The sequence below is a fragment of the Ranitomeya imitator genome, chromosome 1 (assembly GCF_032444005.1).
Source record: "Ranitomeya imitator isolate aRanImi1 chromosome 1, aRanImi1.pri, whole genome shotgun sequence".
Classification (NCBI taxonomy): domain Eukaryota; kingdom Metazoa; phylum Chordata; class Amphibia; order Anura; family Dendrobatidae; genus Ranitomeya; species Ranitomeya imitator.
The window spans coordinates 827,129,367-828,282,799 of NC_091282.1; the positions used below are offsets into that span (position 1 = coordinate 827,129,367).

The 1,153,433-nt window shown below is 44.0% G+C and overlaps 3 protein-coding genes across 4 annotated transcripts; 2 read left to right on the forward strand and 1 right to left on the reverse strand.

The window, feature by feature from the left end:
• Positions 1 to 3,027: 3,027 nt before the first annotated feature.
• Positions 3,028 to 125,490, forward strand: ELL (elongation factor for RNA polymerase II). Of its 2 annotated transcripts, none has more exons than XM_069740580.1 (12): positions 3,028 to 3,291; positions 71,738 to 71,785; positions 75,672 to 75,793; positions 80,672 to 80,835; positions 94,510 to 94,763; positions 96,363 to 96,487; positions 98,707 to 98,803; positions 110,704 to 111,154; positions 119,304 to 119,370; positions 119,457 to 119,628; positions 120,163 to 120,207; positions 124,934 to 125,490. In XM_069740580.1, exons 1-12 carry the CDS (start codon positions 3,163 to 3,165, stop codon positions 125,048 to 125,050), a joined length of 1,791 nt encoding a protein of 596 aa, XP_069596681.1. In that variant the 5' UTR covers positions 3,028 to 3,162; the 3' UTR covers positions 125,051 to 125,490. The 2 variants fall into 2 exon arrangements, 1 of the variants encoding a protein (XP_069596681.1); XR_011315378.1 differs by having other exon boundaries at positions 3,106 to 3,291; positions 117,351 to 119,370.
• A 42,701-nt stretch (positions 125,491 to 168,191) lies between these two features.
• ISYNA1 (inositol-3-phosphate synthase 1) lies at positions 168,192 to 212,745 on the forward strand. Its single transcript, XM_069740595.1, has 11 exons — positions 168,192 to 168,339; positions 169,411 to 169,531; positions 180,191 to 180,352; positions 180,770 to 180,899; positions 181,237 to 181,430; positions 189,858 to 190,007; positions 190,803 to 191,018; positions 196,223 to 196,387; positions 196,572 to 196,685; positions 205,234 to 205,451; positions 212,295 to 212,745. The coding sequence occupies exons 2-11, from the start codon at positions 169,418 to 169,420 to the stop codon at positions 212,518 to 212,520; spliced, it is 1,689 nt and encodes a 562-aa protein (XP_069596696.1). The 5' UTR covers positions 168,192 to 168,339; positions 169,411 to 169,417; the 3' UTR covers positions 212,521 to 212,745.
• A 42,583-nt stretch (positions 212,746 to 255,328) lies between these two features.
• On the reverse strand, positions 255,329 to 842,306 carry SSBP4 (single stranded DNA binding protein 4). The gene is made up of 18 exons (XM_069740596.1): positions 842,156 to 842,306; positions 721,975 to 722,047; positions 616,162 to 616,223; positions 585,936 to 586,020; positions 359,765 to 359,854; positions 294,803 to 294,886; positions 292,857 to 292,916; positions 292,205 to 292,271; positions 273,750 to 273,820; positions 273,576 to 273,643; positions 273,440 to 273,485; positions 271,595 to 271,630; positions 271,285 to 271,339; positions 266,871 to 266,941; positions 263,362 to 263,440; positions 261,387 to 261,415; positions 260,917 to 261,018; positions 255,329 to 259,962 (listed from the first exon to the last, which is right to left on the reverse strand). Exons 1-18 carry the CDS (start codon positions 842,209 to 842,211, stop codon positions 259,933 to 259,935), a joined length of 1,164 nt encoding a protein of 387 aa, XP_069596697.1. The 5' UTR covers positions 842,212 to 842,306; the 3' UTR covers positions 255,329 to 259,932.
• Positions 842,307 to 1,153,433: the final 311,127 nt, after the last annotated feature.

The window sequence follows — 1,153,433 nt, forward strand, 5'->3', positions numbered from 1 at the left end:
TAAAGGGCATGACGTACTATCCCGTCGCTGGTCATAGGGGCCCACCCCACCTCGACGGGATAGTACGTCTAATGTCAAAGGGGTTAAAATAGGGGGACCCCCCCAAAAAAAATGACGTGGGGTCCCCCTATATTTTATAGCCAGAAAGGCTACGCAGACTGCTGTGGGCTGATATTCATAGCCTAGGAAGGGGCCATGGATATTGGCCCCCCAGCTACAAATACCAGCCACCCCAGAAATGGCGCATCTGTAAAATGCGCCAATTCCGGCACTTAGCCCCTCTTTACCCACTCCCCTGTAGTGGTGGGATATGGGGTAATAAGGGATTAATGTCACCTTGCTATTGGAAGGTGACATTAAGCCCGGTTAATAATGGAGAGGCATCAATAAGACGCCTATCCATTACTAATCATATAGTAGTGAAAGAGTTAAAAAAAAACACAGCCAGAAAAAAGTATTTTAATATTCTTAATTTCACCATACTTACAAGCACGCCTAATTCGTGCGACGCCCTCGATCGCCTGCAAAAAAGAAAAAACCAACAGTATACTCCGTCTGCCGTAGTCCAATTAATAACGAGTGTCCCACGACGATCTCCCCTATAGAACAGTGACATCGGGTGATGTCACCGCTCTATAGGGCCTCCAGTGACACACTGACAGTAGACAATGGCTCCTGCAGTGCATCACTGAAGAGGTTACTGTAGTTCATGGCTCTCACTTTATGGCAATGCTGCGTGGGAATTTTCCCACACAGCAGTGCCGCAAGTGAGAGTATGAACTATACTGTACTCACAGCGGCGGAGGGATACAGTGCGGAAGGATACTTTCTGTCATTGTATCGCCGGAGCCCCTGGAGAGTGGTCGCATCTGCCGATGTGACAACTCTCTACGGGAGATCATCGAGGGACGATCGTATTAATTCGATTACTGCGGACACAGGGAGTATATTTTAATATTTTTTTTTACAGGTGATCAATGGCTTCGGGATCAAGGAGATAGGTATGTTGTATGTACTGTATACGTGTGTGGTTTTTTTTTTTTTTACATTCAACACATTAGCCGGATGATGGACTACTACTGTCTCATCATTGGCTAATGTGTCAATCACTGTCGCAGGCATAGCTGGATGGGACTTGTAGTCCCATCGGACGATGACCGCACACACACAACCCCCCGGCAGACCCCTCCGGACAGCCTGCAGACCCCCGGACAGTGCCGCACAGCCCCGGCAGACCCACGGACAGTCCGCACACAGTCACCGCCCACACACTTCCTCCTCCCGACCTGCAGCGTTTCATCCACAGATAAACCGCAGATCTTTTTTACATCTGCGGTTTTGCTGCGGATGTGCCTGACATAATGGAAGTCAATGGGTGCAGAAACGCTGCAGTTCCACACAAAGAATTGATATGTTTCGAAAAATAAACCGCATCGTTTCCGCGCTGTATTTTCCGCAGCATGTGCACAGCGGATTTGATTTTCCATAGGTTAACATGCTACTGTAAAACGCATGGAAAACTGCTGCAGATCCACAGGCAAACCCACAATGTGTGCACATAGCCTTAAGGGGGCGTTATTTCGCACCGGATAGGGGTCTGCTCTGTCTCTGCCAGGGTCTCGATCCTGATCTCACAGCCCCCAGCACAGCACAGGTGCTCCTCTCCCCCATCACAGGGGCAGCACTCCCCTGCCACAGCACAGGTGCCCCTCTCCCCCAGCACAGGGGCAGCAGCGGTACCCCGGCACAGCACAGGTGCTCCTCTCCCCCAGCACAGGGACAGCAGCGGTCCCCCGGCACATCACAGGTGCTCCTCTCCCCCAGCACAGGGGCAGCAGCACAGGTGCTCCTCTCCCCCAGCACAGGGGCAGCAGCACAGGCGCTCCTCTCCCCCAGCACAGGCGCTCCTCTCCCCCAGCACAGGGGCAGCAGCACAGGCGCTCCTCTCCCCCAGCACAGGGGCAGCAGCACAGGCGCTCCTCTCCCCCAGCACAGGGGCAGCAGCACAGGCGCTCCTCTCCCCCAGCACAGGGGCAGCAGCACAGGCGCTCCTCTCCCCCAGCAAAGGGGCAGCAGCACAGGCGCTCCTCTCCCCCAGCACAGGGGCAGCAGCACAGGCGCTCCTCTCCCCCAGCACAGGGGCAGCAGCACAGGCGCTCCTCTCCCCCAGCACAGGGGCAGCAGCACAGGTGCTCCCCTCCCCCAGCACAGGAGCTCCTCTCCCCCATGACAGGGGCAGCACTCCCCAGGCACAGCACAGGTGCTCCTCTCCCCCATCACAGGGGCAGCACTCCCTAGGCACAGCAGGTGCTCCTCTCCCCCATCACAGGGGCAGCACTCCCCTGGCACAGCACAGGTGCTCTTCTTCCCCAGCAAAGGGGCAGCACTCCCCTAGCACAGCACAGGTGCTCCTCTCCCCCAGCCCAGGGGCAGCACTCTCCCAGCACAGGTGCTCCTCTCCCCCAGCACAGCACAGGTGCTCCTCTCCCCCAGCACAGCACAGGTGCTCTTCTCCCCCAGCACAGGGGCAGCACTCCCCCAGCACAGCACAGGTGCTCTTCTCCCCCAGCACAGGGGCAGCACTCCCCCAGCACAGCACAGGTTCTCTTCTCCCCCAGCACAGGGGCAGCACTCCCCCAGCACAGCACAGGTGCTCCTCTCCCCCAGCACAGGGACAGCACTCCCCCAGCACAGCACAGGTGCTCTTCCCCCCCAGCACAGGGGCAGCACTCCCCCAGCACCGCACAGGTTCTCCTCCCCCCCAGCACAGGCGCAGCACTCCCCCAGCACAGCACAGGTTCTCCTCCCCCCCAGCACAGGGGCAGCACTCCCCCAGCACAGCACAGGTTCTCCTCTTCCTCAGCACCGAGGCAACACTCCCCCGGGACAGCACACAGGGGCTCCTCTCCCCCAGCACAGGTGCTCCTTTCCCTCAGCACCGGGTCAGCCCTCCCCGGCACAGCACAGATGCTCCTCTCCCCCAGCACCGCGGCAGCACTCCCCGGCACATGCGCACTTGTCCTCCCTGTGTACTACGTACGCCATTTGAATCTCGGCGTCCCTACAGCTGCCGGTCATGTGATCGCGGGCACGTGACTCGTGACGTCAGGTCCTTCTAGGGGATGGGAACCAGCCGCTACCGTGGGGAATGGTGTTGTTAAGATGGCGGCACTGCAGGAGGAACGGAGTTACGGGCTGTCCTGCGGGAGGGTCGGAGGGAGGGTGTCCGTCTTCCACGTGAAGCTTACCGACAGCGCCCTACGAGCCTTTGAAAGCTACCGGAACAGCCAGGTACAGCGGGCAGGAGCGGGGGGCGGCTTATTGCGGTCTCGTGCTGTCCGGGCTCTTCCTCTTGTTGTGTGGGGTCGGTGCGGCTGAGCTGCCGTTCTGTTGGCGTGCTGGGCCGGTGCCCGCTGTGCCCTCCTGAAGTTTGTCCGGGAGTCCGTGCCAAGTGGCCTCCTTATAAGGAGGTGGGATCCGGGGCGCCCATCCTGCAGGGTCACACCCCACTGCGGGGGCTGCTGCCCTCGGTGCTCCCAGGAACTTGTCACCTGAGCTCCCCATAGGGGGCGTAGGATGGGATGCCGCCATGCTTCCTCCTGGCTGTGTAGGGCACTATGGCTCTTCTTCTATTGTGCACAGGACAGGCTTGGGGGCTTCTCCCTGTCCTCGGACTGCCCTCTATGCCACTGGCACCAAGATGGTATTGGGTCCCTGGGCTGTGGGGTCGGTATAAAATGGCCCGACTCCTAAACTATCTTAATACATAGGGCGCAGTAGTACAGTGCAGGATGGGCTGTAAGTGTTCACAATTTGGGAAAGTTCTGAAATGTCCTATAAAGGTCTGTTCTGTTCCTGATCCAAGGATCCCTGCTGTTAGTTGCTATGAATCTGTGCTGCACTTTATGTACCCTCTCAGTAGGGGGCGGTGCTGTAAGGCCAGGGAAGTTAATGGGAACCTGTCAGCAGATTTTGCCGATGTAAGAAGCGGCCACTGCCTTTCAGGGCTGATATACAGCATTCTATAATGCATAATCCCCCGGTCCGACCTGCATGTGAAGAAAACACGTTATATTATATTCACCCATGGGGCGGTGCGTCTGATGGGTCTCACAGGGCCGGGTCCGGTGCCTCCCATCGTCTTGTAATGCCGCCCTCCTGCTGCTTCATGGGCTACCTGGCATCACGTTCATGCGCAGGCGTACTTATCTGTCCTGTAGAGCATGGGTCCCCAACTCCAGTCCTCAAGGCCCACCAACATGTCATGTTTTCAGGATTTCCTTAGTCTTGCCCAGGTAATAATTGCATCACCTGTGCAATGCAAAGGAAATCCTGAAAACATGACCTGTTGGTGGGCCTTGAGGACTGGAGTTGGGGACCCCTGCGTGTAGAGGAAAGTCCTGCAGTGCGCAGGCGCCAGGCCTCTCTGACACTCACATGCATACGGTACATACATGCATACCAGTAAACCTAGAAATCTGCTGCCTTAATTCTCGTGACATATTGTGCTTCATGATCGTGGTAAAATTTCTTTGATATTACCTGCGTTTATTTGTGAAAAAGAAACGGAAATTTGGCGAGAATTTTGCAATTTTCCAGCTTTGAATTTTTATGCAATTAAATCACAGAGATATGTCACACAAAATATTTAAGTAACATTTCCCACATGTCTACTTAATATCAGCACAATTTTTTTCTTAGGGAGTTATAAGGGTTAAAAGTTGACCAGCAATTTCTCTTTTTTTCCAACACCATTTTTTTTTAGGGACCACATCTCATTTGAAGTCATTTTGAGGGGTCTATATGATAGAAAATACCCAAGTGTGACACCATTCTAAAAGCTGCACCCCTCAAGGTGCTCACCACATTCAAGAAGTTTATTAACCCTTCAGGTGTTTCACAGGAATTTTTGGAATGTTTAAATAAAAATGAACATTTAACTTTTTTTCACACAAAATTTACTTCAGCTCCAATTTGTTTTATTTTACCAAGGGTAACAGGAGAAAATGGACCCCAAAAGTTGTTGTACAATTTGCCCTGAGTACGCTGATATCCCATATGTGAGGGTAAACTACTGTTTGGGCGCATGGGAGAGCTCGGAAGGGAAGGAGCGCCGTTTGACTTTTCAATGCAAAATTGACATGAATTGAGATGGGACGCCATGTTGCGTTTGGAGAGCCCCTGATGTGCCTAAACATTGAAACCCCCCACAAGTGACACCATTATGGAAAGTAGACCCCTTAAGGAACTTATCTAGATGTGTGGTGAGCACTTTGACCCACCAAGGGCTTCACAGAAGTTTATAATGCAGAGCCGTAAAAACAAAACAAATTTTTTCTCACAAAAATTATTTTTTAGCCCCCAGTTTTGTATTTTCCCGAGGGTAACAGGAGAAATTGGACCCCAAAAGTTGTTGTCCAATTTGTCATGAGTACGCTGATACCCCATATGTGGGGGGGAACCACCGTTTGGGCGCATGGGAGGGCTTGGAAGGGAAGGAGCGCCATTTGGAATGCAGACTTAGATGGATTTTTCTACAGGCGTCACATTGCGTTTGCAGAGCCCCTAATGTACCTAAACAGTAGAAACCCCCCACAAGTGACACCATTTTGGAAAGTAGACCCCCTAAGGAACTCATCTAGATGTGTTGAGAGCTTTGAACCCCCCAAGTGTTTCACTACAGTTTATAATTCAGAGCCGTGAAAATAAAAAATCTTTTTTTCCCACAAAAATTATATTTACATGGTATAGTGTAAGGGTACCGTCACACGGTGGCACTTTGATCGCTAGGACGGCACGATCTGTGACGTTCCAGCGATATCCTTACGATCTCGCTGTGTCTGACACGCTACTGCGATCAGGGACCCCACTGAGAATCGTACGTCGTAGCAGATCGTTTGAAACTTTCTTTCGTCGCTGGATCTCCCGCTGACATCGCTGAATCGGCGTGTGACGGCGATTCAGCGATGTCTTCACTGGTAACCAGGGTAAACATCGGGTTACTAAGCGCAGGGCCGCGCTTAGTAACCCGATGTTTACCCTGGTTACCAGCGTAAACGTAAAAATAACAAACACTACATACTTACATTCCGTGTCAGTGCTCCGGCGCTGTGCTTCTCTGCACTGGCTGTGAGCGCCGGCCAGCCGGAGAGCACAGCGGTGACGTCACCGCTCTGCTTTACGGCTGACCGGCGCTGACAGTGCAGAGGAAAGCACAGTGCCGGAGGACAGACACGGAAGGTAAGTATGTAGTGTTTTTTTTTTTTTTTTTTTACGTTTACGCTGGTAACCAGGGTAAACATCGGGTTACTAAGCGTGGCCCTGCGCTTAGTAATCCGATGTTTACCCTGGTTACCAGGGGACTTCGGGATCGTTGGTCGCTGGAGAGCGGTCTGTGTGACAGCTCTCCAGCGACCACACAGCGACGCTGCAGCGATCGACATCGTTGTCGTATCGCTGCAGCGTCGTTTCAGTGTGACGGTACCATAAGATCGCTGATCTGACACTTTGCTGTGCACTGTGTCAGATCAGCGATCTGACGTGCACTTCTCCTGGCTTCCCGGCGCCTGCTCTGAGCAGGCGCAGTGAAGCCACCTCCCTGCAGGACCCGGATGCCGCGGCCATCTTGGATCCGGGCCTGCAAGGAGGAGGAGGTAAGAGACCCTCGCAGCAACGCGATCACATCGCATTGCTGCGGAGGTCTCGGGGAAGCCCGCAGGGTGCCCCCTCCCTGCGCGATGCTTCCCTATACAGCCGGCATACTGCGATCATGTTTGATCGCAGTGTGCCGGGGGTTAATGTGCTGGTGGTGGTCCTTGACTGCTCCTGGCACATAGTGCCGGATGTCAGCTGCGATAGGCAGCTGACACTCGGCCACGCTCTCCCCCGTGAGCGCGGCCGATCCCTATGACGTACTATCCCGTGGAGGGTCAGACAGGCCCAGGTCACCTCGACGGGATAGTACGTCAGAAAGGGGTTAAGCTTGAATCCCACCCACCCCCATTTCTCCAATTCAAAAATAAAAAAATATATTGTATTTATTTATATAGCACCATTGATTTCATGGTGCTGTACATGGGAAGGGGTTACATACAAGTTACAGATATCACTTAGGCTATGTGCACACGTTCGGAATTGGCATGCGTTTTTCCGCTAAACACTAGCGTAATTAGCTTGCAGAATACTAGCGTTTTCCAAGCGATCTGTAGCATCGCTTGGAAAACTGACAGCTTGGTCACACTTGTCAAACATAGTGTTTGAAAAGTGTGACCAACTTTTTACTATTGATGCTGCCTATGCAGCATCAATAGTAAAAAGATATAATATAATGTTAAAAATAATAATTAAAAAAAAACGTGCTATTCTCACCTTCCGGCGGCCCCCGCAGCCTTCCCAATCCTCTCGATTCTCCCGGCAACTCCTGTTCCCAGCGATGCCTTGCGACAATGACTCCAGATGACGTAGCATCACACGAGACCTCTACGTCATCACAGGTCATTGTCGCAAGGCATTACTGGGAATGGGAGCTGTCGGGAGCATCGCTAAGGCCTGGGCTGGATCCCGGGGCTGCCGGAAGGTGAGTGTATAACTATTTTTTTATTCCCAGGTCCTGGAAGAGAGTGTCTTCTTCTCCACACCCGGGTACCATCCGCACATGATCCGCTTACTTTGCGCATGGTGGGCATAGCCCCATGCGGGAAGTAAGCGGATCAATTCATTCCTACGTGTGCTTAGTCCCCACGTTACTGTACAAAGAACGAGCATTCTGCGTATTTTTATGCAATTCTGCCGCGGAAAAATACGTAGCATTAGCACAGCGTTGCGGAATCCCATTGAATTCAATGGGTTGTGTTGTGTATGCGTTTTCGCGGTGAAAAAACGCATACAATCCGCAACATGTGCACATAGCCTTACAGTAAGCAAACTAACAATCACAGACTGATACAGAGGGGCGAGGACCCTGCCCTTGCGGGCTTACATTCTCCAGGATGGTGGGGAAGGAGACAGTAGGTTGAGGGTTGCAGGAGCTCCGGTTTTGGTGAGGCAGTATCTTCGGTAGTGCTGAGAAGGCAGCGGGGTCAGTGCAGGCTGTAGGCTTTCCTGAAGAGGTGGGTTTTCAGGTTCAGTCTGAAGGATCCGAATGTGGTTGATATTCGGATGTGTTGGGGCACAGAATTCCAGAGGATGTGGGATATTCGGGAGAAGTCTTGGAGGCGGTTGGGTGAGGAGCGGATAAGTGTGGAGGAGAGAATGAGGTCTTGGGAGGACCGGAGATTACGTGAGGGAAGATATCGGGAGATTAGTTCAGAGATATAGGGAGGAGAGAGGTTATGGATGGCTTTGTAGATCAGTATTAGTGATTTGAACCGTAGGTAACATAATTTCCATGTAGGTAATGCTCTTATCTATGAAAATATAAAATTAACCCACACTGTCAAGAAAGTGTAATTCCAGAATTGCCATTTTCACGGTGGCAGGACCTTGCCAAAACAATAGCAATACCAAGCATCACTTTTACGCCCCCCAAATCTACAGGTAAGATATACAGGTCCTTCTCAAAAAATTAGCATCTAGTGTTAAATTTCATTATTTACCATAATGTAATGATTACAATTAAACTTTCATATATTATAGATTCATTATCCACCAACTGAAATTTGTCAGGTCTTTTATTGTTTTAATACTGATGATTTTGGCATACAACTCCTGATAACCCAAAAAACCTGTCTCAATAAATTAGCATATTTCACCCATCCAATCAAATAAAAGTGTTTTTTAATAACAAACAAAAAAAACAACAAATAATAATGTTCAGTTATGCACTCAATACTTGGTCGGGAATCCTTTGGCAGAAATGACTGCTTCAATGCGGCGTGGCATGGAGGCAATCAGCCTGTGACACTGCTGAGATGTTATGGAGGCCCAGGATGCTTCAATAGCGGCCTTAAGCTCATCCAGAGTGTTGGGTCTTGCGTCTCTCAACTTTCTCTTCACAATATCCCACAGATTCTCTATGGGGTTCAGGTCAGGAGAGTTGGCAGGCCAATTGAGCACAGTAATACCATGGTCAGTAAACCATTTACCAGTGGTTTTGGCACTGTGAGCAGGTGCCAGGTCGTGCTGAAAAATGAAATCTTCATCTCCATAAAGCATTTCAGCCGATGGAAGCATGAAGTGCTCCAAAATCTCCTGATAGCTAGCTGCATTGACCCTGCCCTTGATGAAACACAGTGGACCAACACCAGCAGCTGACATGGCACCCCACACCATCACTGACTGTGGGTACTTGACACTGGACTTCAGGCATTTGGGCATTTCCTTCTCCCCAGTCTTCCTCCAGACTCTGGCACCTTGATTTCCGAATGACATGCAAAATTTGCTTTCATCAGAAAAAAGTACTTGGGACCACTTAGCAACAGTCCAGTGCTGCTTCTCTGTAGCTCAAAAGTGGCTTTACCTGGGGAATGCGGCACCTGTAGCCCATTTCCTGCACACGCCTGTGCACGGTGGCTCTGGATGTTTCCACACCAGACTCAGTCCACTGCTTCCTCAGGTTCCCCAAGGTCTGGAATCGGTCCTTCTCCACAATCTTCCTCAGGGTCCGGTCTCCTCTTCTCGCTGTACAGCGTTTTCTGCCACATTGTTTCCTTCCAACAGACTTACCATTGAGGTGCCTTGATACAGCACTCTGGGAACAGCCTATTTGTTGAGAAATTTCTTTCTGGGTCTTACCCTCTTGCTTGAGGGTGTCAATGATGGCCTTCTTGACATCTGTCAGGTCGCTAGTCTTACCCATGATGGGGGTTTTGAGTAATGAACCAGGCAGGGAGTTTATAAAAGCCTCAGGTATCCTTTGCATGTGTTTAGAGTTAATTAGTTGATTCAGAAGATTAGGGTAATAGGTCGTTTAGAGAACCTTTTCTTGATATGCTAATTTATTGAGACAGGTTTTTTGGGTTATCAGGAGTTGTATGCCAAAATCATCAGTATTAAAACAATAAAAGACCTGACAAATTTCAGTTGGTGGATAATGAATCTATAATATATGAAAGTTTAATTGTAATCATTACATTATGGTAAATAATGAAATTTAACACTATATGCTAATTTTTTGAGAAGGACCTGTAGATCAGCTTGGCACACAGAAATACAAGCCTTCATACAGGTCCGTCGACAAAAATTAGGTTCTAGTTTTAAGAAAATGGTGACACGATCCACTTTTTTTTCCCCCACAAAGTTCTGTTATTGCTGTAATCGCACTGACCCCATAAGTCACGTTGTCAGGTCATTTTTCCAATACAGTGAATGCTGTCAAAATTTGCATGTCATTCCCCCTTCATTTTCCAGTTAATTATGAAAAATGTGTGCAAACTGTAAAGCATTGAGGAATATTTTAGCGCTTTATAAAAATAAAGATTACTATATGGTGGCGTTAATACACTGCGTGCAGAATTATTAGGCAAGTTGTATTTTAGAGGATTATTTTTATTATTGATCAACAACTATGTTCTCAATCAACCAAAAGACTCATAAATATCAAAGCTTAATATTTTTGGAAGATTTGGCTATCTTAGGAGGATATCTGTTTGTGCAGGTAACTATTACTGTGCAGAATTATTAGGCAACTTAATAAAAAACCAAATATATTCCCTTCTCACTATTTTCATCAGGTAAACCAATCTAACTGCACAAAATTTGGAAATGTTTCTGACATGCAAAAACAAAAAAAAATTAGTGACCAATATAGCCACCTTTCTTTATGATGACACTAAGGGTACCGTCACACTATACGATTTACCTACAATCACGACCAGCGATATGACCTGGCCGTGATCGTAGGTAAATCGTAGTGTGGTCGCTGGGGAGCTGTCACACAGACAGCTCTCCAGCGACCAACGATGCCGAGGTCCCTGGGTAACCAGGGTAAACATCGGGTAACTAAGCGCAGGGCCGCGCTTAGTTACCCGATGTTTACCCTGGTTACAAGCGTTAAACTAAAAAAAAACAAACAGCACATACTTACATTCTGGTGTCCGTCAGGTCCCTTGCAGTCTGCTTCCCGCACTCAGTGACTGCCGGCCGTAAAGTGAAAGTGAAAGCACAGCCGCTGTGCTCTGCTTTCACTTTACGGCCGGCAGTCACAGTGCGGGAATCAGAGACGGCAAGGGACCTGACGGACACCAGAATGTAAGTATGTGCTGTTTGTTTTTTTTTAGTTTAACGCTTGTAACCAGGGTAAACATCGGGTAACTAAGCGCGGTCCTGCGCTTAGTTACCCGATGTTTACCCTGGTTACAAGCGAACGCATCGCTGGATCGCATCGCTAGATCGGTGTCACACACACCGATCTAGCGATGACAGCGGGAGATCCAGCGATGAAAGAAAGTTCCATACGATCTGCTACGACGTACGATTCTCAGCAGGATCCCTGATCGCTGCTGCGTGTCAGACACAGCGATATCATAACGATATCGCTGGAACGTCACGAATCGTACCGTCGTAGCGATCGAAATGTTATAGTGTGACGGTACCCTAACAGTCCTCCATCCATAGATTGTCAGTTGCTTGATCTGTTTGCGACCAACATTGCATGCAGCAGCCACCACAGCCTCCCAGACACTGTTCCGAGAGGTGGACTGTTTTTCCTCCCTGTAGATCTCACATTTTATGAGGACCACAGGTTCTCTATGGGGTTCAGATCAGGTGAACAAGGGAGCCATGTCATTATTTTTTTTCTTCTTTGAGACCTTTACTGGCCAGCCATGCTGTGGAGTAGTTGGAGGCATGTGATGGAGCATTGTCCTGCATGAAAATCATGCTTTTCTTGAACGATACCGGCTTCTTCCTGTACCACTGCTTGAAGAAGTTGTCTTCCAGAAACTGGCAGTAGGTCTGGGAGTTGAGCTTCACTCGATCCTCATGCCGAAAAGGTCCCACAAGTTCATCTTTGATGATGCCAGCCCATACCAGTCCCCCACCTCCACCTTGCTGGCATCTGAGTCGGAGTGGAGCTCTCTGCCCTTTACTGATCCAGCCTCTGGCCCATCAAGAGTCACTCTCATTTCATCAGTCCATAAAACCTTTGAAAAGTCAGTCTTAAGATATTTCTTGGCCCTGTCTTGACATTTTATCTTATGTTTCTTGTTCAAAGGTGGTCGTTTTTCAGCCTTCCTTACCTTGGCCATGTCCCTGAGTATTGCACACCTTGTGTTTTTGATACTCCAGTAACGTTGCAGCTCTGAAATATGGCAAAACTGTTGGCAAATGGCATCTTGGCAGCTTCACGCTTGATTTTCCTCATTTCATGGGCAGTTATTTTGTGCCTTTTTTGCCCATTTTGAACATTTAACTTTTTTTCACACAAAATTTAATTCAGCTCCAATTTGTTTTATTTTACCAAGGGTAACAGGAGAAAATGGACCCCAAAAGTTGTTGTACAATTTGTCCTGAGTACGTTGATACCCCATATGTGGGGATAAACCACTGTTTGGGCGCATGGCAGAGCTCGGAAGGAAAGGAGCGCCATTTGACTTTTCAATGCAAAATTGACTGGAATTGAGATGGGACGCCATGTTGCATTTGTGGAGCCCCTGATGTGCCTAAACATTGAAACCCCCCACAAGTGACACCATTTTGGAAAGTAGACCCCTTAAGGAACTTATCTAGATGTGTGGTGAGCACTTTGACCCACCAAGTGCTTCATAGAAGTTTATAATGCAGAGCCGTAAAAATAAAAAAAATCATATTTTTTCACAAAAATGATCTTTTTGCCCCCAATTTTTTATTTTCCCAAGGGTAAGAGAAGAAATTAGACCACAAAAGTTGTACAATTTGTCCTGAGTACGCTGATACCCCATATGTGGGTGTAAACCATTGTTTGGGCGCATGGCAGAGCTCGGAAGGGAAGGAGCGCCATTTGACTTTTCAATGCAAAATTGACTGGAATTGAGATGGGACGCCATGTTGCGTTTGGAGAGCCCCTGATGTGCCTAAACATTGAAACCACCCAAAAGTGACACCATTTTGGAAAGTAGACCCCCTAAGGAACTTATCTAGATGTGTTTTGAGAGCTTTGAGGCCCCAAGTGTTTCACTACAGTTTATAACGCAGAGCCGTGAAAATAAAAATTCTTTTTTTTTCTTTCACAAAAATGATTTTTTAGTCCCCAGTTTTGTATTTTCACAAGGGTAACAGGATAAATTGGACCCCATAAGTTGTTGTCCAATTTGTCCTGAGTACGCTGATACCCCATATGTGGGGGGGGAAGCACTGTTTGGGCGCATGGCAGAGCTCGGAAGGGAAGGTGCGCCATTTGGAATACAGACTTAGATGGATTGGTCTGCAGGCGTTACGTTGCATTTGCAGAGCCCCTGATGTACCCAAACAGTACAAACCCCCCACAAGTGACCCCATATTGGAAACTAGACCTCCCAAGGAACCTATCTAGATGTGTTGTGAGAACTTTGAACCCCCAAGTGTTTCACTGCAGTTTACAACGCAGAGCCGCAAAAATAAAGAAAATCTTATTTTTCCCACTAAATGATTTTTAGCCCCCCACATTTTTATTTTCCCAAGGATAACAAGAGAACTTGGACCCCAAAAGTTGTTGTCCAATTTGTCCTGAGTATGCTGATACCCCATATGTTGGGGTAAACCCCTGTTTGGGCGCACCGGAGAGCTCGGAAGGGAAGGAGCACTGTTTTACTTTTTCAACGCAGAATTGGCTGGAATTGAGATCGGACGCGTTTGGAGAGCCCCTGATGTGCCTGAACAGTGGAAACTCCCCAATTCTACCTGAAACCCTAACACACCCCTAACCCTAATCCCAACGGTAACCCTAACCACACCCCTAACCCTGACACACCCCTAATTCTAATCCCAACCCTAATCCCAACCGTAAATATAATCCAAACCCCAACCCTAGCCCCAACCCTAGCCCCAACCCTGACCCTAGCCCTAACCCTAGCCCTGATGGGAAAATGGATATAAATACATTTTTTTAAAATTTATTATTTTTCCTTAACTAAGGGGGTGATGAAGGGGGGTTTGATTTACTTTTATAGCGTTTTTTATATCGGATTTTTATGATTGGCAGCCGTCACACACTAAAATACGCTTTTTTTATAGCAAAAAAGTTTTTGCGTCTCCACATTTTGAGACCTATAATTTTTCCATATTTTGGTCCACAGTCATGTGAGGTCTTGTTTTTTGCGGGACGAGTTGACGTTTTTATTGGTAACATTTTTGGACAAGTGACAGTTTTTGATCACTTTTTATTCCGATTTTTGTGAGGCAGAATGACCAAAAACCAGCTATTCATGAATTTCTTTTGGGGGAGGCGTTTATACCGTTCCGCGTTTGGTAAAGTGGATGAAGCAGTTTTATTCGTCGGGTCAGTACGATTACAGCGATACCTCATTTATATCATTTTTTATGTTTTGGCGCTTTTATACGATAAAAGCTATTTTATAGAAAAAATTATTTTGGCATCGCTTTATTCTCAGGACTATAACTTTTTAATTTTTTTGCTTATTATGCTTTGTGGCGGCTCCTTTTTTGCGGGACAAGATGACGTTTTCAGCGGTACCATGGTTATTTATATCGGTCTTTTTGATCGCGTGTTATTCCACTTTTTGTTCGGCGGTATGATAATAAAGCGTTTTTTGGCTCGTTTTTTTTTTTTTTTTTTCTTACGGTGTTCACTGAAGGGGTTAACTAGTGGGACAGTTTTATAGGTCGGGTCGTTACGGCGGCGATACTAAATATGTGTACATTTATTGTTTTTGTTTTTTTTTAGATAAAGAAATGTATTTATGGGAATAATATTTTTTTTAATTTATTTAGTAATTTTTTTTTTTTATTTTTTTTTTACACGTGGAAATTTTTTATTTTTACTTTGTCCCGGGGGGGACATCACAGATCGCCGATCTTACAGTTTGTACAGCACTCTGTAAGATCAGCGATCTCACTGACATTGCTGCAGGCTTACCAGCACCTGCAGGCGACCCGGAAGTACTCCCTGCAGGACCCGGATGCAGCCCCGCGGCCATTTTGGATCTGGGGACTGCAGGGAGAAGACGCTCGGTACACGGTGAGTACATCACCGTGTACCGATCGTCTCAGGGAAGCACGCAGGGAGCCCCCTCCCTGCGTGATGCTTCCCTGTACCGCCGGCACATCGCGATCATGTTTGATCGCGGTGTGCCGGGGGTTAATGTGCCGGGAGCGGTCCGTGACCGCTCCTGGCACATAGTGCCGGATGTCAGCTGCGATAGTCAGCTGACACTCGGCCGCGCTCCCCCCGTGAGCGCGGCCGATCGCATATGACGTACTATCCCGTCACTGGGAATTAAGTCCCAGGTCACCTGGACGGGATAGTACGTCATTTGGGATTAAGGGGTTAATTGGTAGTTGGCTCTCAAGCCTGAACAGCTTGGAGTAGGACAACATGTATAAAAAGTATCATGTGATCAAAATACAACGTGCCTAATAATTCTGCTCGCTGTGTAGTGTCATTCACAACTACAACTCAAAAACAATCCCCTATGCTATGTCATCTGAAAATAAGTTATGTCTCTTGGAAGAAGGGGGGAGAAGTGAAAGTTCAAAAAGGTCTTTCTGAGAAAGTCATCTGAACAGCCCTATTGAATTACATTGGTCATTGTATAATGCGCTCATCTGACGAGCCCTTAACGTGTATGTTCTGCTGGTGTCTGTTGTGGAGGTAGAACACGTGCACATTATATATGATGCTGTTCGCAAAAAAAAAAAACAAATCACAAACTTGTGAACTGTGTGTTTCCAAAAAATGAAAAAGAAACCTTTTATGTTTTTGATCAAAATTGCCCATAAAAGTCAAGTTGGACCTGTGAAAAGTCAGTCAGCACACAGATGGCATGAGTTGTCCACTACTTGGACAACTTCTTGTCATACCCCACTCTTGGCTCCCATAAAATAAAACCTACCCTATGCTCTCCTCCCACGCTGGTGCCGTTCCTGCGGTGTCGTCACTGCCTCTCATGCAGTGGAATGACACGTGACCCCCGGCGCCCAATCAGCGCTGGCGTCATGGTCCCCGCCTTCGGACAAATCGAATATGAAGAAGTGGTGTGAGGTCAGCTGCAGCCCAGACTTCCTCTTCTTCATGATCGGTTTGTCCGAAGGCGGGAACAGTGACAACAGCGCTAATTGGGCGCCGGTGTTACGTGTAACACTGCATGAGAGCCATGAGTAGAGGGAGACAGAGTACCGACACAGAAGGGGAGTATAAACTTTATTTTATGGGGGTCAAACATTTTGGTTAAGAAGGGGTTGCCCTAGTTGTGGCCAACCCCTTTAACTTTGCAGCAAGGTTTTTTTTTCTATCCCCCCCCCCCCCCCCCCCCCTCCCTCCATACAAGAAAATCATAGCCCAACAACTGATGACATACTTTGTGTTTTTTCCACATAAAAAAGAATGTCTGAGGACTAAGTTGAGAAAATCCCTGCCATGATTCAGTATTGCTTGCGTTACACTGCATCAGCTGGTATTCTTGCCTGCATGTTTATTTAAAATGGCTGTACCTTCTCTTTAGTGCCTGCCAATGTTGTCAGGATTGGTTTCCATACATTGAAAATTACCCTGTCGGCAATATTTAGCGCAGTTTTAGCACAAAGGTGAACATGTCCCATAAGTAAGCAGGATAAATGTGCTAAGAACAAGAATATGTCACGTTAACGCTATCAGTATTTGGTCAGTATTTTACCTCCGTATCTGTAATCCAAAACCAGGAGTGGAACAATCAGAGGAAAAGTGTAATAGAAACACATGCACCACTTCTGTATCTCGCCAAATAATGAACGTGTGAACATGGCCTAAGGGTAAGTACACCTATAACATGAAAGAAATGCTATTAACCTGCAGATATGAGGTTAATTAATCTGAACCTGCACTTAGAGCCCCTCTGCCAGGAGGAAATTGGCCATATTCCTTCCAGCAGTGTTCAACCACGGCGGTGGCGCCTGCGCGGGTTCAGTTACTGCTCAGTGTGTAGAGAGCGGCGCCCTTGGTACTGACTGAAAGCAGGATCAGCATTGTGAACCCTCACATCACACACACTGCCTATTACTAGACTCCATGCATCATCTGCAAGTCCAGAATGCTAAAACACTTTGTGTAAAGTTCAATGGGGCTATCATGTATCCTGCCTGTTTCTGTATATCAGGCCTCCAGCCATAACACACATAACACTAGCTTCACCACTGAGGCACCAGGTGAGGAGGGATAGTGTTTCATTTTAGGTGATCCGCAGTGACTTCCTCAAGCAAATCTTGTGAGTGTCCCACTCAGTGCAATCAGTGAGTGTTACAGCGGTAGGCCTGCCCAGATGACTGGTGTTGAGCGCTAGGTGTATAACTTCTTCTCCCTACTCTTCAACCTTCTGTTTTATAGAATGCGTACAAAGGTTTTCACTTATACTTAAGTTCCATGGCTTTAGTTAAGTAACTACTTTTTCTCATAAGCAGGATCCCTTTAGGGTATGTGCAGATATACAGTAATCGGCAGCGCTTTGGACCAGGGCTGTGGGGTTGGTAAGCCAAACCTCTGACTTCTCAATTTCCGTGACTCCGACTCCACCAAAATGGGCTTCGACTCTGAATCCACAGCCCTGCTTAGACACCCAGCACATGTCCGCTGCATCCAAAGCGCTGCTGGCTTTTGAACGCAGGTGATTCCGCATGTGATCACTAAACCGTGCGGAATCACCGCGTCCTATACATTGTACGGGTGACCTTTATCTTGCGGAGACTGACCGTCTCCGCAAGATAAATGGACATGCTGCGGTCTAGCAAGACATGCCGCATGTCCGACTCCGCTGGAAAGCTGCGAGTGCCGATGCACGCATAGTGGACATAGGATTTCTTGAAATCCCATCCTCTGTGCTGTAATATCTGGACGCTGTGGATGTACGTAGTGTCCAACCCACAGCATTTACTGACAGTGTGCACCTACCAGGGACGGACTGGGACTAAAATTCAGCCCTGGCATTTGAAGTTACACAGGCCCACTGGTCACATGGTGACTGTATAATATCTTTGTACACTTGTAGGTTACAAGAAGTGAGTGGAGTGTAACACGACTATATTACATATAATCACAGCTGTATCCAGCATTACAGCTCAGTCCTATTTATTGCTTATAGTTGCAATACCAAGAAAAGCCGCTACTACATAACTGGATCTCGTAGATAAGAAGGGATTGGGACGACCAAAGGCTGTGGAACCTCATTCTGATGCACCATAAACTTTGCCTACAGCCACTTTTGGTTCCGCTGCGCAGCACAAGACCCGGTGACTCTGAAGAGCGGTGACATCAGTAACTTCACCGCTCTTCAGATATTCCGGGTCTTGCGCTGAGCTCGGCGACTGTGAAGAGCGGTTTTGTTACTACCGTCACCGCTCTTCAGAGTCGCTGGGTCTCGCCAGGTCTGGGCTAGTAGTGGGGGTGTCTGATAGACGCCTCTCCATTACTTACACTAGGGATTGATAGCAGCTGATATTACGCAGCTGACATCAACCCTAAAAATTATTACACGTACCAGAATTAAATGCTTTGGCGGCTGGGAAAAGCAGTAGAGTTAGCACTATTCCAAGGTGCCACGTGCTAACTACAACTGTCATCATCCTTGCCAGGTCTCCCTGTGAAGCATTTCTGCTGTATTTACAGTGGGGCAAAAAAGTATTTAGTCAGTCAGCAATAGTGCAAGTTCCACCACTTAAAAAGATGGGAGGCGTCTGTAATTTACATCATAGGTAGACCTCAACTATGGGAGACAAACTGAGAAAAAAAAATCCAGAAAATCACATTGTCTGTTTTTTTAACATTTTATTTGCATATTATGGTGGAAAATAAGTATTTGGTCAGAAACAAAATTTCATCTCAATACTTTGTAATATATCCTTTGTTGGCAATGACAGAGGTCAAACGTTTTCTGTAAGTCTTCACAAGGTTGCCACACACTGTTGTTGGTATGTTGGCCCATTCCTACATGCAGATCTCCTCTAGAGCAGTAATGTTTTTGGCTTTTCGCTTGGCAACACGGACTTTCAACTCCCTCCAAAGGTTTTCTATAGGGTTGAGATCTGGAGACTGGCTAGACCACTCCAGGACCTTGAAATGCTTCTTACGAAGCCACTCCTTCGTTGCCCTGGCGGTGTGCTTTGGATCATTGTCATGTTGAAAGACCCAGCCACGTTTCATCTTCAATGCCCTTGTTGATGGAAGGAGGTTTGCACTCAAAATCTCACGATACATGGCCCCATTCATTCTTTCATGTACCCGGATCAGTCATCCTGGCCCCTTTGCAGAGAAACAGCCCCAAAGCATGATGTTTCCACCACCATGCTTTACAGTAGGTATGGTGTTTGATGGATGCAACTCAGTATTCTTTTTCCTCCAAACACGACAAGTTGTGTTTCTACCAAACAGTTCCAGTTTGGTTTCATCAGACCATAGGACATTCTCCCAAAACTCCTCTGGATCATCCAAATGCTCTCTAGCAAACTTCAGACGGGCCCGGACATGTACTGGCTTAAGCAGTGGGACACGTCTGGCACTGCAGGATCTGAGTCCATGGTGGCGTAGTGTGTTACTTATGGTAGGCCTTGTTACATTGGTCCCAGCTCTCTGCAGTTCATTCACTAGGTCCCCCCGCGTGGTTCTGGGATTTTTGCTCACCGTTCTTGTGATCATTCTGACCCCATAGGGTGGGATTTTGCGTGGAGCCCCAGATCGAGGGAGATTATCAGTGGTCTTGTATGTCTTCCATTTTCTAATTATTGCTCCCACTGTTGATTTCTTCACTCCAAGCTGGTTGGCTATTGCAGATTCAGTCTTCCCAGCCTGGCGCAGGGCTACAATTTTGTTTCTGGTGTCCTTTGACAGCTCTTTGGTCTTCACCATAGTGGAGTTTGGAGTCAGACTGTTTGAGGGTGTGCACAGGTGTCTTTTTATACTGATAACAAGTTTAAACAGGTGCCATTACTACAGGTAATGAGTGGAGGAAAGAGGAGACTCTTAAAGAAGAAGTTACAGGTCTGTGGGAGCCAGAAATCTTGATTGTTTGTTTCTGACCAAATACTTATTTTCCACCATAATATGCAAAAAAAATGATAAAAAAACAGACAATGTGATTTTTCTGGATTTTTTTTTCTCAGTTTGTCTCCCATAGTTGAGGTCTACCTATGATGTAAATTACAGACGCCTCTCATCTTTTTAAGTGGTGGAACTTGCACTATTGCTGACTGACTAAATACTTTTTTGCCCCACTGTACATGCTCTGATCTCCGGCCACTAAATGAGTGTGATCGACAATAGTGAAGTGGTTCGCTTGTTTCCCGGCCTCTTTACACCAACTGAGAAAGAATGAAGGGAACAGATCAATCTGTCCCCATACAGTATCATGTTATCAGCAGCACAACTACAGTTTACACCGGCGATGTGCTGCTGAGAACAAGGATTTATGTTCCCACATAAACAATACAATCACTCGATGAATAGGAAGCATTTTGCTTGTTTAGTATAATAGTCCTCCATATATTATAATGTGCACCTCAGTCCTCCATATAGTATAATACACTCCTCAGTCCTCTATATAGTATAATACACTCCTCAGTCCTCTATATAGTATAATACATTCCTCAGTCCTCCAAATAGTATAATGACCCGCCATTGTCATCCATGTAGTACAATTCACTTCCCATAGTATAATGCACCCCATAGTTCTTCATATACTATAATGTATTCCCTATAGTCCTCGATACAGTATAATGCAGCCCACATATGGTATAATGATGCCACCCCAGAGTATAATGCAGCCACCCCACAGAATATATTGTAGCCCCCTGAGTATAATGTAACCCCCCCAGAGAATATAATGCAGCCCCCTCATATAGTATAATGCAGCCCCTGCATATATAATATATGGTAGCCCCCTCATAGAGCATAATGCAGCCCCCCATAGAATATAATGTAGCCCCTCCATAGAATATAATACAGCGCCCCATAGAATGTAATACAGCCCTCCCCCATAGAATGTAATGAAGCCAGCCACCCACAGAATGTAATACAGCACAGCCCCCATAGAATGTCATGCAGCCCCCCCAATAGCCCCACGATCCAGTTATCACTCAGTGATATATTTAAAAAAAAAAAACACTCTCCCACCTCTCCTCGTGCCCGCACTGCTCCCGGCTCCGGTCTCAGCAGCTGCAGTCTGCCCGGTCACACAGCAGGTGCGCGATGATATGACGTCATCGCGCACCCGCATTGTCAGCGCGAGGCAGAGCGGGGAATGATGGGAGAGGGAGCGTCAGCAGACTCTCTCTCCTCTCATTGCATTCAACTGTACCGGCGTCATAGACATAGGTAGTCGGCGCTGGCGAGCGGCCCACGACTGCCACCGGCCCTTCTGGCATTTGCCAGAACTGCCCGATGGCCAGTCTGGCCCTGGCACCTATCCTTATTCTTTTCTGCATTAGGATTTGAATTAATGTCCTATGGAGGAGTATACCTGTGTGAAGGGGGCAGAGCAGCTGATGCCATTACATAGCCAGCATCTGTCTCTAATAGCTGTTAACAATCTAAATGATGGATCTCGTAATGGCTTAGTTATTGTACGCATAGGCCCCCTGAAGTTTCTGTAGGCTGAGTTACATAGCAGACCAAGATTTTCACTATATACTGAAATACTGTGAGCGGTACGATATATACACTGCTCAAAAAAAAATAAAAGGAACAGTAAAATACCACATCCTATATATCACTGAGTGAAATATTCCAGTTGCAAATCTTTATTCATAACATAATGAAATGGAAACTTAAATTACAGGCTGATCGAACTTCAGTGAAAATGCCTCAAGAGAAGGAAATCATGCTCAGTAGTGTGTGACCTCCATGTGCCTGTATGACCTCCTTACAACACCAGGGCATGTTCCTGATGAGGCTGTGGATGTTCTCCTGAGGGATCTCCTCCCAGATCTGGATTAACTTTGTCAGCTCCTGGACAGTCTGTGGTGCAATGTGGCATTGGTGGATGCAACGAGTCATGATGTCCCTGATGCGCTCGATTTGGATTCAGGTCTGTGGTACGGGCAGACCAGTCCGTAACATCAATGCACTGTTGGACATAGACAGAAATGGGGGCCCCTGTGCAAGACCAATATATTGGCCCTTTACAGTCCATGAGCTCCTAAAAATGCGAAATTGCACCTGCTTTGGATGTAGAAATTGGCTCTCACCTATTGGGCCCATGCGCGACCGAACATGTTGCATCAATGATATGTCCGCCACTGCATCAATGCCTTCATCATGCAGGAACTGCTGACACACTCCAGCCACATGAGGCTTAGCACTGTCATGCATCTGAAGGAACTCTGGGCCCACTGCACCTGCATATGGTCTCACAATGGGTTTGAGGATCTCATTCTGGTACCTAATGGCAGTCGGGGTACTTTTGGCTAGTGCATGGAGGTTTCACTATGGCGTCTCCTGACTGTCTTGTTTGTTACATGTGCGCAGTGTGAACCTGCTTTCATCTGTGAAGAGCGCAGGGTACCAATGTTGAATCTGCAAATCTTGGTGTTCTCTGGCAAATGCCTATCGCCCTGCACAGTGTTGGGCTGTAAGCACAACACCCACTTGTTGTCGTCGAGCCCTTATACCCACCCTCATGTAGTCTGTTTCTGCAAGTTTGAGTAGACACATGGATGTTAATGGCATGCTTGAGGTAATTTTGCAGGGCTCTGGCACTGCTCCTCCTTGCACAAAGGAGGAGGAAGCGGTCTAGCTGCATTGATGTGCCATCCTGGATGAGCTGCACTAACTGAGCAACGTTCTGTGGGTTGTACAGTAGACATTGCCTCATGCTACTGTACAGTATGTCTAGGGGTGAGCGCAATGACTAAATGTAAAAGTGACCAAAATAGCAGCCAAAAAGGATGAGACCGCAAAGAAACATGCAGCCGCAGGGACTCGGAACGTATTTTTTTGAGCAGGCCAAAGACTCAAGGTTTACTCATGAACATACTCTGATAACGCCTTATCCGAGCACATTCACTCATCACTAATGCTGAGGCATCTGTCCACCTAAATGAACCCTTGTATGAAACATGGATGCTACCCTTTGCATGTTACATCTACAAGTCTATTCTCCTAGTAGTAAAAATGGCACAAAAAACAATATCATTGAGTTAGGAGTGCTCAAAAAATACAACGAATACACACTACTCGCAAAAAGTTAAGGATATTTTGGTTTTTGGGTGAAATTTCAGGATGAACTTAAAATGCATTCTAATCTTTTCTGGTAAACTTAATATGACTTTCTCTAAACCTTTGAATTCACATCACCATGGGCATGTGCACACAATCAGTAATTGCTCCAGGTTGGTTGCTTCGTTCGTGCTTGTGCAGCGTCCAACCCGCTGCAGCCAGCTCTTACAGAATCAAGAAATCCCATGCCCACTATGCGTCCAGCGGAGACGGATATGCGGCACGTCTCTCCACACCGAAGTATGTCAACTTGTCTTGTGGAGACATAGCACCCTGAAGAAGCAAATGCGAAACGTGCTGTGGGGCGTGTTTCCTGATACATCAGAGCATGGGTAATCCCCTATAGGACATGGGAAGGCAGGGTTTTTAACACTGCATTTATTGACGTTACTACTAATGTGCTATCCCTGTTCTCCCTATTACGGATTTGCACAATACACTCTTATTTTCCTTGGCATGTGTACAATGAATACCTCAAACAATGTCTACTAAATCTCAGCTGGGCTGTGTTGTTCCAATTCTTTTTTCGTTACGGTAATTAGTATGGACATAGCTCAGCATAATACCGAACATTTCATTGTTAGATCCGTATCTTCGCATAAAAACGTCTTCCTATAGTCCCTGCAAATTCTAGTTCACAAACAGTAAGGCTAGGTTCCCATTGCATTAGGGCAATCCGTTAAGCGCATAGCGCTAGCGGATTGCGCTAACGCAATGCTTCTATAGGGTTGGCGTTCTCCCTCCCCGCTAGCGCAGATCCCCGATCTGCGCTAGCGAGGAACGGGCCTCCGAGCGTCCGAGGTCCGTCACGAAAGAACGGCACATCGCTAGCGCGTGCTGAAAATGGCATGCGCTAGCGATGCGCTTCAGCAAAAAATAACATTGCTGTCAATGGGTGCGCAAACGGACACGTTGCACGGCGTTAATTGCGACATTTTCGCCGTGCAACGCAGTCCGTTAGCGTGCACACATTAACGCAATGGGAACCTAGCCTAAGAGAAGCTAGATTATGTACACACTGGATGGTGGCCCAATTCTTACTCATCGGGTATTCTAGAATATGAATGTAGTTTTATTTATAAAGACTTAAAAATAATGCAATGAATACACAGGATTTTCCGGGTAAAATATATACATTATCAGCGCAGCGGGGTTTAAATCCCGAGCCAATATCGCTCATTGGTCATGTCCGGCCGGCCGATCAGCGAAGCGTGGTTCAAATCCCGGGCCAATTCGCGGCTGGACTGCGCCTGTTGGTGATTGGTCGCGGGCTGCTGGCGAGACCAATCAGCGACGCGGGATTTCCGTTACAAACAGACAGAATTAAACGATTATATAGTAGACTAGATGGTAGCCCGATTCTAACGCATCGGGTATTCTAGAATATGTATGTAGTTTATTTATGAAGATTTTAGAATAATACATTGAATACACAGGATTCGGCCAGACTGCGCCTGTCGCTGATTATTCGCGGCCGGCCGCGGAGTGTATAGCACAGGCCGCGGAGTATATTGCACAGCCCACGCAGTATATTGCAATGTGGGCATCATATCCCTGTTTAAAAAAAAAAAAGAATTAAAATAAAAAATAGTTATATACTCGCCTTCCGTTTTCTCCCCCGGATCCAGGCAAAGCGTTTACCGATGCTCCTTGCGCGCTCCGGTCTCGAGTGCATTGCGGTCTCGCGAGATGATGACGTAACGGTCTCACGAGACCGCTACGTTATCATCTCGCGAGATCGCAATGCATGGAGCGGTCACCGGAGTGTCGCGAGGAGCTGGAAAGGCCTGGGCTGGATCAGAGGGGCCGACGGACGGTGAGTATATAACTATTTTTTTATTTGTTTTATTATTTTTAACATTAGATCTTTTTACTATTGATGCTGCATAGGCAGTTGGTCACACAGCGTTAATAGCAGCGTTAACTGAGTGCATGACACCGCAGCATAACGCGGTCCGTTAACGCTACCATTAACCCTGTGTGAGCGCTGACTGGAGGGGAGTAAGGAGCGGCCATTTTGCTGCCGGACTGTGCCCGTCGCCGATTGGTCGCAGCAAAACAGCCACTACCAATCAGCGACTTGGGATTTCTGTTACAGACAGACAGAAAGACGGAAGTGACCCTTAGACAATTATGTAGTAGACTAGATGGTGGCCCGATTCTAACGCATTGGGTATTCTAGAATATGCATGTCCACGTAGTATATTGCACGTCCACGTAGTATATTGCCCAGCGACGTATATTGTCCAGCCACATAGTATATTGTCCAGCCACGTAGTATATTGCACAGCGACGTAGTTTATTGCCCAGCCTTGTAGTATACAGCACAGAGGCACGTAGGATATTGCCCAGTGACGTAGTATATTACAGAGCCACGTATGTCACAGGTTAAAAAAAAAAAAAAATAAACATACTCACCTAACGATCCGAGGGCCCCTTGTAGTTGAACATACTCACCATTCTGGTCGCTGCTCCTCAGCGTCCCGTCTCTCCGCTTCCTGGGATCCAACGGAGCTGTGCAGATGGGCGCGCGCGACTGCCACCATCTTGTGTTCCCAGGATGCTTTGCGAAATTACCCATATGACTTAGCGGTCTTGCGAGACCGCTAGGTATTATAGGTTATTTCGCAAAGCATCGCTGGGAAAGAAAGATGGCGGCAGGCGCGAGCGGCTCAGCGGACAACGGAGGGTGAGTGTTATGATAAGGTAATTCAGTACAACAATGGACATAGAGGTCAGAGCACATACAGTGACCTGACAATAACCCCAAAAACATAGAACGAGCTCTGAGACGTGGGAACTCTGCTGACCGCAATCCCTAATCCTCTCCAACCACACTAGAGGCAGCCGTGGATTGCGCCTAACGCTCCCTATACAACTCGGCACAGCCTGAGAAACTAGCTAGCCTGAAGATAGAAAATAAGCCTACCTTGCCTCAGAGAAATACCCCAAAGGAAAAGGCAGCCCCCACATATAATGACTGTGAGTTAAGATGAAAAGACAAACGTAGAGATGAAATAGATTTAGCAAAGTGAGGCCCGACTTTCTGAACAGAGCGAGGATAGGAAAGGTAACTTTGCGGTCAACACAAAACCCTACAAAAACCACGCAAAGGGGGCAAAAAGACCCTCCGTACCGAACTAACAGCACGGAGGTACACCCTCTGCGTCCCAGAGCTTCCAGCAAGCAGGAAAAAACAAATGGACAAGCTGGACAGAAAAAAAACAGCAAACAAAATAGCAAAGCGAAACTTGGCTATGCAGAGCCGCAGGCCACAGGAACGATCCAGGAGGAAACGGGTCCAATACTAGAACATTGACTGGAAGCCAGGATCAAAGCACTAGGTGGAGTTAAATAGAGCAGCACCTAACGACTTCACCACAACACCTGAGGAAGGAAACTCAGAAGCCGCAGTACCACTTTCCTCCACCAACGGAAGCTCACAGAGAGAATCAGCCGAAGTACCACTTGTGACCACAGGAGGGAGCTCTGCCACAGAATTCACAACAGGTGAGTATAGCAGGTTTTTTGTTTTTATACTATTTTTAACATTACTTTCTTTTACTATTGATGCCGCAAGGGTAGCATTAATAGTAAAAGGTTGGGGACACACAGGGTTAATAGCATTCCGTTACCGCCGGCATTAACCCTGTGTTAGCGGTGACCGGAGGGGAGTATGGAGCGGGCGCTGGGGACACTGACTGCGGGGAGTGGGGAGCGGAGTGCTGGGGACACTGACTGCGGGAAGCGGAGCGCCGGCCACTGACTGCAGGGAGTATAGAGCGGCCATTTTCTTCCGGACTGTGCCCGTCGCTGATTGGTCGTGGCTGTTTTGCGGCGACCAATCAGCGACTTGGATTTCCATGATAGACAGAGGCCACGACCAATGAATATCCGTGACAGAAGGACAGACAGACAGACGGACGAAGTATCCCTTAGACAATTATGTATATAGATACCCGATTGGTTAGAATCGGGCCACCATCTATTACCACTGGTCAACAGCATTTTTGGTGCCAAAGATATTTCATCGAATTTAGGGTAACTTTGGGGTGCTGATTCTGAATATGTCATCAGTTTTGCCAGATTGGCTCAAGTTTTTGAGATTTTTGGTATCTTATTTATAGCACTTGTTGGTAAATGCGACGCATCATCTCATTAATTTCTTTGGATTAGTACTTGAACTGAGCAGTTCTCAATATAGTTTTGTGTTAATTAGTGTTCTAAAAGTTTGTTCATAGCTTGATTTTTGCACTAACTTTATGTTGTTGTCTGTTTTCCAGTGAAAAGCATGAACTCATCAAGAAGAAGTTGTCTTAACGATCCAGACTCATTCTGTTACATTTGTGGTGAATACACACTGCCAAAACATAGAAGAAACATAACAGACTTCGTAAAAAAAGTGTATTTTGCCTATTTTGGGGTTATGCTTGGGGACCAAGACAAGTTTTGGGCACCACACATAGTGTGCAAAGCATGTATCGAATTATTACGAAAATGGAGCAAAGGACAAAGAAAAAGCTTCAAATTTGGTGTTCCAATGGTGTGGAGAGAGCAAAAAAATCATCATGATGACTGTTATTTCTGTGCAGTGCAAGTGCAAGGATTCAATAAGCATAAGAAACGAAAATGGGAGTATCCTAACATGGAATCTGCAAGAAGGCCTGTCCCTCATTGTGAAGATGTGCCTGTACCTGTGGTTACCATGTTACCTGACCTTCCCCCACTTGATGATGATGAAGTGTGTATTGGCAGTGTGTATTCACCACAAATGTAACAGAATGAGTCTGGATCGTTAAGACAACTTCTTCTTGATGAGTTCATGCTTTTCACTGGAAAACAGACAACAACATAAAGTTAGTGCAAAAATCAAGCTATGAACAAACTTTTAGAACACTAATTAACACAAAACTATATTGAGAACTGCTCAGTTCAAGTACTAATCCAAAGAAATTAATGAGATGATGCGTCGCATTTACCAACAAGTGCTATAAATAAGATACCAAAAATCTCAAAAACTTGAGCCAATCTGGCAAAACTGATGACATATTCAGAATCAGCACCCCAAAAATACCCCAAATTCATTAAAATATTTTGGACACCAGAAAAAAATTTTTTTTTTGTTGACCTGTGATTATTCATATAAACATTGGTGCTTACATTTGTTTTAACCCATTGGACACACTGCTATTCTTTTTCTCCTGTCTTTATTTTAAGAGTCAAAACTTTATTAGTCATCTATCGCTGTATGACAGCTTGCTTTCTACAGGATGACTTACAGTTTTTAAAGACACCATTTATTTTACCATATGATGAACTTTAACGGGGATAATTTTTATTCTCACCCTTACATTCTGTCCTCCATGTTATTCTTTCCCTCACACTCTGTCCTCCATGTTATTCTCCCTCACAGACTGTCCTTAATGTTATTCTCGTTCTAGTATATGTATGTAGTTTATTTATGAACGCAGATTGGTCGCGCCCGGCTGGCCTCGACCAATCAATCAGCGACGTGGGATTTCGGTTACAGACAAACAGACACTTAGACAAATATATATATATATATATTATACTATACTAGATGGTAGCCCGATTCTAACGCACGGTATTCTAGAATATGTACGTAGTTTATTTATGAAGATTTTAGAATAATACATTGAATACACCAGACTGCGCCTGTCGCTGATTGTTCGCGGCCGGCCAGGAAGTATATAGCACAGCCACGTGGTATATGGCACAGCCACGTGGTATATGGCACAGCCACGTAGTATATGGCACAGCCACGTAGTATATAGCACAGCCCACGGAGTGTATAACAGCCCACATAGCATAGCACAGCCCAGGTGCGGTGTATAGCACAGCCCAGGCGCGCAGTGTATAGCACTTACAGATTTTCTGCTAGGGCTGCTTAAAGCGGTATACATTTTTTTCTCTTATGCTGCAAGGTATTTTTTACTAATAAATTATACAGCCAACCATACTTTTGATGTATTTTTCACTTTAGAGAGGGTTATGGGCAAATATGCTACAAAAGAAAATCACACTTTTTCTAGTACATGATATATTTTCCTATTCATAGATGTCCCACATTATATAAAGGAAATATTCTGAATATAGCATTTCTAAATTTTAGGCACATACCATACTATTTCTATTTTGCTGTATGTTTATTTTGAATATACAGTAACATGACCTAATAATAAAATTGAGTCGTGATAAGAATTTGGACACATTGGCAGGGAGTAATTGAGATTTTTTTGCTTCTGTGTACCAGTAATTTTTTATTTTTTTTTATTCGGGTTTCCCCTAGAAGGGCTCTTCCCCTCATGTATTTTCAGCTTTAATGAACCCCTGTATTGACATTTTATCAATACAGTTTAATCACTAGGCTTCATTTTGACGACAATCTTTTGGATCAGTTTTATCGGTGTAAAGTTTTTACCATAAAATTAAAAAAAATATAGGTAAGCGCTAGGCACCTAACACTAACATCAGTGGGAAAATGGGATCTGCTAGGGTTGGGAGGTAAAGGCATCATTAGTGGTTAGTAACTAATAACAGACAAAATAAGACAGAAGAACCAACAGTAATTGACAAGCGGTATACAAAAAAATTCCTTTATTTCCAAAATAAGTGGATATCACGGGAGGGAGTTGCATGGTGTAGGAGTGACCTCAGATGATGCATAAGTGAATGCGAAACATCTGTCTAGTTCTACACCATGTAACTCGCTCATGTGATATTAATTCATTTTGGAAATGAAGGATGTTTTTCTTTTTTAATGCAGCTTAGTGAGTGCCAAAATTTATTTTCTAATGAAAAAATAAACTATAAGGCTATGCGCCCACGTTGCGGATTCGTGTGCGGATCTTTCCTCACCGTTTTTGCAAAATCCGCAGGTAAAACAATAAAAAGAAATCAAATATACACATATTTATCGCTACACTCAGAATCGCCCGATCTCTCAGTATAAAAAAAAGAATTAACCCGATCGCTAAACGGCATAACAAGAAATTAAAAACACCAGAATTATGTTTCTGTTTTTTTTTTTTGGTTGCCACAACATTACATTAAAATGCAATAATGGACGATAGGATCCTTTTATCTGAATCAAAATATTATTAAAAATGCCAACACGGTGCACAAAAAATAAGCCCTCACCCAACCTGAGATCATGAAAAATCAAGACGCTACAGGTCTTGGAAAATGGCAACTTTTTTTTATAAACTTTTGGACATGTCACCCGATCTGCAGGGACAGGGGGAGTGCTACTTCAGCCCAGGGGGGGTGGCCCCCCCGTGGCTATGGGAAACCCTGATCTGCCCACCGCCAATGATCTCCTCCCCAGTCCTCCGTCCTGTGCTCCGCTCCCCTCCGTCGTCCTGTCTGCTCCCCCGTCTTCCTGTCCGCTCCCTCCATGCTCCGATTTCCCCCCCCCCCCCCCCCTGTTCTCTGATCTCCTCCCCCCCCCCATACTTATTGAGCCTCCTGGTGTCCGTCCGTCTCCTCCACGGGCGCCGCCATCTTCCAAAATGGCGGGCGCATGCGCAGTACGCCTGCCGAATCTGGCCGGCAGATTCGTTCCAGGTACATTTTGATCACTGTGATTGGTTTTATCACCCCCATAGGTAGGGACAATAATAAAATAAAGAAAAAAAATATATACTGTATGTGTGTGTGTATATGTATATGTGTGTATGTGTGTGTATATATATATATAGATAGATAGATAGATAGATAGATAGATAGATAGATAGATAGATAGATAGATAGATAGAGGGTGGAGCGCGGTAATTTGCTGATTTGGGAATGAAATAAAAAAATTCTGATCATTAGAAAAATTTATTTTATATTTTAATTATACTGAACAGTAATGGAATTTTTAAATTACATGGTTTTAAATAGTGTATCTGGCAAATGTCGACCTTCGCTATCCACACACTGCTGCATACGTTTTCTGAAGTTTTCATGAACTCTAACAAGCATGTCCACTGGTATTCTGCCAATTTCAGCTTCAATATTGTTCCTTAGGTCTTCCAAGGTGTTGGGACGGTTGATATACACCTTAGACTTCAGGTAACCCCAAAGGAAAAAATCGCATGGGGCTAAATCTGGTGAGCGTGCTGGCCAGTTCACATCTCCCCTCAAAGAGATAAGCCGTCCAGGAAACATTTGCCTCAAACAATTCATGGTAACCCTCGCTGTGTGTGCAGTGGCACCATCCTGTTGGAATCATGTATCCTCTAGTTCCATTGCCTCAAGAGCCGGCTGAAAATAATCCTGTATCATAGACAAGTACCGTTCGGAGTTCACAGTTATGGCACAACCATTATCCTGAAAAAAGTAAGGACCAATGATGCCTACTCGTGATATGGCGCACCACACAGTGACGCGGTCCGAAGAGATTGCAGTACTGCTGCTCTAACTCTCTCGATGTTTTGTGGTGTTGTAATCCTTCTCTCAGGTCCCCTTCGTACACATGACACTATCCCTGCTGTTCTGAATGCATTCACCCAATTTACAATTGATTGCCGTCCAGGAACACGTCCGCGTTGAGGAACAGCGAATTGTAAACGAAAAGCACGCTGCACTGCAATGATCGAGTGGGCATTTGAAAAATACGCTTCAACACAAAATGACCTCTCCTCACGTGTCCACTGCATGATGGCAACTGAAAGGCAGAGGAATACAAATCTCCCATCAGCCACTGTAAGCCACACCCACTCTCCCCTCTCTTCGACCGAATATATATATATATATATATATATATATATATATATATATATATATATATATATATATATATATATATATATTTATATATATTTGTTTTGGGGTTTTTTTCCCCGCTAGGGTTAGAATTAGGCTATGTGCACACTGTGCGGATTTGGCTGCGGATCTGCAGCGGATTGACCGCTGCGGATTTGTAGCAGTTTTCCATCAGGTTTACAGTACCATGTAAACCTATGGAAAACCAAATCCGCTCTGCCCATGGTGCGGAAAATACCGCGCGGAAACACTGCGTTGTATTTTCCGCAGCATGTCAATTCTTTGTGCAGATTCCGCAGCGTTTTACTCCTGTTCCTAAATAGGAATCCGCAGATGAAATCTGCACAAAAAACACTGGAAATCCGTGGTAAATCCGCAGGTAAAACGCAGTGCCTTTTACCTGCGGATTTTTCAATAATTGTGTGGAAAAATCTCACACGAATCCGCAACGTGGGCACATAGCTATAGGGTTGGAATTAGGGCTTGGGTTGGAAATAGGGATAAGATTAGGCTTGTGGTTAGGGTTATGGTTAGGGGTAGGGGTGTGTTGGGGTTAAAGTTGTGGTTGGGGTTAGGGTTGGGATTAGGGTTACGGGTGTGTTGGGGTTAGGGTTGTGATTAGGGTTATGGCTAGAGTTGAGATTAGGGTTAGGGGTGTGTTGGAGTTAGAATTGAGGGGTTTCCACTGTTTAGGCACATCAGGGGTCTCCAAACGTGACATGGCGCCACCATTGATTCTAGCCAATCTTGCGTTCAAAAAGTCAAATGGTGCTCCCTCCCTTCCGAGCCCTGACGTGCGCCCAAAATGGGGTCACTTGTTGGGGGTTTCTACTGTTTAGGCACATCAGGGGCTCTGCAAATGCAACGTGACACCCGCAGACCATTCCATCAAAGTCTGCATTTCAAAAGTCACTACTTCCCTTCCGAGCCTTGACGTGCGCCCAAACAGTGGTTTGCCCCCACATTTGGGGAACCAGCATACTCAGGACAAACTGGGCAGCAACTATTAGGGTCCAATTTCTCCTGTTACCCTTGTGAAAGTAAAAAATTGCAGGCTAAAAAATAATTTTTGAGGAAAGAAAAATGATTTATTTTCCCGGCTCTGCGTTATAAACTTCTGTGAAGCACTTGAGGGTTTGAAGTGGTCACCGCACATCTAGATTAGTTCCATGGGAGGTCTAGTTTCCAAAATGGGGTCACATGTGGGGGAGCTCTAATGTTTAGGCACACAGGGGCTCTCCAAACGCGACATGGTGTCCGCTAACGATTGGAGCTAATTTTTCATTCAAAAAGTCAAATGGCGCTCCTTCCCTTCCGAGCCCTGCCGTGTGCCCAAACAGTGGTTTATCCCCACATGTGAGGTATCAGTGTACTCAGGAGAAATTGCCCAATAAATTTTAGGATCCATTTTATCCTGCTGCCCATGTGGAAATGAACAAATTGTGGCTTAAAGAAATTTTTTGTGAAAAAAAAAGAAGTACTTTTTCATTTTTACGGATCAATTTGTGAAGCACCTGGGGGTTCAAAGTGCTCACTATGCATCTAGATAAGCTCCTTGGGGGGTCTAGTTTCCAAAATGGGGTCACAAGTGGGGGAGCTCCAATGTTTAGACACACAGGGGCTCTCCAAACGCGACATGGTGTCCGCTAACGATTGGAGCCAATTTTTCATTGAAAAAGTCAAATGGCGCTCCTTCCCTTCCGAGCCCTGTCGTGCGCCCAAACAGTGGTTCCCCCCCACATATGAGATGTCGGCGTACTCAGGACAAATTGTACAATAACTTTTGGGGTCCAGTTTCTGTTTTTACACTTGGGAAAATAAAAAAAAATTGTTGCTAAAACATCATTTTTGTGACTAAAAAGTTAAATGCTAATTTTTTCCTTCCAAGTTGCTTCTGCTGCTGTGAAGCACCTGAAGGGTTAATAAACTTCTTGAATGTGGTTTTGTGCACCTTGAGGGGTGCAGTTTTTAGAATGGTTACACTTTTGGGTATTTTCAGCCATATAGACCCCTCAAACTGACTTCAAATGTGAGGTGGTCCCTAAAAGAATGGTTTTGTAAATTTCGTTGTAAAAATGAGAAATCGCTGGTCAAATTTTAACCCTTATAACTTCCTAGCAAAAAAACTTTGTTTCCAAAATTGTGCTGATGTAAAGTAGACATGTGGGTAATGTTATTTATTAACTTTTTTGTGTCATATAACTCTCTCGTTTAACAGAATAAAAATTCTAAATTTGAAAATTGCGAAATTTTCGCCAAATTTCCATTTTTTTTTTTACAAATAAACGCAAAAATTATCTACCTAAATTTACCACTGGCAAATTTATTTATTTTTTTTATTTTGAACATTTGTTTTTACTGGCCTTTTACAAGTCCTAAAAAGACGCCAATGGGAAAATTGTGCAGGAGGTAAAGCCTTGTACCTTGAGCACAGGTCTCGACATGGAGATCTTTGTTTTTGAGCTGCACTGACAGTGGTTTTTGGAGCATTTCTGGGCATGTCGTGCATTTATTGGCCAGATTTCAGTGTAACCTGTGGCTGCAGCGATTTTGGCCAATTGTAAACCTCACAAAGGCGTGTAACATGTAACCCGCTTGCTTGTGGCTGGGTTATGACTTCTGCTCCCCAGTCACATGCGTCCTTCCTGTGTGGGCCGGAATCCCATGCCCGGAGCATGGCTTAGGAAAGCTTTTTGTTCTGGTGTATAAATGTAATGATGTGACTCCGGCAGAATAGGATCCGAGCCAGAGAGCTGCCGTATGGCGACATAAACATTGTACTCTAAACAGGGGAAGTGTCACTGTAAGATCCAGACGGCATGATCCTCCGCAATCTCCAAAACGTTCATGTTCTCGCTGGCTTATTGGCACACGGAGGCCTCCCATAGTCAGCCCTAGTGTGACTGGCCGAGTACGAGAGAACGGAATAATAATGGCTTTATGCATCCAGTATACAATAGACGAGCTGCTAGTATTCATGCACTGCACACAAGGTAGCGGCAGGATTGCTCTATACTGCTGGGCCTGCTCGTCCTGTCCCCATGAGTCTAGTAGAGGTGCATGTCCACGCTTCGTTCTCAGCTGGAGTCTCACCACGGGTCATAAGTGGTCTATAACGGTTCACTGGACCTGTGGTCAGACGCTGTGATCGCACGGTAACACAGGAGCAGCAGGTCGCCGTATTAGACCCGTGGGCGGGAGTTGGGCTGTGTTCACATTCATATTTGATGCTTCCATAGCAGAGTGTAGTGTCAGAAACGGACAGCCCATGCCAGTGGCGGTCAGCCGTGCTTAGGAGTGTGAACACGCCATTTACACGTTTTACATGTTTTGTTTCTTCACCAAAGCCTTATTCAGATATGTATTTTATATAATTGTATTTCTTTACAGAAATAAAAGACGTTGCGTCTGTTTTTGGTTCATTTCCATTTTTATCCGTTTTCTGATGACACGAGTGCGATTTTTTTTTTTTTATTTTATTTTTTTTTTTATTTTTTTTTTTTTGAATAACAAATGGGGGGGGGAGGGAAAAAGGACAAATGCAGAACACGTATATGAAACATTGCCGTCTGAAGGAGGCCCAAAGGCCGGTTTCACACGTCAGTGGCTCCGGTACGTGTGGTGAGAGTTTCCTCACGTACCGGAGACACTGACACACGTAGACACATTAAAACGAATGTGTCTCTGCAGATGTCAGCATGTTTTCTCGGACCGCATGTCCGTGTGCAAAACACGGAGACATGTCAGTGTTCGTGGGACCGCACGGATCACACGGACCCATTAAAGTCAATGGGTGTGTGTTCTTTTTTTAAAGTCATTAAAATTGAAACAAATTGTTTCAATACACAGGCAACACACAGACGATAAACACGGATAGCACAAGGATGACACACGGATGGCCTACGTGCACACACGGACACGGATAGCTCCGGGACCGTTTCTTCCGGTACCGTAAAAATCTGGACGTGTGAGACTGGCCTTAATCTGAGAGCAGCATAATGTAGAGAGAGACCCTGACTCTAGTGATGTCACTGGCCTGCAAAAAAGCATTTGCCACTCACACTATATGATGATACAGGTCAGATTTGTAATGTGACAAGCCCAATTACGCGCTTTTATAACTTTATGTCCATATATCCGTTTTGTAATTATTCGTGACTTGTTCAGCCTTAATCTTTATTTTTTTCTTTCATCCCTGTGATGTCATGGAAAATCGTTTTAGCATTCATTAGTCCTGCCGTTGCGTTTCCGCGCGTTTTTTTCCGCAGCATGTGCACTGCGGATTTCGTTTCCCATAGGTTAACATGATACTGTAAACTCATGGGAAACCGCTGCGGATCCGCAGCTGCGGAAACGCTGCGGATCCGCAGCGTGTGCACATACCCTTAAGGTGCTCAAATCCACATTAATGAAGTTTATTAAGGCCAGGTTCACATTGCGTTAACAGCAGCCCGTTCAACACATGCGTTAACGGGCTGCTGTTAACGCAAGTGCCGATATGTCGTCACGCTAGCGCAGATAGAGCTAGCAGATGTTCTATTTGAGCTAGCGGTAACGGACCCGGAAACGCTGCAGCCCGCTTCCCAGGGTCCGTCACTCAATGATGAGACATCGCTAGAGCACGCCCACAATGGGCGTGCGCTAGCGATGCGTCCGACATTGGACTAAATGGCGGCGTTAACTGACTACGTTACACCGCGTTATGCCGCGGTGTAACGTAGTCCATCTAACGGGCGCCCAAAACGTAATGTGAACCTGGCCTAACCCTTCAGGTGCTTCACAGGAACTGAAGCAATGTGTAAAGGAAAAATTAACATTTCATTTTTTTTAGCAAAAAATGGACTTTAGACCCAAACTTTTTTGTGTACACAACTGTGACAGTAGAAAAAGGACCCCAAAATTTGTTGTGCAATTTCTCCTGAATACGTTGATACTTAATTTGTAGTGGAATTCTTCTGTTGGGATGCATGGCAGGACTCTGACGGGAAGGAGCGTCATTTGATTTTTTTTTTTTAATGTAAAATTTTCTGGAATAACTGACCTTCATTTAAAAACTGCATTTTGTTATCTTTGTGTAATATTTAAATTTGTTTGCTGATCTGAACACAGAAGAGGTTAAATAGCCCCTCCCCACCTCCACCCTTTAGTGTTTTTCCTGTCCCTATCAGGGACAGACGCAGAGGAGTTTTGGTGCGGCTTACCGTGCCGAAGATTATAAGACAGCCGGTTGAGCAGGGCTCCCGGGAACCTTCATCCCTCTCCACAGGGCTCTGAGCAGCGGAGGCTTGCTTCAATGGCAGACTCCGCAGAACATGCTGACACCGAGGGAGGTCCCTCAGCGCGGGTCGAGCTGTGTGCTCCCATCTTTGGCGCACCCCTCTCCAGAGGGCTCTGTGCCTGCAGCTGTGTACCAGGCCGCACGCCGGCGGTGATCAGACTCCTGGCGCGACGCGCCATCAGGAGCGCAGGCGTAGACTTCCGGTGGCTGGGTTCCGGCCCGGGCCGCGATGCTGCCGGCGGGGACGCCGAAGAAGCGCGGCCTCGTGGGGCTGTGGTAGTGGGGCCGGGGGCAGGAATTCCCGCCCACTGTTCAGTGTGCGTTCCATCAGGGACGTGTGCAGGTCCGTCGCAGAGCATCAAGGAGGATCATCAGCAGCTGACCTTAGAAGTAGGACGAGTCAGATGATTTGAAGCCTGGTAAGGCAGTCTATTTAACCCCTTAGTGACAGAGCCAATTTGGTACTTAATGACCAGGCCAATTTTTGCAATTCTGACCACTGTCACTTTGAGGTTATAACTCTGGAACGCTTCAACGGATCCCGCTGATTCTGAGATTGTTTTTTCGTGACATATTGTACTTCATGTTAGTGGTAACATTTCTTCGATATTACTTGCGATCATTTATGAAAAAAACGGAAATATGGCGAAAATTTTTAAAATTTTGCAATTTTCAAACTTTGTATTTTTATGCCCTTAAATCAGAGAGATATGTCACGAAGAAAAATAGTTAATAAATAACATTTCCCACATGTCTACTTTACATCAGCACAATTTTGGAAACAAAATTTTTTTTTGTTAGGGAGTTATAAGGGTTAAAAGTTGACCAGCAATTTCTCATTTTTACAACACCATTTTTTTTAGGGACCACATCACATTTGAAGTCATTTTGAGGGGTCTATATGATAGAAAATAATGAAGTGTGACACCATTCTAAAAACTACACCCCTCAAGGTTCTCAAAACCACATTCAAGAAGTTTATTAACCCTTTACGTGCTTCACAGGAACTGAAACAATGTGGAAGGAAAAAATGAACATTTAACTTTTTTTTGCAAACCTCTTAATTCAGAACCATTTTTTTTATTTTCACAAGTGTAAAAACAGAAATGTAACCATAAATTTTGTTATGCAATTTCTCCTGAATACGCCAATACCCCATATGTGGGGGTAAACCACTGTTAGGGCGCACCGCAGAACTTAGAAGTGAAGGAGCGCCGTTTGACTTTTTCAATGCAGAGTTGGCTGGAATTGAGATCGGACGCCATGTCACGTTTAGAGAGCCCCTGATGTGCCTAAACAGTGGAAACTCCCCACAAGTGACACCATTTTGGAAATTAGACCCCTTAAGGAACTTATCTAGATGTGTGGTGAGCACTTTGAACCCCCAAGTGCTTCACAGAAGTTTATAACGTAGAGCCGTGAAAATAAAAAATCGCTTTTGTTTACACAAAAATGATCTTTTCGCCCACAAATTCTTATTTTCACAAGGGTAACAGGAGAAATTAGACCACAAAAGTTGTTGTGCGATTTCTCCTGAATACGTCGATACCCCATATGTGAGGGTAAACCACTGTTTGGGCGCACCGCAAAGCTTGGAAGTGAAGGAGCGCCGTTTTACTTTTTCAATGTTGAATTGGCTGGAATTGAGATCGGACGCCATGTCGCGTTTGGAGAGCCCCTGATGTGCCTAAACAGTGGAAACCCCCCACAAGTGACACCATTTTGGAAACTAGACCCCTTAAGGAACTTATCTAGATGTGTGGCAAGCACTTTGAACCCCCATGTGCTTCACAGAAGTTTATAACGTAGAGCCGTGAAAAAAAAAATCGCATTTTTTCTACAAAAATGATCTTTTTGCCCACAAATTTTTATTTTCACAAGGGTAACAGGAGAAATTAGACCACAAAAGTTGTTGTGCAATTTCTCCTGAGTACGCTGATACCCAATATGTGGGGGTAAACAACTGTTAGGGCGCACCGCAGAGCTTGGAAGAGAAGGAGTGCCGTTTTACTTTTTCAATTATGAATTGGCTGGAATTGAGATCGGACGCCATGTCGCGTTTGGAGAGCCCCTGATGTGCCTTAACAGTAGAAATCCCCCACAAGTGACCCCATTTTGGAAACTAGACCCCCCCATGGAACTTATCTAGATGTGTGGTGAGAACCTTGAATGCCCAAGTGCTTCACAGAAGTTTATAATGCAGAGCCGTGAAAATAAAAAATATTTTTTTTTCCACAAAAAAGATATTGTAGCCCCCAAGTTTTTATTTTCACAAGGGTAACAGGAGAAATTGGACTGCAATAGTTGTTGTCCAATTTATCCCGAGTATGCTGATGCGCCATATGTGGGGGTAAACCACTGTTTGGGCGCACGGCAGAGCTCAGAAGGGAAGGAGCGCCTTTTTGGAATGCAGACTTTGATAGAATGGTCTGTGGGCATTATGTTGCGATTGCAGAGCCCCTGATGTACCTAAACTGTAGTAACCCCCCACAAGTGACCCCATTTTGGAAACTAGACCCCCCCAAGGAACTTATCTAGATGTGTGGTGAGAACTTTGAATGCCCAAGTGCTTCACAGAAGTTTAGAATGCAGAGTCGTGAAAATAAAAAATATATTATTTTTTTTCACAAAAAAGATATTGTAGCCCCCAAGTTTTTATTTTCACAAGGGTAACAAGAGAAATTGGACCCCAGAAGTTGTTGTCCAATTTATCCCGAGTACGCTGATGCCCCATATGTGGGGGTAACCCACTGTTTGGGCGCACGGCAGAGCTCAGAAGGGAGGGAGCACCATTTGACTTTTTGAGCGCAAAATTGGCTGTCGTGTTTGGAGACCCCCTGATGTACCTAAACAGTGGAAACCCCCCAATTCTAGCTCCAACCCTAACCCCAACACACCCCTAACCCTAATCCCAACCTGATCCATAATCCTAATCACTAACCCTAACCATAATCACAACCCTTACCCCAAAACAACCCTAATGTCAACCCTAACCATAACCCTAATCAAAACCCTAAATCCAACACACCCCTAATCCTAATCTCAACCCTAACCTCAAACCTAACCCTAATCCCAATACACCCCTAATCACAACCCTAACCTTAACCCTAATCCCAAACTAACCCTAATCCCAAGCGTAACCCTAATGCCAACCCTAACCCTAATACCAACCCTAATCCAAACCCTAACCCTAATCCCAGCTCTAACCCTAACTTTAGCCCCAACCCTAGCCCTAACTTTAGCCCCAACCCTAACCCTAGCCCTAAGGCTACTTTCACACTTGCGTCGTTTGGCATTCCGTCGCAATCCGTCGTTTTGGACAAGAAACGGGTCCTGCAAATGTGCCCGCAGGATGCGTTTTTTGCCCATAGACTTGTATTGCCGACGGATCGTGACGGATGGCCACACTTCGCGTCCGTCGTGCACTGGATCAGTTGTGTTTTGGCAGAGCGTCGGCACAAAAAAACGTTCAATGAAACGTTTTTTTGTACGTCGCATCCGCCATTTCTGACCGCGCATGCGTGGCCGTAACTCCGCCCCCTCCTCCCCAGGACATAGATTGGGCAGCGGATGCGTTGAAAAACTACAGCTGCTGCCCACGTTGTGCACAATTTTCACAACGTGCGTCGGTATGTCGGGCCGACGCATTGCGACGGCCCCGTACCGACGTAAGTGTGAAAGAAGCCTAACCCTAAATTTAGCCCCAACCCTAACCCTAAATTTAGCCCTAACCCTAGCCCTACCCCTAGCCCTACCCCTAACCCTACCCCTAACCCTACCCCTAACCCTACCCCTAACCCTACCCCTAACCCTAACCCTACCCCTAACCCTACCCCTAATTTTAGCCCCAACTGCTGTTCTCCTGCCGGCCGGCAGATGGAGACAGATGGCGGGCGCACTGGGCATGCGTCCGCCATGTTCTTCTGCCGGCGGCCAGGAGGAGCAGCAAGAGGATCCAGGGACCTAGGTGAGTATGCTAGGGTCCCCGAATCCCCCTATTTCTCTGTCCTCTGATGTGCGATCACATCAGAGGACAGAGAATTACACTTTACTTTTTTTTTTTTTTTTTTTTTTTTTGCGGTCGCCGGTAAACAGTTAATTACCGGCGATCGCAAAACAGGGGTCTGTAATACCGACCCCGATCATGCTCTTTGGGGTCTCGGCTACCCCCGGCAGCCGAGACCCCAAAGACTCTCCCGGTGCCGGCCGGCGGGCGCACTGCGCATGCGCCCGCCATTTTTAAGATGGCGGTGCCCACCGGGAGACACGAGGAGTATCGGGGGAGCCAGGTGAGTATTGGGGGGCCACCTGGGACCCCTTTTCTCTGTCCTCCGATGTGCGATCACATCGGAGGACAGAGAAATTAAAGAGATCGCTTTTTTTTTTTTTTTTTTTGCGATCGCCGGTAAACGGTTAATTACCGGCGATCGCAAATGCGGGGTGGGTTAAAAACCCCCCGAATCATGTTCTCTGGGGTCTCGGCTACCCTCGGCAGCCGAGACCCCGGAGAAAATCGGCCTCTGGAGGGCGCTATGGACTTTTTCCACAGCGCCGTTAATTAACGGCGCTGTGGTTTAAGTACCCTTAGCGGCCGCCGTTAAAAGGCGTATCGGCGGTCGCTAAGGGGTTAAACACAAACATCTGACAGCACTCTTGTCCTAGGAACATGGAAGGTGCAGGTCGTTCAGCCATTCAGTCCTCAGAGCTCGCCCGAACATGTAAGTTATTCATAGTGGGGTTTATTTCACAGCACTAGTCACACACAAGCTATAGGGTGTTCTTATATCTCTATTACAGGATAAAGAAGCGCCCAAACGTTCAGCGGCAGTTCCTAAACGCAAGACGAATAGATGTCCACTATGTACTAACAGACTTCCAGAAGGACATTCTAAGAAATTGTGTGACGGCTGAATGTCGGCACTACTTAGAGGAGCAGTCCTCCTTTCTAGATAGTTTTAATACTATGATTAGAGAGGAGGTACAGTCCACGGTATCAGCCCTGATGCCGGTTGAATCCCCCTGTCCTTAAAGGCCTAGGTGGGAGCAGGATCCTTGCTCAGAAGAGGATGAGCTTTCTACTTACTCTATATCTGATTCCGTGGAAGGTGAATGTTCTTCAGCCATCCTCCCAGAAGAGAGAAAGAGATATGTTTTCTTCTGAAAACACGGACATACTCCTGCAGGCCGTTAGAAACACCATAAAGGTGGAAGAGGCCACAGAACCCCTTACGGTCCAAGATGAGATGTTTGGTGGGCTCAGAGCTCACGGAAACAGGGTGTTTCCGGTGAATCGCCATATAACAGAAATGATCCTGAAAGAATTGGAGGATGTCGGAAAAAAGCTAGTAGTCCCAAAAGATTTTGGATACCGACTCCCTTTTGATCCAGACGAGACCAAAGTATGGGAATCTGTACCTAATGTGGATATACCAGTGGCTATGGTCTCAAAAAAGACTGCCATACCATTTGAAGATTCCTCTGGTCTCAAAGACCCTATGGACAAAAGATCTCCTCAAGAAGGCCTTGGAAGCATCACCAGCTATCATGAAGACTAATATTGCAGCTACCTCAGTGGCCAGGTCAATGACTCTGTGGGTAGAAAAATTAGAAACCCAAATTAACAATAAAACTCCCAGAGAGGAGATCCTAAAGGTACCTTCACACTGAGCAACTTTACAACGAGAACGACAACGATCCGTGACGTTGCAGCGTCCTGGATAGCGATCTCGTTGTGTTTGACACGCAGCAGCGATCAGGATCCCGCTGTGACATTGCTGGTCGTAGCTAGAAGTCCAGAACTTTATTTGGTCATCAGGTCGGCGTTATTCGTCATGTTTGACACCGATGCCAGCAATGTTTTAACATGGAGCTAACAACCGGCGAGAACGATAAGTGAGTCGCCGTTACGTCACTGGATCGCTCCTGCATCGTTCTGGTGTTGCCATGTTTGACGTCTCCCAACGACCTAAACAGCGACGCTGCAGCGATCGGCTCGTTGTCTATATCGCTGCAGCGTTGCTTAGTGTAACGGTACCTTAAAGTCTTTACTGTTATTGAAGATGGAGACAGACTTTATGGCCGATGCTTTGGCGGAATCAGTTCGGTTCGCAGCAAGTAACAACACCTTATCTAATGCAGCAAGAAGAGCTCTATGGCTCAGGTCATGGTCTGGTGAAACTCGAAGAACATACTGTGTTCAATACCCTTCTCCGGCCTTCATGTTTTTGGTCCAGTATTGGACGAACTGCTTGAAAAAGCAGCAGACCAGAAGAAAGGCTTTCCTGAGGGAAAGCCGAAATATCCACCGTCCTTTCGTAGGACTCGTTCCCATCCCAGACAGGGCTATAGAGAGAAAGGCGGAAGATAGAGCTACCCGTAAGGGGTAGAGGTACCTCTCAGGATCAGAAGCCAAGAACCAACAGACAATGATGTCAGCTTAGTGGGTGGATGACTCCAGTGCTTCTTACAGGGCTGGCAAAAGATCACTCAAAATTCTTGGATCTTAAGTACGATAGAGCTGGGGTACAGAATAGAATTCAGCCAGTTACCTCCCAGAAGATTTTGTCTGACTCAGACCCAATCCTTGACGGTTCACCAGAGACTTCTAAAAGATATTCAGTAACTTATCCAGATAAAAGCCATCATTCCGGTACCCCACTCTGAGGTTCAAGGGACACTATTCAAGCCTGTTCTCCATAAAGAAACCAGGTGGAGAATGCCGTACGATCATAAATCTAAAACCACTAAATCTGTTGGTAACTTACAAACAGTTCAAGATGGAGTCCCTCAAATCCGTAATACCTCTAATCCAGAAAGGATCAGTAATGAGCACTTTAGACCTAAAAAGTGCTTACTACCAGGTTCCCATCTACGCCTCACACCAATAATATCTCAGATTTGCTATAAAAGACGGAGATCACATTCTACACTTTCCGTTCACGTGCCTGCCGTTCGGCCTCTCGTCTGCTCCCAGAATCTTCACCAAACTCATGGCAGAGGTGATGGCCTTTTTAAGAGAAAAAGAGATCCTGATCGTCCCTTATCTGGACGACATCCTGCTTATAGCAAACTCTCCTCAACAGATGGAGAATAATTTAGCAACAACGTTGTCCGTTGTAAAGAGCCTAGGATGGCTAATAAATCTAAAAAAATCAAAATTCAAACCCGAGACAAGGAATTCGTTTCTCGGAGTGATCTTAGACTCAACTCGGGAACATACGTACCTCCCGCAACACAAGCAAGAATCATTCAAAAAAGAGATTCAAATACTACAAAAGCAAAAACAGACCTCCATAAGGAAGGCCATGCTGGTGCTGGGGTTAATGACATCATGCATTTCCAGCGTTAAATGGAGTCAGTATCACTCAAGACCCTTGCAGCAGGAAGTCCTTTCGCTTTGCAGCGGCAGAGACACAACCCTGGACAACAAGGTGCGTCCAGAGACGCAAAAAGATCACTGTCTTGGTGGACCATACCAACAAACCTTGAGAAAGGAAGACCTTGGAGAACATCTCCGTGCGAGAACATCACTACGGATGCAAGTCTCAGAGGCTGGGGAGCCCACATAGGGGAAGACTACTCTCAGGCAACTTGTGCCGTGTCAACACGAAGCAGATCTTCAAATTACAGAGAGCTCAGGGCAGGTCTGGGGAGCCTTAAAAACATATCAGAAAAAGTTAAAGGACCAGCACATCCGTATTTTTTTTCAGACAATTCAACAACAGTAGCCTTTCTACTTCACCAAGGAGGTCCAAAACATCGCCATTTACAGGACCTGTCAGATACAATATTCTCCTGGGCAGAGCTCCCAGTCAAATCAATAACTGCAGTTCACCTAAAAGGCACCGAAAACCAGGTAGCCGACTTTCTCAGCAGACAAAAGTTATGCCCCACAGAATGGTCCTTAAATCAGGAAATCTTCCTCCATTTAACCCAACGTTGGGGTTTCCCGGAGGTGGATCTGTTCGCCTCAAAGAAAAATACAAAAACAGAAAGGTTCTTTTCTCTAAATCCAGGAGACAGGCCGTCAGGAATAGATGCCCTGGCTCAGAAGTGGGACATGAATCTGGCATATGCTTTTCCTCCGTTGGCCCTAATGCTGAGTCTTGAGGAAGATCCAGGAGAGCCAAACATCAGTAATCCTAGTGTTTCCATACTGGCCCAAAAAGAGGTGGTTTCCTCTACTGAAATGGATGTCCTTGGAAGAGCCAATCCATCTACCAGCAAGACCAGATCTTTTATTTCAGGGTCCTCTACTTCATCAAAACCCGGATCTGCTACAGTTAACAGCATGGATCCTGAAAAAGAGATCCTAAGGTCAAAGGGCCTCTCGGATCCAGTCATTTCCACTATCCAGAGCAGCAGGAAGCCTGTGACTTCCGCAATATACGGGAAAATATGGAAGTTCTGCTCAGAGTACAACTCCTGTGTCGGTCCCTCAGGGCCCAGATATCCCGAAGATCCTAGATTTTCTCCAGGCTTTGCTAAAGGACTAAGACCTAGTACGTTAAAAGTACAAATTTCAGCCCTTAGTTCCTTCTATGACTTTGTTAGCTACTCATCCATGGATAGTGAGATTTGTTAAGGCCATCCAAAGACTTAGGCCTACAATATGCAGTACAGTACCTCCCTGGGATCTAAACCTGGTTTTGAATGAACTTTGTAAAGAACCATGCGAGCCACTAAATCAGGCAGACTTAAAAGCTGTAACCCTTAAAGCCCTCTTCCTAGTGGCAATAACTTCAGCGAGACGTATCGGCGAGATTCAATCCCTATCCATTAAAGATCCATACCTGAAAATTCAAGATGATTGTATCATCCTTAAACTAGATCCCGGGTTACTTCCTAAGGTCGTTTACGACTTCCATAGAAGTCAAGAGATTGTTCTACCGACATTTTGGCAAAATTATAGTAATGAGAAGGAGCGTTCTCTTCACGCCTTAGATGTTAAAAGGACAATTCTACACTACCTAGAGATCACAAACAATTGGAGAGTGGACTCTAACCTATTCATCCAGATGGCGGCCGGAAGAAACAGAGGGAAGAAGGCGTCCAAAGCTACTCAAGCTAGATGGATTAAGTCAACTATCAGGGCAGCCTATATCTCGGCAGGCAAACCCCCACCGGAAAGTCTCAAAGAGCACTCGTTGAGAGCAATCTCGGCTTCATGGGCAGAAAACGCTGGGGCTTCTATGGACCAAATATGCAGAGTTGCAACTTGGTCTAGATCAAATACCTTCTGTAGGCATTATAAATTAGATGTTACAGCAAACAAACTACATTTGGGAGGAAAGTCGTCCAAGCTGTAATCCCACCCGAAAATAGGAGTTATTTGGTATTTCTCCTGGTGGTGCTGTCAGGAGGGACGTCCTGGAAAGTAGGTATTAGTCCTACCGGTAATAGTGTTACCAGGAGTCTATCATGACGGCACCCCTTATATACCCTTCCTTGAGTTCCTGTTCGATATGTGATGTAAACATGTGTAGAAGGGAATTCCAATAAAATAGTTTCATCCATCCTGGTGTGGTACTTGGAAAAAAGCACTGAAGGGTGGAGGTGGGGAGGAGTTATTTAACCTCTTCTGTGTTCCTGTCCCTATCAAGGATAAGGAGGACAACCTCATGGTGGTGCTGTCATGATGGACTTCTGGAAACACTATTACCGGTAGGACTAATTCCTACTTTTCTCCTTCAAACTTTGCTTTTGCCAAAGAATGCTCCCTTTTGAAGCATTTACAGCATTGCAGACCTTTGGCATTCTAGCAGTTAATTTGCTGAGGTAATCTAGAGAAATTTTACCAGAAAGCCCCTTCCACAAGTTGGTTTGGCTTGATGGGCACTTTTTGCGTACCATACGGTCAAGCTGCTCTCACAACTGCTCAATGGGGTTGAGATCTGGTGACTGCACTGGCCACTACATTAGAGAGAATACCAGCTGCCTGCTTCTTCCTTAAATAGTTCTTGCATAATTTGGAGGTGTGCTTTGGGTCATTGTCCTGTTGTAGGATGAAAGTGACTCCAATCGCTGTCCACAGGGTATACCATGGCATTGCAAAATGGAGTGATGGCCTTCCTTATTCAAAATCCCTTTTACCTTGTACAAATCTCCCACTTTACCTGCACCAAAGCAACCGCAGACCATCACATTACCTCCACCATGCTTGACAGATGGCGTCAGGCACTCTTCCAGCATCTTTTCAGTTGATCTGCATCTCACAAATGTTCTTCTGTGTGATCCAAACACCTCAAACTTGGATTCGTCTGTCCATAACACTTTTTTCCAATCTTGCTGTGTCCAATGTCTGTGTTCTTTTGCCCATATTAATCTTTTCCTTTTATTAGCCAGTCTGATATGCCTTTTTTTTTCCACTCTGCCCTAAAGGCCAGCATCCCGGAGTCGCCTCTTCACTGTAGACGTTGACACTGGCACTGGCGTTTTGCGTGTACTATTTAATAAAGCTGCCAGTTGAGGACCTGTGAGGTGTCGATTTCTCAAACTATTGACTCTAATGTGCTTGTCATGTTGCTCAGTTGTGCAGCGGGGCCTCCCACTTCTTTCTACTCTGGTTAGAGCCTGTTTGTGCTCTCCTCTGAAGGGAGTAGTACACACCATTGTAGGAAATCTTCAGTTTCTTGGCAATGTCTCGCATGGAATAGTCTTCATTTCTAAGAACAAGAATAGACTGTCAAGTTTCACATGAAAGTTCTTTTTTTCTGGCCATTTTGAGAGTTTTTAATGGAACCAACAAATGTAATGCTCCAGATTCTCAACTGGGTTAAAGGAAGGTCAGGTTTATAGGTTCTCTAATCAGCCGAACTGTTTTCAGCTGTGCTAACATACACAAGGGTTTTCAAGGGTATTCTAACACAAAATGCAGCTTGTTGCGTTCCCGTGCGGTCGGCTGGCGTGTCAAAACAACGCATCTGCATGTCCTGCGTACCCAGTGTTAGAGATAGGTATGCAGGACGCATGCAGAAGTAGGCGGGGCTTAGCAGAGGAAGTATGCAGCCCTCCGCAAAGCCCCCGAACGCTAATGTGAACTTAGCTTTAGAGATTGGGTATATCCATCAGTAGATACATTGTTTGGGTGGGCTGCAGAAAGGTGATTTATATGATGCACATGGGGGCATTACATAATTTTTGTGTTTTGATGAAAAGGAGGCTCCTGAGATGCTGTTGGAAAGTACAGGTTGGTGGCGGTGGTTTGGGGCTGCCACAGCATCTGTCAGATCTCACAACATCTTGGCTTTCATTATAATGTGCAGGAATGAAATGATTCCACCCAAGCAGAATACATGCGATTGTTTTCTGCAGTGCTCTGATTGTGGCTTACCTGCTGTTAAGGTGATTGCTACTACTTGTAAAACTTCAATTTGACCCATGGAAGCTTAAGTAACGGAAACTAGAAATAGAAGAAACCGATTGTACTGTGAAAAATGAAAGCTATGTAGCGTTTATATCTGATAGTTTGGGCACTTCTTTCCCTTTCCTTGTGCTTGCTGTGCCCTGAGTGAAAAGTGCTGTTTTTATTTAGCACATTTTTCATTCTGTCAGTCTAGGAATTGAGCCAAAACCTCGAGCCAGAAATTGTACTGTTAGATGATGGCATGACTCAGACATGTTATTGTAAAACCAATTGCTGGAAACTGGGGGATGGGTTTCCAACGTATGTCTGTCTCTGCAGATGCATATACACAGTGAAGTGCTATCATCTCTGCATTTTCACATCTTCCCATACAGACACCTTAAAGGGAACCTGTCAGCAGGATTTTGCACAGTAACCTACAGACAGGGTCAGGTTGGCGCTGTTATACTGCCTAATGATACCTGGTGATGAAATCCATCTTGTGGTTGTTGTTTAATCTTTATTAGCAGTTTTCAGGTAATATGCTCGTGCTTCGGGGCAGCCTGCGGGGAGTCTTCATGTAGTGTTCTGCTTACATATTCATCAGTTTGGCTTCTGACAGGTCACTGATCCCTCCCTGACCTGCCGCCTAGTTTACAAATGAAAAAATAAAATAAGTGTCTGTATATACAGTACAGACCCAAAGTTTGGACACACCGTGTGTTTGGGGTTATTGTCCTGTTTGAAAAATAAATGATGGTCCAACTAAACGCAACCGGATGGAATAGCATGCCGCTGCAAGATGCTGTGGTAGCCATGCTGGTTCAGTATGCCTTCAATTTTGAATAAATCCCCAAGTGTCACCAGCAAAGCACCCCCACACCATCACACCTCCTCCTCCTCATGCAGAGTCCATCCGTTCAGCTTTTCTGCGTCGCACAAAGACACGGTGGTTGGAACCAAAGATCTCAAATTTGGACTCCTCAGACCAAACCACAGATTTCCACTGGTCTAATGTCCATTCCTTGTGTTCTTTAGCCCAAACAAGTCTCTTCTGTTTGTTGCCTGTCCTTAGCAGTGGTTTCCTAGCAGCTATTTTACCATGAAGGCCTGCTGCACAAAGTCTCCTCTTAACAGTTGTTGTAGAGATGTGTCTGCTGCTAGAACTCTGTGTGGCATTGACCTGGTCTCTAATCTGAGCGCTGTTAACCTGCGATTTCTGAGGCTGGTGACTCGGATAAACTTATCCTCAGAAGCAGAGGTGACTCTTGGTCTTCCTTTCCTGGGGCGGTCCTCATGTGAGCCAGTTTCTTTGTAGCGCTTGATGGTTTTTGCAACTGCACTTGGGGACACTTTCAAAGTTTTCCCAATTTTTCGGACTGACTGACCTTCATTATTAAAGTAATGATGGCCACTCGTTTTTCTTTACTTAGCTGCTTTGTTCTTGCCATAATACAAATTCTAACAGTCTATTCAGTAGGACTATCAGCTGTGTATCCACCAGACTTCAGCACAACACAACTGATGGTCCCAACCCCACTTATAAGGCAAGAAATCCCACTTATTAAAGGGAACCTGTCACCTGAATTTGGTGGGACCAGTTTTCGGTCATATGGGTGGAGTTTTCAGGTGTTTGATTCACCCTTTCCTTACCCGCTGGCTGCATGCTGGCCACAATATTGAATTGACGTTCATTCTCTGTCCTCTGTAGTACACACCTGCGCAAGGCAATCTGTGGGGAGGAAGGAGCGGCAATTTTTCTGCCGGACTGTGCCCATCGCTGATTGGTCGTGGCAAAACGCCCATGACCATTGCCACGACCAATCAGCGACTTGGATTTCCATGACAGAGGCCGTGACCAATGAATATCTGTGACAGACAGACGGAAGTGACCCTTAGACAATTATATAGTAGATAGAGATATATATACTAGATGGTGGCCCGATTCTAACGTATCGGGTATTCTAGAATATGTAGGTAGTATACAGCACAGGCTATGTACTATATTGCATAGTGACGTAGTATCTAACACAACCGACGTAGTATCTAACATAGCTACGTAGTATGTAACACAGCGTACGTAGTATATAACACAGCCACGTAGTATATAACATAGCCATGTAGTACATTGTAGAGCCACGTAGTATATTGCACAGCCATGTAGTATATTGGTCAGCGACGTAGTATATAGCAGAGCCATGTAGTATATAACATAGCCACGTAGTATATTGTAGAGGCCTGTAGTATATTGCATAGCTACTTAGTATATTGCACAGCCATGTAGTATAAAACAGAGCCACGTAGTATGTTGCACAGTCGGCGTAGTATATATAACAGAACCGACACAGCCACATAATATATTGCACAGCTGCGTTGAATATTGCAGTCACGTATATTGCCAAGCTACATAGTATATAGCAGAGATGTAGTATATAGCATAGCCCACGCAGTATGTAACACAGCCCACGTAGTATATAGCAATGTGGGCACTATATGCGTGGTTAAAAAAAAGACTTAAAATAAAAAATAAACATATACTCCCCTTCCGAAGGCCCCTTGAAGTCCTGGCGGCAGCTTCCGGTTCCAGGGTTGGTATGAGCGCAGGACCTGTGATGACGTCGTGGTCACATGACCGTGACGTCATGGCAGGTCCTTCTCGCATAGCATCCTGCTGCTTGCACTGCCGAGGACAGCGCGCCACGTTGGAAGGTGAGAATAACCTTTTTTTTTTTTTTTTTTTTTTTTTATTATTATCATTATTTGTAACATTAGATCTTTTTACTATTGATGCTGCATAAGCAGCATCAATAGTAAAAAGTTTGTCACACAGGGTTAATAGCTACATTAACGGAGTGCGTTGCATCGCGGTCCGTTAACACTGGCATTAACCCTGTGTGAGCGCTCAGCGCTGGCTGCAGGGCAGTAAAGCAACGGCCATTTCGCTGCCAGACTATGGCCGTCGCTGATTGGTCGTGGCAGTAGTCGTGGGCGTTTTGCCACGACAAATCAGCGACTTGGATTTCCATGACAGACAGAGGCCGCGACCAATGAATATCCGTGACAGACAGATGGAAGTGACCCTTATACAATTATAAAATATATATATATATATATATATATATATATATATATATATATATATATATATATATATATATATATATATATATATATATATAAAAATTTTCCCTTTCTGCAGGCACTAGTGGTGGCACCTGCGCTGCAAGATGATCGCATTTATAATGTGTATCTAATTATTATTTTTTATGGTATACATAAAATCAGTATAACGGCGCCAACCTGACACTGTCTGTGGTTACTGGGCACAATACTGCTCCCAAACTACACAGAATGGTTGTTTTTTTTTGGCAAAATCACATTGTTGTATGCCGACCCAGTGTTTGACTGTTTTGAGACCTTTTCCCTTTCCTGTCATTCGGTTTCTGCATGTTACACTGGGCAATGATTGTGATCGATTATCGCCCGGGGTAAAGGAGCCTGGTAGTGGTAGTAAACCGTCATTCCTGCTTCTGTCCGGTCTGCGAGCACCAAGTCTGTGGCCTTCCCACAAAATGTGACCTCCCCCTCTTTATCTACAGCCTTCCATAGTGTGATAGGAAGGGAGTGAAAGCTCCCCCTCATTGGCCTGCTGACCACTGTACTTGGTAACTGATGTCATGCCCCATATATTTATTTGTTAGCAGTTACAGGAAAGCATGGCTCTAGTGAGAACCCTTGCCATGGCATTTATTTTCTTGTCCTGTGGTGCAGACTGTCTTGGGCCATGTCTCCAGACAAAAATGAGGGCTTTCTGCACAATCAAAACAGTCATTAGCTAACTCTGGGGTAGTGCTTAAGTTTCCTTTATTTTTGTTTCCACTTGTCAGCATATTCTCCTTCTGAAGTTATGCAGGTAATATTATATCCTACTGAGCATCACGGTCAGTGATTAACCCCTTCACGACCGGAGCTTTTATTCCTTTTTCGCTCCCCTCCTTCCCAGAGACATAACTTTTTTTATTTTTCCGGCAATATGGCCATGTGAGGTCTTATTTTTTACGGGACAAGTTATACTTTTGAACGACACCATTGGTTTTACCATGTCATGTACTTGAAAACAAGAAAAAAATTCCAAGTGTGGTGAAATTGCAAAAAGAAAAGTGCAGCCCCACAGTTGTTTTTTGCCATTATGAACTCGTAATGACCTGGAGATTCATAGACACCAAACATGTCTAGGTTCTTTTTTTTATCGAAGTGGTGAAAAAAAAATTCCAAACTTTCAGAAAAAATAAAAAAGAGAAAAAAATTAAAAATAAAAAAATGCGCAGTTTTCTGATACCCGTAGCGTCTCCATTTTTTGTGATCTTGGGTTGGTTGAGGGCCTACGTTTTGTGTGCCGGAATACGCCGGAAGCTCGACTTAAATGCCGCTGTCCAAGTTTGACAGCGGCATTTAACTAGTTAGTAGCCGCGGGTGGATCGTGATTCCACCCGCAGCTACTGCGGGCATATGTCAGCTGTTCAAAACGGCTGACATGTCCCGGGAAAGATGTGGGCTCACCGCCGGAGCCCACACCAAAGCAGGGGTTCTGACATCGGCGTACTAATACGGGGTTAAGCAGACATGCACATTATTATTGGACTTGCCCGCCGTCTGCACCCCCACTTTCTTTTTATAAAGACCACTCTCCTGTAGGAATATGGTTTCTGTACATAGAACTTGCATCGGGAAGCTGTATACCAATTTGTTTACTTTAATATCTATGGTTTGATATACTTTCCGCGTTTAAACCCCTTCACGACCTTAGGATTTTCAGTTTTGGCGGTTTCGTTTTTTTTTTTTTTTTTTTGCTCCCCTTAAGTCCCGGAGCCATATAATTTATTTATTTATTTTTTTCCTTGAACATGGCCGCATTAGTTTTTTTTTTTTTTTTTTTGCAGAACGAGTTGTACTTTTGAACGACAACTTTGGTTTTACCATATCGTGTACTGGAAAATGGGGGGGGGGGGGGGAATTAAAAGTGCAGAAAAAAAGTGCAATCCCACAGTTGTTTAAAAAATATAAGCTAAAACTGACCTGCCATTATGATTCTCCAAGGCATTATGAGTTCGTAGACACCAAATGTGGATAGGTTTGTTTTGTTTTCCCTTAATTTGTGATGTAAAAAAAAACCCACATGGCTCCATTTTCCAAGACGCGTAGCGTCTCCATTTTTCGTAATCTGGTGCTGGGTGAGGGCTTTTTTTTTTTTTTTGCACGCCGAGCTGACGTTTTCATTGATACAATGTTTTGATTGCCCGTTATTGCATTTTACTGCAATGTTGCACTGACCAAAAAAAGCAATTCTGGCTTTTTTTCACATTACACCGTTTACTGATCGGGCATTTCTGTACTTGGCGATACCAAATATGTGTTTTTAATTGTTTTATTTTGAATGGGGCAAAATGGGGGTGATTTTTTTACATTTTTATTTTTATTTTTTTTATTATTCAATAGTCTCCTTAGGAGACTTGAAGTTGTGATCTTCTGATTGCTTGTGATACTTATCGCCCTGCTATGTGTAGCAATGACAACCACAGGGATCTCCTGCTGACCCCAAGTTGTCATGCCATCCCATTGGCGCTCTGTTATCACACAACAGGGGCACCGATGGGCTGGGTTAGTGACGTGCTTCCGGCGCTACCATGTTAAATGCCACTGTTGCAGATTGATGGCAGTATTTATCATGGGCGATTCCACCCACGACTGTTAGGGGCACATGTCCGCTAAATAAATCAGCTGTCGTGTGCTGGAAAACATGCAGGCTCCGCTCCGGAGCCCGCATGGAAGGCAGGACATGACTTTTGACGTTTATACTGTATGTGTCATAGGTCGTGAAGGGTGTTAAGGGAACCTGTCAGCATGATTTTATTTGTAACCTGAGATTGCTCGCCAATTACCAATTTAACTGGTGTAAACTGTGTATATCACCGACTTACCCCCTAATTACAAGTAATCATAATATTAAGCCATCATTTTTATTTGATTTAAATAATTACAAGATAAATAAGTGATGTCTTAATAAAATAATAATTACTTGTAATTATGGGCTGAAACACGGATTTTAGGTATGTCACTCATCAGGCTGTGTGCTATTTACTTACAATGAAGGTTTTATCACCTGGAGAAATATTACTGCCTGGGCTATAGCTCACGTGCCTGCTAGCTTGACCGCACTCCCTCCTTTGCTAAGCAGCTCGCTGTCATTAGGCGATGTACATGGAGAGGCTGATGTGGGCACGGTTAGCTGTCTCAGCTCTGCTCCATGTCCCAACTGCTGCACCCAGTAATCAGTGACGCCTCGCTGGCATCAGGGTCTCTTCTCCTATGCTATGCTGCTCTCAGATCAGGTAGCGAAGACCTGGTGACAGACTCCCCTTAAGCTTACGTTCCTATAATGAGTATTTGGTGATCTTTTCACTGATCTTCTAGCAATGTGGATGGAATTTATAGAAATCTCATGCCCACTGTTCTATTTTTTTTTTTTACGCCGCGTAAACTGTGTTGCAGTGCGTTTTTCAAATCTGCATATGTCAACTTCTTTTGTAAGTACACTTATTCTGGGCAGATTTTCCCAAAGATTTGCATTAGATATTAAAAATCTGCAGGAAAAAAAAAAAATGTTTGCACTAAAACCGCATGTAATGTACACATTACTGTATCAATAAAGTTTTGTCAAATACCAGGAATTCCCCAAAACAAGCAGCTGTATGTAGAACATGATGTACCGTAAAGAGACAAATGCAATAGAGAAGCGTGTAAAAAATCACTGAAATGCACCATGACCAAGCACAACCTAAGGTACCCAATAGGTGCAGAAAAATGTAGAATATTGTTCAGGAAAACTACATTTTTTTTTTTTGCTTTGTGGTCTCCATTTTCCGAGACTCAAAAGTCCTGTAATTTCTATTCTTCTGTTGATGGGGCTAAGTGCGAGCTTGTTTGCGTGGTGAGCTGATATTGTTATTGCTAACCAGTTTGTATGGCAGTTTAATTTTATTTGTTTTTTTTGCTTTATGGCGTATACTGATTGGGTTGATTCCATATTTTAATTGATCTGGCTTCAACAAATGCAGCAAAACCAAATGTTGTGTTTTTTATATACAAGAGAATATATACTGCAATGCAACGTAACTGCAGTATTTAGTGAAAATATCTGTCTCCACCTATATCGGAGCTTCATAGGGGTACGAAGATGACAATGAAAGGAGTCTTCAGACCCCCGGCTGTCAGGGTATCCAATTGGTTGCCTGTGATCATGTGGTGTGGGGCCAATGAGAGCTGGTGCATGTTCATGTCAGCGAATGACAGCAGCATGTAAATGGTCAACAGCAGGGGCTTCAGTGGCAGCTCTTAGACTGATCCAGGCTATTTACTATAGGTTCCTTAATATTGGAAGGGGTTAGACGGCGCCTAAACTGACAGTATAAACCGAGCACATGATCTGTAGGGAACATGGGCTCTGTAAGAAGTGTTCTAATCATTTGTTATGCAGAAACTTAAAGAAACTCTTTTAGTTTATTTTTTTATATTTATTTCATAAATCAGTAGTACACAAGGTATTTTACACTGTTGCTTATTTTCATATCAGAGAAATCTGCTTAATAATAATAATAATCTTTATTTTTATATAGCGCTAACATATTCCGCAGCGCTTTACAGTTTGCACACATTATCATCGCTGTCCCTGATGGGGCTCACAATCTACTTCTTTCTCTTCCAGTACTGATCAGTCATCAAATTCTCAATTCTGGGGTAACCTCTGTATTCAGTGACCACGGACATTACTGAGAGGAGATGGCGGGTGCTATAAATAGAAATCTATGTACCTGGCAGAGCTCCTCCCTCTTCCCGTATACACAGACTCATCAGTAGCAACCGCCATCTCCTGTATCAGTAACGGGAAAGTCCGAGGTCACTGAATACAGATTTTACCTCAATTGAGAATTTTGGTAATGGCTGATAATTTCCGCAGAGAAACCCTTCTGAATCCGTGTTTCCTCCCAGTTAAATAACACTTCCATTCTGTGCTGCCATTATTCCAGTGGTGTTGGCACGGTATGTCAAGTGATCCCTGCAGCCGGTCGGCGCTAGCTTCACTTTCCTCTCATTGACGTTCCCTTTCTGCAGATGTCGTCACATGTTCGAGGAGAGTGAAGCCTCAGATATTTGGCTGCAGGGGTCACGGGACATAATGTCCTAGTAGTGGACACCACCTTTTAAATACTGGGCAGCACGATGGCTCAGTGGTTAGCACAGCAGCCTTGCAGTGCTGGAGTCCTGGGTTCAAATCCCATCAAGGACAACATCTGCAAAGAGTTTGTATGTTCTCCCCGTGTTTGCGTGGGTTTCCTCCGGTTTCCTCCCACATTCCAAAGACATACTGATAGGGAGTTTAGATTATGAGCCTCAATGAGGACAGTGATGATAATGTGTGCAACCTGTAAAGCGCTGCGGAATATGTTAGCGCTATATAAAAAAAAAATATTATTTAAATAGAAAATAAAATGGACATGATCGCTTATAGTCATAACTGTATTGACCTGGAAAGTCTTTTTGTCATGTTTTTACCAAGCAATGAACGTACTAAAAAGAAAACCATAAATGCAACAGCAGAATTGCAGTGAAATAAATGTTTGGGGGAAGAGTGGTTTTTGTGTAATAAGCTCTTCTATGGGTCTTAGATGAAGGTAAGGGGGGAAAAAATGCTCAAAAAATGAGAAATTGCTCGGTCATGACAAGGTTAAAGGTTCCTCCCACAAATCACGGTTTAGTCTGCCATTCCTCTTCTGTTATGCAGCCTCCCTTATAGGTCTCTGCCCCTACTGCTATGGATGATTGCTAGCCTCACAAGTGTCCTGCTTCTAGCCTGGCACCTAGCCTTCCCACGTCTCGGCGCAGTCCTCTGCCCGCATGCACGTGGTGGCATCACTGACATATGCAGTAAATGATGAGTAATACTTTACAGCCATTCCTGGAGTCTGATGAGAGCGCTGCATCTCTGCACTGGCAGGTTTTCTGAGCACACCTATAAGACTGCCAGGAATTCCGCCACCTCACAGGTGGTGAAACCTCTCAAACATTACGCTAAGGCTGCCGTCACACTCGCAGTATTTGGTCAGTATTTTACCTCAGTATTTCTAAGCCAAAACCAGGAGTGGAACAAATAGAGGAAAAGTAGAATAGAAACATATGCACCACTTCTGTATTTATCATCCACTCCTGGTTTTGGCTTCCAAATACTGAGGTAAAATACTGACCAAATACTGCTAGTGTGACCGCAGCCTAAGGCCACATTCACACGTTGCGTCGGGTCCCTGCGGGTTCTCCCGCAGCGGATTTGATAAATCTGCAGGGCAAACCCACTGCGGTTATGAATGCAGATTTATCGCGGTTTGTCCTGCGGATTCCGCTGCAGGATTTTACCCCTACTATTGATGCTGCATATGCAGCAATATGCAGCATCAATAGTAATGTTAAAAATAATAAAATAATTATATACTTACCCTCTGATGTCCCGATCTCCTTGGCGCTGCAGGCGGCGGTCCGGTTCCAAAGATACTGTGCGACCAGGACCTTCGTGACGTCACGGTCATGTGACCACGACGTCACCGCAGGTCCTGGTCGCATAGCAAACCTGAGACCGGACGGCCGCCTGCAGCGCTGAGACTTCAGAGGTGAGTATATCATTTTTTATTTTAATTCTTTTTTTTTACTCAAATATGGTTCCCGGGTATAACCCGCACATTATCCGCTTACTTCCCGCATGGTGGGCACAGCCCCATGCGGGAAGTAAGCGGATCAATGCATTTCTATGGGTGCAGAATCGCTGCGACATGGTCCTTCTTTTTTTCCGCAGCAATTCAGTGCGGTTTTTTTCGGGATTTTCCGCAATGTGGGCACAGCGGTTTTTGTTTTCCATAGGGTAACATTGTACTGTACCCTGCATGGAAAACAGCTGCGGACCCGCAGCGGCAAAATCGCGGCGGTTCCGCAGTAAAAACCGCATAGTGTGAACATACCCTAAGGATGCTTAATTGTATGCAGTCTATATGTAGCAGTGTACAGTGTTCCCGGAGAGTCCGCTGCGCTTCTGGCTATGGGTGTATATAGCCTGCTTGATGTAGATCGCTTGTACCCAACTGTTTGTTACTTATCTGCCATGCCCTTTAAAGTGGCTCTGTCATCAGATATAAAACACTTCAAACTGTGGGTACATTGACCTCTTCACGTGTTGCACATTGTGTGCCAGTATGGAGCTCAGGAGCTGAGCCTGCACCATTCCCAGGAGATTCTAGAGTGGTTTAACCATTTAAATGCTGTCAATCACTGACAGTAGGAAGATAAATAGCGTGATAACCAGTGCATCGGTTCCATTGTCAGGCCCCAGGGCGTCTGGAGAACAAAAGAGTAGTTAAATGAAAAGAATTGCTAGCAGTGCAACTTGCAGTAAGGAAACTTCTTGTATCCCTTACAGGGTCACCATGTTATAATCCTCTCATGCCATTGGGTGTTAGTGGCATATTCTACTGTATAATTGTCTAAGGGTCACTTCCGTCTGTCTGTCACGGATATTCATTGGCCGCGGCCTCTGTCATGGAAATCCAAGTCGCTGATTGGTCGTGGCAAAACAGCCACGACCAATCAGCGACGGGCACAGTCCGGCGGAAAAATGGCCGCTCCTTCCTCCCCGCAGTCAGTGCCTGCTCCGTACTCCCGTCTAGTCAGCGCTCACACAGGGTTAATGGCAGCGTTGACCGCGGTGTAACGCACTCTGTTAACGCTGCTATTAACCCTGTGTGACCAACTTTTTACTATTCATGCTGCCTATGCCGCATCAATAGTAAAAAGATCTAATGTTAAAAAAAATAAAAAATAATAATAGTTATATAATCACCGTCCGTCGGATCAGGAACAGGCCTTTCCCGCTCCTCGCGATGCCCCGGTGACGGCTCCATGCATTGCGGTCTCGCAAGATGATGATGTAGCGGTCGCGCGAGACCGCTACGTCATCATCTCGCGAGACCGCAATGCACTCTTCAGACCAGAGCGTGCGAGGAGCGTCGGTAACCGCTTCGATCCGGGGGCCAACGGAGGGTGAGTATACTATTTTTTTATTTTTTTTTAATTTTAATTCTTTTTTTTTTTTTTTTTTTTAACAGGGATATGGTGCCCACATTGCAATATGCTGCGTGGGCTGTGCAATATATTACGTGGGCTGTGCAATATATTACGTGGGCTGTGCTATATACTGTGTGGGTTGTGCAATATATTATGTGGACTGTATTATATACTACTACGTGGCTGTGCAATGTACTGCGCGGGCTGTGCAATGTACTGCATGGACATGCATATTCTAGAATACTTGATGCGTTAGAATCGGGCCACCATCTAGTACAGTATAAATCACCAGGGGGAATATCCAATCCAGACACTTGATGGAGGTGGCAGATCGCTTATTCCAACTAGCTGAGGGTCATCTCCTTTCTTTGATGGCTTTTCATATAAAAGGAAAAGAAAACGTCAAGGCTGGCTTTCTAAGCTGCAATCAACTAAGACGAGAGTGGGAGCTAAATCAGTCGCCTTCAGCCAGATAGTACAGGGTGGGCCATTTATATGGTTGGTGATATCAATTTCCTGTTTGTGGCACATTAGTATATGGGAGGGGGAAAACTTTTCAAGATGGCTGGTGATCATGGCTGCCATTTTGAAGTCGGCCATTTTAGATGCAACTTTATAAGCGGCCCACCCAGGTGTATCTATTTAAATGGCCCACCCAGTACAGATTTGGGACCTACCAGATATAGATCTATTTGCCAACAGACTGAACAGAAAAGTGTGAAGATTCTGTTCTCCAATTCCCAGCAGAGTCCCCAAGTGGTAGATGCCTCCTGATCCCATGGGATTATGACCTGGCATACACCTTTCCACCAGTGGTCTTAATCCCATTAGTTATGGGAAGATGACGGAAGACCAGATGAGAGCAAGAATTATTCTGATGGGTCCCTTTTGGTCCAGAAGACCATGGTGTTCATGGTTAAGGATGTCTGTCACCAAACAGTGGATGCTTCCGGAGACTCCTAACCTTCTCACAGGGGTCGGTGCACCATCCACAAGTAGCCAATCTACATTTAACGGTAGCCGTGGGGAACAGGGTCGTGGTCTTGTCAAGAACCACTGAAATCATGTGTAATTACTCTTATTATTGATGTATACTCCCTTCTTTTCTACCTCACATAACGTGCAGCATTCAATGATGAGTATTATATGACAAGCAGGTGCTCAGTGCTCCTTCTCTAGACTACTGTCCTTTTTAGTAAATGTGGAGCATTACTGAATCTGCGAGTATCATTTGATATAGATGCGAAGCAGGGATCTAATCTATTGATTGCACATGTACTGGTAACTTTTTTCCTGACCAATTCCGCAGCCCTTTATATTCACTTATGGATTTAATCACATTGTACCCATAAAAAGGAAAAACAAAACTTTATATCGTATATATGCAAATTTTTGTAAAATAAATAAAATCTTTATACTCTTAGCATTTTGACTCTGTCTTCTCCTTGTTCAACTACATTTAAAGGTATCGAATTTGAGAGGGTGCGGTTAAGAGAATTTTTTTTCCCCCCTAATCTTATTTCCATCCAACTTCAGAGTAGAAAAGTAGCTACTACAAAAATGTATACAACAACTTGGAGAAAGGTTTTTAATCGCTTCAGGGTCAAAACTGGAGGATGGGTCACCAGCTAGTCGTATTCTGGAACTCCTGCAAAAAGGTGTTGAACTAGGCCTGTCCACCACTAGTACACGTAAAGTTTAGGTGTCCGCATCTGGTCTCTGTATAATTGTGACTTGGCTATGAATCATTGGATATCTAGATTTATTAGAGGTTCATCTAGATCCATTTTGAGAGAGAAGTTGGCTCCATGGAATTTAAATCTGGTCCTAACAGCCATGACGAATGTACCATTTGAGCCTTTGTGTCACTTAAGATTCTTTCACTTAAAACGGCCCTCCTAGCAGCTTTTACATCTGCTCGTAGGATCAGTGACATTCGGTGCATTTCTGTAGGTCCACCATTTGCGCAAATCCTAGAAGACATTTTAAAACCTGAGCCAGCCTACCTACCCTATTTCATAGATCACAAGGGGTAGTTCTTCCTTTTTGCTCTAACACAAAAAAGAAAAAAAACGTACTCTTAGATGTTTAAAAAATGTCTGGTTAGGTACCTGAGAGTTACGGAAGCTTGGAGGAGGGATAGTTCATTATTTGTGTCCTTCCAGGGACCCAGGACAGTGCTTAAGGCTTTAAAATGCACAATAACTAGGTGGATTAGGAAGGCCATTTCTTTAGCTTCCTCAGCAAGTGGCAAAGCCGTTCCAGAAGGTGTGAAGGCTCACTCTGCCTACAAAGGCTCTGGCAACCTCCTGGGTGGAGAGATTAGATGTTTCAATCGAGCAGATTTGTAAGGTGGCAACCTGGTCTTCTCCTTCCACTTTCTATAAGCATTATAGGCTGGATATGATTTCCTCTTCTTACCTTACGTTTGGGAGAAGGATTCTGCAGGCTGTGGTCTCTCTCCCTGAATTCTTATTTCTCTGTAATCCTCTTGTGGTGGTTTCATGGGTTGAGAGACTTAGTTGCTTCCCAGTAATGGGATTTTTCGGGAACCCGTGACAGCACCCTTATATTCTCTCCTGTCATGTGTGGGTGAGTACTACTTTCACTAGGGTTGTAAGTTCACATTTGAATTTTAAGATACGTGGTGGTGCGTTTTGAATTGTTGTAATAACCATTGGTGGTCCTATCGTGCTCTGTAATGCAACTGATGCTAGGGAGTGGTTCTGCCCTTTTTGTCCTGAAGGTTTCCTGTCCTTAAAGGGCGGATCTTCTCTCTCATGGTGCTGTCATGGGTTCTGAAAAATAGTTACTGGTAAACAAGTCTTTGTTGGCCCTAATGAGACTGATGTGCATTCTGTGGTGCATTTTGAGACTATTATAATGAGAATTCTTTAAGGCTAGCATGGTGGGGGTAAGATATGCCGAATTCATTAAGAATCACATGAAACTTAATGAATGCATATCTTCTCTGTGGTGCTTGCTTTTGCCAGAAATTTGTACCCTAGTCAGGAACTTCTGATTGGTTTGGTTGGTATATACCGTATATTTCCAGGCCAGGACATATGTTTTTCTTCGGACACTGTAGCATATTCAATCCAAATAAAGAAATATACACACTGTTAGAATTTGGCACAGCTTGCCATTTTGAGTGTTTTTGAGAGAAGCCGTGAAAATAAAGGAAGTTAGTTGGCACATGTCATATCCACATATCTGGCTACTATGGCTGGAGGGTTCATCACACAAATAGTTCTTTGTTCACTTTTTAAGGGTGTTCTGAAAATAATTGCTCATGCTTACTGTGTAACAAGGCAGCATTTTACGTTCCAGTTGAACATATTCTGTGGATTTGTCAGAACTGTCTGAGCCCATAGTAGCAATGCTTCATCAGCTAGAGGCAGTGGCTGTCTTCTGTTGGTTGAGAGATTGTGCAGGCCAGTTTATAGGATTGTTGGAAGAAGTATTGAGAGTGGAGATTGTTGGATGGTGGGAGACGTAATCTTATTAAAGGGAATCTGTCACCCCATGTTTTTGGCCTAAGCTTCGGCCACTGGCATCAGGGCTTATCTACAGCCTTCTGTAATGCTGTAGATAAGCCCCCGATGTAACCTGAAAGATGAGAAAGGTTAGATTATACTCACCCAGGGGCGTTCCCGGTTCGGTCAGGTCCGATGGGTGTCGCGGTCCGGCGCCTCCTATCTTCATACGATGACGTCCTCTTATTTTCTTCGTGCCGTGGCTCCTGCGCAGTCGTACTTTGTCTACAAAGTGCGCAGGTGCTGGGCCTCTGACCTCAACAGGGCAGACAAAGTACGCCTGCGCAGGAGCAAAGAAGGGGACGTCATCGTAAGAAGATGGGAGGCCCCGGACCGCGACGCTCATCAGACCGGACCGCCCCTGGGTGAGTATAATCTAACTTGTTTTTCTTACCTTGCAGGTTACAACGGGGGCTTATGTACAGCATTACAGAATGCTGTAGATAAGCCCCTGATGGCGGTGGTCGCAGCTTATAGGCCAATTTTGGGGGTGACAGGTTCCCTTTAAAGGAACCATGATGTGTGGCTGTTTTGTGTTCTCGATTTCACTTCCAGAAACTCTCAACGCTGGTGCCGATTATTCACACGTGGTGGGATGTAAAGTAAAGGCTTTCAGTAAATCTTTCTAGGGTTTTATTGGGGAAACTCAGCAGGTGTTTTTTCCAGCAGATGGTCCCTGGGAACCCCCGTGTTCAGCCTGTATCAATCAGCATGTACTCGATAGTGTCATGCTGGTACTTTGCCATAATCTGGCTGTGTATGTCACATCTCAAACTAACGCAAGATATCTAATCATGTTTGTGTTTTGTATTCTGAACTTTTGAGTGACAATCCATTCCTATTCTGGAGGTTGATCTTATGTACGGTAATCAGTTGGATTTTTAGGCTCTTTTAACCCCTCTGTGACCTTGGACGTACTATCCCGTCGAGGTGCCCTGGGCCTATCTGACCCTTGACGGGATAGTACATCCTGCCCTTTAATGCGATACCGCGACTTAAGTCGCGGTGATCGCATTAAAATTCCGACGCCATCTCACCTGGGGGGAGATGGCCTCGGCATCCAGGGCATTGTCGCCGCCCACCCGCCCTCTCGATCGCTGTGATTGGCTGTTCAATTCTGAACAGCCAATCACAGCCATTCTCATTGTTTCAGCCAATCGGAGCGGCTGAAACAATGAGGTCACAGGCTAGGATCGAGTACCGATGTACTCGATCCTAGGTCCGGTGCCTGGCAACGCCAGGCACCGGCAAGAACACCCCGGATTGGCGCGATCGCCGATCGCATCGATCGCGCCAATCGCAGGGCACCGCGCGGTATTACCGCGCTGTGCCCTGCCGGAACCTGCGTGGATCGGTGCTCTAATAGCACCGATCCTAGGATAGGACACAGTGCAGGCCCAGCAGGGCCTGCAGGAGCCGATTGGCGCGATCGATGTCATCGTCGATCGCGCCAATCACGCTGTGACCGCTCTGTGCCCTGCAGGTGACCTGGCTGTGACCTGCCTAGGATGGCGCGAACAGATCCGATCCTAGGCAGGTCACAGCCAGGTCACCAGGAAAGCTCTGATTGGTGGGATCGATGTTATGGTCGATCCCACCAATGACAGGTCACAGCAGCAGCATGACCGCTCTGTGACCTGTCTGTGTCACCTGCCTGACCTGTGTATGACCGCTCTGCAGGGTCCTCATTCTAGCTGAGGATTCCTACAGAGCGGTCATACTGCTGGATCTCCCTGCTGGATTTTGTGCCTGGATCTCCCTGCCGTGCTGGGTATTGTGGTGCCACAGCAGCCTGTAGCACCACAATCCCTGCTAAAGAAAGAAGACAACTAAACGTAAGTTTTATCCCTGATCCCTGCCCAATCCCCGTTCATCCACCCCAATCCCCGTTCATCCACCCCAATCCCCGTTCATCCACCCCAATCCCCGTTCATCCACCCCAATCCCCCCTTCCCCCTCTTTTTACCCCCTCCACCCCCATTTGTGCCGCCTCCGTGCGCACATTTAGTAGCCGCCGAGCGTTGATTGGTGACGCAGTTCACCGATCAACGCTCGCGCTCGCTTTTTTTCCCTCGCCCCCGTTGCGCCAACTCCGTACACACATTCCGCAGCCGCCAAAGTTTGATAAGTGACGCAGTTCACTTATCAGAGTTTGTGCCTGCCGTTTTCCTTTTTTTTTTTTCACCCCCCTTTTGCGCCACCTGACTACAACCGTACGTTTTGATCACTGATCCCTGCCCAATCCCCACTTCCACCCCCATCTCCCTTCCCCCTCTTTTTACCCCCCTTTGCACCTCCTTCCGTGCGCCCATTTAACAGCCGCCGAACGTTGATTGGTGACGTAGTTCACCGATCAACGCTCGCGCTCGCTTTTTTTCCCTCACCCCCGTTGCGCCAACTCCGTACACACATTCCGCAGCCGCCAAAGTTTGATAAGTGACGCAGTTCACTTATCAGTTTGTGCCTGCCGTTTTCCTTTTTTTTTTTTCACCCCCCTTTTGCGCCACCTGACTACAACCGTACGTTTTGATCACTGATCCCTGCCCAATCCCCACTTCCACCCCCATCTCCCTTCCCCCTCTTTTTACCCCCCTTTGCACCTCCTTCCGTGCGCCCATTTAACAGCCGCCGAGCGTTGATTGGTGACACAGTTCACCGATCAACTCTCGCGCTCGCTTTTTTCCCTTCAGCCTTTTTGCGCAACCTCCGTACACACATCCCGCAGCCGCCAAACTTTGATAAGTGACGCAGTTCTCTTATCAGAGTTTGTGCCTGCCTTTTTTTTTTTTTTTTTTTTTTTTACAGGTTTTTCTTCTCCTTTTAGCATTTTCTTTTCAGATAAGTTTGCACAAATCACTATCCCCCCACACATACACATACAGTTATCAATAAAGTGCACCCAATCACCATATTCACACAAAAATGTCCCGCTCGTCCCGTTCGTCCCAACAGCGCTATTCATTGGAGGAGGCATATGCTTTCCTTGCCTCCGACACTGATAGCGAGGGAGAGGATCCCACTTTTCTTCACTTTTCTGATTCTTCATCCTCTTCCTCCTCCTCCTCCTCTTCCTCCTCGGGTCCTGCGGAACCACCACGCAGACGCCCCAGGACAGAAGATGAGGCAGCCCCCACCACTCCTGAACCAGCGCTCCCCACTGCGGAACCCACATGGACCTCGCCCCCCGAAAATTACGAGCCACTGATTCCTGATTTTGTGGCAGAATCAGGAATCAAGTTTGACACCACGGGCCTCACAGAAACAGACTTTTTCAAAGTCTTTTTCTCTGAGGATTTTATTAACCTCATGGTGGAGCAAACTAATTTGTATGCTCGTCAATTTTTGGAGCAAAACCCCGGTACATCATTTTCCAACTGGTCTCCTGTAGACGCAGTTGAAATGATGCAGTTTTGGGGCCTGGTCCTCCACATGGGGATCGTGAAGAAGCCAGAAATGCGGCAATATTGGAGTGTAGATGTTTTATATAACACTCCAGTATTCCGAATGGCCATGGTTCGGAGACGTTTTGAGGCCATCCATAAATTCCTGCATTATTCCGATAATGCACAGTGTCCCGCACGAGATGACCCCAACTTTGACCGTCTGTTCAAAGTTCGGCCGGTCATCGAACACTTCAACAAAAAGTTTTCTGAAGTGTACGTGCCCAAAAGGGACATCTGCGTGGATGAGTCCTTGGTCCATTTTAAGGGGCGGCTCGGATTCCGTCAATACCTGCCCAACAAAAGGGCCAGGTACGGAATCAAACTCTACAAGCTGTGTGAGAGTGCCTCAGGGTACATCCACAGGTTTAGAGTGTATGAAGGGAAGGACAGCAGGATTGAACCCCCTGAGTGTCCTCCTGTCCTGGGAGTGAGTGGGAAGATCGTGTGGGATTTGGTGCACCCACTGCTGGATAAAGGTTATCACCTCTATACTGATAACTTTTATACCAGCATCCCACTCTACAAATCCCTCTCTGCGCGAGGTACCGCAGCCTGCGGTACTGTGCGCAAAAATCAGAGAGGCCTCCCAAAGACGCTACTTCGGCAGATGCTCAGAAAAGGTGAGAGCAAGGCCCAATGTAGCGACCACCTGCTGGTGGTCAAGTACAAGGACAAGAGGGATGTCCTTCTCTTGACCACCATACATGGTGATGGCACAGCCCTCAGCACTGTACGGGGTACCTCTACACAGGTCTGCAAACCGGACTGTGTACTGGGCTACAACAAAAGCATGGGGGGGGTTGATCTCTCTGATCAACTCCTCCAACCATACAGTGCTTTGAGAAAGGCCAAGGTGTGGTACAAAAAGTTGGCCGTCCACATCGTACAAATGGCAATGCTCAACGCTTTCCTGCTGTTACGATGTGCACGCCACACCGATACGTCGTACCTTCAGTTCCAGGAGGTAGTGGTTAAGGCCCTGATATTTGGTACTCCGGAAGGAGAGGGCCCCAGTACTTCCGGAACTGAAGGTGCTCGTATCGTACCAGGCCAGCATTTTCCGGGGGTGGTCCCGCCAACCGGCAGAAAAGGTAAGCCGCAAAAAAGGTGCCGAGTGTGTTACAAAAGGGGAATACGCAAGGACACCATTTATCAATGCGACACCTGCCCCGAAAAACCTGGCCTGTGTATGAAGGATTGCTTCAGATTGTACCACACCTCCATGCACTACTAATTTACTTTACAAGAAAGCGTACATTAGTTCCAAAAAGGGGGCACATCTAGATAAGTTCCTTGGGGGGGGTCTAGGTTCCAAAATGATGTCACTTGTGGGTTTTTTTTACTGTTTAGGCACATCAGGGGCTCTGCAAACGGAACATGACGACCGCAGACAATTTCTGCAGTCCAAAACGTCACAACTTCCCTTTCGAGCCCCAACGTGTGCCTAAACAGTTTTTTCCCACATATGGCGTACCAGCGTAATCAGGACAATTTGGACAACAACTTTTGATGTCCAATTTCTCCTGTTACCTTTGGGAAAATTAAAAATTGGGGACTAAAATATCATTTTTGTGGGAAAAAATAGGATTTTTTATTTTCACGCCTGGGCATTATAAACTTTAGTGAAGCACGTGGGGGTTCAAATTTCTCACCAAACACCTAGATAAGTTCCTTAGGGGGTACAGTTTCCAAAATGGGGTCACTTGTGGGGGGTTTCTACTGTTTAGTCACATCAGGGGCTCTGCAAATGGAACATGATGCCAGCAGAACATTCCATCAAAGTCTGCATTCCAAAACGTCACTACTTCCCTTTCGAGCCCCAACGTGTGCCCAAACAGTAGTTCCTCCCCACATATGGGGTATCAGCGTACTCAGGACAAATTGGACAACAACTTTTGGGGTCCAATTTCTCCTGGTACCCTTGGGAAAATTAAAAATTGGGGACTAAAATATCATTTTTGTAGGAAAAAATAGGATTTTTTATTTTCACGCCTGGGCATTATATACTTTAGTGAAGCACGTGGGGGTTCAAAATTCTCACCACACAACTAGATAAGTTCCTTAGAGGGTCTAGTTTCCAAAATGGGGTCACTTGTGGGGGGTTTCCACTGTTTAGGCACATCATGGGCTCTCCAAACGCGACATGGCGTCCGATCTCAATTCCAGCCAAAGTTAGCTTGAAAAAGTCAAACGGCGCTCCTTTCCTTCTGAGCCCTGCCATGCGCCCAAACAGTGGTCCCCCCCACATATGGGGTATCAGCGTACTCAGGACAAATTGGACAACAACTTTTGGGGTCCAATTTCTCCTTTTACCCTTGAGAAAATAAAAAATTGGGGACTAAACGATCATGTTTGTGGAAAAAATAGGAATTTTTTTTTTTCACGCCCGGGCGTTATAAACTTTCGTGAAGCACTTGGGGGATAAAAGTGCTCATGACACATCTAGATAAGTTCCTTAGGGGGTCTAGTTTCCAAAATGGGGTCATTTGTGGGGGGTTTCCACTGTTTAGGCACATCAGGGGGTCGCCAAACGCGACATGGCGTCCGATCTCAATTCCAGCCAAATTTAGCTTGAAAAAGTCAAACGGCGCTCCTTTCCTTCTGAGCCCTGCCATGCGCCCAAAAAGTGGTTCCCCCTCACATGTGGGGTATCAGCGTACTCAGGATAAATTGGACAACAACTTTTGAGGTCCATTTTCTCTTTTTACCCTTGGGAAATTAAAAAGATTATTGCTGAAAGATCATTTTTGTGACTAAAAAGTAAAATGTTAATTTTTTCCTTCCATGTTGCTTCTGCTGCTGTGAATCACCTGAAGGGTTAATAAACTTCTTGAATGTGGTTTTGAGCACCTTGAGGGGTGCAGTTTTTAGAATGGTGTCGCTTTTGGGTATTTTCTGCCATATAGACCCTTCAAAATGACTTCAAATGTGAGGTGGTCCCTAAAAAAAATGGTTTTGTAAATTTGGTTGTAAAAATGAGAAATTGCTGGTCAAATTTTAACCCTTATAACTTCCTTGAAAAAAAAAAGTTTGTTTCAAAAATTGTGCTGATGTAAAGTAGACATGTGGGAAATGTTATTTATTAACTATATTGTGTCACATAACTCTCTGGTTTAACAGAATAAAAATTCAAAGTTGGAAAATTGTGAAATGTTCAAAATTTTCGCCAAATTTCCGTTTTTTTCACAAATAAACGCAAGTTATATCGAAGAAATTTTAGCACTATCATGAAGTACAATATGTTACAAGAAAACAATCTCAGAATCGCTAAGATCCGTTGAAGCGTTTCGGAGTTATAACCTCATAAAGGGACAGTGGTCAGAATTGTAAAAATTGGCCTGGTCATTAACGTGCAAACCACCCTTGGGGGTAAAGGGGTTAAAGAGGACCTCCCTCTATGAAAACCTGACCAGTATTTGCTCCTATTGTATTCCTGCTGCTCCCCAGTATTGTTCTTAATTTGTAAAAATCCGCCATACGATTCCCGAGGTTTAGTGCCAATATGTATGGTCTGCACAGGGGGCGTGGCTCATGGGGTAATAATGCAGAGTAGCCGAAATACGCGTCACCATAGAATCTGGTGAGCAACGACTCCTTGTAAAGACCATAAAAATTACATTACCGTATATAAAAAGCCCATATGCTGGATTTAGAAATACAAAAAAAAACCACTGTCCACTTTTCACCTGGTGACAGTAACTCTTTAGTCAATACTTTCCAACAAAGACTTCAGCTGTTGCCCATAGCAACTAGAAAACAAATGTTATAACTTTCTTCAATGGGCTATAAGCCTAACCTTTTACTGCATTTTTTTCCAGATTTTTTTTTAGCAATCTTTTTTTTTCTTTTATAGTTTTATGATTTTGAGAAAAACAAAGTATTTGACTTTGAAATATACTGTTTATCATAGTATTTTTATAGTGCAGGTGGTCTTTAAATATAGTTTTCACTTTCCAAAGGATTTATAGTAAGCTAACTTTGAAGACGCACAGTGCTATACAATGATGACTGCATGATATTTTCTCAACCCGATTTATCTTGTCATAATAAAACAGTATGCTTGATGGAAGCGAGGAAAGTCAGGGAGAACATGGAGACTTCTGGCAGATGTTGCTCAAGCCTGTGTACTGAGCCCTATATGCTGTAGACTTTTAAAGGGAACCTGTCACCCCCAAAATCGATGGTGAGGTAAGCTCACCGTCATCAGGGGCTTATCTACAGCATTCTGTAATGTTGTAGATAAGCCACCGATGTTACCTGAAAGAGGAGAAAAAGAGGTTAGATTATACTCACCCAGGGGCGGTCCTGTCAAATGGGTGACTCAGGTCCGGAACAGCGCCTCCCATCTTCATTACATGACGTCCTCTTCTGGTCTTCACGCCGCGACTCCGGCGTACTTTGTCTCCCTGTTGAGGACAGAGCAAAGTACTGCAGTGCGCAGGCTCCGGAAAGGTCAGAGGCCCGACACCTGCGCACTTCAGTACTTTGCTCTGCACTCAACAGGACAAAGTACGCCGGAGCCGCAACGTGAAGACCAGAAGAGAACGTCTTGTAATGAAGATGGGAGGCGCCGCAGCGGACCAGAGACGCCCATCCGACCTGACCAGCAGCGGGACCGCCCCTGGGTGAGTATAATATAACCTCTTTTTCTCCTCTTTCAGGTAACATCGGGGGCTTATCTACAGCATTACAGAATGCTGTAGATAAGCCCCTGATGACGGTGAGCTTACCTCACCATCGATTTTGGGGGTGACAGGTTCCCTTTAAACTATTTGGTTGTAGCAGGCGGCCATAATTTTCCACTTCACTTTTGGCTGCATGGAGGGCACTTTAGTACTTAACGTATGGTTACATGTAATTCATTTACATTAAATTTTAAATCATACCTTTGCCTTCCAGGACTCCTTAGCTTTGAAGCCAGCCATTCGATTCCAAGGTACCCAGGGGGTAAGATTGAGATTTTTTTTTTCTCTAATATAGTTTTCATTATTTTCAAAATCTAAATTTTATTCTAGATACTGTGACAATTGTGCATGAATGTATGTTAAAGGAGGTCTCCACCAGGGCTAGAAGTCATTCACTTTACTGTTGAGGCCTGTTTGGCTGTAGTCAGTTGGACATGATGTCCTCACTTCCAGTCCTGTTGAAGACCATCTATTAGGATGTGGACCAGAGGATCCACATAGGATCTTCATTGCATATAACGATATTATCAGAAAGTGTGGCTTCATTTTTTAAAGGTGTGTTAATGGTTTCTGAGAAATCCTGTCCCTCCCAGTTACGAAACAAAAAAAACCCCAAAACTGCTCTCCCTCCCTAGCACCGAGTTTTCGCTGGTGGTCCCAATGTCTGTCGGTGTCAGCGTTGCAGACAATTGGACTTCAGAAAAAGCACAAGAAAAGGATATGCACAAACTGGGATCAACCATATACAATAAATTTTATTTTAACATATCATTACAAAAAAGGCAATAAACAGGACACACAATTAAAAACATTTAAAAACCAAACCGACCAACCCTCATCCTCCAGGACTAAATAATGAATATCAATATATATGAACATACAGATGGTACACAGGGCATGAAATCAAATAGCAAGTTCAGATAATCCCAAACGGTCACAACAGAAATCCTCAAAGCCCCGTGCTACCACCCATCTAGACCCCTACTCTTACAGTTGCTAAATGTGATCTGTAGCCCCTAATAAGGGAGCAGGCATGAGAAAAAAGTGCATAAATATCACCAAAATCAATAGAATGCTGCACCATATATAAGCACACCTGCTACCCACCTTAATACTGACAACCCATAGAATAAATCACCCAATGTAGGGTCAGATCCTGATCACTACGGAGCCAATCCCTTGGTAGTCAGGGTACTCAAAGGGAGGGGTTGCCAGAGAAGCAAGTACACAAATACGTGTACCCCTTAGGAGGGCTGGAGTATACGAGGGGGTAGCCGACAGAGGAAAGTCCAAGAGGGAGATGACCGTTTGGGATTGTGAACTTGCTATTTGATTTCATGCCCTGTGTACCATCTGTATTTTCATATATATTGATATTCATTATTTAGTCCTGGAGGATGAGGGTTGGTCTGTTTGGTTTTTAAATGTTTTTAATTGTGTGTCCTGTTTATTGCCTTTTTTGTAATGATATGTTAAAATTATTGTATATGGTTGATCCCAGTTTGTGCATATCCTTTTCTTGTGCTTTTTCTGTTACTGTTTATATGCACGTGGCTGATCGCCTTTATATTATGTGCGGTGCCCGCCTTCCTTTGTTGTTTGTATAGACAATTGGACTTCAGGACCACCGGCAGAGACTGGACCCATGGAAGGCGAGTAAAGAATACCAGTTACCGGTAGTTCTTTATTTTAATGACAAACTGCAGCCAGGTGACGGGGGTTTTTACAAAATCAGAAAATCCCTTTTTGAAGCCTGTAGCGTCAAACATGGATATCTTAATGGTAGTGCTATTTTACCCCAAGCTTGACTATTCCAGCACATCCTAGCCCTTGCAGCTTTCCGTTGTTTTGTATTGTATGTCTGTATATATTGTTTGAAAAATAATTCTAGTATTTATCTGTAGATATTCTTGCCATTACCTTTATAATCTTCTAGTGATCCTAGCCTACATCTAATACTTTTGAGTTTACAAAGGAATTTGATTTGCATAACCAAAAAGCCTGAAATGCTCTAGTTGGTTTTAGTCATCCTGCAGGGTTTCACTGTATGACTTGTGCTAGTATCGTGTAGTATCGTAGACTTTTTTGCTCCACTGCCCTATCTTCTTCTTGTACTTTAATAATATGCATGTGCTTTTAAATTCTGCCCTTCACATTGTGCAGCTGAAGACCAGACAGCTTTTGGGGTGTGCTGCATTATCATTTTTCTTCTAACTACTGTATACTTTAGCAGATTTTGATTTCCAACATTGAAGTCTGAGTACCGATCATGCAGCTCTGAAAATTTTGCAGTGATCTCTTAATTTTTGCCAGTTTGTCTGATTTTTCTCTTTATAGGTATATTTTTGAGTAAAATGTAAATTGTTCTTGTATTCTGTAAACTTCTGACATGTCTCCAAATTTCCAAGCAATAAATTTTGTATTTTCTGAAAATGAGAAATGGTTAAAATAACAAAAAAATGCATTGCTTGCAGACCTCAAATAATGCAAAAAACAAGTTCGTAATCATTTAGTAACATCAATACTAATGTTTTAACTCAGGAAGAGTTCAGAAATCAATATTTTGTGGAATAACCATGATTTTAAATCACAGCTTTCATGTATCTTGGCATGCTTTCCACCAGTCTTTCACACTGCTTTTGGTTGACCTTGGCTTGTGACTATCCACCTTCCTCTTGATTACATTCCAGAGGTTTTCAATGGGGTTCAGGTCTGGAGATTTGGCTGCCCATGACAGGAATTTGATGTGGTGATCCTTCATCTACACCTTGATTGACCTAGCTGTGTGGCATGGCGCAGTGTCCTGCTGGAAAAAACAGTCCTCAGAGTTGGGGAACATTGCCTGGTCATCTGATAGTTAGACGGAGACCTGGAGAGGCGTACATGCCACAGTGTCTTGCACCCACTGTGAAATTTGGTGGAAGATCGGTGTTTATCTGGGTATGCTTCAGCAGGGCTGGAATTAGGCAGATTGTTCTTTGCGAAGGACGTATGAATCAAGCCGCATACAAGGTTATCCTGGAAAAACAGTTGATTCCTTCTGCTCAGGCTATGTTCCCCAACTTTGGGGACTGGTTTTTCCGGCAGGACAATGCGCCATGCCACACAGCTAGGTCAATCAAGGCGTGGATGAAGGACCACCACATCAAGTCCCTGTCATGGCCAACCCAATCTCCAGATCTGAACCCTACTGAAAACCTCTGGAATGTAATCAAGAGTAAGGTGGATAGTCACAAGCCATCAAACAAAGAAGAACTGCTTACATTTTTGTACCAGGAGTGGCATAAGGTCACCCAGAAGCAGTGTGAAAGACTGGTGGAAAGCATGCCAAGACGCATGAAAGCTGTGATTAAAAATCATGGTTATTCCACAAAATATTGATTTCTGAACTCTTCCTGAGAAAACAGTAGTATTGTTGTTTCTAAATGATTATGAACTTGTTTTCTTTGCTTTATTTGAGGTCTGCAAGCAATGCATTTTTTTTGTTATTTTGACCATTTCTCATTTTCAGAAAATAAATATAAAATGTATTGCTTGGATCTTCGGAGACATGTTGTCAAGATGTTTATAGAATAAATGAACAATTTACATTTTACTCAAAAATATACCTATAAAGAGAAAAATCAGACAAGCTGAACATTTTGCAGTGGTCTCTTAATTTTTGCCAGAGCTGTAGCTGAAGACCATCTGTTAGCGGGACGGCTTTTTGTCACTTCGAATGTCCTGAACAGGTGAAGGGTTTCACAGTTATAAAGGGATGAGGACTTGAGACATGAACCGAGCCTGACACCTCACTGTGCTGGCAGTCATTCTATTCTTGAGCAAGAGTGATTTGAGCTCATTGTCAGAGTGAATGTTGCGTTCAAGGAGTAGGGGATGAAGTGGCTCATAAATGGAGAAAATTGCAGACTTCTCTGATAAGATGCATTACAAAGTTTCTTACATTTTTTTAGCATTGATTTTATTCTAAGTTAGGTGAAAGTACAGTTCGCATGATAAAAAGTAGCCCAGTGACCCCCACCACCACCACCTTTCCTGCACCCATCCAATTTTCTATCAAGCTGCTCTTGTTTATTATAAGTGCGGTGTATATTCATGTAATGTGTGCTTTGTCATACATTTTGATGCCATGTTTATTTCCTATACAGCAAATAACTATCCCGCGACCGGACTGTCCTACGGAAGTGCGAACCTTCACTTTCTATCTATCTAATGTTGGCAGGGATAGCCCTCAAGGGAGCTTTGATTGCATCCAGCAGTATGTTCAAAGGTGAGCCATTTCCACTTTGTAACCATTTTAATTACATTCTGCGTGTTGTCATACGGCAGAAAACCCAAATTCTATATTGTCCATCTACACCCCAAGGGACTCCCAATGATGTCCATATGGAATTAAAGAAACAGTGCTCGTAATATTCTCTTTCCTGTGTGCTGTGTAGTTCTATGTTGTATTCTAAAGGATGAAAACTCTATTGTGTACATTCTGAGCTAAGAAAGTTGTGAAATGCAGATTTTGTACTTAAAGGTTTGTTGTGGGTAAAAGTGCAGATGCGCCTAGTATGAGGCCTTAGGTGGCAGCACAATACATGGCTTCTCCTTGGTGTACCGGTGTAAGCCCATGGTCACCCCTTAAGAATCAGGCCTAATTTGACCCTAAAAGGAACCTGTCATGTGGTACATGCTGCCCAAAATGCAGGCTGCATGAATCCGAGCCTTGTCTGCGTTTAGTTCTACTAGTTAGCTCAGCCCCAGGTTCATAACCATAGACGAGGCCAGTCCGGCACCACCCCGAGTTGGTGCTAGAGGTGATTGACAGGTCTCTTCTATACTGTTTTAAAATGCCTGTTTTTTGTCATGTAAACAAAATTCATACACAGAAGAATAATTTCAGAACTTTTTCCACCTTTAATGTTGCCTATGATCTGTGCAATTCAATTTAAAGGGAACCTGTCAGCAGGATTGTGCACAGTAACTACAGACACTGTCAGGCTGGTGCCGTTATACTGATTGCAATGATACCTGTTGATGAAATCCGTCTTGTGGTTGTTGTTTATTCTTTACTTGCAGTTTTCCGCTAATGAGATTCTCGTGCTTCAGGGCGTCCTGTGGGGGGTGTTCATGTGGTGCTCTGATTATATATTCATCAGTATGGCTGAAGGTAACTGATCCCTCACTGATATGCCCCCTAGTTTGCATACTAAATATATAATATGGTTTGGAATAAAAAAATCCCATTTAGCATTCAGGCAGCGGCACCTACGCTGTAGCATAAGGTGGATAATGTGCATATTTTCTTTTAATTTAGGCATTTTTTTTCCAATAGATGCTACTGCGCAGGCACCGCCTGCACCATTTTGGCGGAGAGAAAAATAATTGGGCATCATCAAGATGGTGCCTGGGCAGTACCATCTATGGGACCGATGCTACTGAGCGGCGGCACTGGTGCCATCTTGATGAGGCCTAATTGTTTTTTTTCTTTGCAAATCTGGCGCTGGCGGTGGTTGCACAGTTGCATTTATCGGAATGCGATAGATGCTACTGCGCAGGTGCAGCCGTCAGCACCATTTTGATTAAGATATTTTAGCTAAACATGATAAACAACCACAAGATGGATTTCATCAACCCAGGTATAATTAATCGCTATAACGGCGCCAATCTGACACTGTCTATTTTACTCCGCACAATCCTGCTGACAGGTTCCCTTTAAAAACAAGCTGAAATCGTTTTGATGGAAAACGAAAAACGAAAATAATGTGGTTGCATAAATAAGCACATCCTTAATACTTAACTAATACTTTTATTGAAGTAGCCTTTGAATTTTACAACATTCAATCTTTTGGGGTAGAAGTCTATCAGAACTGCACATCTGTAAGATTGCGAAGACATTTCCTGTGTACAGCTTTTTTTTAAGTCAACCCACAGATTTCCAATTGGATTCAGGTCTTGGGGTGTTGCTGAGGCATTCCAGATATTTGATCGTCTTCTGGTGAAGTCATTATTTTGCTGATTTGAAGGTATGCTTTCAGTCATTGTCATTCTGAAAGTTGAAATTCCTCTTCCGCTTTTTAGCAGAGGCCTGAAGGTTTTGTTGCAAAATTGACTGATATTTGGAACGGTAATTCGGATATTTTCCCCCTTCTTGACTAAAGTCCTAGTTCCCACTCCTCTAAGCATAATTCTGCCTCCACAATGATTCTCTGTAGGTATGGTGTTCTTACACATGCTACTTTTCTTTTCATCACTATTTGAGGGGCGTCCAGTTCTAGGTAATGTCACTGTTGTGCCACATTGAAGCCACTTCATGATGCGTCATCACAGGTTTATTAGGCATGTCTACAAAGCCATCCACAACCTGTCCCCTCCCTATATCTCTGAACTAATCTCCCACTATCTTCCCTCACGTAATCTTCGATCCTCCTAAGACCTCCGACTCTCCTCCACACTTATTTGTTCCTCACACAACCGCCTCCAAGATTTCTCCCGAATATCCCCCATCCTCTGGAATTCCACGCCTCAACGCATCTGATTATCCACCACCCTCGGATCCTTCAGACGGAACCTGAAAACCCATCTCTTCAAGAAAGCCTACAGCCTGCAATAACCATTCTGCCGCCTCACCCACCACCCGAGCTGCCGCCTCACCCACCACCCGAGCTGCCGCCTCACCCATTACCCGAGCTGCCGCATTGCCACCACCAGAGCTGCCGCTTCACCAACCGCCCGAGCTGCCGCTTCACCGCCACCAGAGCTGTGGCACCCCTGACCTTCTGTCTCTTCCCCAGTATCCCGTAGAATGTAAGTCCACAAGGACAGGGTCCTCTCCCCTCTGTACCAGTCTGTCATTCTAAATTTGTGTACTGTAATATCTATAACTCTGTATGTAACCCCTTTCTCATGTACAGCACCATGGAATTAATGGTGCTATATAAATTAATAATAATAATTAGTATATTGCTTGCCTTGGATTTTTTTTTTAACCTTTTATCCAAACATAATTTTCAACAATGAGATTCTTTTGTTGTGTTGTAAGCTGTTTTCAGACCTTTGCTATTGCTGTAATATGCAACTAAGAAAATGTCAGGAAAACACGGTGGCTCAGTGGTTAGCACTGCAGCCTTGCAGTGTTGGGGTCCTGGGTTCATATCCCACCAAGTACAACATCTGCAAGGAGTTTGTATGTGTCTCCCTGTATTTGCTTGGGTTTTCTTCCTGGTACTCCGGTTTCCTCCCAGATTCCAAAGACCTATTGATAGGGAATTTTAATTGTGAGCCCCATCGGGACAGTTATGATGATGTGTGCAAACTGTAAAGCGCTGCGGAATATGTTGGCGCTATATAAGTAAGATTATTATTATACTAGAAGAGCAAAACTTTATATTGTGTTAATCAGTATGACTGACTGTAAATGGTAGCTGTGTAGTGACTACTATTTAACACAAATGAAAATGTGCTTGGCTAATTCTGAATGCGACTACAACCCCAGTTATAAGAGGGTGTTCACAATTGTTCAACTATATTATTTTAGTTTTATTTATTTTTTTTCAAAATGTTTTCAGTTTTTCTCCATTGATTTGTACCGATTATAGGTGACATTACAGGTGAAAAAAGTTCTGAAATAATTTTTCTTGCCTTTTTAAAAAGGGTGTTGTAGACTTTTGATATCCACTATACCATCACTACTTGAATGAGCGGAAGAGGCAGCGACGTGTAACATCATAAACCTAGAGTAGACCCTGCTGGCTCCATTTGTAGCAAATCTTCAGTTATCCCTCTTTCTATGGGATCAGTGCAAACCTCACTTGCTGACCAGCAGCTAAAACGACTTTTTTTTTTAAATTTTTTTTTATGAGGGTTCACTTTTATGTCTGTCTCCATATAGCAACATTATTTTAAAATTCCTCCGATTGTGAAAATGGTAATTTTTTCAATTTTCAGCACTGTTGTTTTTTAGGGCCACTCCTTGAATGACGGTAGCTCTCTGCAATGCAGCTTGCTCATATTCATGTAGCAGCTGTAGAGTGAGAACATGAAGTCCAGATAGAGCTCCCACGTTATCTGCTTCCTTCTCTTGGATGTTTCTGGCTTTACCCCAGCTGGGGTAGTCCTTTGGGCACCTCCGTGTGATTCCATGTCACAGCAGGACTTCTGATGGCAAATGTGCCAAGCATCGGTCAGAAATGCTCTGGAGCAGTGAGGAAACCTCCAGCCTTTGAGAAGGAAATCTTGCAGGACATGGCACGTCCACACGCTCTTTCATTTTACTTTCCCAATACTGTGGGTACATATGGTAGTTATTCCATTAGTGATGGAAAAATAACGGATCCAAGCAGGACAAAGTTTTCTTACAATAAACACACACGCACGCCTTGGGATAAGTTAGGGCTTGTCCTCTTAGTGTTGCAGCTACATTTGGTGGGTCTTGTAGTGTGCCCCTCGTGTAGATTAGCAGCAAGTCCCCTAGTGCTCATTTTAAGTGATGTTGCTAACAACTTGTTTACCTGGATCTGCACTTGGGAGTCTTCTAACCCCCCCGTGTCCTACAGAAATAACTTTCTCTGGAGCTTACAGGGCAAGCCAGCATCAGATGAGAAACCTTCTGCCCACCTTAGTCATGCTGTATATCAGCGCTTTAAACAAAAGAAACCTCTTCTAAAATGGTCTTTAATTTTTATCTTCCGTTTTTTTTCGTTACACAACTATGTAATACTTAGCCTTTATTACATTGTGCATAGACCACCGTAGGTTAAAGGGTTATTCACATCATTAGCCGTTCATAGCAATATCGGCACCCAAGTGCATGCCACAGGAGGTTGGCTTCTGGAAACGCAAGGGCTGCTGTGCTGTTTCATAACCCGCATTCACTCCTATGGAGGGGTTCTGGAAACTGCGCAGTTCAACCACACTGACTTTTTGGAGAACCACCTGTGACTAATGCTTGAATATCGATACTCCAACCTCAGCCATTAATGGCTACATTGGGAACAACCTTTGGAACTGGGCTTGAATTTATGTTTAAGTTGAAACTGGGGGCGTTGCTGGTGCCGAAGTCCTGGATCTCATTCATTCCTTAGATCTGGGTGTAAGTGAAAAGTTAAGTAGGTGTACACACCTTGCTTCATTTTATGTGTCACGTTTGTATCTTATTTAGCAATGGGAATATCAAGCTCGACTGTCTGGGCAGCATCCAGGATAAAATCACTGTATGTGCTACAGACGAGTCCTACCAGAAGGCACGACAGAGCATGGCCCAAGCTGAGGAGGAGAACAAAAGCCGAAGTGCCATCGTCATTAAAATGGGTAGTCGGTGTGGAGGTAAGATGTTACCTTACTGTTCTTACTTGCCTTTTATTTAGTGTATTGATGACTTTAAATGTGATGACAAATAGCTAGGATATGCTATTACTTTCTGATCGGTGACGGACTTCAGGTATCCTCGCCTACCCTGGGACTGAAACGGTTTGGTAACTATCAACCCTTGCCTTAGAGGTTTTCCCACAAACAAAGATCATTTTAAAGTTCAATTTTAATCAATACATCTTGGAATAATAATACTTTCCACAACTGGATGTGTTTTTTTTTTTTTTTTATATGCCTGTGCTGAGATAATCTTATAAATGTGTCCGTACTGTATAATGGCCGTGTCTGACCGTGCAGGAACATGGTCTGATCATACCACAGCTCTGGGGTGAGGGTGAGGGGGACACACAAGAGAGTATACAGACATTACAGCACAAGATCTGCCTGTATTTCAAAAATGTTTTGCCTCACAGAATCAGCTGTGACCCCATGCTTTCCTGTCTGTATCCTCTCTTTTGTGTCCTCCCGTGCCCAGGAGCTGTGGTATGATCAGCCCATGTCCCTGCACGGTCAGACACGGCCATTACACAGTACACAGCAGGGGCACATTTATAAGATTATCTCAGCACAGGAGCATTGTATTCAACACATCCAATTGTGGAAATTAGAAATTAGTATCCCAAGATCTATTGCTTAAAATGTACTTTGTTATTGGGAAAACCCCTTGAAAGGGGTTGATCACTTTCTGTTAGTGCGGGTTTCCTCACAGACTACTCAGCTATCCTGTCCATACAATGTCTGCCAGTGGAGGAGCATGTGATAAGTCCTGTCCTCCAATAGAAAAGCAGCTTTCCCATGTGATCTGTATTACATTTGGAGGAGGCTGATGGTCAGACGTGGCCCCTCTATCAGCAGCCATTGTATGGCCAGAAGTGCTAGTCAGCATGTGAGGCATGTGGCCGACCCAATTATGGTGTGTCTGCTTAGCTTTCTATATGTATCACTATTAATAAAAGCTGCATTAAATAAGACCTGCTTTGATCATTGCGCATGCTAATCATCTACATGGAATCATACGTGACTGATCACAGTGGATGGCCCATAAATGCCTTTTTTGCTTAGTTGTCATGCCTGAGTCTCTGATTTAGAGGGCATATGTGTAGTACAGTCATGAGGAACACGCTCGGGCGTCACTACATAATCGTGTGGCTTGTACAGCAGTCCTCTTCGGTCTTGCCTTGTCCATCACTTTGCCAATAGAATACTCTGTAGTGTCTGATCTGAGCATTATGTGAATATGAAGAATAAACTCTACCAGCAAACTGGCAACATGATAGATGTGGTTTATAAACTTCATGCTTTACAATTCAGTGTCGGTTATCGGTAGCGCTTTGGCGCAGCATGTGTCCGATACCTCCAAAGCGCTGCAGGCTATTGAACGCTGGTGATTCCGCAGGTGATCACTGAACCATGCGGATTCACTGCATCCAATATATTGTACTGGTGTGGTCTGGAAAGACGCGCCGCATGTCTGTCTCTGCAGAGAAGCCGAAGGCGTCGGTGTACGCATAGTGGACATAGCGTTTCTTGAAATCCCATCCACTATGCTGTAACATCTGGCCGCTGCGAGTTGGAGGCTGCAGATATACTCAGCGTCTAACCCGCAGCATTTACTGACTGTTGGAACATATCGCAAGTGTTGGGCCTTGTTCAAATCTTCTTTGTAGTTTTTTAGTTATTTTTAACCCTTTCCAATCAGCATGCTGGATCCCAACTTTGTGTTTTTGGTCTGTCCATTTTTATCCTAGATGTGGCATCTATTAGGCAGCCGTCACACTAGCAGTATTTGGTCAGTATTTTACCTCAGTATTTGTAAGCCAAAACCAGGAGTGGAACAAATAGAGGAAAAGTATAATAGAAACATATGCACCACTTCTGCATTTATCACCCACTCCTGGGTTTGGCTGAGAAATACTGATGTAAAATACTGACCAAATACTGCTAGTGTGACGGCAGCCTTATTCTTGAATGCAAAATGATTTCCAAACATCTGTGCTTCATCTAGTGTAAAAAAAAGAAGAAAAAAAAAATCAACACTTGGGTGACACACGTGGCATCTGAGATGTGTGTTTTTTTTTTTTTTTTTTTTTTTGACCAACCCAGCTTTCAATGATCAAGCTTGATCTGCAAATCGGATGGAAAGTGGACAGGTCTCAGACAATTGCTCTGAGTGCGACAACGAGCGATGTCTGAATATGCTGTGGTCTCCTTCTGATGCCCTGAAATACCGGATTCTGGTGACTCCCTGACAGGGGCCATTCACATTAATGAGTCAGATGGAGTCGCATTGCACTCTTTCTGGCCTGCATATAAGTCATTAAAATGAATGGCCCTGTCGGAGGTGTGCAAATTTTTTTAGGGCATCAGAAGAATGTCCCGATAGAGCCACTGACGTGTGGCCCAAAAGCATAGTGACTATATCTGAAGGCCAATGTAAGGATTTGAAAAGCCTATTCACATGCATGATCTGCAACAAATCTATCACTTCTCTGTGCGACCTAAGTTAGCATTTGCACCACATAGGTTATACAGCATTAATAAGCTTATGGTAAATTTCCAACAATCTGTATAGGACTGAACATGGAATCTCCCCTAATGAGAACCAGGATGGAGGTTCTGTCAGGGTCTCCTACACTAAATCTCCCATTCCTAGTAATGCCAAGACAATGTGTCAGTGATTCCACTAACTAACTCCTGATCCTGCACTGAGTGTTTCCACTAAGCAGCAGCTTCTTTTTGTGATTGCTTTTCCAGTGTGTGATCTTCTGTGACTGTCACAATTCTCTCTCCAGTAATGTTGAGCTTGTGTTGTGCACATGGCTAGATGAGGTCACCTCCTCTGACATGTTGATGGGACTTGTACTGGTCATGATTCCAGTAGTATGATCTCAGCAGACAAGTATCTGAGCCTGCCAGATGACATGCTCCTTGGCTGCTCGCTTAGATTTGTGCTACGCTAGACTGTTACTTGGCCCCAGAGAACTGTATGGTTACAACCGGCTTGTGCGAGAGTGGTGTGAAGAAATGTGCCGTTAATACAAGGCTCCATTTGGCCTTTAATGCACCCTGTGTTCCTTTAGGGTTTGGATGCTCTTGCATGACTTTCTATATACGCCTTAACACTATAAGGAATTTCTAAACTATATATTCTGATATTTTATTAGGTAACATTCTTTTAATGATTGTAATTATACTCTACAAATAGCAAAGCCTTATGTTATGTTCTTTCTAACCGCACGTACAGTACAGGGCAAAAGTTTGGACACACCTCATTTAAAGATTTTTCTGTATTTTCGTGACTAAGAAAATTTTACATTCATTACCTCTTGAAGCTCATCAAGAGAATGCCAAGAGTGTGCAAAGCAGTCATCAAAGCAAAAGGTGGCTACTTTGAAGAACCTAGAATATAAGACATAATTTCAGTTGTTTCGCACATTTTTGTTAAGTATAGAATTCCACATGTGTTAATTCATAGTTTTGATGCCTTCAGTGTGAATGTACAATTTTCATAGTCATGAAAATACAGAAAAATCTTTAAATGAGAAGGTGTGTCCAAACTTTTGGTCTGTACTGTATGTCTAGGTGTGTCTCCATGTACCTATGGCTTACACCTTAAGGCTTCATCCAGAGCTAGAACTTGGGCAGAGTTCCAAACCTAGTGCAACTTAAAAACATTGGCCCTTTCAATGTAGAACATCATTTGGTGTGCTACTGCTGTTACATGAACTTGCACACCGGCCATATCATTAAAGTATATCTACACCTTCACACAGTTATTTTTATTATTCTAGTTTGCAACCTAGATACAAAGTCAAGCACCTTTCTAATTGGTCTTCATTACAAATAGTTTTACCATTGCATGAAGTCCTTTATCTAACTTAATGCTTTATTAAAATGGAAACTAATCTGTCAGAGCTACTTCTGAGGGTTCTCTTTACTAAACTCCCATCCTTAGAAATAGCAGGTGGAATCAGACGTAAAATGGAGAGAGGGGAGAGTATTCTGGAGGGTACTGAAAGCTGGCTATAGACAAGGAGGAACAAAGCACATGAAGCAGAAATTGCAGTAGCTGTGCTGATCCTTGAATGCAAGTTTAGTGTAATATATCCTACAGCCAGTGACGCCTGCAGAGCCCTGGATCCACAGACCTCACGTCCTGCCTATATTACAGAGAGAGACACTCCCACACAAGTCTTTTACTTGTTTCAGGCTTCACTCTATATTGAGGGGTCTGAAAATGAATGATGAATGCAGGCTTCAATTAGTGACATTGTACTAACTAAAGATAACCACTAAAATGTAAAGAATATTTTCTCCTTCGCCTCATTGGGGGACACAAACCGTGGGTGTATGCTGCTGCCAATAGGAGGCTGACACTAAGTGATACAAAGAAAGTTCTCTCCTCCCCTGCAGTATACACCCTCCTGCTGGCTCTCGGCTCCTCCCCTGCAGTATACACCCTCCTGCTGGCTCTCGGCTCCTCCCCTGCAGTATACACCCTCCTGCTGGCTCTCGGCTCCTCCCCTGCAGTATACACCCTCCTGCTGGCTCTCGGCTCCTCCCCTGCAGTATACACCCTCCTGCTGGCTCTCGGCTCCTCCCCTGCAGTATACACCCTCCTGCTGGCTCTCGGCTCCTCCCCTGCAGTATACACCCTCCTGCTGGCTCTCTGCTCCTCCCCTGCAGTATACACCCTCCTGCTGGCTCCTGGCTCCTCCCCTGCAGTATACACCCTCCTGCTGGCTCTCGGCTCCTCCCCTGCAGTATACACCCTCCTGCTGGCTCTCGGCTCCTCCCCTGCAGTATACACCCTCCTGCTGGCTCTCTGCTCCTCCCCTGCAGTATACACCCTCCTGCTGGCTCTCGGCTCCTCCCCTGCAGTATACACCCTCCTGCTGGCTCTCTGCTCCTCCCCTGCAGTATACACCCTCCTGCTGGCTCTCGGCTCCTCCCCTGCAGTATACACCCTCCTGCTGGCTCTCGGCTCCTCCCCTGCAGTATACACCCTCCTGCTGGCTCTCGGCTCCTCCCCTGCAGTATATACCCTCCTGCTGGCTCTCAGCTCCTCCCCTGCAGTATACACCCTCCTGCTGGCTCTCAGCTCCTCCCCTGCAGTATACACCCTCCTGCTGGCTCTCAGCTCCTCCCCTGCAGTATACACCCTCCTGTTGGCTCTCGGCTCCTCCCCTGCAGTATACACCCCCCTGCTGGCTCTCGGCTCCTCTCCTGCAGTATACACCCTCCTGCTGACTCTCGGCTCCTCCCCTGCAGTATACACCCTCCTGCTGACTCTCGGCTCCTCTCCTGCAGTATACACCCTCCTGCTGGCTCTCAGCTAACCAGTTCTTGCTTAGTGTCTGTAGGAGGCACATGGGTCTGTTTCAGACCCCAACGTTTTTATTTTGTTTACTTTTCTGTAAGTTTTTATTTTTTAATTAACAGAGTGAAGGGGGCGACGGTTCCTTTCAAGGTTCCGATCTCCCCCGAACCATCAACAGGCGAGCACAGCGAGTATACCTCCCCGTACCCTCTCCTGCGACATGGGAAGCCATGCCTGAGCTCACTTCAGGGGCGACAGTTCCTTCATGGTCCCGATCTCCCCACACCAGCAGCAGGCGACCACATGGAGTGTCGCCCCCATGTATCCTCTCCTGGAGCCAGGCCTAATGCCGGACAACTGGCCCTGTCCACCCGGACTGAACTCCGTGGCTGTACAGAGGCCCCTCTCTATGGCGTCCGAGCAGCCCCCCACTGTCCCACCACTGTGAAAGCGGATGGCACAAGGAGGCGGACGGGTCCTCTCCACCTCCCTAACAAACGGATGATGGATTGAGGCTTATCCCTGCACCGTCCACGCTGCACAGAACAGCGCTGAAACCCACATCCGCGGCGGCTCCATGCCGGGACGCGCACCAATGGTGAGTGGATCCATCTTCAGAGGGATATCCACATGCTGACAGGCAGCCTCAGCCACTTCCCTGTGGCCCACCTCTCTGAGGTAACGCTCTGGATGGCTGCAAAAATTTAGTCCCCGGCTTCGGCCGATTTTTAGGCCGCATCCTGGAAGTCTTGCCTGGAACGACCCACTGGTGACGTCCGCCGGCTACAGAAATTTAGGCCCCGGCTTAGGCCTATTCAACATCGTGTCTGTGGCTCCGCCCCCCAAATTGGCGCTTCTCGCTCTCTGCGAGATTTTATCAACTCTGCAGCTCCCGGTGGCCATCTTGGTCCACCCGGCCAGCTCACACTGGGGTGACAGTATTTTTGTATTAAAGGGGCACATCGACTCTACATCAGTACCCGGGTAAGGAAGTACCTGGTCTTAAAGGCACATGACCAGTATTTCCTGGTCTTAAAGGCACATGACCAGTATTCCCTGGTCTTAAAGGCATATGGCCAGTATTCCCAGTCTTAAAGGCGCATGACCAGTATTCTCTGGTCTTAAAGGTGCATGACCAGTATTCTCTGGTCTTTAAAGGCATATGGCCAGTATTCCCAGTCTTAAAGGCGCATGACCAGTATTCTCTGGTCTTAAAGGTGCATGACCAGTATTCTCTGGTCTTTAAAGGCATATGGCCAGTATTCCCAGTCTTAAAGGTGCATGACCAGTATTCTCTGGTCTTAAAGGTGCATGACCAGTATTCTCTGGTCTTAAAGGTGCATGACCAGTATTCTCTGGTCTTAAAGGTGCATGGCCAGTATTCTCTGGTCTTAAAGGTGCAGGACCAGTATTCTCTGGTCTTAAAGGTGCATGACCAGTATTCTCTGGTCTTAAAGGTGCATGGCCAGTATTCTCTGGTCTTAAAGGTGCAGGACCAGTATTCTCTGGTCTTAAAGGTGCATGACCAGTGTTCCCTGGTCTTAAAGGTGCATGACCAGTGTTCCCTGGTCTTAAAGGTGCAGGACCAGTATTCTCTGGTCTTAAAGGTGCATGACCAGTATTCCCTGGTCTTAAAGGCGCATTATCAGTCCGAGGAGCCCTCCACCGCCGACCCCAGCTTTAACCTCTAGCTCCCCTCAGTGGACTTCTTCACTGACCAATCCATGGTTCTCTGACCAAGAGATTGAATCCCTCTGTGTACCCTCTGTGTTTGGAGTGCTCGCAGGACCAATATACATGGTCCCTATCCTACATGGGAGCCGTCGGCTAGCAGGGGCCGCAAGTATTCTAGAAACGTGCAGGCGTCTAGAAACATACAGGCATCTAGAAAACGGAAGTTTTTCGTTTCCTGCTCCCTCACCAATGATTTGATGACAACAAGGCTCTGAATATGGATTGGATATTGCCTGAGCTTGCCAGAGCTTCAGAGACTAAACTCCCTCGAGAGCATTTGCCATTCAATTCGGATAAGCGATTCACTGGACAGAAGCCTCTACGTGGGATGCCATGCCTGGCCTGTTTTTTAAGGGCGACGGGTCCTTTAAAGGGCACTGATCTCCCCACACCATCAACAGACGAGCACACGGAGTGTCGTCTCCATGTTTCCTCTTCTGCATCCAGGCCTAACGCCAGACAACCTGTCCTGTCCACCTGGAGATCTGAACTCTGTGGACATATAGAGGCACCCTTTTTGGTGTGCGAGCTCCCCCCTCTGCATCACCACTATTTAGTGGATGATGCAAGAAGGCGGACAATTCCTCTCCACTTCCCTGTTAAGAGGTTGATGGATCGAGGGTTCCTAATTTTTATCTCTGCACCGTGAAAAGAGGAGATGGCAAGAGACTATGACCTGCTGGATGCAGCCGCACATTCTGCCATGGGGCAGATAAACCGGGTAGAATCTCCTGTGGTATACCTACCAGTATCTCTACCTGATGGGTCATCAATTGAAAATACCACGGTCTGTCAGATAGCAAATCTGGTTCGTTCCGTCTTGCGGCTCCGGGTCCAGTGCTCTATCCTCCCTAGCGGCCACATGGATTGCTAGAGCAATGGTCTCCTGGCTGGAGACCTTAACTACCTTGATTCACACCAGCAACAACTGGCCAATCAAATCCTTTGAGCGGGAGACTGACAAAGGATTGTATAAGGATTGTCCGGCACAGTCTAGATCTAAGGGATCTTGGTTCCAAACAGGGGAACGAAAAGTAAGATCGACCCTGGACCTCAAACTTCTAACAACCTTTGACATGGTCCTCCTTCTTTGGATGGAGTTCCTCCGCTCAGCCATTACTTCAACAGAAAAAGGTGCAGTTTCCGGCATCCATCGACATTCGGGTTGCTTGCCCTCTGCAAAAATTCCTTCGCCTTTCCATTCGTCAGCAGCATTTTCAAGTCACAACCTTGTCCTTCGGCCTTGCTTCCGCACCCAGAGTGTTCGCTCGGGTCATGGCGGATGTCATGTTTCTCTAGCACTCTAGAGGCGTGCTCGTCCTGCCCTGTTTGGTCTGTCTAACCGCCCTTCCAGGACTACCATGAGTCGTCTATATCTCTTGCGATACCTTCTCTCCTGGGCTGGCAGCTACACTTAGACAAGTTCTCCTCATTTCCAGCCCAGCAGATATCCTTTTTGAGGATGATCCTGCACACTTCTAGAAGGATGGTAATTCTTCCTCGAGACAAGGTCATAGCCCTTCAACAGGGAGCTCGCGCAAGGAGAGTTCTGAGGACTTGATTACTCACCCCCTCATTTCATTCGATTTGCTAAGAGAGTTCTGAGGAAAAATGCTGACTACAATGGAAGCGGTTTCCTTCGCTCCGCTCGTTTTCAGCAAGTCAAACAGACTTTCAGACAATAGTCTGAGCTCCTTCTTCTTCCAGGGCCTTTCTCCCGGTTCAATGGTTATTAGTAACTACCAATGCCAGTCTTCTTCTCCCCATCATTGTTCTGGAGATCCGAACGGTAGTCTTACAGCAGGTCCACTGCCTTCTGGCGGGTCTCCCTATCCGAATTCAATTGGATAATGCCACGGCGGTGCCTTACGTCAGTCATCTAGCAGGTACCCACGGTCAGGCGCCATGACCGAGGTACCTCACTTTCCCTGATGGGCCGAAGTCTATTATTCAGTGATCTCGGCAGTATATATCCCAGAAGTAGAACTCTGAACGGCAAACAAATTCAGCAGTCAGGGTTCCGCCTCAAGTCAGTGGGAACTTCACCCCGAAGTCTTCCATCAGATCTGTCCTTACTGGAGCTCTCCAGTTGTAGGTGGGATGACATCCAGACTGAAGGCCAATGTACTCGAGTTCGTGGTTCGGCCTCGAGATCCAAGAGCCATCGCTCTCCATGCTCTAGTTCTGCCGTGGTACCAGTTTCCATAACTCCCCTTCCACTGCTTCCGAAAGCCTTTCGGAAGCAGAAAGGGGCCCCAGTGATCCTCAGAGATCCGCACTGACCATGTCCGTTTTTTGTTTGCGGAGCTAGTATCTTCTCGCCTTATCGCAGCACAACTGCAAGTAGGGACTTTCTCACAGGGAGTTTTCACACATAGTTCTTCCCTATCGCATACCGTTAGATCATTGGGACCTTATTATTCCTAGGAGCCTTACAGTAGGCTCCTTTTTCATCCGGGCAGACTTTACTATCAGGGAAAGTCGTCCCGTTCTCCTCTGCGATATTCTCATTCTGACGAGTCTTCGGAGCTAGCTTCTCTGCTCTTTCAGACTTTTTTCCCTTATTACCTTCGAGGCAAGGTTGTCCTCAGGCCATCTCCATCCCTTGTTACCAAGGTGGTACTGTATTACCACTGTTATGAGGGCATAGTTCTTCCCTCATCTCTTTTGGCTCCAGTCCACAAAATGGAATAAGATCCCCCATATTCTGGACGAAGTGAGTGCTCTGAGTAGGTACGTCTTGAGGACGGCGTCCTTCTGAAGGTTGGACGTTTTATTTGGGCTTCCTGACGGTAGAGGAAGGCTTCCTGACATTTTCAGGAAGGGTTTAGCCGTTTCATCGACCATGATAACATAGTGAATTCTTTTCACCAGGAGTCCTTCCGTGCTAGATGTCAGCCTATCTCCCTGTCTATCAAGGGTTCTAGGCACCAGGCGTCAGCAAGGCACGCCTGCAAGCTTGCGGATTCGTCCAGTCCGCATGCATTCTTGAAGCGCTATAATTCCCACACTTCCTGGGCAGGCGGACTCTGCAGGCCGCGGTGGCGCACTTGTAAGTAGCGGTTACACAGGGCCTGATCTATTGTTGTCCCCACCCAGGGACTACTTTGGGACGTCCCACGGTCTGTGTCCCCCAATGAGGCGAAGGAGAAATAGGGATTTTTGTGTACTCACCGTAAAATCCTTTTCTCCAAGCCATTCATTGGGGGACACAGCTCCCACCCTGTTATTAGCTTATGCTTGTTCTTTAAAATATGACATGCTATACGCTCATATATTGTTATTGATCTCCTACTGCTTTTGCACCGAACTGGTTAGCTGAGAGCCAGCAGGAGGGTGTATACTGCAGGGGAGGAGCTAACTTTTTTTGTATCACTTAGTGTCAGCCTCCTATTGGCAGCAGCATACACCCACGGTCTGTGTCCCCCAATGAATGGCTCCATTTAATAGGTTTTCCAGGCTTGCTACATTGTTGACCTGTCCCCAGGATTGGTCATAAATATCCGGTTGATGGAGGTGCACCTACATTCACTTCAGTAGCTGCAATGCCTGATAATGGTCAATAAGGCCCCTTTCACACATCAGTTTTTGCTTTCAGTCGCAATCCATCGAATTTAGAAAAAAACAGATCCGGTGACTGATGCCGCTGGATCCGTTTTTTTTCTCATAGACTTGTATTAGCGATGGATTGCGACGGATGGTCTCACGTTTCATCCGTCGTTCCCCGGATCCGTAGAAAATTTTGTCCGGCAGTCGGAGACCACGGACAAAATAACGTTTTTTGTGTACGTTGAAAAAACGGACTGCGACGGATCTGTCGCCGTCTGTCGTTTGCTAGAATGGAAGCCTATGGCATCGGCTCCATCAAATGACGGATTCCGTTTTGTTTTTTGTTTTTTTTTAACTGCAAATGCTCCGATCCAATTAGCCAGATACGCTAGTCGGATCCATCCAAACAAATGGATCTGTTGCATCAGTTTTTCACAATCTGCGACAGATCCATCGAGCCAATGGACTGACGGCAAAAAAACGATGTGTGAAAGGGGCCTAAGCTGAAGTGTGCCGTTATCTAGACTCTCTACATCCAGCCACTGCCTTCTGATTTGTGGGGGTGGCGTGTGTAGGGATGGATCATCAATATCCGATCTGGGAGGGACCATGCACAGGCCATCCATATATGTCGTAGACCACCCCTTCAAAGGATTAACCAGTCTGTTCTTTATGTTGATGCATTGGAAAATGGGCATAGGTGAGCATCTGAGCAACTTTGATGGGGTCAAATTTTGATGGCTCAACCATTAGGAAACAACTCTAAGGCTATGTGCACACATTGCGGGTTCTCTGTGGATCCGCAGCGTTTTTTGCGGTGCCGAAACGCTGCAGATCTGCAATTGATTTACAGTACAATGTAAATCAATGAGAAAAAAAAATGTTGTGCACACTTTGCGGAAAATCCGCTGCGGAGACGCTGCGGTTTAAAAGTAGCATGTCACTACTTTTTTGAGAATCTGCAGCGTTTTTGTACCCATTCCATTATAGAAAACCGCAGGGGTAAAAAACGCAGCAAATCCGCAAGAAAACCGCAGAAAAAACGCTGCGGATCCGCACAAAATCCACAGCTGCGTTTTCTGCCAGGAGAGGCAGAATCTGCACCAGAAGGCTAATCCGCAGCGTCTGCACATAGCCTTATGCAGCAGATCTTGTAATAGGTTACTGATATGCAGTGGCTACTACCTACCAAAAATAGGTGTGAACTGGTGATAGGTTAGCTTTCACCTCACATAACCCTATCTGGTCCAATCCAACAAAAGCTGCTGTGACTAAAGCTAGGTTAAAATGGTGGTTCTAATAAAAGGTGTAAGACGTGTGCATGCATTGTGGCTGTATTGGACCAAGTGCCCAGGCTGACGTTTGTCTACCATCTGAAGCGTCTCCAGTGGGCATGTGAGCATTGGAAGTGGGCCACGGAGCAGTAGAAGTTGGTGGTCTTGTCTGATAGTATTTTACATAGTAACATAGTAACATAGTTAGTAAGGCCGAAAAAAGACATTTGTCCATCCAGTTCAGCCTATATTCCATCATAATAAATACCCAGATCTACGTCCTTCTACAGAACCTAATAATTGTATGATACAATATTGTTCTGCTCCAGGAAGACATCCAGGCCTCTCTTGAACCCCTCGACTGAGTTCGCCATCACCACCTCCTCAGGCAAGCAATTCCAGATTCTCACTGCCCTAACAGTAAAGAATCCTCTTCTATGTTGGTGGAAAAACCTTCTCTCCTCCAGACGCAATGAATGCCCCCTTGTGCCCGTCACCTTCCTTGGTATAAACAGATCCTCAGCGAGATATTTGTATTGTCCCCTTATATACTTATACATGGTTATTAGATCGCCCCTCAGTCGTCTTTTTTCTAGACTAAATAATCCTAATTTCGCTAATCTATCTGGGTATTGTAGTTCTCCCATCCCCTTTATTAATTTTGTTGCCCTCCTTTGTACTCTCTCTAGTTCCATTATATCCTTCCTGAGCACCGGTGCCCAAAACTGGACACAGTACTCCATGTGCGGTCTAACTAGGGATTTGTACAGAGGCAGTATAATGCTCTCATCATGTGTATCCAGACCTCTTTTAATGCACCCCATGATCCTGTTTGCCTTGGCAGCTGCTGCCTGGCACTGGCTGCTCCAGGTAAGTTTATCATTAACTAGGATCCCCAAGTCCTTCTCCCTGTCAGATTTACCCAGTGGTTTCCCATTCAGTGTGTAATGGTGACATTGATTCCTTCTTCCCATGTGTATAACCTTACATTTATCATTGTTAAACCTCATCTGCCACCTTTCAGCCCAAGTTTCCAACTTATCCAGATCCATCTGTAGCAGAATACTATCTTCTCTTGTATTAACTGCTTTACATAGTTTTGTATCATCTGCAAATATCGATATTTTACTGTGTAAACCTTCTACCAGATCATTAATGAATATGTTGAAGAGAACAGGTCCCAATACTGACCCCTGCGGTACCCCACTGGTCACAGCGACCCAGTTAGAGACTATACCATTTATAACCACCCTCTGCTTTCTATCACTAAGCCAGTTACTAACCCATTTACACACATTTTCCCCCAGACCAAGCATTCTCATTTTGTGTACCAACCTCTTGTGCGGCACGGTATCAAACGCTTTGGAAAAATCGAGATATACCACGTCCAATGACTCACCGTGGTCCAGCCTATAGCTTACCTCTTCATAAAAACTGATTAGATTGGTTTGACAGGAGCGATTTCTCATAAACCCATGCTGATATGGAGTTAAACAGTTATTCTCATTGAGAGAATAACTCATTGAGAGAATTTTCTTTAATGTTGTCAGCGGAGTGTGCATTCCTTTCCTGGGGAAGACATGGTACTACGATGCATTGTGGGGACATGGCAAGTCTGGGCGAGTATTGTGATCTTTGACCTCTTGTTTTATAAATTGCCACCTGTTTAGCATTTTATTAGGTTGTATGCAGCAATATTACCTTCATTTCACAGGGATCCTATTTAACGATTGGCTTTGTTTCTCCTTTCAGTTAAAAAAGTTCAAGTTCGAAAACCTGCACCAGGGGTTCCAGATGCTGTCCCATCTCGGAAGAGGCCAACGCCTGTCAATCTGGCCAGCGCGATGAAAAAAAGCTCCAGCGCTGTGGCCCAGAGACCCTTCAAAGACAGGGTCCTGCACTTACTGGCTCTGAAACCGTATAAGAAGCCTGAACTAATCCTGCGCCTGCAGAAGGATGGTCTCTCCACGCAGGACAAGGATTCCCTGGATGGCCTCCTGCAACAGGTCCGTATCGGGTCACTTCTCATCGTGCACAGTGTTGTCTGTAGCATCATAGTGCTTTATCAAAGAATGGAGAGAGAAGACAGCAAATCTAGAAAGAAATATTGGTCCCTGAAAAGCAGTCATTTTTTTCCCTATTTACATACACTTAGATTAATGAGTCTCAGGCAGTGTAATAGTCAGGAAAGCCAAAGAAATGTCTGTCCTTGAGCCGTACTGTTTGTGAAGTGGCTGATTAAATGGAGCGTCCACTCGCAAATGTGACTTTATTATCCAGGTTGTCTTTGTTTATTAGTGTAATATTGGAGGTTAAGCACTTTTAATGCATTGGCTATAATCCAGCATTCATTGTGCCAAGAACTTAGTGTTGCAGATTTCCATTTTCCTCACCGCTCCTCATCTAGTGCAGGAATCTGCGTATTCAGTCTATCAGTGGCGCTTGTGTGCGGACCTCAGCCTCCTCTTTTCACGGAAGTCACATTTCGTACTATTCAGTTGCTTAATGTAGGGAGAATGCTTATAGGAATTTCTCAGCTAAAGAAGCAAAATGCAATTGACTCCTTCAATATAAAAGTACACATTCTCACAAGTCCCCTTTGATCTGCTTTAATATGGATTTCCATAGTTTGGCATTTCAGTTACAGGATCCAAAATTTAGAAAGGTTGTCCACTACATTATTATTGATGACCAATAGGTCATCAATGTCTTATCAGTCAGGGTCTGACAATCCCAATCAGAGGGAAGAGCAGCAATTGAGCATTTCCAGGTGGCCGCCAAGAATGGCTGATCAGCAGGGGTCCCAAACCCTGACCAATCAGACAATGATGACCTATCCTCTGGATAAAGTAGTGGACAACCTCTTCTGTAGTACACTCAACTCTTGGTCTTTTTAAAGTAACCACAGAATTCTTACTGCTGCTACCTATCATCTGCTCCATTAGTGGGCACATTTGTAACTTTGCTCGAGTTAGAGAGCAGGGGACGCAAAAATGCATATATAAAACTTGGCGAGGTTGTCTGTCCTCAAAGCCTGCACTCTGGGTGACAACTCCCCTAAAGCTGATCACCAGGGCTTTGCTTGCTCTTTGTAGCTTTTCTGCACTATTGGTAAAATGTTGGATCTTAAGTTTGTGTTTTTTCTTGGTAGCTTTTATTAGAGGTTCCTGTTTGTTTGCATTTCTGCAGTGCACTCTGGGGTTCCACCTGAAACCCCCCATAAAACAAGTCAGACAAACTCCTGTGGGAGGCCATAGAGTACAATGATGCAAATGCAGTCAAATGACTTGTTGGTTTCTTTTCTTGTTTTTTTTTCCACTGGAATTGTCCATCTTTTGAGATGGCTACAGACACGTGAGCTGCTATTTGAAAATATGGACCATTTTAGAAAAAAGCACATATTGAATTAATTTGCAGTCTGTTTCAGTGCCTACTATGGACCCCGCAAGAGTTTGGCTGAATCCTGTTTTTAATAAAAATAAGGTGGATCACCCCAAACTTAGTGTGAACTGGACCCTAATAGATCATTGAGATTCTTAACCAGATGGGTATCCTTTTTAATGCAGTTGTCTGGGTGTTTAATTTTTAATTTTTTACTTTTTTAGGTAGCGATTCTGAGTGCCAAAGACTGCACCTACACCTTGAAGGACTGTCTGTATAAGGAGGTGCATAAGGACTGGGCTGGTTACTCTGAAGGAGACCAGCAGCTGCTAAAAAGGATCCTTGTCCGGTAATTTTATGTCTTTAGTTCCAGAACACTACACTGGGGATCCAAGGGTATAATTGTATTTTCATTTTGAATTTTTTAGATTTTTTTTTTCCATTTGTATTTTTGTTATATTTTGCAGAATGTTTCAGGGTTTTTGTTGCAAGGTTGCCTCAGTCTTTAGGCTATGTGCACACGTTCAGGATTTCTTGCAGAAATTTCCTGAGAAAAACCGGAAATTTTTTGCAAGAAATTTGCATGCGTTTTTTGTGCGTTTTTACCGCGTTTTTGGTGCATTGGGAAATGTCCGAAAAATCTGCAAAAAAACGCATTATATAGTGGGAAATCCGCAAAAAATCTGCAAAATTAATGAACATGCTGCGTTTTATACCGCGATGTGTTTTTTTTCACGGAAAAAAAACCCATTATGTGCACAAAAATCGCGGAATGCTTTCTAAATGATGGGATGCAGAATGTATGCTGTTTTTTTTTTTGCGGTTTTATAGCGAAAAAAATGCGGAAAATCAGCAACGTGTGCACACAGCCTTAGGCTTCATATTGCAAGTATGAATGCCAAAATGTATCCCAGAAAATGAATGGACTTCCCAAGCATTTGAAAATCTGCATCACGTGATGTTTTCTGTGTGTAACAGAACCCCCAGTGTGTAAATGAGGTGTTAGTTTTACAGGGCTAGTATACTTATGTTCTGTTTGGGAAGTTGTGTACATTTTAGTCTTTGCTTGTATCTGTAGGATGCATGAGGCAGTCCTGTATATTTGCAGACCCACTTTTTTGTTCCATCGTGGGATGTTCTGAGCCTCGACCAATTAGACCTTGTACGTGTTCTACTGACTCCATAAAATATATCTTTTGCCTCTTGTCATTTATCCTCCTTGCCCGTTTTGGGCCTCCTTACTAGTTTGGTTTGTAGGCTGTTGGATTTGGAGAAATCGCTTGTGGCTTTTTAGTTGCACTTCATCTGGATATTGCTGCACTTTATTTTAGGCTATGTGCACATGTTGTGGATTTGTGTGCGGAATTTTTGGCACTGTTTTGCAAAATCCGCAGGTAAAACGCACTGCATTTTGTGCAGATTCCACCTGCATTTTGTGTGCGGATTCCACCTGCGGATTCCTATTGAGGAGCAGGTGTAAACCGCTGCGGAATCCGCACAAAGAATTGACATGTTGGAAAATACAACGCTGTGTTTCCACACATTTTTTTCCAGAGCATGGGCACAGCGGATTTGGTTTTCCATAGGTTTACATGGTACTGTAAACCGCATGGAAAATGGCTGCGAATCCGCAGCGGCCGAGTCTGCTGCGGATCCGCAGCCAAATCTGCAACGTGTGCACATAGCCTTAGTGTTTTGTTGGATACAATCCAGTTACAGTTGTCTAGTGATGGGGACTAAGGTAGATCATGGATAAAGTCTACCATCATACTGTGCCAGAGGGGCACCCCTGCTGCAATCCTGCCAGTGTACTGTGTATTCTTGGGTGGGACAGGGCAGACTATACGGCAGTGTCTTTGCAGTGAGTGAGTGAATTGTATAGTGACAACTAAAATGTCTAGTAACTTAATTTCCTGTATCAAAGGTTCACAAAATTCTGCATTAAAATGAAACCGTGGCTTGCATTTCCTGTAACTGCTGTCTTTCAAAGGCTGGGTGCCCACGATCCGGAACTAGCAGCACTTTGCATGCAGAGCATGTTCACTATGTCCAAAGTGCTACCGTCTATTGAACGCAGGCGTCTCCGCATGTGATCACTGAACTGTGCGGATTCACCGCGTCCAATCCATTCTATGGGTGAAATCTCTCTTGCGGAGACGCTAGTCAATAATAGACAGGCTGTCGTCATGAGACGCGCCGCATGTCGGTCTCCGCAGGTGAGCATGCGATTTCTAGAATCCAATATGCTGTAACTTCTGGGCGCATGCAACCTAAATATGCAGCATCAAACCCGCAGCAATTACTGATCGCGGGCACTGACCCTCAATGAGACTGTTGCTGTATAGCACCTAGAAGTGTAATACTCACTACTATGAGGCCCTTCTGAATGATTGCTGCAGCAATTGGTTCCGAGAACTCTTGTGTGTTTTCCCACAGTCTGATTAATATTACCATTCTCTGCAGGAGAATATTGGCTAATTATATTGAACACATGTTCAGGCGATTGCCTGTCCTTTTCTATTTGGTGGTAGTTTCTCGTTGTTTATGGGCTTCCGTTTGTTTCCATAGGAAGCTCTGCCAATCACAGAATCCAGGATTAGGTGGAGACAGTGCTCCTCTGAGCCCCCCCAAAGACAATGTGAATTCCTCTACCCCCTTTCCTCAAGTAAGTGATAAATCCTTCATGTAAATTAGCAATATTTGGCCAACTGTAGGTACGTACGATCACAAATCACATTTTGTTGCCCATTATGGAAAACGAACAGCCTCCTTTCTGCCTGATAGAGATGCTTTTGATTTCTTCCTTTTAAAGGCAAATGACTTGAAATAAAGGCTTTGTTCACACTTTGTGCTGAGGTATCCATAAAGAAAAAGACACGTTGAATTTATGTGTTGTGACAAATTCAGTACGCTATTGTGATATGCACCGAGTATCGCGGCTGTTAGACACAAAAGACAAACGCGGGGATCTGCATACCCAAGCACCTGCTGCAAACTCTGGTAGGGAGCACTTGTGCTCAACACTAGCCATCTTTTCTTTTTTTTTTCTTCTTTTAATCACGGTGATGGGGTCAATCACAGTGATCAAAAGTAACCAATAGGAAAAATGTCCTACTGTTGCCAGGTACCGGCATGTGCCCACCATTTTTTTTTTTTTCTCCAGGAAGACTATGCCAGGTTGGGGGACGATTTTCCAACTCTTGGCCGGCGCTACACCGTTCTTCCCTCATTGCCGTTTTAAAACGGCAATCGGGAATAAGTACCCTTAGCAGCCACCGTTTTGTTTCGTATTGGTGGTCGCTGAGGGGTTAACACAGATTGTGATATGTAAAACAAAATAAATAAATATATATATTTAACAAACAAACCTAATTTAAGCTATATTCACATGTTGTGTTTTTCTGCAGGAAAAACCTCAGCAATAAAGAAGCTGCTTACAAAAAGCTTTTGCTGCATTTTTTTTGTCCTTTGTGCATACTGATGGTTTAACCCCTTTTAACGGCGATAGTTAAGGGTACTTGGACCAAAGAAAAAGTGTATAGTGCCTCCCAGAGTCGGATTCTCTCTGGGGTCTCAGCTGCCGGATGGTAGCGGAGACCCCAGAGAACATGATTCAGGTCGGTTTTTACCGACCCCCGGGTTGCGATCTTCGTTATTAACTGTATAGCGGTGACCGCAAAAAAAAAAAAAAAAGCGCAATTTTGCAAATTAACTTTTCTGTCCTCCGATGTGATCGCACATCAGAGGACAGAGAAATAGAAGCCCCAATTCCCCACCCACCCCGATATGTACCAGTGTCCTTGGGTCCTCCTGCTTCCTCCATTGGCCGCTGGTGTCGTCTTCCAGTAAGAAAATGGCGGGCACATGCGCAGTGCGCCCGCCAAAATTGGCCGGCCGGCAACAATAGGAAGATTTTTCCTATTGGTTCTTTTTGGTAACTGTAATGGACCCCATCACAGAGATCAAAATTAAAAAAAAAAAAATTGTAAATGAACCCCTCCTTTATCACCCCCTTAGTTAGGGAAAAATAATATATTTATTTCCATTTTCCTATTAGGGTTTACAGTTGGGCTAAAGATAGGGTTGGGATTAGGGTTGGGATTAGGGTTGGGGTAAGATGGGATTAGGGTTGGGGTAAAATGGGATTAGGGTTGGGGTAAGATGGGATTAGGGTTAGGGATAGGGTTGGGATTAGGGTTAGGCCAGGTTCACATTACGTTCGGGCAGTCCGTTAGACAGACTGCATTACACCGCGGCATAACGCGGTGTAACACAGTCCGTTAACGCTGCCATTAAACTGTATTACGGGCGTGCGCTAGCAATGTGCCGTCATTGAGTGAGGGACCATGGGACGTGGGCTGCAGCGTTTCCGGGTCCGTCTCTAGCGCAATCGAATTTCGGCACTTGCGTTAACGCAGCCCGTTCGCATGTGTTGAACGGGCTGCATTAACGCTATGTGAGTCTAGGGTTGGGATTAGTGTTAGGGGGTGTGGTTAGGGTTATGATTAGGGTTAGGGGTGTGTTGGAGTTAGAATTGGGAGGGTTCCACTGTTTAGGTACATAAGGGGGTATTCAAATGCCACATGGCGACTTCATTGATTCCAGCCAATTTTGCGTTCAAAAAGTCAAATGGTGCTCCCAAACAGTGGTTTACTCCCACAAATGGGGCATTGGCGTACTCCGGACAAATTGGACAAGAACTTTTGAGGTCCAATTTCTCCTGTTACCCTTGGGAAATAAAAAAATTAAAAAATGCAGGCTAAAAAATTATTTTTGTGCAAAAAAAAGTGTTTTTTTATTTTTACGGCTCTGCGTTATAAACTTCTGTGAAGCACTTGGGTGTTCAAAGTGCTCACCGCACATCTAGATAAGTTCCTTGGGGGGTCTAGTTTCCAAAGTGGGGGGACACTTGTGGGGGTTTCTACTGTTTAGGCACATTAAGGGCTCTGCAAACGCAACATGATGCCCGCAGACCATTCCATCAAAGTCTGCATTCCAAAACATCATTACTTCCCTTTCGAGCCCCGACGTGTGCCCAAACAGTGGTCCCCCAACATAAAGGGTATCTGCGTACTTGGGACAAACTGGACAACAACTTTTGGGGTCCAATTTCTCCTGATACCCTTGTGAAAATAACTTGGGGGCAAAAAGATCATTTTTGTGGAAAAAGTGATTTTTTATTTTTTTTATTTTCATGGCTCTACGTTATAAACTTTTGTGAAGCACTTGGGGGTTCAAAGTGCCCACCACACATTTAGATCAGTTCCTTAAGGGGTTTCGTTTCCAAAATGGTGTCACTAGTGTGGGTTTCCACTGTTTAGGCACATCAGGGGCTCTGCAAACGCGACATGGCGTCCGATCTCAATTCCAGCCAATTTTCTATTGAAATGTCAAATGGCGCTCCTTCCCTTCCGAGCTCTGCCGTGCACCCAAACAGTGGTTCCCCCCCACATATGGGGTATCGGCGTATCCAGGAGAAATACAACAAATTACACTTGTGGAAAAAAAAAAAAATTGTTTCTGGAGTAAAATGTTTGTAAAAAAAAAAAAAAGTTAAATGTTTCATTTTTTCCTTCCACATTGCTTCAGTTTCTGTGAAGCGCGTAAAGGGTTAATAAACTTCTTGAATGTGGTTTTGAGCACCCTGAGGAGTGTAGTTTTTAGAATGGTGTCACTTTTGGGTATTTTCTGTCATGCAACCCCCCCAAAGTGACTTTAAATGTGAGATAGTCCCTTCAAAAAATGGTTTGGTAAATTTTGTTCGAAAACTTAGAAATCGCTGGTCAACTCTAAGGCTAAGTGCACACGTTGCAGATTTGCCGCTGCAATTTCGCAATTCCTGCCTCCGGTATATCGCATATGGAATTGGCATGCGTTTTCCCGCTAATCACTAGCGTTTTACAAGTGTAATTAGCTTGCAGAATGCTTGCTTTTTCAAGCGATCTGTAGCCTCGCTTGGAATACTGATTGACAGGCTGGTCACACTTGTCAAACATAGTGTTCCACAAGTGTGACCAACTTTTTACTATTAATGCTGCCGCCGTGGAAAAAAACGCAGCATGTGCACAAAAAATGCGGAATGCATTCTTAAAATAGGATGCTTAATGTAAGCTTTTTATAGCGAAAATACACGAACGTGTGCACCTTATAACTTCCTAACCAAAAAAAAAAATTTTCAAAAATTGTGCTGATGTAAAGTAGACATGTGGGAAATGTTATTTATTAACTATTTTGTGTGACCTATATCTCCCTGATTTAAGGGCATAATAATTCAAAGTTTGAATATTGCAAAATTTAAAAAATATTTCTTTTTTTTTTCATAAATAAACGCAAGTAATATCGAAGAAATTTTACCACTATCATGAAGTTCAATATGTCACGAAAAAACATTCTGAGAATCACCGGGATCCGTTGAAATGTTCGAGTTATGACCTCATAAAGTGACAGTGGTCAGAATTGTAAAAATTGGCCCGGTCATTATGCTGCAAATTGGGTCCGTCACTAAGGGGTTAATATTAATAATTGATGCCAAAACCTAAAGGAAGTTGCATCAAAAACGCATTAAGACCCGATACCTGCGGATTTTGCTGCGTTTTTGCACTTACTCATTGCTTTCTATAGGTGCAAAAAATGCAGAAAAAAGTGTCCTTTTAACATGTTTTGGGTGGAAGCTGTCCCATCTGGGTTATGTGTTACGGCCTATTGGTTTCCCTTAAGGTACCGTCACACATAACGATATCGTTAACGATATCGTTGCTTTTTGTGACGTAGCAACGATATCGTTACCGAAATCATTATGCGTGACGGCAACCAACGATCAGGCCCCTGCTGCGAGATCGTTGGTCGCTGGGTAAAGTCCAGGACTTTATTTCGTCGCTGGATCTCCCGCTGACATCGCTGAATCGGCGTGTGTGACGCCGATTCAGCGATGTCTTCACTGGTAACCAGGGTAAACATCGGGTTACTAAGCGCAGGGCCGCGCTTAGTAACCAAATGTTTACCCTGGTTACCATTGTAAAAGTTAAAAAAAAAAAAAAAACACTACATACTTACATTCCTGTCACGTTCCTCAGCGTCAGCTTCCCTGCGTCCCCCAGTGTCAGCGCCGGCCGTAAAACAAAGCACAGCGGTGACGTCACCGCTGTGCTTTTTGGCCAGCGTGCTTACACAGTGCAGGGAAGCTGAAGCTGGGGGACGCGACAGGAATGTAAGTATATAGTGTTTTTTTTTTTTTACTTTTACAATGGTAACCAGGGTAAACATCGGGTTACTAAGCACGGCCCTGCGCTTAGTAACCCGATGTTTACCCTGGTTACCCGGGGACTCCGGGATCGTTGGTCGCTGGAGAGCTGTCTGTGTGACAGCTCTCCAGCGACCAAACAGCAACGCTGCAGCGATCGGCATCCTTGTCTAGATCGCTGCAGCGTCGCTTAATGTGACGGTACCTTTACACCTATGTCTGGATTGAACCATTTTGAATTTTTATGGTGGTATCCAGGAAGTTGATTTCTGTTTTTGTGTGGTCCAAAGTCAAGTTTGTGGGATGAAATGTATTTAATTTGTCATGGAATATTAGAAGTTCTTGTTCAGACTCAGTCCTGATTATTAAGATGTCATCGATTATAGAGGAAATAGGTTAAGGGTTTAATGGAACGAGATGCTAAAAAGTCATTATGCAGTGTAACCATGAAAAGACTGGCATACTGGGGCGCCATTTTGCTGCCCATAGCCGTTCCGGTGTGGAGTAGATATATCTCCTCGCCAAAAGAGAAAAAACTTGTGTGAGGATACATCTGGTGAGTCTGAATGCAGACTCTGTGAGTCTAGTATAGTAGCTGTAATAATAAATAATGGTAGCAAATACCTCCAGGGGGTGACCAGTTCCGATTATCCCCATATCTGCAGGTTATCCCCTTTCTGACATCCGACGTAGTATCCCGTCGAGGTGGTCTGGGCCCCTATGACCACCAACGGGATAGTACGTCATCACCAATCAGCCGCCCTCACTGGGGGAGCACTATGTGCCAGGAGCGGTCACGGACTGGCACATTAACCCCCGGAACACTGCGATCATACATGATCGCAGTCTTTCGGCAGCATAGGGAAGCATCACGCAGGGAAGGGGCTCCCTGCCTGCTTCCCTGAGACCCTCGGAACAAAGCGATGTGATCGCGTCGTTCAGAGGGTCTCCTACCTCCTCCTCCCTGCAGGCCCCGGATCCAAAATGGCTGCGGGGCTCCTTTCCGGGTCCTGCAGGGAGGTGGCTTCCAAGCACCTGCTAAGAGGAAGCGCTGGTAAGCCTGCAGGAGTGCACGTCAGATCGCTCACACTATAACACGGTGTACCACTCTGGGACAAAGTTAAAAAAAAAAAAAATACACGTGTAAAAAAAATATTGTTCCAATAAATACATTTCTTTACCTAAAAACCCAAAACAATAAAAGTACACATTTAGTGTCGCTGCGTCCGTAACGACCCGACCTATAAAAAAAGTCCCACTAGTTAACCCCTTCAGTGAACACCGTTAAAAAAAAAAGAGGCAAAAACCACGCTTTATCATACCGCCGAACAAAAAGTGGAATAACACGCGATCAAAAAGACGGATATAAAAAACATGGTACCGCTGAAAACATCTTGTCCCGCAAAAAACGAGCCATGATACAGCATCATCAGTGAAAAAATTAGTTACAGTCCTCAGAATAAAGTGATGCAAAAATAATTTTTTTTTTATATAAAAGTTTTTATCGTAGAAAAGCAGCAAAACATAAAAAAATGATATAAATGAAGTATCACTGTAATTGTACTGACCCGAAGAATAAAACTGCTTTATCAATTTTATCAAACGTGGAACGGTATAAACCCTCCCAAAAAAAAAAGGAAATTCATGAGTAGCTGGTTCTTGGTCATTCTGCCTCACAAAAATCGGAATAAAAAGCGATAAAAAAATGTCACATACCCGAAAATGTTACCAATAAAAACATCAACTCATCTCGCAAAACACAAGACCTCACATGACTCTGTGGACCAAAATATGGAAAAATTATAGCTCTCAAAATATGGAGACGCAAAACTATTTTTTGCAGTAAAAAGTGTCTTTTAGTGTGTGACAGCTGCCAATCATAAAAATCCGCTAAGAAAACCTGCTAGCTTCATCACCCCCTTAGTTGGAAATACATTTTTTTATTTTTCCCTATTTTCTTATTAGGGTTAGGGTTGGGGCTAAAGTTAGGGTTGGGGCTAAAGTTAGGGTTAGGGTTGGGGCTAAATTAGGGTTATGGTTTGGATTACAGTTATGGTTGGGATTGGGGTTGGGGGTGTGGTTAGAGTTATGTTTAGGGTTAGTGTTATGTTTGGGTAAGGCCGGGATCACACATACACGAGATACGGCCGAGTCTCGCAGGTGAGAACCCAGCTCTGGCGCCGGCACTCTGGAGTGGAGCGTGCGGCCGCACAGCAATACATGGAGCTGCACGCTCCGGAGTGCTGGTGCCAGAGCTGGGTTTTCACCTGCGAGACTCGGCCGTATCTCGTGTATGTGTGATCCCGGCCTTAGGGTTTCAGTTATAATTGGGGGATTTCCACTGTTTAGGCACATCAGGGGCTCTCCAAACGCGATATGGCGTCCGATCTCAATTCCAGCCAATTCTGCGTTGAAAAAGTAAAACAGTGCTGCTTCCAAGCTCTCCCGTGCGCCAAAACAGGGGTTTACCCCAACATATGGGGTACCAGCGTACTCAGGACAAATTGGACAACAACTTTTGGTGTCCAATTTCTCATTACCCTTGGGGAAAATAAAAAATTTGGGGGCTAAAAAAATCATTTTTGTGGGGAAAAAATGATTTTTTATTTTCACGGCTCTGCTTTATAAACTGTAGTGAAACACTTGGGAGTTCAAAGTTCTCACAACACATCTAGCTAAGTTCCTTGGGGGGTCTACTTTCTAAAATCGTGTCACTTGTGGGTGGTTTTAATGTTTAGGCACATCAGGGGCTCTCCAAACGCGACATGGCATCCGATCTCAATTCCAGTCAATTTTGCATTGAAAGTCAAACGGTGCTCCTTCCCTTCCGAGCTCTGCCATGCACCCAAACAGTGGTTTACCCCCACATATGGGGTATCGGCGTACTCAGGACAAATTGTACAACAACTTTTGGGGTCCAATTTATCCTTTTTACCCTTTGGTAAAGTTAAACAAATTGGAGCAAGTAAATTTTTTGTGAAAAAAAGTTAAATGTTCCTGTGAAACACCTGAAGGGTTAATAAACTTCTTGAATGTGGTTTTGAGCACATTGAGGGGTGCAGTTATTAGAATGGTGTCACACGTAGGTATTTTCTATCATATAGACCCCTCAAAGTGACTTCAAATGTGATGTGGTCCCTAAAAAAAGAAAAAAAAATGGTGTTGTAAAAATGAGAAAGTGCTGGTCAACTTTTAACCCTTATAACTCCCTAACACACAAAAAAGTTTTGTTTCCAAAATTGTGCTGATGTAAAGTAGACATGTGGGAAATGTTACTTAAGTATTTTGTGTGACATATCTCTGTGATTTAATTGCATAAAAATTCAAAGTTGAGAAACTGCGAAATTTTCAAAATTGTCAAATTTCCATTTTTTTTCACAACTAAACGCAGGTAATATCAAATAAATTTTACCACTATCATGAAGCCCAATATGTCACGAGAAAACATTGTCTGGAACACTTGCATGGATCCCGGTGATTCTGAGTTATAACCTCATAAAGGGACAGTGGTCAGAATTGTAAAAATTGTCCCGGTCATTAACGTGTAAACCACCCTTGGGGGTAAAGGGGTTAATAGCTTCTTTTATTGCTGCTGACAGGGTCCATTGATATATGGAGTAATGCTACTATTTATACATTGGCGACTGCGCTATTTATGATCTAAAAAAATATATAGTTCTATTTGTGCAGATAAAGATTTATATTATAATATACCTGTCTTTTTGTGTATTAGCTGGTCTGATGGCAACACTTGTTTATCTTCAGGGATACCAGCAGAGAAGTTCCAAGGCTTAAAGGGGTATTCCCATCTCCAGGATCCTATTTCAATATGTAGTGATGTTAAATAATAATGTTAGCAAATGCCTCCAATTAGAAATGTAGTATAATTTTTCTCATTTTCCGTGTCTCTTTCCTCCTGTTCAGGCATTGCAAGACTTTAGGTATCCATGGTTACAACCACTAGTAACTGGCTAACGGTTACTATATCTTTGGTCGAAACCATAGATACCCAAGGTCCTGCAAAGCCTGCACCTGAGGAAAGACCTAGCGAATCAGGACACTAGACTGCATGTCTTTCCTCGTGTGCAGTCATTGCAGGACCTTGGCTATCCCTGGTTATGACCACTGATATAGTGACAGTAAGTGAGTTGCTAGTGGTTGTAACCATGGATACCCAAGATCCTTTAATGCCTAAACATGAGGAAAGAGATGCAGCGAATCATAAAAACTAAATGACATTTCTAATTGGAGGTATTACACCTTTAACATATTTGGATAGGTTCTTGGAGATGGGAATAGCTTTTTAAGTCTGGCTGATGTCTGGTTCATTGCGGAGTCCCGTTTAGCCGTGGAAGGTGGGGCTAGCCATTTAGAAGGTGCTTAGTTGGTTGGGAGCAGGCCAAGTCATGCTGCAATCTACAGCAGTTCTAGGATGATGTGCTACAATACAAATCATGTCAGCATTTTCGGCAGCATCACTAGGTAATATGCTGCCCGCTGATGTTCTGTGCGCATATAATTATGAACCATGTGTCTAAACAAGCCATTCAACAACTGCAACTGTAAATAGGCTCTAAGGGCTACTGTACTGATAAAAAGACAATACCTACTTCTGTCTATGTATAAGTCTTCTTTAGATGTGCCTCATTTCCGAACCGCTTGTTTGTCAGGTGAAATTATTATATATTTTTTTTAAGCCTGTGTAAACCAGATGTGCTGCCGAGATCATCGACTTTTTACACACAACAACCTATTAGTCATCTGAAGTGCATTCAGCCTGCCTAAGCAGGCTAGTAAATGACCAAGCAGCAGGCCCACGGTCTTGGGGGTCATATTTGACACTCAACCTTCCTTACTCCCCTATATCTGATCACTCATTCGCTCATGTCACCTGCATCTTAAAAACATCTCCAAAATCTGACACTTTCCTGACCTTTCAAACCGCTAAAACTCTTCCTGTCACTCTTATTCTCTCTCGTCTGGCCTACTGCAACTTTCTTCTGATCGGTCTCTATTACTAAACTCTCTCCTCTCCAATGCAGCCAGGGCCGTATTTCTGTCCAGCTGCTTCACCGAAGCCTCCACTTTGTGCCATTCATTACACTGGTTACCAATCCAATACAGAATACATTATAAACTCAACAGTCATCACGTCCTCCACAGTTCTGCATCACCGTACATCTTCTCCCTCATCTCCGTCTATTGCCCTACATGTTACCTCCGTTCTAAAACTGACCTAAGACTAACAGCCTCCATAATCCGAACCTTGAACCTCCGTCACCCAAGACTTCTCCCGTGCTGCGTCAGTTCTCTGGAAATCACTACCCCAGACCATCCAACTGATATCTAGCCCCCACTCTTTTAAGCTTGCTTTAAACAAGCCTAACTGTTCCCTCCTTCTAAATATTAATCATATGATGCTCCCTCCTATTCATCTGTATCCACACCATACATGCACCTGATAATAACACACTGGCTGATGACATGTAGCTTTATATGAAAATCTATTAGTTGCTGGACCTGAAATAGCCTGCACGTTTAACCTGTTGTGTCCCCCCCCACCGTTTCCTTGTAGATTGTAAGCTTGCGAGCAAGGCCCCCCACTACTAATGTAGCTGTTTACACGGTCTTACCTTACATTGCATTTACTGTCTGTATGGGTCACCGCTTGCTTGTGACATGCTACTGAATATACTGGCGCTATATAAATAAATTGATTGAATTATGATGTCTCTATTATTGTCTAATGTAAATTCCCCTTAGTCCTGATAGTAGCTCTGAGGAGCGTCTGTTCCCAAGTAGAAAGCTCCATGGAACAGTTGGTGAACGGACACGTCCACTCCATGGTAGACTGCATGTGAGGGAAAGGTATTCATAAACCAGTACTGCTGTAAATGCGGGCAGGATGTGAATCATGCGGGATTACTGACCATGGCGTTAGTCTGTAGCCTGACTCATCTTCCTGCTATGCATGCCTCACGTTACCTTGCTTCATTAACCCCTTTACACCAAGGGTGGTTTGCACGTTAATGACCGGGCCAATCTTTACAATTCTGACCACTGTCCATTTATGAGGTTATAACTCTGGAACACTTCCGTGGATCCTGGTGATTGTGACACTGTTTTCTTGTGACATATTGTACTTCATGTTAGTGGTAACATTTCTTTAATATGACTTGTGTTTATTTGTGAAAGAACGGAATTTTGGCAAAAATCTTGCAATTTTCCAACTTTGAATTTTCATGCACTTAAATCACACAGATGTCACACAAAATACTTAATAAGTAACATTTCCCACATGTCTACTTTACATCAGCACAATTTTGGAACCAACATTTTGTTTTCTTTGGAAGTTATAAGGGTTAAAAGTTGACCAGCGATTTCTCAGTTTTCGACACCCATTTTTTTTTTTTTTTTTTTAAGGGACCACATCACATTTGAAGTGACTTTGAGGGGTCTATAGGATAGAAAACACCCAAAAGTGACACCATTCTAAAAACTGCACCCCTCAAGGTACTGTAAACCACATTCAAGAAGTTTATTAACCCTTCAGGTGCTTCACAGGAATTTTTGGTATGTTTAAAAAAAAAAATTAACTTTAAAAAAATTAAATTTTACTTCAGATCCAATTTTTTTTTTCCCCCAAGGGTAACAGAAGAAGTTAAACCCCAAAAGTAGTTGTGATTTGTCCTTAGTATGCTGATACCCCATATGTGGGGGGGGAACCACTGTTTGGGCGCATGGCAGAGCTCGGACGGGAAGGAGCACCGTTTTAACTTTCAACACAAAATTGGCTGGAATTGAGATAACATGACATGGCGTCCTTGGAGAGCCCCTGATGTGCCTTGAGAGCAGATAACCGGTGTTATTTACAGTACGTTTCTAATAGTTTTATTTACCAAAAATACTTTGATACACTCTGCGAACAAAAACTAAAACGCTGAAAATTCCTGCGCTCACAAATTCAGTTAGGAAAACATAACCAAGCGTGTGCATGAGATTTCTGAAATCTCATAACCTTTACTGGGGCTGTAAAAACCAGCTTATAATTTGTATAACAATGCAAACATGCTGCATGTGAACATGGCCTCATTCTTCATCCCTGTGATCTAGGTTTGTGTTTTGTAGGCAGTGCCATCTAGTGGTAGCTGCAAGCATTGCCCATAGCTCTCTACAGCACCATAAGACTGTGTGATCTGTAATCTTGCCTGTACTGAGAATGACTTGCTGATTGTTGCACTAGTGTATGGAGACTGTAATGAAATAAGATGGTTGCCTAATTATCACAAACACAAAATGACTTCTGTTCTCTTTTCTGCCCTCAGAAGCGACCTCCGCAAAATCCCGAGTTCATTGACCCTTTAGCCAACAAGAAGCCACGTATTTCCCACTTCACGCACAGATCACAGCCTACCTTTAATGGAAAGCTAAGTTCTTCCAATGGAAAGGATTCGCCAGCTCCCCCAACGTTGGATTCGGTCAGTTCAAGCTCCCACCTTCCTCCACCCCATGAACCTCTTTCAGATTCCAGCTCTGATACACAACACAAAGACTGTGAGGGAGAAGAAGCCTCTGAGAGGCTAGGCCTCCCTCTAAAGACAGATGGTCTCAGTGAGGCCAAACAGAACTGTAACCCAACACGTACAAAGCCCAAAAAGAAATCCCGGAAGCACAAAGAGCGAGATCGAACCAAGGAGAAGGGAGCCGAAGGAAAACAAAACTGCAGCTTGGGCAAAAGCTCAGGCTTAATCAGTGGCTCTTTTCCAATAGTGCTCGGTGAGTATGGCTGACAACACACTGATAAACACAGAATCAATCTAGGCTACAAGTGGTGCCCCTCTAGTCTGGAGTGCGGGCTGTTCATCTGCAGATGTTGCTAAGAAGTCACGAGTGGTAACCACGGTGTTAAATGGCTATTGAGATATACTGGGTCCACAGTGATGAGAGAAATGCTAGAAAAGGGAATGGGATATTATCAAATCTTATGGTGGGATGTAGTCTTGGTGGGACCAGTGATGCTGTGGCAACTGGTTGGCTGTACTTCTGACAGACCTGTAAGGCTATGTTCACATGTTGCATTTTTGCTGCTTTTTTTTCTGCAGGCAAAACTTGCTCTCTTGGCAGGAAAGAAGCTGCTTTACAAAAAGCAGGTTTTGCTGCGTTTGTGGTCTCTTGTGCATGGTGATAAAGTTTAGTGGCTCTCAAAAAATCAGTATGCAATTTCCTTAAGGATTTTGCACCAAAAATGCAGCGATACCTGCATTTTTCTCCATTTTCAAAAAAAGAAAAAAAGCTGCACAAACGCTGAAAAACAAAACAAAAACCACTGACCTTTTACAGTTTGCAAAAACGCAGCAGTTTTCCAAATGGGTCAGGGAAATAAAAAAAACAGTGTGCATGAGATTACTTTAATCTCATAGACTTTGCTGGCACACAGCTTATAATTTGAATAAAACGCAGCACAAAAAAAAAACGGCTGCAAAAACGCAACACGTGAACATAGCCTTAGAGCGCACAGGCAGCCATTTCTCCAAACCTTTCTACCTAGGCTCCCTTGGATGTTTTTCAATGAGGGGAATGGAAAAAGCGGGGAATCTGTAACCGTGCTTTTAGGATTTGGAAAGGATGCAGTTCTTCATTTTATTAATTTTCAACATTCTACGGAGTACATAGTGGCATGTATAAGTTTGGGCACCCCTCGTCAAAATTACTGATACTTTGAACAGTTAAACAAGTTGAAGATTAAATATCTTCTAAAGGGCTAAAGTTAAAGATGACCCATTTCCTTTGTATTTTAGGCAAAAAAAAGTATTTTTCTATTTTAAAAATTCTGAAAAGAAAAATGGGCCGATGTGAAAGTTTAAGAACCTTGCATGATTAGTACCTAGTACCACCCCCTTTTAAAAGTATCACACATTGTAAATGTATTTTGTAGCCAGCCCAAGAGTCTTTCAATACTTGTTTCTTCAAATTATTTTTATTCTTGTTTAAGGGAATTTCATTCATTCTTCCTTGGAAAATTCTTCCAGTTTTGTGAGATTCCTCGGTCGTCTTGCATGCACTACTGTTTTTAAGGTCTAACCACAGATTTTCAATGATTTTCAGATCAGGGGACTGTGAGGGCCATTGTAAAACCTTCAGCTCGTGCCTTTTGAGGTAGTCTATTGTGGATTTTGACGTGTTTAAATAATTATCCAACTTCAGCTTTTTGACGGATGGTGTTATGTTTGCATCAAGAATTGAAATCTAATTGAATCCTTTTTTTCCTCTACCCGTGAAATGCCCCCTTTGCCATTGGCTGTAACACAACCCTAAAGCATGATTGATTCAGCCCCATGCTTAATGGTTGGCGAGATATTCTTTTCCTGAAATTCTGTGCCCTTTTTTCTCTACACATACCTTTGATCATATAGCAAAATAATTTTTTAACTTCATCGGTCCACAAGACTTGTTTCCAAAATGCATCAGGCTTGTTTTATATTTTTTTGCATACTTATGGCACTGAATTTTATGGTGAGGACGCAGGAGAGGTTTCCTTCTGATGAGTCTTGCATTAAGGCCATATTTGTGCAGGTGTCTCTGAAGAGTAGAACAATGTACCACAACTCCATAGTCAGCTAAATGTTTCTGAAGGTCTTATGCAGTCAAGCTGGGGTCCTGATTTTCCTCTCTAGCAATCCTGCGAGCTGCTCTCACTGAAATTTTGCTTGGTCTTTCAGACTTTATTGTGACCTTCACTGTTCCTGTTAATGGCCATTTCTTAACTACATTTCGAACTGAGGAAAGGGCAACTTGAAAACACTTTGCTATCTTATAGCCTTATGCTTTGTGGGCCTCCACCATTTTCAGAGTTCTAGGCAGCTGCTTAGAAGAACCCATGGCTGCTGTTTTTTGGCATAAGGTTAGATGATGCTGGGTTTTTATAAAGCTGGGATTTTTCCATCACTTAACTGAACGTTAATAGTGAACAAACCATAACCTGGCCGGGTAATTAAAGTCTGAAATCTTGGTCAAAGTTATGAGCACACAAATCTCTATGGGTGCCCAAACTTTAGCGTTGGCCCATTTGCCTTTATGTAATTTTTAAAATGTAAAAAATGGTGTGTGTTTGTGTATTCAACACATAGTGAAGTGCGTTGAGAACAATAAAACATAAAAATTATCACTGTAAATCAAAATGAATATCCCTTCGAGGTCTGGACTTGGAGTAATACTCAAAATCAAAGTGGAAATTCAGTGGAAGGCCTCCAGACAAGGAAATGATGCGCAGTGTTGTGTGTGGCCTCCACATGCCTGTATGTCCTCCCTACTGTACATCGCCTGGGCATGCTTCTGATGAGGCATCGGATGTTCTCTTGAGGGATCTCCTCCCATCCCTGTATTAAAGCATCCGCCAACTCCTGGACAGTCTGTGGTGCAAAGTGGCTTTGATGGATGGAATGAGACACGATTTCCCTAATGTGCTCTATTTGGATTCAGGTCTGGAGTACGGGCAGACCAGTCCATAGCATCAATGCCTTCATCATGCAGGAGCTGCTGACACACTTCAGTCACATGAGGCCTAGCATTGTCATGTATCAGAAGTAACCAAGGGCCCACTGCACCTGCATATGGTCTCACAATGGGTTTGAGGATCTCATTCAGGTACCTCTGTCTAACTAAGCAAAAAAGGCAAAGCCAGCTCCCCAACAACCACCGCAGGTGCACGGATCTCCATATTGATTATACGTCAGTAGAATGCAGGAAAAAAGAGGGGGTTGATCCAGCTTTTTAAAATTAATTTCTTGTCTTTATTAATCTATGTTAAAAACTGAAAGATGGTTGCATGCTCCCCAAATGTTGCCAGCACTGGGAAAGAGCGACGCGTTTCGATCTTTAGCCATGCTGGCTAACACATGGAGGGCTGTGCAGCCCTCCAAAGAAATGTCTTCCCACACCATTACTGACCCACTGCCAAACCGGTCATGCTGGAGGATGTTGCAGGCAGCAGAACGTTCTCTGTGTCGTCTCCAGACTCTGACGTGTTTTCAGTGTGAACCTGCTGCCATCCGTGAAGAGCACATGGTGCCAATGTTGAATCCACTAACCTTCATAATATTCATTATGTAAAATAAGGGGCAGGTCACTGAAGGATCAATGACCTGTCAGAAGCCATACTGGTGAATACTTCATCAGAGCACTACATGAAGACCCCCCACAGGCCGCCCCGGAGCACAAGCATATTAACTCAAAACTGAAAATAAAAATTAAACACCTACAAGACGGATTTGATCAACCAAGGTATCATTAATCAGTATAATGGCGCCGACCTGACACTGTCTGTAGTTTACTGTGCACAAATCTGCTGATAGAAACTTTGATGCAGTATTAAAGGGAACCCAAGTACACTTACAGAAATTCAGAGATTTAGTAGGATTATAATCGGGTGTATGAGTAACCAATTATACAGAACAGGTGATGACTGTTTCATCCTATGAATGAAAATAATGACTAACTGAAAAAGGCGTGTATAAGGTTTTAAACTGGTTGAGGAATAGCCAAAGTCTGTTATAAATGTGCAGTTGTGGAAGTCTTGTTTCATGTCTCCGTTTCATACGCCATGGAAAGACTGGGAACTGGAACAAGAAACAAGAATTATTAAATCAGCAATGTCTCTCGCAGGCAAAGATTTCCAAGCACTCCCGGGTACTAATATGTGCTGCTCAAGTTCTTTTGACGAATCACCAAGAAATGGGTAGGTTTGAAAACCATACTCCGTGGTTGGCCAAGGAAACTTGGAGACTGTCGGCACAGAATTACAGTTCAAGCCAAGTACAGGCGCACGGTGCTTCATGGCGGAGCCAATCATTTAAATAAACCTTCCCACCTACTTGTTTTCCATCTATCTCCTCCCTTCTTTTTGCTCTGACGCCCAAGCTTTAAATCAGAGGGGGGAGTGGAAATATAGAGTAAAACGAGCATGTGGGCAGGTGTAATTAAATGATTGGCTCCACTATAAAGCAAACAAGACCTCACATGACACTGTGGGCCACAATATGAAAAAATTATAGCTCTCAAAATGTCATGCAAAAATTAATTTTTGCAATAAAAAGCATTTTTTTTTTAGTGTGTGACAGCAGCTAAACATAAACACTCGCTGTAAGGCCTCTTTCACATGTCATGATATTTCCGGTGTCGGAGATGTCGGTGTCCCTGTGTGTAATACTTGCAGCACACGTGTGGCATGCATTTGCTGCATCAGTACCACACGGATGGACGCCAGGGAAGAAGCGTTACAGTAAGAGCTGTTCCCCGGCGCCGGGTGCTGAACACGGCTTTCATCATTCTTTCCTGCGCTGCCAGCGATCGGTGTGAGCAGGGCAGAATGATGAGTTATATTTAAGTGATAAGAGACAGCAGGCGGTGATTGATGGGACTAATCCTCCCATCAGCCTACTCCTGCTGCTGCTAATAACAGTGACACCGGAGCGGCTAATGGGGATATTCATCAGCCGCCGCCTACGCTAAAAATAAATAAATGAAGAAAAAAAGGCGTGGATTCCCCTGTATTTTCTATAACAAGCCTGGCAAAACTCACAGCTGGGCGGCTGCAACCCTCAGCTGTCAGCTTCAACAAGGTTGGTTATCAAGAATAGAGGGGTCCCCACGCTTTAAAAAAAAAAAAAATATTTAAATAAGTAATTGAAGAAAATGGCATGGGACCCCCCCCCCCCCCCCATCATTTTTGACAACCAGCCTTGCTAAAGCTCACAGCTGGGGGCTGGTACTCTGAGGCAGGTAAGGGGCCATGGAAATTGACTCCCCCAGCCTAAAAGCAGCTGCCCAGAAAAGGCACATCTATTAGATGTGCCAATTCTGGCACTTTGCCTGGCTCTTCCCACTTTCCCCCATGCTTTTTTAAAATTATTTATTTAAATAATTTAAAAAAAAAAAAAAACAGCGTTGGGACCCCTATATTCTTGATAACCAACCTTGCTGAAGCTGACAGCTGAGGGTTCCAACCCCCAGCTGTGAGTTTTGCCTGGCTGGTTATAGAAAATACAGGGGAACCCACGCCGTTTTTTCATTCATTAAACTGCAGGCGGCAGATTAATACCCCCATCAGCCACTCCTGATTTCACTGTTATTAGCGGCAACGGTAAGCTGATGGGAGTATTAGTTCCATCAGCCACCACATGCTGACTTTTTGGTATAAAATTCTGTGACATACCCATGGTGTCAGTATGATGAATTAATTGAGGGGTGTAGTTTGTGAAATGGGGTCACTTATGTTTTTTTTTTTTTTAATGTTCTGGCACCTCATGAGCTCTCCCAGGGGGTCATGGCACCTGCAAACCATAACCGTAAAATCTGCCTTCTGAGCTTTGCACTGTGCCTGAAAAATATTGTAGGGTATTGGCACACTCAGGGAAAAAATGATCTCAAATTTGTTGTAAAAAAATTCCTATTGGTCTTTACAAAAATTAAAAACTTGAGGCTAAAACAACATTTTAGTGGTAAAAATGTAATGTATTCTTTCTTCACCGCTCAGTAGTATAAAATTCTGTGAGGCACATGTGGTGTTAATATGATCACTGCACTCCTCCCTCATTGGGGAGAGTAGTTTGTAAAATGAGTTCACATATAGGGGGTTGCTGTTGTTCTGACACCTCAGGGGGCTCTGGCAATGTGACGCGTAACCCTCAAACCATTCCAGCAAAATCTGAACTCCAATATGGCGCCTCTTCCCTTCTGAGCTTTACACTGTGCCTCAAACGTAGTATTCCCCTACATATGGAATATCGGCGTACTCAAGAGAAATTGCACAACAAATTGTATGGCACAATTTCTCTTGTTACCCTTATGAAAATGCAAAATTTGGAGCTTATTTTCACGGATCTAAAGTTCTAAACTTCTGTAAGGCAGGAAAAATTAAATGTATCTTAAATGTAAAGATGGGGCATATCTAAAGAATATAATGCTTTTTGCACAGAATGCAAGGCAAGTGTTAGCAGAGCTAAAGTCAGTAATGAAGTGAGGCTTGCCAAGGAGACCAAAAGCGGTAAATATTTTGGGGGTATGTCAAAAGCAAAAGGTAAGTCAAAGATGCTACAGGATTACTATGGGATGAAAATGGTGGAAAATGATGTTGAGAAGGCCAAACTTTTAATTTCCTATTTTGCATCTGTGATCTCAAAGAAAGCAATTGTAACATCAGCTGATCTTCACAGTGCCATCAAAAGAATAATATAATCCACACCATCTACAAACAGAGATGGTAAGGGAACACTTAACTAATTTAAATGAATTTAAATTTCCTGATCCATTTGAATTACACCCTAGGGTACTGAAAGACTTGGCAGAGGAAATTGCAGAACCACTAGCCAGAATCCTAGAAAAATCCTGGCGTACAGGAGAAGTCCCAGAAGATTGGAGATGGGGAAATGTTGCCTCTATCTTCAAAAAAGAAAGAAAGATAGAGCCATGAAAATTACAGGCCAGTGCGCCTTACTTCTATACCTGGAAAGATCTTTGAACAAATTATTAAACTGCATGTATGTATGTACAGTATGTACTTGGCTAAAAATACAGTATAGATGACCCAGGCTCCACAGAAGGAGGGTCACAGCTCACCTCCTCTTCCTCCTACAGTGTCCTATGGCTCCTATCGCTGAATGTTGGTAACAGCAGCCCAAGCCAAATGGCTGCCCCCATAATCGTGTACAGAAATAAACTATCTATTAGAAAATAAAAAATTGTAGTAATTGCAATCCAGTGTTGGTATAAACAATATATTTTTCCCCATGAAATTCCTTGTAAATGGAGCACTTTTCACCATTTTTCTAGGTGTACCTATAAATGACCTTAGTACTGAGTATTAAGCTTATTAGACTAATAGTTCTGCCTACAGTCTTTTGTCTGTGAGCCTCGGACAATTAACTGTCAAGGAAATTTCTATCCAGCATGTTTGATTTCTGACTGCCTCCCCTGGAGATGCTGTCTCCATCTCTTCCATAGAGAGCACAGGAGCGCTCAGCTCTTGGGTATTGGAGAGCCAGCCGATATGGCTGCCAACCAAATGCTCCAGGGCCTCATTGGGACCTGCATCCTATTTAGTTGCATTTCTAGGCCATTTGTCCTACTTCTCTCTGGCTGCCTGACATTGGGTGTTTGGTTGTGAGTGACGCTGTGTACTAATTCTATCCTGTTAATGTCACCATGTGCCTCCTGGTTGCGTAGGACATTGCACACCATCTATATGGTCCTATTCCACATGTGCACCACTACTGGATTGTTTGCTCAATGATACATTTATGTATGCAGCTAGGAACATGCACCTGAACTCTGCTATGACATGCGCCTTAGCTGGCAACCCCGGATCACTTTTACAACTACTTTGGGGACCCACCTTTTTTGTGTGTCCCTGCATTATCAATTTAATGATATTCTATATAAAAATGTTCTAGCTGATTTTAATGGTTTACACCCGATCTGACATGGATTTTCAAAATAAGCACATCTGCCTCATGAGGTCTAAGCGCTATTTAATAATGTATGCACTTAGAAATGTGAAATCTGGTGACAGATCTGCTTTACCATAGGTTAGTTAGACCCATAACAAGAAACTCACTGACACATTGCTGGAATTAGGGTCTCTGCCCCTACTTCATGCCACTCCGGCTGTAAACGTGGTGCCTGATTTCCCTTTGTTTACCTCTAAAGAGGAGATTTGTGCAGGAGAGAAGTTGCCTGGATGTCTGCGGTCCCAAAAGACGTGGTGGTGACAACAACAGATGGGAGTACCAGCCCAATCTGACTGATAACCCATGGTGCCCCTTTAATGATTGAAGGCTATTGGTTAACTGTATGGTGGGCACTTAGAAGATCTTGTTTGCGTTTTGACCTAAATGTTTCTTGGCTAATGGTCACACTTTTTTCCCCCTAGACTTAAATGGAGCATGCAGTAATTCCAGTATTCCATCATCCACGTCAGAGATGCCAGATTATATTGTGTGAGTACAGAGCCACATTGCCATTGTATCGGCTCACATTTCTCTATTTCAGTCCTGATGTCTTGGTTGTTTCTGTCATTTCCTAGGAAATACGCCGCAATCTCATCACAGGAACAGCGCCAGAGTTACAAGAATGACTTCAATGCGGAATATAACGAATACAGAGACTTGCATGCGAGGATAGAGAGGATAACCAGCAGATTTACCCAGCTAGACTCACAGCTGAAACAGCTGTGCCCGGGTACCGAGGAGTACAAGGTAAAGATTGCTGCCTGCCGGGCATGGCTTTCGGCAGGAGACGCCCCAGGGAGTGTAGCGGAAGGTGTAGCGGTCAGGAAAGTGCGGGTTCTCACTACAATTACTTGTGCTAGTGGTTCTATTGGGTTACAGTCCATGTTCCCAGCGGCCTTGGCATCATATCTGGTCTTGGCTCTGGATTCTGTGACTGCGTAGATCAGTACAACAATCCCCTCGTCTTCATGTTGCTTCAGGAAACCAGGTGTTAACGTTATGGGGCAAACTGTTATAATGCTGTAAGGATTGTGAAGTCATGCTCACCCTTTCAGGATTCTGTGCCGGTGTAGATGCAAAATTTTAGATTATTTTCTGGATGATCTGTTCCATGTGAACATAACACACAAGTGGAGAAGTGGTGTATTTTTTTGTTTCTTTTTTTTGTGCACGCAATATACAATGTGTCCACTAGAGGTCAGCATAACACTTGGCGTGTAATTTGTACTTTGTCGCTCCTCCACATTTTGACATGTCCTCACTAAATATTTTTTTTTGTAGACCATCCACGATCAAATCTTGCAAGAGTACCGTAAAATTAAAAAGGTAAACAGTCCTATTAAATATGTTGTATACCGCAAACTGTAAATTACCTTTCACATGGCAAGGAGAAAAGGCTGCACTTGATTTGGTTATGGCTAGTAAAAGCCTTATATGACCAATTAACAGCAGCTTGTAACATTGTCTATTAATGAGAGGGTTTGTAGAAGATGAATGTGCTACCTTCACTTGGTGCTCACTGCTTAAAGTGAACCTGTCACCAGGTTTGGCTGATATAAGATACGGCAATCACTCTTTAGGGCAGATATACAGTATTCTATAATGCTGCAGATAAGCCCCCGGTCCGACGTGCAAAAGAAGGAAAAATAACTTATTATACTCACGTCCGGTCCGATGGGTGTCACAGGTCCGGTGCCCCTATCTTCATGCGATGCCGCCCTCCTGCTTTGCGTCATGGCTCCCCAGTATAATGCTCATGCGCAGGTGTTGAGGACAGAGCAAAGTACTGCAGTGCGCAGGAGCCGGGAAAGGTCAGAGAGGCCCAGCGCCTGCGCACTGTAGTACTTTGCTCTGCCCTCCACAGGGCAGACAAAGTACGCCTGCGCCGGAGCACGATGCCGGGAGCGATGAAGAAGCAGAAGGATGGAATTGCAAGAAGATGGGAGGCCCCGGACCTGCGACACCCATCGGACCGGACCGCTCCCCGGTGAGTATAATAAATCTTATTTCTTTATCGCCTCTCATTGGGGGACACAGGAACCATGGGTGTATGCTGCTGCCACTAGGAGGCTGACACTATGCAAATAAAAAAGTTAGCTCCTCCTCTGCAGTGTACACCCCACCGACTGGCATTATACTCTTCAGTTTAGCTTAGTGTCAGTAGGAGGTGGACACGGGTCTTTCATTAGACCCTTATCTACCTCAATGTGCGTCGTTTTCTTTCAGTTTTCCTCGGAGGGATACAGGGTGAACAGTCACACCTGTATTCCCACAAGCGGACTATGAGTACGGTGTGTACTGCCACCCCGTATCCTCACAGATCCCTCACCAGGACCAAGATCCTGGCACACCAGCGTGCTCAGAAGTCCGGTCCTGGCTCCGTCCCCCACCCACTCGCCCACCAGAGCCTGTCGGTTGGAGGAGACGAGGACGTCCATCAGCCCTGGATGTCTCACCCTCTTTTAAGGTTAGTACGGCGTGGGATGTTTTTTAGGTGAGTATTTCCCCTATCCCATCCCAGATCCTTGTTAGGGGGGGGATTCTTGTTAAGGGCTCCCAGACGGTGACCCTCTCTTACCCGGTCATCGCCTGTAACCTTGCGGCGCGGTCGATATTTTATCGGTGATCCTGGAGCTCCAGCATTTTCCCCATTCTGAGCAGGCTGCGGCGCCTGTTTTCTGGCCGCAGCGCTCTCACCCGTGACCAGCACCTTCTTTCTTGACAGCTCTTGGCTGCTGTTCGCTCCTTTCCGCGGCGCACTATCAGCGCTGCGGTTTTTCATGTTCTCGACACCTTATCCCGTTTCGGATGGCTGGTCAACCGGAAGAAGTCCTGCCTTATTCCTTCTCAGCGCATCATCTTTCTGGGCATGCTCTTCGACACTCGTCAGTCCAGAGTCTTCCTTCCCAAGGACAAGAGATCCACCCTTTGTCGGGACATTCTCTTGCTCCAGGGTCCTCGGCCTCCCTCCCTCCGATCGGCCATGAAGGTTCTGGGGAGGATGGTAGCTACCTTGGAAGCGATTCCCTTCGCCCAATTCCATTCTCGACCCCTTCAGCAAGCCATTCTGTCTCAGTGGGACAGGTCGGTCTTCTCCCTGGATCGGCCGATCAGACTCTCCTTTCGGGTCAAGCGGTCTCTCAACTGGTGGCTGACGTCTCCTCTCATCTCCCAGGGCAGGTCCTTCCTTCCGGTTCACTGGCAGGTGGTGACAACGGATGCCAGCCTGATCGGCTGGGGTGCGGTTTTTCGCCACCTGACGGTTCAGGGCCGTTGGTCGCTGCAGGAGTCCGCGCTGCCGATCAACGTCCTCGAAATTCGGGCCATCTTTCTGTCCCTCCGCCATTGGGAAAGGATCCTCAGGGGCCTTCCAGTCCGGATCCAGACGGACAATGCCACGGCTGTGGCATATGTCAACCATCAGGGGGGGACTCGGAGCTCCTTGGCCCTTGCCGAGGTGTCCAAGATCCTCCTTTGGGCAGAGGCAACGGTTCCGGTGATATCCGCGGTGCATATCCCCGGCGTAGAAAACTGGGCCGCCGACTTCCTCAGCCGCGAGGGTCTCGCGGCAGGGGAATGGTCCCTGCATCCGGAGGTCTTCCATCAGATTTGTCTTCGATGGGGAACTCCGGATGTGGATCTCACGGCGTCTCGGATCAACAGGAAGGTTCCACAATTCGTCTCCAGGTCACGCGATCCTCTCGCAGTGGGCGTCGATGCTCTGGCCATTCCTTGGTCACAGTTCGAGCTGCCCTATCTGTTCCCACCCCTTCCATTACTTCCCAAACTGTTGAAGAAGATCAAAGCGGAAGGGGTGCCGGTCATCCTGATCGCCCCGGATTAGCCCAGGAGAGCTTGGTTCGCGGAGCTCGTCAACCTTCTCGCGGACGCTCCCTGGTGCTTTCCAGACAGGCCCGATCTGCTGTCCCAGGGTCCGATCTGCCACCCGAATTCTCGGTCGCTCAGTTTAACGGCGTGGCTGTTGAGACCGCGGTTCTAAGAGCGTCCGGCCTTTCGGACCGGGTGATTCACACCATGATTCAGGCTCGGAAGCCTTCGTCTTCCAGGATCTACTACCGCACCTGGAAGGCCTACTTCCGTTGGTGCGAGTCCAACCGCGTGCCGCCTATGGTTTTTTCCCTGCCTTCTCTTTTGGCCTTCCTTCAGGCAGGACTGGATTCGGGCCTGGCTCTTAGTTCCCTGAAGGGTCAGGTCTCTGCGCTTTCCATCCTCTTTCAGAAGACCTTGGCCTCTCGGCCACAGATTAAGACCTTCTTTCAGGGGGTAGCCCACGCCGTCCCGCCGTACAGGGCCCCTGTGGAGGCATGGGACCTAAACCTGGTACTGGACGTTTTGAAGGTTTCTCCCTTTGAACCTCTTAGGGAGATTCCTCTATCAGGTTTATCTTGGAAGGTGGCCTTTCTTGTGGCCATCACGTCCATTCGCCGCGTTTCCGAGCTGGCGGCACTGTCTTGCCGCCCTCCGTTTTTGGTCATTCACCAGGACAAGGTGGTCTTCCGACCTCCACCTTCTTTTCTTCCTAAGGTGGTTTCCACCTTCCACCTCAACGAGGACATCGTTCTACCTTCCTTTTGTCCAGCTCCGACTCATCCTCTGGAGCGATCGTTGAACAAGCTGGACCTAGTCAGGGCAGTGAGGATTTATCTGGATAGAACATCCTCTTTCCGGAAGACGGATTCATTTTTCGTCATTCCTGATGGCACGCGCAGAGGCCAGCCGGCTTCTAAAGCGACTATTGCTCGCTGGATCAGAACGGCAATTTTGGAGGCTTACCGGGTCAAGAACAGAGTGCCCCCTCCTGGGATTAAGGCTCACTCTACCCGGGCAGTCGGCGCCTCCTGGGCGGTGCACCACAGGGCTTCCGCCCTACAGCTTTGCAAAGCGGCAACTTGGTCTTCCATCCACACGTTCGCCAAATTTTACAAGGTCCATACCTACGCATCGGCGGACGCCAGCCTAGGCAGAAGGATCCTGCAGGCGGCAGTGGTGAGTCCTCTGACCTGATGGAAGTCTGTTTTCCCGCCCTTGGGACTGCTTTGGGACGTCCCATGGTTCCTGTGTCCCCCAATGAGAGGCGATAAAGAAAACAGGATTTTTGGTTGCTTACCGTAAAATCTGTTTCTTGAAGCCTCCATTGGGGGACACAGCTCCCTCCCAATGTTTTCTGTTGTTATCTGTTCTATGACTGTTCTCACGTTACAGTTCTCAAGTTTGTGGTTATGGTTTTTCAACCTTGTTTCATTATCTCCTACTGCTTTCTCACTAACTGAAGAGTATAATGCCAGTCGGTGGGGTGTACACTGCAGAGGAGGAGCTAACTTTTTTATTTGCATAGTGTCAGCCTCCTAGTGGCAGCAGCATACACCCATGGTTCCTGTGTCCCCCAATGGAGGCTTCAAGAAACAGATTTTACGGTAAGCAACCAAAAATCCTGTTTTTTTGTTCACTTCCAGGTCGGACCGGGGGCTTATCTACAGCATTATAGAATCCTGTATATCAGCCCTAAAAGGCAGTGGCTGTATCTGACCTGGTGACAGGTTCCCTTTCATCTTCCAATTCTGACATTCATGTGTACGCGAGTTGCCGATATGTACGGTGGTTGGGTGAACCCATAATGACAGACATAATGGGAATTTTTGCATTTAAACTGCAAACCACGGATTAAATGCATTTCGCTGTAGTGCTCAGACATTAATTGGGATATTTATCAACTAAATGCAAGAATTCTGACATTTCTGCCAAAATAGTCATTTATGACTTGCACCAGATTCATGATGTGTTTTTAGATACTTTATACGACTTGTCTGACAAGGGGGCGTGGCTTAAAATGCAACTCTAAGCGAGTTCAAATTGTAGTCTTAGCTTAGGCTTTCATAAGATTAGACCGATCCATCAAACCGCATGAGCTGCTGTGATAAATCAGCACTGTCCAGTGTGTTTGCTGTCCGTGATGATAAATGTGCAGTAGTATGTTACATAAAGGTCCATGTAGGGTCTTACTGATCTTAACACGATTCCTTCTTTCTTGCAGTCAAATCCCAAATACAGTGAGGAGAAGAACAGATGTGAATACCTTCATAATAAGCTGGCTCACATAAAGAAACTGATTGCACAGTATGACCAACAGCAGTTTCAGTCGTGGCATTAATGCCCACATCCAGGTAGCGGTATCTGTGCACCTGGGAATGTGACTGGCTTTTGGGTTTTTCCTCTCCATTTTTTTTTTTTTTTCCCCTATAAATTCTGTGTGCTGGCGATACCTATTCTTGGGTCAGCACCAGTGGAAGGATTTGCCATAAGGCGCAGTCAGACTTTTGGTTAACTTCATGCAAGTGTCTTGCCAAGCCAAGTAGTGGAAGCTGCACCTGGCTGAGGCACTCTATAAATGCAGTTTAAGTACAGTTTAATATATACATATATTTTTTGTCACAGGCCTCGTTCTTCTTTTTCTTTTTTTTTTGTTGTTGTCCCTTTTAACATTGGTTGGACTAATGAGATATATACAAATGCCAAAAGAAGATATGCTATTTTTATTTCCTGAATTATTGCTGGAATCCAATAATAAATGAATTAATACTGTTGAATGTATTGAGACTTCTAAGTGTGGTTTTGAAATAAGTCCTGTATGACAAAAATTATTGTAAGGATTTACAAAATGCTAAAAATGTTCATGACTGAGGGCTATCTTCACACTATAAAGCGATCCTATGCCACAAGCCAGTTACCGGACAATGTCTGGAAGGGGACAGTGGTGTCCGCAGTGGGATTATCAGGGATACACCTCGTCCTATTGCCTGTGAGTTACACTGGGTTCTTCATTCTTCAAGCAGTGGAAAACGAAGCCAGTACAAGACCCTGCGTCCCCCTTGCACACGTCAGGGAGCGTTTGCAACAAGGATTGCAAAAGAAATGCAAAGAGTGAATAATTGTGAGATGAGGCTGCACTGAATGTCTGGATTGTTGGCAATTTTCTCTAAGTGTGCATGTTGCGGTTATATTTGTATGCACACCCCTGTACGGATGTAAAACATCTGTTTCACATTCCCACAGTGGACCTGAAGCATATTTTGGCACTAAAGTAGTCGGTTTGGTATTATTTCCCATGTAGGGGCAAGTGTGTGATGTGTCTTCAGACACCAAACTGAACAGGTCCATCTTCAGTGGAGATGTAAATGCCAGAGATGATATCTCCTCGATTTATATACAGTGCCGGCAAAAAAAATCTTTACACTTGCACAGCAAAAGAAAACTTTACATATAAAATCCACATCATAATTTCACTTTTTAAAAATGTACACAATGGGGGAGATAATAAAAAAAATTGTCTAATATTAAAGCTGGCTTTGTTGCAAATATCAACCAATCAACGCTCCGTTTTCACTTCTCTGGTAAAGCGAAAGTTGCACTCTGATTGGTTGTTATGTGCAGCTCAGCCAGTTTTGCGATTAGGCAGTCTTTTATTATCTCCCTCAGTTTTTTTTTATCTCCCACAATGGGTCGAAAGAAGCTTAAAATGGAAGAGAAATCCCGTGCCTTGACTCGGCTCGAGAAGGGGGATTCGGTGATTGCTGTAGCTAGAGATCTGGGAGTGCCAAGAGAAGCAATTTATCAACTGAAGCGATCGGCGGCATCATTGCCTCCTGGGATGGTACCACAGAGGAAGTCACGCTCTGGCGCACCTAAGAAGACTTCACCAAGGACTGATAAGCTTCTGAAGCGTGAAGTGATGTCATATCCTTCTATAACTGCTGTTGAACTAAAAAACAAGTACCCTATGCTCCTTCAGAACATCACAACTAGGACAATTCGTCACCGCCTGCAGAAGGACCTGGGTCTACCAAGTTGCCGTGCTGCAAAGAAGCCCCTGCTCACAGCAGCAATGAAGAAGAAAAGGCTTGAAATATCAAGATTGGACATCTGAAGAGTGGAAGAAAGTGATGTTTAGTGATGAGAGCACTTTCAGGCTGGTCAGGGGAGGCTCAAAGGTTGTGCGTCGTCCGAGTACCGTGTCACGGTATGACCCAAAATATACAGTACTAAAGGAGGTGCTGAAGACACTGTGGGTAAACATGGACTTCACATACTTAGCCAGCCTTGATGAATCCATGCCTAAACGACTGCAGATGGTGATAAAATGTAAGGGTGACATGACAAAATACTAATTATAATGAAATATCCACAAAAAACACTTGAATATTAAGATTTTGTGGTTTCATTGAACTTGTAAAGATTTTTTTTGCCGGCACTGTAGGTAGAGAGCTCCGGAGAGTGGAGGATGTGTAACAAAAGTCTTGGTCTCCAAATGTTGGAAGCTGGATCCTAGGTATGGATGGGATTTTTGGACCTGAGTGGTTGGCAGAGTGCAGGGCTTCTGTAGATCCCTCATATACTGCAGCCCAAGTTGTTCATAGCTCTAAAGGAAAGGCAAATTTTAGGTCATTCTCCATTTGCTGAGGAATTGGTATAGGAGAATGTCGAGATCGATTGGTTAGTAACCTAGTGAGGCTTTTTGGACTAACTGAAGACATTATTGCTGTGTATCGGAGGGCAACACCAAAACTGCCCTGTAAAGGCGCTGACTTTTGGGAAGAGTATCGAATTTTGTAAATAAAAAAATATACACTTTTGTATACCTGTTTTGCTAGTCTAATGTTTCAACTGTGCACGCCACAACAATACTGCTGGCTTTGCCACATTTTGCTTTCCGGCTATGTACCTACCAATTTAGCATTTTTAGCTATGGCCTTTTTTGTCTGGGGGCGGAGAACACTGTTAAATATAAAGCAAATGTATAAAAATTACACGCATTTAACTTTTTACATATTTGTATTAATAGTTAAACTTGACAACCAGATACACCAAAACAATCCTGTCGTCTTATGCCACATTTTACTTTCTGGGCATATATCTATTTGCCTTTTTTTGTTACTTCCTTTTTGGCAAGGGGTTACATTTTAACAAAATAGTATAAAAATGAATCTACACATTTAATTGTGCAGGTCTGTTTTTTTCCACCTGTTCAAAGGGAACCTGTTAGGTCTCCCATGCCCCCAAAACCATCAGGAGTTGTGTGTACATATCTAAATTTCCTGCCTAACTGTTCTTTATTATATTACACAGGAACTGATCTTTAGAAAAAGTATTTCTACAGTCTGTTTTTGATATGTAAATGAGGGCTTTGACTAGTCAATTGTATGTTCGTGTACCCAGACTAGTTGGCCCACTTACCATTTGATGACAGGCAAGCGCCTGCATCATCGCCAGCGTTATACTTGCCTTGTGCATGTGCACGACTTCTTTCCCTCTCTGCATCCATCTTCTGAAACTGGGTGTACATGCCCCGGCTTCAGAGAGGCGTGCACTGCACATGATCAACAGTGAAGAAGACTTCCGATCATGCACAGTGCGCCTCTCTCAAGCCGGAACACGTACTTACCTACCTCTGTTGCATTAGGCATTTTTAGTTTCATGCATAGCTACCTAGTATTTGACAGTCCTTTTTGTCAAGGGTTGAATAACGGTGGTTGAAAATTTTTAGGAACATTCATTATACTTGTGTACAAAATATATGGCAAAATAAAGTGGCAATGGACAGCTAGTGTGAAAGAAACCCAAGCAATGGTTAATAATGTGACAGCCACTAGTAGCAGCACCCCTGATATTAACTATCCAGGCAGTAGTACTGCCAATACAGTCACGGCACGTTAACTTATAGAAATACCACAATAAAAAGTGAAATATAATCCCTGAAAATCTTATACAACCAAAAAATGGGTCCCTTCTGATTTAAATAGAGAATAGTATATAAAATATCCTCTGTATCAGAAATAATGAAGAAGTCCGACAACTAAGGGAATGGAAAAGGACAGCCACTACAAGAACAAAACCCCTTCATGATCCAAATGTTTGGCCTCCATAAAGTAATAAAGCCTATATTCTCCTGTCCTCTCTACTGTTCCCACGGTGTCTGGTCTCGGTGCTGCTGTTGTGACACGTGACGCCGGCACCCAGTTAGCGCTGGTGTCACTGTCCCTGCCTTCGGGCAAATAGAACATAAAGAGGAAGTCCAGGCTGCTGCTAGTCTCAGACTTCCTCTTCATGTCGAGTTCGACAGGCGGTGCGGACAGTGATGCCAGCGCTGATTGGGCGCTGGCATCACATATCACAACAACCAAACGAGAAGCGGAGTGCCAACGCCATGGGAACTGCACGAGCACGGGAGGAGAGTAAAAGCTTTATTATGATGGCTAAGCAAGGGGGTATGAGAAGAAGTTGTCCAAGTAGTGGACAACTTATTTTAAAGGTTATTGCAAAATACACAAGTTAATACAATCTAAAAATGGAGAGAAGTATTGCTAAAAAGTACAGGGAGAGATGGAAAAAGCCCTGTATAGGAGAGACAAAAAATCCCCAAAACCTTGGCTCCCAAGGATATATACGCACTTGCATAGTGGGGTCTATATTTCAACTTGATACTACACTTATGCATGTTGCATACAGGTCCAAGAAGCCCATCCATGGATACGTTTAAATCTATGTTGCATGTGCCTCTCACCCCCCCCCACCCCCACCCCCCTCTTCAACCATGACGTCTATATATTTTTTACGGGGCTTACCATCCATGGGAGCCCAAGTTTTTGGGATTTTCTTGTCTGTTCTGTACAGGGCTTTTTCCATCTCTTCCTGTACTTAGCAATATTTCTCTCTGATCTCCATTTTTGCATTGTAATATATTAACTTGCATATTTTTCCATTCTCCTAGTTGTTGGGTTTCTAAATTATTTCTGATATATAGGATATTTTATACTAGAATTACTTAAATAGAAGGGATCCATTTTTTGGTAGTAGTAGTTTGTGTCCCTTAGTCCTTGAAGCCACAATACTCTAGGGGTCAAGGAAAATATTCCAATTCATTTATTGGACTAGATGTCAGCCTTTGTTCTCAGGTGTTTTGGTGCCAGAGATGGAAGACACTATCCAAACGCCTAGCTTTACTGCTGGTTGTCAGCTGGGGTGGTAGTGGCACTCTGATTAAGGCTAGTACTCACATTAGCGTATATCATCGGATGTGATATGCTAAAGCCACTCGGCTCAAACGCTTCTGCGAGCTTGAGCCAAGTGTTAGTGCTTTGTGCTCCGATACGCTTGCGTGAGAGCAGTATGCTCGGGTCAGGTGATGCCACACATGCTGTTGGTGGAGGTGGCTCAGCACCACCTAAAAGGCCTGGATAGGGTGCTTGCAGCTTCTTAAGCCTGCATCTCTGGTCTATGGGTTTTTTCCATGTCGGTAACAGATGAGTCTTTGGCAGTCTGCAGGATTAAAATAAGTTGAGGCTGGAATACAGTAGGAACCACAGCTCACGATCAGCTCATTAAGCGATATCTCTGCTCGTTTGGAAAAAGAAAGCTGGCCAACAATCGGAGTAAGTCTTAAATTGCCCTCTTTCCCTTTCTCCTGATGTAGCCTGGTTAACAGAAAGATGAGCATCCTCAAGTATTACCAAGTCTCACCTCACCAACATTGTCACCACAATTATGGCATGCTGCAGTCTCACTGCTACTCAGTCGCACTGTCAGATATCCATCCTTGATTGTTTTTTCGAGGAAACCAGCATACGCTCTCAGTCATCCGCTCGTGTAACAACTCATTTCTTACCTAGTTAAGCTGCTGGTGGTTGAGTCGCTGCCGTGCCACTTAATGGAATCTGCTGACTTCTGGGAAATCAAGGTGTGCGGTTAACTTTATTGGAAGACAAGCCTCTTCTCACAAAAAGGGTTCCCACTCTGCTCTCACGTACAGGGGAACTTCGGCCACTCTCTCGAATGGTCTTTGAGCTAAAAAATGCACTGCATGGTAGATGCGTGGAGCAGCAATTATGGACAACTAGATTGTGGCCCGATTCTAACGCATCGGGTATTCTAGAATATGCATGTCCCCGTAGTATATGGACAATGATGATTCCAGAATTCGCGGCAGACTGTGCCCGTCGCTGATTGGTCGAGGCAACCTTTATGACATTGTCGCCATGGCAACCATTATGACATCTACGTCGATACTGTGCCCGTCGCTGAATCAGAAACGCGGGATTTCTACGTCCTTTATGACATCATCGTCGCTGTGCCCGTCGCTGATTGGTCGAGGCCGCTAGGCCGGGATTTCCAGGACAGACAGACAGACGGAAAAACCCTTAGACAATTATATATATAGATGATGGTACAAGTCTTTCATGGCCCAGCAGTTATCTACTTTCTTTTACATCTGCTCTAAATAGTTCTCAATAGGCATGAACCAACTGGCAATGGGTCACAGCATTGCATCTACCTTATGCCCTCATTATTTTCGTTCATGTAAGGTAAAGCACTGCAAAGCTGTTTTATAGTACATAAGTATTGGCACCAAAAGCCATATAGGGGACCTGTTGCTGCTGTTCTTCAAGCGTGGCAAAGCTCATGCTGGAAGGCTCCCTGTCCTTTGCAACTAGGCAATGTACTGAGCGACAATGCCTTCAACATTCTAGCTTCCTTACATTTGCAATGTAACTCGCCATCCCGGACACTAACAATGATATTGATGAGGATGTGCAGGTCATGATGACCAACCATCACAGTGAGGTGTGGAAAGTGAACAGAGGACCTCTGTGATTTGCACAACAAGCTGTCTGCTCGATTGCACTTGGGCTGATGGGTGTATCGTTGGCATCAAGCCAAGGGATGCCTATTGGATTAACATGCTTTTAACACCTTCACTATAAATGCAAAATGGAGGAATTTTTTCCAGCTTCTGAAAGGAAATCAAAATTGGCGCATTATTAGGATAAAATGAGTTCCATGCTCGGCTAAGCTTTCACATAGGAGAGATACCTGCTGACTGCTTGTGACCCCTCTTTGTTCCCCTGCCTGTACCAGCGCTAGGGCTAGAACAAGTAGATGAGGCAGTAACTGTAATTAAAACATCTGGTCCATAATGTCCTATATATATATATATTGGATCTGCCATTGCACCATCCTCACGCATGTCAGACGCACCACTTGAACAGAAAGGACACAGACCAGGTACGACTGAACCTTTCCCAGAGCTTAGATCTCAGAATTTTGGCTCCTCAAATTGGACCAGTGGCAAGAAGTGGTGGCTTTCTATGGCCGTACAGTCATATCCAGTCTCCCGTGTATGGTCATAGAGGCAATGAGTACCGCATGTGGCTTTGTCATAACCAAGTAGATCAGATTGCCTGCAAGTGTAGAAAACTTTACACTTTGTCAAAATGAAACAGACATTTTTTAATTCATCTACAGCTGATGCCAATGATTAGAATAGCTGCAGCAACTGCCTGCATGTAGTACCCTATGGTGTTCTGTTGACCCTCAGTGCCAATGCCTCCCTGCATAGTCAAGCATTTCCTGCATGAGAATCTATACAGTATGCAGACAGACATCTTGCCTTTTCTATAGTGTGCGGTAGTTCCTGCCTGTCCACTGTTACATTGCCGGGCCTGTATCTCCTTTCCTGCCCTGTTATGTTCTATAGTGAGGTTAGGCTGCCTAGTGTAGTTTTTATCTTCTGCTCTTAAACAGTGATTTTATTTCTAGAGGACTAGTAAACCTGCTGCTATATAGTTCAACCATGTCCCTACCATGGATTGCCAGCTTTGGAAGCTTTCTGCCCATATTTAGTGTACATAATCAGTGGTGGGGTTATGCAGAACTTGGCTGCAAATCTATCAGTTGTCTGAATGCTGAGAAAACAGTTATTAAACAGCATGTATGTAAGGACTTTGATAAGAATACAGTAATTAACCAGAGCCAGCATGAGCTTGTAGTAAACAAGTTATGCTAGACTAGTCTAATTTCCATCTATGCTGGAATCACAGACTGGGTGGATCAGGGAAATGCAGTAGATATACCGCAAAGGATTTGATAAAGTATTTCATGCTATCCTTATTGAAAAAATGACCATGTATGGGATTGACAAGGCTATGGTTAGGTGGATTCATTAGTGGCACAGTGATCATACTCAGCATGGTAATAAATGGTTGCACATGCAATTGGAAGGCCACGTGCACACGTTGCGGAAAGTGGTGCGGATTTTTCCGGACTGATTTTGGTAAATCCGCAGGTAAACCGCACTACGGATTACCTGCGGAATTACCACAGATTTACCGCGTTTTTGGGATTTTGTGCGGATTCCACCTGCGGCTTTACACCTGTGGATTCCTATTGTGGAGCAGGTGTAAACCGCTGCAGAATCCGCACAAAGAATTGACATGCTGCGGAATAAACAACGCTACGTTTCCGTGCGTTTTTTCCGCAGCATGTGTACTGCGGATTTTGTTTTCCATGGTACTGTAAACTCGGAAAACGTGTGCACATACCCGAAGAGTGTTTCAAGTGGAGTACCACAAGGCTCTGTTCTGGCCCCAGTGGTGGTCAACATTGTTAAGAATGATCTAGATATGGGAACTGAATGTAAACTAATCAAATTTTTAAACTATGCAAAGCTAGGAGGGATAGCTAACAATATAGAAGACAGAGAAGGGATTTCGAAAGCTCTAAATAAGTTTGAACAATGGGCAGCGACTAATAGAATGGTATTTAACAAGGAGAAATTTAAGATTCTACATCTGGGCAAGAAAAACGAAAATTCCATCTATAGAATGGGAGGAATAGACCTAAGCAACAGCCCGTGTGAAAACGACTTGTGTATACTAATAAATCACAGACTGCACAGGAGTCAACAGTGTGATGCAGCAGCAAAAAAGGCAAACGCAGTTCTAGGCTATATTAAGAGAAGCCTAGTCTAGATCATGTGAAGTAATAATCCCCCACCTACTCCTCCTTGGTAAGGCGTCACCTGGAATACTGTGTACAGTTCTGGGCACCACATTTATTAAAAAAAATAAAAAAAAAACATTAACTGCAGCAAGTACAGAGAAGAGCGACCAGGTTGATGAGTGGCCTGCAAAGTATGTGGTACGAGGAATGGTTAAAGGATCTGGGAATGTATAGCTTGCAAAAAAGGCTAAGAGGAGATTTAAAATGTCTACAAATATATTAAGGAATGTCCGTATAGAGGGATCATCCTTATTCTCATTTGCACATGGAAACACAAGAAGCAATGGAATGAAACTGGACGGGAGAAGATACAGATTAGATATTAGAAAAACATTTTGACAGGGTGATCAATGAGTGGAACAGGCTGCCACAAGAGGTGGTGAGTTCTCCTTCAATGGAAGTCTTCAAACAGAGGCTGGACAGACATCTGTCTGAGATGTTTTAGGTGAATCCTGCATTCAGCAGAGGGTTGGACACGATGACTCTTGAGGTCCCTTCCAACTCTAACATTCTATGATTCTATGACGGAAAGCAGCCAAGTTAGTTTTACATTGCTGGAATTCGAGTCTCTGTCCCTACATCATATTGCTCTCCCATGGGGGTAACAACTCGAACCTCTGCGAGGCTGCCAGGAGGAATAAAGTTAATTTCCTCCCGGCAGTGGGGCTCTCAGTGCAGGTGTCGGGCAGCTTCATAACACTATTAACCTACTGATTAACCCCATATCTGCAGGTTAATAGCGGTTTTTACATGACCAGTTCCTTTTCATTTTTGAAGGGCACGATATCTTCTCATGGGTCAAAATGGCAAAGATGGGTGAACAGTCTGGCTGCTTTCATCACAAAAGTTGCATTATAAAATTCTGAATAGTGACTCTTAGGGTATGTGTCCACCTTCAGGATTGCCGGCGGTTTAGTCGGAGTGGCAAACCCGCTCTGCGCTAAGCTCCACCCCCTTCTGGGACGCGATGATGCCGGATGTGTTCATAGCACACATCCGGGATCATCGCACCCCATGCATAGGGCCCTGTGTTATACCTTGCGGCGGCGCAGCGTCGCCGCAAGGTATATGGACATGCTGCGATCTTAAGACGCGCCGCATGTCTGGAGTCGCAGGGCCGCCGCACGCGTGTTACCATGCATAGTGGAGACGGGATTTCATTAAATCCCCTCCACTATGCTGTAACATCTGGACGCTGTGTGTTTGACGCTGCGCCTCTATGCAGCGTCAAACACGCAGCGTTTCCTGCACGTGGAAACATACCCTTACTCCTGTGGACTCTGGGTCACGATTGGCTTATACAATACCAGTCTTGATGAATCCCTCCCATTATGCTATGGCGACACAGAAATATGTTGTGTAACATGGAGATTGCGGTGTCATATGGCCACCTGCAAGATTATTATTTATTTTTATAGCACCATTAATTCCATGGTGCTGTACATGTGAAAAGGCGTTACATACAGGGTTATAGATATCGTTAACAGTAAACAAATTTACAATGACAGACTTGTACAGAGGGGAGAGGACCCTGTCCTTGCCGACTTACATTCTATGGGATAATGGGGAAGAGACAGGAGGTCGGTGTGGTGCAGCACTGGTGGTTGGTGAGGCGGCAGCTCAGGTGGTTGGTGAGGCCGTAGCTCTGGCGGTAGCAACGCGGCAGCTCGGGTGGTTGGTGGGGCGGCAGTGGCTCGGGTGGTTGGTGGGGCAGCAGCTCGGGCGGTGGTGAGGAGGCAGCAGGGTCAGTGCAGGCTGTAGGCTTTCCTGAAGAGATGGGTTTTCAGGTTCCGTCTGAAGGATCCGAGGGTGGTGGATAATCGGACGTGTTGAGGCGTGGAATTCCAGAGTGTTTTTGGTCGTTTGATATGTCACCATGTACCCCTAGCCTTATTGTAGTTTAGATTGCCACAATAGCTAAGATTTACAAGCTTAAATGAAAAATACACAACACACTTAGGGTACCGTCACACAGTGGCATTTTGATCGCTACGACGGTACGATCCGTGACGCTCCAGCATCGCTCCAATATCGCTCCAGCGTCGTAGACTGCTGTCACACTTTGCAATGTACGACGCTGGAGCGATAATTTCATGACGTATGTGCGATGTAGAAGCCGTTGGTTACTATGCGCACATCGTATACAATATCGTGCACACCTTTGTTACACCATGCGATCATGCCACCACAGCGGGACATTAGACGACGAAAGAAAGTTTCAAACGATCTGCTACGACGTACGATTCTCAGCGGGGTCCCTGATCGCAGGAGCGTGTCAGACACTGCGATATCGTAACTATATCGCTCGAACGTCACGAATCGTGCCGTCGTAGCGATCAAAATTGCACTGTGTGACGGTACCCTTAATGTTTTAATTGTTCAATGATTAGTCTTGATATTTGGAGGTGGCTTGGTCAACAATTCCTTATTAAGTGTTCCGCTATCTTCTGTCTCTCATTAGTATGGCACACGGCTAGATCAATATAGTAGTGTTATCCCCTTACTGCCAGCTAGCTGGCAGCATCCCCCGCTTTGAGGTGGGCTCTGGCGATAAAATCAAAACACCAGAATTCCTTTTTTTGGTCACCGTGACATTGCATTAAAATACAATAACGGGCAATCAAAAGAAATTATCTTCACAAAAGTGGTCTCATTAAAAACGTCAGCTCGTCCCTCAAAAAATAAGCCCTCACACTGACAATTTGACAGAAAAATAAAAAGTTATGACTCTGGCAAGAAGGGGAGCGAAAAACGAAAAATCTAAAGAAGCTCCGGTCCTGAAGGGTTTAAGACTTTCTATCATAAGTTTTTGGGTTGTTTTGTCTTTCTTTTCCTTTTTTTTTAAGCAAATAAACTAAATTTACAGAAGGTCAGATTAATAGATTATTGACTACAGTCTAAAAAACTGTTGACCAGTATAGTTCCATGTCTCAAAATCATGTAGTCTGTGCAGAACTAAAGGACTGAGGGGATTCTGCTGATGCCCTGAGAAAAATGCCCATAGACTAAAATATGAATGCTGAGTTATTTTATGGAAACACGCTTTCTATTGCTAACCCAGTTGGTAACACTTTGGACTTGGTTTCCTTAGAGTTGGGAATGAGAGAGTGCCACACTAGTTCATGGGCAGTATCTGGTTTTGTGTTCACTTGTATGGGGCTGAGCGGGAATCCGAGACGCAGTGAGTAGACGGGAGCGGTGCAGTTTCTAGAGTGAAATGAGCTAATAATGGGTGACGTCAAAGCAAACCTCTATGGAGGATATACCTGGTTTGGTATAAGGATGCAGGACAAGCTTGCCGGTAATCGGTTGCATTTTTGATCAATTTTTCCAACATTGACAAGTGTTTATGAAAATGGATCACACAGACATGCGCTGAGGCTTGAATGCCAGTTCTTGTAAGTTAAAGGAGCTTTGCACTAGTCGGCTCCTTTTACGAGACACAATTTGCTTGTTGTGTAGCAGGCTGAAAAATAAAGACCATGGCTTGAATAGACACTGGATATTCAAAGCCTCTCTGTCAGGCTCAAGGGAGTGAAAAGCTATTGAAACACTTTGGCTTTGTGCCTGTTGGTAATATGGCCTTCTTTTTAACATACCCATTCAAGCCCAGCCACATGCCAGCCTTCTGCCTGATGAATTTGCTTTGTGAAATAACAGGGGCAGGAGATACAATCAGAGAATGCCTTCCCCAGGTTTTACAGATGCTGTATATTTTATTTAAAAAATTACCGTAATCCCATTGCACATTATATGAAGTCATCCTTTAAAAAAACATACAAGTCTGACGAGATGTCTTCTAATGTTTTCAATGAACAGTTGGTGGTTCATGGTTCTTATATATTTCCTTATGCCAATAATATTGCTGGACCGCCACATTTTCATAGTAGACAGGCTGATTTTAGATGGTAACTTGCTCATATTCACCAGATAAGGCAAATATTCTTTCTCATAATTAATAAAAATGAATTATTTGTTACACCAATATGGACCACGTCCTTTTGCATATTACCTGTCCTCGCGGCATCCTGTATCTTTGCCCTGCATGGGTGCCTATGGCATCTGGTGCAGGTGAGAGGCAGTAGCACAATGCAATTTCATCTGTCATATAGTAATAATCACTGATGGAACCTTTCACGAGACTGCTTAGTAGGGACATAAATCCTTCCATGTAACATAACCTACTGGGCCCTCTGTAATGGGCTGAATGACTTCTGATAGTATCTGTCTCATCTTCCATTCTGCAGGAAGACAATAGTTTTGTATCCTGTTATAGATTTAGGCAATATTTAGCACTGCATAGTCATGTTGGCTCTCCTGAAATGTGCATATAATCTCTAGCTGTAGTACCGTAGTCCTATTAATGCCTAATCTCTTGTGTCCTAATTTGTGACGTGGACATACTGTGGGAGCGGGACATCGCTCATAAATAAGGCAAGCCCTGTATTGACGTTCGCAGTGCTCTCTTTCTACTAAAATAGTGTCTTGTGATGGCCTACGGGAAAATACTGCCGTCCACTATGGGTGCTGCTTTGTGTGGAGGAAAACATTCGGAGCAGCAGAAGTTTGGCAGTATTTAGTGTCACACTTTATTAGTACTCCTGTTGCTCCACGTTGTTCATAGAAGGGTTGTGGAGTCGGTATGACAGACTTCTAACTCTGACTCCTCATTTCCCCTGACTCCGACACCACAACACTGGTCACTACTGAACATGTACATAAAGTGCAGCTTTAAGCAGTGTTCCTTAGATCAGAACAGACATTTATAGGACACTTCATAACTTTCCCAAATTATGAAAATATTTACAGCCCATCCTGCCCTGAACTACTGTACCCAATTTATTATATATTTTAGGAGTCTGAGTCAGTCCATTTTATACCGACTCCAACTCCACTGCCCTGTTTCGTCATGTATTACTTTATTTTGGTGTATTCACTTGGTATTTGACACGACTGACTGATTCAGAGATTGGGTCCCGTCCATGTCAGAAGCTAAAAACATTGATATGCACTTGAGTGCATGTACTAGCAGACATTTCGGACACCACAGTGGTCACAATCTCGGTTAAAGGAATGTGTTATTAGAAAATGACCTATTTGCATCAAATTTTTATGCTAAACAATTTTTAAGCTTTTTATTTCAATATTTTCATGTCACTTTTATAAAAAAAAACTAACTTTCTGTAGTTTTTACACAGATTAATAAGCTTCAAAATGTACTGACTAGTCATGAGCGAACGTGCTCAGATAAGGTGTTATCCAAGTATCCTCGAAAAATGTTTGAGTCCCTGCGGCTGCATGTCTCATGGCTGGTAGACAGCCGCAACACATGCAGCGATTGCATAACAAATACAGTTAGGTCCATATATATTTGGACAGAGACAAAATTTTTCTAATTTTGGCTATAGACATTACCACAGTGAATTTTAAACAAAACAATTCAGATGCAGTTGAAGTTCAGACTTTCAGGTTTCATTTGAGGGTATCCACATTTAAATTGGATGTAGGGTTTAGGAGTTTCAGCTCCTTAACATGTGCCACCCTGTTTTTAAAGGGACCAAAAGTAATTGGACAATTGACTCCAAGGCTATTTCATGGGCAGGTGTGGGCAATCCCTTCGTTATGTCATTCTCAATTAAGCAGATAAAAGGCCTGGAGTTGATTTGAGGAGTGGTGCTTGCATTTGGAAGGTTTTGCTGTGAAGTAAACATGCGGTCAAAGGAGCTCTCCATGCAGGTGAAACAAGCCATCCTTAAGCTGCGAAAACAGAAAAAAAACATCCGAGAAATTGCTGCAATATTAGGAGTGGCAAAATCTACAGTTTGGTACATCCTGAGAAAGAAAGAAAGCACTGGTGAACTCATCAATGCAAAAAGACCTGGGCGCCCACGGAAGGCAACAGTGGTGGATGATCGCAGAATAATCTCCATGGTGAAGAGAAACCCCTTCACAACAGCCAACCAAGTGAACAACACTCCAGGAGGTCGGCGTATCAATATCCAAATCTACCATAAAGAGAAGACTGCATGAAAGTAAATACAGAGGGTTCACTGCATGGTGCAAGCCACTCATAAGCATCAAGTATAAAAAGGCTAGACTGGACTTTGCTAAAAAACATCTAAAAAAGCCAGCACAGTTCTGGAATAACATTTTTTGGACAGGTGAAACCAAGATCAACCTCTACCAGAATGATGGAAAGGAAAAAGTATGGCGAAGGCGTGGTACAGCTCATGATCCAAAGCATACCACATCATCTGTAAAACATGGCGAAGGCAGTGTGATGGCTTGGGCATGCATGGCTGCCAGTGGCACTGGGTCACTAGTGTTTATTGATGATGTGACACAGGACAGAAGCAGCCGAATGAATTCTGAGGTATTCAGAGACATACTGTGTGCTCAGATCCAGCCAAATGCAGCAAAACTGATTGGTCGTCGTTTCATACTACAGATGGACAATGACCCAAAATATAAAGCCAAAGCAACCCAGGAGTTTATTAAAGCAAAGAAGTGGAATATTCTTGAATGGCCAAGTCAGTCATCTGATCTCAACCCATTTGAGCATGCATTTCACTTGTTAAAGACTAAACTTCAGACAGAAAGGCCCACAAACAAACAGCAACTGAAAACCACCGCAGTGAAGGCCTGGCAGAGCATCAAAAAGGAGGAAACACGGCGTCTGGTGATATCCATGAGCTCAAGACTTCAGGCAGTCATTGCCAACAAAGGGTTTTCAAACAAGTACTAAAAATAAACATTTTATTTAAAATTATTCAAATCTGTCCAATTACTTTTGGTCCCTTTAAAAACAGGGTGGCACATGTTAATGAGCTGAAACTCCTAAACCCTTCATCCAATTTAAATGTGGATACCCTCAAATGAAAGCTGAAAGTCTAAACTTCAACTGCATCTGAATTGTTTTCTTTAAAATTCATTGTGGTAATGTCTATAACCAAAATTAGAAAAATGTTGTCTCTGTCCAAATATATATGGACCTAACTATAGGTACGGTAATCCCTACATGTGTTGCTGCTGTCAAACAGCCATGAGACTTGGCTCTATTGAGAGAAGCTAAAATCTTTTTGTCGGCACATAACCGAAACTATGCACATCACATATTGTGACCACTGGCAATACCTGGGAATAATGATTGCGTGTTCCACACAGTGACGGCAGACTTTTGTCCAAGCCTGGACAACCCCTAATAAATATAAAATATGTTGTAGAGATTAATTCTGTGTTTAGCAGTGCTGAATTAGCGGGATAAGTATTGCAATACTCTGCAACCTGTGCATTGTGCTATTAATACCAGCGTCTGATGCTTAGCAGGTCCAGGCATTGGAAATTTCCACTGTCTAATGAGACGCTGCTAACTGGTCCTGGAAATTTCCACCAGCATCCTCCATTCAGCTTCTCATTAGCCATTCTGACAAATTCTAGATTCTTCGCCCATAACAACAGTATCACACTGCTTTGGAATCTAACTTCTAAGCGGACTCCGTTTCTTCCAGAGATGCTTATGTGAATGATTTTACTTTGTAATTTAAAGGGAACCTGTCAGCAGATTTTGCTGCTATAACATGCGGCCACTGCCTTTCAGGGCTGATATACAGCATTCTATAATGCCTTAGATAAGCCCCCGGTCCGACCTGCAAGTGAAGAAAAATAAGTTAAATTATACTCACACGGGGGCCTGTCCTGTGCAGTCCGGTCTGATGGGTGTCGCAGGTCAGGGTCCGGCACCTCCCATCTTCTTGCAACGCCACCCTCCTGCTTCTTCATCGCTCCCCGGCATCAACGCTCCTGCTCTGGTGTACTTTTCTGCCCTGTTGTGAGGGCAGGTCTTTCCCCCTGACACAGATGCCTCACTGCCATCAGTCATTTCCTCCTTTCTTTTGGACGCTGCCTCCTCAGCGTTCAGTTAATTACCTGGCGCCTGCGCTGTAATCTTTTTTTTTTTTTTCTTGGGCATGCGCAGTTAGCGCTGCCCGTCCACTGACATCACATGATGGCTTTCTTCTTGCGCCTGCGTGGACGCGTGGCCCGAGACAAAAAGATTACAGCTCATGTAAATAACAACGCTGAGGAGGCAGCGCCCAGAAGAATGGAGGAAATGACTGATGGCTGTGAGGCGTCTGTGTCAGGGGGGAAAGACTTGTCCCCTGACAAACTAGAGGTATGAGGGACAAATCATAAAAACTATTCTTTCAAGTGGTGGAAGGGACCCGAACTAAAAGAGCCACCTTGACAGAATGCAGCATTAGTGCTCTTTTAGTTAAAAACGCCTGGGGGGTGACAGGTTCCCTTTAACCCCTTTCTGCCATTAGACGTACTATTGCGTCCATGTGGGGTGGGCTTTACTTCCCAAGGACGCAATAGTACGTCATATGCGATCGGCAGCGCTCACGGGGGGAGCGCCGCCGATCGCGGCCGGGTGTCAGCTGCCTATCGCAGCTGACATCCGGCACTATGTGCCAGGAGCGGTCAAAGACCGCCCCCGGTACATTAACCCCCGGCACACCGCGATCAAAGATGATCGCGATGTGCCGGCGGTGCAGGGAAGCACCGCGCAGGGAGGGGGCTCCCTGCGGGCTTCCCTGAGCCCCCCGCAGCAACGCGATGTGATCGCGTTGCTGCGAGGGTCTTACCTCCCTCCCTCCCTGCTCGAGCCCCGGATCCAAGATGGCCGCGGATCCGGGTCCTGCAGGGAGGGAGGTGGCTTCACAGAGCCTGCTCAGAGCAGGCACTGTGAAGCAGCCTGCACTCCTATCAGATCGGTGATCTGACAGAGTGCTGTGCAAACTGTCAGATCACCGATCTGTGATGTCCCCCCCTGGGACAAAGTAAAAAAGTTAAAAAAAAAATTTTCAAATGTGTAAAAAAAAATTAAAAAAAATATTCCAAAATAATGAAAAAAAAAAAAATATTATTCCCATAAATACATTTCTTTATCTAAATAAAAAAAAACAAAACAATAAAAGTACACATATTTAGTATCGCCGCGTCCGTAACGGCCCGACCTATAAAACTGGCCCACTAGTTAACCCCTTCAGTAAACACCGTAAGAAAAAAAAAAAAAAGAGGCAAAAAACAATGCTTTATTATCATACCGCCGAACAAAAAGTGGAATAACACGCGATCAAAAGATGGATATAAATAACCATGGTACCGCTGAAAGCGTCATCTTGTCCCGCAAAAAACGAGCCGCCATACGGTATCATCAGCAAAAAAAAAAAAAGTTATAGTCCTGAGAATAAAGCGATGCAAAAATAATTATTTTTTCCGTAAAATAGTTTTTATCGTATAAAAGCGCCAAAACATAAAAAAATGATATAAATGAGGTGTCGCTGTAATCGTACTGACCCGAAGAATAAAACTGCTTTATCAATTTTACCAAACACGGAACGGTATAAACGCCTCCCCCAAAAGAAATTCATGAATAGCTGTTTTTTGGTCATTCTTCCTCACAAAAATCGGAATAAAAAGCGATCAAAAAATGTCACGTGCCTGAAAATGTTACCAATAAAATCGTCAACTCGTCCCGCCAAAAACAAGACCTCACATGACTCTGTGGACCAAAATATGGAAAAATTATAGCTCTCAAAATGTGGTAACACAAAAAATATTTTTTGCAATAAAAAGCGTCTTTCAGTGTGTGACGGCTGCCAATCATAAAAATCCGCTAAAAAACCCGCTATAAAAGTAAATGAAAAAAATGTATTTATTTCCATTTTCCCATTAGGGTTAGGGCTAGGGTTAGGGCTAGGGTTAAGGTTAGGGTTAGGGTTGGGGCTACAGTTAGGGTTGGGGCTAAAGTTAGGGTTAGGGTTTGGATTACATTTGCGGTTGGGAATAGGGTTGGGATTAGGGTTAGGGGTGTGTCTGGGTTAGAGGTGTGGTTAGGGTTACCATTGGGATTAGGGTTAGGGGTGTGTTTGGATTATGGTTTCAGTTATAATTGGGGGGTTTCCACTGTTTAGGCACATCAGGGGGATCTCCAAACGCGACATGGCGACCGATCTCAATTCCATCCAATTCTGCATTGAAAAAGTAAAACAGTGCTCCTTCCCTTCCGAGCTCTCCCGTGTGCCCAAACAGGAGTTTACCCCAACATATGGGGTATCAGCGTACTCAGGACAAATTGGGCAACAACTTTTGGGGTCCAATTTCTCCTGTTACCCTTGGGAAAATACAAAACTGGGGGTTAAAAAATAATTTTTGTGGGAAAAAAGATTTTTTATTTTCACAGCTCTGCGTTATAAACTGTAGTGAAACACTTGGGGGCTCAAAGTTCTCACAACACATCTAGATAAGTTCGTGGGGGGGTCTAGTTTCCAATATGGGGTCACTTGTGGGGGTTTCTACTGTTTAGGTATATTAGGGGCTCTGCAAACGCAATGTGACGCCTGCAGACCATTCCATCTAAGTCTGCATTCCAAATGGCGCTCCTTCCCTTCCGAGCCCTCCCATGCGCCCAAACGCTGGTTCCCCCCCACATATGGGGTATCAACGCACTCAGGACAAATTGGACAACAACTTTTGGGGTCCAATTTCTCCTTTTACCCTCGAGAAAATACAAAACTGGGGGCTAAAAAATAATTTTGAGGGGAAATTTTTTTTTTTTATTTTCACGGCTCTGCGTTATAAACTGTAGTGAAATACTTGGGGGCTCAAAGTTCTCACAACACATCTAGATAAGTTCCTTGGGGGGTCTAGTCTCCAATATGGGGTCACTTGTGGGGGGTTTCTACTGTTTAGGTACATTAGGGGCTCTGCAAACACAATGTGACGCCTGCAGACCATTCCATCTAAGTCTGTATTCCAAATGGCGCTCTTTCCCTTCCGAGCCCTCCCATGCGCCCAAACGCTGGTTCTCCCCCACATATAGGGTATCAGCGCACTCAGGACAAATTGCACAACAACTTTTGGGGTCCAATTTCTCCTGTTACCCTCAGGAAAATACAAAACTGGGGGCTAAAAAATTATTTTTGTGGGAAAAAATTTTTGTTTTATTTTTACGGCTCTGCATTATAAACTTCTGTGAAGCTCTTATTGGGTCAAAGTGCTCACCACACATCTAGATAAGTTCCTTAGGGGGTCTACTTTTCAAAATGGTGTCACTTGTGGGGGGTTTCAATGTTTAGGTACATCAGTGGCTCTCCAAACGCAACATGGCGTCCCATCTCAATTCCTGTCAATTTTGCATTGAAAGGTCAAACGGCGCTTCTTCCCTTCCGAGCTCTCCCATGCGCCCAAACAATGGTTTACCCCCACATATGGGGTATCAGAGTACTCAGGACAAATTGTGCCACAACGTTTGTGGTCCAATTTCTTCTCTTACCATTGGGAAAATAAAAAATTGGGGGTGAAAAGATAATTTTTGTGAAAAAAAATGATTTTTTATTTTTACTGTTCTGCATTATAAACTTCTGTGAAGCACTTGGTGGGTCAAAGTGCTCACCACACCTCTAGATAAGTTCATTAGGGGGTCTACTTTCCAAAATGGTGTCACTTGTGGGGGGTTTCAATGTTTAGGCACATCAGTGGCTCTCCAAACGCAACATGGCGTCCCATCTCAATTCCAGTCAATTTTGCATTGAAAAGTCAAATGGCGCTCCTTCCCTTCCGAGCTCTGCCATGCGCCCAAACTGTGGTTAACCCCCACATATGGGGTATCAGCGTACTCAGGACAAATTGTACAACAACGTTTGGGGTCCATTTTCTCCTGTAACCCTTGGTAAAATAAAACAAATTGGAGCTGAAGTAAATTTTTTGTGAAAAAAAGTTAAATGTTAATTTTTATTTAAACATTCCAAAAATTCCTGTGAAGCACCTGAAGGGTTAATAAACTTCTTGAATGTGGTTTTGAGAACCTTGAGGGGTGCAGTTTTTAGAATGGTGTCACACTTGGGTATTTTCTATCATATAGACCCCTCAAAATGACTTCAAATGAGATGTGGTCCCTAAAAAAAAATGGTGTTGTAAAAATGAGAAATTGCTGGTCAACTTTTAACCCTTATAACTCCCTAACAAAAAAAAATTTTGGTTCCAAAATTGTGCTGATGTAAAGTAGACATGTGGGAAATGTTACTTATTAAGTATTTTGTGTGACATATCTCTGTGATTTAATTGCATAAAAATTCAAAGTTGGAAAATTGCGAAATTTTCAAAATTTTCGCCAAATTTCCATTTTTTTCACAAATAAACGCAGGTAATATCAAAGAAATTTTACCACTATCATGAAGTACAATATGTCACGAGAAAACAATGTCAGAATCACCGGGATCCGTTGAAGCATTCCAGAGTTATAACCTCATAAAGGGACAGTGGTCAGAATTGTAAAAATTGGCCCGGTCCATAACGTGCAAACCACCCTTGGGGGTAAAGGGGTTAAAGAGAGCTATATCAGTGATCTAATTTGGACAAATTAACCTCTTCCCAGCTTGAAATCAAATAGGTTGATAACTGCATACAATAGCTGGTTGAGAAAAGAGAATGTTTCAATTCAGGATAATGGGATATTAAATGGGTAGAATTGTATTTATTACAGAGTCAACCAACTTCTGGCATTTGTCAACGGTTATTCCAGCCCAGGATACTTGGACTACATCCCACAATGTTCTGGCATTTTTTGGCTTTGCCTCAGAAATTACATTTTTATTGTCACCCCACAAGTGTTTTATCTGATTAAGGTCCGGGGATTGGGCTGGCCGCTCCATACTTCAATTTTGTTGGACTACAACCAAGATGTTGCTCATTTACTGGTGTGTTTAGGGTCATTGCATGTTGAAACACCCATTTCAAGGGCATATTCTGTTCAGCGTAAGGCAGCATGACCTCTTCATGTATATATGCAAACCGGTCCATGATCCCTGGTATGCGGTAAATAGGTCCGGCACCATAGTAAAAAAAACATGCCCATATCATGATGCTTGCACCACCATGCTTCTGTCTTCAGGGTGTACTGTGGCTTGAATGCAGAGTTTGGGGGTCATCTGCCAAATTATCTGTGGCCCTTGTACCCAAAAAGAACAAGCGTACTTTCATCAGTCCACCAAATGTTTCTACATTTCTCTTGAAGGTCAGTTGGTGTTCTTTGACAAATTGTATCTGCCTCAGTACGTCGTTTTTTTAGTTTGTGTTTTTTAACAGTGGGACTTAGCAGTGACTTCTTGCTAAGGTAACGTTCACACTAGCGTTATGCTAGTGTGCGTCGGGCGACGCAGCGGCGACGCACGTGTCATGCGCCCCTATGTTTAACATGGGGGACGCATGCGTTTTTGTTTGTTGCGTTGTGCGACGCATGCGTCTTTTTTGCCGCAAGCGTCGGACCAAGAAAACGCAACAAGTTGCATTTTTCTTGCGTCCGATTTTCGGCAAAAAGCGACGCATTCGTCGCAAAACGCAGCATTTTTGCGTGCGTTGTGCGTTGCGTCGCCGACGCAGCGGCGCACAACGCTAGTGTGAACGTAGCCTAAGAGATTAGCTTCACACAGGCTTTTTCTAACTGTCACAGTACTCACAGGTAACTTGAGACTCTCTTTGATGATCCTGAAGCTGTTTATTGGCTCAGCCTTTGCTATTCTTCCATCCATTCGAATGGTAGTCTTCCATTTTCTTCCACATCTCTCTGGTTTGGCTTTCCATTTTAAAGCATTGGAGATCATTTTAGTGGAACAGCTTATCATTGTCTGCATTTCTTTATAAGTTTCGTCCTCTCCAATCAACTTTTTAATCAAAGTACGCTGTTCTTCTGAACAATGTCTCAAACTACCCATATTTCTCAGGCCTTCAAGGAGAAATGCATGTACAACATGTCCTGGCTTCACCCTTAAATAAGGGCCACTTGATTCACACTTGTTTGTTCACAGAATGATTGACCTCACTAATTGAACTCCACACTGGTATTATTATGAGCACACAAATTGTTTGACTTGGTAATATAATTTATATCAAAAACAGCGATTAGTCTGGTTAGTCATATTGGACTGCTTTTATTTTGAACAGTACTTTACATGCCTAAGGCAAAACTTAATGCAGAAACACCAACAAATAAGCAACAACTGAAGTCAGCTGCCGTAAAGGCGAACATTTGGTGACATTCATGGCTTGAAGTCTTCAGGCAATCCTTGTCTACAAATAACTCTCTACAAACTACCGTTATTAAAATTGTACATTTTATTTATTGTAAAGTTAATTGATCCATTATTACTTTTGAGCCACTGAAATGCGGAGGCTTTGTAGGAAAATGGTTGCAATTCCTAAATGCTTCATAGGAAATTTTTGTTCAACCTCTTTAATTAAAGCTGAAAGTCTACACTTCAGTTGCATCTGTTTCATTGTAAGCAAATGGTGGCATAAAGAGCCCAAGTCATGAAGATTCCATCACTGTCCAAATATTTATGGACCTAACTATGTATGTACAGTTCTGCTCAAAAGTTTACGTGCCCCAGTAGAATTTTTGTTTTCTTGGCCTTTTCTCAGAGAATATGAATAACACCAAAACTTTTTCTCCACTTGTGGTTAGCCCAAACAGTGGTTCCCCCCCACATATGGGATATCAGCATACTCAGGACAAACTAGACAACAACTATTGGGGTCCATTTTCTCCTGTTACCCTTGTGAAAATAAAAAATTGCGGGCTAAAAAAATCATTTTTGAGGAAAGAAAAATGTTTTTTTATTTTCACGGCTCTACGTTATAAACTTCTGTCAGGCACTTGAGGGTTCAAAGTGCACACCACACATCTAAAGTTCCTTGAGGGGTCTAGTTTCCAATATGGGGTCACTTGTGGGGGAGCTCTAATGTTTAGGCACACAGGGGCTCTCCTAACGTGACCTGGTGTCCGCTAACGATTGGAGCTAATTTTTCATTCAAAAGTTAAATGGCGCTCCTTCCCTTCCGAGCCCTGCCGTGTGCCAAAACTGTGGTTTACCCCCACATGTGAGGTATCAGTGTACTCAGGAGAAATTTCCCAACAAATTTTAGGATCCATTTTATCCTGTTGCCCATGTGAAAATGAAAAAATTGAGACTAAAAGAAATTTTTTGTGAAAAAAAAAAGTACTTTTTCATTTTTACGGATCAATTTGTGAAGCACCTGGGGGTTCAAAGTGCTCAATATGCACAGGTATCAGAAAATGTCACAATTTTTTTTTTTTAATTGGAATTTTTTTTCACCAGTTTGATAAAAAAGAGCCTAGATATGTTTGGTGTCTATGAACTCGTAATGACCTGGAGAATCATAGTGACAGGTCAGTGTTAGCATTGAGTGAACCTAGTAGAAAAAAGCCAAACAAAAAACAAGTGTGGGATTGCACTTTTGTTTTGCAATTTCACCGCACTTGGAATTTTTTTCCCGATTTCTAGTACATGACATGGTAAAACCAATGATGTCGTTAAAAAGTACAACTTGTCCTGCAAAAAAGAAAAACCTTCCCACGGCCATATTGACGGAGAAATAAAAAAGTTATGGCTCTGGGAAGAAGGGGAGCGAAAAACGAAAACTCAAAACTGAAAAAAGCTCCGGGGGTTAAGGATTAATAAAAAAAATTCTGGTGTGGGAGGATCAGCGGGGGATTGCTAGGTGAGTATTCTCATTTTCTTCATTTATTTTTTCTCCCCCACACTTCACTTTTTTTTTCTCCTAAATCAGGCCCTAGCTAAGGATAGTGCCTTTCCTCATTCAGACATCTACTCTCTCTTCACATTTGTCTTCTATCCCTAGTTTTCACAGAGTAGTTAAGGCATGGACAGCGCACGACGTCAAAGCCATGGGTGCGCATCACTAGCAGACTTATTTCACCTGCTGGTCTATGATTGGCCGATGGCATGTGGCTGACTTGCAAAGGGACCATACCTTCAGTGGGATTCCACGATCACTTCGCACTGCACTTATACAAGTTCTCACCATCTTTTTGTATTATGTAAACTATGTGCAATCTGTCTGAAGAAGGTCTATAATAGACCGAAACGTCATATGTTACCGTGGATTGAAATTACAATTACTTCTTCGCATTATACTTGAGTGCCGAGTACTTAATATATTATGATTACAGATTGGGCCGCTACTTGTGCACCTTCAATCAGGACTGCCTTGTTCTGCTATGCATGTATTGCAGCGCAGTTAGCCAGCGGGTCTCTGCGCTGTTCTACCTGAATGTGCGTCCTCAGATGGCGGACCCGGTGGCAATCGTTAAACCCCTGGTACTGTTCACATATTCCACAGTATTACAGAATATACTTGCAGTTTTCCTCTGAAGACCAGCCATAAGACGACCAACATTGCAGCCCTGGGGGACTTCAGTACACACCATGCTACATTTTAGCAGGAGGTGAAGGATCACCCACTGCCCAATAAATTTACATTAACCCCTTAAGTACAGACATTTTTTGTTATATGTTCACATTTTTCCCTCACCTTCTACCAAGTTTCTTAACTTTATTTTTATATCGGCATAGCTGTATGAAAACTTGTTTTTTGAGGTACAAGTTGTAGTTTTGAATGGCACCATTCATTTTACCATACAATGCACATGAAATGGTGAAAAAAGTCATGTTTTCTTTTTGTTTTAACACTAACTCTTGTTTGTGTCACCAATTTTCGAGACCAGTAATTTTTATTTTGAGCTATATAAGGTTCTAGCAGGAATGCGGGATGCAGTGACGGATGAGAAGCAGAGCAATAGTTAACAGGTTTATTTACAGGGGAATACTCCAGGCAGGGAGGTAAAGAGTAAAACAGTGTAAATGGCAAAGTGAAGTACAACTGTTCAATTAACAACAGTTCAGTAGCAAGCCTATCAGGAAGTCCCAAAACTATAGCTCCGGCTGTGAACTCAATAACGCCGGCAACAGTGGGCGCGGTACCTTCCAATGCCCCTTGTCCATATTCTGTGGTGGCTAACTAACGGTGAGGGCCACAGTCCTGTACGAGCCCAGCGTGGCTCTGCTAACACATGCTGGCAAGGTCAGGTCTCAAGTTTCTGGGCCGATATTTACTAGTACAGTTGGGATGTAAATAGCTGTCACGCTCCCGGTCTCTTCTAGGCAGCACGCGCACGATACAATCCTGAAGCGACTGGCACCTGGCTTTATGGCGGTCTCCGGGCACACGCTGCCCATCTCTCTTTGGTCCCCGCTGTTGCAAGCGGTCCTCTCTTTTGCTGGTGCAGCATCCAGCTTAACTCTGGCACGACTCTGCTCCACAAGCAACGGGGGCTCCCTCTATATGACCCGTTGCCACAATAGTACCCTCAGGGCGCGCCACTCACTGTTCTGCACACTGCTCTCTATGCTGCCCTCTGTGCCGCCATTTTCAACACAAGAAAAACAGAGTACATATATCACCAACACATCAACTTAACAATAATTTTATTAGACATATATTATGATGACATATAACATAAGAATACAGGAAGGAACGACAACTGAACACTCAAAGGGAGGAACACTGCTCCATTTATAAGACTTGGCAGAGCATATATCCATATATAGAAAACAACTCCATTACTGCGGATGCTTTCACATTCATATAAGGAGAAATCAGGCTTGCATCAGAAGATACACACGTGTTGAAAGCACCACCCAATTCTAAAGGACATATATATCACTGGCATCAATGCTCACCCATTGTAAGTCCGAGAGGTGCAGTGGTCCGCCCTATGACCCCTGACGCGCGTTTCGCGTTTGATGGCTTTCTCAAAGGGGATGTGAACTAGTCCTGCAACTGCCCATCCCTTTATAGCAGTATCACCCACTGATTGGGAGGTGGCGCATGCGCCCGCGTCCCCCACACACACAAGGAGCCGCCTCCTATTGGCGTCATTGCACAGTGCGCATGCGGGTGAAAATACACCCGGTGACGTCAAAGGCATGCGCACTGTGCATCCCTGTCGCCCTGTAGAGGTACGCTGTGTGGGATGGGTCGCGGTGCGCACGCGCACTATCAGCGGCCATTACATAGATAGAAAAAAGAGTCCCGAAATACAAGGGTGATGGTAAGTGAAAATAGACACATAGTGTCAGCGGTCCCCCTCCTAAATATGCAGGGGAGAAGACCACCGATCGAATACTCGCATAATTAGTGAAAAAATAAAAAAAAGGAAGACGTATAGTGGCCGTATATAACATAGATTAGATTGAAATAGCCGCATAAAAGCCGCTTAAGAGAACAAAAAAGACAGTGTCATATAAAAGAAAACACTTGATAAAACGAGCATACGTTAAAGGGATAGTCCAAAAAAGGGCATTAAAGTGCAATCAGATTCATTAAAATTACTGCTGATATACCATAATCAATACCCAAACAAGGTAATTGTGTGAAAAAATGCTAAAGTGACTTCGTGCAACATGCCTAAGAAAAAAGGACTCTCTACCAATATTAATAATAATTATTACAATAAAACTCCATGAAAATAAGTATTTCTTTCTGACAGCCGCCGATGATTTCTCCTCGTCCTCCCAATCCGAGTTCCCCAAAGGACGAAAACAGTCTTCTATGTCCCATATATGCTCAAGACGAGAAATACACTAAAAGGACAAAAAATAAAAATAAAGCAACTTGGGAACAGTTAATGGAATTACCACATAATAGCCAGTAGATATATATCTTGGACCTCTATAGACTGTGGAAGGAACAGGACACACAAAGGTCCCAGCTTCTATATTCTGCAAGACATCACAAAAAAGGTGCAAACGTCAGTTTTTCATTTAACCCCTTTGGGGATAGGATATCCAGGATTGTAATCCACCTGCATTCACGCTGAGCGAGAATCTGTTTGAGGTTCCCACCTCTCACCCCACCGTGAACGCAGTCAATACCCCTGACCTTTAAACCACAGGGATCGGATCCATGGAATTCCCTAAAATGTTTGGGTAAAGTTTTTAAAGTAGATGTATCTAACTCATCCTTGGCAGCCTTAATACCACGCACATGCTCACGGACCCTAATCTTGAGCTCCCTAGAGGTCAGCCCCACATATATAAGGGAGCAGGGACAAGTAGCATAATAGATCACATATGACGTCCCACAAGAAATGTGTTCACGAATCTTGAATTCCCTGCTCTCATCAGATGTCATAAATGTATTACATCTTAAAATGTTGGGGCATGCCACACATGACCCACAGGGGAAGCAGCCATTCTTTGGGCCACCATAATTAAACAATCTTTTTTTCTTTCACCACATAGTGGCTTCTTACCAGATGGTCACGTAAGTTTTTGCTCCTCCTCTGTGTCATGTGTGATACCTTTGGTATATGGGCTGCCAAGACTGAGTCCGTGAGCAGTACTGGCCAATGTTTTAAAAAAAAAAAAAACGCCACCAGACTGTCGTGCTTCGCGCACTTTCCTCATCTGCTGCGCGCGCCTTTTTTTAGCTATCCCCACCCTCCTGAGACAGCAGGTATCTCTGTCTCTCTAGAGCTACCCCCAGGCTGCAGGGGGAGGTCTGCCTCCTCAAAGCCTTCCCCCGGGAACAGAGGATGCAGCTCTTTAAGTTCCAGGCCTGGCATGCAGATACCCGTGGTCCGGTCAACCTCCTTACAGCTACATAAAAGCTTGTTTCGTTTGTGGTGTGACTGTTTTCTAGATACCAACTTGGGGTAAGTACAATGTTTTGATTGATTTTAATTGAAATTTTTAGGGAGGTGTGGTGACCCAGAAAAAGTGCAATTCTGGTTTGTTTTCTCTCTTATGGCTTTTTCCGTACGGGGTAATCAATTTTATGTTTTGATAGACTGGATGTTTACAGGCCCAGAAATACAAAATGATATATATATATATCTATCTTTTATTTTTAATGGGCAAAAGGGTTAACATTTTAATATTTTTTAAAACTTGTACAATTGCTTACTTTATCCCTTTAGTCTTCCAAGGCCATGGTTCCTCATGCCGTAAATACAGCTGCGTTTAACTGTATACTAGAAACATGTCACCACTTCTGTATTTATCACCTACTCCAGGTGTTGGCATACACATACTGAGGGAAAATACTCCCCAAATACTCAGGAAGCATGAAAAAAAGACATGTACAAACACATTTTTTTCTTATAAACCAACAAGAAAAACATTAAAGGCTGCTTCAAATCTGCAATCAGAAAACACATTACGTTCACATTTGCGTTGCGTCGGGCGCAACCGCGGCGACGCATGCGTCATTCGCCCCTATATTTAGCATGGGGGCGCATGGACATGCGTTGCACTTGCGTTTTGTGACGCATGCGTCACTGCAGCGCATGCGTCAGGACGCAGAGGACGCTGCATGATGCAGTTTTTTCTGCGCCAAAAACCATGGAAAAATGAACGCATGCGTCACAAAACGCTGCGTTGTGCATGCGTTTACATTTGCGTTGTGCGTTGCGTCGCCAACGCAGCACCGCACAACGCAAATGTGAATGTAGCCTAAGTAAAGGGGGAAAAAACCACGATAGAATGCAGGAAAACCTCAATAATCTGAGCAGATTGTTATTGTGTAATGTGGTGCAGGCACCTGCAGAAAAAGCGCAGCATTTACACTACATGTCAGCACAACCTCACGGGACTTGAACCTGCAATACTGACCTCTACAGGTTTCGATGGGGAGCCTGAGAAAGCACTTGTAAAAAAAGCACAGTTGGGCTATGTGCATACGTTGCGGATTCTCTGCGGATCCGCAGTGGTTTTTGAGGTGCAGAAACGCTGCAGATCCGCAGTTGATTTACAGTACAATGTAAATCAATGAGAAAAAAAAATGCTGTGCACACGTTGCGGAAAATCCACTGCGGAAACGCTGCGGTTTAAAAGAAGTAGCATGTCACTTCTTTATTGAGAATCTGCAGCGTTTTTGTACCCATTCCATTATAGAAATCTGCAGGGGTAAAAAACGCAACAAATCCGCAAAAAAGACACAGCAAAACCACACAAAAAACGCTGCGGATCCGCACAAAAAACGCAACAAATCCGCAGCTGTGTTTTCTGCCAGGAGAGGCAGAATCCGCACCAGAAATTCCTAAGGCTAATCCGCAACGTGTGCACATAGCCTTACAGATTTGCTGCGGATCCGCAGCGTTTTTTTCCACCCAGAAACGCTGCAGATCCGCAAGTGATTTACAGTACAATGGAAATCAATGGAAAAATAAAAATGCAGTGCTAATGGTGCGGAAAATTCAGCATGGAAAACACAGCGGATTCAAAAAAGGACCATGTCAATTCTGTGTGGATCTGCAGCGTTTCTGCACCGATTCCATAATAGACATCCGCAGGGGTAAAAACACATGAAATCCGCAGTAAATCAATAACAAAAATGCACAAAATCCACATAAAAAAAGCGCAGATTTTGACCTGCGTTTTCTGCCAAGGGATGCAGAATCTGCACAGAAAATTCCACAGGCAAATCTGCCACGTGTGCACATAGCCTTAAGTGCATTAACCGGTACTTTTATTTACTTACAAAAAAAACCCAATTACAAACGTTCTTCAAATATGCACCAAAAATGCACAAAAGGAATCCAACAATCCAAGAAGATTATTGCATATTTTTTTGTGGACACCTGCAGAAATCACCCTGGTGCCATAACCCATCAGTGCCCCGTGATCACATCTTAGAGGGCCAATGGAAGCTGTTGCGTGTGAGCGCCGGCAACTGTTCATTTATATACCACTTTCAGAGATTGACAGGCATTTAAATGGTTAACACACTGAACATTCATTTGGTAGTTCACATGAACAGGTTCACACATGAACCAATGGTCCGCGTGTAAAAAAAAAAAAAAAGGAAAAATGCCGCATGCAGTACTTTCATCTATATTCCGGATAAGATTCCCCTGTTTTAAATCAATGGATGCGCAAAAAAATGGATCACAAAGGGGCAGAGGCGTAGCTAGGGTTTTGGTTCAGGGGGGCGAAGCTTCTCAGTGGGCCCCTAACAAGGTAACCTTGATTACAACTGGGTGATGCACCCTAATAGCGGAGGAGAACCTCAGCAGATGACAGATGTTACTGAAGATAATCTCTATATAAAGACCAACATTGATATTACCGCCATATGGTCAGTGGTAGATACCAGTCCTACAGAACATATAAGAGATCTCACACCACAATTACAGATAATGATTTACCGCTGACGTCCTTTCTGATGGAATCGTTCAGTTTTCCTGTCTTTTCCATCTGGCCGACACCGACATGACAAATTCTTCCAGCTACAACTCGTCTGCATAGAATACAACAAAGACATATTTCACTTCTCACATTCCAGCCCCATCACCATCTATTCCCATCCTGCACAAACTCCTCATCCTGCTGATACCCCAATACTGAGCCGCTGCTGCCATATGTGTCCAGATTACTGCACCTGATACCACAATACTAAGCTGCTGCTGCCGTATATGCCCCTATTACTGCCTCTGATACCCCAATACTGAGCCGCTGCTGCCATGTGTCCCTATTACTGCACCTGATACCCCAATACTGAGCCGCTGCTGCCGTATGTGTCCCTATTACTGCACCTGAAACACCAATACTGAGCCGCTGCTGCTGTATGTGTCCCTATTACTGCCCGATACCCCAATGCTGAGCCGCTGCTGCCGTATGTGTCCCTATTACTGCCCCTGATACCCCAATACTGAGCCTCTGCTGCCATATGTGTCCCTATTACTGCACCTGATACCCCAATACTGAGCCGCTGCTGCCGTATATGCCCCTATTACTGCACCTGATACCCCAATACTGAGCCGCTGCTGCCGTATGTGTCCCTATTACTGCACCTGATACCCCAATACTGAGCCGCTGCTGCCGTATGTGTCCCTATTACTGCACCTGATACCACAATACTGAGCCACTGCTGCCGTATGTGTCCCTATTACTGCACCTGATACCCCAATACTGAGCCGCTGCTGCCGTATATGCCCCTATTACTGCACCTGATACCCCAATACTGAGCCGCTGCTGCCGTATGTGTCCCTATTACTGCACCTGATACCCCAATACTGAGCCGCTGCTGCCGTATGTGTCCCTATTACTGCACCTGATACCCCAATACTGAGCCGCTGCTGCCGTATGTGTCCCTATTACTGCACCTGATACCCCAATACTGAGCCACTGCTGCCGTATGTGTCCCTATTACTGCACCTGATACCACAATACTGAGCCACTGCTGCCGTATGTGTCCCTATTACTGCACCTGATACCCCAATACTGAGCCGCTGCTGCCGTATATGCCCCTATTACTGCACCTGATACCCCAATACTGAGCCTCTGCTGCCGTATGTGTCCCTATTACTGCACCTGAAACACCAATACTGAGCCGCTGCTGCCGTATGTGTCCCTATTACTGCCCCTGATACCCCAATGCTGAGCCACTGCTGCCGTATGTGTCCCTATTACTGCCCCTGATACCCCAATACTGAGCCTCTGCTGCCATATGTGTCCCTATTACTGCACCTGATACCCCAATACTGAGCTGCTGCTGCCGTATATATGCCCCTATTACTGCACCTGATACCCCAATACTGAGCCTCTGCTGCCGTATGTGTCCCTATTACTGCCCCTGATACCCCAATACTGAGCCGCTGCTGCCGTATGTGTCCCTATTACTGCACCTGATACCCCAATACTGAGCCGCTGCTGCCATGTGTCCAGAATACTGCACCTGATACCACAATACTAAGCTGCTGCTGCCGTATATGCCCCTATTACTGCACCTGATGTCACAATACTGAGCCGCTGCTGCCGTATGTGACCCTATTACTGCCTCTGATACCCCAATACTGAGCCGCTGCTGCCATGTGTCCCTATTACTGCACCTGATACGGCAGCAGCGGCTCAGTATTGGGGTATGTGTCCCTATTACTGCACCTGAAACACCAATACTGAGCCGCTGCTGCCGTATGTGTCCCTATTACTGCCCCTGATACCCCAATGCTGAGCCGCTGCTGCCATATGTGTCCCTATTACTGCCCCTGATACCCCAATACTGAGCCTCTGCTGCCATATGTGTCCCTATTACTGCACCTGATACCCCAATACTGAGCCCCTGCTGCCGTATATGCCCCTATTACTGCACCTGATACCCCAATACTGAGCCGCTGCAGCCGTATATGCCCCTATTACTGCACCTGATACCCCAATACTGAGCCGCTGCTGCCATATGTGTCCCTATTACTGCACCTGATACCACAATACTGAGCCACTGCTGCCGTATGTGTCCCTATTACTGCACCTGATACCCCAATACTGAGCCGCTGCTGCCGTATATGCCCCTATTACTGCACCTTATACCCCAATACTGAGCCGCTGCTGCCGTATGTGTCCCTATTACTGCACCTGAAACACCAATACTGAGCCGCTGCTTCCGTATGTGTCCCTCTTACTGCCCCTGATACCCCAATACTGAGCCGCTGCTGCCGTATGTGTCCCTATTACTGCTCCTGATACTCCAATACTGAGCCGCTGCTGCCGTATGTGTCCCTATTACTGCACCTGATACCACAATACTGAGCCACTGCTGCCGTATGTGTCCCTATTACTGCACCTGAAACACCAATACTGAGCCGCTGCTGCCGTATGTGTCCCTATTACTGCACCTGATACCCCAATACTGAGCCGCTGCTGTCGTATGTGTCCCTATTACTGCTCCTGATACCCCAATACTGAGCCTCTGCTGCCGTATGTGTCCCTATTACTGCACCTGAAACACCAATACTGAGCCGCTGCTGCCGTATGTGTCCCTATTACTGCCCCTGATACCCCAATGCTGAGCCGCTGCTGCCGTATGTGTCCCTATTACTGCCCCTGATACCCCAATACTGAGCCTCTGCTGCCATATGTGTCCCTATTACTGCCCCTGATACCCCAATACTGAGCCGCTGCTGCCGTATGTGTCCCTATTACTGCCCCTGATACCCCAATGCTGAGCCGCTGCTGCCGTATGTGTCCCTATTACTGCACCTGATACCACAATACTGAGCCACTGCTGCCGTATGTGTCCCTATTACTGCACCTGAAACACCAATACTGAGCCGCTGCTGCCGTATGTGTCCCTATTACTGCACCTGATACCCCAAAACTGAGCCGCTGCTGCCGTATGTGTCCCTATTACTGCTCCTGATACCCCAATACTGAGCCTCTGCTGCCGTATGTGTCCCTATTACTGCACCTGAAACACCAATACTGAGCCGCTGCTGCCGTATGTGTCCCTATTACTGCCCCTGATACCCCAATGCTGAGCCGCTGCTGCCGTATGTGTCCCTATTACTGCCCCTGATACCCCAATACTGAGCCTCTGCTGCCATATGTGTCCCTATTACTGCCCCTGATACCCCAATACTGAGCCGCTGCTGCCGTATGTGTCCCTATTACTGCCCCTGATACCCCAATGCTGAGCCGCTGCTGCCGTATGTGTCCCTATTACTGCCCCTGATACCCCAATACTGAGCCTCTGCTGCCATATGTGTCCCTATTACTGCCCCTGATACCCCAATACTGAGCCGCTGCTGCCGTATGTGTCCCTATTACTGCCCCTGATACCCCAATGCTGAGCCGCTGCTGCCGTATGTGTCCCTATTACTGCCCCTGATACCCCAATGCTGAGCCGCTGCTGCCGTATGTGTCCCTATTACTGCCCCTGATACCCCAATACTGAGCCTCTGCTGCCATATGTGTCCCTATTACTGCCCCTGATACCCCAATACTGAGCCGCTGCTGCCGTATGTGTCCCTATTACTGCCCCTGATACCCCAATGCTGAGCCGCTGCTGCCGTATGTGTCCCTATTACTGCACCTGATACCACAATACTGAGCCACTGCTGCCGTATGTGTCCCTATTACTGCACCTGATACCCCAATACTGAGCCGCTGCTGCCGTATGTGTCCCTATTACTGCTCCTGATACCCCAATACTGAGCCTCTGCTGCCGTATGTGTCCCTATTACTGCACCTGAAACACCAATACTGAGCCGCTGCTGGCGTATGTGTCCCTATTACTGCCCCTGATACCCCAATGCTGAGCCGCTGCTGCCGTATGTGTCCCTATTACTGCCCCTGATACCCCAATACTGAGCCGCTGCTGCCGTATATGCCCCTATTACTGCACCTGATACCCAAATACTGAGCCGCTGCTGCTGTGTGTCCCTATTACTGCACCTGATACCCCAATACTGAGCCGCTGCTGCCGTATGTGTCCCTATTACTGCTCCTGATACCCCAATACTGAGCCTCTGCTGCCGTATGTGTCCCTATTACTGCACCTGATATCCCAATACTGAGCTGCTGCTGCCGTATATGCCCCTATTACTGCACCTGATGCCCCAATACTGAGCCGCTGCTGCCGTATGTGTCCCTATTACTGCACCTGATACCCCAATACTGAGCCGCTGCTGCCGTATGTGTCCCTATTACTGCACCTGATACCCCAATACTGAGCCGCTGCTGCCGTATGTGTCCCGATTACTGCACCTGCTGTGTGGTTCACTGTGCCTTCTAAATTCTAAAGCAACCCTCTATAATATAGTAATGCTGGGTGCAAGTGCCCTAGAAAACAGTGCCCATATTTTGCCCCATAAAAAGTAATAATGTCCTGTGTGTGCCCCTTTGATAGTAACCGTAACCTGAGTTCCCCTATAACAATAAGTGCCCACTTAACATTTAATAATGTCCTGAGTCTCCCCCCTGTACAGCTCCCCTATACACAGTATGATACTCTCTTATACATACCATGATTCCTCCTCACTGTAATGCACCCCCACACAGTATACTGACCCCTTATTAGCTTGCAAACTGTTTGATGGCTCCAACACTGTATGATGGCCCCTTCACTATAATCCCCACACTGTACGATGGCCCCCTCAGTGTAATCTCCACACTGTATGATGGCCCCCTGGATAGCATCCATATAGTATAATGCACCAGATAGTCCTAAATGTAGTATAATGCACTCCCCATAGGCCTACTATATATAGTATAATGCACTCCCCATAGGTCTTCTATATATAGTTAAATGCACCCCCCATAGGCAGACTCTATAGCACAAGGCAGCCCCCATAGGCAAACTCTATACTATATAATGCATCCCCCATAGGCAGACTCTATTGCACAAGGCAGCACCTATAGACACTCTGTAGCACAAGGCAGCACCCATAGGCAGACTCTAGTATCAGGCAGCACCCCATAGGCAGACCCTGTAGTATAAGATAGCACCCCCATAGGCAGACCCTGTAATATAAGGCAGCACCCCCATAGGCAGACCCTGTAGTATAAGGCAGCACCCCCATAGGCAGACCCTGTAGTATAAGGCAGCACCCCCATAGGCAGACCCTGTAGTATAAAGCAGCACCCCTATAGGCAGAGCCTGTAATTTATGGCGGCACCTCCTATAGGCAGACCCTGTAATATAAGGCAGCACCCCTATAGGCAGACCCTGTAATATAAGGCAGCACCCCTATAGGCAGACCCTGTAGTATAAGGCAGCACCCACAAAAAATAAATAATGCTCACCTCTCTTCCTCCGCAGCTCTGAGCGCCCGCTCATCTCCTGACAGCGGGCGCCAGCTTGTGACGTCATCGCTCCCCCTGTCAGTGTCTGCGTCGGTGACGTCAGTCGCTGAGAAGGAGATGATGGGAGAAGGAGCGTAGCGCTCCACCATCAATGTGATCAGCTGTATCGGCTAAATGCTGGTACAGCTGACCTTCCGATGACGGGCAGGGGGCCCACTGCTGGCATCGGGGCCCCCCCGCCTGCTCAGGGGCCCCATAGTGGTGGGGCGGCAGAGCAGGGAGATCGATTCTCTCTGCTCTGCCGCAGAATGTAACTGTATCGGCGCACTGCAGTAGCGTAGCTCCAGATGGGGTTACTATCTGTATGTCATGCAGTTTTTATGGAACCATTAAACTTATGATATGAAACTGTATCATTAAACCTTTATTAAATTCATGTAAAAACTCTTTGCCATACTGATGTATAAAACAGACACACAGATGGCTCATTGACATAAAAACGGACCCACGTATGACAATATGCATGGACAATCGTGTTTTTTCTAGATGACAAAACACTAAAAGCGACTGTCCAGAATTTTTTTGTGAGATTGCATGAAAACTTGTATATATATATATATATCTTTATGGAACTGCAAAACCAAATTCCCGATAGTACGCTTGGTGATTCTAAACCTCCTGGCAGTATAGTATCGCCCAGTGGTGCATTCATGTCTTAGACAATCACTGCCAGTGGTGCGCTCATGTGTGAGACTCGGTCACTGCCACCATAGGTATCGCCAGTGGTGTGCTCATGTGTGAGACTCGGTCACTGCCACCATAGGTATCGCCAGTGGTGTGCTCATGTGTGAGACTCGGTCACTGCCACCATAGGTATTGCCCAGTGGTGCGCTCATGGGTGAGACTCGGTCACTGCCACCATAGGTATTGCCCAGTGGTGCGCTCATGGGTGAGACTCGGTCAATGCCACCATAGGTATCGCCCAGTGGTGCGCCCATGGGTGATACCTATATACGTATATACAGTGCAGACCAAAAGTTTGGACACACCTTCTCATTTAAAGATTTCTCTGTATTTTCATGACTATGAAAATTGTACATTCACACTGAAGGCATCAAAACTATGAATTAACACATGTGGAATTATATACTTAACAAAAAAGTGTAAAACAACTGAAATTATGTCTTATATTCTAGGTTCTTCAAAGTAGCCACCTTTTGCTTTGATGACTGCTTTGCACACTCTTGGCATTCTCTTGGCATTCTCTTGATGAGCTTCAAGAGGTAGTCACCGGGAATGGTTTTCAGTTCACAGGTGTGCCCTGTCAGGTTTAATAAGTGGGATTTCTAGCCTTATAAATGGGGTTGGGACCATCAGTTGTGTTGTGCAGAAGTCTGGTGGATACACAGCTGATAGTCCTACTGAATAGACTGTTAGAATTTGTATTATGGCAAGAACAAAGCAGCTAAGTAAAGAAAAATGAGTGGCCATCATTACTTTAAGAAATGAAGGTCAGTCAGTCTGAAAAATTGGAAAAACTTTGAAAGTGTCCCCAAGTGCAGTGGCAAAAACCAGCAAGCGCTACAAAGAAACTGGCTCACATGAGGACCGCCCCAGGAAAGGAAGACCAAGAGTCACCTCTGCTTCTGAGGATAAGTTTATACGAGTCACCAGCCTCAGAAATCGCAGGTTAACAGCAGCTCAGATTAGAGACCAGGTCAATGCCATGCAGAGTTCTAGCAGCAGACACATCTCTACAACAACTGTTAAGAGGAGACTTTGTGCAGCAGGCCTTCATGGTAAAGTAGCTGCTAGGAAACCACTGCTAAGGACAGGCAACAAGCAGAAGAGACTTGTTTAGGCTAAAGAACACAAGGAATGGACATTAGACCAGTGGAAATCTGTGCTTTGGTCTGATGAGTCCAAATTTGAGATCTTTGGTTCCAACCACCGTGTCTTTGTGCGACGCAGAAAAGGTGAACGGATGGACTCTACATGCCTGGTTCCCACCGTGAAGCATGGAGGAGGTGTGATGGTGCTTTGCTGGTGACACTGTTGGGGATTTATTCAAAATTGAAGCATACTGAACCAGCATGGCCTACCACAGCATCTTGCAGCGGCATGCTATTCCATCCGGTTTGCGTTTAGTTGGACCATAATTTATTTTTCAACAGGACAATGACCCCAAACAGATCTCCAGGCTGCGTAAGGGCTATTTGACCAAGAAGGAGAGTGATGGTGTGTTACGCCAGAAGACCTGGCCTCCACAGTCACCAGACCTGAACCCAATCGAGATGGTTTGGGGTGAGCTGGACCGCAGAGTGAAGGCAAAAGGGCCAACAAGTGCTAAGCATCTCTGGGAACTCCTTCAAGATTGTTGGAAGACCATTTCCAGTGACTACCTCTTGAGACTCATCAAGAGAATGCCAAGAGTGTGCAAAGCAGTCATCAAAGCCAAAGGTGGCTACTTTGAAGAACCTAGAAAATAAGACATAATTTCAGTTTCACACTTTTTTGTTAACCCCTTCCCGACCCATGACGCCACGTAGGCGTCATGAAAGTCGGTGCCAATCCGACCCATGACGCCTATGTGGCGTCATGGAAAGATCGCGTCCCTGCAGATCCGGTGAAAGGGTTAACTCCAATTTCACCCAATCTGCAGGGAGAGGGGGAGTGGTACTTTAGCCCAGGGAGGGTGGCTTCACCCCCCCGTGGCTACGATCGCTCTGATTGGCTGTTGAAAGTGAAACTGCCAATCAGAGCGATTTGTAATATTTCACCTAAAAAACTGGTGAAATATTACAATCCAGCCATGGCCGATGCTGCAATATCATCGGCCATGGCTGGAAACACTGATCACAGTGATCAAAAAAAAAAAAAAAAGTAGGGACAATAATAAAATAAAGAAAATTATTTTTTTCCCACTACAGTTAGAACTAGGGTTAGGGTTAGGGTATGTGCACACGTATTCTGGTACTCTGCGGATTTTTCCGCAGCGGTTTTTATAAATCCGCAGTGCAAAACCGCTGCGGATTTATCTCGGATTTACCGCGGTTTTTCTGCGGATTTCACTGCGGTTTTCTATTGGAGCAGTTGTAAAACCGCTGCGGAATCCGCAGAAAGATGTGAAATGTGCGGAATGTAAACCGCTGCGTTTCCGCACAGTTTTTTTCCGCAGCATGTGCGCAGCGTTTTTTGTAAACTCATGGGAAACTGCTGTGGACCCGCAGCGGCGGAAAAGCTGTGGATCCGCAGCGTTTTCCGCATCGTGTGCACATACCCTTAGAATTAGGCTATGTGCACACGGTGCGGATTTGGCTGCGGATCTGCAGCGGATTGGTAACAGTTCCACGTAAACCTATGGAAAACCAAATCCGCTGTGCCAATGGTGCGGAAAATACCACGCGGGAACGCTGTGTTGTATTTTCCGCAGCATGTCAATTCTTTGTGCGGATTCCGCAGCGTTTTACACCTGTTCCTCAATAGGAATCCGCAGGTGAAATCTGGAAATTCGCTGTAAATCCGCAGGTAAAATGCAGTGCCTTTTACCCGCGGATTTTTCAAAAATGGTGCGGAAAAATCTCACACGAATCCGCAACGTGGGCACATAGCCTTAGGGTTAGGGTTGGAATTAGGGCTAGGGTTGGAAATAGGGTTAAGATTAGGCTTGTGGTTAGGGTTATGGTTAGGGGTGTGTTGGGGTTGGGGCTGTGGTTAGGGGTGTGTTGCGGTTAGGGTTGTGATTAGGGTTATGGCTAGAGTTGAGATTAGGGTTAGGGGTGTGTTGGGGTTAGTGTTGGAGGTAGAATTGAGGGGTTTCCACTGTTTAGGCACATCAGGGGGTCTCCAAACGCAACATGGCGCCACCATTGATTCCAGCCAATCTTACGTTCAAAAAGTCAAATGGTGCTCCCTCCCTTCCGAGCCCCGACATGCGCCAAAACAGTGGTTTACCCCCACATATGGGGTACCAGCATACTCGGGACAAACTGGGCAACAACTAATGGGGTCCAATTTCTCCTGTTACCCTTGTGAAAATAAAAAACTGCTTGCTGAAACATCATTTTTGAGGAAAGAAAAATTATTTTTTTATTTTCACGGCTCTGCGTTATAAACTTCTGTGAAGCATTTGGGGGTTCAAAGTGCTCACCACATATCTAGATAAGTTCCTTTGGGGGTCTAGTTTCCAAAATAGGGTTACTTGTGGGGGGGTTACTGTTTAGGCACATCAGGGGCTCTGCAAATGCAACGTGACGCCCGCAGACCATTCCATCAAAGTCTGCATTCCAAAACGCCACTACTTCCCTTCCGAGCCCCGACGTGTGCCCAAACAGTGGTTCCCCCCACAAATGGGGTATCAGCGTACTCAGGACAAACTGCACAACAACTTTTGGGGTCCAATTTCTCCTGTTACTCTTGTGAAAATAAAAAATTGCGGGCTAAAAAATAATTTTTGAGGAGAGAAAAATGATTTTTTATTTTCACGGCTCTGCGTTATAAACTTCTGTGAAGCACTTGGTTGTTTAAAGTGGTCACCGCACATCTAGGCTAGTTCCATGGGAGGTCTAGTTTCCAAAATTGGGTCACATGTGGGGGAGCTCATATGTTTAGGCAGACAGGGGCTCTCCAAACGCGACACTTCAAAAAGTCAAAAAGTCAAATGGCACTCCTTCCCGACCAAGCCCGGCCGTGTGCCCAAACAGTGGTTTACCCCCACATGTGAGGCATCACTGTACTCAGGAGAAATTGCCCAATAAATTTTAGGATCTATTTTATCCTGTTGCCTATGTGGAAATGAACAAATTGAGGCTAAAAGACATTTTTTGTGAAAAAAAAAGTACTTTTTCATTTTTACTGATCAATTTGTGAAGCACCTGGGGGTTCAAAGTGCTCACTATGCATCTAGATAAATTCCTTGGTGGGTCTAGTTTCCAAAATGGGCTCACTTGTGGGGGAGCTCCAATGTTTAGGCACACAGGGGCTCTCCAAATGCGAGATGGTGTCCGCTAAAGATTGGAGCCAATTTTTAATTGAAAAAGTCAAATGGCGCTCCTTCCCTTCCGAGCCCTGTCGTGCGCCCAAACAGTAGTTCCCCCCCACATATGGGGTATCGGCGTACTCGGGACAAATTGTACAATAACTTTTGGGGTCCAGTTTCTCTCTTTACCCTTGGGAAAATAAAAAAATTGTTGCTAAAAGATCATTTTTGTGACTAAAAAGTTAAATGTTCATTTTTTCCTTCCATGTTGCTTCTGCTGCTGTGAAGCACCTGAAGGGTTAATAAACGTCTTGAATGTGGTTTTGAGCACCTTGAGGGGTGCAGTTTTTAGAATGGTGTCACTTTTGGGTATTTTCAGCCATATAGACCCCTCAAAGTGACTTCAAATGTGAGGTGGTCCCTAAAAAAAAATGGTTTTGTAAATTTCGTTGAAAAAATGAGAAATCGCTGGTCAAATTTTAACCGTTGTAACTTCCTAGCAAAAAAAAATGTTGTTTCCAAAATTGTGTTGATGTAAAGTAGACGTGTGGGAAATGTTATTTATTAACTATTTTGTGTCACATAACTCTCTGGTTTAACAGAATAAAAATTCTAAATTTGAATATTGCGAAATTTTCAACATTTTCGCCAAATTTCCATTTTCTTCACAAATAAACGCAAACATTATTGACCTACATTTACCACTAACATGAAGCCCAATATGTCACGAAAAAACAATCTCAGAACCGTTAGGATCCGTTGAAGCGTTATTACCTCATAAAGGGACACTGGTCCGAATTGCAAAAAACGGCCAGGTCATTAAGGTCAAAATAGGCTGGGTCATGAAGGGGTTAAGTATATAATTCCACGTGTCAATTCATAGTTTTGATGCCTTCACCTTCAGTGTGAATGTACAATTTACATAGTCATGATAATACAGAAAAATCTTTAAATGAGAAGGTGTGTCCAAACTTTGGTCTGTACTGTATATATATGTGTATATATATATATATATATATATATATATATGTATATGTATATATATATATATATGTATATGTATATGTATATATATATGTATATATATATATATGTATATATATATATGTATATATATATATATATATATATATATATATATAGTGATATAGCGTGTGACGCGGACGGTGCCAAAATGGCAGCTGTCTTAACATAGTAACATAGTTAGTAAGGCCGAAAAAAGACATTTGTCCATCCAGTTCAGCCTATATTCCATCATAATAAATCCCCAGATCTACGTCCTTCTACAGAACCTAATAATTGTATGATACAATATTGTTCTGCTCCAGGAAGACATCCAGGCCTCTCTTGAACCCCTCGACTGAGTTCGCCATCACCACCTCCTCAGGCAAGCAATTCCAGATTCTCACTGCCCTAACAGTAAAGAATCCTCTTCTATGTTGGTGGAAAAACCTTCTCTCCTCCAGACGCAAAGAATGCCCCCTTGTGCCCGTCACCTTCCTTGGTATAAACAGATCCTCAGCGAGATATTTGTATTGTCCCCTTATATACTTATACATGGTTATTAGATCGTCTTCCATTTGAACTTCTGTCTTCAATAGGGAAAAACTGTAATATTACAGAAATTCCAGGTGATAAAAACATACTAGTGATTTATTACAGAAATAGGTCGCGCTGGAGTTTGTGCAATATTCATACGGTTTTTTTTATAATGATATTTGTAAAATGGTTGTGTAAAAAAAAAAAGAAAAGTAACAAAATTGGGCGAAGTTTGCAAGGTATCAAGACGGACTAGAAGTGGTTTGTGAAATCCCATTTTTTGCTCATATAGCAGCGTGAGGTGGCCATTTATGACATTACTACATGTCAGCGTTTATTATGGTGCTTTCTTCAGAGAAGGTTCTGGAAGGTCTATCCGCCATGAGGCCTGACAATGATTAATGGTGAGGTAGAGCGCCCTTTCCCTCACTGCATGCAGTCTGTCATCACAGGTCCCCCTCCTCAGGGCTTGTATGTATAGGAAGGCGGGGAGCCGGCTGGGGGCGGCCATAGTGTGGAGCGTTGTGACTAGGGGAGGAGGGGAAGAGGACGGAGGGCTGTGTGGCACTGCAGACTGTGTCACTAGCAGGAAGCTCCAGCTCAGCCGGCATCTTCTGACAGCTCCTGGTGAGTGCCGGAGGCTCCATGTCTCCCGTCCAGTCTGCCAGCAGGAGGACTGGCCGTATAGCAGTGAGTGGCATCCCTGTCTGTGAATGGCTGGGAATGGGGTCATGGCAGAGATTCTGTATGCTTCTCTAATGCCATAGCCTATATGGGAAGATGGCTAAACGAACACTGACTTCAGCCTTGCCCCTGTGCCAGGGCTCATTCATGCCAGACTGGTGTCTTCTCTGGGGCAGTGTTGGCATCACCTGTCCCTCCTAATGCTGTAAGATGAAAGCCCCCATACACTATAGATGCCCCCGGCCGCTGTCTCTCCGTCTCCTTCATACACCGGAGCGCCTATGTATTGCTGTGTTTTTCCTGAAGCATTTTTTATAGCATTTTATAAGCGTTTTGTGGGGGATTTTCTTTAAATCCATTAAAGGGGTTTTCCCAATAACAAAGTACATTTTAATCAATAGATCTTGGAATACTAATTTCCACAGTTGGATGTGTTGAATAAAATGCTCCTGTGCTGAGATAATCTTATACATGTGTCCCTGCTGTGTAATGGCCGTGTCTGACCGTACAATACAGGGACATGGGTTGATCACACCACAGCTCCTGGGCAGGGGAAGAGAGGATACAGACATTACAGCATGGGATCACAGCTTTCTGGGAGGTGAAACCTTGTATAAAAATGGGCAGTGAAATCTTTAACTTCACAGGTCTCAGTGATCCCAAGAAAAGCGTGCACCTCTTCATAAATCCGAAGTGTCTGACTCCAGCAGCCCCCTCATCAAGACCACCCTAAACACCAGCCCTAGGTGTCTATGAATATAGTGGTCACGGGCATACTTCTAGGGTACATATGCGTCAGATATACAGCCTCACATAGTTTCCACCTTTATTTTGTCTAAAGTTGGAATTTCTTTGCTTTTTCCTCCCCACCATCTCTAGGATTCCCCCTAGGTGCTGCTACTATTCCTATTGTCAGGAGAAGGACTATGGATCCCTGTATAAAAGCATTTACAGTAGATATCAGAGAGGCGACTTTAACGTGTTTCATTATCTGAATTTTTTTTTCTCCTTAAGATTAAGAATGGCAGAAAGATTCAAGATTGAAAGCCCCAATGTACGATATTCAAAGGATCTTATAGAAGCAGATTACAACTATAATACCACCCAAGTGTATGAAGAAAATGGGGTTACCAAGGTAATACCTGAAATCTCATGTAATGTTGATCACTTGTTATGGTAAACGATAGGATAAGATGTCTGTCCATCGGAGGAGATTGAAAAACTAGCTACTATGCAGTTAAAGGGAACCTGTCACCCCCAAAATCGATGGTTAGGTAAGCTCACCGTCATCAGGGGCTTATCTACAGCATTCTGTAATACTGTAGATAAGCCCCCGATGTTACCTGAAAGAGGAGAAAAAGAGGTTAGATTATACTCACCCAGGGGCGGTCCTGTTCCGATGGGTGTCTCAGGTCCGCTCCGGCGCCTCCTATCTTCATTCCATGACATCCTCTTCTGGTCTTCATGCTGCGGCTCCGGCGCAGGCGTACTTTATCTCCCTGTTGAGGGCATAGCAAAGTACTGCAGTGCACAGGCGCCGGAAAGGTCAGAGAGCCCCGGCGCCTGCGCACTGCAGTACTTTGCTCTGCCCTCAACAGGACAGACAAAGTACGCCGGAGCCGCGGCGTGAAGACCAGAAGAGGACGTCATGGAATGAAGATAGGAGGCGCCGGAGCGGACCTGAGACACCCATTTGACAGGACCGCCCCTGGGTGAGTATAATCTAACCTCTTTTTCTCCTCTTTCAGGTAACATCGGTGGCTTATCTACAGCATTACAGAATGCTGTAGATAAGCCCCTGATGCCAGTGAGCTTACCTCACCATCAATTTTGGGGGTGACAGGTTCCCTTTAATGGGACTTCGGTGACACTTTTGTGCTGTCATTTTACACAACTTAACTCATTCAGCATTTAAAGGGAACCTGGCACGTGAAAAAAAAGGTGTTAACCTGCTGATATAGGGTTAATCCTCAGGTTAATCACATTCTGAACCTGCCCTGTGCCCATACTTAGAGCCCTGCTGCCAGGAGGAAATGAACTTCATTCCTCCCGGTAGCGTTCGGCGTACAGTCACAGGGGTGACACCGGCGCTGGTTCAGTCAGCCCTCTGTGTATAGAGATACTGCATCCCCCCTCACTGACCGCGGCTCAGGGTCAGCTGTCAGTCAGTGCCAGGGGCACGGTTACTTCCACCTCTCTACATACACAGCGCAGTGACTGAACCCGCTCCGACGCCACTTCTGTGACTATATGCTGCTTGGGGGAATAAAGTTAATTTCCTCCTGGCAGTGGGCCTCTAAGTTCAGGCACCAGGCAGGTTCAGAATGTAATCAATGGGGTTTTTCATGTGACAGGTTCCCTTTATTGCCTGGCTGCAAAACATTACAAATTATTAGCTGATGTAAGCAGCCCCTTAGATGTCTTAAAATATAAAGACCCCCATTTCAGTCATCCGTCTGCAGTATATCATTTTCCCTCCTGCATGTTATTCACAAGAGACGCAGGATCAAGCTTATTTTAATATCATTTTCCATAACTTTAGTCTTCCATGGAGATAATCCTCTGCCAGAGGTGACCGTGGCTTTCTGCCATCTTGGCCCGGTTGAGCATTTATATGTATGGGATAGCTGAGGGAGCGAGCTATCACCAGTGGTCATGTAGGGTGTGTAGGCACTTTAAATGTTCTGTTCACAACAGCATGATATATTCTTATTACTTATCTTCTTGCAAATAGAGGTGAGCAAATGAATTCACAGAACCCTGGTCCAGCGGCCAGGTCAATATTCAAGGGCCACTGGATGGGAGCCCTGTGAGCCACCTCTTGTCTGCTGGCATTTTTGGCTCCTCTGTTGGTCACCTCGCCTGGCGTGATGTCATTTTTGCAGCAAGATGTGCACACAACATTGTGTCTGACTGTCAAAGCAAAAGAGGAGCTTGAGGTGCAGGCAGGTTCCCAGGGAGCTTTTAACCAACAGCCATAAACTATTGATCTGGCCACAGGACCGGGGGTCACGCAAATTATTTCACTGATCTTTAGTTGCAACAGATTGTTTAGGAAAACTAATGGTTCTTCTGATGGGATAGTTGGGTTTCTTGTGGGCTACTACCAGAAAGTGTCGATATATCTTAGCTTCATACTACTTTTGAAGCAACTTTGCTGTCTCCCGTCATCTGAGACCTAGAAAATGGAATTCAGACAGAACTCTAAATGATTAATTTATTAATTAATGGGGAGACTCAATCCTAAATCTGCAACTTTGGACTTATTTTTTCTGGCGGTCTGCATCTTTTAAGGTTAATACAACACATTAGGGAATCTGTCTGTAGGATCAACCAATCTCTGCTATCAAAATTAGCATGCAGATCACAGAATGTTGAATAAAATGATATTTTTATATCTGCAATCTGATGTTTTATTCCAGAGAAATCCATGTTTTTCTTATGTAAACAAGCTTTTAATATATATGGGCCGGACACTGATCTGCACGAGAACCTGTCTACAGAGATTATTTTAAATGAAAGTGTGAGACATGTAGATCAGGAGAGCAGACTGTCGGTCATTACATGTCTCACACTGATAACTCCCCCTTCCATATATAATAATCCCTTGAGACAGACTCCCATGCAAATCAGTGTCCGGCCCATAGTCCTGAACAGCTCATTTACATATAAGAAAACCCTGTAATTCTCTGGAATAAGACATCGTATCACAGATATCAAGGTATTATTGTATTCAGCTACATATGACCCGAGTGCCCATATAGACGGCTTAGGAGGGTTCATCCTACTGACAGATTCCCTTTAAAACGCGCACACACACTTGAAACGTGATGTTAAACTCCTGATCCTTCGTTTTCTTCACATCACATGTGATGTTAGAGGAAAGTTGAGACACCATGGTACACATTAGAACATTAGATATTTAGTTGATCTTGCTGAAACGGCAGTTTCGGCAGAGATTCATCTAGTGCATTGTTCCCCAACTCTGGTCCTGCCCAGGTGATAATTGCATCAGCTAGACAGCAAGAATTCCACCACCTGTGCAATACTAAGGAAATCCTGAAACCATGACCTGTTGGTGGCTGTTGAGGACCGAAGTTGGAGAACACTGATCTGGTGTGTATGGAATTGTGTAACTGGCATTCAAGGTTTCCTCTGTGTTCCGCTATTTAAGATGTATGATAGGTCTGAAATATAACACACCAGACTCGACTCTAATCACTAGAGTATTTAAACATTCATAGAGCACATAATTAATGTCTGGGACAAGAGTACAATGTACCCCCCATCCCTTCTAAATGAATGATTCCCAAAGACTGACTATAATCAGATGATGGAGTACTTCAAGCTTTATCGACAGCAAAAAAAAAAAGAACCAGCAGGGTAGCCATAAACTACAAAGTATGGTAGTTAGAAGTATTGTTGCTTACCCAAAGTGAAGGAGGATAAAATGCACTCACCACGCTGCCCCGACGCGCGTTTCACGTGACACTTTCTCAAGGGGAAGTATTATAGGATTGGTATCCAGTTAGTTTATACTGTGATCACAGGTGCCAATTAGAGCGGTGCATAGGCACTGCTGCTCATGCCATTTGCTGCTGCCCGCCACCATCATGGCGTAAAATATATGACCGGACAGAGCATGAAGGCATGGCCACTTGGCTTCTCTCAATAGGGTTATTCTGTGCCGAGTGTTGCTTTACACATTGGATTCTTGATGCTCTCCACCTTTTTTCCTGTTTATTAGACTCTTATGTATTTAATGGTAATTATTTTTTTAATGTGAATTTTTCAATAAACTACAGTATCTTTTAAGTCTTACTGGTGGTTTATGGCTACCCTGCTGGTGTTCTATTTTTTGCTTTCTAATCACTAGTGTTGTCTGTCACAGTCAGTAGCTGTAATTGCAGGCCATGGTAATGGCTACACTTGGGCATTATCACACAGATCCAGTGCTGTTTCCGCTGGCCATACTTTCATAAATAAAATATGACTTCTATCACAGCATCACTGAGCTTGTCTCACATTTCATCTGCTGACTGGCTACTTTGCATGGACAAGCTTTCCAGATGACAGAGTAAGAAAACATCAGCCATACCATTTGATTATCCCAGCAAATGTGTTTGAAACAGCAAGATATACAACTTACTAATAGACTTCAATTAACACTGTGCTCTAATCTGAAAATATCAGTGCCCATCCCCTAGCACTAGCTCTGACTTGTGCTCCAAATTCTGCCATGGTGGATGCATAACCAAATAAGAAGGTGCAATAAAACGTGATGCTTAAAAATGCTAACAATTTACAGATCGGGGCCTAAAGCAGATGTTTGTTTTTTGCTTCTTTTGGGGACAATATGAAAGACCGTGTTTAACCCCTTTCTGCCATTAGACGTACTATTGCGTCCATGTGGGGTGGGCTTTACTTCCCAAGGACGCAATAGTACGTCATATGCGATCGGCAGCGCTCACGGGGGGAGCGCCACCGATCGCGGCCGGGTGTCAGCTGTTTATCGCAGCTGACATCCGGCACTATGTGCCAGGAGCGGTCACGGACCGCCCCCGGCACATTAACCCCCGGCACACCGCGATCAAAGATGATCGCGATGTGCCGGCGGTACAGGGAAGCACCGCGCAGGGAGGGGGCTCCCTGCGGGCTTCCCTGAGACCCCCGCAGCAACGCGATGTGATCGCGTTGCTGCGAGGGTCTCACCTCCCTCCCTGCTCCCTCCAGCCCCGGATCCAAGATGGCCGCAGATCCGGGTCCTGCAGGGAGGGAGGTGGCTTCACAGAGCCTGCTCAGAGCAGGCACTGTGAAGGCTGCAGCGCTGCATGTCAGATCAGTGATCTGACAGAGTGCTGTGCAAACTGTCAGATCACTGATCTGTGATGTCCCCCCCTGGGACAAAGTAAAAAAGTAAAAAAAAAAAATTTCAAATGTGTAAAAAAAAATAAAAAAAAATATTCCAAAATAATGAAAAAAAAAAAAAAAATATTATTCCCATAAATACATTTCTTTATCTAAATAAAAAAAAACAAAACAATAAAAGTACACATATTTAGTATCGCCGCGTCCGTAACGGCCCGACCTATAAAACTGGCCCACTAGTTAACCCCTTCAGTAAACACCGTAAGAAAAAAAAAAAAAAAAACGAGGCAAAAAACAACGCTTTATTATCATACCGCCGAACAAAAAGTGGAATAACACGCGATCAAAAAGACAGATATAACTAACCATGGTACCGCTGAAAACGTCATCTTGTCCCGCAAAAAACGAGCCGCCATACAGCATCATCAGCAAAAAAATAAAAAAGTTATAGTCCTGAGAATAAAGCGATGCAAAAATAATTATTTTTTCTATAAAATAGTTTTTATCGTATAAAAGCGCCAAAACATAAAAAAATGATATAAATGAGGTGTCGCTGTAATCGTACTGACCCGAAGAATAAAACTGCTTCATCAATTTTACCAAACGCGGAACAGTATAAACGCCTCCCCCAAAAGAAATTCATGAATAGCTGGTTTTTGGTCATTCTGCCTCACAAAAATCGGAATAAAAAGCGATCAAAAAATGTCACGTGCCCGAAAATGTTACCAATAAAAACATCAACTCGTCCCGCAAAAAACAAGACCTCACATGACTCTGCGGACCAAAATATAGAAAAATTATAGCTCTCAAAATGTGGTAACGCAAAAAATATTTTTTGCAATAAAAAGCGTCTTTCAGTGTGTGACGGCTGCCAATCATAAAAATCCGCTAAAAAACCCGCTATAAAAGTAAATCAAACCCCCCTTCATCACCCCATTAGTTAGGGAAAAATTAAAAAAATGTATTTATTTCCATTTTCCCATTAGGGCTAGGGTTAGAGTTAGGGCTAGGGTTAGGGTTAGGGCTAGGGCTAGGGTTAGGGCTAGGGCTAGGGTTAGGGCTAGGGTTAGGGCTAGGGTTAGGATTAGGGTTAGGGCTAGGGCTACAGTTTGGGTTGGGGCTAAAGTTACAGTTAGGGTTTAGATTACATTTACGGTTGGGAATAGGGTTGGGATTAGGGTTAGGGGTGTGTCAGGGTTAGAGGTGTGGTTAGGGTTACTGTTGGGATTAGGGTTAGGGATGTGTTTGGATTAGGGTTTCAGTTATAATTGGGGGGTTTCCACTGTTTAGGCACATCAGGGGCTCTCCAAACGCGACATGGCGTCCGATCTCAATTCCAGCCAATTCTGCGTTGAAAAAGTAAAACAGTGCTTCTTCCCTTCCGAGCTCTCCCGTGTGCCCAAACAGGAATTTACCCCAACATATGGGGTATCAGCGTACTCAGGACAAATAGGACAACAACTTTTGGGGTCCAATTTCTCCTGCTACCCTTGGGAAAATACAAAACTCGGGGCTAAAACATATTTTTTGTGGGAAAAAAAAAGATTTTTTATTTTCACGGCTCTGCGTTATAAACTGTAGTGAAACACTTGGGGGTTCAAAGTTCTCACAACACATCTAGATTAGTTCCCTGGGGGGTCTAGTTTCCAATATGGGGTCACTTGTGGGGGGTTTCTACTGTTTAGGTACATTAGGGGTTCTGCAAACGCAATGTGACGTCTGCAGACCATTCCATCTAAGTCTGCATTCCAAATGGCGCTCCTTCCCTTCCGAGCTCTGCCATGCGCTCAAACGTTGGTTTCCCCCAACATACGGGGTATCAGCGTACTCAGGACAAATTGGACAACAACTTTTGGGGTCGAATTTCTCCTCTTACCCTCGGGAAAATACAAAACTGGGGGCTAAAAAATAATTTTTGGGGGAAAGATTTTTTTTTTTAATTTTCACGGCTCTGCGTTACAAACTGTAGTGAAACACTTGGGGGTTCAAAGCTATCACAGCACATCTAGATGAGTTCCTTAGGGGGTCTAGTTTCCAAAATGGTGTCACTTGTGGGAGGTTTCTACTGTTTAGGTACATTAGGGGCTCTGCAAATGCAATGTGACACCTGCAGACCATTCCATCTAAGTCCTCATTCCAAATGGAGCTCCTTCCCTTCCGAGCCCTCCCATGCGCCCAAACAGTGGTTCCCCCCCACATATGGGGTATCAGCGCACTCAGGACAAATTGGACAACAAATTGTGGGGTCGAATTTCTCCTGTTACCCTCGGGAAAATACAAAACTGGGGGCTAAAAAATAATTTTTGTGGGAAAAAATTTTTGTTTTATTTTTACGGCTCTCCATTATAAACTTCTGTGAAGCCCTTGGTGGGTCAAAGCGCTCAGCACACATCTAGATAAGTTCCTAAGGGGGTCTACTTTCCAAAATGGTGTCACTTGTGGGGGGTTTCTACTGTTTAGGTACATTAGGGGCTCTGCAAACGCAATGTGACACCTGCAGACCATTCCATCTAAGTCTGCATTCAAATGGCACTCCTTCCCTTCTGAGCCCTCCCATGTGCCCAAACAGTGGTTCCCCCCACATATGGTGTATCATCGCACTCAGGACAAATTGGGCAACAACTTTTGGGGTCCAATTTCTTCTCTTACCCTTGGGAAAATAAAAAATTGGGGGCAAAAAGATAATTTTTGTGAAAAAATATGATTTTTTATTTTTACGGTTCTACATTATAAACTTCTGTGAAGCACTTGGTGGGTCAAAGTGCTCACCACACCTCTAGATAAGTTCCTTAGGGGGTCTACTTTCCAAAATGGTGTCACTTGTGGGGGGTTTCAATGTTTAGGCACATCAGTGGCTCTTCAAACGCAACATGGCGTCCCATCTCAATTCCAGTCAATTTTGCATTGAAAAGTCAAATGGCACTCCTTCGCTTCCGAGCTCTGCCATGCGCCCAAACAGTGGTTTACCCCCACATGTGGGGTATTGGCATACTCAGGACAAATTGTACAACAATGTTTGGGGTCCATTTTCTCCTGTTACCCTTGGTAAAATAAAACAAATTGGAGCTGAATTAAATTTTTTGTGAAAAAAAGTTAAATGTTCATTTTTATTTAAACATTCAAAAAATTCCTGTGAAGCACCAGAAGGGTTAATAAAAATATGGGTTTGAGCACCTTGAGGGGTGTAGTTTTTAGAATGGTGTCACACTTGGGTATTTTCTATCATATAGACCCCTCAAAATGACTTCAAATGAGATGTGGTCCCTAAAATAAAATGGTGTTGTAGAAATGAGAAATTGCTGGTCAACTTTTAACCCTTATAACTCCCTAACAAAAAAAAATTTTGGTTCCAAAATTGTGCTGATGTAAAGTAGACATGTGGGAAATGTTACTTATTAAGTATTTTGTGTGACATATCTCTGTGATTTAATTGCATAAAAATTCAAAGTTGGAAAATTGCGAAATTTTCATAATTTTCGCCAAATTTCCGTTTTTTTCACAAATAAACGCAGGTACTATCAAATAATTTTTACCATTGTCATGAAGTACAATGTGTCACGAGAAAACAATGTCAGAATCACCAGGATCCATTGAAGCGTTCCAGAGTTATAACCTCATAAAGGGACAGTGGTCAGAATTGTAAAAATTGGCCCGGTCATTAACGTGCAAACCACCCTTGGGGATAAAGGGGTTGTACGGAACTTAACAATTGGTGACCTATTGTAGAATGAATAACCAGTGTGAGTTTGGTTGGCACCCCAGTGATCAGCTGAAAACTGCACTTAAGGGTTGTCTCATGTTTGTTCTTCAGGAGATTGACAAATCATGGTGGCTGTGTGGCTGAGCCACTGGCCTGATCCAGACTGTTTCCGAGCAGCACATGCAAGCTCTATACTAAACCGTTTACAAGCGTGTGCTCCTTGCCTAGTAAACCAGCCATGGCAGAGATGTGGCTTGTAACTTAGCTAACAATCTGTAAAGTGTAAAATAAAAAAACAAAACACTTTATTCTTGAGAACCAAGAGGCGTTTTAATCAAGTTACCGTAGTTGCCAAATTGCTTGTTTTTGGGATCACTTTGCAATTTTAACCACTTAAGAACCACTTTTTTAATCTCCTACTGGAAGATAAATCGTATTCAGCAGCGACCACAAAGCAACGGAAGAGGCTGTTTTGTTCAATATCTGTATCCGACTGCTTCCAGTGCTAATTTCAGCTGATTGCTGGGGGTCCAACACACGGCTTCCCTACCAACCTTATACTGATGACCTATTCCATGCATAGAAATTTCAAAAATATCCTTATTTATTTGACTTTATATGAGTTGGTGACTCTAGGTTCAGCACCTGTTCACACTTAGTCTGTTTGGATGTCATAGTCAGTTTTTTGAAATTTGTATTCATTAGCCTTCTGACTGAGCACTCCGCCTCCTAGCCAGAGGTGTTTTCAATCACAACAGGGCCACTATCCCTGCACAGAGAGCGAGATTTTAGTCAGAGAGGACTCACATTAGGTTCCCTTTCAGATGTATCCTGTATTCTCAGAGAGGAAAGGTATTATTAGGCCCTTGTATTCGAGAAATGCTTTATTGTGGCTACAAGGTACACATAAATTGGCCAATTTATGCGCTAAACTTTCTCAATTTTTCATATTTCTAGTGCAGTAATGCAATTCAATTTTCATGTTTCATGTTTGCAGGTTTTGGCGCTACAGTGTGCTGCCTTATTTGACTATTCCATGGATAGGTCATCAATAGGGATGAGCGGACTGGTGGAAGTTCGGTTTCTGGTACCCGTCTTGAACTTTATTCTAAAGTTCGGCTCGTTAACCAGAACCTGAACCCCATTGAAAACAATGGGAACCTGAACTGTGGAGCTGATCTCTCACTCTCATTCTCCCACTCCCACCCTGGAACTCCGAAAATTGCATTAGACTTACGGGGGAAATCCGTGTTCAGCATTAAGCACTGGACAGTCACTAGTCATCAAGTGTTCTGTCTCCGATAATCCATGTAAGAGTAGGGAACTCTGATAGCCCTACTAATAATCAAATCTTCCACTGTAATTGGGAGCGCACTGGTTGCACTAAGAATAATGCATTAATATTAGTAATGACATCACATTGTTAATACTAGTAATATGTGAGGAGTCACCATCACTTTTTAAGCATACTACTTATTTTCTGACAATGAGTGCCCTCTTTCACTACAGGGCAAAATGGTCATTGGTTAATATGGGCACCTGTGACCCATGTTACACATGGACAGAGCCTCATAGGTGCTGTTCAGTAACCGATGAACACCTCTTACTAGAAAGCAAAATGCTCATTGGCTGCTTCTGTGACAAAGGTGGGCTATTACTGTGTGACATCGGCCTTAGCTAACCCATGACTGCTTTCCTCTGTAGTAAGGGTGCTCTCATTGGTTACGCAGGGACGCCTGTATTTATTAATGAGCGCCTTCTTTTACTAGCAAGGGAAGCGCTCATTGTAGTCTTGTAGGGGCTGTGTTACTTACAAGGAAGACTGGGGCCACAAGTGGAGGCAGAGTGGGCTGCATGAACGATTATGCTCTCTAAAGCTTTATGTATTCGTTTTTACACTTTGGAACCAATTTATTGTAGGAAATCCTACAGGTCATCTTTTGATTACAGCACACCCAGCACTGGGGCTTGGTAACAGCTAAATTGTACATTCATGCTCATTTTGTGGTTTTATCATATAAACCTAAATGTCCATGTATCCATCTATCGTGATTTGATGCAAGTGTTGGACGCTCTTGGCTTTGACCATAAATTATTTTGGCTAGCTGTAAAGCTAAAGCTTTGTACAGCAGACCTTATGTATTCCCATGCTCCATGTTTCTCTTACACACTGCGATTTCATGTTTCCATGTCATAAATATGCAACATCTTTCTCACCCCCCACAGGTCAAACCGTGTTCCACCACGTTCACTTTCAGGACAGAAAGAAAAGTACCCAAGCTTGGAGTTATGTTGGTTGGCTGGGGCGGAAATAATGGGACCACAGTTACCGCAGCAGTATTAGCCAATCGAATGGGGCTGTCGTGGATGACCAAGACAGGAAAGAAGGTACATGACACAGAAATATTTAATTTGACTGCCCCAAACGGTAACACTTCTGATGCAGTGACCTCAGCAAACACAAAGGCTTTGAAGTGCATAACTAGGCAAGGCCTACTGGTACTGTAATAGGTATGCACAGTCACACTTTAATGGGGTTACGCTGTCCACAGGATGATGTGTTCTGGGTTACGGCACAAATGCATGTCCGCACATGCAAGGTTTGAGCAGTACTACGTGTAAGGTGAAGACTGCAGTAGTCCTGGAAGACATTGCACTGTGCTATCAGGTTTCCTCTGCTACTGATAAGATTATAGAGGCTTTATACAAGTTTATTACTTTGTGTGTGGGGTTATTGAGTGCAGACACATCTGGTGATAGTTTGTCTAGATGAACCGATTTCACTCCTATGAATTCTATTTTTAGGTTGCCAACTATTATGGTTCATTATTCCAGTCATCCACAGTCTGTTTGGGCAGTGGACCTGATGGAGATGTACATATTCCTTTTCGTGACCTTCTTCCCATGGTACATCCTAATGATATTATCTTTGATGGTAAGTTGTGGTCGGTCTGCTTTTTTTTGCATTCAGTCCTACACCAATCACCCAATCAAATTCAAGCTTGCATATTTCAGGAGCAAATTTGAAGTGGTAAGAAGTGATCGAGTTGTTGATTTTTGACAACACGACGCATCATCAACCCCACCTATAACTCATTTTTGGTCTATTCTGGCCATCTGCCTTTTATATCTCCAAGGGAAATACACATTATGGACCCAAGCAAGATGCTTGTTCAACTCTAGATTTGAGCCAAAAGTTGCATACAAGTGGATTTCTACTTTAACAGATTGTTTAAAAATATATACATTTATATTTATTTGGAATAATATAGGTTGGGATATTTCATCTTTAAATCTGGCTGATTCTATGAAGAGAGCTGAGGTTCTAGACTGGCAACTCCAGGAACAATTGAGACCTTACATGGAAAAGATGCAGCCGCGACCTTCAATTTACATACCGGAGTTTATTGCCGCCAATCAAGAAGACAGAGCAGACCATGTTATCCATGGCACCAAAGCTGAACAAGTAAGTACAGCCCTACCCATCTGAAAACATGTGCAGGGCAGAAGGACAACTAGTATGGATAACAAACAAAAAGGCAGCACCACGTAATCCCATCCAAACGACAGCAAAGCCCAAAACGCATGTATAGATGAGGATGCATTGGGACTCCAAGGCCAAGCATTAGAATTTCATGCCATATCTAATCTATACTAGTTTTTATAGAAAAAGGGTGCATTGCAGAACTCCAGTCGGTGCATAAATAAGTCTTTTATTACATTGCCAAAAAACAGGAGCAGCGTTTCTATTCATGTAGAGTAGAAACACTGCTTTCTGTTTTTTGCAATTAAGAATGTATGTACCAACTGGAGTGCTGCAATACACCCTTTTTCTATAAACTACTTTAGATAAGAGTGGCATTCCCCCAGGGTCTGAAAATTTTCTGATTGCTGTCATTCAATGAATAACATCGATCACGTAAAAAAAAAACAAAAAAACTGTGCTATTAAAATAATTTCTCTCCCTTCTGACATGATATTCATATCATAAAAGAGAGAAACTGTCCCCTAAACCACCACCGGTACTTCCGCCATTCCCCAGGCCCCTCCTGCTCCTTCCCCGGCCCTCCACTTCCTTTTCATGGGAAAAAAAATTGGCGGACGCATGCGCAGTGCTCCCACCAAGATCTGCCGACCAGCAACAGCAGGGATTTTTCTTATTGGTTCCGTTTGATCAGTGATAGGGTCTATCACAGTGATCAAAAGCCATTAATTAGTATGTCATCACTCCCTCTATGTCATCCATTTAGTCAGATAATTTTTTTTTTATTTTATAATTTTTATTTATTTCATTCTTTGCAGTTGGGGTTGAGCTTAGGTTAGGGTTTTAACAAAAGTGAAGACAAAAGAAAAAGAAACAAATGATGACGATATGACTAGTGTTGAGCGCAAGTGCTCGCTACTCAAGTTTGCGTTGGGGTCACTTGAATACCCACGATACTTGGTGCATACCGGAGCGCCCCAATTCAAACTCGAGTGACGAGCACTTGCGCTCAACACTAATGACGACATATTCATTATGACAACCTAAATTTATCTAATTCTATGTAGTACGTTCAGGGGTGTAATTTCCAAAATGGGCTCCCTTATGGGGGTTTCCACTGTTCAGGCTCATCAGGCGCTTCCAAATGCGTCCACTCTCGATTACAGCCACTTTTGCGTTCAAAAAAATCAAACAGTGCTGCTACTCTTCGGAGCCCTGCATGTACCCAATAAGTAGTTTCCCCCACATATGGGGTATCGGCGTACTCATGAGAAATAGCACAACAAATGTACAGGTCCAATTTCTCTTTTTATCCTCAAAAAAAAAAAAAAAATTCTGAAAAAATATAAATATTATTTTTTTTCTTCCTCATTCCATAAATTCCTGTGAAGCACCTGAAGGGTTAATAAATATGTGCCCACCATTTTTTTTTTTTCAGGAAGAGGAGGCAGAGGGCCATGGGGACATAGCTGGAGGGACCCTGGCATGGCGGAGGTACTGAGGGGGGTCTTGGGGACCTCATTGCTTTTGCCTCTGACCTGTACATCATGTCGATAAAAAAAAAAAGTGTGCTCGCTATTAAAAACATTTCTCTCTTTATCTAGTGAATAACGGCTATCACGTGATCAGAGGCGGGGAACAACTGCCCTGATTGTGTTCTCCAGGGTCTCGGCTAACCCCAATAGCTGAAACCCTGGAGATTTTCTGACCCTGGGGTATTCCCAATCCCTATTTTAAAACCGCAGTGAAGGATTAAGGCCCTTTAATGGATGTCGTTTTAATGCGTATTGGCAGTCGTTAAGGGGTTAATTTAAAGTTGGAAAATTGTTAAATTTTTGTTTTATCAAATTTTTGATAATTTCTTAAATATACGCAAATCATATTGATTAAATGTTACTACTATCAGGAAGCACAATATGTCATTGGAAAAACAGTTTCAGAATCGCCCGCATCCGTTGAAGCGTTCCAGAGTTATCATCACATGAAATGACAGTGGTCAGATTTAAAGAAATTTGGCCTAGTCATTAACCCCTTCGCGACATGCGCCGTACTAGTACTGCGCTGCCGGCACTGCATTAGTGCCAGCAGCAGTACTAGTACGGCGCACCGATCATCGCGGTCTCGCGCTGAGCGCCGCGGTGATCGGGTGCGGGTGTCAGCTGTATACGACAGCTGACACCCCGCAGCAATGCCCACGATCGGCGCTATCGCCGATCGCGGGCATTTAACCCCTCTGATGCCGCTGTCAGTAGTGATGAGATCGCGTTGCTCCGGTGACCCGGAAGGAGTCCCCGGATCCAAGATGGCCGCCGGACTCCTTCCGGGTCATGAAGTGACCTGGCTAGCCGGCGCCTGCTGAGAGCAGGCGCTGGAAGCCAGCTAAGCTGCCTGTCAGATCGTTGATCTGACACTGTGCTATGCACAGTGTCAGATCAACGATCTGATCTAATACAGAGATGTCCCACCCTGGGACAATGTTAGAAAGTAAAAAAAAAAAAAAATAGAATGTGTAAAAAAAAAATAAAAAAAAATCCCCAAATAAAAAAAAAACAAACATTTCCCAATAAATCCATTTATTTATGTAAAAAAAACAAAAAACAATAAATGTACACATATTTGGTATCGCCGCGTCCGTAACGACCCGCTCTATAAAACTATCCCACTAGTTAACCCCTTCAGTGAACACCGCAAAAAAAAAAAAAAATAAGGCAAAAAACAACGCTTTATTATCATACAGGCGAACAAAAAGTGGAATAACACGCGATCAAAACGACGGATATAAATAACCATGGTACCGCTGAAAACGTCATCTTGTCCCGCAAAAAAAAAGCCGCCATACAGCATCATCAGCAGAAAAATAAAAAAGTTATAGCTCTCAGAATAATGCGATGCAAAAACAATTATTTTTTTATATAAAATAGTTTTTATTGTGTAAAAGCGCCAAAACATAAAAAAAATTACATAAATGAGGTATCGCTGTAATCGTACTGACCCGAAGAATAAAACTGCTTTATCCATTTTACCACACGTGGAACGGTATAAACGCCCCCCCCTAAAAGAAATTCAGGAATTGCTGGTTTTTGTTCATTCTGCCTCCCAAAAATCGGAATAAAAAGCGATCAAAAAATGTCATCTGCCCGAAAATGTTACCAATAAAAACGTCAACTCGTCCCGCAAAAAACAAGACCTCATATGACTCTGTGGGCCAAAATATGGATAAATTATAGCTCTCAAAATGTGGTGAAACTATTTTTTGCAATAAAAAGCCTCTTTTAGTGTGTGACAGCTGCCAATCATAAAAATCCGCCAAAAAAACGCTATAAAAGTAAATCAAACCCCCCTTCATCACCCCCTTAGTTAGGGAAAAATAATAAAATGTAAAAAAATGTATTTATTTCCATTTTCCCATTAGTGCTAGGGTTAGGGCTAGGGTTATGGCTAGGGTTAGGGCTAGGGTTGGGGTTAGGGTTTCAGTTATAATTGGGGGTTTCCACTGTTTAGGCACATCAGGGGCTCTCCAAACGCGACATGGCGTCCGATCTCAATTCCAGCCAATTCTGCTTTGAAAAAGTAAAACAGGGCTCCTTCCCTTCCGAGTTCTCCTGTGTGCCCAAACAGTGGTTCCCCCCAACATATGGGGTATCAGCGTTCTCAGGACAAGTTGGACAACAACTTTTGGGGTCCAATTTGTCCTGTTACCCTTGGGAAAATAAAAACATAGGGGATAAAATATCATTTTCGTGGAAAAAAAAATATTTTTTATTTTCACGGCTCTGCGTTATAAACTGTAGTGAAACACTTGTTGGTTCAAAGCTCTCACAACACATCTAGATAAGTTCCTTGGGGGGTCTAGTTTCCAATATGGGGTCACTTGTGGGGGGTTTCTACTGTTTAGGTACATCAGGGGCTCTGCAAATGCAACATGACGCCTGCAGACCAATCCATCTAAGTCTGCATTTCAAATGGCGCTCCTTCCCTTCCGAGTTCTGCCGTGCACCCAAACAGTGGTTCCCCCCAACATATGGAGTATCAGCGTTCTCAGGACAAGTTGGACAACAACTTTTGGGGTCCAATTTGTCCTGTTACCCTTGGGAAAATAAAAACATAGGGGATAAAATATCATTTTCGTGGAAAAAAAAAATATTTTTTATTTTCACGGCTCTGCGTTATAAACTGTAGTGAAACACTTGTTGGTTCAAAGCTTTCACAACACATCTAGATAAGTTCCTTGGGGGGTCTAGTTTCCAATATGGGGTCATTTGTGGTGGGTTTCTACTGTTTAGGTACATCAGGGGCTCTGCAAATGCAACATGACACCTGCAGTCCATTCCATCTAAGTCTGCATTTCAAACGGTGCTCCTTCCCTTCCGAGCTCTGCCATGCACTCAAACGGTGGTTTCCCCCCACATGTGGGGTATCAGCGTACTCAGGACAAATTGGACAATAACATTTGTGGTCCAATTTCTCCTGTTACCCTTGGGAAAAAAAAAATTGCGGGCTAAAACATCATTTTGTGGAAAGAAAAAATGATTTTTTTAATTTTCACAATGCTACATTCTAAACTTTAGTGAAACAATTGGGGGTTAAAAGTGCTCACCACACATCTAGATAAGTTCCTTAGGGGGTCTTCTTTCCAAAATGGGGTCACTTGTGGGGGGTTTCCACTGTTAAGGCACGTCAGGGGCTCTCCAAATGCGACATGGCGTCCGATCTCAATTCCAGCCAATTTTGCATTGAAAAGTCAAATGGCACTCCTTCCCTTCCGAGCTCTGCCATGCGCTCAAACAGTGGTTTATCCCCATATATGAAGTATCGATGTACTCAGGACAAATTGCACAACAACTTTTGGGGTCCAATTTATCCTTTTACCCTTGGGAAAATAAAAAATTTGGGGCAAAAAGATCATTTTTTGTGAAAATTAATAAAAAATTTTTTTTTACGGCTCTACATTATAAACTTCTGTGAAGCACTTGGAGGTTCAAAGTGCTCACCACACATCTAGATTAGTTCCTTAGGGGGTCTACTTTCCAAAATGGTGTCACTTGTGGGGGTTTCCACTGTTTAGGCACATCAGGGGCTCTCCAATCGTGACATGGGCTCAGATCTCAATTCCAGCAAATCTTGCATTGAAAAGTCAAACGGCGCTCCTTCCCTTCCGAGCTCTGCCATGTGCCCAAACAGTGGTTTACCCCCACATATGGGGTATCGGCGTACTCAGGACAAATTGTACAACGACTTTTGTGGTCCAATTTCTCCTGTTACCCTTGGTAAAATGAAACAAATTGGACCTGAAGTAAAAATTTTGTGAAAAAAAAGTTAAATGTTCAATTTTTTTAAACATTCAAAAAATTCCTGTGAAGCACCTGAAGGGTTAATAAACTTTTTGAATGTGGTTTTGAGTACCTTGAGGGGTGCAGTTTTTAGAATGGTGTCACTTTTGGGCATTTTCTGTCATATAGACCCCTCAAAGTCACTTCAAGTGTGAGGTGGTCCGTAAAAAAATGGTTTTGCAAATTTTGTTGCAAAAATGAGAAATCGCTGGTCAACTTTTAACCCTTATAACGTCCTAACAAAAAAAAATTATGTTTCCAAAATTGTGCTGACGTAAAGCAGACATGTGGGAAATGTTGTTTATTAACTATATTATGTGATATAACTCTCTAATTTAAGGGCATAAAAACTAAGAGTTTGAAAATTGCTAAATTTTCATAATTTCCGACAAATTTTTGTTTTTTTCACAAATAAATGCAAGTCATATCGAAGAAGTTTTACCACTATCATGAAGTACAATATGTCACGAGAAAACATTGTCAGAATCACCAGGATCCGTTGAAGCGTTTCAGAGTTATGACCTCATAAAGTGACAGTGGTCAGAATTGTAAAAATTGGCCCTGTCACTTAGGTGAAAACAGGCTTTGGGGTGAAGGGGTTAAAGGGAACCTGTCAGCAGGATTGTGCACAGTAACTACAGACCGTGTCAGGTCAGCGCTGTTATACTGATTACACTGATACCTGGTGATGAAATCCGTCTTGTGGTTGTAGAGGGGGCGGCCTGTGGGGGGTCTTCATGTGGTGCTGATTAAGTATGCACCAGTATGGCTTCTGACAGGTCACTGATCCCTCACTGACCTGCCCCCTAGTTTACATACTGATTAATATATATAGTGAAAAAATATTGCCTTTATCAACCACAGTATAATTCCATGTCTAATGGGTTTGTATACACTTGCATTTTCCACTTTTCATCCAGCGTTCTGGTAGAAGTTTTATACAGGTTACAAAATGTATATCTATGTAATTTAGTGTTCTGAAACACAGGAAATGCCATAGATGTCTGATAGGTAGAGGTCCCATCTCTGAGATCTCTATATATCTTGAGTGTGATGTTCCCCACCTCGTTTCTGCTGTCAGTGAAGAAGTGGCAATAGAACCTGCACTGTCCCAGTGACTGGAAGCCAGTGGCTGCATGGAGAATAGAATTTCATTTCCTCCCTATAGCCGCTGCTCCAGTGACCTGGCTAAATAGAATTGAATAGAAGTGAAGCATTATTTAACTTCAGATTGACCCTATATCTGCGGTAAGTGGTGTTTTGGGACTTTACAGAGTTTGTAGACCAGTCCTTTTCCGAGTTTACTTTATTGACTGCTGTATAAATCATTAATATGATAGGACACAGCACAGTGATGGGGAGACGTCATCCCATTTCACCTGGGGTTTGGATAACTGTACAGGTCCTTCTCAAAAAATTAGCATATAGTGTTAAATTTCATTATTTACCATAATGTAATGATTACAATTAAACTTTCATATATTATAGATTCATTATCCACCAACTGAAATTTGTCAGGTCTTTTATTGTTTTAATACTGATGATTTTGGCATACAACTCCTGATAACCCAAAAAACCTGTCTCAATAAATTAGCATATTTCACCCATCCAATCAAATAAAAGTGTTTTTTAATAACAAACAAAAAAACCAACAAATAATAATGTTCAGTTATGCACTCAATACTTGGTCGGGAATCCTTTGGCAGAAATGACTGCTTCAATGCGGCGTGGCATGGAGGCAATCAGCCTGTGACACTGCTGAGATGTTATGGAGGCCCAGGATGCTTCAATAGCGGCCTTAAGTTCATCCAGAGTGTTGGGTCTTGCGTCTCTCAACTTTCTCTTCACAATATCCCACAGATTCTCTATGGGGTTCAGGTCAGGAGAGTTGGCAGGCCAATTGAGCACAGTAATACCATGGTCAGTAAACCATTTACCAGTGGTTTTGGCACTGTGAGCAGGTGCCAGGTCGTGCTGAAAAATGAAATCTTCATCTCCATAAAGCATTTCAGCCGATGGAAGCATGAAGTGCTCCAAAATCTCCTGATAGCTAGCGGCATTGACCCTGCCCTTGATGAAACACAGTGGACCAACACCAGCAGCTGACATGGCACCCCACACCATCACTGACTGTGGGTACTTGACACTGGACTTCAGGCATTTTGGCATTTCCTTCTCCCCAGTCTTCCTCCAGACTCTGGCACCTTGATTTCCAAATGACATGCAAAATTTGCTTTCATCAGAAAAAAGTACTTGGGACCACTTAGCAACAGTCCAGTGCTGCTTCTCTGTAGCTCAAAAGTGGCTTTACCTGGGGAATGCGGCACCTGTAGCCCATTTCCTGCACACGCCTGTGCACGGTGGCTCTGGATGTTTCCACACCAGACTCAGTCCACTGCTTCCTCAGGTTCCCCAAGGTCTGGAATCGGTCCTTCTCCACAATCTTCCTCAGGGTCCGGTCTCCTCTTCTCGTTGTACAGCGTTTTCTGCCACATTGTTTCCTTCCAACAGACTTACCATTGAGGTGCCTTGATACAGCACTCTGGGAACAGCCTATTTGTTGAGAAATTTCTTTCTGGGTCTTGCTTGAGGGTGTCAATGATGGCCTTCTTGACATCTGTCAGGTCGCTAGTCTTACCCATGATGGGGGTTTTGAGTAATGAACCAGGCAGGGAGTTTATAAAAGCCTCAGGTATCTTTTGCATGTGTTTAGAGTTAATTAGTTGATTCAGAAGATTAGGGTAATAGGTCGTTTAGAGAACCTTTTCTTGATATGCTAATTTATTGAGACAGGTTTTTTGGGTTATCAGGAGTTGTATGCCAAAATCATCAGTATTAAAACAATAAAAGACCTGACAAATTTCAGTTGGTGGATAATGAATCTATAATATATGAAAGTTTAATTGTAATCATTACATTATGATAAATAATGAAATTTAACACTATATGCTAATTTTTTGAGAAGGACCTGTAGACTCAAAAACCAAGCTGGGTTTCCTCACACACCTATCAAAACATTTTATTCATTTTTTTTGTTATTTATCAAGATTTGTACTTTTTTTTCTCACTTTATATGTAGGTCCAGAAAATTCGTGAAGACATCCAAGAGTTTAAGAGAACCAGTGGAGTAGACAAGGTTATTGTTTTGTGGACTGCAAACACTGAAAGGTTCTGTGATGTGATCCCCGGGGTTAATGATACTGCTGATAACTTGCTGAAGGCCATTGAGGTGAGTGCTTTGTGAGATTTCTGGGCAAAGTTCTGACAAGCAAATGTAATAGTCCCATGTGTCAGGATAAAACTTGTGTAGGATGTCCGAGAATACTGATGGAACAGGCAGGGCTGTGGAGTCGGAGTCGGTGTCACGGAAATTGAGGAGTCTGAGGTTTGGCTTACCGACTCCACAGCCCTGGGAACAGGGATGCCACGCAACCAAGAAAAGTGTTGCAGCTACATAAGAAGGCCATATCTTTCTTCATAATCCAACTCACTTTAGGTAGAGAAGCCCCTGCTGCCGTCAGCTGTCCCATCTGTTACCTGCGAGAAGCATAGGCAGAATCCTGGGCTGTATGGAATGGGTGGGGGAGAACATGTAAGCAGCTTAGTTCCTCCCCGTCACCTTGTAGTGCTCCCGTCTCTGGTTGGCTCAGACAGATGATGCCATTCATGCTGCTGTCTTTGCATTTCCTTCCTAGGGTCAGGTTTCATCACACTGGTGCTCTGTCCTGCTCTCTGCTTGACACCTCAGATGACTTGCAAAGGAAAATGTGTGTAATCTAGAGCGATTAGCACAACCTTGGGGTGATAAGGCAAGAACACAAGTCTAGCACTGAACTTTCCCCTCCCTGAGTTGGTATCCTGACCTAGTCACCTAATAAAGGAATTGTTATGTAGTAATATCCTTGCGCTCGTTTTCTCATGATATAATGGCATGAATTGGATGAATGCTTCTCAGTCAGTGATTTTTCATCACTTCTGGCTAGTTTCTTACCGATGTTTATTTCTGGTTTCTTCCCTTCCACAGCTTGAACTTGAAGTGTCCCCTTCCACAATGTTCGCAGTGGCCAGCATTTTAGAAGGCTGTGCCTACATCAATGGATCTCCCCAAAACACATTTGTTCCTGGGGCGATCGAACTGGCTGTGAGGCACTCGGTCTTTATTGGCGGAGATGACTTTAAATCTGGGCAGACGAAGATTAAGTCCGTTTTGGTGGATTTCCTTGTCGGTGCCGGATTGAAGGTAAATATGTGCTCCAAAATATTGTTAGACCTAAGCTTGTGTGCAGCGTTTTTGCCTATGACATTTGTAAAAGAGGCCCTCTTACTTGTATGTATAGAAGTAGACTGCAGTCCTTTACCGAAGGAGGCTCAGCTAAAGTAACCCAAGAAGGTTTGAGCTGGATGTAACCACTCAAAGTCAATGTCCTATCATGTAATGTCTTAGAGGCCAGACTAGAGGGTCAGGCGTTGAGGATATGGTACTACAATCTCCTCAGGCCGTCCTTTCAAAGCATTTTGGAGTGTAGGAATGTATTTTACATTTTAATCTGAACCAAAGCCTCACTGAGGGAGTATTCTTAGGTGATGTATTCAGATTTACTTCCCCCAGCTTGGCTGCCTTTAGCTGTCCACATCTGCATAACAGCACAGACAAAGGCCTATGGTCTCCCTGAGTTTTTTTTTTCAAGAGTTTTTGGAGCAGATCCTCTTCAGAATCCCCCTCAAAAACTATTGGCAAATTCTTACAGTTTATTTGTATGGGAATTCCACTTTGCTGCTCACATGACTATTCTCTTTTTTTTTATTCCCCTTAAGAAGTTTTGAAAACTGGTGGGTGGGAATGTGAAAGTGCTTGTTACTTCTTTATAGAGGACCCTGAAGGAAACCTCTCCAAACGAGGCTGCAAAGAACTCTTCAGGGAAAAAAAACCTCTTCAGGAAAAGAAAAGCTCCTCCAAAACCTCCTTTTCTGCTTGAATTTTAAACTCCTGGAGAAAGTTACTTAATTATGTATTTGTGCACTTAAGCCCTGATTTATAGTGGTATTTGCGACAGTTTTTTTGCGCCAAACTCTTCAAAGTAGCTTGCGTCGTTCTTGAATTCTTGTGCAAAGTAAAAAAATAACCTTTTTTAGACCCCTTTCACACATCAGTGTTTTGCCATCAGTCACAGTCCGTCGAATGTTGAAAAAAACGGATCCAATGCAGATTGTGAAAAACTTATGCGACAGATCCATTTTTTTCGATGGATCCGACTTGCTGATCCAGCTATTTGGATCCTAAAAAAAATCGGAGCATGCTCAGTTAAAAAAAATGGAATCCGTCTCCAGATTCTGTCATTTGACGGATCCGGCGCCATAAGGTTCCATTCTAGCAAACGATGGACGGCGATGGATCCGACGCTGTCCGTTTTTTCGACGGACACAAAAAGCGTACTATGTCAGTTTTCTCTGGCCGCCGGAAAAAAATATTTTGACGGATCCGGTGAAAAACGGATGAAATGTGAGACCATTGCTAATACAAGTCTATGAGAATAAAACGGATCCAGCGGAAACTTTTGACAGATCCATTTTTTTCAAAATTCGCCAGATTGTGACTGACGGCAAAAAACTGATGTGTGAAAGCATCCTAAGGCTATATTCACACTTAGCGGTTTTTTCCGCGGAACCGCCGCGATTTTGATGCTGCGGGTCCGCAGCAGTTTCCATAGCGTTTACAGTAACATGTAAACCCTATGGAAACCGCAAACCGCTGTGCACATGCTGCGGGAAAAACCGCGCGGGAACGCAGCGGTTTACAACCCGCAGCATGTCACTTCTTTGTGCAGAATCGCTGCGATTCTGCACCCATAGGAATACATTGAACCGCTTACTTCCCGCATGGGGCTGTGCCCACGTTGCGGGAAGTAAGCGGATAATGTGCGGGTGGTACCCGGGGTGGAGGAGAGGAGACTCTCCTCCAGGCCCTGGGAACCATATTTGGGGTTAAAAAATAAAAAATCTGGTTATACTCACCCTCTGATGTCCGGAGCTCCTGGGCGCTGCACGCGGCCGTCCGGTCAGAGTTGCTGTGCGACCAGGACCTGCGGTGACGTCGCGGTCACATGACCGTGACGTCACGAAGGGTCCTTCTCCCACAGCATCTTTGGAACCGGAACGCCGGGTGCAGCGCCCAGGAGATCCGGACATCAGAGGGTGAGTATAACCAATTTTTATTATTTTTAACATTACTATTGATGCTGCATATTGCTGCATATGCAGCATCAATAGTATAGGCGGAAACCCGCAGCGGAAAACGCGGAACAAACCGCGATAAATCTGCAGGGAGAACCGCAGTTGTTTTGCCCTGCAGATTTATCAAATCCGCTGCGGGAGAACCCGCAGGGACCCGACGCAAGGTGTGCACATAGCCTTAATCTTTCATTCAAATAGACGTTATTTTAGTCTTTAACCTCTTTAATGCAAAATGGCTGAGAAATTGCACCAAAATATCTTGTGTACATAAAATCACTTCAAGGGAAACTGGAGTACAGTTCTGACAAGTTTAACAACTTTTAGAAGAGTTGCATACGATGAATCAGGCGAAAACTTATGGAAGCCTTGAACTCTGCCCAGTGGCGAAGTAAAAAAAAAAAAAAAATTCTATTCATTCTTATGTATTCCCACTTTCTGGTCTCCATAAACACCAAGTGGTTAAAAGAAGTAAGCACACCATTCTTCTGGTCAATGGGAAGGTTAGAAAACACCCCTGAAGACCCCTGGCTGTTTTTTTGTTTTTTGAACGTTTTGTCCAAAAAGGCTAGTGTTTTCTTCATTGCTTGCTAATGTCAAAAAATCTCTGAAAACCGCTAAGAAAAAAAAATCTTTTACAGAAAACCTCAACAGAAATATTAGCAAACTACTTCAAGAAATATTAATACAATGATAATACGCCTGCTTCGTGATTTAACCCCATCACGCTGCAACACATTTTCGTTTTTGCGTTTGTTTTTTCCGCTCCCTTTCTTCCCAGAGCCATAACTTATTTTGTGGTCAGTATGGCCATGTGAGGGCTTGTTTTTTGCAGGACAAATTGTACTTTTGAATGACACCATTGGTTTTGCCTTATCATGTACTGGAAAATGGAAAACAAAATTCCAAGTGTGGTGAAATTGCAAAACTTTTTTTTTTTTTTTTATAACCATGTTCAGCAAATGCTAAAACTAACCTGCCATCATGATTTTCCAGGCCATTACGAGTTCATAGACACCAAACATGTCTAGGTTCTTTTTTATTTAAGTGGTGAAAAAAAAAATCGAAGGTTTGTAAAAAAAAAAAAAATTGTCATTTTCCGAGACCCGTAGCGTTTCCATTTTTCGTTTATTGATACCATTTTAGTGCAGATACATTCTTTTGATCGCCCGTTATTGCATTTTAATGCAATGTTGCGGCCACCAAAAAAACTTAATTCTGGCAATTTCACTTTTTTTTTTGCTACGCCGATTATTGATCAGATTAATTTTTTTGTATTGATCGGGTGATTCTGAACACAGCGATACCAAATATGTTTATTTTTAATTGTTTTATTTTGAATGGGGCAAATGGGGGGGGGTGATTTGAACTTTTATATTTTTTTATATTTTTAAAAACTTTTTTTTACTTTTCACTTGCTTTAATTGTCTCCATGGAAGACTAGAAGCTGCGATAATCCAATTGCCTCTGCTACATACAGGCAATGATCAGATCGCCTTTGTGTAGCAGAAATTAGTGACGCGCTTCCGGCGTGATCACATTAAATGCCACTGTCAGAGATTGACAGTGGCATTTCACAGGTTAACAGCTGCGAGCTGAATTGCAATCCACCTATGGCTGTTGGGGGCACATGTCAGCTGTTCAAAACAGCTGACATGTGCCAGGAAAGATGTTGGCTCATTACCGGAGCCCACATCAAAGGGAGAGACACGACAAGCGGAGCACATGTACAAAAAGAAAAAAAAAAAGAACCAATGTTTCCTGAAGCAGATTCCTCTTGAAACCCTCATCGTTTTCACCTCCCTGAAAAAATTGTTGTGTGAACATACTCTAAGGGTATGTTTACACAATCTGACACACGGCCTTTAATCGACCGTTCCTACTGTATTCAGCTTGTCTAAACAGGCTTCCGGTCACCTGACGAACGAGCAGGCTATTAATCGAGATCTAAATTAGTTGTTCTAGCTCAAGTCTGAAGAGCATGCCAGAGAAGAAACTGAGAGAAAACATTATTTGGTAGCACAAACACGTCTTTGAGCTGTTGAAAGCTCTTACAACTCCCCTGGCAGGCAACTGATAAGTATTTAAAGGGAATCAGTCAGCAAGCTTTCACTATGTAATCAGAAAGCAGCATGAGTTAGGGGCAGAGACCCTGATTCCAGCTGTCACTTGCTGGGCTGCTTGCTGTGGTTTTGATACAATCACAGTTTTCTTTGCTGAGCCCTGTATGAGCCCCTCCCCACACCACTGCTTAACAGGTTTTTATGTACACTGTACTGTATATTTGCAGATGCTAATCATTTGTGCTGGCGTGGTTACACAGATCATTTGACTCTGAGGCATGAGACAACTACCCCTTGTGTAGTGATAATCTCCTCCTAATATATAATATCATTCAGCTCTCAGATTACATGGTAAAAGTTTTCTGAGATTCCCTTTAACCCTCTTTAGTCTCTACTTTTGAAAGCCTTTGTTTTTGTGTATTTTGTTTCAGTGTTTCTAAGCAAAAACCAGGAGTGGAACAAAGACAGCTAAAGGTGTAATGGAAAAATGAGTTATGTTTTGGCTTACAAATACCGATGCAACCTGGTGTGTGGAAGGGCTCTTCTATTGGAACTACTATTACCAGCAATATATGCATAATCACTTGTTAGCACTCTATATAGCAAGAAACAGGAAGGGTTAAAAACTGCTTTCTTTCCCTCTCAGGTGCTTGGTTGTGACTGGCACCCGGGCATCCACCCTTTCAGCTACATATAAATACTAAGCGGGTGGTAATTAGGGGGTCACGCACCCATAAAATAGTACATGCTCACCACCCGCTTGTGTCTGCCAGGCTCAAATAACAGGCCATCATAGGTTTTAACCTAGCTTTTTTTTCAAATATAATTCTAACGTGTGTGTAATAAATATATTTGTACATTTATAGAACTTTAGCTTCTTTATGCTACAAAAGCTACATGTGTGATTCCAGCCTTATCCTTTGGATAGGGGATAACTACGTGATTTGTGTGGGTCTGATTGGTGAGACCCCATCACTCACACAAAAATGTGCTTTGCAGAAAAGGAACACAAGTGCACATATGCAATCTCCTCTCCGCAAGAGCCTTGTTCTCAGCGGGTGGACCCCCAGCAAGCCTAGGTTAGTCCCATCGGCTTCAGTTTATGCATGACACTACACAACTTCTCCATGACTTTTTTTCTTTTTTTTCCCAGACGGTGTCCATAGTGAGCTATAACCACCTGGGTAACAATGATGGGAAGAACCTTTCTGCTCCTCAGCAGTTCCGCTCCAAGGAGATCTCCAAAAGCAACGTGGTGGATGACATGGTTCAATCAAACCCTATCTTGTATGGAGCAAATGAGAAGCCAGACCACTGTGTGAGTACTCCTGCTATCTGTCGTCTTTTTCTCGAACAGTTTGATCTTTTGGTTGCAATCAAATATTTCTACTCCTGATATTGAATCTTCAATACTGTGCGCTAATGGACCGTTTTAGGAATACTCTATTTCAGCCAGTATCCCGTGTTGTGTGCTTTATCTAATACTCCCTGTCTGTGTCTAGGTGGTTATTAAGTATGTCCCGCATGTGGGAGACAGTAAAAGAGCAATGGATGAGTATACATCCGAAATTATGATGGGTGGCACCAACACCATTGTTATTCACAACACTTGTGAGGTAAGCCTTGTAATATCCGTCTTGATCACATCCGTGTTAGAATTTGTAATATGTTATGTTGTAAAGCAACTGCAAGAAGGTGTATAGTAATGGTGCCCGCGGGAAATGCCAATTTCATAGTCAGAAAATGACAGTACATGGGTAGAACCTGTTGCCTTCCATTTTATTCATCTTAACGGGTCCATCTAGTAACGAAACACTTTGCTGAAGAGTAGCATGCCCGGTGACCTGCATGATACCACTGTCACGGTCACTGTAACCCATAACAATGAGCTGTAACTACCAAAGAAATGGGCACATCTTTCCCTGTAGGGACATTTTATTTAAAAAAAAAAACAAAATCATTTTGTACGTTTTTTGGTATTATTTTTTATTGTGGCATTTAAAAAAAAAAATAATTTGGTGAGCTGTGTTTTGCCTCAGATAATTTTATGGAATAATGGGTAAAAAAGAAACGGCTAGATAAAAAGTGGAAAAAATACTATAAGGGTATGTGCACACGTTCAGGATTTTTAGTGAGTTTTTTTATCGTTTTTTCGGCCGTTTTCCCCAGAAAAAAACACTTACATAAGCATCCCATCATTTTTAATGCATTTCCGCACATGCTGTGTTTTTTTTCCCACGGCGGAATCGCATTCCGGAAAAAAAACGCAGCATTATTCATTCTTTGCAGGGATTCTGCACACATAAGAATGCATTGATCAGCTTACCGCGGGTCATGTGCGGTTGGTACCCAGGGTGGAGGAGAGGAGACTCTCCTTCGGGCCCTGGGAACCATATACCTGTTAAAAAAAAAAAAAAAAGAATTAAAATAAAAGATCGTGATATTCTCACCTCCTGGCGGCCCCCGCAGCCTTCCCGTTCCTCGTAATGCTTTGCGACAATGACCTGTGATGACGTAGCGGTCTCGCGAGATGCTACGTCACCTGGAGTCATTGCCGCAAAGCATTACTGGAAACAGGAGCATCGCGAGGAGCGGGAAGGCTGCGGGGGCCGCCGGAAGGTGAGAATATGACTTTTTTTTTTTTTTTTTTTTAACTGTCTTTAACATTAGATTTTTTTACTATTGATGCAGCATCAATAGAAAAAAGTTGGTCACACTTGTCAAACACTATTTTTGAGAAATGTGACCAACCTGTCAATAATTTTTCACAGCGAGGCTACAGATCGCTTGGAAAACACTAGCATTCTGCAAGCTAATTACGCTTATAAAACGCTAGTGTTTAGCGGGAATATGCATGCCAATTCCGCATGCGATATACTCGCGGCAGGTAGTTGCAGAACTGCTGCGGAAATTTACGTAGCAATTCTGCAACGTGTGCACATAGCCTAAGCACATAATCAGTAAAAATGTAATGAGCCCCCACTGTTTGTAGTTCTTTCCTATGTAATTCCAGCTAAGGTCTGGTCACAGCATTATATGTGCTGCAAATACAACCAGGAAAAACCTGCAAAAGACACTTGGGTTTCCTGAGAATTGCTGAGTATAAGGGCACTACACTGTGTGCAGAATTATTAGGCAAATTGTATTTTAGAGGATTATTTTTATTATTAATCAACAACTATGTTCTCAAATCAACCCAAAAGACTCATAAATATCAAAGCTTAATATTTTTGGAAGTTGGAGTGTTTTTTTTTTTTTTTAGATTTGGCTATCTTAGGAGGATATCTGTTTGTGCAGGTATCTACTACTGTGCAGAATTATTAGGCAACTTAATAAAAACCAAATATATTCCCATCTCACTTGTTTATTTTCACCAGGTAAACCAATATCACTGCACAAAATTTAGAAATAAACATTTCTGACATGCAAAAACAAACCCCCCAAAAATTAGTGACTAATATAGCCACCTTTCTTTATGACACTCAACAGCCTTCCATCCATAGATTCTGTCAGTTTCTTGATCTATTTACGATGCAGCAGCCACCACAGCCTCCCAGACACTGTTCCGAGAGGTGTACTGTTTTTCCTCCTTGTAGATCTCACATTTTATGAGGGACCACAGGTTCTCTATGGGGGTCAGATCAGGTGAACAAGGGGGCCATGCCATTATTCTTTCTGCTTTGAGACCTTTACTGGCCAGCCACGCTGTGGAGTAGTTGGAGGCATGTGATGGAGCATTGTCCTGCATGAAAATCATGTTTTTCTTGAACGATACCGACTTCTTCCTGTACCACTGCTTGAAGAAGTTGTCTTCCAGAAACTGGCAGTAGGTCTGGGAGTTGAGCTTCACTCCATCCTCAACCCGAAAAGGTCCCACAAGTTTATCTTTGATGATACCAGCCCATACCAGTACCCCACCTCGCTGGCGTCAGAGTGCAGCTCTCTGCTCTTTACTGATCCAGCCTCTGGCCTATCCATCTGGCCCATCAAGAGTCCCTCTCATTTCATCAGTCCATAAAACCTTTGAAAAGTCAGTCTTAAGATATTTCTTGGCCCAGTCTTCACATTTTATCTTATGTTTCTTGTTCAAAGGTGGTCGCTTTTCAGCCTTCCTTACCTTGGCCATGTCCCTGAGTATCGCACACCTTGTGCTTTTTGTTACTCCAGTAATGTTGCAGCTCTGAAATATGGCACAACTGGTGGCAAATGGCATCTTGGCAGCTTCACGCTTGATTTTCCACAATTCATGGGCAGTTATTTTGCACCTTTTTTGCCCAACACGCTTCTTGCGACCCTTCTGGCTATTTGCCATGAAACGCTTGATTGTTCTCTTCAAAAGTTTGGCAATTTCAAGACTGCTGCATCCCTCTGCAAGACATTTCACAATTTTGGACTTTTCAGAGCCCGTCAAATCTCTCTTCTGACCCATTTTGCCAAAGGAAAGGTAGCTACCTAATAATTAAGCACACCTTAAATAAGGTTTTGATGTTATTAGACAACACCCCTCCTCATTAGAGATGCACATCACCTGATTTACTTAATTGGTAGTTGGCTCTCAAGCCTGAACAGATTGGAGTAGGACAACATGTATAAAAAGTGTCATGTGATCAAAATACAACTTGCCTAATAATTCTGCACAGTGTATACTAGGGGAGGATCACTGAGTATAAGGGCACTATACTGGGGGAGGATCACTGAGTATAAGAGCTCTATTCTGGGGGAGGGTCGCTTAGTATAAGGGCACTATACTGGGGGAGAATCTCTGAGTATAAGGGCACTATACTGGAGAGGATCGCTTAGTATAAGGGCACTATACTGGGGGAGGATCACTGAGTATAATGGCACTGTACTGGGGGAGGGTCGCTTAGTATAAGGGCACTATACTGGGAGAGGGTAGCTGAGTATAAGAGCACTTTACTGGGGGAGGGTAGCCGAGTATAAGCGCACTATACTGGGGGAGGGTAGCCAAGTGTAAGGGCACTATACTGGGGGAGGGTAGCCGAGTGTAAGAGCACTATATTGGGGGAGGGTAGCCGAGTATAAGAGCACTATACTGGGGGGAGGGTAGCCGAGTATAAGAGCACTATACTGGGGGGAGGGTAGCCGAGTGTAAGGGCACTTTACTGGGGGAGGGTAGCCGAGTGTAAGGGCACTATACTGGGGGAGGATCACGGAGTATAATGGCACTGTACTGGGGGAGGGTCGCTTAGTATAAGGGCACTATACTGGGGGAGGGTAGCTGAGTATAAGAGCACTATACTGGGGGAGGGTAGCCAAGTGTAAGGGCACTATACTGGGGGAGGGTAGCCGAGTGTAAGAGCACTATACTGGGGGAGGGTAGCCGAGTATAAGAGCACTATACTGGGGGGAGGGTAGCCGAGTATAAGAGCACCATACTGGGGGGAGGGTAGCCGAGTGTAAGAGCACTTTACTGGGGGAGGGTAGCCGAGTGTAAGGGCACTATACTGGGGGAGGATCACTGAGTATAATGGCACTATACTGAGGGAGGGTCGCTTAGTATAAGGGCACTATACTGGGGGAGGGTAGCTGAGTATAAGAGCACTTTACTGGGGGAGGGTAGCAGAGTATAAGAGCACTATACTGGGGGAGGGTAGCCGAGTGTAAGAGCACTATACTGGGGGAGGGTAGCCGAGCGTAAGGGCACTATACTGGGGGAGGGTAGCCGAGCGTAAGAGCACTATACTGGGGGAGGGTAGCCGAGCGTAAGAGCACTATACTGGGGGAGGGTAGCCGAGCGTAAGAGCACTATACTGGGGGAGGGTAGCCGAGCGTAAGAGCACTATACTGGGGGAGGGTAGCCGAGCGTAAGAGCACTATACTGGGGGAGGGTAGCCGAGCGTAAGAGCATTATACTGGGGGAGGGTAGCCGAGCGTAAGAGCACTATACTGGGTGAGGGTAGCCGAGCGTAAGGGCACTATACTGGGGTTATTGACCAAGGGTCCGTGCTGAAAGAATAGAGGTATCAGAAAGAGTGATAAATATGCAAAATTCGTTTATTAAAGTATTAAATATACATAAGCATACTATAAATGAACACAATATATGGACAAAAAGGTATAAAGGAGGAGCAACATCTAAAGATAGCATATGTAGATGACATAAACAATGCTAAAGAAAACAAAAATCCGAGCACCCCACTCTGACTGCATGCCAGCAAATGCTAAATGGTGGAACTGGGGTGAACAATCCTAAATGTGCACATAGTATTGGATTGAATTGAATAAACCCCCATGGTCAAGCCCTATGCATGATGAGAGCTAGGGAGTACATAGTGTAATCCAGGCAACAGAATTGTACATATATATCACAAAAATTGTGTACAGTTACCTTGAGACATGTTGGTGGTAAATGCCGGCGTGCTGTGAGCAGAGGGGGAGGCCTCAAGTGTAAGAGCACTATACTGGGGGAGGGTAGCCGAGTATAAGAGCACTATACTGGGGGAGGGTATCCGAGTGTAAAGGTACCTTCACACTGAACAACTTAACAACGATATCGCTAGCGATCCGTGACGTTGCAGCGTCCTGGATAGCGATATCGTTGTGTTTGACACGCAGCAGCGATCTGGATCCTGCTGTGATATCGTTGGTCGGAGCAGAAAGGCAAGAACTTTATTTCGTCGTTGGATCTCCCGCAGACATCGCTGAATCGGCGTGTGTGACGCCGATTCAGCGATGTCTTCACTGGTATCCAGGGTAAACATCGGGTTACTAAGCGCAGGGCCGTGCTTAGTAACCCGATATTTACCCTGGTTACCAGTGTAAATGTAAAAAAAAACAAACACTACATACTTACATTCCGGTGTCTGTCCCGTCCTCCGGCGTTCTGCTTCCCTGCACTGTGAGCGCCGGCCGGCCGTAAAGCACAGCGGTGATGTCACCGCTCTGCTTTACGGCCGGCGCTCACACAGTGCAGAGAAGCAGAACGCCGGGGGACAGACACCGGAATGTAAGTATGTAGTGTTTTTTTTTTTTTTTTTTACATTTACACTGGTAACTCTGGTTACCCGGGGACTTCAACATCATTGGTCGCTGGAAAGCTGTCTGTGTGACAGCTCTCCAGCGACCACACAGCAACGCTGCAGCGATTGGCATCATTGTCTAGATCGCTGCAGCGTCGCTAAATGCGACGGTACCTTAAGAGCACTATACTGGGGGAGGGTAGCCGAGTGTAAGAGCACTATACTTGGGGAGGGTAGCCGAGTATAAGAGCACTATACTGGGGGGAGGGTAGCCGAGTATAAGAGCACTATACTGGGGGGAGGGTAGCCGAGTGTAAGGGCACTTTACTGGGGGAGGGTAGCCGAGTGTAAGGGCACTATACTGGGGGAGGATCACGGAGTATAATGGCACTGTACTGGGGGAGGGTCGCTTAGTATAAGGGCACTATACTGGGGGAGGGTAGCTGAGTATAAGAGCACTATACTGGGGGAGGGTAGCCAAGTGTAAGGGCACTATACTGGGGGAGGGTAGCCGAGTGTAAGAGCACTATACTGGGGGAGGGTAGCCGAGTATAAGAGCACTATACTGGGGGGAGGGTAGCCGAGTATAAGAGCACCATACTGGGGGGAGGGTAGCCGAGTGTAAGAGCACTTTACTGGGGGAGGGTAGCCGAGTGTAAGGGCACTATACTGGGGGAGGATCACTGAGTATAATGGCACTATACTGAGGGAGGGTCGCTTAGTATAAGGGCACTATACTGGGGGAGGGTAGCTGAGTATAAGAGCACTTTACTGGGGGAGGGTAGCAGAGTATAAGAGCACTATACTGGGGGAGGGTAGCCGAGTGTAAGAGCACTATACTGGGGGAGGGTAGCCGAGCGTAAGGGCACTATACTGGGGGAGGGTAGCCGAGCGTAAGAGCACTATACTGGGGGAGGGTAGCCGAGCGTAAGAGCACTATACTGGGGGAGGGTAGCCGAGCGTAAGAGCACTATACTGGGGGAGGGTAGCCGAGCGTAAGAGCACTATACTGGGGGAGGGTAGCCGAGCGTAAGAGCACTATACTGGGGGAGGGTAGCCGAGCGTAAGAGCATTATACTGGGGGAGGGTAGCCGAGCGTAAGAGCACTATACTGGGTGAGGGTAGCCGAGCGTAAGGGCACTATACTGGGGTTATTGACCAAGGGTCCGTGCTGAAAGAATAGAGGTATCAGAAAGAGTGATAAATATGCAAAATTCGTTTATTAAAGTATTAAATATACATAAGCATACTATAAATGAACACAATATATGGACAAAAAGGTATAAAGGAGGAGCAACATCTAAAGATAGCATATGTAGATGACATAAACAATGCTAAAGAAAACAAAAATCCGAGCACCCCACTCTGACTGCATGCCAGCAAATGCTAAATGGTGGAACTGGGGTGAACAATCCTAAATGTGCACATAGTATTGGATTGAATTGAATAAACCCCCATGGTCAAGCCCTATGCATGATGAGAGCTAGGGAGTACATAGTGTAATCCAGGCAACAGAATTGTACATATATATCACAAAAATTGTGTACAGTTACCTTGAGACATGTTGGTGGTAAATGCCGGCGTGCTGTGAGCAGAGGGGGAGGCCTCAAGTGTAAGAGCACTATACTGGGGGAGGGTAGCCGAGTATAAGAGCACTATACTGGGGGAGGGTATCCGAGTGTAAAGGTACCTTCACACTGAACAACTTAACAACGATATCGCTAGCGATCCGTGACGTTGCAGCGTCCTGGATAGCGATATCGTTGTGTTTGACACGCAGCAGCGATCTGGATCCTGCTGTGATATCGTTGGTCGGAGCAGAAAGGCAAGAACTTTATTTCGTCGTTGGATCTCCCGCAGACATCGCTGAATCGGCGTGTGTGACGCCGATTCAGCGATGTCTTCACTGGTATCCAGGGTAAACATCGGGTTACTAAGCGCAGGGCCGTGCTTAGTAACCCGATATTTACCCTGGTTACCAGTGTAAATGTAAAAAAAAACAAACACTACATACTTACATTCCGGTGTCTGTCCCGTCCTCCGGCGTTCTGCTTCCCTGCACTGTGAGCGCCGGCCGGCCGTAAAGCACAGCGGTGATGTCACCGCTCTGCTTTACGGCCGGCGCTCACACAGTGCAGAGAAGCAGAACGCCGGGGGACAGACACCGGAATGTAAGTATGTAGTGTTTTTTTTTTTTTTTTTTACATTTACACTGGTAACTCTGGTTACCCGGGGACTTCAACATCATTGGTCGCTGGAAAGCTGTCTGTGTGACAGCTCTCCAGCGACCACACAGCAACGCTGCAGCGATTGGCATCATTGTCTAGATCGCTGCAGCGTCGCTAAATGCGACGGTACCTTAAGAGCACTATACTGGGGGAGGGTAGCCGAGTGTAAGAGCACTATACTTGGGGAGGGTAGCCGAGTGTAAGAGCACTATACTGGGGGAGGGTAGCTGAGTGTAAGAGCACTATACTGGGGGAGGGTAGCCGAGTGTAAGAGCACTATACTGGGGGAGGGTAGCCGAGTGTAAGAGCATTATACTGGGGGAGGGTAGCCGAGTGTAAGAGCACTATACTGGGAAAGTGTAGCCGAGTGTAAGAGCACTATACTGGGGGAGGGTAGCCGAGTGTAAGAGCACTATACTGGGGGAGGGTAGCCGAGTGTAAGAGCACTATACTGGGGGAGGGTAGCCGAGTGTAAGAGCACTATACTGGGGGAGGGTCTATTTGTGTAAATTTATGCTGGATCCTATGCCTTCATGTTTTGAATGTTGTAGGTCCCAGTATTTAAAAAAAAAATAAAAAGTGGTAAATAGTGATTTATTTTTGTCTGTAAAATCCTTCCCAAACCATTGTTATGCAGAAACTGCAGTTTTGTCCCACTGTAGTAGATTCGACGTCCTTTGCTCCAGGGATCTGTAGACCCCCATTTCTAGTGAGGATGTAGACTAGCAATATAGCATGAACCTGTGTGGTGGTAAAACCTCTTCACCAGTGTGGAACAGTGGCCATTCCCAACTTTTGTCATGCATTCACGTTCCATACAGACAGGGAAATAATTCCGGATTATCTGTTTGTCTTTAATAGCTTTCACAATGTCATAATCATGTTTTCTGTTGCCATAAAAAGTTCTTTTGAAAGTGTTTAGCACATTTTTTATAACTTCTATTATTTTTTTTTAGGACTCCCTTCTTGCTAGTCCCATTATCCTAGACTTGGTAATCCTTACTGAAGTTTGTCAAAGGATAACTTTCCGCTGTGAAAAAGATGAAGATTTCCAGACTTTTCACAGTGTACTCTCCATTCTCAGCTTCCTCTGTAAAGCCCCTCTTGTGCCGGAAGGAGCCCCAGTAATTAATGCTCTTTTCAGACAAAGAAACTGCATTGAGAACATCCTGAGGTAATGTATAAGCTCTTTCTGTATTAACCCTTATCCGGCTGAATAGGTACAATTGTAACTATTCCGTTTTAAAATTGCAATAACTTTTTTTTGAAAAGACGTAGAGGGCTGAAATTTCGTGACATCTCTACATTTTTGGTCCAGAATATATTGGCCAAATTTCAATAAAATATCTCCACCCGCTTCCGAGATAAGGGGTCGAGATCTTTTTGCATCCATAACAAGCTGCATAGGTACAAATGTACCTCATATATTTTGAATGAAGATAATGCAAGGGAAAAAGCATAAATTTTTTTTTAATGATAATGCTATTTAACTATTATAAACAAGTAAAAAACTGTTCATTTACATTATAAAAGAAAATGTAAGAAACTTTTTTTTATTGATTTTCTTTGCAAGTAATGCATGTTGGCTTTGCTACAGAGTGTTCATCGCAAATGGGTTTCACACAAACCACACAAGACTTTCTAGTCTTGCGTTGTTTTCGCCTCAGGTCTCTGCAGACATAGCAACTACCAACAACAGGGGAGGGTCCACGACTACCATGAGGTATTTTGGGGCCAGCTGCTGGCTGCGATGCTACCACAATGCATCGTCCAAGCACCATTTCTACTGCACCTCGAAGAAAATGGTTTCTCATTATCATTTTGTTTGTACTACGATCTTCAATTGCAATCATACACAGCTGATTTGCGAGATCTTTCAGGAACTTTCTTCGTTGATCCTTTGCCCTGAAGCTTGGATTGTGTTCTCTGTAGATGATGTAGGATGCTAACCCACTGACATCAATCATATTGTAGAAAAATGCCAAAGTCCAACGTGATGTTCGTCGTTTCACAGTGTACTCTCCCAACATTTTATCCATAACATCAACGCCACCTTTTGTTATGTTGTAGTATTTTATTATCTCTGGCTTGGCTGCTAGTGTCTCTTCAACTTCTCCCGTCATGTGCATAGATGATAGAAGCACGACTGATTTGTTCTTCTTTGGTACATATGAACAGACTGTTGCATCATGATTGTAGGCAAAATTTGTCGAGTATACAGGCCTTTCTTTGGCAGGCTGCATGTTGTTAGGTAGGAACCTTTTGTTTTTTCTCACTGTACCAACTAGTGTCATGTTCCAGGAGTTCAATACCTTAGCTAGTTCCATGGTTGTAAAGAAGTTATCGGTGGTGACATTTCTTCCAGAGCCTTTATACGAGCTCACTAGGTCCAATACTGTTCGTTCTCCAATGTTTACTTGTCGAGGACCATCAGTTGGTTTCCCAGTGTAGAGCTGACCTTGTAAAGGGTAGGCATTTGATGAGTCACAAGCCCAGAAAATCTTTATGCCATATTTAGCTGGTTTTGAAGGTATATACTGGGTAAATTTAGTATGACCTCTAAATGGAAATAATTGCTCGTCGACGGTGATACAATGATATGGCTTGTAGGCTCTCTCCAGATTACTGTTCAGCATTGTCCAGATGTCCCGTATTGGTGCAGCTTTATCTGTTTGCACACGTTCTGCACGTGTATTTTCGTTGTCAAACCTGATAAATCTGAGTATCATCTTGAAGCGGTCACGAGACATGGCTGCACGTATAAGAGGCAGAGCAGCAACATTCCACATTTCCTCCAGATTCTCTTTGTTGGCTCTGTGCACACCAGCAGCAATCAGTATGCCCAAAAATGCATGAAGTTCAGTTTCAGTAAATTGCTTGAATGTTTTTTGTGGTGGCCGTTTGGAAGAATCAGGAAAACGTTGTACCAGTTCGTTGTTGTAAGCATCACAAACTCTCTTGGCCTTTCGATTCGTTTCCCGTAATATGATGTCACACATCTCGGGAGTCATGATGGACTTGAATAGCTCTTTTGCTGTATATAGGTTGCTGATTGCTGCAGGGCCACCTCTTTGTCGTAGGACATTACGAGATTTTGTTTGTGCATTTGGCAGTGGATTACTGCACCATTGAGTTTCATCCTTAGCAGTCCAAATGTCGCCTGCACTTTGAGGCACAGAATCATCCTCAACACTTTCGTCTGATTCGTATTCATTTTCATGCTCTATGACCATTTCTTGTTCAATGTCTGAATCTTCTTCAGTAACATCCACTTGTGGTACATAGTTTTCATCATCAGATGGAACATATGGTTCATCCTCATGCTCAGAATCAGATTCTTCTAGCATTCGCATTATTTCGTCAGACGTAAATCTGTAAATATGAAAAAATGTAAAATAAATAATTTTCCGAAATACTACATTATTGGCTTTTCACAAAATTATACTAACCTGCAAACACGTTTTCTTGGATTATGGCGGAAACTAGATCCAGCATTACTATCACTCATGATGACTTGCTAGATGAATTTTGGCTTCGTATTTTGTGCTGAATATAAATAAAACATCGTAAAACAATATGTAGATACTAATTATTATCCATTTTTCGTATAAAAATTATACCTATAGTGATAAGTTTCATACAAAATATATGTAAGCCAAGTCCAGGCTGAAAGACAATTTGACTGTTCTGTCCCCACATAATGAGAATAAAGGTATAACTGGCTGTTAGATGCTGTGAGACTTTCCTACCTTCGTTTCCAAGAAATTGAAGACTTCACAAGCCTAGAAATGTGTGCTCACAGCAATGAGATGAACAGCAAAATGGCTAATGAGAGGAGGGAGGCAGGAAGACAAGTAGAAGCCACTCCCAGTTTGAATTAACTTAATTGACAGCAACATAAGTGACCAGTAACAACACTGAACAATAGATATCAGCATAACATTTGTAGCTGAATGAACTTTAGTTTCTGAAACCAAGTAAAGTCTTCCCACAGTGGAGGTATATGTGAAGGTACAATTGTACCTATGCAGCCTGTTAAGGTTGTAAAATTATGCAGCCTGACAAGGGTTAAAGGGGTTGTCTCCTGTTCTATAGTGGGGGAAATAATTATTTGATCCCCTGCTGATTTTGTAAGTTTGTTCACTGACAAAAACATGAACAGTCTATAATTTTAAGGGTAGGTTAATTTTAACATTGGGAGATAGAATATCAAAAATAAAGTCCAGTAAATCACATTGTATAAATTATATAATTTTATTTGCATTTTGCAGGGAGAAATAAGTATTTGATCCCTGTGGCAAGCAAGACTTAATACTTGGCGGCAAAACACTTGTTGGCAAGCACAGCAGTCAGATCTTTTTTGTAGTTGATGATGGTTTGCCCACATGTCAGGAGGAATTTTGGTCCACTCCTCTTTGCAGATAATCTCTAAATCAATAAGATTTTGAGGCAATCGCTTGGCAACTCGGAGCTTCAACTCCCTCCATAAGTTTTCTATGGGATTAAGGTCTGGACTGGCTAGGCCACTCCATGACCTTAATGTGCTTCTTTTTGAGCCACTCCTTTGGTGCCTTAGCTGTATGTTTGGGTCATTGTATTGCTGGAGACCCAGCCTCTACCCATTTTTCATGTCCTGGTGGAGGGAAGGAGGTTTTCACTCAGGATTTTACAGTACATGACTCCATCCATTTTCCCATTGATGCAGTGAAGTAGTCCTGTGCCCTTAGCAGACAAACACACCAAAAACATAATGTTTCCACCTCCATGCTTGACCGTGGGGATAGTGTTCTTTCGGTCATAGGCAACATTTCTCTTCCTCCAAACTCGGCGAGTTGAGTTAATGCCAAAGACCTTGATTTTGTCTTATCTGACCACAGCACCTTCTCCCAATTACTCACAGAATCATCCAGATGTTCATTGGCAAACTTCAGACGGGCCTGCTCATGCGCCTTCTTAAGAAGGGGGACCTTGAGGGCACTGCAGGATTTTAAACTTTGTCGGCGTAATGTGTTACCAATGGTTTTCTCGGTGACTGTGGTCCCAGCTGCCTTGAGATCCTTAAGAAGTTCCCCCTGTGTAGTTTTAGGCTGATCACCTTCCTTATGATCAAGGATACCCCACGAGGTGAGATTTTGCATCGTGCCCCAGATCGATGTTGATTGTTAGTCATTTTGTATTTCTTCCATTTTCATACTGTTACACCAACACTTGTCTCCTTCTCACCCAGCGTCTTACTTATGGTTTTGTAGCCCATTCCAGCTTTGTGCAGGTCGATGATCTTGTCCCTGACATCCTTATAAAGCGCTTTGGTCTTGCCCATGTTGTAGAGGTTAGAGTCTGACTGATTAATTGAGTCTGTGGACAGGAGTCTTTTATAAAGGTGACTATTTAAAGGGAACCGGTCACCCCCAAAATGAAAGATGAGCTAAGCCCACTAGCATCAAGGGCTTATCTACAGCATTCTGGAATGCTGTAGATCATGGGTGTCAAACTGCATTCCTCGAGGGCTGCAAACAGGTCATGTTTTCAGGATTTCCTTGTACTGCACAGGTGATAATTTAATCACCTACACAAATAATGAGTTGGTGATTAAATTATCACCTATTCAGTACAAGGAAATCCTGAAAACATGACCTGTTTGCAGCCCTCGAGGAATGCAGTTTGACACCCCTGCTGTAGATTAGCCCCCAATGTACCCTGAAAGATAAGAAAAAGAGGTTAGATTATACTAACCCAGGGGCGGTCTGATCTGATGGGCGTCGCGGTCCGGTCCGGGGCCTCCCATCTTGATAGGATGACGTCCTATGGGCAGACAAAGTACACCTGCGCCAGAGCAGCAGTGTGAAGACAAGAAGAGGACGTCATCGTAAGAAGATGGGAGGCCCCGGATCGGACAGCGACGTCCATTGGACCGGACCGCATAGGGACCGCCTCTGGGTGAGTATAATCTAACTTGTTTTTCTTATCTTTCAGGATACATCGGGGGCTTATCTACAGCATTACAGAATGCTGTAGATAAGACCCTGATGCCGGTGGGCTTAGCTCATCTCCCATTTTGGGGGTGACAGGTTCCCTTTCAGACAGCTGTCTTTAATGCAGGTAACGAGGTGATTAGGAGCGTCTAACTGGTCTGTAGGAGCCAGAACTCTTAATGGTCGGTAGGGGATCAAATACTTATTTCCCCCACTGTATCTCCAGAACTGCATTGCTCCCTAGCGTCTCTGCCGCCTGCTGGTTTGGGGCGGTGCTCTCCTGCCTTAGCGATATTTTTGCTTTCCTGACGCGAATTGTGCTCTCTGATGCTGTAGGCAGAGGCAGCATTGCAGCATGGAGGAGTGCAATAGTACTGAAGGCGATTTGGACAGCTTCAGCCCAGTGCTTACAAGCTCTAATGGAAAGAGCATGCAAGCACGGCACACGTTCTTTACAATTTTACCCACTTAAGATAATTACATGTAAACTAAGTTTTATTTGTATCATTTGTGGCAAAAGGGTGGCAACCACACAAATGTCTACTGCAGAATGAACATCCAGTAAGAAATCTGACTCTGTGGATCTTCCAAATGTTTCCCACCAGAGTTCAGATTGTCTTGTTATAATTCCCTGGTAGTGTCTTGAGATGGCAAATATTTCATACATTGTGCAATATCTTGATCTGGCCATATGCTTTATTACGAAGTACATTTTACTGTGGTTTGATCGGGATGTGAAATTTCGTGTCTTTTTTAAAGGTAATGTTCAAAGAATATCATATAAGATGAATTGCAGCACATTGGAATATAAAATCCAGAAGACTTTATTCCGAAAACATAAAATTACAGCAGGCTAGGCATGTGGAATACAGAGAATATGGATAAGGCTAAGTTCACATTAGCGTTCAGGTGCTTTGCGGAGGGCTGCGTATGTCCTCCGCTAAGCCCCGCCTACTTCTGCATGTGTCCTGTGTACCTATCTTTAACATCGGGTATGCTGGACGTGCGGATGTATGCGGATACGTAGTTTTGAGGCCCCCGCCGACCTCACGGGAACGCAACAAGTTGCGTTTTGTGCGAGCGGTTGGCGTGTCAAAACGACGCATCCGCATACATACATAGGAATGCAGGATGTATGCAGAAGTAGGCCAAGCTTAGGAGAGGACGTATGCAGCCCTCCGCAAAGCACCTGAACGCTGATGTGAACCCGGCCTAACAGCTGTTTTGTGCCTGATCTGCATTTCTTCCTGGTCCCAAAAGCACAAAATGATGGTTGTCCATATTTTCTGTACTCCACGTGCCAACCTGCTGTCATTTTATGCTTCCGGAATAAAGTCTTCTGGATTTTATATCCCCATGAGTGCTGCAATTCATACTATAGCATATGTTTTGCCATTGCTATCTGGACTTTTCTGATATTTCTGAGCACCTCTAAAGTGTACGGGGGGAATGTCTCCTAATATGCGGCGATATGGATTTTCTTGCAACTAATTTAATATCTTTTGCATTTGCTTCATTTTTGTGGTACCTCTCTGGGGTTTTCTTATATATTCCCACCAGATAGGTAACATATGTTCCTGTATGTAGTAAAATATGTGTCAGAGGCTATCTTCTGCTGTTCCCAGTGCCACTATCTTCTGACCACTCCGCTGAATGGTGGAAGTCACTGTTGGTTAGTGTTGTGATCTCTCTGGCTGTACCTCTGTCTGAAAGCCGTATTCTGAGTCTCATAGACTTACATTTAGCAGTGAGTTAGGTCTGTCCAGCAAAAACTGAAGTGATCCGGCCAGTAACAACTCTGGTCACGTGGTTCAGAAGAGAACTGGAGTAGTGCCAGGAACAGCAGAAAATGACGACTGGACAGTATTTTACTAACGACCGGGAACTTGCGTTACTGATACCTATCCGGGGGTGAAATAAGGAAAAGAACCCGAACTGGTACATTAAGGTGACCTGTCCATACTGGGAGCTAATGTTTTACTTCCTATGCCTTGGAGTCGTTCCTATTCCATCTGTGACATTCATGAACTGTGTTATTGTTCCAGGGCTTGTTTGGGTCTACCACCTCAGAATCATATGATGTTGGAGTACAAGATGCAAAGAAGTTTTATAAATCTCAAGAGATCCAGCCAAGTCTTAAGTTCGTGCCCTGTATCCAGTAAGAAAGGACCTGGCCAGGTTAATGGCTTTTATCACCCAGGCATGAAAACTGGCCACTGTAATGGACTGGAGCAAACTGTGACCACCAGTGACACAGAGATAGAGAATTAGTTAAGGCCCACGAGTTTTTAGAATTTATCAATATGGACCCTTATGGAAGATTATTACCATAGAAGTTCGGGGTTCACACTACAATTGCACTGATCTTTTCTACATTAGATCTTGTCAGTTGTTTGATATGATCTAGTTACTAAAATTTTGCACTTCTTTCAGGTTAATATCCATATATTATTTTAATGATAACATAACGAGGTTAATAAAACTAACTTCAAGTAACTTTGGTTGGTCGTGTGATTGGACTACACTTATTACCCTGATAACCGAGACGTTATATATATTTAAATACTGTAGGTGGCTAGAAAGACCAAATGAACCCCACATGAGAGGAATGCAAGCCAAGTCACCCCGGTGTAACACCTTACAGGGAATATGTCTTCCTGAACCCATATTTAAGTCGATAAGCGCTATAGGTGCAGCAGATTCCAAATCTTTATACTGAACGCAATCCTGAATGTTTGTACAGATTGCCTCTTTTGATAAAGAACAAAACCAGATTTCCCATTTTTTCTTTGTAAGTGATGAGAAGCTTCATTATGAGAAATATTGAGTGGCACTGCTTACGCTGTAATCACGTTGGGCCTATAGGAGATTGCAGACAGGCTCAATCAATACACTGTGTAAACCAAATGTGGTGTAAACATTGCCTTATTTTGCAGGTAGCCAGTATACCCAGGTCCTCATCTTGATGTGTTTTAGCTAGCTGTATTTAGATTCATTCATGCACAGCTACACTTTTACTGCTGCCTTTAAGGCCTCTTTCACACTTCCGTCTATCAGCTCCCATCACAATCCGTCGATTTTTGAGAATGCCAAAAAATTTGCAGGATCCTGCATTTTCCCATAGACTTGTATTGGCGACGGATTGTGACGGATGGCCATTCGTTTCAACCGTCGTACACTGGATCCTGTGTAAAAAAAAACGGTCCGTCGGGCAGCGAAAACGTTCAGAGGAACGTTTTTTCTGCACATCGGAAAATCGGTCTGCAATGCATCCTGCGCTGCCTGTCACTGGCTACAATGGAAGCCTATGGGCGCAGGATGTGTCGGGTCCCGCCGTTTCAAAGAGAGCATGCGTGGAAGAATTTCCCGTCAGGGAAATTCTCTCTCGCTTGCTTTCTTTCCCTATGCAGCATCAATAGTAACAAGATATAATGTGAAAAATAATAAAAAAAAAAAATCGCAATTTTCTCACCTACCGACGTCCCGCGCAGCGTCACCGATGCTCCCGGCACCTAGCGTTCCTAGGAATACATTGCAAAATCTCCCGAGAAGTCGCAATGTATTCCTAGGAACGCTAGGTGCCGGGAGCATCGGTGCGCGGGACACCTGTAGGTGAGAATACTGCAATTTTTTTATTTTTTTTTTAACCTGGTTTGTGTTGTGAAAACCGCTGCGAAGACGCATACACAACAGGTGCACATAGCCTCGACGGGTCCGTCAGAAAGACGGGCCCAGTGCACCCGTTTTCCACAATCTGCACAGGATCCGTCATTTCAACGTCTTGACGGATCCTGTGCAGATTTGGAAGACGGAAGTGTGAAAGACGCCTAAGCAATAGGATGTGTTCACATATTCAAAGCTGGTTTTTTTTTTCTGCAACTTGCACAAATACAGTTGTATTGCTATTAGATTTGAAGAGTAAATGCACCTTTTTACATTTTTTTCTTTCCATACATCAACAGTACAAGTAGAGAGACAAAACTTTGTAATAAGCCACTTTGTCTCCTGCTCTGATCGTTCACTTTCAACGAGTGATAGGTTTACACCTGTATCTTATTAAAGTCTATTCAGAGGGACAAGTGTGGGGACATGCTAAAAATACAGAAATAGTGTTACTCTTCATATACACACCCCTCATCTGACATCTCTGATTCTTTAAAAGTTTCGCTTGTCCTCCGTGTTTGGTCAGTGATTTTTCACTGAAGAAAAAATAAACTGCAAAGCTTCTCCTACATTTTGCAATATTAAACATGAATACGACACTGATGCCATCAGTGTGCCATCTGTGATTTTGGAGGACCCATAGACTTAGATGGGTAATTTGGTGCATGACTTATTCAAAATCTGACATCTCACTGTTTTTCAGACATGGGTCCAGCCCTCTATACTATAACAGGTACAAGATCTATCTGTGAAAAACATAGAACGTGTACATGACTCATGTACATCTGAACGAGGCTCATATGATATGGAGACCTATGTATGTATTTTTTTTTTCTATTAAATGCATATATTTTTGGATAAAGATATATTTTTTTAATTGGTTTCATTCAAATTTTTGCACAGTCTTTTACTATAGTCTCTTTTTTTCAATTGACCAAGCCATTTCCGCTTGTTTTCTGGCTTGAAATGCCTACATTTTTTTGCTCGGCTTACAGGTGAACATAAATAATGCTACCTTTTGCATTGACCAACTCAACCAGCGTTTTGGAAAGTTTGAATAGCCTATTGGTGGTGTGGCCAAGCATATCTGACAAGCTCATTATAATTTATACCAATAAAGTGGTGGAAACTATTCCAGAAATGTACTCCAACTGCATAGTATGTGCCAAATTCATGAATACATTGCAATACGAGGAAACGGGTGCACAGCCTATACTGTGTGCCATGGTGCTACATCATGTATCATAGGAAACCGTAACATAGAAAAAAGGGATACACTAGTGAAGAGCACACCTGAAATACGCCAAAAAATGAACCATAGAAAGCCATAAAATCATTTAAAACAGTAAAGCCGCAGGCAAGGATCCACTTTATAAAGTGAGATAGGGCAGATGCTTATGAACAGTAAACAATAATGCAGTTAACCGAAAAAAGCAGAGTATCCGAAAATGATGTGAGGAGGCAGTTTAAGTCACTTAACATTGGTAAAGCTGCAGGACCTGATGGACTCAGTCCACGTGTCCTTAAAGTGTGTGCAGACCAGCTGTGTACTGTCTTTACACGCCTATTTAATGGAAGTCTACAAACACAGAGGGTACCTGTGTTATGGAAAACTTCCTGTCTGGTGCCGGTACCCAAGACTTCTTCTCCTGCAACCCTAAATGACTATCGTCCTGTAGCCTTAACATCTCACGCTATGAAGGCCTTGGAAAGATTAGTGCTTGCTCACTTAAGACCGAGGGTTAACGCTTTTATCGATCCCCTTCAGTTTGCCTACCGACATAGATTGGGGGTGGATGATGCTATTCTCTCTCTGTTACATAGGGTACATTCATTTCTGGAGATTGACGGAACCACGGTGCGAGCGATGTTCTTCGATTTCTCGAGTGCATTTAATTCCCTGCAGCCACTTTTACTACACAAAAAGATGACTGATATGAAGGTTGAGGAGGGGATGAGAATTTGGATAACTGACTACCTATCAGATCGGCCACAGTTTGTACAGATGGGAGCAGTGGTGTCAAGCAGATTACTGAGCAGTGTTGGTGCCCCCCAGGGAACGGTGCTTGCGCCCTTTCTTTTCACTCTGTATACTTCAGACTTTCAGTATAAATCTGATCTTTGCCACCTTCAAAAATTTTCGGGTGACTCCGTGGTTGTGGGATGCATCAGGGGAGATCAGGGGGATGAGGAATATAGAAGGGTGGTGTCGAATTTCGTGGATTTGTGCAATGGTAACTATCTACAACTAAATGTTAAGAAAACTAACGAGTTGGTGGCCAACTATAGCAGGATAAAGATAGAATGCTTACCGATCACTATTGCTGGTCAGGAGGTAGAGCAGGTTGAGAGTTACAAATATTTGGGGGTCCATTTGGATAGCAAACTGGACTGGAGATGCCACTCAGAGACTGTCTACAAGAAGGGGATGAGCAGATTGTATTTCCTAAGGAAGCTGAGGTCTTTTAATGTGTATAGCAAAATGTTAGAAATGTTCTACCAGTCTGTAGTGGCAAGTGCCATCTTTTTTTCAATCACATGCTGGTGTAGTAGTGTGCGGGCCTCTGATGCTAATAAGCTGAATAAGATTATTAAGAAGGCAAGTTCTGCTGTGGGCTGCAATCTGGACTCTTTTGGGGAGGTAGTGGAGAAAAGAACTCTGAAAAAGTGTATGGCAATTATGAACAATAATGCACATCCATTATATGAGCTATTCATGAGACAGAAGAGCACCTTCAGTAACCGGCTAATACTTCTGAGGTGTAAGAAGGAAAAATATAGGAAATCGTTTGTGCCAACTGCCATGGGAATGTACAACAATAACATTAGGGTTAAACCACCAAGGTGAATGTCTACTTATTTCTCTACATTTCAGTTCACTCGCTGTGTATGTCCTATTCTAATGTATAATGTTCTTCTGTCAACTCCACTGTCATGTCAACTATGTAATTCCTTTATGATTTTTATGATTTAAGTTGTGCTGCTGTGATACCATAATTTCCCACGGGATCAATAAAGTGTATCGTATCGTATCGTAACCACAAATGTTAATGGCACATGTTAAGGAGCTGAAACTCCTAAACCCTTCATCCAATTTTAATGTAGATACCCTCAAATGAGAGCTGAAAGTCTGAACTTCAACTGCATCTGAATTGTTTTGTTTAAAATTCATTGTGGTAATGTCTACAACCATAATTAGAAAAATGCTGTCTCTGTCCAAATATATATGGACCTAACTATGTGCAGTAAATCACAGCAATTGTACAAAGCCAAATAATGAGAAATGGTACACAGACGAAATGGTCATTACATTATACAACACACTAATGACAAAAACCCTCAAAGCCACCCTAGAGCAGATAAAGGCCAACGATGAATGCGGGAGCTGAATATATAGTAGCAAAAACAAGTCCAAGGGGAGCAATGCTAGGGGGAGTCACACATGATGAAAATAATGGTGGGAAATGCACAGCAGCATAGCCCATGTGTGCGGAATTAAACCCCACACGTATCGCTGTGTCACAGCTTCATCAGGGGAAGTGTGGGGAAACACCAAGCAGAAAGAAAAAAAAATGGAATGATTGAATAGTGCAATACCGGTGGTTGTGGTATACAGCGGAGAAGGAAGTGTCCGTCACTTAATAAGGGTATATCAGGTGGCACAGGTGCAATCATGATAACAGATCGCATATCCGTCATTAGGCGCATGCACAATCGCGATTACAGGTAACCAGGGGGCAAATTGTTTGCCACTTCATACGTGCAATGCGGACGAAAACCTCCAATGGAAATCTATGAGCTTTACAGGGTCAGGCATTATTTCTTATTTTTATTTCTTATTTTTAGTGACTCTATAGCGACAGGGTCTGTTCCGCAGGACTGGCGCATAGCAAATGTGGTGCCAATATTCAAAAAGGGCTCTAAAAGTGAACCTGGAAATTATAGGCCAGTAAGTCTAACCTCTATTGTTGGTAAAATATTTGAAGGGTTTCTGAGGGATGTTATTCTGGATTATCTCAATGAGAATAACTGTTTAACTCCATATCAGCATGGGTTTATGAGAAATCGCTCCTGTCAAACCAATCTAATCAGTTTTTATGAAGAGGTAAGCTATAGACTGGACCACGGTGAGTCATTGGACGTGGTATATCTCGATTTTTCCAAAGCGTTTGATACCGTGCCGCACAAGAGGTTGGTACACAAAATGAGAATGCTTGGTCTGGGGGAAAATGTGTGTAAATGGGTTAGTAACTGGCTTAGTGATAGAAAGCAGAGGGTGGTTATAAATGGTATAGTCTCTAACTGGGTCGCTGTGACCAGTGGGGTACCGCAGGGGTCAGTATTGGGACCTGTTCTCTTCAACATATTCATTAATGATCTGGTAGAAGGTTTACACAGTAAAATATCGATATTTGCAGATGATACAAAACTATGTAAAGCAGTTAATACAAGAGAAGATAGTATTCTGCTACAGATGGATCTGGATAAGTTGGAAACTTGGGCTGAAAGGTGGCAGATGAGGTTTAACAATGATAAATGTAAGGTTATACACATGGGAAGAGGGAATCAATATCACCATTACACACTGAACGGGAAACCACTGGGTAAATCTGACAGGGAGAAGGACTTGGGGATCCTAGTTAATGATAAACTTACCTGGAGCAGCCAGTGCCAGGCAGCAGCTGCCAAGGCAAACAGGATCATGGGGTGCATTAAAAGAGGTCTGGATACACATTATGAGAGCATTATACTGCCTCTGTACAAATCCCTAGTTAGACCGCACATGGAGTACTGTGTCCAGTTTTGGGCACCGGTGCTCAGGAAGGATATAATGGAACTAGAGAGAGTACAAAGGAGGGCAACAAAATTAATAAAGGGGATGGGAGAACTACAATACCCAGATAGATTAGCGAAATTAGGATTATTTAGTCTAGAAAAAAGACGACTGAGGGGCGATCTAATAACCATGTATAAGTATATAAGGGGACAATACAAATATCTCGCTGAGGATCTGTTTATACCAAGGAAGGTGACGGGCACAAGGGGGCATTCTTTGCATCTGGAGGAGAGAAGGTTTTTCCACCAACATAGAAGAGGATTCTTTACTGTTAGGGCAGTGAGAATCTGGAATTGCTTGCCTGAGGAGGTGGTGATGGCGAACTCAGTCGAGGGGTTCAAGAGAGGCCTGGATGTCTTCCTGGAGCAGAACAATATTGTATCATACAATTATTAGGTTCTGTAGAAGGACGTAGATCTGGGTATTTATTATGATGGAATATAGGCTGAACTGGATGGACAAATGTCTTTTTTCGGCCTTACTAACTATGTTACTATGTAGAATATGGAGGGTACACCTCCCTGCGGTGGTCACAGGCAGTCCAGAACATCAAAGGATCATTTGCTCCGGCCCGCCAAGACTGCTTATGGTCCCTAAATGACAGCAGCGAGGTGGCGCATACTACATCCAGATATAGGTATTGTGAAAGCATAGTATGTATGGTTATGGAAAAGCGTCTCATACTAATAAACTAATGCTTGTATTGAGAAGACGTGCTGTGCTGTGTAGCTGACCCATAACTGATGCCAGCTGCAATGTGGGTGCATACAATTTCAAAAGCAATAGAACACATTATAATGAACAAATAGGGATAAATAAATGCTGATCAAGTCCACGCCACACATGCAAGACAAGCAAGTGGGGTACAGAACATTGGAGGTGGCAACCGTGAGGACAGGAACCCAATGATGCGGGGGACCTGTCTGAACCAGTGTCAATCCCTGCTAAATAAGCAACAAACCAAAACCATGGGTAAGTATAATATAAATGCAGAATGCTGGACATGTATAGAAAAGCCTACCGATGGTCTGATACAATGAATATACCAGCGCACTACTAATCACCCATATAAATCAGTAAGGGGTGCAAACGAGTGGTAATATAGTATAAGACCCACAAAAGAAAAAAGAGCCACTCGAAAATACTGCACACCACAAAATATAATTGAAAATATAACAAGGTAAACTTTTATTGGTATACAGATAAAAACATCTAAAAACAGTGAAAAATAACAAACTCCATACTAATCCCTGCAAATGACAGTAGCTAGAGAGAGCACATATCCTGCACACTGCATGAATAAAGCATCACATCAATAAGACAATAAAGACGCAGTATATGATGCAAGAAATACCCCATCTGATATAGCCCCATAAACACAATAAAACCTCAAACATGAGATATATGAACACTGTACTGCAAGGCTTCAGTGCTAACCACTGAGCCACCATGCTGCCAACCTTAATGGATCAGGGCCAATAGCAATGATGTAAAATCCATGTGCAGTTATCACCCCCTAGTGGCAGATGCAGGCAGTTTGTTTTGTCAGTTAATGAATCTGTTATTCCCTTTGTTTTTTGCTATTAATGTTATGGCAGATGAGTTTATATGCTGCAGCCATGTATCTCTCAGCTGTGCCTAGTTCGCTAGCCTGTATATAGACACATGATTAGAGAGGTGTGGGATTGTTATAGATTGCCAATATTGAGAACATTAGACCCACGGTGCTTCATGGCGGAGACAATCATTTATAGATGAGTCGCCCGCCAGAGCCGTGGGGCACCCGGTACCGGGTCCGGTGTTCACAGGGGGATGTCACGGTGGCGACCTGGTAGATTTTAATTTTCTCAACACATTCCACTATGTAATGAATAAAGATTTACAACTGGAATATTTCATTCAGTGATATCTAGGATGTGGGATTTTAGTGTTCCCTTTATTTTTTGGAACAATGTACACACGTCTTTTAGATGCCAGCGTACCTGCTGAGTTTCCCAAGGCAAAGACGCTTCTGGAAAATGGCAGCAATGTTCTTCCTGAGGAGTTTATTGGCCTTTTTTCCCCCCTCTGTGTTTGTGGTGACTATGCCACCAGAATCCTGTATTTTTTTTGCAATTTATACTTTAAATAACGAGCGGCTTCCAAGTGAAAACGGACTGAAAGATTAACATGCTACCTTTTTTAACCGCTTCTTGGCTTTTAAAGCCTAAAGCGATTAAGAGATGACAGAACATGGAACATTTCACAGCAAGTAGTTTTTACATTAATGTTCGTTATGTTCATTCTTTCACGTTAGAAATGGCACTATTGTAATAATAATTATTATTTGTAGCGCTAATGCGGGTGGAAACTGCCCTGAAAAAGAAATTGTGTGCACATACCTAAACTCATTTTCTGTCCCTTACTGGACTCTTCTCATTTGATTTTGACCACATCAAAGTTCAGCTCAACTCTGATGCGGTCAGTAGCCATAACCCAGCTGAGAGACGTTCACAGAGATAAGAGAGTTACAAACTCCCCATCAGAATGATACGCCGATAGCTCGAGTCATTACAATGCAGGGGTGAGGCTCCCCGATTGATTCCCTCTTTTTGTACTCTGACAAGTGTGCACCTCCTAATGAATTTGGCACGTCTATCTCTTCACCAGGGTAAACGTAACCATATTGGGATAGTAGGACTACAAAATGTGTGTCCGAGGAGATAATTGTAGTGCGCTGCCCCTGCAGCTAAAATCCAAATATTGAAGCCCACTTCTCCATCGGGTCTTAATGAAGAGTTACACTTTACCGGTTTCTAAGGTTGATTCTGTTTTCAGTGTGGCTGCGCTTACTCTTCGTTCATCTCTATTAAGATTTATATTGGTTCCTGCATTTTCCATCAGCTGCTGTGTAGGGGGACCCTTATCTTCAATCAGGCCAGTTCCACTGTATGGCTTGGCCCTGCATTTTATCACTGCCCAGTATATATATTAGTTCTATGGGTGCTTAGGTTCTCTACATGTCCAGTGGAGCCATCAGACCATCGGTATAAGACCCACAAAAGAAAAAAGAGCCACTCGAAAATACTGCACACCACAAAATATAATTGAAAATATAACAAGGTAAACTTTTATTGGTATACAGATAAAAACATCTAAAAACAGTGAAAAATAACAAACTCCATACTAATCCCTGCAAATGACAGTAGCTAGAGAGAGCACATATCCTGCACACTGCATGAATAAAGCATCACATCAATAAGACAATAAAGACGCAGTATATGATGCAAGAAATACCCTATCTGATATAGCCCCATAAACACAATAAAACCTCAAACATGAGATATATGACAAATATATATACACTGCCTGAGGGGGCCAGAGTGAGAAAAGAAATATATATATAATACCTAACAATATGCTCACAGATATATCCGCCCACTAATAAGAGCAGCGATAAAGAGCCCAGGACCCATGTAAATAATACAATGTGCAACTAGTAAAAACATGTAATTACCATGGACAAGGAGCAAGCATGAAGGTCCCAGGTCCAGCCATATAACTGGTACAGAGCATGTAAAAAAATGCCAGCAGAGGTAGATGAAAGGGCAAAAGGCAAGGAAAAGTGTGGAGAGACACCCCACGCGTATCGCCGTTACAGGGACGGCTTCGTCAGGGGAAGAGTGGTAAAACCGCTACCAAAGCAAGTTTAAATACCATATGGTATGATCAGGAATGAGCGAGGCGCACCTGGAGCCCGGAACCGAAAGTGACACAAAGTCCGGGCGGAAGAGCCCGTCTGCCCTTTCATGCTCTTCCGCCCGGACTTTGTGTCACTTCCGGTTCCGGGCTCCAGGTGCGCCTCGCTCATTCCTGATCATACCATATGGTATTTAAACTTGCTTTGGTAGCGGTTTTACCACTCTTCCCCTGACAAAGCCGTCCCTGTAACGGCGATACGCGTGGGGTGTCTCTCCACACTTTTCCTTGCCTTTTGCCCTTTCATCTACCTCTGCTGGCATTTTTTTACATGCTCTGTACCAGTTATATGGCTGGACCTGGGACCTTCATGCTTGCTCCTTGTCCATGGTAATTACATGTTTTTACTAGTTGCACATTGTATTATTTACATGGGTCCTGGGCTCTTTATCGCTGCTCTTATTAGTGGGCGGATATATCTGTGAGCATATTGTTAGGTATTATATATATATTTCTTTTCTCACTCTGGCCCCCTCAGGCAGTGTATATATATATTTGTCATATATCTCATATTTGAGGTTTTATTGTGTTTATGGGGCTATATCAGATAGGGTATTTCTTGCATCATATACTGCGTCTTTATTGTCTTATTGATGTGATGCTTTATTCATGCAGTGTGCAGGATATGTGCTCTCTCTAGCTACTGTCATTTGCAGGGATTAGTATGGAGTTTGTTATTTTTCACTGTTTTTAGATGTTTTTATCTGTATACCAATAAAAGTTTACCTTGTTATATTTTCAATTATATTTTGTGGTGTGCAGTATTTTCAAGTGGCTCTTTTTTCTTTTGTGGGTCTTATACTATATTACCACTCGTTTGCACCCCTTACTGATTTATATGGGTGATTAGTAGTGCGCTGGTATATTCATTGTATCGCTATTGTTGTTTGGCGCCCTTTGGTTGCCGTTCTGACCAGCAGCACACAGCTTATCTTAGCTTATATTTAATTATAGTTTCGATTATAGAGATTTCCTATTTTTATCAGGTATTGTGCGAGGTGTATTTGGGCCCATGGATTGGGACACACGGGAGGCAGCATGGAGGGCCGCGTCTTCTAATGCTTTTTTGGAGACTAGTAACGCTTCAGGCGATTCAGACTTCTTAGGTTTAACTACGGAGTTGATTGCCTCGCAAAAGCATGGCATTAGGTTACTCTGGAATATTCGGTGTCTCGAGGAGTACCTGAAACTCAACATCATTCCCAGAGGGCTTAGGGTTTCTATTTTTCCTGCCTGGGAGCCATCTCCCACTTTCCGTTCTTTATGGGAACAGGGTCTGATACGTTGCTCTAGTATCCTGATCAACCTGCTTATTACACATGATAGAGAATTATTAACAACTGTCAAAACCGATATTAAAAATCTGGAAGCAAAACTGACAAATTTTGATGAGGTCTCTCAGGTCCAGCCATTTAGAGCCAGGCTTAAGGACCTGCTTGATAAGTACGACAAAGAAATTATGTCCAAAAAACGCTCTAAATTCTTAAGGGACAAAGCTGACTTTGACAATAAGGTAGCCTTTTCCTGGACACATCAAGGTAACAAACGCCGGGGTTTCAATCAAGGACATAGGGTCACCAATACCGAGAGACCAGCGACATCTACGGAGGTGTATACCTCGAGCGATTTTTTGTCCTCAGCAGACAGCGACATCGACCCAGGACCAGGAGGGGAGGTAGGAGGCGGGTCTGTTCAAACCACCAGGAGCTACAACCACAGACCTCCGCGTCGCAACCCACGGAGGCAATTTCGCAAGTAAACATCTCTGATTCAGATAATTCCCGTGAGTATGGTCAGGGGGATGTTCTTCAGATTGTCAATTTGTCGAGATATGTCCTTTCTGCACATGAGACTTCAGTTTTGTCTAAAGGTTTATCGTTTTCACCGGTTCAACAGGTGGACAAATTCACATTGATCAAAGATCTTTTTTTGTTCTGTAGAAAGATCATCCTACAGGTTCTTCACAACAAACCACAGGCTGTTCCTTTCTTGGACCAGACGGAACAAAATGTATTCCAGGATCTCATGGAACTTTTGGGGGAAGGACAAGAGGATACAGGTAGGCCTAAGTTTCCACATAGGAACAAATCATCTGTTTCGCCTCCTTTTTCCATTGTCCCTGCTATAAGAATATTTTTTGAGATGGCCAAAAAAGACATTGAGACATTACCTGCAAGGATCCCCATGGTTGACAATCTTACTCCGCCTGAGAGACGTGCCCTGTTTGGCTTGAAGGCCAATAAGGAATTCATCATACGTGAGGCGGACAAAGGGGGTAATATTGTTCTTTGGCCTCATGACCTCTATGTACAAGAAGCCTATAGACAACTGGATAATGTGAAATATTACCGTAAACTCCCATCAGATCCTACGGGCACTTTTTCAGTTAAATTGAGAAAACTTATTGACAGAGCCCTGGAATTAGGGATTATCAACACGGGAGAACGGGATTTCATTTGGGTCAAACATCCTACCACATCAACATTTTATATGTTGCCCAAGTTGCACAAAGACCTCCACAGACCACCTGGACGCCCTATTGTTTCGAGCATAGGGAGTCTTTGTGAGAGAGCTTGTACATATGTCGATTTCTTTTTACAGCCTTTGACCTTGGAACTCCCCTCATACATTAGAGACTCATCACACTTTATTAAATCTTTACAAGGTATCACCCTGGATCAGGGTGATATCATGGTTACATGTGATGTTGAGTCTCTATACTCAAACATTGATCACGACCATGGTTTGCAGGCTGTTCTTTTCTTTCTCGACTCACAACAGAATTCGGACAGGTTACATGACTCTTTCATTGTTGATCTTCTTGATTTCATTCTTAAGCACAATTTTTTCTTGTTCGACAGGAATTTCTATCTCCAAGTTTCCGGCGTGGCTATGGGGGCCCGCTGTGCCCCGGCGCTTGCAAATATCTTTTTGCGGTGGTGGGAGTCTACTGTTGTCTATAACTCCACATGGTACAAGTCTAAGGTACGTTGTTGGTCCAGATTTATAGACGATGTGTTTTTCATCTGGTCAGGCTCCCAGGAGGAAGTTGGGGCCTTTATAAATTCACTCAATGAAAATCCTTTCAATATTTTTTTGACCTTTTCATGTTCCCCTTCCTCAGTGAGCTTTCTGGACCTTAACGTCGTCAATCGGGACGGCTTTTTGTCAACTTGCTTGTACCGTAAGCCTACAGCCACCAACAGTCTATTGGAATTTCGCAGCTTCCACCCATTCCATACCAAAAGGGGGGTCCCTGTCGGGCAATTTCTTAGAACCAGGAGAAATTGTACGCTCGATGAAGATTTTCAAAGAGAAGCACGAGATCTTACTATGAGATTTAAAAGGAGGACATACCCCAAGAGATGTGTGTCACAAGCTTACCAGAGGGCCAATAACCAGTCGCAGGTTTCTTTGTTGGAGCCAAAAAAGAAGCCGCCAGATAAATTTGTCTGTTTCATTACGGGATATAACACCCACTGGTCCAAGGTAAGAAGCATTTTGCAAAAACATTGGGGCATCCTAACCACGGATTTGGTAACATCACAGATTGTCAGTGAGCGGCCCTTGATGACGGCCAGGAGGGCACCAAATTTGAGAGACATTGTTACGAGAAGTCATTACATCAGGCCCACGGTAAGATTGAATCGGGGAATCTCGCTTAAGGGCTCCTTTCCCTGCGGAGATTGTAACGTCTGCCAGTATATGCGCCCAGTAAGGGATTGTTTTTGTAACCCTACTGATCACATCACACACGGGTTAAAATCTTACATCAATTGCAAGACTACAAACGTCATTTATGCAATCATTTGCCCATGCCCACGTATATATGTGGGACAGAAGTCTCAGGAGCTTCGTCGACGTATTCAGAAGCATCTATCTACGATCAACACTGCATCGGCTGACTCCCGTAGGGGTAAAACTCTTACCACAGTGGCATCTCATTTTTTAACACAACATGCAGGTAGACACGCAGGGACCAGTATTGTTGGTCTAGAGCATGTCCGAGGTTCGGGTAGAGGAGAATCACTTGAGCGCAAACTTTTACAGGTAGAAGCACGCTGGATTTTTTTGTTACATTCTACAGCTCCTCTTGGTATCAATGAGGACCTGTTTTTTACTGGCTTCTTGGGATGACTGATTTTTGACCGTATATGTTTTCTGTTATTCATTTTTTAGGTCCCGTTTACTATGGAGCTCATTATCTATTTTGGTCCTTTCTACTTCTGGACTAGGATCCTGGACACATGGATACAAGCTGGACCAAGCTTCTTTCATACATGGCTTGTAATATCTTTATATGTAAATTTGGATGGCAGTCCGTTTGGGGCCAGGAATTTAGGAGTACTAATATTATACTTTAGATATCTGTGGATTCTTATTGTTGGTACTATGGGACCATTAAGAAAAATAGGCTTACCTTTTGGAGATATATATTGGCTATAATAGGAATACATTATTTTTATTTTGGTTTTCCATTATTATTATTTTTCTTTACATGTTTTCTTTCTTTTTCTTTTTCTTTTTTGAATAAAAGATTACACCATTATGCTATAATGATTTCTTTATTCTGTTGTTTGATTACTTCTTGTGGGGACTATTTCCCCTTACGACTGGTACATTCTGTCTCCCTATTAATATCTATGTGTGTGCATTGGTTTGGTTGGCTCCTCCCCGCTTTTTATGCATGTGCCTTTCTCGGTGTTTGCTCTGCCCGCCCCCCCTTTTCCACCTTTTTTCCCTCTTTGGGGGACTTCTGTTTATATTTTTACTACCTATGCACAATGCGCTGCGCTGGGGATCCGGGCGCATGCGCATTGTGCAGTACTGGCAGAGACGTCTGCCCTTTCATGCTCTTCCGCCCGGACTTTGTGTCACTTCCGGTTCCGGGCTCCAGGTGCGCCTCGCTCATTCCTGATCATACCATATGGTATTTAAACTTGCTTTGGTAGCGGTTTTACCACTCTTCCCCTGACGAAGCCGTCCCTGTAACGGCGATACGCGTGGGGTGTCTCTCCACACTTTTCCTTGCCTTTTGCCCTTTCATCTACCTCTGCTGGCATTTTTTTACATGCTCTGTACCAGTTATATGGCTGGACCTGGGACCTTCATGCTTGCTCCTTGTCCATGGTAATTACATGTTTTTACTAGTTGCACATTGTATTATTTACATGGGTCCTGGGCTCTTTATCGCTGCTCTTATTAGTGGGCGGATATATCTGTGAGCATATTGTTAGGTATTATATATATATTTCTTTTCTCACTCTGGCCCCCTCAGGCAGTGTATATATATTTGTCATATATCTCATGTTTGAGGTTTTATTGTGTTTATGGGGCTATATCAGATGGGGTATTTCTTGCATCATATACTGCGTCTTTATTGTCTTATTGATGTGATGCTTTATTCATGCAGTGTGCAGGATATGTGCTCTCTCTAGCTACTGTCATTTGCAGGGATTAGTATGGAGTTTGTTATTTTTCACTGTTTTTAGATGTTTTTATCTGTATACCAATAAAAGTTTACCTTGTTATATTTTCAATTATATTTTGTGGTGTGCAGTATTTTCGAGTGGCTCTTTTTTCTTTTGTGGGTCTTATACCGATGGTCTGATGGCTCCACTGGACATGTAGAGAACCTAAGCACCCATAGAACTAATATATATACTGGGCAGTGATAAAATGCAGGGCCAAGCCATACAGTGGAACTGGCCTGATTGAAGATAAGGGTCCCCCTACACAGCAGCTGATGGAAAATGCAGGAACCAATATAAATCTTAATAGAGATGAACGAAGAGTAAGCGCAGCCACACTGAAAACAGAATCAACCTTAGAAACCGGTAAAGTGTAACTCTTCATTAAGACCCGATGGGGAAGTGGGCTTCAATATTTGGATTTTAGCTGCAGGGGCAGCGCACTACAATTATCTCCTCGGACACACATTTTGTAGTCCTACTATCCCAATATGGTTACGTTTACCCTGGTGAAGAGATAGACGTGCCAAATTCATTAGGAGGTGCACACTTGTCAGAGTACAAAAAGAGGGAATCAATCGGGGAGCCTCACCCCTGCATTGTAATGACTCGAGCTATCGGCGTATCATTCTGATGGGGAGTTTGTAACTCTCTTATCTCTGTGAACGTCTCTCAGCTGGGTTATGGCTACTGACCGCATCAGAGTTGAGCTGAACTTTGATGTGGTCAAAATCAAATGAGAAGAGTCCAGTAAGGGACAGAAAATGAGTTTAGGTATGTGCACACAATTTCATTTTCAGGGCAGTTTCCACCCGCATTAGCGCTACAAATAATAATTATTATTACAATAGTGCCATTTCTAACGTGAAAGAATGAACATAACGAACATTAATGTAAAAACTACTTGCTGTGAAATGTTCCATGTTCTGTCATCTCTTAATCGCTTTAGGCTTTAAAAGCCAAGAAGCGGTTAAAAAAGGTAGCATGTTAATCTTTCAGTCCGTTTTCACTTGGAAGCCGCTCGTTATTTAAAGTATAAATTGCAAAAAAAATACAGGATTCTGGTGGCATAGTCACCACAAACACAGAGGGGGGAAAAAAGGCCAATAAACTCCTCAGGAAGAACATTGCTGCCATTTTCCAGAAGCGTCTTTGCCTTGGGAAACTCAGCAGGTACGCTGGCATCTAAAAGACGTGTGTACATTGTTCCAAAAAATAAAGGGAACACTAAAATCCCACATCCTAGATATCACTGAATGAAATATTCCAGTTGTAAATCTTTATTCATTACATAGTGGAATGTGTTGAGAAAATTAAAATCTACCAGGTCGCCACCGTGACATCCCCCTGTGAACACCGGACCCGGTACCGGGTGCCCCACGGCTCTGGCGGGCGACTCATCTATAAATGATTGTCTCCGCCATGAAGCACCGTGGGTCTAATGTTCTCAATATTGGCAATCTATAACAATCCCACACCTCTCTAATCATGTGTCTATATACAGGCTAGCGAACTAGGCACAGCTGAGAGATACATGGCTGCAGCATATAAACTCATCTGCCATAACATTAATAGCAAAAAACAAAGGGAATAACAGATTCATTAACTGACAAAACAAACTGCCTGCATCTGCCACTAGGGGGTGATAACTGCACATGGATTTTACATCATTGCTATTGGCCCTGATCCATTAAGGTTGGCAGCATGGTGGCTCAGTGGTTAGCACTGAAGCCTTGCAGTACAGTGTTCATTTTAGGACATGATCATATATAAAAGTCAAACATCAGAAATACCTGACTCTGATACCTGACTCTGATGCCTGACTCTGATCTCACTGTTCGGTCATTGCTGCTGCAGAACTTTCATCTTGTTCCATTTCTCACTATTGAAATAACTCTGTTGTGTAATGATGGTCTCTATCCCCATCTTGTGGCTGTTTTTCAGTACTACGCTCCCATTACATATACTCTGATTAGACTACCATTGCAGATCATCCTGGCAGTACGCATGGGCAGTCTGTGTCCTTGCCTCCTGTATCTCCCTGTGTACTTTAGCATCATGAACGTGTTTGTGACGGGGGTTGGTCTCATGACGTGGGTCGCAGTGAGCTCCCGCATCCATTGGCTAGCGCTGCACTTTTATACCTCTTTCAGTAATGATGCCACTCCCTGACGAAGGCACCGCAGGGTGGGCGCATCACAGAGGAGCACCTACTGTACATCGAGTACTGTATTTTAAAGAGAATAAGACACACCGGACCATAAGAGGCACCCAAAATATTTTTGGGAAAAAAGTGCGTTTTATAATCGGAAAAATACATTATGTTTTTAATTACACTTTGACCCCTTTTATGAGATAATGCTGACAATTAGCTATGTCCTATATGGGATTATCCCCACTTCATGCGACTATACTTACCTAGGTTTTGTTTCGTGGATCATTTATATGGGATGTCCCTCACCCGATATTACACCCCCTTGTTACCCCATCACTAACATGTGACTACACTTATCTGAGTGCTCAATCCCCCATATCACATTGTCGTCAGTCATCTTCTTTGGTGCAATTTTTGTCCATATACATCTCCAATATACAATGTCCGTTATAGCACAGAGAAGAATATACTGTAGATCTACCGCCGACACAATTCTCAGAACTAATCCTCCGGAAATATGGAAGGGAGTCGTCCACTCTGGACATAGGACATACGAGGGAACAATATATTTCTACATTTATGTCTGAGTTGTTCTGTTATGTCTTTACTAGTGAAGAGGAGGAAGTGGAAGAGATTAGGGCGGAGGAGGGAGAAGAAGTGAGTGAAGAGCAAAAGGAGCAGAAAGCAGAGGAGACCACCGTGGGGATGTAAGTAGAGGTAGAAGGAGGTGATTACAGACCTAACATCAGAGACGTCTGATCTCTACAGGTTGAGGGATAGGACGTCTGTCTCCACATCTCCCCAGCTGTAGAGAGACCCAACACTGGGGGGCGCCGGCTGGGCAGCAGATAATACTGTACATGGACACTGAGAATGGGTGGGGACATGAATTAGAAGCCCCCATTATCTGATATGGTCACAGGGTACAGGAAGAGACTCCAGGCATCTCATGTGACAGCAGAAGAGACTCCATATTAAAGATATGAGGAGACAGAGATCGATTCATCTTCCTCTGAGGATCATTTAGGGATGGCGACAGATAGAATAGGAAGAGGACTATTATTATTAGGGACAGACTGTGATTTTTTTGGGGTGTTAACACTGATGTTACATGTGGTCCCTGCAGGACTATCCTCCACTTATAATGGATAAAACCAGAGGCCACTATGTGGAGGCTTATTATGGGGGTCATGGTTCGGGGGCTATAAATCTTTGCTCCCACCATTCTAATCTAATGGGATGTTTTCATCCTGTATTTCACAGTGAGGACGCAGAGAAGGCAAAGAAAGTGGCCAAGTATGAGTAAGTCCACAGCGAGGAGATTGGAACAAAACAAAATCCTCTAAACTGCATGCTTGCAAACGCCAGAAGCCTGACAAACAAGATGGAAGAACTAGAAGCAGAAATATCTACAGGTAACTTTGACATAGTGGGAATAACCGAGACATGGTTAGATGAAAGCTATGACTGGGCAGTTAACTTACAGGGTTACAGTCTGTTTAGAAAGGATCGTAAAAATCGGAGAGGAGGAGGGGTTTGTCTCTATGTAAAGTCTTGTCTAAAGTCCACTTTAAGGGAGGATATTAGCGAAGGAAATGAGGATGTCGAGTCCATATGGGTCGAAATTCATGGAGGGAAAAATGGTAACAAAATTCTCATTGGGGTCTGTTACAAACCCCCAAATATAACAGAAACCATGGAAAGTCTACTTCTAAAGCAGATAGATGAAGCTGCAACCCATAATGAGGTCCTGGTTATGGGGGACTTTAACTACCCGGATATTAACTGGGAAACAGAAACCTGTGAAACCCATAAAGGCAACAGGTTTCTGCTAATAACCAAGAAAAATTATCTTTCACAATTGGTGCAGAATCCAACCAGAGGAGCAGCACTTTTAGACCTAATACTATCTAATAGACCTGACAGAATAACAAATCTGCAGGTGGTCGGGCATCTAGGAAATAGCGACCACAATATTGTACAGTTTCACCTGTCTTTCACTAGGGGGACTTGTCAGGGAGTCACAAAAACACTGAACTTTAGGAAGGCAAAGTTTGAACAGCTTAGAGATGCCCTTAATCTGGTAGACTGGGACAATATCCTCAGAAATAAGAATACAGATAATAAATGGGAAATGTTTAAGAACATCCTAAATAGGCACTGTAAGCGGTTTATACCTTGTGGGAATAAAAGGACTAGAAATAGGAAAAACCCAATGTGGCTAAACAAAGAAGTAAGACAGGCAATTAACAGTAAAAAGAAAGCATTTGCACTACTAAAGCAGGATGGCACCATTGAAGCTCTAAAAAACTATAGGGAGAAAAATACTTTATCTAAAAAACTAATTAAAGCTGCCAAAAAGGAAACAGAGAAGCACATTGCTAAGGAGAGTAAAACTAATCCCAAACTGTTCTTCAACTATATTAATAGTAAAAGAATAAAAACTGAAAATGTAGGCCCCTTAAAAAATAGTGAGGAAAGAATGGTTGTAGATGACGAGGAAAAAGCTAACATATTAAACACCTTCTTCTCCACGGTATTCACGGTGGAAAATGAAATGCTAGGTGAAATCCCAAGAAACAATGAAAACCCTATATTAAGGGTCACCAATCTAACCCAAGAAGAGGTGCGAAACCGGCTAAATAAGATTAAAATAGATAAATCTCCGGGTCCGGATGGCATACACCCACGAGTACTAAGAGAACTAAGTAATGTAATAGATAAACCATTATTTCTTATTTTTAGGGACTCTATAGCGACAGGGTCTGTTCCGCAGGATTGGCGCATAGCAAATGTGGTGCCAATATTCAAAAAGGGCTCTAAAAGTGAACCTGGAAATTATAGGCCAGTAAGTCTAACCTCTATTGTTGGTAAAATATTTGAAGGGTTTCTGAGGGATGTTATTCTGGATTATCTCAATGAGAATAACTGTTTAACTCCATATCAGCATGGGTTTATGAGAAATCGCTCCTGTCAAACCAATCTAATCAGTTTTTATGAAGAGGTAAGCTATAGGCTGGACCACGGTGAGTCATTGGACGTGGTATATCTCGATTTTTCCAAAGCGTTTGATACCGTGCCGCACAAGAGGTTGGTACACAAAATGAGAATGCTTGGTCTGGGGGAAAATGTGTGTAAATGGGTTAGTAACTGGCTTAGTGATAGAAAGCAGAGGGTGGTTATAAATGGTATAGTCTCTAACTGGGTCGCTGTGACCAGTGGGGTACCGCAGGGGTCGGTATTGGGACCTGTTCTCTTCAACATATTCATTAATGATCTGGTAGAAGGTTTACACAGTAAAATATCGATATTTGCAGATGATACAAAACTATGTAAAGCAGTTAATACAAGAGAAGATAGTATTCTGCTACAGATGGATCTGGATAAGTTGGAAACTTGGGCTGAAAGGTGGCAGATGAGGTTTAACAATGATAAATGTAAGGTTATACACATGGGAAGAAGGAATCAATGTCACCATTACACACTGAATGGGAAACCACTGGGTAAATCTGACAGGGAGAAGGACTTGGGGATCCTAGTTAATGATAAACTTACCTGGAGCAGCCAGTGCCAGGCAGCAGCTGCCAAGGCAAACAGGATCATGGGGTGCATTAAAAGAGGTCTGGATACACATGATGAGAGCATTATACTGCCTCTGTACAAATCCCTAGTTAGACCGCACATGGAGTACTGTGTCCAGTTTTGGGCACCGGTGCTCAGGAAGGATATAATGGAACTAGAGAGAGTACAAAGGAGGGCAACAAAATTAATAAAGGGGATGGGAGAACTACAATACCCAGATAGATTAGCGAAATTAGGATTATTTAGTCTAGAAAAAAGACGACTGAGGGGCGATCTAATAACCATGTATAAGTATATAAGGGGACAATACAAATATCTCGCTGAGGATCTGTTTATACCAAGGAAGGTGACGGGCACAAGGGGGCATTCTTTGCGTCTGGAGGAGAGAAGGTTTTTCCACCAACATAGAAGAGGATTCTTTACTGTTAGGGCAGTGAGAATCTGGAATTGCTTGCCTGAGGAGGTGGTGATGGCGAACTCAGTCGGGGGGTTCAAGAGAGGCCTGGATGTCTTCCTGGAGCAGAACAATATTGTATCATACAATTAGGTTCTGTAGAAGGACGTAGATCTGGGGATTTATTATGATGGAATATAGGCTGAACTGGATGGACAAATGTCTTTTTTCGGCCTTACTAACTATGTTACTATGTTACTATGTTAAGTGTCCACATAGAATGCCAAACAAACAAGATTCCGAACTGAGCGGCACCAAGTAACTAGCAATCTTCACAGGCTATAGAACATATGGGACCGGCTTTCCATCAGACTTAAAAACACAACAATTGATGCATCCATGGGCGGTGCTCTACATATAGCAGAACAATAGAGTTACACACTATGTAAGCAGGGGTGGATTAAGGGTAGCCAGGGCCCCATGCTGTTCACACACTGTGGGCCCCCCCGGTCATGTGACGGGGGTCATGTGAGGGGGTCATGTGACGGGGGTCATGATATACCCGAACCAGATTATTCCAGAAAAATGGCCGGGCCCTACTCTACTGTAACCTATTAAATATTTGTTAAAATCTGCAATACAATTTAGGTATATCTTGACCAATAATATCACATACAAGGAACAAATACCACCGCACCATGACCATACCACAAATTACAACCACAGTGATCGAATAATATCACATACAAGGAACAAATACCACCGCACCATGACCAGACCACAAATTACCACTTGGTGACCAAATAGCACATAGAAGGGACAAATACCACAACACAATTTCCAGACCACATATTACCACCACATAGTGACTGAATACTACAATACTGATCAGTAATAAAAAATTAAAAAAAACACACAATACTATCACCATAAGTGCCAGTATTCACAGGAGATCTGTACTTAGTATGCAGTGTCTGTGTAGAGGTAATACAGTGATCACTGGTGACATTGTACACAGGAGCTCTGTATATAATGTATAGGTAATACAGTGATCACTGGTGACATTGTACACAGGACCTCTGTATATAGTATACAGTCTATAGTGTCAGTGTATAGGTAACACTGACTCACCAGTGACGTCTCTAGGTGAAGTCCTTCATCTTTCATCCAGCACAGACCGCCATCATTTCTTCCAGCAAGGACTCGTTTCTGCAGGAAATAACACAGTTATCTCGAGCTCTGCTTGCAGAACATATTACTTAATTTTTCACAACTTCTACATTACACCACATGAAGACAAAAAGGCGATATAGTGTCACTCTGCACAGTAACAGGACCGCCCCCCCATTTAAAACAGTATACTCAAAAAATAAAATAAATACATCACTGCAGTAATAATATCCCTTAATTAGCCCCTATGGTAATAATATTCCCCACCCTGGCCCCGTGTGTCTCATTCCTGGCTCCAGCCATATGTTCTCCCATCCTGCACTCATGAGTATCCTGCCCCATATGATCTCCCCATCCTGCCCCATCTGTCTCCATCGTATCCATCCTGCCCCATGATCCAATCCTGCCCCATGTCATTCATTCTACCCCGTGTCTCCAATCATGCCCCGTGTCTACATTCTGCCCATGCCTCCAGTCCTGCCCCCAGTGTGTCCAGCAATCTGCCCCAGTGTGTCCAGCATATTACCCCCAGTGTGTCCAGCATATTACCACCAGTGTGTCCAGCAATCTGGCCCAGTGTCTCCAGCATTGCCCCAGTGTCTCCAGCAATCTGCCCCAGTGTCTCCAGCAATCTGCCCCAGTGTCTCCAGCATTGCCCCAGTGTCTCCAGCAATCTGCCCCAGTGTCTCCAGCATTGCCCCCAGTGTGTCCTCCAGCAATCTGCCCCACTGTCTCCAGCAATGCCCCACTGTCTCCAGCATTGCCCCACTGTCTCCAGCAATCTGCCCCACTGTCTCCAGCAATCTGCCCCACTGTCTCCAGCATTGCCCCCAGTGTGTCCTCCAATCTGCCCCAGTGTCTCCAGCATTGCCCCCCAGTGTGTCCTCTAGCATTGCCCCCAGTGTGTCCTCCAGCAATCTGCCGCACTGTCTCCAGCATTGCCCCACTGTCTCCAGCATTGCCCCACTGTCTCCAGCATTGCCCCACTGTCTCCAGCATTGCCCCACTGTCCCCAGCATTGCCCCACTGTCTCCAGCATTGCCCCACTGTCTCCAGCAATCTGCCCCACTGTCTCCAGCATTGCCCCACTGTCTCCAGCAATCTGCCCCACTGTCTCCAGCATTGCCCTACTGTCTCCAGCAATCTGCCCCACTGTCTCCAGCAATCTGCCCCACTGTCTCCAGCATTGCCCCACTGTCTCCAGCATTGCCCCACTGTCCCCAGCATTGCCCCACTGTCTCCAGCATTGCCCCACTGTCTCCAGCAATCTGCCCCACTGTCTCCAGCATTGCCCCACTGTCTCCAGCAATCTGCCCCACTGTCTCCAGCATTGCCCTACTGTCTCCAGCAATCTGCCCCACTGTCTCCAGCAATCTGCCCCACTGTCTCCAGCATTGCCCCACTGTCTCCAGCAATCTGCCCCACTGTCTCCAGCAATCTGCCCGACTGTCTCCAGCAATGCCCCCAGTGTGTCCTCCAGCAATCTGCCCCACTGTCTCCAGCATTGCCCCCAGTGTGTCCTCCAGCATTGCCCCCCAGTGTGTCCTCCAGCACTGCCCCCCAGTGTGTCCTCCAGCATTGCCCCCCAGTGTGTCCTCCAGCATTGCCCCCCAGTGTGTCCACCGTTAACCGATCAAAAAAAAAACAAACAAAAAAAAAAACAGTCTCCTCACCTGTCCGCGCTCCAGGCGGCGAGCTCCCTTCAGCAGCGCACACTTGCCGGCGACTGACAATGACATCAGACGCCGGCGACGTGTGCGCTGCGGCCGACTTCAGCTGCCAGCCTCCAATTGGCTGGCGGCTGTTGTTGTTAACTATTGATGTGCGGGCGCGTGCCCGCACGTCAATAGGAAACCACCGCAGCGCCGGAAAGGGCCCGGTGAGCAGATGAGAAGGGGCCCAATGCGGGCCCCCTCTCTCAGCCCACCGGGTCCGGGGCACATAAACGCCGCCCGGCAGGCATTCACAGACGATTATCAGAGGGTTAATCTGTGCGGTAGCCCAGGGCCCCCCCAGACCACTGGGCCCTGGGCTACCGCCCATATTGACCCTCTGATAATCCGCCCCTGTATGTAAGCCTAAAAGATGTGGCACTCACCCCACGATTGCTGAAAAACAATCCCGTTTTTCAGCAATCTGTGGAAGCGGCCGTCGTCCGTTCTCCTGTCACTTTTACCTGCCGCCTCTCCACAGATGTCTAATGCTGCATAAAGCGAATTAAAGGACATTGTTTTTCAGCAATCTTGGGGTGAGTGCCACATCTTTTATGCTTACATAGTGTGTCCACGTAGAATGGCTGCTTGTCATTATTGGGGTCGTCATCACATCTCATTGTCTTTAGAGCAGATAAAGCCTGGTACATCTGGCTGGCGAACAACATGTGAGTAATAGAAGATCTTGTTACTACAGATATCCTCTTTCTTTGGGGTCTGCTCATCTCCAGGAGTCATTATCACCTCTTGAAATCACAGGGAGTAGGCAGAGTTGTCACAGTGTTCGTCAGAGCTTGGGGGGCATGCAGGATGGTAACCAGCTGTATGGGGGGGGCGGTAGGGTCTATACATATCCTGCTGCAGAAATTGGAGCTGCTGTCACGTGGCAGCTTCTCCTTCCCGTCCTTAATACTGTGATCCTAGTGATCGACTGAGGGAGGAAAGAAACTGAACAGCTGTAAGTACATAGTCACGTAATAGCTCAGTGTAAAGGTCCCGTACACATTAAGCCCCCAAACTATTATTCAGCTGACAGCGATCTCTCCCGAGAACCCCATACACAGGACGCTCAGATCGGCCCAGCACCCCTGTGTTCTCTATGACAGAGCCGCTGTCAGACTCCTCTGGAAATCCAACAGGCCGGGTCCTTCTCCCCCGACATCACACATAACTATAGGGCCCTGGGATGGATTTTACGTGGGGACACAGGAGCTTTACACTCAAACTTTGGTGATAATAAACTGGATATTTACAACATTGTTTTGTATTTCTTCAGTAAATAGACAAATTGTCTCTTCAGAGAGGAAGAGGACTAGAACTCTAGAGCCACCTATTGGAAGTAGCAATCCTAACAGTCAATGTTGACCCTTTAACGAGCCTTGTCACATGACTTAGGATAAAAGCCAAACCAGTATCTCACTTTGCAGACACGGTGTTTCGGGGTACTGCCCCTCATCAGTGCAAAGTGAAGATCTGGTTTGGCTGAGTGAGAGGCGTCTGACCGGGATCCAAGAAGTATCGTTTCTCCTTGCGGAGAGTGACATGATAAGCATGTCGAGATGAGGAGACTTAACCCATTATCTACCAATGTCCTAATTTTGGGACGCCTAATCTTTAGCTTCTAGCAACTAAGATTTTATAATTTTTATAATTAGGTCCAATTTTTTGTGTTGTGTTTGTAAAATGAATGTTTTTAAAATAGGAAATCATGTCATTGTCATTTTTAATTGAATATTGGGATGCCCTTTTCTGAAAAATCCATACTTGTAAAAATTTTAATTTGGCAAGTAATGGGTTAAAGCCGCAATGCTCTTCTGGGAAATATGCAAATTGTCTTCAATAGGTGGCACTAAAGTTCTAGTTCTCTTCCTCTCTGAAGAGACAATTTGCATATTTTCCAGAGGAGCTTTTTGGTATCAACTCCTCCAACTTCCGTGTTTTTGGAAGAAGAAAGAATGAGTAAAACTCCAAGAACGCTGTCCCAACCGTGAAGCATGTGGAGGGCCCCCGTGGGCAGTGGGGTACTCGGTAGCGGGTCCTTCAGTTCTCAAGGGGGATGTCACGGTGAAGTATGTCCCCAGGGCTTCCCAAAGTGTAGATGGTGGATGGTGTGAGATGCAGTGAAGAACGAGGACACAAGGTTGCAGTCTCTTTACCTTTTTACTGAAGGCTTCAGCATCCACAGTCCAGAGCACAGATCACAGGGCAGGCAGAGTCCGGCTGGTTTGGAGGCAAATCCAGAGTCCCTTTATCCAGGTGGAAATCAGTAGCCTTCCTCTAGCGCCTGGGTGTTGTAGTACCTTAGTGCTGAGCCTCTCATAAGGTCCTCACAACTGTTGTAGATGTTGTGTCTCTCTCTGTCCCCCAGATGGATAGGATAAACCTGTATGACCGGTGGCATGAGGCTTTTTACAGGGATTCTTATCATGCCCCAGCCTCTCGTGGGTGCCACCTTGCCTCCTGGGTATAGTGCAGGCAGGTAACGTGGAATTAGCTGTCCTGCCGGTCTCTGGAGCAAGGCATAAAGAAGTCTTGCTCCCTCGGTGTTCCAGCTACCGGGATCCTGCGCCTCAGAAGGAGGCAGCCTGTGTAGGGCAGAACTCCTTCTGGTTTCCTCTACTTTTGCTATGACTTCTTCTCACTCTCTACAATACAGTTCTCTGTTCATGTCTCTTTCTGGAAGCTGCCGCACGTGGGGCAGGCACAGCTCCGTGTCCTTCTGTCTAGGCCTCTGACAGGATCCCATCCCTGTCAAGGACCAACTACCTGAGCGGAGCTCAGATAGCAACTGCCTGAGCCGAGGCCCAGCTAGTATCTGCCTCTCTTCCTATCCAGGCCACCAGTTTTACCTATATGTGAGGAGTGCCCTAATAAATAGGAGCATAGCTCTCCCTGGTGGACTGGAGTGTGAAATGTGTTGTGTGTTGGTGTTACCTAGTAAAGAGATCTCCTTTATTGCCTCTAAGCGTACAATCACTCCCCCCTAGAGGAGAATGATAATAATGCAACGACCAGGACCCTGGGGCACTGCACATGGTGGGAAAAACATCATAATTTGGGAGTGCTTTTATGCAAGGGGGACTGGACAACTGCATCATATTGAAGGGAGGATGGATGGGGTCATGTATTGCGACTATAGATACTGATGAGGACATTTCTCCCCTCTATTATTGGCACTGTGACCCCCAAAGATCACAATAATTAAATCCCAAACACAATGTTCCTTCTCATTGCACAACTGGAGTAAGGCAGATAGGAATGAAGCGCCTGCCCAGCGTGTGCGCTGCTGTTCCTGCACAATGATTTGCAGGGTGCAAGCTGCTGTATGTCACTCATTCTTGTTTCTCTTCACTGATGATGAATGTGCAATTTAGGACAATTAGGCTGGGGTCACACTTGAGGTAGGAAAATACGGTCCGTTTTTTACAGGCGTAATACGCAGAAATCATCCCAAAACAGTGATCCGTATGTCATCCGTAGGCAGGGTGTGGCTGCGTATTTTGCGCATGTAAACCTCCGTATGTAATCCATATGGCATCCGTACGGTGAGATTTTCTCGCCGGCTTGCAAAATGGACATTGAATGGATCCATGGGCTCAAATATTCGTGAAAACATATATACAGTATATATAAATATATATATATATATATATATTTATATTTCATACAGCGGTAGATAGCTTCAAAGCCGGTAATTCAATTGCCGACTTTTGCTATCCCCTTATCAAACCCCACAGGATATGAGACATGGTTTACATACAGTAAACAATTTCATATCCCTTATTTTTTTTACACATTCCTTAGTAATAATGTTAGTAGTTTGTGTATGCAAAATTTGGGGGCTCTAGCTGTTAAAATAAAGGGTTAAATCATGGAAAAAACTGGCATGGACTCCCATGCAATTTTCTCTGCCAGAGTGGGAAAGCCAGTGACTTTGGGCAGATATTAATAGCCTGGAGAGGGTCCACGGTTATTGCCCCCCCCCTCCCCTCCCCCCCCGGCTAAAAACATCTGCCCCCAGCCACTGCAGAAAAGGTGAATGAATGTAACATTATTAGTGGGGAATATGTAAAAAAAAAATAATGGATATGCAATGGTTTACTGTATGTAAACCATGTCTCATATCCTGTCGGGTTTGATAAGGAGATAGCAAAAGCCGGCAATTGAATTACCGGCTTTTATGCTATCTACCGCTGTATGAAACATATATATATATATATATATATATATATATATACAGTGGGGCAAAAAAGTATTTAGTCAGTCAGCAATAGTGCAAGTTCCACCACTTAAAAAGATGAGAGGCGTCTGTAATTTACATCATAGGTAGACCTCAACTATGGGAGACAAACTGAGAAAAAAAAATCCAGAAAATCACATTGTCTGTTTTTTTATCATTTTTTTTGCATATTATGGTGGAAAATAAGTATATGGTCAGAAACAAACAATCAAGATTTCTGGCTCTCACAGACCTGTAACAACTTCTTTAAGAGTCTCCTCTTTCCTCCACTCATTACCTGTAGTAATGGCACCTGTTTAAACTTGTTATCAGTATAAAAAGACACCTGTGCACACCCTCAAACAGTCTGACTCCAAACTCCACTATGGTGAAGACCAAAGAGCTGTCAAAGGACACCAGAAACAAAATTGTAGCCCTGCACCAGGCTGGGAAGACTGAATCTGCAATAGCCAACCAGCTTGGAGTGAAGAAATCAACAGTGGGAGCAATAATTAGAAAATGGAAGACATACAAGACCACTGATAATCTCCCTCGATCTGGGGCTCCACGCAAATTCCCACCCCGTGGGGTCAGAATGATCACAAGAATGGTGAGCAAAAATCCCAGAACCATGCGGGGGGACCTAGTGAATGAAATGCAGAGAGCTGGGACCAATGTAACAAGGCCTACCATAAGTAACACACTACGCCACCATGGACTCAGATCCTGCAGTGCCAGACGTGTCCCACTGCTTAAGCCAGTACATGTCCGGGCCCGTCTGAAGTTTGCTAGAGAGCATTTGGATGATCCAGAGGAGTTTTGGGAGAATGTCCTATGGTCTAATGAAACCAAACTGGAACTGTTTGGTAGAAACACAACTTGTCGTGTTTGGAGGAAAAAGAATACTGAGTTGCATCCATCAAACACCATACCTACTGTAAAGCATGGTGGTGGAAACATCATGCTTTGGGGCTGTTTCTCTGCAAAGGGGCCAGGACGACTGATCCGGGTACATGAAAGAATGAATGGAGCCATGTATCGTGAGATTTTGAGTGCAAACCTCCTTCCATCAGCAAGGGCATTGAAAATGAAACGTGGCTGGGTCTTTCAACATGACAATGATCCAAAGCACACTGCCAGGGCAACGAAGGAGTGGCTTCGTAAAAAGCATTTCAAGGTCCTGGAGTGGCCTAGCCAGTCTCCAGATCTCAACCCTATAGAAAACCTTTGGAGGGAGTTGAAAGTCCGTGTTGCCAAGCGAAAAGCCAAAAACATCACTGCTCTAGAGGAGATCTGCATGGAGGAATGGGCCAACATACCAACAACAGTGTGTGGCAACCTTGTGAAGACTTACAGAAAACGTTTGACCTCTGTCATTGCCAACAAAGGATATATTACAAAGTATTGAGATGAAATTTTGTTTCTGACCAAATACTTATTTTCCACCATAATATGCAAATAAAATGTTAAAAAACAGACAATGTGATTTTCTGGATTTTTTTTTCTCAGTTTGTCTCCCATAGTTGAGGTCTACCTATGATGCAAATTACAGACGCCTCTCATCTTTTTAAGTGGTGGAACTTGCACTATTGCTGACTGACTAAATACTTTTTTGCCCCACTGTATATGTATACACACAGTATAGACCAAAAGTTTGGACACACCTTCTCATTTAAAGATTTTTCTGTATTTTCATGACTATGAAAATTGTAAATTCACACTGAAGGCATCAAAACTATGAATTAACACATGTGGAATTATATACTTAACAAAAAAGTGTGAAACAACTGAAAATATGTCTTATATTCTAGGTTCTTCAAAGTAGCCACCTTTTGCTTTGATGACTGCTTTGCACACTCTTGGCATTCTCTTGATGAGCTTCAAGAGGTTGTCCCCGGGAATGGTTTTCACTTCACAGGTGTGCCCTGTCAGGTTTAATAAGTGGGATTTTTTGCCTTATTAATGGGGTTGGGACCATCAGTTATGTTGTGCAGAAGTCTGGTGGATACACAGCTGATAGTCCTACTGAATAGACTGTTAGAATTTGTATTATGGCAAGAACAAAGCAGCTAAGAAAAGAAAAATGAGTGGCCATCATTACTTTAAGAAATGAAGGTCAATCAGTCCGAAAAATTGGGAAAACCTTGAAAGTGTCCCCAAGTGCAGTTGCAAAAACCATCAAGCGCTAGAAAGAAACTGGCTCACATGACGACCGCCCCAGGAAAGGAAGACCAAGAGTCACCTCTGCTTCTGAGATTAAGTTTATCTGAGTCACCAGCCTCAGAAATCGCAGGTTAACAGCAGCTCAGATTAGAGACCAGGTGAATGCCACACAGAGTTCTAGCAGCAGACACATCTCTACAACAACTGTTAAGAGGAGACTTTGTGCAGCAGGCCTTCATGGTAAAATAGCTGCTAGGAAACCACTGCAAGGACAGACAACATGCAGAAGAGACTTGTTTTGGGCTAAAGAACACAAGGAATGGACATTAGACCAGTGGAAATCTGTGCTTTGGTCTGATGAGTCCAAATTTGAGATCTTTGGTTCCAACCACCGTGTCTTTGTGCGACGCAGAAAAGGTGAATGGATGGACTCTACATGCCTGGTTCCCACCGTGAAGCATGGAGGAGGAGGTGTAATGGTGTGGGGGTGCTTTGCTGGTGACACTGTTGGGGATTTATTCAAAATTGATGGCATACTGAAGCAGCTTGGCTACCACAGCATCTTGCAGCGGTATGCTATTCCATCCAGTTTGCGTTTAGTTGGCCCATAATTTATTTTTCAACAGGACAATGACCCCAAACACACCTCCAGGCTGCGTAAGGGCTATTTGACCAAGACGGAGAGTGATGTTGTGCTACACCAGATGACCTGGCCTCCACAGTCACTAGTCCTGAACCCAATCGAGATGGTTTGGGGTGAGCTGAACCGCAGAGTGAAGGCAAAAGGGCCAACAAGTGCTAAGCATCTCTGGGAACTCCTTCAAGATTGTTGGAAGACCATTCCTGGTGACTACCTCTTGAAGCTCATCAAGAGAATGCCAAGAGTGTGCAAAGCAGTCATCAAAGCAAAAGGTGGCTACTTTGAAGAACCTAGAATATAAGACATATTTCCAGTTGTTTCACACGTTTTTGTTAAGTATATAATTCCACATGTGTTAATTCATAGTTTTAATGCCTTCAGTGTGAATTTACAATTTTCATAGTCATGAAAATACAGAAAAATCTTTAAATGAGAAGGTGTGTCCAAACTTTTAGTCTGTACTATGTATATATATATGGGGCGTGTACAGTGGCCTACCTGCAGTGAGGTGAGATAATTGTCCCCCTTAATCCCTCTCCCCCCCCCCTTACTTCTATAGTGGCTCATGTCAGGCACTTAGTGTGGGTGAGAGTCTCCGGCTACTTACACATTATACTCAGAGTTTATTCCACATGAGATTTAGATTGCTGGGAGACTCTAGTGGGGATTTTTTTCTTGCCTGCACCTTACTATACCTTATTGTGTGGTGTTATGTTTACTATTTATATACGATAGACCCAATTTTTTCTGGTGTCTTATACTTGTTGAGTCTGCACTGTCAATATGTGACAGTTGCATGTATTTATGTGTGGTAATTATTGTTAATAAAGTTATGTTTATATCTGTTTTAGCGAACTTCCATGTGTCCTCCTGATTTATATATGTTTGTTATATGGAAGTATTTATGATGGCTGTGGCTAATGTCGGTCACTAAAATGAAGCTGGAAATTTTGAGACATATATATATATATATATATATATACATATATATATATATATGTATATATATATATATATATATATATATATATATAGACACTCAAAAAAGAGGCAGCACTCCATAGTTTAAGTGAAAAATGTGGAAGGTTTAATCGACCCACATAGCTGGGCGACGTTTCAGCTCCATCTGAGCCTTTATCAAGCTTGATAAAGGCTCAGATGGAGCTGAAACGTGGCCCGGCTATGTGGGTCGATTAAACCTTCCACATTTTTCACTTAAACTATGGAGTGCTGCCTCTTTTTTGAGTGTCTGTAAACTTGCTGCAATCGCTGGACTGGTTGCTTGAGGCCCTGCACCTGAAGATAAGTACTAGAGTTGTGCTGTTCCTTTTTTTCTACTATATATATATATATATATATATATATATATATATATATATATATATATATATATATATATATATGTATATATGTCTCACTGATTCTGATTGGTCCGTGTGTAATCCGTATTTTTCTCGCCCCCATAGACTTTCATTGGCGGATTTTTTGCGCAATACGCTGACAAACGCAGCATGCTGCGATTTTCTATGCTTGTAAAATACGGCTGCTAAATATACATCAGATAGGAGCTGCCCCATAGAGAATCATTGTTCCGTGTGCAATGCATTGCTTTTGCGCCTCTTCTACGTCCGTAAAACTCTCTAGTGTGACCCAGGCCTTACTCTCATCATCCTGGTGTGACCAGTAGAAGCGCCACTGCAGCGCGAAACGGCTGTCGTCCATTCAACTCCTGCTCCCATCCTCCCAACGCCGATGTTTTAAAGTATTGGAATAAAGAAGAATTTTTTTTAACCGGTGATTGCCATCCGTTTCTTTAAATTTTTGTATCCATTGTGGCTATTTTCTTAGGAGTGGCACCCCGGCTCACAGAGCACTTACGGCTGTATATATGCCTGCAGTATCGGTTCACGCAATACCTGTGCACTGAGTGGGCTTCCCCGCTGTGCGATTTATACTTCGTTGGAACTCTCATCATCCCGGCTGAGCCCAGTGGATGGGGCTCCAGCAAACAGACTCTTATAAACCACCAGACCTAAGGAAATGTGATAAAGGTCTGTAGAGGGACAATACATTCAGGGTAGATATGAGAAAAAGAGACCAGGGGCATCACTAGCTTCAAAGATCAGGGGCTTCAACCCCAAAATTCTTGCCTGGGAATAAGTTTATCTCCAGTGACTGCCACATTAAACTATGTCAGTGTCAACATGATGGCAATACAGTTCAATCACATGCTGTAAATAAGGAGCTTTGAGCTACCATAGTGTACATAGGGAACTATGGCGACATCATACTGTATATAGAGAGCTTTAAGGACAACATAGTGTATATAGGGAGATATCATGACATCATACTGTATATAGAGAGCTTTAAGGACAACATAGTGTATATAGGGAGATATCGTGACATCATACTGTATATAGAGAGCTTTAAGGACACCATAGTGTACATAGGGAGCTATGACGACATCATACAATGTAGAAGGAGCTGCACAGACCTCATATTGTGCATAAGGTACTGTGAGGGAATCATATTGTAAATAGGGAACTGTGGGGATATCATAATGTATATAGGGAGCTGTAGGGACATATTGTGTATGGGGAGCTGTGTGGGCATCGTACTGAATACCTCAAGCTATGGGGACATTATACTGCATATAGGGAGGTGTGGGAGACATCATACTGTATATAGGGGCTCGTTTGAAGCAGTAGCGAATGGTGAGATAGGGAGCCTGAAATTCAAAACTTCAAAACATTGTTACCCTTTTGCTCGTCACTGTATATTACCCCCATATCTCTCAACCACTACAGATTCAGCGGATCTATTCAAAATTTAAGAGCTGTCCTGGGAGGTCGGGGGGATCTCCAGAATTTACCTAGCTCCTAGCAGAATGGAGAGAAAAGATGGGGCACAGGTTGCTTCAGCAGCAACAATATCCTCTCTTGTTTTGTAGAAGAGATACTTATTGTATCTAATAGCTACGCTGCCTCCTGCTGGTGTCACAACACAGCCAGGGTCCAGTAGTGAGATTAGTCTATGTTGCCGAGGGAGAAGAGAAGAGGAGAGAATGTTTGAAGCCATCCTCCTTCCCTCCTTACAGCCCAGCCTCCAATATCAATGGACTCTAGTTATGAGTGAAGGTGCTCATATAACGTCTTATCTGACTGTGCTCGTATATTATGTTCAATTCCCTGGGCTGCTTAGTTTGCGACTGATAGCTTCAACACGCTTATTAGGCAATCCCCGCATGTGTTGAGGCAGTTTAACAGCCGCAGGGAATTGAACATACTGTAATACAGGGTGTTCCCCTGTTTGGCTCTATCAGCTTCCTGTTTGTGGTACATTGGTATATGGGAGGGAGAAAACTTTTCAAGATGGGTGGTGACCATGGTGGCCATTTTGAAGTTGGCCATTTTGGATCCAACTTCATTTTTTCCAATGGGAAGAGTGTCATGTGACACATCAAACTTATTGAGAATTTTACAAGAAAAACATGGGTGTTCTTGGTTTTAACGTAACTTTATTCTTTCATGAGTTATTTACAAGTTTATGACCACTTATAAAATGTGTTCAAAGTGCTGCCCATTGTGTTGGATTGTCAATGCAACCCTCTTTTCCCACTCTTGACACACTGATAGCAACACCACAGAAGAAATACTAGCACAGGCTTCCATTATCCATTGTTTCAGATGCTGCACATCTCGTATCTTCACAGCATGGACAATTGCCTTCAGATGACCCCAAAGATAAAAGTCTAATGGGGTCAAATCGGTAGACCTTGGTGGCCATTCAACTGGCCCACTTCAACCAATCCACTTTCCAGGAAACTGTTCATGTAGGAATGCTCGGATCTGACACCCATAATGTGATGGTGCACCATCTTGCTGGAAAAACTCAGGGAACGTGCCATCTTCAGTGCATAAAGAGGGCAACACATCATCATCTAGCAATTTCAGATATCCAGTGGCATTGAGGTTTCCATTGATGAAGAATGGCCCCACTATCTTTGTACCCCATATACCACTATCTATCCACTGTGGGTTAGTGTAAGACCAATAGCGGTGGTTTTGTTTGTTAACTTCACCATTCACAAAAAAGTTTGCCTCATCACTGAACATAATGTTCTGTGTAAACTGAGGGTCATGTTCCAATTTTTGTTTTGCCCATTCTGCAAATTCAGCACGCCGATCAGGGTCATCCTTGTTGAGATGCTGCAGCAGCTGGATTTTGTAAGGGTGCTATTTGTGAGTAGCTAATATCCGCCGAAGGGATGTTCGACTGATGCCACTCTCCAGTGACATGCGGGGAGTGCTACGCTGTGGGCTCTTGATCAATGAAGCTAGGACAGCCACTGATGTTTCTTCATTAGTGACAGTTTTCTTGCATCCACATTTTGGCAAATCCAACACTGAACCTGTTTCACGAAATTTGGCAAGCAGTTTGCTAACTGTAGCATGGGAGATGGGTGTATTGCATTGAAATCTGCTGCAATGACCCGGGTACTGCGTTCACCAGGCATCAACACAATTTCTATATGCTCCTCACGTGTTAACCGCTGTGATATGCCAATGGCTGTAAACAAAAAGAAAAACTTGTAAATAACTCATGAAAGAATAAAGTTACGTTAAAACCAAGAACACCATTGTTTTCTTGTGAAATTCTTGATAAGTTTGATGTGTCACATGACCCTCTTCCCGTTGAAAAAAATGGAGTTGGATCCATAATGGGCAACTTCAAAATGGCCCCCATGGTCACCACCCATCTTGAAAAGTTTTCCCTTTCCCATATACTAATGTGCCACAAACAGGATGTTTGTATCACCAACCATTCCCATTAGATTTAGGTGTATCCATATACATGGCCCACCCTGTATACTATGCGACTGCTGCCACTGTTTTTCCAGGGTGTTGTATAGCTGCGTATATTATATTGTGCTGGGAATTGTATCCTCTTTGTGGTACACAAGCATAAAAATGCTTCTAAAATAGGGATAATGCTTGCATGGCTTGCTGACAAGCAATTGCTTCTTATCTTGTTCCTGCTCCTCAAATAAAGGGATATTTTTTGTATAGCTTGCTAAAAAGCCATTGTAATTATTTAATCAATTTACTAATAACAAATCTGTTTTGGAAAAAAAGGGAAATTTCTCACGGTGCTAGCAGTGATGTCATGAAGGTTACGGCAGTCCATCAGCCAGCTCACACTGAACTGAGAGTGGGAACAGCAGTGACCGGCGGTAACCTCTAGGATGTTACCGCTCGTCACTGAAGCTGTGCCCCAAGCTCAGCTCAGTTTGTCCTGGATTCATGGCTGCGTGGTCACATTTTTCTTCTGGGGTCCCCGTAAACTAACCAGTAAAGGCTAAGCAAACAGCTGTGAGCTGTTATTAACAACCTGGGAACCTTTTGGGATATTATTCCCTTTCCAAGATTATTAACATCAGCGCCCAGCAGTTGTCTTTCCCTCTGCTGGTTATGAAAATTATGCTGGAGCCCATGCAATTTTTTTTTTAATTATTTATTTTACAAGCGATGTACACAGTGGTTGCTGAATACAACTACCATCAACTGGTCGCGCTGATCTGAGGGAGACCAGATGACAATTATCCGAGCTGTCTTCAACACCTGGTGCCTGGGAACATCACGAAGTGTGCCACTTTTCCCAGGTGCCAGTACGTGTCACACTGATGTGGCACATGGATGCCACAAGTATGTAACACATGGACACAGTAGCGTAGCAACTGGGGGGCAGAGAGGGCGGTCACCCAGAGCCCCGCACTCTGAGGGGGCCCACTCGGAGCTATGCTACTGTAACTGTGTCGGCGTGCACATCGCGCCGATAGAGTAACATTCTGAGGCAGAGCAGGGAGAATTGAACTCCCTACTCTGCCGCTATGGGTCCCCTGTGCAGGCAGAGGGGCCCTGAGCCAGCAGTGGGCCCCCCCGCCCATCATCTCAGGGTCAGCTGTATCGGCTAGATGCCAATACAGCTGACCACAGTGATGAGAGAGGGAGCTTTAGGCTCCCTCTCCCATCATCCCCCTGTCAGCATCTGACATCATCAACGCCAACAGGGATAGCGGGCGCGATGATGCCAGTACTCGGGGCCTGTGGTCGGAGATGAGCGGGAGCAGGGAGCAGCGCAGGAACCAAGAGGAAGAGAGGTGAGTATTTAGTTTATGGGGCTACATTACACTACAGAGGGTGGCTATGGGGGTGCATTATACTACAGAGGGTGGTAATGGGGGTGCATTATACTACAGAAGGTGGCTATGGGGGTGCATTATACTAGGGAGGGTGGTTCTGGGGGTGCATTATACTACAGAGGGTGGCTATGGGGCTGCATTACACTACAGAGGCTGCCTATGGGGCTGTATTACACTATAGAGGCTGCCTATGGGGCTGTATTACACTACAGAGGCTGCCTATGGGGGAGCATTTCACTACAGAGGCAGCCTATTGGGGAGCATTACATTATAGAGGCTGCCTATGAGGGTGCATTATAGTACAGAGGATGGCTATGGGGTGCATTACATTACAGATGCTGCCTATGGGGGTGCATTACATTATAGAGGATGCCTATAGGGGAGCATTACACTACAGAGGCTGCCTATGGGGAAGCATTACTTTATAGAGGCTGCTTATGGGGGTGCATTACACTACAGAAGCTGCCTATGGGGAAACATTACATTATGGAGGCTGCCTATGGGGGTTCATTATACTACAGAGGGTGGCTATGGGGCTGCATTACACTACAGAAGCTGCCTATGGGGGAGCATTACATTATAGAGGTTGCCTATGGGGGAGCATTACATTATAGAGGTTGCCTATGGGGTGCATTACATTACAAAGGATGCCTATGGGGTGCATTACACTACGGTGGGTGACTATGGGTGTTCAATTTACTATAGAGGCTGCCTATGGGGTGCATTATACTACAGAGGGTGCCTATGGGTGAGCATTACATTATAGAGGATGCCTATGAGGGAGCATTACATTATAGAGGATGCCTATGGGGGAGCATTACATTATAGAGGATGCCCATGGGAGAGCATTACATTATAGAGGATGCCTATGGGGGTGCATTACACTACAAAGGCTGCCTATGGGGGTGCACTACATTATAGAGGATGCCTACGGTGTGCATTACACTATGGTGGGTGCCTATGGGGGAGCATTACATTATGGAGGATGTCTATGGGGATGCATTATACTACAGAGGGTGGCTATGGGGCTGCATTACAATACAGAGGCTGCCCATGGGGGTGCATTACATTATAGAGGATGCCTATGGGGGTGCATTACACTACAGAGGCTGCCTATGGGGGAGCATTACATTATAGAGGATGCCTATGGGGGTGCATTACACTACAGAGGCTGCCTATGGAGGTGCATTACATTTTAGAGGCTGCCTCTGGGGGTGCATTACATTATAGAGGCTGCTTATGGGGGAGCATTACACTACAGAGGCTGCCTATAGGGGTTCATTATACTATAGAGTCTGCCTATTGGGAGTGCATTATACAGTACAGTGTCTTCCTATGTGGAGTGCATTATACTATATGGAGCCCTATGGGGAGTGCATTATACTTTATATAGAGTCTGCCTATGAGGAGTGCATTATACAATATGGGGGCCTATGGGGCATGCATTATACTATATGGAGGCCTATGGGGAGTGCAGTATACTATATGGAGATTGTGAACCTATGGGGAATGTATTATACAATATAGAGAGCTATGGGGAGTGCATTATACGATATGGAGACCTATGGGGAGACCTATGGGTAGTGCATTATATTATATTGAGGACTGTCTGGTGTATTATGCTATATGGAGGCTTTCTAGGGTGTCATCATACAGTGTGGAGATTACAGTGAGGGGGGCCATCATACAGTGTTGAAGCCATTAAACAGTTTGGGGGATATTAAGGGGTCAGTATATATACACAGTGAGGAGGCATTGTACTGTGTATAAAAGAGCATCATATTATGTATAGAGGAGCTGTACAGGGAGAAGACTCGGGACATTATTAAATGCAAAGTGGGCACTTATTGTTATAGGGGAATTCAGGTTACTGTGACTGTCAAAGGGGCACACAAAGGGCATTATTACTTTCTATGGGGCAAAATATGGGCAGTGTTTAGAATTTAGAGGGTACAGAGAACCACAGAGCAGGTGCAGTAATAGGGACACATACGGCAGCAGCAGCTCAGCATTGGGGTACCATAAGAATGAGGAGTTTGTGCAGGTTGGGAATAGATGGTATCATGCTGAAAATGTGAGAAGTGAAATGTGTCTTTGTTGTATTCTCTGTAGCCAAGTCCTGGGTGGAAGAAGTTGTCATGTCGGTCTGGGCCAGATGGAAAAGGCGTGAAAAGTGAACAATTCCATCAGAAAGAACGTCAGGGGACCTTAAACTGTGTTTGCGTTAAAGCACTCGGAAGGTTATCGGTACAGTCTTAAGAAAATTCAGAGTGGTACACTTTTTTTCTGAACAATGAAAGACTTAACAGTAGTGTTGAGCATTCCGGTACCGCAAGTATCGGCCGATATTTGCGGTATCGGAATTCCGATACCGAGTTACGATACTTTCAGTATATCAGATACCGGAATCGGAAGTTCCCATAATTCAAACAGCCAGAATTCAGCCAATGAGGAATGATTAGAAGTGTGGGCACATCCTGTTCTGCATGGTAGGCATGTAACTACTGGCATTGCTGTGATTGGCTGCTGAAATGATGTCATGATGCACTATAAAAGTCGCTGCCATTTTGGGTTCACTCTGCTGTGAATTCAGTTAGGGACAGGACGCTGTGTTCTGACTGAGTGCCAGTTTAGAGATAGCGATTTGCTTCATTGTGCTTTACCCAGGCTAATTTAGCAACCGCTGTGTGAGAACCTTGTTTTTTGCCTTGCAACGCTGTTCACAGGTGTCTGCAAGGTCTATATGTGAGTGCAGCTCACTCTGTAGTCTGTTCTGCAGCCACAGCTGGTTGTAGTCAGCTCAGGGTGCATCACTGCCTCATCCGTTCCATTGTCCGTTTTTCAATTAGTGCAGCCAGCTGCACATTTGTTCAAATTTATCCTATTAGTGGCTTCCCATCCGTATACAGCTAGATTGTGGGAAAACACTATATAGAAGTACGTAGAGTAGCTTTTTTTGGCCTTGCAGCGCTGTTCATGGCTGTCTGCACGGTCTGTGTGTGAGTGCACCTCACTCTGTAGTCTGTTCTGCAAAAAAAAATAATAATAGTTCCTGCTATTCCATTTGATTGGGCTAAATCTCTATGCCTTTAAAGGGAACCTGTCACCTGAATTTGGCGGGACCGGTTTTCGGTCATATGGGCGGAGTTTTCGGGTGTTTGATTCACCCCTTCCTTACCCGCTGGCTGCATGCTGGCCGCAATATTGGATTGAAGTTCATTCTATGTCCTCCGCAGTACACGCTTGCGCAAGGCAATAAATATGCAGTAATGTATTATAAAATATACATTTTTTGTAAAGAAAATATTTGTCATTGAGCACTACACAGTATAGTGGCTGGGCCTGGTACTACACATTCACCCAGTGCCATACCTGGTCACCGCTGATATACAGTTTACGGAGTAGTGCTGTGCAGTGCAGCTCCACAACTGATCACATCAGTGTCACCGGATATGACAATGTAAAAGTCCAGAACAACCCCTTTAAAGGCTGTCTGTACAGGGGTCCCAGGAGACAGCCCCCACCAGTCATATTGTCATATCATAACTATATGCTATACCATTTTAAGAAGCTAATATCCTTAAAATTGTGTAAGGGAATGGATTGGCTAAACTATTTCAGAAAACATTCAGTTTAAAAGATGAGCAGGCATTGGCAAATTTCCTGTCACAACACACCTGACAAGTGACCCGGGATCAGGGGCTCCTTCCCTGTCACTGACACTAGGGGGAGCCCTAGCTCACCCTATTCCCCAGGATACTTCTGAAGGTGAAGATGCTGGGGCAGCCACCCTTGCCTTATCTCCTGAATTAGCCCTCCGTCTGTCCTCTTCCCCCATCCAGGGAAGAGGGGCGCTACTGTGCACCACAGTACACCAACCTGACAAACAGGGGAACACAAATGAGGGTAAACAGAAAACACCTGGCATACAAAATATTTGTACTTACATAAAACAGAGGAATGTACCTGGGAATTGAGGAAGGGAAATAAACCAAAGGAGAGAAGGAAAGGGAATTATCACACTTACAAACCACGCAACAGTCACAGATTACTCCTCCAGAACTCCTCCTCATATGAACTCCTCACCTCCTAAGGCATGCAGCAAATGCTAGCTCTGACATGGATTTGAATCAGGAGCCAGATTGTAAAGGGAATGGGAGTGGCTGAGCTCAGCTGAGAGCTCAGGGTTTTCCAACATGGCTGATTAACCCCTGTTCTGCTAAAAGGAATAAACACCATTAAAAAGAAGGAGAAGTACTTCTTCTCAGCGCCTGAGTAGGAGCAATCTGAAGCTGCGGTCTTCTGGCTCTTCTCTGTTTTGGAAACCCCGTGACATTTCCATACTCTCCATGGCTGGCTCAGCTTGATGGACAGGTTTTCCTTTGTGCACATTGGAACAAAGGAGGCGTCTTCCCATCGTTCAGATTTTAAAACTGTTTTCAATGAAACACTGCAGCATTTCCGAGTGAAGTATGGCTCCATTGCAGCCATTTTTGCTGAAGTGGCAACAAAAGTGTAGCCTGAGGAGGTGGTGTTTGTCTTCATTTTATCAATTAGTATTACATATCTCAAACAAAGAGACTTGACTAAAATATATGAAAAAATTCAAATTACATTTATTGATGCAGTTTTGTTTTTTTTTCTTTTTTTGTTAAGCAACTTTCAGTCTAAAGAATTTTTACAATATAAAGAACATACAAATGACATGATGTACATCATATATATATATATATATATATATATATATTTATATATATATATATATATATATTTGTAGAGCCTACATTGGACAACTAAAATCTAGGACTGAATTCTAACCCTACGAGCAAAATACAAAGCAGGCTCTTTGAGAGAATGCTTTATATCCCAAATACTGTCATATATAAAGAACAAATAGCAGTACAATTTTATTTTTTTGTCTTTTAAATCCTGTCCTAATGTTACAGTATTTTACATCACACTAGAATAACGCAGACATTGCAGGAGGTAAAATAAAAGTATAAAAATTAAGAACAAAAAGGGTGTGGGTCAATAGCATAATTCTGTACAAAGTTACTTTGGGATACAATAGAAAAAAAATCCAAGTGAACAACAAAAAGAGCACAGACATCTTTTGCAATGAGGTCCTTTATGTTTAAATTTAAAAAAAAAAAAAATACAAAAAACAAACAAAACAAAAAACCCAAATCCTTCATAAGAAAGTTAAAGTGTATTCTCTGTTCTTTAAGAGACAGTTCATATTTCTCCTTACTTCATTCCTAACCCCTGCAGGCTCCAAAAGTTGGAGAATGTAAAAAGCTCCCATGTGAAGTATATTTAGAGTTACTTCATATCCTCGGCTTGTATGTTGCTTTTGTCTGCTCTGTAGCCTTGAAGGGGGCTCATAAGCCTGATTTAACATTTCACAGTAGTATTACAGACCAAAAAGTCCCCCTCAAGAGTCATAATGGAGGAGTTCCTGTATGAAACTGTATGGAAGATATGTAGTGCACATGTACTCATGCATATATTGAGATGTTAGCTTGTAGGGCTCAGGCTAGTCAGCAAAGGCATCATGTGGATCAGGTCCTCCAAGCACTGTGTCTGTACGCTGGAGACAATGTATGTGTCCAAACTTTTGTATGCAAGAATTGACCATTGCTAAACCAAATCAATGTCGCTAAAGGCCTTTGAGCAAAATATGGGGTAGTGCCCCTCTTTTTTTGTAGACAGGGGGATCTTTCAATTTTTTGAAAAAGGAAAAAAAATGTATATAAATATATCCCAATAACAAGTATTTATATAATCATAATGCTGTAGTGTGTAGACTATGGTGGCACCATGTTTCAACAGTGACAAAGAGTGAACATTCAGTTATTTGAATGGTTTTTTTTAAGAGGGAATGGTGGAGGACCCATCATACCCCTAGATAGTCGAGGCCCTTGGGCAACTTTTGCCCTTCCTATGATTCGCCCATGACCTTTACCAAGGTATTTCCCCAGTAAGAACTGCAGCTTCTTGCTCACAGTTGGCTTTGTAGAAAATATAAAGAATCAGATAAAAATGACCATAGTCTCTCACATATCTGTTCATTTTCATGAGAGCCCACTTTTGATGACCAGATTAGGACAGGACTCTAAAAGATATATCTACTTGTGCTGAGGTTCTTCTTCATTTTACTGATCCAAACGTCACAGAATAGTTGAGATGCCTACATAACAATGGCTTTCAAACAACAGCAATAAATGTATGACACTTATTTACGATGTTATTGGACCAACACAGACAGACTTTACTGCTTGGAAGACACATGAATGGCTATTACACGGACCTCACATAATATTCCTCCAGTGATTCACTGCAACAGATTAATCTAACCTGACTTTAAACCATGTGGACATTTACAATGAAAAAAATGTTCAATTACATTTACCAGTGAAAAATCGGAGAATTCACTTCCTGTTTTATATCCAATCTGCCATTTTTCCCCATATTGACCCGATTCCCAATATCTTTAGTATACACAATTCTCGCTCATGAGATAGAATTTCTACAATTGCGTACTGGCCTAAAGAATATTGCTTCAGATATAACAGAAAGAAGAATAGCATGTCATCCTTTTCTTAGCTCTTGAACATGATCTAGTACATTTATGCATATAAAAACTACTATCATTGAGATAACTCGGTTCAAAATCATCCAATTTGGTAACAATTGTGATAACATCCATTAGTGTGTTTCCATAGTTTTTTCCCCCTAATTACATTGAAATGCAGGATCATGCTGAGATATCAGGATGTCATTATTATGTCATTATTTATTGCAGTAGTCACAGGTTTGTCTGTGTATATTGTTTCAACAGCCTCCTTTGTCCTATGCAAAATGAATTTGAAGAAAATCTGTCCTGTCTCTAAATGCTATGAACCTGCAGATATAGGGTTAATCTGCAGGTTAATAACGTCAAAAATGCCTCTTTACTAAAAGCGTAGCTACCGGGAGAGTATGAACTATATTCCCTCCAGGAGCCGCCGGCTTTCAGTCATACAGTCGTCAAAGTAGCAGCTACATTCATTGCTCAAAGCATTGTGATCAGCAGATGTAAGCACACCTAGCGAGTTGTCTATCAAAATGGGGGGCATGCTTATAGCGTAATGAGCGGGGACTGTAGCTGCTTCGGGCAGGCCTCTATGACTGAAAGCCAGCGGCTCTGGGGAGGAATATAGTTAATTAGCATTGTAACACTATTAGCCTGCAGATCAACCCTATATTTGCAAGTTACAGTAATAGTGTTTGGGACATGACAGGTTCCCTTTAAAGTCCATATATACCTTCTACAACCTTTGCATCCAATCTTTTTATTGCTCCAGTGCACGGAAAAAAAATGAAGCAACTTTGCAAGTAGTATTGATTCATCTATATATAGCTGTTATGCAGACTTGCAACAATCAGCCTCGAAGACCAATGACGGGTCAAGTCAGTAATTATTATTTTATGAGATTGGTAGGTTGTCCTAGACAGGAAGTGAACAGTTCACTCTTGGTATTGATGTGTTGGAAGCATTTCAATTGGCAAATGCAAAGGCCCCATACACATTAGATAAAAGTTGTCCAAACCCGACGACTTTACCTGGATTGGCTGGCCATCAAATGAGTAAGGAGGTCTCCCGACTCTCCCCCAATGGATTGTGTCAGCAGTTGGAACTCATTTACCCGATCCTTTAGTTCTGATGGTGGAAAAGCCACTCACAGATCATTGTGGCTCAGGCCAGCTCATCTGGTCTGATCTTTCAGTGGAGCTACTGCAGGGCAACGTTCTAAAGACATCAATGCTTGCTGTGATCGAAAGCGTCAGAAACCAGGCGCCTTTAGCATCTGTATTACAGCCAGATGTCCAGGCTTCATTGCCAGACTATTAACCAAATAACAACAGAATCCTAGATCCATGTTACACGGTTAGTTTGAGCCACATGCCGAGCCAAGATTTGCAGCTGGAATACGCTGCTTTTTGGTACATGGTTTCATGTTATGCCTGATCAATATATGGAAAACAGATGGGCTTCTTACAAATTAATTGAGGGAGTTGTCAAAAAAGTGGACACCAAATACTGTACTTAAATAACAAACACAGAGGTGCTCACATCTCCCTAGGTCTAGCTGTCCGCTGCTGCTTTAATCTGCAGTGGTGACGTTACATCAACAGCGTCCATCACCGCTGCAGCCTATCACTTAACTCAGTAGCTTGTGCCGTCTACCATGGCACAGTGAATGAGCTCAGTAACTAGTTAACCTATGTTCACATTTGCGTTGTTGGGCGCAGCGTCGGCGACACGACGCGACACAACCAACAACGCAAGTGCACAATGCTGCGTTTTGCGACGCATGCATTGTCATAAGAAAGCACAGAGCAGGAATTTCGGCGCAGGAAAAACGCTACAAGTAGCGTCCTCTGCGCCCTGTCCGTGTGCCTATATGACGCATGCGTCGTAAAACGCAGTACAACGCATAACGGCGCATGTCCATGCGCCCCCATATTAAAGATAGGGGCGCATGATGCATGCGTTGGTATGCGTCAACGACGCTGCGCCCAAAGGCGCAAATGTGAACGTAGCCTTACAGCGCTAGTGCTGTCAACATGTCGTCGCTGCTCCTGCCAAACTACTGAGACACCGGTCGCTGCACCGGGGGAGAGCTGAGTATCTGCTGTATTTGTTATTTTAGCTATTTTATGTTTGCGGTCTCCTTTCCTTAAAGTTTATTTGTAAGAAACCCATCCGTTTCTTTTCCATGACAACTGGAGTCAATTGTTCCAGTAGTGTGCAGATAAAGGCATAGAAAAATACACCGCCACATGCCATTAGGAAATGGTTGGGTGCAGGGGCCCATTTTGGTCTCTACTGCGTATAAAGAAATGCTTCATTTTCGGTTATACTAGAACCCATAATACGCTTGCTTACATTGGGTTACAACAATTTACTCTAACACCTATGCATCTGTTTTCTTCATATTCCTCTATGCATATTGTTTATTTTTTAACAAAAGACCCATGGTGTACAGAGAAATGAAGGAATATTTTGTCCAGGTGATGCAGAGGTGGTGTGGCAGACATCAGGAGGTGACCGCAGAGCCAGTATTCATGTCGCATGATGGGACTTTGTGGGCTGCTATATTATGTACACCGCAAGGAGGAGAGATAACAGGAGGTTGGGTCTCCACATGATCCAGTAAGTAGAAAGAAATGTAATAATAAATAAAATCAGAAACTTGCACAGATATAGGTTTAAACTCTTCAATGTCAGAAGATTTTTTTTTTCCTGGCACAAAAGAATCCGACGATTCATGGTAGGTCTTCCAATACTTCTCCTCTGAAGCCAAGCTAGAATTCTTGACAGGTTTTAGGTCTACGAGTCGATGGTTCATCCAATTACTTTGCTGACAGTTGAACCCCAGTTTCGACAGTTGTGTTTCAATGTCATGGAACGATCTCTTGTCTTTGTTAGTTGGGATTTGGCAGAAGAATAGGAAAGAACTTCACAAGGTCGTGGCTAAAATGTCCTTCCTTCACACCACTGCTCAATAGGTCAAGTCATTGCAGAGATGCAGTCCACCTGACTGTAAGGATCTATAGTGTCTGTAGAGGAGCCTGGAGGGTGGGAACGTTCCTGCTTCGAAATATACAATGTACTAATTTGTAATCCTCCCTGCTTGGACACGGACAGTTCTCCACGCGAGAGGCTCAATGCACTGGGGTATATGAGGATATCACACACTCATGGTCATGCTGGGCGAATACTGCGAGGAGAAGAAAACATGGTCACTTACATGGAAGGGGTCTAGAACTGTTCACACACAAAACGCAGAAAGAAGAAATCCTCTGCTCTTCTTTTTATTATGTGGATGGGGGTCTTACAAATTCTCCCACATCTACTGATATACAGTGGTGACTGAAATCAAATGTCATAGATATTCCTACCTGGATATATTGAATTAAACTATTGCCATTAGGCTTTAAAATGGATGACCGTGGTTGCGAAGTCCCATTACAGTAGGCGGAGAAGCGCTGGAGCAAAAACTAACAGGTACATTTTAGTTTTTATAGAAAGGTGCCTAAATATGGAGTCTAACCTCATTATTATCTCTAGAGTCATAGAAAGGCCCTCCACTATGCACTGATCAGATTGGGCTTAAAGGGAATCTGCTGCCAGGTGTCTGATACCTAATCTGAGAGCTGGATCATGTAGGAGCAGCGATGTATCACTTTCTGGGACATTATTATTAGAGGACTAGTAAACCTGCTGCTAGGTAGTCCTCCATATTCATGAGGTCTGTATAACTCTGCCCCCGCCACTGATTTTCAGTTTCTGCCTAGGCACAGGATGCTTCCAATCAGTGGTGTGGGTGGAGCTATGCAGAGCTCAGCATTCAGAGAACTGCAGCAGAGAAAACAGGGATTGTATCATAACTGCATCAAGCAGCCCAGAAAGTGACACATTGATGGAATCAGGGCTTCTGCCCCCATGTGATTCTCCTCTCAGATGGGGGAGATAAAACCTGGTGGCAATCTAGTCTGGAGAAACTCAGATTTGTCTATGACACTGAGAGATACAGAAGCTGGCTTCATCCCATCACTCCTCTAATCTGCCAAAAAATGGCATGAAGCTCCTGAGAACAATGCTGGAGGACTTGTAGCCCGTCGTCCTATGGTGTGAGCTTGTGTGGCGTCTATTGGAACTGTGGAGCACTTACGCTTTCACTTTGGAAGGGGTTTAAGAAGTTCCCGGCCATCTCTCCATCATCACGAGGCGTCCCTGGAGGATTATTCATCCCTGCCATGTTATTTGGAGAATTCTGGAAACAAAATACATACACAAAAAGAATGTTTAGGTAACACATGTAATATATCTTATTAGACCATCATTTTGGAATACTTTTGTGAGAATTCCAAGAATTGGCAGAACTGTTGGCAATATTTTCTTCCTTACATCCTAGAGCCTGTTGGTGTCTAACTCCCATCCATCAAGTAGATCACACATGAGTTCATCTATGGCCTTAAATGATTGTCTGCTCTGACAAAATGAGGTAAACCTTTGAGTTCTACCAGATTTTGTTATTTTACACAAGTTCTATCGTTTAGAGACCACTTTTATTTAAAAAAGTGAACCACCCCAATAGCTCCGGTCATGCATACGGTCCTGTATACAAATGTACTGTAATACCTTTGGCAACACATCCATATCTCCAGAGCCTGTAATGAGAAAAAAAGATGATGGGCAACACAATGAATTAAAAAGAACAGACTTAGAATTAGGGCAGAGACAGACTGCTGTATTTCTCGTGCAATAACTTGACTAAGTAAGGCATTATTCCAATAAAAGTTAGCCTTTATTTAGATTCTAAGGCTTCTTTCACACTAGCGTCGGAATCTCCCCGTCGCAATGCGTCGGGGAGAGATTCCGACGCTAGCGTTTAACGTACTGCACAATGGAGGCAGCGGATGCATTTTTCCGGCGCATCCGCTGCCCCATAGTAAGGTGCAGGGAGGTGGAGGCGGAGTTCCGGCCGCGCATGCGCGGTCGGAAAAAGCGGTCCGTCAGGAGAAAAAAACGTTACATGTAGCGTTTTTTTCTCCCGACGGTCCGCCAAAGCACGACGCATCCGTCGCAAGACGGATGCGACGTGTGGCAATCCATCGCAAATGCGTCGTCAATAGAAGTCTATGGGGAAAAAACGCATCCTGCAAGCACTTTTGCAGGATGCGTTTTTTCTGCAAAACGACGCATTGTGACGGATTTAAAAAAATGCTAGTGTGAAAGTAGCCTAAGAGGCTGACCGACATTAAATGCACATTGTAATTCATATTATAAAACAAGCGCAGTATTTTTTATTAAATAACATATATTTTCTTGCCTCCTGATAAGTTGCCTAAATATGGGGGTGATGTAACGAGGTGGGACAGTATATGATGTCGCCTTGGAAGAGTAGCGGTAATGAAGGTTATCTCGGAAACCATCAACAAGTTCCGTATCACTAACATTAGCACATAAAGAAACATATACTGGTGATAAATCTGTGATATTTGTACTGTGTACTGAACTGCAGGCAGTATTTAGGCACCAACACCATGAGTACGATAAAGCAATCCGCAGATCCAAGGCACTTTATCTACTTGCTGACAGTTTCCGGGTACTGACGGATATACATTAAACTCACATTGTAGCGAAACAAACTAAAAACACACAAACACATCATGAAGCTATATTACTATGATGTATCCAATATGTTTTCTCAAAGTAGTTCCCTAATTCAATAGGATGCATATTCTTACAAATACTCTGTCTCCTTTATACATTTTATCAACATTCAAATACAGTTGATTTTTTTTTGTTGTTACCAGAAATACACACTTTACTGTTGCTTCATGGTTTAATTGAAGTTTTTTTCATCTGGCACATATATTTTTTGAATAGTTTTGCTTCTTTTTTTTCCACCATTGGAGTCAAGAATGAAAAAATGCCATAAAATGCTATATCGTTGCAATGTTCGAAAACAAGTAAAAAACAAAAAGAAAAAAGAAGAAGCGAGCCTTAACATAACAAAGCTTTCCACGAGAAATTATATTTTTATAATGCCTTGCTACTTGCATATGAAAAAAATGATGAAATTGATTTATGTAAATGTAGGTTTTTGCATTCTTGCAGATCAAATGCATTTAGACTCAAGTCCACTAGGTGTCACTATAACAATACAGTATGCGACTTCAAACCTGCATGTAGCCCAAAAAGGTACTATATAGGATTTCATGACATTTCATTTTCTCTAGGGGTTTGAAAGAACACCATTACTATAACTCTTTCCTGTTTGCAATGTGTTTTTTTCTCTCCTTATGACTGTTTTAAGAAGACTGTAAAGTATCTATTGCAAAAAAAAAAAAAAAAAAAAAAATATATATATATATATATATATATATATATATATATACTGTATATCTGTAATTGAGTGTTTGCCATGAGCGGCAGACGGTATATTTTTCCTGATTTATGGAGAAAACCTACATGGTTTTGATTGTTACATACTATTCTATGATAAACAGGTAAATGCCGACATATATTCCTTACTGGCCAAATTTAATTTTTTTTTGATCGTTAAACACAAAGTTTAATTAATTTAAATATATTTCAGAAATGAACCTACCTAATGATCCATTCATATGATGGGGTTCCATTGCGCCCATTCCTCCCATTGGGCCATCAGGACCAGGACCCATTGGAAACTGGGAAAAAACAAACAAACACTGGTCATAAACAAGTATGAGAACATCACCCACCTATAGAACAGTTGTATTCACACGATTTCTCTCAATGGGGATGTGAAACAGGACTGCAGGCAGCTGATGATCTACAGGGAGGGCCATTTATATGGATACACCTAAATAAAATAGGAATAGTTGGTGATATCAACTTCATGTTTGTGGCACATTTGTATATGGGAGGGGAAAATGTTTCAAGATGGGCGGTGACCATGGCGGCCATTTTGAAGTTGGCCATTTTGGATCCAACTTTATTTTTTCCAATGGGAAGAGGGTCATGTGACACATCAAACTTATTGAGAATTTCACAAGAAAAACAATGGTGTGCTTGGTTTTAATGTAACTTTATTCTTTCATGAGTTATTTACAAGTTTATGACCACTTATAAAATGTGTTCAAAGTGCTGCCCATTGTGTTGGATTGTCAATACAACCCTCTTCTCCCACTCTTGACACACTGATAGCAACACCACAGAAGAAATGCTAGTCTAAGGGGGTCAGATTCCTTGTAGGAATGCTTGGACCTGACACTCATAATGTGGTGGGGCACCATCTTGCTGGAAAAACTCAGGAAACGTGCCATCTTCAGTGCATAAAGTGGGCAACACATCATCATGCAGCAATTTCAGATATCCAGTGGCATTGAGGTTTCCACTGATGAAGAATGACCCCACTATCTTTTTACCCCATATACCACACCATAGCATCAATTATGGGTGTCAGGTCCTAGCATTCCTACATGAACAGTTTCCTGGAAAGTGGATTGGTCATCGTGGGCTAGTTGAATGGTCACCAAGATCTCTCAATCTGACCCCCTTAGACTTTTATCTTTGGGGTCATCTGAAGGCAATTGTCTATGCTGTGAAGATACGAGATGTGCAGCATCTGAAACAATGGATAATGGAAGCCTGTGCTAGCATTTCTTCTGCGGTGTTGCTATCAGTGTGTCAAGAGTGGGAGAAGAGGGTTGCATTGACAATCCAACACAATGGGCAGCACTTTGAACACATTTTATAAGTGGTCATAAACATTTAAATAACTCATGAAAGAATAAAGTTATGTTAAAACCAAGCACAGCATTGTTTTTCTTGTGAAATTTTCAATAACTTTGATGCGTCACATGACCCTCTTCCCATTGGAAAAAATAAAGTTGGATCCAGAATGGCCAAATTCAAAATGGCCGCCATGGTCACCACCCATCTTGAAAAGTTTTCCCCCTCCCATATACTAATGTGCCAAAGACAGGAAGTTGATATCACCAACTATTCCCATTTTATGTAGGTGTATCCATATAAATGGCCCGCGTTGTATTTAATGCAGCAACATACAGAGGGTTCTGAAATTTCTGCTGAAACCGGAAACAAAATAACAGGGAGACATTTGTGATATCTAGTAGTAATCTGTAGGTTCCCAAACTACACCTGTCTCAGAGGTTTTTGCCAATTTCTTTGCAAATACTTTAAAGAAGTATTTCTTATAGATCAGACTAACAGCTAGGCTAGGTTCCATTGCGTTAATGTGTGCACGCTAACGGACTGCGTTGCACGGCGAAAATGTCGCAATTAACGCCATGCAACGGGTCCGTTAGCGCACCCATTGACAGCAATGTTATTTTTTGCTGAAGCGCATCGCTAGCGCATTCCATTTTCGGCACGCGCTAGCGATGTGCCATTCTTTTGTGACGGACCTCGGACGCTGCTTGCAGCATCCGAGGTGCGTCCGAGGCCCGTTCCTCGCTAGCGCAGATCGGGAATCTGCGCTAGCAGGGAGAGAGAACGCCGACCCTATAGAAGCATTGCGTTAGCGCTATGCGCTTAACGGATTGCCCTAACGTAATGGGAACCTAGCCTTAGGCTGTGTGCACACGTTCCGGACTTTTGGCATTTTTTTGCTATAGAAACGTGATAAAAATGCATAAAAAATGCATACATATGCATCCTATCATTTATTATGCATTCTGCAATTTTTGTGCATATGTTGCGTTTTTTTCTGCGAAAAAAAAAACGCATTGCTGTAAAAAAACGCAGCATGTTCATTAATTTTGCAGATGTTTTGCTCCCCAGCGACCACACAACGACTTACCAACGATCACGGCCAGGTCGTATCGCTGGTCGTGATCGTTGGTAAGTCGTTTAGTGTAACGGTACCTTTAGGCAAAATTGTTGGTGAGCCAATTGTCTTGGATGAAAAGAAACCCCATGCATGAATGGTCTTAGGTTACTTTACCATTGCCATGACACAGGACTCATGGTAGAGGTCAACTTTTCTTCTCAGGACAATTTTTTTTTCAGATGTCCCAAACAGTATGACTTGGCTTTATCACAGAAGATAACTACCCTATTCCTCTGCAGTCTGATCCCTCTGGAGTCCACTCCCTGACTTTCTGTATAATGTCAGTCCATCCTTGATGTTTTTCGTGGAGTGAAGTGGCTTCTCTGCTGCCGTTTTTGTTACCAGGCCAGTTTCCTAAAGCCTTCACCTCACTGTGTGTGCATATGTACTGACACCTGCCTGCTGCCATTCCTGAGCAGGCTCTGCACTGGTGTTGAAGCAATCCCATAGCTGAATCCTCATTAGTCTTGGCACTTGCTAGACTTTCTTGTGTGTTCTACAGTTTTGAACCTCTCTCTTGGAAGATCTTGATGATCTGATAAATGGTTGATTTAGGGGCAATTTTACAAGCTACAATGTCTTTACCTGTAAAGTTCTTTAGATGCAAATCAATGCACATTTCCTTTGAGGCAACAAAGAAGAATAATTTCAAGTACAAGCCCTATTATAAAGCAACCAGTCTGCTCTTATATTTTAATCAGCATGACAGAGTGGTATCAGCTGCCTTGTCCTCATTAATACTTTCTCCTGAGCTAACAAGAAGATCACTGATATAATGTAAGCAGGTGATTATATGTCGGTGGTGTTTTAAGTAAATTTCTATGGTAAGGAATGACTTTGCAGTTCTTTTGCAATTCAACTGATCATTCTTCATGACAATCTAGACATAATGCAAATTATCCCTATAAAAACTGAAGCTGAAAACTTTGTGAAGACCAAAACGTATGTCAGTATGAAAAATTTTGTCCATGACTGTACAGCTCTAAGAGTATGTCTAATTACAATATATTATTATAATATCATTACTACAGTATATTTAATAATTTACTGACAATAATAATGTTGCATCCATAGTAATACTTTGATATGATCCCTCTTGTAGGAACCCAAAGATCTGTTGCTCTAATAATAATCGTCAGGGACCTTTGCTGTTTAGCTGCTATGATGATGATGGTAGTACAAAAGAGGAGAGGTCTGACACATTCACATCAATAGTCACGCAGCAAGAATAGTCTGTGATGAAATAGTCCTGCATGAATTTATACATCCAACTGTTCACTTACACCTGGCCTGCTTCCGCCAGGTCCTATTGGGTTCATCATTGTGTACATGTTCTCACTGGAGTTTGTAGAGTCTGCAAAAGAAAAAAAACGCCAAAATAAAAAGCACAATCCATTACATGGTTTCCATTGTACAGTTACACAAATTTCTAATCCACCATGCATTCGATGACTGAAAGCAGAACTCTTGAAAATGGGGTAAGCAATTGAAGGAAATAGCAAAACCTTTCATTGTACAATGAATAAACTTTATATGCACAAAACAAGAAGAAAATTCCTACCAAACAAAATAATCTTTGATTATAGAAATTAATATCAATAATATACAATTCTCAGGGTTTGGGCGATTACTAAACATAAATAGGGCATGTGTAATGACTAGTGATGAGCGAATATACTTGTTACTCGAGATTTCTCGAGCACGCTCGGCTGTCCTCCAAGTATTTCTTTAGTGCTCTGAGATTTAGTTTTTCTTGCCGCAGCTGAATGATTTACATCTGTTAGCCAGCATAAGTACATGTGGGGGTTGCCTGGTTGCTAGGGAATCCCCACATGTACTTATGCTGGCTAACAGTTGTAAATCATTCAGCTGCGGCAATAAAAACTAAATTTCCGAGCACTAAAAAATACTTGGGGGACACCAGAGCATGCTCGAGAAATCTCGAGTAACGAGTATATTCGCTCATCACTAGTAATGACCCAAAAGGGGCCATTGTCATTCTGTCAGATTAAATGTAAGTTGTTGCCCTGTAATACCACTGGATACCAGCAGGTGGCAATATAAGGGTTGGCGAGGGACTGTATTGGAGAATGTCTGACCAACATCCTCTATAGTCTGGTCAATATGATGACCATAGAGAGTTGGCAGTTGAGAGTAGAGCCCGACTAGAGGAGAGGAGTAAAGGTACCGTCACACTTAGCGACGCTGCAGCGATACCGACAACGATCCGGATCGCTGCAGCGTCGCTGTTTGGTCGGTGGAGAGCTGTCACACAGACCGCTCTCCAGCGACCAACGATGCCGGTAACCAGGGTAAACATCGGGTTACTAAGCGCAGGGCCGCGCTTAGTAACCCGATGTTTACCCTGGTTACCATCGTTAAAGTAAAAAAAACAACCACTACATACTTACCTACCGCTGTCTGCCCCCGGCGCTCTGCTTCCTGCACTGGCTGTGAGCGCCGGGCAGCCGGAAAGCAGAGCGGTGACGTCACCGCTCTGCTTTCCGGCCGCTGTGCTCACAGCCAGGGCAGAGAAGCCCAGCGCCGGGGACAGACAGCGGTAGGTAAGTATGAAGCGTTTGTTTTTTTTACTTTAACGATGGTAACCAGGGTAAACATCGGGTTACTAAGCGCGGCACTGCGCTTAGTAACCCGATGTTTACCCTGGTTACCAGCGAAGACATCGCTGAATCGGCGTCACACACGCCGATTCAGCGATGTCTGCGGGAGGTCCAGCGATGAAATAAAGTGCTGGCCTTTCTTCCCCGACCAGCGATATCACAGCAGGGGCCTGATCGCTGCTGCATGTCACACTGGACGATATCGCTAGCCAGGACGCTGCAACGTTACGGATCGCTAGCGATATCGTCCAGTGTGACGGTACCTTAAGGTACAAGGGTGGCTAGGATTGAGTACCTTGCCAGTCTTTTCAGAGCCCTGACAACAGAAGAAATATAATGACATGTTCCTGCATTATGCAAAGAATCTAAATAGAGACATTTATGGACATAACTGTTTATCACCCATGGTAAATCTGCTTCATGTCACCTGTCTTAGCCATGTTTGTTTTCTATACTATGTTGTGCATAAATACAGTTAGGTCCATATATATTTGGACAGAGACAACATTTTTCTAATTTTGGTTATAGACATTACCACAATGAATATTAAACAAAACAATTCAGATGCAGTTGAAGTTCAGACTTTCAGCTTTCATTTGAGGGTATCCACATTAAAATTGGATGAAGGATTTAGAAGTTTCAGCTCCTTAACATGTGCCACCCTGTTTTTGAAGGAACCAAAAATAATTGGACAATTGACTCCAAGGCTATTTCATGGACAGGTGTGGGCAATCCCTTCGTTATGTCATTCTCAATTAAGCAGATAAGAGTCCTGGAGTTGATTTGAGTTGTGGTGCTTGCATTTGGAAGGTTTTGCTGTGAAGTAAACATGCGGTTAAAGGAGCTCTCTATGCAGGTGAAACAAGCCATCCTTCAGCTGTGAAAACAGAAAAAACCCATCCGAGAAATTGCTACAATATTAGGATTGGCAAAATCTACAGTTTGGTACATCCTGAGATAGAAAGAAAGCACTGGTGAACTCATCAATGCAAAAAGACCTGGTCGCCCATGGAAGACAACAGTGGTGGATGATCGCAGAATAATCTCCACGGTGAAGAGAAACCCCTTCACAACAGCCAACCAAGTGAACAACACTCTCCAGGAGGTAGGCGTATCAATATCCAAATCTACCATAAAGAGAAGACTGCATGAAAGTAAATACAGAGGGTTCACTGCACGGTGCAAACCACTCATAAGCATCAAGAATAAAAAGGCTAGACTGGACTTTGCTAAAAAACATCTAAAAAAGCCACCACAGTTCTGGAAGAACATTCTTTGGACAGATGAAGCCAAGATCAACCTCTACCAGAATGATGGAAAGAGAAAAGTATGGTGAAGGCGTGGTACAGCTCATGATCCAAAGCATACCACATCATCTGTAAAACACGGCGGAGGCAGTGTGATGGCTTGGGCATGCATGGCTGCCGGTGGCACAGGGTCACTAGTGTTTATTGATGATGTGACACAGGACAGAAGCAGCCGAATGAATTCTGAGGTATTCAGAGCCATACTGTGTGCTCAGATCCAGCCAAATGCAGCCAAACTGATTGGTCATCGTTTCATACTACAGATGGACAATGACCCAAAACATAAAGCCAAAGCAACCCAGGAGTTTATTAAAGCAAAGAAGTGGAATATTCTTGAATGGCCAAGTCAGTCACCTGATCTCAACCCAATTGAGCATGCATTTCACTTGTTAAAGACTAAACTTCAGACAGAAAGGCCCATAAACAAACAGCAACTGAAAACCACCACAGTGAAGGCCTGGCAGAGCATCGAAAAGGAGGAAAAACAGTGTCTGGTGATTTCGATGAGTTCAAGACTTCAGACAGTTATTGCCAACAAAGGGTTTTCAACCAAGTACTAGAAATGAACATTTTATTTAAAATTATTGAACCTGTCCAATTACTTTTGGTCCCTTTTAAAAACAGGGTGGCACATGTTAAGGAGCTGAAACTCCTAAACCCTTCATCCAATTTTAATGTGGATACCCTCAAATGAAAGCTGAAAGTCTGAACTTCAACTGCATCTGAATTGTTTTGTTTAAAATTCATTGTGGTAATGTCTATAACCAAAATTAGAAAAATGTTGTCTCTGTCCAAATATACATGGACCTAACTGTATGTGATTGCTCAGAATTTCTTTTAGTCTATGCCTGATGAAGAGACCTGTGTAGTCTGGAAAGCTTGCAATTTGTTACCATCTTTTCAGTTAGCCATTAAAAGGTATCAACCACTGAGGACTCTCAATTCTAACTATTTTTCTTGCAAAGAATGTGAGAATTCATCCTGATAAATATGTATTGTAAGACATCCATCAGACATATAACACTCTCACTGTGTTGTGTAGTTCCATGGATTATACACATGACAATGTACTAAGAAACCATAAAGATAAAAACTGCTGAGAAAACTTCCTGTTAAGTCTTTTATGACATTCAAGACTGACTATCCATTCTGCTCCTGCTCTTTGTCCTCGGTGACCTTATTTCTCCAGACACATCCCAAAAGCAGATGGAAGAAGTCAATTCATAGCCAAATGATCAACTATGAGACCATGGATATGTTTTGGGAGGACAAGCCTTGTCTGTAGTATGACTGTTCAGATTAGGCTCTGTCAGGAGAACATTTGACGGCGGTGATTGTCGGCGGTGATCTCTGGGTTTTGTGCACCTGAAAAATCTGCTCTTGTATCTATCATTTTTTTTTCTATAGAAACATAAGTGTTGGTTAAGTGCTAAGCTGTTCTGTGCAAAATAATGCTGAACACAGTAGTAAATTAATTACAATCATAGAAATACTGGAGAACTTGGACACAATTCTCTTTTGGGAGGTCAACATCTGTTTTACCTCTGAACTGAAAAACACACAGGCTAGACCTATGCTTCTTGGCTGATATGAGAGGTACTTCCGAACTGTGTAACATATACTAAACACAGCACATAATGTCAAAAATCATAATGACATACAGCTCTAGAGTATTGACTGTGTGCTGCATGGCCCAACACTACATCTTTTTTGTAGGCTCTGAAGCATTGTCATCCATATGATAAGAATTGTATATAAAAAGAGCTTACCTCCAGGACTGGGCATTATAGGTGTGCCAGGTGGGCCACCACCACCCGGAGGACCCTAAATTAACATATAAAACATAGGAACTGTTATTAATATAAGCAAAATTAATGAATCTATAAAGATCTGAATTTTTTTTTCAAATTATGTCAACTTAAATTTTAATGCTGGTACAGTGGCCAAGAAGCTTTTGTAACACCGCCCCAATAGAATCAATATGACCTCATTAACAAAAGTGTCAAATTGAAAAATTAAAACAGAAAAAGTGAACAAGCAAAAAAAAAAAACAACAAACAAACAATTAAAATCTCTCACCACGTAGTTTCCTGGTGAAGATGATGAATATGCTATCTGAATATGAAGAAAAATAGAATTAGTGAGACGTAACGTACACTAACAATAAGATTCCAGCAACTTTGTCATGAGTTTAACACTTACAAAGCATAAAGGAGAACTCTACTCTTCAATGCAATACAAAGAATACAGCTATTATGTTAAAGGGACACTGTCACCTGAATTTGGAGGGAACAATCTTCAGCCATGGAGGCGGGGTTTTGGGGCTTTTGATTCACCCTTTCCTTACCCGCTGGCTGCATGCTGGCTGCAATATTGGATTGAAGTTCATTCTCTGTCCTCCATAGTACACGCCAGCGCAAGGCAAGATGGCCTTGCGCAGGCGTGTACTATGGAGGACAGAGAATGAACTTCAATCCAATATTGCAGCCAGCATGCAGCCAGCGGGCAAGGAAAGCAAAAACGTATATAGAAAAGGATACCAGATATAAAGTTCTATATGGTCAATGAAAAAATATACAAATCATAAACTCCTAAAAAATTCATCAGACCAGAAAATATATACAAAATATTTTTATTCAAATTGAGACATAACAATAAAAATGCAATGATGTTACCATAATCATGCGCATATATATGGAAATCTTTATTAAGACCAAAAAACGTAAAAAAATAACAAAATAAAAAACAAAGTAACAGAATAATACAATAATTCTGGAGTCTCCCTGACGAAGCAGCGAGCGAAACGTGCGTTGGAGTGGTGTGTGCGGGGCAGTGGCATCCCTATACTGGTTGGTGTATTTTATAATTAAGATTGCACTATATGTGTGTGATGTATTAGGCAGCATATGTGATCTGGTTTATAATTGTATCTTTGTGATTCATTTTTTCACACATTGCAGTTGTATCTAATTTATTAGCACATTTGTCACACATTTACTACACTATGATTTATTATTTTTTAATATAACTAATTTAACATTTGGGGCACATATTGTTTTTTATATATATATATATACACATTTTTTAATATACACATTTACATAATTTTTACACATGATATATATTTTTTCACATTTTTTTCACATTTAATTTTATTTTTTGTAGCCATGCAGATATAATTTTCGGATCGCATATGCTCTTATATTGCATACATGTTATGTATGGTTTTATTGATTTATTACGTTAAATGAATTTTATATATACTTTTGACATCTATATATATATATTTTATGCCAATCAGTTGGGTTTGCCCTGTCCTGCACATACAGAGATTATGTTTAAATAAAGCAGGAATTAAGATAATTAAATGTAACGTTAAACACCAAATACTAAATCCCTAATAAAATTTCTGTTATCAAAGGAGTTATTTACGCATATACATTTAAGAGCATTCTGATATATTGTTTTTAATTTTATTGTATTATTCTGTTACTTTGTTTTTTATTTTATTATTTTTTTACGTTTTTTGGTCTTAATAAAGATTTCCATATATATGCGCATGATTATGGTAACATCATAGCGGGCAAGGAAAGGCTGAATCAAACACCCGAAAACCCCGCCCCTATGGCTGAAGATTGTTCCCTCCAAATTCAGGTGACAGAGTCTCTTTAATCAAACAAAACTTTTAGAATTGACTATATGGGAAAGAAACTAATCTACTGAGATAGCTGCCATTTCAGTGCATAAGAAAAAGAATAAATTATATTGGCTACCGTAAACATTTCTATACGAACTGTAGGTTGTAATTTAAGCTCAGTCACAAAAGTCAACTGGACATTTTGTTGCCTCATCTTGGCTCTTTGTTTTTATAGTGAGCTAGCTGAAATGTGATTTAGTGTTGTTTCAATGGTCTCAATTGCTTACCGAATTAGCATTAGGGTTTGGCCAAGGACCTCGTCCTCCTGGGCCCCTATAAAAAATATGAATAATTTTTTGAGTTGAAGAAAGGTAACACATCTCACAACATAAAACCAATGAAACCAAATGTGAATGTGCCTACATGTTCATTCCAGGCATTCCAGGTCCACCTAATGAATTTGGAGGAGGTCTCATTCCACTGCCGTAATTCTAGGAGAAGAAGAATCGATTAGTTAAGAGGAGAATAATATTTATTTAGTAGTAGAGACTGTTATAATATCATATTTCAAAACAAGGGTTACACTAATAAGATTACCTGAGGTCCCATGCCTGCCATGCCTCGGGGTGGGTTCATTCTTTGCATGGGTCCTCCCATGTTTGGATGACCTGGACAACAATCAATAATAAAAAAAATGAAACCGTTATGCAGAATTTATACATATACATAAATATATATATATGTATATATATATATATATATACACACATATATATATATATATATATATACAGTACAGACCAAAAGTTTGGACACACCTTCTCATTTAAAGATTTTTCTGTAGTTTCATGACTATGAAAATTGTACATTCACACTGTGAAGGCATCCAAACTATGAATTAACACATGTGGAATTATATAATTAACAAAAAAGTGTGAAACAACTGAAAATATGTCTTATATTCTAGATTCTTCAAAGTAGCCACCTTTTGCTTTGATGACTGCTTTGCACACTCTTGGCATTCTCTGGATGAGCTTCAAGAGGTAGTCACCGGGAATGGTTTTCATTTCACAGCTGTGCCCTGTCAGGTTTAATAAGTGGGATTTCTTGCCTTATAAATAGGGTTGGGACCATCAGTTGTGTTGTGCCGAAGTCTGGTGGATACACAGCTGATAGTCCTACTGAATAGACTGTTAGAATTTGTATTATGGCAAGAAAAAAGCAGCTAAGTAAAGAAAAACCAGTGGCCATTATTACTTTAAGAAATGAAGGTCAGTCAGTACGAAAAATGGGGAAAGTGTCCCCAAGTGCAGTAGCAAAAACCATCAAGTGCTACAAAGAAACTGGCTCACATGAGGACCGCCCCGGAAAGGAAGACCAAGAGTCACCTCTGCTTCTGAGGATAAGTTTATCCGAGTCACCAGCCTCAGAAATCGCAGGTTAACAGCAGCTCCCATTAGAGACCAGGTCAATGCCACACAGAGTTCTAGCAGCAGACACATCTCTACAACAACTGTTAAGAGGAGACTTTGTGCAGCAGGCCTTCATGGTAAAATAGCTGCTAGGAAACCACTGCTAAGGAAAGGCACAATCAGAAGAGACTTGTTTGGGCGAAAGAATACAAGGAATGAACATTAGACCAGTGGAAATCTGTGCTTTGGTCTGATGAGTCCAAATTTGAGATCTTTGGTTCCAACCACCGTGTCTTTGTGCGACACAGAAAAGGTGAACGGATGGACTTTACATGCCTGGTTCCCACCGTGAAGCATGGAGGAGGAGGTGTGATGGTGTGGTGGGTGCTTTGCTGGTGACACTGTTGGGGATTTATTTAAAATTGAAGGTATACTGAACCAGCATGGCTACCACAGCATCTTGCAGCTGCATGCTAATTCCATCCGGTTTGCATTTAGTTGGACCATCATTTATTTTTCAACAGGACAATGACCCCAAATACACCTCCAGGCTGTGTAAGGGCTATTTGACCAAGAAGGAGAGTAATGGGGTGCTACGCCAGATGACCTGGCCTCCACAATCACCAGACCTGAACCCAATCGAGATGGTTTGGGGTGAGCTGGACCGCAGAGTGAGGCAAAAGGGCCAACAAGTGCTAAGCATCTCTGGGAACTCCTTCAAGGTTGTTGGAAGACCATTCCCGGTGACTACATCTTGAAGCTCATCAAGAGAATGCCAAGAGTGTGCAAAGCAGTCATCAAAGCAAAAGGTGGCTACTTTGAAGAACCTGGAATATAAGACATATTTTCAGTTGTTTCACACTTTTTTGCTAAGTATATAATTCCACATGTGTTAATTCATGGTTTTGATGCCTTCAGTGTCAATTTACAATTTTCATAGTCATGAAAATACAGAAAAATCATTAAATGAGAAGGTGTGTCCAAACTTTTGGTCTGTACTGTATATATACATGGCAAATGTATTGAAATCATGTATACCATTCAACTAAATGCTATAAATAGATAATTAACTTATTTAGCTCATGTTTTTGGGAAGGTACAGATATTATGTAGAAATATATAAAATTATAAAATGTAATCCATACAAAAATGAATAATCATAAGAATACAGGTAACAAAACACAAAAAGTAAAAACCCATTAAGAGTGATTGATTCCAATTATCTCAATAAAGCAATGCCCGGTATACCTTTGTTCTACTATACAGGAGGGCCTAGCAGACAAACAATGACAAAAGAACAAACAAACCTATACTGCACAGTATATTTAGCATTTTACAAGTTGAATCAATGGATGACATGCCTTTACAGTGACATACAGGTGCATCTCATAAAATTAGAATATCATCAAAAAATTAACTTATTTTAGTTCTTCAATACAAAAAGTGAAACTCATATATTATATAGTCATTACAAACATAGTGATCTATTTCAAGTGTTTATTTCTGTTAATGTTGATGATTATGGCTTACAGCCAATGAAAACCCAAACATCATTAGCTTAGTAAATTAGAATACTTTATAACATCAGCTTGAAAAATTATTTAAAAATCCAAAATGTTGGCCTACTGAAATTATATTCAGTAAATGCACTCTATACTTGGTTGTGCTCCTTTTGCATCAATTACTGCATCAATGCGGCGTGGCATGGAGGCGATCAGCCTGTGGCACTTCTGAGGTGTTATGGAAGCTTAGGTTGGTTTGATAGCAGCCTTCAGTATGTCTGCATTGTTGGGTCTGGTGTCTCTCATCTTCCTCTTTACAATACCCCATATATTCTCTATGGGGTTAAGGTCAGGCGAGTTTGCGGGCCAATCAAGCACAGTGATGCTGTTATTTTTAAAACCAGGTATTGGTACTTTTGGCTGTGTGGACAGGTGCCAAGTCCTGCTGGAGAATGAAATTTCCAACTCCAAAAAGCTTGTTAACAGAAGGAAGCATGAAGTACTCTAAAATTTCCTTGTAGACAGCCACACTGACTTTGGTCTTGATAAAACACAGTGGACCTACACCAGCAGATGACATGGCTCCTCAAACCATCAGTGATTGTGGAAACTTCACACTAGACTTTAAGGAGCTTGGATTGTCTGTCTCTCCACTCTTCCTCCAGAGTCTGGGACCTTGATTTCCAAGGTCTAGTGTGAAGTTTCCACTATCAATGATGGTTTCAGGAGCCATGTCTGCTGGTGTAGGTCTACTGTGTTTTATCAAGACCAAAATCAGCACAGCCATCTACCAGGAAATTTTAGATCACTTCATGCTTCCCTCTGCTGACGAGCTTTTTGGAGATGGAATTTTCATTCTCCAGTAGGACTTGGCACCTGTCCACACTGCCAAAAGTACCAACACCTGGTTTTAAAACAACAGTATCACTGTGCTTGATTGAAGTACTGAGGGCATTTATTGAACATACATTTCCATAGGCCAAAATTTCGGATTTTATCAAGCTGGTGTTATAAAGTATTCTAATTTACTGAGATAATGACTTTTGGGTTTTCATTGGCTATAAAACATAATTATCAACATTAACAGAAATAAACACTTGAAATAGATCACTCTGTAATGACTCTATATAATATATGAGTTTCACTTTTTGTATTAAAGAACTGAAATAAATTAACTTTTTGATGATATTCTAATTTTGTGAGAAGCACCTGTTAATATAAAAAATTCAATGGAAGAATCCAAATAGGACCACCTGCTCTTAGCTGTGTGGAGCTGGTCAGTCCCTTGTGCCGTCACAACTCTTACATTATGTAACATACATACTCTATCAGTTATGAAATCAACCACATACATGGCCACATATTTCCTTGTAGCCCATCTGAAGTAATCCAGTGCATCTTTCCACACATAAAGTCCGCAGCATTTTACAGTACCAGGAAAGTGGATGAATTTTAACTCTCCTTCATCCATATTCTGTGGGGAGGGTTTGCCTGTTTTCATTATTTTTCAGGTCACAAGAATGTTTTTTATTGCGTTTTTTTGTCAGCATGTCAACATCTGCTTTGGAAATGCACCTTTTTGATGTGGATTTTACTCATTTATCCCAACAGGTGCCCTATAGCCACAGGTTAAATGGCTGGCTCGGCAGCATTGTTTTATTTGTACTGTTTCCGTAACAAACATGAATGAATAAGTACAGCAAATAGATGCAAACTTAAGATTTAGAAGTGCTGCAAATTTCAGAAATCCATGTGCAAAATGCACCCCACATCCACAACACGTGAACATGGCCTTAATATAAATATATTATGAGGCCCCAAAATCCAGAGGGTTACAACATTTTCCCTGAGTAGCCATTTGGGCTCATGCACACTGACCAAGCCATGTACGCAGAGTTGGTGTGACGGTGTACATAGGCAATCATAACCATGTGTGCGAACGTACAATTTGCTGTCTCCCAGCAGAAATGCCGCCCGCGGGAGAATTCATATCCACCTCCATTCATATAGCATGTCATAGAGAATACATAGTATCATTTTTAGGACACCCCTGGCCCTCATAGCCAATTCAAGCATACATTATGGGGGTTCTGCTCAGAGCAAAAGTTTATCTGCAGTAATAGGGTTTGAAGAAGAGCTTAAAAGGGTTGTCTGGTCTTAAAATACTCTTGTGTTACTGCAGACTCGTGAATCCTCACATCGCACGCTGTGAGGATTCTCCGGTGCCGGCAGTCATGTGACCACAATTATGTGATATGCATACTCCCGGCCACATTCCGACTAGACTGTTTCTGGCTTTGCTCAATACACACGGCATAGACTGAGGCCGCTTCCACCTGGTCAGATTGTTGCCAGGAGTATGTATTTCACATACTTGCGGACACATGACCGCCGCTAGAGAATCCTCACAGTAGCCACGTAGAGTAACTGCAGACCTGTAATTTAATACCGAACAACACCCTTAAGAGATTTTCAAGCTATTATAAGGAGAGGGAAACTTCTGCCTTATCAGATACTGATAAGACTAAAGACGTATGGATTAGTTGATGTGTAATAACATTTAACATCATATTAAAGAACATTTAGACAGGAGGATTATTGGGGAACAAGCATCCATAAGAACTTTTGTTCCTGCAGCCCATCTAAACAATCAATCAGGCCTAAAAATCATTGCTCTCAGCAGCACACTGCTTCACGTAAACAGGGGATGTGCTGCCGATAATATGATATTTTATAAGGGCAGAATTATGATCTTATTATGTTTATAGAATATTTATTGGTCTAAACAGGCTAATTAACGGCCACCAATCAGCTTTCAAGATTGAGCCATTAACGATAAATCTGCTGGCACTAAATTGCGAATTACTAGGGCAGTTAATAGGGAGAAGAATACAGAAAAGCGCAAGGTACATGGTGCCTCTAGGACGTTGTACTATGAAGCAATGCTATGAGAGAATACTCTGATATATCATGGCACTTGATAGAACCTTGCACATATTACATATTAAATCAGAAGAAATATGGAGGAAGAGTAGGGCTGGAGCACAGTAGTGAAAATGAGCCATTACTCTCACTTTTGACCTGTGATATCATTAGGTCTCCCTAGAAGCTATAATGGTACCGTAAAAAACAATGTAGTTGAATACCATATACTGTCATGGCCGAAAGTGTTGGCACCCTTAAAAATCGTTCCAGAAAATAAAGTTTTTCTCTCAGAAAATCATTGCAATTACACATGTTTTGTTATACACGTGTTTATTTCCTTTGTGTGTATTGGAACAACACAAAAAAAACTGAAAAAAAAGCAAATTGGACATAATTTCACACAAAACCCCAAAAATGAGCAAGACAAAATTGTTGGCACCTTTCTAAAATTGTGGGTAAACAACTTTGTTTCAAGCATGTGACACTTGTTCAAACTCACCTGTGGCAAGTAACAGGTGTGTGCAATATGAAAATTCACCTGAAACCAGATAAAAAGGGAGCAGTTGACTCAATCTTAGCATTGGGTGTCTGTGTATGCCACACTAAGCATTGAGAACAGAAAGAGAACTGTCTGAGGACTTGAGAACCAAAATTGTTGAACAATGTCAACAATCCCAAGGTTACAAGACCCTCTCTAGAGATCTTGATGTTCCTCTGTCCATGGTGTGTAACAAAATCAAGATGTCTACAACCCATACTAATCTCCCTGGACAGCAGAGAAAAATTGATAAAAGGTTGCAATGCAGGATAGTCCTGGTGGTGCATAAGCAGCCCCAATCAAGAAACCAAAGAAATTTAAGCTGTCCTACAGGCTCAGGGGGCACCAGTGTCAGCGTGAACTATCCGTTTGCATTTGAATGAAATGAAATGTTAGGTCCAGACCCAGGATGACTTCACTGCTGACACATAGGCATAAAAAAGATAGACTGCAGTTTGCCAAAATGTACGTGAGTAAGCCAAAATCCTTCTGGGAAAGCTTCTAGTTGACAGATGAGACCAAGATAGAGCTTTTTGGTAAAGCACGTCATTCTGTTTACCGAAAATTGAATGAGGCCTACAAAGAAAAGAACACAGTACCTACAGTCAAATATGGTGGAGGTTCAAATATGTTTTGGAGTTGTTTTGCTGCCTCTTGCGTGGGTGCCTTAACTTTGTGTAAGTATAAATAAAAATTGGCGCGCACTCGGTTTGAATGGGGGAGCGAGGTGCTGGTGTAGTGGGCTGTACAAGCCCTACGTATATGGAGAAATATGGTACACCGCACACTCTATGCTTATATTTGCAAGGTGATAAGAAGTTTATTTTACAAGTGTGGTTTATAATACAAGGAAAGCGACCAAAGGTAATTATATAATTATAATTACCTTTGGTCGCTTTCCTTGTATTATAAACCACACTTGTAAAATAAACTTCTTATCACCTTGCAAATATAAGCATAGAGTGTGCGGTGTACCATATTTCTCCATTAACTTTGTGTAAGGCATCATAAATTCTGAAGATTACCAAAGGAATTTGGGTTGCATTGTCAGAAAGCTGGATTTGCGTCCTAGGTCATAGGTTTTCCAGCAGGACAGTGACCCCAATCATACTTCAAGAAGCATGAGAAATGGATGAAAAGAAAGCACTGGAGAGTTCTGAAGTGGCTAGCAATGAGTCCGGATCTAAAGCCTATTGAACACCTGTGGAGAGATCTTAAAATTGCAGTTGGGAGAAGGCGCCTTAAAATATGAGAGACCTGGAGTAGTTTAAAAAAGAAAAGTTGAGAGGTGTAAGAATCTTGTTGATGGTTATAAGAAGAGATTGATTGCAGTTATTTATTCCAAATGCAACCAAATATTATGTTGAGGGTGCTAACAATTTTGTCCGACCATTTTGGGGGTTTTGTGTGAAATCTGTCCAATTTGCCTTTTTTTTCTCTGTTTTTTTTTATATGGTTCCAATATACAAAAAGGAAATAAACATGTTTATAACAAAACATGTGCAATTTCAGTTATTCTCTGGGATAAATACTTCATTTTCTGCAACAATTTCAACGGTGCCAAGAGAAAATCTCATGATAATCTTTGTGTATACTGTATATGTAATGACCAGATACAAAAAAATGCATTTTTCAACGTCGAATACCTGATGTCAGACTAGGTTCCCACCAGTTATATTGGGATGGGTCTAAGATGTGTCACAGACAGAACCCTTAGAACAACACTATATGTAAGCGAGACTCTTCTCATGTTCCTAGTAGTGTATTCATTATACTTACTCTACACATGGAAGCTGGCCAAACCTCAGCAGTAGTTGAAGGCATTACAGCAGGTAGAAAAGGGCACATTATGTGGTCTAAACGGCTGTGAATTTCCATTGCTGGTGCCAGCTGCTGAGCAGCGCCTCACAGGAGAGGTAATGGGACGCCTAGCATCGTCCCTCTCCACCTCCTGCTACCTTTTCCCAAGTAAAGTTAAAGTCACCATATGGTGTTAAAGCAGCGTTCAGCGATTCTAATTCATGTACTTAGGATACACTACACAAGTACCCCTTAATAGCAGAGAAGGCTTGTCTGGGGAGTGCTCAGGAAGAAGCCTGCTCTGCTTTGAAAGGCTGCTGTAAAAAGCCGCACTGGTCTTGGTGACAGCATAATTATTTTTGCACTTTGTCCTTTTGTGAGTCCAGCACTAATGAGCCACTGACGGGAGAGGAAATATGAATCGTAGTGCAGAGTTTAGAGCATTTTCTCAGGGCACAGTTTCTCCTTGTATGTCGAAGTAAGTGCCATATGAGGAAAGACCTTAAAGGGACACTGTCACCTGAATTTGGAGGGAACAATCTTCAGCCATAGGGGCGGGGTTTTCGGGTGTTTGATTCACCCTTTCCTTACCCGCTGGCTGCATGCTGGCTGCAATATTGGATTGAAGTTCATTCCCTGTCCTCCGTAGAACACGCCTGCGCAAGGTAATCTTGCCTTGCGCAGGCGAGTACTACGGAGGACAGAGAATGAACTTCAATCCAATATTGCAGCCAGCATGCAGCCAGCGGGTAAGGAAAGGGTGAATCAAACACCCAAAAACCCCGCCTCCATGGCTGAAGATTGTTCCCTCCAAATTCAGGTGACAGTGTCCCTTTAAGCATGAATGATGTCTTGTGGCACAACCTCCCAACACGTGGCAACATAGGTATCAAGCACACACACATACCTGTGTCTATACATACATGGATACTGTATATATAAGACTTTACTAAGAACATTTCTCGCCCATTCATTAAATTTGTGTCAGGCTGCTGCAGTGCAGTACAGCGCAACCTCCACCAGGGGGAGCTTGAGAAGAAAGTGAGACTGCACACACAGGACAGCAGAATAGACGCCACCAAGTGGCGAGAGAGTGGTCCGGCAAGCCGAGTCAAAAGCACGAGATAGCACGACAGTATAATAGGATTAGACAGATGGATAGTCAGGACGTAGCCAGAGATCAGTAAACCAGAACAGGCAATATACGGTACAATAGGGACAAACAGTAACAAAGTAAATAGCCAAGCCAGGAGATCAGAACCGGAGAATCAAGCAGATAAACAGACAGAGAAATACTGGGAAAAGGGCAGACAGAGGGAGTTAACAGACACAGGACAAGTCAGGGTTCACAGCAGGGCAAATCAAGAGCTACCAGCAGGGTCAGGTTAACATGCCGAAGGCAGAACTATAGCTGACACTGCCAGCAAGATTCATGGGAGCTAAATAGCAAACCTGAACCCAGAATGAGGCAGAGCAAAGTTAACCCTTGACATGATCCGTCCACAAAAAGGGCAGACACTAATAAACCCTGTAATGAACATAACGCACCAACCCGTTTCCTCAAATAAAGGATGGGCCACACTCCAAATTAGATATAAACATATTGACCGTAGAGTTATTAAACTCAGTCACGAAGTGTTTTCAATACTAAAACCAAACCTTTATTCACATATAAACAATACAAAACATTAAAACAGTGCCTCAAAATCAGATCAAATACTATGTCAAGATAAGCGGCGGGAACTGCACGTATGTTACGTCTAATTGTTATATAGATTAAATAGTCACAGAAAGGACATTTCCTTGTGGTCAATACCACGGTCATAAAGTGACATTTGCAAAATTGCTAACACATCTATCCACGGTAAATGCTCAATTTCTCAAAGTGACAGTGCAAAAGAAATAATTACTCGTTAAACAACGGATGGTCCACACAGGGGAGGATATACTCAAGACCCAAGGCCAGTCCCTTCCACAAATAGTCAAACCCAAGGGGGGGCGCCAAATATTGCACATGATCCATATCCCATAATTGCATACTGCATTAATAAAGTCTAGGGCAAAAATTTCCACCATCCAAGAGACGTCTCTAAGCAAAGCCAATGATCATTACATCAGCCATACAGGTAATACCTCTGTCATGTCAACAACTTCATACGAAATAATGGGCAATCTGCCCGATACATATTACCTGAATAGACTCGCTGTTCCCCTGCCTCGTGGCATGCTATCCCTTGACTACCCTGACGCGCGTTTCGCATCTGCTTCCTCCTGGGGGCGTGTCTAAGGTCAGGCATCTCGAAGTTATTAACATCAGATCTTACCAATCAGGTTACTCGTATGGGGATATCCCAGGCGCGTCATCCCAGGACACACACCGCTTATCGGCCAATCAAATGCAGGGGGCTGTCCCCGATGCGTCACCTGGACCCGCCCTCCACCTATCCACCAATCAAATACAGGGGGCTGTCCCCGGAGCGTCACCCGGAGAAACCCTCCACTTATCCACCAATGAGATACAGGGGGCTGTTGTGAATTCTGTGGCTGAGTTCACTTCTGTGGTCACAAGTGGTATTGCAGTCTCTGGGCTTCCTCCCTCAGGTGTTTTGGTGAGCTCGTTGGCTGCCTTGCTATTTAGCTCCACCTGAGTCTGTCTTCCTTGCTCCTTGTCAATGTTCCAGTGTTGGATCTGAGCTACTGCATCTTTCCTTGGGCCTGCTGCTCTGCTAGATAAGTGCTTCTAGTTTGTTTTCTGTTTTTTCTGTCCAGCTTGCTATTAACTTTTGCTGGAAGCTCTGAGAAGCAAAGGGGTGCACCGCCGTGCTGTTAGTTCGGCACGGTGGGTCTTTTTGCCCCTTTGCGTGGTTTTCGTTTTAGGGTTTTTTGTAGACTGCATAGTTCTCTTTGCTATCCTCGCTCTGTCTAGAATATCGGGCCTCACTTTGCTGAATCTATTTCATTCCTACGTTTGTCTTTTCATCTTGCTAACAGTCATTATATGTAGGGGGCTGCCTATTCCTTTGGGGTATTTCTCTGAGGTAAGTCAGGCTTGTATTTCTATCTTCAGGCTAGTCAGCTCCTCAGGCAGTGCCGAGTTGCATAGGTAGTTGATAGGCGCAATCCACTGCTGCTTATAGTTGTGTGAGGATAGATCAGGTACTGCAGTCTACAGAGATTCCACGTCTCAGAGCTCGTCCTATTGTTTTTGGTTATTGCCAGATCTCTGTATGTGCGCTGATTACTGCACGCTGTGTTGCCTGATTGCCGGCCATAACAGTACAAGGAGCCCTCCAATGATTTCCAATAGAGGGAAAAAAGAAATCCTGACATCATTTTTTTTTCTTAGCTCTGTCTTCAGTCTTTTTTTTCCCCTAGACATTAGAGTGCTTCAGGACACAGCTGTGGACATGGATATTCAGGCTCTGTGCTCCTCAATGGATAATCTCGTTGTAAATGTACAAAAGATTCAAGATACTATTGATCAGAAATCGATGCTAGAACCAAGAATTCCGATTCCTGATTTGTTTTTTGGTGACAGAACTAAGTTCCTGAGCTTCAGAAATAATTGTAAGCTATTTTTGGCCTTGAAACCTCATTCTTCTGGTAATCCTATTCAACAGGTTTTGATTATTATTTCTTTTTTGCGCGGCGACCCACAGGACTGGGCGTTTTCTCTTGCACCAGGAGATTCTGCATTGAGTAATGTTGATGCATTTTTCCAGGCGCTGGGATTGCTTTACGATGAGCCTAATTCAGTGGATCAAGCTGAGAAAAATCTGCTGGCTTTATGCCAGGGTCAGGATGATGTAGAAGTATATTGTCAGAAATTTAGGAAATCGTCAGTACTCACTCTGTGGAATGAATCTGCACTAGCGGCTTTGTTCAGAAAGGGTCTCTCTGAAGCTCTTAAGGATGTAATGGTGGGATTTCCTATGCCTGCTGGTTTGAATGAGTCTATGTCCTTGGCCATTCAGATCGGTCGTCGCTTGCGCGAGCGTAAATCTGTGCACCATCTGGCGGTATTGTCTGAGAGTAAGCCTGAGCCTATGCAGTGCGACAGGACTATGACTAAAGTAGAACGGCACGAACACAGACGTCTGAACAGACTGTGTTTCTATTGTGGTGATTCTACTCATGCTATTTCTAATTGTCCTAAACGCACTAGGCGGTTCGATAGCTCTGCCGTTATTGGTACTGTACAGTCCAAATTCCTTTTGTCCATTACCTTAATGTGCTCTTTGTCATCATATTCTGTCATGGCGTTTGTGGATTCAGGCGCTGCCCTGAATCTGATGGATTTGGATTATGCTAAACGTTGTGGATTTTTCTTGGAGCCTTTGCGGTGTCCTATTCCGTTGAGAGGAATTGATGCTACACCTTTGGCCAAGAATAAGCCTCAGTACTGGGCCCAGCTGACCATGTGCATGGCTCCTGCACATCAGGAAGTTATTCGCTTTTTGGTACTGCATAATTTGCATGATGTGGTCGTGTTGGGGTTGCCATGGCTACAAACCCATAATCCAGTATTGGATTGGAACTCTATGTCGGTAACCAGCTGGGGTTGTCAGGGAGTACATGGTGATGTTCCATTTTTGTCTATTTCGTCATCCATTCCTTCTGACATCCCAGAGTTCTTGTCGGACTTTCAGGATGTATTTGAAGAGTCCAAGTCTGATGCCCTACCTCCGCATAGGAATTGTGATTGTGCTATCGATTTGATTCCTGGTAGTAAATTCCCTAAGGGTCGTTTATTTAATTTGTCCGTACCTGAACACACCGCTATGCGCAGTTATGTGAAGGAGTCCCTGGAGAAGGGACATATTCGCCCATCGTCGTCACCATTGGGAGCAGGGTTCTTTTTTGTAGCCAAGAAGGATGGTTCGCTAAGACCGTGTATTGATTACCGCCTTCTTAATAAGATCACTGTTAAGTTTCAGTATCCCTTGCCATTGATTTCTGACTTGTTTGCTCGGATTAAGGGGGCTAGTTGGTTTACTAAGATTGATCTTCGTGGTGCGTATAATCTGGTGAGAATCAGGCAGGGAGATGAATGGAAAACGGCATTTAATACGCCCGAGGGTCATTTTGAGTATCTGGTGATGCCGTTCGGACTTGCCAATGCTCCATCTGTTTTTCAGTCTTTTATGCATGACATTTTCCGTGAGTATCTGGATAAATTCTTGATTGTTTACTTGGATGACATTTTGATCTTCTCAGATGATTGGGAGTCTCATGTGAAGCAAGTCAGAATGGTTTTCCAGGTACTGCGTGCTAATTCCTTGTTCGTGAAGGGATCAAAGTGTCTCTTCGGTGTGCAGAAAGTTTCATTTTTGGGGTTCATCTTTTCCCCTTCTACTATCGAGATGGATCCGGTTAAGGTTCAGGCCATCCAGGATTGGACTCAGCCGACATCTCTAAAAGGTCTGCAGAAATTCCTGGGCTTTGCTAATTTTTATCGTCGCTTCATCTGTAATTTTTCTAGCATTGCCAGACCATTGACCGATTTGACCAAGAAGGGTGCTGATTTGGTTAATTGGTCTTCTGCTGCCGTGGAAGCTTTTCAGGAGTTGAAGCGTCGTTTTTGCTGTGCCCCTGTGTTGTGTCAACCTGATGTTTCTCTTCCGTTCCAGGTCGAGGTTGATGCTTCTGAGATTGGTGCAGGGGCGGTTTTGTCACAGAGAGGTTCTGGTTGCTCAGTGTTCAAACCATGTGCTTTCTTTTCCAGGAAATTTTCTGCTGCTGAGCGTAATTATGATGTGGGCAACCGAGAGTTGCTGGCCATGAAGTGGGCATTCGAGGAGTGGCGTCATTGGCTTGAGGGTGCTAAGCATCGTGTGGTGGTTTTGACTGATCATAAGAACCTTACTTATCTTGAGTCTGCCAAGCGTTTGAATCCTAGACAGGCCCGTTGGTCGTTATTTTTTGCTCGTTTTGATTTTGTGATTTCATACCTTCCGGGCTCTAAAAATGTGAAGGCGGATGCTCTGTCTAGGAGTTTTGTGCCCGACTCTCCGGGGTTATCTGAGCCGGCGAGTATCCTCAAGGAAGGAGTCATTGTGTCTGCCATCTCCCCTGATTTGCGGAGAGTGTTGCAGAAATTTCAGGCTAATAAACCTGATCGTTGTCCGGCCGAGAAACTGTTCGTCCCTGATAGGTGGACTAGTAAAGTTATCTCTGAACTTCATTGTTCGGTGCTGGCCGGTCATCCAGGAATCTTTGGTACCAGGGAGTTGGTTGCTAGATCCTTCTGGTGGCCATCTCTGTCACGGGATGTGCGTGCTTTTGTGCAGTCCTGTGGAATTTGTGCTAGGGCTAAGCCCTGCTGTTCACGTGCCAGTGGGTTGCTTTTGCCCTTGCCGGTCCCGAAGAGGCCTTGGACACATATTTCGATGGATTTCATTTCTGACCTTCCCGTTTCTCAAAAAATGTCGGTCATTTGGGTGGTCTGTGATCGCTTTTCTAAAATGGTCCATCTGGTGCCCTTGGTTAAATTGCCTTCCTCCTCTGATTTGGTGCCTTTGTTCTTCCAGCATGTGGTTCGTTTACATGGCATTCCTGAGAATATTGTTTCTGACAGAGGTTCCCAGTTTGTCTTGAGGTTCTGGCGAGCCTTTTGTGGTAGGATGGGCATTGACCTATCTTTTTCCTCGGCCTTCCATCCTCAGACTAATGGCCAGACCGAACGAACCAATCAGACCTTGGAAACATATCTGAGATGTTTTGTTTCCGCTGACCAGGATGATTGGGTGTCATTTTTGCCGTTGGCTGAGTTCGCCCTTAATAATCGGGCCAGCTCGGCTACCTTGGTCTCTCCATTTTTCTGCAATTCTGGGTTCCATCCTCGTTTCTCTTCAGGACAGGTTGAGTCTTCGGACTGTCCTGGTGTGGATTATGTGGTGGACAGGTTGCAGCAGATCTGGACTCAGGTAGTGGACAATTTGACCTTGTCCCAGGAGAAGGCTCAGCTTTTCGCTAATCGCAGACGCCGTGTGGGACCCCGACTTCGTGTTGGGGATCTGGTTTGGTTATCTTCTCGTCATATTCCTATGAAGGTTTCCTCTCCTAAATTTAAACCTCGTTTTATTGGTCCGTATAGGATTTCTGAGATTCTCAATCCGGTGTCTTTTCGTCTGACCCTCCCAGACTCCTTTTCCATACATAATGTATTCCATAGGTCGTTGTTGAGGAGATACGTGGCACCTATGGTTCCATCTGTGGAGCCTCCTGCCCCTGTTTTGGTGGAGGGGGAATTGGAGTATATTGTGGAGAAGATTTTGGATTCTCGTGTCTCTAGACGGAAACTCCAGTATCTGGTCAAATGGAAGGGTTATGCTCAGGAAGATAATTCCTGGGTTTTTGCCTCTGATGTCCATGCCCCAGATCTTGTTCGTGCCTTTCATGTGGCTCATCCTGGTCGGCCTGGGGGTTCTGGTGAGGGTTCGGTGACCCCTCCTCAAGGGGGGGGTACTGTTGTGAATTCTGTGGCTGAGTTCACTTCTGTGGTCACAAGTGGTATTGCAGTCTCTGGGCTTCCTCCCTCAGGTGTTTTGGTGAGCTCGTTGGCTGCCTTGCTATTTAGCTCCACCTGAGTCTGTCTTCCTTGCTCCTTGTCAATGTTCCAGTGTTGGATCTGAGCTACTGCATCTTTCCTTGGGCCTGCTGCTCTGCTAGATAAGTGCTTCTAGTTTGTTTTCTGTTTTTTCTGTCCAGCTTGCTATTAACTTTTGCTGGAAGCTCTGAGAAGCAAAGGGGTGCACCGCCGTGCTGTTAGTTCGGCACGGTGGGTCTTTTTGCCCCTTTGCGTGGTTTTCGTTTTAGGGTTTTTTGTAGACTGCATAGTTCTCTTTGCTATCCTCGCTCTGTCTAGAATATCGGGCCTCACTTTGCTGAATCTATTTCATTCCTACGTTTGTCTTTTCATCTTGCTAACAGTCATTATATGTAGGGGGCTGCCTATTCCTTTGGGGTATTTCTCTGAGGTAAGTCAGGCTTGTATTTCTATCTTCAGGCTAGTCAGCTCCTCAGGCAGTGCCGAGTTGCATAGGTAGTTGATAGGCGCAATCCACTGCTGCTTATAGTTGTGTGAGGATAGATCAGGTACTGCAGTCTACAGAGATTCCACGTCTCAGAGCTCGTCCTATTGTTTTTGGTTATTGCCAGATCTCTGTATGTGCGCTGATAACTGCACGCTGTGTTGCCTGATTGCCGGCCATAACAGGGGGCTGTCCCTGGCGCGTCACCAGGAGACACCCTCCATCCATCCACCAGTCGAATACAGGGGGATGTCCCCGGCGAGTCACCTGGAGACACCCTCCACCCGGCCACCACTAGGACACGGGGGGCTGTCCCTGGTCCGTCTCCCGGTGGCCGCCCCTATTAACCAGCACTCACCGTGCACCATACCTGGCTCCTGGCCACACATGGTGGAAACACTTTCTAGGTGGAGAAGCTTAACCATCATCGGGGAAACACACACCCTCACAAAAAGGATAGATAAACCCCACTATAATTACAAAAGGTGGAGATGCCAGGTTACACATCCCCGGCGCCGCCTCCCCAAGTTCATGCCTCGATCATCACAGGGGGAAACACCCCGGGACACAAACTCAACTAGGATTGTCCAGTGCACAAATAATGGAGTCACAACTGACTCCTTTCCGGAGAACGGATGGAATAAACAACCATTCAATCCCGGCACCATCTCCGCACTAGATAAACTGAAAAAACACCCCTAACACAATCTCTGAAGGCTTTTCTTACATATTACATTACACCCAAAGATGGAGATAACACGACCCAAAGGGAATATAAATACAATGCAAGCCCCTATTAGAGGCAATATGTATAGAAGCCACACCTAGACCCCGATCACACAAAGGATTAGCGAGGAGCATGGAATGGATCATGACAATTTGGTTGCCACTTGCAGAAACTACAAGGCCCTTGTTAGGTGTCGAGTTTCCGCTTCTGCACAGGGGGAATCTCGAACCACCTCTGCTGCAGTCTCCCGTTCTTCTCCAGCTACAGTGGAGCCTGCTCAGCGGAGGCATCGGTCCCAGTGTCTGGCTCAGACAGATACTGCGTGTTTGGTTACTGCTGGCTTTCCAGGTTCAGCCATTATAACCAGTACTGATCAGCGGCGAGCAGGCGCTCCTGGGACTAAGTCCTGCTTTTCTCCTTCGGAGCATGCTCAAAGGAAGACCTCTCATTGGAGGTCGGGGGTCACTCGCTCAGGTCCTGTAGTGAACCTATTGGTTCACTAGGAAGGTCCTGGAGAGCTACAGGTATAAAAGATGCACTAGTATATCCCTATTATCGTGTGTGTGGTTGTATGCCTGTTCTGGAGATTGCTCCTTAATCATTCCCATTCTTTGTGATGTTGAATGCTCGCGAATGTTGGAGTTAACTAGCGCCTGACAGGGCTAATTTATACACAAGATCACGATTTGTACTGCGTCAAACCAGCAGTGACCGCCAGTGCGGCACTGTACGCACTCTGTGCAGCTATCTTCTATTTCTCCTGACTACCGGTCAGTGTAGGGTGGGAACTCCCGCTTGATCTCTGCATCTGACTCAGGGTGTCCTCAGGCGCGGGCTCAAAAGCCACCGAGGGTCAGAGCGCAATCAATCTCCAGCATAGTGGGGGTGAATTGCAGGGATCCCACTAGTATTCATTTGCTGCACCCTGTGACTGCTAACAGGGCACAGCGTTTCCTTGACTCCCCGCAACTCTGTGAAGCAACAGAGTTCACTACATACCGAGTGATGGAACCCGTGTCTTTTCTGGTATAGTACCACCAAATAGTGCCGCCATTATCTAGCAGCAGTTTCCACTCCTGCACGGTGGACCCCGGGCTGCCAACGCACCTTTTACTAACGTTATATTTACTCGGTGCGTTCCGCCAGCCCTAACAGCCCTGATGCTGACAACAGACCTCAGGGATTTGGTCCAAATGTTATCTTTTTAAAATGTTTTTATTAATGGAGGTGGGACTACCTGTCACTCTGTAAAATTTCGAACATGTATTTAAAAATCAATCAATATCAACATTAGCGACTACTTAATTTAAAGACAAGGTGCAAAACTTTGCAAAGGCAAACTAACAGTGGTATTTATTACATTATTATTATTATTATTATTTATTACAGGCCTAGCAGTAGAAAGCAATGACAAAAATCAACAGATTCATTCCTTGTTGGAGCTGCAATGCAATGGAAATGTTAGATGTACAAGTATCAAAATCCACCGATTTTTATAAAACATTGTTATACATTCTTCCTAACAGAATTTAAGCTCTACAATAATTCATAGCAAATCTAAAACATAGGCCCCACTTAAATGGGTTGTCCGGTCAAAATCGATAAGTCTACAGTCACTCTGCCTAACTGCAGACTTATGAATCCACCCAGGGTACGCACTGTGCGCTACAGGGATTCACCAGTTTCAGACCCGGGAACAGATGGCATGTATGAGTTATACATGCTCCCCGCCAGTGGGTGCACCCTCGTTCTCCATACCCTTGTATAGAGCAAGGCAGCGCCAACTAGATGGAATCACCCACTGGCCATCTGCATCACTATTCGGGGCGCGGCCTTGGCTTATTACAGATGTAGTGAGTGAGGCAGCATCCAATGGTTAAGGGTCTGAAACTGGCGAATCCCTGAATTCATAAGTCTGCAGCCACACAGAGTGTGAAAAGGTTATGGCTCTTGGAAAGAAAAGGTAGGAAAAAATATTAAAATTTAAAAATGCAAAATCACTTGGTCAAGAAGGGGTAAAAAAAAAGTGCATTATGACTGGATCACCTATGTTTATGAGCACAGGTAGGAAAAAAAAAGAAACAATATTCTGTATACACATATATGTAAATGTACCTTGTGGTCGTGTGGGGTCCATGGAATTTGGCAATAGGGGCTGTGAACCTGGGACTCCTACAGGGGGCTATAAACCAGAAAATCATACATTTCAATTTATTTTTCATAAACTTCCAATGTAAACATCTTAATTCTAAAAAGCAATAAGTACAGAGTCCTTTTCCTCAAAGTTTCCTTATATTATGCCTGGGACGGACTGTTTTTGTATACCACCTTTATTGTCAGGTTCCTTTGTCTCAGCAAACACCATAGAAAATAGATAATAAACATCAAAGTTCTAACACATGCTGAAACTGGGATGAATGATACATGGGGTACAAATTGGAGAAACCAGAACGGCCTGCTCTAGCTTATTTAGCAAACTTTCCGTTAGTTGGATAAATAGGCCACCATTCTCAGGCCAAAATAATGTTGCTTTAGCCTCCATATGTCTTGTATAAATTAGAGTTAGCATTATTTTACTGTATGGAGTAGCATAACACACTGCACAATTCCATACAAAGATATCTAGAAACAAGAATATAACCCCATAGTATACTTTTTTTTAAACATGGGAATTTATGAGTGTAATTTAGTAACTCTAGTTGTAATACCAAAACCAATAAGTGTGATATGAAAAAAGCCTAAAACATTTTATCTGAAATGAACAAACCTGATTTGGCATTCTTAGGGAAGGTCGAGGGCCACCAGGATACCGAGGTGACATAAATGGCTGCAAAACAAAAGGAAATAATGTTAATTGGGATATGTAGATTTAAAGCTTAACCTATATAATATACAGCTGGTGAACTAAATATTGAACACATCACCTATTTTCTAAGTAAATATATTTCTAAAGGTGTTATTAACATAAAACTCTCACTATATGTCTGTAATAACCCATTCAATCCACACAGGCAAAGAAATGAAATCATAGATATCCACAAAATAAGTTATGTATAACAATGAGAAATGATACAGGGAAAAGTATTGAACACGCTTACTGAAATATAATGAATACTTCATACAAAAGCCTTTATAGGTGATTACAGCTTCAAGGCGCCTCCTGTATTGAGAAACTAGTCACATGCATTGCTCAAGTGTGATTTTGATTTTGTTCCACACAAACACTCTTCAAATACTAAAGTTTCTGTGGGCTCCTTCTATGAACGTCCATAAATATTCTATTGGATTCAGGTCAGGTGATTAGTTGGGTCATTCTAGCAGCTCTATTTTCTTTCTCTGAAACCATTTGAGAGTTTCCTTGCCTGTGTTTGGGATTATTGTCTTGCTGAGATGTCCACTTTCCTTTCATCGTCATCATCCTGGTTGACAACTCTTGGACAACTCTTCTGAAAATTCTTTTCGATTCTCTGTCTGAAATCTTGCAAGGAGCATCTGGTCATGGATGGTTTACGGTGAAAATTATGTTCTTTCCACTTTCTGATTATGACCCAACAGAGCTCACTGGAACCTTCAGTACTCTAGAAATATTTTCTGCAACCAATGCCATCATTACATTTTGCAATAGTAAGGTTGCAAAGGTCTTGAGGCAGCTCATTGGTTTTACCCATCATCAGATTTTTCTTCTGTGGCACCTTGGTTATGAGACACCTGGTGTCATGACTTTCCATGACATTTTGCACCTCTCTTGCTTCATGTGTTCAATACGTTTTCCCTATTTCATTTCTCATTATTACACATAAATTAATTTATGGACATATATGGTTTGATTTCTTTGCCTGAATGGATTGGATGAGTTGTTACAAACATCTGGTAAGAATTTCATGTTAATAGCACGTTCAAAAATATGTTTATTTAGAAAATTGGTGACGTGTTCAATATATATTTCACCCACTGTATATGGACAGTGCTATAGGAAATTTCATTTGTGTAAAAAAAAAAAAAGGTTTTTCATGCCTTCCATCATAAGAGGAATGTGCTAGCTGAAAAGAGACGTAGCCTAATGTGTACAAATTTCTGACAAAAGAAAGCCAACTAATAAGTGAGGTAAATATAGACTATACAGTACAAAAATGCTGTAAATTTATCAAAAAGCATAAACTACTTTAATAAATTACGGTACATACTATTGATAAATATGCACCTAACAGTGAAAATGACTAAGTCTGGATGTAATCATAATTTGGAGGAGTTACCAACTAGATGTGTGCCCATCATTATTGATAATTTTTGACCACCGGCCATAAAACAGTAAACATTATAAAATATTATTGTATGTCTGGCTAAAGGACAGTTGCCTTTCAGAATTTGAACAATTTGATACTGCCCTGCCAAGCTTATTGGAAATAATGTGCTTCCACCAGGCAAAAATAAAACTTGCAACTTTGTCCCTTTCAGTATTAAAGTAATTGAGATGAACTCAGTTGGGAAAGATGTGTAATTAAAAATATGCTCATATCTACCATGAAGATGGAGGGATGAGATTGATTGCTTTGTGACCAGAGCTAGATAAAGTCATTATGTTTCAGTTATTGCTGTTGAGAACATCATTCTTTGGGCATGCCCACCCATAATTGCCTAAGTTATTATAAATAGCCCTCACTTCCAGAAGCTAAACGCCTTGGAATGAAAAAGTTTGACATTGCTTGCCATTACCTGACTATGTGGACCTATCATTGGGTTATTGGGGTTGTGCGGAGGTGGTTGTGCATGAGGTGATGGCTGAGAACCTGGAGGACCCTATAAAACACAAACAAATATGTTTATGATCATTACATGTTTAGAATAATATAGGACACACAAACAGAGAAAAAAAATGCAATACTTAGTCAGTATATCATGTTCATAAAGAGATCGCAGCTATATACCCGGTAAAGAAGTTCTCTACTGTAATGCAAAGCTACCATAAAAAAACTGCGCTGCCAAGTTTTAATAATGAAAATTCTATTATAGAGTGTTTCCCACTAAATATATTTACCGTCTATCCACTAATATGTGTTAAATCACTGTGGGTCTGATTACTGACACCTTCATTGATATTGAGTGATCATGCATGTGCACTACCTTTTATTCACCCCAGTTCTCAGGATCGGTGGGATTCCCGATTGTTGGGCCCACAGCGATCATACATTTATACCTATGCTATCAATAGGTGATAAATGTATTCAGAGAACACCCCTTTAAGAAAACAGTACAACATAGATTGTGATAGGACATTGTCAGAGGCAACTAACACCTCTTCACATTGAATGATTTGGTGTTGCTGTGCAGAAATCAACCTTTCTTGGTTGGGTCCTGTCCTAACACTGCTTGTTTGGGGTGCAGTACTTCCAAATGTGGGCTTTCTGATAATTTGCAATCTTGTAGTCTTCCACTTTACGAAGGTCAGGTTCAGACAAGCATATGAAAAATTGTCCTTTTTTCATCCATACACCACTCGCGTGTCCAGATGTCCATTTTTTCCATCCATATGGCATTTGTTTTAATACATAAGCAATAACGTACAATCCGATTGTAACACGGATACGTATAATACACTCATCACACCTGCATTTACTTCTGGCTTCATGAGGAAAAGAAAAAAACCATTACATAAGTTATAAAATTCTGAGCCCCCAATATTTGGGACGTTAATGTGAGCGAGAAACAGCTTGTAGCTTTCTTGAGCAAGTGTATTAATGGCTACATGCACAATCTGACATTTCGCTTCTCTACGAGAACACATTGTAGATACCACTTCTCGCCATGTCTCGTCAGGTTACTCGAAAACTATGACATAGAATGGTAAGGTCTGAAGTATTAGAAATCAAGCTGTTTCTCATTGCAGGATGAAGATCAGCTCTGGACGAAAAACTGCTCCTCCAACAAGCGACATACTGTGCAGAACAGCAGGAACTTCTGGAGCGCTCATAAAAGTTGCCTCTTCTTGGGAAAAGTCACCCTTTAACATCTGAGGAGTCTTGTTTAGCGATATCCTGACCTCATGTTGTTCATGCCAGGTGCTTGATCATTCCCATATAAATCAATCACATAACTTAAAATGTCTAGAAGCAGTGAAAAGCGCTAGTGCAAGGAGTTGTCATAAGCCTGGGTTTGGCTGAGGATGTGAATTAATGATTCTTCTCTAGCATTGGAAGTCTAAGGTGTCACCTCAGACTCTACGCTCAGCAAGGCATACTTATTAATGGAAGCCATATGCTTTGCACATTGCTTACGCATCTGATTGTGACACCAAATAGCGTCACCATAACTGTACTGGCCAGTGAGCAGCTGGAAGGTGGCCATCTAACCCCACCACAAACACCTTTCCTGTCTCCATCCTCACATCCTTCCACTCACAGAGAAACTCCCGCACATTCCAGCCCATTGTTCACTCGTGTGTGGAACAGGGAAATGCAGTTGGATTGTTTTTCAGTGTCATGAAAATATACGGAGCGATATAATAAGGCGCTGTACGCGGCCGGAAAGGGAACACATTGCTGATACAGAGAATAGCATAGTGTATTAGTTTGTCCTAACCTTTGCCTACCATGGGTGATTGACAGGGCACTGTGTTGTTCTGCAGTTTTGTAAAATGGTAGCTTATTTTAGGTTATACCCTGTGACTACAAGGTGAGGGATATGAGAAACCATTGCCTTTTATGCACAAATATAATGGTAAATTAATTAATTAATGAATTAATTAAAGGGAGTTTGTCAACCCATAACTGGATTTAAACTACATATACAATTAAATAGCGGATTTAGCCTCTATAAAATGAAACAATGTAGTATAGTTTTTACTTGCTTGGTTTTTCAGCAAAGGCGTTATATTTCTTATGCGAAGGAAGAAGCCTTGGTGCACCCTTGGCATGGCCACCATTCCGCAGCTCAATTATCATACCACACACCTCCTATGTTGATTGACAGCATTCATCCAGGTCGAGAACTGCCTGAAATGAAAATTTGGCGCTGTGCGTGCGCACTGACACTGCAGGATCTCAGCATGCATACGCACATAATGTCAGTGTGTGCACACTCCCATCCCTCTCTCCTGTTTGCAGCACCTGCTCGCTGCATATCTTTGTTTCATTGGAGCGAGCAGCAGTTACGGACAGGAGAGCGGTATGAGAGCGCTGCCTGCAACTCCTGCAGTGTCAGTGTGCATGCACAGATTCAGGGACTCAGTATAGGCAGTATAGGCAGCACGCACTCAGGGTTAAGCGAGCGCTGTTAATCAACATATGGGGAGCAGCACATCATGGGGATTTAGGGGCAGAAGAGTGCATCAGAGCTCCTTCATTTGCATAAGAAATAAAACGCTTCTGAAAACTACACTTACATATTATGATTTTTTCAAGGGCCCTTTATTTATAAGTAGTTTAAATGAAGCTTTGTGGATGGCAGGCTCCCCACAAACAAGCACCATAGATGGTGACCACCCAAGATCTCCATGTTTTTGATTAGATCAGCATACCACCCACTATGGTGCAGAATGCATACTGGTGGTTAGTATTGTACAGGCACATTCCAAGCATGTTCACACATGGCAGATTTCTTGCACAAATCTTGGAACCTGAAAAATCCATCCTATATGTGTGAATTCATTTCTTTTTGGAACATTTCTGTACGGTTCAAATTTAATCCAAAATCATTTTTTGTAGTAAATCGCACTTCTATGACAAACTCTACATTGCCAATCCTGATTTTGTGATACAAAGTACATGAAATATCACTGAAGTCCATTTTCTTTATTTCCCATTTTGAAGTACCAATCTTGTTGCTCACATGCCACTGAACTGGTACTTCCCTGGCCAGGGCTAGAGGAGTTCAGTGGAGTTGTGAGTGAACAAAGTCCTCCATTCTGGCAAGCACCAATCTATGATCACCCATTCATAGGGACGTTGATCACTTTTGTAGACTGGAAAACCTAAAGTTGATCACTTTTATAGACTGGAAAACCTTTTTAATAGAATTGCTCAAGCACAATGCATTTTATATGGTATATTGTTTGCAAAAGTTTAGAAAAAAGAAGTAGCCAATAATATGTTGCATGGCTGACTACTTCCCAGTCACTTGGAGTTAAGTTTCCAGAGGACTTCACCATAAATAATCAGCAGGATCTTGAGACGAAATCTCTACTACTGCCCAACCCAGTACCTCCGCTCGAAGAATTTCCATACAACTGAGTGTTCTCATCTGACATCTTGCGGCTTTTAAAGTTATTTATTGCCTGAGGTGTAGGCATTTTACATCTGGTACATAAGGGGTTACCATGAAAGCAGTGGCTTTGATATTTAATAATGCTTCTTCCTGCTGCCTCGCAATTATCGTCCAGGGCTAATAAGAGACATATGGCAGTCGCTGGTTTGAGTCTGTGAGCCCAATCCCGCTAGGTACCAGCCCCGCCAATCGCATTTAGGCAAAAAGAAGGGGGATAAATGAAGCAATTAATAAAATCATTTTCTATCCAGCTAAGGAGATAAATGTTTGGCATAGTCACACTGGCCATCCATACGCACTAGCGGGGTATGCAGCAATAGATGGCACTGTAGCCCTTCTCTTTTCTGTAGGACAGCGCTGGAGAAAAAAATCTTACTTCCACAATTTTGACAGCAACAAGTTTGTTGAGATTTTGTTCTGTTTCTTCCTTTCTTTTCTGTCTATAATACACCATAAAATAAAACATGCCATGATTTAGCCAGGTGTACAAGCAGGAGTGGCGGACCAAGGTCCAGTTCCTTCATTACAGCCTGTCCTCCCTGTATACTGCCCAGGAAGAGCAATGATCACACTGATACATGTAGTAACTGGGAAATGTAAAAATTACAGCTGCAGAAAAGGAGTAAAACTAATCAGTGATTAGATGTAAGATCTCAGCGTTATAAAGGCAACATCCACCTTCGCGCAAGATGAACATACATAAAAAGTGCACGAGAGCTATAGAATATATCTACATTTTTCATATTGTGTGGCTATATCATTCTTTTTGGAAGCCAGAAACAAGCTGATCAGTTTTTTAATAGATTATTAAATTGCAACTTTTTAATTACGACGACTGGGAATGAGACCCACAATATTTTTTAGACACTCGTATTACTAAATGGAGAAAGAAAATGAAGAGTTACGAATAGTTTACAGATGGAAACAGGGGATGTTTTCCATAATAAAATGAACAGAATTAATATAAACAGTAAAACAGCTAAATAATGTCACAGAGATGCCATATTTTTCATTTGCTTACTGTATACCCAATGTAAATCAAGGATCAAGGCTCACTATACTCAAAGCCTATGGAAAAAACAGCCGCTAAACCTGTAGTAATGCAAAACCTCACTCACACGGTATGACGGATAATACTTGCTGGTACTGGATTTGCACTGGTTGAAGAAAGCAGTACTATAATAAAAAAACAGCTAATTTCATTGATAAATACAGTGAAGGAAATAATTATTTGATCTCTTGCTGATTTTGTAAGTTTGCCCATGAACAGCCTATAATTTTAAGGGTAGGTCAATTTTAACATTGAGAGATAGAATATCAAAAATAAAATCCAGAAAATCACATGGTCAGGTGGAAATTTGGTCCACTCCTCTTTGAAGATCATCTCTAAATCATTAAGATTTTGAGGCTGTCGCTTGGCAACTTGGATCTTCAACTCCTTCCATAGGTTTTCTATGGGATTAAGGTCTGGTGACTGGCTAGGCCACTCCATGACCTTAATATGCTTATTTTTGAGCCATTCCTTTGTTGCCTTGACTGCATGTTTTGGGTCATTGTCTTGCTGGAAGAACCAGCCACGACCCATTTTTATTGTCCTGGTGGAGGGAACGTGGTTGTCACTCAGGATTTTATGGTACATGGCTCCATGCATTCTCCCACTGATGCGATGAAGTAGTCCTGTGCCCTTAGCAGAAAAACACACCCATGCTTGACAGTGGGGATGGTGTTCTTTGGGTCATAGGCAGCATTTCTCTTCCTCCAAACATGGCGAGTTGAGTTAATGCCAAAGAGCTCAATTTTTGTCTCATTGACCACACCACCTTCTCCCAATCACTCACATAATCATCCAGGTGTTCATTGGCAAACTTCAGATGGGCCTGCACATGTGCCCTCTTGAGCAGGGGGACCTTACGGGCACTTCAGGATTTTAAACCTTTACTGCGTAAAGTGTTACCAATGGTTTTCTTGGTGACTGTGGTCCCAGCTGCCTTGAGATCATTAACAAGTACCACCCATGTAGTTTTAGGCTGATCTCTCACCTTCCTCATGATCAAGGATACCCCACGAGGTGAGATTTTGCATGTGCCCCAGATCAATGTCATTTTGTATTTCTTCCATGTTCTTACTATTCCACCAACAGTTGTCTCCTTCTCACCCAGTGGCTTATGTATGGTTTTGTAGCCTATTCCAGCTTTGTGCAGGTCTATGATTTTGTCCCCGATATCCTTAGAAAGCTCTTTAGTCTTGCCCATGTTGTAGAGGTTAGAGTCTGACTGATTGAGTCTGTGGACAGGAGTCTTATAAATATGACTATGTAAGACAGCTGTCTTTAATGCAGGAAACAAGTTGATTAGGAGCGTCTAACTGGTCTGTAGGAGCCCGAACTCTTAATAGTAGGGGATCAAATACTTATTTCTCACTGCAAGATGCAAATAAATTTATAGAATTTATACAATGTGATTTTCTGGATTTTATTTTTGATATTCTATCTCTCAATGTTAAATTAACCTACCCTTATAATTGTAGACTGTTCATGTCTTTGTCAGTGGGCAAACTTACAAAATCAGCAAGGAATCAAATAATTATTTCCTTCACTGTATATGGCAAAAATTCTAATCATATCTAATCATATCAATGCTGGAGATATGTGAAATAAAGTAGTGATTGTCACGGACAGAATACTTTGCGGATTTAAGCCAACCATAGAAAAATCGATGAATACAGCAGGAATGTAGTAAAATCAGTAAATTTATTTCTTCATTTTTTTTAAAAGGAAAGGGTTGTATCCTATGGTACACCACTTGTAAATAAGTTATATTTTCTTACAGCATTATGCACACATCGCAGCGTTCTTCCGACTCGTTTCGACTAACGTCTTAAATCATGATTAAGACGTTAGTCGAAACGCGTCGGAAGAACGCTGCGATGTGTGCATAATGCTGTAAGAAATTATACTTATTTACAAATGGTGTACCATAGGATACAACCCTTTCCTTTTATTAAAAATGAAGAAATAAATTTACTGATTTTGCTACATTCCTGCTGGATTCATCGATTTTTCTGTGGACTGAGTGCTCAGCTTTTCCGTGCACGAACAGGTGTGGAATAGCCGATATTCAGGTGAGCTAACTATCTTTTGTTTTTTTTGTGGATATATATAAGCCAACCATACACATTAGAAGGCTATTGGCCAAAAGGTGCTTCAGACGATTGTTTGGCCGACAGCCATCTTGACCGTCTCTCCTATACACAGCAGCACTCGTTCAGCCAAGCACTCCTGCATTGTCTATGAGAAAACCACCAACAGACATCTCTGCGGGTGGCTTATCTCTGGAAGAACAAAGCAATTGGCAGTCTGAAATCTGACATGCCCAATCAACCTAACCTTCAGCTGGCAGGGACCGCCCCAGGCATTATAGTTTTGGCCGACCCCATCTAGACCCATGGCTTCAGATGACGTTGCCACAGCATTTTTCCACCATAAAGGCAGATTGCAAAAAAAGTATACAGTATATGCCACCTGGCAGATAGGGAACAAAAAAAACCACACACACTTTGGGCCTCTGTCTAGTGATTTTGAGCATATTGCGGGAGATTTTCCTTAGCTCCATATTTCAATTTCACATAAATAATGTTGAACATATCATTTGTGAAACCCGTGAAAAAGGGACCCAGTATGTTGAGGGGGACATGTCTTACATTTACATGGTACATAAGATGAGCAGCAAAATAGATTAATATATATTTGTAGCATAATCTGTGATAAAATCCTCATATTTTACACACATAGCTTGTCGCAGATTTGGAATGATTTCCACCTTATGCATTGCAACGGGTGAAGTCCACAATGGAAATCTCAAGTTTTATCAGATTTCGATGAGAACATCATCCGAGTTTCACCAGTTTTTATCGTATGTAAAAAAAAAAAAATCAGACACTCAAATCAATATCACACGTATCTACAATTTTGCACCAACTACTTGGTCTGCAAAAAAATCATGGACATGTGAACAGCCCCATAGATCGTTATATGAGCGTACGAGTTCTATCCATGAAAAATACAATTACAGAAAAACTGAAGTCTAAATGTATATTTACCGTAGTTTCCAAGTAAAAGACTGTGCTAATCATTTTCACTACTTACAAATCGACAAAAAGTTCACACGGGCACATTAAAAACTTGTGCGTTTTTCATCCAGAAAAAACTAATGATTTTTCATGTGTATTGTGATTCGTATGGGATCTGTAGGACATTCTTGTGACATCTGCTTTTATAGATCAATAATTTAAAAAATTATGCACAACCAAATACAGTTTCCTATGTTAATAATTCCATTGGATCCAATATAAACGTGTGTCATACGGATGGTATATGTATGTTATCCATTTTATTTTGAGTACCGATTGAGATATATAGGAGAGCCTCATTCGAAAAACTAAAAGACAAGTGCATGGTTTGATTTTCTTCCACACAAGTTAGTCCTTGTGGAAAAAAATGCTCACCATATTGGTCCGTGTGTGGTCAGTTTCTCGCAGAAATAAAAAAACATTTGTGTGAACGTATTGTTACTGAGGAGAAACATATGGAGTGTTCCTTGGTGAGATGTTGGAGAATAAGGGCCCATACATTGTTATTGCACAGGGACCCTCTGTTTGTTTCTGACCCTGATACAAAGGAGCTTTCTGGCTATCTAACGTTTAAAACAGTCTAAGGCTTTGATGATCGGAACATTTCTTTTGAAGGTATTAAATAATTAATTATGTTTCAAAACAGTTTTTCTGCAAAATCCTCCGCTCGCTGGAAGGAGAATCATCGCTTCACTTGCATTTCACAGAAACAGTGGCTTGTTTCCTAAAACCCTACTGCAGGCTTAGTCAGGTGTGCACAGTTAATTATAGCAACAGTTGCAGATGGGACACAGCATGTCTGTGTCAATGTTCATTGTAGAAGCGCGCGCTGCCACCGCCAGAGAGCCTCCACAGGAGCTACAGTTACAGCCAGAGAGACAATGACAGTCATACAACTCAGTACACAGCAAAACTCAAAGAACCAACCTTGATCTCAGGATTTTTTAGCCATTTCCATTCTCTGTGCTAGGCTAATGTATGCATGCTCTTTTCTGGCACAGGTTTCAGATTTGTAACAAATAATGAGAAAATATTTTCGAAGAAGAACCCATGAGCTAAAAATCCTTTGTTTCCCATTGTCAAAGCTCCATGCTGCTTAAACCTCACCCGCATGGGTGGCCAGCCACCCAGCATTTTTAAAAGTAATGACCACATAATCATGCAGCCATTGGCCACCACATACTGGCACGTTCTCAGTGACATGCGGCTATGGCACCATGGAAACCTGGCCTTAAAAGTTTGTACAAAACACGAAGTCCTTTAGGACTAGGACATAAAAAGGGTCTGTCATTTTTCCTATGAAATAAACATATACTTAAGCGTTGGCGATGCCCTACACATGGGGGTAAGAGACATAGATAATCAAACGTTTTCCACTGTGGCCTCACCATATTCAGTGGAGGTCCATGCTGAAATATAAATCTCACAGTATGATGCCCTTCAAACTTCCTCCACATAGTATGATGTCCCCCAAAGCTCCTTTATACAGTATGATGGCCTCCACAGCCCACATTTAGTTTAATTTCCACACAAGTACCAAATGACAATAGAAAAAAGTACTACCCTCCTTGCCTTGTTTCACAGGTGTACTGCTCCACGGTGTGCATCATGTGGACTAATACTCTATGCTGCAGGTGATCTAGGGAAATTATTGCATCTGTTGCTCTTAAACTCAGACACTCATGCTGAATGGTGGAACAGGTAGCAAATGGTTGCATGTTCCATCACTATGTTCAACAATATCTGCATCCTGAGGGTGCAGATAACATTGAAACCAATCAGCCAGAAAAGAGGATTGCCGTGTAATTCTGCACACATTTGAACCAAATGATGGGCGTACCGCAGGCTGGACAGGAATAGCCAAAGGGCTGGATGTTGCACAGGCCACATAGGAACAACCAAAGATCAGGGCTGCAGTTTGCACAGATGGGCAGTAGAGCATTAAAATAAATATAAAGAATTAGTCAATTATGTTGCTAATGCTAACCTAGAGATATCTGCAACCATAGGAAGGACTATTCAACATATAATAATTTCTAAGACGACTGCCTTCCAAGCGCACCTTTCAAGCAACTAAGGGGTACTCTTCTGGTGAGGTCAGCCTCACAGTTTAAGTATTACTTTAGGAAACCGGTACACACCTCCAGTGGGGAAAATAAGTATTTGATGCACTGACGATTTTGCAAGTTTTCCCACCTACAAAGAATGGAGAGGTATCGTAGGTACACTTCACATGTGAGAGACAGAATCTTAAGAAAAATTCTGAAAATCACATTGTAAGATTTTTACATATTTAATTTGCATTTCATTGCAAGAAATAAGTATTGGTACAGTAGAGAAACAGAACTTAATATTTGGTACAGAAACCTTTCTTTGCAACTACAGAGGTCAGACGTTTCCTGTAGTTGTTCAAGTTTGTACATACAAAAGCAGGTATTTTGGCACTCTCTTCCATACAGATCTTCTCCAGATATTTCAGATTTCGGGGCTGTTGCTGGGCAACATTGAGTTTCAGATCCCTCCAATGATTTTCTATTGTTGGGTTCAGGTTTGGAGACTGGCTAGGCCACTACAGGACCTTGAAATGTTTCTAAAAGAGCCACTGCTTAGTTGCCCTAGCTGCGTGTTTCGGGTCATTGTCATGCTAGAAAACCCAGCCACGACCCATCTTCAATGCTCTTACTGAGGGAAGGAGGTTGGCCAAAATTCCACAATACATGACCCTATCCATCCTCCCTTCAATCTGGTGCAGTCGTCCTGTCCCCTTTGCAGAAAAGCACCAAAAAAGTATGATGTTTCCCCCACCATGCTTCACGGTTGGGACAGTGTTCTTGGGGTTGTACTCATCCTTCTTCTTCCTCCAAACATGGCGAGTAGAGTTGATACCAAAACATTCTATTTTGGTCTCATCTGACCACATGAACTTCTCCCATGCCTCCTTTGGATCATCCAGATGGTCACTGGTGAGCTTCAAATAGGCCTGGACGTGTGCTGGCATGAGCAGGGGGACCTTGCGTGCCCTGCAGGATTTTAATCCATGACGGCGTAGTGTGTAACGAACGGTAATGTGACTGTGGTCCTAGCTCACTTCAATTCATTGACTGGGTCCTCTTGTGTAGTTGTGGGCTGATTCCTGACATTTCTCAGAATCATCCTTTCCCCACGAGGTGAGATCTTGCATGGAGTGCCAGACCGAGGAAGATTGACAGTCATCTTGTGTTCTTTCCATTTTCTAATAATTGTGCCAACAGTTGTCCTCGCCAAACTGCTTGCCTATTGTCCTGTAGCCCATCGTAGCCTTGTGCAGGTCTACAATTTTGTCCTTGGTGCCCTTAGACAGCAATTTGGTCTTGGCCATGGTGGAAAGATTGGAGTGTGTTTGAGTGAGTGTGCGGACAGGTGTCTTTTCTTCAGGTAACGAGATCAAACAGGTGCAATTAATACAGGTAATGAGTGCAGAGTAGGAGGGCTTCTTAAAGAAAAACTAACAGGTCTTGCTGGTTGGTAGGTGATCAACTACTTATTTCATGCAATAAAATGCAATTTAAGTATTTATAAATCATACAATGTGATTTTCTGGAATTTTTAAGATTCTGTCTCTCACAGATGAAGTGTATTTATGATAAAAATTACAGACCTCTCAATTCTTTGTAAGTGGGAAAACTTGCAAAATCGGCACTGTATCAAATACTTATTTTCCCCACTGCAGGTTTATTTCACAGAGGAAAATATAATGAAAAGCACTCTAGAATCATTAATTCTATCTTTGATTTCTTAGCTTAGCTTATTTTCCATGTTAAATAGACTAGAATAGGGAGCCAGGCTTGTCTTTACGCATGGAGTGTACAAATACAGTCGGTTATTACTTGACAAGTCTAAAATACCAAAATGTCACAAAGTCAGTCCCTAAACCATAACAGAAAATACGTGTTCTGTCAAATGGAACATATCTTAGGCATTGCTTTCAGCAAGTGGTTGCATGCTGTTCATCTCAGAATTCTATAAATTTACCCTGGGATTTTTCTAAGGATTAGAAATACATCTCATGAACCTATAGGCCCCCTTCCACTATGCCAATTTCACTTTTTTCAGAAAATGGCAACTGGGAAAAAAGGTTGAAAATATTTTGGGCAAATTTGTTTTTTTTCAACTGAAAAGTTGACTTTGGTTTTACATGCAGCTGAAGAAAAGTTAGACCTAAGTGCATTGGCCAAATGTATGTCTGGCCAATAGAAGTGTATAATCATGGAAGATGTATATGTCAGAAAATCCCATGATTAACTTGGCACACACCAGTGCTTGAGCATGACCTGTACTGTATATACTGATGAAGCAATGAAGCTTCTACACGTGCATTTTCGAGAACACAAATTACAAGCCATATGTAGTCAATGAGCTGGTTTATCTCTCTCCGCATTATTATATCATTCTGAAGGAATTCTGCAGCGAACACACCAAGAGTCAGATGAGGCAAACAAGTCTAGATACAATACGACCATCTTAAAGAGGTTGTCACAAAAGTTTTCTACATGCCCGTGTGAGAAAGCTCTTCTGGAGTGAACCTATAATTTCGGTATGATACCTGATTGGAAGCTGTAAGCAGAGACCTCAAACATACAGTAGTAATGAAAGAGAGCCGGTTACATTGCAGTAATTTATCTTAATGACTCAGAAAGAAAGAAAATTCACATACACAACTGTATTTTTAGTGCACATTTGCAAAATGAAGGTCATAATTTTAAATCCATTACCTCTAGCCAGGGTCTTCTCTAGTGTACTACCAGGCACAGTCTCAAAGCCTTGTCTAGGGAAGGGAAAAGGACTGCAAACCAGGTCTCCTAAATAGTAACTAAACTAGGAGTATTTTACTACCTTTTGGAGAAAAATACCTCTTTCTCTACTTTTTAGCACTTTTTGTCTTCCTGATCTGAGCATTCACTCTGAAAAGTTATTTAAATCTATTGCCAATCTTGCACCTGCTCCTATAAAGCCCAAGGGTAGGGTACGAGGAAAAGCTCAACGAGAAATGGCCCATGCTTCAAGTGCAGGAGAAAAGTTCTAAAAATGCAGAATAAAAATAATTTAAAGATTAGAAGTAGAGGTATTCCTGTTGTACACACATGACAGCTTATTCTGAAAAGTCACAGGAAAATGCAGGAACACTTTAAAGGGATTGTCTGGTCACAAGATATGTATTTGAAATATCATGGATAAACCATTGTACAATTGCGCAAAAGACTGTCTCAGACTTAGATGGGCTGTCCGGTCACAGGATATTGATGACCTATCCCTCTGATAGGTCATCAGTATGAAATCAGAGAGGGGTCAACACCAGACACAGCACCATTTAGCTTGCATAAGCTTTTGAGGTGGCCGGATGTAAAAACATAGAACGGTGCTTATCACAGCTGATCGGAGAGGGTGCTAGGTGTATAATCCCCACTCATCTGATATTGATGACCTATGCAACAGATAGCTCATCAACATCTTTTGATTGGACAGTCTCTTTACGTTTTAGACAATTTTCTATGGAACTGTACAAAGGTGTGTACTTGATAAGTTTTAAAATGTTGTCAAATGCTTCTCGTTTTTAAAGCGCTGTCTAAATTGCATTTGAACCCTTCATATATGTCTGCATGAAACAGCACACTGTTGACACATGTTGAAAAGAGTGAGGGTATGTTCACACGTTCAGGATTTCCATCCTTTTTTTTTCAGGACAGTTTTTTTTAAAAACTGCAGCTCTTGGCAGAAAACGCAGGTCCTTTTTTTGGTCCTTTTTTGATGCGTTTTTGATGCGTTTTTGATGCGTTTTTTGATGCGTTTTTTTAGGCGTTTTTTGATCCTTTTTTTATGCAGTTTTCTATGCAGAGACTGTGTGTTTCCTGGGAAGCTTTTTAGGGCTAAAATGGCTGAAAATACCCTAACCCTACCCCTAACCCTACCCCTAACCCTAACCCTACCCCTAACCCTACCCCTAACCCTACCCCTAACCCTAACCCTAACCCTACCCCTAACCCTAACCCTACCCCTAACCCTACCCCTAACCCTAACCCTACCCCTAACCCTACCCCTAACCCTACCCCTAACCCTACCCCTAACCCTACCCCTAACCCTAACCCTACCCCTACCCCTATTCTAACCTTAGTGAAAAAAAAAAAAAAAATTTCTTAATTTTTTTATTGTCCCTACCAATGGGGGTGACAAAGTGGGGGGGGGGTGTCATTTACTATTTTTTTTATTTTGATCACTGAGATAGGTTATATCTCAGTGATCAAAATGCACTTTGGAGCGAATCTGCCGGCCGGCAGATTCGGCGGGCGCACTGCGCATGCGCCCGCCATTTTGCAAGATGGCGGCGCCCAGGGAGAAGACGGCCGGACGGACACCGGGACGCCGGGTAAGTATAAGGGGGGGAGATTAGGGCACGGGGGGGGCATCGGAGCACTGGGGGGGGGGGTCGGAGCACGGGGGGGGCATCGGAGCACGGGGGGGCGGGATCGGAGCACGGGGGGGCAGCCACACTCCGCCCACGCACTTCCGCCCGCTCCCCCGCACTTCCTGCTGCAGCGGTTCTGCACATCAAATCGCAGTAAAACCCGCAGATATATTTTTGATCTGCGGGTTTTACTGCGATTTTGACCTCACAATGGAGGTCTATGGGTGCAGAACCGCTGCGGTTCAGGAAAAAGAATTGACATGCTCCTTCTTTTTTGCCGCAGCTATTCTGCGCGGCTTTTTACACGAAATTCCGGATCATGTGCACAGCAGTGACTGTTTTCCATAGGGTTACATTGTTATGTACCCTGCATGGAAAACAGCTGCGGAACCGCAGCGGCAATACCGCTGCGGTTCCGCAGTAAAAAACGCACTGTGTGAACATGGCCTTAAAAGCTAGTGTGAAAACACCCTAAAATCTATTAAATAAATACAAAACCTCAGCAAAAGAAAAGTAGAGAAATTTAAAGGGTTCTTTTGGACTTAAATAGTAGTGGCATACCCTATGGATAGGCTACAAGTGTTTGATTAGTGGGATCCAATTTCCATAACCCCTACTGATCATTGCAATAAGGGAGGCATGGCGCTCCAGTCATCAATGTTAGTGTCCCAGAAAAACCTTTAAATGCACTTCTGAAAGCACTATGGTACGTGTTTGAAAGTGCATCCTTATTGGTTTTCCCCCTTAATAAAGGGGTTAACAGAACATAATTTTACATAAACAGACTACAAAATAATGTTTTCCATTTAAGGACTCTTAATAAATTAATAATGCATGGATTTCCAACATAATATAGCTACCCATTCAGTACTATTTAAAAGGATAGATTTTGTAAGGTAACCCACTTAGGCTGTTAAATATTTTACGAAAGGTCATTTTTGGACGGATGTATTACACTACAACAGCTGTCAAATGGCTTCTAATGGAATCCTGGAGATCTCCTGAGACACGGAAGAGGAGAATAGTAAGGGGAGGAGAGAAGAGCTGGTCAGGGAGGAGGGAAGGCATTGATGGATGGAATCTGGACCATTAGCAGAAATGATAAAAGGTAATTACAGAGCCATGGTTTAGCTAAGAGACATGATATTCCACAATTCATGAATGGACATTGGGGCATTGAACATGGGGCTTCAATGTGGTCTTTGAACCTAAGCTTACTATTTCTAATGAAAACTTCTCACAAGGTATTTACTGCAAGAAAAGCCTCCTAATGGTTCCGAGGCATCTCATAGTTTCTATAAGGTGTTACTACTTGTGGCTTTCCTATTCAAAATAAGAAAAACTTGATTTAATAATTTTATGTGTCTACTCTCAGTATGGCCACTTGTGGAATGCTTGTTAAGAAACTTTAGTACATACAGAAACCATATTGTAAAGGACTGAGATCGAAACATACAACCAAACCAACTTAGAACACGTTACTCTAAACCCCACCTTAGAAAAAAAGTACAAAATCAATTCACTAGTGCAGTAGTCAGTCAAGTTACTTATTTATTTTAGGTCGACCATTGTAACTTGAGACCACAACTCAATGGAAACCTTGTTTGGCTTTAGAATCATTAGAATCATCAAATTATCAACCAAAGATATAAATACTAAAGAAAAATAAGGAGATAACTCATACAAGTAAAGCAAGTCACAGTTTCATAGTTTATAAGACTGAAAGAAGATAAAGGTCCATGGGGTTCCACCTATTTTTCTAATTTCCCCATATGAAAGAAAAAAAATCCCTCCTCACTCCAGATCAACATCCCATCAGAAAAATCTAGTACCCATAATTTCTATTAATAAATTATTCAAGAAAGGCACCCAAACCCTACACTTTTAGTAAATCGACTATCACAACATCTTGTGGCAGAGAGTTCTACAGTCTCACTGCTCTTACAGTAGAGAATCACATAAGTTTGGAAAAAGATACTAGAAGTTATAAAATATTGCGATGCAGACAGGAGCTTCTTGAGGTCCATGTACGGAACCCAGAAAAGTACAATGTAGTCACCTGCACCTGGTGATGTATAGTGGTAGCTCTTCTGGGGACAGGTAGTTCTGGCTGGCTCAATTTGCTTAATCACAAGTGTTTTTAATGATAAAATGCCCATGGTGATTAGCTGGATCTGCCATCCAACAGTATGTGCCCTAGATCGGCACTAACTTGTGGTGTTATTTAGTTCCTATGTCTTATATAGTGCCGACATTTTCCGCAGCACTGTACAGAGGTTATCATCACTTCCATCAGTCCCCAAGTCCCATATTAGTGAATGGTTACTTATGCAAACCCCTAACCAAGGTGGAGATGATTATCTTTAAAGACATTCAATGGATCTGGTTCAATGTTCTTTTCCAGGGATTACACAATTGGAACGAATAACATTTATGTGAACTTGCAATTAATAAAACAGACGCATAACTAAATTATGAAAGACATGTCACCCAGTGGACTATCAGCCACCTGCTTGCCCTGTCTGACCTTCCAGTTGTATTCTGAAATAAAATAAAATTAAACACGTGAAGAAATCCAGGAACGCCAGTAATGAATCTAGCAGATGAAACAGAAGGAACACGGCCAGGCTGTGAAATGAAGGCAATATCCAGAGCTGCAGAAAAAGTCTCCTAGCTTGGCTCATTCTCTATTTGTGCGCTGGTGATTGCATTTATGCGGGACACTCAATCCATTAAGTAACGTGTGTAATTAGATATATAGACGCTGGCAAGCCGATGACAGATTGACCTCAGCTACATTGTTCATTTTCTTTATATTCTTACAATACCGCATACACGTGATGTTGTAGATTCTCCAGTTGGATTACAATAGGAGTCATTTCTACTAGTTGTCCATTATGTCCCAAGTCCTTCAATGCACCTAGATATGTATGTCACAACATAATAGGAGAGGCAATTATTGTGGGGACAGAGGTGCTACCATAAATGCCTAAACACCACAAACATGAAGCTTTCTGGCAGCAAAATGTGACAAATAATGCCAACACATTAACGTGATGGGAAACCCCACTCTCGCCATTTAGGATGAGCTTGCATCTTGAAGCCCACTTCTGTTTCTGTTGGGTAGCCAAATACATTGTAATATACGGGAGCCATGAAGTAGTATTTATAATTGGATATAGTTATAGAAATATGGAAGCCAGCGACATAAAACCCCATCAGCCAGAACAGCTCTTCACATACCTTGCATGTCGCTGAAAGGGCTGGTCATGTCTTCACTCTGTTCTAGTACTTAGACTAAGCATGTCCTGAGCCCGATTAATCCCTGCCTCATCTCAGGCATTGGCATGTTACTACAGGGATGCGGCACTTGGCCAAATTATATTGTCCCCTGCCTCAGATGGTTGGAAATCTTTCTCTCCTATGACAAGTTTTCTGATTACATATCATATTCCTCACGGAGACAAATTTTATCAGGATACAACAATAATTACATTTGAGGCACTGCAGCCTTGCAGCACTGGAGTGCAAGGAGTTTGTATGTTCTCTCCATGTTTGCGTGGGTTTCCTCCCACATACCAAAGACATACTGATAGGGAATTTAGATTGTGAACCCCATCGGGGACAGCGACGATAATGTGTGCAAACTGGGCATTTTTTTTGCGTTTTGGTTGTTGACTTTAAAGCCAAAGCCACATTTCTAGATTCAAACTGGATATTGACTAATGGAAAGTACAAAAAAAATGAATGGTTTCGACAGGTTTTTGCAGATATTACTTTGCTTGAGGACCACCAATGATTTCCAAAATAGGCTGTAATCCTCTTACAGTAGTAGAAATCTCCATTAGGACCTAAAGTAGTTTGAGGGCTTTATAGTTTTGTAACTTACAAATTTGAAAATGGCACATATAATAAAGGCTAAAAGATGTTCTGTATAGCGGTTATTACACTTTGCTGACACCTTAACATTTTACGGTAGTAGTCCTAAGCAGTGTATAGAAGACTTTCTGCATCAGTTCTCCCATCCTGAAAAGTTAGAGGACATGACGGACTGTAAATCATTGTGCGTTGGTTATATGATAGACCCAACCATGCTATGGATGTAAAGTGCACATATCCGCACCATATCTTATCGCGTTGGCTTCAGAAACTCCTTCTCTACATTGCTCGCATAACATCAATGCATGCTAAATAACACCCCCTCTACTATTCTCACCTATCCAGTTGCAAATGCACATCCCCTGCCAATAGTATACTGGCATGGCTCCACATTGGTATTGGCTGGGCTAATACCACTCAATTAGTACAAGATGTCACAATGAGAAATAGCAATGTCTCCGCTACATTTACTCAGTGTATGCTCATTAATTTGTTGCTAGTAATTAAATGGTGTTGTAGGAAATCTGATCCGTTAACTAATGGAATACCACCACAATCATAGCCTTATAGCTGACAAAGCAGAATTAAGGCAGGTTTTAATTGCTTTAGTCACAGGTTCTTTTTCATAAATACAGCTTTGTCCTTACGAGTGAAGTAGATGCCGCCATTACTACTTTATGGCACATCTGCCTCCACTGCGGCACGTTAATAGCGATGTATGATCACACACCAATTGGCCTCGACTGATGCCGGTTACCTTAACTCCTAATACGGAGGATACCACTGATAGGCCTAATATTTGTTGTATAGCAGTTCTTTTCATACTACATAGAGCAAACAGTCCAAAATAATTGTATACTAATGAACCAATTTCTACAGGTTTAGGTTGACTGGAAATGCCATATGTGTATGGGAAAACTTATTAGTCCACATTTATCCTAGCAAGTGTGCCTTTTCGGTTCATTGTGTAGGGCAGCTCGGTGGCTCAGTGGTTAGCACTGTTGTTTGCAGCACTAGTGTCATGAGTTGAAACCCCACCAAGGACAACATCTGCAAGGAGCTAGTATGTTCTCCCCGTGTTTGCGCGGGTTTCTTCCAGGTTTTCCGGTTTCCTCCCATACTCCAAAGACATACTGATAGGGATTTCAGGTTGTGAGCCCCAATGAGGACAGTGCCAATAATGTCTGTAAAGTAGTGTGGAAATAATGGTGCTCTATACGTGAACAAACATATAACTTTAAGTTCCTATTCAAGGAGCTAATATCAGCTGAAAGTTGGGGGGTGTCAGACCCCACCAATCTCAATAGGTTATCAATATTAGATGGTCAAATGACCCTATTAACCATTTGCACCAGAAATCAGAGCAATTTCCCCCATGCACATTGGTTTGTAAAAACAAAGGGATAAGTGCACATTGTCCGCTTGGCCAGGATTTAAACACATTTTAGAATTGTGATTTCAAAGTTGCAAATGAGAAAAAAAGTTGCACCTCAACTCCTCACAAACACTGGGATAGTGCAGAAGTAGTGCCGTACTTTCATCCAGCTCGGATGTTTTTCTGGGTCTTAAATATATAATTATTATTATTAATGATAATTATAACACTTCAATTAAAATATTCATATACAGTGGGGCAAAAAAGTATTTAGTCAGTCAGCAGTAGTGCAAGTTCCACCACTTAAAAAGATGAGAAGCGTCTGTAATTTACATCATAGGTAGACCTCAACTATGGGAGACATACTGAGAAAAAAAAATCCAGAAAATCACATTGTCTGTTTTTTTAACATTTTTTTTTGCATATTATGGTGGAAAATAAGTATTTGGTCAGAAACAAACAATCAAGATTTCTGGCTCTCACAGACCTGTAACTTCTTCTTTAAGAGTCTCCTCTTTCCTCCACTCATTACCTGTAGTAATGGCACCTGTTTAAACTTGTTATCAGTATAAAAAGACACCTGTGCACACCCTCAAACAGTCTGACTCCAAACTCCACTATGGTGAAGACCAAAGAGCTGTCAAAGGACACCAGAAACAAAATTGTAGCCCTGCACCAGGCTGGGAAGACTGAATCTGCAATAGCCAACCAGCTTGGAGTGAAGAAATCAACAGTGGGAGCAATAATTAGAAAATGGAAGACATACAAGACCACTGATAATCTCCCTCGATCTGGGGCTCCACGCAAAATCCCACCCCGTGGGGTCAGAATGATCATAAGAACGGTGAGCAAAAATCCCAGAACCACGCGGGGGGACCTAGTGAATGAACTGCAGAGAGCTGGGACCAATGTAACAAGGCCTACCATAAGTAACACACTACGCCACCATGGACTCAGATCCTGCAGTGCCAGACGTGTCCCACTGCTTAAGCCAGTACATGTCCGGGCCCGTCTGAAGTTTGCTAGAGAGCATTTGGATGATCCAGAGGAGTTTTGGGAGAATGTCCTATGGTCTGATGAAACCAAACTGGAACTGTTTGGTAGAAACACAACTTGTCGTGTTTGGAGGAAAAAGAATACTGAGTTGCATCCATCAAACACCATACCTACTGTAAAGCATGGTGGTGGAAACATCATGCTTTGGGGCTGTTTCTCTGCAAAGGGGCCAGGACGACTGATCCGAGTACATGAAAGAATGAATGGGGCCATGTATCGTGAGATTTTGAGTGCAAACCTCCTTCCATCAGCAAGGGCATTGAAGATGAAACGTGGCTGGGTCTTTCAACATGACAATGATCCAAAGCACACCGCCAGGGCAATGAAGGAGTGGCTTCGTAAGAAGCATTTCAAGGTCCTGGAGTGGCCTAGCCAGTCTCCAGATCTCAACCCTATAGAAAACCTTTGGAGGGAGTTGAAAGTCCGTGTTGCCAAGCGAAAAGCCAAAAACATCACTGCTCTAGAGGAGATCTGCATGGAGGAATGGGCCAACATACCAACAACAGTGTGTGGCAACCTTGTGAAGACTTACAGAAAACGTTTGACCTCTGTCATTGCCAACAAAGGATATATTACAAAGTATTGAGATGAAATTTTGTTTCTGACCAAATACTTATTTTCCACCATAATATGCAAATAAAATGTTAAAAAAACAGACAATGTGATTTTCTGGATTTTTTTTTCTCAGTTTGTCTCCCATAGTTGAGGTCTACCTATGATGTAAATTACAGACGCCTCTCATCTTTTTAAGTGGTGGAACTTGCACTATTGCTGACTGACTAAATACTTTTTTGCCCCACTGTACATAAAAAAGGAAAGAAAACACAAGGAAAGAAAACATTAATGAATCTTACAGCAAAATCTAGAGTGAAGTAATGAAGTAATTGTGAAGGATTGGAAACATTTACTTCATGTTCCAGCTCGAAATTAAAGGACATTTTAACACTTGTTAAAATACAAATTTCTAACTGATGACTTCTCCTACAGCAATAGTGCATAGAATTCTATCACCAGCAATGAAAGTGATCCATGATAATAATTATTTTGTTTCTATAGTGCCAGCCTATGCCAAAGCACTTTAAATGATATATGATGTGGTCATCCCATATTAATGCTTGTTAGACGGCTAGTTCATGTACATGCTTTGTGTGCTGTATAGTGCCTGTAAAAAATGCAAGTCATTTAAAAAGTTTTTCGTAATGTTTTTTCCAATACTTTTTGGTGGCAAACTTTATATTATTACATTTGTAACATGCATTTTTTGATTAAGAATATCCACGCAGCAAAATGCTGCAAAAAAACATAAGTGGATCTGACAAAAGGAGATTGCAATGGAGGCATATCTCGTTTGGTTGCACTCCTGGCGTTGGCTAGAAAAACATAGTAAAAAACTGCATGTTTGAACCCAACATAATATTCTCCCATACAGTAATATATTCCAGCATGTGTGCTATATTTAGTCTTAGTGTTTGTTGCAATAGTTGCCAGTAGCTAGAAATACAGTAAAAAAAAACATCTGACAAATGAGAGCTAAAATCTGCCATAAGCATCTTTCCTCTCTACCTTTGCAATCTCCTGTACTCTCATCTTGCGAGGATAGGGCATCAATGTCTGATCGGCCGGGTTCCGGCACTCGGCACCCCCACCGATCAGCTGTTATTGGTGCCAGCGGTGGAGGCTGCTGGCCGGAAGTACTTCATTGCGGAGCTTGGCCGCCTACTTGTAGTGGCCACCGTGGGGCACTACACATCCGTCTCCAATTCAATTCAAGAAGAGGCGGATGTGCAGTAACAAGCCCCAACCACTACAAGTAGATGGCCAAGCTCCTGAAGTAAGTACTAGCACTTATAATAGCTGATCTCTGGGGAGGCAGAGTGCCGGACCCCGGCCGATCAGACATTGATGCTCTATCATGAGGATAGGGCAACGTTGTAAAAGTAGTGGACAACTTCATTAACTAATCAAAATGCAAGTATTGTACTAAAAATACTGCACTAAATTTAGCATGTGCTTTAGAGACTTTTTACACCACACTAGTCAAAAAATGGATTTGCCTAGAAGTGATGAAATACATCATATTTTCCATTAAGGTGTGCTATTATTTGGCATAAAATGGTAAAGTACAAAGCCTAGAGGTGGTAAAAGGAATAAAATGTCTAACTTGCCTACCAAAATGCACCAAACGTCATAGTTACTATTTATTTGAGCGTTATTAATGATTTAAATTGAGCCTTTTTTTACTTTAAATGGGTTGTCCACTAATAGGTCAACCCCTTCTTGATCTAAATGTATGGCCCCGATAAAATAACAAATTGTACTCACCTCCTGTAGTGGAGCCGTTCCAGCGGTGTCGGCACTCACGGTCCTGAGCTCTCATGCGGTTGTTGTGACTTGTGACCCCAGCGACAAATCAACACCAGAGTCACTGTTCCCAGCCTTCAGACAAATCGAACATGAAGAAGAAGTCAGGGAGGCAGCTGCTTTTTCCCTTCCTTTACATGTTCAATTCGACAGGAAGCGGGGTCAGTGATGCCGGCGCTGACTGGGTGCCGTGGTCACAAAAACAGCATGGGAGACCCAGGGAGAGTGAGTGCTGACACCGTGGGAACTTTACTTGGTTTTATGTTTTTGTTTGGCATTTGGCATTATTGGTTTGGTCTTGGCTGTTCAGCTGTTTTAGCTTAATTCAAAATTTGCAACTCTTGGAAATAATGCAACATTTTTGAGCAACTGTACTTCAGTTCCCTAGTGGATTGTAGAATGTATCTCTTTTTGTGTGTGCATGCAGTACAATACTAATGTGCATCATTCTAAGGCCTCGGTCACACATTCAGTATTTGGTCAGTATTTTACATAAGTGTTTGTAAGTGAAAACCAGAAGTGGGTGATAAATACAGAAGTAGTGATGTGTTTCTGTTAGACTTTTCTTCTGATTGTTCCTCTACTGGTTTTGGCTTATAAATACTGATGTAAAATACTGACCAAATACTGAATGTGTGACCGAGGCCTTAAAGGCAGTATGGTGGCTCAGTATGGAGCAATATATAGGGCTCATTATACTGTATAGAGCAATTATTGGGCCTGTTATGCTTTATATAGTAATATATGGGGCTCATTATTCTGTATGGAGCAATATATGTGGCTCATTATACTGTATGGAGCATTATATGTGGTCCATTATTCTGTATGGAGCAATATATGGGGCTCATTATTCTGCATGGTACATTATATGGGGCCTATTATTCTGTATGGAGCAATATATGGTGCCCATAATACTGTATGGAGCAATCTATGTGGCTCATTATACTGTAAGGAGCATTGTATATGGCTCATTATACTGTATGTAGCATTATATGGGGCTCATTATACTGTATTGAGCACTTTATGTGGTCCATTATACTGTATATATGGGGCTCATTATCCTGTATGAACCACTACTGTATGTGGCCCATTTTGTATGGAGCAATATATGTGGCCCATCATATACAGTATGGGGCTCTATACTGTATGGAGCATTATGTGGGCTCCATTATTCTGTATGGAGCAATATATGAGGCCCATTATTCTGTATGGAGCACTATGTGGTGCCCATAATACTGGATGGAGCAATATATATTGCTCATTATTCAATACGGAGCACTATGTGGTGCCTATAATACTGTACAGAGGACTATACTGTCCGGTTTCTGGCCTATTGTAGAATGTACGATAAATATCACTCATGTAATGTAAGAAGTGAAATTTTTGCATTGTACTATACCTATATTTCTCTGCTGTATCTGTGTATTATGAATTGTGGTATGTGTTAAAGGGGCCCACTGAGACTCTTTAGCCCAGGGCCCACGAAAACCTGGAGCCGGCCCTGGCTGCATGATTGCAGGTATGCATTGTTTGCAATGTTCTGCCGTTTCAGAGAAAATATACTTTGAAGATCTGGCTGGAGATGAGACTAGTGCAGGTTGGCCCCTGGTCAGTACCGCTACAGGTGATTGACAGGTTTTCCCTTGCTTGCACGTAGGGAGAGACCTGCAATCACTTCTGGCTTCGCTGGGAAGAGCCGGATGAGGGTGAAGCCGGCTCTACCTTAATCGCCTTTCAGGCTATGGTCCTCTGCCCGATCTTCAAAGTATATGTTCTCAGAAATGCTGGAGCGAATAATGTACCTGTAATCGGGCAGCTAGTCTGCTACTCACTATTAATCGCCTGACAGGATTTCTTTAACATACATTCAAGGTTGCATCCACCTGAAAGTATTTATTTTACTCATTTATACGGGTAGCATGTGTGTCCAATTCTACACGTCCTATTCAGATGAGCGAATCTCAAATACTTATGCCTTGGAACTTTTTGCACAACAGTGTTCTATTATAGTCTAATAATAATGGATATTATTATTACTATTATTTTATAACTGATTTAATCTTCTTATACAATAGACAGCAGGTAAGGGGTAGAAACTGAGAAAGTGATTTATTCCCTTCCAGATAGCTAATCAAACAGAAAAACAATGACCTCATCATCACTATGAAAATGGGGTAATATCTGCTTTAAATGCCGCTCTGGAAAATTCACCAATGTCCCCTCCGCCATAGTCATCGCTTTTTCTGGCTGCGAAATGCAGATCACTTTAAGAGCTGAGCTGCAAATACCTCATCTCTGAATCCTCCAAAACCACAATTTGTCCCCTCAGGACGCTGAGCCGCAGTGTTCCAGGATCACTCCTCCTGCAGAGCGCTGGCTCCTGACACGGAGTTAAGCTGATACAGCTGTGGCTTCTTTTTTTTTCCTTTTGAATGTTGATCAACTCAAATGGACCAATATATATAGTAGAATATCCATTGGGATGAGTGTGATATGCTTTTACTACACACTCACAATTACCACGGCAGGAAATATGATATAATCCATATTTTAAATTAACTCTTTGATTACCTGCCTTAGGCTGCATTCACACATCCATTTCCATTTTTATATCCGTCAAAAACTTGTATTTCTCCATGAATGATCCTCTTTGCTTCCATTTGCATTTATTTTTTTCTCAAAAATGTTTAAAAACGGGAGATTCATTAATTTTTTAAACACTGATATTTAGCAATGGAGAATTACAAACTTGATGACAAACAGATGAAAATGTCTGTCTTACATTTTTGACAAATCCCCATTGAATAGTAGAGTCTTATTCGTAAAAATGGATGAGAATAGAATACAATGGAACCAACAATTTACCATTAAGGCACTGTTCACATCTGTGTTGGTTATTTCCATTTATCTCAGGCTCAAAGATCCATGCTGATAAGCTTTACAGGAATCTATGAAGCTGTCAACTAAGTTCCAAGGTCAAGCAAGGACTTGCACCTGTAATGTGGGAGTACAAATACACCAGTAATATGCTTATTGGAAACTGGCCTATCTCAAGGATTCCCTTACAGTTGTAGTGGTTCTTAAGTTGTCATTCAACTGTTTCTTTTATTTAGAGCATCATGATAACTTCCTAAGTAGCTTCATACATCAGTATGGTCAGAACTCAACTGTAGCCTTTGCATTAGCTGGTTATGCCAAAAGGACGTTTTTTTGTAGAGTTAATTCAGTGCATTGTCCGCATTACCAGAAGAGGCCTCCAGCTGTTAGAATCAATGATATTACTATTGACAGATCAGGATGTGTCAGAAACATTTCGAGCTTCATTAGTTTGTTAGTACTAGGTCATAAATGTAATTTTTAGAATTAAAAGGAGAGGGGCTGAAGTTGTATTTTGATGGCTAAAGGATCAAAAATATTGAATGATTGGCCAACCCTATTAAACAATGCAAAACATACCAGTTTTTCAATTGGAATCATTTGTGAATGGTCTTAGCTTAGGTAAAAGAAAAAACATCTGAACATTTGGGAACATCCTGACAAATATGTAACTGCAACATCAAGACCCAGGATTAGAAGTGGGAGAATCATTTTCCAAGACTCTGATCCATCAGCCAGGTCAGTAATTGGTAACTGCTGGATGGGAGGCCTGGTAATCTCCTTACTTACCGGTATTCCTGGCTCTTCTTTTGATTAGTCGAGCTGGCTCAACGACATGTTTATTTGTCACGCAGCAATAATGATGTTGCATACCCCGACTAATAAAAAAAAAGAGCTGGGAAGTAAGGAGATTCGCAGGTCTACCATACAGTGATCAAAAAATATGGGCAGGAGTCCTGGGAATTGATCTTCCCATCTCCAGTCCTGGGTCTAGATGTTGCAGTTACATACTTGTCAGGAGGCTTCCAGAAGTTCAGATTTTTTTTTCTTTTATCTCTTCTCAGATTGTCCACCTGATGTTACAGTGCCGGTGGTCACAGATACTCATTAGCGCAAGCAACAATTACTGCTATTGTGAAGACCAACAGTGAAACCATTAGGTGAACATTCTGTGAGGGAATTAATAGAATACAAGTGGGCGCTATAATAATTATGTAACAGCAATCTCTAAACGAGAGCATTTTTTTTCATAATGATTCCAATTAAAAAAGTAACAGCTAATTAATATATTTAATCACGGGCCAAAAAATATTGGAGATTCATCCACCATGAGAAATCATCACTTTCAGTCTTTAAGAATTAGCAAAGCTTTGAAACATTAGCCTAAAGTTTCCTTAATTACCGTATTTTTCGGACTATAAGACGCACCGGACCATAAGACGCACCACAAATTTGGGGTGAAAATTGCAGAAAAAAAGATTTTTTATAACATGGGGGTCCGTCTTATTGTCCGAATTTACAGTATCTTATGGCGGTGGCAGAGCAGGGTCACAGGAGGCAAGGTGGGGTGATGCTGGGATGAGGAGGTGCTGGGATGAGAAGGTGCTGGGATGAGAAGGTGCTGGGATGAGAAGGTGCTGGGATCAGGAGGTGCTGGGATCAGGAGGTGCTGGGATCAGGAGGTGCTGGGATGAGAAGGTGCTGGGATCAGGAGGTGCTGGGATCAGGAGGTGCTGGGATCAGGAGGTGCTGGGATCAGGAGGTGCTGGGATGAGAAGGTGCTGGGATCAGGAGGTGCTGGGATCAGGAGGTGCAGTGAGAGGTATGGCGTGAGAGGGGTCCCTGGCGTACCATGCAGGCTTACCTAGGTGGCAGAGGTGCGGTGGCGGGGGTGTGGCGGCAGAGGAGGGGCAGTAAGCGGGGTCCCTTTCCCCGGTATGGTGATGCAGCAGGCCCGGTATGCAGCAGAGCCGGGTGAATCCTCTTGTTATCGGTGGGCGCGGCCATCTTCCTGAGGCCGCGCGTGTGCAGATGAAGCGCTCTGCTCCCGGGGCTTCAGGAAAATGGCCGCGGGAGGCCGCGCGTGCGCAGATGGAGATCGCGGCGGCCATTTTCCTGAAGCCCCGGGAAGCAGAGCGCTCCATCTGCGCACGCGCGGCCTCCGGAAAATGGCCGCCACCACCGATAACAAGAGGATTCACCCGGCTCTGCTGCATACCGGGCCTGCTGCATCACCATACCGGGGAAAGGGACCCCGCTTACTGCGCCTCCTCTGCTGCCACACCCCCGCAACCGCACCTCTGCCACCGGACCTCTGCCACCGCACCTCTGCCACCTAGGTAAGCCTGCATTGCGACTATTAGACGCACCCCCCATTTTCCCCCCTTTTTTGGGGGGGAAAAAGTGCGTCTTTTAGTCCGAAAAATACGGTAACATTAGGAAATGTCTTTGTGACCACTGTGATTTGTTGTGTGTGAATGATAAATGTGCAATGTGATACATCAGCTCTAATAAGATCATCAGATTTATGACATATGCAATGTATTACTAAAGTAAAGAAATTGTTTTTAAGCTAACAACCCCTATAAAATGCAGTTGTATTGTCTAGTTTGACTGCCATGAATTACTAGATACCTACTAGTAGCAAGAAAAATTGAAAAAGTTTGATATACAATAAAATTTAAACAAAAATCTCCCTATGTTTTTGCTGCTTATTTGATCACTTAAACAGATTAATAGTTCACTCTAAGATAAATCTGAGATATATTATGAGTAATTTGCTGTTGTGCCGATACTGACGAGCTGTGACCTGTAAAAGAAGTTGTATAACTGATATACTGGTAAAGATATATCTATACATACAATATGCCTGTAATGAAAAGGAAAACTATTTAGATCTTTAGGCAGACAAAAAAGCACTCCGTGGCTCACTGGTAATCTTTCTACAGGTTGTGAGTTTAAATCCTGGGAAACACGACACTTCAAAGAAAGTTAATAGCGAATTGTCTGGGCAAATTAAAACTTTGCCCAGAGTGCCGGATCTATAAAAAAATAAACAAATAATAAAATCAGCCATACTCACCTACTGGCACTACCTTGATCTAGTTCAGGCTGATTTGTGGTTTTCACCTTGAGCCGCCCCGCAATGCTGCAGCAGTCAAGTGACTTGAGCAGTGTGTCATCAGATACGACACCTGACTGCTTCAGCTATTCACAGGCGACTGGTGGACATCATTGCTTCATGATTCTAAACTAATAACGTAGCAGCCTCTGATGGACCTGGGTGGGTGCAGCAGGGCCGCCATCAGGGCATTACTACCATTACTGGTGTATGGGGCCTGGTGAGCAGAAGCAAAGAGGGGGCCCTGAAGGGGTGGGACACACTTTGCAGTGCGTGGCACGCTGGGCCTGAGCTATTTGCTTTACTTTGCCCCAGGAACACAGTCACTCACAGACTCAGCTACATAGAATGTATGAACACCGTAGAGGGGGCTGGCCGACTCTGACATCAGTGATGACAGACATTGCTGGTCTGTACCCTGTTCTTAAGCTGCCGGCGCACCTTGAGGCACATTATATGCAGAAGTTGAGAGCAAAAATCTGATGAGGTATCTGTTTGCCTGCAATATGGTACTATTGCCTGTCTTAAAAGGGATATTCTAGTAGCGTAATACTTATCCCCTATACACAACATATGGGATAATTATTAAGGCCAGTTCACATGGCAGCTCTTCCAGCAGAAGTTTGGAGTGTACAGCCACGCCAACAGGCGGATCCACGGAGACCGCTTCCTTCATGCCTTTCATTCTTCTCTATGGGAGACAGCGATGAGGATTGCAGAATGGCGGGTTTCACTTAGTTTAAAAAATGTATGTGACTAATTTCATAAAGAAAAATAAATAAAAATATACCTAAAAAGAGTATTGGATATTTTAAGAAGTTTTTAATAGGTTAGAGTGTGACCAAAAGAGTCTACCTTGTTGTGGTGGAGGCTTAAAAAAATCTTTAGGCCAGAACAAAAGCTGCTGGCTGTGTATGTGATATGGTTCGATGGGAACTGTTAATGTGTAATTGGTGAATACAGGGGCAGAAGTTTTACCATACAGTAACACAAACGCACACACATATTTTGCTTCTATTATCTTAATTTTCTGATCTGACGGTTTAATCTTTCATCCCGGTGAAAAAAGGAAAAAACTAGGCATCAGACTGTCGTTCCACCCAGACATTCTTTCGCAAGGTACTCAGTGTCATGTGATGTAACATTAAGCAGCACAGGATAGGCAGCGATACATAGAACTGAGTGCTAAGAAGTCAAGTCAGGATACCAAATGCTGAGCTCAGAAGAACACACTGTGCCCAGCTAATAACTATGAATGTAACTTATGTTACAAAATTCTGAGTAATGTGACTGAGAATTGTTCTAGAAATGTGAGCTTAGACTGACAACAGTGGCACACGTGCCTTTAGTGTAAGCAGTCAGGAATATGTTTGATGCTTAAGAATTTACTCACTTTATGCCCGGAACCATTTCTATGCCTTGAACAATGACAGTCTGTCAGTCCTTCATATTTTACTAATCAGTCCGTGCTACCACATACCTTTGTTTTCCTCACCTCTGGAACTAACAGCTCACATTAATGACTTCACTGTATGCCGGAGTTTCCCCTTTGCATGTATGTAGCTTTTGGGGAGGGTTACTTGCTCTCCTTAAAGCAGGGGTAGGGAACCTAAATAACCTTTTCTCTGGCCCTCAGCCAGATTCTTGCGTACTGAGGCATGTGCACTGAAAAATTGAGTCCTGACACCAGTGCCAGCATCAAGACTTACTTTGTGGGGGGAGTTAGCGCACATTTTGTAGAGCCCCCAAAGGATGGTATAAATATTCAAATGGTCCTTGGCAGGAAACGGATTCCCCACCCTTGCCTTAATGAGACCAATTGAATATAGAGTCTAATTGGTAATGATCTTGCAAATTATCTTTCTCCTGGCAGTGATGAAAATGATTTCTCAATTGACTCCTATTAGAGGAAGCTACTCTTTAAAGTCAATGTCCAACCCTTTTTTTTCCTCCGAGAAAAAGATCATTTCTACACATACTTGTACAGGGTTGATCCAAAGAGTATAATAAGAAGGGTAAGAATGCCATGAAATTACTGAATTTATCATATTAAAAAAAAAGTACTATAAATGTAATTATGGAGCTAATGTGGCAGAGTGCACACAACTCATTCAGCTGTTCTTTTGGGACACTTGAGCTTAGTCTACATTGGTGAGATTTAGGGCAGGTTCAGAAGGCCCTATCAGAACATATGTCTGTCACGTCCACAAATGGTGAATGTGAATGGCTCTGCATGCACATAGAAGATGGCTGCCTAATATTTACAGGCATTAGTCTGGTATGTAAAATTAACTAGACGACAGCATGCTGCGATTTATTCGCATAGGCCCCTGAATTCGTGAAAAATCGCTGGCGTGTACTGGCTTCTTGTTATCATTGGCACAATGCGCCATCCACATGGTCAGCATGCTGCCCGAAAACATGGCTGTCTGAACCCACCCATTGGGCCATAATGATATGAAAGTCATAATCATATGCAAACGTTTTATCACAGAACTTTGGCACTGTCCCATTCTTCTGAATTAGATTTACAGAGATTCTACAGAAATAACCCCAGTCAGACATATGGAATGGATAATTTCTGTTGCAGTCATTTCTACAATGCACAGGTTTCTAAGCATTTTCTCCACCATAAGTTTCATCCAATTTAAAAGAATTTTCACTGTAAATAATAAATGAAACTGATATAATATTTTATCTTATCTGCAATGCAAAGCTAAATTATTTTCAGATACCACTAATTCCCTATCTCTATTGGATGACTAAATGTACGACCCATATTTAGAGGATATCTCACTTATGGCTTACATGTAGAGCATGTGCCATAGCACACAAGTTGATCTCCATCTAGGACCCTGGTCAGACATCCACATTGGCAGCCAGACCACGGCAGTATAAACTTTCTTGGCCAACGGTGTCATGATGTTCAGGGGCTTAGTGATTACAAGAGGAACCTAGATTGTTGGCATTCCAGTGCAAACTGAGGAAGTCCAACGTGGACGCTTGACCACGGTCCTGCAAATTTCAACTCTACTTTTGTCTTGATTGTCTCCTCTTGAAACTTTCATCAGGCTTAAGGATGGTGGCCGCTTTTAAAACACTTACAGTATTAATTAATGAATAAATGAGTGAATCAGCCTAAGGCTGTGTGCACACGTTGCTGATTTTTCACATTTTTTTCGCTATAAAAACGCTATAAAACCGCAAAAAAAAAGCATACATTATGCACCCCATCATTTAGAATGAATTCCGCAATTTTTGTGCACATGATGCGGTTTTTTTCCACGAAAAAATGCATCGCGGTAAAAAAATATTTTACACAGTAAAATATCGATATTTGCAGATGATACAAAACTATGTAAAGCAGTTAATACAAGAGAAGATAGTATTCTGCTACAGATGGATCTGGATAAGTTGGAAACTTGGGCTGAAAGGTGGCAGATGAGGTTTAACAATGATAAATGTAAGGTTATACACATGGGAAGAAGGAATCAATATCACCATTACACACTGAATGGGAAACCACTGGGTAAATCTGACAGGGAGAAGGACTTGGGGATCCTAGTTAATGATAAACTTACCTGGAGCAGCCAGTGCCAGGCAGCAGCTGCCAAGGCAAACAGGATCATGGGGTGCATTAAAAGAGGTCTGGATACACATGATGAGAGCATTATACTGCCTCTGTACAAATCCCTAGTTAGATCGCACATGGAGTACTGTGTCCAGTTTTGGGCACCGGTGCTCATGAAGGATATAATGGAACTAGAGAGAGTACAAAGGAGGGCAACAAAATTAATAAAGGGGATGGGAGAACTACAATACCCAGATAGATTAGCGAAATTAGGATTATTTAGTCTAGAAAAAAGACGACTGAGGGGCGATCTAATAACCATGTATAAGTATATAAGGGGACAATACAAATATCTCGCTGAGGATCTGTTTATACCAAGGAAGGTGACGGGCACAAGGGGGCATTCTTTGCGTCTGGAGGAGAGAAGGTTTTTCCACCAACATAGAAGAGGATTCTTTACTGTTAGGGCAGTGAGAATCTGGAATTGCTTGCCTGAGGAGGTGGTGATGGCGAACTCAGTCGAGGGGTTCAAGAGAGGCCTGGATGTCTTCCTGGAGCAGAACAATATTGTATCATACAATTATTAGGTTCTGTAGAAGGACGTAGATCTGGGGATTTATTATGATGGAATATAGGCTGAACTGGATGGACAAATGTCTTTTTTCGGCCTTACTAACTATGTTACTATGTTACTATGTTCATTAATTTTGCGGATATTTTGCGGATTTCCCACTATATCATTGCATTGGGAAATCCGGAAAAAAAAATCCGCAAAAAAAGTGCAAAAAAAAAAACGCGTCAAAAACACGCGAAAAAACCACATGCGGATTTCTTGCAGAAAATGTCCTGTTTTGCTCAGGAAATTTCTGCAAGAAATCCTGAACGTGTGCACATAGCCTACGTGTTAGCTTGGCTGCTGTTGCAGGATCTCTTGCAAAAACAAAGGTATAAACTGTAGAAAACTCAATAAAAATAGCATACTCTAAAGTTTGCTAGTATTTCTTTCCTACTAAGAAAAATATTTTATCTCAAAATGTAATTTCTACAGACTTTTTTTTTAGTTAAAATGATCTTTAATGTATCAGCTTATTATTTTAGAAGGATTTCTCTTACATTTTAGCATACCTATATACTGTTACTTTGTTAGGCAATTTTAATTAGGTATAACTGAGACTGATTCTTGCAGTAAGGCCTTTATCTAATCATTTTAAGAGAAAATTTAGATGTCCATGAATAACAATCACTTTACAGAACATGGCACTATGATCGGCCATGTCTCTCCTAACCTGCATTTGAAAGCCTCATAGGCATTTACGAGGATGTTGAATGTAGGTCGGGAGACCCATGGTTAGTCGGCGCATTACAGTGCGGACATGGACCATTATTCCCATGTCTGAATTTGCCCCGTGTCTCAGCAGTGAATTTGAGGCCATATGACTAGTCAGTTACCTGTCACTATGTAGTGGAGTCAACTAAATGTCGTATTCCATAATAAAACATAATTCAATATCAGGAAAACTACTGGCATTATTAAATTATAATTGTCACACAAGTAAAAATATCTTTATTGTGCATATTTACAATTAAAGGTTAAAAAGCATCCGCAAACATCTTTGTGTGGACCGTTGTTCTTTGAGGAATCATTGTGCTTTATATGCATAATGGTTAATCATAAATCAGAATGTTACACTGTTAACATTACATTAGCTCTTTGAGCTATTAAAATAAAACATGACCTTCAAAATGACCTTAATATGTTCCTCTAGACTGGTGGAGCTGTTGAAATCTAAAAAAAAACCAATGCAGAACTGGGTGTAAGGCAATAAATTGATAACCTTGGATGTTCTGGATACAATGTAGTGTGTTCACAGGTCAAAGAGAGAAAATTTGTAGAAACTGTGAATAGTGGAAGAGTAGAACAGATCCTTCTTGAAGAATATTGTGAGCCAGGTTCACAAAGAAAACAATTACAATGACTTTACAATTTCTCTATCAATATGACTATAATATCCGTATTTATGGGAACATGAAAGACAATCTTGGTCTTCTACAAGAATTACAACTAGGTAAATGTGAACCCCACTGTCTTTGTTAAAGCCACACCACCAACTCTAAACAGTCCTTTTTATATGAATGGCATCAAAGGAGGTGACAGCTCGACAGAAGGGAGATGTGGAAGACTGAATATGGTATTACCGTGAGGAGCACCAGGGAGCCCATTACTTGGGAGGATCATGTGGGATTATTTGAGTGATGTTTCAATTTTTGCTCTACCTGTCCCTCGTGTGTCTCCCCATGAGTAATGATATCTGAATTGCAGCTATTTCTCGCCACTGTTCCAGGCATTCATTCATTCAAGGGAAGGCTTTCAAAGAAAAGCGGCCTTTCTCCTGCTCCTATCTGCGTCCCTCTAACCCTACGGGAAGCAGGCGCCTGCCCATTTCAGCGTGATGGCTTTCACAGAAAAGAACTTCCAGCCTCTGATCTGCTTTGAAGCCAAGTCTGGTTAGCTGGGGCATCGCAGCTTAACTGGAGGGGAAGACACAGCACTTCAGTAACTTACAGTACATCTGTATATGCTGAGCAGGGAACGTCGTGGTTCAGGGTGTAGGGAAGGATGTAATGGGGAGGTCTCACATGTGGGACCCTTTCTATGCTCAATTTTCGCTCACCTTATCATTTATGTACATGTTGAGTAGTAAATGCTACTTTTTGCATTATTATTATTATTATTATTAATATAATTTATTGACCGCAACACTGGAAAACAAAAAGAGAATAAAACAAGTTAATTCATCCCTTCTTACTTTAGTTATGTGACTTACCTGACAACTACCAATACCTATTACCAATTCACTGTCATCAGACATATTAAAGTGTACTTGTTCAAGGTGATATTTCTGTATAAGCTGTCCTGTGTAATATACTTGAGGAATAAAAATATTTCCAGCAACTTCCTGCATTTCTACCAGTTCTTCTCTGCAATGTCCATCAATTTTTTCAGTTGTCTCAGGAATAGTGGGTGGAGAATAGCTGCTATGATGCCTTTCATACACCACACACAGGCCCAAAGGATTCCTGTACTCCTGCCTCTATAAAAAAAAAGAGTAAGTACCCCACAGCAAGGTATATGTTCATTTTGTTTCTATTTTAGGTTTTGTCTGTTTATTGGCCAGTCAGAACATGCTCCTATTTTGCATGAATACCAACTTCTGTTTTCAGTTTAGTTTCGGGTTTCTACATTTAGTGCAGGTAAGGGTGTGGTGTCCTTTTTTTGAGCTGGCCATTACGTTCACGTAGCTTCCCATTTGAGGCGTATCCATTTGGGACGGGGTCCTGCTCTACCCTTATTCACACTGGCGTCCCTATGACACATGGTAAGATTATAATCCTAGAGGTTAGAACCATCCTGATTGTGGTACACTTTGATGCTGGTGGGATGGGCTTTACGCTTTTTTTTTAAATCAAAAACGGTGTTTACTAAGTACCTTATGTTATTTATATGCACTATTGCTTTTACTTATTTACTTACAGCAGGATATATGTTCATTTTGTTTCTGTTTAATGGCCAGTGTGAACATGCTCCTATTTTGCATGCTCACTAACTTATACTCCAGTTCATTTTTTTTTGGTCAAGTCTCCTGCCTATACCTTGCACAAGTTTAGAAGTAGCATGGTAAAGGATGAGCAGGGTAGTGAGCAGGGTAGTGAATAGGGTAGTGAATAGGGTAGTAAGCAGGGTAGTGAGCAGGGTAGTCAGAAGAGTAGTCAGGAGGGTAGTGAGGAGAGTAGTGATGAGGGTAGTGAGGAGGGTAGTGAAAAGGATAGTGAGCAGGGTAGTGAGGAGGAAAGTGAGGAGGGTAGTGAGTATGGTAGTAAGCAGGGTAGTGAGGAGGGTAGTGAGCAGGGCAGTGAGCAGGGTAGTGAGGAGGGTGGTGAGCAGGGTAGTGAGGAGGGTAGTGAAAAGGTTAGTGAAGAGGGTAGTGAGCAGGGCAGTGAGGAGGCTAGTCAGGAAGGTAGTCAGGAGGGTAGTGAGGAGAGTAGTGATGAGGGTAGTGATGAGGATAGTGAGCAGGGTAGTGAGCAAGGTAGTGAAGAGGGTATTGAGCAGGGTAGTGAGGAGGGTAGTGAGGAGGGAAGTGACAAGGGTAGTGAGCAGGGTAGAGAGGAGGGTAGTGAGGAGTGTAGTGAGGATGGTAGTGAGGAGAGTAGTGACGAGGGTAGTGAGCAGGGTAGCAAGGAGGGTAGTGAGGAGAGTAGTGAGGAGGGTAGTGAGTATGGTAGTGAAGAGGGTAGTGAGGAGGGAAGTGAGCAGGGTAGTGAGCAGGGAGGTGAGGAGGGAAGTGAGGAGCGTAGTGATGAAGGTAGTGAGCAGGGTAGTGAGGAGGGTAGTGAGCAGGGTAGAGAGGAGGGTAGTGAGGAGAATAGTGAAGAGGGTAGTGAGGAGGGTAGTGAGCAGGGAAGTGAGGAGGGTAGTGAGAAGGGAAGTGAGGAGGGTAGTGAGGAAGGTAGTGAGGAGGGAAGTGAGGAGGGAAGCGAGGAGGGTAGTGAGCAGGGTATGGAGGAGGGTAGTGAGGAGGGTAGTGAGGAGAGTAGTGAGGAGGGTAGTGAGCAGGGTAGTGAAAACTGTGATTTTATCAAATCTTCAGCAAGCAGCTCAGTAAGTGATTAATTGCAGGAATCAGGGTTTTTACCCATACATGATGCTGTTCCCAGATGATATAGCAAAAGCCCGGTGACAGATTCCCTTTGAATGTCGCTGTCAATGACTGACAGTGACATTTAAATGGAAAAATCCCAGTATGGGTTCTGTTCTGTCACTCATCGGCCTATAATACGATCATAAGGGTGCTCATTGGCAACAGGAGAATTCCTGAAGGGTACAATTATTTTCATTGTATACTACAATATTCTGGCATATGTTGACAGAAAAATAAAGTATAATGTAAAAAATAAGGTTTTTAAGAAATATAACAAAAATAGGACAAAACATTTTTTTAATCACCTCACCCCATTTTCTCCAGTTAAAGAAATTAAAAGTACCCAAAAAGTATACAGCATTGCACATGCCTATAAAATGATGATCAAAATAGAAAATTATTTAACCAATAGACATTGAAAAGAAAATCAAAATGCCAGAATTTACATTTTTGGATTGTTGCATTTCCCCCCAAAACAGCAACAAAATCAGTAAAAATGGTATATGTACTCAAAAATTGTGCCATTAAAAATTATAATCTATATATTATGGTCTCAGGAAATTGTGACACAAGCCTACTGATGTTTTAGTCACCAGTCACCAGAGTGCGCTGGAGAAAGATGGGACAAATTGATTAAAGTTTGTGTTGTTTCTCAAGGAATTTTGTGTGTCTTGTACCCACCGTGTGCCCCTGAAAAAAAGTACTCCAGTCAGGGACTTACATTTATTCAGGTACTCCGGATTTTTCTCGCACTTAATACACTTTCTTGGGAAACTTACACTTTGAAATAAACATTGAGTCCTGCTGAGGTCAGAGACTGATATGAATGAATATACTGGGGCTATAAAGTAATGGGAAATTAATAGAAATAAATCATGCAGTAAAAATATATAGTTTGTAAAAAAATTTTTTACTGCGCCATGGTATTTAATTACCATACTTTATCTAGTACAAAACCTGCTTTTCTCAACTATAGACAGGCATGCTTTGTGAAGGTAATGGAAAAACTGGAACAAGACTTGGGAGACCAATGCAAGGTAGATACTAAAATATGCTAGTTTATTACCCTGTATAAGAAGTTAAATATTACATTTAGCAACACAAGGTAGGTTATTACAATCCAATTTTTAAAGAAATCTATTGTCTCGGATTTTCCCCTCACATTTCTGCCAATATAACCAGTTAATTTATTTAGCTCAAAAACACTTGCCAACATTAGAGGCAGGTCCATTTATTCCTGTAATTGTAAGGTTGGACCTTAATGGATTGGACATGTTTTTCAGTATATCTATCCTACAAATTGAGTTTTTGGGAATTTGGAAGTCAAGACTTTGATTTTTTTCAAGAATAATGTGTGCTGACAGGGCTCATTGCATTGCCTAAAAAGGCCTTTCCATAAATGGGTGTACTTGGTCTGTCTGCAACAATGTTTAGGTAGATAGTTGGTGTCAATGTAACATCCACATTGATGCCAGCCTCAAGTTGCCTCTGTTGACTAGCCTTCTTTCCATAGTGTATGCTAGTGAGATCTTTGCCCCCAGTTAACCATTGCACGAGGACATATTTGTTCACATGATGTACAAAAAAGACATGGTTCATCAGATCAGGGCACCATCTTCCACTGGTCAATGGCTTAACATGAGCACTCTAAGAGTTCTATGTAGTCCCATACCCAGTAACGTACAATGCACTGTGTGACATTTTTTCTTTCTCAGCTAGCATTTACTTTTTTAGCATTTTGATCTACAGTAACTCTACTACGGAATCGGACAAGAAGGAATAGCTTTCACTCCCTGTGCACATCAAATAGTCAAAACTGCCCATGATCCTGTTTCCAGTTGCCCGTATTGTCTTCCTTTGGCCACTTTTACTAAGTACTAATCACTAGAGGAACACCCACAAGACCGGCCGATTTAAAGATGCTCTGACCCAGTTGTTTAGTTAGATGCAGTTGACCACATTTTTGGGTCCACTTGAAAAAGGCAGACACTACCAAAAGTGATGACAGACAACACACAAAGTGTCTCTGCTTCATGTAAGTCAATGGCCCCATCAACAACTCTGCTTTTATCTTGTTTTCCAGTGCTTTAGAAAAAAAGCTCATCCACTGACACGTGGCAAAAATGTGATGTGAACCTCGCCTTATTAAAACTTTGCCCTTGTCAAGTCAGCCAGACATTGTCCACTTTTCCTGCTTCCAATACATTGATTTCAAGAACTCACTACTTGCTGTCTCAAATGTCAAACACATTTACGAGCCTCATTGTCACAAGATTGTCAGTTATTCACTATTTGTATGTGTTTAAAGCATCTTTCCATAGAGATCAATAGCTCCAAGTTTCTTTTAGGCTTGATTGGCCGAGTACATACAGTCCCATATGCCTATGTCCATGGTTCTAGGCCGTGCCCACCTATTTCTACACATTGTGAATCACAATTCACCTGTCCACCTTATTTTTCTTCGGAGAACCTCAAGCCAGAAAGCAGTATTTCCTGAACATCTCAGAGTTTCAAGCATTGTCTGAGTCCCCTTCAAGCACACCCAATAAACCACTGTTTTCCAGGGCCAGCCCTCATTTTTCCTCCGTGCTGCTTCAGAAGCTGGTAACAATTAAAGAGATTTTTTTGTGCCGAGGGAGAGAGAAGAAATAAAAAAGGGAGAGAGCGAAATCTGAGGGAATACTAAGAACAACCAACCCCCCTCTCCATCTTCGCAGATGAGATTTATGGCCAGCTGCACCGCTGAGTCGAGATGGAAAAAAAATAAGCTGGAAGAAGAGGCCCAGGTACTCGTAGAGGGGGAATATACCAGAATGCTCACACATATGTATACATCAATATCGCATCTTTCATAATGAGCCTGTATTATTATATTAGCTCATGGCTCGCAGTATTTATTATGTTCAGCGCCAGTACATTAAGTATGACTTCATGTGCTAATATCCATGTATCACACTGGTAGCAAAAGTGTTGTAGTGTTTTTATTGTCTGACTCTGTACATGTCCCCACTTAATTGTAAAGTGCTGTGGAAAATTTTATATAAATAAAATGTATTATTATATTATTGTCTGCCTCTAGTTCCTCCTCCCTCCGTAGAACTTTATCAGCACCAACTGCCATCTCCTGTCTGCGTAATGCGAGAACTGAACACAGAACCTACCCATGAAATGATAGTGAGAGATCAGTCCAAGAAAAGGAAGAAGCGGATTTCTCTGATAAGATGTATTACTGTACTATTGATTTGTGAAATAAAGATTAAACGGGTGGTTATGCTTTAAGCAAATAATAATGAACTCTGTGGCCACATTTTGGGGCCATGGTGACAGGCAAAGCAAGCCTTGTCCCCACCAAACAGACAAGACCCTTTCCAATTTGAGAACATAAATGAATCAGGCAATGGTATGGTGACGGCTCTGTGCCATCTATAGGTCTCAGCATTGTGTTCTTGCAATAATCCAGGGTTGAAAAGAGAAAGAAGAACCAAGAAGAGCAATTGTCTAGTAATTCTGAGGTTTAAATACTGTACTGAAATAATGATGTAGGGATTGTAAAATTAGCGTTTAACCTCTCGCTGCACTCATTAACCCCTCCACTGTGTAATGGCAAGAAGATACAAGGCAACGCAGCAGAGAAGAGACAGCAGAGGCTCTTCCCTATCTCCAAGCCTACTGTCCCCGTGCTTGTGAAGCTCCGACAAGCACCGTCTGATAATCCTGTTTGGAGAGGTCTCCCGCTCGCTGATATATACCCTTTGGGATACAAGAGGGCTTAGCACTGCTTGATTTAGACTACATGGCCAGTGTTTAAATGCTTCACTTGCTGAGGGAAAAAATACCCAGCTTAATACAGCTGTCTTGAATCCTGTCAAACAGCATTTGAGCAATGTGAGTGCAGACACGGGAATAGGATGGGAACGGAGAAGGCACGGTATAATGTATTAAATGTAAAGGCAAAGATTCCAAAATCACAATGTTACACTTCGATCAGATATATTAATATATTTCTACTTACTACAGTGGCTTGCAAACGTATTCACCCCTTTGGCTTCTTACCTATTTTATTACATTACAACCTGTGTCTAAATATTTTTGTATGTGATGCGTCAGCACTACATAGTCTGTTTGCTTCACAATACAAAGAAAACCAAATGTTCACAGTTGGAGGCATGTTGTTTACATGAACTGATGCAAATCCTCAAAAAAAAGCAAAATTCCAGGTTGTGAGGAAGCAAAACACAGAAACGGCCAAGGAGGGGGTGAATACTTTCGGAAGACTCTGTATATGAGGCTTTTTAACTGATATTCTTCGTTATTGGGCAGAAGATGCACAGAGCTGCTTGGAGGTTGAGGCGAGCCATTAGAAGCTTGCGTTCAGGCTCGGACTGGCTCACAGGGGAGCAGGGGAATGCTCTGGTGGGCCTCTCTGCAGGAGTGAGCCTCCCATATGAGCAGAACTTGGCACAGTACACATATAATGCACTATTTGCAGAAAAATATTAACAAACTACCCATTTTATTAGACTAAGGAAGCATATGCTGATATTACAAAAAAGAATGACGGCAAAAGTCATAATATCCTACTTCTCCAGCCAATGATATCTGCATGTGGCTGAAGAATGAGCTCCCATAACCAATGTTATTGGTGAGCCCTTGGTACCCCAGCCTGACATTGCTTGTGTTTATAGTAAAGTAACACTTTAACCCCTTAAGTACAGCCGGTACGCATAAAAACGGCGGCTGCTAAGGGTCCTTATTCCCTCATACCAGTTTTAACTCGGCGACTGAGAATAAGGTAATAGCTCCCCCAGAGTCCGAAAATCTCTAGGGTCTCTACTGGGGGGAGGTTGAGACCCTAGAAACCATGATCAGGCCCAGTTTTTCCTGTCCCTGATTGTGGTAATTAATTAATAACGGCAATAACATAAAAAAAATTTGGTGTAAAACTAATTTCTATCTCATGTGACATGATCTAACATGTCAGAGGAGAGAGAAATGATGGCCCCAAGCCCCCACGGTACCTTAGTACCGGATCCGAGATCCCCAAGGCCTCGCACCTTCTCCTGAAGCAAAATGGCAGGTTGTTGTGAATTCTGTTGTCGGGCTCCCTCCTGTGGTCATGAATGGTACTTCGGCTGGTTCTGTCCATGGACTTCCTCTGGTGGGTGTTTCTGAGTTTCCTTTCACAGGTGACGAGGTTAATTCGTTAGCTTGCTGCTCTATTTAACTCCACTTAGATCTTTGCTCCATGCCACCTGTCAATGTTCCAGTATTGGTCTAGTTCACTCCTGGATCATTCTTGTGACCTGTCTTCCCAGCAGAAGCTAAGTTCCAGCTTGTATTTCTTTGGTTTGCTATTTTTCTGTCCAGCTTGCTATTTTTATTGTTGTCTTGCTTGCTGGAAGCTCTGGGACGCAGAGGGTCTTTTTGCGCCCTCTGCGTGGTCCTTTTGTAGGTTTTTGTGCTGACCGCAAAGTAACCTTTCCTATCCTCTGTCTGTTCAGTAAGTCGGGCCTCACTTTGCTAAATCTATTTCATCTCTGTGTTTGTATTTTCATCTTTACTCACAGTCATTATATGTGGGGGGCTGCCTTTTCCTTTGGGGAATTTCTCTGAGGCAAGGTAGGCTTTATTTTTCTATCTTCAGGGCTAGCTAGTTCCTTAGGCTGTGCCGAGTTGCATAGGGAGCGTTAGGCGCAATCCACGGCTATTTCTAGTGTGTTTGATAGGATTAGGGATTGCGGTCAGCAGAGTTCCCACGTCCCAGAGCTCGTCCTTTATTATCAGTAACTATCAGGTCATTCCGGGTGCTCTTAACCACCAGGTCCATTATTGTCCTGACCACCAGGTCATAACAGCAGGTGCATGCTCTGTCCACCCACCGAGATCTGCCTGCCTGCACTCAGCAACCGCAAGGATTTTTCATATTGGTTGCTGACTTTTGATCACTGTGATAGATCCTATTACAACGATCAAAAGCCCAATGATTAGTATATAGGACAACATTTGGGCTGTGCCTCGCTGTGCATCCCTTTGATCACCCTCCATGTGTCATCCTACTAGTCAGATTAAAGTTTTTTATTTTTTTATTTTATTCGTTTTATTTCTTTCATTCTTTGCTGTTAGGCTTAGGGTTAGGGTTAGCCTTAAGGTTAGGCTTAGGGTTTTTTCAAAAGTTACAAAAAAAGATGATGATATGACAACATATTCAATATGACGACCTAATGTTATCAAATTCTGTGCAGTACCTGTAGGTTCAAAATGCTCACTATACCCCTGGATAAAAAGCTTGAGGGGTTTTCGTTTCCAACATGGGGTCACTTGTGGGGGGTTTCTGCTCTTTAGGCACCTTAGGAGCCTTGCAAATGCTACATGATGACCACAATCTCTTTCAGCCAATTTGTGTTCCAAAATTTGAGTATTGCTCCTTCAGCTCCGAGCCCTGCTGTTTGTCCAAACAGAACTTTTTGACAACATGTGGGTATTGCTGTGCTTGTAAGAAAGTGGGCAACAAACTGTGGGATCCACTTTTTGGTGTTACCTCTTGCAAAAGTGAAAAAATTGGGGCTAAATCAAGATTTTAGAAGCAATAGTTTTTTTTTTATTCCACTTTACATTAATTCCTGCAAAGCACCTGAAGGGTTAAAAAAATATCCTGACAACAATTCTGAAATTTGAGGCGGTGCGGTTTTTAAAATGGTATCACTTTTGGGGAGTTTCCAATATATAGGCTCCTTAAAGTTTATTGAGATCTTAATAGGACCCTAAAGAAACAGGTTTTGTAAGTTTGTTGAAAAAATGTGAAATTGCTGCTAAACTTTAAACCCCTCTAACATCCTAACAAAATAAAATGACACTTGAAAAATCAAGTCAAGTAGACATATGGGAAATGTTATTTATTATTTTGTGCAGCATGATTAACTGGTTTAACCCCTTCACCCGAAGCCTGTTTTCATCTTCCTGACCAGGACATTTTTTTCAATTCTGACCACTGTCACTTTATGAGGTCATAACTCTGAAATGCTTCAACAGATCCTGGTGATTCTGAGATGTTTTCTCATGACATATTGTTCTTTATGCTAGTGGTAACATTTCTTCAATATTACTTGCGTTTATTTGTGAAAAAAATGGAAATTTGGCGAAAATGTTGAAAATTTTGCAATTTTCAAACTTTTAGTTTTCATGCCCTTAAATTAGAGAGTTATATCTCACAAAATAGTTAATAATAAATAACATTTCCCACATGTCTGCTTTACATCAGCACAATTTTTTTGTTAGTAAGTTATAAGGGTTAAAAGTTGGCCAGCGATTTCTCATTTTTACAACAAAATTAGCAAAACCATATTTTTAGGGACCACCTCACACTTGAAGTGACTTTGAGGGGCCTATATGACAGAAAATGCCCAAAAGTGACACCTTTCTAAAGACTGCACCCCTCAAGGTACTCAAAGCCACATTCAAGAAGTTTATTAACCCTTCAGGTGCTTCACAGGAATTTTTCGAATGTTTAAAAAAAAATGAACATTTAACTTTTCTTCACAAAAAATTTACTTCAGATCCAATTTGCTTTATTTTACCAAGGGTAACAGGAGAAATTAGACCCCAAAAGTTGTTGTGCAATTTGTCTTGAGTACGCTGATAGCCCATATGTGGGGGTAAACCACTGTTTGGACGCATGACAGAGCTTGGAAGGGAAGGAGCGCCGTTTGACTTTTCAATGCAAAATTGCTGGAATTGAGATCTGACACCATGTCGCGTTTGGAGAGCCCCTGATGTGCCTAAACAGTGGAAATCCCCCACAAGTGACACCATTTTGGAAAGTAGACCCCCTAAGGGACTTGTCTAGATGTGTGGTGAGCACTTTGAACCCCAAAGTGCTTTACAGAAGTTTATAATGTAGAGCCGTAAAAATAAAAAAATCATATTTTTTTCACAAAAATGATCTTTTTGCCCCAAATTTTTTATTTTCAAAAGGGTAACAGGAGAAATTGGACCCCAAAAGTAGTTGTGCAGTTTGTCCTGAGTATGCTGATACCCCAAATGTGGGGGTAAACCACTGTTCGCATGACAGAGCTGGGAAGGGAAGGAGCACCGTTTTACTTTTTCAATGTAGAATTGGCTGAAATTTAGATCAAAAGCCATGTCGTGTTTGGAGAGCCCCTGATGTGCCTAAACAGTGGAAACCCCCCACAAGTGACCCCATTTTGGAAACTAGACCACCCAAGGAACTTATCTAGATATGTGGTAAGCACTTTGAACCCCCATTTGTTTCACTAAATTTTATAATGTAGAGCCATGAAAACTAAAAAATCAATTTTTTCCAGAAAAATTATCTTTTAGCTCACAATTTTTTATTTTGCCAAGGGTATCCAGAGAAATTGGACCCCAAAAGTTGTTGTGCAATTTGTGCTGAGTACGTTGATACCCCATATGTGGGGGAGAACCACCGTTTGGGCACATGGCAGAGCTTGGACGGGAAGGAGCGCTGTTTTGGAATGCAGACTTTGATGGAATGGTCTGCGGGTGTCACGTTGCATTTTCAGAGCTCCCGATGTACCTAAACAGTGTAAACCCCCACAAGTGACCCTATATTGGAAACTAGACCACCCAAAGAACTTATCTACATGTGTGGTGAGCACTTTGAACCCCCAATTGTTTCACTAAAGTTTATAATGTAGAGCCATGAAAATTAAAAAATCATTTTTTCCACAAAAATGATCTTTAAACCCGCAATTTTTTCCAGATTTTTCCAATTAATCCAGAGAAATTGGACCCCAAAAGATGTTACGCAATTTGTCCTGAGTATGCTGATACCCATATGTTGGGGAGAACCACCGTTTGGGCACATGGCAGAGCTTGGAAGGGAAGGAGCGCTGGTTTGGAATGCAGACTTTGATGGAATGGTCTGCGGGCGTCACGTTGCGTTTGCAGAGCTCCTGCTGTACCTAAACAGTAGAAACCCCCCACAAGTGACCCCATATTGGAAATTAGACCCCCCAAGGAACTTATCTTGATGTGTTGTGAGAACTTTGAGATCCCAAGTGTTTCACTAAAATTTATAACGCAGAGTCGTGAAAATAAAAAATCTTTTTTTTCCACAAAAATGATTTTTAGCCCCCAAATTTTTATTTTCACAAGGGTAACAGGTTAAATTGGACTGCAAAAGTTGTTGTCCAATTAGTCCTGAGTACGCTGACATCCCAAATGTGGGGGTAAACCACTGTTTGGGTGCACGGCAGAGCTGGGAAGGGAAGGAGCACCGTTTTACTTTTTCAATACAGAATTGGCTGGAATTGAGATCGGACGCCATGTCGCATTTGGAGAGCCCCTGATGTGCCTAAACAGTGGAAACCCTCCTAATTCTAACTCCAACCCTAACCCCAACACACCCCTTACCCTAATCCCAACCCTAACCATAGCCCTAACCACACCCCTAACCCCAACACACCCCTAACCCTAATCCCAACCCTAACCACACCCTTAACCCCAACACACCCCTAACCCTAATCCCAACCCTAACCATAACCACACCCCTAACCCTGACACACCCCTAACCCTAATCCCAACCCTAACCACACCCTAACCCCAACACACCCATAACCCTAATCGCAACCCTAACCACACCCTTAACCCCAACACACCCCCAACCCTTATCCCAACCCTAACCCCAATCGCAAACGTAATCAGAACCCTAACCCCAACTCTAGCCCCAACCCTAACCCTAACTTTAGCCCCAACCCTAACCCTAAATTTAGCCCCAACCCTAACTTTAGCCCCAACCCTAATCTTTACTTTAGTCCCAACCCTAACCCTAACTTTACCCCAACACTAACCCTAACCCTAAAGGGAAAATGGAAATAAATACATTTTTTAATTTTACTATTTTTCTCTAACTTAGGAGGTGATAAAGGGGGGTTTGATTTACTATTTACAGTTGGTTTTTATAGCGGATTGTTATGATTGGCTGCTGTTACACACTAAAAGACGCTTTTATTGCAAAAAATTGTTTTTGCATCACCACATTTTGAGAGCTATAATTTATCCATATATTGGCCCACAGAGTCACGTGAGGTCTTGTTTTTTGCGGGACGAGTTGATGTTTCTATTGGTACCATTTTCAGGCACATGACATTTTTTGATCGCTTTTAATTCAGATTTTTGGGAGGCAAAATAAACAAAAACCAGCAATTCCTGCATTTCTTTGGGGGGGAGGCGTTTATACCGTTCCGCGTGTGGTAAAATTGATAAGGCAGTTTCATTCTTTGGGTAAGTACGATTACAGAGATACCTATTTATATCATTTTTTATGTTTTGGTACTTTTACACAATAAAAACTATTTTATATAAAAAAATAATTGTTTTTGCATCACTTTATTCTGAGAGCTATAACTTTTTTATTTTTCTGCTGATGGAGCTGTATGTCAGCTTGTTTTTTTGCGGGACAATATGTTGTTTTCAGCGGTGCTATTTTTATTTATATCCGTCTTTTTGATCGCGTTTTATTGCACTTTTTGTTTGGCGTATGTTGATAAAGCATTGTTTCTTGCCTCTTTTTTTTTTTGACGGTGTTCACTGAAGGGATTAACTAGTGGAATAGTTATATAGAGCGGGTCGTTACGGACACGGCGATACCAAATATGTGTACTTTCATTATTTTTTTTTAATTTACATAAATAAATGGATTTATTGGAAACATATTTATTTATTTATTTATTTGTTTGGGGATTTTTTTTATATTTTTATACAGTGTAATTTTTTTTTTTTTACTTTATAACATTGTCCCAAGTTGGGACATCGCTATATAAGGTCAGATCGCTGATCTGACACTTTGCATAACACTGTGTCAGATGTTGTGAATTCTGTGGCAGAGCTCCCTCCTGTGGTCACAAGTGGTACTTCGGCTGATTCTCTCTGTGAGCTTCCGTTGGTGGAGGAAAGTGGTACTGTGGCTTCTGAGTTTCCTTCCTCAGGTGATGTGGTGAAGTCGTTAGGTGCTGCTCTATTTAACTCCACATAGTGCTTTGATCCTGGCCTCAAGTCAATGTTCTAGTATTGGACCTGTTTCCTCCTGGATCGTTCCTGTGGCCTGCTGCTCTGCATAGCTAAGTTCTGCTTTGCTATTTTGTTTGCTGTTTTTTCTGTCCAGCTTGTATATTTGTTTTTTCCTGCTTGCTGGAAGCTCTGGGACGCAGAGGGTGAACCTCCGTGCCGTTAGTTTGGTACGGAGGGTCTTTTTGCCCCCTTTGCGTGGTTTTTGTATGGTTTTGTGTTGACCGCAAAGTTATCTTTCCTATCCTCGCTCTGTTCAGAAAGTTGGGCCTCACTTTGCTAAATCTATTTCATCTCTACGTTTGTATTTTCATGTTAACTCACAGTCATTATATGTGGGGGCTGCCTTTTCCTTTGGGGTATTTCTCTGAGGCAAGGTAGGCTTATTTTCTATCTTCAGGCTAGCTAGTTTCTCAGGCTGTGCCGAGTTGCATAGGGAGCGTTAGGCGCAATCCACGGCTGCCTCTAGTGTGGTTGGAGAGGATTAGGGATTGCGGTCAGCAGAGTTCCCACGTCTCAGAGCTCGTTCAATGTTTTTGGGTTATTGTCAGGTCACGGTATGTGCTCTGACCTCTATGTCCATTGTGGTACTGAATTACCTTATCATAACAGTCAGATCAGCGATCTGACAGGCAGTGCAGGAGGCTTGCCGGCGCCTGCTCTCAGCAGGCGCTCGCAAGCCACCTCACTGCAAGACTTGGAAGGATCCCCGTGGCCATTTTGGATCTGGGGTGTCCATGGAGAGCACCGGAACAATGTGATTGCATCGCGTTGTTCCGGTGGGAGAGCGCAGGGAGCCCCATCCCTGCACAATTGTTCTCTACGCCCCTGTCACTACTGACAGCAGCATCAGAGGGGTTAAATGCCCATGATCGTGGGCATTACTGCGGGGTGTCAGCTGTCACATACAGTTGACACCCGCACGCGATCGCCGCGGCGCTCACCGTGAGGCCGTGCGATTGTGTCGCTGTACTAGTACTGTGTGTTGTGAGAAAGCAAAGGGGTTAAGGATATAAAGATTGAAAGTTTGAAAATTGTGATTTTTTTTTCAAAATTTTCATCAAAATTGTGATATTATCACAAAGAAATGCAAGTCATATAGAACAAATTTTACCACCATGATGAAGTACAATATGTCACGGAAAACAATCTCAGAATCAGTGGGATACAATGAAGCGTTCCAGAGCTATAACCTCATAAAGTGACAGTGGTCAGAATGGTAACATTTGGCCTGGTTTAGAAGGTCAAAATTAGCTTGGTCACTAAGGGGTTAAGGAATGGTTTACAGTGTATACTGGTTCACACAATACATACAGAGAAATCTGTGAAGAGGTCAAATTATGGGTGCTCTAACATGGGTGGTATTTGGGTATTGACATGGATTATTGCATTCTTACTCACAGACAGTTATGCCTGAGGCCAAACAAGTAGATGATAGAATTTACAGACTGTGAAGCAATGCTTGGCTTGTGTCAATTAAAATATTAAATTGTTAGAAATTTTATTGGAAGCTAATACAGCAATTTTCATAGACCATGTTCGCTAACCATGTGCATATCTAGCTTAAAGAGGACATGTCAACACTTTTAAGCTGTCAGTTTATTAATCACTTACATTCCTCATTAAAGGGACATTTGACCTATCTGATCCATTAATATGGGCATACAGGTTACAGACTGCTGAGGGGAGTGATGCCTGTGTGTCTCATATCAGCAGGGCCGTATCTAGAGTTTCTGCCGCCCTAGGCACTTTTAGTGCTGCCTCCCCCTTTGGTGAGTATGACTCTATCGGCAGCGACTTTGGCAAGAATCGCTGTTGTGAAAGTAGCCTTTTGCAGCAGATAGGGCATTTTTTCTGCTTCTGCCGCGTAACGGATCACTTACGTTTAGAGTTTCAAAGTAGCTACACCAGTCTCAACAAGTCTAAGATAGCAGTTTAATCTGCTTTAAGCTTTAAAATTTGGTTGTAAGTGTGTAAATCAAGAAATTATATGGTAACAATTCTACAGTTCATTTTCCTTAAAGGGTTTATACAGGATTTATGGGGCTAAAAAGTTATCATCAGGTAATTGCTAACTGCATGCTTGTTCTGCTGTGTTACGATCTCTCCTGGTGGCAAACCTCCCACTTCCTGTAATATCACATCCCCAGAGCAGCTCTTTCTATTCCACTCTGTAGATGGGGCCTTACTGCCAACGTCATCTTTGATTGACAGCCAGTTCAGCCTAACACAGCAGGAAAACAGCTGTCAATTAGCATAACAGCAGCAGTGACTCCCAGTCAACAGAGCAGAGTGGAAGAGAAGGAATTGCTTTGTCGACAACACATCACAGGAAGTAGGAGAACCGCTGCCAGGAACGGTCTGGGAGGAGAGAACGTCGCTCAGTAGATCAAGCAGACATTTAGCAACAACCTGCCAATAAGTGTTTAGCCCAACAGAAAGATAAATAGTTTGTGGCTCATTTAAATAATTAGAATGTTGGCATAACCCTGTTCGGGTGCCCATACATGATGTAAATGTGGGGCAGTAATATGTTTCCTGGTTAAACTGCACTCAGTTTTTAACTAATTTTTTTGCAACAAGTTGTGAAGCACATTTCTAATGTCTATACCGTCACACTTAACTTATCTACTACTAGGAGAATACAAGAAACTTTAAGATATGTGCTACAAAAATTACAAAAAATAATGAACATATGCACTGTAATACTAAAATGACACGGCTGAGCGCAGGTTCCGTCTTTCGTCACTTCTTATAACTGCTCCAAGCTTCGAAAGCCATCAAACTTTTTTTATACTGTTTAGCATGTATAACTGTTTGAGATACATCTGGTCCTGCTCCTCATCTTAGTCAATGTAAAGGGTAATTCTGCCTTATACTATCATCAGCATGGTATTGAGGAATGTCAGAAGAATAAATAATACAGGGTAAGGTCCAATGGACAGAGAATGAAGGTACTTAAGTGTTCGCAGGACCGGTTTGTTAGGCCAGCTATGCACATTAGGTGGCTGTTGGCCAAATGATGCTATGGCCATCGTTCAGCAGGCAGCCGTCTTGGCTGGCTCTCCGATGCACAGGAGTGCTTGTTTGGGTGAGCGCGCCTATATTTTATATGAGAAAGCCTTCCTTATCTCCGAGAGAATATAGCAACCGTCAGCCCGAAAGCAGACATGCCCAATTGACATCTCCCCTTCTGACCAGTTGTTTGACATTAGACTGTTGGCCAGACCTGTCAATATCGTTGCGTTTGGCCAACAATAGTCCAATGTGTATGAGGGCCTTCAGGCACTGAGAGTTTAGATAACTTCTAAGAATACTAAGCAAATGTGGTGACTAGTATAAGATGAGACACATTCACAGAGTATAATACTTGTTTTGCAATTTAAATATCACCTTTTATCACATAAGGTAAGGCAAAAAGGTTAATATGCATTTTGTCCCGCCTGTCAGGTCTACTCTGCTCACCTTCTTCTTGGAAAGTGGCAATCTGGAACCATACTTACTGCTGGTTGTGCAGGAAATAACAGGAGGCAGACGTTCCAAGCAGAGACCGCTTCACGTTATCGATTGTTGGCACACAGGCTTATCCAGCAGCCAGAGAGTCTACATGAAGATAAGCTCGCGGGATGTTTTGGAAAGGCTTTGCTTTCCATGAACTATGCGGTAAACAAGCAAAGGGTTAGTGGCACCTGTCCATTGAGTGTTAATAGACTGTGCATGGAAGGGAAACAGGAATCCCCGGAGTGAACCCATCCATTACGGCACAAAGGCAATAATCCTCTTTGATTAAATGCCATAAGAATACAGCGTACCTCTGTCTTTATTTGTTTCTAGCTACTACTATTACATTTTTAGAAACATTTTGTAGGTATAAAGGTCTGGACAGTGACTTTTTTTTTTTTTTTACATAGTCTACTTTTTATGTACACAAAACAAAGAAGTGGTAATCCATCTTGTATCAGAATTTACTTGTAACGTCACTGCTATATATTAGGAAGGTAGGAATGTATTTGGAAAATACTTTAGGCAGAAATAATATAACAATGCAAATTGCCATTTCAATAACTGAGATAAATGCATTTTAAGAACTACAGCAATTTGGTGAAATATTTTTAAAGTGGAAGACAGTGCTTGTTATTTTTGCCCTTCACTGTATTGTGATTTACTGATGTTTCTGCTCTATGTTGTTTGTTAGGCTACGTTCACATTTGCGTTGTTGTGTGTTGCGTCGGTGACGCAACGGCGACGCAACGCACAACGCATGCAAAACGCATGCAAAAACGCATTGTTTTGTGACGCATGCATCCATTTTTGGCCGATTTTGGACGCAAAAAAATGCAACTTGCTGCGTTCTCTGTGCCCTGACGCTTGCGTCAAAAAAGACGCATGCGTCACAAAACGCAAGACCGCATGTCCATGCGCCTCCATGTTAAATGTAGGGGCGCATGACGCATGTGTCGCCGCGGTTGCGCCCGACGCACCACAAATGTGAACGTAGCCTTAGGTAGACATAACCTGTAGGTAGGGAAGATGGTAGAGTATTGATTGCCTCCATATTTATTTCACCATTGTCATCAGAGCTGATTCTAATTTTTCTGCAGCCTGAGGCAAAAATTTAAATGGTGCTTCCGCATGTCCCCTCAAAAAATAATCATTAATAAAAAATCAACAGAAAAGAAGAAATCTAAAATTGTGCTTCTGAAACTATAAAGGTTTTTCTAAATGACCAAATCCTTACCGTGTTTGATATATCTGCAGTCAGGATTCCCCTCTGTTTCCAGCTTCAGCGGGTCAAGTGACCTCTCATATGTGATTTGTTTATTTGAGGTCACATGACAACAACATTCTCATCCACTTCTCTCAATAGAATATTGAGTGATACAGATGAGAGTCTAGTCGGCACGCGACCATTAGTATACACATCAGAACAGAGGATATCTGTCTAGGCATGTTATGCAATAGCATAGGAACAATACAAGAGGCTCTTTTTCACCTGACAGGGCAGAACAAAATGTGCCTGTTTTTTGTAAACTGTATTTAATTGACTTTGAAAAGTCAAAATTGTTAAAAGTCTTACAGAGGGATGCAACGCTATTAAAATTGGGGTGTGATCACCGAAAGTTTTGTTGCAAATAGTCAACACGGTCAAAAAAACATGTTATTAAAAAAAGCTGCCAAAGATTTGAGAAGAATCAAATGTGAAGCCATCAGGAGCCCATTATCCTCCAGTCCTGTCATATTCCAGAACGGTAACCTCCCTGGAGTGGTCAGAAGTACAAGGTGTTCAGTGCTCAGAGACATGGCCGAGGTCAGGGAGGCTGAAACCCGAACACCACTGAACAAGACACAGATGGTAAAACGTCAAGACTTGGCCAAGTAATATTGTGGACTACCCATGGTGCAGTGGGCACCTAATTTGTAATTTTACTTTTAAGATTCTTTTCTTGTTAAGTAGTCTATGCATTTTGGAACAAGTATGCTTCTTCTCAGGGAAAACTGCCCTACGTGGACATATGCTTACTTTGCTTTGTGATTTGCTTTGATGGACTTTAACCCCTTTACCCCCAAGGGTGGTTTGCACGTTATGGACCGGGCCAATTTTTACAATTCTGACCACTCTCCCTTTATGAGGTTATAACTCTGGAACGCTTCAACGGATCCCGGTGATTCTGACATTGTTTTCTTGTAACATATTGTACTTCATGATAGTGGTAAAATTTCTTCGATATAACTTGCGTTTATTTGTGAAAAAAACGGAAATTTGGCGAAAATTTTGAAAATTTCGCAATTTTCCAACTTTGAATTTTTATTCTGTTAAGCCAGAGAGATATGTGACACAATATAGTTAATGAATAACATTTCCCACATGTCTACTTTACATCAGCACAATTTTGGAGACAACATTTTTTTTTTCTACAAAGTTATAAGGGTTAAAATTTGACCAGCAATTTCTCATTTTTACAACAAAATTTAGAAAACCATTTTTTTAGGGACCACCTCACATTTGAAGTCATTTTGAGGGGTCTATATGGCAGAAAATACCCAAAAGTGACACCATTCTAAAAACTGCACCCCTCAAGGTGCGCAAAACCAAATTCAAGAAGTTGATTAACCCTTCAGGTGTTTCACAGCAGCAGAAGCAACATGGAAGGAAAAAATTAACATTTTACTTTTTAGTCACAAAAATGATCTTTCAGCAATAATTTTTTTAATTTCCCAAGGGTAAAAAGATGAAATGGACCTCAAAAGTTGTTGTCCAATTTGTCATGAGTACGCTGATACCCCACATGTGAGGGGGAACCACTTTTTGGGCGCACGGCAGGGCTCAGAAGAAAAGGAGCGCCGTTTGACATTTTCAATCTAAAATTGGCTGGAATTGAGATCGGACGCCATGTCGCGTTTGGCGAGCCCCTGATGTGCCTAAACAGTGGAAACCCCCCACAAGTGACCCCATTTTGGAAACTAGACCCCCTAAGGAACTTATCTAGATGTGTCATGAGCACTTTTATCCCCCAAGTGCTTCACGAAAGTTTATAATGCCCGGGCATGAAAATAAAAAATCCTATTTTTTTCACAAACATGATCGTTTAGTCCCCAATTTTTTATTTTCTCAAGGGTAGAAGGAGAAATTGGACCCCAAAAGTTGTTGTCCAATTTGTCCTGAGTACGCTGATACCCCATATGTGGGGGGGAACCACTGTTTGGGCGCATGGCAGGGCTCAGAAGGAAAGGAGCGCCGTTTGACATTTTCAATCTAAAATTGGCTGGAATTGAGATCGGACGCCATGTCACGTTTGGCGAGCCCCTGATGTGCCTAAACAGTGGAAAACCCCCACAAGTGACCCCATTTTGGAAACTAGACCCCCTAAGGAACTTATCTAGATGTGTCATGAGCACTTTTATCCCCCAAGTGCTTCACGAAAGTTTATAATGCTCGGGCGTGAAAATAAAAAATCCTATTTTTTCCACAAACATGATGGTTTAGTCCCCAATTTTTTATTTTCTCAAGGGTAAAAGGAGAAATTGGACCCCAAAAGTTGTTGTCCAATTTGTCCTGAGTACGCTGATACCCCATATGTGGGGGGGAACCACTGTTTGGGCGCATGGCAGGGCTCAGAAGGAAAGGAGTACCGTTTGACATTTTCAATCTAAAATTGGCTGGAATTGAGATCGGACGCCATGTCACGTTTGGCGAGCCCCTGATGTGCCTAAACAGTGGAAAACCCCCACAAGTGACCCCATTTTGGAAACTAGACCCCCTAAGGAACTTATCTAGATGTGTCGTGAGCACTTTTAAACCCCAAGTGCTTCACGAAAGTTTATAATGCCTGGGCGTGAAAATAAAAAATCCTATTTTTTTCCACAAACGTGATCGTTTAGTCCCCAATTTTTTATTTTCTCAAGGGTAGAAGGAGAAATTGGACCCCAAAAGTTGTTGTCCAATTTGTCCTGAGTACGCTGATACCCCATATGTGGGGGGGAACCACTGTTTGGGCGCATGGCAGGGCTCAGAAGGAAAGGAGCGCCGTTTGAAATTTTCAATCTAAAATTGGCTGGAATTGAGATCGGACGCCATGTCACGTTTGGTGAGCCCCTGATGTGCGTAAACAGTGGAAAACCCCCACAAGTGACCCCATTTTGGAAACTAGACCCCCTAAGGAACTTATCTAGATGTGTCGTGAGCACTTTTATCCCCCAAGTGCTTCACGAAAGTTTATAATGCCTGGGCGTGAAAATAAAAAATCCTATTTTTTCCACAAACGTGATCGTTTAGTCCCCAATTTTTTATTTTCTCAAGGGTAAAAGGAGAAATTGGACCCCAAAAGTTGTTGTCCAATTTGTCCTGAGTACGCTGATACCCCATATTTGGGGGGGAACCACTGTTTGGGCGCATGGCAGGGCTCAGAAGGAAAGGAGTACCGTTTGACATTTTCAATCTAAAATTGGCTGGAATTGAGATCGGACGCCATGTCACGTTTGGCGAGCCCCTGATGTGCCTAAACAGTGGAAAACCCCCACAAGTGACCCCATTTTGGAAACTAGACCCCCTAAGGAACTTATCTAGATATGTCGTGAGCACTTTTATCCCCCAAGTGCTTCACGAAAGTTTATAATGCCTGGGCGTGAAAATAAAAAATCCTATTTTTTCCACAAACATGATCGTTTAGTCCCCAATTTTTTATTTTCTCAAGGGTAAAAGGAGAAATTGGACCCCAAAAGTTGTTGTCCAATTTGTCCTGAGTACGCTGATACCCCATATTTGGGGGGGAACCACTGTTTGGGCGCATGGCAGGGCTCAGAAGGAAAGGAGTACCGTTTGACATTTTCAATCTAAAATTGGCTGGAATTGAGATCGGACGCCATGTCACGTTTGGCGAGCCCCTGATGTGCCTAAACAGTGGAAAACCCCCACAAGTGACCCCATTTTGGAAACTAGACCCCCTAAGGAACTTATCTAGATGTGTCGTGAGCACTTTTATCCCCCAAGTGCTTCACGAAAGTTTATAATGCCTGGGCGTGAAAATAAAAAATCCTATTTTTTTCCACAAACGTGATCGTTTAGTCCCCAATTTTTTATTTTCTCAAGGGTAGAAGGAGAAATTGGACCCCAAAAGTTGTTGTCCAATTTGTCCTGAGTACGCTGATACCCCATATGTGGGGGGGAACCACTGTTTGGGCGCATGGCAGGGCTCAGAAGGAAAGGAGCGCCGTTTGAAATTTTCAATCTAAAATTGGCTGGAATTGAGATCGGACGCCATGTCACGTTTGGTGAGCCCCTGATGTGCGTAAACAGTGGAAAACCCCCACAAGTGACCCCATTTTGGAAACTAGACCCCCTAAGGAACTTATCTAGATGTGTCGTGAGCACTTTTATCCCCCAAGTGCTTCACGAAAGTTTATAATGCCTGGGCGTGAAAATAAAAAATCCTATTTTTTCCACAAACGTGATCGTTTAGTCCCCAATTTTTTATTTTCTCAAGGGTAAAAGGAGAAATTGGACCCCAAAAGTTGTTGTCCAATTTGTCCTGAGTACGCTGATACCCCATATTTGGGGGGGAACCACTGTTTGGGCGCATGGCAGGGCTCAGAAGGAAAGGAGTACCGTTTGACATTTTCAATCTAAAATTGGCTGGAATTGAGATCGGACGCCATGTCACGTTTGGCGAGCCCCTGATGTGCCTAAACAGTGGAAAACCCCCACAAGTGACCCCATTTTGGAAACTAGACCCCCTAAGGAACTTATCTAGATATGTCGTGAGCACTTTTATCCCCCAAGTGCTTCACGAAAGTTTATAATGCCTGGGCGTGAAAATAAAAAATCCTATTTTTTCCACAAACATGATCGTTTAGTCCCCAATTTTTTATTTTCTCAAGGGTAAAAGGAGAAATTGGACCCCAAAAGTTGTTGTCCAATTTGTCCTGAGTACGCTAATACCCCATATGTGGGGGGGAACCACTGTTTGGGCGCATGGCAGGGCTCAGAAGGAAAGGGGCACCGTTTGACATTTTCAATCTAAAATTGGCTGGAATTGAGATCGGACGCCATGTCACGTTTGGCGAGCCCCTGATGTGCCTAAACAGTGGAAAACCCCCACAAGTGACCCCATTTTGGAAACTAGACCCCCTAAGGAACTTATCTAGATGTGTCGTGAGCACTTTTATCCCCCAAGTGCTTCACGAAAGTTTATAACGCCTGGGCGTGAAAAAAAACAACCCTATTTTTTCCCACAAAAATGATCATTTAGTCCCCAATTTTTAATTTTCCCAAGTGTAACAGGAGAAGTTGGACCCCAAATATTGTTGTCCAATTTATCATGAGTACGCTGATACCCCACATGTGGGAGAAAACTACTGTTTGGGTACACTTCGGGGTTCGGAAGGGAAGTAGTGACGCTTTGAAAAGCAGACTTTGATGGAATGGTACGCGGACATCATGTTCCGTTTGCAGAGCCCCTGATGTGCCTGAACAGTAGAAATCCCCCACAAGTGACCCCATTTTGGAAACTAGACCTAACTGGGAACTTATCTAGGTGTGTGGTGAGAATTTTGAACCCCCAAGTGTTTCACTTAAATTTATAACGCCCGGGCGTGAAAATAAAATATCCTATTTTTTCCTACAAAAATGATCATTTAGTCCCCAATTTTTAATTTTCCCAAGTGTAACAGGAGAAATTGGACCCCAAAAGTTGTTGTCCAATTTGTCCTGAGTACGCTGATACCCCACATGTGGGAGAAAACTACTGTTTGGGTACACTTCGGGGTTCGGAAGGGAAGTAGTGACGCTTTGAAAAGCAGACTTTGATGGAATGGTACGCGGACATCATGTTCCGTTTGCAGAGCCCCTGATGTGCCTGAACAGTAGAAATCCCCCACAAGTGACCCCATTTTGGAAACTAGACCTAACTGGGAACTTATCTAGGTGTGTGGTGAGAATTTTGAACCCCCAAGTGTTTCACTTAAATTTATAACGCCCGGGCGTGAAAATAAAATATCCTATTTTTTCCTACAAAAATGATCATTTAGTCCCCAATTTTTAATTTTCCCAAGTGTAACAGGAGAAATTGGACCCCAAAAGTTGTTGTCCAATTTGTCCTGAGTACGCTGATACCCCACATGTGGGAGAAAACTACTGTTTGGGTACACTTCGGGGCTCGGAAGGGAAGTAATGACGCTTTGAAAAGCAGACTTTGATGGAATGGTACGCGGACATCATGTTCCGTTTGCACAGCCCCTGATGTGCCCAAACAGTAAAAAAAAAAACCACAAGTGACATTTTGTAAACTAGACCCCCAATGAACTTACATAGATGTGCCCCCTTTTTGGAACTAATCTACTGTTTCCTGTAAAGTAAATTAGTAGTGCATGGAGGTGTGGTACAATCTGAAGCAATCCTTCATACACAGGCCAGGTTTTTCGGGGCAGGTGTCGCATTGATAAGTGGTGTCCTTGCGTATTCCCCTTTTGTAACACACTCGGCACCTTTTTTGCGACCTACCTCTTTTTGCAGTTTGCGGGACCTCCCCCGGGAAATGCTGACCTGGTACGATACGAGCACCTTCAGTTCCGGAAGTACTGGGGCCCGCTCCTTCCCTCGTGCCAAATAACAGGGCCTTAACCACTACCTCCTGGAACTGAAGGTACGACGTATCGCTGTGGCGTGCACATTGTGACAGCAGGAAAGCGTTGAGCATTGCCATTTGTACGATGTACACGGACAGCTTTTTGTACCACACCTTGGCCTTCCTCAAAGCACTGTACGGTTGGAGGAGCTGATCGGAGAGATCAACGCCCCCCATGCTTTTGTTGTACCCCAGTACACAGTCCGGTTTGCAGACCTGTGTAGAGGTACCCCGTACAGTGCTGAGGGCACTGCCATCACCGTGTATGGTGGTCAAGAGAAGGACATCCCTCTTGTCCTTGTACTTGACCACCAGCAGGTGGTCGCTACATTGGGCTCTGCTCTCACCTTTTCTGAGCATCTGCCCAAGTAGCGTCTTTGGGAGGCCTCTCTGATTTTTGCGGACAGTACCGCAGGCTGCGGTACCTCGCGCAGAGAGGGATTTGTAGAGTGGGATGCTGGTATAAAAGTTATCAGTATAGAGGTGATAACCTTTATCCAGCAGTGGGTGCACCAAATCCCACACTATTTTCCCACTCACTCCCAGGACAGGGGGACACTCAGGCGGTTCAATCCTGCTGTCCTTCCCCTCGTAGACTCTAAAGCTGTAGGTGTACCCTGAGGTACTCTCACACAGCTTGTAGAGTTTGATTCCGTACCTGGCCCTCTTGCTGGGCAGGTATTGACGGAATCTGAGCCGCCCCTTAAAATGAACCAAGGACTCATCCACGCAGATGTCCCTTTTGGGCACGTACACTTCACCGAACTTTTTGTTGAAGTGTTCGATGACAGGCCGAACTTTGAACAGACGGTCAAAGTTGGGGTCATCTCGTGCGGGACACTGTGCATTATCGGAATAATGCAGGAATTTATGGATGGCCTCAAAACGCGTTCGGACCATGACCATTCGGAACACTGGAGTGTTGAATAAAATATCAACACTCCAATATTGCCGAACTTCTGGCTTCTTCAGGAGCCCCATATGAAGCATCAGGCCCCAAAACTGCATCATTTCAACTGCGTCTACAGGAGACCAGTTAGAATATGATGAACTGGTGTTTTGCTCCAAAAATTGACGAGCATACAAATTAGTTTGCTCCACCATGAGGTTAACAAAATCCTCAGAGAAAAAGACTTTGAAAAAGTCTATTTCTGTGAGGCCGGTGGTGTCAAAACTGATTCCTGATTCTGCCACAAAATCAGGAATCAGTGGCTCGTAATTTTCGGGAGGCGAGGTCCATACGGGGTCCGAAGAGGGGCGCGCTGGTTCATCTTCAGGAGTGGGCCCTGCCTCATCTTCATCTTCATGAATGATGGGCACTTCTGTCCTGCGGCGTCTGCGTGGCGGTTCCGCAGGGCCGGAGGAGGAAGATGAGGAGGAGGAAGAGGATGAGGAAGAATCAGAAAAATAATGAAAAGTGGGATCCTCTCCCTCGCTATCAGTGTCGGAGGCAAGGAAAGCATATGCCTCCTCCGCTGAATAGCGCTGTTGGGACGAACGGGACGAGCGGGACATTTTTTTTATGAGTATGGTGCTTGGGTGTAATTTATTGGGAACTATGTGTACGTGTGGGGGGATAGTGTTTGGTGCAAACTATTCTTAAAAGAAAAAGCTAAAGGGAAAGAAAAAGTAAAGGGGAGAAAAAAATACCTGTGAAAGGAAAAGTCTAAAACAGCAGGCCCTAGCTCTGATAAGTGAACCGCGTCAAATTTCGGCGCCTGCTGGGTGTACGAACGGGGATGTGGAAAAAAACGCCAGGCACGAGAGCTCTAAGTGACACGGTTCACTTATCAGAGTTCGGTGGCTGCTGGGTGTGCGAACGGGGATGTGAAAAGGGAAGGCACAGATTAGACGCGGCGGCTGGGGGAGCGCAAGGGGATGGGGGAAAAAAAAAAAGAAAAGGCACGGATTAGACGCAGCGGCTGGAGGAGCGCACGGAGATGGGGAAAGAAAAAAAAAGAAAAGGGAAGGCACAGATTAGATGCGGCGGCTGGGGGAGCGCAAGGGGATGGGGGAAAAAAAAAAGAAAAGGCACGGATTAGACGCAGCGGCTGGAGGAGCGCACGGAGATGGGGAAAGAAAAAAAAAGAAAAGGGAAGGCACAGATTAGATGCGGCGGCTGGGGGAGCGCAAGGGGATGGGGGAAAAAAAAGAAAGAAAAGGCACGGATTAGACGCAGCGGCTGAAGGAGCGCACGGAGATGGGGAAAGAGAAAAAAAGAAAAGGGAAGGCACAGATTAGATGCGGCGGCTGGGGGAGCGCAAGGGGATGGGGGAAAAAAAAAAGAAAAGGCACGGATTAGACGCAGAGGCTGGAGGAGCGTACGGAGATGGGGAAAGAAAAAAAAAGAAAAGGGAAGGCACAGATTAGACGCGGCGGCTGGGGGAGCGCAAGGGGATGGGGGAAAAAAAAAAGAAAAGGCACGGATTAGACGCAGCGGCTGGAGGAGCGCACGGAGATGGGGAAAGAAAAAAAAAAGAAAAGGGAAGGCACAGATTAGACGCGGCAGCTGGGGGAGCGCAAGGGGATGGGGGAAAAAAAAAGAAAAGGCACGGATTAGACGCAGCGGCTGGAGGAGCGCACGGAGATGGGGAAAGAAAAAAAAAGAAAAGGGAAGGCACAGATTAGATGCGGCGGCTGGGGGAGCGCAAGGGGATGGGGGAAAAAAAAGAAAGAAAAGGCACGGATTAGACGCAGCGGCTGGAGGAGCGCACGGAGATGGGGAAAGAGAAAAAAAGAAAAGGGAAGGCACAGATTAGATGCGGCGGCTGGGGGAGCGCAAGGGGATGGGGGAAAAAAAAAAGAAAAGGCACGGATTAGACGCAGAGGCTGGAGGAGCGCACGGAGATGGGGAAAGAAAAAAAAAAGAAAAGGGAAGGCACAGATTAGACGCGGCGGCTGGGGGAGCGCAAGGGGATGGGGAAAAAAAAAAGAAAAGGCACGGATTAGACGCAGCGGCTGGAGGAGCGCACGGAGATGGGGAAAGAAAAAAAAAAGAAAAGGGAAGGCACAGATTAGACGCGGCAGCTGGGGGAGCGCAAGGGGATGGGGGAAAAAAAAAAGAAAAGGCACGGATTAGACGCAGCGGCTGGAGGAGCGCACGGAGATGGGGAAAGAAAAAAAGAAAAGGGAAGGCACAGATTAGACGCGGCGGCTGGGGGAGCGCACGGGGATGGGGAAAAAAAAAGCGAGCACGAGTGTTGATAGGTGAACTGCGTCACCAATCAACGCTCGGCGGCTGCTAAATTTGGGCACGGATACGGCGCAAGGAGGGGGGATTGGAGAAGGGGGGATGGGAGAAGGGGGGATGGAAGAAGGGGGGATGGGAGAAGGGGGGACGGGAGAAGGGGGGATGAATAGAGATCGGGCCGGGATCGGGGTATCAACACTTACGGTTTGTAGTCTCTCTTCTTTCTTCTCTCTTCTTTCTTTAGCTAGAATTGTGGTGTCACAGGCTACTGTGGCACCACAAGTCTCAGCACAGGAGGGGATCTCAAAGCGTGACCGCTCTGAAGGAATCCTCACCAAGTGTGAGGATTCCTTCAGAGCAGTTACACAGGTCAGGGGCAGGTGAGACAGGTCACAGAGCGGTCACACCGCTGCTGTGACCTGTGATTGGTGGGATCGATGATCACATCGATCCCACCAATCAAAGAAGGCCCTGGTGACGCTGGTGTTGCTATGCACCAGCCTATGATCGGAGCTCACAGCTCCGATCATAGGCAGGTCACCGGCAGGTCACCAGCAGGTGACAGGCAGGTGACAGGCAGGTGACCGGCAGGTCACCGGCAGGGCACCGGCAGGTCACAGCGCGGTCACACCGCTGCTGTGCCCTGTGATTGGCGCGATCGACGATCACATCGATCGCGCCAATCAGACTGGGAACACGGGGCTGCAGAGCGCGCAGGTAGGCAGGACACAGCAGCGGCGGTAACACCGTCGCTGTGTCCTGCGATTGGCGCGATCGATGTGATCGTCAATCGCGCCAATCAGAGTTGAATGCTCTGGAGCCATGGCAGGAGATCCGGAGCCATGGCCCGGGGCTGCAGAGTGCGCAGATAGGGGCAGGGCACAGAGCGGTAACACCGCCGCTGTGCCCTGCGATTGGCGCGATCGATCTATCGCGATCGCGCCAATCCCGGGGGGGTTTGGGCACATGCCTGGCATTGCCAGGCACTGGCCTAGGATCGAGTACATCGGTACTCGATCCTAGGCTGGGACCTCACTGTTTCAGCCAAATTGATTGGCTGAAACAATGAGAAAGGCTGCGATTGGCTGCTCAGAATTGAGCAGCCAATCACAGCGATCGGGAGGCCGGGGGGGCGGCGACAGGCCCTAGGATGCCGACACCATCTTCCTGCAGGTAAGATGGCGTCGGAATTTTAATGCGATCACTGCGACTTAAGTCGCAGTGTCGCATTAAAGGGCATGACGTACTATTGCGTCCTTGGGAAGTAGGGCCCACCCCACATGGACGCAATAGTACGTCAGATGGCAGAAAGGGGTTAAGTGGCTTTAAACTTGAATCTCCACTTTAAATTGGATAGAATAATGAGGATTCATTGTGTGATATGCAAATGTGAGCTCCATATTTGCCATATGCAAATAATACTAACATAATAAATCTATACTGTGTTGACGAAACAAAGATAATTAAGAGACTAGCCTCTTGGCTAGCTAGTACATGACCAGGAAAGCATGTACACTAAATGTGCCAATCAGGTTACATAAACCAAAGAGAGGTCACAAGAGTGACCATTTGGCTTCCTTTGCATCAGAATAGATCAGTAGACTGCACAATTGCCATTGCATACTCTCCTGACTATTGAATAGACAGGATCCTGTAGAAAAATGATACCATAATAGTCTATGAGTGCCAGTGCTACTGAATGTCATCCATCACATGCAACTGAATGGTTAATCTGTTAAAATGATGCTATAATAACCTATGGATGACATGTTACCATGCATTAACAACCATCGACAAAGTATGACTAAATATGTCAACCACTTGAGCCATAGGATACTATTATTTGGTGTGGGTATATGGAGCATGCTAAGAAGCTGAGCTCACTACATGCATGGTGGGCACTGGCTAGCTCTGATCACTACTGTTTAACCCCTTAAGCATTGTCACATTTCCGGTGGCATGCCTTCCCCCTTCCCATAATTAGGGGGGAGGTTAGGCTACTATGATAGTCAGAAGCCTAATGAAGGTCATTGCTACTCCTGTAAGCCCAGCTACAGGCTGGGCTTCATAGCAGACCATCATCTTCACTCTATACTGCAGTAATGTAGTATTACAGAATATAGGACTAGTGATCAAACAAATTCAAGTTAATTTCCCGTGAGGAAATTAAAAAATAATAAAAAATAAGTTTTTTAAAAACATTGAAAAATATTAAGGTTTTGATACCCCCTTTTCCAACTTTGAGAATAAAGAAATGAAAATATATTTGACATATTTAGTATTGCCACATCTGTAATAGTTTGATATATCAAAATATTTATTAACTCGTACAATACACACTGTAAAAACAAGAAAAAATTGAAATACAGAATTGCTGTTTTTGATTACCACACATCCCTCAAAAAATGTAATAAAAACATCATATAAACCCCAAAATGGTATCAATACAATATCAGCTTGCCATGCAAAAAACCCCAAACAAACCCTAATAATTCAATTGAGAAATAAAATGTTATGGATCTTACACTTTTTAGTAGAGAAAAATGCTTTTACCTGAAAGAATCCAGGGGGCATGGGTCCTCCTGGCATTCCATCATTCGGAGGCATGTTGCCCATCACAGGACTAGGAGCAGCAGCTGCACTCTGTGGAAAACGGAAAAATAAACTGGCATCAAAATAATGACTCTTCCCAAGTGAAGTCGGATATACAGTTGCTTACCTGCCTGTACACTTCTGACTGTTTTAACACTGAAAACTAGGATGTGATAAAATAAGAGGAGACTCTACAGCACAACAGAATGGAGCCGCTTAAGCCTTCTGGACTGGAGGAGTTGATGTCTATTCGGATACCACCCTACTTCCATCTTATCTTTTGCAGGGAAAAAATGTGAAATAATTCATAGCCTGCTTCCCTTTCATGCAGCAAGGATAGACTCAACCTGAGCTAGGCCACCCTACTGGAGCCCAACCGGATACCACTATGGTTCATATGCCTTGGACCTGATGGCAGGGGGCATTCATGGAATAGGAGGGGGATTACACTTTTCATTGTTGTCGTTAGTATTATTAGCACATTGTTTATGTGTAATGACTACTGGGCGGTAATACTACTAATGGCCTGATTTATCATTTTTTTGCTTTGTTACTTCTCCTTTATAATAATAATAATAATCTTTATTTATATAGCGCAAACAGTTTAACAGTTTCAAACACAACAGTCATAAGTAACAACGTTCATAATACAATAGTTAAAGCAAGATAAGACAACCCTGCTCGTGAGAGCTTACAATCTACAATGAGGTGGGGGAGATACAAAGTACAGGTGTGTATTTACAATGATGTATTTACAGTGATGGTCCAGCCATCTTCAGGGGGTGGGGGATAGATGGAGATAGTGAATGGGCTACACACACACACAAACATAAAATGACTTTGATTAGGGAATGTGATAGGCCGCTCTGAACAAATGTGTTTTGAGCGAGTGCCTAAAACTATGCAAATTGTGGATGGTCCAGAGGATTGGTGCAGCGCGGGAGAAGTCTTGGAGTCGGGAGTGGGCAGTACGGATTAGTGCAGAGGTTAGTCGAAAGTCATTTGCAGAGCGCAGTGGTCGGTTAGGCTGATAGACCGAAATGAGGGAGGAGATGTAAGGGGGTGCCGCACTGTGGAGAGCATTGTGGGTGAGAACAAGTACTTTGAATTGTATCCTGTAATGAATGGGCAGCCAGTGTAACGACTGGCGAAGAGCAGACGCGTCCGAGTAACGATTGGCCAGATGGACGACCCTGGCTGCTGCATTAAGGATAGACTGGAGAGGGGAAAGTTGAGTAAGGGGGTGTTGTGAATTCTGTGGCAGAGCTCCCTCCTGTGGTCACAAGTGGTACTTCGGCTGATTCTCTCTGTGAGCTTCCGTTGGTGGAGGAAAGTGGTACTGCGGCTTCTGAGTTTCCTTCCTCAGGTGATGTGGTGAAGTCGTTAGGTGCTGCTCTATTTAACTCCACCTGCTGCTTTGATCCTGGCCTCCAGTCAATGTTCTAGTATTGGACCTGTTTCCTCCTGGATCGTTCCTGTGGCTTGCTGCTCTGCATAGCTAAGTTCCGCTTTGCTATTTTGTTTGCTGTTTTTTTCTGTCCAGCTTGTCTATTTGTTTTTTCCTGCTTGCTGGAAGCTCTGGGACGCAGAGGGTGTACCTCCGTGCCGTTAGTTCGGTACGGAGGGTCTTTTTGCCCCCTTTGCGTGGTTTTTGTAGGGTTTTGTGTTGACCGCAAAGTTACCTTTCCTATCCTCGCTCTGTTCAGAAAGTCGGGCCTCACTTTGCTAAATCTATTTCATCTCTACGTTTGTCTTTTCATCTTAACTCACAGTCATTATATGTGGGGGCTGCCTTTTCCTTTGGGGTATTTCTCTGAGGCAAGGTAGGCTTATTTTCTATCTTCAGGCTAGCTAGTTTCTCAGGCTGTGCCGAGTTGCATAGGGAGCGTTAGGCGCAATCCACGGCTGCCTCTAGTGTGGTTGGAGAGGATTAGGGATTGCGGTCAGCAGAGTTCCCATGTCTCAGAGCTCGTTCTATGTTTTTGGGTTATTGTCAGGTCACTGTGTGTGCTCTGACCTCTATGTCCATTGTGGTACTGAATTACCTTATCATAACAGTACTGGAGGCCCAAAGTACTAATGATTCTCAATAGAGGGAAAAAAGAAGTTCTGAGACCATTTTTTTTTCTCTGCACTGTGTTTTGCCTTTTTTTTCCCCTAGGGTGGTTCAGGACACAGGTGTAGCGATGGACATTAAAGGTCTGTCTTCATGTGTGGATCAGCTCACGGCAAGAGTACAAAATATTCAAGACTTTGTGGTTCAGAATTCTATGTTAGAACCGAGAATTCCTATTCCTGATTTGTTTTTTGGAGATAGAACTAAATTTCTGAGTTTCAAAAATAATTGTAAACTATTTCTGGCTTTGAAACCTCGCTCCTCTGGTGACCCAGTTCAACAAGTTAGGATCATTATTTCTTTTTTACGTGGCGACCCTCAGGACTGGGCATTTTCTCTTGCGTCAGGAGATCCTGCATTAAGTAATATCGATGCGTTTTTCCTGGCTCTCAGATTGCTGTACGATGAACCTAATTCAGTGGATCAGGCAGAGAAAAATTTGCTGGCTCTGTGTCAGGGTCAGGATGAGATAGAGGTATATTGTCAGAAATTTAGAAAGTGGTCCGTACTCACTCAATAGAATGAAGGTGCGCTCGCAGCTATTTTCAGAAAGGGTCTCTTTGAAGCCCTTAAGGATGTCATGGTGGGATTTCCTATGCCTGCTGGTCTGAATGAGTCTATGTCTTTGGCCATTCAGATCGGTCGACGCTTGCGTGAGCGTAAATCTGTGCACCATTTGGCGGTATTACCTGAGCTTAAACCTGAGCCTATGTAGTGCGATAGGACTTTGACCAGAGTTGAACGGCAAGAACACAGACGTCTGAATGGGCTGTGTTTCTACTGTGGTGATTCCACTCATGCTATCTCTGATTGTCCTAAGCGCACTAAGCGGTTCACTAGGTCTGCCACCATTGGTACGGAACAGTCAAAATTTCTTCTGTCCGTTACCTTGATCTGCTCTTTGTCATCGTATTCTGTCATGGCATTTGTGGATTCAGGCGCTGCCCTGAATTTGATGGACTTGGAGTATGCTAGGCGTTGTGGGTTTTTCTTGGAGCCCTTGCAGTGTCCTATTCCATTGAGAGGAATTGATGCTACGCCTTTGGCCAAGAATAAGCCTCAGTACTGGACCCAGCTGACCATGTGCATGGCTCCTGCACATCAGGAGGTTATTCGCTTTCTGGTGTTGCATAATCTGCATGATGTGGTCGTGTTGGGGTTGCCATGGCTACAAGTCCATAATCCAGTATTAGATTGTCCATGTCTGTGTCCAGCTGGGGTTGTCAGGGGGTACATGGTGATGTCCCATTTCTGACTATTTCATCATCCACCCCTTCTGAGGTTCCAGAGTTCTTGTCGGATTACCGGGATGTATTTGATGAGCCCAAGTCCGATACCCTACCTCCGCATAGGGATTGTGATTGTGCTATCGATTTGATTCCTGGTAGTAAATTCCCAAAAGGTCGACTGTTTAATTTATCTGTGCCTGAGCACGCCGCTATGCGGAGTTATGTGAAGGAGTCCTTGGAGAAGGGGCATATTCGCCCGTCATCGTCGCCATTAGGAGCAGGGTTCTTTTTTGTAGCCAAGAAGGATGGTTCGCTGAGACCTTGTATAGATTACCGCCTTCTAAATAAGATCACGGTTAAATTTCAGTACCCCTTGCCGTTGTTATCTGATTTGTTTGCTCGGATTAAGGGGGCTAGTTGGTTCACCAAGATAGATCTTCGTGGTGCGTATAATCTTGTGCGTATTAAGCTAGACGATGAATGGAAAACTGCATTTAATACGCCCGAGGGCCATTTTGAATATCTAGTAATGCCATTCGGACTTTCCAATGCTCCATCAGTGTTTCAGTCCTTTATGCATGACATCTTCCGAGAGTACCTGGATAAATTCCTGATTGTGTACTTGGATGACATTTTGATCTTCTCGGATGATTGGGAGTCTCATGTGAAGCAGGTCAGAACGGTGTTTCAGGTCCTGCGTGCTAATTCTTTGTTTGTGAAGGGATCAAAGTGTCTCTTTGGTGTTCAGAAGGTTTCATTTTTGGGGTTCATCTTTTCCCCTTCTACTATCGAGATGGACCCTGTTAAGGTCCAAGCCATCCATGATTGGACTCAGCCGACATCTCTGAAAAGTCTGCAAAAGTTCCTGGGCTTTGCTAATTTTTATCGTCGCTTCATCTGCAATTTTTCTAGTATTGCTAAACCATTGACCGATTTGACCAAGAAGGGTGCTGATGTGGTCAATTGGTCTTCTGCTGCTGTGGAAGCTTTTCAAGAGTTGAAGCGTCGTTTTTCTTCTGCCCCTGTGTTGTGTCAACCAGATGTTTCGCTTCCATTCCAGGTCGAGGTTGATGCTTCTGAGATTGGAGCAGGGGCTGTTTTGTCGCAGAGAAGTTCTGATTGCTCGGTGATGAAACCATGCGCCTTCTTTTCCAGGAAGTTTTCGCCTGCTGAGCGAAATTATGATGTGGGCAATCGAGAGTTGCTGGCCATGAAGTGGGCATTCGAGGAGTGGCGTCATTGGCTTGAAGGAGCTAAGCATCGTGTGGTGGTCTTGACTGATCATAAGAACTTGACTTATCTCGAGTCTGCCAAGCGGTTGAATCCTAGACAGGCTCGTTGGTTGCTGTTTTTTGCCCATTTTGACTTTGTGATTTCGTACCTTCCGGGCTCTAAAAATGTGAAGGCGGATGCTCTGTCTAGGAGTTTTGTGCCCGACTCTCCGGGTTTATCAAAGCCGGCGGGTATCCTCAAAGAGGGAGTAATTGTGCCTGCCATCTCCCCTGATTTGCGGCGGGTGCTGCAAAAATTTCAGGCTAATAAACCTGATCGTTGCCCAGCGGAGAAACTGTTTGTCCCTGATAGGTGGACGAATAAAGTTATCTCTGAGGTTCATTGTTCGGTGTTGGCTGGTCATCCTGGAATCTTTGGTACCAGAGAGTTAGTGGCTAGATCCTTTTGGTGGCCATCTCTGTCGCGGGATGTGCGTTCTTTTGTGCAGTCCTGTGGGATTTGTGCTCGGGCTAAGCCCTGCTGTTCTCGTGCCAGTGGGTTGCTTTTGCCCTTGCCTGTCCCGAAGAGGCCTTGGACACATATCTCTATGGATTTTATTTCAGATCTTCCCGTCTCTCAAAAGATGTCAGTCATTTGGGTGGTCTGTGATCGCTTCTCTAAGATGGTCCATTTGGTACCCTTGTCTAAATTACCTTCCTCCTCTGATTTGGTGCCATTGTTCTTCCAGCATGTGGTTCGTTTACATGGCATTCCAGAGAATATCGTTTCTGACAGAGGTTCCCAGTTTGTTTCGAGGTTTTGGCGAGCCTTTTGTGGTAGGATGGGCATTGACTTGTCTTTTTCCTCGGCTTTCCATCCTCAGACTAATGGCCAGACCGAACGAACCAATCAGACCTTGGAAACATATCTGAGATGCTTTGTTTCTGCTGATCAGGATGACTGGGTGTCCTTTTTGCCTTTGGCTGAGTTCGCCCTTAATAATCGGGCCAGCTCAGCTACCTTGGTTTCGCCGCTTTTCTGCAACTCTGGGTTCCATCCTCGTTTCTCTTCAGGGCAGGTTGAGTCTTCGGACTGTCCTGGTGTGGATACTGTGGTGGACAGGTTGCAGCAGATTTGGACTCATGTAGTGGACAATTTGACCTTGTCCCAGGAGAAGGCTCAACGTTTCGCTAATCGCAGACGCTGTGTGGGTCCCCGACTTCGTGTTGGGGATTTGGTTTGGTTATCTTCTCGTCATATTCCTATGAAGGTTTCCTCTCCTAAGTTTAAACCTTGTTTCATTGGTCCGTTTAGGATTTCTGAGGTTCTTAATCCTGTGTATTTTCGTCTGACCCTTCCAGATTCTTTTTCCATACATAACGTATTCCATAGGTCATTGTTGCGGAGATACGTGGCACCTATGGTTCCATCTGTTGATCCTCCTGCCCCGGTTTTGGTGAAGGGGGAGTTGGAGTATATTGTGGAGAAGATTTTGGATTCTCGTGTTTCAAGACGGAAACTCCAGTATCTGGTTAAGTGGAAGGGTTATGCTCAGGAAGATAATTCCTGGGTCTTTGCCTCTGATGTCCATGCTCCCGATCTTGTTCGTGCCTTTCATATGGCTCATCCTGGTCGTCCTGGGGGCTCTGGTGAGGGTTCGGTGACCCTCCTCAAGGGGGGGGGTACTGTTGTGAATTCTGTGGCAGAGCTCCCTCCTGTGGTCACAAGTGGTACTTCGGCTGATTCTCTTTGTGAGCTTCCGTTGGTGGAGGAAAGTGGTACTGCGGCTTCTGAGTTTCCTTCCTCAGGTGATGTGGTGAAGTCGTTAGGTGCTGCTCTATTTAACTCCACCTGCTGCTTTGATCCTGGCCTCCAGTCAATGTTCTAGTATTGGACCTGTTTCCTCCTGGATCGTTCCTGTGGCCTGCTGCTCTGCATAGCTAAGTTCCGCTTTGCTATTTTGTTTGCTGTTTTTTTCTGTCCAGCTTGTCTATTTGTTTTTTCCTGCTTGCTGGAAGCTCTGGGACGCAGAGGGTGTACCTCCGTGCCGTTAGTTCGGTACGGAGGGTCTTTTTGCCCCCTTTGCGTGGTTTTTGTAGGGTTTTGTGTTGACCGCAAAGTTACCTTTCCTATCCTCGCTCTGTTCAGAAAGTCGGGCATCACTTTGCTAAATCTATTTCATCTCTACGTTTGTCTTTTCATCTTAACTCACAGTCATTATATGTGGGGGCTGCCTTTTCCTTTGGGGTATTTCTCTGAGGCAAGGTAGGCTTATTTTCTATCTTCAGGCTAGCTAGTTTCTCAGGCTGTGCCGAGTTGCATAGGGAGCGTTAGGCGCAATCCACGGCTGCCTCTAGTGTGGTTGGAGAGGATTAGGGATTGCGGTCAGCAGAGTTCCCACGTCTCAGAGCTTGTTCTATGTTTTTGGGTTATTGTCAGGTCACTGTATGTGCTCTGACCTCTATGTCCATTGTGGTACTGAATTACCTTATCATAACAGGGGGAGGCTAATTAATAGAGCATTGCAGTAGTCCAGACGGGAGTGGATCAGGGCGACAGTGAGGGTTTTTGTTGTTTCCATGGTGAGAAAAGGGCGGATTCTAGAGATGTTCTTTAGGTGTAAGCGGCATGAGCGGGCAAGAGATTGTATATGGGAGGTGAAGGAGAGATCGGAGTCAAACATAATACCCAGACAGCGCACCTGCCGCCGGGCTGTTATTATGGTGCCACCCATGGAGAGGGAAATGTCAGATTTAGGTAGGCTAGTAGACGGCGGGAGCAGAACAAGTTCAGTTTTGGAGAGGTTGAGTTTCAGATAGAGAGCGGACATGATGTTGGAGACTGCGGATAGACAGTCACTGGCATTCTGTAGTACAGCAGGGGTAAGGTCAGGGGATGACGTGTATAGTTGTGTGTCTTCAGCATAAAGATGGTACTGAAAGCCAAATCTGCTGATAGTCTGTCCAATTGAGGCCGTGTAGAGGGAGAAGAGAAGGGGGCCAAGGACTGAGCCCTGAGGTACCCCGACAGTGAGAGGAAGAGGAGATGAAGTGGAGCCAGAGAACAGAACATTGAAGGAGCCGTCAGAAAGATAGGAGGAGAACCATAAGAGAACAGTGTCCTTAATGCCTAGTGACTGGAGCCTAGAGAGTAGGTCAACAGTGTCGAAAGCTGCAGAAAGGTCGAGAAGAATGAGCAGAGATTGGTCACCGTTACATTTTGCTGTCAGAATGTCATTGGTCAAATTGTCTTGTGCTATTCGTTGACATTTTTTGCGCCAAATAAAGTTGATGCAAAATCAAAAATGCTCTTAATTTTTTTCTCTAACCTTTTTTTTTTGCAAGTTTTTAGCGGGAAAAAGTTGTAAATTCCATGCAAAATTTACACAAATTCAGAAATACATAAAATCACTCAAGGGACTGGAATGCATGTATGCAAAAAAAAAAACATGTGAACACCCGAACCCATCTCACAACGACGAACATAAAAAAAAGTTAATGCGTAAAATAGGCTTTAAAAATGCACTAAACATAATAAAGCGCAAATGAAAAACACCAAAAATAGACCAAAAAGGTGCAAATGCAAAAACAAACCAGGTTCTAAGTCTCTATTAAAGTGCCACTTTTCCAATACCAAAACATAAAGAGTAAAGGTCATTTTAATTCATATTTCATGGAAATAAGCAACTGTGTAATATATCTTATAAGAGATATCCGCTTCTTTCTCTTCCTGCACTGATCATTCACTATCAATTCATGGGGAAAATCTGTATTCAGTGATGATAGATTTTCCCATTACTGAGATAGGAGTTGGTGCTTTTAAAATTCTATGGACGGGGCGAAGGAGGGAGCACCCTATATTGTATCTCAGTAATGGGAAAATCTGCATTCATTGAATACAGATTTTATAGTGAATTAAGTTGTTTAGAAAAAGAATGATCAGTCCGGAAGGAGAAAGAAGCATATTTCCCTAATAAGATAGAATACAAATTTTCTTATTTTCACGTGTACCATTGATTTATGGAAAAAAAATGAAAGCAGTCTGACGCCATATAGACGTTGTATTGCTTAAATATACTGCCATTTTCAGAAAAAGTTCTCTTAACTAGCCAAACTTGTCTACTAATAATCTGTTTGGCCATCGTCTGCTGATAAATCTGTTGGGTCTTCCCTTGCAGAACTTGGGATTATGAGGGCATTCTAGCTCATAATTAATAATAGCATAAAGTTAAAAAGTTGGAAAATAGTTACCATCTCAAAACTACAATGTGACAAAATTACTAAACTTTTTCCATTTGTCGCCAATTTCTGATGGCTACACTAGCCAATGTTTGCCTGTATTTCATGTACTGAGTGCTCCTCACTCCCCGTTTTTCAGAGTGGATGGTGAATTCAGCAGGCACCATGGGAAAGTCTCAAGAGATCAGCCAAGATATCAGGAAGAGAGCATCATGGACTTGCACAAGTTTGGCTTATCCTTGGGTACAATTTCAAGATACCTAAAGGGGCCTTGTTCATCTGTACAAACAATTATACGCAAATACAAACAAGATGGGAATGTCCAGTCATCATACCGCTTAGGAAGGAGACGGGTTCTGTGTCCCAGAGATGAATGTGCTTTTGTCAGACATGTGCATATCAACCCAAGGACAAAAGCAAAAGACCTTGTTAAGATGATAGCAGAAGCAGGAAAAATTGTGTCAATATCTACAGTGAAATGAGTACTGTATCAACATGGGCTGAAAGGCCACTCTGCTAGTAAGAAACCATCACTCCAAAAGAAACAAAAAGGCCAGATTAAAGTTTGCAAATGCACACAGGAACAAATACCTTAATTTTTGGAGACATGTGGTTTGATGAAACTAAAATTGAACTTTTTGGGCATAATGACCATTGTTCCGTTTGGAAGATAAAGTGAGAAGCATGGAAGTCTAAGAACACCATCCTGGTGAAAACACGGGGGTGGCAGCATCATGTTGTGAGGTTGTTTTGCTGCAGGAGGGACTGGTGCACTTCACAAAATAGATGGCATCATGAGAAAGATTATGTGGCAATACAGAAGACATGAGTCAAAAAGTTAAAGCTTTGGCGGAAATGGATCTTCCAAATGGACAATGACCTGAAGCATGCTGCCAAAATGGTAACAACGTGGCTTAAAGGTACCTTCACACTAAGCGACACTGCAGCGATACCGACAATGATGTCGATCGCTGCAGCGTCGCTGTTTGGTCGCTGGAGAGCTGTCACACAGACAGCTCTCCAGCGACCAACGATGCCGGTAACCAGGGTAAACATCGGGTTACTAAGCGCAGGGCCGCGCTTAGTAACCCTATGTTTACCATGGTTACCATCGTAAAAGTAAAAAAAACAAACACTACATACTTACATTCCGCTGTCTGTCCCTGGCGCTCTGCTTTCCTGCACTGACTGTGAGCACAGCGGCCGGAAAGCAGAGCGGTGACGTCACCGCTCTGCTTTCCGGCTGGCCGACGCTGACACAGGATGCAGGAGGAGTGCAGAGAAGCACAGCGCCGGGGACAGACAGCTGAAGGTAAGTATGTAGTGTTTGTTTTTTTTACTTTTACGATGGTAACCAGGGTAAACATCGGGTTACTAAGCGCGGCCCTGCACTTAGTAACCCGATGTTTACCCTGGTTACAAGTGAAGACATCGCTGAATCGGTGTCACACACGCCGATTCAGCGATGTCAGCAGGAGATCCAGCGACGAAATAAAGTGCTGGCCTTCTAGCTCCGACCAACGACATCACAGCAGGGGCCTGATCGCTGCTGCGTGTCAAACACAACGATATCGCTAGCCAGGACGCTGCAACGTCACGGATCGCTAGCGATATCATTGTGAAGTTGTTTAGTGTGAAGGTACCTTAAGAATAACAAAGTCAATGTTTTGGAGTGGCCATCATAAAGCCCTGATCTCAATCCTATTGAAAATTGATGAGCAAAGCTGTAAAGGCAGGTGCGAGCAAAGCGATCTACAAACCTGGATCAACTAGTTACACCAGTTTTATCAGGAGGAATGGGCTCAAATTCCGACCAACTATTGTGAGAAGCTTGTGGAAGGATATCGCAAACATTTGACCCAAGTCATTTAGGTTAAGGGCAATGGTACCAAATACTAGTGAAATGTATGTAAACATTTGACTTTTCAGTAATAAAAATGCCTTAAAACATTCTCTCTCTCATTATTCTGGCATTTGTCAATTATTAATAAATATTATGGTAATCCTAATTGACCTAAAATGGGAAAGGTTTATTCTGATTTCATGTCAGATATTGAGAAAAACATGCATATGTGTCTATTTATATAGTGTATGTAAACTTCTGGTTTCAGCTGAATACATACACACACATATATAGGTAAAAAAATACACTCTGCTATGTGGGTATATACCGTTGATATCATAGTGAGGTATCTTACTATTTTTGTAAATGTATCACTATTTCTGCAGACTATAAGTGCCACAATAACCATGTTTTCTAGGCTGAATTCTTCTTTGGCTTATTGGCTCCCTGGCACCTGCTGCTCCTCCTCACAGACTGACAATCATCATAAGCGTCTCTCACGTAATAGCTTTACATCAGGCATTCTAAGTTACACATTCAGGTAATTGAAGGGTTACAGCACAGCGAGACAGGATATTTTATTTAAGCATATCTTTCAGCTGAAGACATCCTCTCCAGGGGAAACCGTTTGGCACGATCTTAACTGCTGAAGGGCGGAAGTGTTTAACCAAAGTTGTGTCTTGTTACTATGACAACAACCGACTTCCAACCGTTTATCAAACTTGGCACAAAAGTCACATTCCCTGAACAGCAAGTCCTGTCATTTAAGACTGTGCACTTCCCTCAATGTGAGAGCTGCAAGTCTCAGAAGTGGGCAGGTCACGTGGCATATGGCGTTCTTACAGACTACTTTGTGCAACACTCCTTTCCCAGATTATTAATCCATTGTAAACAAGACGCAGAGCAAAATCTGTGTCTGGGCCTCGAATTGTCCTTCGCAATGGCCTTCTGCAGCATCTATACATGAAGACCATCTACATAACAGAAGAAGACTGGATCCTCTGTAACACTGGCAGGTGACACAAGGATGATGGACATTTGCTGTTGTCACCTAATGAATGCCTGGACTACATGTGAAAAGCACACAAAAAAAGTCTTTATAAGCAGAAAGCCAGAAGAGCACTGGCTTCAGACATCATGATGTCAAGTAGGAATTATCACGGTAAACTAGCACTTTGAATTAGACAATGTACAGAACAAGACTACAACATAATATCAAACTGATGCAACATTCGAGCAACATAACTCAAAAATTATTACTGTAAATTGTGTTCTACAGAAAAGACAAATCTGCCTAAAAAATAAAAAAATACTATTTGAAAAAAAATTCCAAATCTGTGGAATGTTTAGTCATGAGGAACTTTGCACATGACGCCTTTTAGAATACAACAGTGTCCTTTGTCCTGAAACGTTTTTCTTTCGCAAATTTTCAGTAATTTTCTGAGCGTTTTTTTGCGATTCCAGCATTTTTCTTTACTTGTATTGTGCAAATTAGTGAGCGCCGCGGCTTCACCTGAAGAATTGTCAGGCCCCTGCTTTTAACTGCTTCAGGTTTTGAAAGACGTGATGAGGTTAAAAGTTAGTCAAAAGACTAAACATATGAAGCGCCAGTAGTTTTTAAATATAAACACATATGTTCTTCCTTTTTAGCATTTAGTGCTTTTTCAGGTGGGATAAGGAGCGTACCTGCGTGAAACAGACATTGTGTGCACATGCTCTAAGACTTACACATGTCTCCGATTAGTTTTTTTGGTTCTCAGCTCCTATAGTCACACTACAGAAAGTCGCACAAATGCTGTTGGATGCATGACTCATGTGAGATTTGCTGTAGTGTGACATATGCCTTATGTAGCCCTAGCCTTAAACTTACCGTACACAGAAGATATTTATCCTCCAAATTATCATTGAGCAGACAGCTTTTGGCTGACTCTTCCAAACAATATTCACACTCAGCCTAGCCAATTAGATCTCAACATTTTCTGCACATTTTTGGCTCTGGAACAATATTGTTCAAAAATGCCCCTAAACCATTCCATTTCTAAGTTTCCAAAGTTCCATAAATTGGAATAAATCTTAAAAACAGCGGAAGTAATATTTTGCTAAAAATGAGTGCAAAAGTGGGCATACTATGTGTATACTGGTACTTAGTGTGGACATTTCGGAGCGTGGCTTAAGGCTTTGTTCATGGACTTTGCCCCATTCTCTCCTCTAGATGCTATTCTGGTGGTGGATTCATTTGCAATATAACATATAATGGAACCTGCCTCATTGTATTTTTCTTGTGGATTCTATTTGTATCTGTGTGAGAAAAAAAATCTCAAAGTAAAAAGTAGAAATTATATGATTTTTTATGAAATCAATGCTGTAAAGGTAAAAAAACCACGGCACCTGCTAGCGCAATATACCCAATATAAAGTCTAGATATAGGTAGATTAGAGGGGGATGCGCTCACCTCCTTTTGGGTTTGTGAAATTTCAGGCACAACTCTGGTAGAGGCTGCTTCTTTCCTCAGCAATGGTGGAAAAACAGCATGCAGGATACACAACTATATAGAAAAAATGCAGGACAAGGGCACTACTGATAATGACAAAAGAGACTAAGAGATGTAGAAAAGGTTCCTTTATTACTAAGATATCCAGCCTACTGTTTCGTATGATTGGTGTTTTTTTCTTGATTTTTATTGTACTTACTGTGTACCCCTATTTTGTTAATTAGGCCAAAGAGCACCATACTTGGAGCCTTTTTTTTTTTTACAATTTATGCCACATGCGTGTGCACTTTGGCCTGATGAAGATACCAATTTGGTATGGAAACATGTAGCCTGAATATCTTACCAATAAAGGAATCTTGACTATATCCTTTATTCTATGGATGTCATTATCAGCAGTGCCCGTGTGGTGCATTTATGTAAAATCCAAAGAATATGGAGATACAGTACAGACCAAAAGTTTTGACACCTTCTCATTTAAAGATTTTTCTGGTTTTTTTATGACTATGAAAATTGTACATTCACACTGAAAGCATCAAAACTATGAATTATCACATGTGGAATTATATACTTAACAAAAAAGTGTGGAACAACTGAAATTATGTCTTATATTCTATGTTCTTCAAAGTAGCCACCTTTTGCTTTGATGACTGCTTTGCACACTCTTGGCATTCTCTTGATGAGCTTCAAGAGGTAGTCACCGGGAATGGTCTTCCAACAAACTTGAAGGAGTTCCCAGAGATGCTTAGCACTTATTGGCCCTTTTGCCTTCACTCTGCGGTCCAGCTCACCCCAAACCATCTCGATTGGGTTCAGGTCTGGTGACTGTGCAGGCCAGGTCATCTGGCGTAGCACCCCATCATTCTCCTTCTTGGTCAAATTGCCCTTACACAGCCTTCAGATGTATTTGGGATCATTGTCCTGTTGAAAAATAAATGATGGTCCAACTAAACGCAAACCGGATGGAATACCATGCTGCTGTAAGATGCTGTGGTAGCCATGCTGGTTCAGTATGCCTTCAATTTTGAATAAATCCCCAACAGCGTCACGAGCAAAGTACCCCCACACCATTACACCCCCTCCTCCATTCTTCACGGTGGGAACCAGGCATGTAGAGTCCATCCATTCACCTTTTCTGCGTCGCACAAAGACACGGTGGTTGGAATAAAGATCTCAAATTTGGACTCATCAGACCAAAGCACAGATTTCCACTGGTGTAATGTCCATTCCTTGTGTTCTTTAGCCCAAACAAGTCTCTACTGCTTGTTGCCTGTCTTTAGCAGTGGTTTCCTAGCAGCTATTTTACCATGAAGGCCTGCTTCACAAAGTCTCCTCTTAACAGTTGTTGTAGAGATGTGTCTGCTGCTAGAACTCTGTGTGGCATTGACATGGTCTCTAATCTGAGCTGCTGTTAACCTATGATTTGTGAGGCTGGCGACTCGGATAAACATCCTCAGAAGCAGAGGTGACTCTTGGTCTTCCTTTCCTGGGGCGGTCGTCATGTGAGCCAGTTTCTTTGTAGCGCTTGATGGTTTTTGCAACTGCACTTGGGGACACTTTCAAAGTTTTCCCAATTTTTCGGACTGACTGACCTTCATTTCTTAAAGTAATGATGGCCACTCATTTTTCTTTACTTAGCTGCTTTGTTCTTGCCATAATACAAATTCTAACAGTCTATTCAGTAGGACTATCAGCTGTGTATCCACCAGACATCTGCACAACACAACTGATGGTCCCAACCCCATTTATAAGGCAAGAAATCCCACTTATTAAACCTGACAGGGCACACCTGTGAAGTAAAAACCATTCCCAGTAACTACCTTTTGAAGCTCATCAAGAGAATGCCAAGAGTGTGCAAAGCAGTCATCAAAGCAAAAGGTGGCTACTTTGAAGAACCTAGAATATAAGACATATTTTCAGTTGTTTCACACTGTTTTGTAAAGGATATAATTCCACATGTGTTAATTCATAGTTTTGATGCCTTCAGTGTGAATGTACAATTTTCATAGTCATGAAAATATAGAAAAATCTTTAAATGAGAAGATGTGTCCAAACTTTTGGTCTGTACTGGATATACAAGGATATATTGCGCCCGCCTACAGCTGTTACCTGTTTTCTTTTTTTTAATTAAATTCATATACAATATCTTTACACTGAACTACAATGAATTGAAAAGATGCTTAACCTGAATTGTTCCGACACACACTGCATGGCACACAGCCTTCCAGCCAAAAAGATACCTCTAATTTATAGAAGGGTGATACTGATATGTACACTCCTTTATGAAGAGTCATTTGACAATTATCAACACACTGGTTTCTAAAAGAGAACGTAGCAGATTCAATAACCAAATTTTATGTGTTGAAAAGAATCGGAAGTAGAATTTAGTTTGGTGTTTTCAACAAATGGTGGGAATATAAGGGTTAAGCTGCTTAAAATTCAGATATTGCCCGACTGCCGTCATTGCTCCTCTATCACCTCCTTCTCTGCTTCCACATCGCATCGGCCAAGGGAGAAAAGTACCTTGCTCAGCAAAGCCTCCTGCATATCAATGAGCTTAGATTCAGCAGAGAGAGGGTGAGGTGATGGTGGAGAGAAGATGGGGGCAGGGGAAAGAGAGAAACACAAGCCACTGAGGGGGGAGGGGGAGTTGACGAATTATATGGATATACTGTGAGGTGCTGAAAAATAAAGATATTTCACTCTAGACGAAGGTCAGTACTAAATAAAAAAGAATAAGATGAGAGAAGTGTTAAAAATAGGGTAGGCACCAATGCAACAAATTTTTCCCAAAATAAAATAATATTATTTTGGTCATAACCATTTTGAAATATTGCAGTGTCCTGTAAATAAAACAACTGATGAGATCTATACACGCGACCACATACTGAACATCCACAACTAGAGTAAATTCATGCTGCAAACAATATGTTACAGTTGGGAGACCATTTTAGATAATTTTTAATAAACTTGAAACAATTATCATTATGAGGGCCCATTGTTTTTAAGAAAATGAACGTAAAGAACGAGAGAACTACATTTGGACAACTAGATATAAGATGGTGTCGGCAAATGTATACAGTAGTGAGCTCTATACATGGGATACTTTCAACCATCATTGGCCAATTTTTATGGAAATATGAACAGTGCAAAGTTTTACATAGTGAGATCATGTATTAAACATGGCCATCGACGTCAACCGTTAAGAGACCCTACGACTAGGAATCCAAACAAAAGTCAGTTGGTGGTTACAGTCAATTCTGCCCCTAGTTGGGTACAGCCAATGTCTTGGAAATATGCCGTATACATTGAGCAAAATAATCTTATCGTTTTGCATTGAATTATATTTTTGGAGCAGTTGCTCAACATGATTCATTGCAAATACATTTCCAAACATGCTTACTGAAGATCGGAGTGCAATCCTTTGGTTTTCATTAGGAAATACAATTTTATCACAATGTTCTACACATTGTTACTCCCAGAACTGCTTCTATGGAAAAGTGACAACTTCAAGAGGACAAGTCGCAATGGGCTCAACCTAATGGCACAGCGTAACGTGACTGAAATAGAAAAGCGCTACGTCACAAAGAAACACAAGAACCGCGACAAGTACATGAAAACGCAGAGACACTATGTACACAGCGCCAAGTCTAGCATGCCATAATGGTACCTGACCCATGCATGTATTTCTATCTATGAACAGGGTATCAGTAGGGTTAAAGTCTGTTTTTTTTATAAATTTTATGTTGTCCCTTGAACTTTTATGGTCCTGCTACAGACAAACTTAGCTTGGCTCACAAATGAAGATTTATTTGAAGTGATGGCTGGTGGAAAACATGTTGCCAAGATCTGTTTCCAATATGGTTAATCAAAACCAGGCATGTAAGGAGTTACAGCAGACGCTGCTTCCATTGGGTGTGCCTACGCCAAGACGCACTGCTAATGATATGTGGGGAGCAGCTTATCCTGAGGGAACAGAGATGAGAAAAAACATTCCCTTTCTTATACAGACTGCATACAACAGGTTCTAGCACAAGGTCAGCCCATCCACACTGATAATTATGGTACTTTAATAAGAAATGAAGCAGCCATAGAAAAAATTGCCTAGACTATTTTTTCCTGCTCAAAAATCCGGGAATGAGTCAAATTTAGCCTATAATGCTCACTCTATACAACGTAATTGAAGAATATACAAATGTTTTCAATAACAGACTAGGCTCATTCATGGTTTGGCACATTTCATACAACTCTTCAGAGCAGAGAGGAAAAGTATACAGAAAAAATATTAGACTTCTCTTGTATTGTACCCACTCGTTTAGATAATAAACATGATCTACCAACGCTTGTTCTTGAATATAAAAGTTCCCAAAAAACAAAAATGAAACAAAACTAGCTGTTGGTAATAGGAACTGGTACTGAAAATTTACCATGTACTTGAAAACTGTTAGACCCTGTTCACACACGATTTCTGCAGTGATTTCTGTTGATGCTGTCTGACTCAATATATTTGTGCTAGGATCTATTAGATGCTGTGTTATGCTTGTAGTGAATAATACACTGCTCAAAAAAATAAAGGAACACTTAAAAAACAGAATATAACTCCAAGTAAATCAAACTTCTGTGAAATCAAACTGTCCACTTAGGAAGCAACACTGTTTGATAATCAATTTCACATGCTGTTGTGCAAATGGAATAGACAACAGATGGAAATTATTGGCAATTATCAAGACACACTCAATAAAGGAGTGGTTCTGCAGGTGGGGACCACAGACCACATCTCAGTACCAATGCTTTCTGGCTGATGTTTTGGTCACTTTTGAATGTTGGTTGTGCTTTCACACTCGTGGTAGCATGAGACGGACTCTACAACCCATACAAGTGGCTCAGGTAGTGCAGCTCATCCAGGATGGCACATCAATGCGAACTGTGGCAAGAAGGTTTGCTGTGTCTGTCAGCGTAGTGTCCAGAGCCTGGAGGCGCAACTAGAAGACAGGTCAGTACACCAGGAGATGTGGAGGGGGCTATAGGAGGGCAAAAACTCAGCAGCAGGACTGCTACCTCAGCCTTTGTGCAAGGAGAAACAGGAGGAGCACTGCCAGAGCACTGCAAAATGACCTCCAGCAGGCCACATATGTGCATGTGTCTGCACAAATGGTTAGAAACCGACTCCATGAGGATGGTCTGAGTGCCCGACGTCCACAGATGGGGCTTGTGCTCACAGCCCAGCACCATGCAGGATGCTTGGCATTTGCCACAGAACACCAGGATTGGCAAATTCGCCACTGGTGCCATGTACTTTTCACAGATGAAATCAGTTTCACACTTAGCACATGTGACAGACGTGACAGAGTCTGGAGACACCGTGGAGAGTGATCTGCTGCCTGTAACATCCTTCAGCATGACCGGTTTGGCAGTGGGTCAGTAATGGTGTGGGGTGGCATTTCTTTGGAGGGCCGCAGAGCACTCCATGTGCTCGACAGAGGTAGCCTGACTGCCGTTAGGTACCGAGATGAAATCATCAGACCCCTTGTGAGACCATATGCTGGTGTGGTTGGCCCTGGCTTCCTCCTAATGCAGGACAATGCCAGACCTCATGTGGCTGGAGTGTGTCAGCAGTTCCTGCAAGATAAAGCATTGAAGCTATGGACTGGCCTGCCCATTCCCCAGACCTGAATCCGATTGAACACATCTGGGACATTATGTCTCGCACCATCCACCAATGTCACCTTGCACCACAGACTGTCCAGGAGTTGGCGGATGCTTTAGTCCAGGTCTGGGAGGAAATCCCTCAGGAGACCATCCGCCGCCTCATCAGGAGCATGCCCAGGCGTTGTAGGGAGGTCATACAGACACCTGGAGGCCACACACACTACTGAGAATCATTTCCTTGTCTTGAGGCATTTCCACTGAAGTTGGATCAGCCTGTAACTTCATTTTCTACTTTGATTTGAGCATCATTCCAACTCCAGACCTCCGTGGGATATTAGTTGTGATTTACGTTGATCATTTTTAGGTTTTATTGTTCTCAACACATTCCACTATGCAATGAATAAAGATTTACAACTGGAATATTTCATTCAGTGATATCTAGGATGTGGGATTTTAGTGTTCCCTTTATTTTTTTGAGCAGTGTATATCAGTGATATTGTCCTATGTAAAACACCTTACAGGAAGCAGAACATCTGAATAAAGTTTCATACATACCACGACAGTGTCTCCATTCATGCTTTGTGCATAAATACTTAAAGCGACTGTCCAGTGATCACCTAAAAAATTATATGTAGGGGGTGGAGATTATATGGCGCCAAGTGGAACTGTGGTGTGACAGTTCAGTTCTCCTGATTATCCCTTTGCCATATACAAGCATGTGAAATGTTCTGAGTAGGACACTATGGCTGATCGTTAAACTCACACACCAGGAGATTAATAGAGCTTGCAGCTCCAAACATGTCAAGGTATCTACAGTAACATGGTGGACAGAGCCACTTCAATGAACTCCAAATAGGTGGAGAAGAAGAGATCCTGATCTGCATTATTAAAAACACAAGGTTTGTATTGATCATTATTAGAAATCTTCTGTTGTCCTGAGTTGCAATTTATATTTGAATAGTCATGATTTACAACAATTAGTACGTACAAAATGTAAAAGAAATGGTTAATTATTATAAAGCAATCGGTTGTAAATAAAGGTTATATTTTATTTACAATAGACTCTTTAGTTAGGGATTATTTGCCTTATAGCAATATGTAAATAATGAATGAAATATCCGCTTATTCTTTTTGAACATTTGGTGGGTTCTTAAAGTGTACCTAGCGCGAGTCTGTGACTGACATTTTTATTTCTGATTTCAGTGGGCAGCCACCTACTGATGGTTTTTCTGCATATATAGCTTATTATCAAAAGTGGCCAGAAGTGCCCCGAATTTCTAGCAAAAGTTAGATCCAAACTTCCAGGTTGTGGGATCCTGAAATACAGAACCAGAGCCCTCTGAAGACCCCATCATAGTGAAAGTGCGAGGTCTTGAGTGTTATTGCGCTCTCTTGCACTTTGCACCAACCCAGCACTGCCGCATTCTTTACCAAGTGGTTACCGAACTGTAAATAACTGCTGCAATGATGTTAGCATTTGATAACTGCCTAGTATAGGATGTGTCAGTGCTGGGTTAGCGCAAAGTGCGAGATCTCTCCTTTATTGTCCTCTTTTTTCTTTTTCCTCCTTGTGATCCTCTGTTCTCCTCACCCACCCTTTCCTCTCTTCCCTTCCCAGTAGCCTTAGCCGTCTACTGTGGGCTCCTCTACAGAAATGGCGACTTTTAATTTTAGTTCTCTGAATAACAGGGGATTCAGTAAGCCTGAAAAAGATCCTAAGATCTATGGCATATGCATAAAAAGCATGTTCATATACTCTAATTGCAAAAAATCACTCTTTAAAACAAGTTATGTAACTAAGGTGAAAAAGCAGATTTAACACTAGAACTACCGATGGTGTCATTTTGACTCCTCGCAATTTTTGTTTCTCTTCTGTGACTACATTTTTCTGAATTCCGGCTTGAGACTCGGTGACTTTTACTCATTTAGGATGCAAAAAAAGATTTTGTGACAATAAATCATTTGAAAAAAAAGGGTACTTTTTTTCTTCAAAATTTACCTTTAAATACCAAAGGGAGTCATTTTGAATCCTTACTATATTATGCAAGTCATTGTCACTGAATGTTATTATTTCTTTTAGTTTTCATTTACCTGTATGTTAAGAATAAATGTTGGCTTTGACTTAAAATAATTAGCATTTTTGCAAATATGCTTGACATACACAGGACATCCGTCAGTGAACCAGTGAACTCTTGAGTGGACTACATAATTTCTGTAGAATACAGCCTGCAGTTTTTCTAATTGCTCATATAGCTAGAAGAACTGTGCTAAAGCCTGACGATATTCTTGTTACAACAATACCAGGAGCAAGAAACTCTAAAAATAAGCGAAAACAAGCCAGGAGTCAAAATGACTCCATTCAGTAGTTCTAGGGGGGTCACCAGTAGTCCTAGTGTTAAAGAAGCATGTCCATCAAAGTTTTTATATACGGTATATTGCAATCACCATATTATATAGCACTGTGTACTTACAATTGCTCATTTTACTTTTCTACCCATTTCAGTTTTCTGTTTACCATTAGGTCTATGACATCACATGAATAAAATCTGACTAGCTGAATCCTCCTGAGCTCTGTGTAGAAACAGGAGGTCAATTTTCTCAGCACAAAGTTATGAATCACTGCAAAACTCTATGAAACTCACTGCCTCAAATCCTCTCCCAGTCCAATGAGAAGCGCTTAAGAGTGCACACTTAATAAACATGGTAAACATCTTAAAAAAAAGAAAAGACCTTTGCTATAACTACATTTCTAGTTGACAACTAGGATTTGATGCTTTTTATAAATGATCACAAGACCCTCAAACCCTATATTAACTAACCACATCTAGGAATATGTTGAGAGAGTTCGTAGACCAAATGTATGAGGCCTTTCGTGATTGTAATTGCAAATTTTTGTTTTGTTTATAAATACTCAACTAAACCCGGCAGTGCATTAGTTAAATTTTTGCACCTAAGAAAGCAAAAACTTTTGTACCTTTTGTCAAAACCTCATCAGGCAATACGCAGCATAAATCAGAAGACATTGTAAAAATTTTCAGAGAATATTACCAGACTCTTTATAACTTAAGAGGCTCATTGGCAGACATTCTGAAAGCAGAGTTGTCACAAAGACTGGATATTTACTGTATATTAAGGAAGTCATCTAAGCACTACCTACTTTCTCATAGAAAGACTTCACTTCTTTACAGGAAGATTACACAATATCCGAAACTTAATTGGGCATTATGGACTCCCCAGGTGACCGAAGCCTGCGTTTACAAAATGTTTGCCTCTCAATTGTCTCCTTTCATGATTAAAGTCTGCTCCTCTTGATATTTTATGTTGAAAAAATGCTCAATCCTAGAGTAACTGATCTTGGCTGAGAAGGCCTTTAACAGGTTCCATTTCTCATGAATCAACCACCCCTGAAACAGAAAGGTATTGGTCCAGCACTATCAAGCAATATTATGTCTCACTATACAGGGCATACTTTTGAGTTAGGGTAAATGAATTTCACTCCTCCCCACAATCTGTTTCCAATGGAACCATGCCAGGGTTCCCTTATCCCTGCTCTTGAATGTCGATGGAATGGAACACTAAAGGGTGGCCATCTTGATATTTCTGTCATCAAGATCTGAAATGATTAGAAATGAGCTGATGACCTTCTGCTCTATATTACCAACCCAGTGGTGTTCTTCCCTGTTATACAGGAATTTAAGCGGTTTGCCAGGTTCAGAAATTTTAAAGTCAATTATTCTACAACTTAGGCATTGATGTCATTATGCCTCCCAATATAATCCCTAACTTTGGGACATCTTTCTCCTTTAAATGGCAGAGGAAAGCAATTAAGTATCTGGGGTTGTAAATCCTGACTGACCTTGCTGATCTGGCCTCTTAATTATCTACCCCTTCATTAGCGCACACTCTTTGAACTTAAAGTATACAACAGACAACATCTGTCTTGGTTTGACTGTATAAATGCAGCAATAATGAACACAATCTCCCGCTTTCTATACCTTTTCCAAATTGTCCCCATTTGAGTATCAGAAGATTGACAGTGTTACCTGGAAGTTCATATGGGACAAGTTAAAACCCAGTCTTAGCCACAGGACCTTATCTTGTCACTAATCAAGGGGAAAACTGGATCATGTCTCCCTATACCACAGGGGGTCAGGTCTGATGAGACTAATTGGTTTCATAATGGTTGGGTGCATGTTGAATGTAGCATATCACCTCTGTCATTGCAATTGGTGCCTGGGATTACAACTAATGATATTCCTCCTTGTTCTGACCTTCCACTTTTATCCTATTACTTTTTTTTTTCATTTAGGATAAGTTAATGGTTCGTCAATGCATATCACATAGGCCCTGGGTTATAACCCTCCTTTTCGATAACCCAGCATTTCCTAATGTAATAAGACATAACTGTTCCTTAATCTGTTCTTCCTCTTCTTCGTTCCAACATGAGGCTTTGCCAAATACCACAGGAAGTTCTGTTCTTGCCCCGATTTCTTATCTAAAGAGGATAATATCCTGCTTTCAGTATTTTCAGCTTCAGCATTTCTTTTCAAGAAACATCGGTAGGGTTACGGCATCCGATTTGAATTGGTTATACTGCAACTTACCATGAAATATCTTTTTGCTATGATCTTATCATAAGGACCGATGAGCTTGAATCCTCCCTAAATAAGCTCATGGAAACAAGACCCTGGTCAAATTTTTAGATATTTTCATATTAAACACGAATTGTCATGGGTTTACAATGACAGTGAGGGGCCAGAAGACTGAAGCGTCTGATTTTCACGAGCTCTGGCACTGATTAGAAGCACATCTCCTTCTTGTTAAAAGATGCAGGTTTTTGTTAGCACTGCAGGGGTTAAACTGTTCAGCATAGATTCTCTGAAGCTTTCCTGCTTGGATGATCTAAGCTGTTAGTATTGGCCCATTTCCTCTGCTATATAGATTTGCCTTGGGCAATCTGGATTGCCAGTGTTACGTCTTGTGCTGCCTGGTGATGAGTGGAAGAGTCGATTGTTGGTAGAGGCGTTTGGAGTATTATTCTGTGACTGTTGCTTGGAGTTTTTGGCTGTGTGCAAATCCTCTTCCTCTCCTATTTTGGTTTACATACCTTTTCCAGTATTCCCCTTTGTTATCTGAGTGCAAGATTGTACAATTGGTATTTTTCCTTTTTCTCTGTACGTCCTTCCTTATTGGTCTGGTTTGCGTATATACATACACTATTACTCCCCACTTCCCTGGTGGGGGTCAGATATACGGCTGGTTCAGCAAGGTACGTAGCCCCATCATCTTCACCATCAGAATTAATCTGGAGAACAGGAATAGCTAGGATGCCCCTAGTGTTAGGAACAGGGAAGGAGCCCCTGGCCCTGGGCAATCAGGCAACAGAGTTGTGACACCAACCATATCCAACTAAATATACCACTAACATAAAGTTCAATGTGTAATAAAAGCATAAAATATTTAGAAGCATTACCACATAAAGTGACACATTTCAAGTTTGAAAACTTTGGCATGGTAAGAAAGGTGGAAACTGGCTTCAGTGGTAAAAGATTAAAGATGGTCTCATTGTTTAGATGTGGTTAAATAGATAGCTCATCTTCTGTCTGCCCCACTCCACTTATTCTATTTCTATTTATCTTTATTTCTTCCTTCCCAGAACTATTATCTTACTTTCTTTTATTTCACTTTCTTGAGTTTTCTCCTTATTAGCCTAGCATAGAATTACATAAAACGACTATTCTCAGCTGGAATGATGATTTATTATTTAATTATTGCACTGCATATTGTGAATATATCATCATGCAATGTCCTATATTTGATACATTCTTGTTGATACCTTTATGCCTTTGCATTCTTATCCAACTGTGTGCACTGGTGTTTGGTCATGTAGTTTGCTTGTAGTTTCAGCAAAGATGTACAGTACTGTGCAAAACTTTTAGGCAGAGATAGAAAGCTAACTTAAATCAGTATTTGGTGTGACCACCCCTTGCTTTAAAACAACATCAAAACATGAATTCTTCCAGGTTTGGAGAACTAACCCCCGAATTTCTGTGGATGTAAGCTCGTACAAATCCTTCTATTTTACCATGTAATCCCAGACAGACTCAATGATGTTGGGATCAGAGTTCTAATGAGTGAGTTCTGATGTGTTTGTAGTCAGTGTCCTACTGATGAATAATTTTGGAACCAATCAAACACATCGCTGATGGTATTGCATGATGGACAAGTATCCACGTTGAAGACTGTGGATGTAGTGGTTGGCCAAGGAAACTTAGAATAGCAGATCAATGACATATTATGCTTACTTCTCTTCAAAAGCAGAAGATGTCCAGCAGTATCATCAGCTCAGAAATGGCAGAAACCAGTGGGACCCAGCTTGCTCAGAGAAGCCTGGCCAGAAGTGGTTATTATGGAAGAACTGTAGCTATAAACCATACCTTTGACATAACAACATAGGAACCGTGGTGTAGGAAAATGACAGCAAGTCCTCTGAATTGATGAGTTAAAATGTTAAATATTTGGCTGTACCAAAAAACAGATACAGTGTCTGCAGGCGACAGACAAGGATGGTGGAGGTACCTTGTAAGTTCCTCGATGCTGAAAAATGCAAGCAGATACTTGCCTTCATGGAATACCATCAAGGAAGTGTCTGATTGGTTTAATGTTTTTTCAGTATCAGGACAACAACCCCAAACATGAAGCCAATGTGATAAAGAACTAAGTTCAGTGTGAAAAACATCAAAAAGTCGTTGGAGTGATGATATGGCCCCATAGAGCCCTAATCTTAATGTCATTGAGTCTGGGATTGCATGAAGAGACAGAAAGATGTTTGTAAGAACCTCCCTCTCGAATTACTGAATTCATTGAAAAACTTTGCACAAGTGTGCCTAGAAGAATTGATGATTCATCTAGGAGCAAAAGATGATCATTATCTTTTAACTCTACAGCCCATACATTTAGAAGAATGATCCCTGTTAAACGCGAGCCTGCAGAATTGCCTTAAACGCATATCTTGGGCCTGGCATTGTCATTTGATCATTGTTATTCACTTCCTACATCAAACATATACATGACTACATTGTTTGGCCAATAACTTTTGATGTAATGATTGCATACGTTACTTTGATTCAACCGTTGCACATGTAATTGTCTAAAATGAGCTTAATCAGGAATGTGTGTGAATTTAATCATGAACATATGAATGTGTTATTTTAACTTAAAGCATACATGTCATTTCAGGTAATTTTACTAAATATGCTGCAATGTGTATGTACATGAGGAATAACACTATTTCTGGTCTTTATAGGACTTCTCTCCTACATTTCTTCAGTTGTTTCTGAGCAGTACACATAAACATTTCTTTTCTTCCTTCTATGTTTAGGACAAGTTCAGAAATACAAGGTAACAGCAGTAGGATAAAGTACATAATACAGCAGTATTGAGCCCTGCAGCTGTGAATCCAGCTTGGAGCTGAGCTAAATTATGCACTAACTGCAGTACCCTGCTCCTCTCCCTTCACCTCTTCATTGAATATAATAGGAAATATAACCTGACACCTCACTGTGCTGTCAGGCTAATTTGCTTTCACCAACAATGATTTGAACTCTTTCACAAAGGATGATGAGTTCAGGAGGCGGGGAAGAAGTGACTCATACATGGAGAAAGAATCCGATATTTACGGTTAGATATATTACAAAATTGCTAATATTTGCTACCGATTTATACAAAGTTTGCTGAAACAGCAGTGACCATTTATGATTGTTTTACATTATGATGTTAAAAGCAAAAATTTGAAAAAATTTAACTTTCCGTTAGCCTGTAATTTAGATGCAACATTCATACTTAAGTATGACATTGTAAGGTGCAATAGTCATGGCTAGTGTTGAGCGAATATGTTCGGAATTGGTCGCCGAATCTGAATTTGCCATATTGGTACCCTACTCGTGCTGAATTTATGTTTGATCATCGACTCCGAACATATTCGGTCATTTCTACTCCCACCGACTCCAATGAAAATTCTCTCAACTCTAGTCATGGCATTAGACAGCTTGCGACCTGTGATAAAGTAGCGCCAATATGATAGCGACACATATCTTTGTACTTATTTCATAGCATATGAGGAGTTTGAATTTACTGATCAATAGAGTATATTGAGAGTAATGAAACTGCATTGCATGTTCAGTGTTAGTTGTAAGAAAACGCATATTAATCAGTAGGTCATTGAGTATATGGCATAATAGTGATTAGGCAAATAAATAACGTATTAAAAACACAGGCGAATTGCACTTAAATGTGCGGTTCACTGATATAATGAGAAGAATGCCAACATCAGAGTCTTTAAAAAACAAGAAACATACACAAGCAAATATAGCAAAAAAGAGAACTGAGGAGCATGAGCGTAAATATAATTTACTACTGATAAACGAGACACATTGCCAAGGTATCTAGACCTTGAATAAAATTAGGGAGAAAGAAACAGTCTGATGACAATCAGATAAACACCACTATAATGACCTAGAACCTCTAAAAGAGAGTCAATGGGATTATACTACGATACGCTAACATATACCTGAGCCAGCAAATACCAGGTGGCAAATGAATTGGGTTTATATGATGCCAATATATTAAGATGTCTTTAACGGTGGTAAAAAAAAATTTCTTAAGACATAATTCCAATTACAATTGAAGATGGAGGTCACTTGCAGGTTACTTAGAAGCATTAGAAGAATAAAAAGGTGACCTTCTATTCATCCTCAGTCACACGTACAGTAGATAGAACATCGGGAACACAGCACGACGTGGCTGATAGTGACAAAGTCGCCATTTAATAAAAGCACAAAGATTATCATGAAAGTTTAATATTGAGTAATGCAAGATAGGCAACGGGAGAAAGATATCAGCTATACAGGGACAATGGGGAAAATGTGCAGTGTCCACGAGGAATGCTGGGAGATTTCAGCTCTGATGACTAAAGAATTATAAATGCAATATGGTCTGTAAATGTTAACATAAATGATCCTATATGCAAACTGTGACATGGTGCCTCAAGTAATCATCTTCTATCCCAGTGGCTTTGCAGAACCCCATGGTGTCAAGGCATAACTGGTTTCGCTGTCTGAAGCCAGTTAGTGCTCTTCTTCTACACAGTGTATACTGTTGCGCATGTCATAATAAGCTGGCTTGGGGTCTTCCTTGCGTTTTTCTGCAGGCTGGCCGCATGACTTCCTCCCAACCCTGCAGCAGTTCAGGTCTACAATTTTTTCCTCTTCCTATGCGTGCCAAAATTAATTGATTCACTTTAGCGGAGAGATCACAGTACCTGGGCTGCGCTTGCAGAAATGAAGTATCCTTGATGGTATAAAATGAAAGTTTTCATTACACCAACGCATTTCGGTGCCGGACATGGTGTCTCTTTTAATGTAAAATATCATTTGGTATAATAACATTTTTTTTTATACCTTTAAGGATTCTTCATTTCCACAAAAGCAGCCCAAGGTAGTGATCTCTCCAGGAAAGTGAATCACTGTCTGGAAGAATTTTTCCTCCAGTCACGAGGCTACAGCCACGGATTCTAAGGCTCTTATAGGTGTTGTGTTCCTAAACAACATCCCACGTGACCACTACCATCACTCTCACCCTCTCTCATTTGCGATATTACCCTATTGAACACGTCTTTCCCAACCAGACCTCAGCAGAATTCATTGATTTTCAATTTATATTGGGGTCTGATGTAATTTGGGGTTTTACTTGATGAAGAGGTCTGAGGTGAAGGGCCATTAGGTTGCAGTTGTTTTAGGTGTGTGGCCTAGAGGAAAGTGAGGCACATATCACTTGGCTAAAGACTTGTAAATGAATTAGGGTTTCCAAGAGTCATTAGTTTTTATCTTTTTCTTGTCTGTGCTGTCACCTTTTTGCAAAATAGGGGTTTAATAGGACATACAGGGATACCGACATGGAGCGGGGGCAACGTATCATGACTATTAGGGTGTCAACCACTGTTGTCAGGTAGGGTGACTGATAGGGATCTTTAGGGAATTGACAGTTCCCACTATTGTGTATGCATTTATTTCTTTATTGATGTGTAACCCCATTGTTAGGAAGATTTTTATGAGAGTTGTACTTGTATATATAAGAATAAAAGTTTTTTTTATTGGTCTATTTTCTCTGTTTTTTTATGTTGAGGCCCTATTTTTCTAGTTATGCTTGTTTTTTGGGGGTCCCCTGACCTGAAGAAGTTTGGGAACCACTTGGGAAGTGAACATTTTAAAAATATCCAAATATAAGCAGAAAATCTCAGTTGTCATAATTAACCCTACTGAAGTATAAAGTGTTTGTAGTATGATTATCAAAATGTAAGTGTTAGGGGTCGAGTTCCCGCTTCTGCACAGGGGGAATCTCGAGCCACCTCCGCTGCGGTCTCCCATTCTTGTCCAGCCGCAGTGGAGTCTGCTCAGCAAAGACGTCGGTCCCAGCGTCTTGCTCATTCTCACTCTGTTCTGAGAGTTACTGCTGCTTCTCCAGTCTCTGCCATTAAAGTCAGTGCTGGTCAGCAGCGAGCGAACTTCTCTGGGACTAAGTCCTTGTCTGCACGTACTGAGCATGTCCAGGGTAAGATCTCCCGTTGGAGATCGAGGGTCATGTGCTCAGGCTCTGCAGCACATTCCATTGGTCCTTTTGGCAGGTCTTGGAAGGGCAAAGGTACTGTAGCCACTTCCTGTGCTGCTGCTATATAAACTGCGCATGACCGCACGGCCATGCGCTAGTATTGTCTTACTATTGAATACGTGTGTTTGTTGTGAGTGCAAGTCGTTCATTAAATACCCCTACCCTATTGTATGACTGTTCGCGTATGGAGTATGGCTGCTATCTAGCGCCCGACTAATCACTCAACGTGTCACACACGTATCAGCGTCTATTGCTGTGACCGCCAGTGCGGCGCCACGCGCCAGTAGTGCGCTTCCTGACCCACGTCTGGGTGCTTAGTGGTGCCTGCCAGCACGGCACAGTTCGCACTTCGGTGCTCTAATTATAAGAGTTGCCTAACACACCCTGTTGCGGTGTTGTGTCAGCAAGTGGTCTAATCGGACTTCAATCCTGTGTCTTGGGGTTGTGTTCGCTGACTCCTTGCTTGCACTCTTTAGTGCGGTATTGCGGACCTGTGGTTTTATCGGGTTCGCTTCCACCGCCATATTACGCTGCCATTTACTAGCAGCAGGTTTTTACCTGCACGGTGGACCCCGGACTGCGAACGCATCTATTACATCTTTCTTGGTGCGTTCCGCCAGTCCTAACAGAATACTAGCGCCAGGGTCTGGCTAGTAAATGGCAGACGATCAGCGTTTACAGCGGTACATCCAGCAGCTGGAGGGAAGGTTGGCGGCTCTAGAGCGTTCAACCTCAGCTGTGGATGTCACTGCTGTCGCTGTTCAGGCTGCAAGTGTAGCCGCAGCCAGTTTGTCCGCTGCCACCTCTGCCCCGACTTTATCCCGTTTCCCGCTTCCTTTCAAGTTTGCTGGTGACAGTAAACAATGTCGCGGATTCGTAAGCCAGTGCTCCATACACCTTGAGCTTCTGGCGGCGCGTTTCCCTACGGAACGGGCGAAAGTGGGATTTATTTTATCTCTCTTGTCGGGCAGGGCGTTGGAGTGGGCAACGCCACTTTGGGAGCGTGATGACCGTGTGGTACAGAGTGCTCCGCTCTTTCTGGACGCTCTGAAGCAGGTCTTTTTGGGACCCCGTATTACACACGATACCGCGCTCCAGTTATTGACAATCACTCAGGGTTCGTCCGTGGTCAGTCAGTTTGCCATTCAGTTCCGGACTCTAGCCTCGGAGTTAGAGTGGTCGGATAAAGTTCTAATTCCGGTGTTCTGGAGGGGACTGGCAGACCACGTGAAGGACGCCTTAGCCACCAGGGAGATACCCGCCACACTGGAGGAGCTTATTTCTCTATCTACCCGCATCGACCTCCGTTTTCACGAATGAAGGTTAGAGCAGACCCAGTGTAGGCAGAGGTTTAAACTGGCCCCCACCTTCGCCAGAACTCTTGAATCTTCCGTTTTGGCGTCCGACTCCCATGAGCCCATGGAGGTTTCTCGAGCGGGACCTAAGTCTCAGGCCGCTCGAGTACCCATGGTTTGTAAAAAATGTCACCAACGAGGACATTACACTAATAAATGTCCACGGCGGTCGGGGAAACGATCGCGTCTAGTAACCTTAGGGGGAGGTTCACTAGACACAGCGGCTTTTTCCTCCAAACTGTCCTTTAAAGGGACAATCCTGTTTGACTCATCCACTCTACCAGTCGAGCTTTGTGTGGATTCAGGAGCAGAGGGAAATTTCATGTCCTCTGCTTTTGCTCTGCGCCACGCTGTACCACTTGTTATGCTCGCCAAACCTGCAACTGTTAGAGTTGTGAATGGGTCGACACTTCCACAACAAATCACACACCAGACTGTTCCATTCTCGTTGTCCATGTCCCCTTCCCACCAGGAGATTATTTCCCTTCTAGTCCTACCCGAGGGAATGGATGAGATTTTACTGGGAATACCCTGGCTCCGTTACCACTCCCCACATATTGAGTGGTCCTCTGGGAGAATATTGGGTTGGAGTAAGTCTTGTATGGGCAGGTGTGTGAGTGAGTGTGTACAGGTCTCTACTACCGAGGTACCCGCAGACCTTTCATCTCTTCCAAGGTACTATAGGTGCTATGCAGATGTATTCTCTAAAAAGGCAGCAGAGACTCTACCGCCTCATCGCCCCTATGACTGTCCTATTGACCTCTTGCCTGGAGCTGAACCTCCTCGGGGAAGGGTATATCCCCTCTCTCTCTCTGAGACGGAGGCTATGTCTCAATACATCCAGGAGAATTTGGCAAGAGGATTCATTAGGAAGTCAGTGTCTCCTGCAGGGGCGGGATTCTTCTTCGTACAGAAGAAGAACAACGAATTACGTCCTTGCATCGATTACAGGGGTCTCAATGCTATCACCATTAAAAATAAGTACCCGTTGCCCCTGATATCGGAGCTCTTTGACAGGCTAAGGGGAGCAAAGATATTCACCAAACTAGATCTGCGGGGTGCCTACAACTTGATTCGCATCCGTGAGGGGGACGAATGGAAAACGGCTTTCAATACCAGGGATGGGCACTATGAGTACCTGGTGATGCCCTTCGGGCTCTGTAATGCCCCAGCCGTTTTTCAGGACTTTGTCAACGATATCTTCCGGGATATGCTTTCCACCTCGGTTGTAGTCTATCTGGATGATATTCTCATCTTCTCTCCAGATATTGACTCCCACCGGAGAGATGTTGGCAGAGTCTTCGAACTCTTACGGGCGAATTCCTTATATGCAAAGTTGGAGAAGTGTGTGTTTGAACAGGAGTCCTTGCCTTTCCTGGGCTATATCATCTCGGCCCAGGGATTGGCTATGGATCCTGCCAAACTACAAGCAGTGATGGACTGGCAGGAACCCCATTCTCTTAAAATGGTGCAGCGCTTTATGGGGTTCATAAATTACTATCGCCAGTTCATTCCCCACTTCTCACCTTTGGTAGCTCCCTTGGTATCCCTCACCAAGAAGGGAGTGAATCCCAAATCGTGGTCCGAAGGGGTCTCCAAGGCCTTCTCTTCTATAAAGTCCCATTTTGCCAGTGCTCCTATCTTACATCGTCCCGATGTGGGTAAGCCATTCCTTTTGGAAGCGGATGCCTCATCCGTTGGTGCTGGAGCAGTCCTCTATCAAAAGGATGCTCAGGGTCAGAAGCACCCATGCTTCTTTTTCTCAAAGACCTTCACACCAGCGGAGAGAAATTACTCCATCGGGGATAGAGAGTTGCTGGCAATGAAGTTGGCCTTTTCGGAGTGGAGACATCTCTTTGAGGGTGCTCGGTTCCCATTCCAAGTTTTCACGGATCACAAGAATTTGGTCTATTTACAAACAGCCCAGCGGCTGAATTCTCGTCAGGCCAGATGGTCCTTGTTTTTCTCCCGGTTCCACTTTACCCTACATTATCTTGCCGGGGAGAAGAACATTCGTGCTGATGCTCTCTCTCGCTCCTTCGTGTCAGCTGAGGAGGAGGAGGACGAGCCTCGGCTCATTGTCCCTTCGGAGAGTCTGAGAACTGTAGCTCCGGTTTCGCTGGAGTCTGTGCCCCCGGGCAAGACTTTTGTTCCCATCAATTTGCGTCCGGAGGTTCTCGCTTGGGCTCATTCATCCAGAGTGGGTGGACACTTTGGGGCAAAAAGGACATCTGAGCTACTGGCGAGGACGTACTGGTGGCCACATATGGTTCGTGACGTCGGAGACTACGTTCAGGCATGTGTCTCTTGTGCCAAGAATAAGTCTTCCCGACAACGGCCAGCTGGTTTGTTATACCCTCTGCCGTTGGCAGACAGGCCCTGGGAGATGGTCGGGATGGATTTTGTTGTGGGTCTGCCCAAGTCTCGTGGCTGTACCATTATTTGGGTAATCACCGACTATTTTTCTAAAATGGTGCATTTGGTGCCGCTTCCCCGGTTACCTTCTGCACGGGCCTTGGCAGCGTTGTTTGTCAAACACATCTTTCGTCTTCACGGTATGCCAGACAAAATTGTCAGTGACCGAGGTCCCCAGTTTGCGTCTCGGTTCTGGAGAGAGCTTTGTCGTCTTCTCAGTATTGAGTTGAATCTCTCCTCGGCTTATCATCCCGAGACGAATGGGTTGGTATAGAGAGCCAACCAGACCTTGGTCACATATCTGCGACATTTTGTTTCGGCTAAGCAGGATGACTGGGCATCTTTGCTACCGTGGGCGGAGTTTGCTCTTAACAATGCCGTCGCTGATTCCACTGGACAGACTCCATTCCTCCTTAACTATGGTCAGCATCCGCGGGTACCTGTGCCCATGCCCGTGTCTTCCGCCGATTCCAGGGTGGCAGACTGGGCTGTGGAGGCACGGGACATTTGGGATCGCACTCAGGATGCCATTCAGGCTTCCAAGGAGAGAATGAGGTCCTCCGCCGACGCACATCGGCGCCCCGCTCCAACCTTTGCTCCTGGCGACTTAGTGTGGCTCTCCGCCCGTAACATCAGGCTGCGAGTTGAGTCTACCAAGTTTGCACCTCGCTACTTAGGTCCTTTTAAGGTCCTCGAACAGGTTAATCCTGTGGTTTACCGTCTGGCCCTTCCTCCACGCCTAGGTATCACCGACACCTTTCACGTGTCCCTCCTTAAGCCCGTCTACATGTCCCGGTTTTCTGAGTCATCTACTGGGACGTCGGGTTCGTCTACGGACGATTACGAGGTGAACGCTATCTTGGGGTACAAGGTGGTTCGTGGCAAAAAATTTTATTTGGTGGATTGGAGGGGTTACAGTCCTGAGGATAGATCCTGGGAGCCTGCTGAGCACATTCGGGCTCCGCAGCTCATTGCTGCCTTCAAACGTAGCGAGGCCCAAGGAAGGGGGGGGCCATGTTAGGGGTCGAGTTCCCGCTTCTGCACAGGGGGAATCTCGAGCCACCTCCGCTGCGGTCTCCCATTCTTGTCCAGCCGCAGTGGAGTCTGCTCAGCAAAGACATCGGTTCCAGCGTCTTGCTCATTCTCACTCTGTTCTGAGAGTTACTGCTGCTTCTCCAGTCTCTGCCATTAAAGTCAGTGCTGGTCAGCAGCGAGCGGACTTCTCTGGGACTAAGTCCTTGTCTGCACGTACTGAGCATGTCCAGGGTAAGATCTCCCGTTGGAGATCGAGGGTCATGTGCTCAGGCTCTGCAGCACATTCCATTGGTCCTTTTGGCAGGTCTTGGAAGGGCAAAGGTACTGTAGCCACTTCCTGTGCTGCTGCTATATAAACTGCGCATGACCGCACGGCCATGCGCTAGTATTGTCTTACTATTGAATACGTGTGTTTGTTGTGAGTGCAAGTCGTTCATTAAATACCCCTACCCTATTGTATGACTGTTCGCGTATGGAGTATGGCTGCTATCTAGCGCCCGACTAATCACTCAACGTGTCACACACGTATCAGCGTCTATTGCTGTGACCGCCAGTGCGGCGCCACGCGCCAGTAGTGCGCTTCCTGACCCACGTCTGGGTGCTTAGTGGTGCCTGCCAGCACGGCACAGTTTGCACTTCGGTGCTCTAATTATAAGAGTTGCCTAACACACCCTGTTGCGGTGTTGTGTCAGCAAGTGGTCTAATCGGACTTCAATCCTGTGTCTTGGGGTTGTGTTCGCTGACTCCTTGCTTGCACTCTTTAGTGCGGTATTGCGGACCTGTGGTTTTACCGGGTTCGCTTCCACCGCCATATTACGCTGCCATTTACTAGCAGCAGGTTTTTACCTGCACGGTGGACCCCGGACTGCGAACGCATCTATTACATCTTTCTTGGTGCGTTCCGCCAGTCCTAACAGTAAGTGCCCTTATTTCTCCATCTGACGTGTTGGGAAACATGCCAGAATGTCTGTTGAAACTATACATTTCGGCTTTAAAGGGACTCTGTCACCTGAATTTGGCGGGACTGGTTTTGGGTCATATGGGCAGAGTTTTCGGGTGTTTAATTCACCCTTTCCTTACCCGCTGGCTGCATGCTGGCTGCAATATTGGATTGAAGTTCATTCTCTGTCCTCCATAGTACACGCCTGTGCAAAGCAATCTTGCCTTGTGCAGGTATGGAGGACAGAGAATGAACGTCAATCCAATATTGCAGCCAGCATGCAGCCAGCGGGTAAGGAAAGGGTGAATTAAACACCCGAAAACTCCGCCCATATGACCCAAAACCAGTCCCGCCAAATTCAGGTGACAGGTTCCCTTTAAGGTTTGCGCTTTTAACGCCAATGCTCTAGCTCATTCCCACAAGTTTCTAAGCCTGAAGAACACAAGAACTGGAGGTGACAGGACAAGGATGGTGGTTGCGAAGTCAGGATCCCAAACTGCTCTGCTCTGCAGCTGGGCGAGAGCTTGACATACAACAGACAAGGTTAACCACACACACAGAACCAGAATATATTATTGTCTTTCTCCATGCAGAGTCCTTTGTATCTTTGTGTCCTGCTCCCACACACTCTCCAGGCTGCCTCCTCCGCTTTCAGCTCTACAGCTCTGGATACAAACCAAGCAGTGTTTACGTGGAATATTTTCAGCAGCCTGTGCTGTTTCTGTTGCACAAAAATGCAGAATTCCCTTAACACTTTCAACCTATCCTAAATTAATTATAATCTATGGCAGATGTAATTTTACTATCAGGAAAAATATATATTTTCTATTGTGTGATAAACAAGAAAATGTAAAAATACAGTTACAGGAAAATAGGAAAAAAAAGTAATTATATTAATCAAAACCACTGAGGATGATACAGAGATATAATGGCTTTTTATTTACATATTTCTATAACCCATTTTAGGGCAATAGGTACTAGGAAAAACATCTTCCAAGGCCTACTTGCCTGCAGAATAAAATCTTCTTCTGAATACTGTGCTACTTCCAGCTGGTTACAGTTATTAGTCCCATAATGATCTATTAATGGACTTCAGTAATATTGTTAAAGGATTATTTTTGAAATCACAATGTGATCTTATAATAATTGTATATATTTATTAATTTGTGCCAATATAACTCATTTTAAATCTTCCCAATTTTGCACATGTCAACGCCAAAGGATGTCCCTCCAAGCTTGGTTTACCTTCCAGTTTGTATTGGAACTGTCTTCCTGGAGTTCTAACTGTCACAAAGTGACTGTCCTAGCGTGACCCGACTCGACGAGTGGAAAATACACAAGGGTACACCGGGGACACTTTAACAACGGTGGGCCCTGTAGGTAGGGAATGAGGAATTGGACACCTCCTGCACTCACCTGAGGATGTGCCCTGATCTTACTATCGTACCTATATGTTTTCTTTCACCCCGTCGCCGAGCAGGATACCTAATCCTTCACTTGCCCTGCTCCTATCCCTAAGTAGGGAACTGGCAGGTGGGAGCACTGGTCCCACCACTGCACTAATACAACCCAGGGGAAAGTTACAGACAACAAAGGGATAAAGAAACAACAACACACTTAGCTTTCTCTGCTACAATGCACTGCACAGCAGAGTAAGGCACCAGATATCAGAATTCAGCTGAAGAAACACAGAACTCAGCAAGCTCCTGTCACCAGCTAGGTTGGTCTCCAAAAGGACCTGTATAACCAATGGTCAGCTGATGCATCAGGAAACCTTTTAAAAGGAAGATGGGAGTGGTTACCACCCACATCAGCAGAACTAGCAGCAATGCAATTACACCAGCAGCCACCGGGGGAAAACTGCGTTAACCCCCGTTAGCCTGAAAGGAAAAAGTTTTAATCTGAGAGGTCAGATCAGAAAAAAATCAAAAATAAGTGGCAACCTAAAGGCTAAAGGGAATCAAGAATACAAAACAAATGACCTTAATCCTTATTGATATTTCAGATAAAACATTACTTTATTCAATACCTTTAAAACCATGAAAGACAGCCACAGTCAAACACAACAAACAACCGTGCTCTCTAAATATACCCCTGTCACAGACCCTATATCACACTATCAGCGAAGGTTGGCACCCTAATATGCAAACGAGATTGGCGCCCCCGCTCACCGTCGGCTGCCCCTAGATCTCCTATAATTGCCCTAGACTGGTGTCTCAATTGGGCTATCAGTTACTCAACAGAAAAAGTAGATAAACAGGAGATAGAGGTTGATAAAACTGATGTTGGCTATTGCTTGCCAAAAACTAGACTGTGACAGGGTGAGAGACACAGACAAAAAAGTGCCAAAAGTGCTCATGTGTACTTAGATCACCTCACTATGCTGCTCCCTGCTCTCATAAATCCTGCCTAACTGTGGGGGTTGGCACCCTACTGTTCAACGGATATGGCGCCCCCACTCCACGACGGCTGACCCTTAGATACCCTATGGGTAGCTATATAGGCAGAAAATAAATACACTAATAAGTTTTACATTAGTAGCCATATCCTTCACTATAAAATAGATATACAATTTCCGGCTCAGACCAAATTGTCTGCTAATGTAAACAGATATAGATAAATCATAACAACAAGTGAGGAGGAATACTCATCATTCTCTGATGTTCAAACACGCCTCAACGCATTTCACCTTCACGGATCATCAGGAGGCCATGATATGTGGATGCTTCGTGGAGCCATCCACTAACCCCCATATATATAGATTAACGCTAATCAAAGGTAGGAGGTCCTTACTGCCAGTGCTAGAGGAAGATCATCTCAGACATAGGATTTGTCTCCAGAATGGAGCCTTCCCTGTCAGTACATATCTAGCATGGAAGTCAGATCGCACCACTCACTATATAGCAATCCCATTTATCTTACACGCATGGCAGGCTCCATATTTGTGAGGTTCATACAGCTAAATAAAGCCAGTATCTAATAACACTAAGAGTGTTAGTACCTTGTTGCGCCAAAATTACTGCCGGCGTGCGTTCCAGCTGGGACGCAGACCACCGCGCTCATGTTGATGTGCATGACCGGAAATACGTTCACTATGCTGAACTGTCGAAGCTCCACTTGGTGCCGTATGACTACTGCGTATCAGGTGGAGAGGAGCCCTCTCGATGTACGTGTCAAGGGCCTTCCCCGCCGCCACTGCGCATGCTCAAGAATACCCAGCCTAATACCCAGCAACAGCCACTACTGCGCATATCCCGTCCCAGTCACAACCACTACAGCAGCCACTGCACATGTCCCACAGAGACTGCAGCGCTGCTGACCCATGTACTGGCAAGATGGTGAAATACCCAACGGCGAAAAAAATGTACAGTGTGATATTATTGAAATTAAATCATTTCTCATAGGCATCTAACAAGGCAGCGTTGCTACCATTATAGACAGCTAAAGAACCAAAGCCTGCTATTAACTATATATATATATATATATATATATATATATATATATATATATATATACACAGGGGAACGTGGATGTCATGATAAATCAATTATAGATAAAACTTGGTTGATACTATTAAAGATATTCACAGTAAATATTATGCTCCCTGCTCACAACAAACAGGGACAGCAGTAGCAGCACGGCAAGTATATAATAATCAATATATAGAAATAATATTAAAACACAGACCCACAAGGAAAAGACCGCCAGGACAAGAGGGACCAATCATCAATTAAAGCACCAGACACCGGACTGTAGAAGGTGAATAGGAGGAGGTGACCAAAAATAGATTATTCATTTACAAAAAGCATGCACAGGATAAGTTTTCATTAAGTCCCAACTGTGCAATACAATTCACACGGTGGATCCATGCACATTCCTTTTGCAATAGTAACCTATCAAAATTACCACCTCTCGGATTTGGTGTATAGACTTCAATGACACTAAATGAAATTTCATAGACATTTCCCTGATGTACCTCATATGTCTAGCTATGGGAGTGTCCCGTCTATGCCTTATGTCGCCCACATGTTCACCTACTCTCCTCTTAAACTCCCTCTTTGTTTTGCCAACATAGTCTTTAGGGCAACTGCATGTAGCCATAAAGACCAAGCCAGTGGTTTTACAGTTTGAAAAAGCCAGATCTGCCACAGATCCAAACATGGATCGTGACACTAACACTCCTGCTTGATCATGCACAGCACAGTGCTTTTTGGCTTGCTTACTACCAGCATAACTCTTCTCTGCGTCCACCTCTGATAGAGTGTATCTAGATCTGGATAGTGCATTTAGAATACACTATATACCTATGTGCACTCCCTGTTTATGTACAAGACCCTGCCTGCGTTCATTTACATTATTGTTAGCTGGTATCTAGCAGAGCTCAACTCTCCTGCACTCATCCACAATGGAGCTTGTAATTACTAGGCAATTCAGAGTTGAGCTGTGTGTGTTGCCTGCTGCTGACAAATTATTCATATGAAAATGTAAATGCTGCCCTATTGAAGCATATGACAGAGGATTATCTTTTGCCATAAGCATCAACAGAGCACCATTGGTAGTTTCACATCACTGGTCGGTCAGGCAATAAACCTAGCTCAAATCTCCACCACCTAATGATTACAAACTCTGTTGTGGAGGAGTGCAGGAGAGTTATGCTCTGAGATAAACCAGCTAACAATTATGTATCAACACACAAGCAGCTATACTGACGTAGATGGCAAAAGATAATATCAGCCAGGCAAGGTACTATACATGAGTAGACAGTGCACAAAGCATAAGGTGAATTATACACTTAAATTAGCTTGATGATAAGCTAGAGAAGTGGGGATGGTAAGGAGCATAGAAGAGAGGGGGATGGGGTCCGCACCACTAAGAAGAAGCAAACTGCTGCTGATAAAATATAGTTTTAGCAGTGTAAGTATGATATTGCCCATTCAGCTATGTGAATCTGGAAGCACAGAGATGCAGAGATAAAATATACAAGGGTACAAGACTTTTTGGGCTCAGTCTGTATATTAGCATTAAGTATTCGTTTGCCGTGCTTTGTGAAAAATAATGTGATTGTGGCAATAGCCCATTAAACTAATCAAAGAAAGCAATTATGGCATGCACAGAATACTGATCCGTATAGGACTGTTGCTACAAAGAAAGCACTATATGGAAAATCAGTTTTACCCTCTTATTTGTGCATGAAATATCATTAGAAGCAGTTCTAGGAAATGATCTTAGATAGCTTTCTGGATAACCACTTGTTCTGCGTAACCACTTGTAATTTTTACATTTTTAAATGCGGTTTCACCATTCTTCCAAATACGTGGAAAAACATAGCAAAAACGCACTTGTTAGACATGTTGTAGTCTCACAAAATTTTATGCCCCCAAAGCAGCATGGTTCTTTACTGTGAAGTAAGGTTGGCACTCATCTAAACATACCCTACATCTGATTGGTAGTGGCTATAACTCCCAACAGTCCCAGATTTGAGGGTTCAATTCTGCTATCCTGACGTGAGGGTTTTTGTTCCAGGTTCTAATATTCTAATACTCAGCTCTCTCTGGCATCTTCATTGCTCCTCCTTGGGGGATGGGGTTGCACCTCTCTGTTTACTGCATACATTAAATTATAATATTCACACACCTCTCCTGTGATCAGGTCTCCCAAACTCACATTTCGATGTTTGTAGGGTGCAGCTCTATCTATGAGCCACAACCCATAATGACAAACAGGAAAATTTGGTAATCTTGACCTGGGTTGCAGGCAATGAACCCAGAAGCAGATTATATATGTCCATAGAAATATATTGTATAGAACAATGTATTTCTATGTTCCCTGTGTACTAGAGGTGAAGAAAAAGTCTGATTTCTTTGTTCCCATATAACTGCTAATATATTAAAAAGTAATTACAAAAGTGTAATTTTTTTCTTTTTCTGTGAGTCTCCCCGTTATTTGAACCCACAACCTTCAACATCACATGCATGAGATAAAGAAATTGACACACAGGCTCTGTTGATGTAATGGTAATGGGGAGAATTTTCTGCAATTGATCTGTATCGCAGGCGCTGACTCCACAGACAGATTATACTGCTAAATTGATTGGTATCAGTAATGTAATTTTTAATGCATTTTTAAGAAAATAATAAACATCACAAATTAACAAATAACATGGACATATTTGGTGTCCCTGTAATCATAATGACCCGCACAACACGGCAATCAGACTTTTTACGGAGATCGGTAAATGAAGTAAAGGTAGAGCTGTGCTGAACTGTGAGGTTTTGGTGCTTTTTTCTCTCTTGCCTTTTATGCGAAGCCTAAAAAAAATAAATGTAAAAAACTGCAGTTACTTTTTTAAGTGCAGAATCAAAGCTTTTCTGTACTATAAAAAACACATTAAAAATGAGGCTTCAAATCTGTAGTGTAGTGTAGTTTGGTGTGGATATCTGCAGAAAACCAAAAACACAGTATTTCTGCAATGTGTGAACACGTCCTTACAGAGACAAAAGAGCCGGATGTCATATAGTGAAGCTATATAAAGATGAGAAAGTTTTGGCTGGTCCGACTGTGAATAATGCACAGATGTCGTCCCACAAGCCCTGGCTAATGAAAACCATGCTGGGGAAACCAGAAGGTAAGAGATTTGCCTCCCGTCCAGCTGCTTGGGACCACTGACCTGTACGATGGACCAGTGAGTGATCTGTGAATTGATCCGCTCATCTCTAGTCCCAACTGTTCGGGAAACAGTCCCGGATTTGTGTCTATACCCTAATGTCTTGGGCGTCTGCTGAATTTCCCTCACTGCCAGCACAGCTCTGACATTTCCACCTGTCAGGGTAGAAAAAATGGTAAATGGCCATGTATTGGAGTGTGAACAAAATTTGCTGTGATGCATAATTTGTTCCTCTTTCTGTTCTTCAAAAGTTGGGAGGTATGGTAGTTGTGTAAGGGTTGCACAGCTCCCGCAGTGGTGCCGGTTTTAGTAAAGCAGTGGTCTGGTGCTGAAATGTCCCTTATGTGGGTAATTCCACATAACTCTCTCCAATGCATGAAGTTGTCACAATTAAAATACTACTGAACATATCCTAGTGACATAGCTGTATTACATCAGGGATTAAGGTAAAGACATTAAGGACACTGCTCTCTCCTTGTTCTCTTCATATCTTTCTGACCGCTCGTTCAGTATTCTGTTCTCTGGCTCCAATTCATCTCCTCTTCCTCTCACTGTTGGGGTAATTCAGGGCTCAGTCCTTGTCCCCCTTCTCTTCTCCCTCTACACAGCCCCAATTGGACCTACCATCAGCAGATTTGGCTTTTAGTACCATCTTTATGCTGATGACACGCATCTATACACATCCTCCCCTGACCTTACCCCCGCTGTACTACAGAATGCCACTGACTGTCTGCAGTCTCCAACATCATGTCTGCTCTATCTGAAACTCAACCTCTCCAAAACTGAACTTGTTCTGCTCCCGCCATCTACTAACCTACCTAAATCTGACATTTCCCTCTTCGTGGGTGGCACCATAATAACAGCCTGGCAGTAGGCATGCTGTCTGGGTATTATGTTTGACTCCAATCTCTCCTTCACATCCCATATACAATCTTTTGCTCGCTCGTGCCGCTTACACCTAAAGAACATCTCTAGAATCCGCCCTTTTCTCACCATGGAAACAACAAAAACCCTCACTGTCGCCTTGATCCACTCCCGCCTGGACTACTGCAACGCTCTATTAATTGGCCTCCCCCTTACTCGACTTTCCCCTCTCCAGTCCATCCTTAATGCAGCAGCCAGGGTTGTCCATCTAGCTAATCGGTATTCAGACGTGTCCACTCTTCTCCAGTCGTTACACTGGCTTCCAGGGCCAGACTGGGACTAAAATTCAGCCCTGGCATTTGAAGTTACACAGGGCCACTTGTCACATAGTGACTGTATAATATCTTTGTACACTTGTAGGCAGGGCCGGTTTTAGGCAAAGTGGGGCCTTACGCATAGGCAAAGTTTAAAATGGGGCCCCAAATGCTAACATATTGCACATCACACAAAAGCATTTCGGTTGTATTTACAAGCGCTGAGTTCAGGCCACTAAATGAGTTTGATCGACAATACTGAAGTTGTTCAACGCTTGTTTCCTGGCCTCTTTCCACCAGCTGAGGAATAATGATGGGACAGAACAATCACTAATAGATCACTAACAGATCACCATACATTATCATGTTATCAGCAGCACATCTACAGTTTACACCGGCGATGTGCTGCTGAGAAAATGATTTTTGTTCCAGCAAAAACAATCTGAATATGCAGCATTTTAGTAAAATACACCCCATAGTCCTCCATATATTATAATGTGCACCACAGTCCTCCATATAGTATAATACACTCCCTATAGTCCTCGATATATTAAAATACACTGCTCAGTCCTCCATACAGCATCATACACTCCTCATAGTCCTCCATATAGCATAATATACTTCTCATAGTGCTCCATATAGTATAATGCACCGCCATAGTCATCCATGTAGTACAATTCACTTCCCATAGTATAATATACCCCATAGTTCTTCATATAGTATAAAGTATTCTCCATAATCCTCGACACAGTATAATGCAGCCCATATATTGTATAATGCAGCCACCACCCTACATTATATAATGTAGCCACCCCAGAGTATAATGAAGCCACCCCATAGAATATAATACAGCCCACCTCCCCATAATATATAATGTAGCCCCCACCCCATAGAATATAATACAGCCCACCTCCCCATAATATATAATGTAGCCCCCATAGAATATAATGCAGCCCCCCATAGTATAACACAGCCTCCCCCATAGAATATAATATACCCCCACAATAGTATATAACAGCTACATAGTATATAACACGGCCTACCCCATAGAATATAATATACCCCCATAGTATATAGCACAACCCGCATAGCAGATAACACAGCCCACGTAGCAGTATACAGCACAGCCCATGTAGCAGTATAAATCACACATCCCACATAGTAGTATACCGCACTGCCCACATAGTAGTATACTGCACTGCCCACATAGTAGTACACAGCAGAGGCCACATAGTAGTATATAGCACAGCCCACATAGCAGTATACAGCAGAGCCCACACAGTAGTATACAGCACTGCCCACATGGTAGTATTTAGCACTGCCCACATAGTAGTATACAGCAGATCCCACACAGTAGTATATAGCACAGCCCACATAATAGTATACAGCACAGCCCACATAGTAGTATACAGCACTGCCCACATTGTAGTTTACAGCACTGCCCACATAGTAGTATACAGCAGAGCCCACATAGTAGTGTACAGCACAGCCCACATAGTAGTATACAGCAGAGCCCACATAGTAGTGTATAGCACAGTCCACATAATAGTATACAGCAGAGCCCACATAGTAGTATACAGCACAGCCCACTTAGTAGTATACAGCACAGCCCACACAGTAGTATATAGCACTGTCCACATAGTAGTATACAGCACTGCCCACATAGTAGTATACAGCAGAGCCCACATAGTAGTGTATAGCACAGCCCACATAGTAGTATACAGCACAGCCCACACAGTAGTATATAGCACAGCCCACATAGTAGTATATAGCACAGCCCACATAGTAGTATACAGCAGAGCCCACACAGTAGTATACAGCACTGCCCACATAGTAGTATGCAGCACTGCCCACATAGTAGTATATAGCACAGCCCACATAGTAGTATACAGCACTGCCCACATAGTAGTATACAGCACTGCCCACACAGTAGTATGCAGCACAGCCCACACAGTAGTATACAGTACTGCCCACATAGTAATATATAGCACAGCCCACATAGTAGTATACAGCAGAGCCTACATAGTAGTGTATAGCACAGCCCACATAGTAGTATACAGCACAGCCCACACAGTAGTATATAGCACAGCCCACATAACAGTATACAGCACAGCCCACACAGTAGTATACAGCAGAGCCCACACAGTATACAGCAGAGCACGCACAGTAGTATACAGCAGAACCCACATAGTAGTGTATAGCACAGCCGACATAGCAGTATACAGCACAGCCCACACAGTAGTATATAGCAGGGCCCACATCTCTCCTTCCCCCCAGAATGGCTCCACAGTCCAGTGAAAAAAAACACTCCTCACCTCCCCTCGTGCCTGCGGTGCTCCCTGCTCCTGTCTCGGCGGCTGCTGCTGCACTGCCTGGGACACAGTGAGTGCACACGCACCCGCAGTGTCAGAGGCAGAGTGGGGAATGATGAGAGAGGGAGCATCAGGTGACGCTCTCTCCTCCATCATTGGATTCAACTGTACCGGTGTCATAGACGCCGGTATAGTTGAATGTGGCAGCAGCAGCGCTGGGGGGGAGGGTGAGTCGGCGCGCAGCGGCCCACTACTGGCACCGGCCCTTCTGGCATTTGCCAGAACTGTCCGATGGCCAGTCCAGCCCTGCTAGCTTCCCATTCATTATAGAATCCAATTCAAAGTACTTGTTCTCACCCACAAAGCTCTTCACAGTGCAGCACCCCATTACATCTCCTCCCTCATTTCTGTCTATCGGCCTAACCGACCAATGACTTTCAACTAAGCTCTGCACTAATCCGTACCTCCCACTCCCGACTCCAAGACTTCTGCCGTGCTGCGCCAATCCTCTGGAATGCTCTACCCAAGATATTAGGACCATCCACAATTTGCATAGTTTTAGGCGCTCCCTGAAAACATATTTGTTCAGAGCGACCTATCATGTTCACTAATCAAAGTCATTTTATGTGTGTGTGTGTGTGTGTGTGTAACCCATTCACTATCTCCATCTATCCCCCACCCCCTGAAGATGGCTGGACCATCATTGTACTGTAAATACACACCTGTACTTTGCATCTCCCCCACCTCAGTCTTATTTCACTTTAATTATTGTATAGTTAAGGTTGTTACTTATGACTGTTGAGTTTGAAACTGTTAAACTGTAAAGCGCTGCGGAATATGTTGCCGCTATATAAATAAAGATTATTATTATTATTATAAGGGAAATGTTACGTATAATTATACAATCTTTTACATTTCACAGGTAGGTTAATGTTTTGTTTGCATGTAGCCAGCCAAGAATGGCAATCAATCAGAACTTTTCTTTCAGGATTATTATATTGCAAATAACATTCCCTTTTAATACTTCAGCATACATCTCCCACTGTGTCTTCAATATCCAAAATCAGCACGGATCTACAGCTTCAACCTCCTTTTCAGATAATGTCTGATTTAAAAAAAACAAAAAAACACATCAAACCAGAATAGGTAAACTGCCTGTAAAGTTAATCATCGAAGACTAATATCTCTCGGATGTATTTGTATACAATTAGAACACAAGTTCAAAATTAGATTATAAGCTCTTGGGGCAGCAACTTAGTACAAAGCATGCATATCATGATGCTGGCAATACAAAAGCGAGCACACACGGTCATTCTGATTATTTGGAGATAATACAAGTGTATCAGAAGAAGGATAATGCTATTCTCGAAGGATGGCATAGAATAAGTGCTGGAGGGGTTAATCCGTGTCTAGAGACTCATTTGCAGAATGGCTCGCCCGCTTCACACCACCGGTTGCTATGGAGACCATGGCCCCGGCTGGCTTTTCCAAGCGCTCCGTTCAAGCCGGCCGCCCGTCAATCACACAGAATATAGTTTGTGGGAATTAATAAAACGTAGAGAGTAAAGGTGATTAAATACATGAGGAAAATACTTTAAAATTAACCGTGGAGAAGAAAAAGCAAAATATTCCAGAGCTCATTGCTTCTTACACTGTTTCTTCATATTTTGAAAGATATGCCATATGCTAACGCTGTGGAAACAACACTCACATGTTGGTTTCTCTCATGGGATAGTTTACAAACAATTGCATGAAATGTTTGGAATACCATACATTGTGGTGATAAGGAAGCAACCTATACCTTAGATCAGTGGTCCCCAACTCCAGGCCTCGAGGGCCGCCAACAGTGCAGGTTTTCAGGATTTCTTTAGTATTGCATCAGTGGTAATGTGATCATCTGCACGGGTGATGATTCCAACCCCTGTGCAATACTAAGGAAATCCTGAAAACCTGCACTGTTGTCGGCCCTCGAGGCCTGGAGTTGGGGACCACTGCCTTAGATGTACCAACAGCATGGGCAAGACCAATGTGGCTTACTCCGCTTCGATGGGTCACAAGCTATGGCCAGCAGAATCGCTAGTGCCATAGTTAAAAGCACAAATTCAAAGGATGCTTAGATGGCTTTCATCATTCGTAAAGTAACATAAAGTCCTAAAATCAAACAAATTATGGTTATGAATGTTTATTGCTTTTTTTTTATCTACCATTCACATGATTCTTGCCTGAAAAAATCCTTGGCACAACAAAAAGCGGCCACTACTGTACAACCCCTTATTAATGGGTCCAGCGAGTTGAGAAAAAAAATTATATCCCCTCCATGATCAGTTCTGTGTCTCCACCAGTCTGCTGGATGAACATCTGGCAGGGGCATTATACGAGCCCTGCAGGCAGTCAGTAACCTGCAGATCTAGATGGCATAGTGTTCCTAGAGGACCGTCCGGAATTGACATGCTGACTACTGAGGAATGAAGCTAATTCGGGGGTATCAGTTATTTATTTGGGCTCATTTATAGGGGTTGTCCACTACTATAAGGAAATAGATAACTCTCAAACACTTAACAAGTAACTTCTCAAAAAAAGTGATACAATTCCAACAAAGGGAATTTCAGTAGCTGATTTTTCTCAAGTAGACAAATACTATGGCCAAATTAATGGGTGCATGCTTCTTAATCGCTGAATTCAGATTTTTCAATACATCCTAATCAAACAGATGTATAAACTCAAGCACCTAGCCATGCAGTTTGCATTTATTAAAAATTGTGAAAAAATGGTTCATGCTAAAGAGTTCATTGAAATTGACAGTATTATTGGTTAGGATGCGATTTTGACAACATGTCTAAATATTCCATGATGAACTGTGAGTGGTATTATTGAAAAGTGGAAACTTCGGGGACCACAGCAACTCAGCCACAACGTGGTAAATCACATCAAGTTACAGAGCACTGTCACCGAGTACTGCCATGCTCAGCACATAAAAATACTCTGTTGACTCAATAACTTCAGAGTTCCTTACCACTAACATCAGCTCAAAAACTGTACACTGTAAACTTCATACCATGGGTTTTCAGCAGCTGCATACAAGTCTCCAAGGAGAATCCAAATATCGAATTGAGTGATGAAAAGTATGCTTTCAATGGACTTAGAAGGATTGGAAATGTTTTTTGGAGTGACAAATCACACATCTCAGTCAGTCTTACAGATGAGTCTGGGTTTCAATAATGCCAGAAGAACATTACCTGCCTAACTGCATTGTTCCAACTGCAAACTGTAAAGTTTGTTGGAAAACAGCAGAAGGCACAAAACATCCAAACAAGAAGAGTTTATCCAGAGAGCGTTAGAGGAACAGTTTTTGCAAAAACTTGATAAAGGCATCTGCCGAAACGCGTAGCTTTAAGTGGGTGAGGGGTGAATTTTTGTGTCTTTATATGTAACATTTTGATTCATTAAATATCAAGAGTTTTAAAAAAAAAGTCTACTACTGTTCCTCCAACGCTCGCTGAATAAACTCTTCTTGTCTGGATACAGCTGTGCTTAGTTTGGACTGAACTACATCCATGCTGGAGCGTCTTAAAAGGCCGTCACAGTGGTGAGCTGAAATGTAATAATCTTTTTCCCTCAAGGCACAAAACATGGTCCAGAAAGGTAAGGTTGGGAGTGTTGAGTGTCAAAGAACTTGACTTCAAACCCATCAAACATCTTTAGGCAGAACGAAAAAGGAGATTGAGAACCATGCCCTCGTATCCAACATTAGTGTGTGACCTGTCAAATGCTCTTTTGGATGAATACACTCCAAAATCTTGAAGAATGCCTTCCCTGAAGTGTGAAAGCTTTATTAAGTGCAAAAGGAGTTTCCAAATCCATATGCCGATGGATAAAGCGTGGGATGCCATCAAAGTTCCTTTAGGTCTAAGACCTCATTCACAGGTCAGTATTTTGCATCAGTGTTCGTATGCCAAAGCCAGGAGTGGAACTTACAGAGAAAAAATATAATTGAAAGATTGACATATTTTCTGTGTTTTGGAGACACTCCTGGTTTTGGCATATTAATACTGATGCAAAAATACTGATGTGTAAATAAGGCCTTATATTTTGGTGTCCCAATAATTTTGTCCAGATAGTTTATAATACCAGATGCCCCGAGAGAAGTTGTTGAGTGCGAAACCCTTAGATAGACTGAGGGATCAGGATGCCATATGTTTTTATTATTAGAGCTTAACTTTGTGCCTGTCTATAGAATTAAACTGTTTTTAACTGATGTTGGTGCTAGCAATGTGTACATAGCCTCTTTTAGTGTCACCAATTGGAGGTAGCAATACGAGAAGTCAATTTTGATCTTTTATAGGACCTTGTCACATGACTATAATATACCAAACCAGAAGTTCCATTTGCAGACACGTGTTTTGTTTGATTGCTCTCCGTCAGTTTAAAACAGGAGCACTAGTTGGCTGGGTGATATGCCTTTGCTAGGGGATTTAAGGAGCGCGAGAAGAGCACTAACTTGGTGTAGGGAGACTTATAGGTCATTTAATGCTACCCAAGAACATTTAAATATACAAATAGCCTTTTCGGAGGGGAAGAGCACAAGATCTCTAGTGTTGCCTAATGGAGGCAACAGAGATAATAATACACCACAGCAGAAGTGTTACTAAAGATCATTTCATAATACAACACATACTCGTATTCTGGTTGAATGACTTAAGACATATTCATAGTAACATAGTAACATAGTAACATAGTTAGTAAGGCCGAAAAAAGACATTTGTCCATCCAGTTCAGCCTATATTCCATCATAATAAATACCCAGATCTACGTCCTTCTACAGAACCTAATAATTGTATGATACAATATTGTTCTGCTCCAGGAAGACATCCAGGCCTCTCTTGAACCCCTCGACTGAGTTCGCCATCACCACCTCCTCAGGCAAGCAATTCCAGATTCTCACTGCCCTAACAGTAAAGAATCCTCTTCTATGTTGGTGGAAAAACCTTCTCTCCTCCAGACGCAAAGAATGCCCCCTTGTGCCCGTCACCTTCCTTGGTATAAACAGATCCTCAGCGAGATATTTGTATTGTCCCCTTATATACTTATACATGGTTATTAGATCGCCCCTCAGTCGTCTTTTTTCTAGACAAAATAATCCTAATTTCGCTAATCTATCTGGGTATTGTAGTTCTCCCATCCCCTTTATTAATTTTGTTGCCCTCCTTTGTACTCTCTCTAGTTCCATTATATCCTTCCTGAGCACCGGTGCCCAAAACTGGACACAGTACTCCATGTGCGGTCTAACTAGGGATTTGTACAGAGGCAGTATAATGCTCTCATCATGTGTATCCAGACCTCTTTTAATGCACCCCATGATCCTGTTTGCCTTGGCAGCTGCTGCCTGGCACTGGCTGCTCCAGGTAAGTTTATCATTAACTAGGATCCCCAAGTCCTTCTCCCTGTCAGATTTACCCAGTGGTTTCCCGTTCAGTGTGTAATGGTGATATTGATTCCCTCTTCCCATGTGTATAACCTTACATTTATCATTGTTAAACCTCATCTGCCACCTTTCAGCCCAAGTTTCCAACTTATCCAGATCCATCTGTAGCAGAATACTATCTTCTCTTGTATTAACTGCTTTACATAGTTTTGTATCATCTGCAAATATCGATATTTTACTGTGTAAACCTTCTACCAGATCATTAATGAATATGTTGAAGAGAACAGGTCCCAATACTGACCCCTGCGGTACCCCACTGGTCACAGCGACCCAGTTAGAGACTATACCATTTATAACCACCCTCTGCTTTCTATCACTAAGCCAGTTACTAACCCATTTACACACATTTTCCCCCAGACCAAGCATTCTCATTTTGTGTACCAACCTCTTGTGCGGCACGGTATCAAACGCTTTGGAAAAATCGAGATATACCACGTCCAATGACTCACCGTGGTCCAGCCTATAGCTTACCTCTTCATAAAAACTGATTAGATTGGTTTGACAGGAGCGATTTCTCATAAACCCATGCTGATATGGAGTTAAACAGTTATTCTCATTGAGATAATCCAGAATAACATCCCTCAGAAACCCTTCAAATATTTTACCAACAATAGAGGTTAGACTTACTGGCCTATAATTTCCAGGTTCACTTTTAGAGCCCTTTTTGAATATTGGCACCACATTTGCTATGCGCCAGTCCTGCGGAACAGACCCTGTCGCTATAGAGTCACTAAAAATAAGAAATAATGGTTTATCTATTACATTACTTAGTTCTCTTAGTACTCGTGGGTGTATGCCATCCGGACCCGGAGATTTATCTATTTTAATCTTATTTAGCCGGTTTCGCACCTCTTCTTGGGTTAGATTGGTGACCCTTAATATAGGGTTTTCATTGTTTCTTGGGATTTCACCTAGCATTTCATTTTCCACCGTGAATACCGTGGAGAAGAAGGTGTTTAATATGTTAGCTTTTTCCTCGTCATCTACAACCATTCATATTTATACATCTAATATTTTTTCGGAGAGTGAAAATATGACCATAATTTGCAACTATTTGCAGAACACATACAGCAAAACCTCTCAAAAAGACTTCCCCTGTGAGAAGAACACCCCTTTCATCTAGACATGGTTTTCTGTGAAAGATTAGAAATATATAGGTTTTTGATGGAATTCACAAAGAAAATTAAAAAAAACTAACTGTGTACAATATCATTTTTACTATAATTTTGCATGGTCATCTTACCAAGTTTTTACTACATTTCTTTTCGCCATAACCTGAATTGGATAGCTCTATGTTTCTCTTCCTTAATGGCTTGATTTACTATGAAGGACTTCTCCAGAATTGACATATTAGGGCAATTTATTTGACTTTAAGACTATTCAATGGCCTAGAAAACCAGCTAGGTCGTCATAATTATAGTCCTCAACCTGATTGCATGTTTATTGTTCTCCTGCTTTGTACTGTTTTGCTTCTGTAATTAATGTGTAAAAAAAAAAATCAAAATTAGATTACAATAATCGTTACAGAGTATTAACGGCATTCCCTGCATCCAGTAGAGCTTACAGTCTGTTTAAGCACAAAAAAGTTTCCATTATGTAGGAAATTTGCCCCAAAAGGTTGTACCCCCTAATTTTTTTTTCAATGATTAGACCTGAACTCACTCTTCTGGAATAAATTATGTTACTGAAATGTGATGGGTCTTTTGCCCCACTCTTGTCAGCAGTACAAAAGCAGGCCTAGGTCACAAACACCAACATTCCCTAAGCATTCCCATCTAGCCTGCTGTGTCCGCTCTGGTGGTTAACGAGCAATTAATTGAAAGGGATTAATGGGACTAATTAGCAATTCACAACAGGAACATGAGTAGGCAAAACACTTACATATAGGTAGAAAGCACTTGGCGAAAAAAAACTATTAGCTATATGGCAAATGGTCTATTGTACTTGGTTTGGTAAAGAAAAAAATTTCAGATAAATCAGTTTATATTCTTCAATATTCATTGATGTGGCTTTCAGACATGTTCATAAATCTACAAAAAGTTAAGTCCATATATATTTGGACAGAGACAACATTTTTCTAATTTTGGTTTTAGACATTACCATTACCACAATGAATTTTAAACAAAACAATTCAGATGCAGTTGAAGTTCAGACTTTCAGCTTTCATTTGAGGGTATCCACATTAAAATTGGAAGAAGGGTTTAGGAGTTTCAGCTCCTTAACATGTGCCACCCTGTTTTTAAAGGGACCAAAAGTAATTGGACAGATTAAATAACTTTAAATAAAATGTTCATTTCTAGTACTTGGTTAAAAACCCTTTGTTGGCAATGACTGGCTGAAGTGTTGAACTCATGGACATCACCAGACGCTGTGTTTCCTCCTTTTTGATGCTCTGCCAGGCCTTCACTGCGGTGGTTTTCAGTTGCTGTTTGTTTGTGGGCCTTTCTGTCTGAAGTTTAGTCTTTAACAAGTGAAATGCATGCTCAATTGGGTTGAGATCAGGTGACTGACTTGGCCATTCAAGAATATTCCACTTTTTTGCTTTAAAAAACTTCTGGGTTGCTTTGGCTTTATGTTTTGGGTAGTTGTCCATCTGTAGTATGAACCGACGACCAATCAGTTTGGCTGCATTTGGCTGGATCTAAGCACACAGTATGTCTCTGAATACCTCATAATTCATTCAGCTGCTTCTGTCCTGTGTCACATCATCAATAAACACTAGTGACCCAGTGCCACTGGCAGCCATGCATGCCCAAGCCATCACACTGCCTCCGCCGTGTGTTACAGATGAGGTGGTATGCTTTGGATCATGAGCTGTACCACGCCTTCACCATACTTTTCTCTTTCCATCATTCTGGTAGAGGTTGATCTTGGTTTCATCTGTCCAAAGAATGTTCTTCCAGAACTGTGCTGGCTTTTTTAGATTTTTTTTTAGCAAAGTCCAGTCTAGTCTTTTTATTCTTGATGCTTATGAGTGGATTGCACCGTGCAGTGAACCCCCTGCATTTACTTTCATGCAGTCTTCTCTTTATGGTAGATTTGGATATTGATACACCTGCCTCCTGGAGAGTGTTGTTCACTTGGTTGGCTGTTGTGAAGGTGTTTCTCTTCACCATGGAGATTATTCTGCGATCATCCACCACTGTTGTCTTCCGTGGGCGCCCAGGTCTTTTTGCATTGATGAGTTCATCAGTGCTTTCTTTCTTTCTCAGGATGTACCAAACTGTAGATTTTGCCACTCCTAATACTGTAGCAATTTCTAAGATGGGTTTTTTCCTGTTTTCGCAGCTTAAAGGGAACCTGTCACCTGAATTTGGCGGGACTGGTTTTGGGTCATATGGGCGGAGTTTTTGGGTGTTTGATTCACCCTTTCCTTACCCGCTGACTGCATGCTGGCTGCAATATTGGATTGAAGTTCATTCTCTGTCCTCCATAGTACACGCCTGCACAAGGCAAGATTACACTGTGCAGGCATGTACTACGGAGGACAGAGAATGAACTTCAGTCCAATATTGCGGCCAGCATGCAGCCAGCGGGTAAGGAAAGGGTGAATCAAACACCCGAAAACTCCGCCCATATGACCCAAAACCAGTCCCGCCAAATTCAGGTGACAGGTTCCCTTTAAGGATGGCTTGTTTCACCTGCATGGAGAGCATGTTTACATCACAGCAAAACCTTCCAAATGCAAGCACCACACCTCAAATCAACTCCAGACCTTTTATCTGCTTAATTGAGAATGACATAACGAAGGGATTGCCCACACCTGTCCATGAAATAACCTTGGAGTCAATTGTCCAATTACTTTTGGTCCCTATAAAAATAGGGTGGCACATGTTAAGGAGCTGAAACGCCTAAACCCTTCATCCAATTTTAATGTGGATACCCTCAAATGAAAGCTGAAAGTCTGATCTTCAACTGCATCTGAAATGTTTTATTTAAAATTCATTGTGGTAATGTCTATAACCAAAATTAGAAAAATGTTGTCTCTGTCCAAATATATATGGACTTAACTGTACATGGTGCACGATGCATCTGATAAATGTTGTATTCTTTTGTATCTGCTGTAATAATTGTGCATATATAAAACATCGACAAGCTTTTATAGATTTTTTTGAAAATGAGCCAAAAAGTGATAACTCTTTAAAGTTGGGTACTTCTGGTAGACAAAGGAACACTAGAAAATCACCTGGTCCTGGGGTGGACAGAATGTGTCTAATGATATATTCTCCTATGTTTATATCCCCAGCTACATATATAATATACTTTTAATATATACTTTTTATATACATAAGAAATGAATTGTAATTATAAAACAGTGCTCAGCATAAATTAGTATACCCCCATTGAAAAGTAAAATTTTAATATCTCACTGAATAGAGGAACAATTTCCATCATTTTGAAAATAACATATTTTTAACCTAAAACATGAAAGAAAGGCTAATAATTAGTGTTGAGCAATACCGTCCGATACTTGAAAGTATCGGTATCGGATAGTATCGGCCGATACCCGAAAAGTATCGGATATCGCCGATACCGATATCCGATACCAATACAAGTCAATGGCACACCAAGTATCGGAAGGTATTCTGATGGTTCCCAGGGTCTGAATGAGAGGAAACTCTCCTTCAGGCCCTGGGATCCATATTAATGTGTAAAATAAAGAATTAAAATAAAAAATATTGATATATTCACCTCTCCGGCGGCCCCTGGACATCACCGCGGGTAACCGGCAGGCTTCTTTGTTTAAAATGAGCGCGTTTAGGACCTGAGGAATGACGTCGCAGCTTCTGATTGGTCGCGTGCCGCCCATGTGACCGCGACGCGACCAATTAGAAGCCGCAACGTCATTCCTCAGGTCCTAAACGCGCTCATTCTAGCAATTTAGGACCTGAGGAATGATGTCGCGGCTTCTGATTGGTCGCGTCGTGGTCACATGGGCGGCACGCGACCAATCAGAAGCCGCGACGTCATTCCTCAGGTCCTAAATGCGCTCATTTTAAACAAAGAAGCCTGCCGGTTACCCGCGGTGATGTCTAGGGGCCGCCGGAGAGGTGAATATATCAATATTTTTTATTTTAATTCTTTATTTTACACCTCACTATGGATCCGATACCGATACCCGATACCACAAAAGTATCGGATCTCGGTATCGGAATTCCGATACCGCAAGTATCGGCCGATACCCGATACTTGCGGTATCGGAATGCTCAACACTACTAATAATATAAGTTTCATTACAAAATCTTCAGTTTTATTCAAATTACTTGTTGAAAACATGAATACACCCCACCTTAAAAACTGCTACATTTAGTATTTTGTATGACCTCCATGATTTTTAATGAAAGCACCATGTTGTCATATTAGAAAAGTGCATGTCTACCAAGTGCACGGAGTGATGGTAGCATCTTCTCTTATAATATAGAGCAGTATATCAGTACATTTAAGATTTTTCTAAATGCATGATGCCTACAGTGAAACGTGGTGGTGGCAGTGTCCTTATGTGGGGATACATGAGTGTTGCTGGTGTCGAGGAGCTACATTTCATTGATGATATCTTGAATTTGATCCCCTTTGCTGGGAACCTAAACTAATGTGACTTCTCTCATGGGCTGATCTCTTCACTTTTTTTTTTTCTAAAGCAGTAATGCAATTCCAATTTCATATATTTCATGTTTGCCTGCTGTAGTGTCACAGAGTGCAACTTTATTTGTTAGATACTGATAGCATTGGCTACAGAAGAATTTCTAAACTACTGAAGGTTCCAGTGAGCACTGTTGGGGCCATAATCTGGAAGTGGAAAGAATATTTGACCATAAATCATCCACGACCAGGTGCTCCACGCAAGATTTCAGACTTAAGAGTGAAAATAATTATCAGAAGAGTTGTCCAAGTGCCAAGGACCAACTGTGGAGAGCTACAGATTCCTGGAATGAGTAGGCACAATTTTTTCATCGAAAACTATGAGTAATGTGCTCAACCTCCATGGCCGTATGCACGCTCACGATGAAAGACTCCATTACTAAAAAAAACATGTTCAAGTGCTTTTAAAGTTTTCTCAACAACATTTAGACAAGCCTGTGAAACACTGAGAGAATACAGTCTGCTCAAATAAGAACAAAATGTAACTATTTAGATGCCTTATAATATACCATGTTGGGAGGCCAAAAAGCACTGTATATCACCCCCAAAATACCACACCAACAGTGAAGTTTGGATGCGGGTACATCATGGCGTTGGGTTATTTTTAAGCACATCGCTTTGGCAAACTTCATATAACTGAAGGAAGGATGAACCGACAAATTTACTGAGAGATTTTTGATAAAAGACTGCTGCCATCTACCAGGATGATGAAGATGAAACAAGGGTGGACATTTCAGCAAGACAATGATCCAAAACACACAGCTAAGGAATCTCTCAATAGGTTTCAGAGATAGAAAATAAAACTTTTAGAATGGCTCAACCAATCACCTGACCTGAATCCAACAGAAGGAAGGAAGGAACTAAAGGAAGGAACTAAAACTCAGAGTTTATAGAAGATGGAACCTTCAGGATGTGACAAGTGTTTGTGCAGAAGAATGGGCCAAAAATCACACCCTAGTTTCTCCATACTGGAAGCATCTTAAAGTTGTCATCACCAACAAATTATTTTGTACGAATTGTTAATTAAAGCATGTTCAATACTTTTTCCTTGTGTAATTTCACACTATTACACATAGCTTAATTTCTGGACATCGATGGATTGATTTCCTTGCCTGTTTGGATTGGATGGGTTGTTACCTGCATCTAGTGAGAATTTATTGTCAATAGCACTGTCATAACTCATTTTGGGGATTCAAACCGGTGACCTGTTGCTGCATGGTTGGTTTCTCTGTCTGCTGAGCTATTGCTCGTTCTTCCCTGTCCAACTGCTGATGATTTATGTTTTCTTTGTTTTCCTTTCTTGGTTTGCTCCGCTCCAGGTGTCTCTTGTTATCCCATTTTGGTTTGCTCTATCACATTTAGGGTGGGGTTTTATAAGTTCACATTTCACTGCACTTCCTTGATGCACGTTCTTGGTGGATGTGGTTTCATGAGTTCCAGCACTTCAGCAAAGGGGTTTGCTTGGTAAACTCCAGTTGTATTCTTGCTGTGAGTCTATTTGCTTGCTCTCCCAGCACCTTTTCCTTTTAGCACTGTTGGGTTTCTGAGATGATATACTTGTTCCTTTTATTTTTGGTTCTCCTTAGCTTTTCCTCTCTACCCTTTATGAGTGTGTTTCAGTTTCTCCGGGTTTTTGTATCTTACTTTACACTTTCCCCTTATTGGCACTGTGTTATGACTTCTTCTCTGGTTCCTCATGAGGTACAAGAAACCCCTCAACAGCCTCTTAGGGAGTTAGGAACTAAGTGGTGTTTCTAGTTGTGTGGCTAGGACCTTTCTAGTCTGTACAGGGACCAGTTGAGTGTTGGTGCTACATTTCTGGTGAATGTAGACACTTTCATAACAAGCACCTTTACAAATACATTTACTTACAAAATTGGTAATGTGTTTAATACTTATTTCACATGCTTGTAGACCTGAAAGTGCAGAGCTCAGTGTGTTTCCTAAGAAGTAAATCCATGCCCTTTCGGAATACTATCTGATTGTTTAAAGCCTTACAGTTTCTGCATCTCGATCTCTTCTTGCCGCTCACTGTCATGGCTGAGCAAGCTGTGATTTCTTTGACAAAATGCAGCTGAGAACTCTCCGCAGAGATGTATAACTACCGTATGTGAATACTACTTACCTGCTCAGACCGCTAATTCCTTTCCAAGGTCAGGATGAAAGTAACAAGACTGCAGAAAACAACTTGACTATACATATATAGACTACACAGGATTTGTCTGTAGTTAGTCTCTACACAAGGAGAACAGACAATCATAATCCTAAGGACCTGTTGTATATACAATCAGAAACTCACTAGGTATACCATAACCTAACAGTACATATCAGGTGTTTTGTGTGTACAAATCTATATGGAATGATCTAATAATAACTTAAAAACCAACAGTGGCCACTAGAGTTGAGCGACCTTGACCTTTTTAGAGTCGAGCCGGGTTTCGCGAAACCCGACTATCTCAAAAGTCGGGTCGAGTGAAATCGGCCGATTATGACGTAAAGTCGGGATCGACCGAAACACGAAACCCAATGCAAGTCAATGGGGCAGCATAGTCGGCAGTGAGTGGGGGCCAGGAAAACACCTAGAGTGCCCATTTTAATGTCAAAACCATCCATTCTTCTTAATGAAGCTTGTCAAGCGTAATTTACCTTATAATAATTGGAAGGCATTTGAAATTGGGGGTCATTTGGCTAAAGTTGTGGTGGGTAGGGCTGGTTCAAGTAATTAGTGGGCCCAGGAAATCTGGACCACGTCACGGCAGTGGAGCAGGGAGAGGTAAGTATTTCAACTTTGCAAGTGCTGTGAACCTGAGCAAGCAGGGGGGGCCCACTCGTTGGCATTGGCACTGGCACAGGGCCCCTCAAAGTACAGCGGTGTGTTTGCACGGCGGGGGCGCCTCCCACCGGCAGCAACACTTTTGCGTACCATGAGAGGCCCTGTGCCAGTGACGTCGCCAACTAGTATTCCTCCCCCCACCTGATGAAGGAACCTGCACTTTCATCTGCACCTTCCTGTTTGTCCCCGTGTAAGGTGGTATGGTATGCGGGAAGGGGGACCTGACTTTCAGCAGGGTCACAATCTTGCAGTGTAGCGTGCACGGGAAATGTTGCGTTATGGGTCAATGTACCAGCAGACTCATCTATCACTGGCTGGGCAATGGGCAGGATGAGGAGGAAACACAGATATAGGCCCAAAGAATAAAGTGGGCTAAATGCAGTTCAAAATTGGTAACACAGGACTAATCAGGGGGCATTGCAGTGGAGGACAACTGGAATGAGAGGCTGACACAGAGAGTAGGCCCAAGTCAGTAAGTAGTCGAAATGCAGTTCAAAATTGGCAACAGTAGTAAACAGGCGGCACAGCTTTGTTCAGTGGAGGAGAACAGCAAGGAGTGGCAGACACCGATAGTAGGCCCCAACCCAACTAGTAGGCCAAATGCAGTCTAACATTAACAACTACTTAACGAGCGCCTGAAAACGGAATTTCAGGACAGGAAACCAGGAGAACAGCAAGGAGCGGCAGACACCGATAGTAGGCCCCAAACCAACTAGTACGCCAAATGCAGTTGTTCCGTTTAACCACAATTTAATGAGAGCCTGAAGATAGAAGTTCAGGAAAGGCAACCTGGAGAACACCTTGGGGTGGAACACACCATCTCTCTACACCCCATACCCAATTTGTAGGTCTAATGCAGCGTAGTTTCCAACAACTACTAAACGAGAGCATGATGATCGAAGCATTGGCGAGGAAACCTGGGGAACACCTTGGAGTGGAACACACCATCTCTCTACACCCCATACCCAATTTGTAGGCCTAATGCAGCGTAGTTTCCAACAACTACTAAACGAGAGCATGATGATCGAAGCATTGGCGAGGAAACCTGGGGAACACCTTGGAGTGGAACACACCATCTCTCTACAGTGGAACACACCATCTCTCTACACCCCATACCCAATTTGTAGGCCTAATGCAGCGTAGTTTCCAACAACTACTAAACGAGAGCCGGAAGATCGAAGCTCAGGAAAGGCAACCTGGAGAACACCTTGGAGTGGAACACACCATCTCTCTACACCCCATACCCAATTTGTAGGCCCAGTGCAGCGTAGTTTCCAACAACTACTAAACGAGAGCCGGAAGATCGAAGCAATGGAGAGGAAACCTGGGGAACACCTTGGAGTGTAACACACCATCTCTCTACACCCCATACCCAATTTGTAGGCCTAATGCAGCGTAGTTTCCAACAACTACTAAACGAGAGCCGGAAGATCGAAGCAATGGAGAGGAAACCTGGGGAACACCTTGGAGTGTAACACACCATCTCTCTACACCCCATACCCAATTTGTAGGCCTAATGCAGCGTAGTTTCCAACAACTACTAAACGAGAGCCGGAAGATCGAAGCAATGGAGAGGAAACCTGGGGAACACCTTGGAGTGTAACACACCATCTCTCTACACCCCATACCCAATTTGTAGGCCTAATGCAGCATAGTTTCCAACAACTACTAAACGAGAGCCGGAAGATCGAAGCAATGGAAAGGAAACCTGGGGAACACCTTGGAGTGTAACACACCATCTCTCTACACCCCATACCCAATTTTTAGGCCTAATGCAGCGTAGTTTCCAACAACTACTAAACGAGAGCCGGAAGATCGAAGCAATGGAGAGGAAACCTGGGGAACACCTTGGAGTGTAACACACCATCTCTCTACACCCCATACCCAATTTGTAGGCCTAATGCAGCGTAGTTTCCAACAACTACTAAACGAGAGCATGAAGATCGAAGCAATGGAGAGGAAACCTGGGGAACACCTTGGAGTGGAACACACCATCTCTCTACACCCCATACCCAATTTGTAGGCCTAATGCAGCGTAGTTTCCAACAACTACTAAACGAGAGCATGATGATCGAAGCATTGGCGAGGAAACCTGGGGAACACCTTGGAGTGGAACACACCATCTCTCTACAGTGGAACACACCATCTCTCTACACCCCATACCCAATTTGTAGGCCTAATGCAGCGTAGTTTCCAACAACTACTAAACGAGAGCCGGAAGATCGAAGCTCAGGAAAGGCAACCTGGGGAACACCTTGGAGTGGAACACACCATCTCTCTACACCCCATACCCAATTTGTAGGCCCAATGCAGCGTAGTTTCCAACAACTACTAAACGAGAGCCGGAAGATCGAAGCTCAGGAAAGGCAACCTGGGGAACACCTTGGAGTGTAACAAACCCTCTCTCTACACCACGGAAGGGCTGATTCTTAGGAAGGAAGGCTGTCGGAAAGAAGCAGGGCGCGTCCGAGGGTGATTATAGTCTTATTAGGTATATACTCACCCTCGGACGCGCCCTGCTTCTTTATTTGTAATGAATGTTTATTTGCAATGTGGTTTTGACTTACTCTATTTTTTTGGTAAATAATGATTTTATTATTTTCATTGTTTTGCATCTTCTTGGCAATAATATAAAGAAGACGCGACAGGACAACACTCGGTGGATGCCATATCTGTGTTTAAAATTGAAAAAACCTTTCAGTTAACTACTTGCAGGAGAAAGTTATTGTAGCTGGTGGCCATTTTTAGTACTGTACCAGATTTTTGTTGTATGTATTTGTTTTTAATGTTAAAATGTCTGTATTTGATATCTCTCCAGTATTTTCTTTTTTATAAGCAAAATACTTATTTTTATATTTTCTGATGTTGGTTCCAGGGGTACACGGGCAGCAGTGGTGTGGTCAGTGGAGGCCTAGTGGAAGGAGTGACCGCAGACAGGCATCGAAGGCCTAAAATAATAACACATGGCTGTAGGCAATTTTAAATTGGTTCCAGGGGTACACGGGCAGCAGTGGTGTGGTCAGTGGAGGCCTAGTGGAAGGAGTGACCGCAGACAGGCATCGAAGGCCTAAAATAATAACACATGGCTGTAGGCAATTTTAAATTGGTTCCAGGGGTACACGGGCAGCAGTGGTGTGGTCAGTGGAGGCCTAGTGGAAGGAGTCACCGCAGACAGGCATCGAAGGCCTAAAATAATAACACATGGCTGTAGGCAATTTTAAATTGGTTACAGGGGTACACGGGCAGCAGTGGTGTGGTCAGTGGAGGCCTAGTGGAAGGAGTGACCACAGACAGGCATCGAAGGCCTAACATAACAAAAATGTCAATACAATGGTATTGTCAGTGGCAGGCATTGAAGGATGTCAGCGCATAGACTAAACATTGGTGGAGCTGTGAGATAATTTTGCAAGTGGTAGAGCACTGTTTGAGCTGGGGTGGGGGGAAACTGTCTTGTGGCCGGCGGTACAGGCCCAGGGCCCCTCATATTACAACGGTGTGTCTGACGTTGGGTGCGCACCACCACCGCCAGAGACACTTTATTGTACTAGGAGGGACCCAGTGGCAGTGCCGTCGACCAAAAGCGGGCTCACCCACCTCTTCAGACAAACTGCACTCTCACGGGTGCTGTCGCCAAGTGTCGATACCACGGCCCCGTGTGGGGAGTTTGGCCATTTAGTGAGGTGTAAACATGTCGTATGCTGGACAATCAGGTGCAGAAAATTACGAGATTGGAAAAGGCATTCAGAATAGTCCACAGGCAAGACCTTTTCATAGGAAAGCTAGGTGTCAGCCGGGCAAGGTGGGGCAAAAGATTTCGAAATCCAGTTGTGGTTCATTTTAATGAAGGTTAGATCATCTACATTTTGGGTAGCCAGACGAGTCCTTTTTTCTGTTAGTATTGAACCTGCAGCACTGAATACTCTTTCTGATAGGACACTAGCTGCTGGGCAAGCAAGCTCCTGCAATGCATATTCTGCCAATTCTGGCCAGGTGTCTAATTTTGATGCCCAGTAATCAAATGGGAATGACGGTTGAGGGAGAACATCGATAAGGGATGAAAAATAGTTTGTAACCATACTGGCAAATGTTGTCTCCTGTCACTTTGAATTGATGCTGCAGTACCTGTCCTGTCTGCGGTCATAGCAAAGTCACTCCACAACCTGGTCAGAAAACCCCTCTGGCCAACGCCACTTCTGATTTCTGCCCCTCTAACTCCTCTGGTCTGCTGGCCCCTGCAGCTCGTGTGAGAACGATCACGGGCGCTGTGTGCAGGGAATGCCAGAAGCAAACGGTCAACAAGAGTTGATTGTTTGGTTGCTAATATTAGTTCCAAGTTCTCATGTGGCATTATATTTTGCAATTTGCCTTTATAGCGAGGATCAAGGAGGCAGGCCAACCAGTAATCGTCATCATTCATCATTTTAGTTATGCGTGTGTCCCTTTTGAGGATACGTAAGGCATAATCCGCCATGTGGGCCAAAGTTCCAGTTCTCAAATCTGCGGTTGTGCTTGGTTGAGGGGCAGTTTCAGGCAAATCCACGTCACTTGTGTCCCTCAAAAAACCAGAACCCGGCCTTGCCGCGCCACCAATTTCCAGTGGCCCCGGAAAAGCTTCCTCATTAAAAATATAATCATCCCCATCATCCTCCTCGTCCGCCTCCTCCTCTTCGCCTGCTACCTCGTCCTGTACACTGCCCTGGCCAGACAATGGCTGACTGTCATCAAGGCTTTCCTCTTCCTCAGCTGCAGACGCCTGATCCTTTAGGTGCGTCAAACTTTGCATCAGCAGACGCATTAGGGGGATGCTCATGCTTATTATGGCGTTGTCTGCACTAACCAGCCGTGTGCATTCCTCAAAACACTGAAGGACTTGACACATGTCTTGAATCTTCGACCACTGCACACCTGACAACTCCATGTCTGCCATCCTACTGCCTGCCCGTGTATGTGTATCCCCCCACAAAAACATAACAGCCCGCCTCTGTTCACACAGTCTCTGAAGCATGTGCAGTGTTGAGTTCCACCTTGTTGCAACGTCTATGATTAGGCGATGCTGGGGAAGGTTCAAAGAACGCTGATAGGTCTGCATACGGCTGGAGTGTACGGGCGAACGGCGGATATGTGAGCAAAGTCCACGCACTTTGAGGAGCAGGTCGGATAACCCCGGATAACTTTTCAGGAAGCACTGCACCACCAGGTTTAAGGTGTGAGCCAGGCAAGGAATGTGTTTCAGTTGGGAAAGGGAGATGGCAGCCATGAAATTCCTTCCGTTATCACTCACTACCTTGCCTGCCTCAAGATCTACAGTGCCCAGCCACGACTGCGTTTCTTTCTGCAAGAACTCGGACAGAACTTCCGCGGTGTGTCTGTTGTCGCCCAAACACTTCATAGCCAATACAGCCTGCTGACGTTTGCCAGTAGCTGCCCCATAATGGGAGACCTGGTGTGCAACAGTGGCAGCTGCGGATGGAGTGGTTGTGCGACTGCGGTCTGTGGACGAGCTCTCGCTTCTGCACGAGGACGAAGAGGAGGAGGAGGGGGTGCGAACGGCTACAGCCAATTGTTTCCTAGACCGTGGGCTAGGCAGAACTGTCCCAAACTTGCTGTCCCCTGTGGACCCTGCATCCACCACATTTACCCAGTGTGCCGTGATGGACACGTAACGTCCCTGGCCATGCCTACTGGTCCATGCATCTGTTGTCAGGTGCACCTTTGTGCTCACAGATTGCCTGAGTGCATGGACGATGCGCTCTTTAACATGCTGGTGGAGGGCTGGGATGGCTTTTCTGGAAAAAAAGTGTCGACTGGGTAGCTCGTAGCGTGGTACAGCGTAGTCCATCAGGGCTTTGAAAGCTTCGCTTTCAACTAACCGGTAGGGCATCATCTCTAACGAGATTAGTCTAGCTATGTGTGCGTTCAAACCCTGTGTACGCGGATGCGAGGCTAAGTACTTCCTTTTTCTAACCATAGTCTCATGTAGGGTGAGCTGGACTGGATCGTGGAACTAGCGGGGGTGCCGGTGGACATGGCAGACTGAGAGACGGTGGGAGATGGTATTGTTGCCACCGGTGCCCTAGATGCAGTGTTTCCTACTACGAAACTGGTGATTCCCTGACCCTGACTGCTTTGGCCTGGCAAAGAAACCTGCACAGATACTGCAGGTGGTGCGGAAAATGGTGGCCCTACACTGCCGGAAGGGATGTTGCGTTGCTGACTAGCTTCATTGGCCGAGGGTGCTACAACCTTAAGGGACGTTTGGTAGTTAGTCCAGGCTTGCAAATGCATGGTGGTTAAATGTCTATGCATGCAACTTGTATTGAGACTTTTCAGATTCTGTCCTCTGCTTAAGGTAGTTGAACATTTTTGACAGATGACTTTGCGCTGATCAATTGGATGTTGTTTAAAAAAATGCCAGACTGCACTCTTTCTAGCATCGGATACCTTTTCAGGCATTGCAGACTGAGCTTTAACCGGATGGCCACGCTGTCCTCCAACAGGTTTTGGCTTTGCCACGCGTTTTGGGCAAGATACGGGCCCGGCAGATGGAACCTGTTGCGATGTTGATGCCTGCTGCGGCCCCTCCTCCTCCGCTTCAGAACTGCTGCCGCCTGCACCCTGTTCCCCCAATGGCTGCCAATCGGGGTCAAGAACTGGGTCATCTATTACCTCTTCTTGTAGCTCGTGTGCAACTTCGTCTGTGTCACCGTGTCGGTCGGTGGTATAGCGTTCGTGATGGGGCAACATAGTCTCATCAGGGTCTGATTCTTGATCAGCACCCTGCAAGGGCAATGTTGTGGTCTGAGTCAAAGGACCAGCATAGTAGTCTGGCTGTGGCTGTGCATCAGTGCACTCCATGTCAGATTCAACTTGTAATGGGCATGGACTGTTAACTGCTTCACTTTCTAAGCCAGGGACGGTATGTGTAAAGAGCTCCATGGAGTAACCCGTTGTGTCGCCTGCTGCATTCTTCTCTGTTGTTGTTTTTGCTGAAGAGGACAAGGAAGCGACTTGTCCCTGACCGTGAACATCCACTAACGACGCGCTGCTTTGACATTTACCAGTTTCACGAGAGGAGGCAAAAGAGCTAGAGGCTGAGTCAGCAAGATAAGCCAAAACTTGCTCTTGCTGCTCCGGCTTTAAAAGCGGTTTTCCTACTCCCAGAAAAGGGAGCGTTCGAGGCCTTGTGTAGCCAGACGACGAACCTGGCTCCACAGCTCCAGACTTAGGTGCAATATTTTTTTTTCCCACGACCAGCTGATGCTCCACCACTACCACTACCCTCATTACCTGCTGACAATGAACGCCCCCGGCCACGACCTCTTCCACCATACTTCCTCATTGTTTTAAAAACGTAAACAAACTAACGGTATTTGTTGCTGTCACACAAATTACACGGTGAGCTATAACTTCAGTATGATTTAGCTACCCCTTTACAGGTGAGTGAGACCACAACGAAAATCAGGCACAATGTTACACACTCTGTTGTTGGTGGCAACAAATGAGAGAGATGCCACACACGCAGGACTGTCACTGAAGCACAAATGTAAATATTAATCTCCCACTGATTTGATTTTTTTTTTTTTTTTAAGGGAGACTTTAGGAAAAAAAAATAATAGAATAAAATTATTTTTTCAGGAAGAATTTAGAAACCAAATAAAATTAAATGATTTTTTCAGGGAGAATTTAGAAAACAAATAAAACAAAAAAAGGCTTTCTATGGCCCACTGAGTGAGAGATGACGCACACAGGAGTCAGGAGTGGCACACAAGCCCAGAGGCCAATATTTATCTCCCACTGATTGATGTAGTGATTTTTTCAGGTAGATTTTGGAACCCAAATCAAGCTAAAAAAAATAATAGGCTTTCTATGGCCCACAATTGGAGAGAGAGATGGCACACCCAGGAGTCAAGACTGGCACACAAGCAGAAAGGGCAATATTAATCTCCCACTGATTTGTTTGTTTTTTTTGTTTTTTTTAGGGAGACTTTAGGAAAAAAAAAAATAGAATAAAATGATTTTTTCAGGAAGAATTTAGAAACCAAAGAAAATAAAATGATTTTTTCAGGGAGAATTTAGAAAACAAATAAAACAAAAAAAGGCTTTCTATGGCCCACTGAGTGAGAGATGACGCACACAGGAGTCAGGAGTGGCACACAAGCCCAGAGGCCAATATTTATCTCCCACTTTTTTTTTTTGTTCCAGGGAAAATTTATAAACCCAATAAAAAAAATAATAAATAGGCTTTCTATGGCCCACTATCTGAGAGACAGAGAGAGATGGCACGCTTAGGACTGGCACACAAGCCCAAAGGCCAATATTAATCTCCCACTGATTGATTTATAGATTTTTTCAGGTAGAATTTAGAACCCAAATAAAGCAAAAAAAAAAAAAAAAAGGGCTTTCTATGGCCCACTGAGTGAGTGATGATGCACACAGGAGTCAGGAGTGGCACACAAGCCCTGAGGCCAATATTTTTCTCCCACTGATTGATGTAGTGATTTTTTCAGGTAGATTTTAGAACCAAAATCAAGCAAAAAAATAAATAGGCTTTCTATGGCCCACTGAGTGAGTGATGATGCACACAGGAGTCAAGAGTGGCACACAAGCCCTGAGGCCAATATTTTTCTCCCACTGATTGATGTAGTGATTTTTTCAGGTAGATTTTATAACCCAAATCAAGCAAAAAAATAAATAGGCTTTCTATGGCCCACTGAGTGAGAGATGACACAGACAGGGATGGCACTCTAGCAGAAATGTCAATCTTAATCTCCCACAAAAAAAAAAAAAAAACAGGGAGTGTCCTTCAATTACTATCTCCCTGCAGTAATCTCAGCCAGGTATGGCAGGCAGCAATAAGGAGTGGACTGATGCACAAATTAAATAAAAAGTGTGTACAAACCAAAAAGATAGCTGTGCAGAAAGGAAGGAACAAGAGGATTTGTGCTTTGAAAAAAGCAGTTGGTTTGCACAGCGGCGTACACACAGCAATGCAGCTATCAGGGAGCCTTCTAGGGCAGCCCAATGAGCTACAGCGCTGAGGGGGAAAAAAAAAAAAAATGTAGCTTCCACTGTCCCTGCACACCGAAGGTGGTGTTGGGCAGTGGAAATCGCTACAGCACAAGCGGTTTGGTGGTTAATGGACCCTGCCTAACGCTATCCCTGCTTCTGACGAAGCGGCAGCAACCTCTCCCTAAGCTCAGATCAGCAGCAGTAACATGGCGGTCGGTGGGAACGCCCCTTTATAGCCCCTGTGACGCCGCAGACAGCAAGCCAATCACTGCAATGCCCTTCTCTAAGATGGTGGGGACCAGGACCTATGTCATCACGCTGCCCACACTCTGCGTTTACCTTCATTGGCTGAGAAATGGCGCTTTTCGCGTCATTGAAACGCGACTTTGGCGCGAAAGTCGCGTATCGCATGGCCGACCCCGCACAGGGGTCGGATCGGGTTTCATGAAACCCGACTTTGCCAAAAGTCGGCGACTTTTGAAAATGAACGACCCGTTTCGCTCAACCCTAGTGGCCACTTGTTAAATGTCAGTCTGTGCGAATCTAACAAAGACCCAGTCTAAATTCAGATCGACACAAACTAGTAAGACATATTTAGTCAAGATTGCAGTTTATCTATGAAATTAATCTACATATTAAGTTATGTAACTCAGCAATCACTTATTGTGTTACTTATCTTGTGCTTATCCTGTAACGTGGCCTGTATTTATGTTCAGAGGTGCCCTCACAGTTCAGCTGATCACCATTGGAAAGAATCAAACAAGCTTATTGTCTTACACACATCTATCAGCTTAGTTGAGCCCCTTTGGTAGAGTAAATCTAATCATACATGTACAACACACATGAGGAAGAGCTATTTCACACAACAGAAACATGTGCTTGGCTGAGTGTGCATGCTTATTCCAGTGAGGAGAAGAGAATAAGTGACTGCCAAATGCCACTAGCATTGACTCCCCTTACATGGGCACAAAGGATTAGATAATTTGAAATCTGGCCTACCAAAACCAATGGTTGGGTGGCCTACATACACATTAGATTGATGGTCAATTCCATTAAAATAACAAATTTTGGCTGCCATTTATCTAATCAGGAAATCCTCTTACTGTTTAGTGCCAAGCGTCCCATAATGGGAAGAGTTTTAGGCAGGTGTGGAAAATATGCTGTAAAGTAAGAATGCTTTCTAAAATAGATGTGTTAATAGTTTGTTTTTAGCAATTAACAAAATGCTAAGTGAATGAATGAAAAATCTACTCTAAAACAAATCAATATTTGGTGTGACCACCTTTTTACCTTTAGCATGAAAACATCAATTCTTCTAGGTACACTTGCACAGTTTTTGAAGGAACTTGACAGGTAGATTGTTCCAAAAATCTTAGGAAATTAACCACAGAAGTGGTTGTCGGCTTATGCCTCTATCTTTTCAAGGAATTCCTTACATTCCTGCTTCAGAATAAATATGGAGCCAATCAAATGCCTCTCAAATTGTATTGCATGAAGAATAAGTATATGCCCGTACTTCTCACCATTTATAACATCACTCATTGTGACCAAATTTCCAAATCCTTTTGCTGAAATGCAGCCCCAATGTTCAAGGATCCTCCTGCATGCGTCACTGTTGCCTGCATAATTCTACCACTCTTCAGCCAAATATTTAACAAATTGACTTCTCAGTCCAGAGTACCCTCTGTCATTTTTCTGAACCCCAATTCTATTGTTCTCATGCATAGTTGAGTCTCTTCGATTTGTTTCCATGTAGCTTTCTGTTGAAACTTCTCTGAACAATACATTGGTGTTGCTAGGTCCTAATGGTTGCTGCCAATTCTGAGCTGATGGCACTGCTGGACATCTTCGGATTTTGAAGAGAAGAATGATGCATCTTTCATGTGCTGCACTAAATTTCCTTGGTAACCACTGCATAATCATGTCACTGTACTCAACATTGTCCATTTGTTGGTGTCCTCAATGCTGATAAATACAGGCAGATACTTATCCATTGTGCAGCATCATCAAGAAGGTGTCTAACTGGTTCCAAATGTGTTCTGCTGCAGAACAATGATCTCAAACATATAGCAAAAGTCATTAACAACTGTCTTAAGTGTAATGAAAAACAAGGAGTCCTTGAAGTAACGATATGGCCCCCACAGAGCCCTGATCTCAGTATTATCGTGAGTGTGAGGGATTAATAAAGAGACACAAGGATATGTACAAGCCTACAGCTGAAAAAGATCTGTGGTTTGTTCTCCAAGATACTTAGAACAACCTCTCTGCTGAGTTACTTGTGTTCAAGTGGACTTGAAGAAGTGATGCTTTAATGCTGTTTTGTAGGCAAAGGGAGGTCACACTAAATATTGACTTGATTTAGATTTTATGTTCAATCACTTTCCATTTTGTTATTTGGTACAAAATAAACTATTAATATTTCAATTTTTTTAAGCATTCTTACTTTTCAGCATGCTTTCCACCCCTACTTAAAACTTTTGCACATTACTGCATAAATGACACATTTTCATGAAAACCTGGATAAAAATAGGCTAGGGAGACAATGATGTGTAAATTCGGTTGTGGACACACGGACGGGGGTCGGCAGGCACCCCTGGTCTGCTAGCCGGAAATCCATGAACCAGGGATTGTCCCACCAAAACCCCTGCTCTGCTCTCCCTTTAATGTGGGCATAACGCTACTCAGACAAAACAGGGTAATGGTAAAACAGCATGGCAATGCTTTATTGGACCACAAAACAGGAAGATAACATGAAGAACAGTCTCAGCAAAATACTGCAAGATGGTGCACATTACAGAGTCCCACTCTTCCGCTAACTCGCCAGGATAATGGCAGCTGTTACTTCAGAGCTCCCAGGGTCGACTAACCCACCTGTGGCACGCACACATAGAGGAGGCTTCGGCAAGCATACTAAGATGACAGTCCATTCAGGTACAAGGCCAGTTGAGCGGAGGGTCACAATCTAGCTTCATCCTCTGGGTCAACTACCCCACCTGTATTGCGCACACACAGAGAGGAGGTAATGACAAGCTTAGAAAGATGACACTCCATTGAGGTACAAGGCCAGTTGACCTGAGGGCCACAACCTGGCTTCTCCAAACATCTCCCTGGAGCCAGGTGACTAATGGGTCCCAATCCTGGCTTTCTCCAAACGTATCTATGGGTCAGTGATGGTCAATGAAGAAGATCTGTATTCTTCCATCTGGGGCTGGTCCCCTAGTTTGTTTCCTGTAGAATCATAGATCCATGTTCCTCATGATGGAGCCATCATGTATTGGCAAGCAGTCCTGTAGGATCCCCTGGATGTTTGGATGTCTTGGCAGAATCTCTGGCTGTCCCTTTCTCCCTGTCTCTCTCTATAGAAGCATTTAACCTCTTTTTATACTTAACAAGTGTCCTTCATTCAGTATTGACATAAAGGGTAAGAATGGAAATGAGATCAAGTAGAATTACTTGATTATTTAATCTATTTGCATAGTTTCTCCTCGTCTGTTTTTGAAGTCACCAAACTATCTGGCCTACACAATGCATAATTAGCATATCAGTAACCATCACTAGTCATCAAGGATAAGAGCACAATATGTTATATGAAATGTCAATATTACAGGCTTACACAAGCAAAAGTCTCTTTTCTTGACCAAGACATAAATTCAAAAGTCAACATGCAGATAACAGTCTATTCTTCTTGTTTTGATAAAAATAGTCATCTGGTTAATTAGGATACAATACTGTGTCTCCACAAGGGTCTTATCCGGTATAAAGGAGAGAAAGTAGAAAAATAGTTTATGCTCATCTTGTTGGGTTGTGACACACGCAACTCCTGTTTTACCCTGTGAGAGCAGAACGCTGCTGCAGATCCACTGCAGAAGATAAAATGTAGACAAATGGAAAGATAGTTATGAAATCACCCTACCAATCTCCCACCAGATGATGAAAGGACAGTGAGGGATGTTTGGAAGCGGTTTTTATTTGTCAATGCGTTTCAAAGCATACAACACTTCTTCATCAGGACAAAACACTATGTTCTTATACAGTGGTTTGTACTGATGAAGAATTGTTCTATGCTTCGAAACACGTTGACAAATAAAAAAACGCTTCCAAATTCCCTTCACTGTCCTTTCATCGCCTGGTGGGAGATTGGCAGCGCGATCTCAGATCCAAATTTCCATTTGTCTACATTTCCCAGAAAATAGAGCATGGAAAGTGAGCACAGAATGGGAGATATCAGATCTTAACCCTGCAAAATTGTAATTTCAGCTCGGGACTATAATACTGGATGCACCACAGCATCGGTGGAAAAAATACCAGAAACAGCATATTTGCAAAGTTTCATAATTTCATGTAAATTATATGTATCTTGTGAAATATGTTTTAAAGGTGGACGTACACTATAAACGTTAAGGCCTCAAGGCGCTAGATATATTGGTTGGACCTGCACATAGAAATAAAGCTGAGGGTGCTTAGTATGTTATTAGGATCACTGTTATTTAAATCTTACTTGCTGAAATAAGCTGCCAATGGAGAGCATGGGTTAACTGTATTAACACAACCACTGTGACCCATATTTACAGGAGCTTTATAAAATGATTCTGCTATCTGGCTTTTGTCATCCTTTAGTAGGTCACAGCATAGTGACTGTGGCTTAAAGTTAACAAAAACAGATTAGTCTACTTGCTTGTTTAAATCCCCCCTCTTAAACTTCTCCAAAGCCAGACAGGAGATAAAGTAAGTGACCTTCCAGATTGAAGACAGCAGCTCCACTGAAAATAAGTTACTTAAGATATCTCTTGTGTGTAGACATGAACTGAAGAGTTGACGTTTGCTGCCAGCATAAAACTGAGCAGTTATAACATTAAATCTCACATACTAGACCTTCAACGAGGAGCAGGGGGCTTTACATACTGTGCGTAATTATGTGATGTCAGGGATGAGACACACAAAACAATAAATCAGTACAGCTAAAAGTGATATCTGAACATCTGCCCAAAAATAGGCCAATCTATCAAATTAGCTATATAACTATGAATTAAGGGGGCTGTCCAGGCTTGGGATAAAAGTCTGCAGTCACTCCAGTCACTCCATGTGACTGCAGACTGGTGAATAGTGACAGCATATGATGCACTGTTTCAATTCCCTAATATTGATGGTGCAAGTGGGTGGTCAAGTGACCGTATTTATGCAATTGGGTTTCTCTCCATAGAGGTGAATTGAAAGAAGTGGAGGAGAATCTTGTCAGCACATGACTGAAAGAATGCAAATCGCATAGATGCTGTCACATAACCACCCTCTTGCACTAGGAATACTGGGGAATCGTGAAAACATGCACACCACACGCTGTCACTTTTCTGCAGTTTGCAGTCACATCTATCTATCTATCTAATATCCATATACCTATCTATCATCTATCTATCTACCTATCTATATATTACTTATTAATATATTATCTATCTATCTTCTATCTATCATTATCTATATATTATTTATCTATATATTATCTATTATCTACATATTATCTATCCATTCTATTATCTATCATCTATCTATCTCATATCTATCTATCTATCTATCTCATATCCATCTACCTATCATCTACCTATCTATTAGATATCTATCATCTATCTATTATCTATATCTATCTATCTATCTATCTATCTATCTATCTATCTATCTATCTATCTATATATATTATTTATATATTATCTATCTATCTTCTATCTATCATCTACCTATCATCTATCTATATATTATCTATTATCTACATATTATCTATCCATTCTATTATCTATCTATCTATCTATCTATCTATCTATCTATCTCTTAACTATCTATCTATCTATCTATCTATCTATCTATAAATCTATCAATCTCATATCAGTCAATCAATTGTATTCAATACGACAAAGACAGAAATGGGGGCTGGCTTAGCTACTACTCTGAGCCTGACAGCCAACCCCCTTTCAAATACGTCACTGGTCATGTGCCAAAACAAAATAGGGTAGGAAGCTTCCTTTCTGTAATGAGACCAATCTGTAAGTACAGCTAGATTGTCCTAGATATAGGGATACTAGAGCTTATAATTAACATACACTACTAGGCATTCATGAAAAATAACTAGCATTGTTATTAGTGATAAGTGATTGTGTTCAAATAGCGCTGTTATCCGCGCATCTGGGGGTGCACGTATATTATGTCCGAGTCCCTGTGGCTGCATGATTTGCGGCTGTTAGATAGCCTCAACACATGTGAGCACTGCATAACAAACAGGCAACGTCCACAGGTGTTGAGGCTGTCTAACAGCGGCAACAAATCATGCAGCCACTTGGCCTCGAACGAAGACGCTATCCGAGCACGTTCGCTCATCGCTAATTGTTATATAAAATATAGTATGTATGTTGTATAAATATTATATTGTATATTCTATAGATGCTAATTTATATATCTTATCATATAATTTAGCATTTATCCCCATTGATGACGATTTTATCTGGCTGGCAACGCCTTTAAGAAAAAGTACTGCCTACCAAACTAATGCATCTCACTATTTTTTAAGCCTTTTAAATAGTAAGTAATATACTAGCTTCAATAACATGAGCCTTCTATTCGATGTAAGCCACATTTTATGGAAGCGACCACTTTAAGAACACAACTTTGTGAAAGCAAAGCCGTAAATAGCTGCTGTCACAGTGATGCTGATCGGCTGGGCTGTGATGGGCACAGAATGCTCCCTTCCCATGCCAGTTTGTAAGATTGCTCTCTGTAGATGGGGTGGGCGTGCGTTACGTGTCCAAAAGACCAGGACATTAACCCCCAGTAGTGCTGAATCTTTGCGTAGTAACTACATAGTGTATAAAGCTCTGCATGTTAATGCCTGTAAAGGTTCGAGATGACAAGATGAGGTATAAAATCATTAAAAAATTTTTTTTTAGAGATATCTCTCTTCCAAAGATGTATCTCTATATCTCTTAATAGCTGTATATCCCTAGGGTAGAAGTAGAAGGTTCAGCAGCAGGTGAGCACCTGGAAACCATGTAAGGTACAAGATGGTAGAAAGAAATAACCCACTAAGGTATGCCCTTAGTTTTCATTTAACAGTCATTAGGTGTCTCATTAGCTGCTGTGTAATAATTACAACACATGCTGAACAAATTATTTTCCCATCCATCCATGTAGACAGTAGAGTATTACCATACAGTATAGTATCACGTGACAATGTTCTAGGTGCCTTAACCCCTTCCCGATGGGCAATTTTCCATTTTCTCACTTTCATTTTTTTCCTCCCTTCCTCCCCGAAGCCATGAATATCATATTTTTTTCTGATGACATACCTGCTTAATGGCTCTTTATTTTTTGTAGGACGAGTTGTACTTTTTAAAGACACCATTCAATGTACTGGAAAACGAGAAAGAAAATCTAAGTGTGGTGAAATTGTGATAAAAATGTAATTCTGCCATTGTTTTTTGGGCATTGTTTTTATGGTGTTCAATATGCAGTAAAAATGACTCCGAAACATAATTTTCGAGGTCAGTATGATTGCAACAATACCAAACTTGCACAGGTTTTTCTTAAGAGGTTACAAAATGTTCAGAAGTTTGTGAAAAAAAAAATTCTTTGGCCTGTGTTACATGTGTGAATGCTTGTCTTTTGCATGAAAATTTTATTGATACCAATTTGGGGAGAATTCAACATTTTTGATTGCTTTTTCATTGCAATTTTTAGCGAGCAAGTGGTGAGCAAAAAAACTCAATTTTTGCCGTTTAGATTTTTTTTTTTTTAGATATAGCTTTTATTGTATGGGTTAATTATTATATTTGCTTTTCTTTATATTGGAGAAAAGGAAGGTGATTCAAATTTTGATATATTTCTAAACTTTTTTTTACTCTTTAGTCCTTTTATGGGGACTTGAACCTGCGGTTGTCTGATTGCTTACACTATATACCAGGGGTGTCAAACTGCATTCCTCGAGGGGCCGCAAAGTACAAGGAAATCCTGAAAACATGACCTGTTTGCAGCCCTCGAGGAATGCAGTTTGACACCCCTGCTATATACTGCAATACTGCTGAATTGCAATGTACAGTCAATATCTAAGTCTCTTTTGAAGCTCAGCATGAGGCTGAGCTTCATTGGAGTACCAAGATGACAATGAGAGACAACTTCAGCAGGCTCCAAAGTTACAATAATAACCCATCAGTTGTCTGTGATTGTGTCACGATGAGCGTGGATGCGTGTGAGCACCGGCGCATGTTCCGCTTAAATGCAACTGTCAGAGCACATCTCCGGCTGTGATTGTTTAACAGAAATGTTGGCACTATAGTATATTTCGCATTTGCCTATTGTGGAGAGAGCTAAGCACCTGAGCCCTCACCACAGATGCCGGATCTGAAATATATCCATCATCTACCATGTGTGGGGAGATGTCAGCTCCTGATCCCTCTCCTATGTGATCACCTTTGCAATCAAAGGGTTTACTTTAAAGATACCAACTTTCCCTGCAAAAGGAATCTTCTCATCTATGCCGCTATACTTCTGCAGAGTCCCAGGTCCTTCTCTGACAACTGGCTCTAGGGAAATTGACTACCAAGTAGGACCAGCAGTACTCAACCTAAAGCTGGATATGCACATTGGTATACCATGTAAGTAAATGTCCTAACTGTTAACTGGAACATTTAAGTGACCCGTAAGTGGCAATTATTGCTCATCGTTAGGATCTGTACAGAGAGTGTATTATTTAATGGTAGGAACACACCTTTCACTCAGGTGGCTTTTTAATCTTTCTATTTGATTTGTGGTCTTAACCCCTTGGAGGGCTTTTAACCCTTCATTTTACATCTTTTTTAGTCAAGCAAGAAAGCGTTTTCTTTTTGGTACGTAAAAAAGTTTTTATTTTACAATTGCTACTGAGGAAAGAAGGGACAGAAAGAAATAAAAAGAATTAAAGCTAGAACAAACAGTGGGATTTACTTCTCAATATAATGCAGCTTCAAACGATTTCATAGTAAACAGTTCTAATCACATAGTTTTTAATTTATGTCAAAATCAAAGCCAAAGTAAATGGTAGAACAAATGCCATTTTTAGCAATTATTATGATTCTTCTTATAATTGTTATTATTAATAATAATAAAAACAACACCATTGTATTAAAGATATTAATAACCAGTTTTGATCATATCGGTCTGCATTACATTTACCGTCAGCCATGGGTTGGTATTTTCTATCATCCCATAATATTCTTGCTATAAGTAATTTTTGTCAAAGAAATACTTGCAAATGAAATAGCCATTGTCCCATTACCCTGTAGGGGGCAGCGACAGATCCGGTAATTTGTGATTACGACCAGTGAAGGGACTATGACATTACACATTAGGAGGGCTTCATGAACGTCCATTAAACGTAAAGACAATTCTACTTGATTACTCCATAGCCATTGAAGTGTTTAGTACATTCTACAGTAGCCAAACCTTAGTGACCAATAAAGCATTGCTGATCCTGAGAGAGCTAGCGCTGCTTGTTGTGTTTTGTTTCGGAGTAGTTTAAGTAAATGCTAACCAACCTCCAACTTTGTAGCCACTTGCAGAATATATTTGTGAATCCCTATGGCTATTCTGTAAAAAGAGTTAATAATGATATATGCAGGAGACAATGTCCAAAGGGGACCCTAAGTTCCTCATGCTGATCCTGAGTATTGGTGATTGAATACATAGGATGCTAAAAAATTTGGACTGGTCTTTTTTTTATTGTGTAAAAAAAATGAATTAGGAACGCTTCATAAGAGAAACTCTTTCAGTCAACGTGGCTTTACATACAATAAAAAAAAAGAAATGAAAACACAACATAGAAATGGGAAAATAAATGACTGGGGTGTAGTCACTCATTAATTTTTTATTTAACCTTTGAAAGTGGGATTTGGTTAGGGGTTTAAAGAGCTCCTCTAAAGTAGACTCGTTATTTTATCACAAAGTCTATTTAGAAAGATAGAATAAAATCAAACATCCACAAACAAAAGGGTATTTCAGGTCATGGTGAGAAAATGGTGACCTAATTTGAAATTGCTTTGTTCAGTTGGCTGGCGATCAGCAAAGCTTCAGCAGACATCATATTTCTTTGTCTCGACACTCTAACTAGTGAAAAGACTTGCAAAATAAAAAGTGAAAATATCACCTCAAGACTGTTTTTTGCTTGCCCAAAGGCACAGACTCTTGGAATGGCTGCCGTCTGAATAGCCAGAGGAACATATGATGTCTCGAAATGCTGGCTAACTTTAAACCTTTAATCTCTTTTTCGACACCCGCAGACCTTTTTTTCTCCTATCTGCATTTGCTTTGTCCTGCTCTCTGTTGATTGGCATGTCAACAATCACGCTGGCAAATAAGCAGTGAGTCTTAGGCCATATAAAAGAAGCAACACTCCCTTGGCTAAACCTTCGGAAACTTTATACGTGTCTGGTATTTATACCTTGCATGTCATAGCGACACCAGAGTAACAGAAGACCAAAGGGGCATTTACCCTGCACAATTATCAAGAATGAGTGTTCCTAGGAAGGTTCGCTTCCTGATAATCAGGTAGAAAAAGAAGGTTGACGATCTCCCAATGAATAAGTAAAACACTCAATCGTCAAGTAGAAAGATTTTTAAGTTTGCTTATATCCTGGTACCACATCATCCTGTGTAAACATGACATGTGCTGCCGAGAACAATGACAATCTATGTACCCACAAAGATTTATTAACAATTGTTCTGAGCTAAACAGAAGCCTGGTCAGCCTGTCTAAACAGGCTAATAAAGAAAAGTTGATCAGCAAACATGTAGCTGATCAGCAGTTTTTTTTTCAGTTACAGCTTTATTGAAATACACCCTAGACAGGAATGATCAGATTCACTACAATGATAACAGTGCAACAGTACTACAACTATATAAATGAATGTCAGCGAAAGTCAACTAGTGGAGAACCTTCTACTAGAAATAGTTGTATTACATTTATGCTTTTCAATTAAAGAAACCGGTCATGTTGTACATGAGTGTTATGATCCGGTGACCTTGGAGCCGCATGGAACTTTCTCTGAGTTGGTGGAACCTGTACTGACCGCAAATCCTGAACTTAACACCGCAACTAGAAGTAGCCGTGGGGTGTGCCTAACAAATCCTAGACACCTCGACACAGCCGGAGGACTAAAGACCCCTATAGATGGAAATAGGAAATCTACCTTGCCTCAGAGCAGAACCCCAAAGGATAGGCAGCCCCCCACAAATATTGACTGTGAGTAGTAGAGGAAAAGACACACTCAGGCAGAAAACAGGATTTAGCAAAAGAGGCCACTCTAGCTAAAATAGGAAAGGATAGGACAGAATACTAAGCGGTCAGTATTAAAACCCTTCCAAAAATATCCACAGAAGAAAATACAAAAAATTCCAAAATCTAACTAAATAATAATCTTTATTTTTTATTTTAGATGTGGAGCGTATATCTGCAACTACAGAGAATCCAACAAGACTGAGAAAACACTGACACAGTCTAAGCTGGACAAGAGAAAACAAATGAATAGCACAGAATTATTAAGCACACAGCATGTGTGCCACAGAAACAAAAACCAGACACTTATCTTTGCTGAATTGGCAGCAAGGCAGGAGGAACCAGACAAAGATCCAAAACCTCCCAGAACAATGGACAACTGGCAAGGACTAATGAATCCTGCACACCTAAATATCCCAGTCAGAACTGCAATCAGCAGATACACCTGGCCAGGACTGCAACACAGGGACAACTGTATTTCCACCTACAACCACTGGAGGGAACCCAAAAGCAGAATTCACAACACATGACGTCCTATATCTAAGTCCTTGCTATTGGATTAGGAGTCCAGTAGGCGGTCCTTCTTAGTGACTGGCAGCAGTTCAGTGTCAGTCAGTGAAAAGGTCAGCCCACTGGACTCCAAAACATGGCGCTAAGATATTCATGAATAAATTGCATGTTATTGAATCCTTTCACACAAGCCTATACATCAGCATATGTCATAATTAATAGATGATGAAACCTTGATACATGTAAGCATTTTTTCTGTGTCTAATCTTAAGGATTTAACCATTTTCCACACTGGATGATAATGTTTTCTTTATTACATAGTGACCAATTTGCCCCATACTCCATGTATCCAAATAGGTTGCAGGTGAGCTGGATTAAGCTTTTTCTCATCAATCACTGCCAATCAACTCCCAAGCAAAGAAAGAGCAGGGATTTAAATGAGAAAATTACAGTTGTGCTCAAAAGTTTACATACCCCTGCAGAATTATTGCTTTCTTGGCCTTTTTTCAGAGAATATGAATGGTAGCACCAAACCTTTTTCTCTACTCATGGTATACAGAATCTTTTCCCATAAGCCTACATATCCCCCCCGGCATCTCTTGCTATGAATCAGACATGATATTCAATGTAGTGGGTTCCCTTTTGGAACAGATAAGATCAACCATAGTGTCCTGATGTTAAGATGATGTTGGGACAACACTAAACAGGTTCTTGTGTGAACACTCCCACATCTTAAATTACGTGAACAAACTGTCGGACTTTCCTTCTAAGGACATGGAGAGAGGTTGTGAGGACGAAACCCCTTTGGAGACTATCATACTAAACATGGAATTTCATTACTTTGTTACATTAGTAAAGTAGCAATTATGAGTTTATGAGTCTAGTTCAAATGGAACTTGTGAAAGGGGTTGCTCGGTCTAGAATTAAAAGTCTGAAGTCACTATGTGTGACTGCAGACTTGTGAATCCTCCTGGTGCTCCACTGAGCGCTCCTGTGTTAACTATGAAAAAGCCACTGACTGATACGTTGGCCAGTGGCTTATCTCAGGAATAACAATGCGTTTGTCAGTCTAAAATTGGACATGTTCAATCGACATCTCTCTCAATCTCTACTCATGCAATATCGGTGAGTTCTGCTGACTTTAGTCCAATGTGCATGGGGACCTTCTCCCGCTCTTTGTCTTGTTCCCATTCTTGCTCTCTTCTCTTACTCGTTCACATTTCTTTTTCCTTTCCCTGCATTCTCATTTGTCACATGTCCGCCTGACCTGCATCTAAGGGTCAGGTCTATGTATCTACGCAAATCAAGTCCGCACTGCGATGTTACCGGAACTGTACTGCTGCTTAGTTGCATTTGATTTCCAATCCTTTGGCTGCCCTGATCTGTGGGCTGGACAGGAACAGTCAAAAAGCAGAATGTGGCCCATGGGCCGCAATTTGTGCAGGTCTGTTCAAGATTAATAGAGTTACTTTGGAAAGGGTACATTCTATTCATACATCCAACATCCTATTCTGTGGTAGCAAAATACCCTTCTGCTGTATCTGCAAAAACTTATACGGCATACTTATAAAGTGAGAGAATTTAGCTATAATGGGTCCCATTTTAAAAGGACGCTCATGCCACGTTAGCCATATTTCATATTTTAATGAGCAGTAGTAACTTTTTCGGTACCTTCTTGACAGGCCCTCCAATATGAGCAACTATAACAATGGAGTATTAACTGAAGAATCATAGAAAGGAGAAAAGGGGCAAACAAGTGCCTCGGTCACCCCAAGTTTTTATAGGTGTCAGAGTGTCGGCCATCATCCCTTTTGAATCTTTTCTACAGGGACCTTCACCTCTATGGATGACTTTGCCTGTTATCGTTATTACGTGGATAGCAGATCTTCACTATATATCAGATAAACACTACAGTGTTCCACATTTTCTTGAAAATGGTAGACTTCACAATTCCCCCACCCTTCAAATCTGTAGTTTACACGTAGCAAAGCTCTGCCAGATCTATCACAGCAGACAAGGAAGAAAAGTGGGGAGGCTGGAGGCGCAAACAATGAGCACCACCGCCCTCCCCCGCTTCTCCTCCTCAGACCCTGCAGTTCATTTCAGGAGTCAGTGACTTATTTAAATGAAATATGACTAATCCTCTCTCTGACAGATGTCACCAATTTAGCAAGCGGCAGCGGCAGGGGAAGCTGCTTCATTTGCAAACGGCCCCTCCATAATGATTAGATGGGCAGGGATGTGTCAGGGCTGGGAGGCAGACTAAACTTCCTTGCTCTGTGGACAAGATTATTTAACCTTATCCATCCTGGGAGTCTCTGGCAACTGGTGATGGCTTTTAATGAGTGCGATTCTGAGCAATATAACAGTTTATATATAGTAAAAAGAGTAATAATCAGATTCTTCATATTTATACATAATTAGGTATGGCACATGGGATTCAGGTAAAGAAGAAAAAAAAAATTATTCAGAATATGATCCTAAATCCAGCATTAAAACACTTTCTCCCAGAGAAAACAAAGCCTATACTGGAAATCACCAGTTCCCAAACTGTTTGGCCTGGCAAAAAGTGAGACTTTATTTTGATGGCTTATTGGAAACATATACAAACTGCAGAATATGAGGTTAATGTCACGTACCGTACATAAAAATATGCTTTTTATATGTGATTCTCATCCTGGGTGCACAGAATGAAATATTTTTCAATCCCAATATCATGCACTTTATGTAGGTATAAAACATTAATTGACACCAGACCTACAAGCAGGAGGGATTTCCAAGCACTGCCATAAAAACCATAATTATGTCAGTTGTGGGATAACCCAGTATTTGAGATTCCCAGATCTTGTGTTTCTCTATCCTAAACGAGCAGACTGCCGCTCAGCCTGGCTAAAGAGCTCTCGGCTTCTGCAGCTCCCATGGCTGCCATATCCTGGGCTGTTAGTCTTACTTTGTATTCAGAACAGCACTGCCATAAGCACATTGTTATGCTGTTGCTGGATGGATGCCGTCCTACCAGGTCCTATATGCATATTGCACTGTTTGTCTGCCTTATCATTGCGGACTACAAAGTTTTATCAGGATTCTATTCATCTGCAAGCTTTATGTACTTTTACGACTCTGTAAACTATGCTTTATGCTATATACTGGAGTACACTGTGCCTTTCTACTTAAGGCTATGCCATCACGTCCACGGACAGGCTAGTAATGAAATATCCTCCCCAAACAATAAGCTAGTGTTACTAAATAGCATTGCAAGAATATGTATTGAGAAATTAATCACAGATATTTATACAGGAAAACACCAACAATCCCAGCCGAATATACCATGCAACATCCAAAATGCATAAAAGAAAGGAAGAGCGCTTTGGAGATATTTATTTCAGAACAGTGAAACGTTTCAGCCCTAAGGGTTCCTTTCTCAGACTTGTTGGTTAAAAACACAACTTTTGACATGAAACCCCCCAGGCTTATATCATTAAAAACTACGGGGCAAATTTACTGACTGTCTAAAATTTAGACTTATAAAAATCTTTACATTCATAAAATGTTCCAAAATGTATACTAAGGGGCTCATGTGGCTTGATAAATTTAGTGCATTTTAAAGGAGTTGTCCACTAATAGGACAACCCCTTCTTGAACTAAATGTTTGGCCTCCATGAAATAATAAAGGTTAAACTTACCTCCCATGCCGGCGCCATTCTAGAGGTGTTGGCACTTGTTCTCCCCGGACCTCTCGTGCGGTGATATGACATGTGACCCAATCAGCACTAGCGTCACTGTACCCGCCTACGTACAAATTGAACATGAAGAGAAAGACTGCACTGCAGTTGACCCTGGTTTCCTCTTCATGCTCAAGCCGTATGTAGGTGGGGACGGTGACACCAGCTCTGATTGGGCACTTGGGTCACATGTAACCATGTGACTGCCGACTCTGCAGGAACGGTGTGGGAACGACACCAGCACGGGAGAGGAGTATAGGCTTTTTTATTTTGTTGGGACAAATATTTAGCTCAAGATTGAGATTTTAGAGTTTTTTGCCTAAATTTATACCATCTATTAGATGGCTTACTTTGCACCCTTAATTTGCACCATAATTTGGCAGCATACTTCAGAAATAAAGCCATCCCCTTTTCTCATAAATTGGTCCCACTTCTAGATAGGTCACAAACATTGGGAAAAAGAGTCAAAAACATATTAGAGACGCAGTGTATAATAGTTTTTGGCACAAACTGATTTCAGATTCTGGCACATTTAGCCAAAGTAAAATTCTCTCCACATGTCCATATCCTAACCTTACCAAGAATATTCATCAAAAGAACAGTACAACAAACCCTTTCTATATTTCCTTTTATTGCATAAGTAGCTGATACAGAGAAATTCCTATCTATTAACCATAACAAAGAAAACGATACAATAGGCACCATGTGGAACCACATTCTGGAGAGCCAAGCTGGATACTCTATTTAACTCATTTGCTTTGTGCAGTTTCATTATTAACTTTAAAGACACGTTAAGAAAACTCCTTGGAAAAAACTTTCTACAAGATGACACCAAGTATGAAAACACAGTTAAAACTAATAGCCCTTAACTCCATTTATCCTTTTGTCCAAACATGAAAATTTCATTTTACCCATCATAATTGAATAGTCCTCATCCTTTCATTTTCAACTTAACTCATGCACTTGCACTATAGCTTAAGTTTCATTTGACCAGTGTATTGGCTTGCTGTAATTCAACTGAAATCTTATTGAATATATAAGATCATATCAACATACAGTTATGGATGAAAGTGTAGGCATCCTTGAAATTGTTCCAGAAATTGAAGCATTTCTCTCCGAAAATTATTACAATTACACATGTTTTTTAATACAGTACATACGTTTATTTATGTGTATTTGAACAGCACAAAAAAGAACAGAGAAAACAAAAAGACAAATTTGACATAACTTCACACAAAACCTCTCAAATGGACCACACAAAATTGTTGGTACTTTTCCAAAATTGAGGGTCAATAACTTTTATTTCAAGGATGTGATGCTCATTCAAACTTACCTGTAGCAAGTAATAGGTGTGTGCAATATGAAAATCACCCCCCCCCCCCTGAAACCAGATTAAAAAGGCCGAAGTTGACTCAATCTTTGCATTTTGTATCTGTGTGTGCCACATTTAGCATGCAGAACAGAAAGAGAAGAAAACTGTCTAAGGACTTGAGAAGCAAAATTGTTGAACAATACCAACAATCTCAAGGTCACAAGTCCATTTCCAGAGATCTTGATGTTTCTTTGTCCACAGTGCGCAACATAATCAAGAAGTTTACTGTGTTTTTCACTTTATAAGATGCTCCAGATTATAAGACACACCCCAAATTTTGAGGGGAAAAATAGGAAATTTATTTTAATAAAATGGTGGTGCTTCTTATAATCTATGGGTCTTATTGCTTACTGGGGGGGGGTGGTGGCTGCGGTAAAGTGGGGACCCAGGGCCGCTGCTGGAGGAGGCAGGAGTGGGGTGATGCTGCAGGCTGCAAGCTGGGTTGAAGAGGTGTCCGGCTGTGCTGCTGATGCTTGGTGCTGCTGCCCGATGCTCTGTGGGTGTCTCCGGTGCCCAGCGGCGCAGCGGGGGTGTCCGGCGGTCCTGCAGTGGGAGTCCAACGCTGCTGCCCGGTGCCCTGCTGGTGATGCTGTGGGTGCCGGACAGCGCTGCCAGGTGCTCCTGCATTTTGTAAAAGGCCAGAGCCCCAGCAGTCCCATTATTCCTGTGCGGTAGACTCCGGTAAAATGACGCCGGGGGACCGAGATCTCAATCTGCACATACGCCGCTCCCCCGGTGGCCATTTTACCAGAGTCCACCCCACAGGAAATCATGGGACTGCCGCTGCAACAGCATCGGGCAGCGGCAACCGCGCACCCACAGCACCAGAGACACCAGCAGAGCACTAGGCAGCAGCGCCAGACATCCGCAGTAGCACCGCCGGACACCACCATAGCGCCACTGGGCACTGGAGACACCCGCAGAGCACTGGGTAGCACCACCGGACACCCCTTCATCCCAGCCCTTAAGGTACATTAGAATTATAAGACGCACCCCCATTCCCCCCAAATTTTGGTGAAAAAAATTGCGTCTTATAATCCAAAAAATACAGTACTTCCCATTGCACTGTAGCTAATCACTCTGGATATGGACTGCAGAGAAAAACTGATGAAAGGTTGCAATGCAAGTTAGTCCAGATAGTGGATAAGCAGTTAATTAAAGTTCAAAGAAATTTAAGCTGTCCTCGTGGCTCAGTGTGCATCAGTGTCAGCGCAAACTATCCAACCACATTTGAATGGAATGAAACGCTATGGCAGAAGATCCAGGAGGACCCCACTGCTCAAACAGACAAAAAAGCAAAGAAAACCAAGAAGATAAACAAAAACAAAAAAGGGGCCCTAAACTAGAATACCAAAAGATAGAATAAATCCTGATAAAATAGTCTTTATTAAACGCTATTAAAATACTGGAAAAATAGACCTGTCAGAAAAAAACACACATATTAAAAATTGTCATTGCATAGGAGAGGGTTAGGCTCTATAGTCCCTAATTTAATTCTGAGGTACCCCTACCTGCCTGCGGAGGTTGGCACCCTAGTACAGATGATATGGTGCCCCAGCTCACAGTGGACTGACCCTAATTTGTCCCTAAAAGACCCTAACTCATTATTTAGGCACCAAAAACACCTAGTGAAAAATATCACAAATCCTATGAAGGTAGATAGTGAGTGGAAATTAGTCCCTTGATAGAGGTTAGTAATAAGAACATATATAAATTATAGGCAAGTAAAGGTTGTAAATTAGTACATATGTTCTGTGCATCTATGTCATAAAGTCAATGTATATTATGAATAAAGTCAATGTATATCATGAATGCCGTGCATAAATAGCTCCCATGCCCATAATATTTACAAGATCATAATGTCCATGATGCTAAAATTGAAAGGCAGAAGAGGGAGATGAGAGGATTTTATCCCTCTATGACACTGGTATTAAATATACACAGCCCACAATTGGGAAATAATGTCCCTCCATTTGCAGCAGCTGTTCTGATAATACAATAAAATATGATCCACACTTAACTGTATCTTATCTCAAATTAGTTCAAATATTAAGTTCAGGGTGGGAACAATTTTGTCCGGACCATTTTGGGGGTTGTGTGTGAAATTATATTCAATTTGCCATTTTTTCCTTTTTTTTTTGTGTTGTTTCAAAAAACACAAAGGAAATGTGTATATAACAAAACGTGTAATTGCACTAATTTTTGGGGAGAAATACTTCATTTTCAAGGGTGCCAACACTTTCGGCCATGACTATAGATAAAAGTTGAGAATTCATCCTTCAGCACCTGTCTAGCATCTATTGAGCATGATAAAAATAGGTTTTGCTTTTTGCTTTTTTTTTTCTAGCCATAGCATCCTTTTTTGTAACATTTTATATTTTAAGCGGTATGTCCAAAACACAACTGTAGTTAAATAAGTAACCACCTTTCACTGCAAACAATGTCAATGATTTGCAGCAAGTATTGTCAAGTATTTAGAGGGTTAAATAGCAAGATGTAATTTCCTTTCTTTAGCATTTGATTTGTTAGAAGAGTCTTGGTCTGTTGAAGCGTTTGATGCCGCTCTACCCTGACCCTCTCCTTACAGGATTTCCTCCGGACTTCCTGTCTGCTTTGGGTCTCCGTTACAGGGATGACCCATGAGGTCTGCCAAGTGTGCCATAACACAGTCCGTGTTTAAGGGGCCACAAACCTTTTTTCCACAATAGTTTCAGAGGCTTCTGGTGAAACAAAAGTCAACACACGTTCTATAGTAACAGAGAGCACTGCGCATATTACAAGCCCTTGTTACAATAGCAGTGTAGAAGCTATTGATAGCCTGCCTATCTTGGAGAATCATGCAAACTCATCATTCATAGTGGGCATTATTCAAATGATTAAATCAAATCAATCGCAACCAAAATCAGGTTCTGTAGAAATGTTTTTCCTAATTAACCTAGTTTATGACAACTGATGCCTGTGTTAATTAAGTCAAGGGACATGATTTAGTAGATATACATTATATTTAAAATAAAAGGACATCCATTTTGTCACAGTGGACAATAAAGAAAATTATGTCATGGCCTGTTTACACTAAATTTTCTAGCACAGTATCTTTAGAGTAACTTGGTAAAACCAACAATATGCAAATCACAAAGAACGGAAGTTCTCATAATGGAATAAAGGAAACTGTAATTCTGTTTGCAATGGAGGAAACACAGAGGGATTGTGCAGTGGTTGTTGGTAAGAAAAATTCCAAATCAGTGCACCAAACACTAGGCGAATTAAGCCCCCACACACAATAGATTGCAGTTGACCAAACAATGGTTTGGCCAATCGTTTATCCCCCAGCAATTCCTCTTGATTCCCCCCCATACAGGAGCCTATGGCTCCCATTATGGTGGCATATTTTGAGGAGAACAAAAGGAACGGCAATCTGAAAGCAGAAAAGCTGGATCCTTCTCTCCTCTCCTCCCTGACTAAGGCTACTTTTACACTAGCGTCGGGCAACGTCTGTCGCAATTCGTCGTTGTGAAGAAAAAACGCATCCTGCATAGTTGCCCGTAGGATGCGTTTTTTCTCCATAGACTTTCATTAGTGACGCATTGCGACGGATTGCCACACGTCGCATCCGTCGTGCGACAGATGCATCGTGTTTTTGCAGTCCGTCGGGACAAAAAAACGTTCCATGCAACGTTTTTTTGTCCGTCGGTTCCGCTTTTTCCTACTGCGCATGCGCGGCCGGAACTCCGCCCCCTCCTCCCTGGACCTTACAGTGGGGCAGCGGATGCGTTGAAAAACTGAATCCGCTGCCCCGTTGTGATTTTATTTCACAGTATGCGTCGGTACGTCGGCCCGACGCACTGCGACGGGCCCGTACCGACGCTAGTGTGAAAGTAGCCTTAATCTGTCAGGTAAGAGTGGTGAGGCCCCCATACACAAAAGACCGTCAGCCAGTACCACCAATATTTGTGTGTTCTGCTCACTTTAGTCAATATGCAGGGGAGACTGGGGCTTTAGTGTTGCTGTTTTATATCACCAAACACCAACAAGCTAGCATATATGCTAATAATCAGCCATTGCTAAATCTATCAGTAAACATGAAGTCACACAATACATGCCCACTTAAGCATGTAGATCCAAGCTGCTAAATTAATGCTGACTGACAATATACAAATGTCGGGTGTATTATGACACCCCGTTGAAGCCATTTCAATCACATTGTTAGAAACAGAAGCGTAATCCACCACAACCGATAAATACTGAAAGGAATCGTGGTAAGCACACCACCGCACTGACTAAAAGAAAATCTGCCTTTGCTCCCCAGAGCAACAAATCACAGAGCAGCCTTCATTTCTTATACTGCTGAGGTAGAATGAAAGCTGTGCTCTGATTGGTTGCTGTGGATACCACCACACTGTTATGAGCTGTGACAAAAACAAAATCTGTCATTATTGCCCATAACAACCAATCACTGTGCAGATTTCATTTCTTATACTTCTGAGGTAAAATGAAAGATATGCTATGATGCTATGGACACCACCAGACTCTTTGGAAGCTCTGTTTAGAAAATCTTCTCTGCCCACAGCAGCCAATCGCAGCACAGCGTCCATTAATATCTAACCAATCTAATGACACCAACATCATCCACCAAAGGTCATGCAAAGGGATCAAAAGTGTGGTGCAAGAAAAAGTCTAAGGAATCAGGGTTTGTGAAAAAATGATACATGATGGAATTGTTTTGCTATTTTTTTTATATCAATTTTTTTTCATTTATAATTTTTTTGTAAATAACAACATTCCAAACATACAAAGAACATAATCCCCAGTCCATCCCCCTTATACATACATCATTTTTACAATGTAATGATGTAATAGTCATCCACCGTTCTACATCAAATCGAGAGAGTTTAGTCATAAATAAGCAATTAGATGCTGGATCGGATTAACAACATATATCATGCATTACAAGGATGTGTAGTGACAATGAATAGAATAGGCCTACACAAAATCATTGCAATTCTCTAGATCTCAAGCTTGAACCATCAATCCATGGGGCTCATGGTTTAGCAAACCTAGAGATAGCTCCCCTTTTTAGGTAGATGCCCCTTTTCAGGTTTAGAAGCCAATTCATTTCATTTATAAATTCTGGAATCGTGTGGGCATCTGATCTGATCCCCAATTCTTGACTATTCATCTCCTGGCCATATAGCATACGTGACACTGCTATCTTGCCATGTTCAAATCCTCAACAGATCCCAGTATACATACAAAGGGTGAAGGATCCACATTATCTTTCGATATCTTTAGTGAGTTTAGCGATCAAAGGTATATCAAAATCATCTCTTACTTTTCAATTTTACCCTTGCAGGCCTGTGTGATAGTTGTATGGACTCCTTAATCTGGCTCTGTAGGTTCTTTACTACTTAGATTGATTTGTTAGGCTCATAACTATAAAAGAGTACCATCCTAAAAAAAACAACAGCACAACCAAAAGTGGTAGCAGTACTTTATTATTTCTCATCAGTAAAGGCCCATTTCGATGGGTCAATATCAGTCAATCCAAGGAATGTTAATTTCCGACTCTCAGATTGCCTAAACAGGACAGTAATAACCTGGCGATCAAGCAGAATGCTTGTTCACTGGATGCTATGATTTTAGATCATCGTTATTGGCGACAAATAATCCTGATGCTGCTGATAACATGATATCCTTTGAGCCAAAAACAATTGTTTTTAAATTGGCTTGTACTCATCCTGTGTAAATACGATAGGCTTGTATGTAGCCTTTTGGTGGGTCATGTAAATGGGCCTTATTGAATCATCATTTGATTTCCACAGGTAGACTGAAGATATAAGTTTAGTTTATGTAACTAGTCAGAACAACTTTTTCATTTCCATGAACAATGGCCCCACCAGTAGTTACATGGCATACATTTTCAAGTATTCAGAATGTAAAACATATTTAGCAAGTTACAATTTAATATGATAGCTACCAATTGGTTTCCAGACATTTTAGCCGATGCTATGTACTTATTATCTAGTACAGTCCTTAGGAAAAACAAAATGCTGAATATGCTGCATTATTTGTATTTATTGTTCCTTAGCCTGGCAAGCCGTTTCCATCCGAGAGCAGAAGAGCCCTATCCAACTTGAGTAGTTTGAAACATCACCTTCTAGAAAAACTACAAGGGCTTTTCCGCTCTGGGACTTCTAGGGGACATGAGTCAAGTTCAGGAAACACAACTGTGTCTTGTTAGTTGGTTTCAGATGTTAAAAGCTTTGGAGCTGTCTCTTTTCAATTACAAACATTTCCGCACTTGGATTTCAGGTCCTAGGAAAGGGAAATAAAATGCTGTGCTATAGATTGGAGACGATGGGTGGGTTCCAATCTTAACTATTTGAGATCTGCCTGGGAATGAGGCCCTTATAACTCGTCTTATGCTTGCAGAGATGCTAACAGTATTTAACCAGGTAAATGGAGGATGGCAGCGCTACAAGTGTGCGGCGCGCTATTTACAAAAAAACTTTAGCTTTCCCTTCATGGAATAAGCTACCTTATTTACAATATTATGCAAAGAAATAAGAAATAAATTTCACTAATGTCCATTGCACGTCACTACAAACGGAAAGGGATGATAAAGGCAAAATAATAAAAATACCAGTCAAAAGGGCAGTATTTTTAAAGCTCCATAAAATGATTGACCCCCTAATATTTGTTCTAATGACTTTTAGATGTACTCTGCGATCTTAGAAAAGTGCAAGTAATTGTTGACCATCTCCAGTTAAAATGTACTAGCAGAGAGCGTGATTCCTTTGAGACTATTAACAGTCATTTAAAAGGTGTTGTGTACAATGGGATCTAAACTATCAACAGGGAAATATTCCCCCCAATAAAAAGCATGAAACAATCTGCCTCTTAAGAGGTCCCACTTTGTCTTGTGGCTCCGTTCAGGAAGCAGAACGCCATGTGTAATTGACAGCAATCTGATTAGCTAACTACGAAGACTGTCTTTAGTGAAGCTGCTTCCAACTTGCACATTGGATCCATGGGCTCTCTCAGGGGCAGTCTCTACCTCCTATTGTAAATGTAGAAGGCCTGTCAGTGTGGTATCGGCGGGCAATGAATGAGATCTAACTGCACAGCTACAAAAGTCTTGATAATGCTTCTTTAAGGGACGTTATCAGAAAATGGCTATTAAAGTTTTTGTGTTAAACATATTTCTAAATATTTTGGCAATGTTTTTATTTATTTTTTTACTTCACATTTGTACTGGTTCTTTTCCAGTAGGTTCTAGGCATGAACAAATCAATTTCTGATTGTTGGATAGCATATATTACATTCATGTACATTTTATAGAAGTCCTATGAAATGTACCCTTCCTGTTTTTGCGTGGACCTCCATATCCCAAACATGCCTGGTAGGAGAAAGGTAACTAAGACTATATGAAGCTTTCTGAGGCATAATCTGTTAGGTGTCAAGTTCCCATTGCTGCTCAGGGGGAATCTTGAACCACCTCCGCTGCAGTCTCCCATTCTCCAGCCGCAGTGGAGCCTGCTTAGCAGAGACATCGGTCCCAGTGTCTGGCTCAGGCAGATACTGTGCGACTGGTTACTGCTGCCCTTCCAGGCTCAGCCACTGTAGCCAGCACTATTCAGTGGTGAGCAGACGCTCCTGGGACCAAGTCCTGCTTTTCCTCTACTGAGCATGCCCAAGGGAAGACCTCTCATTGGAGGTCAGGGGTCACATGCTCAGATCCTGTAGCAGCTCCTATTGGACACCTAGCACACGTAACAGTGCCTTTTGCTGTGCCTGCTTATACGGCACCATGCGCAATCAGTGAGCTTTCCTGACAGCCTGTCAGTGTAGGGTGGGAATTCCGGCTTTGACTCTGTCTCTGACTCATGGCGTCCTCAGGTTCGGGCTCACATGCCACCGAGGGTCAGAGCGAGTCCAATCACCAGATTAGTGGGGGTGATTCATAGGGATCCCACTAGTGTCTTGCAGCTGCACTCTGTGTCTGTTAACATGGCACAGTGTATTTTCGCGGCTCTGTGAAGCAACAGAGTTCGCTACTATTCACACGGGGTGAAGTCTAACCCACGTGTGAACAAGTGTATATCCGCCATTACTCAGCAGCAGGTACCATCTCTGCACGGTGGACCCCGGGCTGCGAACACACCTCATGTCTACCTCTTTATTATTTGGTGTGTTCCGCTAGCCCTAACATAATCAAATTGGAGAGGCTTGATAACCTTCATGATTTATAATTGGAACATCACATCAACCTAAACCATATACCCAACTTTAGAATGCGGGTGTATTGGATGTGGTTGTCCAGCCATAACACGTCAAGTTATGTGTCTAGTTTTTCATCGGCTGGAGAGCCACAAATTGCAGAACACTGCTTTTAAGTAAAAAACAGGGATTAGCTTTAGGGGTCACAAGGGTCAAAATTGCAACCAAGCCTGGAAGCATGGTGCGTAAAGGTGGCTTTACTGTTAGGAGGTAATATTACTTTTATAGTGCTACAACAGTGATCATTATAAATGCTAGAGGTCACCAGAGAGGCATTACTATTGTGTGGGAACACATAGGGGGTACTCCTACAGTAAGGAGCATTTTACTGAGGAGCACCATTACTATGTGGAGTCTAAAACAGACATTATTCCTTTTTAGGGAAACCAGTGTGGCAGCAATATTACTGTCTTGTAGATTGTAAGCTTGCGAGCAGGGACCTCACCCCAAATGTCACTATTTAAATTGTCTTAACTTGTATTGAATTTATTGTCTGTATATATCCCCGCTTAATTGTAAAGTGCTGCGGAATATGTTGGCGCTATATAAATAAAAATTATTATTATTATTATTATTATTATTATAAGTGGCAGTATTGCTTTCTACAACACAAAGAGGGCACTTTTACTATGTGTGTACTATTACCATCAGGGATACAATTTATGGAGCATTAATGTATTATGAAAGCAGCACTATTATTATGGGTGCAACTAAAGTCACAAAATAGAAGGGAGTGGTCGCCACCCAGGAAATTCAAAATAATGGCATCAGCCTCATGCATACAAAAGTAGTCATAAAGAAGGGTAAGAGAAAAGAAGTATGCAAAAAAACAGCGATCACTAGTGTTGAGCGATACCGTCCGATATTTGAAAGTATCGGTATCGGATGGTATCGGCCGATATCCGAAAAATATCGGATATCGCCGATACCGATATCCGATACCAATACAATTCAATGGGACACAAATATCGGAAGGTATCCTCTATGGTTCCCAGGGTCTGAAGGAGAGGAAACCCACAGCACACCTCCATTTCTGCTACATAGCAGCGATCAGCAGATCGCTGCTATGTAGCAGAGGCGATCGAGTTGTGCCTGCTTCTAGCCTCCCATGGAGGCTATTGAAGCATGGCAAAAGTAAAAAAAAAAGTAAAAAAAAATGTGAAAAAAATAAAAAAAATATAAAAGTTTAAATCACCCCCCTTTCGCCCCAATCAAAATAAATCAATTAAAAAAAAATCAAATCTACACATATTTGGTATCGCCGCGCTCAGAATCACCCGATCTATCAATTTAAAAAAAGCATTAACCTGATCGCTAAATGGCGTAGCGAGAAAAAAATTCGAAATGCCAGAATTACATTTTTTAGGTCACCGCGACATTGCATTAAAAAGAACGTATCTGCACCAAAATGCTATCATTAAAAACGCCAGCTTGGCACGCAAAAAATAAGCCCTCAACCGACCCCAGATCACAAAAAATGAAAACGGTACGAGTACCGGAAAATGGCGCAATTTTTTTTTTTTTTTTTTTTAAGCAAAGTTTGGATTTTTTTTTCACCACTTAGATAAAAAATAACCTAGTCATGTTAGGTGTCTATGAACTTGTACTGACCTGGAGAATCATAATGGCAGATCAGTTTTAGCATTTAGTGAACCTAGCAAAAAAGCCAAACAAAAAACAAGTGTGGGATTGCACTTTTTTTGCAATTTCACCGCACTTGGAATTTTTTTCCCGTTTTCTAGTACACGACATGCTAAAACCAATGATGTCGTTCAAAAGTACAACTCGTCCCACAAAAAATAAGCCCACACATGGCCAAATTGACAGAAAAATAAAAAAGTTATGGCTCTGGGAAGGAGGGGAGTGAAAAACGAACACGGAAAAACGAAAAAATCCCAAGGTCATGAAGGGGTTAAAATTCGACCAGCACAACAGAGTAAAATCAGCTGCCTTATCCTTGTGAACTTTCTCCTCAGCTAATGAAAAGATCACTGAAATGATGTAAGCAGGTCATTTTGTGGCAGGAGTGAAATTCTGTGGATTCTGTGTAGAATGGTGGATAGCCAAAAAGGAGGCTAATTTTCATATGTGAACATATAATCCCTTAAAAATAATCTTTATTTATAAATTGTTAAAAATATCAATATGCCAGTGTAACATACGGTACATTATAAAATAAAGGTTGATATACCATAATAATCAGGACCATTGATCTAGATGTTAACGGTGAACTGTATAGAATGTCCTTTAACACACATAAATGTTATAAACCAGAAAAAAGGATTCTAAATCTCTCTAGCTGATAGCCTTAACTGGTATTGCCTAGCCACGGAGGTTAGCACCCTAAAAGATACAAGATATGGTGCCCCAGCTTGGCGACTGCTCTCCCTATCTTCCCCTATAATGCCCTATTATGGTAAAATATAGGTTAGGTAATAGAAATGAAAGCGAGACTATAAATATTAAAGGTAATCAAAAACCCACTATTATAGACACTAATTATATCTCACAACAAAGTGACTATTGCTTGTAAAAAGAGTCACAGTATATATGAAATTGGGAAATTATCCTATAGCTACTGTACCTGAACGTGTTTCTCCGACCACTTGATTGATCAGGAGGCATGATAAATGGATGTATGATATAGAACTCATGATAGTTGAAACCAAAGGATAATTCTGCCATGGCTGATGATTTACATACAGGGTGTCGCCTTTCTATTATATGCCCAGCTCTGCGCTGCCTATAGGCATCACCACTGTGATCCAATCTGGCATACGCGCCATGTGCTCTGTTTCGCTTTTATGGGGAGTAGGCTACTGTTCCCAGATCTCATTGGCTTTGTCTAGCAGACCAATGGGAGGTATGCTGTATAATAGCTTGGATAGCGAGAACCCCGTTGAAGACTGTGGTACCTCTCGGACTGCAAACATTAAATAGGGCAGTAACATAGCCCAATCCCTCTCATCTTTGGAGACCACATTTTTGAACATAAGTTTCATTTTTTTTTTAATTTTTCAACTAGACCATCGGTCTGTGGATGATACACCGGCATGCGCAATACTTTAATCTGGAGGACCTTGCACAGTTCCTTTGTCACCTTGGACATAAAAGGAGTCCCCTGATCCATAAGGATCTCCTTAGGTAGCTCAAGGCGGGTCGGGTCTCCACAAAAGACCACTGGTACACTCATTCTACCCATACTTATGTATTAACCCCCAGTCGCTCAAGGATCTCATCTTTGAGTTTCCCATAGTCCTGGGCATCCTCCCAGCTTAGATCAAAGTAAGCCTTCACACTTTCATCCTACTGGTCTCTTCAAAAATAAAAGCCCTAAATCCCTAAATCTGACCTGGTCAAATAGATTGGCATTGCCCACACTCTTTTATTTTGCATTGTAATCACAGCTGTGGCTGTAATTACAATGCTCTCCAGTGTGTTCAGTATTTTTATATCCACATTCAGGGGGACACATAACGACCCTCATATATGATCCCCCTTCATTGCCTTATACCCTACAAAAACTGAAGGAGAAAACTTTTAGAAAACCAAAATTTGTGTCAGTCTCAAAACTTTTGGCAATGACTGTAGACGATCAGCCAACAGCTTTCTCCAGATAAAGTGAAAGTGAAATTCCAATGGTCGGATATTTCTCTCTCCAGACAACATCTGTTGAAAGGCGGGAGACCCAGATAGACCGATGGCTACTTGTGCCTGTATTGGAGGGTTCGGATGAAATTAGTCTAATGTGTAATCATGGCTTAAAACACTCCTTGTATCAATATTAAAGAAGGGAGGCTTACTTTATTTAGCCTAATGAAATAAATAGTTATGACTTCATACTAATACTGATGAATTTCTATAGTCGTGTTAGAAAGAATCTTTTGGACACAGTATTACAACTCACACCTGAACCTGACCACATCAGGACCATGCATGTCTTAAGCACAGTTAGGAGGCTTGTGTTTTTTAAGTGCCTGTCCTTTCTATCACCCCCATTCATTTCCCTCCCCCTTCCTTTGTCTATTGTTTATCCAGATCTAACTAACCCTGGGCGGGCCGAGGGCGCCTGAAGCCTCACACAGTCCCAGAGCGGGCTCCGCTTTTCCATATTCAAGACAGCGGCTGCTATGGCAACCAGGCCTAAACCTGCCAGCTGACCTGCGAGGCAGACTGGCTTCTGAAGCAGTATGTCTCCGTTCAGGAGAATCTCATTAATTCTAAAATAGAAATCATTTATGCATACAGCGTGCATACCCCCTCCTTTTCTAAGAGGAGCAAAGATTTTTCTTTCAGTTTTTCTTCTATTTTTTGGGGAAAATTACATATATATGTCTCCTAGTAGCAAAAATTATATCCATCAGCTTTATTCTAGCATGAGTGATGTATCTGTATGCCTTGGTCAAAAAAAAAAAAAATGTAACACTGCTTGTAAAAGTGAGGCTAACACACAACATTATGAAATATGTTGTGTGCAATAAGGCTGCCAGTGAACTTCACCCTCATCCTAGGGCTTTTCAGTCAAAAAATACAAATCTTGCAGAACTCCAATGAATATAATTTGTATTCACTTATTCAGGCTTATGTACCTCATATTCACCTCTAATCAATAGAGCGCTGCAACATCTTTATTTTATAAGTGATATATATATATTGTGTATACTTTGTGCACAATCGTCTCATACTATCAGCCTCAGACGTGCAATTGTATCCTTTGTCACCTCTTTACATATCTGTCATCATTTTAAAGTTATAGTTCTTATTATATATATATATATATATATATATTATATATATATATATATATATATATATATATATATATACAGCAAGACTAAGAATCGTTCTCACTAGTGATAGCCATCTCAATAGCTGTGCATGCCATTGTAAAACACGGATGGTTGAAGAAACAGAGCAAGCCATTTATGCCAAGGAGAGTAAATGATTCCTCACTGCTCTCTTGTGACATAGTGCCATACATAAGCCAGTTACATCTAGTTAATTGCCTGAATCCTTTTGGATAAAATATCAATCTGTAATATCCTCTGACAAAACTGGGCCAAGAGGCAGGACAAACCGACAGTTGACTGAATGCAACACAGCTTGGAGAATTGAGAATTGTATAAATACACCCCTACTACAAATATTACACTACAGCTATTTCAATGCTGAATAATGTATATATATATAAATACACACACAAATACATATATATGTATATATATATATATATATATATATATATATATATACAGTACAGACCAAAAGTTTGGACACACCTTCTCATTTAAAGATTTTTCTGTATTTTCATGACTATGAAAATTGTACATTCACAATGAAGGCATCAAAACTATGAATTAACACATGTGGAATTATATACTTACCAAAAAAGTGTGAAACAACTGAAAATATGTCTTATATTCCTAGGTTCTTCAAAGTAGCCACCTTTTGCTTTGATGATTGCTTTGCACACTCTTGGCATTCTCTTGATGAGCTTCAAGAGGTAGTCAACGGGAATTGTTTTCTCTGCTCAGGTGTGCCCTGTCAGGTTTAATAAGTGGGATTTCTTGCCTTATAAATGGGGTTGGGACCACCAGTTGTGTTGTGCATAAGTCTGTTGGATACACAGCTGATAGTCCTCCTGAATAGACTGTTAGAAAGCAGATAAGTAAAGAAAAATGAGTGGCCATCATTATTTTAAGAAATGAAGGTCAGTCAGTCTGAAAAATTGGGAAAACTTTGAAAGTGTCCCCAAGTGCAGTTGCAAAAACCATCAAGCGCTACAAAGAAACTGGCCTCACATGAGGACCGCCCCAGGAAAGGAAGACCAAGAGTCACCTCTGCTTCTGAGGATACGTTTATCCGAGTCACCAGCCTCAGAAATCGCAGGTTAACAGCAGCTAAGATTAGAGACCAGGTCAATGCCACACAGAGTTCTGGCAGCAGACACATCTCTACAACAACTGTTAAGAGGAGACTTTGTGCAGCAGGCCTTCATGGTATAATAGCTGCTAGGAAACCACTGTTAAGGACAGGCAACAAGCAGAAGAGACTTGTTTGGGCTAGAGAACACAAGGAATGGACATTAAACCAGTGGAAATCTGTGCTTTGGTCTGATGAGTCCAAATTTGAGATCTTTGGTTCCAACCACCGTGTCTTTGTGCGACGCAGAAAAGGTGAACGGATGGACTCTACATGCCTGCTTCCCACCGTGAAGCATGGAGGAGGAGGTGTGATGGTGTGGGGGTGCTTTGCTGGTGACACTGTTGGGTATTTATGCAAAAATGAAGGCATACTCAACTAGCATGGCTACCACAGCATCTTGCAGCGGCATGCTATTCCATCCGGTTTGCGTTTAGTTGGACTATCATTTATTTTTCAACAGGACAATGACCCCAAACACACCTCCAGGCTGTGTATGGGCTAATTGACCAAGAAGGAGACCTGAACCCAATCAAGATGGTTTGGGGTGAGCTGGACCGCAGAGTGAAGGCAAAAGGGCCAACAAATGCTAAGTATCTTTGGGGACTCCTTCAAGATTGTTGGAAGACCATTTCTGGCGACTACCTCTTGAAGCCCATCAAGAGAATGCCAAGCGTGTGCAAAGCAGTCATCAAAGCAAAAGGTGGCTACTTTGAAGAACCTAGAATATAAGACATATTTTCAGTTGTTTCACACTGGTTTGCTAAGTATATAATTCCACATGTGTTAACTCATAGTCTTGATGCATTTAGTGTGAATGTACAATTTTCATAGTCATGAAAATACAGAAAAATCTTTAAATGAGGTGTGTCCAAACTTTTGGTCTGTACTGTATATATATACATTTATATACAATATATATATATATATACATATATATATATATATATATATATATATATATATATATATACACCTCACCACAGCAATTTCAATGTTGAAGTGCGTGTGTGTGTGTGTGTGTATATGTACATTTCTGGCAAAAATTAAGAGACCACCACATCAAATCCCTGTCATGGGCAGCCCAATCTCCAGACCTGAACCCCATTGAAAACCTCTGGAATGTAATCAAGAGGATGATGGATAGTCACAAGCCATCAAACAAAGAAGAACTGGTTACATTTTTGTGCCAGAAGCAGTGTGAAAGACTGGTGGAAAGCATGCCAAGACGCATCAAAGCTGTGATTAAAAATCATGGTTATTCCATAAAATATTGATTTCTGAACTTTTCCTGAGTTAAAACATGAGTATTGTTGTTTCTAAATTATTATGAAATTGCTCTCTTTGCATTATTTGAGGTCTGAAAGCAAAAAAATACAAAATGTATTGCTTGGAAGTTTGGAGACATGTTGTCAGTAGTTTATAGAATAAATGAACAATTTACATATTACTCAAATATACCTATAACAGAAAAATCAGACAAACTGAACATTTTGCAGTGGTTTCTTAATTTTTGCCAGAGCTGTATATATGTTGTTGTTTGTCCTTCGTAGTTGAAGGTGACCATGAGGACCATGAGGGTTTAGAGGAGGATCATTGACGGTGGGTCTGGTGACTGATGAGGCCAATGTGGGCTCTGAAAGCTCGTCCACATAAGGGACATAAGTAAGTAGATGTAGTCAGAACACAGCTCGCTTTTGTTTTGCCTCAAATTTTCTCCTGTCTCCTGCTGCTCACCTGAAACTCCAGCACCTAGAAAGAGAAGCCGTGGCACTGTGGAAATCACAGGATGGATAGAAGTGTTAACGATGAAAAAGTGGAAACTAAAGTTTCAAAACATCTGGATTTTTCCGGCATCAAGTATAAGAGCCACATACAGAAACACCCAACATGGTAACGAGACAGTACCAGACCATGTAATGCTCATGTTGCTGCCATGCTACCATGGCCTACAGTGTCCCTTGACTTGTCTCCCATGGAGCACATCCGGGATATGGTTGGTTGGCAATTGCAAAGGGAACTGTCAGTAGCGGATCTTCATGATTTGCATGTCCAAGTGCATTCAGTAAGGCAGAACATTCGAAACGCGTCGCTTGCTCTTGTTCCTGTCCACCATATTTTTTTAATAGTTTTTTGATGGAATAAAGATTACTCTGAAAATTTTACCAGAAGCTGGAACATTTTTTTCTTTTTTTTTTTCTTTTTTTCTTGTTTTTGCATATACTAAAACTACATAAATGCTAAATAAATGTGTAGAACTGGAAAGTTGCACTGGTTTGGGCAAATATACCTTAATTGCCCTCTTGGGTCAGTCTTAATTTGCTTTTTAATGTCACTTACTCGTTTAAAATACTTGCACACACATTTGCTACACTGTAGGCACGCAATGTGATTCCAATACTAAATTTCCTACATGCTACTGTATATGGCAGGTCTTTTACTTTTACCAATTAGAATTTGAAGGGCTTTGCAATATTCCATCTCAGTTTATCTTGACATTTACAAAATGTAGTACAAAAAATATTAATACATTGCAGTTTAGAAAAACTTTTCTAAGAATTGTTATCCATATATAACAAGTACATTCATTTAAATACACATGGACTGGTAGGCTTTACACACAGAGCCAGGTATAAATTATCATATACAAAGATGTTTAAAAAATACTTAAATTCCTTTCATATACATATACAGTATATGTAAAGCATATGCCGTAAATGTATACTAGATGCGGGTCTCATTCCCATTCATTGGTACAGGAATTACAAGCGTGCCTCAATCATCAATGTCCAGTGTGGCTCCATTCTCAAGATCGATATAGGTCTCATTGATGGGACACGTATTCGTATCTACTATAGATTTTTGTCATAGCTCATAGAGTGGGAAAATTAGGGCACTTTAGTGGGATTTTTTTAAAGCCTTTTTGCACATAGCACTGAAAAATTAGGAAAAATGTAAAGTTGCATTCTAAAATAAGACAGACTTTTTATGGTCTACAAAAGAACATTCCTGAAATCACATTTTTTATTTAAAATGTACAGTGATAAGAGAATATTCTTGTGTCCAATTCTCTGTCCATGGTACTGAAAGGCAAAAGCGGTCACAAAGGCCAATAAGAGTCATTCAACCATATTCAGATGCACCCTGCCACATTCAGATGGATCAAGTCCACAAAAACAGCATACGAATAGTATGCAGATGAATACAATAAAAACAAAATAGAACACATATGTATAAATATATTACATACTCCTCAACATTGAGATTTCAAGTAGGAAAAGTCATGGAATTATGAAAATCAGAAAATCAATTGACATATTAGGGTGGTTTCACACTTGCGTTTTTGTCTGCAGCGTTTTTTTTCAAAAAAAGCATGCGTTTTTTTCCCTATATTTAACATTTAAAACGCATGCGTTTTTTTGTGTACGCGTTTGGTCGCGTTGTGTGACGCATGCGTTTTTTTACTGCATGCGTTCATTTTCTGAAACGCTACTTGTAGTATTTTTAGAAGCGTTTTTTGGACCAAAAAAAAATGCATGCGTTTTCGTGCGTTTTTTTGGGGTCAAAAAATACATTGGAGTCAATGGGGACGCATGCGTTTTTTGGTGCATGCGTTTTTTATTAAAAAAACAGAAAACACACTGATTTGCCACCCCCCAACATAAAGGTGATAAAGGGAACCTAACCCTACCCCTAACCCTAAGGGATCCTAACCCTAACCCTACCCCTAACCCTACCCCTAACCCTAAGGGATCCTAACCCTAACCCTACCCCTAACCCTACCCCTAACCCTAAGGGATCCTAACCCTAACCCTAATCCCTTTATGGTTAGGGTTAGGAGTAGGGTTAGGGGTAGGGTTAGGGTTAGGATCCCTTAGGGTTAGGGGTAGGGTTAGGGGTAGGGTTAGGGGTAGGGTTAGGATCCCTTAGGGTTAGGGGTAGGGTTAGGGGTAGGGTTAGGATCCCTTAGGGTTAGGGTTAGGGGTAGGGTTAGGGGTAGGATCCCTTTAGGGTTAGGGTTATGATCCCTACCCCTACCCCTAACCCTAACTATTTCTGTTTATAGTGGGTTTTTTACTTTATTTTGATGATTGGCAGCTGTCACACATTTCTCAGCATGCGTTTAAAAAACGCAAACGCATGTAAAAACGCATGTAAACGCGTCAAAACGCCGCGTTTTTTTCACCACATGCAAAAACGCATGCGTCAAAAAAAAGCAGCGTTTACACGCGTTTACATGCGTTTTTTCACCATGCTTTTTTTGCGTTTTTTACCGCGAAAATGCACCCCAAAAAACGCCAATGTGAAACCAGCCTTAATGATACACAAACAGTGAAAATATAGAAAAAATGTTTTTAAACATCTTATTTTATTAAGCATCGTTATTCGGAAATACACTTACTCACATCTCTTGGATGCTGTCAATGAGGTTACTCATGGTTATCTGGTTCTTCCACACTGAATACACTAGCAAATGCAAATCATCAAGATCCGACACTGCCAGCTCTCTTTGCAATTGCCGATCAATGACATCTGAGATGTGCGCAATGAGAGATAAATCTGGAAGTGGTGCAGGCCATGGTAGGACGTTAGACCATGAAGGTTCCTCACAGCAGCACATGATACATGCAGCATGGCTTTAATAGCATGCTAGTATCATAATGAATAAATCAAGATATTTTGACATTTTGTTGAATTTTTGCATTTGCATAACATTAACATGTTTAATCGATCTGGCATTTTCAGAATTTCACGACTTTTCCTTCTTGGTGCTGCAATTTCAATGTTGAGCTATATATATATATATATATATATATATATATATATATATATATATAGATACATATACAGTGAGTACTGAAAGTATTCTGACCCCTTTTAATTTTTCACTGTTTCATTGCACACATTTGGTAAATTCAAAAAAGTTATTTGTTTCTCATTAATGTACACTCTGCACCCCATCTTGACTGGAAAAAACAGAAATGTACAAATTTTTGCAAATTAAAAAAGAAAAACTGAAATATCACATGGTCATAAAATTTCAGACCCTTTGCTCAGCCACTCATATTTAAGTCACATGCTGTCCATTTCCTTGTGATCTTCCTTGAGATGGTTCTACTTCATTAGAGTTCAGCTGTGTTTAATTAAACTGATAGGACTAGATTTGGAAAGGCACACACCTGTCTATATAAAACCTCACAGCTCACAGTGCATTTCAGACCAAATGAGAATCATGAGGTCAAAGGAACTGGCTATGGAGCTCAGAGACAGAATTGTGGCAAGGCACAGATCTGGCCAAGGTTACAACAAAATTTCTGCAGTACTCGAAGTTCATAAGAGCACAGTGGCCTCCATAGTCCTTAAATGGAAGAAGTTTGGAACCACCAGAAGTCTTCCTAGACCTGGCTGTCCAGCCAAACTGAGCAATCATGGGAGATGAGCCTTGGTGAGAGAGGTGAAGAAGAACCCCAAGATCTCTGTGGCAGAGCTCCAGAGATGCAATAGAGAGATGGGAGAAAGATCCACAAAGTCAACTATCTTTCCAGCCCTCCACAAGTCGGGCCTTTATGGCAGAGTGGCCCAACGGAAGCCTCTCCTCAGTGCAAGACATATGAAAGCCCGCATAGAGTTTGCTAAAAAACACACAAAGGACTCCCAGATTATGAGAAATAAGATGCTCTGGCTGATGAGACGAAGATAGACCTTTTTGATGATAATTCTAAGCAGTATGTTTGGAGAAAACCAGGCTGCAGGGACATTACAACTGGTTGTCATTGAAAGAAACATGAATGCGGCCAAGTACAGAGATATCCTGGATGCAAACCTCTTCCAGAGTGCTCTGAACCTCAGACTTGGCCGAAGGCTCACCTTCCAACAAGACAATGACCCTAAGCACACAGCTAAAATAACACAGGAGTGGTTTCAGAACAACTCTGTGACCATTCTTGACTGGCCCAGCCAGAGCCCTGACCTAAACCCAATTGAGCATCTCTGGAGAGACCTGAAAATGGCTGTCCACCAACGTTCACCATCCAACTTGATGGAACTGGAGAGGATCTGCAAGGAAGAATGGCAGAGGATCCCCAAATCCAGGTGTGAAAAACTTGTTGCACCATACCTAAGAAGACTAATGGCTGTACTAGCTCAAAAGGGGGCTTCTACTCAATACTGAGCAAAGGGTCTGAATACTTATGACCATGTGATATTTCAGTTTTTCTTTTTTAATAAATTTGCAAAAATTACCACATTTCTGTTTTTTTTAGTCAAGATGAGGTTCAGAGTGTAAATTAACCCTTTTCTGCCAGCTGACGGAATAGTTTGTCAGCTGTCAGTATCCCTCGCTTTGAGGTGGGCTCCGGCGGTGAGCCCACCTCAAAGCCGCGACATGTCAGCTGTTTTCAACAGTTGACATGTGCTGGCAATGGGCGTGATCCGCAGCTCGGCACACAAAAAAATAAGCCCTCACTCGTCCCCAGATTATGAAAAATGGAGATGCTACGCGTAAAAAAAAATTGCGCAATTTTATTTTCTTTTTTAGCAAATTTTTGACTTTTTTTTACCACTTAAATAAAAGAGAACCTAGAAATGTTTGGTGTCTATGAACTCGCAATGACCTGGAGAATCATAATGGAAGGTCAGTTTTACCGTTTAATGAACCTAGCAAAAAAGCCAAGCAAAAAACCAGTATGGGATTGCACTTTTTTTTGCATTTTCATGGCATCTGGAATTTTTTTCCCGCTTTCTGTTACAAAACATGGTAAAACCAATGGTATCTTTCAAAAGTACAACTTGGACTGCAAACAATAAGCCCTCACATGGCCATATTGGCTATATTGATGGAAAAATAAAAAAGTTATGGCTCTGGAAAGAAGGGGAGCAAAAAACAAAAACGAAAAAAGCTCCGGGGTGAAGGGGTTAATGAGAAAAAAAAAACTTTTTTTAATTTACCAAATGGCTGCAATGAAACAAAGAGTGGAAAATTTAAAGGGGCATGAATAGTTTCCGTACCCACTAGATAGATAGATAGATAGATACAGTAGATAGATAGATATCCCCTGGACCAACATCAAATCTATTATCATCAAATGTAAAGAACATGGTACCACAAGAAAGCTGCCAAGAGAGGGCAGCCCATCAAAACTCTCAGCCTGGACAAGGAGGGCATTAGTCAGTGAGGCAGCACAAAATGACCAAAGGTAACCCTGAAGGATCAGCAGAGTTCCCAAGCAGAGACTGGAGTATCTGTCCATATGACCACAATAAACTATACACTCCATAGAGTTGGCCTTTATGGAAGAGTGGGCAGAAAAAGCCTTTACTTACGCACAAAAATTGTAAGTCTAGTTTTAAGTTTGCCAAAAGACTCGTCGGAGGAAGGTGCGGGCAGATGAGACCAAATTGAACTTTTTGGCCACCAATGTAAATGCTATGTCTGACGGTTACATTTTTGTGCCAGAAGCAGTGTGAAAGACTGGTGGAAAGCATGCCAAGACGCATCAAAGCTGTGATTAAAAATCATGGTTATTCCATAAAATATTGATTTCTGAACTTTTCCTGAGTTAAAACATGAGTATTGTTGTTTCTAAATTATTATGAAATTGCTCTCTTTGCATTATTTGAGGTCTGAAAGCAAAAAAATACAAAATGTATTGCTTGGAAGTTTGGAGACATGTTGTCAGTAGTTTATAGAATAAATGAACAATTTACATATTACTCAAATATACCTATAACAGAAAAATCAGACAAACTGAACATTTTGCAGTGGTTTCTTAATTTTTGCCAGAGCTGTATATATGTTGTTGTTTGTCCTTCGTAGTTGAAGGTGACCATGAGGACCATGAGGGTTTAGAGGAGGATCATTGACGGTGGGTCTGGTGACTGATGAGGCCAATGTGGGCTCTGAAAGCTCGTCCACATAAGGGACATAAGTAAGTAGATGTAGTCAGAACACAGCTCGCTTTTGTTTTGCCTCAAATTTTCTCCTGTCTCCTGCTGCTCACCTGAAACTCCAGCACCTAGAAAGAGAAGCCGTGGCACTGTGGAAATCACAGGATGGATAGAAGTGTGAATAGTTATGCACACTTAAGTTTTCAGTTATTTTGTCCTATTTGTTGTTTGCTTCACAATAAAAATGAAATCACATTTTCAAAATTGTTGGCATGTTCTTTACATGAACTGATGCAAACTCTCCCAAAAAAAAAATTCCAGGTTGGGAAGTAGCAAAACATGAAAAACGCCAAGGAAGGGCGAACCCTTTTGCAAGCCAATATATAGTGTCTTGCAAAAGTATTCACCCTTCCTTAGCATTGGCATTTTTCATGTTTTGCTACTCCACAACCTGGAACTTCACAGGGGGAAATAAGTATTTGATCCCTTGCTGATTTTGCCCACTGACAAAGACATGAACAATCTATAATTTTGAGGGTTGCTTAATTTAAACATCAAAATTAAAATCCAGAAAATCACATTGTATAAATTATATAAATTTATTTGCATTTTGCAGTGAGAAATAAGTATTCGATCCCCTACCAACCATTAAGAGTTCTGGCTCCTCCAGACCAGTTAGACGCTCCTAATCACCTCGTTACCTGCATTAAAGACAGCTGTCTTACATAGTCACCTGTCCACAGACTCAATTAATCAGTCAGACTCTAACCTCTACAACATGGGCAAGACCAAAAAGCTTTCGAAGGATGTCAGGGACAAGATCATAGACCTGCACAAAGCTGGAATGGGCTACAAAACCATAAGTAAGACTGCTCACGCTGCTCACCACACACCTAGATAAATTCCACGAGGGGTATAGTTTCCAAAATGCTGTCAGTTGTGTGGGGGGAACTGAACAATTGCTGCCACATTTCCACACATATTACAGTTGATCACTTTTTGTTTTGTTAAAAAAATAATCACTTTAGTCGCTGTGGTATTGCTGGATGATCTTTTTTGCTAATTTTGTAGAATTTATTTTGAAATACATTATACTTTATGTTTTTAATTCCCACAGGATAAAAACTGGCATTAAAACAACATAGGTCAAAAATAGAATAGCAATACCCTAACACGTGCCTCTTTGCATGTTACCATTGTCAGACACCTTTGAACGAATATATTAGCAACGCAACAATATCATATTCACACAGTTAAGGACTGGACCTATCCGATTCCTATTTACAGAGAAGAAAGCCAGAAATCATGAACATTCGACGTTGATGTGGTTTTAGTAATAAGACAACTGAGAGGCGCTAAAAAAGGCAGAGAAAAGAGTCAAAAACTCTCAAATTGGACCATCAGAGTTCATGGCAGATCCTCAGTGAACTCATTCCGCAGCCAGCAATAAACAGTGTAAAACAAAGGATACAGAAGTCAAATGATGCAAACATTTTAATGAAACTCAATATCAAAAATTATTTTTCGCTAAAAGAAAAAAAAAATCTGTACATGATTTGGAAATAAATGCATTCTAGAACTACTACTTATTTAGGAAAGAATCAGATGGTTGACATTTAAGCACACGGCATGGTTGTAAGAAGCACACATTGTAATTCATATCGGTTTAGTAATATATTTTCCCCTCCCATCTTGTTTCTTCATGAGCTGTCAATACTAAACAGGTTTCCAGAGGAACGCAGTCGAGAGCGGTGGCTCCCTGCCGAGGGTAATGTTGGGCTAGCGGGGCAATGCAGCAAGAGAGACACGTCTTGTATCCCAGGCAACAATCCGGTAAGCACACTGCAGCAGCATGGTACAGACAAAATGACATTTGTCACTTGTGAAGTTGTGAAATGCCTAATGAAACATAAGGGCTTCCGACTGCAGCAGCATGCTGGTAATAACAGCCTGATTGGAAGGTTTCCTTCTGGAGGCTGCCTACATGTGGAAGGAGGAAGTGGCAGATCTGTAGGAAAGTAGATATCTGGTGTGTGGGCGCGAAGAAATACACACCAATATGGGACATAGGTTGTAAAAAGACCTAGGCCAATCAAGTTCAACCTTTCTCCACCTATTGTTCATTTGTCACTAATTTAACTTAAACCTGCAATCTTATGTGCATCGAGGAAATCATCCAGCCCTTTTTGAAAAGCTGTTATAGTGTCTGCCATTACTACCTCTTCTGGTCAGGCATTCCACAGTCTGACTGTAAAGAACCCTTTTCTATCCAGCTACCGGAATCTCCTTTCTTCCACCTGTAATGAGTGCCCCCTGGTCCTCAGTAGGGTCTTTGGAAGGAATAAGTCATGCGACAGTCCTTTGTACTGACCACACATATATTTATGCATGTAAATGAGATCTCCTCTGAGGCATCTTATTTCTAAGCTAAACAAGCCCAAGTTTTCCGACCTCATCATTTGAGAGGCCTTCCATCCCTTGTAATAATCTAGTTGCTGCTGAACTTCTGAATATTGTTTTTAAAATGTGGAGCCCAAAACTGGATCCCATATTCTAGATGTGGCCTCACCAGTGATTTATAAAGGGGTAATAATACGTTGGGATCGCGGGATTTTATCTCTGTTTTTATACTGTACATCCTAAAATCTTGTTTGCTTTTGCGGCTGCTGCTTGACATTGAGTACTACTGCGCAGCTTACTTGTAACCAGAATACCTAAGTCCTTCTCCTGTTCTGTAGTCCCAAGTATACTCCCATTTAATCCATTTAATGTATATGCAGCAATAGGATTTCTCCGTCCTAGGTGCATTACTCTACATTTATCTACAATAAATCTCATTTGTCAAGTGTTTGCCCATTCAGACATCTTATTCAGATCATTTTTAAATTTTGTAAAGTCAACGTCAGATTTTATTAGACACTATAACAGCTTTTAAAAAAGGGCTGGATGATTTATTTAATACACATAACATTGCTGGTTACAGATAAATTAGTAACGAAATGTATAATTGATGGAGAAAGGTTTCACTTGATGGAACTAGGTCTTTTTTCAGTTAGTGTCCGGTGCTAAATGTTGAACATGGACTTCTTCAGGAGAAGGGTTAAAATGTTTGAAGTTCCAGGGGATCTCCATTAGAGAGAGAGAGAGAGAATTTTCGGGCTCAAAAGTTTGTGTCCTCATTGTTTCTGGTCCAGAAGCTGAACTTCCACAGGTCCACTCATCACTAGCAGTAACGGTATGTTCACACAATGTCTTCTAAACTGAGGTGAACCTACCAAGGTCTTGATGTAGAGGACGTTTTAAGAAACTCTGGTGTTTCTTTTTCTGAATTGTCTTTAGTGAGCTATTTTTTGGTTGTTTGGCACTTTTTTCGGAGGGTTTTCCCATTGTAAAGTGCAGCACATGTTACAAGTGGACAATGCTGAAGGAATAGACATGTCCCTTCTTTTAACCTCTTTTTTAGCAGAAGTGGTTAAGAATCATTTGTTTTTGGCAGTCGGTAGTTTCTTGAGCCATTCCATTGCCTTTCTTCATGAAGTACAGAGCATGTTTAGAGTGGAAAATGCCTGACGAATTGTCAACTCACTTTTATTATCTGCTAGGCATCTTTGGAAATTAGTAAAAAGATGTTCAAAAGACTGAACATTCGGACAACAAGTTGTTTTTACATAGTTTTCACATAATTTCATTTTTTATATAGATGAAGCAGAATCCATTTTTGACCCACATGGCATGTTAACCAAAAGCCAGTATGCTCTTGACAATGTCTTTTTGTAGGCCATTTTGACACACACAATTTGATTAAATCTGGACCGAAAACTTACTGCTTGTATTAACTGTTTTGCTGTTTTTTTTAACAAATATTAAAAGGAGTTGTCTGCTCTGAGCAATCTCTACTTGTCAGAAGAGTCCTTTGAAAATAAGTAGATTGGAAAATGTCTTACTGGAGGGATCCACAACAATCAGCTGTGATCGGTGGGGAAACTTGAATAAGTTTTCAGTTCTCACTCAAATCAATTGAAGTGTAATGCAGTAGACAAGTCCACCTAAGCAACCAAAGATACTCATTATAACTTTTTTCTACCGTAGGCTAGAGATGAAGATCAGGAACAGAGTATGTAACTCTATTTCCCCTCCAAATTTCCTAATGAGGTAATGAAAATGGATTGAGAGATTGAGGGTTTGTTCCCACAATGTGTACTTTCTGCGGAGAGCCAATACCTTGCTAGATGATGCTCCAACAGATTCCATGTACACGTTGTGCAGAACTTCTCCATAAAAAAAAATCTCCAGTATGTTAGTTCTTTGTGCGGAATTCATATTGGAAAAGAAATAGAAATTTAAATCAAATCGATATTTGGTGAGCTCACAGTTTGCCTTCAAAACAGCATCAGTTTTCAGCCATGCATCACTATTGCCTGCACACACTCATATTGTTCAACTCTCCAAGCCCTTTGGCAAACTGTTTTCTGTTGCGGCCAAATATTTTAAAATGTCAGGTCTGGTGACTGTGGAGGCCAGGTCATCTGGCGTAGCACCCCATCACTCTCCTTCTTGGTCAAATAGCCCTTACACAGCCTGGAGGTGTGTTTGGGGTCATTGTCCTGTTGAAAAATAAATGATGGTCCAACTAAACGCAAACCGGATGGAATAGCATACCGCTGCAAGATGCTGTGGTAGACATGCTGGTTCAGTATGCCTTATATTCTAGGTTCTCCAAAGTAGCCACCTTTTGCTTTGATGACTGCTTTGCACACTCTTGGTTTTCGGCCACATTTCTGCCATGATGATCACATTTGGCCAGACTCCTCCAAACAGTAGATGGGTTTAGCTGGGTCCCACTGGTTGCTGCCCCTTCTGAGTTGATGGCACTGCGAGATGGAAGCATGATGGGTTTTTCAACTGATGCACTAAGTTTCCTTGGCGGACTACTACGTCTATGATCCTCAACGTTGCCCCTTTCTTGGTGTCCTCAATGTTGAGAATCACATGCAGATACTTATCCATCATGCAATACTGTCAGGGAGGAGTCTGATTCGTTTCAAATTCATTCTGCAGCAGGACAATGACCTCAAACATACAGAAAATGTCATTAAAAAATCAAACTGCCTCTACTTGTTCTGCCTTTCTCAATTAGTACAACGGTACTTAGGCCTGATGCAGAATGTAAACAATTACACAGAATGTAAACATTGTGCAGTGCACACATGTTTTTGTCCACAACATTACCCCACAAAAGTTGATTAAAAATGTCAACCCCCCGCGACCAAGCAACCAAAGGGCACAGTACCCTCACAAAAGCGGATTAAAAATTTCACCCAAAGGTTCCTCACATGAAGAAAGCAGGATGAAGAATGCCAATGGCGCAATTGAAGGAGCGCCTGAAAATGACTCTGAAATGGTACAGCATACAAATTCCAAAATAGTGGATGGTGATGCAGATCTTAAATTGAACAAATTAAAATGGAGGCCAACAGTATGGATCTCAAGATGGTGGTGACCTGTGGTCTGAGGTGGAGAAGTCTGGACCACAGTGAGAGAGCACGGCACCCAAGGAAGTGAAAAGGTGCTCTGCCCATTGCCCATACTAATGTGTGCAACTCAGATTTTCATGCCTTAGATTGAGCAGAGATTTTATAGATACAGTACAGACCAAAAGTTTGGACACACCTTCTCTTTTAAAGATTTTTCTGTATTTTCATGACTATGAAAATTGTACATTCACACTGAAGGCATCAAAACTATGAATTGACACGTGGAACTATATACCGTATATACTCGAGTATAAGCCGACCCGAGTATAAGCCGACCCCCCTAATTTTGCCACAAAAAACTGGGAAAACTTATTGACTCGAGTATAAGCCTAGGGTGGAAATGCAGCATTTACCGGTGAATTTCAAAAATAAAAATAGATCATTATTTCCCCATAGCTGTGCCATATAGTGCTCTGCACCGTTCATATTTCCCCATAGGTGTGAACCATATAGTGCTCTGCACCGTTCATTGTGCCCCCTAGCTGTGCCATATACGGTGCTCTGCACCGTTCATTGTGCCCCATAGATGTGCCATATACGGTGCTCTGCACCGTTCACTGTGCCCCATAGCTGTGCCATATACGGTGCTCTGCACCGTTCACTGTGCCCCATAGCTGTGCTGTGCCATATACGGTGCTCTGCACCGTTCACTGTGCCCCATAGCTGTGCCATATACGGTGCTCTGCACCGTTCACTGTGCCCCATAGCTGTGCTGTGCCATATACGGTGCTCTGCACCGTTCATTGTGCCCCCTAGCTGTGCCATATACGGTGCTCTGCACCGTTCACTGTGCCCCATAGCTGTGCTGTGCCATATACGGTGCTCTGCACCGTTCACTGTGCCCCATACATAGCTGTGCTGTGCCATATACGGTGCTCTGCACCGTTCACTGTGCCCCATAGCTGTGCTGTGCCATATACGGTGCTCTGCACCGTTCACTGTGCCCCATACATAGCTGTGCTGTGCCATATACGGTGCTCTGCACCGTTCACTGTGCCCCATACATAGCTGTGCTGTGCCATATACGGTGCTCTGCACCGTTCACTGTGCCCCATACATAGCTGTGCTGTGCCATATACGGTGCTCTGCACCGTTCACTGTGCCCCATAGCTGTGCTGTGCCATATACGGTGCTCTGCACCGTTCACTGTGCCCCATAGCTGTGCTGTGCCATATACGGTGCTCTGCACCGTTCACTGTGCCCCATAGCTGTGCTGTGCCATATACGGTGCTCTGCACCGTTCACTGTGCCCCATAGCTGTGCTGTGCCATATACGGTGCTCTGCACCGTTCACTGTGCCCCATAGCTGTGCTGTGCCATATACGGTGCTCTGCACCGTTCACTGTGCCCCATAGCTGTGCTGTGCCATATACGGTGCTCTGCACCGTTCACTGTGCCCCATAGCTGTGCCTTATACGGTGCTCTGCACCGTTCACTGTGCCCCATAGATGTTCCACATAAATTTGTGCCGCCGCTGCCGCAATAAAGAAAAAAAAACACATACTCACCTCCCTTGATTGCAGCTCCCGGCGTCTCGTTCCGGCGCCTCCATCTTCCCGGCGTCTCTGCTCTGACTGATCAGGCAGAGGGCGCCGCGCACACTATATGCGTCATCGCGACCTCTGCCTGAACAGTCAGAGAGCAGAGACGCCGGGAAGATGGAGGCGCCGGCCGGGAAGATGGATCGGCGCCCGGCGGCTGGAACGAGGACAGGTGAATATTACATACTCACCTAGTCCTGGCGATCCTCGCGCTGTCCCCTCCTGTCTTCGGCGCTGCAGCTTCTTTCTCTATCAGCGGTCACCGGCACCGCTGATTAGAGAAATGAATAAGCGGCTCCGCCCCTATGGGAGGTGGAGCCGCTTATTCATTTCTGTAATGAGCGGTCCCACGTGACCGCTGAAGAGAGGAAGAAACTGCAGCGCCGAAGCCCGTGGGACGGCAGGGACAGCGCGAGGATCGCTGGGACTAGGTAAGTATACCCCAGCGCCCTCAGCCCCTCACCTGCCGACCCCACCGCTACCGTGACTCGAGTATAAGCCGAGGGGGGCACTTTCAGCCCAAAAATTTGGGCTGAAAATCTCGGCTTATACTCGAGTATATACGGTACTTAACAAAAAAATGTGAAACACCTGAAAATATGTCTTATATTCTAGGTTCTTAAAATTAGCCACCTTTTGCTTTGATGACTGCTTTGCACACTCTTGGCATTCTCTTGATGAGCTTCAAGAGGTAGTCACCGGAAATGGTTTTCACTTCACAGGTGTGCCCTGTCGGGTTTAATAAGTGGGATTTCTTGCCTTATAAATGGGGTTGGGACTATCAGTTGTGTTGTGCAGACGTCTGGTGGATACACAACTGATAGTCCTACTGAATAGACTGTTAGAATTTGTATTATAGCAAGAAAAAAGCAGCTAAGTAAAGAAAAACGAGTGGCCATCATTACTTTAAGAAATGAAGGTCAGTCAGTCCGAAAAATTGGGAAAACTTTGAAAGTGTCCCCAAGTGCTGTGGCAAAAACCATGAAGCGCTACAAAGAAACTGGCTCACATGAGGACCGCCCCAGGAAAGGAAGACCAAGAGTCACCTCTGCTTCTGAGGATAAGATTATCCGAGTCACCAGCCTCAGAAATCGCAGGTTAACAGCAGCTCAGATTAGAGACCAGGTCAATGCCACACAGAGCTCTAGCAGCGGACACATCTCTACAACAACTGTTAAGAAGAGACTTTGTGAAGCAGGCCTTCATGATAAAATAGCTGCTAGGAAACTACTGCTAAGGACAGGCAACAAGCAGAAGAGACTTGTTTGGGCTAAAGAACACAAGGAATGGACCTTAGACCAGTGGAAATCTGTGCTTTGGTCTGATGAGTCCAAATTTGAGATCTTTGATTCCAACCACCGTGTCTTTGTGCGATGCAATAAAGGTGAACCGATGGACTCTACATGCCTGGTTCCCACCGTGAAGCATGGAGGAGGAGGTGTGATGGTGTGGGGGTGCTTTGCTGGTGACACTGTTGGGGATTTATTCAAAATTGAAGGCATACTGAACCAGCATGTCTACCACAGCATCTTGCAGTGGCATGCTATTCCTGTTATGAACAGGTGATTCAGAACCACAATGGACCTAGTGGTTAAGAGCACACAAAGTGACCTGATAGTTACTAACATAGGACGAGCTCTGAGACGTGGAAACTCTGCTGACCGCAATCCCTAATCCTATCATACCACACTAGAGGTAGCCGTGGATTGCGCCTAACGCTCCCTATGCAACTCGGCACAGCCTGAGAAACTAGCTAGCCCTGAAGATAGAAAAATAAGCCTACCTTGCCTCAGAGAAATTCCCCAAAGGAAAAGGCAGCCCCCCACATATAATGACTGTGAGTTAAGATGAAAATACAAACTCAGAGATGAAATAGATTTTAGCAAAGTGAGGCCCGACTTACTGAATAGACCGAGGATAGGAAAGATAGCTTTGCGGTCAGCACAAAAACCTACAAACAACCACGCAGAGGGGCAAAAAGACCCTCCGCACCGACTAACGGTACGGAGGTGCTCCCTCTGCGTCTCAGAGCTTCCAGCAAGCAAGAAAAACCAATATAGCAAGTTGGACAGAAAATATAGCAAACAAAAGTAACACAAGCAAAAGCTATATGCAGGGCAGACAGGCCACAAGAACGATCCAGGAGAAAGCAAGACCAATACTGGAACATTGAATGGAGGCCAGGAACAAAGAACTAGGTGGAGTTAAATAGAGCAGCACCTAACGACTTAACCTCGTCACCTGAGGAAGGAAACTCAGAAGCCGCAGCCCCACTCACATCCACCAGAGGAAGCTCATAGACAGAACCAGCCGAAGTACCACTCATGACCACAGGAGGGAGCTTGACCACAGAATTCACAACAGTACCCCCCCTTGAGGAGGGGTCACCGAACCCTCACCAGAGCCCCCAGGCTGACCAGGATGAGCCAAATGAAAGGCACGAACCAGATCGGCAGCATGAACATCAGAGGCAAAGACCCAGGAATTATCTTCCTGACCATAACCCTTCCACTTAACCAGGTACTGGAGTTTCCGTCTCGAAATACGAGAATCCAAAATCTTCTCCACAACCAAAACCGGGGCAGGAGGATCAACAGATGGAACCACAGGTGCCACGTATCTCCGCAACAATGACCTATGGAATACGTTATGGATGGAAAAAGAAGCTGGAAGGGTCAAACGAAAAGACACAGGATTAAGAACCTCAGAAATCCTATACGGACCAATGAAACGAGGCTTAAACTTAGGAGAGGAAACTTTCATAGGAATATAACGAGATGACAACCAAACCAAATCCCCAACACGAAGTCGGGGACCCACACAGCGCCTGCGGTTAGTGAAACGTTGAGCCTTTTCCTGAGACAATGTCAAATTGTCCACCACATGAGTCCAAATCTGCTGCAACCTATCCACCACAGTATCCACACCAGGACAGTCAGAAGACTCAACCTGCCCTGAAGAGAAACGAGGATGGAAACCAGAATTGCAGAAAAACGGCGAAACCAAAGTAGCCGAGCTGGCCCGATTATTAAGGGCGAACTCAGCCAAAGGCAAAAAGGACACCCAATCATCCTGATCGGCAGAAACAAAACATCTCAGATATGTTTCCAAGGTCTGATTGGTTCGTTCAGTCTGGCCATTTGTCTGAGGATGGAAAGCCGAGGAAAAAGACAAATCAATGCCCATCCTAGCACAAAAGGCTCGCCAAAACCTCGAAACAAACTGGGAACCTCTGTCAGAAACGATGTTCTCCGGAATGCCATGTAAACGAACCACATGCTGGAAGAACAATGGCACCAAATCAGAGAAGGAAGGCAATTTAGACAAGGGTACCAAATGGACCATCTTAGAGAAGCGATCACAAACAACCCAAATGACCGACATTTTTTGAGAGACGGGGAGATCCGAAATAAAATCCATAGAGATATGTGTCCAGGGCCTCTTCGGGACTGGCAAGGGCAAAAGCAACCCACTGGCACGAGAACAGCAGGGCTTAGCCCGAGCACAAATCCCACAGGACTGCACAAACGAACGCACATCCCGCGACAGAGACGGCCACCAAAAGGATCTAGCCACCAAATCTCTGGTACCAAAGATTCCAGGATGACCAGCCAACACCGAACAATGAACCTCAGAGATAACTCTACTCGTCCATTTATCAGGGACAAACAGTTTCTCCGCTGGGCAACGGTCAGGTCTATTAGCCTGAAATTTTTGCAGCACCCACCGCAAATCAGGGGAGATGGCAGACAAAATTACCCCCTCTTTGAGAATACCCGCCGGCTCAGACAAACCCGGAGAGTCGGGCACAAAACTCCTAGACAGGGCATCCGCCTTCACATTTTTAGAGCCCGGAAGGTACGAAACCACAAAGTCAAAACGGGAGAAAAACAGCAACCAACGAGCCTGTCTAGGATTCAACCGTTTAGCAGACTCGAGATAAGTCAAGTTCTTGCGATCAGTCAAGACCACTACGCGATGCTTAGCTCCTTCAAGCCAATGACGCCACTCCTCGAATGCCCACTTCATGGCCAGCAACTCTCGATTGCCAACATCATAATTACGCTCAGCAGGCGAAAACTTCCTGGAAAAGAAGGCGCATGGTTTCATCACCGAGCCATCAGAACTTCTTTGCGACAAAACAGCCCCTGCTCCAATCTCAGAAGCATCAACCTCGACCTGGAACGGGAGCGAAACATCTGGTTGGCACAACACAGGGGCAGAAGAAAAACGACGCTTCAACTCTTGAAAAGCTTCCACAGCAGCAGAAGACCAATTGACCACATCAGCACCCTTCTTGGTTAACTCAGTCAACGGTTTAGCAATACTAGAAAAATTATTGATGAAGCGACGATAAAAATTAGCAAAGCCCAGGAACTTTTGCAGACTCTTCAGAGATGTCGGCTGAGTCCAATCATAAATGGCCTGAACTTTAACAGGGTCCATCTCGATAGTAGAAGGGGAAAAAATGAACCCCAAAAATGAAACCTTCTGAACACCAAAGAGACACTTTGACCCCTTCACAAACAAAGAATTCGCATGCAGAACCTGGAACACCATTCTGACCTGCTTCACGTGAGACTCCCAATCATCCGAGAAGACCAAAATATCATCCAAGTATACAATCAGGAATTTATCCAGGTACTCTCGGAAGATGTCATGCATAAAGGACTGAAACACAGATGGAGCATTAGAAAGCCCGAATGGCATAACCAGGTACTCAAAATGGCCCTCGGGCGTATTAAATGCTGTTTTCCATTCATCGCCCTGTTTAATACGCACAAGATTATACGCACCACGAAGATCTATCTTGGTGAACCAACTAGCCCCCTTAATCCGAGCAAACAAATCAGACAGCAGCGGCAAGGGGTACTGAAATTTGACCGTGATTTTATTTAGAAGGCGGTAATCAATACAAGGTCTCAGCGAACCATTCTTCTTGGCCACAAAAAAGAACCCTGCTCCCAATGGCGACGACGACGGACAAATATGACCCTTCTCCAAGGATTTCTTTACGTAACTCCGCATAGCGGCATGCTCAGGCACAGACAAATTAAACAGTCGACCTTTAGGAAACTTACTACCAGGAATCAAATTGATAGCACAATCACAATCCCTATGCGGAGGTAGGGCACTGGACTTGGGCTCATCAAATACATCCCGGTAATCCGACAAGAACTCTGGGACCTCAGAAGGGGTGGATGATGAAATAGACAGAAAAGGAACATCACCATGTACCCCCTGACAACCCCAGCTGGACACAGACATTGATTTCCAATCCAATACTGGGTTATGGACCTGTAGCCATGGCAACCCCAACACGACCACATCATGCAGATTATGCAACACCAAAAAGCGAATATCCTCCTGATGCGCAGGAGCCATGCACATGGTCAGCTGTGTCCAGTACTGAGGCTTATTCTTGGCCAAAGGCATAGCATCAATTCCTCTCAATGGAATAGGATACTGCAAGGGCTCCAAGAAAAACCCACAGCGCCTAGCATACTCCAAGTCCATCAAATTCAGGGCAGCGCCTGAATCCACAAATGCCATGACAGAATAGGATGACAAAGAGCAGATCAAAGTAACGGACAAAAGAAATTTCGACTGTACCATACCAATGGTGGCAGACCTAGCGAACCGCTTAGTGCGCTTAGGACAATCGGAGATAGCATGAGTGGAATCACCACAGTAAAAACACAGCCCATTCTGACGTCTGTGTTCTTGCCGTTCAGCTCTGGTCAAAGTCCTATCGCACTGCATAGGCTCAGGTCCATGCTCAGATAATACCGCCAAATGGTGCACAGTTTTACGCTCACGCAAGCGTCGACCGATCTGAATGGCCAAAGACATAGACTCATTCAGACCAGCAGGCATAGGAAATCCCACCATGACATCCTTAAGGGCTTCAGAGAGACCTTTTCTGAAAATTGCTGCCAGCGCACATTCATTCCATTGAGTGAGCACAGACCACTTCCTAAACTTCTGACGATATATCTCTACCTCATCCTGACCCTGAGACAGAGCCAGCAAATTTTTCTCTGCCTGATCCACTGAATTAGGTTCATCATACAGCAATCCAAGCGCCAGAAAAAACGCATCAATATTACATAATGCAGGATCTCCTGGCGCAAGGGAAAATGCCCAGTCTTGATGGTCGCCACGTAATAAAGAAATAATGATCTTAACTTGTTGAACTGGGTCACCAGAGGAGCGGGGTTTCAAAGCCAGAAACAGTTTACAATTATTCTTAAAACTCAGAAACTTAGCTCTATCTCCAGAAAACAAATCAGGAATAGGAATTCTTGGCTCTAACATAGAATTCTGAACCACAAAGTCTTGAATATTTTGTACTCTTGCAGTGAGATGATCCATACAAGAAGACAGACCTTTAATGTCCATCGCTACACCTGTGTCCTGAACCACACAAATGTCTAGGGGAAAAGAAAGACAAAACACAGTACAGAGAAAAAAAAATGGTCTCAGAACTTCTCTTTTCCCACTATTGAGAAGCATTAGTACTTTGGGCCTCCAGTACTGTTATGAACAGGTGATTCAGAACCACAATGGACCTAGTGGTTAAGAGCACACAAAGTGACCTGATAGTTACTAACATAGGACGAGCTCTGAGACGTGGGAACTCTGTTGACCGCAATCCCTAATCCTATCATACCACACTAGAGGTAGCCGTGGATTGCGCCTAACGCTCCCTATGCAACTCGGCACAGCCTGAGAAGCTAGCTAGCCCTGAAGATAGAAAAATAAGCCTACCTTGCCTCAGAGAAATTCCCCAAAGGAAAAGGCAGCCCCCACATATAATGACTGTGAGTTAAGATGAAAATACAAACTCAGAGATGAAATAGATTTTAGCAAAGTGAGGCCCGACTTACTGAATAGACTGAGGATAGGAAAGATAGCTTTGCGGTCAGCACAAAAACCTACAAACAACCACGCAGAGGGGCAAAAAGACCCTCCGCACTGACTAACGGTACGGAGGTGCTCCCTCTGCGTCTCAGAGCTTCCAGCAAGCAAGAAAAACCAATATAGCAAGCTGGACAGAAAATATAGCAAACAAAAGTAACACAAGCAAAACTTAGCTTATTCAGGGCAGACAGGCCACAAGAACGATCCAGGAGAAAGCAAGACCAATACTGGAACATTGACTGGAGGCCACGAACAAAGAACTAGGTGGAGTTAAATAGAGCAGCACCTAACGACTTAACCTCGTCACCTGAGGAAGGAAACTCAGAAGCCGCAGCCCCACTCACATCCACCAGAGGAAGCTCATAGACAGAACCAGCCGAAGTACCACTCATGACCACAGGAGGGAGCTTGACCACAGAATTCACAACATATTCCATCCGGTTTGCGTTTAGTTGGACCATTATTTATTTTTCAACAGGACAATGACCCCAAACACACCTCCAGGCTGTGTAAGGGCTATGTGACCAAGAAGGAGAGTGATGGGGTGCTACGCCAGATGACCTGGCCTCCACAGTCACCAGACCTGAACCCAATCGAGAAGGTTTGGGGTTAGCTGGACCGCAGAGTGAAGGCAAAAGGGCAAACAAGTGCTAAGCATCTCTAGGAACTCCTTCAAGATTGTTGGAAGACCATTCCTGGTGACTACCTCTTGAAGCTCATCAAGAGACTGCCAAGAGTGTGCAAAGCAGTCATCAAAGCAAAAGGTGGCTACTTTGGAGAACCTAGAATATAAGACATATTTTCAGGTGTTTCACACATTTTTGTTAAGTATATAATTCCACGTGTCAATTCATAGTTTTGATGCCTTCAGTGTGAATTTACAATTTTCATAGTCATGAAAATACAGGAAAATCTTTAAATGAGAAGGTGTGTCCAAACTTTTGGTCTGTACTGTATAATGATGCATAATCCTTGCGTCTACTCTAAGTGAGGTCTCATGCATTTCAAAATAAGATACAGTATATAGAGTTAGAATAAAATCAGATATATTTGTAAACCCTGCTATATATTTCAACTTTTGTCATGGAAATGGGAGGGTTTCCGTAACAATCATACTGGACAGTGAATTGTATTTATGGTTTGTTTGCTCTGAAAGACTAACACGATAACCCCTGCAGGAGCAACCTGTCAACCAGCATGTGTACACAATCTGTATCTACACACTTATGTCTACTTCTGGGTAGCAAAAATAAAATCTACAAGAAGATATATACCAGGGATGTGGTTATCATTCACAAAAGAGCAGCCACCATCTGCTGATGATTGGAGACATGGACAAATTGGTTGGTAAGAAAACAAGCTATTTGTTGCCAGGATGAACATCATATTCAGGATGATGATACGTCTCTTAATCACAGGTATGTGTCATGTCCATATTGAATGAATATCTTGTCACAGACAGTGTCTTGCAAAAGTATTCACCCTCTACCCTTGGCTTTTTACCTATTTTTTGTTACATTAAAACCTGTGTTTAAATATTGTAATCCGATTTGTGTGTAATGCATTAGTACTAAATAGTCTAAGTTGGTGAAGTAAGAAAAGTATAGACATAAATTAAATTTATGGGATCAAATAACTTAGAATTGGCATGTGCATATGTATTCACCCCTTTTGCGATAAAGTCATCAAAACTTTCTGGTGCAGACACATAAGATGTTTGACCTAATTTTAGTAGGGGCAGCAGTGCTGTGCACTGTGCCATTGGAAGAATCATTTAAAAAGATTTGCATTGTTTTGAATAATTTTGCTACAAGTATACTTGTGTTTATGATGTTATTTGTACGAGAAAAAGGAAAATCTTTAAAAAATAAACAGTTTAATAAAAAAAAAATTCTGGAGCAAGCAATTACCTTTATAAGTCACCTGCTTAGTGAAAGGAAGTCCTCCTGTGTGCAATCTAAGTGTCACATGGTCTGTCAGTATACACACACCTTTTCTGAAAGGCCACACAGGCTACAACACCATTAAGCAAGAGACACCATTAACTGAACAGGGTTGGGCTATAAAAAAATATCCCAATCTCTGATGATCCCTCGAAGCACTATTAAATCCATTATCATCAAATGGAAAAAAACATGGTACCACAAGAAAGCTGCCAAGAGAGGGCTGCCCACCAAAACTCTCAGCTCGGGCAAGGAGGGTATTAATTAAAGAAGCAGCAGAGACCAAAGTTAACCCTGAAAGAGATGCAGAGTTCCCAAGCAGAGATGGGAGTATCTGTCCATATGACCACAACAAACTGTACACTCCATAGAGGTGACCTTTATGGAAAGCTGGGCAGAAAAAGCCTTTACTTACATACAAAAATTGCATGGCTCGTTTTGAGTTTGCCAAAAGACATGTCAGTGACTCCCCAAGTGTATGGAGGAAGGTGCTGTGCTCAGATGAGACCAAAACTGAACTTTTTGGCCACCAAGGTAAACTCTATGTCTGGCTCCACATCAATCTAGCTCATCACCCCAAGAACACCATCCCCACAGTGAAACATGGTGGTGGCAGAATCATGCTGTGGGGATATTTTTTGGCAGCAGGGACAGAGAAAATGGTCTGTGTTGAGGAGAAGATAGATGGTGCGAAATACAGTGATTATCTTGAGCAAAACCTGTTTCAATCTGTCAGTGATTTGAGGCAGGGACGGAAGTTCACCCTCAAACAGACAATGACCCATAGCATACTGCTAAAGCAACACTCAAGTGGTTTTAGTGAAAAATGTAAATGTTTTGGATTGGCCTCGTCAAATCCCAGACCGTAATTCAATTGAGAATTTGTGGACAGACTTGAAGATAGCTGTTTACCAGAGGAAACCATGTAACTTGAAGGAGCTGGAGCAGTTTTATCTTGGACAATGGTCAAAAATCCTAGTGGCAACATGTTGAAAGCTCAGAAATTTATCTAAAGTGACTTGCAGCTGTAATTGCCACAAAAGGAGGATCTACAAAGTATTGACTTTAGGGGGTGAACAGTTATGCACATTGAAGTTATTTTGCCTCCTTTGGTGTTTGCTTTACAAAAATAAAAAACAAAGGTTCACAGTTGTATGCATTTATTAGGTTGTGAGGTAGCAAAACACAAAAAATGCCAAGGGGCTGAATATATTCAGAAGCCACTGTTTATGAAGTCCTCAATTTGTAGGCTTTGTCTAACAAGAGTACAGTTTCCACTTAAAGGGAATCTGTCAGTAGGATGAACCCTGCTAAGCTGTCTACATGGGCATTCAGGTAATAGGAAGCTGAATATCGTGACACCTTGATATCTGTGATCTGATGTCTTATTCCAGAGAAATCTTAGTTTTTCTTATATGTAAATGAGCTATGGGTTGGATATAGAGTTGGAGCACACCCAGACACAGGGCCACGAGTTCTCGGTACCGGGCCTCTCTGGTTCGGTTCTGAAGCTGTCACTGTGGCGAGACCCGGTCCGAGACCCTGCTAAGGGGCGTCCAATAAAGGTGGTACAGTCTGTCAGGGATTCGTGACGCCACCTATGGTGTTCGGTCAGGGTGACCAACGCTGCTGTGGGGTCCGCTGGGGTGATGGAATGGCAGCTGGATGGTATACCTTCCCACAGGTGAAGTATGTCCCCAGGGCTTCCCAGTAAGGTGGATGGTGATGGTGTGAGGTGCAGTCAATGACGAGGACACAAGGTTGCAGTCTCTTTACCTCTTTACTGAAGACTTCAGGATCCGCAATCCAGAGCACGTAACAGGGCTATCTGAGACCGGCCGGTCCGATGGGCACTTCCAGAATTCCCTTTGCAGGTGGAAATCGTTGCCTACCAATAGTGCCTGTGTGTTGTAGTGCTACCCTGCTGAGCATTCTGAATAGTCCTCACAACTTCTGTTCTCGTTCGTTCGTTCTTTCTAATGTGTTCCAGATGTTTCTAGTTCAACGTCCCCCAGGTATGTTATGGCTAGGACGCACCCGTATGACGGGAAGGCCTGGAGGTCTTCCGGGACCCTAGAGATGCCCTTCTCCCAGTGTTGCCCCCTATGTCTTCGTAGGTGTTTAGGTGAGACAGCCAACCTATAATTAACTGTCCTGCGGAGTTTGAAGTAAGGCGTAGAGTCAGTTACTCCCTCGGTGTTCCGGCCACTGGCTACGCGCCTCAGTAGGATGTTGCCTCGGTCTCACGGCACGACTCCTACTGGCTCTCCTTTGTGCTTGATCTCGTTTCTCACTGTCTCACAATATCCTTCGCTTCGTGTCTCTTCCTTAGGATACCGCCGCGGGGTGTGCAGGCGCGGTTCCGTAATGTTCTATTCTGGTTGCTAGGTGCCTGCCAGGTTCCCACGCCTGACAGGGACCCCCCTGTGTCTTCTCCCTGCAACACCCCCTGCCACGGGATGTTGCCTGAATCCAACCCAGTCAGCTTCTGACTAACTTTCTATCCAACCCCTAGTTTTACCAGTGTGAGGAGTGGCCCAATAAATAAAGCCTTTGGCTCCCCCTGGTGGCCGGAGTGTGAAGTGTAATGTGTGCTGGTGATACCTGGTCAGCAGAATTCCTTCAGTGCCATCAGACGTACCATCACTCCCATTAGTGGCAGAGTTGTTATGATCCGGTGACCTTGGAGCCGCACGGAACTTTTTCTGGAGTTGGTGTAAACTGTACTGACCGCAAATCCTGAACTTAACACCGCAACTAGAAGTAGCCGTGGGGTGTGCCTAACAAATCCTAGACACCTCGACACAGCCGGAGGACTAAATACCCCTATAGATGGAAATAGGAATTCTACCTTGCCTCAGAGCAGAACCCCAAAGGATAGGCAGCCCCCCACAAATATTGACTGTGAGCAGTGGAGGAAAAGACACATGCAGGCAGGAAACAGGATTTAGCAAAAGAGGCCACTCTAGCTAAAAAAGGAAAGGATAGGACAGAATACTAAGCGGTCAGTATTAAAATCCTTCCAAAAATATCCACAGGAGAAAATACAAAAAACTCCACCATCTAACTAAAGATGTGGAGCATATATCTGCAACTCCAGAGAATCCAACAAGACTGAGAAAACACTGACACAGTCTAAGCTGGACAAGAGAAAACAAATGAATAGCACAGAATTATTAAGCACACAGCATGTGTGCCACAGAAACAAAAACCAGACACTTATCTTTGCTGAATTGGCAGCAAGGCAGGAGGAACCAGACAAAGATCCAAAACCTCCCAGAACCATGGACAACTGGAAAGGACTAATGAATCCTGCACACCTAAATACCCCGGTCAGAACTGCAATCAGCAGAAACACCTGACCAGGACTGCAACTCAGGGACAATTGCATTACCACCTACAACCACTGGAGGGAACCCAAAAGCAGAATTCACAACACAGAGTGTCATACTGCAATGACCAGATCTCTGGGGCGCTGCAGATCTCTCATGGATCTGCCTCCAGAGCTTATTTTAAATGAAAGGGGTGTTATCAGTGTGAGACATGTATATCACGAGAAAAGTATGTCAGTCATTACATGTCTCACGCTGGTAATGCCCCCATTAATTTAAAATAAGCTCTAGAGGCAGATTGTCAGGGAGATCAGTGTCCAGCCTGTAGCCCTAAACAACTCATTTACATATAAGGAAAACATGGATTTCTCTGGAATAAGACATCGCATTGCAGACATCAAGGTGCCATTTTATTCAGCTTCCTATGACCTGCATGTCCATAAAGAGGGCTCAGGAGGGTTGATCCCACTGACAGATTCCCTTGAAGAAGGCTACAGGTCTCTTTTATTACTTTTATTTATTAAGTTGCAGCAAGAAATACATTAAAATCAGTCATGACTTTAGGCTGGACACAATACAGCAAAATTCAGTCATTAAATTTGGAGTAGTATATGTTTTATGATGACCATATGGGCAGATTTACTAATCAAGACTAGGCAGTCTTACAAAGTTCCACATTTAGTAGTCATACCAGACTACCTATTCTAAGTTTACACCATTTATAAGATGGCTAATTTTCAGACCATTTTTTGTCAAAATACTAGACCATACCTTTGTAAATTTGATCTATTTTACTAACACCATTAACCTCACACCCATTTCAATTTCAGACATATTTCTTGTGCATTTTCATTAGTAGATCTCCATTCCCAGTGTAAATCTCAGTGTTACTGTTAGTCATTAGTCTAGGGGAAGCCGAGAGGCTGAGTAATCAAGAGATCCAAGGTCAAAAGCCAGGAGGGCACGCCATAGACAGAGGGGTGAGACAAAGGCGTAGTCAGGCAACAGTCCCAAATGAGAATTCCAAGAAGGTAGCGGATCAAGGCAAAAGGGTTAGTCAAATGGATGGGCCATGCAAATCCAAGGTCAAGTAGCAAAGAATCAGAATACTAGACTAGGAGCACAGACCAAACACACATATTTTGAGCAAAGCTGGCAGCAATATAAGGCAGAGAGCTGGCTAAATAGCCAGGTAATAACTTTGAACAGGAGACACATGGATGAAGCCCCAGCACACCCTGGTCCTGATTGAACTGCTAAACTGTCACTCAAGACACTGACAGCTCAGCACATCCCAGCATTCGATTGGATGGCTGAGCTGTCAATCCCTATATGTCAATCCCTATATATATATATATATATATATATATATATACAGTGTATACACTCACACATACACATACCCTGTATCCTAAATACACAGAGAAGGTGGAAAGGAGGAAGAAATATGGAGAGTAAGGGAAATAATCTATAAGCTGTCAAAGCCCTAAACCACCTCCACCTCCCTTGAAGTAACTAGTTGCCTTGACTTTCTTATGCTGTTACTGTTTCGGATAAGATTATGTTACGTGTGAGAAAATCTGCCTGTAATCTATGATTACAGGCACACACTGTCACGACTCACCCATATTTTGCATGAGGGTAGGAGGTCAGGTGCCAACTAGTCTCAACCGGGTGGTCTATTTAGAGTTTAGTTGGCACGTGACCACAAGTGTGGAGATCACGTTACCATCACCCATCTGATCAGGGGATACTCAAGAATGGTGTCAGCCTGCGTAACACCAATTGTCCTTACTCAGTAGCTGCAAATCAGATAGACTGACTGCAGACAACACTTTAAGAATCATAAGCCACATATGCAGAGCTGACATTGTGATAATTTATGATAATATATCTACTGTTAACTATCAAACAGTTCAATAAGCACAAAATACAGACTTCATGTACACAGATCAATATAGCCCTACCCAGTTTGGGCTTACACTGAGCAGGGGACCCAGCATGGAGACACACAATGTTCAAATGTTAATTAATTACACAAGATTTGCGTCACACAAGCTTTCCTGTTGACTCTTTGGTAATTGATTAACCAAGCAGTAGCCCAATTCTGGAGATAAGCAAGTCAAATTCAACAACGCCATCGCCCAAAAAGGATGCAATACATTAATTACCAATGTGTAGGGCCTAACAGGGTAAAGGTCATCCTAGGAAGACAAAGTGTGATGAATTAATGCAATTTATCAATCATACAGTAAAGACAATGGTGTAAGGTTTCCTTCTAGCAAATAGCACACAATAGCTGTATAAGAAGTAGCCTGTAACATTATTCCTGAAAATCTTACATCTCAAACATTCTGACATTTTCTTTCTATCTTAGGCTATGTGCACACGTTCAGGTTTTTTCGCGCTAAAAACGCTATAAAAACTCATTAAAAACGCATACATTATGCATTCTATCATTTAGAATGCATTCTGCATGTTTTGTGCACATGGATGTGTTTTTTTCTGCAAAAAAAACGCATCGTGGTAAAAAAATGAGCATGTTCATTATTTTTGCGGATTTTCTGCGTTTTTCCCGCAATTCTATGCATTTGGGAAAAAACGCACAAAAAACGCATCAAAAACGCGTCAAAAACGCGGTAAAATCGTGATAAAATCGCGGTAAAAACGCATGCGGATTTCTGGCAGAAATGTCCGGTTTTTGTCAGGAAAATTTCTGCAAGAAATCCTGACGTGTGCACATACCCTTATTGTATAGCTATGCTTCATATCCAAGTTGTACCCAGTATTTATACTTACAGACCATTAACAAATGGTAAAATAAGAAGCTTTTTTTAGACATAATATCATAGTTCCAGTAATCAGATAATTTTTAAATTTAACGCTTATTGTCACATTAGTGTTATAGCATAGCCATGACATGCCATTAGAAAAAAGGAGCACGGTAGTAAAAGGGACCCAAAGACTAAAGATATCAGCTTGTTCTTCCGGCAACTGTTGGCCCCCATACACATTCCACTCAGCCAATGTTCTAATATATGTGGGGGACTTACAAGGACAGATGATGTCGAGGGAGATAAGGATTTGGCATGTCAGATTTCAGAGTCTAGCTGCAGCTCTGACATAGAGAACACCGGTGTGTGGCAGAGAGTGCACTCCATGTATAGAGGACATGGGAGAGGAGGCGGCAGCTATCAGGCAGTTTGGTACAAGGAGAAGTCGAGAGAGAGGCTGGCAGTTTTGTACAACAATATACAGCGGCATGTAAAAGTTTGGGAACATTTAAGCAAGTTGAAGATGAAATGATCTCTAAAAGACCTAAAGTTGAATATATATATATATATATATGTATATATATATATATATATATATATATATATATATGTATGTATATAAAATCATCGTTTACATTTTAAAAGTTACAAAAAGGAAAATGGGCAGATGCAAAAGTTTGGGCACCCCACATGGTTTGTACCTAGTAGCACACCCTTTTGAAAGTAGCTTTTTGTAGCCAGCAGAGAGTCTTTCAATTTTTGCTTGAGCGGTTTTCATCCATTCCTCCTTAGAAAATTCTTCCAGTTCTGTGAGATTCCTGGGTCGTTTGGCATGCACTGCCATTTTGAGGTCGAGCCACAAATTTTCAATGATGTTCAGATCAGGGGACTGTGAGGACCATTGTAAAACCTTTAATTTGCACCTTTTGATGTAGTCTATTGTGGATTTTGACATGTATTAGGATCATTATCCATTTGTAGAAGCCATTATCTTTTAAACTTTTAGATTTTTTACAGATGGTGTTATGTTTGCATAAGAATTTTTTTGAAAGTTCATTGAATCCATTCTTCACCACTCATCTCACCTTAGTTGGTGAGATGCTCTTTTCCTGAAATTCTTTGCCCTTTTTCTTCACACATACCTTTGATCACTATGGCCACAGAGTTCCACAGGACTTGTTTCCAAAATGCATCAGACTTGTTTAGATGTTCTTTTGCATACTTCTGACTCCAAATGTTATGGTGAGGTCGCAGGAGAGATTTTCTTCTGATGACTGTTCCATGAAGGCCATATTTGTGCAGGTGTCTCTGAAAAGTAGAACAATGTACCACAACTTCAGAGTCTGCTAAATTTCTCTAAAGGCCTTTTGCAGTCAAGCGGGAGTTTTGATTTGCTTCTCTAGCAATCCTACAAGCATCTCTCATAGAAATTTTGCTTGGTCTTCCTAACCTTATCTTGACGTCCACTGTTCCTTAATTGCATTTCGAATTGACGAAACTTAAAAATGCTTTGCTATCTTCTTATAGCCGTCTCCGGCTTTGTGGGTGTTAGGGCTAGCGGAACGCACCAAATAATTAGAGAAAAGGAATAAGGTGCGTTCGCAACCTGGGGCCCACCGTGCAGAGATGGAACCTGCTGCTAAGCAATGATGGACTATATGGGGGTACAATGAAGATACACACACGGGTTAGCTTCACCTTGTGTGAAAGAAGCAAGCCCTGTTGCGTCACAGGGCCAAAGAACCGCACGTAACAGAAATAAAAATAATAAAGTAGCACGAAAGTGCATGCGGTGCCGCACTGCCGGACGCCACTAACCCCCCAGACTTGGGTTTGGAAACCACGGTGATCGCGCACGGTGCCGCACTGGCGGTCACAGCAATAGACGCTGTTTGTGTACAAGTGTTGGTAACAAGTCGGGCACTAGATTACAATCATCCTCCTTACGCGAGCATTCAAACATAAGGGAGGGGATGATTAAAGAGCGACTTTCACTCACAACACACACACGTAAACAAGTGTATAATAGCGCATGGCCGTGCGGCCATGCAAACCTCTTATAGCTGCAGCAAGTTCAGGACTATCATAGAGGACCAATGAGAACAGCTACAGTAACTGAGCAACTTCAGGACCTTCCTAGAGGACCAATAGGAGCTAATGCAGTACCCGAGCATGTGACCCCAGACCTCCACTGAGAGGTCTTCCTTTGGGCATGCTCAGAAGGGGAAAAGCAGGACTTAGTCCCAGAGACGTCTGGTCGCCGCTGATCAGTACAGGCTACAATGGCAGAGCCTGAAAAGGCAGCAGTAACCCTTTGCACAGAATCAGACTGAGATGCTGGGACCGACGTCTCCGCTGAGCAGGCTCCACTACGGTTGATGCAGAATGAGAGACCGCAGCAGACAAGGTTCGAGATTCCTCCTGTGCAGCGGCGGGAACTTGACTCCTAACATTACCCCCCCTCCTAGGGCCCCCCCACCCTGGGCCCCGCTACGCTCAAACGCTGCAATGAGCAGCAAAGCACAAATGTGCTCTACAGGTTCTGTCTTCAGGACCGTGGCCCTTCCAGTCCACCAGATAGTATTTTTTGCCACGTACTACCTTGCACCCCATGATAGCATTCACCAAGTACTCATCCTTGGATGAACCCGATGTCCCGGCAGATGACTCAGAAAACCGGGACATATAGACGGGTTTTAAGAGGGACACGTGGAAGGTGTCGGTGATACCAAGGAATGGAGGAATAGCCAAACGATAGACCACAGGGTTAACCTGTTCCAGAACCTTGAAAGAACCAATGTAGCGAGGCGCAAACTTAGTGGACTCAACTCGCAGCCTGATGTTACTGGCGGAGAGCCACACTAAGTCACCAGGAGCAAAGATCGGAGCGGGGTGCCAGTGAGCATCGGCAGAAACCCTCATTCTCTCCTTGGAAGCCCGAATGGCATCCTGTGTGCGGTCCCAAATGTCACGTGTGTCCACTGCCCAGTCTGCCACCCTGGAATCAGTGGATGACACGGGCATGGGCACAGGGACACGCGGATGCTGGCCGTAATTAAGGAGAAAAGGAGTCTGCCCAGTGGAATCGGCTACGGTGTTGTTCAGAGCAAATTCTGCCCAAGGTAGCAAAGATGCCCAGTCATCCTGCCTAGCAGAGACAAAATGTCGCAAATATGTCACCAGAGTCTGGTTGGCCCTCTCTACCAACCCATTTGTCTCGGTATGATATGAGGAGAGATTTAGTTCTATGCTGAGTAAACGACAGAGCTCTCTCCAAAACCGAGACGCGAACTGGGGACCCCGGTCACTGACAATTTTATCAGGCATGCCATGTAAATGGAAAATATGTTTAATGAACAACGCCGCCAAGGCCCGTGCAGAAGGTAACCGTGGAAGCAGGACCAAGTGCACCATCTTAGAGAAATGATCGGTGATAACCCAGATAACGGTGCAGTTACGAGACTTGGGTAAGCCCACCACGAAGTCCATCCTGACCATCTCCCAGGGCCTGTCTGCCACCAGCAGGGGGTAAAGTTGCCCAGCAGGCCATTGCCGAGGAGACCGATTCCTGGCGCAGGAGACACACGCCCGAATATAGTCCCCGACGTCATGGGCCATATGCAGCCACCAGAACGTCCTCGCCAAAAGCTCAGATGTCCTCTTGGTCCCAAAATGTCCACTGTTATGATCTGGTGGTTTAGGAGCAACATGGGACGAGCTCTGAAGGAAGTGGTACCTGTACTGACCGCAGTCCCTAAGCTCAACACAACAGTAGAAGTAGCCGTGGGATGCTCCTGACACTCCCTAGGCACCTCATCACAGCCTGAGAACTAACTACCCCTAAAGATAGAAACAGGAAAACTATCTTGCCTCAGAGAAAATCCCCAAAGGATAGATAGCCCCCCACAAGTAATGACTGTGAGTGGAGAGGGAAAAGACATACACAGAATGAAACCAGGATGTAGCACAGGAGGCCAGTCTAGCTAGATAGATAGGACAGGATGGAATACTGTGCGGTCAGTATAAAACACTACAAAAAATCCACACAGAGTTTACAAAAATCTCCACACCTGACTAAAGGTGTGGAGGGTAAATCTGCTTCCCAGAGCTACCAGCTTCACTGAATTAATTCATACTGACAAGCTGGACAAAACATAGAAAGCACAGAACGGATAAGTCCACAACCTGTGGACAGAAAAGAGCAAGCAAGGACTTAACTTTGCTGAACTGGTCAGGATAACAGGGAAATCCAAAAGAGATGTGAATCCAACCAGGAACCATTGACAAGTGGCACTGGCTGAAGGGAAGAGCCAGGCAAAAATAGCCGAGCAGAAAGACAATCAGTGGAAGCAGCTGCAGACTGCTAAATCCAAGGAGCAGCCATACCACTTAAAACCACCGGAGGGAGCCCAAGAGCAGAACTCACAAAAGTGCCACTTACAACCACCAGAGGGAGCCCAAGAGCGGAATTCACAACAGTCCACCCACTCTGGACGAGTGAGCCCAAGAGAGAACCTCCGGTCGCAAATTAGATTGAATGAAAGTCTTGCCTGGGGGCACAGACTCTAGCCAAACCGGAGCCACAGATCTCAGGCTCTCAGAAGGGACAATAAGCCGAGGCTCCTCCTCAGATGATGATGATGACACTGCGGAGCAAGAGAGAGCGTCGGCACAAATGTTCTTCTCCCCAGAGAGAAAATGGAGGGTAAAATGGAACCGGGAGAAGAACAGGGACCATCTAGCCTGGCGAGAATTCAGCCGCTGGGACTTCTGTAAGTACACCAAGTTCTTGTGGTCTGTGAACACTTGGAAGGGAAAGCGAGCTCCCTCCAAGAGGTGTCTCCACTCTGAGAAAGCCAACATCATGGCTAGCAACTCCCTGTCCCCAATGGAATAATTCCTCTCCGCTGGTGAAAAGGTCTTGGAGAAGAAGGAAGGATACTTTTGGAAAAGGACTGCTCCTGTACCGACGGATGAGGCATCCACCTACATAATAAATGGCTTATCTACATCGGTGCGATGCAGGATGGGAGCACTAGTGAAGTGTGACTTAATCGAGAGAAAGGCCTTGGAGACCTCCTCCGACCAAAACTTGGGATTTGCTCCCTTCATGGTGAGGGCAACCAAGGGAGCTACCAAAGTTGAGAAGTGTGGAATGAACTGGCGATAGTAATTAATGAACCCCATAAAGCGCTGCACCGCTTTAAGAGAATGGGGTTCTTGCCAGTCCATCACAGCCTGTAGCTTTGCAGGATCCATAGCCAAACCCTCTGCAGAGATGATATAGCCAAGAAAAGGCAAGGACTCCTGCTCAAACACACACTTCTCCAACTTGGCGTAGAGGAAGTTTGCCATAAGAGGTCGAAGACTTTGCGAACATCTCTCCAATGGGAGTCAATATCTGGAAAGCAGATGAGAATATCATCCAGATAGACTACGACCAAGGTGGTGAGCATCTCCTGGAAGATGTCGTTCACAAACTCTTGGAAAACGGCTGGGGCATTACAGAGCCCAAAGGGCATCACCAGATATTCATAGTGCCTATCCCTGGTGTTAAAAGCCATCTTCCATTCGTCCCCCTCACAGATGTGAATCAGGTTGATCTAATTTTGTAAATACACTTGCTCCCCGTAGCCTATCAAAAAGCTCAGATATCAGGGGTAGTGGGTATTTATTCTTAACTGTGATGGCGTTAAGACCCCTGTAGTCTATGCATGGACGTAGTTCTCCATTCTTCTGCACGAAGAAGAACCCAGCCCCTGCAGGTGACACTGACTTCCTAATGAATCCTCTTGCCAGATTCTCTTGATTGTACTGGGACATTGCCTTTGTCTCCGGGAGACATGACGGATAGACTCGACCCCGGGGAGGTTCAGCACCAGGTAAGAGTTTGATAGGACAGCCATAGGGGCGGTGAGGCGGAAGGGTCTCCGCAGCCCTTTTGGAGAACACGTTCACATAGGACCAATAGTGCTTGGGGAGAGAGGAAAGATCTGCGGGTACCTCTGTAGAAGCAACCTGAACGCACTCCCTCTGACATCTACACTCACATGATTTACTCCATCCCAAAATTTTCCCTGTGGACCACTCTATATGAGGAGAATGATAGCAAAGCCATGGTATCCCCAACCGGACCTCATCAATCCCCTCAGGAATGACTAATAGGGAAATAATCTGATGTGATGGAGACATAGAAAGAGTGAATGGAATGGTCTGATGTGTAATCTGTGTCTGCACCGGCCATTCCTAGCTTCAGTGCAATTTCTCCATGTCTACTGACACTTTTGCATATGATGAGGCCACTAGTTCCAATATACTGTCCCATGTGATGGGTTCAAGTGAATTCCTTAGGACCCCAGTGCATGAACTGAGGACCAGGGATTTTGAGAAGGAGAGACGTAGGTTAGTTTCCTACAATCTCCATTGCACAACCCTAGCGGAATACCATAGACAAAATAAGATACCCAGGGGGCTTAGGTGTAACCTTTATCCTACCATCTTCTCCGATAATCCGGAGTATTGCGAGAAATACAAGAAGATTCTTAACAAATGCTCTCTTGATATAATTATATTAACTATAGAGTTTCTCCAAAAAGCCATAACTGAGACAAAACAGAATATTCAGACCATAGAGGCACAGCTCTCAACCACTCTTTCCTCGGCTGAGTGGTCTTCCTTGAAAACTAAGACGGACAAGACCTTGACTGAACACCAGAAAGCCTTACAGGAGCGCAAGCGCCAAAAATTTTAGAGGGATTCTGAGGATTACGCCAACAACAGAGTCTACAAATGGACCGATTCTTCCACCTCCACCTGGCGCCGATCACGATACCCACGCAGAAATGGATCATATAGCTCACAAAGCGACTCTTCAACCACCTCCAGCCGCCAACATTTTTTATCCAAAGGACTCAAAGGAGCACACCATCAAGGAGACCCAGAAGGTGATCCAAACGAAAGAATGACAACACAATCACAGGTGAGACTTGATACCTAGTGATCAATATATCGGATCATCTTCTCTCCCCTGCAGAATTTTCAGTTTTACAGAAGGGACTTTCCTTCTGTCCTACACCAACCTGGGACGCTTTCCAATTGAAAAAGGACCTTGAGCGTTTTTATCGGGAAGTCAGACTGAAAACCCACTTCGGATTGAATACTAACAGTACTTGAAATCTAACACCCCCGTGGAGGGTGACGCAGTACCTGCATTGTCTATCACCTCTTTCGGCCTTCACAACCGGAGTAATTTTTGTCATCCTCGGACATATCATGCCACCAAAACTTTTATTTCTTTGGTAGACGAGGAGGTTAATTCTCTTACTCACCAACAATGCCTTGGTTTCTTTCCATCACATTCTAATCTCTCTTCCACTGAGAAACAAGCCCTTTCCTCCCTTCACACTAATAAATTGATTATTGTGAAACCGGCGGACAAAGGGGGAGCAATCGTAGTAATGAACCGAGTACAATACATGAATGAGGTTAACCGCCATTTGTCCGACACCAATACTTATGGGATCATACCAAGGGACCCAGTTACCAACATCGGTTACAGGATTCGCAATGTGATTGATGCATACATCACACGGCACACTATAGATCAGATAACAGCAACCTTCGTCATCAATCCTCACCCCATTACACCGTTTTTTTTATATTCTACCAAAAATTCATAAGTCACTTCAAAACCCCCCCGGTAGACCGATTGTGGCCTCAACGGATTCTGTCTTGTCTCCCCTCTCTGTCTTTCTGGAAAAGGTTCTGACACCACTGATCAAATCAATCTTTTCTCCTGGATACTGGGCACTTTCTTAGGGTGATAAAACAACTACTACCCTCTCTCAATGTAAATAGCCTCTATACGTCAATCCAAAACACTAAGGGCATCGAGGCCACAAGGTACCTGCTATGCCAATCCTCTATGTCAGGCGATGCTATCCAATTTTGCCTTGACCTACTCTATCTAGTACTCTATGAAAACTACTTTTTGTATGAGGATACGTTCTACATTCAGAAGTGTGGCACAGCAATGGGTTAAAACGTCGCACTTGCTTATGCTAATGCCTTTATGAACCATTTCAAAATTACCTATGTATTCACCAACAGTCTCTTTTCACATGTCTTGGGATATCACCCTTATATTAATGATATCTTTCTCATTTGGATAGGTACCTCTGATACACTAATATCCTTTCACTCCTATTTAAACTCCATCTTCCCTAAACTACAATTTACCATTCGTTATGATACTGAATCAGTGCCGTTTCTGGACACTAAGGTCTCAAAGGACCCTCGTGGGGGCTTGTCTACGGACATTTACTGTAAGCCCACGGACAGCAATAGTCTTCTACACTACACCAGTTGTCATCCCCGAACAATGAAAAATAGTCTGCCACAATCCCAGTTCAACAGGGTCGCTTGCATCGTCTCTGACTTCAGTACTTTGAACGACAGATTAGACATGATGGCACACAAATTTCAGGCAAGATGTTACCCATCGAGACTCCTCACTGAGGAGAGGACACGGATTCTTTTACCTCCATCCCCTCCTCCTCAGAAAAAATCCAATGAAAGGATTCCATTTGTCCATATCTTTCATCCGCTTATGCCAAAGATCTTCTTTATTATTAGGAGACACTGGCCCTTCTTAGCAAAGGCATACCCCGACATTGCCCCCTTCAGGGAACCGGCCCTCATGTGCAGCAAGAGACCCCCTAACATTAAAGATAAGCTTGTAAGGGCTGACATAGGCAGTGCGCGCCCCACCACTACACAGAAACTTCTCACTACCCCACCCAAAGGTACTTTCCCTTGCTTAAACTGTGCAGCATGCTCTAACATCATTGAATCTGACTGTGTAACCCACCCTAGAACAGGCAAATCTTATCCCATACGTGGTTTTTAGACATGTGACTCCAACTTTGTCGTTTATATGGTAAAATGCCCCTGTGGGCTCCTCTATGTGGGTGAAACAACACAACACATCAAGGACCGTATTGCCAGCCATAAGTCCACCATCAGATGTGGCAAAAATTGGCAACCTCTGCCAGACAATTTTACGAGATCAAGACATACAGTAGCCCAGCTTAAATTACAAATTATTGAGCATGTCCCCTGTCCCAGGTGAGGGGGTGACCATGTTAAGCTGCTCAGGTCACGTGAGACCTACTGGATACACAAATTGGATATCTTGACCCCTAAGGGACTTAACAGTGAGATTGACTGGTTATTGTGAGCATTTATAGGATCTTTTATTAACCATTTTCTTCTATTATTTTACAGACCCGTTAATAAACTGTGATATAGATCCGCTATTCTGTGATATAGATCCGCTAGGTGAGTTACCTTCTTCCCCCTATTCATACATCAATGCATGTTCCCTTTCATCCAACATTCAGGAAGTCCATGCACCAGATCATGCATTACTTTCCCCTTTATTGCCAAATTTTCATGCCTGTTATCCCCAATTGATTTTTTATGATATCATACATTAATACAGGATTCCCCTCATTTAATGTCCAGGAAGTCCTTACACCGTAATTGGTATTTTTTATTTTTTTTATATTTTCCTCTATTGCCAATTTTCGTGCTGATCATTCCTATCTTGACCACACAGTGCATCACCCTAGCCCATTACAAATGCTACTAACTGTGACATGTTTACTGGTCGTGATAACAAGGTCTGCATATGCGCACTGCATACGGCACAGCAGCGATACGTCACTTCCGCTCCGCACTGCCCACTTCCGATGCGGCGGGTAGGGGCTCCTTCTTAAACCGGGCCCACGCCAGATTGTACACACGCCTGTCTCAGCTAGGCGCGGGAGCACCGCTTATAACAAGGGATATCACAGGTAAATGCTGGACATTTCAGATAGCCTCCAGTCTGGTCATGAGCATATCATTTACCCTTACAGATCCACATTATTTGGCATCTACATGCGGACAAATTGACCATAATAGATACCATATCTACTTCCATGGGCACGTTTTTTCACGTATAATAATAATAATAATCTTTATTTATATAGCGCCGACATATTCCGCAGCGCTTTACAGTTTAACAGTTTCAAACACAACAGTCATAGGTAACTCCACCTTCTCTCTTTGCCTTCTGGACGTTGCTTCTTGTATTCATACACTATTCACATTGTTACTTCTACCTACAGGGCACTCAGGATCATTGCGCTATACCCTATTTCACCGAATCTTGATGATTCACGCATTCTACTATGACTCGTCACTTTTATTGATGTTTGTATATATTAAAATTGCTGTTATTATTATATAGCAAAAGTTTTAAGGTGGACGAATCCATCATATTGTGTCACCAGGATGACCTTCTACTTTGATGCTTATGATATGTGCTTTCTCTTTTTTATCTGTCATTATTGATTTTGTTTGCGTATTTCCTTTTTCTTTATTTACAGTGATCACGTTACAAAGGCTCTGGTTGAGCCGAAATGTTGTTTAAAGATCGCATAAGTTGTAATATTCTGTTACACTCCCAGATTGGATTGGAAGAAAATTCCAAGTGCGGTGAAATTGCAAAAAAAGTGCAGTCCCACACTTGTTTTTTGTTTGCCTTTTTTGCTAGGTTCACTAAATGCTAAAACTGACCTGCCATTATGATTATCAAGGTCATTTCGAGTTCATAGACGCCTAACATGACTAGGTTATTTTTTATCTAAGTGGTGAAAAAAAATTCCAAACTTTGCTGAAAAAAAAATAATAAAAAATTGCGCCATTTTCCGATACCCGCAGCATCTCCATTTTTCATGACCTGGGGTCGGTTGAGGGCTTATTTTTTGCATGCCGAGCTGGCATTTTTAATTTTACAATTTCGGTGCAGATACGTTCTTTTGATCGCCCGTTATTGCATTTTAATGCAATGTCGCGGCGACCAAAAAAACTTAATTCTGGCGTTTCGATTTTTTTTCTCGCTACGCTGTTTAGCGATCAGGTTAATACTTTTTTTATTGATAGATCGGACGATTCTGAACGCGCGATACCAAATATCTGTAGGTTTGATTTTTTTTTATTGATTTATTTTGAATGGGGTGAAAGGGGGGTGATTTAAACTTTTATATTTTTTTTTATTTTTTCACTTTTTTTTTACTTTTGCAATGCTTCAATAGCCTAAATAGGAGGCTAGAAACTGGCACAACTCAATCGGCTCTGCTACATAGCAGCGATCATTAGATCGCTGCTATGCAGCAGAAATGCAGGTGTGCTATGAGCGCCGTCCACAGGGTGGCGCTCACAGCTACCAAGGATCAGTAACCATAGAGGTCTCAAGGACCTCTATGGTTACTATAAAGAAGCATTGCTGACCCCCGACCATGTGATGATTAAAGTTATCTGAGCACAAAAATCTCCACGGAAGCTCAAACTTTTGCATCGGCCCATTTACCTTTTTGTAATTTTTAAAATGTAAAAAATGACAATGATTTTCTTTGCCTAAATGCTTTTCGGCTTTGCCCGCAATTGGGCAAAGCATACTGCGGGTGCGCAAGGCAAGATTGCATTGCGCACGTGTGTACTACAGAGGAAACCTAATCAAATTCAAGGTAATATTGCGGCCAGTGGGAAAGGAAGGGATGCATGAAAGAACAGAAAACACCGCCCATCGGACCGTAAACAGAGCCCGCCAAATTCAGGTGACAGAGTCCCTTTAATCTGCTCGATGCCTGCACTTCCTTAAATGCTGTGAGGAGAAAATGAACTTAATTCCCCCCGGAATGGCTGTAACCGCGCCCTTGGTATTGATTGACACTCGCTCTGCATGGGGCCGGCTGTCAATGTGGTTACAGCCACCACTCTCTATACTCAGAGCATTGACTGAACAAGCGCCACACTGCCCATGTGACCAGAGTGTGACCAGACCAAGTGCAGGCGCAGGGAAGGTTCACAACACTATTAGGCTGCCATCACACTAGCAGTATCTAGTCAGTATTTTACATCAGTATTTGTAGCCAAAACCAGGAGTGGAACAAATAGAGGAAAAGTATAATAGAAACATATGCACCACTTCTACATTTATCACCCACTCCTGGTTTTGGCTACAAATACTGAGGTAAAATACTGACCAAATACTGCTAGTGTGATGGCAGCCTTAACCTGTAGATTAACCCTATATTTGCAGGTTAATAGCAGTATTCTGATGGCCTTTAAATATCAGGCTTAGGGAGTTTTCAAATTTATTGAAAAAAAAACTACAGGGAGGGCCATTTATATGGATACACCTACATAAAATGGGAATGGTTAGTGATATCAACTTTATGTTTGTGGCACATTAGTATATGGGAGGGAGAAAACTTTTCAAGATGGGTGGTGACCATGGTGGCCATTTTGAAGTTGGCCATTTTGGATCCAACTTTATTTTTTCCAATGAGAAGAGGGTCATGTGTTCAAAGTTCTCACAACACATCTAGATAAGTTCTTTGGGGGGTCTAATTATGGGGTCACTTGTGGGGGGTTTCTACTGTTTAGGTACATCAGGGGCTCTGCAAACGCAACATGATGCCCGCAGACCATTCCATCAAAGTCTGCATTCCAAAACAATGCTCTTTCCCTTCCGAGCTCTGCCATGCGCCCAAACGGAGGTTTCCCCCCACATATGGGGCATCAGCGTACTCAGGACAAATTGCACGACAACTTTTGGGGCCCAATTTCTCCAGATACCCTTAGGAAAATACTAAATTCGGAGCTAAAAGATCATTTTTGTGGAGAAAAAAATGATTTTTTTAATTCTCACGGCTCTACATTATAAACTTTAGTGAAACAATAGGGGGTTCAAAGTGCACACCACACATCTAGATAAGTTCCATAGGTGGTCTAGTTTCCAAAATGATGGGGTCACTTGTGGGGGGTTTCCACTGTTTAGGCACATCAGGGGCTCTCCAAACGTGACATGGCGTCTGATCTCAATTCCAGTCCATTCTGCGTTGAAAAAGGCAAATGGTGCTCCTTCCCTTCTGAGCTCTGCCATGCACCCAAACAGTGGTTTACCCCCACATATGGGGTATGAGCGTACTCAGGACAAATTGCACAACTTTTGGGGTCCAATTTCTCCTATTACCCTTGGAAAAATAAAAAATTGGGGGCGCAAAGATCATTTTTGTGAAAAAAAAATGAATTATTTTTATGGCTCTACATTATAAACTTCTGTGAAGCACTTGGGGTTCAAAGTGCTCAGCACACATCTTGATAAGTTCCTTAGGGGGCCTACTTTCCAAAATGGTGTCACTTGTGGGGGTTTCCACTGTTTAGGCACATCAGGGGCTCTCCAAACGTGGCATGGTGTCCTATCTCAAATCAAGCCAATTATGCTTTGAAAAGTCAAATGGTCCTCCTTCCCTTCCGAGCTCTGCCATGCGCCCAAATAGTGGTTTACCCCCACATATGGGGTATTGGCGTACTCAGGACCAATTGTACAACAACATTTGCGGTCCAATTTCTCCTGTTACCCTTGGTAAAGTAAAACAAATTGGATCTGATGTAATTTAAAAAAAAAAAAAAGTTAAATGTTCATTTTTTTTAAACATTCCAAAAATTTCTGTGAAGCACCTGAAGGGGTAATAAACTTCTTAAATGTGATTTTGAGCACCTTGAGGGGTGCAGTTTTTAAAATGGTGTCACTTTTTGGTATTTTCTACCATATAGACCCCTCAAAGAGACTTTAAATGTGATGTGGTCCCTAAAACAAAATGGTGTTGTACAAATGAGAAATGCTGGTCAACCTTTAACCCTTATAGCTCCCTAACAAAAAATTTTGATTCCAAGATTGTGCTGATGTAAAGTAGACATGTGGGAAATATTACTTGTTAAGTATTTTGTGTAATATATCTCTGTGATTTAAGGACATGAAAATTCAAAGTTGGAAAATTGCGAAATTGTAAAAATTTTGGCCAAATTTCTGTTTTTTTCACAAATAAACGCAAGTAATATCAAATAAATTTTACCACTATCATGAAGTACAATATGTCCTGAGAAAACAACGTCAGAATCACCGGGATCCGATGAAGCGTTCCAGAGTTATAACCTCATAAAGGGACAGTGGACAGAATTGTAAAAATTGGCCAGGTCATTAATGTGCAAACCACACTTGGGAATAAAGGGGTTAAAGATTGGTGTTGTATTAAGGCAAATGGAGTTGGGGATTTGGTCAGGATTAATGTTGTCCTCAATGCGGAGTTATATAAGCAGATACTTTTCTATTATACAGTACTATCATGGAAGTGTCTGATTTTTTCCAAATTTATTTTGTACTACCGTAGGTCAACTACCCCAAACATACAATCAATGTCATTAAGAACTATCCTCAGTGTATAGAAGAACAAGGAGTCCTGTAATTGATCATTTGGCCCCCATAAAGCCCTGATTTCAACTCACTGAGTCTGTCTGACATTACTTGAAGAGACATAAGGATGATAAGATGATAGGACAGACAAACAGAATAAATTAAAAACACCTGTTACCCAAAACCGACAGAAACAAAGATAACAGAACTAAAACACGCAAAGAAAAGGTGTATAAGTTTTGGTTCAGCGGAAAGAGATGTTGACCACAGTATTATACACTCCACATAGTCCTCCATATATTAAAATACACTGCTCAGTCCTCCATATAGTATAATACACTCCTCATAGTGCTCCATATAGTATAATGCACCGCCATCGTCATCCATGTCGTACAATTCACTTCCCATAGTATAATGCACCCTAGTTCTTCATATAGTATAATATATTCCCCATAGTCCTCGATTCAGTATAATGCAGCCCACATATAGTATAATGCAGCCACCCCACAAAGTATACTGCAGCCCTACCATACAATACAATGTAACCCCCATAGAATATAATGCAGCCCCCCTCATAGTATAATGCAGCCCCTCCATACAGGGGCAGTGAGAAAGACACAAGCAAATGGTGACTAGGGGGCAGGGGAGAAGGACACAAGGGGGCTAGGGGAGACAAGCACAAGAGTAACAATGGGGGGCTAGGGAACAAGGAAGACAGGCACAAGGGGACACATGGGGGCTAGGGGGCTGGGGAGGTTACAAGGGGACTAGTGAGCAAGGGAGACTGACACAAGGGGACATGGGAGACTGACACAAGGGGACACACGGGGACTAGTGGGCTAGGGAGACTGACAAGGGGACACACAGGGACTAATGGGCAAGGGAGACTGGCACACGGGGACAAGGGACACAAGCATAAGGGGACAAGGGAGACAGGCGCAAGGGGACACACAGGGACTAGTGGGCAAGGGAGACTGACACAAGGATACACATGGGGACAAGGGATACAAGCACAAGGGGACTCATAGGGACTAGGAGGAAGGGGAGAAGGGCACAATGGGACACAAGGGGACTAGGGGGCAAGGGAGACAGGCATAAGAGGACACAAGGGGACTCCGAGGGCAGAGTAGATAGGGATGCAAGGGCTGCAAGGGGACAGAGGAAGACGAAGGGGGGGGACTTGGGAGGAGGGAAGAAGGGGCACAGGGATTACAAGGACAAGGTAGATGGAGAATACACGGTGAGAAAGGGGACAGGGGAGACTTGAGAGCAGGGCAGACGAATCACACGGAGACAAGGGGCAGGCAATGCATGGGGGGTGCAGGAGGACTCAGGGCATGGAAGATGGGGAGCATTGGGGGACCCAGGGAGGAGGAACAAGGTGTGCACAGGGGGCCCAGAGGAGCACAATCACCTGAACCTGAGGACCTACTAGGACATGGGGCACGGGAGAGCAGGGAGGAAACGGGGCTGGTGTCACAGGGGGCCAGGGACGCTGGGGCCGAGGACGGCGACACACGGGCAGCAGACACACCTCACTTCCACCGGTCCCGTACACCTCCTTGTTCATCCCCAGATCCTCCACATGGCTGAGCAACTGCGGCATCCCCCTCATGGGCAGCTCGGTCCACGTGCCCCCCAATAGCTCTGGAGCCGCCTGTTCCCAGTCGCAGTAGCCGCCACAGGCTTTGCCAATATGGCGGATACCATCACCTGTGCAGATGCTGCACTGCCTGGGCCCCGCACACAGCGGGTGCATGATGAAGTGATGTCATCACACACCCGCAGTGTCAGAGGCAGAGGGGAATGATGGGAGAAGGAGCATCAGCTGACGCTCTCTCCTCCATCATTGCTTTGAATTGTAGCGGCGTCATAGATGCCAGTATAGTTCACTGCGGCAGCTGCGACGGGGGGAGTCGTGTGCCTCTGACCTGTTGGGCCCCTGACTTGCCTGACCCGGTTGCAGCGGCGACCGCTGCGACTGTGGTAGTTATGCCCCTGCCTCACACACACACTACAGACGTCACACACACACACTACAGATATCACACACACACACTACCTACAGATATCCCACACACACACACACACTACAGATATCACACACAAACACACACTACCTACAGATATCCCACACACACACACTACCTACAGATATCTCACACACACACACACTACAGATATCACACACAAACACACACCAGATAACAGCTCATATACGCATCTTCAACTCTCCTCTCTGGTAAAGGGGAGGCTGATATAAACGTGCAGCTCCTCAGCTTCTCCTGCTTACAGCAGCTCTGTCCTGTCCGCACCTCCCGTGCTCTCGCCTTCTGTCCCGGGGCTGTAGAGCAGGAGAAGCTGTCTCACCGTGCTGACTGGAGCTGCTTCCTATCTCTCACATACAGCGGCTGCCCCCTCCCCCTACATATGCCTCGGACTGTTGCCGTGCAGGAGGAATCTCTTGCACTGCAACATGGTGTTGGGTGCCTCTGACCTGTCGGGCCCCTGACTCGCCTGGCCCGGTCGCAGCGGTCGCCGTGGTAGTTACGCCACTGAACACTTCTATATTTGAAACCATTCTTACTTTCCGCATCTTTCTCACATCTGTCTAAAATCTTTGCACAATGCTGTATATTTTGTTATTACTATGTCACCGTATACACATAATTCTTATTAGGAGCAAGGTGTAATTAATAAATCTGCAAAATAAAAATGAAGACATGGTGTTTTGCAGGAAAGCTCAAAATCCACCAATTAAAAGTATTTCTACATGGAATTCCTTCCAGTTGTATCAAGTGAAAATATGGAATTTTCATATGCTTCTACCACTAAGCGCTCAAAGCAGTTTACAAGAACAATGTCCAAAAAGCTTTGTGTGATTTAATGTTTAACAAAGCCAGGTTTCACTTTAAGGTTCAGCTTCCAACAGTGAGGTTATCCTGGCATGACTCCACACTCTGAAATGGTTGACACGCATAGAGCAAAGGAAGAGCCAGCGGGGATGATCAGGAGCACAGTTGCTGGCTTCTGCACAACCACCTCCTGCCCGTCCCTCCAGCCTGCTGCAGTAATGGTGTCCAGATGTGACTGGCCCGCTGCAGTACATGCTGGCAGCCGGGAGGATGGCCGAGTTCTTGCCAAATAACACTTTACTTGTTCCTCTAAAACAAGTAACTGTTGTAAGTGCCCCACATTTACATTGTGCTACAGCTTTTTTCACAACCTACTTAACCAGATTTCCTTTCTGTTTATATATTTAAAATACATTTCCCGTTTTAGTACTTTGGCCTTCAGGGCTAATTAATTAATTCTTTGGATGATTCTTGTTGATGACGTTTTTTTTTCCCATCTGAAGCAAAGTATACATCTTATTTTCTCTATGGAGCTATGGAGGTGGTGTCCAAATGATAAAGATCCCATCGTTCCGCTTGTTGTCACCTGTGCATTTGTGCTGGGATCTACCTGAAAACCGAGTACAGTTTTCTCTTCAGTATATGTCCAACCAAAGTCTAACTACTGACAGGCTCCCTCAAGGAGACAGACTGTTTGTATATATATATATATATATATATATATATATATATACACAGTACAGACCAAAAGTTTGGACACACCTTTTCGTTTAAAGATTTTTTTCTGTATTTTCATGACTATGAAAATTGTAAATTCACACTGAAGGCGTCAAAACTATGAATTAACACGTGTGGAATTATATACTTAACAAAAAAGTGTGAAACAACTGAAAATATGTCTTATATTCTAGGTTCTTCAAAGTAGCCATCTTTTGCTTTAATGACTGCTTTGCACACTCTTGCCATTCTCTTGATGAGCTTCAAGAGCTAGTCACCGGGAATGGTTTTCACTTCACAGGTGTGCCGTCAGGTTTAATAAGTGGGATTTCTTGCCTTATAAATGGGGTTGGGACCATCAGTTGTGTTGAGCAGAAGTCTGGTGAATACACAGCTGATAGTCCTACTGAATAGATTGTTAGAATTTGTATTATGGCAATAAAAAAAGCAGCTAAGTAAAGAAAAACGAGTGGCCATCATTACTTTAAGAAATGAAGGTCAGTCAGTCCGAAAAATTGGGAAAACTTTGAAAGTGTGCCCAAGTGCAGTTGCAAAAACCATCAAGCGCTACAAAGAAACTGGCTCACATGAGGACCTCCCCAGGAAAGCCAGGAAAGGAAGACCAAGAGTCACCTCTGCTTCTGAGGATAAGTTTATCCGAGTCACCAGGATAAAAAACACATACACATGCATGCATCATATGGACAAAAATATTAGGACGCTCTTCTTAGTCATTGAATTTAGACTGTTCATTCAGTCCCATGGCCACAGATGCATAAAATCCAGCACCTAGCCATGCAGTCTGCTCTAATTTGTGAACTAATGAGTAATAATACTTACTGAATTTGAGCGGGGTACTGCAATAAAATGCCACCGTTGCAACAAGTCAATACATAAAATTTCATCCTCAATATTACACAACCATCAACTGTGAGAAGCAGTATTATTATTATTATTTATTATTTATATAGCACCATTAATTCCATGGTGCTGTACATGAGAAAGGAGTTACATACAGGGTTATAGATATCGATTACATATTATATTATATTATATATGTACATATTATACTATTATTGAATAGTGGAGGCATTTAGACACCAAAGCAACATGTAATGTTAAAGAGTGGGGTCACCAAAGGCTGAGGCATACGAGTGCATAAAAATCACCAATACTCGGCTGACCCAGTAACTTCAGAGTTACAGGTTTTAACAACAGCACAACAACCGTGCACCGGGATTATCATGGAATGGGAAGGGTTTTCATGGCTGAGCCTAAACCTTGCATTATTAAGGACAATGCCAAGATGGAGTGGTGTAAAGCATGCTGCCACTGGACTCTGTTCAGTGGTGAATTGCACTTCTTTATCTGGACCAGTCTAGGTTTGGCAAAGGCCAGGAAAAAGTTATTTGCATGACTGCATTGTGACAGCTGTAGAGTTTAGTGAAGAAGGGATAATGCTATGGGGTTGTTTTTCAGAAGTTGGCCTAGGCCATGAGGTTCAAAGAAAAGTGAATAACAAAACTTCAATATGCCAAGACACATTGAACAAGTATATGCTTTCAACTTTACGGGAACAGTTTGGGAAATTTTCCTGTTACACCATGACAATGCCCCAGTGCACAATGTAGGGTCCAGTAATCCAATGTTGGGTGAGTTTGGTGTGGAGGAACATGTCTGGCCTGCCAAGCACACTGATGTCCACGCAACAAGCAACTTTGGGATAAACTAGAACCGAGATTCTGCTGCAGGTCCTCTCATCTAACATCAGTATTTGATCTCACAATTAGACTATAAGATGAAAAAAATATTGTGGAAAAGTTTCTCAATAGAATGAAAACTGTTAGAGAATTGAGAAAATCAGGTTGAGACTAATTGGCACATGATTAGACATATGCAAATAGCATGCATATGATCAATTGACCATGCATGAGGAATACAGGAGAATCGTAATAGTGTATGTGTTACACAATTTTATAATTTGGCAGTCTGCAGTGACTTAAATTAACTGTAGACTTTTCATTACAGCCTGGTCAACTCTTTAAACAGCTAAAACAGTTAGATGGGTAAATAAAAGCTAAAAAGTAGTGCATCTTTCATGAATGCTTTATGGAACTAAAAAAGATGCATGTGAATTATGTCTGCAGATATTATGACTGGCATATGGCTGCAACCAAAGGTCAAGATCTGGCAGGTGTCAGACGTGATGCACAGTTATAAAAAATACTGAGCAGAACAAAGAACAATTACGGTATTCTTTTAGAAACTAAGATTTACACCTGTTATTATTTATTCCACTAACATGCTCGGTTTTAGTGTCCCTTTTCCTTCATATATGAGATTATGCATGTCACATGCTGTCACAAATGTTGGACCCGCCAGGATAAATCACATAGTGTACTTTTACTGTAATTCTTTCCGTTACTGCAACTCTTTCTGTTAGTGTACTTTTACTTTATCATATTTTTTTTACAGAAATTATATCTTAAATTAAAAGGAAACTGTCATAAGAAACAGAATTTTTATACAGCTATAATGGTATTCTGCAAGTAAGTACCATTTTAAACATGTGCAGTAGTCTAACTGGATGTTCAGCTGCAGGGAGAAAATGTGAGTTATATTCTCCCTGCAGCTGCTCATTTCCAGTCAACAGGGAGGCGCAGAGGGTTGTGAGCGCGCTACAAGAAGTGAGAGCACTGTAATATATACAGTAAAATAAATTGACCAGTCACATCTGGATATCATTAAGGGAACAGGCTTGAGGAACGGGGCAGAGGTGGTTGTGCAGAAGCCAACGACTACGTCACGTGAGTGCTAAGTAAGATGTCAGTCAAGGAGTGTACTGAGCATGGACATCTGTCAGCCTCTTGACTGGAACTGAGTGGCTACAGGGAGAGTATAACTTCATTTTCTTCCTGTAACCAAACATCCAGTTAGACTGCCGAATATTTTTAGATCGATATTTAACTGTCAATTAGCATTATGTCTACATGTTCATACTGTTTTTTTCTTATGAGAGCTTCCCTTTAATTTGAGATGTCATTATTGAAAGTGTGAAAAAAGACAGTAGATAGTAATAGCAATAAAATAAATAAATAGTTCACAGTGCCTTTAAGTAGTTTTCTAAAATCATTCTAAGAGAACAGTAGATTTCTAAAACACAGTAACTCATGCGCATTCTGCAGATTTCACACTGCCCCGCTCAGGGAATTCGCAAGAAGGGAAGTATCCAGAGGAAATGCCAATAGAATGAATGCATGGCCAAATGAAAATGCTTGAGATTCAATCTATGTAGTCAGAGACTATGGAAGAAAAATGAAAACATATTACATAGGCAAAGGTGATCTCAGGATATTTTCCAGAAATACATGCACTGTTAGTTTTGTTTTTTTCCCATCACCAGCCTAAAGTGTGTCTGAAAGAGCTTGGGAAGCGGTTTGTGAAAGGACAGTGACCGCAGTGTTGTGGGTGTTGTGGGATAGTTGGTTTGCTGATCTAGCTGAATAGTAACTTATATCCTTCTGAACTTCAGGAGATGTGTACATATATTTACATCATGTATTATATACAGCTTAGAGCTCCTATAAGCCTAACTAGACTACACGTGGGACAAATTGTACTTACCATAGAGGCAGACCATGTGGCTTCTATGTGACCCTTGGAGAGAGGGAGCAGGGGTGTAGCGAAACACTTATGGATGACTATACAATTTCTCTTCATGTCTATAACTTTCATCTATCAACGGAATCAATGGAACAGACTACATAGTCTAACAATAAATAAGGCCCAAAACAGTTCATAATCAAGGACACTCCCATTAGAACTTCATCCACATAAAACAGCCCACTGAGGAAGCCCATGCGAAACGAGGCTGGTGACATACTTTTCTTTGTGGGGACTAGGGGTAAGATTTAATGGAGCCACTTTATTTTTTATCGCAATGTATCCTTAAAGTGGTATATACACCATTAGTTATAAGTGAGTCCTTTTGCCATCAATATGATACATTTTTCAGTTATGAAATTATAAAAAATTGGATAAATGGGGATTGGAGGTTTATTTAAGTGGATTTATGTAGTATAATGCTACTGATTATATGAGCACTGGCACTTTAAGCAATTTTTGGTTATCCATTTCTCTTCCCATCCACTAAAGACTATTTTGTGGACAGTATCTTCCTTATACCCAACTATCTACTTTTTCGGTACTTTGTATTTTAATGCTTATGCTTAGTCTTTTCTGTACTTAATTAAACATTGTTATATTTGATTGTGATCTATAACTTTCATCTGCATCATTGGCAAGTTGAGTTCCCTCAAGTGGGCCAGTTAGGGACCTAAGCATTGTTTCCTCTAGGCCAGATAATTAATATCAAATAAATACTAATATGCCTTAATAATTACGGTAGCTATAAAGTAGGATACGGTAAGGAAACACGGCACTCAGTAGATATGAGGGTTGGCGGTGCTCAAGTAGGGTGTCCACCCCGTATATTAAAGATGAATGAAACTTGGCACTCAATTTTTGAGAAGAAAAGCTTCTTAGTTTATTGATGCATCCAGACCAACAAAACCGCTAAACGTTTTCGGTCCACACCGGACCTTCGTCAGAGCGTTTCTTAGACATTGACTGCAGGATCACAAAGGAAGGTGAAGCGCCAGAGGAGAGGCACAAAGCCTGGAGGGAGTAACGGCGCTGGATCCTGAGCGCTAGTAGTGCGGAGCAGAGGAGAGCGACGCTGATCAATATCAAATATCAAATAAATACTAATATGCCTTAATAATTACGGTAGCTATAAAGTAGCCACACATGCAAGGCCACATAACATAAAGGCAAATTATATTACACAGCATCCAGGTCTAGCGCATTCGGGGTTATTGTGTATATTCCTGATGGCCTTGAGCAGTAAACGGATATCTGAATTACTATTTGTAAGATAATTAAGGCTGATGTTGTACATGTCAGTCTTGACAAAGGGGTGCAAGACACTTGATGAAGTTGACGAATCTTCTCGGTGGTATGTGCCTCTGTGTGCCTCACCAAAAATACTACTCCAATCAGGGAATGGAGCAACATCATTGGCATATGTTACAATATGACTTTTGATGAATAAGCTGGGCGGCCACCACCATCCTCCTTCCTGCCTGTGCTGCACCTGCTTGTGTGAAGATGGCAAAGGTCTCAAAATGTTTGCACAACTTTGCGGCGCACAAAAATATTGCGACATTTAAAGTGTTTTATGGTGTACAAACTTTGTTGAAACGGCCTCATAATTTTTTAATCCCTGGTGCTCTGGGGCAGTGAAGTGGTGAATGTCAGTAAAACTGCTGGTTTAGAAAAGGTTTTGGGAAGTGAACGTGCTAATATTGTTTTAACTGGTGGTCTAGGGCAATGAGTGGATTAATTCCAGTATTCTTGGTGGTCTAAGATAGTGAATGGGTTAATAAGGGCATCCATGATGGTCTAGAGTAGTCAAAGGAAAAGCTTTAACATCTCTAGGTGAAGGAAGTGGAAAGGTTAGTGCTGCATATCTGTGCTGCAAACGTGTCCATTGGTTTCTCACCTCTAGAAGCTCCATAATTCTACAAGCTTACTTCCACAAGCTCCACAATCCTACAAGCTCTCTTCTACAAGCTCCACAATTCTGCAAGCTCATTTCTACAAGCTCTACAATTCTACAAGCTCACTTCTACAAGCTCCACAATTCTACAAGCTGACTTCTACAAGCTCCACAATCCTACAAGCTCACTTCTACAAGCTCCACAATTTTACAAGCTCACCACTACAAGCTCCACAATTCTACAAGCTCACTTCTACAAGCTCCACAATCCTACAAGCTCACCTTTACAAGCTCCACAATTTTACAAGCTCACTTCTACAAGCTGCACAATTCTACAAGCTCACTACTGCAAGCTCCACAATCCTACTGGCTCACTTCTACAAGCTCCACAATTTTACAAGCTCACCTCTACAAGCTCCACAATTCTACAAGCTCACTTCTACAAGCTCCACAATTTTACAAGCTCACTTCTACAAGCTCCACAATCCTACAAGCTCACTTCTACAAGCTCCACAATTCTACAAGCTCACCACTACAAGCTCCACAATTCTACAAGTTCACTTCTACAAGCTCCACAATCATACAAGCTCACCTCTACAAGCTCCACAATTCTACAAGCTCACCACTACAAGCTCCACAATTCTACAAGCTCACCTCTACAAGCTCCACAATTCTACAAGCTCACTTCTACAAGCTCCACAATTCTACAAGCTCACTTTTACAAGCTCCCAAATCCTACAGGCTCACTTCTACAAGCTCCACAATTTTACAAGCTCACCTCTACAAGCTCCACAATTCTACAAGCTCACCTCTATAAGCTCCACAATTCTACAAGCTCACTTCTACAAGCTCCACAATCGTACAAGCTCACCTCTACAAGCTCCACAATTCTACAAGCTCACTTCTACAAGCTCCACAATTCTACAAACTCACCTCTACAAGCTCCAAAATCCTACAGGCTCACTTCTACAAGCTCCACAATTCTACAAGCTCCACAATTCTACAAGCTCACTTCTACAAGCTCCACAATTCTACAAACTCACCTCTACAAGCTCCAAAATCCTACAGGCTCACTTCTACAAGCTCCACAATTCTACAAGCTCCACAATTCTACAAGCTCACTTCTACAAGCTCCACAATCCTACAAGCTCACCTCTACAAGCTCCACAATTCTACAAGCTCACTTCTACAAGCTCCACAATTCTACAAGCTCACTTCTACAAGCTCCAAAATCCTACAGGCTCACTTCTACAAGCTCCACAATTTTACAAGCTCACCTCTACAAGCTCCACAATTCTACAAGCTCACTTCTACAAGCTCCACAATCCTACAAGCTCACCTCTACAAGCTCCACAATTCTATAAGCTCACGTCTACAAGCTCCACAATTCTACAAAGGTCACTTCTGCAAGCTCCACAATCTTATAAGCTCACTTCTACAATCTCCATAATTCTACAAGCTCACCTCTACAAGCTCTAGATTATTACGATTGGGCTGAGTCACTCAGAAGTGCTCTGCTTCTATCATTAAATGATTATTTTTCACAGGATAGGTGATAACTTGATGATCAATGAAGGTCCCAGTCCTGGGTCCCCCATCGATCCATAGATCAAGGCTCTAGAGTACTTATGTGAATGAAGCAATGGCAGCACACACGTGCCACTGCTTCACTCACTGTCTATGTACTGCTGGAAATAGATGAGCTTTGTACTTTATTATATTTAGCTGTCCCATAGAAAGGAGGAGGCATGCATGCGAGGCCATTACTCCATTCAGTCGAGGCACTTCGGAGTCCGTCTCTCTAGACTAGTGCGCTTCCTAATGGTGGGAATCATGAATCAGGGAAACTGTTGTATTGTCATCCGTCCTGATGGAAAAAAAATGGACATGTCTACGTGTGAAAACACGGATATGCTCGCAGCCCCATAGATTATGACAGGTTTTCATGTGTACATGTCTCCGGTGCATTTGAAAACAGACGTCACACGTACTGGAAACACAGATGGATAGCATGGTATAGAGAAGGAGAAGCTGAGAAGAATGATGTAAAGACTTGTTAGAAAAGATTCTGTATAAATGTATACTATTTATTGAAATTCCTGGAGCTTGTATACATATGGGTCCAGTGGGTGGTCTTACTCAGTGATTGACAGCTATCTCTCCATGCACAGTCATACAGGGAAGTCTGTCAATCACCCACTGAACCCATATGTATGCAAACTCCAGGGATTTCAATAAATATAATACAAGTTTTAATGAAACTGTTCCAACAAAAATGTATATCAATGTGATGAGCTCATCCTGCTCTTATAACATCCTGCCTGCAAATCAGATACCATTTTCAACACGACAGGTTCATGAAAAGGTAATATTTCTATTGTATGTTCATAAGGATTTTAAATGACAGAAAAGCCTCAGTAGATTCATGTTCATGCTTCATGGCATGGTCAAAAGGTGTTCTATAGGTGTACTTTTATATTATGCCCTATTAACCCCTTTCTGACATTAGACGTACTATCCCGTCGAGGTGGGGTGGGCCCGTATGACCACTGACGGGATAGTACGTCATATGCGATCGGCCGCGCTCACGGGGGGAGCGCGGCCGATCGCGGCCGGGTGTCAGCTGACTATCACAGCTGACATCCGGCACTATGTGCCAGGAGCGGTCACGGACCGCACCCGGCACATTAACCCCCGGCACACTGCGATCAAACATGATTGCAGTGTTCCGGCGGTATAGGGAAGCATCGCGCAGGGAGGGGGCGTTGCTCCGAGGGTCTCCTACCTCCTTCCTCCCTGCAACAGGCCCGGATCCAAAATGGCCGTGGCATCCGGGTCCTGCAGGGAGGTGGCTTCACAGCGCCTGCTCAGAGCAGGCGCCGGGAAGCCTCCAGGAGTGCACGTCAGATCGCTGATCTGACAAAGTGCACAGCAAAGTGTCAGATCAGCGATGCCACCCCCCCTAGGGCAACGTTATAGTGTAACAAAAAAAATATTCACATGTGTAAAAAAATTGAAAAAAATTCAGAAAAAAAAAATAAAAAAAAATATTGTTCCCATAAATACATTTCTTTATCTAAATAATAAAAAATAAAATAAAAGTACACATATTTAGTATCGCCGCGTCCGTAATGACCCGACCTATAAAACTGTCCCACTAGTTAACCCCTTCAGTGAACACCGTAAAAAAAATAAAATAAAAAATGAGGCAAAAAACAACGCTTTATTATCATACTGCCAAACAAAAAGTGGAATAACACGCGATCAAAAAGACGGATATAAATAACCATGGTACCGCTGAAAACGTCATCTTGTCCCGCAAAAAAAGAGTTGCCATACAGCATCATCAGCAAAAAAATAAAAAAGTTAGAGTCCTCAGAATAAAGCGATGCAAAAATAATTATTTTTTCTATAAAATAGTTTTTATCGTATAAAAGTGCCAAAACATAAAAAAATGATATAAATGAGGTATCGCTGTAATCGTACTGGCCCGAAGAATAAAACTGCTTTATCCATTTACCAAACGCGGAACGGTATAAACGCCTCACCCAAAAGAAATTCATGAATAGCTGGTTTTTGGTCATTCTGCCTCACAAAAATTGGAATAAAAAGTGATCAAAAAATGTCACGTGCCTGAAAATGTTACCAATAAAAACGTCAACTCATACCGCAAAAAGCAAAATGTAGTAATGCAAAAAATTTTTTAGCAATAAAAAGCGTCTTTCAGTGTGTGACGGCTGCCAATCATAAAAATTCGCTAAAAAACCCGCTATAAAAGTAAATCAAACCCCCCTTCATCACCCCCTTAGTTAGGGAAAAATTAAAAAATTAAAAAAAATGTATTTTTTCCCATTTTCCCATTAGGGTTAGGGTTAGGGCTAGAGTTAGGGCTAGGGTTGGGGCTAGGGTTAAGGGTACAGTTAGGGTTGGGGCTAAAGTTAGGGTTAGGGTTTGGATTACATTTACGGTTGGGAATAGGGTTGGGATTAGGGTTAGGGGTGTGTCTGGGTTAGATGTGTGTTTAGGGTTACCATTGGGAATAGGGTTAGGGATGTGTTTGGATTAGGGTTTCAGTTATAATTGGGGGGTTTCCACTGTTTAGGCACATCAGGGGCTCTCCAAACGCGGCATGGCGTCCGATCTCAATTCTAGCCAATTCTGCGTTAAAAAAGTAAAACAGTGCTCCTTCCCTTCCGAGCTCTCCCGTGTGCCCAAACAGGGGTTTACCTCAACATATGGGGTATCAGCGTACTCAGGACAAATTGGACAACAACTTTTGGGGTCCAATTTCTCCTGATACCCTTGGGAAAATACAAAACTGGGGGCTAAAAAAGAATGTTTGTGGAAAAAAAAGATTTTTTATTTTCACGGCTATGCGTTATAAACTGTAGTGAAACACGTGGGGGTTCAAAGTTCTCACAACACATCTACATAAATTCCTTGGGGGGTCTAGTTTCCAATATGGGGTCACTTGTGGGGGTTTTCTACTGTTTAGGTACATTAGGGGCTCTGCAAACGCAATGTGATGCCTGCAGACTAATCCATCTAAGTCTGCATTCCAAATGACGCTCCTTCCCTTCCGAGCTCTGCCATGCGCTCAAATGGTGATTCCCCCCACATATGGGGTATCAGCGTACTCAGGACAAATTGGACAACAACTTTTGGGGTCCAATTTCTCCTGTTACCCTTGGAAAAATACAAAACTGGGGGCCAAAATATAATTTTTGTGAAAAAAAAAGATTTTTTATTTTCACGGCTCTGCGTTATAAACTGTAGTGAAACACTTGGGGGTTCAAAGCTCTCACAACACGTCTAGATGAGTTCCTTAGGGGGTCTAATTTCCAAAATGGTGTCACTCGTGGGGGGTTTCAATGTTTAGGCACATCAGTGGCTCTCTAAACGCAACATGGCGTCCCTTCTCAATTCCAGTCAATTTTGCATTGAAAAGTCAAATGGCACTCCTTCCTTGAGCTCTGCCATGTGCCCAAACAGTGGTTTACCACCACATATGGGGTATAAGCGTACTCACGACAAATTGTACAACAACTTTTGGGGTCCAATTTCTTCTCTTACCCATGGGAAAATAAAAAATTGGGGGCAAAAAGATTATTTTTGTGAAAAAATATGATTTTTTATTTTTACGGCTCTGCATTATAAACTTCTGTGAAGCTCTTGGTGGGTCAAAGTGCTCACCACACATCTAGATAAGTTCCTTAGGGGGTCTACTTTCCAAAGTGGTGTCACTTGTGGGGGGTTTCAATGTTTAGGCACATCAGTGGCTCTCCAAACGGCGCTCCTTCCTTTCCGAGCTCTCCCATGCGCCCAAACAGTGGTTTACCACCTCATACGGGGTATCAGCATACTCAGGACAAATTGTACAACAACTTTTAACTTTTAGGGTCCAATTTCTTCTCGTACCCTTGGGAAAAAGAATTGGGGGCGAAAAATCATTTTTGTGAAAAAATATGATTTTTTATTTTTACGGCTCTGCATTATAAACTTCTGTAAATCACTTAATGGGTCAAAGTGCTCACCACACATCTAGATAAGTTCCTTAGGGGGTCTACTTTCCAAAATGGTGTCACTTGTGGGGGGTTTCAATGTTTAGGCACATCAGGGGCTCTCTAAACGCAACATGGCGTCCGATCTCAATTCCAGTCAATTTTGCATTGAAAAGTCAAATGGCGCTCCTTCGCTTCCGAGCTCTGCCATGCGCCCAAAGAGTGGTTTACCCCCGCATATGGGGTATCGGCGTACTCAGGACAAATTGTGCAACAAAGTTTGGGGTCCATTTTCTCCTGTTACCCTAGGTAAAATAAAACAAATTGGAGCTGAATTAAATTTTTTGTGAAAAAAAGTTAAATGTTCATTTTTATTTAAACATTCCAAAAATTCCTGTGAAACACCTGAAGGGTTAATAAACTTCTTGAATGTGGTTTTGAGCACATTGAGGGGTGCAGTTTTTAGAATGGTGTCACACTTGGTTATTTTCTATCATATAGACCCCTCAAAATGACTTCAAATGAGATGTGGTCCCTAAAAAAAATGGTGTTGTAAAAATGAGAAATTGCTGGCAAATTTTGACCCCTATAACTCCCTAACAAAAAAAAATTTTGGTTCCAAAATTGTGCTGATGTAAAGTAGACATGTGGGAAATGTTACTTATTAAGTATTTTGTGTGACATATCTCTGTGATTTAATTGCATAGAAATTCAAAGTTGGAAAATTGCGAAATTTTCAAAATTTTTGCCAAATTTCCGTCCGTTTTTTTCACAAATAAACGCAGGTAATATCAAAGAAATTTTACCACTTTCATGAAGTACAATATGTCATGAGAAAAGAATGTCAGAATCAGCTGGGATCCTTTGAAGCGTTCCAGAGTTATAATCTCATAAATGGACAGTGGTCAAAATTGTAAAAATTGGCCCGGTCATTAACGTGCAAACCACCCTTGGGAGTAAAGGGGTTAAGCTGGTTTCACGCATCCATGTTTTGGGCCTGAGTTGGGACCTTAATGCATGGATTGGCTGTATTTATCCTGATCTGAACTTGACAGCCTCATAAGCTTATTTGAGGCAGTCATTTTCAGTTCAGGAGACCCGTGGCCAGTCCATGCATCAAAGTGCCCAATAAGACTGCGAAACAAGGATGTATGATATTGTCATTAGGCACACTTTTTAGCTATGATTGCCCTGGAAAGCAGGTACTGATGACTGGAAAACAAGAGATATTTTGTTGGCTTCTATGGTAAACTTTACAGTATTTAAAGGGAACCTGTCACCACCCTCAGGCATTTGTAACTAAAAGTGTGAATAAATCAGAAGACACTGCGGGGCGGGATGTCTGGCAGGGCGGCCGCACAGGCGCAGTCAGCTAGACTGCAAATGAGGACAGAGGATGGGCAGCGCTCACTGCGCATGTCCAAGGCATGAGAAAAGAGCGCAGGCACCGGCTCATTTGAAAATAGCGCTGAAGAGGCGGCGCCCGGCGCGTACAGGCCCGGAGTGATGGCTGTGCTGCGTCTGATTAGCAAGGGAAGACCAAAATAAATGGATGAAACCAAAATAAATGGATAAATGACACGTTGCACTATATTATCCACTGTTACAGCATCACTACACAAATAGTCTTTTCTGAAAGGAAGAGGACTAAAACATGACACCTTCATGAGAACCAGTAGTGAAAAACAAACCACTGGGTGAACATGAAAGGATCGAAAGTTTTGGAGGCCAAGCCAATTTTTTGAGAAATTTGCCACAGTATAGTCTCACCAAAATAAGCACATGAATGGAAAAACAACACTAAAGGTGTCACCAACCACAGAAAGCCAGAAGCAGCACAACGGCAGTCATCGGGTTCCAAACAATTAATAAAAAAAGAGTGAGGCTCTGATCATTCTGTCACATATCATGAATGCTTTGTGATGGTTCATTTAGGTGCCCAATAACTAATGACGGGTCACTGAGATATTCATTTTGTGTTTTTTTTTGCATAAAATAGTAGTGCCAACACCAGACATAGCTCATGGATATGAGTGGCGAGCTTTTTGAAAAATGAAAAATAAATATGTTTGTTAATCTCATCGCATCTTTAATTCACAATGCAAGAAAAATCCTAAATCCTAAACAACACTGTACATGCCTGAGCCGCCATGTACATGCATGCATACACATCAGCATATGATTTTCTGCATATACGCACACATTGGTATAAGATACGAAGACTGATTCCTTCTGTAATGCAATGTGACATTCGGAAAGAAAGAAATCGCCTCCTATATCTGACAGACTTAGTCAAAAGCCGTGAAAATAAAGGGAAAGAACACAGGTCTTCTGGTTATTTCATGCAATTTGTTGTCATGTTGCAGATATAAAAGGTCCTTTGTCTTCATGCTGCCGGCTGGTCTCAGTCTCAGAAGCGTGCCTGACTATTCCCACTGGGCTGAGGCTGGATCCTGCACTCCGCTCTTATAAAATTATTCATGCGCTTAGTGGGTCTCCAGCAGGAAAGCACTGCACAGCGTGGGCCATGAAATATTAATATCTCCTGTAGCCCTGCAACAGAGCATGCTCACAAGCCCGAGGGCAGGTGGGAGGGAGGGAAAGAAGGGCTGAAGGTGAAGGTGAGACGTCGAAAGACAAGAGAGACACTGGAGCAAATTCCATTCCGGCCTAGCAATAAGGAACCGTGATAAAGTTTATTGTGGGATGCTAATGGTTAAAGAAATAGGAGTTTTTGCCATCTTCAATTTGGAGGAGGTCTACTAAATGGTTACATATTTATGGACATGGTTGAACTGTAGGTGCTTAGAAAACCGATCTAGTGACATTTGTACTCGTACGCCATATTGGGTATTGCAAATGATTAGGGCACTCGTATGTCACTTTACTGAGTCTTTCTAGTCTCTCTACAATAAAACCCTGCCAAAGTGAAAACTAAAGTTGGTATATGTGACGCCCATCCCAAGCCCTCTTCCCAATGTCCTTGCACTGGGTATGAGACTCACCATGGCTAGGAGCTCTCTAGTGCACACACAATGTGAGTCTTGGTGCATTCCTAATCGGTTAGCAAATAACAGGATTTGCAAATCAGGAAAATTGGCTGATACAATTTGCATATCCCTAGCCACAATATTAGTTATGACAACCATATCTGATGTCCAGTACATAGTCATTCTCTACATGCAATACTAGACACTTACTGTATATGCGGGCCAGAGCCTATGTAAGGACAGTGCCTATTCCCACATTAAGAATTCATGATATTATCATATTGCTGCATTCTTGGAGCCAAAACTTTTTCATTTTTTTCATCAATGCACTTGTGCAATGCTTTGTTTATGTTGGATGAGTTGTATTTGTTGATGGCACAATTTTGGGCTACTTCTTTTAAGCGTGAATGTAAAAAAAACAAAAACAAAACACAAATACCATCATTGGGAATCTGTCATCAGGTTTTTGATAAAATCACAGCTTTATCTGTTGCAGATCCATCAGTTCACTGAATATTGAGCTCTGTATAACCCACACCCCTGATTGACAGCTGTCTGTGTACGCTGAAAACTGCCAATAAGAGGTAGGGCGTCAATATGCAGAGCTCATGAATATGGAAGACTACATGGCAGCAGGTTTATTAGTCCACTACTGATAATGTCATGCTGATAAAATAGTGATTTCTAGGCTTGAGCGAAACGGATCGTACAAATTCAAAAGTCGCCGACTTTTGGCAAAGTCGGGTTTCATGAAACCTGACCCGATCCTAGTGTGGGATCGGCCATGCGGTTGGCGATCTTCTCGCCAAAGTCGCGTTTCGTATGACGCGTTTGGCGCCATTTTTTCAGCCAATGAAGGAGCGTGGGCAGAGTGATGACATAGGTCTTAGGGGCGTGGACGCCTATCGCCATCTTGTCGCTTGTGCACTGTAGCGATTTGCAATGTGTAACACCAGCTTTTCTGTTCAGGGACGGAGAGAGAGAGAGAGAAAAAAAAGATTTCCCATTGACTTTGCATTGGGTTTCGTGTTTCGGTCGATCCCCGACTTTTCGCCATAATCGGCAGATTTCACTCGACCCGACTTTTGAGATAGTCGTGTTTCGCGAAACCCGACTCGACCCTAAAAATCTAAAAGTCGCTCAACCCTAGTGATTTCATGAAAACTGAGCAGCTCAGTAAGTGACACATTGCTACAATCAGAATCGCTGTCTCTACATTATGCTGGAGGTGTTGGTGGTTGTTGGAGTAGGCGTTAGGAGATTTGTTCAGGAGATTGTTGCTTGGAGTTTTGTTTATGTACACATCCTCATCCTCTCCTATTTGGTTTATCATTCCTTTAACTTCCCTGTGTTCCACTCTGTTGTTTGGTCAGTGTATTTTGCATGATTATTATTTTCTTTTATCCCTGTCATTTTCCCTTGTTTGTCTGGTTAGTGTATTCCTATACACTTCGGCTTCCCACTTCCCTTGGTGAGGGAGGGGACATGTAAGGGTTGACATTGGAGCATAACAAGGCATGTATTACTTCAGGAGTAATCCGGGGGACAGCCATCGTCCAACGCTGAGCCAATAACAATTGAAATAACAACGTGAATAACATGAACAATATTATGTATACAATTACATGCTAGACCCTATGGGCACCAAAATATTGGTCCCAAATAATATCAATGTTCTGCCCAGGCAAAAGCCAATGTATCAGCGACCCATAGATATTTAATAACCCTGTTTTCTGGAGAAAGAAGCACTCTGGATAAATATCATATAGGGTAGATAGCAAGAGCCCCACAATATGGTCCAGAAAAATACAACCTGAATGTTGCCGAATGGCAAAGTCATGGTCCAGAGTCCCGTATTCCTGTGACCACTAAATGAACAAAGCAGTCGATAAGCGCGCAACAAAATTATCTGATAAAAGGCTCAAGAAAATGGAATTCCCAGAAGGGGGAACCGGGTATGATAGCCCTGAAAAGAGGGAGGGGGGTGTGAAGGACAGGCCCCATGCATATCGCTGCCGCAGCAGGGGAACGGGGACAGGGATAGACTAGGGCGTCCCTAGTTCTAGGGACCTGGCTAGTACCCACGGTTCTGGCTGCAATTGAGTAGCCATGTTCTGTTTCATTCTGCCCAGTTTAGCAGCGTAAATCAGGTGACAAGTTCCCTTTCAAGTGACATCTTCCACCATGCATCCTACTACAATAACATTATTTTTCTATTAACGTAGTTGTATGTGTGTTGTATTATATATAAGAAGGCAATATTCTAATTATAGAAAACAATTTGGGATACATGTAAATTATTGACTATTGTTACATTTTAAGGGTAGGTGAACTAAAGATCAGATTTTCTTGGGTTCTTTTCAAGTCATTTGTGATAGAAATGATCTATCGCCTTTATAGTAAAGTTTGCAATAGAATTTTATTTTTTTTCTTACCTTAAACAGTATTCTAGAGAATAAATGCCCTCAGTATTAAACATTGCATTGCCGGACGCTCCCTCTGTTTACCTGGATTGCTATTGACCAAGTCATCCAAGGGGTTAAACATCTGGGATCTGAGTTATAGTCTACCCAGGCAAACATAGCAATTTGTTGGCTGTACAGTTCTGGTGTCTGTGCCATCCACTTAACATTGCACCTGCATTTTGCACATACAATTACACCCATCAATATGTTTTTGGAAGTAAACCCATGAACAAGCAAACTGATGCAGATGTTGTTATTGGACTCATCCAAATGGTAACCCCGGACCCAAGCACTGCAGTAGAAAAGTGCTGCCCTCTGATCCACCAAGCTGCTGTATGGGGCAGTTAATTCTTCTGTGTATATGTCATTTTAATGAAATACCATAGGGTCAGAGACAGAGAGGTGCACAGGTTTGACGACTTTATTTCTGATACTGTGGCTCATTTCTGTCCCAATTTTTGCATGATCTGTGAGCGGTAGGTATGAACAAGCACATCAATAAGCCCACATCAGGGACTTCAATGCATCGATATAAAAGGAAGCGTCTCTGTATGTTTCCAATGTTGTCCCTTTTCTGCATAACATGGCATGTGTGGCTCTGTCTCAAAGACAAGTACAGTGCTCATGAAATGTAAATCTGCCTGTTCTTTTACCATTTCATGCAAATTGTGCACAAAACTACTTGGTAGTTGCAAATATTAACATTCTGCTGTAAAAATAAAAATATAAAGAAAATTCATTTTGCATCGCATTCCAAGAAAGGTGTGACTGACTTGGAATTTTGCTGACATTGAGAAAATAATAAAAAGCACCATTAGGCCCTGTTCACACGTTCAGTATTTGGTCAGTATTTTCCATCAGTATTTGTAAGCCAAAACCAGGAGAAGAACAGTCAGAGGAAAAGTATATTAGAAACATATGCACCACTTCTGTATTTTTCTCCCACTCGTGGGATCCAACTAGTGGCGGATACCGCGTTGGTGTAGGAGAGACACGTACAGCCTTCTACTCTTTTACTATGAATGAGTATACTATCTTCAACTGTACATATTCCTACTACCGTAGCAGTCGGACTGATGAAGGTCCATGTAGGACCGAAACATCTCATGTTACTGTGACAGGACTGCATTAAAACATCACTGGATTTCAAAACTAAGTTGAGGGCCAAGTTCTATGTTACTACACCTTGGGCCTGGGAACCTACTTGTGCACCTCTACAGTTGTGTTACGATATATTCTATATCACTGCAGGTCGACACCTGTCAATCAACATGATGTTGGAAATAACGCCCCAATGACAGAGCAGAGAAAGAGCTGCTCTATCCACATGACATCACAGGAAGCCGGGGAATCGCGCCTTATTCGGGAGAGTTTGACGCACGGCAGAACAGGAAGGTAGTTAACAACAACTGTACCTGCCAGTAAGTTCTTAGCCCCATAGGAGAAAAAAAATTCAAGGATAACCCCTTTAAGTGTGTAATATACGCCCTCAAGTCAACAAGAAAGACAAACAATTGAATACAGAAAAACATACTAACACAGTGATCTATCAGCAGTGGACTGAATTCGTTTTCTTCCACTATACTCAATAATATAACCGTAGAGTTACTGTATAGTGGTCATCACACTCCATGCTTTACTAAACATTACAGGACTATTTAGAAAATCACTAGACTATAGTCCTACAAAAACCAGACCCACTAAGATCCTAGACTGCACATAAGTGGGTCATTTTTTTAGGATGTGGCTCTTGACCCCAGTCATATGGAATGTGGAACATGGTATCTCACGTAGTGGCCAGAGTCTCTCACAGAGGGCACAAACGTGACAGCAGTTATATGCAGTATTCGGGCACAGAGCTTGGTGGTTACTTTGCACACTTCACAGTTTAGCAGCTGTGGTACATTTCACAGTTGCTCTCTCACTAGGTGCAGTCTGTAATGTTAACCTCACACATTGTAAGGTTTTAATATTAAGGTACCGTCACACTAGACGATATCGCTAGCGATCCGTGACGTTGCAGCGTCCTCGCTAGCGATATCGTCCAGTGTGACAGGCAGCAGCGATCAGGCCCCTGCTGTGCTGTCGCTGGTCGGGGAAGAAAGTCCAGAACTTTGTTTCGTCGCTGGACTCCCCGCAGACATCGCTGAATCGGTGTGTGTGACACCGATTCAGCGATGTCTTCGCTGGTAACCAGGGTAAACATCGGGTAACTAAGCGCAGGGCCGCGCTTAGTAACCCGATGTTTACCCTGGTTACAATCGTTAAAGTAAAAAAAACAAACGCTACATACTTACCTACCGCTGTCTGTCCCTGGCGCTGTGCTTTTCTGCTCTGGCTGTGAGCACAGCGGCCGGAAAGCAGAGCGGTGACGTCACCGCTCTGCTTTCCGGCTGCCCGGCGCTCATGTAGCGTTTGTTTTTTTTAGTTTAACGATGGTAACCAGGGTAAACATCGGGTTACTAAGCGCGGCCCTGCGCTTAGTTACCCGATGTTTACCCTGGTTACCGGGGACCTCGGGATCGTTGGTCGCTGGAGAGCTGTCTGTGTGACAGCTCTCCAGCGACCAAACAGCGACGCTGCAGCGATCCGGATCGTTGTCGGTATCGCTGCAGCGTCGCTTAGTGTGACGGTACCTTTAGACAGTGTAGGACCGTCCCGATCAGAGTCACCTTGTCGTGGTGGGATGGCTTTTATGCTATTTTTGATGAAAAACAGTATTACTAAAAACTCTGTGTTATATAAATGCACTTTTTGCTTTTTATTTACTTAGTTACAGCAGGGTTTTCCTCATTTTTTTCTGTTGTAGGCTTTATATGTTTTATGGCCAATGTTAACATGCACTTATGAGCTGCATGTGTACCAACTCAAGTGAAGCTCAATTTTTGTGTTTTTTCTTTGTATTACTGCATCAAATCCTGAGCAAATCCTGAGCCAATTCTGACAGTGGGAACATACCCTAAGGGTCTGTGCACACAATGCAGATTTGCTGCAGATCCGTAGCGGATTTTTCCGCGCAGAAACACTGCAGATCCGCACTGTGATGTACAGTACAATGTAAGTCAATGGGGTAAGAAAAAATACATGTGCAGATGGTGTGGAAAAATCAGTGCGGAATTGCTGCGGATTTCAAAGAAGTGCATGTCACTTCCTTTGTGCGGATCTGCAGCGTTTCTGCACCCCTCCATGTTAAAAATCCACAGTGTGAAAAACCGCAGAAAATCCGCACAAAATCCACATCAATTCCGCATAAAAACTGCACAAAATCCGCATAAAAACCGCGGCAAATCTGCGGCTGCGGATTCTGCCAGGAGATGCAGATTTTGTGCAGAAAATTCTGCACCTCTTTTCTTACGTGTACACATAGCCTAAGACCACAGCAGAGCGCAGCATTATAGGCCTCAGGCCTCAGCTCCCCCCCAACGAATAGCAGAAATCTGTGCGGGCATCACCTGGATGTAAGAGATGGATGGAGTGGAAAACAGTAGCACTGAACATTGCTGATTTAGTTCATATTAAAATGGGAGATGACATAATATGACAAAAATGATTAATGGCAGTCTGACATTTTGAACCCCCATCAATCCTGTGAATGAACTGGATGCAATGTTTTCCTCCCAGCCACACGACAGTACAATGTTTCAGGACACTCGAATGTGCGGGGAACTGCAGGAAAGCCCCATTCACCGCATGGTAAAACAGTGTAGGAAATACAGCACTAAATAAGTTTTGGCTCATTCATTCTAAGGATACCTCAATTTAAGGTCAGACCCTAAGGATTAGAAAGTAATGACATATCTTCGCGATATACAACCACTTTATAAGTAGCATTCTGTGACTTTTGTAGCGCCAAATGCAGCAAAATGGCATACAGAGTTAATACATTTTGTGCATAGTAAAAAAAATGGTGTTTACTTTTGTTTTACTTAACCTTATCTACAACTCTGTTAGTGCAAATATTTCACGTTTAGCAAATTGGCACAAAAGTACACAAAAATATCTGGTGTACAAAAAATAAAGGGTGTCCATGGGGAACCGGAGTACATGAGCGCAAGTATTTTGTGACTTTTCAAAAGGTTGCAAATAATGAACCAGAAAAAACCATCTGGAAACCCTAAACCTCACTCAAAAAAACAAAACAAAAAAACAGGCAGACCTATATAAAGTAGACATTAAAAAATCTGCAAACGAAAAGAAGAATTGGGTGCAAATAAAAAAAAAAAGGTGAAATACACCATAATGCTGGAGTCACACTACAGCGAGATACGGCCGAGTCTCGCTGGTTAAAAACAAGCTCTGGCACCGGCACTCCGGAGTGGATCGTGCAGCTCCATGTATTGCTGTGAGGCCGCATGCTCCGCTCCGGAGTGCCGGTGCCAGAGCTTGTTTTTAACCAGCGAGACTCGGCCGTATCTCGCTGTGTGTGATCCCGACCTAAAGAAGATAAAAAACGGCATGAATGCAATGATGAATCGGCCTCATGGGGCTGTTCTTGCTCATATACAGAAAACTGTCTACCAGTTCCACTAAATAATATATTTTATATTAAAGATATTAAAGTTGTAGCGCAACTTTGAAATAAAATTTACCCTCAAGTCAACCATATTTTGGGAAGTTCATTTGCAAGGTAATTAACTCAAGCACAGATAAAGAGTACAAGAGCAAGCTATATCTCTGCACGTTTATGCTTAGCGTGCATATACATATGAACATGCTTAAATGGATTTCCAATGTATCTGTTCTAAATTCTGACCACTACATGTTGACACTCCTGGATGTGCAGCTCCAGTGTAATGTGGCTGCCCCACCTGCAGCTTCAGCTCATTGAAAACTACAAACGGGATCATCATTTTAATTAGGTTTTCTTAATCAACCATTGCAGATTTAAATAATCTCAGGGTTTCTCTGTGGGAACAGAGCCAATGGAGCAAAATGGAGGAATATTAATTGTCTTAGAGATTTAGATAGCTGTGTTTGTAGGGAGCAGATACAATGGCATCAGAAATGTATAACATGATTAGAGGCTTCAAGATGATTGAAATGAGTAGGTGAACAAGAATATAAACTCTTACCATACAGAGTGGAAAAAGGTTTCCACTTACTGAAATTTGCCTCTAGTAGCTACAGGTGTTTGTAGGGTCACACATTTTCATTTCAGGAAATAGAATTTTTAGGCTAAAGTCCCTCATACGTATTAAACTTATGTAGGCCTAAACCAGGTTTGGCTGACAGTCTGATGTGGACAGCAGCCCCGAACAATTTATTGTTAGGAAAATATTGATCGGCATATCTGATTTTGGCCTGCTGATCGTATTGTCCTCTGGAGATAAGCCACCCCAAGACATGTATGGCAACGGCTCTCTTATAGAGAACACAGTGCTAGAGTGCTTGAGCGAACAAGTGCTTGTGTATGGGAGAACCGAGAAGACTGCCGGACGAACAATTAGCCAATCCATAGTTCAGCAAGCAGCCATCTAATGTGTATAGCTAGCTTAAATAACTCGTCCACTACTTAGACAACCGCTTGGCCCCGATTAAATAAAGAAAGATTATGCTCACCTCCAGTAGCAGCGCCGTTCCAGTGGCATCGGCCCTCATGTTCCCAGGGCTCATGGGCTGTTGTTATGACATGTGATCTAGGTGCCCAATCAATGCTAACGTCACTGTCTCTGCCTTCAGACAAATTGAACATCAAGAGTAAGCGAGAGCTGCGACTGCTCTCTCACTTCCTCTTGATGTTCAATTCGTATGAAGTCAGAGATAGCGACACCAGCGCTGATTGGGTGTCTGGATCACGTGCCATAACAACAGGACAAGAGTCCCATTGTAACAGGCCAGATAACCCCCGCCCAGAATATATCTGGGGTTAAAGTGGCCTAGGCCAGATTATACCCGGGGTATAAATTGGCCTAGGCCAGATTATGCCTCTCCGGGATAGAATATACCCCGGGTATATTATGACCTAGGCCAAACTGTACCCCGGGGTATAAATTGGCCTAGGCCAGTTTATTGTTGTGAGTTCTGTTTTTGGGCTCCCTCTGGTGGTTACTGATGGTACTGGGTGATTTGTGTTCTGCTGTCTCTGGTGTCCACCTGTTCTATTAGGATTTGGGAGTTTCCTATTTAACCGGGCTTTCTTGTCATTTCCCCGCCGGCTATCCAGGTTATTAGAGTGTTTTGTTACCTCAGCTTCTGGCTTCAGTATTCTTCAGGACAAGCTAAGTTTTGATTTTCTTGTTCCACGTTTTGCTTTATTTTTGTCTTGTCCAGCTTGCATATAATTGTCTCTTTGCTGCTGGTTGCTTTAGTGGGCTGTAATTGCTCCTCATGTTCCATGAGTTGGAACATGAGTTCAAGTAATTACAGGATGGTTTTTTGAAGGGTTTTTTGCTGACCGCGCAGTTTACTTTTGTATCCTCTGCTATCTAGTTTTAGCGGGCCTCATTTTGCTGAATCTGTTTTCATACTGTGTATGTGCCTTCCTCTCATTTCACCGTCATTATATGTGGGGGGCTGCTATTTCTGTGGGGCATTTCTCTGGAGGCAAGAGAGGTCTGTGTTTCTTCTAATAGGGGAAGTTAGATCTTCGGCTGGTGCGAGACGTCTAGGATCAACGTAGGCACGTTCCCCGGCTATTGTTATTTGTGTGTTCAGGTTTAGGGTCGCGGTCAGCTCAGGTTCCATCACCCTAGAGCTCGTTGGTGCTTGTCCTTTTGTGATTCCCTGCCATTGGAATCATGACAGTTTATACCCCTCTGGGCCAGAATAAACCTAGGGTATATTCTGGCCCAGGTCAAACTATACCCCAGCTGCTGTAGATCAAATTTTTCAGACTTTTGAGATCCATTGAGGGATATACTCAATAACGGGCCCCAGGCAGCACATGGGGCTCCAGGCAGCACATGAGGGGCAGAGACAGCGAACGGGGTCCCAAGCAGCACACGGGGACCCCAGGCAGCACACAGGGGCTCCAGGCAGTACACGGGGGGGGAGGGGTGGAGACAGGGCACGCTGTTTCTTCCCCCTTGCACACTGTCTCTGCCCCCCTGTGCGATGACTCTGCCCCCTGTGCGATGTCTTTGCCCCCTGTGTACTGTCTGGGGCCCCATTCTTGAGTATATCACTCAATCCTGTGTGATGTCTTGTGCCCCTGTATGATGTCGGGGGCCCCTGTGCCATGTCTGGGGCCCCTAGTGCTGTCTGGGGCCCCATGCACTGTCTCTGCCCAATATGTGCTGCCTGAGGCCCCATCCACTCTCTCTGTCCCTTGTCCGCTGCCTGGGGCCCCTGTGTGCTGGCTGGGACCCCTGTGCGCTGTCTGGGGCCCCGTTATTAAGTATATCACTCAATGGTTCTCATAAACGTGAAAAATCTGATCTAAAGCAGCTGGGGTACATTCTGACCCGGAGGGGTATAGTCTGGCCTAAGCCACTTTAACCCGGGAATATTCTGGGCAGGGGGTTAATCTGGCCTGTTACTCCGGGAATGCGAGTGTTTGACAAAACTGGAAAGGAGCCAGCACGGGAGGTGAGCTTGTTTTAAATTTATTGGTGCAAAACATTTAGATCAAGAAGGGGTTGTTCTAGTAGTGAACAACCCCTTTAAGTAAGGTTTTATTTTTCTTGCTAACAGGGTTGATTCTACGCTAGATGAACCTCATTCATAAAGCCTCACTTTTAGCAGAAAATCCACTTGTGTAATATAGCAGCAGTTCTTTTTTTACATTTTCATTGTGGATTTGCAATATGTTATAATAATAGAATTTGACAAAAGACAAGGATCATAATAATCCAATATATGTGTGTGCCTGTGTCAAGATGACATTTCAGCTAGTATGATGCTTTGGGAAAGATTATTTAGCTAATAATGCCATTCATAATTCTCTACAACATAAAGTAATTGATACTGAAAACAACATGACTCTGACACGGCGTTGTGTATTATCTTCAAAATGTACTCATTCTGTAACGCAGGTTAGGCATTCCTGCCTGGCAAACAGTAAAATAGTAACCCCATTCGTCCCTGACGTGGACATGGAAACGGATGGATTGTACATCTGCCCAAATTCTATCCTTTTCCCTGGAGGTAATTAGGTTCTAACACCTCCTCATGGATGATGCAATCCTGAAGCAGGTCCATGTGCAGGAGGCCACTGGCTGGGCTTACCCTGGAGGGCCATTACTAAGTGACTACCTGGCCTACGCTAGAGCCTCTGACGATGACAATAGGCTTGGGCCATTAGGGTAGTCACTAGATACCACTCCAGGAGAAGCAGAGCGGTGGACGCGGTGAGTAGAGCGGCGCTTACAAGTCAGGCAATTCACCGGTGTGACACAGAGTACCTCCAACTTAGAACTAGTTATTACAGAGTTACTCTAGAAGAAATTCAAATGCCTAATGGAGGAACAGTAGCGCCCCCTACATATCTATTGGGAGCAGTTTTGCATCTTTTTACAGCTTAGAGGTTGTATGGAGTCATAATACAAAAAGTCTTAATTTGCAAGGCTTCTTGAGATGATGAGATGATGAGAGGTGAAGGACATTTTATAGTGAGTCCCACTTCTGCATATTATCCAACCATTTACAATTGCAGTGTGCAATCTATATAATTTTTATGTAAATGGCACCTTATGGATACTATAGATACTTTTTGTCTGTTAATTTAAGTTAATAGTTCCATACTTTTTTTTATGCAACACTACCTAAGCTAGTCAAATGATACTTTTTTTAAATTCTTCCCTTGTCAAATTCTCCACAAGACTGAAAAGAGTTAAATTATTCTGGTAATTTTTTTTTTTTTAGAAGAGAAGTCTCCATTTCCATTATCGTCCCTTTACTCCTTTTATCCCTCTTTCTAACCTCTTTCCTTTCTGTTGGCAAGAGGCCATTTTAGTTTTCACCCAGCAAAATTGTCTCCCTACTCCTTCTGCCAAGGAAAAGCAGAGGCAGACAGCGAGATGGAGAAGGTATGTGGCGAGACCTGCGATTTGCTAAAGACGCTTGGCTACAACCCAGACGTTAACCCAAATAACTCTGAAAGCCTTGAAAAAAAGTAGGTTATCTCCTGCCGGCAGCTCGAAATTTATATACATTGTATGTGCTATAATCATGTCTTATCCTTCAATAGGCCATGGTATGGGAACAATTTCCAGCAATACCCCAAAATTGCAATTGTCAAGAAAGTAACTCAAAACTTTTCACAAGGTGTGAATACACAGTAAAGGCTATGTTATTACGTGATAATTTAATCTCCATGACTGGGCTACAAGATTTCCAAGATGTAGAGAGCGCCAACCGTCAGTAATAAGTACGGAACAATTGTATAACCTAGCATTGCTAGTAGCTCTATACATCAGATCATTTATGTACTCTCACGTAAGGAGGATCCAATGTTCTAATGGCCAATAAGGGTCCCAGTAACCTCCCCATATATCAACTATCCTGTGTCATGTGCATAGGTGTTAAAAGTAAGAAAAAAACATAACAAGTTTATTGTAAATGACACATAAATGACATACAATAACATGAAAAACAAGAGGATGAATAATGGCTAGAAAATGGTGATAGATTAAAAGACGAGAAAAATAATGAATGATTAATCACTGTACTAATATGGTCCACTATGCGGAGCCTTTGATATTTTTTCATTAAGATGTATGACATGAAGTCACAAAAAGATGTAAACCATAGAAACAGATGGTACACTTTAGCTTCACGAAAAACTGTAGACATGCCAGGTCAACAACAGATTCACAACGCAGGTTGTAGCCTTTTAATATGTCAAACTTAGTGGACTGCGTAATGCACACAACGGGCAAGACCGGCTACATGTGAAGTTATGTGAAGAGTTTTGAATATTTTTAAGTACAGTTCTCTAATATTTAGGAGCTGGGGGGAAATAAGAAACAAGGGAAGCCCTTTAGAATAACTAATGGCACCCATGGAAGTTGGCTAATTGTTTGTACTTGGCCTTAATTTTAAGGAAACAGGGCATAAACTTCAGTATCGCTTTGGGGGAAATTAGAAGTTGTCCATCTTTACAAGCGAGCAGAGTCTTCAATAGCCATAGTTACTGAAGACCCACATCTATCTCTAAGGCATTCGTGCAATGTGTTTCATGGAGTATAACAGCTCAGAAGAGTTGTATTTACAATGAGGGGGAGAGAGCAACAAACAGGTAAAATGCTGGTTAACCCCTTTCTGACCAAGCCCGTTTTCTATTTTTGTTCTTCATTTATTTCCTCCCCTGCTTCGAAATGCCATAACTTTTTATTTCTTCTGGCACCATACCTGTATAAGGGCTTGTTTTTCTTATTTTGGCAGGACAAGTTGTAATTTTTGATGACACCATTCACTTTACCATACAGCTCTGGCAAAAATTAAGAGACCTCTGCAAAATGTTCAGTTTGTCTGATTTTTCTCTTTATTTATTTTTTTATAAATATATATATATATATATATATATATATATTATATATAATATATATTATATTTACCGTATATATTTTTGAGTAAAATGTAAATTGTTCTTTTAGTCTATAAACTTCTGACAACATGTCTCCGAATTTCCGAGCAATAAATTTTTTTTTTTTCTGAAAAGGGGAATTGGTCAAAATTAAAAAACTGTGCTTTCAGATCTCAAATTATGCAAAGAAAACAAGTTCATAACCATTTAGAAACAACAATACTAATGTTTTAACTCAGGTAGCGTTCAGAAATCAATATTTTGTGGAATAATGATTTTTAATCACAGATTTCATGCGTCTTGCCATTCTTTCCACCAGTCTTGCACACTGCTTTTGGTGCAAAAATGTAACTAGTTCTTCTTTGTTTGATGGCTTGTGACTATCCATCATCCTCTTGATTACATTCCAGAGGTTTTCAATGGGGTTCAGGTCTGGAGATTGGGCTGCCCATGACAGGATTTTGATGTGGTGGTCTCTTAATTTTTTTCAGAGCTGTATAATGTACTGAAAAAAATGGGAATGTAATAACAAGGGGGTAAAATGGTGTATAAAAAAAATCTCCGGCAAATCTACCATTGTATTTCGGATTTTGTTTTTGCAGTGTTCAGTGTGCAGCACAAATAACTTGGCAACATGACTCTGCAGGGTGATTTGACATTTTATTTATATTATATTCATTTAATTTTTTATTGACCTTTTACTTTTCCTTGAACCTATTGAGGTATATACGGTACTAAAAATAACCATCTCCCATGAAGCCCAATCACATGCTGGCAGTAATTTGCAATGCCCTCTTGGGAGATTCATATGCTTCCTGGTCACATGAGATAAGCTGCTGAAGACCATAGAAAGGGAACACACGAAAGCTTCAGAAGAGTGGGTTAAGAGGCTAAAAAGGTGTAAAAATTATACTCCAAAGATGTTTTTTTTTCAATCCGTGTGATAACCCCTTTAAGGGCTTGTGTGCAGAGCCTTGTCTGTTCAGATTGCCCAATGAATCTGCAATATGGAAACCGAAACTTGTGAGTCTACAGCACGAGATGTCACATATGTCTCTGCACGGACAGCTATAGGGCCACCACTAGAGGTTTCACATCCTAAAGACAAATATTACAGTAATTTGCCAAGTTGGCAATATTGTTTCACTGATAAAGCCACATTGGCCAGCAAACAAGTTCTATGTGGAAAAAAATATAATCTGTATCTAAAGAGCTGGTTTAGAGCATGTTCTTCTGGCAGGTCGGTTGACTTTGCTGTAGGAGATGGATAGAGGCAGACTAACGGATGGTGCGGAATGATCCACGGGGAATAACTCTAAGCAGAGATTTGTAGAGGATCAATAGTGCTTGGCAATAGGAAGCCATCCTTGGTTCATTGTAATGTATGGCCTGGAAATCTTGGCAGGGTGGAAGAGCTGAGCTTGTGTGTGTGTTCAGATTGAGAAGTAATTGATTTCACACTGCAATGCGCAATATTATATTGCTATTGTACTGACACACTCAGGATCTAGTTCCTACATGTAACGTGTTACAGTAGTAAATACACCTTTATCGCTCTTTATGTAAAACACCCAAAAAACATTAAAGATATTTGGAAATGTGCAATCTGCAGATGGAGCCTGGACTTGTTGAATGAAGAATATATGGCTGAAACATTGCATATGTCTCTCCACCAGCTTTCCTTATTACTGCCAAGCAAGTACTATTGGCTTTTGGTCAAATATTTATCTCCCTGCTGGTAAAATACCAGCTTTGTGGCCACAACTTCTTCTTAAATAGCACACATGCTGCGGCCACAGTTAGTCCCCACAGGAGGACCATTAGATCAGTCAATTGATTATTCACTTTAATACATCTAGTTATAGAACACAGAGTTGCAGAAGCCTTAAGGAAGAAAATCACTATTTCATCTTGAAAAACAGAAACTTCTCTAAATGTGGGAATATCTACAATATGGTCCAGGATTACTTACCAAACAAACCCAGATCCTCTCTTTACTGATAAAACAAACGTGACATCGACTTCGTAACGTAAAGCTTTCTACTAATCTGGTTGGAATAGATCATATTCTTGGACCGACACATAGATACTGAAGAACTTGGCCAGTGACTTCAGACGAAAACGCTTCTCTCAGTATAGAGTAACTTTAGATGTTATTGGACGCTGGGGTTTGAAGTTTCAATTATGGTCAGCCATTTTGAAAGCTGTTGGAGTGGTCTTTAGTCACCCAACCTTTACCGTCTGAACACACTGTTCTCAGTAAGACAGGACGACTATACATATAGGTATAACTAAGCCATCTCTAATAAGACAGATGATAGAAGGTTCAGGCTTGTACAACTTCAATACCTGATCTTATTGGAGTTTGGAGGCTGCTTGTTCTCCTCTCCCTATTGAGAACACATGACCTCTTGGAAATAATCCATGTACGGAGGAGAGTCTGGTGATATAGCACTTTACCTCATTGCCTCCTTTCCAACTCTTAGAATATTGTAGAATAGGGAAGGAGCTCCTACACTAAGGATGTCAGCCATCATACTGATTGGAACCAAAAACACAAGTCCTTTTTTACAGTTCCATTCAGTTAAATGGAGGTTATGACCTTGGCAAAAACAAGTAAGACATGCAATTTTTAAATAAAAATACAGTGAAGTAAAACCGATGATTAAAGATCTATAAAAGGTACTTTAAATATCACTAGTTTTCTTTGATTTATCATTTGATCTTCCTTTTTGCCCAATATCGCAGTGGAGACGGTGATGGAATGAGAAGACTCTTCACCGCACTCTCTAAAAGAGATGAACAGTCACACTTAAAGTGAAGAGTACATTTTATCTCCTTTCTGCATTTATAAAGCCAGACCTTGTTAGACAAGGGTACATTGTACTTCTTCATCCTAAATGTATTAATTCGAATTGACTTTTATACTTATGTATTATTTATGTGTAGTTCCACATATCCTCATGTGTCACATCCTGATTAATAGTTCAGAACTCTTACTGCTATTATTTAGTCTCCGTGATTTAGGATTCCAGTATGAATAGCTGTAATATTTGTATATAGCTGTCATTGAGAGTAGAAAGTGGTATTACTATAGCTCTGCTAAATATATGGCTGGAAAACACATATACTATCCTTAGCTGATGTATTCTTCTTGGTAACAATGCTATGAATGTACAATGTGAAGAGAACTCTTAGATACAAGAGGACTATTGTCCAGTATCAGATACGAGAATTGTACTGCTTGTATTAATACAATTAGGCACCATGAAATGTTTTCTGCTATAGACTACATGTGAAGGACTGGGAAAAGGGAAAAAAAGTTTGTCTCCTAAAAGTTAGAGCAAGACTGGTGACTCAGATCAACAGGAATGAACTGTTCTCTCCAATCTCCATGTCCTCTGTTGCACTCCTCCACTTGGGATCCGTCTCCGGACACAAGGGATACGTGAAGATAAATGAACTAATCTGTGATTCACAATCTCTCCCTCTTGATACATTATCTTTATTATGCATATTCATTATATATCAGTTAATGGGAATATTGATTTTATATAATGTATAATATTTAATTATGTATGCAAAGAAACAAATTATTTTAAGAATATTTTCCAAAGCAGCTTGCGTAAAGGGAATCTGTCACCACTTCTGACCCATTAATATGGCATACAGGCTATAGACGGCTCAGGGGAGTGATGCCTGTATGTCTCGTATAAGATGCCTTGTTGTGGAGAAATCATCTGTTATCACTTTATATAAATGACGTCTTCCAGGCTCTAGATTAAGGGGTACTCCCTGCTGTAATGAAGGTGCTCAGGAGAAAAAATAGTCCAAGATAACTAGAAAAACTCCGGCACACAAAAAAATGATACGAGTGATTTTTATTATTTTCCAACACGAAAATTCCAAATGATAGGACTCCTATTGTCCAAAATAACATTTTCCAAACAAAATTTTCCACAAGTATATGACCCTCTTTAGAAAACATGAGATTCAGGACTCCTATTGTCCAAAATTATGTTATCCAAACAAAAAATTTCCGCAGGTATATAATCCTTTATACAGACATGAGATTCAACGTTTCGGCTAACCAGCCTTTATCAAGAAACGTCTGTGGCTGAAACATATGTAAGAACAACAAGTATATGAAAAAATATACATAATAAAGAGCCAATAAGAAAAAGGGAAAAAAAGGGGGATGAAAAAGGAAAAAAGGAAAAAGGAGGAGTTCACAGAGACATCATAGGGTAATTCTTCGTGCTCAATAAGAAAAACTCATAATACTATTTTGACATATAATGTGTGGAACTATAAGTTATGAAACCCGTATAATGGGTATAATCCTAGACGAAATCCTATAAAGAGAAGCAGCCTTGGTGTCACCTATGAGAACCAGAACAACAGTGGAAAATCCATCTCCACCCGTGACTGTTAATAATCATAATGGATATAGTAGGTGTCCGGCATAATATCCATCACCGGACATTTGAGAATGAAAAGTAGGCTTATACTTTACTTGGAGAAATTCCTCAAAGGGAAATTGTTAGATAGCGCTGTAGGTATAGAGAAAAATATATAATACAACCCCAGGTCGAAGATACCCTATCAAGGGACATTTTTCTTGTGATTCTTCCTTTGTGGTCTATCTTATAAAGTGCCCATGCGGTCTCAGATATGTGGGAGAAACCTCCCAGCATATCCGGGACCGCATCTCTCAACACAAATCTACCATCAGGTGTGGGAGAACACTTCTTCCGATTCCAGCTCATTTTCAACAACACAATCATGGCATTCCCCAATTAAGGTACCAAATCATTGATCATGTTCCTCTGCTTAGTAGGGCTGGTGACAGAATCCAAAAATTGAAGGAACGAGAATCCTTCTGGATCCATACACTTCAGACCCTCACTCCGCTCGGTCTTAATAGAGAATATGAGTTTTCTTATTAATTATTTTGTTCATTGGCCTGACCTCTGTCTCTGTGTATCCTGTTATATCCCTTTTTTTAATACCTGGATCCTTTATAGGGATCTTAGTCCTCTGGTCATATTAAAATACATTTAATGGAAATTTGGATATAATGTATATAGGTGTAGTTACTTTTCACCCACATGTGCTCTTCATCTAAGTCTTTTATATGAATATTCATCTGAGGATGTATTCTTTGCATGCATATTATACAGTTGTGTAATATTTCTTTTCTTAATCCCCTCGTTTTGTCCTCTTTTCAACAGTACACCAGCGGAGGTCCGAGAAAAATCGTGCGCTACGATCAACTCACGCTTGTGCACTCACTATCTGTTTACACCAAGTGGGGTTCGGGCTTTTTCGGAGGGCACATGCGCACTATGTTCGGCGCTCCTTTCCTGGTACCGGAAGCACTTACTCACACACGGGCACCGGAAGTATATAAAGCCAGCACTGTGCGTCCTTATCATCAGGACTCACGATTGCCGCTCCACACAGCTCCTGCTCCCGAATCCCGCACTACGGAGGCGCACATGGTGACTATCTCACTTATAGGATTATATACCTGCGGAAATTTTTTGTTTAGATAACATCATTTTGGACAATAGGAGTCCTGAATCTCATGTTTGTAAAAAGGATCATATACTTGTGGAAAATTTTGTTTGGAAAATATTATCTTGGACAATAGGAGTCCTATCGTTTGGAATTTTCATGTTGCAAAATAATAAAAATCACTCATATCATTTTTTTGTGTGCCGGAGTTTTTCTATTTGTCTTCCAGGCTCTGGGGCGGAAGCTGCCTGGAGATAACTCTGCCTCCAGGGATTATTATATAGAAGAGGGAGTTACCAGTGCGATGGCCGCTCTCTGCTCTCCTGATCTAACAGCAGAGCTGTGTGTGATTATACCTGACACATCTGCTCGTTCCTCTCGGCTTCCAGCTCATAGGCAGATGGGGTGTGATATTATTACACTACAGCAGAGCTGCAAAAATGTGCTTATAAGAAGACAAAGTTCAGCTCTGTGTTGGTTACCTGTAACACTGGTAACTCCCCCTTCTATATAATAATCTCTGGAGGCAGATTTATGATCCGGGCAGTGTCCGCCCCAGAGCCTGAAGAGGTCATTTATAACTAAGAAAAACATGGATTTCTCTAGCATAAGAGATGTATCGCAGATATCAATGTATCATTTTATTCAGAGCTCTTCCTATATTGAATATTTGGTCAGTATTTTCCATCAGTATTTGTAAGCCAAAACCAGGAGTGGGTGATAAATACAGATGTGGTGAAGTGTTTCTATTATACTTTTCCTCTGACTGTCCCATTCCTGCTTTTGGTTTACAAATACTGATGTAAAATATTGACCAAATACTGCTAGTGTGAACATGGCCTTACTCTTGAGCAAATAACTTATTATTCTATAGCCATCCTTCTTACACAATAATAAATCTAATTAATACCACTCATACGTACATTATAACTATAAGCTCCGAATTAATTTCATTACTCATTTACACATAAGTGTGTTACACCCTCTGCTTCCATTTCTATTAGCTATAAGGTACAAGAATATAAGGAGCAATTCTCTATTATATTCTATTTGCTATCCGATAGTTCCATATACAGTATGTAGAGGGAATATGTTTGGATAAAGCAAAGCATTGAATTTGAGACCTTGAGAATATTGGGAGCACATTACAGCTGCTTATATTTTGCATATTAGATAGCAAGGTCTGAGTTGTGAAACAGCCTGATCTACTCTCAGCATGTAGGGTAGATGTGGGAAAAGGAGATATTTGGATAACAGATATGTCAATACAGGCAAACAGGCTAGAAGCAGAGAGACAGAAGAGGGCTCCTGTGCAAGAACAGTGTATGGGTGTTTGGCAGTCCAATATCTATTGAATGCACCCCTTAGGCTAGGTTCCTATTACGTTAATGGGACCGCGCTAACGGACAGCGTTGCACGGCGAAATTAATGCCGTGCAACGCGTCCGTTAGCGCGGCCATTAACAGCAATGGGGACGCGCATCACTAGCGTGTGCGATTTTCGGCACGCGCTAGCGATGTGCCGGTGTTTTGTGGCGCGCCGCGGTCGTGGCTTGCAGCGTCCGAGGCTCGCCCGCGGTCCGTTTCCCGATCTGCGAGAGCGGGGACGTTTAACGGGACCCCTTTATATCACATTGCATTAGCGCAATCCGCTAGCGCTAGGCGCTAAACGGATTGCACTAACGCAATCTGAACCTAGCCTTAATGAGTCTCTGACAAAAGCTGCTTGCAGCTTTGTAGGTGGAATAGGGCCCTTTCTCCTCTTAGGCCCCTGTGCGCTGCACAAATGCTATGTCTGCCTTTGACTAGAAGATAACAAAAAGAAAATCATTATTCACAAGTTATTATGGGGAGAATTTAGATCTTCCAAAACAGTCCTTTCTAAACATGTATGGAATCATGAAGTAACACAATATTGTTCACCATTTTCTCCAATAGGCATTCATTGCCTATCTGAGGCATAGGGGCTAAATATGTGGATTCTAGAGGCCCCAAAGTATTACTTGAGTAGGGGTCCTGCATCTTCCGGTTTTTGCACAACTGCAGTGAGAACTTTGAATGGTGCGCAGTTGAGCATGCGCAGTATCACTCCATTCGAGGTATGCAAGTCTGACAGAGGCAACCAAAAATGCTTAAATGTGAATTAAGAGATGATTTTTTTTAATAATATACAGTATTATGCAATGTTATATATTATCTAACATATGAAGACCAGAGATGAGCAAATTTGTTCGGCTCCCTCCTTATTCGGCAAGCTATAGCGCTTACGGAATAAGCTGTAGAGGGAACCGGAGAGCTGATCAGCTGGAGCACTCCAGGTTCCTTCTGCAGCTTATTCCGTAAGTGCTATAGCTTGCTGAATAAGGAGGAAGTCGAACAAATTAGCTCATTTCTAATAAAGACAATTCTACAGGCTGAAGGGGTTGTCCATTACTTGAGCAAAAAATAATAACACCTATACTCAACTCTGGTGCTGGCACCTATTCACCTCTGTTGGAACTTACTCTCCCAGGGCTCACGTGGCATTGTTATGTCACACGTTCTCTGCAGCCCATCAGCAGTCATTGTCTCTTTCAGACAAATCAAATATCCCAATAAAGTGAGAGAACAGCCACAACTCTGACTTCCTCCAAATGTCAACTACGTCAAATGGAGGGGACAGTGAAGTGGACAGTGATTGGCCACTGGGATCACGTGACAGAATGTCACGCGAGCCCTGGTAGAGCCAACACTGCTGGAACAGCACTGGCATTAGTGAGTACAAGTGTTAGTGATTAAAAAGGGGTTGTCCGAGAAGTGGCCACCCCCTTTAATAACCCATAAATATGTATCAGGCTAGAGTATATTATTTGTGGCATCTTTACTGTTTCCATCACATATTACATGTAAACATATACAGATGTATAGGGCGATATCAGAATTTACCAAAAGGACAAATCCTTTGAAGAAATGGTAGGCAGAGTTTTTCACCAGCAGGACGGTGGCTCAGTGGTTAGCACTGCAGCCTTACAGCGCTGATGTCCTGGGTTCTAATCCCATCAAGGTCAATATCTGCAAGGAGTTTGTATGTTCTTCCCGTGTTTGCGTGGGTTTCCTCCCACACTCCAAAGACATACTGATATGGAATGTAGATTGTGAGCCAAATTGGGAACAGTGATGATAATGTCTGTAAAGCACCATGGAATATGATAGCTTTATATAAGCAAAGCATAAGAAATAATAAATAATTGGCCGCAACCAATGTGTTTGCGGACAGTCAATTCCAGCTCTTAAAATAAGAACATTTGATATGCCTCACTTCGCAATAAGGAATATTAGTCTATGGGAATAATTACCTGTAAAATGTGCATGACATGTTAATGAAATGCTTGCTACTACAGGGCTGTCACCCTTCTATTATTTTAGCAATGTGTTATTTTGTCGCACTGTTTACACATGCTCTACACTTAATTGACACAGTAGCTCTCATTTGCTTTGATCTAAATTAATTGGTTAATGGTCTCAATTTACTCAATTAGCTGAATTAGGCTGGATACGGTCTTGTGCTCCTCGCTTATTTCTACAGGTTTTCTAATTTGAAGGTCGGGCACAGGGAAAATGGTCGATCACTCATGTATGGATTGAAGACAGCGGGTGACAAGACAAGAGAGACTTGTTCACCTCAAGCACATGTATAGGAGTGCAAGGACAAATACTCTACTACCAACGTAAAAAAGAACAAGAGCAACAATATCTATTGAAAGAAACAGAAATCAACAGTAACTAAGAGCTTCTGGCGATCAATATGCTAAGCTTGCCCCATAGCACGTTTAGAACAATATAACAAACCTCCTTGAATGTCCTCTGGAATTCTTAAGCCTCCCCCATACACATTCGACTGATGTCGGTCGAAACTACAGATATTGATGGATTCAGTAGACAGTTTAATTTTTACAGAGGAGCCCCAAACCTCCCCACTATGATGATGGGGATGTTAAGGATCCAGTATATCCAATTTTGGACTCCTGGTTCCTTTGTTCTTTAAAGGATAACCTACTGCTTTGTATGTATGGCAGCAGCTGTCCCATAGAGAAGACAGGAGTGCTCCACAAAGCAGGTGTAAAAGACGTTCTCCTGTATTTGGGAGAGTCAGGGGAGAAAGCTGCCGGCTAACCATGTGCCAAACCATCATTCAGCAAAACAGCTATGTAAAATGTATAGGGGGTTTAAGGCTAGCTTCACATGCAGTGTGGCAAACTGATTAAAATGTCTAAGTTTTAGACATTACAAATTTAGGCTACTTAATGAACAGAATAGCTTCGCAAGTTTCCTCTAAGAGTATCTGGATTTAGCTTTTTATGTCTTTGTGTGTTCTTTTTATCTTGCTGTTATGTAATTTGTGTTTTTTGTTGCCATTTTTTAATTTTAGTTGTTCATGATGGGAATACTATTGCTTACTGACTCCCACCGCCAAATGACGTGAGCGAATGAAAATGGGGAACTAGATTCATCTATGGACTCATAGCACTTGTTTGGAAAACCACATTCCACTCACGGATTTGTTTACTTCTCTTCTGTTATTTACGTTTTTTCTTATGCTTTATTGTATTTTACTATATTGTGTACTTTGGCTAGCATATGCTATGTTTGCACATTCATCACTTGCACTGCACTTTGCACTTTAGTACTTCTGCCCTTATACTTGTATTCACAGCGGTATTTTGACTTACACTTAGTCCTCTTGTTCCTCTCTCCGGGACTTGTGCGCATGATGGTGATGTGGGCGTGATGGTGCATCGCCGCCGGCGTCCATTGGCTCGAGCGTGTGAGTCATGGCTGCCATGGAGATGGCTCCCTGGCTTCTCGCTCGTCCCGGACAGCCGTAGCGACGATTCTAGTTCCGGCGCTGACGTCATCGGCGCATGCGCCGTACATTGAGTCCCGTGATTAGCCTCCGGTGCGGTGGTTGCATAAAAACCTTGCTAGTGACACACACGGCACGGCCCCCCGAAGAAGCCTACGCGAAACGCGCAAAAGGGGCTGGCGCTGCCACACACACACACCGCGACCATAATGGGTGAGATCCAGTCGTTTATATGATTGTCTATTTATTCATGTTAGGGAGCCCTTAGTGGGACTCTACATAGGATTTACTCACTTATGTCTCTTTGAACCTGTGATCTCTGGTCGTTAACCCTTTGGTGTGTTTGTGTGGTATTTTGGTGTTACCTGTTTCCACCATTCACATAGTTACCTTACCATGACTGACAACCTTGGATTTTATTCATATTTTTTATTGTTACATTGCTCAATAAATATTGTTACTTTTTATACATCACATGACAGTTTCGTGACTCCTTTTTCAAATGATATATGTTTCCTGTATGGGAGTTCTTCTGTCCAGTTCTGGACACATTTGCTGCTCTGTTCTGATTATTTAAATTTAGGCTACATAGTCTGAAACTACAACACATTTATCAAAGTGGTTCACGCTATTTAATTGATCTGTCTAATTTTAAGACTGTAACTTTACACCACCCATAGTTGGCTTACTTTATGCCACAAATCTGTCCTACAATTCTGGCGCATTGCGTCTCACATTTAGCCAAACCTCCTTTCTGTTAAGTCATACCCCTTTTTTATTGGGGACATACGCCTACTAATTACTAAATTACAAATTGTATCTAAATATGGTACTTGCGGGACGTCATTTATGTGTCACCCCGCAATGATCACATTGCACCACCCTGGCTAATCAAAAGCCACACTGAGAATCCCAACCGATGGACCAGAATCCCGCAAATCGATCCAAACTCTATATCAAATCACGAAAGACAGTCTCGTGGTGTGAAATTCTGGTGCATTTAACTTGATAAATATGCCCCAAGCTTTTTCCAAAAACTGTCATTCCTTTGGTGGAATTTTTTTACGGCATTTTTATTTTGTATTTTTCCTGTGACCAAATGTTACTTTGAAGTCTATTGTTACATAAAACACAATATATACAATGCACCCTTTCTCAGCATTCTTTGTGTATGACTATGTTCGTGGTGTTTCGTGGTGTCCACAATCTAACAAAATAAAAAAATGCCAACAATAGCGTTTGTGAAAAGAGCCATGAAAAAAGTGTGAAATTTATTTTTTTTCCAGCGTTTGAAAACACTGAGAAAAAAAGTTTGCATGAAGGAGGACTTACAGGAACCAGCATCTCTGGTTACAAAGATCATGCCACATGGGCCTCAACGATGGAAATAGTGGACTGGATTGTCTGTAAATTCTAATATCAATGGCTATACATGTAATAAGTCCCATACAATACCACCTGGTAAATATCAGATAAAATGTCAGTATAGGATCTTCTATAGCATTAAGTGTATGTGCACACAATGATTTTTCAGACGAATTCTGCCGCAGAAAGCGCCTAAAAAAACTATGAGCGAACGCACAAAAGAATGACCATATGCACTTCTATGGAAAAACATCTTGCCGGACATATGTTCGCGCTTTTTAACCCCTTCAAGTTTTTAAAAATGACTAGCAGTAAAGTGACATGTCCATTTTTCTGGCATTTTCCATTTGAAAGACGCTCTTTAAATTAAAATACAGGTCAGCAGGAAAGCTCAAAAGATGTCTGGAATATGGCCGGTCGACTTTGGTAGCATTTTGCCATTGTTTTTGCTTAAAAAAAAAGTCAGATCTTTCTTATTTAGGGTATGTTCACACGTATGCGTTTTTTTTCAGCATTTATCTATGCTAGTTTTAGCTGCGATTTGAAGTACTAGCTATATCTATGAGATATCAGATATCTTATGCACACAGCTTGTTTTTTTTACTCTATAGTATCATATTCAAAATCTTGTTTTTTGCAGAATCGGGTATGTCACTTCTTTCAGTGTTTTTTCACCCATTGAACATAATGGATGGTGAAAAAAACCGCAAGTATCAAGTTTAGCTGCATTTTTTGTGCCAAAACCTGATAAAGTATAATCATATTTTTTTTTTTTTGGGGGGGGGGGGTGTAGGGGTTCACTAAACTATATCAGTATGCAGGAGAGACAAATGTTGCATGACAAAAATGTAGCACAAAAAAGCACATAAAACCACAACAGAAACCAAGCAAAACCTGCTTTTTTGCAGCACGTTTCTTACTACCAGGAGAGCATGTTTTTGTTTTGTTCAGAAAAGAAGCCATAAAAATGCAACATGTGAACATAGCCTTATTCAATAGAGCAAAGAAAATTACCACAAAACGAGAGTACAAAAAGAATCACAAAAATCAGTGTAAATCGTTAAAAAAAACATTGGCAGCAAAATCTATTGGAAAAATAAGAAGAAAAGACACAAGAGACATTTCAAGAAAAAAACCTCCATATTTTCCTATCTTCTGCTTGAAAAGACGTCCTGGGTACGTGTCCTTAGACCCCATTTTGAGAGTGATCTGGCTTCCTCAGACATTTGTAAGAACTGAGGCTTAGGATACAGTGGACAGTGGTTAGCACTGGGGTCATGGGTTCATATCTAACCAGGAGGAATATCTGCCTAGGGTTTATATGTTCCCATATTTTGATTGTATTTCCTATCAGAACGTTCATTCCCTTCCTATGAAATTGACAAAAGTATCTTTGTGCCTAAACTCGCCAAGTAGATTAGGTATACTAAATAGTGGTAGACTAAAAATGGTCAAGCCCGTAAGCATTTCACAAAAAAAGATACATATTGGTAATTTTTGGGCAAATGCGTTCACTGGGTTGTGCATCGTTGTGGCCAATGACTCTGTGATCCAGGAGACTACTCGGTTTGTCGATATCCAAGGGTCTACCTGGTAGATCCAAACTAATTGTGGCATGAGCTGGCAAGACACACAAAATAAGGACAAGTTGCTTTATTTCTCAGTATATTGTATTATGATTAGACTAAAATAATGAAGCACACACAAGGCTACAGAGACCGCCAAGTCCAAAAGGTAGAGTAAAAATTAGTGGCAGCGATTAGTCGGAGGGAGGGATACAACACAATGGCACTAAACTGTTGGAACTTAAGATTTAATCAATTGCCAATAAAAGATAGAATATCCCCCCACTGTAATAAAATAGACTGGTTCTAACAATAAACCAGGAGAAAGTTTCAATAGCAAAATGCAGAACAATGCACAGATTTATCATGCGTTATGTCGGAGGAGGAGAAGCTATGGGAGGGAGGGAAGCGGGCGAGGGAACAGCCATACTGGGGAAGGAGGGGTCCTTGGGGGATTAGCCCTCCAGTACCATCATGAGTATAAAAATAGGTCACATCTATTCTACATGTCACTGCCTGGTGAGGATAGTGCTGGCAGGGAATTCATTTAACCCTGGAGGTCCCAGGCTGCCTCCGCAGAAGGAAACCTATTTTTCATTTTCTGTTGCAATGTCAACTGACTTGGGAAACAATAACAAATTTCTTTTAAGTCTTAGAAAGAAAAGGTTAAAATAAAAAAATATTTCAGCCTTAATATATATATATCTCAATTGGTGCAACTATACATTTTATATGGCCTTTCTATCACTACTGTAACTAAATTAATAATGTACCGTAACAAAAATAATCTATATTATGGATACGATAATTTCTCAGCCTCCTAGAATTTTCGGATTGGAAAGGAGTGGACCTTGTGTAGTTATCCTGTAATACTTAATACACATGAGTGTATGAAAAATCAGTACTATATATCACACCGTACAGACGTGCAAGTTTCCATATAGCTCTTATATGCACTACATGCACTTTCAAATCCGTTCCTCCCTTCATCCCAGGAGCAGCACCTAAACTTTCATTAAAGGGAACTTGTCACCAGTTTTGTGACATAGCAACTAAAAATATCACCTTTTTCAGCGTCTGCACTGCATTCCCTAATTCCTATATAACTCCTATATATATAATACTAGATGGTGGCCCGATTCTAACACATCAGGTATTCTAAAATATGCATGTCCACATAGTATATTGCCCAGCCGCATAGTATATTGCCCAGCCACGTAGTATATTGCCCAGTCACGTAGTATATTTCTCAGCCACGAAGTATATTGCCCAGCCACATAGTATATTGCCCAGTCACGTAGTATATTGTCCAGCCATGTAGTATATTGCCCAGTCACGTAGTATATTGCCCAGTCACGTAGTATATTGCCCAGTCACGTAGTATATTGCCCAGCCACGTAGTATATTGCCCAGCCACGTAGTATATTGCCCAGTCACGTAGTATATTGCCCAGTCACGTAGTATATTGCCCAGTCACGTAGTATATTGCTCAGTCACGTAATATTGCCCAGCCACGTAGTATATTGCCTAGCCGCGTAGTATATTGCCCAGCCACGTAGTATATTTCTCAGCCACGTAGTATATTGCCCAGCCACATAGTATATTGCCCAGTCACGTAGTATATTGTCCAGCCATGTAGTATATTGCCCAGTCACGTAGTATATTGCCCAGTCACGTAGTATATTGCCGAGCCACGTAGTATATTGCCCAGCCACATAGTATATTGCCCAGTCACGTAGTATATTGCCCAGCCACGTAGTATATTGCCCAGCCACGTAGTATATTGCCCAGTCACGTAGTATATTGCCCAGTCACGTAGTATATTGCCCAGTCACGTAGTATATTGCTCAGTCACGTAATATTGCCCAGCCACGTAGTATATTGCCTAGCCGCGTAGTATATTGCCCAGCCACGTAGTATATTGCCCAGTCACGTAGTATATTTCTCAGCCACGTAGTATATTGCCCAGCCACATAGTATATTGCCCAGTCACGTAGTATATTGTCCAGCCATGTAGTATATTGCCCAGTCACGTAGTATATTGCCCAGTCACGTAGTATATTGCCGAGCCACGTAGTATATTGCCCAGCCACATAGTATATTGCCCAGCCACGTAGTATATTGCACAGCGACGGAGTATACAGCACAGAGCCATGTAGTATACAGACTTAAAATAAAAAATAAACATATACTCACCCTCCGTTGAAGTCCTGGCCCTGTGTGCGCTGCACGCGGCAGCTTCCGGTCCCAGGGTTGGTATGGGCGCAGGACCTGTGATGACATCGTGGTCACATGACCGTGACGTCATGGCAGGTCTTTCTCGCAGGACCTGTGATGACGTCGCGGTCACATGACCGTGACATCATGGCAGGTCCTTGTCGCATACCATCCTTGCCACCGGAACCTGTCGCTTGAATGGAGCGGTTACCGGAGCGGGAAAGGCGACGAAATGTGAGTATATGATGATTTTTTATTTTTTTATTATTTTTAACATTAGATCTTTTTACTATTGAGGCTGCATAGGCAGCATCAATAGTAAAAAAGTTGCTATACATACCAAAAGGACTGGCGCACAGCTATAACCTATATATATATAGAAGGGGGGTGCAAGCAGCAGCATAATAACATGACAAAAAAAGGAAAGAAAAGACGCTGCTACAGAAATTGCACACCACCCAGTATATAAACATGCAAAAACACTTTATTGGCATAGACAATAAAAACAATTAAAATCATAGAACCACTGTAAACCACCTGGATATAAATACATGTATACATATATAACAATAATTGTACAGCTTATCAATATGTCCATAGGGGATATACACCCTATACAAACATGTGTACTGATAAACACCTACCTAATGGCTCATGGGGAATCTAAGGGCAAACCTGTTATATAAAAATATCCCGCAGAACCCACAAGAAAGTGTGCCAAATAATGACCACCAACCTACCCATATAAAGGAGGATGAGCCTAAGTAGTAGGGGCAAAATATCCCCAACCCAAACCTATACCAACCTATGTCTGATAAGCTGCAGTATCCAGGGGGAAGCAGTGGACCCTAACCCCAAGCGTATCGCCTCCTCAATGAGGCTTCGTCATTATTTGGCACACTTTCTTGTGGGTTCTGCGGGATATTTTTATATAACAGGTTTGCCCTTAGATTCCCCATGAGCCATTAGGTAGGTGTTTACCAGTACACATGTTTGTATAGGGTGTATATCCCCTATGGACATATTGATAAGCTGTACAATTATTGTTATATATGTATACATGTATTTATATCCAGGTGGTTTACAGTGGTTCTATGATTTTAATTGTTTTTATTGTCTATGCCAATAAAGTGTTTTTGCATGTTTATATACTGGGTGGTGTGCAATTTCTGTAGCAGCGTCTTTTCTTTCCTTTTTTAGTAAAAAAGTTGGTCACACAGGGTTAATAGCAGCGTTAATGGAGTGCGTTACACCGCGGAATAACGCGGTCCATTTGCGCTGCCTTTAACCCTGTGTGAGCGCTGACTGGAGGGGAGTATGGAGCGGGCACTGATTGCGGGGAGGAAGGAGCGGCCATGTTGCCGCCGGACTGCGCTCGTCGCTGATTGGTCGTGGCAATGGTTGTGGGTGTTTTGCCACGACCAATCAGTGACTTGGATTCCATGACAGACAGAGGCCGCGACCAATGAATATCCGTGACAGAAAGAAAGACAGACAGACAGAAGGACAGAAAGACGGAAGTGACCCTTAGACAATTATATAGTAGCTAACTCCCTGACTCCCCCTGTATACTTCGGAAAAACCTTTTTAATTTCTCGGTACGGTCCGATGGACGTGGTTTAGGGCCTCACTATTAGTCTCCTCGCTGTCCTTCTTCTTTAATTGACGTGGATTAGGATCCACATTGCCGTGTGACATCTCGCACCTGCGCAGAAATATCACGCCTGCTCAGTATGGTTTGCCCAACTGCAGGAAAAGCTGAAAAACAGAAGTGCGCATGCACCACACACATATTTCCGGTTCATCTACCGGAACTACTTCCATGTACTGGAAAGACGTTTGCCGGCGCATGCGCATTTCTGTTTTTCGGCCATGTCACAGTTGGGAAAAACATACTGCACAGACGTGGTATTTTTATGCAGACTCAAGATGTCGCACAGCACTGTGGATCGTTTCCCACATAAATTAAAGAAGGAGGAGAGTGAGTAGCAGCCAAGGGCAGGGATAGAGAGGCCCGAAATCATGCCCGTCGGACCGGACTCAGAAGAGTATCATACGGGAGAAATCAAAAAGGTTTTCTGGAGTATACAAGGGGAGTCAGGGGGTTATATGAGGATTTAGGGAATGCAGCTCAGACGCTGAATAAGGTGACATTTTTACCTGCTATGTCACAAAACTGGTGACAGGTTCCCTTTAAAGTCAGACCATCTAAAACATCAATCTGGAGGATTTAAACCCTGTTGAAAAAAAAAGCAATGTGGTGTGAGTCTATAGAGTGTGCACATGACAATTGTATCTCTGCCTTGTACTGCTAGTGCAAAAAGTGTAGCAGCCCTATACTAGTTTGCGGATAGGGCATAAATCAGGTTTGTTAAATGTGTGATTGAAAATGTTTATTGACTGACTCATGTTATAGGGAGGTTTCAGTTTTACAGAAGTTTTAAAACTCTCTATACAGTTTGTATAGCACAGTTCACACTTACTGGATATCTAAGGACCCATACTGACCAAATCTGTCTCATAGATAAGAATTTGCTCCAATATATCCAGTCTAGGCAATCTGAGGCTAGAGTCTACACTCATTGCACCAAGCCCTCAGGACAGGAGCGATCGCTTGTGATGTACTTAGCTCACATTGGATAGCGTACACTGTGTGCTACTGTAGCAAACTCTAAGGTGCAAGGTACTGTATATACACGTTCTCAAGATTAATCACTGCTAGCAAAAAAAGAGCTCAAAAACTAGGAAGCATTGAAACTTTGGGGTCAAATTCAGGCTTCTATTCCAATTTTACAAATTGGTGTATGAAACTGTTTATTGCTTTTATTCGGGCTTCATGCTACATTCATTTAAAAAAAGGAAGAGAAGGACAAGAGTAACTCCCATCAGAGAAAGAATGGTATAAAATAACAAAAGAACTTATACTTACCAGTTAAATCTCCAGCCATAACAGAACTGCTACTGAGCTGTTCCCCATTGGTGTTTTTATTTTTCAGTGATAACAAGCTGTTTACCCCCAAGATGCTGCAGCAAGTTGCTGGTTCAGTAGTGTTGTGTGGAGCACGCTAGAAATTGCCTGCATCATAGCTACAGTATTTGACACACTGATGATTTTCGAAGTTTTCCAACCTACAAAGAATGGAGAGGCCTGTAATTTTTACCATAGGTAGACTTACAGACCTCCATTCCTTGTAAATGGGAAAACTTGCAAAATCGGCAGTGTATCAAATACTTATATTCACCACTGTAGATGCAAGTGGGGGTGAGTAGCACTTGCTATCTACGGTATGTTGATCTACCCCAGGGCTATAGACAGGGCTACAGAGGAGGAAGCTGTAACACTGTTGGCATAGTCTCTCCCAGGTGAGGGAGACTAAATTACTTGCATAAGAATCCCTCCAGTGAGCAAAGAAAGAGCAAGAATTGTCACGGCACAGATTAGCCAAGAGGTTTTTATTTCTGGGTATAGAATACGTTTCTACAAGTTGTAAAGAAATAAGCACAGCACACCAGTGGTGGTCAGAATGAAGAGGTGCGCCACATCAGAGATGGCAAGGAGACTAGTGCCTCAGTGTGAGGGACAAATACAGATTGCCAGACAAATTAGCAGCACATTACTGTCAAGAGAAGCAACCACGAGAAGGGCTGAAACAAGCATTAATAGTATGTTGTTGTATATTAAGAGTGACACCGAAACTGAATGAAGGTGAAGCTGCTGAGGAGATTGCCAGCAAGCTGCTTAAAGTGCGAGCCCAGCATTGTCGTTTATATCAACTGTGTACCTTTATTTAAGCTGTTGCCACTAGTGATGAGCGAATATACTCGTTACTCGAGATTTCTCGAGCACGCTCAGGTGTCCTCCGAGTATTTTTTAGTGCTCGGAGATTTAGTTTTCATCGCCGCAGCTGAATGATTTACATCTGTTAGCCAGCATAAGTACATGTGGGGGTTGCCTGGTTGCTAGGGAATCCAAACACATGTAATCAAGCTGGTTAACAGATGTAAATCATTCAGCTTTGGCAAGAAAAACTAAATCTCTGAGCACTAAAAAAATACTCGGAGGACCCCTGAGCATGCTCAAGAAATCTCGAGTAACGAGTATATTCGCTCATCACTAGTTGCCATGAAAAAGTTTGTTTTTTTAACCACAAAGCAAATTGCCTTTAAAGAGACTTTGTAACCATCAAGTCTGTTGCCTCTTTGTGAGAAAAATTGTTCCTGAACTGTCCCCGATGCAAGTCTGCATTTCTTTTACCATATCTGAGTGGGAAAACCACTCCAGCTATTGAGGATTGCAACAGCCTATTTTTCTTAAAAGAGAATGCCATCCAAACACAGTTTAATACTTTTCTAGGCAGGCAGCTTAATGTATAAGCTCTTTTGTTATTTTATACAATATCCTCTCTTTGGTCACATTTTGTCGACCCTAGAAAAATCACTTTAAATAACTTAGAGGAAGATTGCAAGTTAAAAAATGTATGTGGTTACAACAAGATGGCAGCGTACATGAGTAAGGAGGAGGAAAATGACAAGTGTGACGTGAGCAGGTTTGGAGAAGCAGCGCCTGGGATGCATCTCCATCTGTAACATGGCGGACAATGTTAATTCCATTTAGTTACTACAAATCACGTACTGGTCATTAGGTTCTAAGAGCACTATGAAGTTTTTCGTTTTCTCTGGAGACGTGCTTTAACTGAATTTTTATCATCTATTTACCAAAACATTAACTAGGTTTGCGAATGCCTAATATTTGGAAAAATGTTATTATTGTGGATTTATGGAATTGTAAAAAGAAGTCCAGGGTTTTCTTCCAGAAACAGAAGCACTCTTTATTGGATTTTTATTACAGATCATCTCCATGCTCGTTAATAGGGTCGAGATGCAAGGATCAGACACAGCCTTTGCAAAGAGTTAACAAAAATGCATGAAAAAGAAAAAAATCAATAGTGAAAATACAAGATGATCTCATTCACGGGATGGTAAGAATGTGTCACATACAATAATGCTTGATGTCTGACAGCATCAACTGCCAGAAATAGATTTCCCATCTCATGCAGCTGGTGACCATGCAGATTGAAAAGTACAAGGTAAATGATTAGTAGGACATTCAGGTCTGGCGAGCCAGTAAAATTCAGAGGTCAGTGTTGGAAAATAAATGTTTGCTACACGCATGTAATATGGTGTTTTCTGATCTTCACGTTCATCTGTACATTATTCCCATTTGACACAATGACTTCCTAATGGTTCACAACATCATTGAGTCGACACGCTGTCTGGTTATGTTATCTCAGAAACAATCATCTTGAGAACATGGCGTATTAGTTGGTTTGGTATTGGCTGGACATTGCCAAATTATACTGCCAATATCCAACTTCTTTTAGAATTCTCGCTGCTAGAAAGAACCAGGAGGTAAGTCCGACTACAGAAGAACCTAAACCGGTATAGGAACAGAACAACTTGCCGAAACGAGTTGATTACGGTAGCACTGACTACATTATAGCATTGAGCACAACTAGAACTGTAGTGTGAAAACTTTTTCTGCTTAAAGTTCTTCTATGATCGGAATGCCGTTGTAAGGACGCTATTCGGTGAAAACCATCCACATGTATTGCTGGTGAATAAATGCGCTCCATGCATAAAGTTCAACATTGTGGCACTATGTAATCATGGCTAATACATAGGACCTTCTTCTTGCTATAGATGAAGTTGATGAGACATATCATTTTGTCCTAAAAATAAGCCAAATAATAAAATCATATAACATAGATTAAGCTTGTCTGAGAGCTTGAGAAAATAAATTGGCAACAGGAAATGTTAAAAAATAAAAAAAATCAAATATTACTCATCTGTTATATCCCCACCATATTTGTGAGGCCAATGTGCCATACAGCCCTATAATGCTGCAGCTAATCACTGGCCTCAGGTCATTGTTGCATGAACATGAAGAAAGACTAGCAGGGACCACAATGCTGGAGCTACAGCAGAAGGGGCCTCAGAGAGACTACAACCTATCATAGCATACTCCGTCTAGGAATTGTTTGTGAGACTGCACCAACCACTGGTATAGCAATGCCTCCTTGTTTCTGGGGGGTCTTGCGCATGCTAGGCTTCTATGCCTTTACAGAAGCAACCCTGACTTATGATAGTTTGCTAGCTGTTCACACTTCCATTTACCACAGTTCTCTTTAAGACTACCACTGTACCTTGGATTACCCACACACAAATTAAATTTGACAGTAACTTTACTGATTACACCTCTAGAATTTTGGGATGAGCATAACTACAGATGCTGATCCCATATTAATATTTCTCCAGTAGACATCCCTCTTCCGACAGTCACAACCTATGTTCAATTACAGTCTAAGTTTCTAAGTAATTTTTAATCAATTTTAACGTTGCTCTGTGACAATACAGCCACTGCCTACTTTTCTTGAAGTCTTCTGCTCCACTCTTCTGGTTTCTTCTCTCTCACAGCCCCTCCGCATTCTTATTTGTGGGCAACTATGCCCAGACTTCTGATTGGTCTTACTAAAGGTTCCACCATCTGTCACGCAGTTACTGTACACACATTTACTAGAGGCACTAAACACACAGGGTGATATGGACATTGTATTGTCCACAATCAGACGTACGGGCTCAAAAAAAAAGCTCTTTCTAACTGACACCTACTGCGAGATGACAACTAAAACAGAAAGGCACAGTAGTGGCTGCACCTCCCTACATCTCCTCCATCATGTCTGTCTAACACCCTACTCATGCTCTCAGTTCTACTAATGATCAATTACTTACATCTTCTTTAATACGAACCTCTCACTCCCATGTCCTAGACTTTTCTTGCGCTGCAGCAGTTCTCTGGAATGCATTCCCTTTGACGATAAAGTTAATTCACAATATCCACTGTTTTAAGCGTACTCTAAAAACACCTCTCTTCAGGTAGACCTACCACATCAACTAACTAATCTAACTGTTCTCAGCTCTCCCTTCCTACATTTTCCTCAGATTCTGGTCCCTTCTATCATCTGTTCTCACATTTCATGGCCTTTATAGCACTTTGTATTTGGATATAGGTAGATAATGGCTGGCTGGTGACTGGATAATGCAGCTGTAAATCAAGGGTGGGGAATTTTTTTTCTGCCAAGGGCCATTTGGATATTTATACCAACTTTCGGGGGCCTACAGACTCCGCCCACAAAGTACATCCTGACTCTGGCACGGGTGTCAGGACGTAATCTTTCATTGCATGCCCTTTACTGTTCAGTAATGAACACTGCGTGTGTGTGCTAACAGTGTAAGAAGAAATTAATGAGCTTGTGGCAATCAAAATACAGCTCCTTGCCCAAGAATGCGGTCCCTGAGAATCTGCTCGGGGGCCTAATAAAAGGTCATGGAGGGCCGTAAATGACCCTAGGGCCTGAGGTTCCCCACCCCTGCTGTAAATGAATACCCTGGACCATGCAATTCAAGCTATTTTTACCTTTTATGTCCCCCCCTACTTCCTCCTTCCTTGCTCTTGCAAGCAGGGCCCTCAATTTTTTTATTTCAATTGGTGAATTCTCTGTTTTGCTAATGTCTGTCATTGCTTGTACATGTACCTCTGAATTGTAAAGTGCTGCAAAATATGTTCGCACTATAAAAATAAAGCATATTATTTTATAAAGTCAATACTGTCGAGACAATGGCTTGCTAGGTCCTACTGAATGTGCCTCAACATTCTTGGACTTGTGGGTACAATGACATACGGGATTATGCATTGTGACCTGTAATAATTAGCACAGTGGAATACTCAACAGTGATTTAGAATGAAAACCTATCAGTACATCTTTGTAACGGGGCAAGAAGGGGTACTTGCAGATCACTCCTCTTACACAAAGGGAATTAATCTTGAAGCATGGCCTGAAGTCTTAACTCTGGTGATTTAATGTAATAGCAAAAGTGCAAATTCCCGATCTTTCAGGAAGTCTTTCTAATAAGCTATTTTAAAAATACAGATCTTTGATTATATAAAGGCAAGGGGGAATATAGCAATCTTCTAAAAAGTTGTATAAGGTGATAATGCTTTTAGCAATTCTTTCAATTCTGATTTAATGTGATTGAGCTCTATGTTATTATTTAGTAAAGGTGTCACTTTTAGGGAGCAGACAGACAGCGGTAAGGCTCATGCGAGGATCACATCGCAATCCTCGGACCTGACCTAATTGTGACAGCTGCATAGAAATACATCACGCTGTCACGCTCAGGTCTGGAGAGCTGACGGTCAGTCCGAGGATTGTGATGCAGTCCTTGTAATGGAGTGGTCTGTACAAATTCACGGAGACATGCCTGATTTTGATCTAAGATTGGATCAAAATCGGCAATGCAAGCCTATGGGTCTGGGAAAATATAGGACTGCTCTAGAATGACATCTGAGTGCCAGAGAAAAAGAAAGTGGAGAAACTTTTTTTTACTGCAAGTACGAGAAAAACTGATGTCACTCGATCCGCACTCTGATCAAAATATTCATCCATTTGTCACATATGTGGAAAATATGGACATCTGAATAAGCCGTAAGGGTAAGCCATCACTATTAGAGTCCTGAGAAGCCCTTTAAGGCCTAATTCAGATGTCCTTGATATTTCTTGTAAGCAAAAACATGGGCTATTGTTGATTAGTGCTTTGGATCTGAGTTTCATCAGTGTTTGGTCAGTCTCAGTTTTTACCATTGGTGTTTCATCAATGAAAATCAAAATAAATAAATTACGCTACTCCTATCCTTTGTTAATAGCAGACAGCACACAGATTACACACTGATAGGTCATTTTGATCCTTGAATTGGATAATAAAGGGATTCACAGTAGAACACGGACATGTGAACGGCTCCATAGAATATAATGGGTGCATGGTCTAACCCTGAACATCACTGATAGAACACGTAGGTAATTCATAGATGTCTCAATGAGGCCTAAGGTGTGTCCCAATAGGAAATTGTACAGAATCTGGTGAAATGTTATCTAAGCAGGTATGTTACGTCTTCAATTGTTTTTATAAAAAGAAAATAGACAGCAACCTCATGGAGTATATATGATTTATTAATGGTATGTAGTGCTTATTGTGCAAGACAGCCAAACACGGAGTGACATCTCGTTGTACTATATCTAACATCTCATCGTGTGTTCTAAGCCAAGTGTAGAGTGTAAAAACACCTTAATAAAGCAGATTCATGAGCTCTATATGGGGACATGAGAAACAAGTCACATCCACTGATCCAGTGTAACACTCAAGCTGTGACCATACACAATGTCTGAGGAGCAGGACTGCGTCTTTGCAAAAACAATATCTCTCAGATTCAGTAATATGTTTGTGGTCTCAGGAGTGAGGTTTTTCTGCGGCACACAGTGGGCTCCTCTCTTTCTTTTCTGCCCCCGCCTGCTCCTGCATGTCCCCAGTTTATTCAATCCCTGCTGTTACCACTGATCTGCCAGCTGCCACTGTGAGTCTGTTTCCCCCTTCTCTGACATAGCCATTACCTCCCAGTTTGATCAGTATCACAGCAACAACACCAAACGGTTCCCCTGTTGGCGGAGAGCTCCCGCGTGCCTCTCTGCCCCTATTTGTACAATGCAATGTCATGACACTGGGAGGCCTGCCTCAATTTCACGTTTTGTACCAAATGGTGCCCCGCTTTGATGCTCAGAGCAGGAGGCAGGGGGTGCCTCCAGGCGACTTGGTTTTAGCTGTACTCTGATGTTTCTCTAGAAATCAAATGCTTGGGTGAGCATCTTGAAACCAAAACGGCTCTGCCGTACCTCAGCAATGCTGAAAAACTACAGTCCATAAGATCTAAAATTCAAGCATTGAAGAAGAATTTGTCAGCTAGCCTACAGAATGCCACAACCATGTTCTAAATTTACTGAATTTCATACGACACCATTAAAAATTCCAACTTCCTGATCAGAAACTGTAGGCAATTACTCGCAAAAGTCAAGGTCATCATCTGAAAGTGCTCCATAAAATATTGGGATACCATTGGCTTTACTGTCATATAATGATTGAAATACAGTAGATTTTTGGACATCAGATTTACTAAGAATATATTTGTTATAATACTTCTTCATTTATCCATAGTAATAGTTGGTAATTTTTCTGGAGAAATGATCTATGCATGACCTACATATACAAAGATCTGTTTCTTTGCAGACAAAATAACATTTCAAGTATAATGTGTGATAGCAAGTCACATTCATGCTGTCAGATGCCTGAAGAGCATTTCAAGGTCAGGAGCGTTTGTGCCGGCCAGATGCACTTTGTTACCTGTACCCAAAGTACTAGCAGTTTTGCAATATCGTCTTGGACAAACACAGCACTCTGTATCTTTCCATCATCTGAAATCATTCCATCTGGGACAGCGGCCAGTTCTTGAGCGAGGAAAATCTTAGAAAATCCTGTACACAACTGATGGCATTAACCCTGCCACAGCCAGATGTGCCAGCAATCAGAGCTTTTTAAAGGCTTCACTGCTAAGGTCTAAATCCAAGTTCTCTAGCATCTACAAATAAGGGATGCTAATTTATTCATTATGTTATACATTCTACAATATAGGACAGTGGCTAGTCAAATACAATCGATTTTATAGGATAAAAGAGCAAAAATTAAGGCGGATGTAACTGTGGACTCAAGGCAAACAAAATTCCCAATATACTGAATGTAGGTGGTCTAAATGTTTGGAAAAATAAAGGAAGGAAAGAAAGGAAAGGAAGGAAGGAAAGGAAGAAAGGAAAGAAGGAAAGAATGAAGAAAAGGAAGGAAGGAAGCAAGGAAGGAAGAAAGGAAAGAAAGAAGGAAAGGAAGAAACGAAGGATGGAAAGAAAGAATGAAAGAAAAGAAAGAAAAAAGAAAGGAAAGAAAGAGGAAAGAAGGAAGGAAGGAAGGAAGGAAGGAAGGAAGGAAGGAAGGAAGGAAGGAAAGAAAGAAGAATTAAAGAAAAGAAAGAATAGAAAATTATCCTAATGGTCGGTGCCCACCAGATTTGTCAAAATCTTCACACCAGTAGTTTAGGGATCATTCAAAATTGTCCATTCTGGTCACCATTTTGCATCCATATTTGTGAACCCAAACCAAGAGTGGGTGCAAGTCATAAAGGTGATACCTTTTTTCGGCCTTACTAACTATGTTACTATTGTATCATACAATTAGGTTCTGTAGAAGGACGTAGATCTGGGGATTTATTATGATGGAATATAGGCTGAACTGGATGGACAAATGTCTTTTTTCGGCCTTACTAACTATGTTACTATGTTACTATGTTACTATGTTACATATTTCCATTATATTATCTCTGCCGGTTTCACGCCTGGTTTTGGCCAAATAATGACCAAAATCCACAAGTGTGAAAGTCAGCTTAGAAAATGAGTTCATCACTTATAAGAACCATGAAAAAAGCCTAACTCGATAATATATTGAATGAGTTGCCATTCTGCAGCATTAATTGCCCTAACTATACTACGACTAGTTGCATAAAAAATGGAGTACAGGGCTGACATCAGCATGAGGACAAATCAATCAGTACTACCCATAAGACCTTTGTTTTTATCTAAGTGTAAAATATACAGAAGACAGTGCTGCTTTGTGCACTAACAATCATCCCTTTTGTCCATGCTTAGGCAACTTGTAGTGATGCTGCCGTACAAGACGCAACCTTAGGACAAGAGTGATGCTGTTTCTAGGACAAAAACACACTCTTTGTTGAGATGTCAGATAATTTGTGCACCTGTTTCTTTAAAAAAGAAAAAGTAAATGACACAAATTATTCCACAGGCATGCAGAGGTTCACTTCTGCGGCACAGCAAGAGAATCCTTGCCTGTGGTACATGGCAACTCCTTGGAACCAAGCGCACATGATCTTTAATGTAATCCTGCTACATACGGAGAACTGAATCCCCTCTGTATCTCGTGCATTTAGTGTGGCAGACACCACAAGGTGACCTGTTGTGTGAGATCATTCTTGCTACTCTTCTTGACGTAAGGCAGAGGCAGTGATGAGTATCTATGATTTATTTGTCATATTTTTTCTAGTCTATGAAATGGTTCACTAAATTCATAACCACAATTTTCAAACATATGTACTCATGTGGTCATAATTACAGAAATATTACAAAGGTGGTTAGTAAGGAAAGCCTTCTATTAAGTCCTGGTATTGAAACAATAATAAAAATAAAAAAAATGTCCTATCTTCAATCTGGGAAAAATGGTGGATAGTGGACTTAATGAGGAACTGTCAACTCTCCTGGCATGTCAATTTTAGTAAATACATTTATCCTTGATAAAATAATTCTTCATGAAAAATAGAAAAACCTCAGCACCATCTGGGGAAATGTCTGTGTTAGGGCACATTTACATGTACCAACCACGGCTGTTAAAAAAACACCGACTGGCAACATGCAAGCCGACCAGCGGTTATTTAATGACGTGTTGACCACACTTCTATGCACACAGAATGATCGCTAATATGATAGTATTAGACTATCATGTTATTGGCAGCACATTACTCTTTACACCATGTGATACTGAGAATGATACATTTTAAGACTGTTGCTGTGTATTTTGCTCGTTTGTTAGGTGGTAGCTGGCCGATTTAGACAGACCGATAACCAATAAAAGAAGAGTCCTTAGGAACGCTCATTCTAGATTAATGGCCTGTTTAAATGGGCCTTGAGGGTGCTTTCACACTGTGGACTTGCCAATGCTCAGTGGTCCCATCAGGGCATCCGAATCCCCTGCAAAACGTCTGAGTGTCCGCCTCCAGTAGGCGTATACACCCCAAAATGACAGCACGTGTTGACTCTATCGGCACCATATTAGTCAAAGGCCACGTCGGCGCATACATACATGAATCCCGTTTTGGAGGTGGTTTGGACGCAAGCCCCGAAGGGACCACTGAGCATGGCAAGAACGCTGTAAGGATTCCGGACTTTCCTGGTGTCTGTTCGCCCTGATCCAAGATGGAGTCTTGGATCTCGCCCTGTCATGGAACTTCCTGTCTGTCCTGACTATTTAAGTCCGGGTCTTGTGTTCACCTGTGCTTGAGTATTTTGTGCTGCTGGCTCTTGAGCATCTGCCTGTTTGCTGGCTAACTCCCTGCTTCTGCTGCTCTCTACTCGGTGGTCTGCCTCACCCCATTCAGCTACCTCTCGCCTCTGGAACTGCTGCGACGTGCAGTACACCAGTGGAAGGGTCTCCTTTGTGTACAAAACTTTTCCCAGTGTTGTGCCTCTTTGCACAACCACACCAGGTGAGCAAGATTCAAGCTGTGCTTTTCTCTCCAAGAAAGATCTACTCATCTTCTACGCTTAGATAGCGCTCTCCCTCTTTCTCCCCTCGTCCTCTATTTTCCAGGACGTCATTCACATGACGCACCATCTGTGAACAATTGGACTCCTACTAACAAGTACTGTGCACACGTGTGAGCAAGTTTTCTGGACTTCATCATTTAAGTACTGTGTGCATTCGCACTATAACTTTATTGGACTTCATCGTTCAAGTGTCTTATTTTGCTTCCACATTATTTCCTTACTGGACTGGTTCACATTAGCGGTCGCACCCCGCTTCTCAGTTTGCTGTGATTTTCTATATTGAGCTGAGGACCTCGTTACTATTGCAGGAATATCTGTACCATGTTTTGTTCGCTACTCTGTTTGCTGTGATTCTCTATATAGAGCTGAGGACCTCGTTACAATTGCAGAAATATCTGTTAGTTCTGTTTACATTTCTGTTTTTGAGTAAATACATCTTTTGTTGCAACTTTGCTCTCAGACTGGCTTTATCCCATGCTATCAGATTCCGTAGTACCCCTGTAAGGCCGGCTTCACACTTACGAGTTTTATGGACGTAAGAGCGCAGAAACTACGTCCGTAAAACTCGCAAAAAATACGGCACAATTATTCTCTATGCCTCTGCTCCTATCTGCCGTATTAAACTGATCAGTATTATACGGCTTTCTACGGCCGTACAAAATCGCAGCATGCTGCGTTTGTCACCGTACTGCGCAAGAAATACGCCAATGAAAGTCTATGGAAGCGTGAAAAATACGGATTACACACGGACAAGCAGTGTGACTTGCGAGAAATACGCAGCGCTGTTAGAGAGAAAAGCCGGCAATTCAGTGCGGTGTACAGTAAAATCACACTGACAGCTGACATTAGAATAGGTAGAATAAATGTGTACACATAGAATAGGTATATATATATATAATGTGTCAGTGAGACACATATATGTATATATATTAATATTTATTCCAGCGCTATACAGCTTGAAAGCCGGGAATTCAATTACCGGCTTTTTCTTTCTCCTTCCTAAAACCCGACATGATTTGAGACATGGTTTACATACAGTAAACCATGTCTTCTCTCCATTTTTTTTGCAGATTCCACACTACTAATGTCAGTTGAGTGTATCTGCAAAATTTGGCCGTTCTAGCTCTTAAAATAAAGGGTTAAATGGCGGAAAAAATTGGCGTGGGCTCCCGCGCAATTTTCTCCGCCAAAGTAGTAAAGCCAGTGACTGAGGGCAGATATTAATAGCCTGGAGAGGGTCCATGGTTATTGGCCCCCCCCCCTGGCTAAAAATATCTGCCCCCAGCCACCCCAGAACAGGCACATCTGGAAGATGCGCCTATTCTGGAACTTGGCCACTCTCTTCCCATTCCCGTGTAGCGGTGGGATATGGGGTAATGAAGGGTTAATGCCACCTTGCTATTGTAAGGTGACATTAAGCCTAATTAATAATGGAGAGGCGTCAATTATGACACCTATCCATTATTAATCCAATTGTAGTAAAGGGTTAAATAAAACACAAACACATTATTAAAAATTATTTTAATGAAATAAAAACAATGGTTGTTGGAGTATTTTAATCTACGCCCAATCCAGTCACTGAAGACCCTCGTTCTGTGAAAGAAAAAACATAATAAACCAACAATATACTTACCCTCCGCAGATCTGTAACGTCCAACGATGTAAATCCTTCTGAAGGGGTTAAAACATTTTGCAGCAAGGAGCTTTGCTAATGCAATGCTACTCCTCGCTGCAAAACCCCGGGGAATGAGTCTAAATATAGATCAATGAGCTATATTTAGCTTCATTTGCGGTGAGGCGCCCTCTGCTGGATGTTCATAGATCGTGGGAACTTACCTAGAAAGCTCCCAGGCTCCCAGGGAGCCCACGCCAATTTTTTCCGCCATTTAACCCTTTATTTTAAGAGCTAGAACGGCCAAATTTTGCAGATACACTCTACTGACATTAGTAGTGTGGAATCTGCAAAAAAAATGGAGAGAAGACATGGTTTACTGTATGTAAACCATGTCTCAAATCATGTCGGGTTTTAGGAAGGAGAAAGAAAAAGCCGGTAATTGAATTACCGGCTTTCAAGCTGTATAGCGCTGGAAAAAATAGTAATATATATACATATATGTGTCTACTGACATATATATATATATATATATATATATACAGTATATATATATATATTTTTTCTTTTTGGGACACATGGATCATTTCTATAGCGGTATGTTGGTTTTGCAAGCCTGCGAGAAAACCACGCAGTACGGATGCCATACGGAGGATGCCATGCGCAAAAAACGCTGACACACCCTGCCTACGGAGGAGCTACGGACCACTATTTTCGGGACATTTCAGCGTATTACGGCCGTAATATACGGACCGTATTTTCATACGCTGAGTGTGAAGCCGGCCTAATAGTTATATGGGTACTACGGAAAAATTGCTTAGGAAAATAACTAAGAACGCTAAAAAAGATAATTAAAGTTTAGAAAAGTACAGAGAATGTGAGTTTTCTGAAGCATTTTCTACTTGAAAAACGGACGTTCTTGACCTCTATATAGAGACACACCCTACTGACATGAGGAATGGTAACACCTAGGTTACAGTGGAAATAACAGAGGAAAGGCACAATGCAGGGTTTAAGACCTTCCATAATTATATTTTTGTTATTTACTAACACAGACATATCAGGTGAGAAATAAGGTCTTCTTTAACCCCTTCAAGTCGCGGCCCGTTTTCATTTTTGCGTTTTCGTTTTTCGCTCCCTTCCTTCCCAGAGCCATAACTTTTTTATTTTTCCGTCAATATGGTCATGTGAGGGCTTATTTTTTGTGGGACAAGTTGTACTTTTGAACAACACCATTGGTTTTACCATGTCTTTTACTAGAAAACGGGAAAAAAATTCCAAGTGCGGTGAAATTGCAAAAAAAGTGCAATCCCACACTTGTTTTTTGTTTGGCTTTTTTGCTAGGTTCACTAAATGCTAAAACTAACCTGCCATTATGATTCTCTAGGTCATTACGAGTTCATAGACACCTAACATGAGTAGGTTATTTTTTATCTAAGTGGTGAAAAAATATTCCAAACTTTGCTAAAAAAAAAAAAAAGTGCCATTTTCCGATACCCGTAGCGTCTCCATTTTTCGTGATCTGGGGTCGGGTGATGGCTTATTTTTTGCGTGCCGAGCTGATGTTTTTAATGATACCATTTTTGCGCAGATACGTTCTTTTGATCGCCCGTTATTGCATTTTAATGCAATGTCGCGGCGACCAAAAAAACGTAATTCTGGCGTTTCGGATTTTTTTCTCGCTACGCCGTTTAGCGATCAGGTTAATGCTTTTTTTTAATTGATAGATCGGGCGATTCTGAACACGGCGATACCAAATATGTGTATGTTTGATTTTTTTTTTATTGTTTTATTTAGGATGGGGCGAAAGGGCGGTGATTTAAATTTTTATATTTTTTATATTTTTTTCATATTTTTAAAAACATTTTTTTTTTACTTGAGCCATGCTTCAATAGCCTCCATGGGAGGCTAGAAGCTGGCATAGCCTGATCGGCTCTGCTACATAGCAGCGATCATCAGATCGCTGCTATGTAGCTGAAATGCAGGTGTGCTGCGAGCGCCGACCACAGGGGGGCGCTGACAGCAGGCCTGCATCAGTAACCATAGAGGTCTCAAGGACCTCTATGGTTACCTTCCTGATGCATCGCCGACCCCCGATCATGTGACGGGGGTCAGCGATGACGTCATTTCCAGCCGCCTGGCCGGATGCGGTAGTTAAATGCCGCTGTCTGTGTTTGACAGCGGCATTTAACAGGTTAATAGCGGCGGGTGAATAGCGATTTCACCCGCCGCTATTGCGCGCACATGTCAGCTGTACAAAACAGCTGACATGTCGCGACTTTGATGTGGGCTCACCGCCGGAGCCCACATCAAAGGGGGATTCACGGCATGCGCAGCACTAGTACGGGGCATGTCGTGAAGGGGTTAATATAGCTTTGATGGAACTACCTTAGGTCTCAGGTTCTAGTGCATAATTTCAGACACATAGTATTTTGCCTTTTTTCTCTAATAATCAGCTTATTCATTAAATGGAATCTGTTACCCCAAAAATCGTATATGAGCTAAGGCCACCACTATCAGGGGCTTATCTACCGCATTCTATAATGCTGTAGATAAGCCCCCGATGTAACCTGAAAGGTAAGAAAAACAGATTAGATTAGATTCACCCAGGGGCGGTCCCGCTGCGGCCCGGTCCGATGGGCGTCACAGTCCGGGTCCTCCCATCTTCATATGATGACGTCCTCTTCTTGTCTTCCTGCCATGGCTCCAGCGCAGGTATACTTTGTCTGCCCTGTTGAGGACAGCGTAAAGTACTGCAGTGCGCAGGTGCCGGGTGTTATGAATAGGTAATTCAGAACCACAATGGACCTTGAAGTTCAGAGCACACAAAGTGACCTGACAATAACCAAAAAACATAGGACGAGCTCTGAGACGTGGGAACTCTGCTGACCACAATCCCTAATCCTATCACACCACACTAGAGGTAGCCGTGGATTGCGCCTAACGCTCCCTATGCAACTCGGCACAGCCTGAGAAACTAGCTAGGCCTGAAGACAGAATAATAAGCCTACCTTGCCTCAGAGAAATTCCCCAAAGGAAAAGGCAGCCCCCCACATATAATGACTGTGAGTAAGATGAAAACACAAACACAGAGATGAAATAGATTTAGCAAAGTGAGGCCCGACTTACTGAATAGACCGAGGATAGGAAAGATAGCTTTGCGGTCAACACAAAAACCTACAAACAACCACACAGAGGGGCAAAAAGACCCTCCGCACCGACTAACGGTACGGAGGTGCTCCCTCTGCGTCTCAGAGCTTCCAGCAAGCAAGAAAAACCAATAAAGCAAGCTGGACAGAAAATATAGCAACAAAAAGTAACACAAGCAGAACTTAGCTTATGCTGAGCAGACAGGCCACAGGAACGATCCAGGAGGAAGCAAGACCAATACTAGAACATTGACTGGAGGCCAGGATCAAAGCACTAGGTGGAGTTAAATAGAGCAGCACCTAACGACTTAACCTCATCACCTGAGGAAGGAAACTCAGAAGCCGCAGTACAACTCGTGACCACAGGAGGGAGCTTGATCACAGAATTCACAACAGCCGGGCCTCTCTGACCATTCCCAGGGCCTGCGCAGTGCAATACTTTGCTCTGCCCTCAACAGGGCAGGCAAAGTACCCCTGTGCCGGAGCCGTGGCAGGGAGACAAGAAGAGGATGTCAATGTATGAAGATAGGAGGAGCCGTACCCGGACCGCGACGCCCATCGGACCTGGACCGCAGTGGGACCGCCTTTGGGTGAGTTTAACAACAGGGGTTGAAAATGCTAAAACGCAAAACGCACGTCAGGGGCCGCCGGGTGAGGTGGGGATACTCCCCTGATTACTGGAATGGGTAAGCATGGATTATTGTGATTTTGGGGTGTTATCTGTATGGCTATACGACACTGACTCAGTGTGACTTGTGTCCTTGAGGGTCTGTGACCCCTGGTAATATATATATATATATATATATATATATATATATATATATTTTCCATGCTAACATTTTGGGGATGTATTCTGTTATCCCCCTCCTGACTCGGCTACCGTCATGTCTCCTCCTTTGTACCTTCTGATTTGCACATAGTGTATACAGCACATATATGTAGACTTGTGATTTTTGTACGAGTAACTTAATAAACTTTGTATTTTTAAATATGTTGCTTTGGACATTTTTACTCCATTTCCTAGTGAGTATAAGCATTACAGAATGCAGTAGATAAGCCCCTGATGCCGGTGGCCTTATGTCATATACGATTTTTGGAGTGACAGATTCCCTTTAAGAACTCATTACATGACATTCATAACGCTTAAAAATAAAGTTCCATCTTCATTGAGCCTGTTTACAGCGTAACTGTTGTTTTAATTTTTATTTCATAATCTAATAGTATACATGAAAATAAGCAACTGTCTAATATATCTTATCAGAGAAATCTGCTTCTTTCTCTGCCAGTACTGATCAGTCATTATCAAATTCTCAATTCAGAGGTAAAATCTGTATTCAGTGACCACGGACTTCCCATGACTGAGAGGAGATGGTGATTGCTATAGATACAATTATATGTATCTGTGAGGAGGGAGCAGCTAAAGGCAGAGCTCCTCCCTCTTCCCGTCTACACAATCTCATCAGTAGCAACGGCCATCTCCTATTCCGTGGTCACCGAATACAGATTTTACCTCTGTATTGAGAATTTGATAATGGCTGATCAGTAGAGTTGAGCGACCTTGACCTTTTTAGAGTCGAGCCGGGTTTCGCGAAACCCGACTATCTCAAAAGTCGGGTCGAGTGAAATCGTCCGATTATGACGTAAAGTAGGGATCGACCGAAACACGAAACCCAATGCAAGTCAATGGGGCAGCATAGTCGGCAGTGAGTGGGGGCCAGGAAAACACCTAGAGTGCCCATTTTAATGTCAAAACCATCCATTCTTCTTAATGAAGCTTGTCAAGCGTAATTTACCTTATAATAATTGGAAGGCATTTGAAATTGGGGGTCATTTGGTTAAAGTTGTGGTGGGTAGGGCTGGTTCAAGTAATTAGTGGGCCCAGGAAATCTGGACCACGTCACGGCAGTGGAGCAGGGAGAGGTAAGTATTTCAACTTTGCAAGTGCTGTGAACCTGAGCAAGCGGGGGGGCCCACTCGTTGGCATTGGCACTGGCACAGGGCCCCTCAAAGTACAGCGGTGTGTTTGCACGGCGGGGGCGCCTCCCACCGGCAGCAACACTTTTGCATACTATGAGAGGCCCTGTGCCAGTGAAGTCGCCAACTAGTATTCCTCCCCCCACCTGATGAAGGAGCCTGCACTTTCATCTGCACCTTCCTCTTTGTCCCCGTGTAAGGTGGTATGGTATGCGGGAAGAGCAACCTGACTTTCAGCAGGGTCACAATGTTGTTGTGTAGCGTGCACGGGGAATGTTGCGTTATGGGTCAATGTACCAGCAGACTCATCTATCACTGGCTGGGCAATGGGCAGGATGAGGAGGAAACACAGATATAGGCCCAAAGAATAAAGTGGGCTAAATGCAGTTCAAAATTGGTAACACAGGAATAACCAGGGGGCATTGCAGTGGAGGACAACTGGAATGAGAGGCTGACACAGAGAGTAGGCCCAAATCAGTAAGTAGTCGAAATGCAGTTCAAAATTGGCAACCGTAGTAAACAGGCGGCACAGCTTTGTTCAGTGGAGGAGAACAGCAAGGAGTGGCAGACACCGATAGTAGGCCCCAACCCAACTAGTAGGTCAAATGCAGTCTAACATTAACAACTACTTAACGAGCGCCTGAAAACGGAATTTCAGGACAGGAAACCAGGAGAACAGCAAGGAGCGGCAGACACTGTTAGTAGGCCCCAAACCAACTAGTACGCCAAATGCAGTTGTTCCATTTAACCACAATTTAACGAGAGCCTGAAGATAGAAGCTCAGGAAAGGCAACCTGGAGAACACCTTGGAGTGGAACACACCATCTCTCTCCACCCCATACCCATTTTGTAGGCCTAATGCAGCGTAGTTTCCAACAACTACTAAACGAGAGCATTAAGATCGAAGCTCTGGAAAGGCAACCTGGAGAACACCTTGGAGTGTAACACACCATCTCTCTCCACCCGATACCCATTTTATAGGCCTAATGCAGTGTAGTTTTCTACAACTACTGAACGAGAGTCGGAAGACCGAAGCAATGGCAAGGAAACCTGGGGAACACCTTGGAGTGTAACACACCATCTCTCTCCACCCGATACCCATTTTGTAGGCCTAATGCAGTGTAGTTTTCTACAACTACTAAACGAGAGTCTGAAGACCGAAGCAATGGCAAGGAAACCTGGGGAACACCTTGGAGTGTAACACACCATCTCTCTCCACCCGATACCCATTTTGTAGGCCTAATGCAGTGTAGTTTTCTACAACTACTAAACGAGAGTCGGAAGACCGAAGCAATGGCAAGGAAACCTGGGGAACACCTTGGAGTGTAACACACCATCTCTCTCCACCCCATACCCAATTTGTAGGCCTAATGCAGCCTACTTTCCGACAACTACTAAATGAGAGCATGAAGATCGAAGCTCAGGAAAGGCAACCTGGGGAACACCTTGGAGTGTAACACACCCTCTCTCTACACCACGGAAGGGCTGATTCTTAGGAAGGAAGGCTGTCGGAAAGAAGCAGGGCGCGTCCGAGGGTGATTATATTCTTATTAGGTATATACTCACCCTCGGACGCGCCCTGCTTCTTTATTTGTAATGAATGTTTATTTGCAATGTGGTTTTGACTTACTCTATTTTTTTGGTAAATAATGATTTTATTATTTTCATTGTTTTGCATCTTCTTGGCAATAATATAAAGAAGACGCGACAGGACAACACTCGGTGGATGCCATATCTGTGTTTTAAATTGAAAAAAACTTTCAGTTAACTACTTGCAGGAGAAAGTTATTGTAGCTGGTGGCCATTTTTAGTACTGTACCAGATTTTTGTTGTATGTGTTTGTTTTTAATGTTAAAATGTCTGCATTTGATATCTCTCCAGTATTTTCTTTTTTATAAGCAAAATGCTTATTTTTATATTTTCTGATGTTGGTTCAAGGGGTACACGGGCAGCAGTAGACAGGTCAGTGGAGGCCTAGTGGAAGGAGGGACCGCAGACAGGCTTTGAAGGCCTAACATAATAAATTGGGCTGGCTGTAGGCAATTTAAAATTGGTTCCAGGGGAACACGGGCAGCAGTGGCCTGGTCAGTGTAGTAGTAGTGGAAAGAACGGGCCGCAGACAGGCTTCGAAGGCCTAACATAACAAAAATTGGGATGTAGGCAATTTACAATTGGTTCCAGGGGAACACGGACAGCAGTAGACAGGTCAGTGGAGGCCTAGTGGAAGGAGGGACCGCAGACAGGCTTCGAAGGCCTAACATAATAAATTGGGCTTGCTGTCGGCAATTTTAAATTGGTTCCAGGGGAACACGGGCGGCAGTAGCCAGGTCAGTGTAGTAGTAGTGGAAAGAACGGGCCGCAGACAGGCTTCGAAGGCCTAACATAACAAAAATTGGGCTGTAGGCAATTTAAAATTGGTTCCAGGGGAACACGGGCAGCAGTAGACAGGTCAGTGGAGGCCTAGTGGAAGGAGTGACCGCAGACAGGCTTCGAAGGCCTAACATAAGAAAAATGTAAATACAATGGTATTGACAGTGCCAGGCATTGAAGGATGTCAGCGCATAGACTAAACATTGGTGGAGCTGTGAGAGAAAATTTTGCAAGTGGTAGAGCACTGTTTGAGCTGGGGTGGGGACTGTCTTGTGGCCGGCGGTACAGGCCCAGGGCCCCTCATTTTACAACGGTGTGTCTGGCGTTGGGTGCGCACCACCACCGCCAGACACTTTATTGTACTATGATGGACCTAGTGGCAGTGCCGTCGACCAAAAGCGGGCACACCCACCTCCTCAGACAAACAGTACTCTCACGGGTGCTGGCGCCAAGTGGCGATACCACGGCCCCGTGTGGGGACTTTGGCCATTTAGGGAGGTGTTAACATGTCGGATGCTGGACAATCAGGTGCTGCAAATTACGAGATTGGAAAAGTCGTTCAGAATAGTCCACAGGCAAGACCTTTACATAGGAAAGCTAGGTGTCAGCCGGGCAAGGTGGGGCAAAAGATTTCGAAATCCAGTTGTGGTTCATTTTAATGAAGGTTAGATCATCTACATTTTGGGTAGCCAGACGAGTCCTTTTTTCTGTTAGTATTGAACCTGCAGCACTGAATACTCTTTCTGATAGGACACTAGCTGCCGGGCAAGCAAGCTCCTGCAATGCATATTCTGCCAATTCTGGCCAGGTGTCTAATTTTGATGCCCAGTAATCAAATGGGAATGACGGTTGAGGGAGAACGTCGATAAGGGATGAAAAATAGTTAGTAACCATACTGGACAAATGTTGTCTCCTGTCACTTTGAATTGATGCTGCAGTACCTGTCCTGTCTGCGGTCATAGCAAAATCACTCCACAACCTGGTCAGAAAACCCCTCTGGCCAACGCCACTTCTGATTTCTGCCCCTCTAACACCTCTGGTCTGCTGGCCCCTGCAGCTCGTGTTAGAACGATCACGGGCGCTGTGTGCAGGGAATGCCAGAAGCAAACGGTCAACAAGAGTTGATTGTTTGGTTGCTAATATTAGTTCCAAGTTCTCATGTGGCATTATATTTTGCAATTTGCCTTTATAGCGAGGATCAAGGAGGCAGGCCAACCAGTAATCGTCATCGTTCATCATTTTTGTTATGCGTGTGTCCCTTTTGAGGATACGCAAGGCATAATCCGCCATGTGGCCCAAAGTTCCAGTTCTCAAATCTGTGGTTGTGCTTGGTTGAGGGGCAGTTTCAGGCAAATCCACGTCACTTGTGTCCCTCCAAAAACCAGAACCCGGCCTTGCCGCGCCAACAATTTCCACTGGCCCCGGAAAAGCTTCCTCATTAAAAATATAATCATCCCCATCATCCTCCTCGTCCTCCTCCTCCTGTTCGCCCCCTACCTCGTCCTGTACACTGCCCTGGCCAGACAATGGCTGACTGTCATCAAGGCTTTCCTCTTCCTCAGCTGCAGACGCCTGATCCTTTATGTGCGTCAAACTTTGCATCAGCAGACGCATTAGGGGGATGCTCATGCTTATTATGGCGTTGTCTGCACTAACCAGCCATGTGCATTCCTCAAAACACTGAAGGACTTGACACATGTCTTGAATCTTCGACCACTGCACACCTGACAACTCCATGTCTGCCATCCTACTGCCTGCCCGTGTATGTGTATCCTCCCACAAAAACATAACAGCCCGCCTCTGTTCACACAGTCTCTGAAGCATGTGCAGTGTTGAGTTCCACCTTGTTGCAACGTCTATGATTAGGCGATGCTGGGGAAGGTTCAAAGAACGCTGATAGGTCTGCATACGGCTGGAGTGTACGGGCGAACGGCGGATATGTGAGCAAAGTCCACGCACTTTGAGGAGCAGGTCGGATAACCCCGGATAACTTTTCAGGAAGCACTGCACCACCAGGTTTAAGGTGTGAGCCAGGCAAGGAATGTGTTTCAGTTGGGAAAGGGAGATGGCAGCCATGAAATTCCTTCCGTTATCACTCACTACCTTGCCTGCCTCAAGATCTACAGTGCCCAGCCACGACTGCGTTTCTTTCTGCAAGAACTCGGACAGAACTTCAGCGGTGTGTCTGTTGTCGCCCAAACACTTCATAGCCAATACAGCCTGCTGACGTTTGCCAGTAGCTGCCCCATAATGGGAGACCTGGTGTGCAACAGTGGCAGCTGCGGATGGAGTGGTTGTGCGACTGCGGTCTGTGGACGAGGTCTCGCTTCTGCAGGAGGACGAGGAGGAGAAGGAGGGGGTGCGAACGGCTACAGCCAACTGTTTCCTAGACCGTGGGCTAGGCAGAACTGTCCCAAACTTGCTGTCCCCTGTGGACCCTGCATCCACCACATTTACCCAGTGTGCCGTGATGGACACGTAACGTCCCTGGCCATGCCTACTGGTCCATGCATCTGTTGTCAGGTGCACCTTTGTGCTCACAGATTGCCTGAGTGCATGGACGATGCGCTCTTTAACATGCTGGTGGAGGGCTGGGATGGCTTTTCTGGAAAAAAGTGTCGACTGGGTAGCTCGTAGCGTGGTACAGCGTAGTCCATCAGGGCTTTGAAAGCTTCGCTTTCAACTAACCGGTAGGGCATCATCTCTAACGAGATTAGTCTAGCTATGTGGGCGTTCAAACCCTGTGTACGCGGATGCGAGGCTAAGTACTTCCTTTTTCTAACCATAGTCTCATGTAGGGTGAGCTGGACTGGAGAGCTGGAGATCGTGGAACTAGCGGGGGTGCCGGTGGACATGGCAGACTGAGAGACGGTGGGAGATGGTATTGTTGCCGCCGGTGCCCTAGATGCAGTGTTTCCTACTACGAAACTGGTGATTCCCTGACCCTGACTGCTTTGGCCTGGCAAAGAAACCTGCATAGATACTGCAGGTGGTGCAGAAAATGGTGGCCCTACACTGCCGGAAGGGATGTTGCGTTGATGACTAGCTTCATTGGCCGAGGGTGCTACAACCTTAAGGGACGTTTGGTAGTTAGTCCAAGCTTGCAAATGCATGGTGGTTAAATGTCTATGCATGCAACTTGTATTGAGACTTTTCAGATTCTGCCCTCTGCTTAAGGTAGTTGAACATTTTTGACAGATGACTTTGCGCTGATCAATTGGATGTTGTTTAAAAAAATGCCAGACTGCACTCTTTCTAGCATCGGATACCTTTTCAGGCATTGCAGACTGAGCTTTAACCGGATGGCCACGCTGTCCTCCAACAGGTTTTGACTTTGCCATGCGTTTTGGGCAAGATACGGGCCCGGCAGATGGAACCTGTTGCGATGTTGATGCCTGCTGCGGCCCCTCCTCCTCCGCTTCAGAACTGCTGCCGCCTGCACCCTGTTCCCCCAATGGCTGCCAATCGAGGTCAAGAACTGGGTCATCTATTACCTCTTCTTGTAGCTCGTGTGCAACTTCGTCTGTGTCACCGTGTCGGTCGGTGGTATAGCGTTCGTGATGGGGCAACATAGTCTCATCAGGGTCTGATTCTTGATCAGCACCCTGCGAGGGCAATGTTGTGGTCTGAGTCAAAGGACCAGCATAGTAGTCTGGCTGTGGCTGTGCATCAGTGCACTCCATGTCAGATTCAACTTGTAATGGGCATGGACTGTTAACTGCTTCACTTTCTAAGCCAGGGACGGTATGTGTAAAGAGCTCCATGGAGTAACCCGTTGTGTCGCCTGCTGCATTCTTCTCTGTTGTTGTTTTTGCTGAAGAGGACAAGGAAGCGACTTGTCCCTGACCGTGAACATCCACTAACGACGCGCTGCTTTTACTTTTACCAGTTTCACGAGAGGAGGCAAAAGAGCTAGAGGCTGAGTCAGCAAGATAAGCCAAAACTTGCTCTTGCTGCTCCGGCTTTAAAAGCGGTTTTCCTACTCCCAGAAAAGGGAGCGTTCGAGGCCTTGTGTAGCCAGACGACGAACCTGGCTCCACAGCTCCAGACTTGGGTGCAATATTTTTTTTCCCACGACCACCTGATGCTCCACCACTACCACTACCCTCATTACCAGCTGACAATGAACGCCCCCGGCCACGACCTCTTCCACCAGACTTCCTCATTGTTTTAAAAACGTTACCAAACTAACGGTATTTGTTGCTGTCACACAACTTACACGGTGAGCTATAACTTCAGTATGATTTAGCTACCCCTTTACAGGTGGGTGAGACCACAACAAAAATCAGGCACAATGTTACACACTCTGTTGTTGGTGGCAACAAATGAGAGAGATGCCACACACGCAGGACTGTCACTGAAGCGCAAATGTAAATATTAATCTCCCACTGATTTGTTGTTTTTTTTTAAAAGGGAGACTTTAGAAAAAAAAAATAATAAAAAAAAATGATTTTTTAAGGAAGAATTTATAAACCAAATAAAATGAAATGATTGTTTCAGGGAGAATTTAGAAAACAAATTAAAAAAAATAGGCTTTCTATGGCCCACTGAGTGAGAGAGGACGCACACAGGAGTCAGGAGTGGCACACAAGCCCAGAGGCCAATATTTATCTCCCACTGATTGATTTAGTGATTTTTTCAGGTAGATTTTGGAACCCAAATCAAGCAAAAAAATAAATAGGCTTTCTATGGCCCACAATTGGAGAGAGAGAGAGAGATGGCACACCCAGGAGTGAAGACTGGCACACAAGCAGAAAGGGCAATATTAATCTCCCACTGATTTGATTTTTTTTTTTTTTTTTCAGGGAGACTTTAGAAAAAAAAATACAAAAAAATGAATTTTTCAGGAAGAATTTAGAAGCAAAATAAAATAAAATGATTGTTTCAGGGAGAATTTAGAAAACAAATAAAAAAAAAAAATAGGCTTTGTAGGGCCCACTGAGTGAGAGAGGACGCACACAGGAGTCAGGAGTGGCACACAAGCCCAGAGGCCAATATTTATCTCCCACTGATTGATTTAGTGATTTTTTCAGGTAGATTTTGGAACCCAAATCAAGCAAAAAAATTAATAGGCTTTCTATGGCCCACAATTGGAGAGAGAGAGATGGCACACCCAGGAGTCAAGACTGGCACACAAGCAGAAAGGGCAATATTAATCTCCCACTGATTTGTTTTTTTTTTTTCTTTTCAGGGAGACTTTAGAAAAAAAAATACAAAAAAAATGATTTTTTCAGGAATAATTTAGAAACCAAATAAAATAAAATGATTTTTTCAGGGAGAATTTAGAAAACAAATAAAACAAAAAATAGGCTTTCTAGGGCCCACTGAGTGAGAGATGACGCACACAGGAGTCAGGAGTGGCACACAAGCCCAGAGGCCAATATTTATCTCCCACTGATTGATTTAGTGATTTTTTCAGGTAGATTTTGGAACCCAAATCAAGCAAAAAAATTAATAGGCTTTCTATGGCCCACAATTGGAGAGAGAGAGATGGCACACCCAGGAGTCAAGACTGGCACACAAGCAGAAAGGGCAATATTAATCTCCCACTGATTTGATTTTTTTTTTTTTTCAGGGAGACTTTAGAAAAAAAAAATACAAAAAAATGATTTTTTCAGGAATAATTTAGAAACCAAATAAAATAAAATGATTTTTTCAGGGAGAATTTAGAAAACAAATAAAACAAAAAATAGGCTTTCTAGGGCCCACTGAGTGAGAGATGACGCACACAGGAGTCAGGAGTGGCACACAAGCCCAGAGGCCAATATTTATCTCCCACTGATTGATTTATTGATTTTTTCAGGTAGAATTTAGAACCCAAATCAACCCAAAAAATAAATAGGCTTTCTATGGCCCACTATTTGTGAGAGAGATGGCACGCTCAGGACTGGCACACAAGCCCAGAGGCCAATATTAATCTCCCACTTTTTTTTTTTTTTCCAGGGAAAATTTATAAACCCAATAAAAAAAATAATAAATAGGCTTTCTATGGCCCACTATCTGAGAGAGAGAGATGGCACGCTTAGGACTGGCACACAAGCCCAAAGGCCAATATTAATCTCCCACTGATTGATTTATTGATTTTTTCAGGTAGAATTTAGAACCCAAATCAAGCAAAAAAATTAATAGGCTTTCTATGGCCCACTGAGTGAGAGATGGCACACACAGGAGTCAGGAGTGGCACACAAGCCCTGAGGCCAATATTTTTCTCCCACTGATTGATGTTGTGATTTTTTCAGGTAGATTTTGGAACCCAAATCAAGCAAAAAAATAAATAGGCTTTCTATGGCCCACTGAGTGAGAGATGGCACACACAGGAGTAAGGAGTGGCACACAAGCCCTGAGGCCAATATTTTTCTCCCACTGATTGATGTAGTGATTTTTTCAGGTAGATTTTAGAACCCAAATCAAGCAAAAAAATAAATAGGCTTTCTATGGCCCACTGAGTGAGAGATGACACAGACAGGGATGGCACTCTAGCAGAAATGCCAATCTTAATCTCCCACAAAAAAAAAAAAAAAAAAAGGAACTGTCCTTCAATTACTATCTCCCTGCAGTAATCTCAGCCAGGTATGGCAGGCAGCAATAAGGAGTGGACTGATGCACAAATTAAATAAAAAGTGTGGACAAACAAACAAGATAGCTGTGCAGAAAGGAAGGAACAAGAGGATTTGTGCTTTGACAAAAGCAGTTGGTTTGCACAGCGGCGTACACACAGCAATGCAGCTATCAGGGAGCCTTCTAGGGCAGCCCAATGAGCTACAGCGCTGAGGAAAAAAAAAAAATGTAGCTTCCACTGTCCCTGCACACCGAAGGTGGTGTTGGGCTGTGGAAATCGCTACAGCACAAGCGGTTTGGTGGTTAATGGACCCTGCCTAACGCTATCCCTGCTTCTGACGAAGCGGCAGCAACCTCTCCCTAAGCTCAGATCAGCAGCAGTAACATGGCGGTCGGCGGGAACGCCCCTTTATAGCCCCTGTGACGCCGCGGACAGCAAGCCAATCACTGCAATGCCCTTCTCTAAGATGGTGGGGACCAGGACCTATGTCATCACGCTGCCCACACTCTGCGTTTACCTTCATTGGCTGAGAAATGGCGCTTTTCGCGTCATTGAAACGCGACTTTGGCGCGAAAGTCGCGTACCGCATGGCCGACCCCGCACAGGGGTCGGATCGGGTTTCATGAAACCCGACTTTGCCAAAAGTCGGCGACTTTTGAAAATGAACGACCCGTTTCGCTCAACCCTACTGATCAGTATTGGTAGAGAAATGAGCAGATTTCTCTGATAAGTTATATTACACAGTTTCTTATTATTGATTTCTGAAATAAGCATTAAAATAATAGTTACACTTTAAGGAGTTTTTCCTATATTAAATATCCACAGAATACTGTATATGCTAAGTGTATGATAACTGAGGATCCCACCTCCAGGGACACCTGCTATCTTGAGAAAAAGTTCCTGTGTGGGAATGGTGTGGTGATATTTAGGGATGAGCGAACAAGCTCAGTGCTACTCGGGTAACACTCGAGTATCTAGGTGCTTGGATGTGCTCGTTACTCGATGATCATTAAACGGTGCTCGAAAAAAAAAAACCTCAAATCCCAACCCGGCATTGCCTGCGAGTCACAGTAATGCCATAGCCATCTTGGTAGTGGCATTACTATAATTGGCTGGCCATATGACATCATCAGGAGTTATAAAAGGACTGGCGCCACAACACTCGGCACAATGATGTCATTGCACAGTTTAGGGACAGTTCTTTCTGGAGGGAGAGAGTGCTTGTCCAGATTTGTGTGTGCACAGTTTAATGAATCAGAGTCCTGTGGTGTTGATACTGGTGCTGATGCTGAAACATACCATTATACTAACAGTCCTTCTAAGGGCTAATCTTGAGTTTTGTTGTTTGTATCAGATACGTTCTGCATTTAGCCTAGGGTGGGAGAGTTGCAAGAGCAGGAACAGTGGCTGAATACAGTCTCTAGGCAGGGTTTTAGGGCTTTGCAGTCCATTGCAATATATATAGCTGTGGCAGTTGACCACATTCTTTTTTTTTAGGTGAAAAAAATTCACTATATTTTCATCCATAGAGTATTACGTGCTTTGTGCTACATTTCGGTGTTATATAACACTCCCAAAAAGCACTGAAAAATGTTTCTGTATTCAATTACTCATCCATAGAGTATTATGTGCTCTGTGGTACATTTCAGTGGTATATAACACTCCAAAACAGATTTGAAAAATATTTCTGGATTCAATTACTCATGCATAGAGCATTACATGCTTTCTGTTACATTTTGCTGGTATTCAACACTCAAAAAAAGCATTTAAAGATTTTTCTGGATTCAATTAGTCATCCATAGAGTATTACGTGCTTTCTGTTACATTTCGGTGGTATATAAAACTCCACCAGCATGTGTCCAGGAACATCACCGGTGTCCTTACCAACGCGGTTGCTGGGATTATCCACTTAATGACCAACATATGGACAAGCACTTGTGGTCAGAAAAGCTACATTTCCCTGACAGCACACTGGGTGAACATTGTGGAGGCTAGGGCAGGGTCCCACCCTGGCATGTCTCATGTGCTACCGATGCTGAGGATTGCTGGCTCTACTTCTATCAGGGTTTCTTCCACCTCCTACACCAGTTTCTGCACCCCCTCATGCTCATGCTCCTCTGTCTCCAATGTGCTATCTCAGATCATGCCATGCACATCAATCGGAGGCTGAAAGCTCTGCAGCACTGCCTTAGCAATGAGGCAACAAGCTCTGGGAAAAGCTAATTTGTCTAGGAGACAAATCGCACACTGCGGCAGAATTATTGAAAGGAATAATGTTGGCGGCTGTGAAACTTGGCAAGTTCACACACATACCATGCTTGGCCCATATGCTAAACTTGGTAGTTCAGCAGTTTCTAACAACCAAACATATTTGCCAGAGCTTTTGGTTAAGGTACGCTGACTCAGTGGCCATGTTTGCAAGTCATTTACAGCTGCTGCCGCTCTAGCAGTGCTACAGCAGCACATGCAAGTGCCACCTCACTGACTGGTGTGCAATGTCACCATGCGCTGGAACTCCACACTGCACATGCTGGCTAGGCTTTGTGAGCAGTAGAGGTCAGTTGTGGAATACCAGCTCCAACATACCCGTCGGTATTCTGATCAGCCTCTGCACATAACAGCTGAAGAGTGGGCTTGGAAAAGTCACATTTAAGCAGTTCTTCAAGACATTGAGGACTCCACAAAGATGGTGACCAGCGATGACGCCATAGTCTGTGCAATTATCCCGCTTCTAAGGCTACTTAAACAGTGTCTGCTGACAATTAAACATGACCCTTTGCATGCGTACCAGGTGGAAATGGAGGAAGACATGAGACAGGGAGTTACTACCCAGCCTAGCCTCATCTCATCTGCTCAGCGCAGATTGGGTAACAATGAGGGGGTGGAGGCTGAGGAGGAGGAGGAGGAACAGGAGTTTGCAACAGAGGCTAGTACAAAAACAAGGTTTGTCCCATCTCTCCTATGTGGATGGACTGAGGAGGGGAATGAGGAGGAGAAGGTGGAGAGTAGTCATCATGGTGAAGAAAGGGAAGTGTTGGCTGTAGGGACCTTGGCACATATGGCAGACTTTATGTACTGCTGCCTTTCCCGTGACCCTCATGTTACATTCATCTTGACCAAAAAAAGAGTACTGGTTGTTCACCCTGCTAGTCCCGTGCTACAAGGAAAACCTTGCATCTCTCCTACCTGAGGCAGAGAGGTCTACTAAACTGGTGCTATAGCAGAAGTTCATTGTGGAAAATATGTTGAAAAAATTACCATCAGACAATGCTAGTGGCAGGAGGAAAGTTTCCTTGCCCAAACAAGGAGAAGAGGAGAGGGAGACACACCAGGTATAGCAGAGGCTGACCGGAGATGTCCGAGTATTTTTGACAAGAAGGGAGAAGCTATTAAAAATATCTTGCAGACAAAACCAGCATACTCCCTAATTCCTCTGATAATTCAGCTATTTGGTCTCAAAGCTTTTTGTGGTGTTGTTTTGTGTTGTTTTGTGCTGCCCTTCCACTTGGGTCTTGTCTGAGTGGGTTTTTAGTGTCGCCAGGGGGTCAAAACAGACAGGCGCTTTCGCCTGTCAACAGAAAGTGCTAACAGGCTCACTTTGATAAAAATTACCAAAACTTGGATTAGCCTCAACTTTTCCACAGCATCAGATGACAGCAGCATATGAAGTGTTTTTAATCTTCAATATTTCAATGTGGCCTGCCAGTTGTTGCCTTCAAGGGTCTATGGATGACTGGATGACCCTAGTCACCCCAGTAATTTTTTCCTGGTGTTGTGCAAAGTCTTTACGAGTGTAGTGGTCCATAAAATACTCTTTCAAAGTATTTCAATGAGGCCCGCAAGTTGATGCCTTCAAAAGTCTATGGATGACTGTAATATTATTATTATTATTATTTATATAGCACCATTGATTCCATGGTTCTGTACATGAGAAATACCCTCCTTATCATTTTTTCATGGCTTTGCACTATGGGCAGAGTCTTTATTAGTGTAAAAGTTTTTTTATGAGGTACTACAGTTGGTGCCTTCAAGGGTGTATGGATGGCCCTGCTTATAATTTTTGGCAGGCTTTCCACTTAGTGCATAGCCTTTATGAGTCTAGGAGTACCACTACATGACAATTTGAACAGAATGCATAAGCCTTTATCGCTAATACAGGGTGTATCTGAGTCCCTATTCCATCTAATTTTTGGCAGTTCTTACTTCCTTCATAAAATACACTGATATTTCCAATGTTTTAATAAAAATATAAATGTTGGTTTACTTAATTATTTGTTTAAATTCCTTTTTAAATGTTGCCTTATATACAAATCATTATACAGAAAAGAATGTTTTGTAACATTTTCTTCCTGTAAACACCAATTTCTCGTCAATTTTGAAAGTTTTATTGTCAGTGCTAAAAGTGGAGTTCAAGTATGACACCATTATTATCACCATTGTTATCAGTGTAGACTGTGAGCCCTCGCGGGCAGGGTCCTCTCTCCTCCTGTACTTGTGTGTGCCTTGTTTTACTCATGTTTATTGTACTTGTCTATATTTGCCCCGTTCATATGTAAAGCGCCATGGAATAAATGGCGCTATAAAAATGAATAATTATAATAATAATAATCAGCAGCCATCTAGGAGTCAGAGATGCTTCTAGGGGCTTCTCCATGCTGTTCTCCTTCCATTCAACACTTTTTCTATCCAATTCAACAATTTCACTGCCCTCCAGACCTCCTTGTAGGGTCTGCCAGAAAAATGCTTGGATTTCCCATTGAATCCCATTATACTCGTTATTCGACTCGAGCATCTGCACATTAGGAATTGCTCAGTTCGAATAAGGAGCATCCAAGTATTTTAGTGCTCACTTATCTCTAGTGATATTGGACTACAGCTTTATTTAATTGAGACTGATGGAATGTCTAGATCAATCAAGTTCTATGAAAGTGAGCAAAGTGGTGGTCTATAATGCTCGTCATTCAGAGGGTGACTTCAAATCCAGTGATCTCAGGATTGATGAGGGTTTATTGGTCTGACCCCCAACAATGATACATTAATTGCCTATCTTGTGGTTAGCAGAGAGGCTCTCTGTATGACATGATCCCACCCTATGTCATAGTTAAGTAGCATGGCAAAATCATTGTTTATAACAAAAAGGGGAAATTATATAAATGCATGTTGTCTACCTTAAAATGTCAAGATCATAACAATTTTGCAGGTAAAAAAGTGAACCCCTACAAATGACATTTCTGAAGCCATTGATTATTTCTTTGCTGTCAACCTTATGCTTCTGCAGAGTTGGTGATATTATGTGAAAGGTAAATTTCTCTCCAGAGGGAGAATAATTGCCTGTGGGACTTTTCTTTGCCTTTCTTTGTCCTGCCACCAAATTTTAGTCAACTATATAGCTGGAGGTGGTGAATAAAACATTAAATAGCGGTGCGCTATATAGAAGCAGTTATATGACGGTCTGTGATCCTGCTCGTGTATAATATTATAAATGTGACATAGTTAAAGAGTAATACCTTTTAGAATGTGTGATCAGGTATCTGTTTCCACTGAAAACACATCATACTGAAGAGGCGGTTGAAACAGCCAGTATCACAGCCAAAAGCTAAATTAGTCCGTGAAACTTCATGAAAACACAGTGAAACTTACATTTTCCTAAAATAGGTTCTCACCTATTTCAAACCTTATCTCTATGCCAGCAAAATAGCAATTTACCTCCAAATACATTCCAGAAATTGCTCTTTTGAAATCGAAATCTTGGTTACAAAAATTTGATTTGTGTAACAATCTGTGCCCATATTAATGGGAAACCTGTCTTCAACAAACATCTTAAAGTAGGACTATGTCTCCATAAATATCAGAATTTGCAATATTCTGTGCCCCACTTAAGCCACTTGATGGCTGAAAACCAATCAATTAATTCTACCTGGAAATCTAAAAAGTCGAATTTTAGTGTAATACATTATTCATTCAAAGTGTCTCTCAAACATTCTAAAAGTGTCAACATATTTTAGAGAAATAGAAGGGAGGGCTGAGTGACCCACATTTTTTTCCTGTACCAAGCAAAAGGCTCTTTGCAAAAAGTTTTGAAAATACTAGAAATGATCAAGCTTGATAGAAAATTGATAGCAAATCGAGATGGTTCATTCTGACGAACAATGATCAGTGATTATCAGTAGGACATCTAATATAAATATTGACAATGTTTTATTAAAAAAATACTTAAATGCTTTGCAGACTCCTCATTTTTTAAAAAAAAACTTAAAGTTGGTATAAATGTCTCATGATTGGGAATCAATATTATAATATGATGTTGCAGTTAAGCTTGGATAAGGAAGTCAAGGCTCAGGAGTTAACTCAATCCAATAAATGGGTCTGTCTATTAAAACAAAACCCTTTATTTGTCCTAATAAGCCAAGACATGCGGAGATAAGAGAAGGAAATTCCTCACTCTTTACTCTAGAGAACTGCAAAGAATCATAGAAATCAATGGATGCCTATTGATGTTAATGAGTGCCCTGAAATGAACTGCTGCCACTGGAAGAGGTAGAGGTAAAGGTATCCCCAGTGAGAACTGCGAAGGACGAAGGTCACAGAAATGGGTCCCATAAGGACCAGCTTATCCCCAGACTCGTAAATAGGAAATTTTCCATTAGTTCCCATCTTATAGTTCATATCAGTCAGTAAGCGTGAGCAGGAAATGGTTTATATCAATTTTTGACCAAAAATATATTCAATGCACAGACATAACAAACCGCAAAGGCTATGAAAATAAAATCACATACATTAAATAAATGTTTTACAATGTGTCCTAAGTAAGGCCAGGGTCACAAATAGTGGTAAATGGCTGCTTGTGATTTTTAATGCTGAGGTATTAAGCGCAGGAAGGGTTAACTGAATACATGGCTGTTGACTGCTGAATTTTTAACCAAGCTTCCATGGGAAACATATTTCCTGAACCACCAAGGTTCCAATTAAACAGAGAGCCCACAGCCTGCCCGCTAGAATATATGTTCGGCCTGAATCATACACAAATGTGCCACAGCCAAGTACAATAGCCGCACGCAACAGGCTTTTCCTTGGCTCAGATTGCCGGTTCTTTTTTTTTTCTTAAGACTTTCCAGCTGTTTTTCTATGTTCAACCAGAGTCTCATAAAAGATCAGTAAAATGTTGTTAAATTGGGGGAAAATACCAAAAGAAAAGTGTGTTACATTTTAGCGAATCAAAGAGTCTTGAAAAGTAGACATAATTTTGAATTTATTTTCACTTAACCCTTTATGTCACCATTGGGTATTCATGTATGAGAAAATGGCATCTGTACATAATGTACCCTACGCACAACACAGCAGCAGCATTTTTCTTCATCATCCAACATTAATTGTATTGTAAGACAAGAGAAACCATATGAATCATTTAAAGAACAAAAGGTTCATAGGGTAGAAGTGTGGTGTAAACTTACATAGTCGTGGAACGCCTTTGCTTCACTGGAGTGTTCACAGGTCTCTCGTCTGTCAGGTGCTGCACAGTACAAATCCCAAAATACGCTGTATAATGTCAAGGAGAGAAATAAGTTAGGAGGACTAAACTTAAAAAAACACAGCTGTATCTCATAGTTATCCATGACCCATTAAATTACTAAAGTTATATGGTAATGATTGACAAAAAACTGCACATTATCATAATTTAATGACAGGTCAGTAATCATGACCGCATTGGCCTACTAACAAAAAATAGTAACTTACCAAACTCATTCAAAGTAAAAAACTACTCAATTCAAGAGACGATGTGGATGAAATTAAAATCTTTCATTGTCTCCAAACTTTGCTAGAAATCATGTACGCATCACTAGGCTAACGAATGGTGGTCATAAACATTAGACTAGTGGTGCCAAGCTGTGTGGCTCGTGACCCCAGTTCTGTGGCTCAATGATGACCATATACACTGGTTACATTAGAACATCCACATTGACAATATTGTAGACATACACTATAGGGTCAAAAATGTATTAGGACACACTTCTTAATCAGTGAATTGCATCACCAAGTACAGTGCCAAGAGTCAGATGGAACGGGGTAAGTCACATCGACGCCGGACTCTAAAGCAAGTGGAAAGGGGATCTATGATGTGACTAACCTAGACATCTGATGGACAAATATGGGTTTGCCAAGTAATCATAGGCTGCCTGATTGCATTATGCCAGCTGTAAAGTTTAATGAAATGGCGTTGTTTTTGATGGGTTGGCCTAGGACCTTTAGAAGCTTCCAGAAGTGGATTTTACAATGTAAGCCTATAGAGCGTAAGAATAAGGGCCAGAATGAGGTCCCAAAGGATTACACTGTAAAAGAGACTTCCAGCTCACGCATAGAGCATAGCATGATCTAGATGGTCTCAACAGCAGTGACGTCGTTTAGCAGCTGAGAGGCGCTGAATAACAGAGAAGATGATGGTAGGTTAATATATTAACACATTGACACTACAGTTAATACACATATACAGGTTTAGGGGAAAAACAGTTAAAGGGAGGGCTTCTTTAAGCCAATGGTTATTAAAATTAGCTCTTCTCCAGAAACAAGAAAGCTGGCTCTTGAGTGCCTCCTATTGGAGGTAGCTGAACCTCAATATCTGACCCTTTAAAAATCCTTTCCACAAGGCTCGGGTATTTATTCAAACCAGAATCTTCTACAAAAAAGCAAAAGATACCTATTTACACATAGCTGTTTCATATTTTTTGCCTCTTGTCAGTGCAAAGAAGGGTGTTGATTGGCAAGTTTCTTAGAACAAATGTTAACAACTAAGTTATGGCATCACCACCACAGCAGCAGAGAGATAAAACTGGACCAGTGGAAGACGAGCAATGCTGATTTTTTTTATTTTTACCAATAACAAGCCTAAAGATGTTTAAAAACTAAATCATACAAAACCTTTAAATATTCTGATAAATAATTAATACAAATGTTTATAACTTATCAAACGACACTTTTCAAGAGACCTTTGATAAAATCCACAAGGATAAAATAAAAGTTTTCTGGTAAAATGAGGAAATCAGTCAGGTTAGTAAAATAACCCCACAATACCACTCAGGGCTTAGCATGGGACAACTTAAAGCTTCCAAACCGCACAAACCCCTTCCAAGACATACTGAGCCTACATGATTTGGCCAAAACTGCGCTGTATTTTTCTAGCTCTTGGTTTGAGGACCATTGCCTACAAATATGTTAGACTTGGATATTTTCTTATTTTTTTAGCAGCCTTTTTTTTATATTTGTAGCCACCAAAAGTAATAATTCAGTTATAATTTTAGCACATCAAGAGCTAAGTGTTACATTTTAGAAATGTAATTAAAATCTACTCACAACATTCTTCTTTGACAAGATTTGTGAATCTATGTAGACATTAATTAAATGTATGATTGAGTCTGTGTTCTTAAATATTAACTATTATTTTAAATACTGAGAAGCATTACTATTAAATTAATTATACATTTATATCCAGATGAGGATTTTATCAATGGTTAGGCTAAGAATGAATGAATCTATAAAAGACTGTACAAAAAGTTTTCATCAGATAACTTTACTTCATGTCCATGTATTTCTTTTACGTGAATTCGTAAAAGGCTTTTTCCTGATAATTAGCTTTTATAAAACATAACAGGGATCAGCGAACAAATAAGCAAACAATTTTTTTGATATCAGATAACAGCTTTTATGTAAGTTTAACAATCATAGTTGTCAGCAGCACATTTTCCCATGTATACAAAGGATGTGCAGCAAACAATAGTTTTCTGATCTACTACAAAAAACCGCCTAAAATTACATACCGCAATAAGAATGATTTTGTATGTAATTTCTTATAAAATTTTGCATATTTCTATTTCACCCCTTATTGTTAATATTATCTGGAAATATACAATTTTCCTTCTTAGATCATTTTGAGAACTGATAATGACCCTAGAAATAAACCATACCATGTAACTAATATATCATGAGAACTTACAGTACAGCGTGCGTCTGTCTGCCTCTAACTCCCTCCTCCCCTTCCCTCTGCATAGAATATTAAATTCACCAAATGTTATCTCCTTAATAGGAAAATCTGTGCTCACTGAAGAAATATTTTACCCAGAATGGAAGACGGAAGGGCCAGCCTTAGCTATGGCGAGAGGGAACATGCACAATTGCCAGGACTCCTATTCCCATGAGGGCCCAAAGCGAAGTCTTAACTACTGCAGGTTAAGTGAGCCAGTCAGTATGTGGCTGCCTGACTTTATTATTAGTGCAGTTTTCAAGGTTAGAATTGTAGAAGAACTTTTGGTGACATCATGGTCATGTAACCCTGTGAAAGTAAGGAAGAACTGAAGAGGAGAGAACGTGATATATTTTCTACATTGTGCATGCGTATATTGTAGCAATATGTTATATGTTCATGTGGCCTCTAGGGGTCTCACTACTTTTATGTGTGTTCTATATTCTTTGTTTGGAACTTGTTGGATGTTGTTGCATTCGGATTTCATGTAATGGAGGTTGAGACATGATGTGAATAAAGAGCCTGGAGATACTCACAGAGTGTGATTTATGACAGGATTCATCAAACAGAACATATATTTCTGTTCAAAATGCAATGTGTAGAGCAGGCGTAAAACCAGCGTAAAAGTAAAAAAAACAAACACTACATACTTACCTACCGCTGTCTGTCCCCGGCGCTCTGCTTCTCTGCACTCCTCCTGCACTGGCTGTGAGCGTCGGTCAGCCGGAAAGCAGAGCGGTGATGTCACCGCTCTGCTTTCCAGCCGCTGTGCTCACAGCCAGTGCAGGAGGAGTGCAGAGAAGCAGAGCGCCGGGGACAGACAGCGGTAGGTAAGTATGTAGTGTTTGTTTTTTTACTTTTACGCTGGTAACCAGGGTAAACATCGGGTTACTAAGCGCGGCCCTGCGCTTAGTAACCCGATGTTTACCCTGGTTACCAGTGAAGACATCGCTGAATCGGTGTCACACACGCCGATCCAGCGATGTCTGCAGGGAGTCCAGCGACGAAATAAAGTTCTGGACTTTCTGCAGCGACCAACGATCTCCCAGCAGGGGCCTGATCGTTGGTCGCTGTCACACATAACGATTTCCTTAACGATATCGTTGCTACGTCACAAAAAGCAACGATATCGTTAACGATATCGTTATGTGTGAAGGTACCTTAAGGGGTAAGGTTTCTCCTTGTGGAGAGTGACATACCAGCTGGCTTGTCAAGGTAAGGAGGCTTATTCGCCGTGCAATGCTCCTCCGGGAAATTTAATATGCAAATTGCCTCTTCAGAGAAAAAGAGGACTTGAACTCTATAGGGCCATCTGTTGGAAGTAGCGATCCTACAAGTCACAATCAACCTCCAACAGGTGGCGCTATAGAGTTCAAGTCCTCTTTTTCTCTGAGGAGGCAATTTACATGTGTAAAATACTGTAAGCTTAACATACATTGTGTGTTTGTGTAGAATGGAGATTAGGTATGCAACAAACAGTGTGTGTAGCAAGGAGTGTATGTGTGTAGAATGGATTGTGTGTGTGTGTAACATACAGTATGTGTAATACACAGTGTGTGCGTTTACCATTAAGAGTGTGTAACAGTGTGTGTAGCTTATAGTATATGTGTAACATACAGTGTGCATAGCATGGAGAGTGTGTGATTGTAACATACATTGTGTGTAGCATGAAAAGTGTGTGTATGTGCATGCAGGGCCGCCATCAGGGCATTACTGCCTTTACTGTTGTATAGGGCCCGGTGAGCAGAAGTATAAACTAGGTCTGGGCTTCTCCTCTTGTGCTTTTCCTCATGTGGCCCCAGGGTGTAATAAAGTACTGTGTGCCGTGGGGACAACCTCAGCACTGGGAGCTTTCCCAAAGTTCCACGGCCGCCTAACCTGAATGGCTGCGCAGCTCTAGCTACTTGCACCTTTTCTGGACATCTGGTCAGGTGATGGTGCGTACACGATGACGTGCCACTGGCCGTTTCCCGGACACCAGAATCAGAGCTGCACCTGCAGGGGATTGTCAGTGAGGTAAGTATGAAAAAACATTTTGTTTTTTCTTTATAAAATGAAATAAGTAGGTTGGGGGGAGAGGGACTGCAAATGGTGAAGTGAGGTGGGGAGGAGGTTTGCAAATTATGAAGTTGGGAGACTACAAATGATAAAATGAGGGGAGGGAGACTGCAAATGATAAAGTGAGGAGGCAGACTGCAAATGATGAAGGGAGGGGGAGGGAGGATGTAAATTGTCAAGTGAAGTGAGGGGGGGACTGCAAATGATGAAGTGGGGGGACTACAAATGATAAAGTGAGATGGGGACGGGGGACTGCAAATGAAGAAGTTAGGGGGCGGACTGCAAATGATGAAGTGAGTGTGGGAGGGCGACTGCAAATGAAGTGAGGGGGAGGGGGACTGCAAATGATGAAGTGAGGGGGGAGAGGGACTGCAAATGATGAAGTGAGAGGGGAAGGGGACTGCAAATGATGAAGTGAGGGGAACTGCAAATGATGAAGTGAAGTGAGGGAGGGAAGGGGGACTGCAAATGAAGTGAGGCAGGGGACTGCAAATGATGAAGTGAGGCGGTGGAATGAAAATGATGACGTGAGGGGGGAGGGAGGGTACTGCAAATGATGAAGTGAGGAGGATGTGGGACTTCAAATGATGAAGTGAGGGGGGACTGCAAATGATGAAGTGAGGGGGGACAGGGGACTACAAATGATGAAGTGAGAGGGGAGGACTGCAAATGATGAAGTGACAGGGGGTGGGGACTGCAATTGATAAAGTAACGGGGAGGAGGACTGCAAATGATGATGTGAGCTGGAAGAAGGGGGACTGTAAATGATGAAGTGAGCATGGGAACTGCAAATGAAGTGAGGGGAGGGTGACTGTAAATGATGAAGTGAGGGTAGAAGGGGACTGCTAATGATGTGATGGGGACTACAGATGATGAAGTGAGGGGGAGGAGGATTGCAAATGATGAAATGAGGGGGAGAGGGACTGCAAATGATGAAGTGAGGGGGAGAAGGGGGACTGACAATGATGACTTGAGGTTGGGGACTGCAAATGATAAAGTGAAGAGATGGGGACTGCAAATGATGATGTGAGGGGGACTGCAGATGATGAAGTAAGGAGGAGCATGACTGCAAATGATGAAGTGAAGTGGGAATGCAAATGAAGTGAGGGTGTACAGGGGACTACAAATGATGAAGTGAGGTGGTGGACTGCAAATGATGAAGTGAGGGGGAGAAGTGGGACTGCAAATGATGAAGTGAGGGGAACTGCAAATGATGAAGTGAGGGAGGGAAGGGGGACTGCAAATGAAGTGAGGCAGGGGACTGCAAATGATGATGTGAGGCAGTGGAATGAAAATGACGATGTGAGGGGAGAGGGTACTGCAAATGATGAAGTGAGGAGGATGTGGGACTTCAAATGATGAAGTGAGGGGGGACAGGGGACTGCAAATGATGAAGTGAGGGGGGAGGACTTCAAATGATAAAGTGACAAGGGGTGGGGGACTGCAATTGACGAAGTAAGGGGGAGGAGGACTGCAAATGATGATGTGAGGGGGATTGCAGATGATGAAGTGAGGAGGAGGAGGACTGCAAATGATGAAGTGAAGGGAGACGAGGGACTGCAAATGAAGTGAAGTGAGGGTGTACAGAGGACTGCAAATGTTGAAGTGAGGCGGAGGACTGCAAATGATGAAGTGAGGTGGGGTGGGGTGCTGCAAATGATGAAGTGAGTGGAAGGGGATTGCAAATGATGAAGTGAACTGAAGGATGGGAGACTGCAAATTATATAGTGAGCAGGGGACCTCAAATTCTGTGAGTGGGCAGGAGACTGCAAATGATGAATTGGGGGGGCAGGCTGCAAAAGTTGAAATAGGGGGAGGACTGCAAATGATGAATTGAGGGATGGGGATGGGAGACAGAAATTGAATTGAGGATTAGGGGTGGCGAGAGCAAATGATGAACTAAAGATGGGGCAGGGAGAGCAAATAATGACTTGAGGGGCAGGGGAGAGAGCAAATAATGATGAATTCTGAGGGTGGGGGAGTAAATGATGATGTACTGAGACTAGGAGATGGGGACAGCAAATGATGATGAATTGAGGGTGGGTGACAACAAATGATGATGAATTGGGGTCATTGCAGCAAATAATGATAAATTGAGGGTGAGGAGAGTAAATGATGTATTGAATGTGGGGGAGAGCACTTAATAATAAATTAAGGGTGGGGTGAGAGAGAAAAAAAGACAAGACATAATGAATTGGGGTGGGAAGGGCATATAAATATAATGAATCAGAGGAGCGTGAGGTATAGATTCGAGGGTGTTGAGGATGTAGAAGTGTAACTGACATTGAATTGGGGGAAAGAGTACAGGTACTTATGAATTTATATATTGCTTGGGTGGGGAAGTAGCTATTTCTGGTCTGGTCTCCGGGGTATAAGAAAGACATACCGTAGCTAAACTAGAGCGGGTGCAGAGAAGAGCGACCAAGGTTATTAGAGGACTGGGGGGTCTGCAATACCAAGATAGGTTATTACACTTGGGGCTATTTAGTTTGGAAAAACGAAGACTAAGGGTGATCTTATTTTAATGTATAAATATATGAGGGGAAAGTACAAAGACCGTTCTAATGATCTTTTTTACTCATAGACCTGAGACGGGGACAAGGGGGCATCCTCTACGTTTGGAGGAAAAAAGGTTTATGCATAATAACAGGCGCGGGTTCTTTACTGTAAGAGCAGTGAGACTATGGAACTCTCTGCCGTATGATGTTGTAATGAGTGATTCATTACTTAAATTTAAGAGGGGACTGGATACCTTTCTGGAAAAGTATAATGTTACAGGGTATATACACTAGATTCCTTGATAGGGCGTTGATCCAGGGAACTAGTCTGATTGCCGTATGTGGAGTCGGGAGGGAAATTTTTTCCCCAATGTGGAGCTTACTCTTGCCACATGGTTTTTTTTTGCCTTCCTCTGGATCAACATGTTAGGGCATGTTAGGTTAGGCTATGGGTTGAACTAGATGAACTTATAGTCTTCCTTCAACCTTAATAACTATGTAACTATGTAACTATTTACAGTTGATGGGGGCACAGTGGTGAAATAAAATTATTTTTTTAAATGGTTGGTTGCATAATAACCAATTATATATTAATGGTGGTGCTGTGTAGTGTAGCAAAAAGGGAAAAAGTGGGGAATGTGCTGTGGAAGCGGTGCTCTAGGTAACTATGTGTTATTTAATGCAGAGACAAGTCTAAAGGACTTCAACTAGAGACGCCACTGGTGAGTCAGTGTGTTACTTGTAGACTTACACTATACACTGTATACTATATACCAAGCTCCTGTTTATAATGTCACTGGTGATCACTGTATTACCTGTACAATAATAATCATAATCTTTATTTTGATATAGCGCTATCATATTCCACAGCGCTATACATATATTATCATGACACTATATACAGAGCTCCTGTGTATAATGTCACTGGTAATCACTGTATTACCTGTACACTATATACAGAGCTCCTGTGTATAATGGCATTCAGTATTGTGCTTTTTTTATTTTTATTAATGATCAGTTTTGTAGTATTCAGTCACTATGTGGTGGTAATATGTGGTCCAGCCAGGGTGTGACTGTATTTGTTCCTTTTATGTGTATTGATCAGTCACTATGTGATGGTAATATGTGGTCTGGTCAGTGATGGACAAGAGACAGAGTAAGGGTTAACAATATTACTTAATACAGGGATACTCCACGCAGGAAGGTAAACAGTTAAATGGGAGGGAAATAAGCAGTTCAGATGTAAAAGGATATACTGATTGAAGGAACAATGGATATAGTAGAAGTAATAGTTCTGGTAGTCTGTTTTCAGGCTGTGGGGGTTATAAGGTAAGTGATGGCGTCAACAACAGCTGGTGCGGGGTTGGTCCGGTGAAGTCCTGAAGATAATGATGATCCGTCTTCTGGCGGCAGCGGTTAGTCTCTGTTATCCTCCGCTGAGCCCCTAGTTCATATTCTGATGCGGTAGAGAGGGTACGGGCCACAGCACTGTTTGAGCCTAACGTGGCTCGGCAAATATACACTGGGGGGTCAAGGCGCAGATAACGGTCACACACCTGGTCTCTCTATCAGTCGGCCCACGCGTGGTACTCATGGGCCCGAAGCGTTCGGCACCTTATACTGTGCGGGTCAGCGGGCACACTGCACATCTCTGTGCGCAGTCTCTGTTGGTGGCAGCAGGGATGCTCGGGCGCAGGCCTGTGTTGCTGCAGTGCTCGAGGGACGGAGCACTCACTTCTCCCTGCTGCGTGCTCTGTTCCCGCCAAGTCTGCCTGCTTCTGCATGCGCTGTGACTTTTTTAACTTAGCCACACACCCTGCAACCGGATGCAAGTGTAGGTCCAGTCGCCTAAGCATTTCCATGGACAACAGAGGAGACAGCCTCAACAGTAACGGAACTGGCACAGAGCAGGTACCCACATCCCGGTCTTACAATGGTATGACTGTATTTGTCCCCTGTATGTGGTGTTATTGGTCATTTAAAAATGAAAAATAAATAAAAACATACCTAAAAAGAGTATTGGATATTTTAAGAAATGTTTATCAGGCTAGAGAAGAGTAAGGCCCGGCCAAAAAGCCTACCTTGTTGCGGTGGCGGCTTAAAAATTAATTTGGCCATAACAAAATCTGCTGGCTATGTATGTGATATGGTGCTCAGTAGGAACTGTTAATGTGTGATTGGTGAGGATATGGTGCAGAAGTGTAGTTTTTCCAAGAGTGGGCGGTGGAACTGTGAAAGGGGTGGAGGCGGAGCTAGGGTGGAGCCTGAGCTCTGTCTCAAGGGGTAATGAAAATTTTGCCAGTAGAGGGCTCTGAAATTCCTGGTGGCAGCCCTGTGTGCATATACAATATGCAGTGTGCATCCATATTTTAATATACCAGCAGCACAGACCAGAGTTTAGAGGAGAAAACACGTCTGCAATAACCCAATGAACAAGCAAAACGCTCATTCATCAGGTGATTGGATCGTTTATGCTGGAAATAAAATCATCGTTCTCTGCTGCACATCACCCCATGTAAAACAAGACATGTGCTGTTGATAATAAGGCTGGGTTCACAATAAGTCCAAGCAGTCCGTTAGACGGATTGCATTACACTGTGGCATAACGCGGTGTAACGCCGTGCGTTAAGGCTGCCATTACTCTCTATTTTGGGCGCATCGCTAGCGCACGCCCAAAATAGGCGTGCGCTAGCGATGTGCCGTCATTGAGTGACGGACCCTGGGAAGCAGGCTGCAGCGTTTCTGGGTCCGTCACCGCTAGCGCAGATAGAGCATCTGCTAGCTCTATCTGCGCTAGCGTGATGGCATGTCAGCACTTGCGTTAACGCAGCCCATTTAACGCATGTGTTGAACGGGCTGCTGTTAACGCAATGTGGACCTAGTCTAACATGAAACTATTGGGACAGAGTGATCATAAATGATATCATTATAACCACATAATTCTTTGTCAGCCTGTGTAAAGAGGACAGAAAACAAGTGCCAAATCACTTGTATATAGTAGATCACAACTCAATTAATGGTCTTAAAATGACCTGAACTCTAAATGTTTAGGTATAAGTGTGCATTTGGGCCCCACTTCATCATAAATTGGCCACGTATTTAGGAAAAGAAAGAAGGTGATTTCTCTAATAAGATATATTACAAAGATTCTTATTTTCACATTTTCATTTTCATTTTTATACTATTGATTCATGGAGGAAAAACATTAAAATGAAGGTTACATTTTTCAATTTTTGACATCTGTAAATGTTTAGAATGTCTTGATTTAGTGTGGATTGAGAGGTGTCCCTGAGGTGTGACATAAATGACTGTTTTTTTAAATACCTTTCTAAATGCTTTCTTATCACAACAGTAGCCAAAAAGTAAGTTGAGTACAAGTTGTCAGTTACCATAATTTGTACGAGAACCTGAAACCAATGGCTCAATTCCCCTCAATTATAGGTAATGCATATACAGTATAAAGAGATCCATAATTGGGCTAATTGATGGAGGTCCTGAACAGCTGACCACTCTTCATTTAAATTCAGAATTATCTAATATAGAAATCGAAAATAGGAGACATCAGGTTTATAAAACCTATGAGAGCTACTTTAAGTCAGGGGTGTCAAACTGCATTCCTCGAGGGCTACAAACAGGTCATGTTTTCAGGATTTCCTTGTACTGCACGGGTGATAATTTAATCACCTACACACATAATGATTACAGAACCTTGTGCTATGCTAAGGAAATCTTGAAAACAAGCATGGTTTGCGGCCCTCGAGGAATGCAGTTTGACACCCCTGCTTTAAGTAATCTTAAATGTGAAAACCTAGGAACATCACTAGTGCATCTGACCAGTATTTGTGGGTTCCGTGTTCTTTGAATCAAATTATACTTCATTATAGCTTTTTCTGATATAAAGAGCTCATTAAAAAAAGGCAGCATGGAAAAATCCTAGAGACGACCATGATAAATATTATTACTTGTCAAATTTTTATAGTCCCCGAACCCCAGTGTTTTAACTTTTGATGTTAGGCGAGGGCCTTACCCTATACAAAATGTAATAGGAAATGATTTCACTTCCTCAGACATAGCTGGAGAGAGCTAAAAAATATGCTATATCCCAGCAGTGTACCAATAAATAATTTCAAATACATGTCTGCCTGATAATCGATGGGTCCCCTGTGTGGAGAAGGGACCATAATTTACGAGAGTTTCTCCATTGTAGTCAGAATATAGACAGGTCACAGCTTCTCTCCAAGGCAGTATGAATAGCTCTAGGCTCCCAAGAGTGAAATCAAACACAAGAACAGAATACTGAACTTACACTTTCAAATAGAGACTGCACACATTATGTTGTGAATTGTAATTTGTTTAATTAAAGTTACTGAAAGCCATTATTCATCAGGCTAGTCACATGGTCATCAGTCTAGAAGACCCTAACTGGTCTGGTTGGAAGAATATTTCTTGGATGTGCACAGCAACAGCTTGTAATTTACTTGTCTTGAATGATAAATTTTCTACATTTCTATGTAGATAAAATAGGATATAGTGTTTCCAGTTAAATATTCTTCCAAGACTGGGATTCTTAAGGTATACCAGAAGAGATGATTTTTTGGGTTCATCCTTAAGCTAAACAGAATATGAGCATGTCCTTCATAGTAATTTTTTTTAAGGTCTAAAGTGTAAAATTTTCAATACGAAATAGATCCTAGTGGTGAGTGAATGACATCAAATAAGGTTGGCTTCTGGCAGACATTTTGTAGCCTTTATTGTATGAAAGTCTATGGGCAGCGTCGGACTGGAGTACCTTGGGCCCACCAGAGAAAAATCATTCTTGGGGCCTACCTTGCATTTATATAGAAATAATACCAATTTTGTTGCAAAATGAGGTAATATCAAACAAAGTGTTTATTAGCTTACCACGGTAACCTTCAAAAGGAACCTGAAGACTCTTTTTCATGTAAAGTGCCATGGAATAAATGGCGCTATAATAGTGAATAATAATAATAATAATAATAATAATAATAATAAATAGAAAATAAATAACCAATTTAACTTAATGTATAAATAACACACTAAAGAAACACTCCAGGAAAAAAAGAAGCACCGTATTTTTTGGATTATAAGACACACTTTTTTATTCCCAAAATGTGAAGGAAAATGGGGGTGTGTCTTATAGTCTGAATATATTGGCTCTGGCTGTGATGGGGAGGTGGGGGAGCGGTATCGGAGGAGCAGCGGATCACAGAGGCAGGAGCCAGCGGCTCCAGCTAACTCTTGTGCCTGCTGGTAAAGAGAAATGAATTTGCACTGCATTCCACGCCCATGGGCGTGGCGGGCAATGAATATTCATTTCTTCCTGGCATCCTGGTATGATTGACTGACCCCATCCCCTTGCTGGTATGATTGGCCCCATCCCAGTCCTGGTATCCATGGCCCCATCAGAAAAGATTAAGAAAACAAACCTTTACTCTTACCTTCCTCAGCTCCCTCGCAGTCGCAGCGTCCTGCTCCGGTTCCAGCAGCTGCTTAATGCTTGCTTATTGCTTGTAAGCAGCGCATGGCAGGGACATCATGCGCTGCTCACAAGCAGAGCACAGCTGCCAGAATACTCAGCAGGTGTTCATCAGAGATCGTGGTGAGTATCCATTCCTCTTTAGTAGCGCACACTGTCAGCCGCCTGCTTCCTGCTGTGGCCGGTGGTCACGTGTGCCAATACTTAAGAGAAATGGGGATGGGGTGGGCCCACCAGAGGATTCTCCGGTGTCCCGGTGCCCCAGTCGGACCCTGTCTATGAGTCTGGGTTCACCGATATCTACATCATAAATGCTATCACAGTTATGAAAATCTATATACTGTATTGCCACATTCAGCTAGGTACATTGTGGCACAGGACAAGAAAAACCCTCTATAAGGCTACGGCTATTAAATAGATCACATTGCCTTCTGATTCTCCTTAGTAATGGCAAAATTATTTCAACATAGAAATGGTTTATAACAAACAACACATTTAGTCATACAGTGCACTGCCAAACTTCATAGTTTTAAAATTAAAAATGGTACAAAAATCATTCCTTTTAGCCATTTGTGATCAGGCACAGCATTCTGTGCAGAACACTGACTCAAACTGCTGATGGTGCTGTCAGAGATAACATCATACTGCTGTGCAATATATTTCATAATGCCCTCTACTTTCTCCCTATTAATACGCTTGCTGGAGCCAAAAGAGGCCAACTGTGACCTGTGTTTGGTCAGTTGTGGTAGTGATGCTTCTTTTAATGGTTCTCATTTCCTAAGGCCGGATTCACACATCCATGGTCCAATTAAACCCGTAATGGATCCAATAGCCACGGACTGTGGCACACAGGTGAGTGAATGTGGCCTTACCCGTGGTTGTGTTTCGTTTTCCTTTACACTACCATGTCCATTATCACTTTTTATTTTACCAAACATTTTATGCAGCACTATCATTAGCTTTTGACAACCCTTTCAACCCCAACTATTCAATCTATAGCAAAAAGGAAAGAACAAAAATGCTAGGTAGGTGGGTTCACATACAAAAAGCAAAATGTGGCAGCAGGTCGCAGCATAGGTGTGACGCATACAGTTGTCAAGTTTGACTAGTAAAACAGATGTGCAAAAATGGACATGAACAGTGAAATGTCTACTTTTTTTTGTTAATCTTTCAAATTTTTCAATCAAAATTCAACGCCCTTCCCAAAAATGATGTAATCAGAAATATTAAGTAGGTACACATCTAAAGAGCCTGTACCTATAAAATTTGACAGTAAAAACACATCCAAAATATTGTTGGCTGCATGCACACTTTTTGATTAACAAATGAAATATCTGGATTTTGAAGAAATTTATTTAGCTTTTTTAACAAATGTGTCCCCTCCTTCACAAAGGGGGTTGCACCAGAAGCAAAAAAATCAATTAAAGTAGCTTGTGATGAGACAGCACACTGTTTCTGACTGACATGGATTTCAGATTTTTTTTCTATAAACAATATTGTGCTGCCTTGCTGCTGCTTTTAGTGCATTATGAATGAAGAAACAATGTAATTGTAATTCAAATGCACCAAGACAAATGTCAGTTACACCGTATCACTGGTTATGATAAATCGCATAAATCGCACTACGTCTTTGGGCTCATACTCCTCTGCGAGGAACATGGACAAGTGCAGTCCGATAAAAAATCGGATTGCACTCTGACCAATGTTGAGGTATGAAACCCTGCTCATCTGCAATTTTTTTCTCAGCTGAAATCGAACTGAGAAAAAAGCGATTTACACACACCGATGTCAATTCATCTGCCGTGTACAGTAAAATCACAGCATGACCCAACAAAATAGAATAGCTAGAATAGGTATATACACATAGAATAGATATAGAGATGTCAGTTATATATCTATAATATAATGCTGGGAGCATCACTCTGTCCGAAGCCTTTATAGACTGCGCAAGCACAAGTGCCGGCGCAGTCTGGACCCTACAGAGTGACGCTCCCAGGAGATCACGGTATGCGTAAGCACTGAACGCACACCGCGATCTCCAACGAGAAGCAGGGACGTGCAAGGAGGGTGAGTATGAGCTATATTCACCAGGCCCTGATCCAGCGCTGCCCGCCGCTCCGTCTTTCGGGTCCTCTGCCTGTGACGTTCACAGTTCAGAGGGCGCGATGACGCGCTTAATGTGCACCGGCCTCTGACTGAACATTCACAGCCAGAGGACCTGGAAGAAGCGGCACGCAGTGCTGGATGAGGGCCAGGTGAATATAGCAAGTGTTGGGGGCCTGAGCTAGCAGCGACTCCAGCACCTGACCCCCACAGCGCGCCGGTGTCCCCGCCTGCTCAGGCCCCCCAGCACTCGGCGCCCAGCGATGATAGGTGAGTATGTTATTTTTTTGTTTTTATATATCGCAGCAGCATACGGGGCATATAATACTATGGAGCATCTTATGGGGGCCATCAACATTTATGGAGCAGTATACGGGGCATACAATACAATGGAGCATCTTATGGGGGCCATCAACATTTATGGAGCAGTATACGGGGCATACAATACAATGGAGCATCTTATGGGGCCATCAACATTTATGGAGCAGTATACGGGGCATACAATACAATGGAGCATCTTATGGGGGCCATCAACATTTATGGAGCAGTATACGGGGCATACAATACAATGAAGCATCTTATGGGGGCCATCAACATTTATGGAGCAGTATACGGGGCATATACAATGAAGCATGTTATGGGGGCCATGAACCATAATGGAGCAGCATACGGGGCATATACTATGGAGCATGTTATGGGGGCCATGAACCATAATGGAGCAGCATACGGGGCATATACTATGGAGCATGTTATGGGGGCCATGAACCATAATGGAGCAGCATACGGGGCATATACTATGGAGCATCTTATGGGGGCCATCAACCATAATGGAGCAGCATACGGGGCATATACTATGGAGCATATACTATGGAGCATCTTATGGGGACCATCAACCATAATGGTGCAGCATACAGGGCATATACTATGGAGCATCTTATGGGGGCCATCAACCATAATGGAGCAGCATACGGGGCATATACTATGGAGCATCTTATGGGGGCCATCAACCATAATGGAGCAGCATACGGGGCATATACTATGGAGCATCTTTTGGGGGCCATCAACCATAATGGAGCAGCATATGGGGCATATACTATCGAGCATCTTATGGGGGCCATCAACCATAATAGAGCAGCATATGGGGCATATACTATGGAGCATCTTATGGGGGCCATCAACCATAATAGAGCAGCATATGGGGCATATACTATAGAGCATCTTATGGGGGCCATCAACCATAATGGAGAAGCATATGAGGCATGTACTATGGAGCATCTTATGGGGGCCATCAACCTTTATGGAGCAGCATATGAGGCATATACTATGGAGCATCTTATGGGGGTCATCAACCATAATGGAGCAGCATACGGGGCATATACTATGGAGCATCTTATGGGGGCCATCAACCTTTATGGAGCAGCGTATGGGGCATATGGATGGGAGCAGAAAATTACAGAACGGTGGCGCAGGATGGGAGCAGCATATGACAGGATGGGGGCACAGGATGGGAGCAACACATACCAGGATGGAGACCATATACCAATATAAATGCTTGTCACCCGGGCATAGAACGGGTTCAATAGCTAGTATATATATATATATATATATATATATATATATAGTTAGTCTTGTGTAGCTTACTGTACGTGTATTTTATTACTGAACAAATTATTTTCTGAAAAAAAAGGAGTGGGATCCCCCAATAGTTTATTAACCAGCAGAGGGAAATCAGAAAGCTGGGGGCAGATGTTTATATCCTGAGAAGGGAGGTAATACACATGGAGCTTCCCAGGCTATTAATTTCAGCTCACAGCTGTATACTTAGCATTTCCTTGTTGTTAAAATAAGGAATTCCCCAAAAAATGATGTAGGGTTCCCCTATAATCAATAACCAGCAAAGGCTTGGCAGACAGCTGTGGGCTGTTATTAATAGCACAGGAAGTGACCATGGATATTGGCCTTCTCCCAGACTATGGATATTGGCCCATTATTGCTGGATGGCAGGCTGTATAGTTGCATCATGAAACAATGCAGCCTACCACCTAGATGTAGCAGCGCTAGACGTATCTTGGGACAAATGGATTATTATCTTCTCGTTGGACAGGTGAGTAATATGGTTGTTTATTATTTTAATTCTGTTACAGGGTACATTGGCTTCAGTGGACTTGGCGATTATGTGATTCAGATTCAATAAAGGAGTCTGTGTCTTTTTTTTAATTAAAGGACTTTATTCTGGGTGTGAGGTTTTTTTTATACAATATCACTATGGGGTTAGTAATGTAAATGCTAAGTATACAGCTGTGAGATGATATTAATAGCCTGAGAATCACCATGGGTATTACCCTCTTCCCAGGCTATAAACATCTGCCCCCAGCTGTCTGTTTTCCCTCTGCTGGTTAATAAAATGTTGGGGAATCCCATGCCATTTTTTTCAGAAAATAATTTAGTAAGTACAAAAATACATGTTCAGCAAGCTGCACACGCACTGTATTAATTATACATGTGACTGACATCTTCATATCTATCTGTCTGTCTGTCTATCTATCTATCTATCCATCTATCTATCTATCTATCGATCTATTCTATGTGTATATACATTTGAAACTAGAAGTTTACATACACTATATAAAAAGACACATATTCATGTTTTTCTCAATAGCTGAAATGAAATCAGAATAAACCTTTCCCATTTAGGTCAATTAGGATGACCATAATTACTGTTATTTGCCAAATGCCAAAATAATGACATATAGAGAATGTTTAAGGCATTTTTTATAACTTACTGCAAAGTAAAAAGTTTACATACACTAAGATTACTATGCCTTTAAACAATTTTGGACTGCCCATTTGATGATGTCATGTGTTTGGAAGCTTCTGTTTTTTTTGCAACATCTGAATTAGTTAGAGACATACCTGTGGATGCATTTCAATGCACACCTGAAACACACTGCTTCCCTGTGTAGCATCAAGGGAAAGTTTAATGAAATCAGCCAAGATTTTAGGAAGAAAATTGTGGACTTGCACAATTATACACAAGCGCAAACAAGTTGGGAATGTCCAGCCATCATACCGCTCAGGAAGGAGACAGGTTCTGTGTCCTAGAAATGAACGTGCTTTGGTCCGACATGTGCATATCAACCCAAGGACAAAAACAAAAGACCCCTGTGGTCTGATGAAACTAAACTTGAACTTTTCGGGCATAATGACCATCTTTACGTTTGGAGGAAAAAGGGAGAAGCTTGGCAACCTAAGAACACCATCGCAACTGTTAAACACGTGGGCGACAGAATCATGTTGTGGGGTTGTTTTGCTGCAGGAAGGACAAGTGTAATTCACAAAATAGATGGCATCATGAGAAAAGATTATGTGGCAATACTGAAGCAACATCTCCAGACATCAACCAGGAAGTTAAAGCTTGGGCAGAAATGGGTCTCCAAATGGACAATGACCAGAATCATACTGTCAAAATGGTAACAAAGTGGCTTAATCATAGCAAAGTCAATGTTTTGGAGTGGCCATCACAAAACCCTGATCTCATTCCAATTGAAAATTTATGAGCAAAGCTGAAAAGGCAGGTGCGAGCAAGGCGATCTACAAACCTGGATCAACTAGTTACACCAGTTTTGTCAGGAGGAATGGGCCCAAATTTCGACCAACTTTTGAGAGAAGCTTGTAGAAGGATATCTCAAACGTTGTACCCAAGTCATTCAGTTTAAGAGCAATGAATGAAATGAAATGTATGTAAACTTTTGACTTTGCAATAAGTAATAAAAATATCATAAAACATTATCTCTCTCATTATGCTGGAATTTTGCAAATATTAGTAATTATGGTAATCCTAACTGACCTAAAATGGGAAAGGTTTATTCTGATTTCATGTCAGATATTGAGAAAATCATGCATATGTGTCTTTTTTAGAGAGTGTATGTAAACTTCCAGTTTCAACTGTATCTATTCTATCTTGTTGGGTCACGCTGTGAATTTTCCTTATGCGGCAGATGAATTTGCCAGCTTTTAAAAGTACATGGGGGATCCCATACCTTTTTTTTCTAAAGGAATTTATTTAAAAAAAAAAAACATGTGCAGTAAACTAGACACACAAAGCTCCCATTATATAGCTCACTCACATATTTATATCTTGAAGAATATTGCTTTGGAAAACTATTTGTAAATGACATTGAGAACTGCTCTATGTGAAAGCTCATGTTAAAATCACATTACAATCGGATAGCAATCGCATGGCATTCGGATGTCAGTAGGATGGTAGGCGTGAAAAATCGGATTGTACTCGCATGAAAATTTTATGACACTTTCATGACACTCGCCTGACTTTTCTAGAGCGAAATCGGACCTTTTTTTTCACGGTGATGTGAATGAGCACTTACACTGCTGCTAACACCTTGCTTATTTCCTCCCCCCACCATCAATGGAATCTCTGCATTATTCGCAGATTATCACACTCTTCTTTACTGCTGTGCCTATACAACACATTACTGTTTGGAGACTTTGTCTAATAATTGATGGCATTCTCTTCCTAGTTCTGCTGCTGATCTGTGAGCTCTTATGTCCTCTCACTATTCTAAATCAAACTAAAATGGGTGCTGCATTCTCTGCCTGAGCATTTATTCAGGCTATCATAGTCCCTTAGGAATAGCTGCTCCTAAGGTAATGTGGCCAATGCCATCTTCTGCAATATGTGAAATGGTGACGGGCATTTTATTTTGTCATTTGTGCAATTCGAATTGAAAATTGTTTACGTTCGCCAGGTCAAACAAATTTCTACACAAATTCAATTAGCAGAAAATAGATTTGCTCATCTCTTCTGTGTAAAGATTAAATTTAGATTAACAAACATTATTTTACTTATATGCGTAAAGTTACATTACCTCAATTGTGGCCAGTTGCGAACTACTGTGAATAATAGTAATTATTATCTGAACTTATATCGCTGATCACAAAAAGGCCCATTCCAACAAAAAAAAGTGAGATTTATATTAATAATGCTTTCCCAGACATGTAGTAAGTGACCTCCAGTGATGACAAGGTAAAACTATAAAGAGATTCATTTAGGAGGTCAGAGACTAGAAGAATAGCAAATCATAGCAAATGAGATGGCACTGCAGATTGTCAGGTTACTAGAGTAACACCATGTAAGACATTCTGCAGAGCGGTGTCCTCTTTATCATGTACAACACTGCGCACCTAAACCAGCACATTTTCACCACAATGGACCCACTATGTATGATCTACACAAATAATTGTGCCAGACTGAGGCAGCATGACTGGAGAATAAAAAAATCTTCAGCAATCTCCCTATGTTAAGCAGTCAGCTTCTCAGCCAAGAATAGTGATGGCTAGGACAACTAAAAAGAAAATCATTCCACTATGTGACATAAGGTATCTTGCACTACTCACTGATCTCAGTGATGGATTTTCAACACAGGCACACCAGGTATGTGCTTTAAGAAGGATAATAAATGATAGTTATATTCAGGATTTTTGGAGGTTTTTTATCTTTACAGTATATTAGTCTTCCTAAACACTCATTATTAGTGGCGCACCACAAATGGCGAAGACCACGTGGCCTGTTGTGAATTCTGTGGCAGAGCTCCCTCCTGTGGTCACAAGTGGTACTTCGGCTGGTTCTCTCTGTGAGCTTCCGTTGGTGGAGGAAAGTAGTACTGCGGCTTCTGAGTTTCCTTCCTCAGGTGATGTGGTGAAGTCGTTAGGTGCTGCTCTATTTAACGCCACCTAGTGCTTTGATCCTGGCCTCCAGTCTATGTTCTAGTATTGGACCTGTTTCCTCCTGGATCGTTCCTGTGGCCTGCTGCTCTGCATAGCTAAGTTCCTCTTTGCTATTTGTTTGCTGTTTTTTTCTGTCCAGCTTGTCAATTTGTTTTTTACTGCTTGGTGGAAGCTCTGGGACGCAGAGGGTGTACCTCCGTGCCGTTAGTTCGGTACGGAGGGTCTTTTTGCCCCCTTTGCGTGGTTTTTGTAGGGTTTTGTGTTGACCGCAAAGTTACCTTTCCTATCCTCGCTCTGTTCAGAAAGTTGGGCCTCACTTTGCTAAATCTATTTAATCTCTACGTTTATCTTTTCATCTTAACTCACAGTCATTATATGTGGGGGCTGCCTTTTCCTTTGGGGTATTTCTCTGAGGCAAGGTAGGCTTATTTTCTATCTTCAGGCTAGCTAGTTTCTCAGGCCGTGCCGAGTTGCATAGGGAGCGTTAGGCGCAATCCACGGCTGCCTTTAGTGTGGCTGGAGAGGATTAGGGAATGCGGTCAACAGAGTTCCCACGTCTCAGAGCTCGTTCTTGTTTTTTGGGTTATTGCCAGGTCACTGTATGTGCACTGACCTCTATGTCCATTGTGGTACTGAATTACCTTTCATAACAGTACTGGAGGCCCAAAGTACTAATGATTCCCAATAGAGGGAAAAAAAGTTCTGAGACCATTTTTTTTTTCTTTGCACTGTGTTTTGCCTTTTTTTTCCCCTAGACATTTGGGTGGTTCAGGACACAGGTGTAGCAATGGACATTAAAGGTCTGTCTTCATGTGTGGATCAGCTCACGGCAAGAGTACAAACTATTCAAGACTTTGTGGTTCAGAATTCTATGTTAGAACCGAGAATTCCTATTCCTGATTTGTTTTTTGGAGATAGAACTAAATTTCTGAGTTTCAAAAATAATTGTAAACTATTTCTGGCTTTGAAACCTCGCTCCTCTGGTGACCCAGTTCAACAAGTTAGGATCGTTATTTCTTTTTTGCGTGGTGACCCTCAAGACTGGGCATTTTCTCTTGCGTCAGGAGATCCTGCATTAAGTAATATCGATGCATTTTTCCGGGCGCTCGGATTGCTGTACGATGAGCCTAATTCTGTGGATCAGGCAGAGAAGAATTTGCTGGCTCTGTGTAAGGGTCAGGATGAAATAGAGGTATATTGTCAGAAATTTAGAAAGTGGTCCGTACTCACTCAGTGGAATGAAGGTGCACTCGCAGCTATTTTCAGAAAAGGTCTCTCTGAAGCCCTTAAGGATGTCATGGTAGAAATTCCTATGCCTGCTGGTCTGAATGAGTCTATGTCTTTGGCCATTCAGATCGGTCGACGCTTGCGCGAGCGTAAATCTGTGCACCATTTGGCGGTATTACCTGAGCTTAAACCTGAGCCTATGCAGTGCGATAGGACTTTGACCAGAGTTGAACGGCAAGAACACAGACGTCTGAATGGGCTGTGTTTCTACTGTGGTGATTCCACGCATGCTATCTCTGATTGTCCTAAGCGCACTAAGCGGTTTGCTAGGTCTGCCACCATTGGTACGGTACAGTCAAAATTTCTTCTGTCTGTTACCTTGATCTGCTCTTTGTCATCGTATTCTGTCATGGCATTTGTGGACTCAGGCGCTGCTCTGAATTTGATGGACTTGGAGTATGCTAGGCGTTGTGGGTTTTTCTTGGAGCCCTTGCAGTGTCCTATTCCATTGAGAGGAATTGATGCTACGCCTTTGGCCAAGAATAAGCCTCAGTACTGGACCCAGCTGACCATGTGCATGGCTCCTGCACATCAGGAGGTTATTCGCTTTCTGGTGTTGCATAATCTGCATTATGTGGTCGTGTTGGGGTTGCCATGGCTACAAGTCCATAATCCAGTATTAGATTGGAAATCCATGTCTGTGTCCAGCTGGGGTTGTCAGGGGGTACATGGTGATGTCCCATTTCTGACTATTTCATCATCCACCCCTTCTGAGGTTACTGAGTTCTTGTCTGATTACCGGGATATATTTGATGAGCCCAAGTCCGATACCCTACCTCCGCATAGGGATTGTGATTGTGCTATCGATTTGATTCCTGGTAGTAAATTCCCAAAAGGTCGACTGTTTAATTTATCTGTGCCTGAGCACGCCGCTATGCGGAGTTATGTGAAGGAGTCTTTGGAGAAGGGGCATATTCGCCCGTCATAGTCGCCATTAGGAGCAGGGTTCTATTTTGTAGCCAAGAAGGATGGTTCACTGAGACCTTGTATAGATTACCGCCTTCTAAATAAGATCACGGTTAAATTTCAGTACCCCTTGCCATTGTTATCTGATTTGTTTACTCGGATTAAGGGGGCTAGTTGGTTCACCAAGATAGATTTTCGTGGTGCGTATAATCTTGTGCGTATTAAGCGAGGCGATGAGTGGAAAACTGCATTTAATACGCCCGAGGGCCATTTTGAGTATCTAGTAATGCCATTCGGACTTGCCAATGCTCCATCAGTGTTTCAGTCCTTTATGCATGACATCTTCCGAGAGTACCTGGATAAATTCCTGATTGTGTACTTAGATGACATTTTGATCTTCTCGGATGATTGGGAGTCTCATGTGAAGCAGGTCAGAACGGTGTTTCAGGTCCTGCGTGCTAATTCTTTGTTTGTGAAGGGATCAAAGTGTCTCTTTGGTGTTCAGAAGGTTTCATTTTTGGGGTTCATCTTTTCCCCTTCTACTATAGAGATGGACCCTGTTAAGGTCCAAGCCATCCATAATTGGACTCAGCCGACATCTCTGAAAAGTCTGCAAAAGTTCCTGGGCTTTGCTAATTTTTATCGTCGCTTCATCTGCAATTTTTCTAGTATTGCTAAACCATTGACCGATTAGACCAAGAAAGGTGCTGATTTGGTCAATTGGTCTTCTGCTGCAGTGGAAGCTTTTCAAGAGTTGAAGCGTCGTTTTTCTTCTGCCCCTGTGTTGTGTCAACCAGATGTTTCGCTTCCGTTCCAGGTCGAGGTTGATGCTTCTGAGATTGGAGCGGGGGCTGTTTTGTCGCAGAGAAGTTCTGATTGCTCGGTGATGAAACCATGCGCCTTCTTTTCCAGGAAGTTTTCGCCTGCTGAGCGAAATTATGATGTGGGCAATCGAGAGTTGCTGGCCATGAAGTGGGCATTCGAGGAGTGGCGTCATTGGCTTGAAGGAGCTAAGCATCGCGTGGTGGTCTTGACTGATCATAAGAACTTCACTTCTATTGAGTCCGCCAAGCGGTTGAATCCTAGACAAGCTCGTTGGTCATTGTTTTTTGCCCATTTTGACTTTGTGATTTCATACCTTCCGGGCTCTAAAAATGTGAAGGCGGATGCTCTGTCTAGGAGTTTTGTGCCCGACTCTCCGGGTGTATCTGAGCCGGCGGGTATCCTCAAAGGGGAGTAATTGTGTCTGCCATCTCCCCTGATTTGCGGCGGGTGCTGCAAAAATTTCAGGCTAATAAACCTGATCGTTGCCCAGCGGAGAAACTGTTTGTCCCTGATAGGTGGACGAATAAAGTTATCTCTGAGGTTCATTGTTCGGTGTTGGCTGGTCATCCTGGAATCTTTGGTACCAGAGAGTTAGTGGCTAGATCCTTTTCGTGGCCATCTCTGTCGCGGGATGTGCGTACTTTTGTGCAGTCCTGTGGGATTTGTGCTTGGGCTAAGCCCTGCTGTTCTCGTGCCAGTGGGTTGCTTTTGCCCTTGCCGGTCCCGAAGAGGCCTTGGACACATATCTCTATGGATTTTATTTCAGATCTTCCCGTCTCTCAAAAGATGTCAGTCATTTGGGTGGTCTGTGATCGCTTCTCTAAGATGGTCCATTTGGTATCCTTGTCTAAATTGCCTTCCTCCTCTGATTTGGTGCCATTGTTTTTCCAGCATGTGGTTCGTTTACATGGCATTCCAGAGAATATCGTTTCTGACAGAGGTTCCCAGTTTGTTTCGAGGTTTTGGCGAGCCTTTTGTGGTAGGATGGCATTGACTTGTCTTTTTCCTCGGCTTTCCATCCTCAGACTAATGGCCAGACCGAACGAACCAATCAGACCTTGGAAACATATCTGAGATGCTTTGTTTCTGCTGATCAGGATGACTGGGTGTCCTTTTTGCCTTTGGCTGAGTTCGCCCTTAATAATCGGGCCAGCTCGGCTACCTTGGTTTCACCGTTTTTCTGCAACTCTGGGTTCCATCCTCGTTTCTCTTCAGGGCAGGTTGAGTCTTCGGACTGTCCTGGTGTGGATACTGTGGTGGACAGGTTGCAGCAGATTTGGACTCATGTAGTGGACAATTTGACTTTGTCCCAGGAGAAGGCGGAAACTCCAGTATCTGGTTAAGTGGAAGGGTTATGCTCAGGAAGATAATTCCTGGGTCTTTGCCTCTGATGTCCATGCTCCCGATCTTGTTCGTGCCTTTCATATGGCTCATCCTGGTCGTCCTGGGAGCTCTGGTGAGGGTTCGGTGACCCCTCCTCAAGGGGGGGGTACTGTTGTGAATTCTGTGGCAGAGCTTCCTCCTGTGGTCACAAGTGGTACTTCGGCTGGTTCTCTTTGTGAGCTTCCGTTGGTGGAGGAAAGTGGTACTGCGGCTTCTGAGTTTCCTTCCTCAGGTGATGTGGTGAAGTCGTTAGGTGCTGCTCTATTTAACTCCACCTAGTGCTTTGATCCTGGCCTCCAGTCTATGTTCTAGTATTGGACCTGTTTCCTCCTGGATCGTTCCTGTGGCCTGCTGCTCTGCATAGCTAAGTTCCTCTTTGCTATTTGTTTGCTGTTTTTTTCTGTCCAGCTTGTCAATTTGTTTTTTACTGCTTGCTGGAAGCTCTGGGACGCAGAGGGTGTACCTCCGTGCCGTTAGTTCGGTACGGAGGGTCTTTTTGCCCCCTTTGCGTGGTTTTTGTAGGGTTTTGTGTTGACCGCAAAGTTACCTTTCCTATCCTCGCTCTGTTCAGAAAGTTGGGCCTCACTTTGCTAAATCTATTTCATCTCTACGTTTGTCTTTTCATCTTAACTCACAGTCATTATATGTGGGGGCTGCCTTTTCCTTTGGGGTATTTCTCTGAGGCAAGGTAGGCTTATTTTCTATCTTCAGGCTAGCTAGTTTCTCAGGCCGTGCCGAGTTGCATAGGGAGCGTTAGGCGCAATCCACGGCTGCCTTTAGTGTGGTTGGAGAGGATTAGGGATTGCGGTCAACAGAGTTCCCACGTCTCAGAGCTCGTTCTTGTTTTTTGGGTTATTGCCAGGTCACTGTATGTGCGCTGACCTCTATGTCCATTGTGGTACTGAATTACCTTTCATAACAGTGGCCACTATGGGGCCCATGAGCTGGGAGACCCGATGCCAGAGCTGGCCCTCCCCCACCCAGGATCACATATACAACTGGATGCCTATACAGTTGAAACAATGATGAAAGAGGGAGCATCATCTGGCATTCCCTCCTCCATCATTCTTCCTTGGCATCTGACGTCTCAGCGCCGGGTGTGATGACATCACTACATGGCTTGGAATGAGGAAGAAAGGTAAGTATCATTTTTTTAAATCAATGAGTACATTGTGGTGGCCATAATACTGTAATGACGTCTAAGGGGTGCATTATAGTATATGGAAAACTATGGGGAATGCATTATGCTATATGGAAGACTATGGGGGTGCATTATACTATATGGAGAACTATGGGGAGTGCAGTATACTATATGAAGGACTATGGGGTACATTATACTATATGCACAACTATGGGGGGTGAATTATACTATATGGGAAACTATGAGGAGTGCAGTATACCATATGGAGGACTATAGGGTGCATTAAACTATATGGAAGACTATGGGGTGCATTATATTATATGGAGGACTGTGGGGAGTGCAGTATACTATATGAAGGCTATTGGGTGCATCTTACTATATGGAGGACTATGGGGTTCACCTAAGAATTGTAGAGGCTGACCAAGATTGGAAAAAGATAGCTGCTTTCCTGCAGAACAGTACCACACTGTTGCAGTTCAGTTCCACCAAAGTAAAGGTAACTGTGCTGCAATGTCCCACTGTTACTGAAAAAAAGCATCCATGTTTTCCAAAACCTGGATAATCGCTTTAACTCCAACACTACATTTGACAAAATTTTACGTCATTGTTGGGAAGGGGTTGCCACAAAATTATGTCAATTAACGTCAAGTACCAGTGCCCACACAATTGCCACCGGAAGCCACTGTCACTGCCAGGAGCAGTGCCAACAAAGCCTCAGGCAATCTAACCCTCTAAATGTCGATAGCATCACGGATTCTGCAAATGCAACATGGCACCTGCTATCTATTCCAGCCAATTTTGCACTCCAAAAGTTAAATGGTGCTTCTTCACTTCTGAGCCGTGCCGTGAGCCCAAACAGTAGTTTTCCACCACATATTGGGTATCAGCATACTCAGGAGAAATTGGACAACAAATTATACTGTCCATTTTCTCCTGCTACTCTTGTGAACATGCAAAGTTTGAAGCTTAATCAACATTTGTGAGGGAAAAAGTTAAATTTTCATTTTTTCTTTCAACGTTGCTGTACTTCCTGTGAAGCACCTGAAGGTTTAATAAACTTCTTGAATGTGGTTTTGAACACTTTGATGGGTGCAGTTTTCAAAATGGTGTAACTTTGAGCATTTTCTATCATATAGGTCCTTTAAAGTTACTTAAAACGTGATGTGGTCCCTAAAAAATTGATTTAGTAAATTTTGCTGGAAAATTAACAAATTGCCTATCAACTTTTAGCCCTTCTAACTGCCTAACAAAAAATATATGTTTAAAAAATTATGCTGATGTAAAGTAGACATGTGGTAAATGTTATTTATTAACCATTTTGTATGATATAACTATCTGGTTTAAGGGCATACAAATTATAAGTTTTCATCAAAATTTTGATATTTTCACAAATGCAAAACATATTGGCCTGAATTTAACACTAATATGAAGTTAAACATATTACAAATAACAGTCTTAAAAACAGTGAGATACCGTATTTTCCAGTGTATAAGATGACTTTTTAACCCCTGAAAATAGTCTCAAAAGTCGGGGGTCATCTTATACGCTGGGTACGGCGTGTGCAGGGAGCAGTCCTGGATGATTCCCAGGGTCTGGAGGAGAGGAGACTCTCCTTCAGGCCCTGAGATCCATATTCATGTAAAAAAAAAAGAATAAAAATAAAAAATATGGATATACTTACCCTCCGACGGTCCCCGGCTCTCAGCGGTGCAAGCGGCGGCCTCCATTCCCAAGGATGCATTGCGCGAAGGATGGAAATGATGTCGCGGTTGCGTGACCACAATGTCATCTCCGGCCCTTAGCGCAATGCATCCTTGGGAACGGAGGCCGCCACTTGCACCGCTGAGAGCTGGGGGCTGTCGGACGGTAAGTATACCCATATGTTTTATTTTTATTCTATTTACATGAATATGGATCCCAGGGCTTGAAGGAGAGTCTCCTCTCCTCCAGACCCTGGAAACCATCTGGACCGCACACGCCGTATAAGACGACACCCGGCGTATAACATGACCCCCATCTTATACGGCAAGTATATCCCAAACATCATATTTTATATGGAAAAGTTGGGGTCGTCTTATACGCCTAGTCATCTTATACACCAGAAAATATGGTACTTTGAAGCGTTCTAGAGTTATTACCACACAAAAAGTGACACTGGTCAGAATTGTAAAATTTGCCCTGGTCACAAAGGTGAAAACAGGCTCGGCCGTGAAGGGGTTAAAAGAATAATCCAAAAAATGATTACACTGTGTGCAGGTTTTGATGTAGCATACCTAAGGAAAGATCATTGTTATCAACTGTCCCTTCAGGTACTTTCATAGACATTACACAGTGTATTAGTTTCGTCTGAATTGTTAATACATTCCTCAACATAGAAATTGCAAGATCAAAAAGGAAAAGTCGTGGAATTATTGAAATCACAGGATCGATTATATGCATGAGCGATACGGGCAGAAATACACGCACTTACAAGCATTTACATGCTATGAATGAGGTTAAATAATGGTCATCTGAGGAATATTATGCCATGCTGAATGCACTTGGGGGCACTAATCATCGAGATCCGCTGCTAACAGCACCCTTTTGCAATTGCCAATCAATGATGTCCCAGAATTTTGTAATGTGAGAGATGTCTTGAGACACAGCAGGCTATGGTATCACATTCAGGCTCAGCAGGCTGCTCACAGTAGTATGAACAACATTCAGCTTGGCATTTTTTTGTTTAAAAGGAGCTCCTGAGGCACTTTTGAATAAAAGCAGCTCCTGAGGCACTTTTGAGAATTGGTGGTACCACTGGCTCTACAACCAAATCATTGTAACTCCAGGCTTTTTATGGATCTAGAATAAAGAGAGATCCAGCTACGATAAATCATGTGACACTACACTATAATCCCAGAAGTAGGACCAGTATGGCATTCCCTTGTGAAGGGTTCCTCACGCTGTTGCCATGTGATCTCAAGACCATCTCTGGCTATCATTGCATCCAAGACAAAAGCAGAATCAGGAGGAAAGACCTCCATTCCAGCCTTGCTCTGCATCATGACAGCCTTTGAGACAGATAAAATGAGGTCAGTGGAAAACATGTAGCTGGACATCTGGCTAATCAATGTTGTAGAAAAGCTATCTAATCATTTGTGCAGACACTACTTGACACCTTAGGCTCGATATGATATATCCAATTTCACTTGCAGTATAGAATGGATCAATAGTGAAACCAGTGGTATGGCTACCATAGCCTGCAACGTCTCTGGACTTGCCTCCCACCAACACATCTGGGACATCATTGGTCAACAATTGCAAAGAAAACTGCCTGCAGAGGATCTTGATGTTTTGCCCAATTGCATGCAGCATGGCAAAACATTCCTCAGACACCTATTAATAACCTTATTAATATGCTAAGGCATTAAAGAACTTTTAATTTTGTGTATGGTGCTCATACTCAATATTAATTAAAAAGAGAGATTTTCAAATTATTTTGTTTAAATATTTTTCATAATTCATCTAATTTTCCTTCTTGGTATTGCAATATTCTTGTTGAGGAATGCTATGTACACTTTTAAAAACATAAAACAAAATAAAAAACATTACCAAGTTTAACTATATAGGGTTTGTTTAAGTCTGGAGATATTAAGCCAAAAAACAAATCTAAGCGAAACACCCATAAAATTCTGGAATTTTACACATTTCTTTTATTTTGAAAAGCATTTGTGCAATACAACTTCAGTTGCCAATTTAAAAAGTACCCAAAAGCTTAAAAAATTACTTTCCAATGTGTATGTGTTCTACAGTCAGGCAAGATGGTTGTTTGTAGAGTTGAGCGAATTTGCTTGGATTTCCAATAAACAGGCTGTCCATGCATGTGCTGTGACTGTGAGACAGCCGCGACACATGCAGCTGCGGCACCGATCAGCTCATCGGCCAGGAGTGACCCAGGAAGCCGGGTTCCTTCTGCAGCTTGTTCGACAAAAGCTATAGCTTGCTGAATAAGAGGGAACCTGAGCAAATTCGCTCATCTCTAGTTGTATGACAGATGTGTTTAAATAATGTATAGAAAAAGACATAATATGTCCTATACCTTAAAAAAATACCTTAAAAAAATACTAGAAATAACAAAGATTATAGCATTTCTATACAATTTTCCCCACTATAACAGTTAGCATAAACCATGTCTTACAAATACAAATCAAAGAATGGTGAAAATATCGCAAAAAATTAAACTTACCACCACCAAGAGTGTAAAAACCCAGGAGGTTCTCCTAATGTGATATTTTTTTCCCATCGTATCTATAAAAAAGACACTATGTTAATCAAACAACCAAAACCTATCCTAAGCAGTTTAACAAAATGCATAGTAGATACTAAAATACAGTACTATAAGTTACTTTTTGTATTAGGTAGTTACACATTACCCAAAACAAGACGATACAGTGTGATGTGCAGGGAAAATTAGATGAAAGAACACTGAAAACTAAATTAGTTGACCCTGTCCTAATGCGTTAAAATGGTAAGTCAAACGGACCTCATAGGGACGCCCTATTTGGTACAATCTGATTATTTGAATAGGTGCCATGTGGTACACCTATATATTGCAATGTGAGTCGGCCCATCCTTTACTTCAGTGATAGCAGCTGATTGACTGATGTCTGGGGCAATCATTTTTATGTAAAAAAAATTTAAACAGAACAGCAGGGAAAAAGGTTGCGGTAAAACGCAACCATGTTTAGCACTTGCGACATAAACTTTCATGAAAGAAATAGTTCAAGGAAATGTTTGCAGAGGAAACTGCACCAGTGGAAAAATCACAGTACTTCATTGAAAAACATGGCAGAGATTTTTAGATGTATTCCAAAAATTCAAGTATCTTCCTTTCACAAAAATTATTTTCATTGACGCCAGTGTACACACAGGAAAATTAGCAACGTTTCGGAAACGCAGGGCTTTTGTCAAGCCAAGAAAAAATGTGCACTTTTTTTCTTGCCTTGACAAAGGCCCTGTTTGGCCGAAATGCTACTACCATATATACTCGAGTATAAGCTGACCCGAGTATAAGCCGACCCCCCTAATTTTGCTACAAAAAACTGGGAAAACTTAATGACTCGAGTATAAGCCTAGGGTGGAAAATGCAGCAGCTACCGGTAAATGTCAAAAGTAAAAATAGATACCGTACCAATAAAAGTAAAATTAATTGAGACATCAGTAGTTTAAGTGTTTTTGAATATCCATATTGAATCAGGAGCCCCATATAATGCTCCATAAAATTCATGATGGCCCTATAAGATGCTCCATATTAAAATATGCCCCATATAATCCTGCATAAAGGTTAATAATGGCCCCATAAGATGCTCCATAGACACATTTGCCCAATATAATGCTGCACAAATGTTGATTATGGCCCCATAAGATGCTCCATAAAGATATTTGCCCTATATGGTGCTGCTCAAACCTTGATTATGGCCCCATAAGATGCTCCATAGACACTTGCCCCATATAATGCTTCACAAACGTTAATTATGGCCCCATAAGTTGCTCCATACAGACACTTGCCCCATATAATGCTCCACAAACGTTAATTATGGCCCCATAAGACGCTCCATATAGACACTTGCCCCATATAATGCTCCACAAACGTTAATTATGGCCCCATAGGATGCTCCATAAAGATATTTGCGCCATATAGTGCTGCACAAACGTTGATTATGGCTCCATAAGATGCTCCATAAAGATATTTGCGCCATATAGTGCTGCACAAACGTTGATTATGCCCCATAAGATGCTCCATACAGACACTTGCCCCATTTGCTGTATGTTGTCACATACTCACCTCTCCGTCGCACAGGTCCCCGGCACTTTCAATATTCATCTGCTCCTCGTTCCGGCGCCACTCCATCTTCAGCGTCTTCTGCACTGACGTTCAGACAGAGGGCATGCACTAACCATGTCACCGTGCCCTCTGACCTGAGCGTCACTGCAGAAAATGCTGAAGACGGAGCGGCGCCGGAACGAGGAGTAGGTGAATATCGCGCAGCGCAGCACTCCTCTCCCTGTTATACTCACCTGCTCCTGGCGCTGTGCAGTCCCTGCTTCCCCGACGCTGCAGCTTCTTCCTGTATTGAGCGGTCACTGTTACCGCTCATTACAGTAATGAATATGCGGCTTCACCCCTATAGGAGGTGGAGCCGCATATTCATTACTGTAATGAGCGGAACCATGTGAAGTCTCAGTACAGGAAGAAGCTGCGGCGCCGGGGAAGCAGGGACCTGCAGGGAACGCACCAGGAGCAGGTGAGTATAATGAGACAGCCCCGGCTCCTCCTCCCCTGCCGACCCCTGGGTATGACTCGATTATAAGCCGAGAGGGGGACTTTCAGCCCAAGAAAATGGGCTGATAATCTCGGCTTATACTCGAGTATATACGGTCATTTTCCTGTGTGTACACTGGTGTCAATGAAAATAATTTTTGTGGACGGAAGAAACCCAATACCTTGGATTTTTGGAGGACATTCAATTTTTACAACCTAGTGGAGGGGCTGTACCAAGGACATGGATTGATGCATGTGATACACCTTGTTCTAATAAAGATTTTTAGATGTGGTATATAATGCCATGGTTCACCTGCGTTGAAGTCATGCAGAGACCATTTACACCATAGTAGGGCATGATGAGCACGCCGTGGTTTTAAAAACAGTGGGGAAAAAAAATTAAATTAAGCTTGATGTGACGAATGGCTACGATTTTTAAAAACGGCAACGAATAAAGACAAAAAAGAAAAGAAACTTTAAAAATCCTACAAAAGTATATTAGAAAGTTATCGAAAGTTTTCTTATCCAACCCTAAAGCTAATGATGGAGTAATTTTGTCATTAACATGTCTATCTACTCACAAAATTCTGAATCAAGTAAAAAAGCAAGATCCGGAAGGAAGTTGCACAAGTGTGCTCCTTTCTTCGGCGTTTTCTTTCTACTTGTGTTACAAGGATAATGGATTCTTTATGCCAGCTAAAAGCAGGTAATAAGGAAAGTAATGCAGTTGTCCTATGGCGGCTGATCTGCACAGGTCCCCGCTGCGAATACAAGTGTTATGAGCAGGTAATGTTAGCTTAGAATGGCAGCACTCTGCTGGGTATCACACCTATTACTTCCCTCATACAAAGTGGGAATTAGACCCTTCTGCCACATACCGCACTTAAATATTACAGGTAGAGCAGAGTGCTTCACATCACAACAGAGTAAGAGTGTCGTGGCGTTAAAATAATGGCTTCTATTTATACGCCGGCTCTAACTGCAAATTCCCTTTTTTTTTAAACTGTAAACTGGATCAGCCACCATTGTAGTGAGACTCCATATGAGCACCTTGCAAGAAATCTAAAAATAAAATCAGAGGACAGCCCCGAAAACCATAGCATTTTGGATTTTCAGACAATTATGCCAACACTGCGTTTTCCCGTGCGGATTCTGATGTCTGTTCCACAAAGACGTCAGTATGAAAACTGTCCACAAAGCGACCGCTTTGGTTTGCAGTAGGAAAACAGCTAGTCACCGCAGAGTGAAGGTGAACACTTTCCTGGAGGGCATGGAAGTCAGATACATTGGTATTTTGACTGCATATCGTCTATATACATACAGTAAGTATTCATACACGCACGTATACAATGATATCCCCAAACATGCAATCACATGCATACACCACATTACACTTATATGCAGTATTTATATATTATAAAGTACAGAACAAAAGTTTGGACACACCTTCTCATTTAAAGATTTTTCTGTATCTTCATAACTATGAAAATTGTACATTCACACTGAAGGCATCAAAACTATGAATTAACACATGTGGAATTATATACTTAACAAAAAAGTGTGAAACAACTCAAATTATGTCTTATATTCTAGGTTCTTCAAAGTAGCCACCTTTTGCTTTGATGACCGCTTTGCACACTCTTGGCATTCTCTTGATGAGCTTCAAGAGGTAGTCACTGGGAATAGTTTTCACTTCACAGGTGTGATAAGTGGGATTTCTTGCCTTATAAATGGGGTTGGGACCATCAGTTGTGTTGTGCAGAAGTCTGGTGGATACACAGCTGATAGTCCTACTGAATAGAGTTTGTATTATGGCAAGAACAAAGCAGCTAAGTAAAGATAAAGATAAAGGTGGCTACTTTGAAGAACCTAGAATATAAGACATAATTTCAGTTGTTTCACACAAGTATATAATTCCACATGTGTTAATTCACAGTTTTGATGCTTTCAGTGTGAATGTACAATTTTCATAGTCATGAAAATACAGAAAAATCTTTAGATGAGAAGGTGTGTCCAAACTTTTGGTCTGTACTGTATATTCAACTAGGCTTACACACATTTATATCCACAAATATACATGCAGAAATATACACTCATACATGTGCAGCGGATGTAAAAAGTCTACACACCCCTGTTAAAATGCCACGTTTTTGCCATGTAAAAAAAATCATAGTAAAAAGAATTATTTCACAACTTTGAACACCTTTAATGCCATCTTTAATCTGTACAAATCCAATAAGGAACAAACAAATTCTTTTGAGGGGGAAGTGAAAATTGCAAATGTAAAATAGTGTGGTTTCATAAGCATGAACATTCTACAATAAATGGCGATGTGGTAGTGTTCAGAATTAGCCAATCACATTGAAACTCATGTTAAATAGTAGTCAGTACACAGCTACCATTTACAGCGATACTAATTAACACAATATAAAGTTTAGCTCTTCTAGTAGTTGTTTTTCTGACATTTTCGTAGATGCATTTCACAGCCAAGGTCTGTAAACAGCTTACAACACAGCAAAAGGATCGAATTGTTGAAAGTTATGTAAGAAATTTCCAAGGCATTAGATATACTAAGAAACACTGTGAAGACTGTCATCAAGAAGCTGCTTAAAAATTGGCACATCGGTGACATTATTTAGAACCGGACGTCCCACAAAAATTGGCGAAACGACAAGCAGAAAATTGTTCTGGGAGGCTGCCAAGAAGAAACATTAAAGGAGCTATTGAATATGAGGAGAACTTGAGCCATAATGTATCTCAAAATATAAATATTTTATTAAGGGTAGATATTTACCACAGACTAAATACAATTATGTATATTTTATAGAATATGACAAAATAGTGTAATCCAAAAAGGAGTAGTAACAGTCACAGGGTGGATCAGGACAATATATTATGCTAAATAATTACATAAACATGTAAAAAGCAATGCACATAAGCAATGTAACTTAAACAGGTAGGACAATCAGTTAGTCACTTGTTTGTACCAAGACTAATCAGTTCCACCTATATCTATCACCATGTTTAGTGCTAGCATGCATTGCTAAAAACAATTACAATGTATAAGACATAAGTAGCATAAGATATGCATCAATAAATCAAGGGTTAATTACCCATATTGTGTCTCCTCTTGTCCACGATGTGACCGCAAACCCGACGTACGTTTTGCGAGTATAAAGACTCGCTTCCTCAAGGGGAAGGGGAACTGTTATGAAAGGCAATTCAGTACCACAATGGACATAGCGGTCAGAGCACATACAGTGATCTGACAATAACCCAAAATCATAGAACGAGCTCTGAGACGTGGGAACTCTGCAGACCGCAATCCCTAATCCTCTCCAAACAACACTAGAGGCAGCCGTGGATTGCGCCTAACTCTGCCTATGCAACTCGGCACAGCCTGAGACACTAACTAGCCTGAAGATAGAAAATAAGCCTACCTTGCCTCAGAGAAATACCCCAAAGGAAAAGGCAGCCCCCCACATATAATGACTGTGAGTTAAGATGAAAAGACAAACGTAGAGATTAAATAGATTCAGCAAAGTGAGGCCCGACTTTCTTAACAGAGCGAGGATAGAAAGGTAACTTTGCGGTCTACACAAAACCCTAAAGAAAACCACGCAAAGGGGGCAAAAAGACCCTCCGTACCGAACTAACGGCACGGAGGTACACCCTTTGCGTCCCAGAGCTTCCAGCAACAAATTAGACAAGCTGGACAGAAAAAATAGCAAACAAATAGCAAAGAAGAACTTAGCTATGCAGAGCAGCAGGCCACAGGAATGATCCAGGGAAAAGCAAGTCCAACACTGGAACATTGACAGGAAGCCAGGATCAAAGCATTAGGTGGAGTTAAGTAGAGAAGCACCTAACGACCTCACGAGATCACCTGAGGGAGGAAACTCAGAAGCCGTAGTACCACTTCCCTCCACCAACAGAAGCTCACAGAGAGAATCAGCCGAAGTACCACTTGTGACCACAGGAGGGAGCTCTGCCACAGAATTCACAACAGGGAACATTAAAGGAGCTGTGGGAATTTCTGGCAAGTGCAAATTGTTTACTGCATGTGACAACAAACGCCCATATTCTTCATATGTCTGGCCTGTAGGGTAGGGTGGCAAGACGCAAGCCTTTTCTTACAAAGAAAAACGGCCAAGCCCAGTTATGTTTTGCCAAAACCCACACTAATCTGCCAAAAACATGTGGGAAAATGTGTTATGGTCTGATGAGACCAAAGTTGATCTTTTTGACCATAATAGAAAAAAATTAAGGTAGGCACAAAGCCAACACTGCTCATCACCAAAAAAAACCCACTATATGCACATATCTTTTTTTCACCTGAAAAAATTTTAGCTTTTTTTTTTTCAATTGATTTATACAGATTAAAGGTGACATTAAAGGTGGAAAAAGTTCTGAAACAATTATTCTTGGTCTGATTTTTTTTACATGACAAAAACTTGCCACTTCCATGTTTGGAATGTTTTAATCTGTTGCATAGGTATACATACAGTTAGGTCCATATATATTTGGACAGAGACAACATTTTTCTAATTTTGGTTATAGACATTACCACAATGAATTTTAAACAAAACAATTCAGATGCAGTTGAAGTTCAGACTTTCAGCTTTCATTTGAGGGTATCCACATTAAAATTGGATGAAGGTTTTAGGAGTTTCAGCTCCTTAACATGTGCCACCCTGTTTTTAAAGGGACCAAAAGTAATTGGACAGATTCAATAATTTTAAATAAAATGTTCATTTTTAGTACTTGGTTGAAAACCCTTTGTTGGCAATGACTGCCTGAAGTCTTGAACTCATGGACATCACCAGACGCTGTGTTTCCTCCTTTTTGATGCTCTGCCAGGCCTTCACTGCAGTGGTTTTCAGTTGCTGTTTGTTTGTGGGCCTTTCTGTCTGAAGTTTAGTCTTTAACAAGTGAAATGCATGCTCAATTGGGTTGAGATCAGGTGGCTGACTTGGCCATTCAAGAATATTCCACTTCTTTGCTTTAATAAACTCCTGGGTTGCTTTGGCTTTATGTTTTGGGTCATTGTCCATCTGTAGTATGAAACGACGACCAATCAGTTTTGCTGCATTTGGCTGGATCTGAGCACACAGTATGGCTCTGAATACCTCAGAATTCATTCGGCTGCTTCTCTCCTGTGTCACATCATCAATAAACACTAGTGACCTAGTGCCACTGGCAGCCATGCATGCCCAAGCCATCACACTGCCTCCGCCGTGTTTTACAGATGATGTGCTATGCTTTGGATCAAGAGCTGTACCACGCCTTCGCCATACTTTTCTCTTTCCATCATTCTGGTAGAAGTTGATCTTGGTTTCATCTATCCAAAGAATGTTCTTCCAGAACTGTGCTGGCGTTTTTAGATGTTTTTTTGCAAATTCCAGTCTAGCCTTTTTATTCTTGATGCTTATGAGTGGCTTGCACCGTTCAGTGAACCCTCTGTATTTACTTTCATGCAGTCTTCTCTTTATGGTAGATTTGGATATTGATACGCCTACCTCCTGGAGAGTGTTGTTCACTTGGTTGGCTGTTGTGAAGGGGTTTCTCTTCACCATGGAGATTATTCTGCGATCATCCACCACTGTTGTTTTCTGTGGGCGCACAGGTCTTTTTGCATTGATTAGTTCACCAGTGCTTTCTTTCTTTCTCAGGATGTACCAAACTGTAGATTTTGCCACTCCTAATATTGTATCAATTTCTCGCGTGGGTTTTTTTCTGTTTTCGCAGCTTAAGGATGGCTTGTTTCACCTGCATGGAGAGCTCATTTGACTGCATGTTTACTTCACAGCAAAACCTTCCAAATGAAAGCACCACATCTCAAATCAACTCCAGACCTTTTATTTGCTTAATTGAGAATGACATAACAAAGGGATTGCCCACACCAGTCCATGAAATAGCCTTGGAGTCTATTGTCCAATTACTTTTGGTCCCTTTAAAAACAGGGTGGCACATGTTAAGGAGCTGAAACTCCTAAACCCTTCATCCAATTTTAATGTGGATACCCTCAAATGAAAGCTGAAAGTCTGAGCTCCAACTGCATCTGAATTGTTTTGTTTAAAATTAATTGTGGTAATGTCTATAACCAAAATTAGAAAAATGTTGTCTCTGTCCAAATATATATGGACCTAACTGTATACACTCACAGAACTCCATACACTCAGTGACCTTTTTTTGATGCCACGGCTTTAATGCATTGATACCAATCAGGGGAACAGCTTGGCATTGATTGGGGTTGAGGCTTGGCTGATATGTGGCCACAACACTTGTTTGCCCAGTACTGTAGAAGCTAATGATTTAGGAGACTTTGCAGAATCCCCAGGCAAAATAATCTGGAATTTGAACAACGGTATTATATTTCTCTTCCCGCAAACCTTTAGCTGATACAAGTTGATCTGAGTAGGTGATAGCTGTCTTTACATCCAAAGAGATCTGTCTTTCTTACTGCGATATTCATTGCCCCGCTGCTTGTGTGTGTACATCTGACAGCGTGGCCCATTATAGAAAAGGATGACTGATGCCTGCACCAGAAAGTGCCACCAGTACTTACTCTCATTACATTACATAGAGGAAGATGGCCGCTCTTCTTGGGTGCAAAAACGTGTACAATTAGATAAAGTTTTTTATATTTTGTCAATGCAACCACCTTGTTGAAAGATGGGGCAGGATGCAAGGAAATTGGGGCATATTTATCAAGACAAATGTACCAGAATTCTAAGGTATTTTGTGCCAAAACTGTCTTGTATCACTTGTACCATATTTATTAGGTGTTTTAGACACTTTTTACGACTTGATTGACTTGGAAGCAGGGTACTGATGAAGAGGTGTGGCTTATTTGGAAAAAAATGTTTGGCTTTATGTTGACACAAATACGGCAAAATTGTGGGGCACAAAGCAAATCGACTAATAGGTAATGTAAATGGAGTGCCCCCAGACACAGGGCCACGAGTTCTCGATACCGGGCCCCTCAGTCTCTGTATTGGGGTCATCACGGTGGCTAGACCCGGTCCGTGACCCTGCTAAGGGGCACCCAATGAAAGGTGATGGTGTGATGCGTGGTGCGAGGCGCGATGAATAACAAGGACACAGGGTTGCCGTCTCTTTACCTCTTTACTGAAGGCTTTGGGATCCGCAATCCAGAGCACTGCTAACAGGGCTGGCTGAGACCGGCCGGTCCGAAGGCACATCCAGAGTTTCCTTTGCAGGTGGAAATCAGTGCCTACCCACTAGCGCCTGTGTGTTGTAGTCCTTCCCAGCTGCGCACCACGGGATAGTCCTCACAACTGTTGTGTCTGTGTTCGTTGTTCTTTCTCTCTCTCTTCGTCCCCCAGATGATATGGTTAGGACGCACCCGTATGACGGGTAGGCCTGGAGTTATTCTGGGACCCTAGAGACGCCCCTCTCCCACAGTTGCCTCCCTTGTCTGCTTAGGTGATTTAGGTGAGACAGCCAACCTATAATTAACTGTCCTGCCATGTTGAAGTAATGCATAAAGTCTCTTACTTTCTCGGTGCTCCGGCCACCGCTATGCGCCTCAGAAGGATGTTGCCTCGGTCTCACGGCACGACTCCTACTGGCTCTATGTCCTTTACACTGTGATCCCACTTCTCACTTCTCCACAATCAACTTCGCTTCGTGTCCTTTCTCAGAATACCGCCGCAAGGTAGTGCAGGCGCGGCTCCGTAACGATCTGTTCTCTTTCTAGACCGCTGTCTGGATCACACCCCTGACAGGTCCTCTCCCGAACTCTCCCGGGCTCTTTCTGTCTAACTTCCTGTCCAACCCCCAGTTTTACCAGAGTGTGAGGAGTGGCCTACTAGATAGAACCACTCCCCCTGGTGGCCGGAGTGTGAAGTGTCATGTGTGTTTGTGATACCTGGTCAGAACTCCTTTAGTGCCATCAGACGTACCATCACTCCCCTTAGCGGCAGAGTGTCATACTGCAACGACCAGATCTCTGGGGCGCTGCATAAACTTACAATAAGATTTGTAAAGTGACACCAATTTATCAAACAGCATAACCACTTTGATAAATTTTGCACATACTGAGACTGCCTAGTCTCAATTTGCACTGTCTGAGAATTAGGCGGTTTGATAAATATGCCCAATTATCTTCCTACAAGAGTTTTTCTTCTTTATTTCCATTTCTGTAATCCTTACCATTTCTCTCTACAACTAAAAAACTTCATGTCTGTTAAACATTTCCTGCACCCTTCTAGATTTTTCTGTGACACTTGGTTAAAGCATGTAATGAGCGCAAAATTTCCATAACTATACCCACTTTTACAGTCCAAAAATTCTTCCTAAAAGTGCAACTGGATGATAGGACTCAGTCTGATGATGAACCAACATATCTCTTATCTCATGGGAATATTTCAGAAAATGCTGCTAAGCGAAGAGGTATTGGATGTTTATGCAGGATCCTGAGGGTTTTCCAACTCTTCTGGCCGACTGGGAAGTCTCCCCATTTTTCTGGAGCCACCATCATATTCTGAGAGAGTTGGAAAGTGTGAGTGAAAGGTCACAATAATACCTATGTATTATTTTGGAATCGTGCCAGATTAGCAGAATTTCTGGATTTTTCTTTGATTTGTATTAACCGATTTGGTCAAACGCTACTGTCCTTCACAGCACACTGGTTAATTATTTACCACATTCAGAAATCTGAACATCAAAAACAAGTTGATATTATACAATTCACACGATACACTATTTGTATGGGTTTAAAGATCAAGGCAGGAGTATCTAAAATTATTTTATTTATATCAAACAATTCTGTGTAAAGACTGACAATGCTTATGTACAGACTAATCTTTATAGTCAGCCTGCATGACTGGTCATGTATGTCAATCAAAATGTTGACTGCACGCTACCTCCTCTGACCCTGACGCGCGTTTTGCAGATGCTTCTTCCTGGGGGCGCATCGTATGGTTTACAGATTCTCTAAGTAGTGAATTTCCCCATTTTTATCATTCACTGGAAAGCATTTAATAGATTAAAAAAAGTCTGCTTTAACCCTTTTACGACCCTTAGACATATCCATATGTCCAGGATGGGAAGTACAAAAGCTGTGCGCACACTATCACTGTCGGGTGTCCAGCTGATATAATGATCACAGCATTTAGAAGGCAGGGAGGGGGCTCCCTCTCCCTCTGATCGGCGCCCCCATGACGTTATCGTGTGGGGTTGATTGTTGCCATGGTGACCCGATGTTGACATGACCAAATACGAGCCACCAGGGCTAGCAAGCTTGTTACACCATGCACAGAGCATGTCCACGTAGTATATTGCCCAGCCACGTAGTATATTGCCCAACCACATAGTATATTGCCCAGTCACGTAGTATATTGCCCAGTCACATAGTATATTGCACAGCCACGTAGTATATTGCCCAGTCACGTAGTATATTCCCCAGTCACATAGTATATTGCCCAGTCACGTAGTATATTGCCCAGTCACGTAGTATATTGCCCATCCACATAGTATATTGCTAGCCACGTAGTATATTGCCCAGCGACGTAGTATTCAGCACAGAGACACGTAGTATATTGCCCAATCACGTAGTATATTGCCCAGTGACGTAGTATATTTACCAGCAACGTAGTATTCAGCACAGAGCAACGAAGTATATTGCCCAGTCACATAGTATATTCCCCAGTCACATAGTATATTGCCCAGTCACGTAGTATATTGCTCAGTCACGTAGTATATTGTCCAGTCATGTAGTATATTGCCCAGCCACATAGTATATTGCCCAGTCATGTAGTATATTGCCCAGTCACGTAGTATATTGCCCAGTCACGTAGTATATTGCCCAGCCACATAGTATATTGCCAGCCACGTAGTATATTTCCCAGCGACGTAGTATTCAGCACAGAGCCACGTAGTATATTGCCCAATCACGTAGTATATTGCCCAGTGACGTAGTATATTGCCCAGCAACGTAGTATTCAGCACAGAGCAACGAAGTATATTGCCCAGTCACATAGTATATAGCCCAGCCACATAGTATATTGCCCAGTCACGTAGTATATTGCCCAGTCGCATAGTATATTGCCCAGCGACGTAGTTTTTTGCCCAGTCACGTAGTATATTGCCCAGTCACGTAGTATATTGCCCAGTCACGTAGTATATTGCCCAGCCACGTAGTATATTGCCCAGTCACGTAGTATATTGCCCAGTGACGTAGTATATTGCCCAGCAACGTAGTATTCAGCACAGAGCAACGAAGTATATTGCCCAGTCACATAGTATATTGCCCAGCCACATAGTATATTGCCCAGTCACGTAGTATATTGCCCAGTCACGTAGTATATTGCCCAGTCACGTAGTATATTGCCCAGTCACGTAGTATATTGCCCAGCCACGTAGTATATTGCCCAGTCACGTAATATATTGCCCAGTCACGTAGTATATTGCCCAGTCACGTAGTATATTGCCCAGCCACGTAGTATATTGCCCAGTCACGTAGTATATTGCCCAGTCACGTAGTATATTGCCCAGTCACGTAGTATATTGCCCAGTCACGTAGTATATTGCCCAGCGACGTAGTATATTGCACAGCCATGTAGTATATTGCCCAGTCACGTAGTATATTGCCCAGTCACGTAGTATATTGTCCAGTCACGTAGTATATTGCCCAGCCACATAGTATATTGCCCAGCCACGTAGTATATTGCCCAGCGACGCAGTATTCAGCACAGAACCACATAGTATATTGCCCAGCGACGTAGTATATTGCCCAGTGAAGTAGTATATTGCCCAGTCACATAGTATATTCCCCAGTCACATAGTATATTGCCCAGTCACGTAGTATATTGCTCAGTCACGTAGTATATTGTCCAGTCATGTAGTATATTGCCCAGCCACATAGTATATTGCCCAGTCATGTAGTATATTGCCCAGTCACGTAGTATATTGCCCAGTCACGTAGTATATTGCCCAGCCACATAGTATATTGCCAGCCACGTAGTATATTTCCCAGCGACGTAGTATTCAGCACAGAGCCACGTAGTATATTGCCCAATCACGTAGTATATTGCCCAGTGACGTAGTATATTGCCCAGCAACGTAGTATTCAGCACAGAGCAACGAAGTATATTGCCCAGTCACATAGTATATAGCCCAGCCACATAGTATATTGCCCAGTCACGTAGTATATTGCCCAGTCGCATAGTATATTGCCCAGCGACGTAGTTTTTTGCCCAGTCACGTAGTATATTGCCCAGTCACGTAGTATATTGCCCAGTCACGTAGTATATTGCCCAGCCACGTAGTATATTGCCCAGTCACGTAGTATATTGCCCAGTGACGTAGTATATTGCCCAGCAACGTAGTATTCAGCACAGAGCAACGAAGTATATTGCCCAGTCACATAGTATATTGCCCAGCCACATAGTATATTGCCCAGTCACGTAGTATATTGCCCAGTCACGTAGTATATTGCCCAGTCACGTAGTATATTGCCCAGTCACGTAGTATATTGCCCAGCCACGTAGTATATTGCCCAGTCACGTAATATATTGCCCAGTCACGTAGTATATTGCCCAGTCACGTAGTATATTGCCCAGCCACGTAGTATATTGCCCAGTCACGTAGTATATTGCCCAGTCACGTAGTATATTGCCCAGTCACGTAGTATATTGCCCAGTCACGTAGTATATTGCCCAGCGACGTAGTATATTGCACAGCCATGTAGTATATTGCCCAGTCACGTAGTATATTGCCCAGTCACGTAGTATATTGTCCAGTCACGTAGTATATTGCCCAGCCACATAGTATATTGCCCAGCCACGTAGTATATTGCCCAGCGACGCAGTATTCAGCACAGAACCACATAGTATATTGCCCAGCGACGTAGTATATTGCCCAGTGAAGTAGTATATTGCCCAGTCACGTAGTATATTGCCCAGCGATGTAGTTTTCAGCACAGAGCCACGTAGTATATTGCCCAGTCACATAGTACATTGCCCAGCCACGTAGTATATTGCCCAGTCACGTAGTATATTGTTCAGTCACGTAGTATATTGCCCATCGACGTAGTATATTGCCCATCGACGTAGTATATTGGCCAGCGATGTAGTATATTGCCCAGTCATGTAGTATATTGCCCAGTGACGTAGTATATTGCCCAGACACGTAGGTATATAACACAGCCCACGCAGTATGTAGCAGTGTGTGCACCATATCCCTGTTAAAAAAAATAATATAAAAACTAGTTATATACTCACCCCTGGGATCCAGCGAAGCTGTGCGATGCGACCGCCATCTTCCGTTCCCAGGATGCATTGCAAAATTACCCAGATGACTTAGCGGTCTCGCGAGAGTATGGAGCGGGGAGTATGGAGCGGGTGCCGGGAACACTGACTGCGCCGCGGGGAGTATGGAGCGGGGAGTATGGAGCGGGGAGTATGGAGCGGCGCCGGGGACACTGACTGCGGGGAGTATGGAGCGGCCATTTTCTTCCGGTCTGTGCCCGTCGCTGATTGGTCGTGGCTGTTTTGCCGCGACCAATCAGCGACTTGGATTTCCAGGTCAGACAGAGGCCGAAACCAATGAATATCCGTGACAGACAGACAGACAGACAGTCAGACGGAAGTGACCCTTAGACAATCATATAGTAGATAACAATGCTTGTGCATAGCAATGCTTTACAAGTGATCAATGTGAAAAAAGTGAAAGTCTCATAGAGGGACTAAGTAAAAAAAGTAACCAAAAATTGTAAAAAATACTTTTATAAAAAAATCACCAAACAATAGATAAAAATATATTGTACTCATGAATAAAAAATTTTATGAAAGAAAATAAACAAAAAAGTACACATAATTGGTATCGCCGCGTCCGGAATGACCCGCCCTATACAACTGTCCCACTAGTTAACCCTGTCAATGAAAACCGTAAAAAAATAAAATAAAAAAAGGCAAAAAACGATGCTTTATCATCATACTTCTGAACAAAAAGTGGAATAAAATGCAAAAAGACAAATGTAAATAAAAATGGTATTGCTGAGAACATCACCTTGTCCAGCAAACAACAAGCTGCCATATAGTTCCATCAGTGGAAATATAAAAAGTTATAGCTCTCAGAAAAAAAGTAATGCAAAAATAATTCATTTTTTATAAAATAGTTTTTATTGTGTAAAGGAGCCAAAATATAAAAAGAAAGAAATGTGGTATCATTGTAATTGTACTGATCCGTAGAATAAAGCTGCCTTTTTGCAACCTCAGTTCCCTGACGAAGCCAGTAATGGCAAAACATGTTGAAGGGGGGGGGGGGCTGTTTGTTTTTAGATTAGTTAGTCCACATTATTGTAAAATGCCATAAGAGTGGTCCGTGGCCATCAAGGCAATAATCCTATTTACAATTAATGTCCAAAAAGCTGTAGATAGGCTTCACATGCGGAAGTGTTGAACAATACTTACCCATAAAGACTATTTAGCCAGTGAAACTACTCACTTTAAGGCAATATGCACACATTGAAGATGTGACTGTGGAATTTTCTGTACAGATTCTGCATTTCTTGGCAGAAAACGCAGGTCAGAATCTGCACCTTTTTTTTGGTATGTGCACACGTTGGAGATTTTTGTTGTGTGGATTTCTTTCTTTTTTACCCCTGCAGATTTCTATTATGGAATGGGTGCATAAACGCAGCAGATCTGCAAAAAGAAGTGACATGCTCCTTTTTTCAATCTGCTGTGTTTTCTGTGCGGATTTTTCCGCACCATCAGCACAGCATTTTTTTTGCCATTGATTTACATTGTACTGTAAATCACTTGCGGATCTGCAGCGTTTCTGCGCGGAAAAAAAACGCTGTGGATCCGCAGGAAATCTTCAACATGTGCACATACCATTACTCGTATAAAGGGGAGGAATTGAATGATACCTACCCCCATGTGAGATTGCCTATCAATATTAGATTTATATAAAAACAGGGAGGAATTGCTTAAAATCCTTGAAGTAATAGCCCTCAGCAGCTAACATTATACTGCATGAGGAGGAACTGTGTCCATTTGTATAACCAATACATCAAGATAGGACACTAATTACTAATGTGGACTCTATATTTTTAACGAGCACATTCTTATTATTACTATTTTAATGTAATCATTAAAAGGTATATTTTATTAATCTCAGAATTTTTAGTTATTGTCTATTTGCCATTCAGCAATGTGTAAATTATCGTATTAAACACTACGCTGATTCCGGTTGAACTGTATCAGATAGCAAAAATTGTCATGTGCCCAAAATCGGTACCCATAAAAACGTCAACTCGTCCCGCAAAAAAATAAGCCTTTACATGATTCTGTCAGCAGAAATATGGAAAAATTATGGCAAAAATATGTTGATGCAAAACCTAGTTTTTGCAAAAAAAAGCGACTTTTACTCTGTGATAGCAGCCAAACATAAAAAATCCGATATACAGGTCCTTCTCAAAAAATTAGCATATAGTGTTAAATTTCATTATTTACCATAATGTAATGATTACAATTAAACTTTCATATATTATAGATTCATTATCCACCAACTGAAATTTGTCAGGTCTTTTATTCTTTTAATACTGATGATTTTGGCATACAACTCCTGATAACCCAAAAAACCTGTCTCAATAAATTAGCATATCAAGAAAAGGTTCTCTAAACGACCTATTACCCTAATCTTCTGAATCAACTAATTAACTCTAAACACATGCAAAAGATACCTGAGGCTTTTATAAACTCCCTGCCTGGTTCATTACTCAAAACCCCCATCATGGGTAAGACTAGCGACCTGACAGATGTCAAGAAGGCCATCATTGACACCCTCAAGCAAGAGGGTAAGACCCAGAAAGAAATTTCTCAACAAATAGGCTGTTCCCAGAGTGCTGTATCTAGGCACCTCAATGGTAAGTCTGTTGGAAGGAAACAATGTGGCAGAAAACGCTGTACAACGAGAAGAGGAGACTGGACCCTGAGGAAGATTGTGGAGAAGGACCGATTCCAGACCTTGGGGAACCTGAAGAAGCAGTGGACTGAGTCTGGTGTGGAAACATCCAGAGCCACCGTGCACAGGCGTGTGCAGGAAATGGGCTACAGGTGCCGAAATGGGCTACAGAGAAGCAGCACTGGACTGTTGCTAAGTGGTCCCAAGTACTTTTTTCTGATGAAAGCAAATTTTGCATGTCATTCGGAAATCAAGGTGCCAGAGTCTGGAGGAAGACTGGGGAGAAGGAAATGCCAAAATGCCTGAAGTCCAGTGTCAAGTACCCACAGTCAGTGATGGTGTGGGGTGCCATGTCAGCTGCTGGTGTTGGTCCACTGTGTTTCATCAAGGGCAGGGTCAATGCAGCTAGCTATCAGGAGATTTTGGAGCACTTCATGCTTCCATCGGCTGAAATGCTTTATGGAGATGAAGATTTCATTTTTCAGCACGACCTGGCACCTGCTCACAGTGCCAAAACCACTGGTAAATGGTTTACTGACCATGGTATTACTGTGCTCAATTGGCCTGCCAACTCTCCTGACCTGAACCCCATAGAGAATCTGTGGGATATTGTGAAGAGAAAGTTGAGAGACGCAAGACCCAACACTCTGGATGAGCTTAAGGCCGCTATTGAAGCATCCTGGGCCTCCATAACATCTCAGCAGTGTCACAGGCTGATTGCCTCCATGCCACGCCGCATTGAAGCAGTCATTTCTGCCAAAGGATTCCCGACCAAGTATTGAGTGCATAACTGAACATTATTATTTGATGGTTTTTTTGTTTGTTATTAAAAAACACTTTTATTTGATTGGATGGGTGAAATATGCTAATTTATTGAGACAGGTTTTTTGGGTTATCAGGAGTTGTATGCCAAAATCATCAGTATTAAAACAATAAAAGACCTGACACATTTCAGTTGGTGGATAATGAATCTATAATATATGAAAGTTTAATTGTAATCATTACATTATGGTAAATAATCAAATTTAACACTATATGCTAATTTTTTGAGAAGGACCTGTATAGCTGGGCTGTAATCACACCGACCAGAAGAATAAAGTCATCTAATCACTTATACCGCATGAGGAATGGCGTAAATAAAGAAATAAACCCATTTCTTCATTTGTTGGTTTGTTCATTCTGACTCCCAAAGATCGCAGTAAGGCTCGGCACACATTTATCCTGCGCTCTACGCTGAGCACTTAAACCGGGGTTTCCGTGTAAATCTCTGAAATACATGATTAAGGTGGAATCACCGGTGGAAGATTACCTATAATGAGGCAGATGGAGGCACTTTTATTCAAGAAAACATACATGGCAAATGGTAACACCAACACAAAAGGGTGTACTGCACAGTAAAAGTAAATAAAATAGTAGTTATACCAAATAAAAGATAAATATTAAAGATATATATCATCACTAACACCAGGTAAAACAAAACAAACCGGTGATATAGCCCAGCAAAACCAGAGATCCTGGTAATGTGACTTTAGATATCTGTTAAGTGGGTACACAGGCAATATTACATAAAGAGAAATATATTCAAAAAGTTTGCTGTGACCAGTTAAAGTAATAGGGTTTGACAGCCCCTATGTGCCTATGTAGGTGGACTATATATATAGTAATGTAAATACTGGCTCTGACATGGGAAATCATACATCAGTCAATATTTTGCTGCAGCAGAGTCCCAGCAGAGGCACAAAAAGGTGTATAAAGAGTAAATAATACAAGAATACCTGGTGAATGGTGACTGGCAGTGTGGCACACTTTGGTGACTGGCCGCACTGCCAGTCACCATTCACCAGGTATTCTTGTATTATTTATTTTTTATACATGTGGGAAATGTTATTTATTAACTATATTGTGTGATATAACTCTCTGGTTTTAATTACATAAAAATGAAAAGTTTGAAAATTTTTGCCAAATTTCATATTTATTCACAAATGAATGCAAGTCATATCAAACGAATTTTACCACTGTCATGAAGTAGAATATGTCACAAAAAAAAAAACTTAGAATCAGTGGGATCCATTGAAGAGTAACAGAGTTATTATGACATGAAGCCAATAATGTTTGTAAAGCGTTGTGGAATTAATGGCGCTATATAAATGAGTAAAATCGATAAAGTGACGCTGGCCAGAATCGTAAAATTTGGCCTGGTCAGGAAGGGGTTAAAAACATGCACCTGTGCCCAAACTCTGCCTCAAACAAAATAGTGCACCTCTCCTTTGCATTAGCAGCTGCTGGCTCTTGTTCCTGCCAACCTCAATGAAGTGGTTTTACTACTTAGAAAGACGATAAACAAGTACTTTCCTAAGGTCCAGGAGGTCTTAGCACCACTTGTTTGTCTCATAAAGTTCTGCAGTTTGGAATGAGCTGACCTTCATCGCTCAGTAAAAGCCTGCAGGAAGAAGGTTAACTGTAGGTAAGATCAGCCTTTCTGGCTATGGTTTGGTGTCAGCGCTATAACCAGAGCTGCAGGCAGCAAACACAAGGCAGCCATAGTACTAAAGACAAAGTATACACAACTACAAAAATAAATCAAACCTGCGTAGCCAGCACACAGCAGAAGCTATTAGAAGGAGAAAATTAAGTTATATTTTCCCTGCGGCCACTCATTCCCAGTCATTGGGGCGGTTCAGGGAGCCGTTACAGTCACCGCTCACTACAGTGACCATGCCTGTAACCAGTCTCTGGCACCCTGTTTGACAATCAGCTCTGCAGTGTGTGTGCATCATTTGAGCAGAGCTGGCTATCAATCAATGTGTCAAAGAGTGATTACACAGCAATTATTATATAGGGAGAGGTGAATCTAACACCTCCCTGTACCCCCTCTGTGACTGACATCAAGCAGCTGCAGGGAGAATAAAACTTCATTCTCTCCCTGTAGCCTCTGCTCCAGTAAGCCAGCTACACAGGGTTTAAATGCTGTTTACCTGCAGATTACCCATATATCGACAGGTAAGTAGTGTTTCTAGATGTGACAGGTTCCATTTAAAGTGCTCATACACAGAGTAAATCTGGCACAACCTACATTTGGTAGGACCGGCTGACCATCTAATGTTTATGAGGATGTCAGCAATCCATATACTTTATTCTCGCAATAGATAAGCAGTCGCTTCGAAGTGTCAAGAAGTGGCTTATTCCCCTCTGTGCATTGGTAATAGCCAAACCTAGTGTGAATGTGTGTGGTTGGAAGCGATACCTGTCATGATCCCAATGGCAGGGGATCACAAAAAGGACAAGCACAGATACAAACAAGCTCTAGGGCGATGGAACCTGAGCTGACCGCGACCCTGAACCTAACACACAAATAAAAGTAGCCGGGGAACGTGCCTACGATGATCCTAGACGTCTCGCTCCAGCCGAAGATCTAACTTCCCCTATCAGAAGAAACACAGACCTCTCTTGCCTCCAGAGAAATACCCCACAGCAAATAGCAGCCCCCCACATATAATGACGGTGAAATGAGAGGAAAGCACATACGTAGTATGAAAACAGTTTCAGCAAAATGAGGCCCGTTAAAGCTAGATAGCAGAGGATACAAAAGTGAACTGCGCGGTCAGCGAAAAACCCTTCAAAAAACCATCCTGAAATTACTTGAACTCATGTGCCAACTCATGGTACATGAAAAGCAATTTCAGCCCACTAGAGCAACCAGCAGCAGAGAATCACATATCTGCAGGCTGGACTAAAAACCAAATTAAGCAAAACACAAAACAGGAAAATCCAAACTTAGCTTGTCCAGAAGGTTCTAGGAGCAGGGAGCAGAGGTAACAAGACACACTGGATACATTGATAACCGGCGAGGAAATGCCAGCAAAGCCAGGTTAAATAGGAAACTCCCATATGCTGATGGAACAGGTGGAACCCAGAAACCCAGGAAAGACAAGTCACCCAGTACCATCAGTAACCACCAGAGGGAGCCCAAAAACAGAACTCACAACAGTACCCCCCCCTTGAGGAGGGGTCACCGAACCCTCACGAGAACCACCAGGGCGACCAGGATGAGCCCTATGAAAAGCGTGAACCAAATCATCAGCATGAACATCCGAGGCAACCACCCAAGAATTATCCTCCTGACCATAACCCTTCCACTTGACCAAATACTGGAGTTTCCGTCTGGAAACACGAGAATCCAAGATCTTCTCCACAACATACCCCAATTCTCCCTCCACCAGCACTGGAGCAGGAGGCTCAAGAGAAGGAACAACAGGTACCTCATACTTCCGCAACAACGACCGATGAAACACATTATGAATAGCAAACGATGCTGGGAGATCCAAACGAAACGACACAGGGTTAAGAATTTCCAAGATCCTATAGGGACCGATGAACCGAGGCTTGAACTTAGGAGAAGAGACCTTCCTAGGAACAAAACGAGAAGACAACCACACCAAGTCACCAACAAAAAGTCGAGGACCCACGCGGCGACGGCGATTAGCAAACTGCTGAGCCTTCTCCTGGGACAACTTCAAATTGTCCACCACATGACTCCAAATCCGATGCAACCTATCCACCACCATGTCCACTCCAGGACAATCAGAAGGTTCCACCTGACCAGAGGAAAAACGAGGATGAAACCCCGAATTACAAAAGAAAGGAGAAACCAAGGTAGCAGAACTAGCCCGATTATTAAGCGCAAACTCGGCCAGCGGCAAAAAGGTAACCCAGTCATCCTGATCAGCAGAAACAAAACACCTTAAATAAGTTTCCAAGGTCTGATTAGTTCGTTCAGTCTGGCCATTCGTCTGAGGATGGAATGCAGACGAAAAGGACAAATCAATGCCCATCTTAGCACAGAAAGTCCGCCAAAATCTAGACACAAACTGGGATCCCCTGTCAGAAACGATGTTCTCAGGAATCCCATGCAAACGAACCACATTCTGAAAAAACAGAGGGACCAACTCAGAGGAGGAAGGCAACTTAGGCAAGGGTACCAGATGAACCATTTTAGAAAAGCGATCACACACAACCCAGATGACGGACATTTTTTGAGAGACAGGGAGATCCGAAATAAAGTCCATGGAAATGTGCGTCCAAGGCCTCTTCGGGATAGGCAAAGGTGACAACAATCCTCTTGCCCGAGAACAGCAAGGCTTAGCCCGAGCACAAACCTCACAAGACTGCACAAAAGAACGCACATCCCTCGACAAGGAAGGCCACCAAAAAGACCTGGCCACCAAGTCTCTAGTACCAAATATTCCAGGATGACCTGCCAACGCAGAAGAATGGACCTCGGAGATGACTCTACTGGTCCAATTATCCGGAACAAACAGTCTCTCAGGCGGACAACGATCAGGTTTAGCCACCTGAAACTCCTGCAAAGCACGTCGCAAGTCTGGGGAGACAGCAGACAAAATCACCCCATCCCTAAGGATACCAGAGGGCTCAGAATTTCCAAGGGAGTCAGGCACAAAACTCCTAGAAAGAGCATCCGCCTTCACATTCTTTGAACCTGGCAGGTATGAAACCACAAAATTGAAACGAGAGAAAAACAGTGACCAACGAGCCTGTCTAGGATTCAGACGCCTGGCAGACTCAAGGTAAATCAAATTTTTGTGATCAGTCAAGACCACCACACGATGTCTAGCACCCTCTAGCCAATGACGCCACTCCTCAAATGCCCACTTCATGGCCAAAAGTTCCCGATTACCAACATCATAATTCCGCTCAGCCGGCGAAAACTTTCTAGAAAAAAACGCGCATGGCTTCATCACTGAGCCATCGGAGCTTCTCTGTGACAAAACCGCCCCCGCTCCAATCTCGGAAGCATCAACCTCAACCTGAAAAGGGAGCGAAACATCTGGCTGACGCAACACAGGAGCAGAAGAAAACCGGCGCTTAAGTTCCTGAAAGGCCTCCACAGCCGCAGGAGACCAATTAGCAACATCAGCACCCTTCTTAGTCAAATCCGTTAAAGGCTTAACAACACTAGAAAAATTAGTTATAAAACGACGATAGAAATTAGCAAAGCCCAAGAACTTCTGTAGACTCTTAAGAGATGTAGGCTGCGTCCAGTCACAAATAGCCTGAACCTTGACGGGATCCATCTCAATAGTAGAAGGGGAAAAAATATACCCCAAGAAAGAAATCTTCTGGACTCCAAAGAGACACTTTGAGCCTTTTACAAACAAGGAATTGGCCCGCAGGACCTGAAACACCTTCCTGACCTGCTGAACATGAGACTCCCAGTCATCAGAAAAAAACAAAATATCATCCAAATACACAATCATAAATTTATCCAGATATTCACGGAAAATATCGTGCATAAAGGACTGGAAGACTGAAGGAGCATTAGAAAGACCAAAAGGCATTACCAAATACTCAAAATGGCCCTCAGGCGTATTAAATGCGGTTTTCCACTCATCACCTTGCTTTATTCGTATAAGATTATACGCACCCCGAAGATCAATCTTAGTGAACCATTTAGCCCCCTTAATGCGAGCAAACAAATCAGTCAACAATGGCAAAGGATACTGATATTTTACGGTAATCTTATTCAAAAGACGATAATCTATACAAGGCCTCAAGGAACCATCTTTCTTGGCCACGAAAAAAAAACCTGCTCCCAAAGGGGACAAAGATGGACGGATATGTCCCTTTTCCAAGGACTCCTTAACATAATCCCGCATAGCAGTATGCTCTAGCACTGACAGATTGAACAAACGACCTTTAGGAAATTTACTGCCCGGAATTAAATTTATAGCACAATCGCAATCCCTGTGAGGAGGAAGCGAACTGAGCTTAGGCTCCTCAAAAACATCCCGATAGTCAGACAAAAACACAGGAATCTCAGAAGGAGTAGATGAAGCGATAGAAATCGTAGGTGCATCATCATGAACCCCCTGACAACCCCAGCTTAACACAGACACTGATTTCCAGTCAAGGACTGGATTATGAGTTTGTAACCATGGCAGACCAAGTACTAGAACATCATGCAAATTATACAGTACCAGGAAGCGAATCACCTCCTGATGAACGGGAGTCATACGCATGGTCACTTGTGTCCAGTACTGAGGTTTATTCATAGCCAAAGGTGTAGAGTCAATTCCCTTCAAAGGAATAGGGACTTCCAGAGGCTCCAGACTAAACCCACAGCGATTGGCAAATGACCAATCCATAAGACTCAGGGCAGCGCCTGAATCCACATAGGCATCGACGGAAATGGATGATAATGAACAAATCAGAGTCACAGACAGAATGAACTTAGACTGTAAAGTACTAATGGCAACAGACTTATCAACCTTTTTTGTGCGTTTAGAGCATGCTGATATAACATGAGCTGAATCACCACAATAAAAGCACAACCCTTTTTTCCGCCTATACTTTTGCCGTTCACTTCTGGACTGAATTCTATCACATTGCATTATCTCAGGTGACGGTTCAGACGACACCGCCAAATGATGCACAGGTTTGCGCTCCCGTAAACGCCGATCAATCTGAACAGCCATAGTCATAGACTCATTCAGACCAGCAGGCGCAGGGAACCCCACCATAACATCTTTAATGGCCTCAGAAAGGCCATCTCTAAACTTTGCAGCCAGAGCGCACTCATTCCACTGAGTAAGTACCGACCACTTCCGAAATTTTTGACAATAAATTTCTGCTTCATCTTGCCCCTGAGAGAGGGCCAACAAAGCTTTTTCAGCCTGAATCTCTTGGTTAGGTTCCTCATAGAGCAAACCCAATGCCAGAAAAAACGCATCTGCATTAAGCAACGCAGGGTCCCCTGGTGCCAATGCAAATGCCCAATCCTGAGGGTCACCCCGCAGGAAAGATATAATTATCTTGACTTGCTGAGCAGGGTCTCCAGAGGAGCGAGATTTCAAAGAAAGAAACAACTTGCAATTGTTCCTAAAATTCAGAAAACGAGATCTATCTCCAGAAAAAAACTCTGGGACAGGAATTCTAGGTTCAGACATAGGAGCATGTACAACAAAATCCTGTATATTTTGAACCTTAGTGGCAAGATTATTCAGGCTGGAAGCCAAACTCTGGACGTCCATGATAAACAGCTGAGATCAGAGCCATTCAAAGATTAAGAGGAGGAGGAAGTAGCCAGGCTGCAATAAGGCTAGGCAGCAAACTCTGAGGGGGAAAAAAAAAAAAAAAAAAAAAACTTCCTCAGACTACTTATCCTCCTACTTCAGCCAATACAATTAACACTTTGTGGGCCGGTTGTACTGTCATGATCCCAATGGCAGGGGATCACAAAAAGGACAAGCACAGATACAAACAAGCTCTAGGGCGATGGAACCTGAGCTGACCGCGACCCTGAACCTAACACACAAATAAAAGTAGCCGGGGAACGTGCCTACGATGATCCTAGACGTCTCGCTCCAGCCGAAGATCTAACTTCCCCTATCAGAAGAAACACAGACCTCTCTTGCCTCCAGAGAAATACCCCACAGCAAATAGCAGCCCCCCACATATAATGACGGTGAAATGAGAGGAAAGCACATACGTAGTATGAAAACAGTTTCAGCAAAATGAGGCCCGTTAAAGCTAGATAGCAGAGGATACAAAAGTGAACTGCGCGGTCAGCGAAAAACCCTTCAAAAAACCATCCTGAAATTACTTGAACTCATATGCCAACTCATGGTACATGAAAAGCAATTTCAGCCCACTAGAGCAACCAGCAGCAGAGAATCACATATCTGCAGGCTGGACTAAAAACCAAATTAAGCAAAACACAAAACAGGAAAATCCAAACTTAGCTTGTCCAGAAGGTTCTAGGAGCAGGGAGCAGAGGTAACAAGACACACTGGATACATTGATAACCGGCGAGGAAATGCCAGCAAAGCCAGGTTAAATAGGAAACTCCCATATGCTGATGGAACAGGTGGAACCCAGAAACCCAGGAAAGACAAGTCACCCAGTACCATCAGTAACCACCAGAGGGAGCCCAAAAACAGAACTCACAACAGATACCTGTCCGGATAAGGTAATATGTACCACTAAATAATAATGCTAAAGATTTTATAAGTGTATTTGAGTAGATTGCATGAATCAATCATCAGCCAGTATCTGTATAAATACAGATATAAAATGCTATTGAGCGAATAGAGGGTGTCGAAACAGAATACAGGAAGGGTCAGATCCTGACAAAAATTTAGGAAGGAAGAACAGGGAACAGTTAGATACCTGAAGTGAGGTGATAGGCCAGTCTAAAAGATGTATTTAAAGGGTATACTTAAAACTGTGAATAGCATACATAAACCATATTGTCTGGGTAGTGCATTCCAGAGAACTGGCACAGCACGAGAAAAGTCTTGGAGATGTGAGAGAGAGGTTCGGATTATGGAGAATGTTTATCTTAGATTAGTTGCAGAATGGAGAGCACAGGTAGGATGGTAGAAAGACATTTTAAATAAAATTTTCATTTTTAGTACTTGGTAGAAAACTCTTTGTTGGCAATGACTGCCTGAAGTGTTGAACTCATGGACATCACCAGACACTGTGTTTTCTCCTTTTTGATGCTCTGCCAGGCCTTCACTGCGGTGGTTTTCAGTTGCTGTTTGTTTGTGGGCCTTTCTGTCTGAAGTTTAGTCTTTAACAAGTGAAATGTTGCTCAATTGGGTTGAGATCAGGTGACTGACTTGGCCATTCAAGAATATTCCACTTCTTTGCTTTAATAAACTCCTGGGTTGCTTTGGCTTTATGTTTTGGGTCATTGTCCATCTGTAGTATGAAATGACGACCAATCAGTTTGGCTGCATTTGGCTGGATCTGAGCACACAGTATGTCTCTGAAGACTTCAGAATTCATTCGCCTGATTCTGTCCTGTGTCACATCATCAATAAACACTAGTGACCCAGTGCCACTGGCAGCCATGCATGCCCAAGCCATCACGCTGCCTCCACCGTGTTTTACAGATGATGTGGTATGCTTTGGATCATGAGCTGTACCACACCTTTGCCATACTTTTCTCTTTCCATCATTCTGGTAGAAGTTGATCTTGGTTTCATCTGTCCAAAGAATGTTCTTCCAGAACTGTGCTGGCTTTTTTAGATGTTTTTTAGCAAAGTCCAGTCTAGCCTTTTTATTCTTGATGCTTATGAGTGGCTGGCACCGTGCAGTGAACCCTCTGTATTTACTTTCATGCAGTCTTCTCTTTATGGTAGATTTGGATATTGATACGCCGACCTCCTGGAGAGTGTTGTTCACTTGGTTGGCTGTTGTGAAGGGGTTTCTCTTCACCATGGAGATTATTCTGCGATCATCCACCACTGTTGCCTTCCGTGGGCGGCTAGGTCTTTTTGCATTGATAAGCTCACCAGTGCTTTCTTTCTATCTCAGGATGTACCAAACTGTAGATTTTGCCACTCCTAATATTGCAGCAATTTCTCGGATGGGTTTTTTCTGTTTTCGCTGCAACCCCTTCCCGCCGCGGCCCTTTTTCCTTTTTTGCGTTTTCGTTTTACGCTCCCCTCATTCCCAGAGCCATAACTTTTTTATTTTTCCATCAATATGGTCATGTGAGGACTTATTTTTTGCAGGACGAGTTGTACTTATGAAAGACATCATTGGTTTTACCATGTATTGTACTAGAACACGGGAAAAAAATTCCAAGTGTGGTGAAATTGCAAAAAAAGTGCAATCCCACATTTGTTTTTTGTTTGGCTTTTTTTAACTTCACTAAATGCTAAAACTGACTGATATTATGATTCTCCAGGTCATTACGAGTTCATAGACACCAAATATGTCTAGGTTATTTTTTATCTAAGTGGTGAAAAAAAATTCAAAACTTTGCTGAAAAAAAAAAGCGCCATTTTCCGATACCCGTAGCATCTCCATTTTTTGTGATCTGGGGTCGGGTGAGGGCTTATTTTTTGCGTGCTGAGCTGACATTTTTAATTATACCACATTTGTGCAGATATGTTCTTTTCATCAACCGTTATTGCATTTCAATGCAATGTCGTGGCGACCAAAAAAAATGTAATTCTGGCGGTTCAAATTTTTTTATTACTTCGCTGTTTGGCGATCAGTGATGCTTTTTTTATTGATAGATCGGGCAATACCAAATATGTGTAGGTTGGATTTTTTTTTATTGTTTTATTTAGGATGGGGCGAAAGGGGGGTGATTTAAACTTTTATGTTTTTTTATTTTTTTCATATTTTTAAAAACTTTTTTTTTTACTTGTGCCATGCTTCGATAGCCTCCATGGGAGGCTAGAAGCAGGCACAGCACGATCGTTTCTGCTACATAGCAGCGATCATCAGATCGCTGCTATGTAGCTAAAATGCAGGCTTGCTATGAGCGCCGACCACAGGATAGCGCTCACAGCTAGCCGGCATCAGTAACCATTGAGGTCTCAAGGACTTCTATGGTTACTGTCCTGACACATCGCCAACCCCCGATCATGTGACGGGGTCAGCGATGCGCTAATTTCCGGCCGCGCGGCCGGAAGCGGTAGTTAAATGTCGCTGTCAGCGTTTGACAGCGGCATTTAACAGGTTACTAGCGGCGGGTGAATCGCGATTTCACCCGCCGCTATTGTGTGCACATGTCAGCTGTACAAAACAGCTGAAATGTCGCGACTTTGATGTGGGCTCACCGCCAGAGCCCACATCAAAGGGCGAGACATGACATGCGCAGTACTAGTACGGCGCATGTCGTGAAGGGGTTAAGGATAGCTTGTTTCACGTGCATGGAGAGCTCCTTTGACCGCATGTTTACTTCACAGCAAAACCTTCCAAATGCAAGCACCACACCTCAAATCAACAAGTCAGTTGTCCAATTACTTTTGGTCCCTTTAAAAACAGGGTGGCACATGTTAAGGAGCTGAAACTCCTAAACCCTTCATCCAATTTTAATGTGGATACCCTCAAATGAAAGCTGAAAGTCTGAACTTCAACTGCATCTGAATTGTTTTGTTTAAAATTCATTGTGGTAATGTCTATAACCAAAATTAGAAAAACGTTGTCTCTGTCCAAATATATATATGGACGTAACTGTAAGTGTTCGTGTCCAGGGTTAGTTCTATAAGCCATATCTGTAGACATCTATCATATTGGGGTGTCGCTTGACTACGATTGTTTATGCATATAATGCCCCTCTTATATTGATTGCTACATTTATGATATGCTTCAGCATATTTTTGGTCTAGCGTCCCCTTCATGAGGCATTCCATATTTTACCTATTCTTGTGATTTTATTATGCATAATAAAGATTGATGTTTTTATTTATAAATGGATCCTTCTTTATTCTGGACAATGCCTGCAGCCAGAATAGGTGCTAAATTAGTTATGCTGAAGTGCCATTGATGTATATGTTTGGACATGCTGATAATTGATATACAGGTCTTTAGTAGCCACAAAGCTGGCTCTTAGGCTGCCATCACACTAGCAGTATTTGGTCAGTATTTTACCTCAGTATTTGTAAGCCAAAACCAGGAGTGGAACAATTAGAGGAAAAGTATAATAGAAACATATGCACCACTTCTGCATTTATCACCCACTCCTGGTTTTGGCTTACAAATACTGATGTAAAATACTGACCCAATACTGCTAGTGTGACGGCAGCCTTATGGTTCACGTAACCTTGGCTTAGTGCATTTTTTCACTAATAAGTGTTTCTACACTCTGGATTAAGGCAGATCATGGAGATCTAAGATTCTAGGGAATGATATAAAACCATTACATTTCTCAATGTAATTGAATAATGTTTTACCTACTTCTGAAACCTAGAGTTTATGAAATATTAATGTTTGGAGTCGCATTCTTTTAATTTTCGCCAATAATATATTCTATTCTTTTGCTGCCTCCATACAAGTTTCGGAGTGGTTTGATTAATTTGAACACGGACAGACTGGTCCACCCTGTAAAACCATTGCAGTGTCTTGCCCTATGTCCAATGGAACGCAATCATGGTTTTTATAGATAAGACTGTCAGTTGTGATCATCAGATCACATTTCTCAACATACAGTGCTGTGCAAATTAATTGGGACAAAGCAAAAAAGTAAAATGTTATAATGCACTGTTACATACTAATTCTGAAAATTACCTTTTTCCACTGGCTAGCTGACCAAGATTTATTTATTATATATTAAAACTGGTTTGAATCACTGACTGACGATTTTACTTAACAAATGCTTTGTCCCAATTAATTCGCACAGCACTGTATTTGCTATTCCAAGAGAATCCTTACTGAAAAACAGGATCCATTTAGCGGAACAAAAAGAGCCATTGGGTTCAGTTGATTAAGGCAATAGAAAATGCTCCACCGTTGTGCCTAAATGTTTGTCGAATTACTAGAATCATGACAACAATGAATTAAGAATGCTGTTTCCTAACAATCAGGACAAGTAGAGAGAAAAGGACAGAATGGGGTCACGTTTAGTCGAATCCTGGGGATTGGTTTTGAAGAAGGTTGATAGTGAGTGGGATTGCTAATTTCCAGAATTGGTGGTGAGATTGAAGAGTTAGAAAGGAGAGGGTGGAGTAATTGCAAAATCTTTGGGGGTGCCCTCTATTTCATCAGAATCCAGGCCCGCTAACAGAACACCTGCCTACACCTATAAGTACAAGGTGATAGGGTAAGGTTTTTTTTGTAAAGTCTTCATCTGTCACAGCTAATTAATGTCTGGGAATCAGTAGTGTAGCTACTGGGGGGTCCTTTGCCCCAGGCCCTGTCACAAGAAGGGGCCCACTGGGAGCTGGCACTGCCACTTCGGTGATGAAGCACAATACAGCACCAGAAGAGAGCAGCAAAATGCCCGCTCTCCTGCCTGAAGGAGACTTTGCACGCTGGTCTGGTCGGACAGTGGCCAGTTGCAAATCTCCCTCCAGCGCTGAATTGTGCTATGTGCTGACCTCAGGAGCTTCTCCAAGGCTGCAGGTTTCATCCCTCCATGTGCACGCTGAGATTGTCTCAGGGCAGGCACGCTGGTTCCTAGTGCCCACCTACATTTCACTCATTCAGATACTTCCTTGTCCAGCTGCAAACTTCATTGGTAAGTGGGGATAAGATGCATTAGATTGAGAGTCATGTCATAGTCACTGGGGGGTAAATGTAAGAGGATGGGGGTATTGTGGTGGCTTAGGTGGGGGAGGCAGACAAGGCACTGGGGGGGTGAATCTGGAAGGATAGGGGTGTTGTAGGGGAGGGTCGACAGGGCACTGGGGGGGTAAATGTGAGAAGATAAGGGTATTGTGAGAGCTGAGGTGGGTGAGGGGCGACGGCACTGGGGGCTGATTATTATACGGTTTTGTTATGAGATTATATGCACTCCACCACATGTAATAGTTGTTCTCTGGGATGGGGAGGTAGGGAGCTTATTATACTTACCAGCTGGGTAAGTCATGAGCTGCATCACATTTAAAGCATCACTCCAGCATTTTGTTTTATTTCACCGCTGGAGTGGCACTTTAAGGGTATGTGCACACGTAGCAGATTTAACGCTGACAATCGTTTTCCATCCGGTTCACAGTACCATGTAAACCTATAGAAAACAAAATCCGCAGTGCACATGCTGCGGAAAATACTGCGCGGAAATGCTGCGTTGTATTTTCTGCAGCATGTTAATTCCTTGGGCGGATTCCGCAGCGTTTTACACCTGTTCCTTAATAGGAATCCGCAGGAGTAAAAACACAGGTGAAATCTGCACAAAAAACGATGGAAATCCGCGGATAATCCGCAGGTAAAACGCAATGTGTTTTACATGCAGATTTTTCAAAATCTGCGCGGAAAAATCCGCACATGAATCCGCAACGTGGGCACATAGCCTCAATCCAAGACCAACTGTCTGATACTCACCTTCCGGTGTTTTCATCTGTTTTCACCTCCTCTCCGTCTCCTGCAGTTTGTGACCTGTCCGCTGCTCCAGTGTTTCATGGAGCAGTACGGAGGTCAATAATCAATGTGTGTCTATAAGAGCCTCTTTCTGGCCTCGTTCTCGCCTCTTCCTGGCCCTCATAGATTTACATTGAGTGCTTGTGATGCAGCTTCTAACTTCTGGCCAATCAGAAGTTGTGCTCACAAGATGGAGCCGCGGGACTGGAGCGGTGCTAAAAAGCGGTGAATATGGCGGAAGATGAGTATATGACCAGGGCAGGGGGCTTGTGCTTAAAGCACCACTCCAGCAGTGAAAAAAACCCTGCTAGAGTGGTGCTTTAATCTAATATATAAAGCTGAATGTGTGTGTGTATGTGTGTGTGTATGTGTGTATGTTCGGGATTGACATCTGCACCGTCGCAGCTACAGCCACAAAATTATGCACAGTCACACGTCTGGACCCCGAGAGCATCATAGGCTATGTTGTGAGGCGAAATTTTAACCCTGCACATTCCAATTCACCAAACAATTTTGCCCCTATCTACATAATGGGGAAAAAGTGAAAGGAAAAGTGTTGGAGGCAAATTGACAGCTGCCAGATGTGAACAAGGGGGACTTAAAGAGTGAGAGCGATGGCGCCAAAGAGTATATACCGTACAGTTGCTAAGGTGGGGCCCTGTCATGGAATACTCACCACACACGGGGATGTGAACACACACACACAAAATGTGCCACATACTACCACGTGCTTGAACACATATACCACCCTCAGCACACATTTCACCACACATACACCAACCTCGCCACTTAAAAGTCGAAACACAAAAGTCACCGCTCAAAACTCGCCACGTGCAAATCTTGCCACATGCAAAACTAGGCTCACGCAAAACTCGCCACATGTGCAAAACTCACCTCATGGAAAACTCGCCACACGCAAAACTTGCACACCCGGAAAAACTGCCACATGCACAAAACTTGCAACACATGCAAAAGTTGCCTCACACAAAACTTCCACATACTCAAAACGCACCACACATAATACTCGCCACGCGCAAAACTCACCATGTGCAAAACTTGCTGTACACAACTTGCTATACTAACCTGTCACATGCAACTTGACACACAAAAAGTTGCTACATGCATGTTGCCAGTGCCACACAAAACTCATCTCACAAAAGTCGCTACATGCATGTAGCCACATGCAACTCAACACACACAACTTGACACATGAAACTCGCACTAAAACACACACAAGTCTGGTATTATCCTTCAAAAATAAAAATCTGATTACTAAGCAGACAAACTACAAGAGCAACAAATGTACCATATAGGAAATACGGCAGCTGTCAGTCACATGACCTGTCTATTATGTGTATGTGTGAGCTAATATATACTGCCGGGGGGGAGGGTTTCCTGTTGGCTGGAGATTTATCAGGCTCCCAATTTAGCTTACAAATACTGAGGTAAAAATACTGACCAAATAACGTGTGAACGCGGTCTAATACAGGAGGAGATGACATACAGATATATACTATATACAGGGGAGATGACACACAGATATATACTATATACAGGAGAGATGACACACAGGTATATACTATATACAGGAGGAGATGACACACAGGTATATACTATATACAGGAAGAGATGACACACACATATATACTATATACAGGGGAGATGACACACAGGTATATACTATATACAGGAGGAGATGAAATACAGGTATATACTATATACAAGAGGAGATGACATACTGGTATATACTATATACAGGGGAGATGACATACAGGTACATACTATATACAGGGGAGATGACACACGTATATACTATATACAGGGGAGATGACACACAGGTATATACTATATACAGGAGATGACACACAGGTATATACTATATACAGGAGGAGATGACATACAGGTATATACTATATACAGGAGGAGATGACATGCAGGTATATACTATATACAGGAGCAGATGACACACAGGTATATACTATATACAGGAGGAGATGACACGCAGGTATATACTATATACAGGAGGAGATGACATACAGGTATATACTATATACAGGAGCAGATGACACAGGTATATACTATATACAGGAGGAGATGACTTACAGGTATATACTATATACAGGAGGAGATGACACACGTATATACTATATACAGAGGAGATGACATACAGGTATATACTATATAAAAGAGGAGATGACACATAGGTATATAGAGGAGGAGATGACGTACAGCAGGTATATACTATATACAGGGGAGATGACATACAGGTATATACTATATACAGGAGGAGATGACATACAGGTATATAGTATATACAGAAGAGATGACATACAGGTATATACTATGCACAGGAGGAGATGACACATAGGTATATACAATATACAGGAGGAGATGACATACAGCAGGTATATACTATTTACAGGGGAGATGACATACAGGTATATACTATATACAGGAGATGACATACAGGTGTATACTATATATAAGGGAGATGAGAAACATGTATATACTGAGGGGAAAATGAGGGGTGTGAGGTGAAAATGAGGGGTGTGAGGTGAAAATGAAAAGGTGTGAGTGCAAAATGAGAGGAGTGAGGGAAAATAGTGGAGTGATCGGAAAATGACAGATGTGAGGTCGAAATGACAAGTGTTAGGGGGGGATGAGAGGAGTGAGGGGGAAAATAAGAGGAGTAAGGGAGAAAATGAGAGATGTGAGGGGGAAAATGAGAGGCGTGATGGGAAAATAAGAGAAGTGAGGTGCTGTAACTAACCACAGATATTTACTATGCCCAGGCAACGCCGGGCTCTTCAGCTAGTAATTTAATAATAAGCAGACTGCCAAATCATGACACGGAGCGCCTGCTGCCATGAGCCCCAATATTACTGGCGTCATCAGGTGGTAATGCGACCACATGTTTACTTTGTGCTTGTGTCGACTAGAAAGGTTTGGTTTCTTTCAATAGAAGAGAATTGAGAGAAGCCGAAAGAGTCGTCACTTGACCGCCTGCTGACATCAGCGATGCTGGGGCCATTATCACTGTACATGGGGGGACTCAGGGGACATTATTAAATATCAAGTGGGCACTTAAAAGCATTATTATTTATAGGGGCATCAGTGCACATTTACTGGGTGGTAGAGGCTGCTGAGCCAGATGTCAGTCACAGTAAGGGTATGTGCACATGTTGCGGATTTGGCTGCGGATCTACAGCAGTTTTCCATGTGCTATATAGTAGCATGTTAACCTATGGAAAACCAAATCTGCTGTGCACATGCTCAGGAAAATTCCGTGTGGAAACGCTGCGTTGTATTTTCCGCAGCATGTCAATTCTTTGTGCAGATTCCACAGCGTTTACACCTATTCCATTATAGGAATCCGCTGGTGTAAAAATGCAGGTGAAATCTGCACAAAATCTCCAGTAAGTCCGCGGGGAATCTGCAGGTAAAATGCAGGGCGTTTTACCTGCGGATTTTGTGGAAAAATCCACAATGGAATCTGCAACGTGTGCACATACCCTAAGAGGTGCAGTTACAGCTGCTGCTCTCTATACACAGAGCGGTGACTGAAACCGTGCCGGCGCTGCCCCCGAGGCTGTAGTGAGGAATAAAGTTAATTTCCTCCTGGCAGTGTGACTCTCAGTGCAGGCGACGCACGGTGACAGAACACTATTAACTATAATACTGTGTTTTGGGGGACCAATGGGGAGATCATTCTATGTATAGGGGAATTCTAATGGGCATCATACTATATGTACGGGTGCTGTGGGCCCATTATACTGTGTATAAGGGAGCAGTGAGCATACCATACTCTGTATAGGGGAGCTGTGGGGGAATGATACTGTCTATAAGGGAGCGGTTAGCCCATTATACTGTGTACAGGGGAATTGTGGGGGACATCATACTGTATATATGGGAGCTGTGGGCCCATCATACTATGTATAGGGGAGCTATAAAGGCATTATACCATGCATAGGTGAGCTGTTGGCCCATTATACTGTATATAGGGGAGCTCTGGGGGCATTATACTTTCTATAGTGGAGCTCTGTCGGCATAAAACTGTATAGGGGAGCTGTGGGCTCATCATGCGGTGTATAGGGGAGCAGTGGTGACATCATACTGTATAGGGGAGCTGTGGGAACATCATATTGTGTATAGGGGAGCTGTGGGCTCATCATATTGTGCATAGAGGAGCTGTGGAATCATCATATTGTGTATAGGGGAGCTGTGGCATCATCATATTGTGTATAGGGGAGCTGTGGCATCATCATATTGTGTATAGGGGAGCTGTGGCATCATCATATTGTGTATAGGGGAGCTGTGGGATCATCATATTGTGTATAGGGGAGCTGTGGGGGCATTATACTATGTATAGGGAAGCTCTGTCGGCATAAAACTGTATAGGGGAGCTGTGGGCTCATCATGCGGTGTATAGGGGAGCAGTGGTGATATCATATTGTGTATAGGGGAGCAGTGGGGACATCATACTGTGTATAGGAGAGCTATGCGATCATTATATTGTGTATTGGGGAGCTATGGGGGCATTATACTGTGTATAGGAAAGCTGTGGGCCCACCATACTGTGTATAGTCAAGCTGTACATGGAGACTACTTAGGGGACATTATTAAATGTTAAGTGGGCACTTAAACATTATTGTTACTGGGGCACTCAGAGTACTCAGACCATCAAAATTTCATATGTGGTATTATTACTTTTTAGGGACAAAATGTGGAGGGCAGTAGCACAGGGCATTAATGTTTTTAGGGGTGAATTTTATTATCTAGAGAGCACAAAGGAGTCATTATTACTATGTAAGGGGCACAGTGGTGGCATTACTATGTGGGGCGGCACCATTATTGTACCACACTGCAGGTGCTGTAGGACACATATGGCAGCAGTGGCCCAGTATTGGGGTATCAGCAAAATAAGGAGTTTGTGCAGGTTGGGGATAGATGGGGGCAGGGCTGGAAATGTGATAAGTCTGATGTCTTGTCATAATTTCTGCAGCCGAGTCCTGGGTGGAGAAGTAGTCATGTTGGTCTGGGCCAGATGGAAAAGATGAGAAAACTGAACGATTCCATCAGAAAGAACGGCATCTGTAAGTTATTATCTATAACTGTGCTGTGATCTCTTATATGGTCTGCAGGACTGGTATCTACCAATATATGGTCCTCATATAGTAATATCAGTGTTCGTTTTTGTATATAGATTTATTTTCAGTCACAGTGCAGTCATCTGCTGATGTTCCCCTATGCTCACAATTAAGGTGCACCATGTAGCTCTAGTCAGGGGTACCTGGTTAGGGGCCCACTCAGATTTTTCATCCCCCCTAAGCTGAAACCCTAGTTACGCCTCTGCTGGGAATGTAATTATTATATATTCATATTGAATCCCTAGAGGAGTATAGTAACCTCTCAGGTAGTGAAAAATTGAGTGCTTACTCTTAGAGGTAATCTTCCCAAATATGTTTTAGTAACACTTTTTGTAAAGGGAATGGTGAACCACAGTACGCTTGACAGATTTGTCACCTCTGAGTTGGCACAATTTGACTGGGAATTTTACTCTGGTGCTACCATAATATAACCTTCCTAGGCCTCCCTCACTGTATTATTAATGTTTTGTATGCTTCTTTTTTGATTTACCGGTACCTATTGATTATCTGATGTTATGATGGTTATTTATTAAGGAAGATGATGTGAACATTTATTTTCCACTGCCAAGCAGCACGTTCAGTGAGTTGTGCAAGAATAAATTGTTGATTTTAATTTAAACCATTATTTACACTTGCCAAATGCTACCAACAAATGAATAGTAATCAACTATGTAGAAGTTGATCGCCGTTTGTTCAATATCCCATTTACATAGGCCGACACAACTGTATGGGAAGAAAATCAACTTTAAGTTAACAGTTTTGTCCCAATACAGCATTCATGTTGTTGAGGTGATATGCTGCCGACAGCAATGATTTTCATGCTGGGATAAACTATCCGATCAGCTTAATCGTTTGTATGTTTACATGGGCTTATGATGAGGAATCCACATGTTTGTCTGCGTAAATATGCCTAAAGCCAAGCCAACCATTCAATATCTTAGTCAATCTCCGTAAAGAACTTACAGTAGTACATAAGGCATTATTTTATCTTTTGCATTAGCAATTATCTTTTCTATAGATCACATATTTGCATATTATTTTTCAGTTAATAACATTAAAAATATTGTTCCATGTGTGTAATGTTCTTGAGTCTTGCAGATAAAAACAATTATTGAGGTCCATTAATACTGAAAGATTATTATGAATAAGCATTCATAGGACTGCTCATTTCATGATAATCTTTCATAGAATCATAGAATGGTAGAGTTGGAAGGGACCTCCTGGGTCATCTGGTCCAACCCCCTGCTCAAAGCAGGACTCACTAAATCATCCCAGACAGATGTCCGTCCAGCTTCTGTTTGAAAACTTCCATTGAAGAAGAACTAACCACCTCTCATGGCAGCCTGTTCCACTCATTGATCACCCTAACTGTCAAAAAGTTTTTTCTAATATCTAATCTGTCTCTCCTCCCATTCTGTTTCATACCATTGCTTCTAGTCTTTCCTTGTGAAAATGAGAATACAGATGATCCTTCTATAATGTGACAGCCCCTGAGATATTTAAAGACAGCTATTAAGTCTCCTCTAAGTCTTCTTTTTTGCAAGCTAAACATTCCCAAATCCTGTAACCGTTCCTCATAGGACATGGTTTGCAGACAGGTCACCATTCTGGTCGCTCTTCTCTGAACTTGCTCCAGTGTGTTGATGTAGTTTTTAAAATGTGGTGCCCAAAACTGGACACAGTATTCCAGATGAGGTCTGACCAAAGAGGAGCAGAGGGCAATAACGACTTTGCGTGATCTAGACTGTATTCTTCTGTTAATACATCCAAGAATTGCATTTGCCTTTTTTGCTGCTGCATCACACTGTTGACTCATGTTCAGTTTATGATCTATTAGTATACCCAAGTCTTTATCACATGTGCTGTTGCTTAGCCCTATTCTTCCCATTCTGTATATGCATTTTTCATTTTTATTGCCCAGATGTAGTACTTTGCATTTTGTCCTTGTTAAAACCGATTCAATTCAACCCTTTCAATCTAAACAGGCTGCCAATCATTGGATCAAAGAGTAAAACGCTAATTGGGTGATTGGCATCCTGTTTGCTCTTTGGTGCAGCATAATAGATCATCATTTTCGGCAGCACATCACCCTGTGCAAAAAAGATCTGTGCTGTCAAGAACAATGACACCCTAGGGGCATTAAGCAATCTTTTATAGATTTGTCATGCTGGTGGGTGTGGATCCACTGTGCCACGGACTAGGGAAAACCATGTGGGGCGTTACTAAGTGACTACCTGGTTCTTCACTAGAGCCCCTGATGGGGTGTTGGTTGTAGCTGAGCAGCAGGTGGTTGCCAGGTACCACTTTAGGACAAACCCCAAACCACAGCTGCTGATCCCAAGGGAACAGGGACGAAAGTACAGACTCAGAGAATCTGGTAGGGCAGGAACAGGATCACGGCCAGAACAGATATAAATAAGATCAAAATAGATAAATCTCCGGGTCCGGATGGCATACACCCACGAGTACTAAGAGAACTAAGTAATGTAATAGATAAACCATTATTTCTAATTTTTAGGGACTCTATAGCGACGGGGTCTGTTCCGCAGGACTGGCGCATAACAAATGTGGTGCCAATATTCAAAAAGGGCTCTAAAAGTGAACCTGGAAATTATAGGCAAGTAAGTCTAACCTCTATTGTTGGTAAAATATTTGAAGGGTTTCTGAGGGATGTTATTCTGGATTATCTCAATGAGAATAACTGTTTAACTGGATATCAGCATGGGTTTATGAGAAATCGCTCCTGTCAAACCAATCTGTCATGATCCCAATGGCAGGGGATCACAAAAATGACAAGCACAGATACAAACAAGCTCTAGGGCGATGGAACCTGAGCTGACCGCGACCCTGAACCTAACACACAAATAAAAGTAGCCGGGGAACGTGCCTACGATGATCCTAGACGTCTCGCTCCAGCCGAAGATCTAACTTCCCCTATCAGAATAAACACAGACCTCTCTTGCCTCCAGAGAAATACCCCACAGCAAATAGCAGCCCCCCACATATAATGACGGTGAAATGAGAGGAAAGCACATACGTAGTATGAAAATAGTGTCAGCAAAATGAGGCCCGCTAAAGCTAGATAGCAGAGGATACAAAAGTGAACTGCGCGGTCAGCGAAAAACCCTTCAAAAAAACATCCTGAAATTACTTGAACTCATGTGCCAACTCATGGTACATGAAAAGCAATTTCAGCCCACTAGAGCAACCAGCAGCAGAGAATCACATATCTGCAGGCTGGACTAAAAACCAAATTAAGCAAAACACAAAACAGGAAAATCCAAACTTAGCTTGTCCAGAAGGTTCTAGGAGCAGGGAGCAGAGGTAACAAGACACACTGGATACATTGATAACCGGCGAGGAAATGCTAGCAAAGCCAGGTTAAATAGGAAACTCCCATATGCTGATGGAACAGGTGGAACCCAGAAACCCAGGAAAGACAAGTCACCCAGTACCATCAGTAACCATCAGAGGGAGCCCAAAAACAGAACTCACAACAGTACCCCCCCCTTGAGGAGGGGTCACCGAACCCTCACGAGAACCACCAGGGCGACCAGGATGAGCCCTATGAAAAGCGCGAACCAAATCATCAGCATGAACATCCGAGGCAACCACCCAAGAATTATCCTCCTGACCATAACCCTTCCACTTGACCAAATACTGGAGTTTCCGTCTGGAAACACGAGAATCCAAGATCTTCTCCACAACATACTCCAATTCTCCCTCCACCAGCACTGGAGCAGGAGGCTCAAGCGAAGGAACAACAGGTACCTCATACTTCCGCAACAACGACCGATGGAACACATTATGAATAGCAAACGATGCCGGGAGATCCAAACGAAACGACACAGGGTTAAGAATTTCCAAGATCCTATAGGGACCGATGAACCGAGGCTTAAACTTAGGAGAAGAGACCTTCATAGGAACAAAACGAGAAGACAACCACACCAAGTCACCAACAAGAAGTCGAGGACCCACGCGGCGACGGCGATTAGCAAACTGCTGAGCCTTCTCCTGGGACAACTTCAAATTGTCCACCACATGACTCCAAATCCGATGCAACCTATCCACCACCATGTCCACTCCAGGACAATCAGAATGTTCCACCTGACCAGAGGAAAAACGAGGATGAAACCCCGAATTACAAAAGAAAGGAGAAACCAAGGTAGCAGAACTAGCCCGATTATTAAGGGCAAACTTGGCCAGCGGCAAAAAGGTAACCCAGTCATCCTGATCAGCAGAAACAAAACACCTTAAATAAGTTTCCAAGGTCTGATTAGTTCGTTCAGTCTGGCCATTCGTCTGAGGATGGAATGCAGACGAAAAGGACAAATCAATGCCCATCTTAGCACAGAACGTCCGCCAAAATCTAGACACAAACTGGGATCCCCTGTCAGAAACGATGTTCTCAGGAATCCCATGCAAACGAACCACATTCTGAAAAAACAGAGGGACCAACTCAGAGGAGGAAGGCAACTTAGGCAAGGGTACCAGATGAACCATTTTAGAAAAGCGATCACACACAACCCAGATGACGGACATTTTTTGAGAGACAGGGAGATCCGAAATAAAGTCCATGGAAATGTGCGTCCAAGGCCTCTTCGGGATAGGCAAAGGTGACAACAATCCACTGGCCCGAGAACAGCAAGGCTTAGCCCGAGCGCAAACCTCACAAGACTGCACAAAAGAACGCACATCCCTCGACAAGGAAGGCCACCAAAAAGACCTGGCCACCAAGTCTCTAGTACCAAATATTCCAGGATGACCTGCCAACGCAGAAGAATGGACCTCGGAGATGACTCTACTGGTCCAATTATCCGGAACAAACAGTCTCTCAGGCGGACAACGATCAGGTTTACCCGCCTGAAACTCCTGCAAAGCACGTCGCAAGTCTGGGGAGACAGCAGACAAAATCACCCCATCCCTAAGGATACCAGAGGGCTCAGAATTTCCAAGGGAGTCAGGCACAAAACTCCTAGAAAGAGCATCCGCCTTCACATTCTTTGAACCTGGCAGGTATGAAACCACAAAATTGAAACGAGAGAAAAACAGTGACCAACGAGCCTGTCTAGGATTCAGATGCCTGGCAGACTCAAGGTAAATCAAATTTTTGTGATCAGTCAAGACCACCACACGATGTCTAGCACCCTCTAGCCAATGACGCCACTCCTCAAATGCCCACTTCATGGCCAAAAGTTCCCGATTACCAACATCATAATTCCGCTCAGCCGGCGAAAACTTTCTAGAAAAAAACGCGCATGGCTTCATCACTGAGCCATCGGAGCTTCTCTGTGACAAAACCGCCCCCGCTCCAATCTCGGAAGCATCAACCTCAACCTGAAAAGGGAGCGAAACATCTGGCTGACGCAACACAGGAGCAGAAGAAAACCGGCGCTTAAGTTCCTGAAAGGCCTCCACAGCCGCAGGAGACCAATTAGCAACATCAGCACCCTTCCTAGTCAAATCCGTCAAAGGCTTAACAACACTAGAAAAATTAGTTATAAAACGACGATAGAAATTAGCAAAGCCCAAGAACTTCTGTAGACTCTTAAGAGATGTAGGCTGCGTCCAGTCACAAATAGCCTGAACCTTGACGGGATCCATCTCAATAGTAGAAGGGGAAAAAATATACCCCAAGAAAGAAATCTTCTGGACTCCAAAGAGACACTTTGAGCCTTTTATAAACAAGGAATTGGCCCGCAGGACCTGAAACACCTTCCTGACCTGCTGAACATGAGACTCCCAGTCATCAGAAAAAAACAAAATATCATCCAAATACACAATCATAAATTTATCCAGATATTCACGGAAAATATCGTGCATAAAGGAATGGAAGACTGAAGGAGCGTTAGAAAGTCCAAAAGGCATTACCAAATACTCAAAATGGCCCTCAGGCGTATTAAATGCGGTTTTCCACTCATCACCTTGCTTTATTCGTATAAGATTATACGCACCCCGAAGATCAATCTTAGTGAACCATTTAGCCCCCTTAATGCGAGCAAACAAATCAGTCAACAATGGCAAAGGATACTGATATTTTACGGTAATCTTATTCAAAAGACGATAATCTATACAAGGCCTCAAGGAACCATCTTTTTTGGCCACGAAAAAAAAACCTGCTCCCAAAGGGGACAAAGATGGACGGATATGTCCCTTTTCCAAGGACTCCTTAACATAATCCCGCATAGCAGTATGCTCTGGCACTGACAGATTGAACAAACGACCTTTAGGAAATTTACTGCCTGGAATTAAATTTATAGCACAATCGCAATCCCTGTGAGGAGGAAGCGAACTGAGCTTAGGCTCCTCAAAAACATCCCGATAATCAGACAAAAACACAGGAATCTCAGAAGGAGTAGATGAAGCGATATAAATCGGAGGTGCATCATCATGAACCCCCTGACAACCCCAGCTTAACACAGACATTGATTTCCAGTCAAGGACTGGATTATGAGTTTGTAACCATGGCAGACCAAGTACTAGAACATCATGCAAATTATACAGTACCAGGAAGCGAATCACCTCCTGATGAACGGGAGTCATACGCATGGTCACTTGTGTCCAGTACTGAGGTTTATTCATAGCCAAAGGTGTAGAGTCAATTCCCTTCAAAGGAATAGGGACTTCCAGAGGCTCCAGACTAAACCCACAGCGATTGGCAAATGACCAATCCATAAGACTCAGGGCAGCGCCTGAATCCACATAGGCATCGACGGAAATGGATGATAATGAACAAATCAGAGTCACAGACAGAATGAACTTAGACTGTAAAGTACTAATGGCAACAGACTTATCAACCTTTTTTGTGCGTTTAGAGCATGCTGATATAACATGAGCTGAATCACCACAATAAAAGCACAACCCTTTTTTCCGCCTATACTTTTGCCGTTCACTTCTGGACTGAATTCTATCACATTGCATTATCTCAGGTGACGGTTCAGACGACACCGCCAAATGATGCACAGGTTTGCGCTCCCGTAAACGCCGATCAATCTGAACAGCCATAGTCATAGACTCATTCAGACCAGCAGGCGCAGGGAACCCCACCATAACATCTTTAATGGCCTCAGAAAGGCCATCTCTAAACTTTGCAGCCAGAGCGCACTCATTCCACTGAGTAAGCACCGACGACTTCCGAAATTTTTGACAATAAATTTCTGCTTCATCTTGCCCCTGAGAGAGGGCCAACAAAGCTTTTTCAGCCTGAATCTCTTGGTTAGGTTCCTCATAGAGCAAACCCAATGCCAGAAAAAATGCATCCGCATTAAGCAACGCAGGGTCCCCTGGTGCCAATGCAAATGCCCAATCCTGAGGGTCACCCGGCAGGAAAGATATAATTATCTTGACTTGCTGAGCAGGGTCTCCAGAGGAGCGAGATTTCAAAGAAAGAAACAACTTGCAATTGTTCCTAAAATTCAGAAAACGAGATCTATCTCCAGAAAAAAACTCTGGGACAGGAATTCTAGGTTCAGACATAGGAGCATGTACAACAAAATCCTGTATATTTTGAACCTTAGCGGCAAGATTATTCAGGCTGGAAGCCAAACTCTGGACGTCCATGATAAACAGCTGAGATCAGAGCCATACAAAGATTAAGAGGAGGAGGAAGTAGCCAGGCTGCAATAAGGCTAGGCAGCAAACTCTGAGGGAAAGGGGAAAGAAAAAAAAAAAAAAAAAAAAAACTTCCTCAGACTACTTATCCTCCTACTTCAGCCAATACAATTAACACTTTGTGGGCCGGTTATACTGTCATGATCCCAATGGCAGGGGATCACAAAAATGACAAGCACAGATACAAACAAGCTCTAGGGCGATGGAACCTGAGCTGACCGCGACCCTGAACCTAACACACAAATAAAAGTAGCCGGGGAACGTGCCTACGATGATCCTAGACGTCTCGCTCCAGCCGAAGATCTAACTTCCCCTATCAGAAGAAACACAGACCTCTCTTGCCTCCAGAGAAATACCCCACAGCAAATAGCAGCCCCCCACATATAATGACGGTGAAATGAGAGGAAAGCACATACGTAGTATGAAAACAGTGTCAGCAAAATGAGGCCCGCTAAAGCTAGATAGCAGAGGATACAAAAGTGAACTGCGCGGTCAGCGAAAAACCCTTCAAAAAAACATCCTGAAATTACTTGAACTCATGTGCCAACTCATGGTACATGAAAAGCAATTTCAGCCCACTAGAGCAACCAGCAGCAGAGAATCACATATCTGCAGGCTGGACTAAAAACCAAATTAAGCAAAACACAAAACAGGAAAATCCAAACTTAGCTTGTCCAGAAGGTTCTAGGAGCAGGGAGCAGAGGTAACAAGACACACTGGATACATTGATAACCGGCGAGGAAATGCCAGCAAAGCCAGGTTAAATAGGAAACTCCCATATGCTGATGGAACAGGTGGAACCCAGAAACCCAGGAAAGACAAGTCACCCAGTACCATCAGTAACCACCAGAGGGAGCCCAAAAACAGAACTCACAACACCAATCTAATCAGTTTTTATGAAGAGGTAAGCTATAGGCTGGACAACGGTGAGTCATTGGACGTGGTATATCTCGATTTTTCCAAAGCGTTTGATACCGTGCCGCACAAGAGGTTGGTACACAAAATGAGAATGCTTGGTTTGGGGGAAAATGTGTGTAAATGGGTTAGTAACTGGCTTAGTCATAGAAAGCAGAGGGTGGTGATAAATGGTATAGTCTCTAACTGGGTCGCTGTGACCAGTGGGGTACCGCAGGGGTCGGAATTGGGACCTGTTCTCTTCAACATATTCATTAATGATCTGGTAGAAGGTTTACACAGTAAAATATCGATATTTGCAGATGATACAAAACTATGTAAAGCAGTTAATACAAGAGAAGATAGTATTCTGCTACAGATGGATCTGGATAGGTTGGAAACTTGGGCTGAAAGGTGGCAGATGAGGTTTAACAATGATAAATGTAAGGTTATACACATGGGAAGAAGGAATCAATATCACCATTACACACTGAACGGGAAACCACTGGGTAAATCTGACAGGGAGAAGGACTTGGGGATCCTAGTTAATGATAAACTTACCTGGAGCAGCCAGTGCCAGGCAGCAGCTGCCAAGGCAAACAGGATCATGGGGTGCATTAAAAGAGGTCTGGATACACACGATGAGAGCATTATACTGCCTCTGTACAAATCCCTAGTTAGACCGCACATGGAGTACTGTGTCCAGTTTTGGGCACCGGTGCTCAGGAAGGATATAATGGAACTAGAGAGAGTACAAAGGAGGGCAACAAAATTAATAAAGGGGATGGGAGAACTACAATACCCAGATAGATTAGCGAAATTAGGATTATTTAGTCTAGAAAAAAGACGACTGAGGGGCGATCTAATAACCATAGAAGAGGATTCTTTACTGTTAGGGCAGTGAGAATCTGGAATTGCTTGCCTGAGGAGGTGGTGATGGCGAACTCAGTCGAGGGGTTCAAGAGAGGCCTGGATGTCTTCCTGGAGCAGAACAATATTGTATCATACAATTATTAGGTTCTGTAGAAGGACGTAAATCTGGGGATTTATTATGATGGAATATAGGCTGAACTGGATGGACAAATGTCTTTTTTCGGCCTTACTAACTATGTTACTAGATATTGGAGCTGGTTCAGACAGAGTTGACAGATATACTCAGGGTCCAGGCAGGACTGGTTGGCAGGTTCAGACAGGATGGACTCATGGTATAGGTACTGATTCAGACTGGATAGTTTCAGGGATAGGTTTCAGGTGCAAACCGGATGGGTTCAGGAACAGGGACCTGACAACAGACTTAGCAGCTTGAAAGCTCACTCAACACTAATGCACAGGTCCTGGGAACGAAAAGCCATGGCAGGGATCAGAACAGAACGGATGTGGCGGTGAGAATGAAGGAGAAAGAATCGTGCAGGGATGCCGGCAGTGGCATAACAAGAGCTTTCAGTGTGCATCTTTAAGGGTGGGATATTAGACTGAGTTATGCCAAGGTGTCCATTGTTTATTTTGGAAACATTACTGAATTTTTGAAGGCTCTAACACAGATGTAAATGTAGCCTAAGATTGTCCTCTTGTATTGAAAACTGGGATTCATCAATTGTAAGGCCAGTCTTGTTGCCACCTACACAAATTCAGCACAATGGATCAGTAGTTAGCATTGTTGCGAGGCAAATTACATAGTAACATAGTAACATAGTTAGTAAGGCCGAAAAAAGACATTTGTCCATCCAGTTCAGCCTATATTCCATCATAATAAATACCCAGATCTACGTCCTTCTACAGAACCTAATTGTAAGATACAATATTGTTCTGCTCCAGGAAGACATCCAGGCCTCTCTTGAACCCCTCGACTGAGTTCGCCATCACCACCTCCTCAGGCAAGCAATTCCAGATTCTCACTGCCCTAACAGTAAAGAATCCTCTTCTATGTTGGTGGAAAAACCTTCTCTCCTCCAGACGCAAAGAATGCCCCCTTGTGCCCGTCACCTTCCTTGGTATAAACAGATCCTCAGCGAGATATTTGTATTGTCCCCTTATATACTTATACATGGTTATTAGATCGCCCCTCAGTCGTCTTTTTTCTAGACTAAATAATCCTAATTTCGCTAATCTATCTGGGTATTGTAGTTCTCCCATCCCCTTTATTAATTTTGTTGCCCTCCTTTGTACTCTCTCTAGTTCCATTATATCCTTCCTGAGCACCGGTGCCCAAAACTGGACACAGTACTCCATGTGCGGTCTAACTAGGGATTTGTACAGAGGCAGTATAATGCTCTCATCATGTGTATCCAGACCTCTTTTAATGCACCCCATGATCCTGTTTGCCTTGGCAGCTGCTGCCTGGCACTGGCTGCTCCAGGTAAGTTTATCATTAACTAGGATCCCCAAGTCCTTCTCCCTGTCAGATTTACCCAGTGGTTTCCCGTTCAGTGTGTAATGGTGATATTGATTCCCTCTTCCCATGTGTATAACCTTACATTTATCATTGTTAAACCTCATCTGCCACCTTTCAGCCCAAGTTTCCAACTTATCCAGATCCATCTGTAGCAGAATACTATCTTCTCTTGTATTAACTGCTTTACATAGTTTTGTATCATCTGCAAATATCGATATTTTACTGTGTAAACCTTCTACCAGATCATTAATGAATATGTTGAAGAGAACAGGTCCCAATACTGACCCCTGCGGTACCCCACTGGTCACAGCGACCCAGTTAGAGACTATACCATTTATAACCACCCTCTGCTTTCTATCACTAAGCCAGTTACTAACCCATTTACACACATTTTCCCCCAGACCAAGCATTCTCATTTTGTGTACCAACCTCTTGTGCGGCACGGTATCAAACGCTTTGGAAAAATCGAGATATACCACGTCCAATGACTCACCGTGGTCCAGCCTATAGCTTACCTCTTCATAAAAACTGATTAGATTGGTTTGACAGGAGCGATTTCTCATAAACCCATGCTGATATGGAGTTAAACAGTTATTCTCATTGAGATAATCCAGAATAACATCCCTCAGAAACCCTTCAAATATTTTACCAACAATAGAGGTTAGACTTACTGGCCTATAATTTCCAGGTTCACTTTTAGAGCCCTTTTTGAATATTGGCACCACATTTGCTATGCGCCAGTCCTGCGGAACAGACCCTGTCGCTATAGAGTCACTAAAAATAAGAAATAATGGTTTATCTATTACATTACTTAGTTCTCTTAGTACTCGTGGGTGTATGCCATCCGGACCCGGAGATTTATCTATTTTAATCTTATTTAGCCGGTTTCGCACCTCTTCTTGGGTTAGATTGGTGACCCTTAATATAGGGTTTTCATTGTTTCTTGGGATTTCACCTAGCATTTCATTTTCCACCGTGAATACCATGGAGAAGAAGGTGTTTAATATGTTAGCTTTTTCCTCGTCATCTACAACCATTCTTTCCTCACTATTTTTTAAGGGGCCTACATTTTCAGTTTTTATTCTTTTACTATTGATATAGTTGAAGAACAGTTTGGGATTAGTTTTACTCTCCTTAGCAATGTGCTTCTCTGTTTCCTTTTTGGCAGCTTTAATTAGTTTTTTAGATAAAGTATTTTTCTCCCTATAGTTTTTTAGAGCTTCAATGGTGCCATCCTGCTTTAGTAGTGCAAATGCTTTCTTTTTACTGTTAATTGCCTGTCTTACTTCTTTGTTTAGCCACATTGGGTTTTTCCTATTTCTAGTCCTTTTATTCCCACAAGGTATAAACCGCTTACACTGCCTATTTAGGATGTTCTTAAACATTTCCCATTTATTATCTGTATTCTCATTTCTGAGGATATTGTCCCAGTCTACCAGATTAAGGGCATCTCTAAGCTGTTCAAACTTTGCCTTCCTAAAGTTCAATGTTTTTGTGACTCCCTGACAAGTCCCCCTAGTGAAAGACAGGTGAAACTGTACAATATTGTGGTCGCTATTTCCTAAATGCCCAACCACCTGCAGATTTGTTATTCTGTCAGGTCTATTAGATAGTATTAGGTCTAAAAGTGCTGCTCCTCTGGTTGGATTCTGCACCAATTGTGAAAGATAATTTTTCTTGGTTATTAGCAGAAACCTGTTGCCTTTATGGGTTTCACAGGTTTCTGTTTCCCAGTTAATATCCGGGTAGTTAAAGTCCCCCATAACCAGGACCTCATTATGGGTTGCAGCTTCATCTATCTGCTTTAGAAGTAGACTTTCCATGGTTTCTGTTATATTTGGGGGTTTGTAACAGACCCCAATGAGAATTTTATTACCATTTTTCCCTCCATGAATTTCAACCCATATGGACTCAACATCCTCATTCCCTTCGCTAATATCCTCCCTTAAAGTGGACTTTAGACAAGACTTTACATAGAGACAAACCCCTCCTCCTCTCCGATTTTTACGATCCTTTCTAAACAGACTGTAACCCTGTAAGTTAACTGCCCAGTCATAGCTTTCATCTAACCATGTCTCGGTTATTCCCACTATGTCAAAGTTACCTGTAGATATTTCTGCTTCTAGTTCTTCCATCTTGTTTGTCAGGCTTCTGGCGTTTGCGAGCATGCAGTTTAGAGGATTTTGTTTTGTTCCAATCTCCTCACTGTGGATTGTTTTAGAAATGTTCTTACCTCCCTTCTGAGTATGTTTTCCTGGGTCGTCTTTGTTCGAGTCTAATGTTTTTCTTCCCGTCCCCTCTTCTTCTAGTTTAACGCCCTCCTGATGAGTGTAGCGAGTCTTCTGGCGAATGTGTGTTTCCCAGGTTTGTTGAGGTGTAGTCCGTCTCTGGCGAGGAGTCCATCATACCAGTAATTCACACCGTGGTCCAGGAATCCAAATCCTTGTTGTCTGCACCATCGTCTTAGCCAGTTGTTTGCATCAAGGATCCTGTTCCATCTCCTGGTGCCATGCCCGTCTACTGGAAGGATAGAAGAAAAAACTACCTGTGCATCCAGTTCCTTTACTTTCTTCCCCAACTCTTCAAAGTCCTTGCAGATTGTCGGTAGGTCCTTCCTTGCCGTGTCATTGGTGCCAACATGTATCAGAAGAAATGGGTGGACGTCCTTGGAGCTGAAGAGCTTTGGTATCCTATCGGTCACATCCTTGATCATCGCACCTGGAAGGCAGCATACTTCTCTTGCAGTTATGTCCGGTCTGCAGATGGCTGCTTCGGTGCCTCTCAGTAGTGAGTCTCCCACCACCACCACTCTTCGTTGCTTCTTGGCTGTACTTTTTGCTGTCACTTGTTGCTGTGTGCCCTTTTCTTTTTTGCTTGCTGGTATTGCTTCATTCTTAGGTGTGCCATCTTCATCCTCTACAAAGATTTGATATCGGTTCTTCAGTTGTGTGGTTGGTGATTTCTCCATGGTCTTCTTGCTTCTTTTGGTCACATGCTTCCACTCATCTGCTTTTGGAGGTTCTCTGACACTTTTTGCACCTTCTGTGACCAGTAGAGATGCTTCTGTTCTGTCTAGAAAGTCTTCATTCTCTTTGATGAGTTTCAAAGTTGCTATTCTTTCTTCCAGACCCCGCACCTTTTCTTCTAAAAGGGCCACTAGTCTACACTTCTGACAGGTGAAATTGGATTCTTCTTCTGGTCGATCTGTGAACATGTAGCACATGCTGCAGCTCACCATGTAGGTTGTCACATCTGCCATGTTGCTCCTAGATCCTGCTGACTTGCTGTGTGTTTTCCTTCTTGTGTAATCTACTCAGCCAAGCTCTCTTGCAATAATGTCCTACAGGCAAAAATTCCCGGCTGTACCCAACGATCTTCTAGCTTAGGGAGACTTTGCTTCTCCCAGAAGGCACCTGGAATATGCAAATTAGCCTCCTGAAGCTTGAATCCCTGGTTTGGTGATGCTTTCGAAGCAGCTGGTCCCGGCTGTACCCAACGATCTTCTAGCTTAGGGAGACTTCGCTTCTCCCAGAAGGCACCTGGAATATGCAAATTAGCCTCCTGAAGCTTGAATCCCTGGTTTGGTGATGCTTTCGAAGCAGCTGGTCCCGGCTGTACCCAACGATCTTCTAGCTTAGGGAGACTTCGCTTCTCCCAGAAGGCACCTGGAATATGCAAATTAGCCTCCTGAAGCTTGAATCCCTGGTTTGGTGATGCTTTCGAAGCAGCTGGTCCCGGCTGTACCCAACGATCTTCTAGCTTAGGGAGACTTCGCTTCTCCCAGAAGGCACCTGGAATATGCAAATTAGCCTCCTGAAGCTTGAATCCCTGGTTTGGTGATGCTCTCGAAGCAGCTGGTCCCGGCTGTACCCAACGATCTTCTAGCTTAGGGAGACTTCGCTTCTCCCAGAAGGCACCTGGAATATGCAAATTAGCCTCCTGAAGCTTGAATCCCTGGTTTGGTGATGCTTTCGAAGCAGCTGGTCCCGGCTGTACCCAACCCAAATTGAGAAACTGGATTTGATCAAGACCAGGTCTATATGTAAAATCGTCCTTAAAACCCATCCAGCATGATAATATAGGTGTATTTAATGAAAATGTAGAGTCCCTGTGGGTGGAGATAAGGGGAGGGGGAAAAATAATAAATTACTGATAGGGGTTTGTTATAAATCTCCAAAAATAATGGAAGCAATGGAAAATATCCTCGTAAAGCAAATGGATGAAGCTGCGACTAAAGGGGAAGTCTGTTATGTTTGCTAATGACAGGTGTTATGAAGGCAATCCAGAAACACAGTGTGCTTAGCGATCAGAGCGCACACAGTGATCTGACAAATACCCAAAAATACAAGAACGAGCTCTGAGACGTAGAAACTCTGTAGACTGCACACCTGATCCTATCCTAAACACAACTAAAAGCGGCTGTGGATTGCGCCTAACAACTACCTAGGCAACTCGGCACAGCCTAAGAAACTAGCTAGCCTGAAGATAGAAAAATAGGCCTGACTTGCCCCAGAGAAATTCCCCAAAGGAAAAGGCAGCCCCCCACATATAATGACTGTGAGTAAGATGAAAAGACAAAACGTAGGGATGAAATAGATTCAGCAAAGTGGGGCCCGATATTCTAGGACAGAGCGAGGACAGTAAAGCGAACTTTGCAGTCTACAAAAAACCCTAAAGCAAAACCACGCAAAGGGGGCAAAAAATACCCACCGTGCCGAACTAACGGCACGGCGGTACACCCTTTGCGTCTCAGAGCTTCCAGCAAAACAAAAGACAAGCTGGACAGAAAAAAAGCAAAAAAACAAAACAAAAGGCACTTAGCTATACAGAGCAGCAGGTCACAGGAACAATCAGGAGAAGCTCAGATCCAACACTGAAACATTGACAAGGAGCAAGGATAGCAGCATCAGGCGGAGTTAAGTAATGAAGCAGTCAACGAGCTCACCAGAACACCTGAGGGAGGAAGCTCAGAAGCTGCAGTACCACTTGTGACCACAGGAGTGAATTCAGCCACAGAATTCACAACAGTACCCCCCCCTTGAGGAGGGGTCACCGAACCCTCACCAGAGCCCCCAGGCCGACCAGGATGAGCCGCATGAAAGGCACGAACAAGATCGGAAGCTTGAACATCAGAGGCAAAAACCCAGGAATTATCTTCCTGAGCATAACCCTTCCATTTAACCAGATACTGGAGTTTCCGTCTAGAAACACGAGAATCCAAAATCTTCTCCACAATATACTCCAATTCCCCCTCCACCAAAACCGGGGCAGGAGGCTCAACAGATGGAACCATAGGTGCCACGTATCTCCGCAACAACGACCTATGGAATACATTATGTATGGAAAAGGAGTCTGGGAGGGTCAAACGAAAAGACACAGGATTGAGAACCTCAGAAATCCTATACGGACCAATAAAACGAGGTTTAAATTTAGGAGAGGAAACCTTCATAGGAATATGACGAGAAGATAACCAAACCAGATCCCCAACACGAAGTCGGGGACCCACACGGCGTCTGCGATTAGCGAAAAGTTGAGCTTTCTCCTGGGACAAGATCAAATTGTCCACTACCTGAGTCCAGATCTGCTGCAACCTACCCACCACAGAATCCACACCAGGACAGTCCGAAGACTCAACCTGTCCTGAAGAGAAATGAGGATGGAACCCAGAATTGCAAAAAAATGGAGAAACCAAGGTAGCCGAGCTGGCCCGATTATTAAGGGCGAACTCAGCCAACGGCAAAAAGGACACCCAATCATCCTGGTCTGCAGAAACAAAACATCTCAGATATGTTTCCAAGGTCTGATTGGTTCGTTCGGTCTGGCCATTAGTCTGAGGATGGAAAGCCGAGGAAAAGGATAGGTCAATGCCCATCCTACCACAAAAGGCTCGCCAAAACCTTGAAACAAACTGGGAACCTCTGTCAGAAACAATATTCTCAGGAATGCCATGCAACCGAACCACATGCTGAAAGAACAAAGGTACCAAATCAGAGGAGGAAGGCAATTTAGCCAAGGGCACCAGATGGACCATTTTAGAAAAGCGATCACAGACCACCCAAATGACTGACATCTTTTGAGAAACGGGAAGGTCAGAAATGAAATCCATCGAAATATGTGTCCAAGGCCTCTTTGGGACCGGCAAGGGCAAAAGCAACCCACTGGCACGAGAACAGCAGGGCTTAGCCCTAGCACAAATCCCACAGGACTGCACAAAAGTACGTACATCCCGTGACAGAGATGGCCACCAGAAGGATCTAGCCACTAACTCTCTGGTACCAAAGATTCCAGGATGACCAGCCAACACCGAACAATGAAGTTCAGAGATAAGTTTATTAGTCCACCTATCAGGGACGAACAGTTTCTCTGCTGGACAACGATCAGGTTTATTCGCCTGAAATTTTTGCAGCACCCGCCGCAAATCAGGGGAGATGGCAGACACAATGACTCCTTCCTTGAGGATACCTGCTGGCTCAGATAAACCCGGAGAGTCGGGCACAAAACTCCTAGACAGAGCATCCGCCTTCACATTTTTAGAGCCCGGAAGGTACGAAATCACAAAGTCGAAGCGGGCAAAAAATAACGACCAACGGGCCTGTCTAGGATTCAAGCGCTTGGCAGACTCGAGATAAATCAAGTTCTTATGATCAGTCAATACCACCACGCGATGCTTAGCTCCTTCAAGCCAATGACGCCACTCCTCGAATGCCCACTTCATGGCCAGCAACTCTCGATTGCCCACATCATAATTACGCTCAGCGGGCGAAAACTTCCTGGAAAAGAAAGCACATGGTTTCATCACTGAGCAATCAGAACCTCTCTGTGACAAAACCGCCCCTGCTCCAATCTCAGAAGCATCAACCTCGACCTGGAACGGAAGAGAAACATCTGGCTGACACAACACAGGGGCAGAACAAAAACGACGCTTCAACTCCTGAAAAGCTTCCACAGCAGCAGAAGACCAATTAACCAAATCAGCACCCTTCTTGGTCAAATCGGTCAATGGTTTGGCAATGCTAGAAAAATTACAGATGAAGCGACGATAAAAATTAGCAAAGCCCAGGAACTTTTGCAGACTTTTCAGAGATGTCGGCTGAATCCAATCCTGGATGGCTTGGACCTTAACTGGATCCATCTCGATAGTAGAAGGGGTAAAGATGAACCCTAAAAATGAAACTTTCTGCACACCGAAGAGACACTTTGATCCCTTCACAAACAAAGAGTTAGCACGCAGGACCTGAAAAACCATTCTGACCTGCTTCACATGAGACTCCCAATCATCTGAGAAGATCAAAATGTCATCCAAGTAAACAATCAGGAATTTATCCAGATACTCACGGAAGATGTCATGCATAAAAGACTGAAACACAGATGGAGCATTGGCAAGTCCGAACGGCATCACTAGATACTCAAAATGACCCTCGGGCGTATTGAATGCAGTTTTCCATTCATCTCCTTGCCTGATTCTCACCAGATTATACGCACCACGAAGATCTATCTTAGTGAACCAACTAGCCCCCTTAATCCGAGCAAACAAGTCAGATAACAATGGCAAGGGATACTGAAATTTAACAGTGATCTTATTAAGAAGGCGGTAATCAATACACGGTCTCAGCGAACCATCCTTCTTGGCTACAAAGAAGAACCCTGCTCCCAGTGGTGATGACGATGGGCGAATATGTCCCTTCTCCAGGGATTCCTTCACATAACTGCGCATAGCGGCGTGTTCGGGCACGGATAAATTAAATAATCGACCTTTAGGGAATTTACTACCAGGAATCAAATTGATAGCACAATCACAATCCCTATGCGGAGGTAGAGCATCGGACTTGGGCTCTTCAAATACATCCTGATAATCAGACAAGAACTCTGGGACCTCAGAAGGGGTGGATGACGAAATCGACAAAAATGGAACATCACCATGTACCCCCTGACAACCCTAGCTGGATACCGACATGGAATTCCAATCCAATACTGGATTATGGGTTTGTAGCCATGGCAACCCCAACACGACCACATCATGCAGATTATGCAACACCAGAAAGCGAATAACTTCCTGATGTGCAGGAGCCATGCACATAGTCAGCTGGGCCCAGTATTGAGGTTTATTCTTGGCCAAAGGTGTAGCATCAATTCCTCTCAATGGAATAGGACACCGCAAAGGCTCCAAGAAAAACCCACAACGTTTAGCATAATCCAAATCCATCAGATTCAGGGCAGCGCCCGAATCCACAAACGCCATGACAGAAAACGACGACAAAGAGCATATCAAGGTAATGGACAGAAGGAATTTGGACTGTACAGTACCAATGACGGCAGACCTAGCGGACCGCTTAGTGCGCTTAGGACAATCAGAAATAGCATGAGTGGAATCACCACAGTAGAAACACAGACCATTCAGACGTCTGTATTCCTGCCGTTCAACTCTAGTCATAGTCCTATCGCACTGCATAGGCTCAGGTTTAACCTCAGGCAGTACCGCCAAATGGTGCACAGATTTACGCTCGCGCAAGCGTCGACCGATCTGAATGGCCAAAGACAAAGACTCATTCAAACCAGCAGGCATAGGAAATCCCACCATGACATCCTTAAGAGCCTCAGAGAGACCCTTTCTGAACAAAGCTGCCAGCGCAGATTCATTCCACTGAGTGAGTACTGACCATTTCCTAAATTTCTGACAATATACTTCTATATCATCCTGACCCTGGCACAAAGCCAGCAAATTTTTCTCAGCCTGATCCACTGAATTAGGCTCATCGTACAGCAATCCGAGCGCCAGGAAAAACGCATCGACACTATTCAATGCAGGGTCTCCTGGCGCAAGAGAAAATGCCCAGTCTTGAGGGTCGCCGCGCAAAAAAGAAATAATAATCAAAACCTGTTGAATAGGATTACCAGAAGAATGAGGTTTCAAGGCCAGAAATAGCTTACAATTATTTTTGAAACTTAGAAACTTAGTTCTATCTCCAAAAAACAAATCAGGAATAGGAATTCTTGGTTCTAACATAGATTTCTGATCAATAGTATCTTGAATTTTTTGTACATTTATAACGAGATTATCCATTGAAGAACACAGACCCTGAAAATCCATGTCCACACCTGTGTCCAGAATCACCCAAATGTCTAGGGGAAAAAAAAAGTGAACACAGAGCAGAAAAAAAAAAAAAAAATGATGTCAGAACTTTTTCTTTCCCTCTATTGAGAATCATTAGTTTTGGCTCCTTGTACTGTTATGTTTGCTAATGACAGGTGTTATGAAGGCAATCCAGAAACACAGTGTGCTTAGCGATCAGAGCGCACACAGTGATCTGACAAATACCCAAAAATACAAGAACGAGCTCTGAGACGTGGAAACTCTGTAGACTGCACACCTGATCCTATCCTAAACACAACTAAAAGCGGCTGTGGATTGCGCCTAACAACTACCTAGGCAACTCGGCACAGCCTAAGAAACTAGCTAGCCTGAAGATAGAAAAATAGGCCTGACTTGCCCCAGAGAAATTCCCCAAAGGAAAAGGCAGCCCCCCACATATAATGACTGTGAGTAAGATGAAAAGACAAAACGTAGGGATGAAATAGATTCAGCAAAGTGGGGCCCGATATTCTAGGACAGAGCGAGGACAGTAAAGCGAACTTTGCAGTCTACAAAAAACCCTAAAGCAAAACCACGCAAAGGGGGCAAAAAATACCCACCGTGCCGAACTAACGGCACGGCGGTACACCCTTTGCGTCTCAGAGCTTCCAGCAAAACAAAAGACAAGCTGGACAGAAAAAAAGCAAAAAAACAAAAACAAAAGGCATTTAGCTATACAGAGCAGCAGGTCACAGGAACAATCAGGAGAAGCTCAGATCCAACACTGAAACATTGACAAGGAGCAAGGATAGCAGCATCAGGCGGAGTTAAGTAATGAAGCAGACAACGAGCTCACCAGAACACCTGAGGGAGGAAGCTCAGAAGCTGCAGTACCACTTGTGACCACAGGAGTGAATTCAGCCACAGAATTCACAACAGAAGTCATTATTATGGGGGACTTCAACTACCCTGAAATAGATTGGGGAACAGAAATCTGCAGTTCCAGCAAAGGTAATCGGTTTTTGACAACTATGAGAGACAATTACCTTTCACAACTGGTTCAGGACCCAACAAGAAGGGGAGCACTGCTAGACCAAATATTAACCAACAGGCAAGACCGCATATCAAATATAAGTGTTGGGGGTCACTTGTGTAATAGTGATCACAAAATAATAAGTTTTCATGTATCCTTTAATAAGATGTGTAGTAGAGGGGTTACAAGGACACTAAACTTCAGGAGGGCAAATTTCCAACGGATGAGAGATGATCTTAGTTCAATTAACTGGGACGATATCCTGAGACATAAAAATACACAAAGAAAATGGGAGACATTTATTAGCATCCTGGATAGGACCTGTGCACAGTATATACCGTATGGGAATAAAGATACTAGGAATAGGAGGAAACCAATATGGCTAAATAGAGCTGTAAGGGGTGCAATAAGTGACAAAAAGAAAGCATTTAGAGAATTAAAGGAAGTAGGTAGTGATGAGGCGTTAAATAAATACAAAAAATTTAATAAATTCTGTAAAAAGCAAATCAAGGCAGCAAAGATTGAGACAGAGAGACTCATTGCCAGGGAGAGTAAAAATAATACCAAAATATTCTTTAACTACATAAATACCGGATTTCCCGGCGTATAAGACGACTTTTTGACCCCTAAAAATTGTCCCAAAAGTCGGGGGTCGTCTTATACGCCGGGTACGATGTGTGCAGGGAGCGATCCTGGATGTCGGCGTGTGGTTCCCAGGGTCTGGAGGAGAGGAAACTCTCCTTCAAGCCCTGGGATCTTTATTCATGTAAAAAATAAAGAATAAAAATAAAAAACATGGATATACTCACCCTCGGACGGCCACTGGCTCACAGCGCTGCTAGCGTCTCCCTCCGTTCCTTAGGAATGCAGTGAGTGTAGGACCTTCGATGACGTTGCGGTCAGGAGACCGGTCACCTGACCGCTCATGTGACTGCGACGTCATTGAAGGTCCTTCACTCACTGCCTTCCTAAGGAACGGAGGGAGACGCTAGCAGCGCTGTGAGCCAGGGGCCATCCAAGGGTGAGTATATCCATGTTTTTTATTTTTATTCTTTATTTTTTACATGAATATGGATCCCAGGGCCTGAAGGAGAGTTTCCTCTCCTCCAGACCCTGGGAACCACATGCCGTATAAGATGACTGGGTGTATAAGATAACGCCCGTTGTTATGACCTGGTGGTTAGGAGCACCCGACCTGATAGTTAAACTCATACAGGACGAGCTCTGGGATGTGGGAGCTCTGCTGACCGCAAGCCCTAATCCTATCACACACACTAAAAATAGCCGTGGAGCGCTCCTGACGCTCCCTAGGCGCCTCCTCACAGCCTCAGAGCTAGCTAGCCCTAGAGATAGAAAATAAAGCCTACCTTGCCTCAGAGAAATTCCCCAAAGGAATAGGCAGCCCCCCACATATAATTACTGTGAGTAAAGATGAAAGTCACAAACACAGAAATGAAATAGGTTTCAGCAAAGAGAGGCCAGACTTACTAAATAGACAGAGGATAGGAAAGGAATCTTTGCGGTCAGCACAAAAACCTACAAAAGACCACACAGAGTGTGCAAAAAAGACCTCCACACCGACTCACGGTGCGGGGGGGGGGGGGGGGGCCACTCTGCATCCCAGAGCTTCCAGCTAGCAAGACAAAATCAGGATAACCAGCTGGACAAAGAAACAATGAGCAAAAATAACAATAAGGGAACTTAGCTTCTGCAGGAGAAGACAGGTCACCAGGCAGATCCAGGAGCGAACTGAACCAATGCTAAAACATTGACAGCTAGCATGGAGTAACGATCTGAGTGGAGTTAAATAGAGAAGCCAACCAAAGGATAAACCACGTCACCTGTGCAAGGAACCTCAGAAGCAGCAGCTTCACTCATAGCCACCAGAGGGAGCCCATAGACAGAACTCGCCGAAGTACCATTCATGACCACAGGAGGGAGTTCGACAACAGAATTCACAACAGTACCCCCCCCTTGAGGAGGGGTCACCGAACCCTCACCAGAGCCCCCAGGTCGATCAGGATGAGCCAAATGAAAGGCACGAACAAGATCGGCAGCATGAACATCAGAGGCAAAAACCCAGGAATTATCTTCTTGACCATAACCCTTCCACTTGACCAGGTACTGGAGTTTCCGTCTCGAAACACGAGAATCCAAAATCTTCACCACATACTCCAACTTCCCCTCGACCAACACCGGGGCAGGAGGATCAACGGAGGGAACCATAGGCGCCACGTATCTCCGCAACAACGACCTATGGAACACATTATGGATGGCAAAAGAAGCTGGAAGGTCCAAACGAAATGACACAGGATTAAGAACCTCAGAAATCTTATATGGTCCAATGAAACGAGGCTTAAACTTAGGAGAGGAAACCTTCATAGGAACGTGACGAGATGACAACCAAACCAAATCTGAAAGGTGACAGATGAGGTTTAACAATGATAAATGTAAGGTTATACACATGGGAAGAGGGAATCAATATCACCATTACACACTGAACGGGAAACCACTGGGTAAATCTGACAGGGAGAAGGACTTGGGGATCCTAGTTAATGATAAACTTACCTGGAGCAGCCAGTGCCAGGCAGCAGCTGCCAAGGCAAACAGGATCATGGGGTGCATTAAAAGAGGTCTGGATACACATGATGAGAGCATTATACTGCCTCTGTACAAATCCCTAGTTAGACCGCACATGGAGTACTGTGTCCAGTTTTGGGCACCGGTGCTCAGGAAGGATATAATGGAACTAGAGAGAGTACAAAGGAGGGCAACAAAATTAATAAAGGGGATGGGAGAACTACAATACCCAGATAGATTAGCGAAATTAGGATTATTTAGTCTAGAAAAAAGACGACTGAGGGGCGATCTAATAACCATGTATAAGTATATAAGGGGACAATACAAATATCTCGCTGAGGATCTGTTTATACCAAGGAAGGTGACGGGCACAAGGGGGCATTCTTTGCGTCTGGAGGAGAGAAGGTTTTTCCACCAACATAGAAGAGGATTCTTTACTGTTAGGGCAGTGAGAATCTGGAATTGCTTGCCTGAGGAGGTGGTGATGGCGAACTCAGTCGAGGGGTTCAAGAGAGGCCTGGATGTCTTCCTGGAGCAGAACAATATTGTATCATACAATTATTAGGTTCTGTAGAAGGACGTAGATCTGGGTATTTATTATGATGGAATATAGGCTGAACTGGATGGACAAATGTCTTCCTGGAGCAGAACAATATTGTATCATACAATTATTAGGTTCTGTAGAAGGACGTAGATCTGGGTATTTATTATGATGGAATATAGGCTGAACTGGATGGACAAATGTCTTTTTTCGGCCTTACTATGTTACTATGTTACTATGTATGTAAATCCCCAACACGAAGACGGGGACCAACACAACGCCGGCGGTTAGCGAAACGTTGAGCCTTCTCCTGGGACAATGTCAAATTGTCCACCACATGAGTCCAAATCTGCTGCAACCTGTCCACCACCGCATCCACACCAGGACAGTCTGAAGCCTCAACCTGCCCTGAAGAGAAACGAGGATGGAAACCAGAATTGCAGAAAAAAGGAGAAACTAAAGTAGCCGAGCTGGCCCGATTATTAAGGGCGAACTCAGCCAAAGGCAAGAAGGACACCCAATCATCCTGATCAGCAGAAACAAAGCATCTCAGATATGTCTCCAAAGTCTGATTAGTTCGTTCGGTTTGGCCATTAGTCTGAGGATGGAAAGCCGAAGAAAAAGACAAATCAATGCCCATCTTAGCGCAAAAGGACTGCCAAAACCTCGAAACAAACTGGGAACCTCTGTCCGAGACGATGTTCTCCGGAATGCCATGCAAACGAACCACATGCTGGAAAAACAATGGCACCAAATCAGAGGAGGAAGGCAGTTTAGATAAGGGTACCAAATGGACCATCTTAGAGAAGAGATCACAAACCACCCAAATGACCGACATCTTTTGAGAAACAGGGAGATCAGAAATAAAATCCATGGAAATATGCGTCCAGGGCCTCTTCGGAATCGGCAAGGGCAAAAGCAACCCACTGGCACGAGAACAGCAGGGCTTAGCCAGAGCACAAATCCCACAGGACTGCACAAAAGAACGCACATCCCGTGACAAAGAAGGCCACCAAAAAGATCTAGCCACCAAATCTCTGGTACCAAAGATTCCAGGATGACCAGCCAATACTGAACAATGAATCTCCGAGATAACTCTACCAGTCCATCTATCAGGGACAAACAGTTTCTCCCTAGGACAACGGTCAAGTCTATCAGCCTGAAACTTTTGCAGCACGCACCGCAAATCAGGGGAAATGGCAGACAAAATTACCCCTTCTTTAAGAATACCCGCCGGCTCCGGAACACCCGGAGAGTCAGGCACAAAACTCCTTGACAGGGCATCAGCCTTCACATTCTTAGATCCCGGAAGGTATGAAACCACAAAATCAAAACGGGAGAAAAAGAGCGACCATCGAGCCTGTCTAGGATTCAACCGTTTGGCAGACTCGAGATAAGTCAAATTCTTGTGATCCGTCAAGACCACCACGCGATGTTTAGCCCCTTCAAGCCAATGTCGCCACTCCTCGAATGCCCACTTCATGGCCAACAACTCCCGATTGCCCACATCATAATTGCGCGAGAATTTTCTAGAAAAGAAGGCACAGGGTTTCATCACCGAGCCATCAGAACTTCTTTGTGACAAAACAGCCCCTGCTCCAATTTCAGAAGCATCAACCTCCACCTGAAAAGGGAGCGAAATATCTGGCTGGCACAACACAGGGGCAGAAGCAAAACGACGCTTCAACTCCTGAAAAGCCGCTACAGCCGCAGAGGACCAATTGACCACATCAGCACCTTTCTTGGTCAAATCAGTCAACGGTTTAGCAGTACTGGAAAAGTTAGCGATGAAGCGACGATAAAAATTAGCAAAGCCCAGGAACTTCTGCAAGCTCTTCACAGATGTCGGCTGAGTCCAATCGTAAATGGCCTGAACTTTAACAGGGTCTATCTCAATAGTAGAAGGGGAAAAATGAAACCCAAAAATGAAACCTTCTGAACTCCAAAGAGACACTTTGACCCCTTCACAAACAAGGAATTCGCACAAAGGACCTGGAACACCATTCTGACCTGATTCACATGAGACTCCCAATCATCCGAAAAGACCAAAATGTCATCCAAATATACAATCATAAATCTATCCAGGTACTCTCGGAAGATGTCATGCATAAAGGACTGAAACACAGATGGAGCATTAGAAAGCCCGAATGGCATAACCAGGTACTCAAAATGGCCCTCGGCCGTATTAAATGCTGTTTTCCATTCATCACCCTGTCTAATTCGCACAAGATTATACACCCCGAAGAAGATTTATCTTGGTGAACCAACTAGCCCCCTTAATCCGAGCAAATAAATCAGACAGCAGCGGCAAAGGATACTGAAATTTGACTGTGATCTTATTAAGAAGGCAGTAATCAATACAAGGTCTCAAAGAACCATCCTTCTTGGCCACAAAAAAGAACCCTGCTCCCAATGGTGACGACGACGGATGAATATGACCCTTCTCCAAGGATTCCTTTATATAACTCCGCATAGCGGCGTGCTCTGGCACAGATAAATTAAACAGACAGCCCTTAGGAAACTTACTACCAGGAATCAAATTAATAGCACAGTCGCAATCCCTATGAGGAGGTAGGGCACCAGATTTGGGATCTTCAAATACATCCCGGTAATCTGATAAAAACTCAGGGACTTCAGAAGGAGTGGAAGGCGAAATTGACAGCAATGGAACATCACCATGTACCCCCTGACAACCCCAGCTGGACACAGACATAGATTTCCAATCCAATACTGGATTATGGACCTGTAGCCATGGCAACCCCAAAACGACCACATCATGCAGATTATGCAACACCAAAAAGCGAATATCCTCCTGATGTGCAGGAGCCATGCACATGGTCAATTGAGTCCAGTACTGAGGCTTATTCTTGGCCAAAGGCGTAGCATCAATTCCTCTCAATGGAATAGGATACTGCAAGGGCTCCAAGAAAAAACCACAGCGCCTGGCAAACTCCAAGTCCATCAAATTCAGGGCAGCGCCTGAATCCACAAATGCCATTACAGAATAGGACGACAGAGAGCAAATCAGAGTAACGGACAAAAGAAATTTAGACTGTACCGTACCAATGGTGGCAGACCTAGCGAACCGCTTAGCGCGCTTAGGACAATTGGAGATAGCATGAGTGGATTCACCACAGTAAAAACACAGCCCATTCCGACGTCTGTGTTCTTGCTGTTCAGCTCTGGTCAAAGTCCTATCACATTGCATAGCCTCAGGCCTATGCTCAGAGAATACCGCCAGATGGTGCACAGCTTTGCGCTCATGCATGCGCCGATCGATCTGAATGGCCAAGGACATAGACTCATTCAGACCAGCAGGCGTGGGAAATCCCACCATGACATCCTTAAGGGCTTCAGAAAGACCCTTTCTGAAAATTGCCACCAGGGCACATTCATTCCAATGAGTAAGCACAGACCACTTTCTAAACTTCTGACAGTACACCTCCGCTTCATCTTGACCCTGACACAAAGCCAGCAAGATTTTCTCTGCCTGATCCACTGAATTTGGTTCATCATAAAGCAATACAAGTGCCAGAAAAAACGCATCTACATCTCGCAATGCAGGATCTCCTGGCGCAAGGGAAAATGCCCAGTCTTGAGGGTCACCACGCAACAAAGAAATAATGATTTTTACTTGTTGAACGGGGTCACCAGAGGAGCGGGGTTTCAAAGCTAGAAACAGTTTACAATTATTTTTGAAATTCAAGAATCTAGATCTATCCCCAGAAAATAAATCAGGAATAGGAATTTAGGCTCTAACATAGGATTCTGAACCACAAAATCTTGAATGTTTTGTACCCTTGCAGTGAGATGATCCACACAAGAGGATAGACCCTGAATGTCCATCTCTACACCTGTGTCCTGAACCACCCAAAGGTCTAGGGGAAAAGAAAGACAAAACACAGTGCAAAGAAAAAAAAAAGGGTCTCAGAAGTCCTCTGATCCCTCTATTGAGATGCATTAATACTTTGGGCCAGCTGTACTGTTATGACCTGGTGGTTAGGAGCACCCGACCTGATAGTTAAACTCATACAGGACGAGCTCTGGGATGTGGGAGCTCTGCTGACCGCAAGCCCTAATCCTATCACACACACTAAAAATAGCCGTGGAGCGCTCCTGACGCTCCCTAGGCGCCTCGTCACAGCCTCAGAGCTAGCTAGCCCTAGAGATAGAAAATAAAGCCTACCTTGCCTCAGAGAAATTCCCTAAAGGAATAGGCAGCCCCCCACATATAATGACTGTAAGTAAAGATGAAAGTCACAAACGCAGAAATGAAATAGGTTTCAGCAAAGAGAGGCCAGACTTACTAAATAGACAGAGGATAGGAAAGGAATCTTTGCGGTCAGCACAAAAACCTACAAAAGACCACGCAGAGTGTGCAAAAAAAGACCTCCGCACCGACTCACGGTGCGGGGGGGGGGGGGCCACTCTGCATCCCAGAGCTTCCAGCTAGCAAGACAAAATCAGGATAACCAGCTGGACAAAGAAACAATGAGCAAAAATAACAATAAGGGAACTTAGCTTCTGCAGGAGAAGACAGGTCACCAGGCAGATCCAGGAGCGAACTGAACCAATGCTAAAACATTGACAGCTGGCATGGAGTAACGATCTGAGTGGAGTTAAATAGAGAAGCCAACCAAAGGATAAACCACGTCACCTGTGCAAGGAACCTTAGAAGCAGCAGCTTCACTCATAGCCACCAGAGGGAGCCCATAGACAGAACTCGCCGAAGTACCATTCACGACCACAGGAGGGAGTTCGACAACAGAATTCACAACAGCCCATCTTATACGGCGGGCATATCTCAAATTCCATATTTTATATGGAAAAGTTGGGGGTCATCTTCTACGCCCAGTTGTCTTATACACCAGAAAATACGGTAGTAAGAAACTAAAAAATGATAGTGTTGGCCCCCTTAAAAATAGTCTGGGTGAAATGGTGGATGAGGATGAGGAAAAAGCCAATATGCTAAATGACTTTTTTTCCTCAGTATTTACACAAGAAAATCCCATGGCAGACAAAATGACTAGTGATAGAAATTCCCCATTAAATGTCGCATGCTTAACCCAGCAGGAAGTACGTCGGCGTCTAAAAATCACTAAAATTGACAAATCTCCGGGCCCGGATGGGATACACCCCCGAGTACTGCAGGAACTAAGTACAGTCATTGATAGACCATTATTTTTAATCTTTAAAGACTCCATAATAATATGGTCTGTACCACAGGTCTGGCGTATAGCAAATGTGGTGCCAATATTCAAAAAGGGGACAAAAACTGAACTCGGTAATTATAGGCCAGTAAGCTTAACCTCTACTGTGGGTAAAATCCTGGAGGGAATTCTAAGGGATGCTATGCTGGAGTATCTGAAGAGGAATAACCTCGTGACCCAGTATCAGCATAGGTTTACTAGGGACCGTTCATGTCAGACTAATTTGATCAGTTTCTATGAAGAGGTAAGTTCCGGATTGGACCAAGGGAACCCAGTGGACATAGTGTATATGGACTTTTCAAAAGCTTTTGATACGGTGCCACACAAAAGGTTGATACATAAAATGATATACCCGAACCAGATTACTCCAGAAAAAGGGCCGGGCCCTACTCTACTGTAACCTAGGTAATATTTGTTAAAATCTGCAATACAATTTAGGTATATCTTGACCAATAATATCACATACAAGGAACAAATACCACCGCACTATGACCAGACCACAAATTACAACCACAGTGATCGAATAATAGCATATACAAGGGACAAATACCACCGCACCATTTCCAGACCACATATTACCATACCTCCCAACTTTTGAAGTTTCGCGCCGCAGCAAATTTTAGGACACACCTCTGACCACACCCATTCACTAGTCACACCCATATCCATGTCTCAACCACACCCATTTAGCACTGCTAATCACACTGTTCATAAAGAATAATTATAAAAAAAAAATATGGCCACACAGTGCTCAATACTGTATAATGGCCACACATGATGTTCAATACTGTATAATGACCCCACATGATGCTCAATACTGTATAATGGCCACACATGATGCTCCATACTGTATAATGGCCACACATGATGCTCCATACTGTATAATGGCCCCACATGATGCTCAATACTGTATAATGACCCCACGTGATGCTCAATACTGTATAATGGCCCCACATGATGCTCAATACTGTATAATGACCCCACATGATGCTCAATACTGTATAATGACCCCACATAATGCTCAATACTGTATAATGGCCCCACATGATGCTCAATACTGTATAATGACCCCACATGATGCTCAATACTGTATAATGGCCACATATGATGCTCCATACTGTATAATGGCCACACATGATGCTCCATACTGTATAATGGCCCCACATGATGCTCAATACTGTATAATGACCCCACGTGATGCTCAATACTGTATAATGGCCCCACATGATGCTCAATACTGTATAATGACCCCACATGATGCTCAATACTGTATAATGGCCCCACATGATGCTCAATACTGTATAATGACCCCACATGATGCTCAATACTGTATAATGGCCCCACATGATGCTCCATACTGTATAATGGCCACACATGATGCTCCATACTGTATAATGACCGCACATGATGCTCTATACTGTATAATGGCCACACATGATGCTCCATACTTTATAATGACCGCACATGAGGCTCCATACTGTATAATGGCCACACATGATGCTCCATACTGTATAATAGCCGCACATGATGCTCCATACTGTATAATGACCGCACATGATGCTCCATACTGTATAATGGCCACACATGATGCTCCATACTGTATAATGACCGCACATGATGTTCCATACTGTATAATGACCGCACATGAGGCTCCATACTTTATAATGACCGCACATGAGGCTCCATACTGTATAATGACCGCACATGATGTTCCATACTGTATAACAGCCGCACATGATGCTCCATACTGTATAATGACTGCACATCATGCTCCATACTGTATAATGACCGCACATGATGCTCCATACTGTATAATGACCGCACATGATGCTCCATACTGTATAATGACCACACATGATGCTCCATAGTGTATAATGACCGCACATGATGCTCCATACTGTATAATGACCGCACATGATGCTCCATACTGTATAATGGCCACACATGATTCTCCATACTGTATAATGACCGCACATGATGCTCAATAATACTGTATAATGACCGCACATGATGCTCCATACTGTATAATGGCCACACATGATGCTCCTTACTGTATATTGGCCGCACATGATAATGGCCACACATAGCTACTCCTACACACGCGGCTGCGCTCCGTAAACTTTGCATACACGGCTCCGCTCCGTACACACGGCTCCACTCCATACTTCTCATACACACACGGCTCCGCTCCGTACACATTCAGCTCCGCTCCATACACCTCATACACGGTTCTGCTCCATACACCTCATACACACACGGCTCTGCTCCATACACCTCATACACGGCTCCGCTCCATACACCTCACACACACACGGCTCTGCTCCATACATCTCGTACACACGGCACTACTCCGTACACCTCATACACACACCGCTCCGCTCCATACACATTGCACACACTGCTCCGCATACCTTGCACACACACAGCTCCGCTGCGTACACCTCATACACATACGGCTCCTCTCCATACATCTCGTACACACACGGCTCCGCTCCGTACACCTCATACACACGTGGCTGTGCTCCGTACACCTCATACACACGTGGCTGTGCTCCGTACACCTCGTACACACGCGGCTGCGCTCCGTACACCTCGTACACACGCGGCTGTGCTCCGTACACCTCGCACACACGACTCCACTCCGTACACCTTTCACATGCTGCTCCGCTCCGTACACCTCGTACACACGCGGCTGGGCTCCGTACACCTCGTACACACGCGGCTGTGCTCCGTACACCTCGTACACACGCGGCTGTGCTCCGTACACCTCGTACACACGACTCCACTCCGTACACCTCGTACACACACGGCTCCGCTCCGTACACCTCGTACACATGCGGCTGTGCTCCGTACACCCTGTAAACACCTCCTGACCTCACACATACGCTACCTTACCCTCCTCCGGCGCCATGGCAACCAGCAAAGTCCTGTACACGGAGGTCCTCCTCCCGATCATGTGACCCCTGACTCCTCCCATCCTGTGACCTCATCACAGGTCCTGTGCACAGAGCAGCCATTATGTGGTGTGCTGCTGTGCAGGCCTGGTGCAGGGACTCGGAGCTCTCAGCTGACCGGCTGATACACGCACCTCCCAACCAATGCGGGCCCCCTCTCTCTGCCCCCCGGGTCCGGGGCCACACAAATGCCGGCGGGCATTCAGACAATTAGTGGAGGGTCAATCTGTGCGGTAGCCCAGGGCCCCCCCAGACCACTGGGCCCTGGGCTACCGCCCATATTGACCCTCTGCTAATCCGCCCCTGGTGGTTATTAATGGAGCACACTCGGACTGGGTCGCGGTTAGCAGTGGGGTACCACAGGGGTCAGTATTGGGCCCTCTTCTTCTTAATATATTTATTAATGACTTTGTAGGGGGCATTCAGAGCTGAATTTTAATATTTGCAGATGACACTAAACTCCGCAGGGTAATCAATACAGAGGAGGACAATTTTATATTACAGGATGATTTATGTAAACTAGAAGCTCAGGCTGATAAATGGCAAATAAGCTTTAATGGGGATAAATGTAAGGTCATGCACTTGGGTAGAAGTAATAAGATGTATAATTATGTGCTTAATTCTAAAACTCTGGGCAAAACCGTCAATGAAAAAGACCTGGGTGTATGGGTGGATGACAAACTCATGTTCAGTGGCCAGTGTCAGGCAGCTGCTACAAAGGCAAATAAAATAATGGGATACATTAAAAGAGGCATAGATGCACATGAGGAGAACATAATTTTACCTCTATACAAGTCACTAGTTCGACCACACTTAGAATACTGTGCACAGTTCTGGTCTCCGGTGTATAAGAAAGACATAGCTGAACTAGAACGGGTGCAGAGAAGAGCGACCAAGGTTATTAGAGGACTGGGGGGTCTGCAATACCAAGACAGGTTATTACACTTGGGGCTATTTAGTTTGGAAAAACGAAGACTAAGGGGTGATCTTATTTTAATGTATAAATATATGAGTGGACAGTACAAAGACCTTTCTGATGATCTTTTTAATCATAGACCTGAGACAGGGACAAGGGAGCATCCTCTATGTCTGGAGGAAAGAAGGTTTAGGCATAATAACAGACGCGGATTCTTTACTGTAAGAGCAGTGAGACTATGGAACTCTCTGCCGTATGATGTTGTAATGAGTGATTCATTACTTAAATTTAAGAGGGGACTGGATACCTTTCTGGAAAAGTATAATGTTACAGGTTATATATACTAGATTCCTTGATAGGGCGTTGATCCAGGGAACTAGTCTCATTGTCGTATGTGGAGTCGGGAAGGAATTTTTTTCCCCAAAGTGGAGCTTATTATTTGCCACATGGTTTTTTTTTGCCTTCCTCTGGATCAACATGTTAGGGCATGTTAGGTTAGGCTATGGGTTGAACTAGATGGACTTAAAGTCTTCCTTCAACCTTGCTAACTATTAATTTGTGTACCATTATATTATATTGTTGCTACTGTCCTCATTTATCACACTTTTTGGTTCTATAAAGGGACATGTAAGTGTGTTACTAAACTAGGCTAGAGAAGGAAGCCCAGTGTGCTAGTAAGCCGTGATTTTTAATGAACAAAACAAGTTTTCAAAATTACATCACCCAGTCACATCTTTGTAATGGCACGTTGCTTGGCATGCATTCCATTAAATTGAATCCACGCACTCAGATCAGATCCTGCAAATCCCAAATTAGTTGAAGCGCAATTTAAACGATTCATTCCTAAATTATAATGAGCGAAAGGCCACTTAGTATCAATAACGTCTGCCTAGAAGCAGCAGGAAGGGATTAAGACCAAATGGAAAAACATGCATCTGGATCAGCAGTTTCATTGACCTGCTGCCTAAAACTTGTCTAACTCCTTTAGCAAATGATCACCTTGGCAAACAGGCTGCAGTGTGGAAATGGACTATAATGATCTGTGAAGCATAGGATAGTAATCATTAGTAGGACTTCTAACCAATCATTCATTAGTAACAATTACTTCTCTGCTATAATGAATCCACCCAAGAAATCATTACTCTCTGGGAGTAGACACACTATCTCATAACAAATCCAAATTTTCAGACGGGATAACGTTTATCACACTGGACTGCCAGCAAGAAGTGTATTGAACCAACTGTGAGCTCAAGACCTTTCATATTAAATTACTCTACCGTAATCTCAGAAGAAAAAAAAGAGATTGAGTATATGAGTGATGAAGTACACTGCTTACATCAGATGCAAATAATCAGACTATTTTTATTAAAATCAAATAATAAAACATTTTACATTCTGAAAAAAAAAATACCAAAACTAAAATAGAGACATAGTAAAAGTTGTCACTATACAAATTTATTTTTGGACATATACGATGTAAAAAATGTCAGAATTCCTTGAGTTATGTCTTCTAGTATTGAAGCCTATGTTTAGACAATGTTTAGATTTGAACAACTGTAAATATGAGAAACCCTAACATATTGTATTATTTCCCTGTTCAAAGAGTTTCATGTTGGTATTGCATGTAGGATCCAAATCAGGTTATTGTATCACAGATCCAATGATGTGAACTTTTGGCTCATATGAGCCTATATCAGGAATGCTGTAACACTGACAATACAGTAGTATCAAAACTGAACCTTCAAATCACAGATTACTACATTTAAAGGTGCTCAGAATCCTTAGCTAGCTGTCAGCTGAATGGATAATTCTGCCCAACGTAAAGATGGGTGAGTCGATTCACGGGACTCTGGACCATCGACCAGGTCTGCATTCTCTGGCCGCTGAAAGAGAGTCTTGGGAAGGACCAACATGGGTTTTGATTAGCCTGGTTGGCGCAACGTCATCTGTTCAACTAATCAAAATTTGCAAAGGTGATCCTGGAATGTAGGAGATTCGCGAGAATATTGTCCAGAAGTTAGAAACTTCTGACCTAGTGATGGACTGGAGCCCTGAAAATCGATAAGCTCATCCCGATTTCTTCACACACCTGAGCATGATAGAGCTTCACGTGTTCTGTATGGGGAGAGGAGTCTAAGCCACTGCTAGACACCTCTGACTCAAACTTCCCTATCCTTCTCTCCGCCAATATAATCTATCTGGGGAAAGTTGGAAGGCCCCCATACAGACCAAATAGTCACTCAACGTAGTCACTTTGGTATACCTTAATCTAATATTTATGGAAGCCTTAAGGCTCTGTTCACATATGCATTATGGAAAAACCCACAACACTCTGACAGATCTATTGTACTATATAAAAAACACCTTTGTCTTACAGACCCTCATTGATTTAGAAGAGTCTAAACTAAAGTCTGAAAGCTAGTTTGAAGGTTTTGTTTTTTTAAGAAGTGCTACGTTACCGTAATTTAATGAATATATCCTTAAAGCATATCAGCAGCATAGGTTCATGGGGATAAGTCCTTTCAAACTGATGTTGTCAGGCTCTTTAGAGAGGTAAGCTGACCCTGGGTGATTTTGTGGATGTTGCATGTATTTTGGCATTTCATACTGTACCACAAAAAAAGATAGCATATAATGTGCAAATTCTGGACTGGGACTTGAGAAATTAAATGGTTAATTACTGAGTCAAGGATATTAACAATATTTTAAAATTGAGTCACAGTTACCTTTGGGGAACCACAGTATTCAGTATTAAGCCCTAGTTCTTTCAATATGTTTATTAATACAGTGCAAAAAAAGAAACATTAGTGTAAGAATCAAGGCTGCCTAAAAATGAACAGGAATATGTAACCAGGCTGGCATCTTTTATCATCTCCTTCTGGTCGCAGGAGACATGGGTTGTTTAATTTAGACATATCAGGAGTCATACGGATAGCAGCTGTTTATGTGAACCTGCCTGGTGTCCTTGAATAATTAAAGCCTAGAGATAAAGGGTCATGTTAGTTATGTTGACTATGCTTAAAAATGTATTTGTAAAGTATGAAAGCTAATAAAAGGTAAAGTAGAGAGTCACTAGAGATGGCCATAAATCAACATAAAGGATCGTCTACATACAGTACCGGGCAGGGCCGTATTTAGAGTTTCTGCTGCCCTAGGCACTTTTAGTGCTGCCTCTCACTTTGGTGAGTATGACACTATCAGCAGTGACTTTGTCAAAAATCGCTGATGTAAAAGTAGCCTTTTGCAGCAGTCCGGCAGTTTTTCCACATATGCAGCGTATCGGATCACTTACGGCAACACTGCGATTGGCCTCATTCATTCCCTATGGGATTTGCGGACTTTGCGGCACTTGCTGCGATCTGGCAAATGCGGTATCATGCCTCCCAACTTTTGAAGAAGGGATAGCGCGGCAAATTTTACGCCATGCCTCTGACCACACCCATTTCACAACTAGTCACACCCATATCTACGCCCCATTTAGTACTGCTGATCACACTGTTTCATAAACAATAATTATAAACAACAAAAAAATATGGCCACACAGTGCTCCATACTGTACAATGACCCCACAGGATGCTCAATACTGTATAATGGCCCCACATGATGCTGCATACAGTATAATGGCCACACAGTGCTCTATACTGCATAATGGCCACGCAGTGCTCCATCTACTATATAATTGTCTAAGGGGTACTTCCATCTGTCCTTCTGTCTGTCTGTCTGTCTGTCACGGATATTCATTGGTTGTGGCCTCTGTCTATCATGGAAATCCAAGTCGCTGATTGGTCGCCGCAAAACAGCCATGACCAATCAGCGATGGGCACAGTCCGGAAGAAAATAGCCGCTCCTTACTCCCCGCAGTCAGTGGCCGGCGCCCGCTTCGTACTCTCTGCTCCCGGCAGTGTCCCCGGCGCTCCGCTATATACTCCCCACAGTGTCCCCGGCGCTCCACTCCATACTCCCCGCTGTCAGTGTCCCCGGCGCTCCGCTCCATACTCCCCGCTGTCAGTGTCCCCGGCGCTCCGCTCCATACTCCCTGCAGTCAGTGTCCCCGGTGCCCGCTCCATACTCCCCTCCGGTCACCGCTAACAAAGGGTTAATGCCGGCGGTAACGGACCGCATTATGCCGTGGGTAATGCACTCTGTTACCGCCGCTATTAACCCTGTGTGTCCCCAACCTTTTACTATTGATGCTGCCTAGCCTATGCGGCATCAATAGTAAAAAAAGTAATGTTAAAAATAGTAAAAAAACAAAAAACCTGCTATACTCACCCTCCATTGTCCGCTGAGGCGCTCGCGCCTGCCGCCATCTTCCTTTCCCAGCGATGCTTTGCAAAATTACCCAGAAGACCTAGCTGGGCAATATACTACATCGCTGGGCAATATACTACGTGGCTGGGCAATATACTACATGGCTCTGTGCTGTATACTACGTAACTGGGCAATATACTACATCACTGGGCAATATGCTACGTGGCTGGGCAATATACTACGTCGCTGTGCAATAAACTACATGTCTCTGTGCTGTATACTACGTAACTGGGCAATATACTACATCACTGGACAATATACTACGTGGCTGGGCTATATACTACGTGGCTGGGCAATATACTATGTCGCTGGGCAATATACTATGAGGCTCTGTGCTGTATACTACGTGGGCTGTGCAATATACTACGTGGCTGGGCAATATACTACGTGGCTCTGTGCTGTATACTACGTGGCTGTGTAATATACTACGTGGACATGCATATTCTAGAATACCCGATGCGTTAGAAACGGGCCACCATCTAGTACTGTATAATAGCCCCACATGATGATCAATAAAGTATAATGGCCACACAGTGCTCTATATTGTATAATGGCCACACATGATGCTCAATACTGTATAATGTTAACACATGATGCTCCATACTGTATAATGGCCACACATGATGCTCCATACTGTATAATGGTAACACACGATGCTCCATACTGTATAATGGCCACACATGATGCTCCATATTGTATAATGCCCCCCCTCCCATCTTGTATGCATGGCTCATCTCCACCCATCCTGTATGCATAGCTCATCTCCCCCCTCCCATCCTGCATGCATGGCTCATCTCACCCCCCCATTCTGTATACGTGGCTCTGCTCCCCCTCCTCCCATCTTTGTATGCGTGGCTCTGCTCCCCCTTCCTCCCATCTTTGTATGCATGGCTCTGCTCCCCCTCCTCCCATCCTTGTATGCGTGGCTCCGTCCCTCCTCCTCCCATCCTTGTATGTGTGGCTCCGTTCCCCCTCCCCTCCTCCTGTCCTTGTATGCGTGGCTCCGTTCCCCCCCTCCTCCCATAATTTTATGCGTGGCTCCGTTCCTCCCTCCTCCCATCCTTGTATGTGTGGCTCCGTTCCCCCTCCCCTTCTCCCATTCTTGTATGCGTGGCTCCATTCCCCCCCTCTCCTACTCCCGATCTTGTATGCGTGGCTCCATTCCCCCGACCTACTCCCATCCTTGTATTCGTGGCTCTGTCCCCCCTCCTCCCATCCTTGTATGCATGGCTCCGCTCCCCCTCCTCCCATCCTTGTATGCGTGGCTCCGCTCCCCCCTTCCATCTTGTATGTGTGGCTCCCCCGTCCTCCTTCATGCTCCCCCGTCTTCCTTCTCCTCCCCCACCCGTCATACTCACCCTCCTCACAGCGCACTGAATGGACTCTTCCTATTGCACGCCCCACCTTTCAGTTTTTGAATTTCCACAAAAATTTAAAATAACCAATAAATTTCATTCAACTTCACAACTGTGTTCCACTTGTTGCTTCTTCACCAAAAATTTACATTTGGTATCTTTATGTTTGAAGCATGATATGTGGGAAAAGGTTGAAAAGTTCCAGGGGGCTGAATACTTTCACAAGGCACTGTATATGCACAAAAAGACCAGAGACATGAGATAATAAATGGACGTTTAAATAAACACAACCGGAATTGTATCCATGTAACTTTAAGTACAATAGCTTTATCCATACATTTACTAACATTACCCCTCAGAGTCAGTGACTAGACTAGTGTTGGTGGGTATATTAACCCCTTCATGACCCAGCCTATTTTGACCTTAATGACCTGGCCGTTTTTTGCAATTCTGACCAGTGTCCCTTTATGAGGTAATAACTCAGGAACGCTTCAACGGATCCTAGCGGTTCTGAGATTGTTTTTTCGTGACATATTGGGCTTCATGTTAGTGGTAAATTTAGGTCAATAAATTCTGCGTTTATTTGTGATAAAAACGGAAATTTGGCGAAAATTTTGAAAATTTCGCAATTTTCACATTTTGAATTTTTATTCTGTTAAACCAGAGAGTTATGTGACACAAAATAGTTAATAAATAACATTTCCCACATGTCTACTTTACACCAGCACAATTTTGGAAACAAAATTTTTTTTTGCTAGGAAGTTATAAGAGTTAAAATTTGACCAGCAATTTCTCATTTTTACAACGAAATTTACAAAACCATTTTTTTTAGGGACCACCTCACATTTGAAGTCAGTTTGAGGGGTCTATATGGCTGAAAATACCCAAAAGTGACACCATTCTAAAAAATGCACCCCTCAAGGTGCTCAAAACCACATTCAATAAGTTTTTTAACCCTTCAGGTGCTTCACAGCAGCAGAAGCAACATGGAAGGAAAAAATGAACATTTAACTTTTTAGTCACAAAAATTATCTTTTAGCAACATTTTTTTTATTTTCCCAATGGTACAAGGAGAAACTGAACCACGAAAGTTGTTGTCCAATTTGTCCTGAGTACGCTGATACCTCATATGTGGGGGTAAACCACTGTTTGGGCGCACGGCAGGGCTTGGAAGGGAAGGAGCGCCATTTGACTTTTTGAATGAAAAATTGGCTCCACTCTTTAGCGGACACCATGTCACGTTTGGAGAGCCCCCGTGTGCCTAAAAATTGGAGCTTCCCCACACGTGACCCCATTTTGGAAACTAGACGCCCCAAGGAACTTATCTAGATGCATAGTGAGAACTTTGAACCCCCGGGGGCTTCACAAATTGATCCGTAAAAATGAAAAAGTACTTTTTTTTCACAAAAAAATTCTTTTAGCCTCAATTTTTTTCATTTTCACATGGGCAACAGGATAAAATGGATCCTAAAATTTGTTGGGCAATTTCTCATGAGTACACCGATACCTCACATGTGGGGGTAAACCACTGTTTGGGCACATGGTAAGGTTCGGAAGGGAAGGAGCGCCATTTGACTTTTTGAATGAAAAATTATCTCCATCGTTAGCGGACACCATGTCGTGTTTGGAGAGCCCCCGTGTGCCTAAACATTGGAGCTCCCCCACAAATGACCCCATTTTGGAAACTAGACCCCCCAAGGAACTTATCTAGATGCATATTGAGCACTTTAAACCCTCAGGTGCTTCACAAATTGATCTGTAAAAATGAAAAAGTACTTTTTTTTTCACAAAAAAATTCTTTTCGCCTCAGTTTTTCATTTTCACATGGGCAATAGGATAAAATGAATCCTAAAATTTGTTGGGCAATTTCTCCCGAGTACGCCGATACCTCATATGTGGGGGTAAACCACTGTTTGGGCACACGGCAGGGCTCGGAAGGGAAGGCGCGCCATTTGACTTTTTGAATGGAAAATTAGCTCCAATTGTTAGCGGACACCATGTCGCGTTTGGAGAGCCCCTGTGTGCCTATGCATTGGAGCTCCCCCACAAGTGACCCCATTTTGGAAACTAGACCCCCCAAGGAACTTATCTAGATGCATATTGAGCACTTTAAACCCCCAGGTGCTTCACAGAAGTTTATAATGCAGAGCCATGAAAATAAAAAATAATTTTTCTTTCCTCAAAAATGATTTTTAGCCTGGAATTTCCTATTTTGCCAAGGGTAATAGGAGAAATTGGACCGCAAATGTTGTTGTCCAGTTTGTCTTGAGTACGCTGATACCCCATATGTGGGGGTAAACCACTGTTTGGGCGCACGGCAGGGCTCGGAAGGGAAGGCACGCCAATTGGCTTTTTAAATGGAAAATTAGCTCCAATCATTAGCGGACACCATGTCACGTTTGGAGAGCCCCTGTGTGCCTAAACATTGGAGATCCCCCACATATGACCCCATTTTGGAAACTAGACCCCCAAAGGAACTAATCTAGATGTGTGGTGAGGACTTTGAACTTCCAAGTGCTTCACAGAAGTTTATAACGCAGAGCCATGAAAATAAAATAAAAATTTTATTTTCTCTAAAATGATTTTTTAGCCTGCAATTTATTATTTTCCCAAGGGTAACAGGAGAAAGTTGACCCCAAAAGTTGTTGTACAGTTTCTCCTGAGTACGCTGATACCCCATATGTGGGGGTAAACCACAGTTTGGGCACATGTCGGGGCTCGGAAGTCAAGTAGTGACATTTTGAAATGCAGACTTTGATGGAATGCTCTGCGGGCGTTACGTTGCGTTTGCAGAGCCCCTGATGTGGCTAAACAGTAGAAACCCCCCACAAGTGACCCCATTTTAGAAACTAGACCCCGAAAGGAACTTATCTAGATGTGAGGTGAGCACTTTGAACCCCCAAGTGCTTCACAGAAGTTTATAACACAGAGCAGTGAAAATAATAAATACGTTTTCTTTCCTCAAAAATAATTTTTTAGCCCAGAATTTTTTATTTTCCCAAGGGTTACAGGAGAAATTGGACCCCAAAAGTTGTTGTCCAGTTTCTCCTGAGTACGCTGATACCCCATATGTGGGGGTAAACCACTGTTTGGGCACACGTCGGGGCTCAGAAGGGAAGTAGTGACTTTTGAAATGCAGACTTTGATGGAATGGTCTGCGGGCGTCACGTTGCGTTTGCAGAGCCCCTGGTGTGCCTAAACAGTAGAAACCCCCCACAAGTGACCCCATTTTGGAAACTAGACCCCCCAAGGAACTTATCTAGATATGTGGTGAGCACTTTGAACCCCCAAGTGCTTCACAGACGTTTACAACGCAGAGCCGTGAAAATAAAAAAATCATTTTTCTTTCCTCAAAAATGATGTTTTAGCAAGCAATTTTTTATTTTCTCAAGGGTAACAGGAGAAATTGGACCCCAGTAATTGTTGCCCAGTTTGTCCTGAGTACGCTGATACTCCATATGTGGGGGTAAACCACTGTTTGGGCACATGTCGGGGCTCGGAAGTCAAGTAGTGACGTTTTGAAATGCAGACTTTGATGGAATGGTCTGCGGGCATCACGTTGCGTTTGCAGAGCCCCTGGTGTGCCTAAACAGTAGAAACCCCCCACAAGTGACCCCATTTTGGAAACTAGACCCCCCAAGGAACTTATCTAGATATGTGGTGAGCACTTTGAACCCCCAAGTGCTTCACAGACGTTTACAACTCAGAGCCGTGAAAATAAAAAATCATTTTTCTTTCCTCAAAAATGATGTTTTAGCAAGCAATTTTTTATTTTCTCAAGGGTAACAGGAGAAATTGGACCCCAGTAATTGTTGCCCAGTTTGTCCTGAGTACGCTGATACCCCATATGTGGGGGTAAACCACTGTTTGGGCACATGTCGGGGCTCGGAAGTCAAGTAGTGACGTTTTGAAATGCAGACTTTGATGGAATGGTCTGCGGGCGTCACGTTGCGTTTGCAGAGCCCCTGGTGTGCCTAAACAGTAGAAACCCCCCACAAGTGACCCCATTTTGGAAACTAGACCCCCCAAGGAACTTATCTAGATATGTGGTGAGCACTTTGAACCCCCAAGTGCTTCACAGACGTTTACAACGCAGAGCCGTGAAAATAAAAAATCATTTTTCTTTCCTCAAAAATGATGTTTTAGCAAGCAATTTTTTATTTTCTCAAGGGTAACAGGAGAAATTGGACCCCAGTAATTGTTGCCCAGTTTGTCCTGAGTACACTGATACCCCATATGTGGGGGTAAACCACTGTTTGGGCACACGTCGGGGCTCGGAAGGGAAGGAGCACCATTTGACTTTTTGAATAAAAGATTGGCTGGAATCAATGGTGGCGCCATGTTGCGTTTGGAGACCCCCTGATGTGCCTAAACAGTGGAAACCCCTCAATTCTAACGCCAACACACCCCTAACCCTTATCCCAACTGTAGCCGTAACCCTAACCACAACCCTAACCGCAACACACCCCTAACCACAACCCTAACCCCAACACACCCCTAACCCTAACCACAACCCTAATTCCAACCCAACCCTAACCCTAAGGCTATGTACCCACGTTGCGGATTCGTGTGAGATTTTTCCGCACCATTTTTGAAAAATCCGCGGGTAAAAGGCACTGCGTTTTACCTGCGGATTTACTGCGGATTTCACCTGCGGATTCCTATTGAGGAATAGGTGTAAAACGCTGCGGAATCCGCACAAAGAATTGACATGCTGCGGAAAATACAACGCAGCGTTTCCATGCGGTATTTTCCGCACCATGGGCACAGCGGATTTGGTTTTCCATAGGTTTACATGGTACTGTAAACCTGATGGAACACTGCTGCGGATCCGCAGCGGCCAATCCGCTGCGGATCCGCAGCCAAATCCGCACCGTGTGCACATAGCCTAATTCTAAAGGTATGTGCACACGCTTCGGAAAACGCTGCGGATCCGCAGCAGTTTCCCATGAGTTTACATTTCAATGTAAACTTATGGGAAACAAAAATCGCTGTACACATGCTGCGGAAAAACTGCACGGAAACGCAGCGGTTTACATTCCGCAGCATGTCACTTCTTTCTGCGGATTCCACAGCGGTTTTACAACTGCTCCAATAGAAAATCGCAGTTGTAAAACCGCAGTGAAATGCGCAGAAAAACCGCGGTAAATCTGCCATAAATCCGCAGCGGTTTAGCACTGCGGATTTATCAAATCCGCTGCGGAAAAATCCGCAGAGGACCAGAATACGTGTGCACATACCGAAACCCTAACCCTAACCCTACCCCTAACCCTACCCCTAACCCTACCCCTACCCCTAACCCTACCCCTACCCCTAACCCTACCCCTACCCCTAACCCTACCCCTAACCCTACCCCTACCCCTAACCCTACCCCTAACCCTAACCCTAGTTCTAACTCCAACCTTAGTGGAAAAAAAAAAAATTCTTTATTTTATTATTGTCCCTATCTATGGGGGACAAATGGGGGGGGTCATTTACTGTTTTTTTATTTTGACCACTGTGATAGATTATATCACAGTGATCAAAATTCACATTGGAACGAATCTGCCGGCCGGCAGATTCGGCGGGCGCACTGCGAATGCGCCCGCCATTTTGGAACATGGCGGCGCTCGGGGAAGAAGACGGACGGACCCCGCCAGGATCGGTAAGTATAAGGGGGGGAGATCAGGGCACAGGGGGGGAGATCAGGGCACGGGGGGGCGTCGGAGCACGGGGGGGGAGGGATCGGAGCATGGGGGAGAGTGATCGGTGTGCGGGCGGGTGGATCGGTGTGCAGGGGGGGTGGATCGGTGTGCAGGGGGGGTGGATCGGAGCACGGGGGGGGATCGGAGTGCGGGGGGGTTTGATTGGAGCACGGGGGGGTGTGATTGGAGCACGGGGGGAGCGGACAGGAGGACGGGGGAGCGGAGCACAGGACGGAGGGGAGCGGGCCACAGATCGGGGGGCTGGGGGGGCGATCGGTGGGGTGGGGTGGGGGCACATTAGTATTTCCAGCCATGGCCGATGATATTGCAGCATCGGCCATGGCTGGATTGTAATATTTCACCATTTTTTTAGGTGAAATATTACAAATCGCTCTGATTGGCAGTTTCACTTTCAACAGCCAATCAGAGCGATCGTAGCCACGAGGGGGTGAAGCCACCCCCCCTGGGCTAAACTACCACTCCCCCTGTCCCTGCAGATCGGGTGAAATGGGAGTTAACCCTTTCACCCGATCTGCAGGGACGCGATCTTTCTGTGACACAGCATATGCGTCACAGGTCGGATTGGCACCGACTTTCATGACGCATACGCTGTGTCACAGGTCGGGAAGGGGTTAACAAAAATCATAGTTATTGGGACAATTTGAATATGGCCGATTCCAAGCGCACATCTTTCTTTAAGGCTATGTCCACACATAGCGTCCTGTCCCTGCGGGTTCTCCCGCAGCGGATTTGATAAATCTGCAGGGCAAACCCGCTGCGGTTATCCGAGCAGATTTATCACGTTTTGTCCTGCGGGTTCCGCTGCGGGATTTTACTCCTACTATTGATGCTGCATATGCAGCAATATGCAGCATCAATAGTAATGTTAAAAATAATGAAATAATGATATACTCACCCTCTGATGTCCCGATCTCCTCGGCGCTGCAGGCGGCGGTCCGGTTCCAAAGATGCTGTGCGAGAAGGACCTTCGTGACGTCATGGTCATGTGACCGCGACGTCACCGCAGGTCCTGGTCGCATAGCAAATCTGAGACCGGACGGCCACGTGCAGCGCTGAGACTTCAGAGGTGAGTATATCCGGATTTTTTATTTTAATTATTTTTTTATTTTTACTCAAATATGGTTCCTGGGGCCTAGAGGAGTGTCTCCTCTCCTCCACCCCGGGTACCACCAGCACATTATCCGCTTACTTCCCGCATGGTGTGCACAGCCCCATGCGGGAAGTAAGCGGATCAATGCATTTCTATGGGTGCAGAATCGCTGCGATTATGCACAAAGAAGTGACATGCTGCGGGTTGTAAACCGCTGCGTTCCCGCGCGGTTTTTCCCGCAGCATGTGCACAGCGGTTTGCGGTTTCCATAGGGTTTACATGTTACTGTAAACGCTATGGAAATTGCTGCGGACCCGCAGCTGCAAAATCGCCGTGGTTCCGCGGTAAAAACCGCAATGTGTGAATATAGCCTAACTTTGTGTCCATGCTATAAACCTATATTTTTAGCCACATATGTTAACCATGTAGTATGTGTAGTAACATTATCCTACTATATTATTTCAAAACAATCTTTTTCGGTGATTACTTTATATCTCCATTCATACTGCACCCACACACACAAATGATAGGTAAACTTGCCCCCTTCAGCAAGAAAATAGCCAAACAAACCACACATCCACGATGTGATCACAAAATACACTTTAACCATTAATTTTCATAAACCTGTAGTAAGAAAAAATGACCTGCAGGTGGCACCACACTACCCCAAAGCATACTAATACAAAGCTGAAACAAATCCTAACAGCTTTGGGGGCTTTCCAGCTTGCCGAACTCTTTGCCCAGTCGATTTCAGGGAGACACATATAAAATATTTGCTACATATGTGAAAGTAGAATAAAAGTAAAACTTAACTGTTTAAGACTTCAGCTTTAAAACTGAAGATATAAATAAATGCTGCCAAAAAGGGACCGGACAGGTTCTGAACCATCAGATTTTCCGTATTATTGGACAGTCATTGAAAAGTCTATCTTCTTTCTAAGGTTACAGCTTATTGGTGACCTGGAGTCACCTCTGGTTTCAAATAAAAAACTGCAGCGTTGACATAACCCAGACTGTACATTGCTTCCCGATGGGAGAGATTGGTGGAAACAACCTTGCAAAAATTGAAAAAAAAAATCCAAGCGTAGGGAAAAAGGGTAAAATAATCTGCAGATATTAATTTTTTTAAAAAGGGATATTCCCAATTATTATACAATGGTGTAAATACGCTCAGCTATGGGGTCAATTTTCCTTCATCCTTCATCATTTCTACTGTCAAAGTGGCACTGCTGTACAGGGAGCTGCTCCGTTCACATACATAGGGTTGTGTTGCACTTCACTACACTGCAGATAGATGGAAGTGCTGCTGTGGAGGGGGAAAAAAGGCTGCTGCCCCGTTCTTTTGCCAGGTCCTGACAATCAGACCCCTTCTGATAAGTAAGTAAAATACCATTATGTTTAATGTTGGGGGATCTCCTTTAGGCTGGAGTCACACACAACGTATAAAAAATTGGTCCGTTTAACACGGACGACAATCGCAGAAATGTTCCCAGAACAGTGATCCGTATGACATCCATGTGCAGTGCGAGGATGCGGTTTTCTCGCATGCAAGCATCCGTGTGACATCCGTATGTCAAGATTTTCGCCGGCTTGCAAAATGGACATATAATGGATCCATGGGCTCAAATATTCACGAAAACACACACACACACACACACACACACACATATATATATATATATATATATATATATATATATATATATATATACACTAGATGGTGGCCCGATTCTAGCGCATCGGGTATTCTAGAATATGTATGTATGTATGTATATAGCAGCCACATAGTATATAGCAGAGGCCACGTAGCAAACAGTATATAACAGCCCACGCAGTATATAACATTGCCCACGCAGTACATAACATTGCCCACGTAGTATATAACACTGCCCACGTAGTATATAGCAGCCAGCTAGTATATAACACTGCCCATGTAGTATATAGCAGCCACGCAGTATATAACACTGCCCACGTAGTATATAGCACAGCCCACGCAGTATATAATACAGCCCACGCAGTATATAGCACAGCCCACGCAGTATATAGCACAGCCCACACAGTATATAACACAGGCCACGCAGTATATAACACTATATATAGCACAGTCCACATAGTATATTGCCCAGCCACGTAGTATATAACACAGCCACGTAGTATGTTACACAGCCACGTAGTATATAACACTCACACGTAGTATATAACACAGCCATGTAGTATATAACACAGCCACGTAGTATATAGCACATCCCACGTAGTATATTGGCCAGCCACATAGTATATTGCCCAGCCACATAGTATATTGCACAGACACGTATATTGCCCAGCCATGTACTATATTGCCCAGCCACATAGTATATTGCCCAGCCACGTAGTATATTGCACAGACAAGTAGTATATTGCACAGACACGTAGTATATTGCACAGACATGTAGTATATAGCACAGACACGTAGTATATTGCCCAGCCATGTAGTATATAGCACAGACACGTAGTACTGTATATAGCACAGACACATAGTATATTGCACAACCACGTAGTATATTGCCCAGCCACATAGTATATAGCACAGACACGTAGTATATACACGTAGACAGCAAAACGTAATGGTGTCCACTCTCTGCTCATTCTTCTCGACCTTTCTGCAGCTTTTGACACTGTTGACCACCCTTTCCTGCTCTCTAGGCTCCAGTCACTAGGCATTAAGGACACTGCTCTCTCCTGGTTCTCCTCCTACCTTTCTGACCGCTCCTTCAGTGTTCTGTTCTCTGGCTCCACTTCATCTCCTCTTCCTCTTGCTATCGGGGTACCTCAGGGCTCAGTCCTTGGCCCCCTTCTCTTCTCCCTTTACACGGCCCCAATTGGACAGACCATCAGCAGATTTGGCTTTCAGTACCATCTTTATGCTGATGACACACAACTATACACGTCATCCCCTGACCTTACTCCCGCTGTACTACAGAACACCACTGACTGTCTGTCCGCAGTCTCCAACATCATGTCTGCTCTCTATCTGAAACTCAACCTCTCCAAAACTGAACTTCTTCTGCTCCCGCCATCTACTAACCTCCCTAAATCTGACATTTCCCTCTCCGTGGATGGCACCATAATAACACCCCGGCAGCAGGTGCGCTGTTTGGGTGTTATGTTTGACTCCGATTTCTCCTTCACCTCCCATATACAATCTCTTGCCCGCTCGTGCCGCTTACACCTAAAGAACATCTCTAGAATCCTCCCTTTTCTCACCATGGAGACAACTAAAACCCTCACTGTCGCCCTGATCCACTCCCGCCTGGACTACTAAAATGCTCTATTAATTGGCCTCCCCCTCACTCGACTTTCCCCTCTCTAGTCCATCCTTAATGCAGCAGCCAGGGTCGTCCATCTGGCTAATCGTTACTCGGACGCATCCGCTCTTCACCAGTCGTTACACTGGCTACCCATTCATTACAGGATACAATTCAAAGTACTTGTTCTCACCCACAAAGCTCTCCACAGTGCGTCACCCCCTTACATCTCCTCCCTTATTTCTGTCTATTGGCCTAACAGACCACTGCGCTCTGCAAATGACTTTCAACTAACCTCTGCACTAATCCGTACCTCCCACTCCCGACTCCAAGACTTCTCCCGTGCTGCGCCAATCCTCTGGAATGCTCTACCCCAAGATATTAGGACCATTCACAATTTGCATAGTTTTAGGCGCTCGCTCAAAACACATTTGTTCAGAGCGGCCTATCACGTTCACTAATCAAAGTCATTTTATGTTTGTGTGTGTGTGTAGCCCATTCACTATCCCAATCTATTCCCCACCCCCTGAAGATGGCTGGACCATCATTGTAAATGCATCATTGTAAATACACACCTGTACTTTGTATCTCCCCCTCCTCAGTGTAGATTGTAAGCTCTCACGAGCAGGGTCGTCTTATTTCGCTTTAATTATTGTATTGTTAACGTTGTTACTTATGACTTTTGTGTTTGAAACTGTTAAACTGTAAAGCGCTGCGGAATATGTTGGCACTATATAAATAAAGATTATTATTATTATTATTATATAGCACAGACACGGAGTATATAGCAGACACGTAGTATATAGCACAGACACGTAGTACATTGCCCAGTCACGTAGTATATTACCCAGCCACATAGCATATAGCACAGACACGTAGTATATAGCACAGACACGTAGTATATAGCACAGACACGTAGTATATTGCCCAGCCACGTAGTATATAGTAGAGCCACGTAATATATTGCACAGCCACTTAGTATATAGCACAGTCACGTAGTATGTAGCACAGAGACGTTGTATATAACACAGCCCATGCAGTATATAACACAGGTCACGTAGTATAGAGCACAGCGATGTAGTATATTGCCCAGCCACGTAATAAAATACCACAGCGATGTAGTATATAGCACAGCCCATATAGTATATAGCACAGAGATGTAGTATATAACACAGCCCACGCAGTATCTAACACAGCCCACGTAGTATATAGCAATGTGGGCACCATATCCCTGTTAAAAAAAGAATTAAAATAAAAAATAGTTATATACTCACCCTCCGTTGGCCCCCCGGATCTAGGCGAGGCGTTTACCGATGCTCCTCGCGACGCTCCGGTCCCTAGAGTGCATTGCGGTCTCGCGAGATGATGACATAGCGAGACCGCAATGCATGGACCGGTCATCGGAGCGTCGCGAGGAGCGGGAAAGGCCTCGGCTGGATCCGGGGGCCCACGGAAGGTGAGTATATAAATGTTTTTTTATTTTTTATTATTTTTAACATTAGATCTTTTTACTATTGATGCCGCATAGGCAGCATGAATAGTAAAAAGTTGGTCACACAGGGTTAATAGCAGCGTTAACGGACTGCGTTACCAGCGGCATAACGCGGTCCGTTAATGCTGCCATTAACCCAGTGTGAGTGCTGACTGGGGAGGAGTATGGAGCGGGCACTGACGGCTGGGGAGTAGGGAGGGACTAATTCTGACGACCAATCAGCGACGCGGGATTTCCGGGACAAACAGACAGAAGTGACCCTTAGACAATTATATAGTATATATATATATATATATATATATATATATATATATGTAAACTCAAAAAAAGAAAAAGCAGCACAAAATAATTGAAAAAAAGTGGACTTTAATGCCTGAACGGCGTGGCAACGTTTCGGATGTGTTATCCTTTGTCAAGCCTACATATATATGTCAGTGAGACACATACTGCTCTGTGTTCATCATCTCATTAAATACATTTACATTTGACCAGCTTAATTTTCCTGAAATTGCCTGTGCCCCAGACAACCAATGTGTAAAAATTTTGCACGGTCCAACTAGTTATGTGGAATTTCTGAACAACTAATTTTATGTTTTTGTTAACCTGTTTGACAAATAAAGCTTTAAAGCGGTTGGCCACTTTATCTTTATTTTATCTGATATATGGGGGACATGATTTTGTGGCACGTACTATTATACAGGTATGGCAGGTTCTCCTCCTGCTCTTGTTAGTGCAGGTTTCCCCACAGACTGACCGACCAGCACTTCTGTCCATATAATGGCGGCTGGTGGAGGAGCATGTGACGAGACATGAACATCAGCCTCCTTCAATAGAAAAGCAGCTTTCCCATGTGATATGTATTCCAATTGGAGAAGGGTGATGGTCAAACGTAGCCCATCTATCAGCAGCCATTGTATGGACAGAAGGGTTGGTCAGTATGTGAGGAAACCCACAGTAACAAGAGCAGGAGGAGAACCTTCCATAACTCTATAATAGTAAATCTATATAAAACATGTCACCGAGACAGCTGAAAAAATATAGATAAAATGGCCAAGCATGTTAACTAATCCTGCACCCAGCAATCTACAGTGCAACACAACAAAATGAAGTACAATTATTTTACCTATAATTACATGTATTTGCAAGGCCGTATTTGCCGCTAGGCACGTGAGGGCACGTGCCTAGGGCGCCAGGATGTGGGGGGCGGCACCTGAGCAAGGTTTTTTTTTTTAAGGCTGGGGTAAAAACCGGCCACCCTCCTCAACCATCCCCACCCACCACCTTCCCAACTCCCTTGAAGACGATATGCTCACCCTCCTCCAACGGTGCTTGGTCTCAGCGCCGGCAGCAAGCACTGTGCTCACAGCGGTCACGCATATTTCTGACCTTAATGAGCGGTACCATGTGACCGCTCACACAGAAAGAAGCTTCGGCGCCGGGAGTCGGGACAGAGGTGCAGGAGGAAGAGTCCGTTCAGTGCGCTGTGAGGAAGTTGAGTATGACTGGCGGGGGAGAAGGAGGACGGAAGAGAATGAAGGAGGACGGGGATCCACGCATTCAAGATGGGAGGGGGGAGCATAGCCACGCATACAAGGATGGGAGGAGGGGGGAACGGTGCCACGAATACAAGGATGGGAGGAGGAGGGGGGAAATGGAGTCATGCATACAAGGATGGGAGGAGCGGGGGAACAGAGCCACGCATATAAGGATGGGAGGAGGAGGGGAAATGAAGCCACGCATATGGATCGCCCTCGTGTAGTGCAAGGAGTACTCGGTACCGGGTCCTTGGGTTCTCAAGGGGGATGTCACGGTGCCTGACCCGGTCCGTGGCCCTAGGGAGGTCCGTTATAAAGGGGAAAGGTCTTTAAAGGGATAATGTTCGTGACGCCACCTGTATTATTCGGTCAGGGTGACCGACGCTGCTTAGGGGTCCGCTGGGGTAATGCTATGGCAGCTAGATGGTATACCTTCCCACAGGTGAAGTGTGTCTCCAGGGCTTCCCAGTGTGCAGATGGTGGATGGTGTGAGGCGCAGTGAAGAACAAGGACACAAGGTTTACCTTTTACTGAAGGCTTCAGCATCCACAGTCCAGAGCACCATATCACAGGGCAGGCAGAGTCCGGCCGGTTTGGAGGCAAATCCAGAGTCCCCTTATTCAGGTGGAAATCAGTAGCCTTCCTCTAGTGCCTGGGTGTTGTAGTACCTTACTGCTGAGCCTCTCATAAGGTGCTCACAACTATTGAAGATGTTATTGATGTTATGTCTCTCTCTCTGTCCCCCAGATGGATAGGACAACCCGTATGATAGGTGGCATGAGGCTTTTTTACAGGGACTCTATCATGCCCCGGCCTCTTGTGGGCGCCACCTTGCCTCCTGGGTATGGGGCGGATCAGTAATTTGCAATTAGCTGTCCTGCCGGTCTCTGGAGCAAGGCATAAAGGACTGTTGCTCCCTCGGTGTTCCAGCTACCGGATCCTGCGCTTCAGAAGGAGGCAGCCTGTGTGGGGCAGAACTCCCTCTGGTATCCACTCCTTTTGCTATGACTTCCTCTCACTCTCTACAATACAATTCTCTGTTTGTGTCCTTTCTTAGGAATTGCAGCACGTGGGGCAGGCGCAGCTCCGTGACCTTCCGTCTAGGCCTCTGACAGGCTCCCACCCCTGTCAGGGACCAACTACCTGAGCGAAGCTCAGATAGCAACTGCCTGAGCAAAGCTCAGATAGCATCTGCCTAGCTTCCTCTCCAGGCCACCAGTTTTTACCTAATTGTGAAGAGTGCCCTAATAAATAGGAGCATAGCTCCCCCTGGTGGACAAGAGTATGAAATGTGTTGTGTGTTGGTGTTACCTGGTAAAGAGATCTCCTCCAAATGTAACATCACTCCCCCCTAGAGGAGAATGATATTACTGCAATGACCAGGACCCTGGGGCGCTGCACTTACAGGGATGGGAGGAAAGGGGGAACAGAGCCAGGCATACAAGAATGGAAGGACGGGGAAACGGAGCCATGCATACAAGGAGGGGAGGGGGGGAACGGAGCCACACATACAAGGATGGGAGGAGGTGGGGGAACAGAGCCACGCATACAAGGATGGGAGGAGGGGGGGAAAATATCAATGCAAACAAGGATGGGAGGAGGGGAGGAACAGAGCCACGCATACAAGGATGGGAGGCGGGGAGGGGGGGAACGGAGCCACGCATACAAGGATGGGAGGAGGTGGGGGGAACGGAGCCACGCATACAAGGATGGGAGGAGGAGGGGGGAAATGGAGCCACGCATACAAGGATGGGAGGGGGGAACAGAGCCACGCATACAAGGATGGGAGGAGGGGGGAACAGAGCCACGTATACAAGGATGGGAGGAGGGGGGAACGGAGCCACGCATATAAGGATGGGAGGAGGTGGGGGGAACGGAGCCACACATACAAGGATGGGATGAGGTGGGGGGAACGGAGCCACGCATGCAAAGATGGGAGGAGAGGAGGGGGGAATGGAGCCACGCATACAAGGATGGGAGGAGGGGGGAACGGAGCCATGCATACAAGGATGGGAGGAGGGGGGAACGGAGCCATGCATACAAGGATGGGAGGAGGGGGGAACGGAGCCACTCATACAAGGATGGGAGGAGGTGGGTGGTAACGGAGCCACGCATACAAGGATGGGAGGAGGGGAGGGGGGAACGGAGCCATGCAAACAAGGATGGGAGGAAGGGGGATGAAGCCACGCACACAAGGATGGGAGGAGGGGGAGCAGAGCCACGCATACTAAGATGGGAGGAGGCGAGAGCAGAGCCACGCATACAAATATGGGAGGAGGGGGAGCAGAGCCACGCATACAAGGATGGGAGGAGGTGGGGGGAACGGAGCCACGCATACAAGGATGGGAGGAGGAGGGGGAAATGGAGCCACGCATACAAGGATGGGAGGGGGGAACAGAGCCACGCATACAAGGATGGGAGGAGGGGGGAACAGAGCCACGTATATAAGGATGGGAGGAGGGGGGAACGGAGCCACGCATATAAGGATGGGAGGAGGTGGGGGAACAGAGCCACGCATACAAGGATGGGAGGAGGGGGGGAAATATCAATGCAAACAAGGATGGGAGGAGGGGGGGGGAACAGAGCCACGCATACAAGGATGGGAGGCGGGGAGGGGGGGAACGGAGCCACGCATACAAGGATGGGAGGAGGTGGGGGGAACGGAGCCACGCATACAAGGATGGGAGGAGGAGGGGGAAATGGAGCCACGCATACAAGGATGGGAGGGGGGAACAGAGCCATGCATACAAGGATGGGAGGAGGGGGGAACAGAGCCACGTATACAAGGATGGGAGGAGGGGGGAACGGAGCCACGCATTTAAGGATGGGAGGAGGTGGGGGGAACGGAGCCACACATACAAGGATGGGATGAGGTGGGGGGAACGGAGCCACGCATGCAAAGATGGGAGGAGAGGAGGGGGGAATGGAGCCATGCATACAAGGATGGGAGGAGGGGGGAACGGAGCCATGCATACAAGGATGGGAGGAGGGGGGAACGGAGCCATGCATATAAGGATGGGAGGAGGGGGGAACGGAGCCACTCATACAAGGATGGGAGGAGGTGGGAGGTAACGGAGCCACACATACAAGGATGGGAGGAGGGGGGAACGGAGCCATGCAAACAAGGATGGGAGGAGGGGGGATGAAACCACGCACACAAGGATGGGAGGAGGGGGAGCAGAGCCACGCATACAAATATGGGAGGAGGGGGAGCAGAGCCACGCATACAGGATGGGAGGGGGATGAGATGAGCCATGCATACAGGATGGGAGGGGGGAGATGAGCCATGCATACAGGATTGGGGGGAGATGAGCCATGCATACAAAATGGGGGGCATTATACAGTACGGAGCATCATGTGTGGCCATTATACAGTATGGAGCATCATGTGTGGCCATTATACAGTATGGAGCATCATGTGTGACCATTATACAGCATGGAGCATCATGTGTTAACATTATACAGTATTGAGCATCATGTGTGACCATTATACAATATAGAGCACTGTGTGGCTATTATACAGTATTGAGCATCTTGTGGGGCCATTATACAGTATGGAGCACTGTGTGGCCATTATACAGCAGAGAGCACTGTGTGGCCATTATACTGTACGCAGCATCATGTGGGGCCATTATACAATATTGAGCATCATGTGGGGTCGTTATACAGTATGGAGCACTGTGTGGCCATATTTTTTTGTTTATAATTATTGTTTATGAAACAGTGTGATCAGTACTAAATGGATGTGGTTGGGGCGTAGATATGGGTGTGACTAGTTGTGAAATGGGTGTGGTCAGAGACATGGCCTAAAATTTGCCGCGCTATCCCTTCTTGAAAAGTTGGGAGGTATGATACCGCATTTGCCAGATCACGGTAAATGCTGCAAATGTCCACAAATCCCATAGGGAATGAATGAGGCCAAACGCAGTGTTGCTGTAACTGATCCGTTACGTGGCAGATGCAGAAAAACTGCCGGATGTGCTGCAAAAGGCTACTTTCACATCAGCGATTTTTGACAAAGTCACTGCCGATAGTGTCATACTTACCAAAGGGAGAGGCAGCACTAAAAGTGCCTAGGCAGCATAAACTCTAAATACGGCCCTATGCATTTGAGTAAGAAAAAATTGTCCCCAAAAGCGGACAACTTCTTTAAGTTGTCACTATATGTCACTGAACGGTAGCATTAATAGAGTGGCTAGAGTTTGGGAACGACTTAGCATGGGGAACATTATTATAAGAAAGGGAACGTTAATTCAGGAAGGGTCGGGACAGGGAACATTATTACAAGAGACTGCCCAATCAGGAAACATTACAGGAAGGGGACTAGGATGCGGGGCATTATTAGAAGGAAGAGCCAAGGACATTGAACATTTACAGGATGGGGGGACATTATTAAAGGATGGGGAACATTATTACAAAATGGGGGGCATTATTACAAGATGGGGCCAGGATGGAGGACATTATTAAAAGATGGGGACTAGTACAGAGGACATTATTACAGGATGAGGGCCATTATTACAAGATAGGGGTCAGGATTAGGGCTATTATTACATTACGGGACAAGGATGGGGGACATTATTACAGGACAGGGCAAGGATGGGGATATTATTACAGGATGGATGATGTTATTACCGGATGGGGGACATGACTACAGGATGGGAGTCAGGATGTGGGAAAGGATTAAAGGATTGGGCCAAAATGGAGGACATTATTAAAGGATGGAGGTCATTATTACAAGATGGGAGTCAGGATAGGGAACATTAGTACCGGACAGGGGCAAAGATGGGGGACATTATTACAGGACCACGGCCAGAGATGGGGGACATTATTACAGGAAGAGGGTCAATATTACTTGATGGGGACAGGATGAAAGACATTATTAAATGTTGGGAGGCAGGACAGGGGTAATATTAAAAAAAAGAGGCCCAGGATAGGGAATGCTGTTATTAAATAAAGGGGGACATTATAACTATATGGATGTCAGGATGGGGGACATTATTACAGAATGGGGGCCACAACAAGGGACATTATTATAGGATGGGAGATATTAATATAGTATGGGGGCAAGGACAGCGGAGATTAGTACAGAATGGGGTCCAGAATGAGGAACATTATTAAAGGATAAACAAGTCCCTTTGTGGAACTCGCAAACATTGTGAAAAAAAATGTTTTTAAATGTTAACAAATGTAAAAGTAAAAAGAACCTCAAATCACAATCTTAACAAAAAATTGTTTATTTGTGGAAAAAAAACAACCCCCATATTTGGCATGGCCTGGCCACATTCGTAGTGACCCATGCTATGGAACTATATTATTTTTCATCCCATATGGTGAGCGTCGTTAAAACAAAAATATTAAAAACTGAGCCATAATTGCTGCTTTTGCTATCTTGGCTGAAAAAAAATAAATAAAAGTGATAAAAAAGTCATATGTATTCCAAAACGCATGTACACAGAAAAATAAAAAAAAGTCAAGGCTCTTACAATACGACAACCAAAAAAAGCAATTTTTAAAAAAAAAAAAAGTTATTCTTCTTGGTCAAAAAGTCCAAAACTGTTTGTGATGTCAATTAGTTAATTAGAGCTGGATCCTTCTTGCCATTTAAAGTTGTTAGCCATTGCCCAGGCGAGGTAAGTCTGTTAGTGTTGGTTTAAATCTAAAGAGATTTCTTTATCGCTGGCTGATGGGCTCACACAATTTGCTCACACTGTGTGCTAAGTACTTGAATTTTATAAGTACAGTATAATCTATATAGCAGTAGTGCAGTTCAAATTCATATGTTCAATGTTCACATCATATACCTTAGCGAGCTCAGAGAGTCGTATTTGTTTGTGTATACATTAGATAACAGTCAGGGCACACATTAATAGTTTTCGAAGAATTGGTGAAACGCATGTCGGGTGTTTGGTGGGTGAGCCTCATCATGTCTATAATCCTGTATGCACTGTTTACATTTTATGTTATCAAATTTTGGGGGGAGTTATCTTTTCTGCCACTCCAATCCATACTATGATATTACCTTTATGTTTGAATTACCGGTAACCTCTTTTTTAACTTATCAGTTATGTGGTATGTATGTATGTATATTGCCTTTATGCAAGAATTCATTCTCCATTTTTACTTATGAATCATTTGATATACATACATATTCGTATACTATTTGTGGATAATAACTAGTTATGGGACATTTTGTGGTGCCTTCTAATTTTTCAGTTTGTTTCTCCCTCGGGAGTTACCCACCATTTACAGTGGGGAGAAAAAGTATTTAGTCAGCCACCAATTGTGCAAGTTCTTCCACTTAAAAAGAAGTGAGAGGCCTGTAAATTACATCATAGGTAGACCACAACTATGAAAGTCAAAATGAGAAAACAAATCCAGAAAATCACCTTGTCTGATTTGACAAGATTTAGTTTGCAAATTATGGTGGAAAATAAGTATTTGGTCATTAACAAAAGTTCATCTCAATATATTTTTTTATATATCCTTTTTCAGCAATGACAGAGGTCAAACATTTTCTGTAAGTCTTCACAAGTTTGGCACACAGTGTTGGTGGTATGTTGGCCCATTCCTCCCTGCAGATCTCATCTAGAGCAGTGATTTCTTGGTCCTGTCGCTGGGCAACATGGACTTTCAACTCCCTGCAAAAGTTTTCTATGGGGTTGAGATGTGGAGACTGGCTAGGCCATGCCAGGACCTTCATATGCTTCTTATGAAGCCACTCCTTCGTTGCCCTGGCGGTGTGCTTGGGATCATTATGCTGAAAGATCCATCCACGTTTCATCTTCAATTCCCTTGCTGATGGAAGGAGGTTTGCACTCAAAATCTCACGATACTTTGCCCCATTCATTCTTTCATGTACACGGATCAGTCATCTTGGTCCCTTTGCAGAGACACAGCCCCAAAGCATGATGTTGCCACCCCCATGCTTCACAGTAGGTATGGTGTTCTTTGGATGCAACTCAGCATTCTGTCTCCTCCAAACACGACGAGTTTTGTTTCTACCAAACAGCTCTACTTTGGTTTCATCAGACCATATGACATTCTTCCAATACTCTTCTGGATAATCCAAATGCTCTCTAGCAAACTTCAGATGGGCCCGGACATGTACTGGGTTAAGCAGGGGGACATGTCTGGCACTGAAGGATCAGAGTCCCTGGCGGCGTAGTGTTTTACTGATGTAGCCTTTGTTACGGTGGTCCCAGCTCTATCCAGGTCATTCACAAGGTCCCCCTGTGTTGTTCTAGGATTTTTGCTCACCGTTCTTGTGATCATTTTGACCCCACAGGGTGAGATCTTGCGTGGAGTCCCAGATCAAGGGAGATTATCAGTGGTCTTGTATGTCTTCCATTTTCTTATTATTGCTCCCACAGTTGATTTCATCACACCAAGCTGCTTGCCTATTGCAGATTCAGTCTTCTCAGCCTGGTGCAGGGCTACAATTTTGTTTCTGGTCTCCTTTGACAGCTCTTTGGTCTTCATCATAGTGGAGTTTGGAGTGTGACTGTTTGAGGTTGTGGACAGGTGTCTTTTATACTGACAACAAGTTCAAACAGGTGCCATTACTACAGGTAATGAATGGAGGACAGAGGAGCCTCTTAAAGAAGAAGTTACAGGTCTGTGAGAGCCAGAAATCTTGCATGTTTTAGGTGACCAAATACGTATTTGCCACCTTAATTTGCAAACTAAATCTTGCCAAATCAGACAAGGTGATTTTTCTGGATTTGTTTTCTCATTTTGACTCTCATAGTTGTGGTCTACCTATGATGTCAATTACAGGCCTCTCTTATCTTTGTAAGTGGGAGAACTTGCACAATTGGTGGCTGACTAAATACTTTTTTTCCCCACTGTATCTATGTTTGCTACAGCGGATATACACTTTAATTTATCTAATAAAAATATAATTTTTACTATTTGTATTTACTTCAATCCTGGCACATTGTCTGGTTGTATGGATTTTCACATTTTAATAGTAATCAATGAAAATATATAGGCAATTTCCAAACTTATTCTGTGCCTTGCAAAAGTATTCATCCCCTTGGCTTTTTACCTATTTTGTTACATTACAACCTGTGTTTAGATATTTTTGTAATCAGATTTGCGTGTGATGCATCATTCAGCACTAAATAGTCTAGGTTGGTGAAGTGAGGAAAATATAGGCATAAATTTAATTTATGGGACCAAATAAGTAAACATTGGCATGTACATATATATTCACCACTTTTGAAACCTTTAACAATTTCTGGTGCAAGCAGTTACCTCCATAAGTCACATGCTTAGTGAAATGAAGTCCCCCTGTGTGCAATCTAAGTGTCACATGGTCTGTCTGTATATGCACACTTTCTCTGAAAGGCCACAGAAAAGGCCACCATTAACCAAACACCGTGAAGACCAAGGAGATCTCCAAACAAGGCAGGGACAAAGTTGTTGAAAAGTACTAGTCAGGGTTGGGTTATAAAAAATATCCCAATCTCTGATGATCCCCCGAAGCACCATCAAATACATTATCATTAAATGCATGGTACCACAACAAACCTGCTAAGAGAGGGATGCCCACCAAAACTCTCAGCCCAGGCAAGGACATAATCAGAGAGGCACAAGGCAATCCTTGTGCAGGCATGTACTACGGAGGACAGAGAATGAACTTCAATCCAATATTGCAGCCAGCATGCAGCCAGCGGGTAAGGAAAGGGTGAATCAAACACCCAAAAACCCCGCCTCCATGGCTGAAGATTGTTCCCTCCAAATTCAGGTAACCGTGTCCCTTTAATCAAATTGAGACTCTGTGGTTAGACTTGAAGATCGCTGTAGTGTCAACAAGTTAGATGGTTTCCTCTGGTGAACAGCAGTTTTGACTTGAGGAATTGGCAAAAATCTCAGTGGCAAGATGCAAAAAGCTCATAGAGACTTATCCAAAGAGACTTGCAGCTGTAACTGCTGCAAAAGGAGGCTCTACAAAATACTGAATTTATGGGGGTGATTAGTTATGCACACTGAATTTTTCAGTTATTTTGTCCTATTTGTTGTTTTCTTCACAGTTGTAGGCATGTTCTTTACATAAAATGATGAAAAACCCTAAAAAAACTGAAAATCCAGGTTGTGAGGTAGCAAAACACAAATGATTACAAGGTGGTGAATACTTTCGTAAGCCATTGTATACATAAATATAAGGAACGCATGCATGTGCATGTGTGTGACAACTGAATGTAAATAAATAAAATATATAAAAAAAATATAGGAGTGGTGTATGGCAAAATTACACTGCAACTGTAGCATGTCTTGTATAAATGGGCACTGTACAATTGCTATAATTTGGCTCATTATGAGGGTATAAGTAACAGACTGCCCTATTATTTATGTAAAAACCCCTTAACAACTGCTAATACTCATTAAAACAGCGACTGCTAGGTCCTTATTCCAAGGAAAAGGGAATAGCATCCCTTAGAGTCCGAACATCTTTGGGGTTTCAGCCACCGGGGGCAGTTGAGACCCTGGAGAACACTATCAGGGCCAGATTTTCCCTTCTCCCATCACATGATTGTTGTTATTCAATAACGGCGATGAAGTAACAAAAAAAAGTATGTCCACTGTTAAAATAATTTCTCACTGTTCTGACATGATATACATGTCCGAGGAAAGAGAAATGGTGTTCCCAACCCCCCCTGGTACTTCTGCAATCTCTCGGCCCTCCTTGTCTTCTTTCGGAAAAAAATGGCAGGCACATGCACAGTGCGTCCACTGATCTAGGCCGGCTGGTACCCGGCAACAGCAGGGAACTTTTTGTATTGGTGGTTCCTTTTGATCACTGTGATATACCCTATCAAAAAGAGGTTAGGGTTGGGCTTAGGGTTAGGGTTGGGTGACATGATGACTAGCATTGAGCACAAGTGCTCGCTACTCTAGTGTGCATTGGGTGATTGGATATGCCCTGATTATCATGGGTGCTCAGGAGGCATGCTCGAGTCCCCACCTCGCATGTTTCGCTGCTGTTAGAGAGCCAAAAATAACATGCGGGGAATGAGTGCCTGCCATTGATGGACAATCCTCACATTTTTTTTGGGTGTCTAACACCTGCAAAACATGCAGGGCAGGAACTCGACCACGTCATGTGAGCACTTGATACAAACTCGAGTATCGAGCACTTGTGGTTAACACTAGTGACATATTCAATATGACACCCTAATTTTATCAAATTCTGTGTCGTACATCAAGGTTCAAAATGCTTACTATACTCCTGGATAAAATCCAGGGTGTAGTTTCCAAAATGAGGTTCGTTGCGACATGATGCCTGATATCTCTTTTAGCCAAATTTGTGTTTTAAAATTCAAATATTGCTCCTTCCACTCCGAGCACTGTCGTTTGTCCAAAACATAACTTTTTGACTACATGTGGGGTATCGCTGCACTCGTAAGAAAGTGGGTAAGTAAGTGGGCAACAAAATCTGGTTTCTCTTGCAAAAGTGAGAAATTTGGGGCTAAAGCAAGATTTTAGAGGTAAAATTAAATTTTTTTTTCATTCCACTTTGCATTAATTCCTGAGTAGCAGCTAAAATTAAACATTTTCTGACAACAGTTTGGGAGTATTTGAGGGGTGCGTTTTTTTAAAACACCCATCGGACCGGACAAGGGTGATTGACATACAAAAACGGAGAGATTACTAAGGTATTTTCTAAGCAAAGGTGGGGAATCGGGGGATATCAAAGGAACTGATGTAAAGCAGAGCTCAGGCCCTATTGAACCATATTTTTATCTCATATCGAAACGGGGTGACAGGTTCCCTTTAATAAGAAACATTTCCCACAAGTCTACTTTACATTTGCATCATTTTTTCAACAAATTTACAAAACCTGTTTCTTTAGACACCTATACAGACTTAAATGGACTTTGAGGGGTCAATATATTGGAAAATTACTTTGTGTGGTCTATCTATCTGATTTAAGGGCATACACTTTTCAAGTTTGAAAATTGCGAAACTTTCAATTTTTTCTGTCAAATTTTTGATATTTTCATAAATATACACAAATTGACCAAAATGTACCACTAACATGAAGTATAACATGTGACGAATAAATAATATGAGAAACAGTGGGAACCGTTGAAGCTTTCCAGAGTTATTACCAAATAATGTGGATCATTGAGCTAAAGAGACAGCATTAAGTTAAGGATTTTATTTGAAAATTTGAATTTTCCCCTCATTTTACAGACTACAATAGATCAAATCAGAAATCTATAATCCATGTACAAGCTATATTAATATAATGTTAAAAGGATATATGACTACATCTAGATAAAGTAAGCAGCCATAATATGTGTTTGCTAAATTCACTGTTTACCAGCATCATACTTTATATTATATACAGAACACATATATAGTATAGCAATCTACCATAACTGCTGGCAGTTGGAAGAATTAAATTTTAGTTTATATAACACCACTGCCTTAAACAAATAAACTGCAAAAGCAGAAGGCAGGATTTAGGACAGAATGAGAGCTTAATGCACTGATCTTAAACATCTGGATAGGATGTGACCTGAATGTCAGCTCTTAATCTCTTCCATGTGCCATGGATAACAATACATGGTATTCTGCAACAGCACTACAACTGTGTCTCTTGCAGTTAGCCATTCGACCACTTTGTTATGGCAACTTACATGGAGGAAAATACTAACTCTCCTTCACTATCTGCTATATTGGCCTTAAGGATACTGCTTTCTCTTTGTTTTCCTGCTTCTCACCCCCTTCCCCTACCACTTCAGTGTATCATTTACTTACTCTACTTTCTCCCCTCTTCCCATTACTGTCTAAGTTCCTTAGTATTTAGCCCCAGGTCCCCTCTTTTTTTCTCTCTATACATCCCCTATTAGATAGCTATTGGCAGATTTGGCTTTCAGTGCCATCTCTTTGCTGATGACAACCATTTATACATACCTTCTCCTAACTTTAACGTCCAAACATTACTGACTGGTGGTTTGTTGTCTTTAACATCATGCCCTCTCTATCTGGAACTAATTCTTTCCAAAACTAAAAAAACTCTTGTTTCCATTCAAGATGAACCTGCCAAAACTTAATATATCGATTTGCGTGTGTGGTACCGTAACTAATACGCACTAATACCTTCTTGAGTTATATTTGCCTGAGATCTTCCCTCACTCCCTATATCCAGTTATATGAATGCTCATCTCACATGCACCTCAAGAACATTTCCAGAATCCACCCTTTTCTTACCATCATTCCTGCTAAAAATGTTAGGGTGGGTTTATATTAGTCTATGCTTTCCATTAAATGACCCCTGATTGGCTAAGTGTTTGCCAATCAGTGGTAGCTTAGTAGCTTGTTTGACAATTGACTGCACCTCCCATTTTCACAGAATAATCAGTAATAGATCACTCTATGCACATACCCTGTCAGTGATCTCAGCAGCACGTATAGTGTTTATGTAAGGAGATGGCAGAGAACCTCATTGCTTCCCCTCTCTCCTAGGTACTGATCCTGTGCACTTTATGCGGTACCCAGATGGTGTTCCTGCGTCTTAATGTTTTACTGTGAAGTTCCCTTTAAATTTTCTATGTATTACTGTTGTACCGCATTGTGCTGTGTTTGCTATGCATATGTTAGAGGCAGGGACAGAAGGGGTTAACCCAGGAGATTGGGCTAACAGCCCAAAAAGGAGCAGGAGGTTCCTGCTCCTTGTGCAGTGCCCTGGGCAGGCTTGCCCTGGCAGGTGCTCAGTAGTGCTTGGGAGCTTGCCAAACCCCAGAAGGGGGACAGAAACTGCTGCCCCGGACCATGGGCAGTGAAGCGGGCACCGGGACTGAGTAGTGCCCAGCCGAGACTATAAGCATCCAGAAATCAGCTTGAGGCGTGTGACTGTAGCTGTTGTGCAACTGATACGGCAGTAAAGAATACTAGGGAAAGAGCAGGAAGTTTTGTTCCATTTACTGCATCCACTTTTTCTACTTCTTTTGTTTTACAATAAATTGTTTCCCTGTTGGATTACAACTAACCTATGCACTAATCCGTACCTCCCACTCCCGACTCCAAGACTTCTCCCGCGTTGCGCCAATCCTCTGGAATGCTCTACCCCAAGATATTAGGACCATCCACAATTTGCATAGTTTTAGGCGCTCGCTCAAAGCACATTGTTCAGAGCGGACTATCACATTCAGTAATCATGTTATGTTTGTGTGTGTGTAGCCCATTCACTATCTCCATCTATCCCCCACCCTCTGAAGATGGCTGCACCATCATTGTAAATACATCATTGTAAATACACACCTGTACTTTGTATCTCCCCCACCTCATTGTAGATTGTAAGCTCTCACGAGCAGGGTCGTCTTATTTTGCTTTAGTTATTGTATTGTTAACGTTTGTTACTTATGACTGTTGTGTTTGAAACTGTTAAACTATAAAGCGCTGCGGAATATGTTGGCGCTATATATATAAAGATTATTATTATTATTAACTGTGTTCCTGGATTCCGATTGTCCGTGCTGCAGAGACTGTGGAGAAGAGGTAAATTGCCTGGGGCTGCATCTGTCCTGTCTGCTTTAGGTGCAAGGGGCCAGGGTGCTTGTGGACTGTTGCTTTGAGTGGCCTCGCCTGCGACTACCACCCCATGCCACCTTGTTACATTTACACAGAATGATGTGCTGCCGAGAACAATGTTTTTAAGGAAGCTTAAAAATCATTTACCCCAGTGAACGAACATTTTGCTCATTTGTCAGGTGAGTTGCAGCTAGTGAACACTTGACAATAATTGGGAAACGAGTAAACCAGTGTAAATGCACCCGTAAATTAGCTCTGATTCATCATTTTAACTACCGCAAGACACTGGACCTTCCTCTCAGATATACAGTACAGACCAAAAGTTTGGACACACCTTCTCATTTAAAGATTTTTCTGTATTTTCATGACTATGAAAATTGTACATTCACACTGAAGGCATCAAAACTATGAATTAAATCATCAAAGTCATCAAAGCAAAAGGTGGCTACTTTGAAGAACCTAGAATATAAGACATATTGTCAGTTGTTTCACACTTTTTTGTTAAGTATATAATTCCACATGTGTTAATTCATAGTTTTGATGCCTTCAGTGTGAATGTACAATTTTCATAGTCATGAAAATACAGAAAAATCTTTAAATGAGAAGGTGTGTCCAAACTTTTGGTCTGTACTGTAAGTCAGGCTTATCTTTCTGTCTACTTATACTGATGCCTTCACCTTGTGCCAGTCATTGCACTAGTTGTCCATACACTTCAGAATAAAATATACCGTATTTTCTGGTGCATAAGACGACCCCCAACTTTTCCATATGAAATATGGAATTTGGGATATGCCCGCCATATAAGACGGAGGTCATCTTATACACCCAGTCATCTTATATGGCGTGTGGTTCCCAGGGTCTGGAGGAGAGGAGACTCTCCTTCAGGCCCTGGGATCCATATTCATGTAAAAAATAAAGAATAAAAATAAAAAACATGGATATACTCACCCTCGGACGGGCCCTGGCTTACAGCGCTGCTAGCGTCTCCCTCCGTTCCTGAGAATGCAGAGAGTGAAGGACCTTCGATGACGTTGCGGTCAGGTGACCAGTCACCTGACCGCTCATGTGTCCGCGACGTCATCGAAGGTCCTTCACTCTCTGCATTCTCAGGAACGGAGGGAGACGCTAGCAGCGCTGTGAGCCAGGGGCCGTCCGAGGGTGAGTATATCCATGTTTTTTGTTTTTATTCTTTATTTTTTACTTGAATATGGATCCCAGGGCCTGAAGGAGAGTCTCCTCTCCTCCAGACCCTGGGAACCACACGCCGACATCCAGGATCGCTCCCTGCACACGCCGTACCCGGCGTATAAGACGACCCCCCGACTTTTGGGACAATTTTTAGGGGTCAAAAAGTCGTCTTATATGCTGGAAAATACGGTAAACTAATCACACTCATCCACAAACTTTCCACGCTACTGAACTGCCTTATATCTCGTCCCTTGTTTCTCTTATGACCTTCGTTCTGCTAATAATCTTAAGGCTAACATCCTCCTTCTAGTGTATAAATTAGGTGTATTACCAGGGAACTAGAGACAGGTGTTATACAGAGACTGATGCAGCAAATTTTTGTAGGCACCATTTTAAGATGCACAAATCCCACATTCACTACTGATAATTGCAACAACTAGCTTCTTGTTGCATTTGTTCTTGTTCATAGCCATTCATTTTTTCATGAGCAAATTTGTAACTCAATTGGACTTGTGGAGTAATATGTGTTGCCGGCAGCTGGGTATGTGGACTACGGTGGATAGGTGTGTTTATGGTGGTTTATCATTTTACATTATTTCTAGGAGACGAAGGCGTCGGGGATTTGGTGCTAGGTAAGTATAATGGGGTTTTTAATTTTATTTGAATATGTATGTAATAATGTAATTTTTTTTTTTTGAACTGTGAGCACAGGCGCCGACAGATGAGACTGCATCTCCCATCAGCGGCACTACTCAGACGTAGCCCGATGGGAGCAGTAGTCTCATCAGCCCAAGCCTGCTGACCTGCGGTAAGCGTTTTGCCACGGGCCACAGTCACAGCTGCGGGGTCATGCTGACATCTGGCAGTATGCCCCCGCAGCGCACTGATCAACGGTCTTACCAGCGGTAGTGTTACCGCTAGTCACAGTATCTCTGTGGGGTCATGCTGACATCTGACAGTATGCCCCAGCTGTGAACTGATCAACAGTCTTACCGCCGATAAGAACCTATGACTCGGTGTTTCTCATGCTGTCACACAGATGACAGAGTTGGAAACACCGTAGGAAGTACGTGAAAACGCAAACAAAAACTCAGCAAATCCGCAAACATTTTTATACCTACGTTTTTGCTGCGGATTTGACTGACACAATTGAAGTCAATGGGTGAAAAACGCTGCAGAAACGCACAAAGAATTGACATGCTGCAGAAAAAAAACCACACTGCAAATGCTCAAAAGAGATTTACTGATCATGTGCACGACACTTCAGGATTGTCATTGAATTAGCTTGCATAAGGATTCCATAGCGTTTTAGGCCAATTACCGTGTGGAAAAAACGCAGCAAAACCACATAAAAAATGAACCGTGCGCACACAGCCTAACACTAATGAGTCACATGACACTGGGGGGTGAGGGAAAATGGCTAACTGGATTACCAGTTAGGTGTGTACTCACTTTTGCTGTCAATGGTTTAGACATTAATGGCTGTGTGATGAGTTATTTTAGAGGGCACACCAAATTTACACTATTATACAACCTGCACACTGACTACTTTACACTGTATCAAAGTGTGAGATCGTCAGTGCTGTCCAATGAAAAGATGTAATAAAATATTTATGCTTACAAAAATGTGAGGGGTGTACTGTATATGAGAGGCATACATAGTTACAGATTGCTAATAGTGCCACACTTGAACATTCATTGCTTCTGAAAATAATGCTGGGTGTAGCAGGCAACATGCAATATCTGTTATGAAGGATTAAATCATTCCCCTAATCAAGCCAGAATATATCCTTTACAAAACTATATTCAACACATAACTACACGACTTGATGTTCTGGCTTCTTTACAAATTTTGGCAGGGACCTAAAAAACACTAACCACTTGGAGTAGACAAATAGGAGAGGATAGTCCCTCAATCCTATACAGTAATTATTTAGCCCCTAATGCAGTTTTGGACTTGAAGTTTAACTATTTTTTGTTCTTCTATAGGTGATATTGATATGTATCCTCAGGGTTTCAATGTAGATCGATGTTCAAGATGGTTCAACCTGGAACTGCCTAAATGGCTTTGCCATCTCATGACATAAAAGATCTATGCAACATGGATTCTTACCTCTGACAGGAAAGTCTGTGCGGATTTCTGAGCTCCTACATGTAGTAAATACTCATACACATATAAAGCTAATCTGTAAAAGAAAGAAAAAAAATATTAGCATAAACAGAAGTAAAACTAAATGGATTAATCACTATAAATATTAAGATTGTATATGAGAGGAAATGTATCAAACAAGAGAATAAACTACAACTGTCATGGAAAGAAGAATGAAAGTGTAACCACTGACGGTAGAAAGTCTAGAATGATAATATATGTTGAATGACAAGTATCTCAGGAGGCTTAAAAATATCATAAGAAAGTACTTTAATCTGACAAATAGACTTATTCGACTGATAAATATGAGCCCCACCCACTTCTTCCCCATAAACGAGCATGTTCAGCTCGACCAACTGAGCATATCTTCCAATAGAACACACGTCACAAACTCAGGCCCGCAGGGAGAGTGTATTTGGCATGCTGTAGGTTGATCCCCCATTTATTGATATGGTGGTGCCCTCTTTATTTAACTTCCCTTGATTTGGTATATTGGTGGTTCTCTTATACTGCCTTTTTTAGCGTTGGCACACCGTTGATATTTATCATTAATTTAGAAGCTAGGGAGTTAGCTGGAAATAACCAGGTTGAGGGTGCTTTTTGCACTAGTGATGAAGTAGTTCTTGATGATTTATTTCATAGTATCTCTTTGGAGATTACAAATTTACATACAACTATAACAAAAACTTGGTGGAACATTAAGGGTTTAGAGGAGTTAAAAAAATTAGGCATTGTTCCCAGAGGGCTTAGAGTCAAGATCTTTCCCACTTGGGAAGTTGGTCTTCTGAGATGTTCTTATATAATTAACTAGCTGAAGAGCCTGGGCATAGTAACTAACTGTGGTTTTTCCCCCACACATCTCTCATTTTTTCCCTCACTCCTCTCATTTTCCAATCACTTCACTCTTTTCCCCTCACTCTTCTCATTTTCTACTTCCACTTCTTCATTTTCACCTCACACCTCTCATTTTCCCCTCACTCCACTATTTTCCCCTCACTCGTCTCTCTTCCCCACACACGTGCACAGCAAGTTCCTGTTATGAGCACAGCAGTGTAATCCATGAGGCTCCTCCTTTTCCCCTGACATCATGCCTCACAGGAGCAACTCCTTTTAGATGCAACGGAGCTAGATGTGGCCTGTGCCTACTGCGCACTGATACTCAGAATGTGGCTGCCCTGATTGTAGCTCGCAGCTGCCGGGATGTCACAGGCGGTGAGTTTTGCAGGGTTGCTTTCAAGGTGAATGTGTCACCGCCCATGTGCGCTAACAACGTGGGCTGTGTGGACGAGGCTTTGTGTGTGGAGTGAGTGTGGCTATGTGGAGTGGGCGTGGCTTGATACATACATACATACATACATACACACATACATACACTCGGCTTTATATATATAATAGATATGCATATTGAGCATGATCACAATTTATTGGTCAAACTTAAGGAGGATATTGAAAGTAAGAATGTCAAACTGAATACATGTGACTCCTAAAAGCTTGTTTTACCTTTCCAACAATGTCTTAAAGATACTATTGATCATTTTGAGAAAGACATTGTACAAGGCAAAAAACATACATTTTTAAGTGACAAAACATATTTTAATAATAAACAAGCATTCAAGTGGTCACATCATGGGAATAGGAGACCTCTAAAATCTGACAAGAACAAATGCCTGGAATCTGTGTCTATGGTTGGGGATTAATCTACCAGTGATTTTTTTATCCTCAGAAGCAAGCAACCAAGAAGGTGCAATAGGAAGAGTCGATGAAAATCCTCTAAATCAAAGAAAGAGTGGTCGGCGCTACCAGGATTGGTTTCAAACCTACAAATGAGAGGTTAGGCAGAAAAGGAGAAAATGATAACCAGTGCTACCACTAACAAAGGATCAGCCTTCCATGATCGACACCCTTCCACAGGATGAGACACAGGCCTTTTGTGACCTTCTGGACCTTCTTGAGGAAAATGAGGTACTTCTCTCAGATTCAACGGCTTTATTCAAGAAGAAGTTGGATTGATTCCTCCTATCGGCTGTTTACCCTAACATACTGCAAAAAAGGAGTTTGATCTTCTTACAACAATTCCTTGGTTGTCCCCACCCTATACATGCTTCCAAAAGTGCATAAATACCTACAGGAGCCACCAAGTTCTTATATTCAAGATTCTCCTCACCTGATTCAACAACTGGATGAGATGTCAGTTCCATCTAACACCATTCTTGTAACCATGGATGTTGAATCACTTTATATCTGTATTGACTATGACTTTGGAGTTGAAGTGCTTTCTTATTTTTTGGACCTGCAAATCTCAGTGAATTTTTGGGATTTAAGGACCATGAAATAAGACACCCAAATCAGGACCAACTTATACCACAAGGTGACGACGACGAACAGTCTTCTACATTACTCCAGTTTTCATCCCCCCCATTTGCGCAACAGCATCCCAAAGGGCCAGTTCCCATGCGCGAAGAGAAACTGTAGTTCTTTGATTGACTTTAAGAATCAAGCCAATGACCATCCACCCATCAATGTGACTACTATCTATAATAACAGCCAATGGCACAACATCCATCGAATCCTGAGAAAGAATTGGGACATTTTGCTGAGTAAACCAAGACTTAAGCCATTTCTTTCTGACTCCCTCAAATTGGTGGCCAGAAAGTTGAAAGACTGTTTGACATCTAGCCATTTTAAACAGCCAACTAACAAAACCGATTAAATCAAAACTACAGTATACACTAATTGCCGGTCTCGGAATGTTGTATATCTCATCACTCATCTCATCATCATAACTACTGGTGTCATGCTGATTGACAGCCGGCTTATGTGCCTAATTGGGGGAAGGCGGCTGTCAATCAGCATGACACCAGTTGTCCCGCCCTGTCAACAGGAAGAGAAACCGCTACTCTGTTGATAGGAAGTAGCTGAATATCTGGCAGAAGCGGTCAATGGCAGGTGCCAGGTGCAATAGGCAGGTAGTTGCCTGTTAGCAACTACATGCCTTTTTTTTTTTTAAGTCCCAGATATCCCCTTTATTGTACTCACTTTTTGCCCTTTTATTTTTAATAGCGCACACTGGATCGACTCCGTGGTTGATTTACACAGGCATTTAAGTTCACTTTACTCACGTTGTAGGTACTGGTTATTATATTTACTAACATGCTTCTTATTTTACATTATTTTACTTTATCTCCATACTTAGTTGATTCATTTCGTCTGTCTATTATAAATAGTAAATATAAACCTCAAAACTTCATGTTCACTTTGGATTTTCCTCATTTGATTTGTGCATACTATATCCATGCGTACCTGTTTAATTACTGATTTTCAGGGTGCGTGCTTGCGCGGTACCCCTGACGGTGAACGCATCAATACATACAGGTGCTTCTCACAAAATTAGAATATCATCAAAAAGTTAATTTATTTCAGTTCTTCAATACAAAAAGTGAAACTCATATTATATGGAGTCATTACAAACAGAGTGATCTATTTCAAGTGTATATTGCTGTTAATGTTGATGATTGTGGCTTACAGCCAATGAAAACCCAAAAGTCATTATTTCAGTAAATTAGAATACTTTATAACACCAGCTTGAAAAAGGATTTTAAAATACGAAATGTTGGCCTACTGAAATGTATGTTCAGTAAATGCACTCAATACTTGGTCGGGGCTCCTTTTGCATAAATTACTGCATCAATGCGGCATGGCATGGATATGATCAGTCTGTGGTACTGCTGAGGTCTTATGGGAGCCCAGGTTGCTTTGATAGCAGCCTTCAGCTTGTCTGCATTGTTGGGTCTGGTGTCTCATCTGTGTCACGCTTGCGCCCAGACTGGTTGGCGCGGGCGTGTGGGGGTGTGACCCCACTGTGCCACAGACCAGACTACCCTGGAAGGGGCGTAACTAAGTAGCTTCCTTGGTATTCGCTGAAGCCTCTGATGGTGAGGTCAGGCTTGTGTGGCAGGAAGCTACCAGGTATCACTCCAGGGTGGTGTCTGGCTGTGGCTGCTGATCCCACCAGGGGAAACGGAACATAGACAGGCAAGCGGGCACGGCTGGCACTCTGGCAGACAGGCGGGCACGGTTGGGACACTGGCAGGCAGGTAGGCATGACTGGGACACTGGCAGGACAAGAGGACTGAACTGGTACACTGGCAGGACCGGTAGGGACCTGTATCCAGGCAGATATGTGAGAACAGGTAAGAACCTGTTCAGACAGGAGGGTATATGAGAAAAGGTAGAGAAAGACCGCAAGGAGCGGAGCAAAGCAGAAACAGAGGAGGAGCCAAGAGCAGGAGGTGGAGTCAAGTACAGAGATGCAGGAGGCGGAGCCAAGAGCAGGAGCCAGAGCCAAGTACAGAAATGCAGGAGGCAGAGCCAAGAACAGGAGGCAGAGTCAAGTACAGAAACACAGGAGGTGGAGTCAAGAGCAGGAGGCGGAGCGAAGAGCAGGAGATGTAGAAATGGAGCAAGGTAGAACCGCAAGGAGTGGAGCCACAGAGCAAATTCACAGAGTGCAGAGACAAGAGCAGGGCAAAGCCACAGAGTGCAGACAAAAGAGCAGAGCAAGACACAGAGTGCAGAGCCGAGAGCAGAGCAAAGCAAGACACAGAGTGCAGAGCTGAGAGCAAGGAAAGCAAAGCAAGACACAGAGTGCAGAGCCGAGAGCAGAGCAAAGCAAGACAGAATGCAGAGCCGAGGGCGGAGCAAAGCAAGACACAGAGTGCAGAGCAAACCAAGACAGGGATATAAATGGAAACAGGAACAGGACTGGACTAAGACAGAGTCAGGAAAGGGACAACGCACAGACAAAAGGACACAAGCCAGGGTACCATGACCCACTGGGTGGCAGACAAGGACACAAGCCAGGGTACGATGCCCCACTGGGTGGCAGACACAAGCCAGGTTACAATGCCCCACTGGGTGGCAGACACAGGAGTCATGGAGACAGGATCTGGCACCTCAGCAGCTAGGCACTGACTGAGGAAGAAAGTTGCACAGGCCCCACCCAATGGGTGGGAAAGTCTTAAGTACAGGAGGCCTCATGGCAATTGGCCGGGGACACCTTAGCAAGGTGCACACAGTCTCCATAAGAAACAGGAGCTGCCGGCGCCACCCCCTATGCACACAGACAGAGCATGCAGAGAAAGCAGCAGACATGAGGCACACAATATGGAGCTGGCAGCAGAGAGAAGTCACAACATGGCCCGGAGAAGTGAGTGAGTTTGTGTGTAAAGCAGGTCGGGGATGGAAGGCCATGCAGCGATGCCAGCAGGGTTGTTACAATCTTCCTCTTGACAATATCCCATAGATTCTCTATGGGATTAAAGTCAGGCAAGTTTGCTGGCCAACCAAGCACTGTGATGCTGTTGTGTTTAAATCGGGTATTGGTGCTCTAAAATGTCCTGGTAGATGGCTGCACTGACTTTGGTCTTGATAATACACATTGGACCTACACCAGCAGATGACATGGCTCCCCAACCACCACTGATTGTAGAAATTTCACACTAGACCTCAAGTACCTTGGATTGTGTGCCTCTCCTCTCTTCCTCCAGACTCTGTCTCTCTGACTCTCTGACTCTCTGACTCAAGGTCTGACTCTCCAGACCTTGATTTCCAAATGAAATGCAAAATTTACTTTTCTTGTAGAGGGTGTCAATGACTGCCTTCTGGACATCTGTCAATTCAGCAGTCTTCCCTATCATTGTGGAGCCTACTCAAACAGACTAAGGGACCTTTTTAAACGCTTAGGAAGCCATTGCAGGTGTTTTTGTTAATTATTCTGATTTACTGGGATAATGACTTTTGGGTTTTCATTGGCTGTAAGCCAAAATCATCAACATTAACAGAAATAAACACATGAAATAGATCACTCTGTTTGTAATGACTTCATATAATATATGAGTTTCACTTTTTGCATTGAAGAACTGAAATGAATTAACTTTTTGATGATATTCTAATATTGTGCATCAACAGATGAGCTTTCCCTGGTTTAAGGAACACAGGATCACGTATGCTCAAGTGGCTACCAGTACTGTTCAAATGAACAAGTTTGATGTGTCTCACACTACGCTTGTGGATTTCATATTGCCTGTACAGCGACTCTTTGAACAGGCTTTATATACAGTGGGGCAAAAAAGTATTTAGTCAGTCAGCAATAGTGCAAATTCCACCACTTAAAAAGATGAGAGGCATCTGTAATTTACATCATAGGTAGACCTCAACTATGGGAGACAAACTGAGAAAAAAAAATCCAGAAAATCACATTGTCTGTTTTTTTAACATTTTCTTTGTATATTATGGTGGAAAATAAGTATTTGGTCAGAAACAAAATTTCATCTCAATACTTTGTAATATATCCTTTGTTGGCAATGACAGAGGTCAAACGTTTTCTGTAAGTCTTCACAAGGTTGCCACACACTGTTGTTGGTATGTTGGCCCATTCCTCCATGCAGATCTCCTCTAGAGCAGTGATGTTTTTGGCTTTTCGCTTGGCAACACGGACTTTCAACTCCCTCCAAAGGTTTTCTATAGGGTTGAGATCTGGAGACTGGCTAGGCCACTCCAGGACCTTGAAATGCTTCTTACGAAGCCACTCCTTCGTTGCCCTGGCGGTGTGCTTTGGATCATTGTCATGTTGAAAGACACAGCCACGTTTCATCTTCAATGCCCTTGCTGATGGAGGTTTGCACTCAAAATCTCACGATACATGGCCCCATTCATTCTTTCATGTACCCGGATCAGTCGTCCTGGCCCCTTTGCAGAGAAACAGCCCCAAAGCATGAAGTTTCCACCACCATGCTTTACAGTAGGTATGGTGTTTGATGGATGCAACTCAGTATTCTTTTTCCTCCAAACACGACAAGTTGTGTTTCTACCAAACAGTTCCAGTTTGGTTTCATCAGACCATAGGACATTCTCCCAAAACTCCTCTGGATCATCCAAATGCTCTCTAGCAAACTTCAGACGGGCCCGGACATGTACTGGCTTAAGCAGTGGGACACGTCTGGCACTGCAGGATCTGAGTCCATGGTGGCGTAGTGTGTTACTTATGGTAGGCCTTGTTACATTGGTCCCAGCTCTCTGCAGTTCATTCACTAGGTCCCCCCGCGTGGTTCTGGGATTTTTGCTCACCGTTCTTGTGATCATTCTGACCCCACGGGGTGGGATTTTGCGTGGAGCCCCAGATCGAGGGAGATTATCAGTGGTCTTGTATGTCTTCCATTTTCTAATTATTGCTCCCACTGTTGATTTCTTCACTCCAAGCTGGTTGGCTATTGCAGATTCAGTCTTCCCAGCCTGGTGCAGGGCTACAATTTTGTTTCTGGTGTCCTTTGACAGCTCTTTGGTCTTCACCATAGTGGAGTTTGGAGTCAGACTGTTGGAGGGTGTGCACAGGTGTCTTTTTATACTGATAACAAGTTTAAACAGGTGCCATTACTACAGGTAATGAGTGGAGGAAAGAGGAGACTCTTAAAGAAGAAGTTACAGGTCTGTGAGAGCCAGAAATCTTGATTGTTTGTTTCTGACCAAATACTTATTTTCCACCATAATATGCAAAAAAAAATGATAAAAAAACAGACAATGTGATTTTCTGGATTTTTTTTTCTCAGTTTGTCTCCCATAGTTGAGGTCTACCTATGATGTAAATTACAGACGCCTCTCATCTTTTTAAGTGGTGGAACTTGCACTATTGCTGACTGACTAAATACTTTTTTGCCCCACTGTATATATATATATATATATATATATATATAGATCTATATAATACGGTGGATGCCTCGATTGTTATGCACACTACTCTGAACATGCACACTGAACAGCTGGTAACTATTCCACTGATTCGTTACTATATATATCTATCTAACAAACAAAACATTCACATTACCCCTGAAGAAGCCGCACACGCTGGAGGTGATACGCATGAGGTCTCCCCATCCTCCGTACCATTTGCCCATTTGTATGGCCTCCACACATTCTTCTTGTTATAGTTTTGTTTGACTCCAGTCTCTTCAAATAGATGCTTCTTTGCATGGCTACAATTTGTCTTATTTGACTGGTTTGATTGTGGTCTGTGCCAATAGCCGTTTCTTGGTATCAGCATAATACCTTGCACTTTACTATTATCCCCTATGTTTTATTTTCTTGGTATCCATTATTTTCATCATATGATTATATCGGCTACTGTTTTTCTCTGCTTATAGCTTTTTCACATCAGTATAACTTTTAATTATCAGGTTTTGCGGATTGTGTTGGAAATATACATCTACACTAGCTTCTGTGTTTTACCAATACTACGGTATCATTAGAAGGTTTGACATTCTATATCTCTTAGGGCATTGTAATATAATAGCATTTCTGGTCTGCATTACGATATATAATTAGGGATCAGAACTGTTAGGGTACGTGTCCACCTTCAGGATGGCCGGCGGTTTAGTCGGAGTGGCAAACCCGCTCCACGCTAAGCTCCACCCCCTTCTGGGACGCGATGATGCCGGATGTTCATAGCACACATCCGGGATCATCGCACCCCACACATAGGGCCCTGTGTTATACCTTGCAGCGACGCAGCATCGCCGCAAGGTATACGGACATGCTGCGATCTTAAAAGACGCGCCGCATGTCCGGAGTCGCAGGGCCGCCGCGTGCGTGTTACCACGCATAGTGGAGACGGGATTTCATTAAATCCCCTCCACTATGCTGTAACATCTGGACGCTGCGTGTTTGACGCTGTGTCTCTATGCAGCGTCAAACACGCAGCGTTTACTGCACGTGGAAACATACCCTTATAGCATTATTGGGCAAAGGAGGTCAGACATTATCTTTATGAGCATGTCATGATTTGTTGATTACCACTTTTTGGTTTTTAAATGTTTTAATCTGTGTGTTTCTTTTTTGATATTTCAATAATAATATAATGCTGCTTCATTGATGATCCCTTGTTTGGCATGCTTCTTTTTCTCTATTTTACTTGCATTTAGCTCTGCCCTGCAGCGCAGTTTCAACTATATCGACATCCTGGATGCCAAAAGAGTTGAAAGCTATGATGAAAGAGGGAGTCGTCAGCCCTCCTTCATCACTCTCCCTCTGTGTCTGCATCTCAGGGCAGCATGTGAGATGACATCACCACAATGTGCCCACTGTGCCAACCAGTGTAAAACTTTAGATTGCTCTCTGCCAGGACAGAAACAGCTGAGGACGAGGGTGAGGTGAGTATTTATTTTTTAATGTGGGTCTCATTATTCTGATTGGAGGACTATGTGGAGCCATTATAATGTATGGAAGGCAATGCAGGGCCCATTATACTGTATGGAGGATTATATGGGGCCATTATACAGTAGGAAAGGCAATGCAGGGCCCATTATACTGTACTGAGCATTATTTGGGGTCCATTATACTTTATGGAGCATTATATGGGGTGCATTATACTGTATGGAGGATTATATGGTGCCGATTATACTGTATGGAGGATTATATGGGGCTATTATACTGTAGGAAAGGTGCAGAGCCTGTTATACTGTATGGAGGACTAAGTGGGGATATTACACTCTGTGGACGGCGATGCATGGCCCGTTAGACTGTATGAAAAGCAATGCAGGGCCCAAGTTTTTAACCTTGGCCCTCTGTGTATTTGAGTTTGAATCCCTGCAATAGAGAGAAAAGTCCCAAATCCTGTCTCTTCGTGAGACATGCCAACAAATTTTTGGCCTGTAACTATACACATATATGTCGATGCTATTGAAGTTGGTGGCATCTGCCATGAAAAATGTTTATGACCTGAGAAAAGGGTTTGTGTGGAGATAACAAGTTATCACCTAAACACAGGATAAGTGATAACTTATTGATCGGTGGTTGTCTGACCACTGGAAACCGCATAAATCGACAGGATCCCTGTTAGAATGGAGCAGCAGTGCACATATTCTACCTCTGCACCATTCGGTCCTTGTGTTTCCCCTGGATAAACCCTTCAATGGCAATTGTTGTAGAAGGACGCAAGCCCTAGTTACATGCACAAACACTACCTCAATATTGTAGAATAATTACTGCAGAAAGGCAAACAGTATACAAGTAGACATACGTGCTGATTAGAGGCTCAAGTAGGTTAAAAAATAACTCAATATACTGACATTAGTCAAGTGATGCAGCAAATGTAAGACAAAGCCCTATCGGACATGATAGCACTCCGACAACTCACAATGTACTCAGTGGTAAATACCAAGGACTCTAGGATTACTACTGCAACATACAGTATTTCAGCTACACACTTAGAGTATGTGCACATGTAGATGGAACCTCTGCGGATTTTTCCGCACCTGTTTTAAGAAATCCGCAGGTAAAAAGCACTGCATTTTACCTGCGGATTTTATGCGGTTTTTATGCAGATTCCACCTGCAGTTTTACACCTGCGGATTCCTATTATGGAGCAGGTGTAAACAGCTACGGAATCCGCACAAAGAATTGACATGCTGCGGAATAAACAACAAAGCGTTTCCGCGTGTTTTTTTCCGCAGCATGTGCACTGCGGATTTTGTTTTCCATAGGTTTACATGGTACTGTAAACTCAGGGAAAACAGCTGCGAATCCACAGCGTCAAAACGGCTGCGGATCCGCAGCAAAATCCGCAACGTGTGCACATACCCTTACTGTAGCCAACAGCTATCTACCCTGAGAACTTCGCAAGCATTCATGCTTTGATCAGTCGAGTTTGTACGTTTAAGGGCTTATTAATTGTTTAATTATTATTGCTTGCATGCCAAAAAACAAGGAGTGAAACTTTCAGAGAAAAGCTAGAATGGAATGATTGACATCTGTTCCGTGTTTCGGAGACACTCCAGGTTTTGGCAAATACTGATGAAATACAAATCAAAAATACTGATGTGTGAATAAAACCTAATAGGTGCAATATAGACATTTATCTATATGGTCCGCAGAGGTGCCATTTTTTAAGATAGTTCAACAAGTGTACCAGTGGCTATCAGGTTTGCCAAGTTAGGCTACATTTCCACCATGAGCATTTTGGTAAGTTATTGATGTTGCAGAATTTTTGCATCTATTAGGTTACTTGCATTTTTTCAGTGTCTTTTTTTATGTTTTTATCATGTTTTTGTCTCGTTTTGGTGTGTCATGATTTACAAAAAAAAATCTGCTTTGGTTTTGATACTTCTTGGTATTTGGCTTTAACAAAACTGTATTGACACAGTCATGTACGGACTACATGCGCTTTTTTATCTGTAGATATTCAACATATAAAGCATGTTAATGGGGAAAATCTGCGCATAAAACTGAGGATATCTACAAGAGATATTGACATGTTGCAGATTTGAAACACACACCGATGGTCAGGTCATGCACACATTCAATATTTGGTCAGTATTTTACATCAGTATTTATAGGCCAAAACCAGGAGTGGAACAATTAGAGGAAAAGTATAATAGAAACATATGCTCCACTTCTGTATTTATCACCCACTCCTGGTTTTGACTTACAAATACTGAGGTAAAATACTGAATGTGTGATCGTGGCTAAAGATTCTGCGTTCCTGACACAGTGAAAAAACTCACCAAAAACGTATCATGGACACACAGCGTAAAAGTCTAACTCTATTTTTTCTTTAAACTTCACCCCCGGATAGATCTCAGTAATGCATGTTCCTGCCGTGTAGTAAAATACTAACCAGTCGTTATCTTCTGCTTTTCCTGGCACTGCTCCGGTCCTCTTCTGAACCACGTGACCAGAGTTGTTACTGGCCAGAGCACTTTAGTATTTGCTGGGCAGACTGGAAGTCACTCCTCAATGTAAATCTATGAGACTCAGAACTGGGCCCTTAGACTTATATTAGGGCTCCTTTATTGAATCGTATTTGTGGTCCGAGTGTCCATGAAAAAAAAACTAAAAAAAACAGCACTCGGACCAATATTATTCAATGGAGCAGTACAGATAAGTTTTTTTTTTAACTAAGCTAATCTGCATGTGAAAATAAAAACAATAAGGAAAATAAAATTGGGTGCCATAAGGAACCACAGCATTGCATCTATTTTTTATAGATGCTGTTAATAGAGCTTCCACGCACAAGCCACTCTGTTTACCTGATCCTAGGGGTTGCTCTAGCCTTCACCTTTTAACACATGTTTAGGGATCTGGACTTACATAGGGGCCCCTGTGAACAAGTGAAGGTAAGAAGGGTCGACATGCAGGGTCAATGTCAAGAGGTCATGTCAGGACCAAAATCAGAAAGCAAACGGATGGTCAAAATTCAAGCCGAGATCAGAAATCGGTAGAAAGCAGTAAGTTTGCACAAGAGCACAGCTGTTATGTTTGCTAATGACAGGTGTTATGAAGGCAATCCAGAAACACAGTGTGCTTAGCGATCAGAGCGCACACAGTGATCTGACAAATACCCAAAAATACAAGAACGAGCTCTGAGACGTGGAAACTCTGTAGACTGCACACCTGATCCTATCCTAAACACAACTAAAAGCGGCTGTGGATTGCGCCTAACAACTACCTAGGCAACTCGGCACAGCCTAAGAAACTAGCTAGCCTGAAGATAGAAAAATAGGCCTGACTTGCCCCAGAGAAATTCCCCAAAGGAAAAGGCAGCCCCCCACATATAATGACTGTGAGTAAGATGAAAAGACAAAACGTAGGGATGAAATAGATTCAGCAAAGTGGGGCCCGATATTCTAGGACAGAGCGAGGACAGTAAAGCGAACTTTGCAGTCTACAAAAAACCCTAAAGCAAAACCACGCAAAGGGGGCAAAAAAAACCTACCGTGCCGAACTAACGGCACGGCGGTACACCCTTTGCGTCTCAGAGCTTCAAGCAAAACCAAAAGACAAGCTGGACAGAAAAAAGCAACAAAATAGCAAAAAAAAGCACTTAGCTATACAGAGCAGCAGGTCACAGGAACGATCAGGAGAAGCTCAGATCCAAGACTGGAACATTGACAAGGAGCAAGGATAGCAGCATCAGGCGGAGTTAAGTAATGAAGCAGTTAACGAGCTCACCAGAACACCTGAGGGAGGAAGCTCAGAAGCTGCAGTACCACTTGTGACCACAGGAGTGAATTCAGCCACAGAATTCACAACAGTACTCCCCCCTTGGGGAGGAGTCACCGAACCCTCACCAGAACCCCCAGGCCGACCAGGATGAGCCGCATGAAAGGCACGAACAAGATCGGAAGCATGAACATCAGAGGCAAAAACCCAGGAATTATCTTCCTGAGCATAACCCTTCCATTTAACCAGATACTGGAGTTTCCGTCTAGAAACACGAGAATCCAAAATCTTCTCCACAATATACTCCAATTCCCCCTCCACCAAAACCGGGGCAGGAGGCTCAACAGATGGAACCATAGGTGCCACGTATCTCCGCAACAACGACCTATGGAATACATTATGTATGGAAAAGGAGTCTGGGAGGGTCAAACGAAAAGACACAGGATTGAGAACCTCAGAAATCCTATACGGACCAATAAAACGAGGTTTAAATTTAGGAGAGGAAACCTTCATAGGAATATGACGAGAAGATAACCAAACCAGATCCCCAACACGAAGTCGGGGACCCACACGGCGTCTGCGATTAGCGAAAAGTTGAGCTTTCTCCTGGGACAAGATCAAATTGTCCACTACCTGAGTCCAGATCTGCTGCAACCTATCCACCACAGAATCCACACCAGGACAGTCCGAAGACTCAACCTGTCCTGAAGAGAAACGAGGATGGAACCCAGAATTGCAAAAAAATGGAGAAACCAAGGTAGCCGAGCTGGCCCGATTATTTAGGGCGAACTCAGCCAACGGCAAAAAGGACACCCAATCATCCTGGTCTGCAGAAACAAAACATCTCAGATATGTTTCCAAGGTCTGATTGGTTCGTTCGGTCTGGCCATTAGTCTGAGGATGGAAAGCTGAGGAAAAGGATAGGTCAATGCCCATCCTACCACAAAAGACTCGCCAAAACCTTGAAACAAACTGGGAACCTCTGTCAGAAACAATATTCTCAGGAATGCCATGCAATCGAACCACATGCTGAAAGAACAAAGGTACCAAATCAGAGGAGGAAGGCAATTTAGCCAAGGGCACCAGATGGACCATTTTAGAAAAGCGATCACAGACCACCCAAATGACTGACATCTTTTGAGAAACGGGAAGGTCAGAAATGAAATCCATCGAAATATGTGTCCAAGGCCTCTTTGGGACCGGCAAGGGCAAAAGCAACCCACTGGCACGAGAACAGCAGGGCTTAGCCCTAGCACAAATCCCACAGGACTGCACAAAAGTATGTACATCCCGTGACAGAGATGGCCACCAGAAGGATCTAGCCACTAACTCTCTGGTACCAAAGATTCCAGGATGACCAGCCAACACCGAACAATGAAGTTCAGAGATAAGTTTATTAGTCCACCTATCAGGGACGAACAGTTTCTCTGTTGGACAACGATCAGGTTTATTCGCCTGAAATTTTTGCAGCACCCGCCGCAAATCAGGGGAGATGGCAGACACAATGACTCCTTCCTTGAGGATACCCGCTGGCTCAGATAAACCCGGAGAGTCGGGCACAAAACTCCTAGACAGAGCATCCGCCTTCACATTTTTAGAGCCCGGAAGGTACGAAATCACAAAGTCGAAGCGGGCAAAAAATAACGACCAACGGGCCTGTCTAGGATTCAAGCGCTTGGCAGACTCGAGATAAGTCAAGTTCTTATGATCAGTCAATACCACCATGCGATGCTTAGCTCCTTCAAGCCAATGACGCCACTCCTCGAATGCCCACTTCATGGCCAGCAACTCTCGATTGCCCACATCATAATTACGCTCAGCGGGCGAAAACTTTCTGGAAAAGAAAGCACATGGTTTCATCACTGAGCAATCAGAACCTCTCTGTGACAAAACCGCCCCTGCTCCAATCTCAGAAGCATCAACCTCGACCTGGAACGGAAGAGAAACATCTGGCTGACACAACACAGGGGCAGAACAAAAACGACGCTTCAACTCCTGAAAAGCTTCCACAGCAGCAGAAGACCAATTAACCAAATCAGCACCCTTCTTGGTCAAATCGGTCAATGGTTTGGCAATGCTAGAAAAATTACAGATGAAGCGACGATAAAAATTAGCAAAGCCCAGGAACTTTTGCAGACTTTTCAGAGATGTCGGCTGAATCCAATCCTGGATGGCTTGGACCTTAACTGGATCCATCTCGATAGTAGAAGGGGTAAAGATGAACCCCAAAAATGAAACTTTCTGCACACCGAAGAGACACTTTGATCCCTTCACAAACAAAGAGTTAGCACGCAGGACCTGAAAAACCATTCTGACCTGCTTCACATGAGACTCCCAATCATCTGAGAAGATCAAAATGTCATCCAAGTAAACAATCAGGAATTTATCCAGATACTCACGGAAGATGTCATGCATAAAAGACTGAAACACAGATGGAGCATTGGCAAGTCCGAACGGCATCACTAGATACTCAAAATGACCCTCGGGCGTATTGAATGCAGTTTTCCATTCATCTCCTTGCCTGATTCTCACCAGATTATACGCACCACGAAGATCTATCTTAGTGAACCAACTAGCCCCCTTAATCCGAGCAAACAAGTCAGATAACAATGGCAAGGGATACTGAAATTTAACAGTGATCTTATTAAGAAGGCGGTAATCAATACACGGTCTCAGCGAACCATCCTTCTTGGCTACAAAGAAGAACCCTGCTCCCAGTGGTGATGACGATGGGCGAATATGTCCCTTCTCCAGGGATTCCTTCACATAACTGCGCATAGCGGCGTGTTCGGGCACGGATAAATTAAATAATCGACCTTTAGGGAATTTACTACCAGGAATCAAATTGATAGCACAATCACAATCCCTATGCGGAGGTAGAGCATCGGACTTGGGCTCTTCAAATACATCCTGATAATCAGACAAGAACTCTGGGACCTCAGAAGGGGTGGATGACGAAATCGACAAAAATGGAACATCACCATGTACCCCCTGACAACCCCAGCTGGATACCGACATGGAATTCCAATCCAATACTGGATTATGGGTTTGTAGCCATGGCAACCCCAACACGACCACATCATGCAGATTATGCAACACCAGAAAGCGAATAACTTCCTGATGTGCAGGAGCCATGCACATGGTCAGCTGGGCCCAGTATTGAGGTTTATTCTTGGCCAAAGGTGTAGCATCAATTCCTCTCAATGGAATAGGACACCGCAAAGGCTCCAAGAAAAACCCACAACGTTTAGCATAATCCAAATCCATCAGATTCAGGGCAGCGCCCGAATCCACAAACGCCATGACAGAAAACGACGACAAAGAGCATATCAAGGTAATGGACAGAAGGAATTTGGACTGTACAGTACCAATGACGGCAGACCTAGCGGACCGCTTAGTGCGCTTAGGACAATCAGAAATAGCATGAGTGGAATCACCACAGTAGAAACACAGACCATTCAGACGTCTGTATTCCTGCCGTTCAACTCTAGTCATAGTCCTATCGCACTGCATAGGCTCAGGTTTAACCTCAGGCAGTACCGCCAAATGGTGCACAGATTTACGCTCGCGCAAGCGTCGACCGATCTGAATGGCCAAAGACAAAGACTCATTCAAACCAGCAGGCATAGGAAATCCCACTATGACATCCTTAAGAGCCTCAGAGAGACCCTTTCTGAACAAAGCTGCCAGCGCAGATTCATTCCACTGAGTGAGTACTGACCATTTCCTAAATCTCTGACAATATACTACTATATCATCCTGACCCTGGCACAAAGCCAGCAAATTTTTCTCAGCCTGATCCACTGAATTAGGCTCATCGTACAGCAATCCGAGCGCCAGGAAAAACGCATCGACACTACTCAATGCAGGGTCTCCTGGCGCAAGAGAAAATGCCCAGTCTTGAGGGTCGCCGCGCAAAAAAGAAATAATAATCAAAACCTGTTGAATAGGATTACCAGAAGAATGAGGTTTCAAGGCCAGAAATAGCTTACAATTATTTTTGAAACTTAGAAACTTAGTTCTATCTCCAAAAAACAAATCAGGAATAGGAATTCTTGGTTCTAACATAGATTTCTGATCAATAGTATCTTGAATTTTTTGTACATTTATAACGAGATTATCCATTGAAGAGCACAGACCCTGAATATCCATGTCCACACCTGTGTCCAGAATCACCCAAATGTCTAGGGGAAAAAAAAAAGTGAACACAGAGCAGAAAAAAAAAAAAAAATGATGTCAGAACTTTTTCTTTCCCTCTATTGAGAATCATTAGTTAGGCTCCTTGTACTGTTATGTTTGCTAATGACAGGTGTTATGAAGGCAATCCAGAAACACAGTGTGCTTAGCGATCAGAGCGCACACAGTGATCTGACAAATACCCAAAAATACAAGAACGAGCTCTGAGACGTGGAAACTCTGTAGACTGCACACCTGATCCTATCCTAAACACAACTAAAAGCGGCTGTGGATTGCGCCTAACAACTACCTAGGCAACTCGGCACAGCCTAAGAAACTAGCTAGCCTGAAGATAGAAAAATAGGCCTGACTTGCCCCAGAGAAATTCCCCAAAGGAAAAGGCAGCCCCCCACATATAATGACTGTGAGTAAGATGAAAAGACAAAACGTAGGGATGAAATAGATTCAGCAAAGTGGGGCCCGATATTCTAGGACAGAGCGAGGACAGTAAAGCGAACTTTGCAGTCTACAAAAAACCCTAAAGCAAAACCACGCAAAGGGGGCAAAAAAAACCTACCGTGCCGAACTAACGGCACGGCGGTACACCCTTTGCATCTCAGAGCTTCAAGCAAAACCAAAAGACAAGCTGGACAGAAAAAAGCAACAAAATAGCAAAAAAAAGCACTTAGCTATACAGAGCAGCAGGTCACAGGAACGATCAGGAGAAGCTCAGATCCAAGACTGGAACATTGACAAGGAGCAAGGATAGCAGCATCAGGCGGAGTTAAGTAATGAAGCAGTTAACGAGCTCACCAGAACACCTGAGGGAGGAAGCTCAGAAGCTGCAGTACCACTTGTGACCACAGGAGTGAATTCAGCCACAGAATTCACAACAGTACCCCCCCCTTGAGGAGGAGTCACCGAACCCTCACCAGAACCCCCAGGCCGACCAGGATGAGCCGCATGAAAGGCACGAACAAGATCGGAAGCATGAACATCAGAGGCAAAAACCCAGGAATTATCTTCCTGAGCATAACCCTTCCATTTAACCAGATACTGGAGTTTCCGTCTAGAAACACGAGAATCCAAAATCTTCTCCACAATATACTCCAATTCCCCCTCCACCAAAACCGGGGCAGGAGGCTCAACAGATGGAACCATAGGTGCCACGTATCTCCGCAACAACGACCTATGGAATACATTATGTATGGAAAAGGAGTCTGGGAGGGTCAAACGAAAAGACACAGGATTGAGAACCTCAGAAATCCTATACGGACCAATAAAACGAGGTTTAAATTTAGGAGAGGAAACCTTCATAGGAATATGACGAGAAGATAACCAAACCAGATCCCCAACACGAAGTCGGGGACCCACACGGCGTCTGCGATTAGCGAAAAGTTGAGCTTTCTCCTGGGACAAGATCAAATTGTCCACTACCTGAGTCCAGATCTGCTGCAACCTATCCACCACAGAATCCACACCAGGACAGTCCGAAGACTCAACCTGTCCTGAAGAGAAACGAGGATGGAACCCAGAATTGCAAAAAAATGGAGAAACCAAGGTAGCCGAGCTGGCCCGATTATTTAGGGCGAACTCAGCCAACGGCAAAAAGGACACCCAATCATCCTGGTCTGCAGAAACAAAACATCTCAGATATGTTTCCAAGGTCTGATTGGTTCGTTCGGTCTGGCCATTAGTCTGAGGATGGAAAGCCGAGGAAAAGGATAGGTCAATGCCCATCCTACCACAAAAGACTCGCCAAAACCTTGAAACAAACTGGGAACCTCTGTCAGAAACAATATTCTCAGGAATGCCATGCAACCGAACCACATGCTGAAAGAACAAAGGTACCAAATCAGAGGAGGAAGGCAATTTAGCCAAGGGCACCAGATGGACCATTTTAGAAAAGCGATCACAGACCACCCAAATGACTGACATCTTTTGAGAAACGGGAAGGTCAGAAATGAAATCCATCGAAATATGTGTCCAAGGCCTCTTTGGGACCGGCAAGGGCAAAAGCAACCCACTGGCACGAGAACAGCAGGGCTTAGCCCTAGCACAAATCCCACAGGACTGCACAAAAGTATGTACATCCCGTGACAGAGATGGCCACCAGAAGGATCTAGCCACTAACTCTCTGGTACCAAAGATTCCAGGATGACCAGCCAACACCGAACAATGAAGTTCAGAGATAAGTTTATTAGTCCACCTATCAGGGACGAACAGTTTCTCTGTTGGACAACGATCAGGTTTATTCGCCTGAAATTTTTGCAGCACCCGCCGCAAATCAGGGGAGATGGCAGACACAATGACTCCTTCCTTGAGGATACCCGCTGGCTCAGATAAACCCGGAGAGTCGGGCACAAAACTCCTAGACAGAGCATCCGCCTTCACATTTTTAGAGCCCGGAAGGTACGAAATCACAAAGTCGAAGCGGGCAAAAAATAACGACCAACGGGCCTGTCTAGGATTCAAGCGCTTGGCAGACTCGAGATAAGTCAAGTTCTTATGATCAGTCAATACCACCATGCGATGCTTAGCTCCTTCAAGCCAATGACGCCACTCCTCGAATGCCCACTTCATGGCCAGCAACTCTCGATTGCCCACATCATAATTACGCTCAGCGGGCGAAAACTTTCTGGAAAAGAAAGCACATGGTTTCATCACTGAGCAATCAGAACCTCTCTGTGACAAAACCGCCCCTGCTCCAATCTCAGAAGCATCAACCTCGACCTGGAACGGAAGAGAAACATCTGGCTGACACAACACAGGGGCAGAACAAAAACGACGCTTCAACTCCTGAAAAGCTTCCACAGCAGCAGAAGACCAATTAACCAAATCAGCACCCTTCTTGGTCAAATCGGTCAATGGTTTGGCAATGCTAGAAAAATTACAGATGAAGCGACGATAAAAATTAGCAAAGCCCAGGAACTTTTGCAGACTTTTCAGAGATGTCGGCTGAATCCAATCCTGGATGGCTTGGACCTTAACTGGATCCATCTCGATAGTAGAAGGGGTAAAGATGAACCCCAAAAATGAAACTTTCTGCACACCGAAGAGACACTTTGATCCCTTCACAAACAAAGAGTTAGCACGCAGGACCTGAAAAACCATTCTGACCTGCTTCACATGAGACTCCCAATCATCTGAGAAGATCAAAATGTCATCCAAGTAAACAATCAGGAATTTATCCAGATACTCACGGAAGATGTCATGCATAAAAGACTGAAACACAGATGGAGCATTGGCAAGTCCGAACGGCATCACTAGATACTCAAAATGACCCTCGGGCGTATTGAATGCAGTTTTCCATTCATCTCCTTGCCTGATTCTCACCAGATTATACGCACCACGAAGATCTATCTTAGTGAACCAACTAGCCCCCTTAATCCGAGCAAACAAGTCAGATAACAATGGCAAGGGATACTGAAATTTAACAGTGATCTTATTAAGAAGGCGGTAATCAATACACGGTCTCAGCGAACCATCCTTCTTGGCTACAAAGAAGAACCCTGCTCCCAGTGGTGATGACGATGGGCGAATATGTCCCTTCTCCAGGGATTCCTTCACATAACTGCGCATAGCGGCGTGTTCGGGCACGGATAAATTAAATAATCGACCTTTAGGGAATTTACTACCAGGAATCAAATTGATAGCACAATCACAATCCCTATGCGGAGGTAGAGCATCGGACTTGGGCTCTTCAAATACATCCTGATAATCAGACAAGAACTCTGGGACCTCAGAAGGGGTGGATGACGAAATCGACAAAAATGGAACATCACCATGTACCCCCTGACAACCCCAGCTGGATACCGACATGGAATTCCAATCCAATACTGGATTATGGGTTTGTAGCCATGGCAACCCCAACACGACCACATCATGCAGATTATGCAACACCAGAAAGCGAATAACTTCCTGATGTGCAGGAGCCATGCACATGGTCAGCTGGGCCCAGTATTGAGGTTTATTCTTGGCCAAAGGTGTAGCATCAATTCCTCTCAATGGAATAGGACACCGCAAAGGCTCCAAGAAAAACCCACAACGTTTAGCATAATCCAAATCCATCAGATTCAGGGCAGCGCCCGAATCCACAAACGCCATGACAGAAAACGACGACAAAGAGCATATCAAGGTAATGGACAGAAGGAATTTGGACTGTACAGTACCAATGACGGCAGACCTAGCGGACCGCTTAGTGCGCTTAGGACAATCAGAAATAGCATGAGTGGAATCACCACAGTAGAAACACAGACCATTCAGACGTCTGTATTCCTGCCGTTCAACTCTAGTCATAGTCCTATCACACTGCATAGGCTCAGGTTTAACCTCAGGCAGTACCGCCAAATGGTGTACAGATTTACGCTCGCGCAAGCGTCGACCGATCTGAATGGCCAAAGACAAAGACTCATTCAAACCAGCAGGCATAGGAAATCCCACTATGACATCCTTAAGAGCCTCAGAGAGACCCTTTCTGAACAAAGCTGCCAGCGCAGATTCATTCCACTGAGTGAGTACTGACCATTTCCTAAATCTCTGACAATATACTTCTATATCATCCTGACCCTGGCACAAAGCCAGCAAATTTTTCTCAGCCTGATCCACTGAATTAGGCTCATCGTACAGCAATCCGAGCGCCAGGAAAAACGCATCGACACTACTCAATGCAGGGTCTCCTGGCGCAAGAGAAAATGCCCAGTCTTGAGGGTCGCCGCGCAAAAAAGAAATAATAATCAAAACCTGTTGAATAGGATTACCAGAAGAATGAGGTTTCAAGGCCAGAAATAGCTTACAATTATTTTTGAAACTTAGAAACTTAGTTCTATCTCCAAAAAACAAATCAGGAATAGGAATTCTTGGTTCTAACATAGATTTCTGATCAATAGTATCTTGAATTTTTTGTACATTTATAACGAGATTATCCATTGAAGAGCACAGACCCTGAATATCCATGTCCACACCTGTGTCCAGAATCACCCAAATGTCTAGGGGAAAAAAAAAAGTGAACACAGAGCAGAAAAAAAAAAAAAATGATGTCAGAACTTTTTCTTTCCCTCTATTGAGAATCATTAGTTAGGCTCCTTGTACTGTTATGTTTGCTAATGACAGGTGTTATGAAGGCAATCCAGAAACACAGTGTGCTTAGCGATCAGAGCGCACACAGTGATCTGACAAATACCCAAAAATACAAGAACGAGCTCTGAGACGTGGAAACTCTGTAGACTGCACACCTGATCCTATCCTAAACACAACTAAAAGCGGCTGTGGATTGCGCCTAACAACTACCTAGGCAACTCGGCACAGCCTAAGAAACTAGCTAGCCTGAAGATAGAAAAATAGGCCTGACTTGCCCCAGAGAAATTCCCCAAAGGAAAAGGCAGCCCCCCACATATAATGACTGTGAGTAAGATGAAAAGACAAAACGTAGGGATGAAATAGATTCAGCAAAGTGGGGCCCGATATTCTAGGACAGAGCGAGGACAGTAAAGCGAACTTTGCAGTCTACAAAAAACCCTAAAGCAAAACCACGCAAAGGGGGCAAAAAAAACCTACCGTGCCGAACTAACGGCACGGCGGTACACCCTTTGCGTCTCAGAGCTTCAAGCAAAACCAAAAGACAAGCTGGACAGAAAAAAGCAACAAAATAGCAAAAAAAAGCACTTAGCTATACAGAGCAGCAGGTCACAGGAACGATCAGGAGAAGCTCAGATCCAAGACTGGAACATTGACAAGGAGCAAGGATAGCAGCATCAGGCGGAGTTAAGTAATGAAGCAGTTAACGAGCTCACCAGAACACCTGAGGGAGGAAGCTCAGAAGCTGCAGTACCACTTGTGACCACAGGAGTGAATTCAGCCACAGAATTCACAACACACAGCCTAACGCTACAAGTCAGATAAGCAGAACTCACAGACTGGTAGTGGAAGTTAGAGACCCAGGAGTTTAAATAGCAGACTGCCCCCCCCCAGCACTTGAACAAAGGAGTGCTCAAAACCAAACAATTAACCCTAAAGGTACCGTCACACATAACGATATCGTTAACGATATCGTTGCTTTTTGTGACGTAGCAACGATATCGTTAAGGAAATCGTTATGTGTGACAGCGACCAACGATCAGGCCCCTGCTGGGAGAACGTTGGTCGCTGAGGAAAGTCCAGAACTTTATTTCGTCGCTGGATCTCCCGCTGACATCGCTGGATCGGCGTGTGTGCAGGGCCGCGCTTAGTAACCCGACCTTTACCATGGTTACCAGCGTAAACGTTAAAAAAACAAACACTACATACTTACCTTCAGCTGTCTGTCCCCGGCGCTCTGCTTCTCTGCACTCCTCCTGCATCCTGTGTCAGCGCCGGCCAGCCAGAAAACACAGCAGTGACGTCACCGCTCTGCTTTCCGGCTAACCGGCGCTGACAATGCAGAGGAAAGCAGAGCGCCGGAGGACAGACAGCTGAAGGTAAGTATGTAGTGTTTGTTTTTTTAACGTTTACGCTGGTAACCATGGTAAAGGTCGGGTTACTAAGCGCGGCCCTGCGCTTAGTAACCCGATGTTTACCCTGGTTACTGGGGACCTCGGGATCGTTGGTCGCAGGAGAGCTGTCTGTGTGACAGCTCTCCAGCGACCAAACAGCGACGCTGCAGCGATCGGCATCGTTGTCGGTATCGCTGCAGCGTCGCTCAGTGTGAAGGTACCTTAAGCTCTCTGATCTAATGGCATTAAAAGTTCCAGGAATAAAACAGGACTGACACTGTCATGTGTTACCTGCAATGGCCAAAAGTAAGTATTTTAGCCGACACATGGAACATGTTACTGATACCTGATATACAGGTGCCTCTCACAAAATTAGAATATTATCCAAAAGTTACATTTATTTCAGTTCTTCAATACAAAAAGTGAAACTAATACATTATACAGAGTCATTACAAACAGAGTGATGATCTATTTCAAGTGTTTATTTCGGTTAATGTTGATGATTATGACTTACAGCCAATGAAAACCCAAAAGTCATTATCTCAGTAAATTAGAATACTGCTTCAAATCTGCAAGGAAAAAAAGCAACATGTGCATGAGGTTTCAGAAATCTCATTCACTTTCTGGGATTGTAAAATGCTGCGTTTTTGCATAGGAAAAACGTGACAAAAACAAGTGAACATGCCCAAAAAGCGATATACTATGCATCTATAGCTCAAAATAGAGATATGAATACATTATTATATTATATAATTTACTTGATGCAAATTATCCCCCACAAAAAAATTATGGGCAGTGGCAGAATGATTAGGAAATTTATGGACAGATGGTAGAAATGTAGTCTTGCACAGACTTTCTAATTTCAGATGGCTGTAGCCAACTTACCTTTGTGTAAAAAAGTGTTTACTCCCTCCTGATTTCTTATTCTTTTGTATATTTGTCACACTTAACCCCTCTGTGACCTTAGACGTACTATCCCGTCGAGGTGCCCTGGGCTTATCTGACCCTGGACGGGATAGTACGTCATAGCCGATCGGCCGCGCTCACGGGGGGAGCGCGGCCGATCGCGGCCGGGTGTCAGCTGCTTATCGCAGCTGACATCCGGCACTATGTGCCAGGAGCGGTCACGGACCGCCCCCGGCACATTAACCCCTGGCACACCGCGATCAAAGATGATCGCGATGTGCCGGCGGTACAGGGAAGCACCGCGCAGGGAGGGGGCTCCCTGCGGGCTTCCCTGAGCCCCCCGCAGCAACGCGATGTGATCGCGTTGCTGCGAGGGTCTCCTCACCTCCCTCCCTGCTCGAGCCCCGGATCCAAGATGGCCGCGGATCCGGGTCCTGCAGGGAGGGAGGTGGCTTCACAGAGCCTGCTCAGAGCAGGCACTGTGAAGCAGCCTGCACTCCTATCAGATCAGTGATCTGACAGAGTGCTGTGCAAACTGTCAGATCACTGATCTGTGATGTCCCCCCCTGGGACAAAGTAAAAAAGTAAAAAAAAAAATTTCCAAATGTGTAAAAAAAATAAAAAAAAATATTCCAAAATAATGAAAAAAAAAAAAAAATATTATTCCCATAAATACATTTCTTCATCTAAATAAAAAAAAAAAACCAATAAAAGTACACATATTTAGTATCGCCGCGTCCGTAACGGCCCGACCTATAAAACTGGCCCACTAGTTAACCCCTTCAGTAAACACCGTAAGAAAAAAAAAAAAAAAACGAGGCAAAAAACAACGCTTTATTATCATACCGCCGAACAAAAAGTGGAATAACACGCGATCAAAAGGACAGATATAAATAACCATGGTACCGCTGAAAGCGTCATATTGTCCCGCAAAAAAAGAGCCGCCATACAGCATCATCAGCAAAAAAATAAAAAAGTTATAGTCCTGAGAATAAAGCGATGCAAAAATAATTATTTTTTCTGTAAAATAGTTTTTATCGTATAAAAGCACCAAACCATAAAAAAATGATATAAATGAGGTATCGCTGTAATCGTACTGACCCGAAGAATAAAACTGATTTATCAATTTTACCAAACGCGGAACGGTATAAACGCCTCCCCCAATAGAAATTCATGAATAGCTGGCTTTTGGTCATTCTTCCTCACAAAAATCGGAATAAAAAGCGATAAAAAAATGTCACGTGCCCAAAAATGTTTTCAATAAAAACGTCAACTCGTCCCGCAAAAAACAAGACCTCACATGACTCTGTGGACCAAAATATGGAAAAATTATAGCTCTCAAAATGTGGTATTGCAAAAAATATTTTTTGCAATAAAAAGGGTCTTTCAGTGTGTGACGGCTGCCAATCATAAAAATCCGCTAAAAAACTCGCTATAAAAGTAAATCAAACCCCCCTTCATCACCCCCTTAGTTAGGGAAAAATAAAAAAAAATGTATTTATTTCCATTTTCCCATTAGGGCTAGGGTTAGGGCTAGGGCTAGGGTTAGGGCTAGGGTTAGGGCTAGGGTTAGGGCTAGGGTTAGGGTTAGGGCTAGGGTTAGGGCTAGGGTTAGGGCTAGGGCTAGGGTTAGGGCTAGGGTTAGGGCTAGGGTTAGGGCTAGGGTTAGGGTTAGGGCTAGGATTAGGGCTAGGGTTAGGGCTAGGGTTAGGGTTGGGGCTACAGTTTGGGTTGGGGCTAAAGTTAGGGTTAGGGTTTAGATTACATTTACAGTTGGGAATAGGGTTGGGATTAGGGTTAGGGGTGTGTCAGGGTTAGAGGTGTGGTTAGGGTTACCGTTGGAATTAGGGTTAGGGGTGTGTTTAGATTAGGGTTTCAGTTATAATTGGGGGGTTTCCACTGTTTCGGCACATCAGGGGCTCTCCAAACACGACATGGCGTCCGATCTCAATTCCAGCCAATTCTGCGTTGAAAAAGTAAAACAGTGCTCCTTCCCTTCCGAGCTCTCCTGTGTGCCCAAACAGGGGTTTACCCCAACATATGGGGTATCAGCGTACTCAGGACAAATTGGACAACAACTTTTGTGGACCAATTTCTCCTGTTACCCTTGGGAAAATACAAAACTGGGGGCTAAAAAATAATTTTTGTGGGAAAACAAAAAGATTTTTTATTTTCACGGCTCTGCGTTATAAACTGTAGTGAAACACTTGGGGGTTCAAAGTTCTCACAACACATCTAGATAAGTTCATTGAGGGGTCTAGTTTCCAATATGGGGTCACTTGTGGGGGGTTTCTACTGTTTAGGTACATTAGGGGCTCTGCAAACGCAATGTGACGCCTGCAGACCAATCCATCTAAGTCTGCATTCCAAATGATGCTCCTTCCCTTCCGAGCCCTCCCATGCGCCCAAACGGTGGTTCCCCCCCACATATCGGGTATCAGCGTACTCAGGACAAATTGGACAACAACTTTTGTGGACCAATTTCTCCTGTTACCCTTGGGAAAATACAAAACTGGGGGCTAAAAAATAATTTTTGTGGGAAAACAAAAAGATTTTTTATTTTCACGGCTCTGCGTTATAAACTGTAGTGAAACACTTGGGGGTTCAAAGTTCTCACAACACATCTAGATAAGTTCATTGAGGGGTCTAGTTTCCAATATGGGGTCACTTGTGGGGGGTTTCTACTGTTTAGGTACATTAGGGGCTCTGCAAACGCAATGTGACGCCTGCAGACCAATCCATCTAAGTCTGCATTCCAAATGATGCTCCTTCCCTTCCGAGCCCTCCCATGCGCCCAAACGGTGGTTCCCCCCCACATATCGGGTATCAGCGTACTCAGGACAAATTGGACAACAACTTTTGTGGACCAATTTCTCCTGTTACCCTTGGGAAAATACAAAACTGGGGGCTAAAAAATAATTTTTGTGGGAAAACAAAAAGATTTTTTATTTTCACGGCTCTGCGTTATAAACTGTAGTGAAACACTTGGGGGTTCAAAGTTCTCACAACACATCTAGATAAGTTCATTGAGGGGTCTAGTTTCCAATATGGGGTCACTTGTGGGGGGTTTCTACTGTTTAGGTACATTAGGGGCTCTGCAAACGCAATGTGACGCCTGCAGACCAATCCATCTAAGTCTGCATTCCAAATGATGCTCCTTCCCTTCCGAGCCCTCCCATGCGCCCAAACGGTGGTTCCCCCCCACATATCGGGTATCAGCGTACTCAGGACAAATTGGACAACAACATTTAGGGTCCAATTTCTCCTGCTAACCTTGGAAAAATACAAAACTGGGGGCTAAAATATAATTTTTGTGGAAAAAAAAATATTTTTTATTTGCATGGCTCTGCGTTATAAACTGTAGTGAAATACTTGGGGGTTCAAAGCTCTCACAACACATCAAGATGAGTTCCTTAGGGGGTCTACTTTCCAAAATGGTGTCACTTGTGGGGGGTTTCTACTGTTTAGGTACATTAGGGGCTCTGCAAACGCAATGTGACGCCTGCAGACCATTCCATCTAAGTCTGCATTCCAAATGGCGCTCCTTCCCTTCCGAACCCTCCCATGCGCCCAAACGGTGGTTCCCCCCCACATATGGGGTATCAGCGTACTCAGGACAAATTGGACAACAACTTTTGTGGTCCAATTTCTCCTCTTACCCTAGAGAAAATACAAAACTGGGGGCTAAAAAATAATTTTTGTGGGAAAAAAATTTTGTTTTATTTTTATGGCTCTGCATTATAAACTTCTGTGAAGCCCTTGGTGGGTCAAAGTGCTCACCACACATCCAGATAAGTTCCTTAGGGGGTCTACTTTCCAAAATGGTGTCACTTGTGGGGGGTTTCTACTGTTTAGGTACATTAGGGGCTCTGCAAACGCAATGTGACGCCTGCAGACCAATCCATCTAAGTCTGCATTCCAAATGATGCTCCTTCCCTTCCGAGCCCTCCCATGCGCCCAAACGGTGGTTCCCCCCCACATATCGGGTATCAGCGTACTCAGGACAAATTGGACAACAACATTTAGGGTCCAATTTCTCCTGCTAACCTTGGAAAAATACAAAACTGGGGGCTAAAATATAATTTTTGTGGAAAAAAAAATATTTTTTATTTGCATGGCTCTGCGTTATAAACTGTAGTGAAATACTTGGGGGTTCAAAGCTCTCACAACACATCAAGATGAGTTCCTTAGGGGGTCTACTTTCCAAAATGGTGTCACTTGTGGGGGGTTTCTACTGTTTAGGTACATTAGGGGCTCTGCAAACGCAATGTGACGCCTGCAGACCATTCCATCTAAGTCTGCATTCCAAATGGCGCTCCTTCCCTTCCGAACCCTCCCATGCGCCCAAACGGTGGTTCCCCCCCACATATGGGGTATCAGCGTACTCAGGACAAATTGGACAACAACTTTTGTGGTCCAATTTCTCCTCTTACCCTAGAGAAAATACAAAACTGGGGGCTAAAAAATAATTTTTGTGGGAAAAAAATTTTGTTTTATTTTTATGGCTCTGCATTATAAACTTCTGTGAAGCCCTTGGTGGGTCAAAGTGCTCACCACACATCCAGATAAGTTCCTTAGGGGGTCTACTTTCCAAAATGGTGTCACTTGTGGGGGGTTTCAATGTTTAGGCACATCAGTGGCTCTCCAAACGCAACATGGCGTCCCATCTCAATTCCTGTCAATTTTGCATTGAAAAGTCAAACGGCGCTCCTTCCCTTCCGAGCTCTCCCATGCGCCCAAACAGTGGTTTACTGCCACATATGGGGTATCAGCGTACTCGGGACAAATTGGACAACAACTTTTGAGGTCCAATTTCTTCTCTTACCCTTGGAAAAATAAAAAATTGGGGGCAAAAATATAATTTTTGTGAAAAAATATGATTTTTTATTTTTACGGTTCTGCATTATAAACTTCTGTGAAGCACTTGGTGGGTCAAAGTGCTCACCACACCTCTAGATAAGTTCCTTAGGGGGTCTACTTTCCAAAATGGTGTCACTTGTGGGGGGTTTCAATGTTTAGGCACATCAGTGGCTCTCCAAACGCAACATGGCGTCCCATCTCAATTTCTGTCAATTTTGCATTGAAAAGTCAAACTGCGCTCCTTCCCTTCCGAGCTCTCCCATGCGCCCAAACAGTGGTTTACTGCCACATATGGGGTATCAGCGTACTCAGGACAAATTGGACAACAACTTTTGAGGTCCAATTTCTTCTCTTACCCTTGGAAAAATAAAAAATTGGGGGCAAAAATATAATTTTTGTGAAAAAATATGATTTTTTATTTTTACGGTTCTGCATTATAAACTTCTGTGAAGCACTTGGTGGGTCAAAGTGCTCACCACACATCCAGATAAGTTCCTTAGGGGGTCTACTTTCCAAAATGGTGTCACTTGTGGGGGGTTTCAATGTTTAGGCACATCAGTGGCTCTCCAAACGCAACATGGCGTCCCATCTCAATTCCTGTCAAGTTTGCATTGAAAAGTCAAATAGCGCTCCTTCCCTTCCGAGCTCTCCCATGCGCCCAAACAGTGGTTTACTGCCACATATGGGGTATCAGCGTACTCAGGACAAATTGGACAACAACTTTTTGGGTCCAATTTCTCCTGTTACCCTTGGTAAAATAAAACAAATTGGAGCTGAAGTAAATTTTTTGTGTAAAAAAGTTAAATGTTCATTTTTATTTAAACATTCCAAAAATTCCTATTAAACACCTGAAGGGTTAATAAACTTCTTGAATGTGGTTTTGAGCACCTTGAGGGGTGCAGTTTTTAGAATGGTGTCACACTTGGGCATTTTCTATCATATAGACCCCTCAAAATGACTTCAAATGAGACGTGGTCCCTAAAAAAAAATGGTGTTGTAAAAATGAGAAATTGCTGGTCAACTTTTAACCCTTATAACTCCCTAACAAAAAAAAAAATTGGTTCCAAAATTATGCTGATGTAAAGGAGACATGTGGGAAATGTTACTTATTAAGTATTTTGTGTGACATATCTCTGTGATTTAATTGCATAAAAATTCAAAGTTTGAAAATTGCAAAATTTTCAAAATTTTCGCCAAATTTCCGTTTTTTTCACAAATAAACGCAGGTACTATCAAAGAAATTTTACCACTATCATGAAGTACAATATGTCACGAGAAAACAATGTCAGAATCACCAGGATCCGTTGAAGCGTTTCGGAGTTATAACCTCATAAAGGGACAGTGGTCAGAATTGTAAAAATTGGCCTGGTCATTAACGTGCAAACCACCCTTGGGGGTAAAGGGGTTAAATGTTTCAGATCACTAAACAAATGTAAATATTAGACAAAGATAACACAAGTAATCACAAAATGCAGGTTTTAAATGAAGGTCTTTACTGTATTATTAAGGGAGAAAGAAATCCAAATCTACAGGGCCGTGTGAAAAAGTGATTGCTCCTAAACCTAATTTATTGCCCCCTAGCGTTTGTGATAGGCAGTTAGTCTTTTACAATGCACTGGAAGAATTTTGGCCCACTCATTTTTTGCAGAATCTTTGTAATTCAGGCACATTTAGGCTATGTTCACACGCTGCAAATTTTGCTGCGGGTCCGCAGCGTTTCCGCAGCTGCGGGTCCGCAGCAGTTTCCCATGCGTTTATAGTATAATGTAAATCTATGGGAAATGCAATCCGCAGTGCATATGCTGCGGAAAAAAATGCACAGAAACGCAGCGGTTTACATTCCGCAGCATGTCAATTCTTTGTGCGGAATCCGCAGTGGTTTTTCACCTGCTCCATAATAGAAAACCGCAGGTGTAAAACCGCAGTGGAATCCGCACAAAAAAACGCAGTAAATCTGCAGTAATTCTGCAGGAAATCCGCAGGTAAAACGCAGTGCCTTTTACCTGCGGTTTTCACAAATCCGCTGCGGAAAAATCCGCAGACCTCAAGAATACGTGTGCACATACCCTTAAAGGGAGGGTGCCGTGATTTTAGTTTTTGTATTAATAATTATTGATTATATAATCAATTATTTTTAATACAAAAGTAAATGTAGTACTTTAATACTTTTTTATTTATTCATTTTTACTTTTGCCACTGGAGGCCGCCATTTTCATTAGTGTGGGTGTAAGTGTCTGGACACGACACTTGCACACCTCACTTACGGCAGCCATGGGCATAGGAGCCAACAGTCGGGCTCCGACCGCTCCTCCTGCCTCTCAGCTGTGACTTGGCCACGCCCCCTGGGCTGCTACGTCACAGCTGTGAGAGGAGATCGCGGCCATTTTGTTTTTTTCCTCTGTCATCGCACACACAGCTCAGTGTGTGCGATCATAGCAGGAGCTGCCAGGGAGAAGCTGCTGCTGGGAAGAGAGGTTCAGGGTGAGTATCTGCAGCCAGGAACTGTGATTGCAGCCTGTACTTAGTATTACAGCACAGGCTGCAATCACTGCTCACTGCCGACCTGTTCAGAGCAGGGAGATCGTCACACTGCTCTGCCCTGAACATGACTCAGCACTTCCTGGGAGAGGACTGAAGGTAAGTACAGAGTTTTTATTTTCTTATGCATCTACCACTGCTACCTGTCCCTATATACCACTGCTACCTGCCCCTATATACCACTGCTACCTGCTCCTATATACCACTGCTACCAGCCACTATATACCACTGCTACTAGCCCCTATATACCACTGCTACTAGCCCCTATATACCACTGCTACTAGCCCCTATATATCACTGCTACTAGCCCCTATATACCACTGTTACCTGCCCCTATATACCACTGCTACCTGCTCCTATATACCACTGCTACCTGCTCCTATATACCACTGCTACCTGCCCCTATATACCACTGCTACCTGCTCCTATTTACCACTGCTACCTGCTCCTATATACCACTGTTACCTGCCCCTATATACCACTGCTACCTGCTCCTATATACCACTGCTACCTGCCCCTATATACCACTGCTACTAGCCCCTATATACCACTGCTACCAGCCACTATATACCACTGCTACTAGCCCCTATATACCACTGCTACTAGCCCCTATATACCACTGCTACCAGCCACTATATACCACTGCTACCTGCCCCTATATACCACTGCTACTAGCCCCTATATACCACTGCTACTAGCCCCTATATACCACTGTTACCTGCCCCTATATACCACTGCTACCAGCCACTATATACCACTGCTACTAGCCCCTATATACCACTGCTACTAGCCCCTATATACCACTGTTACCTGCCCCTATATACCACTGCTACCTGCTCCTATATACCACTGCTACCTGCTCCTATATACCACTGCTACCTGCCCCTATATACCACTGCTACTAGCCCCTATATACCACTGCTACCAGCCACTATATACCACTGCTACTAGCCCCTATATACCACTGCTACCAGCCCCTATATACCACTGCTACCTGCCCCTATATACCACTGCTACCTGCTCCTATATACCACTGCTACCTGCCCCTATATACCACTGCTACCAGCCCCTATATACCACTGCTACTAGCCCCTATATACCACTGCTACCTGCCCCTATATACCACTGCTACCTGCCCCTATATACCACCGCTACCTGCCTCTGTATACCACCGCTACCTGCCTCTGTATACCACCGCTACCTGCCTCTGTATACCACCGCTACCTGCCTCTGTATACCACCGCTACCTGCCTCTGTATACCACCTACCACTGCTGCCTGCCTCTATATACCATCTACCACTGCTGCCTGTCTCTATATACCATCTACCACTGCTGCCTGTCTCTATATACCATCTACCACTGCTGCCTGTCTCTATATACCATCTACCACTGCTGCCTGCCTCTATATACCATCTACCACTGCTGCCTGCCTCTATATACCATCTACCACTGCTGCCTGCCTCTATATACCACCTACCACTGCTGCCTGTCTCTATATACCATCTACCACTGCTGCCTGCCTCTATATACCATCTACCACTGCTGCCTGCTTCTATATACCATCTACGACTGCTGCCTGCCTCTATATACCATCTACCACTGCTGCCTGCCTCTATATACCATCTACCACTGCAACCTCTGTCCTGTGTAGCTAATCTAGTCTTGTGTAGCTAATCCTGTCCTCTGTACAGTATCACACAAGATAGGATTAGATACACGGCGCAGCACAGTATCACACAGGACAGGATTAGATACACGGCTCAGCAGTCAGTATCTAATCCTCTCCTATGCACTCCTCTCCCCCCTGCGTGTCTTTCCCCATTGTGGTTTATTATTTTTGTTGTGGGAGATGAGGGAGTCGAGGATTATGCGTTCGGTATGGTATAAAAAAGATTAATAAAGGACTTTATTCTGGCCGTGTCTTTATTTACAATACATGTGAGATCTATGTGGCGGCATTATGGGTGATCGATATGGCGGTATTATGTGAAAAGCATATGGTGGTATGTGAGAACACTGGCGGTACTATGTGTGATCTATATGGTGGTATGTGAGAACACTGGCGGTATTATGTGTGATCTATATGGCGGTATGTGAGAACACTGGCGGTATTATGTGTGATCTATATGGCGGTATGTGAGAACACTGGCGGTATTATGTGTGATCTATATGGTGGTATTATGTGAGAACTGTATGACAGTATTGTGTGATCTATTTGATAGTATTGTGTGTGATCTATATGGCGGTATTATGCGAGAACACTATGGCAGTATTATCTTCAGAAAGCGGACCCATTCTATGGTGGTTCTGGCTGAGCACCTGCACGCGGGTCTGGGGTAATAGAGGGGGCAGCATGACCTCCAGTTAGGTGCAGTCAAGGGAAGGATGGTGAGGCAGCTGAAGACAGGGGTCTCATTTTTATCATTACTATGTGGCTACATTTCCTTCCCAGCGTCACCCCGGACTGCGCCTGTCGCCTCGCTTTCACACATTGCCAGGACAGGATGGAGAAGACAGGATCTGAGGAGGGGAATGGGGTCTGCATGCAAAGTCTGGATCAGACCAGGCCATCAATCCGCAGAAATGTTTCCTGGATTTCTGTGGAGCAGACGGTCCATCCATGTGTATAAAAGACAGCGCTCTATGTACAATCCCTGGCTGCTCCGCGCACCAAACAGGGGGCCCCTATAGACCAGCACACTGCTCTCCTGAAATACTCTGTGCTGCTGTCACCCTGCTCCCTCCACCACATATCTCCCAGAATCCTTGCTGCCTGCCATCCTCGGTGACTGTCTACTTGTCAGTATAAGGCTGCCTTCACACTATCATTATTTGGTCAGTATTTTACCTCAGTATTTGTAGCCAAAACCAGGAGTGGGTGATAAATGCAGAAGTGGTGCAGATGTTTCTATTATACTTTTCCTCTATTTGTTCCACTCCTGGTTTTGGCTACAAATACTGAGGTAAAATACTGACCAAATACTGCTAGTGTGACGGCAGCCTTACTCTGCAGTCACCAACAAAATGGCTGCTCACTGGGTTCCTGAATATCATCCTCTCTAAGCCCTTAGCAAACACCCAGAAGGGGAGGAGAGGAGACATCACACACGTCAGCAGACTCCGCCCATAATTACTGCAGTGCAGTAATGTGAGCTAGTTGTACACTAGGTTTTTCTGAAATTTCAGCAGCTGCTCCCCCTAGTGTTGAAAAGTGGAAATTCCAAAACTTTTCAAATTATTTTTCATATTTTACTAAATTATAAACAAATGATATTTTTTAAGAAAATGTAATCATTAATTCTTTACATTTTTACAATTTCTGAAAAAAAATTTTTTTTGATGGCACCTTCCCTTTAAGGTCCTGCCACAGCATCTCAATTGGATTAGGCTTAGGACTTTGGCTAGGCCATTCAGAGGTGGACTTGCTGGTGTGTTTTTGATCATTGTCATGCTGCATCATTCAAGTGCGCTTCAGCTTAAAATCATGAACTGATGGCCAGACATTCTCCATCAGGATTTTTAGGTAAACAGCAGAATTCATGGTTCCATTTACCACAAGTCTTCCAGGTCTTGAAGCAGCAAAACAGCCCCAGACCATCCCAGTACCACCACCATATTTTATTGTTGGTATGATAATTTTCTGAAACGCTGTGTTACTTCTACGTCAGATGCAATGGGACATACACCTTCGAAAAAGTTCAACTTTTGGTCAGATGTTTTCTGGCAAAACTGAGACGAGTCTTTTATGTTCTTATTGCTCAGCAGTGGTTTTCATCTTGGAACTCTGCCATGCAGACCAATTTTGCCCAGTTTCTTAGTTATGGTGAAGTCATGAACATTGACGTTAACTGAGGCAAGTTCTTTGGATGTTGTTGGGGGGTCTTTTGTGACCTCTTGGATGAGTCATCGCTGCGCTCTTGGGGTAATTTTCTACTCCTGGGAAGGTTCATTGCTGTTCTATGTTTTCGCTATTTGTGGATAATGGCTTTCACTGTTGTTCGCTGGAGTCCCAAAGCTTTAGGAATGTCTTTATGACATTTTCCAGATTGATAGATATCAATTACTTTGTTTTTTCTCATTTGTCCAGAATTTCTTTGGATTGTGACGTGATGTCTAGTACAGATGTAAAGTATTAGATATGGCCCATACCCATGTGTTAGTTGGTCATCTAGGGGTAGAAAAAACCCAGGAACGGATCCTCCAGAGGATCTACTGGCCTGGCTGTCACCGTGATATTGTGAATTTCGATAGGTCCTGTCCCACCTGCCAGCTGACCTCCCTAGTGGCTAATTTTCATAAACCTTTAGTGCCGTTGCCCATAATTGAGGTTCCATTTAATCACAGCCATGGATCTAGTGGGACCCCTGTTAAAGTCTGTCAGAGGGCACCAGTATATCTTCGCGGTACTGGACTATGCTACACGGTATCGGGAGGCTGTTTCACTATGTAACTCCTCCGCCAAGTGTAACCCCCGAGAGTTGGTCCATATCTTTTCTAGAACGGGGTTGCCAAAAGAGATCCTGACAGACCAAGGGACCATGTTTATGTCAAAGGTCATGAAGGAGTTGTGCAAAACCCTACAAATCACAAAACTCTGGACCTCAGTCTACCATCCACAGACGGATGGCTTGGTAGAAAGGTTCAATAAAACCTTGAAGGCCATGTTAAAGAAGGTCATAGACAAGGACGGCCGGGACTGGGACTGCCTACTACGGCATCATCTATTCTCCATCAAAGAAGTCCCACAGGCCTCTACTGGGTTCTCCCTTTTGAACTTTTGTATGGCCGACACCCCCATGAGTTCCTCGACGTAGCAAGGGGGATATGGGAGGCATAGTCTACTCCCTACAGTAGTGTAATCGAGCATGTCACCCAGATGCAAGAGAGGATAGCCAAGGTGATACCCATTGTGAAAGAACACCTCCTCAAAGCACAAGAGGCACAGTGGAGGGTGTACAATAGGTCAGCGAGGGTGAGACACTTTGACCCTGGGGAATGAGTACTGGTGATGTTACCTATGGTGGAGAGCAAATTCCTGGCCAATTGGCTGGGCCCCTACAAAATAGTTGAAACGGTTGGGGATGTCAACTATAAAGTCCACCAACTAGGGAGAAGGAAGCCCTACCAGGTATACCACGTTAACTTGATTAAGCCATAGCGAAATAGGGCACCAGTGGAAGCTCCGTATTTGGTGGCTAATCCTGAAGCTTACCTTGAAGATTTTAAGGTAGCAGAGATGCTGTCACATGCCCAAAAGCAACAGTGTCGAAATTTGCTATAGCGGAACAGAGACCTGGTCTCAGAACTGTCAGGCTGTACAAAGTTCATAGAGCATGAGGTTCTGATGAAGCCTCATGTCCGGGTCAACTTGAAGCCATATAAGATTTCCAAAGCCTGCCAAGAGGTGATCTCAAAAGAGGTAAAAGCGGATGCTGAGCCTGGGAGTCACTGAAGAGTCCAAGGGTGGCTGGTCCAGTCCAATAGTCTTAGTACTGAAACCAGATGGAGAATGGCATTTTGTAATGACTATAGAAAGCTGAGTGAGGTCTCTAAACTCGATACATACTCAATGCTCCGTGTCAAACAAATTAATTGAGAGGCTAAGACCGGCTCGGTACATTACTACACTTGACCTCACAAAAGGATATTGGCAAATTCCCATGTCCCAAGAAACAAAGGAGAAGGCTGCCTTTTCAACGCCAGATGGATGCTTCCAGTACACTAGGATGCAGTATGGGTTACAATCCACTCCAGCCACATCCCAGAGAGCCATGGACCGGATCCTAGCTCCCCTCAAGAAGTACGCAGCGGCCTACCTGGACAACATTGTGATCTTCAGTCAGGATTGGGGAGGCCATCTGAGCAAGGTCCAGGCAATACTTGATGCTCTATGGAAGGCAGGGTTTTCCATAAACCCAAAGAAATATGCCTTGGGAATGGAGGAAGCTACATACATGGGTTATGTCACAGGCAGAGGTGAAATAAAGTTGAGGTGATCCAGAGTTGGCCACAACCTGTCTCGCAGTAGCTGGTCAGAATGTTCCTGGAATTGTTGGATTTTACCGCCAGTTTATCCTGAACTTTGGCATGATAGCCGCCTCTCTGATGGCCCTCCTTAAAGGGACAAAGTTGGCTATAGCTAAGTGGTCCTCAAAAGCCGAGACTGCCTTCCAGGAACTGAAGCTAGCCCTGTGTAAACAGCCAATGCCGGTGTGTTATGGCTGGCAATCAGGCAACACAGCGTGCAGTAATCAGCGCACATACAGAGATCTGGCAATAACCAAAAACAATAGGACGAGCTCTGAGACGTGGAATCTCTGTAGACTGCAGTACCTGATCTATCCTCACACAACTATAAGCAGCAGTGGATTGCGCCTATCACTACCTATGCAACTCGGCACTGCCTGAGGAGCTGACTAGCCTGAAGATAGAAATACAAGCCTGACTTACCTCAGAGAAATACCCCAAAGGAATAGGCAGCCCCCCACATATAATGACTGTTAGCAAGACGAAAAGACAAACGTAGGAATGAAATAGATTCAGCAAAGTGAGGCCCGATATTCTAGACAGAGCGAGGATAGCAAAGAGAACTATGCAGTCTACAAAAAACCCTAAAACGAAAGCCACGCAAAGGGGCAAAAAGACCCACCGTGCCGAACTAACAGCACGGCGGTGCACCCCTTTGCTTCTCAGAGCTTCCAGCAAAAGTTAATAGCAAGCTGGACAGAAAAAACAGAAAACAAACTAGAAGCACTTATCTAGCAGAGCAGCAGGCCCAAGGAAAGATGCAGTAGCTCAGATCCAACACTGGAACATTGACAAGGAGCAAGGAAGACAGACTCAGGTGGAGCTAAATAGCAAGGCAGCCAACGAGCTCACCAAAACACCTGAGGGAGGAAGCCCAGAGACTGCAATACCACTTGTGACCACAGAAGTGAACTTAGCCACAGAATTCACAACAGTACCCCCCCCTTGAGGAGGGGTCACCGAACCCTCACCAGAACCCCCAGGCCGACCAGGATGAGCCACATGAAAGGCACGAACAAGATCTGGGGCATGGACATCAGAGGCAAAAACCCAGGAATTATCTTCCTGAGCATAACCCTTCCATTTGACCAGATACTGGAGTTTCCGTCTAGAGACACGAGAATCCAAAATCTTCTCCACAATATACTCCAATTCCCCCTCCACCAAAACAGGGGCAGGAGGCTCCACAGATGGAACCATAGGTGCCACGTATCTCCTCAACAACGACCTATGGAATACATTATGTATGGAAAAGGAGTCTGGGAGGGTCAGACGAAAAGACACCGGATTGAGAATCTCAGAAATCCTATACAGACCAATAAAACGAGGTTTAAATTTAGGAGAGGAAACCTTCATAGGAATATGACGAGAAGATAACCAAACCAGATCCCCAACACGAAGTCGGGGTCCCACACGGCGTCTGCGATTAGCGAAAAGCTGAGCCTTCTCCTGGGACAAGGTCAAATTGTCCACTACCTGAGTCCAGATCTGCTGCAACCTGTCCACCACAGAATCCACACCAGGACAGTCCGAAGACTCAACCTGTCCTGAAGAGAAACGAGGATGGAACCCAGAATTGCAGAAAAATGGAGAGACCAAGGTAGCCGAGCTGGCCCGATTATTAAGGGCGAACTCAGCCAACGGCAAAAATGACACCCAATCATCCTGGTCAGCGGAAACAAAACATCTCAGATATGTTTCCAAGGTCTGATTGGTTCGTTCGGTCTGGCCATTAGTCTGAGGATGGAAGGCCGAGGAGAAAGATAGGTCAATGCCCATCCTACCACAAAAGGTTCGCCAGAACCTCGAGACAAACTGGGAACCTCTGTCAGAAACAATATTCTCAGGAATGCCATGTAAACGAACCACATGCTGGAAGAACAAAGGCACCAAATCAGAGGAGGAAGGCAATTTAACCAAGGGCACCAGATGGACCATTTTAGAAAAGCGATCACAGACCACCCAAATGACCGACATTTTTTGAGAAACGGGAAGGTCAGAAATGAAATCCATCGAAATATGTGTCCAAGGCCTCTTCGGGACCGGCAAGGGCAAAAGCAACCCACTGGCACGTGAACAGCAGGGCTTAGCCCTAGCACAAATTCCACAGAACTGCACAAAAGCACGCACATCCCGTGACAGAGATGGCCACCAGAAGGATCTAGCAACCAACTCCCTGGTACCAAAGATTCCTGGATGACCGGCCAGCACCGAACAATGAAGTTCAGAGATAACTTTACTAGTCCACCTATCAGGGACGAACAGTTTCTCGGCCGGACAACGATCAGGTTTATTAGCCTGAAATTTCTGCAACACTCTCCGCAAATCAGGGGAGATGGCAGACACAATGACTCCTTCCTTGAGGATACTCGCCGGCTCAGATAACCCCGGAGAGTCGGGCACAAAACTCCTAGACAGAGCATCCGCCTTCACATTTTTAGAGCCCGGAAGGTATGAAATCACAAAATCAAAACGAGCAAAAAATAACGACCAACGGGCCTGTCTAGGATTCAAGCGCTTGGCAGACTCAAGATAAGTAAGGTTCTTATGATCAGTCAATACCACCACGCGATGCTTAGCACCCTCAAGCCAATGACGCCACTCCTCGAATGCCCACTTCATGGCCAGCAACTCTCGGTTGCCCACATCATAATTACGCTCAGCAGCAGAAAATTTCCTGGAAAAGAAAGCACATGGTTTGAACACTGAGCAACCAGAACCTCTCTGTGACAAAACCGCCCCTGCACCAATCTCAGAAGCATCAACCTCGACCTGGAACGGAAGAGAAACATCAGGTTGACACAACACAGGGGCACAGCAAAAACGACGCTTCAACTCCTGAAAAGCTTCCACGGCAGCAGAAGACCAATTAACCAAATCAGCACCCTTCTTGGTCAAATCGGTCAATGGTCTGGCAATGCTAGAAAAATTACAGATGAAGCGACGATAAAAATTAGCAAAGCCCAGGAATTTCTGCAGACTTTTTAGAGATGTCGGCTGAGTCCAATCCTGGATGGCCTGAACCTTAACCGGATCCATCTCGATAGTAGAAGGGGAAAAGATGAACCCCAAAAATGAAACTTTCTGCACACCGAAGAGACACTTTGATCCCTTCACGAACAAGGAATTAGCACGCAGTACCTGGAAAACCATTCTGACTTGCTTCACATGAGACTCCCAATCATCTGAGAAGATCAAAATGTCATCCAAGTAAACAATCAAGAATTTATCCAGATACGGAAAATGTCATGCATAAAAGACTGAAAAACAGATGGAGCATTGGCAAGTCCGAACGGCATCACCAGATACTCAAAATGACCCTCGGGCGTATTAAATGCCGTTTTCCATTCATCTCCCTGCCTGATTCTCACCAGATTATACGCACCACGAAGATCAATCTTAGTAAACCAACTAGCCCCCTTAATCCGAGCAAACAAGTCAGAAATCAATGGCAAGGGATACTGAAACTTAACAGTGATCTTATTAAGAAGGCGGTAATCAATACACGGTCTTAGCGAACCATCCTTCTTGGCTACAAAAAAGAACCCTGCTCCCAATGGTGACGACGATGGGCGAATATGTCCCTTCTCCAGGGACTCCTTCACATAACTGCGCATAGCGGTGTGTTCAGGTACGGACAAATTAAATAAACGACCCTTAGGGAATTTACTACCAGGAATCAAATCGATAGCACAATCACAATTCCTATGCGGAGGTAGGGCATCAGACCCCAAAAGAATAGGCAGCCCCCCACATATAATGACTGTTAGCAAGACGAAAAGACAAACGTAGGAATGAAATAGATTCAGCAAAGTGAGGCCCGATATTCTAGACAGAGCGAGGATAGCAAAGAGAACTATGCAGTCTACAAAAAACCCTAAAACGAAAACCACGCAAAGGGGCAAAAAGACCCACCGTGCCGAACTAACAGCACGGCGGTGCACCCCTTTGCTTCTCAGAGCTTCCAGCAAAAGTTAATAGCAAGCTGGACAGAAAAAACAGAAAACAAACTAGAAGCACTTATCTAGCAGAGCAGCAGGCCCAAGGAAAGATGCAGTAGCTCAGATCCAACACTGGAACATTGACAAGGAGCAAGGAAGACAGACTCAGGTGGAGCTAAATAGCAAGGCAGCCAACGAGCTCACCAAAACACCTGAGGGAGGAAGCCCAGAGACTGCAATACCACTTGTGACCACAGAAGTGAACTCAGCCACAGAATTCACAACACCGGTGGTACCGGATTTCTCCAAGGACTTCGTGGTCCAGACTGACGCGTCAGATGTTGGGCTGGGTGCTGTCTCATCACAAGAGGTGAACGAGGAAGAGCATCCCATAATTTATCTGAGTGGAGAAGGAATGTTTGGCCATCAAGTGGGCGTTGGACACTCTAAGGTACTACCTCTTAGTCTGGAAGTTCAGACTAGTGTCAGACCATGCCCCACTGAAATGGATGAGGGAAAAGAAGGGGAACAACGTCCGAGTGACCAGGTGGTTCCCAGCACTTCAGGATTTTAACTTCCATGTGGAGCTTAGGCCAGGGAAACTGCATGACAATGCTGACGCTCTGACGAGAGTCCACTGTTTGATGGTAGAAGGTGCCAAAGCCCCCGACTTTGGGCAGTTATAAAATGGCCGCTGGATGCATCCTTGAGGGGAAATATGGGTCATTGCAGTTATTAGCAGCGGTGATGTGAGCTCGGAAGCATGCTCTAGCACATATAGTGCTGAGAGAGTTATTAGGCCATTCCTGGGCCGGGTTTTATAAGAAGTCAAAAGAGAGGAGTGGGAATGATTGCTCACATATCTCTACCCCAGGGGTGTGGTTTGGCAGATAAAATGGAGACTGAGGGTCTCATTCAGTGTCTGTTGTGAATTCTGTGGCAGAGTTCACTCCTGTGGTCACAAGTGGTACTTCGGCTGATTCTCTCTGGGATCTTCCGTTTGTGGAGGAAAGTGGTACTGCAGCTTCTGAGTTTCCTCCCTCAGGTGATCTGGTGAGCTCGTTAGCTTCTTCTCTACTTAACTCCACCTGATGATTTGATCTATGCTTCCTGTCAATGTTTCAGTGTGGGACTTGTCTTTTCCCTGGATCATTCCTGTGGCCTGCTGCTCTGCAAAGCTAAGTTTTGCTTATGTTATTTTGTTGCTATTTTTCTGTCCAGCTTGCTTTATTGGTTTTTCTCGCCTGCTGGAAGCTCTGAGACGCAGAGGGACCACCTCCGTACCGTTAGTCGGTGCGGAGGGTCTTTTTGTCCCCTCTGCGTGTTTTTTTTATAGGTTTTTGTGCTGACCGCAAACTTATCTTCCCTATCCTCGTTCTGTTCAGCTAGTCGGGCCTCACTTTGCTAAATCTGTTTCATCTCTATGTTTGTGTTTTCATCTTACTCACAGTCATTATATGTGGGGGGCTGCCTTTTCCTTTGGGGAATTTCTCTGAGGCAAGGTAGGCTTATTTTTCTATCTTCAGGATTAGCTAGTTTCTCAGGCTGTGACGAGGCGCCTAGGTTCTGGTCAGGAGCGCTCCACGGCTACCTTTAGTGTGGTTTGATAGGTTTAGGGATTGCGGTCTGCAGAGTTCCCACGTCTCAGAGCTCGTTCTATTATTTTGGGTTATTGTCAGTTCACTGTATGTGCTCTGACCTCCATGTCCATTGTGATTCTGAATTGCCTTTCATAACAGTGTCTGTATCTGGAGATGTGTGGATCTCCTGTGCATTGGTCTATGCTAAAGCCAAAGGACTAGACACTACCCTGAGCAGGCGGACCCCCTATATTTTGTATGGACTTTTTACTTTGTGGTTTCACTTTGTGCCGGAAAAAGGCTGTTCTTTTGTTTGCTATCCTGAGCGGTTGAAGAAGTTTAAATAAACTTGCCTGGACATTTCAGCAATACCACGTCCTGTGTCTACCTCAACTGCAGCTGAGTACAAATCTTTACATTAGGTTACTTGCGTTTTTTTCATTTTTGCATGTTTTTAATACACATTTTTATTGTGTTTTTGACGCTGTGTTGTCTCTTTTTGGTAGGTCATGCTTTAAATAAAGCTGCTTTGTTTTTGATACTTCCTGTTTTTTTTGCTTTGACAAAACTTTATTTCTGTACTTAGGTGCAGATTACATGCGTTTTTGATGCACTTCCGCTGAGGACACGCTAAAAACACATGTGTGTTTTTTACCTGCAGATTTTCCGAATCTAATGTAAGTCTATGGAAACAATCTGCACAGGAAACAAAAGCGTACCCCCAAGAGAAATTGACATGTGACGGATGGATGGATGGATGGTAGTGAGGCCAACGAGAAACCAAAATTCTGTTGTGGTTATCCACATTTTATGGGGCTCTAGTCTAAACATAATAAGTTTGGTGCTATATCACCACAGCCCCAATTGCTATAAAGCCACTTTGGATCATGTATGTTTGCTGTAATACTATGGGCATATAGCCCTTATTTTTATTGGAGTATATAGAAGAACTCAACTACAGGAAGTTTTCTCCTAATATGAGGCAATTTCGCCTCTTGGGGCTCCTGCTTTCCTCTGAATCAACATGTTAGGTTATAGGTTGAACCTTTGTCTACTCTTAGCCTTAAAACTAGGAAACTTTTCATGTAATGTAGGATCCTAATTGTGCCCGCAATACTGAAGTGAGTGTACACCAAAATACTACACTTGCTTCTTCCCTGCAATAATATAACACTAATCCACATGGAAGATAAGAAAACACAACAAAAATGTCATGACATTTTATTATTATAAATTAATCTTCTTATAACAGTCCTAAAACTTGTAATGATGAGAACATGTAACATATATATATATATATATATATATATATCTACTATATAATTGTCTAAGGGTCACTTCCGTCTGTCTGTCTGTCTTTCTGTCTGTCACGGATATTCATTGGTCGCGGCCTCTGTCTGTCATGGAAATCCAAGTCGCTGATTGGTCGTGGCAAAACGCCCACGACCATTGCCACGACCAATCAGCGACGGGCACAGTCCGGCGGCAAAATGGCCTCTTTTTCCTCCCCGCAGTCAGTACCCGCTCCATACTCCCCTCCAGTCAGCCCTCACACAGGGTTAATGGCAGCGTTAATGGACCGCGTTATGCCGCAGTGTAACGCACTCCATTAACGCAGCTATTAACCCTGTGTGACCAACTTTTTACTATTGATGATGCGCATGCAGCATCAATAGTAAAAAGATCTAATGTTACAAATAATAATAAAAAAAAAACGTTCTCACCCTCCGACTGGCGCGGTGTCCTCGACAGTGCAAGCGGCAGGCTCCGTTGCCAAGGATGCTATGCGAGAAGGACCTTCCATGACGTTACGGTCATGTGACCGCGACATCATCACAGGTCCTGCGCTCATACCAACCCTGGGACCGGAAGCTGCCGTGCGCACCGCACACAGGCGTCAGAACTACAAGGGGCCCTCGGAAGGTGAGTATATGTTTATTTTTTATTTTAAGTCTTTTTTAACCTGTTACATACGTGTCTGGGCAATATATTACGAGACTGGCCAATATACTATGTGTCTGTGATGTATACTACGTGGCTCTGTGCTGTATACTATGTCGCTGGGCAATATACTACATGACTGTGCAATATACTACGTGACTGGGCAATATACTACGTGACTGGGCAATATACTATGTGGCTGGGCAGTATACTACGTGGCTGGGCAATCTACTCCATGGCTGGGCAATATACTATGTGGCTGGGCAATATAGTACGTGACTGGGCAATATACTATGTGGCTGGGCAGTATGCTACGTGACTGGGCAATATACTACGTGACTGGGCAATATACTACGTGGCTGGGCAATATACTACGTAGCTGGGCAATATGCTATGTGGTTGGGCAACATACTACATGGGCTGTGCAATATACTACGTGGACATGCATATTCTAGAATACCCGATGCGTTAGAATCAGGCCACCATCTAGTATATATATATATACTGTATCACAACAAGGAATCTTCTTCTAGTTCTCCCCAGACATTTATTAGCATTATGAAAACATGCATGTGGATCTGGTGTGATCCTTTTGGAGCTGAAGGGGTTGACACAAAGAAAGCGATACATCAGCAAAGTGTTTTCATCTCAATTAACCCAGTTTTGCAAGCATTAAGGGCTAATACAAGGAGGAAGAACAGTTCATTTCTATAATGGTCTCACTGGGAGACTGTCCATTATATGCAGCTTGCTGTACACTTAAAATATATTGCATACTAGAGTTCATGGTAGTCTCTTCATACTAGATTTATACTTTAGCGGACATCTGCTATGAATTCACAGACTATTTTCAGTAAAGAAAGGGAAGCACATGAAGACTTTCAGAGACAGTAATGTGCACGCCATACAGTGCTAAAAGGCAAGAACACTTTTTATTAAAACATTAGCAATGATGGCATTATATAATCATCTGTTATAATTTTAAAATTAGAAATGAATGAGAGACTACCAAGAGAAATAAACCATGGCGAGTACATAGTCACCAAGACGGGATATATATACAGTATATAACAATTTTATAAAAGTTATAATTAATAATGAATGAGTAAAAGAGGGTTGGGGAGTTTTTATTTAAAATAAAGGACTTTACTCTGTGTTTTTTTAACTTAAACTTACTAGGTTAGTGATGGTGGCATCTTATAGATGCCTCTCCAACCCCTGGACTTGATGTCAGCTGAAATTACAAAGCTGACATCAACCCCAGAAATATTACCCCACTTGCCACCGCATCAGGGCAAGTGGAAAGAGCCATGGCTAATCCCCAGATTTGGCACATCCTATGGATGAGCCATTTCTGGGGCAGCTGAGGGCTGGTGTTTCTAGTCTGGGAGGCCTTCCCAGGCTTTTAATATAAGCCCACATCTGTCTGTTTAGTCTTTGCTGGTTAGTAATATTAGGGGTTACTCCTTTTAATAACCAGTAAAGGCTAAGAATACAGTTGTGAGCTGTTAATGATAGCCTGGGAACCTTTACAGCCATGGCCAAAAGTATTGACACCCCTGCAATTCTGTCAGATAATACTCATTTTCTTCCTGAAAATGATTGCAAACGCAAATTATTTGGTATTATTATCTTCATTTAATTTGTCTTAAATGAAAAAACACAAAAAGAATTGTCCTAAAGCCAAATTGGATATAATTCCACACCAAACATAAAAAAGGGGGTGGACAAAAGTTTTGGCACTGTTCAAAAAACCATGTGATGCTTCTCTAATTTGTGTAATTAACAGCACCTGTAACTTATCTGTGGCACCTAACAGGTGTTGGCAATAACTAAATCACACTTGCAGCCAGTTGACATGGATTAAAGTTGACTCAACCTCTGTCCTGTGTCCTTGTGTGTACCACATTGAGCATGGACAAAAGAAAAGACCAAAGAACTGTCTGAGGACTTGAGAAACCAAATTGTGAGGAAGCATGAGCAATCTCAAGGCTACAAGTCCATCTCCAAAGACCTGAATGTTCCTGTGTCTACCGTGCACAGTGTCATCAAGAAGTTTAAAGCCCATGGCACTGTGGCTAACCTCCCTAGATGTGGATGGAAAAGAAAAATTGACAAGAGATTTCAACGCAAGATTGTGTGGATGTTGGATAAAGAACCTCGACTAACATCCAAAAAAGTTCAAGCTGCCCTGCAGTCCGAGGGTACAACAGTGTCAACCAGTACTATCCGTCGGCATCTGAATGAAAAGGGACTGTATGGTAGGAGACCCAGGAAGACCCCACATCTTACCCCGAGACATAAAAAAGCCAGGCTGGAGTTTGCCTAATCTTACCTGAAAAAGCCTAAAACATTTTGGAAGAATGTTCTCTGGTTAGATGAGACAAAAGTAGAGCTTTTTGGGCAAAGGCATCAACATAGAGTTTACAGGAGAAAAAAAGAGGCATTCAAAGAAAAGAACACGGTCCCTACAGTCAAACATGGCGGAGGTTCCCTGATGTTTTGGGGTTGCTTTGCTGCCTCTGGCACTGGACTGCTTGACCGTGTGCATGGCATTATGAAGTCTGAAGACTACCAACAAATTTTGCTGCATAATGTAGGGCCCAGTGTGAGAAAGCTGGGTCTCCCTCAGAGGTCATGGGTCTTCCAGCAGGACAATGACCCAAAACACACTTCAAAAAGCACTAGAACATGGTTTGAGAGAAATCACTGGAGACTTCTAGGGTGGCCAGCAATGAGTCCAGACCTGAATCCCATAGAACACCTGTGGAGAGATCTAAAAATGGCAGCTTGGAGAAGGCACCCTTCAAATATCAGGGACCTGGAGCAGTTTGCCAAAGAAGAATGGTCTAAAATTCCAGCAGAGCATTGTAAGAAACTCATTGATGGTTACCGGAAGCGGTTGGTTGCAGTTATTTTGGCTAAAGGTTGTGCAACCAAGTATTAGGTTGAGGGTGCCAATACTTTTGTCTGGCCCAATTTTGGAGTTTTGTGTGAAATGATCAATGTTTTGCTTTTTGCTTCATTCTCTTTCGTGTTTTTTCATTTAAGACAAATTAAATGAAGATAATAATACCAAATAATTTGTGTTTGCAATCATTTTCAGGAAGAAAATGAGTATTATCTGACAGAATTGCAGGGGGTGTCAATACTTTTGGCCATGACTGTATGGATATTGGCCCTTTTCCCAGAATATTAACATCAGCCCCCAGCTTTCGGCTTTCCCACAGCTGGTTAGGAAAATAAAGAGGGACCCCACACCTTTTTTTTATTTATTCATTTAATACACAAACAGCGGGTGCTGACCAACTCCCATCAGCTTCACCTGTTTGCGCTGATCGCAGGTGACAATGATGAGAGCTGGCGTCAGCACCTGACTCCTGGGAACAGCACTTACCGTACTGCTTGTTCTCATGCACCAGTACATGCCATATTGATGCAACACATGGACAGCACACGGATGCCACACGTATGTTGCACAAAGTACTAGTTTTTTCCATCACCGGTAATATAAGGACGTGTGAAGGACGCCTTAGGTCACATTCACACATTCAGTATTTTGTCAGTATTTTACCTCAGTATTTGTAAGCCAAAACCAGGAGTGGGTGATAAATACAGAAGTGGTGCATATGTTTCTATTATACTTTTTCTCGGATTGTTTTACTCCTGGTTTTGGCTTACATATGCTGAGGTAAAATACTCACCAAATACTCAATGCATGCACATGGCCTAAGGCTACATTCCAACGATGAGTTTTGGTGCGGTTTTGACGCTGGATCAAAAACGCAGCGTCTAACAGTTCTAGCAAAGTGGATGGAGTTTATAGAAATCTAATGCCCACTGTGCTTCTTTTTAACGTTGTGTGAACTGACCTGCGGTGTATTTTTCAAATCAGCAGCTTGTCAATTTCTCTTGGGGGTACACTGAGTTTTCTGTGCGGATTTTCCCTACAGACTTATGTTAGATGCGAAAAATCTGCACCAAGAAAAATACACAGTGGTTTTTAGTGCTTTTCTGCATCGGAAATGCATCAAAAACGCATGTAAGTCGCACCTAAGTAAAGCAATAAAGTTTTTTCTAAGCAAAAAAACCAGGAAGTATCAAAAAGAAAGTAGCTTTATTCATAGCATGACGCACCAGAGATAACAAAAAAGCTTACAAATACTGATGGAACACTGACCAAACAACTGATGGGTTATTGGGCATTATCTAGTACAAATACTGAAGCAGAGTAAAGGTACCATCACATTCAGCAGCGCTGCAGCGATATAGACAACGAGCCGATCGCTGGAGCGTCGTTGTTTAGGTCGCTGTAGAGACGTCAAACTCAGCAGCTCCAGAACGATGCAGGAGCGAATCCAGTGACGTAACGGCGACTCACTTATCGTTCACGCTCTATGTAAAAACATTGCTGGCATCGTTGCTTTTGATGTTAAACATGATGATACACGCCGACCTGACGACCAAATAAAGTTCTGGCCTTCTAGCTCCGTCCAGCGATATCACAGCAGGATCCATATCGCTGCTGCGTGTCAAACGCAATGAGATCGCTATCCAGGACGCTGCAACGTCACGGATCGTTGTCGTTCTCGTTGTAAAGTTGCTGAGTGTGACGGTACCTTAACTGGAATGGAATATGGTAAACTTAAAAAAAGTCCCTTCACAGAGGCATGTCCCAGCGGGAAGTCATTGTATTTTTTAGAGTTTATGCAGGTATTTGACACCTAGCCAATTAACTCTAACTTTAGCATTAAACAGAGGTTAATGAAGTGTATGGAAAGCTCCTGTTAAACCAATTAACTTTTTTATGCACATTTTGCAACTTTTATGCTACTGTGATATTATACAGGAAAGCAATGAGCCTAACAGCAATTTTAGAAAATTAGCTATCTGACCATAGAAGAATGTCCGTCCTTGTGTACACAAACTTATTACAACTCCACACAACCACCGAGCTGTAGGGAGCCATAATAGGGTACCCACACTTTAGATTTCTCTGGGTCCTATTGTACTTCTGTATGTTGCCAATTTCACTTTATAGGCATGATTTTTTCCTTTTGGATTTATATTAATCAGACAGATAAATAAAACGTGGAAATTATGGCAAGTTATGTGATGCTATTTAAGGCCGTTTTCACACGTCAGTGGCCCCGTTACGTGAGGTGACTGTTTCCTCACGTACCGGAGACACTGACTCACGTAGACACATTGAAATCAATGTGTCTCTGCACATGTCAGCGTGTTTTCATGGACCGTGTGTCCGTATGCAAAACACGGAGACATGTCAGTGTTCGTGGGAGTGCACGGATTACACGGACCCATTAAAGTCAATGGGTCCATGTAAAACACGTACCGCACACGGACGCTGTCCGTGTGCAGTCCGTGTGCCATGCAGGAGACAGCGCTACAGTAAGCGCTGTCCCCCCCACGTGGTGCTGAAGCCGCCATTCATATCTTCTCTCCAGCAGCGTTCACTGGAAAGAAGATATGAAAAATCCTTTTTTTTTTTCTTTTCGTGTTTTAAATAAAGATCCCTGTCCCCACCCCCCTCCCACCCCCTGTGCGCCCGCCCGCTGGTAATAAAATACTCACCCGACTCCCTCGCAGCGTCTTTAATCCATGTCAACTGGCTGCAAGTGGGATTTAGTTATTGCCAACTCCTGTTAGGTGCCACAGGTAAGTTATAGGTGCTGTTAATTACACAAATTAGAGAAGCATCAAGTGATTTTTCGAACAGTGCCAATACTTTTGTCCACCCCCTTTTTTATGTTTGGTGTGGAATTATATACAATTTGGCTTTAGGACAATTCTTTTTGTGTTTTTTCATTTAAGACAAATTAAATGAAGATAATAATATTAAAGAATTTGTGTTTGCAATCATTTTCAGGAAGAAACTGAGTATTATCTGACAGAATTGCAGGGGTGTCAATACTTTTGGCCATGACTGTATATCAGTATTTTGTCTTTGGCTGTTGTCACACATTAACAGACACTTTCTTTTGCAAAAACTTTCTTCAACATACTTTGAGAGCTACAATTTTTCCCTATTTCTACTTACAAAGTCCAGTGAAGGCTTGTATTATGCAGGACAAGTTGACCTTTTTATTAGAACCATTTTCGGTCACATAACATTTTTATGAATAAATATTAGAATGAATAAAATCAGCAATTGAGGAATTGTTTTTTTTTTTTGTTATGCCATTCACGTGCCGTAAAATTGATAAGGCCACTTTATTCTTCAGGTCAGTACAATTACAGTGATACCACATTTATATATATTTTTTAAAAATATTTTGCCGCTTTCACACAATAAAAACTATTTTATAAAAAATAATTGTTTTGGCATCGCTTTATTCTGAGAACTATACAGTTGTGCTCAAAAGTTTACATACCCCAGCAGAATTTTTGCTTTCCTCCACAACTACCACAAAAGACTTCAAGCTGTCATTGATGTTAGAGGGGGCAATACACGGTATTAAGAAATGGGGTATGTTAACTTTTGATCAGGGTCATTTGGATGTTTTGGGTTGTCATTATGATTTAAAAAAAGAAAACACAGTAGTTTGACAATAATTGGCTTCACCCAATCACTAACCATGAGTGGAGAAAAAGTTTTGGTGTTATCGTACAAATTCTCTGAAAAAAAGGCCAAGAAAGCAAAAATTCTGCCAGGGTATGTAAACATTTGAGAACAATTGTAGCATTTTATTTCTCTGCTGACAGAGATGTATGGTGGCTTCTTTTCTGCGGGACAAGATAGCATTTTCAGTGATACCATTTTTAGGAACATTTGAAGTTTTTCATTGCATTTTATTCCACTTTTTGTTTGGCAATATGATGAAAAAGAATAATTTTTTGCCACATTGTTTATTTATATTTTTTACAGCGTTCACTGAAGAGGTTAACTAGTGTGACAGTTTTATAGATCAGGTTGTTCTGGATGCGGAAATACCAATTATGTGTACTTTTTTTTACATAAATATACATATTTATGGGTATTTTATGTTTTTCATTTTTTTTCAAACAATATTTCTACAATTTTTTTTTTTTTTGTCTCTACGGGACTTTAACTTTGATTACTCTGATCGCTGTTATAATGCATTGCAATGCACCAACATTGCAATGCATTATATCTGTTAGTGTTACATTGACAGAAGCTCCTGGCATGGTCAAAGCGGGCTACCGTTGCTGGGAGACGTGGAGGTTTCCATGACTACCATTGGGCTCTTGCTATTGCGATAAATATTTATTGCGGCATTTCGGGTGGTTAAATAGCGGGCACCACTCCTGGCATTGACAGCTGGGGCTCGAGCTCATGTACCTATATGTCATCGGTCGGGAACCCCTATCCGATCATGACGTATAGGTACATCAAATGTCGCGAAGAGGTTAATTAGCTCAAGACAAGGCCAATTTCCGCAGTTACTAACCAAGCACATTTTCATTTCAATTTTTTCATACATGCAGTTTAATGAGCACATTTTTTTTGTTTGAATATTCAAATAATTTTGTATCTTTTTCTCATGATAAATGGTGCCTACATTTTATGGTATTTTCATGCTCTATTTTTTTTTAAATTCTGCACTTTCTATAGGTGATACCTACCACTGTAGGATACTCCTATTTAGGACAAATTTTCATTAATGTCACTCAGCAATTTATGGAAACTTAGGCCTCTTTCTTTTTTCTTCCCCTCTACAAGTACACTCTCCTGATGACATCTCACTATTGAGAAAGAAATGGGTTGGGAGGGATTTTTTCTGTGACTACTATCGAAGCCATACTTGGGTACTGCCCTTGTGAGCTGGAGGTCCCAATGGCTCAAACTAGTGACATCTACACATTTTCTATGCACTTTTTCATTTAGTAATAATGTAGTATGTGTCTGTAAATCACATGTAGTTTAAAGGGAACCTGTCAGCAGGATTTTGCACAGTAACCTACAGTGTCAGGTTGGCTCCGTTATACTGATTACAATGATACCTGGTGATGAAATCCGTCTTGTGGTTGTTGTTTAATCTGTATTTTTAGCTTTGAACTAATGGTATGCTCGTGCTCCTGGGCAGCCTGTGGGGGTCTTCATGTGGTGCTCTGATTAGGTATTCATAATGCAGCCTGCTGACAGGTCACTGATCCCTCACTGACCTGCCCCCTAGTTTGCATAATGAATATAAGCACATACTGAATGAAAAACAAAAAACCATCTGCAGGCAGGTCTGGCCGTGACTCTTGAGCTGCAGCATAACCGCATGTTTACTGTCCTGATAATAATGTGTTAGGCTACGTTCACACTTGTGTCATGTGGCCTCCATCGCAATCCGTCGTTTTGGACAAAAAACGGATCCTGCAAATGTGCTCGCAGGATGCGTTTTTTGCCCATAGACTTGTATTGCCTACGGATCGCGACGGATGGACCGTCGTCACAAAAAAGTTCAATGTAACATTTTTTTGTACGTCGTGCCCGCCATTTCCGGCCGGAAATCCGCTTCCTCCTCTCCGGGACATAGACTGGGCAGCGGTTGCATTGAAAAACTGCATCCGCTGCCCACGTTGTGCACAATTTTCACAATCTGCGTTGGTACGTTGTACTGACACAAGTGTGAAAGAAGCCTTATTCAGATAGTACAAAAAAAAGAAATAAACCAAAATGGCGCCCACCGCACCTGCGCAGTAGCAGATATTGTTGTATATAGAGGTGATCAAGCTGATGACGTGATCTGTCATTGGTCGTTAAGGGGTTAAAACAAAAATTCACATGTTCTGCTAAAATGTCACAACCCTTTAAGAAAAAATTCAGGCATACATAAACTCTCTTCAGGAAAGACTGGAGTAAACTTGCACGCAATTGAATCAAATGAAAATATCTGGAAACCCCAAACTCAGGCCACAAAAAAAGGCTCAAATTAAAAGAACATTAAGGCGCAAATGAAAAACAGTTTAAAAACACAATAATGAAACGGCCCCTCCTTTATGTCAGGATGAATCCCCTATTGTGAGTGATGGAAGAAAACATTTAACTGTTGGGTTGATAAACCTCACAATGAAGATACAGTATATATCGTATGTTCAAGTCACAAGTCTTAAAAACTATACCTAAAAACGAATAGCAAGTCATGCTTATGTTTGCAAGCAATCATCCCCATTATTTATTTTTGATACCTACCTGACTAAGATGTCACTTAGAATGACTTCTCTTTATTAAGGACACATTTTACCCACATGACTATTTGTTTATTTGACGATACAGTGGTCTTGGCTCCCGAGAAGGCCCCATCCTGTAGCTCAGCGAGCCAGTGTTTTGGGTGATTTATACTGTTTACTTCTGCTGTTGACATTGGCTGCTTACACACAGTTCAATCCGTACTTGTAAAAAGAATATGGCCAGTCCAAATCACTTTTCTTTTTCAACCTTCTCGGTGACTTGAGTTTTCAGCCATGAAATCTGTCTCGTGGAAGTGCCAGTTATGTTTGGCAACTACCTGGTGTTTCCGAGGATAGCATAGTGTTTTGGGAGAAACTCTGATGTATTTTAGGTAGTTATAGACTGCACACAAAACAAGGTCTTTCTCTTGGTTTCCAATCTAAATCATGATTGTGCAGTGAATGTAAAGGCAGATTATAATGTGTTATCAATTATTTGGAGGCTCTATAGATATACCGTGCAGGAGATCCTGGAAGTGAGTGGGCTAACAAAAAAAGCCCTTCACTCTAGTGATGAGTATGTCTTAAGGACAGACAAAGACAGAAGAGGGCCCCTGTAAAAGAACAGAATATGGGCCCTTTTCAGTCCAATAATGTGTATTTGATAGGAGATGCATGATACTTTAGGGGTGAAAGTGGGCCCCTTATTACTTGGGCCCCAATGATATATCCACCCCAGGTATGTGTCTATCAAATTCTGAACTTCGGATGAACATAAAAATATTTTTATTTGTCCTCAAGCTCATGAATATGGATGACTACGTGACTGCAGATTTACTAGTCCTCTAATGATATTCTGCTGCTGATAAAACAGTAATTTTATCAAAACTACAGCAAGTGACACCTCACAGGTATCAGAGTCTCTGTATCCAAATTAAGCTGCTCACAGATGAAGTGGCAAATCCTGGTGACAGTTTCTCTTTAAAAATGATCTATTTTCGTTTTATTTTTTCTCAAGTATTTAAAAATGCTGTATAAATGAGAAGTGTGAAGAATAAAGCTTCAAATGCCACCAAGAGCCTATTCACATGGCATTTTGCAGTGCATCTACAGTGGATACGGAAAGTATTCACTCCCCTTTAAATTTCTACATTTCTGTTTTCTTTTTCAGTCAAGATGGGGTGCAGAGTGTACATTAACCCTTTTACCCCAAAGCCTGTTTTCAACGTCCTGACCAGGCCATTTTTTTCAATTCTGACCACTGTCAATTTATGAGGTCATAACTCTGAAACGCTTCAAAGGATCCTGGTTATTCTGAGGCTGTTTTCTTGTGACTTATTGTACATTATGATAGTGGTAAAATTTCTTTGATATGACTTGCGTTTATTTGTGAAAAAAACGGAAATTTGGCAAAAATTTTGAACATTTTGCAATTTTTAAACTTTTAGTTTTTATGACCTTAAATTAGAGAGTCATATAATACAAAATAGTTAATAAATAACATTACCCACATGTCTGTTTTAGATTAATACAATTTTGAAACATATTTTTTTTTTTGTTAGGAAGTTATAAGGGTTAAAAGTTGATCAGCAATTTCTCATTTTTACAACAAAATTTGCAAAACCATTTTTTTTTAGGGACCACATCACACTTGAAGTGACTTTGAGGGACCTATATGACAGAAAATGCCCAAAAGTGACACCATTCTAAAAACTGCACCCCTCAAGGTACTCAAAACCACATTCATGAAGTTTATTAACCCTTCATGTGCTTCACAGGAATTTTTGGAATGTTTAACAAAAATTGAACATTTAACTTTTAGTCACAAAAATTTAACTTCAGATCCAATTTGTTTTATTTTACCAAGGGTAAAAGAAGAAATTGAACCACAAAAGTCATTGTACAATTTGTCCTGAGTACGCTTATACCCAATATGTGGGGGTAAATCACTGTTTGGGCACATGGCAGAGCTTGGAAGGGAAGGAGCGCCATTTGACTTGTCAATGCAAAATTTGCTGGAATTGAGATCGGACACCATCTCGCATTTGGAGAGCCGCTGATATGCCTAAACAGTGGAAACCCCCCACAAGTGATGCCATTTTTAAAAGTAGACCCCCTAAGGAACTAATCTAGATGTGTGGTGAGCACTTTGAACCCCCAAGTGCTTCACAGAAGTTTATAACGTAGAGCCGTAAAAAAAATTATTTTTTTCACAAAAATTATTTTTTATCCCAAATTTTTTATTTTCCTAATGGTAACAGGAGAAATTGGACCCCAAAAGTTGTTCAATTTGTCCTGAGTACGCTAATACCCCATATGTGGGGGTAAACCATTCTTTGGGCGCATGGCAGAGCTCGGAAGGGAAGGAGCGCCATTTGACTTTTCAATGCAAAATTGGCTGGAATTGAGATCGGACACCATGTCGCGTTTGGGAGGCTCCTGATGTGCCTAAACAGTGGAAACCCCCACAAGTGACATTATTTTGGAAAGTAGATCCCCTACGGAACTTATCTAGATTTGTGGTGAGCCCTTTGAATCCCCAAGTTCTTCACAGAAGTTTATAATGTGGAGCCGTTAAAAAAAAATCATATTTTTTCACAAAAATGATTTTTTCGCCCCAATTTTATTTTCCCAAGGGTAACAGGAGAAATTGGACTGCAAAAGTTGTTGTCCAATTTGTCCTGAGTACCCTGATACCCCATATGTGGGGGTACACCACTGTTTGGGCGCATGGCAGAGCTCGGAAGGGAAGGAGCGCTGTTTTGGAATGTAGACTTTGATGGAATGGTCTGCGGGCGTCACATTACGTTTGCAGAGCCCCCGATGTACCTAAACAGTAGTAGCCCCCACAAGTGACCCCATATTGGAAACTAGACCCCCCAGGGAACTTATCTAGATGTGTTGTGAGAACTTTGAACCCCCAAGTGTTTCGCTAAAGTTTATAACGCAGAGCCGTGAAAATAAAAAATATATTTGTTTCCACGAAAATTATATTTTAGCCCCCAAATTTTTATTTTCACAAGGGTAACAGGAGAAATTGGACTGCAAAAGTTGTCCAATTTGTCCTGAGTACGCTGATACCCCATATTTCGGGGGAACCACCATTTGGGCGCATGGCAGAGCTCGGAAGGGAAGGAGCACCATTTTACTTTTTCAACGCGGAACTGGCTAGAATTGAGTTCCGACGCCATGTCATGTTTGTAGAGCCACTGATGTGCCTAATCAGTGGAAACCCCCCAATTCTAACTCAAACCCTAACCCCAACACATCCCTAATCCTAATCCCAACCATAACCCTAACCACACCCCTAACCCGTACACACCCCTAACCCTAATCCCAACCCCAACCATAACCCTGACCACACCCCTAACCCCATCACACCCCTAACCCAAATACCAGCCCTAATCTCAACCATAATCCTAAGCACACCCCCAACCCTGACACACCCCTAATCCCAACCCTAACCCCAACCGTAAACATAATCCAAACCTAATTTTAGCCCCAACCCTAACCCTAACTTTAGCCCCAACCCTAACTTTAGCCCCAACCCTATCCCTAACTTTAGCCCCAACACTAACCCTAACCTTAATGGGAAAATGGAAATAAATACTTTTTTTCATTTTATTATTTTTCCCTAACTAAGGGGGTGATAAAGTGGGGTTGATTTACTATTTATAGCAGGTTTTTATAGTGGGATTTTGTTTGGCAGCTGTCACACGCTAAGAGACGCTTTTTATTGCAAAAAAGTTTTTGCATCATCACATTTTGAGAGCTATCATTTATCCATATTTTGGCCCACAGAGTCATGTGAGGTCTTGTTTTTTGCGGGACGAATTGTCGTTTTTATTGGTACCATTTTCGGGCACATGACATTTTTTGATCGCTTTTTATTCCGATTTTTGGAGGCAGAATGAACAAAAAACAGCAATTCCTGAATTTCTTTTAGGGGGTGGCGTTTATACCGTTCCGTGTGTGGTAAAATTGAAACAGCAGCTTTATTCTTCAGGTTAGTATGATTACAGCGATACCTCATTTATATTTTTTTTATATTTTGGTGCTTTTACACAATAAAAACTATTTTGCATAAAAAATAATTGTTTTTGCATCACTTTATTCTGAGAGCTATAGCTTTTTTATTTTTAAGCTGATGACGTTGTATGGTGGCTTTTTTTTTGTGGGACAAGATGACGTTTTCAGCGGTACCATGTTAGTTTATATCCATGTTTTTTATCACATTTTATTGCACTTTTTGTTCGGCAGTATGATGATAAAGCATTGTTTTTGCCTCGTTTTTATTTATTTATTTTTGCGGTGTTCACTGAAGGGGTTAACTAGTGAGATAGTTTTATAGAGCGGGTCGTTACGGACGCGGCGATACCAAATATGTGTACTTTTATTGTTTTTTTATTTACATAAATAAATAGATTTATTGGAACATATTTATTTATTTTTTTCTTTATTTGGGGATTTTTTTTCTTATACATTCTATTTTTTTTAACTTTATAACATTGTCCCAGGGTGGTACATCACTATGTTACATCAGATTGCTGATCTGACACTTTGCATAGCACTGTGTCAGATCAGCGATTTGACAGGCAGTGCAGGAGGCTTTCCGGCGCCTGTTCTCAGCAGGTGCCGGGAAGCCACCTCACTCCAGGACCCAGAAGGAGCCCTGTGGCCATTTGGGACTCCTTCGAGAACACAGGAACAACGCGATCGCATCGCGCTGTTCCGGTGGGAGAGCACAGGGAGCCCCCGTCCCTGCGCGATGCCCCTCTATGTCACTGTCACTACTGACAGCGGCATCAGAGGGGTTAAATGCCCACGATCGGCGCTAACGAGTATTGCTGTATGTATGTCACAGCTGACACCCGCATGCGATCGCCACGGTGCTCACCGTAAGACTGCGCGATCGTGCTGCCGTACTAGTACTGCGGTTTGCGGGAACTCAGTTCCCACAGAGCAGTACTAGTACAGTTCATGTCAGGAAGGGGTTAATGTGAAAAAAAAAGAACTTTTTGAATTTACCAAATGGCTGCGATGAAAAAAAGAGTGAAAAATGTAAAGGGGTTTGATTACTTTCCGTACCCACTGTATGTCTCAGTCCAGAGATTCTATTTAATTCATCTGAAAATGGGATTCACATGACCCCTAATGGTGCCAATGAATTATATAATGCAAACTTTGAGCTCCATTTGCACTCCTTTCCAGTGGTGTTTATTCAGTCGGGCACAAGAAGCTTCCCTTCAACCAACCAAGTATCCTCAATCACATTTCAAGGTCTGTTAAAGGTTCGATAGTGACTTGTAGGATGGGTGCTTCCAACAGGTGGCCCTATAAAGTTCAAGTCCTCTTCCTCCCGGAAGAGACAATTTGTTTATTCAGCCATACACTTTAGGAGCTCAGTCTTATCTTCTGAAACGCCACACTACATAGTTACATAGTAACATAGTTAGTAAGGCCGAAAAAAGACATTTGTCCATCCAGTTCAGCCTATATTCCATCATAATAAATCCCCAGATCTACGTCCTTCTACAGAACCTAATAAATGTAAGATACAATATTGTTCTGCTCCAGGAAGACATCCAGGCCTCTCTTGAACCCCTCGACTGAGTTTGCCATCACCACCTCCTCAGGCAAGCAATTCCAGATTCTCACTGCCCTAACAGTAAAGAATCCTCTTCTATGTTGGTGGAAAAACCTTCTCTCCTCCAGACGCAAAGAATGCCCCCTTGTGCCCGTCACCTTCCTTGGTATAAACAGATCCTCAGCGAGATATTTGTATTGTCCCCATATATACTTATACATGGTTATTAGATCGCCCCTCAGTCGTCTTTTTTCTAGAGTAAATAATCCTAATTTCGCTAATCTATCTGGGAATTGTAGTTCTCCCATCCCCTCACACCTCACACTCACACCTAATTTACAGAGAGTTATGGCTATGGCTATTGTCACAAAGAAATATTTAAAAATCCTTCTTAACATTACATTTTATTTTTTATTTTTAGGTAAAAAATGGTAAAGATTTCGTTTGGTGGTGAAGAAATTCAGCATTCATCGTAAGCTGGCGACAGAGAAAAAAATACAATGTAGCACACTGAAGAGTGCAGCGCAAACCCAGTAAGATGTCAAACCTGCCTCCCTGCCTACTCCCAGGTCTTATGTCAAAGCCAAAGTGTAGGCTGCCATGTGAGAACACAGCAGGAGGGGGATGGGTGTTATCAGAGGAGGAGAACAAGCAGTTTCTTTGATTGCCAGGAGCTAGAAATAAGCATAATGCTGTTGGTAGTAGAGCATGAAATGTCAATAGGAAACGTTAGGTGACCAGGAACTAAATAAACCTATATCCCAGGTGCTAGTGTTGGAGAGGGTTAAGCCAAGTCTGAGGTAAAGGAGGTCAAATATACATGGGCCTCCTTTAGAATAATCTAATGACATGTAAACGCCTAAATCATGGTGCCCAAGGTCATTAGGCCTCTGTTCGTTATAGCAGTATAAACTGTTTACATATATGGCCTAATTTTTCAAAAATTGTATGTGAAAAATTGGACTGTTAGTCAACTATTGACGAAATTTAGAGATCAGAAAGTATATATCTGATGAAAGGGGAAGAAAAACAATTGAAATCTACATTAAAGTGAAGTTTCTCCTTGTTGGGTGGGGGGGTCTGTAACTTGTGATCCCGACTATTTGATAGAACCACTGGGTCACGGCCGTGAATCTGTCATAGGGAATTTCCTAGTCAATTAAATTGAATGGTACATGTGTGCATACACATTGCGGTTAATATTTAAAAAAGAAAACATTTTAAGCTAAAAAGGCAGCTGAAAGCTGGGCACAGCAAACAGCCTGCCCAAATTCTGCTAATTGGAGCTGCAAAATGGGAGCTTTTAACGCCCACATACAATTTCCTTTTTTTAAGGTGTCTCTTGATGAACACAGTTTCTTGCAAAGTAAACGGAAACTTCTTGCACTCGGTAGATGTGAATCTTAATAGTAAACCTAGGAGAATACAAATTCAAATGGAAAAAAAATATTGTGGCCCGTAAGGTACAAACTGTCTTTACTCAGGGACAGGGTAAATGGTATATATAGGATAGTGGATAAATCACTGATCGCTGGTGTTCGATCCCGATAATGGGGCTCTGAAACCACGAGAACAGGGCTACGCAGAGCCCCATGCTGAATGCAGAGTGTTGTATTTGCTTATTTGCGACAGTCCCATAGATAATGAGTCCCGTTCTAAGGATTGCCGGGAGTCTCATCAGTAAGACTCCCAGTGATAAGTACGTTACAGGAAAAATCTATCCTGGTCAAGTCAAGATGCACGCAGAACTAAAGAACTGTACCGCAAATCTACCAAACTCTTTACCCAACTTTTCATCACAAAACCAGGAGAGATTATAAACCATTGGAAGTAAATAAAAGTCCTTCCCAAATTGACCACAGTGATCCATAAAATCATGAGAAATTGCTACAGAATATATATATATATATATATATATATATAAATACTGTATATCTTTTCATCATACAATAAAATAATCTGTATTTGCTAAAACAATCATATTCCTATGATGATTAATATATTCAAGTTTTGTTTTTTTTTTTGGTCTTTTTTTTACAAAGGGTTGTCCACTGCTAGACATCGCCTTGTTAATTGCCTCAGAGTGCTGCAAGAACCCCCCAAAAAAAATGAAACCCCTTTCTTTACATTCGTTACTACTCCTCTGCTCTCCGGCCTGTGTACCCCGCCAATCTCCGGACATAAACAATGTATGGTCACTGAACAGCTGCGGCCTTCACTATTCCTATTCATGAGCAGAAGAATCCTGCTTTCTTCCACTTGTATGGAATTGTAAATGCTCCAGCAGATCAGCAGTTGCTGATTATATCTGGGGACACAGTGCTGAGAGCAGACTAGTGGTGCTGGCATGGGAGGTAAGTATATATATTTTTTTTACTTTGTTCAGCACTATGCCAGTAATGGACAACTCCTTTAAGGACATTCAAGATAATGTATAGGCCACCATTCACATGACTTTTTCCACATTGAGGCTAGGGTCACAGGACCGATTTTCTTGATTATGCTTATCACACTCAGAGAGTGATCAGAGTGTTATTAGAGTGTTATCAGTGCTATTAGAGTGTGATCAGAGTCTTATTACAGTGTGATAAGTGTTATTACAGTGTTATTAGAGTGTTGTCAGTATTATTAGTGTGATCAGAGTGTGATCAGAGTTATTACGGTGTGGTCAGAGTGTTATTACAGTGTGATCAGAGTGTGATCCGATTTTCTGGGGAGCATTAAAAAAAATTCTCCATCTTCTCCATTCCGTCAGTCTATGAAAATCTGACCACACTCAGATGTCATCTCAGTGTGGTTTGTTGTTTTCCACGGACCCATAAACATGAATTGGTGAGTGCTATCCGATTATCAGAGGCAACTCGTGTATGCTGTGATCTTCTTCTTCGGACTGACTCAGTTCGAGAAAAAAACTGGACATGTGCACAGCCTCATTGAATAGCATGGAGACGAGTGCTAGCACTCATCCAATTTTTACAGTCATGTGCACAAACCCTAACAGAAAGAACAGTTTTTATGAATGAGACACTTTGCATTTTTATGTAAATTGTTATTTTCCATTGCAGTTTTTGGGTTTATAGCGTCTGAATCGGTCAGAGAATTGATAATTGCCAACATTTAAAAAGTGTAAGGAATAAAACCGTAAGTAGCATTATACTGCGTCTCCTATGCTTCTACTCTGCAGTGTGATCTAAAAGACATAGCAAGTAAGTCACTGGCATTATGAGACATTCGGGGCTTTCCAGTTATTTGGAAATAGAGCTGCATATATTATCACACAGATGAAAAAATGACCAAAAAAACAATGCCGTGAAACATTTATTACAAGCACAAGTTGGACTGCGCTGCCAAATCTGATTTATTTAGACGTCGAAATCAGCCTGAAATCTAATGATTCCAGGCCCAGGTTCATAAAACATAGTCAGCTAATCTTCAATTATTAAAGAAAACAAAAATAAAACCATTAAAAAAAATCAAGCTCTTTGTGCCAAAAGGATACACTGTACTGCAACTTCAATATACACAGAGAGAAAGGAAACACGCTGCTGTGGAACACTTTCTGTAAGCGACACTCCAGGAAATGAGCTTCAGAACTGGCCAGCACTTCTACAACTGTGAAATCCCTGCTCCTGTTTCTGGCACCTACTCCTCGTACTTGTTGTAGATGGACGCTGAAAAGGAATCAGACATGTGCTTTGCAGAACACACTTGTTTATATAAGAAGACGCGTGTGGAGACTATATGGTGATTCGAGGAGACCCTGTAGTATGTAAACATAAGATCTCTCCATGTGCATCTTCTATAAGGGGCTGAAAGCCATGCTTCTTTGGAAGAAAACCTCTATGCGTCCTGAATCATATGGCGCATACCACCAATTTGTTTTTTGGGTTTTTTTAAAACTCAAGACGCTTATAGATATACAGTTGGGCCTGATAAAAAATACTATATTGCATCTTTAGGGATCTCGGAGATTAAAATAGTTGTATTGTGCCCATGTGAATAATGTCTAAGTCTAATTAGTATTATAATTATTATTTATTATTATTCCATGGCGCTTTACATGTGAGGAGGGGTATACATAATAAAAACAAGTACACTAATCTTAAACAATACGAGTCACAACTGGTACAGGAGGACAGAGGACCCTGCCTGTGAGGGCTCACAATCTACAAATTATTATAACTACATTGCTTGTTGTAGCACTGTTTTATTGACCTACATGGAAACGTGTTCATTCAACACTTTTTAAAAGAATTACATTGGTGCTTGAATGTTTGTGAAAGTTCAGAATTTTCCATATTTCTGCATAAATTTGACCTAAAACTAAGATTTTCACACAAGTCTTAAAAGTAGAAAGCCAAATCATAAAAATGAGTCACAATTATTAGACTTTGTCAATTTTAAATGAGGACAATTACCCAATATCACGTTTGTGAGTGGCAAAAGTAAAAAAAAGTAGAAGTGTGCATAGCAGGATGCCACTGGTCTCCCAGAGAACATTGCTGCCCATCTGCAGTTTGGTAATGATCACCTGGACAAGCCAAAAAACTATAGAAACTGCATTGTGATGAACCGATATTGAGTCTTTTTGTTTAAATACCAAGCTTTAAGCTTGGAGAAAGGAAAACATGGCAACACGGTGGTGGTAATATCATGGTATCATGATTGGCTCTGTTTTGCTGCATCTGGGCCAGGATATCTTGCCACCATTGATGAAACAATAAACTGTGAATTATATCAGCAAATTTGCAAGGAAAATGTCAGTACACGTGTCCATGAGCAGAATCTCAAGAGAACGTGGGTCATGCAGCAAGACAATGTCCCAATAGAGAACAAGCCGGTCTACAAAAGAATGTATAAAGAATAATAAAGATAATGTTTTGGAAAGAACAAGTGAAAATCTTCACAGTAATCTTATAGAAGTGTTGTTGAAGGACCTAAAGCAAGTAGTTCATGGGAGAAAACTCACCAACATAAGAAAACTGAAGTTGTTTTGTAGAGAGGAATGGGTTAAAATTCCTTCAAGCCGATGTGCAGAATTAATCAACAAATTGGAAACGATTAGATTAAGTTATTGCTACACAAGGAGGTCACACCAGATACTGAAAGCAAAGGTTCACATACTTCTGCTGCTCGCAGATATGTGATATTGGATCATTTGCCTAATTTTAAAAAATTCTAATATTTAGGACAGGCCGGAGCGAGCCGCCCCCTAAGCGAAGGCCATCATGACAATGGGTTGAAGAGGAGGGGGTGGGCGGATTTAAGCGAATTACATGGGGGGGCTAGTAGTGGGGGGTAGAGAGGGGTCAGGGGGCAGGGGCCGGTCAGTTCCCGCTCACCTCTCAGAGAAGCATCCCTCACTCCCGCCCTTAGTTTGGGGTCTCTTTTGGGGTTATATCGCTCGCGTTGAGCGGGTAGTTATGGTTCTTATACATGTTGTTGGTTTTTTGGGTCATTGCGGCCGGGGCGGCTGGGGGGAGTCGATGGAGTTGGTGGAAATTGGTTTGGGGGGTCCATTGCCATATGGCTCCTCTGTTTTGGAGTTTAATATGTTTCGGATCTGGTGAATGGTGGTGGGGAGTTCCAGCAGGGGTGGTCGGATCTCCAAATTATTACTGTGAACAGTGAACCCTCTTGTGGGGTTTTTGGTGCTCCCGAGCCAGGGTTACAACGGATGGGAGTAAAATATTGGTTAAGTTATGTTCACGTTATGGTTAAATCAGCAGATTCTTGTGGGATCCAAGGACTTCTCCTAGTTTTAAAATGTTTATGTTTTACATTCATTGTTAATTGTTGTATGTTTAATAAAAAAGGCTGCTGTGGCCTATACTATTCCAAAGAAATTACGGTCTCTGTCTTTAATTGGGAAAATGGGGGGTAAATAGTTGGGTTGGGATAAAAGGTGGAGTCAACGATTGGCTGGAACAGGAGGCATTTCCCTCTTTTCCCATAAAGCGCCTTCGACAATACCAGTGTCATGGCTTATTTGTTTGATTTAGTTTTCTTTATCTACTTTTAAGACTTGTTAAAATGTGAGGTTTTTTAGGTCAAATTTATGGAAAATTCTGAAATGTTCACAAACTTACAAACACCGCTGTATATCTGTGCATGGAAATATAGTGATGAATATGGCTTGGTAGTTGGACAGTGGATTGAATCAAGGCAATATATGCATGAACTTGCTATGTACTTTCTCTATACTTCTTCATTATTAGTTTTTTTTTCTTAGAATTCATGAAAAAACTCATGTTTTCATAAAACTTCAGAGAATTTGTTTTCTAAACATTATGAGATATATTATACCTCTAGATCTCATATACACTAATTTCCAAAAATATGATGCTTTGTGACACTCTATCTCTGTATATTGGTGAAAATATACTGTCATTTGGTACAGTTATGAAGAAAAACAAATATTCCTTTTGGGGCAGGGGCAGTGATGTGTTGTGTACAATAAGCAGAAATTGTATAAACAATAAAATAACAGCATTGACTTTTTTTGTTTAGGAGAATTCATGGATTCTGGAAACTATCCACCTCCAAGATCACCATCATCCTGTTCTACAGTTTCAGAGTTATCCATCCAGGATAGTGCTTCATTAGCAGCAGCATCATCATCAGACACCCACAGCCACATATCACCATCACCCAAAAGGAAGAAAAAACCTTTACCTCCTGGAACCACCATAGATAGGTTTGTGATAAGAACTAGCAGATTAGAAAAAGAGTTGATTGATGAAAAAATTACCCAGTTTATTTATGCAACGAACTCTTCTTACCGTCTGCCTGAGAACCCACATTTCATTAATATGGTTCAGTCACTGAGACCAGGATACAGTCCACCCAGCAGAGCTGATGTTGCAGGGAAACTGCTGGATCAAGTGTATGACAGAGAAATGGAGCAATGTGCAACAGCTCTGGAGGGTAAAATTGTTAACCTAAGTATTGATGGGTGGAGTAATGTCCACAATGATCCTATTGTATGTGCTTGTATAACAACAGAAGAAGGTAAAGTCTTCCTTGCACAAACAACTGATACATCAGGAAATGCACACACAGCAGAATACTTACAAGAAGTGGCAGTAAAAGCTATAACGACATGTGAACAAAAATTCAAATGTCTAGTACGCAGTGTGGTCACTGACAATGCTGCAAACGTATCCAAGATGAGAAGAGATTTAGAAGAGCAGGGAGGGAATACAAAGCTGCTAATAACATATGGGTGCAGTGCTCATTTGCTGCACCTCTTAGCCAAAGACTTAAGTGTTTCAGAAATAAAGGCTAATGTTGTTGAAATTGCTAAATACTTCCGTAATAATCATTTTGCTGCAGCAGCTCTGAAAAGGATGGGTGGAACCAAGCTAACGCTCCCACAAGATGTTAGATGGAACTCTGTGGTGGACTGTTTTGAGCAGTATATCAAAAACTGGCCTATTCTGATGACACTTTGTGAAGAAAATCGAGATAAAATAGATGGCACTGTCACGGCCAAAATCTTCAACATTGGGCTTATGAGAAATGTTGAACATACGCTGAGCTTCCTGAAACCCATCTCTCAAGCTTTAAACAAAATACAGAAAAATAGCTGTTTTATTGCGGATGCTGTTGAAATTTGGAAGGAACTGAGTGAACACTTAAAAACAGAACTACACATGGACAGAATTAAATTACAAGCAGTAAACAAACGAATGGGACAAGCACTGACTCCAGCTCATTTTTTGGCAAATATTGTCAATATCCAATATCAGGGTCAAAACCTACGTGCTGAGGAAGAGGAGTTAGCTATGACATGGGTATCCAGCAATCATCCATCTTTAATGCCAACTATAATAAACTTCAGTGCTAAGGGGGAACCATTCAAGAAATATATGTTTGCTGAAGATATTTTAAGGAAGGTCACACCAGTAAACTGGTGGAAGTCACTTAAGCGCTTGGATTTAGAGACTGTTCAAATAATGATTTCACTTTTAACAGCAGTAGCTTCTTCTGCAGGCATTGAAAGAATATTCTCTTCCTTTGGACTCATTCATTCTAAATTGAGAAATCGGTTGGGACCCAATAAAGCAGGAAAGCTTGTTTTACTTTTCCAGATTATGAATAGGAACAAAGAAGAAGATGATGATGAAGATGACGACAAGTGAGCTACAGAGGACAGCAGGGACAGTAGTATTTAAGTTTTTCATGTGTCGGCTGGGCTGACAGTCTAAGTTTCTTATAATATATATATATATTTTGTTTAGCCAAATTAGTAAACAAACATGGATGTTTGTTTAAGCAAATAACTTATGCTGTAATGTTGTTATTGTTTCAGTTGAATAAATCTATTTAAATTGTTACTAAGGTCATGATTATTTTTCTCCTTCCTAAGTACAACAGAACAGTGGTGTCCAAATATGAATGATTAACCCATTAAACTGGGGAGAAAAAAGTAATATAAAAAGTGATTCTAAAAATCTTCATCTACTTGCATGTTAAAGTAGCAAGAACTAGTTTAGGTAGAAACTTTGATTTAAATCACTGATTTAAATCAAGCCTTACTGACTAGTGATTTAAATCGTGATTTAAATCAGTTAGATTTAAATCAAATCCACCCTGTTTTTTTACTTTTTGATCGCTTTTCATTGATTTTTTGTGAGTCAGAATGATGAAAGTTACATTTTTGGAATTTTTTAATATTTTTTATGAGGCGTAATTTTTATTTTGATGACTGGTCTCACACACTGTAGTACTCGTGTACTGCTGTTCATAGGACTGTCAGTGCTTCACTGACTCAGCCTGTGAAACCCTGCTTATTGCTGGAGCTCACAGGTCAAAGTACCCTGGGGTCATCACATGACCTGAGGGTTCCATGGTAACCATTAGCAGCCTTGATGGTTACAACCAATGAAACCAATGTAACCAATGAAATACTGCTATAGCAATTGACAGTGGTATTTAAGGGGTTAATCGACTCTGATCAGTTACAAAACCATCTGGGACTAATACTGCAGAGTGTCAGCTGTCATGTACAGCTGCACACTTATTCCCGATTGTAGCTTTAAAATGGTGATCAGGAAAAATCCTTTTATTGATCGCCATTTTACGGCGTATCGGCAGTCGTTAAGGGGTTAAAGGACCACTCATCAGCTACAGCCAAGCTAATCAGCGCTCATTTAATAATCTGTTTAGTTAGGTCGACTGCACTTCCTTCATTAATATTATGGTTCTGTGCACATAGAATATCATTGTTCTCGGGAGCACATGTCCCGTTTACAGAGGACGTTATGGTGTCAGGAACACCTGAAAAGAAATTGGAAAAATGATTTCACACAACATATGAGAGTGTTGCTCTTTCATCGGATGATTGGCTACCTGTTTAATAAGGCCAGTATTGATAAATTGAGACTTCTTAGGGGTATTAGATGAATCCCCACCCTGGATCACACCACTTAAAGGGAACCTGTCTCTAGATTCATGCTGCTCGAATCACAAGCAATATGAATTAGAGCCCGAGTGTGTGACTGCAGCCAGGTATGTTTTACTCCCTAATGCTAGAATGTTTTAGAGAAAACAAGAAAGCTGCAGAGGGACCATAAAGACAAGCAACAATTGTCAATTGCGGACCCTAGCCAGTCTCTCCCCACCCCACTCTAGTTGATTGACAAATCTATCCAATGTGTTGATATTGTCAATCAACTGGGTTATCGGGAAGAATTCAGTGCAGGGAGAGACTAGTCATGTCTCTCCTTATAGTCCCAGGCCAACTTTTCAAACTATGTTTTCTCTGAAATGCCAAATAAAGCATACCTGGCAGCAATCATGATTCAACCACGTGCAGCATGAATCTAGTGGTAGGTTCCTATTGAAATTCACTTTTGCCTCATAATCTCATTTGATAACCAGTGTGCTACATAGCAACTTTGTCAATCACTTTATTTACAGAACATACTGTCTCATCTGGAATTGCTTGCCTGAGGAGGTGGTGATGGCGAACTCAGTCGAGGGGTTCAAGAGAGGCCTGGATGTCTTCCTGGAGCAGAACAATATTGTATCATACAATTATTAGGTTCTGTAGAAGGACGTAGATCTGGGTATTTATTATGATGGAATATAGGCTGAACTGGATGGACAAATGTCTTTTTTCGGCCTTACTATGTTACTATGTTACTATGTTACTATCCCTGAAAAAAATGCTCTAAAAGTTCTGGCCATTAGGTATTTCTTTCCCCTGTAACTGCTGGCAGTTAGTAACAGAGGAGCGGAGATGGACTACAGGAAATGGTGTGGTGTTTAGTGTCTGGCTAGCCTTGAGCTGTATGAGGAGCAGATAGAGCTAGGGTTCTCCCATCATGCTCAACTTTCTCCCATCCTCCTCTTTTCCAACCCTGCCCAAACTTTACTCCGCACACAGTAATAAACTCTGTCCTGTACCTCTGTAACCCGTTATGTATGCTGCCATCTCCCTCTTACTATGCCCTCTACCATCTTTCGCTACACTGCCAACCGCTTCACCTCTCCTCTCACTCCCACTACACAGCTCACATTAGTTTAGCAATGAGGAAGTTCTTCTTTTTGTGCTGACCTCTGATTGGTCACTGCAGTAAGGACAGAAGCTCCACCACACATAGTCCTGATGGGAGGTAAAGTCTCACTGGAGCTGATGATTTCTAACTGGGGCTCCCTGCATGAAAGTAACCCCGGAATGTGCTACAAAGCTAAGCAGGACATAATAAGGAGCGCCAGAGCTACAAGTCTATGCAGTTACTTCATCCTCTGATGAAATGGCTGGTCCACTTTAAAGAATCACATCCGCAACATTATTTATTCCCTAAACAAGTGTGAATGTGTATGAAATGTAGAGTAAGTGCAGAAATACACTCACATTTGCTGTCTTCGCTGGTTTCCAGCACTGCTTCAGTCTTCGTCTGACCCAAGTGACTGAAATTCCAACTTGTCCGCAATGGGGTTTATGTGTGAGCCGGAAGTAGCTTTTATAGTGTAAGCCTATGGACTGATGGGCTTACATTGTAACGTAGACTTCCAGCTCTCTTACATAAACTACATTGTGATCTGGCAAGCCAAAAGAGGACCGGAGCGGAGCAGTAAATTGGGCAAAGATGGTAATCGGACACTTACACATGTAAATAAAACATCTCTAGGAAGTGCTTTATGAAATGCTGCTGTTAAAGAACAACGCCATCTTTTGAAGGGAAACCGTAACCAGCATGAATCAGAGCCTTACTGCACGATTGCAGCCAGCTAGATTTTTCTTTGAAACGCTACGGCGTTCCAGAGTAAGTACAGCTAGCAAGACCGGCCAGGGACCATAGTGAGAAGAGACTAGTCTGTCGTCGCCTCCAATGTTTGACGGGTCTCTCCCATAGTGAAAAAAAATACTGTCCTCATCATTGAGGTAAGAAACATCAGAGTCCCGTAAAGCAGGTAAAATCTAACATCAGATTTAGAAATTGTTTGCAAAATTGTTTGAAGAAAATGTGCAATATGCTATGGTGTTTATATAAAACTACATCGCAAATTACTAAAATTATGAAAATACAAGCAAACGGTAGAAGTTCTATATATTTGAACTAAACTACGGTACTTAATATCACATGACTGGAGAGCCCCTTTAAATTTCAGATTGGAGGGATCCGACAACCAGCATCCCCGCCGATCAGCTACATTCAATGTGTAGTCAAGAGGATAAAAGCTCATGTGCAGTACTCAGCAAATACTCAAAGAACGCCTTTATAAAGCACTAGTTATTAGTATTAGTAGGCATGTATAAAGCTGCTATACTAAGGTATGTACAACACTGCTTTTCACATACTGCAGCTCGGAGAGCAGTATGCAATAATGGGTGTTTTCCAAATAGTCTCATTCAGACCACACTGATTACTGGATTTTATGCTGCTGATTTTTTGTCTTAAACTACTATAGAATAAAAGGTCTAGTGTGAGTGGTGAATGCTCCCACTGCATCTAATTTACCAAGTAAATCAGCTCCAGCAATAAAAAGTAGGCTCAAGACCGGGCCATTTACCTCCATTTCTAACTAGTCATATGTTTGTGTTTCCTCATAAATGAACTGTAACATTTTATATCATTCAGATATTCAAGCAATTTTTTTCATAATACAGTGCCTACAAGTAGTATTCAACCCCCTGCAGATTTAGCAGGTTTACACATTTGGAATTAACTTGGCATTGGGACATTTGGACTGTAGATCAGCCTGGAAGTGTGAAATGCACTGCAGCAAAAAAGAATGTTATTTCTTTGTTTATTATTTTTTTTTAATTGTGAAAAGTCTTTTCAGAGGGTCATTTATTATTCAACCCCTCAACCCACCAGAATTCTGTTTGGTTCTCCTAAAGTATTAAGAAGTAGTTCAGGCACAAAGAACAATGAGCTTCACATGTTTGGATCAATTATCTCTTTTTCCAGCCTTTTCTGACTATTTAAGACCCTCCCCAAACTTGTGAACAGCACTCATACATGGTCAACATGGGAAAGACAAAGGAGCATTCCAAGGCCATCAGAGACAAGATCGTGGAGGGTCACAAGGCTGGCAAGGGGTACAAAACCCTTTCCAAGGAGTTGGGCCTACCTGTCTCCACTGTTGGGAGCATCATCCGGAAGTGGAAGGCTTATGGAACTACTGTTAGCCTTCCACGGCCTGGACAGCCTTTGAAAGTTTCCTCCCGTGCCGAGGCCAGGCTTGTCCGAAGAGTCAAGGCTAACCCAAGGACAACAAGGAAGGAGCTCCGGGAAGATCTCATGGCAGTGGGGACATTGGTTTCAGTCAATACCATAAGTAACGTACTCCACCGCAATGGTGTCCGTTCCAGACGAGCCCGTAAGGTACCTTTACTTTCAAAGCGTCATGTCAAGGCTCATCTACAGCTTGCTCATGATCACTTGGAGGACTCTGAGACTGACTGGTTCAAGGTTCTCTGGTCTGATGAGACCAAGATCGAGATCTTTGGTGCCAACCACACACATGACGTTTGGAGACTGGATGGCACTGCATACGACCCCAAGAATACCATCCCTACAGTCAAGCATGGTGGTGGCAGCATCATGCTGTGGGGCTGTTTCTCAGCCAAGGGGCCTGGCCATCTGGTCCGCATCCATGGGAAGATGGATAGCACGGCCTACCTGGAGATTTTGGCCAAGAACCTCCGCTCCTCCATCAAGGATCTTAAGATGGGTCGTCATTTCATCTTCCAACAAGACAACGACCCAAAGCACACAGCCAAGAAAACCAAGGCCTGGTTCAAGAGGCAAAAAATCAAGGTGTTGCAGTGGCCTAGTCAGTCTCCTGACCTTAACCCAATTGAAAACTTGTGGAAGGATCTCAAGATTAAAGTCCACATGAGACACCCAAAGAACCTAGATAACTTGGAGAAGATCTGCATGGAGGAGTGGGCCAAGATAACTCCAGAGACCTGTGCCGGCCTGATCAGGTCTTATAAAAGACGATTATTAGCTGTAATTGCAAACAAAGGTTATTCCACAAAATATTAAACCTAGGGGTTGAATAATAATTGACCCACACTTTTATGTTTAAAATGTATAAAAATTTAACTGAGCAACAAAACTTTTTAGTTTGTAAGATTTATGCATCTGTTAATAAATCCTGCTCTTGTTTGAAGTTTGAAGGCTCTAACTTATTTGCATCTTATTAAACCTGCTAAATCTGCACGGGGTTGAATACTACTTGTAGGCACTGTACATGAAGCTTAATTTTTATGTCACAATGATAGTCAATTTTCTTTGCTGATAATGGGCAATATTGGTAGGTAAACACAGGAAAATAGGTGTTGGTTTTTACCATTTTTTATGACCAAATATTACCACTAAAATATATTAAAAATGTGTTGCCCTTTCGGTTACAGTTATTTTTATATGTTGGATATGTTTTTTTAAATGGGGGCAAGAACAGTGCCATCAATTAGGATTGATTTTGGCATTTTTTAAAATTTATTGTTTACTTGTTTTTCATTTATTTTACATATTGTGCTCCCCATTAGGGCATAAAAGATATTTAGGGGAGACATTTCAATATTTAAATATGTTTATTTTACTCTGACCTCTCCACCATGGCCAAGAACAAAGAGCTGTCTAAGGACACCAAGGGACACAATTGTAGACCTGCACAAGGCTGGGATGGGCAACAGCACAATAGTCAAGCAGCTTGATGAGAAGGCAACAACTGTTGGCACAATTATTAAAAAATGGAAGAAACACAAGATCTGTCAATCTTCCTTGGTGTGGGGCTCCATGCACGATCTTGCCCCGTGGGATAAGGATGGTTCTGAAAAGGGTCATGAATCAGTCCAGAATTACATGAGAAGAACTGGTCAATGACCTGAAGAGAGCTGGGATCCGTCTCAAACATCCATTCAGAACACAGTACGCCATCATGGATTAAAATCCTGCAGGGCATGCAAGGTTCCCCTGATCATGCCAGCACATGTCCAGTCCCATATGATGTTTGCAAATAACCATCTAGATGATCCAGAGGAGACATGGGAGGCCATGTGGTCAGATGAGACCAAAATAGAACTTTTCGGTATCAATTCCACTCGCCGTGTTTTGAGGAAGAAGGATGAGAACAATCCCAAGAACACCATTCCAACCATGAAGTGTGGTGGGAGAAACATCATACTTTGGGTGTGCTTTTCTGCAAAGGGGACAGGACAACTGCACTGTATTGAAGGGAGGATGGATGAAATCATGTATCACAAGATTTTGGCCAACAACCTCCTTCCCTCAGTAAGAGAATTGAAGATGGGTCGTGGCTGTGTCTTCCAGCACGACAATGACCAAAATTACAGACCTTTCCATTCTTTGTAGGTGGGAAAACTTGCAAAATCGGCAGTGTATCAAATACTTATTTTGCCCACTGTAATAGACGGTAAACTGATCTTGCCAAAAAATCAATGGGTTCACCATCTTTACTCTATGAACTAAAGAATTAGACGATAACTTACTTCAACATTGCTGCACTGCTATGTACATATTTTTGAGTAGTAGTAGATATTACTATCTGTCTCACAGCAATCATTTCAGTTGTGTAAATTATTGCTGCTCAATCTATAGGTTCACATTAATTTAAATCATCTTCTACACAATCCGTCAAACAATGCGCTTCCTCCATAAAGTATGTTCCAAATTATTAATTGACAAAAATGCAGCCAGTGAGCATGCTTTCATAATCACTGAATGCTTCCAAAGGGAAGGATAAAGCCATAATTACAAAGGAACAATAAATACATCTGGTCTGGAAGGCGGGATTGACCCCTTTCATTCTAAATAGGCCCCTTTGTCTTTGCGGAAGTGTTATTGTTAGCAGGGGAATGCTAAGAATCTCTACAGCATAGGTCTCTCGGTATATATTTCCCTGAAAGAAAAGTAAATACCAGCAAGGGCCCCTGAGCAGCTTCAGTTCTTTTTCCAAAGCTTGGACATGGAAGGCATAAGCGCCTTCATGATATTTAGTATTAACTCTATAAAACATTAAGTTATTGACGTAAAAATAGAAAACTAATTTCATTTATTTGATTTCATTTCAATGACTCTGTTAAAGGTCTATTTATGCACAAAATATGTGGGGGTGCAAATGAAGGTACCCCAAACAAGCGACTAGGTGTACCTGACTTTCTGTGGGGTGTGTAGTGAATAATGCACAATAATTCTATGAGATGCATGGTAGTAAACATATTTTATGGTGTGAAAGAAGTTAATTAGATAGTAAAGACCATGTGGTCCATGTGTTTAGCTTCTGGCCCCACTTCATATCATTTTGCTTACTTATTGTCCCACGGAAACACATTTCTTTTAGATACATTTACTACTTACGTTATTTATAAATTGTAAGAAATAATAATAAACTTAATTCTTTAATCTATTAAAAAAATGCTTTCATTTTATTTTTTACACATTTTAAATCCTATCAAAGGGAATTTAATTACTAATTTATACACTGAACACACATATGCAGGCTCGGACTGGCCCACAGGAGAACAGGAGAATCCTCTGGTGGGCCCCTTTGCAGGAATGGACCATTAACCACTTATATGAGCAGTACTTGGCACAGTATACTTGAGTCACCATATACAGGAAAGGGCAGCATCTTATTAATTTAACAATTATCCCAGTTTATTGCTATAGAATTTTGTGAATGAGGATAAAGTCATACTTGCATGTAGACAAAAAGTGGGGCCATGAAGGTGATGTTACCCCAGTCTGACACTACATATATGTGCCAGTAAATATGCCATGTATGATTAGACTTGGAGGCTTTCTGTTAGGACATTTACAAACATGCTATAACGACAAAATTATTTCATGGACCCCGGACTGTCTATCTACACAGGGACAGACATATCATTGATGCAATCTGTGCAGAGGTAAGGGGGTCACTACCACCTCCAGAGCCGATGGAATTGTGCCTTATGATGAGCAAAGGGCCCCTTGAACAGGAACCCAATTCTGTCTGTGTCCGCAACTCTATCTACATAAGGTATAGGTAATTATTGCATGACTGGGAAAGTTCCCCTTCGCATATACATTGCGATTTATTATGGACCACTAAGGGGCTAATGATAGAGATTGGAAGTTTCTCTAATATCAGCAATAACAACACCAGGGTGCTGGTGCCACATTGCTGCTGCCAATCGTCGCATCACTGCTATGCCTGCTCTATCGCAGTGCCTTAATTCTGCGTACTTATTCTATTTTTTTATTTTTTATTTTTCTAACAGATTGAGCTTCGAGATATTTTAGCAGATTGTGGCATAGACAGAAAGAGCTTTTACGGGCCACAAAATATAGATTTTAATATTAAATCAGACCGATTTCTAGAATATATATTTAGCCAATCAAGAAGCTCAGCAGAGGATGACTTCTAAATAGTCCACGTACAGTTCCACCCATCCGTAATACTGCTGAAAATCAAGTATAGGTACAGAATTCCTTTTTGTGTGTCGGCACTTGTATCTTAACATAAATAAATGAGGAAAAAATTGCAGATAAAAATAATAAGGCCCTTCCGCCTGTATTTTTCTATATGGATCGGAAAATCAAGAGCCGTATTTACACCCTATGCATTCAATTCGCGGAAGGCAAATTGCCATCTAAAGCGGTCTCCTGTGGCTCGGAGCTATATTTAATGTTGCTTGTGTTGGTGGAAATATTCTGTTCAGCCGCAGAGATCGCAAAGGAACAGCAGCCAGGAATATTTGATTGCGGATTTAACCAATTTTGTGCTGAATGGTTAAAACTGCTTCATTTGTAGCCGGAAAGCAATTGCTTGGTTGCCATATTTATGGAATATAGAATAATTTATTTAGGATTTCAAGGTAGTAGAAACCTAATAGTCATCTGCTCTCATTGTCAGTTGTCAATATGAAGAAGCTACATGTACCTAAAAGCGTTTGCCGACTATCTAAATCCTTAAAAATCTATATCCTTTTGCATTGATTTTCCAAGACGTGAATCAACCTAATGTGGTGCAAATTTTGAGAGTTTGTCAATTAAATCTCTTACACATATTACAAACCGGATACACTGCAAATGGGGAGTGACAGAAAATCAAGACATAAAAATTCCCATGAACGGCTATGTTCATACATTGCGTTTTTGCTGCAGCAAAACTTGTTCTCTTGGCAGTAAAGAAACGGCTTACAATAAGTTGGTTTTGCTGCATTTTTTTGCGGCATTCAGTTACTGACTTGAGTAAGATTTCTGGCATAGGGAATGCCACAGTTCATGAAGAATTAGAAAAGTTGTGGTGTCACACCCCTGCCATGCCCTTATTCCACTCCAACTTTTCCCATTTGCCAGAGCTGGGAGAAACTGGCGTGAAAATGGCAAAAGTAGAACATTTCTGAGCAAGTAGGAGTTGCGCCAAAATTTCTGACTTTTCAATGTAGTTTACCCCAGAATTCTGGCCAACGTTTCCTTTCCTTGCATGTATAGCTACACAAAAACATTTACAATAAAGACATTTACCCCAAATGCCCTGTCGCCATCAAAAACCATCTGAAAGAACTGCAAAAATGACAGACTACATAACACACAAGAATAAAAAGAAAAACAGTAAAAATAAAATGCAATTTGGTGATATTTTGTTGGTGCAATTACACGATTTGACACATTCTCAAGTTATTATAGAAAATAGAATCACAAATGTTTGATGAAATGTAGCTTCCGGTTCCTGTCTTTCTCAATAGCGGCTAATCCTCGTATTTGCATGGGTTTCTTCTGGGTACTCCGGTTTCTTTGCACACTCCAAAGACATACTGTTAGGGAATTGTTAGGGAACAATAAAGCTAATATCTGTACAATACGGAGGAATATGGTCGAGCTATATAAGCAATTCATAATAAATAAATAATTGGGTAAAAACTCCCCAAATATTACACAACTTAAAAACGCTATATCCTCAGGAAAACTTGCAATATGTAAAAATGGACCAGAAAGTCTAACTGCTGGAATTAGTTGTTATTTTATCAGGTTATTCCAGTATAATATTGAATTCTCCAAACCATTCACGTTGAATGGTAGATTTGTACATGGAAATACAAGTGACAAAATTCCAATAGATTTTCGATGGATACTTTGCAGCAAAGTATGTATTTCACAATGCCACATGTCTTTTCTTATGAGAATGTTAATGTAGGTTTATACAGTGGGGAAAAAAAGTATTTAGTCAGCCACCAATTGTGCAAGTTCTCCCATTTAAAAAGATGAGAGAGGCCTGTAATTGACATCATAGGTAGACCACAACTATGAGTCAAAATGAGAAAACAAATCCAGAAAATCACCTTGTCTAATTTTGGCATGATTTACTTTGCAAAATATGGTGGAAAATAAATATTTGGTCACCTAAAAACATGCAAGATTTCCGACTCTCACAGACCTGTAACTTCTTCTTTAAGAGGATCCTCTGTCCTCCACTCATTACATGTAGTAATGGCACCTGTTTTAACTTGCTATCAGTATAAAAAACACCTGTCCAAAACCTCAAACAGTCACACTCCAAACTCCACTATGGTGAAGACCAAAGAGCTGTCGAAGAACACCAGAAACAAAACTGTAGCCCTGCACCAAGAGCTGGGAAGACTGAGTCTGGAATAGGCAAGCAGCTTGGTATGATGAAATCAACTGTGGGAGCAATAATAAGAAAATGGAAGACATACAAGACCACTGATAATCTCCCTCAATCTGGGGCTCCACGCAAGATCTCACCCCGTGGGGTCAAAATGATCACAAGAACGGTGAGCAAAAATCCCAGAACCACACGAGGGGACCTAGTGAATGACCTGCATAGAGCTGGGACCACAATAACAAAGGCTACCATCAGTAACACACTACTTCGCCAGAGACTCAGATCCTGCAGTGCCAGACGTGTACCCCTGCTTAAGCCAGTACATGTCCAGGCTGTATGAAGTTTGCTAGAGAGCATTTGGATTATCCAGAAGAGTACTGGGAGAATGTCATATGGTCTGATGAAACCAAAGTAGAACTGTTTGGAAGAAGCAAAACTCGTCGTGTTTGGAGGAGACAAAGTTGAGTTGCAACTAAAGAACACCATACCTACTGTGAAGCATGGAGGTGGCAACATCATGCTTTGGGGCTGTTTCCCTGCAAAAGGATCAGGACGACTGATCTGTGTACATGAAAGAATGAATGGAGCCATGAATCGTGTGATTTTGAGTGAAACCTCCATCCATCAGCAAGGGCATTGACGATGAAACGTGGATGGGTCTTTCATCATGATAATGATCCCAAGCACACCACCAGGGCAATGAAAGAGTGGCTTTGTAAGAAGCATATGAAGGTCCTGGAGTGGCCTAGCCCATCCGCAGATCTCAAGCCCATAGAAAACCTTTGGGGTGAGTTGAAAGTCCATGTTGCCCAGCGACAGGCCCAAAACATCACTGCTCTAGAGATCTGCATGGAGGAATGGGCCAACATACCACCAACAGTATTTGCCAACCTTGTGAAGACTTACAGAAAACGTTTGACCACAGTCATTGCCAACAAAGGATATATAATAAAATATTGAGATGAACTTTTGTTAATGACCAAAAACTTATTTTTCACCATAATTTGCTAAATAAATCTTGCCAAATCAGACAAGGTGATTTTCTGGATTTATTTTCTCATTGTCTCATCCCATAGTTGTGGATAGTGTTACCTATGTTGTCAATTACAGGCCTCTCTCATCTTTTTAAGTGGGAGAACTTGCACAATTGGTGGCTGACTAAATACTTTTTTCCCCACTGTACATGACTGTTGAAAAATGGAAGATGAGATTATCGGCTGTGTATAGTGTGCCATGTTGGATCACACAGATCAATGGGGGCATCAGCTGTCAACTTGGACCAACATAGACTTTCAGAATGAAAGGGCTCCATAAATCACTCACACCTTTTTTGGCGCTGCTCACAAATTTTTATTCTAATCATACTGTGACTAAGCTATGCTGTATCCATAAGTCCTATGGAAATGAATGGCAGTTATAGAAACCGCATAGCTCAGCAGCTCTGGGTGGTTTCTTAAGGTACCTTCACACATAACGATATTGTTAACGATATCGTTGCTTTTTGTGACGTAGCAACGATATCGTTAATAAAATCGTTATGTGTGACAGCGACCAACGATCAGGCCCCTGCTGGGAGATCGTTGGTCGCTGAGGAAAGTCCAGAACTTTATTTTGTCGCTGGACTCCCTGCTGACATCGCTGGATCGGCGTGTGACACCGATCCAGCGATGTCTTCACTGGTAACCAGGGTAAACATCGGGTAACTAAGCGCAGGGCCGCGCTTAGTAACCCGATGTTTACCCTGGTTACCATCCTAAAAGTAAAAAAAAAAAAACGGTACATACTTACCTAACGCTGTCTGTCCTCCAGCGCTGTGCTCTGCACTCCTCCTGTACTGGCTGTGAGTGTCGGTCAGCCGGGAAAGCAGAGCGGTGACGTCACCGCTCTGCTTTCCGGCCGCTGTGCTCACAGACAGTACAGGAGGAGTGCAGAGCACAGCGCTGGAGGACAGACAGCGGTAGGTAAGTATGTACTGTTTGTTTTTTTTACTTTTAGGATGGTAACCAGGGTAAACATCGGGTTATTAAGCGCGGCCCTGCGCTTAGTTACCCGATGTTTACCCTGGTTACCGGCATCGTTGGTCGCTGGAGAGCGGTCTGTGTGACAGCTCTCCAGCGACCAAACAGCGACGCTGCAGCGATCCGGATCGTTGTCGGTATCGCTGCAGCGTCGCTTAATGTGAAGGGGCCTTTAGCTTCATCTCCAGAGGTTAGATCACACATGGATTATTCCAGTTTCAGCCATGAAAGCCTGAGAAGGGAATATCCTTCTTGAATTGACCTTTGCTTAGACTCTTTTGTCAAATTTCTAAAATACCAGTAATTTTATTCTGTAAATCAGTGGTTCTGCAATATCAAAGGTACCTATTGTGGTCTTCTCATGTGAATCTATGTTATGTCTAATAGAGGTTGTCAGGGACTTACATATTTATGAAGAGATAAACGGCAGCACTCAACAGAAGACACAATGTATGGAGCTGCGTGGTTCCACTTCATACTTTGCCTGAGTAACAGCTCGCTCAGCAATGCATCAATGCAGAGTCGGCTGTCAGTCAATATGCCACAGGGTGTTTACAGCCGCAGCTCATTGTATAATGAATGGTGACTGACATTGCACGGACATACCTGCATGACTGAAAGCCAACGGCTCCTGGAAGAAATAAAGTTAATTTTCCCCTGGGTACCACAATTTCAGTACAGCAGCCAGGCACCTTCATAACCCTGTTAACCTGCAAGTTAACCCCTTAACCCCCGATGCTTTTGTCACTTTCATTTTTCGCCCCCCTTCTTTCCAGAGCCATAACTTTTTTATTTTTCCATCAATATGTCCATCTGATGGCTTATTTTTTGTGGGATGAGTTGTACTTTTAAACAATACCATTGGTTTTACCATGATGTGTAACAGAAAACTGGAAAAGAATTCCAAGTGCGATGAAATTGCAAAAAAAGTGCAATCCCACACTAGTTTTTTGTTTGGCATTTTTACTAGGTTCACTAAATGCTAAAACTGACCTGCCATTTTGATTCTCCAGGTCATTACGAGTTCATAGACACCAAACATGTCTAGTTTCTTTTTTATTTAAGTGATGAAAAAAAATCCAAACTTTGCTGAAAAAAAAATTGCGCCATTTTCCGATACCTGTAGCGTCTCCATTTTTCGTGCTCTCGGGTTGGGTGAGGGCTTATTTTTTGCGTGCCGAGCTGATGTTTTTAACGATACCACTTTTGTGCATACATTTTTTGATCGCCCGTTATTGCATTTTAATGCAATGTCGCAGCGACCAAAAAAACGTAATTTTGGCATTTTGATTTTTTTTCTCGCTACACTGTTTAGCGATTAGGCTAATCCTTTTTTTTAATTGATAGATCGGGCGATTCTGAACACGGCGATACCAAATATGTGTAGGTTTTATTTTTTCTTTTGGTATCGTTTTATTTTGATTGGGGAGAAAGGGGGGTGACTTGAACTTTTATATTTTTTTATATTTTTATAAGCACAGATCACCTCTATGTAGCAGAAATGCAGCATTGATATGAGCGCCAACCACAGTGTGGCGCTCAAAGCAGTCTGCCATCAACAACCATAGAGGTCTCAAGGAGACCTCAGGTTGTTATGTCAATGCACCGCTGACCCCCGATCATGTGACCGGCGTGCTTGTGAAATGCCACTGTCAGAGTTTGACAGCAGCATTTAACTAGTTAATGGGCGTGAGGTGATCGCGATTCTGTTCGCGACCATTGTGGCCACATGTCAGCTGTTGATGTCTCACCGCCGGAGCCCACCTCAAAGCGGGGTAGTCTGCCAGTTGATGTACTATCCCTGACTGTCAGATGGCAGAAAGGGGTTAATAGTGCAATTGGACCCAACTGATTCCCTTTAAATACCTTGTAAGAATCCCTGAGTTCCTTCTTGCACTCTGATACTTCATTGTATATATACACATAACTGTGGCTTTTGGAGCACAGTATGTGAAATCTTTGCTTTTAGACCAACTGGATGTTTCTTCAACGTCTTCTCTGGGGGTGTGCGGTTTCACTCGTTCCTACCAAGAGTGAAAGACGGTGTATTTGAAGGAGAAATGAAAGCACACGCCCAATTGTTCTGTAAGGAGAAATTTCACATACCGTGCTCCAAAAGCAACAAATCTGAATATCTCTGCAATGGAATGATGCAGTGCAAAACAGAAAAGGGAAGCAGAATTGGGAGAACCCAGGCATCTTTTCAAAGCACGGAACTCTGATGGGTCTTATTTAAGCTCTTTTTGACTGATATTCTCCTTTAACCCCTTAGTGACCGAGCCAAATTTTTGAAATCTGACCAGTGTCACTTTATGTGGTAATAACTCTGCAACGCTTCAACAAATCCCAGTGATTTTGAGATTGTTTTTTTCGTGACACATTATACTTTATGATAATGGTAAATTTAGTTCAACATTTTTTGTGTTTATTTATAAAAAGTATAAAAAATTTGAGAAAAATGTTAAAAAATTAGCAATTTTCTGAATTTGAATGATTATCCCTTTAATCCAGATAGTCATACAACAGCAAACCATTAATAAATAACATTTCCCACATGTCGGCTTTACATCAGCACCATTTGTAAAATGTTATTTTATTTTGTTAGCATTTTAGGAGGTTTAAAAATGTAGCAGCAATTTTTCATTTTTTCAAAGAAATTTACCACATTTATTTTTTTAGGGACTTATACATGTTTGAAGTGACTTTAGGGGTCCCATATATTGGGAAACCCCCCAAACATGATACCATTTTAAAAACAGCACCCCTAAACATATTGAAAACTGCTGTCAGGTAGTTTATTAACCCTTCAGGTGCTTTACAGGAATTAATGCAAAGTGGCATGACAGAAATGAAAATGTGTATTTTTACCACCTAAATGTTGCTAACTTCTAAACAGATTACTACAGCCGTCAGACTCTAAGGCCGCTATTTGGTCATGAATTGCCATCGCAAACATCAGGACAACAAAATCATGATCTGAGGGCACCAATTGGGATAAAGAAGAAGCCCCCACACTCTGTTAACCATTTATAATGATGTAATCACTATAAGAAGGTGCAAATACTGATCGTGGCTGATACAGCAAGTTGTCAGCTATAGTGTACAACCGACAGATGCTGGATTGTCATCTGTATGGGGAGGCTATTCTCTTATATCTCAGGTCAGTTAAAAGACGTATTGGCGGTCATTAAGGGGTTAAATGAATGTGCATGGGCAAAGTTTCTGATGCAAAGAAGAAAGGAACAGAAAATAATTGTTATTTCACTCCGACATACTGGAAAACTGAGAGGCTTGCAGTAGCACTGCTTCCATTTCTTTCTAAGTGGTGTCAGTTACCATAAACAAACTGTATAGAATCTAATCCTCTTTTCTAAAACACACTTGGGATAAGTTCATAACGTCCTTACAACTAGAATGCTCATATAACAGGAATTACCCAGGGACCTGGTGGCAGTGAATGATAGAGCTGTAGAATAAAAACTAGTACTTTGTGAAAACTCGCTGCCCTGCCCGGCAATTTAAAGATTCGGCTCACTTTTGCAGCCATGTGTGGCATTTTTATGAGAAACATAGATACACAGTTGCTCTAAGCATTTTCAGCAATTTTCAGGTTAGCTCTGTCTTTATTACCGAAGCCAACCTGAGCTTTCCTTCTCCATTTAATTTAGTCTTTGAGTCATTAAGAAGATAAGACTCAATTATTTCGACAACCCTACGTCAGGGTGAAGCTGAGAATACAAGAAAGCTAAACAGCCTGGACCTGCGTAGGCACTAGGGTCCGTGACATGACTTTGAGAGCTTACAATCTAAGAGCTTGGGAAGAAAATGAAGACTTCACCGTGAACAGCAGAAACTCAAAGTCATGAACGATAAAGGATGTCTTTTGTTTGCCGCTAATGTTCTTGGCCACCGGATGTATACAAGATCGATTTTAACTCATGCATTATTAAACTATTGAAATTTGATGCTTTGGAGTTCAGAGCTATATTTCTTGTGTGCCGTTTTCCTGCAAGGTGCTTAGCTTTTTCAGGATATTGTAAATTAAATTAAAAGCCACCATAAACAAAACTAGAAATGCATGTATTGTCTTGTCTTTTCCGGGCCACCTATGCATAATGTTTGTCCTGTTGGTCATCTATCAACTCGTATGACACTGAAAAGAAATCCCACTCTTATTTTTTTTTATTCTCGTTTTATTGGATATGTCCCAAATCACAGATCACAATGGTATACACAGCTCTGGCAAAAATTAAGAGACCACCACATCAAAACCCTGTCATGGGCAGCCCAATCTCCGGACCTGAACCCCATTGAAAACCTCTGTAATGTAATCAAGAGGATGATGGATAGTCACAAACCATCGAACAAAGAACTACTTAAATGTTTGCACCAGAAGCAGTGTGAAAGACTGGTGGAAAGCATGCCAAGACACATGAAAGCTGTGATTAAAAATCATGGTTATTCCACAAAATATTGATTTCTGAACTCTTCCGGAGTTAAAACATTAGTATTGCTGTTTCTAAATTATTATGAACTTATTTTCTTTGCATTATTTGAGGTCTGAAAGCACTGTTTTTTTTCTGTAATTTTGACGATTTCTCCTTTTCAGAAAAAAAATACAACATTTATTGCTTGGAAATTCATGCTGTCAGAAGTTTATAGAATAAATGAACAATTTACATTTTACTCAAAAATATACCTATAAAGAGAAAAATCAGACAAACTGAACATTTTGCAGTGGTCTCTTAATTTTTGCCAGAGCTGTATACAGTATATTACATACAAGTCCTAAATAAAGCACGTGAAAGGATAGAAAGTGTTTGCTATGCTCAGCAGTTGTGTGCATGCAGTTTCTGGAGACTACCTTAGCTGGGGACATCAGCTGTTGGGTGGCCTCAAACAAATTACAAGATGAAGGACAATGCCAAGGTAGCCAGTTTACGGACTCCCAGGAGTTGGGTAGTCAATATGAAAGTACATGGCCATATGGAATATAATAAGGCCAGAGGTTAGTAAGGTTTTACCTTTCTATTTAGGACTGAAAAGCAGAGCACATGGTTTTCCCCTCAAGGCGATTTCAAGCATTTTTTGATATCCATTTCCATTTATTGTGTGTAGGAAAGTAAAAGCTCGATATACGTGTCTCATTTTTGATTTGCCATAACATGCTTATTAAGGTGTAATAAATGTCAATTCATTTTCTAATAGTATGGTTATTTGTAGCTGGTTCCAGGAGCACAAGTGGAACGGGAATGTAAGGATTACACGAAATTCCATATATAATGAGCAACATAGGCTCAGAGACTTGAAAATAACAAACTGAGCTACTTTACCCATCCTTTCCAGGTCCTGCAATGTCTTTCTGCCGGTGCTCCAGTTTTTTTTTTTGACACGCTGTAGTAGGGACGTCACATTTACACTGCTCGTAATTGCTGCGGCCAATCGTTGGGCTGAGTGGCTCTGCTGAAATAGACGCAAGAGTCCCTGAACTCAGGAATTGGCTGCAGGGCAGTCAATGTGATATCACTGCTGCAGTTGACGAAACAGCAGCGGAGAAGTATCACTGACCCAAGGAGGGTTCCAGCTTGGTTTATTTGCTCAGTCTCTGAACCATTGGTATAAGAAAAAGCTAAAAACGGACAACCCCTTTAATATACATATATACTTCTGATGGGTCATCCATTTTAGATTGTGAGCTGTCTGGCTTCCCCCAGTCTCCCCAATCACATTGGGGTGGGCCATGACACATGGATGGTGGCTGTGAATGGTACTACTTATTCTGTCCCTTAAGGTACCTTCACACTGACCAACTTAACAACAATATCGCTAGCGATCCGTGACGTTGCAGTGTCCTGGCTAGCGATATCGTTGTGTTTGACACGCAGCAGCGATCTGGATCCTGCTGTGACATCGCTGGTCGGAGCAGAAAGGCCAGAACTTTATTTCGTCGCTGGATCTCCCGCAGACATCACTGAATCGCCGTGTGTGACGCAAATTCAGCGATGTCTTCACTGGTAACCAGGGTAAACATCGGGTTACTAAGTGCAGGGCCGCGCTTAGTAACCCGATGTTTACCCTGGTTACCAGTGTAAATGTAAAAAAACCCAAACACTACATACTTACATTCCGGTGTCTGTCGCGTCCCCCGGCGTTCTGCTTCCCTGCACTGTGAGCACCGGACGGCCGTAAAGCACAGCGGTGACGTCACCGCTCTGCTTTACGGCCGGCGCTCACACAGTGCAGGGAAGCTGACGCCGGGGGACAGACACCGGAATGTAAGTATGTAGTGTAACCCGATGTTTACGCTGGTTACCCGGGGACCTTGGCATCGTTGGTCGCTGGAGAGCTGTCTGTGTGACAGCTCTCCAGCGACCACACAGCGACGCTGCAGCGATCGGCATCGTTGTCTAGATCACTGCAGCGTCGCTAAATGTGACGGTACCTTTACAAGCGAAAAGGAGAGTTGTGCCAATTTTGGTGCTTTGCTGTCTCTTCAATCAGCTGATTGTGGGGGTACTGGGATTCAGCCCCCCATGAATATGAAATAAACTACTTCTTTGTGTACAGCATTAACTTGAATGCGCATTAATGTCTCCCGTGTCAGAGCCTCTGAGTTTTGGTGCAGTGGGAAAACAAGAAAAGTAGGTTGAAAAAAGGTAGGAAAGTCGGAGGACACATCGAATGAAAGGTCGAGAAAAGGTTCTGAAAGGACAAAGAAATTAAAATAAATTGAAGAAAAAAAGCCCAGTTCATCTTAGCAGAAATAAATGGGACTTATCAAGGGGCTTTGGCAGGGATGTTACCGTGTAAGGTGGCAAATGCCAGCCTTTCTCTGAGTCTCTTTCACTTTAAATGCTTTTTTGGAGCTGGGGTTGAATTATCGCTTGTTTCTCGGCTTTATGATACAGACAGGCAGCACGAGCAGCCGAGTGACCTATGGACAAGAAGCACAGGCCCTTGGGAAATATGCTTTACTATCAGCAAACCACAGCGTTGAAAATTAGTATCAAGTCAGTTCTACACTGGCAACTTTTTAGTTCAATAATTTATTTCTTTGTATTTTTTCTTGCAGTTAAATATTGAGAAAAAAAACCAGAGAAAAATAACATTGCCATATTGCTCCATATTTAATAACATTTGCGGAGTTTGACTTTCTCTGCTTGGTTTACATCTGACTCATTGGATGCACAGGAAAGTGCTCTTGTGAATAAGCCTGTTGGCTTGTGAATCACTTGTTGTTGCCCACTGCTCACCCCCGTCCATAGCTTAGAAAATATGACGTCCGTGCTCCTTTTGTTGCTCATTCCCAATAGCTAATTGAAAATCTGAGTTGCAATTCATTGCTTACAAAATGTTCAGAGACATATGAGTCAAAGCAACATGTTATAATATTTAGTATAATGATAAGTCTTGCAGCATCTATACCAATCTGCTTCCAGGGGGGCCACAGGTAGTCAGAGGTACCACCTGGTCGGAGACATGCTTACTGCTCAAAAATACTGTCCATGACTGAGAGGAGTGGCATGTATCGTGGGACCAGTACCACGCATAGGTAAGTACTAATGTTGCACTGTGTGACCACCTCTACGAATCCCATTGACAGAATACCCCTTAAAGTTTTATTGTGGCACCATAGTTTGCTTTAATCTGACAATGTAACATTGGGACTAAAAAAGGCATTCCCGACCTAGAGAGTGCAGAGCTGAAATGAATGCTTTTGTCCCTAAAAACAAAATATAGAATAGAACCTTCCATCTACAATGTGCCATTTATAGTACGCTTATAATGCTTACCTAATAACCCGGATACCTGGAGCGCTCCCGATAATCAGGTGTGCGGCGCCGCAGGTGCGTGTGTCGCGGGTGTGTGACAGTCACATGTATGGAGAGCCTGTGTGTTGTGACTGTCACATACCCGCGACACACGCAGGTGCGGCTCCGGACATCTGATTTCATTGTGTTACAGAGGTTTTGTTCCTCGGACAATTTTGAGTGTTCCTGATAGATTTTTTTCATGCTGATTTCAGAAATGGCTTCAGATTTTTCCAATCACGTAAGGTTTTTGAAAAATGATACGAAACATTATAATATTCTGTTAGAATTCTAAAAACAAGTTTCAGGGAAGTTCTTGTCCCTTGAGAAAATTGTATTGTATCTTATAGAAGTTGATATGCTGAACATGAATATGTGCTCCAAAAGTCTGTATCACGTAAGGTTCTTAACCCCTTCATGACTGGAGCTTTTTTCAATTTTTCGTTTTTCGCTCCCCTTCTTTCCAGAGCCATAACTTTTTTACTTTTCTGTCAATATGGCCGTGTCAAGGCATAATTTTTGCGGGACGAGCTGACGTTTTTATTGATACCAAACTTGTGCAGATGCGTTCTTTTGATTGCCCGTTATTGCATTTTAATGCAATGTGGGGGTGAACAAAAAAAAAGACATTCTGGCGTTTTGTTTTTTTTTCTCGCAACGCCATTTAGCGATCATGTTAATTCTTTTTTTTATTGATAGATTGGACGATTCTGAACGCGGCGATACTAAGTATGTGTAGGTTTAGTTTTTTTATTGTTTTATTTTGCTTGGGGCGAAAGGGGGGTGATTTGTATTTTATGTTTATTTTTTTATATTTGTAAACACTTTTACTAAATTTTGGCATGCTTCAATAGTCTCCATGGGAGGCTAGAAGCATCCACTACTCGATCGCCTCTGCTACATAGCAGCGATGCTCAGATCACCTCTATGTAGCAGAATTACAGGCTTGCTTTGAGCGCCGACCACAGGGTGGTGCTCATAGCAATCTGCCATCAACAACCATAGAGGCCTCTGGTTGTGATGGCAATGCAGCAATGACCCCCGATCGTGTGATGGGGGTCGTCACTGCGCGTATTTCCGGACCGGCATCCAGAAGTGCATTTAAATGCCCGCTGTCAGAGTTTGACAGCAGCATTTAACTACTTAATAGGCGCGGGTGGATCACGATTCCACTCGTGCCTATTGCGGGCACAGCTAAAACAGCTGACATGTCACGGCTTTGAGGTGGGGCTCACCGCCGGAGCCCACCTCAAAGCAGGGGATACTGCCAGCTGACGTACTATTGTTGCGCTCCAGGCATCTGGATTCCCACTTCCCACTGCAGGTATTCAGTAAGCGCTATAGTTTGCCGAATAAGGAGGGAGCCGAAGATATTCACTCATCTCCACTGATGAGGACAACATACATTACATTACACACTGCTTGAGTTTTGTGCACATTTTACACAAGGGATCTGTTTCATTTGAACATAATAAATGAGTTGGAATAAAAATTAATTTGTAGTTATCTGAGTAATTAGAAGAAAAAATCACCGCAAGCATGATCATGTGTTAAGCAGAAGGGGTACTAATAACAATGAATACTACCTATTGTCCTATTGTTCTTTCATCCTAGAGCTACTGGGGTCAGATTCTGGCCAGTGTTATCCTTTTTATAGTGCCAGGTGGCCATGTAACAGAAGTCACCCAATAAGCCCTTTGAAAGACTACGGACACTTCCCATAACTGGCTTTCAGGAATTGCTTCTGACTCCATGACCTATCCCATGGTCCTCTCACAAATGGCTACAGGGGGCCCTGATCTTTGGATATTGCTTCACCTTTTCGTAAAGCTAATAAAAGGGACAGATATTTTTAATTTCGCTACACCTTAAATGACCCAGTAAAGATTTTAGTTCTTGTATACCACAGTGATGAGAAACGTATTTGCCACTATTGAATTAATTTCTATCCTTAAATGTAATATAATATTAGATAAAATATAAATAACAGTATATTATTTCATTTAAAAAAAAAAACAAAGAAAAACTGCATTTGAGTCTGTAAATGTTATACTAATGGTTCCTACAATTTTCTATCAAAATCTCAGAATTGAATAGTCACCACAATGTTTTCTCGAGAACACTATGCCACAGTCTGTAGAACTTCAGAAGACAAAAAGTCTACTATGAAATTTTAAAGCTCTAAAACTACGTTAAATGGAACCTGTCACATAAAAAAAATGCAGATATAGGGTTAATCTGCAGGTTAATAGCGATCTGAACCTGCCAGGCACCCATACTTACACCCCCGCTGCCAGGGGAAAATGAACGTTATTCCTCCAGGCAGCATAAGGGTTTCAGTCACGGGGGTTGCATCGAGCAGGTTCAGGCACTGCTCTGTGTAGAGAGAGCAGTGGTTGTAACCGCATCTCCGACACTGAGTGACCTGTCAGTCAGTGCCTGAGCGCTTCTTCATTTTCAACTGCCGGGCAGCTTTTGTTTTAGCATTTTTCCAATTTTTGGGGGGGTTGTCTTTTGGTTTATTTTTTCTCCATTTAACAATGGCGAAAACGCTGAGAAAATCCTCAAAAGATTTCCAGTAGTAGAAGAGGCCTTTTGTATCCCAAAATGGTTCTTTATTATTCCAACATGTTGCCGACTTTCTCAAGGTAAAAAATGTGCCGGTCTACCACCGGAACTCGCTGGGAGTCTTTCGACAATAAAAAATCATTTTGGAACACAAAAGGCCTCTCATTTACGGGAGAGCAGCCCATTCATTGTAATATTGTCCTCCTCTACTATTGTTCAGCTGGAAGTTTTTCTCTCCCAGTAATGGGCCGCTGACGCAGTTGCACCATCTACAGGGGTTGTGCCTTCACACAACACCGCCAGGTGAGCGTATACACCTGCAGGGCCGGCGTCAGCACCCAGCACACCTGGGCAAGTGCCGGGGCCCTGAGCAGGCAGGGGGCCCACTCGCCGTCGAGGACACTGGCGTGCTATAGTGCCGGCCCCCGCGAGGACCCCCCCACCTGCTCCGGGCCCCGGCACTTGTGATACTTACCTCTCCCGGTTCCAGCGCTGCGTCTTCCATCCTCTGACTGAGGTTCAGGTCAGAGGGCGCGATGACGTCACCAGAGTGCACGCCCTCTGCCTGAGCAGTCGCAGCACAGAGAGCAGGAAGACGCTGAGGAGTCCAGAGCAGAGCACCGACAAGCAATGAGAGGTGAGTATTTTTTTTTTTTTAATATTTGGAGCAATATATGGGGACCATCAGCAGGGGCCCATATATGGAACATTATATGGGGCTAATTCTATATGGAGTATCTTATGGGGCCAATAATATAGGGAACATCTTATGGGGCCAATTCTATAGGGAGCATTATATGGGGCCAAATTAATATGGAGCATCTTATGGGGCCTATAATATAGGGAGCAACTTATTAAGCCAATTCTATAGGGAGCATTATATGGGGCCAAATTAATATGGAGCATCTTATGAGGCCTATAATATAGGTAGCAACTTATTAAGCCAATTCTATAGGGAGCATTATATGGGACCAATTTAATATGGAGCATCTTATGGGGCCAATTCAATATGGAGCAGTATATGGGGCCAATTACATATGGAGCAGTATATGGGGCCAATAATATATGAAGCATCTTATGGGACTATGTGGAGCATTTTATATGGCCAAATATATATGGGGCATTATATGGGGCCCATTATACATGGGACATCTTATGGGGCCAATTATTTTTGGAGCATTATATGGGACCCATTCTGTAAGGAGTAGTATATGGGGCCCATTCTGTATGGAGCAATATATGGGACTCAGTATACTGTATGGGGCCGATCATATACTGTATGGAGCATTATATGAGGCCCATTATATATGGAGCAATAGATGGGGCCCATCATATACTGTATGTAGAATTATATGTGGCTCACTATACTGTATGGAGCATTATATGGGGTCAATTCCGTATGAAGCAATATATGTGGCTCATTCTGTATGGAGTACTCTGTGGTGCCCATTATACTGTATGGAGCATTATATGAGGCTCATTATTCTGTATGGAGCATAATATTGGCCTCATTATTCTGTTTGGAGCAATATATGGGGCTCATTATTCTGTATAGAGGACTATGTGGTGCCAATTATACTGTATGGAGCACTATATGGGGCTCATTATACTGTATGGGGCAATATATAGGGCTCATTATTCTGTACAGAGGACTATACTGTCCGGTTTCTGATCTAATATAGAATGCACAATAGATATCACTCATGTAATGTAAGAAGTAAGTGAAATCTTTGGCATTGTACTATACCTATATTTCTCTGCCGTATCCATGCATTATGAATTGTGGTATGTGTTAAAGGGGCCCACTGGGACTCTTTCGCCCAAGGCCCATGAAAACCTGGAGCCGGCTCTGTACACCTGCCATTCACCATCCTTACCAGGCGGTATTGCATGTGAGCTTTTGTCTTCTAAACAGTTCTTCAAAAAGATTTCCAGACATCTTTTTAGACTTCCCATTGACTTGTATAGTAAAGTATAGAGAGTCTTCAGAGTGGAATGCGCAGGAAGAATAGTCAGTTCATTTTTAGCTACATGTCATTTTTGGAAACCTGAAGCCGTTAAAATGATGAACAAAAGCCTGAACATATGAACAACAAGTTATTTTTCTTAGAAATTCATATGTTCATTCTTTTGAACGTTTTCTGAGTGCTTTTTATAAGGCAGATTTTAACTCCACCTAACAAAGACGTGTGCACATGTCCTAAGTCCAAATTGAAACTGTGTGGATAATGCGGTCCCTATTCTTTCTGGGATAAAACAAATATAGCAAATGGAAGAATAAAATTGAGGCAATGTATTGTTGCCATAAAGAGTCAACAATGGGTCAAAACAGAGAGCAACACAATGAGAGTGGGCTCTTGTTTTAGTCATCCTTGTATTATGCCCATACGCAGATGGCTATTCATCTGTATTATAAAAAGCAGTAGTCTCATCTTTACGTACCATCAAACTTTACTCTTGGGATTTCTTCCTTTAGTTACAGAAGAGTTATAATATTAACAGACATATCTGAGTGGAGTTCTTGAATTCTTGAATTCCCCAAATATAAAAAGTTTTCCTAAGAACAAAAGTTAATTTTAATCAATAGATCTTGGAATAATGTCCACAGTTGGATGTGTTAAATAAAACGTTCCTGTGCTGAGATAATCTTATAAATGTGCCCCTGCTGTGTACTGTGTAATGGCCCAGTCTGACCATGCAGGAACATGGGCTGATCATACCACAGCTCCTGGGCAGGGGAGGAAGCAAAAGAGTATACAGTATACAGTATAAGGATCACAGCGGATTCTTTCTTTGATGTAAAATGTGGTTTAAAAATGGGCAGGGGAATGTTTCAACTCATAGAAATAATCAGATGTGATCCCATGCTGTCCTGTCTGTATACTACATTTTGCTTCTTCCCCTGCCCAGGAGCTGTGGTATGATCAGCCCATGTCCCTGCACGGTCAGACATAGCCGTCATACAGTACAGAGCAGGGGCACATGTATAAGATTATCTCAGCACAGGAGCATTTTATTCAACACATCCAACTGTGGAAATTAGTATTCCAAGATCTATTGATAAAAATGTACGTTGTTATTGGGAAAACCCCTTTAACTCCTTAATCCCATATGACGTACTATCCCGTCAAGGTGACCTGGGACTTAATTCCCAGTGACGGGATAGTACGTCATATGTGATCGGCCGTGCTCACGGGGGGAGCGCCGCCGATCGCGGCCGGGTGTCAGCTGACTATCGCAGCTGACATCCGGCACTATGTGCCAGGAGCGGTTACGGACCGCTCCCGGCACATTAACCCCCGGCACACCGCGATCAAACATGATCACAGTGTTCCGGGGGCATAGGGAAGCATCGCGCAGGGAGGGGGCTCCCTGCGGGCTTCCCTGAGACGATCGGTACAAGGCGATGTGCTCACCTTGTACCGAGCGTCTCCTCCCTGCAGGCCCCGGATCCACAATGGCCGCGGGGCTACTTCCGGGTCCTGCAGGGACTACTTCCGGGTCCAGAGCAGGCGCTGGTAACCAAGGAGCAGGGCACGCCAGATCGCTGATCTGACACAGTGCTCTGCAAAGTGTCAGATCAGCGATCTGTCACTATACAGTGATGTCCCCCCTGGGACAAAGTAAAAAAAAAATTTTTTAGATGTGTAAAAAAAAAAAAAATTCCGAAATAAAGAAAAAAAAATATTGTTCCCATAAATACTTTCTTTATCTAAATTAAAAAAACACAATAAAAGTGCACATATTTAGTATTGCCGCGTCCGTAACGACCCGACCCATAAAACTGTCCCACTAGTTAACCCCTTTAGTGAACACCGTAAAAAAAAAACGAGGCAAAAAACAACGCTTTATTATCATACCACCGAACAAAAAGTGGAATAACACGCAATCAAAAAGACGGATATAAATAACCATGGTACCGCTGAAATTGTCATCTTGTCCCGCAAAAAACGAGCTGCCATACAGCATCATCAGCGAAAAAATTTAAAAGTTACAGTCCTCAGAATAAAGCGATGCAAAAATAATTATTTTTTCTATAAAAGAGTTTTTATCATATAAAAAGCACCAAAACATAAAAAAAGATATAAATGAGGTATCGCTGTAAACGTACTGACCCGAAGAATAAAACTGCTTTATCCATTTTACCGCACACGGAAAGGTATAAACGCCCCCCCGAAAGAAATTCATGAATAGCTGGTTTTTGGTCATTCTGCCTCACAAAAATCGGAATAAAAAGCGATCAAAAAATGTCACGTGCCCAAAAATGTTACCAATAAAAACGTCAACTCGTCCTGCAAAAAACAAGACCTCACATGAATCTGTGGGCCAAAATATGGAAAAATTATAGGTCTCAAAATGTGGTAACGCAAAAAATATTTTTTGCTATAAAAAGCGTCTTTTAGTGTGTGACGGCTGCCAATCATAAAACCCCACTAGAAAACCCGCTAGAAAAGTAAATCAAACCCCCCTTCATCACCCCCTTAGTTAGGGAAACATAGAAACATTTAAAAAATGTATTTATTTCCATTTTCCCATTAGGGTTAGGGCTAGGGTTAGGGCTAGGGTTAGGGTTGGGGCTAGGGTTAGGGTTAGGGCTAGGGTTGGGGTTAGGGTTGGGGCTAGGGTTAGGGTTGGGGCCAAAGTTAGGGTTGGGGCTAAAGTTAGAGTTAGGGATGGGGCTAAAGTTAGGGTTACGGTTGGGGCTAAAGTCAGGGTTGGGGCTAAAGTTAGGGTTGGGGCTAAAGTTAGGGTTGGGGCTAAAGTTAGGGATAGGGTTTGGATTACATTTACGGTTGGGATTAGGGTTAGGGGTATGTCAGGGTTAGGGGTGTAGTTAGGGTTATGTTTGGGATTAAGGTTAGGGGTGTGTTGGGGTTAGGGCTGTAGTTAGGGTTATTGTTGGAATTAGGGTTAGGGGTGTGTTTGGATTAGGGTTTCAGTTAGAATTGGGGGTTTCCACTGTTTAGGCACATCAGGGCTCTCCAAACGTGACATGTCGTCCGATCTCAATTCCAGCCAATTCTGTGTTGAAAAAGTAAAACAGTGGTCCTTCCTTTCCAAGCTCTCCTGTGTGCCCAAACAGGGGTTTACCCCAACATATGGGGTATCAGCATACTCAGGAGAAATTGGACAACAACTATTGGGGTCCAATTTCTCTTGTTACTCTTGGGAAAATAAAAATTTTGGGGGCTAAAAAAAACATTTTTGTGGGAAAAAAAATATTTTTATTTTCACGACTGCGCTATAAACTGTAGTGAAACACTTGGGGGTTCAAAGCTGTCAAAACACATCTCGATAAGTTCCTTAGGGGGTCTAGTTTCCAAAATGGTGTCACTTGTGGGGGTTTCTACTGTTTAGGTGCATCAGGGGCTCTGCAACTGCATCGTGACGCCTGCAGACCAATCCATCTAAGGCTGCTGTCACACTAGCAGTATTTGGTCAGTATTTTACAGCAGTATTTGTAAGCCAAAACCAGGAGTGGAACAATTAGAGGAAAAGTATAATAGAAACGTATGCACCACTTCTGTATTTATCACCCGCTCCTGGCTTTGGCTTACAAAAACTGATGTAAAATACTGACCAAATACTGCTAGTGTGACGGCAGCCTAAGTCTGCATTCCAAATGGCGCTCCTTCCCTTCCGAGCTCTGCCATGTGCCAAACGGTGGTTCCCCCCCACATATGGGGTATCAGCGTACTCAGGACAAATTGGACAACAACTTTTGGGGTCCAGTGTCTCCTGTTAGCCTTGGAAAAATACAAAACTGGGGGCTAATAAATAATTTTTGTGGAAAAAATGATTTTTTATTTTCACGGCTCTGCGTTAAAAACTGTAGTGAAACACTTGGGGGTTCAAAGTTCTCACAACACATCTAGATAAGTTCCTTGGGTGGTCTAGTTTCCAAAATGGTGTCACTTCTGGGGGATATCTACTGTTTAGGTGCATCAGGGGCTTTGCAAATGCAACGTGACGCCTGCAGACCAATCCATCTAAGTCTGCATTCCAAATGGCGCTCCTTCCCTTCTGAGCTCTGCCATGTGCACAAACGGTGGTTCCCCCCCCCCACATATGGGGTATCAGCGTACTCAGGACAAATTGGATAACAACTTTTGGTGTCGAATTTCTCCTGTTACTCTTGGGAAAATACAAAACTGGGGGCTAAAAAATACGGTAATTTTTGTGAAAAAAATATATTTTTTAAATTTCACGGCTCTGCATAATAAACTGTAGTGAAACACTTGGGGGTTCAAAGCTGTCAAAACACAGCTAGATAAGTTCCTTAGGGGGTCTACTTTCCAAAATGGTGTCACTTGTGGGGGGTTTCAATGTTTAGGCACATCAGGGGCTCTCCAAATGCAACATGGCGTCCCATCTCAATTCCAGTCAATTTTGCATTGAAAAGTCAAACGGCGCTCCTTCCCTTCCGAGCTGTGCCATGCGCCCAAACAGTGGTTTACCTCCACATGTGGGGTATCGGCATACTCAGAACAAATGGCACAACAACTTTTGGGGTCCAATTTCTTCTCTTACCCTTGGGAAAATAAAAAATTGGGGGTGAAAAGATCATATTTGTGAAAAAATATGATTTCTTATTTTTACGGCTCTGCATTATAAACTTCTGTGAAGCACTTGGTGGGTTAAAGTGCTCACCACACCTCTAGATAAGTTCCTTAGGGGGTCTATTTTCCAAAATGGTGTCACTTGTGGGAGGTTTCAATGTTTAGGCACAGCAGGGGCTCCCCAAACGCAACATGGCATCCCATCTCAATTCCAGTCAATTTTGCATTGAAAAGTCAAACGGCGCTCCTTCCCTTCCGAGCTCTGCCGTGCGCCCAAACAGTGGTTTACCTCCACATGTGGGGTAACGGCATACTCAGAACAAATGGCACAACAACTTTTGGGGTCCAATTTCTTCTCTTACCCTTGGGAAAATAAAAAATTGGGGGTGAAAAATCATATTTGTGAAAAAATATGATTTTTCATTCTTACGGCTCTGCATTATAAACTTCTGTGAAGCACTTGGTGGGTTAAAGTGTTCACCACACAACTAGATAAGTTCCTTAGAGGGTCTACTTTCCAAAATGGTGTCATTTGTGGGGGGTTTAAATGTTTATGCACATCAGGGGCTCTCCAAACTTAACATGGCGTCCCATCTCGATTCCAGTCAATTTTGCATTGAAAAGTCAAACAGCGCTTCTTCCCTTCCGAGCTCTGCCATGCGCCCAAACAGTGGTTTACCCTCACACATGGGGTATCGGCGTACTCAGGACAAATTGTACAACTTTTGGGGTCCAATTTCTTCTCTTACCCTTGGGAAAATAAAACAAATTGGAGCTGAAGTAAATTTTTTGTGAAAAAAAGTTAAATGTTAATTTTTTTTTTAAACATTCCAAAAATTCCTGCAAAACACCTGAAGGGTTAATAATTTTCTTGAATGTGGTTTTGAGCACCTTGAGGGGTGCAGTTTTTAGAATGGTGTCACAGTTGGTCAATTTCTATCATATAGACCCCTCAAAATGACTTCAAATGAGATGTGGTCCCTAAAAAATATTGGTGTTGTAAAAATGAGAAATTGCTGGTCAACTTTTAACCCTTATAACTCCCTAACAAAAAAACATTTTTGGTTCCAAAATTGCGCTGATGTAAAGTAGACATGTGGGAAATGTTACTTATTAATTATTTTACATGACATATCTCTGTGATTTAAGGGCATAAAAATTCAAAGTTGGAAAATTGCAAAATTTTCAAGATTTTCGCCAAATTTCAATTTTTTTCACAAATAAATGCAAGTTATTTCAAAGAAATTTTACCACTGTCATGAAGTACAATATGTCATGAGAAAATACTGTCAGAATCGCCAAGAATCGTTGAAGCGTTCCAGAGTAATAGCCTCATAAAGGGACAGTGGTCAGAATTGTAAAAATTGGCCCGGTCATTAACGTGCAAACCACTCTTGGGGCTAAGAGGGTTAAAGTAACTAATATAATCAACGTGTCCATAATGTTCAATAATCAGCTATGGTTGACAAATAGTTTGTTATTCTGATAATACCAAAATATTATTGGAAAGCATAAATTCGTCCAATATTACTATCAGACCAAGCATGTTATCACCCTACACTGTTATCAATTCCCTTTTTGTATTCTATTACATGATTGGCGAGTGGCAAAATTGCAATGAATTCCAACCCTTTCATGATAATTGATCTATGTTTTATACTAATCAATATGCTTTGTCAGATAGAAAAAAAGTATGGTAGTAATAAAATGACTCCAAGCTCAGAGAAGTATGACGTAGCCTGAGAATAATTCAGGCGCAGTCTTTTTACGTTAGTCAACAAGTGGGCAAGCTTTTGAGTCTGCGGCTTTAAACAGGCAGAATGGTACATGGCACCTCATGCAGTTCAGTCGGCAGGTCCATCGCTATCGTGCTGTTTTATACCAAGAACATGTGATATATTTTGTTTCCTGCACAGGGGGAAAAAAACTGTTCAGAAGCAGAAAATATCCCTCACTAGAAATGATTTGCCTCCCATGGTGCAGAAAATACAAGGAAGGCTTAAGGCGTATCGGAATAGAAATTCTAGCCTTTAAAACTTTCCAACTGAGTTTTTTATTGTGCAGGTGAATCTGGCTATCTGTGCCTTTCCAAGCTCAAAGTATCACTGTATATCAAATATAGATGAATGGAATTTTCCATACATTTTTAATTCAGCCATTTTTAGGCGATTAGAGACTCATTGAACATCGAATTTTTGATCCTTTTAAGTGAAAATGGTTCGAATGAATGCCATTAGGTACATGTATGAATATTTATTCATCCAGAGACAGTTTTCCACAATGTAACATAACATAGTAACATAGTAACATAGTTAGTAAGGCCGAAAAAAGACATTTGTCCATCCAGTTCAGCCTATATTCCATCATAATAAATACCCAGATCTACGTCCTTCTACAGAACCTAATAATTGTATGATACAATATTGTTCTGCTCCAGGAAGACATCCAGGCCTCTCTTGAACCCCTCGACTGAGTTCGCCATCACCACCTCCTCAGGCAAGCAATTCCAGATTCTCACTGCCCTAACAGTAAAGAATCCTCTGCTATGTTGGTGGAAAAACCTTCTCTCCTCCAGACGCAAAGAATGCCCCCTTGTGCCCGTCACCTTCCTTGGTATAAACAGATCCTCAGCGAGATATTTGTATTGTCCCCTTATATACTTATACATGGTTATTAGATCGCCCCTCAGTCGTCTTTTTTCTAGACTAAATAATCCTAATTTCGCTAATCTATCTGGGTATTGTAGTTCTCCCATCCCCTTTATTAATTTTGTTGCCCTCCTTTGTACTCTCTCTAGTTCCATTATATCCTTCCTGAGCACCGGTGCCCAAAACTGGACACAGTACTCCATGTGCGGTCTAACTAGGGATTTGTACAGAGGCAGTATAATGCTCTTGCTTACTGTGCACCAGTGATGCCACACAAAAGACAGAATTGCATTTTCAGTGTTTAGCCATAGCTCTTCTAGCTGCCTTCTGGGACCTATGATATTGATGCGTTATCTTTAGCAAAGGTTGTCATTTCGTAGGGATCCACTTCCAGCACCACCACCAATTACATGACTGAAAAGCTCTTATCCTTTGGTGAGTATTGTGTCCATTCTTTTAAGAAGCACTCCCATTAAATTATTTTATTCACATGGCCACATTCACACGACACAGCACAATTCCCAGCGTTCACTACTGAGGGAAAAAAAAACATGGAAAACAAGCAACAGTTCCAACATGAAACAATACAATTGCCACAATAGAAAAAGATGTCACAGCTGACCCTGTTCCCCACCCCTTCGCAGTATCCTTTGCACACGCTCATTAGATGCTTTATTACTGCTAATGTAAATGTGAATTTCCTGAAACAACAGGAATTTAGAATCTAAAAAAGCCACAGTATTCAGCGTCTAATTTATTTGCAGGATTTCTAATTTTTATTGTTAATAAAGATTGTGACATGAAAAAAAAATTATTGCCAACATTAAAAAAAAAAATAGATTTAACACAAAAACCTGATTTGGAACAATAGGTCATTCTCTAATAACACATCCCTTTTAAAGTGATTCTTGAAGCACATCTAAAATGGTTTCGAGAAAGTACACAGAAATCTTGTCTAATTTAAAGTATACTCTGTTATCTTTTGCTAAATGTGAAATCTTAATCAGTTTGATTTTACTATTTTACAAAGGATTAGCCTACTTACCATTATGTTGGGTAGTCAGGTAAGTATCACATCCCCCTGGGAGACCTGGAGTTAGGCCGGAGTCACACTACAGCGAGATACGGCTGAGTCTCGCAGGTTAAAACCCAGCTCTGGCACCGGCACTCCGGAGTGGAGGGTGCGGCTCCATGTATTGCTGTGCGACCGCACGCTCCACTCTGGAGTGCTGATGCCAGAGCTGGGTTTTAACCTGCAAGACTCGGCCGAATTTCGCTGTGTGTGAACCCGGTCTTAGGCCGGTTTCACACGTCAGTGGCTCCGGTACGTGAGGTGACAGTTTCCTCACGTACCGGAGACACTGACACACATAGACACAGTGAAATCAATGCATCTGTGCAGATGTCATTGATTTTTTTGCGGACTGTGTCTCCGTGTGCCAAACATGGAGACATGTCAGTGTTCGTGGGAGCGCACGGATTACACGGACCCATTAAAGTCAATGGGTCCGTGTAAAACACGTACCGCACACGGACATTGTCCGTGTGCAGTCCATGTGCCGTGCAGGAGACAGCGCTACTGCACGGCAGCAATAGGACAGAATAATTGAATAACACGCACAGAAAAAGTAATGAGCCAGGAATAACCTGCAGAATATTCTAACAATTCTATTTTTTAACTGATGTTTATATAATATAAATGTATTATTTATATACCGTATATCAAAAAGATGCTCAGAGCTGCAGTGGAGATTTCTGGGCTGAATAATTGCATTATACCTAGCTGTCATGAAAGCAAATGTGATCCCTTCCGAACTTTTCACCATACTGTTGGGGGCTTTAAATCCAACATATCTCTTAATATTACACAACTTTAAGCAACATAAACAATTTAATCTTTCATTATGCTAATTATGCAAATTGTCTTTTCAGAGAGGAAGAAAGCTAGAACTCTAGTGCCACCTATTGGAAGGTAGCAATCTTACAACTCAATGTTGACCCTTTAACTAGCCTTGTCACATGACTTAAGGTACCTTCACATTAAGCGACGCTGCAGCGATACCGACAACGATGTCGATCGCTGCAGCGTCGCTGTTTGGTCGCTGGAGAGCTGTCACACAGAGCGACCAACGATCCCGAGGTCCCCGGTAACCAGGGTAAACATCGGGTTACTAAGCGCAGGGCTGCGCTTAGTAACCCGATGTTTACCCTGGTTACCAGCGTAAACGTTAAAAAAACAAACACTACATACTTACCTTCAGCTGTCTGTCCTCCGGCGCTCTGCTTTCCTCTGCACTGTCAGCGACGGTCAGCCGGAAAGCACAGCGGTGACGTCACTGCTGTGCTTTCCGGCTGGCCGACGCTAACACAGGATGCAGGAGGAGTGCAGAGAAGCACAGCGTCGGGGACAGACAGCTGAAGGTAAGTATGTAGTGTTTGTTTTTTTAACGTTTACGCTGGTAACCAGGGTAAACATCAGGTTACTAAGCGCGGCCCTGCGCTTAGTAACCCGATGTTTACCCTGGTTACCAGTGAAGACATCGCTGAATTGGCATCACACATAAATAAAGTTCTGGACTTTCCTCAGCGACCAACGATCTCCCTGCAGGGGCCTGATCGTTGGTCGCTGTCACACATAACGATTTCCTTAACGATATCGTTGCTACGTCACAAAAAGCAACGATATCGTTAATGATATCGTTATGTGTGAAGGTACCTTTAGGATAAGAGCCAAACCAGAATCTCACTTTGCAGACACGGTGTTTCGGGGTACTGCCCCTCGTCAGTGCAAAGTGGAGATCAGGTTTGGCTGTGTGAGAGGCGTCTGACCGGGATCCAAGAAGTATCGTTTCTCCTTGCGGAGATCGACATGCATTGCGGCTTTAAGTCTCCTCATCTCGGCATGCTTAGCATGTCAATGTCCGCAAGGAAACACATACTTCTTGGACAACAATCTTTCATTATGAAATCTATGCATGAACAAATCTGCCAGGAAACAATGGCAAGCTCATAAAGGACGCTTCTAATAGGATGTGAGAACACATTCAGACTTGACTTTTTAATACTCACTTTTTACTTGGCATTTGATTGGACTTGTGCTTTAACTAGTAGTAACATTTTGCATGGACAATGTAAAACATTTTGTCTTGCAAATAAATAATGCAGCAGATATGGACTGTTTTCTTTCCATACCTGCAACCTTCACCCTGACTGTCTATCACAATCTGCACTTTTACACATGGTTTACTACCATGTAGTTCAGCTTCTCTTTAGCCTCCATCTTGATTCCCAGAATTCCAATCTGCATTTTTGCGTCCTCTATGGTCTAATCATTCTCATAATGCGTTAGCACAATATTACATGGTCAGCTAGAGCCATTATTATCCCATCCTGCTATGATAACACTGTGATTTTCCTTTCCTCCATAGTCTCCTAAATTAGCTAATATATTGAGAGAGAAAGAAAGAGTAAGGAAGGCAAAACTGTAAACTACTACATAACAATTATGAGATAGGAGCTGTGCAACTATCATTATTATCTGTGATAGGAGCTTTGGTCTTTTTAGTAGTAAAGCCCATGCAATTGCATCATATAGGCAGTTCTAATGACTGAGATGGTGACCCACTTTAAAGAATATAAAGAACCTAAAGCCATGTAATACTCAGGGAGGGGAGTACCATGATATGACATGACCCAACTGTGAAGAAGAATACCATGAATTTTCAGGTAGTATTACCTTATTACTTTGTTGCTTTATATCCTATATACCGTACATTTTATATATTGGTAGGAGTGCTGACAGACAGAATTAAAAAAAATAAGTCACAAAAATGCTATTTCCATCATCACGAATTGTCTAACACAGCACATGCTATTCCTATTGCTATCCATCTTGTATTTAACTGGCGGGTATTCTAGAATATGTATGTAGTTTATTTATGAAGTTTTCAGAATAATGCAATTTACACACAGGATTCGGCCGGCCGCGACCAATTAGTGAAGCGTGGTTCAAATTGCCACGTAGTATATTGCCCAGCCACGTAGTTTATTGCCCAGCCACATAGTATATAGCACAGACACGTAGTATATAGCACAGATACGTAGTTTATTGCCCAGCCACATAATATATTGCACAGCCACGTAGTATATAGCACAGCCACATAGTATATAGCACAGAGATGTAGTATATAACACTGCCAATGCAGTATATAACCCAGGCCACGTAGTATAGAGCACAGCAATGTAGTATATTGCCCAGCCATGTAATACATACCACAGCCACGTAGCATATAGCACAGCCACGTAATATATTGCACAGCCACGTAGTATATAGCAGAGACGTAATATATAACACAGCCCATGCAGTATATAACACAGGCCATGTAGTATATTGCACAGCGATGTAGTATATTGCCTAGCCACATAATATATACCACAGCCACATAGTATATAGCAGAGACGTAGTATATAACACAGCCCATGCAGTATATAACACAGGCCATGTAGTATATTGCACAGCGATGTAGTATATTGCCTAGCCACATAATATATACCACAGCCACGTAGTATATAGCACAGCCCACATAGTATATAGCACAGAGATGTAGTATATACCACAGCCCATGCAGTATCTAACACAGCCCACGTAGTATATAGCAATGTAGGCACCATATCCCTGTGTAAAAAAGAATTAAAATAAAAAATAGTTATATACTCACCCTCCGTCGACCCCACGGATCAAGCTGAGGCATTTACCGATGCTCCTCGTGAAGTTCCGGTCCCAAGAGTGCATTGCGGTCTCGCGAGATGATGACGTAGCAGTCTCCGGAGCGTCGCGAGGAGCGGGAAAGGCCTCGGCTGGATCCAGGGACCCACAGAAGGTGAGTATATAATGACTTTTAATTTTTTTTATTATTTTGAACATTAGATCTTTTTACTATTGATGCTGCACCTATTGGTCACATAGGGTTAATAGCAGCGTTAACGGAGTGCGTTACACCGCCGCATAACGCGGTCCGTTAACGCTGCCATTAACCCTTTGTGAGCACTGACTGCGGGGAGTAAGGAGCGGCCATTTTGCCGCCGGACTGTGGCCGTCGCTGATTGGATGTGGCCGTTTTGCCGCGACCAATCAGCGACTTGGGATTTCTGTGACAGACAGAAAGACAGACAGAAAGACGGAAGTGACCCTTAGACAATTATATAGTAGATACTTTCATTGGTCTAACTACTGTATAAAAATACTATAGCAGGTCTTGAATTCTCTTTTTTGTTTCACAAAAAGTTTAAATGCCTGCCAAATGAGCATGCCTAAAAGTTATCTATCCGGAGCACCCGATGCATGGGCTCTACTAAGCATGCGCGTTTTTTGTATGGTGAGCGAGGAATAAGTTGCTGTTGTAGACCTCTGAAAGAGGACACGCCAGGAGAATTAAAGCATTGAGTGCTGAAATTCGTCGTGCCTAGTGATTCTTTCCCCAAACACCCTCTATGGGGAGAGACTCGTGAGGCCACATACACATTAGTAGATGCATTATATAGGATGTGTTATTATAATTCACACTGTGCTGTATCATATCCCAAGAAGTCTGTAGAGTAAAACTCTCAAAAAGAGATCAGAAATTGACCTATCCACTTTTCTTTAAAGGACATCAGTCAAGCTCTCATTCCACAAAGCACTGACCTTCTGGCGCAGATTCACAATGCCTCATGGCGAACCGAATGAAAAGGCTCCTACACACACATGGCCTGAGTTAGCCAGGCTGCTCCCACTGGGATTCTATGGCTGGAGTTGAATTGGGAGCAATACACAATCATGCAAATGCCGTTCATATGCAAATGAACCACATTCATATGCTAATGAGGTATATGTCTTGTCATTGTCCCATAAGGAGATCTGGTCTTGCTTGGGGTCCCCTGAGGACAAGTGCTAATCCTTTTCCCCTATTACTTACCTGTTTTGAGATGGCCATTCTTACATTATTATGAAAACCTTTGTTTTAAGGGACACGAAAAGAATACATTTAGCTTAAAATAATGTATTTGTTCCTACCACTGATGCAACAATATGCCCTTTGCATCTGTATGTTTCAGGCGCAGGAACCATTATTATCGGGACCATATAAATCAATTCTTTCGGATTCTCAAAAATAGAAAAATATACGTCTCTTAGGAGGAAGCAGTGTTTTTTCTTCCCTCTAATGCCCATAAAGCAAAAATTTTATTAAAAGGGCAAGTTTAGGCTGCATATTACATCTACTCCGTGAGCATGGCCATTATTCTGTGGAAATATTCTAGTAATAGTACACCTAGTAGAACCGAGGGCTGTGAAATGGGTAAGTCCAAGTTCTGACTCCGGCTCTGACTCTTTCATTAATAGCCATTAGTAAGTAGTAACCAATCTACTGTAGTAAAATCGTAACTTCACTGTATCATTGTTTTTTTTTAGTGCCTTATATTGATAGAACATAAGTATATTTACCGTATATTATTCACAGTTCTAAACTTGCCTAAATGCCTGTGAAAGTTAATAAATTAAGCAACCAATATTAATAACAATAAACCATATTTTTCGGACCAAATTTGGAAGAAAAGTGAAGGTGCGTCTAATAATTTGAATTTAGCTTACCGAGGAGGGCGGGTGCGGTGGAGCGGGGTCACAGGAGTTAGGGTCGCTGCTGCAGGAGGTGGTGGCAGGAGTAGGGTGATGCTGCGGGTCCTGGACTGGGAGATCTCAATCTATGCATGCGCCACCTGCGGCATCCATTTTCCAATGCCCACCATAGAGAAATCAATGGGAAATGCGGGGACTCTGCTCACCGCCAACATTTTCTGAAAGCCCAGGGCCTCACACAGCTGGGACACTCCCTCCTTGCATCGCCCAACTCCTACCACCGCCAGCTTCCTGGAGCAGTGACCCTGCCTTCTGTGAACCCATTCCACCGCAGGCACCCGCCACGGTAAGCTGACGTAAAATTGGACAATAAAACACGGTAAGCTGTCGTAAAATTGGACAATGAAACAACGCACCTCTATTTTATTTATTTTTTTAAATGTCCTATTTTTTTCTCCAAAATTTAGGATTTGTCTTAGGGCCAGGTGCGCTCTTATAGGCCGCAAAATATGGTAGAGTGATGAGCAAAAGCGTAACAATGTTTTGAACGTTTGACTTCAAGCTCCATATCTCACCTTCCAATACTGCTTCAAAAGTGAGACTACCATCATTTTATAGGCAATCATCTTGGCTACCTCATACATAAATTTGACTTGCAACTATTTTGCATATGATTAGTTATCAGTTAAGTATTAATCAAAAGGTCATGTGTCCCAAAATGGTATAAGAAAAACAAATCCTCATACAGCTCTGTAAACAAAATAAAACAAAAATATTTATTACCCTTTTCATTTAGCCCCTTAAGGACCGCTGATACACATAAAAACGTCAGCTGCTAAGGGGCCTTATTGCTTCATCGTCGTTATAAAACGGAGATCGGGAATAAGAAATAGCGCCCCCCATAGTTGGAAAATCCGATCACATGATCTATCATGTAAGAGGAGTGAAAAATGTCCCCAGGCCCCCATGTATCTTAATACTAGAACCGCCATTCTACGATCCCCCTCCTCCTGTTCCCAAACCCAAATGGCGGGCGCATGTGCAAGACCGCTTGCCAAGATCTGCCAGCCGCTACCCAGCAAACGCAGGGATTTTTTCTATTGGTTCCTGAGTTTTGATCACTGTGATAGATAGATCCTATTACAGCTTCTCCCACAAAAATAAGCCATCATACAACTCTTTCTCCATAAAAATAAAAAAATTATGGGTGTCAGAATATAGGAACCTCCTAAAATGATGTTGGGGGTGAGGAGTAAGGAAATCATTATATATTTTATTGTAAAAGTTGCAATACATAAAAAACTACATACATTTTGTATCATTATCAAATCGACCTACAGAATAAAGTTGACAAGTCAATTACAACATTGGGAAAAAAAAAAAAAATTCAATTCAAGAATTGCTGTTTCTTTTTTTATTCCTCCTCCAAAGTCAGTAATAAAAAGCAATCAGCCAAATGTACCAGAAAATGATCTTGTCATACAAAAAATGAGGCGTCATACGGCTCCATTGATGGAAAACTTCAGAATTTGGTGAAAGAAAAACAAATGATTTTGCTTTCAACTAGGTGTTTGTTATCGTCATAATTGTATTTATCAACAGGGTAAAGTTAACACTTTATTTGTGCAGCCCGTGAACAGAGTGAAAAGTTTCTCGATAAAAAGTTAATAAAAGTTAGGCAATAAGTTATATGTACCCCCAAATTTTGCCACTGACTACTCATCCTGCAATAAAACCCAAGCCTTTGTTACAGATACTTAGTAGAAAAAACATTAAAATAATATACCGTAGCTCTTGGAATGCAGCGATGAAAAAGAGAAAAAAAATGCTTTGTCCTAATGGCTAAGCAGGAGCAAATCCTTAAGGCAGTGTTCCCCAAGTCCGGTCCTCAAGAGCCACCAACAGGTCATGTTTTCAGGATTTCCTTAGTATTGCACAGGTGATGGAATTATTGCCTGTGCAGGTGATGCAATTATCACCTGTGTAATACTAAGGAAATCCTGAAAATATGACCTGTTGGGGAACACTGCCTTAAGGGGTAAATCCTTTAATGCCCATGTGTGCAGGGCTCAGAGGCTGCGCTCACTTCACAAGTAGCTGATGCCGGCTGCTTTACATCTCCAGCATCTGTCTGCTGAGGAGCAGGGACTGGTAAGTACTAATGGTCCACGGACCACGGTGTAGGTATTTCTGGATGACTCAGAGAAGTTTAGAGAAGAGCGACCAGGATGGTGAGCGGACTGCAAAGTATGTCCTACGAGGAACAGTTAAAGGATCTGGGAATGTTTAGCTTGCAAAAAAGAAGCCTAAGAGGAGACTTAATTGCTGTCTACAAATATCTGAAGTGCTGTCACAGAGGAGAGGGATCATCAATAGTGATGAGAGAGTGTACTGGTTGCTCGGGTGGTCTCCGAGTATTTGCAAGTGCTCGAAGACTTAGTTTTTTCTGACCCAGCTGCATGATTTAGGGCTACTAGACAGGCTGAGTACATGTGGGGGTTGCCTGGTTGCTAGGGAATCCCCACATGTAATCAAGCTGCCTATCAGCTGTAAATCATGCTGCTGAGGCAAGGAAAACTAAATCTCCGAGCACTTACAAATACTCGAAGACCACCCGAGCGTGCTCGGGAAAACCCGAGCAACGAGTATACTCGCTCCTCACTAATCATCATTATTCTAATTTGCACAAAGAAAGACTAGAAGCAATAGGATGGAACTGAAAGGGAGAAGATACAGGTTAGATATTAGAAAATAACTTTTTGATGGTGAGTGCGATCAATGAGTGGAACAGGCTGCCACGAGAGGTAGTGAGTTCTCCTTCAATGGAAGTCTTCAAATAGAGGCTGGACAGACATCTGTCTGAGATGGTTTAGTGAACCCTGCATTGAGCAGGGGGTCGGACACAATGACCCTGGAGATCCCTACCAACTCAATGATTCTATGATCAGGAGAATGGGATCCTGTCACCCGTTCGGCACTCCAGAAAGTATGTGAATTAGTCAGGTGGTCTTCCAAGACTGTGAGGCTCCACTGTAGTTTATGGGAGTTGTGAAACATTAGGCAATAAGGACAAAACCCATGACCTATTGTAGAGAGCCATGTGCATGCATCACCTCTCCCTTAATAGGGCCTATTTACACAGCTTTTTACAAGGATTTTACTGCAATACCGCATTAAAAAAAATGCTTTAAATACTCATTGAAGGAGCTTCCTGCTGACTTTACTGGAAAATGTTGAAAATAATGTGAAAAAACATCCTTGTGTGACTTAATGGAGCTTTTCCCATTCAATCAGTTTGAAATGTCCATAGGATAGGTCAACAATGTCTGATCAGCCAGGGTCCGACACCTGTTACCGGTGTCAGCGCCGGCAGGAATTACTCACTTGCAGACCTGGCCGTCTTTCGGTAGTGGCCGCGGCAGGGTACAACACAACCTTCTCCTATTGAGTAGGAGGCGATGTGCAGTACCAAGCCCTGGCCACTATCAGAAGACCTTCCGGGTCCGACATTTCCCGGGAGCCGGGTGTCGGACCCTGGCCGATCAGACATTGATGATTTATCCTAAGGATAGGCCATCAATAAAAAAGTAAAGGACAACTTTGCATCTGCCATGAAAATAAGGGTTGTTTGTATCCTCTGAATCAACTCGGGCTTTTAGGTTTAAAACATGTGAACCTGATGTATCTAGGTCTTTTTCCAGCCCATGTAGAAGTAATACTGTACATTTTCATACTGTTAGACAACAGCTAGATAGATTCGTCTTTCAGTATCTCTGGAAAGCTGGGTAACAAACTATATGGAACTGTGGTAGAGATCTGCTTAATACTAAATCTACCAAGATAAATTCTCAATTTGTGGCATCGCTAGACAGAAGTACCTTCCAGGAACCTGAGGAAGCTTTGTAACCACCATACATCCTGACAAAGGAGAGGATGCAGGAGTTGTCCCTGCACAGCAGCGCTCTCATACCTCCTGGCCGTGCAGGGAACTGCAACTGTCCCTATTAACTTAAATAGAGACATTTTATAGTTCCAAGTACATCTTGGAGGTTGGGGAAGCGGAGCAAGGAAAACAACATGAAGGGGGTACGTCACTGCATCTCCTGAGAGAAAAAAAAACTGTGGATTTTTTAATAAAAATAGTGAGAAAAAAAAAATCATCAAAAGTAATAGGATTTTTTAATTCAGCACCCTCAAAATACCTTAAATCCATTGAAAATCTTTGCACCTGAAAACAATTTTTTTAATGTAGACCTGAGTAATCACTGGCAATTTGCTCCTGGGAACCTAATCATTAGGGTAGGTTCACACAAGCCTTTTGATTTCAAGTGCTGACAAAATGGACAGCACACGGACCAAAGTTATTCAATGGGGTAGTGAAGATGAGCGATTTTTCACTTACTGAATAGGAGTGTAAACAAAAAAATCACAGCATGCACTCAATGAACCCATCGCAGAATTCAAGTCTATGGGTAGATAAAAAAATAGAAAAATAAAAAAACGGATGCCATGCGGAGCCACATTATAGGATCCGATTTTTATGGATACATCACAATTCTGTAATATCAGAAGCTGCGGGGCTGTGTGCACACCTTACGTTTCTGTGACTTGCAGATTTAGATATAGAGTGTGTCAATTCTTTCAGAGATTTTGGTGCAGAGTTCACTGAGTGAGGGATAATCTAAACCGAAAACACAGCAAACATACTCCTTTTTGCAGCTGCGATTTTCCTGCCAAGAGATGCAGAAATGGTGCAGAAATTTTTTCACCAAATACCTTAATGGTCTTGTAAATGATTAATAGCTGCTGCTGTAAAAAACAGATTCCATGCAGACAGCATACAGTATGTATGACAACAAGTGAGAAAAATTTCATCCAAGTTTTCTGGATGAAACTCTGAACTACCATATTTGCGGACTATAAGACGCACCATATTTGCGGACTATAAGACGCACGAAACGTTTTTGTTTTTTTTTAAATAAAATGGTGGTACGTCTTATAGTCCCATTTTATGGGGTTGGCGGTGGACTGAGGTCACAGGAGGCAGGGTCGCTGCTTCAGGAGGCAGGAAGGGTGCGATGCTGTGGGCCTCGGGCTGGAGGAAGGGGTATCCCGACACTGCGAGGATGGACATCTTAGAAGAGCCCAGAGCCCGCATTCTCACAGCGCCTGGACACCCCTTCCTCCCAGCCCGGGGCCCACAGCATGGTGCCACCAGCCTCCAAAAGCAGGGACCCTTCCTCCTGTGACCTCGCTGCACCGCTGCCACCCCTACCTCCCGAGACGATACCTTCGGATTATAAGACGCATTTCCATTTTCCTCCCAAATTTTTGGGGAAAAAATGCTTCTTCAATTCTGAAAAATACGCTATTTTTAGACGCTCGTGTTAACCCTGCCTTTAGGGAATCCTAAAGCACAAGCCCAGGTTTGGTATTAGTATACATGACAGAATCAGAGGATTATTTAACTAAGCAAATCTACTAAATAAGTATTCATTCGTCACCAGCATTGTAATATCCCATCATGACCATTCGCTTCGGATTCGAACTATTAGTTCATCTAAAACAAGTATTGCACACTTGGTCACATCCAGCATTATCAGATGGTTTTCACAAAATCACAGTTTGTAAGCCGTTAGGCTACGTTCACATTAGCGTTAAGCTAATGTGCGTCGGGTTTGCGTCGGCGACGCAGCGGCGACGCATGCGTCATGCGCCCCTATACTTAACATGGGGGACGCATGCGTTTTTGTTTGTTGCGTTGTGCGACGCATGCGTCTTTTTTGCCGCAAGCGTCGGACCAAGAAAACGCAACAAGTTGCATTTTTCTTGCGTCCGATTTTCGGCAAAAACCGACGCATGCGTCGCAAAACGCAGCGTTTTTGCGTGCGTTTTGCCGCGTTTTTGCGTGCGTTGCGTCGCCGACGCAGCGGCGCACAACGCTAGTGTGAACGTAGCCTTAGTGGTGAGACATAGCTTACTTTTACCAGCTTTCGGCTTCTGTAGGACATTGGTACAGTGAGAGAGGTGCCTTCATATTATACAATCTGCTAATCTGCTATTAAACAAGAGCACTCAATTAATCCTGAAGATTTTAGATAGATCTTACTTAACCAGATTATGGCTTGCAATTTTCTGTTGTTTTTTTTGATTATTTAAAAGGATATCACCTAACTGGCCAAGAAGGAAAACTTGTAAAGCTGAACAATGAAAAAGAAGTAACAAGACTCTTCTCTCTTCTGGTATTAGGTTCCAGAAATAAGATTAGAGTCATACTATATGTAACATAAACTTAATTTTGGAGGAAAAAAAGGCCTAGTGCAAACGCATTTTTCTAAAATACCCAAACAAAAATGATTCTCCATTGACAAGAAAGTCTAGATGCCCTAATATTGGACTACTAGAAGTCCACTCCTACACGATTGTACATCAGCGCTGGCCTAGGAGCCAAGTACAGTACATACTGTCCTTAGTATGATGGTAAACAATTTGTATAATCTCACAATTTGGCAGTATGAGCCGAGAACTGTTGGGTGGAGTCTTTAGTCATAGGTTCATAACACAATATTGTCATATTAAAGCACTTGATATGGCCAAGAACTATTCCTATTTACTTATATATACATCATATTCCACGGCTCTTTACATACATTGTCATCAATGGTCTCACAATCTAGATTCCCAATCTATATGTCTTTGGAGTGTGGAAGGAAACCGGAGAACCTGGAGGAAACCCACGCAAACACGGGGAGAACATACAAACTCCTTGTGGATGCTGTCCATGGTGGGACTTGAACCTAGGTAAGTAACAGTGCTAACCACGGAGCCACCAAGCTGCCCAGAACTCAGATGAGCTGGAGAAGAAGAGCTTTGGCTCAAAGAATTCTTGGTAAATCAGTGGTCTGGCACAAAATGGGGTCTGGACGAGAACTGGAAGAGTTGCCTAGCAGGGACAGTCTGGTAAAAATTACAACTGGGAACAGGGTGATCCAGGACATAAGAGAGCAGGGCATGGGTTACTCTCTGGCACACAGAAGAACAAGGCATGGGGTGACGTAGTACTCAGGAGAGTTTGATAATAGTAGTTTGGCATATAGGAGATCTGGGAAGGAGTTATGTTGCACACAAGGAAGTGGGGGAACGTTGGCATTCCCTGGGTAAAAAAGAACTTTTGCCATTGTTAAAAAAAGACTTACACTGCTCACTAAGGGCCTCGAAAAAGGGACTAAATCTGCTTCAACTCGCAATGGTCAATAGATAAAAAAAATCCTTGGACACTATACGGTGTTACCAGAAAAGCTTAAGGATTTGTGAGGGTTTAGGATATTATGAGTAGAAACACTGTCATGTGGTTTAAAACGTTCAATAGATTCCATTGCTAATATTTATTAACACTGAATATAGTCTAAACATGTCCCAAATTTTCGACTTTGCTGTCTGACCTTAGCTGGGACCTGTGGACTACGGAGCCTGTGATGCAAGTGGCAGAGGTGACGCTCAAAGACAGAGAATTGGTGGTTGACTATAAAACATGGAATTTGCTCATTGTTTCGGGAATCTTAACCAATAATGAGAGAAGGGTTGGATGACCAATGTCAAAATTGGAGAAAAGAGTTGGTCATATCTAGTAATGCCATAGATTTAAAATAACTCAAGTAATATGTATTCATCAGTTGCGTTTATTATCCACCGTTGGGGGGGAAGTATCCAAATAAGTTTTACAAGATCACTCCAACAGAGTTTGGTACAACCAGTAGGAAACATTGGCCTTTCCTCATAGCTACACATAGTTTACATGTCTTTTTATGTGCTCAATGTAGAAGACAAGGTCAGTGCTGGACATATACTTTGTGCTGCAGGACACATTGGCCTTGTCTTCAGCCCCACTATCTCTGACAACTGCGATGGTAACTTGGTTTGTTTGACAACTTTGCAAAAACATCGCTAAGTTACAATAATGATAGCATCTGAGTGTACACCATCTCCACTGAAGGACAAAGTGTGACGAGTGGACATAACTGTAATAAGGCTTCTTTCACATTTCCGTCGGTACGGGGGCATCACGAAGCGTCGGCGCGATGTACCAATGGAAGGCCGCCAAAACCCGACGCATCCAGTGCACGACGGACGCAACATGTGGCCATACGTCGCAATCCGTCGGCAATACAAGTTTTTCAAAAATCGACGGATTGCGACGTGACACAAAAGACGGAAGTGTGAAAGTAGCCTAAGAATACCACCATTGCTGTTCATATCAACACAGTTACATAGCGCACCTACAAACCTGGCCCATATAATGGGGCATGGGAGGCTGTTATTGAGAAGGTAAAGGTTATGCTCGTAACATAAAATACATTCTATTCTTGTGTTAATGAGCGTTTAGTCTCAGATTAAACAAGTTACACAGACACACGTTCAGGAACAGGCCACATGGCGCTGCACACCCTATATTACAAATATAATGCCCCCATAGCAGGGCATAATGCACACACACTTGGCAAGAAACAGCAGAAGGGAATAGAAATGGGCTATCTAAAGCCAGCTAGGAGGATTTCAGTTTTTTCCTAACCTGCTCTAACAGTCCACACAGACACAGTTACCAAAACTTTTTACATTTTATAAACTACACAAAGAAAAGAATAGAAAGATGATGTCAGTGCCAGCAGGAAACATACGAGATGGCAAAAGTGTCCTGATGTGAAAGTGTGACAACTACCCCAATCACAATGTATCACATGACAATGAAAAGGTGTAAAACATAGTGATTGAAGTAATACAAAATAAACTGTATGGCTGTTCTTTATACGAACATACAACCCCACATATGGCTGTTCTGTATACAAACATACAACCCCACATATAACTGTTCTGTGTACATACAACCCCACATATGGGTGTACTGTATAAAGACATACAACCCCACATATAACTGTTCTGTATATAAACATACAACCCGCTGTATGGTGTACAGTATACAAACATACAACCCCACATATAACTGTTCTGTGTACATACAACCCCACATATGGGTGTATTATATAAAGACATACAACCCCACATATAGCTGTTCTGTATACAAACATACAACTTCACATATAACTGTTCTGTGTACATACAACCCCACATATAACTGTTCTGTGTACATACAACCCCACATATAACTGTTCTGTGTACATACAACCCCACATATGGGTGTACTGTATAAAGACATACAACCCCACATATAACTGTTCTGTATATAAACATACAACCCGCTGTATGGTGTACAGTATACAAACATACAACCCCACATATAACTGTTCTGTATATAAACATACAACCCGCTGTATGGTGTACAGTATACAAACATACAACCCCACATATAACTGTTCTGTGTACATACAACCCCACATATGGGTGTATTATATAAAGACATACAACCCCACATATAGCTGTTCTGTATATAAACATACAACCCCACATATAGCTGTTCTGTGTATAAACATACAACCCCACATATAACTGTTCTGTGTATATACAACCCCACATATGGGTGTATTGTATCAAGACATACAACCCCACATATAGCTGTTCTGTGTATAAACATACAACCCCACATATAACTGTTCTGTGTATATACAACCCCACATATGGGTGTATTGTATCAAGACATACAACCCCACATATAGCTGTTCTGTATATAAACCTACAACCCCACATATAACTGTTCTGTGTACATACAACCCCACATATGGGTGTATTGTATAAAGACATACAACCCCACATATAGCTGTTCTGTATATAAACATACAACCCCACATATAGCTGTTCTGTGTACATACAACCCCACATATGGGTGTATTGTATAAAAACATACAACCCCACATATAGCTGTTCTGTATATAAACATACAACCCCACATATAGCTGTTCTGTGTACATACAATCCCACATATGGGTGTATTGTATAAAGACATACAACCCCACATATAGCTGTTCTGTATATAAACATACAACCCCACATATAGCTGTTCTGTGTACATACAATCCCACATATGGGTGTATTGTATAAAGACATACAACCCCACATATAGCTGTTCTGTGTACATACAACCCCACATATGGGTGTATTGTATAAAGACATACAACCCCACATATAGCTGTTCTGTGTACATACAACCCCACATATAGCTGTTCTGTGTACATACAACCCCACATATAGCTCGTCTGTATACAAACATGCAACCCCACACATCGTGTACAGTATACAAACATACAACTTCACATATAGCTGTTCTGTATACAAACATACAACTTCACATATAGCTGTTCTGTATACAAACATACAACCTGCCATATGGTGTACAGTATACAAACATACAACCCCACGTATGGCTGTTCTGTATACAAACATACAACCCGTCGTATGGTGTACAGTAGACAAACATACAACCCCACGTATGGGTGTACTGTATACAAATATACAACCCCACGTATGGCTGTTCTGTATACAAACATGCAACCCCCCGTATGGTGTACAGTATACAAACAACCTCACACATGGTGTACAAGTATATAAACATACAACCCCACGTATGGGTGTTCTGTATACAAACATAGAGCCCCACGTATGGTGTACAGTATACAAACATACAACTTCATGTAATGGTGTACAGTATACAAACAAACAACTTCATGTAATGGTGTACAGTATACATACAACCCCACATATGGCTGTTCTGTATACAAACATACCCCCCCGTATGGTGTACCGTATACAAACATACAACCCCACGTATAGAGTACAGTATACAATCAACCCCACACATGGTGTACAGTATACAAACAACAACCCCACACATGGTGTACAGTATACAAACAACAACCCCACACATGGTGTACAGTATACAAACAACAACCCCACACATGGTGTATAGTATATAAACATACAACCCCACGTATGTGTGTTCTGCATACAAACATACAACCACACGTATGGTGTACATTATACAAACATGCAACTTCATGTATTGGTGTACAGTATACAAACATAAAACCCCACTTATGGGTGTTCTGTATACAAACATACAACCCCACGTATGGCTGTTCTGTGTACAAACATACAACCCCACGTATGGTGTACAGCATACAAACATACAACTTCATGTATTGGTGTACAGTATGCAAACATACAACCCCACATATGGCTGTACTGTATACAAACATACAACCCCACATATGGTGTACAGCATACAAACATACAACTTCATGTATTGGTGTACAGTATGCAAACATACAACCCCACATATGGCTGTTCTGTATACAAACATATAACCCCACGTATGGGTGTTCTGTATACAAAAATACAACTCCACGTATGGTGTACAGTACACACAGTATACAAACATACAACTCCACATATGGTGTTCTGTATACAAATATACAACCCCACGTATGGTGTACAGTATACAAATATACAACCTCATGTATGGGTGTTCTGTATACAAACTTACAACTTCCCGTATGTTATTTTGTATACAAACATATAACCCCATGACTGTACACTACATACAGTATACAAACATACAACCCCACGTATGGGCGTTCTGTATACAAACATACAATTTCACGTATGGGTGTCCTGTATGCAAACATACAACCCCACATATGGGTGTTCTGTATATATATATATATATATATATATATATATATATATATATATATATATGTACACACACACCTCCACCTATGGTGTTCTGTATACAAAGCCATGCATGGGTGTTTTGTGTAGAAACATACAAATACATGTATTGGTATTCTGTATACAAACATACAACCCCACATATGGTGTCCAGCAAAGATACAACCTCATGTATACAAACATACAGGCGTACTATGTCAACCAGATCATCCAAATCTGTGAAATCTACTCCATAAAGGCAAGGAATCATCTGGTGGGACTCTTATAAGAAATGATATGTAAATCCATATTCTTAGAGGAATTATTGTCCTGAGCTTGAGAAAACCAGAAGGAGGCAGAGGTGGAGTGTCAGCTTTGTCTTGCCACAATGACAATCAAGTTAACCAGTTCTTGCCCATTCTGTGCCTCACAGCCTGAACACAAACAATCCCTCAGCCCAGCGATGCTTTGGGGTGCTGAAGCCCACCGAGGGGATAATAAGAAGGCTGGGAAGGATAATGGGCTGTGGTGGGCTTAGGAAGGGGTCATTGTCCCGGTATGGGGCATCCGTTGCTGGGCAGCGGATCGTGTCTTTGGGGGTGGGATGCCATGGAAGCATGCTGGAGCAGGGACAGGGACCGGCAATTTACACACGAGGGGGATTCTCCAAAAATTGCAGCTTACATGCAAAGAGTGAAGTTGCCAGTGTGGCCGCAGCCAAAAATAAGGAGGGAATTTCAAGAGTGCAAGTAACTTCATGTGGAGAACCCCCGCCTGCACCCTTGTGCCCAGCACCCATCCCCACACACCCGCTGATCGGTGCCCACAATGGAAAAAGTTTGCAAGTCCCTGAGAAAGTGCTGAGCGCAGAGCGCGGTGCCAGGAGCCCCCATGCCAGTCCAGCTGCCGGCAAACTTCTGGGGAGCAGTGATGCCAGCCGTGCCTCCTCCTGGTCCTCAGCGGTCCGCGAGCCCAGGACTGGCACTGTGAAGAAAGCAATGAGTGGCACTTACTTTTCCCTCGCCTGGCTATCAGAAGGGACAGTGGATCCTTTCCCTTTGGCATACATGCTTGTTTGAGACTTTTCCTACTCAACACCTGTCAAAGGAAGCAGCCAGCAATGCTCTCTCTATCTCCATAGCTACCCCTTCAGTTTTTTACATCCCAAAGCATTGGCCACAAATCAGGCACATTTTCTAATGGGGGATCTTGAAACAGCCAGAGCTTTTTTTTCTTTTTTTTTTTTTTTGTTCAGCTGTTCCAGGAATCGGACACTTCCCCCGCCCTGATGAGATGGCAGCGTGTGTGATGGAGGGGAGCGTGTGTTTCTGCACTCTTAAAGGGGCGACGCCACAGCCGGGACCTGATCACTGCTTACACCGCTGTCCACCCCGCTGGCTTAAAGGGGCCGCATGAAATAGGCAGGGCAGTGAAGGGCATCAGCCTGAATGGTCTGTCCGGTATGATCTCCACTCCGTGCCAGGAATCCATCCTGCACAGTTCTGCCAGGGTCCGAAACGTGGCACTGCCAGCCAAGCACTTTCCTATTAAGCCATTAATCTGTCACCAGGTTCTTGCCACCCTGTCTGAGAGCAGCAAGATGTAGGGACAGAGACCCTGATTCCAGCGATGCAGGGGCGGCCATATCATAGGTGCAAGAGGTTAGGGGGCCACTACCACCTCCAAAGCCAGTGGAATTGTGCATACATGGGACCCTCTTCTATCTGTGTCCACCAGGGCAGTGATGCACCACTACGGGTATGTGCACACGTCTTTAAGACACTGGCGCACCTGCCAAAGTTTTCCTTGATGAAGCCACTTCGGGATGAAGACGTCTTTTTCCTGAAGCGGCTTTGTTGGCAGCATTCTTATCGCTTTTGCTGTGACTCTGCTGCCAATATCTTTTTTATATAGTTATATAGTTTAAAGATTGAATGAAGTTTGTCTTTGCCAAAACTGTGTATACGTGTATGTAGATTGAGCAGGGGCGGACATACCGCCGATGCATCTGCCCTAATAATGAGGGCAATCTGGCCTGTTTCTCAGAACCCAAGGCTCCATGAGCCCCCTGGCCAGATTGCCCACATGTGCAGCAGGCAGAGAGCGAACCCTGCAACTCTGCTGCCTACAGGAGAAGATGGCAGAGGAGCTGCAGGAATCCGACCTCTGCTTCCTGCACAGTGCTTTCTGTCTGACACCGGCGCGGGCGGCTGGATAACGTCAGCATGCACCACGCGCCTGTGTCAGAAAGAAAGTTGCCATCAGCAACGATGCTGCGGGGGAATGGACGGAGAGGTGAGTGGTGTGGTTTACTTTTATTACCAATACACTGGGGAGAGGTCCAAGACAATGGGGGGTGGTGAGGGAGAACAATGATGGGGGTGGTAGAGAGGACAATGATAGAGGTGGTGGAGAGGACAATGATGGAGGTGGGGGAGAACAATGATGGGGTGGTGGAGAGGACAATGATAGAGGATGGGGAGAGAACAATGATGGAGGTGGGGGAGAGGACAATGATGGAGATGGGGGAGAGGACAATGATGGAGGTGGGGGAGGACAATGATGGAGGTGGGGAGAACAATGATGGGGTGGTGGAGAGGACAATGATAGAGGTTGAGGAGAGAACAATGATGGAGGTGGGGAGAGGACAATGATGGAGGTGTGTTGTGAATTCAGCTTTTGGGCTCCCTCCGGTGGTTGTAGAGGGTAATGCAGTTGTGCCTGGACTGCAGGAGTGGACAGGTGTATCTACTGATTGCAAAACTGACTGGGGTATATAGCTTTGCAGGATCCTTTAGTCAGTGCCAGTTGTCCATTGTTCTGGAAGGATTCACTTCCCTGCTGGTCTCTCCAGTTTGCTGTGCTTTTCTACAAAGATAAGTCCTGGCTTTGTTTTTGCTGTCCACCTGCAGTGGACCTTATAGTTCTGTGCTTTTTCATGTTTTTGTCTTGTCCAGCTTAGTCTGTGAAGGATTTTTTGCAGCCTAGCTATTTCTCTGGAGATGCAGATATACCCCCCATGCCTTTAGTCAGATGTGGTGATCCGTATTTTCTGCGGTGGATATTTTCTAGTGTTTTTATACTGACCGCATAGTACTCTGTTATGTTCTTTCTTTTTAGCTAGTATGGCCTCCTATGCTAAAATCTGATTTCATATCTGCGTATGTTATTTCCCTCTCCTCTCACAGTCAATATTTGTGGGGGGCTATCTATCCTTTGGGGATTTTCTCTGAGGCAAGATAGGTTTCCTGTTTCTGTCTTTAGGGGTAGTTAGATCTTAGGCTGTGCCGAGGGGTCTAGGGAGTGTTAGGTACCCCCCACGGCTACTTCTAGTTGCGCTGCTAGGTTCAGGGTTTGCGGTCAGTACAGGGACCACCTTCTCCAGAGTCCGTCTCATGCTGCTCCTAGGCCACCAGATCATAACAGTACAACTGGCCAACAATGAGTTAATTGCATCTCAGAAGAAGGGCGGGAAGCTTTTGAGCCATTTTTTTTTTTCCTTAGCCTGTTTGGTATTTTCCTCCCTCTTTACCTCTGAGTGGCTACGGAGTCTAGTATTAACATGAATGTTCAGGAGTTAGTTTCTCGGGTGGATCAGCTTGCTGCTAGGGTACAGGGTATTTCAGATTTCATTGTTCAAACTCCTGCCTTAGAACCTAAGATTCCCACTCCTGATTTATTCTTTGGTGACAGATCCAAATTTTTGAGTTTCAAAAATAACTGTAAACTGTTTTTTGCATTAAGACTCCGGTCTTCTGGTGATCCTATTCAGCAGGTTAAAATCATCATATCTCTGCTGCGTGGTGACCCACAGGATTGGGTATTTTCCCTGGAATCTGGCAATCCTGCTTTGCTTAATGTTGATTCGTTCTTTCAGGCATTGGGGTTGTTGTATGATGAGCCTAATTCTGTGGATCAGGCTGAGAAAATCTTGTTAGCCCTGTGTCAAGGTCAAGAAGCGGCAGAATTGTATTGCCAGAAATTTAGAAAATGGTCTGTACTGACTAAATGGAATGAGGATGCCTTGGCGGCAATTTTCAGAAAGGGTCTTTCTGAATCCGTTAAAGATGTTATGGTGGCCTGCTGATCTGAGTGATTCTATGTCTCTGGCCATTCAGATTGATCGGCGCTAAAATCTGATTTCATATCTGCGTATGTTATTTCCCTCTCCTCTCACAGTCAATATTTGTGGGGGGCTATCTGTCCTTTGGGGATTTTCTCTGAGGCAAGATAGGCTTCCTGTTTCTGTCTTTAGGGGTAGTTAGATCTTAGGCTGTGCCGAGGGGTCTAGGGAGTGTTAGGTACCCCCCACGGCTACTTCTAGTTGCGCTGCTAGGTTCAGGGTTTGCGGTCAGTACAGGGACCACCTTCTCCAGAGTCCGTCTCATGCTGCTCCTAGGCCACCAGATCATAACAGAGGTGGGGGAGATGACAATGATAGATGTGGGGGAGAGGACAATGATGGACGTGGTGGAGAGGACAATGATAGAGGTGGGGGAGAGGGCAATGATAGAGGTGGGGGAGAAGACAATTGATGTAAGTGGGGAGAGAAAAATGATGAAAGTGGGGGAGAAGACAATGATGGAGATAGGGAGAGGACAAAGGGGATGGGGAAGAGGACAATGAGGGGGTGGGGAGAGGACAATGAGGGATGTGGGGGAGATTACAATGAGGGGGTGGAGATAGCAATGAGGGGTGTGTGGAGATGGGATTTAGGGGAACTTATAATGGACTTATGAACATGGGGAGAGAGAGGAGGACATTAGATATGGATTTAAAATGAACTGGGTGGTGGAGGAGGGTGCTCAGTCCCTGATAGTGCCATAATGAATTGTGAGATGGAGGAGGACGATATCAGGGACTTAAAATTAATTAGGGAGTGGCTGAGGAGGCGATAAGGTGCTTCGGATGCTTTATAATGAATTGAAGGGTGGAAAAAGATGCTGTCAGAGACTTCTAATGAATCGGGAGGTGGCGGAGGATGTTTAGTATCTGGTAGCATCTTCTCCCACTTCCAAATTAATTATGATGTTATCAAGTACTTATAATGGATGATGAAGACACAGTACAGGGACTAAGGCTATGTGCACCCATTCAGGATTTGCAGGAGAATATTCTGCTGCATATCCTAATGTATTGGCAGAAAGGATGTTGTGTATAGGTGAAATACGCTGCAAGAATTGACATTGTGCAGATTTTAATCTGCTGCAAATCTGCAAGGAAAAAATAAGCAATGTATGCAGGGGCTGGCTGGCACTTTCTAGCCTGGGGGGCAATCACAAGGCAGTGGCCCTCGAGTTGCAGTCACCCACCTATGCCCTACATATTGCTGGCTGCTGCATTAAAGCTACAGAGATAACAGACTTTAAAAACAGACTTGTACATAGCTATATGAAGAGAATGGAGCTTGCTGCATAGCTATGGGAGCAGAACCAAGCTTACTGCCTACATAGATACTGTAACAGAAGCAAGCTGACTACATAGACACGAGAAGGATGGATTACTAGATAATGGAGCAGAACCGACCTTACTAGAGAGATATAGGAGCAGAACCGAGCTTACTACAGAGATATGGGAGCAGAACCAAGCTTACTCCAACGTAGTATTTTCTGAAATACTGCCTATACCTCGTGCCATGCCAGAGAGGCAACGGGAGATTAGGGAGGTTAATAAGTGGCTCAAGAATTGGTGTAGGAAGGAGGAGTTTGGGTTCCCGCAGAACTGGGCCGACTTCTCAGTTGGCTACAGGCTCTTCGCTAGGGACGGGCTGCACCTCAATGGGGAGGGTGCAGCTGTGTTGGGGGACATAATGGCTAGAAGGTTGGAGGAGTGTTTAAACTAGGGATTGGGGGGGGAGGGTATTCATTTTGTAGGAGGGGAAGATAGTGCAGATAGAGACCTGGGCACAAATTAGGAAGATGAGGGTGGCGGTGGCATGGGGGGGTGGGGTTAGAACAATTAATAATTTAAGAAAGAATAGAGGTACAGAGAGGAACATCAAGTGCATGTATACTAATGCCAGAAGCCTCACCAACAAAATGGACGAATTAGAATTAATGTTTTTGGAGCATAATTATGACATGGTGGGGATATCTGAAAAATGGCTGGATGAGAGCCATGACTGGGCTGTTAACTTGCAGGGCTATAGTCTGTTCAGAAATGACCGAATGGATAGGCGAGGGGGAGGGTTGTGTCTATATGTAAAATCGTCCTTAAATCCCATCCGGCGTGATGATATAGGTGAATCTAATGAAAATGTGGAGTCCCTGTGGGTGGAGATAAGGGGAGGGGGAAAATAATAAATTACTGATAGGGGTTTGTTATAAATCTCCAAAAATAATGGAAGCAATGGAGAATATCCTTCTAAAGCAAATAGATGAAGCTGCGACTCAAGGAGAAGTCATTATTATGGGGGACTTCAACTACCCTGAAATAGATTGGGGAACAGAAACCTGCAGTTCCAGCAAACTATGAGAGACAATTACCTTTCACAACTGGTTCAGGACCCAACAAGAAGGGGGGCACTGCTAGACCTAATATTAACCAACAGGCCAGACCGCATATCAAATATAAGGGTTGGGGGTCACTTGGGGAATAGTGATCACAAAATAATAAGTTTTCATGTATCCTTTAACCACTATCTGACCTCGGACGGGATAGTACGTCTGAGGTCAGATCCCCTGCTTTGATGCAGGGCTCCGCGGTGAGCCCGCACCAAAGCCGGGACATGTCAGCTGTTTTGAACAGCTGACATGTGCCCGTAATAGGCGCGGGCAGAATCGCGATCTGCCCGCACCTATTAACTAGTTAAATGCCGCTGTCAAACGCAGACAGCGGCATTTAACTACCGCATCCGGCCGGGCGGCCGGTAATGACGTCATCGCCGACCCCCGTCACATGATCGGGGGTCGGTGATGCGTCTCCATTGTAACCATAGAGGTCCTTGAGACCTCTATGGTTACTGATCGCCAGTGGCTGTGAGCGCCACCCTGTGGTCGGCGCTCACAGCACACCAGCATTTCTGCTACATAGCAGCGATCAGGAGATCGCTGCTATGTAGCAGAGGCGATCGGGTTGTGCCTGCTTCTAGCCTCCCATGGAGGCTATTGAAGCATGGCAAAAGTGAAAAAAAAAGTTGAAAAAAATGTTAAAAAAATAAAAAAAATATAAAAGTTTAAATCACCCCCCTTTCGCCCCAATCAAAATAAATCCCCCCCAAAAAATCAAATCTACACATATTTTGTATCACCGCGCTCAGAATCGCCCGATCTATCAATTCAAAAAAGCATTAACCTGATCGCTAAACAGCGTAGCGGGGAAAAAATTCGAAATGCCAGAATTACGTTTTTTTGGTCGCCGCGACATTGCATTAAAATGCAATAACAGGCGATCAAAAGAACGTATCTGCACCGAAATGCTATCATTAAAAACATCATCTCGGCACGCAAAAAATAAGCCCTCAACCGACCCCAGATCACGAAAAATGGAGACGCTACGAGTATCAGAAAATGGCGCAATTTTTTTTTTTTTTTTTTTTTTTTTAGCAAAGTTTTGAATTTTTTTTCACCACTTAGATAAAAAATAACCTAGTCATGTTAGGTGTCTATGAACTCATAATGACCTGGAGAATCATAATAGCAGGTCAGTTTTAGCATTTAGTGAACCTCGCAAAAAAGCCAAACAAAAAACAAGTGTGGGACTGCACTTTTTTTGCAATTTCACCGCACTTGGAATTTTTTTCACGTTTTCTAGTACACGACATGCTAAAACCAATGATGTCGTTCAAAAGTACAACTCGTCCCGCAAAAAATAAGCCCTCACATGGCCAAATTGACGGAAAAATAAAAAAGTTATGGCTCTGGGAAGGAGGGGAGCGAAAAACGAACACGGAAAAACAAAAAATCCCAAGGTCATGAAGGGGTTAATAAGCTGTGTAGTAGGGGGGTTACAAGGACACTAAACTTCAGGAGGGCAAATTTCCAACGGATGAGAGATGATCTTGGTGCAATTAACTGGAACGATATCCTGAGACATAAAAATACATAAAGTAAATGGGAGACATTTATTAGCATCCTGGATAGGACCTGTGCACAGTATATACCGTATGGGAATAAACATACTAGGAATAGGAGGAAACCAATATGGCTAAATAGAGCTGTAAGGGGCGCAATAAGTGACAAAAAGAAAGCATTTAGAGAATTAAAGGAAGTAGGTAGTGAGGAGGCATTAAATACAGAAAATTAAATAAATTCTGTAAAAAGCAAATCAAGGCAGCAAAGATTGAGACAGAGAGACTCATTGCCAGAGAGAGTAAAAAAATCCCCAAATATTTTTTAACTACGTAAATAGTAAGAAACTAAAAAATGATAGTGTTTGCCCCCTTAAAAATAGTCTGGGTGAAATGTTGGATGAGGATGAGGAAAAAGCCAATATGCTAAATGACTTTTTTTCATCAGTATTTACACAAGAAAATCCCATGGCAGACAAAATGACTAGTGATAAAAATTCCCCATTAAATGTCACCTGCTTAACCCAGCAGGAAGTACGGCGGCGTCTAAAAATCACTAAAATTGATAAATCTCTGGGCCCGGATGGGATACACCCCCGAGTACTGCAGGAATTAAGTACAGTCATTGATAGACCATTATTTTTAATCTTTAAAGACTCCATAATAACAGGGTCTGTACCACAGGACTGGCGTATAACAAATGTGGTGCCAATATTCAAAAAGGGGACAAAAACTGAACTCGGAAATTATAGGCCAGTAAGCTTAACCTCTACTGTGGGTAAAATCCTGGAGGGCATTCTAAGGGATGCTATACTGGAGTATCTGAAGAGGAATAACCTCATGACCCAGTATCAGCACGGGTTCTCTAGGGACCGTTCCTGTCAGACTAATCTGATCAATTTCTATGAGAGGTAAGTTCCGGACTGGACCAAGGGAACCCAGTGGATGTAGTGTATATGGACTTTTCAAAAGCTTTTGATACGGTGCCACACAAAAGGTTGATACATAAAATGAGAATAATGGGGATAGGGGAAAATATGTGTAAGTGGGTTAAGAGCTGGCTCAGGGATAGGAAACTAAGGGTGGTTATTAATGGAGCACACTCGGACTGGGTCGCGGTTAGCAGTGGGGTACCACAGGGGTCAGTATTGGGCCCTCTTCTTTTTAACATATTTATTAATGACCTTGTAGGGGGCATTCAGAGCAGAATTTCAATATTTGCAGATGACACTAAACTCTGCAGGGTAATCCATACAGAGGAGGACAATTTTATATTATAGGATGATTTATGTAAACTAGAAGCTTGGGCTGATAAAATGGCAAATGAGCTTTAATGGGGATAAATGTAAGGTCATGCACTTGGGGAGAAGTAATAAGATGCATAACTATGCGCTTAATTCTAAAACTCTGGGCAAAACCGTCAATGAAAAAGACCTGGGTGTATGGGTGGAAGACAAACTCATATTCAGTGGCCAGTGTCAGGCAGCTGCTACAAAGGCAAATAAAATAATGGGATGCATTAAAAGAGGCACAGATGCTCATGAGGAGAACATAATTTTACCTCTATACAAGTCACTATTTCGACCACACTTAGAATACTGTGTACAGTTCTGGTCTCCGGTGTATAAAAAAGACATAGCTGAACTGGAGCGGGTGCAGAGAAGAGCGACCAAGGTTATTAGAGGACTGGGGGGTCTGCAATACCAAGATAGATTATTACACTTGGGGCTATTTAGTTTGGAAAAACGAAGACTACGGGGTGATCTTATTTAATGTATAAATATATGAGGGGACAGTACAAAGACTTTTCTGATGATCTTTTTAATCATAGACCTGAGACAGGGACAAGAGGGCATCCTCTACGTCTGGAGGAAAGAAGGTTTAGACATAATAACAGACGCGGATTCTTTACTGTAAGAGCAGTGAGACTATGGAACTCTCTGCCGTATGATGTTGTAATGAGTGATTCATTACTTAACTTTAAGAGGGGATTGGAAACCTTTCTTGAAAAGTATAATGTTGCAGGGTATATATACTAGATTCCTTGATAGGGCGTTGATCCAGGGAACTAGTCTGATTGCCATATATGGAGTTGGGAAGGAATTTTTTTCCCTAAAGTGGAGCTTACTATTTGCCACATGGGTTTTTTTTGCCTTCCTCTGGATCAAAATGTTAGGGCATGTTAGGTTAGGCTATGGGTTGAAATAGATGGACTTAAAGTCTTCCTTCAACCTTAATAACTATGTTGCTATGTTACTACAGAGATATGGGAGCAGAACCAAGCTTACTACAGAGACATGGGAGCAGAACGGAGCTTACTACAGTGATATTGGAGAGGAACTGAGCTTAGTACTAGCGTGATAAGGGAGCAGAACCAAGCTTACTACAGAGATATGGGAGCAGAACAAAGTTTGCTACAGAGTTAAGGGAGCAGAACCAAGCTTACTACAGAGATAATGGAGCAGAACGGAGTTTACTACAGAGATAAGGGAGCAGAACAGAGCTTACTACAGAGATAAGGGAGCAGAACAGAGCTTACTACAGATATAAGGGATCAGAACCAAGCTTACTACAGAGATATGGGAGCAGAACTGAGCTTGCTACAGAGATAAGGGAGCAGAACCAAGCTTACTACAGAGATTATTGAGCAGAACGGAGTTTACTACAGAGATAAGGGAGCAGAACATAGCTTACTATAGAGATAATGGAGCAGAATGGAGTTTACTACAGCGATAATGGAGCAGAACAGAGCTTACTACAGAGAAATGGGAGAACCAAGCTTACTACAGAGATAAAGGAGCAGAACAGAGCTTACTACAGAGCTGTGGGAAAAAAACTGAGCTTACTACAGAGATAAGGGAGCAGAACAGAGTTTACTATAGAGCTGTGGGAGAAGAACCAAGCTTACTACAGAGATAAGGGAGCAGAACTGAGCTTACTTCAGAGATATGGGAACAGAACAGAGCTTACTACAGAGATAAGTGTCAGAACTGAGCTTACCTCAGAGATATGGGAGCAGAACAGAGCTTATGCAGCTCCCCAGAGATCTGGTCGTTGCAGTATGACACTCTGCCACTAATGGGAGTGATGGTACGTCTGATGGCACTGAAGGAATTCTACTGACCAGGTATCACCAGCACACATTACACTTCACACTCCAGCCACTAGGGGGAGCAAAAGGCTTTATTTATTGGGCCCCTCCTCACACTGGTAAAACTAGGGGTTGGATAGAAAGTTAGTCAGAAGCTGACTGGGTTGGATTCAGGCAACATCCCGTGGCAGGGGGTGTTGCAGGGAGAAGACACAGGGGGGTCCCTGTCAGGCGTGGGAACCTGGCAGGCACCTAGCGACCAGAACAGAACGTTACGGAACCGCGCCTGCACACCCCGCGGCGGTATCCTAAGAAAGAGACACGAAGCGAAGGATATTGTGAGACAGTGAGAAACAAGATCAAGCACAAAGGAGAGCCAGTAGGAGTTGTGCCGTGAGACCGAGGCAACATCCTACTGAGGCGTGTAGCCGGCGGCCGGAACACCGAGGGAGTAACCAACTCTACGCCTTACTCCAAACTCCGCAGGACAGTTAATTATAGGTTGGCTGTCTAACCTAAACACCTACGAAGACATAGGGGGCAACAGTGGGAGAGGGGCATCTCTAGGGTCCCGGAAGACCTCCAGGCCTTCCCGTCATACGGGTGCGTCCTAGCCATAACATACCTGGGGGACGTTGAACTAGAAACATCTGGAACTAAAGATAGAGAGAGAGCTGTAAAGAACGAACGAAACGAGAACAACAGTTGTGAGGACTATTCCGAATGCTCAGCAGGGTAGCACTACAACACACAGGCGCTATTGGTAGGCAACGATTTCCACCTGCAAAGGGAATTCTGGAAGTGCCCATTGGACCGGCCGGTCTCAGATAGCCCTGTTAAGCGTGCTCTGGATTGCAGATCCTGAAGTCTTCAGTAAAGAGGTAAAGAGACTGCAACCTTGTGTCCTCGTTATTGACTGCACCTCACACCATCACCATCCGCCTTACTGGGAAGCCCTGGGGACACACTTCACCTGTGGGAAGGTATACCATCCAGCTGCCATTCCATCACCCCAGCGGACCCCAAAGCAGCGTCGGTCACCCTGACCGAACACCACAGGTGGCATCACGAATCCCTGATAGACTGTACCACCTTTATTGGACGCCCCTTAGCAGGGTCGCGGACCGGGTCTAGCCACTGTGACAGGCATCAGAACCGAACCAGAGAGGCCCGGTACCGAGAACGCATGGCCCTGTGTCTGGGGGCGCTCCAACTTGGCGTCACGAACAGGATCGTACTTAAGCCTGAGAAGCAGGTCATGTGTGCCTTGGAACTGTGATTGAAATGTGTTTGGACTGTGATTTATTGCAAAGACTGTACTGCTATTGATGCAAGATTCCCGCTAAAATTGCCGCCATTGCCGCGCCACGAGGAGCGCAGGAGAAGAAGGGCGTGGAAGTGGGCGTGAGCAAGCTGAAGAGCGCGAAAAGTAATGGCCGCCCAGTCTAAATATTTCTGTACTTTGAGGACGTGTCCGTCAGCAGCTGACATCCGCCTCCTGATACTCAATGGAGGGCGGAGAAACAAGAAACGAAACCGCCCACGAAGGAGAGAGCGGGAAAGAGATCAGGGAGTGACCCACGTGGAGGAAGCCATGGCCGGCCGCTCAGACCCAGACTGCGGGGTTGAAGCAGAGGGCTCCCCCAGCTACCCGGACGAGCACGGCAGCCAGAGCCTCACATCTGGGACCGGTCTCCTGCAGGGTGAGATGGAGGACCTTGTGGAGCAGCTTTTCCAGTGGCGGCTGGAGACCAAGGCCTTGTGCCAGGAGGTACCAGCGGAGGAACTCCCGACCTCGGATCCTTCCGCATCCTTGGAGTTGGCTGCAGCGGAGGAAGTCGTGTCGGTCGGTGAGTCTGCTGACCCCATCCCGCCGGCGGAGGATCTGCTGATAGGCCCCGTTGCGGCGCCCCCTTCCCCCGGGCTCCATGCTCGCAAGCCTCTTCTACATTGGGACCGAGCCACCGGCATGGAGCATTTCTACAAGGCCCTGATCTCGCCAACTGTCATGCCAGGCGAGGTCTACGCTGAGCGCACCATCTGTCGCTGGGTGAACCCGGGGTTGAATATTATGGGGTTCCCGGGGGTGAAGACGCGAGAAGGGGAGATGGTGGAGGCCCTTAGCTGGGAAGTGTACCAGTCCCAGCTGCATCGGCAGTGGGAGGAGCATGAGAAACAGCACCAGGCCCAGCGAGAAGCCCACTACTGGTGGGACGTCGAGGTGAAGTATCGGGCCCGCAAGGACCGCACCGCCCACCAGGCCCCACGCAGGCAGGGCACCGTTGTGGACTTCAAGCTCCGTGGGAGATGGGGCTTCAATTAAGGAGCCGGATCTGTATTCCGAGGTTTTCGTAAACCGGAGGGATGTGGAGTCCCATCTCAAGGAAGGCCACCCGGACCGGGATCTATACAAGGGGGACGAAGTCACCTACACCTGGCATTTCGGGGAGAGGGGGTGGTTCACCCTGAATGTGAGCAAGCGGCCAGTCCCCATGAAATCACCAATCAAAGCGGGGAGAAGCCATCCCCCATAGCGAGGGTGCCCCCTTGTGACCGGACCACGACCATCACCAAGACCACGGTGGTGACCCCCACATGCAGCATGGTGAAAACCACCACTTGCACCGTGGACACTGCTACTACGGTGGTGGCAGAGAGCTCGACCTCGGGAGTGGTTGGCACCTCGGTTGCTGCGAGGTCCAGGACAATTGCCACACAGACCCCTGACTGGAGCCCGGGATCTCCTGTGACCACACCGAGTGCCCGCGAGTACCCGGCAGGGTGGCCCCGCCCACTGCTGCCGGTGGAGTTGTCACGACCACTAACGCCGAGGAACTAAACCTCGGAAGCCTGCAATTGTACATAGTTAACTGTTTCCTGTTTGCTGCTTTAAACCCGTCCAGGGTTAACTCCTAGGGATCCCTTTGTTTACCCGGGATCCCTCTTCTTTTTGTTTGTTCATTATTGTTTTCAAAGACTGTCAGATCATGAACAGTGAATGAATCCAAAACTGTTTTGTATATAGTTTGCACCTTCTTAAAGGTGCTCCCTACTGGTTTTACACAGAAAGAAGACTTTGCGAAGATAATGCTTCTGGACATGACGCAGAAGGTCTTGCTTTCATTGGACTTGCAGACAGAGAGAATCTGCACTACCTCAGAGAGACTTGGTTCCCCCTTAAAGGGAATGTTCACATGTTGAACTGAAGTTATAATGTTGCCTTGAGAAAAGTTAGAATGTTAATAATGTTGAAATGTAGAATAGTTTGATAATGTTGATAGAGATTGAGGACAGGAAAGATTGAAAGTGAACCCATAGGGGTTAGAGAGAGAGTCCTCCTGAGAACCGTAGAACAACAGTTGGTAGCTGAAAGAGAGACAATGACAGTAGGCCCAGCCCAGGAGCTAGGCGGTCCTGCATTGGTGAAGCTAGAAAGGAAAGACAAGTTGAGCTATTTTATAGTATTTTATAGTAGGCCTTTAGTGGGTTCAACTTATACGCCCTTAAAGGAAAAGTTAACTTATTGTTCAGAATTTGCACTTAGTAGAATACCCGGAAGGGTACCAGAAGTTATTTATAGTCGTAATATTATTTAAAAATATTTAATCCTGTTTTTGTTTGTAACGTTCAAGTGTCCTCACCTCCCATAAAGGGAAGCATTATTCTATTTCCTTGTTTTAAGCATTTCAAAATTTTGTATGTCTTTTGCTGAATTGTATTGTTGTTCTTCTTCCCAGTCCAGGAGTACTGGATTTAAAGGGAACCTGTCACCCCGTTTTTTGAGATTGAGCTATAAATACTGTTAAATAGGGCCTGCGCTGTGTGTTCCTATAGTGTATGTAGTGTACCCCGATTCCCTATGTATGCTGAGAAATAACTTACCAAAGTCGCCGTTTTCGCCTGTCAATCAGGCTGGTCAGGTCGGGAGGGCGTGGTGACATCGGTGGTTCTTCCTCAGCTTTACGTTGGTGGCGTAGTGGCGTAGTGGTGAACAAGCAGCGCGCGATCTGCGCTGTCATCCCTTTCGTCGGTGGGGGCGGCCATCTTCCTGGGGCCGCGCGTGCGCAGATCGAGTGCTCTGCTGCACGGGGCTTCAGGAAAATGGCCGCGGGATGCCGCGCGTGCGCATTAGAGATCGCGGCGGCCATTTTCCCAAAGCCGAGTTTGCATCTCGGCTTTGGGAAAATGGCCGCCGCGATCTCTAATGCGCACGCGCGGCATCCCGCGGCCATTTTCCTGAAGCCCCGTGCAGCAGAGCACTCGATCTGCGCACGCGCGGCCCCAGGAAGATGGCCGCCCCCACCGATGCAAGGGATTACAGCGCAGATCGCGCGCTGCTTGTTCACCACTACGCCACTACGCCACCAACGTAAAGCTGAGGAAGAACCACCGATGTCACCACGCCCTCCCGACCTGACCAGCCTGATTGACAGGCGAAAACGGCGACTTTGGTAAGTTATTTCTCAGCATACATGGGGAATCGGGGTACACTACATACACTATAGGAACACACAGCGCAGGCCCTATTTAACAGTATTTATAGCTCAATCTCAAAAAACGGGGTGACAGGTTCCCTTTAACCGGGGGTAGGTGCAGCGCCCCAGAGATCTGGTCGTTGCAGTATGACACTCTGCCACTAAGGGGAGTGATGGTACGTCTGATGGCACTGAAGGAATTCTACTGACCAGGTATCACCAACACACATTACACTTCACACTCCGGCCACTAGGGGGAGCAAAAGGCTTTATTTATTGGGCCCCACCTCACACTGGTAAAACTAGGAGTTGGATAGAAAGTTAGTCAGAAGCTGACTGGGTTGGATTCAGGCAACATCCCGTGGCAGGGGGTGTTGCAGGGAGAAGACACAGGGGGATCCCTGTCAGGCGTGGGAACCTGGCAGACACCTAGCGACCAGAACAGAACGTTACGGAACCGCGCCTGCACACCCCGCTGCGGTATCCTAAGAAAGAGACACGAAGCGAAGGATATTGTGAGACAGTGAGAAACGAGATCAAGCATAAAGGAGAGCCAGTAGGAGTCGTGCCGTGAGACCGAGGCAACATCCTACTGAAGTGCGTAGCCGGTTGCCTTTAGTCAGATGTGGTGATCCGTATTTTCTGCGGTGGATATTTTCTAGTGTTTTTATACTGACCGCATAGTACGCTGTTATTTTCTTTCTTTTTAGCTAGTATGGCCTCCTATGCTAAAATCTGATTTCATATCTGCGTATGTTATTTCCCTCTCCTCTCACAGTTAATATTTGTGGGGGGCTATCTGTCCTTTGGGGATTTTCTCTGAGGCAAGATAGGTTTCCTGTTTCTGTCTTTAGGGGTAGTTAGATCTTAGGCTGTGCCGAGGGGTCTAGGGAGTGTTAGGTACCCCCCACGGCTACTTCTAGTTGCGCTGCTAGGTTCAGGGTTTGCGGTCAGTACAGGGACCACCTTCTCCAGAGTCCGTCTCATGCTGCTCCTAGGCCACCAGATCATAACAGTACAACTGGCCAACAATGAGTTAATTGCATCTCAGAAGAAGGGCGGGAAGCTTTTGAGCCATTTTTTTTTTCCTTAGCCTGTTTGGTATTTTCCTCCCTCTTTACCTCTGGGTGGCTACGGAGTCTAGTATTAACATGAATGTTCAGGAGTTAATTTCTCGGGTGGATCAGCTTGCTGCTAGGGTACAGGGTATTTCAGATTTCATTGTTCAAACTCCTGCCTTAGAACCTAAGATTCCCACTCATGATTTATTCTTTGGTGACAGATCCAAATTTTTGAGTTTCAAAAATAACTGTAAACTGTTTTTTGCATTAAGACCCCGGTCTTCTGGTGATCCTATTCAGCAGGTTAAAATCATCATATCTCTGCTGCGTGGTGACCCACAGGATTGGGCATTTTCCCTGGAATCTGGCAATCCTGCTTTGCTTAATGTTGATTCGTTCTTTCAGGCATTGGGGTTGTTGTATGATGAGCCTAATTCTGTGGATCAGGCTGAGAAGATCTTGTTAGCCCTGTGTCAAGGTCAAGAAGCGGCAGAATTGTATTGCCAGAAATTTAGAAAATGGTCTGTACTGACTAAATGGAATGAGGATGCCTTGGCGGCAATTTTCAGAAAGGGTCTTTCTGAATCCGTTAAAGATGTTATGGTGGGGTTCCCCACGCCTGCTGATCTGAGTGATTCTATGTCTCTGGCCATTCAGATTGATCGGCGCTTGCGCGAGCGCAGAGTTGTGCACACTGTGGCGTTGCCCTCTGAGCGGAGCCCTGAGCCTATGCAGTGTGATAGGATTTTGTCTAGAGCTGAACATCAAACATTCAGGCGTCAGAATAGGTTGTGTTTTTACTGCGGCGATTCTGCTCATGTTATTTCTGATTGCCCTAAGCGTACTAAGAGAATCGCTAGTTCTGTTGCCATCAGTACTATACAACCTAAATTTCTGTTATCCGTGACCTTGATCTGCTCATTATCATTTTCTGTCATGGCATTTGTGGATTCAGGCGCCGCCCTGAACTTAATGGACTTAGAATTTGCCAGACGTTGTGGTTTTCCCTTGCAGCCTTTGCAGAGCCCTATTCCTTTGAGGGGCATTGATGCTACACCGTTGGCTAAAAATAAGCCTCAGTTTTGGACACAGCTGGCCATGCGCATGGCGCCAGCCCATCAGGAAGATTGTCATTTTCTGGTGTTGCATAATTTGCATGATGATATTGTGCTGGGTTTTCCATGGTTGCAGCTACATAATCCGGTGTTAGATTGGAAATCCATGTCTGTGACTAGTTGGGGTTGTCAGGGGGTTCATGATCAGGTTCCTTTGATGTCAATTTCCTCTTCCCCCTCTTCTGAAGTTCCTGAGTTTTTGTCTGACCTCCAGGATGTATTCAATGAGCCCAAATCCAGTTCCCTTCCACTGCATAGGGACTGTGATTGTGCTATTGACTTGATTCCAGGTTGTAAGTTCCCTAAGGGCCGACTTTTCAACCTGTCTGTGCCTGAACATACAGCCATGCGGAGCTATATTAAGGAGTCTTTGGAAAAAGGGCATATTCGGCCATCTTCTTCACCGTTGGGAGCTGGGTTCTTTTTTGTTGCCAAGAAGGATGGCTCCTTGAGACCCTGTATTAATTATCGCCTCTTGAATAAGATCACGGTTAAATTTCAATACCCCTTGCCTTTGCTTACTGATTTGTTTGCTAGGATTAAGGGGTCTAGCTGGTTTACTCAGATTGACCTTTGAGGGGCATATAATCTTATTCGTATCAAGCAGGGTGACGAATGGAAAACTGCATTTAATACGCCCGAAGGCCATTTTGAGTACCTTGTGATGCCATTCGGACTCTCTAATGCCCCATCTGTGTTCCAATCCTTCATGCATGATATCTTTCGAAGTTATCTTGATAAATTTATGGTTGTATATTTGGATGATATTTTGATTTTTTCCAATGATTGGGAGTCTCATGTGAAACAGGTCAGGATGGTATTTCATATCCTCCGTAATAATGCTTTATTTGTGAAGGGGTCAAAGTGCCTCTTTGGAGTGCAGAAGGTTTCTTTTTTGGGTTTCATTTTTTCTCCCTCATCTATAGAAATGGATCCGGTTAAGGTTCAGGCCATTCATGATTGGATTCAGCCCACATTTGTGAAGAGCCTTCAGAAATTCTTGGGCTTTGCTAATTTTTATCATCGTTTCATTGCCAACTTCTCCAGTGTGGTTAAACCTCTAACCGATTTGACCAAGAAAGGCGCTGATGTGACGAATTGGTCCTCCGTGGCTGTTTCTGCCTTTCAGGAGCTTAAACGCCGATTTACTTCTGCCCCTGTTTTGCGTCAGCCATATGTTTCTCTTCCATTTCAGGTTGAGGTCGACGCGTCTGAGATTGGGGCAGGGGCCGTTTTGTCTCAGAGGAATTCTGATGGTTCCTTGATGAAACCGTGTACCTTCTTTTCTCGGAAGTTTTCGCCTGCGGAACGCAATTATGATGTCGGCAATCAGGAGTTGTTGGCTATGAAGTGGGCATTTGAGGAGTGGCGACATTGGCTTGAGGGGGCCAAGCACCGTATTGTGGTCCTGACCGATCATAAGAATCTGATTTACCTCGAGTCTGCCAAACGGCTGAATCCTAGACAGGCTCGATGGTCCCTGTTTTTCTCCCGTTTTGATTTTGTGGTCTCGTACATTCCTGGTACTAAGAATGTTAAGGCGGATGCCCTCTCTAGGAGTTTTTTTTCCTGATTCCCCTAGGGTTCTTGAGCCGGTCAGCATTTTGAAGGAAGGGGTGATTCTTTCTGCCATCTCCCCTGATTTGCGACGGGTTCTTCAGGAATTTCAGGCTGATAAGCCTAACCACTGTCCTGTGGGGAAACTGTTTGTTCCTGATAGATGGACTAGTAAAGTGATTTCTGAGGTTCATTGTTCTGTGTTGGCTGGCCATCCTGGGATTTTTGGTACCAGAGATTTGGTTAGTAGGTCCTTTTGGTGGCCTTCTTTGTCACGGGATGTGCGTTCTTTTGTGCAGTCCTGTGGGATTTGTGCGCGGGCTAAGCCTTGCTGTTCCCGCGCTAGTGGGTTGCTTTTGCCATTGCCGGTCCCTGAGAGACCTTGGACGCATATTTCTATGGATTTTATTTCCGATCTTCCGGTTTCCCAAAGAATGTCGGTTATCTGGGTTGTCTGTGACCGATTTTCTAAGATGGTTCATTTGGTGCCTTTGCCTAAATTGCCTTCTTCTTCTGATTTGGTTCCGTTGTTTTTTCAGCATGTGGTGCGTTTGCATGGTATTCCGGAGAATATTGTGTCCGACAGAGGTTCCCAGTTTGTTTCCAGGTTTTGGCGGGCCTGTTGTGCCAAGCTGGGCATTGATTTGTCTTTTTCCTCTGCATTTCATCCTCAGACAAATGGCCAGACTGAGCGAACTAATCAGACCTTGGAGACCTATTTGAGATGCTTTGTGTCTGCTGATCAGGATGATTGGGTGGCTTTTTTGCCATTGGCCGAGTTTGCCCTTGATAATCGGGCTAGCTCGGCTACTTTGGTTTTGCGTTTTTTTGTAATTTTGGTTTTCATCCTCGTTTTTCTTCTGGGCAGGTTGAGCCTTCTGACCTTCCTGGTGTGGATTCTGTGGTCGACAGGTTGCAGCAGATTTGGGCTTATGTGGTGGACAATTTGGTGCTGTCTCAGGAGGAGGCTCAGCGTTTTGCTAACCGTCGTCGGTGTGTTGGTTCCCGGCTTCGGGTTGGTGATCTGGTTTGGTTATCTTCCCGTCATGTTCCTATGAAGGTTTCTTCCCCTGAGTTTAAGCCTCGATTTATTGGTACTTATAGGATGTCTGAGATTATTAATCCGCTGTCCTTTCGCCTGGCGCTTCCGGCCTCTGTTGCTATTCATAATGTCTTCCATAGATCTTTGTTGCGAAAATATGTGGAGCCCGTTGTTTCCTCTGTTGATCCTCCGGCCCCTGTATTGGTCGATGGGGAGTTGGAATATGTTGTTGAGAAGATTTTGGATTCCGGTTTTTCGAGGCGGAAGCTTCAGTACCTTGTCAAGTGGAAGGGTTATGGCCAGGAGGATAATCCTTGGGTTTCTGCCTCTGATGTCCATGCCGTTGATTTGGTTCGTGCCTTTCATCGGGCTCATCCTGATCGGCCTGGGGGCTCTGGTGAGGGTTCGGTGACCCCTCCTCAAGGGGGGGTACTGTTGTGAATTCAGCTTTTGGGCTCCCTCCGGTGGTTGTAGAGGGTAATGCAGTTGTGCCTGGACTGCAGGAGTGGATAGGTGTATCTACTGATTGCAAAACTGACTGGGGTATATAGCTTTGCAGGATCCTTTAGTCAGTGCCAGTTGTCCATTGTTCTGGAAGGATTCACTTCCCTGCTGGTCTCTCCAGTTTGCTGTGCTTTTCTACAAAGATAAGTCCTGGCTTTGTTTTTGCTGTCCACCTGCAGTGGAACTTATAGTTCTGTGCTTTTTCATGTTTTTGTCTTGTCCAGCTTAGTCTGTGAAGGATTTTTTGCAGCCTAGCTATTTCTCTGGAGATGCAGATATACCCCCCATGCCTTTAGTCAGATGTGGTGATCCGTATTTTCTGCGGTGGATATTTTCTAGTGTTTTTATACTGACCGCATAGTACTCTGTTCTTTTCTTTCTTTTTAGCTAGTATGGCCTCCTATGCTAAAATCTGATTTCATATCTGCGTATGTTATTTCCCTCTCCTCTCACAGTCAATATTTGTGGGGGGCTATCTGTCCTTTGGGGATTTTCTCTGAGGCAAGATAGGCTTCCTGTTTCTGTCTTTAGGGGTAGTTAGATCTTAGGCTGTGCCGAGGGGTCTAGGGAGTGTTAGGTAACCCCCACGGCTACTTCTAGTTGCGCTGCTAGGTTCAGGGTTTGCGGTCAGTACAGGGACCACCTTCTCCAGAGTCCGTCTCATGCTGCTCCTAGGCCACCAGATCATAACAGAGGTGGGGGAGATGACAATGATAGATGTGGGGGAGAGGACAATGATGGACGTGGTGGAAAGGACAATGATAGAGGTGGGGGAGAGGGCAATGATAGAGGTGGGGGAGAAGACAATTGATGTAAGTGGGGAGAGAAAAATGATGAAAGTGGGGGAGAAGACAATGATGGAGATAGGGAGAGGACAAAGGGGATGGGGAAGAGGACAATGAGGGGGTGGGGAGAGGACAATGAGGGATGTGGGGGAGATTACAATGAGGGGGTGGAGATGGCAATGAGGGGTGTGTGGAGATGGGATTTAGGGGAACTTATAATGGACTTATGAACATGGGGAGAGAGAGGAGGACATTAGATATGGATTTAAAATGAACTGGATGGTGGAGGAGGGTGCTCAGTCCCTGATAGTGCCATAATAAATTGTGAGATGGAGGAGGACGATATCAGGGACTTAAAATTAATTAGGGAGTGGCTGAGGAGGCGATAAGGTGCTTCGGATGCTTTATAATGAATTGAAGGGTGGAAAAAGATGCTGTCAGAGACTTCTAATGAATCGGGAGGTGGCGGAGGATGTTTAGTATCTGGTAGCATCTTCTCCCACTTCCAAATTAATTATGATGCTATCAAGTACTTATAATGGATGATGAAGACACAGTACAGGGACTAAGGCTATGTGCACCCATTCAGGATTTGCAGGAGAATATTCTGCTGCATATCCTAATGTATTGGCAGAAAGGATGTTGTGTATGGGTGAAATACGCTGCAAGAATTGACATTGTGCAGATTTTAATCTGCTGCAAATCTGCAAGGAAAAAATAAGCAATGTATGCAGGGGCTGGCTGGCACTTTCTAGCCTGGGGGGCAATCACAAGGCAGTGGCCCTCGAGTTGCAGTCACCCACCTATGCCCTACATATTGCTGGCTGCTGCATTAAAGCTACAGAGATAACAGACTTTAAAAACAGACTTGTACATAGCTATATGAAGAGAATGGAGCTTGCTGCATAGCTATGGGAGCAGAACCAAGCTTACTGCCTACATAGATACTGTAACAGATGCAAGCTGACTACATAGACACTAGAAGGATGGATTACTAGATAATGGAGCAGAACCAACCTTACTAGAGAGATATAGGAGCAGAACCGAGCTTACTACAGAGATATGGGAGCAGAACCAAGCTTACTCCAACGTAGTATTTTCTGAAATACTGCCTGTACCACGTGCCATGCCAGAGAGGCAACGGGAGATTAGGGAGGTTAATAAGTGGCTGAAGAATTGGTGTAGGTTGTGGAGTTTGGGTTCCCGCAGAACTGGGCCGACTTCTCAGTTGGCTACAGGCTCTTCGCTAGAGACGGGCTGCACCTCAATGGGGAGGGTGCAGCTGTGTTGGGGGACATAATGGCTAGAAGGTTGGAGGAGTGTTTAAACTAGGGATTGGGGGGGAGGGTATTCATTTTGTAGGAGGGGAAGATAGTGCAGATAGAGACCTGGGCACAAATTAGGAAGATGAGGGTGGCGGTGGCATGGGGGGGTGGGGTTAGAACAGTTAATAATTTAAGAAAGAATAGAGGTACAGAGAGGAACATCAAGTGCATGTATACTAATGCCAGAAGCCTCGCCAACAAAATGGACGAATTAGAATTAATGTTTTTGGAGCATAATTATGACATGGTGGGGATATCTGAAAAATGGCTGGATGAGAGCCATGACTGGGCTGTTAACTTGCAGGGTTATAGTCTGTTCAGAAATGACCGAATGGATAGGCGAGGGGGAGGGTTGTGTCTATATGTAAAATCGTCCTTAAAACCCATCCGGCGTGATGATATAGGTGAATCTAATGAAAATGTAGAATCCCTGTGGGTGGAGATAAGGGGAGGGGGAAAATAATAAATTACTGATAGGGGTTTGTTATAAATCTCCAAAAATAATGGAAGCAACGGAGAATATCCTTCTAAAGCAAATAGATGAAGCTGTGACTCAAGGAGAAGTCATTATTATGGGGGACTTCAACTACCCTGAAATAGATTGGGGAACAGAAACCTGCAGTTCCAGCAAACTATGAGAGACAATTACCTTTCACAACTGGTTCAGGACCCAACAAGAAGGGGGGCACTGCTAGACCTAATATTAACCAACAGGCCAGACCGCATATCAAATATAAGGGTTGGGGGTCACTTGGGGAATAGTGATCACAAAATAATAAGTTTTCATGTATCCTTTAACCACTATCTGACCTCGGATGGGATAGTACGTCCGAGGTCAGATCCCCTGCTTTGATGCAGGGCTCTGTGGTGAGCCCGCACCAAAGCCGGGACATGTCAGCTGTTTTGAACAGCTGACATGTGCCCGTAATAGGCGCGGGCAGAATCGCGATCTGCCCGCACCTATTAACTAGTTAAATGCCGCTGTCAAACGCAGACAGCGGCATTTAACTACCGCATCCGGCCGGGCGGCCGGAAATGACGTCATCGCCGACCCCCGTCACATGATCGGGGGTCGGTTATGCGTCTCCATTGTAACCATAGAGGTCCTTGAGACCTCTATGGTTACTGATCGCCAGTGGCTGTGAGCGCCACCCTGTGGTCGGCGCTCACAGCACACCTGCATTTCTGCTACATAGCAGCGATCAGGAGATCGCTGCTATGTAGCAGAGGCGATCGGGTTGTGCCTGCTTCTAGCCTCCCATGGAGGCTATTGAAGCATGGCAAAAGTGAAAAAAAAGTTGAAAAAAATGTTAAAAAAATAAAAAAAATATAAAAGTTTAAATCACCCCCCTTTCGCCCCAATCAAAATAAATCCATAAAAAAAATATCAAATCTACACACATATTTGGTATCGCCGCGCTCAGAATCGCCCGATCTATCAATTAAAAAAAAGCATTAACCTGATCGCTAAACAGCGTAGCGGGGAAAAAATTCGAAATGCCAGAATTACGTTTTTTTGGTCGCCGCGGCATTGCATTAAAATGCAATAACAGGCGATCAAAAGAACGTATCTGCACCGAAATGCTATCATTAAAAACATCATCTCGGCATGCAAAAATTAAGCCCTCAACTGACCCCAGATCACGAAAAATGGAGATGCTACGAGTATCAGAAAATGGCGCAATTTTTTTTTTTTTTTAGCAAAGTTTGGAATTTTTTTTCACCACTTAGATAAAAAATAACCTAGTCATGTTAGGTGTCTATGAACTCATAATGACCTGGAGAATCATAATAGCAGGTCAGTTTTAGCATTTAGTGAATCTAGCAAAAAAGCCAAACAAAAAACAAGTGTGGGACTGCACTTTTTTTGCAATTTCACCGCACTTGGAATTTTTTTCCCGTTTTCTAGTACACGACATGCTAAAACCAATGATGTCGTTCAAAAGTACAACTCGTCCCGCAAAAAATAAGCCCTCACATGGCCAAATTGACAGAAAAATAAAAAAGTTATGGCTCTGGGAAGGAAGGGAGCGAAAAACGAACACGGAAAAACAAAAAATCCCAAGGTCATGAAGGGGTTAATAAGCTGTGTAGTAGGGGGGTTACAAGGACACTAAACTTCAGGAGGGCAAATTTCCAACGGATGAGAGATGATCTTGGTGCAATTAACTGGAACGATATCCTGAGACATAAAAATACATAAAGAAAATGGGAGACATTTATTAGCATCCTGGATAGGACCTGTGCACAGTATATACCGTATGGGAATAAACATACTAGAAATAGGAGGAAACCAGTATGGCTAAATAGAGCTGTAAGGGGTGCAATAAGTGACAAAAAGAAAGCATTTAGAGAATTAAAGGAAGTAGGTAGTGAGGACGCATTAAATAAATACAGAAAATTAAATAAATTCTGTAAAAAGCAAATCAAGGCAGCAAAGATTGAGACAGAGAGACTCATTGCCAGAGAGAGTAAAAAAAAATCCCCAAATATTTTTTAACTACGTAAATAGTAAGAAACTAAAAAATGATAGTGTTTGCCCCCTTAAAAATAGTCTGGGTGAAATGTTGGATGAGGATGAGGAAAAAGCCAATATGCTAAATGACTTTTTTTCATCAGTATTTACACAAGAAAATCCCATGGCAGACAAAATGACTAGTGATAAAAATTCCCAATTAAATGTCACCTGCTTAACCCAGCAGGAAGTACGGCGGCGTCTAAAAATCACTAAAATTGACAAATCTCCGGGCCCGGATGGGATACACCCCCGAGTACTGCAGGAATTAAGTACAGTCATTGATAGACCATTATTTTTAATCTTTAAAGACTCCATAATAACAGGGTCTGTACCACAGGACTGGCGTATAACAAATGTGGTGACAATATTCAAAAAGGGAACAAAAACTGAACTCGGAAATTATAGGCCAGTAAGCTTAACCTCTACTGTGGGTAAAATCCTGGAGGGTATTCTAAGGGATGCTATACTGGAGTATCTGAAGAGGAATAACCTCATGACCCAGTATCCGCACGGGTTCTCTAGGGACCGTTCATGTCAGACTAATCTGATCAATTTCTATGAAGAGGTAAGTTCCGGACTGGACCAAGGGAACCCAGTGGACGTAGTGTATATGGACTTTTCAAAAGCTTTTGATACGGTGCCACACAAAAGGTTGATACAAAAAATGAAAATAATGGGGATAGGGGAAAATATGTGTAAGTGGGTTAAGAGCTGGCTCAGGGATAGGAAACTAAGGGTGGTTATTAATGGAGCACACTCGGACTGGGTCGCGGTTAGCAGTGGGGTACCACAGGGGTCAGTATTGGGCCCTCTTCTTTTTAACATATTTATTAATGACCTTGTAGGGGCATTCAGATCAGAATTTCAATATTTGCATATGACACTAAACTCTGCAGGGTAATCAATACAGAGGAGGACAATTTTATATTATAGGATGATTTATGTAAACTAGAAGCTTGGGCTGATAAAATGGCAAATGAGCTTTAATGGGGATAAATGTAAGGTCATGCACTTGGGGAGAAGTAATAAGATGTATAACCATGCGCTTAATTCTAAAACTCTGGGCAAAACCGTCAATGAAAAAGACCTGGGTGTATGGGTGGAAGACAAACTCACATTCAGTGGCCAGTGTCAGGCAGCTGCTACAAAGGCAAATAAAATAATGGGATGCATTAAAAGAGGCATAGATGCTCATGAGGAGAACATAATTTTACCTCTATACAAGTCACTATTTCGACCACACTTAGAATACTGTGTACAGTTCTGGTCTCCGATGTATAAAAAAGACATAGCTGAACTGGAGCGTGTGCAGAGAAGAGCGACCAAGGTTATTAGAGGACTGGGGGGTCTGCAATACCAAGATAGATTATTACACTTGGGGCTATTTAGTTTGGAAAAACGAAGACTACGGGGTGATCTTATTTTAATGTATAAATATATGAGGGGACAGTACAAAGACTTTTCTGATGATCTTTTTAATCATAGACCTGAGACAGGGACAAGGGGGCATCCTCTACGTCTGGAGGAAAGAAGGTTTAGACATAATAACAGACGCGGATTCTTTACTGTAAGAGCAGTGAGACTATGGAACTCTCTGCCGTATGATGTTGTAATGAGTGATTCATTACTTAACTTTAAGAGGGGATTGGATACCTTTCTTGAAAAGTATAATGTTGCAGGGTATATATACTAGATTCCTTGATAGGGCGTTGATCCAGGGAACTAGTCTGATTGCCGTATGTAGAGTTGGGAAGGAATTTTTTTCCCTAAAGTGGAGCTTACTATTTGCAACATGGGTTTTTTTTGCCTTCCTCTGGATCAAAATGTTAGGGCATGTTAGGTTAGGCTATGGGTTGAAATAGATGGACTTAAAGTCTTCCTTCAACCTTAATAACTATGTTACTATGTTACTACAGAGATATGGGAACAGAACCAAGCTTACTACAGAGACATGGGAGCAGAACGGAGCTTACTACAGTGATATTGGAGAGGAACTGAGCTTAGTACTAGCGTGATAAGGGAGCAGAACCAAGCTTACTACAGAGATATGGGAGCAGAACTGAGTTTGCTACAGAGTTAAGGAAGCAGAACCAAGCTTACTACAGAGATATTGGAGCAGAACGGAGTTTACTACAGAGATAAGGGAGCAGAACAGAGCTTACTACAGAGATAAGGGAGCAGAACAGAGCTTACTACAGAGATATGGGAGCAGAACTGAGCTTGCTACAGAGATAAGGGAGCAGAACCAAGCTTACTACAGAGATTATTGAGCAGAACGGAGTTTACTACAGAGATAAGGGAGCAGAACATAGCTTACTATAGAGATAATGGAGCAGAATGGAGTTTACTACAGTGATAATGGAGCAGAACAGAGCTTACTACAGAGAAATGGGAGAACCAAGCTTACTACAGAGATAAAGGAGCAGAACAGAGCTTACTACAGAGCTGTGGGAAAAAAACTGAGCTTACTACAGAGATAAGGGAGCAGAACAGAGTTTACTATAGAGCTGTGGGAGAAGAACCAAGCTTACTACAGAGATAAGGGAGCAGAACTGAGCTTACTTCAGAGATATGGGAACCGAACAGAGCTTACTACAGAGATAAGTGTCAGAACTGAGCTTACTACAGAGATATGGGAGCAGAACAGAGCTTATGCAGCTCCCCAGAGATCTGGTCGTTGCAGTATGACACTCTGCCACTAATGGGAGTGATGGTACGTCTGATGGCACTGAAGGAATTCTACTGACCAGGTATCACCAGCACACATTACACTTCACACTCCGGCCACTAGGGGGAGCAAAAGGCTTTATTTATTGGGCCCCTCCTCACACTGGTAAAACTAGGGGTTGGATAGAAAGTTAGTCAGAAGCTGACTGGGTTGCATTCAGGCAACATCCCGTGGCAGGGGGTGTTGCAGGGAGAAGACACAGGGGGGTCCCTGTCAGGCGTGGGAACCTGGCAGGCACCTAGCGACCAGAACAGAACGTTACGGAACCGCGCCTGCACACCCCGCTGCGGTATCCTAAGAAAGAGACACGAAGCGAAGGATATTGTGAGAGAGTGAGAAACGAGATCAAGCACAAAGGAGAGCCAGTAGGAGTTGTGCCGTGAGACCGAGGCAACATCCTACCGAGGCGCGTAGCCGACGGCCGGAACACCGAGGGAGTAACCAACTCTACGCCTTACTCCAAACTCCGCAGGACAGTTAATTATAGGTTGGCTGTCTAACCTAAACACCTACGAAGACATAGGGGGCAACAGTGGGAGAGGGGCATCTCTAGGGTCCCGGAAGACCTCCAGGCCTTCCCGTCATACGGGTGCGTCCTAGCCATAACATACCTGGGGGACGTTGAACTAGAAACATCTGGAACTAAAGATAGAGAGAGAGCTGTAAAGAACGAACGAAACGAGAACAACAGTTGTGAGGACTATTCCGAATGCTCAGCAGGGTAGCACTACAACACACAGGCGCTATTGGTAGGCAACGATTTCCACCTGCAAAGGGAATTCTGGAAGTGCCCATTGGGCCGGCCGGTCTCAGATAGCCCTGTTAAGCGTGCTCTGGATTGCAGATCCTGAAGTCTTCAGTAAAGAGGTAAAGAGACTGCAACCTTGTGTCCTCGTTATTGACTGCACCTCACACCATCACCATCCGCCTTACTGGGAAGCCCTGGGGACACACTTCACCTGTGGGAAGGTATACCATCCAGCTGCCATTCCATCACCCCAGGGGACCCCACAGCAGCGTCGGTCACCCTGATCGAACACCACAGGTGGCATCACGAATCCCTGATAGACTGTACCACCTTTATTGGACGCCCCTTAGCAGGGTCGCGGACCGGGTCTAGCCACCGTGACAGGCATCAGAACCGAACCAGAGAGGCCCGGTACCGAGAACGTGTGGCCCTGTGTCTGGGGGCGCTCCAACTTGGCGTCACGAACAGGATCATACTTAAGCCTGAGAAGCAGGTCAATGTGTGCCTTGGAACTGTGATTGAAATGTGTTTGGACTGTGATTTATTGCAAAGACTGTACTGCTATTGATGCAAGATTCCCGCTAAAATTGCCGCCATTGCCGCGCCACGAGGAGCGCAGGAGAAGAAGGGCGTGGAAGTGGGCGTGAGCAAGCTGAAGAGCGCGAAAAGTAATGGCCGCCCAGTCTAAATATTTCTGTACTTTGAGGACGTGTCCGTCAGCAGCTGAGATCCACCTCCTGATACTCAATGGAGGGCGGAGAAACAAGAAACGAAACCGCCCACGAAGGAGAGAGCGGGAAAGAGATCAGGGAGTGACCCACGTGGAGGACGCCATGGCCGGCCGCTCAGACCCAGACTGCGGGGTTGAAGCAGAGGGCTCCCCCAGCTACCGGGACGAGCACGGCAGCCAGAGCCTCACATCTGGGACCGGTCTCCTGCAGGGTGAGATGGAGGACCTTGTGGAGCAGCTTTTCCAGTGGCGGCTGGAGACCAAGGCCTTGTGCCAGGAGGCACCAGCGGAGGAACTCCCGACCTCGGATCCTTCCGCATCCTCGGAGTTGGCTGCAGCGGAGGAAGTCGTGTCGGTCGGTGAGTCTGCTGACCCCGTCCCGCCGGCGGAGGATCTGCTGATAGGCCCCATTGTGGCGCCCCCTTCCCCCGGGCCCCATGGTCGCAAGCCTCTTCTATATTGGGACCGAGCCACCGGCATGGAGCATTTCTACAAGGCCCCGATCTCGCCGACTGTCATGCCAGGCGAGGTCTACGCTGAGCGCACCATCTGTCGCTGGGTGAACCCGGGGTTGAATATTATGGGGTTCCCGGGGGTGAAGACGCGAGAAGGGGAGATGGTGGAGGCCCTTAGCTGGGAAGTGTACCAGTCCCAGCTGGATCGGCAGTGGGAGGAGCATGAGAAACAGCACCAGGCCCAGCGAGAAGCCCACTACTGGCGGGACGTCGAGGTGAAGTATCGGGCCCGCAAGGACCGCACCGCCCACCAGGCCCCGCGCAGGCAGGGCACCGTTGTGGACTTCAAGCTCCGTGGGAGATGGGGCTTCATTAAGGAGCCGGATCTGTATTCCGAGGTTTTTGTAAACCGGAGGGATGTGGAGTCCCATCTCAAGGAAGGCCACCCGGACCGGGATCTATACAAGGGGGACGAAGTCACCTACACCTGGCATTTCGGGGAGAGGGGGTGGTTCGCCCTGAATGTGCGCAAGCGGCCAGTCCCCATGAAATCACCAATCAAAGCGGCGGAGAAGCCATCCCCCATAGCGAGGGTGCCCCCTTGTGACCAGACCATCACCAAGACCACGGTGGTGACCCCCACATGCACCATGGTGAAAACCACCACTTGCACCGTGGACACTGCTACTACGGTGGTGGCAGAGAGCTCGACCTCGGGAGTGGTTGGCACCTCGGTTGCTGCGAGGTCCAGGACAATTGCCACACAGACCCCTGACTGGAGCCCGGGATCTCCTGTGACCACACCGAGTGCCCGCGAGTACCCGGCAGGGTGGCCCCGCCCACTGCTGCCGGTGGAGTTGTCACGACCACTAACGCCGAGGAACTAAACCTCGGAAGCCTGCAATTGTACATAGTTAACTGTTTCCTGTTTGCTGCTTTAAACCCGTCCAGGGTTAACTCCTAGGGATCCCTTTGTTTACCCGGGATCCCTCTTCTTTTTGTTTGTTCATTATTGTTTTCAAAGACTGTCAGATCATGAACAGTGAATGAATCCAAAACTGTTTTGTATATAGTTTGCACCTTCTTAAAGGTGCTCCCTACTGGTTTTACACAGAAAGAAGACTTTGCGAAGATAATGCTTCTGGACATGACGCAGAAGGTCTTGCTTTCATTGGACTTGCAGACAGAGAGAATCTGCACTACCTCAGAGAGACTTGGTTCCCCCTTAAAGGGAATGTTCACATGTTGCACTGAAGTTATAATGTTGCCTTGAGAAAAGTTAGAATGTTAATAATGTTGAAATGTAGAATAGTTTGATAATGTTGATAGAGATTGAGGACAGGAAAGATTGAAAGTGAACCCGTAGGGGTTAGAGAGAGAGTCCTCCTGAGAACCGTAGAACAACAGTTGGTAGCTGAAAGAGAGACAATGACAGTAGGCCCAGCCCAGGAGCTAGGCGGTCCTGCATTGGTGAAGCTAGAAAGGAAAGACAAGTTGAGCTATTTTATAGTATTTTATAGTAAGCCTTTAGTGGGTTCAGCTTATATGCCCTTAAAGGAAAAGTTAACTTATTGTTCAGAATTTGCACTTAGTAGAATACCTGGCAGGGTACCAGAAGTTATTTATAGTCGTAATATTATTTAAAAATATTTAATCCTGTTTTTGTTTGTAACGTTCAAGTGTCCTCACCTCCCATAAAGGGAAGCATTATTCTATTTCCTTGTTTTAAGCATGTCAAAATTTTGTATGTCCTTTGCTGAATTGTATTGTTGTTCTTCTTCCCAGTCCAGGAGTACTGGATTTAACCGGAGGTAGGTGCAGCGCCCCAGAGATCTGGTCGTTGCAGTATGACACTCTGCCACTAAGGGGAGTGATGGTACGTCTGATGGCACTGAAGGAATTCTACTGACCAGGTATCACCAGCACACATTACATTTCACACTCCGGCCACTAGGGGCAGCAAAAGGCTTTATTTATTGGGCCCCACCTCACACTGGTAAAACTAGGAGTTGGATAGAAAGTTAGTCAGAAGCTGACTGGGTTGGATTCAGGCAACATCCCGTGGCAGGGGGTGTTGCAGGGAGAAGACACAGGGGGGTCCCTGTCAGGCGTGGGAACCTGGCAGGCACCTAGCGACCAAAACAGAACGTTAAGGAACCGCGCCTGCACACCCCGCTGCGGTATCCTAAGAAAGAGACACGAAGCGAAGGATATTGTGAGACAGTGAGAAACGAGATCAAGCACAAAGGAGAGCCAGTAGGAGTCGTGCAGTGAGACCGAGGCAACATCCTACTGAAGCGCGTAGCCGGTTGCCGGAACACCGAGGGAGTAACCAACTCTACGCCTTACTCCAAACTCCGCAGGACAGTTAATTATAGGTTGGCTGTCTAACCTAAACACCTACGAAGACATAGCAGAACCAAGCTTACTAAGTCTACCACATAGATACGGAACAGAACCAAGCTTACGGCATGCATGTGGTATCAGAATCTAGATTACTACATCGATACAATACCAGAACAAAGCTTACTGCTTAGATGTGGTACGAAAAAAGAAAAAAAATTGAACGGCAACTAAGTCACACAAATCACCACTCCAAAGAGACAGAGATCCGTTTTAAAACTGAACTGTTGCGGTGCAGATATTCAGCTGAAAAAGGTGCTAGCATGGAAACAAGGAATGTCTCAGTAAATCATGAAGAAAAAATGCAGCACTATCCAGCCGAAAAGTGAAAGGTTTTGATTTACTTAGATGTAGTACCATAACTGAGCTTACTTACAAACATACATATATCTCTAGAAACACTGACAAGTAAACACACAATACAGCAGGGGCATTGCTAGGGTTCTAAGGCTGTGTGCACACGCTGCAGATTTTTCGCGTTTTTCGCTATAAAAACACGAAAAAAACGCATCCATTATGCATCCCATCATTTAGAAGGCATTCTACAATTTGTATGCACATGATGCGTTTTTTCTGTGAAAAAAACGCATCGCGGTAAAAAATGCAGCATGTTCATTAATTTTGTGGATTTTTTGCAGATTTCCCACTATATTATTGCATTTGGAACCTCCAGAAAAATCCGCAAAAAAACCTCACCAAAAACGCGGTAAAACGCGGTAAAATCGCGGTAAGAACGCATGCGGATTTCTTGCAGAAAATGTCCTGTTTTGCACAGAAAATTTCAGCAAGAAATCCTGAACGTGTGCACATAGCCTTAAAGATCAGGGGTCCAAGCCCCAAAGTGCATGTCTCCCCATCTAACCCCCTATAGCCATTTAAAAGAGCATCTATACATATATAACCAAAAACATACAATGCACAGACCAATACTATCAAAATTACTACTAGAAAAGACCAAAACAATAAAACTACTCAATGTCCACCACCATCACCACCACACAGCGAATACATAATATAATATGAACATTACCTTTACATAACAAAACACTATACAGAGACCAATGACTCCACCATACAACTACTACTACATAATGACTGAATCAAATTCAGCTGTTACTAAATAAAAAAAATAAAAAAAGACTACTTAAAACAGCAATATTACCACCTTAGGGTATGTGCACACGATGCGGAAAAAGCTGCAGATCCGCATCTGTCCGCAACTGCGGGTCCGCAGCAGATTCCCATGAGTTTACACTACAATGTAAACCTATGGGAAACAAAAAACGCTGTGCACATGGTGCGGAAAAAAACACGCGGAAACGCAGCGGTTTACATTCCGCAGCCTGTCACTTTCTGCGGATTCTGCAGCGGTTCTACAGCTGCTCCTATAGAAAACCACAGTTGTAAAACCGCAGTGAAATCCGAAGAAAAACCGCGGTAAATCCGCGATAAATCTGCAGCAAAAATGCAGCGTTTCTGCCCTGCAGATTTATCAAATCCGCTGGGGAAAAATCCGCAGAGGACCATTCTACGTGTGCACATAGCCTTACTGTAACCGCATATTGGTGGATACTAGGGTTGAGCGAAACGGATCGTTCATTTTCATAAGTCGCTGACTTTTGGCAAAGTCGGGCTTCATGAAACCTGACCCGATCCCTGTGTGGGGTCGACCATGCGGTACGCGACTTTTGCGCCAAAGTCGCGTTTCAATGATGCGAAAAGCACCATTTCTCAGCCAATGAAGGTGGACGCAGAGTGTGGGCAGCGTGATGACATAGGTCTCAGTCCCCACCATCTTAGAGAAGGGCATTGCAGTGATTGGCTTGCTTTCTGTGGCGTCACAGGGGCTATAAAGGGGCGTGCACGCCGACCGCCATCTTACTGCTGCTGATCTGAGTATAGGGAGAGGTTGCTGCCGCTTCGTCAGAAGCAGGGATAGCGTTAGACAAGGTCCATTAACCCCGAAACCGCTTGTGCTGTAGCGATTTCCACTGTCCAACACCACCTTTTGTTTGCAGGGACAGTGAAAGCTACATTTTTTTTCCCTCAGCGCTGTAGCTCATTGGGCTGCCCTAGAAGGCTCCCTGATAGCTGCATTGCTGTGTGTACGCCGCTGTGCAAACCAACTGCTTTTTTCAAAGCACAAATCCTGTTGCTCCTTCCTTTCTGCACAGCTATCTTGTTTGTTTGTCCACACTTTTGATTTAATTTGTGCAGCAGTCCACTCCTTATTGCTGCCTGCCATACCTGGCTGAGATTACTGCAGGGAGATAGTAATTGTAGGACAGTCCCTGTTTTTTTTTTTTCGTTACATCTCTTCAAGCCACTTTCTGCCACAGAAAATATACTCTAATACAGTGGCCCACATTTATTCACTAGTCTCCCTGAATTAAAAAAAAAGGGTGCAGATTAAAATTGGCAAATCTGCATCAGTGGCAGTCCTGTGTGTGGCATCTGTGTCTCATTTTCTGGCACAGAAAACATACAGTCTAAGGCCGGCGTCACACACAGCGTAAAACAATACGGTCCGTATATTACGGCCGTAATACGCTGAAAAGTCCCGAAAAAAGTGGTCCGTAGCTCCTCCGTAGGCAGGGTGTGTCAGCGTTTTTTGCGCATGGCATCCTCCGTATGTAATCCGTATGGCATCCGTACTGCGTGGTTTTCTCGCAGGCTAGCAAAACCAACATACCGCTATAGAAGTGATCCATGTGTCCCAAAAAGAAAAGAAAATATATATATACTGTCTATATATATATATATATATATATGTCAGTAGACACATATATGTATATATATTCATATTTATTACAGCGCTATACAGCTTGAAAGCCGGTAATTCAATTACCGGCTTTTTCTTTCTCCTTCCTAAAACCCGACATGATTTGAGACCTGGTTTACATACAGTAAACCATGTCTTCTCTCCATTTTTTTGGCAGATTCCACACTACTAATGTCAGTAGTGTGTATCTGCAAAATTTGGCCGTTCTAGCTCTTAAAATAAAGGGTTAAATGGCGGAAAAATTTGGCGTGGGCTCCCGCGCAATTTTCTCCGCCAGAGTAGTAAAGCCAGTGACTGAGGGCAGATATTAATAGCCTGGAGAGGGTCCACGGTTATTGGCCCCCCCCTGGCTAAAAATATCTGCCCCCAGCCACCCCAGAAAAGGCACATCTGGAAGATGCGCCTGTTCTGGCACTTGGCCACTCTCTTCCCATTCCCGTGTAGCGGTGGGATATGGGGTAATGAAGGGTTAATGCCACCTTGCTATTGTAAGGTGACATTAAGCCTGATTAATAATGGAGAGGCGTCAATTATGACACCTATCCATTATTAATCCAATTGTAGTGAAGGGTTAAATAAAACACAAACACATTATTTAAAATTATTTTAATGAAATAAAAACAATGGTTGTTGGAGTATTTTATTCAACGCCCAATCCAGTCACTGAAGACCCTCGTTCTGTGAGTAAAAAAACATAATAAACCAACAATATACTTACCCTCCGCAGATCTGTAACGTCCAACGATGTAAATCCTTCTGAAGGGGTTAAAACATTTTGCAGAAAGGAGCTGTGCTAATGCAGGCTGCTCCTCGCTGCAAAACCCCAGGGAATGAGGCTAAAAATAGATCAATGATCTATATTTAGCTTCATTTGCGGTGAGGCTCCCTCTGCTGGCTGTTCATAGATCGTGGGAAATTACCTAGAAAGCTCCCAGGCTTTCTAGGCAAGTTCCCACGATCTATGAACATCCAGCAGAGGGCGCCTCACCGCAAATGAAGCTAAATATAGCTCATTGATCTATTTTTAGCCTCATTCCCTGGGGTTTTGCAGCGAGGAGCAGCCTGCATTAGCACAGCTCCTTGCTGCAAAATGTTTTAACCCCTTCAGAAGGATTTACATCGTTGGACGTTACAGATCTGCGGAGGGTAAGTATATTGTTGGTTTATTATGTTTTTTTACTCACAGAACGAGGGTCTTCAGTGACTGGATTGGGCGTTGAATAAAATACTCCAACAACCATTGTTTTTATTTCATTAAAATAATTTTAAATAATGTGTTTGTGTTTTATTTAACCCTTCACTACAATTGGATTAATAATGGATAGGTGTCATAATTGACGCCTCTCCATTATTAATCAGGCTTAATGTCACCTTACAATAGCAAGGTGGCATTAACCCTTCATTACCCCATATCCCACTGCTACATGGGAATGGGAAGAGAGTGGCCAAGTGCCAGAATAGGCGCATCTTCCAGATGTGCCTTTTCTGGGGTGGCTGGGGGCAGATATTTGTAGCCAGGGGGGGGGGCAATAACCGTGGACCCTCTCCAGGCTATTAATATCTGCCCTCAGTCACTGGCTTTACTACTCTGGCGGAGAAAATTGCGCGGGAGCCCACGCCAATTTTTTCCGCCATTTAACCCTTTATTTTAAGAGCTAGAACGGCCAAATTTTGCAGATACACACTACTGACATTAGTAGTGTGGAATCTGCAAAAAAAATGGAGAGAAGACATGGTTTACTGTATGTAAACCATGTCTCAAATCATGTCGGGTTTTAGGAAGGAGAAAGAAAAAGCCGGTAATTGAATTACAGGCTTTCAAGCTGTATAGCGCTGGAATAAATATTAATATATATACATATATGTGTCTCACTGACATATATATATATATATACCTATTCTATGTGTACACATTTATTCTACCTATTCTACTGTAAGCTGTCAGTGTGATTTTACTGTACACCGCACTGAATTACCGGCTTTTCTCTCTAACAGCGCTGCGTATTTCTCGCAAGTCACACTGCTTGTCCGTGTGTAATCCGTATTTTTCACGCTTCCATAGACTTTCATTGGCGTATTTCTTGCGCAGTACGGTGACAAACGCAGCATGCTGCGATTTTGTACGGCCGTAGAAAGCCGTATAATACTGATCAGTAAAATACGGCAAATAGGAGCAGGGGCATAGAGAATAATTGTGCCGTATTTTTTGCGAGTTTTACGGACGTAGATTCTGCGCTCTTACGTCCGTAAAACTCGCATGTGTGACGACGGCCTAACAGTGGGCCTGATTTCTTGCCAATTCTCCCAGAAATAAAAAAAAAAAAGTAGTGGGAGATTAAGATTGGCATTTGTGCTTGAGTGCCAGTCGTGTGTGCCATCTCTCTCAAATTGTGGGGCACAGAAAGCCTAGTGTCTATAATACTGTTTTTTTTTTTTTTAAATTCTCCCTTAAAAAAAAAATAGTGGGAGATTAATATTGGCATTTGTGCTTGAGTGCCAGTCGTGTGTGCCATCTCTCTCAAATTGTGGGGCACAGAAAGCCTAGTGTCTATAATACTGTTTTATTTTTATTTTTTTTTGTTATTCTCCCTTAAAAAAAAAAAATATTGGGAGATTAATATTGGCATTTGTGCTTGAGTGCCAGTCGTGTGTGCCATCTCTCTCAAATTGTGGGGCACAGAAAGCCTAGTGTCTATAATACTGTTTTTTTTTGTTGTTTTTTAATTCTCCCTTAAAAAAAAAAATAGTGGGAGATTAATATTGCATTTGTGCTTGAGTGCCAGTCGTGTGTGCCATCTCTCTCAAATTGTGGGGCACAGAAAGCCTAGTGTCTATAATACTGTTTTTTTTTTGTTTTTTAATTCTCCCTGAAAAAAAAAAATTAGTGGGAGAATAATATTGGCATTTGTGCTTGAGTGACAGTCCTGCGTGTGTGGCATCTCTCTCATTTTGTGCCACAGAAAACCTAGTGTGTAACATTGTGCCTGATTTTCCTTGCAGTCTCACCCACCTATAAAGGGATATATAAATCCTACAGAAGTTAGAGTTCACCTTGTAAGTTGTTTTACAGTAACAAATACCGTTACTTTGGTTACGTTTTGCAAACAATGAGGAAGTCTGGTGGAAGAGGTCGTGGCCTTTGGCGGTCATTGCCAGCTGGTAATGATGGTAGTGGTGGTGGAGCATCAGGTGGTCGTGGGAAAAGCAATATAGCACCTAAGTCTCGAGTTGTGGAGCCAGGTTCGTCGTCTGGCTACACAAGGCCTCGAACGCTCCCTTTTCTGGGAGTAGGAAAACCGCTTTTAAAGCCGGAGCAGCAAGAACAAGTTTTGGCTTTCCTTGCTGACTCAGCCTCAAGCTCTTTTGCCTCCTCTTCTGAAACTGGTAAATGTAAAAGCAGCGCGTCGTTAGTGGATGTTCACGGTCAGGGACAAGTCGCTTCCTTGTCCTCTTCAGCAAAAACAACAACAGAGAAGGATGCGTCAGGCGACACAACGGGTTACTCCATGGAGCTCTTTACACATACCATTCCTGGGTTACAAAGTGAAACAGTTAACAGGCCATGCCCATTAGAAGTTGAATCGGACATGGAGTGCACAGATGCACAGCCACAGCCAGATTACTATGCTGTTCCTTTGACTCAGACCAGAACATTGCCCTCGCAGTGTACTGATCCAGAATCAGACCCTGATGAGACTATGGTGCCCCGTCACGAACGCTATACCACCGGCTTACACGGTGACACAGACGAAGTTGCAGACGAGATAGAAGAGGAGGTCATAGATGACCCAGTTGTTGACCCCGATTGGCAGCCATTGGGGGAACAGGGTGCAGGCGGCAGTAGTTCTGAAGCGGAGGAGGAGGGGCCGCAGCAGGCATCAACATCGCAACAGGTTCCATCTGCCGGGCCCGTATCTGGCCCAAAATGCGTGGCAAAGCCAAAACCAGTTGGAGGACAGCGTGGCCATCCGGTTAAAGAAGCTCAGTCTGCAATGCCTGAAAAGGTATCCGATGGTAGAAAGAGTGCAGTCGGGCATTTTTTTAAACAACATCCAAATGATCAGCGCAAAGTCATCTGTCAAAAATATTCAATTACCTTAAGCAGAGGTCAGAATCTGAAAAGTCTAAATACAAGTTGCATGCATAGACATTTAACCACCATGCATTTGCAAGCCTGGACTAACTACCAAACGTCCCTTAAGGTTGTAGCACCCTCGGCCAATGAAGCTAGTCAGCAACGCTACATCCCTTCCGTCACTGTAAGGCCACCATTTCCCGCACCACCTGCAGTATCTGTGCAGGTTTCGTTGCCAGGCCAAAGCAGTCAGGGAATCACCAGTTTCGTAGTAGGAAACACTGCATGTAGGGCACCGGCAAGAATACCGTCTCCAACCGTCTCTCAGTCTGCCATGTCCACTGGCACCCCCGCTAGTTCCACGATCTCCAGCTCACCAGTCCAGCTCACCCTACATGAGACTCTCATTAGAAAAAGGAAGTACTCATCCTCGCATCCGCGTACACAGGGTTTGAACACCCACATTGCTAGACTAATCTCGTAAGAGATGATGCCCTACCGGTTAGTTGAAAGCGAAGCTTTCAAAGCCCTGATGGACTACGCTGTACCACGCTACGAGCTACCCAGTCGACACTTCTTTTCGAGAAAAGCCATCCCAGCCCTCCACCAGCATGTTAAAGAGCGCATCATCCATGCACTCAGGCAATCTGTGAGTACAAAGGTGCACCTGACAACAGGTGCATGGACCAGTAGGCATGGCCAGGGATGTAACGTGTCCATCACGGCACACTGGGTGAATGTGGTGGATGCAGGGTCCACAGGGGACAGCAATATTGCGACAGTTCTGCCTAGCCCACGGTCTAGGAAACAGTTGGCTGTAGCCGTTCGCCCCCCTCCTCCTCGTCCTCCTGCAGAAGCAAGAGCTCGTCCACAGACTGCAGTCGCACAACCACTCCATCCGCAGCTGCCACTGTTGCACACCAGGTGTCCCATTATGGGGCAGCTACTGGCAAGCGTCAGCAGGCTGTATTGGCAATGAAGTGTTTGGGCGACAACAGACACACCGCGGAAGTTCTGTCTGAGTTCTTGCAGAAAGAAACGCAGTTATAGCTGGGCACTGTACATCTTGAGGCAGGCAAGGTAGTGAGTGATAACGGAAGGAATTTCATGGCTGCGATAGCCCTTTCCCAACTGAAACACATTCCTTGCCTGGCTCACACCTTAAACCTGGTGGTGCAGTGCTTCCTGAAAAGTTATCCGGGGTTATCCGACCTGCTCCTCAAAGTGCGCAGACTTTGCTCGCATATCCGCCGTTCGCCCGTACACCCCAGCCATATGCAGAACTATCAGCGGTCTTTGAACCTTCCCCAGCATCGCCTAATCATCGACGTTGCAACAAGGTGGAACTCCACACTGCACACGCTTCAGAGACTGTGCGAACAGAGGCGTGCTGTTATGTATTTGTGGGAGGATACACATACACGGGCCGGGAGTTGGATGGCAGACATGGAGTTGTCAGGTGTGCAGTGGTCGAAGGTACAAGACATGTGTCAAGTCCTTCAGTATTTTGAGGAATGCACACGGCTGGTTAGTGCAGACAACGCCATAATAAGCATGAGAATCCCCCTAATGCGTCTGCTGATGCAAAGTTTGACGCACATAAAGGAGAAGGCGTCTGCAGCAGAGGAAGAGGAAAGCCTTGATGACAGTCAGCCATTGTCTGGTCAGGGCAGTGTACAGGACAAGGTAGCGGGCGAACAGGAGGAGGAGGATGAGGAGGATGATGGGGATGAGTATTTTTTTAATTAGGAAGCTTGTCCGGGGCCAATGGAAATTGGTGGCGTGGCAAGGCCGGGTTCTGGTTTTTTGAGGGACACAAGTGACGTAGATTTGCCTGAAACTGCCCCTCAACCCAGCACAACCGCAGATTTGACAACTGGAACTTTGGCCCACATGGCGGATTATGCCTTACGTATCCTCAAAAGGGACCCACGCATTATTAAAATGATGACCGATGACGATAACTGGTTGGCCTGCCTCCTTGATCCTCGCTATAAAGGCAAATTGCAAAATATTATGCCACATGAGAACCTGGAACAATTATTAGCAACCAAACAATCAACTCTTGTTGCGGAGATACGTGGCACCTGTGGTTCCATCCGTTGATCCTCCTGCCCCGGGTTTGGTTGAGGGGGAGTTGGAGTATGTGGTGGAGAAGATTTTGGATTCTCGTATTTCGAGACGGAAACTCCAGTACCTGGTTAAGTGGAAGGGTTATGGTCAGGAAGATAATTCCTGGGTCTTTGCCTCTGATGTTCATGCTGCCGATCTGGTTCGTGCCTTTCATTTGGCTCATCCTGGTCGGCCTGGGGGCTCTGGTGAGGGTTCGGTGACCCCTCCTCAAGGCGGGGGTACTGTTGTGAATTCTGTGGTCAAGCTCCCTCCTGTGGTCATGAGTGGTACTTCGGCTGGTTCTGTCTATGAGTTTCCTTCCTCAGGTGACGAGGTTAAGTCGTTAGGTGCTGCTCTATTTAACTCCACCTAGTTCTTTGTTCCTGTCCTCCAGTCAATGTTCCAGTATTGGTCTTGCTTTCTCCTGGATCGTTCTTGTGGCCTGTCTGCTCTGCATAAGCTAAGTTTTGCTTGTGTTATTTTTGGTTGCTATATTTTCTGTCCAGCTTGCTATATTGGTTTTTCTTGCTTGCTGGAAGCTCTGAGACGCAGAGGGAGCACCTCCGTACCGTTAGTCGGTGCGGAGGGTCTTATTGCCCCTCTGCGTGGTTGTTTGTAGGTTTTTGTGTTGACCGCAAAGCTATCTTTCCTATCCTCGGTCTGTTCAGTAAGTCGGGCCTCACTTTGCTAAATCTATTTCATCTCTGTGTTTGTATTTTCATCTTAACTCACAGTCATTATATGTGGGGGGCTGCCTTTTCCTTTGGGGAATTTTTCTGAGGCAAGGTAGGCTTATTTTTCTATCTTCAGGGCTAGCTAGTTTCTCAGGCAGTGCCGAGTTGCATAGGGAGCGTTAGGCGCAATCCACGGCTACCTCTAGTGTGGTATGATAGGATTAGGGATTGCGGTCAGCAGAGTTCCCACGTCTCAGAGCTCGTCCTATGTTAGTAACTACCAGGTCACTTGTGTGCTCTTAACCACTAGGTCCATTGTGGTTCTGAATCACCTGTTCATAACAGCGCCCCCGCCGTGCAAACACACCGCCGTACTTTGAGGGGCCCTGTGCCAGTGCCAATGCCAAACAGTGGGCACCCCCCTGCTTGCTCAGGATGACAGCACTTGCAAAGTTTAAATACTTACCTCGCCCTGCTCCACTGCCGTGACGTGGTCCAGATTTCCTGGGCCCACAAAATACTTGAACCAGCCCTACCCCCAACAACTTTAGCCAAATGACCCCCAATTTCCAATGCCTAACTATTATTGTAAGGGAAATTAAGATTGACAAGCTTCATTAAGAAGAATGGATGTTTTTGCCATTAAAATGGGCACTCTAGGTGTTTTCCTGGCCCCCACTCACTGCCGACTATGCTGCCCCATTGACTTGCATTGGGTTTCGTGTTTCGGTCGATCCCGACTTTACGACATAATCGGCCAATTTCACTTGACCCGACTTTTGAGATAGTCAGGCTTGGCGAAACCCGACTCGACTCTAAAAAGTCAAGGTCGCTCAACCCTAGTGGATACCAGTCCCGCAGAACATACACGTGAGTACAGTCCAGTTGTATATAGCAACTTACAGCTGACGATCTTTCTGATTTGGGTCTCCTACTTTTCTCGTCGTTTCCATCTCGCCCAGACCTCCATTACCACTTCTCCAGCCACAACTCGTATGCACAGATTACATCAAAAACACATTTGACTTCTCACATTTCTAGTGATGTCTCCATCTACTCCCAACCTAAAAAAAAATCCTCACTCTGCATGCACCTGAGGCATAGAGTACGGACCCCAATATTTCAAAAAATGGTGTCATTACTATGATTACTCCCTCCCCCAAAATTAAAGTGTCTCAAAGAAAGCATTAATACCCCCACTGTGCAAAGGCCCGTATGCTCCTTTGAATTATATAATATCCCATGTGCCCCTTCCAGCAACAAATACCCTTGAGTTAACAATGTCCCCACCCCCAAAAAATACTGGAACCTGAATGCCCCTATCAAAACTATTAATGTCACCATTTATAACAAATAATGTCCTGAGTGCCCACACAGCTCTGCCTATACAGGATAGTCTTACAGCCCCGAATACACAATATGGTGGTCCCCAAAGCCCTTTATTATACACTAGATGGTGGCCCGATTCTAACGCATCGGGTATTCTAGAATATGCCTGTCCATGTAGTATATTGCCCAGCCACATAGTATATTGCCCAGCCACGTAGTATATTGTCCAGCCACATAGTATATTGCCCAGCCATGTAGTATATTGCACAGTGACGTAGTATATTGCCCAGCGACATAGTATATTGGCCAACCACGTAGTATATTGCCCAGCCACGTAGTATATTGCCTAGTGACGTAGTATATTGCGCAGCCACATAGTATATTGCCCAGTTAGGCCAGTTTCACACATCCTGATAATTCCAGTACCGTATAAAATCGGTACTGGAGTTATCTGTGTCCGTGTGTCTGTGTGCTAACGTGGCACATCAGTGTGGCACACTTGCGGCACACGTGTGCCGCCCGTGTGCCCACTGGGTACCACACGCACCATGCAGGAGACAGCGCTAAAGTTTAGCGCTGTCCCCTGCATCGTGCTGAATCCGCAATTCATATCTTCCCTGCAGCAGAGTTTGCTGCAGAGAAAATACGAATAATAGTGTTTAAAATAAAGATCTATGTGCCAAACGCCCTCCCACCCCCTGTGCGCCCCTCCCCCCCCGCTGTTCTGAAAATACTCACCCGCCTCCTGTTATGATACGGTGGTCTAGGAGCAACATGGAACGAGCTCTGAAGGAAGTGGTAACTGTACTGACCGCAGTCCCTAAGCTCAACACAACACTAGAAGTAGCCGTGGAATGCTCCTAACTCTCCCTAGGCATCTCGTCACAGCCTAAGAGCTAACTACCCCTAAAGAAAGAAGCAGGAAAGCTATCTTGCCTCAGAGAAAATCCCCAAAGGATAGATTAGCCCCCCACAAATAATGACTGTGAGTGGAGAGGGAAAAGACATACACAGGATGAAACCAGGATGAGCACAGGAGGCCAGTCTAGCTAAATAGATAGGACAGGATGGAATACTGTGCGGACAGTGTAAAACACTACAAAAATCCACGCAGAGTTTGCAAAAAATCTCCACACCTGACTAAATCTGCCTCCCAGAGCTTCCAGCAAGACAGAATTAATTCACACTGATAAGCTGGACAAACATAGAAAGCACAGAATGGATAAGTCCACAATCTATGGACAGAAAAGAGCAAGCAAAAACTTAGCTTTGCTGAACTGGTCAGGATAACAGGGAACTCCAAAGAGATGTGAATCCAACCAGGAACCATTTACAAGTGGCACTGGCTGAAGAAAGAGCCAGACCTAAATAGCCGAGCAGAAGAGACGATAAGTGGAGGCAGCTGATGACAGCTAACTCCAAGGAGCAGCCATACCACTAGAAACCACAAGAGGGAGCCCAAGAGCAGAACTCACAAAAGTGCCACTTACAACCACCGGAGGGAGCCCAAGAGCGGAATTCACAATAGTACCCCTCCTTGAGGAGGGGTCACCGAACCCTCACCAGAGCCCACAGACCGACCAGGACGAGCCAAGTGAAAAGCACGAACCAAATCGGTGGAATGGACATCGGAGGCAACAACCCAAGAATTATCCTCCTGGCCATAACCCTTCCACTTGACAAGATACTGAAGCCTCCGCCTCAAAAAACGAGAATCCAAAATCTTCTCAACCTCATATTCCAACTCTCCCTCAACCAACACCGGGGCAGGAGGGTCAACCTAGGGAACAACGGGCACCACATATCTCCGCAACAAAGATCTATGGAAAACATTATGAATGGCAAAAGAGGCTGGAAGAGCCAAACGAAAAGACACGGGATTAATAATTTCAGAAATTTTATAAGGACCAATAAACCGAGGCTTAAACTTAGGAGAAGGAACCTTCATAGGAACATGACGAGAAGACAACCAAACCAAATCCCCCACACGAAGTCGGGGACCAACACACCGATGGCGGTTAGCAAAACGTTGAGCCCTTTCCTGAGACAACGTCAAATTGTCCACCACATAAGTCCAAATCTGCTGCAGCCTGTCCACCACAGAATCAACACCAGGACAATCAGAAGGCTCAACCTGCCCAGAAGAAAAACGAGGATGAAAACCAAAATTACAAAAGGAAGGTGAAACCAAAGTAGCCAAACTAGCCCGATTATTAAGGGCAAACTCGGCCAACGGCAAGAAAGACACCCAATCATCCTGATCAGCAGACACAAAGCATCTCAAATAGGTCTCCAAGGTCTGATTAGTTCGCTCAGTTTGGCCATTAGTCTGAGGATGAAACGCCGAAGAAAAAGACAAATCAATGCCCATCCTAGCACAAAAGGCCCGCCAAAATCTAGAGACAAACTGAGAACCTCTGTCAGACACAATATTCTCCGGAATGCCATGCAAACGAACCACATGCTGAAAAAATAATGGAACCAGATCTGAGGAGAAAGGCAACTTAGGCAAGGGTACCAGATGGACCATTTTAGAGAACCGGTCACAAACAACCCAGATAACAGACATCTTCTGGGAAACAGGAAGATCCGAAATAAAATCCATGGAAATATGCGTCCAGGGCCTCTCAGGGACCGGCAAAGGCAAAAGCAACCCACTAGCGCGGGAACAGCAAGGCTTGGCCCGGGCGCATGTCCCACAGGACTGCACAAAAGCACGCACATCGCGCGACAAGAAAGGCCACCAAAAGGACCTAGCAACCAAATCTCTGGTACCAAAAATCCCAGGATGACCAGCCAACACTGAACAATGAACCTTAGAAATTACCTTACTTGTCCATCTATCAGGAACAAACAGCTTCCCCACTGGACAGCGGTCAGGCCTATCAGCCTGAAATTCCTGAAGCACCCGCTGCAAATCAGGGGAGATAGCAGAAAGAATCACCCCCTCCTTAAGAATGCCAACCGGCTCAAGGACTCCAGGAGAATCAGGCGAAAAACTCCTAGAGAGGGCATCAGCCTTAACATTCTTAGATCCCGGAAGATACGAGACCACAAAATCAAAACGGGAGAAAAACAGGGACCATCGAGCCTTTCTAGGATTCAGCTGCTTGGCCGACTCGAGGTAAATCAGATTCTTATGATCGGTCAGGACAACAACACGGTGTTTAGCTCCCTCAAGCCAATGTCGCCACTCCTCAAACGCCCACTTCATAGCCAACAACTCCCGATTGCCGACATCATAATTGCGTTCCGCAGGCGAAAACTTTCTGGAAAAAAACGCACACGGTTTTATCAAAGAACCATAACACTCCCTCTGAGACAAAACGGCCCCTGCCGTTCTATTCTAGTCAAAATCCTATCACATTGCATAGGTTCAGGACTTTGCTCAGAGGATACTGCCATATGGTGCACAGCTTTGTGCTCGCGCAGACGCTGATCAATCTGAATGGCTAGAGACATAGATTCGCTCAAACCGGCAGGCATAGGAAAGCCCACCATAACATCTTTAAGGGTTTCAGAAAGACCTTTTCTGAAAATAGCAGCCAGAGCCTCTTCATTCCATTTAGTGAGCACAGACCATTTTCTAAATTTCTGGCAGTATAACTCTGCCGCTTCCTGACCTTGACACAAGGCCAACAGGGTTTTTTCTGCATGATCCACAGAATTAGGTTCGTCATACAATAATCCGAGCGCTTGAAAAAATGCATCTACATTCAATAATGCCGGATCCCCTGTTTTAAGAGAAAAAGCCCAGTCTTGAGGGTCACCACACAGCAAGGATATGATGATTTTTACTTGCTGAATGGGATCACCAGAAGAACGGGGTTTCAAAGCACAAAACAATTTGCAGTTATTTTTAAAGTTCAAAAACTTGGATCTGTCCCCAAAAAACAAATCAGGTAGTAGGAATTCTAGGCTCTAAAGCCGGAGTCTGGACAACATAGTCCTTGAAACTCTGTACTCTTGCAGCAAGTTGATCCACACGGGAAAACAAACCCTGAACATCCATGCCAAAGCATATATCCTGAACCACCCAGATATCAAGAGGAAAAAAAAGACAAACCAGAGCACAGAAAAAAAAATGGTTCAGAACTTTCTTTTCCTTCTTTTTAGATGCATTTAATTCATTTTTGGCCACTTGTACTGTTATGATACGGTGGTCTAGGAGCAACATGGAACGAGCTCTGAAGGAAGTGGTAACTGTACTGACCGCAGTCCCTAAGCTCAACACAACACTAGAAGTAGCCGTGGAATGCTCCTAACTCTCCCTAGGCATCTCATCACAGCCTAAGAGCTAACTACCCCTAAAGAAAGATGCAGGAAAGCTATCTTGCCTCAGAGAAAATCCCCAAAGGATAGATTAGCCCCCCACAAATAATGACTGTGAGTGGAGAGGGAAAAGACATACACAGAATGAAACCAGGATGAGCACAGGAGGCCAGTCTAGCTAAATAGATAGGACAGGATGGAATACTGTGCGGTCAGTATAAAACACTACAAAAATCCACGCAGAGTTTACAAAAAATCTCCACACCTGACTAAAGGTGTGGAGGGCAAATCTGCCTCCCAGAGCTTCCAGCAAGACAGAATTAATTCACACTGATAAGCTGGACAAACATAGAAAGCACAGAATGGATAAGTCCACAATCTATGGACAGAAAAGAGCAAGCAAAAACTTATCTTTGCTGAACTGGTCAGGATAACAGGGAACTCCAAAGAGATGTGAATCTAACCAGGAACCATTTACAAGTGGCACTGGCTGAAGAAAGAGCCAGGCCTAAATAGCAGAGCAGAAGAGACGATAAGTGGAGGCAGCTGATGACAGCTAACTCCAAGGAGCAGCCATACCACTAGAAACCACAAGAGGGAGCCCAAGAGCAGAACTCACAAAAGTGCCACTTACAACCACCGGAGGGAGCCCAAGAGCGGAATTCACAACAGCCTTGCTTCCTAAGAATCAGCGCTTGAAGGACCTTCGGTGACGTCGCGGCTTGTGATAGGTCGCGCGAGCGGTCACATGGGCGGTCGCGCGAACAATCACAAGCCGCGACGTCATCTAAGGCCCTTCACGCGCTGATTCTAAGGAAGGAAGGCTGCCGGTTAGTACCAGGGCGCGTCAGAGGGTGAGTATAGCAATATTTTTTATTTTAATTCTTTATTTTACACTTAAATATGGATTCCGATACTTATTTCCGATATTGCAAACATATCGGAACTCGGTATCGGAATTCCGATACCAGATTCAGAAGATCGCTGACCTCATGGCCGACCCCACACAGGGGTCGGGTCGGGTTTCATGAAACCCGACTTTACCAAAAGTCGGCGACTTCTGAAAATTGCCGACCCGTTTCGCTCAACCCTAGTGGCCACTATACTGATCGCAACCCTGAACATAACACCGCAACTAGAAGTAGCCATGGAGTGTACCTAACACACCTAGACACCTCGTCACAGCCAGAGGACTAAATTCCCCTAAAGCTGGAAATCAGAATACTATCTTGCCTCAGAGAAAATCCCCAAAGGGTAGACAGCCCCCCACAAATATTGGCGGTGAGTTGGAGAGGAAAAAACATACACAGGCAGAAAAAACAGGATTTAGCACAGGAGGCCACTCTAGCTAGATAGGACAGGATAGGACAGAGTCCTGTGCGGTCAGTATTAAAACCCTTCAAAAAATCCACAGCAGGATATACAAAAACTTCCTACATCTAATTAAAGATGTAGGAGCGTATATCTGCAACTCCAGTGAATCCTACAAACAGAGCAGGAATAAACTGAAACAAGCACACAGCAGTGTGCCACAGATACAAAAACAAAACACTTATCTTTGCTGAAATTGGCAGCTAAGCAGGTGAGGCCAGGCAGAGAACCAATACTTCCAAAGAAACATTGACAACTGGCAAGGGCTAATGAATCCAGCACACCTAAATATCCCAGTCAGAATTGTAATTATCCGATACACCTGGCCAGGACTGCGAGTCAGAGACAACTGCATTCCCACCAACAACCACTGGAGGGAACCCAAGAGCAGAATTCACAACAGTACCCCCCCTTGTTGAGCGGTCACCGAACCCTCACCAGGGCCCCCAGGACGATCAGGACGAGCCAGGTGAAAGGCACGGACCAAATCAGCAGCATGGACATCAGAGGCAAAAACCCAAGAATTATCCTCCTGGCCATAACCCTTCCATTTGACCAGGTACTGAAGCTTCCGCCTCAAAAAACGTGAATCCAAAATCTTCTCAACAACATATTCCAACTCCCCATCAACCAAAACAGGGGCCGGAGGATCAATAGAGGGAACAACGGGCTCCACATATTTCCGCAATAAAGATCTATGGAAGACATTATGGATAGCAAAAGAGGCCGGAATTAATAATCTCAGAAATCCTATAAGGACCAATAAACCGAGGCTTAAACTTAGGATAAGAAACCTTCATAGGAACATGACGGGAAGACAACCAAACCAGATCCCCAACCCGGGAACCAACACACCGACGACGGTTAGCAAAACGCTGAGCCTCCTCCTGAGACAACACCAAATTGTCCACCACATGAGCCCAAATCTGTTGCAACCTGTCAACCACAGAATCCACACCAGGACAGTCAGAAGGCTCAATCTGCCCAGAAGAAAACCGAGGATGAAAACCAAAATTACAAAAGAAAGGCGAAACCAAAGTAGCCGAACTAGCCCGATTATTTAGGGCAAACTCGGCCAATGGCAAAAAAGCCACCCAATCATCCTGATCAGCAGGCACAAAGCATCTCAAATAAGTCTCCAAAGTCTGATTAGTTCGTTCGGTCTGGCCGTTTGTCTGAGGATGAAATGCAGAAGAAAAAGACAAATCAATGGCCAGCTTGCCACAAAAGGCCCGCCAAAACCTGGAAACAAACTGGGAACCTCTGTCGGACACAATATTCTCCGGAATACCATGCAAACGGACCACATGCTGAAAAAACAACGGAACCAAATCAGAAGAAGAAGGCAATTTAGGCAAAGGCACCAAATGAACCATCTTAGAGAATCGGTCACAAACAACCCAGATAACCGACATCCTCTGGGAAACAGGTAGATCGGAAATAAAATCCATCGAAATATGCGTCCAGATCCTCTCAGGGACCGGCAATGGCAAAAGCAACCCACTAGCACGGGAGCAACAAGGCTTGGCCCGCGCAGAAGTCCCACAGGACTGCACAAAAGAACACACATCACGCGACAAAGAAGGCCACCAAAAGGACCTACCAACCAAGTCTCTGGTACCAAAAATGCCAGGATGACCAGCCAACACGGAACAGTGAACCTCAGAAATCACTCTACTAGTCCATCTGTCAGGAACAAACAGTTTCCCCACAGGAAAACGGTCAGGTTTGTCAGCCTGAAATTCCTGAAGAACCCGTCGTAAATCAGGAGAAATGGCAGAAAGGACCACCCCTTCTTTCAGAATACCGACCGGTTCCAAGACCTCAGGAGATTCAGGCAAAAAACTCCTAGAGAGGGCATCAGCCTTAATATTCTTAGAACCCGGAAGGTATGAGACCACGAAATCAAAACGAGAAAAAAACAAGGACCATCGAGCCTGTCTAGGATTCAACCGTTTGGCAGACTCGAGGTAAATCAGATTCTTATGATCGATCAAGACCACAATACGGTGCTTAGCTCCCTCAAGCCAATGTTGCCACTCCTCAAACGCCCACTTCATAGCCAACAACTCCCGATTGCCAACATCATAATTGCATTCAGCAGGCGAAAACTTACGGGAAAAGAAGGCACACAGTTTCATTAAGGAACCAACAGGATCCCTCTGAGACAAAACGGCCCCTGCCCCAATCTCAGAAGCGTCAACCTCAACCTGAAACGGAAGAGAAACATCCGGTTGACGCAACACAGGAGCAGAAGTAAAACGATGTTTAAGTTCCTGAAAGGCAGAGACAGCCACAGGGGACCAATTCGCCACATCAGCGCCCTTCTTCATCAAATCAGTCAAGGGTTTAACCACGCTGGAAGAATTAGCAATGAAACGGCGATAAAAATTAGCAAAACCCCAACATTTCTGAAGACTCTTCACGGATGTGGGCTGAATCCAATCATGAATGGCTTGAACCTTAACCGGATCCATCTCTATAGACGAGGGAGAAAAAATAAAGCCCAAAAAGGAAACCTTCTGCATCCCAAAAAGACACTTAGACCCTTTCACAAACAAGGCATTGTCACGAAGGATCTGAAATACCATCCTGACATGCTGCACATGAGACTCCCAATCATCGGAAAAAATCTAAATATCGTCCAAATATACAATCAAGAATTTATCAAGATAATCCCAGAAGATATCATGCATGAAGGACTGAAAAACAGATGGAGCATTAGAGAGTCCGAATGGTATTACAAGGTATTCAAAATGGCCTTCGGGCGTGTTAAACGCAGTTTTCCATTCATCACCCTGTTTAATACGAACAAGATTATAAGCCCCCCGAAGGTCAATCTTAGTAAACCAACTAGCTCCCTTAATCCTAGCAAACAAATCGGAAAGCAAAGGTAAAGGGTATTGAAACTTGACCGTGATTTTATTCAAGAAGCGATAATCAATACAGGGTCTTGAGGAACCATCTTTTTTAGCAACAAAAAAGAACCCCGCTCCCAATGGTGAAGAAGATGGCTGAATATGCCCTTTCTCCAAAGACTCCTTAATATAGCTCCACATGGCGGCATGTTCAGGCACAGACAGGTTGAAAAGTCGGCCCTTAGGAAACTTACAGCCTGGAATCAAGTCAATAGCACAACCGCAGTCACTGTGTGGTGGAAGGAAACTGGACTTGGGCTCATCGAATACATCCTGAAAATCAGACAAAAACTCTGGAATTTCAGAAGAGGGAGAAGGGGAGATAGACATCGGAGGAACATCATTATGAACCCCCTGACAACCCCAACTAGTCACAGACATGGACTTCCAATCCAAAACAGGATTATGTACCTGCAACCATGGAAAACCCAGCACGATAGCATCATGCAAATTATGCAACACCAGAAATCGACAATCTTCCTGATGGGCTGACGCCATGCGCATGGTCACTTGTGTCCAAAACTGGGGCTTATTTTAGCTAAGGGTGTAGCATCAATGCCCCTTAAAGGAATAGGGTTCTGCAAAGACTGCAAGGGAAAACCACAACGCCTGGCAAACTCAAAGTCCATTAAGTTCAAGGCGGCGCCTGAATCCACAAACGCCATGACAGAAAATGATGACAATGAACAGATCAAGGACACAGATAACAGAAATTTAGGTTGTACAGTACTGATGGTAAATGAACTGGCGATCCTCTTGGTCCACTTAGGGCAGACAGAAATGACATGGGAAGCGTCGCCACAATAATAACACAACCTATTGAGACGTCTGAAACCTTGTCGTTCTGTTCTAAACAGAATCCTATCACACTGCATAGGCTCAGGAATTTGCTCTGAGGATAACGCCTGTTATGATCTGGTGGTTTAGGAACAACATGAGACAAGCTCTGAAGTAGGTGGTATCTGTACTGACCGCAAACCCTGAACCTAGCAGCGCAACTAAAAATAGCCGTGGGGGGTACCTGACGCTCCCTAGACCCCTCGGCACAGCCTAAGATCTAACGTCCCCTAAAGATGGAAACAGGAAACCTATCTTGCCTCAGAGAAAATCCCCAAAGGAAAGATAGCCCCCTGTTATGTTTGCTAATGACAGGTGTTATGAAGGCAATCCAGAAACACAGTGTGCTTAGCGATCAGAGCGCACACAGTGATCTGACAAATACCCAAAAATACAAGAACGAGCTCTGAGACGAGGAAACTCTGTAGACTGCACACCTGATCCTATCCTAAACACAACTAAAAGCGGCTGTGGATTGCGCCTAACAACTACCTAGGCAACTCGGCACAGCCTAAGAAACTAGCTAGCCTGAAGATAGAAAAATAGACCTGACTTGCCCCAGAGAAATTCCCCAAAGGAAAAGGCAGCCCCCCACATATAATGACTGTGAGTAAGATGAAAAGACAAAACGTAGGGATGAAATAGATTCAGCAAAGTGGGGCCCGATATTCTAGGACAGAGCGAGGACAGTAAAGCGAACTTTGCAGTCTACAAAAAACCCTAAAGCAAAACCACGCAAAGGGGGCAAAAAAAACCCCACCGTGCCGAACTAACGGCACGGCGGTACACCCTTTGCGTCTCAGAGCTTCCAGCAAAACAAAAGACAAGCTGGACAGAAAAAAAGCAACAAAAAAGCAAAAAGCACTTAGCTATACAGAGCAGCAGGTCACAGGAACAATCAGGAGAAGCTCAGATCCAACACTGAAACATTGACAAGGAGCAAGGATAGCAGCATCAGGCGGAGTTAAGTAATGAAGCAGTCAACGAGCTCACCAGAACACCTGAGGGAGGAAGCTCAGAAGCTGCAGTACCACTTGTGACCACAGGAGTGAATTCAGCCACAGAATTCACAACAGTACCCTCCCCTTGAGGAGGGGTCACCGAACCCTCACCAGAGCCCCCAGGCCGACCAGGATGAGCCGCATGAAAGGCACGAACAAGATCGGAAGCATGAACATCAGAGGCAAAAACCCAGGAATTATCTTCCTGAGCATAACCCTTCCATTTAACCAGATACTGGAGTTTCCGTCTAGAAACACAAGAATCCAAAATCTTCTCCACAATATACTCCAATTCCCCCTCCACCAAAACCGGGGCAGGAGGCTCAACAGATGGAACCATAGGTGCCACGTATCTCTGCAACAACGACCTATGGAATACATTATGTATGGAAAAGGAGTCTGGGAGGGTCAAACGAAAAGACACAGGATTGAGAACCTCAGAAATCCTATACGGACCAATAAAACGAGGTTTAAATTTAGGAGAGGAAACCTTCATAGGAATATGACGAGAAGATAACCAAACCAGATCCCCAACACGAAGTCGGGGACCCACACGGCGTCTGCGATTAGCGAAAAGTTGTGCTTTCTCCTGGGACAAGATCAAATTGTCCACTACCTGAGTCCAGATCTGCTGCAACCTATCCACCACAGAATCCACACCAGGACAGTCTGAAGACTCAACCTGTCCTAAAGAGAAACGAGAATGGAACCCAGAATTGCAAAAAAATGGAGAAACCAAGGTAGCCGAGCTGGCCCGATTATTAAGGGCGAACTCAGCCAACGGCAAAAAGGACACCCAATCATCCTGGTCTGCAGAAACAAAACATCTCAGATATGTTTCCAAGGTCTGATTGGTTCGTTCGGTCTGGCCATTAGTCTGAGGATGGAAAGCCGAGGAAAAGGATAGGTCAATGCCCATCCTACCACAAAAGGCTCGCCAGAACCTTGAAACAAACTGGGAACCTCTGTCAGAAACAATATTCTCAGGAATGCCATGCAACCGAACCACATGCTGAAAGAACAAAGGTACCAAATCAGAGGAGGAAGGCAATTTAGCCAAGGGCACCAGATGGACCATTTTAGAAAAGCGATCACAGACCACCCAAATGACTGACATCTTTTGAGAAACGGGAAGGTCAGAAATGAAATCCATCGAAATATGTGTCCAAGGCCTCTTTGGGACCGGCAAGGGCAAAAGCAACCCACTGGCACGAGAACAGCAGGGCTTAGCCCTAGCACAAATCCCACAGGACTGCACAAAAGTACGTACATCCCGTGACAGAGATGGCCACCAGAAGGATCTAGCCACTAACTCTCTGGTACCAAAGATTCCAGGATGACCAGCCAACACCGAACAATGAAGTTCAGAGATAAGTTTATTAGTCCACCTATCAGGGACGAACAGTTTCTCTGCTGGACAACGATCAGGTTTATTCGCCTGAAATTTTTGCAGCACCCGCCGCAAATCAGGGGAGATGGCAGACACAATGACTCCTTCCTTGAGGATACCCGCTGGCTCAGATAAACCCGGAGAGTCGGGCACAAAACTCCTAGATAGAGCATCCGCCTTCACATTTTTAGAGCCCGGAAGGTACGAAATCACAAAGTCGAAGCGGGCAAAAAATAACGACCAACGGGCCTGTCTAGGATTCAAGCGCTTGGCAGACTCGAGATAAGTCAAGTTCTTATGATCAGTCAATACCACCACGCGATGCTTAGCTCCTTCAAGCCAATGACGCCACTCCTCGAATGCCCACTTCATGGCCAGCAACTCTCGATTGCCCACATCATAATTACGCTCAGCGGGCAAAAACTTCCTGGAAAAGAAAGCACATGGTTTCATCACTGAGCAATCAGAACCTCTCTGTGACAAAACCGCCCCTGCTCCAATCTCAGAAGCATCAACCTCGACCTGGAACGGAAGAGAAACATCTGGCTGACACAACACAGGGGCAGAACAAAAACGACGCTTCAACTCCTGAAAAGCTTCCACAGCAGCAGAAGACCAATTAACCAAATCAGCACCCTTCTTGGTCAAATCGGTCAATGGTTTGGCAATGCTAGAAAAATTACAGATGAAGCGACGATAAAAATTAGCAAAGCCCAGGAACTTTTGCAGACTTTTCAGAGATGTCGGCTGAATCCAATCCTGGATGGCTTGGACCTTAACTGGATCCATCTCGATAGTAGAAGGGGTAAAGATGAACCCCAAAAATGAAACTTTCTGCACACCGAAGAGACACTTTGATCCCTTCACAAACAAAGAGTTAGCACGCAGGACCTGAAAAACCATTCTGACCAGCTTCACATGAGACTCCCAATCATCTGAGAAGATCAAAATGTCATCCAAGTAAACAATCAGGAATTTATCCAGATACTCACGGAAGATGTCATGCATAAAAGACTGAAACACAGATGGAGCATTGGCAAGTCCGAACGGCATCACTAGATACTCAAAATGACCCTCGGGCGTATTGAATGCAGTTTTCCATTCATCTCCTTGCCTGATTCTCACCAGATTATACGCACCACGAAGATCTATCTTATTGAACCAACTAGCCCCCTTAATCCGAGCAAACAAGTCAGATAACAATGGCAAGGGATACTGAAATTTAACAGTGATCTTATTAAGAAGGCGGTAACCAATACACGGTCTCAGCGAACCATCCTTCTTGGCTACAAAGAAGAACCCTGCTCCCAGTGGTGATGACGATGGGCGAATATGTCCCTTCTCCAGGGATTCCTTCACATAACTGCGCATAGCGGCGTGTTCGGGCACGGATAAATTAAATAATCGACCTTTAGGGAATTTACTACCAGGAATCAAATTGATAGCACAATCACAATCCCTATGCGGAGGTAGAGCATCGGACTTGGGCTCTTCAAATACATCCTGATAATCAGACAAGAACTCTGGGACCTCAGAAGGGGTGGATGACGAAATCGACAAAAATGGAACATCACCATGTACCCCCTGACAACCCCAGCTGGATACCGACATGGAATTCCAATCCAATACTGGATTATGGGTTTGTAGCCATGGCAACCCCAACACGACCACATCATGCAGATTATGCAACACCAGAAAGCGAATAACTTCCTGATGTGCAGGAGCCATGCACATGGTCAGCTGGGCCCAGTATTGAGGTTTATTCTTGGCCAAAGGTGTAGCATCAATTCCTCTCAATGGAATAGGACACCGCAAAGGCTCCAAGAAAAACCCACAACGTTTAGCATAATCCAAATCCATCAGATTCAGGGCAGCGCCCGAATCCACAAACGCCATGACAGAAAACGACGACAAAGAGCATATCAAGGTAATGGACAGAAGGAATTTGGACTGTACAGTACCAATGACGGCAGACCTAGCGGACCGCTTAGTGCGCTTAGGACAATCAGAAATAGCATGAGTGGAATCACCACAGTAGAAACACAGACCATTCAGACGTCTGTATTCCTGCCGTTCAACTCTAGTCATAGTCCTATCGCACTGCATAGGCTCAGGTTTAACCTCAGGCAGTACCGCCAAATGGTGCACAGATTTACGCTCGCGCAAGCGTCGACCGATCTGAATGGCCAAAGACAAAGACTCATTCAAACCAGCAGGCATAGGAAATCCCACCATGACATCCTTAAGAGCCTCAGAGAGACCCTTTCTGAACAAAGCTGCCAGCGCAGATTCATTCCACTGAGTGAGTACTGACCATTTCCTAAATTTCTGACAATATACTTCTATATCATCCTGACCCTGGCACAAAGCCAGCAAATTTTTCTCAGCCTGATCCACTGAATTAGGCTCATCGTACAGCAATCCGAGCGCCAGGAAAAACGCATCGACACTACTCAATGCAGGGTCTCCTGGCGCAAGAGAAAATGCCCAGTCTTGAGGGTCGCCGCGCAAAAAAGAAATAATAATCAAAACCTGTTGAATAGGATTACCAGAAGAATGAGGTTTCAAGGCCAGAAATAGCTTACAATTATTTTTGAAACTTAGAAACTTAGTTCTATCTCCAAAAAACAAATCAGGAATAGGAATTCTTGGTTCTAACATAGATTTCTGATCAATAGTATCTTGAATCTTTTGTACATTTATATCGAGATTATCCATTGAAGAGCACAGACCCTGAATATCCATGTCCACACCTGTGTCCAGAATCACCCAAATGTCTAGGGGAAAAAAAAAAAGTGAACACAGAGCAGAGAAAAAAAAAAAAAAATGATGTCAGAACTTTTTCTTTCCCTCTATTGAGAATCATTAGTTTGGGCTCCTTGTACTGTTATGTTTGCTAATGACAGGTGTTATGAAGGCAATCCAGAAACACAGTGTGCTTAGCGATCAGAGCGCACACAGTGATCTGACAAATACCCAAAAATACAAGAACGAGCTCTGAGACGAGGAAACTCTGTAGAATGCACACCTGATCCTATCCTAAACACAACTAAAAGCGGCTGTGGATTGCGCCTAACAACTACCTAGGCAACTCGGCACAGCCTAAGAAACTAGCTAGCCTGAAGATAGAAAAATAGGCCTGACTTGCCCCAGAGAAATTCCCCAAAGGAAAAGGCAGCCCCCCACATATAATGACTGTGAGTAAGATGAAAAGACAAAACGTAGGGATGAAATAGATTCAGCAAAGTGGGGCCCGATATTCTAGGACAGAGCGAGGACAGTAAAGCGAACTTTGCAGTCTACAAAAAACCCTAAAGCAAAACCACGCAAAAGGGGCAAAAAAAAACCCACCGTGCCGAACTAACGGCACGGCGGTACACCCTTTGCGTCTCAGAGCTTCCAGCAAAACAAAAGACAAGCTGGACAGAAAAAAAGCAACAAAAAAGCAAAAAGCACTTAGCTATACAGAGCAGCAGGTCACAGGAACAATCAGGAGAAGCTCAGATCCAACACTGAAACATTGACAAGGAGCAAGGATAGCAGCATCAGGCGGAGTTAAGTAATGAAGCAGTCAACGAGCTCACCAGAACACCTGAGGGAGGAAGCTCAGAAGCTGCAGTACCACTTGTGACCACAGGAGTGAATTCAGCCACAGAATTCACAACAGCCCCCCACAAATATTGATGGTGAGAGGAGGGGAAAATAACATACGCAGAAATGAAATCAGATTTTAGCATAGGAGGCCAGTCTAGCATGATAGATAGGACAGGAAAGGATACTGTGCAGTCAGTATAAAAACTACAAAACAATCCACCCAGAGTTTACAAAATCTCCACACCTGACTAAAGGTGTGGAGGGTAGGGTTGAGCGACCTTGACCTTTTTAGAGTCGAGCCGTGTTTCGCGAAACCCGACTATCTTAGAAGTCGAGTCGAGTGGAATCGGCCGATTATCGCGAAAAGTCGGGTATCGCCCGAAACACGAAACCCAATGCAAGTCAATGGGGGAGCATAGTCGGCAGTGAGTGGAGGCCAGGAAAACACCTACACTGCCCATTTTAATGGCAAAAACATCCATTCTTGTTACAGAAGCTTGTCAATCGTAATTTACCTTATAATAATTGGAAGGCATTTGAAATTGGGGGTCATTTGGCTAAAGTTGTAGGGGGTAGGGCTGGTTCAAGTAATTAGTGGGCCCAGGAAATCTGGAACACGTCACGGCAGTGGACCAGGGAGAGGTAAGTATTTCAACTTTGCAAGTGCTGAGATCCTGAGCAAGCAGGGGGGCCCACTCGTTGGCATTGGCACTGGCACAGGGCCCCTCAAAGTACGGCGGTGTGTTTGCACGGCGGGGGCGCCTCCCACCGGCAGCAACACTTTTGCGTACTATGAGAGGCCCTGTGCCAGTGACGTCGCCAACTAGTATTCCTCCCCTCACCTGATGAAGGAACCTGCACTTTCATCTGCACCTTCCCCTTTGTCCCCGTGTAAGGTGGTATGGTATGCTGGAAGAGGAACCTGACTTTCAGCAGGGTCACAATCTTGCTGTGTAGCGTGCACGGGGAATGTTGCGTTATGGGTCAATGTACCAGCAGACTCATCTATCACTGGCTGGGCAATGGGCAGGATGAGGAGGAAACACAGATATAGGCCCAAAGAATAAAGTGGGCTAAATGCAGTTCAAAATTGGTAACACAGGACTAACCAGGGGGCATTGCAGTGGAGGACAACTGGAATGAGAGGCTGACACAGAGAGTAGGCCCAAATCAGTAAGTAGTTGAAATGCAGTTCAAAATTGGCAACCGTAGTAAACAGGCGGCACAGCTTTGTTCAGTGGAGGAGAACAGCAAGGAGTGGCAGACACCGATAGTAGGCCCCAACCCAACTAGTAGGCCAAATGCAGTCTAACATTAACAACTACTTAACGAGAGCCTGAAAATTGAATTTCAGGACAGGAAACCAGGAGAACAGCAAGGAGCGGCAGACACTGTTAGTAGGCCCCAAACCAACTAGTACGCCAAATGCAGTTGTTCCATTTAACCACTATTTAACAAGAGCCTGAAGATAGAAGCTCAGGAAAGGCAACCTGGAGAACACCTTGGAGTGGAACACACCGTCTCTACACCCCATACAAAATTTGTAGGCCTAATGCAGTGTAGTTTCCAACAACTACTAAACGAGAGCCAGAAGATCGAAGCAATGGAGAGGAAACCTGGGGAACACCTTGGAGTGTAACACACCATCTCTCTACACCCCATACCCAATTTGTAGGCCTAATGCAGCGTAGTTTCCAACAACTACTAAACGAGAGCATGAAGATCGAAGCAATGGAGAGGAAACCTGGGGAACACCTTGGAGTGGAACACACCATCTCTCTACACCCCATACCCAATTTGTAGGCCTAATGCAGTGTAGTTTCCAACAACTACTAAACGAGAGCATGAAGATCGAAGCAATGGAGAGGAAACCTGGGGAACACCTTGGAGTGGAACACACCATCTCTCTACACCCCATACCCAATTTGTAGGCCTAATGCAGTGTAGTTTCCAACAACTACTAAACGAGAGCATGAAGATCGAAGCAATGGAGAGGAAACCTGGGGAACACCTTGGAGTGGAACACACCATCTCTCTACACCCCATACCCAATTTGTAGGCCTAATGCAGTGTAGTTTCCAACAACTACTAAACGAGAGCATGAAGATCGAAGCAATGGAGAGGAAACCTGGGGAACACCTTGGAGTGGAACACACCATCTCTCTACACCCCATACCCAATTTGTAGGCCTAATGCAGTGTAGTTTCCAACAACTACTAAACGAGAGCATGAAGATCGAAGCAATGGAGAGGAAACCTGGGGAACACCTTGGAGTGGAACACACCATCTCTCTACACCCCATACCCAATTTGTAGGCCTAATGCAGTGTAGTTTCCAACAACTACTAAACGAGAGCATGAAGATCGAAGCAATGGAGAGGAAACCTGGGGAACACCTTGGAGTGTAACACACCATCTCTCTACACCCCATACCCAATTTGTAGGCCTAATGCAGCGTAGTTTCCAACAACTACTAAACGAGAGCATGAAGATCGAAGCAATGGAGAGGAAACCTGGGGAACACCTTGGAGTGGAACACACCATCTCTCTACACCCCATACCCATTTTGTAGGCCTAATGCAGTGTAGTTTCCAACAACTACTAAACGAGAGCCTGAAGATAGAAGCTCAGGAAAGGCAACCTGGAGAACACCTTGGAGTGGAACACACCATCTCTCTACACCCCATACCCATTTTGTAGGCCTAATGCAGTGTAGTTCCAAACAACTACTAAACGAGAGCATAAAGATCGAAGCAATGGAGAGGAAACCTGGGGAACACCTTGGAGTGGAACACACCATCTCTCTACACCCCATACCCAATTTGTAGGCCTAATGCAGTGTAGTTTCCAACAACTACTAAACGAGAGCATGAAGATCGAAGCAATGGAGAGGAAACCTGGGGAACACCTTGGAGTGGAACACACCATCTCTCTACACCCCATACCCAATTTGTAGGCCTAATGCAGTGTAGTTTCCAACAACTACTAAACGAGAGCATGAAGATCGAAGCAATGGAGAGGAAACCTGGGGAACACCTTGGAGTGTAACACACCATCTCTCTACACCCCATACCCAATTTGTAGGCCTAATGCAGCGTAGTTTCCAACAACTACTAAACGAGAGCATGAAGATCGAAGCAATGGAGAGGAAACCTGGGGAACACCTTGGAGTGGAACACACCATCTCTCTACACCCCATACCCAATTTGTAGGCCTAATGCAGTGTAGTTTCCAACAACTACTAAACGAGAGCATGAAGATCGAAGCAATGGAGAGGAAACCTGGGGAACACCTTGGAGTGGAACACACCATCTCTCTACACCCCATACCCAATTTGTAGGCCTAATGCAGTGTAGTTTCCAACAACTTCTAAACGAGAGCATGAAGATCGAAGCAATGGAGAGGAAACCTGGGGAACACCTTGGAGTGGAACACACCATCTCTTTACACCCCATACCCAATTTGTAGGCCTAATGCAGCGTAGTTTCCAACAACTACTAAACGAGAGCATGAAGATCGAAGCAATGGAGAGGAAACCTGGGGAACACCTTGGAGTGGAACACACCATCTCTCTACACCCCATACCCAATTTGTAGGCCTAATGCAGTGTAGTTTCCAACAACTACTAAACGAGAGCCAGAAGATCGAAGCAATGGAGAGGAAACCTGGGGAACACCTTGGAGTGTAACACACCATCTCTCTACACCCCATACCCAATTTGTAGGCCTAATGCAGCGTAGATTCCAACAACTACTAAACAAGAGCATGAAGATCGAAGCAATGGAGAGGAAACCTGTGGAACACCTTGGAGTGGAACACACCATCTCTCTACACCCCATACCCATTTTGTAGGCCTAATGCAGTGTAGTTTCCAACAACTACTAAACGAGAGCCTGAAGATAGAAGCTCAGGAAAGGCAACCTGGAGAACACCTTGGAGTGGAACACACCATCTCTCTACACCCCATACCCATTTTGTAGGCCTAATGCAGTGTAGTTCCCAACAACTACTAAACGAGAGCATGAAGATCGAAGCAATAGAGAGGAAACCTGGGGAACACCTTGGAGTGGAACACACCATCTCTCTACACCCCATACCCAATTTGTAGGCCTAATGCAGTGTAGTTTCCAACAACTACTAAACGAGAGCATGAAGATCGAAGCAATGGAGAGGAAACCTGGGGAACACCTTGGAGTGGAACACACCATCTCTCTACACCCCATACCCAATTTGTAGGCCTAATGCAGTGTAGTTTCCAACAACTACTAAACGAGAGCCAGAAGATCGAAGCAATGGAGAGGAAACCTGGGGAACACCTTGGAGTGTAACACACCATCTCTCTACACCCCATACCCAATTTGTAGGCCTAATGCAGCGTAGTTTCCAACAACTACTAAACGAGAGCATGAAGATCGAAGCAATGGAGAGGAAACCTGGGGAACACCTTGGAGTGGAACACACCATCTCTCTACACCCCATACCCAATTTGTAGGCCTAATGCAGCGTAGTTTCCAACAACTACTAAACGAGAGCATGAAGATCGAAGCAATGGAGAGGAAACCTGGGGAACACCTTGGAGTGGAACACACAATCTCTCTACACCCCATACCCAATTTGTAGGCCTAATGCAACGTAGTTTCCAACAACTACTAAACGAGAGCATGAAGATCGAAGCAATGGAGAGGAAACCTGGGGAACACCTTGGAGTGGAACACACCATCTCTCTACACCCCATACCCATTTTGTAGGCCTAATGCAGTGTAGTTTCCAACAACTACAAAACGAGAGCATGAAGATCGAAGCAATGGAGAGGAAACCTGGGGAACACCTTGGAGTGGAACACACCATCTCTCTACACCCCATACCGAATTTGTAGGCCTAATGCAGTGTAGTTTCCAACAACTACTAAATGAGAGCATGAAGATCGAAGCAATGGAGAGGAAACCTGGGGAACACCTTGGAGTGGAACACACCATCTCTCTACACCCCATACCCATTTTGTAGGCCTAATGCAGTGTAGTTTCCAACAACTACTAAACGAGAGCATGAAGATCGAAGCAATGGAGAGGAAACCTGGGGAACACCTTGGAGTGGAACACACCATCTCTCTACACCCCATACCCAATTTGTAGGCCTAATGCAGTGTAGTTTCCAACAACTACTAAATGAGAGCATGAAGATCGAAGCAATGGAGAGGAAACCTGGGGAACACCTTGGAATGGAACACACCATCTCTCTACACCCCATACCCATTTTGTAGGCCTAATGCAGTGTAGTTTCCAACAACTACTAAACGAGAGCATAAAGATCGAAGCAATGGAGAGGAAACCTGGGGAACACCTTGGAGTGGAACACACCATCTCTCTACACCCCATACCCAATTTGTAGGCCTAATGCAGTGTAGTTTCCAACAACTACTAAACGAGAGCCAGAAGATCTAAGCAATGGAGAGGAAACCTGGGGAACACCTTGGAGTGGAACACACCATCTCTCTACACCCCATACCCAATTTGTAGGCCTAATGCAGTGTAGTTTCCAACAACTACAAAACAAGAGCATGAAGATCGAAGCAATAGAGAGGAAACCTGGGGAACACCTTGGAGTGGAACACACCATCTCTCTACACCCCATACCCAATTTGTAGGCCTAATGCAGTGTAGTTTCCAACAACTACTAAATGAGAGCATGAAGATCGAAGCAATGGAGAGGAAACCTGGGGAACACCTTGGAGTGGAACACACCATCTCTCTACACCCCATACCCATTTTGTAGGCCTAATGCAGTGTAGTTTCCAACAACTACTAAACGAGAGCATAAAGATCGAAGCAATGGAGAGGAAACCTGGGGAACACCTTGGAGTGGAACACACCATCTCTCTACACCCCATACCCAATTTGTAGGCCTAATGCAGTGTAGTTTCCAACAACTACTAAACGAGAGCCAGAAGATCTAAGCAATGGAGAGGAAACCTGGGGAACTCCTTGGAGTGTAACACACCATCTCTCTACACCCCATACCCAATTTGTAGGCCTAATGCAGCGTAGTTTCCAACAACTACTAAACGAGAGCATGAAGATCAAAGCAATGGAGAGGAAACCTGGGGAACACCTTGGAGTGGAACACACCATCTCTCTACACCCCTTACCCATTTTGTAGACCTAATGCAGTGTAGTTTCCAATAACTACTAAACGAGAGCCTGAAGATAGAAGCTCAGGAAAGGCAACCTGGAGAACACCTTGGAGTGGAACACACCGTCTCTACACCCCATACCCATTTTGTAGGCCTAATGCAGTGTAGTTTCCAACAACTACTAAACGAGAGCCTGAAGATAGAAGCTCAGGAAAGGCAACCTGGAGAACACCTTGGAGTGTAACACACCATCTCTCTACACCCCATACCCAATTTGTAGGCCTAATGCAGCGTAGTTTCCAACAACTACTAAACGAGAGCATGAAGATCGAAGCAATGGAGAGGAAACCTGGGAAACACCTTGGAGTGGAACACACCATCTCTCTACACCCCATACCCATTTTGTAGGCCTAATGCAGTGTAGTTTCCAACAACTACTAAACGAGAGCCTGAAGATAGAAGCTCAGGAAAGGCAACCTGGAGAACACCTTGGAGTGGAACACACCGTCTCTACACCCCATACCCATTTTGTAGGCCTAATGCAGTGTAGTTTCCAACAACTACTAAACGAGAGCCTGAAGATAGAAGCTCAGGAAAGGCAACCTGGAGAACACCTTGGAGTGGAACACACCGTCTCTACACCCCATACCCATTTTGTAGGCCTAATGCAGTGTAGTTTCCAACAACTACTAAACGAGAGCCTGAAGATAGAAGCTCAGGAAAGGCAACCTGGAGAACACCTTGGAGTGGAACACACCGTCTCTACACCCCATACCCATTTTGTAGGCCTAATGCAGTGTAGTTTCCAACAACTACTAAACGAGAGCCTGAAGATAGAAGCTCAGGAAAGGCAACCTGGAGAACACCTTGGAGTGGAACACACCGTCTCTACACCCCATACCCATTTTGTAGGCCTAATGCAGTGTAGTTTCCAACAACTACTAAACGAGAGCCTGAAGATAGAAGCTCAGGAAAGGCAACCTGGAGAACACCTTGAAGTGGAACACACCGTCTCTACACCCCATACCCAATTTGTAGGTCTAATGCAGTGTAGTTTCCAACAACTACTAAACGAGAGCATGAAGATCGAAGCAATGGAGAGGAAACCTGGGGAACACCTTGGAGTGGAACACACCATCTCTCTACACCCCATACCCAATTTGTAGGCCTAATGCAGTGTAGTTCCCAACAACTACTAAACGAGAGCATGAAGATCGAAGCAATGGAGAGGAAACCTGGGGAACACCTTGGAGTGCAACACACCATCTCTCTACACCCCATACCCAATTTGTAGGCCTAATGCAGTGTAGTTTTCTACAACTACTAAACGAGAGTCGGAAGACCGAAGCAATGTGGACGAAACCTGGGGAACACCTTTTAGTGTAACACACCATCTCTCTACACCCCATACCCATTTTGTAGGCCTAATGCAGTGTAGTTCCCAACAACTACTAAACGAGAGCATGAAGATCGAAGCAATGGAGAGGAAACCTGGGGAACACCTTGGAGTACAACACACCATCTCTCTACACCCCATACCCAATTTGTAGGCCTAATGCAGTGTAGTTTTCTACAACTACTAAACGAGAGTCGGAAGACCGAAGCAATGTGGACGAAACCTGGGGCACACCTTGGGGCGGCAGACACCGTTAGTAGGCCCTACCAATGTTGTACCCCCAAAGCACTTTTAAAATTCCTAGAGGCTGAAAACAAGACTATTGACGCTCTGCTTTTTTCAAAGGAACACAGCTGAATTGAGTGGCGCAGACAGACACAGGTAGTAGGCCTTAAACCAAAAATGTGGCTCACTGCAGCTTAAAAAAGTTACAGGGGTACACAGGCAGCATTGCTTTGGGCAGTGGAGGACAATTTCAATAGTGGACCGCAGACAGACTTTGTACGCCTACTATTAAAAAAATGATGCTTTATGCAATTAAAAATTGGTTCCAGGGGTCCACGGGCAGCAGTGGTGTGGTCAGTGGACGAGTATTGGAAGGAGGGACCGCAGATAGGCGTAGTAGGCCTAACATAACAAAATTAGGCTGTAGGCACTTTAAAAATGGTTCCAGGGGTACACGGGCAGCAGTGGTGTGGTCAGCGGAGGAAAATTTGAATTAGGGACTGCAGACAGACTTTGTAGGCTGTCCCCTGTGGACCATGCATCCAACACATTAACCCAGTGCACCGTAATGGACACGTAATTTTTTGTGGACATGCCTACTGGTCCATGCGTCTCTTGTCAGGTGCACCTTTCAACTGTTTGATTGCCTGAGTGCTATGACAATGCAGACTTTTTCATGCCGGTGGAGGGCTGGGATGGCTTTTCTCGCAAAAGAAATGTCGACTGGGTAGCTTGAACCGTGGTACAGTGTAGTACATCTGGGCTTTCTAAATATAAAACAAAGAAAAAAAGGAGGCTCCATGCACTTTCAGCTGGGTTCCAGGGGTACACGGCCAGCATTGGTCTGGTCAGTGGAGAACTATTGGAAGGAAGGACCGCAGACAGGCTTCGAAGGCCTAACATAAAAAAATTGGGCTGTAGGCACTTTATAATTGGTTCCAGGGGTACACGGGCAGCAGTAGACAGGTCAGTGGAGGCCTAGTGGAAGGAGGGACCGCAGACAGGCTTCAAAGGCCTAACATAATAACAGATGGCTGTAGGCAATTTTAAATTGGTTCCAGGGGAACACGGGCAGCAGTGGCCTGGTCAGTGTAGTAGTAGTAGAAAGAACGGACCGCAGACAGGCTTCGAAGGCCTAACATAAAAAAATTGGGCTGTAGGCACTTTATAATTGGTTCCAGGGGTACACGGGCAGCAGTGGTGTGGTCAGTGGAGGCCTAGTGGAAGGAGTGACCGCAGACAGGCATCGAAGGCCTAACATAATAACAGATGGCTGTAGGCAATTTTACATTGGTTCCAGGGGAACACGGGCAGCAGTGGCCTGGTCAGTGTAGTAGTAGTAGAAAGAACGGAACGCAGACAGACTTCGAAGGCCTAACATAAAAAAATTGGGCTGTAGGCACTTTATAATTGGTTCCAGGGGTACACGGGCAGCAGTGGTCTGGTCAGTGGAGGCCTAGTGGAAGGATTGACCGCAGACAGGCATCGAAGGCCTAACATAATAAAAGATGGCTGTAGGCAATTTTACATTGGTTCCAGGGGAACACGGGCAGCAGTGGCCTGGTCAGTGTAGTAGTAGTAGAAAGAACGGACCGCAGACAGGCTTCGAAGGCCTAACATAAAAAAATTGGGCTGGCTGTAGGCACTTTATAATTGGTTCCAGGGGTACACGGGCAGCAGTGGTCTGGTCAGTGGAGGCCTAGTGGAAGGAGTGACCGCAGACAGGCATCGAAGGCCTAACATAATAACAGATGGCTGTAGGCAATTTTACATTGGTTCCAGGGGAACACGGGCAGCAGTGGCCTGGTCAGTGTAGTAGTAGTAGAAAGAACGGAACGCAGACAGGCTTCGAAGGCCTAACATAAAAAAATTGGGCTGGCTGTAGGCAATTTAAAATTGGTTCCAGGGGAACACGGGCAGCAGTGGTCTGGTCAGTGGAGGCCTAGTGGAAGGAGTGACCGCAGACAGGCTTCGAAGGCCTAACATAATAACAGATGGCTGTAGGCAATTTTACATTGGTTCCAGGGGTACACGGGCAGCAGTGGTGTGGTCAGTGGAGGCCTAGTGGAAGGAGTGACCGCAGACAGGCATCGAAGGCCTAACATAATAACAGATGGCTGTAGGCAATTTTACATTGGTTCCAGGGGAACACGGGCAGCAGTGGCCTGGTCAGTGTAGTAGTAGTAGAAAGAACGGACCGCAGACAGGCTTCGAAGGCCTAACATAAAAAAATTGGGCTGGCTGTAGGCACTTTATAATTGGTTCCAGGGGTACACGGGCAGCAGTGGTCTGGTCAGTGGAGGCCTAGTGGAAGGAGTGACCGCAGTCAGGCATCGAAGGCCTAACATAATAACAGATGGCTGTAGGCAATTTTACATTGGTTCCAGGGGTACACGGGCAGCAGTGGTGTGGTCAGTGGAGGCCTAGTGGAAGGAGTGACCGCAGACAGGCATCGAAGGCCTAACATAATAACAGATGGCTGTAGGCAATTTTACATTGGTTCCAGGGGTACACAGGCAGCAGTGGTGTGGTCAGTGGAGGCCTAGTGGAAGGAGTGACCGCAGACAGGCATCGAAGGCCTAACATAATAACAGATGGCTGTAGGCAATTTTAAATTGGTTCCAGGGGAACACGGGCAGCAGTGGCCTGGTCAGTGTAGTAGTAGTAGAAAGAACGGACCGCAGACAGGCTTCGAAGGCCTAACATAAAAAAATTGGGCTGTAGGCACTTTATAATTGGTTCCAGGGGTACACGGGCAGCAGTGGTCTGGTCAGTGGAGGCCTAGTGGAAGGAGTGACCGCAGACAGGCTTCGAAGGCCTAACATAATAACAGATGGCTGTAGGCAATTTTACATTGGTTCCAGGGGTACACGGGCAGCAGTGGTGTGGTCAGTGGAGGCCTAGTGGAAGGAGTGACCGCAGACAGGCTTCGAAGGCCTAGCATAAAAAAATTGGGCTGTAGGCACTTTATAATTGGTTCCAGGGGTACACGGGCAGCAGTGGTCTGGTCAGTGGAGGCCTAGTGGAAGGAGTGACCGCAGACAGGCATCAAAGGCCTAACATAATAACATATGGCTGTAGGCAATTTTAAATTGGTTCCAGGTGAACACGGCCAGCAGTGGCCTGGTCAGCGGAGGATGATTGTAATGAGTGTCTGCCAGTTAGTAGTCCAAAACAATACATAAATGTGAATGTCTCACATTAAAATCCAGCGAAAACACTAAAGGGTGCAATCTTTAGGTACAGGGGTGGGATCCTCTGCGTTGTTTCTGACCTACTAATTTGGCGCAAAGTTTTTACTTGGGTAAATAGAGGACACTGCCCCTGACTATGTTAAGTACCATTATACATGTCAACACAATGGTATTGTCAGTGGCAGGAATGGAAGGATTTCAGCGCATAGTCTAAACATTGGTGGAAGTGTGAGAGATAATTGTGGAAGTGGCAGAGCAATGTTTGACCTGGGGGTGGGTGAACTCTCTTGTGGACGGCGGTACAGGCCCAGGGCCCCTCATGTTACAACAGTGTGTCTGACGTTGGGTGCGCACCACCACCGCCAGAGACACTTTATTGTACTATGAGGGACCCAGTGGCAGTGCCGTCGACCAAAAGCGGGCACACCCACCTCTTCAGACAAACAGCACTCTCACGGGTGCTTGCGCCAAGTCGCGATACCACGGCCCCGTGTGGGGAGTTTGGCCATTTAAGGAGGTGTAAACATGTCGTATGCTGGACAATCAGCTGCAGCAAATTAGACATTCGAAAAGAAATTCACAGTAGTCCACAGGCAAGAGCTTTTCGTAGGAAAGCTAGGTGTCTGCCGGGCAAGGTGGGGCAAAAGAATTTGAAATCCAGTTGTGGTTCATTTTAATGAATGTTAGATCATCAACATTTTGGGTAGCCAGACGAGTCCTTTTTTCAGTTAATATTGAACCTGCAGCACTGAATACTCTTTCTGATAGGACACTAGCTGCCGGGCAAGCAAGCTCCTGCAATGCATATTCTGCCAATTCTGGCCAGGTGTCTAATTTTGATGCCCAGTAATCAAATGGGAATGACGGTTGAGGGAGAACATCGATAAGGGATGAAAAATAGTTAGTAACCATACTGGACAAATGTTGTCTCCTGTCACTTTCAATTGATGCAGCAGTACCTGTCCTGTCTGCGGTCATAGCAAAATCACTCCACAACCTGGTCAGAAAACCCCTCTGTCCAACGCCACTTCTGATGTGTGCACCCCTAACACTCCTGGTCTGCTGCCCCCTGGAGCTCGTGTGAGAATGATCACGGGCGCTGTGTGCTGGGAATGCCTGAAGCAAACGGTCAACAAGAGTTGATTGTTTGGTTGCTAATATTAGTTCCAAGTTCTCACGTGGCATAATATTTTGCAATTTGCCTTTATAGCAAGGATCAAGGAGGCAGGCCAACCAGTAATCATCATCGTTCATCATTTTAGTAATGCGTGTGTCCCTTTTGAGGATACGTAAGGCATAATCCACCATGTGGGCCAAAGTTCCAGTTGTCAAATCTGCGGTTGTGATTGGTTGAGGGGCAGTTTCAGGCAAATCTACGTCACTTCTGTCCCTCAAAAAACCAGAACCCGGCCTTGCCACGCCACCAATTTCCAGTGCCCTGGGAAAGCTTCCTAATTAAAAATATACTCATCCCCATCATCCTCCTCGTCCTCCACCTCCTCTTCGCCCGCTACCTCGTCCTGTACACTGCCCTGACCAGACAATGGCTGACTGTCATCAAGGCTTTCCTCTTCCTCTGGTGCAGACGCCTGATCCTTTATGTGCGTCAAACTTTGCATCAGCAGACACATTAGGGGGATGCTCATGCTTATTATGGCTTTCTCTGCACTAACCAGCCGTGTGCATTCCTCAAAACACTGAAGGACTTGACACATGTCTTGTATCTTCGACCACTGCACACCTGACAACTCCATGTCTGCCATCCTACTGCCTGCCCGTGTATGTGTATCCTCCCACAAAAACATAACAGCCCGCCTCTGTTGGCACAGTCTCTGAAACATGTGCAATGTTGAGTTCCACCTTGTTGCAACGTCTATGATTAGGCGATGCTGGGGAAGGTTCAAAGACCGCTGATAGGTCTGCATACGGCTGGAGTGTACAGGCGAACGTCGGATATGTGAGCAAAGTCCACGCACTTTGAGGAGCAGGTCGGAGAACCCAGGATAAGTTTTCAATAAGCACTGCACCACCAGGTTTAAGGTGTGAGCCAGGCAAGGAATGTGTTTCAGTTGGGAAAGGGAGATGGCAGCCATGAAATTCCTTCCGTTATCACTCACTACCTTGCCTGCCTCAAGATCTACTGTGCCCAGCCACGACTGCGTTTCTTGTTGCAAGAACTCGGACAGAACTTCCGCGGTGTGTCTGTTGTCGCCCAAACACTTCATAGCCAATACAGCCTGCTGAAGCTTGCCAGTAGCTGGCCCATAATGGGACAACTGGTGTGCAACAGTGTCAGCTGCCGATGGAGTGGTTGGCCGACTGCGGTCTGTGGAAGAGCTGTCGCTTCTGCAGGAGGATGAGGAGGAGGAGGAGGGGGTGCGAACGCCTACAGCCAACTGTTTCCTAGACCGTGGGCTAGGCACAACTGTCCCAAAATTGATGTCCCCTGTGGACCCTGCATCCACCACATTCACCCAGTGTGCCGTGATGGACACGTAACGTCCCTGGCCATGCCTACTGGTCCATGCATCTGTAGTCAGGTGCACCTTTGTCCATTGCCTGAGTGCATGGACGATGCGCTGTTTAACATGCTGGTGCAGGGCTGGGATGGCTTTTCTGGAAAAAAAGTGTCAACTGGGTAGCTCGTAGCGTGGTTCAGCGTACTCCATCAGGGCTTTGAAAGCTTCACTTTCAACTAACCGGTAGGGCATCATCTCTAACGAGATTAGTCTAGCTATGTGGGCGTTAAAATCCTGTGTACGCGGATGCGAGGATAAGTACTTCCTTTTTCTAACCAGAGTCTCATGTAGGGTGAGCTGGACTGGAGAGCTGGAGATCGTGGAACTTGCGGGTGTGCCGGAGGACATGGCAGACTGAGAGACGGTTGGAGACGGTATTATTTCCGCCGGTGCCCTAGATGCAATATTTCCTCTTACAAAACTGGTGATTCCCTGACCCTGACTGCTTTTGGCTGGCAAAGAAACCTGCACAGATACTGCCGGTGGTGCGGAAAATGGTGGCCTTACAGTGACGGAAGGGATGTTGCGTTGCTGACTAGCTTCATTGGCCGAGGGTGCTACAACCTTAAGGGACGTTTGGTAGTTAGTTCAGGCTTGAAAATGCATGGTGGTTAAATGTCTATGCATGCAACTTGTATTTAGACTTTTCAGATTCTGACCTCTGCTTAAGCTAGTTGAACATTTTTGACAGATGACTTTGCGCTGATCAATTGGATGTTGTTTAAAAAAATGCCAGACCGCACTCTTCCTAGCATCGGATCCCTTTTCAGGGATTGCAGACTGAGCTTTAACCGGATGGCCACGCTGTCCTCCAACAGGTTTTGGCTTTGACACGCGTTTTGGGCCAGATACGGGCCCGGCAGATGGAACCTGTTGCGGTGTTGATGCCTGCTGCGGCCCCTCCTCCACCTCCGCTTCTGAACTACTGCCGCCTGCACCCTGTTCCCCCAATGGCTGCCAATCGGGGTCAACAACTGGGTCATCTATTACCTCCTCTTCTAGCTCGTGTGCAACTTCGTCTGTGTCACCATGTCAGTCGGTGGTATAGCGTTCGTGACGGGGCAACATAGTCTCATCAGGGTCTGATTGTGGATCAGTACCCTGAGAGGGCAATGTTGTGGTCTGAGTCAAAGGACCAGCATAGTAGTCAGGCTGTGGCTGTGCATCAGTGCACTCCATGTCAGAATCTACTTGTAATGGGCATGGCCTGTTAAGTGTTTCACTTTCTAAGCCAGGGACGGTATGTGTAAAGAGCTCCATGGAGTAACCCGTTGTGTCGCCTGCTGCATCCTTCTCTCTTGTTGTTGTTTTTGCAGAAGAGGACAAGGAAGCGACTTGTCCCTGACCGTGAACATCCACAAGCGACGCGCTGCTTTTACATTTACCAGTTTCAGAAGAGGAGGCAAAAGATCTAGAGGCTGAGTCTGGAAGGTAAGCCAAAACTTGCTGTTGCTGCTCCGGCTTTAAAAGCGGTTTTCCTACTCCCAGAAAAGAGAGCGTTCGAGGCCTTGTGTAGCCAGACGACGAACCTGGCTCCACAGCTCCAGACTTAGGTGGAATATTTTTTTTCACACGACCACCTGATGCTCCACTACCACTACCATCATTACCAGCTGACAATGAACGCCCACGGCCACGACCTCTTGCACCAGACTTCCTCATTGTTTTAAAAACTTAACCAAAGTAACTTTATTTGTTGCTGTCAAACAACTTACACAGTGACCTATAACTTCAGTATGATTTCAATATCCCTTTACAGGTTGGTGAGACCACAAGGAAAATCAGGCACAATGTTACACACTCTGTTTTCTGTGGCACCAAATCACAGAGATGCCACACACGCAGGACTGTCACTCAAGCACAAATGTCAATATTAATCTCCCACTGTTTTATTTATTTATTTATTTATTTTTCAGGGAGACTTTAGAAAGAAAATAAAATAAAATGATTTTTTCAGGAAGAATTTAGAAACCAAATAAAAAAACAAAAAAAGGCTTTCTATGGCCCACTGAGTGACAGATGGCACACCCAGGAGTCAAGACTGGCACACAAGCAGAAAGGGCAATATTAATCTCCCACTGTTTTATTTTTTATTTTTTTCAGGGAGACTTTAGAAACAAAATAAAATAAAATGATTTTTTCAGGAAGAATTTAGAAACCAAATAAAATAAAATGATTTTTTCAAGGACAATTTAGAAACCAAAAAAAAAAAAAAAAAAAAAAAGGCTTTCTATGGCCCACTGAGTGAGAGATGGCACACACAGGAGTCAGGAGTGGCACACAAACCCAGAGGCCAATATTTTTCTCCCACTGATTGATGTAGTGATTTTTTCAGGTAGATTTTGGAACCCAAATCAAGCAAAAAAATAAATAGGCTTTCTATGGCCCACAATTTGAGAGAGAGAGAGAGAGAGATGGCACACCCAGGAGTCAAGACTGGCACACAAGCAGAAAGGGCAATATTAATCTCCCACTGTTTTATTTATTTATTTTTTTTTCAGGGAGACTTTAGAAACAAAATAAAATAAAATGATTTTTTCAGGAAGAATTTAGAAACCAAATAAAATAAAATGATTTTTTCAAGGACAATTTAGAAACCAAATTAAAAAAAAAAAAAAAAAAAGGCTTTCTATGGCCCACTGAGTGAGAGATGGCACACACAGGAGTCAGGAGTGGCACACAAGCCCAGAGGCCAATATTTTTCTCCCACTGATTGATGTAGTGATTTTTTCAGGTAGATTTTGGAACCCAAATCAAGCAAAAAAATAAATAGGCTCTCTATGGCCCACAATTTGAGAGAGAGAGAGAGAGAGAGATGGCACACCCAGAAGTCAAGACTGGCACACAAGCAGAAAGGGCAATATTAATCTCCCACTGTTTTATTTTTTATTTTTTTCAGGGAGACTTTAGAAACAAAATAAAATAAAATGATTTTTTCAGGAAGAATTTAGAAACCAAATAAAATAAAATGATTTTTTCAAGGACAATTTAGAAACCAAATAAAAAAAAAAAATAAAAAAGGCTTTCTATGGCCCACTGAGTGAGAGATGGCACACACAGGAGTCAGGAGTGGCACACAAGCCCAGAGGCCAATATTTTTCTCCCACTGATTGATGTAGTGATTTTTTCAGGTAGATTTTGGAACCCAAATCAAGCAAAAAAATAAATAGGCTTTCTATGGCCCACAATTTGAGAGAGAGAGAGAGAGATGGCACACCCAGGAGTCAAGACTGGCACACAAGCAGAAAGGGCAATATTAATCTCCCACTGTTTTATTTATTTATTTTTTTTCAGGGAGACTTTAGAAACAAAATAAAATAAAATGATTTTTTCAGGAAGAATTTAGAAACCAAATAAAATAAAATGATTTTTTCAAGGACAATTTAGAAACCAAATAAAAAAAAAAAAAAAAAAAGGCTTTCTATGCCCCACTGAGTGAGAGATGGCACACACAGGAGTCAGGAGTGGCACACAAGCCCTGAGGCCAATATTTTTCTCCCACTGATTGATGTAGTGATTTTTTCAGGTAGATTTTAGAACCCAAATCAAGCAAAAAAATAAATAGGCTTTCTATGGCCCACTGAGTGAGAGATGGCACACACAGGAGTCAGGAGTGGCACACAAGCCCTGAGGCCAATATTTTTCTCCCACTGATTGATGAAGTGATTTTTTCAGGTAGATTTTAGAACCCAAATCAAGCAAAAAAATAAATAGGCTTTCTATGGCACACTGAGTGAGAGATGGCACACACAGGAGTCAGGAGTGGCACACAAGCTCTGAGGCCAATATTTTTCTCCCACTGATTGATGTAGTGATTTTTTCAGGTAGATTTTAGAACCCAAATCAAGCAAAAAAATAAATAGGCTTTCTATGGCCCACTGAGTGAGAGATGGCACACACAGGAGTCAGGAGTGGCACACAAGCCCTGAGGCCAATATTTTTCTCCCACTGATTGATGTAGTGATTTTTTCAGGTAGATTTTAGAACCCAAATCAAGCAAAAAAATAAATAGGCTTTCTATGGCCCATTGAGTGAGAGATGGCACACACAGGAGTCAGGAGTGGCACACAAGCCCTGAGGCCAATATTTTTCTCCCACTGATTGATGTAGTGATTTTTTCAGGTAGATTTTAGAACCCAAATCAAGCAAAAAAATAAATAGGCTTTCTATGGCCCACTGAGTGAGAGATGGCACACACAGGAGTCAGGAGTGGCACACAAGCCCTGAGGCCAATATTTTTCTCCCACTGATTGATGTAGTGATTTTTTCAGGTAGATTTTAGAACCCAAATCAAGCAAAAAAATAAATAGGCTTTCTATGGCACACTGAGTGAGAGATGGCACACACAGGAGTCAGGAGTGGCACACAAGCCCTGAGGCCAATATTTTTCTCCCACTGATTGATGTAGTGATTTTTTCAGGTAGATTTTAGAACCCAAATCAAGCAAAAAAATAAATAGGCTTTCTATGGCCCACTGAGTGAGAGATGGCCCACTGAGTGAGAGATGGCCCACTGAGTGAGAGATGGCACACACAGGAGTCAGGAGTGGCACACAAGCCCTGAGGCCAATATTTTTCTCCCACTGATTGATGTAGTGATTTTTTCAGGTAGATTTTAGAACCCAAATCAAGCAAAAAAATAAATAGGCTTTCTATGGCCCACTGAGTGAGAGATGGCACACACAGGAGTCAGGAGTGGCACACAAGCCCTGAGGCCAATATTTTTCTCCCACTGATTGATGTAGTGATTTTTTCAGGTAGATTTTAGAACCCAAATCAAGCAAAAAAATAAATAGGCTTTCTATGGCCCACTGAGTGAGAGATGGCACACACAGGAGTCAGGAGTGGCACACAAGCCCTGAGGCCAATATTTATCTCCCACTGATTGATGTAGTGATTTTTTCAGGTAGGATTTAGAACCCAAATCAAGCAAAAAAATAAATAGGCTTTCTATGGCCCACTGAGTGAGAGATGGCACACACAGGGATGGCACTCTAGCAGAAATGCCAATCTTAATCTCCCACAAAAAAAAAAAAAAACAGGGACTGTCCCACAATTACTATCTCCCTGCAGTAATCTCAGCCAGGTATGGCAGGCAGCAATAAGGAGTGGACTGATGCACAAATTAAATAAAAAGTGTGGACAAACAAACAAGATAGCTGTGCAGAACAACAGGATTTGTGCTTTGAAAAAAGCAGTTGGTTTGCACAGCGGCGTACACACAGCTATGCAGCTATCACGGAGCCTTCTAGGGCAGCCCAATGAGCTACAGCGCTGAGAAAAAAAAAAAATGTAGCTTCCACTGTTCCTGCACACCGAAGGTGGTGTTGGACAGTGGAAATCGCTACAGCACAAGCGGTTTGGTGGTTAATGGACCCTGCCTAACGCTATCCCTGCTTCTGACGAAGCGGCAGCAACCTCTCCCTAAGCTCAGATCAGCAGCAGTAACATGGCGGTCGGCGGGAACACCTCTTTATAGTCCCTATGATGCCGCAGACAGCAAGCCAATCACTGCAATGCCCTTCTCTAAGATGGTGGGGACCAGGACCTATGTCATCACGCTGCCCACACTCTGCGTTTACCTTCATTGGCTGAGAAATGGCGCTTTTCGCGTCATTGAAACGCGACTTTGGCGCAAAAGTCGCGTACCGCATGGCCGACCCCGCACAGCGGTCGGATCGGGTTTCATGAAACCCAACTTTGCCAAAAGTCGGCGACTTTTGAAAATGAACGACCCGTTTCGCTCAACCCTAGTGGAGGGTAAATCTGCTTCCCAGAGCTTCCAGCTAACAGAAAAAATCCATACTGACAAGCTGGACAAATATAGAATGCACAGAACAATAAGTCCACAACATGTGGACTGAAATGAGCAAAGCCAGAACTTATCTTTGCAGAACTGGTGAGGAAACCAGGAGAATCCAAGCAGAGATGTGAATCCAGCCAGGAACATTGACAAGTGGCACAGGCTGAAGAAAGAGCCAGACTTAAATAGCGGACAATAAGTGGAGGCAGCTGATGACAGCTAACTCAAAGGAGCAGCCATACCACTAGAAACCACAAGAGGGAGCCCAAGAGCAGAACTCACAAAAGTGCCACTTACAACCACCGGAGGGAGCCCAAGAGCGGAATTCACAACAAACGCCATAGCGCGCACAGTTCTGCGCTCCCGCAAGCGCCGGTCAATCTGAATGGCCAGAGACATAGAATCACTCAGATTGGAGGGTGTGGAAAACCCCACCATAACATCTTTAACGGATTCAGAAAGACCCTTTCTGAAAATTGCCTCCAAAGCATCATTATTCCATTTAGTCAATACAGACCATTTTCTGAATTTCTGACAATATAATTCTGCCGCCTCTTGACCCTGAGACAGGGCCAACAAGGTCTTCTCAGCTTGATCCACCGAATTAGGGTTATCATACAGTAATCCTAATGCCTGAAAGAAGGAGTCTACATTAAGCAAAGCAGGATCCCCAGATTCCAGGGAAAATGCCCAATCCTGTGGATCACCACGCAGCAGGGAGATGATGATTTTAACCTGTTGAATGGAATCACCGGAGGATCGAGGTTTCAATGCAAAAAACAGTTTACACTTGTTTTTAAAACTCAAAAATTTGGACCTGTCACCAAAAAACAAATCGGAGGAGTAGGTATCTTCGGTTCTAAAGCAGGAGTCTGAACAATGTAATCAGAAATACCCTGTACTCTAGCAGCAAGCTGGTCTATACGAGAAGCTAATTCCTGAACATTCATGCTAACACAAGGCTCTTCAGCCACCCAGAGATAAAGAGGGAGGAGAAGACAAAACAGACTGGAGAAAAAAAATGGCTCAAGATCTTTCCTCCCTTCTTCTGAGATGCAATTAACTCATTTTGGACCAGTTGTACTGTTATGATCCGGTGACCTTGGAGCTGCATGAGAACTTTCACTGGAGAAAGTGGACACTATACTGATCGCAACCCTGAACTTAACACTGCAACTAGAAGTAGCCGTGGAGTGTACCTAACACACCTAGACACCTCGTCACAGCCGGAGGACTAAATTCCCCTAAAGATGGAAATCGGAATACTATTTTGCCTCAGAGAAAATCCCCAAAGGATAGACAGCCCCCCACAAATATTGGCGGTGAGTCAGAGAGGAAAAAACATACACAGGCAGAAAAAACAGAATTTAGCACAGGAGGCCACTCTAGCTAGATAGGACAGGATAGGACAGAGTTCTGTGCGGTCAGTATTAAAACCCTTCAAAAAATCCACAGCAGGATATACAAAAACTTCCTACATCTAATTAAAGATGTAGGAGCGTATATCTGCAACTCCAGTGAATCCTACAAACAGAGCAGGAATAAACTGAAACAAGCACACAGCAGTGTGCCACAGATACAAAAACAAAACACTTATCTTTGCTGAAATTGGCAGCTAAGCAGGTGAGGCCAGGCAGAGAACCAATACTTCCAAAGAAACATTGACAACTGGAAAGGGCTAATGAATCCAGCACACCTAAATATCCCAGTCAGAATTGTAATTATCCGATACACCTGGCCAGGTCTGCGAGTCAGAGACAACTGCATTCCCACCAACAACCACTGGAGGGAACCCAAGAGCAGAATTCACAACAGTTGTCCATACCCCAGTCCTTGGAATGCAAGCTCAAATACGCAGCCAACGCCCCACAGGCCACACTACTAAATTCACAAATTTCTCGACTGCTTGCCTTTGAGGCTCGTGGAGACGGAAGCTTTCCGCAACCTGATGGTGGCAGCCATCCCTCGGTGCTCAGTCCCCAGCTGCCACTATTTCTCCTGGTGTGCCTTCCCCGCATTACACAATAATGTGTTCCACAACATTAGCCATGCCCTCAGCAATGCAGTTACTGGGAAAGTTCAAATAACCACGGACATGTGGACAAGTGCTTGTGGGCCGGGATGTTACATCTTGCTCACAGCACACTGGGTTAATGGAGCACCCCCAAGAGATAGGGGTACTCGGTACCGGGTCCTTCGGTTCTCAAGGGGGATGTCATGGTGGCTGACCCAGTCCGTGGCCCTCGGGAGGTCTATTGTAAAAGGGGAAGGCCTTTAAAGGGGAAATGTTCGTGATGCCACCTGTGGTATTCGGTCAGGGTGACCGACGCTGCTTAGGGGTCCACTGGGGTGATGTTATGGCAGCTAGATGGTATACCTTCCCACAGGTGATGTATGTCCCTAGAGCTTCCCAGTGTGTAGATGGATGGTGTGAGGCGCAGTGAAGAACGAGGACACAAGGTTGCAGTCTCTTTACCTTTTACTGAAGGCTTCAGCATCCACAGTCCAGAGCACCAGATCACAGGGCAGGCAAAGTCCAGCCGATTTGGAGGCAAATCCAGAGTCCCCTTATCCAGGTAGAAATCAGTAGCCTTCCTCTAGCGCCTGGGTGTTGTAGTACCTTACTGCTGAGCCTCTCATAAGGTCCTCACAACTGTTGTAGATGTTACAGATGTTATGTCTCTCTCTCTGTCCCCCAGATGGATAGGACAAACCCGTATGACTGGTGGCCTGAGGCTTTTTACAGGGACTCTAGCACACCTCGGCCCCCACAAGTTGCCACCGTGCCTTCTGGGTATTGGGCGGATCAGTAACTTGAAATTAACTGTCCTGCCGGTCTCTGGAGCAAGGCATAAAGGACTGTTGCTCCCTCAGTGTTCCGGCTACCGGATCCTACGCCTCAGAAGGAGGCAGCCTGTGCAGGGCAGAACTCCTTCTGGTTTCCTCTCCTTGTGCTAAGACTTCTTCTCACTCTCTACAATACATTTCACTGTTCGTGTCTCTTTCTTAGGGGCTGCCGCATGTGGGACAGGCACAGCTCCAAGTCTTTCTGTTTAGGCCTCTGACAGGATCCCACCTGTTATGACCTGGTGGTTAGGAGCACCAGGAATGACCTGATGGTTAAACTCACAGGACAAGCTCTGGGAAGTGGGAACTTTGCTGACCGCAATCCCTAATCCTATCTGTTATGACCTGGTGGTCAGGACAATAATGGACCTGGTGGTTAAGAGCACACGGAATGACCTGATAGTTACTGATAATAAGGACGAGCTCTGAGACGTGGAAACTCTGCTGACCGCAATCCCTAATCCTATCACACACACTAGAAATAGCCGTGGATTGCTCCTAACGCTCCCTATGCAACTCGGCACAGCCTAAGGAACTAGCTAGCCCTGAAGATAGAAAAATAAAGCCTACCTTGCCTCAGAAAAATTCCCCAAAGGAAAAGGCAGCCCCCCACATATAATGACTGTGAGTAAGAAGAAAATACAAACACAGAGATGAAATAGATTTAGCAAAGTGAGGCCCGACTTACTGAACAGACTGAGGATAGGAAAGGTTGCTTTGCGGTCAGCACAAAAACCTACAAAAAGACCACGCAGAGGGCGCAAAAAGACCCTCCGCACCGACTCACGGTGCGGAGGCGCTCCTTCTGCGTCCCAGAGCTTCCAGCAAGCAAGACAACAATAAAAATAGCAAGCTGGGCAGAAAAATAGCAAACCAAAGAAAAACAAGCAGGAACTTAACTTCTGCTGGGAAGACAGGTCACAAGAACGATCCAGGAGTGAACTAGACCAATACAGGAACATTGACAGGTGGCATGGAGCAAAGATCCAAGTGGAGCTAAATAGAGCAGCCAGCTAACGAATTACCTCGTCACCTGTGGAAGGAAACTCAGAAACACCCACCAGAGGAAGTCCATGGACAGAACCAGCCGAAGTACCATTCATGACCACAGGAGGGAGCCCGACAACAGAATTCACAAGAGTACCCCCCCTTGAGGAGGGGTCACCGAACCCTCACCAGAGCCCCCAGGCCGACCAGGATGAGCCAAATGAAAGGCACGAACCAGATCGGCAGCATGAACATCAGAGGCAAAAACCCAGGAATTTATCTTCCTGACCATAACCCTTCCACTTGACCAGGTACTGGAGTTTCCGTCTCGAAATACGAGAATCCAAAATCTTCTCCACCACATACTCCAACTCCCCCTCAACCAACACCGGGGCAGGAGGATCAACGGATGGAACCACAGGTGCCAAGTATCTCCGCAACAACGACCTATGGAACACATTATGGATGGCAAAAGAAGCAGGAAGGGCCAAACGAAATGACACAGGATTGATAACCTCAGAAATCTTATACGGACCAATGAAACGAGGCTTAAACTTAGGAGAGGAAACCTTCATAGGAACATAACGAGATGACAACCAAACCAAATCCCCAACACGAAGTCGGGGACCCACACAGCGCCGGCGGTTAGCGAAACGTTGAGCCTTCTCCTGGGACAATGTCAAATTGTCCACCACATGAGTCCAAATCTGCTGCAACCTATCCACCACAGTATCTACACCAGGACAGTCCGAAGACTCAACCTGCCCTGAAGAGAAACGAGGATGGAAACCAGAATTGCAGAAAAACGGCGAAACCAAAGTAGCCGAGCTGGCCCGATTATTAAGGGCGAACTCAGCCAACGGCAAAAAGGACACCCAATCATCCTGATCAGCAGAAACAAAGCATCTCAGATATGTTTCCAAAGTCTGATTAGTTCGTTCGGTTTGGCCATTTGTCTGAGGATGGAAAGCCGAGGAAAAAGACAAATCAATGCCCATCCTAGCACAAAAGGATCGCCAAAACCTCGAAACAAACTGGGAACCTCTGTCAGAAACGATGTTCTCCGGGATACCATGTAAACGAACCACATGCTGGAAAAATAATGGCACCAATTCAGAGGAGGAAGGCAATTTAGACAAAGGTACCAAATGGACCATCTTAGAAAAGCGATCACAAACCACCCAAATGACCGACATCTTTTGAGAGACGGGGAGATCCAAAATAAAATCTTTAGAAATATGCGTCCAGGGCCTCTTCCGGACCGGCAAGGGCAAAAGCAACCCACTGGCACGAGAACAGCAGGGCTTAGCCCGAGCACAAGTCCCACAGGACTGCACAAAAGAACGCACATCCCGTGACAAAGACGGCCACCAAAAGGATCTAGCCACCAAATCTCTGGTACCAAAGATTCCAGGATGCCCAGCCAACACTGAACAATGAATCTCAGAGATAACTCTACTAGTCCATCTATCAGGGACAAACAGTTTCTCCGCTGGGCAACGGTTAGGTCTATCAGCCTGAAATTTTTGCAGCACCCGCCGCAAATCAGGTGAGATGGCAGACAAAATTACCCCCTCTTTGAGAATACCCGCCGGCTCAGGAACACCCGGAGAGTCAGGCACAAAACTCCTTGACAGGGCATCAGCCTTCACATTCTAAGAACCCGGAAGGTACGAAACCACAAAATCAAAACGGGAGAAAAATAACGACCATCGAGCCTGTCTCGGATTCAACCATTTGGCAGACTCAAGATAAGTCAAATTCTTGTGATCTGTCAAGACCACCACGCGATGCTTGGCTCCTTCAAGCCAATGACGCCACTCCTCGAATGCCCACTTCATGGCCAACAACTCTCGATTACCAACATCATAATTACGCTCAGCAGGCGAAAACTTTCTAGAAAAGAAAGCACATGGCTTCATCACCGAGCCATCAGAACTTCTTTGCGACAAAACAGCCCCTGCTCCAATCTCAGAAGCATCAACCTCAACCTGAAACGGGAAGTTGTATGTCACATGATGAGGGCAGCCTGAGACGCTGATGTGTTCCACCAACTACACTCACCCCCCCTCAGGGAGCAGAAAGCAGACTACAAGTTAGATGATTTCTGTAAGTTTCCTCCTCTTTATTTTATACTGTTTTGCATAACTTGTATGTCTTTTTATTATCATATTTTTATACCTTTTTCTTGTAAGCATTTAACCATTTTCTATTAAGGTATAAAACTTTAATAAGTTGAACCTTGAATGTTCTAAAGAATCCATAGCCTAGAGGTGTGTGAGCCTTATGAGTGATAAACATGTTTTGATTAGTTATTTCTGGGACTCATCGCCCGTGTATTCGATGAGTGGTGGCAGCGCATATGAGCGGGTGTGTGGCCTGGGTCAGTGTGTGATTTATGCTCCCATTACAGCATAGGACAGAGGTTGAATGCTGGACAGAGGGTGGGGAGATAGATTAACCCTTGCAGGCACAACCCAAAGTCACGTGTGAGAGCAGGCACGTGACGAATAAGTGACACCACGGAGCAGCGATCCGTGACAATTGTCACGAATCGCTGCTCCGTGGTGTCACTTATTCATCACGTGCCTGCTCTCACACGTGACTTGGGGTTGTGCCTGCAAGGGTTAATCTATCTCCCCACTCTCTGTCCAGCATTCAACCTCTGTCCTATGCTGTAATGGGAGCATAAATCACACACCGACCCAGGCCACACACCCTCTCATACAAGCTGCCACCACTCATCGAATACACGGGCGATGAGTCCCAGAAATAACTAATCAAAATATGTTTATCACTCATAAGGCTCACACACCTCTAGGCTATGGATTCTTTAGAACATTCAAGGTTCAACTTATTAAAGTTTATACTTTAATAGAAAAAGGTTAAATGCTTACAAGAAAAGGTATAAAAATATGATAATAAAAAGACATACAACTTATGCAAAACAGTATAAAATAAAGAGGAGGAAACTTACAGAAATCATCTAACTTGTAGTCTGCTTTCTGCTCCCTGAGGGGGGGTGAATGTAGTTGTGGAACACATCAGCTTTTCAGGGAAAAAAATGAAACCCAAAAATGAAACCTTCTGAACTCCAAAGAGACACTTTGACCCCTTCACAAACAAGGAATTCGCACGAAGGACCTGGAACACCATTCTGACCTGCTTCACATGAGACTCCCAATCATCCGAAAAGACCAAAATGTCATCCAAATATACAATCATGAATATATCCAGGTACTCTCGAAAGATGTCATGCATAAAGGACTGAAACACAGATGGAGCATTAGAAAGCCCGAATGGCATAACCAGGTACTCAAAATGGCCCTCGGGCGTATTAAATGCTGCTTTCCATTCATCGCCCTGTTTAATTCGCACAAGATTATACGCCCCTCGAAGATCTATCTTGGTGAACCAACTAGCCCCCTTAATCCGAGCAAACAAATCAGTAAGCAGCGGCAAAGGATACTGAAATTTGACTGTGATCTTATTAAGAAGGCGGTAATCAATACAAGGTCTCAAAGAGCCATCCTTCTTGGCCACAAAAAAGAACCCTGCTCCCAATGGTGAAGACGACGGGCGAATATGACCCTTCTCCAAGGACTCCTTTATATAACTCCGCATAGCGGCGTGTTCTGGCACCGATAAATTGAACAGTCGACCCTTAGGAAACTTACTACCAGGAATCAAATCAATAGCACAATCACAATCCCTATGAGGAGGTAGGGCACCGGATTTGGGCTCATCAAATACATCCCGGTAATCCGACAAAAACTCAGGGACTTCAGAAGGAGTGGAAGACGAAATTGACAGCAATGGAACATCACCATGTACCCCTTGACAACCCCAGCTGGACACAGACATTGATTTCCAATCCAATACTGGGTTGTGGACCTGTAGCCATGGTAACCCCAAAACGACCACATCATGCAGATTATGCAACACCAAAAAGCGAATATCCTCCTGGTGTGCAGGAGCCATGCACATGGTCAAATGAGTCCAGTACTGAGGCTTATTCTTGGCCAAAGGCGTAGCATCAATTCCTCTCAATGGAATAGGATACTGCAAGGGCTCCAAGAGAAAACCACAGCGCCAGGCAAACTCCAAGTCCATCAAGTTCAGGGCAGCGCCTGAATCCACAAATGCCATAACAGAATAGGACGACAGAGAGCAAATCAGAGTAACGGACAAAAGAAATTTAGACTGTACAGTACCAATGGTGGCAGACCTAGCGAACCGCTTAGTGCGCTTAGGACAATCGGAGATAGCATGAGTGGATTCACCACAGTAAAAACACAGCCCATTCCGACGTCTGTGTTCTTGCCGTTCAGCTCTGGTCAAAGTCCTATCACACTGCATAGGCTCAGGCCTATGCTCAGAGAATACCGCCAGATGGTGCACAGCTTTGCGCTCACGCAAGCGCCGATCGATCTGAATGGCCAAGGACATAGACTCATTCAGACCAGCAGGCGTGGGAAATTGTTATGTTTGCTAATGACAGGTGTTATGAAGGCAATCCAGAAACACAGTGTGCTTAGCGATCAGAGCGCATGCAGTGATCTGACAAATACCCAAAAATACAAGAACGAGCTCTGAGACGTGGAAACTCTGTAGACTGCACACCTGATCCTATCCTAAACACAACTAAAAGCGGCTGTGGATTGTGCCTAACAACTACCTAGGCAACTCGGCACAGCCTAAGAAACTAGCTAGCCTGAAGATAGAAAAATAGGCCTGACTTGCCCCAGAGAAATTCCCCAAAGGAAAAGGCAGCCCCCCACATATAATGACTGTGAGTAAGATGAAAAGACAAAACGTAGGGATGAAATAGATTCAGCAAAGTGGGGCCCGATATTCTAGGACAGAGCGAGGACAGTAAAGCGAACTTTGCAGTCTACAAAAAACCCTAAAGCAAAACCACGCAAAGGGGGCAAAAAAAAACCCACCGTGCCGAACTAACGGCACGGCGGGACACCCTTTGCGTCTCAGAGCTTCCAGCAAAACAAAAGACAAGCTGGACAGAAAAAAAAAGCAAAAAGCACTTAGCTATACAGAGCAGCAGGTCACAGGAACAATCAGGAGAAGCTCAGATCCAACACTGAAACATTGACAAGGAGCAAGGACAGCAGCATCAGGCGGAGCCAAGTAATGAAGCAGCCAACGAGCCCACCAGAACACCTGAGGGAGGAAGCTCAGAAGCTGCAGTACCACTTGTGACCACAGGAGTGAATTCAGCCACAGAATTCACAACAGTACCCCCCCCTTGAGGAGGGGTCACCGAACCCTCACCAGAGCCCCCAGGCCGACCAGGATGAGCCGCATGAAAGGCACGAACAAGATCGGAAGCATGAACATCAGAGGCAAAAACCCAGGAATTATCTTCCTGAGCATAACCCTTCCATTTAACCAGATACTGGAGTTTCCGTCTAGAAACACGAGAATCCAAAATCTTCTCCACAATATACTCCAATTCCCCCTCCACCAAAACCGGGGCAGGAGGCTCAACAGATGGAACCATAGGTGCCACGTATCTCCGCAACAACGACCTATGGAATACATTATGTATGGAAAAGGAGTCTGGGAGGGTCAAACAAAAAGACATAGGATTGAGAACCTCAGAAATCCTATACGGACCAATAAAACGAGGTTTAAATTTAGGAGAGGAAACCTTCATAGGAATATGACGAGAAGATAACCAAACCAGATCCCCAACACGAAGTCGGGGACCCACACGGCGTCTGCGATTGGCGAAAAGTTGAGCTTTCTCCTGGGACAAGATCAAATTGTCCACTACCTGAGTCCAGATCTGCTGCAACCTATCCACCACAGAATCCACACCAGGACAGTCCGAAGACTCAACCTGTCCTGAAGAGAAACGAGGATGGAACCCAGAATTGCAAAAAAATGGAGAAACCAAGGTAGCCGAGCTGGCCCGATTATTAAGGGCGAACTCAGCCAACGGCAAAAAGGACACCCAATCATCCTGGTCTGCAGAAACAAAACATCTCAGATATGTTTCCAAGGTCTGATTGGTTCGTTCGGTCTGGCCATTAGTCTGAGGATGGAAAGCCGAGGAAAAGGATAGGTCAATGCCCATCCTACCACAAAAGGCTCGCCAAAACCTTGAAACAAACTGGGAACCTCTGTCAGAAACAATATTCTCAGGAATGCCATGCAACCGAACCACATGCTGAAAGAACAAAGGTACCAAATCAGAGGAGGAAGGCAATTTAGCCAAGGGCACCAGATGGACCATTTTAGAAAAGCGATCACAGACCACCCAAATGACTGACATCTTTTGAGAAACGGGAAGGTCAGAAATGAAATCCATCGAAATATGTGTCCAAGGCCTCTTTGGGACCGGCAAGGGCAAAAGCAACCCACTGGCACGAGAACAGCAGGGCTTAGCCCTAGCACAAATCCCACAGGACTGCACAAAAGTACGTACATCCCGTGACAGAGATGGCCACCAGAAGGATCTAGCCACTAACTCTCTGGTACCAAAGATTCCAGGATGACCAGCCAACACCGAACAATGAAGTTCAGAGATAAGTTTATTAGTCCACCTATCAGGGACGAACAGTTTCTCTGCTGGACAACGATCAGGTTTATTCGCCTGAAATTTCTGCAGCACCCGCCGCAAATCAGGGGAGATGGCAGACACAATGACTCCTTCCTTGAGGATACCCGCTGGCTCAGATAAACCCGGAGAGTCGGGCACAAAACTCCTAGACAGAGCATCCGCCTTCACATTTTTAGAGCCCGGAAGGTACGAAATCACAAAGTCGAAGCGGGCAAAAAATAACGACCAACGGGCCTGTCTAGGATTCAAGCGCTTGGCAGACTCGAGATAAGTCAAGTTCTTATGATCAGTCAATACCACCACGCGATGCTTAGCTCCTTCAAGCCAATGACGCCACTCCTCGAATGCCCACTTCATGGCCAGCAACTCTCGATTGCCCACATCATAATTACGCTCAGCGGGCGAAAACTTCCTGGAAAAGAAAGCACATGGTTTCATCACTGAGCAATCAGAACCTCTCTGTGACAAAACCGCCCCTGCTCCAATCTCAGAAGCATCAACCTCGACCTGGAACGGAAGAGAAACATCTGGCTGACACAACACAGGGGCAGAACAAAAACGACGCTTCAACTCCTGAAAAGCTTCCACAGCAGCAGAAGACCAATTAACCAAATCAGCACCCTTCTTGGTCAAATCGGTCAATGGTTTGGCAATGCTAGAAAAATTACAGATGAAGCGACGATAAAAATTAGCAAAGCCCAGGAACTTTTGCAGACTTTTCAGAGATGTCGGCTGAATCCAATCCTGGATGGCTTGGACCTTAACTGGATCCATCTCGATAGTAGAAGGGGTAAAGATGAACCCCAAAAATGAAACTTTCTGCACACCGAAGAGACACTTTGATCCCTTCACAAACAAAGAGTTAGCACGCAGGACCTGAAAAACCATTCTGACCTGCTTCACATGAGACTCCCAATCATCTGAGAAGATCAAAATGTCATCCAAGTAAACAATCAGGAATTTATCCAGATACTCACGGAAGATGTCATGCATAAAAGACTGAAACACAGATGGAGCATTGGCAAGTCCGAACGGCATCACTAGATACTCAAAATGACCCTCGGGCGTATTGAATGCAGTTTTCCATTCATCTCCTTGCCTGATTCTCACCAGATTATACGCACCACGAAGATCTATCTTAGTGAACCAACTAGCCCCCTTAATCCGAGCAAACAAGTCAGATAACAATGGCAAGGGATACTGAAATTTAACAGTGATCTTATTAAGAAGGCGGTAATCAATACACGGTCTCAGCGAACCATCCTTCTTGGCTACAAAGAAGAACCCTGCTCCCAGTGGTGATGACGATGGGCGAATATGTCCCTTCTCCAGGGATTCCTTCACATAACTGCGCATAGCGGCGTGTTCGGGCATGGATAAATTAAATAATCGACCTTTAGGGAATTTACTACCAGGAGTCAAATTGATAGCACAATCACAATCCCTATGCGGAGGTAGAGCATCGGACTTGGGCTCTTCAAATACATCCTGATAATCAGACAAGAACTCTGGGACCTCAGAAGGGGTGGATGACGAAATCGACAAAAATGGAACATCACCATGTACCCCCTGACAACCCCAGCTGGATACCGACATGGAATTCCAATCCAATACTGGATTATGGGTTTGTAGCCATGGCAACCCCAACACGACCACATCATGCAGATTATGCAACACCAGAAAGCGAATAACTTCCTGATGTGCAGGAGCCATGCACATGGTCAGCTGGGCTCAGTATTGAGGTTTATTCTTGGCCAAAGTTGTAGCATCAATTCCTCTCAATGGAATAGGACACCGCAAAGGCTCCAAGAAAAACCCACAACGTTTAGCATAATCCAAATCCATCAGATTCAGGGCAGCGCCCGAATCCACAAACGCCATGACAGAAAACGACGACAAAGAGCATATCAAGGTAATGGACAGAAGGAATTTGGACTGTACAGTACCAATGACGGCAGACCTAGCGGACCGCTTAGTGCGCTTAGGACAATCAGAAATAGCATGAGTGGAATCACCACAGTAGAAACACAGACCATTCAGACGTCTGTATTCCTGCCGTTCAACTCTAGTCATAGTCCTATCGCACTGCATAGGCTCAGGTCTAACCTCAGGCAGTACCGCCAAATGGTGCACAGATTTACGCTCGCGCAAGCGTCGACCGATCTGAATGGCCAAAGACAAAGACTCATTCAAACCAGCAGGCATAGGAAATCCCACCATGACATCCTTAAGAGCCTCAGAGAGACCCTTTCTGAACAAAGCTGCCAGCGCAGATTCATTCCACTGAGTGAGTACTGACCATTTCCTAAATTTCTGACAATATACTTCTATATCATCCTGACCCTGGCACAAAGCCAGCAAATTTTTCTCAGCCTGATCCACTGAATTAGGCTCATCGTACAGCAATCCGAGCGCCAGGAAAAACGCATCGACACTACTCAATGCAGGGTCTCCTGGCGCAAGAGAAAATGCCCAGTCTTGAGGGTCGCCGCGCAAAAAAGAAATAATAATCAAAACCTGTTGAATAGGATTACCAGAAGAATGAGGTTTCAAGGCCAGAAATAGCTTACAATTATTTTTGAAACTTAGAAACTTAGTTCTATCTCCAAAAAACAAATCAGGAATAGGAATTCTTGGTTCTAACATAGATTTCTGATCAATAGTATCTTGAATTTTTTGTACATTTATAACGAGATTATCCATTCAAGAGCACAGACCCTGAATATCCATGTCCACACCTGTGTCCAGAATCACCCAAATGTCTAGGGGAAAAAAAAAAATGAACACAGAGCAGAAAAAAAAAAAAAATGATGTCAGAACTTTTTCTTTCCCTCTATTGAGAATCATTAGTTTGGCTCCTTGTACTGTTATGTTTGCTAATGACAGGTGTTATGAAGGCAATCCAGAAACACAGTGTGCTTAGCGATCAGAGCGCACACAGTGATCTGACAAATACCCAAAAATAAAGAACGAGCTCTGAGACGTGGAAACTCTGTAGACTGCACACCTGATCCTATCCTAAACACAACTAAAAGCGGCTGTGGATTGCGCCTAACAACTACCTAGGCAACTCGGCACAGCCTAAGAAACTAGCTAGCCTGAAGATAGAAAAATAGGCCTGACTTGCCCCAGAGAAATTCCCCAAAGGAAAAGGCAGCCCCCCACATATAATGACTGTGAGTAAGATGAAAAGACAAAACGTAGGGATGAAATAGATTCAGCAAAGTGGGGCCCGATATTCTAGGACAGAGCGAGGACAGTAAAGCGAACTTTGCAGTCTACAAAAAACCCTAAAGCAAAACCACGCAAAGGGGGCAAAAAAAACCCATCGTGCCGAACTAACGGCACGGCGGTACACCCTTTGCGTCTCAGAGCTTCCAGCAAAACAAAAGACAAGCTGGACAGAAAAAAAAAGCAAAAAGCACTTAGCTATACAGAGCAGCAGGTCACAGGAACAATCAGGAGAAGCTCAGATCCAACACTGAAACATTGACAAGGAGCAAGGACAGCAGCATCAGGCGGAGCCAAGTAATGAAGCAGCCAACGAGCCCACCAGAACACCTGAGGGAGGAAGCTCAGAAGCTGCAGTACCACTTGTGACCACAGGAGTGAATTCAGCCACAGAATTCACAACAGGAAATCCCACCATGACATCATTAAGGGCTTCAGAAAGACCCTTTCTGAAAATTGCCGCCAGGGCACACTCATTCCACTGAGTAAGCACAGACCACTTTCTAAACTTCTGACAGTACACCTCCGCTTCATCCTGACCCTGACACAAAGCCAGCAAGATTTTCTCTGCCTGATCCACTGAATTTGGTTCATCATAAAGCAATCCAAGCGCCATAAAAAACGCATCAACATCACGCAATGCAGGATCTCCTGGCGCAAGGGAAAATGCCCAGTCTTGAGGGTCACCACGCAAGAAAGAAATAATGATTTTTACTTGTTGAATGGGGTCACCAGAGGAGCGGGGTTTCAAAGCTAGAAACAGTTTACAATTATTTTTTAAATTCAGAAACTTAGATCTATTCCCAGAAAATAAATCAGGAATAGGAATTCTAGGCTCTAACATAGGATTCTGAACCACAAAATCTTGAATGTTTTGTACCCTTGCAGTGAGATGATCCACACAAGAGGACAGACCTTGAATGTCCATCTCTACACCTGTGTCCTGAACCACCCAAAGGTCTAGGGGAAAAGAAAGACAAAACACAGTGCAAAGAAAAAAAAATGGTCTCAGAGCTTCTCTTATCCCTCTATTGAGATGCATTAATACTTTGGGCCAGCTGTACTGTTATGACCTGGTTTTTAGGAGCACCAGGAATGACCTGATGGTTAAACTCACAGGACAAGCTCTGGGAAGTGGGAACTTTGCTGACCGCAATCCCTAATCCTATCACACACACTAGAAATAGCCGTGGAGCGTACCTAACAGGCCTAGACGCCTCGGACACAGCCTAAGAACTAGCTAGCCCTAGAGATAGAAAATAAAGCCTACCTTGCCTCAGAGAAATTTCCCCAAAGGAAAAGGCAGCCCCCCACAAATATTAACTGTGAGTTAAGATGAAAATCACAAACACAGAAATGAAACAGGTTTAGCAAAGGGAGGCCAGACTAACTAAATAGACAGAGAATAGGAAAGGTATCTTTGCGGTCAGCACAAAACTACAAAAGACCATGCAGAGTGTGCAAAAAGACCCCCGCACCGACTCACGGTGCGGAGGCGCCACACTGGATCCCAGAGCTTACAGCTAGCAAGACAAAATCATGAAAGCAAGCTAGACTAGAAAACCATGAACAGAAAATAACAAACGGGGACTTAGCTTCTTGCAGGAAGAGACAGGTCTCCAGAAGATCCAAGAGCGAACTGAACCAGCACAGGAACATTGACAGCTGGCCTGGAGTAACGATCTAAGTGGAGTTAAATAGAGCAGCCAACCAAAGGATAAACCATGTCACCTGTGTAAGGAATCTCAGAAGCAGCAGCTACACTCACAGCCACCAGAGGGAGTCCATGGACAGAACTCGCCGAAGTACCATTCACGACCACAGGAGGGAGTTCAACAACAGAATTCACAACACCCACCCCTGTCAGGGACCAACTTCCTGAGCGGAGCTCAGATAGCAACTGTCCTGAGCCAAGCTCAGTCAGCGTCTCAGTAACTTCCTATCCAGGCCACCAGTTTTACCTAATTGTGAAGAGTGCCCTAATAAATAGGAGCATAGCTTCCCCTGGTGGGCTGGAGTATGAAATGTGTTGTATGTTGGTGTTACCTGGTAAAGAGATCTCCTTTATTGCCTTCAAACGTAACATCACTCCCCCCTAGAGGAGAATGATATTACTGCAATGACCAGGACTCTGGGGCGCTGCATTAACATAGTGGAAGCCAGGACCCAGTTGGACCTTGGGATGGAACACATCCTCCTGACGACGAACATTGCAAGCCGTACATCAATCAGGCTTGCCCTCAGTCTACAGCTACTTCACCTCCTCCTCCTCCTCCTCTTCAGCCACTATCTTCGAAATGACCACATCAGTCACAAGCTGAGAGCACTGCAGCACTGCCTCAGCCATGCCGCAACAAGCTGTGCTGCTGCTAATATGCTTAGATGACGAACCGCACAGTGCTGAAGAGTTGTAGACAGCTCTGAAAGAGCAGGCAGATCTGTGGCTGACACTGCTGAACCTACAGCCAGGCATGGTCATGTGTAACAATGGCCGTAACCTGATGGTGGCTCTGAGGCGAGGCAAGTTCACACATGTACCATGCCTGTCCCATGTGCTTAGCGTTAGCCCTGTTGCTAAACGGTTTCTCAAAAGCTACCCGGAGCTGCCAGATCTGCTTGTGAAAGTACGCCACCTGTGTGCCCATTTTAGAAAACCAGCTACAGCTTCCGCCGCCCTTGCCATGTTTCAGCAGCGTTTGCAGCTTTCGGCTCACTGACTGTTGTGTGATGTCCCCATGAATTGGAACTCTACACTGCAGATGTTGGAAAGGATTTGTGAGCAGAAGAGGGCAATTGTTGACTACCAGCATCAACAACGCCGTCGGTGTTCAGTTCAGACTCGACACATAAGACCTCAGGAGTGGACATGGATGTCAGACATATGTACCATCCTCCAAAACTTTGAGGACTCCACCAAGATGGTGAGCGGCGATGACACCATAATTAGCATCACCATCCCACTTCTCTGTGTTCTGAAACACTCTCTGCTCACAATCAAAGAGAATGCATTGCAGGCTGAGCACGATGGGATAGAGCAAGGAACCATACAGATGTCACTGTCTTTCTTTTCACTCTTGTACAGAATGTAGGTAAAAGATTAATTCTGGCAAGCAACATGGCAGGGACAGACAGGCACAGAGACAGTGTGAGTGTTAGCTAAAAGTATGGCCCATAGTGCGATGGAGTTCAGGGGGATCTCTGGGGAAAGAAGGGTCCATGTTAGTTAGGTACAGAAGAAGAAATGGATGTGTATGGCAAATGCAAGGGAATGGGAGCAATGTGGACAAGCAGAAAAGTTATCTCAAGAAGCCAATTTGGGGATTCCACCGTTTTTCAACTTCAATGCAGTAGCAAACATGTTGGGACTAAGGACAGCCTTATCCACAAGGTGCATCCAGGAAAGTCAGGTAGCGGGACCAGTAGGGTGGTAACAGGAGCTCCCTTACATGTAGGTTCCAGGAAAATGGAGTTAACATTAGAGCTGAAACACTTTGCATTAATCTGTATTGCAAGAACTGTGTCTGTGTCCATCACCACTGGAAAAGTGTCATTGTATGTGAATGGAGAACAAGGAAACTGTGTTACATGTTATTACCTGTATTTGAGTGTTGCTGTTAGTAAAAAGGACTCTATATTTTTAAGTTGGTGTGGATTCATCATTCTGAAGAAGAAAGGAATTGGCACCGTGGTAGGCAAATGAGATGTAAGTAGAAATCTCTTCCAAAGAAACACTACAGCACACACACAGGGACCCAAAGGTTCCCCTATCTCAGTAGAGGGTAGGGGGAAGAAAACGGTCCACTCACCCATGGCTACTACCATGCCCCGTTACAGGTGCAGAGTATATACAGTACAGTGGCTTTTTTGGCACTGTACTCCCACAGATGGGGTTGCAGAGTAGACACAGCAGCTTTTTGGCACAGTACTCTCACAAATATGGGTGTAGAGTACACAATGCGGCTTAAAGGCACAGTACTCCCACAGGCAGGGTTGCAGAGTACACACAGAGGCTTTTGGCACAGTACTCCCACAGATATGGGTGCAGAATACTCACAACAGCTTTTTGGTCCATTTCTCCCACTGAGACATATTCAGAATGCACACAGCGGCTTTCTTGCAGAGTATGCAAACTAACACTGTCTCTCACTCCAACTGCGTCACATCGCTAAAGTAATCAGAGCAGAACTGTGCGATCTAGCATTTATGCAGGTTTAGTTACGTGGTGTGCCAGCCAATCACAGCCATGCCAATACTTGGTATGACTCTGAGGGCAACAGAAGTGTCTACAGCACAAAAGCTTGTCGATTGCCTGCGCTGCAGCCTTTCAACAAATGTTATTAGACATGCGATCCCTAACAACAAACTGGACATCCCATTAAAAGTCCATGTTCGGGGTTCAGTAACAGATATTAGGTGTCTGGTACGGACCCCAGTTCACTCATCCCTAGAAACAAACACCATTGCTCGTCATGAATTTGACGAGCGGCATGCTCCATGTTGCCATCCTGCCCCAGCACCACCCGAGTGAACATGCTGTGAGAAAGTAATCAGAAGTCACAAAATTTTAGCGTAAATTCTAGTTGTGCCAAAATTATGTGACTTTTCAAAGATTTTTATACCAGTATCTGGCATATAAGCTTTCATAAATTGGGCCCTAAATGTTTATAAGCGGCCCAATACCTTAGCATTTGGAGCCCTACTGTCAATTTTCCCCAGGGCCACTTTACCTATAATCAGCCCTGTTTAGAACCTTGGTCTGAGCCATGTTCTCTTATATCTGAAAGGGAGTAATATTACATATTTGCTGTGAAAGCAATTAGCTACTCAGAGTTGTGTTGCAATTTATCTTTGTATCAATACATTTCAGCGAGTCTCAGCACTTTGAGAAATCTCAGGCATGCATTTGCTGACAAGGTGAACTAGCAAACATAAAAAATAGTGTGTGGATTCTGCATTAAATAGAAATTGTATTTTCTTGTCACAGCTTCCCCTCCAACCAAAAGATTTGGGGCAGACATGTATAGTCCTCTTTTCTCAAATACATACTCCCTCTGGCAATGTCTTGACTGTCTTTTTATTTAAAACCTCTGATTTCTGGCGGCTACAAAAATCTGCTTTTCTTATTTTAATAGGTAGGATCAGATTAACCCAAACACTATCCCCTCCCCCATCATTCCCTGCAGATACTGCATGCTCTAATCTCTGCGGATTCTTCCAAATGTCCTCCTGGATGTTTAAGATATATGGAGAAGTTGTTAGCAAGCAAAGCCACAGTCTCAACAGGGGTGAGAATAAATAATCAGGATAATGTGTGGATTTATTTTTCTGGTACGATTTCATTTAAAGTATAAATTATGAAAGACTGAGACAAGATGGGAAATATACATGTGAAAAGACATTTATTTTGATAAATGCACACCATAGATGTTGCTTGTGTGTATTTTCCTCTGTTGTAATATTTGATGTTTCTTAATGTAAAATAAGGCACAACTTCAAAGTAGTTTGCTACTGTAAGAATATTAGTAGTAAAAAAAAAACTGTATTGCTCTGAAACTTTAAACGGGTTGTCCAACAGGAAAATAATTTTTTTAGGCATGGATTTAAACATCCTATGAAGCGATCTTCTAGTGATGTGACCTCTGCAGCCAATCACAGTCTGCAGCAGTGCTGAGACTTCTGAATGGACAGACACTACTTCAGGAGCCAGTGGAGAACTCTGGAGTAGCCTGTGCTGGATCCCCAGGGGGCGTTAAAGGGTGAGCATGCTTCCATTTGTTATTTTTAATCAATCCACTCCTAAAAAAATAGATTACTGATAACCCCTTTAAAAGAAATGTGCGATCATATAATTACCCATTGTTTAAATCAAGTTTTTTTGTGTTCAATGTATTTTTCAACCTTTTTCGCAATATGTTACTTCTGTCACAGGTGTACTGCGACAGTGAGGAGCCAGAAGACTTCAGCGTCTGATTTCTCCTACTACTGCATTGTTTAGAAACACTTCAACTTCATATTAAATGGTGCAGGATTTTTTCCTATCAGTGCAGGGGTTAATCTGCTCAATTGAGAGCTCTTGGAATCTTTCCTGCATTAAGGCTCTCAGCTGTTCACTCCCCTCTCCTATATATTCTGGGTGCTGGCAAGCCCTCATTGCCAGAGCTAGCTTCATTCTGCAGTGTTAGAAGATTGTGATTTGTTGTTGTAGTTTGAGAAGGCATTTGATGGATTTATCTGAGAATGTTGCTATGTTTTGATTGTGTCCTAATTCCCTTCCTTCTCCTATTTTGGTTTATCCTCTGTTCCCTGGTATTTACCTCTGTTATTTGAGTGAGTATATTTGTATGAGTGGTGTTTTCCTTTATACCTGTTTGTATAACCTTGTGAGTCTGGTTGGTGTATTATAATAATAATCTTCATTTTTTTATATTGCGCTAACATATTCCGCAGCGCTTTACAGGTTGCGCACATTATCGTTGCTGTCCCCGTTGGGGCTCACAATCTAAATTCCCTATCAGTATATCTTTGGAATGTGGGAGGAAACCGGAGTATCCGGTGGAAACCCACGCAAACACAGAGAGAACTCTTTGCAGATGTTGTCCTTAGTGGGGCTTGTACCCAGGATGCCAGCGCTGCAAGGCTGCTGTGCTATCCACTGCGCCACCGTGCTGCTGTATTATGGTACACTGCTAATTCCCTCTGGTACAGGGTACAGATTGAGATTGGATTTAGGAGCTAAGGCAAGGTAAGTTGGCCTGGCGTCTTCACCATCAGAAGTGTTCTCGGGAACTGGGTAAGCTAGGGTGCCCATAGCGGTAGGGACAGGAAAGGAGCTCCTGGTCCCGGAATACCCAACAACAGTCGTGACAATTTCCATATTGTTATCTTTACTGAAAATAAACAACATTTTAAATCTTGCAATTTTCACAATGGAAACTGGGTCTATTGCGGCTATTTTGAAGTCGGCCATTTTGGATCCAACTTTATTTTTTTCAATGAGAAGAGGGTCATGTGACACATCAAACTTATTGAGAATTTCACAAGAAAAACAATGGTGTGCATGGTTTTAACATAACTTTATTATTTCATGTTATTTACAAGTTTATGACCACTTATAAAATGTGTTCAAAGTGCTGCCCATTGTGTTGGATTGTCAATGCAACCCTCTTCTCCCACTCTTGACACACTGATAGCAACATCACAGAAGACATGCTACCACAGGCTTCCAGTATCCGTTGTTTCAGATGCTGCACATCTCGTATCTTCACAGCATAGACAATTGCCTTCAGATGACCCAAAAGATAAAGAGTGGAGACCTTGCCGCACACACAGCAGAGGAGCAGCCGGCATTACTGAACCCCAATAAAAGAGGAGCGACTGTTGAGTGTGCAGACAGCACTTCCAAGCACCAACTGGCAGTGTTGAAGCCCAGGGATTTCAGGAAAAACAGAGTGGAGACATTGCCGCTAGAAGCATAGTGTAGGCCGAGGCCTAATTGGAGCAAGTTTAATATGTGTTGTGTCATGATCCAGTTCTGAGTTTATGTTCAGCTGTCTTATCTCTGGACTGGTCATGTGGGAGTTAATCCCCTCTGCCTCACTTTGAAGTTGGCTGAGCTATTTAAGTCTGCTGCAGCCTGAGGGCCAGTGTCAGCTATAGTTGATGCTGCACGGTTTGAGCACCTGACCTGGATACTTGTACTAGTGTTCTTTTTGCCTATGTCTGCCTGCACCCGTTTATATGTTATTCTGACCTCTGGCTTGTACCCCGACTCTGTCTTACGTCTCACGTTTTGGTTACCATGCTCCCGGTAGGCTCTGACTACTTGCTTGTCTCCGACTATTATCTGCTTGCCCCTTCTGTACTGCGCTGCTACCTCCGTGCATGACCTTGGCTTGTCTGACATCCCTATCATTACCTGTGACACCTGTGTTGTTGTTCAGTGTTGCTGCGCTGTGTGTACAACCTCTTTTTCTTAACCAGTACCGCCTAGTGGAGGTTGCTCTATACTGCACTGCAGCAGCACATTACATGTTGAAGTCTTAGTGTGGAGGGAGGAGGAGACATTGCTTCACACACAGCAGGGGAGTAGCTGGCGTTACTGAACCCCAATAACAGAGGTGCGACTGTTGAATGTGTAGACAGCACTTCCAAGCACCAACTGGCGGTGTTGAAGCCCAGGGATTTCAGGAGAAACAGAGTGGAGACATTTCTGCACACACAGCAGGCGAGTAGCTGGCATTACTGAACCCCAATAACAGGGGAGCGACTGTTGACTGTGCAGACAGCACTTCCGAGCACCAGCTGGCATTGTTGAAGCCCAGGGTCAATGCCAGAAGCATAGTCTAGGCCGAGGCCTAATTGGAGCAAGTTTAATATCTGTTGTAGTCTTAGTGTGGAGGGAGCAGGAGACATTGCCACACACACAGCAGGGGAGCTGCTGGTGTTACTGAACCCTAATAACAGAGGAGCGACTGTTGACTGTGCAGACAGCACTTCCGAGCACCAACTGGCAGTGTTAAAGCCCAGGGATTTCAGGAGAAACAGAGTGGAGGCATTGCTGCACACACAGCAGGGGAGCAGCTGGCGTTACTGAACCCCAATAACAGAGGAGCGACTGTTGACTGTGCAGACAGCACTTCTGAGCACCAACTGGCGGTGTTGAAGCCCAGGGATTTCAGGAGAAACAGAGTGGAGACATTGCCGCTCACACAGCAGGGGAGCTTCTGGCGTTACTGAACCCCAATAAGAGAGGAGCGACTGTTTACTGTGCAGACAGCACTTCCGAGCACCAACTGGTGGTGTTGAAGCCCAGGGATTTCAGGAGAAACAGAGTGGAGACATTGCCGCACACACAGCAGAGGAGCAGCTGGTGTTACTGAACCCCAATAACAGAGGAGCGACTGTTGACTGTGTAGACAGCACTTCCGAGCACCAACTGGTGGTGTTGAAGCCCAGGGTAAATGCTAGAAGCATAGTGTAGGCCGAGGCCTAATTGGAGCAAGTTTAATATCTGCTTTAGTCTCAGTGTAGACGGAGCAGGAGACATTGCCGCACACACAGCAGGAGAGCAGCTGGCGTTACTGAACCCCAATAACAGAAGAGCGACTGTTGAATGTGCAGACAGCACTTCTGAGCACCAACTGGCAGTGTTGAATCCCAGGGATTTCAGGAGAAACAGAGTGGAGACATAGCCGCACACACAGCAGGGGAGCAGCTGGCGTTACTGAACCCCAATAACAGAGGAGCGACTGTTGACTGTGCAGACAGCACTTCTGAGCACCAACTGGTGGTGTTGAAGCCCAGGGATTTCAGGAGAAACAGAGTGGAGGCATTGCCGCACACACAGCAGGGGAGCATCTGGCATTACTGAACCCTAATAACAGAGGAGCGACTGTTGACTGTGCAGACAGCACTTCCGAGCACCAACTGGCGGTGTTGAAGCTTAGGGATTTCAGGAGAAACAGAGTGGAGGCATTGCCGCACACACAGCAGGGGAGCATCTGGCATTACTGAACCCTAATAACAGAGGAGCGACTGTTGACTGTGCAGACAGCACTTTCGAGCACCAACTGGCAGTGTTGAAGCCCAGGGATTTCAGGAGAAACAGAGTGGAGGCATTGCTGCACACACAGCAGGGGAGCAGCTGGCATTACTGAACCCCAATAACAGCGGAGCGACTGTTGACTGTGCAGACAGCACTTCTGAGCACCAACTGGCGGTGTTGAAGCCCAGGGATTTCAGGAGAAACAGAGTGGAGACATTGCCGCTCACACAGCAGGGGAGCATCTGGCGTTACTGAACCCCAATAAGAGAGGAGCGACTGTTGACTGTGCAGACAGCACTTCCGAGCACCAACTGGTGGTGTTGAAGCCCAGGGATTTCAGGAGAAACAGAGTGGAGACATTGCCGCACACACAGCAGAGGAGCAGCTGGTGTTACTGAACCCCAATAACAGAGGAGCGACTGTTGACTGTGTAGACAGCACTTCCGAGCACCAACTGGTGGTGTTGAAGCCCAGGGTAAATGCTAGAAGCATAGTGTAGGCCGAGGCCTAATTGGAGCAAGTTTAATATCTGCTTTAGTCTCAGTGTAGACGGAGCAGGAGACATTGCCGCACACACAGCAGGGGAGCAGCTGGCATTACTGAACCCCAATAACAGAAGAGCGACTGTTGACTGTGCAGACAGCACTTCTGAGCACCAACTGGCGGTGTTGAATCCCAGGGATTTCAGGAGAAACAGAGTGGAGACATAGCCGCACACACAGCAGGGGAGCAGCTGGCGTTACTGAACCCCAATAACAGAGGAGCGACTGTTGACTGTGCAGACAGCACTTCTGAGCACCAACTGGTGGTGTTGAAGCCCAGGGATTTCAGGAGAAACAGAGTGGAGACATCGCCGCACACACAGCAGGGGAGCAGCTGGCGTTAATGAACCCGGATAACAGAAGAGCGACTGTTGACTGTGGAGACAGCACTTCCGAGCACCAACTGGTGGTGTTGAAGCCCAAGGATTTCAGGAGAAAGAGAGTGGAGACATTGCCGCACACACAGCAGGGGAGCAACTGGTGTTACCGAACCCCAATAACAGAGGAGCGACTGTTGACTGTGCAGACAGCACTTCCGAGCAACAACTGGCGGTGTTGAAGCCCAGGGTAAATGCTAAAAGCATAGTGTAGGCCGAGGCCTAATTGGAGCAAGTTTAATATCTGCTGTAGTCTTAGTGTGGAGGGAGCAGGAGACATTGCCGCACACACAGCAGGAGAGCAGCTGGCGTTACTGAACCCCAATAACAGATGAGCGACTGTTGACTATGCAGACAGCCTTTCCGAGCACCAACTGGCGGTGTTGAAGCCCAGAGATTTCAGGAGAAACAGAGTGGAGACATTGCCGCACACACAGCAGGGGAGCAACTGGTGTTATTGAACCCCAATAACAGAGGAGCGACTGTTGACTGTGCAGACAGCACTTCCGAGCACCAACTGGCGGTGTTGAAGCCCAAGGATTTCAGGAGAAACAGAGTGGAGACATCGCCGCACACACAGCAGGGGAGCAGCTGGCGTTAACGAACCCGGATAACAGAGGAGCGACTGTTGACTGTGGAGACAGCACTTCCGAGCACCAACTGGTGGTATTGAATCCCAAGGATTTCAGGAGAAAGAGAGTGGAGACATTGCCGCACACACAGCAGAGGAGCATCTGGTGTTACTGAACCCCAATAACAGAGGAGCGACTGTTGACTGTGCAGACAGCACTTCCGAGCAACAACTGGCGGTGTTGAAGCCCAGGGTAAATGCTAAAAGCATAGTGTAGGCCGAGGCCTAATTGGAGCAAGTTTAATATCTGCTGTAGTCTTAGTGTGGAGGGAGCAGGAGACATTGCCGCACACACAGCAGGAGAGCAGCTGGCGTTACTGAACCCCAATAACAGATGAGCGACTGTTGACTGTGCAGACAGCCCTTCCGAGCATCAACTGGCGGTGTTGAAGCCCAGAGATTTCAGGAGAAACAGAGTGGAGACATTGCCGCACACACAGCAGGGGAGCAACTGGTGTTATTGAACCCCAATAACAGAGGAGCGACTGTTGACTGTGCAGACAGCACTTCCGAGCACCAACTGGCGGTGTTGAAGCCCAAGGAATTCAGGAGAAACAGAGTGGATACATTGCCGCACACACAGCAGGGGAGCATCTGGTGTTACTGAACCCCAATAAGAGAGGAGCGACTGTTGACTGTGCAGACAGCACTTCTGAGCACCAACTGGTGGTGTTGAAGCCCAGGGATTTCAGGAGAAACAGAGTGGAGACATCGCCGCACACACAGCAGGGGAGCAGCTGGCGTTAATGAACCCGGATAACAGAGGAGCGACTGTTGACTGTGGAGACAGCACTTCCGAGCACCAACTGGTGGTATTGAATCCCAAGGATTTCAGGAGAAAGAGAGTGGAGACATTGCCGCACACACAGCAGGGGAGCAGCTGGTGTTACTGAACCCCAATGACAGAGGAACGACTGTTGACTGTGCAGACAGCACTTCCGAGCACCAACTGGCGGTGTTGAAGCCCAGGTTAAATGCTAGAAGCATAGTGTAGGCCGAGGCCTAATTGGAGCAAGTTTAATATCTGCTGTAGTCTTAGTGTGGAGGGAGCAGGAGACATTGCCGCACACACAGCAGGAGAGCAGCTGGCGTTACTGAACCCCAATAACAGATGAGCGAATGTTGACTGTGCAGACAGCCCTTCCGAGCATCAACTGGCGGTGTTGAAGCCCAGAGATTTCAGGAGAAACAGAGTGGAGACATTGCCGCACACACAGCAGGGGAGCAACTGGTGTTATTGAACTCCAATAACAGAGGAGCGACTGTTGACTGTGCAGACAGCACTTCCGAGCACCAACTGGCGGTGTTGAATCCCAAGGATTTCAGGAGAAACAGAGTGGATACATTGCCACACACACAGCAGGGGAGCATCTGGTGTTACTGAACCCCAATAAGAGAGGAGCGACTGTTGACTGTGCAGACAGCACTTCCGAGCACCAACTGGTGGTGTTGAAGCCCAGGGATTTCAGGAGAAACAGAGTGGAGACATTGCCGCACACACAGCAGGGGAGCATCTGGCATTACTGAACCCCAATAACAGAGGAGCAACTGTTGACTGTGCAAACAGCACTTCCGAGCACCAACTGGCGGTGTTGAATCCCAGGGATTTCAGGAGAAACAGAGTGGAGACATAGCCGCACACACAGCAGGGGAGCAGCTGGCGTTACTGAACCCCAATAACAGAGGAGCGACTGTTGACTGTGCAGACAGCACTTCTGAGCACCAACTGGCGGTGTTGAAGCCCAAGGATTTCAGGAGAAACAGAGTGGAGACATCGCCGCACACACAGCGGGGGAGCAGCTGGCGTTAATGAACCCGGATAACAGAGGAGCGACTGTTGACTGTGGAGACAGCACTTCCGAGCACCAACTGGTGGTATTGAAGCCCAAGGATTTCAGGAGAAAGAGAGTGGAGACATTGCCGCACACACAGCAGAGGAGCATCTGGTGTTACTGAACCCCAATAACAGAGGAGCGACTGTTGACTGTGCAGACAGCACTTCCGAGCACCAACTGGCGGTGTTGAAGCCCAGGTTAAATGCTAGAAGCATAGTGTAGGCCGAGGCCTAATTGGAGCAAGTTTAATATCTGCTTTAGTCTTAGTGTGGATGGAGCAGGAGACATTGCCGCACACACAGGAGGGGAGCAACTAGAATTACTGAACCGCAATAACAGAGGAGCGACTGTTGACTGTGCAGACAGCACTTCTGAGCACCAACTGGCGGTGTTGAAGCCCAGGGATTTCAGGAGAAACAGAGTGTAGGCTGAAGCCTAATTGGAACTAGTTGAAAGGGAACCTTTAACCCCTCCCAGGTGTTTGTAACTGAATGAGCCACCTTGTGCAGCACTAAGGGTATGTTTCCACATTCAGGAAACGCTGCGTGTTTGACGCTGCATTGAACCGCAGCGTCAAACACGCAGCGCCCAGATGTTACAGCATAGTGGAGGGGATTTTATGAAATCCTGTCTCCATTATGCATTAAAAGATGCATGCGGCATACCCGCAGAAAAGGACATGCGGCACGTCTTTTAAGAACGCAGCATGTCCTTACATTGCAGAAACAACGCAAGGACAACGCTGGTGACCTGCCAGTGACCTTTGGTGCCGATTTGGTCAGGATTTTACCTGCATAAAATCCAGACCAAATCCAGAGGCAATCCTGAACGTGGACACATACCCTAATGCTACACAAGGAAAAGGTGGCTCTTTTAGTTATGCTCCTTGCACACTTATAAAATGTGTCCCCTGGTACCGTGAAACCGTACCATTGGTGGGACTTTCCTTCATTATGAGATGCAGCACGGCCGTCATTCATACCCCCCTGGCGCTGGGCACCACCTCCTCAGCATTGTTTGAATCTGCCACGGAGCCTGCCCTGTTATGCTAAACCTTGGGTATGCGCAGTTAGCGCTGCCCATCTTCTGACATCATTTGGTGTCAGGCTGGCTGCGCCTGTGCACCCGTGCTGCACGAGATCACGCCTCGCAGTGTCTTCTGATTTATTCACACTGCGGGGCTGGGAGTCATGGGCATGCGCAGTGCTTATCTTGGCCTCTCACTCAACTCCATCCTCCTTCAGAGTGTGCAGCGTCACGGCCGTGACGTGTGATTAGGGATCAGCTGACGCCGCACAGTCTGAAGAAGGCGGAGGGAGAGGAGTGAGAGGCGAAGATATGCACTGCGCATGCCCATGAATCCCAGCCCCGCAGTGTGAATAAGGGAATAAATCAGAAGACACTGCGGGGTGGGATCTTGGGCTGCGCGGCTGCACAGGCGCAGCCAGCCTGACACCAAATGATGTCAGAAGACCGCAGCGCTAGCTGCGCATGCCGAAGGGATACCATAACAGCGCATGCTCCAGGACAGATTCAAACAATGCAGAGGAGGCAGCGCCTGGCGCCAAGGGGGTATGAATGACAGCCGTGCTGCGTCTCATTACGAAGGAAAGTCCCACCTCCATGACGGTTTCACGGTATGAGGGGACACATTTCATAAGTGTTAAGTTCAGCGTGTGCAAGGAGCATAACTAAAAGAGCCCCCTTTTCCTTGTGCAGCATTACTGCTGCACAAGGGAGCTCTTTCAGTTACAAATGCCTGGGGAGGACAGTGTTATGATCCGGTGACCTAGGAACTGCATGAGAACTTTCACTGGAGAAAGTGGCCACTGTAATGACCGCAATCCTGAACTTAACACCGCAACTAGAAGTAGCCGTGGAGTGTACCTAACACACCTAGACACCTCGTCACAGCCGGAGAACTAAATACCCCTAAAGATGGAAATAGGAATACTATCTTGCCTCAGAGAAAATCCCCAAAGGATAGACAGCCCCCCACAAATATTGGCGGTGAGTCGGGGAGGAAAAAACATACACAGGCAGAAAAACAGGATTAGCACAGGAGGCCACTCTAGCTAGATAGGACAGGATAGGACAGAGTTCTGTGCGGTCAGTAAAAAACCCTTCAAAACATCCACAGCAGAATATACCAAAACTTCCTACATCTACTAAAAGATGCAGGAGCGTATATCTGCAACTATTGAATCCTACAATCAGAGCAGGAATAAAACTGAAACAAGCACACCGGCAGTGTGCCACAGAAACAAAAACCAAACACTTATCTTTGCTGAAATTGGCAGCGAGCAGGAGAAGCCAGAAAGTGATCCAACACTTCACAAGAAACATTGACAACTGACAGGGACTAAAAAGTCCAGCAAAGCTAAATACCCCAGTCAGCCTTGCAATTAGTAGATACACCTGTCCAATCCTGCAGTCCAGGCACAACTGCATTACCATCTACAACCACAGGAGGGAGCCCAAAAGCAGAATTTACAACAGGACAGGTTCCCTTTCATTTCTGTAGTAGTGTGAGTGTGGAGGGAGCAGGAGAAATTGCCAGATACACAGCTGGGGATCAGCTGACGTTACTGAAACCCAATAACACTGAGTCATGTGTTGACTGTGCAGATGGCAATTTTGAGCAGTAACTGGCGGTGTTGGAGCCCAGGGATTACAGTTCAGGTGGTAGAAACATGAACACAACAGGAGACCTGGATACTGTTGCCTACAAATTATTTAATCTGGATGAGTGGCAAATTCCTGCGAGATCCAGGCCTTGTTCATTTTCAGAAAAGTAAGCCGGTCAACGTTATCAGAGGATAGTCGCATGCGACGGTCTGTTAGTATACCACGTGCGGCACTAAAGATGCATTCCGATAATACATTAGCAGCAGAGCAAGCCAGCACTTCCAATGCATACTGGCTAAGCTCTGGCCATGTATCCAGCTTAGAGACTCAAAACTTGAAGGGGGAAGAGCCGTCTGGGAGTACAGTGAGAGGGCAAGACATGTAGTCTGTCACCATCTGACGGAAACATGGCCTCCTGCTGACTGGACCTGTCTGTGATGGTGTAGACATTTGTGGCGGGCACACAAAACTTTGCCACAGTTGGGCCATACTGGTCTTGCCTTGTGCTGAGGCACTGCTTCTGCTCCCACTTTGTGCAGAGCTTCCTCCACTGCCTCGACTCGCTGAGCTGCTTTGTAAAGCACTAGCAGCACTGCTCTCGGTTGGACTGAAGAAGATGATGGACTGCACCAGTTTCTCTTGGCACTCCCGCATTTTACGCTCCCAGTTCAACGGTGTTATGAGGCTTTGTAAGTTGTCCCGGTAGCGCGGATCTAGGAGGGTGTACACCCAATAATCAGCCGTGTGGAGAATGTGGGCGATGCGGCGGTCGATTCTCAGGCACTGCAGCATGAAATCAACCATGTGCTGCAGACTGCCAACTGGCCAAGAAACGCTGTCCCCTGCTTGAGGCGTGATCTCTGCCTGCTCTGAATCACCCCATCTTTGCTCTATCTACTGACTGCTGGAGTATTGTGTAACTCCCTCCTCTGGACAGATGTCTTCCTCCTCCATTGACTCCTCCTCATCCTCCTCACAACTTGTCCCCTGCCTAGACCTTTGTGAAGAACCATGTCGCGCAGACTGTCCAGAAGCAGATGGCATTTGTGACTCCTCATCCTCCACCTCTTCCACCACCTCATCCCTTAGCGCTTGCAGTGTTTTTTCAAGCAGGCAGATAAGGGGGACAGTCATGCTGACTAGTGCAGCATCTGCACTCGCCATCCCCGTGGAATCATCGAAGGCACGCAAAACCTGGCAGATGTCCTTCATAGTGGCCCACTCAGTGGTTGTGAAGTCTGAACGGCGTGCAGTGCGACTTCTTTGTGCCTGATGCAGCTGGTACTCCATTAATGCTGGCTGCTGCTCACACAACCGCTCCAACATATGTAACGTTGAATTCCACCTGGTGGGTAGGGCACATATGATGCGATGTTCCGGAATGCGGAATCGGTGCTGCAGAGCTGCAATACGCGATCTTGCCATGCTAGAACGCCGCAAGTGAGCACACTCTAGGCGGACCTTGTGCAGCACTGCATCAAGATCCGGATAGTCCCTCAAAAAACTCTGCATGACCAAGTTGAGCACATGTGCCAGACATGGGATGTGAGTGAGGTTGCCTAGGCCCAGAGCTGCCACCAGATTTCGGCCATTGTCACACACTACCATGCCTGGCTGGAGATTCGCTGGCACAAACCACACGTCGCTCTCCTGCTTGATGGCATTCCAGAGCTCCTGCGCTGTGTGGCTTCGATTCCCCAAAGAAATTAATTTCAAGACGGCCTGTTGACGTTTGGCCACGGCTGTGCTCATATTGGTTGTAACAGGTAAGCATTCACGGGTCCATGTGGAGGTGGACTGTGACAGCTCCTGCAGCGCTGATTCAGAGGAACTGGAGTAGGGGGAGAAGTCAATGTATATAGACTGGATTCCTGCAATCCTTGGAGTTGGCAGAACACGTAGAGCGCCACTCGCAAGATCTGTACCCGGTTCCACAACATTGACCAAATGGGCAGTGAGGGAAAGGTATCGTCCCTGTTCATGGTGACTGGTCCACGCATCAGTGGTGAGGTGGACCTTGCTACTGACGGCGTTTAGTAGTGCATGTTTAATGTTTCCCTCCATATGCTTTTGCAGGGCAGGGATGGCTTGCCTGCTGAAATAAAAGTGGCTGGGCATGTTGTATTGTGGGACTGCCAATGCCATCAAGTTAGGGAAGGTGTCAGTCTCCACCAGCCTGAATGACAGCATTTCAAGGGACAGTAGTTTTGCATTGCCAGCATTCAGAGCCTGTGCTCGGGGGTTGTTTGCCGAGAATGGCCGCCTTTTCTCCCATGCCTGTGCTACCGATGACTGTAGAGTAGGCTGGGAGTGTGAGAATGACTGGAAACGTGGGGCTGTGGGTGGAATTACACAAGGTCTCTGGACAACAGTGCCAGAGGTTCTTCCATGGCGATCCTGTGAGGAAGCCGAACCAGCTGTGTGTGAGCTGGAGGAAGAGGCTCCAACACGAGCTGAAGAGGTGGTAGGTGCCGCTGTAGGTTGGCCTAGGTCTTCAGTGTGTTTTTGTAACTCCACCGCGTGCTTGTGGTCCGCAAATGTTTCCACCTATTTGTGGTATTGAAGTTGCTGACACTTTTCCCTCTTTTGACTTTCTGATGACACAGCTTGCATCTGACAAAGCAAATGTCAGCTGCAACTGTGTCAATATAAGGACCAGGCACTGCAAGTCTTGGGAGAGCCCATTTTGGCTTTTGGAAGAGGCATGCTCCTAATGGGTGCCAAAGTGGAGGCTACAGGCAACGCAGTCTTCCCCCTCCCTCTCCCTCTTTGGGCCATTCGGGGAATCTCTTCCTCAGAGCTGCTCCCACCACCTTCCTGTACCACACGCCATGATGGGTCAAGGACCTCATCATCTACACTACCCTCTTCCAACAACTGATTCTCCTGGGTAGTCTCGGCAGCACAGTACACACCAGAAAGTGGCACCTGAGTCTCATCATCAGATGCGTACTGAGGTGTGCTGACCAAAGGCACTGGCCCACCTGCCTCTTCAGATTCAGAGAGACAAAGCTGTTGGGCATCACTGCATACTACCTCTTCTTCCATTTCTCGAACACTGCTTGGCTGGCCCCCTTTTTCCAAGCCAGGAGATTCAGAGAACAGAAGTAGAGATGGCTCCTGTCCTGGGCTCTCTGACTGCCTGGGCAATTTGGCATGTGGTGAAGAGACAGATAGGTGCTCTTCAGTGCTCTGTGCCTGAGAGGATGTGGCACTAATTGAAGTCGATGCGTTAGCTGCCATCCATCCGACAACGGCTTCAATTTGTTCGTCCCTCAGCAGTGGGGTATGGCGAGCTCCTCCAAAGCTGCGCATGAAGGCCTGTTCCCGGCTAAAACTGGGGGATGATGAGCCACCGGTGCCCACAGCAGGCACAGAATCCCCACGTCCTCTCCCTGATCCACCTCCACGCCCACATGCCTTACTCCCTGCCTTCTTCATCTTGGTAGACTGATAAGATAGGCAGAAAAGTACTAAGGGCTTAGTGTGCTTATTCCTGAACAGCTGCTAACAGGTATAAGAAACACTAATTTTATAAAGTGTGGACTAGACTTTTATATGAGCTAATGTGGCCTACACAACTGTAAAGTGGAGTGTTTGGTGAACTTTATTAACTTTTTGTTTTTTTCGCAGAACAGACTACACAGTGAGCCGCACTCACACAGAGACCATGCAGACAGCCGTGAATGGCGCTGCAAGGCCAAAAAAAGCTCCTTTATGTAGTCCTATATAGTGTTTTTCCACAATCTAGCAAGATACGGATGGAAACCCACTAATAGGATAAATTTGAAAAAATGTGCAGCAGGCTGCACTAATTGCAAAAAAGGACAATGGATTAAACAGTATGAGGCAGTGACGCACCCTGAGCTGACTACAACCGGCTGTGGCTGCGGACAGACTTGAGAGTGAGCTGCACTCACACAGAGACCGTGCAGACAGCCGTGAACAGCACTGCAAAGCCAAAAAAAAGCTCCTCTGTGTAGTCCTATATAGTGTTTTTCCACAATCTAGCAGGATACAGATGGAAACCCACTAATAGGATAAATTTGAAAAAATGTGCAGCAGGCTGCACTAATTGCAAAAACGGACAATGGATTTAACAGTATGAAGCAGTGACGCACCCTGAGCTGACTACAACCAGCTGTGGCTGCGGACAGACTTGAGAGTGAGCTGCACTCACACAGAGACCGTGCAGACAGACGTGAACGGCGCTGCAAGGCCACAAAAAGCTCCTTTATGTAGTCCTATATAGTGTTTTTTCACAATCTAGCAGGATACGGATGGAAACCCACTAATAGGATAAATTTGAAAAAATGTGCAGCTGGCTGCACTAATTGCAAAAAAGGGCAATGGATTGAACAATATGAGGCAGTGACGCACCCTGAGCTGACTACAACCGGCTGTGGCTGCGGACAGACTTCAGAGTGAGCTGCACTCACACAAGACTGTGCAGACAGCCGTGAACGGCGCTGCAAGGCCAAAAAAAGCTCCTCTTTGTAGTCCTATATAGTGTTTTTCCACAATCTAGCAGGATACAGATGCAAACCACTAATAGGATAAATTTGAAAAAATGTGCAGCAGGCTGCACTAATTGCAAAAAAGGACAATGGATTGAACAGTATGAGGCAGTGACGCACCCTGAGCTGAATACAACCGGCTGTGGCTGCGGACAGACTACAGAGTGAACTGCACTCACACACACAGAGACCTTGCAGACAGCTGTGAACAGCGCTGCAAGGCAAAAACAAGGTTCTCACACAGCGCTTGCTAAATTAGCCTGGGTAAAGAACAATGAAGCAAATCGCTATCTCTAAACTGGCCCTCAGTCAGAACACAGCGTCCTGTCCCTTACTGAATTCACAGCAGAGTGAGCCCAAAATGGCGGCGGCGACTTTTATAGTGCATCATGACATCATTTCAGCAGCCAATCACAGCCATGCCAGTAGTTACATGGCTACCATGCAGAACAGGATGTGCCCACACTTGTAATCAATCCTCATTGGCTGAATTAAATAAAACTTGCTCTTTGCATGATGGGAACTTCCGATTCTGGTATCCGATATTGCAAAAGTATCGGAACTCGGTATCGGAATTCCGATACCGCAAATATCGGTCGATACCCGATACTTGCGGTATCGGAATGCTCAACACTAGTTGTAAGTCATTATGCCATTAGTGTTCACAAGAGTCTCTGGATTACCAGCAGAAAAGCAATTCCGAAAAAACAATTCTTCAATACCAATTTTCATCTCATCCAGTTCAAGTGCTATATTTTGTTGCTCACTGTTAAGAAAGAATTCCTTTCTTAGTCTTTTCCCCCCAAAAATTGGCCATGGATATGGTTTCAGAATCAACTAAGCTGCTATATTTTGACACTGAACGTAGGTTTGGTCTTCACTTCTCTAACCATCCTCTTCTCATGGGCAGTGTGTAAGCAATGAAGGGGGCCAAATCTCACTTCCCTATGAACAGACTGCTTCAGTCTACTTATGTTTATCCTTTTCAAGAGCACCTGAGTTGTCCAGCCCTTGGGTCTATATTTACCTTTTCTTCTCTAATAGCACCCATGTGAGTGGTTAAGCAGCATGGTGGTAGAGGCGAAGAGGCTGAGTTCCCAAGCTAAATTGCACATCAGGGTTACTGAAGAGTTCCTAAACCATGACAAGATCGCTTTATACTAAGTTGAATAGGAAAACTTACCTCTGACATGGGAGGGTGATGTTGCACAGAGCTTTGATGGACGGCTATATTTGTGCAGTTTGGGGTCTTAGAGAGATATAGAGGCACTTGTTAATAAGGGATGAGGGAAAACAAAAGCACCCAGAGTGAGTGAGTCAATTGCACTAGTTCCTCTGGTAAGATTTGATGCTTGTCAGATGTTAGAAGTCTTATTTGGGAGTACTGCCTTAACAGACAAGGCAACAGCAGCTCAAACACTCAGCCAGGACCTGCATTTTCCCGTAACGTGGCAGGGTGCGGATTATGCTCACCTCGCCTATGACTACCGCCCATGCCCAAGCTACACACAAATGGAGCTCTAATGTGGTACCAAAAAGAACCAGTATACAGTATTTTCATTGTTTACGTTCTTTTTTAAAACCTTCTACCCTTAGAGGACATGTGAAAACTGAAAACAGAATTTTTTATTGTCAGCATAAGAGCAGAAAGGACTAGAAAGTCAAGTGACAGGTGTGACACTTAGGGTGAAAAAGTAGACCCTCTGGACTACGGCAATGAACCCTCACGGATGAGCTAACCAGATGGACCACCCTCTATACAGGGAGAGTTAGGGGGAGGCCCGTGAGCCTCTATCGCCATGGGAGCTGGGGGACCAAGACGAAAAAGAAGGAACATTAGGCTGACGGGACCGACAGAGGCTAGGGAAGTGGCAAGGACCCAACAGGAAATACAGGAGATGCAAGGACACAGAGACTGGCAGGAGTACCATAGAGACACAGGAGCTGACAGGAACACCGCAGGGATACAGGAACCGGCAGTGTATTGCAGAGACACTGGAACCGGCTGGGTACTGCAGAGACGCAAAGGCTGGCAGGTACAATGCTGGGACACAGAGACAGGTGGGAACACTACAGGGACACAGGAACCGGCAGGGCACTGTAGAGATGCAGAGGCTGGCAGGAACAATGCAGGGACACAGAGACAGGCAGGAACTGGAGAGACGGAGACAAAAACCAAAAGTCAGAGGGCACGAGGATGCACAGAGACCAAGGGCAGCCTAGGGCACTAGAATGCAAAAATGACCATAGGCAAAGGGAAGAGGAAAGGGAAGAGGAAGAGACCGGTATTTGAGAGGGCGCTGCGCATTACCTGTGGGTGAAAGTCCTCCAGTATAGTAGAGAGGACAGTACAGGAAGGTGCAGGAGAAAGGTCAGAAGAGCTGAACCTGGGGTGCGTGCGCACTCGACGAGCAGCAGGAGGCGGAAGTGGCTGCCGAAGGGAAGACGCTGCAGAAGAGGAGCCGTGCCGGGACGCCGAGGATGGGTAAGTATGAGAGAACATGGCAAGCGGTGGTGGCAGCGGCGTGACAGTACCCCCGTCTTTACGTCCCATCTTCTTATGGCTGGACAAACCCCAGCCAAAATTCGAGGAGCCTGAATGTTCTCCAGAGGCTCCCAGGACCTCTCCTCAGGACTAAAACCCCCCCAGTCAACCAGAAATAAAGTTCTACCCCTAAGGTTTTTCATAGCAAGAATGTCTTTTACCTCAAAGACATCATCCGTGGAGATAGGCGAAGGAGAAGAAAGAGTTGAAGCATGAAACTGATTAAAAACTACAGGCTTGGCCTCAGAGAGAGGAGGGGGCAGAGACAGCCTCAGAGAGAGACAGAGGAGGAGGCAGAGACAGCCTCAGAGAGAGAGAGGGAGAGGCAGAGACAGCCTCAGAGAAAGAAGAGGAGGGGGTAGAGACAGCCTTGGAGAGAGAGAGGAGGGGGCAGAGACAGCCTCATAGAGAGACAAAGGAGGAGGCAGAGACAGCCTCAGAGAGAGGGAGGAGGGGGCAGAGACGGCCTCAGAGAGAGAGGAGGGGGCAGAGACAGCCTCAGAGAGAGAGGAGGGGCAGAGACAGCCTCAGAGAGAGACAGAGGAGGAGACAGAGAAAGCCTCAGAGAGAGAGAGAGGAGGAGGCAGAGACAGCCTCAGAGAGAGACAGAGGAGGGAGCAGAGACAGCCTAGGAGAGAGAGAAGATGGGGCAGAGACAGCCTCAGAGAAAGAGGAGGGGGCAGAGACAGCCTCAGAGAGAGACAAAGGAGGAGGCAGAGACAGCCTCAGAGAGAGACAAAGGAGGAGGCAGAGACGACCTCAGAGAGAGAGAGAGGAGGGGGCAGAGACAGCCTCGGAGAGTGACAGAATAGGAGGCAGAGACAGCCTCAGAGAGAGAGGAGGATGCAGAGACAGCCTCAGAGAGAGACAGAGGTGGGGCAGAGACAGCCTCAGAGAGAGAGTGGAGGGGCAGAGACGGCCTCAGAAAGAGAGGAGGGGGAGACAGCCTCAGAGAGAGGAGGGGGCAGAGACAGCCTCAGAGAGAGACAAAGGAGGAGTCAGAGACAGCCTCAGTGAGACAGGAGGGGGCAGAGACAGCCTCAGAGAGAGACAGAGGAGGAGGCAGAGACAGCCTCAGAGAGAGAGGAGGGGGCAGAGAGCCTCAGAGAGAGAGGGAGGAGGATGCGGAGACAGCCTCAGAGAGAGAGAGAGAGAGGAAGGGGCAGCGACCATGGTAATGCTGATGGGTTGTCCCGGCAAGGAGAAGGAATGTGATGCCACCTAGCGCCCTCTAAAGCAGGGAAGTGTGATGAGGGAGCAGAAGCCATCTTGTATACGGGCATACTAACAAAGATTGGCATGACTCCATTTTGTCTCCTGGTCACAGGTCTGCAGAGATGAGCGCTCCTGGGCCCCACCTCTTCTCATGAATAAAGTTCCTTTTAGCATGGTAATGGAATTAAGCTCAGTGTAGCAGGCAGAAGGTACTTCAAAGCTCAATGAGGAAGCCACACCAGCAGGGGACAGAGAGGTGCCTGGGGCCTCAATTAAAGCACGCATGTCAAGTGGCAACAGGATACACATTTATTGTGGCCTCCCAGTCAAACCGTCTCCAACATGGAATCATGAATTATGGACGCATCATCCGAGGTACAGGCTCATAAAAAATATCCCCCTCGCCCTAAATAAATTGCGCATCTGACAGAGCAACTCCCGGGTCCGTGGGAGTTCTGGGAACTGAGATATGGAGATCGGCCTCCCACAGTGACCGAATGGGTCCGGGTATGGTCCCTGTGCGACCGGCAGAACAAACCTTGTGCGCTGGTACCGCCCGTGTGCTGATCCGATCATCCTGAGAGAAGTTATCCCATTTATTAGATATTGGATACAGATCTTGCAGGGAAGCTGAGGGGTGGAGATTCTTAGCCAGCCCAGGTACAGGGGGAGGGACACAGGAGGGTTATGAGCTGGGACCCTTGGAGAGTGGGTCAGAACAGAAGACGATGAAGATGAGCTAAGGAACAGGGCATATGCCAGCCAGAGGGGAGCAAGCACATGCTTTCTGGGGGCTGCCCGGCAACTAAGTCTTGTACCTGTGGAACGCAGAGCCCCCCGGCTTCCACAAGCGACCTTCAGCCTGGTAAATTGACCTCCAGCTTTATACCTTTAAGCCTTGTATTGTTATTGTTATATTTTACTCAGACTGTAACTCTTGATATATTTTGACTGTATATTCCTTGTAATTACCTAGTGCACCCTTAAGGCAATTAAATCATAAATTAATTAAAAAAACAAAAACTACAGGCTTAAGGAAAGGCACATGTGAAAAGCATTGGGAATACAAAGAGAAACAAGTAACTTAAGCTTATAAGAAACATCATTAATGCGAGTCAACACCTCAAAAGGACCTATATAGTGGGGACCCAATTTATGCGAAGGGGTTTTAAGGCGAATAAATTTTGAAGAAAGCCAGACCTTATCCCCTGGATGGTATATAGGAGAATCTAGATGCTTTTTATCCGCATGTTTTTTCATCCTAAGTTGAGCTAGTTCGAGGGCGGACTTGGTCTCCTGCCAAACCCTGAAGAACTCACTAGACAGAAGATCAGCCGCTGGTATGGTAGAGACAGGAGGAACCAGTAGAGGAAGACCAGGATGTTGACCATAGACGATAAAAAATGGAGACTTGTTGGAAGCTTCACTGGGATAATTATTGTAGGAAAATTCGGCCCATGGTAGTAAATCAGACCAATCATTCTTATGGGCATTGGAAAAATGACGGAGATAGGTCACCAAAGTCTGGTTAGTGCACTCCACTTGACCGTTGGACTGTGGATGGTAAGCTGAAGAATAGTCAAGCGAGATGTTCATAGACTTACAGAGCAATCTCCAGAATCGGGCGGGGAACTGAACTCCTCAGTCAGAAATAATATTTTGAGGTAGACCGTGAGGATGAAAAATATGATGGACGAAAATCTTCGCTAATTCAGGAGCTGAAGGTAGACCAGGAAGAGCAATGAAATGAGCCATTTTAGAAAAGCGATCCACGACCACAAAAATAACAGTGCAACCAGAAGAACGAGGCAGGTCAGTAATGAAATCCATTGATAAATGTTGCCACGAAGAAGAAGGCACCGGTAGAGGATGTAGAAGCCCAGAAGGTAAATGCCTAGGAATCTTATTCTTGGCACAGGAAGGACAAGAGGCGACAAAACTTCGGACATCTTTAGATAAAGTTGATCACCAGTAGTGGCAGGAAATCAAATGAAAAGTCTTTTTGAAACCAGCATGCCCAGCCAGTTTGGAGGCATGACCCCAAAGTAGGACGCGTCTCCTGTCTCCCTCAGAAACAAAATTCTTAACCGGAGGCAAAGGGGAGAGAGAGACTGGAGCTACCGTGATGACTCTGGCAGGATCAATGATGTGCGTAGGCTCCTCCTCAATATCCACTGACTGGAACGACCTAGATAGAGCGTCGGCTCTGGAGTTTTTATGACCTGGCTGGAAGCGTAGTTCAAAGTCGAACCGGGTGAAGAACAAGGCCCACCTAGCCTGCCGAGGATTTAACCTATGAGCAGAACGAATGTATGCCAAATTCTTGTAATCCGTGTAAATTACAAAACGATGTAAGGCTCGCTCTAGAGATACCGCCACTCTTCCAGTGCCAATCTGATGGCCAAAATTTCCTTGTCTCCGATGGAATAATTCTTCTCCGAGGAAGAGAAGATCTTGGAGAAAAAGCCACAGGGCACAAGATGACAAGAAGAGGATCTTTGAGAGAGCACAGCTCTGGCTCCGATAGCAGAAGCATCAATCTCAAGGATAAAGGGTTTGTTGTCTACAGGACGTTGAAGTATTGGAGCGGAGGCAAAAGCTTGCTTGAGGGATCGGAAAGCCTCTTCAGCCTCAATAGACCATTGATGAGGGTTAGCACCCTTATGAATCATAGAAGAGATGGGAGCAGACAAAGAGGAGAAATGAGGAATAAATTGCCGATAATAATTTGTGAATCCCAGGAATCGTTGAATTGCTTTAACGCTTTAACTCCAAGTGTACATGGCCAGTTGAGCACAGCAGAAACTTTTCCTGGATCCATACGCAGACCAGCATCAGAAATGATGAAACCCAAGAAAGGAAGAGATGACTGTTCAAAGACGCACTTTTCAAGTTTTGCGTATAGTCGATTCTCTCTCAGACGTAGAAGTACTTGCCAAACATCTCTTCTATGGGAAGATAGATCTGGTGAGAACACAAGAATATCATCCAAGTATACTACTACACAGGAGTAAAGTAGATCCCAAAAGACATCATTCACCAGTTCCTGGAAGACTGCGGGTGCATTACATAACCCGAAGGGCATAACCAAATATTCGTAATGGCCGTCTCTGGTGTTAAACGCAGTCTTCCACTCGTCTCCGGAACGGATACGAATCAAGTTATAGGCTCCTCTGAAATCCAACGTGGTGAAAATTCGTGCTCCTCGCAGACGATCAAAAAGTTCAGGAATGAGTGGGAGTGGATACTTGTTTTTAATCGTGATACTATTGAGGCCCCGGTAGTCAATGCATGGACAAAGAGAACCATCCTTTTTAATGAAGAAAAAAACAGCTCCAGCAGGAGAGGTAGACTTTCGGATGGAGCCTCTGGCTAGATTCTCTTGGACATATTCAGACATGGCTTGAGTCTCGGTAGGGGACAGAGGATAAATACGACCTCTTGGAGGAGTAGAACCGGGAACTAGATCTATGGGGCAGTCATGCGGACGATGTGGTGGTAAACCCTCCGCCTCCTTCTTGTTGAAAATATCCGAAACGGAGCGATAGGCCAAGGGAATGTTCTCAGAGACTAGAGAAAGCCGAAAGGAGTTTGCAGGGTTGATGGAGAGTAGGCACCTATACAGACACGACTGTCCCCAATGTAAAACGTACCCTGTACGCCAGTCAAGAGTGGGCTTGTGATTTCTGAGCCAGGGAAGCCCCAAAAGGAACAGGTGAGACAGAGAAGGCAAGACATAAAAAGCCAATTTCTCACGGTGAAGAGCTCCAATCTGAAATTCAACCTCCTCCGTAACCAGGTTGACGGTCTACAGCAAAGGCCGACCATCGACAGAAGCTATTTGTCTAGGAGTTTCCAAGGGTTTAACAGGAATCCCAAGTTTGTTAACAACCTCCAGTTGAATAAAATTTCCAGCCGCTCCCGAATCAATATAGGCCTCCAAAGAAAAGCAACAAGAACCCAAATGCAAAATAACAGATAGAATCAGAGGTGGAGAGGAATCACAACTACCTAGGGAGGCCTCTCTTACCTGACCTAGGTGGAGGCGTTTCCCTGCTTCAGAGGACAGGAACACAGAAGGTAAGAGGCACTGACGCAATAAAAGCAAGGACCCTGTGCGATTCTATCCTTGCGGCGTTGCTCGGCAGACTTGAGACGATCAACCTGCATGGGTTCAGGGGAGGATGCAGAGGCAACCGACGTAGCTTGAGAGGAAGAAGCAGCTCATGTAGCAGTAGACAGGCGAAGAGGTCTTCTCTCTCTGACAACCTCATGAGAGCGCTCCTGAAAGTGCAAATCTATACGTATCGCCAGGGAGATAAGATCATCCAAGGTGGTTGGAGTATCCCATCCTGCCAGCTCGTCCTTAATCCGAGAGGACAAACCACGCCAAAACGCGCCAACCAAAGTCTCATTGTTCCAGCCTAAATCTGAGGACAATGTCCGGAAACAAATGGCGTACTGGGCTACGGAAAGAGTACCCTGGTGAAGGTTGAAGAGGGACTTAGTGGTAGAGACCAACCGACTAGGCTCATCAAATACCTTGCGAAAGGTATCTAAGAAAGAGTTGTGTTGGGTGACCAAAGGATTGTCTCGCTCCCAGAGGGTATTAACCCATGCCAAAGCCTCACCCTCCAAATGGGACACCACAAAGGCTACCTTAGCGCGATTGGTGGGGTAAAGTAGTGGCAACAATTTGAAATGCAATTGGCACTGATTTAGGAAGCCGCGGCATAACTTTAGATCCCCACCATACCAAGGAGACCTGGCAAGATGGGGCAAAGGCTGCGGAGCAGATGCCTGGATAGGAACAGAGGCGACACCCTCGAGGGACAGAAGCCGAGCATCCACAGAGGCGATAAAATTCAAAATATGGGACTGAGTGTCCCATTGTTGGCTAAGCTCCTGCTAAAGAACAGCCAACTGTGAGGCATTTCCAGGATCAGAGGACTGTAAGGCCGCTAAGCGAGACTCCATATTCTTTAGGAAATACATGATCCTCCCACAAGAAAAGCAACTCTTTCTGAGTAGCAGAAACACCAGCGGGGTCCATGGCCTATGGTACTGTGACGCTCAGTGTGAAAAAGTGGACCCTCTGGACCGCAGCAACTAACCCCTCAAGGTCAAGCTAACCAGATGGACCCACCCCTATACAGGGAGAGTTAGGGGGACCAGATGGAAAAGAAGGAACACTAGGCTGACGGGAGCGACAGAGGCTAGGAAGTGGCAAGGACCCAACAGGAAATACAGGAGATGCAAGGACACAGAGACTGGCAGGAGTACCATAGAGACACAGGAGCTGACAGGAACACTGCAGGGATACAGGAACTGGCAGTGTATTGCAGAGACACTGGAACCAGCTGGGTACTGCAGAGACGCAGAGGCTGGCAGGTGCAATGCAGGGACACAGAGACAGTCAGGAACACTGCAGGGACACAGGAACCGGCAGGGCACTGTAGAGATGCAGAGGCTGGCAGGAACAATGCAGGGACATATAGACAGGCAGGAACTGGAGAGATGGAGACAGAAACAAAAAGTCAGAGGGCACGAAGATGCACAGAGACCAAGGGCAGCCTAGGGCACTAGAATGCACAAATGACCATAGGCAAAGGGAAGAGGAAGAGACCGGTATTTGAGAGGGCACTGCGCATTACCTCCGGGTGAAAGTCATCCAGGATAGTAGAGAGGACAGTACAGGAAGGTGCAGGAGAAAGGTCAGAAGTGCGTGCGTGCGCACTCGACGAACAGCAGGAGGCGGAAGCGGCCGCCGAAGGGAAGACGCTGCAGAAAAGCAGCCACGCCGGGACACCGAGGACGGGTAAGTATGAGAGAACGTGGCACGCAGCGGCAGCGGCGTGACAACAGGGAATAATGTGTGTGGCTTTAACATAACAAACAATCTGTGCTTATTTAGTTTTTACATTTACATATTTTTAATTCATATTTCATTTTACTTTTTTCTGTGTCTGGAGAAAGCTGGTACCACATGATTTGTGTAGCCCCAGCATTCTTCTGTATACAAGTCACACATAATAGTAAACTAAAGCCTGCTGGCCTTTAAATCACTTTTACCAGTGATCTGCTCACAGAGGAAAGCAGGGAGCACAGAGATCTTGTCATTCTTCTCCATAAATGACCTTTTGAAATCTGTGATAATCTTTGTATTGATGGCAACAACCATTCCGTCCCATTGCAAAACACACCCAAACACAATACTCACATTAAAGAAGTTGTCCACTACTATAAAGTTTTTTGTTTTTTTTCATAAATCTTGCTATTATGTGCCACTGAAAACATCTACTGTGTTTATTTTAGCAATATTAGCTGTGATCATGCTGTAGCAGCACATCTTCAGTGCTGGATTCAGCTCTCATGGGGTTAATCGACAACTTCCTTTCTCCTGAGTTATTGTGCTCTAATACTACAAGTTCCATGATGCTTTGCACTGCCACTAAGCCCGAACCTAGCACACCCACTCCAAAACACACCCAAACCCCTCCCTCCTCTCTCTTCAAAAAGATTTGTGATGTAATTTCTGTCCAACCTCCTCTTTTACATTTGTCCAACCCACACTCCATTACATATAGATAGATAGATAGATAGATATTAGAAAGATAGATATTAGATAGATAGATATTAGATAGATAGATAGATATTAGATAGATAGATAGATAGATAGATATTATATAGATAGATAGATATTAGCAGGGCCGTATTTAGAGTTTCTGCTGCCCTAGGCACTTTTAGTGCTACCTCCCACTTTGGTGAGTAAGACACTATTGGCAGTCGCCTTTTGCATCAGATCGGCAGTTTTTCTGCATCTGCCGCGTACCGGATCACTTACGGCAACACTGCGTTCAACCTCATTCATTCCCTATGGGATTTGCGGCACTTGCCATGATCTGGCAAATGCGGTACCATACCTCCCAACTTTTGAAAAGGGAAGGAGTTATGAAGTTTGCGGCGCACGCAAATTTTAGGCCACACCTCTGACCACACCCATTTCACAACTAGTCACACCCATATCCACGTCCCAACCACAGCCATTTAGCACTGCTGATCACACTGTTTTATATATAATAATTATAAACAAAAAAAATATGGCCACACAGTGCTCCATACTGTATAATGGCCACACATGATGCTCAATACTGTATAATGGCCATTGGCCACACATGATGCTCCATCCTGTATAACGGCCACACATGATGCTCCATCCTGTATAACGGCCACACATGATGCTCCATCCAGTATAACGGCCACACATGATGCTCCATCCTGTATAACGGCCACACATGATGCTCCATCCTGTATAACGGCCACACATGATGCTCCATCCTGTATAACGGCCACACATGATGCTCCATCCTGTATAACGGCCACACATGATGCTCCATCCTGTATAACGGCCACACATGATGCTCCATCCTGTATAACGGCCACACATGATGCTCCATCCTGTATAACGGCCACACATGATGCTCCATCCTGTATAACGGCCACACATGATGCTCCATCCTGTATAACGGCCACACATGATGCTCCATCCTGTATAATGGCCACACAATGCTCCATACTGTATAATGGCCGCACGTGATGCTCCATACTGTATAATGACCACACATGATGCTCAATACTGTATAATGACCGCACATGATGCTCCATACTGTATATTGGCAGCACATGATGCTCCATACTGTATAACGGCCACACATGATGCTCCATCCTGTATAACGGCCACACATGATGCTCCATACTGTATAATGGCCACACATGATGCTCCATACTCTATAATGGCCACACACTGCTCCATACTGTATAATGGCCGCACAAGATGCTCCATACTGTATAATGGCCACACAATGCTCCATACTGTATAACGGCCACACATGATGCTCCATACTGTATAATGGCCACACATGATGCTCCATCCTGTATAATGGCCACACATGATGCTCCATCCTGTATAATGGCCACACAATGCTCCATACTGTATAATGGCTCCACATGATGCTCAATACTGTATAATGGCCACACAATGCTCCATACTGTATAACGGCCACACATGATGCTCCATACTGTATAATGGCCACACATGATGCTCCATCCTGTATAACGGCCACATGATGCTCCATACTGTATAATGGCCACACATGATGCTCAATACTGTATTATGGCCACACACAGTTCTCCATACTGTATAATGACCACCCCTCTTGTATGCATGGCTCATATTCCCCATCCCCTGTATGCATGGCTCATATTCCCCACCCCCCTGTATGAATGGCTCATATTCCACCCCCCCTGTATGCATGGCTCATATTCCACCCCCCCCCTGTATGCATGGCTCACATTCCCCCCCCCCCTGTATGCATGGCTCATATTCCACCCCCCCTGTATGCATGGCTCATATTCCACCCCCCCTGTATGCATGGCTCATATTCCACCCCCCCTATGCATGGCTCATATTCCACTCCCCCCCGTATGCATGGCTCACATTCCACCCCCCCCCGTATGCATGGCTCACATTCCACCCCCCCTGTATGCATGGCTCATATTCCTCCACCCCCCACACCTGTATGCATAGCTCATATTCCTCCACCCCCCATCTTGAATGGCGCGGCTTACCGTCCTCCTTCTTCCCCCCTCCCCTGTCCCCCCATCCCTCATACTCACCTGCTCCTCACCGCGCGGCCGCGACGACGTCCCTCTGGCTGTCCCGACTCCCGGCACGCTGCACCTTCTTCCTGCATGAGCGGTCAGGTGATACCGCTCTGCTCATTAAGGTCATGAATATGCGCATATTCATGACCTTAATTAGCGGTACCACGTGACCGCTCATTAAGGACGAGCTCCAGACGCCGAGACCAGGCATCGCTGGAGAAGCAGGGTGAGTATTGTCTTCAAGGAGGGTGGGTGGGAGGCGGGAGGCGGGAGGGAGGGAGGGAGGGAGGGTGGGCGGCCAGTTGGGGCGGGGGGGCGGGGTCGTTCGGGAGGTGACCCAGCTTTAAAAAAAAAAAAAAAAAAAACTTGCTCAGGTGCCGCCCCCTGCATTGTCCCCGCCCTAGGCACGTGCCCTCACGTGCCTAGTGGCAAATACGGCCCTGGATATTAGATAGATAGATATTAGATATGGGATAGATAGATAGATAGATAGATAGATATTAGATAGATAGATAGATATTAGATAGATAGATATTAGATAGATAGATATTAGATAGATATTAGATAGATAGATAGATATTAGATAGATAGATAGATATTAGATAGATAGATAGATATTATATAGATAGATAGATATTAGATAGATAGATATTAGATAGATAGATAGATAGATAGATAGATAGATAGATAGATAGATAGATATTAGATAAATATATATTAGATAGATAGATAGATAGATAGATAGATAGATAGATATTAGATAAATATATATTAGATAGATAGATAGATAGATAGATAGATAGATATTAGATAGATAGATAGATATGGGATGGATGGATAGATATTAGATAGATAGATATTAGATAGATAAATATTAGATAGATAGATATTAGATAGATATTAGATAGATAGATAGATAGATATTAGATATGGGATAGATAGATAGATATTAGATAGATATTAGATAGATAGATAGATATTAGATAGATAGATAGATGTTAGATAGATAGATATTAGATAGATAGATAGATATTAGATAGATAGATATTAGATAGATAGCTATTAGATATACATTAGATAGATAGATATTAGATAGATAAATAGATAGATATTAGATAGATAGATAGATATTAGATAGATAGATATTAGATAGATAGATAGGTAGATAGATATGGGATAGATAGATAGATAGATAGATAGATAGATAGATAGATAGATAGATAGATAGATATGGGATAGATAGATAGACAGACAGATAGATAGATATGGGATGGATGGATAGATATTAGATAGATAGATATTAGATAGATAGATAGATAGATAGATAGATAGATAGATAGATAGATAGATAGATAGATATGGGATGGATGGATAGATATTAGAAAGATAGATAGATATTAGATAGATAGATATTAGATAGATAGATATGGGATAGATAGATAGATATTAGATAGATAATAGATAGATAAATAGATAGATAGATATTAGATAGATAGATAGATAGATAGATAGATATTAGATAGATAGATATGGGATAGATGGATAGATAGATAGATAGATAGATAGATATGGGCGTGATAGATAGATAGATATGGGATAGATAGATAGATAGATAGATATGGGATAGATAGATAGATAGATAGATATGGGATAGATAGATGTGGGATAGATAGATATGAGATCGACAGACACAGACAGACAGATAGAATTAGATATGGGATAGATGGATACATACAGATATATCTATATATCTATATAGCTATTTCCATAGATATGTCCATATCCATGTTTCTAAACCCCTTTTTTCGTTTATCGCTCCCCTTCTTTCCAGAGGAATAATGTTTCCGTCAATATGGCCATGTGAGGGCTTATCTTTTGCGGGACAAGTTCTACTTTTGAACGACATCATTGGTTTTATCATGTCGTGTAACACAAAATGTGAAAAAAATTCAAAGTGCGATGAAATTGCAAAAAAAATGCAATCCCACACTTGTTTTTTGCTTGCCTTTTTGCTAGGTTCACTAAATGCTAAGGCTGTGTGCACACGTTGCGGATTTGATTGCAGATCTGCAGCCTTTTTTGCAGTACGGAATTGCATCAAATCCGCAGTGTAGTGCACAACCAATGTAAGTCTATGGGAGCCGCAGACTTGTTGTGCACATGCTGCGGAAAAGGCCGCACCGAAACGCAGCTATTTTTTTTTCTCCGCAGCATGTCACTTCTTTTGTGCCGAACTGCAGCGTTTCTGCACCCTTAGGCCGGGATCACACACAGCGAGATATGGCCGAGTCTCGCAGGTTAAAACCCAGCTCTGGCACCGGCACTCTGGAGCGGAGCGTGCGGCCGCATAGCAATACATGGAGCCGCACGCTCCGCTCCGGAGTGCCGGTGCCAGAGCTTGGTTTTAACCTGCGAGACTTGGCCGTATCTCGCTGTAGTGTGACTCCGGCCTTAGACTTTCATTGAAATGTAAAAAATATCTGCAGTTTTGCTGCGGATGTGGGTCCGAGAAACGCTGCAGTTCAGGATGAGGGAAGTGTGTGGACGGTGACCAGGGCCGGACTGGCCATCGGGCACTTCTGGCAAATGCCAGAAGGGCCGGTGCCAGTAGTGGGCCGCTGCACTCTTTCTCCCCTCCTCCCGCCAGTGCCGCCGCCGCATTCAACTATACCGGTGTCTATGACGCCGGTATAGTTCAATGCAATGATGGAGGAGAGAGCGTCCGCTGACGCTCCCTCTCCCATCATTCCCTGCTCTGCCTCTGACACTGCGGGTGCGCGATGACGTCATATCATCGCACACCTGCTGTGTCCCGGGCAGACTGCAGCCGCCGAGACAGGAGACAGGAGCCAGGAGCAGCGCGGGCAAGAGGAAAGGTGAGGAGAGTGTTGTTTTTTTTTACTGGACTGTGGAGCCATTATCGGGGGGATGAGATGCGGGTTGTGCTGTATATACCACTGTGTGGGCTGTGCTGTGTATATACCACTGTGTGGGCTGTGCTGTGTATATACCACTGTGTGGGCTGTGCTGTGTATATACCACTGTGTGGGCTGTGCTGTGTATATATCACTGTGTGGGCTGTGCTGTGTATATACCACTGTGTGGGCTGTGCTGTGTATACTACTACGCGGGCTGTGCTGTATATACTACTACGCGGGCTGTGCTGTATATACTACGACCCTGGCTGTGCTGTATACTACTACACGGGCTGTGCTGTATACTACTACGCGGGCTGTGCTATATTATGCAGGCTGTGCTATATACTATGCAAGTTGTGCTATATTATATGCAGGCTTTGATATATACTATGGGAGGTATATTATATTCTATGGGGGAGGCCATCTTATATACTATGGAGGGTATATTATATTCTATGAGGGAGGCTGTCTTATTTAATATGGGGGGCTGCATTATATTCAATGGGGGCTACATTATATATTATGGTGACGTGGGCTGCATTATATTCTATGGAGGGCTGTATTAAATTTTATAAGGGATTATTGCATCATACTCTTTGATGGGGCTGCATTATATTCTATGGGGAGGTGGGCTGCATTCTATTCTATTCGGGGCTACATTATATTCTATGGGGGGCTGTATTATATTTATATTCTATGAGGGGTGATTGCATCATACTCTATGGGGGGCTGCATTATATTCCTTGGGGGGTTACATTATACTCTGGGGTGGCTGCATTATACTCAGCAAATTCAGATGTAAGGCTACTTTCACACTTGCGTCAGTACGGGGCCGTCGCAAACCTTCGGCCAGACGTACCGACGGACGTTATGCTAAATTTAGCACAGCGTGGGCAGCGGATGCAGTTTTACAATGCATCCGCTGCCCATTGTGATGAGCATGGAGGAGGGGGCGAAGTTCCAGCCACGCATGCGCGTTCGAAAATGGCAGACACGTCGCACAAAAAAAGGTAGATTGAACTTTTCCTGTGCGTCGCGTCCGCCAAAACACGACGGATCCGTTGCTAATACAAGTCTATGGGTACAAAACGCATCCTGCGAGCACATTTGCAGGATCCGTTTCTTTTCGCCGGATCTTTTTTTTCCCGCCGTATCTTTTTTTTCCACCTGATCGTTTTTTTCCGCCAGATCCGTTTTTTTCTCATAGAGTTGTATTAGTGCCGGAGTGCGTCTGATGGCCACACGTTTCATCCGTTTTTTGCTATATCCGTAGCTGTACATTTTTTCGACGTACTGAAAAGACGTTCCTCTGTATGTGTTTTCCGTCCGGCGGAAACAGCTTTTTTGACAGATCCTGCAAAAACGGATTAAACGTGTGGCCATCAGGCGCAATCCGGCGCTAATACAACTCTATGAGAAAAAACAGATCTGGTGGAAAAAAAAACATCCGGTGGAAAAAAACGGATCCGGTTGAAAAAAACGGATCTGGCGAAAAAAAAGATCCGGTGCAAAAAAACGGATCCTGCAAATGTGCTCACAGGATGCGTTTTACCCATAGACTTGTATTAGCGACGGATCGTGACGAATGGCCAGACATCGCCTCCGTCGTGCTACGGATCCGTCGTGTTTTGGCGGACCGTCGGCACGAAAAACGTTCAATTGAAAATTTTTTTGGCCGTCGTGCCCGCCATTTTCTACCGCGCATGCGCGGCAGAAACTCCGCCCCCTCCTCCCCGCACTTCAGAATGGGCAGCAGATGCATTGAAAAACTGCATCCGCTGCCCACGTCGTGCACAAATTTCACAACGTGCGTCGGTACGTCGGCCCGACGCATAGCGATGGACCTGTACCGACGCAAGTGTGAAAGAAACCTTAATGAGCGTTGAATTTAAGAAAAAAAAATTTCTGCGCCAGAGGGGGAAAGCCGACGGCCGGGGGCCAATATCTGTAGCCTGCTATGAATACCAGCCCGCAGCTGTCTGCGTAGCCTTTACTGGCTATTAAAATAGGGGGACCCCCCCAAAAAAATGACGTGGAGTCCCCTATATTTTATAGCCAGAAAGGCTACGCAGACAGCTGCAGATATTCATAGCCTAGAGAGGGGCCATGGATATTGGCCCCCCCCGGCTACAAATACCAGTCCGCAGCCGCCCCAGAAATGGCACATCAGTAAGATGCGCCAATTCCGGCACTTAGCCCCTCTCTTCCCACTCCCAAGTAGCGGTGGGGTATGGGGTAATAAGGGGTTAATATCACCTTGCTATTGTAAGGTGACATTAAGCCGGGTTAATAACGGAGAGGCGTCAATAAGATGCCTATCCATTATTAATCCAATAGTAAGAAAGGGTTAATAAAACCCACACACATTTGGAAAAAAGTATTTTAATATTCTTCATTTAACCATACTTACCATACTTCAGCGCCTGCAAAAAAAAAGTAAAATAATAAACCGTATACTACCTTTCCGCCGTAGTCCAATTAATAACGAGTGTCCCACGACGATCTCCCCTATAGAACAGTGACATCGGGTGATGTCACTGCTCTATAGGACCCTCAGTGACACACTGACAGGAGACAATGGCTCCTGCAGTGCATCACTGAGGTTACTCTAGTTCACTGGTCTCACTTTATGGCAATTGCTGCGTGGGAAAATGTCTCACCCAGCAATGCCAATAGTGAGACTAGGGACTATTTTCTCACAGGGGCGTAGGAATACCTTGTGAGGAATACATGATGGAAGGATACCTTCCATCATTGTGTTCCTGGAGCCCCTGGAGAGCGGTCGCATCAGCTGATGCTCCTGCTCTCCACGGGAGATTGTCGTGGGACACTCGTTTTAATTGGATTTATGCGGACAGGGAGTATATTGTTTGTTTATTATTTTAATATTTTTTACAGGTGACAATGGCTTCGGGGAACAAAGTGACAAGTGATGGTGAGTATGTACTCTATGTTATATGTACTGTATGTCTGTAGTCTGTATGTACTGTATGAAGCTTGTCATTGCATGGTGCATGTCGTTGCATGGTGCATGTAGCCGCATGGCGCATGTTGCATGTCGTCGCATGGTGCATGTAGCATGTCGTCGCATGGTGCATGTCGTCGCATGGTGCATGTCGTCGCATGGTGCATGTCATCGCATGGTGCATGTCGTTGCATGGTGCATGTAGCATGTCGCATGGTGCATGTTGTCGCATGGTGCATGTAGCATGTCGCATGGTGCATGTCGTCGCATGGTGCATGTCGCATGTTGTCGCATGGTGCATGTCGCATGGTGCATGTTGTTGCATGGTGCATGTCAGCACATGGTGCATGTCATCGCATGTTGTCGCATGGTGCATGTAGCATGTTGCATGGTGTATGTCGCATGGTGCATGTCGTCGCATGGTGCATGCCGTCGCATGGTGCATGTCGCATGTCGTAGCATGGTGCATGTTGTCGCATGGTGCATGTCATCGCATGGTGCATGTCGTCACATGGTGCATGTCAGCGCATGGCGCATGTCGTCGCATGGCGCATGTCATCGCATGGTGCATGTCGCATGGTGCATGTCGTTGCATGGTGCATGTCAGCGCATGGTGCATGTCGTCGCATGGTGCATGTAGCATGTAGCATGGTGCATGTCGCATGGTGCATGTCGTCGCATGGTGCATGTCGCATGTCGTCGCATGGTGCATGTCATCACATGGTGCATGTCGTTGCATGGTGCATGTAGCATGTCACATGGTGCATGTCGTCGCATGGTGCATGTAGCATGTCGCATGGTGCATGTCGTCGCATGGTGCATGCCGTCGCATGGTGCATGTCGTCGCATGGTGCATGTAGCATGTTGCATGGTGTATGTCGCATGCTGCATGTCCATGTAAAGAAGCTGCGGAGACACCATCACGTGTTTCTCGACGCAAGCAGTGAATAGCCAGGCCTTTCCCCGGGAAGGAACAACCAAGGGAAGGGCAGCATCCTATGAAGGAAAGCCACCTATGCCAAGCATGGTATCCATCCACAGGCAGCTGTTTCGGGGTTTTTGCCCCTCATCAGTGTGGAGTAGGAAACTGGCTATTAGGATGAGTGCCTAGTAAAAAGGCTATAAAGGCACAGATGATTGGCATCGGGGAGACCAAAACATCCAACACCGCGGAGACACCATCACGTGTTTCTCAACGCAGTGATTCCAGAACACTGCCCCCATCCCTTATGGGAAACATGCAGACGCATGTAAAGAAGCTGCGGAGACACCATCATGTGTTTCTCGACGCAAGCAGTGAATAGCCAGGCCTTTCCCTGGGAAGGAACAACCATGGGAAGGGCAGCATCCTATGAAGGAAAGCCACCTATGCCAAGCATGGTATCCATGATCCATGCTTGGCATAGGTGGCTTTCCTTCATAGGATGCTGCCTGTTGTGAATTCTGTGGCTGAATTCACTCCTGTGGTCACAACTGGTACTGCAGCTTCTGAGCTTCCTCCCTCAGGTGTTCTGGTGAGCTCGTTAACTGCTTCATTACTTAACTCCGCCTGATGCTGCTATCCTTGCTCCTTGTCAATGTTTCAGTGTTGGATCTGAGCTTCTCCTGATTGTTCCTGTGACCTGCTGCTCTGTATAGCTAAGTGCTTTTTGCTTTTTTGTTGTTTTTTTTCTGTCCAGCTTGTCTTTTGTTTTGCTGGAAGCTCTGAGACGCAAAGGGTGTACCGCCGTGCCGTTAGTTCGGCACGGTGGGTTTTTTTTGCCCCCTTTGCGTGGTTTTGCTTTAGGGTTTTTTGTAGACTGCAAAGTTCGCTTTACTGTCCTCGCTCTGTCCTAGAATATCGGGCCCCACTTTGCTGAATCTATTTCATCCCTACGTTTTGTCTTTTCATCTTACTCACAGTCATTATATGTGGGGGGCTGCCTTTTCCTTTGGGGAATTTCTCTGGGGCAAGTCAGGCCTATTTTTCTATCTTCAGGCTAGCTAGTTTCTTAGGCTGTGCCGAGTTGCCTAGGTAGTTGTTAGGCGCAATCCACAGCCGCTTTTAGTTGTGTTTAGGATAGGATCAGGTGTGCAGTCTACAGAGTTTCCACGTCTCAGAGCTCGTTCTTGTATTTTTGGGTATTTGTCAGATCACTGTGTGCGCTCTGATCTCTAAGCACACTGTGTTTCTGGATTGCCTTCATAACACCTGTCATTAGCAAACATAACAGTACAAGGAGCCAAACTAATGATTCTCAATAGAGGGAAAGAAAAAGTTCTGACATCATTTTTTTTTTTTTTTCCTCTGCTCTGTGTTCACTTTTTTTTTTTCCCCTAGACATTTGGGTGATTCTGGACACAGGTGTGGACATGGATATTCTGTGCTCTTCAATGGATAATCTCGTTATAAATGTACAAAAAATTCAAGATACTATTGATCAGAAATCTATGTTAGAACCAAGAATTCCTATTCCTGATTTGTTTTTTGGAGATAGAACTAAGTTTCTAAGTTTCAAAAATAATTGTAAGCTATTTCTGGCCTTGAAACCTCATTCTTCTGGTAATCCTATTCAACAGGTTTTGATTATTATTTCTTTTTTGCGCGGCGACCCTCAAGACTGGGCATTTTCTCTTGCGCCAGGAGACCCTGCATTGAGTAGTGTCGATGCGTTTTTCCTGGCGCTCGGATTGCTGTACGATGAGCCTAATTCAGTGGATCAGGCTGAGAAAAATTTGCTGGCTTTGTGCCAGGGTCAGGATGATATAGAAGTATATTGTCAGAAATTTAGGAAATGGTCAGTACTCACTCAGTGGAATGAATCTGCGCTGGCAGCTTTGTTCAGAAAGGGTCTCTCTGAGGCTCTTAAGGATGTCATGGTGGGATTTCCTGTGCCTGCTGGTTTGAATGAGTCTTTGTCTTTGGCCATTCAGATCGGTCGACGCTTGCGCGAGCGTAAATCTGTGCACCATTTGGCGGTACTGCCTGAGGTTAAACCTGAGCCTATGCAGTGCGATAGGACTATGACTAGAGTTGAACGGCAGGAATACAGACGTCTGAATGGTCTGTGTTTCTACTGTGGTGATTCCACTCATGCTATTTCTGATTGTCCTAAGCGCACTAAGCGGTCCGCTAGGTCTGCCGTCATTGGTACTGTACAGTCCAAATTCCTTCTGTCCATTACCTTGATATGCTCTTTGTCGTCGTTTTCTGTCATGGCGTTTGTGGATTCGGGCGCTGCCCTGAATCTGATGGATTTGGATTATGCTAAACGTTGTGGGTTTTTCTTGGAGCCTTTGCGGTGTCCTATTCCATTGAGAGGAATTGATGCTACACCTTTGGCCAAGAATAAACCTCAATACTGGGCCCAGCTGACCATGTGCATGGCTCCTGCACATCAGGAAGTTATTCGCTTTCTGGTGTTGCATAATCTGCATGATGTGGTCGTGTTGGGGTTGCCATGGCTACAAACCCATAATCCAGTATTGGATTGGAATTCCATGTCGGTATCCAGCTGGGGTTGTCAGGGGGTACATGGTGATGTTCCATTTTTGTCGATTTCGTCATCCACCCCTTCTGAGGTCCCAGAGTTCTTGTCTGATTATCAGGATGTATTTGAAGAGCCCAAGTCCGATGCTCTACCTCCGCATAGGGATTGTGATTGTGCTATCAATTTGATTCCTGGTAGTAAATTCCCTAAAGGTCGATTATTTAATTTATCCGTGCCCGAACACGCCGCTATGCGCAGTTATGTGAAGGAATCCCTGGAGAAGGGACATATTCGCCCATCGTCATCACCACTGGGAGCAGGGTTCTTCTTTGTAGCCAAGAAGGATGGTTCGCTGAGACCGTGTATTGATTACCGCCTTCTTAATAAGATCACTGTTAAATTTCAGTATCCCTTGCCATTGTTATCTGACTTGTTTGCTCGGATTAAGGGGGCTAGTTGGTTCACTAAGATAGATCTTCGTGGTGCGTATAATCTGGTGAGAATCAGGCAAGGAGATGAATGGAAAACTGCATTCAATACGCCCGAGGGTCATTTTGAGTATCTAGTGATGCCGTTCGGACTTGCCAATGCTCCATCTGTGTTTCAGTCTTTTATGCATGACATCTTCCGTGAGTATCTGGATAAATTCCTGATTGTTTACTTGGATGACATTTTGATCTTCTCAGATGATTGGGAGTCTCATGTGAAGCAGGTCAGAATGGTTTTTCAGGTCCTGCGTGCTAACTCTTTGTTTGTGAAGGGATCAAAGTGTCTCTTCGGTGTGCAGAAAGTTTCATTTTTGGGGTTCATCTTTACCCCTTCTACTATCGAGATGGATCCAGTTAAGGTCCAAGCCATCCAGGATTGGATTCAGCCGACATCTCTGAAAAGTCTGCAAAAGTTCCTGGGCTTTGCTAATTTTTATCGCCGCTTCATCTGTAATTTTTCTAGCATTGCCAAACCATTGACCGATTTGACCAAGAAGGGTGCTGATTTGGTTAATTGGTCTTCTGCTGCTGTGGAAGCTTTTCAGGAGTTGAAGCGTCGTTTTTGTTCTGCCCCTATGTTGTGTCAGCCAGATGTTTCTCTTCCGTTCCAGGTCGAGGTTGATGCTTCTGAGATTGGAGCAGGGGCGGTTTTGTCACAGAGAGGTTCTGATTGCTCAGTGATGAAACCATGTGCTTTCTTTTCCAGGAAGTTTTCGCCCGCTGAGCGTAATTATGATGTGGGCAATCGAGAGTTGCTGGCCATGAAGTGGGCATTCGAGGAGTGGCGTCATTGGCTTGAAGGAGCTAAGCATCGCGTGGTGGTATTGACTGATCATAAGAACTTGACTTATCTCGAGTCTGCCAAGCGCTTGAATCCTAGACAGGCCCGTTGGTCGTTATTTTTTGCCCGCTTCGACTTTGTGATTTCGTACCTTCCGGGCTCTAAAAATGTGAAGGCGGATGCTCTGTCTAGGAGTTTTGTGCCCGACTCTCCGGGTTTATCTGAGCCAGCGGGTATCCTCAAGGAAGGAGTCATTGTGTCTGCCATCTCCCCTGATTTGCGGCGGGTGCTGCAAAAATTTCAGGCGAATAAACCTGATCGTTGTCCAGCAGAGAAACTGTTCGTCCCTGATAGGTGGACTAATAAACTTATCTCTGAACTTCATTGTTCGGTGTTGGCTGGTCATCCTGGAATCTTTGGTACCAGAGAGTTAGTGGCTAGATCCTTCTGGTGGCCATCTCTGTCACGGGATGTACGTACTTTTGTGCAGTCCTGTGGGATTTGTGCTAGGGCTAAGCCCTGCTGTTCTCGTGCCAGTGGGTTGCTTTTGCCCTTGCCGGTCCCAAAGAGGCCTTGGACACATATTTCGATGGATTTCATTTCTGACCTTCCCGTTTCTCAAAAGATGTCAGTCATTTGGGTGGTCTGTGATCGCTTTTCTAAAATGGTCCATCTGGTGCCCTTGGCTAAATTGCCTTCCTCCTCTGATTTGGTACCTTTGTTCTTTCAGCATGTGGTTCGGTTGCATGGCATTCCTGAGAATATTGTTTCTGACAGAGGTTCCCAGTTTGTTTCAAGGTTTTGGCGAGCCTTTTGTGGTAGGATGGGCATTGACCTATCCTTTTCCTCGGCTTTCCATCCTCAGACTAATGGCCAGACCGAACGAACCAATCAGACCTTGGAAACATATCTGAGATGTTTTGTTTCTGCAGACCAGGATGATTGGGTGTCCTTTTTGCCGTTGGCTGAGTTTGCCCTTAATAATCGGGCCAGCTCGGCTACCTTGGTTTCTCCATTTTTTTGCAATTCTGGGTTCCATCCTCGTTTCTCTTCAGGACAGGTTGAGTCTTCGGACTGTCCTGGTGTGGATTCTGTGGTGGATAGGTTGCAGCAGATCTGGACTCAGGTAGTGGACAATTTGATCTTGTCCCAGGAGAAAGCTCAACTTTCTGGTTTGGTTATCTCGTCATATTCCTATGAAGGTTTCCTCTCCTAAATTTAAACCTCGTTTTATTGGTCCATATAGGATTTCTGAGGTTCTCAATCCTGTGTCTTTTCGTTTGACCCTCCCAGACTCCTTTTCCATACATAATGTATTCCATAGGTCGTTGTTGCGGAGATACGTGGCACCTATGGTTCCATCTGTTGAGCCTCCTGCCCCGGTTTTGGTGGAGGGGGAATTGGAGTATATTGTGGAGAAGATTTTGGATTCTCGTGTTTCTAGACGGAAACTGCAGTATCTGGTTAAATGGAAGGGTTATGCTCAGGAAGATAATTCCTGGGTTTTTGCCTCTGATGTTCATGCTTCCGATCTTGTTCGTGCCTTTCATGCGGCTCATCCTGGTCGGCCTGGGGGCTCTGGTGAGGGTTCGGTGACCCCTCCTCAAGGGGGGGGGGGGTACTGTTGTGAATTCTGTGGCTGAATTCACTCCTGTGGTCATAACTGGTACTGCAGCTTCTGAGCTTCCTCCCTCAGGTGTTCTGGTGAGCTCGTTAACTGCTTCATTACTTAACTCCGCCTGATGCTGCTATCCTTGCTCCTTGTCAATGTTTCAGTGTTGGATCTGAGCTTCTCCTGATTGTTCCTGTGACCTGCTGCTCTGTATAGCTAAGTGCTTTTTGCTTTTTTGTTGTTTTTTTTCTGTCCAGCTTGTCTTTTGTTTTGCTGGAAGCTCTGAGACGCAAAGGGTGTACCGCCGTGCTGTTAGTTCGGCACGGTGGGTTTTTTTTGCCCCCTTTGCGTGGTTTTGCTTTAGGGTTTTTTGTAGACTGCAAAGTTCGCTTTACTGTCCTCGCTCTGTCCTAGAATATCGGGCCCCACTTTGCTGAATCTATTTCATCCCTACGTTTTGTCTTTTCATCTTACTCACAGTCATTATATGTGGGGGGCTGCCTTTTCCTTTGGGGAATTTCTCTGGGGCAAGTCAGGCCTATTTTTCTATCTTCAGGCTAGCTAGTTTCTTAGGCTGTGCCGAGTTGCCTAGGTAGTTGTTAGGCGCAATCCACAGCCGCTTTTAGTTGTGTTTAGGATAGGATCAGGTGTGCAGTCTACAGAGTTTCCACGTCTCAGAGCTCGTTCTTGTATTTTTGGGTATTTGTCAGATCACTGTGTGCGCTCTGATCTCTAAGCACACTGTGTTTCTGGATTGCCTTCATAACACCTGTCATTAGCAAACATAACAGCTGCCCTTCCCGTGGTTGTTCCTTCCCGGTGAAAGGCCTGGCTATTCACTGCTTGCGTCGAGAAACACGTGATGGTGTCTCCGCAGCTTCTTTACATGCATCTGCATATTTCCCATAAGGGATGGGGGCAGTGTTCTGGAATCACTGCGTTGAGAAACACGTGATGGTGTCTCCGCGGTGTTGGATGGAATGGTGCATGTCGTCGCATGGTGCATGCCGTCGCATGGTGCATGTCGCATGTCGTTGCATGGTGCATGTCGCCGCATGGTGCATGTCATCGCATGGTGCATGTCAGCGCATGGCGCATGTCGTCGCATGGCGCATGTCGTCGCATGGTGTATGTCGCATGGTGCATGTCGTTGCATGGTGCATGTCAGCACATGATGCATGTCGTCGCATGGCGTCGCATGGTGCATGTAGCATGCAGCATGGTGCATGTCGCATGGTGCATGTCGTCGCATGGTGCATGTCGCATGTCGTCGCATGGTGCATGTCGTCGCATGGTGCATGTCAGCGCATGGTGCATGTCGTCGCATGGTGCATGTACCATGCCGTCGCATGGTGCATGTCGCATGTCGTCGCATGGTGCATGTCATCACATGGTGCATGTCGTCGCATGGTGCATGTAGCATGCCGTCGCATGGTGCATGTCGCATGTCGTCGCATGGTGCATGTCATCGCATGGCGCATGTCGTCGCATGGTGCATGTAGCATGTCGCATGGTGCATGTCGTTGCATGGTGCATGTCGTCGCATGGTGCATGTCGTCGCATGGTGCATGTCGTCGCATGGTGTCGCATGGTGCATGTCTTCGCATGGTGCATGTAGTCGCATGGTGCATGTAGTCGCATGGTGCATGTGTTGCATGATGTCACATGGTGTGTGTTGTATGTATGTATGTATATATGTACTGTGTATGTTTTTTTTTTTAAATTCAACACATTAGCCGGATGATGGGACTACTACTGTCCCATCATTGGCTAATGTGTCACTCACTGTCAGTGTAGCAGGCAGAGCCCGATGGGACTTGTAGTCCCATCGGACGATGCCTGCACACACACACACACCCGCAGCGGACCCCAGCGCCGGCACGCACATACCGGCGCCGGCAGGCAGACACCGGTGCTGGTCCGCAAACAACGGCGCCGGCCCGCAAACACCGGCGACCGCAGCACAGCCCCGCCCGCCCGCATATCCCAGCACTCAGAGACAGCACTGAGCACACACAGCCCCCCCGCCCCCAGCACAGCCCCGCAGGCAGCCCCCAGCACCGCCCACAGCCCAGTCACTCTTGATGAGTGACTGCTGACTGTGGGGGCTGGTCACACCTGCTGATGATGTCACGTCAATTTCTAGAGTCTGGAAATTGACATGACGTCGGTGGAAATGAGCGGCGGCTGCAGCCTGGGGGTCACGTGACCCAGACTCCGCAGGCAAAAACGGCAACGGAAGGTAATTGCACAATTCATTAGGGGCCTCGGGGGGGGGGGGGGTACATTGGGGGGTTAATTGAAAGTAGTGGACAACCCCTTTAAAGCAGTTATCCATGACTATTTTATATTTTTACTATTGAACTCAAGAATCTTTTTGCCCATCGTCAATCTCTGCTGACTTAAAGCAGTCACAGACCGCTCCAGCCAGCAATTCATAGGCTTCTGCTGAAATCACATTGACAGAGTAGCAGCTTCTTTTCTGTTCTGCTATGTTGACCAGGTGTGACTACCGATGTCATACTTAGGGTCCGCTCACACTGGCGTATAACACATGGGGTAGGGCAGATCTGAAATTATTTTCTCATGCTGACTTGGTATGAGAAAACAATCGTGGCATGCTACGAGTGGCTTCGGTATTCAGATCACTCACACCCATGCAAGTCTTTGTCATCCAACTGCAGTCCAATGTACGAGCACAGAGAAACTGAAGAAGATGGAGTAATTTAGTTATCCATCCCCTCCACATCTGTGTTGCAATTCTCTCATATGAGAGAATCGGATCACACCCAGATGACACTCGGATTAAATTTTGACAGCATTTGAGCTGAGTTTAATTAGCATAATCAGCAAGATTTTGTCACAAGAGAGAATCTATGCCAGTGTAAGCATATTCTTATTGCCAGGAAGCCAGCTGTCAATCAGCATGACATTAGGAGTCATGCCCCGTTTGACAGAGCAGCCTGTAAGAGGAAGAGCTCCTCTGTAGCTGCAACGTCGCAGGCAGGAGCAGTCTGTGACCACTCTAAGCCAACGTCGGGTAGAACAGGAAGGTAGTTAGCAACTACCTACCTACTAGTTCTTAATCCCATAGTAAAATAAATAAACTAGTCCCGAATAACCACTTTAAATGCTGTATCTAGCATACTTTGTTAAAGGGAACCTGTCACCCCCGTTTTTTCAGATTGAGATATAAATACCGTTAAATAGGGCCTGCGCTGTGCGTTACAATAGTGTATGTAGTGTACTCTGATTGCCCACCTACGCTGCGCAATACATTATCAAAGTCGCAGTTTTCGCCTGTCAATCAGGCTGGTCAGGTCGGGTGGGCGTGTTCACAGCGCTGTTTCTTCCTCAGCTTTACGTTGGTGGCGTAGTGGTGTGCGCACGTTGAGGTGACTAATCCACTGTGGGCACGTGAACAAGGAGCGCGCGATCTGCGCTATCACCCCCTGTCATCGGGGGGGGTGGCCATCTTCCTGGGGCCGCGCGTGCGCAGATGTAGTGCTCTGCTGCACGGGGCTTCAGGAAAATGGCCGCGGGATGCCGCGCGTGCGCACAAGAGATCGTGGCGGCCATTTTCCCAAAGCCGAGTTTGCATCTCGGCTTTGGGAAAATGGCCGCCGCGATCTCTTGTGCGCATGCGCGGCATCCCGCGGCCATTTTCCTGAAGCCCCGTGCAGCAGAGCACTACATCTGCGCACGCGCGGCCCCAGGAAGATGGCCGCCCCCACCGATGACAGGGGGTGATAGCGCAGATCGCGCGCTCCTTGTTCACGTGCCCACAGTGGATTAGTCACCTCAACGTGCGCACACCACTACACCACCAATGTAAAGCTGAGGAAGAAACAGCGCTGTGAACACGCCCACCCGACCTTACCAGCCTGATTGACAGGCGAAAACGGCGACTTTGGTAATGTATTGCGCAGCGTAGGTGGGGAATCAGGGTACACTACATACACTATTGTAACGCACAGCGCAGGCCCTATTTAACGGTATTTATATCTCAATCTGAAAAAACGGGGTGACAGGTTCCCTTTAATTAAAGCTAAATTGTGTATTGTTATTTATTATTTACCTGAGAACTTGAAAAGGCACAACATTGGATAGCAAGCAATGCCTGGCTTTAGATATGCTGCAAGGGAGTGGGGTTGTTCACCTTTGAGGACTATTTTTAAAAATTATTTCTGCTAGTGGCTTTCATTTAAAAATTTGCACCATTTGGACTCTACAGGCAGTTTTTTTTCTTTGATATGGTCTGTGATGATAAGTCAGCTGAGATAAAGACAACTAATTATTAGTCGAGGGTGGTGTCTTGACCTCCCCTCACTCTCTCCCCGTGCAATGTCTTCATCACTTCCTAGATCTTCCTACTCGGGGACCGGTGCTGGCATCTCTGCTCTACACACACTTACAATTAATTAAATAAACAATTTTTCTCATTTCTTTAGATCTGGTTTCCACTGAAATTGAACGCACAACTTGTGTCATTGCAGGCAGCAGCGAAAGCTGTGAGCAGATTATACTGGTACATAGAGATACATTTGTACATACCAGTGTATTTCTATTCACCTGTACTCTAAAGAGAGATAAAAAAAATGCAAAACGCAATAGGATCTTATTCAAGTAATAAAAAAAAATGAAAGGATAAGTATGCTCACCTCATAGGCTCTGCAGCTTTCTATTCCTGGTGTTGGAGCAGCAGAACTATGTCTGTGCTCTCCAAAGCATCATCCCCTGTTGTAGAATAGACAGTTTTTTTCAAACAAAAGCCCCCCGTACATATTCTGACAGCCTTATGTGTATGGGGGCCAATCATTTTGATCACTAGAAGATAAATGTCTGGAAGAGGACAGGAGTTTGCCATAGGCTCTCATAGAGAATGCAGGGGAATTCGGAATAGTTAGCTGGCGGTGAACGATCTCGGTTGCCAACAATCTAAAGTGTTTGTGCTTTAGCTCACCGTGCCCCAACGTATAATGTATTATGCGCTGGTGCACCAACTACCGCAGCACACATATCGGTTCTGGGAGGTTTCTTGCCTTGTGCTGCACAGCCGTCAATACAGAATGGCTGCACAGCTCCAGGGCTCCCTCTGCCTCATCTGTGATGCATTACGGCATTGCGTATGCTCCGGTATGTATGAGCATCACTGCTAAGAGGACAGCAGAAGTGGAGCTGCGCCTGCAGGGAATTGTCTGATAGGCAAGATGGAAAAATATTTTTTAACTAAAATTAATTTAATGAGTGTGGGAAAGGGGGAGCAAATGAGCATGAATTCATGCTGGGGGGTGGAGTACAGTGAATGATGATGAATTGAAACTTGGGGTGGGGAGGGGAAAATAAATAATGATTACCGTAATTGAGACTTGGGGAGATGACATCAAGAAATGATTAATTGAGATTGGGGGTGGGGGATAAAAAAGGATGAAGTGAGACATGAAGATGGGGTACAGCAATAATGATTAATTGAGACATGAGGCAGCAAGTGGTGAAGAATTGAGATTTGGTGGTGGAGGAGAATAAATAATGATGAATTGAGACTGGGTGTGTGGAAGAGTAAATAATGATGGATTGAGAGTGGGGTGACAGCAAATGGTGATGAATTGAGACTGGGGGGTGAGGACAGCATATGGTGATTGAGACTGGGGGTGGGGTACAGCAAATGATGATTAGTTGAGTATGGGGGTGGGGGAGAATAAATAATGATAACTTGAGACTGGGGAATGGGGTACAGCAAATGGTGATGAATTGAGACTGGGGTGGGGGAGAATAAATTATGATGAATTGAGACTGGTTGGGGGTTACAGCAAATGGTGATGAATTAAGACTAGGCTTGTAAGAGAATAAATGATGAATTGAGGCTGGGAGGACTAGTGGTGATGAATTGAGACAGGGGTGTGAGGACAATATATGGTGATTAACTGAGACTGGGGGTGGGGTACAGCAACTTGTGATTAATTGAGACTGGGGTGGGGACAGCAAATGGTGATGAATTGAGAATAGAGTTGGGGAGAATAAATAATGATGAATTGAGACAGGGGAATGGGGTACAGCAAATAAAGATTAATTGAGACTTGGGAGACAGAAAATGATGATGAATTGAGACTGGGAGGATGAGGGAGAATAAATAATGATGAATTGAGACTGGTGGTGCGTTACAGCAAATGGTGATGAATTGAGACTAGTAGTGTGGGAGAGTAAATAATGATGAAATGAGACTGGGGTGACTGCAAATGGTGATGAATTGAGATTGGAGTGGGGAAGAATAATGATGAATTGAGACTGGGGGATGAGGTCCAGCAAATGATTATGAATTGAGACTGGGGGTGAGGAACAGCAAATTGTGATGACTTGAGAGTGGCGCAGAGCAAATGATGATGAACTGAGTGGGGTTCCTATTACTGTGAAGGGCAGCACTATTAAGCTATTTTCTTCATCAGGCATAGTGTAGAAGTTGGGGAAAAAGTGGGGAATGTGCCCTCGAAGCTGTGTTATTTTCTACAGAGACGAGTCCTTGCTGGAAGAAGTGATGGTGGTCTGTGCTGGTTGAAGAAGAATAGCGAAGATGAAAATATTCAACAGGAGATATCACTGGTGAGTCAGTGTGTTACCTGTACACTGACACTATACACTATGTAATATATATTAGATCACGGTATTACCTGAATTATATACCCTATATATATCGCATAAGCTTTCTCACTGCCATTTGTAGGCCAGAAAAATAATTTTTAAGGCCTGGTGTGTTTTTTATTAGTCTGGGAAATAAATAATTGGCACCAGCCATCTACTTGTCATTTTTAGGCCAAAGACGTAAGTTTTCAGGACCTGTGTTTTTTTCTTAGGCTGTATGAGCGCTGAAAATACGTCCATAAAACACGCATTACAAACGGCCCAATGATTCTCAATGGGTCAGGTCCTATCAGCCGTATATTACGCATCCGTATTATACGGCTTTCTACGGCCGTACAAAATCGCAGCATACTGCGTTTGTCAGCGTATTGCACAAAAAATTTGCCAATGAAAGTCTATGGGGGCACGCAAAATACGGAATGTATACGGACCATGCGTGTGACTTGCGAGAAATACGCTACACTCTGGCAGATGTCCGGAAATGTCCAAAGGCCTCAATCAGGCAGATGAGACATGCTAATTAGCTGAAAAAGCCAGACAGTGAACCCGGAAGTCTGCTGCACGCCTCCACAGAGTGAGATTCACCATGCCTCACATTATCAATGTGGACATGCTCCTAATTTTGGTGCAAGAAAGGCCAGTAATTTGGGACCAGAGAGATCCCAACTATGCCAACAGGGCCCAAAAAGAGGCAGCATGGAGGAGTGTGTGTGGGTCCCTATTCCCACATGAGCAGCAGCCACGTGAGGCACAGAGACAAATAAGTAAGTACACTCATGTTTGTAATTTAATTTTCATGTGAAACAGTAGTACCTAACTCCTTTTAATTTTTATACATGAATTTGTTAATTATTACTGAACTTAATTTAAAGCACACCAGTACCTACATGGTGCTGTACATGATAAACGGATTCAAATAATGGTTTGAACAGATGTCCCTTACAGTGTTAACAAGAAGAATAACATTTTGGGATAGTGGGTAGCGGACTCTGTCCTTGTGGCCTTACATACAAATTGTATTATTTGATCTCAATTACTAATAAATGTATTCCACAAATGCATATTCCTATGCTACACTAAAATCTGTGTAGTCAATTACACCTTGTGTGACCACTGTGCATAATGGGGTAATCAATTTGTTTAATGTATTTTGTTTCAGTGGGTGATGTTACGACATCCGCGATCAATATAGGAGGGAGAGGCAGCAGCGTGACAGGAGTGGGGCAGGCGCACCTCCTAAGAAAAAAATATATATTTATTTTGATCGGTTGACATTCTTGAATCCCAGCATGGACCTCAGACCGTAAGTATAAACCTCACAACACATTTCCCACCTTTTTTTATTTTTGAACAAAAAATGGGAAATAAGATTAAAATAAAAAAAAAATATTTCATTACAGAACACAGTCTAACCTCACTGACAGGGAGACAGGGTCGGATTCAGAGTTGGTCATAGACCCAGTTGTGGAAGGAGAAGAGGTGGCTGGCCCATCTTCTGATCCGTCAGGCTCCATCCCTCCAGGATCATCGACATCTGCCCAGCCAGCTCCAGCAGCACCAGCCCAAGAAGATGCCCCACCATCAACATCAGCACCAGCAGCAGCGGCACAAGCTAGCCAGGATGACCCTGCAAACAGCAGCAGCCCTACTGTTGCTCTGGAGCAATCACCACAGGCTGCAGTGATATCACAGCGTGCTCGCCGCAGAAGAGAGCTACTCCAAAGTAGGAGAAATGTTGATGCTGGGGTGTTGAACTACCTGGCAAGGGTTCGTGAGGATGATGGTGAGGAGGGCTTTACGAGGAGCCTGGCCCGGTATTTACGGCCCCTAGAGCGTGAGGTGAGGCTTCGTGTGAGGGGGTGCTTTCAGATCCTTATTGATGCATGCACCCCCCCAAATAACCCATACCAGCTTATGGAGACTATTGAAAATTGGCAGCTGTCACCACAAAATTGCCTGCGGCTGCAAAGATGTCCACAGGTGCATGCTCAACAGGGATCTGAACCACCCCCTCCATGTGAGCCTACACCTCAATCCCTACCCACACCCAACCCACCATGGCAACCTCAGGCCCATATGGCAGGCTATCAGCAACCATCCCAATATGGCTACTTGTCCAGACCCAGTGGTGGAGGCTGGTCCCAACCTGGGCTTGGACGACATGGCCATATTGGGTTTGGATATGATTCCAGGCCATATTTTCAGGAACATGAGGGATTTACTCAAAATCCTTATGGCCATTCCACAACTGGCCCACATGAGTCCAGGCAGAATGTTCCTCCAGCCCACACATCATCCACACAGGGTGAAGGACAATTGGGCCGACAATTGGGCCACCTGCTGATGTCCAAGATCTACCCCCATCTCCACCACCTACGTATCAAGATCTGTGATGTTTTTGTTTTTTTGTATTATTTTGGCGGACATTTTCATGTCTTGATTATCTTTGTGCTAACATAGCACTTTGTTATTATGTTATGGTTTGAGGCATACAGTGGGGCAAAAAAGTATTTAGTCAGTCAGCAATAGTGCAAGTTCCACCACTTAAAAAGATGAGAGGCGTCTGTAATTTACATCATAGGTAGACCTCAACTATGGGAGACAAACTGAGAAAAAAAAATCCAGAAAATCACATTGTCTGTTTTTTTTAACAATTTATTTGCATATTATGGTGGAAAATAAGTATTTGGTCAGAAACAAACAATCAAGATTTCTGGCTCTCACAGACCTGTAACTTCTTCTTTAAGAGTCTCCTCTTTCCTCCACTCATTACCTGTAGTAATGGCACCTGTTTAAACTTGTTATCAGTATAAAAAGACACCTGTGCACACCCTCAAACAGTCTGACTCCAAACTCCACTATGGTGAAGACCAAAGAGCTGTCAAAGGACACTAGAAACAAAATTGTAGCCCTGCAACAGGCTGGGAAGACTGAATCTGCAATAGCCAACCAGCTTGGAGTGAAGAAATCAACAGTGGGAGCAATAATTAGAAAATGGAAGACATACAAGACCACTGATAATCTCCCTCGATCTGGGGCTCCACGCAAAATCCCACCCCGTGGGGTCAGAATGATCACAAGAACGGTGAGCAAAAATCCCAGAACCACGCGGGGGGACCTAGTGAATGAACTGCAGAGAGCTGGGACCAATGTAACAAGGCCTACCATAAGTATCACACTACGCCACCATGGACTCAGATCCTGCAGTGCCAGACGTGTCCCACTGCTTAAGCCAGTGCATGTCCGGGCCCGTCTGAAGTTTGCTAGAGAGCATTTGGATGATCCAGAGGAGTTTTGGGAGAATGTCCTATGGTCTGATGAAACCAAACTGGAACTGTTTGGTAGAAACACAACTTGTCGTGTTTGGAGGAAAAAGAATACTGAGTTGCATCCATCAAACACCATACTTACTGTAAAGCATGGTGGTGGAAACATCATGCTTTGGGGCTGTTTCTCTGCAAAGGGGCCAGGACGACTGATCCGGGTACATGAAAGAATGAATGGGGCCATGTATCGTGAGATTTTGAGTGCAAACCTCCTTCCATCAGCAAGGGCATTGAAGATGAAATGTGGCTGTGTCTTTCAACATGACAATGATCCAAAGCACACCGCCAGGGCAACGAAGGAGTGGCTTCGTAAGAAGCATTGCAAGGTCGTGGAGTGGCCTAGCTAGTCTCCAGATCTCAACCCTATAGAAAACCTTTGGAGGGAGTTGAAAGTCCGTGTTGCCAAGCGAAAAGCCAAAAACATCACTGCTCTAGAGGAGATCTGCATGGAGGAATGGGCCAACATACCAACAACAGTGTGTGGCAACCTTGTGAAGACTTACAGAAAACGTTTGACCTCTGTCATTGCCAACAAAGGATATATTACAAAGTATTGAGATGAAATTTTGTTTCTGACCAAATACTTATTTTCCACCATAATATGCAAATAAATTGTTAAAAAAAACAGACAATGTGATTTTCTGGATTTTTTTTTCTCAGTTTGTCTCCCATAGTTGAGGTCTACCTATGATGTAAATTACAGACGCCTCTCATCTTTTTAAGTGGTGGAACTTGCACTATTGCTGACTGACTAAATACTTTTTTGCCCCACTGTATATTGGCCTAAAAAATTAATGGCTTAAAAGGTAAAAAAAAAGTTTTTTTTTTTAATTAAAAAAACCCTAAAAAAGGCATTTCATTTAAGTAAAAATGAACATTTAAAAAGCCTAATTATGGTTGTCGTCAAATCATTATTGCATCACACACACATGCTAGCCTCAGAACCATATGTGAATTAAGAAAAGACAACACACAGTAGTTTTAGTTTCAAATTTAAATTGTTAATAAGATATGTAAAATATTTCGAAAGACAAAAACTCACACATGCAAAATTGCATAATCTTGCCAGGGAGTTGCACCTTGAGGAGAAACAAAAAAATTGCTGAATACATCCCTAACTTTTAGGCCAGAAAGGGGATGCCGCGGAGGACGGCCATATGGGGTAGGCTTAATCACATTGCTCATCAGGTGTTCACCAATATCAGCTGAGGAACAATCATGTATGTGGGTCAAATTGTGCAAAATAACACAGGCTTTTATCACTTCATTCACTGTAGCCTCACTGAGCTGAATGGCAGACTGGAGAACACGCCATTTTGCCACAAGAATCCCAAAGGCGCACTCCACCAGTCTCCGCGCCCTGGAAAGCCTCATATTAAAGACCCTCCGCCGGTGGTCCAGGTTGCGCCGGGGATAAGGCCTCATGACGTGCCTTGTCAGTTGGAAAGCCTCATCTCCAAACAAAACAAAAGGCACTGCTTCCGCATTGGAGCCTGGGAGTTGTGGTGGTGGGAGGTTTAACTGGTTGTCACGTAGCCGACGACCCATTATGGACGAATTGAAGACCCTAGAGTCTCCAGTTTGCCCATAGGCCCCAATGTCTACAATTATAAACCTGTAGTTTCTGTCAGCAACAGCTAACAGAACTACAGAGAAAAACTGCTTATAATTGTAGAATTGGGAGCCAGAGTTCGGCGGCTTACACACCCTGATTTGTTTCCCAACCACAGCTCCAATGCACTTAGGGAAGTCACAAGTGTTCTGGAATCCACGGGCGATTTTGAGCCAATCCTCCTGTTTGGGCTCAGGCATAACAAGTTCCTGAAGTTTCTCCCATATTTGAAAACAGGTAGAACGAACAATGCCCGAAATTGTCGACTGCCCAATCAGAAACTCCAGGTGTAGTCCCGCATACGACAAGCCTGTGGACAGGAAGCTGAAAGACAAAGAAAGATAATATTAGGTATTTAACATGAGTAGAAAGAAAACATGAAGAAGCACAAGTGCATAGTATATTTACAAAGACATTATTTTCATTTTCCCTTAAAAAATTACCTGGGTTACTTAACTACAACATTCACCACAGTTTTGGTGAAGTGCTTGTGCCATAATGTCCACAAATACTTTCCAAAACATGCTAAAACACAACATTAAAAAAAAAATCATCAACATACAGTATGTGAGAATGTTGAATACATACCGTAAGGTTAGGGAGAAGACGCTCCTCAGCAGATATGGCTTTTCGCATCCTTGTGTCCTGATAGGTGATTGTTATGATCCGGTGACCTTGGAGCTGCATGAGAACTTTCACTGGAGAAAGTGGCCACTATACTGACCGCAATCCTGAACTTAACAAGGCAACTAGAAGTAGCCGTGGAGTGTACCTTAGACACCTAGACACCTCGTCACAGCCGAAGGACTAAATACCCCTAAAGATGGAAATCGGAATACTATCTTGCCTCAGAGAAAATCCCCAAAGGATAGACAGCCCCCACACAAATATTGGCGGTGAATCGGAGAGGAAAAAACATACACAGGCAGAAAAACAGGATTTAGCACAGGAGGCCACTCTAGCCAGATTGGACAGGATAGGACAGAGTTCTGTGCGGTCATTATTAAAACCCTTCAAAAAATCCACAGCAGAATATACAAAAAACTTCCTACATCTAACTAAAGATGTAGGAGCGTATATCTGCAACTCCAGTAAATCCTACAAACAGAGCAGGAATAAAACTGAAACAAGCACACAGCAGTGTGCCACAGATACAAAAACAAAACACTTATCTTTGCTGAATTTGGCAGCAAGCAGGAGAAGCCAGAAAGTGATCCAATACTTCACAAAGAACATTGACAACTGGCAAGGGCTAAAGGATCCTGCACACCTAAATATCCCAGTCAGAATTGTAATCATCCGATACACCTGGCCAGGACTGCGAGTCAGAGACAAATGCATTCCCACCTACAACCACTGGAGGGAACCCAAGAGCAGAATTCACAACAGTACCCCTCCTTGAGGAGGGGTCACCGAACCCTCACCAGGGCCCCTAGGACGATCAGGACGGGACAGATGAAAGGCACGGACCAAATCAGCAGCATGGACATCAGAGGCAAAAACCCAAGAATTATCCTCCTGGCCATAACCCTTCCATTTGACCAGGTACTGAAGCTTCCGCCTCGAAAAACGGGAATCCAAAATCTTCTCAACAACATATTCCAACTCCCCATCAACCAACACAGGGGCCAGAGGATCAACAGAGGGAACAACGGGCTCCACATATTTCCGCAACAAAGATCTATGGAAGACATTATGGATAGTAAAAGAGGCCGGAAGCGCCAGTCGAAAAGACACCGGATTAATAATCTCTGAAATCCTATAAGGACCAATAAACCGAGGCTTAAACTTAGGAGAAGAAACCTTCATAGGAACATGACGGAAGACAACCAGACCAGATCCCCAACCCAAAGCCGGGAACCAACACACCGACGATGATTAGCAAAACGTTGAGCCTCCTCTTGAGACAACACCAACTTGTCCACCACATGAGCCCAAATCTGCTGCAACCTGTCCACCACAGAATCCACACCAGGACAGTCAGAAGGCTCAACCTTCCCAGAAGAAAAACGAGGATGAAAACCAAAATTACAAAAGAAAGGCGAAACCAAGGTAGCAGAACTAGCCCGATTATTAAGGGCAAACTCGGCCAATGGCAAGAAGGCCACCCAATCATCCTGATCAGCAGACACAAAGCATCTCAAATAAGTCTCCAAGGTCTGATTGGTACGCTCGGTCTGGCCATTTGTCTGAGGATGAAATGCAGAAGAAAAAGACAAATCAATGCCCAGCCTACCACAAAAGGCCCGCCAAAACCTAGAAACAAACTGGGAACCTCTGTCGGAAACAATATTCTCCGGAATACCATGCAAACGAACCACATGCTGAAAGAACAACGGAACCAAATCAGAAGAGGAAGACAATTTAGGTAAGGGCACCAAATGAACCATCTTAGAGAAGCGGTCACAAACAACCCAGATAACAGAAATCTTCTGGGAGACCGGAAGATCAGAAATAAAATCCATCGAAATATGTGTCCAGGGCCTCTCAGGGACTGGCAATGGCAAAAGCAACCCACTAGCACGGGAACAACAAGGCTTGGCCCGCGCACAAGTCCCACAGGACTACAAAAAAGAACGCACATCACGTGACAATGAAGGCCACCAAACGGACCTACCAACCAAATCTCTGGTACCAAAAATGCCAGGATGACCGGCCAACACGGAACAGTGAACCTCAGAAATCACTCTACTAGTCCATCTGTCAGGAACAAACAATTTCCCCACAGGACAGCGGTCAGGTTTGTCAACCTGAAATTCCTGAAGAACCCGTCGTAAATCAGGGGAAATGGCAGAAAGAACCACGCCCTCTTTCAGAATACCGACCGGCTCTAAGACCTCAGGAGAATCAGGCAAAAAACTCCTAGAGAGGGCATCAGCCTTAATGTTCTTAGAACCCGGAAGGTATGAGACCATGAAATCAAAATGGGAAAAAAACAAGGACCATCGAGCCTGTCTAGGATTCAGCCGTTTAGCAGACTCGAGGTAAATCAAATTCTTATGATCGGTCAAGACCATAATACGGTGCTTAGCTCCCTCAAGCCAATGTCGCCACTCCTCAAACGCCCACTTCATAGCCAACAACTCCCGATTGCCAACATCATAATTGCGTTCAGCAGGCGAAAACTTATGGGAAAAGAAGGCACACGGTTTCATTAAGGAACCAACAGGATCCCTCTGAGACAAAACGGCCCCTACCCCAATCTCAGAAGCGTCAACCTCAACCTGAAACGGAAGAGAAACATCCGGTTGGCGCAACACTGGAGCAGAAGTAAATCGATGTTTAAGCTCCTGAAAGGCAGAGACAGCCGCAGAGGACCAATTCGCCACATCAGCGCCTTTCTTCGTCAAATCGGTCAAGGGTTTAACCACGCTGGAAAAATTAGCAATGAAACGGCGATAAAAATTTGCAAAACCCCCAAATTTCTGAAGGCTCTTCACGGATGTGGGCTGAATCCAATCATGAATGGCCTGAACCTTAACCGGATCCATCTCTATAGACGAAGGAGAAAAAATGAAGCCCAAAAAAGAGACTTTCTGCACCCCAAAGAGACACTTAGACCCTTTCACAAACAGGGCATTGTCACGAAGGATCTGAAATACCATCATGACCTGTTGCACATGAGACTCCCAATCATCGGAAAAAATCTAAATATCGTCCAAATATACAATCAAGAATTTATCAAGATAAGTCCGGAAGATATCATGCATAAAGGACTGAAAAACAGATGGAGCATTAGAGAGTCCGAATGGCATCACAAGGTATTCAAAATGGCCTTCAGGCATGTTAAACGCAGTTTTCCATTCATCACCCTGCTTAATACGAACAAGATTATATGCCCCTCGAAGGTCAATCTTCGTAAACCAACTCGCTCCCTTAATCCTAGCAAACAAATCGAAAAGCAAAGGTAAAGGGTATTGAAACTTGACCGTGATTTCATTCAAGAGGCGATAATCTATACAGGGTCTCAAGGAACCATCTTTTTTAGCAACAAAAAAGAACCCCGCTCCCAACGGTGAAGAAGATGGCCGAATATGCCCTTTCTCCAAAGACTCCTTAATATAGCTCCGCATGGCGGTATGTTCAGGCACAGATAGATTAAAAAGTCAACCCTTAGGAAACTTACAGCCTGGAATCAAGTCAATAGCACAATCACAGTCCCTGTGCGGTGGAAGAAAACTGGACTTGGGCTCATCGAATACATCCTGAAAATCAGACAAAAACTCTGGAATTTCAGAAGGTGAAGAAGAGGAGATTGACATCAAAGGAACATCATTATGAACCCCCTGACAACCCCAACTAGTCACAGACATGGACTTCCAGTCCAACACAGGATTATGTACCTGCAACCATGGAAAACCCAGCACGATAACATCATGCAAGTTATGCAACACCAGAAATCGACAATCTTCCTGATGGGCTGGCGCCATGCGCATGGTTACCTGTGTCCAAAACTGGGGTTTATTTCTAGCCAAGGGTGTAGCATCAATGCCCCTTAAAGGAATAGGGTTCTGCAAAGGCTGCAAGGGAAAACCACAATGCTTGGCAAACTCAAAATCCATTAAATTCAAGGCGGCGCCTGAATCCACAAACGCCATGTGTTGTGAATTCTGTGGCAGAGCTCCCTCCTGTGGTCACAAGTGGTACTTCGGCTGATTCTCTCTGTGAGCTTCCGTTGGTGGAGGAAAGTGGTACTGCGGCTTCTGAGTTTCCTTCCTCAGGTGATGTGGTGAAGTCGTTAGGTGCTGCTCTATTTAACTCCACCTAGTGCTTTGATCCTGGCCTCCAGTCAATGTTCTAGTATTGGACCTGTTTCCTCCTGGATCGTTCCTGTGGCCTGCTGCTCTGCATAGCTAAGTTCCGCTTTGCTATTTTGTTTGCTGTTTTTTTCTGTCCAGCTTGTCTATTTGTTTTTTCCTGCTTGCTGGTAGCTCTGGGACGCAGAGGGTGTACCTCCGTGCCGTTAGTTCGGTACGGAGGGTCTTTTTGCCCCCTTTGCGTGGTTTTTGTAGGGTTTTGTGTTGACCGCAAAGTTACCTTTCCTATCCTCGCTCTATTCAGAAAGTCGGGCCTCACTTTGCTAAATCTATTTCATCTCTACGTTTGTCTTTTCATCTTAACTCACAGTCATTATATGTGGGGGCTGCCTTTTCCTTTGGGGTATTTCTCTGAGGCAAGGTAGGCTTATTTTCTATCTTCAGGCTAGCTAGTTTCTCAGGCTGTGCCGAGTTGCATAGGGAGCGTTAGGCGCAATCCACGGCTGCCTCTAGTGTGGTTGGAGAAGATTAGGGATTGCGGTCAGCAGAGTTTCCACGTCTCAGAACTCGTTCTATGTTTTTGGGTTATTGTCAGGTCACTGTATGTGCTCTGACCTCTATGTCCATTGTGGTACTGAATTACCTTATCATAACAGTACTGGAGGCCTAAAGTACTAATGATTCTCAATAGAGGAAAAAAGAATTTCTGAGACCATTTTTTTTCTCTGCACTGTGTTTTGCCTTTTTTTTCCCCTAGACATTTGGGTGGTTCAGGACACAGGTGTAGCGATGGACATTAAAGGTCTGTCTTCATGTGTGGATCAGCTCACGGCAAGAGTACAAAATATTCAAGTTTTTGTGGTTCAGAATTCTATGTTAGAACCGAGAATTCCTATTCCTGATTTGTTTTTTGGAGATAGAACTAAATTTCTGAGTTTCAAAAATAATTGTAAACTATTTCTGGCTTTGAAACCTTGCTCCTCTGGTGACCCAGTTCAACAAGTTAGGGTCATTATTTCTTTTTTACGTGGCGACCCTCAGGACTGGGCATTTTCTCTTGAGTCAGGAGATCCTGCATTAAGTAATATCGATGCATTTTTCCTGGCGCTCGGATTGCTGTACGATGAACCTAATTCAGTGGATCAGGCAGAGAAAAATTTGCTGGCTCTGTCTCAGGGTCAGGATGAGATAGAGGTATATTGTCAGAAATTTAGAAAGTGGTCCGTACTCACTCAATGGAATGAAGGTGCGCTCGCAGCTATTTTCAGAAAAGGTCTCTCTGAAGCCCTTAAGGATGTCATGGTGGGATTTCCTATGCCTGCTGGTCTGAATGAGTCTATGTCTTTGGCCATTCAGATCGGTCGACGCTTGCGTGAGCGTAAATCTGTGCACCATTTGGCAGTATTACCTGAGCTTAAATCTGAGCCTATGCAGTGCGATAGGACTTTGACCAGAGTTAAACGGCAAGAACACAGACGTCTAAATGGGCTGTGTTTCTACTGTGGTGATTCCACTCATGCTATCTCTGATTGTCCTAAGCGCACTAAGCGGTTCGCTAGGTCTGCCACCATTGGTACGGTACAGTCAAAATTTCTTCTGTCCGTTACCTTGATCTGCTCTTTGTCATCGTATTCTGTCATGGCATTTGTGGATTCAGGCGCTGCCCTGAATTTGATGGACTTGGAGTATGCTAGGCGTTGTGGGTTTTTCTTGGAGCCCTTGCAGTGTCCTATTCCATTGAGAGGAATTGATGCTACGCCTTTGGCCAAGAATAAGCCTCAGTACTGGACCCAGCTGACCATGTGCATGGCTCCTGCACATCAGGAGGTTATTCGCTTTCTGGTGTTGCATAATCTGCATGATGTGGTCGTGTTGGGGTTGCCATGGCTACAAGTCCATAATCCAGTATTAGATTGGAAATCCATGTCTGTGTCCAGCTGGGGTTGTCAGGGGGTACATGGTGATGTCCCATTTCTGACTATTTCGTCATCCACCCCTTCTGAGGTTCCAGATTTCTTGTCTGATTACCGGGATGTATTTGATGAGGCCAAGTCCGATACCCTACCTCCGCATAGGGATTGTGATTGTGCTATCGATTTGATTCCTGGTAGTAAATTCCCAAAAGGTCGACTGTTTAATTTATCTGTGCCTGAGCACGCCGCTATGCGGAGTTATGTGAAGGAGTCCTTGGAGAAGGGGCATATTCGCCCGTCATCGTCGCCATTAGGAGCAGGGTTCTTTTTTGTAGCCAAGAAGGATGGTTCACTGAGACCTTGTATAGATTACCGCCTTCTAAATAAGATCACTGTTAAATTTCAGTACCCTTTGCCGTTGTTATCTGATTTGTTTGCTCGGATTAAAGGGGCTAGTTGGTTCACCAAGATAGATCTTCGTGGTGCGTATAATCTTGTGCGTATTAAGCGAGGCGATGAATGGAAAACTGCATTTAATACGCCCGAGGGCCATTTTGAGTATCTTGTTATGCCATTCGGACTTGCCAATGCTCCATCAGTGTTTCAGTCCTTTATGCATGACATCTTCTGAGAGTACCTGGATAAATTCCTGATTGTGTACTTGGATGACATTTTGATCTTCTCGGATGATTGGGAGTCTCATGTGAAGCAGGTCAGAACGGTGTTTCAGGTCCTGCGTGCTAATTCTTTGTTTGTGAAGGGATCAAAGTGTCTCTTTGGTGTTCAGAAGGTTTCATTTTTGGGGTTCATCTTTTCCCCTTCTACTATCGAGATGGACCCTGTTAAGGTCCAAGCCATCCATGATTGGACTCAGCCGACATCTCTGAAAAGTCTGCAAATATTCCTGGGCTTTGCTAATTTTTATCGTCGCTTCATCTGCAATTTTTCTAGTATTGCTAAACCATTGACCAATTTGACCAAGAAGGGTGCTGATGTGGTCAATTGGTCTTCTGCTGCTGTGGAAGCTTTTCAAGAGTTGAAGCGTCGTTTTTCTTCTGCCCCTGTGTTGTGTCAACCAGATGTTTCGCTTCTGTTCCAGGTCGAGGTTGATGCTTCTGAGATTGGAGCAGGGGCTGTTTTGTCGCAGAGAGGTTCTGATTGCTCGGTGATGAAGCCATGCGCCTTCTTTTCCAGGAAGTTTTCGCCTGCTGAGCGAAATTATGATGTGGGCAATCGAGAGTTGCTGGCCATGAAGTGGGCATTCGAGGAGTGGCGTCATTGGCTTGAAGGAGCTAAGCATCGCGTGGTGGTCTTGACTGATCATAAGAACTTGACTTATCTCGAGTCTGCCAAGCGGTTGAGTCCTAGACAGGCTCGTTGGTCGCTGTTTTTTGCCCGTTTTGACTTTGTGATTTCGTATCTTCCGGGCTCTAAAAATGTGAAGGCGGATGCTCTGTCTAGGAGTTTTGTGCCCGACTCTCCGGGTTTTTCTGAGCCGGCGGGTATCCTCAAAGAAGGAGTAATTGTGTCTGCCATCTCCCCTGATTTGCGGCGGGTGCTGCAAAAATTTCAGGCTAATAAACCTGATCGTTGCCCAGCGGAGAGACTGTTTGTCCCTGATAGGTGGACGAATAAAGTTATCTCTGAGGTTCATTGTTCGGTGTTGGCTGGTCATCCTGGAATCTTTGGTACCAGAGAGTTAGTGGCTAGATCCTTTTGGTGGCCATCTCTGTCGCGGGATGTGCGTACTTTTGTGCAGTCCTGTGGGATTTGTGCTCGGGCTAAGCCCTGCTGTTCTCGTGCCAGTGGGTTGCTTTTGCCCTTGCCGGTCCCGAAGAGGCCTTGGACACATATCTCTATGGATTTTATTTCAGATCTTCCCGTCTCTCAAAAGATGTCAGTCATTTGGGTGGTCTGTGATCGCTTCTCTAAGATGGTCCATTTGGTACCCTTGTCTAAATTACCTTCCTCCTCTGATTTGGTGCCATTGATCTTCCAGCATGTGGTTCGTTTACATGGCATTCCAGAGAATATCGTTTCTGACAGAGGTTCCCAGTTTGTTTCGAGGTTTTGGCGAGCCTTTTGTGGTAGGATGGGCATTGACTTGTCTTTTTCCTCGGCTTTCCATCCTCAGACTAATGGCCAGACCGAACGAACCAATCAGACCTTGGAAACATATCTGAGATGCTTTGTTTCTGCTGAAAAGGATGACTGGGTGTCCTTTTTGCCTTTGGCTGAGTTCGCCCTTAATAATCGGGCCAGCTACCTTGGTTTCGCCGTTTTTCTGCAACTCTGGGTTCCATCCTCGTTTTTTCTTCAAGGCAGGTTGAGTCTTCGGACTGTCCTGGTGTGGATACTGTGGTGGACAGGTGGCAGCATGTAGTGGACAATTTGACCTTGTCCCAGGAGAAGGCTCAACGTTTCGCTAATCGCAGACGCTGTGTGGGTCCCCGACTTCGTGTTGGGGATTTGGTTTGGTTATCTTCTCGTCATATTCCTATGAAGGTTTCCTCTCCTAAGTTTAAACCTCGTTTCATTGGTCCGTATAGGATTTCTGAGGTTCTTAATCCTGTGTCTTTTCGTCTGACCCGTCCAGATTCTTTTTCCATACATAACGTATTCCATAAGTCATTGTTGCGGAGATACGTGGCACCTATGGTTCCATCTGTTGATCCTCCTGCCCCGGTTTTGGTGGAGGGGGAGTTGGAGTATATTGTGGAGAAGATTTTGGATTCTCGTGTTTCAAGACGGAAACTCCAGTATCTGGTTAAGTGGAAGGGTTATGCTCAGGAAGATAATTCCTGGATCTTTGCCTCTGATGTCCATGCTCCCGATCTTGTTCGTGCCTTTCATATGGCTGATCCTGGTCGTCCTGGGGGCTCTGGTGAGGGTTCGGTGACCCCTCCTCAAGGGGGGGTACTGTTGTGAATTCTGTGGCAGAGCTCCCTCCTGTGGTCACAAGTGGTACTTCAGCTGATTCTCTCTGTGAGCTTCCGTTGGTGGAGGAAAGTGGTACTGCGGCTTCTGAGTTTCCTTCCTCAGGTGATGTGGTGAAGTCGTTAGGTGCTGCTCTATTTAACTCCACCTAGTGCTTTGATCCTGGCCTCCAGTCAATGTTCTAGTATTGGACCTGTTTCCTCCTGGATCGTTCCTGTGGCCTGCTGCTCTGCATAGCTAAGTTCCGCTTTGCTATTTTGTTTACTGTTTTTTTCTGTCCAGCTTGTCTATTTGTTTTTTCCTGCTTGCTGGTAGCTCTGGGACGCAGAGGGTGTACCTCCGTGCCGTTAGTTCGGTACGGAGGGTCTTTTTGCCCCCTTTGCGTGGTTTTTGTAGGGTTTTGTGTTGACCGCAAAGTTACCTTTCCTATCCTCGCTCTGTTCAGAAAGTCGGGCCTCACTTTGCTAAATCTATTTCATCTCTACATTTGTCTTTTCATCTTAACTCACAGTCATTATATGTGGGGGCTGCCTTTTCCTTTGGGGTATTTCTCTGAGGCAAGGTAGGCTTATTTTCTATCTTCAGGCTAGCTAGTTTCTCAGGCTGTGCCGAGTTGCATAGGGAGCGTTAGGCGCAATCCACGGCTGCCTCTAGTGTGGTTGGAGAGGATTAGGGATTGCGATCAGCAGAGTTTCCACGTCTCAGAGCTCGTTCTATGTTTTTGGGTTATTGTCAGGTCACTGTATGTGCTCTGACCTCTATGTCCATTGTGGTATTGAATTACCTTATCTTAACAGCCATGACAGAAAATGATGACAATGAGCAGATCAAGGACACAGATAACAGAAATTTAGGTTGTACAGTACTGATGGTAATTGAACTGGCGATCCTCTTTGTCCGCTTAGGGCAGACAGAAATGACATGAGAAGTGTCGCCACAATAATAACACAACCTATTTTGACGTCTGAAACCTTGTCGTTCCGTTCTAGACAGAATTCTATCACATTGCATAGGCTCAGAAATTTGCTCTGAGGATAACGCCACAGCGTGCACAGTTCTGTGCTCCCGCAGGCGTCGGTCAATCTGAATGGCCAGAGACATAGAATCACTCAGACCGGAAGGCGTGGGAAACCCTACCATAACATCTTTAACGGATTCAGAAAGCCCCCTTCTGAAAATTGCCGCCAAAGCATCATTATTCCATTTAGTCAGCACAGACCATTTTCTGAATTTCTGACAATACAATTCTGCCGCCTCTTGACCCTGAGACAGGGCCAACAAGGTCTTCTCAGCTTGATCCACAGAATTAGGTCATCATATAATAGTCCTAAAGCCTGAAAAAAGGAGTCAATATTAAGCAAAGCCGGATTCCCAGATTCCAGGGAAAACGCCCAATCCTGCGGGTCGCTACGCAGCAGGGAGATTATGATTTTTGCCTGCTGAATGGAATCACCAGAGGATCGAGCTCTCAGGTCAAAAAACAGTTTACAGTTGTTTTTAAAACTCAAAAATTTAGACCTGTCACCAGAAAACAAATCAGGAGTAGGAATCTTCGGTTCTTAAGCAGGAGTCTGAACAATATACTCAGAAATACCTTGCACCTTAGCAGCAAGCTGGTCTACACGAGAAGCTAATTCCTGAACATTCATGCTTGCACCAGGCTCCTCAGCCGCCCAGATATTAAGAGGGAAGAGAACACAAAACAGACAGGAGAAAAAACATGGCTCAAGAGCTTCCTTCCCTTCTTCTGAGATGCATTTAACTCATTGTTGGCCAGTTGTACTGTTATGATCCGGTGACCTTGGAGCTGCATGAGAACTTTCACTGGAGAAAGTGGCCACTATACTGACCGCAATCCTGAACTTAACACCGCAACTAGAAGTAGCCGTGGAGTGTACCTAACACACCTAGACACCTCGTCACAGCCGAAAGACTAAATTCCCCTAAAGATGGAAATCGGAATACTATCTTGCCTCAGAGAAAATCCCCAAAGGATAGACAGCCCCCCACAAATATTGGCAGTGAGTCGGAGAGGAAAAAACATACACAGGCAGAAAAACAGGATTTAGCACAGGAGGCCACTCTAGCTAGATTGGACAGGATAGGACAGAGTTCTGTGCGGTCATTATTAAAACCTTTCAAAAAAATCCACAGCAGAATATACAAAAAACTTCCTACATCTAACTAAAGATGTAGGAGTGTATATCTGCAACTCCAGTGAATCCTACAAACAGAGCAGGAATAAAACTGAAACAAGCACACAGCAGTGTGCCACAGATACAAAAACAAAACACTTATCTTTGCTGAATTTGGCAGCAAGCAGGAGAAGCCAGAAAGTGATCCAATACTTCACAAAGAACATTGACAACTGGCAAGGGCTAAAGGATCCTGCACACCTAAATATCCCAGTCAGAATTGTAATCATTCGATACACCTGGCCAGGACTGCGAGTCAGAGACAACTGCATTCCCACCTACAACCACTGGAGGGAACCCAAGAGCAGAATTCACAACAGGTGATACCTGGACGTAAGATCTCCAACAAGATATCAAAGGTACTGATGGTCATGCGACAGTACAGATAGAACTTGTCAGGATGTGACCTCAAAACTGTATAGAGCCTCTCAAAATGTCCCTTACTGAGGCGTTGGGTCAATAGAGGATGCACCCACAATCTTCGACTCCTCCTTCACGGATCAACATTCACCGGATATGGCTGCCCAAAGCGACACGACAACAGCCAGTGAAACAACACCCGCTGAGTTGTGCTTAAAGACACATGGTCAGACATGTTTTGTAGATCAAACCAACACAGCCAAAATAAGCTCAACAAGTGAATGGGCAGATGGGAGGGTTCCACCTGTTGTAGAGGGCTTAAAAAGTGATGTTAATGATGATTTGAATTATTTGCAGGCCAGAGAACCGTTAAATGTCCATTTTGTGATGTTGCGTGAAAAATACGCCCTATGGATCACATACGGATCACACACGCAACAGTACATGCGCAAAATACGTGACCACATCTAGGCAACGGATTACCTACGGAACAATATTTCAGGAACATTTCGGCGTATTACGGCCGTAAAATACGGACCGTATTGTCTTACGCCGAGTGTGACGCCGGCCTTATACTGTTGCAAATAAATAAAACTACTCTTCAACTGTCTCTTTGCGAGTAGTGTTTACAAAATCTATTTCCACTAAATGAAGAGTGCATCATAAGGGACGTAGCCTTGGCTGTGGTGTTGCTGGTGTAGCTGCTGATGGTGGTATAGCTGATGCAGGGAAAGGACGTGGTCATTCTGTACAATTATAACACCTTCCTCTTTTCCATGCAGGCGACAGGACATTATGCATCCTTTTGTAGGCCTGAATGCTGCTACATGATTCGTGAGGTGCAGAGGTGTATCTAGGGTTTCTGGCACCTGGGGCAAGAATTCATTTTGGCGCTACCCCCCCCCCCCCCCAAGGACATATGCGACTTTCACACTTAGTCATGTACCGACTAGCTCCTCTCCCTAATGCTCTCAATGATCAGTGAAAAACTGAGAGAAGCAGGAAGAGAAGCTCGATGTCACAGGACCACAAGTATGAAAGTCGCATATGAGTGAAGTGTCCATGTGACAACTACTGGAACCTGCAGAGCTGAATCCTGACATTGCAGACTTCTGTATTCTCACAACTAATGCATTGCACACTTTTAGGATTCTCTGTTGCCTGTGGACAGTCATGTCAGCACAAGCATGCGATTTGTATACCTCTGGCCACATTCCAACTAGACGTGTCCGGCCTCACTCAGTTCATTTTCATTGAGTGAGGCCACACACGTCTAGTCAGCATGACCGCATGTATCTAAATCGCCAGCATGAGAGAATCCTGACAGCGTGCAGGGCGCACTGTGAGAATTCAGAAATCTGTAGTCACAAAGAATAACTGCAGACTCATTACAAACCTGGACATCCCCTTTAAAGCTCCTAACATAAATAAAAACATGAGAGTTAGTTAGCATCACACTTAACATTTACACCCAGGTACCTTATAGATGATGTCGTCTCTGGAGCCATTCTCCTTCTTTTCTTCATCTTGTCCAGACCCCATGATGAGTTTTCTAATCCACAGCTCATCTCTGCAGACTTCCATCTTCTCCGTTATTTTCCAGAAAATCTCCACATGACGCCCTTAAAAATACAAGTGTCATTAAAATGCTCCTGAATAAAAAATTGCCCCTCACTATATTGTCTGCACAAAATATGACCCCCACACTGTCTCTCTTATGGTTCATGCTCTTCACACTGACCTCTCCTTTCCATACCGGCCCCCTCTTCACACTGTCCTCTCATACTGTGTTCCCCCTATAGGGCCCAGTATGTAAAATGTACTCTACCATCAAACTCCCCCTTCCTGGTATACTGTCCCCTCCTGGCTGTGCCCTCACACTGTCCCTCCATGCTACACCCCCACTATTCAGTTTCTATTCTGTGCCCACTCACTTTTGTACCCCCATAGTGTCTCTCACACTATTTCCCCCTCCTTATACTGTCTTCTCTCACATCCCCTTGTTCACCTTACTGTGTCCTCATATATTTACCCCCTCACTTTCTATACTACCTGCCCACCTAACTTCCCAGACTGTGTCTGCACACATCCCATCACCCTCACTCCCCGCACTCTGTCCACATACATTTTTCACATCGCTCCTCATACTGTGCCCTAATTCTCCCATATTGTTTCCTCATACATGCCCCCCATTACCTCATACTGTTTCCTCATACATGCCCCCAATTTCCCCATACTGTTTCCTCAAACATGCCCCCAATTCCCCCATACTTTTTCCTCATACATGCCCCCCATTCCCCCATACTGTTTCCTCATACATGCCCACCATTCCCCAATACTGTTTCCTCGTACATGCCCTCATTCCCCAATACTGTTTCCTCATACATGCCCCCCATTCCCCAATACTGTTTCCTCATACATCCCCTCATTCCCCCATACTGTTTCCTTTTACAAGCCCCAATTCCCCTGTACTGTTTCCTCATATATGCCCCCCATTGCTCTTCATTTTGTGTCTTTAAATCTCCCACACACATTAAATCCCCCATCCCCACTCCAAATCTCACCCCACACATAATAAATTCCCCCATCCCCAAATTCTCCCCACACATAATAAATCCTCCTATCCCCACTCAAATTGTCCACACACATATTATTGTCCTATACCCCACCCCATCATTGCTCTCTTCGCCACCCCCATCATTGCCTTCTCCGTCATGCCCATCATTGCCCATTTCACCACCTCTAGCATTTCCTCCCAAGCAATCCCATCATTGCCCTTTCCACCACATCCATCATTTCCTCCTCCCCCACCATCCCCATCCTTGCCCATTCCACCACTTACATCATTTCCTCCTCCCTCACCATCCCCATCCTTGCCCATTCCACCACTTCCATCATTTCCTCCTCCTCCACCATCCCCATCCTTGCCCATTCCACCACTTCCATCATTTCCTCCTCCACCACCATCCCCATCATTGCTCTCTCCCCGTCAGCCCCATCATTGCCCTCTCCTCCCCCACCATCCCCATCATTGCCCTCTCCCCGTCAGCCCCATCATTGCCCTCCTCCCCCACCATCCCCATCATTGCCCTCTCCCCGTCAGCCCCATCATTGCCCTCTCCTCCCCCACCATCCCCATCATTGCCCTCTCCCTGTCAGCCCCATCATTGCCCTCTCCTCCCCCACCATCCCCATCATTGCCCTCTCCCCGTCAACCCCATCATTGCCCTCTCCCCATCAGCCCCATCATTGCCCTCTCCTCCCCTACACATACACACACCATTAACTTCTCTGCACATTCTCCTGCAGCGCGCCACACACACGCACACACACACACACACACACACCCCTCTCACCTCTCTTCGTGCTCTTCTCCATCGCCTTCCTCTGACACAGCCGGCCTCTGAATGATGACGTCATCCAGCGGCGCGTGTGTGTGAGAGGTAGCGCGGGCAGGAAGCAGGAAGACAGATCGCTGCAGCTCCACTGCTATTTTCTCTTGTAGGCAGCGGAGCTGCAGGGATTTCTCCTTGCCCGCCACAGTCACCCTGCAGGGGCCCCCTTCCACCTCCGCACATGTTGGGAGCCGGGGCTCTGCAGCTTCTCTGTGCCGACTGTCAGCTTGACAGACGGCACAGAGTACAGCTGACTCCCAGACCGGGGGCGGCAAAATGCAGCCGCCGGGGGAGACACTGCGGACCGCCACATTAGGCGGCCCGACTGCACCCCCTGCTGGCTCCGCCCCAGGCACATGCCCCGGCTGCCCCCCCAGTTAAGCCACTGGTGAGGTGACAAGATGTTGAAAAGGTGTTAGACTAGATGGATGAGAGTGGCTCTACTTCCTTTGCATTATCTTCTACCCGGTCCAGTGCAGAAAGTGCATAACTGCCAATTAAGGACATTGGTCATCCACCTTTCACCTCACCCCCTTGCAAATCAGCTAAGCAGTCTGAGCCCCAAGTAATGCAGCAGTCTCTTCTGCTTCTTGATGGCTGGGGTTCTATGGCCTATCCACCTGCCCCTGCTCCAGAAGTGAAAGAGAATGAGTGCACTGATGACCAACCATTTGTTAGTTTGGAAGATGAGTACATGGGAGGGCTTTTGCACATGGTCAGTGGAACACCGCAGAACATGTCAGATGATGATGAAATTCAGTTGCTAACTGCAACATCTTTCTGCAATGTGAAGACTGGCAAGGAAGGCAGACTTATGGAGTCGGTGGAAAATGATGAAGGGGATGATGATGTCCTAAACCCCACATGGAGGTGAGGCCATGTTAGTGATGTGCACAGTTCGGAGGGAGGTGGTGGCTACGTTGCCACAACAGCACAGTAAAAGAGGGAGAGCCCCTAGCCTGTATATCGACTGCTATAGCCAACTGTGCTGCTGCTATAAGCACACCAAAGACAGCACAAAAGGCTTCATGGCATGGTATTTTTTCAGGGAATATGCTGCTGACAAGTGACAGGTGGTTTGCACTCTGTGCTGTGAGACCCTTAAGCGAGGCATAAATGTTCTGAACCTGAGTACTACCTGTATGATGAGGCATCTGAATTCCAACACAAGTTGCAGTGGAGTACACACCTTAAAAACCATGACAGATCTCAGACTCCTCCTGCTCCCTCTTCTGCTGCAGTCTCGGTCTCTTCTTCCCACTCACAATCAACAGGGCCACCTACTTCCCAGCATTTAGAGGATGTGACAACATCACCACCACCACCAGTGTCACTGAGCATCTCCATACGTCCCATGGAAGTGTTCAGCTTTCTTTTCCTCAAATTATCAGGAGAAAGAGGAGATACCAACCTAGCCACACAATAGCTGGCCTTTGAAATGCTGCCATTCTCACTAGTGGAGTCGGACAGTCCTCAGTACATTGTTCATAGCTGCTGCTACTTTTCCATTCTTGCCCTGCACAAACATGTTGCAGACAAAATCAAGTGTGCATCACACAATGCCATCAGTGGCAAGGTCTACATAACCACCGATATGTGGACCAGTTAGCAAGATCAGGGCCATAGCATCCAACTAACTGTCAGCTGAGTAAATGTAGTTGTGGCGCAATCACATTTAATCTGAATTATCCAGACATATTATTTCAGTAGACCCAGGGACATGACATGAGTTCATGTAAGAATGACTGCTGACCCTTATCGTCCCTAAATTATTGCTCACTGGCTGCTGATTAGCTATTCTATCTATCCTAGTATTCTTCTACTATCTTTGAGATACAAAGACACAATGTTTGAATGTTAGTTGATATGTTGATGACCTATTCGTGCTCTACAATATGAAGGACAATCTATGCATTTTGTTTAAATACTCTAGCATTGGGGGAAGGCCTCCTTCCACCTTTACCCAAGCATGTGGTAGAATGGCTGAATGAGAAGTCATGACCTATAAAAAGGAGGTCATGCCTGTTTTCAAAGAGACTCAACATTAAAGAAGTCATGGCATCTTCACTCCAACTGAAGAAATACAGAACTGCCTCATTGACCATCACTGAACCCTCAAAGACGTTTAGAGATTCCAAGTTGGGACAATCAAATCACCTGGCCCCCTACATCAATGGACTGTCTGCTTCCTAAGCTTGTCGTTACCTCCTCTCTGTAGGGGCCTGCCAAAAGCGGGGAGCCACTGGTGGAGAAGTAGGCATTGGAAGCAGCTTGAATCCCGGCAAGTCAGCAGAAGGGTGAGACTCTGTAATTTGCACCATCTTTGGTATTTGTTGGGACTGTTCTGTTTGCTATTGTGTGTTGGTGGTTCAATAAATTATTGTCACACTGTTTTACCATCACCCTGTGTTGTCTGAGTAGTGTTCTGCCCATGGGGAGAGAGAGCTGGCGTTCAGTGGTATGAGACCTAATCCATGCAGTCTTTCTAAAAACAGCGGGGCCAGTGAATGAGAGCATCCACTGACCCTCGTATCTCCACAATTGTGGGGGCTGTTGCAGAGGCATAACGCGTTCTAACTCATGTCCTATCATTACCTAGAATTGCTGGACATTTAGCTGCCCAAGTTCCCTTTTTTAAATGAACATATTGTGTGTAGATTCCAGCAGCCAGTCAGGGTGCAGAAGCCATCCACAACGTTCAGACACAAGGGCTTCTGTCATTGGCTGCCGAAGTCACATGTTCCTCTCGATATAAAAAATGGACATGTTGTTTTGCTGGCACAATTTTAGCAGTGTAACAGCGCAGAGAGGCTGCTCCTGTTGCAAGTTGTCATATAGTTAGATAGGATCCTGTCCTGTGTAAAATCAACCTTCTAGCATTTAACTAGTTTGTGCTAATAGTGTTAGTGTTGTGCAGGCAGGAGTCTATATTTCCACATCCAAATCATTTGGGCTAATACTGTCTTACAATCAGGACTGAGGAGGTCACATTTACAAATCAAAACATTTGGGCTAATATTGGGCTGCAGGCACCAGGCCCCATTTTCTAATCCAAATCGTTTTGGGCTAATACTGTGTTGCAGTCAGGATTCAGGTGGTCACATTCACTAATCAAAATCATTTGGGCGAGAAATGGAGTGGAGGCACAAGCCAAATTTCCTAATTCAAATCGTTTGAGCTAATACTGTGTTGCAGCCAGGACTCATGAGGTCACATTTACTAATCAAAATTATTTGGGCTAATATAGGGGTGCAGGCACCAGGCTTATTTCCAAATCCAAATAGTTTGGACAAACACTGTGTTGCAGGCAGGACTCCGGAGGTCACATTTGCTAATCAAAATCACTTTGAGCTATTATTTGGGTGCAGGCACCAGGCCTCATTTCCTAATCAAAATCTTTTGGGATAATTCTGTATTGCAGTCAGGAAGTCACATTTACTAATCAAAATTGTTTGGCCTTACATTGGCATGCAGGCATAGTTTGAGCTAATAATCTGGTGCAGGCACAGTCTTCCTTTCATAATCAAAATAGCTTGGGATAATAGTCTAGTGCAGGCACCTGACCTCATTTCATGATGCAAATCATTTAGGATAATATGATGGTGCAGACACCTGCCCACATTTCATAATATAAATTATTTCTGCTAATACTGTGTTGCAGGCACGAGGCCTTAATTCATAATCCAAATTGTTTGGTATAATACACTGTTGCAGGCACCAGGCCTCATTTCACAATCAAAATCATTTGGGATAATACTCTGGTTAAGGTTTCATGCCTAATTTAAAAATACAAATAATTTGGGATAATAATCTGGTGCATGCACCTGGCCACATTTCATAACACAAATCGTTTGAGATAATAGTCTGCTGCTGGCACCAGACCTCATTTTATAATCCAAATAGTTTGGGCTAATATTGTGTTCAGTCACTTCTCAGGAGGTCACATTTACTAATCAAAATCACTTGGGCTAATATTGGGGTGCAAGCACCTGGCCCCATTTCCTAATTCAAATCATTGGGGCTAATACTTTGGTGCAGGCACCACGCCTCATTTCGTAGTATAAATCCTTTGTGCTATTACTGTGTATCAGGCACCAGACCTCCTTTTATAATCCTAATTGTTTTCGATAATATTCTGGTACAGGCAAGGCACCAGGCCTCATTTCATAATCCAAATCATTTGTTATAATACTCTGGTGCAGGCACCAGGCCTCATTTCATAATCCAAATTGTTTGGGATAATTCTGTCATCCCATCATGAGTCCACATTTCAGCATCTAAATCCTTTGTGCCAATTATGCGATCCAGCCACCGGTCCACATTTCAGCATATAAATCTTATGTGCTAATTCTGAGATCTAGCCACACTGTCCCAGCCAATAAACACTGATTATTATTTTAGTGACACATGATTGACAGGTCTGGGCCTAGGGATCAGAAACAGCTGTTTGAAAGGGGGAAAGGGTACATCCAACATAAGTGGTAAAGCAAGATTTTGGTGGAAGGGGAAATAAGCTTGGTGTTCGAGGTGTACTTGGGGTAGGTGGTAATATTACTGAAAGCTTTACTGAACAAACATCGGCTGTTCCTATTCCAAGACAACTTTTATTATTTTACAGGCTAGTCAACTCCCTTTCTTTGGCAGCCACACAGTGGTACGCCTTATAGTTGAAGGTAAGAAAGATCATGTGCTCCAGTGGATGGCAAGTACTGTATCAGGTTGCCTCTTCTCCTCTTCCTCCACCTTAACATCACACACAGTACAGTCCTCAGAGGTGGCACCACAATTACCCTTGTTTCCCCCCACATCATAACTCTCCAACCGCCAAACTGACCCAGAGTACAAATCAATCACATGATTGTGCAGCATGAAAGCACGGGCAGGGCCTGGGACAGTGCTTGTACCATCAGTTCTAGCTGAAACATTAAACAGTAACAGGTGGATGAGTGATAGCTGTAAGCCTGTTGCTATGAGAGCTTTGCCAAATTCAGGCAACACACATGAACACACATTTCCCATTTGGAAGAAGCCAATTGGGCGAAACAGCGTTGTCGTGGTGTAGCTGTGTGGTCTTTCAGTGGTTGTGAACTGCATTTATGTAAGTAACATGAGATCTGTCTTTGCTTTATAGCTTCTCCTGAAGAAACTTCAGTAATTGAACTCTCATTGCATCCACTAAACTAAAATCATTTTTGTTGATTGAAATTTTGCACTTTGAAATATTATTCTTTCTCACTTAGGCATTATGCACTTTACTCTAGATCTATGTAGGGAAATTTTTTTTGCTTATTGCAGTTTTGCTAATGAGATTCAGCATTATCATATTCTTAATTTACATCTATACAATTGAGCTGCTTATAAATCTTCCGCCACTGACATTCCACACCAGCTACATCAGAGAATATCTGCTTGTTTCATTTTAAATAAATTCTTTTAATATGTTTCAAATAAAATATTATATTTTATAAACTCCTGCTTATGCCTTTTTATCCCATTTGATACTCTCATTTGGGAAGTTGTGTCACATGAAGGAGATTCAACTTTGAGTCTAAACATTTCCAAAAATTAAGGGCAGACACCACTAAGGCGTCATTAATTTCCCCAGAGTAAAAATAGTATAATGAGGCTCTGATACCCCTTCCACTGCAGGCAACCCATCAGACGGAGACACAACTTGGAGTCTCCACATTTCAAAAAATAGTTAGTGACATCAGCAGCAGTAGAAACAGCATGAACAGAATCCACGACAAAGGCATCACAGACTGCAATAATGTGAGATCAATGCAACACGCAAAAACTACACCATCGCTTAGTATTCTCAGTTTGCGACTGGGGTGAAAAAGTCATTGAAGATCCATGGCTTGTTCATCTTGCTGAAAGTTAGGTGGTATACACTTTTAAGGGACAGCTGAATGCCCTTATCCATCAGGACACCACGAACAGCGCTGAAGACACATTCTGAGAGAAAGCTTGCTGCTGGGCATGACAAAAACCTTCAAGGCGTGAAAGGCGAGATCAGGACACTCTTCCATTTTTGAAGACCAAAATGCAAAAGGGTCCACAATCCCCCTGATGGCATCGATGTTGAGCTCGAGATACTCCTGCACCATCCTCTACAGTTTTTCACTATGTGTCAGACACATACTCTGTTCTACTGGTGCACAGGCTTGTCTAAAAAATATGTGCAATGACTCACAGAAATTGCATCTGCCACTTACATTGAGGCTGTTGGTATTGTTTTTGTATTGACGACTCGATGTTCCCAGGGTTGAAAGTCTATAACTGCGATGCACGCTGTGTACCTGACTGCTGTCTTGGGGAATATCACTTTTATGATTGTGTACATGAGTATTTCAATATTCAAGCATGCGCGCGTCCCATTAAAGAGGTGAATCATCTGGCAAAATATACTCCTGTATCGTAAAACCAATATGAATAAGATGCAAAGAGGAAAATATGTACCAACATAAACCATAAAGAAAATCCCCCTTAAAAATATATTTTATTGATAATGTAATAGAATCAGGTAAATATGCAAAAAACACTCAAATGAGGGTAACAACCAGGGAATCAGGGCTGCGGTCTTTGGGGGATGATATAGTATACCTGAAGCTCCTCCTAGTAGGCCCTGGGATCTGATGGCCTACCTAACAGCAGAGGTTGGCACCCTAATTTTGCGATGTGGCGCCCCCACTCAACGACAACTGACCGTTCAATCCCTAATCCCTAACACATGTAACACATGAAACAGCAAAACAGAAGCACTCAGACCCAAGTGATTGATCAAGTGCATCTGTATCAACAATGAGCATACCTGGCTACTAATGTGTATACATCACTACATCACTGCAACAAGACAATGACCCAAAGCACACCTCCAAATTATGCAAGAACTATTTAGGGAAGAAGCAGGCAGCTGGTATTCTATCTGTAATGGAGTGGCCAGCGCAGTCACCAGATCTCAACCCCATTGAGCTATTGTGAGAGCAGCTTGACCGTATGGTACACAAAAAGTGCCCATCAAGCCAAACCAAGTTGTGGGAGGGGCTTCTGGAAGCATGGGATGAAATTTCTCCAGATTACCTCAGCAAATTAACTGCTAGAATGCCAAAGGTCTGCAATGCTGTAATTGCTGCAAAGGGAGCATTCTTTGACGAAAGCAAAATTTGAAGGAGAAAATTATTATTTCAAATAAAAATGTTTTTTTTTTTACCCTTGTCAATGTCTGGACTAGATTTTCAATTCATTTGGCAACTCATTTGATTAATAAAAGTATGAGTTTTCATGGAAAACACAAAATTGTCTGGGTGACCCTAAACTTTTGAACGGTAGTGCATAAATCCTTAACTCGTAGATATGGCTATAGCCCACAAAGCAACAGATAGGATGTAGTGTTATATGATGTGCTGTCCTGGCCAGTCCACTCAATATGATTACAGGATATCTCAGATATAAAGAATCTGGGATAGTACTATCAAAAACTCAATATGGGATTGGTATCTCAAAATTACTGATCCATCTAACCGTCAGTCAGCATATAGCAATAAGATGTTAGTAAGTGCTTAAATAACATCACACATGCATCACTGCCAGGTTTAAGATGTTATTATGTCACAAAAGGCTGCAATCTCAGCCTAATCTAATGACCCTTGTAACAAATAGCAGAAAAAAGATATAGTGAAGGGCAAAAACAGACATTGTTAGGACTGGCGGAACGCACCAAGAAAGATGTAATAGATGCGTTCGCAGTCCGGGGTCCACCGTGCAGGTGAAAACCTGCTGCTAGTAAATGGCAGCGTAATATGGCGGTGGAAGCGAACCCGGTAAAGCCACAGGTCCGCAATACCGCACTAAAGAGTGCAAGCAACGAGTCAGCGGACACAACCCCAAGACTCAGGATTGAAGTCCGATTAGACCACTTGCTGACACAACACCGCAACTGGGTGTGTTAGGTAACTATTATTATTAGAGCACCGAAGTGCGAACTGTGCCGTGCTGGCAAACACCACTAAGCACCCAGACGTGGGTCAGGAAGCGCACTACTGGCGCGTGGCGCCGCACTGGCGGACACAGCAATAGACGCTGATACGTGTGTGACACGTTGAGTGGTTAGTCGGGCGCTAGATAGCAGCCATACTCCATATGCGAACAGTCATACAATAGGGTAGGGGTATTTAATGAATGACTTGCACTCACAACAAACACACGTATACAATTGTACACTAGCGCATGGCCGTGCGGTCATGCGCAGTTTATATAGTTGCAGCACAGGAAGTAGCTACAGAAGTTTTGCCCTTTCAGGACCTGCCAAGAGGACCAATGGGATGTGCTGCAGTGCCTGAGCATGTGACCCTCAATCTCCAAAGGGAGATCTTGCCCTGGGCATGCTCAGTGTGTGCAAATAAGGGCTTAGTCCCAGAGAAGCCCGCTCGCTGCTGCCCAGCACTGGCTTTAATGGCAAAAGCTGGAGAAGCAACAGCAAGCCTAAGCACCGAGTGAGACTGAGCCAGACGCAAGGACCGTCGTCTCTGCTGAGCAGGTTTACCTGCGGCAGGAGAGGAATGGAAGACCGCAGCAGAAGCGGCCCGAGATTCCCCCTGTGCAGAAGCGGGAACTCGACCCCTAACATTACCCCCCCCTCCTAGGGCCCCCCCTCCTTGGGCCTCGCTACGTTCGAAGGCAGCAATGAGCTGCGGAGCCCGAATGTGCTCAGCAGGCTCCCAGGATCTATCCTCAGGACCGTAACCCCTCCAGTCCACCAAATAAAATTTTTTGCCACGAACCACCTTGTACCCCAAGATAGCGTTCACCTCGTAATCGTCCGTAGACGAACCCGACGTCCCAGTAGATGACTCAGAAAACCGGGACATGTACACGGGCTTAAGGAGGGACACATGAAAGGTGTCGGTGATACCTAGGCGTGGAGGAAGGGCCAGACGGTAAACCACAGGATTAACCTGTTCGAGGACCTTAAAAGGACCTAAGTAGCGAGGTGCAAACTTGGTAGACTCAACTCGCAGCCTGATGTTAAGGGCGGAGAGCCACACTAAGTCGCCAGGAGCAAAGGTTGGAGCGGGGCGCCGATGTGCGTCGGCGGAGGACCTCATTCTCTCCTTGGAAGCCCGAATGGCATCCTGAGTGCGATCCCAAATGTCCCGTGCCTCCACAGCCCAGTCTGCCACCCTGGAATCAGCGGAAGACACGGGCATGGGCACAGGTACCCGTGGATGCTGACCATAGTTAAGGAGGAATGGGGTCTGTCCAGTGGAGTCAGCTACAGCATTGTTAAGAGCAAACTCCGCCCATGGTAGCAAAGATGCCCAGTCATCTTGCCTAGCAGAGACAAAATGTCGCAGATATGTGACCAAGGTCTGGTTGGCTCTCTCCACCAACCCATTCGTCTCGGGATGATATGCTGAAGAGAGATTTAACTCGATACTGAGAAGATGACAAAGCTCTCTCCAGAACAGAGACGCAAACTGGGGACCCCGGTCACTGACAATTTTGTCTGGCATACCGTGAAGGCGGAAGATGTGTTTAATAAACAACGCTGCCAAGGCCCATGCAGAAGGTAGCTGAGGAAGCGGCACCAAATGCACCATTTTAGAAAAATGGTCGGTGATTACCCAAATGATGGTACAGCCACGAGACTTGGGCAAACCCACCACAAAGTCCATTCCGACCATCTCCCAGGGCCTGTCTGCCACCGGCAAGGGGTATAACAAACCAGCTGGCCGTTGACGGAGAGACTTATTTTTGGCACAAGAGACACATGCCCGAACGTAGTCTCCGACGTCACGAACCATATGTGGCCACCAGTACATTCTCGCCAGCAACTCAGGCACAGACTCAAGCGAAACCGGAGCTACGGTTCTCAGACTCTCCGAAGGGACAATAAGCCGAGGCTCCTCCTCCTCCTCCTCAGTTGACACAAGGGAGCGAGAGAGAGCGTCAGCACGAATGTTCTTCTCCCCGGCGAGATAATGTAGAGTGAAGTGGAACCGGGAGAAAAACAAGGACCATCTGGCCTGACGAGAATTCAGCCGCTGGGCTGTACGCAAATAGACCAAATTTTTGTGGTCCGTGAAGACTTGGAATGGAAACCGAGCACCCTCCAAAAGATGTCTCCACTCCGAAAAGGCCAACTTCATTGCTAGCAACTCCCTATCTCCGATGGAGTCATTTCTTTCCGCTGGTGTGAAGGTCTTTGAGAAGAAGAAGCATGGATGCTTCCGACCTTGAGCATCCTTTTGATAGAGAACTGCTCCAGCACCAACGGATGAGGCATCCACCTCCATAAGGAATGGCTTATCCACATCGGGACGATGTAAGATGGGAGCACTAGCAAAATGGGACTTTATAGAAGTGAAGGCCTTGGAGACCTCTTCCGACCACAATTTGGGATTCGCTTCCTTCTTGGTGAGGGATACCAAGGGAGCTACCAAAGTGGAGAAGTGGGAGATGAACTGGCGATAGTAATTTATGAACCCCATAAAGTGCTGCACCGCTTTAAGAGAATGGGGTTCTTGCCAGTCCATCACAGCCTGTAGTTTGGCAGGATCCATAGCCAATCCCTGGGCCGAGATGATATAGCCCAGGAAAGGTAAAGACTCCTGCTCAAACACACACTTCTCCAACTTTGCATAAAGAGAATTTGCCCGTACGAGTTCGAAGACTCTGCCAACATCTCTCCGGTGGGAGTTAATATCTGGAGAGAAGATAGGGCAGCACGGTGGCTCAGTGGATAGCACTGCAGCCTTGCAGCGCTGGGGTCCTGGGTTCGAGTCCCACCCAGGACAACATCTGCAAAGAGATTGTATGTTCTCTCCGTGTTTGCGTGGGTTTCCTCCGGGCACTCCGGTTTCCTCCCACATTCCAAAGACATACTGATAGGGAATCTAGATTGTGAGCCCCGTTGGGGACAGTGATGATAATGTGTGCAAAAACTGTAAAGCGCTGCGGAATATGTTAGCGCTATATAAAAATAAAGATTATTTATTTATTTATTTAAGATGAGAATATCATCCAGATAGACTACAACCGAGGTGGAAAGCATATCCCGGAAGATATCGTTGACAAAGTCCTGAAAAACGGCTGGGGCATTACAGAGCCCGAAGGGCATCACCAGGTACTCATAGTGCCCGTCCCTGGTATTGAAAGCCGTTTTCCATTCGTCCCCCTCACGGATGCGAATCAGGTTGTAGGCACCCCGCAGATCTAGTTTGGTGAATATCTTAGCTCCCCTTAGCCTGTCAAAGAGCTCCGATATCAGGGGCAACGGGTACTTATTTTTAATGGTGATAGCATTGAGACCCCTGTAATCGATGCAAGGACGTAATTCCCCGTTCTTCTTCTGTACGAAGAAGAATCCCGCCCCTGCAGGAGACACTGACTTCCTAATGAACCCTCTTGCCAAATTCTCCTGAATGTATTGAGACATAGCCTCCGTCTCTGGGAAAGAGAGGGGATATACCCTTCCCCGAGGAGGTTCAGCTCCAGGCAAGAGGTCAATAGGACAGTCGTAGGGGCGATGAGGCGGTAGAGTCTCAGCAGCCTTTTTAGAGAATACGTCAGCACAGCACCAATAGCACTTGGGAAGAGAAGAAAGGTCTGCGGGTACCTCGGTAGTAGAAACCTGTACACACTCACTCACACACCTGCCCATACAAGACTGACTCCAACCCAATATTCTCCCTGATGACCACTCAATATGTGGGTAGTGGAAACGGAGCCAGGGTATTCCCAGCAAAATCTCATCCATTCCCTCGGGAAGAACAAGAAGGGAAATAATCTCCTGGTGGGAAGGGGACATGGACAGCGAGAATGGAACTGTCTGGTGTGTGATTTGCAGTTGAAGTGTCGCCCCATTCACAACTCTAACTGTTACAGGTTTGGCGAGCATGACTAGTGGTATAGCATGGCGCAGAGCAAAAGCAGAGGACATGAAGTTTCCCTCTGCTCCTGAATCCACACAAAGCTCGACTGTTAGAGTGGAGGAGCCTAACAGGATTGTCCCTTTAAAGGACAGTTTGGAGGAAAATGCAGCTGTGTCTAGTGAACCTCCCCCAATGGTTACTAGACGCGATCGTTTCCCGACCGCCGCGGACATTTATTGGCGTGATATCCTAGTTGATGACAGTTTTTACAAACCACGGGTACTCGAGCGGCCTGAGACTTAGGTCCCGCTCGAGAAACCTCCATGGCCTCATGGGAGTCAGACGCCAAGACAGGAGATTCAAGAGGTCTGGCGAAGGTGGGAGCCAGCCGAAACCTCTGCCTACACTGGGTCCGCTCCAACCTCCGCTCGTGAAAACGGAGGTCGATGCGGATAGATACAGAAATAAGTTCCTCCAGTGTGGCGGGTATCTCCCTGGTGGCCAAGGCGTCCTTCACATGGTCTGCCAGTCCCCTCCAGAACACCGGAATAAGAACTTTGTCTGGCCACTCTAACTCAGAAGCTAGAGTCCGGAACTGGATGGCAAACTGGCTGACCACGGACGAGCCCTGAGTAATAGACAACAACTGGAGCGCGGTATCATGGGTAACACGAGGTCCTAAAAAGACCTGCTTCAGAGTGTCCAGGAAGAGAGGAGCACTCTGTACCACACGATCATCTCGCTCCCAAAGTGGCGTTGTCCACTCCAACGACCTGCCCGACAAGAGAGATAGAATAAATCCCACTCTCGCCCGTTCCGTAGGGAAACGTGACGCCAGAAGCTCAAGGTGTATGGAGCACTGGCTCACGAATCCGCGACATTGTTTACTGTCACCAGCAAACTTGTCAGGAAGTGGGAGACGGGATAAAGTCGGAGCAGGGGTGGCAGCGGACAAACTGGCTGCGGCTACACTTGCAGCCTGAACAGCGACAGCAGTGACATCCACAGCTGAGGTTGAACGCTCTAGAGCCGCCAACCTTCCCTCCAGCTGCTGGATGTACCACTGTAAACGCTGATCGTCATTTACTAGCCAGACCCTGGCGCTAGTGTTCTGTTAGGACTGGCGGAACGCACCAAGAAAGATGTAATAGATGCGTTCGCAGTCCGTGGTCCACCGTGCAGGTGAAAACCTGCTGCTAGTAAATGGCAGCGTAATATGGCGGTGGAAGCGAACCCGGTAAAGCCACAGGTCCGCAATACCGCACTAAAGAGTGCAAGCAAGGAGTCAGCGGACACAACCCCAAGACTCAGGATTGAAGTCCGATTAGACCACTTGCTGACACAACACCGCAACTGGGTGTGTTAGGTAACTATTATTATTAGAGCACCGAAGTGCGAACTGTGCCGTGCTGGCAAACACCACTAAGCACCCAGACGTGGGTCAGGAAGCGCACTACTGGCGCCGCACTGGCGGACACAGCAATAGACGCTGATACGTGTGTGACACGTTGAGTGGTTAGTCGGGCGCTAGATAGCAGCCATACTCCATATGCGAACAGTCATACAATAGGGTAGGGGTATTTAATGAACGACTTGCACTCACAACAAACACACGTATATAATTGTACACTAGCGCATGGCCGTGCGGTCATGCGCAGTTTATATAGTTGCAGCACAGGAAGTAGCTACAGAAGTTTTGCCCTTTCAGGACCTGCCAAGAGGACCAATGGGATGTGCTGCAGTGCCTGAGCATGTGACCCTCGATCTCCAACGGGAGATCTTGCCCTGGGCATGCTCAGTGTGTGCAAATAAGGACTTAGTCCCAGAGAAGCCCGCTCGCTGCTGCCCAGCACTGGCTTTAATGGCAAAAGCTGGAGAAGCAACAGCAAGCCTAAGCACCGAGTGAGACTGAGCCAGACGCAAGGACCGTCGTCTCTGCTGAGCAGGTTTACCTGCGGCAGGAGAGGAATGGAAGACCGCAGCAGAAGCGGCCCGAGATTCCCCCTGTGCAGAAGCCGGAGCTCGACCCCTAACAGACATACTCCCATTATTAGGCCATGTTCACACGTTCCTGATTTCCCTGCTGTTTTTTCTGCACTAAAAACCGCAGCTCTTGGCAGAAAACGCAGGTGCGTTTTTTGATGCGGTCTTTAGTGCGGTTTTTTTATGCAGTTTTCTGTGCAGAGTCTGTGTGTTTTCTAGGAAGTTTTTTAGGGTTAAAATGGCTGAAAATACCCTAACCCTACCCCAAACCCTAACCCTAACCCTACCCCTAACCCTACCCCTAACCCTACCCCTACCCCTACCCCTGACCCTTACCCTACCCCTAACCCTAACCCTAACCCTACCCCTACCCCTAACCCTAACCCTATTCTAACCTTAGTGGGGAAAAAAAAAATTCTTTATTTTTTTTATTGTCCCTACCTATGGGGGTGACAAGGGGGGGGGGGTCATTTACTATTTTTTTTATTTTGATCACTGAGATAGGTTATATCTCAGTGATCAAAATGCACTTTGGAACGAATCTGCTGGCCGGCAGATTCAGCGGGCGCACTGCGCATGCGCCCGCCATTTTGGAAGATGGCGGCGCCCAGGGAGAAGACGGCCGGACGGACACCGGGAGGCCCGGTAAGTATAAGGGGGGGAGATGAGGGCACGGGGGGGGGGGCGTCGGAGCATGGGGGGGTGGGATTGGAGCACGGGGGGGGGGCAGCCACACTCCGCCCACGCACTTCCTGCTGCAGCGGTTCTGCACCACAAACCGCAGAAAACCCGCAGATATTTTTTTCGTCTGCGGGTTTTACTGCGGGTTTGACCTCACAATGGAGGTCTATGGGTGCAGAACCGCTGCAGTTCCGCAAAAAGAAGTGACATGGTACTTCTTTTTTACCGCGGCTATTCAGCGCGGCTTTTTTATTGAATTTCAGGATCATGTGCACAGTGGTAACTGTTTTCCATAGGGTACATTGTACTATACCCTGCATGGAAACAGCTGCGGACCCGCAGCGGCAAAATCGCGGCGGTTCCGCAGTTAAAAACGCACTGTGTGAACATGGCCTTAAAGTGCAGTTGGGCTCAAGAAATTAAATGCTCAAAAGGTAAAGGAACTTAGCTGCATTTTCAAAGTGAATCCCTTATTCCAGCTGTATAAGTAGACTCATCCCTAGTCCTGACACATTTCTCCCCATTTCAAAGTGAATCCCTTATTCCAGCTGTATAAGTAGACTCATCCCTAGTCCTGACGCATTTCTCCCCCATTTTTCTTTGCTTGTGGGTTCATCAGGGGACATACATAGTCAGGAACACCTCAGTGGGTCCAAGAGCTAGGGGAGGGTATCAATATGCCCACCGCAGAAGATTCTGTGCTCAAAATGTACTCTGTTATGATGGATATAACAGAATGGCAACCCAGTAGTCAGCACAATTTCTAATCCTACCAGACTGGGAATCATGTTGCAGATAGTGTAGATAGAAGCCACTCATGTGTCTGGCTCTTCCATGGGGTACATGGTGTATTGGTGGCAGAGTAACACTCAAGCTTACTTACTATGTCTCCTCCCACCAACCACAGACAACAGAGAGGGGATCTTAATCCTTTTTATCTCCTGAGTGTTGTGTGCCAATCACCTCTTCTGATCCATGCTCCTCCATTTTTTCCTCTGCTCATGCACCTTCACTAACAGTTTGTCTGGTACCATGATCCCCCTTGAGCCCTATAATCCACCCTCCCATGGCATCCGCTTGTGCGATGATAGTCTGGAACTTTGAGATATCGTTATCCTTTTCACATCCTCCTCTGCTTCCTTGTCTTCCTATGGGACCTCCGCCTTTTCCCACAAAGTTTTCAAAGTGTGCTCCAGCATGTAAATGATCAGAATAGTGATGCTAATAACAGTATCATCAGCGCGAACTATCTTAGCAGCCATTTTTAGAAGGGTGCAGTGGGTCTTCATCTATGCCCACTTTGCAAGTGTGATTTGATCCACATCCGTACTGCATTGTCCGAAGCTATGTAAAAGGGATCGTCGCTGCTGTGACAGTCGCTGCAATATGTACAGAGTGGATTTCCCATGTTTCAGCATATTGCATTAACTGGTAGACCTTTGTAGCAATGTAAGTCGATGACCCGTGGGGTGCGAATGGCGGAAGTGACATTGACCATGCTTTCTGCAGCAGCACATCCAGAAGGGATAGTGGCAGAGAAGTTGATGTACCACCAGGTTGAGTATGTGAACCACGCAAGACACGTGTGAGGTTGCCCCAGTGTAGGGCCATCACCAGGTTTGTACCGTTGTTGCACACTCCCTTCCCTGCATCCAGGTTCAGTGGAGACAAACATTGCTCAAACTTGGCATGGACAGATGTCCACGACTCTTAAGCTTTGTGACTGCGATATCCAAGGCACATTATTTTATACACTGCCTGATTGTGGCGAGCCCTGGCTGCGCAGTATGGAGGTGGGGAGATTCTCTCTTGACTGTTGTAAACTGTGTCTCATTAAAAGAGAGGATGAGGGTGCAGGTGGAGGTTTTAGAAGAGGTGGAGGAGGCAGAAGCAGTGTAGGAAGTGTTAAATGCAGATTTTTCCAGTGCAAGCATTGGGGATTCCAACACTTGGTGTCTAGAAACACCTTAGTGTCTAGTGGTTTAGCTTACCATCCCTTGGTGTGTAGTGGTTTAGTTCTCCAACTCTGGGTGTTTAACAGTTCAGTTCTTCAACCCCTGTTTGGTAGTTTAGTTATTAGTGATGAGCGAGCACTAAAATGCTCGGGTGCTCGTTGCTCGGGTCGAGCAGATTGCTATACTCGGGTACTCCCGAACACCAGAACAATGTAAGTCTATGGGAGACCCGAGTATTTTTACCGCGATCCACCTGGGGGTCCTTTTAAGGTCTAAAAACATCTGAAAATGATGGAAACACTGCTCAAATAACATGGGCATCATGGGGATCACCCCTGGAAGCATTCCTGACTCTAGTTCACAGCTGTAAACTTTTGTTTCCAAGATTCATGCCATTTTTCCTGGTGCAACAAAAAACTCACTAAAACAAAACCAAAACAGATTTTGCTGGGAAATATGTCAAGGTTCATCCTTTGCAGGTTAATGACTTGCTTGTAGGGCCAAATAATTAACCCCAGACCAAAAATTTCCTCCACCTCTTGGGCTTAGTTCAGACACAGCGTTTTTGAAGCATTTTTCAAATTTAACATTGCTTTCAACCACTACAAATGCATTCTCTGGGAAATGTCATTGTAACATCTAACAACCCTAGCTGGCCTTGTGGTGTGTGACACATAAGCAGACCCATCTTGATTCATTTATGAAGGAGGAACTCTTAAAGTCACAGAGCCTATTTTTACTGGTGCATCAGGTGGCATTAATCTTCTTAAAGTAACATTTTTAAGCAGTGGGTCTCCTAAGCTGTTGTAGCCTATGCTGTGAGTGGATGAACTGCCAAGAATTACGATGCACCAAAATACCCCTTTCATAAGATGTCCAGGGGGGACTCCTGAAAAAGTGTTGCATTGAATTCAAGGCCTGCCCTGCTACCAATTCATATGCACCCCAATATACCTTTGAACCCACATACTGGATGGGCCCATGAAAATCCACTTCACAATATGGATTTTGTACTCCGTACTCCTTTGTTTTACACATTGGCAGCAAGGCCAACCCTGCTGCATAGTCAGTCATATGCACTCCATTACGCCTTGGAACCCATATACTGGATGGGCCCATGAAAATCCACTTCACAATATGCATTTTATACTCCGTACTCCTTTGATTTACACATTGGCAGCAAGGCCAGCCCTGCTGCATAGTCATAGTTAATGGTATGGTGGTTCCCTCTTTGCAGAATTATTTACAGGAGAATTTGGCAATTTTATTTGCCATGTTTTTAATACTAAGGTTCAGATACGGCTTTAAATAAGGCTAATACTTGCAATACAAAGCAATTTTATTGCAAAGTACAAAATTCAAGGAATAGTATGATTGAATAGTGTGAGTGCGTACACTTTTGTATATGTTAACATACAAAGGTTAATAAGTACATATAAGGATTAAATACATATAGTGATACGTATACAGTTAGGTCCATATATATTTGGACAGAGACAACATTTTTCTAATTTTTGTTATAGACATTACCACAATGAATTTTAAGCAAAACAATTCAGATGCAGTTGAAGTTCAGACTTTCAGCTTTCATTTGAGGGTATCCACATTAAAATTGGATGAAGGGTTTAGGAGTTTCAGCTCCTTAACATGTGCCACCCTGTTTTTAAAGGGACCAAAAGTAATTGGACAGATTAAAGAATTTTAAATAAAATGTTCATTTCTAGTACTTGGTTGAAAACCCTTTGTTGGCAATGACTGCCTGAAGTCTTGAACTCATGGACATCACCAGACGCTGTGTTTCCTCCTTTTTGATGCTCTGCCAGGCCTTCACTGCGCTGGTTTTCAGTTGCTGTTTGCTTGTGGGCCTTTCTGTCTGGAGTTTAGTCTTTAACAAGTGAAATGCATGCTCAATTGGGTTGAGATCAGGTGACTGACTTGGCCATTCAAGAATATTCCACTTCTTTGCTTTAATAAACTCCTGGGTTGCTTTGGCTTTATGTTTTGGGTCATTGTCCATCTGTAGTATGAAATGACGACCAATCAGTTTGGCTGCATTTGGCTGGATCTGAGCACACAGTATGGCTCTGAATACCTTAGAATTCATTTGGCTGCTTCTGTCCTGTGTCACATCATCAATAAACACTAGTGACCCAGTGCCACTGGCATCCATGCATGCCCAAGCCATCACACTGCCTCTGCCATGTTTTACAGATGATGTGGTATGCTTTGGATCATGAGCTGTACCACGCCTTCGCCATACTTTTCTCTTTCCATCATTCTGGTAGAGGTTGTTCTTGGTTTCATCTGTCCAAAGAATGTTCTTCCAGAACTGTGCTGGCTTTTTTAGATGTTTTTTAGCAAAGTCCAGTCGAGCCTTTTTAATCTTGATGCTTATGAGTGGCTTGCACCGTGCAGTGAACCCTCTGTATTTACTTTTCTGCAGTCTTCTCTTTATGGTAGATTTGGATATTGATACGCCGACCTCCTGGAGAGTGTTGTTCACTTGGTTGGCTGTTGTGAAGGGGTTTCTCTTCACCATGGAGATTATTCTGCGATCATCCACCTCTGTTGTATTCCGTGGGCGCCCAGGTCTTTTTGCATTGATGAGTTCACCAGTGCTTTCTTTCTTTCTCAGGATGTACCAAACTGTAGATTTTGCCACTCCTAATATTGTAGCAATTTCTCGGATGGGTTTTTTCTGTTTTCGCAGCTTAAGGATGGCTTGTTTCACCTGCATGGAGAGCTCCTTTAACCGCATGTTTACTTCACAGCAAAACCTTCCAAATGCAAGCACCACACCTCAAATCAACTCCAGGCCTTTTATCTGCTTAATTGAGAATGACATAACGAAGGGATTGCCCACACCTGTCCATGAAATAGCCCTGGAGTCAATTGTCCAATTACTTTTGGTCCCTTTAAAAACAGGGTGGCACATGTTAAGGAGCTGAAACTCCTAAACCCTTCATCCAATTTTAATGTGGATACCCTCAAATGAAAGCTGAAAGTCTGAACTTCAACTGCATCTGAATTGTTTTGTTTAAAATTCATTGTGATAAGGTCTGTAACCAAAATTAGAAAAATGTTGTCTCTGTCCAAATATATATGGACCTAACTGTATATGAAGATTAACTACATACAGTATACTTATATCATCCACAAGAGGCTTTTAAACATCATCCGTCAGGAATATCAGAGAAGCAACACCAAGACAGAGAACCCCTGGGAGACCAGGGAGATTACCTACACTGCATGGGCATCCCCAATTTTGCAGGTATCAGCACACTGTACATGTACAGGTACCCCAGTTTTGGCATCTGTCTTTGTCATGTTTCTCTGATCTTATATAGTGATTTACACTATGTAGTAACTCTAGTTTCACCCAGCCCTTCAAGTGGCCAGCTTTCAAGGTTGTATGAAACTGAGATATCATGGAATCATCAGACGAGGGACCATAAACCCCTAGAAAATAAAAGCCACAAGGATTTAGATCAAACCACCACAGGCAGAGTTTCAGTAAACTTTAATGTTTTACAATGACAAAAAGCAAACATATAGAGGCTTAGAACTGTTTGTGAAGTAAATAAACAAACATTTCTCAAGATTGTGTCACTATGAGCATTGTCTGTCACATCTGAAAATGTTTTACAAGAAATACAGCTATCTGAATGTCTGAATGCATTCAGTATACAGTATTTTAATCTGGATTCCAAAACACTATTTGTTTATTCGCCATTTGTACATTTTAGGCAGCCAAAGTTATCGCTCTTAAAGAGAGAAACTAATATAGTCGACAAAGAAATATTTGAAATTAACTACTGAGCCAAACTAACAGCATTGCTTTATCAAATTTATATGAAGTGTATTGTGTCCAATGTGAGTAACCAGGCAGCACAAAAAGGAGCTTTTCAAGTGAGCTCTTTAAGGTACACAAATGTTATGAAGTCTTTGCCAACAAGGATGTGGTTTCACCAAGGGGGGGGGGGTACCTTTTTAAAAAAATATACTATTGCCATCACAGCCCCCCTTGCTCAAAATTCTGTGGCCTATAAAAGTAAAGAACATGTTCACCCAGGTCATGTTGTCAGAGATAAGGAAGAGACATTGCAGGAAACAGAGTTAAGAAGTATGCCAATGTAGGGGTGTGGGTCCCTGAGACATGTAATAGAGGGCATGAGCTGACAAACAATTCCCCAATGTGGGGTCCTTTTTTTACTAAACAAAATAGTGCCATCACAGCCCCCCTTGCCCAAAATTCACTGTACAGAGCACGTTCACCCTGGTGATCTAATGGCAGTTAAAGGACACAATGCAGGAGACAGAGTTAAGAAGTAGGCCCAATGTAATGTAATGCTCAATTCCCCAATGTTGGGTCCTTTTTTTACTAAATAAAATAGTGCCATCACAGTCCCCTTGCCCAAAATTCACCGTACAGAGCACGTTCACCCTGGTGATCTAGTGGCAGTTAAAGGACACATTGCAGGAGATAGAGTTAAGAAGTAGGCCCAATGTAATGTAATGCCCAATTCCCCAATGTGGGGTCTTTTTTTACTAAATAAAATAGTGCCATCACAGTCCCCTTGCCCAAAATTCACCGTACAGAGCACGTTCACCCTGGTGATCTAGTGGCAGTTAAAGGACACATTGCAGGAGACAGAGTTAAGAAGTAGGCCCAATGTAATGTAATGCCCAATTCCCCAATGTGGGGTCCTTTTATTACTAAATAAAATAGTGCCATCACAGCCCCCTTGCCCAAAATTCACCGTACAGAGCACTTTCACTTTGGTGATCTAGTGGCAGGTAAAGGACACATTGCAGGAGATAGAGTTAAGAAGTAGGCCCAATGTAATGTAAAGCCCAATTCCCCAATGTGGGGTCCATTTTTTACTAAACAAAATAGTGCCATCACAGCCCCCTTGCCCAAAATTCACCGTACAGAGCACATTCACCCTGGTGATCTAGTGGCAGTTAAAGGACACATTGCAGGAGATAGAGTTAAGAAGTAGGCCCAATGTAATGTAATGCCCATTTCCCCAATGTGTGTGTCCTTTTTTTACTAAATAAAATAGTGCCATCACAGCCCTCTTGCCCAAAAGTCACTGGCCTATAACAGTACAGAGCACGTTCACCCTGGTCATCTAGTGGCAGGTAAAGAAGAGACATTGCAGGAGACAGAGTTAAGAAGTAGGCCCAATGTAGGGATGTGGGTCTCTGCGACTTGTAATGGAGTGCCTGTACTGACAAGCATTTGCTCATGGGGGTAAATTTAAAAAAAATATTTCATGTGGATCATAGACACCTTTTCCACTAAATTAACTGTCTGTAGCAGCACAGAACACGTGAACCCTGGTGATCTAGTGGTGGAGAATGAGGAGACATTGCTGAAGACCTCATTAAAACCTAGGCCCAATGTAAAGGATTGTGTCTCCTACACTTGTAATGCCCATACAGTAAGTGTATAGGCTGACAAACATTTCCCCAAGGGGGATACATCTATTAAGAACATAATATGGCCATCTTAGACACCCTTGCCAAAAAATTGACTGTCTGTAGCAGCACGAAACACATGAACCCTTGTGATCTAGTGGTGGAAAATGATGAGAGGTGGAGGAAGGCCTAATTAAAAAGTAGGTCCAATGTCAATGAACGGTCTCCTTGACTAGTAATGCCCATACACAAAGTGCATGAAGTATCAAAAATTTCCCCATGGGGGGGTTTATTTTTATTTTTTTTTATTTTTACGGGCATCATAAACACCTTGCAAAACCATAAAGTGATTTCTTACACAGTTGCTGCTGAGAAGGCGCATTTTTTTGTTTAAAAAAGTGGCGGACGAATCATTGGATGAAATGATCAGGAAAAGGGGCATGGTGATGACAGGAATGGGAACGTACATCATTAATAACAGCGGTGCCTATGGGAGGTATGAGATCCAGGATACAGCCTACAATGATTATTCATTTATCCACCACCAATTACCAGAATGTGTTTCATGCCCATCAGAAGATCGGTGTAACACATGCGCGTGTTTGACTCAGCCTAAAAAATGCCTGTCAAAAATATGTTGCCAAAGACGAACATGTCTGTCTAAAGGGCAAAGTGCAATATGTTCGTGAAATGCTGAATTAGAGAAAGCAAATCAGTGTTGGAGGAAAGTCAAACAAACTGATGGATGCTTGTGAAAAAATAAGTTTAACCCCTTAACGACCACCGATATGTCTTTTAACGACGGCAGTTAAGGGTTAATGGCGCTGTGGAAAAAGTGTATAGCGCCCCCCAGACTCGGATTTTCTCTGGGGTGTCGGTTGCCAGGGTAGCCGAGACCCAGAGAACATAATTTGGGTCGGTTTTAACTGACCCCTGGGTTGCGATCGCCAGTAATTAACCGTTTACCAGCAGCTGCAAAAAAAAAAGAAGTGATTTCCCATTTAATTTCTCAGTCCTCCGATGTGACTGCACATCAGAGGACAGAGAAATGGGGTCCTCGATCGACCCAGGATACTTACCCATGTCCCTCGGTGCTCCTCGTGGCTCCCGATGGGCGCCACCATCTTCTTCCGGGAAAAAAATGGCGGGCGCATGCACAGTGCGCCCGCCGGCCGGCACTCGGCAGATCTTTGGGGTCTCAGCTGCCGGGATAGCCGAGACCCCAAAGAACAGTTTCTACCAACCCCTGTTTTGCGATCACCGGAAATTAACCGTTTACTGGCAACCGCAAAAAAAAAGCAATGTGGTATGTGTCAAGTTCCCTCCGCTGCACAGGGGGAATCTCAAACCATCTCCACTGCGGTCTCCCATTCTCCTTCAGCCACAGTGGAGCCTGCTAAGCAGAGACATCGATCCCAGCATCTGGCTCAAGCTGATACTGTGCAGCTTGTTACTGCTGTCCTTCCAGGCTCAGCCATTGTAACCAGTACTGATCAGCGGCGAGCAGGTGTCCCTGGGACTATGTCCTGATTTTCTTCTTCTGAGCATGCCCAAGGGGCAACCTCTCATTGGAGGTTGGGGGTCACATGCTCAGGTCCTGTAGCAGCTCCTATTAGACAACTAGGAAGGTCCTGGAGAGCTTCCGTTATAAAAGGTTCGCATGGCTGCACAGCCATGCGCTAAAATAAACTTAGTAACGTGTGTGTGTGGATGTATGCCTGTCAATGGATGAAAGCTCCAAATCATTCCCATCCTTAGTGTTGTTGACTGTTCGCGAATGGTGGAAGCTACCTAGCACACGATACAGTGTCTGATAGCAGTGACCGCTATTAGAGCGCTTTCCTGGCCCAAGTCTGGGTGGTTAGTGGCATCCGCCAGAGCGGCACTGCTCGCACTCTTGTGCATTAAATTATTATTTCTGTTTATCTCTGACACCCCAGTTGCGGTGTCGAGCGCAAAAGGTCTAGAGGAACTCTTTCCCTTAGTCTTGGGACAGAGTTCTGTGACTCTTTGCTTGCGCTCTTTGTGCGGTACCGCGGCCCTGTGACGCAACAGGGTTTGCTTCCTTCATACCGGGTGAAGCTAACCCGTGTGTGTATCCACATTATACCACCAAATAGTCCGTCATTGCTCAGCAGCAGGTTCCATCTCTGCATGGTGGACCCTGGGCTGAAAACGCACCTTATACCATCCTTCTAATTATTTGGTGCATTCCGCTAGCCCTAACATTATACTAGTGCCAGGGTCTGGCTAGTATTGGCGGATGAACAGCGACTGCAGCGGTACATCCAGCAGCTGGAGGGCAGGTTGGTGGCTCTCGAGCGCACAACCTCGGCTGTGGATGTTACCGCAGTAGCTGTTCAGGCTGCTAGCGTGGCTGCAGCTAATTTGTCCACTGCCACCCATGTTCCGACCTTATCCCGCCTCCCACTGCCAGATAAGTCCTCTTGCGATAGCAAGTCATGCAGGGGATTCGTGAACCAGTGTGCGATACATCTTGAGCTTTTGGCTGCATGTTTCCCCTCAGAGTGGTCTAAAGTGGGATTCGTAATATCTCTCTTGTCAGGGCGTTTGAGTGGGATACACCACAGTGGGAGAGTGACGATCATGTGGTGCAGAGTGCTCTGCGGTTCCTGAGCACTCTGAAACAGGTCTTTTTGGGACCTCAAGTCACCCATGATACGGCACTCCAACTGTTGGCACTGACACAGGGCTCATCCTTGGTCAGCCATTTTTCCGTTCACTTCCAGACTTTAGCATCTGAGCTGGAGTGGCTGGATAAAACCCTCATCCCTGTATTTTGGATGGGGCTGGCTGACCATGTGAAGGACCCTTTGGCCACTAGCGAGATTCCCGCCGCACTGGAGGAGCTAATAGCTGTATCAACTCGCATCGACCTTTGTTTTAACGAGCGAAGGTTAGAGCAAGCCCAGTGTAAGCAGAGGTTTTGGCTGGCTCCCACCTTCGCCATACCTCTGGAATCTCCGGTCCAGGTGTCCGAGCCACATGAGGCCATGGGGGTGTCATGTCATGAGCAGGATGTAAGTCCCGGATCGCTTGTGCACTCAAGGTCTGTCATGTCTGCCGGTGGTCAGAACATCTTGCCTCCAGATGTTCCCAGCGGTGGGGATAACTTCAGCGTCTAGTGAATGTAGAAGGAGGTACACTAGCCATGGCGACATTTTCCTCCAAACTGTCCTTCAAAGAGACAATCACCTTTGGCCCATCCACTCTTACAGTCGAGCTTTGTGTGAATTCCAGGGCGGAGGGGAATTTTATGTCCTTTGCCTTCATCCAATGCCACGCAATACCCCTGGTGATGCTCACCAAGCCGGTGACTGTACGAGTGGTGAATGGGTCAACTCTGCCCTCACAAATAACACACCAGGCCATCCTATTTACTTTATCCATGTCTCATCCTATCAGGAGATTGTCTCCCTGCTAGTCATTTCCGAGGGAATTGATGAGGTTCTGTTAGGGATACCATGGCTACGCTACCACTCTCCTCATATAGAGTGGTCCTCTGGGAGAATTCTGTGATGGAGTGAATCTTCTGATGGTAGATGACTGCGTGAGTGGGTTCAGGTTGCTACTACTGAAGTACCCGTAGATCTTTCTTCTCTCCTCAAGCACTATTGGCCCTATGCGGACGTGTTCTCCAAGAGGGCTGCAGAGACCCTTCCACCCCACCGCCCCTATGACTGTACTATTGACCTCTTGCCTGGTGCAGAGCCTCCCCAGGGTCCAGTCTATCCCCTATCTCTTCCGGAGATGGAGGCGATGTGCCAATCCATTCAGGAGAATCTGGCAAGAGAATTCATTAGGAAGTCAATGTCACCTGCAGGGGTGAGGTTCTTCGTGCAGAAGAAGAACGGAGAACTACGTCTATAGATTACAGGGGTCTTAACGTAATCACCGTTAAGATCAAATACCCTCTGCCTCTGATATCTGAGCTATTCGAAAGGTTGCGGGGAGTGAGGGTATTTACTAAGCTTGATCTGTGGGGTGCTTACAACCTGATTCGCATCCGTGAGGGGGACGAATGGAAGATGGCATTTAACACCAGGGACGGGCACTCTAAATACCTGGTGATGCCCTTCGGGCTCTGTAATTCTCCTGCCGTTTTCCAAGACTTTGTGAATGATATCTTCCGGGATATGCTCACCACCTCGGTCGTAGTCTATCTGGATAATATTATCATCTACTCTCCAGATATAGACTCCCACCAGAGAGATGATTGCAAAGTCTTCGACCCGAGCAAACCTCCTCTATGCCTAGTTGGAGAAGTGTGTGTTTGAGCTCGAGTCCTTGACTTTCCGTGGCTATATCATCTCTACCCAGGGATTGGCTATGGATCCTGCCAAGCTACAGGCTATGATGGACTGGCAGGAACCCATTCTCTTAAAGCGGTGCAGTGCTTTATGGGGTTCATTAACTATTATCATCAGTTCATTCCTCACTTCTCAACTTTGGTAGCTCCCTTGGTAGCCCTCGCCAAGAAGGGGGCTAATCCCAAATTGTGGTCGGAGGAGGTCTCCAAGGCCTTCGTCTCTATTAAGTTTCTTTTTGTTAGCGCTCCCATCCTACATTGCCCCGATGTAGATAAACCATTTATAATGGAGGTGGATGTCTCATCTGTCAGTGCTGGAGCAGTCCTCTTCCAAAAGGATGCTCAAGGTCGGAAGCATCCTTGCTTCTTTTTCTCCAAGACCTTTACACCAGCAGAGAGGAATTATTCCATCGGGGACAGGGAGTTGCTAGCTATGAAGTTGTTCTTCTCGAAGTGGAGACACCTCCTGGAGGAGGCTCCTTTTCCCTTCCAAGTATATACCGACCACAAAAATTTGGTTTATTTCCAGACTGCCCAGCGGCTAAACTCTCGCCAGGCTAGATGGTCTTTGTTCTTCTCCCGCTTTCACCCTCCATTATCTTTCCTGGGGGAAGAACATCCATGCCAACGCTCTCTCCCGCTCCGTAGTGTCATCAGTAGAGGAGGAGCCTTGGTTAATTGTCCCTTTGGAGAGCTGGAGGACCGTGGCCCCGGTTTTGCTAAAGTCTCTGCCCCCGGGCAAGACCTTTGTGCCATCTAATTTGTGACCGGAGGTTCTCTCTTGGGCTCACTCGTCCAGGGGGGTGTACATTTTGTGACCAAGAGACATCTGAGCTTCTGGCGAGGACTTACTGGGGGCCGCATATGGCCCATGACGTTGGAGACCATATTCGGGCGTGTGTCTCCTGTGCCAAGAATAAGTCTCCTCAACGATGGCCTGCTGGGCTACTCTACCCCCTGCCGGTGGTGGATAGGCCCTGGGAAATAGTCGGGATGGACTTTGTGGTGGCCTTACCCAAGTCCCGTAGCTGCATCATTATTTGGGTAGTCACCGACCATTTTTCCAAAATGGTGCACTTGGTGCCTCTTCTACGACTACCTTCTGCACGGCCTTGGTGGCAATGTTTATTAAGCACGTTTTCCGCCTACACGGTATGCCAGACAAAATTGTCAGTGACCGGGGTCCCCAGTTTGCATCTTGGTTATGGAGAGAACTTTGTCGTCTTCTCAGCATCGAGCTGAATCTTTCTTCAGCATACCATCCCGAGACAAATGGGTTGGTAGTGAGGGCCAACCAGACCCTGGTCACATACCTGTGACATTTTGTCTGAGCCAGGCTACCATGGGTGGAGCTTGCGCTGAACAACACCATAGCCGACTCGACTGGGCAGACCCCATTCCTCCTTAAAAACAGCCAGCATTTGCGGGTTCCTCTACCAAACCCGTGTCTTCCGCCGACTCCAGGGTGGCAGACTAGGCTGTGGATGCTATCCCGGCCTCCAATGAGAGAATGAGTGTCTCCACCGATGTACATCGGCACCCCGCTCCGACCTTTGCTCCTGGCAATTTAGTGTGGCCCTCCGCCTGTAACATCAGGCTGTGAGTTGAGTCCACTATGTTTGTACCTTGCCACCCAGGTCCCTTCAAGATCCTGGAACTGGTTAATCCTGTGGTCTACCGTCTGGCCCTTCCTCCACCCCTAGGCATCATCGACACCTTTCATGTGTCCCTCCTAAAGCCCGTCCACATGTCCCGGTTTTCCGAGTCATCTGCCGGGACATTGGGTTCGTCCACGGACGAATACGAGGTGAACGCCATCATGGGGTGGAAGGTCGTATGTGGCAAAAAATTCTATTTGGTGGCTTGGAAGGGTCATGGCCCAGAAGACAGGTCCTGGGAGCCTGTTGAGCACATTCGGTGTTGTGATAGGCAATTCAGTATCACAATGGACATAGCGGTCAGAGCACATACAGTGATCTGACAATAACCCAAAATAATAGAACGAGCTCTGAGACGTGGGAACTCTGCAGACCGCAATCCCTAATCCTCTCCAAACAACACTAGAGGCAGCCGTGGATTGCGCCTAACTCTGCCTATGCAACTCGGCACAGCCTGAGAAACTAACTAGCCTGAAGATAGAAAATAAGCCTACCTTGCCTCAGAGAAATACCCCAAAGGAAAAGGCAGCCCCCCACATATAATGACTGTGAGTTAAGATGAAAAGACAAACGTAGGGATGAAATAGATTCAGCAAAGTGAGGCCAGACTTTCTTAACAGAGCGAGGATAGGAAAGATAACTTTGCGGTCTACACAAAACCCTAAAGAAAACCACGCAAAGGGGGCAAAAAGACCCTCCGTACCGAACTAACGGCACGGAGGTACACCCTTTGCATCCCAGAGCTTCCAGCAAAACAATTAGACAAGCTGGACAGAAAAAATAGCAAACAAATAGCAAAGAAGAACTTAGCTATGCAGAGCAGCAGGCCACAGGAATGATCCAGGGAAAAACAAGTCCAACACTGGAACATTGACAGGAAGCCAGGATCAAAGCATTAGGTGGAGTTAAGTAGAGAAGCACCTAACGACCTCACCAGATCACCTGAGGGAGGAAACTCAGAAGCCGCAGTACCACTTTCCTCCACAAACGGAAGCTCCCAGAGAGAATCAGCCGAAGTACCACTTGTGACCACAGGAGGGAGCTCTGCCACAGAATTCACAACAATTCGGGCTTCGCAGCTCATTGCTGTCTTTGAGCATAGCGAGCTGCTGTGAATTCTGTTGTTAAGCTCCCTCCTGTGGTCATGAATGGTACTTCGGCTGGTTCTGTCCATGGGCTTCCTCTGGTGGTTGTGAGTGGGGCTGCGGCTTCTGAGGTTCCTTGCACAGGTGACGAGGTTAATTCGTTAGCTGGCTGCTCTATTTAACTCCACCTAGATCATTGCTCCATGCCACCTGTCAATGTTCCAGTATTGGTCTAGTTCGCTTCTGGATCGTTCTTGTGACCTGTCTTCCCAGCAGAAGCTAAGTTCCTGCTTGTTTTTCTCTGTTTGCTATTTTTTCTGTCCAGCTTGCTATTTTGATTTTTGTCTTGCTTGCTGGAAGCTCTGGGACGCAGAGGGAGCGCCTCCGCACCGTGAGTCGGTGCGGAGGGTCTTTTTGCGCCCTCTGCGTGGTCTTTTTGTAGTTTTTTGTGCTGACCGCAAAGTTACCTTTCCTATCCTCTGTCTGTTCAGTAAGTCGGGCCTCACTTTGCTAAATCTATTTCATCTCTGTGTTTGTAATTTTCATCTTAACTCACAGTCATTATATGTGGGGGGCTGCCTGTTCCTTTGGGGAATTTCTCTGAGGCAAGGTAGGCTTTATTTTTCTATCTCTAGGGCTAGCTGGTTCCTTAGGCTGTGACGAGTTGCATAGGGAGCGTTAGGAGCAATCCACGGCTATTTCTAGTGTGTGTTGATAGGATTAGGGATTGCGGTCAGCAGAGTTCCCACGTCTCAGAGCTTGTCCTGTATTATTAGTAACTATCAGGTCATTCCGTGTGCTCTTAACCACCAGGTCCATTATTGTCCTCACCACCAGGTCATAACAGTACAGGTGGCCCAAAGTAATAATGCATCTCAATAGAGGGATAAGAGAAGTTCTGAGACCATTTTTTTTTCTTTGCAGTGTGTTTTGTCTCTCTTTTCCCCTTTACCTCTGGGTGGTTCAGGATACAGGTGTAGATATGGACATTCAAGGTCTGTCCTCTTGTATGGATAATCTCACTGCAAGGGTACAAAACATTCAAGATTTTGTGGTTCAGAATCCGATGTCAGAGCCTAGGATTCCAATTCCTGATTTGTTTTTTGGGGATAGATCTAAGTTTCTGAATTTCAAAAATAATTGTAAATTGTTTCTTGCTTTGAAACCTCGCTCCTCGGGTGACCCTGTTCAACAAGTGAAAATCATTATTTCTTTGTTACGTGGCGACCCTCAAGACTGGGCATTTTCCCTTGCGCCAGTAGATCCGGCATTGCGTGATGTTGATGCGTTTTTTCTGGCGCTTGGATTGCATTATGATGAACCAAATTCAGTGGATCAGGCAGAGAAAATCTTGCTGGCTCTGTGTCAGGGTCAGGATGAGGTAGAGATATATTGTCAGAAGTTTAGGAAGTGGTCTGTACACACTCAGTGGAATGAATGTGCGCTGGCAGCAATTTTCAGAAAGGGTCTCTCTCAAGCCCTTAACCACTTCATGACCCAGCCTATTTTGACCTTAAAGACCTTGCCGTTTTTTGCAATTCTGACCAGTGTCCCTTTATGAGGTAATAACTCAGGAACGCTTCAACGGATCCTAGCGGTTCTGAGATTGTTTTTTCGTGACATATTGGGCTTCATGTTAGTGGTAAATTTAGGTCAATAAATTCTGCGTTTATTTGTGATAAAAACGGAAATTTGGCGAAAATTTTGAAAATTTTGCAATTTTCACATTTTGAATTTTTATTCTGTTAAACCAAAGAGTTATGTGGCACAAAATAGTTAATAAATAACATTTCCCACATGTTTACTTTACATCAGCACAATTTTGGAAACAATATTTTTTTTTGCTAGGAAGTTATAAGGGTTAAAATTTGACCAGCGATTTCTCATTTTTACAACGAAATTTACAAAACCATTTTTTTTAGGGACCACCTCACATTTGAAGTCAGTTTGAGGGGTCTATATGGCTGAAAATACCCAAACGTGACACCATTCTAAAAACTGCACCCCTCAAGGTACTCAAAACCACATTCAAGAAGTTTATTAACCTTTCAGGTGCTTCACAGCAGCAGAAGCAACATGGAAGGAAAAAATGAACATTTAACTTTTTAGTCACAAAAATTATATTTTGGCAACAATTTTTTTATTTTCCCAATGGTAAAAGGAGAAACTGAACCACGAAAGTTGTTGTCCAATTTGTCCTGAGTACGCTGATACCTCATATGTGGGGGTAAACCACTGTTTGGGCGCACGGCAGGGCTTGGAAGGGAAGGAGCGCGATTTGACTTTTTGAATCAAAAATTGGCTTCACTCTTTAGCGGACACCATGTCACGTTTGGAGAGCCCCCGTGTGCCTAAAAATTGGAGCTCCCCCAAAAGTGACCCCATTTTGGAAACTAGACCCCCCAAGGAACTAATCTAGATGCATAGTGAGCACTTTGAACCCCCAGGTGCTTCACAAATTGATCGGTAAATTCTTTTAGCTTCAATTTTTTCATTTTCACATGGGCAACAGGATAAAATGGATCCTAAAATTTGTTGGTCAATTTCTCCTGAGTACACTGATACCTCATATGTGGGGGTAAACCACTGTTTGGGCACATGGTAAGGCTCGGAAGGGAAGGAGCGCCATTTGACTTTTTGAATGAAAAATTATCTCCATTGTTAGCGGACACCATGTCGCGTTTGGAGAGCTCCTGTGTGCCTAAACATTGGCGCTCCCCCACAAGTGACCCCATTTTGAAAACTAGACCCCCCAAGGAACTTATTCAGATGCCTAGTGAGCACTTTAAACCCTCAGGTGCTTCACAAATTGATCTGTAAAAATGAAAAAGTACTTTTTTTTCACAAAAAAATTCTTTTCGCCTCAATTTTTTCATTTTCACATGGGCAATAGGATAAAATGGATCATAATATTTGTTGGGCAATTTCTCCTGAGTACGCCGATACCTCATATGTGGGGGTAAACCACTGTTTGGGCACTCGGCAGGGCTCGGAAGGGAAGGCGCGCCATTTGACTTTTTGAATGGAAAATTAGCTCCAATTGTTAGCGGACACCATGTCGCGTTTGGAGAGCCCCTGTGTGCCTAAACATTGGAGCTCCCCCACAAGTGACCCCATTTTGGAAACTAGACCCCCCAAGGAACTTATCTAGATGCATATTGAGCACTTTAAACCCCCAGGTGCTTCACAGAAGTTTATAACGCAGAGCCATGAAAATAAAAAATAATTTTTCTTTCCTCAAAAATGATTCTTTAGCCTGGAATTTCCTATTTTGCCAAGGGTAATAGGAGAAATTGGACCCCAAATGTTGTTGTCCAGTTTGTCCTGAGTACGCTGATACCCCATATGTGGGGGTAAACCACTGTTTGGGTGCACGGCAGGGCTCGGAAGGGAAGGCACGCCATTTGGCTTTTTAAATGGAAAATTAGCTCCAATCATTAGCGGATACCATGTCACGTTTGGAGAGCCCCTGTGTGCCTAAACATTGGAGATCCCCCAGAAATGACCCCATTTTGGAAACTAGTCCACCAAAGGAACTAATCTAGATGTGTGGTGAGGACTTTGAACCCCCAAGTGCTTCACAGAAGTTTATAACGCAGAGCCATGAAAATAAAAAATAAAAAATATTTTCTCAAAAATGATCTTTTTGCCTGCAATTTTTTATTTTCCCAAGGGTATCAGGAGAAATTTGACCCCAAAAGTTGTTGTCCAGTTTCTCCTTAGTACGCTCATACCCCATATGTGGGGGTAAACCACTGTTTGGGCACATGCCGGGGCTCGGAAGTGAAGTAGTGACGTTTTGAAATGCAGACTTTGATGGAATGCTCTGTGGGCGTCACGTTGCGTTTGCAGAGCCCCTGATGTGGCTTAACAGTAGAAACCCCCCACAAGTGACCCCATTTTGGAAACTAGACCCCAAAAGGAACTTATCTAGATGTGTGGTGAGCACTTTGAACCCCCAAGTGCTTCACAGAAGTTTATAATGCAGAGCCGTGAAAATAATAAATACGTTTTCTTTCCTCAAAAATAATTATTTAGCCCAGAATTTTTTAATTTTCCCAAGGGTAACAGGAGAAATTTGACCCCAATATTTGCTGTACAGTTTCTCCTGAGTACGGTGATACCCCATATGTGGGGGTAAACTACTGTTTGGGCACATGCCGGGGCTCGGAATTGAAGTAGTGACGTTTTGAAATGCAGACTTTGATGGAATGCTCTGCGGGCGTCACGTTGCGTTTGCAGAGCCCCTGATGTGGATAAACAGTAGAAACCCCCCACAAGTGACCCCATTTTGGAAACTAGACCCCGAAAGGAACTTATCTAGATGTGTGGTGAGCACTTTGAACCCCCAAGTGCTTCATAGAAGTTTATAATGCAGAGCCGTGAAAATAATAAATACGTTTTCTTTCCTCAAAAATAATTATTTAGCCCATAATTTTTTATTTTCCCAAGGGTTACAGGAGAAATTGGACCCCAAAAGTTGTTGTCCAGTTTGTCCTGAGTACGCAGATACCCCATGTGTGGGGGTAAACCACTGTTTGGGCACACGTCGGGACTCAGAAGGGAAGTAGTGACTTTTGAAATGCAGACTTTGATGGAATGGTCTGCGGACATCACGTTACGTTTGCAGAGCCCCTGGTGTGCCTAAACAGTAGAAACCCCCCACAAGTGACCCCATTTTGTAAACTAGACCCCCAAAGGAACTTATCTGAATATGTAGTGAGCACTTTGAACCCCCAAATGCTTCACAGACGTTTACAACGCAGAGCCATGAAAATAAAAAATCATTTTTCTTTCCTCAAAAATGATGTTTTAGCAAGCATTTTTTTTATTTTCACAAGGGTAACAGGAGAAATTGGACCCCAGTAATTGTTGCGCAGTTTGTCCTGAGTATGCGGGTACCCCATATGTGGGGGTAAACCACTGTTTGGGCACACGTCGGGGCTCGGAAGTGAGGGAGCACCATTTGACTTTTTGAATACAAGATTGGCTGGAATCAATGGTGGCGCCATGTTGCGTTTGGAGACCCCTGATGTGCCTAAACAGTGGTAACCCCTCAATTCTACCTCCAACACTAACCCCAACACACCCTTAACTCTAATCCCAACTGTAGCCATAACCCTAATTCCAACCCTAACCCCAACACACCCCTAACCCTAACCACAACCCTAATTCCAACCCTAACCCTAAGGCTATTTGCCCACGTTGCGGATTCGTGTGAGATTTTTCAGCATCATTTTTGAAAAATCCGCGGGTAAAAGGCACTGCGTTTTACCTGCGGATTTTCCGCAGATTTCCAGTGTTTTTTGTGCGGATTTCACCTGCGGATTCCTATTGAGGAACAGGTGTAAAACGCTGCGGAATCCGCACAAAGAATTGACATGCTGCGGAAAATACAACGCAGCGTTTCCGCGCTGTATTTTCCACACCATGGGCACAGCGGATTTGGTTTCCATATGTTTACATGGTACTGTAAACCTGATGGAACACTGCTGCGAATCCGCAGCGGCCAATCCGCTGCGGATCCGCAGCCAAATCCGCACCGTGTGCACATAGCCTAATTCTAAAGGTATGTGCACACGCTGCGGAAAATGCTGCGGATCCGCAGCAGTTTCCCATGAGTTTACAGTTCAATGTAAACATATGGTAAACAAAAATCGCTGTACACATGCTGCGGAAAAACTGCACGGAAACGCAGCGGTTTACATTCCGCAGCATGTCACTTCTTTGTGCGGATTCCGCAGCGGTTTTACAACTGCTCAAATAGAAAATCGCAATTGTAAAACCGCAGTGAAATGCGCAGAAAAAACGCGGTAAATCTGCCATAAATCTGCAACGGATTAGCACTGCGGATTTATCAAATCCGCAGCGGAAAAATCCGCAGAGGACCAGAATACGTGTGCACATACCGAAACCCTAACCCTAGCCCTAACCCTAGCCCTAACCCTACCCCTAACCCTAGCCCTAACCCTAACCCTAACCCTACCCCTACACCTAGCCCTAACCCTACCCCTAACCCTACCCCTAACCCTAACCCTATTCTAACATTAGTGGAAAAAAAAAAATTCTTTATTTTTTTATTGTCCCTACCTATGGGGGTGACAAAGAGGGGGGGGTCATTTATTATTTTTTTTATGTTGATCACTGAGATATAATCTATCTCAGTGATCAAAATGCACTTTGGAACGAATCTGCCAGCCGGCAGATTCGGCGGGCGCACTGCGCATGCGCCTGCCATTTTGGAAGATGGCGGCGCCCGGGGAGAAGACGGACGGACCCCGGCAGGATCGGTAAGTATGATGGGGTGGAAGGGAGCACGGGGGGGAGGGGATCGGAGCATGGGGGGGTAAATCGGAGCGCGGGAGGGGTGGAACGGAGCACGGGGGGTGGAACGGAGCACGGGGGGGTATAACGGAGCACGGGGGGGGTGGATCGGAGTGCATGGGGGGTGGTTGGAGCACGGGGAGGGTGATTGGAGCACGGGGGGAGCGGACAAGAGCACGTGGGGAGCGGAGCACAGGACGGCGGGGAGCCGGAGCAGTGTACCGGACAGATCGGAGGGCTGGGGGGGCGATCGGTGCGGTGGGGTGGGGGCACATTAGTGTTTCCAGCCATGGCCGATGATATTGCAGCATCGGCCATGGCTGGATTGTAATATTTCACCAGTTATAATAGGTGAAATATTACAAATCGCTCTGATTGGCAGTTTCACTTTCAACAGCCAATCAGAGCGATCGTAGCCACGAGGGGGTGAAGCCACCCCCCCTGGGCTAAACTACCACTCCACCTGTCCCTGCAGATCGGGTGAAATGGGAGTTAACCCTTTCACCCGATCTGCAGGGACGCGATCTTTCCATGACGCCACATAGGCGTCATGGGTCGGATTGGCACCGACTTTCATGACGCCTACGTGGCGTCAAAGGTCGGGAAGGGGTTAAAGGGAAGGTGCCATCAAAAAAAAATTTTTTTCAGAAATTGTAAAAATGTAAAGAATTAATGATTACATTTTCTTAAAAAATATTATCATTTGTTTATAATTTAGTAAAATATGAAAAATAATTTGAAAAGTTTTGGAATTTCCACTTTTCAACACTAGGGGGAGCAGCTGCTGAAATTTCAGAAAAACCTAGTGTACAACTAGCTCACATTACTGCACTGCAGTAATTATGCACGGAGTCTACTGACGTGTGTGATGTCACTCCTCTCCTCCTCTTCTGGGTGTTTGCTAAGGGATTAGAGAGGATGATTTTCAGGAACCCAGTGAGCAGCCATTTTGTTGGTGACTGCAGAATATGGCTGCCGTCACACTCGCAGTATTTGGTCAGTATTTTACATCAGTATTTGTAGCCAAAACCAGGAGTGGAACAAATAGAGGAAAAGTATAATAGAAACATATGCACCACTTCTGCATTTATCACCAACTCCTGGTTTTGGCTTACAAATACTGAGGTAAAATACTGACCAAATACTGATAGTGGACGGCAGCCTTAGGCTACTTTCACACTAGCGTTGTTGGCTGTACGTTGCAATGCGTCATTCAGGAGAAAAAACGCATCCTGCAAAGTTGTCTGCAGGATGCGTTTTTTCCCCATAGACTAACATTACCGACGCATTGCGACGTATTGCCACACGTCGTAACTGTCGTGCGACGGTTGCGTCATGTTTTGGTGGACCGCCGCCACAAAAAAAGTTACATGTAACGTTTGTGCATCGAGTCCACCATTTTCGACCGCACATGCACGGCCGAAACTCCGCCCCTTCCTCCCCGGACCTTACAATGGGGCAGCGGAAGCGTTGTAAGACTGCTTCCGCTGCCCACGTCGGGCATTTCTTTCACAGCATGCGTCGGTACATCGGCCCGACGCACTGCGACGGGCCCGTACCGATGCTAGTGTGAAAGCAGCCTTATACTGACAAGTAGACAGTCACCGAGGATGGCAGGCATCAAGGATTCTGGGAGATATGTGGTGGAGGGAGCAGGGTGACAGCAGCACAGAGTATTTCAGGAGAGCAGTGTGCTGGTCTATGGGGGCCCCCTGTTTGGTGTGCGGAGCAGCCAGGGATTGTACATAGAGCGCTGTCTTTTATACACATGGATGGACCGTCTGCTCCACAGAAATCCAGGAAACATTTCTGCGGATTGATGGCCTGTTCTGATCCAGACTTTGCATGCAGACCCCATTCCCCTCCTCAGATCCTGTCTTCCCCATCCTGTCCTGGCAATGTGTGAAAGCGAGGCGACAGGTGCAGTCCGGGATGACGCTGGGAAGGAAATGTAGCCATATAGTAACAATAAAAATGAGACCCCTCTCTTCAGCTACCTCACCAGCCTTCCCCTGACTACACCTAACTGGAGGTCATGCTGCCCCCTCTATTACCCCAGATCCGCGTGCAGGTGCTCAGCCGGAACCACCATAGAATGGGTCCGCTTTCTGAAGATAATACTGCCATAGTGTTCTCACATAATACCGCCATATAGATCACACAAAATACTATCAAATAGATCACACAATACTGTCATACAGTTCTCACATAATACCACCATATAGATCACACATAATACCGCCAGTGTTCTCACATACCGCCATATAGATCACACATAATACTGCCATAGTGTTCTCACATAATACCGCCATATAGATCACACATAATACTGCCAGTGTTCTCACATACCACCATATAGATCACACATAATACCGCCAGTGTTCTCACATACCACCATATAGATCACACATAATAGTACCATAGTGTTCTCACATAATACCGCCATATAGATCACACATAATGCTGCCAGTGTTCTCACATAATACCGCCATATAGATCACACACAATATCAACATATAATTCTCATACAATACTGATCAAGCATAATACCACCATACAGATCACATAATACCGTCATATAGATCTCACATAATGCCATAATACAGCATGACGCCCGCAGCTCCTGTTATCGCACGCATTGAGTTGTGTGTGCAATGGGGAAAGATATGCAGGAGGGAGAGGAGTACATAGGAGTGGATTAGATACACGGTTCACCAGACAGTATCACACAGGAGAGGATTAGATACACGGTTCACCAGACAGTATCACACAGGAGAGGATTAGATACACGGCTCAGCAGTCAGTATTCCACAGGAGGATTAGATACACAGGTCAGCACAGGATAGGATTAGATACACGGCTCAGCAGACAGTATTACACAGGAGAGGATTAGATACACGGCTCACCAGACAGTATCACACAGGAGAGGATTAGATACACGGCTCAGCAGTCAGTATTCCACAGGATTAGATACACAGGTCAGCACAGGATAGGATTAGATACACGGCTCAGCAGACACTATCACACAGGAGAGGATTAGATACACGGCTCAGCAGTCAGTAGTCCACAGGATTAGATACACAGGTCATTTCAAAAACCTGACCTGCACATCCAAACATAGACTAAATGTGAACAGGTGCTGAACCTAGAGTCGCCAACTCGTATATAGTTAAATAAATAAGGCAGCACACTGCAGCGCTAGAACATACAAACTTGAAATACGAAATTTGAACTGCATTACTGCACTAGAAATATGAAAAATGAGAGAGTTTAGCGCATAAAAATGGCCAATTTTATGTGTACCTGGTAGCCACTTTACGGCATCTCTCTTATACCAGGTCCTACGCTTGCCCTACCTCGCTGAGAATAAACGTCTCCATCTGAATGGGTACATGTGAAACCTCTTCCTAGACTAAAATTCTCTCTCTCTATGGAGGGGTATTGGACCTGCTGTAATTAAAACACCTGTGGCTAGAAGGCGGAGTGCACGATCAGAAGGCTAGAGAATACATTTCAAAAACCTGACCTGCACATCCAAACATAGACTAAATGTGAACAGGTGCTGAACCTAGAGTCGCCAACTCGTATATAGTTAAATAAATAAGGCAGCACACTGCAGCGCTAGAACATACAAACTTGAAATACGAAATTTGAACTGCATTTCTGCACTAGAAATATGAAAAATGAGAGCGTTTAGCGCATAAAAATGGCCAATTTTATGTGTACCTGGAAGCCACTTTACGGCATCTCTCTTATACCAGGTCCTACGCTTGCCCTACCTCGCTGAGAATAAACGTCTCCATCTGAATGGGTACATGTGAAACCTCTTCCTAGACTAAAATTCTCTCTCTCTATGGAGGGGTATTGGACCTGCTATAATTAAAACACCTGTGGCTAGAAGGCGGAGTGCACGATCAGAAGGCTAGAGAATACATTTCAAAAACCTGACCTGCACATCCAAACATAGACTAAATGTGTTCAGGTGCTGAACCTAGAGTCGCCAACTCGTATATAGTTAAATAAATAAGGCAGCACACAGCAGCGCTAGAACATTTTTCATATTTCTAGTGCAGTAATGCAGTTCAAATTTCGTATTTCAAGTTTGTATGTTCTAGCGCTGCAGTGTGCTGCCTTATTTATTTAACTATATACGAGTTGGCGACTCTAGGTTCAGCACCTGTTCACATTTAGTCTATGTTTGGATGTGCAGGTCAGGTTTTTGAAATGTATTCTCTAGCCTTCTGATCGTGCACTCCGCCTTCTAGCCACAGGTGTTTTAATTACAGCAGGTCCAATACCCCTCCATAGAGAGAGAGAATTTTAGTCTAGGAAGAGGTTTCACATGTACCCATTCAGATGGAGACGTTTATTCTCAGCGAGGTAGGGCAAGCGTAGGACCTGGTATAAGAGAGATGCCGTAAAGTGGCTACCAGGTACACATAAAATTGGCCATTTTTATGCGCTAAACGCTCTCATTTTTCATATTTCTAGTGCAGTAATGTAGTTCAAATTTCGTATTTTAAGTTTGTATGTTCTAGCGCTGCAGTGTGCTGCCTTATTTATTTAACTATATACGAGTTGGCGACTCTAGGTTCAGCACCTGTTCACATTTAGTCTATGTTTGGATGTGCAGGTCAGGTTTTTGAAATGTATTCTCTAGCCTTCTGATCGTGCACTCCGCCTTCTAGCCACAGGTGTTTTAATTACAGCAGGTCCAATACCCCTCCATAGAGAGAGAGAATTTTAGTCTAGGAAGAGGTTTCACATGTACCCATTCAGATGGAGACGTTTATTCTCAGCGAAGTAGGGCAAGCGTAGGACCTGGTATAAGAGAGATGCCGTAAAGTGGCTACCAGGTACACATAAAATTGGCCATTTTTATGCGCTAAACGCTCTCATTTTTCATATTTCTAGTGCAGTAATGTAGTTCAAATTTCGTATTTTAAGTTTGTATGTTCTAGCGCTGCAGTGTGCTGCCTTATTTATTTAACTATATACGAGTTGGCGACTCTAGGTTCAGCACCTGTTCACATTTAGTCTATGTTTGGATGTGCAGGTCAGGTTTTTGAAATGTATTCTCTAGCCTTCTGATCGTGCACTCCGCCTTCTAGCCACAGGTGTTTTAATTACAGCAGGTCCAATACCCCTCCATAGAGAGAGAGAATTTTAGTCTAGGAAGAGGTTTCACATGTACCCATTCAGATGGAGACGTTTATTATCAGCGAGGTAGGGCAAGCGTAGGACCTGGTATAAGAGAGATGCCGTAAAGTGGCTACCAGGTACACATAAAATTGGCCATTTTTATGCGCTAAACGCTCTCATTTTTCATATTTCTAGTGCAGTAATGCAGTTCAAATTTCGTATTTCAAGTTTGTATGTTCTAGCGCTGCAGTGTGCTGCCTTATTTATTTAACTAGATACACAGGTCAGCACAGGATAGGATTAGATACACGGTTCACCAGACAGTATCACACAGGAGAGGATTAGATACACGGCTCAGCAGACAGTATCACACAGGAGAGGATTAGATACACGGCTCAGCAGTCAGTATTCCACAGGAGGATTAGATACACAGGTCAGCACAGGATAGGATTAGATACACGGCTCAGCAGACAGTATTACACAGGAGAGGATTAGATACACGGCTCACCAGGCAGTATCACACAGGAGAGGATTAGATACACAGCTCAGCAGTCAGTATTCCACAGGATTAGATACACAGGTCAGCACAGGATAGGATTAAATACACGGCTCACCAGACACTATCACACAGGAGAGGATTAGATACACGGCTCAGCAGTCAGTATTCCACAGGATTAGATACACAGGTCAGCACAGGATAGGATTAGATACACGGCTCAGCAGACACTATCACACAGGAGAGGATTAGATACATGGCTCAGCAGACACTATCACACAGGAGAGGATTAGATACATGGCTCAGCACAATATAGTGATAGATGCAGGGTCTGATGTCCTGTGAGGAGCTGCAGTGAGAGGTCGAGCAGCACAGAGCCTCCTCCATCCCCCTCTGTTACCTCTCTGCAGCTCCTGATAAGAGAACATCAGACCACAGCACTTCAGACTCTCTAGCGATTCTAGAGATTCAGCCACACACCAGGCAGCAGAGGACAGGGAATGGCCGCTGACAGTGTGAGGGGAGACAGATGGAGCTGCTCCTCCAACAGCACAGCTCAGTCACAGTGGAGCTCACAGATACACTCCACTGTAGGCTGAAGCAAGATGGCGCCGATCTCCTGCCTCTGCTGTGATGTGGAGACAGCCCAGGGGGCGTGGCCACATCAGAGCAGAGAGAAGCTTATAATGCATTACTAGCTATGGGGTCGCCTTCCGACTACAGATGTCTATGTCCAGGGCTGCCGTATGTGAAGACTGTAAGTGTCGTGCAGCTACACTAAGGCTATGTTCACACTTTGCAGATTCCACTGCGGATTTTTCCGCAGCAGAATTACAAAATCCGCAGTGAAAACCCGTTGTGATTTTTACTGCGGATTTATCGCGGTTTTAACTGCGGTTTCTTCTGCGGATTTTCATCAGCAGTTTTCTATTGGAGCAGGTGAAAATCCGCAGAAAAGAAGTGACATGCTGCGGAATGTAATCTGCAGCGTTTTCGCGCGTTTTTTTCCGCAGCATGTGCACTGCGTTTTTTGTTTCCCATAGGTTTACATTGTTCTGTAAACTCATGGGAAACTGCTGCGGATCCGCAGCGGTCAAATCCGCTGCGGATCCGCAGCAAAATCCGCAAAGTGTGAATATAGCCTTACAGTCCTGCAAATGAAAATGGCGGCGCCCAGTGGCAGAAAAAAAAATGAATAAAAAAAAAACAATAAATACTATGCACTTGAAAATAACTTATAAAAATAAGGAATTAAAGAGGTTTTTTTTTTTTTTTACAATATTAACATGCGGCATCTTCCCTTTAAGGATGTCATGGTGGGATTTCCCATGCCTGCTGGTCTGAATGAGTCTATGTCTTTGGCCATTCAGATCGATCGACGCTTGCGTGAGCGTAAAGTTATGCACCATTTGGCGGTATTATCTGAGCATAGACCTGAGCCTATGCAATGTGATAGGACTTTGACTAGAGCTGAACGGCAAGAACACAGATGTCGGAATGAGCTGTGTTTTTACTGTGGTGATTCCACTCATGCTATCTCCGATTGTCCTAAGCGCACTAAGCGTTTCGCTAGGTCTGCCACCATTGGTACGGTACAGTCAAAATTTCTTTTGTCCGTTACTCTGATTTGCTCTTTGTCATCCTATTCTGTTATGGCCTTTGTGGATTCAGGCGCTGCCCTGAATTTGATGGACTTGGAGTTTGCTAGGCGCTGTGGCTTTTTCTTGGAGCCCTTGCAGTATCCTATTCCATTGAGAGGAATTGATGCTACGCCTTTGGCCAAGAATAAACCCCAGTACTGGACCCAATTGACCATGTGCATGGCTCCTGCACATCAGGAGGATATTCGCTTTTTGGTGTTGCATAATCTGCATGATGTGGTCGTTTGGGGTTGCCATGGCTACAGGTTCATAATCCAGTATTGGATTGGAAATCTATGTCTGTGTCCAGCTGGGGTTGTCAGCGGGTACATGGTGATGTTCCATTTTTGTCTATTTCGTCATCCACCCCTTCTGAAGTTCCGGAGTTTTTGTCGGATTACCGGGATGTATTTGATGAGCCCAAATCCAGTGCCCTACCTCCTCATAGGGATTGCGATTGTGCTATCAATTTGATTCCTGGTAGTAAGTTTCCTAAGGGCCGACTGTTCAATTTATCTGTGCCAGAACACGCCGCTATGCGGAGTTATATAAAGGAATCCTTAGAGAAGGGTCATATTCGCCCGTCGTCGTCACCATTGGGAGCAGGGTTCTTTTTTGTGGCCATGAAGGATGGTTCTTTGAGACCTTGTATTGATTACCGCCTTCTTAATAAGATCACAGTCAAATTTCAGTACCCTTTGCCGCTGCTGTCTGATTTGTTTGCTCGGATTAAACGGGCTAGTTGGTTCACCAAGATAGATCTTCGTGGTGCGTATAATCTTGTGCGTATTAAACAGGGCGATGAATGGAAAACAGCATTTAATACGCCCGAGGACCATTTTGAGTACCTGGTTATGCCATTCGGGCTTTCCAATGCTCCATCAGTATTTCAGTCCTTTATGCATGACATCTTCCGAGAGTACCTGGATAAATTCCTGATTGTATATTTGGATGATATTTTGGTCTTCTCGGATGATTGGGAGTCTCACGTGAAGCAGGTCAGAATGGTGTTCCAGGCCCTTCATGCTAATTCTTTGTTTGTGAAGGGGTCTAAGTGTATCTTTGGAGTTCAGAAGGTTTCAATTTTGGGTTTCATTTTTTCCCCTTCTACTGTCGAGATGGACCCTGTTAAAGTCCAGGCCATTTATGATTGGACTCAGCCGACATCTGTGAAGAGTCTGCAAAAGTTCCTGGGCTTTGTTAATTTTTATCGTCGCTTCATCAGTAATTTTTCTAGTGTTGCTAAACCGTTGACTGATTTGACCAAGAAGGGTGCTGATGTGGTCAATTGGTCTTCTGCGGCTGTGGAAGCTTTTCAGGAGTTGAAGCGTCGTTTTTCTTCTGCCCCTGTGTTGTGCCAGCCAGATGTTTCGCTCCCGATTCAGGTCGAGGTTGATGCTTCTGAGATTGGAGCAGGAGCTGTTTTGTCGCAAAGAAGTTCTGATGGCTCAGTGATGAAACCACGTGCCTTCTTTTCTAGAAAGTTTTCGCCTGCTGAGCGCAATTATGATGTGGGCAATCGAGAGTTGTTGGCCATGAAGTGGGCATTCGAGGAGTGGCGTCATTGGCTTGAAGGAGCCAAGCATCGCGTGGTGGTCTTGACGGATCACAAGAATTTGACTTATCTCGAGTCTGCCAAACGGTTGAATCCTAGACAGGCTCGTTGGTCGCTATTTTTCTCCCGTTTTGATTTTGTGGTTTCGTACCTTCCGGGCTCTAAGAATGTGAAGGCTGATGCCCTGTCAAGGAGTTTTGTGCCCGACTCTCCAGGTGTTCCTGAGCCGGCGGGTATTCTCAAAGAGGGGGTAATTTCGTCTGCTATCTCCCCTGATTTGCGGCGGGTGCTGCAAAAATTTCAGGCTGATAGACCTGACCGTTGCCCAGCGGAGAAACTGTTTGTCCCTGATAAATGGACTAGTAGAGTTATCTCTGAGGTTCATTGTTCGGTGTTGGCTGGTCATCCTGGAATCTTTGGTACCAGAGATTTGGTGGCTAGATCCTTTTGGTGGCCGTCTTTGTCACGGGATGTGCGTTCTTTTGTGCAGTCCTGTGGGACTTGTGCTCGGGCTAAGCACTGCTGTTCTCGTGCCAGTGGGTTGCTTTTGCCCTTGCCGGTCCCGAAGAGGCCATGGACGCATATTTCTATGGATTTTATTTCGGATCTCCCTGTCTCTCAAAAGATGTCGGTCATTTGGGTGGTTTGTGATCGCTTTTCTAAGATGGTCCATTTGGTACCCTTGTCTAAATTGCCTTCCTCCTCTGATTTGGTGCCGTTGTTTTTCCAGCATGTGGTTCGTTTCCATGGCATTCCGGAGAACATAGTTTCGGACAGAGGTTCCCAGTTTGTTTCGAGGTTTTGGCGATCCTTTTGTGCTAGGATGGGCATTGATTTGTCTTTTTCCTCGGCTTTCCATCCTCAGACAAATGGCCAAACTGAACGTACTAATCAGACTTTGTAAACATATCTGAGATGCTTTGTTTCTGCTGATCAGGATGATTGGGTGTCCTTTTTGCCTTTGGCTGAGTTCGCCCTTAATAATCGGGCCAGCTCGGCTACTTTGGTTTCGCCATTTTTCTGCAATTCCGGTTTCCATCCTCGTTTCTCTTCAGGGCAGGTTGAGTCTTCGGACTGTCCTGGTGTAGATACCTTGGTGGATAGGTTGCAGCAGATTTGGACTCATGTGGTGGACAATTTGACATTGTCCCAGGAGAAGGCTCAACGTTTCGCTAACCGCCGGCGCTGTGTGGGTCCCCGACTTCGTGTTGGGGATTTGGTTTGGTTGTCATCTCGTTATGTTCCTATGAAGGTTTCCTCTCCTAAGTTTAAGCCTCGTTTCATTGGTCCGTATAAGATTTCTGAGGTTCTCAATCCTGTGTCATTTCGTTTGACCCTTCCAGCTTCTTTTGCCATCCATAATGTATTCCATAGGTCGTTGATGCGGAGATACGTGGCGCCTGTGGTTCCATCCGTTGATCCTCCTGCCCCGGTGTTGGTTGAGGGGGAGTTGGAGTATGTGGTGGAGAAGATTTTGGATTCTCGTATTTTGAGACGGAAACTCCAGTACCTGGTCAAGTGGAAGGGTTATGGTCAGGAAGATAATTCCTGGGTCTTTGCCTCTGATGTTCATGCTGTCGATCTGGTTCGTGCCTTTCATTTGGCTCGTCCTGGTCGGCCTGGGGGCTCTGGTGAGGGTACGGTGACCCCTCCTCAAGGGGGGGGGTACTGTTGTGAATTCTGTTGTTAAGCTCCCTCCTGTGGTCATGAATGGTACTTCGGCTGGTTCTGTCCATGGGCTTCCTCTGGTGGTTGTGAGTGGGGCTGCGGCTTCTGAGGTTCCTTCCACAGGTGACGAGGTTAATTCGTTAGCTGGCTGCTCTATTTAACTCCACCTAGATCATTGCTCCATGCCACCTGTCAATGTTCCAGAAATTGGTCTAGTTCGCTTCTGGATCGTTCTTGTGACCTGTCTTCCCAGCAGAAGCTAAGTTCCTGCTTGTTTTTCTCTGTTTGCTATTTTTTCTGTCCAGCTTGCTATTTTGATTTTTGTCTTGCTTGCTGGAAGCTCTGGGACGCAGAGGGAGCGCCTCCGCACCGTGAGTCGGTGCGGAGGGTCTTTTTGCGCCCTCTGCGTGGTCTTTTTGTAGTTTTTTGTGCTGACCGCAAAGTTACCTTTCCTATCCTCTGTCTGTTCAGTAAGTCGGGCCTCACTTTGCTAAATCTATTTCATCTCTGTGTTTGTAATTTTCATCTTAACTCACAGTCATTATATGTGGGGGGCTGCCTGTTCCTTTGGGGAATTTCTCTGAGGCAAGGTAGACTTTATTTTTCTATCTCTATGGCTAGCTAGTTCCTTAGGATGTGCCGAGTTGCATACGGAGCGTTAGGAGCAATCCACGGCTATTTCTAGTGTGTGTGATAGGATTAGGGATTGCGGTCAGCAGAGTTCCCACGTCTCAGAGCTTGTCCTGTATTATTAGTAACTATCAGGTCATTCCGTGTGCTCTTAACCACCAGGTCCATTATTGTCCTCACCACCAGGTCATAACAGCGAGCCCCAAGGAGGGGGGTAATGTTAGGTGTCGAGTTCCCGCCGCTGCACAGGGGGAATCTCAAACCATCTCTGCTGCGGTCTCCCATTCTTCTCCAGCCACAGTGGAGCCTGCTCAGCAGAGACGTCGGTCCCAGCATCTGGCTCAATATGATACTGTGCGGCTGGTTACTGCTGTCCTTCCAGGCTAAGCCATTGTAACCAGTACTGATCAGCGGCGAGCAGGCGTCCCTGGGACTAAGTCCTGCTTTTCTTCTTCTGAGCATGCCCAAGGGACGACCTCTTATTGGAGGTCGGGAGTCACATGCTCAGGTCCTGTAGCAGCTCCTATTGGACAACTAGGAAGGTCCTGGAGAGCTTCCACTGTAAAAGGTTCGCAAGGCCACACGGCCATGCACTAGTATAAATTTGGAAATGTGTGTGGATGTATGCCTGTCGATGGATGAAAGCTCTGAATCATTCCCATCCCTAGTGTTGTTGACTGTTCGCGAATGGTGTAAGCTACCTAGTGCCTGACAGTGCTATTCCATACAGCTAGCACACGATACAGTGTCTAATAGCAGTGACCGCCAGTGCGGTGCCATACGCTAATAGAGCGCTATCCTGGCCCAGGTCTGGGTGGTTAGTGGCATCCTGACAGAGCGGCACTGCTAGCAACTCTTGTGTATTAAATTATTATTTCTGTTTATCTCTTACACCCCAGTTGCGGTGTTGAGCGCAAGAGGTCTAGAGGAACTCTTTCCCTTAGTCTTGGGACAGAGTTCTGTGACTTTTTGCTTGCGCTCTTTGTGCGGTACCGCGGCCCTGTGACTCAACAGCATTCGCTTCCTTCATACCGGGTGACGCTAACCCCTGTGTGTTTCCACATTATACCGCCATATAGTCAATCATTACACAGCAGCAGATTCCATCTCTGCATGGTGGACCCCGGGCTGCGAACGCACCTTATACCATCCTTCTAATTATTTGGTGCTAGCCCTAACACAATGTCTGTCATTCTCTGTCCTCTGATGTGATCGCACATCAGTGGACAGAGAAATAGGGGGATCAGGGACCCTGTTATACTTACCGGTGTCCCTGGGTCCTCCTGCGTCCGCTCCTGGCCACCGGCTTCTTCCTCCGGTAAGAAAATGGCGGGTGCATGCGCAGTGCGCCCAACGTGATCTGTCGGCCGGCAGAGGAAGATTCTTCCACTGGTTTTGTTTTGGTCACTGTGAGATCCTATCACAGTGATCAAAATAGAAAAAATAATAAATACTCCCCCCTTTATCACCCCCTTAGTTAGGAAAAAACATTAAAATAAAAAAGTATGTATTTCCATTTTCCAATTAGGGTTAGGGTTTGGGTTGTGGCTAAAGTTAGGGTTAGGGTTGGGGCTAAAGTTATGGTTAGGGTTGTGATTAGGATTATGGATTGGGTTGGGATTAGGGTTAAGGGTGTGTTGGGGTTAGGGTTGGAGTTAGAATTGTGGGGTTTCCACTGTTTAGGTATATCACGGGGTCTCCAAACGTGATCGCCAATTTTGCACTCAAAAAGTCAAATGGTGCTCCCTTCCTTCTGAGCTCTGCCGTGTGCCCAAACAGTGGTTTACCCTCACATATGGAGCATCAGCATACTCAGGACTACTTGGACAACAACTTTTGGGGTCCAATTTCTCCTGTTACCCTTGCGAGAAGAAAAAAAAATTGGGGGCTAAAAAATAATTTTTGTGGAAAGAAAAGATTTTTTCTTTTCACGGCTCTGCGTCAAACTTCTGTGAAGCACTTCTAGATAAGTTCCTTTGGGGATCTAGTTTCCAAAATAGGGGCACCTGTGGGGGGTTTCTACTGTTTAGGTTCATCAGGGGATCTGAAAATGCAACATGACACCCGCAGACCATTCCATCAAAGTCTGCATTTTAAAACATCACTACTTCCCTTCTGAGCCCTGATGTGTGCCCAAACAGTGATCCCCCCCCACATATGTGGTATCAGCATACTCAGGACAAATTGGACAACACATTTTGGGGTCCAATTTCTCCTGTTACCCTTGGGAAAATAAAAAATTGGGGACTAAAAAAATCATTTTTGTGGAAAAAAAATATTTTCACGACTCTGCATCATAAACTTCTGTGAAGCACACATCTAGATAAGTTCCTTGGGATCTAGTTTCCAAAATGGGGTCACTTGTGGGGGGTTTCTACTGTTTAGGTACATCAGGGGCTCTGCAAACGCAACATAACGCCAGCAGACCATTCTATCAAAGTCTGCATTCCAAAACGGCGCTTCTTCCCTTCCGAGCTCTGCCATGTGCCCAAACAGTTGTCCCCCCCATATATGGGGTATCAGCGTACTTAGGATAAATTGCACAATAAATTTTGGGGTCCAATTTCTCCTGTTACCCTTACGAAAGTAAAAATTTTGGGGTGAAAAGATCATTTTTTGGGAAAAAATATGATTTTTTATTTTCATGGCTCTACATTATAAACTTCTGTGAAGCAGTTGGAGGTTAATAGTGCTCACCACACATCTAGATAAGCTCTTTGGGGGGTCTAGTTTCCAAAATGGGGTCACTTGTGGGGGGTTTCTCCTGTTTAGGTACGTCAGGAGCTCTGCAAATGCAACATGACGCCAGCAGACCGTTCCATCAAAGTCTGCATTTTAAAACGTCACTACTTCCCTTCCGATCCCCGATGTGTGCCCAAACAGTGGTCCCCCCAACATATGGGGTATCAGCGTACTCACGACAAACTGGTCAACAAATTTTGGGGTCCAATTTCTCCTGTTACCCTTGATAAATTAAAAAATTGCGGGCTAAAAAATAATTTTTGAGGAAAAAAAAAGATTTTTTATTTTCACGGCTCTACATTATATATTTCTGTGAAGCACTTGGTGGTTCAAAGTGCTCACCACACATCTAGATAAGTTCCTTAATGGGTCACTTGTGGGGGGTTTCCACTGTTTAGGCACATCAGGGGCTCTCCAAACGCAACATTGCGTCCGATCTCAATTCCAGCCAATTCTGCATTGAAAAAGTCAAACGGTGCTCCTTCTCTTCCAAGTCCTGCCGTGCGCCCAAACAGTGGTTTACCCCCACATGTGGGAAATCGGCGTATTCATGAGAAATTGCACTGCAAATTTTGTGGTTCACTTTCTTTTTTTACACTTGTGAAAATAAAAAAAATTGGTTCTGAAGTAAAATGTTTGCAAAAAAAAGTTAAATGTTCATTTTTTCCTCCACATTGTTTCAGTTCTTGTGAAGCATGTAAAAGGTTAATAAACTTCTTGAAAGTGGTTTTGAGCACCTTGAGGGGTGTAGATTTTAGAATGGTGTCAAGTTTGAGTATTTTCTGTCAGGTACACCCCTCAAAGTGACTTTAAATGTGAGATGGTCCCTAAAAAATGGTTTTGTAAATTTTTATGTAAAAATGAGAATTCGCTGATCAAATTTTAACCCTTATAACTTATAAGCAAAAAAAATTTTGATTCCAAAATTGTGCTGTTGTAAAGTAGACATGTGGGAAATGTTATTTATTAACTATTTTGTGTGACATATCTCTCTGATTTAAGGGCATACAAATTCAATGTTTGAAAATTGCAAAATTGTTAAATTTTTTACCATATTTCCGTTTTTTTCAAAAATAATCGCAAGTAATATTGAATAAATGTTACCACTATCGTGAAGTGCAATATGTCACGAAAAAAACAGTCTCAGAATCAGCGGGATCTGTTATTATTATTATTATTATTTATTTATATAGCACCATTGATTCCATGGTGCTGTACATGAGAAGGGGTTACATACAAGTTACAAATATCACATACAGTAAACAAACTAACAATGACGGACTGATACAGAGGGGTGAGGACCCTGCCCTTGCGGGCTTACATTCTACAGGATTATGGGGAAGGAGACAGTAGGTTGAGGGTTGCAGGAGCTCCGGTGTTGGTGAGGCGGTAGCTCCGGTGTTGGTGAGGCGGTAGCTTCGATAGTGATGAGGCAGCAGCGGTGCCAGTGCAGGCTGTAGGCTTTCCTGAAGAGATGAGTTTTCAGGTTCCGTCTGAAGGATCCGACTGTGGTTGATAGTCGGACGTGTTGGATTTGTTAAAGCGTTCCAGAGTTATAACCTCATAAAGTGACACTGGTCAGAATTGTAAAAATTGGCTCGGTCATTAAGTACCAAATTGGCTCTGTCACTAAGGGGTTAAAGAGGAGTGCACCATCCGTAACTATAAACACACCCGTGGCACAAGCTTCTTCATCTTCACCCATACATATTACCAAAAATATCCAAATGTCACAGTCGAAAATTGTTAATGGAATGCCACTAAACGTAGATAACCACTACCCTGGGAAACACCAGATTTCCTCTTTACAAGATATGGACGATGATGGTATTGATGATGACTTTGAAATTTACAACATCTACACCAAGAAAATGAAGATCACAGCTTCAAAACATGTGCAAAAAAGGCCGGGAATGTCTGGAAAATAATTTTCTCTTGGGCAAACTTTCCCTCTTACTAAAGTGTTACTGAATGATGCATACACAGCTCTCATGTCTATTTAGCGTGAAATGGTTGAAAGATGAAGTATTCTGTTTTGTCCATGTCCACTTTTTAAAAGCGAGCAGAAAAGAAGGATGAAATAGCGTGAAGACGTGTGATTTTGGTTATTAAGGAGGTGATATCAGGTACAGATAGGTAGATCTGCATGTTATCGGCATACTGATGATATAGCAAACCGTGCCATTCCATCAGCTGTCCCAGGCCGAAGGTGTAGATGGAGAAGAGTAGGGGTCCTAGAACTGAGCCTTGGGGAACACCGAAAGACCGGGGTCGAAGTGAGGAGGTGGTGTGGGAGAGGGAGACACTGAATGTCGCTGTAACAGTCTGGTTGTTTTTTAAAGACTGTGCCGATAAACCCAAAAAGGCCATTTGCACCACCAGCCATGCCCGCAGCAGCAGGGGTAGCAAAAATCCCATCCTAACCACCACAAGCATGATCAGGCACATGGCAGCAAAGCACCTGACTTTGTTGGTTGAACACAAGGCTCCATGAACAGTGTCTGCGGGTGATACCACTGCTTCTTCCGATGTTGTGCGTGCAAGCCAATCCACTGTTCATGGTGCATTTTAAGATACCTCATGCCCTGCATCTGCAGTTGCACACAATCTAAAATAGCACCATCAACAAGCACGTCCAGGTCCTTGTCCAAAAGCAGCGTTCAATTGCCCATACCCCAGTCATTGGAATGCAAGCCGAAATACACAGCCGATGCCACAGTACTAAATTCACACATTTGTCGTCTGCTTGCCCTGAAAATGTTGCATTTTAGGCTCGTGGGAGATGCAAGCTTTCCGCAACCTGATGGCAGTGACCATCACAACGTACTCATTACTAGTGTTGAGCATTCCGATACCGCAAGTATCGGGTATCGGCCGATATTTGCGGTATCGGAATTCCGATACTGAATTCCGATACTTCCCGCGTATCGGATACCGGAATCGGAAGTTCCCAGAATTCAAATTGAACGCAGCAGCCAATGAGGAATGAATGAAAGTGTGGGCACATCCTGTTTAGCATGGTGGGCATGTAAGTACTGGCAAGGCTTGGATTGGCTGCTGAAATGATGTCACTCTGCACTATAAAAAAGCGCTGCCGCCATTTTGCGCTCACTCTGCTGTGATTTCAGTTAGGGACAGGACGCTGTGTTCTAACTGAGGGCCAGTTGAGCTTGCTAATTGCTTTATTTTCCTTTCCAAAGGCTAATTTAGCAAAACGCTGTGTGTTCTTCACTGTTCACCTTGCTCTTGCCTTGCAGCGCTGTTTTAACAGCGTTCTGCAAGGTCTCTGTGTGTGTGTGTGTGTGTGTGTGTGTGCAGCTCACTCTGTAGTCTGTGTGCAGCCATATACCCGGTTGTATTCAGCTCAGGGGGGGTTCACACTGCCTCACACAGTTGTTCTTTTTTGCTCTTAGTGCAGCCTGCTGCACATTTTTTCTCAAATTTCCTATTAGTGTTTTTCCACCAGTCTCCAGCTCTATTGTGGAAAAACACTACATAGGATAACCTAGAGGGGGTTTTTAGGGCCTTGCAGCGCCATTTACGGCTGTCTGCACGGTCTCCGTGTGAGCCCAGCTCGCCCTGTAGTCTGTGTGCAGCCATAGCCGGTTGGATTCAGCTCAGGGTTCGTTACTGGCTCATACCTTGAGAAAAATTTTCCTTTTTTTCAAATACTGCAGCCTGTTTAAAATTTGAAAAAAAAAATTCCTATTAGTGTCTTTCCACTCGTATCCAGCTAAATAGTGGAAAAACACTATATAGGATAACCTAGAGGAGGGTTTTTTGGCCTTGCAGCGCCGTTTACGGCTGTCTGCACGGTCTCCGTGTGAGCCCAGCTCGCCCTGTAGTCTGTGTGCAGCCATAGCCGGTTGGATTCAGCTCAGGGTTCGTTACTGGCTCATACCTTGCGAAAAATTTTCCTTTTTTTTCAAATAGTGCAGCCTGTTTAAAATTTGAAAAAAAAAAATCCTATAAGTGTCTTTCCACTCGTATCCAGCTAAATAGTGGAAAAACACTATATAGGATAACCTAGAGGAGGGTTTTTTGGCCTTGCAGCGCCGTTTACGGCTGTCTGCACGGTCTCCGTGTGAGCCCAGCTCGCCCTGTAGTCTGTGTGCAGCCATAGCCGGTTGGATTCAGCTCAGGGTTCGTTACTGGCTCATACCTTGAGAAAAATTTTCCTTTTTTTTGAAATAGTGCAGCCTGTTTAAAATTTGAAAAAAAAAAAATTCCTATTAGTGTCTTTCCACCAGTCTCCAGCTCAATTGTGGAAAAACACTACATAGGATAACCTAGAGGGTTTTTTTGGGGCCTTGCAGCGCCGTTTACGGCTGTCTGCACGGTTTCTGTGTGAGCGCAGCTCGCCCTGTAGTCTGTGTGCAGCCATAGCCGGTTGGATTCAGCTCAGGGTGCGTTACTGCCTCATACCTTGAAAAACAATTTCCTTTTTTTCAAATAGTGCAGCCAGTTTAAAATTTGAAAAAAAAAATTCCTATTAGTGTCTTTCCACTTGTATCCAGCTAAATAGTGGAAAAACACTATATAGGATAACCTAGAGGAGGGTTTTTTGGCCTTGCAGCGCCGTTTACGGCTGTCTGCACGGTCTCCGTGTGATTTAAACTAGCTCTGTAGCCCGATCTGCACCAAAAAAAAAGTTAAGTTCACCAAACACAACTTAACACTTGTGTAGGCCACATTTGAAAAATAATAAAGTTTAGTCCACAATTTACAACATTAGTGTTTCTTACACCTGTTAGGAGGAGCATTTCAGGAATAAGCACACTAAGGCCTTAGTACTTTTCTGCTTATCTTTATCTGTCAACCAAGATGAAGAGGGCAGGGAGTAAGGCACGTGGGCGTGGGCGCGGAGCAGGGAGAGGAGCAGGGAGAGGACGTGGTGATTCTGTGCCTGCTGCGGGCGCCGGTGACTCGTCGTCACTCAGTTTCAGCAGGGAACAGTCCTTCATGCGCAGCTTTGTCGGAGAGCGCCGTGCACCACTGCTGCGTGAAGACCAAATTGAAGCCGTTGTCGGGTGGATGGCAGCTAACGCCTCGGCATCGACTTCAGTTAGTGCCACATCCTCTCAGGCACAGAGCACTGGAGAGCAGCCATCTGTCTCTTCACCACCTGCCAAATTGGCCAGGCAGTCAGAGAGCCCAGGACAGGAGCCGTCTCTACTTCTGTTCTCTGAATCTCTTGGCTTGGAAACAGGGGGCCAGCCAAGCAGCATTGGAGAAATGGAAGAAGAGGCAGTGTGCAGTGATGCCCAACACCTTTTTCTCTCTGACTCTGAAGAGGCAGGTGGGCCAGTGCCTCCGGTGACCACAGCGCAGTACGCATCTGATGATGAAACTCAGGTGCCGCTTTCTCGTGCGTACTGTGCTGCTGAGACTACCCAGGAGGAGCAGTTGGTGGCAGAGGGTAGTGGAGATGATGAGGTCCTTGACCCATCGTGGCGTGAGGAACAGGAAGGTGGTGGGAGCAGCTCAGAGGAAGAGCTTCCTCTTACGGGCCAAAGAGGGAGAGGGAGGGGGAAGACTGCGGAGCCTGTAGCCTCCACTTTGGCACCCGTTAGGAGCCTGTCTCTTTCCAAAGCCAAAAAGGGTGCTCCCAAGACTTGCAGTGCCTGGTCCTTTTTTGACACAGTTGCAGATGACATTTGTTTTGTCAAATGCAAGCTGTGTCATCATAAAGTAAAAAGAGGGAAAAATGTCAGCAACCTCAATACCACAAATATGTGGAAACATGTGCGGACCAGGCACGCGGTGGAGTTACAGAAACACACTGAAGATGTAGGCCAACCAACAGCGGCAGCTACCACCTCTTCAGCTCGTGTTGCCTCTTCCTCCAGCTCACGCACAGCTGGTTTGGCTTCCTCCCAGAGACCTTGTGTAATTCCACCCACAGCACCACCTTCCCAGTCATCCTCACACTCCCAGTCTACTCTACAGCCATCGGTAGTACAGGCATGGGAGAAAAGGCGGGCATTCTCGGCCAACCACCCCCGAGCACAGGCTCTGAATGCAGGCATTGCCAAACTGTTGTCCCTGGAAATGCTCTCGTTCAGGCTGGTGGAGACTGACAGCTTCCGTGACTTGATGGCATTGGCAGTCCCACAGTACAAGGTGCCCAGCCGCTTTTACTTCAGCAGGCAGGCTGTCCCTGCCCTGCACAGGCATGTTGAGGCAAACATAAAACATGCGCTACTGAACGCCGTCAGTAGCAAGGTCCACCTCACCACCGATGCGTGGACCAGTCAGCATGGACAGGGGCGATATGTTTCCCTCACTGCCCATTGGGTTAATGTTGTTGAGCCAGGTACAGATCGTGCGAGTGGCGCAGGACGTGTCCTGCCCACTCCAAGGATTGCAGGAATCCAGTCTGTACGCATCGACTCCTCCTCTTACACCAGTTCCTCTGATTCCTCTCTGCAGGATCCGTCACAGTCCACCCCCACATGGACCCGTGAACGTTTACCTATGACCGACATGAGCACAGCCGTGGCCAAACGTCAGCAGGCCGTCTTGAAACTAGTTTCATTGGGGCATCGAAGCCACACAGCGCAGGAGCTCTGGAATGCCATAAAGCAGGAGAGCGATGTGTGGTTACTGCCAGCGAATCTCCAGCCAGGCATGGTAGTGTGTGACAATGGCCGAAATCTGGTGGCAGCTTTGGCCCTTGGCAACCTCACTCACATCCCATGTCTGGCACATGTGCTCAATTTGGTTGTGCAGAGTTTTCTGAGGGACTATCCGGATCTTGATGCCCTGCTGCACAAGGTCCGCCTAGAGTGTGCTCACTTGCGGCGTTCCAGCTTGGCCAGATCCCGCATTGCTGCTCTGCAGCGCCGATTCCGCCTTCCGGAACACCGCATCATATGTGACCTACCTACCCGGTGGAATTCCACGTTACATATGTTGGAGCGGTTGTGTGAGCAGCAGCAAGCAGTTATGGAGTACCAGCTGCATCAGGCGCAAAGAAGTCGCAGTCAGCGCCGATCAGACTTCACAACCACAGAGTGGGCCACTATGAAGGACGTCTGCCAGGTTTTGCGTCCTTTTGATTATTCCACGCGGATGGCAAGTGCAGATGATGCACTAGTCAGCATGACTGTCCCCCTTATCTGCCTGCTTCAGCAAACTTTGCAAGGGTTAAGGGATGATGTGGTGGAAGAGGTGGAGGATGAGGAGTCACCTTTTCCATCAGCTTCTGGAGAGTCAGCGCCACGTGGTTCCTCACAAAGGGGTACGCAGGGGCCAATTTGTGAGGAGGATGAGGAGGAGTCAATGGAGGAGGAAGAGCTCCGTCCAGAGGAGGGAGCGACACAATTGTCCAGTGGTCAGTGTGTACAGCGAGGGTGGGGTGATGACGAGCGGGCAGAGATCATGTCTCAAGCAGGGGACAGCGTTTCTGGGCCAGTTGGCACTCTGCAGCACATGGTGGATTTCATGCTGCAGTGCCTGAGAAACGACCGCCGCATCGACCACATTCTCAACATGCCTGATTATTGGGTGTTCACCCTCCTCGATCCTCGCTACCGGGACAACGTCCAAAACCTCATCCCTGCGTTGACCCGGGAGCGTAAATTGCGGGAGTACCACGACACACTGGTGAATTCCATCATCTTCTCCTGTCCAACTGAGAGGAGTGCTGCTCGTGCTTTACAAAGCAGCTCAGTGCGTCGAGGCAGTGGGGGAGGCTCTGCCCAAAGAGGGAGCAGAAGCAGTGCCTCTGCCCAAGGCAAGCCCAGTATGGCACAACTCTGGCACACTTTTGTGTGCCCGCCCCAAATGTCTACACCATCACCGGCGGCTCCAGTCAGCAGGAGGCAACGGTTCCGTCAGATGGTGACAGACTACATGGCTTGCCCTCTTACTGTACTCCCAGACGGCTCTTCCCCGTTCAAGTTTTGGGTCTCTAAGCTGGATACATGGCCAGAGCTAAGCCAGTATGCATTGGAGGTGCTGGCTTGCCCTGCGGCTAGTGTCTTATCGGAACGTGTCTTTAGTGCCGCAGGTGGTGTACTAACAGACCGTCGCATGCGACTATCCTCCGATAACGTTGACCGGCTTACTTTCCTGAAAATGAACCAGGCCTGGATCTCGCAGGAATTTGCCACTCCTCTGCCTGATTAAGTAATTGGGTGTCATCCAGGTCTCCTGCTGTGTTAATCTTTCTACCACCTGAACTGCTATTCCTGGGCTCCAACACCGCCAGTTGCGGCTCAGAAGTGCAGGCTTCACAGTAAAAACATATGACCCAGTGTTATTGGGTTTCAGTAACGTCAGCTGATCCCCAGCTGTGTAGCCGGCAATGTGTCCTGCGACCGCCACGCTGGCACAACAACCTAAATGTAAGGGAACCTGTCCCCCCCCCCGTCGTTTGTTACTGAAAGAGCCATCTTGTGCAGCAGTAATGCTGCACAAGGAAAAGGTAGCTCTTTTTTTTTAGCTCTTTGCACACGCAGAACTTAACACTTATAAAATGTGTTCACTGATACCGTTATACCGTCCCGGAGCTGGGACTTTCCTTCGTAATGTGACGCAGCACAGCCGTCATTCCTACCCCCTTGGTGCCATGCGCTGCCTCCTCAGCGTTGTTTTAAGCTGTCACGGAGCCTGCGCTGTTCTGTTATCCCTTGGGCATGCCCTATTTGCGCTGCCTGTCTTCTGACATAATTTGGTGTCAGGCTGGCTGCGCCTGTGCGGCCGCGGTGCCCGAGATCCCGCCTCGCAGTGTCTTCTGATTGAGTCACACTGCGGGCCTGGGATCCATGGGCATGCGCAGTGCATATCTTCCCCTCGGGCTCTCGCTCATTTCCCTCCGCCTTCTTTAGACTGTGCGCCGTCAGCTGATCCCTAGCATGCCACGGCCGTGACACCGCACAGTCTGAAGAAGAGGGAAGGAGGGGAGTGAGAGTCGAGGTTATGCACTGTGCATGCCCATGGTTCCAAGGCCCGCAGTGGGATTACGTTAGATGAGACTGCGAGGTGGGATCTGGAGCAGCGTGGACGCACAGGCACTGACAGCCTGACACCAAATTATGTCAGAAGACAGGCAGCGCTAATTGGGCATGGCCAAGGGCTAACAGAACAGCGCAGGCTCTGTGACAGCTTAAAACAACGCTGAGGAGGCAGCGCACGGCATCAAGGGGATAGGAATGACAGCTGTGCTGTGTCCCATTACGAAGGAAATTCGCACCTCCGGGACGGTTTAACGGTATAAATGGACACATTTTTAGTGTTTACTTCGGTGTTTGCAAGGAGCATAATTAAAAGAGCAACCTTTTCCTTTTGCATCCTTAGTGCTGCACAACATGGCTCTTTCAGCTACAAACGTCTTGGGGGGGGGGGGTTAAAGGTTTCCTTTCAACTTGCTCCAGTCAGGCTTCGGCCTACACTCTGTTCCTCTGCTCCTCCTGCTGTCCCTGGGCTCTAACACCGCCAGTTGGTGCCTGGAAGTGCTGTGTGCACAGTCAACAGTCGCTCCTCTGTTATTGGGGTTCAGTAACGTCAGCTGATCCCCAGCTGTGTGTGCGGCAATACCTCCAATCTGCTCCTCCTGCTGTCCCTGGGCTCTAACACCGCCAGTTGGTGCCTGGAAGTGCTGTGTGCACAGTCAACAGTCGCTCCTCTGTTATTGGGGTTCAGTAACGTCAGCTGATCCCCAGCTGTGTGTGCGGCAATACCTCCAATCTGCTCCTCCTGCTGTCCCTGGGCTCTAACACCGCCAGTTGGTGCCTGGAAGTGCTGTGTGCACAGTCAACAGTCGCTCCTCTGTTATTGGGGTTCAGTAACGTCAGCTGATCCCCAGCTGTGTATCCGGCAACGTGTCATGCGACCGCCACGCTGGCACAACTAAAATGTAAGGGGACCTGTCCCCCCCCCCCCTAGGCGTTTGTTACTGAAAGAGCCACCATGTGCAGCACTAATACTGCACAAGGGAAAGGTCGCTCTTGAAATTATGCTCCTTGCAAACGCTGAACTACACACTCATGTAATGTGTCCCCTCACACCGTCCAACCGTCCCGGAGGTGGGACTTTCCTTTGTAATGTGACGCAGCACAGCCGTCATTGCTACCCCCTTGGCACCGTGCGCTGCCTCCTTAGCGTTGTTTGATTCCGTCATGGACCCTGCGCTGTTATGTTATCCCTTGGCCATGCACAGTTTGCGCTGCCCGTCCTCTGACATCATTTGTTGTCGTCCTGGCTGCGCCTGTGCGTCCACGCTGCCCGAAATCACACCTCGCAGTGTCGTCTAATGTGATCCCACAGTGGGCCTGGTATCCATGGCCATGCGCAGTGCATATACTAGCCTCTCACTCCCCTTCTTCACGCTTCTTCAGACTAGGCGGCGTCAGCTGATCCCTAATAGCATGCCACGGCCGTGACGCCGCACAGTCTGAAGAAGCAGGAAGGAGGTGAGTGAGAGGCGATGATATGCACTGCGCATGCCCATGGATCCCTGGCCCGCAGTGGGACTACATTAGATGACACTGCAAGGTTGGATCTCGGGCAGCTTGGACGCACAGGCACTGCCAGCCTGACACCTACATGATGTCAGAAGACGGGCACCGCTAACTGTGCATGGCCAAGGGATAACATTACAGCGCGGGCTCCGTGACAGAACCAAACAACGTTGAGGAGGTGGCGCCCGGCACCAAGGGGGTTGGAATGACGGCTGTGCTGTGTCACATTACAAAGGAAAGTCCCACTTCCGGGATGGTTTGACGGTGTGAGGGGACACATTATATGAGTGTGTACTTCAGCGTTTGCAAGGAGCATAATTTTCGGAGCCACCATTTTCCATGTGCAGTATTACTGCTGTACAAGATGGCTCTTTCAGCAACAAATGCCTGGGGGGGGGGTTAAAGGATCCCTTTCAACTTGCTCCACTGCAGGCTTCGGCCTACACTCTGCTCCTCTTTGATTCCCTGGGTTTCAACACTGTCAGTTGCCACCTGGAAGTGTTGTCTACACAGAAAAAACACTAGGTGATGTGTCAGTGGGGTTCAGCACCGCCAGCTGTTCCCCTGCTGTGTAGTCGGCAACGTGTCCAGCACAAGCCACGCTGGCACAACAGAACAAAAGCTGCCACCAGTGCAGGCTTCGGCCTACACTCTGCTCCTCTCCTCCTCCTGCTGACCCTGGGCTCAAACACCGCTAGTTTTTGCCCGGACATGCAATCTGCACAGAGAAAAACACCAGTCAATGTGTCAGTGGGGTTCAGCAACGCCAGCTGTTCCCCTGCTGTGTAGCTTGCAACGTGACCTGCAAACGCCACGCAGGCACATGAACTGAAATTGAAGGGAGCCTGCCCCCCACCCACAGGTGTTTCTATGTATAACAGCCACCTTGTACAGCAGTACTGCTGCATTTGTACAAGGTGGCTGACTTTTTCTCCTTGCCCACGTGGAACTCAACACGTACAAAATGTGTCTCATTAGAGACCGTTACAATGTCCCTGAGGTGTGACTTTCCTTAGTAATGACACGCAGCACCACCCTTGTTAGCGCTGCCCGTCTTTTGACATCATTGGTTAGCTGGCTGCGCCTGTGCATCTCCCCTGCTCGAAACAACGCCCCTCGGTGTCTTATTTTTTTGGACAGCGAGGGTGTGATTGATGGGCATGTGCAGTGCATATGTTTGCCTGTGTTCACTCATCTCCTTCCGCCTTCTTCAGACTGGGTGTCCTCATGGCCGCGGCAGGCGATAAGGGATCAGATGAGGCCGCCCAGTCTGAAGCAGGTGTAAGGACATGTGTGAGCGGCAAACATATTTAGTGCACCAGGGCACGAATCCCAGCACCGCAGTGTGATTTTTTAAAAACACACTGTGGGTCTGGGATTCATGTCCATCGCTAACCGCAACGGCCAACATGAAATGAGGTCATAAGACAGGAAGCGCTCACAGCGCATGGCCAAAGGATCACAAGAGCGCAGACTCCTGTACAGCAACTAACAACGCTCAGGAAGCTGCGCCCATGCAAAAAGGTGTTGTTTTCGACACCTGTGCTGCTTTTCTTTAAAAAGACAAGTCACGCCTCCACTACTGATTAACAGTATAATGGGCTAAATAGTCTACGTGTTGCATTCAGCTTGTGCAAGTAGAAAAATTAATAGAGCAACCTTTTACTTGTGCAGCATTAATGCTGCAGAAGGAGTGGCTCTTGTACTTTGTAACACCTGAGGGGGGGTTAAAGGTAACCTTTGAAATTGGTTCAACTAGGCTTCGGCCTACACTCTGCTCCTCTCCTCCTCCTGCTGACCCTGGGCTCTAACAACGCTAGTTTTTGCCCGGAAATGCTAGCTGCACAGAGAAAAACACCAGCCAATGTGTTAGTGGGGTTCAGCACCGCCAGCTGTTCCCCCGCTGTGTAGCCGGCATCGTGTCCAGCACAAGCCACGCTGGCACAACCGACCAAAAGCTGCCACCAGTGCAGGCTTCGGCCTACACTTTGCTCCTCTCCTCCTGCTGACCCTGGGCTCAAACACCGCTAGTTTTTGCCCGGAAATGCTAGCTGCACAGAGAAAAACACCAGCCAATGTGTTAGTGGGGTTCAGCACCGCCAGCTGTTCCCCTGCTGTGCAGCTTGCAACGTGACCTGCAAACGCCACGCAGGCACATGAACTGAAATTGAAGGGAGCCTGGCCCCCACCCCCAGGTGTTTCTATGTATAACAGCCACCTTGTACAGCAGTACTGCTGCATTTGTACAAGGTGGCTGACTTTTTCTCCTTGCACACGTGGAACTCAACAAGTACAAAATGTGTCTCATTAGAGACCATTACAATGTCCCTGAGGTGTGACTTTCCTTTTTAATGACACGCAGCACCCCCATTGTTAGTGCTGCCCGTCTCCTGACATCATTGGTTGGCTGGCTGTGCCTGTGCGTCCCCCCTGCCCGACACAACGCCCCCCGTTGTCTCATATATTTTGACTGCGAGGGTGTGATTGATGGGCACGAGCAGTGCATATGTTCCCCTGTTTTCACTCCCCTCCTTCCGCCTTCTTCTGACTGTGCGGCCTCATGGCCGCGGCATGCGATAAGGGATCAGCTGAGGCCGCCCAGTCTGAAGCAGGTGTAAGGACATGTGTGAGCGGCGAACATATTTACTGCACAAGGCCACGAATCCCAGCACCGCAGTGTGCCTTTAGGAAAAGCCACTGTGGGTCTGGGATTTATGGCCATCGTTAACCGCACCGGTCAACATGAAATGAGGTCATGAGACGGCCTGCACTAACAGGGTATTGCCAAGGGATAACACAAGAGCGCAGTTTCCTGTACTGCAAATAACAACGGTAAGGAATCTGCACACAGCACCTAGGTGTAAATTTGTACACCTGTGCTGCGTCTCCTTAAAAAGACTAGTAGTCACGCCTCCACTACTGTTTGACAGTATAATGGGCTAAATAGTGTACGTGTTTAATTCAGCGTGTGCAAGGAGCAAAATTAAATAGAGCAACCTTTGACTTGTGCATCATTAATGCTGTTCAAGGTGTGGCTCTTGTACCTTGCAACACCTGAGGGGGGGGGTTAAAGGTAACCTTTGAAATTGGTTCAACTAGGCTTCGGCCAACACTCTGCTCCTCTACTCCTCCTGCTGACCCTGGGCTCAAACACCGCTAGTTTTTGCCCGGAAATGCTAGCTGCACAGAGAAAAACACCAGCCAATGTGTTAGTGGGGTTCAGCAACGCCAGCTGTTCCCCTGCTGTGTAGTCGGCAACGTGTCCAGCACAAGCCACGCTGGCACAACAGAACAAAAGCTGCCACCAGTGCAGGCTTCGGCCTACACTTTGCTCCTCTCCTCCTCCTGCTGACCCTGGGCTCAAACAACGCCAGTTTCTGCCCGGACATGCTAGCTGCACAGAGAAAAACACCAGCCAATGTGTTAGTGGGGTTCAGCACCGCCAGCTGTTCCTCTGCTGTGTAGTCGGCATCGTGTCCAGCACAAGCCACGCTGGCACAACTGACCAAAAGCTGCCACCAGTGCAGGCTTCGGCCTACACTTTGCTCCTCTCCTCCTCCTGCTGACCCTGGGCTAAAACAACGCCAGTTTCTGCCCGGACATGCTAGCTTCACAGAGAAAAACACCAGCCAATGTGTTAGTGGGGTTCAGCACCGCCAGCTGTTCCCCTGCTGTGTAGCTGGCAACGTTTCCTGCAAACGCCACGCAGGAACATGAACTGAAATTGAAGGGAGCCTGCCCCCCACCCCCCCAGGTGTTTCTATGTATAACAGCCACCTTGTACAGCAGTACTGCTGCATTTGTACAAGGTGGCTGACTTTTTCTCCTTGCACACGTGGAACTCAACAAGTACAAAATGTGTCTCATTAGAGACCATTACAATGTCCCTGAGGTGTGACTTTCCTTTTTAATGACACGCAGCACCCCCATTGTTAGCGCTGCCCGTCTCCTGACATCATTGGTTGGCTGGCTGTGCCTGTGCGTCCCCCCTGCCCGACACAACGCCCCCCGTTGTCTCATATATTTTGACTGCGAGGGTGTGATTGATGGGCACGAGCAGTGCATATGTTCCCCTGTTTTCACTCCCCTCCTTCCGCCTTCTTCTGACTGTGCGGCCTCATGGCCGCGGCATGCGATAAGGGATCAGCTGAGGCCGCCCAGTCTGAAGCAGGTGTAAGGACATGTGTGAGCGGCGAACATATTTACTGCACAAGGCCACGAATCCCAGCACCGCAGTGTGACTTTAGGAAAAGCCACTGTGGGTCTGGGATTTATGGCCATCGTTAACCGCACCGGCCAACATGAAATGAGGTCATGAGACGGCCTGCACTAACAGGGTATTGCCAAGGGATAACACAAGAGCGCAGTTTCCTGTACTGCAAATAACAACGGTAAGGAATCTGCGCACAGCACCTAGGTGTAAATTTGTACACCTGTGCTGCGTCTCCTTAAAAAGACTAGTAGTCACGCCTCCACTACTGTTTGACAGTATAATGGGCTAAATAGTGTACGTGTTTAATTCAGCGTGTGCAAGGAGCAAAAGTAAATAGAGCAACCTTTGACTTGTGCATCATTAATGCTGTTCAAGGTGTGGCTCTTGTACCTTGCAACACCTGAGGGGGGGGTTAAAGGTAACCTTTGAAATTGGTTCAACTAGGCTTCGGCCTACACTCTGCTCCTCTACTCCTCCTGCTGACCCTGGGCTCAAACACCGCTAGTTTTTGCCCGGAAATGCTAGCTGCACAGAGAAAAACACCAGCCAATGTGTTAGTGGGGTTCAGCACCGCCAGCTGTTCCCCTGCTGTGTAGTCGGCAACGTGTCCAGCACAAGCCACGCTGGCACAACCGACCAAAAGCTGCCACCAGTGCAGGCTTCGGCCTACACTTTGCTCCTCTCCTCCTCCTCCTGCTGACCCTGGGCTCAAACAACGCCAGTTTCTGCCCGGACATGCTAGCTGCACAGAGAAAAACACCAGCCAATGTGTTAGTGGGGTTCAGCACCGCCAGCTGTTCCCCCGCTGTGTAGCCGGCATCGTGTCCAGCACAAGCCACGCTGGCACAACCGACCAAAAGCTGCCACCAGTGCAGGCTTCGGCCTACACTTTGCTCCTCTCCTCCTCCTCCTGCTGACCCTGGGCTCTAACACCGCTAGTTTTTGCCCGGACATGCAATCTGCACAGAGAAAAACACCAGTCAATGTGTCAGTGGGGTTCAGCAACGCCAGCTGTTCCCCTGCTGTGTAGCTTGCAACGTGACCTGCAAACGCCACGCAGGCACATGAACTGAAATTGAAGGGAGCCTGCCCCCCACCCACAGGTGTTTCAATGTATAACAGCCACCTTGTACAGCAGTACTGCTGCATTTGTACAAGGTGGCTGACTTTTTCTCCTTGCCCACGTGGAACTCAACACGTACAAAATGTGTCTCATTAGAGACCATTACAATGTCCCTGAGGTGTGACTTTCCTTTGTAATGACACGCAGCACCACCCTTGTTAGCGCTGCCCGTCTTTTGACATCATTGGTTAGCTGGCTGCGCCTGTGCATCTCCCCTGCTCGAAACAACGCCCCTCGGTGTCTTATTTTTTTGGACAGCGAGGGTGTGATTGATGGGCATGTGCAGTGCATATGTTTGCCTGTGTTCACTCATCTCCTTCCGCCTTCTTCAGACTGGGTGTCCTCATGGCCGCGGCAGGCGATAAGGGATCAGATGAGGCCGCCCAGTCTGAAGCAGGTGTAAGGACATGTGTGAGCGGCAAACATATTTAGTGCACCAGGGCACGAATCCCAGCACCGCAGTGTGATTTTTTAAAAACACACTGTGGGTCTGGGATTCATGTCCATCGCTAACCGCAACGGCCAACATGAAATGAGGTCATAAGACAGGAAGCGCTCACAGCGCATGGCCAAAGGATCACAAGAGCGCAGACTCCTGTACAGCAACTAACAACACTCAGGAAGCTGCGCCCATGCAAAAAGGTGTTGTTTTCGACACCTGTGCTGCTTTTCTTTAAAAAGACAAGTCACGCCTCCACTATTGATTAACAGTATAATGGGCTAAATAGTCTACGTGTTGCATTCAGCTTGTGCAAGTAGAAAAATTAATAGAGCAACCTTTTACTTGTGCAGCATTAATGCTGCAGAAGGAGTGGCTCTTGTACTTTGTAACACCTGAGGGGGGGTTAAAGGTAACCTTTGAAATTGGTTCAACTAGGCTTCGGCCTACACTCTGCTCCTCTCCTCCTCCTGCTGACCCTGGGCTCTAACAACGCTAGTTTTTGCCCGGAAATGCTAGCTGCACAGAGAAAAACACCAGCCAATGTGTTAGTGGGGTTCAGCACCGCCAGCTGTTCCCCCGCTGTGTAGCCGGCATCGTGTCCAGCACAAGCCACGCTGGCACAACCGACCAAAAGCTGCCACCAGTGCAGGCTTCGGCCTACACTTTGCTCCTCTCCTCCTCCTCCTGCTGACCCTGGGCTCAAACACCGCTAGTTTTTGCCCGGAAATGCTAGCTGCACAGAGAAAAACACCAGCCAATGTGTTAGTGGGGTTCAGCACCGCCAGCTGTTCCCCTGCTGTGCAGCTTGCAACGTGACCTGCAAACGCCACGCAGGCACATGAACTGAAATTGAAGGGAGCCTGGCCCCCACCCCCAGGTGTTTCTATGTATAACAGCCACCTTGTACAGCAGTACTGCTGCATTTGTACAAGGTGGCTGATGTTTTCTCCTTGCCCACGTGGAACTCAACACGTACAAAATGTGTCTCTTTGAGACCATTCCACTGTCCCTGAGGTGTGACTTTCCTTTCTAATGATACGCAGCACCCCCCTTGGTAGCGCTTCCCGTCTTCTGACATCATTGGTTGGCTACTTGCGCCTGTTCGTCCGCCCTGCCTGAATAAAATGCTCCTCGTTGTCTTAATTATTTTGACTGCGAGGGTGTGATTGATGGGCACGAGCAGTGCATATCTTCGCCTGTCTTAACTCATCTCCTTCCGCCTTCTTCAGACTGTGCAGCCTCATGGCCGCGGCATGCGAGAAGGGATCAGCAGAGGCCGCCCAGTCTGAAGCAGGTGTAAGGACGTGTGTGAGCGGCCAAAATATTTACTGCTCAAGGCCACGAATCCCAGCACCGCAGTGTGGCTTTATGAAAAGACACTGTGGGTCTGGGATTTATGGCCATCGTTAACCGCACCGGCCAACATGAAATGATGTCATAAGATGGGCAGCGCTAACAGGGCATTGCCAAGGGATAACACAAGAGCGCAGACTCCTGTACAGCAAATAACAACGCTCAGGAAGCTGCGCCAAGCACCAAGGCGTTATTTTGGACACCTGTGCTGCGTCTCATCAAAAAACCAAGTCACGCATCCACTACAGTTTGACTGTAGAATGGGGTAAATTGTGTATGTCTTTCATTCAGCGTGTGCAAGTAGACAAATTAATAGAGCAACCTTTCACTTGTGCAGCATTAATACTGCACAAGGTGTGTCTCTTGTACTTTGTAACACCTGAGGGGGGGGTTAAAGGTTTCCTTTGAAATTGGTTCAACTAGGCTTCGGCCTACACTCTGCTCCTCTCCTCCTCCTCCTGCTTCAACACGGGCTCTAACATCGCTAGTTTTTGCCCGCAAGTTCTAGCTGCACAGAGAAAAACACACGCCATTGTGTTAGTGGGGTTCAGCAACGCCAGCTGTTCCCCCAGTGTGTAGCCGGCAAAGTGTCCTGCAAACGCAACGCAGACACAAAGCTGCCTCCAGTGCAGGCTTCGGCCTACACTCATCTCCCCCTGCTTACCCTTTGCTCCAACACCGCTAGTTGGGGCTCTAGGAAGACAATCTTTAATAGGCAAGGCAACGCATCTGGGTTCCAGCACCGCCAGCTGGTTCTCGGCAGTGTTCTTGTCACAGGTACTCCCTCGTGCCAAGCCTGGTTTCAGCACCGTCAGCTGTTTCCGGGTTGTGTCAACTTCACTGAGACGCCTATGCTTGCCCCGTCGTGGTGCGGTCGAGTTAGCCAACTCCAGGGTGCCTCCAGTTTAGGAGCTTCCTATGTGGGCTGCGTGAACTGGTAGTCAAGGCTGGTTCTGTAGTGCCAGTAGGCCCAGCTCCCCCTGTAGGACTGTTGGGGTTCGGTAACTGCGGCTGCCTCGCGGCCTAGCTGTTCTCTCCTCTCCTGTGGGCCTTGGGGTCCACCACCTGGTTCCAGCACCGTCAGCTGGTTCCGGGCCGAGCCTTTGGCTTAGGTGCCTCCTTCTGGGTATCCGAGTTCCGCCAACGCCAGGCGGTCCTTGGTAGTGCTTTTAAGCGCGGGCACCTACAGCTTAGTAACCGGGTTCCAGCACTGTCAGCTAGTCCTCGGTCGTGCCATTGGCTCTTGCACACTGGGGCAACGCATCCGGGTTCCAGCACCGCCAGCTGGTTCTCGGCAGTGTTCTTGTCACAGGTACTCCCTCGTGCCAAGCCTGGTTTCAGCACCGTCAGCTGTTTCCGGGTTGTGTCAACTTCACTGAGACGCCTATGCTTGCCCCGTCGTGGTGCGGTCGAGTTAGCCAACTCCAGGGTGCCTCCAGTTTAGGAGCTTCCTATGTGGGCTGCGTGAACTGGTAGTCAAGGCTGGTTCTGTAGTGCCAGTAGGCCCAGCTCCCCCTGTAGGACTGTTGGGGTTCGGTAACTGCGGCTGCCTCGCGGCCTAGCTGTTCTCTCCTCTCCTGTGGGCCTTGGGGTCCACCACCTGGTTCCAGCACCGTCAGCTGGTTCCGGGCCGAGCCTTTGGCTTAGGTGCCTCCTCCTGGGTATCCGAGTTCCGCCAACGCCAGGCGGTCCTTGGTAGTGCTTTTAAGCGCGGACACCTACAGCTTAGTAACCGGGTTCCAGCACCGTCAGCTGGTCCTCGGTCGTGCCATTGGCTCTTGCACACTGGGGCAACGCATCCGGGTTCCAGCACCGCCAGCTGGTTCTCGGCAGTGTTCTTGTCACAGGTACTCCCTCATGCCAAGCCTGGTTTCAGCACCGTCAGCTGTTTCCGGGTTGTGTCAACTTCACTGAGACGCCTATGCTTGCCCCGTCGTGGTGCGGTCGAGTTAGCCAACTCCAGGGTGCCTCCAGTTTAGGAGCTTCCTATGTGGGCTGCGTGAACTGGTAGTCAAGGCTGGTTCTGTAGTGCCAGTAGGCCCAGCTCCCCCTGTAGGACTGTTGGGGTTCGGTAACTGCGGCTGCCTCGCGGCCTAGCTGTTCTCTCCTCTCCTGTGGGCCTTGGGGTCCACCACCTGGTTCCAGCACCGTCAGCTGGTTCTGGGCCGAGCCTTTGGCTTAGGTGCCTCCTCCTGGGTATCCGAGTTCCGCCAACGCCAGGCGGTCCTTGGTAGTGCTTTTAAGCGCGGGCACCTACAGCTTAGTAACCGGGTTCCAGCACCGTCAGCTGGTCCTCGGTCGTGCCATTGGCTCTTGCACACTGGGGCAACGCATCCGGGTTCCAGCACCGCCAGCTGGTTCTCGGCAGTGTTCTTGTCACAGGTACTCCCTCGTGCCAAGCCTGGTTTCAGCACCGTCAGCTGTTTCCGGGTTGTGTCAACTTCACTGAGACGCCTATGCTTGCCCCGTCGTGGTGCGGTCGAGTTAGCCAACTCCAGGGTGCCTCCAGTTTAGGAGCTTCCTATGTGGGCTGCGAGAACTGGTAGTCAAGGCTGGTTCTGTAGTGCCAGTAGGCCCAGCTCCCCCTGTAGGACTGTTGGGGTTCGGTAACTGCGGCTGCCTCGCGGCCTAGCTGTTCTCTCCTCTCCTGTGGGCCTTGGGGTCCACCACCTGGTTCCAGCACCGTCAGCTGGTTCCGGGCCGAGCCTTTGGCTTAGGTGCCTCCTTCTGGGTATCCGAGTTCCGCCAACGCCAGGCGGTCCTTGGTAGTGCTTTTAAGCGCGGGCACCTACAGCTTAGTAACCGGGTTCCAGCACCGTCAGCTAGTCCTCGGTCGTGCCATTGGCTCTTGCACACTGGGGCAACGCATCCGGGTTCCAGCACCGCCAGCTGGTTCTCGGCAGTGTTCTTGTCACAGGTACTCCCTCATGCCAAGCCTGGTTTCAGCACCGTCAGCTGTTTCCGGGTTGTGTCAACTTCACTGAGACGCCTATGCTTGCCCCATCGTGGTGCGGTCGGGTTAGCCAACTCCAGGGTGCCTCCAGTTTAGGAGCTTCCTATGTGGGCTGCGTGAACTGGTAGTCAAGGCTGGTTCTGTAGTGCCAGTAGGCCCAGCTCCCCCTGTAGGACTGTTGGGGTTCGGTAACTGCGGCTGCCTCGCGGCCTAGCTGTTCTCTCCTCTCCTGTGGGCCTTGGGGTCCACCACCTGGTTCCAGCACCGTCAGCTGGTTCCGGGCCGAGCCTTTGGCTTAGGTGCCTCCTCCTGGGTATCCGAGTTCCGCCAACGCCAGGCGGTCCTTGGTAGTGCTTTTAAGCGCGGGCACCTACAGCTTAGTAACCGGGTTCCAGCACCGTCAGCTGGTCCTCGGTCGTGCCATTGGCTCTTGCACACTGGGGCAACGCATCCGGGTTCCAGCACCGCCAGCTGGTTCTCGGCAGTGTTCTTGTCACAGGTACTCCCTCGTGCCAAGCCTGGTTTCAGCACCGTCAGCTGTTTCCGGGTTGTGTCAACTTCACTGAGACGCCTATGCTTGCCCCGTCGTGGTGCGGTCGGGTTAGCCAACTCCAGGGTGCCTCCAGTTTAGGAGCTTCCTATGTGGGCTGCGTGAACTGGTAGTCAAGGCTGGTTCTGTAGTGCCAGTAGGCCCAGCTCCCCCTGTAGGACTGTTGGGGTTCGGTAACTGCGGCTGCCTCGCGGCCTAGCTGTTCTCTCCTCTCCTGTGGGCCTTGGGGTCCACCACCTGGTTCCAGCACCGTCAGCTGGTTCCGGGCCGAGCCTTTGGCTTAGGTGCCTCCTCCTGGGTATCAGAGTTCCGCCAACGCCAGGCGGTCCTTGGTAGTGCTTTTAAGCGCGGGCACCTACAGCTTAGTAACCGGGTTCCAGCACCGTCAGCTGGTCCTCGGTCGTGCCATTGGCTCTTGCACACTGGGGCAACGCAACCGGGTTCCAGCACCGCCAGCTGGTTCTCGGCAGTGTTCTTGTCACAGGTACTCCCTCGTGCCAAGCCTGGTTTCAGCACCGTCAGCTGTTTCCGGGTTGTGTCAACTTCACTGAGACGCCTATGCTTGCCCCGTCGTGGTGCGGTCGAGTTAGCCAACTCCAGGGTGCCTCCAGTTTAGGAGCTTCCTATGTGGGCTGCGTGAACTGGTAGTCAAGGCTGGTTCTGTAGTGCCAGTAGGCCCAGCTCCCCCTGTAGGACTGTTGGGGTTCGGTAACTGCGGCTGCCTCGCGGCCTAGCTGTTCTCTCCTCTCCTGTGGGCCTTCGGGTCCACCACCTGGTTCCAGCACCGTCAGCTGGTTCTCGGCAGTGTCTTTTGCTCTTGTACCTTCTGCTCCCCATCCTGGTTCCAGTACCGTCAGCTGGTTCCGGGCAGAGCCTTTGGCTTAGGTGCCTCCTTCTGGGTATCCAAGTTCCACCAACGTCAGGTGGTCCTTGGTAGTGCTTTCAGGCACGGGTACCTCCTGCTTAGTAACCGGGTTCCAGTAACGTCAGCTGGTCCTTGGTAGTTCCATTGGCTCTTGGACCTTCGGCTACCCATCCGGGTTCCAGTACCGTCAGCTGGTTCTCGGCAGTGTCTTTTGCTCTTGTACCTTCTGCTCCCCATCCTGGTTCCAGTAACGTCAGCTGGTTCCGGGCAGAGCCTTTGGCTTAGGTGCCTCCTTCTGGGTATCCGAGTTCCGCCAACGTCAGGCGGTCCTTGGTAGTGCTTTTTAGCACGGGTACCTCCTGCTTAGTAACCGGGTTCCAGTAACGTCAGCTGGTCCTCGGTAGTTCCATAGGCTCTTGAACCTTCGGGTAGCCATCCGAGTTCCAGTTCCATCAGCTGGTTCTTGGCATTTTCTCAGCCTTCTTGTACCTTCTGCTACATTTCCAAGTTGAAGACCCTAACGTCGACGACCCGGAAGACCACCCCGATGACGACGACCCGGAAGACCACCCCGATGACGACGACGACGACGGCGGAGACGACGACGGCGGAGACGACGACGGCTGAGACGACGACGGCGGAGATGACGACACTGGAGACGACGACCCTGGAGACGACAACATGGAAGACCGAGAAGCAGAAGAACAAGAGGCTGCAGAACAAAGAGCAGAAGAACATTAAGCATAAGACTTAATATCAGAGCAAAAGATATTATCTAAATTATATGCAGAAGAAGACTAAGCAGTGTATGGGGGTGAGTCCGTTCCTCCTCGTGGTGCCCCTGGATAAAGCCTGATGCTGCAGGCCAAACTGAACGCGGACAAATGTAACTTTTGTGACTGGCAGAACGGAAGGTGTAATCTTCCAACTTTTATAGATAACAACTACGAGAATGCCTGTCACAAATGAGAATATGATGAAGAAGTAGAATAGGAAGAATAATAACAGTGGAATAAAAAGAATATGTAGAATAGGAAGAATAATAATAGTTGAAGAAAATGAATATGAAGAATGTAATAAAAAAAAAAAATAGGTAGAAGATGAAGAAGATGAATAAGGTGAAGAAGTTGATGTCAAAGATGCTGATGATGATGAAGATGAAAGTGTGGGAAAAGGAAAAAAAAGAAGGGGAAGGTCGTGGAATAGTGAAACATCAATATCTGACAAAATAAAAAAAATTTACATAGTCAATATCTTTTTCAATCCGAACGTCTTTAAAAAAAAAAAAATCATGCTATTCTATTTGATTGGACTAATCCTCATTGCCTTTAATGTCTCCGCCACCTCCCCCATACATCCTACATTATTCTTAGTTGTTTTCCTTCATGTAGAATGAACCTACAAGGAAAGAAAGGGTTTATTTTAATTCCGATATTTTGGTCCCATTGACTTGCATTGGGATCGGGTATCGGTATCGGCGATATCCGATATTTTTTGAATATCGGCCGATCCAAACCGATACCGATACTTTCCGATATCGGAAGGTATCGCTCAACACTACTCATTACCCATCTGCCACAATTTTTCACGATCTGCTGTCACGACATCACACAAGCAAGCATGTGTACCATAACATTACCCGTGGCCTCCACAATGCTGTTATTGGGAAAGTCCACCTAACCACAGACACGAGGACAAGTGCTTGTGGTCAGGGTGGTACATCTCACTAACGGCACACTGGAGTAACATAGTGGAAGCCAGGACCCAGTCCGACCTTAGGATGGTGCACGTCTTCCAAGCTCCGAGTATTGCAGGCCCTATGTCAATCTGGGTTGCACCCACAGTCTAAAGCTGCTGCACCTTCTCCTCCTTCGCATCCTCTGCAGCCTCCATCTCCGAAAGTAACACATCAGTCACAAGTTGGAAGCACTACAGCACTGCCTCAGCCAAGCGGCAACAGGCTGTGCTGAAGGTAATATGCTGTGACAAGCCGCACAATGATGAAAGAGCAGGCAGATCTGTGGCTGACACTTCTCAACCTACAGCCATGCATGGTCATGTGTGTTGTGAATTCTGTTGTCGGGCTCCCTCCTGTGGTCATGAATGGTACTTCGGCTGGTTCTGTCCATGGACTTCCTCTGGTGGGTGTTTCTGAGTTTCCTTCCTCAGGTAACGAGGTTAATTCGTTAGCTGGCTGCTCTATTTAACTCTACTTAGATCTTTGCTCCATGCCACCTGTCAATGTTCCAGTATTGGTCTAGTTCACTCCTGGATCGTTCTTGTGACCTGTCTTCCCAGCAGAAGCTAAATTCCAGCTTGTATTTCTTTGGTTTGCTATTTTTCTGTCCAGCTCGCTATTTTTATTGTTGTCTTGCTTGCTGGAAGCTCTGGGGTGCGGAGGGTCTTTTTTGCGCCCTCTGCGTGGTCTTTTTGTAGGTTTTTGTGCTGACCGCAAAGTAACCTTTCCTATCCTCGGTCTGTTCAGTAAGTCGGGCCTCACTTTGCTAAATCTATTTCATCTCTGTGTTTGTATTTTCATCTTTACTCACAGTCATTATATGTGGGGGGCTGCCTTTTCCTTTGGGGAATTTCTCTGAGGCAAGGTAGGCTTTATTTTTCTATCTGCAGGGCTAGCTAGTTCCTTAGGCTGTGCCGAGTTGCATAGGGAGCGTTAGGCGCAATCCACGGCTATTTCTAGTGTGTTTGATAGGATTAGGGATTGCGGTCAGCAGAGTTCCCACGTCCCAGAGCTCGTCCTTTATTATCAGAAACTATCAGGTCATTCCGTGTGCTCTTAACCACCAGGTCCATTATTGTCCTGACTACCAGGTCATAACAGTACAGGTGGCCCAAAGTACTAATGCATCTCAATAGAGGGATAAGAGAAGTTCTGAGACCATTTTTTTTTCTTTGCAGTGTGTTTTGTCTCTCTCTTCCCCTTTACGTCTGGGTGGTTCAGGACACTGGTGTAAACATGGACATTCAAGGTCTGTCCTCTTGGATGGATAATCTCACTACAAGGGTACAAAACATTCAAGATTTTGTGGTTCAGAATCCGATGTCAGAGCCTAGGATTCCAATTCCTGATTTGTTTTTTGGTGATAGATCTAAGTTCTTGAATTTCAAAAATAATTGTAAATTGTTTCTTGCCTTGAAACCTCGCTCCTCAGGTGACCCTGTTCAACAAGTAAATATCATTATTTCTTTGTTACGTGGTGACCCTCAAGACTGGGCATTTTCCCTTGCGCCAGGAGATCTGGCATTGCGTGATGTTGATGCGTTTTTCCTTGCGCTTGGATTGCTTTATGACGAACCTAATTCAGTGGATCAGGCAGAGAAAATCTTGCTGGCTCTGTGTCAGGGTAAGGATGAAGGGGAGATATATTGTCAGAAGTTTAGAAAGTGGTCTGTGCTCACTCAGTGGAATGAATGTGCCCTGGCAGCAATCTTCAGAAAGGGTCTCTCTGAAGCCCTTAAGGATGTCATGGTGGGGTTTCCCATGCCTGCTGGTCTGAATGAGTCTATGTCCTTGGCCATTCAGATCGATCGACGCTTGCGTGAGCGTAAAGCTGTGCACCATTTGGCGGTACTATCTGAGCATGGGCCTGAGCCTATGCAATGTGATAGGACTTTGACCAGAGCTGAACGGCAAGAACACAGACGTCGGAATGGGCTATGTTTTTACTGTGGTGATTCCACTCATGCTATCTCCGATTGTCCTAAGCGCACTAAGCGGTTCGCTAGGTCTGCCACCATTGGTACGGTACAGTCTAAATTTCTATTGTCTGTTACTCTGATTTGCTCTTTGTCATCCTATTCTGTTATGGCATTTGTGGATTCAGGCACTGCCCTGAATTTGATGGACTTGGATTATGCTAGGCGCTGTGTTTTTTTCTTGGAGCCCTTGCAGTATCCTATTCCATTGAGAGGAATTGATGCTACGCCTTTGGCCAAGAATAAGCCTCAGTACTGGACCCAATTGACCATGTGCATGGCTCCTGCACATCAGGAGTATATCCGCTTTCTGGTGTTGCATAATCTGCATGATGTGGTCGTTTTGGGGTTGCCATGGCTACAGGTTCATAATCCAGAATTGGACTGGAAATCTATGTCTGTGTCCAGCTGCGGTTGCCAGGGGGTACATGGTGATGTTCCATTTTTGTCTATTTCGTCTTCCACTCCTTCTGAAGTTCCAGAGTTTTTGTCGGATTATCGGGATGTATTTGATGAGCCCAAAGCCAGTGCCCTACCTCCTCATAGGGATTGCGATTGTGCAATTAATTTGATTCCTGGTAGTAAGTTTCCTAAGGGCCAATTGTTCAATTTATCTGTGCCAAAACACGCCGCTATGCGGAGTTATATAAAGGAATCCTTGGAGAAAGGCCATATTCGCCCGTCGTCATCACCGTTAGGAGCAGGGTTCTTTTTTGTGGCGAAGAAGGATGGTTCTTTGAGACCTTGTTGTTATGTTTGCTAATGACAGGTGTTATGAAGGCAATCCAGAAACACAGTGTGCTTAGCGATCGGAGCGCACACAGTGATCTGACAAATACCAAAAATACAAGAACGAGCTCTGAGACGTGGAAACTCTGTAGACTGCACACCTGATCCTATCCTAAACACAACTAAAAGCGGCTGTGGATTGCGCCTAACAACTACCTAGGCAACTCGGCACAGCCTAAGAAACTAGCTAGCCTGAAGATAGAAAAATAGGCCTAACTTGCCCCAGAGTAATTCCCCAAAGGAAAAGGCAGCCCCCCACATATAATGACTGTGAGTAAGATGAAAAGACAAAACGTAGGGATGAAATAGATTCAGCAAAGTGGGGCCCGATATTCTAGGACAGAGCGAGGATAGTAAAGCGAACTTTGCAGTCTACAAAAAACCCTAAAGCAAAACCACGCAAAGGGGGCAAAAAAAACCACCGTGCCGAACTAACGGCACGGCGGTACACCCTTTGCGTCTCAGAGCTTCCAGCAAAACAAAAGACAAGCTGGACAGAAAAAAAGCAACAAAAAAGCAAAAAGCACTTAGCTATACAGAGCAGCAGGTCACAGGAACAATCAGGAGAAGCTCAGATCCAACACTGAAACATTGACAAGGAGCAAGGATAGCAGCATCAGGTGGAGTTAAGTAATGAAGCAGTTAACGAGCTCACCAGAACACCTGAGGGAGGAAGCTCAGAAGCTGCAGTACCACTTGTGACCACAGGAGTGAATTCAGCCACAGAATTCACAACAGTACCCCCCCTTGTGGAGGGGTCACCGAACCCTCACCAGAGCCCCCAGGCCGACCAGGATGAGCCGCATGAAAGGCACGAACAAGATCGGAAGCATGAACATCAGAGGCAAAAACCCAGGAATTATCTTCCTGAGCATAACCCTTCCATTTAACCAGATACTGGAGTTTCCGTCTAGAAACACGAGAATCCAAAATCTTCTCCACAATGTACTCCAATTCCCCCTCCACCAAAACCGGGGCAGGAGGCTCAACAGATGGAACCATAGGTGCCACGTATCTCCGCAACAACGACGTATGGAATACATTATGTATGGAAAAGGAGTCTGGGAGGGTCAAACGAAAAGACACAGGATTGAGAACCTCAGAAATCCTATACGGACCAATAAAACGAGGTTTAAATTTAGGAGAGGAAACCTTCATAGGAATATGACGAGAAGATAACCAAACCAGATCCCCAACACGAAGTCGGGGACCCACACGGCGTCTGCGATTAGCGAAAAGTTGAGCTTTCTCCTGGGACAAGATCAAATTGTCCACTACCTGAGTCCAGATCTGCTGCAACCTATCCACCACAGAATCCACACCAGGACAGTCCGAAGACTCAACCTGTCCTGAAGAGAAACGAGGATGGAACCCAGAATTGCAAAAAAATGGAGAAACCAAGGTAGCCGAGCTGGCCCGATTATTAAGGGCGAACTCAGCCAACGGCAAAAAGGACACCTAATCATCCTGGTCTGCAGAAACAAAACATCTCAGATATGTTTCCAAGGTCTGATTGGTTCGTTCGGTCTGGCCATTAGTCTGAGGATGGAAAGCCGAGGAAAAGGATAGGTCAATGCCCATCCTACCACAAAAGGCTCGCCAGAACCTTGAAACAAACTGGGAACCTCTGTCAGAAACAATATTCTCAGGAATGCCATGCAACCGAACCACATGCTGAAAGAACAAAGGTACCAAATCAGAGGAGGAAGGCAATTTAGCCAAGGGCACCAGATGGACCATTTTAGAAAAGCGATCACAGACCACCCAAATGACTGACATCTTTTGAGAAACGGGAAGGTCAGAAATGAAATCCATCGAAATATGTGTCCAAGGCCTCTTTGGGACCGGCAAGGGCAAAAGCAACCCACTGGCACGAGAACAGCAGGGCTTAGCCCTAGCACAAATCCCACAGGACTGCACAAAAGTACGTACATCCTGTGACAGAGATGGCCACCAGAAGGATCTAGCCACTAACTCTCTGGTACCAAAGATTCCAGGATGACCAGCCAACACCGAACAATGAAGTTCAGAGATAAGTTTATTAGTCCACCTATCAGGGACGAACAGTTTCTCTGCTGGACAACGATCAGGTTTATTCGCCTGAAATTTTTGCAGCACCCGCCGCAAATCAGGGGAGATGGCAGACACAATGACTCCTTCCTTGAGGATACCCGCTGGCTCAGATAAACCCGGAGAGTCGGGCACAAAACTCCTAGACAGAGCATCCGCCTTCACATTTTTAGAGCCTGGAAGGTACGAAATCACAAAGTCGAAGCGGGCAAAAAATAACGACCAACGGGCCTGTCTAGGATTCAAGCGCTTGGCAGACTCGAGATAAGTCAAGTTCTTATGATCAGTCAATACCACCACGCGATGCTTAGCTCCTTCAAGCCAATGACGCCACTCCTCGAATGCCCACTTCATGGCCAGCAACTCTCGATTGCCCACATCATAATTACGCTCCGCGGGCGAAAACTTCCTGGAAAAGAAAGCACATGGTTTCATCACTGAGCAATCAGAACCTCTCTGTGACAAAACCGCCCCTGCTCCAATCTCAGAAGCATCAACCTCGACCTGGAACGGAAGAGAAACATCTGGCTGACACAACACAGGGGCAGAACAAAAACGACGCTTCAACTCCTGAAAAGCTTCCACAGCAGCAGAAGACCAATTGACCACATCAGCACCCTTCTTGGTCAAATCGGTCAATGGTTTGGCAATGCTAGAAAAATTACAGATGAAGCGACGATAAAAATTAGCAAAGCCCAGGAACTTTTGCAGACTTTTCAGAGATGTCGGCTGAATCCAATCCTGGATGGCTTGGACCTTAACTGGATCCATCTCGATAGTAGAAGGGGTAAAGATGAACCCCAAAAATGAAACTTTCTGCACACCGAAGAGACACTTTGATCCCTTCACAAACAAAGAGTTAGCACGCAGGACCTGAAAAACCATTCTGACCTGCTTCACATGAGACTCCCAATCATCTGAGAAGATCAAAATGTCATCCAAGTAAACAATCAGGAATTTATCCAGATACTCACGGAAGATGTCATGCATAAAAGACTGAAACACAGATGGAGCATTGGCAAGTCCAAACGTCATCACTAGATACTCAAAATGACCCTCGGGCGTATTGAATGCAGTTTTCCATTCATCTCCTTGCCTGATTCTCACCAGATTATACGCACCACGAAGATCTATCTTAGTGAACCAACTAGCCCCCTTAATCCGAGCAAACAAGTCAGATAACAATGGCAAGGGATACTGAAATTTAACAGTGATCTTATTAAGAAGGCGGTAATCAATACACGGTCTCAGCGAACCATCCTTCTTGGCTACAAAGAAGAACCCTGCTCCCAGTGGTGATGACGATGGGCGAATATGTCCCTTCTCCAGGGATTCCTTCACATAACTGCGCATAGCGGCGTGTTCGGGCACGGATAAATTAAATAATCGACCTTTAGGGAATTTACTACCAGGAATCAAATTGATAGCACAATCACAATCCCTATGCGGAGGTAGAGCATCGGACTTGGGCTCTTCAAATACATCCTGATAATCAGACAAGAACTCTGGGACCTCAGAAGGGGTGGATGACGAAATCGACAAAAATGGAACATCACCATGTACCCCCTGACAACCCCAGCTGGATACCGACATGGAATTCCAATCCAATACTGGATTATGGGTTTGTAGCCATGGCAACCCCAACACGACCACATCATGCAGATTATGCAACACCAGAAAGCGAATAACTTCCTGATGTGCAGGAGCCATGCACATGGTCAGCTGGGCCCAGTATTGAGGTTTATTCTTGGCCAAAGGTGTAGCATCAATTCCTCTCAATGGAATAGGACACCGCAAAGGCTCCAAGAAAAACCCACAACGTTTAGCATAATCCAAATCCATCAGATTCAGGGCAGCGCCCGAATCCACAAACGCCATGACAGAAAACGACGACAAAGAGCATATCAAGGTAATGGACAGAAGGAATTTGGACTGTACAGTACCAATGACGGCAGACCTAGCGGACCGCTTAGTGCGCTTAGGACAATCAGAAATAGCATGAGTGGAATCACCACAGTAGAAACACAGACCATTCAGACGTCTGTATTCCTGCCGTTCAACTCTAGTCATAGTCCTATCGCACTGCATAGGCTCAGGTTTAACCTCAGGCAGTACCGCCAAATGGTGCACAGATTTACGCTCGCGCAAGCGTCGACCGATCTGAATGGCCAAAGACAAAGACTCATTCAAACCAGCAGGCATAGGAAATCCCACCATGACATCCTTAAGAGCCTCAGAGAGACCCTTTCTGAACAAAGCTGCCAGCGCAGATTCATTCCACTGAGTGAGTACTGACCATTTCCTAAATTTCTGACAATATACTTCTATCTCATCCTGACCCTGGCACAAAGCCAGCAAATTTTTCTCAGCCTGATCCACTGAATTAGGCTCATCGTACAGCAATCCGAGCGCCAGGAAAAACGCATCGACACTACTCAATGCAGGGTCTCCTGGTGCAAGAGAAAATGCCCAGTCTTGAGGGTCGCCGCGCAAAAAAGAAATAATAATCAAAACCTGTTGAATAGGATTACCAGAAGAATGAGGTTTCAAGGCCAGAAATAGCTTACAATTATTTTTGAAACTTAGAAACTTAGTTCTATCTCCAAAAAACAAATCAGGAATAGGAATTCTTGGTTCTAACATAGATTTCTGATCAATAGTATCTTGAATTTTTTGTACATTTATAACGAGATTATCCATTGAAGAGCACAGACCCTGAATATCCATGTCCACACCTGTGTCCAGAATCACCCAAATGTCTAGGGGAAAAAAAAAAAGTGAACACAGAGCAGAAAAAAAATAAAAATAAAAAATGATGTCAGAACTTTTTCTTTCCCTCTATTGAGAATCATTAGTTTGGCTCCTTGTACTGTTATGTTTGCTAATGACAGGTGTTATGAAGGCAATCCAGAAACACAGTGTGCTTAGCGATCGGAGCGCACACAGTGATCTGACAAATACCAAAAATACAAGAACGAGCTCTGAGACGTGGAAACTCTGTAGACTGCACACCTGATCCTATCCTAAACACAACTAAAAGCGGCTGTGGATTGCGCCTAACAACTACCTAGGCAACTCGGCACAGCCTAAGAAACTAGCTAGCCTGAAGATAGAAAAATAGGCCTGACTTGCCCCAGAGAAATTCCCCAAAGGAAAAGGCAGCCCCCCACATATAATGACTGTGAGTAAGATGAAAAGACAAAACGTAGGGATGAAATAGATTCAGCAAAGTGGGGCCCGATATTCTAGGACAGAGCGAGGATAGTAAAGCGAACTTTGCAGTCTACAAAAAACCCTAAAGCAAAACCACGCAAAGGGGGCAAAAAAAACCCACCGTGCCGAACTAACGGCACGGCGGTACACCCTTTGCGTCTCAGAGCTTCCAGCAAAACAAAAGACAAGCTGGACAGAAAAAAAGCAACAAAAAAGCAAAAAGCACTTAGCTATACAGAGCAGCAGGTCACAGGAACAATCAGGAGAAGCTCAGATCCAACACTGAAACATTGACAAGGAGCAAGGATAGCAGCATCAGGCGGAGTTAAGTAATGAAGCAGTTAACGAGCTCACCAGAACACCTGAGGCAGGAAGCTCAGAAGCTGCAGTACCACTTGTGACCACAGGAGTGAATTCAGCCACAGAATTCACAACACCTTGTATTGATTACCGCCTTCTTAATAAAATTACAGTCAAATTTCAGTATCCTTTGCCGTTGCTGTCTGATTTGTTTGCTCGTATTAAAGGGGCTAGTTGGTTCACCAAGATAGATCTTCGAGGGGCGTATAATCTTGTGCGTATTAAACAAGGCAATGAATGGAAAACAGCATTTAATACGCCCGAGGGCCATTTTGAGTACCTGGTTATGCCATTCGGGCTTTCCAATACTCCATCAGTATTTCAGTCCTTTATGCATGATATCTTCCGAGAGTACCTGGATAAATTCCTGATTGTGTATTTGGATGATATTTTGGTCTTTTCGGATGATTGGGAGTCTCATGTGAAGCAGGTCAGAATGGTGTTCCAGGTCCTTCGTGCGAATTCCTTGTTTGTGAAGGGGTCAAAGTGTCTCTTTGGAGTTCAGAAGGTTTCATTTTTGGGGTTCATTTTTTCCCCTTCTACTATCGAGATGGACCCTGTTAAAGTCCAGGCTTTTACGATTGGACTCAGCCGACATCTGTGAAGAGCCTGCAAAAGTTCCTGGGCTTTGCTAATTTTTATCGGCGCTTCATCGCTAATTTTTCTACTGTTGCTAAACCGTTGACTGATTTGACCAAGAAGGGTGCTGATGTGGTCAATTGGTCTTCTGCAGCTGTAGAGGCTTTTCAGGAGTTGAAGCGTCGTTTTTCTTCTGCCCCTGTGTTGTGCCAGCCAGATGTTTCGCTTCCGTTTCAGGTTGAGGTTGATGCTTCTGAGATTGGAGCAGGGGCTGTTTTGTCGCAAAAAAGTTCTGATGGCTCGGTGATGAAGCCATGTGCTTTCTTTTCTAGAAAGTTTTCGCCTGCTGAGCGTAACTATGATATTGGTAATCGTGAGTTGTTGGCAATGAAGTGGGCATTCGAGGAGTGGCGTCATTGGCTGGAAGGAGCCAAGCATCGCGTGGTGGTCTTGACAGATCACAAGAATTTGACTTATCTTGAGTCTGCCAAATGGTTGAATCCGAGACAGGGTTGATGGTCGTTATTTTTCTCCCGTTTTGATTTTGTGGTTTCGTACCTTCCGGGCTCTAAGAATGTGAAGGCTGATGCCCTGTCAAGGAGTTTTGTGCCTGACTCTCCGGGTGTTCCTGAGCCGGCGGGTATTCTCAAAGAGGGGGTAATTTTGTCTGCCATCTCCCCTAATTTGCGGCAGGTGCTGCAAAAATTTCAGGCTGACAGACCTGACCGTTGCCCAGCGGAGAAACTGTTTGTCCCTGATAGATGGACTAGTAGAGTTATCTCTGAGATTCATTGTTCAGTGTTGGCTGGTCATCCTGGAATCTTTGGTACCAGAGATTTGGTGGCTAGATCCTTCTGGTGGCCGTCTTTGTCACGGGATGTGCGTTCTTTTGTGCAGTCCTGTGGGACTTGTGCTCGGGCTAAGCCTGCTGTTCTCGTGCCAGTGGGTTGCTTTTGCCCTTGCCGGTCCCGAAGAGGCCCTGGATGCATATTTCTATGGATTTTATTTCGGATCTCCCCGTCTCTCAAAAGATGTCGGTCATTTGGGTGGTTTGTGATCGCTTTTCTAAGATGGTCCATTTGGTACCTTTGTCTAAATTGCCTTCCTCCTCTGATTTGGTGCCATTATTTTTCCAGCATGTGGTTCATTTACATGGTATCCCGGAGAACATCGTTTCTGACAGAGGTTCCCAGTTTGTTTCGAGGTTTTGGCGATCCTTTTGTGCTAGGATGGGCATTGATTTGTCTTTCTCCTCGGCTTTCCATCCTCAGACAAATGGCCAAACCGAACGAACTAATCAAACTTTGTAAACATATCTGAGATGCTTTGTTTCTGCTGATCAGGATGATTGGTTGTCCTTTTTGCCGTTGGCTGAGTTCGCCCTTAATAATCGGGCCAGCTCGGCTACTTTGGTTTCGCCGTTTTTCTGCAATTCTGGTTTCCATCCTCGTTTCTCTTCAGGGCAGGTTGAGTCTTCAGACTTTCCTGGTGTAGATACTATGGTGGATAGGTTGCAGCAGATTTGGACTCATGTAGTGGACAATTTGACATTGTCCCAGGAGAAGGCTCAACGTTTCGCTAACCGCCGGCGCTGTGTGGGTCCCCGACTTCGTGTTGGGGATTTGGTTTGGTTGTCGTCTCATTATGTTCCTATGAAGGTTTCCTCTCCTAAGTTTAAGCCTCGTTTCATTGGTCCGTATAAGATTTCTGAGGTTATCAATCCTGTGTCATTTCGTTTGGCCCTTCCTGCTTCTTTTGCCATCCATAATGTGTTCCATAGGTCGTTATTGCGGAGATACGTGGCGCCTGTGGTTCCATCCGTTGATCCTCCTGCCCCGGTGTTGGTTGAGGGGGAGTTGGAGTATGTGGTGGAGAAGATTTTAGATTCTCGTGTTTCGAGACGGAAACTCCAGTACCTGGTCAAGTGGAAGGGTTATGGTCAGGAAGATAATTCCTGGGTTTTTGCCTCTGATGTTCATGCTGCCGATCTGGTTCGTGCCTTTCATTTGGCTCATCCTGGTCGGCCTGGGGGCTCTGGTGAGGGTTCTGTGACCCCTCCTCAAGGGGGGGGGGTACTGTTGCGAATTCTGTTGTCGGGCTCCCTCCTGTGGTCATGAATGGTACTTCGGCTGGTTCTGTCCATGGACTTCCTCTGGTGGGTGTTTCTGAGTTTCCTTCCTCAGGTGACGAGGTTAATTCGTTAGCTGGCTGCTCTATTTAACTCCGCTTAGATCTTTGCTCCATGCCACCTGTCAATGTTCCAGTATTGGTCTAGTTCACTCCTGGACCGTTCTTGTGACCTGTCTTCCCAGCAGAAGCTAAGTTCCAGCTTGTATTTCTTTGGTTTGCTATTTTTCTGTCCAGCTCGCTATTTTTATTGTTGTCTTGCTTGCTGGAAGCTCTTTGACGCAGAGGGAGCGCCTCCGCACCGTGAGTAGGTGCGGAGGGTCTTTTTTGCGCCCTCTGCGTGGTCTTTTTGTAGGTTTTTGTGCTGACCGCAAAGTAACCTTTCCTATCCTCGGTCTGTTCAGTAAGTCGGGCCTCACTTTGCTAAATCTATTTCATCTCTGTGTTTGTATTTTCATCTTTACTCACAGTCATTATATGTGGGGGGCTGCCTTTTCCTTTGGGGAATTTCTCTGAGGCAAGGTAGGCTTTATTTTTCTATCTTCAGGGTTAGCTAGTTCCTTAGGCTGTGCCGAGTTGCATAGGGAGCGTTAGGCGCAATCCACGGCTATTTCTAGTGTGTTTGATAGGATTAGGGATTGCGGTCAGCAGAGTTCCCACGTCCCAGAGCTCGTCCTTTATTATCAGAAACTATCAGGTCATTCCGTGTGCTCTTAACCACCAGGTCCATTATTGTCCTGACCACCAGGTCATAACACATGTGTGACAATGGCTGGAACCTGGTGGCTGCTCTGTGTCGAGGCAAGCTCACACACGTGCCATGCCTGGCCCATGTGCTGAACCTCATTGTTGAACGTTTTCAGAAAAAGGATACGGAGGTGCCAGATCTGCTAGGAAAAGTACGAGGCTCTGCGTACCCATTTTAGAAAGTCAGCTAGAGCTTCATCCGCCCTTGCTGTGATTCTGCAGCACTTGCAGCTTCTGGCTCACCGACTGATGTGTCATGTCCTCCCCATGCATTTGAACTCTACACTGCATATTTTGGAAAGGATTTGTTAGCAGAAGAAGGCATTTGTAGACTACCAGCATCAACAAGGCTGTCAGTATTCAGTGCTGACTTCACAGATAAGATCTCAGGAGTGGGCATGGATGTCAGACATATGTACCATCCTCCAAAACTTTGAGGAATTCACCAAGATGGTGATCGGCAATGATGCCATAATTAACATCTCCATCCTGCTTCTCTGTGTTCTAACGTTAATATTTATAGTTATTTATATCGCGTCAACATACTTTCAGTTTCAAACACAACAGCCCTAAGTAACAATGATAACAATACAATAATTAAACAGAAATCAAACTACCCTGCTTGTGACAGTTTACAATCTACATTAAGTAACAATGATAATATTTAACCCGCAAAAAAACCCAAACCTGCACGTGACAACTTACAATCTACAATGAGGTGGGGAAGACAAAAAGTACAGGGGAATGTATTTACAGTGATGTATTTACAATGATATTACTGAGGTTTGTCAAAATTCATGGAGGCCTGAAGACAAGGAGGAGGAGGAGACCATGGTCAGTTGTCCTCTTGGTGAGGACATGGAAGTATCGACTGTTAGCAGTCTTGCACGCATGGCTGAGTTTATGTTGCACTACGTTTCCCATCACCCTTGCGTTCTCAAAATTTTATGAGACAGGCAATACATACTGTTGACAATCCTAGACCCACGCTACAAGTAGAACTTTAAATCTCTTATTCCAGAGGCAGACAGGTGTACTACAATGTTGGAGGACCATAGGGCCCTTCTTGCTGAATTATTAAAAAAATTCCCATCTGAAAACGCTGCAGAAGAGGTCATAGTTCATTGGCCAAGCAAGGAGTACAGGTGAGAGAGACACAACTTTAATCCAGCAGAGGCAGTGGAACACTGACAAAGTTCGGAGAGAGCTTTCTCAGACCCTCCTATCGCCCTGCCATCCTCTGCCATTCCTCTGTGCCCTTTCATTATTGTTTTGCAAAGCTGAACACGGAGCATGAACTGTCTCTCTCTACTGCGAACGTGCGCTGTACTCATGGTCATGGAGCGCACGGTGCCTCGCTCTCTGGCGGTTACTGTGAACATGGCTCCTCGCTTTCTGGCAGTACCGCTTTTATTGGTGGGAACAAACGCCTTCATAGTACAGAGACAGAGTACAACACCGCCCAAGCGTTCACACTCTGCTCCTCAGACTTTCTATGTGCGTAGTGACTGCCTCTAGGCAGAAGATGAAGGTGGTAGTAGTAGTTGGAGCATTTAACACAGTCATGAAGCAACCATAATAACTTGAAAGAGAAGTATATTTAACGAGATACCACACTGTTCGATATGTGACCAGTATTTTTAAATTTTTAGTTTAAAAAATTTAAAAATACTGGTCACATATCGAACAGTGTGGTATCTCGTTAAATATACTTCTCTTTCAAGTTATTATGGTTGCTTCATGACTGTGTTAAATGCTCCAACTACTACTACCACCTTCATCTTCTTTTTTTGCTGTCTGTTACCCTAGTTCGGTACACTGTTTTAGTTTAAAAACAGTGTACCGAACTAGGGTAACAGACAGCAAAAAAAGGTGAATGTAGGCCTGAATTTCCACAATTTGTAGGCAACAAATACATGAGATGTCTGATAGCGATAACACACAGCCAAATATGTGGCCTGTATTTTTTTAAACGTAAAATAATGCTGTATATAAGTAGAGTAAGAGACAGCAAAAACAGTGGAAAACCGGCCTACAATGCCCAAACTTGGAGCGCGCAGATATATGAAGCCTGTCATGGAAATACCACACTGCCAAATATGTGGCCTGTTTTTGAAAAAATGCAAAGTAGGGCTGTATACAGTTAGAATAACAGGCAGCAAAAACAGTGGCAAAATGGCCTAAAATGCCCAAACTTGGAGCACGCAGATATATGAGGCCTGTCACCGAATTATCACTCTGCCAAATATGTCGCCTGTATTTTTATTTTAATGCAAAATGGTGCTGTAAATAAGAGTAACCGACAGAAAAATAAGTGGGAAACCGGCCTACAATGCCCAAACTTGGCGCACGCAGATACAGGTCCTTCTCAAAAAATTAGCATATAGTGTTAAATTTCATTATTTACCATAATGTAATGATTACAATTAAACTTTCATATATTATAGATTCATTATCCACCAACTGAAATTTGTCAGGTCTTTTATTGTTTTAATACTGATGATTTTGGCATACAACTCCTGATAACCCAAAAAACCTGTCTCAAAAAATTAGCATATCAAGAAAAGGTTCTCTAAACGACCTATTACCCTAATCTTCTGAATCAACTAATTAACTCTAAACACATGCAAAAGATAACTGAGGCTTTTATAAACTCCCTGCCTGGTTCATTACTCAAAACCCCCATCATGGGTAAGACTAGCGACCTGACAGATGTCAAGAAGGCCATCATTGACACCCTCAAGCAAGAGGGTAAGACCCAGAAAGAAATTTTTCAACAAATAGGCTGTTCCCAGAGTGCTGTATCAAGGCACCTCAATGGTAAGTCTGTTGGAAGGAAACAATGTGGCAGAAAACGCTGTACAACGAGAAGAGGAGACCGGACCCTGAGGAAGATTGTGGAGAAGGACCGATTCCAGACCTTGGGGAACCTGAGGAAGCAGTGGACTGAGTCTGGTGTGGAAACATCCAGAGCCACCGTGCACAGGCGTGTGCAGGAAATGGGCTACAGGTGCCGCATTCCCCAGGTAAAGCCACTTTTGAACCATAAACAGCGGCAGAGGCGCCTGACCTGGGCTACAGAGAAGCAGCACTGGACTGTTGCTAAGTGGTCCCAAGTACTTTTTTCTGATGAAAGCAAATTTTGCATGTCATTCGGAAATCAAGGTGCCAGAGTCTGGAGGAAGACTGGGGAGAAGGAAATGCCAAAATGCCTGAAGTCCAGTGTCAAGTACCCACAGTCAGTGATGGTGTTGGTCCACTGTGTTTCATCAAGGGCAGGGTCAATGCAGCTAGCTATCAGGAGATTTTGGAGCACTTCATGCTTCCATCGGCTGAAATGCTTTATGGAGATGAAGATTTCATTTTTCAGCACGACCTGGCACCTGCTCACAGTGCCAAAACCACTGGTAAATGGTTTACTGACCATGGTATTACTGTGCTCAATTGGCCTGCCAACTCTCCTGACCTGAACCCCATAGAGAATCTGTGGGATATTGTGAAGAGAAAGTTGAGAGACGCAAGACCCAACACTCTGGATGAGCTTAAGGCCGCTATCGAAGCATCCTGGGCCTCCATAACATCTCAGCAGTGTCACAGGCTGATTGCCTCCATGCCACGCCGCATTGAAGCAGTCATTTCTGCCAAAGGATTCCCGACCAAGTATTGAGTGCATAACTGAACATTATTATTTGTTGGTTTTTTTGTTTGTTATTAAAAAACACTTTTATTTGATTGGATGGGTGAAATATGCTAATTTTTTGAGACAGGTTTTTTGGGTTATCAGGAGTTGTATGCCAAAATCATCAGTATTAAAACAATAAAAGACCTGACAAGTTTCAGTTGGTGGATAATGAATCTATAATATATGAAAGTTTAATTGTAATCATTACATTATGGTAAATAATGAAATTTAACACTATATGCTAATTTTTTGAGAAGGACCTGTATATGAGGGCTGTCATGGAAATACCACACTGGCAAATATGTGGCCTTTTTATATTTTTCATGCAAAATAGTGTTGTAAATAATTAGAGTAACAGTGGAAAACCGGACTACAATGCCCAAACTTGGAGTATGCAGATATATGAGGGCTCTCACGGAAATACCACACCGGCAAATATGTTGCTTTTTTATATTTTTTTAAGCTAAATAGTGCTGTATATAATTAGAGTAAAAGACAGCAAAAAAAGTGGTCCACCAGCCTACAATGCCCAAATTTGGAGCACGCAGATATATGAGGGCTGTCACGGAAATACCACACTAGCAAATATGTGGCCTTTTTATATTTTTTTATGCTAAATAGTGCTGTATATAACTAGAGTATCAGACAGCAAAAAAAAGTAGTCCACCGGCCTAAAATGCCCAAACTTTGAGCACGCAGGTATATGAGGGCTGTCACGGAAATACCACACTGGAAAATATGTGGCCTGGTTTTTTTTTTAAATGCAAAATAGTGCTGTATATAATTAGAGTAACAGACAGCAAAAACAGTGGCAAAACGGCCTAAAATGCCCAAACTTTGAGCACGCAGATATATGAGGCCTTTTTGGGTGAATTTAAAACACACAAGAAAAATGGTGGCACAAGGCTAGCACACTCTACTATGCTACATATGCCTGACAAACTATGATTTTTAAACAGGCCTCAGTCTGACAGTACACACTGTATATTTTTGTTTTTTTGTGGTGAATTTTTGGGAAAAAAATGCAACTGGGTATATAATAAAGAAGCTGCAGCAGCAGACAGTTATGGAGCTTTGGTAGGGATGCAGTGGGAGCCATATACGCACGTACAGTGCCTGCAGGCCTTGCACTGATGTGGATATGTTGTGCCCTGCCTACCTAGCGCTGCAATATCAGGACCCACGAATTAGCCCTAAAAAGGACTGTTGGTTTCTCAGGAGTTGTGGAATTAGCAGATGCAGACCTACAGTAATTATTAAAAGCATGATTATGACCCTATCTCGGCAGCAGCTCTCCCTATCCTCGCTGAATCAGGAGCAGAATGCCGGAATGTGGCAGGCAGGGTGGCGTTTAGGTCTCTTATACTCGGGATGATGCTGTACGGGCCAGCCATTCACTGCACGACCACAACAAAGATGGCTGTGGCGTTTCATGGCCTGGCAGACAATCCTTGCAACGTGAATGGGTCTCTAAAGTCCGCCAAAAATGCTGGGTGGAGAAAGCAGTTACCGCCGAATAATCCCGGAAATGCTCGGTGCACGTTCGCTCATCACTAGTGGTAACCTGTTCCACTCATTGCTCAACCTCACTGTTTAAAAGTTTTTTCTAATATCTAATCTGTATCTTCTCCCTTTCAGTTTCATTACATTGCTTATTGTGTTTTTTTCCATGTGCAAATGAGAATAATGATGATCCCTCTACACTGTGGCATCCCTTCAAATATTTGTAGACAGCTATTACATCTCCTCTCAGTCTTCTCTTTTGCAAGCTAAACATTCCCAAATCTTCTAACCGTTCCTTTTTTAAATGAAAATACCGTATATAATTGAGTATAAGCTGACCCGAGTATAAGCCAAGACCCCTAATTTTGCCACAAAAAACTGGTAAAACTTATTGACTCGAGTATAAGCTTAGGGTGGGAAATGCAGCAGCTACTGGTAAATTTCAAAAATAAAAATACTGTAGATACCAATAAAAGTTAAATTAATTGAGACATCAGTAGGTTAAATGTTTTTGAATATCCATAAGATGCTCCATACAAAATACGCCCCATATCATGCTCCATAAAGTTCATGATGGGCCCCATAAGATGCTCCATATTAAAATATGCCCCATATAATGCTGCATAAAAGATTAATCATGGCCCCATAAGATGCTCCATAGAAAATTATGCCCCATATAATGCTGCACAAAGGTTGATGGCCCCATAAGATGCTCCATAGAATATTATGCCCCATATAATGCTGCACAAAGGTTGATGGCCCCATAAAATGCTCCATAGAATAATATGCCCCATATGCTGCTCCATAAAGGTTGATGGACCCATAAGATGCTCCACAGATTATTATGCCCCATATAATGATGCACAAAGGTTGATGGCCCCGTAAGATGCTCCATAGAATAATATGCCCCGTTTGCTGCTGCTGCGATAAAAAAATGACATACTCACCTCTGGTCACTGGGTATCTGGTGCCGGTGTCCTGAGCAGGCAGGGATACCGGCGTGCTATGCGGGCCAGGTGCGGCAGTCGCTGCTGGCTCAGGACACTGGCACTTGCAATATTCACCTGCCCCCATTCCATCGCCATGTGCCGCTGTGTCTTCCGGGTCTCTGCAGTGACTGTTCAGGCAGAGGGCACGCACTAACCCAGTCATCATGTCCTCTGACCTGAACATCACAGCCAGAGGACGTGGACGACAGAGCCCGGCGGTGGAAGAGGGACAGGTAAATATTGCATGGCTCACCCTCCCCCGTCATACTCACCCCATTTTGGTGCAGTCTCTGCTTCTCAGATAGTCTCTGGCACCGGCAGCTTGTTCCTGTGTTCAGCGGTCACATGGTACCGCTCATTAAAGTAATGAATATGCACTCCATGCCTATGTAAGTGGAGTGTCATCCATATTCATTACTTTAATGAGCGGTATCACGTGACCGCTGAACAAAGGAAGAGCTGCGTGTGCTGGAGACCATCGGAGAAGCAGGGGAGTGCAGAGACCGTGCCGCGAGCAGGTGAGTATGATGTGACAGCTTCCACTCCTGCCGCTCCCCCTCCCCCACGACCTCCTGTGACAATGACTCGAGTATAAGCCGAGGAGGGCACTTTCAGTCTAAAAAAATGGGCTGAAAATCTCTGCTTATACTCTAGCGTGTACGGTAATATTTTTAATGGCCACTGCGAGGTGGAAGCTGGGTAAATTTCTCCTCCATTGATATGTTTGCTTATAAGTGATTCCTGGGGCAAAAGCTGACTCTTGGGCTAAACTCTTAGGCCTCATTCAGATGTCTATTTTTCTCATGTATGGACTGATTATTTTGATCAGACTCTGACTAGATTTGATTAGAGTGAGGTCCTATTATTATCAGCTTTTTTCGTATGTGTAGAAAAAAAGTTTCTCCACATACTTGTTTATGACAGTCAATGAAACTGGGAGTACGGTCTGAATTTTTTTCACAGACCCATAGACTTGCATTGACAATTTTGGTCTGACCCTTCAATCAAATTGGACATGTTTCCAAGAAGCACAAGTGAAATACATGGATACCACTCGTAAAGAAGTCTGAAGGGGGATTGCATTATATACTATTTGCAAAAAATACAGTTGTTAGGACTGGCGGAACGCACCAAGAAAGATGTAATAGATGCGTTCGCAGTCCGGGGTCCACCGTGCAGGTAAAAACCTGCTGCTAGTAAATGGCAGCGTAATATGGCGGTGGAAGCGAACCCGGTAAAGCCACAGGTCCGCAATACCGCACTAAAGAGTGCAAGCAAGGAGTCAGCGAACACAACCCCAAGACACAGGATTGAAGTCCGATTAGACCACTTGCTGACACAACACCGCAACAGGGTGTGTTAGGCAACTCTTATAATTAGAGCACCGAAGTGCGAACTGTGCCGTGCTGGCAGGCACCACTAAGCACCCAGACGTGGGTCAGGAAGCGCACTACTGGCGCGTGGCGCCGCACTGGCGGTCACAGCAATAGACGCTGATACGTGTGTGACACGGTGAGTGATTAGTCGGGCGCTAGATAGCAGCCATACTCCATACGCGAACAGTCATACAATAGGGTAGGGGTATTTAATGAATGACTTGCACTCACAACAAACACACGTATTCAATTGTAAGACAATACTAGCGCATGGCCGTGCGGTCATGCACAGTTTATATAGCAGCAGCACAGGAAGTGGCTACAGTACCTTTGCCCTTCCAAGACCTGCCAAAAGAACCAATGGAATGTGCTGCAGAGCCTGAGCACATGACCCTCGATCTCCAACAGGAGACCTTACCCTGGACATGCTCAGTACGTGCAGACAAGGACTTAGTCCCAGAGAAGTCCGCTCGCTGCTGACCAGCACTGACTTTAATGGCAGAGACTGGAGAAGCAACAGTAACCCTCAGAACAGAGTGAGAATGAGCAAGACGCTGAGACCGACGTCTTTGCTGAGCAGACTCCACTGCGGCTGGACAAGAATGGGAGACCGCAGCGGAGGTGGCTCGAGATTCCCCCTGTGCAGAAGCGGGAACTCGACCCCTAACAACAGTTCATTCATAATTTTGAAGTTAAAATTTTTCTACAACAAAAGCTGGAACTTTATCCAATGTATTATTTTGCATTTCGTTAGGGTTTACCACCATAATACTTACTATTTTACTAAGCTTACCTACAGTATGTTTTCCTTTCATGTTCATGGCCACTTTAGTAAAAAATCTAAGTATTATTTTATCATGAAATGATAATCGTGGCGCTATATATGTACAGTATATGCATACAGTATATCTACTATATAATTGTCTAAGGGTCACTTCCGTCTGTCTGTCTGTCTTTCTGTCACAGATATTCATTGGTCGCCGCCTCTGTCTGTCATGGAAATCCAAGTCGCTCATTGGTCGCGGCAAAACAGTCACGACCAATCAGCGATGGGCACAGTCCGGCGGCAAACTGGCGGCTCCTTCCTCCCCGCAGTCAGTGCCCGCTCCATACATACTCCCCTCCAGTCAGCCCTCACACAGGGTTAATGCTAGCGTTAATGGACCGCGGTGTAACGCACTCCATTAACGCAGCTATTAACCCTGTGTGACCAACTTTTTACTATTGATGATGCATATGCAGCATCAATAGTAAAAAGATCTAATGTTACAAATAATAATAATAATAATAATAATAAAAGGTTATTCTCACCCTCCGCCGTCGCGTCCTCTCCTAGGCAGTGCATGCGGCAGGTTCCGGTGGCATGGATGCTGTGTGAGAAGGACCTTCCATTACATCACGGTCATGTGACCGCAACGTCATCACAGGTCCTGCACTCATACCAACCCTGGGACCAGAAGCTGGCACCGCACACAGGCGCCAGGACTACAAGGGGCCCTCGGATGGTGAGTATATGTTTATTTTTTATATTAAGTCTTTTTTAACCTGTTACATACGTGGCTGGGCAATATACTATGTGGCTGGGCAATATACTACATGACTGGCCAATATACTACGTGACTGGGCAATATACTACGTGTCTGTGCTGTATACTACATCGCTGTGCAATATACTACGTGACTGGGCAATATACTATGTGGCTGGGCAATATACTACGTGACTGGGCAATATACTACGTGGCTGGGCAATATACTACGTGACTGGGCAATATACTACGTGACTGGGCAATATACTACGTGACTGGGCAATATACTACGTGGCTGGGCAATATACTACGTGACTGGGCAATATACTATGTGGCTGGGCAATATACTATGTGACTGGGCAATATACTACGTGACTGGGCAGTATACTACGTGTCTGTGCTGTATACTACGTGGCTTCATGCTGTATACTACGTCGCTGTGCAATATACTACGTGACTGGGCAATATGCTACGTAACTGGGCAATATACTACGTGGCTGCGCAATATACTACATGGCTGGGCAATATACTACTTCGCTGGGCAATATAGTACGCGACTGGGCAATATACTACGTGGGTGGGCAATATACTACGTGGTTGGGCAATATACTATGTGGGCTGCGCAATACACTACGTGGACATGTATATTCTAGAATACTCGATGCGTTAGAATCAGGCCACCATCTAGTATATATATATGTATATATATATATATATATATATATATATGTATATATACTGTGTGTATAATATATGTAACTAAATTATACCTTGTAAATAGCAGGTATCATATCTATATTAGACACAGAACTTGCTTTGTTTCTTCTTGGGAGATATTCATCATCTTTTGTACATATCTCTGCTGTTGCTATGACAACCAGACCTACTGAACACATTGGGAGTTGGGCATCTGGTAAACTGCAGCAAAGCTATGGGAATCATAATCATAAATAAAAGGAATCATAAATGAATGGATAGAAATGAAATGTACTATGACATTATTCAGCATATACAATACTGTATGTGATATATTACTTGTGATGATGTCTTTTCAAATAACTTTCATTTTTTATTTACGTTTTCTGCAATTATTTTATTAATAAATTATCTAAATACATAAATAAATACATACATTGAATATACAGTATATAAAATGGAGTACTATACAAGTGTTAACATTTCAATAATTTTAAAAAGAGTAATTCATTGGACCACAACTTTCCATTTCTTCTTCACAATATTTTTCTTTCTCCATCCTGGAGGACTCTGATGGCATCCAAGGTTGTTCTTTGTGGCAATGTCTTATCTTCATGTATTTCTTTGTCGTTCTCCTGTGTGAGAGCCTGGTACTGGTTCCTGAGCAGTATGGGTGCTGACTGGCTCGTGATACTCCTGCTTCTCTGGGTCACATGCTTCCATTCCTCTGTTTCTTCAGGCTGACTCTTCTAAAATTGAGCAAGGACTGGATTTCCTCCAACTTTGTAAGCCCTATGGTTGACAGCAGCGTAATGTAAATGCAGCCCAAATGTTTTTGTTTGGAACTTGTGTTGACATCCATTCCTTACCATCCAAACCAATTTTGTTCATAAAATCACCTCTTCCTCCTCCTGCAACAAGTGCTTAGTGGTCATGTACAGTACAGACCAAAAGTTTGGACACACCTTCTCATTTAAAGATTTTTCTGTATTTTCCTGACTATGAAAATTGTACATTCACACAGAAGGCATCAAAACTATGAATTAACACACGTAGAATTATATACTTAACAAAAAAGTGTGAAACAACTGAAATTATGTCTTATATTCTAGGTTCTTCAAAGTAGCCACCTTTTGCTTTGATGATTGCTTTGCACACTCTTGGCATTCTCTTGATGAGCTTCAAGAGATAGTCATCGGGAATGGTTTTCACTTCACAGGTGTGCCCTGTCAGGTTTAATAAGTGGGATTTCTTGCCTTATAAATGGGGTTGGGACCATCAGTTGTGTTGTGCAGAAGTCTGGTGGATACACAGCTGATAGTCCTACTGAATAGACTGTTAGAATTTGTATTATGGCAAGAAAAAAGCAACTAAGTAAAGAAAAACGAGTGGCCATCATTACTTTAAGAAATGAAGGTCAGTCAGTCCGATAAATTGGGAAAACTTTGAAAGTGTCCCCAACTGCAGTGGCAAAAACTATCAAGCGCTACAAAGAAACTGGCTCACATGAGGACCATCCCAGGAAAGGAAGACCAAGAGTCACCTCTGCTTCTGAGGATAAGTTTATCCGAGTCACCAGCCTCAGAAATCGCAGGTTAACAGCAGCTCAGATTAGAGATCAGGTCAATGCCACACAGAGTTCTAGCAGCAGACACATCTCCACAACAACTGTTAAGAGGAGACTTTGTGCAGCAGGCCTTCATGGTAAAATAGCTGCTAGGAAACCACTGCTAAGGACAGGCAACAAGCAGAAGAGACTTGTTTGGGCTAAAGAACACAAGGAATGGACATTAGACCAGTGGAAATCTGTGCTTTGGTCTGATGAGTCCAAATTTGAACCACCAGATCTTTGTGTGACGCAGAAAAGGTGAACGGATGGACTCTACATGCCTGGCTCCCACCATGAAGCATGGAGGAGGATGTGTGATGATGTGGGGCAGCTTTGCCGGTGACACTCTTGGGGATTTAATAAACAATACGTGCTGATAAACAGATTACATTATACTGATAAACAACATAAGGGCAGAGAGTGAGGACCGATACTTATCAGAAAAAGATGACCAAAACGCCTCAACGCGTTTCACCTAAGCGGATCATCAGGAGGCCTTGATATGTAGATACTGCATGGAATCAAACCCAATTTTCTTATATACATGTGTACCTATGCATGGCGGCGTGTTTCTGGGCGGAGTTCTAATCACTGGACATTAGAGCCAGAGTTAGCGACGCCATGATACTGTGGTCAGTCTTGGACAGCAAAAGCATGCAAAGATACTAAATCAGTCATAATGGCTGCCCCCCCCTTCTACTCTAGAATAATTCATCAGTCTCCATATGATGACGCCCATTAGCTCACTCACCGCCGCATCAGTGTTCACCTAAGGCTGCTACACCGTGCCGATCCGCTTAGGTGAAACGCGTTGAGGCGTTTTGGTCATCTTTTTCTGATAAGTATCGGTCCTCACTCTCTGCCCTTATGTTGTTTATCAGTATAATGTAATCTTCGGCTGAAGATTACAGCAATTCATTGCTGTGGTTTTTGTCCTGCCTACTGTATGTTTATGTTGTGTGGTGGTTCACCCATCTGACTATTATCAATAAAAGTAGAAAAAGGGTGTGTTAGGGTAAGCCATCGGTGAGTGGGGGCACCATATCCACTGTACAGTAGGGCGCCAACCCCCACAGTTAGGCAGGACTTACATTAATAGGGTACAGAGTTAGTGAGTTGTTTGTTTGAGCACGAGCACTTTTTGATTTTGCACTCACTGTTTTAGTCCGTGTCTCTCACCCTGCCACAAGGAGCCGTATTTGTGCAATATATATCTATACTCAGTCGCTCCTTTATCCTGTCTTAATTTTTCCTGCTGGATATAAATGACAGTGAGCATAAGACACTTTGTCAGGGTACATTGTAGGAGCAATAGGGATAGCCGTCAACGAGTGGGGGCGCCAATCTCATTATTTTTGTATTTAGGGTGCCAACCTCTGCTGTGAGGTAGAGCTTGTGATAGTATCCCTGTTCAGGGCCTGGGCAGAGAGCACGGTTGTGTGTTATATGTGGTTATCTGTTGTAGTTGTGTCATGGTTTTAACTCAATTTAAATAAATTTTTATGTTTTAAATCTACCTCATCAATTAGAAATTAAGGTATTTGTTTTGATACTCTTGGGGATTTACTCAAAATTGAAGGCATACGGAACCAGCATGGTTACCACAGCATCTTGCAGTGGCATACTATTCCATCCGGTTTGCGTTTAGTTGGACCATCATTTATTTTTCAACATGACAATGATCCCAAACACACCTCCAGGGCTATTTGACCAAGAAGGAGAGTGATGGGGTGCTACGCCAGATGACCTGGCCTCCACAGTCACCAGACCTGAACCCAATCGAGATGGTTTGGGGTGAGCTGGACCGCAGAGTAAAGGCAGAAGGGCCAACAAGTGCTAAGCATCTCTGGGAACTCCTTCAAGATTGTTGGAAGACCATTCCTGGTGACTACCTCTTGAAGCTCATCAAGAGAATCCCAAAGGTATGCAAAGCAATCATTAAAGCAAAAGGTGGCTATTTTGAAGAACCTAGAATATAAGACATAATTTCAGTTGTTTTACACTTTTTTGTTAAATGTATAATTTATAGTTTTGATGCCTTCAGTGTGAATGTACAATTTTCATAGTCATGAAAATACAGAAAAATCTTTAAATGAGAAGGTGTTTCCAAACTTTTGGTCTGTACTGTATGTATACCCCATGTGGCTAATGTTTTGTACTTTGTAAAAACTTGGCACATTGTGCAATGGTGAAACTTGTACTCCCTATCGATTCCTTTGCTGACATACTGCAAATGTGGAGTAAGGAAGATTATTGCCTCTGCCAATTTGTCACGTACGATTATCTGTACCCATATTGTGCCAGGTAAACAACTGTTAGGTAAAGATAGGCTATTTTTAGAACAATAGAAAACTAAGATTTTTTTCAATCGCTTTGTTGTAACACTGCAAATGCAGAGTAATGCAGATCCCCACCTAACAAACAAAGAAAAGTAATCTTGACAGTTTCCAGCTCTTAAAAGAGCTTTTTGGAATGAATAAATGCTCAGTATATACTGCTGTCACTCTCCCTACACTACTTTCACTTTCCTTATGCTCAAACTATGCTCTCCCTATGCTGTTTCTGGCTGCAATGTGTGCAAGATGGTGCCGGCAGCCATTAACCCCTTCACGACATGCACCGTACTAGTACAGCGCATGTCATATCTCCCCCTTTGATGTGGGCTCCGGCACTGAGCCCACATCAAAGCCAGGACATGTCAGCTGTTTTGTACATCTGACATGTGCCCGCAATAGCGGCAGGTGGAATCTTGATCCACCTGTAGCTATTAACTAGTGAAATGCTGCTGTCAAACTCTGACAGCAGCACTTAGCGTGCCTTTCAGGCAGTGATACAGGAAATATGCACATTGGTAACCCCCGTCACATGATCGGGGGTCAACGGTTCATCGGCATGACAACCACAGGTCTCAAGGAGAGCTCTATGGTTGTTGATGCCGGATTGTTATGACTGCCACCCTATGGTCAGCGCTCATAGCAATGCTTTAATTCTGCTACATAGAGGTGATCTGAGCATCACCTCTATGCAGCAGAGGCGATCGAGCTATGGCAACCTTTTGCCTCCTATGGAGGCTATTGAAACATGCCAAAAGTTAAAGAAAAATAGGTTTAAAAATCTAAAAAATATATATATAAAATTTCACATATCCCCCCCTTGTGCCCCATTCAAAATAACACAATAAAAAAATCAAACATAGACATATTTGGTATCGCCGCGTTCAGAATCGCTTGATCTATCAATAAAAAAGAAAGGATTAACCTGATTACTAAATGGCGTGGCGAAAAAAAAATTAAAAACACCAGAATTACATTTTTTTGGTCCCCGCGACTTTGCATTAAAATGCAATAACAGGCGATCAAAAGAACGTATCTGCACCAACATGATATCATTAAAAACATCAGCTCAGTACACAAAAAATAAGCCCTCACCCAACCCAAGGTCATGAAAAATGTAGACACTACGGGTCTCGGAAAATGGCGCAATTTTTTTTAACAAAGTTTGGAATTTTTTTTCACCACTTAGATAAAAAAGAACCTAGACATGATTGATGTCTGTGAACTCATAGTGACCTGGAGAATCATGATGGCAGGTTAGTTTTAGCATTTAGTGAACCTAGCGAAAAAGCCAAACAAAAAAACAAGTGTGGGATTGCACTTTTTTTTTGCAATTTCACCACACTAGTACACGAGATGGTAAAACCAGTGATGTCATTCAAAAGTCAAAGTCGTCCCGCAAAAAACAAGCCCTCATATGGCCATATTGACAGAAAAATAAAAAAAATGATGGCTCTGGGAAGAAGGGGAGTGAAAAACGAAAACACAAAAACAAAAAAGGACTGTGGCGTGAAGGGGTTAAATATTCCCTATGATGCTGGATGACCAGCCAATCACAGTCATGCCACACCAAAGATGGCTAGGGCATTACTGTGATTGGCAAGCATGTTCATTGGCTGCAAATTAAGCGCCATACATGCTGGGCGGGTAATTCAAATATACTGAGGCAAATACCAAATTAATCGCTGAATAATGAATAGTCCGAATACTGTCCTATTCATGCGAGTAACGAATGGTGCTGAATGTATTCGCTTATCTCTAGCTGTTAGCATGATGGTTCAGCTTCAGCACCAGTATGAACACTACAGGCCTCTGATTCGTTAAACTGTGCACACACAGGGCTAGACAAGTAATCTCTCCCTCCAATATGAAGTGTCATAGATGTGTGCAATGGCATCAGTGTGCCAAGCCAGGCGGCTCCTGCGCTAACCCCCTGATGATGTCACATGACCAGTCAATTACAGTAATTCCACAACCAAGATGGCATTACTGTGATGCACAGGCAATCCTCACATGCTTAGTGGCTGTATAAGAGGCGCCAAAAATGTTGGGCGGGCATTCAAGTTTTAAGTAGAGCACAGCCAAATGCTTGGCGAGTAACGAGCACATCCGAGCACCGTGATACTCGAGTGATAACCGAGTATCACCAAGTACGTACGCTCATCCCTAACAGTTCTGAGATTCCCTAGAGGCAAGTAACTGCTTCCTTAACTTGTTCAGGATTTGCTAAAAGTCGCACACAGCATTCACCTTAAATCCTGAACTAAGTGAAATAAATTGCTACACCCTCTTTCCAATGAAATCTCCCACCATATCATAAGAATAATATATGTGTGTTATAAAGTTAGCTGAAACATTCACCTGAAAGCTTTTGTCTATTTTTTTATAAGCACTATACAGAAAGGAAAATGCTCTATTTGATTTTCTTTTGTTGTGACATAAAAAGGCGCCTCAGGAAATTAGTTAATTATGTTAAAGCATAATTAATAAATGTCTATAATATTTTCTACATTCCATGCGTAGTTACATTAAGTGGATGCAATTATACCTTTCAGTTACAACACAAAGAAATTTAATATGTTCTAATTGCTTGATGAGGTTTACATGCTGGAAATTAAAAAAAAACTGATTCAAGCAGGAAAAGACACTTGCTGATACTGATATATCTGTGACAGGGAAAATGACAGTGTGTTCTTTTAGTACCATTGAAAAGTTGCAATTGTGTTAATCTATGCTGAAAAACCTAAAGGCATAGTATCTATCATATTTTAATTACATTTTTAAATAGATTTAGATTTGACATATTATTGTAGTTATTTTAACTATTATAATAACTATGAGAATGTGCTACAGGTGCTCTCACAAAATTAGAATATAATCAAAAAGTTCATTTATTTCATTCCTTCAATACAAAAAGTGAAACTCATATTATTTAGTATCATTACAAACAGATTGATCTATATCAAGTGTTCATTTCTGTTAATGTTGATGATTATAGCTTACAGCCAATACAAAACCCAAAGTCATTAATAATAATAATTAAAAAAACACCTGCAAAGACTTTCATGGGGAAGACTGCTGACTTGACAGATGTCCAGAAGGCAGTCATTGACACTCCACAAGGAGGGTAAGCCACAAAAGGTCATTGCTAAGAAGCTGGCTGTTCACAGAGTGCTGTATCCAAGCATATTAATGGAAAGCTCAGTGGAAGGAAAAAGTGTGGGTTTTAGGGGCATTCGGGACAATATTAAATATATAGTGAGCACTAAAAGATCATTCTTGCATTTTACTGGCATGCATGATACTTTCAAAGTGGCACATAGGAGACATTATAAGTTTCAAGAGGCACTAGAGTTTTATCTAAACAGATCGGACAAATTCAAAAATCTTTCCGCAAAGTCGGGTTTCATGAAACCCGACCCGATCCTAGTGTGGGATCAGCCATGAGGTTGGCGATCTTCGTGCCAAAGTCGCGTTTCGTATGACGTTTTCAGCGCCATTTTTCAGCCAATGAAGGAGGACGTAGAGTGTGGGCAGCGTGATGACATAGGTCTCAGTCCCCAAGATCTTAGAGAACAGCATGACAGTGATTGACTTGCTTTCTGCGGCATCACAGGGGCTATAAAGGGGCGTGCATGCCGACCGCCATCTTACTTCTGCCGATGTTAGTATAGTGAGAGGTTGCTGCAGCTTCATCAGAAGAAGGGATATAGTTAGGGAGGGAAGATTAATCCCCGAAACTGCTTGTGCTGTAGCGATTTCCACTGTCCAACACCACCATTTGTTTCCAGGGACAGTGGAGGCTATATTTTTGTGCATCAGCTCTGTAGCTTATTAGGCTGCCTTGTAAGGCTCCCTGATAGCTGCATAGTTGTTTGCATGCTGCTGTGCAAACCAACTGCTTTTTTAAAAGCAAAAATCCTGTTGCTCCTTTCTGCACAGTTATCTTGTTTATTTGTCCACACTTTTGAATGCAGCAGTCCTTTTTAATGCTGTCATACTTTTCCTGAGATCATTGTAGGGAGATTGAAATTGTAGTACAGTCCTTGTATTTTTTCATATATCTTCCAGCCACTTTCTGCCACTTACATTGTGTTGTTTTATACACTGGGCCTGAGTTTTGGTTCAGTCTCCCCTGTTATGACCTGGTGGTTAAGAGGCCACACTGATATGACCTGGTGGCTAAAACGCAGCATGGAGCGAGCTCTGAGAAGGTGGTATCTCTACTGACCGCAGTGCCTAATCCTAACAACAACACTAGAAATAGCCGTGGGAAGTTCCTGACTCTCCCTAGACACCTCTTCACAGCCTAAGAAATAACTACCCCTAAAGAAGGAAATAGAAAGCTATCTTGCCTCAGAGAAAACCCGAAAAGGAAAGATAGCCCCCCACAAATATTGACTGTGAATGGAGAGGGAAATGACGTACAAAGAAATGAAATCAGAATTCAGCAAAGGAGGCCAATACTAAACTAGATAGACAGAGAGAAAAGGATACTGTGCGGTCAGTATAAAAACTACAAAATCCACGCAGAGTTTACAAAAATGAACTCCACACCGACTCACGGTGTGGAGGGGCAAAACTGCTTTCCCAGAGCTTCCAGCTAGCCTGAATACCACATAGTGACAAGCTGGACAAAAAGAAACATATTTGCAAAGCAATAGAGTCCAAACAAATGGACAAACAAAAACTAGCAAAAACTTATCTTTTGCAGACAAGGACTGGCCATATGAGAATTCCAAGGAAAGAACCAAATCCAACCAAGAACATTGACAGCAGGCATGGACTAAAGCCCAGAGCAGGTTTAAATAACAAACCCAGGCAAGGCGATTAGTGAAGGCAGCTGCTACAGCTCCCTAAAGGAGCAGCAGTTCCACTCGAAACCACCAGAGGGAGCCCAAGAGCAGAACTCACAAAAATATCATTAGCAACCACAGGAGGGAGCTCCAGAACAGAATTCACAACAATCCCCCCAAAAAAGTGAGATTCAAATTCTCACAAAGTGGATATACTTCTGTCCTGTTATTTTGTAGTATATCAGCCAGCCACTTTCTGCCACTTACATTGTGTTGTTTTATGCACAGGGCCTGGGTTTTGGTTCAGTCTCCCAAAAAAAATGGAGATTTAAATTCTCAACAAGTTTATATACACCTTCTACCTTGTTTTACAGTACCATATAACGGTTGTTATTTTGGTTAGATTTTACAAAAAATGAGGAAGTCTCGTGGAAGAGGCCGTGGGCAGTGGTTGCCAGTTGGTACTGATGGTGGTGGTGCATCTGGTGGTAGTGGCAAAAGCACAATAGCACCTAAGGCTGGAGGTGTTAAGCCAGCGTCATCATCTGGCTACACAAGGCCTCGAAGGCTCCCTTATCTGGGAGTAGGAAAACAGCTTTTAAAACCTGAGCAGCAGGAAAAAGTTTTGGCTTTCCTTGCTGACTCAGCCTCTAGCTCTTTCGCCTCCTCTTCAGAAAGTTCCAAATATAAAAGCAGCGAGTCGTCAGTGGATGCTCCTGGTCAGGAACAAGACGTTTCCTTGTGTCCTTCACCCAAACCAAAAGTGAAGAATGCGTCAGGCGACACTACAGGTTACTCCATGGAGCTCTTTACACATACCGTGCCTGGGTTAGAAAGGGAAATTGTTAACTGGCCATTACAAGGTGAATCGGACATGGAGTGCCCTGATGCACAGCCATAGTTAGATTATTATGCTGTTCCATTGACTCAAATCACTACATTGCCCTCGCAGTGTACTGAGCCAGAATCTGACCCTGATGAGACTATGTTGCCCCGTCTCGAACGCTATAGCACCTTACACGGTGACACATAGGAAGGTGCACATGACATTGAAGAGGAGGTGATAGATGACCCAGTTATTGACCCAGATTGGCAGCCATTGGGTGAAGAGGGTGCTGCTGCCAGTAGCTCTGAAGCGGATGTGGCTGATCCGCAGCAGCAATCTACATCGCAACAGCTGTCATCTGGCAGGCCCGTATCAGGCCAAAAACGTTGGCCAAAAACAAAAAAGATTTAGAACAGCGTGGCCATCCGGTGAAAGTAGCACAGCGCGCAATGCCTGAAAAGGTATTCCATAGTAGGAAGAGTGTAGTGTGGCAATTTTTTAACCAAGATCCGAATGATCAGTCAAAAGTTATCTGTAAGAAATGCTCAAAGACCTTTAGCAGGGGGAAAAATCTTCAAAATTTAAATACAACGTGCATGCTTAGACATTTAACCAGCATGCACTTACAAGACTGGACTAACTACCAAACGTCCTGTACCGTTGGTGCACCTGCTCAGAATGAAGGTAGTCAGCAATGCTACATTGCTTCCCTCACTGTAAGCCCACCGGTTAGGACACCACCAGCAGCAAATGTGGAGGTATCGTCGCATGGCCAAAGCAGTCAGGGAATCACACGGTTATTGGTAGGAAACACTGTATGTAGGCCAATATCGAGAATACCATCACCAACCCTCTCTCAATCCGCCATGTCCACCACCACCACCACCGCTAGTTCCACCATATGCACCTCTCCAGTCTAGCTCAACCTACAAGAGACTCTCATTAGGAAAAGAAAGTACTCATCCTCTCATCCGCGTACACAGGGTTTGAACGCCCACATTGATAGACTAATCTCGCTAGAGATGCTGCCCTGCCGGTTGTTGAAAGCGAAGCTTTTAAAGACCTGATTGCCTACGCAGTACCACGCTATGACCTACCCAGTCAGCACTTCTTTGCGAGAAAAGCCATCACAGCCCTCCAACAGCATGTCAAAGACCGCATTGTCCATGCACTGAGGCAGTCAGTCAGTAGGAAGGTGCACCTCACAACAGATTCATGGACCAGTAGGCATGGCCAGGGACGTTACGTGTCAATCACAGCACACTGGGTTAATGTGGTGGATGCAGGGTCTACAGGGGACAGCCATAGTGGGACAGATCTGCCTAGCCCACGGTCTAGGAAACAGTTGGCTGTAGGCGTTCGCCACCCCTCCTCCTCTTCCTCTTCCTCCAGCGAAAGCTCGTCCACAGAGCACAGTCGCACGACCACTCCATCCGCAGCTGCCAGTGTTGCACACCAGGTGTCCCATTATCGAACTAGTGGTAAGCGTCAGCAGGCTGTGCTACAACTGAAATGTTTGGGCGACAACAGACACACCACGGAAGTACTGGCCGAGTACTTGCAACAGCAAACTCAGTCATGGCTGGGCAGTGTACATCTTGAGGCAGGCAAGCTAGTCAGTGATAACGGAAGGAATTTTATGGCTGCCATAGCCCTTTCAGAACTTAAACACATACCTTGCCTGGCTCACACCTTGAACCTGGTGGTGCAGTGCTTCTTGAAAAATTATCTGGAGTTATCAGCCCTGCTCCTGAAGGTGTGAAGACTTTGCTCGCACATCCGCCGGTTGCCCGTTCACTCCAGCCGTATGCTGAACCATCAGCGATCACTGAATCTTCCCCAGCACTGCCTAATAATCGACATTGCAACAAGGTGGAACTCCACACTGCACTTGGTTCAGAGGCTGTGCGAACAGAGGCGTGCTGTAATTAATTTGTGGGAGGATACACATATATGGGCAGGCAGTTGGATGGCAGACATGGAGTTGTCTGGTGTGCAGTGGTCCAAGCTCCAAAACCTCTGTCAAGTCCTTCAGTGTTTTGAGGAATGCACACGGCTGGTAAGTGCAGACGACACCATCATAAACATGAGCATCCCACTAATGCGTCTGCTGATGCAGAGTTTGACGCATATTAAGGAGCTGGCGTCTGCAGCCGAGGAGGAGTGAAGCCTTGATGACAGTCAGCCATTGTCTGCTCAGGGAACTCTCCTGGACGAGGTGGTGGACGAAGAGGAGGAGGAGGAGGATGATGGGGATGAATATTTATGGGAGGAGGATGCTTCTCAGGGGGCAATAGAAACTGGTGGCATTGCAAGGTCAGGTACAGGGTTTTTGCGGGATGCAAGTGATGTTGATTTGCAAGAAAGTGCTCCTCAACCCAGCACAAGCAGTGAATTGACACCTGGAACATTGTCCCACATGGCGTATGTCTTGCGTATCCTAAAAAGAAACCCCTGCATTATCACTGGTTGGCCCGCCTCCTGGATCCACGACATAAAGGAACATTACAAAATATTATGCCACATGAGAACCTTGAGCAAATATTGGCTACTAAACAACCAACTCTTGTAAACCATTTGGTTCAGGCATTCCCAGCACACAGCGGCGGTGATGGTTCTCACACGAGCCATAGGGAGTAACATGGCAGAGGTGTTAGAGGTGCACAAATCCGAAGTGGCGTTGGGCAGAGGGGTTTTATGACCAGGTTGTGGAGTGATTTCGCAATGACCTCTGACATGACAGGTACTGCTGCATCGATTCAAAGTGACAGGAGACAGCATTTGTCCAGTATGGTTACGAACTACTTTCCCTCCCTTATTGATGTTCTCCCTCACAGGTCATTCCCCTTTGATTACTGGGCATCTAAAATAGAGTAGACACCTGGCCTGAATTGGCAGAATATGCATTACAGGAACTTGCTTGCCCTGCTTCTAGTGTGCTATCAGAAAGAGTCTTCAGTGCTGCTGGTTCAATACTGACCGAAAAAAGGACACGTCTGGCTACCCAGAATGTTGATGATCTAACCTTCATTAAAATGAACCAATCATGGATTTCAAATTATTTTGCCCCACCTTCTCCTGCTGACACGTAGCTTGCCTGAAAAATGTCTTGCTTTTGGCCTCCACTTACTGACTTCTCTAATTCCGCCATTTGCAGCTGCTGAATATCCACTATAGGCCATTTTTACACCTCCCTAAATGGGCTGACTCCCACCACAGGGCCATGGTCACCACCTAGCGCAAGCACCCGTGCGAGTGCCGTTTGCCTGGACAGGTGGGTGCGCCCTCTCTTGGGTGACGGCACTGGCACAGGGTCCCTCATAGTACAATGAAGTGACTCTGACGGTGGTGGTGCACAACCAACGTCAGACACACCGTCGTAATATGAGGGGCCCTGCGCCAGTACCGCTGCCCACGAGAGAGTGTTCCCCCCAGCTCGAAAAGTGCTCTACCACTTGCAATACTTACCTCTCCCTGCTCCACCACTGTGTAGTCTGTGCTGTTAAATCCTTCAATGGCACTGCCAATACAAATTTGTTGAAATGATAGATGATAGTAAAAATATACAGGGGCCCTGGCCTCCATTTAGACCAGTTAATACTTTGCGCCTACTACCACTGTCTGCTACTCAGCAGAGGAGCCCACCCCAGTACCTAGCTATGCCGCCTGTTTAGTCCTGTTACCAATTTTGAACTGCATTTAGCCTACTTTTTTATTTTGGGCCTACTAACTGTGTCTTCGCCACTCATTAAAATTGCCCTCCTCTGAACAAAGCTATACCACCTGTTTAGTCCTGTTACCAATTTTGAACTGCATTTAGCCTACTTACTTATTTGGGCCTACTAACTGTGTCTGCCCGCCATTACAGTTGTCCTCCACTGAACAAAGCTATGCCGCCTGTTTAGTCCTGTTACCAATTTTGAACTGGATTTAGCCTACTTTCCTATTTGGGCCTATATCTGTATTTCCTCCTCATCCTGCCCATTGGCCAGCCACTGCTAGATGAGTCTGCTGGTACATTGACCCAGACCAATACATTCCCCTTGCACTCTACTGTACACAGCCAGAATCTGACCCTGCTGAAAGTCAGGTTCCCCTTCCCGCATACTATACCACCTTACACGGGGACATAGAGGAAGGTGCAGATGAAAGTGCAGGTTCCTTCATCAGGTGGGGGGCATACTCATTGGTGACGTCACTGGCACAGGGCCCCTCATAGTACGCAAAAGTGTCTCTGCCGGTGGGAGGCGCCACCCTTCGTCAAACACAGCGCCGTACTATGAGGGACCCTGTGCCAGTGCCAATGCCAACAAGTGGGCCCCCACTGCTTGCTCAGGATCACAGCACTTGCAAAGTTGAAATACTTACCTCTCCCTGCTCCACCGCTGTGACGTATTCCGCGTTTCCTTGGCCCACGAAAATCTTGAGCCAGCCCTACCCCCCACAACTTTAGCCAAATGACCCCCAGTTTTCAATGCCTAACTATTATTATAAAGTAAATTAAGATTGACAAGCTTCAGTAATAAGAATTGATGTTTTTGGCATTAAGATGGGCACTGTAGGTGGTTTCCTGTCCTCCACTCACTGCCGACTTTGATTCCCCATTGATTTGCATTGGGTTTCGTGTTTCGGTCGGCCCCCGACTTTTTGAAATAATCGTCCGATTTCAACCGACCCAACTTTTGACAAAGTCGGGTTTCGCGAAACCCGACTCGATCCTAAAAAAGTAAAAGTCGCTCAACTCTAGTAGCCAGCACTGGTCAGCGTCGAGCAGGCTTTTCTGGGACTAAGTCCTGCATTTCACGCACTGAGCATGCCCATGGGAGGACCTCTCATTGGAGGTCGGGGCTCACACACTCAGGCCCTGTAGCATCTCTTATAGGTCCACCAGGAAGTTCATGAATAGCTGCAACTATAAAAGGTTCGCATGGCCGCATGGCCATGCGCTAGTATCTAATGTGTTTGGCTTATGCCAGTGGATACTATACCACTTTATATATATGTTGTGTGAGGCTGTAGCTTTGGGACTGTACACTCAGGCAGGCAGTTAACGTCAGTGGGGGCAATTAGCCTTGGCTTAGCATCTGGTTCTTTCATGTGTGCGGTTAGAACAGAAGAGTTCCAGAGCAAGCACAACCCTGGTTAGGGTAACAGTTTTGTTTACAGCACGACTCTGTGATGCACCCACCAGAGATCGCTTCCAGTTCACATGGGGTGAAGCTTAACCCACTTGTGAGCTCAGAGTTTATCCGCCGCTACTTTGCAGCAGATATCTCTGCATGGTTGACCCTGGGCTGCGAACGCACCTTGTAGCTACCTGTCTATACTCGGTGCATTCCACTAGCCCTAACACAGTGTAAGTGGCATAAGCAATTTCTGTGAGTTTTTTCGTACTTTTTTAGACCAGACCTTGCACCAGCAGAACAGAGTGTAAGTCTGACACGTTGTGAATGACAAGAGAGGATGGTGCATGAGTATCTTGAGCTCAATATAAATGCCATCAGGGAAAATGTGGACCCTTTCACATTTTAGTCTTCAAAATTGAAAGAGTGGCTTGAGTTTGGCTGTCACACCTTGGAGGATTTATCATACCTGGCAGCCAGCATTCTTTCAGAACGTGTCTTCAGGGCTGCTGGTGGTGTCGTGACAGATAAGCAGATCTGGCTGTCTCCTGAAAATTAGACCTCCTTTCATTAAAATGAACAAATCATGGATCTCCAATGACTTTAGCACTCCAGTCTCAGACTGGGCAGACTAGGCAAGGGTGTCATTTTTAGTGTCATGCATTAGTCTTGTCTGTGCCACCTTTGTCATTGCTTCTGTGCCTGCTGTTGCTACTGCTGTTGATGTTATAAACAATATTTTGAAATGTGGACACTCCAAGTTGGGACTTCCTCTGGTGGGTTGCTGTTATGTTTGCTAATGACAGGTGTTATGAAGGCAATCCAGAAACACAGTGTGCTTAGCGATCAGAGCGCACACAGTGATCTGACAAATACCCAAAAATACAAGAACGAGCTCTGAGACGTGGAAACTCTGTAGACTGCACACCTGATCCTATCCTAAACACAACTAAAAGCGGCTGTGGATTGCGCCTAACAACTACCTAGGCAACTCGGCACAGCCTAAGAAACTAGCTAGCCTGAAGATAGAAAAATAGGCCTGACTTGCCCCAGAGAAATTCCCCAAAGGAAAAGGCAGCCCCCTACATATAATGACTGTGAGTAAGATGAAAAGACAAAACGTAGGGATGAAATAGATTCAGCAAAGTGGGGCCCGATATTCTAGGACAGAGCGAGGACAGTAAAGCGAACTTTGCAGTCTACAAAAAACCCTAAAGCAAAACCACGCAAAGGGGGCAAAAAAAACCCACCGTGCCGAACTAACGGCACGGCGGTACACCCTTTGCGTCTCAGAGCTTCCAGCAAAACAAAAGACAAGCTGGACAGAAAAAAGCAACAAAAAAAAAGCAAAAAGCACTTAGCTATACAGAGCAGCAGGTCACAGGAACAATCAGGAGAAGCTCAGATCCAACACTGAAACATTGACAAGGAGCAAGGATAGCAGCATCAGGCGGAGTTAAGTAATGAAGCAGTTAACGAGCTCACCAGAACACCTGAGGGAGGAAGCTCAGAAGCTGCAGTACCACTTGTGACCACAGGAGTGAATTCAGCCACAGAATTCACAACAGGTTGCCTGTAGTGGAAAGTGTGTCCGAGGCAGGGCCGGCGTCAGCACCTGGAGCCTCGGGCAAGTGCCAGGGTCCTGAGCAGCCGGGGGGACACTAGCCATTGGAGACACCAGTGCTATGGTTTTTCAGTGCCTGTGCCAGTGGTGGGGCTTGTGAGTGGACCGCCCCGCTTGCTCAAGGCACCTGGTACTTGTGACACTTACCTCTCCACGTTCCTCCATTGTGACAGTTTCTGAGTCCTCTAACTGAAATGTTTCAGGTCAGAGGGCATGATGACACAACTAGTGGGCGTCCTCTGCCTGAACAGTCAGTGCTGAGAGCCAGAAGATGCTGACTCTGAGGATTCTGGAGCAGAGCAGTGAGGAGAGGTGAGTATTTAATTTTTTCAATGTTTGGAGCAATATATAGAGTTCATCATATGAGGCCCATTATAAATGGAGCATCTTATGGGGCCCACTATATATGGAGCATCATATGGAGCCCATTATATATGGAGCATCTTTTCGGCCCATTATATATGGAGTATCTTATGGGGCTCATCATATACTAGAGTATCATATTGGGCCAATTATATATGGAGTATTATATTGGGCCCATTATATAAGGAGCATCTTATGGGGCCCATTATATATGGAGCATCCTATGGGGCTCAACATATATTGAAGCATCATATGGGGCCCACTATATATGGAGCATACTATATATGGAGCATCATATGAGGCGCATTATATATGAAGCATCATATGGGGCCCATTATATATGGAGCATCATATGGAGCCCATTATATAAGGAGCATTATATGGAACCCATTATTTATGGTGATCATATGAGGCCCATTATATATGGGGCATCTTATTGGGCCAATTATATATGGAGCATCTTATGGGGCCCATCATATACTACAGCATTATGTGGATCCCATCGTATACTGTATGGAGCATTTTATGGGGCCTATTCTGTATGGAGCAATATATAGGGCCCATCACAAACTGTATGGATCATTATATGGGGCCTATTTTGTATGGAACATTATATGGGGCCCATCATAAACTATATAGAGCATTAAATGGGCCTCATTATGTATAGAACATTATATGGGACTCAATATGCTGTATGGAGCAGTATATGGGGCTCATTATACTGTATGGGGCCCATCATGTACTGTATGCAACATTATATGGGACGCATTATATTTGGAGTAATATAGGAGGCTATCATATACTGGAGCATTACATGGGGCCCAATCTGCTTTATAGAGCAATACATGGGGCCCATTATAAACTGTATGGAGCATTAAATTGGGCTCATTATGTATGGAACCTTATATGGGGCTTATTATACTGTATAGGGCCCATCATATACTGTATGAAGCATAATATGGGGCCCATTATGTATAGCGCAATATATGGGGCGCATTATAATGTATGGAACAATATATGGGACTCGTTATACTGTATGGATCATTATATGGGTCTCATTATACTGTTTAGAACAATATATGGTGCTCATTATTCTTTATGGAGCATTATACGGGGCCCATTACACTGTTTGATGCAATATATGTGGCGTACATTATACTGTATGGAACAATATATGGGGCTCATTATTCTGTATGAAGCAATATGTGGTGCCCACATAATACTGCATGGAGTAACATATGGGGCTCATTATTCTGCATGGAGCAGTTTTGTGGTGCCCATAATACTGTATGAAGGACTATACTGCTGTGTTTCTGACCTATTGTAGAATTTACAATAGATATCACTCATGTAAAGTAAGAAGTGAAATCTTTGGCTTTGTACTATACCTATATTAGTCTCCCATATCTGTGCATCATGACTTGTCCAGGATCCATGAAAACCTGCAACACGCCCTGGTCAGAGGCCTATTATACTGTTTCGACTCTGTGGAAATTGATGCCACTTTAGTGGTGTGTGACAATATTTTTTTGAAATGTGGAGACTCCAAGTTGTGTCTCCATCTTGTGGGTTGTCTGTAGTAGAATGTGTGTCAGAGGCCTATTATACTGTTTCAACTTTATGTAAATTGATGCCACTTTAGTGCTGTGTGAGAATAACTGGGTGCATTATATGACCAGGCGACAAAACTTTTGTCTTGCCAAAATCTGACCATTCTGTGTCCATTAACTGATCAATATTTTTTTATTGATGCCAATTTATTTTCTTAACCTAAACCACATTTCGGAGGGTTTCAGCTGTCAAAAGAATAATTTATACAACCAATGGATGAATTTAACATCAGGTTATAAGCTTTTATTTACATAACATGGATAAGCGACATAACTTTTGTCAGGGAGTGTATTGGAAATGTGGTGACTCCAAGTTTAGTCTTCATCTAGAGGGTTGCCTCTAGTGGAAGGGATGGCAGAGGCCTATTATACTGTTTCTACATTGTAAAAATTGATGCCACTTTACTGGTGTGCGACAATATTTTTTTTAAAGTGGAAACTCCAAGTTGTGTTTCTATCTGGTGGCTTGCCTGTAGTGGAAGGGATGTCAGAGGACCATTATACTATTTCTGCTCTATGGAAATTGATGCCACTCTAATGGTGTGTGATAATATTTATTTTTAAATGTGGAGAACCAAAGTTGTGCCTCCATCTGGTGGGTTGACTGTAGTGGAAGAGCTGTTGGAGACTCCAAGTTGGGTCTTCATCTGGTGGGTTACCTGCATTCAAAGCTGTGTCAGAGGCCTATTAAACTGTTTCTACTCTCAGGAAATTGATGCCACTCTAGTGGTGTGTGACAATTATTTTTTGAAATGTGGAGACTCCTAATTGGATCTCCATCTAGTCGATTGCTGTAGTAGAAGGTGTGTCAGAGGTCTATTATACTGTTTCTACTCTGTGGAAATTGATTCCACTTTAGTAGTGTGAGAAAAAGTTTTTTTTTAACATGGAGACTCAAAGTTGGGTCTCCTTCTGGTTTTATTGTCTGTGGTGTAAGGTGTGTCAGAGGTCTATTATACGGTTTCTACTCTGAGGAAATTGATGCCACTTTAGTGGTGTGTGACAATATTTTTTTGAAATATGAAGACTCCTAATTGGATCTCTATCTAGTCGGTTGCTGTAGTAGGTGTGTCAGAAGTCTATTATACTGTTTCTACTCTGGAAATGGATTCCACTTTAGTGGTGTGAGACATTTTTTTTAACCCCTTAACCCCCAAGGGTGGTTTGCATGTTAACCCTGCTGTTCTGTTCGGGTCATAGTGACCCGAACAGACTTTTTGCGGCCCTGTAGATTTTTTTCTGTAAGTCTCTAAAACTTGAGACTCCTTGACTTTTCCTCATTTGGGGGGACCTACCTATGAGTATTTTTTTTTTTTTTTTTTCGTTTACTTTTTCTACACGAAAAAAGTTACACTTGTTGTGTTTGGGTCATAGTGACCCGACATCGTTTTTTACAGCTGTGAGGCCATATTGTGTGTAAAAAATGGAAATTTGGCAAAAATGTGGAAAATTTAGCAATTTTCAAATTTTGAATTTTTATGCCCATAAAACAGAGAAATATGTCACACAATATAGTTAATAAATAACATTTCCCACAAGTCTACTTTACATCAGAACAATTTTGGAAACATTTTTTTTTTTTTAGTTAGGAAGTTATAAGGGTTAAAAGTTGACCAGCGATTTCTCATTTTTACAACACAATTTACAAAACCATCTTTTAGGGACCACCTCACATTTGAAGTCACATTTAGGGGTCTATATGGCAGAAAATACCCAAAAGTGACACCATTCTAAAAAATCCAGCTGCTCAAAACCACATTCAAGAAGTTTATTAACCCTTCAGGTGTTTCATAGGAGCAGAAGCAACGTGGAAGAAAAAAATGAACATTTAACTTTTCAGTCACAAAAATGATCTTTTAGTAACATTTTTTATTTTATTTTCCCAAGGGTAACAGGAGAAATTGGAATCGAAAAGTTGTTGTCCAATTTGTCCTGAGTATGCTGATACCCCATATGTGGGGGAAAACCACTGTTTGGGCGCACGGCAGGGCTCGGAAGGGAAGGAGCGTCGTTTGATTTTGTTCAACCTAAAATTGGCTGGAATTGCGATCGGACGCCATGTCGCGTTTGAGGAGCCCCTGATGTGCTTAAACAGTGGAAAACCCCCACAAGTGACCCCATTTTGGAAACCCCCCTAAGGAACTTATTTAGATGTGTTATGAGAACTTTGAACCCTCAAGGGCATCACAGAAGTTTATAATGCCCAGGCATGAAAATAAAAAATCATATTTTTTCCACAAGCATGATGGTTTAGTTCCCAATTTTTTATTTTCCCCAAGGTAACATGAGAAATTGGACCCCGAAAGCTGTTGTCTAATTTGTCCTGAGTATGCTAATACCCCATATGTGGGGGTGTTTGGGCACACAGCAGGGCTTGGAAGGGAAGGGGCACCGTTTGATTTTTTTCAACCTAAAATTGACTGGAATTGCGATCAGACGCCATGTCGTGTTTGACGAGCCACTAATGTGCCTAAACATTGGAAATCCCACACATGTGACCCCATTTTGGAAACTAGACCCCCTAAGGAACTTATGTAGATTTGTGATGAGCACTTTGAACCCCCAAGTGCTTCACTAAAGTTTACAATGCCCGGGCATAAAAATAAATAAATATATATATATATATATATATATATATATATATATATATATATATATATATATATATATATTTATTTTCCCAAGGGTAACAGGAGAAATTGGACATCAAAAGTTGTCCAATTTGTCCTGAGTACGCTGGTACCCCATATGTGGGAGAAAACTGCTGTTTGGGCACACGTCAGGGCTCGGAAGGGAAGTAGTGATGTTTGGAATGCAGGCTTTGATGGAATGTTCTGCCGCCATCATGTTCCGTTTGCAGAGCCCCTGATGTGTCTAAACAGTAGAACCCTCCACAAGTGACCTCATTTTGGAAACTAGGTGTGTGGTGAGAACTTTGAAACCCCCCAGTGTTTCACTAAAGTTTATAATGCCTGGGCATGAAAAAAAAAATATTTTTTTTCCTCACAAAAATGATCTTTTATTCCCCAATTTTTTATTTTCCCAAGGGTAACAGGAGAAATTGGACCCCAAAAATTGTTTACAATGCCCGGGAATAAAAAAAAAAAAAAATTATATATATATATATATATATATATATATATATATATATATATATATATATTTATTTATTTTCCCAAGGGTAACAGGAGAAATTGGACATCAAAAGTTGTCCAATTTGTCCTGAGTATGCAGGTACCCCATAGTGGGATAAAACTACTGTTTGGGTGTTTTGGAGTGCAGACACATGGAATGGTCATGCTCCGTTTGCAGAGCCCCTGATCTGCCTAAACAGGAAAAAAACCCACAAATGACATCATTTTGAAAACTAGACCCCCAAGGAACTTATCTAGACGTGCCCCCTTTGGAACTAATCTGTTTCCTGTAAAGTAAATTAGTAGTGCATGGAGGTGTGGTACAATTTGAAGCAATTCTTCATACACATGCCAGGTTTTTCGGGGCAGATATCGCATTGATAAGTGGTGTCGTTGCGTATTCCCCTTTTGTAACACACTCGGCACTTTTTTGCGGTTTACCTTTTCTTCCAGTTGGCGGGACCACCCCCGGAAAATGCTGACCTGGTACAATACGAGCACCTTCAGTTCTGGAAGTTCTGGAGCCAAATACTGGAGTGCCAAATATCAGGGCCTTCACCACTACATCCTGGAAATGAAGGTACAATATTGGTGTGGCGTGCACATCGTGACAGCAGGAAAGCGTTGAGCATTGACATTTGTACAATGTGCACGGCCAGCTTTTTGTACCACACCCTGGGGTTTCTCAAAGCACTGTATGGTTGGAGGAGCTGATCGGAGAGATCAACACCCCCCATGTTTTTGTTGTACACCAGTACACAGGTTGGTTTGCTGACCTCTGTAGAGGAACAGCGTACAGTGCTGAGGGCGCTGCCATCACCGTGTATGATTGTCAAGAGAAAGACCTCTCTCTTGTCTTTGTACTTGACCACCAGCAGGTGGTTGCTACATTGGGCTTTGCTCTCACTTTTTCTGAGCATCTTCCCAAGTAGCGTCTTCGGGAGGCCTCTTTGATTTTTGCGGACAGTACCGCAGACTGCGGTACCTCGCATAGAGGAATTTGAAGAGTGGGATGCTGGTGTAAAAGTTATTAGTGTAGAGGTGATAACCTTTATCCAGCAGTGGGTGCACCAAATCCCACACAATTTTCCCAACATTTCCCAGGACACTCAGGGGGTTCGATCATGGTGTCCTTCCCTTCGTATACTATGAAGCTGTAGGTGTACCCTGAGGTACTCTCACATAGCTTATAGAGTTTGATTCCATACCCGGCCCTCTTGCTGGGCAGGTACTGATGGAATCCGAGCCGTCCCTTAAAATGAATTAAGGACTCATCCACGCAGATGTCCCTTTGAGGCACGTACACTTCAGCAAACTTTTTGTTGAAGTGTTCGATGACTGGCCGAACTTTGAACAGATGGTCAAAGTTGGGGTCATCTCGTGCGGGACACTGTGCATTATCAGAATAATGCAGGAATTCATGGATGGCCTGAAAACGCGTCCGAGCCATGACCATTCGGAACACTGGAGTGTTATGTAAAATATCAACACTCCAATATTGCCGAAATTCTGGCTTCTTCAGGATCCCCATCTGGATGATCAGGCCCCAAAACTGCATCATTTCAACAGCATCTACAGGAGACCAGTTAGAATATGATGAACCCGGGTTTTGTTCCAAAAATGAACGATCATACAAATTAGTTTTCTCCACCATGAGGTTAATAAAATCCTCAGAAAAAGACTTTGAAAAAGTCTAGTTCTGTGAGGCCGGTGGTGTCAAACATGATTCCTGATTCTGCCACAAAATTAAGAATCAGTGTGTTAGGGTTAGCGGAACGCACCAAATAATAAGACAGATAGAGTATGGTGCGTTCGCAGACCGGGGTCCACCGTGCAGAGATGGAACCTGCTGCCAAGTAATGACGGACTATATGGCGGTACAAAGTGAATACACACATGGGCTAACCTCACCCTGTGTGAAGGAAGCGAACCCTGTTACGTCACAGGGCCGTGGTACCGCACCAAGAGCGCAAGCAACGAGTCTCAGAACTCAATCCCAAGACACAGGATTTGAGTACATAGACCTCATGCGCTCGACACCGCTACTGAGGTGTCAGAGTGACAGCAATAGAAGCACGAGAGTGCATGCAGTGCCGCACTGGCGAACGCCACTAACCACCCAGGCTTGGGTCAGGAAAGCGCTGTGAAAGCACAAGGCGCCGCACTGGCGGTCACAGCAATAAGACGCTGTATTGTGTGTTTACGTGCTGATGGCTAAGTCGGGCGCTAGATAGCAAACATACACCTTCCGCGAACAGTCATCCAATAGGGAGGGTTATTTAAAGAGAGACTTTCACTCACAACACACACACATTTACAAATGTACACTAGCGCATGGCCGTGCGGTCATGCGCAGCTTATATAGTTGCAGCACGTTCAGGACCTTCCAATAAAGGACCAATGGGAAGCTGCTACCAAAGTTTTGCCCTTTCAGGACCTTCCTGGAGGACCAATGGGATGTGCTGCAGTACCTGAGCATGTGACCCTCGATCTCCAATGGGAGATCTTGCCCTGGGCATGCTCAGAAAGAGAAAAGCAGGACTGCCCAACACTGACTTCAATGGCAGAAGCAGGAAAAGCAGCAGTAACTCTTTGTACAGAGTGAGACTGAGCAAGACGCTGGGACCGACGTCTCTGCTGAGCAGACTCCACTGCGGCTGGATAAGAATGGGAGACCGCAGCGGAGATGGCTCGAGATTCCCCTTGTGCAGAAGCGGGAATTCGACACCCCCCCTCCTAGGACCCCCCCTCCTTGGGCCTCGCTATGCTCGAAGGCAGCAATGAGCTGTGGGGCCCGAATGTTTTCAGCAGGCTCCCAGGACCTGTCCTCTGTGCCATAACCCTTCCAATCCACCAGATAGAACTTTTTGCCACGTACCACCGTGCACCCCAAAATAGCGTTCACCTCGTAATCGTCCGTAGACGAACCCGATATCCCGGCAGATGACTCGGAAAACCGGGACATGTATACGGGTTTCAAGAGGGACACATGAAAGGTGTCGGTGATACCCAAGCGTGGAGGAAGGGCCAGACGGTAGACCACAGGGTTAACCTGTTCAAGGACCTTGAAGGGACCCAAGTAGCGAGGTGCAAACTTAGTGGACTCAACACGCAGCCTGATGTTACGGGCGGAGAGCCACACTAAGTCGCCAGGAGCAAAGGTCGGAGCGGGACGCCGATGAGCATTGGCGGAGGACCTCATTCTCTCCTTGGAGGCCCAAATGGCATCCTGAGTGCAGTCCCAAATGTCCCGTGCCTCCACAGCCCAGTCTGCCACCCTGGAGTCAGCAGAAGACACAGGCATGGGCACAGGGACACGCGGATGCTGGCCGTAATTTAGGAGGAATGGAGTCTGACCGGTGGAGTCGGCTACGGCATTGTTAAGCGCAAACTCTGCCCATAGTAGCAAGGATGCCCAGTCATCCTGCCTGGCAGAAACAAAATGTCGTAAATATGTGACCAAGGTCTGGTTGGCCCTCTCTACCAACCCATTCGTCTCAGGATGATATGCCGAAGAGAGATTCAACTCAATACTGAGTAGACGACAAAGCTCTCTCCAGAATCGAGACGCAAACTAGGGACCCCGGTCACTAACAATTTTGTCTGGCATACCGTGTAGGCGAAAGATATGTTTGATGAACAAGACAGCCAACACCCGTGCAGAAGGTAGCCGTGGAAGAGGCACCAAGTGCACCATTTTGGAAAGTCCATCCCGACCATCTCCCAGGGCCTGTCCGCCACCGGCAGAGGGTAAAGCAAACCAGCTGGCCGTTGCCGAGGGGACTTGTTTTTGGCGCAAGAGACACACGCCCGAACATATTCTGCGACATCACGAGCCATATGCGGCCACCAGTATGTCCTCTCCAGTAACTCACCCTGGACGAGTGTGCCCAAGAGAGAACCTCCGGTCGCAAACTGGATGGTACAAAAGTCTTGCCTGGAGGCACAGACTCTAGCGAAACTAGGGCCACAGTTCTCAAGCTCTCGGTGGGGACAATAAGCCGAGGCTCCTCTTCCTCCTCCGCAGATGACACAATGGAGCGAGAGAGAGCGTCGGTCCGAATGTTCTTCTCCCCAGAAAGAAAATGGAGGGTGAAATGAAACCGGGAGAAGAATAAGGACCATCTGGCCTGGCGAGAATTCAACCGCTGGGCTGTCTGCAGGTACACCAAATTTTTATGGTCTGTGAAGACTTGGAAGGGAAAACGTGCTCCCTCCAAGAGATGTCTCCACTCCGAGAAAGCCAACTTCATGGCTAGCAACTCCCTGTCCCCGATGGAATAATTCTTCTCTGCTGGTGAGAAGGTCTTAGAAAAGACGAAGCAAGGATGCTTCCGACCTTGAGCATCCTTTTGGAAGAGGACTGCTCCAGCACCAACAGAAGAGGCATCCACCTCCATGATAAATGGCTTATCAACATCAGGGCGATGCAGGATGGGAGCGCTAGCGAAGTGTGACTTTATGGAGTTAAAGGCCTTGGAGACCTCCTCTGACCACAATTTGGGATTTGCCCCCTTCTTGGTGAGGGCAACCAAGGGAGCTACCAAAGTTGAGAAGTGCGGAATGAACTGGCGATAATAATTAATGAACCCCATAAAGCGCTGCACCGCTTTAAGAGAATGGGGTTCCTGCCAGTCCATCACAGCCTGTAGTTTGGCAGGATCCATAGCCAATCCCTGGGCAGAGATGATGTAGCCTAGGAAAGGTAAGGACTCCTGCTCGAACATACACTTCTCCAACTTGGCATAGAGGGAGTTTGCCCGTAGGAGGTCGAAGACTTTGCAAACATCTCTCCGGTGGGAGTCAATATCTGGAGAGTAGATGAGAATATCATCCAGATAGACTACGACCGAGGTGGAAAGCATATCCCGGAAGATATCGTTCACAAAGTCTTGGAAAACGGCTGTGGCATTACAGAGCCCGAAGGGCATCACCAGATATTCATAGTGCCCATCCCTGGTGTTAAAAGCCGTCTTCCATTCGTCCCCCTCACGGATGCGAATCAGGTTGTAAGCACCCCGTAGATCTAATTTAGTAAATACCCTTGCTCCCCGAAGCCTATCGAAGAGCTCAGATATCAAGGGCAAAGGATACTTATTCTTAACGGTGATGGCGTTAAGACCCCTGTAGTCTATGCATGGACGCAATTCCCCATTCTTCTTCTGCACGAAGAAGAACCCTGCCCCAGCAGGTGACACTGACTTCCTAATGAATCCTCTTGCCAGATTTTCCTGGATGTACTGTGACATTGCCTCCGTCTCCGGGAGAGATAACGGATAGACTCGACCCCGGGGAGGCTCAGCACCAGGCAAGAGATCAATAGGACAGTCATAGGGGCGATGGGGAGGAAGGATCTCCGCCGCCTTTTTGGAGAACACGTCTGCATAAGACCAATACTGCTTGGGGAGAGAGGATAGATCTGCGGGTACCTCTGTAATAGCAACCTGAACGCACTCCCTCTGACACCTACCCCCACAAGATTCGCCCCATCCCAGAATTCTGCCTGAGGACCACTCGATATGAGGAGAGTGGTACCGTAGCCATGGTATTCCCAACAGGACCTCATCAATTCCCTCAGGAGTGACGAGCAGAGATATAATCTCCTGATGAGATGGCGACATGGACAGAGTAAAAGGGATGGTCTGGTGTGTTATCTGTGAGGGCAGTGTCGACCCATTCACCACTCGTACCGTTACTGGTTGAGCTAGCATAACCAGGGGTATTGCGTGACGTTGGGCGAAGGCAGAAGACATAAAATTGCCCTCCGCCCCAGAATCCACGCAGAGCTCTACCAAGTGGGAGAATGAGCCTATAATAATTGTCCCCTTAAAGGACAATTTAGAGGCAAACGTCGCCGTGTCTAGTGTACCTCCTACTACTACCACTAGACGCTGACGTTTCCTCGACCGCTGAGGACATCTGGTGGCTAGATGTCCTGACTGCTGGCAAACATGACAGACCTTGAGTGTACAAGCGGTCCGGGACTTAGATCCCGCTTGTGACACTTCCATGGCCTCATGTGACTCAGGAACCAGGACCGGAGATTCCAGAGGTTTGGCGAAGGTAGGAGCCAGCCGAAACCTCTGCCTACACTGGGCTCGCTCTAACCTCTGCTCGTTAAAACGGAGGTCAATTTGAGTGGAGACAGTTATTAACTCCTCCAGTGTGGCAGGAATCTCCCTAGTGGCCAGAGCGTCCTTAACGTGATCAGCCAGGCCCCTCCAAAATATGGGGATAAGGGCTTTATCCGACCAGTCCAGCTCAGAAGCTAAAGTGCGGAATTGGACGGCAAAATGACTGACCAAGGACTCACCCTGAGTTAATGCCAGCAGTTGGAGCACAGTATCATGGGTGACTTGAGGTCCTAAAAAGACCTGTTTCAGAGTGCTCAGGAACAGCGGAGCACTCTGCACCACATGATCGCCACGCTCCCACAGCGGCGTAGCCCATTCCAAAGCCCTGTCCGACAAGAGAGACACTATAAATCCCACCTTAGCCCGCTCTGTGGGAAAACGTGCAGCCAGGAGCTCGAGGTGAATAGAGCACTGACTCATGAATCCCCTACAAAATTTGCTATCACCAGAAAATTTTTCTGGCAGCGGGAGGCGAGATAATGTCGGAACAGGGGTGGCAATGGACAAGGTTGCTGCAGCCATGCTAGCAGCCTGTACAGCAACTGCGGTAACATCCACAGCTGAGGTTGAGCTCTCGAGAGCCGCCAACCTACCCTCCAGCTGCTGGATATACCGCAAGGATTGCTGTTTGTCCGTCATTACTAGCCAGACCCTGGCGCTAGTGTAATGTTAGGGCTAGTGGAACGCACCAAATAATAAGACAGATAGAGTATGGTGCGTTCGCAGCCCGGGGTCCACCGTGCAGAGATGGAACCTGCTGCCAAGTAATGACAGACTATATGGCGGTACAAAGTGAATACACACATGGGCTAACCTCACCCTGTGTGAAGGAAGCGAACCCTGTTACGTCACAGGGCCGTGGTACCGCACCAAGAGCGCAAGCAACGAGTCTCAGAACTCAATCCCAAGACACAGGATTTGAGTACATAGACCTCATGCGCTCGACACCGCTACTGAGGTGTCAGAGTGACAGCAATAGAAGCACGAGAGTGCATGCAGTGCCGCACTGGCGAACGCCACTAACCACCCAGGCTTGGGTCAGGAAAGCGCTGTGAAAGCACAAGGCGCCGCACTGGCGGTCACAGCAATAAGACGCTGTATTGTGTGTTTACGTGCTGATGGCTAAGTCGGGCGCTAGATAGCAAACATACACCTTCCGCGAACAGTCATCCAATAGGGAGGGTTATTTAAAGAGCAACTTTCACTCACAACACACACACATTTACAAATGTACACTAGCGCATGGCCGTGCGGTCATGCGCAGCTTATATAGTTGCAGCACGTTCAGGACCTTCCAATAAAGGACCAATGGGAAGCTGCTACCAAAGTTTTGCCCTTTCAGGACCTTCCTGGAGGACCAATGGGATGTGCTGCAGTACCTGAGCATGTGACCCTCGATCTCCAATGGGAGATCTTGCCCTGGGCATGCTCAGAAAGAGAAAAGCAGGACTTAGCCCCAAAAGCATCTGCTCGCCGCTGCCCAACACTGACTTCAATGGCAGAAGCAGGAAAAGCAGCAGTAACTCTTTGTACAGAGTGAGACTGAGCAAGACGCTGGGACCGACGTCTCTGCTGAGCAGACTCCACTGCGGCTGGATAAGAATGGGAGACCGCAGCGGAGATTGCTCGCGATTCCCCATTCCCTCGCGATTGTGCAGAAGCGGGACCTCGACACCTAACACAGTGGATCATAATTTTGGGGCGGCGAGGTCCATAATGGGTCCACAGTGGGGCACGCTGGTTCATCTTCCGGAATGGTGGGCGCTGCTTCATCTTCATCTTCTGGAATGGTGGGCGCTGCCTCATCTTCTGTCCTGTGGCGGCTCCGCAGGACCAGAGGAGGAAGACGAGAAGAGGAAAGAGGATGAAGCATTGGAAAAGTAAAGAAAAGTGGGATCCTCTCCCTTGCTATCAATGTTGGAGGCAAGGAAAGAATATGCCTCCTCCAAAGAATGGCGCTGTTGGGACGAGCGGGACTTTTTTGTGAATATGGTGCTTGGGTATACTTTATTGATAACTGTGTATATGTGTAGGGGAGATAGTGATTGGTGTAAAGTATTCTGAAAAGTAAAAGCTAAAGGAAAAAAGCAAATAGGAGAAAAAAAAATACATGTGAAAAGAAAAGTCTAAAACAGCAGGCCCTAGCTCTGATAAGTGAACTGCATCACTTATCAAAATTCAGCGACTGCTGGATGTGCACATGGAGATGAGGAAAATAAAACGGTCTAAAACAGCAGGCCCTAGCTCTGATAAATGAGCTGTTTCACTTATCAAAGCTCAGCGGCTGCTGGATGTGCACACAGGTGTGGTGCAAGGTGGGGGGTGAAAAAAAAAAAGGAAGACAGCAAGCACAAGCTCTGATAAGTGAACTGCATCACTTATCAAAGTTTGGCGGCTGCGGGATGTGTGTAGTAGTTGGCGCAAAGGGGGCTGAGAAAAAAAGCGAGCACGAGTGTTGATCGGTAAACTACGTCACCAATCAATGCTCGGTGGCTGCTAAATGTGCGCACGGAGGCGGCGCAAAGAGGGATGGAGGGGGGTAAAAAGAGGGGAAACGGGGGATGGGGGTGATTGGGGGATGAAGAGAGATTGGGTAGGGATCGGGGATAACACTTATGGTTGTAGTCTTTCTCTTTCTTCTGTCTTCTGTCTTCTTTCTTCATTAGGGATTGTGGTGTTACAGGCTGCTGTGGCACCACAATACCCAGCACAGGAGGAGATCTGGCTGTGTGACCGCTCTTCAGGAATCCTCAGCTAGAGTGAGGACCCCTGCAGAGCAGTCAAACAGGTCACAGGCAGGTGACAGACAGGTCACTGAGCGGTCACACCGCTGCTGTGACCTGTCATTTGTGGGATCGAATGATCACATTGATCCCACCAATCACTGATGACCATGGCAACTGCCTAGGATCACTTGGCAGGTCATAGCCAGGTCACCAGCAGGGCACACAGCGGTCACAACATGACCGCCGCTGTGCCGTGTGATTGGCGTGATCGCCGATAACATCGATCGTGCCAATCAGCTCCTGCAGATCCTGCTGGGCCTGTCCTCGGCTTTGACCTAGGATCGCTGCTATTATAGCACCGATCCAGGCTGGTACCAGCAGGGCACAGAGCGGTAATACCGCTGCTGTGCCTTGCGATTGGTGCAATTGATGCAATCGGCAATAGCGCCAATCCGGGGGGGGGGGGGCATCTGCACTAAAATAGTATCATTAAGGCTTGTTTTACACATACCGGGTTTTTTGTGGCCCATTGCTGTGGGCCATATCGCCGCAATTTTCACGGTCTGCCGCAATAACGGTCCGCAAAAAACTTGCAGATCGCCGTTTTTGGAGTTTCCAATAGTATGGAAATAGTATTGGAAAAAAAAAGACGTACCGCAAAACCGGAAGTCACGGTGCACCACAAAAACAAGCTTCCATTGTTATTGTGGCCCCATTGATTTTCAATGGGGGCCATGTCCATAAGTTGTGAAAAAGATCGAGCAGGCTGGATCTTTTTTTTACAGCTCTAAATACGGCCCTCACGGCCATACGGTGCATGGCGCACCTGAAATTATTTTGGCCCGTTTTTGTGGCCACATAAAAATCTATTGGGGCCGCAAAAATGGGCCGCAAAACAACGGTATGTGTAAAAGAAGCCTTAAAATGTCAGCTCTGCATGCAAAAAATAAAACCTCACCCAACCTCAGATCACGAAAAATGAAGACCCTACGAGTATTGGAAAAAGTTGCAATTTTTTTTTTAATGCAAATTGCCTCTTCAGAGAAAAAGAGGACTTAAACTCTATAGCACCTCCTGTTGGAAGTAGCAATCCTACAAATTACAATCAATCTAACATCATGTCCTCCCTCTATCTGAAACTGAACCTGTCAAAAACTCAACTCCTTGTGTTTTCTCCCTCTATTAACCTACCTTTGCCTGACATTGCCATCTCCGTGTGTGGTTCCACCATTACCCCAAAGCAACATGCCCGCTGCCTTGGGGTCATACTTGATTCCGAGCTTTCATTCACCCCCCACATCCGATCACTGGCTCGCACTTCTTATCTGCATCTCAAAAACATTTCTAGAATTCGCCCTTTTCTTACTTTCGACTCTGCAAAAACTCTTACAGTTTCATTTATTCATTCTCGTCTGGACTATAGTAACTCTCTACTAATTGGCCTCCCTCTTACCAAACTTTCCCTGTTCCAATCTGTTCTGAATGCTGCAGCCAGTATCATATTCCTCACCAACCGTTACACCGATGCCTCTACCTTCTGCCAGTCATTACACTGGTTACCTATCCACTCAAGAATCCAGTACAAAACTACTACCCTCATCCACAAAGCACTCCATGGCTCAGCACCACCCTACATCTCCTCTCTGGTCTCAGTCTACCACCCTACCCATGCCCTCCGCTCCGCTAATGACCTTAGGTTAGCATCCTCAATAATCAGAACCTCCCATTCCCGTCTCCAAGACACGTGCTGCACTGATTCTTTGGAATGCACTACCTAGGTTAATACGATTAATCCCCAATCCCCACAGTTTTAAGCGTGCCCTAAAAACTCATTTGTTCAGATTGGCTTACCACCTCAACGCATTACCTAACTATCCCTGTGTGGCCCATTAAAAAAAAAACAAAAACAAAACAAAACAAAAACATAATCAGGTTCCTCGCAACATGTTCTCATACACTTTATGCAGTTATTAGCCCTCTGTGTTTGTACTGTTACATACTTAGGCAGTTAACTGGTTCATGCAGCTTTACATGAACACCCGAGCCTTACACTACGGCTGGTCCGAATAACTAAAGCAATTGTTACCATCCACCTCTCGTGTCTCCCCTTTTCCTATAGATTGTAAGCTTGCGAGCAGGGCGCTCACTCCTCTTGGTATATATTTTGAACTGTGATTTCTGTTATGCTGTAATGTCTATTGTCTGTATAAGTCCCCTCTATAATTTGTAAAGTGCTGCGGAATATGTTGGCGCTATATAAATAAAATTATTATTATTATTATTATTAACCCTTTAACGAGTCGTGCAATATTATTATTATTATACATTTTTATAGCGCCATTTATTCCATGGCACTTTACATGTGAATATGGGCAAATATAGACAAATACTTTAAACATGAGCAAATAACAAGGCACACAGGTTCATAAGGAGGGAGAACCCTGCCCGCGAGGGCTCACAGTCTGCAGGGGATGGGTGATGAAACACTAGGAGAGGGTAGGGCAGGTTGTGCGGCGGTTCAGTAAGTTCAGGATCACTGCAGGCTGTAGGCAATATGACTTAGGATAAAAGCCAAATCAGTATCTCAATTTGTTTATTTAAACAAACTTTGGAACTTTTTTTCACTACTTAGATATAAGAATGTAGACATGTTTGGTGTCTATGAACTCATAGTGACCTGGAGAATTTAGTGAACAGGGTAAAAAAAATAAAAAACTGTGTAGTTGCACTTTTTTGCTATTTCAACACACTTGGATTTTTTTTCCCTTTTTCCAGTACATAATATGTTAAAACCAATGGTGTATTTCAAAAGTGCACCTTGTCCCACAAAACAAGCAGCCCTCACATGGCCATATTGACCGAAACATAAAAAAAAGTTATGGCTCTGAGAAGAAGGGGAGCAAAAATAAAAAACACATAAAGTGAAATACCCATGGTCATTAAGAGATTAGCCACCAGGTTCTCATTGAAACTTCTATTCCAAGCTTTAAATGCTGAGTCAGACCCTGTCTCATGTATGGCTCATGCCTGACTGCTGCACTATTATAAAATGTTTATTGTAGGACAATTTATGTCACTTTTCATGGTGTCTGACCCTAATTTGAGATTTTGGGCAGCTTTTTGCCCCCACCCCCACCCTCCTAATGGTGTTGTTTATGCATTTGATCTTGCTTCCCAATGAATTCAGTGAGGTTGGGATACATCCGATGAACTGTTCGGCAAACATTGGTCTGGTTGCCAAAACAAAACAGAACCTTTAAAGGTTCGCTCATCTCTAGTCAACACTTACAGAAGAACATGAAGTTGTTGCCTATTTTTAGTGGGAAGGGGTAAAGCTTCTGAATTGGACTCGATTCAAGCTAAGGAGGTTCAATCTATGCCTCTTTCCTTAATTATACATATTATTACATTACAGACAAAACATCAGAATAATATAATATACAGTGGGTTTTGAAAGTATTCATACAACTTTAATTTGTTCACTCTTTGTTTCATTGCAGCCATTTGGCAAATTCAAAAAGTTCACATTTTTTCATTATTGTACACTCTGCACCCCATCTTCACTGAAAAAATTTAGAAATTTTTTCAAATTTATTAAAAAAGAAAAACTGAAACATCACATGGTCATAACATAAGTATTCAGACCCTTTGTTCAGACACTCATATTTAAGTCACATGCTGTCCATTTCCTTGTGATCCTCGTTGAGATGGTTCTACTCCTTCATTGGAGTCCAGCTGTGTTTAATTAAACTGATAGGATTTGATTTGGAAAGGCACACCAGTCTATGTAAGACCTCACAGTGCATGTCAGACCAAATGAGAATCATGAGGTCAAAGGAACTGGCCAAGGAGCTCAGAGACAGAATTGTGGCAAGGCACAGATCTGGCCAAGGCTACAAAAGAATTTCTGCAGTACTCAAGGTTCCTAAGAGCACAGTGACCTCCATAATCCTTACAAGGATGAAGTTTGGGACCACCAAAAGTGTTCCTAGACCGAGCCATATAGCCAAACTAAGCAAATGTGGAAGAATTTCCTTGGTGAGAGAGGTGCAGAAGAACCCCATGATCACTGTGGCTGAGCTCCAGAGATGCATACTGACATGGGAGAAAGTTCCACAAAGTCATCTATCACTGCAGCCCTCCACCAGTTGGGCCATTATAGCAGAGTGGCCAGACCGAAGCCTCTCCTCAGAGCAAGACATATGAAAGCCTGCATATTGTTAAAAACACATGAAGGACTCCCAGACTATGAGAAATAAGGCTCTCTGGTCTCATGAAAAGAAGATACATCTTTTTGGTCATAATTTTAAGCAGAATATGTGGAGAAAACCAGGCACTGCTCATCGCCTGCCCAATAAAATCTTAACAGTGAAACAAGGTGGAAGCAGCATCATGCTATGGGAGTGTTTTTCAGCTGCAGGGACAGGATGACTGGTTGCCATTGAATGGAACATAAATGCGGCCAAGTACAGAGATACCCTGGATGAAAACCTCTTCCAGAGTGCCCTGGACTTCACACTTGGCCGAAGGTTCACCTTCCAACAAGACGATGACCCTAAGCACACAGCTAAAATAACAAAGGCTTCAGAACAACTCTGTGACCATTGTTGACTGGCCCAGCCAGAGCCCTGACCTAAACCCAATTGAGCATCTCTGGAAAGACCTGAAAATAGCTGTCCACAAACGTTCACCATTCAGTCTGACGGAACTGGAGAGGATCTGCAAGGAAGAATGGTAGAGGATCCCCAAATCCAGATGTGAAAAACTTGTTGCATCATTCCCAAGAAGACTTATATCTGTACTAGCTCAAAACCGAGCAAAGGGTCTGAATACTTATGAGTGACCATGTGATATTTCAGGGTTTTTTTTAATAAATTTGCAAAAATGTTTATATTTCTGTTTTTTTCAGTCAAGATGGTGTGCAGAGTGTACATTAATGAGAAAAAAAATAACTTTTTTTGAATTTACCAAATGTAAAGGGGTCTGAATACTTTCCATACCCACTGTAGATGTAGAAGTTCAAGACAATTGGCAGCTTTAGCAATGTGTCATAAAACAATACTTTGCTAAAGCCAGAAATATATATATAAGAACCTGGCTACAAATTTCTCTAGTGCCTAATATACACTAATTGCACTATTCTTATGGCAGGAAATGTAGTGGGTATTGAAGAATATTACCATCCATGATCACAATCTCATCTGATATTCTCTTTATACTTTATAATCTTATAAAACACAAAATAAATCTATTAATGTGAATTTGGTTTCAGTGATCTACCAAGAAGTTATCATAAAATGTTATGATTACTTGAAGTGTCTTGTGAATATAATCTAGGGAAAAAGTTCACCAATCTTCTAGTTTACAAAAACATGTATTTAGTCATATCATACCATTAAAGGTATCAGGAGAGAAAATCTTAGCAGAATAAACAAGCCTAAATCTTTGCATACAGAAGGAAGGATTTTGATCTGAACTCCAGACATTACTGGAGCTGTTATGCTGGAAGGAGTACAAGACGCATGCAGTATATTGTCTTACGTCTGTCAGTGTTAGGGTGGCATGCCAGCCCAAGGAGCATCATTAAGCAGCTGGTAAAATTGCTTCCCTTGGCATGGATGATGCTAAAAGATGAACATTTGTATCCAAATATTTACACAGCTTTTGGAATTTAGTGAACGTTTTTTTTCGGTATTAAAGCAGCAATGCCATTCTGGTTAGAAGGAGGTAATGCTTGTATTTCTATTTTAACTATATGAAATGAAATGGAGAAGCTGGTAATAGAAAACAAGAGGGCAACTACCCAGAGGCAAAATTTCTTTCAGAGGATGTGGTTAGCACTCACCGGTTGTCAGGAATCTTTTATTTCTGGCTGTATCCAACTCTGTTAAAAATAATGTTGTCAAAATGTCACAGCTATGACAATTTCCAATAAAATTACAAGCATAAATAATTATTTATAAGTAACTATGCCACATGGCCCTAAGTGCTAAGGAATGCCATAAGGAAAGGTTCCCTTGATCTTCAGAAATACGTTGCTTATAGCTGGAAATAACTGATGTCACAGAATTTAATATTTTTGCTTTTGCAAAGCAAAACATCCTTTAGATTCTGACATATTTTGTAGTAGAAACACATCACACCAATGAAATTCACTATGAACTGTATATACATAGGGGGATAAAACAGATGTATCCCTATAACAAAAATCAAAGTGAGATACTCCGATGTGTTCTTGCCATAGCATCCATTCTAAGACAGAAAAGTCCAATGATTTTGCATCTTTTTAGGATAGCAAGGCAGCAACAGAAACATTTTTTTTTTAATGTGCATGAGCTATGCAGGCAGTTCAATTTCACAACTACAACAGAAAGGGGATCATCATCCACTTCATCTCCTGACTGTTGCGCAACCATCACCCCTTCCTACTTGTCCTCCTCCATTTTTTTCTCTGCTCCTACACCTTCACTAACAGTTTGTCTAGTACCATGAGCTGTAATCCACCCTCCCATGGCATGCACCTGTGTGTCAACAGTCTCAGAGATATTGCTATCCCTTCCGTATACTCCTCTGCTTGCACCTCTTCCTCTGGGTCCACCACCTCCTCCCACACACTATTCAAAGTGAGCTCCAGCATACAGATGACCAAAATAATGATGATGATGGCACCATCTTAGTAGCCATTTTAAAATTGTGTAGAAGAGTGCAGAGGTCCTTTATCTGTGCCCGCTCTGCAAATGTGAGCCCATAGCGTTTGCCCAGGCTATGCAAAAGGACATACTGCACCAAGGCTCGTTGCTGCTGCCACAGTCGCTGCAACATGTGAAGAGTTGATTTCCACCATGTTGGCACATTGCATATTAAACTGTTAACCGGTAGGCCAAAATACCTCTGTAGCGATGCAGGTTTATGACCTGCAAGGCGCAAATTGTGGAAGTGAGCACACGGCGAACGTGCTTTCTTCAGTGCATCCATGCCAGGATAGTGGCAGAGAAATTGCTATACCAAGAGGTTGAGGACATGAGCCATGCAGAGCACGTGTGTGAGGTTGCTCCGGCTTAAGGTACCTTCACACATAACGATATCGTTAACGATATCGTTGCTTTTTGTGACGTAGCAACGATATCGTTAAGGAAATCGCTCTGTGTGACAGTGACCAACGATCAGGCCCCTGCTGGGAGATCGTTGGTCGCTGAGGAAAGTCCAGAACTTTATTTTGTTGCTGGACTCCCTGCAGACATCGCTGGAACGGCATGTGTGACACCGATCCAGCGATGTCTTCACTGGTAACCAGGGTAAACATCGGGTTACTAAGTGCAGGGCCGCGCTTAGTAACCCGATGTTTACCCTGGTTACCAGCGTAAAAGTAAAAAAAACAAACACTACATACTTACCTACCGCTGTCTGTCCCCGGCGCTCTGCCTCTCTGCACTCCTCCTGCATTGGCTGTGAGCGTCGGTCAGCCGGAAAGCAGAGTGGTGACGTCACCGCTCTGCTTTCCGGCCGCTGTGCTCACAGCCAGTGCAGGAGCGGCCCTGCGCTTAGTTACCCGATGTTTACCCTGGTTACCCGGGGACTTCGGGATCGTTGGTCGCTGGAGAGCTGTCTGTGTGACAGCTCTCCAGCGACCAAACAGCGACGCTGCAGCGATCGACATCGTTGTCGGTATCGCTGCAGCATCGCTGAGTGTGAAGGTACCTTTAGGGCTTATCGCACATTGCCTTCCCTGGCTCCAGGTTCAGTGGAGACGGACATACTCCACTTGGATAGCTGGCCTCTACTCTTGAGCTGTGTGACAACTATCTTCATGGCATCTTAATGTAAACACTGCCTGATTGCCGTGAACCCTGGCTGTGCAATATGGAGGTGGGGGGATTCCCTCTGCACTGTTGGAATGCGTGTCTCATTAAGAGAGAAGTTGAGGGTGCAGGTGGAGGCAGTAGAGGTAGAAGCAATAGAGGATGTGTTAGATATAGAGATTTGTCCTGCAAGTTTTGGGGATTCCAAGACTTGTGGAGCAGCCCCTTGACTACCTGTCCTCACAGCCACTAGAGTCACCCAGCGCCCAGTTAGCGAGATGTAATGCCGCTGGCCATGTTTGCTTGTACAGATGTCAGTGGTGAAATGCACCCTGGCAGATATAAATTTTTTCAAGGAACGATTGATGCTATCTGTGACATGCTGGTGTAATGCAGGCACAGCTTTCTTAGAGAAGTAACAGTGACTGGGCAACTGGGACTGGGGTACTGCAATGGCCATCAACTTCTCCTTATGGATTGTGCGAATTGAGATACTGATTTGGCTTTTATCCTAAGTCATATTGCACGACTCATTAAAGGGTTGATTGTGACTTGTAGGATCGCTACTTCCAACAGGTGACGCTATGGAGTTTAAGTCCTCTTTTTCTCTGAGGAGGCAATTTGCATATTATATTTCCCAGAGGAGCACTGCACGGTGAATAAGCCTCCTTACCTTGACAAGCCAGAGCTGATATGCCACTCTCCATAAGAAGAAACGTTGCCCCTTAGACCCCAGTCCAGAGCCTCTCATCTAGGCAAATTAGTTCTCATGCTTCGCACTGACGAGGGCCAACAGCCTGAAACACCATGTCTGCCAATTGAGATACTGATTTGGCTTTTATCCTAAGTCATATTGCACGACTCGTTAAAGGGTTGATTGTGACTTGTAGGATCGCTACTTCCAACAGGTGAAGCTATAGAGTTTAAGTCCTCTTTATCTCTGAAGAGGCAATTTGCATATTAGATTTTCCAGAGGAGCATTGCACGGCGAATAAGTCTCCTTACCTTGACAAGCCAGAGCTGGTATGTCACTCTCCATAAGGAGAAACTTTGCCCCTTAGACCCCAGTATCAAATGATGGAGTTCACGTTCTTAGTGTAAGCATGTTCAGGAGGAAATAATATTTTACATTGTCACTATTGTAGGACTGAGGCGTGAGAAAGATGTGATGTGCTCATTGTAAAAAAAAAACAGCAAGCATTTCCACTTCCATAACAGATAATGGACTCTCACTCACCCCGACAGTAGAGGGTAAACAAGTGAAGGTTCTGCCGCCATAGACCTGTGGGGCCAATTACATATGGAGCATCTCATGGGGCCAATTACATATGGAGCATCTCATGGGAACAATTACATATGGAGCATCTCATGGGGCCAATTACATGTGGAGCATCTTATGGGGTCAATTACATATGGAGCATCTAATGGTGCCAATTACATATTGAGCATCTTATGGGGCCAATTACATATGGAGCATCTTATGGGGCCAATTACATATGGAGCAGTATATGGGGCATCTTATGGGGCAAATTATATATGGAGCAATATATTGGGACCATTCTGTTTGGAGCAATATGTGGGGACCATCATATACTGGAGCATTACCTGGTGACCATCATATACTGTATGGAACATTATATGCGGCTTATTCTGTATGAAGTACTATATGGGGCCCATTTTGTATGGAGCAATATATGGAGCCCATCATAGTGTACAGAGCATTATATGGAGTCCATTATTCAGTATGTAGCAATGTATGGGGCTCATTTTTCTGTATAGCGCACTACCTGGTGCCCATAATACTGGATGGAGCAATATATCTTGCTCTTTATTCTGTATGGAGCACTATGTGGTGCCCATAATACTGGATGGAGGACTAAACTCTCCGGTTGCTGAGCTATTGATATCACTAATATAATGTAAGAAGTAAAATCTTCAGCATTGCAATTGACCTATATTTCTCTGCTATATCGGTGCATCATGAATTGTGGTATGTGTTAAAGGGGCCCACTGAAACTCTTTCACCCGGAGGCCCAAGAAAAACTGGAGCCGGGCCTGCATATAGTAGTCAAATGATTGCAATTTTTGCTTTTATTGAGTCTTTTTTTACAAAGTTGAAATATAATGTGAGCTGAGTCATCCTTTTTGGATAGACATCCCTTGCCTCGCCTGGGAACTGCAGACTTGCAACCGTTGATGGACACAGCCAGAGTTGTAGCTGAGGTTACAGTGCTTGTTGTTTTTGTATCATTCCGTGTCTGTGCGACAAGCAGCAATGTAACATCCTCCTCCACCTCCTCTGGTGAGCTACTCAGCTGCGTGCCTCTGGGTTCACATCAAGTGGGATCTACAACTTCATCATCTTCCTCTTCCTCACACTCCTCACTCTTAGAGTCACTCTCCTCTTCCTGCCCTGACACAACAGTACAGTCCGCGTGTACCTCAGGTATCTGAGTCTCATCAGGATCACCTCCAGACTTGGTGCTTAACGTCTGGTGATGAGGGTCTGGATTCTGCTCGGACCCTACTTCGTCCGGCCCCGGATACAACATCAAAACTTTTTGGGCATCGGTACAGATGCTTTCCTCTTCTGTATTCTGTGATTTTTTAGAGCAGACCTCTGATGCCCATGGAATAGAATGTGTGAACAGCTCTGCAGACTCCCCCTTCTATGGTTCCCCACATTCAGTTGGGCTGTTGTAGAGTTGTGATGCGGGGGGAAACAAGGGTAATTTGGGAGCCGCCTCTGAGGAATGTACTGTGTGATGTTAAGGTGGATGAAGAGGAGGAGAGGCCACTTGATGCAGTGCTTGCCATCCACTGGAGAACATGCTCTTTCTGCTCCTCATCTACAAGGTGTACCGCTGTGCGGCCGCCAAAGAAAGGGAGTCAAGTAGCCAGTCCAGTAACAGATGTTGTCAGTTGTGTTTGGATAGAACGAGATGGTGTTTGTTCAGTAGAGCTTTCAGTAACATTACCACCTTACCCACGTACACCTTGAACGCCACGCCTATTCCCAACAGTGACATCATCATATAAATGGTTAACCGAATGTGGGGGCTTCCTCTTTATCCCAATCGGTGCCCTCAGATCATGATTGTGTGGTCCTGATGTTTGCGATGGCAATTCATGACCAAATAGCGGCCTTAGAGTCTGTCGGCTATAATAAACAGTTCAGAAGTTAGCGACATTTAGGTGGTAAAAATACACATTTTCATTTCTGTCATGCCACTTAGCATTAATTCCTGAAAATCACCTGAAGGGTTAATAAACTGCCTGAAAGCAGTTTTCAATATGTCAGGGGGTGTGGTATTTAAAATGGTGTCACTTTTGGGGTTTTTCCAATGTATAGGAGCCCTAAAGGCACTTCAAACATGGATAGGTCCCTAAAAAAAATAAATTTTCTAAACTTCCTTGAAAAAATGAAAAATTACTGCTACATTTTTAAACCTCCTAAAATGCTATCAAAATAAAATAAAATTTTACAAATGGCGCTGATGTAAAGAAGACATGAGGGAAATGTTATTTATTAATGTTTTGCTGTGGTATGACTATCTGGATTAAAGGGATAATCATTCAAAGTTTGAAAATTGCTAATTTTGTAACATTTTTCTCAAATTTCTGACATTTTTTTTATAAAGAAACTCAAAACATATCGACCTAAATTTACCATTATCATAAAGCATAATGTGTAACGAAAAAATCTCAATATCACTTTGATATGATGAAGCATTCCAGAGTTATTACCACATAAAGTGACACTGGTCAGATTTCCAAAATTTGGCTCCGTCACTAAGGGGTTAAAAAACGTTAGAATGAGCAATACACATCCATAAAGAACGTGTTCAGTTCATCTCCCTCTAGTAGAAATTTGAGCATACTAAACTGTGGTCATCACTAGAGATGAGTGAATTTGATTGGGTCCCTGCTTATTCAGCAAGCTATAACGCTTACTGAATAAGCTGCAGAGGGAACCCGGATACGTGGAGCGTGCCGGCTGATCAGCTGTTCGGCTCTGCAACTGCATGAGTTGCGGCTATGTCACTGTAACAGCACATGCATGGAGAGCCCAACACACAAGCTCTCCATACATGTGCTGTGACTGTCACACAGCCGCAGCACATGCAGCTGATCAGCCGACGCGCTCCATGTATCCAGGTTCCCTCTGCAGCTTATTTGATAAGTGGTATAGCTTGCCGAATGAAAGGGGGCCCAATCAAATTCACTCATCTTTAGTGATGACCACAGTTTAGTATGCTTAAATTTCTACTAGAAAGAAAATCATAATATTTAAATATATTATATTTTCACATATTTCATATTTAATAGATAAATTTGAAGCATCCCATAGTTCACTGCTATCTGAAATCTTTGCGATGAGACAAAATAAAGTTTTATGGCTGTGCAGCAGATGGTCAGTGTGGTATATGTCTTCCAAAGAGATAGCTCACATTTAAATTTTATAGGAAGGCACTTCAGAAGCAGCCGTATGAGACAGATGCAGAATGGCAAAATGAGAGCTAAAAAAAGAGAAAATGCACTTGCTCATTTGCATATATAAATATTTAAATTGGCACCACATTTCAGCAACTGGTAAAGTTAATGACCTTTTGATAACCTTGAACCAGAAATCACCAAAAGCTGCATATGATATGTCAGAGTATTTAAATTATAGAGATTTCATGTAGTATGCAAAACACACAGTTCAGAACTTAATGAAATATGGCATAATATATCAAGATAATGCAACTTGCTTCATGACACTGTGCAAGAATGTACACTTGATAGCAAAATATTCTTTCAGTGCCTTGAATGTGAGAAAATTTTGCACTATAGTGGGAGGATTCAAGGATGAACATAAAACTTTGTTTAACCCCTTAGTGACCAAGCCAATTTTGACCTTAATGACCAAGGCAATTTTTTAAATTCTGACCAGTTTCAGTTTATGTGGTTATATCTCAGGAATTCTTCAATGGATTCATCAAAGGATTCAATGAAATCATCATTAAACGTGCTGACAAGGGTGGTGCAATAGTCATGATGAACACACCAGACTATATGAAGGAAGCACACAGACAACTTATGGACACACACTACTACAAAAAATTGGAGTTGGATCCTACACAGGACTATTAAAAGGAACTAAACAAGTTGGTATCTTGTCTGCCTGACGAAACCATAAGAGCCGATGACCTGATACCAGAAAGTCCAAGAACAGGGACATTCTACATGCTTCCCAAAATCCACAAATCTGGAAATCCAGGAAGACCAATTATTTTATGTGTGAGCACCCTTACTGAGCAGGTATCTGGATGGGTAGAGGGTATTCTTAAACCCCTGGTAAAGGATACACCCAGCTTCATTCAGGACACAACTGACCTATTGAATAAACTATTAGCAATATGTCCTCTACCAAAAGGAACCATCCTGGCCACCATGAATGTGGAATCTTTGTACTCCCACACCCGGATGGATTAAATGCCTGCAAATTCTTCCTGGAAAACACAGGGACTGATGCTGATTCTGTGGTGAAACTTATAAAATTCATCCTCACCCACAATTACTTTGAATTTGACATCAAGATATATCTACAGGCGACTGGCACAGCAATGGGTAGTAAGATGGCTTCACAGTATGCGAATCTTTTCATGGCCAAGCTTGAAATCAACTTTTTGTCCTCATGTCCCGTTAGGCCTCTGGCGTACTATCGCTACATTGATGATATTTTAATCAGCTCGATGGAGTCTGAGCCACAGCTAAAGACATTCCATGAACAGTTTAATCAATTTCATCCCAACATCAACTTAACACTCAACTACTCCTGCACTGAAATTAACTTTTTGGACACCATCATTAAGCTGAAGAACAATGAAATAGAAACATCCCTGTATCAGAAGCCAATTGACCACTCAACATACCTTAAATGGGACAGTTTCCACCCAAAACACATAAAAAACTCTATTGTCTACAGCCAAGCAATCAGATACAATCGTATGTGTTCCAACCCCATGGATAGGGATGAACACCTTGGTCACCTCAGAAAGACCTTTTTGAATCAAGGCTACCATCCAAGAACAATTCAAAACCAAATTACAAGAGCAACTAGAATATCAAGGAATCACCTGCTACATTACAAAGCTAAAGAAGAAAATAATCGGGTGCCTCTAGCAGTCACCTACAATCCAAATCTGGAGGTGCTAAGGGGAGCTGCACAGAAATTACAACCTTTACTACAAAAAGATGCCCGCTTACAGTCCATTTTTCCAGACCCCCCCACAACTGTGTTTTAGGCAGCCCCCAAATTTAAGAAGTATCATTGTCAGAAGCTCCCTGTCCTCTCCAACAGCTGCAGGAACCTTTCCCTGCAACCAGGAAAATGTAAAACCTGTCGACTTTTATTGACCACGGACAATATAAAGATCCCCAATTCACAACAGGACTCCAAGATACCAGGTACTTTCAGCGGCATCACATCTAATGTGGTGCACCTAATTATTTGTACTAAATGTTCAACTGTGGGTCTGTATGTAGGGGAGACAGGGCAAAAACTGAGAACAAGGATGAACTCTAATCGCCACACAATAAGAGAAAAAAGAATGGATCTACCTGTGGCAATACAGTTGTGTCTCCCTGATCACAGCATTATGGACATGAAATTATTTGTATTAAAAGGTAACTTCAAATCTGAGAGAGACAGAAGAGTCTGGGAATATAAGCTGATGAGGACCTTTGACACACTCAGTGCAGGAATTAATGGATTTAAGTCTTTTTACAGCAATTAAGGAATTTACTCCTTAGACCGTGTGGCGGCATCATAACATAGAACTAGACCCCAATCATTGGACATTAAAACATTCACACTCCTTATCTATGAACTGTTCCAATATTTATGGACATAACTGTTTATCACTCACATAATGGTAGTTCTGCTTCATGTCACCTGTCTTATCTATGGAATTATTTTTGTGCTGTGTTGTGCATAATTATGTGATACTTCAGAATTTCTATTAGTCTATGCCTGATGAAGGGACCTGAGTAGTATCGAAAGCTTACAGTTTGTTACCATCTTTTCAGTTAGCCATTAAAAGGCATCAACTGCTGAGGACTTACAATTCTAAATATTTTTCAATGGATTCCACTGATTCTAAGATTGTTTTTTCAAGACATATAACGCATGACAGTGGTAACATTTAGTTGATGTGACTTGCATTTATTTGTTGAAAAATCGGAAATTTGGCAAAAAATTTAAAATTTAGCAATTTTCAGACTTTTAATTCTTATGCTTTTAAATCAGAGAGTTATGTCACCAAAATAGTTAATACATAACATTTCCCTCATGTCTACTTTACATCAGCACAATTTTAGAAACATATTTTTTTTTGTTAGGAAGATATAAGGGTTAAAATTCAATCAGTGATTTCGCATTTTTCCAATCAAATTTACCAAACCATTTTTTCAGGGACCATCTCACATTTAGGGCTCATTCCCACTTGGGATGAAATCGGATGAATGCAGTCCGATAAAAATTCGGAGCAATGTTATTCTATGATTGTGTCGTCATCTGCATTTTTTTTCTAGCTCAGATCGGATTACGATCGGACTGAAAAAATGTTGCAGCATGCTGCAATTGTAATAAGAATTTGGATCACATCTCGCAATAGAAGTCAATGGGAGCAAAAAAATCACACAGCACTCGGACCATGCGAGTGCTGTCCGATTTTTACACACCGATTGCATTTGAAAATCCGGTAATTCATATGCTGGTATAGTAAAATCACACTCACAAGTTAGAATAGAATAGATTGAATACATATATACACATAGAATTCATATACATACATATATTTATACATATAGATGTCAGTGACACACAAATATATATGTATTTATATTACATAGATAGATAGAAGAAGAGCAGGCAATTCAGCACCCGCGGTAGTGTAAAATCACAGCATGAGCTGACAGGATAGGAGAGATGGATTACATACAGGAAATACATATAGAATACATAGATATATAGATGTCTGTTACAAATACAATTAGTACAGTGTGTGCAAATTACTGTACATGCATTTAATTAATTAAAGTTTTTTTCGTGAAAAAATGGCGTGGGCTCCCGCATAATTCTCAAAGCCAGCAGAGGGAAAGCCAGTGACTGAGGACAGATGTTTATAGCCTGGGAAGGGGTTAATACCCATGGAGCTTCCCAGGCTATTAATATCAGCTCACAGCTGTATACTTAGCCTTTACTGGCTATTAAAATGGGCAACCCTCCAAAAAATGACGTGGGGTCCTCCTATAATAACCAGCAAAGGCTATGCAGACAGCTGTGGGCTGATATTAATAGTCTAGGTAAAACATCAGCTCTCAGTTGCCCCAGAAAAGGTACATCTCTAAGATGTGCCAATTCTGGCACTTAGCCTCACTCTTCCCACTTGCCCTGTAGCAGTAGCAAGTGGGTAATAGTTGGGGGGGCTTGATGTCACCATCAGAAATCACCTGATTTCCCTAAGCAGTGGAAACCTCTCACAAGTGACTCCGTTTTGGAAACTAAACCCCTTAGGGAACGTATCTAGATGAGCACCTTGATCCCCCAGGTGCTTCACAGAAGTTCATAACGTAGAGCAGTGAAAGTAAAAAAAATTACAATTTACTCACAAAAATGTACTTTTAGCCCCAATTTTTTTTTCCACAAGGGTAACAGGAGAAAACGTAAGCAACATTTTGTTGTGCAATTTCTCCTGAGTATGCCTATACCCCCATATTTGAAGGACAACCAGTAGGTTAAAAACAAGCTCTGGCACCGACACTCCGGAGCGGAGCGTGCGGCCGCACAGCAATACATGGAGCCGCACGTTCCGCTCCGGAGTGCCGGTGCCAGAGCTTGTTTTTAACCTGCGAGACTCGGCCGTATCTCGCTGTAGTGTGACTCTGGCCTAACAAAGATAGTACAAAGAACTTTGCTACGTATGCCTGCGAGACTACGATTTTTCCACCACAGATTCACCAGGCCTCAGCTTGACATAACAGACTGTATGAAATATTTTTTTGTTTTTTGGTGAATTTTTGAAACAAAAAAAAAGTAGAACAAGGCTAGCACACAGAACTATGGTACGTATGCATGTGATACTATGATTTTTCCACCACAGATACAACAGGCCTCAGCCTGACATAACAGACTGTATGAATTTTTTTTTGGTTTTTGGTGAATTTTTGAAAAAAAAAAAGGAGAACAAGGCTAGCACACAGAACTATGGTACGTATGCCTACAAGACTACGATTTTTCCACCACAGATACAAAAGGCCTGAGCCTGACATAACAGTCTGTATTTTTTGGGTTTTAGTGATTTTTTTTTTTTAAAGTAGAACAAGGCTAGCAAACAGAACTATGGTACGTATGCCTTCGAGACTACGATTTTTCCACCACTGGTACAAAAGTTATCAGCCTGACATAAGAGACTGCATATGATTTTTTTTCGTTTTTTTGTAAATTTTTGAAAAGAAATTAAAAAAAAAGAGTAGAACAAAGCTAGAAAAAAGAACTATGCTCCGTATGCCTGCGAGACTACGATTTTTCCACCACAGATGCACCAAGCCTCAGCCTGACATAACAGACTGTATGAATTTTTTTGGGGTTTTTGGTGAATTTTAAAAAAAAAAAAAAAGTAGAAAAAGGCTAGCACACAGAACTATGGTACGTATGCCTGCGAGACTACGATTTTTCCACCACAGATACAAAAGGCCTGAGCCTGACATAACAGTCTGTATTTTTTTGGTTTTAGTGATTTTTTTTTTTAACCCCTTTACCCCCAAGGGTGGTTTGCACGTTAATGACCGGGCCAATTTTTACAATTCTGACCACTGTCCTTTTATGAGGTTATAACTCTGTAACGCTTCAATGGATCCCAGTGATTCTGACATTGTTTTCTCGTGACATATTGTACTTCATGATAGTGGTAAAAATTCTTTGATATTACCTGCGTTTATTTGTGAAAAAAAGGAAATTTGGCAAAATTTTCCAACTTTGAATTTTTATGCAATTAAATCACAGAGATATGTCACACAAAATACTTAATAAGTAACATTTCCCACATGTCTACTTTACATCAGCACAATTTTGGAACCAAAATTTTTTTTTGTTAGGGAGTTATAAGGGTTAAAAGTTGACCAGCAATTTCTCATTTCTACAACACCATTTTTTTTAGGGACCACATCTCATTTGAAGTCATTTTGAGGGGTCTATATGATAGAAAATACCCAAGTGTGACACCATTCTAAAAACTGCACCCCCTCAAGGTGCTCAAAACCATATTCAAGAAGTTTATTAACCCTTCTGGTGCTTCACAGGAATTTTTGGAATGTTTAAATAAAAATGAACATTTAACTTTTTTTCACAAAAAATTTATTTCAGCTCCAATTTGTTTTATTTTACCAAGGGTAACACGAGAAAATGGACCCCAAAAGTTGTTGGACAATTTGTCCAGAGTACACCGATACCCCATATGTGGGGGTAAACCACTGTTTGGGCGCATGGCAGAGCTCGGAAGGGAAGGAGCGTCGTTTGACTTTTCAATGCAAAATTGACAGGAATTGAGATGGGACGCCATGTTGCGTTTGGAGAGCCACTGATGTGCCTAAACATTGAAACCCCCCACAAGTGACACCATTTTGGAAAGTAGACCCTCTAAGGAACTTATCTAGAGGTGGGGTGAGCACTTTGACCCACCAAGTGCTTCACAGAAGTTTATAATGCAGAACCGTAAAAATAAAAAATCATATTTTTTCACAAAAATTATCTTTTCGCCCCCAATTTTTTATTTTCCCAAGGGTAAGAGAAGAAATTGGACCCAAAAAGTTGTACAATTTGTCCTGAGTACGCTGATACCCCATATGTGGGGGTAAACCACTGTTTGGGAGCATGGGAGAGCTCGGAAGGGAAGGAGCACCGTTTGACTTTTCAAGGCAAAATTGACAGGAATTGAGATGGGACGCCATGTTGCATTTGGAGAGCCACTGATATGCCAAAACATTGAAACCCCCCACAAGTGACACCATTTTGGAAAGTAGACCCCTTAAGGAACTTATCTAGATGTGTGGTGAGTGCTTTGACCCACCAAGGGCTTCACAGAAGTTTATAATGCAGAGTCGTAAAAATAAAACAAAAATTTTTTCCAACAAAAATTATTTTTTAGCCCCCAGTTTTGTATTTTCCCGAGGGTAACAGGAGAAATTGGACCCCAAAATTTGTTGTCCAATTTGTCCTGAGTGCGCTGATACCCCATATGTGGGGGGACAAGCACTTTTTGGGCGCATGGGAGGGCTTGGAAGGGAAGGAGCACCATTTGGAATGCAGACATAGATGGAATGGTCTGCAGGTGTCACATTGCGTTTGCAGAGCCCCTAATGTACCCAAACAGTAGAAACCCCCACCATGTGACACCATTTTGGAAAGTAGACCCCCTAAGGAACTTATCTAGATGTGTGGTGAGCGCTTTGACCCACCAAGGGCTTCACAGAAGTTTATAATGCTGAGCAGTAAAAATAAAACAAAAATGTTTTCACACAAATTATTTTTTAGCCCCCAGTTTTGTATTTTGCCGAGGGTAACAAGAGAAATTGGACCCCAAAAGTTGTGGTCCAATTTGTCCTGAGTGCGCTGATACCCCATATGTTGGGGGGAACCACCGTTTGGATGCATGGGAGGGCTCAGAAGGGAAGTAGTGCCATTTGGAATGCAGACTTAGATGGAATGGTCTGCAGGCGTCACATTGCGTTTGCAGAGCCCCTAATGTAACTAAACAGTAGAAACAACCCACGAGTGACACCATTTTGGAAATTAGACCCCCTAAGGAACTCATCTAGATGTGTTGTGAGGCTTTGAACCCCCAAGTTTTTCACTACAGTTTATAACGCAGAGCCGTGAAAATAAAAAAAAAAAAAACTTTCCCCCAAAAATTATTTTTTAGCCCCCAGTTTTGTATTTTCCCGAGGGTAAGAGGAGAAATTCGACCCCAAAAGTTGTTGTCCAATTTGTCCTTAGTACGCTGATACCCCATATGTGGGGGGGACCACCGTTTGGGTGCATGGGAGGGCTCGGAAGGGAAGGAGCACCATTTGGAATGAAGACTTAGATGGAATGGTCTGCAGGCGTCACATTGCGTTTCCGAGCCCCTAATGTACCTAAACAGTAGAAACCCCCCACAAGTGACCCCATAATGGAAACTAGACCCCCCAAGGAACTTATCTAGATATGTTGTGAGAACTTTGAGCCCCCAAGTGTTTCACTACAGTTTATAACGCAGAGCCATGAAAATAAAAAATCTTTTTTTTTCCCACAAAAATTATTTTTAGCCCCCAGTTTTGTATTTTCCCAAGGGTAACAGGAGAAATTGGACCCCAAAAGTTGTTGTCCAGTGTGTCCTGAGTACGCTGATACCCCATATGTTGGGGTAAACCCCTGTTTGGGCCCACGGGAGAGCTCAGAAGGGAAGGAGCACCGTTTTACTTTTTCAACGCAGAATTGGCTGGAATTGAGATCGGACTCCATGTCGCGTTTGGAGAGTCCCTGATGTGCCTAAACAGTGGAAACCCGCCAAATTATAACTGAAACCCCAATCCAAACACACCCCTATCCCTTATCCCAACAGTAACCCTAACCACACCTCTAACCCTGACACACCCCTAACCCTAATTCCAACCCTATTCCCAACTGTAAATGTAATCTAAACTCTAACCGTAACTTTAGCCCTAACCCTAACTTTAGCCCCAACCCTAACTGTAGCCTTAACCCTAACCTTAGCCCTAACCCTAGCCCTAACCCTAACCCTAGCCCTAACCCTAACCCAAACCCTAACCCTAGCCCTAAACCTAGCCCTAAACCTAGCCCTAACCCTAACCCTAACCCTAGCCCTAACCCTAACCCTAGCCCTAACCATAGCCCTAACCCTAACCCTAGCCCTAATGGGAAAATGGAAATAAATACTTTTATTTAATTTTTCCCTAACTAAGGGGGTGATGAAGGGGGGTTTGATTTACTTTTATAGCGGGTTTTTTAGCGGATTTTTATGATTGGCAGCCGTCACACACTGAAAGACGCTTTTTATTGCAAAAAATATTTTTTGTGTTACCACATTTTGAGAGCTATAATTTTTCCATATTTTGGTCCACAGAGTCATGTAAGGTCTTGTGTTTTGCAGGAGGAGTTGACGTTTTCGGGCACGTGACATTTTTTATCGCTTTTTATTCCGATTTTTGTGAGGCAGAATGACCAAAAACCAGCCATTCATGAATTAATTTTGGGGGAGGCGTTTATACCGTTCCACGTTTGGTAAAATTGATAAAGCAGTTTTATTCTTCGGGTCAGTACGATTACAGCGACACCTCATTTATATCATTTTTTTATGTTTTGGCGCTTTTATACAATAAAAACTATTTTATAGAAAATAATTATTTTTGCATCGGTTTATTCTCAGAACTATAACCTTTTTATTTTTTTGCTGATGATGCTGTATGGTGGCTCGTTTTTTTGCGGGACAAGATGACGTTTTTAGCGGTACCATGGTTATTTATATCCGTCTTTTTGATCGCGTGTTATTCCACTTTTTGTTCGGTGGTATGATAATAAAGCGTTGTTTTTTGCCTCGTTTTTTTTCTTACGGTGTTTACTGAAGGGGTTAACTAGTAGGCCAGTTTTATAGGTCAGATCGTTACGGACGCGGCGATACTAAATATGTGTACTTTTATTGTTTTGTTTTTTTATTTAGATAAAGAAATGTATTTATGGGAATAATATATTTTTTGTTCATTATTTAGGAATTTTTTTTTTTTTTTTTACACATTTGGATTTTTTTTTTTAACTTTTTAACTTTGTCCCAGGGGGGGACATCACAGATCGATGATCTGACAGTTTGCATAGTACTCTGTCAGATCACCGATCTGCCTTAGAGCACTGCAGGCTTACCAAGCGCCTGCTCTGAGCAGGCACTTGGTAAGCCACCTCCCTCCCTGCAGGACCCGGATGCCGTGGCCATTTTGGATCCAGGCCTCCTACAGGGAGGGAGGTAGGGAGACCCTCGCAGCAACGCGATCACATCGCGTTGCTGCGGGGGTCTCAGGGAAGCCCGCAGGGAGCCCCCTCCCTGCGCAATGCTTCCCTGCACCGCCGGCACACCGCGATCATGTTTGATCGCGGTGAGCCGGGGGTTAATGTGTCGGGGTGGTCTGTGACAGCTCCTGGCACATAGTGCTGGATGTCAGCTGCGATACCCGGCCGCGATCGGCCGCGCTCCCCCCGTGAGCGCTGCTGATCTCATATGACGTACTATCTCGTCGGTGGTCATACGGGCCCACCCCACCTCGACGGAATAGTACGTCTAATGTCGGAAAGGGGTTAAAAAGTAGAACAAGGCTAGCAAACAGAACTATGGTACGTATGCCTGCGAGACTACAATTTTTCCACCACTGGTACAAAAGGTCTCAGCCTGACATAACTGACTGCATAAAACTTTTTTTGTTTTTTTGTGAATTTTTGAAAAGAAAAAAGGTAGAACAAGGATAGCAAACAGAACTATGGTATGTATGCCCGCGAGACTACGATTTTTCCAGAGCCTTTGTGCTACCAGTAACATGGAAGATCCCCAATATTTCCGCTAACAGATGACAGATCTGAGTGGGGACTTACTTTTTCTGTGCATTGAGTTGAAGCTTTTATTGGGAACATTTTACATAACATTTGGGTTCACATTTATCTGACACTCTATGCCGAGCACTTACTTTGAGTTTTCCATCTAAATCTCTGAGTGATGTGACAGATGAAACCTCTGAGGTATCCATTCACTATAATGAGGCAGCAGAGTTACTCTGGACTCCGTCTGGCCTCTGTTCAGCAGTGTCTTTTTCAGAAGTGCACAAAATGGCAATTTTATGCAATCCTAAAAAGACGGACACCGCCGGATCACAGGTCCTGTGGCGTCCACAGTGCCTCCATCTGCCTCATTATAGGGAATTTTCCACCGGGGGTTCTGCCTGAATTACGTATTTCAGAGATATACATGCAAATTGTCTCTTCAGAGAGGAAGAGGACTAGAACTCTAGTGCCACCTATTGGAAGTAGCAATCCTAACAGTCAATGTCGACCCTCTAACGAGCCTTGTCACATGACTTAGGATAATAGCCAAACCAGAATCTCAATTTGCAGACACTGTGTTTCGGGGTACTGCCCATCGTCAGTGCAAAGTGGAGATCTGGTTTGGCTGATTGAGAGGCGTCTGACCGGGATCCAAGAAGTATCGTTTCTCCTTGTGCTTATCATGTCACTCTCCACAAGGAGAAGAATATACATGGAAACCCTGGTGTAAGCACTCAGCACAGAGTGCAGGATAAATGTACACCAAGCCTTACTGCAATCTTTGTAAGACAATAAACAAGGAAGCGCACAGCATGAGAAGCACCAGGTGGTTTAATTGGGATGTTTCAATGAAAGGCGGGGGATTAGCCTCTCACCTGGAAGGTTTGTGCACCCCTGCAATCTTTGGGAGGCAGAATGAAAAAAATCAACCAGCATGTGAAGAATTGGCTTTATTTATTTTTTACGCCCTTCCTTATCTGGTAAAAGTGATTAGGTGAAATTATTCTTTGGGTCGGTGCAATTTCAGTGATACCAGATTTATATAGGGTTTTTATGTTTGGCTGCTGTCACACACTAAAAGACGCTTTTTATTGTGAAAGCTAGTTTTTGCATCACCATATTTTGAGAACTATAATTTTTTCATATTTATGTAGGGGCTTGTTTTTTGCGGGACAAGCTGATGTTTTTATTGGTACCAATTTTGCACACATGACATTTTTTGATCGCTTTCAATTCTGATGTTTGGGGGACAGAATTAATAAAAACCAGTAATTCAGGAATTGCTTTTTGTTGTTTGTTTTTATACCATTCCACATCTGGTAAAATTGGTAAGGCAGTTTTATTCTTTGGATCAGTATGATTACAGCGATACCTCATTTATTTCTTTT

What these genes read in the sequence shown, in the direction of transcription:
- ELL (XM_069740580.1), top strand. Translation starts at nt 3,163, where the DNA reads ATGGCGGCACTGCAGGAGGAACGGAGTTACGGGCTGTCCTGCGGGAGG. An exon ending in ATCCAGCAGTATGTTCAAAG is followed by an intron (nt 75,794 to 80,671) that starts GTGAGCCATTTC and finishes TATCTTATTTAG; the next exon opens with CAATGGGAATATCAAGCTCG. An exon ending in TGGATGGCCTCCTGCAACAG is followed by an intron (nt 94,764 to 96,362) that starts GTCCGTATCGGG and finishes TTACTTTTTTAG; the next exon opens with GTAGCGATTCTGAGTGCCAA.
- ISYNA1 (XM_069740595.1), top strand. Translation starts at nt 169,418, where the DNA reads ATGGCAGAAAGATTCAAGATTGAAAGCCCCAATGTACGATATTCAAAG. An exon ending in ACTTGCTGAAGGCCATTGAG is followed by an intron (nt 190,008 to 190,802) that starts GTGAGTGCTTTG and finishes TCCCTTCCACAG; the next exon opens with CTTGAACTTGAAGTGTCCCC. An exon ending in ATGAGAAGCCAGACCACTGT is followed by an intron (nt 196,388 to 196,571) that starts GTGAGTACTCCT and finishes GTCTGTGTCTAG; the next exon opens with GTGGTTATTAAGTATGTCCC.
- SSBP4 (XM_069740596.1), bottom strand. Translation starts at nt 842,211, where the DNA reads ATGTATGCCAAAGGGAAAGGATCCACTGTCCCTTCTGATAGCCAGGCG. An exon ending in GATAGCCAGGCGAGGGAAAA is followed by an intron (nt 722,048 to 842,155) that starts GTAAGTGCCACT and finishes TTTCTTTTACAG; the next exon opens with ATTAGCTTTATATGTGTATG. An exon ending in GGAATGCCTGGAATGAACAT is followed by an intron (nt 273,486 to 273,575) that starts GTAGGCACATTC and finishes TATTTTTTATAG; the next exon opens with GGGCCCAGGAGGACGAGGTC.